Source organism: Mustelus asterias, chromosome 7 (assembly GCF_964213995.1).
Source record: "Mustelus asterias chromosome 7, sMusAst1.hap1.1, whole genome shotgun sequence".
In the NCBI taxonomy this organism is placed as follows: Eukaryota; Metazoa; Chordata; class Chondrichthyes; order Carcharhiniformes; family Triakidae; genus Mustelus; species Mustelus asterias.
The window spans coordinates 49,378,476-50,531,908 of NC_135807.1; the positions used below are offsets into that span (position 1 = coordinate 49,378,476).

General features: G+C 43.6%; 5 protein-coding genes and 1 pseudogene across 8 annotated transcripts; 1 reads left to right on the plus strand and 5 right to left on the minus strand.

Moving 5' to 3' along the window:
- Window positions 1-93,556: 93,556 nt before the first annotated feature.
- Window positions 93,557-111,711, minus strand: LOC144495704 (carbonic anhydrase 13-like). The gene is made up of 7 exons (XM_078216045.1): window positions 111,491-111,711; window positions 110,681-110,884; window positions 106,028-106,146; window positions 103,248-103,343; window positions 99,416-99,478; window positions 97,712-97,867; window positions 93,557-94,182 (listed from the first exon to the last, which is right to left on the minus strand). The coding sequence occupies exons 1-7, from the start codon at window positions 111,525-111,527 to the stop codon at window positions 94,075-94,077; spliced, it is 783 nt and encodes a 260-aa protein (XP_078072171.1). The 5' UTR covers window positions 111,528-111,711; the 3' UTR covers window positions 93,557-94,074.
- Window positions 111,712-142,334: 30,623 nt separating this feature from the next.
- On the plus strand, window positions 142,335-169,006 carry rbis (ribosomal biogenesis factor). 3 transcript variants are annotated; one of them, XM_078216047.1, is made up of 4 exons: window positions 142,335-144,788; window positions 161,484-161,613; window positions 167,485-167,601; window positions 168,543-169,006. In XM_078216047.1, the coding sequence occupies exons 2-4, from the start codon at window positions 161,500-161,502 to the stop codon at window positions 168,612-168,614; spliced, it is 303 nt and encodes a 100-aa protein (XP_078072173.1). In that variant the 5' UTR covers window positions 142,335-144,788; window positions 161,484-161,499; the 3' UTR covers window positions 168,615-169,006. The 3 variants fall into 3 exon arrangements, with proteins under 3 accessions (XP_078072173.1, XP_078072172.1, XP_078072174.1); XM_078216046.1 differs by lacking the exon at window positions 142,335-144,788 and adding an exon at window positions 154,506-154,627; XM_078216048.1 differs by lacking the exon at window positions 142,335-144,788 and adding an exon at window positions 161,188-161,357.
- LOC144495700 (dynamin-like GTPase OPA1, mitochondrial pseudogene) lies at window positions 158,216-159,857 on the minus strand (annotated as a pseudogene).
- Window positions 169,007-183,420: 14,414 nt separating the features above from the next.
- Window positions 183,421-214,042, minus strand: LOC144495701 (transcription factor E2F5-like). The gene is made up of 9 exons (XM_078216034.1): window positions 213,404-214,042; window positions 203,439-203,548; window positions 201,051-201,212; window positions 198,507-198,550; window positions 197,102-197,166; window positions 191,703-191,967; window positions 191,110-191,319; window positions 187,086-187,130; window positions 183,421-184,650 (listed from the first exon to the last, which is right to left on the minus strand). Exons 1-9 carry the CDS (start codon window positions 213,677-213,679, stop codon window positions 184,505-184,507), a joined length of 1,323 nt encoding a protein of 440 aa, XP_078072160.1. The 5' UTR covers window positions 213,680-214,042; the 3' UTR covers window positions 183,421-184,504.
- Window positions 214,043-236,143: 22,101 nt separating this feature from the next.
- Window positions 236,144-396,968, minus strand: lrrcc1 (leucine rich repeat and coiled-coil centrosomal protein 1). Its single transcript, XM_078217047.1, has 20 exons — window positions 396,938-396,968; window positions 390,191-390,289; window positions 376,581-376,786; window positions 375,762-375,827; window positions 353,906-354,073; window positions 350,887-351,056; window positions 347,402-347,620; window positions 338,517-338,683; window positions 320,836-321,037; window positions 319,651-319,799; window positions 294,875-295,079; window positions 291,534-291,673; window positions 276,335-276,536; window positions 273,846-274,031; window positions 265,294-265,468; window positions 259,546-259,709; window positions 255,023-255,231; window positions 246,251-246,388; window positions 244,074-244,209; window positions 236,144-237,467 (listed from the first exon to the last, which is right to left on the minus strand). Exons 2-20 carry the CDS (start codon window positions 390,247-390,249, stop codon window positions 237,345-237,347), a joined length of 3,084 nt encoding a protein of 1,027 aa, XP_078073173.1. The 5' UTR covers window positions 390,250-390,289; window positions 396,938-396,968; the 3' UTR covers window positions 236,144-237,344.
- A 44,415-nt stretch (window positions 396,969-441,383) lies between these two features.
- LOC144495703 (RNA-binding Raly-like protein) lies at window positions 441,384-922,545 on the minus strand. 2 transcript variants are annotated; one of them, XM_078216042.1, is made up of 10 exons: window positions 922,290-922,545; window positions 684,952-685,027; window positions 674,744-674,765; window positions 620,617-620,624; window positions 602,763-602,813; window positions 567,429-567,592; window positions 550,913-551,026; window positions 539,376-539,554; window positions 534,273-534,328; window positions 441,384-443,056 (listed from the first exon to the last, which is right to left on the minus strand). In XM_078216042.1, exons 1-9 carry the CDS (start codon window positions 922,543-922,545, stop codon window positions 534,290-534,292), a joined length of 909 nt encoding a protein of 302 aa, XP_078072168.1. In that variant the 3' UTR covers window positions 441,384-443,056; window positions 534,273-534,289. The 2 variants fall into 2 exon arrangements, with proteins under 2 accessions (XP_078072168.1, XP_078072169.1); XM_078216043.1 differs by lacking the exons at window positions 620,617-620,624; window positions 674,744-674,765; window positions 922,290-922,545 and adding an exon at window positions 749,466-749,942.
- Window positions 922,546-1,153,433: the final 230,888 nt, after the last annotated feature.

Consider the following 1,153,433-nt stretch of genomic DNA (forward strand, 5'->3'; position numbering starts at 1 on the left):
GCCCAAGGCTGATTGGTCTTTTGTGAAAATGTCGATCCAGATCTAGATCTCAGAATGATTTAAGTTTAACAAATCCATTAACATTGGGAGATAGGGCGAATTGGCATATTTTAGAATATTGTGTTTTTTAAAATTTAGAATGTTGTTGTTTTAGAACGTTGTGAATTGTCTGAGCCGCTATGTGCAATTTGCCACAGCTGTCTAAATATGAGCAGAATTTTCAGAGCAGGTTGTTGGATGTGGTTTGACCTGAAACCTTCTTAGTGAGAGAGAAGTTCTATTTTTCTTAAAGGATTTCTGAGGAAAAAATATTCTGAAAAAGATTTATTTTTACAGCAGATCAACAAGCTGGGCAAAGCCTCAAGGAGGAGTTATGCCATTTTAATAGCACCAAGTAAATACAGCACAATAGAAGTATGCATTCTACTGAATGCCCCCTTCACTTGTTCAAGTTTACTTTATCACTGATGCTCATATTATTACATGGAATTACATAGAATAGCTCATTCACTGAGCCACTAGTTATAGAGAGGACATTACTGACTTTTGAATCATGTATCTAAATTTTTTTGCAAATTACAAAGCAAAATTGGTTAGCTTCATATAGCTGCTCAGAAGACTAAAGGAAATTTGATATGTCAGCTACGACTCTCACCAACTTTTACAGATGCATCATAGAAAGCATTCTTCCTGGTTGTATCACAGCTTGGTATGGCCCCTGCTCTACCCAAGACCGCAAACTACAAAAGATTGTGAATGTAGCCCAATCCATCACGCAAACCAGCCTCCCATCCATTGACTCTGTCTACACTTCCCGCTGCCTCGGCAAAGCAGCCAGCATAATTAAGAGCCCCCACGCAACCCAGACATTCTCTCTTCCACCTTCTTCCGTCGGGAAGAAGATATAAAAGTCAGAGGTCACGTACCAACTGACTTAAGAACAGCTTCTTCCCTGCTGCCATCAGACTTTTGAATGGACCTACCTTGCATTAAGTTGATCTTTCTCTACAACCTAGCTATGACTGTAACATTACATTATGCACTCCCTCATTTCCTTCTCTATGAACAGTGTGCCCTGTCTGTATAGCGTGCAAGAAACAATACTTTTCACTGTATGCTAATACATGTGACAATAATAAATCAAATCCAACAAAGTTAATTTCAATGCAGCCTATAAATCTAATAAGAACTTCAATTCTATTTCTTGCTACCATTCAACTGGTTGCTTAGATACACCAGTGTGTTTACATTCTCAAAAGATAATATTTCTTGCTTCTTATTTGCAACTGATCCAAAAATGAGAGAAGTTGTTCACATAGTACCATTATCGCTGGCTTACTAAGTATTTATAGCCAGCTCTTCCAAGATTTCCCAGACAAAAAAAACCATTACGACCACCATCCAAAGGATAATCCTCCAAGCTGATAACTGATTCTACTTTATAATCACCCACAATTGTGTTGATTGGCATTGCTCCTTCATATTTGTCCTTTGAATCAGGTGACATTAAAACATGGTTTTTTTGGGGTTTCAGCTTCTGTGGTTAGGCTTCTTTTCTTGTGACACTTCTGTTGATGCTAACCTGCGCAGTCCTTAGATTTTGAATTGCAGAGTCTTATACCTTGGATGGCAGCATTGTTGCCATCTTTAACCATATAAGATTGGTGCTTTCTTTGCATTTAGTTCAGCCTGCAATGAAAGATTGCTTAAGCTAAATAATTTGCTGGGACAGTGCATTTGAGACAGCCATAATGTAGTATAAATGCCACAGTGCTGATAAAATTATGGAATAGGTATAATATATTGTTGCTCCAAACTGCATGGTCACATACCTTCAGGGTTCTAGTAGGGCTTCCAACTTTTGAAGTTTGTCGTGCTCAGGTAACATGGGCACTGCTGAACAACTAAATGGCAGTAATGGAGTGCTGTTGAACCATCTCCAATGCAAAGTCCCATCCAGTAAGCAATACATGGCATGTGTTAAAATGGCGCAAGATTGACTGCTGCTGTCATATTGCATGCATGGTCAATACAAATATTGTTCTTTTGGCTTATGCATCCCATTCAATGAACACTTTGAATCATAGAATCATACAGTGCAGAAATGGCCCTTCAGCCCATCGAGTTCACACCAACACATTAGAAACACCTGAACTCCCATCTAATCCTATCTGCCAGCACTTGGCCCATAGCTCTGAATGTTATGATGTACCAAATGCTCATCCAGATAATTTTTAAAGGATGTGAGGCAACCCACCTCCACCATCCTCCCAGGCAGCACATTCCAGATGTCACCGCCCTCTGGATTGTTGTCCAAACCTGTGTGTTTTAACCTCTGTGGTGAATAAGACACAGTCAACTTTAAATACTTAAACACAATTTCCTTTATTCTGTGACTACTTAACAGCAAATACTTGCAATGCATAAACCAAATACTCACTTATCTGTTACGTTACTTAACTTATGATTGATTTCCACTTGCAATTAAAGCCTGGCTAGGATTTTGTTGTCACATGGAATCAGTTCTTTGTTCTCTTCACCTTCCAGATGTTATCTCTCCTTGTGAGCTTGGTTTCCAGGTTCTTCACACTGCCTTACTGAACAAGCTCTTCGCTTTGGGAGAGGAGTACGGCAGGGCTGCCCCTTGTCCGGCCAACTTTATTAAGACCATAAGACATAGGAGCGGAAGTAAGGCCATTCGGCCCATCGAGTCCACTCCACCATTCAATCATGGTTGATTTCAACTCCATTTACCCGCTCTCTCCCCATAGCCCTTAATTCCTCGAGAAATCAAGAATTTATCAATTTCTGTCTTGAAGACGCTCAACGTCTCGGCCTCCACAGCCCTCTGTGGCAATGAATTCCACAGACCCACCACTCTCTGGCTGAAGAAATTTCTCCTCATCTCTGTTCTAAAGTGACTCCCTTTTATTCTAAGGCTGTGCCCCCGCGTCCTAGTCTCCCCTGTTAATGGAAACAACTTCCCTACGTCCATCCTATCTAAGCCGTTCATTATCTTGTAAGTTTCTATCAGATCTCCCCTCAACCTCCTAAACTCCAATGAATATAATCCCACGATCCTCAGACGTTCATCGTATGTCAGGCCTACCATTCCTGGGATCATCCGTGTGAATCTCCGCTGGACCCGCTCCAGTGCCAGTATGTCCTTCCTGAGGTGTGGGGCCCAAAATTGCTCACAGTACTCCAAATGGGGCCTAACCAGTGCTTTATAAAGCCTCAGAAGTACATCCCTGCTTTTGTATTCCAAGCCTCTTGAGATAAATGACAACATTACATTTGCTTTCCTAATTACGGACTCAACCTGCAAGTTTACCTTTAGAGAATCCTGGACTAGGACTCCCAAGTCCCTTTGCACTTTAGCATTATGAATTTTGTCACCGTTTAGAAAATAGTCCATGCCTCTATTCTTTTTTCCAAAGTGTACGACCTCGCACTTGCCCACGTTGAATTTCATCAGCCACTTCTTGGACCACTCTCCTAAACTGTCTAAATCTTTCTGCAGCCTCCCCACCTCCTCAATACTACCTGCCCCTCCACCTATCTTTGTATCATCGGCAAACTTGGCCAGAATGCTCCCAGTCCCGTCATCTAGATCGTTAATATATAAAGAGAACAGCTGTGGCCCCAACACTGAACCCTGCGGGACACCACTTGTCACCGGTTGCCATTCTGAGAAAGAACCTTTTATCCCAACTCTCTGCCTTCTGTCTGACAGCCAATCGTCAATCCATGTTAGTACCTTGCCTCGAATACCATGGGCCCTTATTTTACTCAGCAGTCTCCCGTGAGGCACCTTGTCAAAGGCCTTTTGGAAGTCAAGATAGATAACATCCATTGGCTCTCCTTGGTCTAACCTATTTGTTATCTCTTCAAAGAACTCTAACAGGTTTGTCAGGCACGACCTCCCCTTACTAAATCCATGCTGACTTGTCTTAATCCGACCCTGCACTTCCAAGAATTTAGAAATCTCATCCTTAACGATGGATTCTAGAATTTTGCCAACAACTGAGGTTAGGCTAATTGGCCTATAATTTTCCATCTTTTTTCTTGTTCCCTTCTTGAACAGTGGGGTTACAACAGCGATTTTCCAATCCTCTGGGACTTTCCCTGACTCCAGTGACTTTTGAAAGATCATAACTAACGCCTCCACTATTTCTTCAGCTATCTCCTTTAGAACTCTAGGATGTAGCCCATCTGGGCCCGGAGATTTATCAATTTTCAGACCTTTTAGTTTCTCTAGCACTTTCTCCTTTGTGATGGCAACCATATTCAATTCTATATGCGTGGAGCCATTTCTGCGCCTCTTGCGGAGGAGGTTGTCGGGTTTGACTCTGCGCGGCCCGGACGTAGGGGTGGTTCTGTCTGCTTACGCCGACGACGTGCTCCTTGTATTCACGGACCCGGCTGACCTGCGGAGGATGTGAGAATGCCAGGCGGTGTACTCCGCCGCGTCCTCCGCCAGGATCAACTGGGCCAAGTGCTCCGGACTCCTGGTCGGTCCGTGGGAGACGGACCCCCTCCCGGAGGAGCTCAGGCCTTTCACCTGGAGCAGGACCAACCTCCTCTACCTGGGGGTCCATCTCTGCCCAGCCGAGGAATCCTGGCCGGCGAACTGGCGGGAGTTGGAGGCCAAAGTCTCCGCCCGCCTGGGTCGCTGGACAGGACTGCTCCGAGTGCTGTCCTACAGGGTGCGAGTTCTCGTCATAAAACCAGCTGGTCGCCTCCATGCTGTGGTACCGGCTGGTCACTTTGACCCCTCCCCCTGGCTTTGTCACCGATATGCAGAAAGCCCTTGTGCGGTTTTTCTGGGACAACCGACTGCACTGGGTCGCTGCCGAGGTTCTGCATCTCCCAATTGAGGAGGGCGGACAAGGTCTGGTGTGCCTCCGCACGCAGGTAGCGACCTTCCGCCTCCAGACCCTGCAGCGATACCTTTACGTCGAGCCTCCTCCACGATGGCGTGCGATGGCGACGTATTTTTTCCGCCACTTGCACGGCCTCAATTACGACATGCAGCTCCTGCACATCAACCTGGGGCGTATTCCCACCTCCCTGCGGGAGTTGCCCGTCTTTTACCAGGACCTCCTCATGGTCTGGAACACGGTCGCCTCGTGACGCAGCTCTCCCCCGTCAGGAGTAGCGGCTCTCGTGCGAGAGCCGCTGCTCAGGAATCCGCACCACCAGCCTTACGACTTCAGGTGGCTGGCGGAGAGGAGGGCCGTGGACGCCAGGGTGACCAGGATCGGGGACGTGCTGGATGGCGGAGGAGCGGACTGGATGAGCCCCCACGTGCTGGCTGAGCGCGCGGGGGTGGCCGTCTGGCGCGCGGCCAAAGCCATCCGAGACCTTAGGACGGTCGTGCTCGGCCCCGAGTGCGCACGCGGTCTGGAGGCGGCGCAGGCGTGCGGTGGGATCCCACCCGAGCGTTCCCCTGCTTGGACGGAATTCCACATTGGCCCGAAGCCTAGACCTCCCCCCCCGGGTCAGGTGCCCCACTGCGTGTGCCGCCTCGCGGAAATGTCCTCCGTGCCCTTTTCCACCGCGCGGAGGCGTTTCCTGTACGGGCTGCTGCTGCACACCTTTACTACCGCGTCCTCGCCTGTCGCCCGGATACACCTTGGCGGGCCTTGTTGCCGCCGGGCGGCGGAGGTCCCCAGAGGAGGTCCCTCTACGGAGGGATCTCCCCCAATTATCTCGGGGACCTGGGGTGGAGGGTGCTGCACGCAGCAGTGCCGTGCAACCGTAGGTTTTTCCAGTACACGGGCTCCCGAGACTGCCCTTTCTGTGGCCTCGTGGAGTCCGTGGACCATGTCTACGTTCTGTGTTTTAGGCTGCACACCCTTTTTGGTTTCCTCAAACACCTCTTATTGATGTTTTGTTTGCACTTCAGTCCCACGCTCCTGATCTACGGGCACCTGGTGCGGAGAGGGGCGGGTCGGGATGCCGACCTCCTCGTGAACCTGCTCCTGGGCCTGGCGAGATGCGCCATCAATAGGTCCAGGCAGCGGGCGATCGACGGGGCCGTCCATCCCGATTGTCTGCCCCTCTACCGCGGCTACATTCGCGGCCAGGTGTCTCTGGAGAGGGAGCATGCGGTGTCCACGGGCGCGGTTGACGCCTTCCGCGACCGCTGGGCGCCGCAGGGGCTGGGGTGTATTATCGACCCCGATAATCACCTTTTGGTTTGACGTTTTAAGTTTCCTTTCGACTTTGTTTTTGGTTCGGGCTGTTCCCCCCTTCCTTTTGGGGAGCTGCCCCTTTTACTTTGTCCCTAAGTTAATTTGAGTTCGTTTACTTGATTGGTATCGAAAGAAATACTGAACAAGCTCTTTGTGTTAGCAGAGTTAAAACCCCTAAAGTTCCTTGGTAACCAGCCAATGAATTGATCAGAACCCCAATTGCATCATTCAATTAGGCCAATCAAATCCAGCCAGAATAGTATCATCAGTTACTTCAGACCCCATTTTTCTAGGCCTCCTAAGTGCATATTGTTTACATTCCAATGGCCAGCTAAGGAACACTGGCTCCCAAAAGGCTGTTCAGAACTCATTCCTGCCAAGGACAGGCTGTTGAATCTGACACCTTCTGTCCTTTGACAAATTCCAGGCCACTGGTCACAAGGAAATCCCGGCATAGTGAAAAAAAACAACTTTAACCAAAAAATCAGGTTGCTTGATTGAAGAACTTTCAGCATATTAAAAGTTAAAATTCCATTCAGCCAAAGGGTAAAAGATTTTTTCCTCACACCCTCCCTAAACTTCCTGCCTCTACCTTGAACCTATGTCCCCTCGTGACTGACCCTTCAACTAAGGGGAATAGTTGCTCCTTTTCCACTCTGTTCATGCCTCTCATAATCATGTACACCTTGATCAGGTCGCCCCTCAGTCCTCTCTGCTCCAACAAAAACAGCCCAAGCCTATCCAACCTCTCTTCATAACTTGTTCCATCCCAGGCAGCATCCTGGTGAATCTCCTCTGCACCCCCTCCAGCCCAATCACATCCTTCCGATAATGTGGTGACCAGAACTGCACACAGTGCTCTGTGGCCTCACCAAAGTTCTATGCAACTCCAACGTGACTTCCCTGTTTTTGTAATCTAAGCTTTCTTGTTACTGGAACACACTGGAGTGGCCAAGCAGGGTAGATCAGTCTGCGCTGTTTCGAAGATATCTTCAGTAATCACCAGGCAAACGAAACATCTTCTGTGTTCTTCTGTTGCATTAGCTTAGCCATGGGGAATGAACTAGGGAATGTATGTCCCCCAAGTTTGTACTGAGTTGAAAAAGGTGCAATGCATTGATATGATCTTTCTGTTTGCAAAAGACAGGGCCCTTTGTGTGAATATATGTCATTTCTAGCACATTCCCTGGTTCATTCCCCATTACAATGTCTTGACCAATCATAATCGACTTGCGTGGTTTGAATTTAAATGAATGCTTGACAGTTAACTGTTCCCTGGCACATTCTCCATGGCAACATCTCTACCAATCAGAGTACAATTGCCAACGAATTAGCACCCTCCTCTCATGCAGTATGAATTATTGTACCCTTAGATATTTGGCATTCTTGTGAATCTGTCCTGATTGGTGTAAGACAAAAAGTTATAGCAGCATGTTTCTTTTTTCAGCAATAATCGCATAAGATGGCTTCCTGCCCCACCCAATCAAACCTTGTTTCTTTCTGTCTAACCATTCTACGTAGATTGACTCCTGCCTAACCACCCACAGAATCCATAGTATCCCTACAGTGCAGAAAGAGGCCATTCGGCCCATCGAGTCTGAACTAACTCTCCAAAATTTCATAGGGGATTTTCACAGTAACTTCATTGTAGTGTTAATGTAAGCCTATTTGTGACACTAATAAATAAACTTTAACATTACCCAGCGCACCCCCCCCCCCCCCCCCCCCCCATGCATTTACCATGGCTAATCCACCTAATTTACACATCTTTGAACTCTAAGGGGCAATTTTAGCATAGCCAATCCACCTAACCTGCACATTTTTGGACTTGACCCAGCACCAAGTCAGAAGTGCTCACCCTTGCTGATGGCCTCCTTTATTTGTTTTCTTTTGATCTGTTCCTACCCTCCTTTCATGTGTAGGCTCAATGGCTGGGAAACAGTAGCAGCAAGAACATCAGAAGGCATCAGAAGATTCGGGCAAACAGTTGAAAAATGATAGGCAGGGAAAGACTAGCTGTTCAAGACCTGCCACATTCATGATGGCTGCAGTATCGTGACAAACCCTTCCTAACTACTCACCTCACCCCTACAATCCTGCAGCCCCCACACACCCTCCTGAGAGAGATAAAGAAAATAAAATGAAACCTAGAGCCCAAAAGGGGGGGAAAACATCTGCAACATTCTACTCTGCACACTCAGCCTCCTGTACCAACCAATGAAAGTGAATGGAGGTGACCCCAGTGACCACATTTATATTAACTGTTAAGTCATTTTTGTTTTTATAAGATGCAATCTCTGCTCCGACCAAGACCTGGTGCCCCTTTTGAGCATCTATGGAAAGTCAATGCATGCCGATGAAGGCAACAAGATGTGCTCCTATTTTCTATATTTCTAAAAAGGAAAATAAGGACCACTTAATATCTATCTAATGTTGGCCAGGAAACCAGGAGAATTCCCTTGCCCTGCTTCTAATTGTGCCAAGGCATCTTCAGCATCCATGTGGGAGAGCTAAATGTTTCATCCGAAAGATGGCACTTCTGTAGTGCAACACTCCATCATTACTGCACTCAACTATCAGTCCAGATTACAGTGTTCAAGTCTCAGGAATGAGGTTTGATCCACAACCTCATCATGCAAAGTAAGAGTGCTCCCACTGAGTTGACACCTCAGTAATAGTTGCAATCTACATACAAAATGCAGTACACCGTCAAATATGGAAGATAAGCAGAATTTCATTTCAGATCTGCAATTGCCACATTCCCTCCTACATTTGCCCCTCTAACTCTCACTATAGCCACCCTCCTCAGGATTTGCTCATGTACATGGCTGGGAGAGGGTCAGCTAGTTGTTGGGAACTGTCACACATTACAGCTCTTACATGGCTGCTTAGAGCTTTAGGAGCGGCACGGTGGCGCAGTGGTTAACATTGCTGCCTCACAGTTCCAGGGTCCTGGGTTTGATTCTGACCTTGGGTGACTGTCTGTGTGGAGTCTGCACGATCCCCCCGTGTCTGCGTGGGTTTCCTCCGGTTGCTCCAGTTTCCTCCCACAGACCAAAGATGTGCAGGTTAGGTGAATTGACCATGCCAAATGCGTGGGATGACAGGGAGCGGTCGGGGAGGTGGGCATGGTTAAGATGCTCTTTCGAAGAGTCAGTGCAGACTCGATGGGCTGAATGGCCTCCTTCTGCACTGTAGGGATTCTATGGAGCTAACTAGAACTTGAAAAAGAAGCAAAAAAAGACCAAAGTGCTTTTTGTAGCCATGAAAAGCAGTTATATATGTAATAGTTGCTCTCGTGTTCGCAAAGTGAAAGCGTGTAAGGATATGAGAACAGATGGAAGCTGGGGAAGTTACAGGCATGCGCTGGGTGTAGATGTTAAGTTATTCAGTTAGTTTAACATAGTGTAATGGGGATGTCATTGTAAAATGGCAGATCTGTAGAGTTTCCTACCTCCCGCTACAGAAGAGAACTTGTGCTCTCTGACTTCTGGCTGACCTTCTACAAACCATCTTTCTCCTCTGCATTAAAACAGATACTGATTTCAGCTTCGGTGAGCTGCTGATGACCTTTAAATCCTATTTCCTGTCCCCAAACTGGGAGCTGCCAAAGATATCTTTGAAGTGCTGGAGCTCACCCAAAATATTAAAGAGGTTTGACCTTGGAAATTACAGTAGGTTTGGGATGGAAGTATAATACCATATCACACACATATTATTCCGGACCTGAAATAAGACTTTTCCCTTTAAAGTATAGAGCACAAAAAACTAATTGTTGTTAAGTAACCGCAGCTTCAGGTCAGTCGGAGTTTAACTGCTGGTTAGTGTGGGAATTGTGGTTTTGAAAAATACCAATTAGATTCAGGTCCCAAATCAGAAACACCCGAAACTTTGTTCTTTCTTCTGAGAGATTGTTTGTTTCTAGAGCACTGTGTGATCTGGCGTGTGACAAACACAGTTCAAGCCTTCTTTAAATGTTATTAATTTGCGCTCCCAGTGCAGCAGTTATATATGTATATCAGGGAAGTAGACAGGAAGGGACTGTATATCAGGGAAGTAGACAGGGGAAACCGGTGGATCAACAGGATTTCTTATCCATAATGCATGAAAAATCCGGTAGGGTCTGCAGACCACCAGACCCCGATTCCTTCTATGTGTTTCTGCTGGCTGAGGTTCCACACAGGGAAAACAGATGCATAATGTATACCTTTTGCAATTATATATAAACAAATAGTATAGTATCATTCGTTCATTACAGGAAAATTATATGTTCAGAAGTATTTTTATCCATTTGCTTTGAATTCAGCTAAAGTCTTAATTAAACACTACAGACATTGTGGATCAGTGAATTTAGATTTTCACCCTATTATTTGAATGCCAACTTTATTTTTGACTGAATGGGGTCAAAGGTTATGGGGAAAAGGCAGGATTAGGCTATTGAGGTGGATGATCAGCCATGATTGTAATGAATAGCGGAGCGGGCTCGAAGGGCTAAATGGCCTCCTGCTGCTCCTATCTCCTATGTTTCTATGTTTCTATGTTTAACTGCCTGTGTCATATTTTACCTCTTCATGTGGTCCTTTCAGCCATTTTGGCTGTTCTTTCCATCCATGGTCAAACCATACCGGACATCTTCTTGGGGTCTGCCTTCCAGCTACTTCACTTTGCTTCAATTCATATTTATCTGCTTATCCTCTGACTACCTGCTGGAGTATTGACTCTATTTTCTCATTCCTGATTGTTTATTACTACTCACTTTAGTTTTGAAACAAGGGCATGAATTCTCCATTGATATTCATTGATTGTACCACTCCATTATATCAAAGTTTAAAGTTTATTTCTTAGTGTCACAGGTAGACTTACATTAACACTGCAATTAAGTTACTGTGAAAATCCGCTCGTTGCCACACTCTGGTGCCTGTTCGGGTACACTGAGGGAGAATTTAGCATGGCCAATGCACCTAACCAGCACATCTTTGGATTGTGGGAGGAAACCGGAGAACCCGGAGGAAACCCACACAGGCAGGAGGAGAACGTGCAAACTCCGCACGGGCAGTGACACAAGCCGGGAATCGATCCCGGGTTCCTGGCGCTGTGAGGGAGCAGTGCTAACCACTGTGCCAGCCTTATTTGATATGTTTATAGCTATTATATCTTCATTTGAATTTACAGCGTTCTGTGCTTTTTATAATTAATTTAAGCATGACCCTGATTATTCTTCTTCGTTTCTGTCTTAATCTGTTTTATTTAAGTCAACCAAATGACCTTCATTCCTGGCCAAAGTTGGTACAGAGATGTATCAAACATTTGTAGGTATAAATTGAGAGGACAAATTTATCCACTGGAAACTAAATGTATTTTCCTACTGAATGGAACATGTAGAAATTATTAACTGATCGTAAAATGTGTATGGTTGCATTGACATGTGAACTGTTGGGTATAACTTATTTCTCAAGACTCCCATGCAAACTATCAAGCCCAATTAACTGTTGGAAGGAGAAGGCAGAGGGCTTACTGAAGAGAAAGAGGTGAATGGTCTTAACATATGCTAATATGAGCTTCATATGCACTTCCTTACATCTTCTGCTTTAAAACAATGTCTGGGAAGGTCTGGAGATGGGATTCTTGCCTTCCTTATCAGACAGGGAATTGAGACAAGGTAAAACTTGAGACAATGGTCATAAACAACATAACTTTTTGGAATAAACTTTGGTTTATGCTGCATCTGCTGATTTAATAAGAATGGCAGAGTGTGATACTGCTATTGGTCATGGTATTATTCAGATGTCATGTCATGTGTGTTCTACCCAAAGGCAAGTCCTTGGCTCATTGTCTGTTGATGCTTCATTGTGAGCCCTTTTCTTGGCAGTTGTAGTTTTTTGTCATTGCTTTCCAGGACGTGGAGGCAGGTCACCGCTGGGAAAACAAAGGGGATAATGGAAGCTACTCCTAATTCATATCCAGTAAGTGTGTGAATATCAGATAAGGTTGCGAAGCACAACATGGATGAATAACTTGCTGGTGGACAGTGTTTGAACTCATATAAGCAGAGGGAGGCAGTGGCCTAGTGGTATTGTCACTGGACTAGCAATCCAGAGACCCAGGGTAATGCTCTGGGATTCTAATCCCACCATGGCAGATGGTGAAATTTGAATTCAATAAAATCTGGAACTAAAAGTCTAATGATGACTTTGAAACCATTGTCAATTGTCATAAAAACCCAATTAGTTCACGACAGTCCTTTACAGAAGAAAATCTGCCATCCTTACCCAGTCTGGCCTACAAATGACTCCAGATCCACAGCAATGCTCTTAAATGCCCTCAGGATTGGGCAATAAATGCTGGCCCATGCAATGATGCCCACATTCCATGAATGAATTTTAAAAAATCACTCCTTATCTCAGCACCAAAAGGCTATCATTTCTCTGGGACATTACTCCTGTACAAATTAGGAAGAAAGGGATGAAAAGCATATCTGACTTGAGCCCTGTCCCCAAAGTGAATTGACATGTGTTATTGCATTTATAACATTATAAGTGATTTTAGCATTTTGCCAGGAGAAGCAATCAAAGCAGTAGGAAGAGAAAGCTACAATTTGCAGCAGGGAGCCCAAAGGTTGGATCCAGGCCCAAAAAGAACATCACTCTCTTGAAAAGTTTGTACCCACCTCTCTTTTACAACCTGGTTTCCTGATCCCTCGGAAACATACATGACAACTGTTAAATTTAATTCGGGTTCCCAATTGCACTGTGGAACCTATAAAATGTCTTGCCTCTCCCCAGCGGGACACTTCAATACTACAAAACCTGCCACCATGAATGCGGCAGGTTGGCGTTCCACAATTTTAATTTTTAAACCTCCCCCAATTCTCTCCCGCATATCACTGTTGAGGTTAATGTTTCAAACATTCCATCTAACAAATCAAAGTGAGAAATGGTTACTGATTAAGCATTACTGATAAAGCACAGTTTGGCAAACTATGAAGAAAATAACTCTATTTACCTTTAAAGTTTTACTCAACTAGGACTACGTGCTTACAACAGGGAAGGTTTTGTTTGCATCACAACAATATCCTGAGGATTATCGCATCCTGTTGACCCACTTTCAGATTACTTATAAAGCTGATGAGCTTATCAGTAGGTTGAGCCTTGAAGACGATTCATTTTTCTAAGTTGCTTATATAGGTTAGCTTGTCTTCATGGACCGAAAATGAGAACAGTATGTTGAAGGCCAATGTAGAGCTTTCTATAATACAATGTTAGTATGTGCGCAAAAGATGCATGAAATAATTTACACCCTATATTCACAACTTCTGGTATTAATCCCTGGTAACAACTTGCAAGACTAAGTGTGCACCATACCTTGAAGCGTGGTTGCTGAGTCATTTTGCACCTCTCTGGCCCAGTTTCTCAGTGCACCAATACAATATAACACTATCATGGTCCTGAACTCTGGAAATGTTTCCTTAAATCCACTTTACCAAAGCTTTATCAAAACCTACATGCTTGGTTACTCTCTTAAGCATCTTAGTGTCTATTTTACTCATCTAAAGCTCCTGGTAAACCTTCACTGTGTTAAAGGTGCAATGTAAGTACCATCAGTTTTTGTTAGTTTTGCATGGGTTAGAATTATTTTCCACCATTTCCATTATTTCTTTCTCTCCCTTCCTCTCCTGTCTTTTTTGTAGGCAATGATTCCCATACTCATGTGTGAGGCTTGTTACAACCCCCATACAGACCAATAACATTTTTAAAAAGAGATGGATTTCCCAGCGACCAATGGAAAGAGCCAAAGAACAAGATATACCTTTTTAAGACATTTCCGTAACAAACAAATTAAGATCAACATAGATAAAATATTAATTATTTGGCAACTAATACCTCAAACTAAAGAAAAGGTTATTTTGCATTAACTAACTAACACAACCAAGGTATACCTCATCAAACAGTTTCCCTGAGCACCATTCTTCTGATGTGGAGATGCCGGCGTTGGACTGGGGTAAGCACAGTAAGGAGTCTCACAACACCAGGTTAAAGTCCAACCGGTTTATTTGGTAGCAATTTGCTACCAAATAAACCTGTTGGACTTTAACCTGGTGTTGTGAGACTTCTTACTGCACCATTCTTCTGGCAGAGATGAGCATTGCAGGAACAGTCCCACAGGAACTATCAGCTCTCCAGCAGTTGTTCCTTCCTCTCCACCAAACCAATTCAAAACTTCCAGGGCACAAATTTAGCGGCATACCTGCCCGAGGCTCGTAAGGTCGCGCCCGAGGCCAACGGAGAATGCTGTTCTGCGAGCCTCGCCCGCTCTGTTTCGGGCAGGCGTGCCGGTAAAATCAGGGCCTCAGTGTCCTTTGACAATCATTCCACTCAACCCAGGTTTTCAGGAGCAGATTATCAGCAGCAAGACATATTATTGACTCTCCACACCCTAAATCTTCAAGAGTCCTTTCTGTTCTGTTTTATTTCTTCTGAACTTCTGAACAAACTCTTTCAAGCACCCTGCTTTATTGCCAGCGCAAAAATATTCCCTCTGTTTCTCCACAGCTGTAGATTCTTTGATTCCCTGTATCTCAAAACAACAGTTGTCCCTTTTCTGTGAAATACTGTGTAAAGGTATCAAAACTGCCACCCCCATCTCAATGGGGGAAATCTTACCAAACAAATGGCCGCGTGTTGTTTCCGGTGACAAAATCAAGGGGTTTCTCGCCTGAGAGACAGGTTGGTTTTCTCTCCAGATCTTATGACACCCTGCCAAAAATAATCAAGGAGGCGCGTTTCACACCATCATGCAGTAGGGTGGGAGGGTGGCCTCAACACGCCAGCAAAGCCCGACTGTACCAAGATCGGGGCACCATCTTTAAAGGGTGCCACAATCAGAACAGATCTCCCCCAGCCCATCAAGGAGGTTTCAGGGGCTCTCCTCCCCATCCCTAATTGGATTCATCACTTCCCTCCACCTGCTAGCCCCATTCATTGGCCCAGTCCCCCCCTTCCTCACCCCCTTCATCCCCCCCACCCCCCCGATCATTGGCCCCTTCTCCCTGTCCCTCCAACAGTGGAAGCTGGCATCTACCTCCTCAATCCCCAACAACCATCACCGGCATCTCCTGCTCCTTCATCCACTCTCTGCCTCCACCACATATAAATGAATCCCCTCTCCCCCATGAGGCTCCCACTAGGGTTCACCCCTTGTCACAGGTTGGCACTTCCAGGTTGGCATGGGCATGGTACCAACCTGGCAGTGCCAACTTGTGTCAAAGGGCAATGCCGGGGGCATTACCAGCCACTGTCTGACCATGTCCATCTACCCTGGGGAGCAATACTCACTGGTACACCCCTGGGTCGATCCCTGCAACAGGTTCACATCTGGGTAAACCTGTTAGAAACTGCACCGGGGGGTGCGGGGATTGGTGTCAATATACGGGGAAGGAGCGGGGCTCAATATCTGGCAAGGGGGCATGTAAATAATATTGAAATTTATTGAAATTTTTATAAATCATGTTCATACCCATTATGAGCATGAACCTGAAGACTGCGCCAATGAAGGGCGGGAAAGATCCAAGGTCACGATCTCACTGGTGAGATCTGTGACTTCCAGATCTTGAGTCCCCACCGACTGCGAGCATGGGCTCATGATCACCCCCAATGGGCTTCTGTTTGAGTTTCTCTTCCCATAACAATCTGATCTCATGGGCATGTCTCCAAGCTGAGGTATCCATTATGACTTCAGCATCCCCCTTTTCAGAGCATTCTTTCACCTAACCACCTTGTAAAATTCAGTAGTCATGTTCATTAATGTGAGATAGATAATTTGCCTTCGAGGCATCACAGCAAAATCAAGTTACATCTGTATCTAATATCCACATGTGCATACTTCCAGCAGTGGAAGATAATAATTGGAAATAACTGATCTTCCCTCTCCAACATAGAAGTACTGAGGCCAACTGCTGTACCCTGACCACAACTGTTAGCTAAAGTCAATTAAATCAGCACAGGCCAGGAAGCTACCTTGCAAACATCCTCATCTATCACTAATACACCCAAAGACTTGGTGTCAAAACAAGATACCACACTTGTCAGGTATGGATCTAATTATACTCAGCAGCCTTGTAATTATATTCAGGTAGGTGTAAACATCTTGATGCCAGTTGCCAACTTACTTAATAATATTGCATTGATTCATGTCATCAAACCAAATCCAACTTTTAGATGAATCTGGCTGAAGAACAAATGTCACCTGTTGAGGATTGAAATTTCTCATATTTTGCAAAGAATAATTGGCCTATATTCATTTTGAAAAAAAAACATGTTGAATTTCATTTTGTTCCAGTTCTAAATAAAACTTCCCATCTGTCAGACAGGTATTTGAATAGTTCTTTCCACCTTGACTTGCCTGGGGCACACAACTGGGGAGATTGTGGATTTATCCCGGATAATTCTGATCTGAACATGAAACAAGTATGAGCCAAAATGGGCATAGTGTTGTTCCTGTTTAATAGACGTATATACAGATTGGAGATCTAACACCAATTTTAGGCCCTCTTTGCAAAAATGGGCTGCAGTTAACCATAACCTGCATTGTGCATGTTGTATAACCTGTAACTCTGACCTCCAACATTGGGGATCAACTCATCTCTCCAGGACTTGAATGCCTTTGCCGTTTATTGGCAACTACAACTGGACGAGTACTTGGTGCGGTTTGACCAAATCACTGCACAGTTTAATTATTATTGCCTCTGGCATATGTTGTCCTGCTTAAACTATGAGGTTCAATATCGTATTAGTTTTATTGATTGCTATTTTCCATTAGTTATTCATATTCAGTGTCAAGTCTATTATAATGTCTGGGTCTCTTTCAGCTTCATCTTTATCTATTTCAACATCATTCACAAAGTATATATTGTCATTTTTTTCCCCTTCCTGTTCATAATACTTCACACTTGACTACATTAAATTCCATCTTTCACTTTAATGTTTTCACTTATTCTATCTCTCTCAGCTGATATTGGGTCCGTAAGAAGTCGCACAACACCAGGTTAAAGTCCAACAGGTTTATTTGGTATCACGAGCTTTCCTGATGTTCCTTCATCAGATGAGTCAGCTGAGCAGCTCTCCGAAAGCTCGTGACACCAAATAAACAAAGAACAAAGAAAATTACAGCACAGGAGCAGGCCCTTCGGCCCTCTAAGCCTGCACCGACCATGCTGCCCGACTTAACTAAAACCCCCTACGCTTCCAGGGACCATATCCCTCTATTCCTATCTCATTCATGTACTTGTCAAGACCCCCCTTAAAAGTCACTACTGTATCCGCTTCCACTACCCCCGCCCCCCGGCAACAAGTTCCAGGCACCCACCACTCTCTGTGTAAAAAATCTGCCTCGTATATCTCTTTTAAAACTTGCCCCTCGCACCTTAAACCTATGCCCCCTAGTAATTGACTCTTCCACCCTGGGAAAAAGCTTCTGACTATCCACTCTGTCCACGCCTCTCATAATCTTGTAGACTTCTATCAGGTCTCCCCTCAACCTCCGTCGCTCCAGTGAGAACAAGTTTCTCCAACCTCTGGTAGTGGAAAGGTCTTTTTCCGGCTGGAGGCCTGTGACTAGTGGTGTTCCGCAGGACTCTGTATTGGGACCTCTGCTGTTTGTGATTTATATAAACGATCTGGAAGAAGGTGTAACTGGGGTGATCAGTAAGTTTGCAGACGACACAAAATTGGCAGGACTTGCAGATAGTGAGAAGCATTGTCAGAGGCTACAGAAGGATATAGATAGGCTGGAAATTTGGGCAAAGAAATGGCAGATGGAATTCAATCCTGATAAATGCGAAGTGATGCATTTTGGTAGAAATAATGTAGGGAGGAGCTACACGATAAATGGCAGAACCATAAAGGGTGTAGAGACGCAGAGGGACCTGGGTGTGCAAGTCCACAGATCCTTGAAGGTGACGTCACAGGTGGAGAAGGTGGTGAAGAAGGCATCTGGCATGCTTGCCTTTATAGGACGGGGCATAGAGTATAAAAGTTGGGGTCTGATGTTGCAGATGTATAGAACGTTGGTTCGGCCGCATTTGGAATACTGCGTCCAGTTCTGGTCGCCACACTACCAGAAGGACATGGAGGCTTTGGAGAGAGTACAGAGGAGGTTTACCAGGATGTTGCCTGGTATGGAGGGGCTTAGTTATGAGGAGAGATTGGGTAAACTGGGGTTGTTCTCCCTGGAAAGACGGAGGATGAGGGGAGACTTAATAGAGGTGTATAAAATTATGAAAGGCATAGATAGGGTGAACGGTGGGAAGCTTTTCCCCAGGTCGGTGGTGACATTCACGAGGGGTCATTGGTTCAAGGTGAAGCGGGGGGAGGTTTAACACAGATATCAGAAGGACATATTTTACACAGAGGGTGGTGGGGGCCTGGAATGCGCTGCCAGGCAAGGTGGTGGAGGCGGACACACTGGGGACGTTTAAGACTTATCTAGACAGCCATATGAATGGAGTGGGAATGGAGGGACACAAAAGAATGGTCTAGTTTGGACCAGGGAGCGGCGCGGGCTTGGAGGGCCGAAGGGCCTGTTCCTGTGCTGTATTGTTCTTTGTTCTTTGTTCTCTCCTCATAGCTAATGCCCTCCATACCAGCATCCTGGTAAACATCCTGGTAAATCTTTTCTGTAGCCTCTCCAAAGCCTCCACATCCTTCTGGTAGTGTGGCGACCAGAATTGAACACTATATTCCAAGTGCAGCCTAACTAAGTTTCTATAAAGCTGCAACATGACTGGCCAATTTCTAAACTCAATACCCCGGCCGATGAAGGCAAGCACGCCGTATGCCGTCTTGACTACCTTCTCCACCTGCATTGCCACTTTCAGTGACCTGTGGACTTTAACCTGGTGTTGTGAGACTTCGTACCGTGCCCACCCCAGTCCAATGCCGGCATCTCCACATCATCTGACATTGGTTGAATGTGTTGCGCTAGGGAACGCCACTGCTTGAAGTGTTTAAAGATTAAAATGTCAGGCATTGAAATGTTGGTTGATCATAGATTCAAGGATCATAATAGAACTAAGCCATAGAGCTGACTGTACACGTTCTCTCCGGTTTGGTAATCTTGCCAGTCTGTCAGTATTTTGGTCAAGTCATTAGGCATGGGCAATCTATCTTGTCCTTGCCAGCAGTGCCCACACCCTGTGAATGAATAAGAACAGGATATGGCGCTAGACTCATTGATCAACAGTTCCAACGCGCCACAGCGAAAAACCGCACCGACCTCCTCAGAAGACAAACACGGGACACAGTGGACAGAGTACCCTTCGTTGTCCAGTACTTCCCCGGAGCGGAGAAGCTACGGCATCTCCTCCGGAGCCTTCAACATGTCATTGATGAAGACGAACATCTCGCCAAGGCCATCCCCACACCCCCACTTCTTGCCTTCAAACAACCGCACAACCTCAAACAGACCATTGTCCGCAGCAAACTACCCAGCCTTCAGGAGAACAGTGACCTCCAAGACACCACACAACCCTGCCACAGCAACCTCTGCAAGACGTGCCGGATCATCGACACAGATGCCATCATCTCACGTGAGAACACCATCCACCAGGTACACGGTACATACTCTTGCAACTCGGCCAACGTTGTCTACCTGATACGCTGCAAGAAAGGATGTCCCGAGGCATGGTACATTGGGGAAACTATGCAGACGCTGCGACAACGGATGAATGAACACCGCTCGACAATCACCAGGCAAGAGTGTTCTCTTCCTGTTGGGGAGCACTTCAGCGGTCACGGGCATTCGGCCTCTGATATTCGGGTAAGCGTTCTCCAAGGCGGCCTTCGCGACACACGACAGCGCAGAGTCGCTGAGCAGAAACTGATAGCCAAGTTCCGCACACACGAGGACGGCCTCAACCGGGATATTGGGTTCATGTCACACTATTTGTAACTCCCACAGTTGCGTGGACCTGCAGAGTTTCACTGGCTGTCTTGTCTGGAGACAATACACATCTTTTTAGCCTGTCTTGATGCTCTCTCCACTCCCATTGTTTTGTTTCTTAAAGACTTGATTAGTTGTAAGTATTCGCATTCCAACCATTATTCATGTAAATTGAGTCTGTGTCTTTATAAGCTCTGTTTGTGAACAGAATTCCCACTCACCTGAAGAAGGGGCTTAGAGCTTCGAAAGCTTGTGTGGCTTTTGCTACCAAATAAACCTGTTGGACTTTAACCTGGTGTTGTTAAACTTCTTTCAGTGTGAAATGTCAGAATGAAAAATGATAATTGATCTGAAAGCTGACTGAGCTGGAAAATATGAAAGCATAGAAGTGGCTGATTTGAAAAAGCAGAATTCACTTTATTAACAAGGTCAACTCAGAGCGTCGGACCTTAAGGCGTCTGTTCAATCCATCCATAACCAAAGCCTTATTTTGCCGCCAGTTACAGGGATGCTCAGAATGGTTTGGCTAAAACAAATGACTATTCTATATTTATATATATTTATTATATAATATAAAGTAACAAAATGTATTATTAAATAATATAAGTAATATCATATACTCTATAGAGAGTATTTTCATATTTTTGTTTTTCAGGTAATATGAGGTCATGTATTTTAGTTGTTTTCTAAGAAATTATCACAGACATCCAAAACAATTATTTTTGTTTTATTATCTGACATTATTTTCACATATATATCTTAAACTTTCTCTCAAAAATCAAACTGAAAGTGAGGAAGGTGGAATCCTGGAATTGGAGCCTGCCAACCATTACTAAACTAAAGGTCTCCCAAGTCAACCCATCTCAGCAACAATCCAGCACTGAATTCTTCAAGTGAAAATAAATTTGTACAATTCTAATCATACTACAGAATAAACAACTTTTAAAAAGTTCCAATAAGTACTTGGAACCAGATAGCATGATGATTGCTTTATTTTGAGCTCCGTTATCGCTGACTGATTTCTATGTTAACACACCCAGGGTGTCACTGCCAGGATGACAGGAGGCAGTGCCAGGTTGACACTGCCAAGGGGCAGGGCCTGAAGGGGCAGGGCTGAGGGGCTGAGGGTGGGAGGAAGGCCTTTGGTAACCCCATATTGGAGTGCATCCCTTGTGGGTGGGAGATGAGGCCTCTGACTTGGAGGGGTGGGTGGGTGGGTTTTGGGTCACCCTCATGCCTGTGGTAGTGGGGGTTGGTGATCCATAAAATTAGCAGTGGGGGAGGAGGTTACCCCTCTGTGGTGAAGGTTTGGGGGTTCTCCCTTTGTCTGCAGGGATTGCCATGTCCACAGGGGGAGGGGAGAGGTAGGCTGTCAATGAACTCTGAGATCGGGATGCCCTTTAAAAATGGCACCACAATCTCTGTGAAGCTGGGTGCTCAATTGTAAAATAGTGAACATTTTAGCGTATAATTGTGAAGCAAACAAAACTACTATATTTTAACTGAGTTAGATTAATGTATCATACATACATGAAAACCTGATTTGAGATAATACATATCTACATCTGACTGGTTGCTGTAATCATATAGTTGTGTTAAAGGAGGGGAATTTTGTTTTATTCTTTCAAGGAGCGTGGGCGTTGCTGGCTAGGCCAGAACTTGCCCTTCAGAAGGTGATAGAGCTTCTGTACTTTCAACCAAAATTTCCCGGAATTAAACTTAAATCCAATTGGCTCATTTTGTTCATTGTTTTGTTCATTTTTTTGTTCTTTACTTAATTACGCAATTATGTAAAAACTCTTGTGATCTTATTTCATTAAAAAACAGTACACAAATGTAATATGTTGATGCTCATGTTTCATGTGGAATGTGATTTATTATAGTTATGGGAATGCACGTCAGCTTTTTGGTAAAAAAAAGCTATTGAATTGCTTTACTAATTATAGCTGTGAGTCCCAAAATGGAGTTCCTTGAGATACTTTAATTATAATTCTTTGCCATGAAAGGGTGCAAAGAATGACTATCTGCGGGATAATTGTTAACATAGCACTCATATTTGTAACTGTGACTGAATATTATAAAACTTAGTGTGGTTAGGTGTAAAAACAAAGAACAAAAAATAGTACAGCACAGGAATAGGCCCTTCGGCCCTCCAAATCTGTGCTGATCATGTTGCCCTAACTAAACTAAAAAAAGAACCTTCTGCCCTTGCTCGGTGTGTATCCCTATTCATATACCCATCCAGATTCCTCTTAAATGTTGCCAATGTGCCTGCTTCCACCACCACCTCCTCTGGCAGCGCGTTCCAGGCACCCGCCACTCTCTGTGTGAAAAACTTTCCCGGCACATCTCCCTTAAACTTTCCCCCTCTCACCTTGAACCTATGCCTCCTTGTAATTGACTCTTCCACCCTGGGAAAAAGCCTCTGACTATCCACCCTCTCATAATTTTGTAGACCTCTATCAGGTCTCCCCTCAACCTCCGTCTTTCCAGTGAAAACAATCCTAGTTTATTCAACCTCTCCTCAGAGCCAACACCTTCGAGACCAGGCAACATCCTGGTGAACTTTCTTTGCACTCTCTCCAAAGCTTTGATGTCCTTCTGGTAGTGTGGTGACCAGAACTGCACGCAATACTCCAAATGCGGCCTAACCAAAGTTTTATATAGTTGCAACATGATTTCCCAGCTCTTGTACTCAGTGCCCTGGCCAATGAAGGCAAGCATGCCATATGCCTTCTTAATCACCTTGGCCACCTGTGTTGCCGCTTTTAGGGAACTGTGAACCTGCACACCCAGATCCCTCTTGTGTGTTAATGTTCCAAAGGATTCTGCCATTTACACTATAATTCATACCTAAATTTGATCCCCAAAATGCATCGCCTCGCATTTGTCTGGCTTAAATTCAATCAGCTGCTGCTGGTTAGGAGCTGCTCTCAATTATTTGACTTTAGCTTTGTTGCTATCAATAAACACTCAGTCATGACCAACGATTTCCGGCAGAGTCAGGCACCTAGCTTCTGGATAAACTCAAAGGAAAAAGTTCTCTGAAACATCTCTAATCACAGCTATTTATTTAAGATGGTTTCTGTGCCCAAGTCTCCAATCTATCTATATCCTGTTGTATCCTCTGAGAATCCCCGGCACTATCAGCAACTCCAACAATCTTTGTGTCATCCACAAATCTACTAATCAGAATACCCACATTTTCCTCCAGATCATTTATATATATACTACAAACGACAGAGGTCCCAGCACTGATCCCTGCAGAACACCACTAGCTACAGATCTCCATTCTGAAAAATACTCTTCCACTGCTACTCTTTGTCTTCTATAACCAAGCCAGTTCTGTATCCATCTAGCCAGCCCACCCCAAATCCCATGTGATTTTAATTTCTGTACCAGTCTGCCATGTGGGACCTTGTCAAATGTGTTACTAAAGTCTATATAAACTACATCCACAGCCCTTCCCTCATCAATTATCTTTGTCATCTCTTCAAAAAACTTAATCAATTTGGTGAGACATGACCTTCCCCGTACAAAACCTTGCTGCCTTTCACCAACTAGTCCATTTTCTGCCAAATATGCATATATCCTGTCCCTCAGTATCTTCTCCAAATGCTTCCCCACTACTGTTGTCAGGCTCACCAGCCTATAATTTCCTGGATTAGCCCTGCTTCCTTTCTTAAACAAGGGAAAAACATTGGCTATTCTCCTGTCCTCTGGAACCTCCCCTGTGGTCAAAGAGGGTGTGAACATATCTGTTAAGGCCCCAGCTATTACTCCCCTTGCCTCCCGCAGATCCCATCCAGTCCCGTGGACCTGTCTATGTTAATGCAATTTAGGATACTCAACATTTCCTCCTTCAATATGTTGACATTCTCTAGAGTGTTCACACACCTATCCCTGACCTCAACGTCCATCATGTCCTTCTCCTTGGTGAATACCGATACCAAAGTACTCATTAAAGATCTCACCCACTTCCTGTGGCTCCACGCATAACTTCCCTCCATTGTCCTTGAGTGGGCCTACTCTTTCTCTTGCTACCCTCTTGCTCCTAATATATGCATAAAAAGCCTTGGGATTCTCCTTCTCCCTGATTGCTAAATACATTTCATGGCCCCTTCTATACCTCCTAATTCCTGCATTGTTTTGAAATTAACTCACAGCATACCTGAAATATTCACTATAATGAACTTACTACAGGTGTTCTGGGCCAAACCTAAAAAGTTGCACCAGAGGAAACGACGCATGGAAGTGAGTCATCGGAGTTGTTTCAACATTTAACAAATGTAGTCAAAAACTACAAAGTTGCAAAATATTCGACCTGTCTCCTAGGTGCAACAGTCTCCCTCCCACAGTATTGAGACTATTGTTGTTCATCAACTTTATTTGAATTATCACCATTGCTACCTTATATTTTCCTGAGGAAACCAGAACCATTTTCATAACGAAAAGTACTTCTGCAATATGATGGGGCATCCTCCTGATTGCCTGTTTTGTTTACTTTGGGGCCTGCTAATGATTTTACTCTTATTTTGTTGATTTGTAACACTGAGGGATGTTGTCTAGCTGAACTGAGGGAACACAGGCATCAATAGCAGGCATGGTTACGAACAGTGGCAATTCAATGCAGCTAGAAAACAGAGAGTAGAAGGAAATCTTAAACAGTCAAGGATCTATCTGCCACACATGAGGAGTGAAATCCTAAGGAGTCCTTTCCTGGTTCCCTTTTTTAACACATCACTACTAAATGGTATAGGAAGAAAGATTGGATAATGCCCAAAGACAGGATTTGGGATCTGGTTAGATGATTAGCCCACACCTGTTTGTTCCAATGCAGGCAGCACACAAATTCTAGCCTCGAGCTGCTCAAGGACATCCTGCAAAGCCTTCTGCAGTCTTCCCCCATTAAAAATCAGCAGTTTTCCATCAGCCATGCTGGAGTCAATGGGACTCATGGGGAAAACTCTCCAATGGTCGGAAATACACCTGGAAAAAGGAACATGGTTGTGGTTGTTGCAGGTCAACCATCTCAGTTGAGAACATCACTGCAGGAGTTTCTCAGGGTAGTGTCCTAGGCTCAGTCATCTTCAGCTGCTTCATCAATGACATTCCTTCCACCATAAGGTCAGAAGTGGGGATGCTCGCAGATGATTGCTTGATGTTCAGCACCATTCGCAATTCCTCAGATATTAAAGCAGTCTGTGACCATCTGCAGCAATACCTGAACAATATCCAGGCTTGGGCTGACAAGTGGCAAGTAACATTCACACCATACAATTGTCAGGTAATTACCATCTGCAACAAGAGAGGATCTAACCATCACCCCTTTACATTCAATGGCATTACCATTGCTGAAGCCCCCACTATCAACGTCCTGGGCATTATCATTGTCCAAAAGATGAACTGGACTAGGCATATAAATACTCTGGCAACAGAGTAGGTCAAATACCAGAAATCCTGCAAAATCACCTCCTCACCACACCCCCTTCCCCCCTGCCCCCCAAAAAAGCATGTCCACTATCTACAAGGCACCAGTCAGGAGCGTAATGCAATACCCTCCACTTGCCTGGATGAGTGCAGCTCCAACAAAACTCATGAAGCTTGACACCATTAGGACAAAGCAGCCTACCTGATTGCAACCCCTTTCACAAACATGCAATCCCTCCACCATCCATGAACAGTGGCAGCCATGTGAACCATCTACAATATGTACTGCAGGAACGGTAACACAGTGGTTAGCACTGCTGCTTCACAGCTCCAGGGTCCCGGGTTCGATTCCCGGCTCGGGTCACTGTCTGTGTGGAGTTTGCACATTCTCCTCGTGTCTGCGTGGGTTTCCTCCGGGTGCTCCGGTTTCCTCCCACAGTCCAAAGATGTGCGGGTTAGGTTGATTGGCCAGGTTAAAAAATTGCCCCTTAGAGTCCTGGGATGTGTAGGTTAGAGGGATTAGCGGGTAAAATATGTGGGGGTAGGGCCTGGGTGGGATTGTGGTCGGTGCAGACTCGATGGGCCGAATGGCCTCCTTCTGCACTATAGGGTTTCTATGATTCTATGATTCTAATTCTCCAGGGTTCCTTAGACAACACCTTCCAAACCCACGACCACTATATTCTAGAAGGACAAGAGCGGCAGGTATCTGGGAACACCACCACCTGGAGGTCTTTCTCCAAGTCACACATCATCCTGACTTGGAAATATATCACTGTTCCTTCATTGTGGTGGGGGCAAAATACAGTAACTCCCTTCCTAACAGCATTGTTGGTAGAGCTACACCTCAGGGGCTGTAGCAGTTCAAGAGTGTAGCTTACCACTACCTTCTGTAGGGCAACTATGGATGGGCAATAAATGTTGGCCTTACCAGCGATGCCCCCATCACACAAAATGAATAAAAAAGATCCTCCTCGTGCCTCCATGCCAAGCTATGGCACTTCAATGCCCTTTCACTCACTATACACTAGATAGAAGCAGCGAACCCAATAGTAAAAATAAGATGTATAAAAACACTTTTGAAAAAAAAAGTCATTCATTGATTACTTTAATTTTCTTTCAAAAATCTCCTTTTATCATATGCCAGTAGAAGTGTCAGTCATCCAAGCTGTTTAATACAGCAGTAGCAGAAACCATAAGCAATTGAACCTTCTTTATCTTGTGTAAATAAGCATTGTGAAATTGACAGCAGAGATCAGAGACCAGGTCTGACAATTAAGTAATGTTTTCCCTGGGGTCAGGTGATCAGCAGTTTAATGGGCATCTTGACTCTCAGCTAAGCATCGATGCATTCTTGGCATACCTTTAGGTGAGCATAACTTGACATGGGGCGTGAGAGGCTATATGGATTAATTGGGAGGCATAGCTTGGCATGCAGCATATGAGGGCAGCATGGTGGCACAATGGTTAGCACCAGGGACCCATGTTCGATTCCTGCCTTGGGTGACTGTTGTGTAGGGTTTGCACGTTCTTCCCATGTCTGTGTGGGTTTCCTCTGAGTGCTCCGGTATTTTTCCATAGTCCAAAGATGTGCAGGTTAGGTGGATTGGCCATCCTAAATTGCCCCTTGGTGTCCAAAGATGTTCAGGTTATGTTGATGAGCCATGGTAAATGCATGGTGTTATGAGGACAGGCCAAAGAGGAGGATCTGGATGGGATGCTCTTTCAGAGGGTTGGTGTAGATTAGATGGGCTGAATGGCCTCTTTCTGCACTGTAGGAATTCTATGATTCTATGGTTCTATCAGGGGCCATGGGGGATGTGTAGATAGGCATAGTTTGGCATGGGAGCTATGAGGGGCCTTGTGGATATTGTAGAGAGGGCATAGGTTGGCATGGAGAGTATGAGGGCCCATGAGTTTTTCTTTAAGGACATGGAGTGACATGGTTAGGGCATGGGGAGTATGTGTGTGGTGTGGGGGTGTAAGGGGTGAGGGCTGGAGGGCACCGAGCAGATCTTTTTAAACAGTCCTCCTCCACATCTGGCAGCCACGTAGCTGCCTCCAGTCTTTTTCCCAGGTTGGCTTGCCAGGCTGCAGCCCGTATCCACCGCACCACCCACACATCCTGTTCCGGAATGAAAATCTTGTTTTTGTGGGCACTTTCTCCGGCGACGGGCTGGTCAAGTCACAAGTGTACTCAACTTCCGCTACCTCCTTATAGTTGAAAATCCAGCCCATTTGGTCACTTTCCTAGTGTTAGAAATGTTTGGTTTAATTATGAAAACAGCCCTCTGGTCGAAGTAGAGAGGCAAAGAGGTTGAGAGGAGGAATTCCAAAGCTTACTTCTGAGACAGCTGAGGACACAACCCTCAATGGTGTAACAATTAAAATCAGGGAAGCTTCAAGGACCAGCAAACCTGATATACATCCTCCAGTTCCTTCCTGTAGAGTGATATGAACCACAAAAATCTCACAAATCATTCTTTAACTGTTGGAATAATTCATGCAAGTCAACAATGTGTTTCAAACATGGAGAAAACTCTTTAAAAAAAAGAGAATAGGCACAGTGGCACAGTGGTTAGCACTGCTGTCTCACAGCGCCAGGGACCATGTTTGATTCCCAGCTTGGGTCACTGTCTGTGCGGAGTCTGCACATTCTCCCTGTGTCTGCGTGGGTTTCCTTTGGGTGCTCCAGTTCCCTCCCAGAGTCCAAAAAATGTGGTGGTTAGGTTTATTGGCCATGCTTCATTGCAGTGTGATGCGCGATTAAATCACTCGGGAGGCTGGATCGTACCCGGGAAATAAAGGCTTTTATGAGTAACAAGAATGGAGCATACTATATAACAATACAATCCCAGACTAAAGGGTCACCCGGCAGTGCAGTGACCTTTATACTCCTACAGGTAGGCGGAGCCAACCGGAGTGTACCACAGAACAATACCAACAGGTAGAACACCCCAACCCTAACCCCAACAGTGACAACAGTAACATATGTACAAGTACCCATAGTGCTAACCATCTATGGTTCAGTACCCATAGTGGTAACCATCTATGGTTCACCTCATTCACCCCTCCTTTAAAACAAAGGCCAGTGGGGCAAAAAACAGTACGAACTGTCCATATATTCACAAGTTCAGTCGTATCGGAGGGCCGCACTGTCTCTGCGACCTCCTCAACACTGGCGGTAGCGCCGGTTCTGGTGACCGTGATGACCCTCTCTCCAAGGCGGTGTCCAGTGACTCCTCCAGTTCCTCACGGACAAGTGGACCACGAGGTGGCGACAATCTCCTGGACTCGAGCACGCCCCAAGGTGGCGACAATCTCCTGGACTCAGGCAAGCTGTACACGGGAGTAAGAGGATTAAGTGGTGGTCCCGATACTGCCCGTGCCGTGTCAGGAGGGGAGATAAGGGTCAAGGGGTCCCTAATCAGGGGTGCGGGAGCAGCAGGGGTTTCCAAGTGCCCTGCAGGCGCCAGATCCCGAATAGAGACCGTGTCCTCTCGCCCGTCAGGATATGCCACATAGGCATATTGAGGGTTGGCGTGGAGGAGATGGACCTGTTCAACCAAAGGGTCGGACTTGCGGGTCCTAACATGCCGCCGCAGGAGGACCGGTCCTGAGTACATCAACCAAGACAGTAGTGAGGTCCCAGAGAAAGACTTCCTAGGGAAGGTAAACATCCGCTCATGTGGGGTAGCGTTGGTTGCCGTACACAGGAGGGACCGGATTGAATGGAGCGCATCAGAAAGTACCTCTTGCCAACGGGAGACTGGAAGACCCTTAGACCTCAACGCCAGTAAGACAGCCTTCCAGACTGTAGCATTTTCTCTTTCAACCTGCCCGTTACCCCTGGGGTTGTAACTCGTAGTTCTACTTGAGGCAATCCCTTTTGAGAGCAGGTATTGCCTCAAGTCGTCACTCATAAACGACGAGCCCCTATCACTGTGGATATAGCTGGGGTAACCAAACAGGGTGAAAAGATCCCGCAATGCTTTGATAACCGTGGCAGCGGTCATGTCTGAACAGGGAATGGCAAAAGGGAATCGGGAGTACTCGTCAATCACGTTGAGGAAGTACACATTCCAATCTGTCGAAGGAAGGGGGCCCTTGAAATCCACACTCAGTCTTTCAAAAGAGCGAGTGGCCTTAATGAGGTGTGCTCTGTCAGGTCGGTAGAAGTGCGGCTTGCATTCAGCACATACCTGGCAGCATCGGGTTATGGACCTGACATCCTCTACTGAGTAGGGTAGATTCCGGGCCTTTACGAAATGGAAGAGCCGAGTGATCCCCGGATGGCAGAGATCATTGTGGAGGGCCTGTAACCGATCCTCCTGCACACTGGCACATGTTCCACGCGACAGGGCGTCTGAGGGCTCATTGAGCTTCCCCGGACGGTACATGATATCATAGTTGTAGGTGGAGAGTTCGATTCTCCTCCTCAAGATGTTATTGTTGAACATGAACGCTATGGACCGCTGGTCCGTGAGCAGGGTGAATCGTTTTCCAGCCAAGTAATGGCACCAATGCCGGATGGCCTCCACAATGGCCTGAGCCTCTTTTTCCACCGCGGAGTGCCGAATTTCAGGGCCTTGGAGGGTGCGAGAGAAAAAGGCGACGGGCCTGCCCGCCTGGTTGAGTGTGGCGGCCAGGGCGAAATCAGATGCATCACTCTCCACCTGAAAGGGGATGGACTCATCGACAGCGTGCATCGTGGCTTTCGCGATGTCAGCTTTTATCCTTTCAAAGGCTAAGCGAGCCTCTGCTGCCAGGGGAAAAGAGGTAGATTTTATGAGCAGACGGGCTTTGTCCGCATAATTGGGAACCCACTGTGCATAATACGAAAAGAAGCCTAAGCATCTTCTCAGTGCTTTATTGCTAGTGGGTAGGGGAAGTTCAAGGAGGGGATGCATACGGTGTGGATCAGGGCCAAGGACCCCGTTTTCCACCACGTATCCGAGAATTGCTAGGCGGCGCTTGCTAAATACACACTTCTCCCTGTTATAGGTCAGATTAAGGCGAGACACAGTGCGTAAAAACTTTAGGAGATTGGCATCGTGGTCCTGCTGGTCATGGCCGCAGATAGTGACGTTGTCCAGGTACGGGAAGGTAGCCCGTAGCCCGTTTTGGTCCACCATTCGGTCCATTGCACGCTGGAAGACCGAGACCCCATTCGTGACGCCAAAGGGAACCCTTAAGAAATGGTAGAGACGACCATCCGCCTCAAAGGCCATATATTTTTGGTCCTCTGGGCGAATGGGGAGCTGGTGGTAAGCTGACTTCAAGTCGATGGTGGAGAACACCCGGTACTGCGCAATCTGGTTGACCATGTCAGATATGTGCGGGAGAGGATACGCGTCCAGCTGCGTGTATCTATTAATGGTCTGACTATAGTCTATGACCATCCGGGGTTTGTCTCCAGTTTTAACCACCACGACTTGTGTTCTCCATGGGCTAGTGCTAGTTTGAATGATCCCTTCCCTGTGGAGCCGCTGAACCTCAGATCGAATAAAGATCCGATCCTCAGCGCTGTAACGCCTGCTTTTAGTTGCGATGGGCTTGCAGCCTGGCACGAGATTCTCGAATATAGATGGTGGGGTGATTCTGAGTGTCGAGAGACTGCACGTGGAGCGCGCTGGGCAATTTGGAGGCTGCTGTTCTCCCACTGAAAGTGGAGGGAGTGTCCCATCGTACTGCAGGGTCACACTCCTCAGGTGGACCATAAAGTCTAGTCCCAGGAGTATCGGAGCACAAAGGTGCAGTAACACGAGGAGCCTGAAGTTCTCATAAACTGTGCCCCGCACCGTTAGGTTTACCACGCAGCTCCCAAGAACGGTAACAGATCGGGACCTCGACGCCATAGAAATTGTCTGTCTGACAGTCCGTACTCGGAGACCGCACCGTTTCACGGTGTCAGGATGAATGAAACTCTCCGTGCTCCCGCTGTCAAACAGACAATGTATTAGGTGTCCATTTACCTCTATGCCCATCATGGACTTGTCGAGTCTGTGAGGCTTGGCCTGGTCCAGGATGATTGACGCCACCGTTGAGTCTTGAGTGCAACTGCAGGCAGCTGAGATGGTTGATGATGATGACCCCTGCTGGTCGTCTGCAGTCGGTGCCGACCAAAATGGCTGCACCCATGGATCGCACGTGGTCGGTGGCGCTGAAAGTGGCGGCACCCGCAGGTCGCACGTGTCTTGCGTCGTCGTCATCAGGAATGGCGGCGCTCGTGAATCGCACGTGGTGGAAGACCTCGATGAAGCCGGAGACAAGGAGACAGGTTCTGGAGAATCGCACGCCGCACTGCTAAGCTTCGAGGGTGGTTTAGCTCTGCACACTTTGGCATAGTGCCCTTTCTTCCCACACGCGGAGCAAAATACCGTTCTGGCCGGACATCGCTGCCTAGGGTGTTTCGCCAATCCACAGAAATAGCACCGCGGGCCTCCTGGAGCTGCCGCTGTCGTCAGGCCCGAAGTTGAAAGCACGATCGCGCAGTTTCTCGGAGCCGCAGGGTAGAGTTGAGTCGGTGGCTGTACTTGCCACGATGTTCCCACGTGGTCGGTGGGGTAAGTTTCTAGACTTCTGGAGGCCGTTTCCATCATGTCAGCCAATTCCACCGTCTTAGCTAGGTCTAAGTTACCTTGCTCTAGCAGCCGCAGGCGAATATAGGATGAGCCGATTCCCGCCACGAATGGATCTCGGATCAAATCGTTAGTGTACTGGGTCGCCGACACTGGCTTGCAATTGCAGGCTCTGGCGAGCTGCTAAAGTTCGCGCAGGTACTGTCCCGTCGTTTCACCGGGCTGCCGCCGTCGAGTGGCTAGAAGGTGTCGAGCATGGATCTCGTTTGGCGGTTTGTTGTACAGCTTCTTAAGTAGTTCGATGGCCCCTTTGTAGTCTTGGGCATCGCGGATTGATGAGTATACGGTGTCGCTTACCCTTGCGTGGAGGACCCGCAGTCTATCGGCGTTGTTTTGAATGGCTGTTGAGGCATCGATATAGTCTTGAAAACACTTCAACCAATGGTCGAAAGTGTTCGACGCTCCAGCTGCACACGGATCTAAGGTAAGCCGATCGGGTTTTAACATTTGCTCCATGGTTTTTTTTTACCAAAATTGTTACTAATAAAATTGATGCGCGATTAAATCACTCGGGAGGCTGGATCGTACCCGGGAAATAAAGGCTTTTATGAGTAACAAGAATGGAGCATACTATATAACAATACAATCCCAGACTAAAGGGTCACCCGGCAGTGCAGTGACCTTTATACTCCTACAGGTAGGCGGAGCCAACCGGAGTGTACCACAGAACAATACCAACAGGTAGAACACCCCAACCCTAACCCCAACAGTGACAACAGTAGCATATGTACAAGTACCCATAGTGGTAACCATCTATGGTTCAGTACCCATAGTGCTAACCATCTATGGTTCACCACACAGTGTTAATGTAAGCCTACTTATGATACCAATAAATAAACTTTAAACATGGTTCAATATTTTTCATCTGCTCCTGTTGTCCTTCAGTCAGTTTCTTTTTCAGACAAATGTTTTGACTTTCTTCAGTATTTTGAATAGGAAGGGTGTAGTCACAATGTTGCGGTTTACTGCAGGCCTCCCAACAGCCAGCGGAAGATAGAGGAACAGATATGTAGGTAGATTTTGGCAAGGCGTAAAAGTTGTGGTTGTTGTGGTGGGTGATTTTAACTTCCTCTATATTGACTGGGACTCAGTGCTAGGGGCGTGTCTGGGGCAGAATTTGTAAGGAGCACCCAGGAGGGCTTCTTGAAACAGTATATAGGTAGTCCATCTAGGGAAGGGCCATACTGGACCTGGTATTGGGGAATGAGCCCGGCCTGGTGGTCGATGTTTCAGTAGGGGAATAGTCAGTGGCGGATTAACTACCACCTGGACCCCTAGGCTGAGCTTTAGTAAGGCCCCCTGACCTTGCCCCCTGCCCCACCCTTCGTTGAATAGAATAAAGTGGCGTTAAGTGACGTTAGATAACTCCTCTATTTATAGGCATTTGTTATATTAATTCACCCACGGGGTATAGTTATGAAAATTTATTCACCCTTAAAAGGGTTAAACCAATTTTTTTTTGCTCTCGGGTCCCCCTCCCTTCCAGGCCCTTAGGCTTAAGCCTACTCAGCCTAATGGTTAATCCGCCACTGGGAGTAGTTCAGGAACAGTGACTACAATTCAGTAAGCTTTAAGGTACAGGTGGATTTTGGGGTAAAAGCAGGATTAGGCTATTGAATTGGATGATCTGCCATGGTCGTAATGAATGGAGGAGCAGGCTTGAAGGGCCAAAAGGCCTCCTCCTGCTCCTATCTTTTATGTTTCTATAAAGATAAGTGTAGTCCTCAGGTGAAAGTGCTAAATTGGGGGAAGGCTAATTACAACAATATTAGGCAAGAACTGCAGAATATAGATTGGGGACAAATGTTTGAGGGCAAATCAACATCTGGCATGTGCAAGGCTTTCAAGTGTAAGTTGATAGGAATTCAGGACTGGCACATTCCTGTAAGGATAAAGGATAAGTATGGCAAGTTTCGGGAACCTTGATAACGAGAGATATTGTGAGCCTAGTTCAAAAGAAAAAGGAAGCATTTGTCAAAGCTAGGAGGCTGGGAACATATGAAGCAAGTGTGGAATACAAGGAAAGTGGAAAGAAACTTAAGCAAGGAGTAAGGAGGGTAAAAGGGGTCACAAAAAGTCATTGGCCAGCAGGATTAAGGAAAATCCCAAGGCTTTTATACATATATAAAGAGCAAGAGGGTAGCCAGGGAGAGAGTTGGCCCACTCAAGGACAGGGGAGAAAATCCATGCATGGAACCAGAGGAAATAAGTATTAAATGAGTGCTTTGCATCACTATTCACCAAACATAAGGACTTGGTGAATGATAACTCTAGGGAAGGGTCTGCAGATAGTTTGGGTCATGTTGAGATCAAAAAAGAGGAGGTATTGGGGTCTTGAAAATGATTAAGATAGACAAATCCCCAGGGCCTGATGGGATATACCCTAGAATACTGAGAGAGGCAAGGGAGGAAAATGCTGGGGCCTTGAGAGAAATCTTTGTATCCTCACTGGCTACAGGGGAGGTCCCAGAGGACTGGAGAATAGCCAATGTTGTTCCATTGTTTAAGAAGGATAGCAAGGATAATCCAGGTAACTACAGGTCGGTGGACCTTATGTCAGTGGTAGGGAAATTATTGGAGAGGATTCTTCGGGACAGGATTTACTCCCACTTGAAAATAAATGGATGTATTAGGGAGAGGCGAATGGTTTTATGAAGGGGATGTCGTGTCTCACTAACTTGATCGAGTTTTTAGAGGAGTGACGAAGATGATTGATGAGGGTAGGGCAGTGGATGTTGTCTACATGGAATTCAGTAAGGCCTTTGACAAGTTCCCTCATGGCAGACTGGTACAGGAGTGGTGAAGTCGCACAGGATCAGAGGTGAACTGGCAAGATGGATACAGAACTGGCTCGGTCATACAGACAGAGGGTAGCAATGGAAGGGTGCATTTCTGAATGAAGGGTTGTGACTAGTGGCGTTCCTCAGGTATCAGTGCTGGGACCTTTGCTGTTTGTAATATATATAAATGATTTGGAGAAAGACGTAACTGGTTTGATTAGTAAGTTTGCGGACGACACAGAGGTTGGTGGAATTGCGGATAGCGATGAGGACCGTCGGAGGATACAGATCGGATATGGATGAGTTGGAGACTTGGACAGAGAGATGGCAGATGGAGTTTCATCTGGCCAAATGTGAGGTAATGCACTTTTTGCAGAACCCTTAAGGGTATTGATAGGCAGATGGATCTGCGTGTACAGGTACACAGGTCACTGAAAGTGGCAACGCAGGTGGAGAAAGTAGTCAAGAAGGCATATGGCATGCTTGCCTTCATCGGCCGGGACATTGAGTTTAAAAATTGGCAAGTCATGTTGCAGCTTTATAGAACCTTAGTTAGGCCGCACTTGGAATATAGTGTTCAATTCTGATCGCCACACTACCAGAAGGATGTGGAGGCTTTGGAGAGGGTACAGAAAAGATTTACTAGGATGTTGCCTGGTATGGAGGGCATTAGCTATGATCAGAAGTTGGAGAAACTTGGTTTATTCTCACTGAAATGACGGAGGTTGAGGGGCGACCTGATAGAAGTCTAGAAGATTATGAGGGGCATGGATAGAGTGGATAGTCAGAAGCATTTTCCCAGGGTGGAAGAGTCAATTACTAAGGGACATGGGTTTAAGGTGCGAGGGACAAGGTTTAAAGGAGATGTACGAGGCAAGTTTTTTACACAGAGGGTGGTGGGTGCCTGAAAATCGCTGCTGAGGGAGTTGGTGGGAGCAGATATGATAGCGAGTTTTAAGGGGCGCCAGGACAAATACATGAATAGGATGGGAATAGAGGGATATGGTCCCTGGAAGGGTAGAGGTTTTAAGTTAACACGGGCAGCATGGTCGGTTTGATTTTGATATGATTTGATTTGATTTGATTTATTATTGTCACATGCATTAACATAACATAACCAAATGAGATATCTAATGACCAAAATCTTGTCACCCTTTCACCTATAAGTGAAGAAAAAATTCCAATCAGATTTTATTGAGTTTTGCCTCTTCCATTTTTTAGAGTTATAAAATTCCACCATTCACAGTCAAAGAATCACCAGTGAAACCCCTTTCAGTCTGGATTGGAATCCTTAGTTACCTACTTACTTTCCAACAATTTTTCAGGTCTGTCTTCTGAGCACGAGCTTTCGGAGCACTGTCCCTTCATCAGGTGAGTGCTCACCTGATGAAGGAGCAGCGCTCTGAAAGCTCGTGCTATGAAATAAATCTGTTGGAGTTTAATCTGGTGTTGTGAGACTTCTTACGTGGAGAAGCTATGGAGAAAAGGTAAGGATGTAAGGTAAGTGGATGAGAGGCAAGGTGGCAAGGTGGCAGATGGGTGGGTGAGAGGGTAGGGTGACAGGTGAGTGGATGAGGGGGATAGGGTGACATGTGGGTGGGTCAGGTTGTCGGGGAGTCAGAGAGTTGGGTGGCATTCGAGTTGAGGGGGTTGGTTGGGTCGGTCAGGCGTAGTTGAGTGGTTGCGGAGGTAATGTGGGGGAGCGGGGGTAGGCAGGTCAAAGGGCAGTTGGGTCAAGTGGTAATTGAGGGACTGGATGGGCATAGTCGAATTTAGGGTATAATCAAGGATTAGGTGGGAAGCCGGTGTGGGATGCTTAGAGGCTACAGTCAGAGGGTTTGGATGGTGCATGGGAATCCAGTAATCCTACCAACTTTTCCTGGGTAATTATTCTATAAGTGGATTGGAACCATTCAAAGTCTCTGGGCAGAAGTTTCCCATCCTGCCTGCCACAGGAATTGTAGTGGGCAGGGGAAGATCACGCAAAGGTCCAGTGACCTCAGGCAGGAATTTCCAGCCTTGTGGCAAGCGTGTACGGAAAATCCCGCCCTCTGATTCTAACTCAGAGCTGGAGTCTTTTTAGAGGGTTCTGAAATCAGGGGAATTGCCCATCATAAGTCAGATCTTCCCAGGAAATTCCCTCATAGCCAGTACATCAGGACTTCCAAGGGGTCTAGTAGCGCTTATTGGGTGGGTACCTCCAGGGTACAATCATCTGGAGATCGGGCAGTTATTAAATTTAAGTTTCTTAATTTAAGTGGACATTTCCCTACTGTGATAGAAGGAAATTATAAATTCACAAATTAACCTTTCGGCTCTTAATCAGAAACGCAATGTTTTTGCTGCTTCTATTTTCCGTTTAAATAGAGAGACAGACCATACTGATGGCACAGCAAGAGATCCTTAGACATGATGTCAAGAAGTGGGGATAAAACAGATTTTTGAATCCTGCAAATGCTGACGAGAAGACACATGCCCATCAATAGGGATGAAGTAGAAATGGTCGAGAGCTTCAAGTTTTTAGGTGTCCAGATCACCAATAACCTGTCTTGATCCCTCCATGCCGACACTAAAGTTAAGAAAGCCCACCAATGCTTCTACTTTCTCAGAAGACTAAGGATATTTGGCATGTCCACTGTGACTCTCGCCAACTTTTACAGATGCACCACAGAAAGCATTCTTTCTAGTTGTATCACAGCTTGGTATGGCTCCTGCTCTGTCCAAGACTGCAAGAAACTACAAAGGGTCGTGAACGAAGCCCAGCCCATCACTCAAACCAGCCTCCCACCCATTGACTCCATATACACTTCCTGCTGCCTCGGAAAAGGAGCCAGCATAATTAAGGACCCCACGCACCCAGGACATACTCTCTTCCACCTTCCTCCATCAGGAAAAAGATATATAAGTCTGAGGACACGTACCAACCCACTCAAGAACAGCTTCTTCCCTGCTGTCATCAGACTTTTGAATGGACCTACCTCGCATTAAGTTGATCTTTCTCTGCACTCTAGTTATGACTTGTAGCACTACATTCTGCACTCTCTCCTTCTCTTCTCTATGTACGGTATGCTTTGTCTGTATCGCGTGCAAAAAACAATACTTTTATACCAATATATGTGACAATAATAAATCAAATCAAAAATCAAATTACAATGAAACGTTCCAATCTGAAAAAAAACTGCTGAGAAAAGACAAAGGAAAAGCAAACAAAAGCTGCAAATAATTTACTGAATGAGTGAAATGGCTGCAGCAAAGTTTCTAATCCCATTTCCAATAACATTGAAAATTGATATGTGACAGAATTGACATTTTTTTCCACTTACAATGGCAAAAAATTAAATTGCAACAGACTTATTTAACAAGCCTGAACAAATAAGGGTAGCCACACTCTTCATACTGTTTGGGTGGGATTTCTAAAATATATATACCACCCTATATCTAACCAATGAACAACGAAAAAAGATGGCAGAGGTTTTGATAGCCTTGAACAAAGACTTCAAACCGTGAATGAATGCTATGTATGAACAATATGGATGGAATGCTCCCACCTTGCCCGTGGCTGGATTCTCTGGTCCCGCTGCGGTGAACAGAGATTCAGTTGAGCGCCAAATTCTCCATTCTCGCTGGCAGGGAGATAGTATAACATCAGAGAATTCCGGCCTATGTATTCAACAATACAGCTCAAGGTTGGTAACATAAACTGATAAGGAAAGCCTAACCTGAAATTTGAGGTGAAAATCATTTTTTTCTTTAAAAGAGTGCATGCAGAGTAGGTGATTGCTGCATATCAACAAGGAAAGTTTTTAGGGAAATAAAATTGACATGACTTGTCAGTCCAACAACTTGCCCTTTGGATTTGGGATCAGGTTATATATCAGGTTATTTTTGGCAAATGAAAGATCATTCAAAATAAAGAGCGAGCAAACAAAATATGTTTATAACCAAAACGTGGGACAGGAAACAAATTATATTGGGCAGGATTCTCCGGCCATTCGTGCCAGTGGGATTCTCTGGTCCCACTGCAGTGAATGGAGATTTGGCTCAGTGCCAAATTCTCCGTCCGCACTTACAGCAGTGATGGGATGTGAATGGCTGGAGAATTCTGGCCATTGTGTGTATTTTAAAAATTGAGAAAGACATGTAGAAATCATTATGCCAAAGTGTTCATACTTTCTTCAATTTTCTTTTTCTACCACTACGTCTCGGTGCAACCCCAACATCAGTAGCTGAGGTGAAGGCAGTCTACTCAGTGTGATGCCCCATTGCCTTGGATGGTCATAGCAGGTGTCCTATGGAGACAAAGGGTCTTGAGAGAGTCACCTGCATTGGTACAGGGGCATCTCCCTCTGCATCACCTGCTGAAGCAGTGTTGGAGGGAATAAAGAGACGCTGCTAGCCCCGTGGTGGTCCTGAGGTGAACGCCCCTGAGCAGCTGGCATGCACTCCTCCATCTGGGTATGTGCTGGCACCTCTGATTCCCCTGAGGGGAATGGACCCCTGGAGGGAGGTCCAGGTGTCTTACCCCGCTCTCGCCTAGCAACTGCTGCACAGTGACAATGGTTAAAACAATGGAAAGTAGGTCAGAATGCATATGGATGGAATGCTCAACCGGACCCCAATAGTGGTCCTGATCCCAAGGTTGCGCACTTCCTCTGCCACCTCTGTATGGCCACTTTGGTTTGGCAGGAGAACCTCCTTATGCCATCTTTAGGAAAGAGTATGTCTTGCCTTTTCCCACCAGCATATATCCTGCTGTATTGTCGGGCAATACAGCAGGATATAGATAGGCTGGAAAATTGGGCGGAGAGGTGGCAGATGGAGTTTAATCTGGATAAATGCGAAGTGATGCATTTTGGAAGAAATATTGTAGGGAGGAGTTATACAATAAATGGCAGAGTCATCAGGAGTATAGAAACACAGAGGGACCTAGGTGTGCAAGTCCACAAATCCTTGAAGGTGGCAACACAGGTGGAGAAGGTGGTGAAGAAGGCACATGGTATGCTTGCCTTTATAGGATGGGGTATAGAGTATAAAAGCTGGAGTTCTGGTCGCCGCACTACCAGAAGGACGTGGAGGCATTAGAGAGAGTGCAGAGAAGGTTTACCAGGATGTTGCCTGGTATGGAGGGTCTTAGCTATGAGGAGAGATTGGGTAAACTGGGGTTGTTTTCCCTGGAAAGACGGAGAATGAGGGGAGATCTAATAGAGGTGTACAAGATTATGAAGGGGATAGATAGGGTGAACGGTGGGAAGCTTTTTCCCAGATCAGAAGTGACGTTCACGAGGGGTCACGGGCTCAAGGTGAGAGGGGCGAAGTATAACTCAGATATTAGAGGGATGTTTTTTACACAGAGGGTGGTGGGGGCCTGGAATGTGCTGCCAAGTAGGGTGGTGGAGGCAGGCACGCTGACATCGTTTAAGACTTACCTGGATAGTCACATGAGCAGCCTGGGAATGGAGGGATACAAACGATTGGTCTAGTTGGACCAAGGAGCGGCACAGGCTTGGAGGGCCGAAGAGCCTGTTTCCTGTGCTGTACTGTTCTTTGTTCTTTGTTCAGCCCAATGGAGAACATGCAGGGAAGCATTGTTGCATTGTTGGGCTGGTCTACTGTGACAGTCAGATATTATTTTAAATTAGGAGGCTCTTTCCATCCCAGCAATGATGCAGAGCCTTGCTGTTTAATCAGACAGCTCTTTAATAGGCCACACATAGACGTAGCATTAACATCTGATGGTGGCTTTCACCAATGAAAAGCTTTCCCTGCCATGAAATCGCACAGTTTTTCCATTCACATCACTGGCACTTAGGATTTTAATTATAATTGCATGGGAAGGTACTAAAAGAAAGAAGGCGGAAGGGACATACGGTTCTGGCAGAGCCATCAAGAGTATAGAAACACAGAGGGACCTAGGTGTGCAAGTCCACAAATCCTTGAAGGTGGCAGCACAGGTGGAGAAGGTGGTGAAGAAGGCATATGGTATGCTTGCTTTTATAGGACAGGGTATAGAGTATAAAAGCTGGAGTCTGATGTTGCAGCTGTATAGAACGCTGGTTGGGCCACATTTGGAGTACTGCGTCCAGTTCTGGTCGCCGCACTACCAGAAGGACGTGGAGGCTTTAGAGAGAGTGCAGAGAAGGTTTACCAGGATGTTGCCTGGTATGGAGGGTCTTAGCTATGAGGAGAGATTGGGTAAACTGGGGTTGTTCTCCCTGGAAAGACGGAGAATGAGGGGAGATCTTATAGAGGTGTACCAAATTATGAAGGATATAGATAGGGTGAACAGTGGGAAGCTTTTTCCCAGGTCGGAGGTGACGATCATGAGGGGTCACGGGCTCAAGGTGAGAGGGGCGATGTATAACTCAGATATCAGAGGGACATTTTTTGCACAGAGAGTGGTGGGGGCCTGGAATGCGCTGCCAAGTAGGGCGGTGGAGGCAGACACGCTGGCATCGTTTAAGACTTACCTGGATAGTCACATGAGCAGTCTGGGACTGGAGGGATACAAACAAATGGTTTAGCTGGACCAATGAGTGGCACAGGCTTGGAGGGCCGAAGGGCCTGTTTCTTGTGCTGTACTGTTCTTTGTTCTTCGGTCATTAAACCTTACTTTCTAATATACGCAGAACAGCAAATATTGAGTTACGGCCCAAATTAGCATCTAAGACCAACACTGAAGCCAAAATTTCTCATGGGCTGTTCATTGACCGCTCATGCATTTTTGATATCAGTCTGGTGATTCCCAGTTCTATGCGGAAAGCTCAAATAAAATATAGCCGCTGAATGGGATTGAGTTGCATTTTATAATAAGAGGAGCTCACATTAGTGCCCTCGAGCAACATTCATCTTTCAGATGCAATGGAAAATATTTGTTAACTATTAAAATGGTTTTAAATCTGCAAATCAAAAGCAAGATTTGAACATTTATCAGAACATTTATTCCTAGCAAATAGCATTTATCAGTGTTGAAATGTATAAAGTGTTTGTCAAGAAATCTCAGTTTGAATTCCACTCCATTGTATTTATGGTAGGTGGGGTGTCTGGCAACCATTGTGGTATGTGACAATGTTTGAAATGTGATGTATTGATCTTCTACTGCCAGTCCATTGTGCAGTCACTTACATTATGCATTAAATTAGTGTTGCTAATAACTAATTTAAGATTGGAAATGTCAGTTTTCTATACTATTGTTCGAGCCAATAGAAGTGTAATAAAGAACTGTATCCCATACAAAAGATTTCTTATTCTACCAAAAAGCATGTTGAAAACAGTGACTAGTTGAAAAATTAGATCCCCAAATATCTGGGGCTTGGGAAACCAGAAAGCAGGCACATCACTCACTCGGTGGAACTGGACAAGTTTTCAACCCGTGGCCCCTATTTCAGAGAGGCATGTTGATGAGAACCATTTGAGCTCTTGCAGGAATTATACATCTTATACTTTTGAAAGATTTATTGGAATTCTCCTCAGCTGAGAATTGATTCAGGTTCCATTAAGACTCCAGAAAAGGCCCAGAGTGGAAACATAACAAAGCAAATTGATATTTTTATTATGGTGGCATTTTATTCCTTTGATACAGAAGAAACATCGTCAACCTGTTCTGAGCCTCTAACAGAACAGCATGGTGTCACTCCAAGTTCTATCTGCAGTTTGAAGAACCTTTGCTGCTGGCCACCCCAAATGTGCTATCGATCCTGTCCCCTTTGTCTTCCTCCCTGTCCCTTTGTTTACCTCTATGTTTAACTGGATATTCCATTCTATTGTACTTGTACTAATGATGTGGGACCCTTGGATCTTTAAGCCATAGGTTGATGCCTTATGTGGGTGTATACCACTGGCATTCATAATATGCCATGCTGTGTAATTATAGTCCACTTCATGGAAAGAAATGCAATTAAGAAGTAACTATCTCAATGGCAAGTGAAAAAGTCACTGTTAAAATTATGGGAGCCTGTTTGAAAAGTGCCGGCCATGAAATTCTTATGGTTTGCTCTACCAACACAAATGCATTGAAATGAAACCTCTGTCTGCTCCACGTAGAAAACATAGGCAAAACCCCAGGCACGATGTCATCCATATTCCTGGGACAGGTATGCTGACTGAAAGGATACTTCAATATAATACCTAGCTTTATCCATTTGTTGAAAGGTAGTGGCCCACAGCCAATCTGTGAGACATGTCCAGAATTAAGTTAAAATTACCTCCTGACTGTCTGATATCTACACGTGTCCAAACTGACATTAGCAAAAATAGATAGGACTGGATGTAATGGGATGCCCTAGTGCCCGCACCACACTCCAAAGATAAAATCAGGTGGGAGGAGTCTGCTCCCAATCTAAGCTGCTGCCCCACAGCTATTTAACAGCCAGTTTAACATATTGAACCGTATTTATGATAAGAAGTGGAATTTGCTATTACTATTACTCGGCACTTCATTCCCCAGCAATCCTCCGGCATCTTTTGCCCCACAACAACAGGAAGTACTACCTCAGAGAGCTGACAGCCAATCAGAGACCAGCATGGCAACTGGGAGTGGTGGCTGCTGCTGGTACTGTCGCAAGTCCTGCTGGACGTCATATTATGCTGGAGCCGGGACCACAGGCAAACATGACAGGGCCAGACTGGCAGGCATTAGTGAGAGAGTGTGGTGGTTAAGTTGACAACACCAGGTTAAGGTCCAACAGGTTTATTTGGTAGCACGAGCTTTCGGAGTGCTGCTCCTTCATCACCTGATGCTCCAAAAGCTCGTGCTATCAAATAAACCTGTTGGACTTTAACCTGGTGTTGTGAGACTACTTACTGTGCCTACCCCAGTCCAACGCCGGCAACTCCACATCGTGGTTAGGCTGGGGAGGGCCCTCTAATGGGCCGACGGGGCATGTTAAAGAGGGACTCTCCTCTGCTTGCTCCTAACCTTTGCAGAGAAAGCTGCCGGGCTAGGGGCTTGTTGTGGGCCTCAATTGATCCAACAGATGAGCAGGCAGCCTGATGCCATCCCCCACTGATAAAATTTCAACAGCAGTGAACATGGCACTTATTTGATTTTATGTGCAAACCCACATTAGTTACAGATTAATGCAATGATACAGCACAGAAAATAACTATAGCCTATCAAGGCAATGTTAGCTTTTAAGGATTCTAAAATTAGTCCCACCCACTACAGTTACCCCATAGCTCTGCACATTTTCCCCTTCAAGTGTTTATCTATATTTTTTTCTGGTCGGTTTGCCATATGTCTGCCCGGTTCACTGTCTCCTGAAATTTTTTACTTGCCTCCTCACTCTTTATTAAATTTCCAAAATTATAAATATTTGAAATTATGCTCTGTTTACCAATGTCCAGCTGAAGAATACATATGAAAAAGAACAATTGGAGAATACCTAATCACACTTCTCTCCACTCTAAAAAACATTCACTCACCTCTCTGGTTTCTGTCCCTCGGACAATTTCATATCCATGCAGTCACTGCCCTTTCAATCCCCAAAACTGTCATTTCTTGAGATCATTATGATTCACTTTAAATTCTGTCCAGCTTATGGAGAACACTGGAATATTGCTAGCTTTCAGCCTGAGAATGTGATTTTGGGATTTCTGCTCAGACTATCGGCCATTATAGTATGCTACATTAAGAAACAGGACTCTCGGTCCATCATGGCTTTTCCAGTAGAATATATACCCAATTATCTTATGAATGTTGCTATGGAATTTTCTTGATCATGAAACTCACTCTGTTCAAAAATATTTCTCACATTGCCTCTGATTCTTTTGCCAATCACTTCAGATCTGCGTCCTCTGGTTACAATCCTTTCTCCATTAGAAACAGTTTGTCTTTATTTAAGTTTTAAAAAATCATAATTTTGTACATCCCTATCAAATCGCCTCTTAACCTTCTCTGCTCTAAGAAGAAGGCCTGTGGTTGAAACTCCATGGATCTGTCCATTCTCTGTATGTCAGGCAGTCTTGTAAATATCTTCATCACCAACCCACCAGTTACCAATTTAGCCTCTTCGCTATTGTGGTATTTCTGTCAGTACCTGGCTAGGTTGCGGATGGACCACCAGCATGCTTCCTCTCAATGATAGCCACCAGGGTTTAGTATTTGTGTCCATGACTGAAATATTTGTGCATTGTGTGATGGTGCACCCTCAGGAGGATAGGAAATGTCTGATGAAGCATTCTAATAAACATTTACTGTATGTGTGAAGGTCCCTGGAAGACAAAAGAAAGGTTTAAGAATTAGTCATGGCAAAGTTAGGATTTTGGCAATCACCCTATACAGCCTTCTCATGGATCAGTCGTCGCTGAATGTCAGAGAAGTTTGTAATTCTGTCACCAGATTTCTGAAAGTTCCTCATCTCTCCATTTTTGCCTGAGCAGGATACTGAATCATTTATCTCCTTGGCATCCTCCTCTGCATCAATGAGCTGGGCTACTTGTGATGGCCCACCTCCAGCATTCTTCCTCTCCCTTGCATTTTGTACTCTCTTACAATACAAGAGGTTGGCAGGGGAAGTGAAGGTCAGGTTTTCATTCAATGGATGCAGTGCATTCGACGAGGGTGGCAATGAGACAGGATCACTATATTGAATTAGGGTGAGTGTAAGATGGGTAAATCGAGATGTGATGAAGTACATAGAAGGTGAAGGGTGGATGCTATGAAAGTTGAGTGGATGTGAATAGCAATGTGATTGTGTACACTTGGCAAGACAGTGAGGAAGAACAAGGAAGGCCTGAGACCACAGGATGTTCGTAAGTCAGCAAGAGTACGCACTGTTTTTAGGTCAATAAATCACTTGCTGCTCCCCCTCAGCAATCTCCAATCACACCTTCCTCATAAGCGTTGCGAGTTCATTTCTCCCTTTGCTGGTGAAAATACGCCCCTGTTGCTCCTGACTGCGTGAAGTTAATGAGATGCTGTCAATGGTAGAATGGATTGTTATACTTCCCACTGATTTTTTATTTATCCTCGGCTTATTGCACTTAGATACATTCTAGGGCATTATAAACAAAAAGAACAAAGAACAAAGAACAATACAGCACAGGAACAGGCCCTTCGGCCCTCCACGCCCGTGCCGCTCCCTGGTCCAAACTAGACCATTCTTTTGTATCCCTCCATTCCCACTCCGTTCATATGGCTATCAGGATAAGTCTTAAACGTTCCCAGTGTGTCCGCCTCCACCACCTTGCCTGGCAGCGCATTCCAGGCCCCCACCACCCTCTGTGTAAAATATGTCCTTCTGATATCTGTGTTAAACCTCCCCCCCTTCACCTTGAACCTATGACCCCTCGTGAACGTCACCACCGACCTGGGGAAAAGCTTCCCACCGTTCACCCTATCTATGCCTTTCATAATTTTATACACCTCTATTAAGTCTCCCCTCATCCTCCGTCTTTCCAGGGAGAACAACCCCAGTTTACACAATCTCTCCTCATAACTAAGCCCCTCCATACCAGGCAACATCCTGGTAAACCTCCTCTGTACTCTCTCCAAAGCCTCCACGTCCTTCTGGTAGTGTGGCGACCAGAACTGGACGCAGTATTCCAAATGCGGCCGAACCAACATTCTATACATCTGCAACATCAGACCCCAACTTTTATACTCTATGCCCCGTCCTATAAAGGCAAGCATGCCATATGCCTTCTTCACCACCTTCTCCACCTGTGACGTCACCTTCAAGGATCTGTGGACTTGCACACCCAGGTCCCTCTGCGTATCTACACCCTTTATGGTTCTGCCATTTATCGTATAGCTCCTCCCTACATTATTTCTACCAAAATGCATCACTTCACATTTATCAGGATTGAACTCCATCTGCCATTTCTTTGCCCAAATTGCCAGCCTATCTATATCCTTCTGTAGCCTCTGACAATGCTCCTCACTATCTGCAAGTCCTGCCAATTTTGTGTCATCCGCAAACTTACTGATCACCCCAGTTACACCTTCTTCCAGATCGTTTATATAAATCACAAACAGCAGAGGTCCCAATACAGAGCCCTGCGGAACACCACTAGTCTCAGGCCTCCAGCCAGAAAAAGACCCTTCCACTACCACCCTCTGTCTTCTGTGACCAAGTCAGTTCTCCACCCATCTAGCCACCTCCCCCTTTATCCCATGAGATCCAACCTTTTTCACCAGCCTACCATGAGGGACTTTGTCAAACTCTTTACTAACGTCCATATAGACGACATCCACGGCCCTTCCCTCGTCAACCATTCTAGTCACTTCTTCAAAAAACTCCACCAGGTTAGTGAGGCATGACCTCCCTCTCACAAAACCATGCTGACTATCGTTAATGAGTTTATTCCTTTCTAAATGCGCATACATCCTATCTCTAAGAATCTTCTCCAACAACTTCCCCACCATGGACGTCAAGCTCACCGGCCTATAATTACCCGGGTTATCCTTCCTACCCTTCTTAAATAACGGGACCACATTAGCTATCCTCCAATCCTCTGGGACCTCACCTGTGTCCAGTGACGAGACAAAGATTTGCGTCAGAGGCCCAGCGATTTCATCTCTCGTCTCCCTGAGCAGCCTTGGATAGATTCCATCAGGCCCTGGGGATTTGTCAGTCTTTATATTCTCTAACAAACCTAACACTTCCTCCCTTGTAATGGAGATTTTCTCCAACGGCTCAACACTCCCCTCCGAGACATTCCCAGTCAACACATCCCTCTCCTTTGTGAATACCGACGCAAAGTATTCATTTAGGATCTCCCCTACTTCTTTGGGCTCCAAGCATATACCATCACTTCCACAGAGTATAAAAGTAAAGTAAAAAGTAAAGTTTATTTATTAGTCAAAAGTAAGGCTTACATTAACACTGCAATGAAGTTACTGAGAAATTCTCCAAGTCGCCACAGTCCGGCACCTGTTCAGGTCAATGCACCTAACCAGCACGTCTTTCAGAATGTGGGAGGAAACCAGAGCACCTGGAGGAAACTCACGCAGACACGGGGAGAACGTGCAAACTCCACACAGACAGTGACCCAAGCTGGGAATCGAATCCGGGTCCCTGGTGCCGTGAAGCAGCAGTGCTAACCACTGTGCTACTATGCCGCGCTATGTTTTGCTATTATATCTAACATAATAATTTAATACCTCAAATTTATACACAGGAACAATAAAACATAGAACAGTACAGCACAGAACAGGCCCTTCGGCCCACGATGTTGAGCCGAGCTTTGTCTGAAACCCAGATCAAGTTATTTCCTCCCTATCATCCCGAAGTACTCCATGTGCCTATCCAATAGCTTCTTAAATGTTCCTAAAGTTTCTGACTCCACTATCCCTGCAGGCAGTCCATTCCACACCCCAACCACTCTCTGAGTAAAGAGTAATACTAAATGAAATTGGTGACTTCATCAAATATTTAAATCTGGAGGACTAAAAATATTTTCTTCACTGAATGCAAACATATTACGAGGTTGGATTTTATTTATATCTTTATGACAAATGCATTAAGAAATAATTAATTCAGAACACTTTCAGCAAAACTTACAGCAAATCAATTTTTCATATGTGTAAGGGAGAATCTGAAGATGAATCTCCACCTGAAATTAATTTAACTGACTATTCCTCCTTCATCATATAATGATCAACTTTCTATTCATTCTCTTCCTTGTAACTTATCTGCCAGCTATGCCAGTCATAGCGTCATAGTTTTCCAGCATGGAAACAGGCCCTTCGGCCTAACTCGTCCATCTTGGGCTTTTTTATAAAGCCCTAAGCTAGTCCCAATTGTCCACATTTGGCCCATATCCTTCTATACCCATCTTACCCATGTAACTGTCTAAACGCTTTTTAAAAGATAAAATTGTATCCTACTACTACCTCTGGCAGCTTGTTCCAGCCACTCACCACCCTCTGTGTGAAAAAATTGCCTCTCTGGACCCTTTTGTATCTCCCTCCTCTCACCTTAAACCTATGCCCTCTAGTTTTAGACTCCCCTACCTTTGGGAAAAGATAGTGACTATCTTGCTGATCTATGCCTCTCATTATTTTATAGACCTCTATAAGATCACTCCTCAGCTTTCTACGCTCCAGAGAAAAAAATCCCAGTCTATCCAGCCTCTCCTTATAACTCAAACCATCAAGTCCCAGTAGCATCCTAGTAAATCTTTTCTGGACTCTTTCTAGTTTAATAATATCCTTTCTATAATAGGGTGACCAGAACTTTACACAGTATTCCAAGTGTGGCCTTACCATTGTCTTGTACAACTTCAACAAGATGTCCCAACTCCTGTATTCAATGTTCTGACTGATGAAACCAAGCATGCTGAATGCCTTCTTCACCATTCTGTCCACCTGTGGCTCCACTTTCAAGGAGCTATGAAGCTGTACCCCTAGATCTCTTTGCTCTGTAACTCTCCCCAATGCCTTACTATTAACTGAGGAAGTCCTGCCCTGGTTCAACCTACCAAAATGCACCATCTCGCATTTATCTAAATTAAACTCCATCTGTCATTCGTCAGCTCACTGGCCCAATTGATCAAGATCCCGTTGCAGTCTGAGATAACCTTCTTCACTGTCCACTATGCCACCAATCTTGATGTCATCTGAAAACTTACTAACCATGCCTCCTGTATTCTCATCCAAATCATTAATATAAATGACAAATAACAGTGGACCCAGCACTGATCCCTGAGGCACACTGCTGGTCACAGGCTTCCAGTTTGAAAAACAACCTCTGCAACCACCCTCTGGATTTTGTCATCAAGCCAATTTTGTATCCATTTAGATACCTCACCCTGGATCCCGTGAGATTTAACCTTATGCAACAACCTACAGTCTTGAAGATGTTAATGTCTCTTTACTGAAATTGTCATTCGCGTCAGAGATGTTCCTTGTTAAAATTTTATATTGCCCAAGACTCATTTTCACAGCCTTATATCTTTCTTAACACTTATTATCAACTTCAAGTTTTACACAACAGCTGATAGTTTCAATTTGGTGGAATGATAGCACTTTGACTACTGACTCAGAGGTCATCCTCAGAGAATTGAGCACATAAGCTAGCAACAAAAGAAATTAACTCTGTATTTGTGGGGCCTTGCTGTATGAAAATCAGCTACTGTGTTTGCCTACAAAAGAAAACAGCAACTAAATTGTTGACTATGAAGTGTTTTGGGGATTCTGTGAATGTGAAAGTTGCCAATTAAATGCAAGTATTTCTTCCGTGGATTCTGGCTAAAATTTTCATCATTCTTCTTTGAGGTTGATTCCATGTAATCATTAAGAATAAACTCTGTTGTGTACAATGCTCCTCTAATGATTGGCTTGCCATTTTGTAAAATTTTTTAAAAAGTTTATTTATTAGTCACAAGTAAGGCTTACATTAACACTGCAGTGAAGTTACTGTGGAAATCTCCTAGTCGCCACACTCTGGCGCCTGTTCGGATACACGGATGGAGAATTTAGCATGGCCAATGCACCTAACCAGCATTCTTTCAGACTGTGGCAGGAAACAGGAGCACCTGGCAGTAACCCATGCAGCCACTGAGAGAACGTGCAGACTCCGCACAGACAGTGACCCAAGCCTGGAAATGAACCTGGGTCCCTGGTGCTGTGAGGCAGCAGTGCTAACCACTGTGCATTTGTGTGTATTGTAGCCATTCCCTCCACTTTAATCAAGCAGTTCTGACAAAGGGTCTTCAATCAAAACATTAACCAATATTTTATCTTCTTAGATGTTTAAGGACCATCTTCTTTTTGGGTTATAGACATAGACATAGAACAGTACAGCACAGAACAGGCCCTTCGGCCCACGATGTTGTGCTGAGCTTTATCTGAAACCAAGATCAAGCTATCCCACTCCCTATCATTCTGGTGTGCTCCATGTGCCTATCCAATAACCGCTTAAATGTTCCTAAAGTGTCTGACTCCACTATCACTGCAGGCAGTCCATTCCACACCCCAACCACTCTCTGAGTAAAGAACCTACCTCGGACATCCTTCCTATATCTCCCACCATGAACCCTATAGTTATGCCCCCTTGTAATAGCTCCATCCACCCGAGGAAATAGTCTCTGAACGTTCACTCTAACTATCCCCTTCATCATTTTATAAACCTCTATTAAGTCTCCCCTCAACCTCCTCCATTCCAGAGAGAACAGCCCTAGCTCCCTCAACCTTTCCTCATAAGACCTACCCTCCAAACCAGGCAGCATTCTGGTAAATCTCCTTTGCACTCTTTCCAGCGCTTCCACATCCTCCTTATAGTCAGGTGACCAGAACTGCACACAATATTCCAAATGTGGTCTCACCAAGGTCCTGTACAGTTGCAGCATAACCCCACGGCTCTTAAACTCAAACCCCCGTTAATAAAAGCTAACACACTATAGGCCTTCTTTGAATTGGATGATTTATTCATTCATCTCGAATACTCTGGATGCTTTTGGTCTCCATGTTTAAAAAGGAATATAGATGTGTTCATGCGATTCGGAGGAGGTTCGTGAGATTGATCCCTGGAATGAGCGGGTTGTCTTATGAGGATAGGTTAGAAAGGCAGGCTTGTTTCCACTAGAGGTTAGAAGAATGAAGGGTGACTTGTTTGAAGTATATAAGATCTAGAATGGTATTGACAAGGTAAATATTGAAAGGACGTTTTCTCTTATGGGTGAGTCCAGAACCAGCGGGCACTATTTTAAAATTAGGGGTCACCCTTATAGGATAGCGATTAGGAGATTTTTTTTTCTCTTCGAGGGTTGTGCGACTTTGGAAGTCTCTGCCTTAGAAGGCAGTGGAAACAGCGTCAATGAATATTTTTAAGATGGAGGTAGATAGATTCTTATCTGGCAAGGGAATCAAATGTTATCAGGAGTAGATGAGGAATGGAGAACACATCACAAACATATCAGCCATGATCTTATCGAATGGCGGAGCAGGCTCGAGGGACCAAATGGCCTATTTCTACTCCTATGTTTGTATTAGTAACATAGTCTGAAGCAGGAAGTACTTGTAAAATAACAGGGGTATAAGTATACAATCCTGTACAGTCAGCCAATGAAGTTGTAATATGTAAGTGGCTAAGAAATTAATGAATAATTTCAGGTCACAGCCTCTTAAGCTTCCTAACCAAGCTTCCCTGGAGTTCACTGTGCATGACAAAGTGTCAAGCTGTGTTAGAAAAACTCGAAGTAAAATTAGTATTTGGCAAAGCGCACAAAGCTGCTGCAGCACAAAGTACAAACAGATAAGAATTCTTCACGCAAAAGTTTACACTAGTTAATTGATAACACACATGAAAAAGATAACTCCACACAACAAACAAGCACTAAGAGTGATACAGTACATTTTACATTCAATGGAAATAGTTACAACATCAAATATGCTAAACTGAATTATTAGATATTACAATATTTCTGGATAACCCTGGTTACAATAATTAATAAATGCCAGGTAAATCACATGTCCCTTTCTCTAATTTGTTTAACCCTCAAGTTGTAAGGTGGGACCAGCTGTGGGGTAGCCAGTTCAAGTTTAAATCAGGCTGTAGGAGCATAAATTGAAAGTGCCACAACTTTGATAACAGCCCACGAGATAGCCAAAACAGAAATCGCAAATCCAAGAAAGCCCCCTCGCAAGGGTAGTCCCGTAGTCAATTAAAGTATAACTAGGTCTGTTCTTGCCTTGACAACCAGGAAATTTGGAGACTTTGGTAAATATGGAAAATTTGTTTTATTTTTGCATATGTATCCAGGTTCCAGGTATATTAACAAGACAATCATTAATGTCTGCACCAGTGATTCTTTGGTGGGTGGAGGATGTATTCTTGGATTGGGGATCCTGGAGGTTCCACTCTTTTGCACCAGAGTTTGACAGTTCTGGAACTCTGCACATGCACAGTGGCCCTAATCTGTCAGTCTCCCCGCTGGCCAGCCTGGATCCCCCACAGTGTTGCCCCTCCAGCCCCCCACAACGGCCCGATCACAGCCCCCACAACAATTCCCGGGCCAGCCCCTGACCACCCCACCCCCATCCCAGAGCGCCCCGATGTCCAGCCCAGCCCCCAGCAGTGGTGAACCCCCAACAATGTCCCCCCCCTCCACCACAGCAGATCTCCCTTGCTGACCTCCCCCAGCAGACCAACATCCCCTCCCCCCCTCTCCCCCGGAGGCAGCCCAACCCCCCCCCCCCCCGCAACCTGGCAGAACATCCCCCCGCCCCCCCCCGCAGCCCACCCTGATCAATGGGCTGGCCTCCCTCCAGCCCAGACCAATCCTGATGCAGAATGGCAGCGGGACCCCCCACCAATCGCCCCCTAGTACACAATAGGCCCCGCCCCCTTGGCACTGTCGATGCCCAATGGGCAGTGTCAAGGGCCCTGGGCATGGGCACTTTGCCCCTTGGGCAGTGCCAGGGGGCACAGGCTGGCACTGCCAGTGTGCCCATGCCCATGGGGCACCCCCCACCTCCCGGCGCCCTGGGGGGTCCTGATTGCCCCCCCCTTTCGTTCTGGCGGGGTCTCCCGCTAGTCCCTCGAACATGGGGAGCTACTCTAAACCCCGCCAGAATGAAGTACTACTGGCAAGGTGGGAGATGCTATTGGGACCGGCACAGAACCTGCCGGGCCCAATAATGACATTTAAAAATCATTTAAAATATATTTTAAAAGATTTAAATCACTTACCTCTCTTTCCGCCGGTTTCCCGCGCAGTCCCAACTGTGCCTGTTCCCTGGCTCTGGGAGACGCGCATGCATCAGAAACACATGCGCGAATCCCACGTGCCGTCACACGATTCTCTTGACCAGACCCACCAGAAAATTTGTGGATCGTGATTGGAGAATCACCCCCTATATTCCAAATGCGACCTCACTAAGGTTCTATAAAGCTGCAACATAACGTGCCAATTTTTAAACCCAATACTTTGGACTGTCTTCACACTGGAAGACACAAATAACTTCCCAGAAAGGCTAAAGAACTTAAAGGTCTAATGAGAGGGAGGAATTGGAGGAAATTATTATTACTAAAAAAAATAGTGGTGTAGAAATGAATGGAACTGAAAGCTGATAAACCCCCAGGGCCTGACATTTCTAAATCCCAGGGTATCAAAAAAGGTCACCTAACAAATAGTAGATGCATTGGTTGCCAGCTTCCGAAATCCTGTCGATTCTGAAACAATCCCAGCAGATTGGAGCGTGGCAAATGTAATCCTGCTTTTTGAAAAGGGAGGGATGGAGAAAACTGGGAATTAGAATGATTAGCTTAACATCAGTAACAGAGAAAATTCTCAAGTCTAACATAAAGGATGCAATCACAGGACAATTAGAAAATATCAATGGAATTTAGACAAAGTCAACATAGATTTATGAAAGGAAAATCATGTTTAACCTACTGGAGTTTTTTGAGGATGTATCTCGGAGATTAGATGAGGGTGAACCAGTGAACGTGGTGTATTTGGATTTTCAGAAAGCTTCTGATAAAGTCTCACATAAGAGGTTGGTGTGCAAAAATAAAGCTCATGGGATTGGGGGGTAATATGTTGGCATGGATTGAGAATTAGTTAGCAGACAGGCAACAGAGAGTAGGAATAAATGGGTCTTTTTCAAAGGTGGCAGATGGTGACTGGTGGGGTCCTACAGGGATCAGTGCTTGGGCCTCAACTATTCACAATATATATCAATGATTTGGATGACATTTCCAAGTTTGCTGACAGCACAAAACTTGGTGGGAATGTGAGTGGTGAAGAGGATGTTAAGAGACTACAACACAAGGTGAATTAGAGAAGTTGAGTGAGTGGACAAATGCATGGCTGGTGCTGTACAACGTGGATAAATATGAAGTTATCTACTTTGGGCAAATAAATAGAATGGCAGGGTATTACTTAAATGGTGATACGTTGGAAATGTTGATGTGCAATGGGACCTGGATATCCTTGTATATTATTCACTGAAAGCAAACATGCAGTTACAGCAATCAGTTTAGAGGCAAATAGTATGTTGGCTTTCATTGCAAGAGTACAGGAACAAAGATATCTTACAGCAGCTATACAGGGCCTTGGTGAGACCACACCTAGAAAGAAATCATAGAAACCCTACAGTGCAGAAGGAGGCCATTCGGCCCATCGAGTCTGCACCGACCACAATCCCACCCAGGCCCTACCCCCACATATTTTACCCACTAATCCCTCTAACCTACACATCCCAGGACTCTAAGGGGCAATTTTTTTTTTTTAACCTGGCCAATCAACCTAACCCGCACATCTTTGGACTGTGGGAGGAAACCGGAGCACCCGGAGGAAACCCACGCAGACACAAGGAGAATGTGCAAACTCCACACAGACAGTGACCCGAGCCGGGAATCGAACCCGGGACCCTGGAGCTGTGAAGCAGCAGTGCTAACCACTGTGCTACCGTGCCGCCCTGGAGTATTGTGTGCAGTTTGAATCTCCTTATCTCAGAAAGTATATACTTGCCATAGAAGGAATGCAGCAAATGTTCACCAGATTGATTCCTGGGATGGCAGGATTGTCATATGAGGAGAGATTGGATTGATTGGGCCTGTACTGACTGGAATTTAGAAGAATGAGAGGGGATCTAATTGAAACATATAAAATTCTGACAGGGCTGGACATACTGGATGCAGAGATGTTATTTCCTTTGGCTGGGGGCGGTGTGGTTGCGAACAAGGATTCACAGTCTCAAGATACAGAGCAGGCCATTTAGGACTGAGATGAGGAGAAACCTTTTCACTCAGGGGGTGGTGAACCTATGGAATTCTCTACCATTGAAGGCTGTGGAGGTCAAGTCACTGAGTATATTTAAGAAGAAGATAAACAAATTTCTAGACTCTAAAGATGTCATGGGGTATGGCGTTGAGATAGAGGATCAGTCATGCTATTGAATGGCGGAGCAGACTTGAAGGGTTGAATGGCCTACTCCTGCTCCTATTTTCTCCGTGCCTAAATATATTTAGTTTACTAAGAAACAAAGAAGTGTACACCAATTAAAGTAGTAAATGGTTCATAGTTTTTAAAAAGTTATTTGTAGCGATTTTAAGTCAGGTTACACATTGGTAGAGAATGTATTTAAATGTTTAGTTTTTGCATTGTATGCATTTTCAGCCATTTTAATTAAAGTGGATCAAGCTTTCACTAAAGAAAGAAATGCTGCATTTACATAGTCATTTACAGCCGATGAAGCAGTTTCAGTGTGTACTCTGTTGTAATTTAGGACTATTAATAATAAATTAGTATTTCTTAATGCAAAGAAAAATAAATGGTTACATCCTGTTACACTTCCTGATTGCCCTGGTTAAAGGAAGATTAACCCGACTCATTCAATTTCAAGAGCACTTTGGGTGTAATTTCATGGTTGTGGCCAAAGTGGAAACTCTACCAACTGCTTTGTCAACCTGATGTTGATTTGTTTTTTTTCCTTTTCTCAGCTCCTTGGCTGCTGGAGCTTGCTTGCTTCGTGAGTATTTAATGCTTCCATTTTTACCTGCTACCTCCTACTTCTGCAGCTAGTCACACAATCCCCAAATCTCATAACAGTATTAATTCCTCATATATTGCCTCCAATTGTCTCATTTTATTATCTTTTCAGCCATTTAACTTTATAGTCAATTTTTAAAACTTTCTCATACATTTTTTCTGCTTTTTCTGACCCTCTTCTGTCTTCCTGTTAGTTTTTATGTGCTGTTCATCTACAATTTCCACTTCATATAAAGGATTTATCCATTATCTTCAGCTATGCTGACTAAGTCTTTCCAACATATTTTGTTTTTGTTTCCACAACAGGCCAATTGTCAAGTGGTCGGTAGGAGTAGGCTGCATAGAATTGTAGAATAGAATTCATGAAATCTTGTGGTTGAAGAACAATCAGTACAGAGCCTACTAAAAGGTCAGAAAGGAAAGAAAACTTTAGCTAAGCAGTAGAGTTAAGGCAACATAACAGGGTGGAATATTTAAGATGGTTGGAGGGCAGAAAACAGTTATAAGAGCGGGATGGCACTGAATGAAATGAGAGCCACTAAAAGCAGTACACACCTGTGTTAGATTTAAACTGCGCAGCATCCAAATAGAACAATATGAAAATTGCATGGCACACAAACACAGGATCAAGAAACTTCCGAAAGGCTATATGTGAATTAGAAAGGTTCCCTCATTGAAAGAACAACTCAAAAGGTCACAAGAGTAAATGATTTAGTGTTCAATGTAAGCCCAGACAGATCTACTCTCTGCCTTAAAAAACCAGGAAAACTAATAAGAATATGTGATTAACTATAATATGCATATTAATTTGTGCAGCCAAAGTTATTTGTTATACAACAGAAACAGAAAATGCTGGAAATTCTCAGCAGAACCGACAGCATCTGTAGAGAACATGCTATGCATTATGCATTTGCTACCAAATAAACCTGTTGGACTTTAACCTGGTGTTGTTAAAACTCTTAATGCATTATGTTATGCATTGAATGTAAAGTTTACATTGCACCACACAATAGTAAGATGCAACTGATTCCAATTCATTCAGATGAATTTTCAAGTGGAGCATAGTTTATTTATATGTTAAATTAAAAGATGATGGGACACACAAAGTAAACTTGAAAACTTATGTTCACTGCAAACCTTGGATTTTATACGAAAACTTAAGATTCTAAAGAAATGAACTCAGTCTATTAACAGCTGAAAAACTTTTCCAGTAGTCGGGGTAATTGTAGATTTAAACTATAATCTATGAAGTGTCTTGTGACATGACACAGTTCCTGCATGACAGTATTGTAAATTTTTAAAGACTACGGGCTAAATTTTCTGGCCCTTCCCACCAGCAAGATATTTTGCTCCTACCTAAGAAGACCTTCCCCCCACCCCTCCCAACCCACCCCACGACAGGTTCCCTGGTAGCAGGACAGGCAAGACACACAAAATGGCGTACACATTGATGGGACCAGAAGATCCTTCTGGCAGCTGAAAACACACAGTGGGGGGTTGGGGTGCACGGAAAATCCCACCCTACATTTTAAAACAAAATAAAACTGAAATTGGCTCCTCAGAGCTTCCAGGTGGTCTTGGTGAATTAAGCCATCTTCTCTCTCAAGAGGATAAAGAGAGCAGGTACTTTTTCTGATATTGACTCACTGTTGTTTCAGCCAGGAGATAAACAAAACTCAATCAACACTGTGGTTGTAAAAATGCAAATTTGGCCACCTTACAAAATGACAGGTGGGAGAAGACTTCAAACTGTTAACTAAATTACCACATCCATTATTTGTGACCATGACTTTACATAGATGTGCATAATGAAGTGACCAATTTGGCTTCCTAATAAAGATGTAATAGAAAATTCAAATTGCTTTTTAGAGACATCTTCAGAGTTCTAGACAAAATTTCATTAGAGAGTGAGAGAGAGTCCAACAGGCAAAGCTATTAACCGCTACAGCGAGTTATGTAGCAAAGTGACTACCTACAAAATCTTGAAAGAGAAACTAAACCTTTCTCTATTTCAGCCTGTTCCAACTTCAAGCCTACCTGTGAAAACAACCTCTCGGCTGATCAACTCCAGGAACCATCACAACCATTGAGAAATCTCTGCATTTTCAAGACCTTCACTTCAGCTAAAGTAACAACTTAACTGTGAAACAACAGGCCTGCACTGAATTGAGACTGAGTAAATTTCATTTTAATAATTGCTGTTTTATCTTCAACTGCATCTGGTTTTGTGTGTTTGATAGTGTGGGGTGAGTTGTGTGAATGAAACCATATGTTAACCTCCAGAACAATTAGTGTGTGAGGAAAAAACTAACATACATTTTTAAATTACAAAAACTTGCTGCTGGGTTATTTAAATTGACTCATTGGGCAGGATTTTCCAGCCTCACCTGCCACGGGAATTGGTGGGGGTGGGGGTGGACCAGGCAAAGGTCCGTTGGCTTGACCTTGGGCGGGATTTTCCAGTCTTGGGGCAAGCGCAGCCAGAAAACCCTGCCAAATGTCTCTGAGAGTAAGAAAATACACACATCCATGTATAAAAACATTTGATCACAGGCAATATAAGCTAGCATCTTAAAAATTGTCCGTGGCACATGACATAAAAGAAGTGAAGAGCACCAAGCTATGAAGAACATTAACTAATGCTCTGATTATGGTGAAAAATAACAGCTATCAAATAGACAAAGGGTACGATCTTACCGGCCATTCACACCACGTTCCCGCTGCAGTGAGGTTGGAGAGTTTGGCGCCCAGTCAAATCCTCGTTCACTGTAGTGGGATGGGAAAGACCTGCTGGCGTGAACAGTGGTAACATTCATGCCAAAGGGTTAAAAGTGGGAAAAATAATAAGTAAAGTAAATAAAGTTTATTTATTAGTCACAATTAAGGCTTTCATTAACACTGCAATGAAGTTACTGTGAAATTCCTCTAGTCACCACAGCCCGGTGCCTGTTTGGGTCAATGCACCTAACCAGCACGTTTTTCAGAATGTGGGAGGAAACCAGAACACCCGGCGGAAACCCACGCAGACACAAGGAGAATGTGCAAACTCCACACAGACAGTGACCCAAGCCAGGAATCGAACCCGGGTCCCTGGCACTGTGAAGCAGCAGTGCTTAACCACTGTGCCACCGTGCTGCCCTAATAGCTGGAAATCATGCATAAAAATAGAAAATGTTAGAGATGTTCTGTGACTGTGCCACACAGTGACTGTGCCAGTCCCTTAACCATTGCTATCTACTTTAATTTTCCCTTTTCTTCACTGTTCTCCTACATTCTTCTTTATCAAATACTTTGCAATTCCCTTTCAAATTATATCATAATATTTGCTTCAATTGTCACTTATAGTAAACTATTTTATACTCTGTTAATCTTTTTATGAAATAATGTAATCTAAATCACCCCTTCATTCTTCAGATCTCGAGTACATGCCTTCAATTTGTTCACCAATGGAAACAACTTTTCACTATTTACTCTTTAAACCTTTTTATAATTTAGGGTCTACTTTAATCTTCCCTATTCCAATGAAAAAGGAGCAAATTTTTCTGAGCATTTTTCTTTAATGTAATCTCTGATTCCTGGTTTTATTTTAATGAATCTTCATTCCATGGAATAATATTTCTTATAATGGGTTACAGAAAATACATTCAATGATCCAGCTGTTGCACATCCAATGTCTTATACGAATTCAACCTCACTTTCTGACTACATGGATGTCAGCCTTGTCTCGAAATCAGACAGTTGTGGATTCCTACTCCAGAGGCATCTAAACTGACACTTCAGTGCAGTACTGGAGGAATGTGGTGCACTTGGAGATGGCATTTTTCAAATGAGACGTTAAACTAAGAATGATAATTCTGCCTTCTTAGGTGGATGTAAGGATTCAATGTCATTATTTTGAAGTAAAATAGGAAATTCTCCCCAGTTTCCAAGGGATCATTGCTATTCCCTACATTTTTACAAGCCCCTGCTTTTAGTTTTATACCGTCTACCAGTTCTTTTTTTGACAAATGTTAGCATGCTTTCCTTCATAAGTTGGGATGTATAGAGTAAAATTGGCAAATCATGTTGCAGCTGTACAGAACTTTAGTAAAGCCACATTTGGAATATTGGCACAATTTTGGTTGTTACACGACCAGAAGGATGTGGAGACTTTGGAGAGGGTACAGAAAATGTTTACCAGGATGTTGCCTGTTTTGGAGTGTGGACAGAGAGAGAATGACTACAACAATGATTTCAACAACAATAGTGGCAATATTAGCTTTAAAAAGCAATGGTGACTGAGACTTAAGCGTGCTGGGATTTTTGGTGAAGATGTAATTCAAAACAGTTGCAGGCTGCAGAGTTACTGTGATGATGTGGAGATAACCTGGTGTTGTTAAAACTCTTACTGGAGTTACTGTGAGCCATGACCTGGTCTGGAAGCTGTGGTCTGGGAGCTGTGATCTGAAGCTTCCTGTGTTGACCAAATATAGGGAGTTGTTTAGCTGGAGCTAGACTTTATGGCATTGAGTTTTATGGGTTATGGGTTGAAGCGATGTGAGCTCATGCTATCTGAACTAAGCATTATGGAGTCATTATGGAATTCCAGCTGCTATTCAAGCAATGTGATTGGTTTCTGGTTATACCATTGTAAGTTTTAGGGCAAATCCTCCATGATTAAAAGAACCCAGAGAGAAGGAAAATGGCCGACTGGTTGTCAGGCCACATGAATATGCAAGAGGCTGGGAATAACAAGAAGGTCGAGACAGGGATAATCTAATCAACAGGAAACAAAGGAGAAACCATGACCAGCAGACAAGAAGTAAATAGCCCAGCAGCGAGACAATTAGAACAGAGATCATTCCATCCACAGACAACATCAATGACTCATCTTGCTGATGGGATTCCAATCAGGATGACTCAGAGAACATTTAAAAGACATTACAATGTCAATTAAGGGTGGTCCCGACAGTTCCGGCCTTTTGTCCCAGTCAATCGAAACTATCAATGATCAGAAACTGTTTTTGTGTGAGAGAATCACTGCTTCAGGTTTTAAGAAGGGACAAGCAAGCTTTGGTCTCTCTCTCTTTTCTCTTTGGACTAGCATGGCAGCACTCTTCACTCTCTTCTCCTGTTCCTGCCTCTCGTTTGTCTCCAGCACGCAGCCCGAAGCCCACTGAGCAATTTAAACTAGGATTGTGAGTACCCTCCGGTAATTCACGAAGTTCCCGAGATCATCATAGTGGATGAGGCTTTGGGGAAAGGGGGGGCGTTTTGCATGAACCTTTCATAGTTTAAGACACTGGTAAACTTGTGTAAAATAAGCATTCCGTTGTGCCCGTTTTAGTATTCCTTCCAGAGCTATAGTCTTATAGAGCATAAGGCATTGTGTGTTGTTTTCCTGGTGTTTGGTGATTGACCTTGATGTTTCAACAAATATAAATATCTTTGACTTCCATTGGAGTCCGTTTTGATCTTTTCAATTTCGCACCAACGATCTCTGACCAAGTCACAATATTAAATATCCCTTACCATAATTCCGGAGTCTAGAACTGAGGGTACCCTGGGCGCTTCGAAACTGCCCACTCAGGAAAGGTTGCCAGGTAGTGGATAGGCAACAGTTTCCTTTTCTCTCTCTTGGGAGCGCTACTCTAGTGAAGTAGACGCAAGGTGGCCGTTGTTCCATCGGCGAGAGAGAGAATTACTCGGGCATTGGTGGGGTTTGGGTAACGGAGAACCAAACCTAAAATAAGCCCAGTGGAGTTAAAAAGGGGATCCCGCTACACCATTTTTTTGGTGCCAGAGAACCTTCTGGAAAGTTGAAAAATTTTGTGGATAAAAAAAATGTTCCAGTCCTTCGTCTCTGGCTATATATAACTCTGGAGATCAACCGTCACAAGAAGTGTGCCTTGAAGAACATCAGAGAAGGACCATGGGGGATAGATTCCACAGCAGGAACTGATCTTCATTCTAAACCAGGTAGTATCTATTTTCGGTTAAAGAATTAGAGTTAATCTTCAGTTAAAGAGCTAATGTTCAGTGAAGAGTTAAAGTTAAGAGTTAATGCTCGTTTAGAGTTAGAGTTCGGTAAAAGAGTTTGGTACCTAAAGTGTTAAATAAAGGGCAGGTTGTTAAATGAAAGAGTTGTCTCCTGTCCTTATTTATCACATTAAACTCAAATGCTTGGAAAGGGTTTAAATTAGTAGCAGAATAACAGGAGGGTCTTAGCTATGAGGAGAGATTGGACAAACTTGGTTCATTTTCACATGAACGTTGTAGGTTAAAGGGTGACATGATAGAAGTTTACAAAATTATGAGAGGCATAAATAGAATGGATAGTCAGAATATTTTTCCTAGCATAGAAATGTCAATTACTGGGGGACATACGTTTAAGGTAAAAGGGGGAAAGTTTAAAGGAGATGTGAGAGGTAAGTTTTTTACACAGAAGGTGGTAAGTGCCTGGAATGTGCTGCCAAAGGAGGTGATAGAAGCAGATACAATAGCAATGTTTAAGAGGCATCTTGACAGAAACATGAATAGACAGGGAATAGAGGGATACAGACGCGGTCTTTAGTTTAGAAATGTGTCATGTGTCGGCACAGGCTTGATGGACCAAAGGGCCTGTTCCTATGCTGTACTGTTCTTTGTTCTTCAATTACACAAGTAGAACACTTGCCCTTTAGAGGGATGTACATGTCTTTGATTGTCTTAAATACATCCTTGAACACCATTCACACTAAGAAGTCTCACAACACCAGGTTTATTTGGAATCACGAGCTTTCAGAGCTCAGCTCCTTCATCACCTGATCACCTTAAGCTAGTTCTGAAAGTAGTGAGAATAGAACTGTGTAGTTGCAAAAATAATCCTTATCTGCCTTTTTAATATTCAACATTTGAAGGTCAAATTGTTTTTACAGATGTTATCTGAAGGTAAGTTGAAAAGGTCATTGGGGAAAGAGCTAAATAGTCACTTGTGCAAAAATATTACTAAACTAAAGAGATGGTCCAATTTAGTGCATTTTGGGAAACCACCTGATAATGCATACCAACTGGTCATCTGAAATATTCCATCACTTTGTTCATGGGTAATTAAAGGGTAGATTGTGGAGTGGCGCAATCAAGCAGAAAATACAACACAGGAGCAGGGAATGGAGCAGTTAGATGAAGTGAGAAATGTAACAGGATTTGAGTGGAACTTGGGAAGCCATGGGAAATCTGGGATGTGATTGCTGTTATCTAGCAAGTGGGAATGACAAGGTGTTGGGCCAGGAATGGAGGCTTTTTTCAAGCTAAGGCAAGGAACAGAGGTGTTCTTAGGATTTAGAAGGCAAGAAGATATTCTGCTGAGGATGGGAGTGGTTCTGAAGTTTGAATGTTGGGCATCCTTTCGCAACCTTGGGAAATCAATTAAGGAATTCAGAAAAAAATCATCTATACCTCAAGAGTGATGGAATTGCTACTACAGGGAGTAGTTGAAGTGAATATTATATTATTAAGGGGAAATGGATAAGGATATGAGGGAGAAGGGATTTTTAGTGGGTTTTGCTGATAGACTTATATGAGGAAGTTCCAATTGCATATGCACAATTGCATATGCATTAATTGAGTTAAGTGACTTGTTTCTGTACTGTATGTATGTGGGATCCCTGAGGAAATCTACCTTTTTTTAAAGCAGTGTCCTGAATAAAATATGGGCCTGGACAGTTTTTTTAAAAGTTAAGCTGTTGGATTTCCTTATGAATTGTTTTTCTGATAACTATTTTGCTTACTGCTAGTTCTTAAATTCATATTTACTTCCAGATTGAGTAACTTTCTGAACTGCTTGTAACATGCTCCTCTTTTTACTAACTGTGTGTAGTGTCACAAGAGATCTGGTAGTAATATATTTTAAAACTATACCAGTAAGTGACAATATTATACATCACACAACACTCCTAAAATCTGAGAGCTTTTGAAGTGCAACCTAGAACTAATGAATACATTCCAGTCAACAAAGTGGTGTCATCAACTAGCCATTAAACTCTAAGTGATCTCACGCTGTGTAGCAATTAGGCTTTGTGGTCTTCTAGAGGTAGACCATATTAACCATAGCTTTACCTTGGCAACTGATTAGTCATTTGTGCAATGCATTCTATCAGTATAAAATTTAGAAAAAATGACGTATTCTTTAATGCCTTGGAAGATTCAACAGTATAATGTTGATAATACACATTTATTTAAAATCATTGAGGTATGAATCAGTAATCCAACATTACAAAATACAAGAATTTCAAGCTGTATTTGGGACCTGTTACCTGAACATGAATTGAATCTCACTAACCACAGCCTGGACACCTCCCTGATCAACAATTACAAACTGATTAATCTCATTAACCAATGAGACTTTCTGCCCTTTAAAGGAATACAGGTGCACCTTACCAAACTTTCTACATCACATGGTATAATATACCCTCTAGGTAAATGTGGTCTTTCCTATATACAGTAAGCAACACTACAGAAGATCCACTAGAAATATTTTTTAAATGCCCTACCGTTCACAATTTAATAACTAGGTGCCTCTGAATGGTCACCTGAAATTGGTTGCATTTATGTAGCACTTCCAAAGTAAAGAAATATGCCAATTTACTTCACAAATAGACCTCAGGAAAATGCACAATGAACCAGGAAGAGGCAGAGTAAGAAGGTTTGGTTTGATTTGATTTCATTTATTTTGTCACATGTATTAGTATACAGTGAAAAATATTGTTTCTTGCATGCTATACAGACAAAGCATACCATTCGTAGAGAAGGAAAGGAGTGCAGAATGTAGTGTTACAGTCATAGCTAGGGTTTAGAGAAAGATCAACTTTGTGCGAGGTAAGTCTATTCAAAAGTCTGATGGCAGCAGGGAAACAGCTGTTCTTAGTCGGTTAGTATGTGATCTCAGACTTTTGTATCTTTTTCCCGAAGGAAGAAGGTGGAGGAGAGTATGTCTGGGGTGCATGGAGTCCTTAATTATGCTGGCTGCTTTTCCGAGGCAGCAGAAAGTGTAGAGGTCACTGAAATCTTCAATGAACCAGGAAGAGGCAGAGTAAGAAGGGTCACTGAAATCTTGGTCAATGAGAGGGATCTTGGGAAAATTTCCAAAAGCTGATAGGAAGAAGTGGGGAGGTTCAAGGAGGCAACTCCAAGCCATGCAACAATGTTGATGCAAATGATGGGTTTGCGCATGATAGCTGAGTCAGAGAAGCCGAGTGCTCAGGAAGAGATATAGGGCTGGAGGATCACCAGAGATAGATAGAGTTGGCCACGGTAATGGAGAAAAATACAAAAGGATGACAATTTATAATTAATACTTGGAGAAAGGGAAGATATTGTAGGACTGGAAAGATGGGCAAATGGGAGATGCCGTGAGTTTTGAAAAAATTGACTGAATAAGGGTGAAAGACCAACAATGAGATTTTGTGTTGTGGAAATTATAAAAGCATTTTTTAAGGGTTTCAGTGGTGGTCCATTTTGCAGCAGTCTGGATGAGCCTATAAGATGAGCTATATTGGATATTGGGATTGCACATCTGATTCACAAAAGATTGGATGGAGAGAGCAATGGAAGCGGTGAAGAAGGAACAGTGTTTGTAGTGGGTGCCAAAGACAATGGCTGGAGCTGGAAACTGTGATTCATCCAAGAATGAAAGTGAACAGCCCCCATCCCACCCCATTCCCCCATCCCACCCCATTCCCCACCTAAGAGCATATATCCTGAAGATTAAAATCCGTGTGTTAGGTAATAGGGAAACCGTCTCAGACTATCATCTTTTAGTATGTGGCTCAAGAATCTCCTGTGTGAGACTTAGGGCAGAACACAATGGATGAATGAAATACTTGAGAGGCTTTTCGTCTTAATCTTGTTTTTATTGAATACACGTAATAGAAGTGTTTAAATGAAGGAAGTTTGTTTATAGGTCACCTTGACACCATAGAAACAGCAATAAATTCAGTCTGCAGTAACAAAACAGCCGCAGAATTATGTTGTGTGTTTCCCTGCAGCAATTAATAGCAAATGCACTAGTGGTAATTTACCAAAATTCGCTGGACTCTGGGGTGGTTTCTGTAGATTGGAAAACAGCAAATGTGATGCCACTCTTTAAAAAAGGAGGTAGACAAAAGACGGGTAACTATAGGCCAGTTAGCTTAACTTCTGTAGTAGGGAAAATGCTTGAATCTATCATCAAAGAAGAAATAGAGAGACATCTGGATATAAATTGTCCCATTGGTAAGATGCAGCTTGGGTTCATGAAGGTAAGGTCATGTTTGACTATTTTGGTGGAATTCTTTGAGAACATTACATGTGCAGTGGAAATGGGGAACCTGTGGATGTGGTGTATCTGGATTTCTAGAAGGCATTTGACAAGGTGCCGCACCAAAGACTGCTACATAAGATAAGGTGCATGGTGTTATGGGTAATGTATTAGCATGGATAGAGGATTGGTTAACTAACAGAAAGCAAAGAATGGGGGTAAATGGGTGTTTTTCTGGTTGGCGATCAGTGACTAGTGGTGTGCCTCAGGGATCAGTGTGGGGACCACAATTGTTTATGATTTACATAGATGATTTGGAGTTGGGGACCAAGTGTAGTGTGTCAAAATTCGCAGATGACATTAAGATGAGTGGCAGAGCAAAGTGTGCAGAGGATGCTGAAAGTCTGCAAAGGGATATAGGTAGTCTAAGTGAGTGGGCGAGGGTCTGGCAGATGGGGTAAACTGTTGGTAAACTGTTGGTAAACTGTTGGTAAACTGTTGGTAAACTGTTGGTAAACTGTTGGTAAACTGTTGGTAAATTTTGCTGTTATTCCTACCATTTTGGTAGGAATAACAGCAAAATGAACTATTATTTAAATGGTAAAAAATTGCAGCATGCTGCTGTGTAGAGGGACCTGGGTGTCCTTGTGCAAGAATCTCAAGGAGTTGGTTTGCAGCTGCAGCGGGTAATTAAGAAGGCAAATTAAATTTTGTACTTCGTTGCGAGAGGGATGGAGTTGAAAAACAGCGAGTTTATGTTGCAGCTGTATAAGGTGCTGGTGAGGCCACACCTGGAGTATTGTGTACAGTTTTGGTCTCTTTACTTGAGAAAAAATATACTGGCACTGGAGGGGGTGCAGAGGAGATTCACTAGGTTGATTCCGGAGTTGAGAGAGTTGGCTTATGAGGAGACTGGGGCTATACTCATTGGAATTCAGAAGAATGAAGGGCGATCTTAGAGAAACATATAAGATTATGAAGGGAATAGATAAGATAGAAGCAGGGAAGTTGTTTCCACTGGCAGGTGAAACTAGAACTAGGCGGCATGGCCTCAAAATAAGGGGAAGCAGATTTAGGACTGAGTTGTTGAGGAGGAATTTCTTCACACAAAGGGTTGTGAATCTATGGAATTCCCTGCCCAGTGAAGAGGTTGAGGCTACCTCATTGTATGTTTTTAAGGCAAGGATAGATAAATTTTTGAACAGTAAAGGAATTAAGGGTTATGGTGAGCAGGTGGGTAAGTGGAGCTGAGTCCACAAAAAGATCAACCATGATCTTATTGAATGGGGGAGCAGGCTCGAGGGGCAAGATGGCCTACTCCTGCTCTTAGTTCTTATGTTCTTATTAATTGGAACTGCAAGTTCACTAACTATATTGAATAATATTGAGAGAAGCTCCTTTGTCCTGCACTGCTGATAGAAAGATTGTAAAAAGTTATTGATGTCATATAGCATAATCCTTTGGGAATAAACATCGACAGGACTTGCAATGCAGTCCCACCATATCTCTGACAGGAGTCCAGGGTAGAGAGAGTCAGATCCTGGACTTCCTGTTGGGCCTTGTTAAGGATAGAATCTCCAAACAAGGCCATCATCACAGACATTGGCTGGGTTGGGAGCCCTCAGGCTGGGACTTGCAATGAAATCAACCCAGCACAGCACAGAGAAAGAGCAAGTGTATTGATCTGCCAATTGGCAGAAGAGTGGTCTCACTTGGGGCTTCGGACCTGGACATCACCTGGCTGCGTGAAGATACTTGCATATCCACGTTTTTCTCTGCCTGTTTTAAAATGGGGCAATTACTTCACCATGAAGATGATTCCAAAGGATTAGGCACCTCCTTTCAGGTGACTCAGGACAAGATTACAGATTGTAGAAACCAGGAATTGTAATTGACATCAGGAACAATCAGTACCTGTGACTTAGCCCTGGAGTCCATCAATTAAAATATTGGCTTAGAAACAGAGCAAGTGGGGGTTTTGGAGTCAGATTATCCTTCTAGGATGTTATAGAGACACCGGTTTTGAACAAAGATCCTACCTCTGAGAACACAATGGGCCTGATTTTACCAAACTGGCACAAAATCGTGGTAAAGTTGGACGTCGGGCCTAAAACACGGTCCAGACCCAACCCAAGGCCAATCGCGCCTTTACCAACGGCTGATCCGGGCGCCGATCCGGCGCGTGCCCGAATCGGCCAGTGGGCCGATTTAAATGCATTTAAATCGGCATAATGAAGCGCGCGCCCAACTTTACCATCAATTCTCCCTTTACCAGCGTTCGGCCCAATTTGCGTCCATGCCTTTACCGACCTGATAAATAAAAGTCCAACTTGCACTTTTATTCGGCAGGGAATTGCCGAGGCCCACCCTTCGCGGACACCCCCATCTAACCACCCCGGCAGACCCCCCCGCCTCCTGCCCGGGATCAGACCCCTCTGGGAGGCAGGCACCCCCCCACCCGGGATCGGACCCCTCTGGCTGGCAGAACCCCCCCTCCTGGGATCGGATCCCTCTGGGAGGCAGGCCCTCCCGGCAGAGCACACCCCTAACCTACCTCGATCGTGGTTTCCCTCCGCCATCCTTCCCGCTCACCTTCAGTCCTTCGACAGCCTGCAGCATGTTCCTGGACACTGACTTCGATCCCGGAGGGATCAGCCACAGACACGCAGCGGAACCCCACCGACCAGAGGATGAGACATCACACCCCCTCCCCACAACCCCCCCCCCCCCCCCCCCCCCACCCCGGGGAATGAGACGTCACACCCCCTCTCCTCCTCCCCCCACCCACCCCGGCCCTCAGGGAATGAGACGTCACACCCCCTCTCCTCCCCCACCCCAGGGAATGATAAGTCACCCCCCCCCCCCACCGACCAGAGGATGAACAGCAGAGAGGCTCTCTCTGCTTTTTGTTTTCCGCCCGGGCACGTTCTGTCAGATTCTTCCCATTCGGCGCTCCGACAGATGCAAATGAGCTAGGCCCCGCCCACAAGACCCACACCGAAAAAAGGCATATGGGGGCGCTGGAACGTGGCTGCCGGGCCCGGGTCTGATTTACAGCCGCACCCGGCACTTAGTCCCGATTTGGTAAAATCGGCCCCAATGTGTTGCTCAGATAGAAGTCCAAAGGAGCAAAAGAGGAAATTTGCTTTTAAAAAGAAGCAGCTCAGGAGTAACAATAAATGTTGAGTGTTTAAAAGAATGCTGAGAGCAAAGAATTACTGAAATGGAAATAAACTATTATGAATACTGACATTAGGCAGAGACATTAGGAAAACAAAGTTACACTTTTGGATTGATATCAATTTTGTCCATCTTTTCACAATCTCCTTAAAAAAAAAAAGCTGACAAGTTGAGGGAGAATTATCTTGAGTGAAGCCTTTGATGGGCATGGGGGGTGGGCCTGAAAAGGAGGCCCTCCCTCATCCTCGCCAGTGAGGAGTGGGCAGAGCTACTACTGCCTCTGTTGCATTTACTTCTGTCGTGATTATCCCTTTAAGGGCAACACAGCAGAATAAGGGTCATGTGGCTTGTGTGACCAATCAGGACTCAGATTAGATAATCACACGAGTGCCTTCTTAGGCAGAGACATTTTGGGAGCTGGCTACAGCCATGAGACTGTTGTACCTTTCTTATTAATAAATACCTTTTGTTTTCACAAATGGAGTCTCTAAAAGTGCATCTTTACAACTTCCAGACCCAATCCAATGTTCAATTACTAACCAAAACCTGTCTTAAATGTGACCAAGATAATTGAGGAATTCTTTGACCTGACTACAGAAGTAAATAGGATTAGTCTTTGCGATGAATTGTGCATAGAAAAACCAAGCTTTTAAACTGACCCTGGGGCCTGTGTTTGCACCCTGGAAGTTGTACTGTGATGCGCGACAATAAGCACGTGGAACCAAGGCTTCGGTATTGAAGGCTTTAATAGAGTAACAATGGAACTACTAACACGAATACACCAGTTCAGACTGAAGGGGTCCTGCCGGAGCAGGGGGTCTTATACCTCGCCACCGGAGGCGGGACCCCACTGGAATGTGCCATGATAACTCTTATAACAGGTAAACACCCTAACCCAACAACATTGTACAACCCCCACAGTAACAACACCCTAGCCCAACAGTAACATAGTAACAACCCCCAGTGGTGAACCAACGATGGTTCACCACATTCACCCCTCCTTTAAGAACAAAAGGTGGCGGGGTGCACGAAAAACAGGTCATATAAACAGACAAATCACAGGATTCACAAGTCCAGACGGTCTGGAGGACCGCACCGACGCTGCGATCTCCTCAACACCGGTTGCGAAACCGGAGCAGGTGCTTGTGGTGGCGCTCTTTCCAAAGCAACGTCTGGCTGTCCCCTCAAGGACTCCCGGGCCGGCCGGCCCTGGTGAGGCGATGGTGCAGGGGATCCTGGAACGTTTGGTGGTAGTGGTGGTGGTGATGATGGTGGCGCCGATCTCCGAGTCTCAGGCAAGCTGTACATGGGAGTAAAAGTGTTATGCACTGGTCCCGGTGCTGACCGCGCCACGTCTGGGGAAGCAATGAGGAGTAGTGGATTCGTGACTGGGGGAATAGGAGCGACAGGAGTTGCTACGTCCCCTGCGGGCGCCAGGTCTCTAATGGAGACAGTGTCCTCTCGCCCGTCAGGATATGCCACATAGGCATACTGAGGGTTGGCGTGGAGGAGTTGGACCGGTTCGACCAAGGGGTCGGACTTGCGAGCCCTCACATGTCGCCGCAGAAGGACGGGTCCTGGGTACGTCAACCAGGCTGGCAATGAGGTTCCCGAGGACGACTTCCGAGGGAATGAGAACATCCTCTCGTGGGGAGTAGCATTGGTTGCCGTACACAGGAGGGAGCGGATAGAATGGAGCGCATTTGGAAGGACCTCCTGCCAACGGGAGACTGGAAGGCCCCTGGATTTCAGTGCCAGTAGGACAGCCTTCCAGACTGTAGCATTCTCCCTTTCCACCTGTCCGTTACCCCTAGGGTTGTAGCTCGTGGTTCTACTAGAGGCAATCCCGAATGAGAGCAGGAATTGCCTCAAGTCGTTGCTCATGAACGACGAGCCCCTGTCGCTATGAATGTAGCAGGGGTACCCGAACAGGGTAAAAAGTTCACTGAAAACCTTGATTACGGTGGCAGTCGACGTGTCCGCACAGGGGACAACAAACGGAAACCGGGAATACTCGTCTATTATGTTGAGGAAATAGACATTCCGGTCCGTTGAGGGAAGGGGGCCCTTAAAATCCACACTCAGCCTCTCAAAAGGGCGAGTGGCCTTGACCAATTGTGCCCGGTCTGGTCGATAAAAGTGTGGTTTGCATTCTGCGCAAATCCGACAACTTCTAGTCACTGACCTGACATCCTCCATCGAGTAAGGCAGGTTGCGGACTTTGACGAAGTGGTAGAGTCTGGTGACTCCAGGATGACACAGATCATTGTGGAGAGCCTTCAAGCGGTCCTCCTGCATGATGGCGCATGTTCCACGCGAGAGGGCATCCGAGGGCTCATTGAGCTTCCCTGGACGATACATAATATCGTAATTATAGGTGGAGAGCTCAATTCTCCACCGCAAGGTCTTATCGTTCTTGATCTTGCCCCTCTGCGTGTTACTGAACATAAACGCCACGGATCGTTGATCCGTGATCAGGGTGAACCGCTTCCCTGCCAGGTAATGGCGCCAGTGTCTGACTGCCTCCACAATGGCCTGAGCCTCCTTCTCCACCGCTGAGTGCCGAATTTCTGGGCCTTGAAGGATGCAGGAAAAGAACGCGACGGGCCTGCCTGCCTGGTTTAGTGTGGCGGCTAGGGCGAAATCAGATGCATCACTCTCCACCTGGAAAGGAATGGATTCATCCACCGCGTGCATCGTGGCTTTCGAGATGTCGCTCTTCAAAACCTTGAAGGCCAATTGGGCCTCCGGCGTAAGTGGGAAGGTCGTGGACTTAATGAGCGGACGAGCTTTGTCCGCGTAGTTGGGGACCCACTGTGCATAATACGAAAAGAACCCGAGGCATCTCCTCAGTGCTTTCGTGCTAGCGGGCAAGGGAAGTTCAGTGAGTGGGCGCATACGGTCTGGATCAGGGCCAATGACCCCGTTTTCCACCACGTATCCGAGGATGGCTAACCTACGCGTACGGAATACGCACTTCTCCCTGTTATAGGTCAGATTCAGGCGAGATGCAGTGCGCAGAAAGTGTTGGAGATTCGTGTCGTGGTCCTGCTGGTCATGGCCGCAGATGGTGACGTTATCCAGGTACGGGAAGGTAGCCCGCAACCCGTTCTGGTCCACCATTCGGTCCATAGCACGCTGGAAGACCGAGACCCCATTGGTGACACCAAATGGAACCCTGAGGAATTGGTATAGACGACCATCCGCCTCAAAAGCCGTATATTGTCGGTCCTCTGGGCGGATGGGGAGTTGATGGTAGGCGGACTTAAGGTCTATGGTAGAAAACACTCGGTACTGCGCAATCTGATTGACCATATCAGAAATGCGCGGGAGAGGATACGCATCCAGCTGCGTATAACGATTAATGGTCTGACTATAGTCGATGACCATCCGAGGTTTGTTCCCGCTTTTGACTACCACGACCTGCGCTCTCCACAGACTAGCACTGGCCTGTATGATCCCTTTCTTGCCGGACACTGTTGCCGTGGATGCTTGGCCCCACCACAAAAATAGCATCGCTGGCCACCTGGAGCTGCCGCCGTCGTCGAATCGATCTGGGAGCGCGGGTTAGCGGGGCGAGGAGGGAGCTGAGCTTGCTCCAACCACGTTGACTGCACGTGGTCCTCGGGGTACAGCGCCAAGCTCTTCGACGCCGCCTCCAGCATCACGGCCATCTCCATTGCTTGGGTCAAGTCGAGTTTCCCCTTTTCCAGCAATTTAAGCCTGATGTACGAGGACCCTACCCCTGCTACGAACGCGTCTCGGGCGAGGTCGTACATATACTGTTCGGCTGATACGTCCTTACAATCGCAACCCCTGGCAAGCTGCAGGAGCTCATTGGCATAGTCCTCCATGGTTTCGCCCGACTGCCGACGTCGTGTAGCGAGGAGGTAACGAGCGTGTATCTCGTTGGGTGGCATAGTGTATCTTTTTTTAGGAGCTCGACGGCACCCAGGTAAGTGGGAGCTGCACGAATGGCGAGATAAATCGTGTCGCTTACCCTTGCGTGGAGGACCTGGAGTTTATCACTGTCTGTAGTGATAGCTACCGAGGCTGCCAGGTAGTCCTCAAAGCACTTCCACCAATGGTCGAATGTGTTAGCTGCACCGACCGCACGTGGGTCCAGTGTCAGACGATCCGGTTTTAGAATCTGTTCCATACTCTGTTTTTTTTTTTTCTTCTTGTTGTACAGCTGTGAGTTTTCTGTTACTCTATTAAATTGATGCGCGACAATAAGCACGTGGAACCAAGGCTTCGGTATTGAAGGCTTTAATAGAGTAACAATGGAACTACTAACACGAATACACCAGTTCAGACTGAAGGGGTCCTGCCGGAGCAGGGGGTCTTATACCTCGCCACCGGAGGCAGGACCCCACTGGAATGTGCCATGATAACTCTTATAACAGGTAAACACCCTAACCCAACAACATTGTACAACCCCCACAGTAACAACACCCTAGCCCAACAGTAACATAGTAACAACCCCCAGTGGTGAACCAACGATGGTTCACCACATACTGTTAGCAGGTGGCTTGGTGTTTGATTTTTTTTAGTGCTGGCAGATGGAGAAAAGATTGCCTTTAACCATGGCCTTCCCTTACCCAGGCTGTTGAGAAATGTTGTTGGAATAGTTCCTCAACAGGCTCAATTGCCTGTGGCGTCAGTAACGCTTAAATAGTCAATGTGAAGACAATCATTACAGATCTAAATATCAGTTGTAACAGTTCCCTACACAGTAATTATATCCCACTTATCAAGTTCAACTGGCATTCTGCGACTCGGGAAGAACCACACGTAGACCTGGTTAACTTGTGGAGAATATCTGACTACCAAGAGGTGCTTAGTGCATGCCCTTCACAAGAATCAACTGGGATTATTGCTCTGAACCTTTAGTAGATCAGTGCCAGGTAGCTTACTTACTAGAGGAGTTCTGTACTTGCAATTAGAGCATTGGTGGCGGCATGTTGCTGTTCATTTTGGGAGTCTGAGTTGCTGGGGCAACATACATTTTTACTTGCATGATGTTATCTGGAGCTGTGGATGGTAGCGGCTCCAACTTTCTGACCAAGTTGACCAGGAATTTCTTCTCCTCTTAGCGCTTGCCATGCCATGTATTGAAAGTGTTTGAAGTTGACACTCAACCTGTTTGTTAAAGAAATACCCAAGTATTATACCTGGTATCACTGCAGATGTCAGGCTAGCTAATTAACCAAGCTAGAGTCAACAGTCTCCAATTGGCTTCAATGTTAGGCAAATTTATTCTCAAGTGCTTTATTGCAATTGGTATTACTAGAATAGGACTACTAGTTTTCCTGATCACTGATTGGAACCACAAGATATCAAATGTTTTATTAACTTTGATTTATAATAATTATGAAAAGAGTTACTGACTCATTACTTTCAACTTGGGATGATAAAGATTGTATCCCCCTTGATCTGGGGGAATGGGAGAGAATGCTTATACATTGTTTTGCTACCAGTGTGGTTTGTGCAGTGCCATTGTATTAGTAGGGGCATAGGAATGTAGGACTTTGGAACAGGAGCAGGCCATTCAGCCCTCTGAGCCTGCTCCGCCATTTGATAAAATCATGGCCCAACTGGTTATGGTCTCAACTCCACTTTCCTGTCTGCCCCCCCATAACCCTTGACGGTTTTGTCAACCAAAAATCTATCTAACTCAACCTTGAATAAATTCAATGACCTCTCGGAGTAAGAGAATTCCAAATACCAACAACCCTCTGAGAGAAACCAATTCTCCTCATTTCTATCTTAAAAGGGAAATCTCTTATCCTTAAACCACTTTCCCTAGCTCTACTCTCCCCTACAAGAAGAAGCTTCCTCCAAGTATCCACCCTATTAAATCCCCTCGGGAACTTAATAGGTTTCAATCAGATTACCTCATTCTTCTAAACTCCAATGGGTATTTCTTTTATGCATTTGTGGGACATGGTTGTCACCGGCTAGCTAGCATTTATTGCCCATCCCTAGTTGCCCTTGGAGGGCAGTTGAGAGTCAACCACATTGTTGTGGCTCTGGAGTCATATGTAGGCTAGGCCAGGCAAGGACGGCAGATTTCCTTCCTTGAAGGACATTAGTGAACCAGATGGGTTTTTCCGAAAATCTTCAATGGTTTCATGGTCATCAGTAGATTGTTAATTCTAGATATAGGCTCACCTTATTCAACCATTTTTCCACAGGATAAACCCATCATCCCGGGTATGAATTGAGTAAACCTTCTTTGAGCTGATTCTAATGTAAGTTTATCCTTTTCCAAGTAAGGAGGCCATAACTGTACACAGTACTCCAGATAGCTCACCAAGGCCCTGTTCAGCTGCAGGAAATCTGGTATATAATGGTCCTGACTGGTCAGCTACAACCACAGCCTAAAGCTTACTGACAATAAAAGCCGATAGGTTTATCCAACTGGCACTGAATATGGGTTAATCTGTCTTTTTCTATTTTTAAATCTCTAAACTCTAAGTCCTAAGCCCAAGCTGAGCATCTCTCAGATTAGTTAGCCCAGGTTTCAGCCAATGCATCTGGATTGCGTTTAAGTTTACAATAAAGGCATAGCTGCTAATACAGATGTTTACCTCTGGATCAGAAGCAAATATTACATACAAGGATTTAAAATTAGAATTAAAAATATCAACCACGCTGAAGGTGAGAGTTGACCTAAACAATCAGTATGTAAAGTCTTGCAAAGTAGTATTTTTCATAGGCTCATTATAAAGCAAATATTCTGCTCTGCATATGAAGGTACGTTAGGCTAATATAAACACTGTTGGGAAATAGTTTATTTCTTGAGTGCAGCTATTTTGGAGGCACAGAAATGTTGGTGTAACTGTGAGGCAGATTTGTGCTTCTTCTCATGTGTATGAACTTTAGCTTGAAATCGATTCTATATGAACTTTTTAAACTGTCCAGTGATCTGTATACACACACACAATGCAAAAGGTAGTGCAGTAGCAAAGGGGCCTAAGGGTCCATGTGCACAAAAGGTTGAAGATGACAGGGCAGGATGAGACAGCATCTAATAAGGCACACAGGACCCTAGACTTTATAAATAGCATTACCAAATTGTATAATTGTTGCCAATATTCTATGTAAAAAGGCCTTTTGTCCTCTGTAATCTTATATTTATACTGAATAGATGGAAATATGTAGAAGCTGCAACATGGAAGTAGATCATACAACCCGACCTGTCTGTGTTTCCCCTCCGCGGATAAATACTAACTACATTTACATGCCCGGTTTCCATATCCTTTGCCTTGATGCACCATCCAATCTGATTGTGCATGTTGATTTTTTTTTTCCATTGGTTTCTGAATTCAACCAATCCAAATAAGCATGAAAATATAATATTGATTGCAAGTCCACAATGAAAAATGGGTGCGTCAGAATTATTGTAACTCCATAGTTAATAATTCAATATGGGAATTTAGATGACTGTTACCTTTGTCTTAGAAATGTTTGAATGATAGTTACAGGCAATTTATTTGAAAAAAAATGAATACACAGTTCAAAAGTATGCAAGCTTGTTATGAATTGAATTTAGCAACACATGCCACACCAGGTCAATATAGATTTTCATCCCTTTGAATAGTCTGGAAGCAATTGTAGAAGAGAGAGTTTTCTGTTATATTATGTGTTTCACAGCTATACACTCTAAACTGATCTTAGATACATCTTATCTTCCTCTTGTGGGACTGCAATCAATTACTAAACTATGAAATGAAAATGTTAAAGGGAAGTTAGCCACTGTTGAGATTTGCAAACCTTTTACTCAATGCGCCAGAGATCACAGATGATCGTGCTAACTTTAAAAGGATGTAGGAAAATTACAATTGATTTGCATTGCAATATTGAGTTCATAGTTCAACAATTCTGATGCAACTATTTTTCATTGTAGACTTGCAACCAATACTCATTTTTTCATACTTATTTGGGTGTGTTTAATATAGAAATCACTGAAGATTGCAGCAATGCTACACAATCGATGTTATCTAAATGCAGAGTAACGATGAAAATATTTTGCAATCTTCAGTTTGAAAACAAATTTGAAAGAAGTTTTTGTTAGCAAGCAAGTTATGAGACTGTTGTGTTCATTGTGGCTCACAGAATAAAAAGTATTGGCCAGATGCTGGGTGTCGCCAAAGGAAAGGCGACTTTAGAAAGTACTTTACATCTTGAGCTTGAATTGCCTGCCAGGAAGTTATCACTAGCTGTTAAAAAACCTGCTAAGTACCTTATGCTCACATGTCTCATAGCATGTTGGCACAGCGCCAGGGACCTGGGTTCCATTCCAGCAAGAAGTCTCACAACACCGGGTTAAAGTCCAACAGGTTTATTTGGTAGCAAATACCATAAGCTTTCGGAGCACTGTTCCTTCGTCAGATGGAGTGGAAATGTGCTCTCAAACAGTGCAAACAGACAAAATCAAGTTGCAGAATACTGATTAGAATGCGAATCCTACAGCCAGCCAGGTCTTAAAGGTACAGACAATGTGGGTGGAGGGAACATTAAACACAGGTTAAAGAGATGTGTATTGTCTCCAGACAGACCCCAGGTTACTGTCTGTGTGGAATTTGCACATTCTCCCTGTGTCTGGGTTTCCTCTGGGTGCTCCTGTTTCCTCCCAGGTCCTAAGATGTGTGTGTTAAGTTGATTGGCAATGCTAAATTGACCCTAGTGTCAGAGGGATTAACAGGGTAAATATGTGGGGTTACGGGAATAGGGCCTGGGTGGGATTGTGTTTGGTGCAGACTCGATGGTCTGAATGGCTTCTTCTGCACTGTAGGGATTCTATGTCCGTCCTTGGCCTGGTGCAATTCTCCAGTGAAATCCGGTGCAAGTTGGAGGAGCAGCATCTCATCCTCTGGATGGGCACATTGCAACCCTCAGGACTCAACATTGAACTCATGAACTTTAGATTTTGACCTTTCTCCTCCATCTAGAACTCCCCCTTTCATTTTTAAAATATATTCCATACACTTATTGCCTAAATGTAAAACACCACCCGCCTGCCCCCACACCAGGACACCTGTCTTTTGTTCTTAAAATTGCTACTTTTTGTTGCAGTTTCTACATTTTCCCTCCTTTTAGCTCTGATGGAGAGCCTATGGAATCGAAACGCTAACTCTGTTTCTCTCCTGATAGATGCTGGCAGACCTGCTGAGTTTTTCTCGCGTCCTCTGTTCCTGCTAAGTAACTTGTTGATTAAAATTACAAGTGCTGACTGTTTGGGTCTCTTTAGAGAATAAATAAAGGTTTGTGTACCAGTGCATTGGTCCAAAGACACTTGACAAAACCTTCAAGGCTAATTATTCATCATTTCAAAACTACAGGTTTTGAACTAATAAATAAAAGGAAAATTGTTCATAATTATGGCTACAAAGAATAGGATTGGACTTCTATGAGATGAAGAATTGAATTTTCTGACTACTTATTCAACATCTTTTGGATGATGCAGATGTTTGCATAGTCTTCTGATTCTGCTTTAGTTGTGTCAAAATATCACAGACTAACGGCCGGAATTCCCATCGACAGAGGCGGGACCAGAGAATCCTGCCGCTAGCAAACAACGCGCCACCTCCCGCCAGCGGGAAACACGCAGCTGGGAGGCTGAAGAATCTTGCCCGACATATACGAGAATCGAAAACCCGAGGCCCACATGTGAAGTGGGAAAAGCTCTGAGGAACGTTTTGCCATAGTGAGCTACCTAACATTTTGCTTAGTGCACTGTACCGGTCAAGAACATAAAATGTATAGATTGAGGAAAGAAAAGCTGTGCTGTAGAAAAGACAGTAAGAAGTTTAACAACACCAGGTTAAAGTCCAACAGGTTTATTTGGTAGCAAAAGCCACACAAGCTTTCGGAGCTCCAAGCCCCTTCTTCTCTCCAAGCCCCTTCTTGGAGCTCTGAAAGCTTGTTTTTTCTTACTGTGCTTACCCCAGTCCAACGCCAGCATCTCCACATCGGCGGGGGGGGGGGGGGGGGGGGGGGGGGGGGGGGGGCGGCGGGAGGGGAGAGAGAGAGAGAGAGGGGGGGGGAGGGGGGAGGGGAGAGGGGAGAGAGAGAGAGAGGGGAGGAGATCAAGGTGGATTGGGGCTGGGCCTGGGCCTGGACACATCCAAAGAGGAGGTGTTCGTAGGGCAACGATGCAGTGGTTGTCCACTGGTTTCTGGAGTGAATCACGCTGGTGCTCTCTGCAGTGCACAGGATGTGGGAGATTCACTTTGAAACTCGCAATGAGAAAACCAGCAGGATTTACTCCAGTTTTTGCACAAATTCGACACTTAGAATATTTTTGGGAGAATTGCTCCCGTAGTTTACTTGGAATTGAAAGCAGCAGAGAAAGAACTCCAAGAAACTGATAAAGGAAAGGGAGAATAGAATATGAACATAAACTAGCTCTCCTCTCCTTCTCTGTGAACGGCATGTCTTGTCTGTATAGCATGCAAGAAACAACACTTTTCACTGTATACTAATACATGTGACAATAATAAATCAAATCAAAAAACAAAAATTGGACTGCGCAAGCTTCTATAAGTATGTAAGGAAATGTTTGATCAATGTGTCCATTACAGGCAGAGTCAGGAGAATTTACTATGGAGGAATATAGAAATGGTGGAGAAGCTACATGATCTTTGTGTCTGTCTTCACGGAGGATTGGATGTATGGAACGTCAAATGTGACTATCACATGAGTTCCTGCAGAAATAGGAGCAGGAGTAGGCCATCTAGCCCCTCGAGCCTGCCCCGCCATTCAATAAGATCATGGCTGATCTGAACTGGATCAGTTCCACTTACCCGCCTGATCCCAATAACCCCTAATTCCCTTACCGATCAGGAATCCATCTATCCGTGATTTAAACATATTCAACGAGGTAGCCTCCACCACTTCAGTGGGCAGAGAATTCCAGAGATTCACCACCCTCTGAGAGAAGAAGTTCCTCCTCAACTCTGTCCTAAACTGACCCCCCTTTATTTTGAAGCTGTGCCCTCTAGTTCTAGTTTCCTTTCTAAGTGGAAAGAATCTCTCCATCTCTACCCTATCCAGCCCCTTCATTATCTTATAGGTCTCTATAAGATCCCCCCTCAGCCTTCTAAATTCCAACGAATACAAACCCAATCTGCTCAGTCTCTCCTCATAATCAACACCCCTCATCTCTGGTATCAACCTGGTGAACCTTCTCTGCACTCCCTCCAAGGCCAATATATCCTTCTGCAAATAAGGGGACCAATACTGCACACAGTATTCCAGCTGCGGCCTCACCAATGCCCTGTACAGATGCAGCAAGACATCTCTGCTTTTATATTCTATCCCCCTTGCGATATAGGCCAACGTCCCATTTGCCTTCTTGATCACCTGTTGCACCTGCAGACTGGGTCTTTGCGTCTCATGCACAAGGACCCCCAGGTCCCTTTGCACAGTAGCATGTTGTAATTTTGTTCCATTTAGATAATAATCCAATTTGCTATTATTTCCTCAAGTGAATAACCTCGCATTTGAACAAATGTTTTCAGTCTCCAGGTACCACATTATTTAGGATGATAGATTCCCAATCTTTGACACTGAACTGCAGCTAAGTGCTCTCCAGTAATGCGATAACATTGGGGTGCAGCTGCAGGCCATGAGAGGGTTTGATGGTGAATGGAGACATGGAAGTGAGTGTTTGCGCTTCTTGCCTGTTTCTCTACTGCTCAGTCAGTATCTGACTTACTGGCTGGAATTTTACCACCTCGCCTGCCCAAGTGAGGTCGGAAAATCCCGCCCATTAATGTCTTGCGTCTCAATGGCCAAGTAGGTTGAGATAAGCAGATGGAGCAGCATTTGTCGGGTTTTCAGACTCCAAAACCCAGATGATGTTGTCCAGGAATATCTAAACAGTCAGAGCAGTGAAGTGAGTGTTCAGCCTCTGCTCAGGCTATTGGCATTGCAAAATGTAGGAGTGCTAGAACAAGGAAATTGAATATTGGGAGTCGCAAAAGGATATACACCTGGGTGGCTTAGACATTGTTTTGTTAACATAGAAGATGGGCGCAGGAGGAGGCCATTTGGCCCTTCGAGCCTGCTCCACCATTCCTTTATGATCATGGCTGATCATCCAACTCAATAGCCTAATCCTGCTTCTTTCCCGTACTCTTTGATCCCATTTGCCCCAAGTGTTATATCTAGCTGCCTCTTGAATATATTCAATGTTTTGGCATCAACTACTTCCTGTGATAATGAATTCTACAGGCTCACCATTCTTTGGGTGAAGAAATGTCTCCTCACCTCCGTCCTAAACGGTCTACCCTGAATCCTCAGACTGTGACCCCCCCCACCATCGGGAACATCCTCCCTGCAGTTACCCTGTCTAGACCTGTTCGAATTTTATAAGTCTCTATGAGATCCCCCCTCATTCATCTGAACTCCAGTGAAAACAATCCTAACTGAGTCAATCTCTCCTCATACATCAGTCCCACCATCCTTGGAATCAGCCTGGTAAACTTTTACTGCACTCCCTCGAGAGCAACATCCTTCCTCAGAAAAGGAGACCAAAACTGCACACAATACTCCAGTTGTTGTTACATTTCTGTTCTTTATTTGAAGTGTACAATTATTATTGATTTGCACTGTTTTCCCATCTTGCACAATAATGCTATGGTATTCCTTTTGTTTGCATGTACATTAAGATTGCTGTGTAAAATGGTCATAGTCAAAGCTAAAGCTTTGTTGCCACCTCAGTTAGTGTCTGCTTTCCTTTGGCAGACATGGCATCAGTCATTTACTTTAACCTGCTAATAAAATTTTAAATGTTAAACTAGCAGTGGCTTGGAAGAACGTAGAACGTGGAAGCTTGATGCCATTGCGATCTACCCAGGAACTATCCCATTCCCAAAACTGTTGGCAAGACAGCCTACAGCAAATGACACAGCTCAGTCAATGCTTCTGCTGAGAGCACAGAATATCTCCAACGTGCCCAGATTGCATTCGCAGTGTATAATCTGCATCCTTAAATATTGATGGCAGCACATGTAAAAAATTCTAATTCTTGCCCCTGAAGATTTTGCCGTCCTGTGACTTCATCCTTCCCTTCTAATTCATGTGGGGCAATGGGAACCAAAAGAATGAAAGTCCCTACAGCCTTGTTACCCATAATAGGAATGTGGTAACAAGTTTTTAAAAAAATCTCTGGGAAGTCTTACCCTGCAAAGTAAAGGTTTTGTTTTCCAGAAAGGTGGAAAAAAAACCTGTACAACTGCTAACATGCTGAAACACCAAAGAGCAATAGATCACCATGAGCTCCAAAAGTAGCACCTTTACTAAACTGAGCCTGGTTCGAGAGGCATTGAACTATAGAATTACAGCAGCGGAGGAGGATATTCACCTCAACATTCCAGGTTCTTTGAAGGAGCTATCCAATTCACCCCACTCGTCCACTCTTTCCCCATTACCCTGCAAATATTTCTCCTCCAACTATTTATTAAATTCCCTCCTGAAAGTTATTATTGAATCTGCTTCAACTACCTTTTGAGGCAATGCAACATAGATCATAAAACTCACTGTGTAAAAATAATTTTCCACATGTTGCAGCTGCTTCTTTTGCCAATTATCTTAAATCTGTGTCCTTTGTTTAAGGAACCTTCTGTCATTGGAAAGAGTATCAACCCATCGTGAGTGCCACTATCAAATCTTCTCTGCTCTAAAGAGAACAACCCTGGTTTCTCTGGTCGAGTGCTTATTTTATCTGGCTGAGATATTCACTGGGAGCAGTATTATTTGAAGTCCATGAAGTTAACTAATTCATTCGCTTAAATAAGTTTTCCACTTGGTTAAAGCCGTGATATTTGGAATTGATGTTTTACGAATAGGGCTGAAGCAGCGTGCCTGCCATCAGTGACATTCCGCACGAGTGGCAGAGCTTTGTAAACATGGGTCTGAATGATTGGAGCATGTCATGCACTTGTTGAACTGATGATTCAGCTCATCATTATTTTTGCTCTGCACCTTTCCATGTGTAAAATGGCTGCCCTTTCCTGACACATTTTCAGTCAGGCCATTTTAAAATAGTTCATTCTTTGAGATGTTTCTAATGGGCATGAAAAGGCACGAAATGAATCAAAGGATTTTTACTTCTCTAAGTATCTGCAGAACACTGTTTTCATTTTGAGTTTTTTCAGCACCGAGTGCAGTAAAGGGCCAAAAGGAATTAATTAACGAAGCATTAAAAGCTCATTAGCTTAATATGCTTCACGTATAATTCTATTCCTCAGGAAGTTCCCCTTTGGGTTTTCAAAGTTGTCTGTTTGCATAATTGATTCCCAGTCTGTGCTGAGTTGGTTACCTTACAGATGGAAAGAGCTAAGGTACAGCAATTAGACTCAGCAATGCAGAGCTAGGATGTGCAATTCAATTAATATCTTAGCTGATTGAATTGTGAAGAGTGAGAACAATTTGAGAAAACAAGCCTGTGCTCTCTAATTAAATTTCTGGCTCTATATAGGACTGAAACCATCCTAAGTAAAGTCACGTCATCCTACACATCTTCTACACAGCATTTGACAAGATGCACCACCATGGTACAGTGGTTAGCACTGTTGCGTCACAGCACCAGGGACCTGGGTTCGATTCCCAGCATGGGTCACTGTCTGTGAGGAGTCTGCACGTTCTCCCCATATCTGCGTGGGTTTCCTCCGGGTGCTCCAGTTTCCTCCCACAATCCAAAAGATGTGCTGGTTAGGTCTATTGGCCATGTTAGATTCTCCCTCAGTGTACCCAAACAGGTGCCGGAGTGTGACGACTAGGGGATTTTCACAGTAACTTCATTCCAGTGTTAATATAAGCCTAATTGTGACACTAATAAATAAAATAAGATGCCATCTTCCTCAAGTGTCTCTTTTCTGTACTGCTTTAGAAAAGTCATGTCAAAAGCAATATTTAGGTTGTATGGTTAGATGGGTACTCAAGATTAGTCCATGACAAGGGAATCGCCATTGACCATATGTATGGTAACCATATGGTGGCTACAGAACAGAGGCTGGTTATTCAGTAATGAGTGACTCAAGAATCTTGACTCATAGAATCGCAAAATTGTGACGGCACAGAAGGAGGCCATTGTGTCTGCACCAACTCTCCAAATGGTGCCATTCCCCTGTCTTTTCCCCATACCCCTGCACATTGTTTCTATTCAAATAGTCATCTAAAGTCCTCTTGAATGCTTCAATTGAACCTGCCTCCACCACACTTCTAGGCAGTGCATTCCAGACCTGAACCACTCGTTGTGTGAAAATGTTTTTTCTCACATCACATTTGCTTTTTTTGTAGATCACTGGACTCAGTCTAGAACAAAGCAACCCACCTGATCAACACATCCACATCCTTAAAACTTTACTCCTTCACCAGTGAACCACAAAGGTAGGTACCATCTACAAGATGCACTACAGCAATATTTCAAGGCTTGTTCAATCATACGCCACAAACCTGTGACCTTTGCTACCTGGAAGAATAACCAAAGGAGGCATATTGGGAACACCACTATCCCCAAATTCCCAGGACATTGTGATTGGGAAACATGTTAATGCTCTGTCACTATTGCTGAGTATCAAAACAGCACTGTGAGAGTACCTTCACCACATTGATTGCAGCCATTCAAAACTGAGTGCCCAATGGGTGGGAATACAGGTGTTTTTCTTGCCCTTTATTTTGGGCGAATTGAGTGGGCTGAATCTCTGGGAGGGGGCAGAGGGGGCAGAGACTGAACCACTGCACGTGCATCAATCTGTCGGTGAGGAGATCGGCAGATGCACACTGCCCACCCCCCCACCCCACCCCCACCACCCTGCATTGCCAGACTCCTAATCGCTGGCCTCTCGGTTGCTTCCGTGACCCCTGCCCCCATGTCCAGCCCCAACTGCCCTCTCCCTCCCAATCCCACTGATCCCTAATGCAGAATGTGCACCAGTTTTCCCCCTCACCACCAAATGGCCCCGTCCCCTCTGGCCACACGCCCTTGGCAATGCCAGGATGCCAGACTGGGACTGCCTAAGGGGCACCCTCCTCTGCCCCAACCTCCCAGGCAGGCCTCAGTGGCCTCTGTCCCCAGAAGTAGGGTGATTACGCCTGGTCCCCGTTGCTGGGGACCAACTTTAATCCCCACTGGTGGGAACCTCTCCCAGTGGGGTGGGAGACATTAGCGAGCCCAGGGGATACCATCCCGGGCTCGCTAATGGTATTGAAATGTCGATATCAATATGGAATCAGCCTCACGCTCATTTCCAGCCAGAGGCTGAATACATTTTAGAAAATGGCCTGGGAGAGTTGTGATAAGCTGGATGCCAGTCTCCCAGCGCAGAGGACCAGGAGAATCGCGCTCAAGTTTTTGTGCCATTAGGTTTTGGCAGTTCCATATCCTGTATCAGTTCTGGAAATGGATTTGGTCGATAAATTCCACAGTTTTGATTTTTGTTTTCAAGGGGGGAAAAGCAAAAGACGCAAGGGTTGCTTGATTCCTCTCACCTATTTTAAATTTTCAAATACAAAATTAAGACAATTTATGGTCATGCTAACCTGCCGTGTAAATAGAGAATTAATTCAATCTATTCAACTGATCTGCTGTCCAAAAGTATTAAATAACTAAATAGTTGTCTTGTAACTTTCAACTGATACATTCAATTTTCATGAATTCAAATGCTGGCTGCTTGGTTGATTCAGAACATTCAATTGTAGAAGCATTAAATTAAATAAGAACCTTACTGCACCACATCAATAAATAGTGAAGTTAATTCAAATCACCCAGGTAGCCCGCTGGCTGCAAATTAAATTAATTGTTTCTCCCATTTTGTTTCTTTATTGTTTTGAGAATGTGGGATGATAGTAATATTGTCTGCCCAGCAGAAACCAGATTGGTGAGCAGTTAAAATTGTCCAGGTGACTTAGCCAGACTGGAGCTGACCGTTTCGGACTGGTTTAAACCATTGCAATCAAGTGAGCAGGCAGCAAGGACACTAAACTACCTCTTGTTTATCACCTTCCCTACTGAGATTTTTTGAGAATTATTTTAATTTTAACATCTATTTGAATCCACACCTCATTCCCCAATTATTTTTGTGCTATGTTGTGTTTGGCTCCTGAGCCATACCAGGCAATGTTTAACACAGAGCCTAGCATGTAATATGGAGGGTTAATTGTGTGAGGATATAGTATAACTATTTATCGATGTTAATTTGCTTCTGCCAGTGGTCTATTTTGAAGAGAAGAATGATTGGTGGGATTGAACGTAGCTCAATTTTGCCCAAATATCTACATGCCCCCATTTAAAAGTCTGTCTCATTTTATACGTGCTTGGCTGAGAGACCAGACTAATAAGAGCATTAGCTCAGCAGGGAATCTGATTTGACAAGTGAATTGTTGACTTTGCCTGACTGACATCTTCAAGTAGTTATAAATTGTTCTTTTTGTGATTTCTTTTGTCTGTTTTCAGGAGGAGTGAAATATAACTCTTGGGGCAAAGGGGAATCAAAGGATATGGGGAGAAGGCGGGATCAGGCTATTGAGTTGAATGATCAGCCATGATCATAATGACTGATGGAACAGGCTCGAAGGGCCAAATGGCCTACTCCTGCTCTTATTTTCTATGTTTCAATCATAGCTAATCCTCGATCTCAATGCCATATTCCCACTTTCTCCACATAACCCTTGATGCCATTAAAATCTAAAAAAATCTATCTCTTTCTTGAATACATTCAGTGACTTGGCCTCCACAGCTTTCTATAGTAGAGAATTCCATTGGTTCACCATCATCTGATTGATGAAATATTTCCTCAGTTCAATCCTAAATGGTCTACCCCGTATCTTGGTTCTAGATTCTCCAACCAGGGAATCCCAGCCCTGCATCTGGTATGTCCAGCCCTGTTAGAATTTCATACATTTCAATTAGATCCTCTCTCATCCATCTAAACTCTAGTGAATACAGGCTCATTCGAGCCAATCTCTCCTCATAGGGCAGTTCTGCCATCCTGGTATTAACTTAGAGAACTTCCGCTGCACTCTCTCTATGGCAAGTATATCCTTCCTTAGGTAGGGAGACCAAAACTGCATTCAATACTCCAGCTGTGATCTCTATAACTACAGTACGACATCTCTAGTTCTGATCGCAAATCATCTTACAATGAAGGCCAACATACCATTTGCCATTCTAATTGCTTGCTGCATCTGCCTCTCCACTTTCATTGACAGCTATATAGGGACATCCAGATCCCTTTGTACTTCCACACTTCCCGATTAATCACCATTTAAATAATACTCTTTTTTTCATACCCAAATGTACAACTTCACATTTGGCCATATATTTTCAAAGAGAATTTTGCTTGAACTAATCATGACCAAGGGAAAAAAAATCTTGCATTTATATAGCACTTTTCATGATCTCAAGATATCCCAAAAGACTTTAAAGCCAATGAAATAATTGTGAAGTACGGTCACTGTAGTAATCTGGGGAATGTGGCAGCCAATTTACATACAGCTAGCTCCCACAAACAATAAGGAAATAAAAGACCAGACCATCTATCTTGGGTGTTGATTAAGAATAATTGACAGTCAGGATGTTGGCAGAACTCTTCATCAAATAGCACCACAGGATCTTTACATTCACTTGAAGTCTTGTTTTCTGCCTCATTTGAAAGATATTAGGTAGAATTCTCCCAAAAAATTTCTAAGTGTCATAACAGCGAGACTAAAGGAGTCAGTGCCTGTCTCTCAGACGTGTACCTGAGTGGGGTGGGGGTGGGGGGGGGGGTGGTAAACACACCAGTGAGCCTTTTGGTGCTTGGGTGCATTTTGCAAGGGCGCCCCAATCTCGAAGTGCATTGGGAGACCCACTTCCTCCCTCCTTCTCCTCCCCTCCCCCCACCCTCAATCAGTGGCCTCTTCCCACACCCCATCCCTGACACGGGCTGGCAACATCGGGCTTTCTCGATGGGTCCTGCTGCCCGACCCACAACACCCGCCCGCCCCCCCCCCCTCCTAATTAGGACTGCCTTCAAGATCCACCCCTGCATGACCTACCCATCAGACCTCCCCACCTAGCCCACCCCCACCTCCCCTCACTGGCATTGCTGGGATATCTGGTGGCCACAGGTGGACACCGCCAGTGTGCCATGTCGGTCCTGCCAGATGGACACTGCCCTGACCACCTGGGGGCTTCAAGCCCCGAGCCCCCCCTGCATTACCATCGCGCCAAGTCTCCGCTAATGGAGACCAGTACTGATTCTCATTGTTATTGCACTGCACCCGAAGGCCGGTGAATTCCATGTGGTGGGATTTGAAAGGGCTATGCATATTTAAATCCTACTTTAAATATGCTAATTGGACTCGCGCCCTTTGTGGACTCAATCCAGAGACTCGCAAACTGCTTGGTGCCGGGTGCGACTTGGATTTTTAGGCTTGCACACTATTATCCGGGACCAGTGTGATCTACTAATGGTGCGTCAGGTCAGAGAATCGCCCACAACTTCCTCAGTAATGCAGCAAATTGCCAGCCTCCGATATATGCACAGAGGTAAAGGTTCTATCAGTGTGCCAATGTTAACATGATGAAGCCTAATGCAAAACGTGCATATCAATTAATAAGATTTATAAATGGAATTTCATTTAATCAGGACAAAGTATGACAAATATTTTGCTTAGGTTTGTGCTTTGCCACATTACTACATAATCACCTCAGTTATTTGCAAGAAATGATGGCTTAATGAAGAGGGTCAATGGATGCCTTTCACAGACAAATATAAGTCCCTTACAGTTTTGATTTAGTTTGATTTGATTTATTATTGACACATTTGATTTGATTTATTGTTGTTACCTGTATTAACATACAGTGAAAAGTATTGTTTCTTGCGCACTATACAGACAAAACATACCGTTCATAGAGAAGGAAATGAGAGAGTGCAGAATGTAGTGTTACAGTCACAGCTCGGGTGTAGAGAAAGATCAACTTAATGCAACGTAAGTCCATTCAGAAGTCAGACAGCAGCAGGGAAGAATCTGTTCTTGAGTCGGTTGGTACGTGACCTCAGACTTTTGTATCTTTTTCCCGAAGGAAGAAGGTGGAAGAGAGAATGTCCTGGGTGCGTGGGGTCCTTAATTATGCTGGCTGCTTTGCCGAAGCAGCGGGAAGTGTAGACAGAGTCAATGGATGGGAGGCTGGTTTGCGTAATGGATTGGGCTACATTCACAACCTTTTGTAGTTCCTTGCGGTCTTGGGCAGAGCAGGAGCCATACCAAGCTGTGATACAACCAGAAAGAATGCTTTCTATGGTGCATCTGTAAAAGTTGGTGAGAGTTGTAGCTGAGATGCCAAATTTCCTTAGTCTTCTGAGAAAGTAGAGGCGATGGTGGGCTTTCTTAACTATAGTGTCGGCATGTATTGGTATACAGTGAAAAGTATTGTTTCTTGTGTGCTATACAAAGCATACCATGCATAGAGAAGGAAAGGAGAGAGTGCAGAATGTAGTGTTACAGTCATAGTTAGGGTGTAGAGAAAGATCAACTTAATGCAAGGTAGGTCCATTCAAAAGTCTGATGGCAGCAGGGAAGCAGCTGTTCTTGAGTCGATTGTGTCCTCAGACTTTTGTATCTTTTTCCTGATGGAAGAAGATGGAAGAGATTATGTCCAGGGTGCGTGGAGTCCTTGATTATGTTGGCTGCTTTTCTGAGACAGAGGGGAGTGTAGACAGAGTCAATGGATGGGAGGCTGGTTTACGTGATGGACTGGGCTTCGTTCATGACCCATTGCAGTTTATTGCAGTCTTGGACAGAACAGGAGCCATACAAGCTGTGATACAATGAGAAAGAATGCTTTCTATGGTGCATCTGTAAAAGTTGGTGAGAGTCGTAGTGGGCATGCCAAATTTCCTTAGTCTCCTAAAAACATAAAGGCGTTGGTGGGCTTTCTTAACTATAGCATCTGCATGTAGGAACGAGGACAGATTGTTGGTGATCTGGACACAAAAAGCTTGAAGCTCTTGACCATTTCTACTTTGTCCCCATTGATGTAGACAGGGGCATGTCCTCCATTACTCTTCCTGAAGTCGATGATCATCTCCTTTGTTTTGTTGACATTGAGGGAGGGATTATTGTCGTCACACCAGTTTACCAGATTCTCTATCTCTTCCCTGTACTCCATCTTGTCATTGTTGGTGATCCAACCCACTAAGGTGGTGTCGTCAGCAAACAAAATCAGAAAACTTGAAATGTCAGAAACAAGTGGGGAACAAAAGTGGTTGACCAGTTAAATACATACTTTGGTTCTGTCTTCACAAAGGAAGATACAAATAACATACCAGAAATGTTGGGAACACAAGGTTTAGTGAGCATGAGGAACTGAAGAAAATCAGTATTAGTAGTGCTGTAGAAATGGATGGGATTGAAGGCCAATAAATCCCCAGGACCTGATAATCTACATCCAAAAGCATATAAGGAAGTGGCCCTAGAAATAGTGGATGCATTGGTGGTCATCTTCCAAGGTTTTATAGACTCTGGAACAGTTCCTACAGATTGGATGGAAGCCAATATAACCCCAATATAGAAAGAAAACAGGGAATTATAGAACAGTCACCCTGATATCAGTAATGGGGGAAATGTTCTAGAGTCCATTATCAAAGGTTTTATAGCAGGGCACTTGGTAATCAGTGGTAGAATCGGACAGATACAGCTTGGATTTATGAAAGGGAAATTGTGCTTGACAAATTTACTGGAATTTTTTGAACATGTAACTCGTAGATTTGAGAGGGGAAGCCAGTGAATGTGGTTTAGTTGGACTTTCAGAAGGCTTTTGACAAAGTCCTACATGGGATTGGGGGTTGTGTGTTAAGATGGACAGAAAACAGACAGGATAGGAATAAATAGATCATTTTCCAAATGGCAGGCAGTGACTAGTGGGATACTGCATGGATTGGTGCTAGGGCCCCAGCTATTCACAAAATACAATGATTTAGATGAGGGAACTAAATGTAATTCCTCCAAATTTGCAGATGGCGTAAATTGGGGGTTATGGAGGATGAGCTGTGAGGGGATGTAGAGATCCTTCAATGTGATTTAGACAAGCTGAGCAAATGGCCAAATGCAGCATTATGTGGATGAATGTGAGGTGATCCACTTTGGTAGCAAAAACAGGAGTTTATTTATTAGTCACAAGTACATTAACACTGCAATGAAGTTACTGTGAAAATCCCCTAGTCGCCACACTCCGGCACCTGTTCAGGTAGACTGAGGGAGAATTTAGTATGGCCAATGCATCCAACCAGCACATCTTTGGGACTGTGGGAGGAAACCAGAGCACCCGGAGGAAACCCACACAGACACAGGGAATGTGTGGAGTTTGCACAGTGACCCAAGCTGGGAATTGAACCCAGGTCCCTGGCACTGTGAGGCAGCAGTGCTGTGTGACTTGCTGCCCCATTCTGGGGGGGGGGGGCGGAGCGGTGGTGGGAAAGAAATGTGCAATGAGACCTGAATGTCTTCATACACCAGTTGCTGAAAGTAAGCATGTGGTAAAGGCAGCAAATTATTTTGGCCTTCACAGCAAGAGGATTTGACTGCAGGAGCAAGGATGACTTGCTCCATTTATACAGGGCCTTGGTGAGGCGATACCTGGAATATTGTGCAGTGTTGGTTTTGCTATATAGAGGGTGTGCAGAGAAAATGGATTCCTGGGATGGTGGGACTGATGTATAAGGAGAGATTGAGTTGGTTATGATTATATTTGCTGGAGTTCATAAGTATGTAGGGAGATGGACGAAGAAGCAGAGCAAGAATGCTTCCAATGGTGGGGGTGTCAAAAATCAGGAATCATACTCTTATGGATAAGTAAACCTTTTAGGACTGAGATGAGGAGAAATTACTTTACAGTATAGCCTGTAGAATTCACTACCACAGAAAGCAGTTGACGCCAAAACATTATAGGTTTAAGAATTTAGATGGGAGTGCTTGGGGTAAAGAGGATCAAAGGATATGGAGGGGGTGGCAGGATTAGGCCGAGTTGGATGATCAGACATGACCATGAATGAATGGTGGAGCATGCTTGAAGGGCCAAATGGCCTACTTCTGTTCTTATCCAGTCACCACAAAACAAACAGAAAAATCTAGTGGAATTTATGACTAACTGTAGAGGATGTCATCAGCATCTTGAACCTCTCTAGCAAGTAGACAGGTTTTCTCCATTGGCATTTGAATCTAAAGATCTACTATTCAGCCTGCCCACTGTATAGTAGGAGTGTAGCACATCCTTTTAGCAGAGTTTGATGCAATTCACTGTGCAAGAAAATCATCTTCACTGCAATCACCACTAATCAAAAAGCAGTTAAATCAAAAGATGGTTAGAGACAGTGAAATTAAGTTTTTTTTTAAAAATCACTTCTGCATCTAAGAGTATGAGTGCACAATTTTAAAATCATAGTGGGTGGTGTTTTGAATGAGTTCAAAGTCTTACCTTTTGGTTTAAACATTTTGCAGTGCTTATTTTAGGAATAAAACATTGCCAAAGATTCTCATTGCATTAATGTAGTAAAAAAGGATTGTGTGTCAAGCTTGGTGAACTAAAATTAAATGTATAGAGAAAGTACAAAACTGCTTGGGGTCACAAGCAGAGAGTCAAAAATAGCTCACAGGAAATCTACTCTTGTCTCAGTGTTAAGTTTCAAAGACAGAAACAGTATGGTAAGTCAGCAAAATTTTTATTTACTAAATCTTATGGCTTACAACTCTTATTGCATTGGTTAAAAGACAATTCCATGAATGAGTAAATTGTAGAATTATTGCTCTTTAATACTCAATATAATTTTTTTAACTAGAACTGCTTTACAGTTAACATCACTAAAAAAAACAATTTATTAAACTTGAACAATATAGTCAGTGCTACAGATTAGTCCTTCACTAAATTACAGACTGCCTTCATATATCTTTTATTTTCAACAAGATGAAATGATTGCTTCAGATTTTGTTAAATTGCAAGGCTCATGAGGATCCAGGAACACGATAACAATCCAGTGGTTACTTAAAACCAATCTGGATGCCCCAATTTTTAATAACTTGTGCTTAAAAGGTGTTGTCTGCCTGGTTGTCCACTCCAACTGAGTAGTGGTGGATGAGGGGGTTGGGAGTCAGGGGAAATTTACTGCTACTCAGGCTAGACAGGGACAGTTCAGGAAGGCAAGCTGATGACTGTACGCCAATCCTTACTCGAAATTTTTTCGAATCTCCCTGCATTTCATAGGCTGGGGAGGTCGGTAGTTGTTTTGCATGGGTTCATTTGGTCCGAATTCCAAAGTGCGGAACTTTGCCATCTGGAAAATAAAGCACAATTGTAATAATTGCCACTACTTTTCACTAAATTGATAAAAGCAACAAAACAATTTGATATTGCCCAATGACTTGCAAATTTTGCTGCATGTAATTAAATGCACTGTAGAATAATTTTATGGTACTATCATTTGCAGGTTTTTGCACTGATGTGGGAAAACTCCTTGTGCAAATATTTCACTGATCTTATTTTCTGTGCATGTAGTTAGTGAGTCATTGAATAACCACACCTTTATGAAATTATGCCCTTAGGGTGAAAATATTTCCAAGTCCTTGTGGAATTTTAGGTTCTGCATTTGATCTCAACCTGGACAAAGTTGAGATTCCAGACAAGATCCCATGTGTTTTTTTTCCCCTGTCGCCACTGTTCATTTAATCAGGTTTTTTAATCAGTATCTCACTGAGAGGAAGCCTTGCTATCTTGACAATTGTGGGTGTGCTCTTGTGTATTTCGTTTCACTTCCTCTTTGAAGTCATGAAGCAACTAACTGACTACTCAGTTAATGAATCATGTTAAATCAGAAACTTAAGTAGCAGTATTTTAAAATGGAGTGTGACAATGGTGATACTTACCAAGATTCATGACTTTGTATTTCGTGATTAACACATATTGGGGAGTTATTAAAATATGTATTTACATTATTTCTACATGTGCCATCTCCAATTTAGAAATTTGATTAGGGCAGGCAGCTTAAATAACCAGTGCACATTTACTTATCTATATAAAAAAAAACTTCATTTGGGAACCAAATGACATCTGTGTACCCTGCTCCACCATTTAACCACTCCCCCCTTACCCCCAACTTCACCTGAAGACCATGACTGATCAACTCTCCATGTGCACCGCAACTCCTGAATGTTTACATCTCTATTAATGTCATCCAGCCTAAGCTTACAGCTCTTTCATGTTCAACCCTTGATAACCCAGTTCCCTCTGCCACCTCCACCCAACTCCAAACTCAATGTACCCATGTATAACACTTCAAAACCATTGTTGCTGGGTTTGGTGAAAGGTTTGATAAAGTGGGCATAGATGTCCCATCTTTCAAGTGCCTGATTTCTCCTCCAGGATAGATACCACACCATTCCTTTTATCCCCCAGCACAACTGCCTCATGCTTCTCAATTTGCTACCAGATTTTATTTTGCTTTAACTAAATAAACTGTAGAATAATATTGTTATTGGTTACATTGTCCCTAGTTTATCATTGACATAGGTACTGAAAATATTTATCACTGATATGTCTGAAGATCTGGCAGAGTGTTCCAGCCACTTTGAGCTCTGGCTGAAGATTACTCCCTTCAACCACAAGTCAAGCAAAAAAAGGAAATAGAATACACAGCCAATGGCTGTACAATTTAGCCCAAATTTTATATATATATCTGGAAGAAGGTGTAACTGGGGTGATCAGTAAGTTTGTGGACGACACAAAAATGGCTGGACTTGCAGATAGTGAGGAACATTGTCAGAGGCTACAGACGGATATAGATAGGCTGGAAATTTGGGCAAAGAAATGGCAGATGGAGTTCAATCCAGATAAATGCGAAGTGATGCATTTTGGTAGAACTAACGTAGGGGGGAGCTATACGATAAATTGCAGAACCATAAAGGGTGTAGATACGCAGAGGGACCTGGGTGTGCAAGTCCACAGATCCTTGAAGGTGATGTCACAGGTGGAGAAGGTAGTGAATAAGGCATATGGCATGCTTGCCTTTATAGGACGGGGCATAGAGTATAAACGTTGGGGTCTGATGTTGCAGTTGTATAGAACGTTGGTTCGGCCGCATTTGGAATACTGCGCCCAGTTCTGGTCGCCACACTACCAGAAGGACATGGAGGCTTTAGAGTGCAGAGGAGGTTTACCAGGATGTTGCCTGGTATGGAAGGGCTTAGTCATGAGAGATTGGGTAAACTGGGGTTGTTCTCACTGGAAAGACGGAGGATGAGGGGTGACCTAATAGAGGTGTATAAAAGTATGAAAGGCATAGATAGGGTGAACGGTGGGAAGTTTTTTCCCAGGTCGGTGGTGACGTTCACGAGGGGTCATAAGTTCAAGGGGCGGGGGGGGGGGGGGGAAGAGGAGGAGGTTTAACACGGATATCAGAAGGACGTATTTTACACAGGGTGGTGGGGGCCTGGAATGCACTGCCGGGCAAGGTGGTGGAGGCGGACACACTGGGAATGTTTAAGACTTATCTAGATAGCCATATGAACGGAGTGGGAATGGAGGGATACAAAAGAATGGTCTATTTTGGACCAGGGAGCAGCGTGGGCCGAAGGGCCTGTTCCTGTGCTGTATTGTTCTTTGTTCAAATTCCATTTTAAATCATGTAGAATTTTTATAAAATGATTTATGCCCATTCATATCCAAATTTCAACTGGTGTTCATTGGATGAGGAAATGTATGTTTGGGACTTCTGTAAACAATGGTCTTTGGGAAAGACAATAAATATTTCTGTATACATGGTACAAACCGTTATCCAATCAAACTATCATGGTCAAGGAGCTCCAAGTGCTTTTTGTACTGTTTAAATTGACATTTTTGCTCAGAAGTCTGTTAGACATTATGCTAACTCAGTTCACCAAAATCAATCTTATTTCCAAGCAGAACTGAGCATATTGGCAGATTTTATGTTAACAAGGGGCTGATGGCGTTTTGGGTTCAGATTAGTGTGCCAGTTCAAATATTAATTCTCCTTTACTAGCATAATTTATCTTACAGAATTGAATTGGCAATTTAGCTTGTTGTGGTATAATCAGAGACTACTATAAATAGCATACACAACCTCCAGTGAACGCAACTAAAGCAAAACAATTTTGAGCATTTTAACCAAACTGTATTGCATTTATCAGATTGTGTGAATACAGCTCCCTCCAATGCAATAAAACATCTCTAGACACTTGTTTGCAAGTATTTAAAATTGTTTCAATTATCTACAAAAATTTTAAGTAAATGGAAGCATTCTATTCAGATAATTGCCTGTTTTATGAAGTGGTCATTGACCTGGTCTTTTACTGAATGAATAATTGCTGTTTCAATTATAAATCAGTTTCATGATCACATTTATGACTTCACTGGATAGATGGTCAAGCTGGGAGTGTTCTTTTCTGGGAACAAGAGATTTGAATGAGATATTTAAAATGATGAGGGGGTCTGGGTAGAGTAGACGAGAAGAAACTAGCCCCACTGGTGGAAGCATGAGAACTAGAGGGCACAGATTTAAGAATTAACAGAAACGGCAATGGCCAACTGAGGAAAACCTTTTTTCTTTTCACTCTCCCAAAAACAGTAAGTTATTAGGATCTGGAATGCATTGCCTGAGAGAGTGTTATGTGTTCAATCATGGCATTCAAAAGGGAATTGGATCATTATCCAAAATCATAGAAATATGCAGGGCCACACGAAAAAGATAGAACAGTGACACAAGGCGAATTGCTCTTGCAGAGGCCCAGCTCAGCACGAGAAGCTGAATAGCCTTCTGCACTGTAATCACTCGACTGTTGATTATTTACCTGATCTGGGCCGATGCTGATAGGTTCCTTAAGCACAAGCCAGATTACACACTCACACAGGGGAGGAGTGGTCAGGGATCCTAGGTAGGTCCAATATTGGAGGCAGGAAGGCAACAGCGAGCAAGGGGAAAAGTCTTTAAAGTCACTTTTAGCACCCTATGAATAGAAAGAACTGTGATTAGACCTTCAGGAATGAACAATGTTTTACAATCAGTTGAGATAAATACCAAGCAAAGTCAGGTATTAGGTGACAAAGTTTATAGGCAACAAGCCAACTACATATTTGAAAGTGATGCATGTGCCACATATCTATGGACCACAGCCAGACATTTTGGGAATGAAACTGGTCTTTGAGAGCAACACAATTGGTGAATCAGCAACCATTTCACACCCTACCCAGGCAAGGTGCAAAAGGAACAATTTGCACGTTCTGTGCTAGCATCAAAAAGACCAATTTCAGCTGCCTCGTCTTTGCAAATTAGTTATTCATAATTTCAAATATTATACATCTGCTATACTTCCCATTAAAATGTTTCCATCATAATTGTCAGTGTTTATATCTAGAATGCAAACCACTTGTTTCAGCTCATCACAATGTATTAACATACTCGTCACTGTGCAGGTGCTGCAATGTTACCACTGGCAGGAAGAATACAAAGATACACGTGACAAGTTTGCATAGTTCCCAATATTTGTGGATAAAAGAATTTATAACTGAGAATGCTGGAAAGACTGGGCAGGTCTGGCAGCATTTATGAAGGGGAGTGCAATGAGAGAAGCATTTGGTTGACTGAAGTAGACCGCCTCTTTACACCCCGTTGAGGAAAAGGTGGGGTGTAAAACAGCCTTCCCAGTCTTCATTTCTCATGTACAAGAACAACTGTTATTCAGCTGTATTGACAGACAGATAGCTGCAGTCGCACACAACAAGATTTAGGTTGAACGGTTTTGCAAAATATATAGGAGACCCCCCCCCCCCGACACTGCACATTGCAGGTTGGCAAACAACGGGGATGCACAGTTGGCAGGACAAGATCCCACCAGCATGAATAGCCAAAGAATTCCAGCCATAATATAAAAAATCAGATTACTCCTCTACCATCATGGCACATAACAGTATACACTTAGCAACGTAGCAACTCATCAAGCCTTCTTTGACAGAATCTTCCAAACCCACTTCTACTATCTAGAAGGGCAGCAGATGCATAGGAACATCACCACCTAGACGTTTCCTGCCAAGTCACACACCATCCTAACTTGGAACTTTATCACTGTTGCTGGGTTAAAGTCCTGGAACCCCTTTCCTAATAGCAGTGGGCATACCTATACCAGATGGATGGCAACAGTTCAAGGCAGATCACCAACTTATAGGTCAATTAGAGATAGGCAACAAATGCTAGCCACACAATTGATGCCAATGCCCCAAGAATGAACAAAAAAAAAAGTCTGAATCTTTTAGAAGTAACCATTGATATGCTATTCCATCTGCTGTGTGTTTAGCAGATGTATACACAGCAACCATGTTTAGTTATATTAGGTGTAAATATTTGAGATTTGTTTGTCCACTATTTTAAACAAGTGGTTATGGTATGCAGAATTTCCCAAAATTAACATTTGTTATTATGACAAAAGATGCAATGAAAGTTGCAATTTAAATAAGTATCACTGTTTATACCTATATACAGTGTACAGAATTCATTGTACCTTGGATTTAAGGCATTCCAGGGAACTGATGATCTTCTGCAGAGCTGGATTTGAATCACATACCTGAAAGTCACAAGATACCAATTGACAGTTCACATTATGAATCCTGTGATTATGCAGATTTGCATTTTTGGGCATACAGAGGTTATCCTACTAAAGCAGCAAAAAGCCATGAATGCTAGGTTCAACTTTTGCATTTTACGGTGAATGTGTGCTCCACTTCCTTTTTCATATTAGTTACTCAGTAATCAGAATTCTAGCAACCAAAAACAAATGAATTAAAGCTGGTTATCATTATGGAGTTCAACTAAAGGTTAATCACATGATGATGCACTGAGGAATGCTCACGACTTAATCAGGTTTTCATCAGTTTTAGACAATGAAAGGAACTATTATAGTGCAAACAGCACACTTGAAATTTGCTTGCAAGCAGTGAATTGTGTAATTCTAAACACATTAGAAATCTATATAATCTTGCAGTTGTAGATAATGGTTATCCCTGCAACAAATCAGTACAGATTCTTTAAGAATCACGGAAATCAGACCAACTTTGAAACCTTGCCTTCTTAAATCCATTCATAGGACGTGGGTGTCACTGACAGGGTAGGCAGTTAATGCCCTTTAGAAACTAGCTGCAGTATTTCTGCTGTGATGCATGCAATCAGGAGGAGTACAAGAGCAGGCAAATAGTTGAAATGTCAATCAAGCAGTCTTTGTTCTGGATGGAGTCAATCAAGTTTTTGGAGTGCAATTACCACCGCACATATCCAGACAAATCCCATCATTCTCCTGACTTGCATCTTGTAGGAGTTAGATGACCAGATCCTCACAGATAGCCTCACAGACAGGCTATAGGACACCTGTCCTATAGCCACAGCAGGTGTGGTTGGTTCAGTTCTTTCTAGTTATTGGTGCACGCTTTGGTAGAGAGGCCACAATGTCATGGGGAGGTATTAAGACTATTTTAGGTGGTCACTGCCCAGCACGTGTTACCTGCCACCTAATCAAGTCTGGCTTGAGTATTGTCAAGGTATGGCCACGTTTCATTATCTGAATTATTGCAAATTAGGTGAATAGCCTCACGTCTGATTTCATAATGGAGGAAATGTCAATGAGGCAGCTACTTGTGCAACCTAGGATGTGGTCTTAAGAAATTCCTGCAGTGCTTTGGGGCTGAAATAATGATTGTTAGAGATCAATTGTCTTGCTTTTAGAAACGCCATGATCACCTGTGACAGTGAAAGTGGTTTCTAATGTTACACTGATCTAATTTCGGATGTCCACTTTAATAATACATTGCATCGCATTCTTGGGAATTTAAGTTAGAAGCCTTTGGATAAATACAATGCAAATATAATATAAAATAGTGACAAATATCATCTAATCACTGAGCTGAAGGCATATGTTAAATGCTGGTCATTATGTTGTCTAATACATCAAATATTTAAATATTGTTGTACACTGACTATTGAATTGAATCTAGTGGTTGTTACATTTCATATTCGAAAAGTTGTAAATAGTTTGGTGTGGATTTCATCTGATGAAAACATTCAAACAGGATTTATTGCTGCGTTCTTCTCATTTAGGTGAAATGTTTAAGTTTTTGTCCACAATACAAGGCAAATCTGGTTCGACTGTAAAAGAAAGTTTGGATTATTGTGTTGATTGCAATTGTCAAGAGGGTAAATGAACTAAAAAGATAAGAGTGAATGAAGGCAAGGTCCTGAAATTCACGGTGGATCTGACAAATTCCAAGCAGCAAAATATCAAATTCAAGACCCAATTTGAACCTGTCCAGGTGTCACTCAGTTAGCCTCAACATTGCCATTGGGCAAAATGTAATGGGCTCAGGAATTGGTGTACATAATGCAGACCAACATCAGACTTCAGAAATTCACACACCAAGGCTCTCCTGGTCTAGTCCAATGGTTCATGTTCAAGTTCTCATAGCACACATGACCAGCAGGGCTTTCTCCAGTGGTGGCAGTGGTTAGCATTGCTGCCTCAACACCAGGGACCCGGGTTCGATTCTCAGCTGGGGTCACTGTCTGTGGGGAGTTTGCACGTTCTCCGTGTGTGTGTGTGTGGATTTCCTCCCACAGTCCAAAGATGTGCGGGTTAGATGGATTGGCCATGCTAAATTATCCCTTAGTGTCAGGAGGACTAGCTAGGGTAAATGCATAGGATTATGGGAATAGGGCTTGGGTGGGATTGGGGTCAGTGCAGACTTGATGGGCTGAATGGCTTCCTTCTGCACAATAAGGATTCCATGACATCCTAGCTAAATTCTTTCCATCTATCTATTGCTAAACTTTTAGGTATTAGCAGGAATTACATGTTTAATTCAAGGCCCCACACTTTAGAAAGGATGACAAGGTCTCGGGCAGGGTAAAGAAGCAATTTACTAGAGTGGTATTCAATTATGCAGAGCAACTGGAGAATTTAGGATAGTCTTTCTTAGTTACAGACAGTTATCAAGAGATTCAAAAAGCAGGAAAGGTTTTAAGGAGAAGCCATTTTCAGTGGAAGGGGGATCAGTAAACAGAAGATAGACCAAGTGACTGGCAAGAACAGAGGAAACATTTTGGAAAAAAGAGGAAACTGCACGAAGTCGTAAAAGTAGAGTTAATAGTAAAAGGAGAATTGGATTTAATAAAAAATCTGAAGTGTTACAGGTAAAGACCAGGATAGTGGGACTAATTGGACACCTCTACCAAAGATCTAAGTTTAAGTTTTGTTTATTTATTAGTGTCACAAGTAGGCTTACAGTAACACTGCAATGCAGTTAGTGAAAATCTCCCAGCTGCCACAGACCAGTGCCTGTTCGGGTACACGGAGGGAGAATTTAGCATGGCCAATGCAATGTAACCAGCACGTCGTCTTTCAGATGGTGGGAGGAAATCCACGCAGACATGGGGAGAATGTGCAGACTCTGCACAGACAGTGACCCAAGCCAGGAATCAAACCTGGGTCCCTGGCACTGTGAGACAGCAGTGCTAACCATTGTGCATGATTCTTTCTACAGTTATTTGAACTAACACCACAAATGATTGAATAATCTCATTACTGAAATCTGTGTACGGTTGCTACGTCCAAGGATCAGTAATTGCACAATTCAGCTAAGAGACAAGGTGCAAAATAATTTTTAAGCAATTGTCCAGTTTGTGGTATCTTGGAATGTTCTGTTATAAAGCAACAATATAACTAACATTGTTGAATGTGTGAATACAACGGTGGACATATTACTATAGTGTCTTTGCACCCCCACGAGTGCATTTAAAATAAATGCCCATGCAACTTAAAAAATATCCATGGTGGTTGGAAGGCAATAAGTAAAAAAAAAAAAGTTGAATTTTCCCAGTTATTGCAGTGATGTGTGCTACAGAAGTCTGCCAGTAAATGCTTTTGTGGAAACTAAGTATTTGAGAGCATAACATATTTTGCCCAGTGTCTTTGCAAAATACTGCTTATTCTGTATCCCTAGTTAGTCCGTTTGTATATACTAGCATATGCAAAGATGTTGTGGAGTTCAGGGACTTGGCATTTCTATCATTGAAGAGCTAGGATGAAACTGAAATAATAGGGGTGAATGTGGGCAAGTGCATTTAAACAGAATTGTATTGGCTGATCATTAAAAAGGCACCCTTGATATTCAATTAAGTCTATGCAACTTAATATCAGCAGAGCACATTAGCCAATCAGATACCACTGTTGTGTCACACAAATCTAATTCTACCCTCATGTCGTATACAATAGCATGTGAATGGATTTTTACAGCAAAGAGAGACTGTTATTGTATGTTATAAAAGCCAGATCAAATAAACCTTCATACCTTTAGCATGACGCCAATGACAGCCAAACCATCAGGTGCTTTAACAGCCTCAGCAAAGTCGCTATACTTTTCTGCATTCCAATGCACCAGGTGAAGCTAGAAACAACATCACAGGCTTAGTCAAAACAATTGTTTTAACCTTAGAGCATATCAAAATAATCATCAGAATTCTGGGTCATGTCACAGGTAGGTCTCAATTAGAACACATGCTTGATCGAATCAAAGTCACTAGTTTCTGCCAGAGCACGGCTGTTAGTGGGCAATGACTAAACTAATTTCAGATTTGGCAGACCAATGTTGAAAATAACCACCTTGTTGTACAATAATCATAAAAGGTGCATGCTCCACTGTATTTTGATCTTTATCTAATTTGATAAAGAGACAAATATAGAAACCAAAGATGGGTCCATTGTTGCAGCAAAATGGTTGAATATGAAGGATAATAAAAAGTCTACCAAATTTCTGCCATTATGTCTTGGTCTGCTGATGCCTTCTTTATTATGGTCTGTCATATTTCCAACATCTGCAGTATTCTTGATTTTAGCAAGTTTAAGAAAGACCTTAAATTTGTGCAAATCTTGTCAAAGAGATATGAACCAATCTATTTCTTCAAATTAAGGCTTTGGGAGTTGCGTATTGGATGTGTCCACACTGAAGGTGCATTTACTCAACGACTAATTTGGGAAACTTGAAAAGTGAAATAGCAACAGAGGTTCAGACCTCAATACCAGATCCCTATACACAGACTAGTATCATATTATGATCAACAATTTTAGAACCTCTGGCCCCCAGTTCTATAACCACCAACTCCATCCATTTCACCCCCACCAATGAATTGATATTATTCCACTTCTCCAAGATCCAGAGAGAAGTGTAAACGTTTCAGATCTGTGATCGTTCAGCTCACAAGTCTGAAACATTAACTCTGCCTCACTGTCAAGCAACCATATTTTGCCCATTTTCTCTACCCATCTACACAACTCACCTGTGCCCAGTCCCCAAGTCTGGGTCCCTCACCAGCACAGAGACAGGACATCTCAGCCATCAAGAGATATACCCTGGGGAGGGGGATTTTTCCCAGCCATGCACACTCCTAGACCAGAGGTCAATGGACTGTTGTATGGTCCGTTAATTTTTCTGTCCCGCGCACCAAGATTACAATGGCAGGCAGGATGGGAAAATTCCATCCCTTTGCTACCACTGCCAACATCATAACACAACAGGTGATGCCAAGAATGAAAATAAAGTTTTGTAATCAGCCAACTATACTACAAAATGTTTTATTATGGTTCTGCTTTATTTCTGAGCCAGATATTTCTTTCTACCATTTTCTCAGCAATTTGGCTGCTGACTGGAGAGAGTGTCCTTTTTCACGACATTTATGTAAAGTCATGAATTGACACATAACATGAGGATTGAAAGGGATTGTTCTGGACTGCTTTGTTTGATGAAGTGTGTGGCTTTCACAGGTGATTGTGCGAACTCCACATTCTCCCAGTGCCTGTGTGGGTGTCCTCCAGGTACCCTGGTTTCCTCCCACCCACAGTCTAAAGATGCACTGGTTAGGTGGATTGGCTAAGCTAAATTTCCCCCTAATAGCCAAAGATAGGGGGATTAGTGGGATAAATACATGAGGTTACAGTGAAATTGCCTGAGTAAGATACTCTGATAGTCAGTGCAGACTTGATGGGCCAAATGGCCTCCTTCTGCAATGTAGGGATTCCATAATTCGTCCTCCAATTCAGCTGGAGAGCATGTGTGCTCTTATTCTGACTGGTGTCATTATGGGCAAGGTTAATATAATTGCCTGCCCTGACAAACAGGATATCAAGAGAAAATGTATCCATATTTTAAAATTGCCTGAAGAGTCATTTGAATTCAAAAAGTCAACTCAGTTCCTCTCCGCCAGATCTGATTTTTTCCAGCATTTTGTTTTTATCATAGCGGATTGAAAATGTCTGCCACCATTGGATATAACACCAAGTCTTCTGAGACAGTGTTCCAACATGTCCAGTAATCTTCTCCCAGACCCTGTGCCTCTTCACACAATGCAAGCAGAAGCCGAAGTCAATATGTTGGAGCCGGCTACACAAGCTGCTTGAGCATTCTAACTTTCCCAAACCGATGTGCAGCTACATATTAAAATTCAGCTTGTTAATTCTTTCTCCCTCCACAGATGCTGCCTGTCCAGATTCCAGTATTTTGTTTTATTGTTAAACAACCCAAAAGCTCATTCCCTCAGTTTACTGCTTTAAATCTCAAATGCATTGCAATATTACAAAGATTGAAATGGATGCTAAATCTAGGCTGGATTTAGCATTCCAATGCAATAAAAATGGATATTTCCTAATATAATAGATAATGGTAAAACTCAGCCAATATTGGCTCAGTATTTGCTCCAGCATTTAGGAAAACATTTCCTAATAAGAATATTCCTTGGCTGTGATCAGATATTTATTGGCCTAGGCACCAAAAACAATAGCAAACTCAGTCCTGGCAACCCTGCACCATGAATGTACCTACATTATGTGGACTGAAGTGGTTCAGGAAGGCAGCTTGCCACCACCTTTGAGAGAAATTAGAGATAGGCAATAAATGTGAGCCAGTGATATCCGCATCCCATGATGTGACCTTTTCACTATTGCCTTCTGCTAAAACACATGCACTTGGGATGGGATTCTTAAAACAAAATTTGACTACTGTGAAGCAAAATTTTGATTTTTGAACACTAAAATGTGCCTACCCAGATATATTGTCTTGTCCAAACCTTGTTCGCTTACCTCTGCAGCATAAGTTTTTCCATCAACTATATGTTCACTGCCATGAGTATCACAGCCTCCCCAATGGAAGTGGAACTGACGTAGCCTGTATTTTCCACAAAGGGGGCCACCTGTCAGCACTATCACACAAATGAAGCAGCATCAGTATTAACATTGCAATATAATCTACCTCTAATTTGCTTTAAATTATGGATGAATTTGCTCAGTAACAGTCATATGAAGGTTAATAAGCAATTCATGCTTTGATAAAGTTATACAGCTGATAGTAGATTGTCATATTATCAATCCCTGCAAATATTTTGATTGTGGAAATACTGAACAGCTGTGCCACCTTTTCTTCAACCAATAAAATGATTTCAAAGCCGCTTCTCATTATACTGGGAGCAAAAAAAAAGGCAGGCAGGAAAAGCTGGATGTTGATTGGGAGAGGATGTTCGAGGGTAAGTCCGCATCTGGCATGTGGGAGTCTTTTAAGGAACTATTGATAAGGCTGCAGGATAGGCATGTGCCTGTAAAAAGGAAAGATAGGAAAGGTAGGATTCGAGAGCCGTGGATAACCAGGGAAATTGAGGATCTGATTAAAATGAAAAGGGAGGCGTACGTTAAGTCCAGGCAACTGAAAACAGATGGAGCTCTGGAGGAATACAGAGAGAGTAGGAAAGAACTCAAACAGGGAGTTAGAAGGGCAAAAAGAGGTCACGAGATGTTCTTGGCAGGCAGAATTAAGGAGAATCCTAAGGCATTCTATTCATACGTTAGGAACAAAAGAGTTGTCAGGGAGAAAATCGGACCTCTCAGGGACAAAGGAGGGGAATTATGCTTAGAACCCAAGGGAATAGGGGAGATCCTAAATGAATACTTTGCATCGGTATTCACGAAGGAGAGGGGCGTGTTAACCGGGAGTGTCTCGGAGGGAGGTGTTGACCCGTTAGAGAAAATCTCCATTACGAGAGAGGAAGTGTTAGGTTTTTTAGGGAACATTAAAACTGACAAAGCCCCAGGGCCTGATGGCATCTATCCTAGACTGCTCAGGGAGACGAGAGATGAAATTGCTGGACCTCTGACGGAAATCTTTGTCGCTTCTTTGGACACGGGTGAGGTCCCTGAGGATTGGAGGATAGCGAATGTGGTCCCGTTGTTTAAGAAGGGTAGCAGGGATAACCCAGGAAATTATAGGCCGGTGAGCTTGACGTCCGTGGTAGGGAAGTTGTTGGAGAGGATTCTTAGAGACAGGATGTATGTGCATTTAGAACGGAACAATCTCATTAGTGACAGACAGCATGGTTTTGTAAGACGGAGGTCGTGCCTTACAAATTTGGTGGAGTTTTTTGAGGAAGTGACAAAAACGGTTGATGAAGGAAGGGCCGTGGATGTCGTCTATATGGATTTCAGTAAGGCATTTGACAAAGTCCCACATGGCAGGTTGGTTAAGAAGGTTAAGGCTCATGGGATACAAGGAGAAGTGGCTCGATGGGTGGAGAACTGGCTTGGCCATAGGAGACAGAGGGTAGTGGTCGAAGGGTCTTTTTCCGGCTGGAGGTCTGTGACCAGTGGTGTTCCGCAGGGCTCTGTACTGGGACCTCTGCTATTTGTGATATATATAAATGATTTGGAAGAAGGTGTAACTGGTGTAATCAGCAAGTTTGCGGATGACACGAAGATGGCTGGACTTGCGGATAGCGAAGAGCATTGTCGGGCAATACAGCAAGATATAGATAGGCTGGAAAATTGGGCGGAGAGGTGGCAGATGGAGTTTAATCCGGATAAATGCGAAGTGATGCATTTTGGAAGAAATAATGTAGAGAGGAGTTATACAATAAATGGCAGAGTCATCAGGAGTATAGAAACACAGAGGGACCTAGGTGTGCAAGTCCACAAATCCTTGAAGGTGGCAACACAGGTGGAGAAGGTGGTGAAGAAGGCATATGGTATGCTTGCCTTTATAGGACGGGGTATAGAGTATAAAAGCTGGAGTCTGATGATGCAGCTGTATAGAACGCTGGTTAGGCCACATTTGGAGTACTGCGTCCAGTTCTGGTCGCCGCACTACCAGAAGGACGTGGAGGCGTTAGAGAGAGTGCAGAGAAGGTTTACCAGGATGTTGCCTGGTATGGAGGGTCTTAGCTATGAGGAGAGATTGGGTAGACTGGGGTTGTTCTCCTTGGAAAGACAGAGAATGAGGGGAGATCTAATCAAGGTGTACAAGATTATGAAGGGTATAGATAGGGTGAACAGTGGGAAGCTTTTTCCCAGGTCGGAGGTGACGATCACGAGGGGTCACGGGCTCAAGCTGAGAGGGGTGAAGTATAACTCAGATATCAGAGGGACGTTTTTTACACAGAGGGTGGTGGGGGCCTGGAATGCGCTGCCAAGTAGGGTGGTGGAGGCAGGCACGCTGACATCGTTTAAGACTTACCTGGATAGTCACATGAGCAGCCTGGGAATGGAGGGATACAAACGATTGGCCTAGTTGGACCAAGGAGCGGCACAGGCTTGGAGGGCCGAAGGGCCTGTTTCCTGTGCTGTACTGTTCTTTGTTCTTTGTATCTGTTCCACCAATTGTATAGTAGGTGTGGTAAACCACTTATCTGCTATCTGTTACCTGTATATGAGGCACATCCCTGTCGGGTTCCACCCAAGTCTCCTCCCCCTGGTCCGGGTATAAAGGCGGTGGCTCCTCCCCCCTGGCTCTCAGTTCAGACCAGATCACCGACAGGGATGGCTCCAAGTTCTTGCCAGTAAAAGCCTATTTGTCTTGCTCACTAGTCTCGGCTCGATTGATAGTGCATCAGTAGGAGAAATCAATACTTTGTCATTATCCACCAAGACACCTCAAAGAGCAAAAGGCAAACTGAGGCATGTGAAAACTAACACTGAAAAAGTCCAATAGTAGACAGTAGCTGTAAGTGGAAACCTCCAACTAGAATTAGAGAAATCTAATGGCCTCCTTTATCCAGCTTCCATTCTTCTCACTAGTTCCCACTTTCCTTGCTCCATGTCCTCTACCCCTTCCCCAATGGTGGTAGAACACAGGTGGTTGAGCAGAGACAGAAATCAGGGGACCATTGATTAGTCAGTGCAGCAGGAGAATGGTACTGGAGAGAATCCAATCCAAGGAAATTAGAGGCTTGTCCACAGCAACTTGCAGTGTCCTACATTAGTGGGACATGGGCATCACTGGCTGGCCAGCATTTGTTGTCCATCCCAAGATGCCCTTGAACGGAGTGGCTTGCTAAGCCATTTCATAGGACAGTTGAGGGTCAACCACATTACTGTGGCTCTGGAGTCACATATAGGCCACACCAGGTAAGGACAGCAGATTTCCTTCCCTAAAGGACATTAGTGAACCAGATGAGTTTTCCCCCGACAAATGACAATGGTTTCATGGTCATCAGTAGTTCTTAATTCCAGAATTTAAAAAAAAAAATTCCACCATCTGCCATGGTGGAATTTGAACCCAAGTCTCCCAGAACATTAGCAGTTTCTGGATTATTAGTCTAGTGATAATGCCACTTGGCCATCACCTCCCCTGTTGAGTGCAAAACAATCCAAATCGGCAGAAGGTATATGGTGTGTGTGTGGTGGGGGGGGGGGGGGGGAATCTGTAACGTCACAGATATAAAAGCCATGACATTTAGGATTCAAGGGTAAAAAGCAGAACAGAAGATCAAATTGATCTTGTTCTTACACTGCTACTTTTTGAATGATCCAAAACATGCAATAAAATTTTAGTTTAGAGTCCAAAACTGACCCAAATTTTCTGTTGCGTCATGTATTACTCCAGTTTTCCCCCCAAAACTAGACCATATGAAAGCCCAGAATTGGAAAGAAAAGGTTATTTGTTCCCTACAGCATGTACAATTTTTCCTAAGAAATTTAAGGGGGGGGGTGTAAGAGGAGGTTTTATAACGTTAAGTTGAAAGCACAAAAATTGGGTATAAATTGCCCTCAAATGTATCAGCATTTCTTTCAGAGTACAATGATTGTCACCTTATCCTGCTAAAATGTTACAATTTAGTCAAGCAGCCAAGCTCTGCTCCAATTTTTTAAAAAAGGCTCCTTTCAATTGGTCGCAATTGCATATGTGTCAAATCAGATTACACAACCCTGTCACTCAATCCAGCCCTTAAAACTGATCTGCCCCTTTCACTCCTGCAGCTCCTTTGGCGACCCGAGTGACAGCTTCCCTCACCCATAGCCCAGCACTGGCTGGCTCTTTGCATTTCGACCGGGGGAGGGGGGAACTCTTGTCCAAATCTGGTTTAATAAAACGCAACAGCCACACTGATTAAACTTTACCGCTCCCGCCCAAACCAGCATTTTATCAGGAACAAAATAAGGATAAATGCCCTTATCATTTTAACAAAATAATTAAGGATTGCCCTTTGATCGGAAGGTGGAACGTTTGAGTGGAGTATTTTCACAGTCACTTCATTGCAGTGTTAATGCAAGCCTACTTGTGACACTAATAAATAAAAACTTTAAACATGCACCATTGCAATTCTTGTTGTGAAATAGCAGTGTGTGTGTGCATGTTACTACTGCCCCAACTCGCTTACTGCAAAACCACAGCAGCTCAGAATCTGGTCATTCACTGGGGAGGGGGAGGGGGGGGGGAGAGAGAGAGAATGAACACAACATCACTTTGCTAACCTGATCGGTCCGAGCAATCGTCGAAATCTACCTGCAGGGAGCTGCCGGTGTTGCTGATACATTTGGAGCTGGCTGGGTCATAGCTGAGATTGAGTGGCTTCAGGTTGCTGTCGAACTTGGCTTCCTGGTTCTTGATCTCGATCGGTGACTGGCGGGACCCCTCCTTGGCGAGGGGGAACCCCAATTTGTGCCAGTGGTCTGGACCTGCAGCAGGGAGGGGAGAGAGAGAGAGAGTGAAGAGGGTGGTCACCTAAATCCTCTGCTTAAGGTCACTCACACTCTGACTGCACCTCCTCGGAGAAGCTGGAGCTTGGAGGAGGCGGGCAGAGGGAGGGAGAGTTCACAGCTTTCTGCAGACGGGAAAGCTGATACTCTTGTGCTTGCAAACCCAACGCCAAGGAGCGTAAGAGCAGCAGCAGCAGCCTGCATGCATCTACTGAAGTTTTTAAGAATTGCAGCAGGAGGGAAATGCTGCCTTGTAGAGAGAGAGAATTCATTCATCTGGCAACAATCTGCAGAAATAAATTGCCCCTATTTTTAAAAAATAATAATAAACCCTTTCTCGCTGTACAGTGTGAATTTCTAAAGCTGCTTAAAACAACCTAAGCAAAGAGAGAGAGAGGGGAAAACTTTCAAGAGGAAAAACATCCAGCTCGCAAAGAGATCGCATTTCCACTCAGGCTGCAACGTGAGCCTTTGCTGCTCTGGGCTGGAGAGAGTGTCAGAGCCCCGGGGCAAGGGAGCTGCAAGTCTAGCAATGTCCAGACCTGGGGAGGGGGCTCCTCCAGCCCGGCCCCCCGAAAGCCTCACCGTTTTGGGGTCCGTATCCCCATGAACATCCCGACATCGCTGCAGCTTCCCTAAATCCCCGGCTCAAGCTCTCTCACACACACACAAACCCCTCAGCTGTCCCGCCCCGATGACAGAAGCCGATATCTTGTCGGGAGGATTGGCTCCGGACCAGCTTTTATAGGTTGCTCGGTTCCACATCATTGGATCAGCCGTCTTTGCTGTTCCTCTATGTCACCAATAGTAAAGCCCAAATAAAAATGAGGGTGAGGTGGTACAGGAAGGGCTGGGGGGGGGGGGGAATGATGCTGATTTTTATTTTTATATAATCTTTATTCCCTTGGCTGGCTGGCAGAGGGTTTGTGGCAAAAGCGGTGGGTCCCAGCCTGGGTGTATCTGAGGGGGGGGGGGGGGGGGTCCATGCCTGAGTATATCTGAGGGGGTCCATGTCGGGGTATATCTGAGGGGGGGGTCTATCCCTGGGTATATTTGAAGGGGGGGTCCATGTCTGAGTATATCTGAGGGGATCCATGTCTGGGTATATCTGAGGGGGTCCATGCCTGGGTATATCTGAGGGGGTCCATGCCTGGGTATGTCTGAGGGGGTTTATGCCTGGGTGTATCTGAGGGGGTTTATGCCTGGGTATGTCTGAGGGGGTTTATGCCTGGGTGTATCTGAGGGGGTTTATGCCTGGGTGTATCTGGGGGGGTGGTTTATGCCTGGGTATATCTGAGGGGGTTTGTGCCTGGGTGTATCTTGGGGGGGGGGGGGGTCCATGCCTGGGGGTTGGGTGTTGAAGTGTATTCACATTGAGTTGCCAGCTCCGTGTATCTTCCCATTGCCCAGCAGCAGCACCGCGATGATCTGACTGCAGCAACTTATCTCAGACACGGAGCATGGCAACAGTACATTTTCTTATATTCGTGGGGAATAGACATCTTAACTGTTTACATGTGCAGCCCGAAATGCATTTTCGACTTCACCTTACACTCATTTCAGAAAAGTTTCTTTGGAGGTGTTCTCGCATTCACTGTTTATTGTTAATATTGCAGCACAGAGCTATGGGCGATTTTGTTTATCGTCAGGTAATTTGTGGCTATGAATCCTTAATAGTTGATGATACGATCTTATCCCCAACCACTCACGTTTGATTTCAACTGTGTGTACCCGCAAAATGATGTGAATGGTGTCTCCAGGATCTGTCATTCTATATTGGAGAGTGAGTGCAGCTTCAGATGCACTGGGCATCACAGTGTTCACAAGCAAACCTCAGTCTAGACTAAGCTGCTGAACCAATGGATCCTAAAGAGCATTGCGACCTCATCATTTTCATTTCACTTTATTATGAGTTCAACAATCCACATTCTGCTGGGAAAAATGCGGTTTTTGAGTGTTTGATAAGTGTTACTGGGCGAATTCTGTGATATTGAATAGAGGTGAGTGTAGATTGTCCTTTCGAGATGGGGTTTCCTAAGTTCACCAAATCATTTATTGATCCTCCTTTATTATGTGGAAAAAAAATAATTGAAATACATTGCCGTCCGCTGTTGATATCTCAACCGAATGCCATTACTTTGCTGCCATCTAGGGGGAAGTGTCAAAGCGATGATGAAGATTTGAGGCTCACTCAGTATTAACTGCCTCACAACGCAACAACCTAACACATTGACCATGGGAAGGAATGACCCAACAATTATGACCATTAGTCGAGATTAATTTCCACTGATACAGCGTATCTCATCCCTTTCCCTGCATAACTACATAAATACTGAATGTATCAATGTACTCTCCAAGCACCCTGCAATCAAAACGTACAATCATTTCTATGGACAATAAACAACCCCATATGGCTGTTGTGTACACAATGTTGTGTACCTAAAAACGCATTTGACAAATTTCAATGTGAAAGGCCTCAGTTAAGCTGCAGAGTTTCAGGGTAAATATTGAGAATGGATAAGAAACTGGCAGAAAGGTGGATTATGTCTAGGTCAAGGAAAGCTTTGGGCAGTGTGCCTTCAGGGTCATTGTTGGGATTCCTGTTTCCAATTTATGCAAATGAGTTGGATTTAAAAGCTCATTTCAAATTAATAAAATTAGAAAAATCAGTGAAAATTAAGGAGGAAGCTTGGAAATTACAGAATGGGTGGAGATCAACAAAATGTGTATGCCGTCAGAACCATCACAGACAAAACTTAATATTGCCAAATGTAAAACAGGAAAGAAAACTTGAAGAACAGTCTTGAAATATGTAAGGAAGAAGGCGTGGGAGACCTAGGGACCTTAATAGCTGCAATGTTCAACATTTCCAATTGCAGAGCATTGTGTGTCACTCCAGTTTTACATTGTACAAATACAAGATGAGCAGTGAAATTATGTTTGACATTTGGGTGTGAGATCATTAGGCTAAAGTAGCTTTAGGCAACGACTGTGTATTCCCACAACTGACATTACTGTTATAATATAAAGGAGACAAACTCTGCACTCATGGATTAGCAGAATTATTGAAATAATAATATATTTTTCTATTATTCTCCAAAGAGGATTCAGGACCACCTGTGCCATACTGCAAAATAAAGAGGGAAGACCAACATTTGGAGATTGCAGGTTTCTACCTGAACACCAATCTGTCATAGCAATGTTTTCCAGAAGGTAGCAGGTCAAACGCTAATTACTTTAAAGACCAATAGACTATAAGATGTAAGAGCAGAAGTAGGCCATTTGGCCCATCGCGTCTGTTCCACCATTCATTGAGATCATGACAGATCTGACATGATAATCCTCAACTCCACTTTCCTGCCTTATCCCAGTAACCCTCGATTTCCTTACTGATTAAAAATCTGTCTATCTGAGCCTTGAATATACTTAATGACTCAGTCTCTACAGCCCTCTGTGGTAAAGAATTCCACTGATTCACTACCCTCTGAGAGAAGAAATTCGTCATCTGTGTCTTTAATGGGTGACCCCTCACTCTGAGATTATGCCCTCAGGCCCTAGACTCTCCCACAAGGGGAAACAACCTCTCAGCATCTACCCCGTCAAGCACCCTGAGAACCCCATATGTCTCAATACGGTTGTTGCTCAGTCTTCTAAACTCCAATGAACACAGGCCCAACCTACTTAACCTCTCTTCAGAAAAACAATCACTCCATGCCCGGGATTTATGGTTGAAAAACAAATTATTTGTTCAACCCATTATAAAGTTTGGAAATGTAATGATTATCTAATTGCCAATAAGATTGGAAATCTGATTGCAGTTGAGGACAATTCAGTGAATGCATTTAAGGCACGTGTACAGGGTGCTGCTTGGAGTGAAGAGATGCATTTATGGGAAAGCTAGTCAAGCATCTGGGGAATAAGGAGGTTACGATGGTAGATTTAGATGAAGAAAGACAGTAGTAGCTCAAGTGGAGCACAAACTCTGGAGTGGTTGGTCTGAATGGCCTGTGTCTGTGCTGTATATCTGTTGTAATACTATGTAATAATGATGCTACTCAATTGCACCATTTAAGAAGTTCTACTGGTGTGAAACGGTAGATGTATTAGAACTCAATCACAGAGAGAGAGAGAGCTGCACACTGACTGAGGTAACTTGGTCCAGTACATTATCAAGCAATCAGGACAGACTAGGGTTTGATACCGTGACCCACTGAACCCAGAGAGGAGATTCACTGTGGGCTTTGCTTCATGGGATTGCTGACCCAGGGAAGCACCTGTCGGTTGACAGTTTGTGAATTAGCTTTTGTTACATTTATTGTATCAGTGAGATACCGAGTGTGCTTTCAGTGTAACAAGCTTTTGATCCATTTGATACAAAGCACCTGGCATAAGAGGGGAGGTCTTGAAACCTATTATACACTATAGCATAGCTTCAGGGGAGCAGTGGGGGAGTGAAACTTGCAAAAACATATTAAATAAAAATAATAAATTAAAGTGAGTAAATCGTAATCATTCAATAGACAATCATTTGAAAAAATTTTCTTTTTGGCTGGAATACATTACAAAATCGGAGGCTGTGATGTTTGTGACACGCATGAGGATCTGCCCGGACACGTGCTATCCAGGGTGAATCCACTTGAATGATGTATGCAGAGATTGCAATCCTTGGGCAGAATTTACACAGCTGGGCCTGCTCCGCAACATCTGGTGGGGAGAAGATTTGCTGAAGCATAGGTTGCAGAGGCTGAAACTGGTACTGCAGATTGAGTGACCATCAACAGATAGGGTCGGAAGGTACAGGAATTGAAAGCTGGAGCTGGACTTGTAAATTAATCTGTTTTGATACCCAGGATGTGGACAAAAAAGGGTGACACAGGAAGATAATCATGGGTGATCACAAGGCAATGAGAAGCCAGTGGTTACATATTTGGGAAACCACGTAGTAAGAAAAAGTAATAACTGTAGAATATTCTATAGTAAGAAGTCTCACAACACTGGTGTTGTGAGACTTCTTACTGTGCTTACCCCAGTCCAACGCGGGCATCTCCACATCATGAATAGTCAGGACAGTAGATAGTTATATTTGTAAACATGATCCCCGAGGCCGGATAGTAAATTGCTTCCCAAGTGCTAAGGATCAGGACATGGCAGAGCAAATACAAAGAGTTCTGAAATAGGAAAGCAAGAATCCAAAGGACAAGGTTCATGTAGGAATCGATGACAAAATTGACGTAGGTTCAACAAAGGGATTTCAAAATGAATTCAGTTCTAGATTAAGGAGCAGAATTTCTAGCGTAGTAATTTCTGGATTACTCCCAGTGCAAGATGCTAGATTAGACAGAAATAGGAGCATTAGGATTCATAATATTTTGGTGTAAGGGATGATGCAAGAGGGAGTGGTTTCAGATTCCTGGGGTTTTGAGACCACTCTTTTGGGACAAGGGAGGTCTGTACAGATGCGAAAAGTAGGACGTGGGAAAGATTTAAACTTGTTAGGGTGGGGACAGTTGCCCAGATATGAGGTCTGTATTCAAGTGCATGCAGCCAATAATAGATTTATAAAGTGAGTTGGAAGCACAAATTTAGCTTAAAGGGTACAATACAATAGCCATTACAGAGATCTGGCTACAAGCTGAGCATGACTGGAAGCTAAATATTCCAGGATATACGAGGAGGAAAGGAAGAATGGGCAAGGAACAATCTTAGTGAAATATGCAATTACAACAAGACATAGTGAAAAGGAAAGGTTCCATTCATGGTGACCAGACAGTACACAAAGATTCTGACTGACCTCAGTGTCCACACGCAACTTCTTAAACATTACACCAAATTAGATCCATCTGAATTAAATAATTATGGGTACAGGTAATGGACATTTCAGCTGAGAATGTTGCTGTAGTAGTTGCTTAAATAAAGATATCAGGTAAATATGTCGCAAAAACAATGTAGTTTTAATGGGAGACTTTAATTTTCACACAGACTGGAAGTTGAACAGCTCAAGTAGTAAAGACAATAAATTAAAGAAATACATTGAGGATAATTTTCTGGAACAATGGACAGGATTTTATGGACATTGCCATCAACTATGAAGGCCGGAGAAGGGGCTGGAATCTAAAAAATTCCTTGGGTGGCCTTCCCGCCACCCTCCTACCTGCAGCAACACATGGCTTGTTAACTATTTTAAAGATGGTAAGGCCTAGGGCAGCCTGCCTGCCCTCATCTCAATGAAGGATCTCAAGTGGCCAATTATTAGTCACTAAATGGCCACTTCGTGCCCAGCCTCAGTACTGAGGCTGGCACGAGCAGTTTAGGCATGAGATGGAACTCAGCAGGTCACCTTGCTCAGGTCTTAGGTGGGAAGGGGGGAGGGGGGGGGAAGTTGCACCCCCCCCTCACGTGTCCCCTTTCTACATCAAGAACCCCTCCCCCCATGGCTTTTTCCTCCCCTCCACCTGGCATCTCCGTCAAGATAACCCCCATCCACCTGCTCATCCCACTTGGGCCTCACTGGGGACTATTAGTAATCCCAGTCTTGCCTACTCTGGCCAGCAGCTCTCTGTTGTGGGCCTTCCACCCATGTGAGAGACATTAATTGGCTGCGAGGCTGCTATGATTGGTGTGGGGTGCACTCCCCGCTAACTCTTCAGCTGCCGGGATGGGAAACCTAGCCATCTGAAAATCCTGCCCAATACATTCTACAACCAATGGGATAGTCCAGGCCATACTGGATTTGGTGATAACTAATAATCAGAGTTGGTTCACAATCAGATGTTAAGAGAACATCGTTGAAGTAGGGCCTAGATGACTGAGAGTTCCTAACCATTTTAAGCCAAACATGTCAGGTAGATTATCCACATTGGCCACTTCCGGAGGTCGCTACCATCACAATGCCAGTCTTCAACCAATTCAATTAACTTCACATGAAATCAAGAAATAACTGAGTGCACCGGATACAGCAAAGGCTATCGCCGGTATTCTACTGCCCCGCCCGCCACAGAATCGGAGCGGGCGAGGGGCAGACAATGGAAATGTCCATTGACCTTGGACGGGAATTTCTGGTCTCACTTGAGCGAGGCCGTAAAATCCCATCCAAAGGGTCTGGACAATGTTCCAGCTCTAGCTTTCGTGCTCTATATATAGCTGCACCTCTAGACAAGCTGTTCAAGTATATCTATAACACTGGCATCTATCTGACAAAGTGAAAAATTGCCCAAGTATATCCCGTCCACAAAAAGCAGCACATTTCCAACCCAATCAATTACCACCCCTCAGTTTACACTCAATCATCATAAAAGCGAGGAAGGTGCCATTAGCAGTGCTATGAAGCAGCAATTCCACAGCAATAACCTGCTCACTGATGCTTATTTAGTTTCTGCTAGCTCCAAAAATCGTTATAGCCTCGATACAAACATGGACTAAAAACCTGAATTCCAGAGCTGAGGTGAGAGTGGCTGCCCTTGACATCAAGGCAGCATTTGACTGAGTGTGGTTCAAGGGGCCCCAGCAGAACTGGAGTCAATGGGAATCAGGGCGAATACTCTCCACTGGTTAGAGTTATACCTAGCACATAATTTCAGCCGAAGGATATCGCTGCAGGAGTTCCTCAGGGTAGTTTTATAGACTCAACCATCTTCAGCTGACCTACTCTCCATCACAAGGTCAGAGGTAGGGATGTTCATTGATGATTACGCAATGTTCAGTTCCATGAGCAATTTTGTGCATGTGGCAACATCAGTAAGAGGAAATACCATTCACTACATACACAAGTGCGAGGCAATAGCCATCTCCAACAAAAGAGAATCAATCTATTGACCGCCCCTTGATATTTCCATCGCTGAATCTCCCACCATCAGCACTTGGTGGTCACCATTGGCTAGAAGCTTTACAGGATTAGCTATATAAATACTGTGACGACAAGAGCAGGTCAAAGACTGGGAAGTCTGTGGCAAGTGACTCATCTGCCGCCTCAAAACCATGCCACCCACAAAGCACAAGTCAGCAATGAGAGAATATTCTCCATTTGACTGGACAAGTGCAGCTCCAACAACACACGAGCAGCTTGACACCATCCAGATTAAATTCAACACCCTATACATTTACTCCTTCCATCCCAGGCACAATGTGCTGCACTGTGTACTATCACTACCATCTTCTCAAGAACAAAGAGAGGGGTAATAAATACTGATTTTATCAGTGACACCCACATTCTGTGAATGAATGAATAAATAAAAAGAATGATTGAATTTGACATTAGATGGGAAAGGGCATGTTATAAGCATATGTTTTAAAAATAAGCAGAGCAAACTTCGAAGGCATGAGAAATAAACTGACTGCAGTAAACTAAAGTGTGCTGTTGATGTGTGGATGGGGACGTACAAAGGAAGAAATTGACCCCATGCCAGAAGTATTACATTTATGGCTGCTCTACAGAAATGAAGGCCTAGCATTTGTTTCAGATGATTATTTAATTTCTTAATTTTAGACTAGGTCAAATATTCCTATTAATTTCACACGTGACAAGAAGCAGCATTTGTTTTCGTACAACCCAGAAATGTATTCCCATTATACACCACATTTGGCATCAGTACAATGTGACCTGGCACACTGTATTGAATTACATTGCTCATTTTGCAAAAGTTTAGTTGTTGTTTCATCAGTAGGTTTGTACAACAGCTGCTATACAACTACCTTTAGGAATGCGCAGCTGGCTTTTAAATCTTAAAAGCAAAACTAATCTTAAGGTGCCCACTGTGTACCCATTCTTGATATAGGCCATCATATCACCTCTTTCGATCTTCCAAAGTCTTCTTAGCAAGCAGTCAGAAGAGTATGCGATGCTCCATGAATCCTTGAGGTAAATGCCTTTACGGCACTTCCTGAGGAGCAAATGTGTTTCCTCCGGGCTCAAAAAGGAAACTCAGTAATCACCATTCTAAAGCCTGGGTTTTGTCGACTTGCATCCAAAACAACATCTGAACCTCCCCCACCTGCATCAAATGCCAGACCGCACCCCAAGCACCATTGGAGTCTCCATCTTTGGACCACCTCAACTACAGTCAGACCGCCTCCCGTCTCAGTTGCTGTTGGACTCTCTGCAATTGAGACCCCTGACCACTATGAGGACTCCCTACAATTGGGATTTCCTAACCATCACTGAACCATTCAGTACCATGATCAGTTCAGCACCCTGCCCCTTCCTCCCCACTCTGGTGTTTGGGGCACCTCCTGCAATCCAGATCCAATCCCACATTTGGGATACTAGCCAGCCCCCTGCCATCCAGCCCCCCCCCCCCCCCCCCCACCACCCCCCCACCGTCCACAATCCAGACACCTCCATGATCTCTCTCATTCCCTCAATGCATCTACTTGCCCTCGTATGCTTTGGATTAAAGGCTTTTCAGTCTGTGAATCAGCTGCCTATGGATTAGAATGCTACAGAAAAAAAACTTAAAGGAGCTCTGCATTTAAATTCCTCAGGACGTCTGTGAAACCAGTTCTTCTGGGTTTCCCAATCTCACAACCAGGTCACCTCCCCAGCACAGGGCTCACCTTCAGGCTAAAATCTAAGTAAAGTTTCAGATCGATGAGCTTTCATCAGAACTGGAAAAAGTGAGAGACGTAACAGGTTTTAAGCAATCAGAGGCAGGAGAAGGGGGAGGGGGAAAGTACAAAAGGGAAGGTCTATGATAGGGTGAAAAGCAGGGAAGATTAAATGACAAGAATGATGACGATGCAAGGGATGTAAGGAAACAAGAGATGGGTCTAAAGATGTAAATTGTAATAGCAGAATCATTACAAGAGCCACTGTCCAAAAGAAGGTAGGAGTGGTGGTTATGATCAGAAATTGTTGAATGCACTGTTGGGTTCACAAGGCTTCAGAGTGTCTAATCAAAAGATAAGGGAGGAGGAGTTTTCCCATCCCACCCACCACAGTAATCATAGCGGGCAGGGGGGGGGGGAGACCATGCAAAGGTCCGTTGACTTCGGGCGAGATTTTCCAGTTTTGGGACGAGCATGGCTGGAAAATCCCATCCAAGATGAGATGCTGTCCCTAAACTTGGGTTGAGCTTTGATAGAACAATGTAGGAGGCCAAGGACAGATTGGGAATTAGAGAATTAAAATGACTGGCAACTGGAAGTTCAAGATCATGCTTTTGGACTGAATGGAGGTGTTCTGCATCAAATCTGTATTTGGTTCCCCCCAGTGCAGAGAAGGTCATATTGTGAGTGGCGAATACAAAATTCTTGTCATTTAATCTCCCCTGCTTCACTTGGAGTGTGTGTTTGGGGCCCTGAACAGTGGGAAGATGGGGAGGGCGGGGGGGCGGGGGGGGGGGGGGGGGGGGAGCTAAAAGGACAGTGTTGCCTCTCCTGCACTTGCATAGAAGGTGCTGAGGGAAGGTGATTGAAAATGGATGAGGGTCTGGCTGAGGAAATGGTCCACAGAGAATGGGGAGGAGAGAGGAAAATGTGTTCGCTGGTTGCCTTATGCTGGAGTGGTGAAAATAGCAGAGGATGAGTTTTGAATGTGAAGGCTGCTGGGTGGAAGGTGAAGACAAGCACAACTCTATGGTAATTCTGCGAGATTGGGGAAGGAGGTCGAAGCAAGAGCATGGGAAACGGAATGCACACAGTTAAGAGCCTTGATAACCATGGTGGAGGGGAATCTTCACTTGGGGAAAAATAACTTGACGGCACGTGGCACAGTGGTTAGCACTGCTGCCTCACTGCGCCAGGGACCCAGATTCGACTCCCGGCTTGGGTCACTGTCTGTGTGGACTCTGCACGTTCTCCCTGTGTCTGCGTGGGTTTCCTCGGGGTGCTCCAGTTTCCTCCCACAGTCTGAAAGACGGCGTGGTTAGGTGCATTGACCCGAACAGACACCGTAGTGTGGCGACTAGGGGATTTTCACAGTAACTTCATTGCAGTGTCAATGTAAGCCTTACTTGAGACTAATAGATAAACTTTAAACTTTAAAAACACATCGGAAGAACTGGTATGAATGTGGGCATCATCTGAACTGATGCAATGGAGACAAGAAAACTTGGAGAATGGCAATCCTACCAGGAAGCAGGGTGGTGGGACATGTCAAGGTACTATTGGGATTGTTTCCTTAAATTAGGTATTGATCAACAGTCTGTTCCCAAAAATGGAGATAGAGAAATTGAGGGAGGGAAGGAAAAAGCTAAAGATGGATCATGCATTGGCGAGGGAAGTGTGGAAATGGGAAATAAAATTGATGAAATTTTCCAGTTCAGGATGAGAGTAGGAAATAGCACTCACCGTACCAGAGAGTTTAGAGATGAGATTTGAATGTTTAACGTGTCCCACAGAAAGGAAGTATAGCTAAAACCCTTTTATTTGGAAGAAGTGAAGGAGAAGTTGTTCAATGTGAGAAAAGGTTCAGCAAGGTGGAGGAGGATTGTGGTTGTGGGGTGGTTAAAAATACTGAAATTGACAGCCCTTTGGAAGCTGGCTCTAACCTGTTAACCTCCCCATTTAACCGCAGTGCCACAGGCTGTATACAAGGACTCCTCCTCTGAGGAGACAGGTTGTTAATTTCAAGATGGTAACTGCACATTAGAAGTGATAATAACATGGGTTTGGGGATTTAATTGCAGGTCCACAGGTTTCCTGAGCTTCCTGGAGCTCGGCAGTGATGGCAAGGCAAAAACACAGTAACAATTGTTACCGGGTGGGAGGTAAGAAGTTATAGGCAAAATTTTCCATAAGTACTGAAACCTCACTGCTCCTTTCTTACCTTATTATGTGAAAGCCTTTGCTCACAGTACTTGTTCTGAAAGGCTACTTCCACTGCTTTGGGGATTGTAAATCTGATCTCCATTTTGTAGCTGTGATCTATCAGATTAGCCGCTTACGCTGATTAGCTTGGACCTCAGATGAGGACCGAGATGACCAGCAGTGTCAACAATACCCAGGAAGAGCACCAGCAGGAGTGAGGGCAGTCTTCATAGACCTGCCACTCCGCAGGACGGAGGGGAAGAGCAGTGAGGTACAGCTCACAGGACGCAATACCCTCAAAATAGGGTGTCCAGGCAAAGAATTAGCTTTCTGAACTTGTCAATCACTAGTATCTCATGAGATTAGTATCTCACATTATGGGATTGCAGACACTTGCAGCCTGCTGGAACAAGACCACTTTATTACTGGCTGTCAAATTCACCAACGTGAAGCTGCAGTTAAATCCTAAAACCCGTGTTGATGGCATTTTAAAAAAGCAACTACCGTACTAAAATTAACAACCAATCTCTCCCGAGGGTATTCACTATCGTCCTCAACTTCTTTGCTTCTGGTTTCTTCCAGGGTTCTGCCAGGGACATTTGCAGGATCTTGCAGTCAACAATGCACAAATATGTCGCACAGGGGATTAATGTTTGCCAGGACAGACAATTATGTTCACTTGTCACCAATGATGCCTGTTCAGAATAAGTGGACGCTCAGATTTCCAGTTCTTGATGGTTTCCCACAAGGGGCAGGTCATCATTTACTTGTTTTTTCTATTCTTTCATGGAATGTGGGGAGTTGCTAGCTAGGCCAGCATTTATGGCCCTTCCCTAATTATCATAGAATCCCTACAGTGCAGAAGGAGGAGGCCATTCATCCCATCAAGTCTGCACTGACTCTCTGACAGAGTATCTTACCCATGCCCTCTCCCTGCCCTATCCCCGTAACCCTGCACATTTACCATGGCCAATTCATCTAGCTTACACATCTTTGGACACTAAGGGGCAATTTAGCATGGCAAATCCACCCAAACAGCGCATCTTTGGACTGCGCAGCCAGATAGATGGGTGACCGCTAGCAAGGGCAGGCAGTCAGTGCAGGAATCCCCTGTGCTCGTCCCCCTCTCTAACAAGTATACCGTTTTGGATACTGCTGGGGGAGATGGCCTATCAGGGGATAAATGCAGCAGCAGCCAGAGTAATGGCACCATGGCTGGCTCTATTGTTAAGCAGGGAGGGACAAAGAGCACTAGAGCAATAGTTATAGGGGACTCTATAGTTAGGGGTGCAGATAGGCGCTTCTGGACGTGAAAGAAACTCCAGGATGGAATGTTGCCTCCCTGGTGCCAGGGTCCAGGATGTCTCTGAATGGACAGAAAGCATTCTGAAGGGAGAGGGTGAACAACCAGAGGTCGTGGTACATATTGGTACTAATGACATAGGCAGGAAGAGTGATGAGGTCCTGCAGCAGCAGTTTAGGGAGTTAGGTAGAAAGTTAAAAAGCAGGACCTCTAGGGTTGTAATCTCAGGATTACTCCCTGTGCCACGTGCCAGTGAGACTAGGAATAGGAAGATAGTGCAGCTCAACACGTGGACAAACAGCTGGTGTAGGAGGGAGGGTTTCAGATATCTGGACCATTGGGGTCTCTTCAAGGGCAGGTGGGACCTGTACAAGAAGGACAGGTTGCATCTAAACTGGAAAGGCATAAATATACTGGCCGGGAGGTTTGCTACTGTTGCACTGGAGGATATAAACTAGTTTGGCGGGGGGTGGGAACCAAAGCAAAGCTGAATTAACTGAAGGGGAACCAGAGAGTAGGGCCAGTAAGACTCAGAGAAAGAGCAGGCAGGGTGTAGTTGCTAATCAATTTAAGGAATCTTGAGCAAGATTACAGGGAGAGAAGATAGATTACCTCTGAATGTCTGGGATAAATTGTGTTCTGTTATTGAAACTATAAGAATTGGAACATAAACATCTGCTCTAATGAGAAGCAAATAACAGTCATCTGGATTGACAGATCATTATTATAAACAAATTCCATTAGTTAAGGAGTTATCAAAACAACATGTTAGCCTGGGTCAACATTGGTGACTGTCAGTATTTTAAGTATAAAAGGTAATCATATTAACCAAGTAAATAAGTTTTGTTTCAGGAAATATTATGATATTATGAGAAGTGTCTCTGAACCAGGATTTCAGCTCAGAGCTGGATTCACTGGGGTAGGAATGCATTCGCTTAGTCTAGCCATGCTATGTCAGTTATGTTGATTCCAGGGTGCATGCAAATACTTGCACAGCGTCCTTCAATGGTATCAGTACAGATACAGTTTGTTGCCCACTGCATTGCCTGTCTTTGGGGAATTGATGTATATCTGTGATGCGGTGCTGCATGAACAATTAGATTTAATATTATATACATATGATTATTAAATATCCTTAACATTGTCACTCACATGTATGGTAACCTCCTGCCAAACATCTTGCTAAAGGCACCATGGAACAAGGTAACCATCTGCAGGGAGAAGATGTCTCTCTCTCCTCAGGTAAACTTGCTGGAGTAAACTTCTGACGAAGGAGCAGCACGCTCCGAAAGCTTATGGTATTTGCTACCAAATAAACCTGTTGGACTTTAACCTGGTCTTGTGAGACTTCTTACGGAGTAAACTTTCCACAGCCCTGTCAGGAAAGTGAGGCTCCTGGCCATTCTGTTCAGATGTGTCAGCAAAGCTCCTAAAAACTGTTCTCTTTCTTTTGCAGAAAAAGTTTTAAATCATGCGTTTTCCTATTAAGTGAGTTGCCAATCTCGGAAACAACTTGTAATTGTAACAAACCTGCAATATGGTAATTGAGATGAACCCAGGGAGTTGGTTTGGACAATGGATCTTCCTGCTGAAACTTAAGTCTTCTGTGATATGTGTGTGTAAAATATGACAGATTAAAATTCTTCCTTGAACCGTGACCCAACCGGTACCCACCCACCACTATCCTTGCCCACCTGACTGAACCTGTTCTCATATTGAACAATTTCTCTTCAGACACTCACTTTTTCCCAGTACATTAATGACTGTGTTGGTGATTTTTTTCTGCTCATGCCTCACACCAGAACCTTCATCAATTTGTTTCTAATTTCTACTGTTCCCTCGCTCTCACATAACCTAGTCAACGGTTCTTGAATAACATTTATTAACATCCAATCGGCTGGGAATCTAAGGAATTTTGGACAAGGATAGCCAGTGCATCCATTATTGCCGCAGCTATTACATTTAGAACCCTAGGATAGCAGACATCAGGACCTGAGGTTTTGTTGGATTTTGGTCTCTTATTTTCTCCAGTACCTTTTCTTTGCTGATATTAACTGCCTTAATTTCCTTACTCTTACTGTCACCCTCTATTTCTGGTATGTCACTTGTGTTTTCTACTGACTCAGTGCAGAAGGAGGCCATTTGGTTCATTAAGTCTGCACCGACTCTCCGCAGAGCATCTTACCCAGGCTCACTCCCGGACCCCACCTCCCCCCATCACCGTAACCCCGTATATTTACCATAGCTAACCTACGCATCATTGGACTGCGGGAGGAAACCTGGAGGGAACCCAGCAGACATGGGAAGAACATGCAAACTCCACATAAACAGTCACCCAAGACCGGATCGAACCCAGGTCCCTGCTAACCATTGCATCACCTAATTCCCAATGATCATTTCTCCTGTCTCAGCTTCTGGGACCAACATTTACTTCAGCTATTTTCTTTTTATATGCTTGTAAAAGTTCTTACAATTTGTTTTTATATTCCTGGCTAGTTTACTCTCATATTCTATATTTTTTCCTTTTTATCAACTCTTTGGTGGCCCTTTGCTGGTTTCTAAACACTCCCAATCCTCACTTACCACTATTATTTACAACATTATGAACCTCTTCTTTAATACTATATTTAACCCTCTTCGTAATCTCATCCATGTTTATTGTTTTTCAATTAAATGTATTTTTGTCGAAGATTTTAATTGTTTCCATAAAAGTTTCCCACTGTTTATTTACCAACACAACTTTTAGTCTACTTACGAAATCAACCATAGCCAGCTCTCCCCATTTTCAGACCTTTTGCTATTCCCATACCGATCCTTGTTCCTGATTTTCTGAGCCCAGATCCTTTCTCATTAATGTTTTATGTTATCCTTTATTATCAGGGTTGTCTGCCATGCTTTTCCATTCTGCCTATCTTCTCAAGATGTTATGTACTCTGGAATATTTATTTCCCAACTTTAGTCACTTTGTAATCATGCCTCTGTGAAGGTGATTAGATCTAAATCATTTATCTCTACTTGTGTCACAGGGCATCTGTGTTATTGTTGGTGCTTTGCGTTTTCAGATAAACTTAATTCAATTTATTTTTAACTACAATTCCCCACATGGATCTTATTCTGATGCATTATTACCATTAAAATCTTTTTGAGCTATGCATTCAACTTGTTCACCTTATTACCCCATACCAATTTGGTTGTTGTTTAGATAGTATTCCAGAAATTATTCTCTTGGCTGTTCTGGTTTTTCATTTAGTCCCTAGCTGCTCATACTCTCTCAGCAGAACCTTTCTTAGTCCTACCAATGCTGTTGGTACCCACATGAACCACATGAACCATGACAACAAGATCCTTCCACTGAGGTGGTGGAGGCTACCTCGCTGAATATGTTTAAAGCGCGGATGGATGGATTCCTGAGCGGTAAGGGAATTAAGGGTTATGGGGATCAGGCGGGTAAGTGGCACTGATCCACGTCAGATCAGCCATGATCTTATTGAATGGCGGGGCAGGCTCGAGGGGCTAGATGGCCTACTCCTGCTCCTATTTCTTATGTTCTTATGTTCTTATGTTCCCCTCCTACTCCAAGTTCCTCTCCAGTCCTGAGATGTCCTTAACCCAAGGAATGGACAGGAAACACAGCCTTCAAGACTCACGCTCCCAATGCAAGGACAGTATCTATCCCTCTAACTATATTGTCTCCTACAACAACTACATTCCTTCATGCTCCCCCCAGCTTGAATGGCTCATGGTCAATTTGCTCATCCATCCTCCAGTCCCTGCTCTTACCACACAAGCTGCAAGAACCTTGAACCTGTTGGACAATTGCAAGGGCTGAGGCTCCTCCATTGCTATCTTTGAATCCCCACACCTGCCTCACTTGTAGTCACACCTTCCTGTCCCTGACCATGGACCAAATCAGAAGTAGCTAGCCTAAGGAGTGTGATTGACTCCCGGAACTAAGTGCCTGCGTAACTTTCCGCCCCTCCCTGATGCATTGAGGTGTTCGAAGCTTAGACTACAGCTTATCAACTCTTAGCCAATGTTCCTCGAGCTGCAGACACTTACTGTAGATATGGTTGTCATGGATCATACTGGTGTTCACCAGCTCCCACGTACCACAGCGACATTCAATGCTTATGTCAGAAAATCTGACCAGTATAATAGTCCCAAAGCGAACTGGCTAATGAAGTGAATGGTTTCACACAATACCTTCATAAGCCAGAACACCAGTGATAGCCAAAGCTGTCATTTTGTGATATTTCACGCTGTTATACTTATTGTTATGATGGTAATAGTCAGCTCTGAGAGTGGTGAACCCAATCACATAACATAGGGGGAACTATTAAAAAATAATTTGTGCTGATTAAAAACATTAAAAAGAAAAAATGTTTAATTCCAGGATTCATGAGTTGTTGGAGTCGTGTGTGGTTACGTTGAGAATTGACGGGGTCATTTTTGGGTGGTGAAAGCACTCCTTCTGGGTGAATTTTATAAGAGGCAGCCGATTAGCAGGTCACCTCCTCGATTGCTGTCTTCTCAGGGACGTTGAGTGGATTTTGGAAGCAGGAGCTTTAGACAACAAGTGTGGTCATCAGATTCCACTGTATGACCAGTGGGTGCGCTCCTGAGGCCCAAGCAGCAGGAGCATCAAGGAAGCACTGGAGACGCCATCAGTAGTAGAGAGAGGATGAGACCTTATCAGACCCACACTGATTATAGGCATTCCATAGAGTCACAGAGTGGGATCTTCTGGTCCTTCTCACTGGCAGTATCTTCTGGTCTTGTTGAAGTCCATGCCAGTATCTGTAAAACAATTCTATCAGTTCCATTCTACCACACTCTAACCTCGTAGTCTTGTAAGTTTATTTGCTTTAATTGCCCATCCAATTTCCTTTGAAATCATTCAGTGGCTCTACTTCTGCAACTCTGGTGGGCAGCGAGTTCCAGATCATTTTCACACACTGCTTAAAAACATTGGGGGCAATTCAGCTAGAGCAGTGCAAAGGGTCGGAAGACATCAGCAGAGGCTGTTTAGTTGGCTCCCTGTTGGGCACCACGGCCGCCGTGCGTCTCCGGACAGGATTTCTTAAGTCCGTCAGCTCCACGGCAGAAATCAGCGCGGAGCTGATTTAAATATTTAAAATCGAATTTTAATATCATTACTGGGCCCGGGATTGAAATCTCCGGGCCCGCCAGCGTCCCCTCCCCCCTCCAGGAGTGGTTCACTCCAGCAGGGTTTACAACAGCTCCCCACTAATGGGGAGCTGGCAGCCCGGTCTCGCTGGAGTGAAGGGAGGCCATGGAGGTCCCCCAGGAGATCGGGGGTAAGGGGGAGTATGCTAGACATGAGTATTGATATAACCCCTTGTGTGTGTTGACGGTGACATACTCTCTCAATACGTTGTCCAGCTCTACTTGTTGGTAACCGTGGCTCATGTCCACCTTGGTAAATATTGGACCCCCAGCCAACTTCATGTACAGACTCTCTATTTTGACAAAGAGGTTCCTTATCAGCTTTGCAGCCTGGTTTACTGAAAGCTTGTAATAGGGCACCTACATATACAGATGGTCTTGTCTGGTTTGATTATTGATACAATAGGTGCTGCCCACTCCAAGAATTGCATCAAGTCCAAGTCTTCTAAATTTTCTGGGGGCGGCATGGTAGCACAGTGGTTAGCACTGCTGCTTCACAGCTCCAGGGACCTGGGTTCGATTCCCGGCTTGGGTCACTGTCTGTGTGGAGTTTGCACATTCTCCTCGTGTCAGCGTGGGTTTCCTCCGGGTGCTCCGGTTTCCTCCCACAGTCCAAAGATGTGCGGGTTAAGTTGATTGGCCATGCTAAAATTGCCCCTTAGTGTCCTGAGGTGTGTAGGTTAGAGGGATTAGCGGGTAAATATGTAGGGATATGGGGGTAGGGCCTGGGTGGGATTGTGGTCGGTGCAGACCCGATGGCCCAAATGGCCTCTTTCTGCACTGTAGGGTTTCTGTGATTTCTTTCTTCTGTGAACCATCTCAGGAAATGAGTAGGACACAGGTCTCGCCCTATAAAATCTCGGGTAGCTTCAGGATCAACATGGATCTTCACCTTTAAAACTTTGAACTTCCCCAACTCTTCTTGAAATACTTCCTTTTTATCTTCTGAGGATTTATGCAGGCCCCACTTATTTATTTTTAAAATTTCAAGGCAGTTTTATTTGATCTCCTGGAGCCAGTCATGCCCCATCAAACGTGGTTCATGGCCCGAAACCACAACTAAGGGTAGCTGAGCAGGTTGCTGTCTGTAGCTTACAGGAGTCATGGTCATTCCTACGATTCGAATAACTTCACCAGTGCATGTGACTAGCTTGGCTGCAGTGTGCTTCAACCTCAGGGGTTGAACCGGTATGTTTGTTTTCCAACGACCGTGGCTGAGGACCCCTTGTCCACCTCCATTTTCAGTGAACGGATTCACCAATAACACCAATGTGATTGGGACTACCTTGCTCACCTTTACATCATTCATGGAAAATATGTTTGGTTCACCTTCTAGATGACTATCCATATTATGTACTGGAGCTGGGTCATTTACTCTGCTTGTACTGGACAGGCCCTTGCTTGTTTCTGCACTTGTGTCTTACATGCTCTCTTCTTCTGTTTCTCATAATTGGCACTTACCTTGGGAGTAACTCCTCCTGCATCGCTAGTGCTCTGCAGTACTCCTAGGTTTAAATTACTTCCTATACTTTTGAATTATTTTGGTTTCAACACTTCTTTCTTTACTTAAACCAACACCTGCACTCTTGGCACCACTGCCATTAACATCTTCCCGAAAACCCGGTGGACCTCACTGTTCTGCAAGCTTTGTAGCTCTAGGGAGCCCTTCTCTGTGCTTTCCATTGCTAGAGCCAATTCCAGTGCCTTTTTTAAAGGGTTATTTCTGACTCTGCTAACAACTTCTTCTGTATTGCTGTGTTATTTACACCACTTACGAATCAGTCTTGCAATGTGTTATTGAGGGCTGAACCAAACTCACCATTCTCCGCTATTTGTCATAATCTTGCCACAAAGGCTGCTTTTGTTTCTCCTGTGGCTCTTCCTGTTAAGTTGAATTTGTACATTTGCAAAATTATTGCGGGTTTAGGATGATAATGTCCCCTAACTAGTAGCTCACCACCACCTTCTCAAGGGCAGTTTAATTTCCAAAATTGTAGAGAGCAACAGATCAATAAAGTATTTCTTGGAAAAGTCAAGACAAAATATATTTTGAACACAGTTTGTTCAGTCAAGTTCAGTGAACAAGATTTCCCTTTTTTTACCACCATAAAAACCTCTATAAATGTGCTACAAATAAAGCACATTAAAATACATTACCCCAACTTTTGTGTTATAAAAATAATCAGCTGGCATCAGTAAGCATGATAACAGATAAGATTATCTATCAATCAGCAACTGTGGGAATTTATATTGGCCATTTAAATGCTCTCAAAGTTCCAGAGAGCGCAGAACAAATTATTAATGTTAGATATTTCCAGTCAGAGAAGTTTATCACTAATAATCCATCTGTGGTTTATTAAGTACTGTTTATTAGTATGAAAGATTGTACAGACACTAGAAATTAATGGAAAATAGTGAATAGCTTGAATATTCTTATCATCAATTTTAAAATGAAGCAAGATTTTTATTGCAGAGATACTGCATGTAATTTGGGGATAATTGACTACATGGTTTCAATATTCCTGCAGTCACAAGGTAATCTTGTCCAAGGTAAAGATAAGAAAAGACAGTGATAGAAATCTATAAAGACCTTGAAATATATTGCAGGATACGTGTGTATAAATTCCTTCTGCGGTAGCTGGAGGTTCCTCTCCAGTATTGTGGCGGCAGGGCTATCGCACTAAAATAACAGTGAGGGAATCATCAAACGAGTATGTTAAACATTCATACTTACGAATAGTTCAAGTTAAAAGCCATAATAAAAAATTCAAGTTCAAAATAGTTTGAGAGAGGTTGAGAACTTTTAATTCCATTAAGAGGAAATACTTGTACACCATGGCTAGATCCTGGGTAAGCCATTAAAGAAATACATCCAGTGAACTCATCAGAAATGATTAACTTATTTGAATGAAGCTGTTCTTTAATTCCTTCCTTTTTACTTTGTTACTTCAAATATGTTTGCAAAAGCTAACTAAACCACAGATTATATTGTTCAGCTTAAAGCTCCAGGCCAAATGTATTTAGGATAATTAGGACTGCAGAGAAAGACAGACCAACAGTAAGTGCTGATAGTACAACGCAACACAAATTGAACCAAATCAAACATTTGGTACCTTTCCTGCTTATCTTTTTTTAAGCAGCTTGTAGAGGATGCCAAGTGCTGTCAATATCCTGATAAGCTGCTTGTACATGGGTGAGGCCATGTTCTGACCATCTACACGAAACACAGCCACTTCTGGACACAGCCAAAAATTAAGATATGGCAAAAAACATGCTGGGGGTATCTTGGACCAGCAGGACTCTGAACAAAGAGCTGGCAATCAGTAAGCTCTTTACTTACATATAGTACCTCTCTCACACATAAACATTCCAAGGTGCAGAAGAACAGATGCACAAGCATTGTGGAAATTAAGGTTAGGCGAGCTGATGAAAGTTTGGTCAAAGAGGTGGGTTTTGAGAAGATTTTTTAAACATTAGGTGAGCAAGAGGTAAGCTGAAGGATTTAGAGAAAGAGTTCGAGAGAGTGGAATCGAGATGGCTGAAAAATTTCCCAAAGTTGTAGCAGAGTAATTGGAAGAGGCCAGAGTCAGATGACCAGATAGCATGGGGAGCAACATAAGGCTGGAGAAGATTGCATAGGGTGAGGTCTTGGAGAGATAAACAGAAGAGAATGAGTATTTTAAATTTGATCCACTGGGGACAGGGGGACAGTAGATCAACATGAATCTTCGCCTTTAAATGATGGTCGTAGCAATTGTGGCTTATTGTAGAATAATATGAAGAGGTTTTGCCATTTTGGAATTTTTGCAGGATAGGCTGGGAGATTAGTAAAGAGGGTCAGAGAGACATTGAATTCAGAGGTGACAAAGGCATGGCTAAGCATTCTGCTGGCATTAGGAATGGTATCGGAACAGAGAAGGACAGAGAAGTGCTTGTCTCACTCTAACAGAAAGTCCTCTTGACCTTTGGTTAACTACTTTTGCTGATTCTGAAACATTTCAATTCAGATCTTGGACCTTTCAGTCCTGACTCCTGCCTTGTCAAACAGGACTCAACAGAAGAAAAAACGTGACAAGTACAGGTAAATAGTCATGATGATGGATATTAAATGGAGTTTGAGGCTCAATTCTGGATCAAGCAGAATGCTGAGGTTGTGTGAAACTTAATGTAACCTTTTCCAGGAACCAGGAAGAATGACGAGCCATTGGAAAGTTTGGTGAGTTTTTGATGGAATTTTAAAAAGTGACTTCAGTCATTTCAATGCTCAAATGGACGTAATTAGAATAATCTAAACTTAATGTAGCCTTGGGGTTGAGGGAAGAGGTAGGGATGTTGCTCTTGGATGTTGTGTAGATGAGGCAAAGGAGAGGGACAAAAATAACTGGTGCAGGGGTTGGAGGTGAAACCATTGCTGAAGATGTGCATGCTCCACTTGAGCCGGCTAGTGTGAAACCACTCAAAGGATGCAACAAAGGAGTGGTGGTGAAGGAAGGTAGCAAGATCAGAATGGAAATCTCACCTGATAGAATCATATGGCACAGAAAAGGCCCTTTGGCCCATCAAGTCTGCACCAACAATAACTCCCGAAAATCAAGCCCACTGACATGTTTATCCAGTGTTTCTTGGTCACTCATAATCACAATCAAATTTATTGTATTTCTAATTATCCTCCAATTTATTTGAATATAGTGTAACTTCTTTCACTTTACTTTGCTGATTTTGTGCACTAGTTGGCTAGAGTGTGGTGCAGAATGATGCCAATGGTGAGTCAATATCCACATGATTCGTGGAGACCTGCCTCCTTGCCTTGCCCCAGGCTCGATATGCAATGGAGCCCATTAAGCTGTAAAAGTGCTTGTCTCACTCTCTCTAACAGAAGGTCCTCTTGACCTTTGGTTAACTACTTTTGCTGATTGTGAAACAATTCAATTCAGATCTTGGACCTTTCAGTCCTGACTCCTGCCTTGTCAAACAGGACTCAACAGAAGAAAAAACGTGACAAGTAAAACATAGATTAATTCTTTGAATAATTCATTCCTGATTTAATTTTTAGCTGTTAAGAATTTCAACCATTTTTCTTTTTTGTTCCACCTTCTATTGCATTACTCTGCTGTTAATTGCTTTATTCCCTCTCCACTATCACGCAATGCATAAATACCAATACATTTATTTCCTATTTATTCTGGAACCTGCTTTTTCTCTCTCCATTGAAATCTTAAAACTCAATTAAGCAATATTATCTTCAAATCTATATTGCACTCAATAAAGATTATAACTGACAATGATATATGGCTTGGGAGGAGATGCAGTTCAGGAGACAACCCAATTTGTAAGTTACAGTCGGTGTTGTTTTTTCCTGTGTGAATGTAAGCATTTTAAAATTGAAGTATAGTTCCAAAGATATTTTAAAGTTGGAGTAAAAGCACAAAAACTATAAAATTAGATGCAAAGCATATAGTCAACACAACAAAAATATCTAAAATTCATATTGTAATCAGTCATAGATGTGTCTCCTTGGAGCTCTTTTCCCAAGTTTGGCTAGGACTGCAAGAGGAATGTGAATCAGGAATGGAAGCTATGCTGAATGAATTGACATAATATAAAGACTGCAGCATTGATAGGAAACAACCCTTTCTTGGCATTTTTGAACAATTTGTAAGTTTCTATGCAGTGACAGAGGGCAATCCTTCTAAAGTTATCATCGTTAACAGACATGCGACTAGAATTGCTACAATATAAAGCATTTTTAAAAATGTTTTAAAAATTCATTTATGGGATGTAGGCATCACTGGTTTGACCAGCATTTATTGCCCATCCCTAATTGCCCTTCAGAAGGTAGTGGTGAGCTGCCTTCTTGAACTGCTGCATTCCCTGATGTATAGGTACACCCACAATGCTGTTAGGAAGGGAATTCCAGGATTTTGATTCAGCAACAGTGAAGGAATGGTGGTATATTTATTAGTCAGGATGGTGAGTGATTTGGGGAGGAACCTCCAGGTGGTGGTGTTTCCAGGTATCTGCTGCTCTTGTCCTTCTAGATGGTAACAGCTGTGGTTCTGAAAGGTGTTACTGAAGGAACCTTGGTGAGTTCCAGCAGTGCATCTTGTAAACACAGCTGCCACTGTGCAGCAGTGCTGGAGGGATTGAATGTTTATGGAAGGGGTAACAATTAAGCAGGCTGCTTTGTCCTGGATGGTGTCAAACTTCTTGAGTGTTGTTGGAGCTGCACTGATCCAGGCAAATGGAGAGTATTCCATCGCACTCTTGACTTATGTCTTATAGATGGTGGATAGGCTTTGGAGAGTTAGCAGGTGAGTTACTCACCGCAGGATTCCTGGCCTTTGACCTGGTGGCCACAGTATTTATATGGCTAGTCCAGTTCAGTTTCTGCTCAATCTGGTAACCGCCAGGATGTTGATAGTGCAGTTTTCAGTGATGGTAATGCCATTGAATTTCAAGGGGTGATGGTTAGATCCTCTCTTGTTGGAAATAGTCATTACCTGGCACTTGTGTGGCATGATGGGGAGATGCCGGTGTTGGACTGGGGTAAACAGTAAGAAGTCTAAGAACACCAGGTTAAAGTCCAACAGGTTTATTTGGTAGCAAACGCTTGTGTGGCATGCAGGTTACTTGCCCCATGTCAGCCCAAACCTGGATATTGTCCAGGTCCTGCTGCATTTGGACATGGACTGCTTCAGTATCTGAGGAGTTGCGAATGATACTGAGCATTATACAATCATCTGCAAATGTGACTAGGGCAGTTGATGGAGGAGAACCGGTGGATGCGGTGTTTTTGGATTTCCAAAAGGCGTTTGATAAGGTGCCCCATAAAAGGCTGCTGAAGAAGATTAGGGCACACGGAGTTGGGGGTAGTGTGTTAAAGTGGATTGGGGACTGGCTATCCGACAGGAAGCAAAGAGTCGGAATAAATGGGTGTTTTTCCGGTTGGAGGAAGGTAACTAGTGGCGTGCCGCAGGGATCGGTACTCGGGCCGCAACTATTTACCATTTATATAGATGGTCTGGAGGAGGGGACGGAGTGTAGGGTAACGAAGTTTGCAGACGACACAAAGATAAGTGGAAAAGTGAATCGTGTGGAGGACGGAGAAGATCTGCAGAGAGATTTGGACAGGCTGAGTGAGTGGGCGAGGATATGGCAAATGGAGTATAACGTTGATAAATGCGAGGTTATACACTTTGGAGGAAATAATAACAAATGGGATTACTATCTCAATGGAAACAAATTAAAACATGCTACCGTGCAAAGGGACCTGGGGGTCCTTGTGCATGAGACGCAAAAGCCCAGTCTGCAGGTACAACAGGTGATCAAGAAGGCAAATGGGATGTTGGCCTATATTGCGAGGGGGATAGAATATAAAAGCAGGGATGTCTTGATGCACCTGTACAGGGCATTGGTGAGGCCGCAGCTGGAATACTGTGTGCAGTATTGGTCCCCTTATATGAGGAAGGATATATTGGCATTGGAGGGAGTGCAGAGAAGGTTCACCAGATTGATACCGGAGATGAGGGGTTTGGATTATGAGGAGAGGCTGAGGAGATTGGGTTTGTACTCGTTGGAGTTTAGAAGGATGAGGGGGGATCTTATGGAGACTTATAAGATAATGCGGGGGCTGGATAGGGTGGAGGCGGAGAGATTCTTTCCACTTAGTAAGGAAGTTAAAACTAGAGGACACAGCCTCAAAATAAAGGGGGGTCGGTTTAAGACAGAGTTGAGGAGGAACTTCTTCTCCCAGAGGGTGGTGAATCTCTGGAATTCTCTGCCCACTGAGGTGGTGGAGGCTACCTCGCTGAATATGTTTAAAGCGCGGATGGATGGATTCCTGATCGGTAAGGGAATTAAGGGTTATGGGGATCAGGCGGGTAAGTGGTACTGATCCACGTCAGATCAGCCATGATCTTATTGAATGGCGGGGCAGGCTCGAGGGGCTAGATGGCCTACTCCTGCTCCTATTTCTTATGTTCTTATGTAAAACATCCCTACTTCTGACCTTCAGATAGAAGGAAGGACATTGATGAAGCAGCTGAAGATGGTTGGCCCAGGACACTATCCTTAGGGTATTGATTGTGGATCGCTATTGTTACAATGCAGAGAGTTCCTAAAATCCATTCAGCTATCTAAATCAAGAAGCATCCTACTGACCTTCCAGAAACAAATGATGTGACGGGGGAGTTACTGATCCATGAGTTAGTGCATTTGACAATGTTAATTTCTTAAATGGTCTTCTAGGCAGTGGGCCTCAATTTGTTTTGAAAGTGGTAGTCTTCCTGCGGAATTCTGAACATTCATTAGATACTCTTCCTCAATTGGTATTTCTCTCTGAGATAATACCCAAAAACCGCACTCTAGACTCACTATTACTATAGAGTAGACATATAAATTCCCTAAGCTCAGGTCCCCAGCAGTGTGTTTGTGTGTGTGAGACTGTGTCACTCGGGAACAGCACAGATTTTTTCTACTTTGTTGTCTTTTTAAAACTTCACTAAACTACTAACCCCATGGTAACCCATTTCTTCACTTAAAGAGTTGTAAAAGCTTATTAAAATGCATTTATAACAAACAGGGCCCCAGACTTGCTGTCACCCAACTCACAATGAAAAACTCGAAATGAAATTAGACCCAGGTTTCACCTTTCTTAACACACAAATACAAAATCTACAAAATTTGATAGTTACTAGAGGTTTACAGCATGGAAACAGGCCCTTCCTAGAAACAAGTGTAGGCATCACAATGCCCGATTAACAAGTGAGTCCCAATTGCAGTGCCAGCAGCATGCAGGCATTGTGGCTCAAGCAGGCAGTGGCAGTCATGACTGGAAATGATCCTGACCTGGGAATTATTGAAGAATGGCACAGTATGAGAGGGAATTGGCTCCAAGTTTTCCTGATACTGCATTGGAGGCTTTGTTGGAGCAGTTCCAAACTAGAGAGATTTCTCGCTTCGACAGGGAGTCAAGAGATCCTCCAGATGCATAGTCAGAAGGGAGCAGGAGTTAGGAGTTAATGCTAGGTGTCAAGCCTGAGGACCTGGATGCAGTGCTGCAAAAATGCAATGATTTCACATGAGTGATGTAGGTCAGAAAATACTCACATCTTCAAATGTCATATCCTATCAACTGCACCACTCATCCACCAACAATCAGCACTCATACCTAACAAAGAACAAAGAAAATTACAGCACAGGAACAGGTCCTTCGGCCCTCCAAGCCTGCACAGACCATGCTGCCTGACTGAACTAAAACTCCCTACCCTTCCGGGGACCATATCCCTCTATTCCCATCCTATTCATATATTTGTCCAGACACCCCTTAAAAGTCACAATTGTATCTGCTCCCACTACCTCCCCAGGCACCCACCCCGTCTGTGTAAAAACCTTGCCTCGTACATCTCCTTTAAATCTTGCCCCTCGCACCTTAAACCTATGCCCCTAGTAATTGACTCTTCCACCCTGGGAAAAAGCTTCGGACTATCCACTCTGTCCATGCCCCTCATAATCTTCAAAACTTCTATCAGGTCGCCCCTCAATCTCCGTCGTTCCAGTGAGAACAAACCAAGTTACTCCAAACTCTCCTCATACCTAATGCCCTCCATACCAGGCAACATCCTGGTAAATCTTTTCTGTACCCTCTTCAACGCCTCCACACACTTCTGGTAGTGTGGCGACCAGAATTGAACACTATATTCCAAGTGTAGCCTAACTAAGGTTCTATAAAGCTGCAACATGACTTGTCAATTTTTAAACTCAATGCCCCAGCCGATGAAGGCAAGCATGCCATATGCCTTCTTGACTACCTTCTCCACCTGCAATGCCACTCTCAGTGATCTGTGTACCTGTACACCCAGATCCCTCTGCCTTTCAATACTCTTAAGGATTCTGCCATTTACTGTATATTTCCTATCTTTACTAGACCTTCCAAAATGCATTACCTCACATTCACATGTCACACTCTAAGCACGTCAGGAAGCCTCATATCCACATTTTACAGCTTGCACCATTGCCAGCTTTTCAACCATATCAGCCATCTCACCCAAATAGATTGCACGACACTCACTGAAAATGTCTCTTTCTCTTACAGGACAAGGTGGTGCATAACCAGAGGCAGCAGAAGCTAATTGCCGGCAGGGGGGCACTGTGACCACTGGCAGGGCTGAGACCATGGATGATTACATTCTCCTCATACCTAATTCTCCCGCATCTCCCTCATGTTCATTCCTGTATCTTACCTTTGTGTCTTTCTCCTTTTAGATATCTGAAAGATGCAACCTGGCTGACAATGGAAGAACAGCAATCGGTTTCACACTCGTGGCCATCAGCTCAAATCCTGACACTACATTTACTGTGGAGGATAGAAATGGGATCTGCATGTGATAAGACTCACACATGAACAGCCAGCAGCCATGGCAGGGGACAAAGATAAAGCAGCTCGTCACCAGCTTATTGAAGTCACATATGGAGGGAAAAAAGTGCAGTGTATCCGTGCCTGCAGAAGCGAGGGGTAATTGAGAGGACAATAACAGCTGCAGAATTTGCAGGAGTACACAGAAACTAAGAATGTGACAAGTAGATATCTTATCTAGCAATTCTAGTCAGATTACTTAATCTTTTATGATAATGCTACCAGATCTTGGATGCAATGCTATTGACATTCACCTGCTTGGCCACCTTTGATTACTATTGCTGTGAAGATTAGCAGTGCTGTGCGCAGGAAACAGGACCTCCTCTATAAGGACTTCTCTGATGTGTGCAAAAATTGAGAAGCCCTTACATAACTTATAGTGGACCTTCCCTGTTCCAAGTCTGAACCTTGTTACACAGTCACTATGCACCTCCACTTTATGTGATGCAGGGTACCTTTAAGAGATGCAGGGTTCCTTTAATTTGGATCATTGCTGCCTAAATTCCTATATTCACACCCCCACCTTTCCAAGTGGGCGAGTTGCGTTACAAGTAGCAATGATGGCTGGCCCATCATAAAAATCAGTTAGTATCAACAACATGAGAATAATGGTGGATTTGGATTCCTGGAAATGTACAATAGGTGCTGCTGCTAAAGGAGCTTCTGCAAAGAAATACAAGTTTGACAAGTCAAATTTCAACAAAACAAGCAATCAAAAGAAAGCTCAGTACAGATTGAAAATATCAGGCTTGAGTTTCGGAATGTTCTACAGGAGTTAAGTAACATCAGCGAGCTTAATGAACACTTCAGCAAATTTAGAACAATCATGAGTCTCCAGATTGCTTCCCAAGGTGATCTAGGGGTGATTTATTCAGTTTGAATAGAAACAACAAATATATCCAAAATTGTTTGGTGCTTCTCCAAAACTGTGTTAGGGAACTGGAGCTGGAGTTGGATGAACTTAGGATCATTAGGGACGCAGAGGTGGCCATAGACAGAAGCTTTAGGGATACAGTTACTCCGAGGAATGAAAACAGATGGGTGACGGTGAGAGGGGCTGGGAGGAAGCAGTCCGTGCAGGGATCCCCTGTGGTCGATCCCCTTAGCAACAAGTATTCCGCTTTGGATACGGTTGAGGGGGACGACATACCAGTGGTGAGCTGCAGTGAGAGGATCTCCAGCACTGTGTCCGTCTCTGTGGCTCGGGAGGGTAAGGGGTAGAGCGGGAGGGCAATAGTTATTGGGGACTCGTTAGTTAGAGGGATAGATAGGAGGTTCTGTGGCAGCAAAAGAGACTCACGGATGGTATGTTGCCTACCGGTTGCCAAGGTCCGTGACGTCTCAGACCATGTTTTCCGGATTCTTAAGGGGGAGGGGGAACAGTCACAAGTCATGGTACACATTGGTACCAACGACATAGGTAAGAGAAGGGACGGGGATTTAAAACAAGAATTTCGGGAGCTGGGCTGGAAGCTGAGAGCCAAGACGAAACATGTGGTGATCTCTGGTACGTTGCCGGTGCCACATGATAGCGAGTTGAGGAACAGGGAGAGAGTGCAGTTAAACATGTGGTTGCAGGGATGGTGTAGGAGGGAGGGTTTCAGATACGTGGATAATTGGAACACATTCTGGGGAAGGTGGGATCTGTACAAACAGGACGGGGTGCACCTGAACCAGAGGGGCACCAATATCCTGGGAGGGAAATTTGATACGGCTCTTCAGGGGGGTTTAAACTAATTTGTCAGGGGAGTGGGAAAAGGAGTTGTAGTCCAGAAGTCAGTGTTGAGGATGGTGAGGTATTGGGGAAGGTATCGAGGTCAAGGGTGGGTACCGGTAGACAGGAAGGTGGGTTGAAGTGTGTCTACTTCAATGCAAGGAGCATCCGGAACGAGGTAGATGAACTTGGGGCGTGGATTGGTACTTGGGACTACGATGTTGTGGCCATTACGGAGACGTGGGTAGAACAAGGACAGGAATGGTTGTTGGACGTTCCGGGGTATAGATGTTTCAGTAAGTGTAGGGAAGCTGGTAAAAGAGGTGGAGGAGTAGCATTGTTAATCAAGGATAGTTTAACGGCTGCGGAAAGGCACTTCGAGGGGGATCTGCACACTGAGGTAATATGGGCTGAGGTTAGAAATAGGAAAGGAGCGGTCACGTTGTTAGGAGTTTACTATAGGCCCCCAAATAGTAATAGAGATGTGGAGGAAGAAATTGCTAAGCAGATTATGGATATGTGTGGGGGTCACAGGGTAGTTGTCATGGGGGACTTTAACTTTCCAAATATTGATTGGAACCTTTGTAGGTCAAATAGTTCGGATGGGGCAGTTTTTGTGCAGTGTGTGCAGGAGGGGTTCCTGACACAATATGTGGATAGGCCGACAAGAGGTGAGGCCACATTGGATTTGGTACTGGGAAATGAACCGGGCCAAGTGTTAGATTTGGTTGTGGGAGAGCACTTTGGAGATAGTGACCACAATTCGGTGTCTTTTGTTATTGCAATGGAGAGGGATAGGGCCGTACGGCAGGGCAAGGTTTACAATTGGGGGAGAGGTAATTATGATGCGATTAGGCAAGAATTAGGGGGCATAAGGTGGGAACAGAAACTGTCAGGGAAAGGCACTAATGAAAAGTGGAACTTTTTCAAGGAACAAATACTGGGTGTCCTTGATAGGTATGTCCCTGTCAGGCAAGGAGGAAATGGCTGAGTGAGGGAACCATGGTTCACGAAAGAGGTGGAATGTCTTGTGAAAAGGAAGAGGGAAGCTTATGTAGGGATGAGGAAACAAGGTTCAGATGACTCGATTGAGGGTTACAAATTAGCAAGGAATGAGCTGAAAAAGGGGCTTAGGAGAGCTAGGAGGGGACATGAAAAGTCCTTGGCGGGTCGGATCAAGGAAAACCCCAAGGCTTTTTACTCTTATGTGAGGAATAAAAGAATGACCAGGGTGAGGTTAGGGCCGGTCAAGGACAGTAGTGGGAACTTGTGTATGGAGTCAGTAGAGATAGGCGAGGTGATGAATGAATACTTTTCTTCAGTGTTCACCAAGGAGAGGGGCCATGTTTTTGAGGAAGAGAAGGTGTTATAGGCTAATAGGCTGGAGGAAATAGATATTCGGAGGGAGGATGTCCTGGCAGTTTTGAATAAACTGAAGGTCGATAAGTCCCCTGGGCCTGATGAAATATATCCTAGGATTCTTTGGGAGGCAAGGGATGGGATTACAGAGCCTTTGGCTTTGATCTTTGGGTCCTTGCTGTCCACGGGGATGGTGCCAGAGGACTGGAGAATGGCGAATGTTGTTCCTCTGTTTAAGAAAGGAATAGAAATGACCCTGGTAATTATAGACCGGTTAGTCTTACTTCGGTGGTTGGTAAATTGATGGAAAAGGTCCTTAGGGATGGGATTTACGACCATTTAGCAAGATGCGGATTAATCCAGGATCGTCAGCACGGATTCATGAAGGGCAAGTCGTGCCTCACAAATTTGATTGAATTTTTTGAGGAGGTAACTAAGTGTGTTGATGAAGGTAGGGCAGTTAATGTCATATACATGGATTTTAGTAAGGCGTTTGATAAGGTCCCCCATGGTCGGCTTATGATGAAAGTGAGGAGGTGTGGGATAGAGGGAAAGTTGGCCGATTGGATAGGTAACTGGCTATCTGATCGAAGACAGAGGGTGGTGGTGGATGGAAAATTTTCGGATTGGAGGCAGGTTGCTAGCGGAGTGCCACAGGGATCAGTGCTTGGTCCTCTGCTCTTTGTGATTTTTATTACTGACTTAGAGGAGGGGGCTGAAGGGTGGATCAGTAAATTTGCTGATGACACCAAGATTGGTGGAGTAGTGGATGAGGTGGAGGGCTGTTGTAGGCTGCAAAGAGACATAGATAGGATGCAAAGCTGGGCTGAAAAATGGCAAATGGAGTTTAACCCTGATAAATGTGAGGTGATTCATTTTGGTAGGACAAATTTAAATGTGGATTACAGGGTCAAAGGTAGGGTTCTGAAGACTGTGGAGGAACAGAGAGATCTTGGGGTCTATATCCACAGATCTCTAAAGGTTGCCACTCAAGTGGATAGAGCTGTGAAGAAGGCCTATAGTGTGTTAGCTTTTATTAACAGGGGGTTGGGGTTTAAGAGCCGTGGGGTTATGCTGCAACTGTACAGGACCTTGGTGAGACCACATTTGGAATATTGTGTGCAGTTCTGGTCACCTCACTATAAGAAGGATGTGGAAGCGCTGGAAAGAGTGCAGAGGAGATTTACCAGGATGCTGCCTGGTTTGGAGGATAGGTCTTATGAGGAAAGGTTGAGGGAGCTAGGGCTGTTCTCTCTGGAGCGGAGGAGGCTGAGGGGAGACTTAATAGAGGTTTATAAAATGATGAAGGGGATAGATAGAGTGAACGTTCAAAGATCATTTCCTCGGGTGGATGGAGCTATTACAAGGGGGCATAACTATAGAGTTCATGGTGGGAGATATAGGAAGGATATCAGAGGTAGGTTCTTCACGCAGAGAGTGGTTGGGGTGTGGAATGGACTGCCTGCAGTGATAGTGGAGTCAAACACTTTAGGAACATTTAAGCGGTTATTGGATAGGCACATGGAGCACACCAGGATGAGAGGGAGTGGGATAGCTTGATCTTGGTTTCAGATAAAGCTCGGCACAACATCGTGGGCCAAAGGGCCTGTTCTGTGCTGTACTGTTCTATGTTCTATGTTCTTGACATGTCATCAGATTCTGCAGCAGTTATTCTGTCCTCTTCATACCCATTTAGGCCAGAGGTTAGGGTTCTTGTCCAGATAGTTTTAAATACAAGATGGTAGCAGTTGATAAAATGACAGTTGTAAAGTTTGGTTTATTGAAGGAAGTCAAGTGAAATTGAAAATGAAGATCTTTAACTTTAGTTACATTCATGTCAATACTAGCTGATTTTTATGATGGGCCAGCCATCATTGCTACTTGTAATGCAACTCACCCACTTGGAAAGGTTGGGGTGTGAATATAGAAATTTAGGCAGCAATGATCCAAGTTAAAGTAACCCTGCATCTCATTAAGGGGAGGTGCATTGTGACTGTGTAACAAGGTTCAGGCTTGGAACAAGAACATACATTCAATGCTTGGAAGAGCTGAGGAGTGAGATGCCTTGGATTGGGGTGGACACAGTCAAAAGTCTCACAACACCAAGTTAAAGTCCAACAGGTTTTTGGAATCACTAGCTTTTGGAGTGCTGCTCCTTCATCAGGTGAGTGGAAGAGCTGAGACTTTGCATCCTTACTGCTGTTACTCCTTCCCTACCCACAACCCTTCCCTCTTTTACAGGGACAGACAATTGTTTGTGCTCCAACCTGTGAAGTTTGAGTAAGCTATCAATCTATCTGGGACAAAGGTACCAATGTTATGATGCAGATGCTGTCTCAATATATTTCTTTATTGTCCAACACAAAATCCATTTTCACAAGTTCATTTTCAATTAATCAAAACATGGCTTCATGTGTAAACATGTGGTCATGTGGGCGGCATGGTGGCACAGTGGTTAGCACTGCTGCCTCACAGCATCAGAGACCCGGGTTCGATTCCAACCTTGGGTGACTGTCTGTGTGGAGTTTGCACATTGTCCCTGTGTATTTTCTCTGGGTGCTCTGGTTTTCTTCCACTGTCCTAAGATGTGTAGGTTAAGTGGATTGGCATTGCTAATTAGTGTCTCAAGAGGTGTTTCTTAGTGGGGTAAATATATGGGGTTATGGGGATGGGGGTGGGGGGGGGGGGGTGGGAGATAGGACCTGGTTAAGATGCTCTGTTGGTGTCAGTGCAAACCTGATGGGCTGAATGGCCTCCTTTTGCGCTGTAGGGATTCTATGATACATATGTATACATATACATATACTGTGAAGCACTGCTGTGCTGCTTCACAGCTCCAGGGTCCCGGGTTCGATTCCCGGCTCGGGTCACTGTCTGTGTGGAGTTTGCACATTCTCCTCGTGTCTGCGTGGGTTTCCTCCGGGTGCTCCGGTTTCCTCCCACAGTCCAAAAATGTGCGGGTTAGGTTGATTGGCCAGGTTAAAAATTGTCCCTTAGAGTCCTGGGATGCGTAGGTTAGAGGGATTGGCGGGTAAAATATGTGGGGGGAGGGCCTGGGTGGGATTGTGGTCGGTGCAGACTCGATGGGCCGAATGGCCTCCTTCTGCACTGTAGGGTTTCTATGTTTCTATATTTCTATGTTATAAGGGTATCTGGATGAAGAATTAACCCTTTTTATTGTTAATATCTGCATTGGAAATTCTGTAGAATCTCACTATACACTCCTGATCTATCTGACTGATAGTCAAATAAACTCTGACAAACCATATAATTCAAACCAAAACTTTGGATTAAGTTTAAGAAATGCAATGAAGAGTAACAATAATACACCATTGTAAAATCAAAATGTTCATACAAGTGCATCTTCAGATTGCTTGTTCTGTGTGTTTGGAAATAATACACTTACAGTACCACAACAGAATTAAGCTTTAAATCTGAGACTCATTGTTGCAGTTAAATCCCTTATGGGTAAACCCTGCATTTAGACTATATCTATCTCTCAAGCCTAGTGACACATCCATGTCAAATCAAATACGGGAAAGATTTAACTTATTATACTGTCAAATAAACCCAACTCAGCAAGGTAGCTTTCGTCAAGAGTAAAGCTGCAGAATGTCACATTGTAAATAATATCTTGGGCTAAAGCTAGTATTTATCCTGTCAAATTCATGGCACCAAGCTGACATTAACTGTGACTGATTCAACTCTGCTGACATCTTTGATTTGATTTTGATTTGATTTATTATTGTCACATATATTGGGATACAGTGAAAAGTATTGCCTTTGCGCATTATACAGACAAAGCATACAGGACATAGAGAAGGAAAGAAGAGGGTGCAGAATGTAGTATTACAGTCATAGCTAGGGTGTAGAGAAAGATCAACTTCTGTCCCCAATTGCTGCATTTTCATACACATTAGAAGACGTTTAATGAGAAACAGCAATTGGAAATGGAAGTGAAGTACAGGAAGCAACTGGTAATGTTCTAGACATCCCTCAACTGCATCAACCAGATATGGTCCTGCCTTCAGAAGAAAACTAATAAATGTCTTTTAGACAGCATGAAAACTGCGGATTGTTCAATGTGCAACTCTGAGATCTCCATGGTTATGCTTGACAGATTTAGAGTTGCAGTGAACCTTGGAGCACATGGTGACTCTGCAATCATTTGCATGGGAGCATTGAAGAACATAAGGCCAAGCCCAAACACTCGTGACAATTTTATTTGCTTCTCCTAATGCAACAGTGATAGCCCTAAAATCAGAGTGCTTCTCTCATCACTTCATTCTCATTCTGATCTGACCCCCGCAGCTATAAGTTTATTTATTAGTGTCACAATTAGGCTTACATCAATGAAGTTACTGTGAAAATCCCCTAGTCACCACACTCTGGCACCTGTTTGGGTACACAGAGGGAGTGGCCAGTGCACCCAACTAGCACGTCTTTCAGACCATGGGTGGAAACCGGAGCACCGGAAGGAAACCCACGGAGACACGGGAGAATGTGCAGACTCCACACAGACAGTGACCCAAGCCAGGAATCAAATCCGGTCCCTGTACTGTGAGGCAGCAGTGCTAACCACTGTGCCACCCATACTGAGTAGTGCTTTCAGAAGCAGGACCCCTGAAACAGGCAGAAGTCACAATATAATTTGTACATTAGAGTTCTATGGTATCAATTCAGACCTGACCATATATTTATGTGTGAAAGTGGAAGTAGTGTGCAATGTTGGACTCACAACAATTGGAACCAGTATTTAAAGGGGCACACACAACACAGCTATGTGATCCCACAACCAATGGAAAAGGCCAAAAACTTTGGTGTCCTGTCACATCCAGTCGTTAATGCTGGTGGATAACTAAGCTAGTAATGGCTGGAGAAGGTGTCAGATTCCTATTAGTAATGAGGGCATATGAGTGCAAACGACAGTGCTGAAGCAAATGCAACCACCTTCAGCCGTGTTTCAAATAAGTCTTTTGGTCTTCTCGCAAGGTTCCCCACCAACACAGATCCATCTTCAGTCAATTTGTTTCACTTCATGTGATATCAATAAATGGTTGAGCACACAAGATACAGCAAAGGCTAAGTGTCCTGACAATGTCCAATTTGTGGTGCTGAAGACCAATACTCCAGAATTAAGTGTGTCCCGAGCCAAGCTAATCCAGTGCAGGTAACATTGGCATCCACCAGACAATTTGAAAATTTCCCAGGTAGGTTTTGCCTACAGCGAGCAAGACCAATACATCCTGGCCTATAACCACCCCAAGAGTCTACTCTCCATCATCAGAAAAGCAATAGAAAGTGTTGGTAAAAATCCTATTGCTTCAGACTTCATTACAGCCTCAATCCAAATATGGACAAGAAGGGCTGAATTTCAAAGGTGAGTTGAGAGTGACTGGATATCAAGACAACTTTCAAACCGATTGCATCACCAGTCATTGTTAATCTAAAGTCAATGGAACACTCTTCACTGGCTGGAGTCATACTTACCACAAAGGGTTGTGGTTGTTGGTGGTCAATCATCTCAGCCCCAGGGTGTTCCTCAAGGTAGTGTTCTTTTGTTGAATCAGCTTCAGCTGCTTCTTCAATGAACTTCCTTCCATCACTAGATCATAAGTGGGGATGTTCACTACTGATTGTGCAGTAACAATTGCAATTCCTCAGATACTGGGACAGTCTATGTCCGTATCCAACAAGACCTGGATAGCATTGAGGTTTGGGCTGATAAGTTGCAAGGAGTAAGTGGCAGACAATAACCATCTCCAACAAGAGAGACAATTTAACCACCTCCCCATGATATTCAATGCTATTGTCACAACTGAATCCCCCACCATCAACAAACTGGGAGGTCATTATTGACCAGAAACTGATTGGACAAATCACTTAAATACTGTGGATACAAGGGCAGGACAGAGGCTGGGAATTCTGTGACAAGTAACTCACCTCCTGACTCCCCAAAGTCTGTCCACCATCAACAAAACACAATTCAGGAGTATGATGGAATATTCTTCATTTTCCTGGATAAGTGCAGCTCCAACAACAGTCAAGAATCTCAATGCCACCCTCGTCAAAGTAGCCCACTTGATTGGCACCCCCCTCCAACACTTTAAACATTTATGTATTCCATTACCAGTGCACTGTAGCAGCTGTCTGTACTTTGAATCTGGGGGAGAAAGAGTTTGATGGTTGCACCTTGGGGTTGGAAATTGGGCCGGTTGGGGGATAGGCTTGGGCCTGCAGAGTGGAAGGTCTGGTTTGGGGTGTGGGAGTTGGGACGGACCTCAGATGTGTGGGGACCCTGGGTTTGGGAAATTGGGATTGTGACTTCTGGGTAGGGGGTTGGGGGTGAGAGTTGGGCCCTGGGGGTGTGGGGAACTAGTCAGGGGGTGAGGGTGTCCCCTGGGGGATGTGGAGTGTGGGAGGAATCCCAAGGTGGGGGAAGGGGTCTAGGTCTTTCAATAGTTACCCAGAAGATAAAAGAGGTTTTCATTCTTCTGACATTTTCTGAGTAACTATTGATGTAACCCTGGTAGAAGCATCTGAATTTTGTGATTTCAATCACATTTCTGGATTATTCACAGTGCAGGGCAATTGCCCAGAAGAAGTCTGTGTTTCATAGAATCATAGAAACCCTACAGTGCAGAAAGAGGCCATTTGGCCCATCGGGTCTGCACCGACCACAGCATTTCTGGGCAATTGCTGTGCAAATGCTTACCTGTGAAGTTCTGAAAGGGATTCCTGGCAGAACTCTGGGGTACCCCCCAAATCCAAAACTGAGGAGCTTGGAAGTTAAGGTTCTTATCTCTTTTTGTGTCATATTTTGTTCTATAATGCTCCTGTAATGCATCTCTGAACATTTACTTACATTAAAGTCGCGATATGAATACTAATTTTTTTTGTTGGTCAATGTAACAATATAAGTAGAGAAGATGTATGCTGTGGAGGGATTGTCTACAGAGTCTCTGCGGGTGGAAGTTCGGAGTGGGAAGGGGTCGATCACTTTGCTGGGAGTTTTCTATAGGCCGCTCAATAGTAACGGGGAGGTGGAGGAGCAGATAGGGAAACAGACCCTGGGGAATTGCAGTAATAGCAGAGTTGTTGTGATGGGAGACTTTAATTTCCCAAACATAGATTGGAATATCCCTAGGGTAAGGGGATTGGATGGGGAGGAGTTCGTTAGGTTTGTTCAGGAGGGTTTCCTGACACAGCATGTGGACAAGCCTACAAGAGGAGAGGCTGTACTTAGTCTGATACTGACCAATGAACCTGGACAGGTGTCAGATCTCTCAGTGGGAAAGCACCTTGGGGATAGCGATCATAATTCTATCTCCTTTATGCTTGCATTGGAAAAAGAGAGGATCAGGCAAGCTAGGAAAGCGCTTATATGGAGTAAGGGGAAATATGAAGACATAAGGCAGCAAATTAGAGGAGTAAATTGGAAGGAGGTATTCTCGGGGAAATGTACTGAAGAGAGGTGGCAGTTTTTCAAGGAATGTCTGTCTAGAGTTCTACAGGACAACGTTCCGAGCAGACAGGGAGGAGTTGGTAGGTTAAAGGAACCGTGGTGCACGAAAGCTGTGCGGGACCTAGTCGAGAAGAAAAGGAAAGTGTACAAAAGGTTCAGAGAGCTTGGCGAAGATAGGGATCTAGATGAGTATACGGCTTGTAGGAAGGGACTAAAGAAGGAAATTAGGAGAGCCAGAAGGGGTCACGAGAAGGCCTAGGCAAGTAGGATTAAGGAGACCCCTAAGGCACTATAAATATGTGAAGAGTAAAAGGATGAGACGTGAAGGAATAGGGCCTATAAAAGGTGAAGGAGGGAAAGTCTGTACGGAACCAGTAGAAATGGCAGAGGTGCTTAATGAGTATTTTGCCTCGGTTTTCACAGAGGAGAAGGACCTGGGTGGATGTACTGCGGGCTTGCGGTGGACTGAAAAGATTGAGTGTGTGGACTTTAACAAAGAGGTTGTGCTGGAATCTTTGAATGGCATCAAGATAGATAAGTCGCCGGGTCCGGATGGGATGTACCCCAGGTTACTGTGGGAGGCGAGGGAAGAGATTGCAGAGCCTCTGGCGATGATCTTTGCATCGTCGATGGAGACAGGAGAGGTGCCGGAGGATTGGAGGATTGCGGATGTGGTTCCTATTTTCAAGAAGGGGAATAGGGATAGCCCAGGAAATTATCGACCGGTGAGTCTAACCTCAGTGGTTGGTAAGCTGATGGAGAAGATCCTGAAGGACAAGATTTATGAGCATTTAGAGAGGTTTAGTATGCTCAAGAATACTCAGCATGGCTTTGTCAAAGGCAGATTGTGCCTTATGAGCCTGGTGGAGTTCTTCGAAAATGTGACTAACTACATTGACGAAGGGAAAGCGGTAGATTTGGTTTATATGGATTTTAGCAAGGCATTCGATAAGGTCCCTCATGCAAGGCTTCTCGAAAAAGTGAGAGGGCATGGGATCCAAGGGGCTGCTGCCCTGTGGATCCAGAACTGGCTTGCCCAAAGGAGGCAGAGAGTGGGTATAGATGGGTCTTTTTCTAAATGGAGGTCGGTCACCAGTGGTGTGCCCCAGGGATCTGTTCTGGGACCCTTGCTGTTTGTCATTTTCATAAATGACCTGGATGAGGAAGTGGAGGGATGGGTTGGTAAGTTTGCCGATGACACGAAGGTTGGTGGGGTTGTGGATAGTCTGGAGGGATGTCAGAAGTTACAGAGGGACATAGATAGGATGCAAGACTGGGCGGAGAAGTGGCAGATGGACTTCAACCCAGATAAATGCGTAGTGGTCCATTTTGGCAGGTCAAATGGGATGAAGGAGTACAACATAAAGGGAAAGACTCTTAGTACTGTAGAGGATCAGAAGGACCTTGGGGTCCGGGTCCATAGGACTCTAAAATCGGCCCCGCAGGTGGAGGAGGTGGGTTAAGAAGACGTATGGTGTGCTGGCCTTTATCAATTGAGGGGTTGAGTTTAGGAGTCCGGTGATAATGATGCAGCTATATAAGACCCTCGTCAGACCCCACTTGGAGTACTGTGCTCAGTTCTGGTCGCCTCATTACAGGAAGGATGTGGAAAAGATTGAAAGGGTGCAGAGGAGATTTACAAGGATGTTGCCTGGATTAAGTGGCATGCCTTATAAGGATAGGCTGAGGGAGCTCAGTCTTTTCTCCTTGGAGAGACGTAGGATGAGAGAAGACCTAATAGAGGTATACAAGATGTTGAGAGGCATAGATCAGGTGGACTCTCAGAGGCTTTTTCCCAGGGTGGAAATGGCTGCTACGAGAGGACACAGGTTTAAGGTGCTGGGGGGTAGGTACAGGGGAAATGTTAGGGGGAAGTTTTTCACACAGAGGGTGGTGGTCGAGTGGAATCGGCTGCCGTCAGTGGTGTTGGAGGCAAACTCAATAGGGTCTTTTAAGAGACTCCTGGATGAGCACATGGGACTTAATAGGATGGAGGGTTATAGATAGGCCTAAAAGGTAGGGATATGTTCGGCACAACTTGTGGGGCTGAAGGGCCTGTTTTGTGCTGTAGTTTTTCTATGTTTCTATAACATTGCTGTTGGTGGGAGTTTGCTCTGTGGAAATTGACTGTTTCCTACATTACAGCACTTCAAAAATGCCTCATTGGTTGTAAGGTGCTTTGCGATATCTGGTGGTAGTGCAAGGATAGAAATTGGATTGAAATGTTCAAAATGATAAGGAGAATTGACAAACTAGATGTGAAGAGGATGTTTCCTCTTGAAGGGCAATCTAGAACAAGAGGTCATAGTTTTTTGGATAAGGGGTGAGACCACATTTGGAATATTGTGTGCAGTTCTGGTCACCTCACTATAAGAAAGATGTGGAAGCACTGGAAAGAGTGCAGAGGAGATTTACCAGGATGCTGCCTGGTTTGGAGGGTAGGTCTTATGAGGAAAGGTTGAGGGAGCTAGGGCTGTTCTCTCTGGAGCGGAGGAGGCTGAGGGGAGACTTAATAGAGGTTTATAAAATGATGAAGGGGATAGATAGAGTGAACGTTCAAAGACTATTTCCTCGGGTGGATGGAGCTATTACAAGGGGGCATAACTATAGGGTTCGTGGTGGGAGATACAGGACGGATATCAAAGGTAGGTTCTTTACGCAGAGAGTGGTTGGGGTGTGGAATGGACTGCCTGCAGTGATAGTGGAGTCAGACACTTTAGGAACATTTAAGTGGTTATTGGATAGGCACATGGAGCACACCAGGATGGTAGGGAGTGGGATAGCTTGATCTTGGTTTCAGATAAAGCTCGGCACAACATCGTGGGCCGAAGGGCCTGTTCTGTGCTGTACTGTTCTATGTTCTATGTAGATTTCAAACAGAGATGAAGAGAAATTGCTTCTATCAAAGGGGCGTGAGTTTGTGGAATTTACTACCCCAGAACGTGATGGATGCTGGGACATTGATTAAATTTAAGGAAGAGGTGGGCAGATTTTTAATTAGTAAGGGGTTGAAGAGCTATGGGCAGGAAAGTGGAGTTGAGGCTGAGATGAGATGGGCCATGATTGTATTAAATGAGGAGCAGACTCGAGGGGCTAATTTGCCTCCTCTTGCACTTAGTTCTTATGGTTCTATATAATGGAAGATTTTCATTTTCCTTTTGATGATGACAAGAAGCATCTCTGCAGGAATTTGTCAGAGACAAAGATTAGACATAAAAAGGCTAAGGTTTCTGATAAGACTGTGGTGGAGGCAGGTTCAATTGAAGCAGTCAAAAGGCAATTAGACTGTTACCTAAAAAGGAAGAATGTGCAGGTTTAGGGGGTAATGGGATGAAAAGAATTGCTTATTCAGGGAGCCAGTGGACACACGGGTCCAACGGTCTTCTTCTACTGTAATGATTCAGTACAGCATCTGTGGAGAGAGTAGAGCCAATATTTTGAGTCTGGATGACCCTTAGCCAGAGCTAAAGACAAAATAGGACAAGATTTATACTGTAACGGGGGGGGGGGGGGGGGGGTGGTAATTGACTACTGACAAAGTGAATGTAGATTGTGATTATAAAGTCTGTCAGTAGTGTTAATAGCGTCTATTAAGAGATCAGAATGTGCAAATGGCAGAACAAAGGTGCAGAGTGTCAAAGCATAAACCGAGGAACGTGGCAGATGGAACAAGATGGAAAACGTGACTTAGAATTGAATAGATGGAATGATGGAAATTAAAATATATACTAGAATATAAAATAAGGATTAAAATAAGAAGTGAAGCAAATGGAAATGAGGTGCAAGTGGAGGAGAGAGTTCATGCTCTTAAGTTGTTGAACTCAATTTTCAGTTCAGAAGGCTGTAAAGTGCCCAATTGGAAGATTAGGTACGAGTTCCAGTTTATGTTGGGCTTCATTGGAACACTACAAACAGGCATGGACATATGGACAAAAGAGCAAGATGGTGTGGTGAAATGGCAAGAGACATGAAGGTCTAGGTCCTGACATCTTGGTCAATTACATAAACCCCTACCCCTCTTCTTTCACCCCTACAGTGTAAATCTCGTCTTATTCCCTTATCTTCAGCTCTGAGGAAGAGTAGAAACGTTGGCGCTATTCTCTCTCAGTAAGAAGTCTCAGAACACCAGGTTAAAGTCCAACAGGTTTAGTTGATGGTCTATTCTCTCTCCACAGATGCTGTCAGACCCGCTGAGATTTTCCAGCATTTTCTGTTTCAGATTCCAGCATCTGCAGTATTTTGCTTTAATCAATAAATATATATTTTGATTTAAATAATAAAAAAATATCTTCCACTTCACTTTAATTGTGGCGAACCCATCATTCACCAACGTCACGCATTATCAGACCAGTCCCGCCTCCTCTCCAATCCCACTTTGGCGAACGTCCCGGTGTCTGAAAGCCGGCAGCAACACAGGCAGCCCCACTTTGGGGGCTTTTTGAAGCGAGCGTCGCGCTGTGCGTGACGTCGCAGGCTGGAATGTTGTGCAGGCGCCGGGGGTGAGCCTGGAGCGCGTGGCGGTGGGACAGCAGCTCCAGGTAGGCCAGTGCTGGGGCTCTCTCTGGGAGAGCTCAGCATTAATCCAGACTCAGATTAAACCCGACACTTCACAATAGAACATCCTGAGAAGGGAGGCTAACATTTGCCAGGTCCATTACACTGACCAAGAGGCTGCCTTACTGAAAGAGTTTGTGTCACATACTGTTTAATGTCAGTTCTCGGATATGAGGGAAATTTTCTCCTTTTGTGTTTTGCTGTGTTAATGCTAAAAGTTCAAAGAATTATTGACACTACTTTGGCTGCCAGGGCTCTGTTCAGTTTTCCCATACTTGCCTATGAGTCAGACGGTTGTAGGTTCAAGTCCAACTCTAGTACTTCACGCAAATCAAGGCAGATACTGCAGAAGTCTGTTATTTATCAATTATAGTAAGAAGTCTCACAACACCAGGTTAAAAGACCAACAGGTTTATTTGGTAGCATCAGCTTTCAGAGCGCCGCTCCTTCAAGTGAGTGCAGGATTTGTTTCACAAACAGGGCATATATAGACACAAACTCAATTACAAGATAATGGTTGGAACGTGAGTCTTAACAGGTAACCAAGTCTTTACAGGTGCAGACAACGTGAGTGGAGAGAGGGTTAAGCACAGGTTAAAGAGGTATGTCTTGTCTCCAGCCAGGACAGTTTGTGAGATTTTGCAAGCCCAGGCACGTCATGGGGGTTACAGATAGTGTGACATGAACCCAAGATCCCGGTTGAGGCCGTCCTCGTGTGTGGAATTTGGCTATCAGTTTCTGCTCAGCGATTCTGCGTTGTGTGTCTTGAAGGCTGCCTTAGAGAATGTTTACCCGAAGATCGGAGACTGAATGCCCTTGACTGTTAAAGTGTTCCCCGTTAGGAAGAGAACACTCCTACCTGGTGATTGTTGAGCAGTGTCCATTCATCTGTTGTCGTAGCATCTGCATGATGTCGCCAATGTACCATGCCTCGGGACATCCCTTCCTGCAGCGTATCAGGTAGACGATGTCGACTGAGCCACAAGAGTATGTACTGCTTACCTGGTGGATGGTGTGCTCACGTGAGATGATGGCATCCGTGTTGATGATCTGTCATGTCTTGCAGAGGTTGCTGTGGCAGGGTTGTGTGGTGTTGTGGTCACTGTTCTCCTGAAGGTTAGTTTGCTGCATACAATGGTCTATTTGAGGTTGTGCGGTTGTTTGAAGGCAAGTAGTGGGGGTGTGGGGATGGCCTTGGCGAGATGTTCGTCTTTATGATGACATGGAGAAGATGTCGTAGCTTTTCCACTCTGGGGAAGTACTGGATGACGAAGGGTACTCTGTCCATTATCAGTTATGTTAACCCAAGGCAGCCTCTGCACCCCGTTCAGCTGGACATAAATGATCAAGTTCCCTGGCCAATATTTATTATTTGGCCATTATCACTTTGCTGTTTGAGGGAACTTGCAGAGCCAAATTTGGCTGCTGTGTTTTCAACTTTACAACAATGACTGCACTTCAAATGTATATGATTGCCTGTAAAGTGTTGAGAGGGCTCCATATATACAAGCCCTTCTTTGAGCCAGGTGGTCTTTATCGTCCGAACATTGCATTCCCTTGCGTTGATGTGCACCTTTACTTCCCCAACCTTATTTACCCCACTCTGTGCATTCACATACATGCTCAGTAAACCAAATTTAGAGCTTATTACATTTCCTCTTTCTTACTCTGAATACACTTAATGCCTTACTATTTATTTTAGTTATGATTCTTCTGTCCTTTGCGCACCTTGTTTTTCCTTTCTAATGATCCTTTCTCATTCCTAACTCCTTGTCTAGATAGTTTAAACCTTCTCCAATAGCACTGGAGAAACCACCGCCTCCCCTGAACCAGTCTCAAAAATCTAAAGCTTTCCCTCCTGCACTAGCTCTCTAGCCACACATTCTGCTCTCTTATTCCTGTACTCACTAGCACGTGGCATTGAGAGTAATGAGAGAAATTACTATGCTTGCTTGTCTCAATTCCCTAAAATCTACCTGCAGAAGCTTATCCCTCTTTCTGTGTGGAGGGTGGTGAATCCATGGAATTCTCTACCCCAGAGGCTGTGGAGGCTCTGTCAGTCAGTATGTTCAAAGCAGAGGTTAATAGACTTCTAGATACCAGTGATATCAAGGGATGTGGGGATAGTGTGGGAGGTGGGCCAGCTATGATCTAGTTGAATGGCAGAACAGATTCAAGGGGCTGACTGGCCCACTCCTGCTGCTGTGTTACTATGTTGATATTGTTATAGACCATGACCTCTGGCTGTTCACTCTGAGTGCACTGCAGCCGCTCAGTGACATCCTTGACCTGGCGCAGAAATGCAACTTACCATCCTGGATTAATGTCTGTGGCCGTAGAAATACTTGTCTGTTTCCTTAACTTTGGAATTCCCACATCACTGTTGCTTTCCCATTTTCACTCACGTTTTTCTCAACTTTTTTTTAATCAGTCCGTCTCAGATTTTAGACTGATGTTGCTATGCCTCATTGTTTAAACATTATTTCCCATCAACTGATTAATTGAGGACTGATTGCATTAAAATACAATTACTGATGTGCTGAGTTATGAAATTGGGATTGTGTTATACTAATTGATCTACTCTTACTTTTAATGTTGATTAATTAAAATGAAATGAAAAGTTTTCCTGTGTACTCTTACACCTGACTCCTCATGTTGATACAGCACTCAATGATTTATCCTCACAGCAATGTTGGACCTTGTGTTGCATTCATTGTCTTTATAGCTGAGGAAATGCAAGTTAAACATTCTAAAATTGTTAAAAGCAAATTACCGCAGGTGCTGAAATCCAAAACAAAACGGAAAATGCTGGAAAACCTCAGCAGGTCTGGCAGCATCTGTGAGAGAAGACAGAGCCAATGTTTTGAGTCTGGATGATCCTTGGTCAAAGTTGCTAATATTCTGTATTGAGTTTCTGGTACTCATTACTATTAATAAACCGGGTTTATAATTTATAGCTTAAATTACCTGGTTCTAATGTAATAGTCTATTGCTCTACTACTCAAAAGACAAGGGGACACAAGGCTCTTCTCAGTTCTTAGCTAAGTGCATCAACAGGTTTTGATTTGACCAGGGGCAACTCTAATTCACCAGACATTGGGCCTGATTTTACCATTTCGAGTCTAAGTGCTGAATCTGGGCGTCAAATAGATCCGAGCATGGAATCCTCTTTCCAGCGCGGCCATACGCGTTTTGCCGGCTCCAGTCCGAACCGTGCAGTGGGCGGGGCTTAGCGCTGCCGGACCGACCGGAGCCCTGAACTGCGTATGCGCAGTTCGAAAAAAAATCCGAAGCAGCGCGCCCGGGCGGGCAGAAAAAAGCAGAGAGAGCGGCTCTCTGACCCAGATCATCTGGGGGGGGTGGGGGGCAGGGGGAGAGAAGGGAAGAGGGGGCGTGACGGATCATCCTCTGGGGGGGGGGGGGGGGGAGAAGGGGTGTGACGGATCATCCTCTGGGGGGGGAGAAGGGGTGTGACGGATTATCCTCTTTGAGGGGGGGTGAGAAGGGGTGTGATGGATCATCCTCTTGGGCGGGGGGGGATAGGATGTGGGGCAGTGTGTGACGACAGACTGTTATTTTTCTTGATGAAGAGCTTCAATGAATACTTCTAACTTCTCTTGAATCTCTCGAACCCTTTTGAGGTCCTCTGCTAGTTGAACTCGCCTTCCTGTCAACAGTTCAATTTTTTTTAGCATTGTCATCAGCAAAACCCTCCAACACTTCTTTCACATTCTTTTCGAGGCGTCTCACTTCAGTATTTGTTAGCTGTTGTCGGAGTGTGTTTGCTGTAGTAGCTAGCATTCGCTGAATGCGTCAGAACAGGATAACGTTATTGCATTCAAGCTCAGAATCTACAAAATGCCTTTGGTAATAGTGGAAACCTCTTCTGCAAAGACTACAATCGTTCAGCAATTCCATTAGGAAGTGTTTTCGGTAAATTTGGTGCCAAGTATCTTTAATCAGACTGGTGTCCACATCTACATTTTTGGCCTCCAGGTTTTTACGAACTGTTGTAACTTCATCGTTAGCAAGATTAGCTGTATGTTCCTCAGTGATTTTTAGCAGCCGTTCCAGTTTGGTTTTGGTTTCATTTCGAACATGCTGTTCTGGAGACCGTGATTTCCAGTAGAACCACCTTTCTTGCCAATCTGGCCCCACCATATCACGAATTACAGATTCAGTATCTCGGGTTCGTAAGGTTTCTTCCAGGAAATGGATAGCTGCATCCCACTGCTGTTTGTCAGATATGGAACGATCTTCTAAAGTATTGTGCTGGATGACTCGCAGACTGTCTTCAGCCTGCTCATCCCATCTGTGACGTTTTATACTTTTATCTTTAACGGCATGTATACGTTTGTCAAAGATATCATCATGGTCCTTCCCTTTGTGCTCTGACATAAACCGAGCAAATTCATCCTCTAAGGTTCCCCAAGCAACCGCTACTGCTTTGTGAGGCAACTGTTCATCAGTCCACTGCTTGAGCTTGATGTCCACTGTGGTATTGAATGTGCCTGAATTCACAGACTGGGCAGGTAAATATTCTCTATCACATGCGTAGAGACTCTTTCCCACAGTTTCCTTTGTAGAATCTCTTCCCAGTGTTTTGGAGTAACCTGACCTAAGCTGATCATTTCATCCAGAATTTCATTCTTCGCCTTCTCGTATAGTTCATTCCTGTCGAGTTCCCTCAGCCGAGGATAGTTGTTCTTCCATTCAGTTTCAAGGTTGAAGCGAGTAGCTTTAAATGCATCAGCCTGTTGTTCCACAGATTCGCACACCATCTTCCAGAAACAGTCTGAAACTGCTAGGCTCAAGTTCTTAGTTGTTACTTGATGTGCTTTCAGCATCCCTGTCTTCAACAATTTTGAATTCTGAAAGAACTCTCCTGCATAATCTTTTATGGGATCAATACCTTCATTGGTGTTGCCTCTACCGGTAACAACTGCAAAGTAACCCAAAGCCTTCATTGGAAACAACTTGCTTTCCACAATCTGTTGAATCCGACTCGGACTGACTAGGTTTTTCTCAGCTAGATCCACTTTGGTCAACACAAAGATGGCCCTTCTGCCTTGTGGGTCCATCTGGCTCACCAAGTCAGTTACAATACTGCGTTCAGCATCTACTGAACCATCTTGGATACAAAGGATAATGAATGGTACTGGTCGATCTTCCTGGTGTTATCAGAACTGTAACACCAGGAATGGCTGCCGACACCAAGGATATAATTTCTAGCATAAGCAAGGCTTACATGCAGAACCCTAATGCCATTATCCTTTGTATCCAAGGTGGTTCAGTAGATGTTGAACGCAGTATTGTAACTGACTGGGTGAGCCAGATGGACCCACAAGGCAGAAGGACCATCTTTGTGTTGACCAAAGTGGATCTAGCTAAGAAAAACCTAGCCAGTCCAAGTCGGATTCAACAGATTGTAGAAGGCAAGTTGTTTCCAATGAAGGCTTTGGGTTACTTTGCAGTCTGCGAAGGATGGTCGAGGAGGATGGGCTTCGGAGGTTCCCCTGCAGAATAGAAATCCGCTTCAGACTTTTATTCTGCAGGTCGCTAAAAGCGCGGATCCGGAACGGGCCAGAAGACGGTAAAGTGGGATTTGGCGGTAGGGTTGGGCGCACGGTTCATTAAGTCGATTTAAATGCATGCAAATGCTTTTAAATCGTCAGGCTGCCCAATTCTGGCGCGGGCCGGACCCGTGCCTGAATCGGGTGTCGGTAAAGCTGCGATCTGCTCGGAATTGGGTGCAGATCGCGGTATAGGCCCGATGCCCAACTTTACCGCGATTTTGCGCCCGTTAATCGGGCCCATTGTGTGTATTATGGCAATCACCTGTAAGGGAGTAGTTTTTTGTTGTTGGCCACTGGGAAAACTGCAACACACTTCGAAACCATAGACCAGTTGCTAGAAGCATTATCTGGAAGCCAGCTATAAAGCATATAATTATATATCAATGAATTAGTCCTTATCGTGATTCAGTTCCAAAGTGGTGAGCTGGTTTGCCGAAAACACTGCATTTCCAATTGGTTGAGTCCATCTACGATACTGGCAAGATAGTTGGTCTCGGTAATCGGAGACCTGAACCAGGCAGGGATGCCCATTCTAGGGTGGATCTAATTCATTGTGGGTAGCTGCTGAAGTGGACCTGTCGTTAGCAGCTGAGATTCTTCCCATTTGGCTTTGGCTCATTCTGCAAGAAAATCCCACAACGGGGAGGTTGCTTTCCACTGCTCCTGCAACCAGAACCAATCAGTTGGTGAAGTAACAGTTCCCCATGGATTTCAGAGCTTGTATGGCTTTTTTATAACCATTTTGTGCTCTAATTGGTGAGAATGGATACATAAGTATTGGAGAAAGAGATAAAAGCAAAATGCTGCAGAGGCTGGAAACCTGAAATAAAAACAGTAAGTGCTGTAAAAACTCTGCCAGCATCTGTGGCGAGAGGAACACATTTCGAGTCCAATATAACTCTTCTTTGGAAGCAGAAGAGTCATATTGGACTCGAAATGTTAATATTATTTTTCTCTCCACAGATGCTTCCAGACCTGCTGAGTTTGTCCAGTGTTTGCTGTTCTTATTGGGGAAAGAGACGTTCTGCCTGTATGAATTTCTCAGTCGGCTAGTTTTGGACATTTAACTGCAGGAGTAAATTACTTCTTGTATCATCTGATCAGAACAAAGAGATGTAACTGTGCCCGTCTTTACTGAGTGAGTGTGGAGGAGGATTCTCCTAGATTTCCAAAGTCAAGTTTGGAAAACCTTCAGTGAGTCATAGTCTAATAGTAAATATAAAGAATAATGGATTGATTCTGTGAATGCTTGTTTATTTTCTAGCAAGCTATTGGAAAGAATGGCAAAGAACAAATCAAAGGCACAGAAACACAAAGATGTCTTTAAAGTTGCCAACAGCAAAAGCCTCAAGGTGAAAAACAAACCCAAACCTGTAACTACAAGTCTCAAGAAGGTTAGTAAGTACTTCATCATATGGTGAAAACAATGACTTCCAACCTATACGTTTCTAAATTTCTATCACTTGGAGTGGTTGAAGTTATGTGATTTATGTCCTTATGTCATTGGCTTTCTTTATTTGATTTGCCAGCTTATTTTTGTTGCTGTATGTGTATTTATTTATTTGGGTATCTGATGCTATCTTTCAGAGATTAGAATGGGGGTGTGGAATATGTTAATATCTCAGTAAGGTTCTGGACACGTGCTAATGTGTGTGTGGGTCCTTGAGATCACTGTTGATATGTGGTCGGTGCAGACTCGATGGGCCGAATGGCCTCCTTCTGCACTGTAGGGTTTCTATGATTTCTATGATGTGTGTTGAGGATTCCTGAAATTAAACAGGTTTTCTAGTGCTGGCTACTTGCTGAAGCATTTTTTTGTCTGAATGTCCCTTTGGGCAATTTTCATGGCATTTCTGCTGAAGTGATTTTGCTTGGTTAGAATTTATTAACCCTGGTCTGTGTGTTTACCCTGGGTTTGAAATTATAATGTCTTGTCTATTAGACTCTTCTCAGAAGTAAATATGGATACTATCAAATTATCCACTGTATCAGTGGCGATAAGAGGAGACCTTGGAGCACATTAGAGAGGCAGCGATTAACTCTGTATAAAGAAGATAACTGATATTCCCTTCAATGAAGCCGCACAATTATTTCCTTCTCAAAAGAATCAGACACAGAACGATTTAGACTGTCGGATTCCCACATATACAAGGAACAGTTGGTATGGAAAACCACTCGGTTCATGAAGACAATTATTTAATTGATTCAATGAATGTGCAACTAATACATATATAGAACATAGAACAGTGCAGCACAGAACAGGCCCTTCGGCCCACGATGTTGTGCCGAGCTTTATCTGAAACCAAGATCAAGCTATCCCACTCCCCATCATCCTGGTGTGCTCCATGTGCCTATCCAATAACCGCTTAAATGTTCCTAAAGTGTCTGACTCCACTATCGCTGCAGGCAGTCCATTCCACACCCCAACCACTCTCTGCGTAAAGAACCTACCTCTGATATCCTTCCTGTATCTCCCACCACGAACCCTATAGTTATGCCCCCTTGTAATAGCTCCATCCACCCGAGGAAATAGCCTTTGAACGTTTACTCTATCTATCCCCTTCATCATTTTATAAACCTCTATTAAGTCTCCCCTCAGCCTCCTCCGCTCCAGAGAGAACAGCCCTAGCTCCCTCAACCTTTCCTCATAAGACCTACCCTCCAAACCAGGCAGCATCCTGGTAAATCTCCTCTGCACTCTTTCCAGCGCTTCCACATCCTTCTTATAGTGAGGTGACCAGAACTGCACACAATATTCCAAATGTGGTCTCACCAAGGTCCTGTACAGTTGCAGCATAACCCCACGGCTCTTAAACTCCAACCCCCTGTTAATAAAAGCTAACACACTATAGGCCTTCTTCACAGCTCTATCCACTTGAGTGACAACGTTTAGAGATCTGTGGATATGAACCCCAAGATCTCTCTGTTCCTCCACAGTCTTCAGAACCCTACCTTTGACCCTGTAATCCACATTTAAATTAGTCCGACCAAAATGAATCACCTCACATTTATCAGGGTTAAACTCCATTTGCCATTTTTCAGCCCAGCTTTGCATCCTATCTATGTCTCTTTGCAGCCTACAACAGCCCTCCACCTCATCCACTACTCCACCAATCTTGGTGTCATCAGCAAATTTACTGATCCACCCTTCAGCCCCCTCCTCTAAGTCATTAATAAAAATCACAAAGAGCAGAGGACCAAGCACTGATCCCTGCGGCACTCCGCTAGCAACCTGCCTCCAATCCGAAAATTTTCCATCGACCACTACCCTCTGTCTTCGATCAGACAGCCAGTTACCTATCCAATCGGCCAACTTTCCCTCTATCCCACACCTCCTCACTTTCATCATAAGCCGACCATGGGGGACCTTATCAAACGCCTTACTAAAATTCATGTATATGACATCAACTGCCCTACCTTCATCAACACACTTAGTTACCTCCTCAAAAAATTCTATCAAATTTGTGAGGCACGACTTGCCCTTCACGAATCCGTGCTGACTATCCCGGATTAATCCGCATCTTTCTAAATGGTCGTAAATCCCATCTCTAAGGACCTTTTCCATCAATTTACCAACCACCGAAGTAAGACTAACCGGTCTATAATTACCAGGGTCATTTCTATTCCTTTTCTTAAACAGAGGAACAACATTCGCCATTCTCCAGTCCTCTGGCACCATCCCCATGGACAGCGAGGACCCATATAATGCTAACAATTAGCCATCCCCCCCACCCCCGAAAGCTATGAGTGACACCTCCATCAGACACTATTCCGTGGTACCAGCTCCTAATAACTCAGCGTTTTGGAGTCAGAATGGTGATTGGTGACCAGGGCTATCCCTTGTAGTTATGGTTTGTGCCTCCAATATGGCTTCTATAAACAGAGGGAAACAATAGATATGATGAAGCTCATGTGTCTACAAGAAGGCAAAGTATGTATTCAGAATCTTATTTTAGGCACCGTTATAATTCTAGTGAAACACTGCAATACAGTTCAGCAAGTTTCCAGAACCACTGTAGTTAGGAAAGTTCTTTGAAGTCTTAAGCAACCCGAGGGGTCTCTGGTCCTGGTGAAGCTGCTGACCCAGAGGGACCAACTTTCCTCCATCATAACTAAAGGTGCTTGGTTCACGTCTGGAACTCCCTCATTTCTGGCTTTGGAGGGAAACCGTCCAGAAAGCCGGTTAACTGTCACTCTCTGAAGGCACAGTGACATTCGCAACCACACCTTATGCTCCATGTTACTGAGCACAGACTTGAATGGGGCTGTAAGTTGATCTCATCACAGTGAGGTCTTGAAAGCCCTGTGAAAGTCTCCTGTCGAAAGCACTGCTTGCTTCCATTCATCAGATACTTTTCTCGACCCCTTGGTGTCACAGAAATCTGCCAGGCTGTCACATTCTCCAAGTTGTTCTGTAACTTTGGGGGGGTGGGAAATGTCCTGCAGTGTGTTGTAGATTTGGAGATAAACGTGAGAAAGAAGTAGAAGGTTATGTTGACCAGGTTAGATAAAGAGGGATGGGAGGAGTTTGGTGTGGTGGGGAAATACTTCTGTTCAATGAATTCTAGCATTTATAATGAAAAACATACTCAAAAGAAATTGTCAATGCCCGTTTGGTTCAGAATCACTGAAGGGAAGTGGCTACATGAAGTCTGCAACTGATGCAGTTAGTTCAGTAATTCAACATCAGTGCAAATCTGTTAGAGAATGATTTAAAATGGTAGAGTAGCCATTAGTCAGATATTTAAAAATAAAATTAAAGCAAAAAGAAGAACCTTGAAGTTGCAGAGCCTCCATAACGGGAGACCAACCAGGACAAATTGTGTTTTAATTTTAATTGCATTGATTCAATTGTAAATATGTTCCCTTTTCACAACTGCTTTATCTACTCCTTATGGCTGATCCTTGTTCTTACCTTGTATTTATCAAAGTTTTAAAAAAAAATCTGCTTTCACCATTTCCAAATAGGTAATCGGAAACATTTTAAAAATTCTTGCTCCATTTAAAAATTCTATTTCCATGGTACTCTTTTTTTCCTTGTGCCTTTTTGTCTTGGCTGGTTTGGTCACAGAACTAGCCTGTTGTTTTGGCACTGTTGGCTTGTGGTTTCATTTTATATGAGATTAAAACTTTCGATTCCAATGTCACATTTTTGGAAGATCCTCGAAGCATTGGAACCAATACATCTGAAAAGCTGCAAATGAGAGATTTAACCATCTAACTAGGAAGTGCTCGATATTTCGCAAACACAGAGCAGATCATTAACTGTTGCAGCCATTATATGGTAACTTGACAGGGTAGCTTTCACAATAGCGCAAACTTGGTCTGTATTGTGCTGAAATTTTGATGGCTATTCATTCCTCCTTTCTTTTTTGGCCCTAAGTGAACTAGAGCACTGACCTCATGACACGTTATACTAATGTTTTCATTGTCCTTTCTTACATGCGTCCCCACAGTGCATGTTAATGCTGCATTTCATATTGCTGCTTTTTAATAATGTCACTCAGGCGTTTGATAACCAATAGAGTGTTTGTACGTGCATTGTGAAGACGTGGGAACCACGCTAATGGTATACTTAATGGATTTTATGCTTTCTAAGCAATGTTAATACAGTATTGTCCCAACTTGTGTTCAGTTCACAAATGGTTTTACTGAGTGAATGAGAACAATTTGGCACATTGAATGATTTTATCTAGTGCTTGCATTCAGTTGTTTTAATACAGCATCTGTGAATTGATGTGCTTGATTTTCAATGCCTGCTATTTTTACACTTGAAATTATTATATCACAACATACATTTCAAGCAATTTAAAACTGATAAATTAAGAAAAATACATCTTTCTATTCCAAGCGTTCAAACTGGTCTAGTTTTTTTTATCAGCTGTGCAAAAATCACAGCCTGATCTGTAACCTTGGATTTACCAGAATATGGGTGATTGGAGTAGAGTAGCCAACTTTGGTTTTAATCGTTCTACTGCTGGTGGCCTTCAGCTACTGAGGCCCTACACTCTTGAATTTCCTCCCTAAACCTTTCTACCTGGCCACCTCTCTTCTCTCCTTTTAAGGCATTCTGACTGAGCTGTTGTCCATTTGCCCCAGTATCTCCTTACGTGGCTGTCTCATATTTTGCTTAATAACCCCCTGTGCATTGCACTGGATATTTTAAGTTATGGATACTATGTAAATGCAAGTTGTTGTTGTTTGGCTTGACGTATTCCTGGAGGCTTGGTCACACCACATTCGTTGCAGTCTGTAAATGTTAAATGCCTTTGCATAATAGCTTCACAACTTATCTCAAATTTACACTTTAAATCACAGGTAGGAAATTGTGTACCAAGGGGTACGTACACACAACCAGGTGTTGACACGATATCAGTCCATTATGTTGTGACATCAGCATTAGACAGGCAGGCATGCACTCATGTATTTAAAATGCATCTGTGGGAGATGGAGGGCTGGATATGCTTCAAATCTCTGAGTTACTGCCGCTTATAGTGCCAGTCACTGATATAACTCGCTCTAAGGTCAGGGGGGAGAAAATGGGTCTTTCTACTAATCAGTTAGTTTTATAGTCCATCAGATCACTGTTTACAGCAGATCAGGACTGCATACGACAGTGGTCAGTATAAAAGAAGCTACAGGTTTCCTCCACGTGTTAGACTCACTAGATTTTAAAATAGGTGAAAATTTCAGGAAGAAAAGTAAACGCAACAAGCGTAAGAAATATGTATAAAATGTATTGCTAAATTTAGGACTTGCTACACAATGAAAACATAGTCACGTGAATATTTTACACATGGCTCACGTCCAGGTCATTAAAGGTATGCAGGCGTGAACTGGAACACAAGTACTTTTCTCCTGGGTCACCCACCAGCAAATGCCCAGGATCATCGGTTTCTCAACCCTGGATATTCTTGGACAATCCAGGCACGTTTCACAACCCTAGACAGATATTAGCGTCCTGGTTTTTATTTGTTATTATATAAATTGCCTCTACCAATCAAAAGAGTTATGGGGCTGGTTGTCTTATCGTCTTGGTTCATGTTTGAAAGTTTGCATTTTCTGAATCTCGTGTGTGCACTGACCATAAATTACTGAAATAAAAACAAATTGCTGGGGAAACTCCAGCATTTTCTGTTTTGTTTTTTTTCAGATATCCAGCATCCACAGTATTTTGTTTTTATTATTAAATTACTAGTCAGGAAGTGCATGTGCACAGCTCTCTGCAAACAACAATTTTAAAATTTATATTTTGTTCTGAACAGCTTAACATTGTGAACAAGGAAAAGGTCTGTAAAGTCAATAAAGCATTTGCAGAAGTGCAAAAAGAGATCCGTAATTTACCCAAAGACACAGCAACATCTTCAAAGAAACCAGTGCAGGTAATTGTTTCTATTATCATAAATACTTCTTCAGTGTGTTGGAGATTAAGGATACCCGTGCACACTAGTTTACACTCTAGTTGAGTTAATGGATTAGTTTATTTGTAAGCTGTTTTCTTCCATGTGCTGAAGTAATTTGACAAAACTTCCGCGGTGTGTTGACCTTTTTTAAGATCTGTACAGCGAGTTAAACCCGTACCTGTAAAGTTACCAGATCTGGGAAATTTTCATTTGTGTGCTTGGCAACTTGTGTAGTATAAGCGCATATATACTGATTACTTACTTTCTCCAACTTATCTTCTTGCTGGATACAGTTCTGGGGATACCGGCTACTTGCTGTTACCTTAACACAAATGACTATTTATCATGCATAGGCCCATAAAGTGAGCATTGCAGCAGAGGGGAACATCACACTAAATCTAAACCCAACCGTGTCTTTGTTTGGGGTCTTCACACTTCTGACTGTCAGCAGGGGTAATTGATGAGTGCAATGTCTCCTTGACTCAGGGCCGTACCTTTACTGTTGACTCTGTTGAGATTGGCTAACTTAGGACAGATGAGAATCCGTCACAGGGCCCTGCTGTTTTATATAGTTCAGCTACTTGGTGCACTGGCCAAGCAGTGGAACTGAGGGCCACATTATTTTTTACCTGCTACCTCCAGGGCCAGTAATTTTAGGAGCAAGCAGCTACAAAAACATGGGCTTCATCTTTCAAGAGTTCCAAAAATAACATGGCGCACAAATACAGAAAATGCAAACTTTCAAACATGAACCAAGACGATAAGACAACCAGCCCCATAACTCTTTTGATTGGTAGAGGCAATTTATATAATAACAAATAAAAACCAGGACGCTAATATCAATCTACATATGGAATTAAATATGTTGCAGCAGTTGAAGCCCCTATTAATTTAAGATCATATTTTACTTTATGTTGCAGGTTCCTAGACCGCCGCCGCCTGCTGAACTGCTGAATGTGGAGGCTACTGCTCAATTATTTTCTCAATTATAAAATTCAAAAGATTGCTTTCAGTGGACTTGTGCACAGAAACATATAGTGGATAATGCAGTTTGGAGTAGGCTAGAGACTTTTAGTGGTTTAATCTCGCTCACTTTACCGCCCCACTCCAAACATTTGGTCACTTTTCTTTGGTATAAACTTAAAATGGAATGAAGAATCTTATCATCCAGTTAGAGGCATTCATTGAAAGGCATTTACCCAAAAAAACAGTTTGGACCTATTTCACGACCTATTTCACGGTCATGTCTGATCTGAGGAGATATTTACAAAATTAAACTTAGAAACTACAAATGAACGTTATTGTACATTGCACATTTGTTCGAATAGAGTTGGAGACAATGGAAAAATTTAATATTTTTATCAATAAATTATGAAAAACTGAACGATTCATTTTACTTTGTTAGTTCTGCTGTGGTGAGCCACTTTGAAAATACAATGACCCAATTGATTTTGGCATGTTTTATATTCATAAGGCGTTGGGTTGGATGTGGTTAACTAGGTCTTGGGTGGCACGGTGGCACAGTGGTTAGCACTGCTGCCTCACAGCGCCAGGGACCTGGGTTCAATTCCTGGCTTGGTTCACTGTCTGTGTGGAGTCTGCACATTCTCCCCGTGTCTGAGTGGGTTTCCTTCGGGTGCTTCGGTTTCCTCCCAAAGATGTGTGGGTTAGGTGAATTGGCCATGCTAAATTCTTCCTCTGTGTACCCAAACAGTCGGAGTGTGGCGACTAGGGGATTTTCACAGTAACTTGATTGCGGTGTTAATGTAAGCCTACTTGTCACACTAGTAAATAAGCTTTAAAAAACGTTGGTCTCTTCCCGTGAAAGTGCTCAAATAGTGCGTATTACTGGAATTTCCTCCAAGCAGCCCGCCCTCCACTACTGCAGTGTCGCTGGAACACTAAATCCCATTTGTGAGGTGGAAGCAGCTCCAAGAAATTTACCATCCTATAAACACCGATCAGGAAGTTTTATAAAAAGAGACGTGGCTCTTTGTCACTTTGTTTACTGGCACACCCAAGAATAAACACCATTAAGAAACAAATGTTATTTTGCAACATACAGCATGTGTACAACAACTGAAATATAACTGAACTTTCGACTCTACCTGTCTTCATATACAATTTGTACAGGCTCATATATCCTCACCAAGTCCTCTAAGGAACAGGGAGCTTTTCATGACCATGATTATCTCCCCTCGGATGAGATCCTTCCTGATGACTTATCTGTGGTTTCCTTTTGCAACTTTCTTTTGGTCCTTATTCTTCCCCCTCCTCCGTCATCACTGGTTTCCATTTGTCTTGTGTTCCTGTTTGATTGGCCGGTTGGTTTGGGTTTAGTTCTGAACTATGTCATTATATGAAAATAAACTAGACCAGTGGGTTGGCCTTTCTTCAGTGTCTACTCAATAATAGATGCAGTGGTTGAAGTTACTGCTTAGCTTTGAGCTGACTAATTTCTATTAGCTAACCTGAAAGTGGGAGAAAATAAGCTATTTTATCTCAATCACAACACCAAATGTGTCTACAATTTGCTAGAAGCAATTCTGTCCTCCATTTCTTGATGTATTCCTCAGGAATTATTTAAGAGAAAGCTCTGCTTACTGATGTGGAATTTTGCTCAGTCTTATGGGTACAGAGGAGAATGTTTGACTTCCCAAAGCACTACAACCAAATTGTTTGTCTCCTTGACTCCCTTAGGAAAATTCTCTGAAATTCCCAGATTTTGGCACATCTGGAGTGGTGGAATTGTAGAGCTGTCATCCTGCAGGTCTTTAAAATGAGAACGGGAAATGTTTTCACTTTCATCAAGGAATTTATAGCTGAAACAGTGGGTGTAATTTAGTGGCGGGTCTTGTCTGCCAATGAGAGACTCCTCATTGCCTACTTTCATGAAGGTCTGCTGCATTAAGTGATGAGGGGAAGGGCTGATCTAATAGTATTATCGCTGGTCTACTAATACAGAAACTCAGCTAATGTCGGAAAAACCCATCTGGTTCACTAATGTCCTTTAGGGAAGGAAATCTGCCGTTCTTGCCCGGTCTGGCCTACGTGTGAATCCAGAGACACAGCAATGTGGTTGACTCTCAACTGCCCTCGGGCAAATAGGGATGGACAAGAAATGCTGGCCAGCCAGAAATGCCCATGTCCCACGAATGAATAAAAAAAATCAAGCAAACTGGGCAGTAGCGTTAGTTCGTTGGCTTGGATCAAGGAACCTTGGCCATGGAACTCTTGCCTCCTCCCCCACCCCCCATGTTGCTAGCCAGTCAGAGGTTCACAGCGCCCTCTGTCCCACCACCCCGATGCCGGGTTCCTTGATCAGGCACTGAACAACAGCAGGATGAGGCCCTTAAATCAACAGTAATAAAGTTCTCCGTTGGCAGGGTAGGAATGCTGTCCCTGAACCTTTCCAACCTAGACCTAATCAGAGTAGAGGTGAGTGGGTGATGGGGTCCCCAGCTGGCCCTTCCTGGCCAATCAAATGTTCCCCCACCACCAAACATGCCTAGGGGAATTATTAAAACTACTCCCTTTGGCTTTGGGACAGGTTATCACTCCAAGCTGACCACTCAGTTGGGAATGTCTGTCCTCTGCCTATTATGAAGAACTGAAGACGAACATTGATTTGATCAGCCAGTTGCTGGGGAGCATCATCTGTGTACCTGAAACCTCAACGGCACTGAAATTCATATACAACCTTGTTCGACTGTGGTAGCCAGAACCATCTTTTTGGACTGACAGCATCAACTCGTTAGTGGAAAATACCACATGTTACTCCATTGCAGCAGTAGAATGAAATAGTTTATTTAACCTGTTGTTCAAATTTTTGAGATACTTTGCCTTACCTGGATAATGTGAGGTAAACCGGGCACTTTTCAGGTCTAAAAGTGGCGGTCCTAGGCTCATTTGTGAGTTTACACGATACATAGCGAACAGTAATCAGATCAGGATAGCCATTGTCTCACGGGATAGCTTAATTTACACTTCCTTCTCAGTCTTCCCACGGTTAATTTTGCAATCCTCAATTTGATTGGTTAAGGAGATACATAGTTGTTTGCCCTGTTAATAATCCAGGTTCCAGATGATTGGTTTCTCTTAATGTAACATTATCAGCTCTAACACTCAGCAACTTTTAATGAAAAATCAATATTAATTGGCAAGGACAAGTTTAACACCAGATGCTGTCGGAAATTATGGGTCACTTGTGTCTAACTTTGTGTTCAACCACTCTATTGATAGTAAGCCTGTATGTCTGTTGTTTAATTTTGCACTAAGGACTTGCAACACATATTTTGACAAAGGAAAGAATGAAATCGTTGAAAAATTAATTAAAGATTTGATTTATTATTGTCACATGTATTATCATACAGTGATCAGTATTGTTTCTTGCACGCTATACAGACAAAGCATAGAGTTCGTAGAGAAGGAAAGGAGAGAGTGCAGAATGTAGTGTTACAGTCATAGCTAGGGTGTAGAGAAAGAGCAATTTAATGCAAGGTAAGTCCATTCAAAAGTCTGATGGCAGCAGGGAAGAAGCTGTTCTTGAGTCGGTTGGTATGTGACCTCAGACTTTTGTATCTTTTTTTTCCCCGACGGAAGAAGGTGGAAGAGAGAATGTTCGGGGTGCGTGGGGTCCTTAATTATGCTGGCTGCTTTGCCGAGACAGTGGGAAGTGTAGACAGTGTCAATGGATGGGAGGCTGGTATGCGTGATGGATTGGGCTCCATTGACAACTTTTTGTAGTTTCTTGCAGTCTTGGGCAGAGCAGGAGTCATACCAAGCTGTGATACAACCAGAAAGAATGCTTTCTGTCGTGCATCTGAGTGTCGTAGCTGACATACCAAATTTCCTTAGTCTTCTGAGAAAGTAGAGGTGTTGGTGGGTTTTTGTAACTATATTGTCGGCATGGAGGGGGACCAGGACAGGTTGTTGATGATCTGGACACCTAAAACTTGAAGCTTTCGTTCGCCCCCATTGATGTAGACGGGCATGTTCTCCCTTACGCTTCCTGAACTCGATGACAATCTCCTTCATTTTGTTGACATTGAGGGAGAGATTATTGTTGCCGTACCAGTTCACCAGATTCTCGATCTCATTGCTGTACTCTGTCTCATCATTGTTTGAGACCTGACCCACTACGGTGGTGTCGTCAGCAAACTTGAAAATCGATTTGGAGGGGAATTGGTGTAACGAGATGGAGGCAATTGTATCCCAAAGGAAACTGGCTTTTTGACTGGGGCACAATAATAGAGTATAGAAGTAAAAGATACTTGAGTTAAAGTAGATACAGTGGAGCCCCGTTGTGACGCGCCCCGATTTAGCGCGAAATCTGATATAACACGATGAATCATTGGACCCTTTTTTTTTTACTATTTCCGGTTTAGTGATTTAGTGCGACCCCGATAACATTCGCAATAACAATTTATGGACCCCAACCATCGCATTACAACCGGGCTCCACTGTATTAAGAAATCAAGTTAAATGGTTTAACTCCTATGCTCTGAAATTCCCTTCCTATATCTCTGCAGTTTTGTATCTCCAGATCTTAAAAAGCTTCATTCAAAATTGAATCCTTGGGCAATTCCTTTGGTGATTGTGCTGCTTAGGTACGTTGGCCATGCTAAATTCTCCCTCAATGTATCCGAACAGGTGCCCGAGTGTGGCGACGAGGGGATTTTCTCAGTAACTTCATTGCAGTGTTAATGTCAGCCTTCTTGTGACACTAATGAATAAACTTTAACTTTAAACGTTCCTGTTTTCCTGACACTAAAACATTTTACAAAGTGGAAGGTGACACTTGAACGTAAATTGTTGTGTTGAAAAATCACGAATTAACGTGCAGGTTAGGTGAATTGGCCATGTTAAATTGCCCCTTAGTGTCAGGGGGATTAGCAAGGTAAATACATGGGGTTAAAGGGATAGTGCCTGGGTAGGATTGTTGTCGATGCAGACTCGATGGATCGAATGGCCTCTGCACTGTAGGGATTCTATAAGACTGTCTAATTTCATCCTGAGAATGTTGTCATATGATTGATCATATAATGGGTGTCCCGGTGGTTAGCACTGCAGCCTCACAGTGCCAGGAACCCAGATTCGATTCCGGCCTCAGGTTGCTGCATGTTCTCCCCGTGTCTGTGTGGATTTCCCCCGGGTGCTCCGGTTTTCTCCCACAATCCAAAGATGTGCGGGTTAGGTTGATTGGCCGTGATAAATTGCCCCTTCGTGTCAGGGGGACTAAGAGGATAAATATATGGGGTTACGGGGATAGGATCTGGGTGGGATTGTTATCTGTGCAGGCTCGATGGGCCAAATGGCCTCCTCCTGCACTGTAGAGTCTATGACCTAGTCGCTTCAGTGACAGATCAATACAACATTTAATATCCTGAGTCTTGATTTGCTAGGGAGAAAGCCTTTGTAGCCACCTTCAGGCAATCAGAGTATACCCTGCAGCGATGGGAAGACAGATTACGTAAAAATATAGAGAATTTAGAAATTTAAAAAAAGGTAAAAATTATCGAAGAATAAATGGAAGATTGAGAGCAGTAGAAAAGGGTTTATTTTGTCATGGTGTGAACTGAAAATCTCAATCAACTGGCTGACACAGGCTAGCCTGCAGGCTGAAGATTAAGCTGCATCATTTTCTGTTCCGGGGGGTATTGTAAACTTGACATATTTAGCTTTTAAACTTAAACCTCATCAAAAATGATTCTGTTGAACTTTCACAATGTTGTGACTGTATGCTTTATGAACATGAGTTGGTTAAGATTTTGGACATGCTCCAAGAATGACCTGTCGCAGGAAGGGAGACAGATGACTTCATCAGCAGTCATGCTAGTTCTGTAAGGACAACGGTGGAGCAAGTGCTTTTGGCAGCATCGTTGTTGCTGAGCTGATGGAGTGGAATGTAGTTGTAGTAAGTATGTTAACAGCTTGAAAAGGAGGAAAAAAAACTTTCATGAAAGGGAGTATTTACATCTGTTCAGAACATGTATCGCTACCAATGCTCTTAAAAGTTCAACTGAGATAATGCTATCACGACACAATTTGGTATGTATAACATTTAAAACCACACCCTTGAAATGCAAAGCCAACTATTTTACTCGTGTCATGTTTGCATTTGTGTTTACAACAATTTAAAGAAATTAAGACTTGTGAGCCATTAGATTTTAGGGTTGCATAAATACGTGTCACAACTGAACCAAGTTTTTTTTTACATGAAAACGTAATTTTTTACATTGATAACTTGATTAGTTTCTAACTATTTAAAACAAATTTGCCCCAAAATGTTCACAATCTTTTTTTCATTTGCAAAGGAATAACCACAGCCTGGTACAGTGGTCTCAGGAAAGCAGATTCTTTAAGGGTATAGAGATTATTGAACCAGGCAGGAAGGGGTATTTGCTGAGCAGATCGTTCTTGGCAAGCTCTTGCTCTCAAGGAATTTTGACAAAAGCAAAGTGTGTCACGAACCGTGAGAATCACCCCTTGTCTCGATCAGCATTACAGTTAGCTGCCTTCACAGAAAAGGCTACAATCCCTCAGACACAGGACAAATGGGTTCCTGAACTCATTTGTGCTCTTTTCTATATTAATTTTTATAGAAGTTTGAGGATCTGCAGCCAGGCTGGGTCTCACTGATTATTTTAAAGTACTGGAATAGTTTTAATACATCTTGTAATTAAAGTTTGGTCTCTGATGTGGTAATTTTCTTTCATTTATTGCTATCCTTTTGTATATTTTTAAAAAGACAAACGGGCAATGTACCCAGAATTAATTTCTGTACAGACAAGTGAAATTGAATTGGACCTTCCCTATTCAGGTTAGATTTCTAAACTTACTAAATTCTAACAGAGCGCCAGGTACAAGTTTCCTTTGGATGGCAGCAACCATCCAATTATTTTAAATAATTAGATGTACCTACATTTTTTAAAAGGCCATTTCCAAATAGTTCACTTTTTAAAGGAATGGACTACAAGTTAATTTACGAAATTGACTTAAGACCTTCATAGACCAGTTTTAACTTATATTAAGTTATTTAGTGCCACCTGGTGGTTAAATTATGGATTACCAATTTGGTTCTTCACAATGAACATTAAGAAGTCTCACAACACCAGGTTAAAGTCCAACAGGTTTGTTCGGTATCACGAGTTTTCGGAGCGCTGCTCCTTCATCAGGTCAGTGTTGAACACACTGAGTCTCATTGCTCCAGCTGTCCGCTGTGTTGTCACTGCTGTGAGTAAGCGAACAAATTCAGGTCCTCTACATCACTGACAACATTTAAATCCCCGTTTAAAAATGCCTACTAATCGGCTCAATTAGTATCTTCATTGCCCCAAAAGAGAAAATGCTGGAAAATCTCAGCAGGCCTGGCAGCATCTGTAAGGAGAGAAAAGAGCTGACATTTCAAGTCCAGATGACCCTTTTGTCAAAGCCCTTCAAGGTATCTTCAATGACTTCATGCTGCTGTAGGTATCATCCCCCTGAAGCCACCTCATGGAAAAATAGTAAGGAAGTTGGAACCAATCGGGGAGCTGGCCCAATGTATTTTTCTCCAAATTTCTTGGCTGTTCTGCCTCCAAAGCTGCCTCTACAGGATTGGAAAAAATCTCCCCAAAGTCTTTATCCAAGAGTTAGCCATTTAACTCATGGAATCCATTCTTTCCAATGAGCTGCATATAAATGCTATATGTAGTTTGCTACGTACATGTTCTGTAGTTAATGCCACTTCATCGCAAATAACCTCCTTTGTGATTTGATTTGATTTATTGTCATACAAAGAACAGTACAGCACAGGAAACTGGCCCTTCGGCCCTCCAAGCCTGTGCCGCTCCTTGGTCCAACGAGACCAATCGTTTGTATCCCTCATGTGACTATCCAGGTAAGTCTTAAACGATGTCAGCGTGCCTGCCTCCACCACCCTACTTGGCAGCGCATTCCAGGCCCACACCACCATCTGTGTAAAAAAACATCCATCTAATATCTGAGTTATACTTCGCCCCTCTCACCTTGAGCCCGTGACCCCTCGTGAACGTCACTTCTGATCTGGGAAAAAGCTTCCCACCGTTCACCCTATCTATCCCCTTCATAATCTTGTACACCTCTATTAGATCTCCCCTCATTCTCCGTCTTTCCAGGGAGAACAAGCCCAGTTTACCCAATCTCTCCTCATACCTAAGACCCTCCATACCAGGCAACATCCTGGTAAACCTTCTCTGCACTCTCTCTAACGCCTCCACGTCCTTCTGGTAGTGCGGCGACCAGAACTGGACGCAGTACTCCAAATGTGGCCTAACCAGCGTTCTATACAGCTGCATCATCAGACTCCAGCTTTTATACTCTATACCCCGTCCTATAAAGGCAAGCATACCATATGCCTTCTTCACCACCTTCTCCACCTGTGTTGCCACCTTCAAGGATTTGTGGACTTGCACACCTAGGTTCCTCTGTGTTTCTATACTCCTGATGACTCTGCCATTTATTGTATAACTCCTCCCTACATTATTTCTTCCAAAATGCATCACTTCGCATTTATCCGGATTAAACTCCATCTGCCACCTCTCCGCCCAATTTTCCAGCCTATCTATATCCTGCTGTATTGCCCGACAATGCTCTTCGCTATCCGCAAGTCCAGCCATCTTCGTGTCATCCGCAAACTTGCTGATTACATCAGTTACACCTTCTTCCAAATCATTTATATATATCACAAATAGTAGAGGTCCCAGTACAGAGCCCTGCGGAACACCACTGGTCACAGACCTCCAGCCGGAAAAAGACCCTTCGACCACTACCCTCTGTCTCCTATGGCCAAGCCAGTTCTCCACCCATCTAGCCACTTCTCCTTGTATCCCATGAGCCTTCACCTTCTTAACCAACCTGCCATGTGGGACTTTGTCAAATGCCTTACTGAAATCCATATAGATGACATCCACAGCCCTTCCTTCATCAACCGTTTTTGTCATTTCCTCAAAAAACTCCACCAAATTTGTAAGGCACGACCTCCCTCTTACAAAACCATGCTGTCTGTCACTAATGAGATTGTTCCTTTCTAAATGCACATACATCCTGTCTCTAAGAATCCTCTCCAACAACTTCCCTACCACGGACGTCAAGCTCACCGGCCTATAATTTCCTGGGTTATCCCTGCTACCCTTCTTAAACAACGGGACCACATTCGCTATCCTCCAATCCTCAGGGACCTCACCCGTGTCCAAAGATGTATTAGTATACAGTGAAAAGTATTGTTTCTTGTGCACTATACAAAGCATACCGTACATAGGGAAGGAAAAGAGTGCGAAATGCAGTGTTACAGTCATAGCTGGAGTGTAGTGAAAGATCAACTTGTGGTACCTTGCTATTTAGTCAAGCATGCCTAACATCACTAGAACTTGGTACATTCCTGGTCTTGTAATCGTCCAACTCAACTTTAAAGGAGATGACTGACTTAACATAACATTGACGGAAATCTATTTCATGCATCATTCTATAAGAAATAAAAGAGCTAAAACATGATATTCTGCACCCGTGTTAACAATGATGGGTAAGTTTTTAATGTTTCATCATGGTTGTAAATCCATAACATTCGGGTTTTAAGAATGTAGATGACAAAGTGGATCCAGTGAAGGGTCTGCGCAGGACAGGATTTCTCACCTACCACAACAGTTTGAGACAAGGCAATTCTTTAAATCTCTGGGGGAGAAAATTAAATAATATACCGAGGTGGCTTTATTTTAGTGGCAGCAATGCGCAACCTCTGAATCACAAGAATCTGGGCTCACGTCCCACCCCAGGATTTGAGCACAAACATCAAGGCTGATGCTTCATAAGATCATAAGACATCGGGGCAGAATTAGGCCACTCAGCCCATCGAGTCTGCTCCGCCATTCAGTCATGGCTGATATTTTCTCATCCCCATTTTCCTGCCTTTTCCCCATAACCCCTGATCCCCTTATTAATCAAGAACCTATCTCTCTCTGTCTTAAAGACATTCAATGACCTGGCCTCCACAGCCTTCTGCAGCAAAGGGTTCCATAGATTCACCACTTTCTGGCTGAAGAAATTCCTCCTCATCTGTTTTAAAGGATCGTCCCTTTAGCCTGAGGTTGTACCCTCTGGTTCTAGTTTTTCCTACTAGTGGAAACATCCTCTCCACGTCCACTCTAGCCAGGCCTTGCAGTATTCTGTAAGTTTCAATAAGATCCCCCCTCATCCTTCTAAACTCTGAGTACAGACCCAGAGTCCTCAACCGTTCCTCATATGACAAGCTCTTCATTCCAGGGATCATTCTTGTGTACCTCCTCTGGACCTTTTCCAAGGCCAGTACGTCCTTGGATACGGGGCCCAAAACTGCTCACAATGCTCCAAATGGGGTGTGACCAGAGCCTTATACAGCCTCAGAAGTACATCCCTGCTTTCTAGCCCTCTCAACATGAATGCTAACATTGCATTTGCCTTCCTAACTGCCGACTGAATCTGCACCTTAACCTTAAGAGAATCTTGAACAACGACTCCCAAGTCTCTTTGTGCTTCTGATTTCCTAAGCATTTCCCCATTTAGAAAATAATCTAATGTCCCCTTGACGAAATCATGCTGACTCAGTCCTATTTTATCATGCACTTCCAAGTACTCTGTGATCTCATCTTTAATAATGGACTCTAAAATCTTGCCAATAACTGAAGTCAGGCTAACTTGCCTATAATTTCCTGTCTGCTGCCTCTTTCCCTTCTAAAACAGTTGTTTTACATTAGCTATTTTCCAGTCCTCTAGGACCTCCCTGCCTCCAGTGATTGCTGAAAGATCACCATCAATGCCTCCACAATTTCCTCAGCTATCTCTTTTAGAACCCTGGGGTGTAGTCCATCTGGTCCAGGTGATTTATCCACCTTCAAACCTTTCAGTTTCCCCAGAACCCTTTCCTTAGTGATGGCCACTACACTCACCTGTGCCCCCTGACTCTCCTGGAGCTCTGGCATCCCACTGTCTTCCAGCGTGAAGACTGATGCAAAGTAACTATTCAGTTCCTCTGCCATTTCTTTGTTTCCTATTATTATTTCTCCAGTCTCATTTTCCAGTGGTCCAACGTCTAATTTTGCCTCTCTCTTACCTTTTATATATTGAAAAAAACTCTTCCTATCTTCTTTTATATTACTAGCTAGCTTACACTCATATTTCATCTTCTTCCCCCCTTATTGCTTTTTTAGTTGTCCTCTGCTCGCTTTTAAAGGCTTCCCACGAATCCTCACCACCTTGGATGCTTTTTCCTTTTGCTTTTAGGTTGTCCTTGACTTCTCTTGTCAGCCATAAATGCCTTGTCCTCCCCTTAGCATGTTTCCTCCTCATAGAAATCATAGAAACCCTACAGTACAAAGAGGTCATTCGGCCCATTGAGTCTGCACTGACCACAATCCCACCCAGGCCCTACCCCCATATCCCTACATATTTTACCCACTAATCCCCGCATCCCAGGACTCTAAGGGGCAATTTTAGCATAGCCAATCAACCTAACCCACACATCTTTGGACTGTGGGAGGAAACCGGAGGACCTGGAGGAAACCCATGCAGACATGAGGAGAATGTGTAAACTCCACACAGACAGTGACCCAAGCCGGGAAACAAACCCAGGTCCCTGGAGCTGTGAAGCAGCAGTGCTAACCACTGTGCTACCGTGCCGCCTTTTTGGAATGAATTTCTGTTGTGCCTCCCAATTAACCCCCCAAAACTCCTGCCATTGCTGTTGCACAGTCTTCCCTGCTAGGTTTCCTTTCCAATCAACTCTGGCCAGCTCCTCCCTCATGTCTTTGTAGTTACCTTTATTTAATTGTAATACCATTATATCTGATTCCAGCTTCTCCCCCTCAAACTGCAGGGAGGAGTTCTATCATATTGTGGTCACTTCTCCCTGAGGTTTCCTTAATCTTAAGTTCCCTAATCAAGTCTGCCCCATTACAAACCACCAAATGCAGAATTGCCTGTTCCCTAGTAGGCTTTGTCACAAGCTGCTCCAAAAAACCATCTCTTAGATATTCCACAAATTTTTTCAGTGCAGATTAATATTTGTATGGCTTTTTTTAGATCAATTATCTCCCCTCTATTTATCTCCCAAAGGCTTCAATTGGTATTCCATGGGTACTGTCTGCTCCTTGCAGCACAGTCGAGGCTATTTATGTGAAGCTGGACAATGAGAGCTGGTGGTATATTAAATCGTTAGAGCATCATGGACTTTTTCAACATGGTAAGAGTTTTAACAACACCAGGTTAAAGTTTTTCTCAAGTTTCCTGTTCTTGGTGTGCATGTAGGTGGTGCCTAAAATTCTTACCGTGTTTACCCCAGTCCAACACCAGCATCTCCACATCTTTTTCAACATGCACAGGGATTCTATTTCATTCCTGCAATACTTGATAAAATATTAATTTGATCTATACGTTGGTGCTGGTAGTTGTTGGTGATTTGAATAACAATGGTATGTGATTTGGAAGCATGGTCAGTTGCTTGGCTGTGGGTTGACTAGTAGCTTGGTAGATTTCCTACAGTTTCCACTTCCTGAGCAGCCAGGACCTGAGCACCCCTTCCTGCATAAATAAGACTTGAAAGATGTCAAAGAGCAAGTTGAACGGCCAAGTCACAGCATCACATCCTGTCAGGTGGATTATCTTGCATTCTACCATTTGGCCTTTTTCTAAAAACCAAGTGTCCAAGGCACCCTCTCATGGGCAATTACAGATGGGCAATGAATAAATTTTTAAAAAAAGGTTCTGAAAGTCTTCGTGAATTCGAAATTCTGGGTTGGCTTCAATGCAGGCAAACTCTATCGCCTTCCGGTGCATTTCTGGAGGTGGAATATTGGGAAGGACTGGGAGCTATTGAACATGTTGATTTCAGTGTATCATTATCTACATTGACAGTGTCCAAGCAGTTTGTGTGCATACTCTCTGCTCACATAGAGCACACACGAGCAGTGCAAGCAGTAAAAAGGGTGGCCAAAACTTTCCGCTCTCATTCACGGCTGGAATTTTCCAGTTTCGTTATCTTGCCTGCCATAGACAAGAATCCCACCCAATAGTGCACTGGATCATCAGCTGGGTGTCCACATAATCCTTACTCCACTCTTGGTCAATTCTGTGACCCTTTTCAATATTCACAGTACGTGAGGCTACAATCTAGTGTGATTTTAAAATACCTTGAATGTGCGCTGGCTCGGTCAGCATTTTTGCTCAACTCTAATTGTCCTTGGGAAGGTGATGAACTTCTGCAGTCCATGTATTGTAGGTACACCGTGCTCTATGAGAGGGAGTTCCAGGATTTTGACTCAGCAACAGTGAAAGAACAGTAATGTATTTGCAAGTCAGGATGGTGAGTAGTGTTGGTGGGGGGGGGGGGGGAGAGAACTTTTAGGTTGTGATTTTCCCAGATATCTGCTGCCCTTGTCCTTCCAGATGGTAGGGGTTGCAGGTTTGGAAGGTGCTGTACAAGGAGTTTTGGTGAGTTACTGCAGTGCATCTTGTAGATGGTACACACTGCTGCCATTGTGCGTTGGTAGTGGAGGGACTGAATGTTTGTGGATGAGGTGCCAATCAAGCAGAATGTCGTGTCCTGGATGGCTTCTTGCTTGAGTGTTGTCAGAGCTGCACTCATCCAGGCAAATAGAGAGTATTCCATGACACTTCTGATTTGTACCTCTGACCTGCTCTGAAAGCCACAGTATTTATATGGATAGTCCAGTTCAGTTTTTGGTCAATGGTAACACCTAGAGTATTGATGTAGGATATTTGTTGGGGCGGGGGGATGGATTTCATGATGGTGATGCTACTGAATTCCCATGTGGCACAAATGTCACTTGGAGTACAGCTCATTCTTGTCTGGGTTGCTGCAAAAGGAAACCTGGAGTTGGAAAGCAGTGACTGTGGGTTTTAGTTGGGTTTGGGCAGGGGCCCCTTTAGTTCAAATATTGCCCAAGGTTTCAGGCCTGAGTAACAAGGGGTAAGAGATGAATTACAGGCTTCATGTAGTTCAGACTAATCTTTACTAATGTCATTGTGTCAACATATCCAGCTCAACTATTACTTCTCAAAATATTAGAGCCAGGACACCAGCAAGATACTGGCAAATTGAAAAGTTCAAGCAGGGAGTAGTGATATCTAGGCATAGCTATTTGGCTATTTAAAGCTGGCAAGGAGCAGAAGAAAATATTTTCCTGTAGAGGCAAGGAACATTTTAGGAGAGGTAGTTACTGTGGACTACACTTGCAGTTTCTTTAGGTTAGAATAGATTAAAATTAAAGTTTATTTATTAGTGTCACAAGTTGGCTTATATTAACACCGCAACAAAGTTGTGAAAATACCCTAGTCGCCACAGTCCAGCGCCTGTTCAGGTACCTGGAGGGAAAATTTAGCATAGCCAGCACATCTTTTGGATTGTGGGAGAAAATCGGAGCACCCAGAGGAAACCCGTACAGACTCCACACAGGCAGTGACCCAAGTTGTGAATCGATCCTGGGTCCCTGCCGCTGTGAGACAGCGGTGTTAACCACTGTGCCACCATGCAGGTTTGGCAGAGAATGAGGACAGGTAATCTACCCCTTGTTTTATAAACTGTCAAGACACTAAAAGCAAAATTACAGATGGGAGGAGAAATTATTTTGAACTGTGATAAATGGTCTTGATTTTAACTAGTAAAATACTGCTACAACTAAAATGCTGAAATTCCATAATCCAGGTCCATTGCTGTAAGCACAGCACAACAAAATAAAATAGATGAATTGGTCATCTCTATTTTACTATATAGAAAAGAATGCAACAACAGAGAGATGACACTTTAATTTTTGTGCCCTTTTTTAGAAAAACAGCTTTGGTCAATATAAAAACTGAATAGTACAAAGAACTTTCTTGTAATTCTACACTAGAGGCACTCCAAGGGACAATTTTATCCTCTTAAACAAAATACACACTGTAAACATTTCATGAGATGTACAAGGTAGTCTGGTCCAAGCAAAACATTTGGACCAACTGAATTTTATCCAAGTTATATCATAAATCCATTTGAACACTGAACAGTTGTAGGAGGCAAGGGAATATTGGAATTATATTTTCATTATAACCAATAAGCTACCAAAAATTAAACATCCATTTATTGTACATTTGTTGTAACTTGCACTGTGATTATTCACATTTGTGTGTATCCTACTCACCAGTAGCTTTTAGTATAATACTAGATTAGGGTCGAGCACTTGCCAGTGCTGTCCATATCCCGTTGAAGAATTTATAAAAAATTTTACAGCTGGATGTAAGTTAGGTCTTTTGGACACATTCTGCTATTAGATACCCTTCCTCCACACACACACACCACTTTCCCTTCAATCTAGAAGTGTCCAGGAGTAGTACAATTACAGCAAAATTGGCCTAAAAATACTCATCTTGTGGTCAACTAATAGCACAGTAGGAGACTACTTAAGATTCAATTCTAAAACAGACAGGTTTTCCTGTACATTACAAGATAAAAATCTCTCCTAAAGTGCGAGAACCAAAAAGGCACTTAAAAAAAGTGTGCAGTATATAAAAATAATCAAATTTCTCTGCCACCCTATTAAAAAAGGCAGTAGAAAAGCCATTAGTGAAGTAAATATTTTTGTTGCAACATTAATGAGATTATTCCATGGCAGTATCACATTCAATTATAAGAATAAATGATTCTATTGTGTGCTACATGGCAGTGCTACGAAACAAATTGAACCATTCAGTAAAAAAAAAGTCCATTTAGGACTTAAACACATAAAGGACACAAGTTCAGAAACCTTAAACTTTTGTCTTGACCATAATGCTGTAGTGAACTTCACAAATAGAAACAAAAGTAGTTTATGAAGGCTGAATTGGTGATCCAGAGGTAGATTCAGTATCTTGGAATGGTGGTCACGCTAGTTAAAACCGGCAATTCAAAAATCTGTACATCAAAAAGATCACAGACACCTTCATTTTCATCCAGATTGAAACTGTATTCATCAACTGGCGGAGGAGAAAGTCGAAGGAGGGGAAAGACTGTGGGATAAACAGAGCATGTTACAGGGGAAACCACCGGCTAAAGTTAAAACCAAACTTCAGTCACCTGTCATATGCACCTTTTGTCACTGACTTACTCCCTTCTTTTGAAGGCAACTGATTGTTCCTCACTGGGATATACTCTGTTGCAGACTGCATACGATAGTTTGCACAAATGGTTATTATACATGTGTGTGAGCCTTAGTGAGTATCAGCAGGTTGCACAATTGTAGGGCTGTCATAGCTGAATCTGTGACCATAACATGATAGGAAGTAGTCCAATTTGCAACTAGGGTTCAAAAGCTAAACAAAGGAAACTGCAAAGGTTTGAGATAGGAGTTGGCCAAGCTAGATTGGGGAACTTCAATAAAAGGCGTGACTTTGGGTTAGGCAATGGTTAATATTTAAGGAATGAATACACGCATTGCAACAGTTACAAATTCCTTTCTGGCGCAAAAATCACAACAGGAAAAAGTGGTACAACCACGACTGACAAAAAAATAAAGGATAGTATTAGATCCAAAGAGAAGTCATATAAAGTTGCTAGAAAAGGTAGCAAGCCCGAGCATTTGGAGCAGTTTAGAATTCAGTAAAGGAGAGCAAAGATATTGATCAAGAGGGGAAACATAGTATGACATTAAACTTGCAAGCAACAAAAGTGGACTGTAAAAGCTTCTATAAGTATATGAAAAGCAAAAGATTAGTGAAGGCAAATGTAGGTCTCTTACTGTCTGAAACGGGATGATTTATAATGGAGAACAAGGAAATGTTAGAGGGTGACAAATGTAAGCCCGCTGTTTAAAAAAAGAGGGAAGGAGAAAACAGGGAATGACAAACCAGTTAGCCTAACATCAGTAGCAGGGAAAAATGCTAGAATCTATTATGAAGGATGTGATACAGGACACTTAGAAAACATCAATGGGATTAGACAACGTCAACGTGGATTTATGAAAAGGAAATCATGGTTGACAAACCGAGTTTTTAGAATAGATAAGGGAGAACCAATGGATGTGGTGTATTTGGATTTTCAGAAAGCATTTGGTAAAGTCCCACATAAAAAGTTAGTATGCAAATGGGATTAGGGGTAATATATTGGCATGGATTGAGACAGGCACAGTGGTTAGCACTGTTGATTCAGAGCGCCAGGGACCTGGGCTCGATTCCCAGTTTGGGTCACTGTTTGTGCAGAGTCTGCAAGTTCCCTCCATGTCTGTGTGGGTTTCCTCCCACAGTCCGAGGAAATGTGCTGGTTAGGCACATTGGTCATGCTAAATTCTCCCTCAGTGTACCTGAACAAGTGCCGGAGTGTGGCAACTAGGGGATTTTCACAGCAACTTCATTGCAGTGTTAATGTAAGCCTACTTGTGACACTAATGAATAAACTTAAACTAGAATTGGTTATCAGACAGGAAACAGAGTGTAGGAATAAATTAGTCTTTGGAGTGACAGGCAGTGACGAGTGGGGAACTGTAGGGATCAGTGCTTGGGCCCCTGCTATTCACAATGATTTGAATGGGAGAACCTATATTTCCTATAAGACCATAAGATATAGGAGCCCATCTAGTCTGCTCCATCATTCAATCATGCCTGATATGTCTTCCACCTTTCCCCCCCCCCCACCCCAACTTTGATCCCCTTAACAATCAAGACTTATCCATCTCTGTCTTAAATACACTCAATGACTTGACCTCCATTGCCTTCTGTGGCAATGAATTCCACAAATTCACCACCCTCTGACTGAAGAAATTCCTTCTCATCTTGGTTCTAAATCAGAGGCTATGCCCTCAGATCCTAATGTCTCCCACTAATGTAAACATCTTCTCCACATCCACTCTATCCAGGTCTTTCAATATTCTGTAAATTTCAATGAGATTCCCCCCTCATCCTTCTAAACTCCACCGGGTACAGACCCAGAGTCTTCAAACGCTCTTCATACATCAAGCCTTTCATTCCTGGGATCATTCTCACAAACTTCCCCTGGACCTTCTCCAAGGCCAGCACATCTTTCCTTAGATATGGGGTCCAAAATTGCTCACAATATTCTAAATTTGGTCTGACCATGTATTTCAGCCATCACATACAAAGTTCCGGATCTGCACACACCTCATCTTTTCCATTAACCTGGCATAGATTGTAGCTGCTTTAAAATATAGTGCTTGAATATTTTTGTTCATTGGGTTTTAATGTTGCTTTCTCTGGTCAAGGTCACTGTCCAAAATGATACCTTACACACGGGAGATTAATTTAACTCCATTTAATGTATTGAAAAGTTACACATTTTGTTGTGTTCAAATGTTTTACTCTGTTGGTCAACAGAAAAATTCCCATAAACAAAACATCCTTCAGAGAATGAGCAAGGTTACAATTGTAGGAGATACAATGGTCTTTAAAAAAAATGCAAATTTTACAGCAGAGATTGATGAGCCATAACTTACCATCTGATGACATAAATTCATCCATAATGTCTCCATCAATAGTTCCTGAAATGAAAGAAAAGTGCACACGTTTAGTCAGAAAGAAAAAATGTTCAGATGCCATACAGCCAGAGATCTGGGTCCCAACCTCCCACGCCCTGATCGAAACATGCACGCCCCAGTTTTCCATCGAAAGGCTGATTATTAGGCCAGAAGGCACAAACACCATCCATTTAAGGATGGACAACTGGTATCCAGAAACTGGAGGACCAATGTGGGTAAAATAAATAGAGAGAGACTCTTAAAATGGGGGTGCCTTCTCAGCACTCAAACTTATGCAACTTAAAAATCATCATAGCAGCCAGATTGTCCTCGTGGAGGGTAGATCCCCTCCAAAGGGTGACCTGTGGCCATTTGTAAGTCAGCAGTAGGATTCGAGTACAATGCAACAGTTGTGTTCATTTTTTTAATGATTAAAAACTTGTGCAATCCACTGCCTGTAAAGTGAATAATTAATCCTCCGTTGAACTGTTTTTGTAGTTAAATTATATTTTCTGCTGCTTTGAGTTTCAACTTTACCAAGTGCCAGCCCACTTTCACAGGTTTGGGTAAAATAGTGAAACTGAGCATTAGTCACCTGGAGGCCACAACCTTTCCCAGACCATGTCAATCAGCCCTTTCATTAGCTCAAATGGTTAACCACTGCTTGCAGACAGGGAGGTGTTCTGTCCCCGACTCGACCGCTTGGAAAATGGGGGAGGTAGGACTGTGCCAACAAAATGGCAGGTTGGCCAGTGCCAGGAAATTCCAGATCCACCCATCTCCTGCGCTTTATTTATAAAGGGTTTTTTCACCTCAAAAATATACTTTATTCATAAAATTTACAATCAGTTCAAATTTGACATTACCTAAAGTCAAATACAGTACGAGTTGTCTCACTACTTTTCAAAAATAAAAGCAGGAGTAGGCATTTCAGCCCTTCGAGCCTGCTTCTTGCCACTATAGGTTAATATTTATAAAAGGTTTCACTCTCAAAAGTTGGCAGAGGAAATTCCACAAGGGCAGGAACAATAATATCAGCTAGTTCTTGTTAAGTTAATGTATAACAGGTACACTCCCATGACAATAACTTGTCAAGATTTAGTCTGCAGGGAATTGTGCACTTCTGTCCAGGCAATAGTTGACGAAGGCACACTCAGTTTTTTGAATTGATGTGTTGATATATCAGGCTGTCACTACTGTACTTGCATCCAAATGCATTCAACTGATTTGCATCTTTCTAAAAGGTATCATTTAATAGGAGAATAATTTGATTTGGTCAGATAGCACAAATAATTGGGATGCAATTTAGTATTAAACATTTGTAATGTAATTTGGATCCAATACCCAAAACCATTAGATATTATTTTTATTCTTTCATGGGATGTGGGCGTTGATGGCTGGGCTGGCGTTCATTGCCCATCTCCAATTGTTCTTGAGGGGGCATTTAAGAGTCAACCACACAAATGCAACACAGGCCGAATAGGCAAGGAGCACTTCTCAGTGCTCAGTTAACCAAGTTTAGAAGGATTTCAGATGTGGATTGAACTCCAGGAGCCAGCTAGACATATCAAAAGTAGCTTTCTACATTCCTTTGCAATTGATTGCAGATTTTACCCAAACCTGTGAAAGTGGGCTGACACTTGGTAAAGTTGAAACTCAAAGCAGCAGAAAATATAATTTAACTACAAAAACAGTTCAACGGAGAATTAATTATTCACTTTACAGGCAGTGGATTGCACAAGTTTTTAATCATTAAAAAAATGAACACAACTGTTGCATTGTACTCAAATCCTACAGTCTGCCACGTGCCTGTAAATTGTACACATTAACTATTTCTTTAGCGACTGTTTACACATAGGCAAAAAATTGTTAATCCCAAAATTATGAGGCAAAGAACACAAAGAAAAGACACTGTGCTAACACAAAACAAAGACACTGTGCTAGCTTAACGCCATCTCTAAAGACAACATGCAATGCAGATGAGAAATGGCCTTGATTCCTTTTTAGTGGCAGAACATTGATGTGCTATCTCCAACCTGTAATGGCAAAAGTTGTAAGACAACTCGTACTTGCGCAGGTCGTGATGGAATGGAAAATAAATATACATATCTCCGTAGCCAGACTAATATACAAAATTATTTTTGTCTGTTTTTCAAAATGGGACTATTGCTGGACTGATAAAATAGAGTCAGAGGTTTACAGCATGGAAATAGGCCCTTTGGACCAACTTGTCCATGCCGCCCTTTTGTTTTTTAAAACCCCCAAGCTAGTCACAATTGCCCGCATTTGGCCCATATCCCTCTATATCCATCTTACCCATGTAACTGTCTAAACGCTTTTTAAAAGACAAAATTGCACCCGCCTCTACTACTACTCTGGCAGCTTATTCCAGACACTCACTACCCTCTGTGTGAAAAAATTGTCCCTCTGGACACTTTTGTATCTCTCCCCTCTCACCTTAAACCTATGCCCTCTAGTTTTAGACTCTCCTACCTTTGGGAAAAGATATTGACTATCTAGCTGATCTGTGCCCCTCATTATTTTATAGACCTCTATAAGATCATCCCTCAGCCTCCTACACTCCAGAGGAAAAAAATCCCAGTCTATCAAGCCTCTCCTTATAACTCAAACCATCAAGTCCCGGTAGCATCCTAGTAAATCTCTTTTGCACTCTTTCTAGTTTAATAATATCCTTTCTATAATGGCTCAAGTTGATTACATGTTAGCTTCTGGATGTTTCTGAGCAGTCCGAAAGTGAACAAAGCCCTGACACCTCATCTCCTGGAATATAACATGCCTTATATCACAAACATTCCAGCCAAGCCAAAACAATGGTTTCACAAGCAAGATGTCTGCCCCAGCCAGCTATGAGTAAAGGCAACTGTTTGCAACTCCTCGTCTCCAGTCTGGTACTAGTGACCTAAGCATGACCTTTCCCAACACAAAATGGCTTTCATCTAGGGGCCTCATTCAATAACCTGAAACCACTGTCACATGATCAAGACTTGAGCTGCCTGAACTTCTTTGATCAACCAACTGTTAGAAGTTATAGGTAGTTAGTATTTGACCTTGGAAGAGAACAGGACTTCAGGCCAACGTGCTCTACCATCAAGAGGTTGGAAGCAAAAAGGACTCTGGCTCTCATGAAAACTGTGAAACTCCTGGAACATTGAGACTTGTGCCATCAAGACTATGTCAACTCTACGTGCCTTCTCCCCTGGTGGAAGTCTTATTTCTGGGAATATGGATCACCCTGCAACAGTCACCGTCCCCTCTGAAGAAATATCCCATTTGATTTTTGATTCTGGACTCTGAATTCACATAAAACCTAATTTGTATTTTATTGTGCTCGGCCCTTGAACCGCCTTCCTTTTCCTTTATCCCTCTTTGTGCTGTACGAGAGCAAAAAGGGGCGGATATTGCGAAACTCTTCGCCTGCTTGTGTGTATGTAAAAATAACCCAACCTCTTATTTCATCTTACCTCAAGTTTGCTGTGCAAGTTATTCTTGGACTGGAATACTCTGAATTTAGGAAAATTATGACCCTATTTCTTTTTACAGATGGATATTGAAAGGAAAAATCAGGGTTGTTTAAATTAACCACCCTCCTGTTTGCAACATATAACAGTGAAAGAATTCCACTTTATGTATAGATTATTGTGAAGCTGTGTTAATTTTTGCAGCCAAAAATGAGTCAGGTACAATTTAAAATGATATATCAGTTTAGCTTTGACAAAGGGTTGTCTGGACTCAAAATGTCAGCTCTTTTCTCTCCTTACAGATGCTGCCAGAAGTGCTGAGATTTTCCAGCATTTTCCCTTTTGGTTTCAGATTCCAGAATCTACAGTAATTTGCTTTTATCAGTTTAGCCTGATACTTTGAAACAAAAAAAAAAGCTCAAGCCGAGACAAATGAGAATCAAAATGGGGACAGAAAAAGAACAATTTTAACCACTGCTTGTGATACGCAAACTCCGTAATCTTTGCCCTAGATTTTTCCTTACCATTTGAATCTTCTGTCTTTGTTTGCTCATATGACGTTGGAGGATGTTTGAGAATGCTCCCAACATCTAGGGGAAGCAGTGACTGTAATCCGTTCTGTTCTCGATTGTTCTGTAGTGATTCAGTTGTCACCCCTTTGTAACTTTCTGGTGTGTCTGCCATGTCTGAGTAAGGGACACCTGATGCAATACCAGGCAGCTGCAGGCCACAGTCTGATTTTTAAAAATAGTCAGAACATTTAAATCAGCACATGGAAACAGACATTATCGTATCTTCCTTACAAGGACAAATGATAAAAACAGTGGTAAACCATGATCTAAGATGACTGATGTTGTAAATGTTCAGTACAAAGATCTTCTTGAAGTAAAAAAAGTTTGAATTATTGTTGCTCCATTGGTGTGTTTATATATTATAAATTTATGATCTAAAAATAAAGTGAGGATCCATTTTCTATGTGTTATGTGGTAGCTTAAATTTCAACTTGACTTCACTCCCTCCTAATTACATATACCCATAGAAAAACTGGACCCAAGACTAAGCATCTTTTGTACATAAACTTATGTAAATTTAAGTCACTAATTTTCCCACAACTCACCAGGAGACTGCCTGGGTAAGGGCACCTGAACAAGGTATGGTTCCTTCGAGGAGACAACTCGGTCTGACGGAAGTGGAGTTGAAGTGAATTTTTCTGGGAATGATGGTATTGCAATATTTTGTTGTGGTTGTAGGAGGTCATCTGGTGGAGGAACGGGAAACACAACAGGCTTCGAGCAGTTGGATTCCTTATTAATAAGTAGAACGTGAATAGGTCCCGATTGACTTTTCAAATTAATCTGGTATTTTTTTTGTCCATTTGGTCCCTTTTATTGGAAAAATAATTTATTAAAAAATTCCGATGGTTAATACAAATATTTCAAATTTTAATTCCATTTTATACATTAAACATTAAAAAAAACAAGATTCCAGTCAGTCTCATGTATTTGCTCACCGACCACACTCACTACATTGCTTATCTAAACTTGGAGTCAGGAGTGCTCCTCTTAACCCCATGTTAAATGAATGACAATTGTACTGGCCTGTTCTTGCACTACTCAATATCAGCTGGCTGTTGGATATCTTTAACTCCATTGTAATGCAGGAGCATCTTCAGGTTTCATCATTTGTGTGCAGGTGTGAACCTCTATGGACTCCCTTGGCAACTGTCTCGTCCACACTCATTCCTCTTTCCCTCATCTTCACTCACTCATTTATGGTACAAGCAGCCTTGTTTATTTTTGTTCATTACTGAAGAATATAGACCCAAAGGGCGGCACAGTGGTTAGCACTGCTGCCTCACAGCGCTAGGGACCTGGGTTCAATTCCTGACTTGGGTCACTGTCTGTGTGGAGTTTGCACATTTTCCCCGTGTCTGCGTGGGTTTCCTCCGGGTGCTCCAGTTTCCTCCCATGATCCAAAGATGCGCGGATTAGGTTGATTGGCCATGCTAAATTGTCCCTTAGTGTCCTAGGGTGTGCAGGTTAGAGGGATTAGCGAGGTAAATATGTGGGATCGTGGGATAGGACCTGGGTGGGATTGTTGTTGGTAGACTTGATGGACCGAATGGCCTCCTTCTGCACTGTAGGATTCTATGATTCAAACATTAACCTATTTTGTTTCTCTTTACAGTAGCTGTTGGAATTGCTGCATATTTCAAGTAATGTATTTTTATTCCTGACATGTCTGTTTAAAAAATGCATGTGCATTTTTATTTCACATTTCAGAAATGCTTCAACTTACTTAATCCTTAAGTATATTAGAGCTGTTGTACCATAAACAGACTGCTCATTTAAGTATTCAAAAGACAAGCTACAGGCTTATCTCTAGCCTTTCATATAGCTATTTATAAGATCTAAACGACATTAATCCTGACATCTAATCACTTGGAGGTGACTTATTTAAATGAATACACCAGCCATTTTGCAATAGAAATGGCCCCCATGCAGTAATATGATGACTGGCTAGTTCCCCATTAAACCGCGTAGTGCTGACCAAAATAAATTTATTCTTCAAGTAGTCTCAAGGAATATTAACTTACACCTTAGCTGGTGCACAACACTCAGCTTGATGTTTCATTCAATGGTTTGGCACCTCGAGCAGTCCCTTAATAAAAGGAGTGTTAGTCTGTTAAATTTATGGTGCAAGGCTTGAACTCATCATCTTACGACCCAGAACTGAGTGACACCAACTGAAACAAGGACTGTAATTTCCAAAAATGCACTTATAATTTAAAAGTTATGCAAATTAAAGGCATTTAGTCTTATTGTATGGATCTGCATTATTTCAAAATGAAGAACTGCTAAGTATGAACTCGAGAAATTATAGCATCATAGAATGGTTACAACACAGGATGCCCTTCGGCTTGTCGTATCTGTGCCAGCTCTTGACAAGAGCAATTCACTTCAGGCCACTTCCCTGCCTTTTCCCCATAGCTTTGAATTTTTTTCTCCTTCAGGTAATGATCCAAGTCTCTTGAAAGCCACAAATGAATTTGTCTCCACCAGTCTCCAACTGGGGTTGAACCAGTGTGTTATAGAGATTTATCATAATTTTCTTTTGTACTCTATGTCCTTATTTATTCATTAACTGTGCTCTCAACCTCCAAAACATTCTGCACATAAACCCACCCCAGCCCCCTCTGTTGCTACACCCCCTTTAGAATTGTACCCTTTGTTTTATATAATGGGGTTTGAACGTGATACAATACATATTTGCAACTTGAAGGCTGAATTGCAGAGTGATGTACGTCTAAAAATTGATATGTGGACTAAGTAATCAGGTTAAACACATGCAAGCAAGTAGCAATCATATAGGAACAAAAACAGACAACTTCTGCAGAGAAGTAGTGGACAGGATATTAAAAGAGTTAAGTTGATTAGAGTCACAGAGTCGTGGTCATAGAGTTTTACAGCACAGGAAGAGGCCCTCTGGCCCATCAAGCACCTATCTATTCCAATCCCATTTTCCAGCAAGGTCCGTAGCCTTGTATGCTATGTTTCAAATGCTCATCTAAATGCTTCTTAAATGTTATGAGCGTTCCCAAATTAAAATTTAAAAGGCATAAGGGATCTGAGAATGAACATCTGCTTATGTTTTTAAAATCATGTTGTCCACTTGGCCATACCACTTCAAGTCAGCATACAAAAGATTTTCAAGGCTTTTAGCTCTACCAGGGCATAATTGCCTAACCTTATGTCTAGGGGCATGTGCTTATGTCTATTCGAGTGACATTACATTTCGTGGCATTTATCTGTATCCTGTTTTCCCCACTCCACTCATTGAGAGTGTTAAGAGTCTCCTAAACCTCACTGACTGCACCCGGAGTCCTTGACTCTGCGGTTGCTGTTTTGTCCATGTTTTTCCAGTATTTGAGGCCAGAAAGAGAGGGCATCATTAATAAGGATTAGGAAAACAATTGGCCTTAGTGAGTGCCAAGGCACACCTACTGTTAATTTCATATTGGCAGCCAGTTTTGGGCCGTCAGTGAGGAAGTCAGCAACCCATTGGACACAAATCTCATGTACACTTAACTTTATCAATTTCTTGACCATAACTATATGATCAATCTTGTCAGATGCCTTGAAAAATCTATTGTAATTATGGTTCAAGTTATCCCAGTTTATAGTTTCTTCTATTCTTCCTATCAAAATTAATCACTCTGCATTTTTATGCATTAAAGTTTGCCACTTGTCCACCCATTTCACCAAACTGTCTATCTCCTTCTAAAGTAAATTTAGCACTAACTTCCTCACAGTGCACAAATTTTGAAATTGTGCCCTGTACACCAAAGTCTAGGTCATTAATATAAATCCTAACACCAACCTCAGGGGAACTTCACTATATACTTTCCTCATGACCAGAAAAAAAACAACCGTTCACACTACTGTTTCCTGTCACTCAGCCAATTTTGTACAACAAAGAACAATACAGCACAGGAACAGGCCCTTCGGCCCTCCAAGCCCGCGCCGCTCCCCGGTCCAGGATTGAATCCTGAATCCAGGATCCCCGCCCAATTTTCCAGCCTATCTACATCCTAATATCCTATCCACCGAGCTGTCCCTCACAGCTACAATGCTTTGTTCATCACAACCTATTAACTCACCCCCACCCCCCCATTCCAGACCATGTGATCTCCAGGGAGAGGCGAAAACCCAGAGTGAAAACCCCAGGGCCAATATGGGGAAAAATAAATCTGGGAAATTCCTCTCCGACCCCCTGAGGCGATCGAAACGAGTCCAGGAGATCACACTGGCCCTGATCAGAAAATGCTTCCCAACCCTATACATTTCCACTTCTGCTTTACGAACACCATCTGAATTCCCTGCCCCCGAGACAGGTTCCCAACTATCCGCAGTCTCGCTCTGTACTGGCACCAGCAAGATGATCATAGAATGAAGCCTGCTACGCTCCTTGCATTGAAGTATAAGCACTCCAGACCTCCAGGCCCAGTGAGGTCGTCCTCCCCCAGAGTGCTCTTCTTCTTTGCCAGCCTTGTCCCAGCCCCAAGCTCGTCCCCAGCCTCCACACTTGTAGACCTAATATTTTGATCCCCACCCCCCTGCCATACTAGTTTAAACCCCCCCGAACTGCACTAGCAAAGCTCCCAGCCAGGATATTTGTGCCCTTCCAACTTAGTTGTGACCCCTCCCTCTTGTACAGGTGCCATCCACTCCTGAAAACTTCCCATTGATCTATGAAAATGAAGCCCTCCCTCCTGGACCAGTCCTTTAGCCAGGCATTCATTTGTACCAACTCCCTATTCTTAGCCTCACTGGCACGAGGCATTGGGAGCAGCCCAGAGATGGCCACCCTAGTGACCCTACTTTTTAACCTATTTCCCAACTCCCTGAATTGCTCTCTTAGGATCCCCCTAACTCTTCCTATCTACGTCATTTCCACCAATGTGTATAATGACATCCGTTTCTTTATCTTCCCCTTTTAATATGCCTCCTATCCGCTCGGAGACATCCGTGACCCCAGCACCAGGTAGGCAGACTACCATCCTGGAGTCCCGTTCGCACCCACAGAATCGCCTGTCTGTGCCTCTAACTGATGCATCCCCCACCACTATTGCTCTCCTAACCCCTCTCTTCCCTTTCCGGGCCACAGAGCCTGACTGTGTGCCAGTGACCTGGTCACTGTGTCTTACCACTGGAGAGGCACACTCCTCCACACTATCCAAAACAATATACCTGTTTTGGAGTGGGACAACCACAGGTGACCACTCTTCTAACTGTCCACTCCCCTCCCCTCACACCTGTCACCAAGCCCTTCCTATTTTGAGAGACCGCCACTGGAGTACTCCCTGGTACTTTACCCTTCTGCCCTTTACTCCTCCTAACTGTGACCCACGTGTCTTCCTCCCGATGCCCCGGTGTAACTAGTTGCCTATAACTCCTGTCAATTTTTCTCCCATTTTCCCTGACTAGACTAAGGTCAGCGATCTGCAGCTCCAGTTCCATGACACGGTCCTATGGTCACTTTTATTCCAGGCACTCAAACTTTGCTCACAAATCTGTTGTGCAGCACTGTATCAAATGCCTTTTGGAAGTCTGTAAACACCACAACAACAACGTTACCCGATTAAATCCTGTTACCTCAACAAAAAACACAAGCTAATTAGTGAAATATAATTTGCCCGTAACAAGTCAGTGCTGACTTCCCATAATTAACCCTCATGGGCCCAAGTAACTTAATTTTGTCCCAAATTGTCACTTATGAAAGCTTCCCCACCACTGAGGTTAAATTGACTGGCCTCTGCTGCAAGGATAAACCCAGCAGCTAAAGTTAATTTTACTATTCACTCATTACAATGCGTGCTACTAAGTATGACTAACAATGCAAAAAAAACTGTTAAAACCTGGAGCTTCACTCCACATCAAAATGTTAATACAGGAATGCAGGAATAACCAGTCTAACAGTAAAACAGAAATGAGTATTTGGCAACAATAAACATACCAGTTCAGGAATTGGAACTTCCAGTTGTGTACCAGAAGGGGCCTGGATGGCAAGAAGTGTATCACCTGTTATGGAACCACTAATGAGTTAGAATTCATAAGAAACAAGATTCTAAGTTTCAATCAAACTTAATCAATTTATAGAACTAGGATATAAGAATATGTACATTTTAAAAACAGTTACTTCAAAATATTAATTCTCAAAAGGATTGGGAGATGCTTTTATCAGGTAATTGTTGGGTTCCTCCAACATGGAATAGAAATCCAATCCTGTCGGTATTTAAAATCTTTATCATTATTACTAGTTCTTATTTTTAAAACTGGACCTTTCTGCTGAACACAGACAATTAAGACGGATGATCCTGTTTGGAAATGATCTCCAACAGTGTCCAAAACAAAATAATTCTCTTCTCGGTTTTGGGAATGTCACACCTGGTTATGCCGATCTGACAGACCAATTTCAAAAAGAGCTACAGGAATGCCATTTGCGATTGATAAGCCAATCTTGCTTGCTTGCAGAGTCTGTGGGTCAGTTGAGACAATGGCTTCCCAAACACCAGGCCCTCAACATGATGGCACCCCTTTCAATTCATAATGGCCGAGTCACCATCAGTCAGGAAAACAAAGCCAAATTCCAGATACTGGATAAAAATCTTTTGTTGAAGTCATTGTGGATAAGGAAGGTCACATGACCCAGGTCTCCGGCCTTTTGAGCAGATGGTGTGGAGATGTCGGCATTGGACTGGGGTGGGCACAGTCAAGTTGACTCACCTGATTAAGGAGCAGCACTCCAAAAGCTTGTGATACCAAATAAACCTGTTGGACTTTAACCTGGTGTTGAGAGACTTCTTACTTTTGAGCAGAAGCAGGAAGAGAAGCCATTTTGGGTCAATCATTGGTTCTATTCTTATCTATCCACTTGTAGCCAGTGAGTGCGGTACCATGCAACTTAACAATGGAGGTGAATACTGGAGGAGAATGGTGTAGTCAACTATATCAAAGACTACAGACAGCTCAAGGAGGACAAGGAGGAATAGTTTGCCTTTGTCACATTCACGTAGGATGTCATTTGTGATTTTGATAAGAGATTAAAGAGAACAGTTACTGAAATAATCAGCAAAGCATGCTGGTGACTCAATTCATTCACCATTGTGCTAGTTCAATTCTGATCAAATGCCATTGAGCTGCTCATCACAAAGATGCTTAGTGGAGGTGCATGTGTCTCTTCACTAGGAATGTAGAAGTAGAGCTTTCCTCAGACTAACATCACTATCTCATAATAGCTGGCTTAGGGTGGCACTGGTCTGAGAGCAGGTTAGACTGATGCAGATGCACACAGTTTTCAGTGAAAATAGAAATCTTTAGAATAAGCAATCAGAGAGTGGTAAAGGTGGATATTAACAAACCTTGAAAACACTTGCAGACATCTTCGTGAGTTGTATATGCCAATGTAAAAAGTTAAGGAAATTGAAATAGAACTTTAAACAAATTTAAATAGCACTTTTGTACTGAGCTAATATATCTTCCTCACCACTTCCAGCAGTCCAATGGTGTATTTTTCTTCACACTACTGTAATCTACTCAAGAACATCTCCAACACCAGCACATTTTTGTGCCTGCACATGAGATGCAATACCTTTTCCCTTCTTCTTCCAGGCCCATAAACATTCCTTTCAGATGAAACATTTCTTTTGATTTCGTATTCTATAATTGCTGCTCAGGATGTGGTCTCTTCTAACCTGGGGAGACCAAATGCAGATCATTTCTTTTCAGTCCATATGCGTGACCCTGAACTTCCAGTTGTCTTTTGCTTAAATTCTCCATCCATTCCCAGTTTGTCCTCAGCCTCTTCCAATGAAGTTCAACCCAAGCTTGAAGAACAGCACCTCATCTTTTGGTAGGCATTTTAGGGATTTCCAATCTCAACAATGAGTTCAATAATTTCAGACCCCCATCATTTCTGCTAATCCCATTAAGTCCTCCTCTAGATCCATCTTTTGTTACTTAGTCCATCACTACCTGCTTTTGCCCTGTACCATCAGCCATTTTATCATTTAATCACTTCTGTCTTCCACCTTATAACAGATTTTGCCTTTTTTCTTAGGCAGCTTTTGCTGCCAACACTGTGGATCCATTGTTGTACTGTTTTACTCCGTAATGTCAGGCAGTGGTCAGGAGGGAGATGCTTATTAAACAGTTATGAAAGACAGTGATTAAAAATGTCTCTCCTTCCTCACGTTGGAGGAGTGGAGAAGAGGAATGAAGCCAGGGATCAGGATGGGGAGGTTTTTGACTCATCCAGTGACACATGGTATTCTCTGAACGTCTTCCGGTTGGATCCTTTTTGGATCTTGAAGCCACACAGTTTCTGAGCCCCACATCAGGCACAAGTCGGAGGCACGGCCTCCCTGCAGTTCCCAAATATCCTGCTCTGGATCCTCTTCCCCTTAACCAGGCCTGTCACTGGGAAGAAGCCCCTGAGCTCAAACGCAGGATATGGAGGTTGTAGTCCGTAATTGTGGCTATCACCAAGTGAATCAGAAACCTCCTCTCCTTCCAGATCCTGATCCCAGAAACTTTGGGGAGGCTACACACCAAATCCATGCATGCAAACCACCCCCGCCCCCCAGCCAAGGCAGAAACTGGGTGAATGGTTTCAGGATCCAAATAAGATCAAACCAGCGTTGCGTCTCCCGCAAATGACATCATTGGTTTTCAGTGCATGCACAGACAGATATCGGTGGTCATCTTGCTTTGGCAGGAGACAGTGTTTCTCTTAACCCCTTTTCCCTGTCCCAGTGCTTGCCTAAAACCTGTTACAACACTAATCTTCTCATGAAAGATCATTCACCTGAAACATTAAGGGCAGAATTTTACACTCCGCCAAGGCAGGTTTTGAGGCCAGAGCATGGTGGCAGAGCATAAAATTGAATGGTCGGAGATTCCCTTCGGAATCCACCTGCCCAGACCCAGAGGCAATTTCACATTGGGAGGGCAGGGTCTCAGGAGGAAAACCCGCCCATTCACCTATTAAGTTTTTTACGTTTAAGTTTATTTAAAAGTGTCACAAGTAGGCTTACATTAACACTGCAGACACAGGGAGAATGTGCAGACTCTGCACAGACAGTGACTCAAGCTGGGAATCGAACCCAGGTCCATGGCGCTGTGAGGCAGCATTGCTGACCACTGTGCTGCCCACAGGCACTTAAGTGGCCACTTAATGTTAGAACTCTGGGCCTCGCCTCCCCTCCCTCGCCTATGCTTGCCCCACCCCCCACCCCCAGGGAGTCCTCTACTCTCCGCCCCCAGGACTTACTGTTTCACCAGTCCCAGGACTTAACTCCAGGCAGAGCGTTGCAGTACCACCTCTGGCCACTGCAGCCTAATCAGGTTGGACAGCTGTCGGTCAATCCGATTGTCCAACATGTCTCATGGGTGGGAAGTCCCACCCATTGCCAATCAACACTCAAGTTAGCGTTAAATTGCAGTGGGAGTTAGAGAGTCATATGTTGCGCATTAGGTGCCAACTCTCAGGATCACTCGCCATCCTTAAAATCCTGCTCTTTTTTTTTCTTGCTACATATATGCCTGAGCTGCTGAGTATGTCAAGAATGTTTTTCAGATTCCAAGCAGTTGCAGTATTTTACTTTCGTATTAGTTTTTCCAATTTGTTTCAGATCTGTTTAGTTTCGACAACTTACATTTAATAACATAATTACAGGTATTAATTGGTCTCGGATCTAAACTGCATTGCTTATGTAAATCATATGCTCCACATAACATGCCTCAGCTCAATGTCCCTGGGATAATATTGAGGAATGTTTAAAGGTCTTGGAGTATCCCGTATTTAAAGTTACATCATTCCATGGAAAAACACTGGACTGTTGAGTTTACACAGAATGTTGAGTATACGCAAGAGGTACAGAGTGTTGCTCAACTACAAAGGATATCTATTATTGTGCGTGTTGTCAGTTATGTTTTCAATACTCTGCTGTAGCCACAGCTTCTGCTGATCAAGTTCTTTCTCCTTTGTTTCCAGTTCTTCAATCTCTGCCTTCAGGTATCTCAATCGATCTATTATTTCCTTCGTGTTGCATCCTGGACCAACACCTCTATTAAAGAAAAATATAAAAGTTAGTGTGTCCAATAAAGTGGGAAAGTAATCTTACCACTTGCAAGAAATAATTGTGCCTATATCCAACATATGAATCAATCGTTGAATAACAAAAAAAGCTACAAATTATTTTTTTTTCTGACAGGCAGAATTCAGCCTGTAAGCTATCTTACACCCATGCCAATGTACATCCACAATGTGGAGATGTTGGACTGGGGTAAACACAGTAAGAGTTCACACCATTGTACATACATATTTTCTCAACCAATATAAAAATTTCACAATGTGCGCTATTATAGATATGTTGCTTAACAAATCAAGTTAAAAACACATTAAATACAATCTCCCATTAGTCAGTAGAAAAAATGAATATAATGTTTGAGATACAAATTACCACTTACCTATAGATAAAGATGTCGACACACACTCCAATTTATATTTAAAAAACTGCCTTGATATTGACAAGCCGGAAGATTTGCTATTATACATACTTAATTGTTATTTTAGGAGTTCAGATTTTGTTGGCACAACAGGATTTTGATATAATAGTTATTTAGGTTGCTATTACTGAGCTAAACCCGGTTGACAAGAAATTAAAAGGTCTCAGACAGTGGGGTTGACGTTATGGATAATTTCAGAAGGGGTGCCTGAATCATCATCTCTGAAACAAAGATTATAGATTCTAACAGATTTTCATATTCTTGCTGCTGCGAGAATTCTATTCATCAAGTCTAAGCAGGAGTCAGTGCCAAGTTAGGCAGATGGGTTTTGCTCTGGGGGTGGTCAAGCTTTGTCTAAAAGTTGACACGAGAGTGAGGCTTTTAAAAAGGCAATGATGTAGGGGAGGCAGTCAGGCAGCAAAATGCACGAAAAGGTTTTATGAGGATGGTCTGTCCTGTATTGTCAAAAGGAGCAAACAGTTCTTTTAAGTTAAGATAACTCACTGAAGTGAAGTATAGTGTGTTCATTTTTATATTAGCTACACAGAAGTTTTATTTAATTAAGAGCATTTGATAATACTGCTGTTCTGCACATTCAATTTGTGAAATAAAGCAACTTAATGAATTGAATCAGGCCTTGCTTCATCTGGTGTTAACTCAGCACACCTTCTGAAGAAATATACATGCAAAAGACTAACGGCCTGTTCAGTTACATCACTGGGTACCACAACTACACTGGCAGATGTCAGGGAATGGAACACAACTCCCATAAAAATAAAACTGTTTGCTGACTGCAAACAGATGTTATACTCCAGTGAACCTGCAAAGGTATCTATGGCTGAATTTATAGAAATAAAATAACAATATATCATCAAGACCACTGATTTCTATGATTAAACAAGTATAATTGAATTTGTATTTCAATGTTTAAGAGGAGCAAGTGATGCACTCACAAGCATTTAATATTATATACCGACATATAAGTATAACCATACAGCACAGCGATGATCATTGGGCCCATTGTGTCTGTGCCAGCAACTTTAAAGAGTGATCCAACCCGGGTCACTGTCCTGTTGTTTCCTCACTGCTCAGCAGTTTCTTTTTTTGAATACATACCTAGTTTTAAAGTTTACTATTGAATCTGTTTCTGTCATCTTTCGTAGGCAGTGTTTTCCAGAAAATAACACCTCAGCGACTTTTTCTATCAAAACCCTTCACAACTTTGAACGTTTGTCCTGTTAACCTTTTCTGAGTGAAGAAAATTCCAGCATCCCTAGTCTCTTAATAACCAAAGGCTCTCATCTCCGGTATCACCCTAGTAAACCTTTTCCGCACCCTCAGCAAGGTCTTGACATCCTTCCTAAAATGTAGTGTCCAGAATTAGCCATAATACTCCAGCTGATTAGTATAATTATCTAGCTTTTGTAAACTATGCTTCTACCTCCATCGCCTACAATCTCATAAGATGCCTTATTAACTTAACAAGCTACCATCTGCATACGAACCTCCAGCTCTCTCTGTTCATACAATCCCTTTAAAATTGTACCATTTCGGTTATATTGTCTCTCCTCATTTTTTCTTTTAAAAAAGTATCACTACTTTTCAGTATTAATTTAATCTGCCTTACGTCTGTGCATTTCACTAGTCTAGGTTTCCTGAAATCTGGCCCTTTGTTCTTCAGTTTTCTGCCATCTGCAAACTTCAAAATTAAGCCCTCTCTAAAAGTTCAGGAGATCAATAAATAAAATCATAAGCATCTAAAAAAAAAAGTTACTTTAACCTACTTCCATTGGATGCTGTTTTTTGATTTCTTCTCGATTAAGCCAATTCCTTCTAATACATTGGTGATATCATATATTCTTCTTTTCTGCCTCACTGCAAGTATATCAGCAGCCTATAAAGGGCGAGAACACATACGGTCAACAAAAAAGTACTCAAACGAGAAGTTCACTTATTACTGAAGTAATTTTAACTGAAAAACACTGGTACATCAAACATTTCATTTTTACTGAAATCTTAGAAATGTTAACACAAATAAAAAGTAGAAAATAAGCACATGAAAGATAAACATCCGACCCACACAAAGCATCTTTTGGCAAGATGCACACATTAGCATTAACTGTATCGTGATCAGGTATTAAATTGGTACTCAAAGTTCAAACTTTGGTCTTAAAGGAATTGTACAATGTCAAACTGCGATGCGGAGTTGCCAGCATTGGATTGGGATCGGCACAGTAAGTAGTCTCACAACACCAGGTTAAATTCCAACAGGTTTATTTGGTAGCACGAGCTTTTGGAGTGCTGCTCCTTCATCAGGTGAGTGCATCTCACTTGAAGGAGCGTCGCTCCGAAAGCTCGTGCTGCTAAATAAACCTGTTGGACTTTAACCTGGTGTTGTGAGACTACTTACAATGCCAAACTAGGCACAGGAGTGAAGGCAACACAAACTGTAGAGGAGATTGCACTGTAGGCAACAAATTCAGTTTGCTAAATGGAAAAGAGCACAAGTAAATTGCTGTTGCTCCTGGGAGGAATGTTGTGTTGCATAGGAAGGTGCCAGGAAAGAGGAACAGGTGTTGGAGTCGATTGAAGAGTCAACCAGGATGCCATGAAGGGAAGGGTCCCTTTGGATGCTGAAAGGGGAGCAGAGAATGCATGTGATGTTGGCATCAAGTTGGACATAGTGGTGGTAGGCATGGCAGAGGATGATCTGTTGAAAGTGGAAGCTGGTGGGATGAGAGACAAGGACAAAATGACATCGATCATGGTTCTGGGAGGAAGAAGGGCGAAGAGCAGGTGTGCAGGAAATGGAACGGGCATATTCAAGACCCAAGGAAACAGAAACAATCCTTACAGGAAGCTTGGTAGGAGGATGGGGGAGCCAGTAGATATCGGTTGACAACATAACTCCAGAATTGCAGATAGGGAAATTGACGAAGGGAAGGAAAGAGTTGGAGATGGACCTCATGAAGGCAAGCTAGGGTTGGAAACTGAAAGCAAAATCGCTAAGTTTTTCCAGTTAGATGAGATTAGGAAACAGCCCCAATACAGTCATCAATATACTGGCAAAGGAGATGAGGGAGGGGGACTGTATAGGACTTTAACAAAGAATGTTCCACATATTCCATGAAAAAACAGGCATAGTTTGGATCCAAACAGTTCCATAGAAGTGGCATAGCTTGGCATGGGGGGAGGGGCCACGGAGGTTGGGTAGAGGGGCACAGTGTGTTGAGAGTGAAGGGGGTATGGGGGGGGGGGGGGGGGAGAGAAATAGGAGGAATGGAGGTCCTTTGTATTTTTATTTTAGCTGGGACAAAGTCCCAAGGCAATGAGGCGTCCTTTTAAACAGCCCACCTGCACACCCAGTGGCTGCATCCACACTTCTTTCCGGGTTAGCTGGCTCAATTCCAGCCACACCCGGTCCCCCAGCAGGCACTTTCACCCAAGGCAGACAGGCTGAGCTGGAAATTTTCCCTTCTCCCCCTACTCTCCGAGGATGAAAATTCAACCAAATGATCAAAATAATATCCTGTAAAACAATAAACCTTTAGATCTGGAGTGTTTTTGCTTTGACAGCTGGATTGCTGAAGAGTTACTGTTGGCAACGGATTATGCAAATCTATTCCACCTTCATGAAAAGAGCCTGCTGAATAAACATTCAACTCTTTCTAAAGGAATATTACTAAAGTCCTTGACATTTTGGGGGAAGATGGCAAGATAAAGCCAACAGGATACTCTATTCATGTCTGTTACAGAAAAGTTCTTCCAATCATGATTTCTAGAAGAAAAACGGCATGGCAATCTAAAAAAAAATCAACAAAGGACTGACCTGTGGCCAAGAAAGACAATAAGGGATTGGGAAGCAAGATCATTTCAGAAACTATAAAAAATTGATAAGAACAGGAATTTCTTTGTAGTGTTAGCCATGGTCTCGTTGCTAGCACTCTGCATCCGAGTCGGATGAGGTTTCAAGTTCCACTCCAGTGACTTGGGCACAAAAACCCAGGCCAACACTCCATTGCAGTACTGAGGGAGTGCTGCACTATCAGAGTTGCCTCCTTCGAATGAGATGTTAAATCGAGGCCCCATCTGCCCTCTCACATGGCTGCAAATTTTGAAGAAGAGCAGGAGAGTTCTCCCTAGTGTCCTAGCCAATATTTATCACTCAGTCAACATCAATAAAAAGCAGATAATCTAAGTTAGTATGACACTGCTGTTGGTGGAACTCTGCTTAGTTTCCTACCATCATGGCTTCCACCCTCAGAGACCTGTGGCAGAGTCAGTCATGCTATCCTCCTTCAATGCCTTTCTAATATCCCTATATAAAGAACGATATTGCAAAAGTACTTGGTTGTAAAGTATTTGGGACATCCTGGAGTCAAGAACATAGAAACATAGAAGATAGGAGCAAGAGGAGGCCATTTGACCCTTTGAGCCTGCTCCACCATTCATTACAATCATGGCCAACTCAATAGCCTAATCTTGCTTTCTCCCCATAACCTTTGATCCCATTCTCCCCAAGTGCTATATCCAGCCGCCTCTTGAATACATTCAATGTTTTGGCATCAACTACTTCCTGTGGTAATGAATTCCACAGGCTTACCATTCTTTGGGTGAAGAAATGTCTCCTCATCTCCATCCTAAATGGTCTACCCCGAATCCTCAGACTGTGACCCCTGGTTCTGGACTCCCCCACCACTGGAAATATCCTTCCTCAACTACCTTGTCTAGTCCTGTTAGAATTTTATAAGTCTCTATGAGATCCCCCCTCATTCGTCTGAACTCCAGCGAAAACAATCCTAACCTAGTCAATCTCTCCTCATACATCTGTCCCGAAATCCCTGGAATCAGCCTAGTAAACCTTTGCTGTCCTCTCTCGAGAGCAAGAACATCCTTCTCAGAAAAGGAGACAAAAACTGCACACAATATTCTAGGTGTGGCCTCACCAAGGCCCTGTATAATTGCAACAACACATCCTTGTTCCTGTACTCGAAACCTCGCAATGAAGGTCAACATGCCATTTGCCACCGCCTGCTGCACTTTCAGTGATTGGTGCACAAGGACACCCAGGGGACACACTCCCCTCTCCCAATTTACAGCCATTCAGGTAGTAATCTGCCTTCTTGTTTTTGCTTCCAAAGTGAATAATCTCACATTTATCCAAATTATACTGCATCTTCCATCGATTTGCCCACTCACCCAGCCTGACCAGATCACGCTCAAGGATCTTTGCATCTGCATCACAATTCACCCACCCATCCAACTTGGTATCATCTGCAAACTTAGATATCACATTTTGTTCCCTCATCCAAATCACTAATATATACTGTGAATAGCTGGGGTCCCAGCACCGATCCCTGTGGCACCCCACTAGTTACTGCCTGCCAATTTGAAAAGGACCCATTAATTCCTACTCTTTTTTTCCTCTCTGCCAACCAGTTTTCTATCCTTCACAACACACTTCCCCCAATCCCATGTGCTTTAATTTTTCACGATAACCTCTTATGCGGGACTTTGTCAAATGCTTTCTGAAAGTCCAAATATACAACATCGACTGGCTCCCCCTTGTCAACTTCACTAGTTACATATTCAAAGAATTCCAACAGATTTGTCAAGCACGATTTCCCCTTCACAAATCCATGCTGACTGTCTGATCCTGCCACTGCTTTCTAAATACTCCATTATAAAGTCCTTGATAATAAGGTTGCTATACAAGGGAAAGTCTTTTTCCTTGGTTGGATAAGGCCATTCTTAAGAATTATGTTACTCAACACATGACAATGTTTTTTCCCCCCCACATTCATTCAGCGAGTTAAAATTACAACCAGTTAAATCTGCTATCTACTTTTCATCTGTCTTGCTCATACAGACAAGAGGTAATTAAAATCTGTGGTTCAATTATCATTGGGCCTATCATTGACAAGAGCCATAAACAAAAGTCAACGTTGAGTAAATCAAACACAGCAACTCTTTATTAAAAAGTCTGAAGCACTGTTTTAATCAGATAACCTCGTTATCTAATTTCCAGAAAATACAAGTCAAGTTTACCCAACTTTCCAAGGTAAATCATCAGTAGAGATTTTGGGATAACCCTCATGAGAAGCTACAAAATATTTGTTTAATATCATGCCCAGTAAAACGCATGTCATAGTCATAGCTTTAAATATGGACTGTACCCATATGAAAGCTTTAGGATTTGCCTTTATTTAAAGATTGACACGGATGAACTGTTAAGATGTGTGCCAAAGGGGTCAGGTGACCTTTGCAAATTCAACACAGACTATCAAGCTTGAGGAAAGTTCTGAATTGAAACATAATTGTGGAGGGGAGGGGGTCTTCCCTTGAATGGGCTTGCTCCTAAGAGGTTGGTTTAATAAAAGATCTCAAGGTTAAGGATCCTCAAGGAAATAGTGAACACAGTACGATAGAATTTAGCATTCAGCTTGAATGTAAGAAAATTGGGACTGAAATATCAGTGTTAAACTTAAAGGGGAATTAAGAAGGTGTGAGGATGGAATTGGGAAAAGTGGATTGGTCATATAGATTAGTAGATGAAACAATAGAGGAGCAGTGGCAAACATTAAGAGAGATCATTCATAACTCCCAGCAAAACTATATGGCGGAGGAGTTAAACAGATATTTTGCATCAGTCTTTACAGTACAGGATATTTTATTTATTTGTCACAGGTAGGCTTACATTAATACTGCAATGAAATCACTGTGAAAATCCCCTAGTCGCCACACTCTGGCGCCTGTGCGCGTGTACTGAGGGAGAATTTATAAGCTATAAGCATCCCAGAAATAGTAAAAACAAGGGGAAAGGAATTAAATACAGTCACCATCACCAGAGTTTGGAAAATTTGGCATTCAGCCAAAACTCCATTCACTGCAACAAGACAGGAGAATCCCAGCAGTGGGCGAGGTTGGAGAATTCCAGTCTTAGTTTTAGGCAAACTAGTGCCAAGGATTGGAAAATTGCCAATGTGGTACCCTTGTTCGAAAAGGGAAGGAGGCAAAATGCAGGAAACTATAGGCCAGTTGGTCTAACTTCAGTTATTAGAAAAATATTAGAATTGATTACAAAAGGAGAGAATAACAGTGCATTTGGAAAGTCATAATCTGACCAGAGTCAGCATGGTTTCATGAAGGGAAAATCATATCTGACAAGTTCTTTGAGGAGGTTATCAACCAGAGTAGATAGAGGAGAACCAGTCAATTTTGTATATTTGGATTTTCAAAAGGCATTTGATAAGGTGCCACTCATGGGAGTATGTAGGACCAGAGGGCATAGTCACAGAAAAGGAGTTGCTCATTTAAGATGGATTTGAGGAAGAATGTCTTCTCTCAAAGAGTGGTGAATCTTTGGATTTCTTTGCCCCAGGAAGCTATGGAGGACGAGTTCTTGAACATTTTCAAGGCTGAGATCGATAGGTTTTTAATCAATAGGGGAACTCAGGGTTACAGAGATAAAGTGGATTTAGTGGGTGTCATTTCAGCCATGATCTTATTAAGTGGCAGAACAGGCTCGAAGGGCTGAATGACCTACTCTTGTTCCTATATCTTACGGGCTTATGTTGCATTCACACCTGCATTTGGTCGAAGTTTACTTCAAAACACAGAATCAATGAATGCCTGGACTCCATGTCTTCAGGTTTGCAATGTAACAAAGGAAAACTGCCAAGATCAACCTTCCGTAAGCTAAACGTGAAAGATCACCATCTACTCTATTTTGTATATCAATGGCCATTGCCTATGTCACTGACACTGATTCTCCATTACTGAAATCCTTTTCGCCAAAACTCAAAAAAGAACTGGGCAGTCTGTATAATAACAGTGACAAGACAACAGCGACACGGAAAGGCTGTGTTACTTTGCCTTACAGGAATCAAGAGACTTAAAAGTGTTTTTAAAAAAGCCTACCAGCCCAGTTACAAAGCTCTGAGTTCACCGTTAAAGAAACTGGACCTCCTAATATAAGTCACGAGTGCCAGACTTCATGACTTCCTGAACATCTTCCTCTTCGAAGGAATCCTGCAAAAACGTGGGTCTGTTTCCACCTGAATTCATTTGAACTACAATTCAAGAATGGGAAAAAGCTACCTGCTTTACTCGACTCAGGCACATGAACTGCTAACTATTCTTTTGGTTTATATTTGTTGAAGTGAACCATCTTCTTGCATCTTTCTTGAGTATGTGGTGTTTATCTATTAGAATCACAAGTAGGCTTACATTAACACTGCAATGAAGTTACTGTGAAAATCCCCCAGTCGTCACATTCTGGCGCCTGTTCAGGTACACTGGGGAAGAATTTAACATGGTTAATGCGCCTAACCAGCATGTCTTTCAGACTGTGGGAGGAAACCGGAGTACCCAGAAGAAACCCACGCAGACACGGGGATAACAGATTTTGCACAGACAGTGACCCAAGCCAGGAATCGAACCGGGTCCCTGGCACTGTGAGGAAGCAGTGCTAGCCACTGTGCCACCATATCGTGACTGATGTGACATTTAGATCTTTTGAATTCATGTGTGAATAAATAATCCTCCATATTTACATCCCCAGTCTGCTGCCTTTAAAATTGACTACACACTATTGGGAGGTTTCAAAACACCACACATCTACCTTTTCAAAAACAAAACCACACTGATAATGGACAGAAGGAAAGTGAAAGTCCAAAGGTTAGGTGGATTGGCTATGCTAAATTGACCTGACTGTCCAAAGATGTATAGATGAATTAGACATGGAAAATGGACAGGGTTATAGGGATAGGATAGAGGGGCGTGCCCAAGTGGGAAGCTCTTTTGGAGGGTTGGTGCAGATGCAATGGGCTGAATGACCTATTTCTGCAATGTAACAATTCTATGGAATTTAGGCTCTCAGTTCACCTTTCCTTCCTCTATCCAAAACATTAAAGAGGGTGTCCTTTAAACCAGCGTGCATTTAACTTAACAATGTAACACAAGGTTAATAGCAAAAGAATCAGTTAAAAATATTTCAATATGAACAAAGCATGTACTTAACCAATAAGCCCTCACGACAGAAGTTGCATTCATATAGTATCTCATCACATTTCAGGATGTCCCAAACGACTTCAGAGCTTTCAGGCAATTGTGCCACTTGCATGCAACAGCTCCCACAAACAAGTGAGAAGAATGACTAGGTCATGTGGTTTTAGTGGTATTGGTTGGAATACAAATGTTGACCAGAACTCAGACATTCTGTTCCTGCAGCCACAGTGCATTGCCCCTCCCAACCTCTGCGTGATCGCTACAGATTTTGACACAGGAGGTCGCCTTCTGCAGGACTGGAAGTTCCCGCCACCAGGATGGGCCAGAAAATCCTACCAATAACCTTGATCCCACTACAAATTCCCTACTCTTGTTTTCCTTCCCTGACCTCCAAGGTTTGACAGGAGAACTTCAACATTTCATTCGACTTCAAGCTGAGCAACCATATCCTGCAAGTAAAAAAAGCTATGTCTATCACTACTGCATTGCTCATCTGGTCTCCCCTCAGCCTTTCTCCCACTAAAAATTTAATCTATACCTTTGTCACCTCCATATTTCAATATTCCAATGTTTTTCCTAGCCAATCTTCCATTCTCCACCCTCCAGAAACTGCAGCTCATTCACACCTTCCACATTCCAGCCCACAATGCACAATATTTATCACCAGAGATTCATACTGGGTAAACAGAGGCCAAAGCTTAGGATTGAAAATTAATACCTCAAATTCAATTCCTTCATGATTTCACATCTCCCTAAATGCAACTTACTTTTGAGCCCTACAAACAACGACTACTAACCCACACACAAAAACTCTCTAATATTGGATTTCCTCCTCCTTTCATCCCATATCAGCGACTATACTTAAAAGACGTTCTTTCGATTAACTTTTGGTCACCTCCTTATATCTTTGACTTGCCATCCAGTTTTAACATAATGCCATTATTGTTAAGCACCTTGGGATGCCGACGACATTATAACCATTATACAAAATAAACTTATATTTTGAAATCATAACACAAGGGTTTTTCATTAATGATTCAGTTGAGTGTACCATTCTAGCGATAGCACTCTACATATTCCTTATAAGTTTGAACGCAATTGTTTACCTATGGTCCACCAGCTTTTTCCTTCTTGGGATACAGGCATCACTGGCAAAGACCAGCATTTCTTATCCATCCATAATTGCCCTTGAACTGAGTGGCTTGTTGGGTGATTTCAAAGAACAATACAGCACAGGAACAGGCCCTTTGGCCCTCCAGGCCTGCGCCACTCATGTGCCCAACTAGACCATTCGTTTGTATCCCTCTATTCCCAGTCTGTTCATGTGGCTATCTAGATAAGTCTTAAATGATCCCAGCGTGTCCTCCTCAATCACCTTGCTTGGCAGTGCATTCCAGGCCTCACCACCCTCTGTATAAAATACGTCCCCCTGACATCTGCGTTGAACCTTGCCCCCCCCTCACCTTGAACCCGTGACCCCTTGTGTTCGTCACCTCCGACCTGGGAAAAAGCTTCCCACTGTTCACCCTTTGTGTCGTCCGCAAACTTACTGATCACACCAGCTACATCTTCCTCCAAATCATTTATATATATCACAAACAGCAGAGGTCCCAGTACAGAGCCCTGCAGAACTCCACTAGTCACAGGCCTCCAACCGGAAAAAGACCCCCCCACTGTTACCCTTTGTCTTCTATGGCTAAGCCAGTTCTCCACCCATCTAGCTAGCTCACCTTTTATCCCGTGAGATTTAACCTTTTGCACCAGCCTGCCATGAGGGACCTTGTCAAACACTTTACTAAAATCCATATCGACGACATCCACAGCCCTTCCCTCATCAATCATTTTTGTCACCTCGTCAAAAAACTCAACCAAATTCGTGAGGCATGACCTCCCTCGTACAAAACCATGCTGTCTATTGCTAATGAGATTATTCAGTTCTAAATGCGCATATATCCTATCTCTAAGAATCTTCTCCAACAATTTCCCTACCACGGACGTCAAGCTCACCGGCCTATAATTGCCCGGGTTATCCTTGCTACCCTTCTTAAATAACGGGACCACATTTGCTATCCTCCAATCCTCTGGGACCTCACCTGCGTCCAGCAAAGTGACAAAGTTAAGCACAGAGCACAGTTAAGAGCCAACCACTTTGTTGGAGACACATATAGAGCAAGTGAGGATGGCAGATTGGCTATTTATTAGCAGAACATTAAAGGACATAACATGGATCTTTTTACAGCAATCAATGATAGCTTAAATTTTAGATTTATTAATCAGCTGCCATGGTTGGATTTGAACCAAGAGCAATTAGCCTGGATCAGAGACTACTAAGCAATGACATTACCACTATGTCACCATCTCCACCACTTAGTTTGTGGAAGAATAGAGTTTATGAAAGAACAGACCTGTCATTTTTTTAAAATCCCTGGTATTTCCCACAACAGGGTCCAGCTGCTGGGAATCCACAGATGGGTTGGCTGTGCCACAACAAATGATTTGCCTTTTGAGGAGCCTATAATGTAATATTCCCCCCAAATACACTTGGCTGCGGCTGGTATCAAGTAAAGATAATGGTGCCTGAACTAATGAAGGAGCCGAGCTGGTGGATCTGGATGTTATTCACCTCCACCCCACCCCCAGGAGCTGCCGGTTGTTTTTAAACACATGTGGTTCCCTGCCCTGCAGCAGGTGTGGTAGCGGGAGAGGGGGTGGTGTGAGAGAGGGAGAGGTTGGCCCTGACCTGCTTAAGGTCCAGCACTCCGTCCTTGGCCTCCTGCAGCAGCGACACGAATCTGGTGGTGAGGAGCCCGAGACTCTTCTCGTGGCGGCCGGGCCCCGGTCCGGAGCTCAAGCCCCGCGCTCCGTGACCCGCGCCGTCCCAGGCGCTCGCGTCACCGCCGGACTCGGCCATCGCCACGGCCGATTGTGACGTCGCGGCGGCCCCGAGCAGCCAATCGGGCGCCGGGGAAGGCAGTTTAAAATCCAGGAAGTGACGTCTGAGGCCAGGCAGCACCATAGCAACCGAGCAGCAGCGCGCGCTGTCCTGGGCGACCGTTGGTCGATGCGTCCGGAGAAGCGCTCAGTCCCCGGGCCGGAGGAAAAGAGCGGAGTACAAACATGTCTGCTTAAACTAAGAAGCTTGACCATCCAGGACAAAGCAGCCCACTTGATTGGCACCACTTCAACAAACATCCACCCACTCCATCATCAGCAGCAGTGTGTGCTATTGACAAGATGCACTGCAGAAATTCAGCAAAGATCCTTTTTTTTTGTTTTTATACTTTTCCAATTCAATCAAATCAAGTCCAATTCAGAGTCTCAACAAGTTGAGACATTTCTGATCCAGGCTGACAAGACAGGGCATGCAATCCTCTACCCTGTCTTGGGCCTGATCTGCATGAGCCAAGCTGATTGGAGTAGGCGGAGAATTCCTTCTCCAAGGCTTGATCTCATTTGCATCTTAGCCAAAAGGCCGAGATACCACTTTTAAAAATTACTTCATATGAAACATATGAAGCTTAAATGCAACCCAATGACCTCAACCAAGTGCAGCATCCGCATAACTACACTTGATCTTAGCCAAAAGGACGAGAAGCGATCCTTAGACAGCACCTTCCACTCCCACCACCACTTCCATCTAGAAAGCCAAGAGCAGCAGATACATGGGAACACCACCACCTGCTAGTTCCCCTCCAAGCCACTCACCATCCTGACTTGGAAATGTATTCAGTAAGAGTTTTAACAACACCAGGTTAAAGTCCAACAGGTTTATTTGGTAGCAAATACCAAATAAACCTGTTGGACTTTAACCTGGTGTTGTTAAAACTCTTACTGTGTTTACCCCAGTCCAACGCCGGCATCTCCACATCTTGGAAATATATCACCATTCCTTTGCAGTCACTGGGTCAAAATCCTGAAATTCCCTCCCTAATGGCACTGATCCACCCACAGCACGTGGACCACAGCGTTTCACGAAGGCAGCTCACCACCACCTTGATAAGGGCAACTCGGGATAAACAAAGAACAGTACAGCACAGGAAAAGGCTCTTTGGCTCACCAAGTCTGCGCCGATCACTTCCTATCTAGCCTATATCCCTCTATTCCCCCCGCCTGTTCATGTGCCTATCGTGTCCACCTGAACCACCTCACTTGGCTACATTCCAGACCCCCACCATCATCTGTGTAAAATATTTCTCCTGCACATCTCTACTGAACCTTTCCCCCCTTATCTTCAACTTGTGCCCCCTTGTAATTGTCATTTCTGCCCTGGGAAAAAGCTTTCAACTGTTCACCTTATCTATGCCCCTCATAATTTTGAAAACTTATATTGGATCGCCCCTCAGCCACTGCCTTTCCAGGGAGATCAATCCCAGTTTATTCAATCTCTACTCATAACTAATACCCTCTATACCAGGCAATATCTTAGTCAACCTTTTCTGTACTCCCTGCAAAGCCTTTACGTCCTTCTGATAGTGTGGCAACCAGAATTGGACACAGTATTCCAAACGGATGGGCAATAAATGTTGGCCAACCAGTGATGCCCACAACCCACAAATGAATTTTAAAAACCCTTTCATGGTTTTAGGTGTCCAACAACCTGTCCTGGTCCCCCAATGCCGACACTATAGTTAAGAAAGCTCGCCAACGCCTCTACTTTCTCAGACGGCTAAGGAAATTTGGCATGTCAGCTATGAGTCTCACCAACATTTACAAATGCATCATAGAAAGCATTCTTTCTGGTTGTATCACAGCTTGGTACAGCTCCTGCTCTGCCCAAGACCGCAAGGAACTACAAAAGGTCATGAATGTAGCCCAATCCATCACACAAACCAGCCTCCTATCCATTGACTCTGTTTACACTTCCTGCTGCCTCGGCAAAGCAGCCAGCATAATTAAGCACCTTGGACATTCTCTCTTCCACCTTCTTCCTTCGGGAAAAAGATACAAAAGTCTGAGGTCATGTACCAACTGACTCAAGAACAGCTTCTTCCCTGCTGCTGTCAGACTTTTGAATGGACTTACCTTGCATTAAGTTGATCCTTCTCTACACCCTAGCTATGACTGTAACACTACATTCTGCACTCTCTTGTTTCCTTCTCTATGAACTGTATGTTTTGTGTGCATAGCGTGCAAGAAACAATACTTTTCACTGTATGTTAATACATGTGACAATAATAAATCAAATCAAATCATGTTTGACCTTGAGAAGAGGGTGGTGAGTTAAAATGGGGTCACATTGGAAAATAGTTTGCAAAGCACTGCCATTGTACTTTGCCTTCGTATTTCATGTACATAATCCAGCAAGGTCATGTTCTGTTGTTAGTATGGACTTCATCCTGTATTACATGCACTAACTCCATTGAATGCTGAAACACTGAGGTCACTCTGGTGATTTTGTACGGATGCATTGGTCATAGCCTTGACAGTAATAGAAGGTAAACAAAGGGAAAACTAATGGTTCTACCCACTTGAAGTATAATAATTTCACCTATTGTGTTTGGAATAGCCAAGAAACATTTGCATTCACTACATTATATGCACATTTGGAGGATCATGGACTAGTTAGTGATAGGCAGCATGGTTTTGTACAGGGAAGGTCATGTCTCACCAACATGATCGGGTTTTTTGAAGAGGTTAATGGAGTTTAACCTCCAATGTGAGGAATGCATTTTGGAAGGTCTAATAAAGATAGGAAATATACAGTAAATGACAGAACCCTTAAGAGTATTGATAGGCAGAGGGATCTGGGTGTACAGATCACTGAAAGTGGCAACGCAGGTGGAGAAGGCAGTCAAAAAGGCATACGGCATGCTTGCCTTCATCGGCCGGGGCATTGAGTTTAAAAATTGGCAAGTCATGTTGCAGCTTTATAGAACCTTAGTTAGGCCGCACTTGGAATATAGTGTTCAATTCTGGTCGCCACATTGTCAGAAGGATGTGGAGGCTTTGGAGAGGGTACAGAAAAGATTTACCAGGCTGTTGCCTGGTATGCAGGGTATTAGCTATGAGGAGATGTTGGAGAAACTTGGTTTGTTCTCGCTGGAATGACGGAGGTTGAGGGGAGACCTGATAGAAGTCTACAAGATTATGAGAGGCATGGACAGAGTGGATAGTCAGAAGCTTTATCCCAGGGTGGAAGAGTCAAGTACTAGGGGGCATAGGTTTAAGGTGCGAGGGGCAAGGTTTAAAGGAGATGTACGAGGCAGGTTTTTTATACAGAGGGTGGTGGGTGCCTGGAACTTGCTGCCGGGGGAGGTAGTGGAAGCAGATACGATAGCGACTTTTAAGGGGCATGTTGACAAATACATGAATAGGATGGGAATGGAGGGATACGGTCCCCGGAAGGGTCGAGGGTTTTAGTTAAGTCAGGCAGCATGGTCGTTGCAGGCTTGGAGGGCCGAAGGGCCTGTTCCTGTGCTGTAAATTTCTTTGTTCTTAGGTGACAAAGAAAATTGATGAGGGAATGGCTGTGGATGTAGTTCAGTCAGGCATCTGACAAGGTCCCACATGTTAGAGTGATACAAAAGCTAAAATCACATTGGATTCGGGGTGGGCTGACTAGATGGATACAGAATTGGCTTGGTTATAGAAGACCGAGAGTAGCAGTGGAACGGTGTTTTTCAGAATGGAGATCTGTAGCGAGTGGTGTTCTGCAGCGATCAGTGCTGGGACCTCTGTTGTTTGTAGTATATATAAATGATCTGGAGAAAAATGTGGGTGGTTTGATTAGTGAGTTTGTGGATGACACAAAGATTGGCAGAGTTGCTGATAGTGCCAAGGATTGTCAGAGGATACAACAGGATATAGATAGATTGGAGACTTGGGCACAGAATTGGCAGATGGAGTTTAATCTGGACAAATGCAAGGTGATGCATTTTGGAGGATCAAACATAGGTATGAATTATACTGTAAATGGCAGAACCCTTAGAAGCATTAACATACAGAGGGATCTGGGCGTTCAGGTCCACAGTTCCCTAAAAGTGGCAACACAGGTGGCCAAGGTTATTAAGAAGGCATATGGCATGCTTGCCTTTATCAACTGGGACATTGAGTACAGGAGTTGGGAAATCATGTTGCATGATTTAGCATGGCCAATCCACCTAACCTGCACATCTTTGGATGTGGGAGGAAACCGGAGCACCCGGAGGAAACCCACGCAGACACGGGGAGAATGTGTAAACTCCACACAGACAGTGATCCAAGCCGCAAATCGAACCCGGGTCCCTGACGCTGTGAGGCAGCAGCGCTAACCACTCTGCCACCATGCCACTTCAGGCTCTGAGGGTCCTGTACTGTACTTTTCTTTGTTCTTTGTACAGGTCATAAAAAGTGCGATAATTACATGATTCCACGTCACAAAAGATTTAAAGATTTTCAGGGTTTTTGGCTTAAGCTTTCCTAATGATTGAGAGTCTCTCTGCTCTTGTAAAATGGCCAAAATTGGACGTTCCACTCCCGAACAGGACATTACCTTGTTGTCGAGGTGTGTCACGGTTCACACATACGCAATTCACAAAGACAGCTGTCCACTTAAATAAGCAGCTTCCTCCACTCATGTCTAATTTTGGTGACCCAGGTGTGTGCAACATGGCATGCTAAGGTTAGATCTCTTAGGAGCAGGTCTTAATTTTGTAGATTTATTTGGATAACCAAAGTACTCTTTTGGAGATGTGCCAGAATCCCTTTGGAATTTGATTAAAAGTTGTATTAACTGCCGCAGAAGTATCAAAAACTCAATGCCAACTGTCTGGCTTTAACCCAAGGGACTGGGAGGGTGGGACTACTGGATTTGGTAGGACATTATTTTTTGCTTCTATTAACTCATGCACCCAGGTATCGGGAAGAACATTGTTTGAAAAGGGTGTATGGAGCTTCATGCCAAGGAAAATTAAAGATGGGTATGGCACCCATGTGTATAGGCACAGTAGAAGCAGGTCAACATGAACTGTTGGAGGCCAGAGGGAGGGCACCAGGTCAGAAGATACAACTAGTGCCACGCCCAGGAGGAGGAGAGGGAAGACAACCAAGTATTACCTTGGGGGAAGGGTGAACCACTATTGGACATCACATCTCAATATGACAGAGAACCAGTGCCAAAAACACCTGAGCTTAAGCAGTGAAGTGTTATGAACGTATGTTGAATGGTTCAGCAAACCCCATGTCTTGAGTGGTTGTAAAGATAACCATGACACTCAATTGTTATGCCTCAGACTCTTTCCCAGGTTTAATAAGAGACTTATCTGCAGCACACAACTGCATAAAGGCAGTAATAGATGCCCTGTTTGCTTGTGCGGGGGAAGCACATTCATTTCCCTATTGATTTGGTGTCTCAGATACAGAGAGCCATGTTATCAGGCTTCCCTCAGGTGCAGGGTGTTATTGATTGCATCCATGTTGCTATAAAGGCTCCTTAACATGATTAAGACACCTTCATCAATCGAAAGTCCGACCATTCCATCAATGCCCAGTTCATTTGTGACCACAGCAAAGTATTCCTTCATGCCTGTGCAAGGTTCACGGGTAGCTACCCTGACTCAATTGTACGGAGGAGCTTCCAACATCCTCAGATATTTCATCCACCCTTGCAGATCTGTGGCTGGCTTTGAGGAGACAAGGGCTATCCCTTAAGACCTAAGCTACTGATCCCCTTCCAGCGCACTCAAACGGAGGCAGAGCGCAACTACACTAATAGCCATGGAGTGCAATGCGATTCAGATCTCCAATTGCTCAGGTGGAGCTGTGCAGTGTGCCTCAGCAGGGATATTCAGAATAGTTGTGATGTGTTGCATGCTGCACAATATGCACAATGGAGGGACCTGCAACTCGAAGATGACACTGTCATGGCCAGAGTTCCAACCTCTGAGAGGAGGGTAATAAGAAAGATAAGGAGAAGGAGGAAGTCCTTGTGCATTCTGACAATTTCGAAATAGAGGATGATGAGGAGGCTGCCAATGGCAGCACCAGGGCTGACTCTGCACTGGAGGGAATCATCACCAGATGCATCCTTGTGCAAGTCAAAGCACACAGGGTCCTCCAACCTCACACTTGCATTAGCCAGTCCTGGTGAGCAACTTCCTTTCACAAGGAACCCATAATTAAATGAATGCCCATCCCCAACAAGAGTGGGAAACAACCTCAGTGAATTTCTCAGTCACATCAAAATGGCTACAATCCTCACCATCATAACCATTAGTCTTCACATGTTGCAAAGACACAATATGAGAAGTCCTTCACCACCTAATTTCCTCACTTAAACGCCAGTGCCACCACCCTGTGCATACTCAAACCATGCCCACACTGCTGAGAGCAACATTATTACTTCACACTTCACACCCAATACATGCTGATATGATTATATATGCCAACATCATGTTGCTCAGGATGAGCACATGACTCTGTAATAACAGCTCTCTGAATGAAAATGCGCAGCATCCATTCCGGTCAATGGTTCAGTTTCTGGAGTGGACGCCATATACAACATGCATAGTTTCCATAAACCTCAGCCACCCTCAAAGCACATTCTCTACCACCTGGAATGCAGATGCATCCAAAGTTGTTGAGACAGCAGATGCAGAATATTCCAAGAAGAATACATGGGGCATCTCAATCTGCCTTGCTTACACCTAAGACGATGCATAACACCTGTTAAATTATGCGGTTTGTCACGTGTTCTATGGAAGTCAGCACTCATACTGTGAGCAGACTGATCCCGGCTATTGTGGGAGACTTGCATCCTATCCTGGCTGAGAGACTGCTCTTGCATCCGCTCTGAGTGTTGTTCCATGTATCTCTCTGTGAGAGTGGCCAATCTCTCCTGGTCAGAGCTCATGCAGCTGAGCCCCTGGGCCAATGTGGACAGTGACGGGCTCTATTCACAGTCCTGGAGCACCCACTGCATCAGGGAACTGTGCCAGATGTCCACACATCTGCTCCCGATTATCTAAAGGTCTGAAAGGTGACTTCTAAGGCTTCAAGTTCCTACCCATTGGAGCATCACTGTGTCTTTCCTCCCTCCTCCAAGGGAGACTGTACACAGAGGGTCTCTGGCAAGAGGGCAAATGGATAGGCTGGTGGGTGTCTGAAGACCGAAGGTGGGAAAAAGAGAAAGTTCTCATCCTCGATCTCGGGTGGGAAGGTGTGGGGTTCAGGAGGAATGGCTGGGGGTGGGAGGTGTCAGGGCCATTCTGACTGGGGGTGCCCTCTCCTCATGGACTGGAGATTTCCAGACCTTCCTCCCCGCTACCCCCCTCATCTCTGATACTGGGGATTTCTCCCCTTGCAACGTGCCTTAAGCTCTCCTCAATCACCTCGCACTCACATTGATACTGGCTCCCTGCACTTAGTATCAGGCATAGCACTGCAGTACCTCTTCAGTAAGAAGTTTAACAACACCAGGTTAAAGTCCAACAGGTTTATTTGGTAGCAAAAGCCACACAAGCTTTCGAGGCTCTGAGCCCCTTCTTCAGGTGAGTGGGAATTCTGTTCACAAACAGAACTTATAAGACACAGACTCAATTTACATGAATAATGGTTGGAATGCGAATACTTACAACTAATCCAGTCTTTAAGAAACAAAACAATGGGAGTGGAGAGAGCATCAAGACAGGCTAAAAAGATGTGTATTGTCTCCAGACAAGACAGCCAGTGAAACTCTGCAGGTCCACGCAACTGTGGGAGTTACAAATAGTGTGACATAAATTCTGATTCTAGGATCGCATGATAAAGACTCAGGAGGAAAAAAGCAGAAATATTTATGTGAAATAGTGTGACATAAACCCAATATCCCGGTTGAGGCCGTCCTTGTGTGTGCGGAACCTGGCTATCAGTTTCTGCTCCGCGACTCTGCGCTGTCGTGTGTCGCGAAGGCCGCCTTGGAGAACGCTTACCCGAATATCAGAGGCCGAATGCCCGTGACCGCTGAAGTGCTCCCCAACAGGAAGAGAACAGTCTTGCCTGGTGATTGTCGAGCGGTGTTCATTCATCCGTTGTCGCAGCGTCTGCATAGTTTCCTCAATGTACCATGCCTCGGGACATCCTTTCTTGCAGCGTATCAGGTAGACAACGTTGGCCGAGTTGCAAGAGTATGTACCGTGTACCTGGTGGATGGTGTTCTCACGTGAGATGATGGCATCTGTGTCGATGATCCGGCACGTCTTGCAGAGGTTGCTGTGGCAGGGTTGTGTGGTGTCTTGGTCACTGTTCTCCTGAAGGCTGGGTAGTTTGCTGCGGACAATGGTCTGTTTGAGGTTGTGCGGTTGTTTGAAGGCAAGAAGTGGGGGTGTGGGGATGGCCTTGGCGAGATGTTCGTCTTCATCAATGACATGTTGAAGGCTCCGGAGGAGATGCCGTAGCTTCTCCGCTCCGGGGAAGTACTGGACAACGAAGGGTACTCTGTCCACTGTGTCCCGTGTTTGTCTTCTGAGGAGGTCGGTGCGGTTTTTCGCTGTGGCGCGTTGGAACTGTTGATCAATGAGTCTAGCGCCATATCCTGTTCTTATGAGGGCATCTTTCAGCGTCTGGAGGTGTCTGTTGCGATCCTCCTCATCCGAGCAGATCCTGTGTATACGGAGGGCTTGTCCGTAGGGGATGGCTTCTTTAACGTGTTTAGGGTGGAAGCTGGAGAAGTGGAGCATCGTGAGGTTATCCGTGGGCTTGCGGTACCTCTTCAGGCCACTGCAGGGCCATGCCTGGAAGGTCAGATTGGTTGTCAGCTGTCTAAAGTACGCCTTCCTTCCAAGTGAGCACAGAAGTCCTGCCTGTTGCCAATCAATGCTAATTAGAACATGAAATGGCAATGGGCCCTTTGGGGTTGACAGGGTTGTGCTCCCGGCTGACTCTCACTTAACGTCCACCATCCTGAAAATTCAGGCCTTAGTTACAGGAGCTTTCTTGTTTATTCCTTCACGGGATGTGGGTGTCGCTGGCTAGGTCAGCATTTATTACCGATCCCCAACTGCCCTCCATTTCAGAGGGTATTTTTAAGAGTCAACCACATTGCTGTGGGTCTGGAGTCACATGTACGGCAGACCAGGTAAGGACGGCAGAATTCCTTCCCTAAAGGATATTAGTGAACCAGATGGGTTTTTACGACAATCGACAATGGTTTGTTACATGGTCATCATTGGACTTCTAATTCCAGATATTGAGTGAATTAAAATCTCACCATCTGCCCATAGTTGGATTTGAACCCAGATCCCCAAAGCATTAAGCTGGGTCACTGGATGCCTTGATTACTGGTCTGACTACAAATTCAGATCAGTGTTTGTTATATGGAAACCAGATGAGTGTGATACTTGCTAATTACATCAATAGTTGTTAATTGCAGTGATACTGTTGAACTTAATAGAATAATTTGAATTGAATAGGATGTTAATCACCGCAAACTGGTTGAAATCAGTGGAGACTGATTGAAATCAGATAGGTAATGACAGCGGGACAGGAAGAAATCCTTATATGGCTAAGTCAATGGACGACAACTTGGGAATATGCTAACCAACCAACAGCCAAACATACACCCAACTAATCAATCCACGTTCAGAAGAGGATTGTGCATGAGCTCTTTCAAGAACTTTACTCAATTCCTTGAAATGTCCCAGACAGGAACACTCAAGGGAGATGACAGAAGATAAGTATTGATGTGCAAGAGTCCTGGGTGAACCCAGCGGGAAGATCTTGGTCAATGATCACTCCAAAGTGACTTCCTGAGGAGTAACTATACAATTTAATTGAAACTGTTTTATTTAAAATTCTCAGATTTATTGTGAGATTGTTTCAGTCATAATTTTTGGTCTCTGAACTTAAGAAAAAAGATAATGTCACCTCTAGAGCACTAAAACATGGACATTATGAAGAACCATTATAAAATAAAAGCAAAATACTGTGGATGCTGTAAATCTGAAATAAAGACAGAAAATGCTGGATAAATTCAGCAGGTCTGGCAGCATCTGTGGAGAGAGAAACAGAGCTAACGTTTTGAGTCCATGTGACTCTTCAGGGTTGTTCTGTTTTTATTTCTGTCTTAATATTTATAAGACGTCGATTCAGCCTCAGCTAGATTATATCCAATTCTGGGCACTGCACTTTAGGAAGAATCTGAACGCTTTAAAGAAGGTGCAGAGAAGATTTATGAGAACGATTTCAAGGATAAGGGACTTCAGTTACCTCGATAGATTGGAGAAGCTGGGATTGTTCTCCTTTAGAGAGGACAAGTCGAGAGATTTGATGGAGGTGTTATAAATCATTGGGGGGGGGGGGGTCTAAAGGGAGTTGATAGAAACTGTTCTCTTTGGAGGAAGAGCCGTGGGCTGGTGGACTTGACTTAACGTGATTTGCAAAAAAACTCAAAGATGACATGAAGAAAAACCTTTTTATCCAGAGATTTAGTTATGACCTGGAATTCACTGCCTGAACGGATGGTGAAGGCAGATTGAATTTTGGATTCAAAAAGGAATTGGATAACCACCAAAAGGGGAAAATAAACAACTACAGGGTTACAGGGAAAGAGCAATGAAATGGGACAAGCTAAATTGCTCTTGTAGAATGTCAGCGTATGTTTGACAGGTCAGAAAATCTCCTTCTGTGATCATTCTATGATTCCAGTAATAAGTGGGGAACAATGGTAAGAGGCCGGGAAAATAGAAATAATTAGTCCTGCACCACCACCCAGTGGCCAGAGCTGGTAATTGTTGAAGCTTGGGAGCAGAGTGTACCAGATGGCTACCATATCAGACAGACCCTGTTTAGTATCACAGCCAAAGGTTTTACCAAGGAATTTTCAACAGAAGAAACCAGGATATGTTGAATTCAATGTTATAGCTGACGATCTCCCCTAGACCGATTCATGGGAAATTGGAAGATATGTCTTTATCCAAGTATAGGAGGATTATATGCTACAATGTGAACTCTTAACTTTGGATTGAAATACACATTGAGCACAGATTCTGTGCATACATTATATACAATCAAATATGTCAATTTATTTTTTCAATTGAAATACAAATCTGAAATTGAAGGGGATAGTTTGGAGATTAATACATGCGGTAGGGTGATATCAAACATTAGTGAAAGAGAGCTTGGTGTTGCAGGCTGTTGAACACAGAAAAGCTCTTCAGATGAGGCAGGGTGCAAAAGAGAGAGAGTGTATGGATAGTTACTGAAGAAAATGGTGGGGGAAAATATTAGAGAAGGAAAGTTAGAAGGGGAAGAAAGTTAACCGAGTTTTGTAAGGAAAGGGTTAAACCAGATTGTCCTGAAGTCTATTAATTATCGTACCACTGTCAAATTTGCAGTTTAACAATGATGGCGGGATGGGGGTTGGGGCGTGGTCCCCCATTTCAGTCGGAGATTGGGGTGCCCTGCACAATGGCGCCCAAGCGCTCTAAAGACAGCTTCACTGGCGTACTTAGTCTCCAACCCCACCGCCAGCACAAAGCTCCCAGCTGTCAGAAAGACTGAGTGCCGGAGGATTGCAGCACTGAGCTCATAGAATCCCTACAGTACAGAAAGAAGCCATATAGTCCATCAAGTCTGCACCGATAACAATCCCACCCTATCCCCGTAACCCCACATATTTACCCTGCTAATCCCCCCCGAAACTAGGGTCAATTTAGCATGGTTAATCAACCTAACCTGCACATCCTTGGACTGTGGGAGGAAACCGGAGCACCCGGAGGAAACCCACACAGACACGAGGAGAACGTCCAAACTCCACACAGACAGTGATCCAAGCCGGGAATCGAACCCGAGTCCCTGGCGCTGTGAGGCAGCAGTGCTAACCAGCGTGCCACCATGTCACTCACCCAAAAGACCGGTGTGGAACACTCTCATTTTCAGACTTTTAATACATTTATTTTTGGGAAGATTTTGCCTCCTTTAGTTTTCAGAATCTGAGCTAATTTTGTACCCAGCTTGCTGCATTCTCATAGGCATTTTTAACCATCTGCCTTTCTAAACACCACATACACAACATCAACTACACTACCCTCATCAATCCTTCCTGTTACTTCCTCAAACAATTAAATTAAATTATTCAGACATGATCTTCCCTTAACAAATCCATGCTGGCTGCCCTTGATTAATCCATGTCTTTCTCTGAGATAGTTTATCCTATCCCTGAGAATTGATGTCAATAATTTGGCTACACCGAGTTCAGACTGACTGGTTTGTAAAATTATTTGATCTACCCCTCACTCCCTTTTTAAACAAAGGTGCAAAATTCGCAGACCTCTAATCCTCCAGCACCAAACCTGAATAATGTACATTCATTTATGATATTCTGTCAAGAAAAATATGGCAAGTCTGATGTCTAGGATAAAAGTGCCTTTACTCCTCATCACCCCCAGAAAAGACTGTCCAAAGGGGATTAGATACATGAAGGGTTAAAGTGTTTGCTTGAACACAATACAAATTGCACAATGCTTTTTCAGGGACAATTTAGTTCGATACGCCAATATATCGTACTACACTGTCTGCCCAGTTTAGTGGACACCTTTGCCATTTAAAGCTCAAGGTATCTTGCTTCACTGTCATTCTTAATGAAGAACTGATCAAGTGGAGAACATTTTTTTTTGGCCCTTCCAACATCTACAGCTCATTTGAAACAGATTTATGGAAGTCATCTTCCCCATAAACACTTTGTTGTGTTTATTTATAAAGAGCTTTCCAAATCAATTTCCTGGTCATCAGAATAATTATGTGCTCTCCTCCTTCAACGTAGAAATAATATCCATTGCTCGAGCAGTGGACGTTTTTATCTTTAAAAATAATTTAGGAAAGCAATGCAATAACATTGAGTCCCAAATACAAGTAGAGAAAAGGTTAACAATCATGGTAAAGTGGATTCACAATCACTGCATTAAAAACATTATGTGGAGATGCCGGCATTAGCCAGAGGTTTTCAGACAAACTCCATCCTTGCCCAACTAACCAATAAAAAAAATGAATCAAAATGTAAGTTCTTATCTAGGATTCAATATCTTGCCTAAATTACTATTTTTAAATTATGCAACATTATCAATTTAATATTGATTCAGCTACAATCTTGTCAGCATTAAATTACAGCGTACCTCTTAGCTGACTAAAGGTATCTGGGTCAAATAGGATGTGGACTACAAGTATTTTATTTAACTACACCACAGTTATTTTAATAGCAATCATAACTATACAAAATTCAGTATATTGGGCATATGTTTAATTGAGAATTCAATTGGAAGTATCTGGTCCTCCAAGTGATGCAGTGATAGATATTTTTAAAGTTAAGTGTCATATTTCCCTGTCTCAGCCAGTTTCACTGATTTTTTAAAAATTAGTGCCAGTGTATCACAGTGACCTTGTGATTACACAAACTGGCCACTTGGTTCTCACTAACCTTTGAAAATTTTTGCGATGGCATTTTTTTACCTTCAACTGAAATATAGAAAATTAGTTCAGTAAAATTTTTATTCACGTTTAGTAAATCCTGTAATTTGTTTGTCGGCGCCAGGTAAAATTAAGAAAATTGCTGGATGGTTATCTAAGTCCAACCGCTGGCCTTGGCGGAGAGATATCTGCCACCTCCAATCCAGTCTATACATGACTCTGTTCGCATATTACATGATTACCTCTTAATAGTTTAGAATAACTAAGGATACGCAATGATGTGGTCTTGCTGGTGCCACCCACTTCTCCATGCAGCCAAACTGAAACCGCAGCAACACATCTCCCATCTGTAATTCTTTGCTCCCAGTGTAATACTGTTACACGGGCATTCGGCCTCTGATATTCGGGTAAGCGTTCTCCAAGGCGGCCTTCACGACACACGACGGCGCAGGGTCGCTGAGCAGAAACTGATAGCCAAGTTCCGCACACATGAGGACAGCCTCAACCGGGATATTGGGTTCATGTCACACTATCTGTAACAGCTTGCCTGGACCTGCAGAGTCTCACTGGCTGTCCTGTCTGGAGACAATACACATCTCTTTAGCCTGTCTTGATGCTCTCTCCACTCACATTGTTTGTATCTTAAAGACTTGATTAGCTGTAAGTATTCGCATTCCAACCATTATTCATGTAAATTGAGTCTCTGTCTTTATATGCCCTGTTTGTGAACAGAATTCCCACTCACCTGAAGAAGGGGCTTAAGGCTCCGAAAGCTTGTGTGGCTTTTGCTACCAAATAAACCTGTTGGACTTTAACCTGGTGTTGTTAAACTTCTTACTGTGTTTACTCCCATTATGGGCAGAGTTTTCTGTGCAACTCCCGTCAGTCTGGTTGTCCAGTTTCACCAAAGTCACCAGACATTCGATGGCTTGCTGCATCCACTGCAGGGGAACCCGTCACGGTGGGTGGGAAAATCCCGACCTACGTGGGGGGGTTTTTGTTTGGTCACTCTTCTGTTTCCTTTTAGCTCCTTTTTAATTTTAAAAAGAGTATCTGCTGTTTGTTGTGGGAATTATTTTTTTGTACCTTTTGGTACTTTATTCCTAATCAATTTATTCCAATTAAGTCCAATCATGGTCCCCACAGGGAGTGACAAATCAAATCTCCAAGCTGACAAGACAAGGATATACATCCCCTTCCCGGGCTTGATCTCACGTTTCATCTTAGCCAAAAAGCCGAGATGGCTTTAAAGATTGCATCAGGTGAAGCCTCAGTTTAACCTCATTGGCTACCCTGATTGCTTACACTTGATCTTAGCCAAAAGGCCGAGAAGCGATAATGCCACTTTAATTTAAAAAAGCACATTTTAGCAAATTCCAGTTCCAGCATTTGTATCTTTGACCACAGCTCCTCTCGTCTTTTGAGTGCAACTATAAATATTTCTCTATTTTTAAGGTTCATCATTTTGTTGTTTATTTTATTTTAACTTCTCTCCCAGTGTTTCTATTTTTCAGTTCCACAATTTCTAATATAGTTTTGCCCTTTGTTTCGTTCGATTTTGCTTGATCATAAGTTTTGATAATAAACGTGAATGTTCGGGAGTCCCAGATCACCCAAACCAGACGTGTGAGAACTCATAGATGATTTAAAGGTAGATTATTAAGTTTATTAAGAAGCAACAGTTTAAATGTGATGAATAAGCTAAATAGGAGAAGCAGACAACTTGTGACAGGTGGGAATGGTTTACTGATCCCAGAGGAACAACAGACAGATGGCACAGAATGTGTTGATCTCTGTAGTTTGTGGCTCAGCCTTCTGCTCAGAAGCTGAAGTGTTACGAAGCTCTCTCCCAGCCCAGTCTCCCTCCATCCTCCCTGATCTTCCTCCCTCTGAAGCAGGCAGCTGCTTGACAAGGGTTATCTATCCCCAGCCTCCAAGCAATACATTTTATCTCTCGGGGCTGGCTGTTTACCCTCTGTCAATCACTTATTTCAATAGATCTGGACCACAGGACAGGCATCCAAATTGGTAGGGATTGGGTAGGGGGGAGGGTGCCCTCTCCTTTGTCTATCACTTAAGCACAAGGTCATCTTTTTGTTTACCCCATGCTTGGAGCCATTTGTTAACCTTTACTAGACACTTGTGTAGATGAGAGGATACAAGACACTATCCTATTGATTTAGGAATTTCAAAATGGAAGCCGAAGCCAAGAGACCCCGACATTTCTGTGGACTGTTTATGTGTTAGCTATAACTTGCTGGAATGTTCTGCCAAACTGCAGCTGATCTGTCCCATTGAGGAAAACTCCATTAAAAATTCAAGTATGGATAGGCAGGCAGTACAGGACAATGTGCGCACGACCAGCCCCCTGTTTTTCTGATAGCGATCTGGGCAGGCTGCTGGATGCAGCAGAGGTGAGGCGGGACACCCTCTTCCCCCCAGAAGGACGCAGACCCAGGGGTTCTGATGGAAATGCGGCCTGGGAGGCAGTCATCGCCTCGGTCAGTGACAGAGCACTGGCCCCTCGAACCGGGAAGTGCTGGCGCTCTCAAGAGAAGGGGAGATGCGGGCTGTTAGCGACAGCATGGTCGGGCTGCCATCAAGACGTGAGCACCTGTCATTCCTCCACTCACTTTGAGGCAACTTCTCGGGGGCATGAGTTTCGGGTTCAAGGGGCAAGGTTTAAAGGAGATATACGAGGCATGTTTATTTGCACAGAGCGGGCAGTGTGTCCCTGGAACTCACTGCCGGGGGAGGTCGTGGATGCAGATACAGCTATGTGAATGGGATGGGAATAGAAGCATATGGTGCCCGGAAGGGTGGGGGTAACAAACCAGATGGACAGCCTGGTCACTACAGGCTTGGAGGGCTGAAGGGCCTGTTCCTGCGATGTAATATTCTTTGTGCTTTGTTCAATGGAGAAATGTGAATCACGTGATTGGCATCACGGATTCCTCTCCCTCCCTTGCACTTAACCTTGTGTCCTGTGTTGCAGGGACAGATCTGGATGCTCCGGAGCCTTCTGGACTTGAGGCCCGTACTGCAATCCTAGTCCAGACCGCTTGGACGAGTCCTCAGAGGATATGGGTGAAGGGACCTCCGAGAGTGGCACTGTTTTGGCATCAGCTTCCACCTCACAACTCACCATCCCAGATACTGACACACCGGTGGGTGCAGTTAGTAGGGAAGCTTCTGGATCACTCACTGATGAGCACGACACACCTGATAATACAAATCAGGTCGAGGAGGGAACGTTAGAGGTCTCTGGCATGCGGGGGCCTGTGGAGGCAAGGACACAGCTGGTCCCAGGCTACATGCTGGGCCTCTGAGATCACCTCTCCCTCAGCTGCTGGAGATGCAGCAACAGAGCCAGGGAATGCAGGAGGGGCTGATGGCCACATTGGACCAACTGTGAGGCTGTTAGGAGGAGTCCCAAATCTTTCAAGCGGACCAGCTATTGCCTGTCTTGCGTGCTTCCCAGGATAACATTGCAAGGGTGGCGTCTGCAGTGGAAAGCCTGGGGCGGGGGGTGCTCACTGCAGAAGCACCGCCATCCCATGGAGTGATCCAGGAGCCCACAGGAGCTCCAAGGGAGGAGGAAGAGCTCGAGCCTATGCTGGGGCCTTCCAGCCAGGAGACTGTGGCTACGCCTTCTGACTCCCCTTTCCTGACACCGGGGCATCGCAGGGGCAGCGGGATGGAGGGTGTCATGGAAACATCCCAGACACCTGAAAGCAGGCCAGAGCCCTCAAAGTCCAGGGCCTCCAGAGGACACCCGCCACACACATTACAAGCCACAGGGCATGGTAGGCAGCTGGGCCCCTCCACCTCCGATGTACATTCTGGGGAGTCACTGAGGCGTAGTTTGAAGCAGCGTAAGATTAGGAAGTTGAGGTTGCACTGAGATGGCATGAGTGAAGGGCTGCACTAGTTCGAAAGATAATTAAGCACCTTAACGTTTTCTGTTCACAAGTTATGTTAGAATGTCTTATTTAAACACCTTTATTGCAATTAAATGTTTTTTCATCACTCACCTGTGACTAATTTGTCTCAGATTTGTCTCGAGTACGAATCCTCTTCTATTGATGATCACCGGAGGAACGCTTCATGTTGATGTTAGTTGGGAAGGCCCCTCAATGCTGTGTCACTCAGAAAAGGAAGCCATTGGTTTCCCAGACCTCATGAGCGATTCCCTCCCGTCCCCCACCCCACCTGCCCTGGCCCTGTATGGGGGTTTCAGATCCCTTACCCACTGCACAGACGTGGGCCCAGGTGCCAACGTGCATGTGGAGCTCAGGTAGCAGTCAGGCCAATTTGCACGAGGGCATCATCATAATGGTGCTTAGCAAGTTGTCATCACCCTCCTGCCTGCCAAAAAACTCGCTAACCCAGAATACCCAGGTCCCCCACTCTGGTGTGACAATGTTGCAGGAGATAAGGAATTTTGGCGGGGGGGGGGGGGGGGGGGGGGGTGGATGGAACCCACAGACACAAGCCCTTAGCAACTGAACCGAATGGTGACCAGGGCCTCCCTTGCCGCCCTCGCATGCCTCATTTGAACTGCCAGCCCTCCAGCACCTGGATGGTGTTCCTCAGCAGGCTCTTCCTTCTCCTCCTCCTGCTGGTCATCCTCCCCAGTGACACCCGGCTGGTCAGCCTCCACATCCTCCTCCAATGTTACCTCTCTGCAGAGCCAGATTGTGCAAGGCACAGCACACGATCACTATGCAGGAAGAGATCATAGGGCTGTATTGGAGGGCCCCGCCAGACTGATCCAGGCACCAGAAACGCATTTTAAGGAGCCCAATGCACCTCTCCACTATCGTGCGGGTGGCTACATGGGCCTCATTATAGCAGGTCTCCGCCTCAGTCACAGGCGCCATCAGCCATTTCCAAAGCAGGTAACCCATATCACCCTTGATCCACCCTGGCTGCCTGGGCTTCTCCTCAAATGCCTCCGGGATGTCCAAGCTCTTGACAATGAAGCTGTTGTGCACACTCCCTGGGTGTCTTGCGCAGACATGCGTAATTTTCATATTCTGGTCACACACTAATTGAACATTCAGAGAGTGGAACCCCTTCTGTTGATGAATCTCCGCGGATTCTGTAGGGGGGCCTTCAGGGCGATGTGGGTGCCGTAGTGGGTCAGATCTCAAACAATGACAGGACAGTGTACAGGAAAGAGATTATTGTTGTCGCACCAGTTCACCAGATTCTCTATCTCTTTCCTGGACTCCGTCTTGTCATGTAACCTTCAAAGCACTTCATAATGATGGATGTCAGAGCCACTGGATAGTCAGACTGAGGTACCATATCAGGAAGGGACCCAACTACACTTCTTGGGTGAGGTCAAGAATCCCGATAGCTCTTTTGGAAATGTGGACATCTCAGTAAACGTCACCTCACAAACTTCAAATTGGACAAGAGAGCCAATGTAACGGTCTTCTTAGATGAGGAAAGATAGATGAAACACCTCTGGCTACGAATGTCAGACTCATCACTCTATAGGACTGAAGGAATCCGAATTCTGGTCATAGGCATGATCCTAGAACTCTAAGGTATGGCGACAAGCAGATATTCAAAGTCATGTATGTCACCCCAAACCAATATTTTTCTCTCTTGAACAGAGATTCTTGTGTTTTCCTTAACCTTTTTAAAATGGCATAAGATGTCAAGGCGTCCTCTGTTGTCAACTACACAGAGGTTCGAGAGGTCCACCGATAAAGAGAATCTTGACTGGGAATTCAGCTCAGAATTGTCTCCACTCTTTGCTAAGGCAGTTTGTCCAATTTCTTTGCAGGCAGCAGAAGCTCCTCTTTGGTCAGACTAGCCAAACCTTCAGATAATCACCACTGTACCTCAAATGCAAGGCACACAGGGAAATGACGAGCAACAGTCAAATGAGTCATTTATATTAATGATTTGGATGAGAATACAGGGGGCATGATTAGTAGGTTTGCAGATGACACCAAGATTGGTGGCATAGTGGACAGTGAAGAAAGTTATCTCCAGTTGCAACGGGATCTTGATCAATTGGGCCAGTGGGCTGACGAATGGCAGATGGAGTTTAATTTAGACAAATGCGAGGTGATGCATTTTGGTAGATTGAACCAGGGCAGGACTTACTCAGTTAATGGTAGGGTGTTGGGGAGAGTTATAGAACAAAGAAATCTAGGGGTACATGTTCATAGCTCCTTGAAAGTGGAGTCACAGGTGGACAGAGTGGTGAAGAATGCATTCGGCATGCTTGGTTTCATCGGTCAGAACATTGAATGCAGGAGTTGGAATGTCTTGTTGAAGTTGTACAAGACATTGGTAAGGCCACACTTGGAATACTGTGTGCAATTCTGGTCACCCTATTATAGACAGGATATTATTAAACTAGAACGAGTGCAAAAAAGATTTACTAGGATGCTACCAGGACTTGATGGATTGAGCTATAAGGAGAGGCTGAATAGACTGGGATTTTTTTCTCTGGAGCGTAGGAGGCTGAAGGGGTGACCTTATAGTGGTCTATAAAATAATGAGGGGCATAGACAAGGTAGATAGTCAATATCTTTTCCCAAAGGTAGGGGAGTCTAAAACTAGAGGACATAGGTTTAAGATGAGAGGGGAGAGATACAAAAGTGTCCAGAGGGGCAATTTCTTCCACACAGAGGGTGGTGAGTGTCAGGAACAAGCTGCCAGAGGTAGTAGTAGAGGCGGGTACAATTTTATCTTTTAAAAAGCATTTAGATAGTTACATGGGTACGATGGGTATAGAGGGATATGGGCCAAATGCGGGCAATTGGGATTAGCTTAGGGGTTTTACAAAAAAAAGGGTGGCATGGACAAGTTGGGCCGAAGGGCCTATTTCCATGCTGTAAACCTCTATGAGTCCCAACCCCAAGCTCCAGCGATTGCTATCACACCACCTGCATAGTTACCTGTTATTAATGTTCAATCATACAAGACTCGAAATCTCTGAGAGACCTACTGAACATGCAACATACAAAACCTGCTGGCCTTATGCTATGTCTAACTCCATAAGAATTCTATATTTAAAGAATATCATTCCCTCCAAAAAGTTAAATGCAACTCCATATAAAGAGAATTGAATTGACTTTGACCTTTAAGATCTTTATTTAATAAATGAAAGTATTTAATATAGGTCTTGGGGCTGAATAATACATGGTGAAAATGTCCAGTTGGTCTCTGACCACAATCAAAGGTTTATGCAGGAATGCGCAAGGCAGCAGCCATGACTCCTACATTCGCTGGAACTCCCAGGTGTCAGACATATTCAATGGACCTGATGCCCCGGATGGTTGGCTCATGGGTGACAAGGATGATACTTTGAAGAGGTGGTTCATGATGCCAGTGAGGGTCCCTAGAACAGACACAGAGAGGAGTGAGAACAACAACCGCGGAACCACCAGCGCCATCGTTGAGCAGACAGTTGGGCTTCTAAAGGTGAGGTGTTGCTTGGATAGGTCAGGAGGAGCATTGCAGTATACACCCTCTGGAGATTCACTGATGGCTGTAGTGTGCTGTGCTCTGTATAACCCCGCCATTCAGATAGGGGATGTCCTGGATGGATACGATAGTGATTATTCCTTTGATGACGAGAGTGAAGAGAAGGTGAGTGACAGAGGGGAGCAAAGCCTGTATGTGAACATATGGATGGCCATGACACAAGGAAGGCTTTGACAAGACAGAAGATCCAATAGGTCAGGAATTCAGATGGTGCACTACCCGTGTCTCAACGTTATTCCATGTAGAATGTGAGTTCACTGAGGAAGTGCTATCAGCACACTCACCGTTTTGATTCCATTGGCACTGTTGCATCTTGACCAACATTCCATTGCTGACAATTCAGGAATCTTATCCCAATAAAATTCCTGGAATGCTTACAGATAAAATGAATCTCTGCATGAGGGATAATAAATTGAAGGTTTATTCACATTTACCTAAAGCATAACTGATGATAACATCGACAAACTGCACCCAAGTGACCTGCTTTTTGACTCATGTGGAGTTTTCTTAATTCTTTTCCATGTTCTCTGGTGCAATGTTCACTTCTTACTTGCTGGAGAGAATTATTAACAGTTCACATGTTCTGAAGAGTCCAGCGAGAGGGACTTTTTCACTCAGACGCTGAAGTTCAGACAAGTCCAGATAGCTGAAGGTAGAACTTTCAGGAGTTTCTTTGGAATAAGGCACAGCAAGTAGTGTAAACAGCCTTGATAACACTTGTAGCCAGAGGATAATTTTCCTGTTTCCAGGCAAACTTGAGATCTTTTGGAAACAGACTTTCGAAGAGGCTTCAAAACTTTAAGCTTTGTGGCTGGGCCAAGACTAGATGTTAGAGCCTATATTCAGCAGTGATGTTCCTGCTAATGTTACTCCTACAATCTATAGTCTGCTGTCTAAAAGCAAGCAGGGCTTATATTAAAAGGCTTTTAAAAGTCAAACAGTTCCAGTCATGACACACAATAGAAAGCAATTGATCGTCTAGTCGTGCTAACAAAGGAATTTTCACTTCCCGTGGTCAATAACTGTCGACATACAATAGATGTGGAGATGCCGGCGTTGGACTGGGGTAAACATAGTAAGGAGTCTAACAACACCAGGTTAAAGTCCAACAGGTGAGTGATCTTCCACTCACCTAACAAAGGAGCAGCGCTCCGAAAGCTAGTGGCGTTTGCTACCAAATAAACCTGTTGGACTTTAACCTGACATACAATAGAGGCAGAGATGTGTCTTTAGCATTGCCCGTGTGCCTTTAGCATTGCCCGTGTGCATAATCAGTTTTGTTAATTCTCCTTTGTTACTGGTAGCCTTGGAGGTTTGAGGCCTTATTGTCCTTGCTGTTTTGGGGTTAGCCCTGAGGACGTGGTTGAGGCAGATTCAGTGTCATCCACTGTTGGAAGTTTCTAGAAGCTTGGCCAACTTGCAGTTCTAAAGGAGGTGACCTGTGGTAGCCATCTTAAAGGTTATTCGTGTTCTATGTTTTAGAACAGGCATAAAAGGTTTTATAAAAATTGTAATATCCCCATGTTAGCTTGGCATGACACAATCACTTGCTTCAACTAGATGACAGAATGTTCATTTTACATGGAATGAAATTAAAAACTACAATTGTAAAGCTTGTATGTCTAGAATGTTTATCGTTTCAAAATTATGTTATGCACGTACAGATGAAGGAACACATAGATAATACATAAAAGTAATGGAAAAACACACTTTATTGAGATAAATACAAATTATTATTTTATACCTTTTAAATAAATAGAGATTAACACATTCATCAATGTATTTACAAATGCATTTATCAATGTTCAATTAACAGGCAGGGGGAAAAACAGATTTATACGTTGATGTTCCCCAAACTGTTTATGTAATATAGCAACACTGTAGCAAGGCACACATATTTTATATGTTGTTTATTCTCCTCCCCTCCCTCTCTTAAACCTTCTCTCATGTAGGTGAAAACTCAAATCAATTTTACCCCGGGATAGAATCAGAAATCTTTCAGCTCCATATAATTCAGTACCATATTGTCTGACACAGCTGCCCACTGAAGGCAGCACAGAGTGAATGGTTTAATTTTTTTTACACCAAAATTAAACAAAAATCTAATTGTGTGAATAGAAAAGTTTGAATTTGGATGGAAAGTTATTTGTTGCCAAATGAAGCTGTTACAAGGTTAACAAAGCTCTAACCAGCACAAGGACCACACAGTAAAATTAAAAATATATGCATCTTTACACGAAGAAACTATGATCATGGTAATATTAAAACAAAACAATTAAACTATCCCATCGATTTGTCAATTTTACTCTTTTCTTACCCGAAGGCATCATTCATGATGCCATATAATTCTACATAGATAAGTCTTCCAGTACTTCAGCAATGTGGCTGTTATAATGCTTGCATACTATTCAGTTGTTGTTCGACACCCGAACCAAGTCCAGTGAGATCCAGACATGAGCACCTTCCAAACAAGAGTCACCGTGTACAAAGACCACAAATGGGAAGGCTTCCTCTCTGGGGACTCTTGTCCAAGAGGTTTACCCTCTTAGCTGGAGACAATGAAGTTACAGTGATGTCTTCATTTGACTGACAATAACCAGCACAAATCAAAGATTGGGTTTAGGATTCTATCAGCCTGTACTCCTCATCACATCACACTGGGTAAAAAGCTAGGAGGAGATCCACTATCCAGGCATTTAAATGCTAGTCATTTTCCTATCAGCAGGAGTTTGTTCACCCAACTTAAATTCAAGTAAACTAATTTAATTTTGAATCTCTCAATAAGTACTGGATGTGTGTCTGCTGTATTCTCACAAATCTTGTTTGATGTCATTGAGAGCACTGGTCAGCTTTCGTATTTTATCCTCCATGGTTTTTTTACCGTTTGCCGTCTCTTGGAGAAGCTGACGCATTTCTTCTTCCACTTCATAGACCTAAAGGATTTAATGTATGATTACATTTTATCTTGAAAGTGGTTGGTATGCAAGTTTACATGAAAGATGTACAGTATCAAGTCACATACTGAAAACAGTGTACCCAAAATCTGTGGTGGGTAAGTTGTTGGAAGGTATTTTGAGAGACAGGATCTACAGGCATTTAGAGATGCAAGGACTGATTAGGGACAGTCAGCATGGCTTTGTGAGTGGAAAATCATGTCTCACAAATTTGATTGAATTTTTTGAAGGGGTAACCAAGAAGGTAGAGGAGGGCAGTGCAGTTGAAGTTGTCTACATGGACTTTAGCAAGGCCTTTGACAAGGTACCGCATGGTAGGTTGTTGCATATGGTTAAATCTCACGGGATCCAGGGTGAGGTAGCTAAATGGATACAAAATTGGCTTGATGACCAAAGCCAGAGGGTGGTTATAGAGGGTTGTTTTTCAAACTGGAGACCCAAGACCAGTGGTGTGCCTCAGGGATTGGTGCTGGGTCCACTGCTATTTGTCATTTATATTAATGATTTGGATGAGAATATAGGAGGCATGGTTAGTAAGTTTGCAGATGACATCAGGATTGGTGGCAGAGTGGACAGTGAAGAAGATTATCTCGGATTGCAACAGGATCTTAATCAATTGGGCCAGTGGGCTGACAAATGGCAGATGGAGTTTAATTTAGATAAATGCAAGGTGATGCATTTTGGCAGATTGAACCAGGGCAGGACTTACTCAGTTAATGGTAGGGCATTGGGGAGAGTTACAGAACAAAGAGATTTAGGGGTACAGGTTCATAGCTCCTTGGAAGTGGAGTCACAGGTGGACAGAGTGGTGAAAAAGGCATTCAGCATGCTTGGTTTCATTGGTCAGAACATTGAATACAGGAGTTGGGACGTCTTTTTGAAGTTATACAAGACATTGGTAAGGACACACTTGGAATACTTTATACAGTTCTGGTCACCCTATTATAGAAAGGATACTGGAGAGACTTTAAACTAGAAAGGTTGGGGGGAGGGAATCGAAATGAGGGGACTGAGAGCGAGGAGGTTAGCTCGCAAATAGATAAGGAATGTAAACAGGGTAAGAGGGAGGTTAGACGAGTGATGGAGAAGGGAAGTGCTCAGGCTGAAGGTCTGAGATGTGTCTATTTTAATGCCAGGAGTGTAGTGAATAAAGTGGATGAGCTTAGAGCGTGGATTGCTGCTTCGAATTGTGATGTGGTGGCCATTACGGAGACTTGGATGTCTCAGGGACAGGACTGGGTGCTTCAGGTGCCGGGTTTTAGATGTTTCAGGAAGGACAGGGAGGGAGGCAAGAGAGGGGGGGGAGTGGCACTGTTGATCAGGGATAGTGTCACGGCTGTAGAGAAGGTGGACGCCGTGGAGGGATTGACTACGGAGTCTCTGTGGGTGGAGGTTAGGAACAGGAAGGGGTCGGTAACGTTGCTGGGTGTTTTCTATAGGCCGCCCAATAGTAACAGAGATGTTGAGGAGCAGATGGGGAAACAGATCCTGGAGAGATGTAGGAATAACAGAGTTGTCGTGATGGGAGATTTTAATTTCCCAAACATAGATTGGAATATCCCTAGGGCTAGGGGTTTGGATGGAGAGGAGTTTGTTAGGTGTGTCCAGGAGAGTTTCCTGACACAGTATGTGGATAAGCCTACTAGAGGAGAGGCTGTACTTGATCTGGTGCTGGCTAATGAACCTGGACAGGTGGAGGATCTCTCGGTGGGTGAGCATCTTGGGGATAGCGATCATAATTCTATCTCCTTCACGATAGCATTGGAAAGAGATAGGATCAGGCAGGCTAGGAAAGTGTTTCTCTGGAGTAAAGGGAAATACAGTGTCATCAGGGAGGAAATTAGACGGGTAAATTGGAAGGAGGCATTCTTGGGGAAAAGTACCGAAGGAAAGTGGAGGATTTTCAAGGAATGTTTGTCTGGAGCTCTGCATGACAACGTTCCGATGAGACAGGGGGGTGTTGGTAGGGTACGGGAACCGTGGTGCACGAAGGTTGTGATGAACCTGGTGAATAAGAAAAGAGAGGCGTACAGAAGGTTCAGAGAGCTAGGAGGTGTTAAGGATTTAGAGGAGTATACGGGATGTAGGAAGGAGCTTAAGAAGGAAATTAGGAGAGCGAGAAGGGGTCATGAGAAGGCCTTGGCGGGTAAGATTAAGGAGAATCCCAAGGCTTTCTACAAATATGTCAAGAGTAAAAGGATGAGATGTGAAGGCATAGGACCCTTAAAAGGTGAAGGGGGAAAAGTTTGTGCGGAACCGTTAGAAATGGCGGAGCTGCTTAATGAATACTTTACCTCGGTATTCACGGTGGAAAGGGATCTGGGTGGTTGTACTGCTGGTTTGCGGTGGACAGAAAGGATCGAGCATGTGGACATAAAGAAAGAGGATGTGTTGGAACTATTGAATGGCATCAAGGTTGGTAAGTCGCCGGGACCGGATGGGATGTACCCCAGGTTACTGTGGGAGGCGAGGGAGGAGATTGCGGAGCCTTTGGCGATGATCTTTGCATCGTCGATGGAGACGGGAGAGGTTCCGGAGGATTGGAGGATTGCAGATGTGGTCCCTATATTCAAGAAAGGGAACAGGGACAGCCCGGGAAATTACCGACCGGTGAGTCTAACCTCAGTGGTTGGTAAGTTGATGGAGAGGATCCTGAGAGACAGGATTTATGATCATTTAGAGAAGTTTAGTATGATCAAAAGTAGTCAGCACGGCTTTGTCAAGGGCAGGTCGTGCCTTACGAGCCTGGTTGAGTTCTTTGAAAATGTGACCAAACACATTGACGAAGGAAGAGCGGTGGATGTGGTCTATATGGACTTCAGCAAGGCGTTCGATAAGGTCCCCTATGCAAGACTTCTTGAGAAAGTGAGAGGGCATGGGATCCAAGGGGCTGTTGCCTTGTGGATCCAGAACTGGCTTGCCTGCAGAAGGCAGAGAGTGGCTGTGGAGGGGTCTTTCTCTGCATGGAGGTCAGTGACCAGTGGAGTGCCCCAGGGATCTGTTCTGGGACCCTTGCTGTTTGTCATTTTCATAAATGACCTGGATGAGGAAGTGGAGGGATGGGTTGGTAAGTTTGCTGACGACACCAAGGTAGGTGGTGTTGTGGATAGTTTGGAGGGATGTCAGAAGTTGCAGCGAGACATAGATAGAATGCAAGACTGGGCGGAGAAGTGGCAGATGGACTTCAACCCGGATAAGTGTGTGGTGATCCATTTTGGCAGATCCAATGGGATGAAGCAGCAGTATAATATGAAGGGTACCATTCTTAGCAGTGTAGAGGATCAGAAGGACCTTGGGGTCCGGGTCCATAGGACTCTTAAATCGGCCTCGCAGGTGGAGGATGCGGTCAAGAAGGCGTACGGCGTACTGGCCTTCATTAATCGAGGGATTGAGTTTAGGAGTCGGGAGATAATGCTGCAGCTTTATAGGACCCTGGTTAGACCCCACTTGGAGTACTGCGCGCAGTTCTGGTCACCTCATTACAGGAAAGATGTTGAAGCCATTGAAAGGGTGCAGAGGAGATTTACAAGGATATTGCCTGGATTGGGGGGCATGCCTTATGAGGATAGGTTGAGGGAGCTTGGTCTCTTCTCCCTGGAGAGACGAAGGATGAGAGGTGACCTGATAGAGGTTTATAAGATGTTGAGAGGTCTGGATAGGGTAGACTCTCAGAGGCTATTTCCAAGGGCTGAAATGGTTGCTACGAGAGGACACAGGTTTAAGGTGCTGGGGGGTAGGTACAGAGGAGATGTCAGGGGTAAGTTTTTCACTCAGAGGGTGGTGGGTGAGTGGAATCGGCTGACGTCGGTGGTGGTGGAGGCAAACTCGTTGGGGTCTTTTAAGAGACTTCTGGATGAGTACATGGGATTTAATGGGATTGAGGGCTATAGATAGGCCTAGAGGTGGGGATGTGATCGGCGCAACTTGTGGGCCGAAGGGCCTGTTTGTGCTGTGGCTTTCTATGTTCTATGTTCTATGATATTATTAAACTAGAAAGAGTGCAGAAAAGATTTACTAGGATGCTACCGAGACTTGATGGTTTGAGTTATAAGGAGAGGCTGGATAGACTGGGACTTTTTTCTCTGGAGCTGAGGGGTGATCTTATAGAGGTCTATAAAATAATGAGGGGCACAGATCAGCCAGATAGTCAATATGTTTTCCCAAAGATGGGGGAGTCTAAAACTAGAGGGCATAGGTTTAAAGGTGAGAGGGGAGAGATACAAAAGGTTCCATAGGGGCAATTTTTTCATACAGAGGGTGGTGAGTGTCTGGAACAAGCTGCCAGAGGTAGTAGTAGAGGCGGGTACAATTTTGTCTTTTAAAAAGCATTTAGACAGTTGCATGGGTAAGATGGGTATAGAGGGATATGGACCAATGCAGGCAATTGGGACTAGCTTAGGGGTTTTAAATAAAAAGGCCGGCATTGACAAGTTGGGCCGAAGGGCCTGTTTCCATGCTGTAAACCTGTATGACTCTAAAATGATACTACAGCAAAGAACTGAAGTGTATAAATTATTGGGTTTAAACATTTACCATGTTATTTGTTACTGCTTACATAACAGATTTACAGCCTTACTATAAATGAACAGGGAGTTCAAAAAAGATTTGCTTGTTCACAAAATGTACAAATTACTTTAAATGATACTATAATAAAAATGGAAAATGCTGGTAATATTCAGCAAGTCAAGCAGCATCTATGGAGACAGAAACTATGTTCACAGTTCAGGATTGTGAACTTCCAGCAGAACTGGGAGAAATTAGAAATGTTATAGGTTTTGAACAAGTGACGGGGTGGCGGTGACATTGGGCGAAGAAGAGCAAAAACAAAGGTCAGTGATAACATGAAGGGCAGGAAAGATTAAATGACAAATATTTTCATTTTGCAAGGCCAAAGGAAGTGGTAATGGGACAAGTGAAGAAACAAAAGATGTGTCTGGAGAAGGTGTGAATGACAGGATAGCTTGTCGTCCGAACACAAAGTGAAGGCAACAAGAGAGAAAAGAAAACAAACCAGCAAAGAAACATGGGACAAACTGGGGACAGAGGTTATGACACTGCATGGTTTGAACTGAAAAACATAAAGGGGGCAATCACAATACTAGGAGTGTACTATCGATCCTGGGGCGGCACGGTAGCACAGTGGTTAGCACTGCTGCTTCACAGCTCCAGGGTCCCGGGTTCGATTCCCGGCTCGGGTCACTGTCTGTGTGGAGTTTGCACATTCTCTTCGTGTCTGCGTGGGTTTCCTCCGGGTGCTCCGGTTTCCTCCCACAGTCCAAAGATGTGCGGGTTAGGTTGATTGACCAGGTTAAAAAAATTGCCCCTTAGAGTCCTGGGATGCGTAGGTTAGAGGGATTAATGGGTAAAATATGTGGGGGTAGGGCCTGGGTGGGATTGTGGTCGGTGCAGACTCGATGGGCCGAATGGCCTCCTTCTGCACTGTAGGGTTTCTATGATTCTATGATTATCTATGATCCTCAAGCAATCAGAGGGTGATAGAAGAGAAAATGTGTGCGCAAATTTACGTGAAGTGCAAAAACAATAGGGCAGAAATAGCGGGGGTGGGGGTTCAACTACCCTAATATTAAGTGAGATAGAATTAGTGTGAAAGACAAAGAGGGAGCAAAATTGTTAAAATGCATTCAGGAGAACTTTAAGCCAGTACTTAGCAGCCAAGCAAGGTGGATGAAGGGGAGGTTGCGGTGCAGGATGTAGTTCTGGACTTACTTTCAGGGAATGAAGCTGTGTAGGTGCAATTGGGAGTACTTTGGTGAAAGTATTCATAATTTACGATAACCAGGTCAGGGGCTAAGAACCCTCCAGTGAGTAACTTACTGTCTGACTCTCCGAAGCTTGTCCACCATCTACAAGGCATAAGTCAGGAATGTAATAGAATATTCTCCACTTTCCAGGATGAGTGTAGCTCCAACAACACTCAACAAGCTCGACACCATCCAGGACAAAGCAGCCCACTTTAATGGCGCCCCATCCACAAATATTCATCCCCTCCACCACTGACACACAGCGGCAGCAATGTGCACCATCTACAAGATGCTCGCAGAAATTCACCAAGGCTCCTGAGACGGCACCTTCCAAACCCACAACCCTCGCCATCCAGGCGGACAAGGGCAACAGACACATGGCAACACCACCACCTGGAAGCTCCCCTCCAAGGCACTCACCATCCTTACTTGGAAATATATAACGCCCTTCATTCACTGTCGCTGGGTAAAAATCGTGGCACTCCCTCCCTAACAGCACTAATCTTGTCCTATTTTCCTTGTCTTCAGCTCTGACGAAGAGTCATCCTGACTCAAAATGCTGGCTCTGAACTCTCTGCAGAGATGCTGTCAGACTTGCTGACATGTTCCAACATTTTCTGTTTTTGTTTCAGATTCGAGCATCTACAGTATTTTGCCTTTATCCTAGCTAATGACCTTGTTGTGCATATGCTGGCTGATGTACTTATTTAGATTAAAACTGTTATTAATCCTTTGACTGCAAAACACTTTGGAATATTCCAGGGACGTGATTAAGTGCTAAATAAAATCATTCCTTCAGCGTACAATGAAGAGGAAGTGTTACCTTTTCTTTTGCTGTCTCAATTTCCTTTTGCTTTTCATTGGCCAATTGCAGAAGTTGAGCCTGTTGAGATACCTGCATTGTCTCAAGCTGGTGCCTGAATGCGTTGTCCATGGAATGAAGTTTTTCTGCTGCAGCCCTAAGTGATTTTAAACAGACACCAACACGTTCTGTGCACAATGTGAAACAAAAATGCTTGTCTACCAATATTAAAACTCGAATAAAATGAAAAATCTTTTTGCTGTTTTACACAGTCTACAGAAATTTGATAAGAACAAGTTATGCTAACAGAGAAAACTGGACCTCAAACATTCACAGAGCCTTTGAAACTGTAAGGAAACAGATGTTACCTTGAGAATTCAACTTATGAAGATATACAAAAAGAACACAATACTGTAACAATGAATTGAATTGTGAAACAAAATGCTCACAACTGTTCTTTTAGTGAAAAAGGAAGCAAGATATTGTTCTTTAAATAGATTTTAATTAATCTGTAAATTAAAATTAGAGATGAGAGTCATAGAGGTTTACAGCATGGAAACAGGCCCTTCGGCCCAACTAATAGATAAGGATAAGACTACATAAGGAATTCTAATTGGCTACAAAATAGATTTTATATTTTGGTTAAATTTTTGAGGGCTTTCCCAATTTGTCAAGAAATATGCAGTCGGTTAAGAAAACTGTTAACATTTTAGTTTTGATATTTTACAGCATAGTTTGGATAGGAAAAGTGGATGCTCCTCTTCAAGCTTTCTAAAATACTGATCACTATCCATGTCTTCCAAAAAATCTTGTCTCTGTGCGACCTCCTGTCTATAAAACTTACTTCCTGCTGTCTATCTGTTTGGCATAAATTTCGGTCAAAGTTTTCTATTATAAATTCCTTCATCCAAATTTAAAATGAAAGTTGTTGAACTTGTCACTTTGTAATTGCACAACCTGGCCAGCTAGTGGCACTGTTTTACATTTTCCCCACATCACTGCCAATGCTTGCTGAAAACTTTTCATCTAAATTATTTTGATTTTTTTTCTTTGCAATTACTGGCTTCCTGAATGTTGAGAACCTTCTTGCTTGCTGAACTTCTGCTTGCTGCTGTTACCTACCCCTCCCACCTCACCCACCTCACCGCCCACCACACCACACCCCTTCCATCTCTGACCGTCATGATCACTGACCCTCCTGCTTGCTATTTCCCTCCCCAACCCTCCCGCATGCCGAACTTTTGGCTTGCCACCTTATCTTTCCCGTTGACTGATCCTCCCGCTCACTGCATCTTGTTTACAGCTAGGGTTCAGGAAAAGAAAGCCATGGAGCAGCAGAGAGAAGTGGCAAGTGGGAGGCAAGTAGCAAGCTGGAGAGTCGGCAAGCTGGAGGTAAGTTGAAAGAGTTAGCTCTAAGTTGTTAAGAGTCTGGAAGAGGATTTTTGAGCCAGATGTTCAAGGCACCCATTAGGATTTTAATATAAACGTTACAGGTCAGGAACATACCCACTCTTATTACATGTTTTCCTTTAGGAAAGCGATTTTTGTTTGGCACACCTTTTTTTTAGGAATACTTAGGAGTGCTAAATGAGGAATAGCTGTACTAATATTATTTTAGTTTCCATCAGTTTAGTTGAAGAAACTCTGCAGAACTAATGGCTCATATTTAAAACAAAAATATTGTGAGAGCGCGCAAAAGGAAAAAAATCTGATTACACAATTGTTATAATTCTGGGTTTGTGCTCTTTCAATCAAGATCATGAAGAAATGTTAGGAACAGATATCAGAGCTGATGCATGAGGTTCCCTGTTGAGTTAAAACGTGGGGGCAAAGGAATAAAAAGATTCAGAAACTCAACAGTTGAGCAGAAGAATCAGTTATTGAATAGAAATATCTGTTACAAACAGCAAAAGATTACAAAACAAACTAAATTGCTTATTTAAGTGAGTTAAGGAAAATGACCTATGAGTAATTGTAGAGCAAGCTTTGCTGCCAAGTCATAAATAGCGTAGCAGGTGCAATGGAAAAGTAAGTTTTGGGTCATATAAGCAGGGCTACAGAGTACAAGTTCAAGAAAATGCTGGTTAAAAGACTGGTGATCAACTATTTACAGCTTCTTCTGTACGATACATAACATCACTGGAATAGCAAGTACAATAACTAGACTTATTAAATGTTTAATAGTTGCCGAAACTTACGTCTGAGCTTGCAAAGCCTTGTCTCTTTCCGCAACAAGTTTTTTTTCCTTGGCATCAAAGGTTTCTTTCATCTGTTTAACCTGTGTTTCCAGCATCGTCAGTATTTCTGCTTTATCCTGCCACTTCTTATTGACAGTACTGCAAGAAAAAAAACAATTTTAAGGACATAAAAAGAGCTCTGATAGGCAGGTAATTAATAACATGTAGTTAATTAATAACAGATTTTTTCAGAGTTGGCTGTTCTTCAAGTTGATAAGTCACTAGGACTGGATGGGATGCAGCTGAGGATCCTAAAGGAAGTAAGGGTGGAAATTGCAGGTACTGGTCATAATATTTCACTCCTAATATACAGATGTGGTGCCAGAGGATTGCAGAATTGCAAATATTACATGTAAGAATTTAAGAAACAGGAGAAGGAAACCATTTGGTCCTCAAACCTGCTCTGCCATTCAAGACGATCATGGTTGATCTTAAGATGTCCATAAAAGAGCGTAAGAATAAACCCAGCAACTACAGGCCAGTCAGTCAATTTGGTTGTGGGAAATATTTTAGAAGTGATAATCTGAAAAAAAATTCAAGGTACTTAAGTGGGGATTATGTATGGAAAGCCAGCAAGGATTTGTTTAAGGCAAATAGGGTTGAATTAACCTGATTCGAGTTTTCACGATGAGGAAACAGAGATGACTGATTGGGGTATTGTAGTTGATGTGGTACATATGGAGTTCCAAAAGGCATTTGATAAAATGTTGCACAAAGTTGAAACCCAAGTTGAAACAAAAGGGAAAGGGCAGCATAAATATGAAGTTGGCCGAGTGAACAGGAAAAAGATTGGTGAGCAGTTGTTTTTTGTGATTGGAGAACGGTTGGAAGGGATTGGTAGGAGGGCCACAGCTTTTCTTAATAAATCTTAATTTATATTTCATGGGATGTGGGCTTCGCTGGCAAGGCCAGTATTTGTTGCCCATCCCTGATTGTTCTTAAACTGGGTAGCTTGCCAGGCCATTTCAGAGGGTGGTTAAGAGTGAACCACATTACTGTGGTCCTGGAGTCACATGTTGGCCAGACTAGGTAGGCAGATTTCCTTCCCTCAAGGATATTACTGAAGCAGATGTTTTTTATACACATTATTAACAATTTCATGGTCACGATTACTGAGACTGGCTTTTAAATTCCAGATTTTAAAAAATTAATTGAATTTAAACTCCACCAGCTGCCATGGGGACATCTGAACTCATGTTCCCAAAGGATTAGTCTGGGCATCTGGATTACTAGTCCAGTGACATTACCATTGTGCCACTGTCTCCCTATGAATGACCTAGATTTGTGTGATGAGTTAATAAGTCATATGGAATCCTGGGCTTTATAAATAGAAGCATCATCTACAAAAGCAAGAAAGTTATGATGAACCTTTATAAAACACTGATTCAGCCTCAACTGGAGTATTATTTCCAATCCTGGGCATTGGATATTAGGGAGGGTATGAAGGTTTTAGCTCAGGTGCAGAAAAGATTTATGAGGATGATTCCAGGGATGACTAATTTCAGTTACATGGATGGATAGGAGTTTTGAAGTTATTCTCCTCAGGGAAAGAATGGTTAAGAATCATAGAAACCCTACAGTGCAGAAGGAGGCCATTCGGCCCATCGAGTCTGCACCGACCACAATCCCACCCAGGCCCTACCCCCACATATTTTACCCACTAATCCCTCTAACCTACGCATCCCAGGACTCTAAGGGGCAATTTTTAACCTGGCCAATCAACCTAACCCGCACATCTTTTGGACTGTGGGAGGAAACCGGAGCACCCGGAGGAAACCCACACAGACACGAGGAGAATGTGCAGACTCCACATAGACAGTGACCCGAGCCGGGAATCGAACCCGGGACCCTGGAGCTGTGAAGCAGCAGTGCTAACCACTGTGCTACCGTGCCGCCCTAAGAGGAGATTTGATAAGAGCGTCAAAGTCTGGAGGGATTTAGAGAGAGTAGATAGGCAGCAACTGTTCACACTCGCAGATGTAAAGAGTCAAAAGACGCTGATTTAAGGTGGTTGGCAAAAGAACCACAGCGATATGAGGAGAATCTTTTTTATTCGGAGATCGGTTAAGATCCAGAATGCACTACCTAAGAGTGTGGTAAAGGCAGATAATATTAAGGCTTTCAAAAGGGAATTGGATGATTGAAAGGAAAAAAGTTGCAGGGAAAGGGTGGGGGTGGAGGTGGGGTGGGGTGGGATGAGCTGAGTTGCTCTTGCTGAGAGCCAACATGGACATAATTGGTTGCTTGGCTTCCTTCGGAGGTATAATCATTCTGTGATTCTAGATCTAAAATAACTGCAGGATTTTTAATCAGACCATTTCTATTTATGGTTTCATAGCAATTCTGATAAACAAACCATGTCACCTCTGATCCAGAGACTGTGTCTTTCAATAAGCTGCCTTCAGCAGAAGTATGCACGTCAATAATTAACAATTATCCTACTTGCGGCAATGTGCTTACTGAATTAAATGCTGACTCCCACTGCACTATCTCAGTCACTTGGGACTTACTGTCATTAAATACAGACCAGGATTTACCGACTAAGGCAGCTAATATTTATTTTCCATAAAACGAGATATGAAGCAGAAATGAAACTAGCAATTTTATAGGATATAAACTGAAATGTAATGAAATAACCTACACAATGGTTCAATCGTCCTTTTTAAGGATATCTTCAGATGAATAAAATTTTATACGAATGGACACTGTTTTCATTATTTTGCATCACATTCAATAACGTATGGTTCTGCCATAGTGTAATACAGTGCAACTCAATCCACAAAGAATGAAACTGAGTATTTTGTCTGATCACATATTCAGGAAAACAGCTGAATTCAAGCAAATTTCCTCTTAACTTTTGGTTGAGATTTTCATCATATTCAACAATTGGCATCAATGATACATTTATGAAATGCATTTTACAAACAAACAGCTTAACAAATTCAATCCAGACACTGTGCAGGCGAGTCAGCATACATAGATACCAGGCCCAAGCCTGGATAAATGGGGAGGATTAGATAGGCAGAAACGATATCTGGCTGCAAAGGTGCCTGCCTAATCCTATAGATGGTTAACATGAATGGAAATGGCACCCATCTTGGGGCTTATCCTGCAAACAACGCACACAGTCTGCTCAAACCCAGTGAAAAATGGGCAAGGGTCACCAGTAAAATGGCTAAAGGAGGAAGCCAGATGGGGAAGTGAAAAGATGACCAAACTCAAAATAGCAAGTCTGCATATTGGTAGCCTCAGTAAGAAGTCTCACAACACCAGGTTAAAGTCCAACAGGTTTATTTGGTAGCAAATACCATAAGCTTTCGGAGCGCTGCCCCTTCGTCAGATGGAGTGGTTATCTGTTCTCAAACAGTGCAAACAGACACAGAAATCAAATTACAGAATACTGATTAGAATGCAAATCTCTATCTCCACATCATCTCCACATTATTGGTAGCCTGACAGGAAGAGGCAGTGAAATAACTGACCTGTTGTGATAGAATGTGAAAGTACAGTAAAAGAAATTAAGCAACATATTTATTCTGATTGGAATAATTGGAAGAAGGGCAATGGAATGTTATGTAATATTATGAGGTGTGGATGCTGTGGTGGATATGTGGAGTGATGAGAAAGGACAAAATCAGGAAGCAGTACATCAGGGATCAGTGAAGATTTTCAGAGTAAAGATAGTAGCTGAAAAGAAATTGAAACGTTATGGTCATCTTCACTGAGAGGGAGAGGAAATGTGGTAAAGTGAGTTCTGGAGATGGGACTGTCAAAGAAGGAGATGGGGATGATCGAAGAATCAATGGCAACTTGCAATGTCGAGAGAATTATACACAGCAGGATTGGAAGAGGAAAGAGTGACAAACAGGAGATGGTGAAGAGTGATCAACCAGGATTGTGGCAATCTCAAGTAAAATAAGAGAAACCAAAAGAAGGAGGAGGAGGAGGAAAATGACTTGGCAAATTCAACCCAAATGGTGTTCAACTTGGAAAATGTTATTGCAAACCCAAACTGGTCAGACCTCAACTTTAGTTGTTTTCCTTCTAGATGTAGATTTCCTAGATGTCTAGATTTCCTTCTGATATTCAAACTTTGATGATGAGGCACAGTACAGCTCCTAGTCTTGGAACACTGAGTGATGGGAAAACTCTACATCAACTTTTCTTCCTTAGAAAAGGAGTAACTAGAAGGATTCTCCCTGAGGTACATCAAGTAGTAATGCTGCATAAAGAGACATATTGTCAAAGCTTTTCGTCTTGCCCTCATCAAGTCAAAACTGCAAGAATATCAAATCTCAAAGAAAACAACAATTAATGCTGCATGAGAGGGAGTGCTAATTCGTTGGCAAGTTGGCTCTGAATGGTAGAGGAGTTGCAATGGAGAATGTACCAGGGAGCAGTTAACTGCCAAACCTGTATTTAAATTCAAACCAGGCAAGTCAACTTTGATTGGTCAAGGAATTGCAATGAGGAATGAACCAGGGAATGGCTGTTTCCCAATCTTTTGTTTAGTTGAAAAAGGTAGGTTCTTTCTGTTTCTAGCATGTATAAGTGAGCCATACTGCAAGCCCAACTGATAATCTTAAATTGGTTAATATAATTCTTAGCACAATCAGGATTGTTTTGTAAGTGCTGTCAAATTGCAGAATCACATCTAATGTTGTACACTATGTTTTGAGTTTTGCAAGCACAGACCGGTTGAGTACCAGCAATACTGTGCCTACTGTGAACAAACAAAGGAATCTGCTGTTTGATATGATCCACCAGTTTTGGGACATAAGGGTTATATATTTGGCATCACAATGGTATGAAATTCATATATTGTATTACTTATTGTGTGGTAGGCTAAACATCATCCTGTTAGTTCAGAACACCACTTGTGTTGCTACTGCACAGTAGCGGTGTGAAACGACTACCTTCACCTGTTGCTCAAATTTTTGGGATAACTTACCTTTCCAGGGCAAGCTGAGGTAGATTGGGTGCTTTTCAGGACCAAACGTAGTGGCCTTAGGTCCATTCATGAGTTTGTGCATTATACAGTGAGCATTGATCTGATTGGGGTAGTCATTATCCTGCAGGATAGCTTTGATGCGCCCTATTTCAGCATCAAGCTCACACAGTGTGCCCATAGCTTGGGTTCTACTTACGGGGTTGCTGATAAGGCCAGTGTGGAACCGTAGAAATCGGTGTAAGTTGGCCTTGTGGTATAATAGAGAACCCACTGGAAGATGTCTCAACAAGCTCACTGAGAAAAGTAAGCTCATTTGACTGCGCCATTCCAAAGGTGAATTTGAGCGCAGGATAGAGCCCATTAAGGTGTGTAAGAACATTTGTACATATAGCTACAGATTCAAATATAGCAAATGTATTATCTACATCTCAGAAATATGCAATGGGTAGGAGATTTGGGTTATTTTATTGAAAACATGTTTCTCTTGGAAGCTGTTATTGGGAGCTGGCCTAGAGGGCAAAACTATCTCTTTGGGCATACAAATTTGATAAGACTGAACTCAACTGCGTGAGTTGCTGAGTTCATAATTTTGATGAATACACATTCAGACAATGGCGGCGCATCTGGATCTTCATGATACAGTAACAAGGTGTCTTGTTTATTCTCAGCCGGGAAACATCCTTCCAGCATCTTTACTGTCAAACCCCTTAAGAATTTTATATGTTTTACAGAAGATTGTTTCTCATTCTTCTAAATTTTAGCTAACATGGGCCTAGGCCTCTCAATCTCCCTCAAAAGAAAATCCCCTCATTCGAGGAATCAGTTTGGTGAATTTTTGTTGCACTTTGGAGACCGACTAAAACCGTACACAGTATTGCAAGTACGGGTCTCACCACAACCTTAAAAGTTCAGTAAGAATTCCTTACTCTTTGACTCCAATCTTTTTATAACATATGAAGACCGAAATGGAATAATGTAGCTTTGGTACAAGCAGGAAACTGATTAGCAGGGAAGGGAAAAATTGCCAGATGGAACCAATGGAAAAAGAAGGGAATGATTAGAAACAGAGGAACTTAGGAAAGGTAAAGTCACCATAGTCCCAGGTGACCATAGGCTGCTCTGGTTGGTGACTGGTGGCAATGTAACCTGAGGATCACGACACCTCAGGTGAGGCTGAAAAGGCCATGAATAACCTCAGCCAGTGAGTGCTGCCTGACTGAGAGGAGTGCTTTTGGAGTTGGATGAACACAGGGAGTTAGGTGAAACAGGCAGCAGAGGCTACAAGTGAGAGTGTTGATTGGTAAGTGTTATTTTTTTCTTTTTGCTCTTGGCATTGTAGTTGTTGTACACTATTATAGTGTTTCTATGTAATTTCTGTGGTTTATAGTTTGAAAAGGTTATACTCGGTAGTAACAAGGAGCAGGCAAGAAGAATTGTATACATCTGAAACAAAACATCTTTCAAAAGTTTAATTTAAAGGGGTAAGACATGACAGGAGAGCTCCAAGCTGTGGTTTGCTCCTCTTGCTCCATGTGGTAGGCTGTGGACAGTTCCAGTCCCCTGGGTCAGCATATGTGCAGCAAGTGTCTCCAGCTACAGCTCCTGGAAGCTCGAGTTTCAGAGCTGGAGCGGCGGCTGGAGACACTATGGAGCATCTGCGAGTCAGAGTGTATCGTGGATAGCACGTATAAAGAGTTGGTCACACCGCAGGCTCAGACTCCGAAGGCAGGAAGGGAATGGGTGATCACCAGACAGAGCAAGAGAGATAGGCAGGTAGTGCAAGAATCTCCTGTGACCATTCCTCTAAAAACAGATATACCGCTTTGGATACTGTTGAGGGGAATGACCTCTCTGGGGAAAGCAGCAGCAGCCAAATTCGTTGCACCACGGTTGTTTCTGCTGCAGAGGGGAGGGGTAAAAAGTGTGCCAGTGCAATAGTTATAGGGGATTCAACTGTAAGGGGAATAGACAGGCTTTTTTGTGGCCGCAAACGAGACTCCAGGATGGTATGTTGCCTCCCTGGTGCTAGGGTCAAGGATATCTTGGAGCGGCTGCAGGACATTCTGAAGGGGGAGGGCGAGCAGCCAGTGGTCGTAGTACACATTGGTACAAGTGACACAGGTAAAAAAAGAGATGAGGTCCTAAAAGCAGAATACAGGGAGCGAGGAAGAAAGTTAAGAAATCGGACCTCAAAGGTAGTGATCTCAGAATTACTACTGGTGCCACGTGCTAATCAGAGTAGAAATGAGAGAATATATCGGATAAATACGTGGCTGAAGAGATGGTGTCAGGGGGAGGGTTTCAGATTCCTGGGGCATTGGGACCGGTACAAATTGGACAGGCTACACCTGGGCAGGACTGTCTCAGGGGGAGTGTTTGCTAGGGCGATTGGGGAAGGTTTAAACTAATATGCCAGGGGGATGGGAACCTATATAAGGAGTCCGAGAAGGAGGGAAGCAAGGACAAAATGTGGGGAGAAGGTTCCAACTACATCAAAAATCAGGAAAAAAGTTAAAAGGAAGGAGAACTCAGGAGATGTTATTAATGGAAGTGTTAGAATTCAAAAAGAAGGTACAAAAACTAGCTTAAGGGCACTTTATCTGAATGCTCGTAGCATTCGAAACAAGGTAAATGAGTTGACAGCACAAATCATTGCGAACGAGTATGATTTGGTGGCCATTACAGAGACATGGTTGCAGGATGGTCACAACTGGGAGTTGAATATCCAGGGGTATCAAACTGTTCGGAGGGACCGACAGGAAGGTAAGGGATGGAGTTTAAAAACAGCGAGGTTATGTTGCAGCTGTATAAGGTGCTGGTGAGGCCACACCTGGAGAACTGTAGACAGTTTTGGTCTCCTTACTTGAGAAAGGATATACTGGCACTGGAAGGGGTGCAGAGGAGATTCACTAGGTTGATTCCGGAGTTGAGAGGGTTGGCCTATGAGGAGAGACTGAGAAGACTGGGGCTATACTCATTGGAATTCAGAAGAATGAGGGGAGATCTTATAGAAACATATAAGATTATGAAGGGAATAGATAAGATAGAAGCAGGGAAGTTGTTTCCACTGGCGGGTGAAACTAGAACTAGGGGACATAGCCTCAAAATAAGGGGAAGCAGATTTAGTACTGAGTTGAGGAGGGACTTCTTCACACAAAGGGTTGTGAATCTGTGGAATTCCCTGCCCAGTGAAACAGTTGAGGCTATCTCATTGTATGTTTTTAAGGCAAGGATAGATACATTTTTGAACAGAAAAGGAATTAAGGGTTATGGTGAGCAGGCGGATAAGTGGAGCTGAGTCCACGATAAGATCAGCTATGATCTTATTGATTGGCGGAGCAGGCTTGAGGGGCCAGATGGCCTACTCCTGCTCCTAGTTCTTATGTTCTTATGGTACAGGAATTGAACCTGCACTGTTGCCATTACTCTGCACCACTAACCAGCTGTCCAGCCAACTGAGCTAAACCAACTTGGGAAAGACCAATTAGTGAATGGAATTTTAGCCATCTTCAATTCTTCTGCAGATAATGTACATGTCCATCAACAAAGCGTATTGCTGTGAATTAAAGAAGGCAAGTATGGGAGGTGTCTGGAAGGGCGGTATTAGAAACAAAATTTTATGTTAAAAAATCCTTCCTTTGAGAAGATTTGAAATCTACTGTAATTGATCCAATATCATTGACAGTGAGACTAATTAACGTTGGAAACTGAAATAGAGTATTGCAATATTATTCAACTGGGAATTTGGTCTTGTGGGAACTGTACTAATATTTAGCATTTACCTAAAGGCTGTTTTTGTTTCCTCCAGTTCAACTTCTTTTTCTTCAAGTTGCTGCTTTAATTCTTTTTTGCGCTCTGAAAGTCTCTCAACTTTTTCTCTGAGATCTTGTGATACAGCAGCTTCATCATCTAGTTGCTCATGGAAGCTTCTTTTATCTTGTAGGTTTTCCTCCCGGACTTTTCGAATCTGTTCATCCCTCTCTTGCAAACCCTGCAGGGGCAAATAGTATATTTTTCTTGTGTTTCGTGTCTATTCTGGAGATAGGCAAACCACAATTATATCTGTGTTAATAGGCTAAAAACAAATTACTGCGGATGCTGGAATCAGAAATAAGAACAGAAAGTGCTGGAATTTTTCTGCATTTTCTGTTCTTGTGTCTGTTATTAGGCTCGATTACCCTGAGAGATTCTACGCAATAAATGATTAAACTCAAAACAATGATTCATTAGAACTTCCCCAAATATGTAACGTAATTTATGGACATCATTTATATTATTTATCATCATTGAATGGAAAGGTTATAGTGTCTGTAATTTAAAGTTGCTATTTTGATCAAAAACATAGGCGTTTATCATTGCCTTGCCGCAAGACAAACTAATTATTTGATGCCTTGATGTGAAATATTAGAAAAGGAAAAAAAAAAGAATGCAGTATTGTTGAGGCTGAGTTTCTGCACTGGTTTTTCTCGGGTAGTTGGCTCAAAATCGACCAAATCAGCACAAAAGATTTGAGGCATTTCAAACACAAATTATGTCCAGTGCAGCTCAAGTTGCAACAAGCTGAAAGCATGCACCACCTGCAAAATTAGCTGTGTCCCAGATGGAATTAATCACCATGAAAGTTTCTGCTCATTGTACTCGTTTGCAGGCCTTCAATGAGACCCAATTGTGCAAGTGGGTTGAGTGGAAACTTGAACGATAACTTCACTTTGAAAAACTAGTGCAATTTGTACCCAATTGCCAAATACACCCAAAGTATGGCTTAGTTCAATGGGGTACAGAAATGATGTGGAGATGCCGGCGTTGGACTGGGGTAAACACAGTAAGAAGTTTAACAACACCAGGTTAAAGTCCAACAGGTTTATTTGGTAGCAAAAGCCACACAAGCTTTCGGAGCTGCAAGCCCCTTCTTCAGGTGAGTAGGAATTCTGTTCACAGAGCATATAAAGACACAAACTCAATTTACATGAATAATGGTTGGAATGCGAATACTTACAACTAATCAAGTCTTTAAGAAACAAAACAGCATGAGTGGAGAGAGCATCAAGACAGGCTAAAAAGATGTGTATTGTCTCCAGACAAGACAGCCAGTGAAACTCTGTGGGGGTTACAAATAGTGGGACATGAACCCAATATCCCGGTTGAGGCCGTCCTCGTGTGTGCGGAACTTGGCTATCAGTTTCTGCTCAGCGACTCTGTGCCGTCGTGTGTCGCGAAGGCCGCCTTGGAGAACGCTTACCCGAATATCAGAGGCCGAATGCCCGTGACCGCTGAAGTGCTCCCCAACAGGAAGAGAACAGTCTTGCCTGGTGATTGTCGAGCGGTGTTCATTCATCCGTTGTCACAGCGTCTGCATAGTTTCCCCAATGTACCATGCCTCGGGACATCCTTTCTTGCAGCGTATCAGGTAGACAACGTTGGCCGAGTTGCAAGAGTATGTACCGTGTACCTGGTGGATGGTGTTCTCACGTGAGATGATGGCACCTGTGTCGATGATCCGGCACGTCTTGCAGAGGTTGCTGTGGCAGGGTTGTGTGGTGTCATGGTCACTGTTCTCCTGAACCATGACACCACACAACCCTGCCACAGAAACTGATAGCCAAGTTCCGCACACACGAGGACGGCCTCAACCGGGATATTGGGTTCATGTCCCACTATTTGTAACCCCCACAGAGTTTCACTGGCTGTCTTGTCTGGAGACAATACACATCTTTTTAGCCTGTCTTGATGCTCTCTCCACTCATGCTGTTTTGTTTCTTAAAGACTTGATTAGTTGTAAGTATTCGCATTCCAACCATTATTCATGTAAATTGAGTCTGTGTCTTTATAAGCTCTGTTTGTGAACAGAATTCCCACTCACCTGAAGAAGGGGCTTGCAGCTCCGAAAGCTTGTGTGGCTTTTGCTACCAAATAAACCTGTTGGACTTTAACCTGGTGTTGTTAAACTTCTTACTGTACAGAAATGAGGCAGCGATATCCAATCTATTATGTTCTCTCCTCCACCCAGATCCTTATCTGGTCAGAGTGAATCCCCTTACAGCCAGCCTTAGGGCCAGATTTTTGCTACTGAGGTGGGTAGCTCCAGTAGGGGAACATTCCCTTGGTTTAAAGAGTCTCCTCACACCCAATATTTGCTCTGGGGAGGTGGGGGCAGGATGGAGTTAGGTCTGTTGACCTCAAAAGCAGATCTTAGGAGGCCATGGAGGTGGGTGGGTACAAATGTGAGCTGATTAGAAAGTCTGCCTCAGTTCTTTAGGATATTGCCCCAGTTGTTTTAGAAGCTGTTAAGCCTTCCAGCCTTCACACCCCAACACCCTTGTGTGTGATTCCACAACAACATTGAGTTGAAGGAGTTGAATGTCTTTCAGATGTGGCACATTTTAGAATTGATTTGCGCACCTGCAAAGCAACATGTGTGCAGTCAATGGCACCATGCAAAAACCTGAAATTTGTATGAAGCCACATTCTTGTTATGTCCACTTCTCTCTCACAACAGAGAATAAAATGTATGAAGTATACAGAATCTCGGTGACCTCCCTTCTGAAACAGTGGGTGGCAAATTGGGAGATATTACAAATATATTGCACGCTCCAGCCTGGAGGGAATCTGGTACCAAAACGGACGGCACTCCTGCTGACTCCATCTGAGGGAATTAAGCCTCTATTTGGCAGCGGGAATCCTGAACTCCCGGCTCTACGGAGGATATCTAATTTCTGCACTTTTGCCAGGGGGTGGAAACACAGCCTCTGAAAGTTTCTAGACAATTAGAGACCAGCAGCACCACCAGCACCAATGGCTGATGCCAGTCATCTACTTGGACCATCACCAGGGTTTATCTGGATCCAGAAAAAAAGACAAGTAAAGGGAGGAGGGGTGTCGCAGGGAAGGAGTCACTGGAGAGGAAGAGGATGGTGAGAAGGAGGAAGGTGGGGGTGGAGGAAAGAACAGGGGCGTGGTTCTCGGCTGGTTTTCCCTTCCTAATGCCGGGTCTCTTGATCAGACGTAACGGATGGGATTTTCTGGCCTCGCTCGCCCCAAAATCGGAAAATCCCACCTGAGGTCAACGGCAGCTTTGTCCTGGATGGGTGTCGAGCTTCTTGAGTGTTGTTGGAACTTTATACATGCAGGCAAATAGCGTGTATTCTATCACACTCCTGACTTGTACCTTGTAGAAGGTGGACAAGCTTTGTGGCATCAGGAGGTGAGTTACTCCCTGCAGGATTCCTGGCCTTTGACCTGGTCTGGTGGCCACAGTATTTATATGGCTCGTTCAGTTCTGCTTCTGGTCAATGGTAATCCCCAGGATGTTGGTAGTGGGGGATTCAGTGGTGGTAATGCCATTGAATGTCAAGAGCGATGGTTAGATCCTCTCTTGTTGGAGATGGTCATTGCTTGGAACTTGTGGCACAAATGTTATTTGCCACTTGTCAGCCCAAACCTAGATATTGTCCAGGTCTTGCTGCATTTGGACACGAACTGCTTTGGAAATTGTGTAGTCATCTGCAAGCATCCCTACTTCTGACCTTATGATGCAAGCGAGGTCATTAGTGAAGCAGCTAAAGATGATTAGACCTAGGACACTACCCCAAGGAACTCCTGCAGTGATGTCCTGGAGCTGAAATGATTGACCACCAACCACCGACTATCAGAGTCGCTGAGCAGAAACTGATAGCCAAGTTCCGCACACACGAGGACGGCCTCAACCGGGATATTGGGTTCATGTCACACTATCTGTAACCCCCACAGTTGCCTGGACCTGCCGAGTTTCACTGGCTGTCTTGTCTGGAGACAATACACATCTTTTTAGCCTGTCTTGATGCTCTCTTCACTCACATTGTTTTGTTTCTTAAAGACTTGATTAGCTGTAAGTATTCGCATTCCAACCATTATTCATGTAAATTGAGTTTGTGTCTTTATATGTCCTGTTTGTGAACAGAATTCCCACTCACCTGAGGAAGGGGCTTGGAGCTCCGAAAGCTTGTGTGGCTTTTGCTACCAAATAAACTTGTTGGACTTTAACCTGGTGTTGTTAAACTTGTTACTGTGTTTATCCCAGTCCAACGCCGGCATCTCCACATCATGAATTGTTTACATACATGGGCTCTTTAATTTTTTTTGCATGAGCTTTTGGGTAGCTGCACAGGTGTGCAACCATGTAATTCCCTACATGTTAACACCCTTCTGCATGGCTTGAAGCAGAAGTGTGTATGCACACTTCAGGCAAAATGGCAACCATGGAACCAAAAACTCTGGAATTGAATTTTGTGCTGACTGCTTTACAAGGATTTCAGAATGAGAAACTTACTTCCTTAAGTTTTCTAATAGTTTCTGTTTGATCATCCACTATCTTTGTTTTTATCTTCAAAGTATTCATGTCTTGTTCATTTTGTTTTTTTAGAGATTCAACCTCAGAAGTTAACATTTCAATCCTGGCCTGCAGCCTTCCCCTGTCTTGTGCCAAAGAACTGCCTGTAAAATAAAAGGAGTACATTGACAGATACTGATCAAAAATACATTTACTAGCACTTTTTATATATTTAATTTGCATTTACAGAGTGAAGCCTATTTAATGAGTAAGATGTGCACCATCTCTACAATAAATATGAATATAACATACAACCACAGTTAGTGTGGACATCTATTGCATTATTTATTAGCAGGTAAACAAGTCAGACTATTTCCTGAACCCTTTAATACTCTCACCAGTTTTCATTATTTATATAAACTAGGCTCTCAGTTCTCATTGACACTTTTCTATCTCTTCTCATTTTTAATTCTGTTTTCGCCTCGAATTTAAATAGCTTCACGTCATCATTTGATTGAAAAACTGGGTCTGCCACACTGGATATAATTTTTAAAAAGCTTCAGATATATCAATTATATATTAATTTGTGAAGTAAAGTAGAAGGGCTGAATTTTCGCTCCCGAGTCGGGTGTGCAGAGTTGAAAAAATTCCTGACTCCTCAAACCTGTCTCAGGTGAGGCTTTTCCGAATGTTCAGATTGGCACAGGCTAACAGAAGTCGAACCTGCCGCCCCTGAAAATATTAAGTTCCTCATGCCGTCACCCTCACACCAACTCACCCCCACACATTCCCCATGCCCCATTCATGCTGCCCACCTACTGGTCCCTCATACCCTTCATGCTAACCAATGTCCCTCTAACCCTCGACCTAACCCCCACTGTGGCCCTTCCTCGCATCCATGCCAACCTATGTCCTTCTGCCCTCCCCAGGTCTTTCATTGTCTACATGCTAGTTAGTGCCAATTCATGATTCCCAATCATCCCCAGAGCTCTTTGTATCCACTGTGCCAACAGAGTGCCAACTCACACCAACCATCACTTTTTATCCTTACAACCTCCAGGTCAACTCACCCAGTATCCACCATGGGCAGACCTCAGGGGCCATGTTCAGATGAAATAAAGTTCTAAGTGCCCTGTATCTATTACAGACTTCACTATGATGGTGGAAACTGGAAGTCGTCAAGCAGTACTAATCCTATAATGATAACACTCAGGCTTATGTCAACAAACATCTATTGAAATTGGAAGTACCAATTTTACAACCGAGTTACAGCAGGCTGATTTCTTCCCCTAACATTTAAAGATTCAAGTAACTTTATGCACATTCGTGTCTACTGTTAACAATCCCTGAACCTCTCTAAAGAATTTGGTAGTTTTAAACCCTTTTCTCTTATGTCTAAAGCCCATGAGTAGTGTTTCAGAAATTTGGCTTCTGTTTGATGGCAGCTGACTTCTAAATGTGCTGCTGTCACCATGAACCATGGATGTGTGAAATGTGTTCTGCCCCCCTTGTCCGTGATATCCCATCCAGAAGCGGATCCCATCATATGGCTTCTCTGCAATATGTCCCCCCCACACTGAATACTCATATCTTACAAACGTGGCGTGACTTCTGTGAGGTTTACAACAGCTTCTGCAAAACTCAAAGCTTTCGACGGGAACTACTGAGGGGCACAAAGATCTGTATGCACCACCCCCGCCCCCCCCCCCCCCCCACCACACTCTCCCCTGGCCCCGGGAGGGTGGGGGAGGGACATGCCTGGCAGTGACAATGTGCATATGGCATCTACCAAAAGATGCATTTCTCCTTCCATCCTAAGCCGACTCCCCACTCTCGCCCACCTGTCCACACCAACCACATTATGGCATGGGCAGTGTAATATTTGGAACAATTGGCTCGTCAACTGATCAGTGAATAATTTTTTTCAAAATGGCAGATGGACTACTGATTTCAGGCCCTGTCCACCTTGCTGTATTACGTGGACTGAGTTTGGGGTGGTTAAAGGACAAATTGATGCACTCAATTGTAGAACGAGGGCAGAATTCTCCTGTATGAGGACTAAAGCCCCGTGGTGGTGGTGGTGGGAATGTAGAATGTTTCCCGCTGCAGAGGGTGGTTTGGACTGTGGGAGGAAACCAGAGCACCCAGAGGAAACCCATGCAGACACGGGGAGAGCGTGCAAATCCTGCACAGACTGTGACCCAAGCCGGGAGTTGAACCCGGGTCCCTGGTGCTATGAGGCAGCAGTGCGAACCACTGTGCTGCCCCACTGCAATGATTGAGGAAAATATAGTTTAGTTAAGCTGATCCTGATGGGATACAAACTGGGATCCTGAGGCAGGAAATCGCTGATACCATTTCAGGGCTTTATTCAGCGCAGACATGTGCAAGAAGGCTGGAGAGTGGTTAACGTAACACCCATTTTCAAAAAGGCACAGCTAATCTGGATAATTAAAAGCCAGTGCTTAATTAAGGACAGAATTACCATGTAGTTAGATGAAGAGAAAATTGTTACAAGTGATCAAAACGGATTTCAAAAATGACGATCATGCTTGACAATCTCAGAATTCTTTGAGGAGCTGACAAACATGATAGATGGGGTAAATTCAGAACATGGAATTTAGGAAAGCCTTCAATGACAAACCACATAAGGAACTGTAGAAATTATTAAGGGATGAATAATTAGGTGGGATGGATAGCAAAATGGTTGGGAATTTGGCACAGGGGTTAAATGCAGATGTACAGTATGGTTGGAAGTACATACTGGTATCTCTCAGGGTTAATTTCTGGAGTACAGAATAGCTTAGTGATAATAATTTCAGTCTGTTTATCGTATACATCAATAGAGGAAGTAAAATCAAAATCATCAGTGATACCAAATATGAGTTTAAATTAAACATTAAGAAAAAGGAAGTTGTAAGGAATATCAATAAGGTGGGGAAATAGACTAAAAACAAGCAGATGGGATTCAATGTTATCAAGTGAAAGGTGGAACAAAATGGCAGTGGTATTTATGCTCTGAATGGAAGTAGGTTTGGTCTGTGAAAGAGCACCGACATTAAGAATACAGGTTCACAAACCAGGAAGGTGCAAAAAAAAACTCACAAAGAAAGAAGGGGATATAAAGAGGAAATATTTTACGTTGAAAGCATTTCCCTTTCCCTAAAGCTGTCATTGAAAGAACCAATATTGTTTACAGAACCACAAGGTGGCATTAATGTTTTATATATAATCTTATTAACTTTGGGATAATCTAAAGCTTCCTATAAATGCAGTGAATTCCGTTGAAAGATCAGGGTTTACAAGTGAGGGGATGGACCGTAAAATTCCACTGGCGGCCTGCTGCCAACCTCCTGCCCGCCCCCAACCTGTCTGCAATTTTACAAAGCCGGGTGAAGAGTAGGGCAGGCCGTCCATCCTTGCCATAATTGAGGCCAATTATTGGTGAGGGGTCCCTTCCCCCTAGTCTCTCCATCAAAACCCTCAATCCCCTTAGGCTTAGCCTCACCTCACCAACCCGCTGTGAGACCACCTGCATTTTACCGGTTCTGGACTTTGGTGAGTGCAAGTAGTCCCAGTCCTGGTCATTACTGCCACTGGTGTGGCTGGGACTACAGAGCTACCAGCTAAGCAGATTGTCCAGCAGCTGTCTGAGGCAAAACCTTTACCCGAGAGAGGTAGAAGTCCTGTCTCCAACCATTTAACATTCCCCAGAGTGTTAGGTGAACATGGGGCAGTCATGATTGGTGGTGACGTGTTCCCCAGTGACTTCTTGGATGATGGAGCAGCAAAACCCACCATCTGAAAAATCCTGTTCAGACATTTTAAATAATCAGGCTCAGTGAAATAACATAGATCTTATTTACATGCTGAGAGGTAGTTCTGGCTCTGCATTGATAAAAATATAAATAATCTTATGGTCATTATTTAGGTACAGTCATATTTGCTCTCTTTTTGCTTTCATATTCATTGATAGTTCCTGTCCTTTCAAGAATTATAGGTTAAAAATCACAATGCTTATTAAATTCCTTCCTGCCACTTTAATTAGAATGCAATCAAATTTAAAACAAATATGTTAATGATGCCATTCAATCAGCAAAATTGATACAAATACATTAAGATGCCAACAGCAATTTCTACTTATACCACGTGGTAAAATTCAATAGATGAGAATTTAAGATAAACAACATAGTAGGCATTGGTGATTTTCCAGCTCCACAATGGCATTTCAAACATTGTTAAATAGATTATTGAACTTGGATTACTGCAGAATATATCTTAGATGGTTTGAAGTAAGTTCAAAGAAACCTGGGCAGGCTAAATCAGTCGGCAGAGATGGCAGATGCAGCTTAACACTGATGACTTTTACGTTCACAAGAGTAGATGACAATAGTTGAAAGAAATATGAATTCAGAGCAGATATTAAATGGTAACATACTCCAAGAAAAAGAACAGCAAGAGGGATTGAGAGGTAAAAGAACTTTAGAATTCTGACCAACTTGACCTGTGCAAAAAGAAACATTGAAACTCAATGAGCTGGAGTTTACGGCCTCAATCGTCCTGAAATTGTGAAAACCCGTTCCGATTCCCGTAGCGGGCGGGATGGTAAAATTCCAGCTAATGTGTGTTCGATGGGTGTGCATGGATCCTATCAACCTGCCACTCTATTATTATGCTGGTTTCCTGCAACCAAACAAAAGCTGGGAGAATCTCCAGGGGTCAAATGAGAACACAGGAAGATTGAAATCAATATACACGCTACCCTTTGTTTGAAAAAAGATTTTGAACTTGTTGAAATCACATGATGGGGGAGCCATTTTGCTGTCTGTTTTTAAAAACCGGCAAGAAACTGCTTGCAGAACAAGAGTTCCACTGAAAACCATCAAAGTATCACCCAATCACTCAAGCAGCAAGGTAATAAACACTAAGACCTTGAAAGTGGAAGATCCTAAAACGGAGAGGAGGACTCTCCAATCTGCTCAAATTAAAATTCATCCAGGAACCAACTTGTAGTTCTCTTTTACTGGTTGTTGCGGGGGCTGGATAGAGGGCCAGCGATAGCTGGAGGCGAGGGAGAGATTGACAAAGATGTCATGGACAAAAAAAAACCGAAGCGTGGTGATCATGGTTAAGAAGGGTGTTGATGGTGGCAGATTAAAAGATCAGGATATGTTGATGGCAGAATAAATTTAAGCAGTGTGTCAAAGGGCAACTTGAAACAGGTAACAGATGGCCCAGGTGGGGTGTGGGGAGGTGAGGCAGTGGTAAGGGAAAAACGATGGAAAGTGGGATTTGAAATATATCACATATATGCCCTTATCAATCTTCTCTGTTATCTCCTTAAGGAACCGCAGCAAGATCATTAAGCATGATTTTCCTTGAATGAATCCATGTCGGCTTTCCTTATCTATCCTGCACTTGTTTCAATGATCATTGATTTTGCCCCAAACTTGTTTCCTGAGGTTTCTCTCAAACCAGACTTAACCTAATATTGTTAATTTCTGATCATTTAAAAATTCAATTGTCACAACATTTGTGTTACTTTACAGCTATTAAAATAATTCTCAGTTGTTTTTAACCTATTTTGTTCCATTTTACATGACCTCATGGATTATTTAAATTATTGGAAAAGCATTTGATGCTATGACTTTCATCACTGCTCACTTGGCTGAATTTGAAATTAAGGATGTGAAAGTAGGCATTTAAATGTTTTTTTTTCAGCAATGCAGTTAAATAAGACAGTCTTACCTTGTTGGGCTAACTCCTGTCCCCATATCCTCTTTTCAGCTCGAATGCCATCAATCACAGACTCCTGTGCAGTTAGCTGTGAAATCAGTCTCGATTTCTCCTGCTTAAGTAGTTCAATCTGAACAGTTTTTTTCTTATCTTCTTCAGCGATGTGTTCCAGTGCCCGTAACCGGCTCTATATTAAAATTGAGGTGAATTTCAAACATCAAAATGCTTAGAATAATCTTTAGCGGCATAATTTCTTCAGGGATTCATGGCATTTTTTCTGCAGCTCCTTTATTAAAATTACGAGTTCGATAATGTCAATGGAAATTCAGTCCTTATGTTGCTAATCAACTGTTATATGAACTGGCATTGAAGTCCTATAATGCTGATCAGAGAACCAAATTTATTTTCCCAAATAATCATTAAGATGATCATTTGCAATTATATATTGTTAATCTGCAATATCAATATACAAATTAAGATTAAGAAAGTATGCTGGAATTCAAATACTGAATCAAACCTCAGCACTTGCAAGAAGTGAGCAGAGGAAATCTATCTTTTTTCATTCCTTCATGGGCTGTGGGTGTCACTAGCCCTTATTGTCATCCCTAATTACCCTTGAAGTGTTGGTGAGCTGCCTTCTTGAACTGCCACAGTCCATGTGATGTTGGAACACCCACAGTGCTGTTAGAAAGGGAGTTCCAGGATTCGCAGTAACAGTGAAGGATTTGGATCACATTAGGACACTGTTCCTGACAAAGTCCTCATATGTACAAGTTGTTACCAATTTGCTGCTCACCCTGAGCATTTTTGTCTTTCCTTAATGATTGAATATGGGAGTATTCCATTTTAACTTCAACAGAATATGATGAATGGTGTGTCAAATTTATAATTGACTTAATGTTGGATTCATTATCAAATGCACTTGTTCTACAACTATGAATTAGAATTATATATTGCACAGTGTAATGAAAACTAATTACTCTAATCAGAATTAACGCTCACGAAGAGTGGGGGCTGAACAGTTATTATATATCATGACATGAACCACAGAAAATTGATGAAATTCCTTCATTGATTTAAAGGTTTGCATTCTTGATTTCCCTTCTTGGACCCAAGAGAGCCTCATTTGCTTACAAAACAAATGACAAAAAGGGAATAATTTTTAGTGCCAGCTGATCCAAGGCAATAAAAGTAAGTTCTGTGGATTGAATTTCATAAAGGCGGCAGAGGTGCTGCCAAGTGGGGTTGGCGGCAGTGGAACCTGGGGAGCATTTTGCCAGCAGTAGCAATTAAGTGGCTGCTGCCACAGATAATGTCCCTATAAGAGTCAATAGAAGAACTGCAGCTCAGCACCTGGAGAATGAGGGCACATCGACAGCCAGGCACCTTCAAAGTCAGTGAGAGTTGGAGGGCATCAGGACCAGTCAGGCAAGCCCCAGTGATCGGGGAAGCAGCTGAGGGCTGGCAGTGCTGTTGCAGCAAGGCAGCCATTGCCATCGGAGGGCCCCTGGTTGTCCAAAAAGGAGACCCCCAATTCTCCCCCACAACAACCCCCCTCAAGAGAGTCTCCAAGGAGGCAACCAGGGTTTATCTGACAATCTCCCCATACAGTAAAGGGTCTTTCTCTCCCAAGCTGTTGGTAAAATGCCAGCAGAGAAGGGAAGAGGCTTTTCACAGGTTACTTGTGGCTCAATTGGGCTCTGGTCAAGCAGGGCATCTGGCACCTTTCCATCCACTGGCAAAATGGCACGCTGATGGGAAGATCACAAGCACGTCACCCACCTCCTTCATGCGCCATTTTGGCAATCTTCCCACCTCCCAGCCGAAGGAGCTGGTAAAATTCAGCCCTGTGTTTGTTTTTTGTTTTCTCACTTCAACTGAGAAATGACTTTATCATGAAAATTTTCAAGTGGTGTCCTTAAAACATTAAAGTTTTAAAAGTTTATTTATTAGTGTCACAACTAGACTTACGTTAACACTGTAATGAAGTTACTGTGAAAATCCCCTCTTCACTACACTCTGGCACCTGTTTGGGTACATCGAGGGAGAATTTAGCATGGTCAATGCACCAGCACGTCTTTTGGACTGTGGGGAGAAACCAGAGCACCCGGAGGAAACCCACAGAGACATGGGGAGAACATGCAAACTCTACATAGACAGTGATCCAAGCCGGGAATTGAACCTGAGACCCTGGCGCTGTGAGGCAGCAGTGCTAACCACTGTGCCACCCCTGACACTACAATATAATTATTATTCTGTCAATACAATATAATTAACTTGGGTCTTGATCTTTACAGTGAGTTGCAGCTTCTTTCTTTGGTATCGCTACTGTACATGTTGTGCAAGTCATATACTGCAACGATGTAATTACTCGCACCATGAAATGTGATAATCAGACTTTGTGGATGCAAATTAAAGATGTAGGCTGAAATCTTCCCACCTCGTTCATGGCTGAGATTTTTTGGTGCCATTGAATGTTAATGGAGTTTTGGCTGGAACGCCAAATTTCCTGTTCTCACTCGCAATGGGTCCCTCCATGGATGAGATTAGAGAATTCCACCCCTAGTTTCTTTTTGATGATTCTGCGTCATATAGAAGTCTATGAACAGGTGTTCAGTGTACACAGGAGTTGCAAGATCAATTACGAATTATGGCAGTAATGTGACCTTGTGTGTGTTTGTCATGCGTTGCAAGGCTGTCTGGATGAATTGCTTTACTGCTCATCAATTGACTAATAATTATGCACAAAGACAAACCTTAACCCATGATTCTTCATTAGCCATCTCAAGAGAGCAGTTTAGTTCTGATCCTGTACTAATGGCAGATGCAATTTTATATACTAAAACTACACTCTTTTCATCCTGTTTACAAATATGCAAAATATTATAGCATTACAGATTGCATTAGAGATTGTCATATTTTGCAACCTGTCATACTTCAGACAAGGACAACCATTCTGTCTTTCAGAAGAGAAGTTGCCTGAACCGTATATTTATAATTATTAAATGTTTTGCTAAATTTAGTGGTGACTTGACGGTTAAGATATTGTAAAGAGAGGAGTCCGAAATAAGAGAGAGAGACAACAAATCAGTAATTTGGAGAATAGGCAAAATAGTTAAAAATAGGAAGGCAAAGAGGAACAATGGCATTAAATTACCAAGGAATAAAAAAATAGTACATTATTTTACAGGCACATCAATAAATAAAGAAGGCAGTGATGGGAGTAGAACCATTATGGGGTAAATAGGATAATATCTCAGGTAATTCTAACTATAGAACAGGAGAGATGACATTAAATGTTGAGATGAATAATGAGGTAAGTGCATTTAAAATAAAATAGGTGAATTGAATAAACGAATCTAACTTAAGAGGGTAAAAGGGGAATAGTCAATTCTAAGGAAATGGCAAGAAATTACAGGGGGACATTAATATCCTTGGAGAATGGGCAAATAATTGATCTTGCAGTCAAGGATCCCCTTGGAAGAAGCGATCACGGTATGGTTGAATTTAAAATACAGATGGAGCGTGAGAAAGTAAAATCCAATACCAGTGTCTTGTGCTTAAACAAAGGAGACGATAAAGGGATGAGGGAGGAGTTGGCTAAGGTAGACTGGGAGCAAAACCTTTATGGTGGGACAATTGAGGAACAGTGGAGGACTTTCAAGTGATCTTTCACAGTGCTCAGCAAAAATAAATACCAGTGATAAGGAAGGACTGTAGAAAAAGAGATAATCAGCCATGGATATCTGAGGAAATAAAGGAGGGTATCAAATTGAAAGAAAATGCATACAAAGTGGCAAAGATTAGTGGGAACCAAGAGGATTGGGAAATCTTTAAAGGTCAGCAGAAAGCCACGAAAAAGCTATAAAGAAAGATAAGATGGATTATGAGAGTAAACTAGCTCAGACTATAAAAATAGATAGCAAAAGTTTCTACAAATGTCTAAAATGAAAAAGAGTGGTGAAAGTAAACATTGGTTCTTTAGAGGACGAAAAGGGGGATGTAATAACTGGAAATGAGAAAATGGCTGAGGCATTGAACAGGTATTTTGTGTCGGTCTTCACAGTGGAAGACACAAATAACATACCAAAAATTGATGACAGGAAGGCTATGGCAGGTGAGAACCTAGAAACTATCATTATCACGAAAGAGGTAGTGTTGGGCAAGTTAATGGGGCTAAAGGTAGACAAGTCTCCTGGTCCTGATGGAATGCATCCCAGGGTACTAAAAGAGATGGTGGGGGAAATAGCAAATGTACTAGTGGTAATTTACCAAAATTCCTTGGACTCTGGGGTGGTTCCCGCAGATTGGAAAACAGCAAATGTGACGCCGCTGTTTAAAAAAGGAGGTAGACAAAAAGCAGGTAACTATAGGCCGGTAGGCTTAACTTCTGTAGAAGGGAAAATGCTTGAATCTATCATCAAGGAAGAAATAGCGAGACATCTGGATATAAATTGCCCCATTGGTAAGACGCAGCATGGGTTCATAAAGGGAAGGTCATGTTTGACTAATTTGGTGGAATTCTTTGAGAACACTACATGTGCAGTGGACAATGGGGAACCTGTGGATGTGGTGTATCTGGATTTCCAGAAGGCATTTGATGAGGTGCCGCACTAAAGACTGCTACATAAGATAAAGGTGCACAGTGTTACGGGTAATGTATTAGCATGGATAGAGGATTGGTTAACTAACAGAAAGCAAAGAGTAGGGATAAATGGGTGTTTTTCTGGTTGGCGATCAGTGACTAGTGGTGTGCCTCAGGGATCAGTGTTGGGACTGCAATTGTTTACGATTTACATAGATGATTTGAAGTTGGGGACCAAGTGTAGTGTGTCAAAATTCGCAGATGACACTAAGATGGGTGGAAGAGTAAAGTGTGCAGAGGACGCTGAAAGTCTGCAAAGGGATATAGATAATCTAAGTGAGTGGGCGAGGGTCTGGCAGATGGAGTACAATGTTGGTAAATGTGAGGTCATCCATTTTGGTAGTAACAACAGCAAAGTGGACTATTATTTAAATGGTAAAAAATTGCAACATGCTGCTGTGCAGAGGGACGTGGGTGGCCTTGTGCAGGAATCTCAAGGAGTTGGTTTGCAGGTGCAGCAGGTAATTAAGAAGGCAAATGGAATTTTGTCCTTCATTGCTAGAGGGATGGAGTTAAAAAACAGCGAGATTATGTTGCAGCTGTATAAGGTGCTGGTGAGGCCACACCTGAAGAACTGTGTACAGTTTTGGTCTCCTTACTTGAGAAAGGACATACTGGCACTGGAGGGGGTGCAGAGGAGATTCACTAGGTTGATTCCGGAGTTGAGAGGATTGGCTTATGAGGAGAGACTGAGTAGACTGGGGCTATACTCATTGATAAGATAGAAGCAGGGAAGTTGTTTCCACTGGCGGGTGAAACTAGAACTAGGGGGCATAGCCTCAAAATAAGGGGAAGCAGATTTAGGACTGAGTTGAGTTCACACAAAGGATTGTGAATCTGTGGAATTCCCTGCCCAGTGAAGCAGTTGAGGCTATCTCATTGAATGTTTTTAAGGCAAGGATAGATACATGTTTGAACAGTAAAGGAATTAAGGGTTATGGTGAGCGGGCGGGTGAGTGGAGCTGAGTCCACAAAACGATCAGCCATGATCTTATTGAATGGCGGAGCAGGCTTGAGGGGCCAGATGGCCTACTCCTGCTCCTAGTTCTTATGTTCTAAATGAGGGACTACATTTTTATAGGAAGACTAAGGAGGTCTCTTATTACTTGACAGATGCAAATCAAGGCTGAGTGAAAGAAGAAAGGAATCTCAGAGTGCAAATATACCAAACACTAAATGTTGCACCATGGGTTAACAAGGCTATTAAAAAGGAAACCAAGACACTGGTGTTAATTTCCTGCTCTTCATCTAAATGATATCCTGGGATGTTGTATGCCTATCGAAAAGAGCAGATGGTGCCTTGGTTTAACACTTGCCTGAAAAATGACAGCTACGACAGTGCAGCACCTCCCCAGTACTGTACTGGAGTGTCAACCAAGATTTTTATGCTCAGGAGTGGAAATTGAATCCACAATCTTTTCACTCAGAAGTGAGAATGCTCCCAACTGAACCATTGCTGACAGACCAGAGGAAAAATCACTTTTAATCAAGAAAGAGCTCCTGTAGGCAACTTGTTCTTTATAACTCTGTCCTTATTCAATTATAATAGTAGGAACAAGCAGAATTTTTTGATTCTTCAGATTTGGGCAATTACCTGCCCCTAGTATCCCCGAGGCCATTAAAAGTCAACCATATAGCGTGGGATTGAAATTACATGCATGCCAGGTTGCAGATGGATTGCAGGTCTGCTTCCCCTCAGGACATTAGAGAATAAGTTGGGTTTTTAACTGTAAAACAGTAGTTTTCATGGGCATTTTTGTACTACCATAAATTATCAGACTTTTTGCTTTCCATTTCACAATCTGCCATGGCAGGCTTTGAACTCGTAGTTGCTATTCCAGTATCATAATTAGTAGGCAGTTTCATAATTACTGCCCCTCTGACAGGAATAAACGAAAATGCTGAGTATCGTTACTTTGTTGACAAAATGGGTGGCAGGGTAGCACAATGGTTAGTACGGCTGTCTCACAGCACCAAGGACCTGGATTCAATTCCAGCCTTGGATGACTGTGTGTGTGGAGTTTGCACATTCTCCCCGTGTCTGTGTCAGTTTCCTCCAGGTGCTCCAGTTTCCTCCCACAGTCCAAAAAGTGTACATTAAGTGGATTGGCCTTGCTAAATTGCCCCTTAGTGTCCAAAGATGTGTCAGTTAAGTGGATTAGCCATGGTAAATGTGTGGGGATAAGGGGGGTGGATCTGGGTAAGATGCCCTTCCGGAGAGTTGGTGCAGACTCGATGGCCTCCTTCTGCACTAAGGATTTTTTGGATAATCTGACCTACAATGAAAAGCATTACTTGAATCTTAATGCTGATTTATGCAGCAGTTGCTGAGCTAATGCCATATCTACTTGCAAGTCATCATGTTTCAATGTACATTAGGTACATTTGGTGGAGTGGTCAAAGGCTGAGAGGCTATTGGGAAGGGCAGTTTCAGAGAAGCATTGATGGACATCAGTTACAATATAACACCAAAGTAGGCAAGGTTTAGAAGCAAAACAAAAATCTCACTTGCCTTTTTGCTACTAAGTGTGAATAATCAAAAAAGCTGTCTACCCTATCAAACTTCGACAATCATTAAAATCTTACCAGCAGTTACAAGTCAGGGGGTAGAGCTGGAGTGCATATTTGTGCATGGGATAATGCTTTGGTTATAACCAAAGTGTAAACATGACTCTGCACTCACAACACTCCTAACAATGAAGAACTTAAGCCATTTTAAATAGGACAGGCACCCCTTGTGATTTTCCTGGCCAAAGTAATCAATGGAATGTAATTAACACTGAAGACTACTTTTTTTGTAAATTGAAAATAAATGTTAGCATTGCATTATGTCCCAGGCTACAGTGTCTGAAGAATGGGACTATAATAGCTTTACATCCTCCAGAAATAGACCATTAGTGTGATGGAAACTTAAGTTCTTGTTTGATGGAAGGAATGTTTGTATTTGCAACATTCACACATGAATAAATCAGCACCAAATTGAAATATATATAGATGCTAATAGTCATAAAAGTGCAATTCAAAAGCAATTGTAAAACCCATTATTTAAATTAAGCATCAATAGACAAAGCTTTCTTCCCCCACTGCCAGTACTCAGCCCTTTCATTAGCAAGATCTCAACTGTGCCTTCTTGTGGTGACACACGGACACTGGGCTCCTTGCATCCCCAGGCTAAAGCTTGAGGGGAATGTGGAGGAGGTTTGGCCCCCAGACATTGTGTGCAGGCATGCCCACATGTGGACACACCCTGATTTGCATGAACCAAACTCGTTGCAATGGGTGAATGCCTCACTGCCTTGCGGATACCTTGAGAGAGTTGAAGGCTTAAGGAAATAAAAAATCTGAGGAGAAACCAAAAAGTGAACTGATGTCTAAAAACGTCTACTTTCTGGTAACTCCTGCAACCAAGTCGGTGTCAAACGTAGTGCTTTCATTCTTGGTGTTTCCTACTGCCTCACCAGGTTGCCAATCTTCAAGGATAAAGGCAAAAGGACAACCCGTGATAAGGGGAAGGGGCAAGGTAAGAGGTACAATTTTTATACTTTTTGTAACTTGTAACTAGAAGTGATCGTGGAGATGAGGGAAAAGTGGGATGTTAGAAGGAGGATTATGTACGAAGATACGGTCACTTTCAATGATTTCAGCCCCACCACCAGCCAACAATGACCATCGCAGTAATAGCCAGCACCACCTCCTCCATGGAGACTAGAATATGCAAGTGTAGAACCGGTATACTGGTTGGCAGGGCCTTAAAACACTCCCTATAATTCTGTTTGCTTTATCCAAAGATAAATACCATGATCATCAGTTAAACAATAGTGGAGGATACATGATATACTATAAGAATGATAACTGCTAAACATCAATATATTAATTTCCTATCGACCTCCTATGGGACCTATTATGTAGTCCGGTTTACCTTAAGATCCGACACTGTTTCCTGCTTGGATTTTGCCAATTCTGCTATCTTAGCTTTCTGCTCTTTCACCATGGTGGTCAGCTCCTGAACCAAAGTTCCTGATTGTTTCTCTTTCTGCTGTGACTGAACAAGGGCCTGTTTGTAGTTTGCTAGTTCTGCCGTCACATGATCAAAGCCATTCTTTACCTGTGTTTTTTTTTTGAAAGAAATATATCATTACAGATTACATATTAAACAAAGGTACTTGATTCAATCTCTAAAAATAAGAAAGATTTGCTTTTTATATGGTGCTTTTCACGATCACAGATTCTCCAAAGCACTCCACAGGCAATGAAGTCCTTTTGAGGTGTAGTCACTGTAGTGATGCAGGAAAAACAGCAATTGGTTTGCAAACAGCACACTCCCACAAACAACCATGTGATATTGACCAGATAAACTGTTTTTTTGTGAAATTGACTGAGAAACAAATGTTGGCCAGGACTGCGAAGCTAACTCTCCTGTTTCTCTTGAAAATAGTGCCATGGGATTGTTTGTGTTCATCTGAAGAGGTTTGGTTTAACATCTCATCCAAAAGACAGCAACTTTAATGGTGCAGCACTCCATTAGTACTTCACTATAGCCTTTAGAAATGAACCTACAATTTTCTGACTCAGCAGCAGGAGTGCTACCAACTGAGCCATAAACTACAACAAATCCAAACTTCACAGCAGCAGAGGGAATTAGGCATCTTATTTCGGAATATTTGGTCCTAATTCAAAAACAAAGTATTCCATTTTCCAGACCTTAATCCTGATGCACAAAGAAAGATGACAAATGTTGTAGAAATGATGCATCTCAAAAAAATTTTCAAACCAAATTGAAAGAATACCTCAGTAGGACATGGGGTTCAAACTAGTAAAGGAAAAATTCTGATTAATATCGGGTAGCTATCATATATGATATGGATTTTCAGTAGAAGTGTTGAGGGAAAACTTTAGAATAAGTTAAGAAGCAAATAGCTGCTCCAATGGAGGGAGGCTGTGGGTACTTACTGGATGCGTTAACTGAAATAGTCATAGGGTCTTCCTTGTCCATATTAATCCTGTAATATTAATAATAAACACCTCAAAGTCAGGACAGAAGGCCTGTTTATGCACCTTGGCCACAGGCTCGGAGGTTATTTTGTTTAAATCCCAAAAGGAGCTGTTTTTCTTATTTGATTGTATTGATGACAACATTGTTATTACTGTGATTTTGTCACAAAACATTTGCTGTCATAGCTACTATAACTCTTTGCTCATCAAGGTTACAGTTTTCAGTTTGTTTTTAACTCTTCTTGCTTGCAATGTCAGACTCAATAACTCAGTTGCAAGCATGGGTGTGGAAACATTTTCAATTCATGAAGCAGTTTCTTTCTCAGCCCAAACTTTAATTAGTCCTGGAGTTGCCTTAGTTCCACATCCCTTCCCTTATCCACTTCCTTTTTGAGTTATGAGATTTGATTCTATCTCTTATTTCTGATATCTGCATTTCCTTACTTTTCCCTTGGCTCTTATAGCACTGATCTTAAATTTGTGCTCCCTAGTTGGCAACACCACAGCCAGCAGAAACAGTTTTTCTTAATTTCTTTTATCGGAGGAACCTCAAATTGAAATACTTAACAGTTCTCCCTTGAGCCTTCTACAGAAAAATGCCTTCGTTTCTCTTAGTCTCACCTCATAATTAAAGTGATTTATTCCTGATATCATCTCGGGAAGTTTCTTCTATTTCTTTTCCCTGGCTTTGATCTTGTTACTGCAGTACGGTATCCAAAACTGGGAGCTATTTTCTAACTGCAGCTTAACTAATGATTTAAAATGGTTTAAACATGATTCTTTTCTTTATCGCTATATTTCTATGTTAGTAAAATTTAGCATTCTTGTATGTATTTCATTGATCAACTTATCCTCAGGCTTTTAAAGATTTATCTATTTGAACCCCTAAGTCTGCCTGCACTTCCAGTTGCTTTGAAGAATATTAAAACAATGCCTGGGTGTTGCTGCTTGGTCTGTTACCAATTCTTTATTCATTCTAAATTATCACTGAAGTATTGTACATTACATTGTATATATACACTATATACATATAATATTTAATCAAACCTTTACAATTTACTTGACTTTAATTGGCTGAAGTGGACTTAAAACAACTTAACAGAAGCAAATTACTGCGGATGCTGGAATCTGAAACAAAAAGAGAAAATGCTGGAAAAACTCAGCAGGGTTGACAGCATCTGTGGAGAGAGAACAAAGCTAACGTTTCGAATCAGGAGGGTCATCCAGACTCAAAACATTAGCTATTCTTTCTCCACAGATGCTGACAGACCCGCATTTTCTGTTTTTGTTAAAACAATTTAATATGTATTGATCACCTTTAAGTGTTTCAATGGTTGACGTCAACATAAACGAATCTTAATTTAACTGATTCTTTTAGGCTGTGGATGGCTTTTCTTGAAAATAATATTTAATTACCTCTTTAAATCGATTTGCTTCAATGGTAAGTGCCATGCGAAATTCATCCTCTAAAGTAACGTACTGCTGATTTAATAGGTCAATTTTTTCTTGATGTCCTTTCAATTGTTGAGCATGTCTCTCTCCTTCTTTTGCCACTTCTCTGGACAAAGCAGCATGAAATTCTGGCCCACTCAAAGAAACTCTGGATTCTATTTCTTTCCTATGGAAGAGATTTATTTTTCTTTAGTCATTTCACATTACTAATAATGACGTATTTCAAATCTACTGTAACCCAAAAAAACCTCCATATATTCAGTAATTCCCAAGCAAAACAACAATGGAGGCAATTCTGCAGCCCCGTTATGCCCGGCGCAAATCCCGCTATGTTGGGAAAATTCAACGAAAGCCCCAAAACGGGATTCGTGCCAGGCACAAAGCAGTTTGCGATCTTCCCAGGCTCTCCCAGCAGACTTAATCTTGTTCACACCTAGCAAGGGCATGAACCTGATTACCATGAATTTAAACATACAAAATTGGCTTCAAACTGAATCGTTCAGGAAATACATATGTTTCCATCCGCTGGTGTGACGTAAAGTCAGCAGGAATCACTACTGGTCTCCACAAACGGAGACCAGACGTAATGACCATGCAAGGGGGTTCGGAGGCCATTGCGGCTCCCCCGGGTAGTTGGGGACATTGGCAAGACTGTGCCTGGCAGTGCAAAGCTGGCAATGCCAACCTGTTTGGCACTGCCAAGGGACGCACCTTTGACGACCCCATAGCGGAGCCTTGATCGCATGAGAGGGTGAGGAACTGATGTAGGACATTGAAGGGGTGGGGAGGGGCACAATTGCCAAGGATTAAGGGAGGTGGGTATTTAATCTCATTTTGAGATCAGGACATCCTTTAGAAATGGCATACCAGTCTGCTGGTGTCTTTTAGCCCCACCATCTTCATTCATGGCACAAATCATTCCTCTAATCTAAAGAAATTACTTAGTGGGGGAGGATTGCGATTGGGATCGCACCGGCTGACCCGGCAGGAATTGCACCATGTTTCTTGTCGGCGATGACATTCAAGTCATTTGTTTGGAGAATTGCGCCCATTATTTAGAATTCTTAGCTTTTCATTCACATTATTCCTTGCTTTCTACTTGTCTACATAGTAATACCCACAAATGAAAAATCAAACTTTAAAAAATAAACAGTGTGCAGACAATAAATTAATCCAATTAAACAGAACTTTAATAATTTAAATATTTTTTAAAACTCCATTCTTAAAGTTACAAAGCCAATGCTCAGAATGGACCGGACAAACCCAAATCCATTCCTTGCTTGCTCCAAAAACCAAATGCAAGATCAAATTGAATCCAATTCAAGATCCGCAGAAGGGAGACAAACAAAATCCAAGCTGACAAAATGAGGAATTGCACCCCATCTTGGGCTTGATCAGATGCTTGATCTTAGCCTTACTGAGGTCAGTGTGGTTTTAAAATGATGTTTTGAATATATGGTACTCACCATATGTTTGGAAAAGCTACAGAAGGATGTTACAATTGAGGTTTATAATTTTTTAATGGTTAGAATTGTACGTGGTTTTGTATTATAAGATTATTATACTATGGGATTGTAGCTTCAATTGTAGGATATATAAAAGGGGCCATGTGACCTGTGCTGATTTAACTGTTAGAGATTTGAGATAGACTCAAGATTATTTTATGGAGGTAGGTGTAAGATATTTACGCTTGGAGACAATGCCAGCAGGTACTGAGTATATCATGAATAGGCCATATGTTTCCAAACACCCAAGTTCCAGGAAGGTGTTATAGCTATGACGTTGTAAACTGTTGTCCGGTAACCTTTCTGAAGATGACCACTGTAACTCTCGTCACTGACAGGAAGTGCAGCAGGAACAGTTGTGCAGCTGGGATTTTGCTTTGTCTGAATTATTAAATGAAATCCAGTTTTGTAAAGCTGTCTACTTACATCACCACTGAATGAGCGTTGTTAGTGCTGTGATTGGTACTGGGTGTCTTATTAAAGCCCGGCAATGCTATCAAGGTAGAGAAATGGTTGCATCTTCGGAGGGGTCAAACCCACAGTACAGAACACTAATTAACTTACCAAAATTCATAATATATAAAACCATGAAAATAAATTTGATGAGTTTATTGAAATATTATTTTCCCTCGGCATGTTAAGGCTTTGCGCAGGGAGCCCCTAATAGTCCAGGTTAGCTCAGTTGGATGTTAATTGGACTCTTAATCCAAAAGGCATCATTTCAAATCCTATCTGAGACAATAAATTTATTAATTATAACATTGAAATTACTCTTTTTATTGATTTTTAACAAAGAACATTACAATCAATTCTCCGCAGTCTCTGAGCTCATTGGAAGTTGGAAATCTCATTTGCTGAGATTTCCTGATTATATATCTTCATCATTCATTGAATCATGAGAAGCATGTTTTACAGAGGGGAAAATTGATAATTAATAGGTAAAGTGGAGACAGGAAATTGGTTTAGGACTGCACAGTCCTAAAAATGGCTAATTTGAACATTATTGTTCATCTGTCTCAAGCCAACTTGTTTGCTTTAATGCAGCAGCTGACACTCTGGGTGGGATTTTGCGGCCTTTCCTGCTAGCAGAATCTTCTGGTCCCGCCAACAGGTTCCTCAGCAGCGTGGCGAGCGAGCCATACAAACATCAGTAGACTTTGGTGGGACTGGAGATCCCGCCTGAGGCCAATGGCTCGCCACGTCCTCCACGGGGAAGGAGTGTTTCAGGGGGGCTGAAAAATCCCAGCCTCGCACACAGATACAGTATGTACAGGAAATACTCCTCCTGGTGCTGCAACACAAATAAACACAGGCAAAGATGAAAGATGTTGTGCTCAAAGATAACTAATTAGCTTGCTAATGTGTTTCCTGTTGCCATGCGGAAGAGTGTGGAGGAAGCCATTTTGAGATCTGGTGGCAGGCTTCCCTTTAAACCCAGGCATATCATAGACAGCAATGGTAGTTTTGTCTGTTATGGTCTGTAACCAAATGGAAAGAAGGCAGCAAGAGATCGAACCAACCAGGTCTGTACTGAGAAAATGCTGACCCTTATTATTTACCATGCAGAATGAAGGTGGGAGGGAATTTGAGCTCAGGTGGATGATTGGGATAGTGAGGGGTACGTTATTGCTCTACGGAGATTGTAACAAGAAAAAAGGAAACAGATCACAAGTGACCTTTGATGACAGATACAAGGGCTGATGAAGCAGCGGAGACGGCATCCAATGGCAGCTGAAGCCCACTCCCACCTCATGGCCACTCTTGCAGCAACGGCATCATCTGCCCTCAGTGGCCTGATCATGATGCACAGCTACCTGCGTGCCTGGTTCCACTTACCTTTCTTTGAGTGCACTGGCCATCGATGCGCTTTCATCCTCCAGTCGTAAGTCCCATCTATGGCCAGAATGAGTGATTATGCTGCTGAGCTTCCACCCTCTGATATTTCATATGACAGCGGCCCAGGCGGCAGCCAACTATTTGGCAGCTGTTGGCAAAATGCTGCCCTGGGTCCTGCTGCCTGTTGAAGCAGAATGGACCCCCGAATCCACACTTCTGTCTTTAGTGGCAGGGCAAAATTCCAACCCTTGTGTCACAGCAACCCCATCCCCCCTCCTCCAAATATTGGGCTTTGATTCTTGTGCAAGCACTGTCCCAAAAATCTGCTGCGAGCACTTCCTTCTTTAACAAAGGCAGCATGTTCAGTGATCCATACTTTCCTTTTACAGGCAAGGACATATTCCCTCTGATTTATTCACTATTCACAGCTGTTTCAGTCATTGCAGCTGCATTTGTTACAATTAGGGCTGTAAAGGAATTTAATAGCTACCAAACAGCCCCCATGTTGACTGTGTTTTTCACTGCTGCTAATGAGTTCTCACATCACCTAGTGAATGGCAGGCACCTTATTAGGTGACTGCTAATTATTCATCGATTAGCCAGAAAGGATAACAACACACAGCAAGTTTTAAAACATCCTTGCTAGTTTCGGGAATAGTTTTGTATTCACAGTTGGCTGGACAAACAGCTTCATAACATAAATCAGAATAATGTGGACAATTAGAAAGTGTTTAACTCCTTTAGGAATTGATTGATAAAAATGAATAACGGCAAATAAGGAGAATGCAAATGTGGGGCGGAGGTAATACGAATCAAAAACTGAAATAGCTAGAAATACACAACCGCTCAATTAGCATCTGTAAGAAAGATAGGTTAACATTTTAAGTATTTTAGGTATTAAATCAGAACTGAAAACTCAAAAGGGCAGAATTTTCCCATCCTGCTCACAGCGGCTTTCGCGGTGGACGGTAGTGGAGAATATAATGAGAGCCAAAAAAATCAGAAACCCACTGGCTTAATACTAGCTTGCGATTCTCCTAACAGGGGGCCGGGTATCCTGCTGACTACTGGCGTGAATGCCATGAATGCTCACTAAATTAGCTTCTTGCCAGAATCATGCCTTCCAATCTTGCGTCACACCAATGGGAAGTCATGTTGGTCTGAATCTGAAACTTTTACCGATGCGCCAGAGAAAGCATTCTTTCAGGTTGTATCACAGCTCAGTATGGCTCCTGCTCTGCCCAAGACCGCAAGAAACTACAAAAGGTCATGAATGTAGCCCAATCCATCACGCAAACCAGCCTCCCATCCACTGACTCTGTCTACACTTCCCGCTGCCTCGGCAAAGCAGCCAGCATAATTAAGGACCCCAAGCAACCCAGACATTCTCTCTTCCATCTTCTTCCATCGGGACAAAGATACAAAAGTCTGATGTCATGTATCAACCAACTCAAGAACAGCTTTTTCCCTTCCAATAAATCAAATCAAATCAGATCATTTGAAAAGAGTGGCATACATACTTTGGACCTCACTTCACTCACGAGGGGAGTGCAACATATTTAGCCTACCTGCCATTGTGTCCGCCAGTCTCACTGCGATGCCAGTGGAGTGCCGCACTACTGGGGTGTAGGGTTGGTCTGCTCCCGGTGGCTGCCTCTGTAGTCACAAGGACACCACTGTGCAGCGGTATTAAGGCAAGGCTCAACAGTCAGACGAAGACCAGCATTGTGACCAGGGTGGGATGTAGTAGGGTTGGTCTGCTCCAGGTGGGTGTCACACCTTTCCAGAAGGTCACAATCGTGCAGTGGACCTCAGACAGGCTGAACATTTTGAGACCAGTGGTTCGACCAAGGGGAGAGGGAGGATAACAAGTACACGGAGGACAAAGGGGTAACAAGGCTTTGCAAGAGGTAGGAGAAGGCAACACGGGGGGGGAGGGGGGGTCAAAGGGATAGTAAGGCTTTGCAAAGGCTTTGGAGAAAGAGGAGGGGGAATCGATGGCAGGCAGAGAGGATATCGTGCGGTGGGAAGCTGAAACCCAACAGGGGAAACTGAAACTCTTACAAACAAGGGGATGAATGGGATATTACATGTATGAATGGGAGGGAATGCACACAGACTCTGGAATGGGAAAGGAAGGGGTGTGTTAGTGTGGCACAAAAGGAAACTTATAAGTGCGAGTGGATGAGAAGGGAGACGGTGTAGTCTTCAGTAAAGAGGACAATGGGGGAACTTGTCTGACTCAGTTCCACTTCAGTTTTAAGCAGAGATGTGTTAAATCTCCATAATCTAGATTGTAAATATATCCCCTTGAGTTAAAAAGTCCAGGAAGACAGGACCATGATCAGACATCATAATACTACCTATAGAGCAGGAATTCACTGAATGTAATATTGTTTTTGTCATGTAAAAATATCACTTTTAGTATTACATTGGAGGGGAGCAGGGAACAAGGTGAACTCTTTGTCCTTAGGGTGTAATGTTCTCCAAATGTCCAAGTATGCCAATTCCTCACATACAGATACTAATGCCTTCGCCTGTTGAGTGGATGGATTCCAAATTATGAGAATCTTGTCCATCAAAGGGTTTAGGTGACAGTTAATGTCCTTCATATGGATTAATTTATTGATGCTGATTTAGCAAAATCCATCAAGACTTTAGTAACAAAATCAGGAGAATAATTTGGAGGGTCATATATATTCATTATCAAAATAGTTTCCCCATGCAGCATTCCTTTAACGATCGCATACATTACCTCTATCTTTCACACATTTCAGGTCTAAATGGTATGTTTTTATTAATCAAAATCACAACTCTTCATCTACTTGTCAAAAATGAGGCAGAAATCACTTGTCTGACCCAATCTCACTTCAGTTTCAAATGTTCCTTGTCATCTAGATGAGTTTCCTGCAACAAAGCTACGTCAAATTTCTCCTTTTTAAGAAAAGATGGAATATTTTCTTTTGATATGAAGGTGTACCCCCCACACATTCCACAAACAGAGTTTCAGTGTAGCTATTGCCATTATTTATTCAGTAAAAGAGAATGTGGAATATCGACACAAAGAAGTTGACCTTTTACCTGACAATGATTTTCCGGTTGTGTTCGAGCATGTACCAAAACACTTCTCCCACATCCCCAGCGACACATAAAGTACCAGTGACATATAGTTTTTTCTAGGAAATTAGACTTGTTTGATTTGATTTATTATTGTCACATGTATTAGTATACAGTGAAAAGTATTGTTTCTATACAGGCAAAGCATAAAATTCATAGAGAAGGAAACAAGAATGCAGAATGTAGTATTACAGTCATAGCTAGGGTGTAGAGAAAGATCAACTTAATGCAGGGTAGGTCCATTCAAAAGTCTGATGACAGCAGGGAAGAAGCTGTTCTTGTGTCGGTTGGTGCGTGACCTCAGACTTTTTATCTTTTTCCCGACGGAAGAAGATGGAAGAGAGAATGTCCGGGATGCTTACAGAAACACCAGTTATCAACTAACAAGTCTTTAAACCAAAATCAAAAAGAGCACACAAGAACTATTCCAAACCGTAAAGCAGACAATCCTAAACCATTAACTCTCAGGGAGTTTTTCCTCACTGAATGTAAGGCCTTGTTGGACGATGCCAACGTATCTTCCATTCTTATACCAAGGAGTCTTTCTCTTCAAAAAAAAAGCAAAATTAATGTAAAGAGTAAGAGAATGAGGTGTGCTCTCTGTAATCTCACCTCACCCATTGAGACTGTGATCACATGCCTAACTCCCAACAGTAGCGCCACTCATATTGATCATGATAAGAATGAAGGAGGCCATAAGATGTACACAGCTATTCTAAGTATATATATCAAAAAGGAAGAAGGATATTTCTCAAACAAGCCTAGTACCATACAACTTGCAAAGTGTATTCCTTAACTAGAAAGAATACGCTGAAGAATATTATTCATTAAAGACATGTACAAGTCCCTGACATTCTTAAGTACAATACTCACTGTAGTGCTCACTTACTAGACCATCTCTCAGAATGATAAGTACCTGCCCAGAAAAAAGGCATTAATAATGAAAAGGAACAAAGTCCATCCTTTACAGTCAACTGCAATCTGTCACTCATGACATTCAACTGAGGGATCTGAATTGTTGCCTTCCATGGAGTTCACGAAAGCCATGCCTTTAGCCGGGATATCAAAAGTCTTCGTAGAGTTGTTGAATGCCACCCTCAATAAGGCATATTGTGCTCCAAAGGCCTTCAGTCATCTTCTAACTTCATCGAAACTGTCACACCTTTGTTGTACTGTTGCTAAAAAATCTTGAAAGAAAGAGACCTTTGCTCCATGATAAAGCAAGGTCCCGGTATGTCTAGCTGCTGCTAGGCATACCGGGAGATCTTTGGAGATCTTTGAAGTTATGAAAACACATAGTTAAGGGCAGGGATCATTGGTTGTCTCTAGGTCTCAAAGCAAGTAAACTTTCTAATTTAATGTGCCCGGCTTTCGTTTCTATGTTGAGAAAGTGTGTTAGCCAGCTCTCCAAAGAATTGACTGGGAGCTGAACCTCAGCTCCTTCTGGCAAACTGAAAACTGAACATTTTTCTCCTGGCTTTGGTTTTCCAGATCGTCTAGATGGTCTGACACATTGAGCAGTTGTTTTTCCATGGATTGTAAGCGGGCCTCTACTGAGGAAGTTGCATTTTCCATAGTACAAAAATTCTCTCCCGAGCTTCATCAAGCCTTTTATCAGTATTCTGCAGTTCTGTAGCACGAGTATTGATATTTTGCACTAAAAGACCGAGTTTCTCATCAATGACCTTGATAATATTAGCAGTCATCAATTGAAAGTGCCGGGCCAACAGCTGGTTCAATCGCCAAGTCGCCATGTTGAAGGGTCGATTCCACCCCATTTGCCCCCGACTGCTCTCTCTTGTTGTTAGTTTTCTTAATGTTTCTCAGCATTTTGTCAGCAAAGTTTGACCAAAAATCTTCCAGGTACATAATATGGAGTTTTCAGTCCTGAGTTAGCTGAGTACGAGCTGTATGAGCACAATAAATGAAAGGATTTCGAGCTAAGTAGTGCCAGAGCTCACAGGAAACAGTTCTTTCCGCGCTTGCATCACATTCCCCCCCCCTCCCGCCCCCCGCATCATATTCCTTTTTGTTTTGCACCATCATTCTTTTTTGCCATTTAATCTCTCCTCCTTTCCACCCAATTGCAAATCTTCCCCTTTGTCCTCTGCCCCCTCTCCCTTTCCTTGCCTCATCTGTTAACTGTTTTTTTTCAGTTCTGGTGAAAGGTCATCATAACATCACTTCTCCGACCCGGATGCTACCTGACCTGCTGTGTTGTTTCAGATTTCCAGTTTCTGCAGCATTTTACTTTTGCGTTGGTTTAAAGAGTGAAGGGGTTTGAAAGAAAGCTTATAAAGAGAAAAGGGCAAGAAAATGTGGGGGAAAGGAAAAGTCAAAACAAAACTCTAGACATAGGAGTTCTGAAACAGAAAGGAGAACACGTGTTGGTTGCCAGTTTGGAAAGAACATGCCAATACCTTGGCTGCAGATGGCCTCTGCTCTTGACAGAAATGCATCCTGATAAAAGGTATAAAATGCTCAAAATGTCAACCTGTCTTCTCTCACCACAGACCCATCCCACCAATAACTTTGCTGTAAAGAAAACAAGGATATAGAGTGAGGGAGTTATTATGGCACAGGAGGAGGCCATTTGGTCCATCAAGATATGCTAGCTCTCTGTAGACATGATGTGCAGATGCCGGCGTTGGACTGGGGTAAACACAGTAAGAAATTTAACAACACCAGGTTAAAGTCCAACAGGTTTATTTGGTAGCAAAAGCCACAAGCTTTCGGAGCCTTAAGCTCCTTCTTCAGGTGAGTGGGAATCCTGTTCACAAACAGGGCATATAAACACACAAACTCAATTTACAGAATAATGGTTGGAATGCGAATACTTACAGCTAATCAAGTCTTAAAGGTACAAACAATGCGAGTGAAGAGAGCATCAAGACAGGTTAAAGAGATGTGTATTGTCTCCAGACAGGACAGCCAGTGAAATTCTGCAAGTCCAGGCAAACTGTGGGGATTACAGATAGTGTGACATGAACCCAATATCCCGGTTGAGGCCGTCCTCTTGTGTGCGGAACTTGGCTATCAGTTTCTGCTCAGCGACTCTGCACCATCGTGTGTCGTGAAGGTCGCCTTGGAGAACGCTTACCCTATTATCGACATCCTTTCCTGCAGCGTAGGATGTCCCGAGGCATGGTACATCGGGGAAACCATGCAGACGCTGCGACAACGGATGAATGAACACTGCTTGACAATCATCAGGCAAGACTGTTCTCTTCCTGTTGGGGAGCACTTCAGCGGTCACGGGTATTCGGCCTCTGATATTCGGGTAAGCGTTCTCCAAGGCGGCCTTCACGACACATGACGGCGCAGAGTCGCTGAGCAGAAACTGATAGCCAAGTTCCGCACACATGAGGATGACCTCAACCGGGATATTGGGTTCATGTCACACTATCTGTAATCCCCACAGCTTGCCTGGACTTGCAGAATCTCACTGGCTGTCCTGTCTGGAGACAATACACATCTCTTTAACCTGTCTTAATGCTCTCTCCACTCACATTGTTTGTACCTTTAAGACTTGATTAGCTGTAAGTATTCGCATTCCAACCATTATTCTGTAAATTGAGTTTGTGTCTTTATATGCCCTGTTTGTGAACAGAATTCCCACTCACCTGAAGAAGGAGCTTAAGGCTTCAAAATCTTGTGGCTTTTGCAACCAAATAAACCTGTTGGACTTTAACGTGGTGTTGTTAAACTTCTTACTGACTCTGTAGAGCCAAGGCCTAAAGTTACTGCAATAATAATGATTCAGACTGAATGGACAAATTCAAAGTGCAAGTTTTGTTTTGACTGAAATAGTCTCCCTAAACCTGCCTTCTAATGGTTTTGATTGTTCAGTTTTTGGCCTATTGAGGCACTCTGGGGAAAGTGGACTGTCCAGAGCTCCTGCTGTTCCGAATAATGGAGGCAAGTTTCCCTTTAGGTGCTCCCAGGGAATTGAATTGTTTGGATCACCTGTCACTCAGAGTTACCAGATTCTTACAAGAAAGGTCAGTGTTTAATTAGAGATCTCAGGAAACAAGAGGGGAAGATTCTGAAAACATTGTAGCAAAGTATTTGAGAATTTCTTGAGAATTCAAATTTTAGGGAGGAGAAAATTTCAAAATTGCGCTAACAGATGGAGGACAAAGATAAGATGACATTTCTGAAGGTGAGGGATTATATTGCAGGTCAATTCACTGAAACTTAACAGTCACAAAATAATTGATGATATCTGCTGACTTAAATCGATCAGCTTGTTTATTTTTGGCGCTAGCCTTCAAACTAGCCTTCTCACACATTTTCTGCAGAATTCAGGAAATGCCCGAAGCATCAACGACAATTTTCATTTATGCAGTTTCCTTAACATAGGAAAGCATCGAAAGGGGTTTTGCATGAACATGGTCAAACAAATTTGAGAGTGAGAGCTGGATTTTCATGGAGCTGGGGAGACTCTGTGGGGCATGTAAATGGTGACTGGGATCAGATGCCAGGGTCCCTGACCCCATTCCCAGGGTTTCCGATTTTCTGGAATGCCTTTTAAGGGTGCAGGATGGTTTATGTTGCACGTGCACTCCAATGTGGGGAATCGCACTTCCCAGTCCTTCAGAATTTTCATGAGTCAGGCCAACTTTACAGAGCCGTGGTTCATGGCACCTTAGATGATATGAAGCATAGGCTCCCCGAGGAAACATTTTGAAAAGCATGGTACTCATGCTCCTGATGCAAGGTATGCCACTCTACCACTAACCCCTTTGGCCCTTCAAGCCCACCCCACTATGGCCCCTTCATGTCCCCCATACCAGGGTGTGCTCCCTACTCTCATGGCTTTTCATGACCCCCATGCTTAGGTACACCCCCCCCCCCCCCACTATCCCCTCTGGCCCTCATTCCATGCCCATTTTGCAACCAAATAAACCTGTTGGACTTTAACGTGGTGTTGTTAAACTTCTTACTGACTCTGTAGAGCCAAGGCCTAAAGTTACTGCAATAATAATGATTCAGACTGAATGGACAAATTCAAAGTGCAAGTTTTGTTTTAACTGAAATAGTCTCCCTAAACCTGCCTTCTAATGGTTTTGATTGTTCAGTTTTTGGCCTATTGAGACACTCTGGGGAAAGTGGACTGTCCAGAGCTCCTGCTGTTCCACATTGTATAAAACCAATGAATCCTATGGTGACAATAGAACATGTAAAAATATTTAGTAAGCTATCACTGATAAATCTGCACTTTCTTACTATAGCCAATAAAAGTGTCAATTAGGCAGATCCTGTAAAGTATCAATTGCTAAAATTGCAAGCACTTGAAATCTCTTCATCTTGTGAAAATAAACTTGTGCAATTGACAGAAAGGGTCAGAGAGTAGATTTCTCAATCAAGCAATGTTTTATCTGGAGCTTAGTAGTTTCATCACTCAAATGGATTTCTGGGGTCTGAGCCAAGCCTCTTTGTGCATTCTTGGCTGAGAACCCAATCTGCCTCCAAACTCTTTTCTGTGTCGGCTGGCAGCCCATACCCATGCGCCCACAATGAAAACCCTGTCTTTTCTGGCATTTTCTCCCCATTTTCGAGGAAGAGGTCAGAAGTAACTGCAAAGTCAATCTACCATAGTATCCCTGAAGCTGACATAGTGGAAGGTTATAAAATGTTTTTTTTCCTTTGTGGATTAACTGGAAACATTGACAAATGTGAATCAAAATGCAAATGCGAAATTATCGAGTGTACAAAAATATTCCTTTTTGTTTTGATACACTCTTAAAAAATAAAAATATTTCAATGACTATTCCTTAAATAATTTCCATTTTAATGTAAAAGTCATAAATCATTTTCATTTTAATGTAAAAGTCATAAATAATAGCAACTTTTTATTAAGAGTACAGAGTGATAAATGATGACTAAAAGTAATTAAATTAGTTAAAAAGCAACTGTTACTTACCTCATTCTCATGCAGTAACTAAAGCAAACAACTAAATCTAATCAACCGTTTGTCCATAAATATTCAGTGTCCCATTTAAGTCATGCCTTCCCAAATGGGAAACTGCAGCAATTGATTAGAGAAGCTGTATGAAATTCCCAAATATCATTCGTGATGCAACATAAAACTGCACCAATATTATTCTGTTAGAAGCAAGCTGAATTTAAAAAAACAGAACATAATAAAGTCTGGTCAACTAGATGACAGATTAAGTAATTCTCTCAGCAAAGTCATTGACAGTATTGTAATGAAACTCTGCTGGAAAGGCTGAACAGACACATTTACTATTGCTTAGCCACTTGGTTGTACGTTGCAGTTTTTAATTGCCAAGAGGCCAACTAAATAAGTTACAACTCTTAATATTAAAAAGTCACATTGATAATCCTATATTTCTTTTCAAAGTTAGCATAAATACACTTGGAGACTACAAAATTAAAACATCAGGTGCTACGATTGATTAAAGTCAAACTGTTGTTACATTTTGTGATTTGTTCAGAAACTAAACACAATTGCTAGGATTTAGGTAATCTGGAGTTTAAAGATACTTATATCAAATGGACAGATCATTCTTAAGGGAAACATATAGTAAATTCCCTACAACCGCCACCATCGTTCCCTTTGGCAGCAAATCAAAAAGAAATAAAGGATGGGATTTTCTATTCCGGACCCAAGTCCCCTGGTGAGGGTGGGACCGGGAGAGTATCCTGCTGCATATCCTGGTGGGAACGTGTGCCAAATTGTGTAGTGCTGGCCTCATTATGCAGTGGGGCATTTCCCAATGTATTGTACAGTGGGGCAAGCTGGATGTCCTGCACCCTGCCATCATAGCGGGCGTCATATTTAAAAGGTGACCAGACATCAACTTCTTTGTCATGAGCCCACCGTGGAAGGAGAAGATAGGTTGGTGATCTCAAGGAGCTCCGACCCACAGATTCAGCAATGGTTCCCTTGAAGACTGCTCAATCCAGTCGAGGCCAGGAGGGATGTCCTGTAACCCAAGGATGGAAGGGGGGAGGCTGAGCCATGTGATCAACGCTGCATTGGAGGAAGTTGTCCAGGGCCTCCACTGAAGGACTGACCTACAGTGCAGGAAATGGATGAAGGACCTCATATATGCCATCGGGGCAAGTGAACCCTCAACTACTCACATTCACCTCACTGGGAATATGGACCTCAGTGGTAAGAGCACCATTTGTGCGGCCCATGCATAAAAGAGCTACACAATGTAATAAGGCGATGCCTCCTAGCCCCACTGCACATCATCTAGTCTGCTGGTGGAGAGGCTACTGTGCATCCCTAACTCTTCCAGAGAACTCAAGATGCTGTCTGTGGAGGGGTGAGAGTAGGGGATCGGGCATTGAGGACACCAGCAAGCACCTCTAATTATATGCTTCTGTGATCCTTTTCCTTCTATCTGTGTGGGTTCAGCACTCTGAAGGGTGCTGCTCCAGAACCCTTGTGGACAACCTGCAGTACATCAATCACATTGCACACAATCTAGTGAACTATTTAAAAAAGTGAAAGTATGAGGAAGGTACATGAAACCCAATTGATCTCAATCCCACCTTTTCCCTTTGTATAGGGAAAGCTTACGGCACAATAGGAAAGAGAGAAGACGGGAGGGGTCCTACCCAAACTGAGGAACCTTACAGAGTTCAAGGAGTGGGCAGTTCCAGCGGAGGAACCAGACCAAGCTTGTGCGGATGGAGAGGTCAGCTGGCAGTCTCCATCTGGTAAGGATCCATGCTTAATGTAGTCACACAGAAGCCAATGGTGCAGTGGTCACTCCTACCAATGTTGTCATAGACAGATGCATCTGCGACAAGCAGGTTGATGAGGATGAGGTCAAGTAAGTGTTTCCCTTTTGTTGGTTCCCTGAAGTCTCCCATTCAGAGTACATTCTGTGCCCTTGCCACCCTCAGTGCTTCCTCAGTGTTCAATATGGAGCAGTACTGATTCATTAGCTGACAGTCCTTGGTAATCAGCTGGAGGTTTCCTTGCCAATGTTTGGCAGAGAGACGAGACATCATGGGATCCAGAGTCGATGTTGAGGACTCCCAGGGCAACTCCCTCCTGACTATACCACTGTGTTGCCACCTCTGCTGAGTATGTCCTACCATTAGAACAGGACATACCCAGGGATGGTGGTGTCTGGGATATTATCTGCAATGTATGATTCTGTGAGTATGACTATGTCAGGCTGTTGGGAGACAGCTCTCCCAATTTTGGCATAAGCGTCCAGATATTAGTAAACAGGGCTTTGCAGGGTCGACAAGGCTGAGTTTGCAGTTGTTGTTTCTGGTGCCTAGGTTGATGCCTTTTAGACATTTTAGCAGTTTGATGCAACTGAGTAGCTTGCTAGGCCATTTCAGAGGCATTTAAGAGTCAACCACAATGATGTATCTGGAGTCACATGGTTTGACAGGGTTAACGTTAATCTTATATCAGAACTATTTTCATCGACCTGAACATCAACTCTGTCTCTCTCCTCAGATAGTGCCTGACCTGCTGAGTATTTCCAGCTTTTTGTATTCTTACAACATAAGCCAATGAATTAAATATAAGATTTAAAAAAAATATTTATTAATGTGCAAGTTTTTAAACTTGGGTTTAAACTTTGGTGGCGCTCCACAAAATCACTAATCTTTGCATATTAGAATAAACAATTACCAAAAGAAGAACAGAAGGTCTATTCAATTATGCAAATTAATACCAACTCGGCACTCATTACTCCCCATACCTGTGTGCTTGCTCTCGAGAAGCGAGGAGCTCCTGAAGCTGCTGAACCTTTTCTTTCTGCCGATGGAGGGAAATCTGCAATAACTCTCCTTCTCTTTGGGCTGATGAAACTTTTAGCTCTGCTTCTTGAATCCGTTTCATCTGTGCACAGAAATCACTAAATTCATTAAAGTGTCGCAATAAATCAAAGTCATAATTAGTAGAATATCCCCATAGGTTTGCTAGTATTTTCATTACCTCTTCCATACTGGTATAAAACAGAAACTTAACAAAACATCGTGAACCTTTTGAGAAAAAAAGGGGCCTCGTATGTCGTATGGTGAGACTTCCAGAATTCCAGGACAGTATCAGATAAAGATCAAGGATCCATCAAGGGCAGGTTCGCAGTGTTCATTCATTGATACAGCAAAATCCGTACCATGCTTTAAAGTCCTTCAAACCGAGTGTCCTCTTTTACAGGACTATAAACAATGGATTTTTAGCGCTGTTAATTCTTTAAACATAGAAATTGTTTACATTTTTAAAATGCTAATTATATTTCTTTAACTGCATATCAGCAGTATGATGTACTGTAAATTTATGAAAGTGATCGTCATGTGGAATTAGGTATTTTTGAAATCAAGAATAATTTCTTAATCCATAGCATTAGTGGAATAAAAGAAATGTTATTAAACATTGCACTCTTTTTAATTTAAGAATAAACATGCCTTTTACCAAAGGCTGTGAAAGATTCATAATTATACTCCATGCATATATTATACTGAAAAATAAGAAAGCATCAAAATAATCAGCATTCCCGAAATCACAATGCAAATTGAGTTAGTTCTGGATAAATTAAGCTTTGATGTCACATGCTTCAAAGGGTCATAATTTCCTCCGATATTGATCAAAACTTCAATTAGCAATCCAGAGTATACAGCTAGAAAAAGCTTCACTCAAAAGTTACAAAACATATACAGACATGTTGAAGTTTTGGTCTTGCATGTATCAGGACATTTCATAAGAATACCAATATAAAAGTGAAAAATAATAATTTATACTGATCAGAGAGTGCTAACTGGACTCTAATTGATAGACGCAATGCCACAGAGGATGCTCTAGTTGATTGTGACTGACAGTTAACTTGGCAACATTATTAAAGATTTAAACCAGAAAGCTTGACATTGATTGGTCAAGGCATTGTCCTGAGGAATGCGTTTGTGAATGGTTATCACTTATTTTGTTAGCTGAAACAGATGAAATGTGTGTACATGTTCTTTCTATTTGCAAAGGACAGGGCCCCGTATATTAATATATGCAGCTTCCAATACATGCAAATGTGTCACAGAGTGCAACTGACAATCTTAAATTGGTTGCTAGCGTAATGTAAATTGCTGATTTCCCCTTATATTAGTATTCTTGAGAACTGTCCTGGCAAGTGCAAGATGAAAAGCTTCGACATGTTTGTTTTTCAGCAATACAGAAGTTCTGTACTACCAAACAATTACTCTTTTTTAAACTACCTGCCAGAGTATCATATTACAAGTTTGGTCTACAGGAGAAAACTTTATATTTTTTAAAGAAAATTTTGTTTATTGACAACAGGGGTTGCAATTGGGGCTGCAAATTGTTGCCTGTTCAGTTTTTAAGATAGAGGTGGTTAAGATCTAAAATGTATGTACCCACCTCACCTGAATGGTTGTGGCACTAGCTGTTCCACCTCATGTTTTTTTCTGCTCCTGAACACTGCCAGCAAGAGTTCCCAGCAGTGTTGTTTGCCATATGGAACATTCAGCCTGCCCTCTTTTAAAGGCAGACTGTCTTTTAAAGGGAAGCCAGACAAAAGATTTGCGAAATGAAAATGGTTGCAAACTGTATACCAGAGAGATCCAAAGTGATGAATGTGGATTTGGAAACATTAACGGTGTAGGTGAGCATGACAGGGGACACCATGGTGCAAGAGGAGGCCAGGGAACCATCGAGGACTCCCCTCAAAAGGGAGTTTGTTTTTTAAATTATTCTTTCCTGGGATATGGGTGACATTGGAAAGGCCAGCATTTGTTTGTTTCCCTAACTGCCCTTAAATTGAGTGACTTGCTCAGTCATTTCAGAGGGCACTTCAGAGTCAACCACATTGCTTTGAGTTTGGAGTCATATGCAAGCCAAACCAGATAATGATGTAAAATCTCTTTCTCTGAAGAACATTGGTGAACCAGATGGGTTTTTACAACAATCAATGATGAATTCAAGGGCACCCTTTCTGGGTCTATCTTTCAATTCCATATTTGACTCATTGAATTTAAATTCCACCAGCTGTCATGGTGGGATTGAACCTGTGACACAGAGGGGCAGCCAGGGTCTCTGGATTACTAGTCCAGTGACTTTACCACTCTGCCAATGTCTCCGCCTAGTGGGAGCAGACGGCCAGCAAGGGCAACTTCGGAAGCCTGGACCTGAGGACGTGGCAGCTCTGCTTTCAGAAACCTAAGAATGATTGCCTGCAGGAGAAACAAAGCGAACAACAACATGGGATTAATGTCAAGGCCCTGTCACTAGATCTGACACTCGTAACCACTAGCTCAGACACAGGCACTGAACCTACCTTGAAGACTGGCATAGAATACCAGCACATGTTGAGTTGATGGGCACGAGTAGACTGCAACCAAGCCAGACTGAAAGGATGGTTCCATTATCAACTTACTGAAGAGAGAATTGGCAGTAAAGTACTGCTGAACAGGACTCAAATGAGGACCTTAATGGTATCGCATTCAGGAGAATGCTGAATTGGCATGGCACACTGAGATGCTGGGTACATTCACTGCCTTTCACTGTCAAGGGGCATGGAGGACTCTGGCTCCAACTTGGGAGGGCATCTCACCGAGTTTGCCCTCTTCACTGCTTCAGCTCCATCTCCCTGTCATGCTGCAGATTCAACAGTACTGGCCTGCGGCCACCATACCTGTTGCAGTCTTCATGTGCACAAATCATCTACTCTTCTGCCATCCTGTGAGGACTTTGGCAAAATCCAGGAACACGACAAACACCTCCAAAATGAATCTTTCAGACATTGCTATAGAAAAGGTTCCAAAAACTGAACTTATCAGCAATCTGGGTGGCTGGTCCTTTCGATAACTCAACTGCAGGGCCGAACTTGTTGACTCTCTTTTTTGTCAAGAGTGCTCAAAAAGAAAGCAGCATATCTTAGAACTCATCATTACTAATCACATAGAAGATCCATCAAATTTCAAAATGAAGGGTAGTTTTTTGAAGGATTAGCCATTTAGGCATCAGATGACTAATATGGGCACTCTAGTGCAACATTAATAAACTGCATTTACAAATCAGAGCTATTTATTCAATTACCTCCACAGCTTGGTGCTGCAGTCTTTGCGACTCTGTTTTCAACATTGTTCCTTCAAGAGATTGCATCATCTTGCGTTGGTCTTCCTCAGTAGTCTTTAACTTTCTTAACTCCTCTGTAAGGATCCCTATTTTCTTTTTTAACTCTACAACATAAGCTTGTAATTGGCTTCGAGCTTCTTTCTCTTTCATAAGTAGCTCTTTTAACCTGAAAGTTATAAAGAACAGAAATCTGAATTGAAAGCACATTCCAACAGACTCAAGAACAGCTTCTTCCCTGCTGTCATCCACTTTTGAATGGTCCTATCATATATTAAGCTGATCTTTCTCTGCACCTTATCTGTAACTGCAACACTATATTCTGCACCCTAATCCTTTCCTTCTCCCCTGTGTACTCTATGAATGGTACGTTTTGACTGTATAGCGCAAGAAACAATACTTTTCACTGTATCCCAATACACGTGACAATAAAAAAAACAAATCAAATCTTTGGGGGAAACCCATGCAAATACAGAGAGAACGTGCAAACTCCACACAGTCACCCAAGGCCGGAATCAAACCCAGATCCCCTGGCGCTGTGAGGCAGCAGTGCTAACCGCTGTGCCACCATGCCACATGGTTCATGGCTTCTATGGCTTTGGTGACAAAACACTGGAATCAATTCTTAAGTATTAAATGAAAATATTTTGAAAGCCGTCCAAACTCAGTCGAAGTGAAAGCATGTTACCAAAAATTCACAAATTTTGATAAGTTCTTGTTAAACCAAATCGTACTGGATTTTCAATGATTGAAGAACGCAAGAATTATAAATTCCTCTTCCTTCAAAAAGCTGATATCGCCTTCAAACAGCATTTGCTTTGGCACCAAATATGACACTGCTTGTATCAATGAAGTAAACAAGAAAGCCAGATATGCTCATTATTAATGCTTGGAATTAGAACTAAAAAAACGGGAAAAAGAATGTCTGATGAACTGTCAGGGTCCCTCTGATCCAAACCCAAGTGGATTAGAAGAAAAATCACTAAACCACAGGAGCAGCAGCTAACGAGAACACTTGAGAATTACTGTTTGTTCATGCCAGCTCTTGGAGATACTGCAAATGAATTAACTTCAGCTGTTTTATTTCTGCTATTTTTTTGTTAACCACATACACCTTTGTCTCAACAGGAAAGCATACCACACAGCTGATGAGTAACAGAATTATGTTTTGTATGAGATGTTGTCCTGTCATTCTTTTGCAGATTATCCTGCAATGTGTTTTGTGTGCTGCGCGATATAATGCAAATCCTTGAATAGAACAAATGCCTTGTCCCTAAAAACATATTGTGTGCGTGTGGGGATAGGTGATGCTGTATTATGTGTGAATGTTAAAATATATCTAGTTTGGGGAACAACGTATGACAATAAACTTGGAAGATATTTTGAAGGCCATTTGCCACAACATTTATAATTTTAATACATATTTTTTCCTGTTCTCAGTGAAAATAATGACAGACTTGATACTTCACTTGAAATAAAAAATCTATGCGTATGCAAACTGTTTCATATTTTAGACATTCTGATTTACAGCAATTAAAAATGCAAAGCCAAATCATCTGGTGAAAGAAGATTGCTCTACTTGGACTACCAAAGGACCAGGTCATTGTTTAGGTAGCTAATATAAATGGGATTGCCCCTTTTTCACACTCCTTTGATATTACCCTTACATTATACATTGAAGACTTGTTGTAAAGTGAGATATGTTAATTTTTGTTTGCTCACATATATTATGAGCAAGCTACAAAGAATGAGTTAATTAGGAATGAGAATACCTGACAAAATCATTTTCACTGATATTCAGTAAATCCCTGACTCACCTTCAGCAGCACAGGAATCATTTTTAACAGGGATTGTGTTGCAAGCACTTCTTTCTATATATCCACTTCCTCATATGTGTCCTGCTTACTTCTTGAATATTTCCTGTTACAGCTTGACTCGTATTGTTATAAAGCAACATACACTTTTCTTACAAGCAATGAGACTGGACAGCCCTTCATATAATTAGAAAATCTACATTGTATCCAACTTGCATCACACAAAATAAAGCATAAAAGCCAAATTATGGCTTTTTTGTAAACTGACAGCTTTTTAAATGCATGTTAATCACTATTTTTTTGCTTTAACATTTATTTGCAAGATATAAAATTCGGTGCTTTGTGGAAAAAGATAATCTAGAATTAATTTTAAAAGCAGTCCTTCTCTACAACCTCAAATAACCACAATAGGGTAAGAATTATTTTTAGTTGGTGAAAAATTGAACTGATTTGCATGGTCAGAAATGACAGTACTTTTCGTTATAGATTTCAAAGCTCAGTGCCTCAAAGACAGTACAAAAAAATGTCTGAAGGGTGTTGCTGTTAGTGAAAGCTGCTGTCAAACCTCACTATTCATCTTCCATGATTCCACAATCCCTGTTACAATATTTCTAGTACTTCTGCATACTCCCAACCCAAATTTTTGCACAATGGCACTAATAACCCAGTGCTTTTACACCTCAAGATCATTATCCTAACACCATCACGACCCAGCTTCCAAGCCCACCTATTCTCCACTTCCAACGTATCACTCAATGGCCCTACTCCCTGACGAAATGACTCATTCCACCACACTTCCAGATCACATCATCCCTCCACTCTGCCACACCTATTTTTATTGTTTTCAGATCTTTGGAACATCCTCCACACACTAACTCCTCTCCCTCAGAGCTGCTCATATGCCTCCTACTGACCTTTAACTTATCATCCTGTGAACCTTTAACAAAGAAAGCCATGTCATGGGAAGGAGAACAGAGAAAGAGGGAAAAAGTGGAAACGGACCGGTTGTTTTTTCGTTTGTAATTTTAAAATTTGAAAAAATCAATTGCTGAAATATTTAATTTCATCCCCAAAACACCCACTAAAATAATCAAGGGAGCCGATGCATGTGCATGGCCACATTGACTGTATAAGGGAGACTTTAACTCCCCCGGGGTGGTAGCAGATTTAAAGTGGAGGCGGTCAACTATATTTCTAAGAGACTTCCACTTGCGGCTGAGGTGTCCACCTGAAACAGTCAAGAACCTTATTAATCTATGCAAAAATGGGGCCCAATGACGCACAAAGAACCCTGATGCTACTTTACACAGCAGGACTACTCCATGAGCCTCTATGAGAATCATGTGGCTGTCTACCACCTCAACCTGCCATCTCTCTGCAATTTCACAAAGCAACAGCTAGGAACTGACTGCCTAAAGAATGATGTGGAGATGCCGGCGTTGGACTGGGGTAAGCACAGAAAGAAGTCTCACAACACCAGGTTGAAGTCCAACAGGTTTATTTGGTAGCACAAGCCACTAGCCCCTTCATCAGGTGAGTGGGAGTTCTGTTCACAAACAGGGCATATAAAGACACAAACTCAATTTACAAAATAATGGTTGGAATGTAAGTCTTTACAGGTAATCAAGTCTTAAAGGTACAATGTGAGTGGAGAGAGGGTTAAGCACAGGTTAAAGAGATGTGTATTGTCTCCAGCCAGGATAGTTAGTGAAATTTTGCAAGCCCAGGCAAGGTCGTGGGGGTTACAGATAGTGTGACATGAACCCAAGATCCCGGTTGAGGCCATCCTCATGTGTGCGGAACTTGGCTATCAGTCTCTGCTCAGTGACTCTGCGCTGTCGTGTGCCGCGAAGACTGCCTTGGAGAATGCTTACTCGAAGATCAGAGGCCGAATGCCCGTTCCCCAACAGGAAGAGAACACTCTTGCCTGGTGATTGCCGAGCAGTGTTCATTCATCCATTGTCGTAGCATCTGCATGGTCTCCCCAATGTATCATGCCTCGGGACATCCTTTCCTGCAGCGTATCAGGTAGACAACGTTGGCCAAGTTGCAAGTGTATGTACCGTGTACTTGGTGGATGGTGTTCTCACGTGAGATGATGGCATCCGTGTCGATGATCCAGTATGTTGCTGTGGCAGGGTTGTAAGGTGTCGTGGTCACTGTTCTCCTGAAGGCAGGGTAGTTTGCTGCGGAGAATGGTCTGTTTGAGGTTGTGCGGTTGTTTGAAGGCAAGTAGTGGGGGTGAGGGGATGGCCTTGGCGAAATGTTCGTCTTCATCAATGACATGTTGAAGGCTCCGGAGAAGATGTTATAGCTTCTCCGCTGTGGGAAAGTACTGGACAACGAAGGGTACTCTGTCCGCCGTGTCCCGTGTTTGTCTTCTGAGGAGTCAGTGCGGTTTTTCGCTGTGGTGCGTCGGAACTGTTGATTGATGAGTCGAGCGCCATATCCTGTTCTTATGGGGGCAGCTTTCAGTATCTGGAGGTGTCTGTTGCGATCCTCCTCATCTGAGCAGATCCTGTGTATACGGAGGGCTTGTCCGTAGGAGATGGCTTCTCCAACGTGATTAGGGTGGAAGCTGGAGAAGTGGAGCATCGTGAGGTTATCCGTGGGCTTGCAGTACAGTGAAGTGTTGAGGTGACCGCCCTTGATGGAGATGCGTGTGTCCAAGAATGCAACCGATTCCACAGAGTAGTCCATGGTGAGTCTGATGGTGGGATGGAACCTGTTGATGTCATCATATAGTTGTGTCAGTGATTGTTCACCATGAGTCCAAAGGAAGAAAATGTCATCGATGTATCGAGTGTATAGCATCGGTTGAAGGTCCTGTGCGGTGAAGAGGTCTTGTTCAAACCTGTGCATGAAGATGTTGGCATATTGAGGTGCAAATTTGGTCCCCATGGCTGTTCCGTGTGTCTGGATGAAGAACTCGTTGTTGGAGGTGAGGACATTGTGGTCCAGGATGAAGCGGATGAATTGAAAAATTGCATCTGGAGATTGGCAGTTGTCGGCGTTGAGTACTGAGACAGTTGCAGTTGAAACCCATTGTACAAAGAACCCCCAGCTTTTGTCGCGACACTACGGACTTTCTACAGAAACTCAGCACACATGGAGCAGTTGAACCAGGAGCACTCCTCGTCACAATGGATGTCTCGGCACTCTACACCAGCATCCCCCACGACGATGGCATTGCTGCAACTGTCTTAGTGAGGAGGATCGCAACAGACACCTCCAGGCACTGAAAGCTGCCCTCATAAGAACAGGATATGGCGCTTGACTCATCGATCGACAGTTCCAACGTGCCTCAGCAAAAAACCGCACTGACCTCCTCAGAAGACAAACACGGGACACGGCGGACAGAGTACCCTTCGTCATCCAGTACTTCCCCGGAGCGGAGAAGCTACGACATCTCCTCCGGAGCCTTCAACATTTCATCGATGAAGACGAACATCTCGCCAAGGCCATCCCCACACCCCCACTTCTTGCCTTCAAACAACCGCACAACCTCAAACAGACCGTTCCCCGCAGCAAACTACCCAGCCTTCAGGAGAACAGTGACCATGACTCCACACAACCCTGCCACAGCAACCGCTGCAAGACGTGCCGGATCATCGATACAGATGCCATCATCTGACATGAGAACACCATCCACCATGTACACGGTACATATACTTGCAACTCGGCCAATGTTGTCTACCTGATACGCTGCAGGAAAGGATGTCCCGAAGCATGGTACATTGGGGAGACCATGCAGACGCTACGACAACGGATGAATGAACACCGCTTGACAATCACCAGGCAAGAGTGTTCTCTTCCTGTTGGGGAACACTTCAGCGGTCACGGGCATTTGCCTCTGATCTTTGGGTAAGCGTTCTCCAAGTCGGCCTTCACGGCACACGACAGCGCAGAGTTGCTGAGCAGAGACTGATAGCCAAGTTCCGCATACTCGAGGACGGCCTCAACCGGGATCTTGGGTTCATGTCACACTATCTGTAACCCCCATTACTTGCCTGGGCTTGCAAAATCTCACTAACTGTCCTGGCTGGAGACAATACACATCTCTTTAACCTGTGCTTAACCCTCTCTCCACTCACATTGTCTGTACCTTTAAGACTTGATTACCTGTAAAGACTTACATTCCAACCATTATTTTGTAAATTGAGTTTGTGTCTTTATATGCCCTGTTTGTGAGCAGAACTCCCACTCACCTGATGAAGGGGCAGCGCTCCGAAAGCTAGTGGCTGGTGCTACCAAATAAACCTGTTGAACTTTAACCTGGTATTGTGAGACTTCTTTCTGTGCCTGACGAATGACAGACCTAAATCTGTCCAACACATTTTATCGCTAAAAACATTTGTTCTTCATTTCACAAAGCAATATAATGCACCAAATCATTCTAGCAGGCCGCATTTATAATGCAAAATACATTCAAGTCTGTTCAGCCATTCAATTTGACCATAATTAATTAACCTTCATTTACCCTCCTTGGTTTCATTCCCTTACTTGAACCAAAATGTGTGGGGGTCTGGATTTTCATTCCTGAGGTGGATAGGCACCCACCAGCCTTTGCCCTTGCACTCTCTAACAAGTCACTCAGTATCGACCACGGGCAGAACTCAGGAGCCATTCGGAGATGAAATATAGTCCTAAATATCTATTGCAGGATTCACTACCTAAAAAAAAATCGAATTCATAAAAGCCTATTGAATAGGGGCGATTCTCCCATCCCGCTGCGCTGATTTTTTAGCACAGCGGGCTGAGAAATTTAAGCAGCATTGGATTAGCGTGATATGCACTGGGCGTCTGGCCCCAAGCGCGTCTCGGCGCCGACAGCTTTGCGCCAGAAATCGGCATGCAGCTGCATTACATATGCCCTTCATTTAAATATGATTTAAATGACATTAGCGGGCCGGGACTGAAGTCTAGTTAGTTCCCCCCCACAGTGCCAAGGGGGCGGAACCTGATGGAGGGGCATAGCCTGATGGGGATGGTGTCTCTGGGAGGGCGATTGGTGGGGGTGGGTATCCCGCTGCCACTCTGCAGTTGGGATCTGTGAGGAAGGGAGGAAGGCCAACGATCGGGGCATGCCATCGGGGTGGGTGTGGGGGGGGGCGGGGTCAGGACTGCCGGTGGTGGGAGGTGGGTTGTGCAAATTGAGGTGAGCTGGGAGGGGGTTGAATCCAGATCCGGGCACTGTTCTGGTGCGAGCGATTGCGCAGGCCAGCGACAGGGAAGCCGGCAGTGCGGGCCACTGCCCATACGCCGGCCTCGGCGCTGACAGATTGGCGCATGCGCAGTGGCCCGCTCAGCGCTATGCTGCTGGCCTTTCTAGCGGGAATAGGCCCTGCCCACTGATATTTAGCGTGATTTACACTGTTGCACTGTGCAGTAAGAAGTTTAACAACACCAGGTTAAAGTCCAACAGGTTTATTTGGTAGCAAAAGCCACACAAGCTTTCGGAGCTGCAAGCCCCTTCTTCAGGTGAGTGGGAATTCTGTTAACAAACAGAGCATATAAAGACACAAACTCAATTTACATGAATAATGGTTGGAATGCGAATACTTACAACTAATCAAGTCTTTAAGAAACAAAACAGCATGAGTGGAGAGAGCATCAAGACAGGCTAAAAAGATGTGTATTGTCTCCAGACAAGACAGCCAGTGAAACTCTGTGGGGGTTACAAATAGTGTGCCATGAACCCAATATCCCGGTTGAGGCCGTCCTCGTGTGTGCGGAACTTGGCTATCAGTTTCTGCTCAGCGACTCTGCGCCGTCGTGTGTCGCGAAGGCTGCCTTGGAGAACGCTTACCCGAATATCAGAGGCCGAATGCCCGTGACCACTGAAGTGCTCCCCAACAGGAAGAGAACAGTCTTGCCTGGTGATTGTCGAACGGTGTTCATTCATCCGTTGTCGCAGCGTCTGCATAGTTTCCCCAATGTACCATGCCTCGGGACATCCTTTCTTGCAGCGTATCAGGTAGACAACGTTGGCCGAGTTGCAAGAGTATGTACCGTGTACCTGGTGGATGGTGTTCTCACCGCACAACCTCAAACAGACCATTGTCCGCAGCAAACTACCCAGCCTTCAGGAGAACAGTGAGCATGACACCACACAACCCTGCCACAGCAATCTCTGCAAGACGTGCCGGATCATCGACACAGATGCCATCATCTCACGTGAGAACACCATCCACCAGGTACACGGTACATACTCTTGCAACTCGGCCAACGTTGTCTACCTGATACGCTGCAAGAAAGGATCATAGAAGAAATCATAGAAACCCTACAGTACAGAAAGAGGCCATTCGGCCCATCGGGTCTGCACCGACCACAATCCCACCCAGGCCCTACCCCTATATCCCTACATATTTTACCCGCTAATCCCTCTAATCTACGCATCCCAGCACACTAAGGGGCAATTTTAGCATGGCCAATCAACCTAACCCGCACATCTTTGGACTGTGGGAGGAAACCGGAGCACCCGGAGGAAACCCACGCAGACACGAGGAGAATGTGCAAACTCCACACAGACAGTGACCCAAGCCGGGAATCGAACCCAGGACCCTGGAGCTGTGAAGCAGCAGTGCTAACCACTGTGCTACCGTGTCGCCCAATGTCCCGAGGCATGGTACATTGGGGAAACTATGCAGACGCTGCGACAACGGATGAATGAACACCGCTCGACAATCACCAGGCAAGACTGTTCTCTTCCTGTTGGGGAGCACTTCAGCGGTCGCGGGCATTCGGCCTCTGATATTCGGGTAAGCGTTCTCCAAGGCGGCCTTCGCGACACACGACGGCGCAGAGTCGCTGAGCAGAAACTGATAGCCAAGTTCCGCACACATGAGGACGGCCTCAACCGGGATATTGGGTTCATGGCACACTATTTGTAACCCCCACAGAGTTTCACTGGCTGTCTTGTCTGGAGACAATACACATCTTTTTAGCCTGTCTTGATGCTCTCTCCACTCATGCTGTTTTGTTTCTTAAAGACTTGATTAGCTGTAAGTATTCGCATTCCAACCATTATTCATGTAAACTGAGTTTGTGTCTTTATATGCTCTGTTTGTGAACAGAATTCCCACTCACCTGAAGAAGGGGCTTAGAGCTCCGAAAGCTTGTGTGGCTTTTGCTACCAAATAAACCTGTTGGACTTTAACCTGGTGTTGTTAAACTTCTTACTGTGTTTACCCCAGTCCAACGCCGGCATCTCCACATCAGCACTGTGCAGTGCACAGAGTGTGGAAAATTCATTTCTAAACTCCCACTGAAAAAAACTGTGATTTACTCTAGTTTTCACACAAATTCGACACTTAGAATGTTTTTGGAGAATCACCCCCAATATATTTGCAACTCCTCAGAAATACAAAATTCTCTTATATAAACGAACATTCATACCAATAGATCAAAGACAGCTAATCCTTTAATAATCTCAGAGCTGTGAATCAAACTTTAAACATACAGCCCCCCACAGTGATAGTGATAGGTTGTGGAAAGCAGTCAAGAATGAATAATGATAGCACTAAGGGTTATATCAACAAACAGGTATTGAAACTGCTGAACATATATTTTTCAATTCACAGACATCGGCAAGCAGTTTTTCATTTTTAAAGGGCTGGCCTTTTAAATGACTTGACAGCTGAGCGTCCCATTCCCTTTATCTACCCTTCATGAGCATTCATGATTTCCCTAATAATGTTTCACTCCCGCACTGTGGTGTAGGATGCTTGCTTCAGCAAAAATGAGGTCTGAACTCAGCAATAAGTTCAAATGGCAAAATGGTACTGTTGTGTTGGGATTTCCCACAAGTGGGTATCCCGTTTCCCCAACCCCTGGCGAAAATGGCTTCTGCTAATATGGGAGTGGGATTTCCAAATCTTGAGTCCATCCGCCTTCGTGAATATGTCTTGGGCTCTTCAAAATTCTGCAAAAATCCATGCCTCAATCTCAGTCTTGAAAATTTCAATTGGCCCAACATGCGGAGTTTTTATTTGCGGCTAGGTTCCCAATTTCACCAACTCTCTGTGCCTTCTGATTCCTGAATGGCACAGCTCTCATTTTAAGATTGACCCCTCTTGGTTTTGGATTTCTGCCACCAGAGGAACTTGGTTCTCTGCAGATGCCTTTTTAACAGTATGATTAAAATACCCCTCAACCATCCAAGCTCAAAGGAATACAAGCTGTTTATGCAACCTGTCCCCAGAATTTAATCTCTTAAACCCTTCTAAGGGGGCTCATCCCTTAGCAGTTTCTCTTGGGTAATTAGGGATAGGCAACAAATGCAGGGATGCTCACATCCTGTGAATGAATAAAAGATAACTGAAAGCTGTACTCCAAATGGGGTCTGACCAAGGCTCAATACAAATGTAGCATTGCTTCCTCACTTTTGAATTCTAAAAAGTAAAGTAAAGTTCATTTATTAGTCACAAGTAGGCTTTCATCCATACTGCAATGAAGTTACTGTGAAAATCCCTAGTCGCCACACTCCGGCGCCTGTTTGGGTACACCGAGGGAGAATTTAGCATGGCCAATGCACCTAATCTGCACACCTTTGGACTGTGGGAGGAAACCGGAGCACCCAGAGGAAACCCACGCAGACACAGGAAGAACGTGCAAACTCCACACAGACAGTGATCCAAGCCAGTAATTGAACGTGGGTCCCTGGCACTGTGAAGCAGCAGTGCAAACCACTGTGCCATCATGTCATTCCTTGAGATAGAGGTAAACATTCCATCAGCCTTTCTGATTACTTTTTGCTCATGCAAACTATTCTTTAGTGATTTGTGTACATAGACATGGACTTTCCCCCTTCACTGCTCCTGGTCTCTTAATGCTGAAAAAAAAATTCCGATTTGTCTTTCTCAGATACAAAGTGAATGGCCTCACACTTCTTCACAGCCATAGTTCTGCCCACTCACTTAATCTATGTCTCTTTGTAGCTTCTTGCTCCTTTGTACAACATTTTGTATTTCTCAAGTTACCTGTCATTTGCAAACATGAATAAGTAACTCTTTAATCCTTCAACCAAATCATCAAAATATATTGTGAAAACTGAGGCCTAAGCACAAATCCAATGCTACTTATTACATTCCACCAACGGGAGAATGACACTTTCTCCTTGCTCTGTCTCCTACCTCCCAACCAATTAGCAACCCATGCCACAAGCTTACCACCAATTTCATGCAGTTCAACTTTTACTAATAATCTCTTGTGCAGAATCTCAGCAAATATGGAAGTCCATCTCGGCAACATTCGTAGATAGTCCCCTACAAACTATGCCAGTAACTGGTTACCTCCACAGTGATTCAACCGTCAGTTAGACATTACCTGGTCATTACAAAGCCACAATGACCATCTTTGTTCAACTGACAATTGTATGTGATCAGTCACTCTGGGTAAAGTTTTAAGGGGTAAGGGAATGGGGACAGTGTGCAGGGGAAGGGATGGGATCCTGGGTTCTGGTACGGAACGATGGGATAAATATCAGAAAACCACTGGTGTTTTGGAAGCCCAACATGATCTTGCTTACTTCCAACGTTTACTAGGGTTGTTAAGAGATACATGGAAACCCCTGTGGAATTGGAATGTGCTAAGGGCAAATCAATTCAGACTTTAACTTAGTATCCTTAGCTTTAACAAGCCACCACATGGATTTTCTGGCCTGTGTGAAACTCATCAAGTTTAACATGGAGAGAGCACAGCATGGATTCATCGGCCCTCTGAAACTGGTAGACTAAAAACGCTCGTCATGAACAACACCCATGTTACCTGGAATAGTGTCCCAATTTGAACTATTGGCTCTTGGTGTAGTTTTTTGGGGACACATCAAACCCCTGTGAGGAACTAGTCCAGTCATCGAACAACAATTATTAAAGAATGCATTTTGACTTTAAATTGGCGAGGTGGTGGCGGAGTGGTATTGTCACTGGACTAGTAATCCAGAGACACAGGCAAATGTAATGTTGTCATTTATCTCAAGAGGCTTGGAATACAAAAGCAGGGATGTACTTCTGAGGCTTTATAAAGCACTGGTTAGGCCCCATTTGGAGTACTGTGAGCAATTTTGGGCCCCACACCTCAGGAAGGACATACTGGCACTGGAGCGGGTCCAGCGGAGATTCACACGGATGATCCCAGGAATGGTAGGCCTGACATACGATGAACGTCTGAGGATCGTGGGATTATATTCATTGGAGTTTAGGAGGTTGAGGGGAGATCTGATAGAAACTTACAAGATAATGAACGGCTTAGATAGGATGGACGTAGGGAAGTTGTTTCCATTAACAGGGGAGACTAGGACGCGGGGGCACAGCCTTAGAATAAAAGGGAGTCACTTTAGAACAGAGATGAGGAGAAATTTCTTCAGCCAGAGAGTGGTGGGTCTGTGGAATTCATTGCCACAGAGGGCTGTGGAGGCCGAGACGTTGAGCGTCTTCAAGACAGAAATTGATAAATTCTTGATTTCTCGAGGAATTAAGGGCTATGGGGAGAGAGCGGGTAAATGGAGTTGAAATCAACCATGATTGAATGGTGGAGTGGACTCGATGGGCCGAATGGCCTTACTTCCGCTCCTATGTCTTATGGTCTTATGGTCTTATGGTAATGCTCTGTGGACCCGGGTTCGAATGGTACATAGTGAAATTTGAATTCAATAAAAATCTGAAATAAAAAAGTCTAATGACGAAATAGAAAGGGTCGACAGCTTCAAGCTTTTAGGTGTCCACATCACCAACAACCTGTCCAGGTCCCCCCATGCCGACGCTATAGTTAAGAAAGCCCACCAACGTCTCTATTTTCTCAGAAGACGAAGGAAATTTGGCATGTCAGCTACGACTCTCACTTACTTTTACAGATGCACCATAGAAAGCATTCTTTCTGGTTGAATCACAGCTTGGTATGGCTCCTGCTCTTTCCAAGACTGCAAGGAACTACAAAAGGTCATGAATGTAGCCCAATCCATCACGCAAACCAGCCTCCCATCCATTGACTCTGTCTACATTTCCCGCTGCCTCGGCAAAGCAACTAGCATAATTAAGGACCCAACGCACCCTGGACATTCGCTCTTCCACCTTTTTCCGTCGGGAAAAGAGACAAAAGTCTGAGGTCACATACCAAGATACAAAAGTCTGAGGTCAAGGTACTCAAGAACAGCTTCTTCCCTGCTGCTATCAGACTTTTGAATGAACGTACCTTACATTAAGTTCTGCAACACCAAGACTGTAACACTACATTCTGCACTCTCTCATTTCCTTCTCTATGAATGGTATGCTTTGTCTGTATGCAGCGCAAGAAACAATACTTTTCACTGTATGTTAATACATGTGACAATAATAAATTAAATCAAATCAAACCATTGTCGATTGTCGTAAAAACCCATCTGGTTCACTAATATCCTTTAGGGAAGGAAATCTGCCGTCCTCACCTGGTCTGGCCAACATGTGACTCCAGAACCACAGCAATGTGGTTGACTCTTAAATGCCCTGAGGGATGAGCAGTAAATGCTGGCCCTGCCAGCCAAGCCACATCCCATGAACGAATAAAAAAAAGGAATAAAAATACACAATTAAAAGGACTACAATACTCTAAGACACTTACATACATGAACAACTACACACACAGTTTATGTTGTTCCAAAATATACATACGATCCCTGAACTCATTAAGACTTCCCTTCCCGAAACAACATCCAAACTAAATAACTCTAAAGTCAAGTCCAGATGATCGTTATCACAGGGCTGATGATCAGGTCTGAAAAATGTCTTTTCCTGGTCCAGCAAAGATATTTAAATTGCCTTTATGAAGATTTCCTGCAATGTCTTGGCTTTAAGACTTAGATACAACACTAGAGCATCTCTGAGAGGTGAAAGAAGTCACAGGATCCCTTGGCTGTGAAATGGGTCCTAACCTCCTGATTGAGAGTTGTGGACTCATTTCTGGCTGTGAGGTGTGGAATGGCCTTGCCTGCTTCTGAGGGGGGGAGAAGGGGGTAACAGTTATACTGCTGCCTCTTTTGTTATTTCAAACTCGAGAGACGGCTATCCACATATTTCAAATTCTTTCCTTTTGTGGAGCTTAGTTAGCATTTCTATAGCCCTGAACCACCAAATCATGTCGGTGAACTGCTTCTACTTGGGGAACTTAACATTTATATAGCAGTCATCTAAGTACTCTACTCCTAGAGTAATTCACATCCGATCATCTTTAAATGCTCTCATGCTTTTGAAATGCCCTGACCACTTTTAGATGCTTGCCTGCCCCTGGAAATGCTGTTGTTACCTTTGCTAGGCAGATTTCTTTCTCACCGGCCTTTTTAAATTCTTGTTGCTGTAGCGACTAGGCAAATCCTTGACAGTCTTTAAAGAATGAATCTGCACAGCTTTGCCCTGTCTATGTGAGAGGCCGTGCTCATTGGACTTCATAGAAATCATAGAAACCCTACAGTGCAGAAGGAGGCCATTCGGCCCATCGAGTCTGCACCGATCACAATCCCACCCAGGCCCTACCCCCACATATTTACCCTCTAATCCCACTAACCTACGCATCTCAGGACACTAAGGGGCAATTTTTAACCTGGCCAATCAACCTAACCCGCACATCTTTGGACTGTGGGAGGAAACCGGAGCACCCGGAGGAAACCCACGCAGACACGAGGAGAATGTGCAAACTCCACACAGACAGTGACTTCTTCTGAGAGTACGCCTTCAATGCTTTACACTTGATTATTAACATTTGGGAAGTCATATCTGTTATCTTGGACTTTACTGACTGCAATCTGATCTTCTGTGCTGTCAGCTTTCAACGCAGCATTGGAGAATTTTTGTAGTACTATTGTGAAACTCTAATGAAATACAGAGGGAGCTGCAACACCATCAGGACCAGCTACCTTCCCCTTAGCCACATGTTGCTTTATAGGTGAGAGGGGATGGACACAGAGCCCCAGTTTGAAGGTGATGTTATTCCTAGCACAGGGCATATAGGTAGAAAATCAGGCTCAGGCTGAAAATCAGGAGGCTCAGGCTTCCATGGACTCCTCCCCAATGGGACAAGTGGGCATGCATTATCAGTGGCCACTAATGATAATAATGGCATTTTATCCAAGAAACACATTTGCAGTCCAAAGGCAGAATTGCAGTAAGGCTTAGAACAAAAAATTCATAGATGGACTCCATAATCAGGTTAAAAACATACCAACTTATCCTATTACTGCCATTTGGTGCTACCCCTGTGGCTTCAGCTCAGTTAGAGGCAGGTTGCTCATTTCCCTGGGGCCCATCGCAGGGCCTAAACACTCTTTTCAGGTGAAGCAACGCTGTCTGTTGCATTCAATGCTCCCAATGCAGTCTACTCTACACCGGAAAGACCAAACGCAGACTGGGTGACTGCTTTGCAGAACATCTTCGGTCGGTCCACAAGCAGAACCCAGACTTTCCTGTTGCTTGCCATTTCAGCACACTGCCCTCCTTTCCACATGTCTGTCCTTAGCCTTTTGCATTTTTCCAGTGAAGCCCAACGTAAACTGAAAGAACAGCATCGCATCTTCAATTTAGACACTTTACAGCCTTCAGGGCTGAACACTGAGTTCAACATCTTCAGAACATAAAGTCTCTTATCCACCTGCACTCCATCTCCATTCATTGTATTTCATTTCTTCTTTTCCTCTTATTCTTTTATTTTTATTACATAATATTCTCGCTTTCCATCCTAGTTCACACCCCTACCCCCTCTCCTCACCCCACTAGGGCCATCTGCCACATTCCTACATTCTACATCTTTGTTCTGCCATTTACACATCATGAATGGTATCAACACCATTCCTAGCCGTTATTGCCATTTACATTCCCTTTGTCTTTTTGTCGATACCATCCCTATCGATAACGCCCTCACCCTCGCAGTATAAATCTTGTCCTATTTTCCTTGCCTTCAGCTCTGCTGAAGGGTCATCATGAGTCGAAACGTTGGCTCTATTCTCTATCTACAGAAGCTGTCCAACCTGCTGAGAGTTTCAGCATTTTCTGTTTCTGTTTGCTCATTTCCCAAATCTGGTAGCTGAGATCTGTGAGTGCCCTGTCAAAGGCTGTCCAACTCGGTCTGCACAAAGGCAAGGGGAGAGGAGGCAGCAGATGGGACTCTGGCTGAGGCAGGAAGGGTGATTGGGGGTGGTGTTGCATTCCAATCATTATTCTGTAAATTGAGTTTGTGTCTCTGTATGCCCTGTTTGTGAGCACATCTCCCACTCCACCTGCCGAAGGAGCAGCACGCTCCGAAAGCTAGTGGCGTTTGCTACCAAATACACCTGTTGGACTTTAACCTGGTGTTGTTAGACCTCTTACAAGGCAATTAAAATCAGAGATGCTCAAGTAGCCTGAAGCAGTTCAACTATCTCAGAGCGTCATGGGGCTTGAAGAGATTAGAGATAAGGAGGAGCAAAGCCATGGAGAGGTTTGAAAACAAGGGTAAGAATTTTCAAATCAAGGCACTGTTTAAACGGGAAGTGTAGAAGGGGGGTACAGAAACCCCAAGGATTTTGATGACTATTAAAACAAAGTAGACAAGTTTAGAAGAGGGATCACAGCGTGCGTCATATATACAATGAGTAATCACAAGTGCCTCACATATATATAATGCGAAAGTATTGTCTGCAGAGACACATATAATTTGGTAGAGAATTTTGAATAACTATTGTAGATTTAAATGTAATTTCAAATGTCTTGTAAGCTTTGGCCAAGATGCAACCTGTGCCAAAGCATAATAAGAAACGAGCAGAACTAGACAGGCCACATTCCTTGGAAACAATAAGGTATTGAATGTCTTCACTTTTATCAGCCGAAGTCTTTGCAGCTGCAAGCTATCAGGGTTTTAATATGAACAGAGGCATTTAGCTTGTGGCTGCAGTGAATAGACATATTCAGCTTTTGCTGATAAGGGGTAACTAGCAGGCATAGTAAAATGACTCCCTGTCCATTCCCATGGAGGCGAGGGCGACACTTGATATTAATGTAATTGGAACATCCAGCTTGGATGACAGGTTTGGCGGGAGAAACGAAACTTCGAAAAGGTATGCATATCTGTTTTACACATGTAATGTAACGTCAGAGAGAACAAAGAACAAAGAACAATACAGCACAGGAACAGGCCCTTCGGCCCTCCAAGCCCGCGCCGCTCCCCGGTCCAGGATTGAATCCTGAATCCAGGATCCCCGCCCAATTTTCCAGCCTATCTACATACCAATATCCTATTGTTGGAAGTTGGAATCTTCCGGCTGCCTCTCTCCCAATGCGTATTGGTCAAATAAAGAATGTCTTTAACTGCATACTGTCTTTCGCAAGTCTTTTATTAGCTGGGTTCAGCTCAGTACATAGAACCAGAGGGAAGCCCCCTGGAAAACCACCCAACGGGAACAGATCTAGGTCAGTGATGTGTTTGTGACACTTGAGGTGGGATTTTCTGGCCGTGCTCGCCCCGAGACCGGAACATCCCACCGAGGTCAATGCATCTTTGCATGGTCTTGACCTACCCGCTACGATTCTCATGGTGGGTGGGAGGGGAAAATTCCACCCTTGGTGTGAGTCAAACCATGGACAGCAAGCAGAGTTTTCGGCATGTTTAAGTTAATGGAGGGTGGGAATTACTCCATATACACCCAAATTATATTTGGTAATTGACACAATTAATGATCTTATGTTTTTAAAGAATATTTTAGAATTGAACTGAAGAATCTCATCCATTCTTTCCCTATTTCATCACTTCATTTACAGTGTTCCTCTGAAAGATTACGTAGAGTGGATTTATGTGAACACATAAAAACTTCGTGACCTTAGCAGATTTTATAGAACAAATCATCTTCCATAGTCTGTTTGGTATGTTAATGAAGTTTGCATACTAAACACAAAACTTGATGAATTAAAATGTTTTGCCTATAAACTACGTGCATCATTGATCAGAAAAATCTTCAAAAGCAGAAAGCTGCATAAACATATTATTTTGGCATTATAAAGTGAATAGTAAATATTCGGTAAGTTACTCCATTAAATGCTCATAAATGCTCATATAATAACAGTCCATCAGATTCATTTTTGCTTTTTTTTAAATTACGCACAATTGATCACCATAGTGAAATGCAGTGAATTGCATAGTGAAACTCAGCTTTTTAATTCCTGCAAATACGAAACAATTTCAGCAAGATCAAATTTGCAATTTAGCAAACAGTCCTTGCATTGTAATATTCCTTATTTCATGATCAATAGTCTCTAAATATACTGAATTCAAATACAGCCTGTTTCTTATCAATGTATTTTAATCAGCAAACATTTTATTTCTAATTAGCCATAAAAATGAACTCGCTGCATTTTCAAATGTTTCCTCAGAAAGTTGTGACATGAGAGACTTGCGCAAATTAATAATACTGCTTCAATTACATCACAAATTATTCAGCTTTTGTGAACACTGACATTGACGCACCATTTTGAACTGCTTTCAGCAGAAATAACGTGGAGATGCCGGCGTTGGACTGGGGTAAACACAGTAAGAAGTCTAACAACACCAGGTTAAAGTCCAACAGGTTTATTTGGTAGCAAACGCCACTAGCTTTCGGAGCGCTGCTCCTTCGTCAGGTGAGTGTGAGATCTGCTCACAAACAGCAAACAGGGCATATAAAGACACAAACTCAATTTACAGAATAATGAATAATTTTGGAATGAGAGTCTTTACAGCTAATCAAGTCTTAAAGGTACAGACAATGTGAGTGGAGAGAGCATTAAGCACAAGTTAAAGAGATGTGCATTGTCTCCAGACAGGAGAGCCAGTGAGATTTTGCAAGTCCAGGCAAGTTGTGGGGGTTACAGATAGTCTGATATGAACTCAAGATCCCGGTTGAGGCCGTCCTCATGTGTGCGGAACTTGGCTATCAGTCTCTGCTCAGCGACTCTGCACTATCGTGTGTCGTGAAGGCCGCCTTGGAGAACGCTTACCCGAATATCAGAGGCCGAATGCCCGTGACTGCTGAAGTGCTCCCCAACAGGAAGAGAACAGTCTTGCCTGGTGATTGTCGAGCGGTGTTCATTTATCCGTTGTCATAGCGTCTGCATGGTTTCCCCAATGTACCATGCCTCGGGACATCCTTTCCTGCAGCGTATCAGGTAGACAATGTTGGCCGAGTTGCAAGAGTATGGTGGATGGTGGATGGTGTTCTCACGTGAGATGATGGCATCCGTGTCGATGATCCGGCACGTCTTGAGAAACTTGAGAAACTCGGCATCTCCATCGCAGCAACCAAGCCTCCCTCGGTACCACAGTAGAAAACAGTACCACAACAGGGAAGTCCATTGTCAACTTCTCGGACTACACACATCAACCAGATGAAATCGAAGTTCTCAGCCGGGGGCTCAATTTTTGCCCCACCACCAAAATAGACCCCATCAGTCTCGCAGCAGACACAAAGGAATTCATCAGGCAAATGAGGCTGCGGGAGTTCTTCCACAAAGACCAAGAGGCCAACAGTGAACACAATGAAACAGCCAATGAACTGGAACAGCCGACAGAGAGATCTGCAGTGAATCCGAAGAGGAAAGAGTCGAATTGGACCTCTCCGGAAGGCCGCTGCCCTCGACTTGACATGTATGCCCAAGCCGTCAGGAGGTGCGTCAACACCAAATTCATCAGCCGCACTCTCAAGACAGCCCCGAACATCACCCAAGCACAGCGCAATGCCATCCGCGCTCTCAAGACCAACCGCAACATTGTCATCAAACCAGCAGACAAAGGAGGGGCCATCGTCATACTGAACAGAACGGTTTACTGCAAAGAAGTGTACCGACAACTTAACAACGAGGAACACTACAGACAGTTACCCACAGATCCGACCAAAGAACACACCCGTCAACTCAACATTCTGATCAAGACCTTTGATCCGGACCTTCAGAACACCCTCCGTGCTCTCATCCCACGTACTCTCCGCGTTGGAGATCTCTACTGCCTCCCAAAGATACACAAGGCAAACACACCCGGCCGTCCCATCATATCAGGCAATGGGACCATGTGCAAGAACGTCTCCGGCTATGTCGAGGGCATCCTGAAACCCATTGTACAAAGAACCCCCAGCTTTTGTCGCGACACTACGGACTTCCTACAGAAACTCAGCACACATGGAGCAGTTGAACCAGGAGCACTCCTCGTCACAATGGATGTCTCGGCACTCTACACCAGCATCCCCCACGATGATGGCATTGCTGCAACTGCCTCAGTTCTCAACACCGACAACTGCCAGTTTCCAGATGCAATTTTACAACTCATCCGCTTCATCCTGGACCACAATGTCTTCACCTTCAACAACCAATTCTTCATCCAGACACACGGAATAGCCATGGGGACCAAATTCGCACCTCAATATGCCAACATCTTCATGCACAGATTCGAACAAGACTTCATCACCACACAGGACCTTCAAGCGATGCTATACACTAGATACATCGATGACATTTTCTTCCTTTGGACTCATGGTGAGCAATCACTGAAACAACTATATGATGACATCAACAAGTTCCATCCCACCATCAGACTCACCATGGACTACCCTCCGGAATCAGTTGCATTCTTGGACACACGCATCTCCATTAAGGACGGTCACCTCAGCACCTCACTGTACTGCAAGCCCACGGATAACCTCACGATGCTCCACTTCTCCAGCTTCCACCCTAAACACGTTAAAGAAGCCATCCCCTACGGACAAGCCCTCTGTATACACAGGATCTGCTCGGATGAGGAGGATCGCAACAGACACCTCCAGACGCTGAAAGGTGCCCTCATAAGAATAGGATATGGCGCTCGACTCATCGATCGACAGTTCCAACGCGCTACAGCGAAAAACCGCACCAACCTCCTCAGAAGACAAACACGGGACACGGCGGACAGAGTACCCTTCGTCGTCCAGTACTTCCCCAGAGCGGAGAAGCTACGACATCTCCTCCGGAGCCTTCAACATGTTATTGATGAAGGCGAACATCTCGCCAAGGCCATCCCCACACCCCCACTTCTTGCCTTCAAACAACCGCACAACCTCAAACAAACAATTGTCCGCAGCAAACTACCCAGCCTTCAGGAGAACAGTGACCACAACACCACACAACCCTGCCACAGCAACCGCTGCAAGACGTGCCGGATCATCGACACGGATGCCATCATCTCACGTGAGAACACCATCCACCAGGTACACAGTACATACTCTTGCAACTCGGCCAACGTTATCTACCTGATACGTTGCAGGAAAGGATGTCCCGAGGCATGGTACATTGGGGAAACCATGCAGATGCTACGATTTCGGATGAATGAACACCGCTTGACAATCACCAGGCAAGACTGTTCTCTTCCTGTTGGGGAGCACTTTAGCAGTCACGTGCATTCGGCCTTTGATATTCGGGTAAGCGTTCTCCAAGGCGGCCTACACGACAGCGCAGAGTCGCTGAGCACAGACTGATAGCCAGGTTCCGCACACATGAGGACGGCCTCAACCGGGATCTTGGGTTCATGTCACACTGTCTGTAACCCACACAACTTGCCTGGACTTGCAAAATCTCACTGGCTGTCCTGTCTGGAGACAATACACATCTCTTTAACCTGTGCTTCATGCTCTCTCCACTCACATTGTCTGTACCTTTAAGACTTGATTAGCTGTAAAGACTCGCATTCCAACCATTATTCATTATTCTGTAAATTGAGTTTGTGTCTTTATATGCCCTGTTTGCTGTTTGTGAGCAGATCTCCCATTCACCTGACGAAGGAGCAGTGCTCCGAAAGCTAGTGGCTGGTGCTACCAAATAAACCTGTTGGACTTTAACCTGGTGTTGTTAGACTCCTTATTGTGTTCAGCAGAAATAGTCAGGCAGCTCATTGCTGTCAACTGTCACAAGTCTTAAATCGTGCGACAGTCAAGTCTAATACAAGTGTTTGCATCCCCAAATAAACAGAGGAGGTGGCTCATTGGAGGCAAGGGCCAGCTTTGGAGGATCTGGCTGATGACATCTGTCAGAAACCTGCCAATGATGCCAAGGGGAGATACAATAGGATTCAGATCACTACAAAGGAGATCATTGAGAAAATAATTGGCTTGTTAAAAATGAGATTCAGATGCCTCGACAGATCTGGGGGCACCCAGCACTATACACCAGCAAGGATTTCCAGATTGGTGGTCTGCTGTGTCTTGCACAGCATGGTGCTGGAGACTTGAATGGAGATACAGGACGAGGAAGCTGCAGACCATCTGTCATCTTCTGGGGAAGTGGAGGAAGTGGACAATAAAAGGGGGCTTGAAACTTTTAACATGTTCAGAGAATTTTGGATGCATTTGTGCCAAGAACACAGAAAGTTAGCATCCAGATACAGCAAGCAATTTGGAAGGTAAATGGCATTTTGGCCTTTCTGGCAAGGTGAATAGAGTATGAGAACAAGGAATCTTGTTAAAATTGTGTCGGGCTTTGGTGAGATCAAATCTTGTTGTTCTAAGGAATATACTTGCCTTGAAGGCAATGCAAAGAAGGTTCACTAGATAGACTCCTGGGATGAAAGACTGAGTAAATTGGACTTTAGAAGAATAAAAAGTGATCTCTTTGAAGCATACAAGGTCCTGAAGGGGCTTGTTCAAGGTAGACAATGAGAGGTTGTTTCCCCTGGCTGGGGAATCCAGGGCATGGAACCACAACGTCAGGATAAGCGGTGGATCATTTAGGCCTGAGATGAGGGGAAATTTCTTCACTCAGAGGGGTGTCAGTCTTTGGAATTCTCTACCCAAGAGTGTTTTGGATGTTCCGTTGCTGAATATATTCAAGGCTAGGACAGAGATTTCTTTGATTTCTAAGGAAATCAAGAGATATGGGGAGTAGGCAGAAACGTGGAGTTGAGGCAAAAGATCAACCACGCTTGTATTGAACGAAGGAGCAGGGTTGAGGGGGTGTACTCCAACTTCTATATCATATGTTCAAATTTGGCTAAGGCGGCTGCAGCTGCACATTTGGATGTCAAGAATCCTGAACTAGCCTCAGGGGCACGGTACAGAGAAGGAACAAACCTAATATCATATCGAACAGGAACCCGAAACACTCTGGGGTCTGAACCAACTCTCTTCCCTTCCCCCCAACTCCCCAAGCAGAAAGCATCCCCACAGTCACAAACCACCAAAAAATATGGATCCTTACAACCATAAAATCCCTACAGTGCAGAAGGAGGTCACTCAGCCCTTTGAGTTTGCACTGACTCTTTGAAAGAGCAACCCATTCAGGCCCTCTCCTTCACCCTATCCCTGTAACCCTGGGCATTTACCATGGCCAATCCACCTAACCTGCACATCTTTGGACTGTGGGAGGGAACAGACCGGAGTACCTGGGGAAGTCTATCTGTACACGGGGAGAACTTGAAAACTCCACACAGTCACCCAAGGCTGTAATCAAACCCTGATCCCTGGCTGACAATATCACACCCTCGGCAAATTACTGACATTCAAAGGGTATAGCGCATGCCTTACCATTTAGCATGTGTTGTGGAAAATTATAAATACACGCTCAGACACAATGCATTAGCAGGGAAGAAAACAAGAATGAAGGGAGGGAGGACTTAAGGTTGTAACATACTCATAAGAATGAAGTTAACATTTGGCACAAAAATTTACTTAGTTTCACATTTTCCACGTAACCGACCCAGCGCTACAAACCTCTGAAATATCAGCATTCCAATTCTGATTTCTTGCACATGATTTTCTTCACTCCATCACTGACGGCCACGCCTTTAGTTGCTTCGGCCCTAAGCTCTGTAATTCCTTCCCTTCCATTTCTCTACCTTTTTAAGATGCTGCTTTAAACTCAACTTTTTGACTAACTTTTTGCTCACCTGTACTAACATCTACTTATGTCGCTGGGTATGAACATTTATTTGCTGACGTCCGGTGAAGTGCCTTGGGGCATTTTAGCACATAAAAGGCATGATATAAATGCAAGTTGGTGTTGCAGATTATGCTTAGCATTTACGTTTGAAGTGCTGGGGGTTACCTATGTTGCAGCCTCGAGGTCACAACAGAGCCTCATTTATTAAAATAAACTGCTGGTTTTATTTCGCAGTAACTGTTTATTATCTTAACATTTGTGTCAAGATACATTTTTTTCAAATTTAAAACACAAATGCAATACCTGGAATTTATAAATAAAACTAAGCCTTAGTATTCCATAAATAAAGCATAATATTGTCTTTATTATCTTGAGTAATTTTTAAAAACTATTGTATAACTATTGTAGGAATAAAAACAATATTTTTTCCCCATAAAGTCCAAGAGACATTCTGAGAACTTTTTAAACATGGCTAGAGCTTTACACTTTGTGTAGAACCCAAGTGGTATGTATGAGATACTATGTCTTGAAGGTGATCTCATCACTTTAGGCTTTAGTTTATTCTACAGTTGGATACGACTGTAGAATAGAATTTATATGGGCTGTAGAATTTATATGGGTGGCACAGTGGTTAGCACTGCTGCCTCACAGCTCCAGGGACCTGGGTTCGATTCTCGGCTTGGGTCACTGTCTGTGTGGTGTTTGCATGTTCTCCCTGTGTCTGCGTGGGTTTCCTCCGGGTACTCTGGTTTCCTCCAACAGTCCAAAGACGTGCTGGTTAGGTGCAAAGGCCATGCTAAATTGCCCCTTAGTGTCCTGGGATGCATAGGTTAGAGGGATTAGTGGGATAAATATGTGGGATTACGGGGATAGGGCCTGGGTGGGATTATTGTTGGTGCAGACCCGATGGGCCAAATGGCCTCCTTGTGCACTATAGGGTTTCTATGTCTCTTAAGTCACATTGCCACTTTTCAGTGTTTACAAGGTGCTTTTGGATGCATTTAACTCATAAACTGTATTATACTAGCACTGTAAATTTCTGAAAACAAGAGTTGTCACGTACCTGTCTGTGGTATGTACAGCCATGTCATGAAAATTCCTTTTCTCGTCAGCCTGATTTTGTAATTCTTTCATATGATCCATCAACTCTTTCACAGTTTGCTCTGCCTTCCACCTCATCTCTCGTTCTTGGTCCAAATCTTGAATAAGTACCTAGAAAAAAGGAATCACGGCTGCTAGATTTGTACAGAAAATGATAATTGGAAGTCTGTCTGTCAGCTGAAGAAAGAATAAATTTGAACGTTCATTGCACATTATATTACCTGAGGATTTCCGAAAGCACCTCAGTCAATGAACACCATTTGGGCAAACAGAAGAGGCTTTGATATAATACACCACCCTAAGAACACTAATATTAACAATGTAGTAATAATACAATGCAACTTCGATTGCGTGTTCCGCGAGTGTGGCTTGAATCTGCAACTTTCCGAGTTAGAGATGAAAGTCTTATTAAGGAATCAAACCAAGTTACATGATGTTAAAATTACAGGAATGTAATTAGATTACATACATTTGTTCCACAGGATATAGCATGAGCAAGAAATATTACATTCTCCAGTTTTACCTGAATAGTTTCAATCCTTCTAAAAGCACTTTTTGTGTATTTTATAAAGCAGCATACAATATAACTATTATTTTGAACCACTTTTGAAAATGACCCATCAAATTACAGAGAAGTAGATATGCAAAGCGAGTGCCGTTGTGCACATCTACAATTGACAGTCAACAATCTGCACATTCATACCTATATAGACTGGAGCTTATGGTTGTAAGTAACAAGGTACTTCCATATCTAGATAATTTGGGAGAAAAAAAACTAACTGTTATTTTGCATCTAATTAGATATACTTTTGTTTCAATGGCATCTTTTTATGCCCTTCAGTCTCATTATTTGAGACCTCTATTTGGAATCTTGAGATACTCCTGTGGCATATTAAAGAAATTATTTGAACACATAAGATCTCCTCCGCCAGCCATTTCAATACAAAGCAACAGAATTAAATTGGTGCTTCATCCTAACCTGCAGGCCAATAAGAGCTTAAGCCTGGGGATTTTAGTAGTACTCAGCGCTGCTGTGTAATCAACAAAAACCTTTTTCCGTGACAGCTTGCCCAAAATCAAGTCCTCTTGAACAATGTACATTGCTAGTTATTCATGAATCAATTAAAAAAAAGAACATTGTTATTACCCGGTATGTAGACTCCTCAGTCACACTTGTTTTTTGGCTGTCTTGTGATTTGTGTTGAGCTTTTTGTATTATTGACATATTCCTGGGGGTACGTCCCACCACTTGAAGCTCAGCAGGTTCTACAGGTGAACTGCTAGAGAATTCTTCACCTCTGGGTTGGTTGTTTGAGGATTTTAGTTTTCGCATGCAAGGCTGTTTGTCCCTGAGACAAAATCAATCATTTGTGTTACAATTTCATAACATTTTGCAATAAAGGTAGACATTCAGCACGTCATACCTGCAATGGTTCGCTAAAAGAACTGTGCATTTAGTCCTATTCACTTGCTTTTCCCCAATACTCTTTTAAATTTTTCTTTTTACAATCTCTGAACATTTATCCTATTCCCTCTAGTCAAGTTCATTCTGGTGATTTTATATTTATGCCGCTTGGTTTATCAGTTTCTCCTTATTACTAATCTAACACTTTCATTCGAAATAAATTGAAGATACAGAATACAACTTAATATGTATGAAAATGAACACCCAACAATTCATTCTAATTTTTAAAAAACTCATCAATGTTTAAAGAGTGTGGTCTATTCATTAGCTGTAAGATTGAGTATGTGTTATCAGCAACTCACTCCTAATAGGTAGAAGGTATAATCTAAGTTATCTGAGCTACTCCAAACAGAAAAGAAGCATGTTAAATATCCAAAATGGAAGTCAATGCTGCAAAATTAAATTGCTCTGTTTATTAGTAGTGGGATCCCCATTGAGAGATCCATCAAATGTTTTTCATTAAGGGCTACGAGGAAAAGAAACCTAAATTTGTAGTTAAACATACAACAGCATTTCAGGGATTGGAAAATTTCATTCTCTGGTGGTGAAAGAAGCCCTCAATAAAAACTGCAACTGGAAAAAGAATAATAAGCTTTAAATGCAAGATATAGCTTAATTATTTAAACAACAGCAACAACAATTTGCATTCATATAATGGTATTGGACACAGATGGTGGTTTGGTGATAATGCCACTGGACTAGTAATCCAGAGACCCAGGCTAAATTTCTGGGGACATGGGTTCAAATCCCACGATAGCAACTGGTGGAACTTGAATTCAGTTCATACATCTGGAATATAAAGCTAGTCTCAGGAATGATAACCATGATAGTTTATATATATTACAAACAAAATCGTCCAGGGCATTGAGTTTAAAAATTGGCAAGTCATGTTGCAGCTTTATAGAACCTTAGTTAGACCTCACTTGGAATATAGTGTTCAATTCTGGTCGCCACACTACCAGAAAGATGTGGAGGCTTTGGAGAGGGTACAGAAAAGATTTACCAGGATGATGCCTGGTATGGAGGGAATTAGCTATGAGGAGAGGTTGGAGAAACTTGGTTTGTTCTCACCGGAACGACGGAGGTTGAGGGGCGACCTGATAGAAGTCTACAAGATTATGAGGGGCATGGACAGAGTAGATAGTCAGAAGCTTTTTCCCATAGTGGAAGAGTCAATTACTAGGGGGCATAGGTTTAAGGTGTGAGGGGAAAGGTTTAAAGGAGATGTACGAGGGTGGTGGGTGCCTGGAACTCACTGCCGGGGGAGATAGTGGAAGCAGATATGATAGTGAGATTTAAGGGGCATCTGGACAAATACATGAATAGGATGGGGATAGAGGGATATGGTCTCTGGAAGGGTAGGGGGTTTTTGTTCAGTCGGGCAGCATGGTTGGTGCAGGTTTGGAGGGCCAGAGGGCCTGTTCCTGTGCTGTAATTTTCTTTGTTCTCTTTGTTGTTCTTTGTAGTTATCACCATTTGTTGTAAAAGCCATCTGGTTTACTAATGCCCATTGGGGAAGACTGCCATCTTTACCTGCTCTGGTCTACATGCGACTCCGGACCAAAGTAAACTGTGGTTGCCTATTAACTGCCCTCTGAAATGGCGTAGTATGCTACTCAGTTCAGGGGCCATTAGGAATCAGCAACAAATGTTCACTTGACAGTGACCTGCACTCCCTATGAATGAATAAAAAAAACAGAAGAACTGTTGGCAAGGATAAGAGAAGCATTAGGAAAGATGCATGGTCAAGAGGTTATGTTTTTAAGGAAGCTTTAGAAAGCAGGAAGAGCAAGTTTAAGGCAAGAGTGATGAAGTTCCAAAGGGAAGGCTGAGACATGTGACGGCAGAACAGGATGTTCAAGGAAGATAACAATGCATAGGAGACCAATGGAGAAAGGTTAATATAATTGAGCAAATAGCTAGAGGAGGCTGCTGAGGTAGTGTTAAGCAAGGCTATGGTGTGATATGTAAATAAGGATGCAAGTTTTGAATATGGCATTGCAGGACAGGAAACCTACATGAAATCTATTTCAAACACAGTAGTGAATGAAGTACGTCTGCTATTGTCAAACATACTCCCAACTTAAAAACCACCACATCCAATAGTCCAATTCTAAACTTCTTGCCCATCATACACCAGCACACAAGACATGTCGGGGCTATGGTGATCTACCAACACCACACCGCCCCCAAGATAAGAGCTTTCTCATCAGTGGCTGCCCTTACTCAAGAAACACATAACCATCTATTCTACACAGTAAACCAGTCAGAGCAAAAATGTTAGCATGTACTGACCTATTGCAAACACAACAGCCTGACTAATCAGCAGGAAGATCTCATCCACATTCCCATTCTCCACTACACAGGACTACCTCTCACTGTTCCAATCATTCCTCCAGATGGTCGGTAGGTATGCTGCCTGAAATGTCAAGCCCATCAGTTCTTCCAAGGGATTCTTTTAAAGTAACAACTGCTCTTCCCGGAGCAAACTTTACATGGTGTAACCATAAATTTGTCTTCCTTAATGTTACAGCTCTCACCATAAAAACCTTCAAACCACTTTCATATGAATTTCATGACTGAATTGCATACAAAGTGTTCAGACAGAAATGTGATTTACTTCCATTTGCTCTGTTGAGCTTCAAACTAGAGTATACATATATCTAAATTATGAATTTTAACTTCAAGTTTTGATAATTACTCAACTGCAAAATAATCATTTGGCTAAAAGCAGGACATCCAAGACATACAAATGGTTTTCCAAGCTACTGGATAATTTTTGGAATTATCAATGACATAAGTGTGCACTGCAGAGGAAAAAAGCCAACCTGCATTGTGAATTGTGAAGGATTCTGTTTGACAAATGCATTGAACAACTGGAGTGAGTGGAAAGACTTACTATTTATACATGAAACCCATTATTATAACAGGTGATTGATCCATTATGAACTGCTCCACAGACCTTTCATATTTGCCTTTCAGTGTCTTCCAGACTGGTTTGCTTTTGAAGCGAGTTTGATGTTGTGGAAAACACCCTGTTTATTCCAAAATGAAGATTACTGAAAATAGTGTAATTTAAAATTCTAGATCATGCAACTCTCCACAAATTAGTCTTCAAAAAGAACAGCTTTTTGATTGTAGGAAACAAGATTGCCAAATGAAAATTCCCACAAAATCGAAGTCTGATGAGATGCTGGGTTTTTTTTCAGCTCAAAGCTCCTGAAGGGAGGTTAATACTAAATTCTCCCTCAGTGTACCCAAATAGGTGCTGGAGACTGGAGGGTTTTCACAGAAATCTCATTGCAGTGTTAATGTAAGCTTACTTCTGGCACTAATAAATAAACTTTATACTTCAGAGGAGCCTCAACAGTTATGGGAGCAACAGTGCAATCAAATCTTGGAGAAGTTTGGTCTTTATGCTGTTGTGGAGAAAATAAATAGTTGGCACAATGATTACGAAGGAACAAATTTGGAAGATTCACTTAACAATCCATAGACACATAAGTCAAGTTAACAGATAAAAAACAAAGGATAAAGTAAACAGGAGTTGCTTATACAGCATCTTTAAGGAATCAAAACAAGAAAGGTTTTCTATGTTCTATGAAAGGATAGTTCATCCAATGTACTGCGAGAAAAACGTAGAGTGATTAGCTATTAATAGGTTTGGGTGACAAGTGGAGGTAGTCACTGAAACAAAGCAACAGAATCCTTGGTAACACCAGAGGTAATGGGGGAAGAAATGACCTATTAAATATAACACAACAATGTGGGAGGAAACTAGATAACTAGTAACATAGTTTGGAAGATTCTCGCCTGAGTTTCTGCTACCGTTCTCTTAGTTTTGTGCTGTGAACCAAGCAACTGGTAGCAGAAAACAAGGAGTTTTGTCTGCTGGATCTCAGCCCATTTTGCATTGTAATTGCATTTTCAGGGAGTGGGACCAATTCTCTTTCCACACAGACAGGCAGTTTATTACATATAGAAACATAGAAATTAGGAGGAGGAGGAGGCATTCAGCATTTCGAGCCTGCTCCGCCATTCATTTTGATCATGGCTGATCATCGAATTCAATATCCTGAATCCCCTTCCATCCCATTTCCCTTGATCCCTTTAGCCCCAAGAGCTATATCTAATTTCTTCTTGAAATTACACAATGTTTTGACCTCAACTACATTCTGTGGTAGTGAATTCCACACATTCACCATCCTCTGGGTGAAGAAATTTCTCCTCACCTCAGTTCAAAAAGGTTTATTCCTTATCCTCAAACTATGACCCCTAGTTAGAAACATAGAAAAACTACAGCACAAAACAGGCCCTTCGGCCCCACAAGTTGTGCCGAACACATCCCTACCTTCTAGGCCTACCTATAACCCTCCATCCTATTAAGTCCCATGTACTCATCCAGGAGTCTCTTAAAAGACCCCACTGAGTTTGCCTCCACCACCACTGACGGCAGCCAATTCCACTCGCCCACCACCCTCTGTGTGAAAAACTTCCCCCTAACATTTCCCCTGTACCTACCCCCCAGCACCTTAAACCTGTGTCCTCTCGTAGCAGCCATTTCCACCCTGGGAAAAAGCCTCTGAGAGTCCAACCGATCTATGCCTCTCAACATCTTATATACCTCTATTAGGTCTCCTCTCATCCTACGTCTCTCCAAGGAGAAAAGACCGAGCACCCTCAGCCTATCCTCATAAGGCATGCCACTCAATCCAGGCAACATCCTTGTAAATCTCCTCTGCACCCTTTCAATCTTTTCCACATCCTTCCTGTAATGAGGCGACCAGTTCTGGACTCCCTCACCATTGGGAACATTCTTTCTGAATCTACCCTGTCTAACCCTGTTGGAATTTTATAAGTTTCTATGAGATCCCCTCTCACTCTTCTAAACTCCAGTGAATATAATCCTAACCGATTTAGGCTCTCCTCATATGACAGGCCTGCCATCCCAGGAATCAGCCTGGTAAACCTTCACTGTACTCCCTGTAGAGCAAGAACATCCTTCCTCAGATAAAGACACCAAAACTGCACATAATGCTCCAGATGTGACCTCATCAATGCTCTATACAACTCAGAAAAACATCCCTATCCTTATACTCAAATCCTCTCGTTATGAAGGCCAACGTATCAGTTGCCTTCTTTACTGCCTGCTGTACCTGTGCACTTACTTTCAGCGACTGATGCATGAGGACTCCAAGGTCTCGTTGAGTGTCCACCTCTCTCAATTTACACCCATTTAAGTAATAATCTGTTATCCTATTATTGCTACCAAAGTGGATAACCTCACACTTATCCATATTATACTGCAACTGCCACGCAGATGCCCACACACACAGCCTGTCCCAATCACACAAACATCTTTGCATCCTCCTCACAGCTCACCCTTCCATCTAACTTTGTATCACCTGCAAATTTGGAGATAATAAATTCAGTTTCCTCTTCCAAATCATTAATATATAATGTAAACAGTTGGGGTCCTAGCACAGATCCCTGCGGAACCCCACTAGTCACTGACTGCCAATCAGAAAAAGACCCATTTATGCCAACTCTTTGCTTCCTATCTGCTAACCAGCTTTCTATCCATCTCAAGACATTACCTGCAATCCCATGTGCTTTAACTTTACATAGTAGTCTGTTATGTGAGATCTTGTCGGAAGCCTTCTGAAAGTCTAAATAAACCACATCCACTGGTTCTCCTCGGTCAACTCTACCAGTTACATCCTCAAAAATTCCAATAGATTCGTCAATCATTATTTCCCTTTTGTAAATCCATGCTGATTTTGTCTGATTATACCACTGCCTTCCAAATGCCGAGTTATGAAATCCTTGGTAATAGACTCTAGCAACTTCCCCAGTACCGAAGTTAGGCTCACTGGCCTATATTCCCTGTTTTCTCTCTACCTCCCTTTTTGAATAGCGGGTTTACATTAGCTGCCCTCAAATCTGTAGGAACTATTCCAGCGTCCAAAGAATTTTGGAAAATAACCTTCAATGGATCTACTGTTTCCAGGGCCACTTCTTTAAGTACTTTGGATGAAGATTATCAGGACCTGGAGATTTATCCACCTTCAATCTCATCAATTTCCCCAAAACCACTTCTCTACTAATGCTGATTTCCTTCAGCTTCTCACTAAAACATTTTTCTCTCAGCACTACTGGTACATTGCTTGCGTGTTCGCAAAGGAAGACATGAATAAAATACAAATTTAATTCCTCAGCCATTTCTTTATTCCTCATTATGAATTCTCCTGTCTCTGACTGTAAGGGGCCTACATTTATTTTTCTCAATCTTTTTCTCTTTACATATCTATAAAAACTTTTACAATCAGTTTTTATGTTCCCCGCTAGCTTACTTTCACACTCGATTTTTCCCTTCTTAATCAATCCCTCAGTCCTCCTTTGTTGAATTTTAAACTGCTCCCAATCTTTAGGCCTATTGCTTTTTCTTGCCAATTTGTATGCTTCTTCCTTGAATCTGATACTCTCTCTAATTTCCCTTGTAAGCCATGGTTTTGTCACAATTCCCTTACCACTCTTACGCCAAACGGGGAATAAACAACTTCTGGAGTTCATCTATACACTCTTTAAATGCCTGCCATTGCCTGTCCACTGTCTTTCCTTTCAGTTTCCCAGTCCATCATGGCCAATTCATGCCTCATACCATCATAGTTACCTTTACTGAGATTCAGGACCCTGGTCTCAGAATCAACTACATCATTATCGACCTTGACAAAGAATTTTACCATATTATGGTCACATATGTATCAAAGGGCATGTTTGTCCTGCAAACCATTTCTTAGCCTTCGAACATTCAGGTCATCAAGTTTAAAGCACATCCATTTCAAAAACAGGCATCCAATGTTATTGAGAACAGGGTGCAGTGATAGATGATTTAAAAGACCAAGGGATATTGCTTCAATTCTTAATTTTTCTACTGATTCTTTGCTTGCTACTTTGTTTTTCTGAAACCTAGGTTTTCATGAGTCTTTGTGTCAGCTGTGTAAAATATAAAATTCCCCCAGCATTATTAGTATACCAATGAGTATCTCAATTAACTCTCCTTCCACACCCATCCATAACAGGAGAAATATGAAGCAAATAAAATTTGCACAGAAAATACTCTTTGCCTAACGCAGCTGCAGGCAGAGCTGTGTATACATCACCTTAGCATACAACTGGTGCATCAATGTCTACTCTTACAAAAGGAAGGTAGAAAACATGCCGGATATCTCAACTACGAGATGTGTTGTCTGGATGAGTACAACTACAAGAACACACAAGAAGCTCGACACCATCTACAACAAAGCAGCAGTTTATTACCACCCCATCCACAAATATGCACTCCCTTCACCACTGACGCACAGTAGCAGCAGTGTGCACCATCTAAATGGTGCACTGCAGCAACTCACCAAGGCTCCTTCAACAGCACCATCCAAAACCCGCAACCTCTACCATCTAGGAGGACAAGGCAGCAAACACATGGAAACAGCACCACCTGGATGTTCTCCTCCAAGCCACACACCATCACGACTTGGAAGTATATCGATGTCCCTTCACTTGTCACTGGGTCAAAATCCTGGAATTCTCACCCTAATACTATTGTGGGTGTATCTACACAACGTGGACTACAAAGATAGCCAAAGATAGCTCACCACCACCTTCTCAAGGGCAATTAGAAATGGGCAATAAACAGTGGCCTAGCGAGTGATGCCCACATCCCATGCATGAATTTTTTAAAAATTAAAAGCTTAATTTGGCATAGTTCAATAGTGATTACTTTGTTTAGATGTATGAATTTTTAATCCTTGGGATGCATCTATCAAATGTTTGCTTTAATTCAGAAAAAGTGCTTCTGACTTGTATAAAATAGAACCATTATCAGCTTCAAAATGAAAATGAATCAAAATATAATAAATCCACATCAGAAGAAAATTATTTTCTGCCTAGTTCATATCTAGTCAAGATAAGTATTTTAATAAGTTCAACACTTTGCATTTTAATAACATATAATTAGCATTCAGCACACAAGGTAATGAACAGATCTTAACTGCAAAGACTAAAGATGAAAGAGTTTGTTCAGCAGTTCAGATTTAGCCTCGAAGTATTTCTGATGGGTTTCATACAAAATAGAGTGAATAGATTTGCTGAAACGTCAGAAATCTGGAAATGGAAATAAATATCATCTGATACAAACTTTCTTCAAAAACAGCACTGGGTTGCATTAGCCAATCTACTGACTGCAATCTTAATGAGTCGACTTCTGATTAATAAATAGGATTTACAGTCTCAGCAAAGCATAAATCAATATGTAATTCCATTTTTTAAAAAGCATTGTTGCAGTTTAATTTACAACACAAAACATCTTCAGCTTTTACCTGCAACAATACAAAGATAACTCGAGCTCAGTTTTAATCCACCGCTAGAATTTCAGCAACCGTATTAATAAAAACCAAATACAGTACTCAGATCTCTTGATCAAGTACTATTCTACCAGTGAGCATCAATTCTGTTCAGTGCCATTGGTTTCATTGTGACATTTACATTCTGCCTTCCTTTTCCAGGTCTTCACCACTCATTAAATAACATTGAATTTCATAGAACAGATAGCACAGAAACAATACATTTCATGCCAGTGTTTATACTCCACATTGGCTTCTTTCCATTCAAATTAACTTTACCTCTCCCTCGCCCACATCCCTCTATTCCATTCTCTCTGATGTATGCATTTTATCTCCCTTTAAATAAGTCAAAGCTACCTGTTTCAATCAGTCGGCATGCCAACAAATTCTACATTCTCTCTACTCACTATATATAAAATAACATATCTAAATTCTTTATTCCATATGCTATCTTATATTTAGTTGCTCTTATTTTATTGTTACAAGTGGGAAGTTTTCTCATATCCACTCTATTGGTATTCATAATTTATTTATAATTTTGAATAACTGTTGGGTTCTCTTGTTCTCAGAGAAGCCCAGCCTGCTCAATCTTCTTTGGTAGTTACATTTTGACTCGTCATACAGTTGCTTCAAACCCTTTATTCCTGAATTTTTGGGCAGTGGGATCGGTGCTGTGCATTATCCAAAATAGCATTGGAGCCCTGAATATGGATGTTCCGCCTTTGAGCCGGAGACATGCCATTTTCGTGGGGAAGAAAATGGGGTCAGATAGAGACAACACATGTATGTTTCGCAGTCAGCAGCATATTTAAAACTCAATACTGGCTGGACTCATGCCACACAAAGGAAGGTGGTTGTGCTTTTTGAAGGTTAATTATCTCAGTCCCAGAACACAAACTGCAGGAGTTCCTCATGGTAGTTCCTAGACCCAACCACTTCAGCTGCCTCCTCAATGATCTTCCCTCCATCATAAGGTCAGAAGTGGGGATGTTTGCTGATAATTGCATAACGTTCAGCACCATTTATGACTCCGCTGGTATTGAAGCAATCCACGTCCACACACACCAAGACCTGGACAATATTCAGACTGAGCCTGACAAGCGACAGGTAACATTTGCGCCAGAAGTGCCAGGCAATAACCATTTCCACAAGAGTGAATTTAACCATCTTCCCTTGACATTCAATGGCATTACTATCACTGAATCCCCAACTATCAACATCCTAGGGGGCACGGGGTCTACGACTGATCAGAAACTGAACTGGACTAGCCACATAAATGTTGTGGCTACAAAAGCAGGTCAAAGGTTAAGAATTTTGCACAGAGTAACTCACTTCCTGACTCCTCAAACCCTGTCCATCATCTACAAGGCTCAAGTCAGAAGTGTGATGGAATACTTACCACTTGCCTGGATGAGTGGAGGTCCAACAACATTTAAGAAGCTCAACAGCATCCAGGATAAAGCAGCCTGCTTAACTGGCACCCCATCCACCACTTTAAAATCCACTTCCTCCACCACCAATGCAGTGGTAGCAGTTTGTACGATCTACAACATGCAATGTGGTAACTCACCAAGACTTCTTTGACAGCATCTTCCAAACCTGTGACCTCCACCACTTACAAGGACAAGAGCAGAAGATGCATAGGAACATCACCACCTGCAAGTTCCCCTTCAAGCCACACACCACACTGACTTGGAACCATGTTGCTGTTCCTTCGCTGTCACTAAGTCAAATTCCTGGAACTCTTTTCCTAATAGCACTTCCTACAACACATGTACTGCAGTGGTTCAAGAAGGCACCTCACCACCACTTTCTCAAGGATAATACATGCTGGCTTAGCCAGTTGTGTCCACATCCCATGAATGATTTTTTAAAAACTACAGCAAAAGTTATTTTAGAAAACTGTTTTAAAATATTGTCATTCAAAAGTAAATTCCAAACAAAGCAAATTGAATTTTTAACATTCGATTACAAAATCGATTAAAGCCACTGTAAGATAGCTTATGATTATAGTTGTAAGACAGAGTATTATTGGATACTGTCTATCTTTAATCTCTGAATCATCTATGAAACATTGGCAATAGACGACCCAATGATTATCTGCCTACAGCGCTATCTGCTTCATCATATGCTGTTGGGAATCGATGAAGACAGCTGAAAAAGAGAGAAAGAGGAAACAAAAAAATCAAATGTTTTTTCATGAAGATGGATTATCTTTAGAACTTTATGAAAATGCAAAAAGACACAACATGCCAAGGCAGTGTGGCACATCAAAACTGTGTGAACAGATCATGTTGTTTCTTTTTTTTTGGCTCAGAGCAAATAACTTAAATTTATATAGTATCCTTAATATAGTAAGACATCTAAAGGTGTTGAACAGTGATGTAATCAAAGAAAAAAATTGATATTGAGCTAAAGGAGGAGATATTAGGACAGGTGAATAAAAGCTTGGTCAAATAGGTTTAAAGTAAATCCTAAATGAAGAGACAAGTAGAGAGATTAAAGGAAAGGATTTGTCGACCTTAGGGCCTAAATGACTGAAGGTACAGCCACCAACATTGGGGTGAAAGGTGTGGGGGATGACCAAGAGTCCAGAGTTGCAGGATTTGTGGGGTCCCGAAGGTCTAAAGTCACAGAAATAGATAGGAATAGCAGGGTCATTGTGGTTGACTCTTAACTGCCCTGTGAATTGGCCTAGTATGCCACTTAGTTCAAGGGCAATTAAGGATGTGCAATAAATGCTGGTCTTTCCAGTGATGCTCACATTCCATGAACGAATAAAGGAAACAAGATGGAGGGGTTTGAACAAACAAATAAGAATTTTAAAACTGAGATGTTGGTAGAGTTTGGGAGAGATAGGTGCATAGTAGTAATGTCAATGGACCAGTAATCCAAAGGCCCAGGCGAATGCTTTGGGCACATGGGTTCAAATCCCACAATGGCAGCTGGTGGAATTTAAATTCAATCAATAAATCTAGGGTCCAAAACGGCCAGTCTCAGTAACGGTGGCCATGAATTTATCATCGATTGACACAAAAATCCATCTGGTTCACTAATGCCTTTAGAAATCTGTCATCTTTACCCAGTCTGGCCTACATGTGACTCCAGACCCAGAGTAATGTGGTTGACTCTTAACTGCCCTCTAAATGGCTGAACAAGCCATTCACTGCAAGGGCAATGTTGGCCTTAAAAATGACATCCACATCCCATGAAGCAATAAAAAAGGAACAAATGTAGGTTAAACAGCACAATGGTGATGAGTGAATGAGATTTGGTGCAGATTAAGTAACCAGCAGCAGCGCTTTGGACAAGTTCAACTTTATAAAGTTTGGAAGATTTGAGGCTTGCCAGAAGAGCAATGCAATAATCAAATATGGAGGGAAACTCATGGATATATTTTTAGCAGCAGATAATGTTAAATTTGTCTGTTGGCCATTATTGAGGACTGTCCTTGTCCAAGTGAAGGAGCAGTAATTTTCAAAACTGATTACCAGATAATTTGTCCAAATTTTCACATATATCTGCATCTTTAAACTTTAAGAATAACAATGGGCCAAATCTTATTTAAAAAATAACATGTTAATGATACATACAGCTATTCATTGGTCAAATTAGCCAGCAAATTCAGGGGATTTGGGTGGCAAGGTGGCACAGTGGTTAGCACTACTGCCTCACAGTGCCAGAGACCCGGGTTCAATTCCCGACTTGGGTCACTGTCCGTATGGAGTTTGCACGTTCTCCTCGTGACTGCGTGGGCTTCTTCTGGGTGCTCCAGTTTCCTCCCACAATCCAAAGATGTGGTTGGTTGATTGTCCATGCTAAATTAATCCTAGTGTCAGGGTGATTAGCGGGTAAAAATGAGGGGTTACGGAAATAGGACCTGGGTGGGATTGTGATCAGTGCAGACTCGATGGGCCGAATGGCCTCCTTCTGCACTGTAGGGATTCTATGATTAAGAGATACATAATGAATTGTGTTATAATCCAGGTCAGAAACTCCAAGATATTTTATGAAGGCAGCCTAGACCATAAGTTTTGCACTTTGAATTTGGCGCGGATAAGTATAAGATGTTTCACTCCAGATATGATTCAAATGACCCACTAGGGAGTTTTTATCAAAGAAAGTTTAATTAAGAATACAGTTAACATGTAGAAAGAAAATTAGCAATAACTATTACCAATTACAAACAAGAAAAAGAAACGGTGATATTGTATGAACCCTAGCAACTAAACGCATTGTTCCAACCTAACTAGCCTCCTTATAAACATGCACCTGTCCAAGGTTTAGCACAGAAAAAAGAATGCTCACATGATGCTGGATTTTCTCGCATTGCAACACCTGCTGCGAATTAGTCCGCTGGTTCGACAATGAAACTCTGACTTTTCCGTTCTGGGAATTCCCAGCACCTCTCAAGGATAGAGCCACTGATGGCTACTAACTTTTAGCCAGCAATCCACTGACAGCAAAATCTTCACTCCAGAGAGGCAAGAAAGCCAGGGAGATAGACACAAACACTTGTCAGCCTGGATTCCACACAGCTCCTAACTAACCAGCAGCCAAACTGAAAGATAACAATCAAATGGCTCTACTTTCTCAGGAGGCTAAGGAAATTTGGCATGTCAGCTACGACTCTCACCAACCTTTACAGATGCACCATAGAAAGCATCCTTTCTGGTTGTTTCACAGCTTGGTATGGCTCCTGCTCTATCCAAGACCGCAAGAAACTACACAGGGTCGTGAACGAAGCCCAGTCCATCACTCAAACCAGCCTCCCATCCATTGACTCTGTCTACAATTCCCACTATCTTGGAAAAGCAGCCAGCATAATCAAGGACCCCAAGCACCTTGGACAAACTCTCTTCTATTTTCTTCCATTGGGAAAAAGATACAAAAGTCTGAGGTCACGTACCAACCGACTCAAGAACAGCTTCTTCCCTGCTGCCATCAGTCTTTTGAATGGGCCTATCCCGTATTAAGTTAATCTGTCTCTACACCCTAGCTATGACTGGAGCACTACATTCTGCATTTTCTCCTTTTCATCTCTATGAACGGTATGCTTTGTCTGTATAGCGCGCAAGAAACAATACTTTTCACTGTATACCAATACATGTGACAATAATAAATCAAATCAAAATCTGTCCCACATGACCTGTCAATCAATCTTCCCACAACAATTCAAAAAGGGTCGTAAACTCCCAGAGAGTGCATTAGGTCCAGATTAAAATAAACAAAAACTCATTTAAACAGCAATAAAGAGACATTTAATCAGACAGGTTGGCAACAATAAAAAAAGAGCTGCTTATAACTCCAGAGAACATGCTTAAAAGACCTTTCTTAAAGGCACAGTAGCATCACAATTATGAATTCACAGAACTTGATCAATTTTCATTGCTCCACTATTTACTTAATTCCTTTGCACTTTTTGCTCTCAGCCTCCCTGTTATTTTTAGGAACATGGTGGATTTTCACTTTTATTGTCCATTTAACTCATTACAGAAAGTTAGGGCTGGAAAGATATTTCAAAATTCTCTGGATGAAGGACTTCAATATCCATCATCAAGACTGACTCAGAAGCACCACTGCTGACCAAGTTGCATGAATCCTGAAGCTCTCAGCTGCCAGACTAGGTCTGCAGCATGTAATGAGAGAACCAACATAAAGGAAAAATCTATTTGACCTGAATTTGCCAATCCACCTATCACGATGCAGCTATCCATGGTAGTGGTGGTAGGAATGACCACCACACAATCCTTGTGGAAACAAAGTTATGTCTTCATACTTTCAAATCACTTATTCCTTTTGAAGAAACCACAGCCATCAACCCTGGTTTCTATGGCTATGACTCATCTTTCATTCCCTCCCCCTCACAGTGTCATAGAGGTTTACAGCATGGAAACAGGCCCTTCGGCCCAACTTGTCCATGCCGCCCTTTTTTTTAAAAAAACAATTAAGTTAGTCCCAATTGCCCACGTTTGGCCCATATCCTTCTATACCCATCATACCCATGTAACTGTCTAAATGCTTTTTAAAGGACAAAATTGTACCCGACTCTACTACTACCTCTGGCAGCTTGTTCCAGACACTCACCACCTTGTGTGTGAAAAAATTGCCCCTCTGGACACTTTTGTATCTCTCCCCTCTCACCTTAAACCTATGCCCTCTAGTTTTAGACTCCCCTACCTTTGGGAAAAGATAGTGACTATCGCGCTGATCTATGCCCCTCAGTTTTTTATAGACCTCTATAAGATCAACCCTCAGCCTTCTACGCTCCAGAGAAAAAAGTCCCAGTCTACCCAGCCTCTCCTTATAACTCAATCCATCAAGTCCCGGTAGCATCCTAGTAAATCTTTTCTGCACTCTTTCTAGTTTAATAATATCCTTTCTATAATAGGGTGACCAGAACTGTACACAGTACTCCACGTGTGGCCTTACCAATGTCTTGTACAACTTCAACAAGACGTCCCAACTCCTGCATTCAATGTTCTAACCAATGAAACTAAGCATGCTGAATGCCTTCTTCACCACTCTGTCCACCTGTGACTCCACTTTCAAGGAGCTACGGACATGTACCCCTAGATCTCTTTGTTCTGTAACTCTCTCCAATGTCCTACCATTAACTGAGTAAGTCCTGCCTGATTCAATCTACCAAAATGCATCACCTTGCATTTATCTAAATTAAACTCCATCCGTCATTCGTCAGCCCACTGGCCCAATTGATCAAGATCCCGTTGCAATCGGAGATAACTTTCTTCACTATCCACTACGCCACCAATCTTGGTGTCATCTGCAAACTTACTAACCATGCCTCCTATATTCTCATCCCTTGCAGTATAAATATCTCCCATTTTCTATGCCTTTTAGCTTTGATAAAGGGTCTTCTGGACTTGAAACGTCAGCTCTTTTCTCTCTTTACAGATGCTGCTAGACCTGCTGAGATTTTCCAGCATTTTCTCTTTTGGTTTCAGACAGCCATCAATCAGTTTAGAGTTGATGCAAATGTTGCAGTTAGAAACAATGGAGGTACTTGAGATGCATTCAAGCATAAAGGGAAATGTTAATAAACACAGCTGACTGGAGGCCAAGCAGAAATCCATTAAGTTGTCAATGGAGGGCTTTTTCAAAGCACTACACTTCGAAATTGACAGAAATCAAAAGTTTTCAATGCAACAGAGAGGGTTCCAAAGGTTTAAGCTTGCTAGGAAGGCTCAGAGGCCTCAAATAAAAGCTGTGTGCATGCAATGGGGGCTGAGTGAACAGCTGTGGAGAAGGGAATCCTCCCACAGTGAAATTGACATCTCCTCTCTGTCAGAAGACATCAAGGGGGTCTGTTCACACCTGCAGCTTCTGACACAGAGAAAGGGAACTCCCTGCTGCAGAATGGAATGCTGCAGTGATTGAAAAGCCTGCCAGTTGACCGGGGGAATGGAGATTAAACTCACAATGCCACTTCAACATTTTCACAGCCGACAGGCAGGATGAATATGTTGATCACAGAGCTGCCTGAAATCTCCATGCCAGGGTGATCTTCAAGTCTGCCAGGATTTGAAGGGGCAGTCTGGCCACGAGACTCCCATCTCAGGGGAGAGTGGCGAGATCAACCCCTTGCCCAAGCCCACCCAACTCCCAGGATCCTTGAAGGACCCTTCCTCTGCAGCCTGGCAGCGGCAGAAAGGCAAACAGCAACTGGACTTACCTCTTTGAATCCCCTTCGGTCCCAAGGCACCAAGCCAGGAGCAAAAGCACCATTGGCATAGCCAAAGCACATGGTCTAAATGGAGTCTGGGGGAGCGGGGGAGGGTCTGAATGAGGGGTTGGGTCACCCTCATGCCCGCATGATGCGTATGGAGTGGGAGGAAATAACTTGTTATTTCAGTAGTGGGGGTAGGGGAGGTCACCATTCATTTGTTGTGGGGAGGGGAGCCTGTCTCCAACTGCGGAGGTCAGAGCGCCCTTTAAAAATGACGATCCAATCTCTGAACAGCAGGGCTGGTGGTCGTATTTCGCTAGATGTGCTCATTTGCATCTTTCAGGTGGGTGACTTCCTAGGCAATGTCTGAGGCCCAAACGTCTTTAGCTGCTTCATCATTGTGTCCCCCTCACTCCTCCCCCGACCCATCATAAGGAGATAAATCAGGGTGTTTCCTTAACAGTCTTCAAGTCCATAACTTTGAGGATAATGATGCAGTCCATATCCACATGCAATAAGACCTGAAGAACATCCCAGATTGGGCTGATAAATCGCACATTTGTGTCTGGCAATGATCATCTTCATGAAGGGTGTCTAAACACTTTCCCTTGACATTGCATAATCAATGTTAATGAGGAGATATGGAGGCGGGGATGTCACCATTGACCAGAAACTTAACCGGACCAACTATATAAACATTGTAGCTCGAAGAGCAAGTCAGAGGTTAGGTATTCTGTGGTGAGCCACTCACCTCCTGACTCCCAAAAGCCTTTCCACCACCCACACGACACAAGTCAGTGTGTGATGAAAGACTCTCCACTTGCCCGGCGAAGTGCAGTTCCAACAACAATGCCACTCAATTGACTGGCATCTCATAAATCACAATTAAACATCCACTCCCTCCATCATTGCCACAGCATGGCAAGAAACACTGAGGCAAAGTTTCAAGGTTTCTTCAATCGGACTTCCCAAATCCACAACCTCTATCAACTAGAAAGTCAAGGGCAGCGGGTACATGGAAAACCGAGATTTCCAAGTTCCCCTCCAAGTCACATATTAATTTGACTTGGAAATATACTGCCATTTCTTCATTGTCACCGGGTGAAAATCCTGGAACTCCCTAAGTAACAGCACTTTTTGAGTATCAACAACACAGAACTGTTAAGATTCAAGGCGGCAGCTCACAACTCTCAAGGAGAATTAAGGGAGGGGCAATAAATGTGGTTTTGCCAACGATGCCCACACCCTGGGAGTGAATCAATAATAAAAAAAAATACCTCTCAGATTTTTTGTTTTTCAGCTGTCTGTTTTTCAGTTGTTTGGAGGTTTCAGCCTTTGATCGCCTAGTTTCTTTTTTGCGATTCTCTTTACAGCTCTCACTTTCACTCTCAGAGGTATGATCAATATCTCGCTTTGCTTTTACTGCAATTGAAGGAGCTGGAACCTTAAAAATTAAGAAATCCAACATGAAGCACATTTCCCCTGTTAAGTCAAGCTCCACAAAATATCGATTCCTGAAAGCCAATTTAAGTGGAATTAGTCTTAATAGCCATGCAACCCTTTATTGTAAAATATATTTCAGGTCACAGTGAAATCAATAGAGCACAATGATTTATCATCAGTGATATAAAGCCAATGGTATACTTACCTAGAATGTTAATTTTGGAATGATACTTTCCCCTACAAGATTATGTTTTAACTTGTGCAACGAAATGCCTATGTTTTAATACTGTTTGAAAACTGTAGTTAAGGGCTTACACAATTTAAAAATGTAAATAATGTTTCTGACTTGAACGCTAAATGGAACACAGGATCTCATGGTAACAATGAATGACACAGACCACAATACATGACTTTTTCGTACTTCATTACTATGTTTAACCTTAGGCTACAATCTCCGTAAAAAGAAATGATTACTCGTACTTCAGCATTATGTTCAAACTTATGTTACAATCTGTGCAAGGATTGATAACATCCAAAGAGAAATTTGAGCCTCCAGTTAACAGCTGAAAGGATAGCACATCACGGCGATTCTCCCAAAAAAATCCAAGTGCCAAATTTGCTGGAATAAATCCCAGTTTTATTTCAGTGGGATTTTCAAAATGAATCTCCTACTTTGTGCACTGCAGATCGCACTAGCGTGAACCTCGTGAAAATTCAGGGGGCGGGGCCTATTCCCACTTGAGACGCCGGCAACATTGCGCTGAGCGGGCCACTGTGCATGCGCCGATCTGTCAGTGCTGAGATTGGCGGATGTGCAGTAGCCCCGCACTGCCTGCCCCCTGATTGCTGGCCAGCCCCACGACTCCTCATTGTTGGCCCTTCAGCGCATGTGCAGTAGCCCCGATTGCCGGCCCCCTGAACATGTCCGGCCAACTTCAACCCTCCCATCCCTCCATCCCCCTTCAATCCTCCCCCCATCCCACCGCCCCACCACAGTCCCTCCCTCCCACCCTGATGCCCAGTCCCAATCACTGGCCTCCCTCCCACTGTCACTCAGCCCGAGTGCAGAGTGGCAGCGGGACCCCCCCCACATCCCCATCGATGTCCCCTCAGAGGCCCCAAGCCCACTAGAACCCACCCTGCATTTGGCCCCGCCCCTTGGCACTACCCAATGCCCAGTGGGCAGTGCCAAGATGCCCCGACCATTGACACTTTGCCCCTTGGGCAGTACCACGGACCAGGTTGGCACTGCCAAGCTGGTAATGCCCAGGGGGACACTCCTCCTTACCCCCGACCCTCTGGGAGGCCTCGATGGCCCCGCTTCACTCCAGCAGGGTTGGCCCGCTAGCTCCCCACAAGTGGGAAACTATTCTAAACCCCGCTGGACTGAAACACTCCTGGTGAGGGGCAGGGGGGATTCCAGCAGGCCTGAAGACTTCAGTCCCGGGCCTAATGATATTTAAAATACATTACAAAGAACAAAGAACAATACAGCACAAGACAAGCCCTTTGGCCCTCCAAGCCTGTGCCGCTCCCTGATCCAAACTAGACCATTCTTTTGTATCCCTCCATTCCCACTCCGTCCATGTGGCTATCTAGATAAGTCTTAAATGTTCCCAGTGTGCCCGCCTCCACCACCTTGCCTGGCAGCGCATTCCAGGCCCCCACCACCCTCTGTGTAAAATATGTCCTTCTGATATCCGTGTTAAACGCCCCCCCCCCTCACCTTGAACCTATGACCCCTCGTGAACGTCACCACCGACCTGGGAAAAAGCTTCCCACCGTTCACCCTATCTATGCCTTTCATAATTTTATACACCTCTATTAGGTCTCCCCTCATCCTCCGCTTTTCCAGTGAGAACAACCAGAGTTTACCCAATCTCTCCTCATAACTAAGCCCCTCCATACCAGGCAACATCCTGGTAAACCTCCTCTGCACTCTCTCTAAAGCCTCCACGTCCTTCTGGTAGTGTGGCGACCAGAACTGGACGCAGTATTCCAAATGCGGCCGAACCAACGTTCTATACATGTGCAACATCAGACCCCAACTTTTATACTCTATGCCCCGTCCTATAAAGGCAAGCATGCCATATGCCTTCTTCACCACCTTCTCCACCTGTGATGTCACCTTCAAGGATCTGTGAACTTGCACACCCAGGTCCCTCTGCGTATCTACACCCTTTATGGTTCTGCCATTTATCGTATAGCTCCCCCCTACATTAGCTCTACCAAAATGCATCACTTCGCATTGATCTGGATTGAACTCCATCTGCCATTTCTTTGCCCAAATTTCCAGCCTATCTATATCCTTCTGTAGCCTCTGACAATGTTCCTCACTATCTGCAAGTCCAGCCAATTTCGTGTTGTCTGCAAATTTACTGATCACCCCAGTTACACCTTCTGCCAAATCACAAACAGCAGAGGTCCCAATACAGAGCCCTGCGGAACACCACTAGTCACAGGCCTCCAGCCGGAAAAAGACGCTTCCACTACCACCCTCTGTCTTCTGTGACCAAGCCAGTTCTCCACCCATCTAGCCACCTCCCCCTTTATCCCATGAAATCCAACCTTTTGCACCAACCTACCATGAGGGACTTTGTCAAACGCTTTACTAAAGTCCATATAGACGACATCCACGGCCCATTCTAGTCACTTCTTCAAAAAAACTCCACCAGGTTAGTGAGGCATGACCTCCCTCTCACAAAACCATGCTGACTATCGTTAATAAGTTTATTCCTTTCTAAATGCGCATACACCTATCTCTAAGCATCCTCTCCAACAACTTCCCGACCACGGGCGTCAAGCTCACCGGCCTATAATTACCCGGGTTATCCTTCCTACCCTTCTTAAATAACGGGACCACATTAGCTATCCTCCAATCCTCTGGGACCTCACCTGTGTCCAGTGACGAGACAAAGATTTGTGTCAGTGGCCCAGCGATTTCATCTCTCGTCTCCCTGAGCAGCCTTGGATAGATTCCATCAGGCCCTGGGGATTTGTCAGTCTTTATATTCTCTAAAAAACCTAACACTTCCTCCCTTGTAATGGAGATTTTCTCTAACGGGTCAACACTCCCCTCCGAGACACTCCCAGTCAACACATACCTCTCCTTTGTGAATACCGATGCAAAATATTCATTTAGGATCTCCCCTACTTCTTTGGGCTCAAAGCATAATTCCCCACTTTTGTCCCCGAGAGGTCTGATTTTTTCCCTGACAACCCTTTTGTTCCTAACGTATAAATAAAATGCCTTGGGATTCTCCTTAATCCTGTCTGCCAAGGACATTTCGTGACCCCTTTTTGCCCTTCTAATTCCTCGTTTGAGTTCTTTCCTACTTTCTTTGTATTCCTCCAGAGCTCCCTCCGTTTTTAGCTGCCTGGACCTAACGTACGCCTCTCTTTTCTTTTTGACCAGTCCCTCAATTTCCCTGGTTATCCACGGTTCTCAAATCCTACCCTTCCTATCCTTCTTTTTTACAGGCTCATGCCTGTTCTGCAGCCCTGTTTTCAAGAGAGGATGCTGCCTGGGATTTCAAAATGCTGCCTGGGATTAAGTTATGTAGAGAAATTGGATAGCTTGGGTTGTTTTCATTGGAACAAGAGAAGTCCTGCATTAAGAGGAAGATTTACATAAATTATGCAGCTCCCCGCCGATTTCTGCTGCAGAGCTGACGGCATTAGAAATCTGGCTGCTGGAGACTCACAGAGGTTGTGGCGCCCAACAGGAAGCCCCCAAAATGGCCTCCGCTTGAATCTCCTGGCCGCTGCGCTACAAAATCAGCACAGTGGGCTGGGAGAATCACCCGCTTCATGTTTTAAAACTTTTACTGTATCAAGTGATTAAAACAGTAACGACTAACACACTCTTTCCTTTCGTTTGCAGCTTATGCTTTAAAGTTTGAACTATAAAAATTCACAGTTCCTTATTATTTATCACACACTTCATAAAATTGAAGTTCTTATTACAAATAATTCACACGTTCTCCCCAGCTTCTAATGGGTTGTTTCATTTTTACTGCCTCCACCATGTAACCTCTAATCCCCAAACTCTCTCTCATCATGAGGGCTAAACTGTAGATTTGTTCCTCTGGCCCCAAGCTAGGCAAATGTTCCCGTCTCCTTTAACTTCCCACAGACTCAGTCTTCATTCTGAGCATGAGCTCCCACCTGCATTCTGCATGGTGATCAAAGAGTCTGCATTTTCTCTGCTTAAGGTGCAGGCCTGGCTGTTTTTCTCTCTGTTGCTCACTGCCTCTCAATGGGCTGAAGACCGTACAAGATGTTACTGCAACCCCTGTCTTTCTGTGATATTCCTGGGTTTATCAGAAAGGCTGATAATCGCAAAATGGTTTCTTCCACCCTCTTCCTCATGGCAGTACATCATTTTTCTATCCAGGTAGAAGTGTTAATAGTTATCTTTGATCTCAACTCCCTTTGATCTTAGAGGTAAATGCTTAGTTTATGCACAACAGTTTATATCTTGATACCTACAACATCCTTCTGGGACTTTAGGAGATCATTGTCTCCAAAACCTTGCACTTTCCTCTTTAATAAAACAATCAGGGCCCCTTAACTCTCACAATTAAAACCATCCAGGCTTCCTGTCAGGCAGAGTCCAGCAAAGCTCACATGACTCCCTTCATTTAAGGCTACAGTTCCAAACTGTAATAATCTTATAAACCAAAAGATACAGCACTAAAACGCAATAATCTTATGAACCTATTAATTGTAACACATAATAAGTGACAGCATGATTGAACCCTGACATTGCATGTTTTCTTATTAATGGTTGCCTGAAGTGTCATTATGTATCGGGGCTCACAGAACTGTATGCATCATCATATTGACATGGACAGAAACTAAGGCCACACTCAAGTGCATGGAACTTCAGAAATACCCCTTTCCTTTTTTGGTGGCATTCACATATTTTTTCCAATAAATATTGCATCTTCAAGGAAAGAAGCTATTCTGTTAGCACCTGGTTTTTGCCTTCTTTAATGCTTTTGCATTCATTCTTGGCATGTGAGCATCATTGGCAAAGTCAGCATTTAATGCCCTTCAATAAATGCCCTTGAAACTAAGTGGCTTACGAGGTCATTTCATAAGCCAGTTAAGCATCAACCGCATTGTTGTAGGTCTGGAGTCATGTGTAAGGACAGCAGATTTCCTCCCCTGAAGGAGATTTGTGAACCAGTTGTAATTTTACAACAAGTGGGTATTTTCACGCTCATGAATAATGAAATGGACAATTTATTCCAGATTTAATTAATTAATTCAACGTAAATTTCCCAGCTTCTGTTGTGGGATTTGAACTCATTTTTCTAGAGTATTATCCAGGCCTCTGGATTACTGCTTCAAAACAGGAAGACTTGCATTTATATAGCACTCTTCCCAACTACTGGATCTATCAAAGCATTTTACAACTAATAAGCACACAACAAACTTGCATGGTGGCACAGTGGTTAGCACTGCTGCCTCATAGCGCCAGGGACCCGGGTTCGATTCCCAGCTTGGATGGCTGTCTGTGCGGAGTCTGCATGGTCTCCCCATGTCTTCATGGGTTTCCTCCTACAGTCTGAAAGACGTGTTGGTTAGGTGCGTTGGCCATGCTAAATTCTCCCTCAGCGTATCCGAACAGGTGCCAGAGTGTAGCGACTGGGGAATTTTCACAGTAACTTCATTGCAGTGTTAATGTAAGCCTGCTTGTGACACTAATAAATAAACTTAAAAGAACTCCTACAAACAGCAATGTGATAATGAGCAGATAACGAAGAAGGCATTCAGCATGCTCGGTTTCATCGGTCAGAACATTGAATAGTGGAGTTGGAATGTCTTGTTGAAGTTGTACAAGACATTGGTAAGGCCACACTTGGAATACTGTGTGCAATGCTGGTCACCCTATTATGGAAAGGATATTATTAAACTAGAAAGAGTACAGAAAAGATTTACTAGGATGCTACCAAGACTTGATGGTTTGAGTTATAAGGAGAGGCTGGATAGACTGGGACTTTTTTCTCTGGAGCATAGGAGGCTGAGGGGTGATCTTATAACGGTCTATAAAATAATGAGGGGCACAGATCAGCTAGATAGTCAATATTTTTTCCCAAAGGTAGGGGAGTCTAAAACTAGAGGGCATAGGCTTAAGGTGAGAGGGGAGAGATACAAAACTGTCCAGAGGGGCAAGTTTTTCACACAGAGGGCAGTGAGTGTCTGGAACAAGCTGCCAGAGGTAGTAGTAGAGGCAGGTACAATTTTGTCTTTTAAAAAGCATTTAGATAGTTACATGGGTACGATGGGTATAGAGGGATATAGGCCAAATGCAGGCAATTGGGATTAGCTTAGGGGTTTTTAAAAAAGGCGGCATGGACAAGTTGGGCCGAAGGGCCTGTTTCCATGCTGTAAACCTCTATGACTTTATGACTCTAATCTGTTTTTTGCATTGTTGATCAACGGATAAATATTAGCCAATTCCCCTGCACTTCTTTGCAATAGAAATCATAGGAGGCCATTCGGCCCATCGAGTCTGCACCGACCACAATCCCATCCAGGCCCTACCCGCACATATTTACCCACTAATCCCGCTAACCTACGCATCTCAGGACTCTAAGGGGCAATTTTTTTTAACCTGGCCAATCAACCTAACCCGCACATCTTTGGACTGTGGGAGGAAACCGGAGCACCCGGAGGAAACCCACGCAGACATGAGGAGAATGTGCAAACTCCACACAGACAGTGACCCGAGCCGGGAATCGAACCCGGGACCCTGGAGCTGTGAAGCAGCAGTGCTAACCACTGTGCTACCGTGTGTCCAGGAAGCTTTTACATCCACTCGCGCAGGCAGATGGGTCCCCAGTTTAATGTTCCATCCGAAAGACAGTACCTTTTGAACAGTGCAATGTTCCCCCAAAATGACACTGGCGTGTCAGCTTTGATTTCTGTGCTCAGTCCCTGAAGTGGAACCTGAACACAGAACCTCATGACTCAGATTACTACCAATAAAGCAATGGCTGATACTAGTTCAGTGACTTCACCATTATGCTGCTGCCCCTTGGACTACTCTTCACATTAGATTGACAGAGCACAACCACATCTATCAAGCTGCATAGATGAACATCATAGAATCATAAAATCCCTGCAGTGCAGAAGGAGGCCATTCGGCCCATCGAGTCTGCACCGACCACAATCCCACCCAGGCCCTATCCCCGCTTAGTTACTCTGCTAATCCCTCTAACCTATCACATCCCAGGACACTAAGGGTTAATTTAACATGTCCAATAAACCTAACCCACACATCTTTGGACTGTGGGAGGAAACCGGAGCACCCGGAGGAAACCCACGCAAACACGGGGAGAACGTGCAAACTCCACACAGACAGTGACCCAAGCCGGGAATCGAACCCAGGTCCCTGGAGCTGTGAGGCAGCAATGCTAACCACTGTGCCACCGTGCCGCCCCATGTTAAAAATGCCATTCCAGCAAAGCACCATCTTTGATATCGCATTTTGGAAAAAAGCAGAAAGAACGCACTTCACATTTTAACTGCAAGGAAAATTCTGTCTTTATTTTGTGCAGCTATTTGTCTCAATCAATAGGGCACAGTTATATGACAGATATCAAATTGAGACGTAATGGCACTCTGGGTGTTTCTACACTAATGGACTGCAGTGGTTCAAGAAAGCAGCTCACCATCACCTTCTCAAGGGCAACTAGGAATGAGCAATAAATGCTGATCTTGCCAGTAACACCCACATCACATGAATAAATATAAAAAGGTCTAGTCATGCAAAGCAGACTAGTGTGCAGACATATTTACATGTATGCACAGTATTCAGCTCACCACCAGCCAAACACCGATAACAGTTTTTTATGCTTGTCAAGTCAATAATAAATTCACCAACAGTATTAAAAAATGATAATGAATTTTAAAGCTTTCCAATAATCTGTTTGACTGCCGCAGAGCTTTGGAAAGTTTATATTAATTACAGCTAAGTGCAAAGCTGGAGTATTCCATGTCTGCTTCATATGGATGATGACATTATTAATGTATATGTCTGCAACGTCAATATTCTTGAAATCTCGATGCATAATAGTCTTTATTCTCTGCTACTATAATGAAATTCCCTTACTATTGCATTTAAACAAAAATTCCTTCCGTTTTAAAGCATATCTCCAATTTCAGAAAATATAGAAGTTACACACATACCAACATTTTTTAGTTTTGATTTTACAGTACTTTTGTTGAGAGATTTTTATTTTGTTTCTCCAATCTTCGATTAATTAATGCACCCTTTGAAAGCACAACTCTACGAAGTGCTCATAGTGCAAACTGGACCAGATGGTGGAAAGATGGAGGATGGAAAGATAGGTCATAGAATTTGGTCCAAGAGGGATGCAATAAATGATGTGTGCTATGAACCTAAATAGCAGTTATTGTTTTAAATTTTACATTTCTCCAGTACACGAACGATGTCTCTAAGATCAAGATTTGTTGAATAAATTTATTGTGAATCATGTTAAGACACCACCTTCCATGATACCCAGGAAACTTGATGTGCAACAAAATTTAAAGCATCTGTAGAAATATTTACAAATGATTGTACAAAATTTAAATAATGTGAGTGAATATTTTTTAAAAGAACACCACCCGATAAGACCACATTATTCAGCAAACATGCTACAAAGCCAAGCCAAACACATTTCCTTTAGAGGTAAACAATCACCTGCTGCAATAGCTGAGAAATCTGTCTTTCCAGCTTCTTTATTCGGATTTCATTAAAAACACCAACAGTGTTGTAATTCTTGGATGGCTCCACTTCAGGTGAAGAACTGGATTCAGCAGCAGACATTGGCATTGCAGGATTAGCTACTGTAGCACGATGGCGATAATAAGCAAGTACTTGATCGATCCGAGGGGTGATCACAGGTAGCCCCACTGAAGCCTGTTTTTATTATAGAAAAGGGAAGTATGTAAACATATAACAAAGCTTTAAAAAATTCTATCAGCTAATACAGCGATACTTGAATGTAAAATATTAGTTTTTGCATTAAACTTAAGAAAAAAATCTGTATGTTGTTATGTTATTGCACCATCTACAGTATCACTATATGTTTGACTTGTTTTATATTTCTGGAAGATTCGTGCAAGACCTTCTGTGAGTGAAAATTCTGGATGAATACGAATATTCCACAAAGGCGCCACTGTGGCTAGCACTGCTGCCCTCACACTGCCAGGGACCCAGGTTCGATTCTGGCCTTGGATGATTGCAAGTGTGGAGTTTCCAAATTCTCCCTATGTCTGTGTGGGTTTCCTCCGGTTTCCTCCCACAATCCAAAGATGTGCAGATTAATTGGATTGGCCATGCTAAATTGCACCTTACTGCCCAAAAATATGTAGGTTAGGGGCATTAGCGGGATAAATATGTGGAGTTACAGGGATAGAGCGGGGGATGACACCCTCATTTCTGACCTTATGATGGAAGGAAGGTCATTGATGAAGCAACTGAAGACGGTTGGGCCTAGGATACTACCCTGAGAAACTCCTGCAGTGATGTCCTGGAGCTGAGATGATGGACCTCCAACCATCACAACCACCTTCCTTTGTGCCAGGTATGACTCCATCCAGCAGATTGTTTCCCCCAGACTCCAGTTTTGCTAGGGGTCCTTGATACCATATTTGGTCAAATGATGCGTTGATGTCAAGGGCTGTCACTCACACCTCATCTTTGAAATCAGCTCTTTTGTCCATGTTTGAACCAAGGCCAAGTGACACTGGCAGAACTCAAATTGAGCATCTGTGGGTAGGTTACTCCTGAGCAACTGCTGTTTGGTAGTGCTGTTGATGACCCCTGCCATTACTTTACTGATGATTAAGAGCAAACTGATGGCGTGGGTGATTGGTTGGGTTGGATCTGATCTGATCTGTTTTTTGTGTACAGGGCATTCCTGGGCAATTCTCCACATTGCCAGGTAGATGCCAGTGTTATAGCTGTACTAGAATAGCTTGGCTAGAAGTGTGGTAAGATCAGGAGCATAAGTCATCAGTATTATTGCCAGACTATTGTCAGGGCTTCATAGCCTTTGCAATAGCCAATGCCTTCAGCTGTTTCTTTGGGTAGTACTGGGATGCCAGATTAACCAAGCTAGATCAGGCCTGGAGTGAGGGTGAGTGAATGAGGCCCTAAACAATTCTCTTACTGATTCCACCAGCAGATCATAAAATAAACCTGAGTGACAACTCTCCAAGGATTGATCCTGCCTCGTTACTGCCAAAGACTCCCTTTTCTTTTATTTTCCACTTCTTTTCCTTGGCCTGCCACTGGATGTCAAAAAGTGACAATAAGAGTGCAGCTGAAAGTCTCCTCAACGGTGATAGCACCAATAACTGTTCCAGCTCCTTCGTTCACAGCTTCCCTACATCCCACTCTTGTTGTTCCTCCATTCATAGATTCTGTTATTGGAGGAGCTGCAAGATTGGGGGAGAGAGAACCTGCGATGAGAGGAACAGCTCTGGTCTTTCCTTCACTTGCTGCTGTTCCAATCGCACCTCTGCAGTCAGTTCCTTCTCTCAGCAACTGTTTTGTTGAGTGTGGAAACTGCTGCTTTCCTTCTGGCAGCTCACTGGTCAGCCAACTTTTGAAAAAGAAAATCCAGCTGTCAGTTTCACTGATGATCGGTCTAAGTGTTAACTGCTGTTTCCGACCTTTGGGCAATCTAGTGGGTTTCCAGCCAGCTGTTTAACAAACATTGGAACTGTCAGACACAAATCCACAAAGCTGTTGGAAGCAGCAGTTACCACTTGGAGCAACTGTCAGTGAAACTGACAACTTGATTTTTTTTTAAAAAGCTGGTCTGAAGGTCAGAAACAAAAGTATCAAGTGGCAGAATTCTGAAATCCCCATATCGGAAACCTGCCATTTGACAGAAATTTCTTACCCCTGATACGTTCCCAGCAGCACTGTGGGTGTGAGTTCCAAGATTTTGATCCAGCACAGTGAAGGAACTTAGAATTTATAGTTCTAAGTCAGGGCAGTGTGTGGCTTGAAGGGAAATCTCCAGGTGGTGGTGTTCTCATGTGTGTGTTGCCATTGTCCTTCCAGCTGGAGGAAGTGGCGGGTTTGGAAGGTACTTTCAAAGGAGACTTGGTGAGTTAGTGTGTGTTGGTGGTGGAGAAAGTGTCTGTTTAAGTTGGTGGATGGGGTGGCGATCAAGCAGGCTGCTTCGTCCTGGATAGTGTCAAGCTTCTTGAATATTGAAACCACACTCATCTAAGCAAGTGGAGAGTATTCCATCACACTCTTGAACTGTGCCTTGTAGATGGTGGACAAGCTTTGGGGAGTCAGATGCTGGGTATCAGTTCCCTTTATTCCCAGTTGTACTTCATTGTTTAAAAATGCATAATTTCTATTAATTGGGGATGTCTTGAACTGCAATGACCAAGCAGAATGCAACTGCAAAAAATAACATTTGAAGAGACAATTCATATAATCTTCTCGGCTTCTCAGATACAAGCCGCCTATTGCTGGCTGTTCACCCTCAAAGGAAAAGACCACAAGGGAGTATTATTAAAACTTTGTCTTCACAGGACATTTAGGTCCATAGCATGGAGCTTTTCTTATGAAGTTTAAAACTTTTTGTTAAAGTGTGTTTACCTCAAGCTGTGGATAAACACATATAGGTGTTCTGATTTAGGATTATTTCACCAACGAGGCAACAATACTGAGGGCAGTTTCTTCCCAAACTTCAAATTAAACAAGCAAACCAGTGGGTGGCATAGTGGCACACTGGTTAGCACTGCTGCCTCACAGTGCCAGGATCCTGTGATCAATTCCTGGTTTGGGTCACTGTCTGTGCAGAGTCTACACATTCTCCCTGTGTCTGCGTGGGTTTCCTCCGGTGCTCCGGTTTCCTCCCACAGTCCGAAAGACGTGCTGGTTAGGTGCATTGGCCATGTTAAATTCTCCCTCAGTGTAACCGAACAGGCGCCGAGTGTGACAATTAGGGGATTTTTCACAGTAACTTTAATGCGGTGTTAATGTAAGCCTACTTGTGACACGAATAAATAAACTTTGAACTTTAAGAAGTGGAAGCACAAATAAAACTGGACTGCTAAAACGTCAAGAACCAGACTGCCAGGATCCGAAAGCCAGAAACAGCTGACAGTCAGTATGGACATTCCTGATTGTGAGGGAAAAAAATAACAAAATACCTTTTCCACATTTAAGCTGGAATCTGATGATACCAAATACTCCAAGTAGTCTTCTAAACCAGGCAGATCCAAGGGGCATCCTTCACTTGAATGGATAGATTCACCAGACCGCTTTAGCTCATCTAGTGCAGTCAGATGAATTAGAGATTGAAGCAGTATTTCTCTGTAACCTGAAAAAGTTGACAGCTTTCAATTGTAATAGCGTACTGCAAAATGCTTCATGTAAAAAATAAGAAAAACAGCCTAAACATAATGGGTGCTAAACAAATACTCCCCATGCTTTTTTCCAGTTTCAATCTTATGTTCTTTTCTATACGTCAAAATGTGAATTTTGGATGATAGAAGGCCAGTTGGTGTATTTTTTTTTTGCGTAAACTGTCCTAAACTGATTTATGCAGTCGTGTGTTCATAAAGAGGAATTGCTGGCATTGTTATAACGTCACCAGATTAGTAATCCATGGGCCCAGGCTAATCTTCTGTGGATAGATTCAAATCCCACCATGGCAGCAAGTGGAATTTAAATTCAGTAAATAAATCTGGAATTAAAAAAGTAGACTCGCTAATAGTGACCATGAAACCATTGCCGATTGATGTAAAAACCCACCTGACCTTTAGGGAAGAAAATCTGCTGTGTTTACCCAGCCTGGCCTAGTCTCCATGTGACTCCAGACCCACAGGAATGTGGCTGACTCTTAAATGTCCTATGAAATTGGGTTGCAAGCCACAAACTGTTGAACCAAACCATTACAAAGCCATCAAAAAGGAATGAAACTAGATAGACCTACAAGCATCAATCTAGGCCCCAGAAATGACAAGGGCAAACCCAGCCTTGTTGACTCTGCAATGTCCTTCTTAATAACAACTGGGGGCTTGTGCCAAAATTAGGAGAGCTATCTCACAGGCTAGTCTAGCAACAGTCTGACATAGTCATATACTGGAATCATGTCTTACATACAATGTCCTAGACACCACCATCACCATCCCTAGATATGTACTGTTCGACTGACATAGGTGGTGGCACGGTGGTATAATGTCAGAAGTTGAGTTTTCAACATCAGTGCTGGACCCCATGAAGTCTCATGGTATCAGGTCAAAAATGGGCAGGTAAACCTCCTCCTGATTACCACCTACCATCCTCCCTCAGCTGGTGAATCAGTACTCCTCCATCTTGAACACCACCTAGAAGAAGTATTGAGGCTTACTAGGATAAAGAATGTACTCTGGTTGCTACTCTGTCTTGGTAACATCACTGTTGACAGAGTTGGCTGAGTCCTAAAGGACACAGCTGCTAGACTGGATCTGCGGCAGGTGCTGAGGGAACCACAAGAAGGAGAAGCATACTCGACCTTATCCTCACCAATCTACCTGTCACAGATGCATCTGTCCATGACAATATTGGTAGAAGTGACCACCACACAGTCCTCATGGAGGAAAAGTTCATCTTTCACATTGAGGATACCTGGCATCTTGTTTTGTGGCATTACCATTGTCCTAAATGGGATAGATTTCGAACAGATCTAACAGCTCAAAACTGGGCATCCGTGAGGTGCTGTGGGCCATCAGCAGCAGAAGAATTGTATACAATCATAATCTGTAACCTCATGGCCCTGCATATTCCCCATGCTACCATTATCATTGAAGTGGGGGATCAACTCTGGTTCAATAAAGAATGCAAGAGGACATGCCAGGTGCAGCACCAGGCATATCGAAAACTGAGATGTCAACCTGATGAGGATACAACACAGAACTACGTGCATGCAAATAGCATAAGCAGTTGTTAATAGCAATAAAAATGCTGGCTTAGCCAGCAATATAGATTGTCCATGTATTTATTTTTGTGTTTTATGTTTGCGGTAAAAGACATTACAAAATCTAATCGACACCAAAACAAACCCATAAAACTTATAGCAATAACATATTTATGTGCTGTAGTCATTTAGCAATTTTTGCTCTCTCCCTTTAATCCAAAAGCCAAATATTTACTAATTCCATGTTTGTGTGTGTATATATTCGTATGGATTTTAAATGCATCGGCAAAGTTTGGAAGCATTCTTACTAATTTAACTAATATGGCTGAATTTAATAAGAGACTTTTTGATTTCCACCCTTCATACATAAAACTGGTTGAAATTATAATCTGTATACAATATATATAAATCATATATGACATATATAAAATTATAAGTCATATTCTGAAAGATGGTATAATGCAAACTCCCAGAAACAATCAGTATAGATGGATTTTAAATTTCCATCTCAAATCCCAGGAACATTATTAAAATTTCAACTGCATGTTACAAAATGAGTTAAGTATCTGAACTGAATATTGAATTAGCATTATCCAAGTCTAGCTGCAGGCATGCAGTTCTAATATCTGACAAAGAGACTGAGAAATAGTTAAGAAAGAATCAGGCATTGTGATCATTTTATTGGTTCTATTCTTAAAATCTTACTATTAAAATACATGCAAATATAGCTGACAGGCAGTAGCTGTGGAATATTAACAAATCTGTAAAGCATTAACTATTGTCACATAAAATAGCCTTTAACCCACCTGACCTTTAGGGAAGAAAATCTTCCCTAAAGGTCAGGTTCTGATCACGTCTACGTGTTTATTTTGTTTTCTGTACAATTGACTGTGTAAATCAGATTATTTTATTGTCCTGTAATTGTCCTGTTGAGTCTTTTAAGCGTTGGTATGTTGAGTTAATATTGGCCCATGGAAACCATGAATGAAGGTCATGGAGAAGGTGTAGTAATGGCCTTTTAGCTAAACCTAAAGGCAGACAATTGTAATGGGATGTTGGGAGGTTAAGAAGGGGATTTGTGGAAAGTTGAACACACCTGACTGCAATATGTGTGTTCCTTCTCTGTCAAAGCAGCCTTTGCAATCTTGGTGATAGTTGTGATTATGTGGCATCTTACCTTTAATGAGTGGCAAGTGTTTGCCTCAAAATCCAAGAATTCATCTTGGTACGTAGGTAATAGCATTACACAAGTTATATTGCTAACGTCATACCTGGTGTTTGACATACTGGGTTGTCTCTTCCATCTTTCATCAGAATAAGATCGGTTAAGCAGTTCAGGCCCAGCAGGCACTGCAGCAGATGACTGAAGTTACTAATGCAATTACTATGAAGATCGACAAGACTTAACTTGTGACCAATACCATGTAGATGTAAAAAGCCTGCAATGCAATAGGTACAAAACAATTAGCATATTGAATCATAAAAGGTTACCACATCCTCTAAACAGACTATCTGGTCCATCACGTGTGCACATGCATTTTTTTCCCCCATAATCCACTTAGTTTAATCCCAACCTATTACTCACTTCTAATAACTTTTTAATGTCCCTCTTGTTCAAGTGACTATCCAATTTCCTTTTCAAAGCATTAATGAACACTGATTCTCTAATAACCTGTAGTAGCACTATTCCAGAAGTATTCCTTTCAAAGTTTACATTTGTTTTGCAACGATTAATTACATACTTGAATAGATTCCACTCCTGGTAAGATATCAACTAAAATATTGTGACAACCATAATTCATCACAAACTGTCATCGAAATGGGAACCACATACAAAGGTTGTGAAGAAAACTGAAATTGCTATCTTATTATAGTGGGAGCCAAGTGCTGCTGGAGTTGTGGCCTGAGGCTCTTTGATAGAGTAGAATTAAGCTGCTTCTTAGTCTGCATTATCTTGTTATACATGATCGAGGACAACAATACTAACAGTGAACAAAATTGTACGATATTCTACTGCCAAATAGTTTAAAATCATACATATAAAGCCCTCCATAGCCATTAATATTGGAAATAAGTCAAAGCAAATGATATATTGCAGTTGTTCTGAAACTGCAATGAACAAGTTTTCAAAATATGCACACCAGAATATACAGCTGGGAGGAGCAGAAGTATATCCTGTGACTCCACAATCAAAGAACATAGAGCCCAGGTGATTGTTACACTATGCCTGCCCCACATCCAAAACTACCTTCTGACCTCTTGTCCCAACCCCTCTCCAACTCACTTGCTAACCCCTTCCTGACTGAAACCCGCACTTCCTCACTTTTTCTACCTACACATGAGAACTCTAGACTTGACAATTCTAATGCTGTCCTGGCCATCCTCCCAACTTTGCATTCGACATACACCAGAGGTCATGCAAAGGACTATTACCCATATCCTAACTCGCACCAAATTCACGTATCCATCACTGCTGCGTTCGCTGGCCTACAATGTAATCCTATCTGGCAATGCCTCAATTTAAAATTTTCACCTTATTTTCAAATCCCTCCTTGACCTAAATGCTCCCTTTCTCTGTACCTCCTCAGCCTTACAACCCTCAGATATCTCTGCATTCCTCTTCAGATCCTTGATTTTCATCGTTCCATCATTGCCAATTGTGCCTTTGACTGCCTGGGCCCTAACCACTGAACTTCCCTCCCTAAACGACTTAGCTGTTCTATTCCTCTTTTTCTTTAAGATGATTCTTAATACCTACCTCTATGACTAAGTTTTTGGTCACCTGTCCTAATATCTCCTCATATTGAATTTTAGTTGATATAACAATTATATTTCAGAAAACTATTAGTGAAGAGCAGTACTGGAGTTAATCTTTTTTCAGTGTTACATTTACAGAGCGAAACATTGCAAGCATGTGCTTCCTAACTCAAATTAATGTTCCTCAAAAGTACTCAATTAATGTCCTCCACCTGCATGTAATGAAATGATATACACTTAACAACACTCCTGTGAAATGCCTTGGGATGTTTTGCTACATGAAAGATGCCGTAAACAAGTCCATTTCAGATGGGATGTTGTTACTGTAAATGGAAACTGTAATAAATGCATGTTGTTACTGCATATGGAAATTGTATTCGAACCTATGCATGGTTTATTAGGTAATTTATGTTTATAGAAATCTTGTTTATTGAAAACTGCATATCTCAGCAAATTCTTTCATTTTGCACTTTTGCATTTGTGGATGTCATGAAATTGTGTCACCTACTAATTTTCCAACCATTAATTTTAAGAAACAGAAATTTTACATTTGAATATTTTAAGGTAACAGCATAGGCCAGTACGAGTTAATGTAGGAAGAGTGGAAGAGGCACACCCATGATCACAAAAGAAAAATAACCTGAACATATAGGAAATTATCAGCAAATTTAATCTTTCTCTCCATGTGTCATCCTTATTGTCTGATGGTTGTTAGATGAGCAAGGTGAAGAGGCAGGGCCTGGCGAACTACCTCAGCCAGTGTGGGGATTGAACCCATGCTGTTACCATTATTCTATATAACATTCTAGCTGACTGACATTCTCCAGGAAGGATAATACGAAAGGTATATACTATAATATGATGGAGATAGTGTGACAGAAAAGTATTAAAAGAAAATAAGTATCACACGTATGGGAGATTCAATCTACATTCATGGTTTTATTAGTAATCTCCCATGATACTGCTCACAAAAAGCCAGAGGCCAAAATGGTTAATACTATGCAATGTACAGTATTTTATCAAGATCAATATCTATACTTGTTCTCCCTGACTATAACTGTTATGGAAACCATTCTTTCCCCTGATGCAGAACCTGATACACGGACAGAGTAAGTAGCTACCATTTTTGGCCGACTCACGAAATGAGCACAGAATAACATCAAGCTGATCCTTGGGTTCAAGCTCATGGTTTAGAAGGCCTGTGTTCTCAGTACCATGCTATATGGCTATGAAACATCACAACTTACAGCTTTCAGGAAACAATTTCCATCTTCGCTGTCGTGGCATTTTATGGGTATAATCTGGCTGACAAAAATCACTAATGCAGTAATCCTCTCAAAAGCAAAGCTCCTGTTAGCACTCATCAAACAGAAGGGGTTTTGGTGGATGGAGCACACCAGCAGGGTGGAAGATGGTCGCATACCCAAGGACCTAATGGTGATGTAGCCAGAGCCAGCCAACCAGTGGAACGCTCAAAGTTCCACTTCAGGGACACATGCAAGAGTGACATGAAGGCCCTAGACATCAATTATTGCAGCTGAGAGTCACTAGCTGACGACAGAGAAAAATGACAATACCTCCTGTGTTCCTGGAAGAAGGAACAGAATGTAAAGTCGCCAAATTTGCCAATGATACGAAGATAGGTGGAAGGGTATGTTGTGATGAGGATATTGTGATTCTGCATTGGGATATAGATAGATTGCACCAACTCTGTAACAGAGAATCTTACCCAGGCCCACCCCCCCCACCCCATTCTCGCAACCCCACGCATTTGCCCCGGTAATCTTCCTAATCTACACATTTTGGGACACTTAGAGGCAATTTAGCATGGCCAATACATCTAACCTGCACATCTTTGGACTGTAGGAGGAAACCGGAGCACCCGGAGGAAACCCACACAGACATGCGGAGAATATGCAAACTCCATGCAGACAGACATCCAAAGTTGGAATCGAACTCGGGTCCCTGCAATACGAATCGCTGTGCCACCATGCCACAAAGGTAGGCCATAATGAAGAAACGCCAGCTGAAATGGGTATACTTGCTGCGTATCCATCATCTTTTGTAGATGGAAGGATGCTGGCCATCTTCCCATTTCTGAGTACTGCAGTAATTAACATATGTGCATATTTGTGTGGACATTGTAAATTAGAACATAGAACATTACAGCGCAGTACAGGCCCTTCGGCTCTCGATGTTGCGCCGACCAGTGGTACCAATCTAAAGCCCCTCTAATCTACACTATTCCAATATCATCCATATGTTTATCCAATAACCACTTGAACGCTCTCAACGTTGACGAGTCCACCACTGCTGCAATTAGAGAGGTTGAACAGTTTCGGCCTATACTCGCTGGAATTTAGAAGAATAAGGGGAGATCAAATTGAGGTATTCAAGATGATAAAAGATATGGATAAAGTAGACGTGGAGTGGATGCTTCCTCTTGTGGGGCATTCTAGGATGAGATGTCATAGTCTTACGATAAGGGGTAGCAAATTTAAAACAGAATTGAGGAGAAACTACTTCTCCCAAAGGGTTGTGAATCTGTGGAATTCGCTACCCCAAAGTGCGGTGGATGCTGGGACAGTGAGTAAATTTAAGGAAGAATTGGACAGATTTTTAATTGGTACTGGGTTGAAAGGTTATGGGGAGAAGGCAGGAAAATGAGGATGAGGAACATAGCAGCCATGATCGAATGGCGGAGCGGACTCGATGGGCCGAATGGCATGATTCTGATCCTGAGCATAGAGAGCAGATCTCTGGGGGTGAGCCGAGTGAGAAAGCTCAGGTGGTTAGGGGCTGTAAAAGACTGGGCCTTGTGATTGGGGACTCCACAATTAAGGGGACAGATAGGAGGGTCGGAACTAAAGGTAGGGACTCAGGGTTGGTGTGTTGCCTACCAGGGGCTGGGGTCCGGGATGTGTCTGACAGGGTATTCAGGACTCTTAGGGGGGAGGGAGATAAACCACAAGTTATTGTACATGTGGGGACACACGACATAGGGAGGATAGGGGAAGGGGATATTAGGCAGGGATTTATGGAGTTGGGGTGGAAACTAAAGGCCAAGACTGACAGAGTGGTTATCTCTGGACTCTTGCCTGTACCACGGGATAGTTTAGAGAGGAATAGGGAGAGGGAAGGTTTGAATTCATGGCTGAGGGGATGGTGCAGGAGGGAGGGGTTCAGGTACTTAAGCAATTGGGGCTCGTACTGGGGAAGGTGTGACCTCTATGAGAAGGATGGTCTACACCTTAATCAGAAGGGGACCAATATCCTGGGGGGTAAATTTGCTAAGGCCATGCAGGGAGGTTTAAACTGATTCGGGGGGGGGGAGGGATCCTGAGTAGTGGGGCTGAAAGTGAGGGATGCATGGATGGGGACTGCAATGCACGGCATTGCAGAGGTGGGGTGGAGCAGGGTTTGAAATGTGTATACTTCAATGCCAGGAGTATTCGCAATAAAGTGGGTGAACTTGCAGCGTGGATCAGTACCTGGGACTTCGATGTTGTGGCTATTTCAGAGACATGGATAGAGCAGGGGCAGGAATGGATGCTGCAGGTCCCGGGGTTCAAATGTTTTAGTCGAAGTAGGGAAGGAGGTAGAAGAGGGGGAGGGGTAGCATTATTGGTCAGAGATTGTATCACAGTGTCAGAGAGGAGGTTTGATGAGGACTTATCTGTTGAGGTAGTATGGGCGGAGATTAGAAATAGGAGAGGAGAGGTCACCCTGTTGGGAGTCTTTTATAGACCTCCTAAAAGTTCTAGAGAGGTTGAGGAAAGGATTGCGGAGTCAATCCTGCTTAGGAGTGAAAGTAATAGGGCAATTGTTATGGGGGATTTTAACTTGACTAATATTGACTGGAATTGTTATAGCTCTAGCTCGTTAGAGGGGTCAGTTTTTGTTCAAAGCGTGCAGGAAGGTTTTTTGACTCAGTATGTAGACAGGCCAACTAGAGGTGAGGCTATATTGGATCTGGTGCTGGGAAATGAGCCAGACCAGGTGCTAGACTTGGAAGTTGGTGTGCATTTTGGTGATAGTGACCACAATTCGGTTACGTTCACCTTAGTGATGGAAAGGGATAGGCATGAACCTCGGGCCAGTGGTTTTAGCTGGGGGAAGGGTAATTATGAGGCTACTAGGAGAGAATTAGGAAACATAGGTTGGACTAGGAGATTACAGGGACTGGGAACGTCCGACATGTGGAGTTTTTTCAAGGAGCAGCTACTGCGAGTCTGTGATAGGTATGTCCCTGTCAGGCAAGGAGGAATTGGTAGGGCTAGGGAACCGTGGTGCACCAAAAAAGTTTCTTTGTTGGTTAAAAAGAAAAAGGAGGCTTATGTTCGGATGAGACGTGAGCACTCGGGTAGTGCACTAGAAAGCTTTAGATTGGCTAAGAGGGAGTTGAAGAGCGAGCTTAGAAGGGCTAAAAGGGGACATGAGAAGACTTTGGCGGATAGGGTTAAAGAGAATCCTAAGGCGTTCTATAGGTATGTCAAGAACAGAAGGTTGGTTAGGGCAAGTTTAGGGCCAGTTATAGATGGCAGAGGGAAGTTATGTGTGGAACCGGAGGAGATTGGTGAAGCATTGAACCAATATTTCTCTTCGGTGTTCACGCAAGGGGACATGAATATAGCTGAGGAGGACACTGGGTTGCAAGGGAGTAGAATAGACAGTATTACAGTTGATAAGGAGGATGTGCAGGATATTCTGGAGGGTCTGAAAATAGATAAATCCCCTGGTCCGGATGGGATTTATCCAAGGATTCTCTGGGAGGCAAGAGAAGTGATTGCAGAGCCTCTGGCTCTGATCTTCAGGTCGTCGTTGGCCTCTGGTATAGTACCAGAAGATTGGAGGTTAGCGAATGTTGTCCCATTGTTTAAGAAGGGGAACAGAGACTTCCCCGGGAATTATAGACCGGTGAGTCTCACTTCTGTTGTCGGCAAGATGTTGGAAAAAATTATAAGGGATAGGATTTATAGTTATTTGGAGAGTAATGAATTGATAGGTGATAGTCAGCATGGTTTTGTGGCAGGTAGGTCGTGCCTTACTAACCTTATTGAGTTTTTTGAGAAAGTGACCAAGGAGGTGGATGGGGGCAAGGCAGTGGACGTGGTATATATGGATTTTAGTAAGGCGTTTGATAAGGTTCACCATGGTAGGCTTCTGCAGAAAATGCAGATGTATGGGATTGGGGGTGATCTAGGAAATTGGATCAGGAATTGGCTAGCGGATAGGAAACAGAGGGTGGTGGTTGATAGTAAATATTCATCATGGAGTGCGGTTACAAGTGGTGTACCTCAGGGATCTGTTTTGGGGCCACTGCTGTTTGTAATATTTATTAATGATCTGGATGAGGGTATAGTTGGGTGGATTAGCAAATTTGCTGATGACACCAAAGTCGGTGGTGTGGTAGACAGTGAGGAAGGGTGTCGTAGTTTGCAGGAAGACTTAGACAGGTTGCAAAGTTGGGCCGAGAGGTGGCGGATGGAGTTTAATGCGGAGAAGTGTGAGGTAATTCACTTTGGTAGGAATAACAGATGTGTTGAGTATAGGGCTAACGGGAGGACTTTGAATAGTGTGGAGGAGCAGAGGGATCTAGGTGTATGTGTGCATAGATCCCTGAAAGTTGGGAATCAAGTAGATAAGGTTGTTAAGAAGGCATATGGTGTCTTGGCGTTTATTGGTAGGGGGATTGAATTTAGGAGTCGTAGCGTTATGTTGCAACTGTACACAACTCTGGTGCGGCCGCACTTGGAGTACTGTGTGCAGTTCTGGTCCCCACATTACAGGAAGGATGTGGAGGCTTTGGAGAGGGTGCAGAGGAGGTTTACCAGGATGTTGCCTGGTATGGAGGGGAGATCCTATGAGGAGAGGCTGAGGGATTTGGGATTGTTTTCGCTGGAAAGGCGGCGGCTAAGAGGGGATCTTATTGAAACATATAAGATGATTAGAGGTTTAGATAGGGTGGATAGTGATAGCCTTTTTCCTCTGATGGAGAAATCCAGCACGAGGGGGCATGGCTTTAAATTGAGGGGGGGTAGTTATAGAACCGATGTCAGGGGTAGGTTCTTTACCCAGAGGGTGGTGAGGGATTGGAATGCCCTGCCAGCATCAGTAGTAAATGCGCCTAGTTTGGGGGCGTTTAAGAGATCCGTAGATAGGTTCATGGACGAAAAGAAATTGGTTTAGGTTGGAGGGTCACAGTTTTTTTTTTAACTGGTCGGTGCAACATCGTGGGCCGAAGGGCCTGTTCTGCGCTGTAATGTTCTATGTTCTATATCTTATGAACTTACGAACTTAGTGGATTCGATTATCATTGAACATTTGAATTAATCCACTTTTGACTGAATTCCAGGAGGTCGCAAGAAATAGTAGGAAAGATATTCCAAGTTAGTAAGACATGGGTTGCAAGACCATATATAGCAGTAGTAGGAAAAGAGGTGGGTCAGGGAGGGAAACGATAGGAGAATGTCTTGTGGGTCATTAGTGTTGGAGGAGTGGATTGAGAATGATAGTTACATGGGTTAGGTAAACAAAATGAAGATAAAGTTTCTCGGAGAACTGGGAGAGAGAGGTTTAGGGTGTGGTTGACAAAGTGGGCAAATAGGTGTTTTCATAATCATAAATGGCAAAACGCAAGCGTAAAATGTTCTTAAATGCCTTCAGTAACTTTTAATCAATTTGCTTCACTTAAAGAAACTTTAAGTAAAAAGACAGAGCAACATGATTTCAGAGCTAAGTATGCAACATCATCAACTACCTTGAAAAGCTGAATTAATGGCCCAGAACTTCCAAGGAGTAGCAATCATCGTTTTATCCTTTTTAGTTGGGAGCTGCACATTTCTTTCCTGATCTTCCGACCTGAGCCTGGTGAGAAACGTTTTAGCCCAGCAGCTCCAAACTCCTCCCAGTGTAGCAATGTTGGGGAACGTGAAGCCTCACTCCCTTTTTATGGAACGAGCTGCCATCAATCAGTGAGTTTAAAGGTCCCAACCAATTTGACAGGAGAGAAGTGTGCGCGGTAGTGGGTGAGGAGCTAGAACGTTCAGCAAAGGTGGTTTCGGAGTCAGTGGATGGGGGAATTCCATTTTCACAGTTACTCACGAGTTAGAAGTGATTTTAATCCTTCTAATTTTTCCTCGGTAACTATTCTGCTAAGAGAATGGAAACCATCCAAAGTCTATGATTTAAATTGGAGTATTGAGTGGTTCTAGGTACAGGTAATTGCCCATCAGAAGAGTAAACTTCCTAGGTATTTCCAGTGCAGACAAAGGGAATTTCAGGGAACTCCTCCAGTGCATCTTCTAGGGTCCCTCCAGGATGTGACCTCCCAGAGAACGGAAGATCTGTGCCGATGGCATGTAAAGTGAAATGGTTGCATTCAATAGTGACAGATTCAACAGTGATAGTAACAAAAAATATTCATAGACGGTGGTGAAGGAAATAGAATAGCAAAAGCTTGATAAGTGTTACCCTTACATGCGTAGACCAGCTGAGACCGTAATGTTAGAGGTATACAACACAAGATGGTTACCAACCAGGAAAGCCATTGCTATCTTAATTTACCTATTGGAAAGATCCTAAAGTCTGACCCACCCTCTGCAACCCTCCCACCATTCCTCTCTATTTGAGCATTCAATTACTTCTTAAGTTTTCAGAGTTTCTCTTCCATTCGTTTTTACAGATGTCTATTCCATATGCTGATCATTCTTTTGGGACCTCACCTTTAGGGATTGTGTAAAATGGACAAAATTGGATCAGACACCTCTCTTAATTTTCTAATTCACTATCTGCAAATACTACTTCATTGGTCACATTGCTGATTTTCTTTTAAAACTGCGTTTGTCAAACTAAAATAATGAGTTTTTAGCTCAATTAAGTACTTTTGCCTGGCTTCTGGATTACTTGTGCAGTAACATGGGGCAGAATTTTACCTGTCCCCGGGGCGGGGGGGGGGGGGGGGGGGGAGGAATGAAAGTACATGTGGGAGGGGTGGTAAAATCACAGAGAACCACAGCAGTCTGGTCACCCCACCACGTCGCATTGTCAAATAATTTAATCAATGGTGGGACAAGACTTGAGCAGACTGTCCACCACAATTTAAATATGTAAAGGCGCTATTACACATTTCCATCTGGCATCCAGCCATCTACCCAACCGGTAAAATTCAGTCCATAACCACTATGCTATTGGATGTACCTCTCTCACTATATGAAATAGCATGATAAATTAGGTCAGTTCAATCTTACATTATCATCTGCAAGTTGGGCCAAGCAGTAGCAACAAATATATTCAGCGATCTTACTCGGCAAGCCTAAGGAGAGTTTTATTTAATTCATTTATTGCATGAAATTTGAATTAATTGGAAATATGCTAATTTATGCAAATAAAAGATCCCAATGAACAGCCAGTTTATAACATTCATATTCATTAAATGCACAAAGCACTGAGTGCCTATATTATCACCAAGCTACTCAAAAAGAGTTCCATGTCCCATCCCAAAGTTTGCTCATCTCAGTCAAGGTGCCGGTAGGATCACTACACTTGGTCTAAATTCCTGAGTTATAGAGTCACAGAGCCCGATTTTAACATTTTCAATCTAAGTGCTGAATCTGGGCGTAATGCAGATCCGACTTGGAAATCTGCTCTCAGGCGCCCCGATACGCACTCAGCCTGAAAAAAACATCGCGGGTCCCATTCACGGTGTGGGTGGGGCTTAGCGCGCCCGAAACGATCGGAGCTCTGAACCGCGCACGCGGTGGTAAAGGGGGAAATGCTGATTAAGCTGGGCGGGCAGTTCATTAATTCAATTTTAATGCATGCAAATACATTTAAATCGCCGTTGCGCCTGGGTTTCGGTAAAGTGGCAATCTGCGCGGACGTGGGCCACATTAATGGCCTCACACCCGACTTTACCACGTTTTTGCACCCGAAAACGGGCGCGACGCAATGGTAAAATCGGGCCCACAGAGAGCATGGAAACAGGCCCTTCGGCCCAACCAGTCCATGCCGACCATGGTGCCCTTCCAGCGAGTCCCAATTGTCCATGTTTGGCCCATATCCCTCTAATCCTTTCCTATCCATGTACTTATCCAAATGATTTTTAACTGTCACTATTGTACTTGTCTCAACTACTTTCTCTGGCAGCTCATTCCATATACGCAACACCCTCTGTGTGAAAAGGTTGCTCCTCAGGTCCCTTTAAAGCTGTCCCCTCTCACATTAAATCTTCACTCTCTAGTTTTTAATTCCCCTTCCCTGGGAAAAAGACAATATGCTTTCATCCTATCTATGCCCTTCATTATTTTATACACCTCATTCTCCTACGTTCTAAGGAATAGGTCCTAGCCTGGCCAACCTCTCCCTATAATTCAAGCCCATTAAATTTTTTTGCACTCCTTCCAGTTTATCACTATCTTTCCTATAATAGGGTGACCAAAACTGTTCACAAAACTCCAAGTGCAGCCTCACCAACAAATTATACAACTGTAAGATAATGCCCCAACTCCTATACTCAATATCCTGACTGATGAAGGCCAGTATGCTAAATGCCTTCTTCACCACCCTGTCCACCTGTGATGCTGCTTTCAATGAACTATGTACTCCTAGGTCCCTCTGTTCCTCAACACTTCCCCCGGGTCCTACCAATAACCGTATAATTTCTACCCTGGTTCTCTCTACACCTCCATCCCACACCAAGACGGCCTGAGAACTCTTCGCTTCTTTCTTGAAAAGGGGCCTGAACAATTCCCACCCACCACCACTCTCCTCTGCCTGGCTGAACTCGTTCTATCTCTCAACAACTTCTCCTTTAACTCATCCCACTTTCTCCAAGGCAAAGGAGTAGCAATGGGTATCCGCATAGGTCCTAGCTACGCTTGTCTTTTTATGGGGTGTCTGGAACATTCCTTGTTCCAGGCCTACCCAGGTCCCCTCCCACAACTCCTTAACCGGTACATCGATGACTATTTTGGTGCCGCTTCATGCTCTCGTCCAGACCTCAAAAAATTCATCAACTTTACTTCCAGTGTCCACCCCTCCATCGCCTTCAATTGGTCCATCTCAGTCACTTCCCTTCCCTTCCTTGACCTTTCTGTCTCCATTTCCGGCAATAGACTATCTAACAATATCCATTACAAGCCCACTGACTCCCACAGCTATCTGGACTATAGCTCTTCACACCTCACATCCCGTAAGGACTCCATCCCTTTCTCTCAGCTCCTTCGCCTCTGTTGCATTTGTTCCGATGATGCCACTTTCCAAAGTGGTGCTTCTAATATGTGCTCCTTTTTCCTCAACTGTGGATTCCCATCTACAGTTTTTGACAGGGCCCTCAACAGCATGCACTCCATCTCCTACGCCACGACCCTCACCCTCTCCCCTCCCTCCCAGACCAAGGATAGAGTCCCCCTTGTTCTCACATTTCACCCCACCAGCCTCTGCATGCAAAGCATAATCCTTCGCCATTTTTGCCATCTCCAGCGTGATGCCACCACCAAACACACCTTCCCTTCACTCACTCTGTCAGCATTCCGCAAAGACCATTCCCTCCAGGATAACCCAGTCCACTCCTCCACTATACCCAACACCTCTCCTGTCACTCATGGCACCTTCCCATGCAATCGCAGAAGGTGTAACACCTGTCCTTTTACCTCTTCTATGTTTACCATTCAAGATCCAAAACATTCATTCCAGGTTAAGCAGCGTTTCACTTGCACCTCTTTCAATTTGATGTATTGCATTCGCTGCTCCCAATGTGGTCTCCTCTATATTGGAGAGACCGAGTGTAGACTGGGTGATCGCTTTGCTGACCATCTTCAGTCTGTGCGCAATCAGGACCCTGACCTTCCGGTTGCTTGCCATTTTAACACACGATCCTGCTCCCACACCCACATGTCTGTCCTTAGCCTGCTGCAAAGTTCCAGTGAAGCTCAATGCAAACTGGAAGAACAGCATCTCATCTTCCGGCGAGGCACTTTACAGCCTTCCGGTCTCAATATTGAATTCAACACTTCAGATGATTTGCTCTACCCCACCTTGACCCCTAATTTTTTACTGTTCTCTATCTTTTATTTCTTTATTGTTTTTCTTCATTTTTCATTCCCCCCCGCTCTTGCCCCCTTCCCGTACCTTTTCTCCCCCCAACTTCCCCTTTTCTACATTCTACCTGTCTCCACCGCCCCCCCCCCCCCCCCCCCCACCCCCCATCCTCATCTGCCTCATCTGTCACAGCTTCTCTGCCGTTTGGCCATTCACACCCTTTTTCTCTCTGTGGACAGCAATTAGAAGTCTTTTCCCCTGGTTTCTATGGCTGTGATTCATCTTTCATTCCCTCCCCCTGCGGTATAAATATCTCCCACTTTCTATGCCTTTTAGCTTTGACAAAGAGTCATCTGGACTCGAAACATCAGCTCTTTTCTCTCCTTACAGATGCTGCCAAACCTGCTGAGATTTTCCAGTGTTTTCTCTTTTGGCTTCTCCTCTGGTTTAACTTTCCAAAATGCAACACCTCACACTTATCTGTATCGAAAACCATTTGCCAATCCTCGACCCAGTAAGGGAAGTGTTAGCCATGATTCCTATATCTGATCATCTTATTATCCAGCTGCTCAAGTTGAAAATACAAGGAAGAACTTTGACAATTGCAATGTCAGCAGGCTGCTGTCACCTAAAAGCTTGCTGACAGACACTATCAAAGCACACAGATCTATGGAGAATGGCTGGAGGCTGTGAAACAGTACACCAGCAAGGATTCAATCCCTTCAGGAGATGAAAGGAAAACTGAATTCAACAACAACAAATATTAAATCCAGTTGGTAGCTAATGAAAGTTTTTTAAAAATTTGACATAAATATGCATCTTAAGAGTGATGATTCATTGAACCGATTTGTTCCTCCACACACCCACAGCAAAAAGACAACACAAATCTAAGAGTAAAAACAGAAAATACAGGAAATGTTCAGTATCTCTGGCAGCATCTGCCTGGATGAGTACAGCTTCAACAACACTCAAGAAGCTCAACACCATCAAGGACAAAGTAGCCTGCTTGATCAGCATCCCATTCACATTCATTCCCCCCACCACTGATGAACAGTAGCAGCAGTGTGTATCATCTACAAATGCACTGCCAGAACTCACCAAGGCTCCTTGCAGCACCTTCCAAACCCATGACCATAACTAGCTAGGAGGGCAAGGGCGGCAGACGCATGGGAACACCATCACCTGGAAGTTCCACTCCAAGCCATACTCCATCCGGACTTGAAATTACATCATTGTGCCTTCAAAATCGTGAAACACCCTCTCTAATAGCACCATGAATATACCGATAATGCATGAACTGCAGTGGTTCAATAAAGCTCATCACCAACTTCTCAAAGGCAATTAGGGATGGGCAATAAATGCTAGCCTACCCTTCTCATTCTTTTTTCCAATGAACAATCTCACATTTTCCAACATTGAATTCCATTTGCAAACTTTTTGCCCATTCACTTCACATGTCAATATATCTCTGTAAACAATTTATAACCTCATTACAACCCGTCTTCCATCCCACCTCTGTATCATCCACAAATTTGGCCACAGTGCACTCTGTTCCTTTCTCCAAATCATTAATATATGTTGTAAAGAGCTGCGGTCCCAACACTGATCCCTGTGGCATACTGGTTACTGCCCTCCAACCTGAGCAAAACCCCCTTATCGCCACTCACTGTGTCCTGTTAGTCAGCCAATCTTCTATCCATGCCAGAATATTACCTCCAACACCATGAGCATCTTGCATAGTAGCCTTTTGTGTGGCACCTTATCGAATGCCTTTTGAAAATCCAAATCTACAACATCGACTGGTTCTCCTCTATCTACTCTGGTTGATACCTCCTCAAAGAACTCTGGGAAATTTGTCAGACATGATCTCCCTGTCATAAACCATGCTGACTCCGATTGGTCAGATCATGACTTTCCAAATGCACTGCTATTCTCTCCTTACTAATCGATTCTAATATTTTTCCAATAACTGAGGTTAGACTAACTGGCCTGTAGTTTCCTGCATTTTGCCTCCTTTTCTTTTTGAACAAAGATACCACATTGACAGTTTCCCAGTCTTTGGTACAGTTTCAGAATCCAAGGATTTTTGGTAAATGACTACCAAATGCATCCACAATCTGTGTCATTATTCCTCCCGATATACCCAAGGTTCTCTTGATCAGCCCAAACTGGCTTTTCCTCCTTGCCTGCAGTTTAATTTATCCTCCTGCTCTTTGTTTACCATTTCTTCACATTTCAGTCAGGTCCAATTGTGCAGGTATGATCAAACTCAGTCAGCTAACATTAGTTTATATGAAAAAATATTTTTAAAAAAACATTTTATTCCTTTGTTCCCTTAATCTGCTGTGCTGCGGTCCTTCTGATCTTAGAATTTATTTAACCTGCCATTCAACTGCATGCATAATTAGATCCTAGTATTCAGCACTGCTTGCCTACTCCCATGTATTTTTCAATGTCAACATATACAGAGAGACTAACATTATAAAAACTTAAATTGTTGCAATCTTTATGCCAACACTTTTGCATCTTGGTAACATTATTCAAAAACACAATGTCATGTTTTACATGCAAGCTGATGGCACCCAGCTCTACCACACCATTATCTCTCTCAACTTCTCCACTGTGCTGTCAGACTGCTTGTTGAACACTAAGTCCTGGATGAGCCAATGTTCTCCAATTTAACAGTGAGAGACGGATTAACTATGTAAAGTTCAAGAGACAGAATATACAAGGCGGCCCACTTTTAGGACATAAATTATAAACCACAGCTCACTATGTTTCCTCTACCTACAATCCCGTAAAATGGATAATGATGTCTATTTCTCTTCTTGTAAATTAAATGAGGCAGTCAGTTCTATTAGCCTGCACAATGAAAATGGTTGCATTGTGAGTTTGCCCTTGCTGTTTTAATATACTTAAAACTGCTTTCCAATTAATCAGATCTGCAATCTTTGTTTCTTTCTACATATCTGCACAGGCAATCCTTTATGCTTCTTCAACCACTATCTGTTCTTAGTTTCATAAATCATTCCATGTGCCTAACTTATGCAGGAGTCTTCAGGGAGCAAACTTTCTAGGCTGAAAAGTATTACCGGCGTTTTTGCCTCCTGATTGCAGAGGTTAGAGCATCGAAGTGTGGGCCAGGGTAAAAGCACACAATCAAATCTCTACAGAGGCTTTAACAAAGAACAAAACAGCACAGGAACAGGCCCTTCGGCCCTCCAAGCCCGTGCCGCTCCCTGGTCCAAACTAGACCATTCTTTTGTATCCCTCCATTCCCCCTCCGTTCATATGGCTATCTAGATAAGTCTTAAACGTTCCCAGTGTGTCCGCCTCCACCACCTTGCCTGGCAGCGCATTCCAGGCCCCCACCACCCTCTGTGTAAAATATGTCCTTCTCATATCTGTGTTAAACCTCCCCGCCTTCACCTTGAACCTATGACCCCCTCGTGAACGTCACCACCGACCTGGGGAAAAGCTTCCCATCGTTCACCCTATCTATGCCTTTCATAATTTTTATACACCTCTATTAAGTCTCCCCTCATCCTCCAGCTTTCCAGGGAGAACAACCCCAGTTTACCCAATCTCTCCTCATAACTAAGCCCCTCCATACCAGGTAACATCCTGGTAAACCTACTCTGTACTTTCTCCAAAGCCTCCATGTCCTTCTGGTAGTGTGGTGACCAGAACTGGACGCAGTATTCCAAATGCGGCCGAACCAACTTTTTTACATCTGCAACATCAGACCCCAACTTTTATACTCTATGCCCCGTCCTATAAAGGCAAGCATGCCATATGCCTTCTTCACCACCTTCTCCACCTGTGACGTCACCTTCAAGGATCTGTGGACTTGCACACCCAGGTCCCTCTGCGTATCTACACCCTTTATGGTTCTGCCATTTATCGTATAGCTCCTCCCTACATTATTTCTACCAAAATGCATCACTTCGCATTTATCAGGATTGAATTCCATCTGCCATTTCTTTGCCCAAATTTCCAGCCTATCTATATCCTTCTGTAGCTTCTGACAATGCTCCTCACTATCTGCAAGTCCTGCCAATTTTGTGTCGTCCGCAAACTTACTGATCACCCCAGTTACAACTTCTTCCAGATCGTTTATATAAATCACAAACAGCAGAGGTCCCAATACAGAGCCCTGCGGAACACCACTAGTCACAGGCCTCCAGCCGGAAAAAGACCCTTCCACTACCACCCTCTGTCTTCTGTGACCAAGCCAGTTCTCCACCCATCTAGCCACCTCCCCCTTTATCCCATGAGATCCAACCTTTTTCACCAGCCTACCATGAGGGACTTTGTCAAACGCTTTACTAAAGTCCATATAGACGACATCCACGGCCCTTCCCTCGTCAACCATTCTGGTCACTTCTTCAAAAACCTCCACCAGGTTAGTGAGGCATGACCTCCCTCTCACAAAACCATGCTGACTATCGTTAATGTGTTTATTCCTTTCTAAATGCGCATACATCCTATCTCTAAGAATCTTCTCCAACAACTTCCCCACCACGGACGTCAAGCTCACCGGCCTATAATTACCCGGGTTATCCTTCCTACCCTTCTTAAATAACGGGACCACATTAGCTATCCTCCAATCCTCTGGGACCTCACCTGTGTCCAGTGACGAGACAAAGATTTGCGTCAGAGGCCCAGCGATTTCATCTCTCGTCTCCCTGAGCAGCCTTGGACAGATTCCATCAGGCCCTGGGGATTTGTCAGTCTTTATATTCTCTAACAAACCTAACACTTCCTCCCTTGCAATGGAGATTTTCTCCAACTGTTCAACACTCCCCTCCGAGACAGTCCCAGTCAACACATCCCTCTCCTTTGTGAATACCGACGCAAAGTATTCATTTAGGATCTCCCCTACTTCTTTGGGCTCTAAGCATAATTCCCCACTTTTGTCCCGGAGGGGTCCGATTTTTTCCCTGACAACCCTTTTGTTCCTAACGTATGAATAAAATGCCTTGGGATTCTCCTTAATCCTGTCTGCCAAGGACATTTCGTGACCCCTTTTTGCCCTTCTAATTCCCCGTTTGAGTTCCTTCCTACTTTCTTTGTACTCCTCCAGAGCTCCCTCCATTTTTAGCTGCCTGGACCTAACATACGCCTCTCTTTTCTTTTTGACCAGTCCCTCAATTTCCCTGGTTATCCACGGTTCTCGAATCCTACCCTTCCTATCCTTTTTTACAGGCACATGCCTGTCCTGTAGCCCTAACAACTGTTCCTTAAAAGACTCCCACATGCCAGATGTGGATTTACCCTCAAACAACCTCTCCCAATCAAGAGCTGCCAATTTCTGCCTAATCCCACTAAAGTTAGCCTTCCCCCAATCCAACACCTTACCCTTGGGACACCACTCATCCTTTTCCATCACTATCCTAAAGTTGCACTGGAGGACAAAGTAGAAAGCAGAATACTAGCAGTAGTGCATAGTAACCTTTTACATACATCAAGACACTGACAGTTTCCATGAGTTCCAGAAGATCCTAGACTAATAAGTATCACATGCAAGGGAATAACAATGAGGCAGAATTTAAAATTAGGATGCGCAGGGAAAATGTTTTGAAGAGTCACACTGAATTCATTCAGAGAAAGATGGGAAACATAGTTTGCTGCACAATCATAAATACTGACTTATAATAAAAGCAGGTTTCAAAAGAAGACAAACAGAAGAGAAATCCAAAATGAGGCTTAAAATCCATTAAAGGTAACCAGTTTCATAATATTGGGAGTGACAGGAAAGGAAACTTAATAGGTCATGGAGATAAAATTATGGGAATGAGCCAAAAAGAATGTTGCATACCAGAGCCAGAAAGCAACAAGATTTCAGATTTATGAGCGAAATAAATGGGTGATGCACCAAAGATTCTGGCAAAAGTTCAAAATTAATATTTCATTCATTTCAAAAGCCAGATAACAAAGCTATAAGTTCCATATGCAATTCTCCAACTATATGTGCCGGATGGTTGAAAGGGATAGCACTATTACTATTGAATAAAACTGCAGCAAATCACTACTGAATAATTTTAACAAGATTGTCGGCAATGTAGCGAGCTGAGAGAATGCTTCCTCATGAGCATTCAGTCTCCATTTTTGCCACAATTTTGTCAGCATTTGTCTCACCACCATTAAGTACAGAAGGCAATTGGAATTAACAAGCTGCTACTTGCTTGAACATATTTATTACACCATATTGGTATTTTTGGATATTCTGTGACTATGAGAAAAGTACATTGCTAGAAAAACTAGCCTGTCAAGGTGCATTCCAATTCAGTGGATTTTCCTTTGGCCGGGAACTGTGTGAAGCAGGTGAAAATCACTGTGATGAGGCTGGGAAGAGTGAAAGCACTTAGGTAGGAGGGAAAATAAAATCGTGACATCACTGCAAAGCCCCGAGTTGATTGATTGGTGAATATTGTTACTGCTTTTTCATTCGGTAAAGTTAGGCTTGATGAGTGTTAGATGGAGCAGGGTTTAAAACAGTGTGGAGAGCATAAGGCTTCATCTGGTGATTGGTGAGAAACACAGAGCAGAACGAGGTCTAAAAGAGTGTAGAGCTTGGTGAATGGCAGGAAATAGTGAGAGTAGAGCGAACGGAATGGAGAGTGAGGGACTTTTCATGATGAGTGGTGGATATGGCGGGAGCAGAGCAGGACAATCCACCGCTACCGGGAGCCAGTCTGTGGGTTCAGAACATGTGGCCAGAAAGAAAAATTGAGGTGGGCTATGACAGGGAAGCAGGTAGGTGATTGGCTGCTGCTTATTTCCTATTTATCTTACCTAAATGATGCACTAAATTGGTGAACCTGATCTTTCTTTTTTAATAAAGTTGACTACTACTAATAAGGTGCATTTAGTATTAGAGTTTTTCAGTATTGGTAAGGTTTATTAATAGTACAATAAGAAGTCTCACAACACCAGGTTAAAGTCCAACAGGTTTATTTGGTAGCACGAGCTTTCCGAGCGCTGCCCCTTCATCAGGTGAGTGGAGGATTGGGTTCACAAACAGAGCGAATATAGACACAGACTCAATTCACAAGATAATGGTTGCAAACAATTGTTCTACAAACAAACTACCCAGCCTTCAGGAGAAGTGACGACGACACCACACAACCCTGCCACAGCAACCTCTGCAAGACGTGCTGGATCGACATGGATGCCATCATCTCATGTGAGAACACCATCCACGGTACATACTCTTGCGACTCAGCCAATGTTGTCTACATGATACGCTGCAGGAAAGGATGTCCCGAGGCATGGTACATTGACAAGACTATGCAGATGCTACGACAACTGATGAATGGACACCGCTCGACAATCACCAGGCAGGAGTGTTCCCTTCCTGTCGGGGAATACTTCAGCAGTCAAGGGCATTCAGCCTCTGATCTTCGGGTAAGCATTCTCCAAGGCGGCCTTCAAGACACACAACGTAGAATCGCTGAGCAGAAACTGACAGCCAAGTTCCGCACACATGAGGACAGCCTCAACTGGGACCTTGGGTTCGTGTCACACTATTGGAACCCCCACGACTTGTCTGGGCTTGCAAAATCTCACTAACTGTCCTGGCTTGATACAATTTACACCTTTTTAACCTGTGCTTAACCCCCTCTCCACTCACATTGTCTGCACCTGTAAAGACTTGATTATTTGTTAAGATTCGCATTCCAAACATTATCTTGTAAACTGAGTGTGTGTCTATATACGCCCTGTTTGTGAACCCAATCCTCGACTCACCTGATGAAGGGGCAGCACTACGAAAGCTCGAGTTACCAAATAAACCTGTTGGACTTTAACCTAGTGTTGTGAGACTTCTTACTGTGCCTATCCCAGTCCAACGCCAGCATCTCCACATCATTATTAATAGTAGTGATGACAAAAAGTTTATTTGCAGACTCTGCAGGGAGAGAAAGAATGCATGTCCACCAGGCAGCCAGAAAGGAACAGACAGGCAACACAGGAGTTCCTTGAGTGTATCTCACTCTCCAAACAGTTCTGAATACTGAGAGAGTGATGGTTCCTCTGGGAAGCGCAGCCAGAGGCAAGTCCATGGCATCGTGGGTGGCTCAGCTGTACAGGGGGTTACAAGGAAGACTGGAAGAGCAAAAGCACACTTGGAAGCAGTGTGAACTGTGAGGAGGATAGTGTAGAACATAGTGCAGGACACAGTCAAGTTAGGGGAATGGGCAAACAAATGGCAGATGAAGTTCAATGTGGAGAAATGTGAAGTATTAACTTCAGCAAGAAAAATATGGGAAGACAATACATAATAAAGGATAAAACTCTGAAGGAGGTGCAGAAGCAGAGGGACCTCGGTGTATAGGTGCATAAGTCAGTGACAGTAAAGTTAAAGTTAATTAGTCACAAGTAAGGCTTACATTAATACTGCAATGAAGTTGCTGTGAAATTCCTCTCATCGCCACACTTCGGTGCCTGTTCGGGTCAATGCACCTAACCAAGGTTAGCAGGATTTTTCTTTTTATTAATTCATGGGATGTGGATGCAGCTGGCTGGGCCAGCATTTATTGCTCTTCCTTAATTGCCTTTGAGTAGGTGTTTGTGAACTGCCACCTTGAATCAACTTACAGTAACAGACATCAACTAATTTGTGACAGGTTTTTTTTAAACAATTCAATAAGTCTGTGGTTACTTGAAGAAGTTGTTAGTAGATCTCACTCAGTCACAGTTTTCTGTTGTTGTGACACTGCGATCAGATTGATAAGAATGGAAGTGCAGTTCCATCCAGCTAGACAAGCATTCGAGGTAGATGGTGTGGTTTGCTGTGTCCAAGTCTGCAGACAGGACACAGAGGACAAGGAGGGATAGTTTCCCTTTGTCACAGTCACAAAGGATGTTCCAATAGTGGCACAGTGGCACAGCTGCTTCACAGCGCCAGGGACCCAGGTTTGATTCCCAGCTTGGGTCACTGTGTGGAGTTTGCACGTTCTCCCCATGTCTGTGTGGGTTTCCTCCGGGTGCTCCGGTTTCCTCCCACAGTCCGAAAGACGTGCTGGTTAGGTGCATTGACCCGAACAAGCACCGGAATGTGGCGACTAGGGATTTTCACAGTAACTTCACTGCAGTGTTAATGTAAGCCTTACTTGTGAGTAATAAATAAACTTTACTTTAGAGCATCTTCCAGGATAAGCAGAGCAATGTGCAGGATAGCAAGATTACTGACTTCAAAATTGATTGGCGAAATAGGTAGGCAAATGTAAATAGATATAATTCACATAAACTTAAACATCCTGGCACAGTAGCAATATATTTGTCTAGTAAAGTCATATCAGAAATTGCAAGAGAACTTCTACTTACCACTTAAGTCAGTAATACGATTGTACGATAAATTCAATCTCGTTAAATTGATGAGTCCATTAAGTCCTAAAAAACAATAATAGTTTTTAAATGTTATTGTCAATAGGTTTATGTACTGTATGAACAAAGACCATTTTGATAAAATAAATTAAAGTCTGTGTTTTAATACCCTTCTATAATGGCAATTTTTAAACTGGAAATCCCAGTTACAAAACTGCTACTTGGAAATCAGGTAACCAAGTACCATGGGGGCAACAGATTTCATATATGGATATAGTAAGTACTGTATATACTTTTTAATAAATCTTTATATGAAGATTCAATATCTACACAATAGATGGCACCCATAACAGATGCATTATAGAACATATTAGAATGAAGGGAGATTATAGATGAATTTTCTGATCGAATCATTGAGCTTTACAGTACAAGAGGCCATTTAGCACATCCTGCCTGCACTGGCTCTGAGAAAGCTATCCATTGGTAATAACCTATATCTATTTAACACATCATAAGTCTTTCTAAATTGGAGGCCTTTTGTAAGGCAAACTCTCTACTTTCTCAGTTCCAGCAAGAAAAGCTCCAGTTTCGCAAGTATTTATTCTGAACTGTAACCCCTCATTTCTTGCAATATCTTAACTAATCCCTGTTACACTTTTCCCATTTTCTAAAAATGTTCACTCTACAATGGGGTGCCCAAAACTGTATTCAACACTTAGGTTAACACTTGAGTAAGTAAAGCAGTGCAGAATCAGCACATCCCAACAGTATAATATCAAGAGTATTGCATATGATTTCAGTGCAATGTCACCTACAAACCTTCTACTTTGGTTATTAAGTTGCAGGACAGATTTAGTGTACGCAAGGCCACCAAAGTCTCCAATCCTTCAATATGAGTAATCTGATTGGAGGAGAGATCAAGATGCCGCAACTGCCATACTTGGCTAAGGCCTTCAATTCTGCTGATTTGATTACAGTGGAGATTGAGTGCTCGAATCTTTGGGCTTAAAGGTACTGTCAACAAACTAGTAAAAAGAAAGAGAAAATTAATTTGCATATATTCTGGACTTTGTTTTACACCAAATACTGGAAATACACAGCAGGTCATTAACATATGGACATAGAGAAAATAACTTAACATCTTGGGTGCAGACCAGTCATCAGAGTTTATTTCATTAAATTATCTTATTAAATTATTGGTGCATATATATACATAAGGCAGATCGCAATGAATCAGTGTTTTAGGTGTCCTGATTTTGTGAAATGAAGATATTAGTCTTGAATTAGACATAAAACTAAATTAATTGAGAAAACAATCTTTCTGTATTGGAACGGTCTTCAAAATGGATTACATGAAGGAAAAGAAAAATTAAATTATGGAAATTATAAAGAAATATACTTTTGAAAGAATTATTTCCCAATTTAAATTTCCTTCTCCATACTGCATACAAGAGTTTTGTCAAAAGGTGAAAGTACCAAAAGGCCAAGTGTCTCCATGTGTATTTGAACGTACTGTATCACTTTTTTTTGAGCTTCGAAAAAATCCCGAACTAATGCTTACACGGAATTTGGATGTGGTTGCGGTGACGGAGACATGATTAAAAGAAGGACAGGACTGACAGCTGAATATTCCGGGGTATAAGTGTTTTAGGCGAGACAGAGGAGGGGCTAAAAAAGGTGGGGAGTAGCGGTATTAGTTAGGGAGCATATTATAGTGGTGCAGAGGGTGGACAATTTAGAGGGGTCATGTAATGAGTTGCTGTGGGTGGAGCTCAGAAACAGGAAAGGTGCAATCACTGTGCTGGGGGTATACTACAGGCCACCCAACAGCCCACGGGAAGTGGAGGAACGGATATGTCAGGAGATTCTGGAGATGTGCAGAAAAAATAGGGTTGTTGTAGTGGGAGACTTCAATTTCCCTGGTATAGACTGGAAAGTGCTCAGGGCTGGGGGTCTGGACGGGGAGGAATTTGTAAAATGTGTACTGGAAGGTTCTTTGGAACAGTATGCAGATAGCCCAACTAGAGAGGGGGCTATATTGGATCTGGTTCTGGGAAATGAGCCCGGTCAGGTCGTCAAAGTTTCGGTAGGGGAACATGTGGCAAATAGTGACCACAACTCTGTTAACTTTAGGATAGTAATGGACAAGGACGAGTGTTGTCCTAAGGGTAGGGTGCTAAATTGGGGGAAGGCTAACTATAGCCGGATTAGGCAGGAATTGGTGGCCGTTGATTGGGAGAGGCTGTTCGGGGGTAAGTCCACGTCTGGCATGTGGGAGTCTTTTAAGGAACAGTTGATAAGGCTGCAGGACAGGCATGTGCCTGTAAAAAGGAAGGATAGGAAAGGTAGGATTCGAGAGCCGTGGACAACCAGGGAAATTGAGGATCTGATCAAAAAGAAAAGAGAGGCGTACGTTAGATCCAGGCAACTGAAAACAGATGAAGCTCTGGAAGAATACAGAGAGAGTAGAAAAGAACTCAAAGGGGTAACTAGAAGGGTAAAAAGAGGTCACAAAATGTTCTTGGCAAACAGGATTAAGGAGAATCCTAAGGCATTTTATTCATATGTTAGGAACAAAAGAGCTGTCAGGGAAAAAGTCGGACCTCTCAGGGACAAAGGAGGGGAATTATGCTTAGAACCCAAGGGAATAGGGGAGATCCTAAATGAATACTTTGCATCGGTATTCACAAAGGAGAGGGACTTGTTGACTGGGAGTGTCTCAGAGGGAGGTGTTGACCCGTTAGAGAGAATCTCCATTACAAGGGAGGAAGTGTTAGGTTTTTTAGGCAACATTAAAACTGACAAATCCCCAGGGCCTGATGGCACCTATCCTGGACTGCACAGGGAGACAAGAGATGTAATTGCTGGGCCTCTGACGGAAATCTTTGTCTCTTCATTGGACACAGGTGAGGTCCCTGAGGATTGGAGGATAGGGAATGTGGTACCGTTATTTAAGAAGGGTAGCAGGGATAACCCGGGTAATTATAGGCCGGTGACCTTGACGTCTGTGGTAGGGAAGTTGTTGGAGAGGATTCTTAGAGACAGGATGTATGCGCATTTAGAACGGAACAATCTCATTAGTGACAGACAGCATGGTTTTGTAAGAGGGAGGTCGTGCCTTACAAATTTGGTGGAGTTTTTTGAGGAAGTGACAAAAACGGTTGATGAAGGAAGGGCCGTGGATGTCGTCTATATGGATTTCAGTAAGGCATTTGACAAAGTCCCTCAGGGCAGGTTGGTTAAGAAGGTTAAGGCTCATGGGATACAAGGAGAGGTGGCTAGATGGGTAGAAAACTGGCTTGGCCACAGGAGACAGAGGGTAACGGTCGAAGGGTCTTTTTCCGGCTGGAGGTCTGTGACCAGTGTGTTCCGCAGGGCTCTGAACTGGGACCTCTGCTGTTTGTGATATATATAAATGATTTGGAAGAAGGTGTAACTGGTGTTATCAGCAAGTTTGCGGATAACACGAAGATGGCTGGACTTGCGAATAGTGATGAACATTGTCGGACAATACAGCAGGATATAGATAGGCTGGAAAATTGGGCGGAGAAGTGGCAGATGGAATTTAATCCAGATAAATGCGAAGTGATGCATTTTGGAAGAACTAATGTAGGAGGGAGTTACACAATAAATGGCAGAGCCATCAAGAGTATAGAAACACAGAGGGACCTAGGTGTGCAAGTCCACAAATCCTTGAAGGTGGCAGCACAGGTGGAGAAGGTGGTGAAGAAGGCATATGGTATGCTTGCCTTTATAGGATGGGGTATAGAGTATAAAAGCTGGAGTCTGATGTTGCAGCTGTATGGAACGCTGGTTAGGCCACATTTGGAGTACTGCGTCCAGTTCTGGTCACCGCACTACCAGAAGGACGTGGAGGCTTTAGAGAGAGAGCAGAGAAGGTTTACCAGGATGTTGCCTGGTATGGAGGGTCTTAGCTATGAGGAGAGATTGGGTAAACTGGGCTTGTTCTCCCTGGAAAGACGGAGAATGAGGGGAGACCTAATAGAGGTGTACAAAATTATGAAGGGTATAGATAGGGTGAACAGTGGGAAGCTTTTTCCCAGGTCAGAGGTGACGATCATGAGGGGTCACAGGCTCAAGGTGAGAGGGGTAAGGTATAACTCAGATATCAGAGGGACGTTTTTTACACAGAGAGTGGTGGGGGCCTGGAATGTGCTGCCAAGTAGGGTGGTGGAGGCAGACACGCTGGCATCGTTTAAGACTTACCTGGATAGTCACATGAGCAGCCTGGGAATGGAGGGATACAAACGAATGGTCTAGTTGGACCAAGGAGCGGCACAGGCTTGGAGGGCCGAAGGGCCTGTTTCCTGTGCTGTACTGTTCTTTGTTCTTTGTAAGAACTGGAAAAGTTTCCTGTGCACTCTATGAAACCACATGCTATTGCATCCTTAAGCATCTGTCCACTGTATTTCTATATAAAGTTTTCTGAGGCAATTAAAGGAGAATCATGGAATTGCAAAGTTATCTTGGGGGGTAAAAAGAAAATTGAACCAATTTTGAAAACAAATTTTGAGGTGATTCTTTGTTGAAATTTTTAATATTTATCAGAAAGTGATCTTTAGCCTCTTGCCCAATTGTTACTTTAAATCTAAAAGCAATATATTTACACAGCAGATCTCATTTAAGAGAAAGTAGGTGACAAAGATGGTGAAGAGGAAAAAAAGGTGGGCATTGAGCAAGATATAATGGAATTGGTGGGAGTTGTGGGAGAGGGCGGACAGCGAGCTGGAGAAAGAGGCAACTGAAGGCACAGTCTAAGGAAAAAAAAATTTTTTTTAAATCAAGCTTTTGGGGCTAATTAGATAACAAGGAAAATGGCCTAAGATTGCACGTCTAAAATAGATCTGCATTAGTTAAGGGGCTGGCGATCGTGGTAACATAAAGATCTTTCTGAAGAGGAGTTATATTGAACTTGAAGCGTTAACCTGTTTCTCGCTCCACAGAAGCTAACAGACTTGCTGATGTTTTCCAGCACTTTTTAATTTTATTTTAAAATTTCCAGCATCCACCATGTTTTGTTTTTACATAACGATAGAGTTAGTAGAAACAGTGCTCATGTAGAAGAAATGTAATACCTATAAATGATGTTGCCAAAGGGGAAATAAATAGTGATGTCTTGAGGAGTGTGCATATTACAGAGGAGAAGGTGCTGGACGTCTTAAGGCGCATCAAGATAGACAAATCCCCGGGACCTGATGAAGTGTATCCCAGGACACTGTGGGAGGCTGTGAGAGGAAATAGCAGGTCCCCTAGCAGAGATATTTGAATCATCGATAGTCACAGTTGAGGTGCCTGAAGATTGGAGGGTGGCAAATATTGTGCCTTTGTTTAAGAAGGGCTGCAGGGAAATGCTTGAGATACAGGCCAGTGAGCCTCACATCTGTAGTGGGTAAGTTGTTAGAAAGTATTTTGAGAGATAGGATCTACAGGCATTTAGAGATGCAAGGACTGATTCGGGACAGTCAGCATGGCTTTGAGTGGAAAATCATGTCTCACAAATTTGATTGAGTTTTTTGAAGGGGTAACCAAGAAGGTAGATGAGGGCAGTGCAGTTGATGTTGTCTGCAAGGCTTTTGACAAGGTACCACATGGTAGGCTGTTGCATGAGATTAATTTTCATGGGATCCAGGGTGAGGTAGTCAAATGGATACAAAATTGGCTTGATGACAGAAGACAGAGGGTGGTTGTAGAGGGTAGTTTTTCAAACTGGAGACCTGTGACCAGCGGTGTGCCTCAGGGATCAGTGCTGGGTCCACTGTTATTTGTCATTTATATTAATGCTTTGGATGAGAATATAGGAGGCATGGTTAGTAAGTTTGCAGATGACATGAAGATTGGTGGCATAGTGGACAGTGAAGAAGGTTACCTAGGAATGCAACAGGATCTTGATCAATTGGGCCAGTGGGCTAGCGAATGGCAGATGGAGTTTAACTTAGATAAATGCGAGGTGATGCATTTTGGTCGATCGAACCAGGGCGGCACTTGCTCAGTTAATGATAGGACGTTGGGGAGAGTTATAGAACAAAGAGATCTAGGGGTACAGGTTCATAGCTCCTTAAACGTGGAGTCACAGGTGGACAGAGTGGTGAAGAAGGCATTCAGCATGCTTGGTTTCATTGGTCAGAACATTGAATACAGGAATTGGGACGTCTTGTTGAAGTTGTACAAGACATTGGTAAGGCTACACTTGGAATACTGTGTACAGTTCTGGTCATCCTATTATAGAAAGGATATTATTGAACTAGAACGAGTGCCGAAAATATTTACTAGGATGCTACCGGGACTTGATGGTTTAAGTTATAAGGAGAGGCTAGATAGATTGGGACTTCTTTCTCTGGAGCGTAGGAGGCTTAGGGGTGACCTTATAGAGGTCTATAAAATAATGAGGGGCATTGATCAGATAATCAATATCTTTTCCCAAAGATAGAGAAGTCTAAAACTAGAGGGTATAGGTTTAAGGTGAGAGGGGAGAGATACAAAAGGGTCCAGAGGGGCAATTTTTTCACACAGAGGGTAATGAGTGTCTGGAACAAGCTGCCAGAGGTAAAAAAATAATCATAGAAACCCTACAGTGCAGAAGGAGGCCATTCGGCCCATCGAGTCTGCACCGACCACAATCCCACCCAGGCCCTACCCCCACATATTTACCCGCTAATCCCTCTAACCTACGCATCTCAGGGGCAATTTTAACCTGGCCAATCAACCTAACCCGCACATCTTTGGACTGTGGGAGGAAACCGGAGCACCCGGAGGAAACCCACGCAAACACGAGGAGAATGTGCAAACTCCACACAGACAGTGACCCGAGCTGGGAATCGAACCCGGGACCATGGAGCTGTGAAGCAGCAGTGCTAACCACTGTGCTACCGTGCCGACCTGATGAGATTTTCCAGCATTTTCTGTTTTTGTTATAGCAGATGCCAAGTCTGTCCACTGAAGTGACTGGCAACACTAAATCCCAAGAAATCTAGTACAATGACCCAAACATGGGGCAAGTCAACCTTCAGATGAGTCAGTGTGGGTGATTTGATCAACTAAGGTAGTAGTAGAGGCAGGTACAATTTTGTTTTTTAAAAAGCGTTTAACAGTTACATGGATAAGATGGGTATAGGGGGATATGGGCCAAATGCGGGCAATTGGGACTAGCTTAGGGGTTAAAAAAAGGGGCGGCATGGACAAGTTGGGCCGAAGGGCCTGTTTCCATGCTGTAAACCTCTATGACTCTAAAGGATAATAACATAGCTGCTGAATATGAAGGAAGCAAGAAATAAATCTCTTTGCGGGAATGGCAGTAGAAATCATTTGAGGACAATTGGTGACAGGTAGGAATAAAACCACAAGAGAATAATGTCTTTAAGGATATCAGTGGTGCCACATAGAATACAACGAATGACTTTACCCAGCAGGGTTTGAACTGGCTATAAATCCAATTAGAGAGAGTGCATCTTGAAGTAGTATGAGAGAGGGAGAGACATGTCTTCTGATAGCCCCAAACAGCAGCCTCCAGGGACAGAGAGAGACAGAAAGACATCTCTTGCTCTTTCAGAACCCAGCAGTAACTGACTTTTTTTTAAAAACCTGTCTCTCCTGCAAGCTTAGCTCTACCCATTCTCTGTTTCCACATCAATCAACCTAATCAAAACCCTATTCTGAAACCTCAAGTAAACACAAATGCATTAACTCAGATTAAACAAACACCCTATTAGCTAAAATAAATTATCTTGGATTTACAGCACAGAGTTGCATGTTTTCTCAGTCAAATTGGCACCTTTAGACATACCCCTTAGAAGTTTCCTGAAAAACATATTTCTTAAAGGTACAGTACCATCACAATTGTGAATGTAAAATGTCAGTTTGGAGTCAGGATTTTAATTTGAAGGATAGTGTGGTGGGGGGGGGGGGGGGGGGGAATCACTTGTTTAATGTCAGTTTTAGAAGATGTGGAAATAATATAAGAAAAGAAGGATGACAATGCTAGTGAAGTTGAGATATGAAGCTGAATAGTCAAGAGTTGTGTTAAGGAGAGGTTCAAATAAACAGGTAATGAGCTTCATGAAAGAAATGAGTTTCATAAGGTCTGAGAAAAGAGATACTGCAATGTCGAGATCCTGGGTTCAGAAACAATTTAGGAGTTTGGGGAAATGGAGAGCAGCAGGGGAAGGAAGACAAAAGCAGATGAGATACAGAAGGCGGTCTTAATTTTAGAAACAAATGTATAAAGCTCCTTAGGACAAGAGGAAGAGGCAGTTTATGCTGAAAAGAAAGATTTGGGGCTGCCAAACCCTCCTAGGGAATTGAGTGTCAGTGGATCACGATTGATGAACAGAAGGAAACTTAAAAGTGTTCCATGTATTCTTGTCTTTAGTCTATGGATAAAACCACAAAGACAGTTGTTGTAGTGGGAGCACAATAGGGGAGAAAAGTGATTTGGGACAGAAAACACTCATGTTGAATTTAAGATAACCATAGTACAGGCTAAAAAGATCAAGTTAAGAAAAGGGCAAATTAGGAGTTGGTGGATATAAGTGAGAATGGAAATGTTAGAAGTGGACAATAAGACCATAAAACATAGGAGCAGAAGTAGGTAATCTGGCCCATCAAGTCTGTCTCATCATTCAATTAGATCATGGTGGATCTGATGTGATACCTCAACTCTATTTTCCTGCCTTATCCCCATAATCCTTGAATCCCTTACTGATTAGAAATATGTCTTTCTCAGTCTTGGACATACTTAACGAACCAGCCTCTGTGGTAAAGAATTCCACAGATTCACTCCCCTCAGAGAAGAAATTCTTCCTTATCTCTGTCTTAAATGGGTGATCCCTTAATCTGAGATTATGCCCTCTGGTCTTAGACTTTCCTACAAGGAGAAACAACTTCTTAGCATCTACCCTGTCAAGTCCCCTGAGAATCCTATATGTTACACTAACTACAATGAGTATAACCTACTGAATCTCTCCTCATAAGAAAATCCCCCCATACCTGAGATCAACCTAATGAACCTTCTCTGGACTGCATCCAATATCAGTAAATTTTTCTTTAGATAAGGGGACCAAAACTATTCAGTAATCCCAGTGTCGTGTAACAAGTGCCTTGTGTAGGTTTCGCAAGACTTCCCTATTTATATATTCCATTCCCTTTGAAACAAAGGCCAATATTCCATTTGCCTCCCCTACTACCTGCTGAACTTGCATGCAAGCTTTTAAATGATTTATACACGAGGAACCCCAAATCCCTCTATTCCGCAGCTTTCTGTAGTATTTCTCCATTTAAATAATATTCAGCTCCTTTATCTTCCTACCAAAGTGCATTACCTTCCATTTCCTACATTATATTCCATCTGCCAAGTTTTTGCCCACTCACTTAAACTGTCTATATCCATCTGTAGACTTGTTGGATGGGATTTTACGGCTTTGCTCATCCTAAAACTGTAAAGTTCCACCCAAGGTCAACATAACTTCCCATTGTCCGCCCTCTCGCTTGCTTCGATTCCCATGGCAAGCAGGGCGGTAAAATTCCAGCCTTTGTGTCACCCTCACAACTCATCATCCGCAAACTTGGCAATAGTACCTTCACTTCCCTTGTACAAGTCATTAACATATATTGTAAATAATTGTGGCTTCAGCACTGATCCCTCTGGCATTCCACTAGTTACAGTTGCCATCCTGAAAATCCACTCTTATCGCAACTCTCTGTCTTCTTTTAGTTAGTCAATCCTATACCCATGCTCATATATTACACCCAACACCATGAGTTCTTATTGGTATTTTTACAGTAAATTTCAAGGCAGCGATTGGAAACAGTCCAGTCAGTAACTATGACCTTGAAATGTAATTTTCTGTGATAGAAAGTTCAATGGGATGTGTGTAATGTAGATACAATTGTATGAAGGATGAGGCTGTGAAGCAAATGGAGGACAGACAAGCCAAGTGAGTAGGATACAAGTATTTATGGCTCAGGCTAATGTTGCCAAGGATAAGTGCCTTCTCAGGGCAAAGGTTCACCGAGGACAAAACAGATATTTTTGCAAGGAAGGCATTGGGGCACTTGGAAATCTGGTTGGTGAAAAAAGGAAAATTTTGAAGGTTAGGCAAGATTTGTGTTAGGTATTCAAAAGTGATAAAAGTGCCATAGGTATAAAGGTTGTGGTTATGATGAATTGTGGAAATGGTGTTCACATACAACAAGGCCAAGATGTTTAACATAATTAACTAGAAGTGTTAATGTGGGCTTAGATGGAGAACGTGTTAGAACCTGTAGCCAGATACGGCAACCTTAATGAAGGGTGCAAGAGTGACAATTGATTAAGTAAATTTTGATTCGTTGAAACAAGCCACTGCATCATCTTAGATGAGGTTGCAGAAGGAGAAAGCCTTATGAATAGAGAGAATTGGTATCCCAAGACTGGATTCAGAAATCAGAGGGAGATTTAATTAAATTTACATTCCCTCCAGACCACACACCAGTTCATCTTGGAAACATGCTGCTGTTCCTTCACTACCTCTGGGTCAAAATCCTGGAACTCACTTCCCAACAGCACCATGGGTGTACCTACATCACATGGATTGCAGCGGTTCAAGGCAGCGGTTCACCACCATCTTCTCAAGGGCAATTAGAGATGGACAATAAAATCCTGCATCACCAACATCCCATGAATGAATAAAAAAGTGGTATGTTTCTACATGTATACAAGCAATTTAATCAATTCTTTGTTTCTGGGCTTAGCCCCATTCTTTAAAGTACACATCCAAATAAATCATTTCTATTTGCCTACTGAATCTCATGTGCAGCAGCAAGGAATGCAAAAGTACCATTCGATCCAAAAAGACAAACATAAACAATTCCAGTAATTATTTGCTCATTGAGCAAATAATTTAACAGCTGGTGCTCTTCATTCAGCAACATTCACAGAAAACATTATTGCGTTTTTAAATTATTTGCTCGGTAACTGACCAATGTATAGCATTGTTTGAGGAATACATCTTGAACAAAGCTAGCTTTCACTGTTAATACATCGAGTTAATTAGGTGTTCAACATCCTGGAAAGCAATTAATTGACATCACTGTGAATGAGCACCAGCTTAAAATACTTAATTAAGGTAAACGATTTCAATAAATGGTAGAATATTTTAAAAGCAATAGTGTCAGCTGCAATGATTAATTGTAGAAATAAAGCAATTCTACAAATAATTGCCTAATTGTCATCAATTTATTATTCATTTTAAGATTGGCATGATAAATAATGCATTAGAGACAAAATGAATTGATCTATTGTTTGCCAAACTTGAAATCGCCACAAAGAGCGGAGAAAACGAACAAACCTGATGCTAAATCCTGCTCACTGCAACTCAATTAAGTTCATGAACACGGAGTTTTAGGGTCCATCATTTTAGATGGACCTTGCCTACAGCTAAATTTAACATCCTGTGTTTCTTAAAGTGAACTTAGAAATGAAAAAGGCATCAGCTAGAGTGAGGCCATGTTACTCAAAAATTTAAAATAAAAATCCTCTTCCAAGTAGGTGTGATCAAATAACAATTGGGAAAGCTTTATATACCCAACATTTTCAAGAAATCTCTCAAACTTGAAGCAAAAATATTTTATTTGTTATAATAACTGGATTTGATGCAGGGTGGATAACAGTCACAAAAATCATTTCAAAAGAAACTTTTATTGGAAATGGGAGAAGATTTTTTTGTTGTGTGCAAAACTACAAAAGAATATTTGTTCAATGTCAGCTTGAGTCAGTATGCTGTGCTGTTTCCAAGTCAGGGGTTCTCCACTGGCTTGAACACAAGAACCTAGGCTGACACTTAAACACAGTATTTTATCAAACATGCTACCTTATGAATGCAATGTTAAACCAAGTCATTTGCTTAGACAATGATCTCAAAGATCTCATGGCATCACGCAGAGTGGACCAGGGAAGTTCTCTTCAAATTCTGACCAACGGCTATGCCTCAAGTGAAATACCTCAAACAGATTATCAAGTTATTTATCTCGTGAGAGCAGACTGGCAGCCTCACTCGCCTACAAAGCAACAGTTCAGAAAGCAATTTTTGACTGTGAAGTGTGTTGGATGATCTGAAAATGCGAGAAGCTCTGTGAAAATGCAAGCTTAGTTAGATTTTGACTGTTCAACTGATTAAAAATTAAAGCTCAACCATGGAGTTAAGGTTTAAAAGTCTTCACACTTGATGACTAGTTCAAAGCAACAGAATCATAGAATCCCAGTGCAGGAAGAGGCCATTCAGCCCATCAAGTCTGCACCGACTCTCCGACAGAGCATTTTTCCCAGGCCCAACCCCTCCGACCTATCTCTGTAACCCCATGCATTTACCCCACTAATCCACCAAACCTACACCGATTGGAACACTAAGGAGCAATTTAGCATGGTCAATTCACCTAACCTGCACATCATTGAACAGTGGGAGGAAACCAGAGTATCCAGAGAAAACCCACGCAGATACAGGGAGAACGTGCAAACTCCACACAGACAGTCACCCAAGGCTGGAATCGATCCCTGACGTTGTGAGGCCACCAGTGTGCCCCAGGATGCACAGGCTGATTAACAGTCTTGACAGCTTGTTTTGTGGACACTCCTATTAATTAGCCCTACTTGGCAGGAAGGGTTTTCCCACAACCCATAAATCAATGAGGAGAAGGGAAGCACCCACTCTCAATGTTTGCAAGCAGTTTGCTGGATAACTCCATTCATTGCACTGTCAAGAATTGATTTCTAACAGTGCAGTTTCAGACTCAGAGGCTAGATTGGTACCATTTAACAAATGGTTCGTTACCTTAACCATCAAATAGAATCTAACAAATTGACGAGAATAAGTTTTACTTATCCCTTTCCTTTCAGATACCATTTACAAGAAGTTAAACAGACAATGTATTTCTCTTTCTGTCACTTATGCGCTCATCGCCAGATCTCAGAGTAAATTGGTCAAATCTTCCTTGCCCACAAAAAAATAGTAATTCATCTCCAGTCATAACCTTCAGTATTTGGAATGGCTAAGATTAGAAACTCACCAAGAGCAGACACCAAAAAGTAACATTGTGTGATAAAGAATATTTGTGTATCAATATTTCAGTCTCAGATGAAGCAATTCAGTAAATAGAGTAAACAAATGGACAAATCCAATTATAAACCCTCAAGCAAATAGCTTAAGGATAGGCTTTGAAAGAAGCCTGAAAAAATACCTGTTCGCTGGCTGTTAACTATCTCAGGATGCCAAGGTGAAGTTACAAAACAATCTACGACAATAAACTTGGTTCCACAATTCATAAAAACAAAACTGCAATCAGAGTATTTAACAAAGGTACATATGAACGAACGGGAGATGTGACAGAGATTTTACAATCATTTGCTTTATTTGAGATTCTTGGGCAATTGCAATGGTTTCGTTGCTAAACTAGATACAGGTTTTATTCCAGTGAAAGCTTATTGTTTATGCTCTTGACTTTAGCTGATTCAAGTCTGAAGTAACATTCATGCCATGCAATGACCATCGCCAATAAGAGTGAATCTAACTACCTTCTCTTGACATTCAGTAGCATTACCATCGCTGAATCCCCCACCATTAACATCCTGGAGGTTACTATTGACCAGAAACTGAACTGGACCTGCCACATAAATACTATGGCTCCAAGAGCATATCAAAGGCTGGGAATTCTTCAGTGAGTAACTCACTTCCTAGCTCCATTTACAGGGCACAAGTCACAAGTGTGATGGAATACTCTCTATTTGTCTGGATGAGTGCAACTCTAACAACACTCTAGAAGCTCTACACCATCCAGGACAAAGCAGCCTACTTGATTGGCACCCCATCTAACACGCTCAACATTCACTCCCTCCACCACTGATGCACAATGGCAGCAGTGTATACCATCTACACGATGCACTGCAGTAACTCACCGAGGCTCTTTTGACCACAGCTTCCAATCCTGCGACCTCACCCATATGGATGGGGCAGTGAATGCATGGCAACACCACCATCTGCAAGTTCCCCTCTAAGCCACACACCTTCCTGATTTGGAACTATATTGTGTCATTCCTTCACTGTTGCCGAGTCAAAATTCTAGAATTTCCTCCCTAACTGCACTACAGGTGTACCTAAACTACACGGGACTGCAACGATTCAAGAAGGTGGCTCATCACCACCTTCTCAAGAGCAAGTAGCGATGGACAACAAATGCTGGCCTAGCCAGTGATGCCCACATCCTATGAAATAATTTTTAAAATCTTTTTTTGGCAGCAAAGCATCAATTAAGATTATACATGACTTAAGAATATTTGTCTCCTGCTGGATAGTCACAAAGTTAGCATAAAATATAAACTATTCTAATAAATTTATTCTTTGAACATTCAAATAATTAGCATAGTAAAAAGAATAACCATATACCTGGTGATAGTTTTATCTATCAGACACAGCTCCTGGGATGATTGATTATCATGTGCCATTCCACTTCATTATATAGTGCAACTGTCAGTTATTTGAACGCTAATCAGAAAAAGAAAAAAAACTTCAATTTACTCAAACATTTGATTGCATTACTCACTGTACAATTCTTCAATTGCACCAGACAGAAGACACTGCCTTTGAACGATAAGCATATACTCAAACTTACATTTCCATTTTTTGAATTACTGTTCTAGGATGTAATTATTTCTGTAATTTTAGCAGAATAAAAGTTACAGTTGCATTTAGTTTACTCATAAACATGCATTTATTTAGCATCTTACAATACAATAAAACATCCCAATGTATTAATAAGAGCAATCAGACCCTGTGCGAGTGTCAACAGGTTATGAAATGTGACCAAAAATATGGTCAAAAAGACAGGTTCTCAGGAGCCTTTTGAAGTACAGAAGCAAGGCACAGAAGGATCTGCAAGTTCAGTTGAGTGCTTTGGGGAATCAGGAAGTTTTTGGTAGTCTGCAGGACAACTGTGATAAACTAGCAGAGCTTAATAAAGGGCATGGCATGCCAGATTTAGATAGAATTTAAGACATCAGAATTAAGGTGGTTTAGAAGAAATGAAGCCTGGAGATAATGAAAGCATAGATGAGACTCATGTCAGCATTAATTGCTGTAAACTAAGGAAACTATTTCAATTCCAGTTACCTGACTATTTGTTATGTCCCTTAATACCTTTACATCACAAGTCAGTATCTCCATTCTAACTAGCTCAAGCAACAAAAAACTGATTTCTTTCCCCTTGAATTTGTTTTTAAGTAAATACCTTTGTCCTACAATAAAACTGCTTGGTTCAATTACAACAAATGGCTGTACTCCCAAGGGGTCAATGTGATTATTTTTAATTCCAAACACTGGAGTACAAAAATGTAAGCCAATATTGTAATGCAGTACTGAGTGAGTGCAGCATTGCCAGAGGTGACATCTTTTGAACAACATATTGAACTGTGCTCTCAGGCGGACGTAAAAGATCCTATGATACTATTCAAAGACGACCAGAGGAATTAGCCTGGTATCCAGGCCAATGTCCTCAATCAACATCACAAAAACAGATTGTCTGGTCATTATCATATTGTTGTTTATGGGAGTTAGTTGTGCATATAAGAATTAACATGCTTTCCATTTTTGTGCGCTAGTTTGCTCTTCATTTTCAACCTACATTAGCAGAAATAAAGAGCCAAATGCATAATTCACTCTGTCAGCGCACAGGCAATCCATTGGCAGGTCCTCAGCTGTCAATCATCTCAGGAGTCCTAAGCCTAACCATCTTCAGCTGCTTCATCAATAACCTTCCATCTATCATGAGGTCAGAAGTAAGGATGTCCGTTGTTGACTGCACAATGTTCAGCACCATTCACGACTGCTCAGATGCTGAAGCTGTCCATATGCAACAGCAGCAAGACCTGGACAATACCCAGCCTTGGACTGACAAGTAGCAACTAACATTCATGCAACACAAGTGCCAGGCAATAACCATTTCCAAGAGAGGATGTAACCCATTGCCCCTTGACACTCAATGGCATTACCATCACTGAATTCCCCACCATCAACTTCCTGGGGGTTACCATTGACCAGAAACTGAACTGGGCTCGCCATATAAATACTGTGGCTACTGGAGCAAGTCAAAGGCTAAGAATCCTGTGGTGAGTAACTGACCTCCTGGCACCTCGAAGCTTGTCCACTATCTACAAGGCATGAATCAGGAGTGTGATGGAATACTCTCCACTTGTCTGGATGAGTGCAACAACACTCAGGAAGTTCAACAAATTCCAGGACAAAGCAGCCTGCTTGATTGGCACCCTTTCCACAAACATTCACTCCCCCCACAACTGACGCACAGTGAGATGAATGCAGTTTTTTAAAGTTTTAAAGTTTATTTATTATTGTCACAAGTAGGCTTACAGTAACACTGCAATGAAGTTACTGTGAAAATTCCCTAGTCGCCATACTCTGACACCTGTTTGGGTACACTGAGGGGGGATTTAGCATGGCACCTAACCAGCACATCTTTTAGACTGCCTGGACTTATTTTAGCACTTAAAATCTCACAGCTCCTCTGGCTGGGATTTTATCTCATTATAAAAGGAACCCAATTTGAACCCAATCAAAGTATCAGCAATGCCCAGGTGCTGAGAGCAGGTTGTGCCTCCTTCAACAGCTCATGTCAAGCCAGTGTGTGGCTCAAGGCCATGGAAGACTGTCATTGTTGGGGTTCTTTGTGAATTCAGCAGTTTTGTGTTCAGTCGGCTGAAACGCTTCATTCAAATCCACTCATTTGTGTTCAGGATGGGGTAAAAAGAGTGAGAGTGGGTCTTGCACAATTAGGGTTGATCAACTGACTTCAACAATTAATGAAAACAGTGTTGCATGATCTGGTAATTGTAACCAGCACCTTGTTCCAACCTTAAACAGCAGCATATCAAACAGGTAACTGTGCAAACTACTATCTGCCAACAGCTCCTAAAGCCTCCGAACAGAATCAACAACAAGGAAGGTTTTGTGCTCATATACCTGACAGGAGGGTGAAGGGCAACAATTTGACAATCAGGGATCGTAACACATCACAACTCATCCTCCTCAGATAGTTCAGCTGGTGAAGAAATGTCAGAGGTAATAGTGGATGCGTTAGTGATTATTTATCAAAACTCGTTGCATTCTGGGGTAGTGCCGGTTGATTGGAAAACGGCTAATGTTACGCCGCTGTTTAAAAAAGGAAGGAGACAAAAGGCGGGTAACTATAGGCCGGTCAGCTTAACGTCTGTAGTAGGGAAAATGCTGGAATCCATTATTAAGGAGGAGATAGCAGGGCATCTGGATAGAAATGGTTCGATCAATCAGACGCAGCATGGATTCATGAGGGGAAAGTCGTGCTTGACGAACATGTTGGATTTTTATGAAGATGTGACTAGGGCGGTTGATGGAGGAGAACCGGTGGATGCGGTGTTTTTGGATTTCCAAAAGGCGTTTGATAAGGTGCCCCATAAAAGGCTGCTGAAGAAGATTAGGGCACACGGAGTTGGGGGTAGTGTGTTAAAGTGGATTGGGGACTGGCTATCCGACAGGAAGCTAAGAGTCGGAATAAATGGGTGTTTTTCCGGTTGGAGGAAGGTAACTAGTGGCGTGCCGCAGGGATCGGTACTCGGGCCGCAACTGTTTACCATTTATATAGATGATCTGGAGGAGGGGACGGAGTGTAGGGTAACGAAGTTTGCAGACGACACAAAGATAAGTGGAAAAGTGAATCGTGTGGAGGACGGAGAAGATCTGCAGAGAGATTTGGACAGGCTGAGTGAGTGGGCGAGGATATGGCAAATGGAGTATAACGTTGATAAATGCGAGGTTATACACTTTGGAGGAAATAATAACAAATGGGATTACTATCTCAATGGAAACAAATTAAAACATGCTACCGTGCAAAGGGACCTGGGGGTCCTTGTGCATGAGACGCAAAAGCCCAGTCTGCAGGTACAACAGGTGATCAAGAAGGCAAATGGGATGTTGGCCTATATTGCGAGGGGGATAGAATATAAAAGCAGGGATGTCTTGATGCACCTGTACAGGGCATTGGTGAGGCCGCAGCTGGAATACTGTGTGCAGTATTGGTCCCCTTATATGAGGAAGGATATATTGGCATTGGAGGGAGTGCAGAGAAGGTTCACCAGGTTGATACCGGAGATGAGGGGTTTGGATTATGAGGAGAGGCTGAGGAGATTGGGTTTGTACTCGTTGGAGTTTAGAAGGATGAGGGGGGATCTTATGGAGACTTATAAGATAATGCGGGGGCTGGATAGGGTGGAGGCGGAGAGATTCTTTCCACTTAGTAAGGAAGTTAAAACTAGAGGACACAGCCTCAAAATAAAGGGGGGTCGGTTTAAGACAGAGTTGAGGAGGAACTTCTTCTCCCAGAGGGTGGTGAATCTCTGGAATTCTCTGCCCACTGAGGTGGTGGAGGCTACCTCGCTGAATATGTTTAAAGCGCGGATGGATGGATTCCTGAGCGGTAAGGGAATTAAGGGTTATGGGGATCAGGCGGGTAAGTGGTACTGATCCACGTCAGATCAGCCATGATCTTATTGAATGGCGGGGCAGGCTCGAGGGGCTAGATGGCCTACTCCTGCTCCTATTTCTTATGTTCTTATGTTCTTATAACTGAGCCTCCCTGGTCCAATAGAACCCTAATTTTTAACTGCCCGCTTGTACAGAGGCTGATCCCAGAATTTGACATGTTACGGTTGATATGTTAGTGCTTTGTTCTCAGAATCAGCCAATCACGATCGCCTGATCTGTTTACCCACTGCTGAAAAGTAGACAACATCTTTGTGGATTGTGAGTCCCTAGCCTAATTCAACCGGTCATCTTCATGCTGTGGACCTCAGCACAACCCAAGTTTTTTTTATCCCCGCAATCTTTTAAAAGTCATGGTCATGATTTTCTGTACTAGATGCGAATTAAAGCAGTCAATTTGTCCAGCCAACAACCTAACGCAGAGGCAGGTATTTGCACTCCAGTTCTGAAGAAAGTGCCTGCCACATCCTCTGCCTCTACAACAACAAAACCTGCACCTAACGCCTAACAAACATCTATACTCACACAGGGCAAGTAACAAAGGAGGGTCTAGGGAGTCTGGCAAACCTTGTCAGCCAATGATTGTTATTCTGACAATGTTACAGCCGCCAATCAGTGGAGGCAATGGGCAGAACAAAATATGTACATCATCAACAAAATATGTACATCATCATATGGGCGGCACGGTAGCACAGTGGTTAGCACTGCTTCACAGGTCCAGGGACCTGGGTTCGATTCCCGGCTTGGGTCACTGTCTGTGTGGAGTTTGCACATTCTCCTCGTGTCTGCGTGGGTTTCCTCCGGGTGCTCCGGTTTCCTCCCACAGTCCAAAGATGTGCGGGTTAGGTTGATTGGCCATGCTAAAATTGCCCTTAGTGTCCTGAAATGTGTAGGTTAGAGGGATTAATGGGTAATATGTAGGGATATGGCAGTAGGGCCTGGGTGGGATTGTTGGCGGTGCAGACTCGATGGGCCGAATGGCCTCTTTCTGTGCTGTAGGGTTTCTATGATTCTATGATCAAGCACAGATTAAGTGAAGCATCAGATAATGGAAAAGAGGTGGTGGGGGTCAGAAAAACATTTTGATGGGCAGAATTCCATAATTGAAAAGCAAAAACTTTTTATCCCTGGAATATGGTGATCGAGGAAGCTCTCCAGACCATAAAAAGGCTTGCCTATCAGGAAGAGTTGGACATTGAACACAGCGGAGGAGTTTAAGTTTATTTATTAGTGTTACAAGTAGGCTTAGATTAACACTGCAATGAAGTTGTGAAAATCCCCTATTCGTCACAATCGGGTGCCTGTTCGGGCACACTGGGGGAGAATTTAACATGGCCAATGCACCTAACCAGCATGTCTTTCGGACTGTGGGAGGAAACTGGGGCACCTGGAGGAAAGCCACACAGACAGAGAGAGAACATACAGACTCCACACAGACAGTGACCCAAGCCAGGAATCAAACCCAGGTCCCTGGTGCTGAGGGAGCAGTGCAAACCACTGTGCCACCCATATAGCTTAGCAAAGCTATTTCCTTCATTTACTGACAAATCTTCAGATGATAATGATATGTCAAGTACGGGAAACTAGCATTCCTGCAGCATCTGCATGAATTTCTCCATCTCTGCTGGAGGAAAGGGGGAAATGCCCCAAGATATGCGTAATGGAAAGATAGTGACCCCATACAAGAAATGCTACGAACAAAGGAGACCACTATATATTGCCTTCATAGAATTCCCCAAGGCATTCAACACGTGAGCAGAGGCAGACTGTTTAAGCTGCTGGAGAAAACTGTCTGCCTGCCAAAGCTGTTCAGTCTGATCTCCTCTTTCGATGACAACATGATGGGCAAGGTCAGCAATGATGAAGCAACATCAACATCATGGGAGTGTACCAGTTTCATCCACACACTTCCATTAATCAGCCAATGACTTGTGCACTGGCTTGGCCAGATGGACGATGATCATATACCGATTATGGTTAACTAGTCACTGGATCGCGATGTGCTAAGCATTCATACCTCCACTGCATGAGCACCTGAAAGCGAGATATGAAGATGGCGGACAGTGACAGCTGGAAGGCAGTTGCTGGTGGCTGAGAGCTCTGGAGGCTAGCTGTTTGCAAGGGCTTTGGAAGAGGCAAACAGAAACAAGAAGCCCAGAAGGAAGAGAGGCCAGTGAGTCCTGCACCTTATCAGCCCAAAGTCTCCCTCTGCGTTAGAGACTGCCATGATGTGGAGATGCCGGCGTTGGACTGGCTTTTGAGTGGCTTTTGCTACCAAATAAACCTGTTGGACTTTAACCTGGTGTTGTTAGACTTCTTACAGTATTAGAGACTGCCATGCCAGAGTGGGGCTCCTGAGCGCAGCAGGGGATGCTTAACACAGAGTTGATTACCACAGCTCGAATCACCACCCGAGGTGGAAATCTGCAAGTTACATTTCTCCAATTTTTAATTAGCAGTCCCCCTTTATTTAAATATTGTGTAACTCATAAACAAAACTGTTTATGAAAGCGAAATAAACTTGCAGCGTTAAAGGCCATGATTTTGTGTTGTCTCCCGGGGGTGAGTGGTTAATTGCTGGACAGTGCAGTATAACTGCGCTCTTACCCCTCACTGCGACCTCACCTCGAGCTCCGGGGACTGCGGTCCGGTGCACACTAACATCTCCGCTTCCTTCCGGCCCCGTCTCCATGGCAACAGCCGCAAGCTAATCCTCGGCCAATACCGCTCGCAGGGGACCATTCGAATGTTCCCGCTCAAGCCCGGCGCCTCGACCCACTTCCGGTCCTACCGCTCCTGGCTCCGGGCGCTCCCCGTTCCCCCCACCCGAGTTCCTGCTCCTCTCCCCTTGGGTTGAACGCAGGACACTTCACATCAGACAGTCCTGTCAGGACTGGCGGCTCACATTTCCCTTATTCTAAAGTATAGAAACTTGCCTGGGGGGGGGATGTTCTGGTCATAGGACACACTGATTTGATTTATTATTGTCACATGTATTAACATACAGTGAAAAGTATTGTTTCTTGCTCACTATACAGACAGAGCATACCATTCAGTTCATAGAGAAGGAAAGAGAGAGTGCAGAATGTAGTGTTACATTCATAGAAAGTGTTATACCCATAGAAAGCGTCGAAAGCTTCAAGTTTTTATGTGTCCAGGCCACCAACAACCAATCCTGGTCCCCCCCATGCCGCCACTATAGTTAAGAAAGCCCACCAACGCCTCTACTTTCTCAGAAGACTGAGGAATTTTGGCATGTCAGCTACGACTCTCACCAACTTTTACAGTTGCATCATAGAAAGCATTCTTTCTGGTTGTATCACAGCTTGGTATGGCTCCTGCTCCGCAAGGAACAACAAAAGGCCATGAATGTAGCCCAATCCATTACTCCTTCCAAAGTGCATAATCTCACACTTTTCCACATTGTATTCCGTCTGCCACTTCTTTGCCCACTTTCCTAACCTGCCCAAGTCCTTATGCAGCCCCCTGCTTCCTTTATACTACCTGTCCTTCAACATATCTTTGTATCATCTGCAATCTTAGCAACAGTGCCTTCAGTTCCTTCTTCCAAATCATTAATGTATATTGTGAAAAGTTGTGGTCTCAGCACCGACCCCTGAGGCACACCACTAGTCATCGGCTGTCATCCTGAAAAAGACCTCTTTATCCCCACTCTCTGCCTTCTGCCAGTCAGCCGATCCTCTATCCATGCCAGGATCTTTCTCTTAAAACCATGGGCTCTTAACTTATTTAACAGTCTCCTATGCGGCAACTTATCAAAGGCCCTCTGGAAATCTCAATAAATCACATCCACTGGTTCTCCTTTATCTAACTCCCTTGTTACCTCCTCAAAGAATTCTAACAGATTTGTCAGACATGACCTCCTCTTGACAAAGCCATGCTGACTCAGTCCTATTTTATCATGCACTTCGAAGTACTCCGCAATCTCATCTTTAATAATGGACTCTAAAATCTTACCAATGACCGAAGTCAGGCTAACCGGCCTATAATTTCCTGTCTGCTGCCTCCCTCCCTCCCTTCTTAAACAGCAGCATTACATTAGCTACTTTCCAGTCCTCTGGTACCCTCCCTGCCTCCAGTGATTCCTGAAATGTTACCACCAATGCCTCCACAATTTCCTCAGCTATCTCTTTTAGAACCCTGGGGTGTGGTCCATCCAGTGTAGGTGATTTATCCATCTTTAGACAAAGAACAACAAAGAACAAAGAACAATACAGCACAGGAACAGGCCCTCCAAGCCCGTGCTGCTCCCTGGTCCAAACTAGACCATTCTTTTGTATCCCTCCATTCCCACTCCGTTCATGTGGCCATCTAGATAAGTCTTAAACGTTTCCAGTGTGAATGCCTCCACCACCTTGCCCGGCAGCGCATTCCAGGCCCCCACCACCCTCTGTGTAAAATACGTCCTTCTGATATCCGTGTTAAACCTCCCCCCCCCCCCCTCACCTTGAACCTATGACCCCTCGTGAACGTCACCACCAACCTGGGAAAAAGCTTCCCACCAATCACCCTATCTTTGCCTTTCATAATTTTATACACCTCTATTAGGTCACCCCTCATCCTCCGTCTTTCCAGCAAGAACAACCCCAGTTTACCCAATCTCTCCTCATAACTAAGCCCTTCCATACCAGGCAACATTCTGGTAAACCTCCTCTGCACTCTCTCTAAAGCCTCCACGTCCTTCCGGTAGTGTGGTGACCAGAACTGGGCGCAGTATTCCAAATGCAGTTTCCCCAGAACCTTCTCCTTAGTGATGGCTACTACACTCACCTGTGCCCCCTGATTCTCCTGGAGCTCTGGCATCCCACTGGTGTCTTTCACCGTGAAAACTGATGCAAAGTAACTATTCAGTTCCTCTGCCATTGCTTTGTCACTTCTCCAGCTTCATTTTCCAGTGGTCCAACGTCTAATTTTGCCTCTCTCTTTCCCTTCATATATTGAAAAAAACTCTTCCTATCTTCTTTTATATTACTAGCTAGCTTACACTCATATTTCATCATCTCCCCCCTTATTGCTTTTTTAGTTGTCCTCTGCTCACTTTTAAAGGCTTCCCAATCCTCTGGCTTCCCACTAATCCTCACCACTTTGGATGCTTTTTCTTTTGCTTTTATGTTGTCCTTGACTTCCCTTGTCAGTCATGGATGCCTCGTCCTCCCCTTAGCATGTTTCCTCCTCCTTGGGATGAATTTCTGTTGTGCCTCCCGAATTACCCCCAAAAACGCCTGCTACTGTTGTTCCACAGTCTTCCCTGCTAGGCTCCCTTTCCAATCAACTCTGGCCAGCTCCTCCTTCATGTATTTGTAGTTACCTTTGTTTAATTATAAGTTGTTACGGTATTACATGCTGACTACTACTAGGGGGTCTGTACATAACTCTCATCAGGGTCTTTTTATCTTTGCGATTCCTCAACTCTATCCACAGAGATTTTATGCCTTCTGATCCTATATCGCTTCTTGCTATCGATCCAATTCATCACTCAAATTAACCTCCCATCCATTGACACTGTCTACACTTCCCACTGCCTTGGAAAAGCAGCCAGCATAATCAAGGACCCCATGCACCCCGGACATACTTTCTTCCAGCTTCTTCCAATGGGAAAAAGGATACAAAAGTCTTAAGGACATGTACCAACTGATTCAAAAACAGCTTCTTCCCTGCTGCCATCAGACTTTTGAAAGTCTTAAAGTTTATTAATTAGTGTTCTCCCTGTGTCTGCATGAGTTTCCTCCGGGTGCTCCAGTTTCCTCTCACAGTCCAAAAGACATGCTGGTTAGGTGCATTGGTCATGCTAAATTCTCCCTCAGTGTACCCGAACAGGGGCTGGAGTGTGGCGACTAGGGGATTTTCACAGTAACTTCAATGGAATGTTAATGTAAACCTACTTGTGACACTAATAAATAAACTTTAAAAATCTATGCATTGGAAGCTACAAGGGCCACCTGCTCCAATTATTACTTCATAGCAACTACACTTCCTAGTGGATAATCTAAGTGGCCTGGACATTGGATATGGTCCTTAAGAGCCTCACTGAGGGGGGGCAGTTCATTACTTGATGACAACAAAATCCTAATGTGCTGTTTGTTTATCTCTGGCTCGGGTATACAAATAGTAACTTGGACTAAAATCCTGATGCTTATAACATATAAAACATGAGTACAAACAGTTCTTCATTCCTCAGAAGTCCTGGACATGGTTTATCCATAAGATCCATTTTACCAGGGAGGGAGTATGACAGCCTACTTAAAAATTGTAGCAAGATATCATTTGAGTATTAATGTATGTACTCTGACTGCTACTTGCTTTATGTCCTTTTCAAACTCCATGAAGTGCATGGCCTTTAGGTAACAATCTTTTAAAAAACTTTGAAATAGTTATATGGTTTGTAAAAGTTTAATAAAATTGCTAGCAATATTTTTGAGCACTTAACTTAATTAGTCTCAATATCAAAGTTCTATTACAACTTAATTATTCCTAAACTGGGAATGCTGAAGGCAGTGCCAGAGCAAATGCTGCTAGTCTCTAAGTGTACAATAACGGCTTGATAAGATTTCTCCTGTCACTTGTCTGAAGTTTCTTAGTCAATTCCAAGCTGCTATTTTCAGCATAACCTTTGATATTCCTGAATCTGTACCAACTAGGGTGACAGAAGGTTCTGTGCATTGGTAATGCTTGTGACACTATGCTGATGCCTGGAAATTAAGATTTACCACAAGTTTTAGCACAATGACACTTGTATTTAAAAATCAGCACTGAAGGTGAAGTCAGCAGCGATTATGAAAGAAGTTTGAAAGCTATCAATTGATGAGATTAGATTTGAAGGTAGACTTGAGTTGAAATGTTAATGACAATAACGTTATCATTTTGGCTTCAGAATGAAAGTCTTACACAATAGGGCAAATATAACAAGCTGGAGTATTTTTACCTCCGAGATACTAAAAGCCAAAAGAGAAGAATTACATTTTGATATCCATTACAAATTTGGAATGATACAAAACATGCATATTTGAATATCACATATTGAAAAAAAAGTCATTGAAGGTCCCTGTATTGCTACCTGATAAAGAGAGTTTCCACAAACTTGCTCTACTCTTACATCCAAATATAAATTACAACTGCAACCTTGAAACGTGAGTCACAGAGGATTCCATGTTTATAACAAGCAATTTTCGATCTTTTTATGCCCTCCAGTATTCTGCAACATTCCCCAGCTGTGAGGACACTCTTGGCAGCCTTGCTAAACATGATTAATATACTTTTAGAATGTATTTTTATTTTTAGAGAAATCCTTTGTGGCGATGTTTATTGTGTTGCGAAGTTGGTGTTTGTAAAATTATTTTTAAAATTGTAAAATCCTCAGAGTTGTAAAATTGCAAGTTCTGTTTAAAAGGTAGTTTATTTTAAAAGAAAAGAGAGGCAGGTGCAAATGCAAGTACACAGAGAACATAGAGTGAAACATTGTATTGAGAGGCTAGGCAGTAGTGTTGCCAAGACAACAGGCTGTTTTTGAATTTTAACCAATCAATTTAAAATAGGCATTTGAATAACACAAGCCTATCAGATTTGAATTTGATGTTTTGGTAACCTGAGAATGTTGCATCTCATGTGGGGATTTTGGTATGTCATCAGGGGTATAAGAGCCATCTCCCAGCTCCAGAGAACCAGCCAGCAACTGCCTCTGCCACAGCTTTAGAAAAAGAGACCGACAGACAGACAGACAGACAGCCAGCCAGCAACTTTCTCTGCCACAGCTAATAGCTTTTAGCTCAAAGCCTCATCTGAATTGAAAAGGTACCAAAAAGAAGCCAGAAGTTCCAGAGAGAAGAAATCAGCAAGAAGACAGACAGAAGATTCCGGAAGATAAAACATGGTTGTATTTTGAGAGTGACTAAAAATTCTATTTTTTTGTAATAAGTGGGAATTGTATTTATCTAAACAGCATTCCATTAGAATAGTGTTTTATTCGGTTTTTTAATAGTTTAGTTACCTGTTCGCTGTTAGTTAGATAAATAAAGTGTTACTTGTTTTTACAGAGTCCCAGGAAGTTATTTTGATTTAATCACTAAAAGTTGCTGAAGAGCAGATTGTACTATTTTTCACACACTTTAACAGATTATGAGGCGAGGTACTACTCTTTGAGTGATTAAGTGTTAGTTCTCAGAGAGGGGATCAACCTCTCCCTTCATAACAATTGTCTCAAACCCTACACACGGACTATCACCCTAAATATTTAGGTTAATCTCCTTCAGGTCACCTGCATCCGCCCCATCACACTTCCGGGTGACTGAACCTCTTGCAGACACCTCAATTTTCTCCATGCTCAGTTCCATCAACCTCCTCTTCCCTACATCCTGATTTCCACCATGCAAAAAAAATTCTACTCTAAAGCTCCACTACTCATCACACACTCGCACAAAATTCCACTCATCAGCTCCAACTTCTCCAACCTTCATTGACTCCCTGTCTCCCAAAACATCAAATCTTAAATTCTCAATACTTATAAATCCTTCTGTTTCCTTTCTCCACCTTAACTCCAAGACCTTGCCAGCCAATGTTCTTTGGTCATCCAGTTTTGGCTTCCCCTGAATCCCGCAACCACTTTGCCCCACCATTCAAACAAGAGCCACCTTGACCTTATTCTTTGGAGTTCAAAGTGCTCTCATCATCCTTTCAGGCAGTGAATTTCAGATCATCAGAAAACTATTTTGTAATAGTGCTGCTCTAGGTTACATATCAATTTCCACCATATCACAAAATGGAACCCTCAGTGCAAGATGGAATCTCAACACAATCTCACACAGCGTAACCTATACATCTACATTTGTGTACCTTTTGATTGTCAATCCTGTAACCTCTTCATCTCCTGCTGCAGTTTATTGCAATCATTGCCACAGTTTGATAACTTTGTGAATTTCAATATTGTTCCCTGAATACAGAAATATTTTGAATGTCGGCAAAGAGCATATAAGTAGTCCGAAAGCAGACCTCTGTGGAACACAATTCCCCACATCCATCCAGTTTGAGAAACTTCCATTATCTTTAGCTTTTGGTTTCTGCCCTCCAACCTTTTGAAAATCTATATAAACCACTTCAATGATGCAAAACTCTGCCAATAGTCGACAGGGGCTTAATGGCTCTGAATCATGGAAAATGACTGGGAAAATTATTTGCAGAATTTGTATTCCCATTTTCATCTCCTCCCCTTCTAACTTTGATTCATGTGTGAGTTACCATTGTTACCCTTAGCCCTTCACCTGAGTTACTCAATAAAATGAAGAAGTTTTAACATTTTGATGACTATTGAGGTTGTTTTTCAGTGATCTCCTGGGTTATCTCTTTAGTATTTAGAATTTCATTTTTTGTTGCCAGTTAACTCCTTTCTTCTCACAGTATATTTTGTCTGTCTCGCTCGCAAGAAACAATACTTTTCAGTGTATCCCAATACATGTGACAATAATATATCAATACAATTCAATTCAATTCATATGCTCTCATATGTTCCCATTTAAGGTGTCTGGAATCCTTCTTAAACCATGAATAAAGTTGAATGCTTAACAGTATGAAGAGAATGATGCCACCATATGAGCGTAGAGTTTGCTAATTTGGCCTCCTAGTGTTGAGTTTTGTACTTCGAGCAGGAATTCAGTTGAATTTGCTAATAGGCTCAACAAGGTTTTAAGCCCATTACAATTTTATTTTAAAAAAAACTTAATTTAAAGAAAGTGACAAACAAGTGGCAAAAGGTTTGAACACAAAAAAGGACATTGTGATACTGTGTAGCAAGACTGGGGTGAATGTATAAGTTAATAAATCTCTCTGTTTTGATTAATAATGTTTATACTGCTATTGGGTTTTGAAATCCTCAAAGGGTTTAGTGGGGAGAAACTTCCCAAAACAGCTGGAAACAGGCGGTGATGCTGTCAAAGTATTTGAAATGTAATTTGAAATTGGCCTGTAGATGTACCTCAATGAATGGTGTGTTTTGCCTGTAACAGCTCACAAGAAACAATACTTTTCACTGTATCCCAATACATGTGACAATAAATAAATTCTATTCAACTAAGGAGTCTGTACTATTAGTGCCAATACAAACAAGTGTCATTACAGGAAGGATATGGAAATGATTGAAAAGGTGCAGAGGAGATTTACAAGGATGTTGCCTGGATTGAGTGGCATGCCTTATGAGGATAGGCTGAGGGAGCTCGGTCTTTTCTCCTTGGAGAGATGTAGGATGAGAGGAGACCTAATAGAGGTATATAAGATGTTGAGAGGCATAGATCGGGTGGACTCTCAAGGCTTTTTCCCAGGGTGGAAATGGCTGCTACGAGAGGACACAGGTTTAAGGTGCTGGGGGGTAGGTACAGGGGAAATGTTAGGGGGAAGTTTTTCACACAGAGGGTGGTGGGCGAGTGGAATCGGCTGCCGTCAGTGGTGGTGGAGGCAAACTCAATAGGGACTTTTAAGAGACTCCTGGATGAGTACATGGGACTTAATAGGATGGAGGGTTATAGGTAGGCCTAGAAGGTAGGGATGTGTTCAGCACAACTTGTAGGGCCGAAGGGCCTGTTTGTGCTGTAGTTTTTCTATGTTTCTATGTTTCTAAGAAGATGACTGTCAAAATACCCAGAAGGAAAAGCAGTTCACACCAATATTCTTATTTCCAAATTTTTACAGGTGTTGCATTTTAAGGCATACGAGACCAATTTGACCAACATTCTTATTTCCCAGTTTTTACTGTTTTTTTCCTTCTGGATTAGAATTGGAACTAGTAAGAATTAAGTAAAACAAAGGGCTGTCAATAAAGTATTGATGTGGAGATGCCGGCGTTGGACTGGGGTAAACACAGTAAGAAGTCTCACAACACCAGGTTAAAGTCTAACAGGTTTATTTGGTAGCAAAATCCACTAGCTTTCGGAGCGCTGCTCCTTCGTCAGGTGAGTGGGAGTTCTATTCACAAACAGGGCATATAAAGACACAAACTCAATTTACAAAATAATGATTGGAATGCGAGTCTTTACAGCTAATCAAGTTTTAAAGGTACAAACAATGTGAGTGGAGAGAGCGTTAAGCACAGGTTAAAGAGATGTGTATTGTCTCCAGACAGGACAGTTAGTGAGATTTTGCAAGCCTAGGCAAGTCGTTATGGGGGTTACAGATAGTGTGACATGAACCCAAGATCCCGGTTTAGGCCATCCTCATGTGTGCGGAACTTGGCTATCAGTCTCTGCTCAGTGACTCTGCGCTGTCGTGTGTCGTGAAGGCCACCTTGGAGAACGCTTACCTGAAGATCAGAGGTTGAATGCCTGTGACCGCTGAAGTGTTCCCCAACAGGAAGAGAACACTCTTGCCTCCCGAAGATACACAAGGCAAACACACCCGGCCGTCCCATCGTATCGGGCAATGGGACCCTGTGCGAGAACCTCTCCGGCTATGTCGAGGGCATCCTGAAACCCATTGTACGAAGAACTCCCAGCTTTTGTCGCGACACTACCGACTTCCTACAGAAACTCAGCACACATGGAGCAGTTGAACCAGGAGCACTCCTCGTCACAATGGATGTCTCGGCACTCTACACCAGCATCCCCCATGACGATGGCATTGCTGCAACTGCCTCAGTACTCAACGCTGACAACTGCCAGTTTCCAGATGCAATTTTCCAACTCATCCGCTTCATCCTGGCCCACAATGTCTTCACCTTCAACAACCAGTTCTTCATCCAGACACACGGAACAGCCATGGGAACCAAATTTGCACCTCAATATGCCAACATCTTCATGCACAGATTCAAACAAGACCTCTCCACCGCACAGGACCTTCAACCGATGCTATACACTTTATACATGTGATCTCCTGGACTCGTTTCGATCGCCACAGGGGGTCAGAGAGGAAATTCCCAGATTTTCTTTCCCCCATATTGGCCCTGGGGTTTTCACTCTGGGTTTTCGCCTCTCCCTGGAGATCACATGGTCTGGAATGGGGGGGTGGGGGTGAGTTAATAGGTTGTGATGAACAAAGCATCGTAGCTGTGAGGGACAGCTCGGTGGATAGGATATTAGGATGTGGATAGGATGGAAAATTGGGCAGGGATCCTGGATTCAGGATTCAATCCTGGACCGGGGAGCGGCGCGGGCTTGGAGGGCCGAAGGGCCTGTTCCTGTGCTGTACTGTTCTTTGTTCTTTGTTCTTGTTCTTGACATTTTCTTCCTTTGGACTCATGGTGGACAATCACTGAAACACTATATGATGACATCAACAAGTTCCATCCTACCATCAGACTCACCATGGACTACTCTCCGGAATCGGTTGCATTCTTGGACACACGCATCTCCATTAAGGACGGTCACCTCAGCACTTCACTGTTCCGCAAGCCCACGGATAACCTCACGATGCTCCACTTTTCCAGCTTCCACCCTAAACACATTAAAGAAGCCATCCCCTATGGACAAGCCCTCCGCATACACAGGATGTGCTCAGATGAGGAGGATCGCAACAGACACCTCCAGACACTGAAAGACGCCCTCATAAGAACAAGATATGGCGTTCGACTCATCGATCGACAGTTCTGACGTGCCACAGCGAAAAACCGCACCAACCTCCTCAGAAGACAAACACGGGACACGGTGGACAGAGTACCCTTCGTCGTCCAGTACTTCCCCGGAGCGGAGAAGCTACGACATCTTCTCCGGAGCCTTCAACATGTCACTGATGAAGACGAACATCTCGCCAAGGCCATCCCCATACCCCCACTTCTTGCCTTCAAACAACCGCACAACCTCAAACAGACCATTCTCCGCAGCAAACTACCCAGCCTTCAAGAGAACAGTGACCATGACACCACACAACCCTGCCACAGCAACCTCTGCAAGACATGCCAGATCATCGACACGGATGCCATCATCTCACGTGAGAACACCATCCACTAGGTACACGGTACATACTCTTGCACCTCGGCCAACATTGTCTACCTGATACGCTGCAGGAAAGAATGTCCCGAGGCATGATACATTGGGGAGATGATGCAGACGCTACGACAACGGATGAATGAACACCGCTCGACAATCACCAGGCAAGAGTGTTCTCTTCCTGTTGGGGAACACTTCAGCAGTCACGGGCATTCGGCCTCTGGTCTTCGGGTAAGTATTCTCCAAGGCGGCCTTCACGACACACGACAGCGCAGAGTCGCTGAGCAGAGACTGATAGCCAAGTTCCGCACACATGAGGACGGCCTCAACCGGGATCTTGGGTTCATGTCACACTATCTGTAACCCCCATAACGACTTGCCTGGGCTTGCAAAATCTCACTGGCTGTCCTGTCTGGAGACAATACACATCTCTTTAACCTGTGCTTAATGCTCTCTCCACTCACATTGTCTGTACCTTTAAGACTTGATTAGCTGTAAAGACTTGCATTCCAATCATTATTTTGTAAATTGAGTTTGTGTCTTTATATGCCCTATTTGTGAATAGAACTCCCACTCACCTGACGAAGGGGCAGCGCTCCGAAAGCTAGTGGATTTTGCTACCAAATAAACTTGGACTTTAACCTGGTGTTGTGAGACTTCTAACAATAAAGTATTGACCAGTGAAACAAAAAAACACAAATTCATTCGATAGGAATATTGATTGGATCTGATACCAATTTGGCTATAATAATGCATTTTATTTGTGACTTCATTGTGGCATTGACTTTTAAAATCTAATCGTTTCTATCTATATGCGCATGAACTCCTATCTCATGTGTCGCAGATGCCATATATTTCTAGTTGTATGTTTTCAGAGAACTTGTTCCCATACTGAAAATTTCATAACATCCAATACCCATTGAGTGGCTCCAAGGACAATTTAGGGCCATGAAGAAGTGAATAAAATGATGGGTGGCAGGGTGGTATAGTGGTTAGCACTGCTACCTCACAGCGCCAAGGACCCCGGTTCAATTCCGGCCTTGGGTGACTGTCTGTGTGGAGTTTGCATGTTCTCCCCATGTCTGTGTGGGTTTCCTTCAGGAATTCCAGTTTCTTCCTACAGTCCAAAGATGTGTAGCTTAGGGGGATTTGCAGGGTAAATCCATGGTGCTATGGGGATAGGGCCTGGGTGGGATGCTCTGTTGGAAATTCGGTGCAGATTTGATGGATTGAGTGGCATTGCAGGAATTCTATGAAACATGAAATCAAAACATCCAACTAACCTGTCTGCGCCAGATTCGATTATCTCAATGAGGAACTGGACGCTAGTGAATTGCTGAAATAACAGCTTATAATTTTCTTAAGTTAATAAGTTAGTCTCTCAAGGACTATCTTGTAGACTTGCCCTTGACAACTGAGGAACTCTGCAGTGCAACAGACAACATGAAAACAGTGAAGACCAGTATAAGACCAACACTGCCTGGGACTTCCAACACAGTAGAATTGCAGCAAGACCTCTGCTTTCTTTTGAATAATTACAAATCCCTTCTGTATATTCAGTCCTAAATTTAGAATAGAATTTTCACACAGCATGTTACAAGGGTTACTTTGAAATATATTTGAGATTACCTTGTGAAGCTAAAGATCTTTTGTAAGTGATATGTTCTTCACAATAACCAAACTAACATTTGTGAAGAATCAAACAAGAATTAAAACAATTTTGACTGAACAACATAATGCAGATTATTATTTGTGCATAAAGAACTGAATAATTGTTTAACTTTCACTGATAACTAATCCAGGATATTCTAATGTCTCATGCGAGTCAGTCTAAAATATTCAGATAAGAAATTTTGCAGCAATACTTGTTCTCAGAAGCCATTTTATTCTGCTGATAATAACCTTATGCTTTCAAAATCAGATTTTAAAATCATTTTCTGCTGCTCATCTTGCCTTCCCTTTACTTCCATTCTGTTAGTTTCTCTTTCCTCCAACTACCCCACATCTCCTATTCATCCCTTACCAAACTTTCCCTTGCAGCCATTCTTTCTTCCTCATTCTGTCTCTCATTTGCTTCATTAATTTTATTTATTAACTTTACTTCTACTTAACTTACAACATTGTAATCTTTCTGTTACTGTTTCTTCTAGGTTTAAAGCAGTCGCTTATTATAGGATATCTGGTAATCTTGGCCACATTTGTTATTTTTTAAAGATTTTTTTAGTCCGGACATTTGATTCTCAGAGGTCACTGGTAATTTGCTTGGTAAACCTAAAATGTGATGTTCTTGTTCTAATATTTGTTTGGACGAGCAACCTATATATGACATTATCAATAACATTCAATTATGGGGTTGCGTTTCTAATTGAAAACTATAGCTGTCGTCCCTTATATCTTTAGATTGCGCTATAAGATTGTGTCTGTGTTAAAATTGTCACATTTTGTGGCACACAATATCTGTTACTTCAGAGTCAATTACCCTGTGATAACTTAACATACAAGTAAATTATTAGAAGCTGGCCTCACAAAGTTCTGCACGGTTAACTGGGGTGCTAAAATATGTATGCTGCGCAAACATTTAACTTGTTTAATCTCAGAAAGAAGGTAAATAAATACATACAAATTTCAACATAAGGATTATATTTTCTATAGCAATGTGACTGAGTGATGGTGAAAATTATACCAATGTAATGATGGTGCTAAATTAGAATACAATATTTTAAAATAAAAGCTCATAAAAGGCATTTAGGGAGAGCGGTGTCTTAGTGGTGTTGTCACTGGACTAGAAATCCAGAGACACAGAGGGCCTGATTTTACCAACAATTTGCGCCCATTTTCGGGTGCGGAATCGTGGTAAAATCGGGTGTGAGCCCTCTATTGCAATCTGCACCCGCGTCCGAGCAAATCGCGACTTTACCGACATCCGTTCCGCGCCCGAATCGGGCGGCCCAATGAGTTAAATGCATTAGCATGCGCTTTTAGCGACCTGCAAAATAAAAATCCCGAAGCCGATTTTTATTTTGCAGGGGAACCTCCGAAGCGGGTTCAGAGCCTGCAACGGCTCTCTGACCCAGATCATCCTCTTGGCAGGGGGGGGGGGGGAGGGAGGCAGGTCAGAGCATCCTCTGGGAGGGGGGGGGAGGAGGGAGGCGGGTCAGAGCATCCTCTGGGAGGGGGAGGAGGAGGAGGAGGCAGGTCAAATGTATCTCTGAGGGGGGCGAGAGGGCTGATCATTGTCTGGTGGTGGGGGGGCCCTGTCGCTCACTGGTGGGGGGGGGGGCGGATGGATCTCTGGTGGGGGGCGGGGGGTCCGCTGCCACTCTGCGGGTGATCGGTGGGGAGTGATGGGGGCAGGGGTGTCCGCTGCCACTCTGCGAGCGATCCCTCCTCCCCACCGGAGGAACGAATCCCTCCTCCCGGAGTGGACGTGCGGCCATGCTGGGAGAAGGCATTCGTTCCTCCGGTGGGGAGGAGTCGCCCACTGAGTGGCAGCGGACACAACTGTCCCCCTCCCTCCCCACCAATTGCCCACAGAGTAGTAGCAGGCCCCCTGCCCCCCCACCAGAGATCCATCCGCCCCCCCCACCAGTGAGCAATTGGGCCTCCCCCCCACCACCAGACAATGATCAGCCCTCTCGCCCACCCCCCCAGAGATACATCTGACCCGCCTCCTCCTCCTCCCCCCCCCCGAGATACATCTGACCTGCCTCCCGCACCCCCCCCCCCCCCCCCCGCCCACAGAGGATGATCTGTGTCAGAGAGCCGCTCTCTCCGCTTTCTGCTTTTTTTTTCTTTCCCGACCCGGGCGCACTTTTTCAAATTTATTTCGAACTGCGCATGCGCAGTTCAGAGCTCCGATCGTTCCAGCAGCGCTAAGCCCCGCCCACAGCACGGATCGGTCTGGAGCCGGCTGAAAGTGTATGAGGGCGTCTGAACGCGGATTTCTAGGTCAGATCTGTACTACGCCCAGATTCGGCACTGAGAATCAAAATGGTAAAATCGGGCCCAGGGTGTTGCTCTGGAGACCTGGGTTCGAATTCCACCACAACAGATGGTGAAATTTGAATTGGATAAGAATCTGGAATTCGAAGTCTAATGAAAAGACTGTTGTAAAAACCCATCTGGTTCATTAATGTCCTTTAGGGAAGGAAATCTGTCATCTTTATCTGGTCTGGCCTACAAGTGACTCCAGGTTGTGGTTGACTTTTAAATGCCCTCTGAAATTGCCTAGCTCTCAAATCAAGGACAATTAGGGATGAGCAGTAAACGTCGGCCCAGCCAACGATGTCCACATCCCCTAAAACAAATAAAAAATTATTAGTATTATGCAGTACATGTTGTTATGTGGAAGATGTTGCAATTATTACTTGCAACCTTGGTTCACTGGTAGATTTTGTAACAATGCTCCCAGCTCCTGTATTCTTCAAATAATGGTTTGGTTCAAGCTTTTCAACAAAGTCAATTTTCATTTATAGAGTTATTTTAATGTAGTCAGGCAGGAACGTTATGGAACAAAATTCGGCACTGAGCATAAAAAGGAGATATTTGGACAGGTGATGGAATTTTTGGTCAAGGACATGTTTTCAGGATAATTTCAAAGGAGGAAATAGAGGTAGAGAGGTTTAGCGAGGGAATTCCAGAGCTTGAGACCGAAGTGACGTAAGACGTGGCTACCAATATTGAAGCGATTGAAATCAAAGAGACCAGCAGTAGACGAGAGCAGAGTAATTCATAGGTGCTAGGACTGGAGATGGTTGCAGAGATAGGGAGGAACATATTTCAGAAAGGTCTCTCTTCATTATGTTCTGTTCAAGTTTGAAGGTCCAAGTTTTACTAACCTTTCCCCATAGCTCAGTTTTCTGATAATAGAGGGGATATTTAACTCTCCATCTGTTCCTTGCCTCCCGCATCACCCACCAAGAACATGATGTACATGCAGTTAAAATAGTCTGAGAACATTCACTGCTCCATTACTGTTCGATTTCCACCTACGACCACACTAACTGCAGAGGTCTCCTGCCACAGTCAATCTACAACCCAATGAATATCTCCAAATTGAGATCCTATAACGTATATAAGGCTTGTTGTCACATTAACACTGAAGTATAGATGTCCCCCCAGTGCTGAACCTGCATGAATATATTTTTAAGGATTGCTTTTAGACTATTAAATTACATGATTAGCTGGAGCCAAGTACAAACAATCTCAGCCCTTGGTGACAGCAAGATACCTCCAGGTTCCATTAATAAGCCAGCCTGGCTAGTTAAATATCAAGATTGCTGCCCTTCAAATGTTGACTTGGTTCATATTTTCATTGTCAGCCAAGCTGTCTTGAAACCAATTTAATCCCAACAAAGCCTTATTTACCTCATTGCTAAAGAGGATAGTGATTATTTATAGGAATTTACATTGCAAAGATCTCACTTTCTGGCAGGGAACCAGGACCAGGAATTCACACAGCCCTGAGCAGGTGGAAAGCATGCAAGCTGTGAAACTTGTGATTTTCAGCTTCCTGCACAATTACTGCTTGCACAACCACTTATGCCAACTGGAATTTGAGTTTTAGGATACAGTACAAGCACAGGGGCAAAAACATAAGTGGAAAATTTCTTGAAACTGCTTTCGCTCTGCTAGCACTCCTGCATAGGAAGTGGGATGCAATCCCCATTTACACAATTAAACATGGTGTGGAATTCTCCCAACCACTGATGGACTCTGCACTCTGATCGGTAGAACTGTTACCAATGCAAAACACCGGGATCTGCCGAGCTTTTATTCACATTCAAACCAAGCAGGTTAACTCTGCTTGCTCAAAGTATTACATGGGTAATGGATCAGGGAATGGCTGACCCCTAAGCTTTTGTTTAGTGGAAAAAGGCATAATGTGTGGACAGGACTTTGTGTATGAATATATGTAGCTTCTAGCACACATAAGTGAATCACACTGAGAGCCCGACTGATAATCTTAAATTGGTTGTCTTAGCACAATAAAGACTGTTTAGCAAGTTCTGTCCAATTGCGGAATAACATCTAATGTTGTGGACACCATGTTTTGAGTTTTGCAAGCACGAGCTGGTTAAGTCCAATCAGTAGTCTGCTTGTTGTAGACAGCTGAAGGGACGTGTTATTTGATATGATCCGCTAGCACGCTTCTCATGCAATATTAATTGTTATTCCCTTTACAATATTTTGCAAATTTGTCCTGATGATTGCAAAATGAAAAGTTTTGACAGCATGTCTCTTTTTCAGCAATACAAAGTATTATGTGTTATGTATTATGTGTTTCTGTACAGGTGGAGGGGGTCATATGAGTCCTGAGAAGGTGCTGCCTCAAAGTGCTGCACTCTGTTCTGAGGACTCCTCAGCCTCCTCCTGATCTAACCCCCTTTTCACCTTCAAAGTACCTGTGGCAGGTGAAAGACATGAATTAGAACTGATCTTGGGAAAGCATTCAACATTTAAACTGTGCAGATCTTGACATTTCAGTAAGTAGTGGCAGTAATTCAATGTGAGTGAGCTTTATGTCCCAAGCGACAGTGTGATACCTAATGCTGTCACTCGGTATTTGCAGAACCCAACTCTTCACTGTTGATGTCCAATGACTCAACATTGTGCTGGTCTCAGTGGCTGCTTCCTCTGCAGCGGTTAGGGTGGCTATCACCGGAGGATCTCTTCACATTTCTCTGCCCCTCCTTTGAGTTGTGCACCCTGCTCCTGCAAGGAGAGAATGCAAGAGAGTTATGAGTGTGAGAAATGGATTGTGTGGAGAGGGTGTATTGATGATATCTGTGCACAGTGACTGTGAGTGTGAGATGGCACTAAAATGAAGTTAAGTGTGAGTGTAAGCTGTTGATTTGAGGAGGTGCCTCGAGAGAGAATGAATGAATGCAGGGTGTGTTGTTTTGAAGAGAGTTGCTCAGGAGAATGTTGGGGAAATTAGAATATGGGGAATACCACTCATTTTCTACCCTTAGGAGGCTATTGAATCTACTGTGCCCCTGTGTCCATATCCTAGGGACATGCCGCTGACTGTTTCTGTGACTTCCAGCCATGCATTTTTAAAAATTAATTTTATTCCGTTCTCAGAGTTACAAAACCAATGCTCAAAGTGGACTGGCAAGCCCTTAAGCCGTTTCTTTGCTGGCTCCAAAATCCAAATTCAAATTGAATCCAATTCATGGTCCCTACAAAAGAGACATATTAGATCCAAACTGACAAGAACAAGCATTGCACCTGATCTTGGGTTTGATTCTACGCTTGATCTTAGCCAAAAGGCTGAGAAGCGTATATTTGATTTGCGAGTTGGTCTCTTCCTCCCAGTCACAGGAAATGATCCTATTTTTGCGGACCTTCACTGCTTCCAGCATCACCTCCAAGTAAGAGTAGGAGAATTGGAATGTGTGCAGACGGTGGAGGAGTAGGGCGGGTGGGGGTATGGTGGGTGAATGTGGCAACCTTTCCACATCTTGCTTCCATTCTTATCCAAAGATGTGCAGATTAGGTGGTTGGGCTATGGTAAATGCACAGGGTTATAGGGCAAAGGTGAGGGCCTGAGTGGGATGCTCTTTTTGAGAGTCAGTGTAGACTCGCTGGACCAAATGGCCTCTTCTTGCACTGTAGGGATTCCATGGTTAGCCTTGCAGATCTGTTCAGATCCAGTGCAGGATGCAGCCATTCTGACCACACTAGCTAAACTGCTGCTTCCCCCGCTGTCAGCAGATCAGTCCCATTAAAATTCCACCCTTTGTATACGGCTTCCATTTCCATGTACTTCCTGTAACCAAGGGCACTGTATTCCCTCTCTGGTTTCCTTCTCATTGTGTAAACCAAACACAAATCAAGTGATTGATTTACTGAACACTTCTGATCAGAAGCTGTCACTGGCCATGTCAATTCTGTGTTCTGCTCTCACTCACTGTCTTTGGCCTTCTACCCGAGTCCAGCAAAACAAAACAGAAACTTGGGAAGCAGCACCTCATCTTTTTGCTGGGTACTTTGCCCTAATTTTGTTTTTTAATAATGTCTGACTTCAGCTAAAACTCCCAAAATCTCTGGTAGTTGGTGTTGGCATCATGGGATGTGTGCGCTAGCGTTTCCAGGGGTACGAGAGAAATCCAGTTAGTCATGGGGATGACAATTGCAGTTGGAACACGACTATTCAGGTGGCCTGTAGCCTGAGTGTCGACCTGCCAACCTTTTTCCTTTCTCAATCAGATTCCCAAACCACTGGATCCTGCTCGTTCTGATCAGTTTTTCATGTTTCTCTTTCTAATTGTCCCCTTTAGATATTCTCTGATAATATGGGTGGGATTTTCCATCCGCACTCACCCCAAAACTGGAAAATCCCACCCGCGGTCAACAGACCTCTGCATGGTCCGGCCCCCCGCCCGCTACGATTCCCGTGGCAGACGGGACGGGAAAATTCCTGTATATATGTCTTTTATTTCTTTGATTCATCTTATTATGTCTCCTTTTGTCTTTTGTTTATCTTTTTATCATTTCCTGTCCTCTACTCAAGCTCTCAGCAACTTTATCACCCTTTCCAAAAATGTATGTTACACTGGCCACTCTCCTGTCCTCAGGAACACATCCAAACACAATAGAAACATGAAATACAATTTGTATGATCTCTATTACTTCTTCCTGTCTATCCCTCAGAATCCTTCAGTTTTGGCACTTTGCCCTCCTTTAGCATAAACTATTTATCTTTTATTTTTTCTATCTATAATCTCACCTTTAACAAGATCAAGAATGCTCTCCTCCCCAACGTCCTTCTCCTTTGAACACACTGATATGAAATAACTGATTCAATAAGACCGTAAATTGCCATTTATCCTTCACTAACTCACCAATCTCTCAGTGGTTGACAACTGATCATTCTCTTTCCGATTACATATTTTTGAATACTTTACTGTTCTTTTTAAGAGACATTTAACACTCTCTTTACACCCCCATTTACTCCTTATTCCTCTCTAAATGTTATTCTTTAGTTTTGTTTCATTTTTCTTTGGTGATCATACCAACATGAAGATGTGGGTAGAGCTATGCTGCAATGTTCCAGTGAAGCTCAACGCAAACTGGAGGAACAGCATCTCAACTTCCAGTTAGGCACTTTACAACCTTCTGGTCTCAACATTGAATGCAACAACTTCAGATAATTAGCTCTACCCCACCTCGACCCCTTTGTTTTCATTTTATTTTAAAAAATTTTACTGTTCTCTACCTTTTATTTATTGTCTGTCTTCATTTTTCTTCTCCCCCACTCTTTCCCCCTACTTTATCCCCCTTTCTTTCCCCTTTTTCTCCCCCTTTCACCCTTTTTATAAATTTTATCTCTCTCCTACCCATTAGCAGTCTTTTCCCCTGGTTTCTATGGCTGTGACTCATCTTTCATTCCCTCCCTCTGCAGTATAAATATCTCCCACTTTCTATGCCTTTTAACTTTGACAAAGGGTCATCTGGACTCGAAACATCAGCACTTTCCTCTCCTTACAGATGCTGCCAGACCTGCTGAGATTTTCCAGCATTTTCCCTTTTGGTTCCAGATTCCAGCATCCACAGTTATTTGCTTTTATTTTTTTCTAAAATTAGTCCTATTCCAAAGTGGTGCCCTTGGTTGGGATTTGCCAATCATGCCCACCCCAAGACCAGAAATTCTCCTTGAAGTCAACGGATCTTTAAATGGTCCATCAAATTCCCGGTGCGGGCGGCACTGGCAAATTTAACCCTTGTCTTGTCTTTAAGTTATTCTTTTTCTAAATAGATCTAAAATCTTCCCAAATTACAGTCATTACTCCCAAGCTGCTCACTCACATTTAACTCAACCACCTAACCCATTTCACAAATTACACCTCTCCTCCTGTGTTGCTTGAGGAAGAATCTGCACAAACCTTGGAACAAAATAAATCATAGAGATACGATAAATTAATTTTAAAAAGCTGAAAATCAGATTAGGCTAAATGAAATGATTCAATCAAAGGACTAAAATGATGTACCCACGTAATAATGTGTAATCTGCCTAATGAAATGTGTGTGTTATGAAACAGTAAAGATGTTGTATGGATTGGTCCAAATCATGCAGAGGTGTGATTCGCACTGCTGGTGATCAGAAAATGCTACATTCTCAGTTGGACAAAACTATACTACAATAATTGTTCAAAAATCCACCATGAATGTATTAATCCTTTCAAATTCTGTGATGATAAGATGATTATGCCTTGACCTAGTATGGTAATAAGCGCGTTTCACTGTACCATGTTTAAATATTTAATGCAGTAATGATTTTATTTTCTCTCATGTTAAGAAAGTCATGTAAAATAAATTCCATTAGCCACATGGTAATGAGAAAACTACTAAGTGATTATTTGGAAATAATTGACTTTCAAGAAGTGTTAAAATTGATTTATAAATTATCTTCCAGTATAAAGTCATAATAAAAATATTAATGTTTTGCTTAAGGCTTTTCTTTCATTACTATTTTGGGAAGGTTATTTTGCATAATATACACTGGCGTACCAAGAAAATGTTTGCCAGATGTAAGCAGGAGCTATTGTCGCCTGTCCGTTTGAATTTGTCACTGCTCTGTTTGGACAACTCGGTCATAACTTTCAGAATATGGAATCTTATCTGATGAAGAATGATAGCAGCATTAGAAAGCAAGTTATTATCAAGTTAAATACTTTGGGGGGTATATTAGGTAACACCCAAAAAATGAACACAGGGATTGTGAGCCATGCCCATTGACCATGTTGCCGATGGAATGCCAATTTGGTATGATGCTTGAATGGAGATGTTGTTGGAGGAGGTGGTTCAGAGGAGAGATGTGTTGTATTCCCAAGTGGACAGGAACCTCTCCAGACATCTGGAGGGTAGGTCTTATGAGGAAAGGTTGAGGGAGCTAGGGCTGTTCTCTCTGGAGCAGAGGAGGCTGAGGGGAGACTTAATAGAGGTTTATAAAATGGTGAAGGGGATAGATAGAGTGAACGTTCAAAGACTATTTCCTCGGGAGGATGGAGCTATTACAAGGGGGCATAACTATAGGGTTCATGGTGGGAGATATAGGAAGGATATCAGAGGTAGGTTCTTTACGCAGAGAGTGGTTGGGGTGTGGAATGGAGTGCCTGCAGTGATAGTGGAGTCAGACACTTTAGGAACATTTAAGCGGTTATTGGATAGGCACATGGAGCACACCAGGATGATAGGGAGTGGGATAGCTTGATCTTGGTTTCAGATAAAGCTCGGCACAAGGGCCGAAGGGCCTGTTCTGTGCTGTACTGTTCTATGTTCTATGTTCTATCTATGGCTACATGCGCCTGCTACATTCTGAGCACGTGTCTGGAGGAGCCCTAGGGTGGCATGATGGCACAGTGGTTAGCACTGCTGCCTCACAGCACCAGGGACCTGGGTTTGATTCCCGGCTTGGGTCACTGTCTGTGCAGAGTCTGCATGTCCTTCCTGTGTCTGCATGGGTTTCCTCCGGGTGCTCCGATTTCCTCCCACAGTCCGAAAGATGTGCTGGTTAGGTGCATTGGCCATGCTAAATTCTCCCTCAGTGTACTTGAACAAGTGCCAGAGTGTGGCAACTAGGGGATTTTCACAGTAACTTCATTGCAATGTTAATGTAAGCCTACTTGTGACACTAAGGGCCCAATTTTACCATTTTCATTCTAAGTGCCGAATCTGGACATAGTACTTAGAAATCTGATTTCAGGCGCCCCCATACGCTCTCAGCCATCTCCAGTCTGATTTGCGCTGTGGGCGGGGCTTAGCGCTGCCGGAACGATCGGAGCTCTGAACCGCGCATGCGCAGTTGGAAAAAACATCGAAAAAGCGCGTCCGTCACATCAGTGCCGGGCCGGATAATCCCGCACAAGGCCCCATCCCACTTACACTCCAATGGCTGTGTGACACCCCCCTCTCTCTCTCCTGTCGCTAATCATTGAGGCACTCATCCACCACCACCGCCACCGGCCCCCCCTCCCCCCCATCCCCAGCAGCACACCTGCAAGTGCTCACTTGCCTTCCCCTCAATGCTAACAAGCAAACTGCATGGAACTTGCTGGAATGCTCTGTCAAACTGCCTGCAGCTGATCTGCCCTAACGAAGGGCAGCTCCATAAGAAACTCCAGAATGGACAGGCAGGCAGTACAGGACAATGTGCGCACAACCAGCCCCCCGATTTTCTGAGGACGACTTGGGGAGGCTGCTGGATGCAGCTGAGGTGAGGCGGGCCGCCCTCTTCCTCCCAGGAGGACGCAGACCCAGGGGGGCTGATGGCCATGCGGCCTGGGAGGCAGTCGCCGCCTTGGTCAGTGCCAGGGCACTGGCCCCCCCAAACCGCGAGGCAGTGCCGGAAAAAAATCAGTGACCTCATCCGTGCAGCAAGGGTGAGTGCTGAACCCCATTCAGCATGCTCCCCCATATCTCCCCCAGATCCTCCTATTCCCAGCACCCTGCAGGCTTCCAGCTCCTGACCCCCAAGCACCTCTGTCCTTTCCCCCCAATGAGCCTCACTGTGTTTGCCCTCTAAGGGTCACCACCTGATTCTCTGCATGAGTCACGCCACCATTTATTTCATGGTTCCTTCTGTCTCCACAGAGGAAGACCGAGCACAACACTCGTGAGAGGGTGAAGACAGGGGGTGGTGAGCCAGACCTCCAGGTCCTCACCCCATCCGAGGAGCAGGCACTGGAGCTCACCAGAGAAGGGGAGACACGGGCTGTCAGCGACAGCATGGTCGGTCTGCCATCCAGACATGAGCACCTGTCATTCCTACACTCACTTTGAGGCAACTTCTTGGGGGCACGGGTTTCGGGGGTAAGGGGCAAGGTGTAAAGGAGGTGTATGAGGCATTTTATTTGCATTGAGGGGATAGTGGGTGCCTGGAACTCACTGCCCGGGGAAGTCGTGGAAGCAGAAACTATAGGGACATTTAAGGGGCATGTCTACAGGTATCTGAATGGGATGGGAACAGAGGCATATGGGGGCAAACAAATCAGATGGGCAGCCTGGTCGCTACAGGGTTGGATGTCCGAAGGGCCTGTCCCTGTGATGTAATTGTCTGGGTTCAGTGTTCTATGTTCAAGGGAGCCATGTGATTCATGTGTTTGGCATCCTGGATTCCTCTCCCTCCCGTGCACCTAACCTTGTGTCCTGTGTTTCAGGGACAGATCCTGATGCCCCAGGGCCTTCTGGACTGCAAGTCCCGGTTACAGCTCCGATCCATCCTGGGAATGAGAGCTCGGATGAGTCCTCGGAGGATATGGGTGAAGGGACCTCCGAGGGTGGCACTGTTTATCCGTCAGCTTCTACCTCACAAATCACCATCGCAGAAACAGACACATCAGTGGGTCCAGTTAGTGTTGAGGCTTCTGGGTCACTCTCTGGTGAGCACGACACAGCTGCCGATGTACATCGGGTGGAGGAGGAAACGTCTGAGGCCTCTGGCATGCAGGGGCTTGCTGGAGGCGAGGACACAGCTGGCCCCAGGCTACATGCTGGGCCTCTGAGATCACTTCTCTCTCAGCTGCTGGAGATGCAGCAACAGAGCCAGGGAATGCAGGAGGGGCTGACGGCCACACTGGACCAATTGCGAGGCTGCTCGGAGGAGTCCCAAGGCTTTCAGGTGGACCAGCTATTGCCTGTCATGTGTGCTTCCAATGGCAACACTGCAAGAGTGGCGTCTGCAGTGGAAAGCCTGGGGCAGGGGATCCTCACCATGGGTGGCAGGCTCCAAGCAATGGCCAAGTCACAGCAGGCCACAGCGGAGGGACTGAGCAGGCTTCTTGAGATTCTGCGGCCCATGGCTGAGAGGTTCGAGAGCTTGCAGGAGACCCAGAGGGACAGCACTGAGACACAGCGGGTAATGGCAGCAACCCTTGAGAAGGTGGCCTAGTCTCAGAGGGCCATGGCTGAGGGCTTGCAGAGCATGGCCCAGTCTCAGAGGGCACTTGCTGCGGCCATTGAGAGATGACCCACGACTCAAGTGGCCATCGCGGAGGGGTCGACCACCATAGGTAGGACGCAGGTGGTCCTCCAGGACTGGCAGTGCCAGGTGATGCCAGAGCTTCTGGAGCTCACTGCAGAAGCACCAGTGCCCCCCCTATCCCCCATACACACTCGCAAAGCCGCCACCGACCCGAGACAGCGAAATGGCCGCAACAACAGGACACCCGTGAGTAGCGGAGAGCTTTCGGACGCCATGCACCTACCTCCTCGCCAACCCTCACTGAGGAAGCGCCTGATTCAGACTTTTATTCAGCAGGTCCCTAAAAGCGCGGTTCCGGATTGGTAAACACGGTGGTAAAGGGGGAAATGCTGATAGAGTTGGGCGGGCAGTTCATTAATTCAATTTAAATGCATGCAAATGCATTTGAATCGTCGTTGCGCCCGATTTGGTCGTGGAACGGATCCCCGCCATTCGCAGGTCTCGGTAAAGTGGCAATTTGCGCGGACGCAGGTGCAGATCGCGATAAAGGCCTCATACCCGACTTTACCACGATTTCGCGCCCGAAAACGGGCGCAAATTGTTGGTAAAATCGGGCCCTACTCTTTTTAACCACCATTTTATGATTTATATGCCTTTATATGCCTTTGACAAGGTCCCTCATGGCAGACTGGTGCAGAAGGTGAAGTCGCATGGGATCAGAGGTGAGCTGGCAAGGTGGATACAAAACTGGCTCGGTCAAAGAAGACAGAGGGTAGCAGTTGAAGGGTGCGTTTCTGAATGGAGACTGTGACAAGTGGCGTTCCTCAGGGATCAGTGCTGGGACCTTTGCTGTTTGTAATATATATAAATGATTTGGAGGAAAATGTAACTGGTTTGATTAGCAAGTTTGCGGACGACACAAAGGTTGGTGGATTTGCAGATAGCAATGTGGACCATCAGAGGATACAGCAGGATATAGATCAGTTGGAGACTTGGGCGGAGAGATGGCAGATGGAGTTTAATCTGGACAAATGTGAGGTAATGCATTTTGGAAGGTCTAATACAAATAGGAAATATACAGTAAATGGCATCACCCCTAAGAGTATTGATAGGCAAAGGGATCTGGGTGTACAGGTACACAGTTCACTGAAAGTGGCAATGCAGGTGGAGATGGTAGTCAAGAAGGCATACAGCATGCTCGCCTTCATCAGCCGGGGCATTGAGTTTAAAAATTGGCAAGTCATGTTGCAGCTCGAGAGAACATGAATTAGGCCGCACTTGGAATATAGTGTTCAATTCTGATCGCCACACTACCAGAAGAATGTGGAGGCTTTGGAGAGGGTACAGAAAAGATTTACCAGGATGTTGCCTGGTATGGAGGGCATTAGCTATGAGGAGAGGTTGGAGAAACTTGGTTTGTTCTCACTGGAACAACGGAGGTTGAGGGGCGACCTGATAGAAGTCTACAAGATTATGAGAGGCATGGACAGAGTGGATAGTCAGAAGCTTTTTCCCAGGGTGGAAGAGTCAATTACTAGGGGGCACAGGTTTAAGGTGCAAGGGGCAAGGTTTAAAGGAGATGTACGAGGCAGGTTTTTTACACAGAGGGTGGTGGGTGCCTGGAACTCGTTGCCGGGAGAGGTAGTGGAAGCGGATACGGTAGTGATTTTTAAGGGGCGTCTTGACAAACACATGAATAGGATGGGAATAGGAGGATATGGTCCCTGGAAGGGTAGGGGGTTTTAGTTAAGTCGGGCAGATGGTCGGTGCAGGCTTGGAAGGCTGAAGGGCCTGTTCCTGTGCTGTAATTTTCTTTCTTTGTTCTTTAGAAGACTTTGGGATTCTTGTTTATGTTTGCTGTCAGCCTTTTCTCATAATCCCTTTTCACTTCTCTAATGTACTTTGTCATCTCCCCTATGAACCTTCTGTATTCCTCTTGGTTCTGAACTGTATTTTCTACCTGACACTCATCTTGTGGTTGACTTCACACTCAGGTAGTTCAAGATACTCAGGACTAGCAGACATTGCTGCATTGTTCTTGATTTATTTTCAGGTAGTGCACAATTGGAATAACATATTCTGCATAGTTGGACAACATATTCAGCATAAAGTCAGTGTAGACATGGCAGGCCAACTGACTTCCTTTCTGTGTTTTCTTTGATCTGTTGGATGAATGGGTTTTGAGTGAGTTGGAATTGCAACTTTGAAATGCTTCTCATCAGTATGGCTGGTGACAAAACCGTGAAAAGGAATTGGAAAGTTATAAAATATTCCTCAGACTTCCTTTTATCTAAATCTTAACTGATATGATTTTCCATTCTGATTATGCCTCCAGCTAAAAAGGCACTTGTCACTGAAGGCCTTGTTAACTACCAACTCTTGAAACATGCCATTTCTATATTTTCTTGCAGAACTTTATTATATGTTTCTACATCATTATAAAATTTGTGACTATGGGAAGTCACTGACTGTTGTCTAAGAGCTTAGCTGAAACTTTTCAAAATGAGTTATCTGAGAACGTTGCTGTAAACATGCATTAGAAAATTGTGAACACAATGCCTTTTCCTTCCCTCATACGTAGCATCCTCAGGGTGGGAATATTTGCCCATTCCCCCCCCCCCCCCCCCCCCCCCCCACTCCCCAACCCCCCACGAGGTGTTTTCTAGCAGCAAAGATGGCTCACCATTGGCCCGCGGCAGGATCTTCCGGTCCCGCCAATGTCAAAGGTGTTTTGCAATGCTCGCGGGTCACACTGCCTGGGAAACTGCCGTGGGGTTTCACCATCGGCAGGACTGGAAGATCCCACTGATGGGGAAGGATTGGTAAATTCAACCTTCAGTGTTTGTGGAATGCTAATCAAGGCTGAATGAAAGCATGATATCACAATGGGGCAAGAAGAAGAGGCAATTCCAAAGAATCACCTCAGCCGGGACATGACCTGAACATAGGTTGTTAGCGCCATTAAGCACCAAACTAATAACTGCCTGAGTGCACTGGCCCTCAAAGTCTTTTATATTTCACAATAGATTTTTAATATAAAAGTAGGAAAAATATAAGTCACGTCTATCTGGGTTGTTAACCAGATTTTACTTGTCAAATGCTTGTACAATAGGCTTCCCTTCCTGCTCCTCTCACAAACTCCTGCTCCTCTCTCAGTGTACAGGGACACTCAGTCACATCAATATCCACTTCATGTTGGCATTCTTCTTCATCCCTCTAGCTTAACTTGGAGTTCTTCTTCCAGATTTCTGACTCCACATTCGTTCACTCTTGTTCTCCAAAAGACCACCATCCAGCCCCCTCCCAACCAGTAAATGCTGGCATTCTGCTTCTGTTCCTCAGTCCATGCTGACATCCCCTTCGCCATCTCTCAGCCGCCCATACCCCCACACACACCCTCCCCCCCACCATCCCCCAATATTAGCACAACTTCTATTTTCTTCTTGGGGCCTGCAAAGTTAGAGGAGGTAGGGTTAGAGGATGGAGGAATACTCAGAGCAGTGAAAAATGCAAACAATCCTTCAGTGCTTTCCATAGAATCCATGAATCCCTACAGTGCAGAAGGAGACCATTTGGCCCATCGAGTCTGCACTGACCCTATGAAAAAGCAGTTGACCTAGGTCCATTCCCCCACCTTATCCCCGTAACCCCACATATTGATCAAGGCCAATCCACCTAACCTGCACATCTTTGGAGTGTGGGAGGAAACTAGTGCACCCAGAGGAAACCCACACAAACATGGGGAGAATGTGCAAACTCCACACAGTCACCGAAGGCTGGGATGAAACCCGGGTCCCTGGCGCTGTAAAGCAGCAGTGTTTAAGTTTAAGTTTTAGTAATTTATTTATTAGTGTCACAAGTAGGCTTACATTAACACTGCAATGAAGTTACTGTGACAATCCAGTGTGCTAACCATTGTGCCACCACGCTGCCTGACCTGCCGCTTTTACTCCCTTCCCACTACTTTCTACCCACATCTAATTTTGTTGCCTGAAAGTAGCAGGAGTTTTTCTTTCTTGTTTGTAAACCATTTGAAAATGCACCAAGCAAGATTCAAATATATTTTTCTGCCAACATTTCTGACAATTTTGAACTCCCGACATTAAATTTATTTCCATCTTCAGATTCAAACCTCTCTTTCAAAATATAGTTATTAAAATGCCTGATTTTATACATAGGCTGGAGAGCAATCTTCTAGTTTGCAAACATAGATTAAAAAAATGGATAGATTTCATTTAGAATGAAATATGAAATATATCATTGTGTGAAAGGTCAGAGTTCCAAATCTTGCCTGGAAATTGCAAGAATTACCTCTTATATTCAGCACCCTTGCACTCCTGCTTTAAGTATTATGATAATCCCTCAGTTCAATTCTCATAACATATTTTTGCTTTTTATAATAGTCAGGTTATATTATTAATGTCACCTGGCAGCGTTTCAGCACATTAAGCATATATTCTAGCCTGGGGATCTTTTTATATATCTATCATACCTTTTGTCAGTAAGAATTTTTAAAGTTGTTATTCTACCTGCAATATAATTGAATGCATTTTAGCCTCCATATATCTGTCTTTTATAAGAAGCTTTTGCCATGTGAGATATACTGTGGATCTCTCCCCAGAAAGCATTTGCCAATTTCTCTGATTTCCCATTGCTACTGGAACCACTCCCGTAAGGTCCTTGCTACGCTTTATAACACGACAACTATATTCTGTACTCTTTTGGTTCACTTCACACTCAGGAAGTTCAAGATACACAGTGCCAGCAGCAATTGCTGCACTCTCCTTGATATTTTTTAATATTTATTCACACTTGTGTGCAAATTTGCATTTGCTTTTCCCCTCCTTCTCATAGAATCCATCGAATCATAGAATCCCTACAATGCAGAAGGAGCCATTCAGCCCATCGATTCTGCACCGACCACAACCCCAACCAGATTCCTCGAACCCTACATATTTACCTTGCTAATCCCCCTGACATTAGGGTCAATTTAACATGGCCAATCAACCTATCCCACACATCTTTGGACTGTGGGAGGAAACCAGAGCACCTGGAGGAAACCCATGCAGACACGGGGAGAACTCCACACAGAAGGGCAGGTCCTTGATTCATTATCGGCTGCTGCTGCTTTCCTCCTGTGTTGTTTTCTTGGCTGTTTGTTTCAGTGCTGGTTTGTCATTGCTTATTTAATCTCAGAAGCAGGGTGAGGAGGCAGCTCCAAGTCTGCCTCAGGCAGGATGAGATTGAACCCACTATTGGCATTATTCTGAGCCACATGTTAGCCACTTAGTTAACTGAACTAACATGCTCCCTCTTTTAAATGATACTCACCTGTAATAACTTCAAGTTCTGACAAAAGTTCCAAAACTGAAACTTTAACTCACTGTTGGGATTTTTCCAACATTCACGGGTTTACGACCTGAAATGTAATTGAAACATATTTCGAAATTTCTTGTAATTACATCGTCATTGAAGGATTACAGCAGAATTTTCAAATTGCTGAGATTTTTCCTATAACAACATTAAAATAGCTCTTTGGAATATTGCCTTCTCATTGTTGTGAAGTGGTTCAGGTGCACATTTACCTGAAAGCAGTCGCGTGACTTGGGATTTAGTCCAATGATCTTATTCTCAAAACCCCGAAAGACAAGAGATGTGAGAGCGAAGTTGACCTGCACTGTATTGCACTGACTTTTCACCATCGTAGAAACCGGTAACTTTTTTAAAAAGAAAGGAATCCCCATGATGCCAATGGAGAGAAAAGCAGTGGGTAAGATTTCAATTTTGAAAACATTTACTGTAACAGCCTAACATAAATCAACATAATTCAAACATTAATTAAGTTGAAAGTTGAAATAAATAAGTTGAAAGACATTTAAAAAATAAGGTAAATTTCACTTTAAATATTCGATTCACCTCACATAGATACTGGCATTACTTCCCAGATAAAGTGGGACCAAATGCAATTCAACAATCTTTCCAACTCAGTTTTCATTTTGTTAGGATTTTTCATTTTCCATATGATCATTTTGGCTCTTAAGCCAAATTTACCAGCAGCCGTTTTGCGTCCAAAGTCTGGGACATCATTACAACCAACAAGGTGCATGTGTACAAACCCCTACTCACTTGGGTCAGGGCAGCCCTGATAGAATGGAAGCTCCAGAGAGTCTCTTCTTTGGCCCCTTCAAATGGTTTGATGGAGCAATTCAACAGAAACAATGGGTATTGTCTGATCCACAATCTTCACTTCTCCTGTTCTATCCTTACCAACTGTATAACAGGCACAGTAATACAGGCCTAAATCATCCGGTCCTGCCTACCGCGGGAATCGCCACGGGTGGGACCAAGAATCTGAAGGACAAGCAAAGGTCCATTGACCTCAGGCAGGAATTTCCAGTCCTTGAATGGGTGGGACCGGAAAATCTTGCCCACAGTATCTTCTCAGAGACCTGCTTCAACACCAAGATCTTTGAAGATTACCAAATAGAAAGCTGTTCCATTCGGAGGGAGCCTAGCTTGTTTTCTCTTTGCACCAATTCCCAGTGTTCTGAACTGAAAAGCTGACCTCACTTCAATACGCTTTGCTTTTTAACTGTTTATCTCAATGACAACCCAAGATCAAATGAGATTTCCTTGGAGCCTTATCTTCTCATAATCAGAAAACCAATGAATCCTCTTTCAAAATACTCCTCAGCACACATTGTTGTTAAAGGAATATCACACAAATGAAAATACAGGCTTTTCTCAGCGTATGGGTTATTACAATAGTACAATTCTCTGAGCCATACAACTGTCTTTAAATAAAATTAAGTAGGGGATTTAATGGGCGACTGATCTGCTAGTGCCAATTTTGGGTTCTTGTCAATTTATGCCCAATGTTATAAATTTTAGAAAAAAGCCTATAATGCTGCTCACATCATGCAACTGAAATGTAATCAGTTGGACAGGTCACCTTTATTGCTGAGAAACATATAGGGCCCGATTTTACCGCAATTTCGTGCCCGAAAACGGGCGCATAATTGCGGTAAAGTCGGGCATTGGGCCTTTAACGCGATCTGCACCCGAATCTGACCAGATCGCGGCTTTACCGACACCCGATTCGGGCACGGGTCTGGTCCGCGTCCGAATCAGGCGGCCCGACGATTTAAATGCATTAGCATGCATTTAAATCGACTTAATGAACCGCGCGCCCAACTCTACCGCCAAATCCCACTTTACCGTCTTCTGGTCCATTCCGGATCTGCGCTGTAAGCGACCTGCCGAATAAAAATCCAAAGCGGATTTCTATTCTGCAGGAGAACCTCCAAAGCCCTCTCTGCCTTTGTGAAGTCACCATCCTCCTCGACCAACCTTCGCAGACCCCCCTTGCTAACCACCCCGGCAGACTCCCACCCCACCCCGGATCAGACCCCCCTGGAAGGAAGGCCCCCCCAGCAGACCCCCCCCCCCAGATCAGACCCCCCTGGGAGGCAGGCTCTCCTGGCAGACCCTCCACTCCAGATCAGACCTCCATGGGAGGCAGGCCCCCCCTCGGCAGACCCCCCCCCCACCCCGGTTTCAGACCCCCCTAGGAGGCAAGCCCCCCTCAGCAGACCGCCCCCCCGCCCCCCAGGATCAGACACCCCTAGGAGGCAGGCCCCCCTCGGCAGAGCACACCTCCAACCTACCTCGATCGCTGGTCTCCCTCCACCATCCTTCCAACCCGCAGTCCTTCAAGAGCCTGCAGCACCTTCCTGGTCTTCCGCTGGCGTCCGCCGGAGGAGGGAGGCGGGCTCAGATGGATCTCTGGTTGTGCGGGGGGGGAGGATGGGGGGGAAGCTGGGTTTGGGCGAATCTTGCAAACTGAAAATAATGTAGCATCTTCTTTGTGCTGCCTAATTATCTATGGGAAAGGTAATTAAACTACAGTGTCCTAGTGAGCAATTAGTGACCTGTATAATACATTTGTGATCTGTAACTGGATTGTTGATGTCCCTGTAGCCATGAGCCAGGTGCTCAAATGTTCAGAGTCATGTGGTGAACTTGGAAGAATTGTCCCCGTGGTGGAACTTGGTTAGAAATAAGATTCAAGGAGATTACTAAATCTGGGAAATCAACCATAGTGAAAAGAAGTTTGTATTGGCAACTCTTCTCTCACATTCCATGGCAGATGTGGCCCTACTTATGAATGTGATTTGCATGGGCAAGGTTGGGTGCAGCTAATCTGCCTCTGGAGCAGCCTTGGATCCTTTCTTTCATCTTGTTTTCATCTGAACATTGCACAGAATTAGAGGAATTCCCTTTGGAAGATAATGTCAAAATTATAATCGCAGGAACTAAAAACCTGACAGTCAAAAATTTGGGAAAATATTTCAAAATATGGATGGGGGGATATACATTTTGAAATATTTTCCCAAATTTTTGCTACATTATTTTCAGTTTGCAAGATTCTCCCAAGTCCATCCTCCCCCCCTCTCTGCTGTTTTTTTCTTTTGCGCCCGGGCGCACTGCTTCGGATTTTTTTTCGAACTGCGCTTGCGCAGTTCAGAGCTCCGAGCATTCCGGCAGTGCTAAGCCCCATCCACTGCGCGGATTGGACCGGAGCCGGCAAAAAGCGTATGGGCGCGCTGCAAAGAGGATTCCGGGCTCGGATCTGCATTACGCCCCGGATCCGGCCCTTACACTCCAAATGGTAAAATAGGGCCCATAGAATGCGATCTTACTGCCCGTTCATGCCACGCTCCCGCTGCAGGGAAGTTGGAGAATTTGGCACCAAACCAAATCTCCGTTTACTGCAGCCGGATGGGAAAATTCTGCCGGCATGAACGGCTGGAAAATTCCAGCCATAATATGAAGTCAACTCTTTAACTTTGGAATTCATGTTAGTTGTATTTGTACTTTGCGTATTCGATGGTGTGAGTCCACTCTTAGTGCCACAAATGAATGTAGATTTCAGACTAACATTGTGTGATGGGCTCAACTTTTTGCATTGGTTAAACACTTAACATTATTTCCTTTTCAGTTTTTTTCTGACACCGCAAGCCATACATTTCCTGCTCTTTCTAAGAACTGCCGCAGTTCTTCAAAACTTTGTATGTCTCTCCATCCCTCTCTTTGGTACAAGTTGGAAGAATACCATCCTATTACAGTCCAAATTCACTCTACAAAAACCACTGTCACTTTCCTGCTGAAATAATATCTTCACTTTGAGTGAATATGAATGACATATGTTATGATACTTGTGTTATTCTGATTTGCAAGACCAATGTCATTCTTGAAGGTGCTTGACTGAAACAGATATGCTGCGATGCATTAGGTTCTAGGCTATGCTAACTTATATGTCAAGAAAGGTCAATATATGTCAATAAAAGATTCTATTCATCTTCTTTTATTTAATACTCTGTCCTTATCAATACAAAAGTTCAGATGTTTTAAAAACTGTGGGAACATATTGAAGAGCCAATGAATTGAAGAATATCTTGAAGGGTTCCTCAATCATTAACCATAAGCCATGGTTGTTTTTGAATCACCAAAGAGCAAGTTAGCACTAGTTTACAGTAATCATAAAATTATTTCAATTTTTTTTAATACAACAAATATTTCCGCTAAACAATCATATAATTTATCCACAAACATAATGAAATTTAAATCACAGGGAATAAGAATTTGTACACTTTGTATACAGTGATTATTAAACAGTACAGGAATTTTTTTAAAGAAATGTTTGCTGATTTATTGGTAAGCTAGTGGAAACATTTGCCTTCAGACAGAACGTACAAAGGAGCAACCCCCACAGGTTAAAGCATTTCCATGCATGCAAACACAGGCAGAATAAATTAAAACATTTGCAACATCTTTTAAAATTATTTTTGTGAGCTCCATTTCTGAGGTAGATCTGGAGAACTTTGCAGAAAGACAATGCCCATCTTAGATGTTCTTGCCTCAACAAACCATATCAAATTGTTTGCTAATTATTGAACAGAGACACATACAGAATTAATTGGTGTTAAGTTGCACCAGTGCTGGCTGCCAGTGAGGCATTTTCTCTTGTCTTTCTCTATGGGGTGGAAATTACTCTCTCTGCATGAACACTTAAAGCAATTTTGCCAAATTCCAATCTGTGTTGTTCAGATGGAGACATTAACCTTTTTGTTTTAAGTTGGCTGATGTCTTCATTATAATAGTGGGCAGAGAATCGAGTCTGAGTACATTAAGCATTTATACAACAGCATTGTCCACGGGAATCTTTAACCTTAACAAATACATTTTAACAGCCTGCGCTGCTTCAATCATGTTTTTGATTTCCACGTTTTTTTGTGATGTACTTTTAAACTTATTTTATTATTTGATGTATCCGTCTCTTCCTCGGATTTTCTCAAACAGAATTTCATGAATAATTAAATTACGAATGAACAAGGATGGTACTAAACAACAAGGGTCTAGCAGAAGGAATTGCAATAGAATGAAGTACTGAATGAAGTACACATGCTGTTCTGACTGGAGGCTGATCAGTCTTGCATACCATAGGAATCCAAATGTAGTGTTCGCTTAACTCTCAGCTTTTCTATGGGGAGAGACCGAAATGGCTGCCATCTCTTATTGACAAAGCTTCCCAAACCGCAGTAAGGTAAACAATGGGTGAATATAGGGGCTACTTTTATCATTTCATCCTTATCTTGCACTGTTACTCTGTCACAATTTTTCTGCCGTTTCCTAGCTCTATCTCCATTATCAAGAGCCTGGACCTTATCTGCAAAACATTATGAGCTAAAATAATAAGTAAAAGTGATATAAAAGAATCGATATTACGTCCTGCTCGTGTCAGAGACTGAAGTGCCATAATAGTTTTACTTAATATTGTTGTGAGTTCCTTACGCCTCACCTGACATTAATATGCAATTCTTTTGTTTTTAATTTTTAAAGTTTTATAAGTTCAAGTTTCCAAGTTAATGTACAAAAATAAGAGCCGTCATCACATTATGTTTGGGTCAAAAACATAAAACACCATGTCGATGATGATCAGAATGGTAATCTATTTCTTTCCCTCAGGTGCTGGTCAACCAACTGCACTTTGCCAGCAGTTTTATTCATATTTTAGGACTTCCAGCTTTCATTTTCTTTTCTTTTCAAGGATAAGATAAAGTGCAGTTTAATGGGAAACAAAACAGTGTTCTTTCAAATTCATTTTACACTATGGTGGATGGTTTCATCACCAACTAAAAAGAACATTGGCTCCATATGAAGGTTTGTTAATTATTGGCTAGCAGCGAGGCTACTGCCATAAAATTTATATCGTGATCTATATTTTATCTTCATCGAGTAACAAAAAATGCATTAAATTCGAAAAGAATAACATCCAGGATACCATTGTCTATCATCATAAATAATGCTAAAACTATTGCACATCAGAAAATCTGGGGCCATATTCATAGAACATAGAACATAGAACATTACAGCGCAGAACAGGCCCTTCGGCCCACGATGTTGCACCGACCAGTTAAAAAAAAAAAAAAACTGTGACCCTCCAACCTAAACCAATTTCTTTTCGTCCATGAACCTATCTACGGATCTCTTAAACGCCCCCAAACTAGGCGCATTTACTACTGATGCTGGCAGGGCATTCCAATCCCTCACCACCCTCTGGGTAAAGAACCTACCCCTGACATCGGTTCTATAACTACCCCCCCTCAATTTAAAGCCATGCCCCCTCGTGCTGGATTTCTCCATCAGAGGAAAAAGGCTATCACTATCCACCCTATCTAAACCTCTAGTCATCTTATATGTTTCAATAAGATCCCCTCTTAGCCGCCGCCTTTCCAGCGAAAACAATCCCAAATCCCTCAGCCTCTCCTCATAGGATCTCCCCTCCATACCAGGCAACATCCTGGTAAACCTCCTCTGCACCCTCTCCAAAGCCTCCACATCCTTCCTGTAATGTGGGGACCAGAACTGCACACAGTACTCCAAGTGCGGCCGCACCAGAGTTGTGTACAGTTGCAACATAACGCTACGACTCCTAAATTCAATCCCCCTACCAATAAACGCCAAGACACCATATGCCTTCTTAACAACCTTATCTACTTGATTCCCAACTTTCAGGGATCTATGCACACATACACCTAGATCCCTCTGCTCCTCCACACTATTCAAAGTCCTCCCGTTAGCCCTATACTCAACACATCTGTTATTCCTACCAAAGTGAATTACCTCACACTTCTCCGCATTAAACTCCATCCGCCACCTCTCGGCCCAACTTTGCAACCTGTCTAAGTCTTCCTGCAAACTACGACACCCTTCCTCACTGTCTACCACACCACCGACTTTGGTGTCATCAGCAAATTTGCTAATCCACCCAACTATACCCTCATCCAGATCATTAATAAATATTACAAACAGCAGTGGCCCCAAAACAGATCCCTGAGGTACACCACTTGTAACCGCACTCCATGATGAATATTTACTATCAACCACCACCCTCTGTTTCCTATCCGCTAGCCAATTCCTGATCCAATTTCCTAGATCACCCCCAATCCCATACATCTGCATTTTCTGCAGAAGCCTACCATGGTGAACCTTATCAAACGCCTTACTAAAATCCATATATACCACGTCCACTGCCTTGCCCCCATCCACCTCCTTGGTCACTTTCTCAAAAAACTCAATAAGGTTAGTAAGGCACGACCTACCTGCCACAAAACCATGCTGACTATCACCTATCAATTCATTACTCTCCAAATAACTATAAATCCTATCCCTTATAATTTTTTCCAACATCTTGCCGACAACAGAAGTGAGACTCACCGGTCTATAATTCCCGGGGAAGTCTCTGTTCCCCTTCTTAAACAATGGGACAACATTCGCTAACCTCCAATCTTCTGGTACTATACCAGAGGCCAACGACGACCTGAAGATCAGAGCCAGAGGCTCTGCAATCACTTCTCTTGCCTCCCAGAGAATCCTTGGATAAATCCCATCCGGACCAGGGGATTTATCTATTTTCAGACCCTCCAGAATATCCTGCACATCCTCCTTATCAACTGTAATACTGTCTATTCTACTCCCTTGCAACCCAGTGTCCTCCTCAGCTATATTCATGTCCCCTTGCGTGAACACCGAAGAGAAATATTGGTTCAATGCTTCACCAATCTCCTCCGGTTCCACACATAACTTCCCTCTGCCATCTATAACTGGCCCTAAACTTGCCCTAACCAACCTTCTGTTCTTGACATATTCTAAGCAAGCTTTGATGAGTAAAAGCAAATGGAGTTGTATGATCTTGTCATTTTATATGGTCTTATTAAAACGCATATTGCGATAATATGGAACATTTGAAAGCACCTTGCTATGATTTGTTTGATGTCTCAAAGCCTATTTCTAAAATTAAGTAATTTAGGAGCGACACGGTGGCACAGTGGTTAGCAATGCTGCCTCAAAGCACCAGGGACCTGGGTTTGATTCCTGGCTTGGGTGACTGTGGGTGTTTGCACGTTCTCCCCGTGTCTGCATGGGTTTCCTCTTGGTGCTCCGGTTTCCTTCCACAGTCCAAAGATGTGCGGGTTAGGTTGATTGGCCATGCTAAATTGTCCCTTAGCGTCAGGGGGATTAGCAGGGTAAATGTGTGGGATTACGGGGATACGGCCTGGGTGGGATTGTTGTCAGTGCAGACTCGAAGGGCTGAATGGCCTCCTTCTGTTCTGTAGGAATTTTATAATGTTATATTGTATTTACTTTGCTATTTTTTGATACACAGACAGGCTTGTCCAATATGCGGCTGGCGAAGCCCTTCTATGGGGCCCCCAGAGCCAGTATTCAAAATGCTTGTCAAACAGGTACGTTTGGATGGAAGTTTCGACATGGAGCTCCTCCTCCAAACGCAGGCCGATTTTCTTCTTCTGACTCGTGAGCCAACCAGCAGCAAATCTGGGAGAGAAACAATGTGTGATTGGAGGAGCAGCGAAAACCAGTGTTGTTGAGTTCAGAGTGTGTCGATGCCGAGGGACAGGAGGGTGAGGGCCGGGCAACTGAGGGACAGGAAGGTGAGGGCCGGGTAGTCGAGGGACAGGAAGGTGAGGGCCGGGTAGTCGAGGGACAGGAAGGTGAGGGCCGGGCAACTGAGGGACAGGAAGGTGAGGGCCGAGTTGCCGAGGGACAGGATAGTGAGGACCGAGTTGCCGAGGGACAGGATGGTGAGGACCGAGTTGCCGAGGGACAGGATGGTGAGGACCGAGTTGCCGAGGGACAGGATGGTGAGGACCGAGTTGCCGAGGGACAGGATGGTGAGGACCGAGTTGCTGAGGGACAGGATGGTGAGGACCGAGTTGCCGAGGGACAGGATGGTGAGGACCGGGCAGCCGAGGGACAGGGAGGAACAGATGGGAAAGGGGAAGGGAGTGAACAGTCAGTGGAGGGATCCCCTGTGGTTGCCCTCCAAAATAGGTATATTGTTTTGGATTCTGTGGAGGGGGATGACCCTCCAGGGGTAAGCCACAAAGACCAGATCGCCTGCACAGAGACAGGCTCAGAGGCCCAGAAGGGAAAGAAGGGGATTAGGAGAGAAATAACGGTGGGAGATGCGATGGTTAGAGGCACGGACAGGTGGTTCTGCGGGCGCGAACAAGACTCCAGGATAGTAGTCTGCCTCCCTGGTGCCGGGGTACTGGATGTCTCCGAGAGAGTAGGAAGCATATTAAAAAGGGAAGGTAATCAAACAGATGTAATTGTACACATTGGTGAAAATGACGTAGGTAGAAAGAGCAGGGGGGTCATGCGAGAGCAATTCAGGGAGATGGGTGCTAGGCTAAAAAATAAGGTCTCTAGGGGAGCAATCTCTGGACTGCTCCCAGTGCCTAATGCTAGTGAGGCCAGGAACAGGGAGATTCTACAATTGAACACGTGGCTAAAGGACTGGTGCAAGAGGGAGGGTTTCAAATTCATAGATCATTGGGAAGTCTTCATGAGAGGATGGCACCTCTACGGAAAGGATGGGTTACACCTTAACTGGAAGGGCACAAATATACTGGCTGGGAGTTTTGCTGGAGTGTTTCGGCAGGGTTTAAACTAGTGTGGCAGGGGAGTGGGGATCAAAACAGTAGGTCAGTAAGTACTGAGGCTGGGGTTGAGCTGGGGGCCAGGGCAAGGCTAGCTAAGAAGAGGAGCACTCTGGAGCAGGATGACCTGAGTGGGCCTGGAGGTCTGAAGTGCATCTGCTTCAATGCGAGGAGCGTAATGGGTAAGAGAGACAAACTTGGGGCCTTAATGCTTACCCGGAATTTGGATATGGTTGCGGTGACGGAGACATGGTTAAAAGGACAGGACTGGCAGCTGAATATTCCGGGGTATAAGTGTTTTAGGCGAGACAGAGGAGGGGCTAAAAAAGGTGGGGGAGTAGCGGTATTCGTTAGGGAGCATATTACAGCGGTGCAGAGGGTAGACAATTTAGAGGGGTCATGTACTGAGTCGCTGTAGGTGGAGCTCAGAAACAGGAAAGGTGCAATCACTATGCTGGGGGTATACTACAGGCCACCCAACAGCCCACGGGAAGTGGAGGAACGGATATGTCAGGAGATTCTGGATATGTGCAGAAAAAATAGGGTTGTTGTAGTGGGAGACTTCAATTTCCCTGGTATAGACTGGAAAGTGCTTAGGGCTGGGGGTCTGGACGGGGAGGAATTTGTAAAATGCGTACTGAAAGGTTCTTTGGAACAGTATGTAGATAGCCCAACTAGAGAGGGGGCTATACTGGATCTAGTTCTGGGAAATGAGCCCGCTCAGGTCGTCAAAGTTTCGGTAGGGGAACATGTGGCAAATAGTGACCACAACTCTGTTAACTTTAGGATAGTAATGGACAAGGACGAGTGTTGTCCTAAGGGTAGGGTGCTAAATTGGGGGAAGGCTAACTATAGCCGGATTAGGCAGGAATTGGTGGCCGTTGATTGGGAGAGGCTGTTCGGGGGCAAGACCACGTCTGGCATGTGGGAGTCTTTTAAGGAACAGTTGATAAGGCTGCAGGACAGGTATGTGCCTGTAAAAAGGAAGGATAGGAAAGGTAGGATTCGAGAGCCGTGGATAACCAGGGAAATTGAGGATCTGATCAAAAAGAAAAGAGAGGCGTACGTTAGGTCCAGGCAACTGAAAACAGATGCAGCTCTGGAGGAATACAGAGAGAGTAGGAAAGAACTCAAACGGGGAGTTAGAAGGGCAAAAAGAGGTCACGAAATGTTCTTGGCAGACAGGATTAAGGAGAATCCTAAGGCATTTTATTCACATGTTAGGAACAAAAGAGTTGTCAGGGAAAAAGTCGGACCTCTCAGGGACAAAGGAGCGGAATTATGCTTAGAACCCAAGGGAATAGGGGAGATCCTAAATGAATACTTTGCATCAGTATTCACAAAGGAGAGGGACTTGTTGACTGGGAGTGTCTCAGAGGGAGGTGTTGACCCGTTAGAGAGAATCTCCATTACAAGGGAGGAAGTGTTAGGTTTTTTAGGTAACATTAAAACTGACAAATCCCCAGGGACTAATGGCATCTATCCTAGACTGCTCAGGGAGACAAGAGATGTAATTGCTGGGCCTCTGACGGAAATCTTTGTCTCTTCAATGGACACAGGTGAGGTCCCTGAGGATTGGAGGATAGCGAATGTGGTACCGTTATTTAAGAAGGGTAGCAGGGATAACTCGGGTAATTATAGGCCAGTGAGCTTGACATCTGTGGTAGGGAAGTTGTTGGAGAGGATTCTTAGAGACAGAATGTATGCGCATTTAGAATGGAACAATCTCATTAGTGACAAACAGCATGGTTTTGTAAGAGGGAGGTCGTGCCTTACAAATTTGGTGGAGTTTTTTGAGGAAGTGACAAAAACGGTTGACGAAGGAACGGCCGTGGATGTCGTCTATATGGATTTCAGTAAGGCATTTGACAAAGTCCCTCATGGCAGGTTGGTTAAGAAGGTTAAGGCTCATGGGATTCAAGGAGAGGTGGCTAGATGGGTAGAAAACTGGCTTGGCCACAGGAGACAGAGGGTAGCAGTTGAAGGGTCTTTTTCCGGCTGGAGGTCTGTGACCAGTGGTGTTCCGCAGGGCTCTGTACTGGGACCGCTGCTATTTGTGATATATATAAATGATTTGGAAGAAGGTGTAACTGGTGTTATCAGCAAGTTTGCGGATGACACGAAGATAGCTGGACTTGCGGATAGCGATGAACATTGTCGGACAATACAGCAGGATATAGATAGGCTGGAAAATTGGGCGGAGAAATGGCAGATGGAATTTAATCCAGATAAATGTGAAGTGATGCATTTTGGAAGAACTAATGTAGGGGGGAGTTATACAATAAATGGCAGAGCCATCAAGAGTATAGAAACACAGAGGGACCTAGGTGTGCAAGTCCACAAATCCTTGAAAGTGGCAGCTCAGGTGGAGAAGGTGGTGAAGAAGGCATATGGTATGCTTGCCTTTATAGGACGGGGTATAGAGTATAAAAGCTGGAGTCTGATGTTGCAGCTGTATGGAACGCTGGTTAGGCCACATTTGGAGTACTGCGTCCAGTTCTGGTCGCCGCACTACCAGAAGGACGTGGAGGCTATTGAGAGAGAGCAGAGAAGGTTTACCAGGATGTTGCCTGGTATGGAGGGTCTTAGCTATGAGGAGAGATTGGGTAAACTGGGCTTGTTCTCCCTGGAAAGACGGAGAATGAGGGGAGACCTAATAGAGGTGTACAAAATTATGAAGGATATAGATAGGGTGAACAGTGGGAAGCTTTTTCCCAGGTCGGAGGTGACGATCACGAGGGGTCACGGGCTCAAGGTATAACTCAGATATCAGAGGGATGTTTTTTACACAGAGAGTGGTGGGGCCTGGAATGCGCTGCCATGTAGGGTGGTGGAGGCAGACACGCTGGCATCGTTTAGGACTTACCTGGATAGTCACATGAACAGTCTGGGAATGGAGGGATACAAACGAATGGTCTAGTTGGACCAAGGAGCGGCGCAGGCTTGGAGGGCCGAAGGGCCTGTTTCCTGTGCTGTACTATTCTTTGTTCTAGGTGAGGGCCGGGCAACTGAAGAGTGGGGAGCCGAGGAGTGAGGAGCCGAGGAGTGAGGAGTGGGGAGCCGAGGAGTACCAGGAGGGCCGAGGAATGAGAAAATGAGGAGGAGGGGGCCATGGAATCAGGGAACAGGTTGCTGAGGGACAGTTGCGCTGGAGCAGGGGTACGGCACCCAGAATGGGGCCCATTGGCATCAAAGTAAGTGAAACTGTGTGCGAGAGGGAGAGTGAGTGTGAGAGGGGGAGCAAGAGAGTGGGAGGAGAGAGAGCAAGAGAGAGTGAAGGTGAAAGAGTGGGATGGGGAGAGAGGATGGGGGGGCTAAGCAAGTGTAAGATGGGAGAGAAACTCTGAGGGAGAGCCTCAGGGGGGAGACAGCCTTTGTGGAGAGGGTGAAAGAGTATGAGGGAGAGGGTAAGAGAGTGTGAGGGAGGGTGAGAGAGCGTGAGGGGGAGGGTGAGGGGGGTGTGAGAGGGAGGGTGAGGGAATTAGTGAGGGTGAGGATGAGAGAGTGCGAGGGGGAGGGGGAGCGGAGTGAGAGAGGGAGGGTGAGAGATTGCGAGGGGGAGGGTGAGGGAGTGGGAGTGGGATGGGGAGAGGGAGAGAGTGTGAGGGGGAGCGTGAGAGAGTGTGAGGGGGAGCGTGAGAGAGGGGGAGGGTGAGAGAGTGTGAGAGGGAGGGTGAGAGAGTGTGAGGGTGAGCGTGGGGGGGAGAGGGAGAGTGTGAGGGGGAGGGTGAGGGAGTGTGAGAGGGAGCGTGAGAGAGTGTGAGGGGGAGGGGGAGAGAGTGGGAGGGGGAGGGTGAGAGAGTGTGAGGGGGAGGGTGAGAGAGGGTGAGAGGGAGGGTGAGAGAGTGTGAGGGGGAGGGTGAGAGAGTGTGAGGGGAGGGAGCATGAGAGAGTGTGAGGGGGAGGGTGAGGGTGTGTGAGAGGGAGGGTGAGAGAATGTGAGAGGGAGGGTGAGAGAGTGTGAGGGGGAGCGTGAGAGAGTGTGAGGGGGAGGGTGAGAGAGTGGGAGGGGGAGGGGGAGTGTTAGGGGGAGCATGAGAGAATGTGAGGGGGAGGGAGGGTGAGAGAGTGTGAGGGGAGCGTGAGAGAGTGTGAGGGGGAGGGTGAGAGAGTGTGAGAGGGAGGCTGAGAGAGTGTGAGGGGGGGGTGAGAGAGTGTGAGGGGGAGCGTGAGAGTGTGTGAGAGGGAGCGTGAGAGAGTGTGAGGGGGAGAGGGAGAGAGTGTGAGGGGGAGGGGGAGAGAGTGTGAGGGGGAGGGGGAGAGAGTGTGAGGGGGAGGGTGAGGGAGTGTGAGGGGAGGGTGAGAGAATATGAGGGGGAGGGGGAGAGAGTGTGAGAGGGAGGGTGAGAGTGTGTGAGAGGGAGCGTGAGAGAGTGTGAGGGGGAGGGGGAGAGAGTGAGAAGGGGAGGGGGAGAGAGTGTGATTGGGAGGGGGAGAGAATGCGAGAGGGAGGGTGAGAGAATGTGAGAGGGAGCGTGAGAGTGTGTGAAGGGGAGGGGGAGAGAGTGTGAGGGGGAGGGGGAGAGAGTGTGAAGGGGAGGGTGAGGGAGTGTGATGGGGAGGGTGAGAGAGTGTGAGGGGGAGAGAGTGTGAGGGGGAGGGTGAGAGAGTGTGAGGGGGAGGGTGAGAGAGTGTGAGGGGAAGGGTGAGGGAGTGGGAGGGGGAGGGTGAGAGTGTGTGAGGGGGAGGTGGGAAGTATGTAATGGGGAGAGTGTGAGGAGGTGAGTGTGAGGGTGAGTGAGAGAGAGAGAGAGTTTGAGAGGGGTGAGCGAGGATGGGAGGCAAAGAGAATGTAAAGTGGAAGAGAGAGTTAAAGGATGGGAGAGAGTGGATGAAGAGTGAGGGAGTGTGAGGGGGAGGGAGGTGCGAGAGGGAGGGTGAGGGAGTGATAGGGGGAGAGGGACTGTGGGGAGTAAGAGAGTGAGTGGTGAGAGAGAGAGTATGTGGGGGAGGGGGGGTGGGGGAGAGAGTCTGAGGGGGAGGAGAGTTTGTGGGGGCAGTTTGAGAAAGTGTGAGTGGGAGATTGAGAAAAATGTTGAAATGTGCCCCCCATGTGAAAAGATTGGACAAGAAGAATGAAAGGAATTTTCCCGACTCTGTTAAAAGATTCAGTTTTCTTTCTGCTTATTAATCATCAAATTAAGACACTAAAAAATTCACTGAAAATTGTAACAATTTTACAATTGAAACATTTTATTTCTTTCACATTATTGAGGGCTAATTTTCAAAAGGTTTTAGCTGGTTAAGGTAAAATGAAATGAAGCAGAAATGAATGTTAGCAAAAATCACTTTAACTCTTTTCTGTATTATATTCCTTCCTCAGTCCTCAACCCCTGGGAACAAGTGCTTATTGGATGTACTTAATAGATGTGTAAACTTTTAGGAGATGACTTCAGAGGTAGGGAAGGAAAAAGATGTGACGGCCATCACAGCACAGTGTTGGTCAAAGAATGAAAAAAAAAGCCTCCTGCAATCACTCACTATGATAAATAACATTGGGTAAATCAGTTTTTTATTTTTTAACACTTCTGTTTTGCTCAATGCCGTGGGATTGAGTGGGATCCAATGGGATTCAAAATTGTTCAGGAATTAATGACAGGAAACATGTTGGATGATGTTTTCCTTTTATTATCCTGTAATTCTCATGCATGTTTACCATCCTTCATCATCTCTGAGGACAATTGTAAAAATGGTGGGAAGGATCGAGGAGCTAGTGAAATAGTTCCCTGCCACAATTCCTATGCTCCCCCCTTCCCAAATCTGCCCCAAAACAGGTGTAAGTACAAAAGGAAATCTGGGTTAATATCTCGTGAGGTCATGGGGGAAATTTTGATTTGATTTGATTTATTATTGTCACATGTATGAAAAGTATTGTTTCTTGCACGCTATACAGACAAAGCATACTGTACATAGACAAGGAGCGGAGAGGGTGCAGAACGTAGTGTTACAATCATAGCTAGGGTGTAATAGAATTTTAGAAGCATAGAACGAGAGTAAAAGATAGAATTAGAGGGTATGCTAGACACAGTTCGCAAGAAGTTGCCTTGCTCTGGTGCCATTTTGGAACATCATCTTTCATTAAACTGATGGAACTGGGTGCAACTTTTGTTTTACACCTGACCCAATTTTACTTACGTGGGATTCTTGTTGGGCAGCTTAGGTTAAAACGAATGCAACAGTTAAATCCAACAATTATATCATTTTCAGAATATGGCCCCTGGATTTACCTGCTATTCCTTGTTAATGCAAACACATACTTTTTAATTCACTAGCTCATTTAACTCACATTTCCCATACGACAAACAAAAATGATAATTAGGTGTAGTTTGTACATGATCAGTCAGATCATGCAATTATTGTAACACACTTAAAGCCAAGACCACATTACAACTTCAAACGTCACTCAAACCTGAAAACAAGGTTTGACAATTAATACATGCTGATATCAAAATAACTTTATCCCAATACTATACGAGTATAATTTTTGTTAAGATTCCTTTACAGAGCCACGTTAATTTATCATGGGCTATATGTAAAAGAGATACATGTGTTTTTTTCGTCACATTTAAAATACTGAGAATATATGTTTTTAAAAAATTCCTCCACAGTTATGGCTATGGAAATCCAACAAGCATACAAACTGGACAGAATTTAAACCTGATGAAAGTTTCTTCCTTGCAGGTCACAAATGTAATCTCCAACAAAGATGAAGTAACTCCCACGCAAGATTGACTATCAGTCTTAATATATGTTACATCTTTTCTTCTGTTGTTTTTGTTCAAGGTGATACCTTATTCCAGATGTCAACCGGTCCATTGTCATCAACTACCGTGTCTCCTTCAGTTTGTTTTAACTGCAAAGTAACAATGGGACAAATGAGGGCTTCATTCTGATTGACCAGAAGCACAAACGTACAAGAAAGCACTGATTTCAATGAAAACCTTTATACACTCTGACAACATTCTTCTCAAGAACAGATACTTGGTCCAAATGGAAAAGTGCAATCAAACACTTTAAACTAATCAATGAAAGCCACAATCATTCGTTATAAATATCTAGCTTGGAATGTTTGTTTCCGCATCTGTCAAAATTGCTACAGTTGATTGCAGTTAGATTTCCTTCCACTGAAGGAGGAAAGCTGTTCTTGGAGCATTTTCCCTTCTGTTTAATTATACTTCAATCTTTCAAACTGACAGCTATCCATTTCCAATACTTGGAAGTTTAGCAAATGATAAAATACAAGCTTAAAAACTCTTCTTGCAGTTTTCAACTTACACTTCTTCATTTGAAATGGAGTAATATTTTAATATTCATAGTTGGACATTTGTGGGCTGAAATTGCACAGCACCTACCTAAACTGGTGGGAGTAAGAATTTGGAGTAGGATTTGTGTACACTGTGGCCGGAATTTTACCGGCACAACTGCCCGAGGCTCGGAAGATCACACCCAAGGCCAACGGAGAATGCCGTTCTGCGAGCCTCGCCTGCCCCGATTTTGGGGTGGACATGCCAGTAAAATCAGGGCTTGTATCTACCTCCCTTTTTGTTCATTCAAAAATATTGTTGGTTTTAGGAGTAGGGGCATCATCCACCAGCTCACAAACAGGCAGCTGTGTTCTGATGCACATTTCTATCATTTGGACCCTAATACACACTCGATGCAAGAGATACCTGTACATCCCTGATGTCCAGTGGTACTTCGGGATTGGGGGAATTCAAAGTTTAAAGTAAACGTTCTGCATTATAATCGATTGCAAGTGAAATCCCTCCCATACCTTAGGCTGACACTCCAGTTATACTAAGAAAATTACATTGAGGGTGGCACAGTGGTTAGCACTGCTGCCTCACAGCGCCAGGGACCCGGGTTCAATTCTGGCCTCAGGTGACTGTGTGGAGTTTGCACGTTCTCCCCATTTCTGCGTGGGTTTCCCCCGGGTGCTCTGGTTTCCTCCCACACTCCAAGGATGTGTGGATTAGGTTGATTGACCATGCTGAATTGCCCCTTATGGAGATTAGCCGGATAAATACGTGGGGTTACGGGTATAGGGTTTGGGTGGAATTGTTGTCGGTGCAGGCTCAATGGACCGAATGGCCTCTTTCTGCACTGTAGGGATTCTATGATAAGAAAGGTGTAGGCAGCCTTCAGCTTAATGCAAATATATATAGCTCTGGCATTACCAAATTGGAGTGATGATTAGTGCTCCCACAGCCCCAATTATCTATACAATCTTCCATTCCGGTCTTCCCATATACAGCATTAATTTTCAGTTCACTGAATTGCAGAATGGAAATATGAGAGAGTTGGTCATATGAAGTTGTCCAACAGGAAATGGACTGCTCCAGGATCAGACTAATCTCGATATTCATCGGTACATTCCCTGCATTAGGGACCGGGTTATTCTGATGTGGGTGAAATCTGGCTACTTCAGAAATAAAGTACTAATTGAAAACCTTTGGGCTGAATTTTCCAGCCCTTCCCACCGGCAGGATCTTCAGGTCCCTTAAAGCCATTAATCAATAAAAGAAATCTATCAATCTCATATTTAAATTCTAGCACCAATTACAATATGGGGAAGAGAATTCCAGACATCTACCAACCTTAATGCGTGGAAGTGTTTTCTAATTTCACTTTTGTTAAAAATCCAGTCTAAAATTGCCGCCAAATTAGCCAGTGAAGGTTTATACAAATTCCAATCGGGAATAACAGCAGTGGCAGGAATCATAATGATGCTACATCAATACCATGTTTACATCAGACCAGAGGATATAGTAGAAGCAACATCATGGTTGATTTTCCGAGTACTAATTGCAGATTAGCATTGCCTACTCCACTGTATTCTAGTTCCAATTGCTTTGATTAACTAACTCTGTGTACTTTTCATGAGGTTCTCTGAAGTTCAAATAATTAGGAAAATGATCTTGTCCGTAGTAACACCACTCGCAAGGTGATTTAGAAAAGCTATAAACGCAGTCAGATGTAAAATAACAGCAGTAATGTGTATTCATAGCTACAAAGATTGTTATGAATGCATCACTCAGCCAATTTATACATTTTAATGGGCCAAAAATTGCTGGAGTGGCACATTTTGTATCAAGTGCTGTGATTTGGAATTTTTCCTTCATCCTTCAGGTCATATTATTTTTGCTTGGTAAATTGCCAGAATTGGTAATAGGATGGTGAGCTGAAGGGGCATCAGGGATTGTTTAAATTTCATTGGACCCAACATCCAAAGATAGAGAAAGAACAGGGCAAACAATGCAGAATAGGGTGACTTAGAGGCAAATTATAAACAGAAAGAGAAACAAAGAGCGAATCAAAGGTTGGACTAAGACTCAGAGAGAAAAGAGAAGGGCAAACATTTAAATTTGTTTTTAAAATTTAATTTTTGGAAATACTTAACTGGCCACAGTTCCTATGTTCCATTTCTCGACTGCCAAGGTTAAGTTTCAAGTCAGAGCCACAAATCATGTCATTAATATGGTTCTTTTGTCAAGAAATTGCAGCTTTAAATATCAGCGATATTTAAGGCACAAATCTAACATTTTGTTGAAATCCATGGGGAATTTGGCAAAGAGCTCCTATTGTTGTAATGCTAACAGCAGAGCGGGGCCAACTGGCCAGCCATTTGTGGTGACATAGAACTCATGGGTAATCTCTTCCCACCACAAATTGCTATTTTAAAAACCATTAATAATGGCAGACGCCATGAACATACCATTATTTTGCCAACATGTGTCAACAGCAGCATTGTCATGGGGAGAGAGAGAGCAGCTGGGATAAAAGATATTGTGACAGAGCAGGTCCCAACCAGGAAAGGTGGGAGCTGGCTAAGAGTTGGGTGACAACAGCAGGATAAAATGTCTGGTGACAGAATCCATTTAGGGACCAATTATATTTTGTTTAAAGTAGATTAAGCTTGCGAGCCTATATGCTCACTAAGTGAATTGAGTCACAAAGTTTGGAAGAAACAAAAGTAAGTTTTACTATACAAGTTCAGAAAGATGAAACAATTTACAATATCTGTCTTATACTCTAGCATTCAGGGTAACTATGAGGAACATGTGAATTAGCAGGTAAACTGTAGTTGGATATACCGCACTACACAATAGATGACAAGTGCGACAAAAACAGTTTCCCTGGATTTCTCAACAACACCCCCCAAGACATTTGTCACATTGTGGGCCAACCAGTCTCACTGTCTCTCTCACAAGGTTATCCAAATTCCACATTTGAGCATCTCACCTTGAAATTCTCTCCAAAGGCTAGCTCCCACTTGGACAGCGTTAACGATGACCTACCTTGCAGGGTTTCAATCTTGCCTTCATTGGTTTTTCTCCCCTGGATTTCTGAGTGCACTCAAGCTTCACCTTCCATGCACAATTTCAGATCTTTGGCTGTGCCAAGCAGAATATCACTGTTTCAAAGAGGTGCCTTTTCCCCAACTGCCCAGGTTACTTAGGGTCTGCTCCCTGCAGCGCTTTCTTGAATCTGGAGCAAATGAACTAGATTCTTTGGCCTCCCAGCAATGTGTTTCCCAGCAATGGAAGGCAGCGTGCTGCTCACTGGTGGCAGGATTTTCTGGTCCCACTGCTGTCAATGGGATTTCCCATTGAAGGCACGCCACGCTGCCGGGAAACTTGCAGGTGGGGGTGTGCTGCCAGCCGGACCAGAGAAGCCCGCTGGCGTGAACGGTCAGAGAATTCTGGCCTACTATTCTGCTCCTTTCTTTTAATTTTACTTAAGGGACCTAGTTCTGTCCTCAAGCTTTGATCCTGCACCTGGGATTACCTTTTGGGACCTCTCCCTGTTCCCCTCTCTGGTTTGGGGCATTCTCTCTGTCCATCTTCTGTGCCTTACTCCCTGGGACATGGCCAATATCATGGTGCTCCCTCTTAGATTATCTGACCTGCCTCTTTGCACTGTTTCCCTTTTCCCATCTCTGCAGCCACGTGGGGCTGGTCCTCAGGCTCCTGAACACTAAACAACTGAACTGCACATGTGGAGCCACTTCCTGGCTGGTGCATGCATGGGAGGCCAAAGGTTCAGCAGGAACCAGGGTTCCTGACCTATGAACTAAAGAAGGTAAGTATTTGAGTTTCATCACACCTTTTCCCTTGGAAGAAAGAAAGCTTCACTTCTGTGAAGGTTTCTTTACAACGGCTTTGCACTCTCTTGGCAAGAAGTTAATATCACAAACTTTTAACAAATAGCTTGTCACATTGTAGACAGATAGTGTTATTGTCACTGGACTGGTAATCCAGAGACCCAGGATAATACTCTGGAGACCAGGGTTCGAATCCCACCATGGCAGATGGTAAAATTTGAATTAAAAGAAAATCTGGAATTACAAGTCTAATGATGACCATGAAACCATTGTCGATTGTCGTAAAAATCCATCTGGTTTACTAATGTCCTTCAGGGAAGGAAATCTGCCGTCCTTATCTGGTCTGGCCTACATATGACTCCAGACTGAAAGCAATGTGGTTGACTCGTAAATGCCCTCAGGGATGAGTAATATAAGCTGCTCCAGCCAGCGATGCCCACATCCCATGAACTAATAAAAAAAAATGTTGATCCACTATTACACATGTTGTCTAATAAAGTTACAATGGTTTAATGAAAATGAAAGCCAATAAGTGGAACATGTAGGATTAGCAGAATTTAAACATCATAGAATTATGGTAACTCAATGCTTGTGTTTCTTTTTCCTCTTTGTTCTACTCATTGACTCTACAAAGACTGTTTTGCTGATGTCCACATCCTAATTGTCATTGTCTTCATTAGCTGCTGGTGTAATTCTATCTTCAAGCTCCTTTCCCGAGCTCAAATGTGGTCAATTCTCATTTTGACACAATTAGGTCAAAATGATTTCTTTGTGCATTAACAACTAATTTCCTTCTGGTCAAAAGCTTTTAGCTGTTTGATATCGAGATGCTTTTTATGTTCACACAAAAGGATTTCATATTTCTGTTTGGTTTGATCCTTGAACATGTTAACTTCTTATAGTTTTTCCTGATCCCATGCGAAAGGATCTTTTAAAAAAAAGTTTCTTCGAGCAACATCAACGACTTCCTTTGTTCATTCCAATATTTCACTCAATTAAGGAACCATACCATTCCATTCCTCTGCAGGTTTAAAATGCTTGTTTGCAAACTGTTCACTTGCCTGTTGTACCCTGTGTGTCAACACTGGCAAGCACTTGTAATTCAGTGTCCCTGATTCTTGAACCTGCCAGACCATTTTGTGGTTTCAGTCCTGTTAGCTGACATTCATAAATTAAATCATAATCGTAAAATCCCTATAGTGCAGAAAGAGGCCATTCAGCCCATCGAGCCTGCACCATTAACAATCCCACCCAGGTCCTATTCTTGCAACCCCACGTATTTACTCTGTTAATTCCCCTGACACTAAGTGGCAATTCAGCATGGCCAGTCAACCTAACCCACATATTTCTGAAGTGTAGGAGGAAACTGGAGCACCCAGAGGAAGCCCACGCAAACATGGGGAGAACGTGCAAACTCCACACAGACAGTTACCTGAGGCCAGTATTGAACCTGGGTCTCTGGTGCTGTGAGGCAGCAGTGCTAACCACTGTGCCACCGTGCTGGCCATTCTTAGTTTTCAGTTCTGCAGGCATTTCTGCTGTTTCTGCATTGTCCATTACTGAGGTTGACATATCAGTTTCGTTACTTGGATTATTTTGCTGCTCAACTGGGTCACAACTGGACAAGTAGTTTTCATTTATGGAACAACTTTGCAATTATGACACTCCATCCCAGTTTGTGAAAAAACTATACTACCCACTATATCATTGCCCAATAGAACGTCTACATTTGCAATTGGTAAGTGTGGAACAATTCCAACTATACGAGACCTCTTCACCACGACACAACTTAAATTGACACGATGCAATGGGTAAGACATACAGTTCCCCTCAATACCTTGTATTAATACATTTTGATTCAGTGAACTTTCTGAAGAAATATCAAATCCTTTGTTAACAGTAAAGTTAAACTGAATCTCTCAGATAACAATATTTCTGTGCTATTGCTTGGACAAAAATGGAGTATTTTCCTCTTCAAATATAAAGCCCGAACTAACTACAACTATTGTAAAAATTTCGAAGCATTGGGTTTCTCACAAGTTTCACTTCCTGGTGCACCATTTTCTGTGGAAGTCTCTATCACTTGCACCAGTGCCACTGTTTTAACATCCATTTCCTTTTCTGGTACAGCCTATTTGAAAGACTCCTTAAGTGTTCTTATTACTGCCATCAGTTTACCAATCAGTTTGCAACAATGGGCTTTGACATAACCGGTCTTAAGGCAATAAAATTTACTGGTTTCTTTACATCATTTTTATCTTCTATACTATCATTTTCCCTGACTGGAACATCTTCTGCCTCCTCCATAAAGTTAGATTCTTTTCTATTCCTCCAGCTTCCATGTGAGTTTACAGATAGAGATCTACTGCACCCTAGCTGCCTATGTGATATATCATACCATCTGCCAGAACTGCTGCTTTATATACCCTAGAAACCTCATGGTCTTCCAGATATGACCTAAATATTTATTGGGATGCTATTTCAAAATGTTTCCATTATCATTACCTCACTCATATTTTCAAACTTCATTCTAACTTCAGTGATTGAAACTTCTGTTCCCACCACATTTCTTTTTCCCTCGCAAAGTTTACAAATGTTTCATTCGATTTTTTCTTTGAATTCTGAAATTGCAACTGATAAGCTTCAGGGGCCAAGCTCATAAGCATCAAGCACCACAGCCTTAACTAGAGGGAGTACAAGATGCATCCATAGCATCCTGACCAAAACACTTTGCAAAATGAGAGTCCATGTGTCCTTAGGCCACTTTAGGTTTGTAGTCACCTCTTCAAACAGGATAAAATATCTCTCAACTCCATTTTCAGTGAAATTAGGCGAGAGACAAAGGGATGAATTTTCCTGTTCCATCCGCCACAGGAGCTGTAGCAGGCAAGGGGCAGACCATGGAAAGGTCCATTGACCTGGCAAGATTTTCTGGTTTTGGGGTGAGCCCAGCCAGAAAATCCTGCCCAAAGAGTCTCTATTATATCAAAGCTCCAAATGGGATTTGATTCATCATCTGAACTACTAAACTGTTTTGATCTGTTTCTTAAGCTTTTATCGAGCCAGTTCATGCTGTCTCATTTCTTTCTCTCTTTGAAATTCAAGCTTTTGAATTTCCATTTTTTTTGTTCACTTCTCTCTTTCCAATTTGAGCTTTTTCATTTCTTTTTTTTTTCTTTCAATTCAAGTTGATCATTTCTCTTTACATCTCAAGCTGCTTCATTTGCAACTGAATTCTGGCTAACTCAACAGAATTGCTGTCTGGATTAGATTTTCCTTCTTCCCTTCCCAGAGGCTGTGCTATTACCTCAATTATTTCTGCTTTCTTAGCCCCCGCTTTTAACTCTAACTTTAACTTTAGCATTAGCGGAGCTTTGGTTAATTGTTGCAAATCATTTAGGAATAAGTCTTCACTTTCCAGAGAAGTCTTAGCAATTGACAAATCTATTCTGCTTTTCAATCAATATAATAAAATTCATCATGGAAATCTTATTAACTTTAACCCTCAGCACTCATATTTATCTGCAGATTGCTAGGGTACCAGATCAGAATCCCCAAGGCATATTATGAAGCCAGGCTAGACTGCTTTGGCATAAGATGTTTCACTCCAGGCGCGATTCTATTGACAAACAAGGGAGCTTTTATCAAAACAAACTTCATTTAACAACACTGTTTAATTATAACAAATGAATTAGCTTAACCTTTAACAATTGAACAATACTTAAACATGACAAGATGCAAGTCTGAACTGCTAAGCTATCACTATGAGACCCAATCAAGCAATAATTCTCTTATAGACATAAAGCCCACTTTAAAATTAGTCAGCAAAACACATAGATATTTGCTTATACTTAGGCTACCCGACTTGAAACTTTCAGAAAGTCTTTGCAGAGAGACAGAGAGACACTGCTTTCGTCTGGCAGCCCAGGCAGCAACTGTGGTACTTTAAAATGAAAATGAAACTGGCAATCTTAGCTCCTCCCATTAATCAGATGACTCTGCCCCAGTCAATCTACCTAATAAAAAACTCACATGATTCTGCATACCTAGTCTAAAATCCCAGGAGAACGTAAACAAACAAAAGGTCCATTAACTCTACAAAGTAACACATTCATAGCTAAAATCAGTTATTAGCCTACATTCTTAGTATCTGCTGCATGTTTACCAGATAAATCGACTCCTGTAACAAAACACTTCCTCTTAAAGTAACCCCACCTTAAATACAAAATATAGCAAAATAGTACAGTGTCATCACAGGATTCAAGATCCTGGGAGAGTGCCCAATTTATGTTACGATCCAGCTGGGGACCAATATCCTTTGTTTAAAATAGATTAAGTTTGAGAGCCAAGATGCTTACCAAATGAATAAAGACAAAAAATTCCATGGATTTGCAACAAAAAAACCCCACCATACAAGTTCATAAAGTTAAAACAGTTTAAAAGCTATCTTATACTATAACAGTCAGGGTAATTATAAGGTATATATGAATTAATAGACGAACTGTGGTCAGTCACCACACTACACAATAGATGACAGGTGTGACCAAACAAATTCCCTGGATTTCTCAACAACCCACCCAGATGTTTGTCACATTGTGAGCCAAACAACTTCACTTAAACTTCTTTCTCATAAGGGTTTCCAATCTCCACATTTGAAGATCTTGCCTTTGGATTCTTTCCAAAATTTGCTCTCAATCAACAGTTTTAATGACAACCTACCTCAGGGTTTTCAATCGCGTCTTCTGAGATTCCTTTTCCCTGGACCTCTGCACATGTCAAGCTTCACCTTGCATGCACAATTTCAAATTTCAGCTGTGCCAAGCAGAACATCACTGCTCCAAAGAGAAATGTTTACCCTAATGGCCCATTTTGCTTAATGACTGCAGCTCTTTCTTGAATTCAGAGCCTATTACTCTGCTCTATTCTTTTCACTTAACTGTCCTATTTCTGTTCCCTGGTTTTGATTCCTTACATGCAACTACTTTTTAGCACCTCTCCATGTCCCCCTCCTGGTTTGGGAAATTCTCCCCGTGCCCCTCCTATGTCCTGCTCCTTGGGATACACTCACTAAGATGGTTCTCCTTCTCAGCACATCTGACCTGCCTCCTTGCTTCTGTGCAGGGCAGTCCTCATCCTAAAGGCTGCAAAACAAATGAACTGCTCCTGTGTGGCCATTTCCCAGCCAACACATTCATGTGAGACCCAAGATTCATCAGGAACCAGTGTTCCTGATCTATTAAATAAAGAAGGTAAGTATTTAACTCTCATCACAAGCCCAATAAATAAATGAATGGCAGAGCACCTCTCTCCCATTTGATGTGACTCTTACTCTATGTGGAAATCCATGACATTCCATACATTCTGGTTAACCAAAAAGTGCAAAAAATGTCAAAAGCTGGAAGAGATCAAGCTCTGGGTTTTGAAACTTGAGAGGCAGCTGGAGTCACTGCCTCCATTAGTCTGATAGTTTTATTAATAGTTCATTTCTAGTCGTCATCACCATACAGCTTCAGGTTGTGCAGGCAGAAAAGAATTGATCACTATCAAACATAAAGCAGGACCAGGTACGTAGTTCATGAATCCCAAGAGCATAATTCCCTCTCCAACCAGCATGACACGATGAATACTGTTCCTCCATGGAATGCTACCAGAGCCAAGTCCATGGCACCACCAGTGGCTCAACTGTACAGGTGGGGAAGGCTTGGAACATAATATTGTTAGGGGGTTCTATAGTTTGTGGAACAGACAGGCTTTATTGCCTGCTGCATACATGATTCCAGGATGGTATGTACCCTTTTACTAAGGTAGTAAAAAGAGCAGCTGTAGAGAACTCTGACGGGGGAGGGTGAATGACCAGAGGCTGTGGTCCACATCAGTACCAGCATCATAGTTGGAGAGAGAGAGGAGGTTTTGTGGGTAGATTTTAGAGAGCTTGGGAGGAGGCCGAGAAGAAGGATTTCAGAAGTAAAAATCTACAGATTTGTGGAGGTGAGAATGACTATCCTTGACATCAAGGAGCCCTAGCAAAATTGAAATCAATGGAAATCAGTGGAAGCTCTCCACTAGTTGGAATCTTGCCGAGTACAATAGAGGATAGTTGTGATTGTTGGAGCCCAATCATCTCAGTCCCGGAACATTATTACAGGAGTTCCTCAGGGTAGTGTCCTAGGTCCAACCAACTTCAACTGCTTCATCAATGACCTTCCCTCCATCATAAGGTCAGAGATAGGATGTTTACTGATTGCACAGTGTTCAGCAACATTCACAATTCCTCAGATACTGAAGCAGTCCATGCCCAGATGCAGAAAGACCTGGATAACATTCAGACTTGGGCTAATAAGTAATATTTGTGCCACACAAGTGCCAGGCAATGCCCATATCCAACAATAGATAATCTAACCATTGCCCCGTATCATTCAATGGCATTGCCATTGCTGAATTTCTCACTATCAACATCTTGGGGGTTACCATTGAGTGGAAACTCAACTGGACTAGCCATATAATAGAGGTTACAAACACAGGGCAGAACCTGGAATTCTGTGGGGAGTAACTTGCCTCCTGGTTCCCCAAAGCCTGTCCACCATCTACATGGCAAAAGTCAGGTGTGTGATGGAATACCTCCTTTCAGCTGAATGACTGCAGCTCCAATAACATTCGAGAAGCTTGACACCATCCAGGCAAAGCAGCTCACTTCGTTGGCATCTTAAACATTTACTCCCACCATCACTGGCACGTTGTGACAGCATTATGCACCATTGCGACAATTCGCTAAGGCTCCTTCAACAGAACTTTTCAAACTCATAACCTCTACCACCTAAGAAGGACAAGGGCAGCAATCGCATGGGAACACCAGGACTTGCAAGCTCCTCCCTCAAATCAAGCACCATCCTGATCTGGAACTATATCGTTGTTCCTTCACTGTTGTTGGGTCAAAATCCTGGAACTACTTTTCTAACAGCATCTTGGATGTGTCAACACTAGGTGGACTGCAGCGTTTCAAGAAGATGACTGATCTGACCAAGGACTGCGCAAACTTGCTATCTCTGACAAGGACGTGACTCTAGTGCAGATTCTGGCTCAAGGCATTCCTAAGCCTGATCAGGTGGGAACTCATGAGCCACAATCTAAATCAACTGTCTCTCAGTAAAAGTTAACAGAATGTACGTAACAAAATAAAGGCTTTGGACAGGAATAGGAGGGATCAACCTTGGGTATTTGTCCCTTGCTAAATGAACAATTGAATAAGTGACTGGCATGAGAAAGCAGCTCGTTAAAAATAAGTTGTATAAACAGAGAGTTGGGAAGGAAGCAAAGACTTTGAATGGAAAATAATTTTTTGGGGTAGATCCATGCTGACTCCAGTCTAACACCCTGATTAGCTGAAGTAGATAGAGAGAAAAAAGACTGCCATCACCAGCTGTGGAGATCAGCATCAGTCTATTTAATCTGTCTGAGCCAGGACTAGTAAACCATTCTCCTCTGTTACGGGCTGTCTGCCCTTTCTGTATATTTAACCGGTGTATCATATCCAAACTATTCCTTAATAAACTGCTTTAAAATAGCTCATGACTCTTGGACCAAATCTCACAGCAGTGTGATAATTATGTGAATCAGTTTGCAACACTGATATAATGCCAATGGCACCATTTATGAATGCCAAGCTCCAGCCAACATCTTAACTCAATCTCGCACAGCTAAACATGATGTTAAACAGAATAAATAACCGCCTACCAATTCTATTTGAAGGGATTATGTGACAGCACAGCAATAAAAGCCACCAGAAAATTCACATATCCAGAGGGCCTGGCTTCAGACTGCAGCATCTTGGTTGAAGCAATGTCAATCTGGGCTGGCTGGGTGACAGGCAACAGGAAGGATTTTCTGGTAGAGAATCAGAGATAGAAGCAGGAATGCTATCATCCTAAGAGAGAAAATTGGGATTGTGCTGCGTCAGCTATTGCCACCCTCCCAGGATGGCCCATCAGCAATCGTTGTCATCTGTTAGTGGGCAGATCATTGTGCTGCCTTGGGAACTGCACCTCCTTGAACCATCCTGAACAAGTACAGCGTCAATCTGCGTTTGACTGTGACACTGTAAGGGAAGCTGCTTGTGCTGCAATAGAAGCTATGGTATTGGCAATTGGACACAAGTGAAGGTGACCACCTATTTCATATTGATAAGGATGGACTCCAAACTCTGCAGAAAGCCTTGTGCCAAGTGGGCATGAGGCTTGCAAAAGTGGCAAGTGATTGAGGGTGAGGTATATAAATGGATTATACTGATTTATAGAGGTGGTGGTAGTGGGTGATGAGACTAGTGGTGCCATTGATAGGAAAGGCCACTTGAAGATCAATTCCCTCATCTTGACAACCCGTGTCCCTGCCAGATTGTAAAACTTCTTCTTGCACTGCATCCATATTCTTGGAGCTGCACTCCTGACACTGAAATGCACTGCTACTTCCTCCCACTGCCTCCTGAGCATATGACTGGAGGGCCTCTCATACCTCGCCACCACACCCTCTCCCCAGCCCATGGATTCAGGATGTCTCTCCTTTTCTCCATGTCTTGCACCAAGGCCTGTCGTGCATTATTAGAAAACCCAGGTGCACTTGCTCGCACATTCAGACATTGCACAAAGTATCACAACGCAGAATCACATTGGTTCCCACCACTTCTTGCAGCTGCAATGTTCCTCTGCTTTAAGAGGCGAAGGTTGCCTTTAATGTGCCAGCCTCTCATCATATTGTTGAGTGCAGCCAATGAGCAGCACTCAATATTGTGCATGCAGCAGTCATTTAAAATTCAGAACTCAACGTGTTGAATGCACCCCAATTAACAGGCACAGATTAATTGCGTACATCACGCTTATTATCCAAGGTTTTCCAATTTAATCCCCAGTCTGTGTGGGAGAAATAGCAGAATTCTTATTTTTTGATAACATCTTATGAAGCTATTTGCAGTCAAAAAACCACAAGTACAGTAACATTAAATATAAATGGCAATGATGGAACTGTGCCCAGGGATATCAATTCAATGGAGTGAAATTGATGAATTGTGTCAATGAATGGCAGATGAATTTAGTGACTAATGGTGCACAGAAATGCATAGCATATGTGTCGTTCAGAGTAGGATTACTTAAGTCACAAGTCAGGTATCTAAACCCAGTGTGCAATCTTTACCTGTATTGGAAATCTTTAAGCCCATTATTGCTGTTATTGTGATCCTCATAAAGCATGTAATAGCAGTTAATTGCACTTTCGATCATAACTTGCACAGACAAATTTCATATAATAATGTTTCTGAGAATTAATCATGGCATATCGTTTAATATTATAGCTTGACAAAGCTAAAACACAGGGCTAATTTGTGCCTTTGTCTCCAAAATGGAATAGTCAAACAAGGGAAGTCAAAGCATCGGACTTTCTGCCTATCCCATTCCAGCTGATGTCCGGATCTCTGGCACTTTAAGTCAATAGAAATAGGAGTCACGCGTTTTCAATACAACAGCCTGCTACTTACATAATGGAAGCAATCACATGAAAATGCACTCACTTTTGTTTTGTGAAAACACATGGCGGGGAATTGGGTTCAATTGGAAAGGCCAGGAATGTCAAGAGCACTGGGCAGGAGATGGGAAGACCTAGTGAGGGGCCCTAATAAGGAAAGGGGACCCATTTTGGAGGTGCACCACCTTTCCCACCTGAAGTACAAGCCTCCTTGATCCCTCACCTCTTCCTGCCTGACTCAAAATTGCATGGGTGGCATGGGTCCTGCAACTGGGTCCATAAGCCCAGTTGGGGTGTGGGGTAGGGGGTGAGAGATATGGTTAAGTACATAGGTGGGTGAAGGGCTTATGAAGAAAGATCGAACAGGTTGGGCCTATGCCCATTGGAGTTTAGAAGAATGAGGGGTAATCCTATTGAAATATACAAGATCTGAGGGTATTTGATAGGGTGGATTCCAGACGCATGTCTGCCCTTGTGAGAGAGACTAGAACGAGGGAGACACAGTTTAAAAGTAAGAATCTTGCTTTTAAGGTGGAGATGAGGAGATATGTTTTTATCTCAGAGGGTCATTAATTTGTGGAATTCTGTAGAAAGCAGTGGAAGCTGGGTCATTGAAGGCTCAGTTTGATAAGATAAATTCTTGATTGACAAGGGAGTCAAGGGTTATGGGGGGGCGGGGGGGGGGGGGGGAGGGGGGTGTGGTGGGATTGACTGAAAGTGAAGTTGAGGCCAAATTTAGGTCAGCCATTATCTTACTGAATGGTGGAGTAGGCTTGAGGGCTGAATGACCTACCTTGATCCTAAATCCTGTGTACCACCTTTCAGTGGTCAGCTGGACTTGGAACCAGATTTTGTTGGTTGCTGCTGCCAGGGCTGCTATCCCCTATGAGGGTTGGTCTTCTGCCACTAAGAACTGCTGCTCAATCAGAGGGCCGGCAGCTCAGCAGCCTCATTGGGAACAGTGACCTCGGCAGGGGTTACATCTGGAGCAAGAGGACCCATTGTAACCACACGCCCTTACATCCAAACAAGTAGGGTCTGGGTCCTCTATGGCCAGTCAGGCAGGCCATGGTGCGAGGGGACAGGGGTTTGCTGAGGGCAGGTTATACCGTTGCCACAGGGCTGGTAATTGCAGCCAGGTGTGTGTGTGTGTGGGGAAGGGGGGGGGGGGGGGGGGGGGGGGAGGGGCACATGGGGGGCTAAAGTGTGCCCTAAAAGGAGAGCCCCCAGGAGATAACCAATGGTTTCCCATAGGTAGAGCATTTCAAACAACGCCCCCCCCCCCGCCCACCTCCCCCTGGCCACTGGCTAAAAATGGCATTAGTTGGCATCTTGAGTGTCTCAATGTGCTCCAGGTGTGGTGTCTGCGACACTTCCAGCTATTGGCAAGGTGGTGAAAGGTGACAGGCATGTCACCCATTGCTGAAGAAGCCATTTTAGCAGCCTTCTCACCTCCCAGCCAGTCTGTAATGGGCTGATAAAACCCAGCTCTCATGGCAGCAGTGAATATAGGATTCTATTTGTCATATTTGAAGTGAGATTCTGTGCAAAGGATGTACTGAAGACAATAATCCCATGGAATGGTTTTGTAGATAATCATTCATTGTGGGATAATATACACTCTCTGAAAAGTGTGAGGGGGAAAAGGATTGACCTTGCTATCTTGAAGTAAATTCTGAAGAGAAAGGAAATCTCTAAAATTAAATGGATAGATGAGAATCATCAGTTGTCAGATTGCATAACAAAAATAAATGCATGCACCGAGAAATTGTTAGAAGTATGAGAGAAAAGACATCTTACAATGTAATACACTATACGGAATATGGATTTATGGAGTAAAAGCAAAATACTGTGGATGCTGGAAATCTGAAATGAAAACAGAACACTGGATAAACTCAGCAGGGCTGACAGCATCTGAGGAGAGAGAAACAGAGTTAATAAAGAACAAAGAACAAAAACAATACAGCACAGGAACAGGCCCTTCGGCCCTCCAAGCCTGCGCCGCTCATGTGTCCAACTAGACCATTCGTTTGTATCCCTCTATTCCCAGTCTGTTCATGTGGCTATCTAGATAAGTCTTAAACGATCCCAGCGTGTCTGCCTCAATCACCTTGCTTGGCAGTGCATTCCAGGCCCCCACCACGCTCTGTGTAAAATACGTCCCCCTGACATCTGCGTTGAACCTTGCCCCCCTCACCTTGAACCCGTGACCCCTTGTGTTCGTCACCTCCGACCTGGGAAAAAGCTTCCCACTGTTCACCCTATCTATGCCCTTCATAATTTTATACACCTCTATTAGGTCGCCCCCCATCCTCCGTCTTTCCAGGGAGAACAACCCCAGTTTACCCAATCTCTCCTCATAGCTAAGACCCTCCATACCAGACAACATCCTGGTAAACCTTTTCTGCACTCTCTCCAAAGCCTCCACATCCTTCTGGTAGTGTGGCGACCAGAACTGGACGCAGTATTCCAAATGTGGCCTAACCAACGTTCTATACAGCTGCAACATCATATGCCAACTTTTATATTCTATGCCCCGTCCAATAAAGGCAAGCATGCCATATGCCTTCTTCACCACCCTCTCCACCTGCGCTGCCACCTTTAAGGATCTGTGGACTTGTACACCCAGGTTCCTCTGTGTGTCTATACTCCTGATGGTTCTGCCATTTATTGTATAGCTCCCCCTTACATTAGATCTACCGAAATGCATCACTTCGCATTTATCTGGATTAAATTCCATCTGCCATTTCTCCGCCCAATGTTCCAGCCTATCTATATCCTGCTGTATTCTCTGACAATGTTCATCACTATCCGCAACCCCAGCAATCTTTGTGTCGTCCGCAAACTTACTGATCACACCAGCTACATCTTCCTCCAAATCATTTATATACATCACAAACAGCAGAGGTCCCAGTACAGAGCCCTGTACAAACCAAATTTGTGAGGCATGACCTCCCTCGTACAAAGCTATGCTGTCTATCACTAATGAGATTATTCAGTTCTAAATGCGCATATATCCTATCTCTAAGAATCTTCTCCAACAATTTCCCTACCGTGGACATCAAGCTCACTGGCCTATAATTACCCGGGTTATCCTCGCTACCCTTCTTAAATAACGGGACCACATTTGCTATCCTCCAATCCTCTGGGACCTCACCTGTGTCCAGTGAAGAGACAAAGATTTCTGTTAGAGGCCCAGCAATTTCATCTCTTGCCTCTCTAAGGAGTCTAGGATAGATGCCATCTGGCCCTGGGGATTTGTCTGTCTTGATTTTTCCTGAAAAACCTAACACTTCCTCCCTTGTAATTGAGATTTTTTCTAACGGGTCAACATATCTCTCTGAGACACTACCAGTCAACATGTCCCTCTCCTTTGTGAATACTGATGCAAAGTATTCATTTAGGATCTCTCCTATTTCCTTTGGTTCTAAGCATAATTCCCCTCCTTTGTCCCTGAGAGATCCGATTCTTTCCCGAACAACCCTCTTGTTCCTAACGTATGTATAAAATGCCTTAGGACTCTCCTTAATCCTGTCTGCCAAGGACATTTCGTGACCCCTTTTTGCCCTTCTAAATCTCTGTTTGAGTTCTTTTCTACTTCCTCTGTATTCCTCCAGTGCTCCATCTGTTTTTAGCTGCCTGGACCTCATGTGTGCCTCTTTTTTCTTTTTGATTAGACCCACAATTTCACTGGTTATCCACGGCTCCCGAATCCTACCTTTCCTATTCTTCCTCTTTACAGGCACATGCCTGTCCTGCAGTCCTATCAACTGCTCCTTAAAAGACTCCCACATGCCAGATGTGGATTTACCCTCGAACAGCCTCTCCCAATCAATAGCCACCAAATCCTGCCTAATCCGGCTGTAGTTAGCCTTCCCCCAATTCAGCACCTTACCCATAGGACTACACTCATCTTTTTCCATTACTATCCTAAAGTTTACAGAATTGTGGTCACTATTTGCCACATGTTCCCCTACTGAAACCTGGATGACCTGTCCGGGCTCATTCCCCAGTACTAGGTCCAGTATAGCCCCCTCTCTAGTTGGACTGTCAACATATTGTTCCAAAGAACCTTCCTGTATGCATTTTATAAATTCTTCCCCGTCCAGGCCCCCAGTCCTAAGCGATTTCCAGTCTATGTGAGGGAAATTAAAGTCTCCCACTACAACAACTCTATTTTTTCTGCACCTGTCCAGAATCTCCTTACATATCCATTCCTCAACTTCCCGTGGGCTGTTGGGAGGCCTGTAGTATACCCCCAGCATAGTGACTGCGCCCTTCCTGTTTCTGAGCTCCACCCACAATGACTCGTTACCTGACCCTTCCATATTGTCCACCCTCTGTACCGCTGTAATATGCTCCCTAACCAGCATTGCTACTCCCCCACCTCTCCTCGCCCCTTCTCTGTCTCACCTAAAACACTTATACCCTGGAATATTCAGCTGCCAGTCCTGTCCTTCTTTTAACCAAGTCTCCGTCACTGCAACCACATCCAAGTTCCGCGCAAGAATTAAGGCTCTAAGCTTGTCTGTCTTGCCCGTGACGCTCCTTGCATTGAAGCAGATGCACTCCAGACCTCCAGGCCCACTGAGGTCATCCTCCCCCAGAATGCTCTTCTTCTTAGATAGCCTTGTTTTGGCCCCAACCTCGTCCCCAGCCTCTATGCTTATTGACCTATTGTTCTGATCCCCACCCCCCCGCCACATTAGTTTAAACCCACCCGAACCACACCAGCAAAACTCCTAGCTAGGATATTCGTGCCCCTCCAGTTTAGGTGTAACCCGTCCTTCTTGTACAGGTGCCATCCTCTCTTGAAGACTTCCCAGTGATCCACGAATTTGAAACCCTCCCTCCTGCACCAGTTCTTTAGCCACGCGTTCAGCTGTACAATCTCCCTGTTCCTAGCCTCACTAGCACATGGCACTGGGAGTAGTCCAGAGATCGCTACGCTAGAGGCCCTGCTTTTTAGCCTACTACCCAACTCCCTGAATTGCTCTCGCAGGACCTCCCTACTCTTTCTGCCTACGTCATTTGCACCAATGGGGACAATGACGTCTGTCTGGTTACTCTCCCCTTTTAGATGCTTCCTACCTGCTCAGAGACATCCAGGACCCCGGCACCAGGGAGGCAGACTACCATCCTGGAGTCTCGTTCGCGCCCACAGAACCGCTGTCTGTGCCTCTAACTATTGCATCCCCCACTACTATTGCTCTCCTAGTCCCCCTCTTTCCCTTCTGAGCCACAGAGCCCGATTCCGTGCCAGTGACCTGGTCACCGTGGCTTACCCCTGGAGGGTCATCCCCCCCCCACAGTATCCAAAATGGTATACTTATTTTGGAGGGGGACAACCACAGGGGATCCCATCACTGACTGCTCTCTCCCCTCCTCTCTCCTGTCTGTCACCCATCCCTTTCTGTTTCAAGTCCTTATGACTCTTCGACAGAACTGAATATTGATAGAAATGTGATGAATTATATACTTGGAGAGGGGGGTGGGGTATAATGGAAAGTCTGTGATAGGTTGGAGTTGAGGAGATATTGACAAAGATCATACAATCATAGAATGATAGGATCCTTACAGTTCAGGAGGAGGCCATTCAGCCCAACAAGCCTGCACCGACCAACAATCCCACCCAGGCCCTATCCCCGTATTTACCCTGATGGTCCCCCTGACTCTCAGGAGCAATTTAGCATGGCCAATCAACATGAGACAAAGCGGCTGTTAATGGTGCCATTAAGTACTGTAGAGTGTTAATGATGGCAAAGGTCGGACAGCAAAATGTTTTAATGGGAGAACAGAGGTAATTGCTCTGTGGGAGCAAAGCTGAACAACAAGAGACAGTGGCCATATGAGGGAGGGGTGGAGTTGTGTTGGGACAAACCAGTGGAACCAAATAACAGAAAACAAAAAAGGGGAGCGGAGGCTGTCAGGATGGAGGAGAAACTTCACAGTCTAAAGTTGTTGAACCCAGTGTTAAGCCCAGTTCTTCCAGTTTGCACTGGGCTTCACTGGAGCATTGCAGCAGGCCAAAGGCAGACATGTCAGTAAGACAGCAAGGTGCTGGGTTACAACCAGAAGATTGGGGTAATGGTCACAGATGGAGCAAAGGATTTATGGATATGGATTTTGACATACTTTGTTTTGAAATTTTGGGTGGACTTTTATTTAAAGAGTGAGGAAGGACTATTTTAATTATATATTAACTGTGTTTTATTATAAGAAAGTGTTGGATATTAACTGGAAATTCACTTAAGCCACCTATAAATAGACACAGACTAAAACTGATTCTTGGGTTGGGAGGTGTATACTTGTAATGTGCAACTCTGTAAATAAATATTTGTGTGTAAAATTTTGACTCCAGTTCTACCCTCAAACTCACCCATTTTCTGGGGGGGGTTAGAAGCCCCCAGAAGATTATTTGTCCCAGCAGATTGTTAAGCTGTTGAATTATGATAATGTACAAAAATAAAAACATATTACTGAATTTATACATCTTTTGTTAAAAATATGATTTGCTAAAAAAATATTAGTTCCTGGGGTATAAGCATCACCAACAAGGCAGTAATTATTGGTCAAGCTTTGTTGTCCCAAGTAAGAGTGAACCATATGGTTCAACACGATGGGGCGGCACAGTGGCTGGAACTGCTGCCTCACAGCATCAGGGACCTGGGTTCAATTCTGGCTTCGGGTCACTATCTGTGTGGAGGTTGCACATTCTCCCTGTGTCTGTGTGGGTTTCCTCCTTCAGTCCAAAGATGTGAGGGTTAGGTTGATTGGCCATGCTAAATTGACCCTCGTGTCAGGGGGACTAGCAGGTTAAGTATGTGGGGTTACGGCGATAGGTGGGTTTGTGGTTGGTGCAGACTCCATGTGCCGAATGGCCTCCTTCTGCACTGTAGGGATTCTATGATTCTATGACTTGAAATCACATGTCGTGGGTAAGGATGGCAGGTCTATTCCTCTGAAGGACACCAGTAAACCAGTTACGTTTTTACCACAACTCGGCAGGTTCTGTCGTGACTTTTTTGGTGCCAGCCCACAAATAAATCTGGTTGTTTATAAATCAAACTTGTTTGCTTGTTGGAAGGTCTCAGTTGTAAATTTGGCTTTTCTTCCTGCCTATGTGGTTTGTTTATCGTCTGATTTAAAACAAAACTTATATACTTAAAAAAACAAATCCATGACTTCCGTTGCCTGTTGCTGCAATGTTACTAACTTAAATAAAGTTGAGAGCAGTTTGGAAATTTTCGAAAGTGATACAATGCTGACTGTTCAGACAAAAGAATTCTAAGACAGAAACATTGGGCGAGGTATTGCACCTATTGACAGACAATTGTGCTTTCAATTTTTACGTTGGTGTATTTAAGAAGAAGTTAGACACTTTGGACTCAAAATGAAAATGGTTTCTCTCTTCACAGATGCTGCCAGACCTGCTGAGTTTCTCCAGCATTTTCTGTTTTTATCTTAGATTTCTAGCATCAGCAGTATTTTGCTTTTATTTTAATGTTTCTTGGAAGCTGTTTGGTATATGCAGCAACCTCAAAGTCTCCATGCAAACCACGTAGAAATTGGCTCCTTTAAGTCCACAAAGGATTTAAAGGAGCTTCGCACTTAAATAAAATCACCTATCACTCCAAAAATGAGAGGCTGTGCACATGGTTGTCTAACTATAATCCTCTTTTACAAAAAGATAGAGTTACATTTTAAATTGTTAATGACATGTTTACAGGACCTCCCCCAATGTTTCGGTCTTAAATTTCTTTTGTCCAAAAAGTCAGCATCGTAATTGAACCTTGCAGCATTGGGTCAATAGTTAATTTAAAACATTGGGCAGCCTCTTTGAGAGTGAATACATTTGTTTCGTCAGAGAGTGATGAGATTGTGGAAATAACTACTGCGTGGGAGTGGCTGAGGTGAATAAAATGGATGCACATGAGGGGAAACTAAATAAGCATGAGGAAGAAAGGAATAAATGGATTTGCTTATTGTGCAAAACATAAAAATCAGCTTTTTCCAATTGGGCCAAATGGCCTTTTTCCATGGTGCAATTTCTATGCTATCACAGTGTAAGAACAAACTCTCTCGAATTTCCTTTCTTGGAAGTGTTTTGAATTAATGTAAATAAGAGCAGAGAGCCTGTTAAGCCCTTTTTCCAATTTCGCAATAGCTGATGGATACTAGTGATACAAGTGGAGAGAGAGACATGCTGCAGGAATTACAGAGGACACATTCATCTCAGAGATGAGACTGACACTCTGCTTTCAAGGAATTAGATTTAATAAGTGAATCCTTTGTGACCTATCCGAGAAAAGATTTAGTATTTGAAGCTCATGTAATTTAAATTCTCCGCTGAAAGCTTTTCTATAATAGCAATGTCTCTAAGAATTTGTCTGGTGCAACCCTACCCGGAATCCAGCCCCTCATTTGTTGTCTGCTTCAGATCTTTCTATATTATGCAAATCATTTTCTGCTTTTATTTTCAACTTTGGAGGTAATTGGGACTTAGCTTTGGCAGATGGAAAATTCCAGAAATCACACTTGACTTTGAACTTGTGTTGGCCGCGCCAATAAGTCCTGCTATAAAAGACTTGAATTACAAATGACTCAAATTAATCATGCTTTTTCTTCTTGAAGAACTGCTGTTACTGCTGTCAGGTATTTCAGAACTGAATTACATTCTGAGGGCCCCCAAAGCGGATTCATTTTTTAAAATCATACAACTAAGGAAAAAATAACAGCTCTTTTCCACTCTGTTTGCTTGCCACAGACAATCAATGAAGGAAAACAATCACTGCACCAGCAAATTGTATACTGCAAATGATTTGAAAAGTAAATTCATGTTTAAGTCTTCCAGGGCCCCGCATGTTTCCCAGTGTACATCAAAGAAAAATAGCATTAAAGAATTTATTCAATTATTTATAAACACGCATGTGGTGTAACATACAGAAAGTGGCCTTGAGTTGCTGCAGAATTACAAGACCTTTCTTATGATCATCTATATTTAGTAGGAAACCTTCGCAATGTGTTGAGGGTCGCTTCAATTGTTCAGAACAGAACAATTAGTTATATATTTAAATTAACTGAGGTTTTGTTGTTTCACCTTGTGATTTGACAGCGTGGTACTTCAGCTATTTACTGTACACTCTCAGGGCCTCATAAAGAGCACAAAATCAGTTAAAAAACTTTGAAGTCTTTTCATAAAGTAAAGCCTTCACTTTATTGGTGCAGAGCCCCTCTATGGATTCAGCCAATGATGGCCCTGGGCTTTCTCTCTTGTGCGTGCTCTCCTGCCTGTGCGTGCTGACTGCATTGTGCAGCTGCTGGAGGTGTCAGTAAAAATGGCGTAATTAAGCACACCAGCCACTTTGAGGGTGCACTCCCCAAAAGACACTCAATAAAACAGCCTCTCTGAAAAGAAGATAATTGTGGAGGTTGGCGATCAATCATCTCAGATCCAGGACATCACTGCAAGAATTCCTCAGGGTAGTGTCCTAGGCTCAACCATCTTCAACTGCTTCATCAATGACATTCCTTCCAATATAAGGTCAGAAGTGGGGATGTTTGCTGATGACTGCACAATGTTCAGCACCATTCACAACTCCTCAGATACTGAAGTAGTCCATGTCAAATGCAGGAGGAACTAGACAATATTCAGGCTTGGGCTGACAAGTAACATCCATGTCCAAATGCAGCAAGACCAGGACAAGTGGCAAATAAAATTTGTGTGATGCATGTGCAGGGAATGATGATCTCCAACAAGAGAGAATCGAACGTCGCCCCTTTACATTCAATGGCATTATCATCACTGAATCTCCCACTATCAACATCTTGGTGCTTACCATTGGCCATGTAAATGTTGTGGCTACAAGTGCCGATCAGAGACTAGGAATCCTGCAGCAAGTAACTCACCTCCTGACTCCCCAAAACTATCCACAAAGCTATCCACAATCTACAAAGCACAAGTCAGGTGCGTACTGGAATACTCTCCACTTGCCTGAACAAGTGCAGTTCCAACAACACTCAAGAAGCTCAACACTATCCTGGACAAAGCTGCCCGCTTAATTGCTACCCCTTCCACAAACATTCACTCCCTCCACCACCACCGCCAGTGCAGCAGTGTGTACCATCTACAAGATACACTGCAGAAACTCATCAAGGCTTTTTCTACAGTACCTTCCAAACCCAGGACTACCACCATCTAGGCGGACAATGGAAGACACATGGGAACACCACCATTTGCAAGTTCCCCTTCAAGTCACTCACCATCTGGAATTGGAAATATATTGCTGTTTCTTTACTGTCACTGGTCAAAATCCTGGAACTCCATCTCTAACAGCACTGTGGGTGCACCACTGCAGCGGTTCATGTAGGCAGCTCATCACCAGCTTCTCAAGGGCAATAAATGCTGGCCTAGCCAGCAATACTCACATTCCATGAATGAATAGATATAAAATTCCCTGTCATCATCCTAAAGATATGAGGCTGCAAAATGAACAATGCTTTGGGTAGTGCTGATGTCACAACATCCCATTGGAGTGAGGAATGAATTAGGTCTACCACTTTGACACACTGTAGGGAACCATTTGGTGATGGGTTACACACAATAACAATAGTACTCAGCTTGGCAGTGACAAGGCTTCTCAAGAGTCATACATTGGGGATCAATAGTTAGAGAATCTGGAGCAGCTGTTTTTCCTGAGGCTGGACTGCTAATGGAGAAGTCCAGGCAGCAGATGAGCTTGGCCATGTCTCAGAGCTTGGAATGCATTAGGTCTTCCCATGAGAGGCTGGCAAACCTCATGAAGAGTCCAAAGCGGCAGCACCTGGAGTGCATTCAGGAGTAGCGCAATGTCCTGCACAGAATTAATGTAGTCTAGACCAATGAGTTTAGCACCTGAATGCAGATATTCATGCAATACATGAAGCGCTTTGCAAACTGGACAGGTCAATTGTGTAAGGTAGTCAGAGATGACTGGGAAGGATGGCAGCTGTGCCCAAGTGGCAGTATCCCTCAAGGCAGCAGGAGTGCCAACCCAGAGGTTGCGATGTGCCTGAAAAGGATGAGGGTGCTCTGCCACTCCTCTCTCAGCATGCATAACGTCCTCGGTATCTCTGACAGAGGAAATATCCGTGGAGGAGGGCCTGGTGATCAAGGGTAGAGATGCAGCCAGAACAGTCCCAAAGAGAAGCCAAAGAGTTCCTCCAGCTGAACTTTTGATCAGATAATGGCTTTGTGGAAAGACCCTGTTGTGACATCCTGGGCTTAGCCATCTCCACAGTCAGCCAATCACCACACACAACAAAAAGCTCCATGCCCATCCTCACTCATGTCCTGCTCCACCTCCCCCTATAAAAATTATACCTTATTCTTTCCCACCTCTTCAAGGATAACTCCCTTTTGCTGAAACAATTTATAATCAAAACATTAGATTACAAGCATGTGAGTAATACTAGCAGGTATGTAATGCAGGATGCTACCCGAGAAGTCCATACAGCGAAAGCATATTTTTACAGGCCGATTGAGCTCAGTGAGGGTTCGAGTGTGCAGATGGCTGTCATTATCATGAGTTTGTGACTCTATTCATGGTGCTTGCAGAGCAGTGAGGAGCCATCTCCTCAAAGGATAATTACTGCACCTAGAAGCCACCCACCAGCCTGGAGGGAGGGATGGAAGAGCTGTGGATGAGCTGACTGGTGGAAAATGAAAGCATCATGGTAGCTTCCTGGTAAGCCTGCACACACATGTCTTCCTTTGGCTGTCGGCCAGCGGCATATTCAGGGAGTGGCGGATCTTTCTGTTTATGAAAAGCCCTGGTCTGTCGGTAGGTGCCCTGTTGGCAACGTGAGTGCAGCTGACAATTCCCTGGACTTGGGGGAATTTGGTAAGTGTAGTGGGTGCCTGCTGGAGGCCCCATTGATGAGAAATTTGATGTAGTCTTCAGCCTTGGTTAAAAGGGCATATCTGACAATCACAATGAGGTGTGTGCCACTGACTGCAAGATACTGCAGAGGTCTGCAGCTGAGCCATGAAATGATCCAACCATGAAGAAATACAAGGCCACAGTGACCCTGACTGTTATAGGCATGATGTGGAGATGCCGGCGTTGGACTGGGGTAAATACAGTAAGAAGTTTGACAACACCAGGTTAAAGTCCAACAGGTTTATTTGGTAGCAAAAGCCACACGAGCTTTCGGAGCTCCAAGCCCCTTCTCACCTGAAGAAGGGGCTTGGAGCTCCGAAAGCTTGTGTGGCTTTTGCTACCAAATAAACCTGTTGGGCTTTAACCTGGTGTTGTCAAACCTCTTACTGTTATAGGCATGACCAGTGAGGTGTGAGCTCCTCACTGATGAAGACACAGATGTTTGTGACCATCTGCCTCAAGAATCACACCCTCCTTCTGCACTAGATTTCCATCATCTCTAGGTAACTTTGCATGGTAAAGGTCTGGGTAGTATCTCGTTCTCCTGCATGGCCCTCATCCCTCTGCTGTGACCTTTTCATGCCCAGGCTCGCTTCTTCATGGGGCATGCTGTCACAGTGCTGCCTCTATTTGAAATAGTTGTGGACCCAGGTGCACCTATTCAAGAAGCCTGGTACAATGACCCAGTGAATGGCAGGAGGTAGAAAGCGCCTCTCTCCCTCCCCTTTGATGAGTTCCTGTCACTTCTAAGTCTATGCAGTGACCCTTTTCATACAGGTGAAAGCTTTCCCTCACATTCGGCAAAGTTTCCCTGCCTTCTGAGTCACCTGAATTTCCATTCATGCCACCACTCAATGGACATTATCACTGAGATCTCCAAATCCTCGCCGTATCCTTCAAAGTTCCATTGAGTCTGAAGTTCAGGCATTTTATTAAGGTCTTAATGCGATTGATTATCCTTATAATAGGTGTGAGTCTGTTCTGAGACCCATACCCTTTCCCTGAGTTGAAAATGATGGAGGGCAGAAGTAAAAGCTGCTCGGTGGCTGTTTTCTTCTCTGTTCTGCCAATATTCAATCCCAAAATGGGATAGGTAAATCCGGCCTCTGGTGTCTCGTGGTTTATCCCAGCCGTAACACGGACTAAGTTTTCCCTAGCTTTTCCGTATTTTCTGCTTTGGCTTTGCAGGTTTCATTAATTTTTCCTCTGCTGAGATAGCTATTCTGCAATATTTCTGTCCTATGTGACAAAGTATTAAATAAACATAAGGGTATTCCAAATGAGGAGAAGTGCTCGCAGACAATGTGAGCTGTCAAATGGCAAGCCAGCAGCCATTTGAACACCCATCAATTATGGGTTGCCCGTCTGTAATGTAGTGACTTGCATTCTGTATAGTGGACCCACTTTCTTGCAAGGATCTGATTGTGGGATCAATAACACCCATGATACCACAAACCACAATTTTCAGAGGGGTATGGACTAAGGGCAGGCAGAAGGGATTAGTTTAATTTGGCGTCATGTTCGGCACAACATCGTGGGCCGAGGGGCCTTCCTGTGCTATGTTCATTCCGGTTTGAAATGGGACGTGGACATTTTTTTTTCCACATGATTAAAGTACAACTTCTATACGGACGAAAAGATTTTTATAAATGTCAATAGGTATATTTTTCTCATTACTGCTTATTGCTGAATGCAAACGGGCAGCGAAAAAATCTCCCATAAATATCCGTGACATCTCATTTGCACAGCCATTTGTCTTTGCTGCATTGAACACTGTCGGTTAATGATTTAGCCACTGAAATATGTGCTCTTCCCGCATGCAGACAAGTGACTATAGAATAGAACCAAATCCCACTAAAGGACCTGACTGATTGAATTGATATTATTTTTCCTTGAGGGGAAGGGAGTGAGAGATCAGCAAAATGGCATTTAGCAGGAATTGGCTTCATGCTCCATGGCATCCAATAAATTAAACTGTCAGCACTACAAAAAGCTCCTTTACACCAGATCTACAGTTTGCCGGTAACCAGCTGGCTAAAGAATCTAGAAATAATGGCCCTGATACTTACTCAGGACTGGGAAGAGAGCTGGGGGGAAGGGAGGAAAGATTTCTGGATGGGAAACCAAGAAGTATAGGTTGCCCAAATGTCTGGAGAAGGGGACCTTTTAAATGTTCCCAAAACGGTTCTTGACTGATCTGGGTGGGATCGCAGTCAGAGAGCAGTTGTCAGGCAAGCAGGCGATCACAGTGGGACAGAGGGATCGTGAAAGGTAGTGGGAATCGATTGTGGGGTGAACAGTGAGTAATTAGCGATAGCGGCGTGGGGGAGTTGGAGATTTCAGGGAAAAGGAAATCAGCCATCATATGAAGGTATGAGGGGGAGCCAGACATCTCATGAGGGTGGGGAGTTGGTCACTGCAGAGGCATGAATGGGAGGCGAACATTACGCAAGGTGGGAGGAATTGGACATTGCGCGAGGGTTGGGGGCACTGACATCACGTGAGGGGGGCGGGGGGGGGGGGGGAGTTGGACATTGCATTAGGGTGGCAGCTGTGGAGTCAGATATTGCGTGAAGGTGGTGGGGATTCGTACATTGTGTGGGCCCTGGGGTCAAACAATACAGAAGGCTTGGGGTCAGGCATTGCTAAGTAAGGGACCTCAAATATTGCCTGGGTAGGTGTTGTCAGACAACGCCTGAGTTGTCGTCCATCTTGAGGAATGTTCAGTTAGACATTTTGGGGTTAAGGGATTTGGAGATTGCAAAGGAGGCAGCGAATTGGAGTTCAAGGGGAGGATTGTGAATCAGACATTGCAAAGACGTTGGGAACAGGCAACATCGGTCACCGGGGCTGTAAAGAGATTAGTTTGGTTGGGGGGGTGGTCAGGAAAAATGGCATTTATAAACTGATGCTGTGCATGCACTTACCCCAGGGATTCAGCCCTTTTTGCCTCCTTTTACCTGGGTTAAAAATAAAAATCCTGTAAAATAGAGACACGCAGCATCCTTAAAGGATTTCACTGACCTCCTTATCACCTCAGACTGGATTGGTTGCTTGCCTGTCCCTGACTTGCCTCTGTTAAAACTGGAAGTGGATGGGTTGGAGGTGGGTTAGGGTGAGGCCTGAGATATTTTTTACCTCCCAACTGACCCCACTGCACCTATTCTTGGGGTTCACCTTTCCTCAATGTCTCTGTGCCATTCAGAAAGATACTATTATCCTTATGCTGCCACTGAATTAAAGCAGAATGCTCTGTTCAATATGAAAATGCAGATTTACAATGAAAGGCTAAATCATGACATTTTGCCCTTGATCATTTTCATAGAGAACAAAAATCCCCTCAAGATAGGATTAATTTAAAAAGAAAGCCTCCCTATCATTAACTTATTTAAAGATCAAGCAATTACAAAGAATTGGGATGAGTTTTCATGTCCATTTGTTATACATATTTTCACTTCAACACTTAACATGAAGTGGACTCAGAGGACAAGGTGGTTGAAGCACTTTCAGTAAAAGATAATGGGCTTAAATTGGCTAACCTTCTAAAAAGGGTGTGGAAATTGTTTAATAGGTGGATATCCATTTACCGAATCAGGCAGAAGAAGACATTATATGATCGACAACTGTTTTATTGTGATACTATGGGCGGGATTTTACGGCCTCACTCGTCCCGAAACCGTGAAATCCCGCCTGAGGTCAATGGACCTTTCCATTGTCCGCCCCTCGCCCGCTCCGATTCCCGTGGTGGGCAGGACGGTAAAATTCCGGCCTCTAGTTCAGTAACAATACCAGTTTCCACTCTTCCCTGTCCAGACGCCATACCTCACTGGGGAAAGACCCAGCTCTTCAGGACAAGTGTGAATGAGCATCATGATGCTGCTCTCAATTCACTTTGAAGTTTGTCCTGGTTTACTGTTAAAGGGACCTGCATTTCTAACAGTAATAAACTGTGCCCCTTCATTGCAACATAGGATACATTTTAAATTTATAGGGTTGCTCCTTTAATTGATTGCTACTTACAACTTGTGTCATCCAAGCTGTCTATTGGTAACAGACATTGGTGGGATGGGCAGGAAGGAGGGGAGTGGGGGGAATGATATAATATTGTGACTGGCTAGCACCGCTGAAAAGGGTGATGCATTGTCGCTGCAAGAAGCGGTGAGAGTTTTGCTAGGCTGTGATATTTGCAGCAAATACTCAACGCGAGACAGAGAATGCAGCAAGGTTTTCTGACAAAATGTTGGACGTCTTGGTGCAAGTTTTAGAGTAGAGGCCTGGGCTGGGATTATCCAACCCTTCCTGTGGCGGGTGCGACGAGCCAGACAAAAGTCCATTTGCTTCGGCGGCACTGGTAAATTCCGTCGGCTGTTGGAACCAGAAGATGTGACCAATCATGTATTTGAAGTTTCTGTTGGCTCAGGTTCTGTTGGAACAGCTTCTACCAAAGGCCTGAGTGCTGCAGTGGAAACTGGCATTCAAAGGGACTTCTTTAGCTTAATAGCTATCCATCAATCTGTTCTCCAATAGGTGCACAGGATTGCTGAGGCTTCAGCCAGTGCAGTGATAGTGGCTGCAGGGAACTCAAACCTGCTGTCCTCTTGTAGGGTGAAGCATTGCTACTCCTAACCCTGCAACTCCAGCAGTATTCTTGCTGTTGCTTGTCAGCCAGCTGATACCGAAATGACAAAGTCCGAAGCTGGGCCTTCTAATCTCAAAAGGTTTGCTCTGTCAGGTCATCTTTGGTCTTCTTCACTGAAAATGAGTAACCCCCACCACTCATGCTGCAGCCACTGAAGAAGCACCTTGTAGGAATAGTCGTTGGGGATCACAGTGTGCAGCTAGAGGAGGAGGAGACTTGAGTGTCAAGCAGTGACCATTTCCAGTAAGAGAGAATCTAACCATCTCCCCTTAATATGTAATGGAATTACCATTGCTGAAGTCAGGAATGTGATGCAGTTTCAACACCACTCAAGAGGTTTCACACCATCCATCATTAAGCAGCCCACTTGATCGCACAGCATCAACTACTTAAAAATTAATTCCCTTCACTACTGATGCACAGTGGCAACAGTGTGTAACATATACAAGATGTTCACCAAACCTCCTTTAATAACACCTTTCAAATCCATGATCTCTGTCATCTGGAAGGACAAGGGCAGCAGACTCATGGGAACACCACCATCTGCAAGTTCTCCTCTAGGTCACACATCATCCTGACTTGGAACTATATCACTGTTCTTTCACTGTTGCTGGAACAAAATCCTGGAACTCCCTTCCTAATGACACTGTGGGTGTACCTACATGATTGTTACTTGCCACTTATTAGCCCAAGCCTGAGTGTCATCCAAGTCTTGCTGTATATGGACACAGACTGCTTCAGTGTCTGAGAAGCCGGAAATTGTATCGAACACTGGGTAGTCATGAGCAAACATCACTACGTCTGATCTTATGATGGAAGGAAGGTCATTGATGACTGCAGTGATTCAAAAAGGCAGTTCACCACTACCTTCTCAAGGCAATTAAAGATGGTCAAGAAATGATGACTTTGCCTGTGACACTTCTCATGCCTCCCTGCACCCATCCTGAAAGATTAAAAATGCTGTCTATATCTCCAGCAAATGTCTTGAAATAGTTAGACCCACAATTGTTAAATATCATGATAACCTTTATAGCCACGGACAATGCTGTCCTTGCCCTTCTTTGAGGTTATAGTTGTGGCTGTAACAATCAAAATATTTTGGTCATGAACTCTTTAATGAAGTAAAGATGCTCAAGCATTGGTTGTCACAGAAGGCGTTGCAACAGAATGACTCCCCGATGACCTCTTGGGCAACTACTTCCTTCTTCCCTTCTCCATCTCACTCTTCCATCATCTTGTTCTGCATTAGGTGGTCACTCTTAATTCTCCCAGTCATGCTCAATTCCACAAGGAAGGCTGACCAAGTTCCCATGCATCGCAGCAGTTTGGTTCAGCATAAATTTGTAAATCTCCAAATAAGTAATTCACCACGACCAGGTCACTCTCTGTAGGCGAGTGAAACACTTTAGTGCAGGAAAATTCCAAAAGATGTATGGAATTGGATCAGCAGCAAAAATAAATCATTCAGCGACTAATTTGTAAGTTGCTCATGATACCCGGTTGGTGGGGAGATCGGGGGTGGGAGGGGCGGGGGGAACGAAGGGCTCCTTCAAAACACTAAATGTGTGAAATGAAGGAGATATTCATCGACTTTAGGAAGCATAGTGGAGGGCATGCCCCTGTCTACATCAATGGGGACGAAGTAGAAATGATCGAGAGCTTCAGGTTTCTACGTGTAGGGATCACCAACAACCTGTCCTGGTCCCTCCATTCTGACGCTATAGTTAAGAAAGCCTACCAGCGCCTCTACTTTCTCAGAAAACTAAGGAAAGTTTGCATGTCCATTCTGACTCTCACCAACTTTTAAAATGCACCATAGAAAGTATTCTTTCTGGTTGTATCACAGATTGGTATGGCTCTTGCTCTATCCAAGACTGCAAGAAACTGCAAAGGGTCGGGAACGAAGCCCAGTCCATCACTCAGACCAGCCTCCCATCCATTGACTCCATTTATACTTTCCATTGCTTTGGAAAAGCAGCCAGCATAATCAAGGACCCCAAGTACCCCAGACGTACTCTCTTCCACCTTCTTCTATCAGAAAAAAGATGCAAAAGTCTGAACACACGTACAAACCGCCTCAAGAACAGCTTTTTCCCTGTTGCCATCTTTTGAATGGACCTACCTCACATTAAGTTGATCTTTCTCTACACCCTAGCTATGACTGTAACACTACATTCTGCACTCTCTCCTTTCCTTCTCTACGCTCTGTCTGTATAGTGCGCAGGAAACAATACTTTTCACTGTATACTAATACACGTGTCAATAATAAATCAATCAATTTGCTGTGTGAGGGTGTTGATTGGAGTGTGCGGTTCGGGAATGGCAATGGTGGCATCAAATCAACACTGTACCCTGTTTGATTACTGCCTAAAGCACTGAATTCAGACTTCAATCTTTGCTGATATTAGTTCAGCTCTGTCACAGCGTTTGGCTCACAGATGCCTTCGAGCCAACAGCGACAAAGGAATCAGCTTTCCTTGCTTTTAATCAGTAGATATAGCAAAACCAAAAGCAACATCAAAGTCATTCAGAATTCTTTTCAACTGATTTCAAAGAGGGATAATGACAATGTGCAATTGTGGAAGGCAACACAGTTTTGCATGGTTCTTTCATCTACTGCTACCCAGACTGTTCCGGTTGGAATCGCTACCTTGTGGTCAGGAAGAAGAAATCTTGTTGCTCTTTCCCTTCCTGACCAGGGGACTATTAAGGTCAATTATAGTGACCTTATTGTCAATGTGGCTCAGACCTGCTGACTCAGCACAGAGTAAACCTGTTCTACATGGTGCACTGTCACACCTCATGGATCATTTATACACAGCGTCATTGGACAAACCTTTTATTATTGTCACTACACTTAACATTTGTTACCTTTATTCATACAGTGAAAAATTATCATGCACACTTATGTAAACTAATGTTAGGGCAGCATGGTGGCACAGTGCTTAGCACTGCTATCTCACAGTGCCAGGGACCTGGGTACAATTGCCAGCTTGGGTCACTGTCTGTACGGAGTTTCCTCCAGGTGCTCCACCAGGATCTGAGTGCTCGTCTGGGTACCTCATCTGGCCAGTCACTTGTTGTGGGTTGACTTTTGAGAAGGCTGATCTGACGTCTGCGTTGGTGACCTTGGATACGGGTTCAGCTGAGGCATTCGGGATGGAAGGCGTGCTCTTGCTGACTTTTTGCTCAAAACGGGCACAGAATGTGTTGAGCTCATCGGAGAGGGGTGCATTGGTGCTGGTGATTCTACATGCCTTCATCTTGTAACCTGTTATGTCTTGCAGATCTTGCCATAGTTGGTGGGAGTCCTTGTGGCTAGCCTGGAATTTTAGCTTGTCCCGGTACAGTCTTTTGGCAATTTTGATGGATTTTTGTAGATCATATCTGAATTTCTTGTATACGTCAGGATTGCCTGACTTGAGCGCCTCAGACCTGGACTTCAGCAAGCAGTGGATATCCCTATTCATCCATGGTTTCTGGATGGGAAACACAAGGATTTGCTTCTTTGGCACACAGTATTCTACACGCTTACTGATCAGTTTCTGTCGTGGCACACTTGTTCAGGTTGGTTGCTGAGTTTTTAAATACTGACCAGTCTACTGACTCTAAGTAGTCCCATTGGAGATTATCCGATTCCTCAGACCAACATTGCACGACTTTCTTTAATGAATTCTCCCTTTTCAGTTTTTGCTTGTAAGCTGGGAGCAGGAGCACAGTCTTGTGGTCTGATTTACCAAAGTGTGGGCGGGCAATAGACTGGTAGGCATGTTTGATATTTGTGTAGCAGTGGTCTAGAATGTTTGGACCTTTGATGGAGCAGGAGATGTGTTGGTGGTAACTTGGTAATACGCTCTTGAGCTTGGCCTGATTGAAGTCCCCGGCCACGATGAACAAGAACTCGGGATGTTTCGTCTTAAGGCTATTTATGGTGGTGTACATTTCGTCCAGTGCGGGTTATGAGGGGTGAGGCTCAAAGGGCCTGAAATGTATCCCAAACAATTGTAATGAAGTCCCAGTGAACCATGGTGGCACTTTTACCAGCCCAACTTAGTTCTCGGTCGCCCCTGTGGCAGCCCTCAATTTGCATCCAGGGACAGTGGGCCCAATTCCATCTTCACCTGGCTCCTCAAACAGTGGGTAAAGGGGCATTTTATATCAAGGCATGTCTCCTGATACCCACATTTGTAGTGAAAATCCACTCCCTCCTCTTTGTTCTTGTCAAGGCTTTGACATTCTTCCAATAGCGTGGTTTCCAGAATTCTGTATAGTACCTTAGCTGAGACCTAACCAATAATTTGTAACAGTTTAATGATTTCCATATGTTGTGATTAATGGCCCTATTTACAAAGCCAAATCATAGAAATCATAGAAACCCTACAGTGCAGAAGGAGGCCATTCGGCCCATCGAGTCTGCACCGACCACAATCCCACCCAGGCCCTACCCCCACATATTTACCCGCTAATCCCTCTAACCTACACATCCCAGGACTCTAAGGGGCAATTTTTAACCTGGCCAATCAACCTAACCCGCACATCTTTGGACTGTGAAATATTCCATATGCTTTCTTAACTGCCTATCAACTTACCCATCCACCTTCAAAAATTTTAAAACGAAACTCCGGATCACTCTGTTCATACAATCCCTGAAAACAGTACTGTTTAGATTGTACTGTGTCTCCACGTTGTTCCTTCCAAAATCACTTCACATTTATTGGTGTTAAATTATATCTAACAAGCATCCATTACAAAAGCCTGCTCATGTCCTATTAAAGTCTATAACTATTGCCCTCACTGTTTACTACGTTTCCAAACTTTGTGTCATCTCTAAGCTTTGAAATTGTGCCATGTACACCCAAAGCCAGTAACTAATATATATCAAAAGTAGCAATGTTCCCAATGTTGAATTCCTGGTTCAGTTGATTCAATACAGTTCAACATTAAACCCTGGGGGGGTATCACTGCACTCTGATCTGAAAAACTACCATTCATCACCACTCTCTGCTTACTGTCTCGTAACCAATTTCATAACCATGCAGCCACTGCAGGAAGAATAACAAAGAAGGATATTATCTACATGCTGAGAGATTGCAGAACTCTGAGATGCAGAGGGATCGGGGTGTCCTCGCGCATGAATCATCAAAGGTTGGTATGCAGGTACAGCAAGTAATTAGGAAAGCTAATAGAATGTTTTTGTTTATTGTGAGGGGAATTGAATGCAAAAGTAGAGAGGTTATGCTCCAGTTATACAGGGCATTGGTGAGACAAGGCAGCACAGTGGCACAGTGGTTAGCACTGCTGCTTCACAGTGCCAGGGTCTCGGGTTCCTTCCCTGTCTGTGCGGAGTCTACACATTCTGCCCTAGTCTGTGTGGGTTTCCTCTGGGTGCTCCGGTTTCCTCCCACAATCCAAAAGACGTACTGGTCAGGTGCATTGACCATGTTAAATTCTCCCTCAGTGTACCCGAACAGGAGCTGGAATGTGGTGACTAGGGGATTTTCACAGTAACTTCATTGCAGTGTTAATGCAAGCCTACTGACACTAATAAATAAACTTTAAAAAATAAACTTCAATGTATTGAAATTAAGCCAAACAGAAACACACAACTAGAATCGGCACAATATAATTGGGAAGAATTCAGAGCAATAATCAGAAAAGCAAGGATGAATCAAAAGATTTTTCTATTTGAAATGTTGCCATTTTGTTTTCTATAGCCTTCTCATTGTAAAATGTGAAAATTGGGATAACATGATTTGATTCACTCCATTTTTGGATGTTATTAGTGTAAGCTTATGCACAGCGGAGTAACAATCTCTGAGGATTTGGATTGTTCTCTCAACTTTCTATTACACAACTAGATGCCTATGAGGTTTATTTTTCTTCAGAAGGAGGGCTGGTACTGAACTGAACTAGCTGTTTGACCCATGTCAAAGGGAACGGACTTCAATGCAGCAAATTCAAAAGCACTCGACAAAAATGAAGTTTGGACATAATTCCTCTGGTCACTATGGGTCATGACTTTGTAAAAAAACAATCACACAGTTATAAAACCCTTTATGGTTTAAGTTATATCAAACAGAAATGATATTCACAAACAGGTTTATTATATATGTTTACATATGCATGTAATGACTGCAAGAAATCATTTTTTATGGTGCTTAATCCACTTACATAATGAGATAAACCTTATAACGAACTCCCTGTAATGAGCAATTGTAGGTCTGATTGTATTTTGTTCATTTTGTACCTTTAGATGAAACCTACTTCTTGCTAACAGTATAAATGGTTAGTAAGAACATGCCAGATTATGCTCAGAAGTAGGCAATGGCACCCAGATGGCGTGCCTTTCGTGAACTGATAGATTATAGTTTTCAAGATAAACACATTTTTTTTACTTTCCATGCTCTTATCTCAAAAAATGCACGATTTGACTTTAAGGTACTCTCCAATTAAATGATATAGTCAGACTGGCCAAGTTTGCAGAGATATTGGGCAGGATTCTCCCATCGGGGACTAAGTCTTGTGGCGGAGTGAGGACGAGGGAGAGTTTGCCGCTGCGGAGGCTGATGGAAAACCATGCTATATCCTCTGTCCCCGGCAGAATTAATTATCCGGGGGTGGGGGGGCGGTTTGCATCATCTTTCATGGTGGGACAGGCTAGATGGCATGTGCCCTGCCAGATTTAAAAAGCATCCAACATCACTGACTAACCATTGAAGAAAGAAGATGGATCTCCTGAACAAAGAAGATGGATCTCCAGGAACACTCTGAGGCTGAAAGATGGACCGCCTCAAAAACACAGAATCAGGAAGATTCACCTGATTAATGCTTTCCCCACCCAATACTGTGGTGTTCCAGGATCCAAGATCGCTGGCGGCCTCCATCCCATACTCCAGGGGCAGCCCCAGGTCTTCTTCAGTATGTCCTCACTTTTAACACCACGTTGGTCGAGATGTATTCTAGACTGGTGTGTTTCTCCACTGGCACCACAGAGAATAGGGCACAGAGGGAAAATTCCACTCAGGCCTTCATCTGCAACCCATTAGTGGAATGCAGATCAGTTTCATGCCAACCTCTAGGTGGATTCCCAATCTGACATGGCAGGGAACACCAGCATGGAACTGTCTATTGGGGCTTCTACCAATTTCTCCCCTCCTGCCCATCACTGATCCGCTGGCTGGGGCAGGGGAGAATTCCACCTATTGAGAACAGAAAAGATCTAGTGGGGTAAGTATTTACTGAAAGAAATTAGACTTATGGCAGCACATCATTAAGGGCCCAAATAGACTGCAAGAATTGCACACGTGCAGCTCACGACCGAGAACTAAGTTGGGCTGGTAAAAGCGCCACCATGGTTCACTGGGACTTCATTACAATTGTTTGGGATACATTTCAGGCCCTTTGAACCTCATCCCTCATAACCCGTACTGGACAAAATGTACACCACCACAAATAGCCTTAAGACAAAACATCCCGAGTTCTTGTTCATCGTGGCTGGGGACTTCAATCAGGCCAAGCTCAAGAGCGTATTACCAAGTTACCACCAACACATCTCCTGCTCCATCAAAGGTCCAAACATTCTAGACCACTGCCTCACAAATATCAAACATGCCTACCAGTCTATTGCCCGCCCACACTTTGGTAAATCAGACCACAATGCTCCTGCTCCCAGCTTACAAGCAAAAACTGAAAAGGGAGAATTCATTAAAGAAAGTCATGCAATGTTGGTCTGAGGAATCGGATAATCTCCTACGGGACTGCTTAGAGTCTGTAGACTGGTCAGTATTTAAAAATTCAGCAACCAACCTTTTATTAACAGAGTAATTTTTGTTTCTAAGAAAACATTTCCTTACGTGAAAGAGCTTAGCTATACACTCTGCCATTTGGGAAATGTTAACAGCGGTTTCAGAAAATCTGTTTATCTATTTTCCTATCTGGACATCATCTTGAGAAAAATTAAGTAACAAATCCTTTATTTGTTGCTGATCACAAATAATGATGGAGATTTAATCAGGTGCATTATATTACATTTGCAGTTTAGAAAGACAAAAAGGGTACTTCTGGCTACTATAGCTTTGCAAAGATCAGAAAGTTTCAAATAATTTCCCTTGAGGACCGCTGTTCCTGGGTAATTCAGAACGTAGTAAAAAAATACATGTTATTTTATTTTAAGATAGTGCAGCATGAATTGACATATACATTCCCATATTCTATAGGAACTCTGATCCAAAATATATCAAATATATAGTAAGAATTTCACACCATCAGTCATTTCTATGGGCTTTCCACAGCTCAAGCCAACTGTGGAAATGTCTGTTAAAAATTGGGGCCAATTCCATATACAGTGCATTGTAAGTGCTGATGCCAGTTGGATAGAGTCATAGAGGTTTAGAGGTTTACAGCATGGAAACAGGCCCTTCAGCCCAACTTGTCCATGCCACCCTTTTTTTTTAAAAACCCCCTAAGCTAATCCCAATTGCCCGCATTTGGCCCATATCCCTCGATACCCATCGTACCCATGTAACTATCTAAATGCTTTTTAAAAGATAAAATTGTACCCCCTCTACTACTACCTCTGGCAGCTTGTTCCAGACACTCACCACCTTCTGTGTGAAAAAATTGCCCCTCTGGACACTTTTGTATCTCTACCCTCTCACCTTAAACCTATGCCCTCCAGTTTTAGACTCCCCTATCTTTGGGAAAAGATATTGACTATCTACCTTGTCTATGCCCCTCATTATTTTATAGACCTCTATAAGGTCACCCCTCAGCCTCCTACGCTCCAGAGAAAAAGGTCCCAGTCTATTCAGCCTCTCTTTATAACTCAATCCATCAAGTCCCAATAGCATCCTAGTAAATCTTTTCTGCACTCTTTCTAGTTTAATAATATCCTTTCTATAATAGGGTGACCAGAATTGCACACAGTATTCCAAGTGTGGCCTTACCAATGTCTTGATCAACTTCACCAAGACGTCCCAACTCCTGTATTCAATGTTCTGACCAATGAATCCAAGCATGCCGAATGCCGCCTTCACCACGCTGTCCACCTGTGACTCCACTTTCAAGGAGCTATGAACATGTACCCCTCGATCTCTTTGTTCTGTAACTCTCCCCAAAGCCCTACCATTAACTGAGTAAGTCCTGCCCTGGTTCAATCTACCAAAGTGCATCACCTCGCATTTGTCTAAATTAAACTCCATCTGTCATTCGTCTGCCCACTGGCCCAATTGATCAAGATCCCGTTGCAATTGGAGATAACTTTCTTCACTGTCCACTATGCCACCAATCTTGGTGTCATCTGCAAACTTACTAACCATGCCTCCTATATTCTCATCCAAATCATTAATATAAATGACAAATAACAGTGGGCCCAGCACTGATCCCTGAGGCACACCGCTGGTCACAGGCCTCCAGTTTAAAAAACAACTCTCTACAACCACCCTCTGGCTTCTGCCAAGAAGCCAATTTGTTTGAGGTCTGGACATAACCATATATAATTCAGAGCATTTTGCCTAAGAATTTCAGAATATCTCAGTAGCCATATTGTATAAGTGCATCCCTTGCAACAAATTGTTCACTGGTGATTTCAGTGAGGAAAATAAGTTGCAGGAGAAGCAGGAAGGAGAAACAAAAACTGCAAAAATATAAAGAAACAGAAAATGCAAATAGTAAAAGTTTAGGAGAGCAAGTGAATTCCAACAAATAGAGATGTATAAAACAGTGTGTTTATAATTTTTCTTAATATTTTTGGAGATGTATTTGCAATGAAAATACAGGGAAATATATACAAAATCCAGAAAAACGTATGTGAAACTTCTGATTTTTTTTCTAAGTGTTGTCTCCGATGAGAAGAGTGGAAGGCAGCCTGCCAGCTACTGTGTTGTGATTTCCCGCCATATTTTTAAACTCTGGGGAAAATAATCCTGGAGCCGGGTCCCACGACATCATGCTGGCAGGGTGGGTTCTGAATGATTTTGTCCTCCTGCAAACTCAACTCCTGACAGATTGGAATGCTGTTTTTGAAGAGTGCCCCGATCTGATCTGATAAAAATAAAAAACAGAAACCCCACGGACACAGAAACCACATCCCCAACCCCTGGAACTCGTCCCCCCCCCTCGTCCCCCCCCCCAGCAGAGACAAAGGAACCCCCCCCCCTCACCTCCCCCCCCCCTTCACGGAACTCTCCAACACCCCCCGCCACCCCCCCCCCCCCCCCCCCCCCCCCCGCCCACCACAACGGACATGGAACACCCCGCCAAGGTAACCCCTCATTCCAGATCTGAATGAAATCGGGAATGAGGGGTTCCAGATTCCCTTCCCCGACCTTCCCATGAGACCCTCGAAAAACCTCCAACTCTGCAGCACACTGCCATGACCACCCACTAGAACCTCCATGATCTCTTGGCCCTCCATAGGATCCCCCGCATCCTCTTCCCTGCTCCTTCCATGGGTCCCCACATCCCCCTAAACCCCCATGGGAATACTCCCGGATAATACCCAAGCCTTCACTAGCCCCCCACAACCCCAACTACCTCAAAAACCCTCCACCAGAGAGCCCTGCATGTCCAACCTGCACAGAACGACTATATCTGCCACCTACACCCCCACCCTAACTGCACCCCACTGAACGCAACACCTTGACTACATCCCCCCCAAGTACAAACCCTTGGATACTGGCATTCCCCCTCCCCACAACCACCTAACCTCCTCTCCTGACTGACCCCCGCCCCACTGACTGACCTCACTGAACTGACTACTCAAATCCTGACTACCCAATCCCCCCACTAACCAATCCCCCTCATTGACCACTTCACCCCAACACCCCCTAATCAAGTGTGGTCCACCTCTGCACTTGCACCTGACTCCCCCGCGACCTACCTGCCGCCCTCCCCCCCCCACCCACCCCCCGACCACTCGACCTATTCCAAGACTACCACTGCCCTTCCAGTGCCCTCTAACCACCTGACCCGCATACCCCCAACTTCCAGCTGCTTCTTGGGCTCCCTGACCTGAAAACGGTTGGACCTTTAAAATTGCCTGCTTTCTGGCAGCTCGCACTGTAAAAAAGAGGCGTGGTCATAAGGAGACCATGTGTGCAGCCCTCAACTAAAGGTTTGAGGAACTCTTTGCCCTGCAGAGATCTCCTCCAACTTGTCTTGGAAGATCAGGTTTGTCTAGATTTCAAGATAGGAAACTGGCAGCAGAGCGGAGCAGCAATCCGACTCTGACAGCTACTCCATGAAAGGTCTTGAGTTCAGGTCATTGAAATAAATTATAAATAACCGTGGTCCTAGCATCAGTGGCAAGCGCACTTGACTTAGTATTTGCTCCCACCTACTGCATTGTTTAAATGGCTTCAACTTGTGATGTTGTTTCAACAACTCTCGCATATTCTACTTATATTTTATATTTCCAAAATTAGCAGCTTTCATTTCACCAATAAACAGCTGTACATTTCAGAGATTATAATCAGCGTGTCAACTAGAAAATCCAATAATAAAGTTATTCTGTCATTTAGATCCTTACTAGAGAAAAAAAGCATCTCTTGATCTGAGAATTCATGATTCAATTCTGCAATATTACAGCACTTTATTGTTTCCAATTATGTATATGGGAATATCAAGACTGAATACCTAATTTCCCTGTCATTTCCCTGACATAAATCACTTTGCATATTAGTGCACACCAGCACTGATGAATCATCCTATTAAGGCTACAAAAGATAAATTGTGTACGTTTGAATGGTTCAGTGACTATAATGGCTAAGAGAGTAAAGACAAAATAATATTCCTTCCGTTTATACATATGATATACAATAAAACAGAAGTGTTTCTATTGTTAATTCTAAGAATTACACTTGCATCTCCACTAAATTATTTATGGGATTCTTAATGGCTGTGCTACCTAGAAGAATCTTGTCTTTTTCTGAGCCTTTAACTCTTTATATGCTACCTTGCTATTTTTTGAGCATGGTTTTTTGGGGGGTTTTGAGTGGGGTATTTAAGTACTTTATTTACTTATGTATTTATAGAGTCGGACTTCTGACTCACTGTGCGGGATTTTGCGCACAACACGTTTTTCATGGCGGTGGAGACAGCCCGCCATTGTCTGATGGTGGAATCTACTAGTCCCACTCTTGTTAATGGAGTTTTCTGTTGAATGTACCTCTCACTGCCCGGAGACCCGCAGTGGGGGTGCGCCATCAATGGTACCAGAAGATTCCGCTGGCGTGAACAGCCAGAAAATTTCAGCCCCTGTTTCAAAACGAAACTATTATATATTCGTACTATGTGGACATCCAGTGGGATATTCATAGACAGAAGTGTAGGGATTGGAGTATTTTCTCAGGCACCCTCTTTTCACCAAGGAAGCTGTCACTGAGAAATGTTACCAGCTGTCGCCATAGCTCAAACCTCAGGCCAGAGCATGGACAGAACTGCCTATGGCAGTCAACGTCAGTGTACAAAACCTTTATGCTGCAGAATTCTTTCAGGCCCTAACAGGTGACATCAGAGGGAGGTGACAGTCTGAAATGTGCTGTGGTGGAGGCAGGATGCCTCACATCCTTTAAAAAGTACCTGGATGAGTACTTGGCACGCCATAACATTCAAGGCTATGGGCCAAATGCTGGCAAGTGGGATTAGGTGGGCAGGTCATGCGCGGTGCAGACTCGATGGGCCGAAGGGCCTCTTCTGCACTGTAGGATTCTGTGATTCTGATCTGCAACATTTCACAGCTTGCAGCACACCAATGTATCTGGGAGGACATCGAGGCTCTCTTAGCCAGAATGAACACTTACAATTATTGCCATGATGCTATTCCCGAAAGGACAATCGACAATCAAACTCTCGACAAACACACAAATGGACAAAATCAACAAACCCAGCTCTCCACTCACCTGATGAAGGAGCAGCACTCTGAAAGCTCGTGCTACCAATCAGAGCGATCCGCAGTGCAGCAACCAAAGGGGAAAGAGTCGAATTGGACTCCTCCGGAAGGCCGCTGCCCTCGACTCGACATGTATGCCCAAGCCGTCAGGAGATGCTCAATGCCAGGTTCATCAGCCGCACTCATAAGACAGCATCGAACATCACCCAAGCACAATGCAACGCCATCCACGCTCTCAAGACCAACCGCAACATTGTCATCAAACCAGCAGACAAAGAAGAGGCCACCGTTATACTGAACAGAACAAATTACTGCAAAGAAGTGTACCGACAACTGAACAACCAGGAACACTACAGACAGTTACCCACAGATCCAACCAAAGAACACACCCGCCAACTCAACAGACTGATCAAGACCTTTGATCCGAACCTTCAGAGCACCCCCCGTGCTCTCATCCGACGTACTCCCCATGTTGGAGATCTCTACTGCCTTCTGAAGATACACAAGGCCAACACACCCAGCCATCCCATTGTATCAGACAATGGGACCCTGTATGAGAACCTCTCCGGCTACGTCGAGAGCATCCTGAAACCCATTGTACAAAGAACATCCAGCTTCTGTTACGACACTATGGACTTCTTACAGAAACTCAGCATCCATGGAGCAGTTGAACCAGGAGCACTCTTCCTCACAATGGACATCTCGGCACACTACACCAGCATCCCCCACGACGATGGCATTGCTGCAATTGCCTCAGTACTCAATATCGACAAATGGCAATCTCCACATGCAATTCTACAACTCATCCGCTACTTCCTGGATCACAATGCCTTCACCTTCAACAACCAGTTCTTCATCCAGACACACGGAACAGCCATGGGGACCAAATTCGCACCTCAATATGCCAACATTTTCATGCACAGGTTCGAACAAGACCTCTTCATCGCACAGGACCTTCAACCGCGCTATACACTCGATACATCGATGACATTTTCTTCCCTTGGACTCATGGTGAAGAATCATAGAAACAACTATATGATGACATCAACAAGTTCCATGCCACCATCAGACTCACCATGGACTACTCTCCAGAACTGGTTGCATTCTTGGACCCACGCATTTCCATCAAGGACGGTCACCTCAGCACTTCACTGTACCGCAAGCCCACGGATAACCTCACAATGCTCCACTTCTCCAACTTCCACCCCTAAGCACATCAAAGAAGCCATCCTCTACGGACAAGCTCTCTGTATACACAGGATCTGCTCAGATGAGGAGGAATGCAACAAACACCTACACATACTGAAAGGTGCCCTCATAAGAACAGGATATGGCGCTTGACTCATCAATCGACAATTCCGACGTGCCACAGCGAAAAACCGCACCGACTTCCTCAGAAGACAAACACGGCCAACAGAGTACGCTTCGTCATCCAGTGCTTCCCCGGAATGGAGAAGCTACGACATCTTCTTTGGAGCCTTCAACATGTCATCGATGAAGACGAACATCTCGCCAAGGCATTCCCCATGCCCCCATTACTTGCCTTCAAACAACCGTGCAACTTCAAACAGACCATTGTTCACAGCAAACTATCCAGCCTTCAGGAGAACAGCGACCATGACACCACACAACCCTGCCACAGCAACCTCTCCAAGACGTGCCGGATCATCGACACGGATGCCATCAGCACCTGTGAGAACACCATCCACCAGGGACACAGTACATACTCATGCGACTCGGCCAACATTGTCTACCTGATACGCTACAGGGAAAGATGTCCCGAGGCATGGTACACCGGCAAGACCATGCAGACGCTACGACAATGGATGAACAGACACCGCTCGACAATCACCAGGCAGGAGTGTTCCCTTCCTGTCGGGGAACACTTCAGCAGTCAAGGGCATTCAGCCTCCGATCTTCAGGTAAGCATTCTCCAAGGCGGCCATCAGGACACACGACAACGCAGAATCGCCGAGCAGAAACTGATAACCAAGTTCCGCAGACATGAGGACGGCCTCAACCGAGATCTTGCGTTAATTTTTTAAAAATACTTTTCCAATTCAATCAAATCAAATCCAATTCAGAGTCTCAACAAGTTGAGACATTTCAGATCCAGGCTGACAAGACAGGGCGAGCGACCAAACCACCCTGTCCTGGGCCTGATCTACATGAGCCAAGCTAATTGGAGAAGGGGGAGGTTCCTCCTCCAAGACTTGAGCTCATTTGCATCTTAGCCAAAAGGCCGAGATGCCCGAGATCTTGCGTTAATGTCACACTACGTGTAACCCCCACAATTTGGCCTGGCTTGCAAAATCTCATTAACTGTCCTGGCTTGAGACAATTCACACCTCTTTAACCTGTGCTTAACCCTCTCTCCACTCGCTTTGGCTGAACCTTTAAAGATTTGATTACCTGTAAAGACTCGCATTCCAATCATTATCTTGTAATTGAGTCTGTGTCTATATATATGCCCTGTTTGTGAACCCAATTCTCCACTCACCTGATGAAGGAGCAGCGCTTCGAAAGCTCGTGATTCCAAATAAACCTGTTGGACTTTAACCTGGTGTTGTGAGACTTCTTACTGTGCCCACCCCAGTCCAACGCCGGCATCTCCACATCATGACAATCAAAAAAAAGTATGGGCAATTTTGTTTCGATTAATTTACTGTCAGTAGGAATTCTTATTGCTATTTGTTTTTTTTGATTAATTTGTGGGACATGGGTGTCACTGGCTGGCCAGCATTTAGTGGCCATCACTAGTTGCCCTTGAACTGAGTGGCTTGCTAGGCCATTTCAGAAGGCAGCTGCAAGTCAACTGCATTGTTGTGGCTCTGGAGTTACATGTAGGTCAGACCAGGTAAGAATGGCAGATTTCCTTCCATGAAGGACATTCATGAACCAGATAGGTAATGTGACAATCGACAATGGTTTCATGGTTATTGTTAGACTTTTAAAGGCTGCCCCAATGCACACCAAAAACACTTTGCAGGTAACCAGCAAGTGGTGGCAACCAAGACATTCACCCCCAACTTCACAGAGTCATGACATTGAAGAAGCATCAATGCACTCACCCACATCTTCCACCCACACAGAGACACACACCTCACTGGGACCTAGTTTTAGAACAGCCTCGGGGTCACATTCCCACAGCCAAGGCAAGATGAGGCAGGGATATCCCTGGGTGTTGGCATTTGGAGGACTGCTGGAGGCCAGGAATCTACTTAGTCCCAAACTGATGAAGTGCTTCTGGACTCGGTCATGCCTCAGTTGCTGGAGCTCCAAAGGTAAATTCGGGACCATCAGGAAGGGATGTCTCGCACACTCGTCAGATTGAAAGCCTGCATGGATTAGTCTGTCCACCTTATGTCTCAGGTGATTGTGCCAATGTCTACAAGGTCAACACAGCTAGTGTGGTGGCCGACGTGGAGACCTTGGTGCAAGACTGTTGACCTGCTGCAGGACATGCACACACTTCCTGAGATCCATGGGTGCCAACACCAGAGGATTACGAGGCTTCTTAAACTCACTCCAGCTGCCCCTCTATCCCAAGGAGGAAGACAGGGGCCCTCAGGCACCCACAGTGAAGAGGGTCAGCTGGTGCACACCCCAGGGCCATCCACTCAGGTGACTCTGGGAGTGTGAAACAAAAACAGAAAATGCTGGAAAATCTCAACAGGTCTGCCAACGTCTATGGAGAGAGAATACAGCCAATGTGATCCTTCATCAGAGCAGACTCTGGCAGTGTTCCATCCATTCAAATCCCTTCTTCTTGTGACTGCTCCAGTTCCATTCCAAAGGTCAGGAAGGGTGGCACTGCCACACAGCAAGACCCCGAAAGCAAACTGGGCTCTCCAGGTCTCTGCCCTCCATAGGACGCTCACAAGGACATCACAGACACCAGGGCATGGCAAACAGTAGGCTGCCTCCACTCCCACAGTGGATGCTGGGGATGCATCAAGACATAGCAGCAGGGTTAGAAAGGTTAGAACATAGAACATAGAACATAGAACATTACAGCGCAGAACAGGCCCTTCGGCCCACGATGTTGCACCGACCAGTTAAAAAAAAAAACTGTGACCCTCCAACCTAAACCAATTTCTTTTCGTCCATGAACCTATCTACGGATCTCTTAAACGCCCCCAAACTAGGCGCATTTACTACTGATGCTGGCAGGGCATTCCAATCCCTCACCACCCTCTGGGTAAAGAACCTACCCCTGACATCGGTTCTATAACTACCCCCCCTCAATTTAAAGCCATGCCCCCTCGTGCTGGATTTCTCCATCAGAGGAAAAAGGCTATCACTATCCACCCTATCTAAACCTCTAATCATCTTATATGTTTCAATAAGATCCCCTCTTAGCCGCCGCCTTTCCAGCGAAAACAATCCCAAATCCCTCAGCCTCTCCTCATAGGATCTCCCCTCCATACCAGGCAACATCCTGGTAAACCTCCTCTGCACCCTCTCCAAAGCCTCCACATCCTTCCTGTAATGTGGGGACCAGAACTGCACACAGTACTCCAAGTGCGGCCGCACCAGAGTTGTGTACAGTTGCAACATAACGCTACGACTCCTAAATTCAATCCCCCTACCAATAAACGCCAAGACACCATATGCCTTCTTAACAACCTTATCTACTTGATTCCCAACTTTCAGGGATCTATGCACACATACACCTAGATCCCTCTGCTCCTCCACACTATTCATAGTCCTCCCGTTAGCCCTATACTCAACACATCTGTTATTCCTACCAAAGTGAATTACCTCACACTTCTCCGCATTAAACTCCATCCGCCACCTCTCGGCCCAACTTTGCAACCTGTCTAAGTCTTCCTGCAAACTACGACACCCTTCCTCACTGTCTACCACACCACCGACTTTGGTGTCATCAGCAAATTTGCTAATCCACCCAACTATACCCTCATCCAGATCATTAATAAATATTACAAACAGCAGTGGCCCCAAAACAGATCCCTGAGGTACACCACTTGTAACCGCACTCCATGATGAATATTTACTATCAAGTTAAGAAGCTCTAGTTGTACAGCATAGGCATGGGTGTTAGCATTTGCACATAATATTCACCTCTGCAAATGCATTCTCACTAATTGCTCTTTTTCTATGACACCTTGTTCTGGTGAGCTGTGTTCCTCTAGACCTGACCTAAAAACCTGATTCCTGCACAAGATAAAGGCAGGATGTTTAGTCCAGCGCTTCCTCCATGTGCTTTGTGTCAGATTCCCAGCATGTTGCTGTTGTCCCTTCACAGTGACTGAACACATCAGTCAGAGCTGTATCTCATAGGAAATGAGGATGTCTCCCATAATGTACAGGGCTGGAGTCACTCATTCTCGTCATTAGGAACGGTTGAGGAGTATGAGGAATGGTTGGGGACTCTGGGTCCGTACTCATTGGAGTTTAGAAGGATGAGGGGGGATCTTATTGAAACTTACAAGATACTGCGAGGCCTGGATAGAGTGGACATGGAGAGGGTGTTTCCACTGGTGGGAAAAGCTAGAACCAGAGAGCACAACCTCAGCCTAAAGGGACGATCCTTTAAAACAGAAATGAGGAGGAATTTCTTCAGCCAGAGAGTGGTGAATCTGTGGATCTCTTTGCCGCAGAAGGCTGTGGTGGTCAGGTCATTGAGTGTCTTTAAGACAGAGATAGATAGGTTCTTGATTGATAAGGGGATCGGGGGTTATGGGGAAAAGGTAGGAGAATGGGCATGAGAAAAATATCAGCCATGATTGAATGGTGGAGCAGACTTAATGGGCCGAGTAGCCTAATTCTGCTCCTATGCCTTATGATCTTATTATCAATGTGTGGTCTCTGCACCTTTGAGGTGCGGCAGGTCCCCCATCTTCCCGGAATGCAGGGATTATGGGCAGCTGCTGCATCCCCATGACAGGAAGCTTGTCACAGAGACTGTGCACTTCCACCAGTCAAACAGGAGATGAATGCTCATAGAATGCTCATAGATATCCTCATCACCCTCCATTAACCCAATGGCAATGAGCACATAGTGAGCTCGGCTGACTGATCTGGACATTGCCATTGCCTCAGGGCTGACATCCACTCCCGCGACCATCTTCTCAGCCTCGTTCCTTTCAATGTCTTCCTCATTGCTCATTGGTGGAAACATGCCACTCCTCCATCTCCTCCTCAGGCAGTTCCTCCCCCCATGGCAGCGCTCGGTTGTGCAGGAATGCATCAAGTGACCACGATCCGTGACACCCTCTGCGAATTGTATTGCAGGGCTCTGCCAGACCGGTCCAGGCACTGGAACCTCATCTTCAGCATCCCTATTATCTGCTCCAAAGTGCGAGTTGCAGCTGAGCCTCATTGTATTTTATCTCAGCTGCACTCTGGCCTCCGCAAAGTTTAATCAGTCACCTTGATTTGATTTGATCGAGTATTGTCACATATATTGGTATACAGTTAAAAGTATTGTTTCTTGCGCGCTATACAGACAAAGCATACCGTACATAGAGAAGGAAAGGAGAGAGTGCAGAATGTAGTGTTGCAGTCATAGCTAGGGTGTAGAGAAAGATCAACTTAATGCGAGGTAGGTCCATTCAAAAGTCTGATGGCAGCAGGGAATAAGCTGTTCTTGAGTTGGTTGGTACGTGTCCTCAGACTTTTGTATCTTTTTCCTGATGGAAGAAGGTGGAAGAGGGTATGTCCGGGGTGCGTGGGGTCCTTGATTGTGCTGGCTGCTTTTCTGAGGCAGTGGGAAGTGTAGACAGAGTCAATGGATGGGAGGCTGGTTTGCGTGATGGACTGCGCTTCCTTCATGGCCCTTTGTGATTTTTTGCGGTCTTGGACAGAGCAGGAGCCATACCAAGATATGATACAACCAGAAAGAATGCTTTCTATGGTGCATCTGTAAACGTTGGTGAGTGTCATGTTGCCAAATTTCCTTAGTCTTCTGAGAAGGTAGAGGCATTGGTGGGATTTCTTAACTATAGTGTCAGCATGGAGGGACCAGGACAGGTAGTTGGTGATCTAGACACCTAAAAACTTGGAAGCTGTCAATCATTTCTACTTCGTCCCCATTGATGTAGACAGTGGCATGTCCTCCACTACGCTTCCTGAAGTCGATGATTATCTCCTTCGTTTTGTAGACATTCAGGGAGAGATTATTGTTGCCGCACCAGTTCACCAGATTCTCTACCTCATTCCTGTACTCTGTCTCATCATTGTATGAGATCCGACCCACTACGGTGGTCTCATCGGCAAACTTGAAAATCGAGTTGGAGGGGAATTTGGCCACATAGTCATAGATGTAAAAGGAGTATAGTAAGAGGCTGAGGATACAGCTTTCTGTTGAGGATGATCGTGGAGGAGGTGTTGTTGCCTATCCTTACTGACTGTGGTCTGTGGGTTTGGAACTTCAGGATCCAGTTGCAAATGGAGGAGCCAAGCCCCAGGCCAGAGATGGGGATGAGTTTAAGGAATAATGGTGTTGAAGGCTGAGCTGTAGTCAATAAATAGGAGTCTACATGGGTGTCTTTGTTATCTAGGTGTTCCAGGGTTGAGTGCAGGGCCAGGGAGATGGCGTCTGCTGTTACAAAGATAGGCAAACTGTAATGGATCCAGGCAATCTGGGAGGCTGGAATTGATTTGTGCCTTTCAAAGTATTTTGTAATGATGGATGTCAGAGCCACTGGACGATCGTCATTAAGACACGCTACCTGGCTTTTCTTTGGTACTGAGATAACGGTCGTCTTCTTGAAGCAGATAGGGACTTCAGATTGGTACAAGAGAGGTTGAAGATGTCTGCAAATACCCCCGCCAGCTGGTCCATGCAGGATTTGAGTGCTCATCCGGATAACCCCATCCGGGCCAGACGCTTTCCATGGTTTGACCTTCAAGAAGGCTGCTCTGACGTCGGCAATGGTGTTCTCGGATACAGGCTTGTCCAAGGCTTCTGGGGTGGAGGGCATGCTCTCACCGACCTCTTGCTCAAAATGGGCATAGAATGCATTGAGCTCATCAGGGAGGTGTGCATTGCTGCCGGTGATTTTACATACCTCCATCTTGTAGCCTTTAATGTCTTGCAGACCTTGCCATAGTTGGGGGGAGTCCGTGTTGCTAGCCTGGGACTCTAGCTTGGTTCAGTACTGTCTTTTAGCATCTTTGATGGATCTCCGTAGATCATATCTAGCTTCCTTGTATAGGTCAGGGTCATTGGACCTGAACGTCTCAGACCTGGACTTCAGCAAGCAGTAGCTCAGGGGAGGCAATGGCATGGTGGTATTATCTCTAGACTATTAATCCAGAAACTCAGCGAATGTTCTGGGGACCCGTGTTCGAAACCCGCCACAGCAGATGGTGGAATTTGAATTCAATAAAAGAAAATCTGGAATTACGAATCTACTGATGACCATGAAACCATTGTCAATTGTCGAAAAAACCCATCTGGTTCACAAATGTCCTTTAGGGAAGTATATCTGCCATCCTTAATTGGTCTGGACTACATGTGACTCCAGAACCACAGCAATGTAGTTGACTCTGCCCTCTGAACAAGGGCAACTCGGAATGGGCAACAAATGCTGGCCAGCTAGCAATGCCTATCTCTCACGAAAGAATAACAAAGATATCTCTGTTCGTCCATGGTTTCCCGTTGGGAAACAGGCGGGTTTGCTTCTTTGGCACACCATCTTCTGCACACTCACTGATGAAGTTAGTTACTGTAGTGGCATACTCGTTCAGGCTGGTTGCAGAGTTTTTAAATACTGACCTGTCTGCTGACTCGAAGCAGTCCCATAGGAGATCATCTGATTCCTCAGACCAACATTGCATGGCTTTCCTCCTTAGTAGGTAGCCCTTATGCCCAAATAGGTGACCCTGCAGACTGTATGGACTCTGAAACTTGTTAGGGATCTGAGAATAGCTCAAAATATAGGAGTCATGTACACTGCCTCACAATTGAGCATACACTTGGAGGTTGCATTTGGGGTGGTTTTGAGGTGATTTTGAGCTTGATTCAAAGGTGATTTTGGGGTTGACTCAGGGGGAGATTTTAGAGTTGACTCAGGGCTGAAATCAGCAGCAAAATCTCCACCGAGTCAACCCCAAAATCTCCCCCGAGTCAACCCCAAAATCTCCCCTGAGTCAACCCCAAAATCTCCCTCGAGTCAACCCCAAAATCTCCCAAGTCAACCCCAAAATCCTCCCCGAGTCAACCCCAAAATCTTCCCCGAGTCAACCTCAAAATCTCTCCTGAGTCAACCCCAAAATCTCCCGAGTCAACCCCAAAATCTCCCTCGAGTCAACCCCAAAATCTCCTGTGTCAACCCCAAAATCTTCTCTGAGTCAACCTCAAAATCTCCCCCATGTCAACCCCAAAATCTTTGAGTCAACTCCAAAATCACCTCCAAATCAACCCCTAAAGCAAACTCAAAATCTCCCCCAAATGAACCTCAAAATCTCCCGAGTCATCCCCAAAATCTCTCCTGAGTCAACCCCAAAATCTCTCTCTCGAGTCAACCCCAAAATCTCCCCAAGTCAACCCCAAAATCTCCCCAAGTCAACCCCAAAATCTCCCCAAGTCAACCCCAAAACCTCCCCAGGTCAACCCCAAAATCTTCCTCGAGTCAACCGCAAAATCTTCGAGCCAGCTCCAAAATCATTCCCAAATCAACCCCTAAATCAACCCCAAAATCTCCCCCCATTCAACCCCAAAATCTCCCGAGTCAACCCCAAAATCTCTTCCGAGTCAACCCCAAAATCTCCCGCGTCAACCCCAAAATCTCCCCCAAGTCAACCCCAAAATCTCCCCCAAGTCAACCCTAAAATCTCCCTCGAGTCAACCCCAAAATCTCCCCTGGGTCAACCCCCAGTTAGCCCTGAGTTAAACCTACTGGTCTCCCTCGATTAGGCCTCCAATGGCTTGGATCTTCCCCCCCGTGATCTGAAATTTTTCCCCTGGTATCCTCCGACTAGGCCCCCAGTATCCTTCTGTTACCCTGGTCTCCCTCCAGTGTTACCCCGGTCTCTCTCCAGTGTTACTCTGGTAGCCTCCCCAAGCCTACCCTGTCTCCCCCAGTCACTGTCTGTACCCTTGAGTCAAAGGCTGGTCATCCGCTGTCCAAGTTGGTATCCCTCAGTTAGCCCCGTTAATAGGCGTAGCGACTCCACAAGCGCGGCCCTCACCTCCTAAGTCCCCTCGGAGGGGTGCTCGACAGTTGTGATTCATGCCACTTTGACATCAAACCGCTGAGGATGGATATTTTAAACGGGGAGGGACGTATGATTCTGGCAGTGGGCCCAATAATGAGATGCAAATGTATTATAATGATGTTCCCAACATTGAACTGCAGGAAATGTGGCCTGCCACTGATGGGATAGGATAATCACGGCAATTTCTTATGCCAATGTGGAACATGACTTTCTCGCAATATTTTCCACTCCTGTTGCCAAATCCGCCTGATGCTAGCTGGAGTGGAAAATCCTGGCCAGAGTGTCTACCTATTGTAAATTCAGGAATAGCTGTCATTGTCCCCAAGTATAAATCTCTTGCACCAGCCTCTCAATAAACAATCTGAGCCTTCTTCTGATCTTTAACAATCCACCATACTTACTGTCAGGCAGACTCCAGCACAGGTCACAAGACAACTTCCATTTACCCTAAATTTAAAGGTATGGTCCCAACTATAACATTCTTAGACACAAAAAAGATAGCGTTCTAAAACATAATCTTAGAAACCTTACAATTGCAACATCTGGTTCCAAGACATCTGAGTCCGCTGCAGCAGAACTGGCGTGCAACCTCATTCTCCAGTGAGCTTCCTAACCCCCTGTCCTTGCTCCTGTGCACCTGTGAGTAATGAGTAACCATGTGCAGATAGTTTGTCTAATCTAGCCTTCACCTTCTGTGTTATTCCAGTATCTGAACTGATGCCTGCAGAAGACAGATTGAATGATGTTGTGTGATTGGGATTGTACACAAAGTGTCGAGGGCTTGCAGTTGAGGGATGTCTCCCATATTACAGCAAACAGCAGATATTCCATGCAATTTCAGCCCATAATAGGTTTGCTGATATCAGGCTGTTAAAGTGAACAAAGAAATTCTCAAGTTTTCAACTGAAATAATTGCTGTTATTGAGATGGTGACACATATTGTAAAATATTCATTGAGTGAATCCTTTCGACTGCAGTGCAGTGTGAGGAGGCTACTTGTGCACTATTCCTTTGAGGGTCCATTGGTTCCTTGCTGCTTTTGAAAGAAAGGAGTGGTCAGTGTGTTTCCTTGTACTCAGTGGCACTGCCACCCTCCTCTACCTGGCCAGCTAGCCATTTCTCTGCAGTTTTATCATATGCTCATCTCACAGCCACTCTCCTTCACTGCCTCTCATGCTGAAGTATCTAATGGTGAGTTAAAGGACGTGCATGAGCCTCCTTTTCAGCTAACAGATAGTCAGCACTCCCCTAATTGTCTGCAGGTCTCTGAACCTACACAATGCACTGCGGTAAACGGCAGTGGGAATCTGGCAACCTGAAAGTGCTGAATGGGATTTTTATTATAAACCCGATTGAGGAAGTAAGTAATTGTGCGATAGAATTTGATTTGACTCACTTTTGTTTCAAATTGAGCACAAATCTCTAGCAGCTAACCCGAGTGATCTGTGGAAGCCTGATAAGTCAATACTGCAGTCTTTTCTCAACTGCTGCAAGCTTAAAAAAAAACCGCAAGGTATTTGCTCATTGTTTGGACAACAACATGGAAAAGACAATTTCCTTTCACAGGGAAATGATATTCTGTAAACCATAGATTCATAACAAAGGATTCTGAAATCTAACCTGACGTTCAACAAAATGAACAGACACCCTGATTAACCCTGATGTGATTAACACGATCAGCGTCTCAACATTTTTAACCCTGGAAGATTCTGAGGTACAAAGGATAATCCTTTAAAACTCTAGGCAGCACTGTGAGTTATCTCTGGGGATTTGGGTAAGAGGGGATTATAAATATTTCATACTCCAGGTTTTCATTTTACCATCATACTAATGAATCTCATTCCCCAATCACCGACGTCTCTTTGGTTAGTATAACAAGATTTCCTTCTTAACATATTTTTTCATGTTACTAAATTGTAAGTGAAAAGGCCTTTCTCAAAAGTATTGAGAGTCTGCTGGACATGAATCATACTGATTGGAAATGCATAGTGTGAACTAGATCCAGGCCATAAGGCTGTGAAATAAAAAAAATTTTGCAGCAAAGTAGAAAGATTTTTCTCACATAACACAGTCCAACATTTTAATTGTGTAGCGTATTCTAGTAGTCCCATTGGGACTCCACTGACAAAGAGCAAGTCAAAAACCTTTTACAAAATCACTGAGATCTATTAAATTTCACAAATAATATTTCTTAATATTTTGGATAAAGATTTGAAAATAAAGGTACAATTTGTGATAGCATTGGAAAACATTATCACGTCTTAGTGGTTTTGTGGAATGGATTTTAGTTTCATTTCATAAAATATCAGATAATATAAAAAAAAGGCAATGGCCCTCAATACTAATTTAATTGATGCTTGCAATAGAGTTCCACCACGAATTTCATGCTTGGATTTTTTTGACTGCACGTAAAGTTCCTCCAGAAAGATGTTAGTGACAGAGGAATTCACAATATCACACACACCCTTCTATCACCTCCCCTTTCCAAGCACATACGCAAAAATCAGGGAGAGCTGCATGGAGGCCAACTCGATGGGTTGCTGTCAAGCTCTGGCCTTGGGAAATTTGGAGAGTGGGGGAATTCCAGGGGCAGGATTTTTCAGATGGTGGGGTTGGCCACACCACCACTCAAAGAGTCAGCAGGGATTATAAACCCACCAAACATGGGAATCCTGCACCCATTTAATACTCCATGGAACTCGGATTGGCTGGAGGTGGGACTTGCACTCCTCACTCAGGAGAATGCCTTGCCTCAAAGAGCTGCAGGCAATCTGAAGATGCAGCCTCAAATGGTGGGATAGAAGGGAAAGGGCATGAGAAGGAGACCAGAGTGGAGGAACGCAGAGTCATTGGAGGATTGTAGGGCTAGTGGAAGTTATAAAGAAAGAGTGGGGTGAGACTGTGTAAGCATTTAAACATGAGCATCAGAAATTTAAAATGTATTTGTTGGTAAGTCGGTGATGACAGAGTTGATGGATGAATGGAGCTTGATGCTGGCTCTGAGCAGCATCATTATGGATAAGCACAAATTTACAATGGGTGGAAAACATTTGGCTTCCCAGATGAACATTGGTATACCTGAGTCTGGAAGTAACAATAGTGCAGTGACACGCTTGGGTTCAATTCCAGCCTTGCGTCACTCTGCGTGGAGTTTGCACGTTCGCCTTGTGACTGCATGGGTTTTCTCTGGATGCTCCGGTTTCTTCCCACACTCCAAAGATGTGTGGGTTAGGTTGATTGGCCATGCTAAATTGCCCCTTAGTGTCAGGGGTCTTGCAGGGTAAATACATAGGGTTACGGGATAGGGCCTGGGTGGGATTGCGGTTGGTGCAGACTTAATGGACCAAATGGCATCCTTCTGCACCTGGGGCTTCTATGATTCTATACGGATGAGGGTTTTCAGTTGCAGATTAGTGGAAGCAGGGGTGGGTGGTCTTATGGAGATGAAATTAGGATGGATGAGTAAATTTGCGGATGACACTAAAGTCGGTGGAGTTGTAGACAGTGCGGAGGGAAGTGGCAGGTTACAGAGGGACATAGATAAGCTGCAGAGCTGGGCTGAGAGGTGGCAAACGGAGTTTAATGCGGAAAAGTGTGAGGTGATTCACTTTGGAAGGAGTAACAGGAATACAGAGTACTGGACTAATGGTAAGATACTTGGTAGTGTGGATGAACAGAGGGATCTGGGTGTCCATGTGCATAGATCCCTGAAAGTTGGCACCCAGGTTGATAGGGTTGTTAAGAAGGCGTACGGTGTGTTAGCTTTTATTGGTAGAGGGATTGAGTTTCGGAGCCAGGAGGTCATGCTGCAACTCTACAAAACTCTGGTGCGGCCGCATTTGGAGTATTGCGTACAGTTCTGGTCGCCGTATTATAGGAAAGATGTGGAAGTGTTGGAAAGGGTGCAGAGGAGATTTACCAGGATGTTGCCTGGTATGGTGGGAAGGTCTTATGAGGAAAGGCTGAGGGGCTTGAGGTTGTTTTCGTTAGAGAGAAGAAGGTTAAGAGGTGACTTAATAGAGGCATACAAGATGATCAGAGGATTAGATAGGGTGGATAGTGAGAGCCTATTTCCTCGGATGGTGATGGCTAGCACGAGGGGACATAGCTTTAAATTGAGGGGTGAGAGATATAGGACAGATGTTAGAGGTAGGTTCTTTACTCAGAGAGTAGTAAGGGCCTGGAATGCCCTGCCTGCAGCAGTAGTGGACTCGTCAACATTAAGAGCATTCAAATGGTGATTGGATAAACATAAGGATGATATTGGAATAGTGTAGATGAGAGGGGCTTTCGATTGGTTCCACTGGTCGGCGCAATATCGAGGGCCGAAGGTCCTGTACTGCGCTGTAATGTTCTATGTTCTATGAAAGTGGCAGACTTTGTGGTGGATAGGATATGGGGTCAGAAATTCGGACAAGGTTAAGTAAGATGCTGAGGTCTGGTTCGATGTGAGACAATAACCAGAAAGAGGAGTGGAATTGGTAGAGAGGGAACTAAAGAGGTAATGTTGGATGTAGTCAACATACATGTGGAACCTGGTGTCATTTCTTCTGATGATGTCACCAAGGGTGGGGCATGCAGGTTAAAAATACAATGGGGGGGTGGGGTAGATCCTTGGGTGGTTGACTCCAGATGTAACATTGTAAAGCAAAAAGAGAAGTCATGGCTGGGGAGACTCTGGCTACAACTGGATAGGCAAAAGTGAAACTAAGTAAGGATAATTGGATGGTCAACTTTAAGAAAGACATATGAAAACAGAATGCACAATCAACTCACAACTGTCCCTGATCTGCATCAAACTGCCATTTAAACAACGTGCTTTGGAATTCTCTACTATAGAGGGCTGTGGCAGCTCAATCATTGAGTTTGTTCAATTCAGAAATCGATACGTTTCTGGATGACAATGACGGTAAGGGATATGGGGTTAGCGTGGACAAGTGGTGTTGAGGTAGGTGATCAGCCAAGATATATGAAGGGCCTACTCCTGCTCCTGTGTTCCTATGTGCTGATTTGCAGCACCTGATACCACAACCATATCACTCCACAATCAGAATGGGAAATTAGTTTCAAAATGAATTCCATATGTCATGTTAATTATATGAAATCTTTCCATGCAGAAGGCTTAATTTCACATTTTAATTTAAAAGCTGTGGTAAAGTTAAGGGCATCAAAATATTAAATAATTTAGACAGATAAAGTATAGCGAAATTATTCATTCAAAGTACACTAGGCAGGCAGGGCCAGAGGGCATAAATGGAAAGTATCAAAAATTAAGTAGAGAAAAACAAAAGAATCCTTATTCATATTCTTAATGCTTGAATGATGTGCCACATGAGATAATACAGGCTAAAACTATGGGGTTGTTCCAAATATAATGAAATACCATGGTTGTTGGACGTTCCGGGGTATAGATGTTTCAGTAAGTGTAGGGAAGCTGGTAAAAGAGGTGGAGGAGTAGCATTGTTAATCAAGGATAGTTTAACGGCTGCGGAAAGGCACTTCGAGGGGGATCTGCACACTGAGGTAATATGGGCTGAGGTTAGAAATAGGAAAGGAGCGGTCACGGTGTTAGGAGTTTACTACAGGCCCCCAAATAGTAAGAGAGATGTGGAGGAAGAAATTGCTAAGAAGATTATGGATATGTGTGGGGTCACAGGGTAGTTGTCATGGGGGACTTTAACTTTCCAAATATTGATTGGAACCTTTGCAGGTCGAATAGTTCGGATGGGGCAGTTTTTGTGCAGTGTGTGCAGGAGGGTTTCCTGACACAATATGTGGCTAGGCCGACAAGAGGTGAGGCCACATTGGATTTGGTACTGGGAAATGAACCGGGCCAAGTGTTAGATTTGGTTGTGGGAGAGCACTTTGGAGATAGTGACCACAATTCGGTGTCTTTTGTTATTGCAATGGAGAGGGATAGGGCCGTACGGCAGGGCAAGGTTTAAAATTGGGGGAGACGTAATTATGATGCGATTAGGCAAGAATTAGGGGGCATAAGTTGGGAACAGAAACTGTCAGGGAAAGGCACTAATGAAAAGTGGAACTTTTTCAAGGAACAAATACTGGGTGTCTTTGATAGGTATGTCCCTGTCAGGCAGGGAGGAAATGGCCGAGTGAGGGAACCATGGTTCACGAAAGAGGTGGAATGTCTTGTGAAAAGGAAGAGGGAAGCTTATGTAGGGATGAGGAAACAAGGTTCAGATGGCTCGATTGAGGTTTACAAGTTAGCAAGGAATGAGCTGAAAAAGGGGCTGAGGAGAGCTAGGAGGGGACATGAAAAGTCCTTGGCGGGTCGGATCAAGGAAAACCCCAAGGCTTTTTACTCTTATGTGAGGAATAAAAGAATGACCAGGGTGAGGTTAGGCCGGTCAAGGACAGTAGTCGGAACTTGTGTATGGAGTCAGTAGAGATAGGCGAGGTGATGAATGAATACTTTTCTTCAGTGTTCACCAAGGAGAGGGGCTATGTTTTTGAGGAAGAGAAGGTGTTACAGGCTAATAGGCTGGAGGAAATAGATGTTCGGAGGGAGGATGTCCTGGCAGTTTTGAATAAACTGAAGGTCGATAAGTCCCCTGGGCCTGATGAAATATATCCTAGGATTCTTTGGGAGGCAAGGGATGAGATTGCAGAGCCTTTGGCTTTGATCTTTGGGTCCTCACTGTCCATGGGGATGGTGCCAGAGGACTGGAGAGTGGCGAATGTGGTTCCTCTGTTTAAGAAAGGGAATAGAAATGACCCTGGTAATTATAGACCGGTTAGTCTTACTTCAGTGGTTGGTAAATTGATGGAAAAGGTCCTTAGGAATGGGATTTACGACCATTTAGAATGATGCGGATTAATCCGGGGAAGTCAGCACGGATTCGTGAAGGGCAAGTCGTGCCTCACAAATTTGACAGAATGTTTTGAGGAGGTAACTAAGTGTCTTGATGAAGGTTGATGTCATATACATGGATTTTAGTAAGGCGTTTGATAAGGTCCCCCATGGTCGGCTTATGATGAAAGTAAGGAGCTGTGGGATAGAGGGAAAGTTGGCAGATTGGATAGGTAACTGGCTATCTGATCGAAGACAGAGGGTGGTGGTGGATGGAAAATGTTCGGACTGGAGGCAGGTTGCTAGCGGAGTGCCACAGGGATCAGTGCTTGGTCCTCTGCTCTTTGTGATTTTTATTAATGACTTAGAGGAGGGGGCTGAAGGGTGGATCAGTAAATTTGCTGATGACACCAAGATTGGTGGAGTAGTGGATGAGGTGGTGGGCTGTTGTAGGCTGCAAAGAGACATAGATAGGATGCAAAGCTGGGCTGAAAAATGGCAAATGGAGTTTAACCCTGATAAATGTGAGGTGATTCATTTTGATAGGACTAATTTAAATGTGGATTACAGGGTCAAAGGTAGGGTTCTGAAGACTGTGGAGGAACAGAAAGATCTTGGGGTCCATATCCACAGATCTCTAAAGGTTGCCACTCAAGTGGATAGAGCTGTGAAGAAGGCCGATAGTGTGTTAGCTTTTATTAACAGGGGGTTGGAGTTTAAGAGCCGTGGGGTTATGCTGCAACTGTACAGGACCTTGGTGAGGCCACATTTGGAATATTGTGTGCAGTTCTGGTCACCTCACTATAAGAAGGATGTGGAAGCGCTGGAAAGAGTGCAGAGGAGATTTACCAGGATGCTGCCTGGTTTGGAGGGTAGGTCTTATGAGGAAAGGTTGAGGGAGCTAGGGCTGTTCTCTCTGGAGCGGAGGAGGCTGAGGGGAGACTTAATAGAGGTTTATAAAATGATGAAGGGGATAGATAGAGTGAACGTTCAAAGACTATTTCCTCGGGTGGATGGAGCTATTACAAGGGGGCATAACTATAGGGTTCATGGTGGGAGATATAGGAAGGATATCAGAGGTAGGTTCTTTGCGCAGAGAGTGGTTGGGGTGTGGAATGGACTGCCTGCAGTTATAGTGGAGTCAGACACTTTAGGAACATTTAAGCGGTTATTGGATAGGCACATGGAGCACACCAGGATGATAGGGAGTGGGATAGCTTGATCTTGGTTTCAGATAAAGCTCGGCACAACATCGTGGGCTGAAGGGCCTGTTCTGTGCTGTACTGTTCTATGTTCTATGTACTGTTATGGGAGATTTAGGCCAAGATTTTCGCTCCGAGGTTGGGTGCACAGAGACAGGACAATTCCCAGCTCTGCAAACACAACCTTTAAAATCAGTAACCTACATACTGGTTTTGGTCTGGGGATAGAGGTAGGTGGCTGGTGTGTGTGTGTGTGTGTGTGTGTGTGGGGGGGGGGGGTGGGGGGGGCGGGGGGGAGGTGGTGGGGGTGCAGGCCCACCTTGAGACTCCTGCATTGTGCCCAAGGTTTAAAAATAAAGACATCAGTCCAGCCCACACGCGGCCCATCCTTGCCAATCCAGGCCACCTCATGCCCCCTGTCCACACACTCACATCCACCTTGGCAGCCTATGTACCTCCTCCCTCTCAACCCTGTCACCCTTTATAGTCCCTATGCCAACCTATCCTCCTCCACCCATCCATGACCCTTGATAGCCCCAATACAAACTTATGCCCCCATACCCTTTTATAGTACATATGCCAACTTAGTGCCAACTCATGCCAACCCTTTGCCCTAACATCTACAACGGCAACTCACCTAGTATCCACCATAGGCAGAACTCAGGACTCATGCATGTATTAAATAAATAAGGTACTAGAAAATAAAGTTCTAAGTGTCTATTGCAAACTTGACTATATTGAAAAAGCACTCTCATTCAAAAAAAACCCATTTACTACAGTTACATTCCTTCAACTACATAAAGAACAAAGAACAGTACAGCACAGGAACAGGTCCTTTGGCCCGCCAAGCCTGCACCAATCACATTGTCCTGGCTAGATCAACCGCCTGTATCCCTCTGTACCCTGCCTGTTCATGTGTCTATCCAGATAAGTCTCAAATGTTGCTAATGTGTCTGCCTCAACCACCTCACTTGGCAGTGCATTCTAGGCCCCCACACCCCCCTTTTATAAAAAACTTTCCCCGCGCATCTCTATTGAACCTTTTCCTCCTTACCTTGAACTTGTGTCCCCTTGCAATTGTCATTTCTGCCCTGGGAAAAAGCTTCCAACTGTTCACCCTATCTATATCTCTCATCATTTTATAAACTTCTATCAGGTTACCCCTCAGCCTCTGTCTTTCCAGGGAGAACAATCACAGTTTATTCAATATCTCTTCATAGCTAATACCCTCCATACCAGGCAACATCCATGTAAACCCTTTTCTGTACTCCCTCCAAAGCCTCCGCATTCTTCTGGTAGTGTGGTGACCAGAATCGGAAACAGTATTCCAAATGTGGCCTAATCAACATTTTATATAACTGTAACATAATTTGCCAACTTTTATACTCGATGCCCTGTCCGATGAAGGCAAGCATGCCATATGCTTTCTTCACCACCTTTTCCACCTGTGCTGCCACTTTTATGCATCTGTGGACCTGTACTCCCAGATCTCTCTGTGTGTCCATGCTCCTGATAGTCCTGACATTTATTTTATTGCTCCCACCTGAATTGGATCTACCAAAATGCATCACCTCGCATTTGTCCGGATTAAATTCCATCTGCCATTTCTCCGCCCAATTTTCCAGCCTCTCTATATCCTGCTGTATTCTCTGACAATCTTCATCACTATCCACAACTCCAGCAATCTTAGTATCATCTGCAAACTTGCTAATCAGACCAGCTATGATTTCTTCCAAGTCATTTATAAATATTACAAACAACAGAGGTCCCAGCACTGATCCTTGTGGAACACCACTGCAAGGCTAAGGGGTGAATGGGACCAGCTGAGTTGTTCCAGCAAAGAGCAGGCATGGATATGATGGTCTCCTTCTGTGCTGTAATCATTCCATAATTCTCTGCAGTACTTTCCCTAACTCTGATTCTTAAGTAATTACATAATTAATAGGGTGTAAAAATTATTAGGTAGCAGATGATACTCCCAAAATCGTTCTTCAACTTCAAAGGCTTAAGAAGCACACAATACCTGAACTCAATTAGTGGGGAAACTCAGGTGAAGTGGGATCTGGGCTCCACCAAAACTGCAGATTCCCGGCAAAAATTCAGCTGAAGTCAAACACTTTAGTCCAATATGTTCTATTTTTAAAAGAAACAACTTAAAGTATGCAAGTCTGAATAACTTATAGTGTATAATTTGTTTGTTGCAGTTAAATATACTGTGGCATGGATGGTTTATAAAAAAGTTAACCATCTCCATCACTTGCCTTTTAATTCCACAGAGCCTGTTTCTGTTAATTATTTAACATAGATCTTTTATGGATTACATCTCATTACAGATAACAAGGACACCTATGTCAGACTCCTATTTATTGACTACAGCTCAGCCTTCAACACCATTATTCCCACGAAACTCATCTCCAAACTCCGTGGCCTGGGCCTCAGCTCCTCCCTCTGTGACTGGATCCTGAACTTCCTAACTCACAGACCACAATCAGTAAGGATAGGCAACAACACCTCCTCCATGATCATTCTCAACACTGGTGCCCCACAAGGCTGTGTTCTCAGCCCCCTACTATACTCCTTATACACCTATGACTGTGTGGCCAAATTCCCTTCCAATTCGATTTTCAAGTTTGCTGATGACACCACCGTAGAAATCATAGAAACCCTACAGTACAGAAAGAGGCCATTCGGCGCATCGAGTCTGCACCGACCACAATCCCACCCAGACGCTACTCCCATATTCCTACATATTTTACCCACTAATTCCTCTAACCTACGCATCTCAGGACACTAAGGGGCAATTTAACATGGCCAATCAACCTAACCCGCACATCTTTGGACTGTGGGAGGAAACCGGAGCACCCGGAGGAAACCCACGCAGACACGAGGAGAATGTGCAAACTCCACACAGACAGTGGCCCGAGCCGGGAATTGAACCCAGGACCCTGGAGCTGTGAAGCAGCAGTGCTAACCACTGTGCTACCGTGCCGCCCGTAGTGGGCCGGATCTCAAGCAATGATGAGACAGAGTGCAGGAATATGATAGAGAATCTGGTGAACTTGTGCGGCAACAATAATCTCTCCCTCAATGTCAACAAATCAATGGAGATTGTCATCAACTTCAGGAAGCGTAAAGGAGAACATGCCCCTGTCTACATCAACGGGGGTGGAGTAGAAAGAGTTGAGAGCTTCAAGCTTTTAGGTGACCAGATCACCAACAACCTGTCCTGGTCCCCCCATGTCAACACTATAGTTAAGAAAGCCACCAACGCCTCTACTTTCTCAGAAGACGAAGGAAATTTGGTATGTCAGCTATGACTCTTAACAACTTTTACAGATGCACCATAGAAAGCATTCTTTTTGGCTGTATCACAGCTTGGTATGGCTCCTGCTCTGTCCAAGACCGCAAGGAACTACAAAAGGTCGTGAATGTAGCCCAATCCATCACGCAAACCAGCCTCCCATCCATTGACTCTGTCTACACTTCCCACTGCCTCAGCAAAACAACCAGCATAATAAAGTCCCCATGCACACTGGACATTCTCTCTTCCACCTTCTTCCGTCGGGAAAAAGATACAAAAGTCTGAGGTCACGTACGAATCGACTCAAGAACAGCTTCTTCCCTGCTGCTGTTAGACATTTGAATGACCTTGGATTAAGTAGATCTTTTTCTACACCCTAGCTATGACTGTAACACTACATTCTGCACTCTCTCATTTCTTTCTCTATGAACGATATGCTTTGTCTGTATAGCGCGCAAGAAACAATACTTTTCACTGTATGTTAATACATGTGACAATAATAAATCAAATCAAATCAAGATTATCCACGCTCTGTGTAAAAGACCTTGCTAAAAACTAGATGTAATTTTCACTGCTAATATTCTAACAAGACAACTAGGTGTACATATTGATGGTGGGGAAAATGATAGTTTATGATAAGTCATATACATATTGAACAATATGTAAGAATACAGGCATAATAATATTCAGATAATAGCTTGAAAAGCAATCTCAACATGATTGATGGATTAACAGTTTTGATTAATAATAGAATGAAGCTCTGAGGAATGCCATCAGAGAGAAGAGTTTTCTCTCCCCCAGCTTAGATAAATGATAGAACTGTGCTAAACTGGAAGTCTGTTTGCTCCCGTTTTCCCCATTCTGTTAACTGCTGCCCTGAACATGCATTAGTCTGTGACCCGTAAGTAGGCTGCATTTGTAAATGTCAAATCTCTTGCTGTTAATGACTGTTTCAACTTCCAGATGTTTCCAGTAGGTTACGCTGATATTAATCATGTGAACATTACCTTTTGCCTTTTCATTCATCTTGAAGCTGTGTGAGATTCTTGGATATTCACTTCACACATTGCAGTATGCCAACCAACCAGTCAAACATCACCTGGTCACTTGTCAAATACTGATCCAGATGTTCCTTTTGTCATTGTGTTCAAAGTAGAGTGCAAAGCAGTTTAAATACAACCCCAGATAACTGCAGAAAATAAAATACTGGAGCTGTCTATAGAACAACATTTATATGGTTCTTAATTACCTTATTAAAAGTGACACTTTATGAAGTAAATAGGTAAAGCAGCAAGTAAATATCTTCTTTATGTTCTTTTGAATTTCCAAGTTTGAAAGATTTATCATTCAGGTCAATGAACTCAAATTTACCATCAGTTAAGGCCCACTCTTGCTGTAATGCCTGCAACCTAAAATGAGACCTTATTATTCAGAGACAATGAATAGTAGCTCCACTTGTTCATTAGTTGCTGCACCAAGTGATCCTGCTGATTCAATTTTACCTCATTATTTCATTAAGAATATTCACCACCACTAAATCCACCGCCCATCCCCAATCTCTTCCTGAGCATTTAACAACCAGGAAACCAGCAAAACGCATTGACACCATTTTTTTCTCTTTTATTGAAACTCAATTGGAATTTATTTTTCTTGAAGTATGAAAGATGTCTCAATAATGCCATTACTCAGGTTATTTTCTTGTTGCCATGTCTGCAGCACTGTCAAAATTTCAATAGATTTTTGTTTCTCCCAATCATACAACATCATTAGACCAATATTCTGGGTGGCATGGACAAGTTGGGCCAAAGGGCCTGTTTCCATGCTGTAAACCTCTATGACTCAATATTTTTTTTTCATTCTTTCATCACTAGTGAGGCCAACATTTATTGCCTATCCCAATTTCCCTTGAGCAGGTGGTGGCAAGTTCCTTCATGAATTGCCGCAGTGCCTGTGGTGTAAGTACACCCACAGTGTTGTTAGGCAGGGAGTTCCAGGATTTTGACCCAGTGGCTGTGAAGGAACGGTGATATAGCTGCAAGTCAGGATGGTAAGTGGCTTGCAGCGGAGCTTGCAGGTGGTGGTGTTGTGTGCATCTGCTGCCCTTATCCTTCCAGGCGGTAGACACCACAGGTTTGGAAGGTGCTATTGAAGGAGCCTTGGGGGAGTTGCTACAGCACATCTTGTTGCTGGTACACAATGTTGTCACTGTGCTTTGGTGGTGGAATGAATGGATGTTGGAGGTGCAAATCAAGTGGGCTGCTTTTGGACGGTGTCGAACTTCCAGAGTGTTGTTGGTGCTGCACTCATCCAGGCAAATGGAAAATATTCCGCCACACACTCCTGACTTTTGTCTTGTAGATGGTGGATAGGCTTTGGGTGCCAAGAGATACATTACTCTCCGCAGAATTCCCTGACCTCTGATCTGCTCTTGTAGCCACAGTATTTATATGGTACTCCAATTCACCTTCTGGTTTATGGTAACCACCAGGACATTTTTAGTGGAGTTTTCCAATGTTGATAATGCCATTGAATGTCAAGGGAAGATGGCTTGAATGTCTCTTGTTGAAGATGGTCATTGCCTGGTACTTGTGAGGCGTGAATATTACTTGCCTCTTAATAGCCCAAGCTTGAATCTTATCCAGGTCATGCTGCAAAAGGGCATGGACTGCCTCAGTATTCAGTGACTCCAGTTTTGCTTGGGCTCCTTGATGCCATACTCAGTCAGATAAGGCCTTGATGTCAAGAGCAGTTATTTTCACCTCACCTCGAGTTCAGCTCTTTTGTCTAGCTTTGGACTAAGACTGTATTGAGGTCAGAAGCTGAGTGACCCTGGCGGAACCCAAACTGAGCATCTGTGTGCATGTATTGCTTAGTAAGTGCCGCTTGATAGCGTTGTTGTCTACACTTTCCATCACTTTGCTGATGATTGATTGCAGACTGATAGATCTGTAATCGGTGGATTGGATTTGTCCCACCTTTTGTGGACAGGACATACCAAGGCAATTTTCCACATTTCTGGATAGATGCCAGTGTTGTAAGTCTACTGAAGCAGCTTGGCTAAAAGCACAGTAAGTTCTGGAGCAAAAGACCTCAGTACTATTGTCGGAATATTGTCTGGACCCATAACCTTTGCAGTATTCAATGCCTTCAACAGTTTTTTGGTGTCACATGGAATGAATCAAATTGGCTGAAGACTTGACGTCTGTGAAGCTGTGGACCTCAGGAGGAGGCCGAGATGGATAATCCAAATGACACTTCTGGCTGAAGATTATTGCAAATGCTTCATCGGTTGGTTGTGGGATGGCTTCGCTTTGTTCATTGCATTCTGTTTTCGCTGTTTGGCATGCAAGTAGTCCTGTTTTGTAGCTTCACCAGGCTGACACTTTGGGGCGAATTCATTGTCCCACCTGCCATGGGAATTGGAGTGGATGAGGGGCAGACCATGGAAAGGTCCGTTGACCTCAGGTGGGATTTTCCGGTTTTGGGGCATGTGAGACTGGAAAATCCCATCTCATTTTTAGGTTTTGCCTGCAGCTGCTCCTAGCATGCCCCCCTGCACTCTACATTGTTCCCTTGGCTTGGTGGTAATTGCAGAGTCGGGAATATGCCAGGCGAGGTTGTTTCTGACTGACTTCAGCAATATCTCAACAACAATTCATAACCACAGAAAACAATAACATATTCTCGGCTAATTTAGGACTGATAAAACCCATTTACCTAGAGAGAGGACAGAAAATAAATAACACAGTGGCACAATGGTTAGCACTGGTGTCTCACAGCGCCAGGGACCCGGGTTCAATTCCTGGCTCGGGTCACTGCCTATAAGACCATAAGACCATAAGACATAGGAGCGGAAGTAAGGCCATTCGGCCCATCGAGTCCACTCCACCATTCAATCATGGTTGATTTCAACTCCATTTACCCGCTCTCTCCCCATAGCCCTTAATTCCTCGAGAAATCAAGAATTTATCAATTTCTGTCTTGAAGACGCTCAACGTCTCGGCCTCCACAGCCCTCTGTGGCAATGAATTCCACAGACCCACCACTCTCTGGCTGAAGAAATTTCTCCTCATCTCTGTTCTAAAGTGACTCCCTTTTATTCTAAGGCTGTGCCCCCGCGTCCTAGTCTCCCCTGTTAATGGAAACAACTTCCCTACGTCCATCCTATCTAAGCCGTTCATTATCTTGTAAGTTTCTATCAGATCTCCCCTCAACCTCCTAAACTCCAATGAATATAATCCCACGATCCTCAGACGTTCATCGTATGTCAGGCCTACCATTCCTGGGATCATCCGTGTGAATCTCCGCTGGACCCGCTCCAGTGCCAGTATGTCCTTCCTGAGGTGTGGGGCCCAAAATTGCTCACAGTACTCCAAATGGGGCCTAACCAGTGCTTTATAAAGCCTCAGAAGTACATCCCTGCTTTTGTATTCCAAGCCTCTTGAGATAAATGACAACATTACATTTGCTTTCTTAATTACGGACTCAACCTGCAAGTTTACCTTTAGAGAATCCTGGACTAGGACTCCCAAGTCCCTTTGCACTTTAGCATTATGAATTTTGTCACCGTTTAGAAAATAGTCCATGCCTCTATTCTTTTTTCCAAAGTGTACGACCTCGCACTTGCCCACGTTGAATTTCATCAGCCACTTCTTGGACCACTCTCCTAAACTGTCTAAATCTTTCTGCAGCCTCCCCACCTCCTCAATACTACCTGCCCCTCCACCTATCTTTGTATCATCGGCAAACTTGGCCAGAATGCTCCCAGTCCCGTCATCTAGATCGTTAATATATAAAGAGAACAGCTGTGGCCCCAACACTGAACCCTGCGGGACACCACTTGTCACCGGTTGCCATTCTGAGAAAGAACCTTTTATCCCAACTCTCTGCCTTCTGTCTGACAGCCAATCGTCAATCCATGTTAGTACCTTGCCTCGAATACCATGGGCCCTTATTTTACTCAGCAGTCTCCCGTGAGGCACCTTGTCAAAGGCCTTTTGGAAGTCAAGATAGATAACATCCATTGGCTCTCCTTGGTCTAACCTATTTGTTATCTCTTCAAAGAACTCTAACAGGTTTGTCAGGCACGACCTCCCCTTACTAAATCCATGCTGACTTGTCTTAATCCGACCCTGCACTTCCAAGAATTTAGAAATCTCATCCTTAACGATGGATTCTAGAATTTTGCCAACAACTGAGGTTAGGCTAATTGGCCTATAATTTTCCATCTTTTTTCTTGTTCCCTTCTTGAACAGTGGGGTTACAACAGCGATTTTCCAATCCTCTGGGACTTTCCCTGACTCCAGTGACTTTTGAAAGATCATAACTAACTCCTGTGTGGAGTTTGCATGTTGTCTGCATGGGTTTCCTCCCACAGTCTGAAAGACGTGCTGGTTAGGTGCATTGGCCATGTTAAATTCCCCCTCAGTGTACCCGAACAGGCGCCGGAGTGTGGCAACTTTCACAGTAACTTCACTGCAGTGTTTATGTAAGCCTACTTGTGACACGAATAAACAAACTTAAAAAAAAATGTAAATGAAAAGGATTCAATGATTAAAAATAAATGGGAAAAGCATGATGGTATCGCAGGAGCAAAGCCGCAAATATTCTAATGCAGCACGTTTTGTTGTGACTGCTTGAGTTTTGTGAGGATTAACTGCAAAAAATAATTTCATAATAATTACTAGGAAGCAATAAAACTGATACCGTATATTCCATAGATAACAATTATTGTGAGATTACAATGTTAGTTCATGTGACATCATTTATTACAATTATGAGCCAAAAACGGGTATTAGGGAATTTTGTATATTAGCAACGACGGTAGCACTTTCTTGGCCTAACCTCTCCCTCATTACTGCGGGGAGTGACATTTTGGACTGAGCAGTTTTACATTCATGAGAATAATTGGCCCAAATCTTCTGGCCTCCAGATCATCCAGACTGGATGTAGGACACAGGATGCCCTTTGTGACCCTGTGGAAGTCTTTGATGTGGGAGATTTAACTTCAAACCTTCCCTGCTCTCCGGGATACTCAGCGAATGTCAGAGTTAGAGTTGGTGATATTGGATAGTTCTGATGGACTTACCTGGATAGTTACCCAGGAAATGTTTGACAGATTAAAACCTAATCTAACTTCTGGATAACTACAGAATTTGACCTTCCCCAATCACACAAACTGACCCCCCTGATTGCCACCGACCCCTCCCTGACTCCATCATTAACCCCTCTGTTCCCCTGATCACTACTCCCAACCCCCCACCCCTTGATCACACCCAATGAAACCCGACTACCCTCTTGACCACCTGACTAACCCCCGACCCCTAATTGACCCTGACCACCCTCTGACCTGACCTGATTAACACAGATGTGGAGATGCCGACATTGGACTGGGGTAAACACAGTAAGAAGTCTCACAACACCAGGTTGAAGTCCAACAGGTTTATTTGGTAGCACAAGCCACTAGCTTTCGGAGCGCTGCCCCTTCGTCAGGCAAGTGGGAGTTCTGTTCACAAACAGGGCAGATAAAGACACAAACTCAATTTACAAAATAATGGTTGGAATGCGAGTCTTTACAGGTAATCAGGTCTTAAAGGTACAGACAATATGAGTGGAGAGAGGGTTAAGCACAGGTTAAAAAGATGTGTCTTGTCTCCAGCCAGGACAGTTAGTGAGATTTTACAAGTCGTGGGGGTTACAGATAGTGTGACATGAACCCAAGATCCCGGTTGAGGCCGTCCTCATGTGTGCGGAACTTGGCTATCAGTCTCTGCTCAGCGACTCTGCGTTGTCGTGTGTCGTGAAGGTTGCCTTGGAGAACACTTACCCGAAGATCAGAGGCCGAATGCCCGTGACCGCTGAAGTGTTCCCCAACAGGAAGAGAACATTCTTGCCTGGTGATTGCCGAGCAGTGTTCATTCATCTGTTGTCGTAGCGTCTGCATGGTCTCTCCAATGTACCATGCCTCGGGACATCCTTTCCTGCAGCGTATCAGGTAGACAATGTTGGCCGAGTTGCAACAGTATGTACCGTGTACCTGGTGGATGGTGTTCTCACGTGAGATGATGGCATCCATGCCGATGATCCGGAATGTCTTGCAGAGGTTGCTGTGGCAGGGTTGTGCGGTGTCGTGGTTACTGTTCTCCTGAAGCTGGGTAGTTTGCTGAGGACAATGATCTGATTGAGGTTGTGTGGTTGTTTGAAGGCAAGAAGTAGGGGTGTGGGGATGGCCTTGGCGAGATGTTCGTCTTCATCGATGACATGTTGAAGGCTTCGGAGAAGATGTCGTAGCTTCTCCGCTCCGGGGAAGTACTGGTCGACGAAGGGTACTCTGTTCGCCGTGTCCTGTGTTTGTCTTCTGAGGAGGTCGGTGCGATTTTTCGCTGTGGCGCGTCGGATCTGTCGATCGATGAGTCGAGCGCCACATCCTGTTCTTTTGAGGGTATCTTTCAGCGTCTGGGGGTGTCTGTTGCGATCCTCCTCATCTGAGCAGATCCTGTGTGTACGGTCATCAAGGACGTTCACCTCAGCACTTCACTGTGCCGCAAGCCCACGGATAACCTCACGATGCTCCTCTTCTCCACATCCACCCCAAACACATTAAAGAAGCCATCCCCTACGGACAAGCTCTCCGTATACACAGGGTCTGCTCAGATGAGGAGGATTGCAACACACATCTCCAGACGCTGAAAGATGCCCGCATAAGAACAGGATATGGTGCTCGACTCATCGATCGACAGTTCCGACGCGCCACAGCGAAAAACCGCACCGACCTCCTCAGAAGACAAACACAGGACACGGCGGACAGAGTACCCTTCGTCGTCCAGTACTTCCCTGGAGTGGAGAAGCTACGACATCTTCTCCGGAGCCTTCAACATGTCATCGATGAAGACAAACATCTTGCCAAAGCCATCCCCACACCCCCACTTCTTGCCTTCAAACAACCGCATAACTTCAAACAGACCATTGTCCGCAGCAAACTATCCAGCCTTCAGGAGAACAGTGACCACGACACCACACAACCCTGCCACAGCAACCTCTGCAAGACATGTCAGATCATCGACACGGATGCCATCATCTCACGTGAGAACACCATCCACCAGGTACATGGTACATACACTTGCAACTCGGCCAACGTTGTCTACCTGATACGCTGCAGGAAAGGATGTCCCGAGGCATGGTACATTGGGGAGACCATGCAGATGCTACGACAATGGATGAATGAACACCGCTCGACAATCACCTGTTGGGGAACACTTCAGTGGTCACGGGCATTCAGCCTCTGATCTTCAGGTAAGCATTCTCTTACCTTATTCCCTTATTTTGTAAATTGAGTTTGTGTCTTTATATGCCCTATTTGTGAACTGAAATCCCACTCACCTGATGAAGGAGCAGCGCTCTGAAAGCTAGTGACTTGTGCTACCAAATAAACCTGTTGGACTTTAACCTGGTGTTGTGAGACGTCTTACTGATTAACACTGACTATGCTGTTCCTCACAAACATCCGACTACACCCCCCCCGTCCCCAACGAGAACTGACTACTTGACCACTCTCTGACCTGACCTGCCGAGCCCCCAACTTAACTACTCCCTACACAACCAGAATATCTGCTGACCTACTCACCTACCTTACTCACCTTAACCACTTACCTGCAACTACCTATCCTCCTTGCCACCCTACCCATTCAGTCATTCACCCACTAACAGTCACACTTTAAACTTAACATAGAGAAGTTAGTGCTGTAGAAAGATATTGTCTTCCCCCTAACCCTACAGCACTGTGACAGAGTTCTTGGGGGGCTACTCTGCTCCATGTTTCTGGGAAAGGTAGGCTCGGAAGACCCAGCAAGAAGTGCAGAGCAGCAGCGAGTTGAGGAATTTATGGGCGGCACGGTGGCACAGTGGTTAGCCTCACATTGACCCAGGTTCAATTCTGGCCTCAGGTCACTGTCTGTGTGAAGTTTGCACATTCTTCCTGTGTCTGCATGGGTGTCCTCCGGGTGCTCCGGTTTCCTCCCACAGTCCAAAGATGTGTGGGTTAGGTTGATTGGTCTTGCTAAATTGACCCTAGTGTCAGGGGATTAGCAGGGTAAATATGTGAGGTTACGGGGATAGGACCTGAGTGGGATTTTGGTCGGTGCAGACTCGATGGGCTGAATGGCCTCCTTTTGCATTGTAGGGATTCTATGATTCTGTGAGGGAAAGCATGAGCGGAGCAGCAATCCAATGATGATTGATGGAACTCCAAGAATTCCATGTTCTGCCCCAAATTCCTCCTAGCCTCTCCTGATTACAGCAGCTTGATGCCACCAGGATGGAGGAATTTCAGAGTGAAGGTCTTATGTTTGTTGGAGTAAAGGATAAAAAGGAGAGTGGCTCAGTTGCTAATTGCTCTGCCCAATATGAAACTTAGCCACATGAACCAGAGGTATCGCATTTTGGTGGCTGAACTATGGTGAGTTAGCTGATCTCACTTTTAAAATTTCTGGCCTTAATTGCTATCCAGTGACAAATATTTGGTTAGACCTATTTAGTAAGCACAGGATTGACTTCAGCTAATCTACTGCTCATGGATCGCCTGCAGAAACAATGGCCTAGAAATCATTAGCGTCACACATATTGTCAGATGGTAAATGGATCTGGATATTCAAAATAGTAGGTGGCCTGAAATAAATAAAACAAAGAATAAATTATTTAAGTAACAGTCTTACATTTGTTTTAAGATCTTTTATGACATGGCCTAGCTCTGAAATTCATAGTGCTAACAAGTTGGAAAATTCCTTCAGCAGTGTGTTTAAAGGGTTCAATCACTAACTATATCGATGTTAATCGCCAGTTTGTCTGTTTCTTCAGATTCACTTTCTTCATCTTATAATTGGCGATGTGCCCTCAGGCATCTTGGTCCAAAGTTCTGAACTTCTCTTTTTAAATCTCAATGCTTCTCTTGCCTTCTAGAGCCTACCTATTTGACTGCATTTTTGGTCATTTGTCTTAAAGTCTTCCTTGTAAATTTTTGTCCTGAGAAGCACCTTGGAACATTGTACTACGTTAAATGTGCAATTTGGAAGAAAATAGAAAACAAATGTATGATAATAAATAGTTATCATGAATTTCAAAATGGAAAGTCTTGCCTGGTCAAGCTCACTGAACTCTTTGAAAAGGTACCAGCGAGAGTAAATCAGGATACTGTCGTGGATGTAATGTATCTGGCTTTCTAAAATGCCTTCAATAAGGTAGCCCAGAAAAGATTATTGAATAAAATTAGAGCATACAGAGTTAGGGAGATGTAGCAGAATTAAAAGCCAGCTGCCTGCAAGACAGAAAACAGAGAGTTTGGCTAAAGGGCAGCTATACAGAGGGTAGGAAGTGGGATCCTACAAGAAGAAATACGGGGACCACTATTGTTCACAATTAATATTAATGATGTTGACTTTGGAATCAAAATCACAATTTCTTGATTTGCTGATGACGCCGTGTAGGGAAGAATAGTCAAAACTGAGGAGGAATGCGACAATTGACTAGAAAGTATTTCTAAGTTCGCCATATGGGCATATAATTGACAAATGAATTTCAACATAGAAGCTTTACACTTTGCTAAGGAACAAAGGAGATCACATATTAATTAGGAATTAAAAATCTAAATGTGGCGCAGAAGCAAAGGGATCTGGGTGTACAGATATACAAATCTCTCGAAGAGACAACATAGGTCCATAAGGACATAACTATAACAAATTAAGAATTACAGTTTATTTCTAGCGGGATAGAGTTGAAAAGTGGAGAAGTCATGCTAAGTTTGCATTGAACCTAGGTTGGACCACACTTTAAACACCATGTATGGTTTTGGTGTCCGCATTATAGAAATAATATAAAGACACTGGAGAAACTACCAAAGTGATTTACAAGGAAAATACTAAGCTGCAACATCACACCTACCAGGAAAGGATGAATAGGATGGATCTCTCTTCCCTTGAAACAAGAAAACTGAGGGCTAATCTAATTGAAGTCTATGAAATTCTGAAAGGTTTTGACAGAGTTGATAAAATGTGAATGGTTCCATTGGCGGGGAAGAGCAAAAACTAGAGCTAATGAATATAAAATAGTTACCAATAAATCAAAGAGGGAATTTAGAAGAAACCCCTTTACCCATTGAATGGTGAGGGTGTGAAACTCTTTCCCACAGCAAATAGTTGAGGTGAATAATATAGATACATTTAAAAGCAAGTTGGATAAGCATATGAGGGTTATGATGATTGAAGGGCTTAATAATCACACAAGTTTAAAAATCACATAAGCTGCTTTGAGAAAAACCACAGGCCTTTATTAAAGCAGACCTAGATAAGTGCCAAGCCCTTCTTACAATGAAGGCAACCACAGAATATAGGTTTATTTATCTAACAAAGACCCTTATTCTGAGATCATAGAAATCATAGAAATCATAGAAATAATTCATTAATAAAGAGATCTGGGCATGGAAGTGATAACTGATACCTACAAACCTAGACACAAGCTAGGATGTTAAGGATAACCTGTGACAATAATAAATTAGGTCAATTAGCATAGTCAAACTTTCTACACTGATTGGAATTATTATTAAGAACCACATATATGTATTGTGATTGGTCTTTAACAGTTGTATCTTATGCATGATGTAACCCTAACCAATTGTTGCGAGTGGATAGAGATAACTCCTATACAAATGCAACCCTTTGATTGGTATATATTAATAACTTGTAATCAAATGTGGAAATATATTTATTTGTGTAAACCTGTATTCAGGACTCATGCTTGCCACCAACTAGCATGCTAGGGTCCTGGCTATAGCTTGCATAATAAACAGCTGATTTAAAACTCTGAAAATTGGTCTGGCTACTTGAAGGGAACAATGAACAAGATAAATGGTTGAATGCCAATAGCCCTGCAACAATGATACTGCGAGATGAGGAAGGGTAGCTGGAGGCTTGAAAGGAGCATAAATTCCAGGGTGGGCTGCTTGAGCCAAATCACCCGTTTTCTGTTATATATTCCATACAATTATGTTAATGAAAGTTGTTGTTTGACAACATTTCTTGCTCTGTAGCCAGAATCGACCTCTTCTTCAAGAGGCAGTTTTTTTTTGTTCATGGGACAAGAGCGTAGCTGGCAAGGCCACCAGTGGCTGCCTATTCCGAAATGCCCTTGAAGAGGTGCTGGTAAACTGCCTTCTTGAACTGCTGCTGAACTCTGGAATCAGGTGCAATCGAATTTCAAGGCCACAAAGTTCAAGTTCACACTTGAGGAAGAATCATTTGGGTTAAACTTTGGGGGCTATCCATGTGACTCTACTCCAGCCGGCTAGCACTTTCAGGAAAGGATGCGAGAAATTTGAAAGCCAGACAATATAAGGTGGTTACTGTGAATGTACAAAATTGAGTCCGTGGAGCTTATCTTATCTTTAAAGTTCAAAGATTTGCCAATCCCTTTGACTTTAATAACAAACCTGTACTCCTTACTTGATAGAGGCAAAATACTGAGGATGCTGGAATCTGAAACTGAAACAGAAAATGCTGGAGAAACTCAGCAGGTCTGACAGCATCTGTGGAGAGAGAATAGAGCCCATGTTTCCAGTCTGAATGACCCTTCATCAGAGTTGAAAGTATTCACACATTCCGATCACTTAATCGACTCTTTTAGCGCCTTTCTCAGCCTTTCTCATCACCATTTACATTTGCTTTGTCCAATTACAGCACTTTCCATCCGCCACCCTCATAGTAAAAATGGTCGTTGTACATATTGGTACCAACAACATAGGTAGGAAAAGGGATGAGGTCCTGAAGTGTGAATATAGAGAGTTAGGCAGAAAGTGCAGGACCTCGAAGGTAGTAATTTCTGGACTACTACCGGTTCCACATACTAGTGAGAGTAGGAATAGGAAGATTAGGCAGATTAATGCATGGCTTGAGAGCTGGTGCAGGGGGCAGGGATTTAGATTTTTGGATCATTGGGATCTTTTCTGGGGAAGGGGTGACCTGTTCAAAGGGACAGATTACACTTGAACTGGAGGGGGACTAACATCCTGGTGGGGAGATTTGCTAGAGCCACTCGGGAGGGTTTAAACTAGTTTGGCAGGGGGGTGGGACCCAAAGCAGTAGGGAAACAGAAGAGAAGTTTGAGGAGAGCACAGAAGTTAAAGAGAGCACATTAAGTAGTAAAGACATTGTCAGTAAGCCTAGTACCAGACAGATCAGGCAAAAGCAAGATAGAGAGCAAAGGAAGTCCAGATTAACTGCATTTATTTCAATGCAAGAGGCTTGACGGGCAAGGCAGATGAACTCAGGGCATGGATGGGTATGTGGGACTGAAACATGGCTAAGGGAGGGACAGGACTGGCAGCTCAATGTTCCAAGGTACAGATGCTATAGGAAAGATAGAACAGGAGGTAAGAGAGGAGGGGGAGTTGCACTTTTGATTAGGGAAAACATCACGGCCATACTGAGAGAGGATATATCCGAGGGTTCAGCCACTGAGTCTATATGGGTAGAACTGAGAAATAAGGGGGAAATCACTTTGATAGGGTTGTAGGCCTCCAAATAGTCGGCGGGAAATTGAGGAGCAAATATGTAAGGAGATTACAGATAGCTCCAAGAAAAATAGGGTGGTAATAGTCGGAGATTTTAACTTTCCCAACATTGACTGGGACAGCCATAGTAGTAGAGGGTTGGATGGAGGGAAATTTGTTGAGTGTATTCAGGAGGAATTTCTCATTCAGTATGTGGATGGTCCGACTAGAGAGGGAGCAAAACTTGACCTCCTCTTGGGAAATATGGAAGGGCAAGTGACAGAAGTGTTAGTGAGGGATCACTTTGGGACCAGTGACCATAATTCCTTTAGTTTTAAGATAGCTATGGCCCAAAAGTTAAAATTCTAAATTGGGGCAAGGCCAATTTTGATGGTATCAGGCAGGAACTTTCAAAAGTTAATTGGGGGAATCTGTGGGAAGGCAAAGGGACGTCTGGTAAGTGGTAGGCTTTCAAAAGTGTGTTAACCAGGGTTCAGGGTAACCACATTCCTCTTAGAGTGAAGGGCAAGATTGGCAGAAGTAGGGAACCCTGGATGACTCGGGATATTGAAGCCCTGGTCAAGAAGAAGAGGCACATGACATGCATAGGCAGCTGGGATCAAGTGAATCCCTTGAAGAGTATAGCGGGTGTAGGAGTAGAGTTAAGAGAGAAGTCAGGAGGGCAAAAAGGGGAGACGAGATTGTTTTGGCAGATAAGGCAAAGGAGAATCCAAAGAGCTTCTCCAAATACATAAAGGACAAAAGAGTAACAAGGGAGAGAGTCAGGCCTCTTAAGGATTAACAAGGTCATCTATGTGCGGATCCACAGGGGACGGATGAGATCCTAAATGAATATTTCTCATCCGTATTTACTGTTGAGAAAAGCATGGATGTTAGGGAACTTGGGGAAATAAATAGTGATGTCTTGAGGAGTGTACATATTACAGAGAAGGAGGTGCTGGAAGTCTTAAAGTGCATCAAGGGAGATAAATCCCCGGGACCTGATGACGTGTATCCCAGGACACTGTGGGAGGAAATTGCAGGTCCCCTAGCCGAGATATTTGAATCATCGATAGTCACAGGTGAGGTGCCTGAAGATTGGAGAGTGGCAAATGTTGTGCCTTTGTTTAAAAAGGGCTGCAGGGAAAAGCGTGGGAACTACAGGTCGGTGAGCCTCACATCTGTGGTGGTAAGTTGTTGGAAGGTATTTTGAGAGCTAGGATCTACAGGCATTTAGAGATGCAAGGACTGATTAGGGACAGTCAGCATGGCTTTGAGTGGAAAATCATGTCTCACAAATTTGATTGAGTTTTTTGAAGGGGTAACCAAGGAGGTAGATGAGGGCAGTGCAGTTGATGTTGTCTATATGGACTTTAACTCGGCCTTTGACAAGGTACCACATGGTAGGTTGTTGCATAAGGTTAAATCTCACGGGTTCCAGGGTGAGGTATCTAAATGGATACAAAATTGGCTTCGTGACAGAAGCTAGAGGGTGGTTGTCGAGGGTTGTGTGCCTCAGGGATCAGTGCTGGATCTACTGTTATTTGTCATTTATATTAATGATTTGGATGAGAATATAGGAGGCATGGTTAATAAGTTTGCAGATGACACCAAGGTTGGTGGCATAGTGGACAGTGAAGAAAGTTATCTCGGATTGCAACAGGATCTTGATCAATTGGGCCAGTGGGCTGACGAATGGCAGATGGAGTTTAATTTAGATAAATGCGAGATGATGCATTTTGGTAGATTGAACCAGGGCAGGACTTACTCAGTTAATGGTAGGGCGTTGGGGAGAGTTGCAGAACAAAGAGATCTAGGGGTACATGTTCATAGCTCCTTGAAAGTGGAGTCACAGGTGGACAGAGTGGTGAAGAAGGCATTCAGCATGCTTGGTTTCATCAGTCAGAACATTGAATACAGAAGTTGGGACGTCTTGTTGAAGTTGTACAAGACACTGGTAAGGCCACACTTGGAATACTGTGTAAAGTTCTGGTCACCCTATTATAGAAAGGAAATTACTAAATTATAAAGAGTGCAGAAAAGATTTACTAGGATGCTACCCGGACCTGATGGTTTGAGTTATAAGGAGAGGCTGGATAGACTGGGACTTTTTTCTCTGGAGGGTAGAAGGCTGAGGGGTGATCTTATAGAGGTCTATAAAATAATGAGGGGCACAGATCAGCTTGATAGTCAATATCTTTTCCAAAAGTAGGGGAGTCTAAAACTAGAGGGCATAGGCTTAAGGTGAGAGGGGAGAGAAACAAAGGTGTCCAGAGGGGCAATTTTTCACACAGAGGGTGGTGAGTGTCTGGAACAAGCTGCCAGAGGTAGTAGTAGAGGCGGGTACAATTTCGTCTTTTAAAAAGCATTTAGACAGTTACATGGGTATGATGGGTATAGAGGGATATGGGCCAAATGCAGGCAATTGGGATTAGCTTAGGGGTTTAAACAAAAAAGGGCGGCATGGACAAGTTGGGCCGAAGGGCCTGTTTCGATGCTGTAAACCTCTATGACTCTATACACCTTGTCTGATTTTCTTTGCTTTCAGGTCTGATGAAGGATTTTTGAGACTCGAAACGTTGGCTCTATTCTCTCTCCACAGTTGCTGTCAGACCTGCTGAGCTTCTCCAGCATTTTCTGTTTTTGCTCCTTTACTTGATGTTGCATTGTAGTTCTGCTATCCAGTCTGCTGAACACAAACTGTATTAAAATATTCAAAAAAATAAATAGATTGTATTTGATAATAATAGTTAAGGTAATATAATTACCAGATAACTTGCAGATTTAGTAGCTTACATCCATGTTCCTTAGTTATCTCTTTCTGGTTCCCACTAACAACTTATCCGTATTCATACCTTTCATATCTTTCATGATTTAAAAATAAATGTCAGGATTCTGTTTGTCTTTTGCTTACTGAGGTGAGTTATCTCAAGTAACCATTCTTTCTGCCTCACTGATATAAAAACTTATTTATTTCAACCCTTTTTCAGCTTATATGTCTTCTGTCAGTACAGTGATCAAAACTGAATTAGATGCTACAGGAGGTAGAAATTAATCTACATTCTATTGGACCAGACAGGGTAGATGCAAGAAGGATGTTTCCAGTGGTGGGGGTGTCCAGAACCAGGGGTCACAATCTGAAAATACAGGATAGACCATTTAGGATTGAGATGAGAAGAAATTGTTTCACCCAGAGAGTGATCAGCTCGTGGAATTCGCTACCACAAAAAGCAGTTGAGGGCAAAACAGAGCATATTTTCAAGAAGCAGTTAGATGTAGCACTTGGGGTAAAGGGGATCATAAGATATCAGGGAAGGTGGGATCAGGCTATTAAACTGGATGATCAACCATGATCATAATGGATGGCGGAGGTGACTCGAAGGGCTGAATGCCTCCTCCTGTTTCTATTTTCTATGTTTTCATAACTTTTAATTTTTAATCGCTTAATACATGTGGATTATATTGTTTTATTAAATCACTGTTAAATTATATTGTTTTATTTATCACTGTTTTATTAAAATATATGAACATCAATCGACAGAGAACATAGAATGCAAAAAGTGATAGAGCATAGATCAGAGGAAGGCATGCTTAAACCATATAGTCCCCTAACCAAACAGCATTGAGCCCAGATTTGGTCACAGATACACAGCCTTGAAGGGGATGCAAAATGGAGCTATAAACATTAAATATGTCAAACCAATACAGAACAGCAATCAGCAAAGCGAATAGGATGTTGAACAATCAGAACTGTAGAATATATGGAGAAGGAGAAAAAAAGAGATGGTATCATTAAAAGTGGCATGAGTTTCTGGGCAGTCATAAGAACAACCTTGATGTTCACAATGAACTTTGGGGAAGAAAAGTTGCTGCCTGGCCAGGAGTCCATGTGACTCCATTCCAATATCAGTATGACTGACTCTTAATTGCCCTTTGAAGTGCCCATTAAACTGCTCAGTTGTAAAAACCACTACATAGAACAGGAATAAAATCTAATTAGGATAGGGCAAGGCACATTCATCTCAGTCAACCCTGAAAAGTTGTCCTCATTAACATCTAGGACTGCTGCCAAAGTTTGGAGAGCTGTCCTATGGACTAATCTAGCAATAGTTTAGTATAAATATACCAATGTCACAGACTCTTTTATTATAATCCATATGGCGGCACAGTGGCATATAATTGGGAGGCAGTGGCATGTCAGTCCTGAAGTTTGACTCTGGACTCTATGGTGTCATGACTTCAGGTTATACATGGCTATTTATTACCAACTGCCCATCCTCAGCTAACAAATCAGTACTCCTCCATTTTGAACATCACTTGCAGGGAGCACTGAGGGTGGCAAGAGCACAGAATATACCCTGGGTGGGGGATTCAATGTCTATTGCCAAGAATAGCTTGGTAGTACCACCAATCATACAGCCAGCTGAGTTCTGAAGGACATAGCTGCTTGAGGTAATTTGTGAGAGTCAGTATTAATAAGAAATCTTCTTTTATTACACCAATCTACCTTGAATCTGTTCATGATGGTTTTAGTAGGAGTGGTCACTAAACACTCCATGTGGAGATCAAGGATGCAATTTTTGCCAGAGAGGTCAGAAACAGCTGGATTGTTTTTGTGTCTGGAACCTGCCTCCTTAACTGATTAAAGTCCCAATTTTCACAGGGGCGGTGGGGGGGGGGGGGGGGGGGGGGAGACTTAAATTAATATGCCTATTTGCAATTCAGTGGGGGGAAGTTATGGAAACAGATCAGATGAACTGATTTAGACATCATTGAGACTGCTGGTAGTCCTAAGGGACAAATCTGTTGACTGTGCTGAAGCCTTCCACATCACCAGAGGGAAATGAGATACAGCAGGAAAACCAAAGGCCTCGCATTCTGGACAGGGCAGCCCATTGCTTCATCGATGCCCACCTGGACATAATGTTGAAGGTCATGAGGGGGGAGGAGGTACCCTTAACAAATGGTGACAGGAATCATTCACTACATAATGTGGAGCACTGAGTGGATTACTTCAATATGTTCTTCCTGCTTCTGTCTACTGATTTCCTCTATTTGCACTGTATAAATGATGATGCCTTAAACCAGATGTCTAGAACTCCTTTTATTGCTGCCATGACAGAAAAGTGATATGAGATGCTGAAAAATATGAAGGGGTTCTCCAGGGTGAAGGGGACAGATGTGCTTTCTCATTGGCACTAAATAATTCAAAATTTCAGGCTATATCTTGCAGGTATTTCAGATTCCTATAAGCCTGGGTGAGAAAGCCATGATGTGGAGTTGCTAGCGTTGGGCTGGGATGGGCACAGTAAGTAGTCTCACAACACCAGGTTAAAGTCCAACAGGTTTATTTGGTAGCACGAGCTTTCGGAGTGCTGCGCCTTCATCAGCGGAGAAAGGTTCAGCTGAAACATTCAGGGATCAGGAGATCCCTGATATTCATGGCATCTCCATGAACCCTTCATGACATGAAGCATGCCTGCCTAACGCATTGTGCAGCTGAGGCACCTCTTTCTTCTCTCCACCTCCATTTCCTCCTTTCTGATCTCACACCTCCAGCTCTTGCTCCTCTCCTGATCAGCTGTCTCCTTAAGGCAGGCCATGTAATAGTGCAACGGGCCACCACAATGACCGAGAATTTTCCAGGATGGTATTGGAGGGCAGCACCCGACTGGTCCAGACGCCAGAATTATATCTTCAGAACCCCAATGTTGTGTTCAATGGTTGTCCTAGTGAGGAGGTGGTAGTGGTCACCTTGCCTCTGTGTGGGGCTCCCACAGAGGGGTGAGTAACCATGAACAAGATGTTCCGGCCCTGCCAGTGGCAGGCATCATCGTGGATGGGAAGGGAAAATTTAGAGAGCAGCCATTTTGGTCACATTCCAAATTTCCCATGCCATCCACAGTGACGTCCGCCACTGGCAAGGCCGGAACCGACAAACTTGTCGTCAAAGAATACCCCTTGTTGTGGTCAAAGAGCAGTTGAACTTTGAGGGAGTGGAAACCCTTCCTGTTGATGAATCTGACTGACTGGTGATTTGGTGCCTTGATGCCCTGTACTAGGGGAAATCCAGCAATGGCAGAGAAATCCAATGCCCTCTGTGTCTGTGAGACTGTATTGTTGTGAAATGAATGTACTGTCTAGCCAGTACTGTCTGGCAAAGAAAGCATCAAAAAATATGAGATGGGGTGCTCTGCTGCCATTTGCAACATGTCACTAAGGTCCACCGTTGATCCTTGGAAGGAGCCGGAAGTGAATATGTACAACATCACAGTGACTTTGATGTATGGTAGGGATTAGGAACCATCGCTGTGACCTGCGAGATCTTCAATGGCAGATCCTACATTTAAGGTTTGGCAGATAAGGCAAAGGAGAATCCAAACAGCTTCTACAAATACATAAGGGGCAAAAGAGTAACTAGGGAGAGGGTAGGGCCTCTTAAGGATCAACAAGGTCATCTATGTGTGGATCCACAAGAGATGGGCGAGATCCTAAATGAATATTGCTCATCAGTATTTACTGTTGGGAAAGGCATGGATGTTAGGGAACTTGGGGAAATAAATAGTGATGTCTTGAGGAGTGTACATGTAACAGAGAAGGGAGTGCTGGGAGTCTTAAAGCACATCAAGGTAGATAAATCCCTGGAACCTGATGAATTGTATCTCAGGACAGTGTGGGAGGCTAGGGATAAAACTGTGGGTCCCCTAGCAAAAATATTTAAAACATCGCCTGCCACGGTTGACGTGCCTGAAGATTGGAGGGTGGCAAATGTTATGCCTTTGTTTAAGAAGGGCTGCAGGGAAAAACCTGGAAACTACAGGCCGGTGAGTTTCACATCAGTAGTGGGTGAGTTGTTTGAAGGTATTCTGAGAGACAGGATCTACAGGCATTTAGAGATGCAAGGACTGGTTAGGAACCATCAGCATGGCTTTGTGAATGGAAAATCATGTCTCACAAATTTGATTGAGCTTTTTGAAAGGGTAACCAAGAAGGTAGATGAGGGCAGTGTAGTTGATGTTGTCTACATGGATTTTAGCAAGGCCTTCGACAAGGTACCGCATGGTAGCTTGTTGCATAAGGTTAAATCTCACGAGATCCAGGGTGAAGTATCTAAATGAATACAAAATTGGCTTCTTGACAGAAGCTAGAGGGTGGTTGCAGAGGGTTGTTTTTCAAACTGGAGGCCTGTGACCAGCGGTGTGCCTCAGGGATCAGTGCTGGGTCCACTGTTATTTGTCATTTATATTAATGATTTGGGTGAGAATTTAGGAGGCATGGTTAGTAAGTTTGCAGATGACACCAAGATTGGTGGCATAGTGGACAGTGAAGAAGGTTATCCCGGATTGCAACAGGATCTTGATCAATTGGGCCAGTGGGCTGGTGAATGGCAGATGGAGTTTAATTTAGATAAATGCGAGGTGATGCATTTTGGTCGATCGAACCAGGGCAGGACTTACTCAGTTAATGGTAGGGCGTTGGGGGGAGTTATAGAACAAAGAGATCTAGGGGTACAGGTTCATAGCTCCTTGAAAATGGAGTCATAGGTGGACAGAATGATGAAGAAGGCATTCGGCATGCTTGGTTTCATTGGTTAGAACATTGAATACAGGAGGTGGGATGTCTTGTTGAAGTTGCACAAGACATTGGTAAGGCCACACCTGTGATACTGTGTACAGTTCTGGTCACCCTATTATAGAAAGGATATTATTAAACTAGAAAGAGTGCAGAAAAGATTTACTAGGATACTACCAGGACTTGATGGTTTGAATTATAAGGAGAGGCTGGATAGACTGACACTTTTTTCCCTGGAGCGTAGGAGGCTTAGGGGTGATCTTATAGGCATCTATAAAATAATGAGGGCATAGATCAGCGAGATAGTCAATATCTTTTCCCAAAGGTAGGGGAGTCTAAAACTAGAGGGCATAGGTTTAAGGTAAGAGGGGAGAGATACAAAAGTGTCCAGAGGGGCAATTGTTTCACACAAAGAGTGGTGAGTGTCTGGAACAAGCTGCCAGAGGTAGTAGTAGAGGCGGGTACAATTTTGTCTTTTAAAAAGCGTTTCGATAGTTACATGGGTAAGATAAGTATAGAGGGATATGGGCCAAACGCGGGCAATTGGGACTAGCTTGGTAGTTAAAAAAAGGGGCGGCATGGACAAGTTGGGTCGGAGGGCCTGTTTCCATGCTGCAAACCTCTATGACTGAATGGCCTTCTCACTGCTCTTTCCTCTCCCAAACCCTCTGTTACTCGGGGTTTAAACATTCCTGCAAAGGGTGTTGTTTTTCCATGGTGCTATCTCCAAAATCTGACAGTCATGGTCAGAAAGCTTCAGCTTTCCTTTTGAAATGGATTGAATTGATTTATTACTGTGACAGGTTTGGGATACAGTGAAAAGTATTGTTTCTAACGAGCTAAATGGTCAAAACATACCAGATTGCTGCCTATTCATTGGCAGTCTTGCCCCCTGCTCTTCTGCCCTCACAATGATGGAGGGCAATGGTGCTGTTCAATACCCATGTGCTGAGTGCCCACTCTCCCTGCCACCTGTGCAGCACCAAGAGCACCTCCTTTCCAAATGTCGAGTTCCACTTTACCCTTGTGGCAAGGTATGAGAGAGTACAGGCATCAATAAGAAATCTGCTTGATTTCACCACTCTTATGGGGCCAGGGGAATTCCCCAGGTGAGTCATAACTAGCTGACCATTTTATACCCTTCAGCTGTCAGCAACGGATAATGCAAGAAAGTCATGCTGCCCCTTCAAAATTCAAACCTCTTCCTCGAATAAGCTCTTAATGAGTTGTTGGAAGTGCTTTATTTGGTCCCAAGCAGAAGACGGGTGGGATCCGACAAATTCCTGCAACTCACCATCCAACTGCATTGTGGCTGTATATATGGCCACTGGACTGCAGCGATTTCAGAAGGCCCATCTGTAAGAGTAACGGGGACCAGACCATAAATGCTGGCCTTGTTAAAACAAATATGTTTTAAAGCAGAGATGCACACAACTGACATTTGTTTCTGTTGTGAATTTATTGTATGATCTGGCACACAAATTTTATATTTCAATCTTCAGCATTTCTGCCAGAAAGCTTTGCATGGCAGGAGTATAGGTTGTGTTTGAGGTCACCTACCCTTGTGACTTTCTGTCCCTTACAATTAGTGGAACAAACCAAAGGAGGCAAGTGCCAGAATTCCCCAATGCTCTTCTGCATTCCTTAGGGAGTGCTGAAAACATTACCCCACTCATTACACATTGTTTCAAGCCACATGCATTGAGGATCCACATAGTTCTACAGACAGTAGTATTACTGATAGAGCTTTGTTCATCCCTTGCTGTGCAGCATTAGTCAACAAATGGCATTGAGGCAGAGAAGGCTTGTATGGTAGATTTATTAACTATAATTAATGAAGTAACCAGACAATCCCACTTGTTAAACATCAAGTTCAGCATTGATCAAAACCTGTAAATTCTGTACAACCCACCAAGTGGTCCCATACTGATAGAAATACCCCGGAGCTGTTTATGCTTTTATATCTGTACAGATATTTCTAACCAGCTTTAGGAAGTGCAGCATATCTATTACATTTGAAGAGGTACACTAATCCATTTCTGTTCATTCACGTCAGTACACTTAAGGAGCTCTTCTAATGTTCAAAGGATGATTTGAGAAAGGGAAGCTCTTGCAATGAACTTGATAACATAAAAATCACTTTTGTTAAGTTAATGCAGCAACTTTGGTTGAATGCTTTATGGGAAAGCGAACTGAAACGAGATTATGGGATGCTTTTGGTTAAATGACACACTTTTATGCAGACACCGTAGAACAACAGGCCAGAAGGCAATTGATGGGCCTGCTTGGGCGGCACGGTAGCACAGTGGTTAGCACTGCTGCTTCACAGCTCCAGGGTCCTGGGTTCGATTCCCGGCTCGGGTCACTGTCTGTGTGGAGTTTGCACATTCTCCTCGTGTCTGCGTGGGTTTCCTCCGGGTGCTCCGGTTTCCTCCCACAGTCCAAAGATGTGTGGGTTAGGTTGATTGGCCAGGTTAAAAATTGTCCCTTAGAGTCCTGGGAGGCGTAGGTTAGAGGGATTAGCGGGTAAAATATGTGGGGGTAGGGCCTGGGTGGGATTGTGGCCGGTGCAGACTCGATGGGCCGAATGGCCTCCTTCTGCACTGTAGGGTTTCTATGTTTCTAACCTTCCTAGGAATGGCAATCAGCATTGGATTACCACTCTGTGCCCAATTCCTTACACAAATCCTTTTCTCAGCCTGTCTCACCTGACCTACCGACTCAGGCTGGGTGAGATCCCAGCAGTGCAGCATGTACTTGCGGCCCAGTATCGAAGCACAGGAGAGTTCAAGTGAAGAGACCATGCCCTCTTTTTTAAGGCACCAGCTGTCATAAACCAGGTAAATTTAAAGATCCATTGAAATTAATAGGCCAGGGAGAAGGTAGGCATTGAAGGTCAGAAGATAGGGTTGTTGGAAGAATGGGAGGTTGAGCAGGGGAAGGAGAGATTGGAGGTTTGGGGATAGATTGGAGGTTGGGGTTGAGATCAGAGGTTGGGGGTTCAGTTTGGAGATTGGCGGGTGAAATTGGAGATGGGGGGTTGGAGATTGGAGGTTGGGTCAGAGGTTGTTGGGATCAGGGTAGAGGTCGGGGGAGAAATCAGAGGTCAGTTGTCCAGAAGTGCAAACTTCCCCTTGGCAATTGCTCTTTGCAAATCTCACCTGTGAGCTTCTGAGAGGGGTTCCCCATGACATCTTTGGGGTCCCCCTTAATCCGACACTGCGGAGCTTGGAAACTCCGGCCTGATGTCTTCAATGAAAATCTACCATCCACGAACCGCCAAGGTTCTGCCAGTTTGATTTTTGATGGGCCCACAAAAGGGCCACAACTTTATTAAAACATACCAATGAGGCACTAATACTGGACAGAGAGATGCCAAGGCAGGTCTTCTTAAGAGAGGTGATGGCCATTTTGGAAAAATTGCACTAATTTTCAAAATTTTTGAGGTTAGGAGGAGCATTCACACTCCATCAGGCCTGTTGCCAATTTTTCTGTGTCCCCCACAATGTCCCATCCAGGATTACCCACTCCTTTAGAAAAATACATCTGGTTTGGTTCCAGGGAGACCTGCCCGCAACCCATAACCACCACCCCCCAAAATTATGAACCATCTGTCAGTGTTCAGAGAACATTGCCAGCTTTCTAATCACATTCAAATAAGGTCTTACCATGAAAATGATCAGACTGTTTGCTAGAGCCATCAAATGAGCAGTCCAAGCGCATCATGCACCATGCTATCGGTGAGAATCTGATCCTCTGGAAACTATATAACTAGATATGCTAAACCATTCTATAATACATCTTTTGCAAAGTGACTGCTCAAAAATATTCATGCACCCAATGTTAAAATAGAAGATTTATTTCCGAGCTGCCCTGCTGTGCAGAACAATATAATCACAGCTGCTTCCAGTTAATGTGACTGAGAACTGGGCTGACTCGCCAAAGCTCTCAGCGTGAAATACGATCGGTACAAAATATTGGATTAGACAAAATTTACAACTATTAAAAAACAGACCTATTTAACATACTTAAGTCAGTGTCTTTTTTTTTGAAGAAAGTTAATATATAGCAGCAGGGCCATAAACTGATAGAATATTCAGCACAGTTCATCATGTCTGCAGCACAGATCCAAAACACTCCACAGACTGATTTAGTAGTAGAACAGTATAAAAATGACATTACAAAATATCTGAAAAGTTGAAGGTGTAATATTACAAAAATGTACTAGTCACCTTGAGCTAATCTGCTTTGAAGTCTGAGGTAGCCAGAGAATTGCCTGCAAGGGCTTATCTTCCTGTTCCTGCAATGGTACCTCTGGTGTCCCTCAGTGATGCATCCTTGGCTTCCTCCTATTCTCATCTGAGCTTCAGAAAACACAATGTAATTTCTAATATATATATTGACGATGCCCACCTCGACCTGACCTCCACCTTTCTCAGCCCCTCCACTATCTATAAACAGCCAGACTGCTTGTCCAACAACCAGTGCTGGAGGAGCAGAAATTTCCTCCGACTCAATATTGGTCTTTAGTTCCCATCATAATTCTGTTCCCTTGCCACCAATTGCTGTCACGCTCTCTAGCAACTGCCTGAATTTGAACCAGACTGTTTGCAACCTTGAATGTTATATCAGAACTCAAGATGAGCTTCCTACCACACATCTGCACCATCACTAAGAGTGCCTATTTCAAGCTCCATAACATCACCCAACTCTATTCCTTCCACAGTAAGACCTGCTACTGCTGAAACCCTCATCCACATCTTTGTGACCTCTATATTTGCCTATTTTTATCTGTCCTCCTAGAATCTATCCTCCTCTAACTTGAGGTAATTTGAGGTAAACTCTGCTACCCATGTCCTAACCCACACCAAGTCCTGTCCCAACTAGGCTGGTCTACAGTGGCTCCCTAGTTAAACCATACCTCAATATTAATATTCTTCTCCTTGTTTATAATCTCTTCATGGCTTCACCCCTCCCTATCTCTGTGATCTCCTTCAGTCCTACAACCGAACCCCCACCCCATGTTGAGATATTCTGCACTCTGTCAATTCAGGATTCTTCAACATTCCCAATTTTCATCACTCTGCCATTGGTGGCTGTGCCTCCAGCTGCCAAGACACTAAACTCTGGAATTCTCTCCTAAATCTTTGCGTTTCTCTTAACTTTCTTTCCTCCTTTAAGACAGTCCTTAAACCTCCATCATTGACCAAGCGTCTGATCATTTGGCTGAATATTTCTTGTGTGGTTCAGTGTCAAATTTTGTATGATAACGCTCCTGTAAAGCACCTTATTCCATTTCCTTAAGTTAAAGATGCCATATAAATGCAATTTGTTGCTGTCTTTCAGTGCCGTTTATACAATTATTGGCAATTAACAGCAATCAGGTAAAAAAAAAACCAACCTTATTATTCGTATCAGTTACTGTGTATCCTCCATATCTGATACATGATTTTCATTCTGAAAGTAACGGAATAAACAGAATTCATTAGACAAAAAGAAGAAAAATAATCAGAGAAGGCAATAGGGAAAGCCAAATTATTTAAAGAGTGTTCCATCGCATCTCTTTTGTGATCAGTTAAAACAAATACCACAGTTATGCTGATTTTCTCACTGTTATTTAAACATTTTGTAGCTATAACCAGAGAAGTGACTGGGAGGAAAAGCGAAAGCTGACAGTGAGAGCTGAACTAACACTGACATGTGAAATGACAACATTTGGAAGTATTCTGATAAATAGTTGTTTCTATTGCTCTGAGGATCAGATTTCAATTGCTTGTGGTGCATTTTTCTATCTGGCATTTTTCTGTCTTTGTGTCAGGCACAAGTGATACAATGACATTTTGAAAATGCCAAGTGCATTACCAACGTTATCACAGCAGGTGTTTATAAACAGAGGAAAACATTTTCCTAACAATTCTGCTGTATAATGACTGCATCTCTGCAAATGTTCATTCATCTCTCGTTCTTCACTATATTAACAATTGCTATCTGCTGGAATTCTACAGCATAAATCTGTTTTAACTGTGGGACTTGCAGCAAGACTTAGTTCAGCTGAAGTTCCATTCCCAAGTGCTATAATGTCATTAAATTAATCCCTTATCTACAACTATTCTTTATAAATATATTGTCCATCCTTTAATACATACAGTTTCCAAAATTGTGAATGATGCAAAATATTAACTTCCAAAAATGGTAGTTTCAGAGTACATTTAAAATTCTACACATGTATGCAGAGCTCAGAACGATAGTGCACCAGGTTAGTTGGTTTAATATGTTCTGCACTAATACTGCATCTATTGATTTCATACCAGTGCTGTGTGCAGTGTAGTGTTCAGTCATTATAACTCTCTGCTGCCTGTTTACATCAATTTCTTACTGGAGAAAGGGGACCTCTCTGCCTGTAAACTTAAAAACATTCACTGAGCTCCTCTCCCTGTGGTAGAACATCTAATGCCAAAAGTGTAAAAGCAATCCAGCAGATCAGTATTTTAAAGATTGATTCTTAAGTTTAAAAGTTTGGCTTCATTTTGCCTCAATTCTACTTTTATAGGTGGTTTCCAGATGTAATAAAACATATTTATTTTTTTCTTTTTATTTAAGGCTGGGTGAAGAGGCTGTGCCAGAAACCTGCTGCTGTGGCTCCCTTACTTATTATTTTGTAGAAGAGACAATCTGGGAAATTACAGGCCTGTGAGCCTGACATCAGTGGTGGGGAAATTATTGGAGAAGATTCTTAGGGACAGGATGTACTCACATCTGGAAGAGGACAGGCTTATTTGCGATAGGCAACATGGTTTTGTGAAGGGGAGATCGTGTCTCACAAACTTGATTGAGTTCTTTGAGGAAGTGACAAAACAAAATGACCAGGGCAGGGCAGTGGATGCTGTATACATGGACTTTAGTAAAGCCTTCGATAAGGTTCCTCATGGCAGGCTGATACAGAAGGTGAAGCCATATGGGATCTGAGGTGAGCTGGAAAGATAGATACAAAACTGACTTGGGCATAGATAGCAGAGAGTAGCAGTGGAAGGGTACTTTTCTAACTGGAGGTTTGTGACAAGTGGTGTCCACAAGGATCAGTGTTGTTGTTTGTAATATATATAAATGATTTGGAGGAAAATGTAGGTGATCTGATTAGCAAATTTGCAGATGATACAAAAATTGGGGGAGTAGTAGGTATTGAAGAGGATTGTCAGAGGATACAGCAGGATATAAATTGGCTGGAGACTTGGGCTCAAAGATGGCAGATGGAATTTAACCCGGACAAATGTGAGGTGATGTGATTTGGAAGGTCTACTGCAGAAGGAAAGTTTACAGTAAGTGGTAGAGCCTTTAGAAATATTAGCATGCAGAGGGATCTCGGTGTGCAGATCCACTGTTTACTGAAGGTAGCAACTCAGGTGGGCAAGGTGGTCAAGAAGGCGTATGGCATGCTGGCCTTCATCGGTCGGTGCATTGAGTATAGGAATTGGAAAATCATGTTGCAGCTGTATAAGACTTTGGTTAGGCTGCATTTGGAGTATTGTGTCCAATTCTGGTCGGAAGGATGTTGATGCATTGAAAAGGGTGCAGAAGAGATTTACCAGGCTGCTGCCTGGTTTGGAGGATATGGACTATGAAGAAAGCTTGAACAAACTTGGATTGTTTTCAATGGAACATCAGAGGATAAGGGGGACCTGATAGAGATTTATAAGATTATGACAGGCTTGGATAGAGTGGATAGTCAGAGTCTTTTTCCCAGGGTTGATGGGTCAATTATTCGGGGGCAGAAGTTGAAAGTGAGAGGGGGAAAATTTAGAAGAGATGTAAGGGGGAAGTTTTTCAGACAGAGGGTGGTGAATGCCTGGGACTGCCAAAGGAGGTGGTGGAAGCAACGTTCAAGAGGCATCTGGATAGATATATGAATAGGCAGGGAATAGAGGGATATGGACCATGTGGAGGCAAGAAAATATTCGATTAGAGAGGCATTTAAGTTGGCACTGACTTGGTGGGCCGAAGGGCCTGTTCCTGCCCTGTACTGTTCTTTGTTCCTCTTCATTCCCTCTATCTACCCCTCCTTGAGCAGCTAGATTGAATCTAGGGGGAGTGCAACTTGCCATTCCTCATCAGTGCCCAAAGAAACAGTCCTCTGTCTATTTTATATTTTTCGACCTTTCCGTACCACGGAAATACAGTTTCAATTTTATTATAGCGCCATAGAGTCATAGAGGTTTACAGCATGAAAACAGGCCCTTCAGCCCAACTTTTCATGCCACCCTTTTTTTTTTAAAAACCCCAAAGCTAATCCCAATTGCCCGCATTTGGCCCATATCCCTCTATACCCATCGTACCCATGTAACTAAGTAAATGCTTTTTAAAAGACAAAATTGTACCCACTTTTACTATTACCTCTGGCAGCTTGTTCCAGACACTCACCACACTCTGTGTGAAAAAACTGCCCCTCTGGACACTTTTGTATCTCTCCCCTCTCACCTTAAACCTAAGCCCTCTAGTTTTAGACTCCCCTACCTTTGGGAAAAGATATTGACTATCTAGCTGATCTGTGTCCCTCATTATTTTTTAGACCTCTATAAGGTCACCCCTCAGACTTCTACGCTCCAGAGAAAAAAGTCCCAGTCTATCCAGCCTCTCCTCATAACTCAATCCATCAAGTTCCGGTAGCATCCTCGTAAATCTTTTTTGCACTCTTTCTAGTTTAATAATATCCTTTCTATAATAGGGTGACCAGAATTGCACACAGTATTCCAAGTGTGGCCTTACCAGTGTCTTGTACAACTTCAACAAGACGTTCCAACTCCAGTATTCAATGTTCTGACCGATGAAACCAAGCATGCCGAATGCCGCCTTCACCACTCTGTCCACCTGTGATTCCACTTTCAAGGAGCTATGAACATGTACCCCTAGATCTCTTTGTTCTGCAACTCTCCCCAGCACCCTACCATTAACTGAGTAAGTCCTGCCCCCTGGTTCAATCTACCAAAATGCATCACCTCGCATTTGTCTAAATTAAACTCCATCTGTCATTCGTCAGCTCAGTGGCCCAATTGATCAATATCCCGTTGCAATTGGAGATAACTTTCTTCTCTGTCCACTATGCCACCAATCTTGGTGTCATCTGCAAACTTACTAACCATGCCTTCTAAATTCTCATCCAAATCATTAATATAAATGACAAATAACAGTGGACCCAGCACTGATCCCTGAGGCACACAGCTGGTCACAGGCCTCCAGTTTGAAAAACAACCCTCTACAACCACCTTCTGCCTTCTGTCAAGAAGCCAATTTTGTATCCATTTAGATACCTCACCCTGGATCCCATGAGATTTAACCTTATGTAACAACCTACCATATAGTTTTAAAGGGGTAGTTTCCTCATTACTCCAGCAACTTAGTGTGCATCCAAACTCCCCAAAGTAATGGCAATACCTCTTAAAACAATTCTAAGATTTGACCACTTAAAACTTAAATTTGTTCAACATATAAAACATAATGCAAATGCAACAGCCACATCCTGATAATTACTCCTGCCTTCCGCTTCAAAATATTTTCACATAACTCTTTGGAGAGTTGACACTGGCATTCTGAACTGAATGAGTGTACCTTTAAGAATTTTTAAAAAAATCATGTTCTCTGCAGTTGTAAGCAGACCTTTTCAGTTTTTTTCTTATTGTTGCAGGGCCATCTGCTAGAAGTCCTTTTATTGCTACTTCAACGGCTTAAATGGGGTTTTGTTTATTTATACTATGGGCCTCAGGTACTTTCTGGGAGTTGTTTTATGACCCTGCAATGTTAGGTGGGAGTTTGGCGGCAGGTCATGTGTTTTGGACAGTTTTTTTTCTTCATAGTGAATTCAAGGTTTCACTTTTCATTTGGCTGGCAGCAGTTTTAATTTAGAAGGGGGTGGACGTCAAGCTGAAAAGAAGTATTTCTCTCCATGGTTTTGGAAAGTCTGCTGTTAGCTGGAAGCAAGGATCCTGGCCTTCCTGGAGTAGAAAATATGCTGTTGGTGGTTGGCTTGACTCGAGTCTCCCTGGTGCTTTGGGAAGCTGTTCTGACTCCAGGCTTGTCTCTGCGTGCCTCAAGAGAACTGCAGCATTCAACCAAAGGACTAAATTCCAGTATCACGTGAGCAGTAGTCTTTGCTGTGTTAAATCTGTGGCAAAGGTTTGTTTATGAGATTTATTTCATTGGAATGGTGTTTAGCTGTTAAGGTTTATATAATATCATGATTGTCTTTTTTCTTGTTTGTAACTGGTAGAAGTTATTGCTAATTTTCATTCTATACATGTTAACCACATACTTAAATAAACCTTGTTTAATAAAAGCTCTCTAGTTGGTCATTTGTATCATATCTGAAGTGAAATATCTCATGCTCACCCTAGCCAAATTCAAAGTGCAAAACTTATGATTCAGGTGGACTTCATAAAACACCTTGGAGTTTCTGACCTGAATTACAACGCAGAAGGGTTGTATCATATTGCTTGTGAATGCATGTAGATCATACCATCTCATTGCTGCCATCCTCGTCATAATCTTCTTCTACCCCATCAGTCATCTCTTCCCCATCTCCATCAACATCAGGGCCTCCTTCCACTTGTTCCTCTGTGGAGGTTTCTGCATTCTCTGATATGGATTCCTCGTGTGCAGACTCTGAATTCTCTTCAAGCTGCTTCTTCTGTGACTCTATAGAAAAGGCACAGAAACATCACATCCGCTATCTCTGATATTCTCGGAGGATTTTCAATGGAATGGATAATGGAGTAAAAGCACATGTTGCTGAAGTTTATCTGGATTCTAGATTGATTGAATCAAAGGTCTACAACAAACAATCAAGATTACATAATAATGTAATGTAGTATTGTGGTGCAGTGGGTATTGTTCCTGCCTCTGAGCCAGGAGCTCCGGGTTTGAGTCCTACCCCAGGACTTGATGGCTAAGGACAGTTTGTTCATAATGTGGCCAACCTGCAAAATCCTGCCAACATTCCGATGGTTGGCAGTAAGAATGGGAGAGACTCCTGATCGGCCATGCTTGATGTGGAGTGGCACCCCTCAAACGATAAGTCTCTGGTGACAGGTTAGCGACTTCATCCAGGAAAAACCTCACTATTAAGACAGATGAAAGTCTGCCTTGTGCACCATTCATTGTGGGAAGAGAAACAACAACAAACAGTAGCTCAGAAACATGCCATTCAATCCAAATAGTCTATGCCTGTATTTATGATCCACATGAGCCTCCTCCACCTTACTTCATCCAACCCTATCAGCATATCTTTCTTTTTCTTTCTCCCTCTTACACATATCTGGCTTCACCCTAAATGCATCCAATCTATTTACCTTAACTGCTTTACCTGAGAGAAAATCCTAAGATGGAGTTTATTACAGAAATGAAGGGAAAAAAACTCCACAACTTATATATTATTCTAAGTCATGAGAACAAATATGGAAATAAATTTAACAGAAAGAATAGAAGTAACAGAATATTCAAGATTATTATCGGAGATAGGAGGTCTTGTGGCACAGTGGGTAGCATCCCTGCCTCTGAGTCAGAAGTTCAGTGGATCGAGTCCCACTCTAGGTCCGATGGCCAAGGAAGGTGCATTCACAACACAGCCAAACTGATAGAGGAGCAACATGTAAATCCATCCAACATGCACCAATGGCAGGCCAGGATACATACAACATGCATCTGAGAATATATGTTGCTGCAGCAGTTCAGATTCTTGGGGCGGCATGGTGGCACAGTGGTTAGCACTGCTGTCTCACAGCACCAGGGACCCGGGTTCAATTCCGGCCTTGAGTGACTGTCCGTGTGGAGTTTGCACATTCTCCCCATGTCTGCATGAGTTTCCTCTGAGTGCTCCGGTTTCCTCCCACAGTTAATAGGTTAGGTGGATTGGCCATGTTGTATTTTTGTTTAGTGTCCCAAGATGCGTAGGTTAGGGGAATTAGCTGGGGAAATATGTGGGGTTACAGGGATAGGGCCTGGTTAAGATGCTCTTTCATAGAGTTGGTGCAGACTTGATGGGCCGAATGGTCTCCTTCCGCACTGTAGGGATTCTATGATTCACTGGGCGGCTGGTTGGCTCAGTTGGTTGGATGGCCGGTGTGGATCACATTAGTGCCAACAGCATAGGGTTGAATCCCTATTCCAGCTGGCATGGATTTGGGACCTGCCTCTACCCGAGGTGGAGCTGTGACACTGTGGGTTGGACATGTCTTTTGGCTGAGAACTGAAGAAGAATATAGTAGAGGTAATATACTTGAATTTTTAAAATGTGTTGAAGCATTCAAAATGTTCCAGATTCTGAATTATCTGCTGTATGCAACCTGATAAGTAATAATAATCATTAATAATGAGTGGGGTGTCTCAAGTACACCCACTTACTATCCAGTAGACTCGAAGCATTGATTTGAGGTTCTGTTAGGAACCATCGGAAATTGCACCATTGGAGTTGTTTCTAACTTCCTCATTGTTCGACTGGATTTAATGAAGCTGACAGGAGTCAGAATTGACTGACATCAAAATGATTTTACAAAATCCCTCAAGTAGCTGAATTCAACGAATTGAAAGTGGGGGTTCTAAGCCTGAACAAAACTTTAAAGATATTCAGCTGTGCTGTTTAGCCTTGTCAAAGCATTTTAATCCGTGCAGAGATGGTTAGAATGCCTTGAAGGCCGGTGGGGTAAGCTTCTATTTTGCAACCGGCCAAATTTCACACTATAGTCAAGTGTTCAGAAGATTTTCTGGAGGCTTTTTTTACTGGTAAGATAGGCTCCAGGGATTGTGGTACTTGGAGGTTGATATATGCTTGGCAGATGCAATGGGAGCAGTTTAGGCATAGGTAACTTGACAGATGGTACAACACTTAAGCTCTTTCTCTGTCTTCATCTTGCTTCTGAGTTTAAAGACTGAATAGGGATTACAGAAATGTGATCTGTCTTTGGTGATAGGAAGACATAAGCTGATGTGTTATGGCTAAACAAGGAATTTAAAAGGATGATCTGCTGAGTCATCATCCAGCTTATTTGTTATTCATGAATGTGCCTCCTTCCTTACTATTGGCACTCGGATTAACAATTAAAAATATACAGATACACAATCACTGAGCCTTAAAGTAAATGACAATTGACGATTTGGAAAGAGAAATTTCATCATAAAACAAAAATTTGGACAACGCTTTGAAAAACAATGCAGAAGAGTTTGACAGGAGGGGCAGGAGGAAACAAGTTTCCTTGCTGATCTAATGTGGTCTATCACTACTTACAACATCATCCCAATTACTTGTGGTAGTACACCTTACGCTGTCAGGCCAAGTTAAAAAGAATTCAAAATGGATGTTCTGGAAGAAATGTGCTGATGTAATATATTTTGTGATGATCCAAGTCTTTTAAGTCGGCAGCATGCGTATCCGACATTCTCATGTAAGTGCCGTCATAATAATGGGAATTCAATTTAAGGAGTACTAGATGGGGCGGCACAGTGGTACAGTGGCTAGCACTGCTGCCTCACAGTGCTCAAGGACCCAGGTTCAATTCCGGCCTCGGTCACTGTCTGTGTGGAGTTTGCATATTCTCCCTGTGTCTGTGTGGGTTTCCTCCAGGTGCTCCGGTCTCCTCCCACAATCCAAAGATGTGAAGGTTAGGGTGATTAGCAAGGTAAATACTTGGGGTTATGGGGAACAGGTTTGGGTGGGATTGCCCCCTACGGTCAGGGGGATTACGTGAGGTTACAAAGATAGGGCCTGCTTGGGTGGGATTGTTGTCGGTGCAGACTCGATGGCTGAATGGCCTCCTTCTGCACTGTAGGGATTCTGTGGATACATTTAACTTCAGCTACTTCTTGTTATTAGCTTGAAACATTTAATTCTGAAGTGAAGATTTCTCAGAGAAGACTTTTTATTTTGTGAAGCTGATTTATTCTAGATTATTAAGGTGTGTTGTTAAATTGAAGCTTTTTTTTAACCATCTCAGATGGGTGTAAAAAACATCCCACAAGGCTCTTCAAAGACGACCAAGAAAGCCCTCTCTGATCTTCTGCTCTCTATTTATCCCTCAACCAACAACACTGAAAAAAAAATTATCTAGTTATTTCCCCACTGCTGTTTGATGGATCTTGCTGTGTACAAATTGGCTGCTGCATTTTCTCAGTTACAACAATGACCATACTTTAAAGAGTATTTCATTGACTGTCAAGTGCTTTGGTATTATCCTGGCATTGAGCAAGGTACTATATAAATGCATGCCTTTCTTCCTTTTCTTTCTGTGTTGTGTGCTTTGAAGTTGGGACTCAAATGACCATGACAGACATCCGACAGAGGGCAAGGGTAATACCATATAATCCCTGGAATCACTACACTGCACTAACCCATTTGATCCATCAAGTCTGCACCAACTCACCGAAAGAACATCTCACCCAGGCCCTCTCCCCGTAACCCTGCACATTTTGCTAATTTGGCTAATCCACTAACCTACAGACCTTGGGACACTAAGGATCAATTTTAGCATGACCAATCCACCTAACCTGCACATCTTTGGACTGTGGGAAGAAATTAGAGCACCCGGAGGAAACCCGGGGAGTTTCCTCCGGGACACGGGGAGAACATGCAAACTCCACACAGAAAGCCACCCAAGGCTGGAATCAAACCTGGGTCCCTGGCACTGCAAGGCAGCAGTGCTAACTACTCTGCCACCGTGTCATCCTTCGAAACCAAGATATTTAGTTCCATTCAGCAGTTTTCTTGTTGCAAAAGCTGGACCCAAATAATCAAGCTCAGATTGGCTATACTGTCTCGTTACCAGTTTGCCAGCAGAATAAATAGTTTTTCCTTGTTTACCTGAGCAAAGCACTCATATTTTCAATATCTTTACTAAATCTTCCCTTGACCTTAGCAGTTCTTGTGAAAAAACTCCCAGTTTCGCCAGTCTCCTTTCATTGCTAATGCTTAGCATTACTTCGGTAAACACTCTACACAATCCTGAAATCCTTCCTAAAGTAGGATTTCAAAAAATGGACACAATTTTCTAAGTTAAAAAAGTTATATAAAAAGCCATCCTCACAAATTAGTGTTGTTACCCCTCTAGCATTGGCCTAGAGCCTTCAGAAATGAAAGAGTAATCTCCACAATACTTCTGCAAACAATCCTGAAAAAAGATCACCCGCCATTAAAAAAAAATCACTTTCTTTGAATACTTCTGTGTGTTGGTTAGAAAAATATTAGAGATGAGAAAAATAATTGCTTGACTAAGAGTCATGCATCAACCAACTGGGTAACATTTCATTGAGCATGGGGTGCCAGTGCGCCATGGAGGTGGATGTGTCAGGTGACAAAAAGCAGGAGTGCGGGGTGGGACCGTTGGAGACAGAAATTTCCCTTTAAGGGACTGCCACTTTTACTTTGTCCCTCAGTTCATTTGATTTGGTTTAATTGGTTTTATACACAAGTGTTGGAGGCAGGAATTCATGTGATGAAACCTCGAGAAATAAATCCAACCAGAGTTGGCAACCCAATTACAGATAGATATCCAATTTCGTCAACTGGTGAACTACATTGTGTAGGGTGCTCCATTTATTCCCCAGTGTGCTCTCTGTCATTGCAGTCAGCTTTAAGCCTTCTTCAACTACATGTTTTCACTTGCCAATTTATACACAATGTAAATTGTTTCTCCAAAAATAAAACAGGCTGTGTAATTTCAGATATTTTGAATTAAGTCAGGCAGTAATGCACTTGAATAATTGATAACTATCAGCTTTACAAAGGTTGTTGCTAAAACTAAATAACTTCATGGAAGAGTGTAGCAGTATACTGGAATAAGAGTTTTCCCAAAGTACATTATTGTTATATTTGCTTAATGCTAATATGCTTCCAGTCAAAGACTGATTCTCAAAGCAGCATACATCAGCAATGGACAGTGACAGACAGATTGACTAAACATGTAAACTGGGAAAAAAACATATAACTAAAGGATCAAAGAAAAGATAAGAGAAACAAAGGTCTCCCAGGACCAAGTAATACAAATCCTATGAGGACCCTCCAGTCTATACAGAAAGGTGGCTTAATAATAATGTCTTGCAAATGTGTTGACCTAGTTTTGCTAGGCAGAAGTGTCCTGGAGATTGCTCTATAATTCCTGGAAACTCTCGGCCAATTGTCTATTTCCAAAAAGGTAACCTTAAATACAAGCAGCCAATGAATTTCTACACACATTACCAGAGCTGAATTAGCCTGATTTCTTCTGGCTGTCATTCATCACAACTGGAATGGACCAGGCTACTTTCAACAATGATAGTGCCCATTCTGTTGAATGACCTTGAAAGTGAGAATGGACAGGCAGGAAAATAACAATCAGAAATTAATACGCACATCATAAGTATCAGCATAGGGCGGCACAGTGGTGAGCGCTGCTGCCTCACAGCTTCAGGGACCAAGGTTTGATTCCAGCCTCGGGTATCTGTCTGTGTGAAGTTTGCATTTTCTCCCTGTGTATGTGTGGGTTTTTGCCGGGTGCTCCAGTTTCCTCTCACAGTCCAAGGACGTGAAGGTTAGAGGGATTGGCCACAGCAAATTGTGTGTGTGCATGTGCCCTGCGATGATGGACTGGTGTCCTATCCCGGGTGTATCCTGCCGAACGTCCAGTGCCTGCTGGGATAGGCTCCAACTCCCCACAACTCTGCATTGGAGTAAGTGGTTAAGTGCAGGTGAATATAGACCCTGACCCTAGTTGTAACCATTTGTTAAATTAATTTTGACGCTGAAGGGATCCCAACAGGCTTTTCAAAGCTTTATGCTGAGATATTTGTAAGAAGCATAATAACAGCTTGTATTTATATAATGCCATTAACGTAATGAAATAGTCCCAAATGTTTCACAGGAGAATCCAAAAACAAAGTGTGACACCCAGTCATGTAAGGAAATATTAGGTTAGATTACCAACATTTTGGTCAAAGAGGTAGGTTTCAAGTGTGTTAAAGGAGGAAAGTAAGGTTAGAGAGGTGTAGAGAAGGTATTCTGGAACTTGAAGCCGAAGCAACTGAAGACACGGCCATAATGGAGCAATTATATTGGCACTGCACAAGAGGCCAGAATCAGAGAAGCCCAGATATCTCAGATTATTGTGGAGTTGCAGAAAATGATTGAGATAGGGAAGAGCGAGGCCGGGGGAGGTGGTGGGGGAGGGGGGGGGGGGGGGGGGGTGCGGGGCTGGGGGGGGGGGGGATTTGAAAACAAGGATGGGAATTTTAAAATCAAGACATTGCTTCAGCAGGAGACAATGTAGGCTAATGAGCACAGGGATGATTTGGGTACGGGACTTGTTGCGAGTTAAGACGTGGGCAGGAGAGTTTAGGATAATCTCACTTTATGGAGGGCAGAATGTGGGAGACCAGCCAGGAGTGCACTGGCATAATCAAGTCATGAGGTAATGAAGGTAAGAATGAGGTTTTCAGCAGCAGCTGAACTGAGATAGGGGTGAAGTTGGATAATATTACAGAAGTTGAAATAGGTGGTCTTACTGATGGCATGAATACGAGATCAGAAGCTCACCTTGGGATCAGATGTAACATCAAGGTTGTGAACAGACTGACCTAATTGCAAACTGTTGCCAGGGAGAGGGAGAGAATCAATAAATAGGGAACAGAATTTGGAGCGGGGCCAAACACCACGGCAGATGGTGAAACTTGAATTCAATAAAAATCTGAAATTAGCAAGCTGCAACAAGTATCCATCTGCACTTTGATAAAAGCAAATTACTATGGATGCTGGAATCTGAAACAAAAGCAGAAAATGCTGGAAAATCTCAGCAGGTCTGACAGCATCTATGGGGAAGTCAGTTCCTCGATTCAACCACCCTCCCCCTGAGCCCATGACCTGCAAGGCACCCATGCTCAACTTGGACTTGTACCCACCACTCTGGAGCCTTCGTGCACCCCATCCGTAAACTATGTGGTATCCATTGATCCTCTTGTTTGTGAGTTTTTCATGTAGCTTGTCAGAGACCAGCTTCCACCCCCTTAGTCTTCCCTCGGTCTTCTATTGTTCATATTCTTAATCCACCTCCTTGCCTCTGTGCCTCCCGTCATGAGCCCTCACTCTTCCCTCCATCCTTCCCCCTTACTAATGACCATTAAACTATTGTCGATTGTCGTAAAAACACTTTGGTTCACTAATGTCCTTTACCTGTACTGGTCTACATGTGACTCCAGATCCACAGAACTGTGGTTGACTCTCAACTGCCCTCAGGGATGTTGGCCCAGCCAGTGATGCCCACACCCCATGAATGAATAAAAAAAAACAATGGGTGGAATTCACCCTGTGGTGGGTTTGGGGGCAGACGGGAGCCAAGAACCCAGCGGCAGCCGAGAAGTCAGAAACTTGCAAGCACAAAATCATGTTGCAATTCTCCAAATGGCGGGTTGATCTTCTTTCCATTGGCTGGTGGTGTGAACACCATTTGCACCTTATGAAAGCTCATTAAAACAGCTGCCCGCCAGCATCCTATCAGGCCTTCCAACCTTGCTTCAAACCAACATGAATTTATGCTGGTCTAAATGGTTGATGAAGAATGGCATGCACAAGGCAATCCTCAGTTTGCAAGACACTTGAGGTGAGTGTAACAAAGCCTTTGTGCCATTGTGCAGTGCTGTTCTGAACGTGCTGTACAACACTCTACTGGGGCAGAGCAGTTCCTGCTCTTCATCACTATGTTGAGCTGGTCTTCATGGATAGCATCGGGCTGCTGGACCCATGGACACTCCTGTGTCATCGAGTCAGATCGGTAATGCGCCTGGGGTTGGGGAGTAAAGGAATCTTTTTGCTCCTGGAGTCAAACACCACTGTCTATCTGGACAACATTGTGCTGTGGGACACAAGCAGCCACCACAACAAAGGTCCTAAGTTTGATCGGTGGTTGGGTGCGAGGTGAGGCAGGTGGTGGGTGGGTCAGGGGCATGAAGAAGTCAAGGGGGAGCAATGTGGAAGGAATCCTGTGCAAGGGGGAAGGATGGAGGGAAGGATGAGGGCTCACGATGGGAGGCAGAGAGGCAAGGAGGTGAATTAAGAATATGAACAATAGAAGACCGAGGGAAGACTGAGGGGGTGGAAGCTGATCTCTGACAAGCTACATGAAAAGCTCACAAATAAGAAGATCAACGGATACCACATAGTTTACGGAGTGGGTACAGGTCCAAGTGGAGCATGAGTGCCTTGCAGGTCATGGGTTCAGGGGGAGGGTGGTTGAATTGAGGAACTGACTTCTCCACAGATGCTGTCTGAGATTTTCCAGCATTTTGTTTTTGTTTCAGATTCCAGCATCCACAGTAATTTGTTTTTATCAAAGTGCAGATGGGTACTTGTTGCAGCTTGCTGACAGCAGGTTAAAGTGACTGGTCCTCCAAATTGACAGGGTGTTGAGTGGTCCTCCACCGCCTGTACATTTCATGCCTGGAATTATATCTACCCCATTCACTTTGGATTGGATAGTAGCAATTACTTATTAGCTAACAAAGTAATTAACCACAGAATTGCTGTCAAAATTATTTACAGACTGAAAATTGACTAAAATCCCACAATGTGGATATGATGTATTTGAACCATCTCAAGGTACCAGATGCGACTCAAATAAAAATGCTACAATTTGAGATATTAAACAACACTGACTTATTATGTCTTGCATTTATATTCACTGCAAAACATTCAAATTAATTTGTCTGAATCGTGCTGTTCTTCAATCAAAAATGAAGATTGGTTTATGGAACAACATCTTTACTACATGTAACCTTTGTTCCAAAAACAACAGGATTAAGATAGCTGGGACCAAAAGCCACTGGTTACTCTATAATGTGAATGTGTATAAAATTGAAGTGATGAAAACCAATTGTAAACAATTTTACTTCTGCAAAACAATATGCTTTTAGACACATTAAAAACCCATGCTTAGATTTTACTCTATGGTTTATTGGCTAAGTAGCATGACTCCTGGGACACTAAATAGTACCTATTACTCAAAGGTGACTCTGAGGCTACATTGTAATGCAAAACAAATCAGTATCATGACACTGGGATCAGAATCTCCATCCATTTGTGAAACAACTTGGAACATTAAAGCAATTAAACCTAATTTGAAGTATCAATCTCACTCTTCCAAATGCAAAATTTTATCCAAGTGAATCTTCCCATCATAGTCCCTTCACCCTGGTGTCACCCACAACCTCAACACCCCCATTACCACACCAACTTGCCTTATCAATCAGATTCACACCAATAAAGAAGCAACAGACAAACTGTTAAGGTAAGACCTCATTGTTGTGGCTCCAGCCTTGTCGCCTGCCATAACTAAGGGAATTAGTATCATCACACACCCAGTCATGGTATTTTTCCCTATGCCCATGATCTTATCAATTTCTAAAATCAGAAACTAACCACTAATATCCAAGTTATTGGTGAAAAGAGAGACATGTTGCCGAAGCTTTTCGCCTTTCACTCATTAGGACAAATACAAGAATGCCAAATTTTGAACAATCACAATTTATATGCAGGAGAAAAGAGTAATTGGATAGCAAGTTGATTTTGAATGGCTGATGCACTTCCATGGTGAAAGTAATGGGAGCTTTAGACTCCCTGAGAACTCAGATAATTCAAAAAAGTGCAAGGCTTGAACATGTTCCTTCTGTTTGCAAAGAACAGGCCTCTGTGTATGAATGTACATCACTTTCACCAAGTGTAAATGAGCCACATTATGAACTTGGCTGATCTTCCAAAATTGGGTGTTAGTGTAACTAGTAGCACACTCAAGATTGTTCAGTGAGTGCAGCTCAATCACTGAATCACATCTATATAGTTGATGTTTTATTTTGGGTTTTGTCAAAGTAGGTTGATTGAGTCTAGTCTATAATCTGCTTATTATGAACAACTGAAGGAACGTGCAGTTTGATTTGACCAGCCAATCATTGGGATATAAAGCCTATATACTGGCATCACACCAGCACTGAAATTCATTCACAACTTTGATCAATTGTGTTGGAGGCAGAATGTCTTTTTGGACTGTCAGTATCATTCCGCTAGTAGAAAATACCACTCCTGTAGCCACTGCATTGTAGCAGCATGAAATGCCTTGCTTAACCTGTTGTTCAGATTTTTTCCAGCGTAATTCAAGGTAAATTGGGCACTTTTCTTGTCCAAAAGTGGCGGCTTTTGGCCCATTTCCGAGTTCACATAATATAATGAACAGTGAGCTGCTGAGGATAATTATTGTCTAGCAGGCTAGCTTTCATGTGTTCCATTTCTCTGTCAAGTTTTCAAGGTAAGCAAATGCCTAGTGCCATATTTACAAGATTGTTGATAGGTCCAATATTATGGAGTGAGGAGCTACAAGAATTCAATTGTGTACATCGACCAGTGAAGATAGGCTTGCAGTAGGCAGTTGTGGAGAGCACACTGGTGGAACACTGTACTCAACCAGCCTATGCTTGTAAAACCCCTATAGTTCTTTGTTGCTTTCTCCATGGCAATGCCTCAGCCAATCAGAATTGACCTGCCAACCAATCAGCACCCCTTTGTCCAATCGTATAAATTGTTGTGATGATTTAAAATTTGGTATTCTTACATTTGTCCTGATCAGTGCAAGGAAAAAAAGCTTTGGTTATATGACTCTTTTCAGCAATATTTAGGTTCTGTGCTATCAAACGGCTGTAAAGAAAAATGTGATACACACAAGTTTACCCAGAATCGTCCAATTCCAATCACTTGGGATTCAGAATATAATTGTTCTTGGAATATATTCCAAGTGTTCTTCTCATCCATATCATAACATTCCAAATTATCCTTAGAATAAAACTGACAACCTTCCCTGCTTCAAGCTTCAGTTGTTGGCATCGTTTGATTTAAAGTAGCCATTACGTTACGATAAAATTTTAAGAGCTTGTTATGTAATGAAAGTCACTTTGAGCCATGTATCCTTCCTGACCTGTCAGTGTGACTGATAGCACTACGCTGGCTTAATTTATCCCAAGATGACTTGTCTGTTACTGGTGCTTATTGCTACCCACCGGCGTCTGCCTTTTGTTGTTTCTCAATCTTCTCCAGTCTTCCAAGTAAGAAGTCAATTTTGTTTTTGATTTGGGTCAGTTCCTTCTTGATTGTCTGCAGCTCATCTGATTTCACTGGGGACAGAGAAGCGTACATTCCAAATGCATACAATTTCATCTTTGGTTAGAATAAAACAACAGTTCCGACAGTTTGTTGCTTCAATTTGAAAGAACAGTTCAGGAAATCTGATCACTGCTGGATTCTTATGAGATTTTCATTTCCTACCTATCGTGTGTCATACATATCTACATACCCACTATCATATTGCTCCTTAAGTTATTTTATCGTAATGCAAAACAGATTTTGGAATGACAAACACTTGATTAAAATTTATCAGATGCAAAAATATCAGCGTCCTGCACCTTACCATAAAAGAGGCTCCCAGAAAGGCCGAATTAACTCTTTACTGATACAAATCTACAACTGATTCAAAATAGACATGCAAATAGATTAATTTGAAAACGTGAGCAATAATGTCAATAAGTAATGATTTGTTCACCACTTCAGATCTAAAATCCTTACAATTCTCGGAGTTGGATGGAGAAAGATTCTCACATGTTGTATTAGCTGGTAACACATTTACAACTCTCTTCATTTTTGAAGGCTGTAATTCCCAGAATATGTTCAATCTAAATTCAATATTTTGATGCTGTTTCTTCCATGCAATTGCTCATTAATACAAGGAGAAATCAATTTCACCTATGGAGAGATATTCTGCCCAGGGCATCCTATCCATTTATTGCACAAAACACAGTAGTACATCACCTTAAAAACTATACATTAGGCTTGACATCTGAAAAGACTGAAACTTGCTGAAACATATTTACTCTGACCGATCTGACATCTTTCCTTAGGTCCAAATCATTTTCATGACTAATTGGGATACAGCTGGATGGATGAATCTTGATACCTCATAATCTTTTTATGCCACTATTTTAACGTGAAGGACTTGATTATGGCCTTACAACTATTGCCTGACCAAATATCCCTACCAAACTAAACGAAGTGAAATCTTAAATATAAATATAAAAGTTAAATCAGGAATGATGCTTTGTATTTCACAAGCAGAATGGTGTCTTTTATTTTGCTGCAGTTCATAGAAATATTTATAAGCATTGCCAATAAAGAAACTTAATGCAGGAAACGTTAAACGTGCTTTGGGTGGGATTCACCGGCTGGGTTCGCCTCAGAACCGGAGAATCCCGCCCGAGGTCAATGGATCTTTGCATGGTCTGCCCCCTGCCCGCTGCAATTCCCGTAGCGGGCGGGACAGGAGAATATCAGCCAAAGTCTATCTCAGCAATTCTAATTGTCAGATATCAAGTGCATTTATTAAGGACCAATATGACATTGATAGTATTTAAATTACAAAATTCAAATGACATCTTTAAGTCAAACCTTGGAACAATTTGATTGAAATGTTTCTTTGATACATTCAGGTAGATACAGGACGTGTTTAATGTTTATAATGTGTAATTATATTTGTGTTAGAATATGACCTTAGTGCTGAAGGACAATAACATGCTTAATGTGCTTGCATGCCTGTGTGCTGTGCTGAATACAAAGATGACTTTAGCATTTAATTAACTGAGGGAAATGGGACATTGAGGTATGTTTTCCCCTTTTCATTCTAGGTTCATTAACATACCTATTTTTTGAGATATATTGCTGCTAATAATCTTCTGTGTGAAACTTGCCGAGTTTTCTGATGGAAGCAATATTTTACCACTTTGGCATCAATGTGAACATCAAAAACTTATAGCCAATCGTGCCATACCTCTGTTAATGTTGGCTTCACATTTATCAACCAATTTAACTGCTGTTCAAATGGTGTTTGTGACACTCGCTAATGCCAACCTATTCAAATGGATCACAGTTCTTGGGGCTAGCATGTTTCATTTAAGCACTTAGAATCATTGAGTGGTTACGGTGCAGAAGGAAGCCATTCACTCATTGTGATTCTCTGTAAAAGCTACTTAGTAGGTTTCAATTTCTGGTCTTTTCCGCAGAACCCTGTAATTTCTTTCTCTTCAGTAGTTTATCCAATTCCCTTTCAAAAGCGATTACTGGACCTGCCTCCACCACCACACTCTCAGAAAGTATCTCCCACATCTTGACCACTTGCTACACATTTGTGTTTTTCCTCACATCACCTCTGGTTCTCTTGTCAATCACTTTATGTTAGTGTCCTTTGGTTCTCATCCCATTTGCCAATGGGAACAGATCCTGCCTATCTTCTCTACATAGAAACCTCATAATTTGAACACCTCTATCAAATCTTAGTTTATTTTATTAATGTCACAAGTAGGCTTACATTATGGTATGCCCAAGACCACAAGGGACTACAAAAGGTCGTGAATGTAGCCCAATCCATCACGCAAACCAGCCTCCCATCCATTGATTCTGTCTACACTTCCCGCTGCCTCAGCAAAGCAGCCAGCATAATTAAGGACCCCACGCACCCCGGACATTCTCTCTTCCACCTTCTTCTGCCAGGAAATAAATACAAAAACCTGAGATCACGTACCAACCGACCCAAGAACAGCTTCTTCCCTGCTGCTGCTCAGACTTTTGAATGGATTTACCTTGCATTAAGTTGATCTTTCCTTACACCCTAGCTACGACTGTAACATTATATTCTAAACTCTCATTTCCTTCTCTATGAACGGTATGCTTTGTCTATATAGTGCGCAAGAAACAATACTTTTCACTGTGTGTTAATACATGTGACAATAATAAATCAAATCAAATCAAAACAGTAACACTGCACTGAAGTTACTGTGAAAATCCCCTAGTCGCCACACTCCGGCGCCTGTTCGACTACACTGAGGGGCAATTTAGCATGGCCAATTCACCTAACCAGCACTTCTTTCGGACTACGGGAGGAAACCGGAGCACCCAGAGGAAACCCACGCAGGCACAGGGAGAATGTGAAGACTCCGGACAGGCAGTGACCCAAGCCAGGAATTGAACCCGAGTCCCGGGCGCTGTGAGGTAGCAGTGCTAACCACTGTGCCACCGTCTGCTCTCAATCTTATCTTTGGACCTGCCCTTTTAGAATTGTATCCTTTATTTCATATTACCTTTCCTTGTCCCACCTACCAAAATGTACCATTTTACAGTTTTTGCATTAAAACTCATCTGCTATTTATCTGCCCACTCCACCAGCTTGTCTGTGCTCACTTGAAGTCGATCACCTCCTCACAGTTCATAATTCTTAGAAGTTTTTGTGACATCTCTAAATTTTGAAATTGTGCCTCCACACCAAAGACTAGATGAGGAATAGAGACAAAGAAAAGCAGTAATCCAAGTTCTGAACCCTGGGGAACCCCACTATAAACCTTCCTCCTGTCCGAGAAACAACTGTTCACTACGGACTCGGTTTTCCTATAACTCAGTCAATGTTGCATCCATGCAGCCAATGTCCCTTTAGTTCCACGGGCTTCAACATTGCTGGCAAGCCTGTTATGTGGCACTTTATCAAACACCTTTTGCAAGTCCATGTTCAGCATGCTTTATCTTCATCAGTCCTCTCTGTTACTTCATCTAAAATCTCAATCAGGTTCGTGAAATGCAATTTACACTTAACAAATCCATTTTGATTTTCCTTAGTTATTTGCAAATTTGGTAAAGTGACTGCTAATTCTGACCCAGATTATCAATTCTAAAAGCTTTCCCACTGATGAGGTCAAACTGGGAAAGCTTGTTTCATGGTTCGGGCTTGTTAATAGAGGTAAATGTATTGATACAACCCATGACAAGAAAACAATGCAAAAATTACTTTTGCAAATATTGAAACACAGATGTTGCAGTTCAAACTGCAAAAGTTAATTTTTCAGAATTATGAAATTCAGACAATGGCGCATCTTGGATGTTGGTCTTAACTTTCATCGTGCTGTGAATGTAACATCAAGAAATGCACATTTCATGGACTTTCAAATGAAACTTGGGGGAGGAGGAGTTGTTGGTGTATCGGGGGTGGAGGGATCATTCAAGTGCTCGATGATTCACAGGTCAGACAACTTGTCGCTCTTTCCCTTGGTTAGCATCTGATCTTCCTGCTGATTTTTCTGTTCCTGCACTTCTCCCTCCCCAGGTGTCTGTGTGGGTTGGTCCCTTGCAGGTCAGTGTTATGGAGGATACAGCAAACAATGGTTAATTTGAAGACTCTGGTCAGTATTGTAGAATTTCTCTGGAGCTGTTTGCTACAGACGGCTGATTCTGTGCTCTGAGAGCTTCCATTAGAGGCATATAGCCCTGACTGGAACACTTCTCAGTGTCTGTGCTCAGGTTCATAACAAGTTGAGCTAGGTCTCGGGAATACCCGCGTCCAACAGCAGCGAACCTCTGATCTGATCTTGGTGTAATAGGAGAGGTATTGCGATTTTTACACAAGATACAAGTATCATGATTACTGCCAGGAATCAGGCAATAACCTGCATAGCTTGCTGCCTGTTATTGCACATGAGTAGGACTTCCAATGAGTGGAATTCCTTGCTGCTGATATAGATCTAGGGTCTTCCTGGGAGTATACACAGCATTGTGCTTGCAATCTATAATGCCTTGCACCCTTGGGTGCGCATTAGTGAGTAAAAAGAGAATTTCTCTTGCAGTAAAACACTTCTACATTGCTCCTTGTCTGGCAGCAAACTATGAACCGGTTAATGTTGCTTACTCCAACAATGGAATCTGGCAAAGAAATGGAGGGGCATTGTCACATTATAGACATACTGTAGTATGTCTAGACATGCCATAGTTTAAGGCTCCGACTGGTATGCAACGTGTAATGCAGCTCAATGAGAGTAAAACATATGAGTGGGCGATGCTGAACATACTGCTCCTCAATCAAGCTGTGATAGGAAATGTGGTCGCTAAACATGTGCATGGGGCCTCCTTTGCTTTCTCTCGCACCCGGTCCTAGGCAGAATTTTCAAGTCCTATCAAGGTCAAGAACGGAAGCAGATGAAACCTGAAAATAGTGGTGCTGGCTAGTGCGCTGATTTCCAAATCCTGTTCCTGGCGTAAGCCAACTTGACTGAGGCAGGTTCAGGAGGCTGCCACCAACAGTCACCAATGTGGCTTAGTGTCCAATGTTGATTTACTTTGCTCTGATGTACAGTGGGACATTTTACAATGCTCGACGTATCATTTTTATATGACTTGTTGTTGGGATGCAGGAGAGCTTCTATATTTGCTTTCAGCACTGTTGTTCTTGTCATGTTCTGCTGGATCCACCATTGGATAAGTGCACAGACCAGGGGTTGAACTTACAATTCTGGGCAGGACACAGCAATCCTGTGGGAAGGAGGCGGGGAGCCAATCTGACTCTTCCAGAACCTTCATAAGGGCACTGAAAGTAGGTCAGCTGGGATTTTCCAGTGTATCTCCAGTTCCCTGACACAACAGTGACAGTTCAATTGTCTGGAGGTGAGCACTCAACAACCTACACTCTGCTTGTCTAAATGCCATGCCTCATGGTCTGCACCCACTCTTACAATGAAAGCCCAGTGGGTAAAGTAGTTCTGACTGAGGGATTCTGCTGATATCAGTTTCAAACTTTTCATGAACTGGCCCTTCGCCTCTATAGCTTTGGAACATAGATAGTCATGATGTGAACAGGCCCTGTATGAGTTAAGACATGGATGGAAAGAGCATCTTCTGAACCATTTGTGGGTTTGTATCATCAAGAGTATTGAGTTCCAAATAGAGAAGCCTACATCCTTCTCACACATTGCCTCTGAATTGTTCAACTGCCAGAAGAACGTGCAATATTTTTCTTTCAGTGATCTGTTCTTGGCAAGCCTGGTCTCTTGTAGGGAAGCTATGTCGATATTCAGCTTATCAAGTTTCGTAGCAATTACAGCTGTCTTGTGTGTATTATTATCCAACTGCAAGTTGTCTACTGGTCCTGTGTACATGGTCCTGATGTTCCAGTTTGTCAATTGAAGAGTTGGCATCCACTTTCTTTTCATTTGTTTTGTTTGCTTGCCTGATGTGATTGATTCCATCAGCTCGTTGTGAAGAGACTCTAAGCTCCAAGAACCCGTTGGAACAAATGGGCCATGGCAGGTCAGCATCCTAATAGTCAGAAGCTGCCCGACATGAGAACACAGCCCATAGCACCCGTCCGCTACACCAATCAAGTTGGGCTTATTACTTATAACTCTTGTCTCCTGTGCAACATTAATGTTCTGCAGCGAAACTGGAGTGTCCTCTCCAGGGTGCAAGCCTGGGCATAATTTATGGAGATCCTGGGCTGCTAACTGTCAGAATCCTCCTCTCAACCCCCTGGCTAAGCCTAAATGAATGCAAACAACAATATTTGGTATCGGTTTGGTTGCAGGAGTTGCTGGAAAGATGCCATATTTAGACATCAGTCTGCCTTTTGACTCCACTCCAGATTATTTTGTCAGGGTTTACTCCCTTAGCCTTCAACTCTCCCCAGGTATCCACAGGACAGTTGAGCCATTTGCCCAGAGCTGGGAGTTTGTTTCATGAGTGCTAGGACACGTCCACATGCCAGTGAGCCTCAACACTGCTTGTTGGGGGAAATACTATCTCTGAGTTCCTACAAAGCTTTAGTCTGAGGCCATGAGGGACCCTGTTTTCATGTGTTGCCATGAAAACACACAGCATGGCTACTTAGACAGCACCTTCCAAACCCATGACTGCTACCCTCTAGAAGGGCAAGAGACAGAGAATGAGAGAGAGAGAGAGAGAGATAAGGAGACACAGAGAGAGAGACAGAGAGAGAGAGAGAGAAAGAAATTCTGAGATAGAGAGAGACAGTAATAGAGAGAGACAGAGAATGAGAGAGGGAGAGAAAAGAGATGGATAGAGAGTTAGAGAGGGACAGAGACAGAGAGAGGCAAAGAGTGCCAGGGAGAGACAGAGAAAGGCAGAGAGAGGCACAGAAAGGCAGAGAGAGTCAGGGAGAGGCAGGGAGAGGCAGGGAGAGGCAGAGAGAGGCAGGGAGAGGCAGAGAGTGGCAGAGAGTGGCAGAGAGTGGCAGACAGCGGCAGAGAGAGGCAGAGAGAGTCCAAGACATGGGAACACAACTCCCTGGCAGTTTCCCTCCAAGTCGTACACCATCCTGGCTTGGAAATATCTCACCATCCCTACACTGTCACTGGGTTGAAATCCTGGAACTCTCTCCCTAACAGCATGGTGGCTGTAAAAACACGACATGGTCTATGGAAAAAAACAATAAAATGGGGAAATAAGAATACATCTGAACTGATCCTGTATACTTTAAAATGGAACACCAATAAAATGGGAAAATAAGAACACTGGCCCAAACTTTCATTCTGGGAGGCAACCACCATCAAAGGCAATTTGGGATGGGCAATTAATGCTGGTATGGCCAGCGATGTCCACATTCTACAAATGAATAAAAGAAATGTTGGTGACATGCCAAAGAGAGGCTGTGAACTGACAGGGACTTGCACATTTGGCTCTATGTATTGCTGCTAGCCAGCGATGTCGGCTGCAAATAAAGAGCAAATTAGCACACAAAAGCAGAAAGCATGCTAACTCTCTTCATCCACACATCAGCTGCATCACATTGACCTGTTAGGCATGGCCAATGGCCAAAAGATTGAATTTAAGCAGGTTTTAAGCAGTGTCTCAAAAGAGCAGAGAAAGGTTGTCAGCGTGGTTTAGGCAGGAAATTCCAGAGTTTAGGGCCTGAAGACAGAGACACCAATAAAGAAGCAATTAAAATATGGATGCAAGAGCCAGAAACAGCGCAGCACAGAGATCTCGGAGGATTGTAGAGCCAGTGGGGGATATAAAGGTAGGGACGCCAGCGGGCTGATTTAGAAACAAGGATAAGAATTTTAAAATTGTGAGATTGCCAGACTGGAGACAAACCTGGTCGATTAGCACAGGGTGAGTGAAAGGGATTTAGAACCATAGAATCTCAATAGTGCAGAAGGAGGCCATTCAGCCCATTGAGTCTGCACTGACTCAGCATCTTACCCAGCCCTCAGCCATCCCCCACCCACCGCACTTTGCGGTGAATGAACCCTGCAGATTCATCCCACTAATCCACCTAACCTACACACCTTGGGATACTGAGGGACAATTTACTGTGGCCTAACCTGCACGTCCTTGGATTGTGGGAGGAAACCAGAGCACCTGGAGGAAACCCGTCTTGCGGTCAAATACGATGCCAAGGTTATGAACATTCTGGTTCAGCCTAGACAACTATTTGCGAGACAGATGGAGAACGTGGCTAAGGAAGTCTTTGTGGTGGGGATGGAAGACAATGGCTTCAGACTTCTAAACATTTAGTTGGAAGAAATTGCTGCTCATTCACTCATTAATTTGTGAAAGAGGTGCTGGCACAGAACAATTTTATAAAAGGGTCTTAAAACAGGATAAAAACTGAGATTAAAGTTTTGAATTGATTGAATGTTTATTTCAAGAAGGAACCAGGTTGGCGAAGGATCACTGAATCCAAAATGGCAGGCAATGCATTTTCTGTGTGTATCAATTTATCACGGTCAACAACCAAAATTGATAAGTTTGGTACCCACAATGCACCTAAACCTTTTGGTTAGTTTTCTGACAATGGTCGTAGAATAATTGCAGTTAATTCAACTGTCTGTAACCTGCATAAGATACCATTAATTTCCTACTCCCCTTCAAGATCAGGAGAACTTCAGCTGATGGTTTTTTAAAAAAGTACTTTTCAATCATTTGTTTCTGTAATGGTTTCAATTTCTATCTCAGTAACTCAGTGATGCTTGGATATAAATGTAGTTTTAGATCAGCAATTTAAATTGGTGAAAGGGAAATTTAGCTAATGTCAGAAAACTGTTCTTCAATCAAAGCCTGACAGACCTTTGGGATGTATTTTCAGAAGGCAGAAATCTTATAGACAGTTGAATACCATGGGATATTCTATCTACGTGAATAAGTTAGTGATTTGACCCTGACAGTGCTGTGCCCCTGTTGCCTTGCCCAAGCTTGCATAGCTGCTGCAGCACCTATCCTATTTTGACACATGACTGGATCCAAGATATATCTGTAGCAAGCTTTAAAGTTCTGGCATCTGATTAGGGAATAAAATAACTCATGGAATTGATTTTCAGAATATCTGGAGCTTTGAATGTTTAAAAAAAGGCCAAAGGTAAATTGCCATAATATGTTTATGCAAAACTTGGGAAAAGGATAGAGAAGGCAAACAGAAAAAGATATATTGATCATTATTTTATAATATTAATATTCCTATCAGAAAATTTATCCTGACATTTTGATAATTTTACTCTTCCACATTTGTATTAGTTAGCATTACAATTTGCAACGATTTAAAATGGCCAAAAGTAGCTGAAATTCCATTTTATGCTGAAGTCACAGCCTCAGGTTTAAAGCATCTCCTTTCTCATTCCACTAACTCCAATTGAAATATTATTGATATAATAATGGCCTCAAACTATATTTTCTTGGATTATCAGATTTCGTACCGCTCAGAGTTAAAATGAGATAAGCCGACAGTGACCAATGAATAGAGAATGGACTAGTGTTAACCAGGGGGCTTTGACCATTTAAATCACAATTCTTAACAGCTTGTAGGGAGGTCACTCCCTATGCCAGCTCTCTGAAAGAAGTATGTACTTGGTCCCACATTGTTGCCAGTAGAATACGTACTGCAACAGCTCTGACTGCTAGGCAATGACTGTTATAATCTGTCTCCCTGAATCACAGTGATCTAAGTGCCACATGTAGTAAGCTGACCCACAGCCTTTTAGTTTTTCATTTCCACTATTCCTAACCTCAGTTAGTCTGCCAGATATCTCCCTGACTCCTTTGGATTGAATCCAACACCTTGCTCACAAGTCTCCTTTATATTATTAAAAACATTAAATAGTTTAGATTCTGCTTCATTTCACCTTTTTCCATTATTAAATTGTATCTTTTAACACAATTTAACAACAGTTAAATAACCAATTTTGTTTTCAATCACTACTGCCTCTATTCATAAACATCAGCTCCTCTAAGGTTGAGCTTGCATCAATGTAACGGTCAGCTTGCTATTTGTGATATTGAGATGCTTGTGATTCAGAGGGCTCAGTCCACAATATTCATTGCACTGAGATTTATTTTTTATTCATCCATGGGATGTGAGTGGTTCTGGCAAGCCCATCAGATATTGCTCATTAATAATTCCCCTTGAGAAGGTGGTGTTGATCTGCCTTCTTGATCCACTGATTTTCACACTAACTTCATTGCATTGTTAATGTAAGCCTACTTGTGACATTAATAAATAAACTTTAAACTCTGCAGTGCTGCTTGAGAAGGAGCTCCAGACTTCTGACCCAGTGGCAGTGAAGGAATGGCGATATATTTCCAAGTCAGGGTGGTGTGTGGCTTGGAGGGGAACTGGTGGTGTTCCCATATGTCTGCTGGTAGAGTGGGTTTGGAAGGTGCAGCTGAAGGAGCCTTGGTGAGTTGCTGCAGTGCATCTAGTAATGGCTGACACTAGTGCCACTGTGTGCTGGTAGTGGAGAAAGTGCATGAGGTGCCGATCAATCAGGCTGTGTTGCCTTGAATGGTGTTTAGCTTCTTGAATGCCGTTGGAGCTGCACTCATCAAGGGAAGTGGAGAGTCCTACATCATTCTCCTGGCTTGTGCTTTGTAAATGGTGGAGAGGCCTCAGTGAATCATAAGGTGAGTTAAGTACCTCAAAATTCCCAGCCTCTGACCTGCTCATGTAACCATAGTAATTTCTATGGCTGGCTCAAATTACTTTCTGGAATGGTAACCTCTTGGATATTAATGGTAGGAGATTCACTCATGGTCACATTCTGGGCCCTATTTTACCATTTTGATTCGAAGTGCTGGGCGAACTTGAATCTGGGAATGTTTCAGATCCGACTTTTAGACCCGTTCTCAGACGCCCCCATACGCACTCTGCCTGAAAAAATATCAGCGATTCCAAATCGTGCTGCACAAGCCTGTGGGCGGGACTTAACGTGCCCGAAATCCTGCAGCTCTGATTGGCGTCTCCAACAGCGCATGCGCAGAAAAAATGAATGGAAATGCATTTAAATGGTTCCGATCATGGTCATTTTCGGGCCTTGGTAAAGGGGGAACCAGCGCGGAGGGGGGTGCGGACCATGCTACTCGCCTCGCGCCGGACTTTATCAAGTTTTCACGCCCGAAAACGGGTGCAACTTGATGGTGGATTCAGGCCCGTCTTGTAGGAGATGGTCTTTGCCTGGCACTTGTGTGGCATGATTGTTACTCGTCATCTGCCAGCTCAAGCCTGAATGTTATCCAGGCCTTTCTGCAACTGCTGCAAAAAATACTGAACAATGTGCAATCGTCAGCAATTATCCCCACTTCAGGTCTGATGTAGTGAAGATCATTGATGAAGCAGCTAAAAATGATTGGAGCTCCAGCAGCAATGTCTTGGGGTTGAGACCATTGAAATCCAACAACCATCTTCCTTTGTGTCAGGCATGACTCCAACTAGTAGCGAGCTTACTTCCTAATTTCCATTGACTTCAATTTTACCAGGCCTCCTTGATGCCACAGTCGGCCAAATGTTGTCTTGATGTCAAGGGCAATTCATCTCACCTAACTCACCTCTGGAATTCAGCTCTTCTGTCCAACTTGAGCCAATGCTGCAATGGGGCCTGGTGCCAAATGGCCCTGCCAGAACCCAAACTGAGGATTAGTGAGCAGGTTATTGCAAGCAAGTGGCACTTGATAGCACTGTTGATGACATGGTCCACCGCTTTTCTGATGATTGAGAAGAGACGGTAATTGGCAGGCTGAATTTGTCCTTCTTTGTGTGGACAGGGCATAACTGGAAAATTTTCAACATTGTAGGGTAGGTGCCAGTGTTGTATCTGTACTGGAGAGCTTGGCAAAGGGAAATTGTTAGTTCTAAATCACAAGTCCATAAATCAGGCTCCAGCTGCTACAGTACCTCCTGTGCTGCTGTTGGAAGCCAGATTACTAACATAATGAATACTTGCAGGCAATGAAAAACATTCCACCAATTCAGTATGTACAGAAGATCCTTTCACAATGTTATGTTAATAGTTTGAATTATAAGAGACTGATACACTGGTGTCTACCTTAATGCTACTCAATCCCTTATCCTGACACATGAACTTACCAAGATCAGAGTCTAAATCCTGCCACCCAGACAGGAGAGCTGTTTTTATCAGTGTAAATGCTGGAAGCAACTGCATGGACACCACTCATTTTGAATTAAGCAGGCACCTTTAACCACAGAGATTTAAACAATTTTGGTTAATGAATTAAGTTAAAATATACAAAGGTAGGGAAAAACTAGATACTTCCAACAGGTCTTCACATATATCCTTGCATAGTTTCCATAATGTTTTAAATCATGCCCTTGTAGAAAAATTGGGAAAATGTGAATGAATACATAAACTAATGCCAGTGTTAACGAAACAGTGGTTGCCAATCCCTATGGAATCTGACCCAGCAGTCCCAGCACAATGAACCTGAATCACTGCCCACACACAATAGCCCCAGACTCCAGGCCAAATCTGAGAGAAAGGCACGTCAGAATGCCTACCCAGAACTGCCAGCTGGAATAAGAGACTGGCACTGGAGTGGGTGCATGGTTGAGAGCCCAGAAAATGTCCTTTGCTCTACATCTTCTGCTGTAAATGGAGCAAGGATGCCTCTTCAGTTAGGTAATTAATCCTGAGTAAAGGGTTTGGGCCTCAATGTCCTAGTGAGCACGAGTCCCGTGGAGCGCAGTTAACCCAGGAATTTACTCAGCATGGAGAAGCCCTAGGCAGGATCTTTGAGCAAGGCCTCCTTTCGGGTGAGTAGAAATCAAGATTTCCATTTTTCTGAGGCACTGAAGGACCAACAGACAGAATGGTCATTACCTTTCAGCATCACCGCGTGAAAGTGGATGCAGCACAATAACACAGAAATAAATTGATTGTGGTAAGTATGCTGACTTCACTGCATTACACTTCAATTGAAGAAATCGCTGTTTGATTTCTGACTGTTCTATTTTTAGAGAACCACCCTTATTAAAATTCTTTCAAATCGTTCTTGGGGAGATTCATGAATTTCAATTAAGTTTTATATTTAAGATTCTCTGTGTACTGATTGTACACTTGAGGCAAAGGATGACACCAATTTTGTAAATTAAAGCTATTATGAAGACTTTTGCTCACCAATAACAGTAATTGATGCATCTCATTACTGTATGTTATAGAGGAAGTGTATGTAACTAGCAATTTCCATTTACCATAGACCAAGCATCCTCTGCCTGCTTGATTGCTTATAATGAAACACTAATGGAGATGCCTGATAAGATCTCCTTCCCACCTCGCTCCCTTTTTGCACCTGTGCAATGAAGCAGAAGGGGACAATGTTGGAAAGGAGAAACATAAATTTGCTTTAATACTGGAATTTGGGTAGAAAACAAAATTTGCATATCCTGCTACCATTTAAAAAAATAAGTAGCAGGAACAGATTCCAAATTCCTATAAATGTTGGTGGGGAGGTCAGAGGGAGAATGAGGAGGTCAGGGGGAGAGATGGGGAGGTCAGGGGGAGAGACGGGGAGGTCAGGGGGAGCGACGGGGAGGTTGGGGGGAGCGACGGGGAGGTCGGGGGGAGCGACGGCGAGGTCGGGGGGAGCGACGGCGAGGGCGGAGGGAGCGACGGCGAGGTCAGGGGGAGCGACGGTGAGGTCGGGGGGAGCAATGGTGAGGTCAGGGGGAGCGACGGCGAGGTCGGAGGGAGCGACGGTGAGGTCGGGGGGGAGCGACGGCGAGGTCGGAGGGAGCGACGGCGAGGTCGGAGGGAGTGACGGCGAGGTCGGAGGGAGCGACGGCGAGGTCGGAGGGAGAGCTGGGGGGGTCAGAGGTAGAGCTGGGGGGTCAGAGGTAGAGCTGGGGGGGTCAGAGGTAGAGCTGGGGGAGTCAGAGGTAGAGCTGGGGGGTCAGAGGTAGAGCTGGGGGGTCAGAGGTAGAGCTGGGGGGGTCAGAGGTAGAGCTGGGGGAGTCAGAGGTAGAGCTGGGGGGTCAGAGGTAGAGCTGGGGGGGTCAGAGGTAGAGCTGGGGGGGTCAGAGGTAGAGCTGGGGGGTCAGAGGTAGAGCTGGGGGGGTCAGAGGTAGAGCTGGGGGAGTCAGAGGTAGAGCTGGGGGGTCAGAGGTAGAGCTGGGGGGTCAGAGGTAGAGCTGGGGGGGTCAGAGGTAGAGCTGGGGGGGTCAGAGGTAGAGCTGGGGGGAGGTGAGAGGTAGAGCTGGGGGGTCAGAGGTAGTGCTGGGGGGGTTCAGAGGTAGAGCTGGGGGGGGTCAGAGGTAGAGCTGGGGGGGGTCAGAGGTAGAGCTGGGGGGGTCAGAGGTAGAGCTGGGGGGGGTCAGAGGTAGAGGTGGGGAGGGGCCAGAGGTAGAGTTGGCGGGGTTTGGGTGAAAATAAAGGAAAAGATGTGACGGCCAGAGTAAAATTGTAGGGAATGATGAAGCTTGAGGGTGAGTCAGTGATCACAGAGTGGGTTGGCGTGAGATCACAGAGATGAGCAGGTGTTTACAGTTTAAGTTGTTCAGTTTGCAGGATGATCCCCTATTTCCCTTGACTCGCAATCAGTGTTGTAAAAGTACTTTCACAATTAAAGCAGCCATTCTGATCTCCTTTTACCTGTCAGGTTACCTAAGGCCGAAACAAATGTGGTTAATGGCACGGTGGCACAGTGGTTAGCACTGCTGCCTCACAGCGCCAGGGACCCAGGTTCAATTCCAGCCTCAGGTTACTGTCTGTGCGGAGTCTACACATTCTCCCTGGGTCTGCGTGGGTTTCCTCTGACTGATCCGGTTTTCTCCCACAGTCCAAAGATATACAGGTTAGGGGATTAGCTATGCTAAATTGCCCCCTTAGTGTCAGAGGGATTAGCAGGGTAAATGTGTGGGGTTACGGGAATAGGGCCTGGGTGGGATTGTGGTCGGTACCGACTCGATGGGCCGAATAGCCTGCTTCTGTACTGTGGGGATTCTATGATTCTATGCTTCTAAAAATAGAAACACTGGATAGGATTTATGATCAATCTGCCGCGTGTTTCGCAGCAGTGGGAAGCGCCCTGCCATTGGCCAGCGACGGGATCTTCTGGTCCCGCTGTTGTCAGCAGAGTTTCTAGTTAAATGCACCGCTCGCTGCTGTGAAACCCACGGTGGGGGTGCACTGTCGGTGGGACTGTAAGATCCCACCGGCATGAACGGCCAGATTGTTTCAGCCTCTGTTAAGTTGGAGTCCCGCAGCTTCCTTCAAAGGTTCTAACAGCGTGTTGGGAGAGGACGTAAATGTTCATAAATGCTCATTCCTCGCTTAGACCCCGTTAAAATTTTAAGTGGAATGGTTTGAGGTTAGTGCATTGCTGTTTCAGATCTTTAACATTTTAATTTCCTATCTAACTCAAACTTGCCCATTTTGAGCATTAAAATTACCCTCTTATCAAGCCAGCCCTTTGAGTGTTTTGAGAGGAGGCATTCAGTCATTTTTGAGATCTTATGTTTTGCAGGGTGTTTTTAGGGAGGCCTCTGATGAATGAAAAATTTTGACTCATGCCACCAAACCAATGATGGGACAGGTGTCAACAGAGTTCAAGACACCATAAAGATCCTCTTCAGGTACAAACGACATGCCAGATAGTTCCTGGAATCAAGGTTCTCCGACTGAGAGACTTTCCCAGGTAAAGTGCGAGTATTTCACAAACATGTTGAAGACTCATTATTATGCTCCACAAAATCCGTGTCCCCAACGGCCAATAAGCCAGCTGCTCCCATATCCATGGAGACACCGTCATGACTAGCCATTATCAACCAAAATGTTACCTGGCTATATGCATGAAGAATACCTCAGCCTCTTTGCGATCCCTTGCCTTCCACCCCTGCCCCTTGCACGTAATTGTGGACCTCAGTGTCAGCTAAAATTGGTCAGGGCCACACTGGCACCCCATATCAGGGAACTTAGCAGGCACCTAAATGCTGATTATAAGGTCCAAGGACAAATTTACTTTACTCTGTTGGGTCTCTTTGTTACACCACTGGGATTGTGCTTGGTTTGGTGTGCCATGGATTTAGACCCTAGTCTAACAGACACAGATCATTCTGAAACAGCAGCCATTTCATAACATTGAATTGTCATCCTCGCCCTAGACAATGCTCTTCCACAGATGTGACGAATGTGCTGATTATTATACAATGACATTCCCCTTTTGCCGATTAAAAACCTGGACAAATGCCAGTTTAACACGCGTTCCAAATTACCTCACGTCCAAAAATTGCAATGCGAACCATAATGAATATTTTTAGCATTTTTCCATTATCTTAAAATTTTCAATAAAACAATTTTACAATCATAAAGAGGCAGAGGTGACATCTATTGCTGAGATAGCATTTATGCTGATGTATAGCTGAGGACTCTCCAAAGCCTGTGATTAGCTGAGCATGTTCAATTAGCAGAAGCTTACATTTTGGTCCCGCAGAAGCTGTGCCTGTGATGGTAGACCGGGGGCCTCCTTTCATTGGAAAACCACCCTTTCCTCTACGTGTGACAGGTATTGTGACACGCGGGCGCTTTATTGGTATAACAGCACGGGGTGGTGGTGGAACACGGCCGTGGTAATCAAACATCCTGAAAACAAAACAGAAACATTTAGGGTCAGAATACATGATGCAAAGGTGGCTTTACTTCCATGTTTAAATGACAAAGTTAGTATCCCTACACTGGTTTATGCGATACTAAAATAACTCAAATAAATGACATCAGCCACACCCAGCCACTTAACGAATGGGCACGCTTCAGAGGCGTCGTAGCTTCTCAGTTTTACACTCCGGGATTTGAGATTGTCACCCTAACATGGGTGACAAAAACATATGGTGAGCTTTCAGTTCCCTTTTGGCTGCAGCCTTACTTTGATTGTGGTGCAGTTGGGAGTTTGTCATACGCGCGATGCCATTTGTTGTTTTGTCGTCTGGCTGAATTTGACAAAAGGGAAAAATAAATGAAACTCAGCCACAGTTTACTGATTTTCTGTACATTGCTGGTGTGTCTCCTGTGGCCTTGAATGGAGGGAGTGAAGGTGAGGGGCAGAATTCTGCTGGGGCAGGGTTAGTTGGCAGGGGATATTTGGACTTGGGCAATCAGATGTCATTTACTTTCCACTTTAAACTCACAGGTTTAAAGTGGGAAGTCAATGACATCTGACTGCCAAAATTGCATAATGGAACCGGAACTCGTCCCTCACGTACCTGCCGCCATTTTAACAGCTGGGTTTGCGTCTGTGTGTCCCACCTCATTACAATGTTTCTATCACACTCACAAAGATAGGAACCAGTGGTTTAAATGTCATTCTCCTGGGTCTTGGAAAGCCTAGCAGTGAAATGGAGAGCCAGCGATAGTCCTCCAATGGCTTCCAACTGCTGCCTTCTGCTTTCCAATCGGCAGCTGGCCAGTCTGTTAATTTTGCCAATTGCTGGATGGGAAAAAGATCCAAAAAAAATGATATTGAGGTTCTGACTGTATTTTTTGACTTTAGCAATCTTGGCAAGGGGAATTTGGACAGATTTTGGGGCTTGGCTTTGAAAAGGGTCGAAATGCGTGCTTTTAGGTGTGGTTAATGGATCCCTCTTGTTTGTCCTAACCCAATGTGGTGGAGAATTCTCTTCTAGCTGGAAATGCGTACATGCTCCTTCCCCCTCATATTGGGGTGGTACAGTACCCGAATCTTTTGTGGACCAACATCTGGACCATGAGAGTTTAGTGGAAAGTGATATTTTTTGATCAGGGTGACAGCACTGGTCTTTTCCTGTGCTTTACATTTCTTTGTTCTTATGTACCATTGCCAGACAAAACATTTAAAATCTGTTTAGGCTCAATTGCTTCATGCTTTTATACTTTTCACATTTGAACTGAACTTAATACGATAATTACACACACACATCATTTCACCTCACTAAAATCTTAGTGACAACATGGTACAGTTTCCCAAATATTGTTAAATTGGTGTTAAGAATATTGAACAATTTGCATAATTGATGCATTGCAAAAGAAATGACTGCAATTTATAAAATCTCCAGGTAATCAGGAGCAAATGGCAACAAAGAATAAGAACCAACCTCAACGTGTGTTTTGCTGCATTGATTATTTTACTGGCATGGAGTACTGAAGACAGATTAATTATAGACAGATTCATTATACACTGAACAAATGTCAAGATCACTGAGCCATCCTAGGTCAGCGACTGAAGGCCGGATTCTCCGACCTCACCTGGGATTTTCCGGTCCCAATTCCAAGCGACTCTGCTGGAAGCAGTTTCAATACAGCAGCAGCTACCTGACCAGCAGCTCATCGCCACATAAGCATGGTAATAGGCCAATTTTGGAAAGGGAGGTGGCGGGAGTGGAATTTCCCGACAACAGACAGACCACACGCTGAGTCTAGAGCCCGGAACTGACCTGGAGACAGCCTCCCGGCAAGAGGCTTGGGGGCATTGGATTCGGATCGATGCCTCCTATCCATCACCCCAGCACATGGACTATTGGGTTGCAATGGGTCACCCAATGGAGAGATTTCCCCTCCTCAATGATTTTCCTACAGCACGTGTTTTAATATTTTAATGCTGCAGGAAGCACCTTTATTCTGAAGTGCCCTGGACATGTAGGCCAGACCTGGTAAGGACGGCAGATTTCCTTCCCTAAAGGACATTAGTGAACCAGATGGGTTTTTCTGACAATTGACAATGGTGTTATGGTTATCATTAGACTTTTAATTCCAGATTTTTATTGAATTGAAATTCCACCATCTGCCATGGCGGGATTCGAACCTGGGTTCCCAGAGCATTATCCTGCATCTCTATATTACTAGTCCAGTGATAATTCCATTGTGCCATTGTGCCGCATTCATTCAACATAATGTACAGTAAATCATCCGCAGTGTGTGCACTTCGTATGATTGTTGATGGTGGGTAAGGCTTCCTGACAGCAGCAGAATGTCAAATTATGATCCTATGGTGCTGTGCCTTCAGAAATGGGTGGAAAAATAACAACTCTGTGACCCAGGTCACATATTCTAATATTACTCAAAACAGCATCTGATCAAGCTATGGAAATATTATGCTTCCACATTTTCATAGCTGTCACCTTCATTAAAGCTTGATCTTCTAGTTAAAAATGCACTCCTATTTTGACAACTATCCGGATGACCTTTGAAGAAAATCATCTTGAAACAAATACCAAGGTGCTGGTTTGAAAAGCTCCATTTGATCAAATTCCAGATGAGATTTATACTGGTGAGAAGAAGTCTGGAGGAGGCACTGATAAGACTACATTATTCATGATAACCCTGAATGAATAAACTTGTTTTGTGCCTTTTTTTCCCCTCAGAAGATTTATAACAACAGTTATATATTCTGCCAGAGCTTTGGCTTGACTTTTCAGATCGCAACTATCAGCCTTATAATCAGGGAGAGGAGGGACATCAGTTATCGAACTGTGCTGGTGATTTATCGAAGTTGGCCACACTTTTAGCAAAGGCTGGGACAAAAACATAATTTCTTGTCAGGCAGGTTTTCTATTTGAGATTTGGAGAAGAATGGGACCACTATAAAGTTCAACATCTCGTCATTTGATTAAGCCCTCCACTGACACAAGAAGGAATTTGCATTTCTACATAAAGAACTTATTTTTCTGTAGGGAAAGAGGGGATTTATCCAGGACCCTAATCAGAATTGAATGCATTCGTGGCAGAGTCAGCAGGCAATGATGGTGAGGAATCACAGGACATAGAGGCATTGTGGTTATTATTTGACTAGTCATCCAGAGGCCTGCCTGGACATAAATTTAAATCCCGACATGATGTCGAGAAAGTTTAAATTTCATTAATTAAATAAAAATTAAAAAAATTAGGGCGGCCAGGTGGCTAGCACTGCTGCCTCACAGCTCCGGGTTTGATTCCCACCTTAGGTCACTGTGTGGAGTCTGCAGGTTTGAATCATAAAATCCCTAGTGCAGAATGAGGCCACCCAGCCTTTTGGGCCTGCACCAACAACAATCATGCCCAGGCCCTATCCCAGTAACCCCATATATAAGAACATAAGAACATCAGAACTAGGAGCAGGAGTAGGCCATCTGGCCCCTCAAGCCTGTTCCGCCATTCAGTAAGACCATGGCTGATCTTTTCGTGGACTCAGCTCAACTTACTCGCCTGCTCACCATAACCCTTAATTCCATTACTGCTCGAAAATGTATCTATCCTTGCCTTAAAAACATTCAATGAGGTAGCCTCAACTGCTTCACTGGGCAGGGAATTCCACAGATTCACAACCCTTTGTGTGAAGAAGTTCCTCCTCAACTCAGTCCTAAATCTGCTTCCCCTTATTTTGAGGCTATGCCCCCTAGTTCCACTTTCACCCGCCAATGGAATCAACTTCCCTGCTTCTATCTTATCTATCCCCTTCATAATCTTATATGTTTCTATAAGATCTCCCCTCATTCTTCTGAATTCCAATGAGTATAGCCCCAGTCTACGCAGTCTCTCCTCATAAGCCGGAATCAACCTAGTGGGTCTCCTCTGCACCCCCTCCAGTGCCAGTATATCTTTTCTCAAGTAAGGAGACCAAAACTGTACACAGTACTCCAGGTGTGGCCTCACCAGCACCTTATACAGATGCAACATGACCTCGCTGTTTTTAAGCTCCATCCCTCCAGCAATGAAGGACAAAATTCCATTTGCCTTCTTAATTACCTGCTGCACCTGCAAACCAACTCCTTGAGATTCCTGCACAAGGACACCCACGTCCCTCTGCACAGCAGCAAGTTGCAATTTTTTACCATTTAAATAATAGTCCATCTTGCTGTCATTCCTACCAAAATGGATGACCTCACATTTACCAACATTGTACTCCATCTGCCAGACACTCGCCCACTCACTTAGACTATCTATATCCCTTTGCAGACTTTCAGCATCCTCTGCACACTTTGCTCTGCCACCCATCTTAGTGTCATCTGTGAATTTTGACACACTATACTTGGTCCCCAGCTCTAAATCATCTATGTAAATCATAAACAATTGCGGTCCCAACACTGATCCCTGAGGCACACCACTAGTCACTGATCGCCAAGCAGAAAAACACTCATTTACCCCCACTCTTTGCTTTCTGTTAGTTAACCAATCCTCTATCCATGCTAATACATTACCCATAACATCGTGCACCTTTATCTTATGTAGCAGTCTTTGATGCAGCACCTTGTCAAATGCCTTCTGGAAATCCAGATACACCACATCCACAGGTTCCCCATTGTCCACTGCACATGTAATGTTCTCAAAGAATTCCACCAAATTAGTCAAACATGACCTTCCCTTCATGAACCCATGCTGCGTCTTACCAATGGGACAATTTATATCCAGATGTCTCGCTATTTCTTCCTTGATGATAGATTCAAGCATTTTCCCTATTACAGAAGTAATATTTACCTCACTAATCTCCTTGACACTAGGGACAATTTACCATGGCCAATCCACCTAGCCTGCACATCTTTGGACTGTGGGAGGAAACTGGAGCACCCGGAGGAAACCCATGCAGACACGGGGAGAATGTCGAGTACAGGGTGAGTGGGTGGAGGGTGATTTATGGGAGTCAGGCCCTCTGCCCTTGGAAAGAGTTCAGAGGCAGCCACAAGGGCTGCCAGATGCAGAGGCAGGTTGGATGACAGGCCTGCCCTGGTGCTCCAACACTTCATCACGCCTGTGAAAATAATGTAACAAATAAAAACAGCCCTCCAGTCCTCACTCCTCACACCTGCTCTCCCCACACCCTCCCCATGGTTCATCCCTGCCAGCGCAGGCCATACCATTCCCCACCCACCCCACCCTCATTGTCTTTCATACCCTCCATACTGACCTAAGCTCATCCATTCACCGCCATGGCACTTCATAACCACTATTCCAATTTGATGCCTATTCATGCCAATTCAGACCCCCACCCATCTCCCTTATACCCTTATACCCTCCATGTCCACTCACCTATTATGCACCATGGGCAGATCTCAGGGCCCATGCTGAGACTAAATAAAATATTTAGGTGTCTGTTAATGAATTCATTGTTTATAAAAACTGATTTTAAAAAATCACAACATTCAACCTTTAATCCACTATAATCCAACAAGCATTTGTATTCACAGCCCCACTTCAAAGGCTTTATAAGGTCTTGGAACTGTCAAACTGTGAACTGACAAGCACTCAACATAGTAATGATAGGTTGTGAAATCAATCGTGCAGCACTAATCCGGTCATGGTATCCTTCAGACTTATGTCAATAGGCGGAGTGAAATAGTAAGCACTTTTTTTTCAACAGTGCAGAGATTGTTTTTCTAATATTTAAATATCTTACCAGTTTCCTTTGACAGCTCTCTTGGCAGTTTCACTGAACTCGACAGTTCCAATGAGCTTGTCCACTTTTTGCAATTCATAGAATCTATAGAATCCTTACAATGCAGAAGGCCATTCAGCCCATAATGCTGCACTGACTCTCCAGAGACCACTGGATCTTAAGCAGGGGATGCCTGACTTCAGATAAGGGGCTTCTGATGGATACTGTTCCCTCGGCCTTCCCCCCTGCCCTTCCTGCCGAGATGTAACTCTTGATTTTCGGCTTTTACCCCACCCAAGTTCAACCCTCCCAGCGGCCTAAAAATTGAGGCTGGGCAGGAGATCATTAAGTTCTTGCCCGCCCCAGTGTAAAATTGCTGGGTGGTCAGGACGGGTGGGGACATAAGGGGTTCAATTTCAAGCTCCCCCCACATCCCCCCTCCTCCCATTCCCTGTTAAAAATAAGGGGATTGTAAAATTCTGATCTATGATTCATCATCTATTTGAACCCCAGAATTTCCTTGCAACAAATTCAGATAAATGATTAGTCTCAACTTATGGTGGCTAAATATTCTTTCTGAAAAGTTATATTCTATCCTCAATGATGGATTGCTATTCAAGTTCAGAAGCTAATTAAACAACACCTATCCACTACTGATATTGGTGTTGATTGTATCCATACAAAAAAGTTTGGTTTTATCATTAAAAACCTGGTTCGTGAATGAACAGAGTCCACGACAGTGAAAATATTTTTTGCTCTGTAATCTCAGTGGCTCCCACCTAGTTGACACTGAACACTTAATGATTTGCTGCATTATCTGTATTCTTTCCTTGTCACACAACATCAATTAGTTACATTCAGTGCAACAAACTAAACACAATCTCCATTATGCTATGCTAATCTCTCATCCAGTTTGTGAAAATATTTTTGTAGGGAGGATAATTAGGCAAGTATGAAAACTACCAGGCTGATTTGTAATCACAGAACTTGTCAAAATATATACCCCGTGCTTGGCTTTCAATCCAAGATTCATTTAACATCATATATGTTTTTAATGATTGATTCATTAGACATTCTTGGAACTAAAAACCTAGTCAGAGTGTTCATTTCAAGACTGTGTGCATTAATGAAGAGGTCTGTCAGCATGTACTAATAACGTGTAGCCAAAGACAATCTGACAATACCAATATCTCTACTCTACCACTTCCATTTTTATTTTGGTTTCTATGTTATTATTTATGAGTATCTATCATAAATTTAGAACAAATGGTTCTCAGATTGTTTTATCAGCCTGAAACACAGATGGTGGTATAATAATAATGACACAAGTTTAAAAATCACATAAGCTGCAAGTTGTGTCTTAGTCACACGGGGAAAGCTATGTGAAAACCATAGGTCTTGATTAAGAGGCAAGGACCATTTATAGAACATAGAACATTACAGCGCAGAACAGGCCCTTCGGCCCACGATGTTGCACCGACCAGTTAAAAAAAAAAACTGTGACCCTCCAACCTAAACCAATTTAATTGAATAATGTGTAGCTGCAGCTTAAGTTTGCCCATTAGAACAAGGAACAATAGAAAGGGAGGTTGATATGCCATTGGTGAGAGATGTAACTATCATTGCTTGATGGTATATCACGCACAAGTTATAATTGGACACTATACCCTTATGTATGCATGATGTAATCTGAATCAATTACTGTGAGTGGATAGAGATGACTCCTATACTTTAATTACTTGTAATCAAATCTGAAACTATAATTGCTTGTGTATTTTTGAATTCGGCACTCTGACTGGTTTTACAGATTAGATCGGGGTCCTGTAGCGCTACAGCTGTCAACAAATAATCTTGAACCACTCCATGACTTTGTCTGGCTACTTGAGGGGAACGATAGTTTTAACTACAACAAGAAAACATTGTACTAGCCCCGAAACATAGCATGATAAACTGGGGGAATGAAACTTGATTGTCTTACAAGGTCATCTGATATCTGGGAATGTGCAAGGGCCATCAGCAATACGACACTTTGATTCTATTCTGTACAATTACCTACAACATTTCAGATAAACATGTTCCATTTTCTAGTGAGATGACAATTATATATATATATCATACAAATATAAACAACCTCTAACACCTTGCACCTGCATGATGCTTTTCACATTACCAAATGGCTCATGGGTCTTGCATGGAGAATAGTAGACAATAGACATAAATCAGGCCGACAACTGAAGACATAGTGTAAGATGTAGCAAATCCATCATTTGGATGAACTCCATAGGATATACGGACATTATATTAAACCTGATACAACATGGCCAATTTCAAGTGGAACAACGGACATTTTAAAGACAGTATTATTTTAAAAGGTTACATTCAAGCAAAATGGCTGCAAACCAGACATTGGAAAATACAACACCACCAGACCATCCAAGGAGTGAACAAAGGGGGCCATGAGTCATGGCAAAGCTATCTGACTAGATTATGCAGAGGGATGTCGATAACCCTGACCAATTACAGGAGCGACAATAGAAATGGTAATACGTTTTACCCCAGCTATATAGAATAATGCCTCCACTAATAGGAAAACATTTAGCAGTTCCAGGAAACCACCTTGGGACACTTAGCACCCCATCAGATACCTCCTAAGACAGTTTGGGCTCTTTGTCATTGAAACTGATCAATTCTGTTTCATCCTGTAAGCACTTTGCACCCCATTGTTTTGAAACTGACCGATGGGAGGAATCAGCCAATTTGATTAAGGGAACTGCCTTTTAAAAAATTTAGAACTCTGGCCAAGAGGACACAAGGGGAGAGGTGGTTGACCTTTCAGCAGTTAACTCGGCAAGGAGTTCTGTGAAGAATAGTGCAGTGATGTCGGAAAGGAGTGAATTCGGGTGTCCAAGCAGCCAACTATTTCATGGCAGAGAAAAGAACAAGGAAAATCCAGCAGCAAGGCAAGACATCAACTATTTTCTCAGCAGCAGCAAGGACTTTTGTTTTTAAAACAATCCGAGGAGTGGTGAGTATATTCTCTCAGCCTTCAGAAATCCCCCAATTAGGTAAAGGTTGAGGAGGGGTCTAGGATTCTTCTTGTTTTTGTTTAAATCGTGTAATGCTAAGAATTTACATTGTGCATTTAGAGTTTTCTTTCCATAGCATAGTATTGTAGTGTCTGTGTTTTATTGACTTGAGTTTGGTTGGAGTTATTCTTGAATAAATTATTTTTAAATTAACTTTGACTAGTCTCTCTCTCTCTCTCATTGTCCGTCTTGGTGAGTCACTAAAAAGGCAGAACATAATTCTGGGGTACAGAACCGTAAAGGGACCGGGCACTTCGAAACTGCTCACTCAAGGGGGTCTACTGGTCAGGAATAAACAGTGGTCCCTCTCTCTCTTGTGAAGCTGTCCCAGTATGGCACTTCTGGGTTGTATTTTACTACCTCCAAGAAAGAGAGACACATGGTCGTAGGTGGCAGCCAGGGTAACTCGTGTGGCATAAGGGTGAGCTCACTGTCAGGAATAAACAGTGAGTCTTTCTCCCTCTCTCTTGCGAAGCTGTCCCAGCGTGACACTTCCAGGTTATGGGTTGAACACCTGCAGGAGAGAGACACCCACAGTTATCAGCGGCATCCAAGACCCATCTGTGTGGAGTAAAATGACCTTTACAATAGCCAAGAAGCTAAGTTATGAGGAGGTTTCTGAAGCAGGAGAGCAAACTAAAATACAGTTAGGCAGAAAGAAAACACTAGGTATGGTGGCGGGCATGAAAATGTATGTTTTTGTGCTGTATTGTCCGCTTTCCGCCTCATTAATTATGCAGTCAAAGAAAACACACCGTATCGCTGGTGGAAAGCCTCTGAGTCACCCTGCATGCCGTTACCTCACTGTCTTCTCACTTCAGATACCATATGTAAACTGCAGCCGCACACACACACACAGTTCACAATGCTTGCATCCCAGGACTACTCCAGTGAAGACATGGCCCCAAAAGCCAAGAAAGGTTCAGTGACCCATCACTGGAATGCCTTTTGGAGCCTGCTGTCCCCTACTCCCCTCTCTGGCTACAGGAAATCCAGGAATCTCACCACTCCAGTTTGGGTGGCAGTGGATTAAGTACCAACGCTACACAGAAGATGTTAGCCATCCAGCGCAGAAAGAGGGTGAATGATCTTATGTGTGCTGCCAGGGAAGGTTAACCATCTCATCACTCTGAACTCACACACTCTCAAGTCCATCACACATTCACTGGCATCTCACAAACTGACAGTTCAAGGGACATTACTTCTCACTCTCTCATACACACTCTCACATCCCCATCTGGCTTCATTTCCTCTGCAGACGAGTGGACTACCTCCTCAGCACTCACCATCTTGATACCACTTGCCCAGGTCAACATGAACTCCCACACATATCCTGTACAGCCCTTGCCCTGTAGCCTCTTCTCTTGGCTGAGGTCACTTCTCCCCATTTCCCAAGTAAGCCCATGCCCCGCAGCCGTTGAAAAGCCATCCCCACCTTCCTGCTACTCTGCTAGGCAGAGGCTTGCCCATGAGCCTCTCACCAAGCAATGTGGTGCTGTGTGTGAAGCCTGCTGCTGATGCCTGTGAGTGTTTTTTTTTATACTTTTCCAATTCAATCAAATCAAATCCAATTCAGAGTCTCAACAAGTTGAGACATTTCAGATCCAGGCTGACAAGACAGGACGGGAGACCAAAACCACCCTGTCCTGGGCCTGATCTACATGAGTCAAGCTGATTGGAGAAGGGGGAGGATCCTCCTCCAAGACTTGAGCTCATTTGCATCTTAGCCAAAAGGCCGAGATGCCACTTTTAAAAATTGCTTCATATGAAACATATGAAGCCTCAGCGTAACCTAATGACCTCAACCAAGTGCAGGCGATCCATACTACACTTGATCTTAGCCAAAAGGCCGAGAAGCTGATGCCTGTGAGTGTTGCCCAGAGCAAGGTATGCAAACTAACCTCAAGTCCCAAGGGGAGTGCAGGTCGCCGGGTATTTATGTACTGTTGTGAAACACATCAATGTGCAATCACTCTGATGTGAGTTTATGATGGAGCATGGCGGGGGGTGGGGGGGTGGGGTGCGTGGAATTGCTGTGAGCAGGGCTTATAATGGGATGCCAAAAATTGAAATTAGCTTCCCAAAAATCAGTCAACTTCTAACCCCATTTTAATCCATCTCTTTAACTTCAGGGCTTGTAAAGCCCCATTAAAGATGTAAATCTACGTAAACAAACCCATATGTAAAACAGAGCTTTTAACCATACGTTTACCCAGACCTTTGTGTACCAAGGCTCATACCAAACCTGTATGAAACTGAAATCCTTTCTACCTTATTTAACACACAAATTAAGGATTGTAGATTCTTAACACCATTGGATAAAATGGAATGTGTGCCACAGAAATCACCAGACCTCAGTGAGCAGCTTTCTTCGAGGACAGCAGGAATTGTTTTCTCGCTGGTGATCAGAAAATCTAGCAAAGTGCCAATAACTTGGAAATTGACACATTGGGGAACAAGGGTTTTGGCTGAAATATCAAACATTAGCAGTAGAGAAGGGAAAACAAGTCAGACATGTTTGGATCAAGTTAACCACTGAACTCTATACAAAAGTCCAAATATATAATGGTACCATTCGCTGGAATAGTTTTACATAAGAATAAGTAGTACAAGAGCTTTAATGTTACCCTGGCACAAGTGATACAAGTATGATATGTGCAGGTGGTGACATTTTATGTATATATGATGTCAAGCCTGGTGTGCCAGGGCGCTACGGTGGCAGAGTGGTTAGCACTGCTGCCTCACGGTGCCAGGGACCCGGGTTCGATTCTCGGCTTGGGTCACTGTCTGTGTGGAGTTTGCACGTTCTCCCCGTGTCTGCGTGGGTTTCCTCCGGGTGCTCCGGTTTTCTCCCACAGTCCAAAGATGTGCGAGTTAGGTGGATTGGCCATGCTAAATTGCCCCTTAGTGTCAGGGGGACTAGCCAGGGTAAATGCATAGGGTTATGGGGATAGGGCCTGGGTGGGATTGTGTTCAGTGCAGACCTCATGGGCTGAGTGGCCTCCTTCTACACTGTAGGATTCTATGATTTATGCATATATGACGTTAAGTCTGGTTATAAGCAATAGGCTTCTGAAAAAGGTTTTTTCAACAGTCATATTGTCTACTTGGATTTTTATCAACTTATCTGCTTCAACTGAATATTCATTCTGGTCTTGTTCTGATTACTTGGTCTGGTTGAGCCAATTGCTTCAACTTGGGTGAAAGTCAAAGTCTCAGGGTCAGCAAAATGTCGTATCTTTTTATCCATTTAAATTTTGACTCTATAGTGGTATATTTTTAAATAGAAATAAATAAATTGTGTAAAATGCTTGGGGACAAATGCGTGAGGCTCCTGCACTGCATTCTTGCAGCTAACTCTGACAGGAATGTGATGGAAGAGCCACAAGTTTAATAACAGCTCTGATGTACCAGGTATACTAGATACCGAGTATATATTTGAATTTTCAAAAGGTAGAATATTCCTCACTAAGATCAGAATGTATAGAGTCAGGGGACAGGTAGCAGAATGGGCATCAAGATGGCTATTTAACCTGTGTTGAATGCTCCCTCCACCCACATTGTATGTACATTTAAGACCTGGCTGGCTGTAGAGATTTGCATTCTAATCAGTATTCTGTAATTTGATTTCTGTGTCTGTTTGCACTGTTTGAGAACAGATATCCACTCCATCTGACGAAGGAGCTGTGCTCCGAAAGCTTATGGTATTTGCTACCAAATAAACCTGTTGGACTTTAACCTGGTGTTGTGAGACTTCTTACTATATAATAGGAAGCAGAGATTAAGGATTAAAGGAAGTCAGCATGGCAATCAGTGGGAAATGTTACTGGGACCATTGTTGTTCATCATTTACAGAAATGATCTGGACTTGGGAATCAAAAGTACTATTTCTAAATTAGCAGACAACACCAAATTGGGCAGACAATTAAAAGTGAGGGGGACTGTGACAAAATGCAGAGAGGTATTAAAACTCTTGCAAAATGGGAGTGCAACTGACAAATGGACTTTGCATTCTGGAAGCAGGAAAAGGGGCTTTTGACAGATGTCAGCTTGATAATGAAAGGGAGAATCAGAAGACAATATAGAATTATTAATTGAGTACTTTGCATTGGTTTTAAAGTTTATAAAGTTTAAAGTTTATTTCTTAGTATCACAAGTAGGCTTACGTTAATACTGCAATAAAGTTATTGTTAAAATCCCCTAGTCGCCACACTCAGGCGCCTGTTAGGGTACACTGAGGGAGAATTTAGCATGGCCCAATGCACTTAACCAGCATGTCTTTCGGACTGTGGGAGGAAACTGGAGCACCCGGAAGAAACCCACGCAGACACGGGGAGAGTGTGTGGAGTTCGCGCAGGCAGTGACTCAAGCCGCGAAGGAACCCAGGTCCCTGGTGCTGTGGCCTGCAGTGCTAACCACCGTGCCACCATGCCACCCAAAGTATTTATTAAGGAAGAGGAGCTATGATAAAGGAGCAGGCTGTCTTGATTTTGGACAAGGAAAGATAAAAGGGAGATATAAGGAAGGCTGACTGTAGTTTGTGGTTAAGTTACCCAGTCTAGATGAGATGCATCCTCGGTTGCTGAGGTAAGTAACAGTAGAAATTGCTGAGCTGGCTACAATCTTCCAATCCTCCTTGGATGCCAGGATTGCGTCGGAGGACTGGAGGATTACAAATGAGCATTACAAATATTACACCCTGTTAAAAAAAATGTGGAAGGATAAACCTGTCAATTATTGGCTAGTCAGTTTAATGTTGGTGGTGGAGAAGCTTTTAGAAACAATCACACGGGAGACCTGGGTTCGATTCCTGGCTTGGCTCACTATCTGTGTGGAGTTTGCATGTTCTCCCTATGCCTGCGTGGGTTTCCTGAGTGCTCCGGTTTCATCCCACAGTCCAAAGATGTGCGGGTTAGGTGCATTTGCTATGCTCAATTGCCACTTAGTGTCCCGGGATGCCTAGATTAGAGGGATTAGCAGGGTAAATGTGTGGGGTTATGGGGATAGGGCCTGAATGGGATTGTTGTTGGTGCAGACTCGAATGGCCTCCTTCTGCACTATGATTCCATGATTCTATGAAAATGAACAGCCACTTGGATGAACATGGAGTAATAAAAAGATCCAGCATGGACTGGTTAAGGGTAAATTGTGTTTAACTAACGTGTTTGAGAGTCAGAGAAGGGTGGATGAGGGCAGTGCAGTAGTTGCTGTATAATTGGTCTGTGGTGATAATGTGCACTTCTTGGCTTCTGAGCAAAACTGAAGCATATTGAATATAAGAAGCAGTAGAAGCATGGATACCAAACAGGCTAATTGAAATACATTAATGACTTGGACCTGGGGGTATGTGGCACATTTTGAAACATGAAGATTATGCAAAATTTGGAAGCAAAGTAAACAGTGAAAAGATAGTAACAGACTTCACAAGGACAAAAGCTGTTGGAATGGGTGGACACAGAATGAAAATTCAACACAGAAAAATGTGAAGTGATAACATTTTTCAGGAAGAGTGTTATGTCTTATGCCCCAGAGATATATAGAGATGATGCACCTTCAAAATGAGCAGGAAGAGTTTTGTTCAATGCTTTAAATATGTCTGAACATAACATGCTTCCAGCATCTTGCTTCAGTTGAGTTTCTTTTTTGCAGTTGCCACACCCAGGCTAACTAATCACAGAGAACCAGTCATGCATAATCAAACACTGAACAATTGAACACTACAACGAGGAGAGGTGATGCAGGAACAATGAGACTAGCAGGAGTGGTTGGGCTCAAATCTTTGTCGGTAGCTGGACGTGTTAGCAAAGCAGTTAATAAAGTATATAAGACCTTGGACTTAACAGAGGTTATAAAATGCTATTCTGACCCAAGCTGGAAATTTGGGTACAGCACTTTAGGAAGAACATGAAGACTTTGGAGAGGTTACAGAAGAAATTTACTTTTTGGTTCCAGCATGTGAATCGGCTGGATCAGCTGGAGACTGTTCTTCTTAGGGCAGGGAGTAAGGCAAAGAGGAAATTTGGTTGGGGCTTTAAAGTCATGAAGGCCTTCGATAGGGTTAATAAAGGTTTCCAATAGCTGCAGAGGCCATTTCAAAAGGGACAGACTTGAGGTGATTTCCAAAACAATCAGAGACAACATAAGGAAAAATTGTTTTACGCAGTGAGTGGTTAGAATTTGGAACACACTGCCTGATAAATGGTGATGGAAGCAGATTAATACTACGATATGCAGCTGAATTAATACAACAGTAGAGAAATGTACATTAGGAAGCATCTTCTAAAGCCAAAACTAAGGAAGGTGAACTATTTGGATCCTTTTTGGCCCTATAAATTTCTTTCATAATCAAACAGTGATGAACTCTCATCTTGTGCTTCAGGATACAGAGCAGTCAGTTCAATCGGTTTAGTTAACTAGCTGATGAATGATAAAACATTTTTCACTCAGTAGTCTGACTAGAGTAGCTGGAGAATGTTGACCAGAGTGTCAACACATTGGTTTTCTATTCACAACAGCACAAAGGCATCTTACATTCTTGTGACCTGAAGTTAAGCTTGAAGAACTATTTATTCATAATGAGAGTAAATGTTTTTGTTCCTCCAATGTTAAATAATGAAAGGCAGCTGTCGGCAGAGCGTTGAGGTACTTGGGATATAGGTCGCCTCCCTGAAAGATGAGAGCGCAGGTTTAATCCTTCAATCCACTTGCTCTTTTTTAGTTCCTCATTACACTGTAGACAGACCATTATTACTGTTCGATCGTTTCTTCAGCTGGGTAAGAAGTAATTTATCTGCTTCCTTACATTCGTTGCAAACTTGTTTGATACCTCACTGAACAAGCTCTGGCAGCAGAACAGTCACAATTATCACCTCCACAAATTGGTTGGTTGAATTAACAAAGGCCTCACCTCGGAAGGTGCAGTTGAATGGATTCTCATTAAGTGCACAACAGCTTTCTGGCTGAACCAAAGCTATAAATAGGCTGGGGTTGAATATTTATAAGATATCAATCTTTGGCAGGTTCTCATATCAGGATATGAAACATATAGCGTAACAATTTCTGGCAAGAGACCTTATTTACAATAGTCCCTTGAATTCCATTTGTTGATAAGAACTAGTTTGACTTTCTTCTGTAAACCCATATGCTTTATCGTCTTACCACTGTATCTCTGTTTAAAGCACATTCTCATAGTCCAATTTCATGTTAACACAGTTGGTAAATTAGGAACATTCCTCAATTGTGCCATCACCTCTTTCTCAACCTCCAAATCACTACTTCCTCTCCGAGCCTCTCGCTCACCACCCTTCCTGCTCTCCATTTCTTTCTGACCCTTCTGCTTGCCACCTCCTCCCTGGTCCTGCCATTCCCTCCCATTCACAGCTTTTCTCAGTCCCTTGCTTGCTGGAGAGTCCGGACAAGTGGCAAACTGGCAAGTCCATCGCCAAGGCCATCCCCACACCCCCTTCAAACAACCACGCAACCTCAAACAGACCATTGTCCGCAGCAAACTACCCAGCCTTCAGGAGAACAGTGACCACGACACCACACAACCCTGCCACAGCAATCTCTGCAAGACGTGCCGGATCATCGACACGGATGCCATCATCTCACGTGAGAACACCATCTACCAGGTACACGGTACCTACTCTTGCAACTCGGCCAACGTTGTCTACCTGATACGCTTCAGGAAAGGATGTCCCGAGGCATGGTACATTGGGGAAACCATGCAGACGCTACGACAACGGATGAATGAACACCGCTCGACAATCACCAGGCAAGACTGTTCTCTTCCTGTGGGGGAGCACTTCAGCAGTCACGGGCATTCAGCCTTGGATCTTCAGGTAAGCGTTCTCCAAGGCGGCCTTCACGACACACGACAGCGCAGAGTCGCTGAGCAGAAACTGATAGCCAAGTTCCGCACACATGAGGACGGCCTAAACCGAGATGTTGGATTTATGTCACATTATCAGTAACCCCCACAGCTTGCCTCCTGGACTTGCAGAATCTCACTAGCTGTTCGGTCTGGAGACAATACACATCTCTTTAACCTGTGTTTAATGCTCCCTCCACCCACATTGTCTGTACCTTTAAGACCTTGTTGGCTGTAGGGATTCGCATTCTAATCAGTATTCTGTAACTTGATTTTGTGTCTGTGCCTTTTTCAGAGCACATTTCCACTCCATCTGACGAAGGAGCAGCGCTCCGAAAGCTTATGGTATTTTGCTACCAAATAAACCTGTTGGACTTTAACCTGGTGTTGTGAGACTTCTTACTGTGTTCACCCCAGTCCAACGCCGGCATCTCCACATCAAACTGGCAAGTAGCAGGATGTTGAATGAGTTGGTATCTGAAGTTATTAAAACCATAAGATGTAGGAGCAGAAGTAGGCTATTCGGCCCATCGAACCTGACTGGAGTTAAGTGTCACAGATAGGCTTACATTAACACTGTAATGACGTTACTGTGAAAATCCCCTTGATGCTACACTCCGGCACCTGTTCAGGTACACTGAGGAAGAATTTGGCATGGCCAATGCACCTAACCAGTACATCTTTAGCCTGTGGGAGGAAACCGGAGCACCCGGAGGAAACCCACACAGACATGGGGAGAACGTGCAGACTCCGCACAAACAGTGACCCAAGCTGGGAATTGAACCCAGGTCCCTGGTGTTGTGAGGCAGCAGTGCTAAGCACTGTGCCACTGTGCTGCCCTCTGCCATTCATTGAGATCATGACTGATCTGATATGATAATCCTCAACTCTATTTACCTGCCTTATCCCCATAATCCTTGATTTGGGCAGCCTCTACAGCCCCTGCGGCAAATAATTATGTAGTTTCACTGCTCTCTGAGAGAAGAAATTCCTTCTCATCTGTATTCAAAATGGGCAACCCCTTACTCTATGATTATGCCTTCTGGCCCTAGAGTCTGGGTCATCCAGACTCAAAACATTAGTTCTATTCTCTCTCCCCAGATGCTGTCAGACCTACTGAGATTTTCCAGCATTTTTTGCTTTCGTTGCCCTTCCTGAGGTTGTAAAAAGCAGAACATAAAGGAACAATTGGTAAAGTATTCGCTGGTGTAGCATCATAAAGTCAAAACTGGATGGTAATTTATAAACGTTGTTAGTGCTGTTCATTGTAACTTAAATGTCATAAGGCCAAGGACTGCCTATACTAGACTCACTGCATTCAATTGCATTTGCCATTTGTCTGTCCATTGATGGAGGTTGTCAAGGTGCTTTTGAATTTATTTTCATCATTCACCACAGTTCTCTGTTTGGTATAATCTGCAAATTTGGAAAGAATTGTTTCTTCTAAACCAATTATAAAAATTCTAAATAACAGGAGTCTCGATGCTGATCCTTGGAACTTCTGGCCTTCCAGTAGTAATTACCTGCCCACCAGATATCTAACAATTCATTCACTAACTCCTAACCAATCATTTCTCAATCTAGTTTAAGAAATTCCCATTCATCTCATGGGATAGGATATTAGATGGTGGCCTATTATTTGGGACAAAGTCAAGTTTCTTCTTAAAATCAGGTAGACAACATTCACTGTCTCTCCTCAAGCTGTTCGGTCTATTATCTCTTAAAAAAAAATCCAATAAATTAGCAAATCCAATTCCTAAAAGGCATGCTTACTGCTTATGATTAGCTTTTGGTGCTCAAGATGCTCCCTTAAATCATCATTCATAATACTTTCAAACATGTCCCCGCCAGTTAGAGCGAGGCTTACCTGGTCTATAATTTGGTGGTTCATCCCTTGCCTCATTTTAAGATAGACGACAAATTTGTTGCATTCCAATATTCCGGTTGGGGCATCTTCAATTAATCTTCAGCGAATAAAATGTAGCTAAAGCAATTAATTTACAATCTAAGGTTTCTTCGTGCAGCGGTTACTGATTTTAAAACACTTTAATTCATCCTGTTGTATTTTTAAGGTTCCGTACCAGGAGACCTGCGGAGAAGCCTGCCCCTTTCTATTCCTCAGAATCCCTCGACATATTACAATCCCTGGCTCTGAATTTGTATAGGGGTCACGTTGCCAGTGCAGCCGCTGTATTTGTACAGCACATTTCATGCCTCTGGTTTTAAAATGATGTTAGCAAATGGGTGATGCACTGCTAACATATATTGCTCAGTTTATTTAAAAGACAGAGGTTCAGGGAACAGTGCGATTTCTGAAGCAGAACTTTAAGAGTTCAGGATAATTACCAGGTTAAAAATTTCATCCTTCCACGATGAAAGACAGAAACGTAAGACATGATCGAATCTACTTTTTAATAATAATCACATTCAGAAAACCAGGTCTTAGTCAGTGATGCAGATACCGGCACAATGTCGAATACCTGTTCCCTGGATGTAAATATCAATTGTGAACAGATGGACCAGTGTCTCAAAATTTTGACTTTCATTTGAATGCTGATTTATCAGCTTAAGTTGTCAAATGTTCATCAGTGTGTTTGTATGTGTGCAATGTCTATCAGCTCTCAAATGCATCGTTCTTAGTTTACTGTCATTTTGTTGCCTGAATTGAGTGTTGTATTTTAATTTACTGACAACTCCTGTAAATGGAACACCATCAACAGGCGTGCAGTTCAATCCAAATGTTTGTTGCTACATTGTAAGGAGATTCTTATCCACAAGTTACAGCACGTAGCTATGAAGAGTGGTGAGGCAAGCGGGAAAAACAAGGGTACAGGGGTGGGTACTGGCCCCAACGATGGCTTCCTCTGCCATATTTTTAGCCACTTAGTCAAAAGAAATTTAAGGGGCGGGTCACAGGATATCACGTTAGTGGGTTGGCCTTTTCTCAAAAATCAAGCACCCCGGTTAAAAAGAAAATGACCCCCCCACCCCCAACCCCTCACCCCCACCACAGAACTCCAGTCCCTACCCCACAGAACACTACCCATGTAACATCCCCCCACCTCCAGCACTGAGCCAGAGGACAGTACCCCCTCTCCCCTCCAGGGGGGCTGTACTTACCAATGCACCTCCAGTGGGTTCTGCTCGCCAGGTGCACGTCATGAGTGATGCACCTCAATGAGCACCCGGAAACAAGGCTTTAGAACTGAAGGCTTTAATACATTAACAATGAAACTACTAACACAAATTCACCCGTTCAGACTGAAGGGGTCCTGCCGGAGCAGGGGGTCTTATACCCTGCCACCGGAGGCGGGACCCCACTGGAGTGTGCCATGATAACACCCAGGACAGGTAAACACCCTATCCCAACAACATAGTACAACCCCCATAACAACAACACCCTAGCCCAACAGTAATACAATAACAACCCCAGTGGTGAACCAACGATGGTTCACCACATTCACCCCTCCTTTCGGAACCAAAGGTGGCGGGGTGGATGAAAACAGACAATGACAAAAAAAATAACAGGATTCACAAGTCCAGACGGTCTGGAGGACCACACCGACGCTGCGATCTTCTCAACACCGGTTGCGAAACCGGAGCAGGTGCTTGCGGTGGCTCTCTCAAAACAACATCTGGCTGTCCCCTCAAAGACTCCCGGGCCGGCCGGCCCTGATGAGGCGATGGTGTAGGGGATCCTGGAACGTTTGGTGGTGGTGGTGGTGGTGATGATGGTGGCGCCGATCTCCGAGTCTCAGGCAAGCTGTACATGGGAGTAAAAGTGTTATGCACTGGTCCCGGTGCTGACCGCGCCACGTCTGGGGAAGTAATGAGGAGTAGTGGATCTGTGACTGGGGGAATAGGAGCGACAGGAGTTGCTACGTCCCCTGCGGGCGCCAGGTCTCTAATGGAGACAGTGTCCTCTCGCCCGTCAGGATATGCCACATAGGCATACTGAGGGTTGGCGTGGAGGAGTTGGACCGGTTCGACCAAGGGGTCGGACTTGCGAGCCCTCACATGGCGCCGCAGAAGGACGGGTCCTGGGTACGTCAACCAGGCTGGCAATGAGGTCCCCGAGGACGACTTCCGAGGGAATGAGAACATCCTCTCGTGGGGAGTAGCATTGGTTGCCGTACACAGGAGGGAGCGGATAGAATGGAGCGCAGTTGGAAGGACCTCCTGCCACCGGGAGACTGGAAGGCCCTTGGATTTCAGTGCCAGTAGGACAGCCTTCCAGACTGTAGCATTCTCCCTTTCCACCTGTCCGTTACCCCTAGGGTTGTAGCTCGTGGTTCTACTAGAGGCAATCCCGAATGAGAGCAGGAATTGCCTCAAGTCGTTGCTCATGAACGACGAGCCCCTGTCGCTATGAATATAGCAGGGGTACCCGAACAGGGTAAAAAGCTCACTGAATGCCTTGATGACGGTGGCAGTCGACGTGTCCGCACAGGGGAAAACAAACGGAAACCGGGAAAATTCGTCTATTATGTTAAGAAAATAGACATTCCGATCCGTTGAGGGAAGGGGGCCCTTAAAATCTACACTCAGCCTCTCAAAAGGGCGAGTGGCCTTGACCAAATGTGCCCGGTCTGGTCGATAAAAGTGTGGTTTGCATTCTGCGCAAATCCGACAACTTCTAGTAACTGACCTGACCTCCTCCACCGAGTAGGGTAGGTTGCGGGCTTTTATGAAGTGGTAGAGTCTGGTGACTCCAGGATGACACAGATCATTGTGGAGAGCCTTCAAGCGGTCCTCCTGCATGATGGCGCATGTTCCGCGCGAGAGGGCATCCGAGGGCTCATTGAGCTTCCCTGGACGATACATAATATCGTAATTATAGGTGGAGAGCTCAATTCTCCACCGCAAGATCTTATCGTTCTTGATCTTGCCCCTCTGCGTGTTACTGAACATAAACGCCACGGATCGTTGATCCGTGATCAGGGTGAACCGCTTACCTGCCAGGTAATGGCGCCAGTGTCTGACTGCCTCCACAATGGCCTGAGCCTCCTTTTCCACCGCTGAGTGCCGAATCTCTGGGCCTTGAAGGGTGCGGGAAAAAAACGCGACGGGCCTGCCTGCCTGGTTTAGTGTGGCGGCTAGGGCGAAGTCCGATGCATCACTCTCCACCTGGAAAGGGATGGATTCATCCACCGCGTGCATCGTGGCTTTCGAGATGTCGCTTTTCAAAACCTTGAAGGCCAATTGGGCCTCCGGCGTAAGTGGGAAGGTCGTGGACTTAATGAGCGGACGAGCTTTGTCCGCGTAGTTGGGGACCCACTGTGCATAATACGAAAAGAACCCGAGGCATCTCCTCAGTGCTTTCATGCTAGCGGGCAAGGGAAGTTCAGTGAGTGGGCGCATACGGTCTGGATCAGGGCCAATGACCCCGTTTTCCACCACGTATCCGAGGATGGCTAACCTATGCGTACGGAATACGCACTTCTCCCTGTTATAGGTCAGATTCAGGCGAGATGCAGTGCGTAGAAAGTGTTGGAGATTCGTGTCGTGGTCCTGCTGGTCATGGCCGCAGATGGTGACGTTATCCAGGTACGGGAAGGTAGCCCGCAACCCGTTCTGGTCCACCATTCGGTCCATAGCACGCTGGAAGACCGAGACCCCATTGGTGACACCAAATGGAACCCTGAGGAATTGGTATAGACGACCATCCGCCTCAAAAGCCGTATATTGTCGGTCCTCTGGGCGGATGGGGAGTTGATGGTAGGCGGACTTAAGGTCTATGGTAGAAAACACTCGGTACTGCGCAATCTGATTGACCATATCAGAAATGCGCGGGAGAGGATACGCATCCAGCTGCGTGTATCTATTAATGGTCTGACTATAGTCGATGACCATCCGAGGTTTGTTCCCGCTTTTGACTACCACGACCTGCGCTCTCCACGGACTAGCACTGGCCTGTATGATCCCTTCCTTGAGGAGCCGCTGAACCTCAGATCTAATAAAGATCCGGTCCTCAGCGCTGTAACGCCTACTTTTAGTAGCGATGGGCTTGCAGCCAGGTACCAGATTTTTAAAAAGGGATGGTGTCGTGATCTTCAGGGTGGATAGATTGCACGCGGGGCGCTTTGGGCAATTTGGAGGCTGCGGCTGGTTCCCTACTGCCAGTGAAGGGAGTGGCCCACCGTACTGTAGGATCACACTCCTCATGTGGGCCATAAAGTTTAGTCCGAGGAGAATTGGCGCGCAAAGGTGAGGTAGCACAAGGAGCCTGTATTGCTCGTAAACTGTGCCCTGTACCTCAAGAGTTACCATACATTGTCCTTGGATCGGTACAGACCGGGACTGTGATGCCATGGAAATTGTCTGTTTGGCAGGGAGAACCCGGAGTCCACACCTTTTAGCAGTTTCAGGGTGTATGAAACTTTCGGTGCTCCCACTGTCAAACAGACAATTTACAGTTCTGCCACTAACCTTTACCTCCATCATGGAATGTTCCAGTCTGTAATGCCTGGTCTGATCCAGAGAGATCGACGCCACCGTTGGCCCCTGGGTGTCACTGCATGCTGCCGATGTGGATGCTGAGGACCCCTGCTGGTCGCTGCTGCATGCTGCCGATGTGGATGCTGAGGACCCCTGCTGGTCGCTCCTAGTCGTCGTGGACCATGATGGCCGCCCCCATGAATCGCATGTGGCCGAGGGCTCCAAGCGCAGCGACTCCTGGTGGTCTTCCTCCTCCTCTGTCTGCCACGATGGCGCCGTCCTGAGATCGCACGTGGTCGGACCTCGTGGGTACTGCAGCGCCGAAAGAGATGGTCTCCGTTCTGGAGGGTTACAAGCTGCACTGCCGTTTTTAGGTTTGGACCTGCAGACTTTGCCGTAGTGGCCTTTTTTACCGCACTGGCTGCAGATTGCCGTTCTTGCCGGACACTGTTGCCGTGGATGCTTGGCCCCACCGCAAAAATAGCATCGCTGGCCACCTGGAGCTGCCGCCGTCGTCGAATCGATCTGGGAGCGCGGGTTCGCGGGGCGAGGAGGGAGCAGAGCTTGCTCCAACCACGTTGACTGCACGTGGTCCTCGGGGTACAGCGCCAAGCTCTTCGACGCCGCCTCCAACCTCACGGCCATCCCCATTGCCTGGGTCAAGTTGAGTTTCCCCTTTTCTAATAATTTAAGTCTGATGTACGAGGACCCTACCCCTGCTACGAACGCGTCTCGGGCGAGGTCTTGCATGTACTGCTCGGCGGAGACATCCTTACAGTCACAACCCCTGGCAAGCTGCAGGAGTTCATTGGCGTAGTCTTCTATGGTCTCGCCCGACTGCCGACGTCGTGTAGCGAGGAGATAACGAGCGTGAATCTCGTTGGGTGGCGTAATGTACCTATTCTTTAGGAGCTCGACGGCACCCTGGTAAGTGGAAGCTGCACGAATGGCTAGGTAAATCGTGTCGCTTACCCTTGCGTGGAGGACCTGGAGTCTATCACTGTCTGTAGTGATAGCTACCGAGGCTGCCAGGTAGTCCTCGAAGCACTTCCACCAATGTTCGAACGTGTTAGCTGCACCGACCGCACGTGGGTCCAGTGTCAGACGATCCGGTTTTAGGATCTGTTCCATATTCTCAGTTAATGTATTAAATTGATGCACCTCAATGAGCACCCGGAAACAAGGCTTTAGAACTGAAGGCTTTAATACATTAACAATGAAACTACTAACACAAATTCACCCGTTCAGACTGAAGGGGTCCTGCCGGAGCAGGGGGTCTTATACCCTGCCACCGGAGGCGGGACCCCACTGGAGTGTGCCATGATAACACCCAGGACAGGTAAACACCCTATCCCAACAACATAGTACAACCCCCATAACAACAACACCCTAGCCCAACAGTAATACAATAACAACCCCAGTGGTGAACCAACGATGGTTCACCACAATGAGGGACCTATTGTGATTGCCCATGTGAATGGACAAGCTACTGGCGGGGCGGGGGGGGGGGGGGGGGGGGGGGCGGTAGGCGGGGTTGCAGGCAGAATCACAACAGCAAATCTAACCAGCGTTCAACTTGCGGGATTCATTGCCCGCACAGCTGAATCTGCTCCATGAAAACTGTTGTGTAAAATACTCCCAGCAAGACTGTACAGAAATTGGGCAGACCCACCGGTGCCAGAAAATTAAAATTGGATCCCAAACCTTTTAATGACAAAGTCAGAATTCTGCATTCCTCTGTGATTAATAAACCAGCAACAAAAGCATGAGAACATATAGTTTTAAAGTAAGCGATTTGTGATTTCAAGACATAGTCATGAATTACGGCAAAGCTGAATTTTACCCCTTTTATGAAAATAAAACAGAACAAGATAGGCATATGCAAGTTTGGAAACAGAATAATTTACATTTTCTTCATATCTTATATTAATAATGAGCTTTCTGGTATCAATTGATATATGCTTCATATGTGTGCTCTTGCATATTTTATGTTTGATAGCAGATTGAGGGCGTATTATAACTTAAGGTGCAACTGAGCACTTTAATGAGTTCTCATATTTCACCTTGAAACACATTGGAATATTCATTAAGACTATTAACAGATAAAATTAAATTGTGTCACAATTATTCAGATGGCACCATCATTTGCATTTTCATGGAATCAATTTCCCTTTCAAAGGTTCCTACAACCAAACTTCAACCTCTATGATTCGGCATTTAGTTTGATTTGATTTGATTTATTATTGTCACATGTATTAACATACAGTGAAAAGTATTGTTTCTTGCGCACTATACAGACAAAGCATACCGTTCATAGAGAAAGAAACGAGAGAGTGCAGAATGTAGTGTTACAGTCATAGCTGGGGGAAAGAGAAAGATCAACTTAATGCAAGGTAAGTCCATTCAGAAGTCTGACAGCAGCAGGGAAGAAGCTGTTCTCGAGTCGGTTGGGACGTGACCTCAGACTTTTATATCTTTTTCCTGACGGAAGAAGGTGGAAGAGAGAGTGTCCGGGGTGCGTGAGGTCCTTAATTCCTTAATTATGCTGGCTGCTTTGCCAAGGCAGCGGGAAGTGCAGACAGAGTCAGTGGATGGGAGGCTAGTTGTCAAAGGAGTGTATTCCTGAGGAACTAACAGTCATCCTGCATCAAACTAAATATGTGACCTGCTCACCTGATTTCAGGCATCCTTGTGTCATATGCATTAGTAATTTACATTCTTCAGAGTATCTAATATCTTATAAGTGAATTATGATATAAAACAAAGTTAAAGATGCAGTACACAAAAAAAACACATGCTGTGAAAAGGAGGATTTGGTTGGAACCATGGGCAACAACATGAATGACCGGATGCAGGGAAAAGTCACGAGCAGGAAAAATGAATTGTGTTAGGATGGGTAGGAACACATCTGGGAGAGAGGTGGTGAAGGACGATGAAATAGCCACCGATTATTGCAGGCTGCAGAAGGTTAAGCACATATGAATAGGGATCAACGCTTCAGTCCTTTGAGCCTGTTTCAACATTTCATTATATCATGGCTGATCTATATCATAGCTCCATTAACCCACCTTGGTTTTATATCCCTTAATACCCTTTCCGAACAAAACAAAATCTGTCAACCTCAGTTTTGAAGTTTTCAGTTGAACCTCACCTGCTTTTTGGAGCAGAGTTCCAGATTTCCATTGCGCTTGGTGTAAAGAAGATCTGGTGGCTTAACTCCAGCTTTAAACTTATCACAGAAATCATTGGATGGGATAAAGCAAAAAGAGCAGGTCATCCAGCCTGTCCTGCCTGGATTGGCACTCTGCCCGAACACCTCAGCTGATCCCACTTCCCACAAAGTCTCACAAAGATTTTGTCTGCAGGTGTTTACCAAATTCCCTTTTGAAATTTACAACTGAATTTGCATTCACCACATTCTCAAGCTGTGCATTCCAGATCCTGCTGTAAAAGAAGTTTATCTTTATTTCGTTATTTCGTTTTTTGCAATTCACCTCAAATCTGCGCGCTCCAGTTCTCAAACCTTCTGCCGATTTCTCTCTATCTACTCTTTCTCCTTCATAATTTTGAATACGCCTAGAAAATTACCTCTTAACCTTCACTGTTCATGGAGAGCAGCCCAAACTTCTTCAATCTAACCACATAACTGAAGTTCCTCGTACCTGGAACTATTCTTCTGAATCTTTTCTGCACCCTCTCTAAAGTCTTCACATTCATCCGAAGGTGTGCTGCCCAGATCTGGACACAAGATTCCAGTTGAGGCTGACCAGTGTTTTATAAAGTTCCTTTGCTTGCTTCACGGACTCTATGCTTGCTTCCTTTTGGACTCTATGCCTCTATTTTGAAAGTCCAGGACCTCTTCTGTATTTTTAGCCAATTTCTGAACTTGCTTTCCAGCTCCAACAACATATGCACATACTATCCCAGGGTCCTCTGTTCCTGCAACTCCTTTAGAATTGTTCCGGTTTTTATACTTATTCTTCCTAACAAAATGTATTATTTCACATTTTTCACCGATTCCACCAGTTCACAATTTTTGTGCATCTGCTGAAACTGTGCCCTGTACACCCATTTCTGGGTCATTTATATCAATGTATAAATGATTATGATTATTTATTCATTCTTGTAATGCAAGTGTCACTGGCAAGGCCAGCAATTATAGTCCATTCTTAATTGCCCTTGAGATGGTGCTGGTGAGCCATCTTCTTGAAGCACTGCAATTCATGTCATGCAGGAACATCTACATTGCTTTTAGGGCGGGAGTTACAGGATTTTGACCCAGCTAGGGTGTAGGAGTGGTAGTATAATTCCACTTGACAACAGTGAGGGGCAACAGTGGGGAACTTTCATTGGTGGTGTTTCCATGCATTGGTGGTGTTCTCATGCATCTGCCGCCCCTTGTCCTTCTAGATGGTGAAGATCATGGGTTTGGAAGGCGCTGTTGAAGGAGCCTTGGTGAGTTGCTGCAGTGCATCTTGTAGATGATATACTGCTACCACTGTGTACTGGCAATAGAGTGAATGTTGAAGGTGCTGCATAGGCTGCTGATCAAGTGGGTTGTTTTGTTTTGGATGGTGTCAGACTTCTTGAGTGTTGTTGGAGCTGCAGCAAGGTGTGAGTTAGTTGCCTCAGAATGCCCAGCTCTGACCTATTGGAGCCACAGTATTTATATAGCTGGTCAATGGTAATGCTAAAGATGTTTTTCGTGATGTATCCAGTGATGATAAAGCTGTTGAATGTCAAGGGGAGATGATTAGATTCTCTCTCGTTGGAGATGATCACTGTGGCATGGTAGCACAGTGGTTAGCACTGCTGCTTCACAGCGCCAGGAACCCTGGGTTCGATTCCTGGCTTGGGTCACTGTATGTGTGGAGTTTGCACATTCTCCCCGTGTCTGTGTGGGTTTCCTCCCACATTCTGAAAGACTTGCTGGTTAGGTGCATTGACCCGAACAGGCGCCTGACTGTGGCGACTAGGGGAATTTCGCAGTAACTTCATTGCAGTGTTAATGTAAGCCTTACTTGTGACTAATAAATAAATAAACTTTAAACACTGTCTGGTACTTGCATAGCTTGAATATTATTGCTGGAATTCTACTGCCTCGCCTGCCACAGATTCGGAGCGGATGAGGGATGGACAACGGAAATGTCCATTGACCTCAGGCAGGAATTTCTGGTCTTGCTCGAGTGAGGCCGTAAAATTCCACCCTGCTTGTCACATATAAACCCAAGCTTGAAGGTTATCCAAGTCTTGATTCTTGTGAGCACGGATTGCTTCAGTGTCTGAGGAGTTGCAATTGGTACTTAATGTTGTATAACCATCAGCAAACATCCCCAATTCTGACCTATTTTGGAAGGAAGATAATTTATGAAGCAGCTAAAGATGGTTGAACTTAGGATGACACTATCCCAAGGCACTCCTGCAGCAGTGTTCTGGGACTGAGATTACTGGCCTCCATCTACTGCAAGCATCTTGCTTTGTGTTAGGAATGGCCCCAACCAGTGGGGAGTTTTCCCCAGTTCCCATCGATTTCAATTTTACTTGGGTTCCTTGATGCCACACATGGTCAAATGCCGCCTTGATGACAAGGACAATCATTCTCACCTCAGCAATTCAACACTTTTGCCATGTTTTGGCACAGAACTCAAACTCATCATTGGTGATCAGGTTATTGCTGAATAAGTTCTGCTTGATAGCACTATCAACAACATCTTCCATCACTTAACTGATGAAAGAGTTGACTTATGCAATGCTAATTGGATGGATTAGATTTATCTGGCACTTTGTGAGCAGGTCAAACTTTGGCAATTTCCTACTTTGTCGGGTAGATGCCTGTGTTGAAGTTGTACTGGAACAGTTTGACTAATGCTGTAGTTAGTTCTGTTAAGGAACATGTATTCAGTAGTACAGCTACCTATATAAACCATGTCCTCTGCTATTCCGGTTTCCTGCACCAGAGGATATAGCTTATCTCTACTCACCCTATCAAATGTTTTAATATCAGAAATACTTCAATTTGATCATCATTCAATTTTCCACCTTTGAGAAAATATGCAACCTGTCCTTGTAAATTAATCTTTTAGCCACAGTATCATTCAGCTAAAACTGTGCTGCATCCCCTTAAAGATCAATATTTTGTTCCTGGGCTGCAGTGGCCAGAAAGGAATGCAATATTCTGAATGGGATCTAACTGAAGCTTCATGTAAAACATAGCATAACTTTAACTTTTCAAAGGGGGCTGAAATACCAGTGAGTGAAAGTTTAAAGTTTATTTATTAATGCCACAAGTAGGCTTACATTAACACTGCAATGAAGTTACTGTGAAAATCTCCTAGTCCCCACACTCTGGTACCTGTTCGGGTACACTGAGGGAGAATTTAGCATGGCCAATGCATCTAACCAGCACGTCTTTCGGACTGTGGGAGAAAACTGGAACACCTGGAGGAATCCCACGGCGACACAGGAAGAATGTGCAAACTCCGCACAGACAGTGACCCAAGCCGGGATTTGAACCCGAGTCCCTGACGCTGTGAGGCAGCAGTGCTAACCACTGTGCCATTGAGCCACCCCAAACAAAGGCTAATGTTCCATTGGCCCTTTTAATTATTATTTGTATCTGTTCACTTGTTTTAGTTATTTCTGCAAGTGGATCCCTAAAAGTCTCTGCTCCTCCATAGTTCTTAGATTCTCACCATTTAGAAAATCTTATCTACCTTTCTTTGATCCAAAGTGAGTGGCATCTTACTTCCCCGAATTAAATGTTACCTGCTACAGTTTTTCCCACATAATTGATCTATCACTGTCCATTAGCAACTTGCATTTACAGCTCACTACTCCTTCAAGCTATTATCCATTTTTGGATTTCTGCTCCTAACCAATTCCCTACCATAGAACTGATGGGCTGAATGACCACCTTCTGTTTTCCATGAATCGATGCTAGACGGTTACCTGCAATTCCATACAGTTTCAGTTTCTGGTAAGCAAATGCTAGTGGATTTCTGGAGGGCTGAGAAAATATTTATTGCTCATTCCTATTTTGCCTGTGAGCATTAAGAGGCAACCAGTGGGATTGGAGTCATACGTAGGCCAAACATTGAAGCAGTAGCATTAGTAAACTAGTTGGAATTTAAGGATAATCTGGCAGCTTTCATTAGGTACTGCTCACGAATGTATTCAATTCAATTTCTGAATTTGCCACAATAGAATCTCTGAGCTGCTAGCCTAGTAACATAACCAGTAGGCGACCATACCAAAGGTTGAGGAAGATGAGGAGAGAACAATGGAATGTGTTGCTGGTGATTTTGACCAGTGTGGTCTCGGTGTTGTGGACAGAACAGCAACCAAACTGGAGGCATTCAAACACAAACTGTCTGATTTTTTTTTACATTCAATAGTGGGCAAAGCTATTCAAATCCAGGATGTTGCAGCAACCTTACAGATATTTAGAGTTGTAACCATTGAGTCTAGCTAGTTTAGATTAGCACAGCGCCTGCCAGAGCTCATGAGCTCATGATTGAAAGAAGGAAACATGGCAGGAGAGGCGGTGGGGTGAAATCTAGTTTTAGCACGGCTGTAAAACGGGCAGTGGCAGAAGCTCAGGAAAGTATAGCTACTGGCTTTATTCACACGGGAATGATGATTTCAGGGGTCTGAGCATGAAGAGAATAATGTTAGAGGAACATTATACACATGAATGCTGTTCCACACAATGGGCTGGATTTAATGCTTCCCTTACAGTGTGTTTAAAGGTGTGTGGAGGGGTGAGGGAAGGGTGCATGAAAGCTAGCGGCAGCCTGCTGTCTGCATATCTGCCCTCCACCGTTATGACATCAGATAGCCGGCCTGCCAATAGGCAAATTGAGACACTTAATTGGGCAAACAGGCAAGGAATGCCCACATAGGGACCTCATCTTGTTGCTGTCAGGATTAAACCTGTGGTGGGGAAGCCTATAATGCATGGGCTGGCTGTGGCAGGAGGGGGGAGATTCCTCTTTAACTGGCCTCCTGGACCCATTGGAGGACCCTCTCCCCCCCTCAATTGTCCCCACTCAAATCCCAGTCCCTACCCCCTCAGCGACCTCCCTCTCAAATCCCTAAACATTTAAATTTCTGATCTGTCATTCAATGCCTCCTCAATGACTGACTGGCAGTGCCAATGGTGGGGCTGCTGGTACTCGAGAGCAGCTGGCCTCTGATTGACTGGCAGCTCCCTAATGTGGGTCCTCCTATTCCTGAGGGTCCCACATCCAGAATGGTTTTGAGGAAGCCGTTCCTTCCCAGACAGGTTTCCCCTGACTTTTTAACTGGATGCGGACCATGGTGCCTTGTATAATTCAGCCCAATGCATGGCAGATAACTGTAACTACAAATGAGGTAGTGTTCACCATCATCAGTGACCTGACCCCGATGGGATACAGCTTTCCAAGGAGCCTATTCTCCATTGTGATAGCAGAATAGGAAGACTCTCCCCTCAGAACTAGTTTATAAACCCGGACTGGAGGAATATACCTTGTGAGGGTCACTGCTATCCCAACAGTTTTTCCAAAGATCAACTTCCTTCCACACCAAGACCATAAGCTCTCAGTGGCACCATTAAGATGTGTAAGAAAGAAAGACTTGGCATTTATATAGTACCATTCATGACCATTGAACATCTCAAAAGTGCTTTAAAGCCAATTATGTATTTTTGAGACATTTATCACTATTACAATGTAGAAAATACAGCAACTAATTTGTGCAACCCCCCACAACAGCAAGATAATGATGACTTGATGATCAGTGTGTGGATGTTGATTACGGGATGAATATTGGTCAGGATACTAGGGATAATTCACCGGTTCTTCTGCACAGCGATATCTGCTTGACAGGGTTAGCTGGGTCTCAGTTTCACATCTCAACTGAAAGACGACACCTCCGACAGTGCAGTACTCCCTCAGTTCTGCACCAGACTGTCAGGTTAGGCTGTTGTGCTTAAAGTCCTGGAGCATGACCAGAACCACAACCTTCTAAGACTGAGGTAAGAGTACTACCAAGTGAGTCATGGCTGACATACAAGAGTCGGCCAAGAGAGAGATTGTAAAGCCACAAAGAGTCAACATGTTAGTGATTCTTCGCTCTTCTCAACATTTTGTTCAGTTTGAATAACTTTAATTCAAACATAACTTTAATTCAAACGCAACTGCAGATTTTATTGATTTAAAGAATTGCACATGTCAATATAAGTGAAGGGAAAATGGATAATGGCCAAATTTGATGCATGCGGAGGCACAGTGCTAAGAGATGGATCCGCATCATTGAAGGTTCCTCAAATAAGTTGGCCGTTGCAGCAATGTTGTTGCTGCATCTCCTTCATTTCATGCTTGTGGAGGCTGCCAGTATCTGGATTACTAGTTTTTGACTGAGGAAGCTGATCTTCAATTGTACTTGAGTTAAGTCAGTAAGCTAGTTTTTTTCGTTTCATACTTCTGACCACCACTCATAAAATATTTAAAGCAATGTGATTAAAGTTTCTTTGTTGAAAATGTTTTACATTCACTTCCAAAAAAGCTTTCATACCTCTTGCCTCATGCAGTTTTAAAGGGCAATCTCATGCCAATTCACCAACCAAAACACATAAATGCGATAACTGCCAGTTCTATACTGCAATTTATAGGAGGCATTACGGATTTTAAAAAGTCTATCGCCAAATTCTTAGCAAATACTATTTTCTTTTTTTTTATTATTCACTCATGGGACATGGGCGTCGCTGGCTGGCCGGCATTTATTGCTCACTCCTAGTTGCCCAAGGACAATGGAGAGTCAACCACATTGCTGTGGCTCTGGAGTCACATGTAGGCCAGACCAGGTAAGGACGGCAGATATTCTTCTCTAAAGGCCATTAGTGAACCAGATGGGTTTTTCCGACAATCGACAATGGTTTCATGGTCAGCAGTAGATTCTTAATTCCAGATTTTTTTAAAAATTCAAATTCCGCCATCTGCCGTGGCGGGATTCGAACCTAGGTCCCCAGAACATTAGCTGTGTTTCTGGATTAATAATCTAGCGATAATACCACACAGTGTGGCATTTGTCAAGTAGATAACATGGGAAGCTTGATTCCATGAAGGAATGTATCAGCATTAAAGGACAAATTTGGGAAAATTTGATGGAGCTTCTTTTTTTTTGGAATTATTTGGAATGTTCTCTCAAAGTTGTTTTTGAACAACTGTCATTTTGCTGAAAAATTAGGCTTTTTTGGGTCAAAACTTTTCGTCTTACACTCATTAGGACATTTCGCAAGAATACCAAATGTAAAAAGAAAAACAACAATTTATACTGTATGAGAAGAGAGTGCTGCTTGGTTGGCAAGTGGACTCTGATTAGTAGAGGTGTTGTCATAGAAAATGCATGCTGACTAACAAGTTAACTGCCAAGCATTGATTGAAATTGAAACCAAGCAGCTTAATTCTGATTGGTCAAGGCAATGCCCTGAGAAATGAACAAGAGAATGGTTGTCACTTATTTTGTTTAGTTAAAACATGCGCAATATGTCTGCCAAAAACAGAGCCCTCTGCATTAACATATGTAACTTTCAGTACATGCTAAATGCCTTGACCAATTAGAGAGCAGCACAATGGCACAGTGGTTAGCACTATTGTCTCACAGAACCAGGGACCCGGTTCAATTCTGGCCTTGGGTGGCCCTTTGTATGGAATTTGCACGTTCTCTACATGTTTGTGTGGATTTCCTCCAGGTGCTCTGGTTTCCTCCCACAGTCCAAAGATGTTCAGGTAAGGTGGATTGGCCATGCTAAATTATCACTTAGCGTCCTAACGTTAGGAGGATTAGTGGGGTAAATAAGTGGAGTTGCGGGATAAGCCTGGGTGTGGGTCGGTGCAGACTTGATGGACTGAATGGCCTCCTTCTGCACTGTAGGGATTCTATGATTCTATGAATCAGGATAAGCAAGTATTCTCAAGCAAGCAAGCAAGCATCAGAGTTGTTGTTCCCTTTACATTTGGTATTCTTTTAAATTATCCTGATGAGGGCAAAATGAAAAGATTTGACAAAAACTGTCTCTTTTTTCAGCAATACCCAGGTTCTGTACTACCAAATGACCTACTGATGTTTTCTTTACAGCACTGTAAAAGAATTGACAAGATATATATTTACATCTTATCTATTCAACTGCTATAAACTAACCAATTAAATTGTTCAATGATATAATACTTTCCTCCAAGTCCCGCTCCTCTTGCACTAAAGACTTATTTAGTTTCATTTATAATTTTAATAATGCTGTGTATGATTAGATTGTCCATCTTTAAACAGATGTATTTTTAATGAACTGCAAGATTCAGTCTCTTCTCTAAATGAGGTTAGGGCTTTTAAAACTTTCAGGTTAGTACTTTTTTTTATTCGTCATGGGCTAGGGGCTTCACTGGCTGGGCCAGCATTTATTGCCCACCCTTAATTGCCCTTGCGAAGACATTGGTGAGTTGCCTTAATGAACCACTGCTGTTATGTGTTGTGGGTAGACCCACAGTGCTATTAGAGGGGAAGTTCCAGGATTTTGACCCAGTGATAGCGAAGGAACGATGATATATTTCCAAGGCTTATTACTTAGAGAGCACCTTGCAGGTGGTGGTGTTCCCATACATCTGCTGTTCTTGTTCTAGATGGTAGAGGTTGTGGGTTTGGAAGATGTTGTTGAAAGAGCCTTGGTGAGTTCCTGCAGTGCATCTTGTAGATGGTACGCACTGCTGCCACAGTTCGTCAGTGGTGGAGGCTGTGAATGTTGAAGGTGATGGATTGAGCGCCAATCAAGTGGGTGCTTTATTCTTGATGGTGTCGAGCTTCTTTTGTGTTGTGATGAAAGTATTCCATCACACTCCTGACTTGTGTCTTGTCAATCAGTTTTAGTGGGGATTGCTGATCCTTATTTTGCTACAGCAACAGCAAGATGCATGCAATGATCATTGCTGATCAACTTAGAAAAAGATGTCATACCAACCACTTAAAGCTAAAACATTGTGCATCTTGCAAAAGAAGTACAGATATACTTACCGACTGTAGAAATCATCTCTGTAATAATCGTAGTCAAAGTCATAACCAGTGCTGAAAAACAAAGAATAAACTTTAATGAAAAGTTGCAGAGCAAAATCTTTCACTTTTCCAAGTTTCAAGAAATTGATTACCTTTGGATTGGTTCAAAATACATTTAATGCAAAGAAAATTGTTAACAGCATATAACGATGTGAAGTCTAATGGAGACTTAGGTATACTGAAAACAGGAAAGACTGGAAATATTTAGGAGACTCATGTCTGAATTCTCACAGAGTCCCACCCCAAATGCAGCACCCACTATTTTCACCAAGTGGCGGGAGTGGGGGGGGAGTGGCCTGCTAAGTTTTTCACAGACGCTCAGTTCCCAAAGGCAGCTGTACATTTAGAAAGTGCCTTCAAACAGAAGCAATTTTGGTCACCCTGGTTTTTGAAAATGACTCATGGGTTTTAGACTTTTGAAGAGAAGATCTAGCCTTTGACGGTATTCTTTGGAGAGGTCAGGTACTGTATTGGAGAGGTAAGGTACCCCTTTGGAATTGTTAAGAGTAGACATGAATGTGCGTAAAAAATGCATATGGTCATTTAAATCCTTTGCCTGTTAAATTTTGAAAATTCAGCCAGACTGCACTTGAAAAAAATTGGCACTTCCTATTTTAATAGATGTTGTCAACGTAAACTTGAATGTTATCACGATGATAATTTCTGCTTGACTGTTTCCACAACCTATCATTCTCATGGTGGGAGACCTACAGATATGGTCTCTGTGGCTGGCTTTACACTAATTGTGGGGGCAGCAGGCCTGATTCAAGTTAGCACCTGCCATTCCCCCACTCCCCACAAATGGGCCACTTTCTCCTGAGTTGGGCTTGCAGCGTTGGGAAATTGGCCGACCCTGCAGACAGTAAGTCCTCATTTAACACCATCTCACTTAAGGTTGTTTTGTTTTAAAGTCCTCAATAAAATATCCATTTAACATTACCAGTTTCACTTTAATGTCATTTGCCATAGACTTCCTCTTCTGTGGCCTTCCTGCTCATAAAATCTTTACCGAAGTATTTCTGCCCACCTGCATAATGCCTCCCTTCTCACCCCCTGGCACTCTTGCTTCCGGGCCTTGCCTCCCATGCTCTGTTCCTGCCTTAGGAGCTAGGGTCTGCTGCTCTTCTCATGGTTACTCACTCTGCTGCTGCAGCCCCTCCTGGCTTTGTTGGTGCTGAACCCCCACTGAGGTCCTAGGCTCTATCTAGTGGCTAATCAGAAGCTAATCAGTGCAGGTTGTCCTGGGACTTCAGCTCATAACTGCACCAACCAACTTTTGCCACTGGATGGGGATTCAGGACCGGCACATTCCTGTAAGGATGAAGGATAAGTATGGCAAGTTTTGGGAACGTTGGATAACGAGAGATATTGTGAGCCTAGTCAAAGATAAAAAGGAAGCATTTGTCAAAGCTAGGAGGCTGGGAACACACGAAGCAAGTGTGGAATACAAGGAAAGTAGAAAGAAATTTAAGCAAGGAGTAAGAAGAGCTAGAAGGGGTCATGAAAAAGCATTGGCCAGCAGGATTAAGGAAAATCCCAAGGCTTTTTATACATATATAAAGAGCAAGAAGGTAGCCAGGGAGAGGGTTGGCCCACTCAAGGACAAGGGAGGGAATCTATGCATGGAGCCAGAGGAAATGGGTGAGGTATTAAATGAGTACTTTGCGTCAGTATTCACCAAAGAGAAGGACTTGGTGGATGATGAGTCTGGGAAAGGATGTGTAGATGGTTTGAGGCATGTTGAGATCAAAAAGGAGGAGGTATTGGGGTTCTTGAGAAACATTAAGGTAGACAAGTCCCCAGGGCCTGATGGGATATACCCCAGAATACTGAGAGAGGCAAGGGAGGAAATTGCTGGGGCCTTGAGAGAAATCTTTGTATCCTCACTGGCTACAGGGGAGGTCCCAGAGGATTGGAGAATAGCCAATGTTGTTCCTTTGTTTAAGAAGGGTAGCAAGAATAATCCAGGTAATTACAGGCCGGTGAGCCTTATATCAGTGATAGGGAAATTATTGGAGAGGATTCTTTGAGACAGAATTTATTCCCACTTGGAAATAAGTGGACGTATTAGTGAGAGGCAACATGGTTTTGTGAAGGGGAGGTTGTGTCTCACGAACTTGATCGAGTTTTTCGAGGAAGTGACGAAGATGATTGATGAGGGTAGGGCAGTGGATGTTGCCTACATGGACTTCAGTAAGGCCTTTGACAAGGTCCCTCATGGCAGACTGGTGCAGAAGGTGAAATCGCATGGGATCAGAGGTGAGCAGGCAAGGTGGATACAAAACTGGCTCGGTCAAAGAAGACAGGGTAGCTGTGGAAGGGTGCGTTTCTGAATGGAGGGCTGTGACAAGTGGCATTCCTCAGGGATCAGTGCTGGGACCTTTGCTATTTGTAATATATATAAATGATTTGGAGGAAAATCATTGATAGAACTAGCCGGTCGAACCAGAGGCCATTGAGGCCCCCCCTCCGGGAGGCCATGGCAAGGGGAGGGGGGGTGCCCCTTGGGCAGTGCCAGCCTATCATTGGAGGGACAGGGCCTATGGGGGATGGGGCCTGGGGGGACGGGGCCTAGAGGGCGCAGGGCCAGGCAGGGGCAGCCCAATCGGCGAAGGAGTGCGGGGCCGCTGCACACTCTGCCTGTGATCAGTGGGGGAGGGAGGGGCAGACCGCTGCCGCTCTGCATCAGATTGGTCTGGGGAGGGAGGCAGGGCCTGCTGCCATTCTGCAGACTATCAGTCGGGGGGCACAATCGGTCTGGGTGGCGGGGGAGGGGTAGGGCAGCGTGGGCGATACTTCCAGGTGGTATGGAGCTTGCGATCGGCTGTGGGCCCCCGCAATTGCTGTGTGGAGGGGTTGCTTTGAGGCTGGCTGCAGCAGTAGAGGTCTGACAGCTCTCTCTCTCTCTCTGTCAGGCCACTGCTATTGGAATTGCGCATGTGCAGACACAGAAGTCTGCATATGCACAATAGCTCCCTCTGCTGCCAACAGGCTGCCTGGTGATTTAAGCCTCGCCCACTGCCTCTAGTAGCTAGAAACTGTCCAGCTCATTTTTCCATGCATTATGTGCACAAGATTGGGAATAAAAACTCGCCCACCAAACGGATCTGCAACTTTCCCATTTACATGCTAGCTGGACACTTAGAATTTTTCTCGCAAAATTCCATCCACTGTCTCTACTAATGGTAATGTCACCAATAAATGGCAGCTCACTAACTTCAAATATACATTTGCGTTTATTAGGTTTCAGGTTAGCTATTTCAATAACTTCACTGCTTTCTGAAGACTATTGTCATCCACCCCTTTTGACAAACCCTGCGCTACAGCTATGTGTCAATGCATTTACTCACACAAATGAGAAAAGTCCTGTTTCACAGGCAAACTTGCTCCTCATGATCCAAAATGGATTATTGTATGATTTTATGTGCAAGAGTAACTGGGATATCAGGATGTAAAGTCAATAATATTCTTTTTTGCTATTGTGATTTCCTGGAAATATATGGAATTTATACTTCCGACCTCTAAGAGGTCAGACTTCTGATCTTTAAGGGCAAATATCACATTGACAGAGCAGGTGCATCAGAGGGAGGCTTATGAACTTTACGAGGTATCAAATGTAGGCAAGAGTAGGAACAGCAGATGTGGCCGGACTACAATATTTCAATACGTGTTGTGTGACAACACTGTGCCTTTAAGAAATGTATTTGTGTCATGTTTCTTGTGAGGGGACTGTTATACTTCAGCTTTGAGTACGATGTCGATTTGTCTACAACTACAGCCACATGCTGAGCATGCAGGAGAATAATTGCTCCTAATTATTGAGGTGTTTGTTTTAATCTGAGAGAATGCAGTTTTGTTATATATAGGGTTGTCTTCTGGGGTTTCAGAGTAGGGTTTAATTAGGTTGATTGACAAGAAGAGTCATATGAGTGGATGGAGATAGGCTTACAGAGAGACAAACAGTCGGTTGCTGTTTGAATTTGAATTTCTCTCTCTCTCTGAAGTCTGGGACATACTACAAAGAGGTATCGCTTTCCAGAGGTCTGCAAAAGGCAGGAGGTGCTTTCACCCTCTCTTTCTCAAGTTCTTCTGTGTGAGGCAGGTCATTCTCTGGAGGCTGCTGTCTGGAAGTCAGAAGATAGATGTCTCTCTGTCTCTCTATATCTCTGTCCAGAGATGTTAAAAGGCTGGAGGATGAGCAACTCACATAAGCCTGTGTGTTTTGCTAACTGATTCTGAAGAGGAGTTTACGTCTGAGGGATATTGCTTAGATTGGAACTAATAAAGATAGCTAGCAGTTAAGAATTGTATCTTGTCATGTTTAAGTATTTCAATTGGCAAAAGATATGCTAATTCCTTTTGGTTATAGTTAGACTATAGTGTTAGATAACATTTATTTTAGTAAGCGCTTCCTAGTGAGTCAATAGAATTACACCCGGAGCAAAACACCTTATGTTCACACTAATGCCAAAATCAAAAATAGTTGGGGTCATAATGTACCTTGGAGTTTCTAACCCGGTCCCTAACAGTACAAGTTCTGAAATCCTAGCCCTTCGCTGTAATTGGGGCCATGCCTCTGTGATGATATTGGAACAGCTTGCTACAAAACATCTTACAAGCGCGAAGCACATACAGAGGAGCAGCACAACAGGAGCTGGCAGAGAGCCTAGACTTTGAGTCTGATTATAGCCTTCTCTTCCCTTTGAGGTCAACTAGTACAGAGAGAAAATAAGAGTACCTTCACAATTAAACAAAACTGCCAATCAGATTAGATGTCACAGCCTCAATGCCGTGGGCGGTAGGAATCGGGTGCTGACACAGCAACATAGGAACAAGAGTAGAAGCATTCCATTTCTTGACGCCGCTCTGCCATTTAAGGAGTTCATAGTTCATCAGAATTCTAATTCCAGCCACCCACATTGGCTCCATTAACCTTAAGATTTCTGATTAGCAAAAATCTACCAAACCTAGATTTAAAATGATTAAATGAACTAGCATCTTTTAGTGGAAAAGAGTTTTGTGCTTCTGCCACTCTTTGAGTGAAGGAATGTTTCCGAACCTCATGGTCTGCCTCTGATTTAATGTTCCCTTCTCCTAAATTCTCCCCACCAACTAAACTATCAGATAAAGCTCGGCACAACATCGTGGGCCGAAGGGCCTGTTCTGTGCTGTACTGTTCTATGTTCTATGTTCTAATTCTTTTCAAAAGCCTAAAAATCTCTATTAACCCCACCCCGAATCCTTCTATGTTCCAGGGAATACAATGGCATGTTTACGTAATCTCTCCTCCTGATCTAACAGTTGCAGCCCTGGAAACATTCTGATTATCTGTACCACACTCCTTCCAAATCCAATACATCTCTTTTAACATTCACAGTTACATAGTGGGCCGTACCTTTTGAGTTTTCCAGGGTTGGATTAGGAGAGAGGGGGGTACCCCAATGATACACCGGGGAATCCTTCGTGAAATTTTACAGGTAAGGATTTGCATGGCAACTGACCAGAAGTGTAAACTTCCTCTGGGTAATTGTCATGTGCTGGCACCCATCTGAAAATGTGATTCAAATCACAAATTTCCCATGGTTCAAGAGCAGGCAAGTGTGCATTAAATTTTTCTAATTCCTGTGGGCCAAGTCTTTCTGATGCTGGTCAGACATTATGGCCCCGTATTTGAAATATAATCGAACCAGACATTACATAATTGTAGTAAAACCTTCTTCTCTTTTACATTCTATCCCCTGAATTGTGAAGGTTAACATTAATTTAGACTTTGATTTTTTTAATACCCGACCACGAGATTTTAGTGATCTATGTCAACCCCAAAATCCCATTGAACCTTTACTTTTTCTAACATTTAACATACGAATAATATTCACCTATACTTATATAAATAAAAGCAAAATGCCGCGGATGCTGGAAATCTGAACAAAAACAGAAAATATTGGAAAAACTCAGCAGGTCTGGCAGCATCTCCGGACAGAATCACAGTAGGGTGAATCTCCCATCCCGACCCGCCCGTTTTTGGTGCGTTGGGATGGGAGAATTGCGTGTCGGCCATTTTGCGGGATTCGTGCATGTGTTCCTGATGCATGCACGTCTCCCACAGCCAGAGAACAGGCGCAGTCGGGACCATGCTGGAATCCAGCGGGAAGAGAGGTAAGTGATTTAAATCTTTCTAAAATGTATTTTAAATGTAATTTAAATGTCATTATTGGGCCTGGCACAGAATCTGCCGGGCCCGTTGGCATCTCCCACCCCCGCCAGGAATATTTCACTCCGACAGGGTTTAGAGTAGCTCCTCATGTTTGGGGAACTAGCGGGAGACCCCGCCAGAGTGAAGGGGGGGGGGCGCAATCAGGGCCCCACCAGGCATCGGGCAGTGCCAAGGGGGTGGGGCCAATTGTGGGTGCAGCCTAGGGAGTGATGGTGGTCGGGGCTGGCCCGGGAATGCTTGCGGGGGCCATGATCAGGCTGTGCTGTGGTGGTTGGAGGGGCAGCAGTGCGAGGGTCCTGGGCTGGCCAGCGATTGAGCTGTCCAGCAAACGGGGAGACCGACAGATCGGGGCCACTGCGCATGCGCGGAGTTCCAGAGCTGTCGGCCTCTGGTGCGAATAAGTCCCGCCCCACCTAGCTATCAATGATATACACATAAGAACATAAGAACTAGGAGCAGGAGTAGGCCATCTGGCCCCTTGAACCTGCTCCACCATTCAATAAGATCATGGCTGATCTTTTTGTGGACTCAGCTCCACTTACCCGCCCGCTCACCATAACCCTTAATTCCTTTACTGTTCAAAAATTTATCTATCCTTACCTTAAAAACATTCAACGAGGTGGGGGCGGCACGGTAGCACAGTGGTTAGCACTGCTGCTTCACAGCTCCAGCGACCTGGGTTCGATTCCCGGCTTGGGTCACTGTCTGTGTGGAGTTTGCACATTCTCCTCATGTCTGAGTGGGTTTCCTCCGGGTGCTCCGGTTTCCTCCCACAGTCCAAAGATGTGCGGGTTAGGTTGATTGGCCATGCTAAAATTGCCCCTTAGTGTCCTGAGATGCGGAGGTTAGAGGGATTAGTGGATAAAATATGTAGGGATATGGGGGTAGGGCCTGGGTGGGATTGTGGTCAGTGCAGACTCGATGGGCCGAATGGCCTCTTTCTGTACTGTAGGGTTTCTATGATTTCTATGATTTCTATGAGGTAGCCTCAACTGCTTCACTGGGCAGGGAATTCCACAGATTCACAACCCTTTGTGTGAAGAAGTTCCTCCTCAACTCAGTCCTAAATCTGCTTCCCCTTATTTTGAGACCATGCCCCATAGTTCTGATTTCACCTGCCAGTGGAAACAACTTCCCTGCTTCTATCTTATCTATTCCCTTCATAATCTTACATGTTTCTATAAGATCTCCCCTCATTCTTCTGAATTCCAATGACTTTGGCCCCAGTCTACTCAATCTCTCCTCATAAGCCAACCCTCTCAACTCCAGAATTGTGACCTCTGCATTGCGCAGAGTGGGGAGATTCAGGTCTGAAGTTGCACTGAAAAAACAGTCGGGATTTCGACCAGTTTTCTCACTAATTCAGCATTTTTGGGAGAATCACCCCCAAGGTTCTTCAAAGTTAAATTGGACTTGAAACATTAACTGTTTCTCTCTCCATAGATGCTGCCAGACCTGCTGAGTTTTTCCAGAATTTTCTGTTTTTATTTCATCTATCCTTTTTTGGTCCAAAATGGAAGACCACACACTTTCCTGTATTGATATCCATCTGTCACAATGTTGCCCACTCACACAATCCATCAGTGCCTCTTTGTAATTTTATACTCCTGGCATACCATTTACTGTCACCAATCCTGGTGCAATTGATAAACTTTGGTTTCTGCCTCTTTCATCTTTAATAGCGAAGATAACACGAAGTAGAGTTGAGACCCCATGAAGCACAGCACTGGTCCTTGCAGATCACCACTAGTCAGTTGCTTCCACTTCAAGTTCATGCCCCTTCTCCTTACTTTAATGTCTTTAATTCCATAATCATTTGAGCTGTCATTTTACTTCCATTATTTTGAGAAATATCAGGGAGAGAAATTAAGAATTTATAGAATGCTAATCTAACAGCTGCTGTGAGGAAGGCTTTTTTTTCATTCATTCATGGGACATGGACGTTGCTGGCTGGCCAGCATTTATTGCCGATCCCTAGTTATCCAGGGCAGTTGAGAGTCAACCACATTGCTGTGGCTCCGGAGTCACATGTAAAGTTTATTTATTTATTAGTCACAAGTAGGCTTACATTGACACTGCAATGAAGTTACTGTGAAAATCCCCTAGTCGCCAGACTCCAGCACCTGTTCAGGTACATTGAGGGAGAATTTAGCATGGCCAATCCGCCTACGTGCACATCTTTGGAGTGTGGGAGGAAACCGGAGCATCCGGAGGAAACCCACGCAGACACGGGGAGAATGGGCAGAGTCCACACAGACAGTGACCCAAGCCGGGAATCAAACCCGGGTCCCTGGCGCTGCGAGGCAGCAGTGCTAACCACTGTGCCACCGTGCCGCCCTGGGGCTGACCAGGTAAGATCGGCAGATTTCCTTCCCTAAAAGACACTAGTAAATTAGTGACGGTATTAGAATTCATAGTTAGGAGAAAGTGTCTGAGCATCTTGAGGAGTTTGAACTGATTATAAAGATAGATTTGTAACAGGTAAGTCATGTTTAATGAGCCTAATTGAAATTTGCTTTTGTTTTTTGGAAGTTGTTTATTTGAAATCTTATTAAATGTCTCCTGGAATCTATATAAGCTTTATCCATAGACATTTTCTTGTCAATGACTTGATTTGCTTACTCAAAAATTTCCATTAGGCTCATTAAACATGACTTACCTGTTACAAATCTTTCTTTATAATCAGTTCAAACTCCTCAAGATGCTCAGACACTTTCTCCTGACTATGGATTCTAATACAGCAGATGTTAGATTAACAGTTTATAAATCCTTAATTTGTCCCTCTGATATTTCTTAAATAATGGAGTAAAATTACAACCCAAATGATCATGGATTTAAATAAGATGATGATTCTGGTGAGAATGTGCACACATAGCATGTCGCATATCCGCTATGCCTGGTCTATTGGACAATCTTACAGAAAATAAGGTGATAAAACTTGTATTTCACCTAACCGGTTCACATTCACACACATCTCTTTTAACTATAACAAGGGACAGCAGATAAGGAAAGGAACACAAAGGTACACTATTTGAATAGGAATGAGTCAAGGATGCTAGACAACTGATTGTGTGTTTCATTCCTTCACAAAAGAAACACAGATCAGTAAAGGACAATATTAAAATTATTGGAATGCTGGAAAGCTCTAAATGCCTAATGAAACATACAAAATTGGAATTCCTATGATCTGAAACAGGGTAGATGGACCCATCATCTTAATATGTTCGTATTCCAGTGAATTATGTGATGATATACTTTTAGAGCAGATGCAATGCTAGTAGGATCAATAAGAATCGGCATGTCCCATAAGCAGTATTGATTGTGCATAGTCTAGAACTTGCTTCATTTAGTTCCAACTCCCAGAAATCTAAAGATGCACCGAAGTTGCTAATATGTTAGCCAGAAGAAAAAATTTGTTGCAAGTATTTAATCATTTGGAAGACTGGCATGCTTCTGTTTAAGAGTTCTGTTTTAATCACTGGGGTTCATTCAGATTTGTAATTTATTTCTCTTTCTCTCCGCATTTACTAATCATTGGCGCAAATTTTCCCGTTCTGCCTGCCATGGGAATCGGAGTAGGCGAGGGGCAGACCAAGGAAAGGTCTGTTGACCTCGGGTGGGATTTTCCATGGTCGGAAAATCCTGCCCATGTTGCGTATTTCTTTGGGTCTTCCAGGACCTCAGGTGAATTTAACTGTGGGGCTTTGGGACCCCGATGTCAAGACCAAATAGGGGTCCCAAACCCACACTTTCCTATAGTGAGACGGGATCCGCAATTTTACCAGAGGTGACCTCCAAACTGGCTGCCTCCAGGCCTGCTGTCCTCATGGGCCCTTAATGTTGCCAAATCAATCGAAGAGGACTGGCAACTCTGAAGCCATGGCTGCCCCAAAGGGCGAGGTGGACGGGTGCCACTGAGGCAGCTACGAGACGTTGGAGAGATAAATATGATTTAAAATGTTTGAATGGTAAGGGTTGAAGGTCCTGCTGATCAGCGGGTGCAAACCAAGATATTATTTACCCTTTCATGTAGAATCACATTTTAACCTGGCAACTATTTCCTTATTTCTTTTACATTGATGTATGTAGGCTGGTTGTGGCATGGCCCTGTGTACAGAGCTTGTCAGGTAGTGGAAGATGGAACATTGAGAGGAAAGAAGAACCCGAGACTGAAGGTATCAAAGAACTGTATAGAATGGGCATAGAAAGGGCCATGATGGTTAATTTAGTCAAGTTGAAGCCTTGTTACAATTAACAAGTTCTGCAAAATGAATTAAACTGCAGAGGTGCCAGCAGCAAGGAAAAGATACAGACTTCCCCTCATTAAGGCTAATGCTACTTTCTTTCAGCTTTGGAGATTGAAAACAGTGTTAGAGGTAGCAAAGTGGAGTCAAGCAGGCTGTGGTGCTCCAAACATGGCCTTGGGATTCCTGCAGAGGCCCCAACCAGGACTTGTCTGAAGAAGGAACTGTGAACCCAATGAAGTGCATTGGGAAGGACAGTGAGGTAATTACAGAGCAATTGAATGGGTTAAAAACAGAACTTACCTGAAATGGCACAAGTCCAGATCTAAAAACAGTATAAACAGCAAAGACACTGGGTGGAATTTTACTGGTTCATCCTGCCCGTCGATGGGCGGAGCACAATGGTAAAATGTACGAGAGCTGAGAAATCAGGATCATGCCTGATTTCTTGGCTTTCGCGAATTTACAGGAGCTGGATTTCCGGCACGGTCAACCTCTCGCCGGAAATGGGCGAGAGGCTGAATAATTTATTCAAATTTATTAAAATCTTAATTTACATGTGTTTAGTGAGCCCGGCGCTCAATCGTCTGGGCTCGCTTGCCTTTATGGCCTCGCAGGGAGAGATGCGGGACTTGCGATTGGCCGCGGGTCCCTGCAATTATGGTGGGGTAGCTGTGTTGAACCTGCCTGCAGCAGCAGGGGCCTGACAACTCGCTGACTGTCAGACCCCTGCTGTTGGATTTGCACATGTGCAGCATCAGAGATCTGCACATGAGCAATAGCTCCCTCTACAGTTGCTATTGTGCATGTGCAGACACAGAGGTCTGTACAAACACAACTGCTCCCTCCACAGGTTGGTGAATTAAGCCCAGCCCACTGCCTGCAACAGCGAGAAACAGTCTAGCCCAAATTTTCAATGACTAAGTGCATAAGGTTGGGTGTAAAAACTCACCCAAAAAAAAGATCAGTAACTCTCCCATTTTCACGCTAGCTGAACACTTAGAATCAATCTCATAAAATTCTGCCCATTGTTGCTGCAGTGATATAGTCAGGCGTCACACACGGAGGGCTCGTCAGCAGACTGACCACCAAGGTGGACTCCAGCTCTCAAGGAATAAAAGTATCCTGTTTTATCGTACGTAAACGTACAATTGCTTCATGGTTTAATAAAGATGTATCCCATTTAGTGGAACAATATCCAAGTTGTTGTGTGCCACTGATACTGATCAATGCCATCAAATGCCAGTGATCAGCCATGATCATAATGAATGACGGAGCAGGTTCAAGGGGCTGAGTGGCCTATTCCTGCTTCTATTTTCTATGTATGTTTCTATGAATAACACATAGGGTAAAGGCTAGAACCTTTAGAACAGGTAGTGAATCTTACAAGGGGGAAATCTCCCTCGGTGTTGTCTGAGGGTGGGGGGGGGGGGGGGAGGGGATGCGTGGCAGCTACGGAAGCTTCCTTCCTATTTGTGGCTCCCTCTGTTGGTCATGGAGCTTGTGACTCCAATGGAACCCCTCCCCCACAATGCAGCCTCAGCAAGGCTGCTTCCATGAAGATGGTAAGAAGTCTCACAACACCAGGTTAAAGTCCAACAGGTTTATTTGGTAGCAAATACCATAAGCTTTCGGAGCGCTATGGCCATCTCTCCATGCGGCTGGGGGGTGGGTGGAGGTCGTGGGGTTGGGCCTTCAAAAAAATCACCCTTAATAGAACCTTTAATTATATAAATTGGCTGCCTGCTCCCTTGAGGCGAGTAACGGATCTGCAGCCTGTCCACTGGGAAACCTCCCTGGAGGTGACACTGCAGCACTCCTTAATATATCCCTGAACACGCCCCACAAGCAATTAGTTTTTAAATTGATCGGACGGCTTTTGAGATCACTACAAATGACATGTGATGTCTTTATATGTGATCCTGGCAAGTATTATACGTGCTTCTGGATATGCTATGACCTTTACCCAGCTACGAAAATTTCATATCGTTCCTTGGAATCTCAGTCAAACGAAGCCCGGTATTTTCTAAGACGTTCTGACACCGGGACCACAAGCAGGTCCCGAGCCTGCTTGGGAGGGTAGCAGAGCCGCAGCAGCAATCTTCCAGGATGCAAGCTCATAGGCTGAGGTTGGGCCCACCAATTAATTAAGGAAGATGGGCTGGGTCTCCATGCTGCCCACCCAGAGGGCTGGCGTCTCTGCAGCCTTGGTAGAGCCAAGAGAGAGAGGTGGCCACTGCTGAGGCTGCAAGAAAATGCCAGGCAGGCATGCCTGGTAATCAAGGCATAACTCCAGCATTTGGGGGCTGTCACGGAGGTTTTTTCTGCTGAAGGTTCCCTCCTTGTGCTTTTGATGCTGTCTCCTGGGTAGCTGCAGGAAATGTCTGGTGACTTTCCTGTGTGGTGGGGGCTACGCCACCGCTGGCTAAATGGCAGCAGTCCCTCAAAATGGCCCCTATGGGGCCCTTAGTCATTTAAATGAATGATTTAATTAATGAATTTACTTAATCCCACTCTGTGTGCAGCCACCATGCTTTGGGCCTGCCATTGGTAAAATGACCTGGTGGTGGGACTGTGTCTTGACGTTGTTCTTGAGAATTTTATCAGCACCCTCCAACCCCCACCCACAGGGGCCAGCTAAACTCTGCACAGTGTCCACTTGTACTCAGAACTACTTTATTTAATAGCGGTGCTTGCACTCAACTTCCGGTGACTTACCATTATAGCATGCAAATAAAATGGGTTTTCTTCCACACAGCTTTCATTTGATATTGATTTGCTCTGTTATTTTGCACTGTGCTTTTGTTTATGACCAAGCTTGCCACATTTTCTGCATGTTTTCCTGGCCTTGGCAACACTTGGACCCATCCTGTGTTCCACAGCATATATCCAACAACTTTGATTCAAAATAAGGTAATGTAGATTCCACCAATTTCACCAAACGCTGTCTAGCTAACTGACTTGGCGAGTGGGATTCTCAGCATTGCTACCTGTGCTAAGTATAAGACTGATACTCATAAAATATGTTCAAATAATTAGCTTACCAATTTAAAGGCAGAACTTGGGGCTGGTGGACCTAACGATCAGGGGCTTGTTACAGTAGTTGAATGGAGCTTTTTTTTGACTTTGTTGAGCATAGCAAGAGGCCACACCATTGAGTAAAATCTGGAAAGGTGGAAAATCCAGAGGCCACTGCCAAACATGTCTCTCAAAGCTCCATCCAGCTTCACCTGACTGCTGTTGCAAATCCCGTTCAGTAAAGCCGGAGGTGGTCACCTCTTGACCTGTACACTCCGTGGTTGGTAAATAGAAGCAGGGTCTTGCTGTTGTCAGGAAGGTTGAGATAAAAATGGCATTGGGATCCAAAATGAAATAGTTGCATCTCCCTTTCCACAGGCGGGGGCTCCACCCATGAGAATTCAGGTTCACCCACAATTCAGAACTTGACGTCTTAGAAGCAGTAAATTGGCGCAACTCGTAGTTGCTTAATTTGACTTCCATTACCATCTTCCTGTTGAGCGCTAAGGCAGGAGTGATCAAGTTCAGGCAGTTCACACCAGAACACAAGCTCCAAGATTAATATTGTAATTACTTAATGAAAATGCAAACAATCTTAATAGCATCTACCAGAGAAGTCTCAATGCTATATGTGGCATATCTAGGAAAGTCATTTTAATGACAAAATACGGAGGTCAACTCATACTTTTTTAGATGTCTGAATATCACTTTAATGTAGAATTTAATTAAATTTGAAATGACAGCATGAAAATGAGTACAGGAAGTATTTGGTATAATTAAAATCCCATCCTCCCCCTTTCCCCTTGTGCCCAGCACACAGTTATTCCATGTATGCTTTGACAATCTGCAGTACAGATTAAACATTCATACTTTCCTATCCCTTGGCAGAATTTCAGGGTCATAGCTGTTGGAAGAATACCCTCAAAGTCAAAACTTTTTTGTACAATATTTTCAGATTGGCTCTCAAACGTCAAGCAAGTAAGGTTCTCATTATTTTAATAACCTTAATCTAAACAAAATGTGCTTTTGGTACTAAACAAGCTTTCTGTTTCAATTTGCACAGTTTCACCTTTGCACGTCAGCTTGCATGTCTGCACTACACAAGTAGCAAGTCCTCGGATTTTCATTTGTACAGTTGTGCAGAAATCAATTTCCAAAGCTGAGTCAATACCAAGCAAATCATGGCTGAATAAAGCTCAGTGACTTCAGGGATTTCATTGGAATAAAACTTCAACAACAAATAATTCACCATAAATCAAGAACGGGCAGCTCCTGTCCAGGATACATACACCAAGGTTAACACTGTAATTACTTAATGAAAATGCAAATATTCTGCCAATATTTTGGAATTCCAATTCCGATTCCAATATTCAAATATTTTCCAAAGATCATAATCTTCTTTGTTCCATGATTAAGTTCTCAACAATATGCAAAACAAATAGTATTCTGAAAGCTGTGCTTTCATAATACTTACATTAATATTTGATTTGATTTATTATTGTCACATGTATGAGTATACAGTGAAAACTATTGTTTCTTGTGCACTATACAGACAAAGCATACCGTTCATAGAGAAGGAAAGGAAAGGTTGCAGAATGTAGTGTTACAGTCATAGCTAGAGAAAAGTCAACTTAATATAAGGTAGGTCCATTCAAAAGTCTGATGGCAGCAGGGAAGAAGCTGTTCTTGAGTCGGTTGGTAAGTGTTCTCAGACTTTTGTATATTTTTCCCGACGGAAGAAGGTGGAAGAGAGAATGTGCATGCCCAATATTTGCACAGGGGAACAATCTACCCAATGCGTAGGAAGAGAAGCAGATAGAAAAAGAAAGCAAAGTATGACTGTTTCCAGATCAGTTTCATGCTTGTTTTAATTGTAAAAAAAAAATTGCTTGGCAGACATTGTGCCATACGGCAAGAGGGATCCAGTGTTTCCATCTGTTACACTAATTGCCAAATACATGGCTCCGGATCTTCTGTAAAGTGACAATCATTGTTGGATTGCCACTCTGCTTGAACCTTTCAACACCCAAACGGTTTTCCAGATTTCTGGCCAGGCCTCTTGTACCCAGCTATTCCAGAAATACATGGTGTATAGTCCCAAGAAGATTTCCATCACAGTACTGAAGCGTTAGGGAGAAGACAAGCCATGCCACCTTTTTTACAGCACTAGATGCTGTGAGGTAAGTTTAAATGTGAGTGTGTTTTAGGGAGTGGATGAATATAAGTCAATAGGGAGGTAGGGTGGAAGAGGTGAGTGGGTAGGGTGGCTGGTGGTAGAGAAGGCAGGTGGGTAGGGTAGCAGCTAGGTAGGTGTGTTGGGTCAGGAAATGTGGTCAGGTTGGGGATTAGAACATAGAACATAGAACATTACAGCGCAGTACAGGCCCTTCGGCCCTCGATGTTGCGCCGACCAGTGGAACCAATCTAAAGCCCCTCTAATCTACACTATTCCAATGTCATCCATATGTTTATCCAATAACCATTTGAATGCTCTTAATGTTGACGAGTCCACTACTGCTGCTGGCAGGACATTCCACGCCCTTACTACTCTCTGAGTAAAGAACCTACCTCGAGCATCTGTCCTATATCTCTCACCCCTCAATTTAAAGCTATGTCCCCTCATGCTAGCCATCACCATCCGAGGAAAAAGGCTCTCACTATCCACCCTATCTAATCCTCTGATCATCTTGTATGCCTCTATTAAGTCACCTCTTAACCTTCTTCTCTCTAACGAAAACAACCTCAAGCCCCTCAGCCTTTCCTCATACGATTTTCCCACCATACCAGGCAACATCCTGGTAAATCTCCTCTGCACCCTTTCCAACACTTCCACATGTTTCCTATAATACGGCGACCAGAACTGTACGCAATACTCCAAATGCGGCCGCACCAGAGTTTTGTACAGTTGCAGCATGACCTCCTGGCTCCGAAACTCAATCCCTCTACCAATAAAAGCTAACACACCGTACGCCTTCTTAACAACCCTATCAACCTGGGTGCCAACTTTCAGGGATCTATGCACATGGACACCCAGATCCCTCAGTTCATCCACACTACCAAGTATCTTACCATTAGCCCAGTACTCTGTATTCCTGTTACTCCTTCCAAAGTGAATCACCTCACACTTTTCTGCATTAAACTCCATTTGCCACCTCTCAGCCCAGCTCTGCAGCTTATCTATGTCCCTCTGTAACCTGCCACTTCCCTCCGCATTAGTCTGATTAGTCAGGTTATGTCGTTGGGAGTAGTTGTTGGATGAGGGGGCTGGTTCGATCTGGTCAAGGCAGATAGCCGGGTGGCTGGGGGTAATCAAGTCTGGTTAGAGTTATAGTTGGATTGTGGTTTGTCGTCAGGGTTGGTTGGGGGGTGGTCAGGACAGGTAGTCGTGTGGTCGAAGGTTAGAATTGTGAGGAGCAGTAGTTGCCCTGGCTGCTTGTTCAGGGGGGTCGGGGGAATAGTAAGGTGGTAGGGGGTTGGAGGAATAATTAGGGGGGCAGTCGGGGTGTCAGTGGGAAGAGTCGGAGGAGGTTGGTGGTCATTGCGAGTGATTGGTGGGGGAGGGGGGGGTCAGTTCTGTTGTTATCTAGGAGTTAGGCAAGTTTTTTTGTCTAACATTTCCTGGCTAACTATCCAGGTAAGCACCACAGAACTGTCTGAAGTCTCCGACACTAACTCAGAGTAGGAGATTTTTGACCCGGGGAGCAGGGAAGTTGCCTGTTAAAATTAAAACTTTCTGGGCAACTCCCACAGAAATCAGTGCATTGAGATTTCTGTTGAGTTTGGCAGCTTCATATTGTGACCTTTCTCCTCCGTCTCAAACCCCTTTTTGTTAAATATCCCATACATGTATTGTCTCGATGAAAGTCTCGGCCCTCCACCCCTCTGATGACCCTCCCACATCAGGTCATCTATCTTTTGTTCTTAAAGTCGCTACATTTTGTTGCAATCTCTCACAGCTACCATAACACATTCTCCCTCTCTTTAGTTCTGATGAAGAGCCAGAAGGACTCGAAACGTTAATTCTGTTTCTCTCCTGACTGATGTTGCCAGACCTGCTGAGTTTTTCCAGCATCCTCTGTTCCAATGTCAATGGACAGTTGTTCTTGAGGGATGCTGTGTGAGTTATTTCCCATTTCCTCTCTTTTTGCTTGCAGTCGCTGTGAAGAGGCACAATAATAATTCCCAGACTGAACCAAACTTCAAAGGATTGGAATTTTCTCAATCCCACTTATACTGAAATTCACGTTGATGTCCCAGCCGACCATGTTGATGACAATTTATCCTGAGCTCATTAGCACATGCTGGAACTTAGAAACTAGCTTCAGTTGGAAACCAGCACACAGACAGCTAAAACCTGAGGGATACACAGAACATACGCCATTTTTCTCAAGACTAAAATTCACCTTACAGATGTTATGAAAACTAAATTTTAAAACCATCGAAACATCACCAATGCGCATTAAGAACAGCACGTTTAAGAAAATGAAATTGTAGAAACTTCTTGCTTTTTAATGGAACAGATTCTGATGTCATAAAACATTGAAACATATAGAAAATACAATAGGGAAATAAAACACAAATATCACCGCCAAATACAGTGATCTGCCATGCCAAAAATTTTGGGAATAAATTTATGCCCGTTCAGAATATAAAATGTGTATTTCCTGTCCGGCTGTAATAGAGGCATCAGTAGGGCTGTCCATTAATAGCCAAACTAAGGTCCTTAAGTGGGTAGTTAAGGGCCTCATTCCGCTACCACTTAACTTACTGAGAAACGTACAGCCTGGGAGGTTTGATCCACTGGGCTGTTGGACTGTGAAAGGGAAGAGTGCCTCCTTTGTCGACCCTCAGTGCCAATTGGAGGATCTCAACCGATTTCCCTCCCCACATCCTCTCCCCAGTACAACGTGCCCTCTAACCATCTAGCCGGGACCTGCCAACCTGGACCCAGGGAGATACCAGACTTACCTTGAAGTCCGGGTTTCCATCGCTGAACGCCTCCTCGATATCCTCAGTGCAGTACCAGCAGTGGCCACTGCTCTTAGTCGTGCTGCCTGCACTGATGAGCTGCTGATCTCTAAATGGCCAGCAGGTCTATTTGATGGAAGTTCCTCCAGAATTCTTGCCTCACATCAATTGGAGGCAGCCAACCATAAGGTTCATGGGGAGGAACCAACCAAGTGGAGGTGGCTCGTCCCCAACATTTAGGTACACTAGAGCAGGAGTAGGCCATTTGGCCCATCAAGCCTACACCACCGTTCAAAAAGATCATGGCTGATCTGGTTGTGGTTTCACTCCACTTTCCTGCCCACCCCATCACCTGCCACTCCCTAAACCTTGACCCCCCTCCTTGCCTAACAAAAATCTATCTAACTCTGTCTTGAATAAATTCAAAGATTAATCCTCCACTGCTTTCTGGGGGAGAGATTTTCACACACCAAAATCCTCTTGGGAGAAAATGTTTCTCTTCATCTTTGTCTTAAAAGGAAAGCCTCTTATATTTACATTGAGCTGCACCCTCGGCATGTACTCCAGCCCTGCAAGTCATGTGACAGTTTTTATACCTGCTCCATGGAGTTGTGGGAGTATTTCGAGCATGTCTGTTTGTCAAGGGCTTCACGATTGTCAAAAATCTTGAATCCTCAAATTATCATACATGGGAATTTTTTTTTACATTTTTATATTTATTCTATTTTTTTATTTCCATGAGACATGAGAAATGTATTTTCAAATTTATAAGAAAAATTAGTACTTCTTGCAAGTAGCTATTAAAACTTGTTTAACAGTGGGGCGGCATGGTAGCACAGTGGTTAGCACTGCTGCTTCACAGCTCCAGGGTCCTGGGTTCGATTCCCGGCTCGGGTCACTGTCTGTGTGGAGTTTGCACATTCTCCTCGTATCTGCGTGGGTTTCCTCCGGGTGCTCTGGTTTCCTCCCACAGTCCAAAGATGTGCGGGTTAGGTTGATTGGCCAGGTTAAAAAAATTGCCCCTTAGAGTCCTGGGATGCGTAGGTTAGAGGGATTAGCGGGTAAAATATGTGGGGGTAGGGCCTTGGTGGGATTGTGGTCGGTGCAGACTCGATGGGCCGAATAGCCTCCTTCTGCACTGTAGGGTTTCTATGATTCTTTCTAGTGGGTGACACGGTAGCAAAGTGGTTAGCACTGCTGCCTCACAGCTCCAAGGACCCGGGTTCGATTCCTGGCTTGGGTCACTGTCTGTGTGGAGTTTACACATTCTCCCCGTGTCTGCGGGGGTTTCCTCTGGGTGCTCCTGTTTCCTGCTACAGTCCAAAGATGTGCGGGTAGGTGGAATGGCCATGCTAAATTGCCCCTTAGTGTCAGGGGAACTAGCTAGGGTAAATGCATGGGATTATGGAGATAGGGACTGGGTGGGATTGTGGTCGGTGCCGACTCGATGGGCTGAATGGTCTCCTTCTGCACTGTGGGATTCAATGATTCCATGAGAAGTTTTAGCATAACCATCAACATTTATAAATAGGTTTTGCACTTTATAATCAAACTAATCATTAACTTGATCATTTATTTCATACTTAACTCACTCTGTAATACAAACCACTACTTCTGGTGATATTCCCAAATTAAATCATTGGGGTTGAAATTAGCCTTCAGCAGCAACACAGTGTCGACTATAACAAACTGACACGCCATTTTACAACCAGCCCAATTTTAGTTTCTATTAAAGTCAATGGAAGAGAAAATCTGACTGGGTGTAAAACAGGCTGCCAATTCATGATTACCCCTTTCACGCTTTTGCTGTAGTCCAATTTCACTGCCATTTAGGTCATTATATCGTAAACCTAATTGTTTTTATAATCACTCAAGTGTCTTATTATAAAAATATAGCTTGCTTCAATGTTAAGTGCGTGGCTGAAATGTCACAAGAATGTCGATGCACTTCAATGTAATTTGTTCCTTAAGAGGTATCTTTTTCTATGTGTGGTTTGCTTGTTGTCTCACTCGTTCTTTCTCAATCTAGTGTTGTGATAAAAGTAGCAAACCAAATGACATGGGACTCTCAAAGCATTAACACCTACTCAAAGCAATCAAAGCACTGCCTGATCTTTTTACTATTTACAAAGATTGTGCTCGACATTCAGGGTGGCAACCATTTTGTTGTTAAGCAGGATATTTCAGCCTAGCTGTAATAGCACTCGTGCAAATGATTGTAGACAGGGGGCTGAATTTTATGGGGGGGGGCTGGGGGGGGGGGTGGTGAATTGTTCACAAAAGTCCTAAAATGGAGGCCCCGCAGCCACAGTGATAAATATGCTGCGGGGAGGGGGGCAGCCTTAATGAGAATTGCAGGGCCTACGCCTCCTCAAGGAAAGGAAGTTCTGGCCTTGAGAGCAGTATGAGCAGCTGAGGAACTCAGGAGTGGCTGCTGCTAGGACAACAAGCAATCCCAAGGAGAAGATGGCATGGTGACCGGACTTAGGGGTAAGTTGGGGCTCTTGGTCAGGAAGGGATTGGGCCCCCAGAGAGGTAGAGGATGGATTCATCTGAGATTCATCTGAGATTCATTCAGCCTTTCCCAACTGCACGTATTATTGCACTTGGGACGGAAACAGGGCTTTAAATTGGCCAGTTAAGCACCTCAATAGGCCTAAGGGCAGACAGGCTGGCTGATGACATATCCGTCTACTGTATTATAGGGTACAGCTCGGGGGTGCGGGGGGGGGGGGGGGGGGGAGATGGTGTGCTTGACAACTGTCACATTTTACATGCCCTCCCACCTGCAAATACACCAGTTGGGCTCTGTAAATTCAACCAGTCCTATTTACTACAATGCTATTTTGAATACAAGTATAAAATTAACAAGGCAGTGATCAAAGAATGTGACAATCGGAAATATTAATGTGAGCTTTGGGAAACTCTTCAATTAAAAGGATGATGAGGAGCCACAGAAGAGCTGAATCTTAGCCCCATCATTTTCACACATAACTTCAGGGTCTGATGAAAAGTCATCCTGACTCAAAATGTTGGCTCTATTCTCTTTCCACAGATGTTGTCAGACAAAGAAAAAAGATACAGCACAAGAACAGGCCCTTTGGCCCTCCAAGCCTGTGCCGATCATGATGCCCTAACTAAACTAAAAAATACCTTCTGCCCTTACTCGATCCGTGTCCCTCCATTCCCTCCCTATTCATGTACACATCCAGATACCTCTTAAATGTTGCTAATGCGGCTGCTTCCACCACCTCCCCTGGCAGCGCGTTCCAGGCACCCACCATTCTCTGTGTGAAAAACTTCCCCTGCACATCTCCCTTAAACTTTCCCCCCCCCCCCCTCACCCTGCACCTGTAATTGACACTTCCACCCTGTCTATGCCTCTCATAATTTTGTAGACCTCTGTCAGGTCTCCCCTCAGCCTCCATCTTTCCAGGAAAAACAATGTCTTTCCAGTGAAAACAAAGACCTGCTGAGATTTTCCAGTATTTTCTGTTTTTGTTTCAGATTCCTGCATCCACAGTAATTTGCTTCTATCTTCAGGGTATTAAGCGTGGAACAGGAGGAATTCACTTGCTGGTTCTCCTTAGTAGGGTGGTCATATCAATCTCTTCTACCAAATTTTGATTTTTTGTTGTTACATGTATTAGGATACAGTGAAAAGTATTGTTCCTTGTGCGCTATACAAAGCATATCATTCATATAGAAGGAAACAAGAGAGTGCAGAATGTAGTGTTACAGTCATAGCTAGGGTGTAGAGAAAAATCAACTTAATGTAAGGTAAGTCCATTCAAAAGTCTGACAACAGCAGGGACGAAGCTGTTCATTGAGTTGGTTGATATGTGACCTCAGACTTTTGTATCTTTTTCCCGAAGGAAGAAGGTGGAAGAGAGAATGTCCGGGGTGCGTGGGGTCCTTAATTATATTGGCTGCTTTGCCGAGCCAGCGGGAAGTGTAGACAGAGTCAATGGATGAGAGGCTGGTTTGCGTGACGGATTAGGCTACATTCACGACCTTTTGTAGTTCCTTGCGGTCTTGGGCAGAGCAGGAGCCATACCAAGCTGTGATACAACCAGAAAGATTGCTTTCTATGGTGCATCTGTAAAAGTTGGTGAGAATCGTAGTTGACATGCCAGATTTCCTTAGTCTTCTGAGAAAGTAGAGGTGTTGGTGGGCTTTCTTAAGTATAGTGTCGGCATGGGGGGACCAGGGCAGGTTTTGGTGATCTGGACACCTAAAAACTTGAAGCTCTCGACCCTTTCTACTTTTTCCCCGTTGATGTAGACAGGGGCATGTTCTCCTTTACGCTTCCTGAAGTGGATGACAATCTCTTTCATTTTGTTGACATTGAGAGAGAGATTATTGTTGATGCACCAGTTCACCAGGCTCTCTATCTCATTCCTGTACTCTGTCTCGTCATTGTTTGAAATCCGACCCACTACGGTGGTGTCATCAGCAAACTTGAAAATCGAATTGGAGGGGAATTTTTCCACACAGTCATAGGTGTATAAGGAGCATAGCAGGGGGCTCAGAACACAGCCTTGTGGGGCACTGGTGTTGAGGATGACCATGGAAGAGGTGTTGTTGCCTATCCTTACTGATCGTGGTCTGTGAGTTAGGAAATTCAGGATCCAGTCACAGAGGGAGATGCCAAGGCCCAGGCCATGGAGTTTGGAGATGAGCTTCATAGGAATAATGGTGTTGAAGGCTGAGCTGTGGTCAATAAATAGGAGTCTGACATAGGTGTCTTTGTTATCTATGTGTTCCAGGGTTGAGTGCAGGGGCAGGGAGATGGCATCTGCTGTGGACCTGTTGCGGCAGTAGGCAAACTGTAGTGCTTTCAGGTAGCCCAGGAGGCTGGAATTGATTCGTGCCATGACTAGCCTTTCGAAGCACTTCGTAATGATGGATGTCAGAGCCAACGGCCGATAGTCATTAAGGCACGCTGCTTGGTTTTTCTCAGGTATAGGGATGATGGATGCATTCATCTGAGCTCCATAACATTGAGACATATCATTGCACTGGGCATCTGGAGGTTACAGGAATGCGTATTCTTATGGACATTTTAATGGGCTGAGGCACGTGAGGGCTCTTACCCAGTATACATGTTGAAAGGCTCTCACCTGAAATCTCCTCTAATCTTCTATGACAGACACTCAGGCTTCAATGGTGCCATACAGTCAGCTATGCAACCCTATTGTTGATAAAAATCATCCTGCAAAGTCTGAATGCTGCCTCTCAAATGCCGGACACAATGAACGGGATTTTCCGGCCGCACTCACTCCAATACCAGGAAATCTTGCCCATGGTCAAAAGACCTTTCCATGTCCGTGTCCTGCCCGCCATGGGAATTGTAGCGGGCAGGACGGGGAAATTCCGCCCAACGTTTCTGTCTTGTCCAATCAATCCTAAGCTTATTGCAGGGCTGTAAATCTGAGAGATGTATTTGAAAATATATTTGATTTGGTTTCTGCTGTACTTGAATTAGATAAGCAGTTTTATATAATTCTTATACTGTGCAGAAAACTAATTAAATGTATTTATTTTGAATCCAGCAAACACATAGATAGTGGGTAATATATGCTTCTGATCGCATCCTCTTATCTCTCTTTCCTCCTCTCACGTTCACGTCATTCTCTGTCTGACCCCAGGCATAACGTTCCTTCAAGTCACTTATTTTTTCATGCTGAAGCTCCCAACTATCGAGCCTTTGGCCTATAATCCATCATGACTCCTCTGCTGATTCTCCAAAATCACACCCTTTCCACCAGCTTTGATGCCCTTGACCCCACTAAAGCTATAACTCTTTCCCACCGTCATTTGTGGAGAGAGGGGAGGGAGAGGGAGGTGATGGTGGGACGGGACTGCTGTAGACAGGAAATCAACAGCAATGGCTTCTCTTCACATTCTTGCATTGTTACTCCTGATCTAACCTTGCTGTCCATTTTTCCTCATCGGGGTGCTGCCCCTCTTAGACATGAACCAAAAGCACAACATGCAGTTTCCATACACAGTACCCAGCTCAATCTCTCCCCCACCTGTCTTGATCTTCTCCTTCTTCTCTAAATTATTTGACTGTTTGTCCCCACATCCACTACCGGATTCATAGAAATTTCCTCCAAACAAATATTGGGAAGACTGAAGCCATTGTTTTTGATTCCCACTACAAACACTCTCGCCACAAACACCATCCCTCTCCCTGGCAAGTGTGTAAGGCTGAACCAGACTGTAACCAGGGTGTCATGTTTGACCCTGAGATGAGCTCCAAGTCACACACCATCCTGATTTGGAACTATACCACTGTTGCTTCACGGTCACTGGGTCAAAATCATTGGGTGATCTTTTGGAGGTCTGTAAAATAATGAGGGGCATAGATCAGCTAGATAATCAATATCTTTTCTCAAAGGTAGGGGAGTCTAAAACTAGAGGGCATAGGTTTAAAAGGGGATAGATACTAAAGGGTCCAGAAGAGCAATTTTTTCACACAAAAGGTGGTGAGTGTCTGGAACAAACTGCCAGAGGTAGTAGTAGAGGCAGGTACAATTTTGCCTTTTAAAAAGTGTTTAGACAGATACATGGGTAAGATGGCTATAGAGGGATATGGGCCAAACGTGGGCAATTGGGACGAGCTTAGGGGTTAAAAAAAGGGCAGCATGGTCAAGGTGGGCCGAAGGGCCTGTTTCCATGCTGTAAACCTCTATGACTCTATAACATGTTATTATTTAAGTAAGATTTAGCCCATTGTTAATCCTTTCTATCAGCATTGTGGGAATGTACCTACATCACAAACGGTTAAAGAAGGCAGCTGCCCATCACCTTTTGGTGATCATTAGGAATGGCTTAGCCACTGACACCCATGGCCCATGAACAAATAAATTGTATAAGAAAAACCAAGCCTGCATGGTTTTAAAGCTGCTGATGGGTCAGAAGAAAGGTGGTGTTCTGTCTCAGGGTGCAACCCCACCACCCGTGAAGGGAAGCCGCTGAAGATCTAACCCACACTTTCCTTCCCATCCTTTGCAGAACTGAAACAAAAAATCGGGCTCCATGCTCCCGCCCCACTGCCCATGCCGAACATTTTGTGGCATGGATAGGGTATTATTTAGCCAATGAATGACATTTGATTACTTGTTTAATTATGGTGGATGGGCTGCTGATTTTGGCACTCACCTACTCCTGGTATCATGGGGGTGAGCTCAGTGGTGGGTGTGAAGGTGATGGATTTTACATGCCCTCCTGCCCAATACACACCTGGTGAAGACACATAAAATACAGTTCCAAATCTGTGGTATCTCTCGATTGGTGAAAGCTGCACTGTAAAGAGGTAGTTGGGGAGGTGGGGGGGGGGGGGGGGGGGAGATTAAGGTAGATCCTTGCAATGATCTATGATCTTCTTTATGTGACACTTGTATGGTGTGAATAATGTTCAGGTCTTGCTGCATACACTCCTTCTGTATCTGAGGGGTTATAAATGGTACTGGACACTGAGCAAATCATTAGCGAACTTGCTCCCTTAAGCACTAATCCCTGGAATCTTCTCTCTATATCTTTGTGCCTCTCCTCTTCTCTATCCTCCTTTAGGTCACTCCTAAAAGTTACCTCTTTGGTCAAACTGTCTATGGGCTGTGTCTAATTTTGTTTCATAATGTACCTGTGAAGTACCTTGGGAGTTGCATGTTAAAAGTGCTAGATAAATGTAAGTTGTTCTTGCAATATTTGCATCTTACAATCTTTATACTGAGTATTGACTTTTGTATAAAACACTGTTTGAACTTCATAGTATTATTTAGGAATGTATATAAATATTGATTTGTATCTGAATGTGACATCTCCAAACATGTCATCACGTTGCCCAGTCTACTGAAGGTTCAGCTGAGGACATTGCAGCTGCTTTGTCCTCTGTGATATTATTGACTGCAATGTTAACTTTGGATTCATAACATGCGGTATTCTTCAATTAAAAATAATGACTTGAAACAAACTGATCCCAAACATCATACTGGCTTTCTTCAGCAGAGATATTCAAGTATCAAAGAATACTCACTGTAAATTGGATGAGCTATTTCAAGCAATTCTGCTCAACTCAGATATAGTCCAGCGTGTTTGAACATTATCAATAATCACTGTCTTCCCTAAAAATAATGCACCAAACTCCTTTAGCTGTCTCTCTCTCTGAATTCTCAGATGTAGCTCATCTATCCTTGAGATTTACTGATTTGAAGTCCCTTAAGACTGTTTAGATTCTCCGCTTCACTAACTTTGTCATCAGGGTCTTTTCCCAAAGCCCCAGCATTCACACTCTAATCAAATCACTCTTCTTTAGAGGCTGCAGGCGCAGAAAGGTGAAGGCTGCTCATGATCTATACTCGGCACAAGAAGATTTACCACTAGCTTGGAGCAGGATAAAATCTCAACCATTCAGCAAAGCTCCATCCATCATGTCCCTCTGTTTGCAGCATACCGAAGAGGAGAGAGATGTGGTTAGAGCTCTGGGAAAAGGATGATCACATGAGATGGAATACAGTCAATCTGTATAGCAACCTTGGAAAAATTCATACATGCATGTGGAAAAATTACATGAACAGTTGCAGTGCCAATGAAAGTGCACAAAATACCTCCTGTTGTGCCTATGAATAAATAAGAAATTGAGTTCAATTTAGCAGCATGATACAAGGCAGTTTTAGAAAAAGAAAAAAACAATTTTCCGTGCATTCTCTATGTAATGCAATGGTACAATACAAAACTGCACAAATTACATCCTCTGAAACTAGGAGAAGATGATCTCCTTTAGACTTGAGATTTCAATTTCAGGAATGTTGAGACTTCTGATTAAACTGGCATTTTGGTTTTTATAATGGAACCATTATTTGAGAGCACTGTCTACTCCACAACTGGATCACACAACTTTTCATCAGTTAACCGTGTTAGAAGGCAGAATTGTGAAATAAGCATTATTACAGGTGCATCATTATTCTTTTAACAGATTGAGATTGCATTTGCCTGGTACCTTGACTTAGTAATGTTATTATTTCAGTATGATGAATCAAACAGCATGAATGGTAATACTTCCGTAATACTAACTAGAGGACATACATTTTTGGCCATTGTCAAAGCACCAGAGGTGACTTGAAGAATGTAAATTTTATGCAGCAAGTTATGATAACTGCCTGAAAGGGTGGTGGAAGCAGAATCAATAAAGGGAATTGGATAAATACTGAAGTGAAAGTGTTTGCAGAGCTATCGAGAAAAGATAGGGGAATAGGACTGACTGGATGGCTCTTTCAAAGCAGTGCCACATTCTGTCCCTTAACCAATGTCATGTCCATGTAGCCATTGTCCCTTCAATTCCATTGTCTTTAATTTTGCAAACAAGTCTATTTTGAAGGACTTTATCAATTGCCTTTTGAAAGTCCATACACAAATAACACCAACCCATATCTCAGCTCTCCATTATTTCATCACAAAGAATTTAATCATTTCAATCGAATATAATTTGTCATTAACAAATCCATGCTGACTTTCATTTATTAGCCACTCTCTTCTAAGTGCTAATCCATTTTGTCCTGAATTGATTGACAGAATTTCAAAACTCAGTCTCTGGCAAAACAGCAGAATTATTGGTGGATTGGGAATGTGCTGACATCTCCATAGGGCTTCAACCGAGCCACTGTATTAGCATTCCACTTCCGGGTTCCCTGACTAATCAGAGATGGCGGGAGAGATCATGTCAATTGAGGGATTTTTAATAAAAGGACACCTTGGAAAAGAGTTAGAATGGCTCAAATGCAAAAGGACATCTGAGGCAGCTGCAATGGAGAAGAGACTTGGAAAGGATATTTTGCACTTACCTAGAGAATGCTGTGGAATGTGAGGGATTGAACTGAGGTAATCTTACCAAGAGAATAGACTCTCAAACCAAACAAGTATGGATGAAAGTAGCTGAGGAAGTCTGCAGCAGAAATCGGTTCCTTCAACCTGGGGCACAGTACACCAAGAGGATCCAGGACGATGGAAAAGGTGGGTGGCATAACACTTTCAGGTGCCAAGTCCCACACTCTGGCTTTCCCAGCATCCTCCTGCTCAGCACTCCTCAGACCAACACAATTTGTAGTTCCAGTCATTCCTCTCTCTCCGGGCACCTCATATCCCCATCTGAGCAACTAACACTCACACTGACTCTCAGCATTTACTCACTCACACATATGCCTCACGGCCACCTTCCACAATTGCTCTCCTTCTCTGCTGTCCACACAAGTCATTAAAAACACTCACACCTCTTTGCTTTCTCTGCTTGCAGGAGAAGAGAGTGCACGAGCTGCTGAGAGGCAAGGGTCAAGGGGAAGGAAAGATGGTGACCTTACTGTAACAGATAGCTTGATAGCCACTGGCAACACGTGGCCACCTGGTCTACTGCTAAGGGGGGTCTTCTTCCAGGATGTCATAGATGTTAGCAGTGATCCTGTGAGAGCTGATTCTGTTCCGTTAGACCATGTGCTGATGGTTTTGCCTTCTTGGAGTTGGATCACCGTGTCCATTCCAGCATGTGGCTGATGAAAAGGCAGCTGTTAGTGCTGCTCCTGATGCTGTTGCTTCCTCATCTCATCTGTAAGACAGAGCTCCATAAACTGCGTACTGGTCTCAGTGAAGCTGTCAGCAGCGGAAATGCAGCTGAAGGTGAGGGAAGTGCAGGACAGGTGAAGGGACTTCCAATACCTGGTAATCACCTGTAAAGCAGTCAAAATACTCTCTGAGAAGTTCTGTGAAAAACAGCCTTTCATCGCAAGGCTGCAGCGTTTCAGTTTCACTGAACACCTTCCCAGCTTGTTAATTTCACTGAAGAAGCACTCCATGTCATGCACTCACCAAGTTGACCCTGGCTAGATTCCGACAACTCAGGAAACAGATGCACTGGCTGTTAAAGCCAGAATGCTTCATTAAAACAGAACTTAACGATATATTTAAATGTTCAAGTGTTGCCTTTCTAAAAAAAAAATCAATTTTTTCCAGAAGTCGATGATTTTTGCACCTGATAAACCTTTGGTTTGGAAATTCTCTATCTCTATGATGGATTTTAAGCTGCATCTGAGATTGCATCTTAAAATTGTGAGAGAGAAAAAGGAGCGAGAGAAGTGGTTACTGCTCCACTGGCAGTTTTCTTCCAGGCTCTCGCTTAGTAGCTTGCATGTTGTAACGAAAGACATTGAGAAATGGTCCTTTTAGTGACATGATTTTGCTCTCTTCATAATGATTTCAGAAGCCAATTGGTTAGCTCATGTCTGGACAGATTGTGGCTATTGTTTTATGAGCTAGGTGATTAGATTCTGTAATGTCTCAGCCATTAAATCTTGGATGATCCATCTTCAATCTTGATGACACCTCCCATATAACTGCATAACTGTAGACTTTCCATCTCAGCTTGAAAGCTAGTGTTCTAGAAATATACATGGCGAGGTCCAGCACAGTTTCAGTAAATCTTTTGAAGTAGTTTTTGAAATCTGCAAGTGTGAAATTTCATAGGCAGTTGTCCTAATGTGCCTTAATTTTAATTTGCATTACAACCTTCCAGAAATTGATCAACTTGTAATACCAGACAACAGGTGACTTGGGGCAGCCATCACAGGTCAGTGTCTTTGCTTGCTTTTAAAAAATCATTTTTGAGCAGTTCAATTTATGTTTGATCAGCTGATAAAATCAAAGATTAATATTACACATGGAAAAATCGCATCATTGTGACAAGAGGAAGGTGAGAAGAGGTAAACTCTAAAGGGGGAGCAGGAACTGAGAGACCACAGATCATTTAACATGGCAGGGCAGGTTGAGAAAGCAGTTAAAAAGGCAATTGAGATCCTCAGTCTTATAAGTCAAGGCATAGAATGGGAAATCAAGAAAGTTCTAATGAATCATTATTAACACTCGACTGGCCTCAATTAGAGTATTACGCCTGAATTTCATACTCCCTCGCCAGCGGGTTTTCAGACGGGAGGGGGTGAAATTGAAGGAACGGGATTCCCCCAAGGTTCCCGTCCGCACGAACTCCACACTGATTTTATGCTGGGGTGGGCAAGGCTTCAGAACAAAGAACAAAGAACAATACAGCACAGGAACAGGCCCTTTGGCCCTCCAAGCCCGTGCCGCTCCCTGGTCCAAACTAGACCATTCTTTTGTATCCCTCGATTCCCACTCCGTTGGGATACTCCGTTGAGCCCTTGTCTCAACTGAGGCCACTTAAGGGTGTTACTTTGGGCTGGTGGGAGGGTTTATCCGGCATGGGGGAAACACAAATAAGATTGGGCTTAGATTTTGGGTGGGAAAGGTGGGAGTGTTGGGGCCCCCATCAGAAGCCCCCTTCTGACTGGGGGAACCCCCATTTAAGATCCAGTGGCTGCTTAAACACCCTTCACCCCTGGCCTTTCTCCCAACACCCCAAACTTCCCTTTTGCACCCTCCCTGACCTACCCACCCTGTCCTGGGACCCCTTAAACTTGCCTTGTCCTCCAGCCCTGAGACTTAGGCTCAGGCATGTTGCTGTATTTCCTCATAAGTCCACTGCAGATCTTGCTGTTCAATTTGGGAAGGGAAACCTCACCGTTTGAAAAATTCAGCCCCATGTTTAATTGTCGGCAATGCACTTTAGGAAAGATGTGAAAACATTAGCAAGGATGGAGAAAAAGATTTATAATAATGGTGCCAGGGACGAGGGACGTCAGTTATGTGGATAACTTGGAGAATCTGTTTGATAGAGGTGTTTAAAAATCATGAGGAGACAGAGCACGAAGAGTCACATTTTTCCCATGTCAAGAGCCAGAGAACAAAGCATTTAAGTAATTGGTAAAAGAACCAAAGGTGACATGAGGAAAAACATGCTTACACAGCAAACAGTTAGGATCTGAAATGCACTGCCTGAGAGTCTGGTGGAGGCAGATTCAATCCTGACTTTCCAAAGACAATTGGATAAGTTTCTGCAAGGGAAATGTTTGGGCTTCGGTGAAAGTGGAATAGCTCAATTGCTGTTGAATGGCCTCCTCCTGTGCTGTGACCATTTTATAAATGCCATTACTAACCAGATAGCAATCCAATTTTTTTAGTATAAAAGTGTTGATCAACAGGGCGGCACAGTGGCACAGTGGTTATCCCTGTTGCCTCACAGCACCAGAGACCCGGGTTCAATTCCGGTCTTGGGTGACTGTGTGGAGTTTGCACATTCACGCCATGTCTGCCTGGGTTTCCTGCAGGTGCTCCGATTTCCCACATTCCAATGATGTGTGCGTTAGGTTGATTGGCCTAGGTCAAATCGCTCCTTAGTGTCAGGGAGTTTAGCAGGGTAAATATGTGACGTTACGGGGATAGGACCTGGGTGGGATAGTTGTTAGTGCAGGCTCAATGAGCCGAATAGCTTCCTTCTGCATTGTAGGGATTCTATGATTCTATAAAAATGCTTTGCTTTACAGCAGGAAACTAATTCAAATGTGGTGAGAAAATAACAGTCCAATCTCAAAAGTTATTTGAGCTTGTGAATCATACAACTGCCAGCCTCAGTTAATGGCAGAAACAGGCAGGCTGGAGATGGGTTTAGGCTGATTTTTGAGTCTTTTATCCCACCACTCATCCTCAACCCACCCATCTTACTTGAGATAAAATCAGCCCAATGTAATTTTGATAAGGTGCTTCAACTCCATTTGCTGTCTCATCAATGACTTAAACAAACTTAGAATAACTTAATCTTGGATATACTGAAATACCCTTGAGATCCATCCTAATACATCGTTAGGCTTGTTGAAACATATATCTTTGTGTGTCTGTCACCTCTTTCTAAGGGACTGTCTGTAAAAGAGACAGTGGGCTGCTGTTCCTTTGAGTTCAGCTGTTACTCAAATGGAAAATGGCAGTCTGGCTGGAGCCAAAACATCATATTTAATTATTGCATTTATAATTCTTTGTCAATGACACTAAATTATAGCAGATAGCATTATTTATATCCAAATACAGTGAAAATTCTTAAGAAGGGGAAGAAAATATTAAAGTCAAAGTGCAGAAATAAGGAACGTCTTCAGCTAAAATTGCTGAATAAATTATTGGACCTCTCCCTCTCCTAAGGTCCCCATCATCAAAGATACCCGTATTGAGCCAACTCACATTACTCCACATAAAATACGGAAGCACATAAGTGCACGGGACACAGGAAAACCTTGTAGGCCCTGAAAACAACCCAACTCTAATGCTGATGATACATGTATCACAATTACCTGCCCCAAGCCAAGTTGTTCTGAATTGTGATACCCATGGTACTATGATACTGTGGAACATTACCTCAGGTACATCCTGTCCACTAAAATCATGAACAACTTAACCCGGGCAATTACTACTTCAGTTCTCCAGAGAGAACTGACTGGTGGTGATTTAACCTGAGGATCACCACACCTCAGGTGAGGGGCAAGATTGAGAAGGCGAGGCCTTCATGAATAACCTCGGCTAGCACAAGAATTGAACCTGCACTGTTGGCGTCTGTACTGCAGCAACAAGATTATTTAAACAATGTTTCCCAGTTCCACTAGCTCTACCATCCAGCACTAAGAATTAGCAGGAACATGGAAATACAGTCACCTCCAATAAAGTAAAATCAGGCTGTCTATAAAAGGGGCGATCGATTCCATCGGGTCAGGATTCCATTGGAAGGGCGAGTTAAATTGCCCCCTTTAGAATGCTAGAATTTAGAATCTTAGGAATTAAACATTGAGTTCTACAACATTTTCAAGGTGGGTCTTTGCTGTTGGACCAACTGTAATGATAATTGAGATGTTTGTGTCATGTTAGATAACCAAAGAAAAGGTTCCAGGGTTAATTGCAAGTACTCTGTTGCATTATTCAAACGTTATCTGTGTATTTATACTGACACATCATTTAAAATCCAGCATGCAAAGCATATTGGATCTAATATTTTTAATTCTATATTTCTGGAATAAAGATGAAGCAGTGGCAAACTGATTAAGCTGGATTCTTGCTACTTTATCAGAAATACATTTGCAGCACAGGGAGGGTAGAGACAGGGAATTATTGTGGATTGGTTCACTTCCTGTTCAGAAGCAGATTACGCTGCAATGTTTATGGAACCAGAGGGACTATGAGTGCAATTTAACTATGTACACATCATACCAATGGCGATACATGCTCAATATTCCATTTTGAGCTGCTTTTTTTTTGCTCCTTAGAACCACGAAATGGAAAGAGTTTATTCCAGAACCAAATAGAAAATGTTCCATTTCCATCAATGTGAAATTGGCATGAATAACCTGATAACTTGACATTTAATTTGCTAGACCAATGGGACTTTAAGTATCACATTCGCCCTACTAGTTTTGCTGGACTGAATGTTTCTTCCATTTTAATTGCCTTTGTGAACAGAATGATGATCAAAGAAGCATTTTGCTTTTTTGTAAACGTGATTAGGTATCTTTGCTGATGTTACGCTGCTGAAATGAACTTTCCTTCATTTATTTTTGTTCACAGAATGGACGGCCGTCAGCTAAATCTGCAATATCATGCTATCTCTCACCAAATGCAAATTTAACTAATTTTGCCAATTACTTTGCAGCGATTGTATTATTTCTGAAGTCTGTTGGCAATATGTTCTGAAGGTTTGCCATTACATTTGGTTTACGGATTAAAATTAGTCACAAATCTGAAGGGAAAGGAGTTATACATATAAAATTCCTCTTCGAACAACTGGAATGTTATCAGGGGAAATAACTGACCGAGCTCCAGGCAAGGTCTCTAAACAATCAAATGTAGATAACTGGCATCATTTGTTGAGTTTAGCCAAATAATAAGATATTTTTCTTTTGACATTAATAGCGAATAACGAATGAGATGGCCTTTAGATTCTGAGACTTTTGCTATAATTGGAACTGTTTCGTCACGAAGTAATAGTGAGAGCTAAAACATAAACTGATGTGCTATTAAATAAGTTTGATATACAAATTCAAATTCATTTTTGCCACTAGATTAAGGAACTTCAAAATTACAATAAGGTACATAATACACACATGTGATATAATAGTGCTCCCAGTGAATTATCTCATTGGATTGCGATTATGCTTCCTGGGCTGCCAATAGGACAATTTATTGTATTAATATAGAGAAATATATCAAAGGTTGACTTTATTGAGTTCATTACTTATCCACATTTCAGTTTAAAAAGTCTTGTTCTATCAATGGCTGGACAACATGTGCATAGCCCTTCAGAATGGAAAAGCATTTCCAGAACTGATCAGGTAAATAAAATACAGAGAAGCACGATTAACAAATTATAAATTATGTAATTAGAAATTGGAAATGAAAAAGAAGTAAATTAAAGTCTGGTAAAATTTGATCAGAGTGAATGGGGAAGAGGTAAGAACAAAGGGTGGAATCGTCCCAAAATTTGTCAGAATGTCAGTTTCAGTCTGAAAACTGATGTGCAGCTCTCCAGCTGAGTTTTCTCTCCAGATTCTCTAGCAGTCAGCAAGGCCGGCTCTATCAGGCATGCTTTGCGCCATCATTCCTAAGGTGCAGGGCCTAGAGATGCTGGTCAGCCCGGCTCCACAGAGAACGGGGCGTCCTTCAAAAGGGCACCATGATCTCACATTAAAGTTAAAGACCCCCATCATCGCCTGCATCGTGGTATCAGAGCCCAACCCCCATATCCCTCCCCCTGCTCCTCCCCCACCACACACACACACACACACGTGCACACACGCGCACACATGCGCACACACACACACGCGCACACACACACAATGTGAAGGCCCAATGAGGTTTCCTAGAAGCCCTGCCCCGGTAATGCCAGGGGCAGTTCCAGGGCACTGGCCAACCATATCCCTCACCACCCAGGGACTATACTGATGTTGCGGTGGTCTTCCTCCAACTAACCACAGGAGACCCGGGGACAGGTTACAATTGTTTATTTATGATCCAAGCAAGGAGAGAACTACCCGAGAGAAACCTCTGGAGGAGCACCCTCTTGTCGTACAGCTCTAACAGAGCTCTAACACAGCAATCATATGGACAGCATTCTAATACAGCTCTCAGTTCTAAACACAGATACAGACTGCTTGCACAGTCATTCAATATACAGAACATTGTTTTAAAATTCTGATCTTGCCGACGGAGGTTTATAATTAAGCCTTCACACAAAAGTTTGTTTGTAATCTAGCCAGAAAATGGTATTATCTTCAAACAAGTAAACAACCTTGCTGCCAAGTTCTGCTGATGTCAGGACCTTGAGGTATAAGCATTTGACTAGAATATAATTTTACTCTAAAGCAGGGGTGCTAAATCTATCCTGCCTTTTACAAAATCCATTAATTTACTCTTACACTCACCTCTGAGCAAGCCCCCGGTTTTTGGAAACCAGCAGTGATTCTCGCCGGTGTGACGGGAGGTGGGGACATATGGAGAATCCAGAAGGTAAGGCGTTATGCCATTTATGCATATTTAAATCTATTTAAATTCATGGTAATCAGGTTCACACTCTCGCTGGGCACAAACCTGATTATGTTGCCGGTGGAGGATGGGGAAGATCTCTTTCTGAAATCTTCTTGGCGCAAATCCTGTTCTGGCCCTCTTTCGGGAGTTAATGGCCTCATGGGATTTGCATCCACGGCGAACGGGGCCGGAAAATCACCCCCAACATTTCAAAACTAAAGTGACTGTAACATTCAACAGCAGCATGATGGGTCCTTAGCAGTAGGACACCATAGCCAATTAAACCCGTTGCTCTTCTGTTTGGTTTTAGTTAATAATAACAGCACTGATGATTGAATGACTTTGATTACTATAAAATACAATTCTCTTTGCCACTATATGTGGAAATTTCATCACAGAAGTCAAGAGTAATGAAAATGACAATGTCAGCATGACATGGACCTGCTTCATATGGTTTATAAGAATTAATAAATACAAAAACAGACCACAATTTCAAATGAAAGCATATTTCATGGTTTAATAATCAGATGTTAAAAGTCAAGGATTGTGCAAATTACCAGCCACAGAATAAGATGAACCTATACACATATTAGTTATAGCTGTAACATTGGTGTGAAAGATAACTTCATAAAACCGATTTAAAAATAACCCAAATGCAGAAGCAACCATTAAAAGAAAGTGCTCTTGTATGCATGCAGAAGCACACTTGATATTCAGACTGCAGAATTTCTGAAAGTATCTGCTAAAAATTTACCATCTCTACTTCAGTGAGTGTTACATTTTCTAACACAATGCTTCAGCCTGCAGGACTGTATGGAATGATGCAGGAATAATTGTATTTCACATGAGCGGCCAAATCTTTGCCTAGAATACTTCTGCGGAACAGGACTTGATCACAAAGCATGATTGAAGCACGAGGCATGAATAAAGAATCTGGAACCGAGGGTCCTGAATAGCATACAGCCAGAAATCTGCCCCATATAAAATACACATCTGTTCCCAATGGAAATTCCGACTTGACCCCTAGTTATGAATGTGAGATGTGCTTCTGCTCACAGGGAAACGTGCAAGCAGGTAGAATCTCTAAGCACTGTTAGGAACATGGAAAAATACTGAAGTATGGAAGATATTTTCCTTTGCCACACTGCAGAGTGAGATAATACTATAGAATCTGTAGTAAAAATGAAATGACAACTAGGCGACCATATGGTTAGGAAATAAAAGTAGATTGCACAGCCTTGCCTACCTGAATGACAAAGCACAGGGTTCTAAAAAGTGTACTGAGGCATCTTATGATGTAATTTTATGCTCAGGTTGACTATTCACTATTCAATTATTTGAGGTAACCTGTTTGCAATTTGCACTAAAGTGCAGAATCCCTTTAGAACTGAAATTTTGAAAGAGATTGAAAAATTCTTGAAACAAGCAAGAAGTAAATGACAGCAATGGTTTTATGCAAGGTTTTCCCTCTTTGCCGACTAACACAATGGGCAGGATTTTCCGGCCGCGCTCGCCCCAAAATCCCACCCGAGGTCAACGGATCTTTTCATGGTCTGTTACGATTCCCGTGGCGAGCAGGATGGGAAAATTCCACCCAATATATAGATCGGAGAAAGGAACAAAATGTTTTGAAATTCAAGTCAAATAAATGTCCCTCTCTGATGTTCTTCCTCGCTGGAGGTCTCATAACAGGGCTGAATTAAGCACGACACGGTGGACAGTGGTTAGCACTGCTGCCCCACAGTGCCAGGGATCTGGGTTAAATTCCAGCCTTGCGTCACTGTCTGCGCGGAGTCTGCATGTTCTCCCGTGTCTGTGTGGGTTTCCTCCCACAGTCCAAAGATGTGCGGGCTAGGTGGATTGGCCATGCTAAATTGCCCCTTGTTGACAGGGGGACTAGCAGGGTAAATATGTGGGGTTACGGGGATAGGGTCTGGGTGGGATTTTGTTGGTGCAGGCTTGATGGGCCGAATGGCCTCCTTCTTTACTGTAGGGATTCTATGACATGTAGAAAATTGCTGCACTCAGTTCTCAGGACCTCCGACCCCTGTACATACAAGTGCCGAGTCAGACAAGACACCGGGGTGCATGTCCACAGATTCCTGAAGGCAGCTGGATGGGTAGATAAGGTGATTAAGAAGGCATATGCGATACTTGTCTTTATTAGCCAAGGCGTAGAATATAACAGCAGCAAGGTTATGATGGAGCCGTATAAAATGCTCATTAGGCCACAGCTAGAGTATCATGTGTAGTTCTGGTTACCAATAGGAAGAATGTGATTGAACTGGAGAGGGTGCAGCGGAGATGCACCTGGATGTTGCCTGGGCTGGAGCGTCTCAGCTATGAAGATAGGCTGGCTAAGCTGGGGTTGCTTTCCTTAGAGCAGAGAAGGTGGGATTACCACCCCATTGGCTTACCCCTGGTCATCAGCAAAGTTCCTCAGAGTAATGTCCTAGGCCCAAATCAACGCCCCTTGACATTCAATGGCACTACCATTGCTGAATCCTCCACTATTGATGTCCTGAGGGTTACAATTGACCAGAAACTGAACTGGACTAGCCCTAAAAATACTGTGGCTACCAGAGCAGGTCAAACACTAGGAATCCTGTGGCAAATAACTCACCTCCTGACTCCCCAAAGCCTGTCCACCATCTACAAGGCACAAGACAGGGTAATGAGTGCAGTTCCAACAACACTCAAGTGGCTTGACACCATTCAGGAAAATGCAGCCCACTTGATTGCTATCTCTTCCACAAAACTTCAATCCCTCCACCACCGATGGACAGTAGCAGCTGTGTGTACCATCTACAAGATGCACTGCAGGAACTCAAACTTTCTTCAGGCAGCATCTTGCAAACCCACGACCATTACCATCTAGAAGTAGATAGCTGGGAACACCACCACCAAGTCACTCTTCAACCTGACTTGGAAATACATTGCCTTTCCTTCACTGTCACTGAGTTACAATCCTGGAATTCTCTCTCTAACAGCACTGTGGGTGAAGCTCCACCTTAGGGACTACAGCAGTTCAAGAAGACAGCTCACCACCACCTTCTGAAGGACACAAGGGATGAGCAATAAATGTTGGCCTTACCAGTGATGCCCACATCCCATAAATGAATTTTAAAAAAACTTCCTGACTCTCCTGCTTCCTAGCCTGACAAAATCCTGACCTGCACCTACGCTGCCAACACCTAGCTCTATCTAACCAGTAACTCTCTCAACCCTCCACTGGCCTTTTGCACATCCCAATTTTAATCACCTCACCACTGGTGGCCATCCTCTCAGTTACCTTGGCCTAAAGAACTTTTATTCATTCACTGGCCCGAATCTTTTGAAGAGGTGGGGTGGGGGAAGTCTGAGGAAGATAAGGAGGCAATGTGGAAGGTTGGCTTTGCACAGATGTGGGGGGGGGGGGGTGAGGGCTCACAATAGGACGCAGAGGGACAAGGAGGTGGAAGAAGAAGATGAACAATGGAAGGCAGAAGGAAGACCAGGAAGAGGGAACCTGGACCCCGAGAAGGCTGCATGAAAAAGGGGGTCAAAGGGATATCACATTGTTCACTAGAAGGGGATAACAAAGACTCCACATGTTGAGGGTACAGGTCCAACTGGGACATGGCCACTTCGCAGGTGATGGGTTCGGGGGGAGAGTAGTAAAATCGAGGATCAGATTTCTTCTTGAGGCTGCTAGCCTTTTTCCTCTGGGTTGCTGACATCCTCCAGGGTCTGGTGAAGACAGGTGGGCTGGAGAGAGTGATATGGGTGTGCTGGACTGGTGTTTACATATGACACCAAGACCTTTGAACCCATCAGCTGACAGTGGATGGACAAATGAGCTGACAGCCGCCAGGAGCTTGGGAGGGGAACTCGCCTGTGTGTAATGAATGCATTTCCAAGCGCAGAATTTGGTGTGGGATCCCACCTTTCTGGGCAGCAGGAAAGATGCCAGCCGCCAACACACTTAGGGCCTTATTTTACCTTTATGTCGCGCCAAATGTGATAAAGTCGGGTGTGAAGCCATTAACGTGATCCGCGCTCGCGTCCGCACAGATGACCACTTTACTGAGACCCGGGAATGGCTGCGATCCGATTCGTGCCCGAAACGGACGCAACGGCGATTTAAATGCATTTGCATGCAATTAAATTGAATTAATGAACTGCCTGCCCAACTTTATCAGCATTTCCCCCATTACCACTGTGTTCACCGATCCGGAATCGCGCTGAAATGGACCTGCTGAATAAAAGTCTGAATCGGGCGCTCCAGCTGCTGAAGAGGCGAGTTCAGCGCATCCAACGGCTCTCTGACTCAGATCAGTGGTGGGGGTGGGGGGAGGAGGGAGGCGGGTCAGATCATTCTCTGGGGTGGGGGGGGGGGGGCGGGGGTGGGGGAGAGTGAGGCCAGATCATTCTCTGGTTTGCGGGGGGGGGGGGGAAGTGAGGCCAGATCATTCTCGGGTGGGTGGGAGTGAGGCCAGATCATTCTCTGGGGTGGGGGGAAGTGAGGCCAGATCATTGTCTGGTTGTGGGGGGAGGGCCGATCGTTGTCTGGTGGTGGGGGGGGGGAGGGCCGATCATTGTCTGGTTGTGGGAGGGGGGGGCGATCATTGTCTGGTGGGGGAGGGAGGTGGGCCAGATCATTCTCTGGTGAGGGGGTGGGGAGGGAGGAGGAGGCGGGTCAGATGTTCCTCTGGGGGGGGGGGGGGGCAGGGGGGAGTGAGGTCAGATCGTTCTGGGGGTGGGGGGTAGGAGGGAGGTGGGTAAGATGTATCTCGGGGGGCAGGGAGGCCTGATCGCTCACTGGTGGGGGGGGGAGGGGGGGGGGCAGATGGATCTCTGTTGGGAGGGAGAGTCTGCTGCCACTCTGCGGGCGATCGGTGGGGAGAAGGGGGTCATGATCGGTCTGAGTAGCGGGGGGGGGGGTGCCTGGATAAGGGGGACAGTGATGTCTGTGGGGACCATCGCTCCCGCTTTTCGCTCCCGGGCTGCTTTCTCCACTTTCTGTGGCATGGGAACGATCTGACACGGGCGCGGTTTTTCAAATTTGTTTCTAACTGCGCATGCGCAGTTCAGAGCTCCGATTGTTTCGGGCATGCTCAGCCCTGCTCACAGCGCGATTCGGATCCGCGATTTTTTTTCAAGCTAAGTGCTAATGGGGGCACCTGAAAGCAGATTTCCAAGTCGGATCTGAATTGTGCCCAGATTCAGCACTTAGAATGTAAATGGTAAAATCAGGCCCTTAGTCTCAAAAACACAATTCAGCCCACTGCTGCCACTGTGAGTGGGTGCTGGAGGAAGTGAATGTTTATGGCGGTGATGGGGTGCCAATCAGGTGGGCTGCTTTGTCTTGAATGGTGTCAAGCTTCTTAAATGTTGCTGCACTCATCCAGACAAGTGGAGAGTACTCTGTTGCACTCCTAACTTGTGCTTTAAGTGAAAAAAAAATGGGAGTCAGGAGTCTGACCCACTTTTGTCACCACCATATTTATAAGGTTGGTCCACTTCAATTTCTGATCAATAGTAACCCCCAGGATTTTGATATGATTCACTCCCTGAGCTATTAGTCATCCACCTTCATGTTCCATGCAGCTTGATATCAAATTCTGTTTGATAATACTCCGGTGAAGCACGTTGGGATGTTTTATTACATTACAGCACTATGTAAAAACCAGTGTTTATGTTTCACCAGTCAACATATACATTACACAAAAGTTGCAGTTCACATAAGCACAAAGTAGTCACAAGAATCGTATGGTCTACTCCTGCTCCTATTTCTTATTGAACTTGGCCAGTTAATAGTAATTATAGATATATCAGCAAGTGTCAGCGTTTTCAATAGATCTTTCTGATGCATCTTGCTCTGACAGAAATACTTTATTGTTAGTTATTTTTTCTTTTCTGTTTTTATATGTTCGCTTCTCTGGAGGAAATGCTGCTGCACTGATTCAAATTTTTATTTCTGCCATGTATTTTGTAAAGCACTTAAATTATTTTCAACAGGAATTAGTCATTGCTTTGAAAAGATGAATATAACAGGGGATGGGAAGCAAGCTGGTGAGTGTGATTAGGTTCAGTGACACATATGTAGACTGCATAAGTTAAATGGTCTGTTAAAATGCCTGCAAGTCAAACCAGCTGGCTGCCTGATAATCTCAACAGGAAGGTTGTCCATTTTGAGGGCTGGGCTCCACTGCTGTAAACCTAATGGGCTACAAATGAAAAAGAAGCACGCTATGGAAGCCTGCTCTCCATCTCTGAGTCAACACAATATGGATTCCATGTAGGTGATAGGACCATTTTGAATGGGCCCACTGACTTACTTAAGATCCAACTGCTGAGTGTAAATGGGAATGACTATACTCGCAGCGGGAACAGTATACTAGCATTCCCTTTCTACCAAACAGGAGGCCTCAAAATTGTCCCCCATTAAATATTGGTGTTTTTTGTGGTTGATTCAGAATTAAGCTAACAACTGACTTGGTCTAGCTGGAGATTAACTATGTTTTTCCTTTCTTAATTTTGCTCTTCTACTGGCAAAGATATTGAATAACAATGAAATCCTGTATGGAAATTGTTCATTTTTTTGAATGAATTCATACTTAAATTTTTTTTTATTCATTCGTGGGACATGGGCATCGCTGGCTGGCTTATTTGTTTTTTTACTTTAGGTTGTACCCAATCAGATGAATGAGAGTGAAAACAGATGACCCACTCTAGCCAGTTAATATAGCTCTCGAACCACAGCCGCTTGGAGTTGTAGAGGCAGCAACTTGGGAGATGGAGGGAAGTACCCATGAACTGCATAAGATTACCACAGGACAGCACAGTTACGAATAGCAACAGATCACGTGGGGAATCACTGGCAGCAATCCTCATCCCATTATTATCACAAGCAAAAGTGAAAAATGGCACATGAAAAGATGCTTTTTAAAACAACAACTCTCACTGGAGTAGCATCTTTAACAAAATGAACAATTTCACACCCTTCATAGTATCATTATCAATGAAAATTTGACACAGAGACACATATGGAGATATTAAAACAGATGATCAAATTTGAATGAATTAGTCACATAATAAGAGTACCCCTTGTGAAAAAACGTAACTTTTCGTGGCTCTTGGTGTTAATTAATCAAATGTGGATGCTGCCCTGAGCTACCCTGAAACAAATCAATGTTGATACTTGAAAAATAATGATCGTTTTTAAACCAAGTATTCAATAAAACCAATGGGACCTGACAGGCTGTCCCAAGCCTGCGCTTGCTGGAAATGAGACCAGCAATACACTATTCCCTCTCCGTAATTAAATGTCGGACAGGCTCTCCATGCTGCTGGCCCAGTCAGAAGCCCCTAAAGGCATAAAATGAAGCTAATAATGGAGAGCATTATTAATTTGGGGAAGGTGTAAGTCTCATGGAACGGAAGGGAAATCCCCTTGGGGATTGTTGGGGTCTATGGGCTACCTTTCCTTCTTGTGGCCCCATCAGTTGGGCAGGGTTTTCAGCTCTGGGGGCTTTCCTGCCTGCTGCAGGAAGTGGGGAGGACAGGGTGCTTCTTCTGAGCTGGTGGCCTCTCCAAATGGCAGCTGCTTCGCCACGGAGCACAAACATTCATCCCTAATCGAGGTCTTAAGTATTCAAATTTACTGCCTGCTTCGGTGAAGCTGATCTGCAATCCATCTTCCCCTGGAGAGCTGTCCCAGTGACGGGAATGTGTTGGAATGCTGTCCTGAGGTCGTTGAACCAATCCGCACTAACATCCCCCCACCTCCTCCATCTTCTCCACTTGCCCCTGTCTCCAACATTGTCTCCATGGGGCCAGGAAAATGTTGCTTTCCAGCTGAAAAGTTTACAGATATCACAGCCACTCAGGACAAACATTATAAACATCTTTCAATGACAGGATGGTGTGGCCTGTGCTCTAACGGCACCTCAGGCCTCACACGACATTTTACAGGAATTGCCATGAATTGGCATCTCACCATTTTGGAGCTGGCAAACGGAGTTAGGAAAAAATTGGCAATATTAACTCCTCTCTAGATTTTGACAGAGAAAGGTTTAAATCAATTGTATCCTCATGAGGGTTTCTGATCCTCAATCACCATAAGTGGATTTCTCCCTCATTGACGATTAAAGTATCAATCAATGTCATATTCCAACAGGTTTACATTTGCTATTTTAAGAAAATATGCAAATCCCACAAACAGCTGCCTATAAAATTGTTGAATATATTAGAAACATTTGAAACAAATTACACATTGAACCCTGAAAAACTCCATTAAAGATGATGAGAGAGACAGATTTAGGATGAGCATTTTTTTTAGGCAAGAAGGGATTGTCAGATGAATACAAAATTTATAGCCAAATGTTATTTCTCTTTTGCATCATTGAAAATAATTGTATCATACGATCATAAGAAGTTGAAGCAGGAGTAGGCAATTCAGCCCCCTCGAGCCTGTTCCACCATTCAATAAGATCATGGCTTTAACCCGACTTTCCTGCCAGCCCTCCATAATCCTTGACTCCCTTTAAAATCAAAAATCTGTCTAACTCAGCCCTAAATGTATTCAATAATCCAGCATCTGGTGCTCCTGGGGAAGAGAATTCAAAGACTAATGACTCACTGAGAAAATAAATTTCTCTACATCTCAGACTTAACTGAGAGACACCTTGGCTGGAATTCTCCGGCCATTCATGCCTTGCCACCGCTGCCTGGGAGAATGGTGAATTTGGTGCTCAGCCAAATCTCGGTTCACTGTAGCGGGATCGGAGGATCCCAGCTACGGGCGAGGTCGGAGAATCCGGCCCCTTATTTTTCAACTGTGTCCCCTTATTCTAGAGTTCCATGAGGGGAAACATTCTCCAACCTCTACCCTATTAAATCTATTCAGCATCTTAAGTTTCAATAAGATCACCTTTCATTCTTCTAAACTCCAATGAGTACAGGCTCAGTGTACTCAACATTCCACGACAACATCATCATCAAATTCTCCACAATCAACAACCTGGGTGTCACGGTTGACCAAAACTCTAACTGGACCAGTCATATAGGTACTGTGGCTACAATCACAATTTGTTATTCTGTGGCGAGTGTCTCACCTCATGACTTCCGAAAGTCTTCCGATAGATTACAAACCACAAATTAGGAATGGGATGCAATATTTTTCTGGAAGTGTGCTGCTAGAAAAAGCTTGATGCATTCAGGACAATATGGTCCACTTGATTGGCACACTAACCATCGACTTAAACTTTCACTCTTTTCACCACAATGCTTCGTAGCTGCACTGTGTATCATCTACAAGTTTCCTGTGCAATTTACCAAGTCTACTTAAATAACACAACCCAAACCCAAAGTCCTGACTGCCTAGAAAGCCAAGGGGAGCAGGTGCATGGGCACACCAGCATCTCCAAGTTCCCCTCCAAGTCACACACTATCATGACTTGGAAAAATAGTCACATCTTCATTGTCACTGGGTCAAAATCCTGGAACACCCTGCGTTCCAGCACTGGAGGAGTCCCTACACTGCATGGGCTGCAGCAGTTTAAGAATGCTCACACCACTTTTTCAAGGAAGACGCGGGATGAACAATGAATGATGGTCTTGCCAATGATGCCAGTATTCCATAAACAGTTCTGATAAAAAGACCATGGGGCTGGACTATCTGGTCATTTATCCCATTGCTGTTTGTAGGATTTTGAGGTGCTGCATTTCTCTATGTTACACCAGTGACTACCCAGTGAGGATGAAGCACTTTGAGATGGCTTGAAGTCATGCTGCATGGATACAGTTTCTTTCAATGTTCTGACATAAGATCACCGATCTGAATTGTTAATCATTTCTCTCCTCACAGATACGGCCAGATCTGTTGAGTATTTTCTGTTTTAATTTCAGCTATCCGACATCTGCAGTCATTTGTTTTTGTAATTTGATTGTCATAAAATCATAGAATACTGTGGCACACAAGGAGGCCATTCAACCCAGGTGTTCTGCACTTGTGATTTTCTCCACATTGGACACCCGGTCTAAAGCCACTCTCCTACTTGTTTTCATTATCATTAACATTCTTCTTTTTAAAGCACCTGTTCAAATTTCCCGTTTGAAAATATGATAGATGTTGGGGCAAGTTTTCCGATTCTGCACACCGCCAGAATCATCACGGACGGGACAGACAACTTAACAGATCATTAAAATGTTCTTTGGACTTTGGGTGGTAATTTCTGGTCACTGAGTGGGTAGGACTGGAAAATCTCAGAGAATTTTGCATTCCATCCTTCAATGCACAAAGAATATTTTTCTAAATTCACCCCTCCACCCCATAAATTCTTTTAATCATAAACCTGTGCACTTTTGCCACCATTTTACCTTCCAGTGAAAGAGACACTAAATTTATTGTCAACCCTTATAATCCTGAAATCCTTTATGCAGTAAACACTTAACCTCCTTAGCTCTGATGAAGAAAGCACTACCTTCAGAAGTTTCTTTTCATAACTTTATCTGCTCACCTCTGACCTGAAGGGAGAAGGAGTGAAGTTGTTGGAACAGGAACTAGTGAATTAAAACAAAATAATAAAATGTGATTTGCTTGAACAGGCAAGCCTTGCATATTTAGGTTAGTCAACCCTTCAGGATTTTGCTGGAATCTGCAAGAGCTGAAGGTTAATCTCCAGAACACTTCTGCAAGCAAACAGGAACATTTAAATTAGCTTTCAAGAATATTGGACTCGAAATTCGGTTAAAAAGCAACACTTCAAGGTAGTGCTACACAGACGATGTCAATTCTTTGGGGCAGGCAGCATCTTGGGCTGCTACCTGTGAGGATTCCTTTATTGGTATCAATCAGCAAACCCACGCGATTCCTGTAGGTAGCAAGCTGCAACACTGTCTTTCCCTAAGGAATTCATGTAATCTACACAGCACCACTTTGAAACATTGCTTCACGGCCCGATTTTGAGCCTGCTGTGTTTTTTTCTTCAATTTTCTTTGACCATTCATTTACTGGTTGTGATGCATATTGGAAATGAGATGGCTGTTTGGCTGAGCAATGCCAGGGTTCAAACGACAAAACCTCCAGGAATAGTTCTAGAGCTGGCAACCTTAATCACAGGATGAACCTTTAACTTTCAATGGAAGTTTAACAAAGCAAAATTTTGTGTAATGAAGCATCTTCTGTGGATAGTCTCTTCATGAACACAATGCATGTAAAGTGTTTGTATGAAGGAGTGCTCTTATCCTTTCCATTAAAATAATTACCTAGCCATCGAGAGAATGATATTGTGATATACTGAATACTGACTGTTGTCAAAGACTTGTGTGTTGGGGGAAGGGGGAGGCTTGTGTCATTTCTCTCAGCTTCTGCAGCACTATGCCTCTCCACCTTTTTTTTTCAAATTGCTTACTGTCAGTGCAACTGAGCAAAGCCATTACACTCCCCCATTTGGCCAAATTGCTTTCCATCAGTGTCATTCAGTTCTGTCATTATTCTCATTGCTGCCTCCAGAAATAGTTTAATATAACAGACCCCTTTATAATGCAGTTCTTGGTCTATGCACACAAAGTGCGGAGGAGGGGATTTCTGCGGGCTCTCGATTAGGCAGAGAGCTGTGAACAATGCATGTTTTCCCAAAGATCGTGACATTAGAGAGCATCACAAGTGGCTACTTTCTCTCTGTTGATAATTTACAAATGTTCTGTCACAAACTGAAAAAATACAAATTTAACTCTTAACACCTCTCCTTGAATATACTTGTTTCAAGCACTGAAGGATTGCAGGGACTCTGGTGATTAATTAAGAAGACCCCTTTACAATCTGACCATGTACATCTTTAACATTAAGATGCTTGAAGGAACTTCTTAGGCTATAGGATTTACATCTGATTTTCTCATCAGCAGTAAGCATAAACAGCCTGAAACAAAAACAGAAAATGCTATACATAATTAGCAGGTCAGGCAGGGTCTGTAGGGAGAGAACCAGAGTTAATGGGATGGATTTTACATGCTCTCGAGGAATGAGCTGGAAGGCAAGAGAATATAAAATAGTGAAGGAAGGGGGCATGGAGTACTTATCCCCCTCCTAATGTCGTGATATCTTACCAATGGTGGACAAGATGGTGGATGGTCCTTCAACCTAAATGTCAATTGTGCCATCTAATCAGGGACCTCTTCCCATCACAACTGCTATCTTACCAGTGGTGGACGTGCCTATTACCTTGTGGGATAGCTAGCAGTTGAACACCGGAAACCTCAGGAAAAACAGATGTCTGGCCATGAGTACTACCTGCTTCTGTGGATGCAACTAAGTGACCTGATTATGAATACTTGGCTGAGCTCCAAGAATGCATTGATCTCAGCAGGCAATGTTGACACAGCTGTAGAAAGTGCAAGCTTTGTTTGATCAACATCTTTATTCCTTTTTGATAAGTTATTCTTTCTTTGTAAATAAACATGCCTGAGGATTTACACGAGATTTAGGTTGGACTTTCCGAATCCTGCCGGCAGTGGAACCGGAATTCCTGCTTAAAGTCAACAGAATTTTTGTTGCTCTCCAAATTTTCTGGGCACGACCGTGCCAATTCCCACAACTGGCAGCATCAGAAAACCATGGTGTAAGAAGTGTGAGGTGGATAGGGAGGTTGACAAAAGGCAGGTAACTACAGGCCGGTTAGCTTAACATCCGTAGTTGGGAAAATGCTGGAATCTATCATTAAGGAAGAAATAGCAGGACACCTGGAAAAGAATGGTTCAATCAAGCAGACGCAGCATGGATTCATGAAGGGAAAGTCATGTTTGACTAACTTACTGGAATTTTTTGAGGATATAACGAGTGCGGTTGACAGAGGGGAACCGGTGGATGTGGTGTATTTAGATTTCCAGAAGGCATTCGATAAGGTGCCTCACAAAAGGTTGCTGCATAAGATAAAGGTACACGGAGTTGGGGGTAAAGTGTTAGTGTGGATTGAGGATTGGCTATCTAACAGGAAGCAGAGAGTTGGAATAAATGGGTGCTTTTCCAGTTGGCAATCAGTGACTAGTGGCGTGCCCCAGGGATCGGTGCTGGGGCCTCAACTATTTACCACATACATAGACGATCTGGAGGAGGGGACCGAGTGTAGGGTAACAAAGTTTGCGGATGACACAAAGATGAGTGGGAAAGCAAATTGCGTGGAGGACACAGAGAGTCTGCAGAGAGATTTGGATAGGCTAAGTGAGTGGGCAAGGATCTGGCAGATGGAGTATAACGTTGGTAAGTGTGAGGTTATCCACTTTGGAAGGAATAATAGTAAAATGGGCTATTATTTAAACGGTGAAAAATTACAACATGCTACTGTGCAGAGGGACCTGGGGGTCCTTGTGCATGAATCACAAAAACTCAGTTTGCAGGTGCAGCAGGTAATCAAGAAGGCAAATGGAATGTTGGCCTTTATCACGAGAGGGATGGACTATAAAAGCAGGGAGGTCATGCTGCAACTGTACAGGGTACTGGTGAGGCTGCACCTAGAGTACTGTGTACAATTCTGGTCCCCTTATTTAAGAAAGGATATATTAGCTTTAGAGGGGGTACAGAAAAGGTTCACCAGGTTGATTCCGGAGGTGAGGGGGTTAGCTTATGAGGAGAGATTGAGTAGACTGGGCCTGTACTCATTGGAGTTTAGAAGGTTGAGGGGAGATCTTATAGAGACATATAAGATAATGAAGGGGCTAGACGGGGTTGAAGCAGCAAGGTTATTTCCACTTACAATGGAAACAAGAACTAGGGGGCTTAGCCTCAAAATACGGGGAAGTCAATTTAGAACAGAGTTGAGGAGGAACTTCTTCTCCCAGAGGGTAGTGAATCTTTGGAATTCTCTGCCCAATGAAGTAGTAGAGGCTACCTCGTTAAATGTGTTTAAGTCACAGATAGATAGATTTTTAACCATTAAGGGAATTAAGGGTTATGGGGAGCGGGCGGGTAAGTGGAACTAAACCCACTATCAGATCAGCCATGATCTTATCGAATGGCGGAGCAGGCTTGAGGGGCTAGATGGCCTACTCCTGCTCCTATTTCTTATGTTCTTATGGATGAAAGTTTCCGACATTGACATTATGAATGGCTGTGACAGATCGACACTTTTAAGAGGTAGCAGGCTGAAAAGTCTTTTTCAAAGTGCATTTTCAGAATCTCTGCTTATGTTGTCAGTGTCAAGGTAATTAAGACTGGCCAATATCTCACTGGTTCTGTACATAATGGATATTGGCAAAATGACTACGTAGGATGTATAAGGGGGTATGCAAAAGACATGGAGTAATGGAAGACACATGGGGGTGTGGAGGAGTTTTGGGATATGAGGGACAAGGGGATATGAAGGAGCACAGAAGCAGAATTGGGGATATGAGGGGGCATAGGGATATATGATTGTGTGAAGGGGATGATGGGCTTAACAGTCAGAAACAGAACTGGGCCAATGTTCCAGAGAGCTGCTGTGGGCCTTCTAATCAACCTGCATTGCTACTCATCAGCCTCTGTCCCAGAACTGTCCAGGGAGGTGACACCTTGCCCATCCACATCCCATAACAGATTCTGTGGAGTGGGAGGAGGTTAGGATCCTGGATCAATAAGTCAGGAAATGGTCTGACCTGCATTTCCTAAAGTAGCAGGGAAGATCCCGCCATGTGAGTTTAGGGAAGAGCAAGACTGGAGTTGGGAGGGAGGGGGAGAGGGAGAGAGAGATAGGATTTTTTATTGTGATGTCAAGCATGTTTATTTACAATGAAAGAATCAGTTATTAAAAGGAAATAAAAATGTCACTCAAACATTTCTTTCCACAGTTGTGTGAACATTGCCTGCCGAGATCAGTGCATTCTTGGAGCTCAGCCAAGTATTCAATCTAGTAGATTGAAAACCCAAGGAGGCAGGCAGGAAAATGGAGTTAAGGTCACAATCCAATCAGCTATGATCTAACTAGAATGGTGGAGTAGACTCGAGGGGATAAATCCTCTCCTCCTGCTCCTATTTCTTATGTTATGATGCTCTATGAAGTATAGGGTAGAGATTATAATATGTCTGCTAGGTCGTTTGAACACTGGGGTGAATCTACTGTTCATTTCTTCTGAACTTCTGTCCAAGCCTAGCAGGAATGGAATCACGCAGCAAAATGAAAGAAGACATTAAATCTGTGCCACTTTGTCTCATCTCATTAAACTTTGTAATGTCTTACAGTACAGGGTTTCAAATTTAGCTTTCCAAAAAAACAGAGTTGTCCAAAAGCTGGACATCTTTAGAATGTGTCAATTTTAATTCAGTAAAATAAAAAAACTCACCTGAACAATTCGGTTAGGTGCTGCATTGGCACAGTGTGGTGCTACCCCTTTCGCTACTTCTGCACTGGCCCATTCCTATGCTCCAAGCCACTGCTGACCTTACCCAACCCAGGTTGACCTGAACCACCCATGGCCCAAACACCTGACCCGAAACCCAGCAAGATTGGAAATCTGGCATGGGCTTAGTCCCAAGGACTGCTGGTTCTGACACACGGTGCCTGTATTTGTGTCAATTTACAAGACACTCTTTCCCATTTTTTCAATATGTTGTCAGGCTTTAACTAAATGGTGACATTATCATTTTCAGTGTTAATTTTACAAACCACTACTGTTTACCTCTTAGTCCTAATAAATGTGCAGATTTAACCATTACATTAAAATCAATGTAAAATAGCATGAATCGAAACTGTAAAGAAGAATATGAGGAGTGCTCAGAAACATGCACACAATGCATCAAATATTGATGAAGCCATTTCTGGAACTCAGAGTACTCATTATAGTTTTAAACTCTTAATTGACTAATAAGTTGAAATCTTTGCTGAACTCTTGACTTTTCTAATTAAGGTACTAATGCCTGCAGTGTAATTGCGAGTAAGGTCAAAGTCAGATGTCCTGAACACCTCCAGAGTGACAAAACATAATCAAGACTGCTGAAATTCCTGAAAGTAAGATAAATAGACAATTGGAAATTATAAAACTTTCTCCAATACAAGACAGCGAATAAACTGTCTAAGCATCATCCTACATTTTGACTTTAAACCATGCGTGACACAAAGCTTGCATTTAAGTCAGGCTCCCTGTGTAGGAGGTTTACTAATAAGATTGCCGGGCATGAAGCTGCAGGTGTGGGCAGCTCAAATTTTTATTTATTTCCATAAGTACTATTTGCTTTTTTTTTGGGAAAATGTACCCCACCATTACACCAATTCAAAATAAATTATCAGAATTTATGCTAATATCTGAATTCTCCACATTCCTACCTCTGGTAATTGTTGGTGTGGAGCAGTACAGGAAGGAAAAATTGTAATTTCTTTCAAATATTTGTGGAATCTTTGATTTTAAGAATGTGTGAAAAAGATTATAATTTTCTTGGATAAGAAAAGTAGTGGTCATGAGACCTGGTGACCTTTTACCTGGAAGAAATGTCAACAGGAAGTTAAAACAGAAACCGTATGACTTGCAGACACAAAGGAGAGCTGCAGACAAAAAGGACAGCTCCAAGCAAAGGAGCTGGAGGGTGAAGGTAATCAGCATAAAATGTAGACACAAAAAGAATGCAGCTAGATTCAGAAAGTGGAACACAGATAATTCCAGTGAGGATAAGAAGCAAATTTCTTAGGAAAATGTCAAGAGTTTTGGTTTGTCAGGAAACAAGGCAGGGGTGGCAATTCTCCCAGCGCACTGCGATGCTCGAGCAGCACAGTGGGCTGGGAGACATCAGCAGAGGCTGTTTAGCAGGCTCCCCACTGGGCACCACAGCCTCCATGCATCTCCAGGCCCTGGATTTCCAGCGTCGTCAGCTCTGTGCCGGAGATCGGCGCGAAGCTGATTTGAATATTAAAATCTTCACTTAAATCTTATTAGCGGGCCCGGAGACTTCAGTCCCGGGCCCACTAGCCTCTCCCCTCCCCAGGAGTGGTTCATTCCAGCGGGGTTTACAACAACCCCTCACTAACAGGGAGCTGGCGGCCCAACCCTGCTGGAGTGAAGGGAGGCCATGGAGGCCTCCCCAGGAGGTCGGGGGTAAGGGGCGGATGCCCCCTGGGCTTTCCCAGCCTGGATTCTGAAAACATTAAAGCAATAATACTTAAGACTTTCTCCAGAACTAATAGCACCCTTAGCCAAGCTGTTCCAGTACAGTTACAATACTGGCACCTACCCGACAATGCGGAAAACTGCCCAACTGTCCAGCTATGTCTTGTCCACAAATGCAGGATAAATCCAACCCGGTGAATTAACGCCCGATCAGTCTTCGCTAAATCATCAGCAATGTGATGGAAAGTGTAGTCTCACAATGCTATCTTGTGGCATTTACTCTGCTCTTACCTGCTCACAGATATTCAGTTTGGGTTCCATCAGGGTCATTCAGCTCCTGACCTCATTACAGCCTTAGTCCAAACGTGGACAAAGGAGCTGAAGACCAGAGGAGAGATGAGAGAAACTCAAGGTTGCATTTGATTGAGTGTGATGGCAAGGAGCTCCAGCAAAACTGGAGTCAATGGAAATTGGGGGAAAACTCCACTGGTTGAAGTCATACCTGAAACAAAGGAAAATGGTTGTGGTTGTGAGTGATCAATCATCTCAGCCCCTGAAGTTCCTCAGGGTTGTGTCCTAGAGCCAACCATCGTCCTTTATCTTCCCTTCATTATAAGATCAAAAGTAGGGATGTTCAGTGATTATTGCACCATGTTTAGCACCATTCATGACTCCTTAAGATACTGATGCAGTCCATGCCCCTACGCAGCAAGATCTGGCTAACATTCAAGTTTGGGCTGATAAATGGCAAGTACAGCATACGCCACACAAGTGCCAGGCAATGATCATCTCCAACAAGAGAGAATCCCACCATGTCCCCTTGACATTCAGTGGTATTACCATTGCTGAAGCCCCCACAATCAACATCCTGGGGGTTACTATTGACCTGAAACTGAACTGGACTAGCCATATATATACTATGGCTATAACAGCAGGTCAGAGGCTGGGAATACTGCAGCGAGTAACTAACGTCCTGACTCCCCGAAGCCTGTCCACCATTTAGAAGACACAGGTCAGGAGTGTGATGGAACTATCTCCACTTACCTGGGTGAGTGCAGATCCAGCAGCACTCAAGGTGCTTAACTCCATCCAGGACAAAGCAGCCCTCTTGATTGGCACCTCATCCACCACCTTCAACATCCGCTCCCTTTACCACTGATGCACAGTGTCAACAGTATGCAAGATGCACTGCAACAACACACCAAGGATAATTTGACAGCACCATCCAAATACGCAACCTTTATCACCTAGAAAGACACCACCACCTGCAAGTTCCCCTCCAAGCCACGCACCATCCTGACTTGGAACTATGTCGCCATTCCTTTACTGTTGCTGGCTCAAAATCCAAGAACTTCTTTCCTAACAGTACTGTGGGTATCTACACCGCAGGAATGGCAAAGGTTTAAGCAGCTCAACCCCAACTTCTCAAGGGCAATGAGAAATAGGGCATAAAAATGCTGTCCTAGCCAGTGACACCCATATCCCATGAAAGAATTTTTAAAAAGAAAAATGTCATTTTATTTTTTTATTTGGAGATCATTTAGTCATTTTGGTTTATGGTTTCCCCACGGAGAACATAACACTACTTCACTTATCATGACAATTCACTTTCCATTATGATCTTATTTATTTCCCAACACCCGACCTACAAATATGTCCCCTCATTTACCAGCCATACACTGTGCATCTCCTTAAACTTACCTTGCAGATTTTAGGTTTGCATCTTCCTTTGCGATCCTGTCAGGAAACAGTAAAATGGAGAGGCCAGGGCTCCTCCTGGCTCCCCATCTTGAACTCCATTTCTCTCTCCTCACCCCTATCAGGGCTGTCACTAGCCAGTGATGGGTGGAATTGGCTTCTCAGAAATTTTGCAGCCAGGTCTCTCACTGCTGTTCACCATGTCTGCCTCGTGAATGGTCTGTTATGGACTCGGTTGGGACCAGTAACTTGTTTTTAAATAGAAATAAATCTGAGATCCCAATTTACCGAAAGAATGAAGCTACAAAATTCCAGTTCAAAACAAAATCATTTTTACTATACACGTTGTGGTGAACCACTGTTACTACATGTATGTGCCTGGACACACCCATGCTGCACCTGGCCCGAGACTCCTCCCTTTCCACCTGAGACCCCTCCCTTTCCACCCAGAGTGGGGTATAAAGGTGATGGTCCCTCCTCCTTGCCCCAGTCTAGACCAGGTCAGCTACAAGGGTGTGCTCCTGTTCTCTGTGAATAAAAGCCTATTAGTTTCCCTCACTCTCAGAAGTCTTCGCATCGTAATTGATAGTGCATCACACGTCAAACAAAGCAAACACAAAATGATATCTCAGATAACCCCCCTATACTTCAAAGCCCAGAGTCAGTGCAAGTTAAACATGAAATAACAGGCAAATTATGGTTGATTATAAACTATAAGTGACACATTAAATGGCAGATACAGCTAAATCTCATAAATTGGCTCAGCAGTTCACTCATCATAAAGGTCAATCTCAGTCATAAAGTCCTTCAAAACCTCTTCACAAAGGATGCCAGTTCCTCCTCAAGGATTTAGCCTCTTTCCCAGCCGACAGCAGTGTACAACCTCCCAGAATTCCATGGGGATAACCTTTACCAAAATAGGCACACATCTGCAGAGCCACCCCAACTCCTACGCTGGTCTGTATGGTGTTACGCCCCCAGTGTTGTCTTCAATAACAGCTGCAGCAAATATATATTTGCCGGATCTCAGCTTCGAGATCTAACCTCCGTCTTCTTCAGCTTGCCTATACGGCACCACCGGGATCATTATCTGAGTTCTGTCAGCTCTGTGTCCTTCATATATAGTTTCATTCTCCCAGGTCATCCTTGGTTTCCATTCTGTGCTTCAGTCTTAGTTTTCTTTGTAATTAGAAGGATCCGTTTCTCATTTCAATTCGGGTCTGTCTCAAAAAAACATGAGCTTTGAATTTACGGATTCCATTACCAGTGGCATTAGGTCTTGTTACATTAAGCAGCAGTTAAGCTCTGCATTTTGTAAATGGAGGAGGCTTGCCCCCATACTGGCACGGTGGCACAGTGGGGTATCACAGTGGCACAGCGGGTTAGCACTGCTGCCTCACAGCACCAGGGACCCTGGTTCAATTCCAGCCTTGGGTCACTGTGTGGAGTTTGCACATTCTTCCCGTATCTGCATGGGTTTCCTCCAGGTGCTCCAGTTTCCTCCCACACTCCAAAGATGTGTGGGTTAGGTTGATTGGCCATGGTAAATTGACCCTAGTGTCAGGGAATTAGCAGGTTAAATGTGTGGGGTTACGGGAACAGGGCTTGGGTGGGATTGTGGTCATTGCAGACTCGATGGGCCGAATGGCCTCCTTCTTTAGGTTTAGGTTTCTGTGCCCGTGTATATTTCTTCGCTGCCTCTCCTGAGATGTCATTTCGTTCTTTGGCACTGGTAGGCTATGTATTGGTAGCAGAAATCCCACCAGAGACCTAATCTGTAGGCCAAATAACTCGTTCATCCAGGAAATTAGTAGAGGTCAGAATGGAGGAGAGCAAAGAGGTTACCTGCAGACATTAATTTTTGCAATTTTATATTTTTCCCTTTTCTGTTTGCTCTTGATTTTAAGAGAACCAGGATTAGGCCTGTATTGAATTTCTGAAAGTTACGTCTTAGACTTTGATTTAACACTCAGTGTGATTATGCTTTGATTAACTCAAATAATGAATCAATTATGTAATCAATAGCAATCAGTAACGATATTATTAATGGTAGACTTGATTCTCCTTTGGCTTTATTTTCCTATTGGTCAGTTCAGTCATATCCACAGCTGTTATTTAGTCTAAATTACTGTTTTTTCCCCTCTGGCTACATTTGATAAAATAAAAGTTGTTATCGTAACAGAATCAATTCCTTACTGCAGTTGATGAGCTTTGAACTACAAGCCAAGACAATGGATAATCCTGCACTGGGGGTAGTGACTGATGAGACAATTCATCCCCATGCGAGGTGATTTGGAGACTCTAATTTACACTCATCCTGGAAGGGCGGGGAGACATTAGCAGGTCCGGAGACTACTGTCCCGGGCTTGTTTATCATATAGAAATAGCGATTTCCATATGGTAATCAGCCCCACGCCAATTTCCGGCTCGAAGCTGATTACATGAAAAAAAGGGCCTGGGAGACTTGTGATCGACCAGACTCCAGTCACAAGTCCTGCTACAGGCCTCCCGCTGATGGTTCCTGGCCCGCCGCGTGAGTCGAGCAATGCAGCAGGCTGGGGGAATCCCGGCCCATATGTGTCAAGAAAGCGTGTGTTGACTGTCCAATGTGGTTGGGAATCCGACTGATCATTCCTCCTACTCCGTGTGGAAGATTTTTTGAACAACTACATGAATGTCATCTGGGTATAATCTAGATGAAGCATGCAGTTATTTTTGGTGGCCTGGTCTGGATGCTCAGATTGAAGTAAAAGTGGAACAGTGTCAATCCTGTGCACAAATAAGAAATACAGCACTGTTGTCTCCTTTATACACTTGGGAGTGGGGGTCTAAAATGCTATGGCAATGATCGCATGTAGTGTTTGCTGGTGGATTCACAGCAGTGGGAGGTCATTGGCTGTCTTGTCTCAAATGTGATTTCTCTAATTCACCATCAATGCTACACGAAGTGCGTTGTTCCATTGCTTGAGATGAATCTCCTTGAAGAGTCTTGTCAGATTGAAAGCATTCATCCACTGGCTCTTGTAGGATGCCATTGTGATCGAGATACTGGAGAGACGCTTGAAGAGGGAGCATTTCTGACATCTGATGTCGAGGTTCCCTCCTCCATTAGTTCTTTATCTTAATAAGGGCACACGCTGCCAAGGATTCATTATCCTTCAAAGGTTCAGGACAATGTGAGCCCAATGTATTTTTTTATTCATTCATTCATGGGATGTGGGCATCACTGGCTAGACCAGCATTTATTGCCCATCCCTAGTTGGCCTTCAGAAGGTGCTAGTGAGCTGCTCTCTTGAACTGTTGCAGTCCATGAGCTGCAGGTATACCCGCAGTGCTGTTAGAGAGGGAGTTCCATGATTTTGACCCAGCGACAGTGAAGGAATGGCGATATATTTCCAAGTCAGAATGATGAGTGATTTGGAGGAGAACCTCCGGGCGGTGGCGTTCCTTGTATCTGCTGCTCTTGTCCTTCTAGATGGTAGTCGTCACAGATTTGGAAGGTGCTGCCTACGGAAACTTGGTGGGTTCCTGCAGTGCACCTTGTAGATGGTACACACTGCTGCTACTGTTTGTCAGTGATAGAGGAATTAAATGTTCGTGGAAGGGGTAGCAATTCAGTCTCATATTGAAGTGCATGGGTGAAATGGGAGTAATGGCAATGCTAGTGTCATGCTGGCCCATGTCCAAGAGGGAACTGGCTACACCTTGTCACCCTCCTGGTGGAATCTGGTGGCTATGAGGACCTCTCGTGCAGGTCTGTCTCATCGGGCCTATGCTATGGCCTCTTCCCCTGCAGCCACAATTTTCTCAAGCTCACCACCCTCATACCCTTTGAAGTTCTCCTCACCAGAGGTGTACCTCCTCCATCTCATCTTTTGGCAAGTCCTCCCTCCCTTTGGAGTGTCAGGTTTGGAGCACAGGAAGCCACGATGATCCATGAGACCCTCGCATGACTTTACCGGAGTGTTCCACGAGATCTGTCCAAGCATTGGAATCGTATCTTTAGGATTCTGGCAGTGTGCTCCATCAATGCTCAGCTAGTGCCATGAGCTTCATTGTACTTTCTCTCTGCAGGTGCCTCAGGTCACCACAGGGGTCATCAGTCATGTTCTTTGGGGTATGTTAGTCACCAAGGAGCCAGCCCTGTATCCTGTGTGGTCACTCAAAGCTGTCCATGATTAGCGACCTACTGAAGGCGTATGAGTCATGGATGCATTCTGCGTATCTGTGCAAACCTAAATGATAAATTTCTTGTGGCGACAGACCAGCTTCACATTGAGTGAGTGGTAGCCTTTTGTTTATGCATTGCAGTGTCTGTTACCAGGGTGCTTTTATAGCCACATGAGTGCAGTCGATGGCACTCTGCACCGGTGCGAATGCAGAATTCTCAGCAAAGCCCAGTGTTCTGGTGTCCTAGCTTCCTTGATCTCTGTCGATTTTGATGTAATTGTGGTCCTAGCTTCTATATTAATTTGTTTGTTGATGTTTCGGAGAACCCACAGAGGTCCCCATGGAGCCCTGCAAGGAGCCACAGGTGTAGAAGTTCATTGCGGCGTTACTTTCACAGCCACTGGCAATGGATGCTCTCCCAGTCCCCTTGCCGACAACTCCTGGAGAATGTGGCAAATGTAAATGATCAGATCCTCTGAACATGAGGTGTTGAGAACAATGGTTCCCACCTATCTGCAAATAACACATGTGAGCTCTGTGTCTTGTTTCTGTGAGCCTGACCCTCTTAGTCATGTTCCCAACCTCGCCACAGGACTTAGACCCAGATAGGAGAATTCCACCTGACATTCCTGCCACGCAGTGGTGGGAAACACTGCCTACCATTGATGGTGGAGCGCCCTATTGTGATCTGGTTTTACGACAGCATAAAACTGATTTTTGGCCTTCACGCTATAGATTCTGCTCCCAGCTGCCATGACGCCTACCATGAACGGGAGACGAAACTCCTGGCCATAGTTTCAGCTTAACAAGTTAGCTGATCAGTACATTTTAGTAAATAGCAGCAATTGTCTGATGTTAACAATTTGCACATTTGGGCTCATACTGCGCACTACTTTCCAACAATTAATTTTAACCGGGAATGAGCGGTTAGAGTTTTGAAGAGACAGCTGTGATTTTTTTTACCGGAACTAAGAAGGTTATGGAGGTGTCCTGATAAAGGTCATTACGCTTCTATGGATTTCTGGCAAAGTTGATAATTGCTTTCGCTGGCTGGCCAGAACAGAGATTTCAGATAATTACAAATCTAATTCAAGCAGCAATGAATTTAGGAAAAACATGTGTTTGCACAGAATCACGAGATTATGAAATGCTGATTGTTTAAAGATGCTCCAACTAAAACCCTTAATTCCTCTCCTGATTCTTTACTAGACTGGTCCCATTTATTTATTATTCTGTGTTTGTTTTCCTTATCCAATGATGAGTTATTTCAATTTTCGATGGTGTATGAGGGTTTTCCTTATGGGCTGAGCCACTAGGCTAGATTGAAACTGACAAGGTCCATTTGGTCATCTTTCAAAGTTTGCTGAGGTTGATTTCAACCCTCCCTACATGGAGGAAAATGGACAGTGGACTGTCAATAGTGAATAGGTTACCTTGATGCTGACATTTCTAATGTTAACCTGTGAGGTTCTGCAGGAGAATGAGATGCCCACCTAAAGCAGCGAGGAGTGTCATTAATTAATGCAAATTAAGGTCCTGTCAAATCACTGGAACCCTATTATAACCAGAGGCCTGAATTGGAAAGCAATTGCAGTCTTCTCGCTGGACAGGAACAGATCTTCAATTGGTCCAAAAACAGAAGAGACCTTTCTGATTAACTCTTTTGTCTCTTCCATTGAACGTGGCCATCGCTAGCAAGGCCACCATTTGTTGCCCAACTCTATTTTCCCAAGAAAAGTGGTGGTGAGTCAGTTCCTTGAACCACTTCAGTCTGTCTGATGCAGGTACACCAAGGGTGCTATTAAGAAGTGACCTTTGGGTCTTACAAGTAATGTTGCAGGCCTCCTTGCCCACACTGCCTCCCCTCTCACTCATGAGACCCTCACGACAGCCCTCTTCACCATGTACCTGGAATCCAACAGGCTACCTGATTTTCACCTGCTGACAACCACTCCCTACCCCTGCCCTGGCCATTCCTTCATTTTCCCGCTGATCAGTGAACTGGCAGCAATTAAATGAGACCCTGCAGTTAAATTTGCTGTGATCTTCTGCTGTCTTCGCCAGGGCAGAAATCAACTCAAACTACCAAATATTGAAGAACTTACTGTCTGAACCATGCAAGTGCTTCACCCAGCTAGCAGGAGTGTGGAAGCCTTTGGACACTGACCTAAATAGAGCAGTAACCATTTTTAATACTGTGGCATTGAGGAGCCCAAGTAAAATTCTGACATTTATCCTCAATTGTCATTTGTGGTGAAGCATTCCATGTTTAACCTTCTGTGTGAAAAGGTTTTTTCCTAACTTTCCAGGGATAAACTTCTCGTGATAATTGAATGTTTTTTGCCTTGACTGTTCTGTTTTGAAACCTTTCAGAAATTTCAAACTCTATTGCATTTTGTCTTCACTTACTCTGCTGTTCCAATTTTGAGTCTTTCTTTGTCAGTATTATTCTTGTGAATCTTAGAACCATGGAATCTCTACAGTGCAGAAAGAAGCCATCCAGCCCAACAAGTTTGCACCGACTGACCGAAAGAGCTTCCCACCCAAGCCCTCTCCTCCAATCCTGCACATTTACCATGGCTAATCTATCTAACCTACACATCTTTGAACACTAAGGGGCAATTTAGCATGGATAATCTACCTAACCTACACATCTTTGGACTGTGGGAGGAAACCCATGCAGACACGGGGAGAACATGCGAACTCCACACGGACAATCACCCAAGACTGGAATTGAACCTGCTTCTCTAGCTCTGTGAGGCAGCAGAGCTAACAACTGTGCCACTGTGGCATCATTGCCACTCTTCAGTGTACCCTTTCCATGATTGCAATGTGCATTGTCAAAAACTGCAGACAGTGAGGTGCATATTTTATTCTGCTGTTGTTTAGTTCACAAACAGATTTCCTAATATTGAATGTTCACACATTCAGACAGGCTGTCAAGAGGAGGTGACAACCTGAGACACAGTATTTTCTCGAAGGGGAAGGTATGTCAGAGCAGCAGGATTAAAACACTTGTGAGGTTATTACCTGCCTCTTTGTCTCCTTTCTGTTACCTCATTCCCACAATATTCTCATGCCCAGGAAAATTTATTACTGCAATATAATCTTCTGAACATATTTACTGCTTCTATTGCAGTGTTACAGTTTAGAAGGATGCGTGAGTTGCCCATGGTAACCAAATAATACATAAAAATATATTCTGTACAGTTGATTGGTTGCTATTTTTTTTCCACTTTTAATCTGGAGGATATTTTATTTTACAGGCAGAATTGATACAAAAATGAAAAGAAATAAAATAAATTACAAAGTACAAAGCTGTCTTACAGGGTATGATTATCTACATCCAATTCACATTTTATAATCTTTGGTAATCTATAATGAATCACAATACATTGTATTATTAACAGACAAGCCAAGCCAGTATAAGGTGGCTGGGTCAATCTGTTAATGAATCTCTAGAGTGAATCTCTCAGAAAATCTATCTAGTAGTGAGTGCAATCGAGAGGACAATGGCACCATTGTTGTAACATGATCAGATAATTAATGCATATTCTTTATTATTCAGTGGATGTTCCCTTCAAAATACTTACTGCATCATTTTTCTATCCTGTTATCTTCATGTCAGAACTGATTTGACAAGTTTAGCAATCTGTGGGGCATCCATGCTAGTGTTGGTAAGTTCAAATAGATTTAATTACAAAAGAAAAACACGAAAGAGAAGCGGAGCTGAATACTCCTCTGTCTTGTGAAACAGCAAGATAGAAATATAGAAACTAGAAGCAGGAGTAGATCATTTGGCCCTTCGATCCTGCTCCGCCATTCATTTTGATCATGGTTGATCATTAAATTCAATATCCTGATTCCCCCCATATTCCTTGATCTCTTTAGCCCCTAGAGCTATATCTAATTTCTTCTTGAAATCAGACAACGTTTTGGCCTCAACTACATACTGTGATAGTGAATTCCACACAATCACCACCCTCTAGGTGAAGAAATTTCTCCTCACCTCAGTTCCAAAAGGTTTACCCCTTTTCCTCAAACTATGACCCCTAGTTCTGGTCTCCTCCACCATTGGGAACATTCTTTCTGAATCTATCCTGTCATGTCTTCACAGAGGAAGACATGAATAACATACTAGAAGTTCTGAGTGAAACAAGTTTTAGTGAGGAACTTAACGAAATCAGCATTAGTAGAGAAATGGTTTTGGGGAAATTGGTGGGATTGAAGGTGGATGAATCTCCAGGTTCTGATAATCTTCATCCCAGAGTACTTAAGGAAGTGGCCCTGGAAATTGTAGATCCATTGGTGGTTATTTTCCAAAATTCTTGGGATTCTGGACTGTTCCTATAGATTGGAAGGTAGCAAATGTAAATCTGCTATTCAGAAAAGGAGGTAGAGAGAAAACAGGGAACCGTGGATCAGTGAGCCTACCGTCAGTACTAAGGAAGTTGCTATTATCAAGGATTTTATAACTCAGCATTTGGAAGGCAGTGGTATAATCAGACAAAGTCAACATGGATTTACAAAAGGGAAATCATGCTTGACGAATCTATTGGAATTCTTTGAGGATGTAACTAGTAGAGTTGACCGAGGAGAATCAGTGGATGTGGTTTCTTTAGACTTTCAGAAGGCCTTTGACAAAGTCTCACGTAACAGACTACGATGTAAAATTAAAATCTGCACCTTGTTAGGGGCGGCAGGGAGCAGGGTGGGGGTGGTTGAGAGTCCCTTGTGGAGTCTCACTTACTTTTGGAACCACACTCTTGACGTAACAGGAATGAGTGAGTCAATACCAAACAATGTGTGAAAACAACTATCTTCATAAAAGAACTATTAAAAACAATTATTAATGGTTAAAAGAAAGGGAAAGAAAGATAACTTTATTAAAAAGGAAGAAGAAAAACACTTTGTGTATGCATTATATATAAAAAATGAAGATAGGTAACTTTATTATAGAACATCCTATATTACAAATGATAACCTCAAATTGGTCTGGTTGCAACAGCTCCCCAAACTGGTGAAAATCGCTAAGGCTGGGGTTTTAAGGATTGTGAGCGGTTTATACTTGTCATCCTGAGAGTCAGTGCATAACATGCAAACACCAACTCTCAAACTCCCTGATGCGCGACAATCAAGCACGAGGTACAAGGCTTCAGCTATTGAAGGCTTTTATTAGCAAACAATGGAACTAACTAACACGAGTACACCAATTCAGACTGGAGGGGTCCCGCCTGAGCAGAGGGTCTTATACCTCTCCCCAGGAGGCGGGGCCCGACCGGGATGTGCCATAACAACATCTACCACAGGTAAACACCCTAACCCAACAACATTATACAACCCCCACAGTGGCAACACCCTAACCCAACAGTAACATAGGAATAACCCCACAGTGGTAACCAACGATGGTTCACCACACTCCCATTGCCATTTAACGATCACTTGAGCGCCTTTGGAAGGGAGTCCTGCACTTCCAACAGGGGACACTGGCACTTCCCACTGGGCACCAGGCAGTGCCAACTGGGCACTGGGCAGTGACAAGTGGGTGGGACCAGAGGGGGGCAGGGCCAACTGGGGGCCGATACCAGCTGTGCACTCTGCAATGGGATCGGTGGGGAAGGGAGGGAAGGGAGATTGTGATTGGCCATGGGGCTGGCCCGGGAAGAGGGGCGGGGGGCGGGGGGGGGGGCAGCGTCAGGTAGGCGGGCGATCGGGAGGAGGGAGGTCAGGGGGGTTGGGAAACAATTGGGAGGCCGGTGAGCTAGTGCATATGTTCCGATCTCCTTACTGACAGATCGGCACATGTGCAGTGGCCTGCTCAGCACCATGCTGCCGGCCTCTCCAGTGGGATGAGGTTCCTTTTCTCCAACTTTCTGGCCTGAATATCTCTGAGGCATTCTGTGGAGCACAGAGTGCCGGAGATTCGTTAAACTAAGTACACCCAAAAAACGGGTGGGAAATTCTACCTTTTCCCCACCCATTGGGCACTTAGCTTTTTTGGGAGAATTCCAGCCATGGTTTCAAATCAGGGTGTGGATGATGCATTCCAACTATCTTTCCTTTCAATACCATATCACAAGATCATTTCTGATACATCTCTAAACTTGAGAAGCTGTCACAAACAAATGATCTACTAGTGAAAAATAAAGAATACTAGCAAAACCAGCCGGTGGCATCTGCTCTGTAGGTAAATGTAAGCGTGATAATGCATCGGCATTAGCATGACACTCTGATGGATGATTTATATTGTAGGAATGTGCAGATAAGATCTGTGACCATCCTTGCAATCAGCGAGCAGCTAATGAAAGTCCGCCTTTATACGGCTCAAATATAGTAGTTAAGGGTTGATGATCAGTCAATAATATGAAATGATGACCATATAAATGAGGATGAAACTTTCGAATGCCAAAAATGATATTCAATGCTTCTTTTTCTCGTTGAGCATAGTTAGATTCAGCAATAGACAGAGTAGGTGAAGCAAAAGCTTTTGGTCATTCATTTCCCAAAGGCATTAATGTGAAATGACTGTCTCTACCCCATAAGGTGAAGCCTCACAAGCAAGCAGTAATGGTAGCTTCAGATTAAAATGAAACAATACTTAAAGAACAATACTTCAGCAAAGCTTCTGTGACATCCTTGTATGTTTTTTTACGTTCTGTTGTCCAATTCTATGACTGTTTTGCACATAATAAATGATGCAATCTCTTCAATAATGTAGCTAAATTAGGAGCAAATTTGCCATAATAATTTACTAATCCTCGAAAGGACCACAATTGCATCACATTTGTCGTACTTGGTGCCTCTAAAATAGCGTCCATCTATATAGATGCTTTATATAAGCCTTTACTATCAATAACATGACCCAAATACTGGACTGAGGTCTGGAAAAAGTTATACTTTTCTTTCTTGATACACACCATGTGCTTGGAAGACTTTCCAACAAATGCTTCTAAATTATTCAAGTGCTATTGTTCAAGTGCTATTGCAGGTTTGGAGGGCCGAAGGGCCTGTTCCTGTGCTGTAATTTTCTTTGTTCTTTGGACACCATAATTAGAATATCATCCAGGTAACACTTTTTAGTTTTACAGAAACATTGGATGTAACATTGATAAACTTGATCTTTAGCATTGTTACCCTACTTATGTAACTCCTCTTACTGAGACTCATTAATATCATAGGTTGAAACTCCTCTGCGTTTTTCCTGTCAAATCTCTATTATGCTTTTTAAAGTTTATTTATTAGTGTCGCAAGTAGGCTTACATTAACACTGCAATGAAGTTACAGTGAAAATCCCCTAGTCATCCCCACTCCGGCGCCTGTTCAGGTACACTGAGGGAGAATTTAGCATGGCCAATGCACCTAACCAGCACGTCTTTCGGACTGTGGGAGGAAACCGGATCACCTGGAGGAAACCCATGCAGACACGGGGAGAATGTGCAGACTCTGCACAGACAGTGACCCAAGCCGAGGAATCGAACCTGGGTCTCTGCCGCTGTGAGGCAGCAGTGCTAACCACTGTGCCGCAGTTCTTGCTTTTCACATTCACATTAAAAGCACAGAAATAGAAAATATCATTTGGTTCATCAAACTATTCCTCCACAGAGCATGATCAATTTGCCTGACTCAGGACTCTGCGCAGCCCACACAAACTCCTTCAATTGGCAAACAACCACAGGTGATTCTCACAGGAGATAAAGCTCGATGAAATTTCTCTGACTCCCAGAAGATAATTGAGTGAATCTACAGAGATTTTTATTCAATCTTATAACCCACACTACTCAATTCTGACCGACTGCCTTCCACAGAGTTACTGCCTTCCACAGAGATGAATCATCCTTCAGTTACATTTATGCAATGTGTTAGTGGCATAGTTAATACAAACAGAGTAGTTATATGATTTTGCTCATGCAGCTTAAGAATTGCCCACTGCAGGCTCAGAATTCAGGACCTTTGTATACTGGATTCTGACGAGGGATCCATTGCTCTCAGAATTTGAAGGTTCCTGTTGGTTGGGAGATTAACTGTAGCAATCACTGGTTTCAAGATCGTGCAGTGACTCAATTTTCCAGGACTGTAAATCCTCAAGCTAAACTGCATTATAGACATTTAGCATGGGTAAAAGTGAGAGTACAAGAGAAACAGCCAGGTCTGAAAGGAGCCTCAATTTAAAAAAAATACAAGCACCGATTTGCAAAGAAATGCCTGTAACATTAATTTGTAGTTTTGGTCAAGCAAGCACAATTATGTTTAAAGTGACAATTATAGGTTTTTCATTACTCAATCTATCAAAACCTTCACTATTATATAAGAATTATGTCAAGCAAATAAAACACCACAATATTAGGATCTCAATCACAAAAGTCTTGAGCTGATTTTCTTGGATAAATTAGGATTTTCTCTATTTTCATGGAGTCATATCAGACAGAGAGAACACACTCCACAGCCAGATTCACAAAGGTTGTCACATTTAATTGCCTTATTAGCTGTTTAAGCAATGCATCATGATTTTCTTACTTTGTTCCTCCTCAAGACGTGCATAAAGTGATCGTTGGTGGGTCAAAATAACAAAGAGAGATGGATTATTCCTTTCTTTGTCACACGGAGAAAAACATAGACCTTTGTCTTTCATTTGAATAAGTATGAAAAGAAGCAAATATCAGCTGTATTTCAATCTGCCGTGTGTAGATTGCGTGGAATCCCATGATAATATTGACTTCAAATCTTAGAATTCAATTGTAGTGACGGATATGCAGCAAGTAACACCTGGGGCCTTACAGAACAGAAAGGGGCGAAATTGGAATTCAGTAATCGAGCAAGATGGGCAACAGCAAATCAGCAACCCGTTTTATACCTTACCCGACTCTCTTTTCTGCTCTATGCCATGGCTGGTATTCAATTTCACCTCCAAAGAAAATTATGCAGAGAGGCTGTTTTGACAATCACACACATTGATATTTTTGGTAAGAGGCACAAATATACCAGTGGGAGTGTGCAAAAGGGGCTTCATAAGAGAAATCGAGATGGCGCAGTGATCTTTCTGATACGAAGATGAACAAAGGTTATCAGGGGTTGATGGGAATGTGGAATTAGAAACACAAACAGATCAACCGTAATCTTAATGAATGGCGAAGCAGGCTCGAGGGGCTGAATGGCCGACTTCTGTTCTGAGTCTGTACGTTCATATATTTCAACATTCAGTCATATGGAACTAGGATCCTTGAAGTATTATTATTCAACTTACATTAAGCTTGTTTGGTAAGGTCTTCATGACTAATTCCTGTTGGCACTTTTATTTTCTTGGGAACTATTTTTCCTTTCTTCAAACAGCTTGTAATGTTTGTGTCGAACATACAACAGCTGCATTCACAGCTAATTTATCACAAAATGGAATTAATTGACACATTTATAAGATTTCAACTGGAGGAAGAAAGAGACAAGGAATTTCATGAGCGCTCAGTAAGCAATAAGGGTCCCATGGTGGTTGGCAAATCATGTTAAAATTAATTATGGAGGTAAGCTTTGAAGACTGAGGAGTAGAAAATGAAAAAAAAAAGGCACAACAGAGAGATCAGCAAGCCCAGCCTATCTTAACCTGCCATTGTGCTCGCAGCCATATCTGCAGTCTCTAGTACAGTGGTGGGTAACCTGTGGACTCTGGGTTCAGAGTGTGGGCCACGTGACATTTTGTTGACCATTGGCCGTGCGCAGAGTTGCCACATGCCACTGATTTCCGTCTGTGTAGTTTTTTTCCTACTGGTATGACTGAAGTGATACATGCGTAAAACAAGGGCAAGCGAAGTGAGGTGCATGCTGATTGCATACAACACTGACTGTCAGAGCTCGCCCTGTGTCCAAAGTGTAAATATTCCTTTTATTCTTACCATCTGAAGCCGATTAAACATTTTCTATAACTCATTATGAAAAATTTGGTGCATATTAAATATATTTAATCATATTCATGGGGTTATGGTTAGTGAACAAGCCCAATTTCAATCTTGCGCCCCACTGAAATAAAGGAGGGTTACTTATGCGGCCCACTCACTAGCCTAGGTTGTCCATCATTGCTCCAGTAAATCTACTTCGCAAATGAGGAATCATCCTCATGAGATTTGCTTCAGCATGGAGATCGTTTCAGATCTGTGTCATCTGCTGCAAGGATACGTGCAGCAAAACTGACCAATAAGGTTGTCAAGTTCTGCTCTGCTTTTAATCTTTTTGCTTCTGTTTCGTTCCAAGGGTTATCTATATTGTTAATTGATGTGTTGCCTGCAGAGGTACCAAAAATGTGGCTAAGTGAACAGAATAGCAGTATGGCATGGCTAACAAATGTCACCACATTATTGCATTTCAGCCCCACTGGCATCAGTTGCAGTTATGTTTTGAAGGAAAATGCTTTTGGCAAACTGATTCCTTCTAGTCACTTTGGCGTGCACAACTTTTTCATCTCCTAATTGTCTTACCCAGTCCATTTTTTCTGGTCAAACTGTGGCTCTCTGTGTTAGAATGTAACCAATGATAACATTGGATCTGTTGTAGTGTGACCAATAGTAACATGCTATAAGGGTCAGCTGACCCAGTAAACTATGATAGCAATGACAAAATGATGTGGTGGTCAGCTGACCAGCTGACTCAATATAAATGAGAAGCTGCTAGGGTTTGTGGGAGCTTGGCATGGCCCAGGATGAGGCCTCAAGTGTTGGAGTAATGAAGTTTCTTTATTAAACCTTTTTTCTTTGATTTATAAGTTGGAGTAAGTCTTGTTTTATTTTATTGCGTACAACTGTTGAGTTCCTTCTGATGGATCAACACTCTGTTTTGTGCCATTTTGTGCCAGCTGGCTTCAGCTCAGAGTTTACATTCCATCAGCAGTATCAGTCTGTGCCTCAGCTATCAATTTCCTCCCCCACCCCACCCTCCCCGGCGCGTATAAATTGTATAACCATTTTCTTTTCTATCCCTCCCCAACCCCTTCTTGTCCTGCTGCAGCTCTCATTAGGACTCAGAATGCCTCACGATGGCTCCAATTCCTTCAGGTTGCATCTCCACAAGGCCATCTTGCATTACACAAGACTGGGAGTCTGCTGGAACAGCAGTGAATTCTCAGTGTTCACCATATATTAAACGATCAGTCAGTAGCAAAAAAACTGATTGAAAAACATGTGCATGTTTCAAACCATTCCAATCAGAAAACAGGAATCAAATCCATTGTGCACCGCTCCTTGAATTACAGTATCCTATCCCCAGGAAATGTCAGTGCAGTACTTGGTACGATAAATGGGGGAGACAGAATAATGATGATATCGCTGGAGTAATAATTGAGAGGCCCGTGCTGGTGCTCTGGTGGCACTGGTCCGAATCCCACCATGGCAGCTGGTGGAATTTAAATTCAATTAATAAAATCTGGAATTGAAAGCTCGTCTCAATGATGGTCACTGTGAAAATGATCATTGATTGTCGTAAAAGCCCATCTGGTTCATCAATCTCCTTTCGAAGGAAATCTGTTGTCCTTATCAGGTCTGGCCTACATGTGACTCCAGACCCACTGACTAAGGTACTGGCTGATACTGTCATTGCAACATAAATTCTGAGCAATGTGGTTGACTCTGAAACAGCCTAGCAAGGCACTCAGTTCAAGGGCAATTAAGTTGCGCAACAAATGCTGGGTCAGTGATGCTCACATCCCATGAAAGAATAAAGAAAATAAAACAAATTTTGAAAGATCGCGTTCCACTGCCGGGGCACTGTGTCACCATGACAAACCGAATCCAAAAAAACCTTTATAGTTGTGTCCAACATTTAAGAACAGTGGGGTCATATTTACAAATTAGGAACAACAAAATAAATTAGAAAGTACAGGAGCAACATCTGTGCCCAAAGGTGCTATATATGTAGAACAGACTGATGGACGATGGAACCAAAAAATCTTAATGGGTTTCCAAAAAGATTTAGACAGGTTCTGGTCAACAAATGAGATTCAGGGGTATGAGAATTGCATCAAGGGGGTTATGGTGGATAGATGGAATAGATGGAGACATTTTTTCCTGTCTAGAACTATTACTACATTACTGTGTAACCTAAAGGTATGCAGCACTAACATCCAAAGTGGAAGGAAGCCAGCTATATTCTTGGATTGGCTTTGCTTCCATCAGTTGGCCCGTGTGATTGATGCTCCCACAGAACATTTCAGGTTCTCATTTCAGAAGTTCATCCACTCTATCAGTAAACACTTGAGATTTCGCAAAAAGATGTTTCGATGAATTGTGCGTGCAGCAGGTAAAACGTGAAAGCAAGAAAGGTGTACTTGAAAATCATAGTGGGAAGTGAAAACTCAAGGAGCAAAGTAACAGTCAAGTAGTTACTTCAAAAATGGTGGGGGCGATTTTCCGAAAAAAAAATCAAAGTGCTCGTTGGCCTGGAAAATGGGAGATTTTCCCATCTGCTTTTTTGGGCGCACTTAGTGGGATGGATTTCCAGCACTGTGCTCCACAGAGTGCCGGTGGGGATTCACGCTGGTAAGGGGGAGGGTTGGACCTCATCCTCCTTAAGAGGCCGGTATCAGCGTGCTGAGCGGGTCACTGCACATGCGCCAATCTGTCAGCGAGGAGATTGGCGTATGCCCAAGGGGCAACCACCCCCATCGCCCCCCAACCTCCTGGGGAAGCCTCAATGGCCTCTGGCCCCACCAGCAGGGTGATCAGCCCTATTGATGGAGACCAGCTTTAATCCCCAGTGGTGGGAACCTCTCCCTGCAGGATCGGTGGGGGGAGGTGGGGGGAACATTACTGAGCCCAGACGCTACCATCCCAGGCTCTCGAATGATCTGGAAATGACGATTTCCATACTGTAATCAGCCTTGCACTGATTTCCGGTGTGACGCTGATTAAGTTGAAGAAAAGGACATGGGAAAATCGTGACTGACTGGACGCAGGTCACGTCTCTCCTTACAGCCTCCCTGCTAACATTTTCTGGCCCACTGCACTACTCAAGCAGTGAGCGGGCTGGGAAAATTGCGCCTGTTGAGTACAATTCAAACTTACAACAATTTCTGGACAAAATTCAAATTGTGACGGATATTATGGCCAGGATTTTCACTAAGCCAGGTTGACCTGGGAGTCCTTTACGAATGGCGGATATGTCTCAATTCTGGGATTCCTGACCCCATTCCTAGGCAGCCTAATTTTTGGGAGTATCTTTAAAGGGTGCGCGTTGGTTCCTGTAAAGACTGCATCTGGCACTCCAAACCTGGCCGGCTCCATTTTGGAGGTTGCCATGTCCTCATTTTTCCCTATTTATCTGGAATCAGGACCCAGGTTTCTAAAGACCTATTGGTCATAGCTCCTTTGAGGAGTTGTGAACCCAAGTGTGCATGAGGAGACCTTTTAAAAGACAAGTTCAAAATATCTCCCTCAGTTCCTTATGCTATGTTACACCTCCCCTAAATCCCATTCTGCAATTTATGCCAGCTCTGTCCTTCTGCCAACCCCCTCAGTCCCCTCATGCACCCAATGCCAATCTCTGCCCTTCCACCCCATTCCCTATGGTTCCTCGTGTCCTTTATGCCAGGTTATGGCATTTCCATGGCCATTGACCCATTTTTACTTCCTAGAGCCAATGAACATCATAGTGAATAGTGGAATGTTTAAAAATAATAGCCTTGAAAAAAGTAATCTATTGATAGCCTTCTCCTTTGCTTGAAAATGTCTGGATTGCAAGTTAGTAAATGTGTCAATCTTTTGAAATTTCAAAAACTACAAACCTTTGAAACTACTTAACTTGTGTAAAGAAACATTGTGAAATTGAAAGAAGAGGTCAGAGAACTTGAGCTGTCAATCAAACAAGGTTTCCTCTGAGAAACAGCTGTTGCAGTATTCTAATAGCTGTCTGGGCTCTCAGCCAAACATACATAATGAAACTTGGCTGAGCACCCAGACAGCTAATACAATACAAAAAATACCTGCATCTCTGAGGAGACATTGCTTGATTGGCAGCTCAGGCCCTGAGGTCAATTTCACAATGATCCCTGAGGTCAATTTCACAATGATTGTTAACACTAGTTAAGTGGTTTCATGGTTGTGGTTTTTGAAACTACAAAGACCCTGGGTAAATTACACTTTCATCAACTAGCACTCCAGGTTTTTTTTTTAACATTGGGGAAAGTTATCAATGGATTACTTTTATTCAAAAGCTTTTGTTTTGATATATCACCATGGGGCTCATTGGTTCTAGAACATATATAGTGGGGTAATGGGCATTGAAGTGCCAAAGCATGGCAGAAGGCATCTGAGGGACCATGGTGGGTAGGCAGAGGCACATAAGGGGAATGAACAGATTGAAGGTGTGGGTGGAAGGGCAGTGTTTGGTATAGGGAGCACGTGAGGACATGGAGGGTGGGTGTGAGGCATGAAGTGGCATGGATGGGGTACGAGAAGTGTTTTGGGAGGTCAAGGGGATGTGAATGGTGAGGGCTGAAGGGCCTCTTTTTTTCCACTGGGACAAAGTCCCACGGCAGTGAGGTGGGTCTTTTAAACAACCCGCCTCGGCATTGGCAGCTCCTGTGACTGCCTCCGCATTTCTTCCCAGCTCATCTGGCCTGACACCGGCCTGCATCCCAAGCAACCAAGATCCTGCCTCTGTGGATACTTTCCCCCCCACCACCCACCCACCCTCCGAAGTGGATGGGCCAAGCTGGAAATTTTTCCGACTAGCCCTCCTCTCCACTGGATGAAAATCCAGACCATCATGACTGTAAAACATTAGATACTTAAGATATGCATAGTATCTGCTCCAGAAAACAATTACTCAACAAAGAACTGCAGACGTGTCTCTGCGAGTGCCTCTATAAACATTTAGCCATTCACAACTATACCAGCCATTTTCAATGATAATCCAAAACTAACCCAACTGCGCTGCACCTCCTCATGAGCCTTGTCTCTTCCTCTTATTGAAACGTTGATCTACATTTTTCTTAAAAGGAGTAAAAGCCTCTGCCTCAACTACTCCCTGAGGCGTATTATTCCATTCTCGAACATCTCTGTACATCAGGACACTTCTCACTGACTAATGAGAGGGGAATTGAAATTGTGAAAATCTTTATAAGTTGAGTAAATTCAGAAGATTAGTAAGTCACTGCTTGCATTTTATATAATGGGGTCAAGAAAAATGTGCACGCTGTGGATTTAAACATTCAACATCTGTTATGGAACAGTTTTAAGGGTGAGGAGTACAAAGTTTTTTTATTATTAATTCATGGGATGTGAGCATTTATTATCTATTCCGAATAGCCCTCGATAAGGTGGTGGTGAGCTGCCTTTTCCTACTGCTACAGTCCATGTCCCACAGAGTTAGCATAACAAAATCGATCAGGAAATAAGGATGAAAGGGAGGACCATATCTCAGAAACCACTGATTCAGTGCAGTGTTTGAAATTTAAAAGCAGAGAGATGACCCCAGCTAACTTGTTTTTTTATTCATTCGTGAGACATGGAGGTTGTTGGCTGGCCAGCATTTATTGCCCATCCCTAGTTGGCCTTGGAGTCAACCACATTGGTGTGGCTCTGGGTTCGCATGTAGGCCAGACCAGGTAAGGACAGCAGATTTCCTTCCCTAAAGGACATTAGTGAAACAGATGGGTTTTTCTGACAATCGACGATGGTTTCACAGTCATCAGTCGATTTTTAAATACAGATTTTAAAAAATTAAATTCAAATTCCACTATCTACCGTGGAGGGATTCGAACCTGGGTTCCCAGAACTTTAGCTGAGGTTCTGGATTAATAATATTACTCGACCATACCATAACCGGTGTGGAATGAGAGAAAAACACATGTGAAAATTGCCAGACCAAAGAAGGCAAATGCCATTTCTGAAGAAAGAAGGATTACTTCCAAGTCATGTGCTGCAGCAAGAAACCCGTAGAGAATAAGCAAAAAGAAAAGTCTTTGTAAAGTAGCGAGGCCCATGAAATAGAAGATAATATTGATATGCCTTTCCCCAGGGAGATCCAGGGACCAAGTGGAAGCTATTCTTAGAATCTTAGAATCCCTACAGCACAGAAAGAGGCCATTTGGCCCATCGAGTCTGCACCAACCACAATCCCCACCCAGGCCCTACCCCCATATCCCTACATATTTACCCACTAATCCCTCTAACCTACGCATCCCAGGACTCTAAGGACAATTTTTAGCTTGGCCAATCAACCTAACCCACACATCTTTGGACAGTGGGAGGAAACCGGAGCACCCGGAGGAAACCCATGCAGACACGAGGAGAATGTGCAAACTCCACACAGACAGTGACCCAAGCCGGGAATCGAACCCAGGTCCCTGGAGCTGTGAAGCAGCAATGCTAACCACTGTGCTACCGTGCCGCCTATTGGATTGCTGATGTCTTAATAGAGAGGAATGTGCAATAGAACCAACAAGATGGTACTTGGGAATGGTCTCAGAGCCAAAACCCAACAGAACTATCAGAATTTATGCAGCCGAACAAAATAGTTGAATGCGATGGTTATCCTACATCAGCTGTCGACGAGAGCTAAGCAAAATTGGGAAAGAGTTAATTCTTCATCAAGCTAGATGCAAATAGTGGCATTTAGCAACTTCCCTTCGATGATCTTGTGATGAAGAATCTAACTTTTTTGCAACATTCATTACACTGTTTGGGAGGTTTTGTTTACCCATCAGCATGATATCAGCGCTAGAAATCTTCTAGACAGTGTCAGGCATCTAAAGGGACTGGAGTTGTATGTCACAGATGTCCTGATCTATGGATCCACTCAGACGGAGCATGACATTAGAATGTGAGCTGTGTTTCAATGCCTACAGAAAGCAGGTCTTACATTTAACAAAAAATCTGAGCTCTTGCAGACGAACACCAGGTTCCTTGGGTATATTGTGGATGAGGCTGGTGTCAGAATTGACCATAGAAGGCAAGAGCAATCATGGAATTTCCAGCACTTCAGAATGTCTGTCTGTGTGGAGGTTGCACGTTCTCCCCACGTCTGCGAGGATTTCCTCCGGGTGTTCCGGTTTCTTCCCACACTCTAAAGATGTGCGGGTTTTGTTGATTGGCCATGCTCAATTGCCTTTTAGTGTCAGGGGGATTAGCAGCATAAATACATGGGTTTATGGGGATATGGTCTGGGTGGGATTGTTGTCGGTGTAGGCTTGATGGGCTGAATGGCCTCTTTCTGCACTGTAAGGATTCTGTAATTGTGATGGAGTTTCAGAGACTCATGGGTATAGTTAACCATGTTGCAAAGTTCTTGTTTAACTTGTCATAAATGAGCCACTATGTCAAGTGTTATGACTGGACATGGTGCCGGGAGGAAGTACAATAGAGGTCTTTTGAGAAAATCAAAGATTTTCATACATTACCTTTTTTAGCTCACTGTGACCAAGGACTACTGTTATTGCTGCAGATGCATCTTCTACGGATTGGGAGCTGCACTCTTGCAGACACAGATGGATGAAAAGCTTAGACTGGCTTACTATGCATCCTGTTCACTGACAGAAACTGAACAGTGTAGCATTAGCTGCTACATGGGCTGATGAAGTTAGCAAATTATGTTCTTAGTCATTGCTTCAAAACAGAGACAAATCACAAATTCTTAGTGATGCTCTTAAATTCTAAAGAGTTAGGAAAAATGCCTCTACAGGTACAATGATTCAACCTCAGCATGATGAGATTTAATGCAAGAACAGAGTATGTTCCAAGAAAACAGCAAAATGCAGCAAAGGTTGTCCTGTTTTCCAGTAGCAAGGCCTGAACAAGGTTTATAAGTGGATTTATTAGTGCCACAAGTAGGCTTACATTAACACTGCAATGAAGTTACTGTGAAAATCTCCCAGTTGCCACACTCCAGTGCAAGTTTGGGTACACTGAGGAAGACTTTAGCATGACTAATGCACCTAACCAGCAAATCTTTTGGACTGTGGGAGGAAACTGGAGTACCTGGAAGAAATCCAGGTAGACATGGGGAGAGTGTGCAGACTCCGCACTGATAGCGACCCAAGCCGGGAATTGAACCCAGGTCCCTGGAGCTGTGAGGTAGCAATGCTAACCAATGTGACACCATGCTGCTGATATAGTTGATATATTTAATATAGGTGATATAGTTCTTGCTGAAGAAGTTGAAATCTTTGCATCAACAACAATCACAACTCTATCAGCAACAACTCAGTGACTAAATGAAATTGGTTGAAGGATGTACTCAGGTGAGAGAGCAATACATCAAAGGATGGTCACATGCCGCACAATCTCATTCTCAGATAGTACAATGAACAGAAAGGACACCTCAGTGTAGTTGATGATTTACTTGTTTATAATGAGAGATTGGTAATTCTGAGAGTTCTGAGATTTGATATACTACAATGCTTGCACCAAGGACATTTGGCCATCACAAAATGTTGAACCAGACCAAGATATTCTGCATAGTGGCCAGGTCTCTTAAAATCATTAGAGATGAGGCACGATGGCACAGTGGTTAGCACTGCTGCCTCACAGTGCCAGGGACCCTGGTTAGATTCCCAGCTTGGGTCACTGACTGTGCGGAATCTGCACATTCTCCCCGTGTCTGCGTGGGTTTCCTCTGGCTGCTCGGGTTTCCTCCGGGTGCTCCGGTTTCCTCCCACAGTCCGAAAGACGTGCTACTTAGGTGCATTGGCCATGCTAGGGGATTTTCACAGTAACTTCATTGAAGTGTTAATGTAAGCCTACTTGTGACACTAATAAATAAACTTCAAAAACTTTAAAACTTTAAATCAAACTGCGTTACTTGTACTACTCACCATCATGAGACAAGAAAACCGTTGACATCATCTTCCTTTCCATCAAGACCATGGGAAAGTCATGAGATGAACACAGACTAAAATGTTCTTGATCACTATAAATTACTGCTCAAGAGGGATACAAGTCAAGCAACTGCAGGGTGACACTTCTGAACCAATTATTACATTGTTGAAATAAATATTTGCAACACATGGAAGTCCAGACCTTGTAATGTCAGACAATGGACCACAGTTTCCTAATAAATACTTTGAAGAGTTCACAACATTGATGCGCGATATAACTCACGAGGCTAGAGATGCTCAAGGAAATAAAGGCTTTTATTTACTATTACAATAAAGCTACCATGTATAGTACACGATTCCAGACTGAGGGGTCCCAGTCAGAGCAGTGACCTTTATACCTCTCCCAGGAGGTGGAGCCCGACTGGGATGTACCATAATAACTATAATACAGGTAGAACAGCCCAACCCTAACCCCAACAGTAACAAGTAGAACAACCCAACCCTAACCCCAACAGCAACATATATGCAGACTCATAGTACTGGCCAGACCCTGGCTCAGTACTACCTGGTGGGAACCAACGATGGTTCACCACAAACATCATATAGATTTGTCTATACTAACCATTCATCAAGATACTCTCAAGCTAGTGCTGTAGCTGAAAGAGTATGTACAGTGAAAGCATTGCTAAAGAGGAATAAAGACATCGAACTTGCACTTCTGAGATATAGTTCAACTCCCCTCCAAAATGCTTAGCATTCTGTGAACTCCTCATGGGAAGAAGATTGAGAACTCAACTCCCTACTCTCCCACGCACTCTCATGCCATGTGTACGAGCTGATGACTTGGACGAAGTGAGGGAGAGAGAGGATGAGAAACATTCCAGTCAGATGTGGAACTATGAAAACATTACAAAGCAAGTAACCTGCCAGACCTCTAACTAGGAGAGCCAGTTTGGATCTGAGACCATACTCGCTGTGGACAAGTGGTTGAATAGACAACATAGATCTATATTCCTACCTCATCTGAACAAATAATGGTACAGCGAGAGCACACATGCACTAGTTGCCACACAGAAGCAACCTCCTACACAGTCACAACTGTCATCTGCACAACCAAATGGACCAGAGATGTGAGCTGGGATTCTCCCAAAAAAATTCTAAGTCCAAATTTGCGTTAAAACTGGAGCAACTCCCACTGTTTTTTTCAAGCAGGATTTTCAAAATGAATCCCCCACGCTCTGAACACTCCAGAGTGCCTGAGCGAGCTTGGTGCTGAAAATCAGGGGATGGGGCCTATTCCCGCTGGAGAGACTGGCAGCATAGTGCTGAGTGGGCCACTGCGCATGCGCCGATCTGTCAGAGCAGAGCCCCGGCAGGCCGACCCCACCCCCCCACCACCCCACCCACACAGCCAGCCGCGATCGCTGTCCACCCTCCCTCTGTCACTGATCATAAGTGTTGAGTGGCAGCGGGACCTCTTACCACCACCTCCCGCCGTAGGCCCTGCCCCAATTGGCCCTGCCCCATGGCACTGCCTGATGCCTGGTGGACTGTGTCAACGGGGCAGGGCCAGAGGAGGGCTGTTGTAAACACCGCTGGAGTGAATGAATCCTGGTGAGGCGAGAGACTAGCGGGCCCGGAGACTTCAGTATAATAGGGGAGTCAGAGCCTTGGGGGGGGAAAATGTATTATTATAATGGGTTATTTCTAACTGTGTGAGATCCAAGTGATGCAATGTCTCATGATCTTGCTCTCTCTTGTAGACCTCATGGCAAGCAGCCTGCAGTAAGAGATGTTCCAAGAATGTTAATATTTTCCTTACTTGAGCAGACTGCAAATATTCTGTGTTTGCAAAATGAGACCAAGAATATTATACAAGTCATCTATTGCTAAATTGGTCCGTTTGGTGCCTGTTTTATGTCTGAGATGGGCGAAATTCAAACCAATTCCTACCCCCATGAAAGAGACTAAGAGAAAAATGAGTCTGTTAATGGGAACTAAATAGTATTGATCCTTGCTTAACTTTTATTGCCGGGGAAGCAATGGCCTAGTGGTATTATCGGCAGATTATTAATCCAGAAATTCAGCTAATGTTCTTGAGAACTGAGTTCAAATCCCATCATGGCAGATTGTAGAATTTGAAAAAAAAATCTGGAATTAAGAATCTCCTCATGAAACCATTGTCAAAAACCCATCTGGTTCACTAATGTCCTTTAGGGAAGGAAATCTGCTGTCCTTACCTGGTCTGGATACATGTGACTCCCGAGCCACAGCAATGTGGTTGACTCTCAACTGCCCTCTGAAATGGTCTAGCAAGCCACTCAGTGCAAGGGCGACTAGGGATGGGCAATAAATGCTGGCCAGCCAGCGATGTGCATGTCCCACGAATGAATAAAAAAATGAGACAACAGAAGACGTTTCTTCAAATTTGAGGTGCAAAGAATTCCATGTTTGCATTCACCACATTGTGTAGATTAGACACAAAGATCTACTTGAAAATTAAATTATGCAGACACATAGAGGTGCAAATATATGAGAGAGATGTTTTGTGTTATATTACATAGTAAAATCAAATGAACAAGGCAGGGAACTAATGACTCATTCAGGAGAAAAACATTATACAGTCATCCAAGCACATATTTCCTTGAGTTTATTGTATGTTATGTGTTATGATCTGATTTTGTATTAGATGTAATCCAGAAAAGTATCTTTATTATAATAAGAGTAACTACCATCATTTTTTCTTCCCATTTCCAGAGGCATTTTAATTGGCTGGCATTAATAATTCAGTTGTTTATGAAGACATTGGAATTATATCAATAACTTAATTGACGTGGCTAACATAATTCCTGTCCTCTGTACATAAATATTCAAATATAGCCTTTCCCCCAGGATTTTGAACTCAGCATCATGAAAACACAATGTAAGAGCCAAAACTAGGGCAACGCCAGGCTTCTACATGATTTTCCAAAGGCTGCCAATGTTAATGCTATGAAAAGAAATCAGAGATTTTGTGCCATAAATATTTAGTACAATCCATCAATATATTACTCTGACTGTGCTGCTTGAGCCACACTATATTAAAAATGTTCTTTCTATCCATGAAGTAAGTTGAAGAATTATAGGTCACTGGAGGTTATTAAATAACTGGCCCTCGGCACATCAGTTAAAAGCATGTTTGGACAACTGAAATAAATCATGCCTGCACTCCTAGCAAAGGGTTCAAACACTAATAGAAATGTTGGAACCCAGGCATGCAAAGCTATGAAGTGGAAAGACTTGAGTTATGCTTACGATTTCTCAAATACTTCATTTTCAATAATAATGTAGACTCGGCCAAGCCAGGTGCCTTGTGTATGAATGATGGTCAGTTTAATAGATGTTCTTCATTGGAGGATAGATGGACTGGATCAAATAATGTTCTGGGCAGGAATTGGGCACGGGGTTACGGGTGTCGGGTGGTGAGGGCGAGGCAGTGATTGGAGAAATTAATGGTTTAGGAGAGGCAATGTTAGTAAGCTGCTGGCATACAGCTCGGCCTGTAGGCAGATGTTGGAAAAATGTTTTTGGTTCATTTGCTTCATTCATGTGTTTGACAAACTGCTTTAATGTTCAGCAATGGTAAGTTGGCCTACTGAATGCAGTTATATAGGAAGCAACCCAGCACCTCCACTCTGTCTCACACTCTCTCAAAGCTATACTGTAGGAAACATGCAAGCCTCAAACTGATCAGGGCATCAAAATACCTGTCTAAAGACACCTGCTCAATGACTGTTCTGGTTGAGGTGTCGCTGGTGTGGTATCACAACTCACGATATGAGGTGGGCCATTTAGGACTAAGATGAGGAGAAATTTCTTCACTCGGGATGGTGAACCAGTAGAATTCTCTACCACAGAAGGCTCTGGAGGCCAAGTCACTGAATATTGAAGGAGGAAATAGATAGATTTCTAGTTTTTAAAGATGTCAAGGGGTGTGGGGAGAGTGTGGGAGTATGGTTTTGATAGAGGATCAGCCATGAGCATATTAAATAGTGGAGTAGGGTCGAATGACCTAAGCTGCTCCTATTTTTCTATGTTTCTATGTATCTGAACTCACCGTATTTGCTAATGACTTAGATGATGGGATAAAAAGCTACATATATGTATTTTGCTGATGACACAAAGATAGCTGGCATTCTTAGCAGTGCAGAAAGGAGTATAAAATTACAAAGAAACATTATAAGGTAAACCGAATAGGGAAAACTGTGGCATATGGATTTCAATGTCAACAAATGTAGGGTCATTCATCTTGGACCTAGAAAGTAAAGAACTGAGTTCTGTCTGAATTAGAAAATGATAAAAGCAGGTTCTGTAGTTTAATGTACAAGTTGCTGACAAAAATATTGTTTAGTCAATAGTGCTTTTTGTCTGTTTGTTACACTAAAAGTCTTCAACACGAAATCATGTTGTGCCATCCTTTTAGCGATCAACTGAAAGTTCAAATTTCTTTTTTAAAGTTAACAGTTTCTATAGGGGTAATAAAAGTACTGATGCACTTACCCATACAGGGCACACAGAGGCCTTTTGGTACCAGATTTGGGCCTGTAAGGCTTGGGTTCACCAGCCATATTGATATCTGAAAGAAATGATACTAATCAATTTTATGCCCATATGATATACTTAATACATGTGTTACAGCTCTTGAATATGCTATGTGAAGTATACAATATATCAGAGTACACTCAAAGTATTTTTAAATGTTGTGTGCCTGCATATGACAGCTGATCTGCTCCGGATCAACAATACCTAAAATTGCCACCATCTGGTATTTTGGCTGATTCACATTCACTAAGAAGTTCCCTAGGTAGATTTCTTCCTCGTCACCTTCAACAAAATAAATTGAATCTTAGAATGCTTACAGTGCAGAAAAGGCCATTCGACCCATCGAGTCTGCACCAACTCTCTGATGGAATATCTTAACCAGGTCCTCTTCCCCGCCCTATCCCTGTATCCCCACGCATTTACCATGGCTAATCCATCTAAGCTATACATCTCTGGACACTCGGGGCAATTTAGCGTGGCCAATCAACCGAACCTGCACATCTTTGGACTTTGTGAGGAAACCGGAGCATCCGGGAGAAACCCACGCAGACACAGAGAGAATGTGCAAACTCCACACACATAGACAGTCACCCAAGGCTGGAATTGAACCCAGGTCTCTGGAGCTGTGAGGCAGCAGTGCTAACCACTGTGCCGCCCAAATTCATTTAATATATTTAGTCAATGTGACTAATGTCCATCTTCTTATATTATTACCATTTGCTTGGCAACTTTTATGTCATGACTGAATGATTTTGCCCCTGCGTGGTGTTGGTGATGCACATTCTACCAGTGACATTGTAATATAATTAAATATTTTTTAATGGTTCATACTTTGTAGTTGGTTACATCTTTTATGGTCCTGTCAGTCGAATATAGCTCCAGATTCCCTATGAGCGCACCAGCAATTATTTTAGGTAGTTCATCTGAAGTGCTTCATCAGCCCACGAGCACATATAATCCATGAGCTACAAACTAAATTATCATGGCAAAACAGGCAGGAGTTTATGGTCTCGCTCGTCCCAAAACCATAAAATCCCATGCAAGATCATCGGACCTTTCCATGCTCCGTCCCTTGCCCGCTCTGATTCCCATGGCGAGCAGACTGGTAAAATTCCAGGCTACATAATTAAATATCTGAGAGATTATTATCCCCATTCCTACCACCACCATAAATTAGCAGTAGGGGCTCGATTTTCCCTACTGAGGTTGGTCGCCCAAGTTGGGAAAACTCCTGAGTCACCGAATTACTCCAAATCATTCAATGTTTTGCTTCTGGGAATGGGGGGGGGGGGGGGGGGGGGAGCTGGGGGGGGGGGGGGGAGCTGGAGGGAGGGGGGGAGGAGGGGGGAAGGATTTTGGTGGTGGATGCCTCAGGTATGGAGTCATGGTCACTGACCCCAGTAGCAGAACCTCAGTGGCCATGGGTGAGAGCCGAGGGGTGCTGGTTAGAAGGCCTTTCTTGGTTCTCTGGGATTTTATTTCAGAAACTGCCAGGCCCTTTAGCCCTCACCCCTCGCACTCAGAGCCCGGGTGAGGGGATGCAGATGCTGCCAAACACTGGGGCCCAGAGCACCCTGGGCTTGTGGCTCTAAGCGGAGTTTCTTGTTGTTTCCCAGCCTGCGCTGCCAGAGGCAGAGCTGCTGACCTGAAAGACAGACTTTAAAAACAATCAAAACTGTCATTCGGAGAGTTTTGATTTTTTTTCAAAGCTGTTGTCGGTGCAGAACCGATGGGCTGAATGGCCTTCTGTAGGGTTTCTATGTTTTATGTTTCTATGTTTCTAATATGGTAAATTTTACTGAGTTGCTGCACTGCTGCTTCTGAGCTTCTGGCAGCTTCATGATTCCAATTTTTTCTTGAAAGACTCGCCTTAAAACCACTAAGCTGCTAAAAAGCCCAGTAACTGAGAGTGTTCTTGGAAAACACAAAGTAAAAGTTCTATTTAATAGCCATTTGGATGCTGTTGGGCCGAGCTTGGGGGGCGGGGGAGCGGGCTGGTGGGGGAGGAAGTTTGGGGGTGTTGAAGGGTCAGCGGGAGGATGGAGGGCTGTTCTAGGGATGGAGGGGTAGATTCGGGTGTTGGAGAGCTGAGGGGAAGGTTGAGGAGTTTGAGATTAAGGGGAGATTGAAGGGTAGGGTGGGCGTAGGTGTGACATTTTTGCTGTTGGACTCAATTTATCAATGACACTTTTCAATTTTTTGGCTATAAATTCACAGTGTACAACATAAATCAAATGGTTGCTTTTGGAGAAAGACGAAGCAATCCAATTCTTGAGTTAGGCGGCACTGAATTTATATAACATGCATCGCTTTTTGAAAAATTCAGATCAACAATTTAATTTCTATTTTCCCAAGCTGCTGACAAATCTAGGAATTGTGTAATTAACATAAAAGGGGCAGATGCCATATATGGTAAATTGTGAGTTGGCACCAGAGAAGTCAGAATGATAAGGCTGTATTGTCTAGAGTTGTATTGTTTTGTAAATGTAGCAATTTCTTTGCAGCCACTTTGCAGTAACATCAGTTGTTTTCTCTGTGATTAATTATTCTTAGGAAATCTGCATCTATTTTCACCATTGTTAGTCACTCTTCCTATTGCACGCAACTGTAATGAACAAAAGACAAAAGCTACATTTATACAGCACCTTTCACACTGTCATAAATTGCTTTACAGCCAATTAACTGCTTTTGAGTTGTAGTCACTGTTAAAATGCAGGCATTGTTATCAAATAGTGGAGGGGCCAAATTGTTTACTCCTGCTCCTAATATGTATGTTTGTACATCATTCTGGATGGATGAGATTAGAAGATTAGCTGGGCTAGATTCCCTGTGTCATTCATAATTATCTTGCAAACAGAGGATGGGATCATAGCTGTAGCTCTGTTTATTTTATTGCTGATGGAAGTTTACAGTAAGCAGGTTTGTGGAGTGAAATTGCCTGTATTTAATGGTCCAGAGTTTAACCTGGTTTATCCTTCAAATGATTCTCAAGAGTCTTTTCCATTGACTTCAATCTTATCCTTTTTCCACTTACCTATTTTCCCCCTCTATCTTGGTGCTTTTATTAGTTTTCTGAGAAATGAAAAATTGTTGTACAGTTGTGTAATATAGCAGATATTGAAAAAATATAGGAAGAAGCAGCAACTAGCAGAATCTTCAGACTTGCTGATCAAGAAAATACAGATACAATTATGAACCATTCAGTTTTTGTCCTCTGGCTTCTTAAATGTTGTAGCGCACAGAGACACGAGAGGACACCAATGCTTCCCATTGACAGTGAAGCCTAATGTTGTTCAATCATTCCACATTATTGCTCAGGAATCATTGGATCTTTTTCCTGTGTGAGATTACTGATACACAGAATCTAATTACACCTTTTCCATGAAATAATTACGTTGAATATCGTGTTCCTAGGCAAAAGTAGGCCCTCTAATTCTTCTACAAAATGGAAAAGATCCTGTGCAGTTTATGTGGATTGCAAACATTGAACCTATCCTCCAAACATGCATTTACTAAACCGAGTTGATATGGTGCAAAGTGCAGAACACATTAATGAATGCTTAGCCAACCAGTGAAATCAATGTTATCATCTGCATGCAGTGTTGTAAATAGCTAACAGCATATTGTCCTGTCAAATTAATGATATTGCACTGATTAATGAAATTTGTACTCACTGGTTTGTTTAACAGTCATGGTGGGGTCACCTATTGGAATCACACAAACTAACACTGCATTATGTCATTGCTGCTCTTAGTATTAATGACTCATGCTACATACATATTGGATTATATTTATAACCAGATGCCAACAATGGGTACCTTTGTGATTGTCAGATTGATTGATGAGGAAGAAAATATCGTGCATGATTGAGGGTAAGTGTTAAGTGGGATGGGGGGGGGGGGGGGGGGGGGGAGGGTGGGTATCAATAAGGGACCTGCAAAGAGGAGAAAACTAGAGCCTGTGATTTATTTCCCTGGCCCTGCTCACACCTCCTCACTCTCCATCCATCCTCCATGCCAAATACACAGCCACTTATTCATTATCAACAGATTTTAAGAGCCATGTGAAGGTGAAAAAAAAATCTAACAATCTAATACAGGTCTTACTCCTATACACTTGATAGTAAAAAAACTTCCATTCATAAACCCATTTTTGGCTCCTAAATCTTCTTAAATTATTAATTTGTTCTAAAAACAACTTTCTCTTCAGACTCCACAGCAAATACAGCTGATCCTTTAAGATTCTCTTTAAATTATTGATCAGAACCTGCTGTTAACGTAATTGTAGCTTTTGAAATTCTGCCAAGCATTTGGATGCCACAATAATAGCCGTTTGTGAAATGCTGAATAACTCAATTACAACTGTATGATCAGATCCTACTCATTTTTTCTAACCTACAGCTGAAGGGATTTTTAAAAAAACTCTCAGTGACACCTGCAGCCTGTTCTAATTTTTAAGTTTAAAAAGCACAGGATTTAAAATTTTCAGATCATGACAGTTATACAGAAATTATCTGCCCTTCAAGGGTATTTATGTCCACTCCATTGCTTTACATTGCCACACTATAGGTTAAAGCCCTTGCAACAGACAAAATGTTGTATGTTTGAATTCAGCACAAAGTTCAAATGACTCCACTGAGTTTGAGATTTCCCTCTCTTGTCATTTACAGATTTACTTTTACAGATGCACCATAGAAAGCATTCTTTCTGGTTGTTTCACAGCTTGGTATGGTTCCTGCTCTGCCCAAGACCGCAAGAAACTGCAAGAGGTCGTGAATGTAGCCCAATCCATCACACAAACCAGCCTCTCATCCACTGACTCTGTCTACACTTGCCGCTGCCTCGGCAAAGCAGCCAACATAATTAAGGACCCCACGCACCTCGGACATTCTCTCTTCCACCTTCTTCCATCGGGAAAAAGATACAAAAGTCTGCGGTCACATACCAACCGACTCAAGAACAACTTTTTCCCTGCTGCCATCAGACTTTTGAATTGACCTACCTTGCATTAAGTTGATCTTTCTCTACACCCTAGCTATGACTGTAACACTACATTCTGCACTCTCTCGTTTCCTTCTCTGTGAACGGTATGCTTTGTCTGTATAGTGCAAGAAACAATACTTTTCACCGTATGTTAATACATGTGACAATAATAAATCAAATTAAATCAAATTTATGCCCAACCCTTTCATTTATGGGCAAAAACTGGATCTGTTGGAAGTGGAAATGTGGGGGGCGATTCTCCCAAAAGTGCTGAATTGGTATCAATAGTAGAATACTTTGAATAGAAATACCTGAGCTAACAATTGGATGCGGGCAATGTTTTGATAGCTGCTGTAACAATGGAGATTTAGTGTTGTAAATGCTTTATTATGTGAACTTCTGCCCCTTAGATTATCTGACCATCCATTATCATCTTTTTAAGCACATGCTCGCTGACCTGATCAATAGGGTATTGTCCCCACTCCTTCCAAGGCTGCAGTTATTAACTCTCCTTCTTCAGACACTCATCCTTAACTCCTCTAATTAATACCCTATCTTCACAATCTTTCCTCACAAAACACTGCACTGGTCGGGGAGGTAGACAATTCTACCTCCCCAACCACTCCTTCTCATTTCCATTCATAACACTAAGACCACAAGAATTATAACTGCAAAAGCCATTCTCTGATATTGTGACAACTCTATTCTCACCCCAACATCCCCTGCACTGTCCATCTGTGATACTTATAACTTTGCTTATGCCTGTTATAAGCATGTAATAAGTTGATTTCCAATGACATCCTCACTCTGCCCACAATGCCACCATCCAACACACTGCTGGTTCCTGATGTTTCTTGTGCTCTGGTCCACCAAGCAAATGAGTAGAGGAGAGCTGCTGCTCACTCTATCCCCAAGATGGGTACATCAATGGTTCCGCCCACATTTCCACTCCATCTGACAAAGGAGCAGCGCTCCGAAAGCGAATGGTATTTGCTACCAAATAAACCTGTTGGACTTTAACCTGGTGTTGTTAAAACTCTTACTGTGTTCACCCCAGTCCAACGCCGGCATCTCCACATCATGCCTGCCTGAACTGGCAGGAACAATGTTGGAGTGGTGTTGTGCCAGTCTGACAGAGGAATAGGAGTCCAACAAAGCTCAGAAAAAAATTCTCCTCGAGAGACCCCTTGCAAAAAAAATCCCCCATACAACTTATTAATACCCTGTTTCGTGTTTTATCACATCCTCTTTTCAATTTCACATATCACCCTAATTTCCTGTAATTTTTAATTTAAAATGCAATATTTAACGTGGCCTATTGCGAGAAGCTGTCTGAAAGTGAACATAAGCTGATATGCATTATTCTTAAATAATTTGAGGAGGCTTGTCATGTAAAATTTTCTCTTCTATATCAAAACTGGCTGTTTCTTCAATCATTGCTACAGAGATAATCCCCCAGCCTATACTTCAGAATAGATTCAAGTCTTTCTCTTGTTGATGTTCAGCTGAAGGGCCTCAACTGACTGGGTCAAGTTTTTGATCTTTTAAAAATAAGTAATGCATTTGCTTGTTTCCTGTTCTATGGAATTTAAACTTCAGAATTATTTCTTCAGGGTGTCAAAGCAGGTTCTGAAAAAAAATTGAATGATCTTTATAACTGCATGAATATTCCAGCCAGCCTATGGAGATCAGTTAATCTTAAATCCTTCTAATTTATCATGTCCTTTTGACACAATGATTTCAGAATCCTCTAGAAGACTGGGTCTACTGTAAAAATTGTTATCTTTGAGCAAATACTTTTGGGGGAAAAAGTAATTGAATATTTAATTTAATTTATTTTCCACTTCCGATTTTTGTAGTATAATATTCTCGACAATGTGCAATAATCTGCATGATAACATCTGAGTTAAATGTAAAGGGCAATGCATAGGCAAAAAACAATTCCAAGATGAAAAACGTACTCCAGTGAAGCTAAATTGTTCTGAACAAAGGTTCTATGAAGTATTCCTTGTCTCAGAGATGTGTTGCACATATACCCAAATACCAATCTGTTGAGCTCTGCAGCAGTACTTTAGAATAAATCTGCTCCTCAAAAAGGTAGGAATGCTTTTGAAAGAATGCTAACAGGCAAATAACGGCAAATTTAAGACATTCCCCTCAATTAACTCTCCTTGGAGGCAGAGCATGTACAGAGAGGTTTATTGATTTAGAATGTCAGGTGACTTAATAAATGCTTAGAAATTGTTTTGATATGTAAATATAGGGTGGGATTTTACAGCCTTGCTCGGGCAAGACTGAAATTTCCCACCTGAGATCAATGGAGATTTCCGTTGTTGGACCCTCGCCTGCTCCAATTCCATGGCGGGCGAGGTGGTAGAGTTCTGGCCATAATGTTTAATCGTGACTTTACAGGCAACATTTTGAGTTTGTGGACAGAATTCCTCACCATTTTTAGACTTTACTGAGAAAACAGTCACAGATGTTTTTGGCCAGTACAAATGGGAACATCCATCATGCGCACACGCATGTACACGCACGCACACTCTCACCCCGCCAGCCCTGGTACATCTGTCTCTTGTTCTTAATTTTGCTACATCTTTGTGGCAATCTCTCCTAGCTCCCACAAATCACTGTTCGAGCTGTTGCGCCACTCGTAAACAGTACATAATCCAACACATTTTCTCTCTCTTTTAGTTCTGACAAAGAATCAAGTGGGCTCGAGACGTTAACTCTGTTTTCCCTCCCTACAGATGCTGCCACACCTGCTGAGTATTTCCAGCATTCTCTATTCTTTGTCACAAATCGAAAACTGATTGATTTCATCCCTTGATTAGAGATTGCACAGTTTAATGTGCTTATTGCTCGAGCAGTACCATTGCTTCTGAATGTGTCAAATCATTTTGGTGGCTATTAGTAACTAATGTGTTAATGGATTTGTAGGAAATTTCTCAATCCACAATTTTAAAAAGCGTAAATCTGTGCAACAGGGAAAGGAATTTTGCATTAATGAATTATTTATCACTGTTGCACAGCAGATGTTCCTGTGCCTGGGGCTATTGGATCACCTGGATGCAGTAAATCCAGAAGGATTCAGTTCAGAGGAGCACATGCCTGAAGGCAACCCACTCAGTACTCTGTAATTTAAATTGTTGGACTGTAAATCAGGCTGGCCCCATTAGGACACGTGGTTCACGCTGCCTGATTTTTCCTGTACTCAATGTGCCCAAGTGATCCAATAGGTCCAGGTGCAGGAACTGCAACATCTGTCCCATTGTCAACAACAAAAGTATTACAGCCAAGGTGGGGATTATACTAAAGCATCTGATTCAGTTACAAACAATCATTATGGACTCATCTGGCTTCCTGACAGCTGTGAAACATCACCACACAAAAACAAATACTTCACCGTGCCCGGTAATATAAATGCAAAAATGTAGACTGATTTGAGTTATTTTCCTTTCTTTCAGTTTATGTTTAATCCCGCTGAACTTTTCCTTTTAATTAAAATGGTATCTGTCAGGTCCTCAGCACTGTGACAAATATTTTAAGATGGGGGAAGGTTTCCTCTGATCACTGTGTGTTAGCAACACTATAAAAAGAGCACGAAATTTTAATTTGTTCTGCTTCCAGCAATATTGTAAAACTACTTGATATTATTACTGCACAGCTTTAGAGATTTACAAATTATGCCATAAAATGGCACAAATAAAAAGTTCTATCATCCCATATAAAATAATGGCAATGATCAGGCACAAAGTTCAAGACTATCAGTACAATTAACAGCAATCACCATGGTGTTAAAAAAGCAGATACATCCTGACGAATTTCTTTGGCATTTTTGAAGAACTGACATGGCAAGTAGGCTATGATGAGCAATTTGATCTCTTGTATGAGGCTTCTAGAATACCTAAGAAAGTTCCATATAAAAGGCTATTAGTTAAGCTCAAGTATCGTAGGGAGTCGGGGAAACATTAGAAATGGAAAATTAGTTGACTGAAGAACAGTAAACAATGGACGGAATTTTCCGGCCATTTACGCCGGTGGGGTCTTCCAGACCTGCCAACGGTGCAGCCGAGCTGTGGGTTTCCTGATGGCGAGGGATGCATTCAACATGAAACCCCATTGACAATGGCAAGACCAGAAGATCCTGCCACTAGTCAATTGTGGGCCACCTCCGCCGCCGCGTGTTTCACGGTGGCTTGTGAACAACAAAGAACAATACAGCACAGGAACAGGCCCTCTGGCCCTCCAAGCCCGTGCCGCTCCCTGGTCCAAACTAGACCATCCTTTTGTATCCCTCCATTCCCACTCCGTTCATATGGCTATCAAGATAAGTCTTAAACGTTCCCAGTGTGTCCGCTTCCACCACCTTGCCTGGCAGCGCATTCCAGGCCCCCACCACCCTCTGTGTAAAATATGTCCTTCTGATATCTGTGTTAAACCTCCCCCCCTTCACCTTGAACCTATGACCCCTCGTGAACGTCACCACCAACCTGGGGAAAAGCTTCCCACCGTTCACCCTATCTATGCCTTTCATAATTTTATACACCTCTATTAAGTCTCCCCTCATCCTCCGTCTTTCCAGGGAGAACAACCCCAGTTTACCAAATCTCTCCTCATAACTAAGCCCCTCCATACCAGGCAACATCCTGGTGAACTTCCTCTGTACTCTCTCCAAAGCCTCCACGTCCTTCTGGTAGTGTGGTGACCAGAACTGGACACAGTATTCCAAATGCGGCCGAACCAACGTTCTACACATCTGCAACATCAGACCCCAACTTTTATACTCTATGCCCCATCCTATAAAGGCAAGCATGCCTTCTTCACCACCTTCTCCACTTGTGACGTCACCTTCAAGGATCTGTGGACTTGCACACCCAGGTCCCTCTGCGTATCTACACCCTTTATGGTTCTTCCATTTATCGTATAGCTCCTCCCTACATTATTTTTACCAAAATGCATCAGTTCGCATCACTTGCGTGGGAAATCTCGCCCAATGGGTAGGTAATTTAGTCATATTGGAGGAGCTAAATGGTGCCGGCGGCAAATGGAGGGAGTAGAGAGCAGGAGATCTCAGTTAGTGCGTTTTTCACTCCAACAGTTTCTAATTCTCTTTAACTACTTGGATGCAAATTCCAAAAATAATTTAGTCAAATTTGCAAACTAAGAGATACATTGCAACCGGAGAAGGAAGATCACAAATTACAGCACGAGCTGGGCAAACAGGTAAGAAGACAGTTCACTAGCAAGTGAAACTTAATGCAGAACAGAATATAGTTATAACATGTACACACACTCAATGGCCGGAACATTACAGCCATTCATACCGGCGGGATTTTCCCATCCTGTTGCAGTGAATGGGGATTTGGCTGGGTGCCAGATTCTCCAACTTCACTGCAGTGGGAGCATGGCGTGAACAGCCAGTAAGATTGCGCCCAATGAATGATGCTGAGATGGTTTGAAAGAATTCTAGGATTCTTAATTGATATGTTGCTCAAAAAGTTCATTCAATGCAAAGGAGCAATTAACAAAGCCAACAGAATTGTCAATTCCATAGTCATACCATTGGAAGTCATATTCAGACTATATATTGCTCTGGTCACATCACATCTGAGTACCATGTCTAGTTTTGTACACTAAGACACAAGGGAGAGATTCAAAACCCCAGAAAATGTGTAAAAGCCTTGATTCCCAGTCCAGTAATGGGGAAACCTATAAAAACCTGAGCTCTTTATCCCTAAAAGATCTAAGAAGCAATCTTACAGGAGGCACAATATAAATACAAAATTGCAAGTGGTACAGAAATGGCAAATTTCAAATATTAATTTAAATCAAAATGCTATGTTTAGAACAGTAAAAGGTAAAATTAGTACTAATATCCAGAAATCATTCCTCACACAAAGTATGATCAAAATATCAAGTGCATTTGGGTGCTGACATGCTGTGAGACAAATTCTAGAATCACCTGAGAAATAATTACATACTGCAAGGAAAGTCTGGACACTTTGGCTAAGGTGGGCCATCATTTTATTGCGATTTCCGATAAGGCAATATCATGAGCTCAAACCCGGGCTGTTGCAATTATGAGGTTTAGAAGATTGTTATGTTTTGGGACTGTGTCTTTAAATTAAAAATAAAATAAAATGAAGGCAGACAAGTGACCTGTTCAAAGATCTGCCTGGGTGGTTGGATTGTTAGAGACTGCACATTAAATGGCAGATGTAGGTAAGCTAGGTCCCACAGACTTCACTGCAACCTACCCAGACGACAGTGATCACCAAATTCCTTCAACACTAGGGCCGTATTTCTCCCTGCTGTCACTGCAAGCAAGGATGGAGAATTTTGCGCTCAGCTAAATCTCCGTTCACTGCAGAGGGAGCAGAGAATCTCGCTGACGTGGACGGCTGGAGAATTCCGGCCTCTGTCTTTCTTACGAGGTATTTCAACTCCTGTCTTTCAAGGATCTAGACTCTGGTTTCCTTCAACAGCAGCTCCATTTCAATCTGCCCCAATGACCGCTCGTCTGCCAGTCACTCAATCTCTTCTCCTGAGGCTGCATCCCACTGGACTCACAAGGTTGCATCCCAGCATCTAAACACTCAACTCTCTAGCTGCACTGAGTAGAGCACGACTGCTCCAGGGCTTCCTGAGCCCCTACTCCCAGCTGCACCGAGCTATCAATGACACCCAGGGTCTCTCAGAGCCCCAGCCCCCTCAGCAGGTCAGCAGAATGGCAGCTCATCAGGGTGCATGGAGGCAGCCCTCTGCTGACCTTCTGCCACTTCTCCAGCTCCAACTACAAACGGTTTACATGGGTTCATATTTTCATGCTGAACCAGGTCCCGTGGTCTTTGTTTTGAGCCACACAACCAAGCAGGGCACTGCCTGATCCGTGCAACTGTCAAAAGAATGTCAAAAACCAACCATGCATGGCCTGTCTTCCTGCCATATTTTGCACTCGTATCAATGTTGGCCCTCACCTCCATGGCGTAGTGTCACAGATGCACTGACAACAAGAAATCGGTCGCTGTCAGCCCCCACTCTGCTCTCTGCACTTGCTCTAGAGCCGGCGAAACATAGATTTCCTTACACATTACTACTGATATCCAGCATATTATGCCTCATTCCTTAATGAGCATTGTTAAATCTGCTGCAATACCAATCAGTATTCAGTTGCAATCTTGGAAGAATCTTCTCTGCGCTGGAAGAATTTACACCTCATTTTTCTCAATAATGAAGCAATTTACACTTGAAATTTTAAGAGCCCTCAAGCTGTCAAAACAAAGCAAACACAAGGAAGGCTAATATCCTCTGCATTCTCCCTTTGCCTGTTCATCCAGTGGTCAGAAGTACATTGTACAACAGCCTGCCTATCTGCTGATATTTTCCTGAAGAATATCATTACAGTTAACTCTTCACATTCTATTGTTCACTTCTGGCACCTTTGATGACCCAAGAAAACCACTGTCACAAAGGGAAATGGAAAAAAAAATGAAATCGCAAGCTTCTCCAGTCAGGTGTTTCGGCATGAAAAAATAAGTTGCATTTAGTGTCACCTCATGGAGCACCGAGATAGCAATCAAAGTCTGAATCGTTTCACAACACAGAGACATCAGTCATACCAGCAATAGGCTGAGATGAGTGCAGCTATAATGGAACCCCAAAACAAAAGCAAAATACTGCCGGTGCTGGAAATCTGAAACGAAAACAGAAAATGCTGGAAAAACTCAGTCGGCCTGACAGCATCTTGGGAGGGAGGAACAGGGTTAACGTTTCAAAGCTGTGAAGAAGAGTCATATGCACTACAAGCCCAACTCTGTTTCTTTCTCCACAGATGCTGCCAGACTTGCTGTGTTCCTCCAGCATTTTCCGTTTTTATTTATAATGATGTGGAGATGCCAGTGTTGGACTGGGGTGGGCACAGTAAGAACTCTCACAACACCAGGTTAAAGTCCAACAGGTTGATGTGGAATCACGAGCTTTTGGAGCGCTGCTCCTTCATCATTCAGCTGATGAAGGAACAGCACTCCGAAAGCCCTTTATTTATAATAGAACACAGCTTGCTGCAGCGAGGCATCTTGCTGCATGCCCAGTTACATTTACACTCGCAAGTGGAAATTTAATGTTTTACCCACAAGGTTGTTGGAAGGGCAAGGTGTCAATGAAGCAGCAAGTGCCCATTTTTAAGAGTTTTCTTCGTCTCGAGGTTCTGCTCAAGCTTATTTGCATATCACCAAGTATAAAATTTGCCACAAACCTGCACAATAGGATAGCATTTTAAAGCACTTTTTAGAAAAGAAAATCGCTTCTTGATTTATTGAAGCATGGCTACTGGGTGTCGTTTGACTAATACTGCTTAAATGGGTTCATCACTCAAATAATAAACAGTTTTACTCAGGGTCTATTCACGCTGCCATCTGTGAGTCACCCCATTTTAAATGACTTAAAAGAAATATACACAGAATCATTGCCCAGTTATGCTGAAGGACTGCAAACAGCCACAATTCGCAGGAATTCTAAATGGTGATTAACTCATCTTAGAGTCCTGGCCAGTGTTGTGACAGGTCCAACTTCTAGCCAATGTTTTGTTTTTAATTAGCGCAAAAGATAGTGGAAAGTTGAGTTGCACTGAAAATAATTTGCGCTTAAAATTCCACGATCTCAAGTGTTGGTTTTGTTGCCTGCATTGAAAAAAAAAGCAGCACAATTGAATATTGATGCACCATCAATCGAGCAAAGACTAGTTTGTTTGCAAGAACAAATAGGCTTTTATTAGCAAAAGACTTGGAGCACATCCATGCCGATGAACTGGTCCAGACTGAGGCAGGGGGGTGGGGAGCAGTCACCTTTATACCTGGACCGGGGGGGGGGTGTGGGGAGGAGTCTCGGGTAGGGTCGCCAGGGATGTGTCCAAGCATGTCACATATACAGGTAATAAGCTAACAGTGGTTTACCACATTCACCCCTTGTTTAAAAAAAGAGTCCGGCGGGGGTGAGGTGGGTGGAACGATGTTTACAGAATTACAAATTTAGTCTCTCTGGGGGCTTGATCTGCCGCTGCGACTGCCGTAGTGCCAGTTGTGGTGTCGGTACAGGTAGCCGCGGTGTTGTTTCAGGCGCCAGGTCATAGTCGCTCGAGTCGTTTGTAGTCCCTTCAGATTGTCGCGTGCGTGGGGCGGCTCCTGGGGCTCAGGCGTGCTATATATGGGGGCTAGGCGAGTGTGCTGTGGCCCTGGTGCTGTATGGACAACGTTGGGGGTTGGGGGTGTGGGGTTGTGGGTCATAGTGGTCCCTGGGGCACCTGCGGGTGCCAGGTCTCGAATAGAGACCGTGTCCTCCCGCCCGTCGGGGTACGCCACCTAGGCGTATTGGGGGTTGGCGTGGAGTTGGATCCTTTCGACCAGGGGGTCTGACTTATGGGTCCTCACGTGCTTCCGGAGCAAGACAGGGCCTGGGGACATCAGCCACGATGGTAGTGAGGTCCCTGAGGAGGACTTTCTGGGGAAAACAAACATTCTTTCATGAGGGGTAGCATTGGTAGCTGTGCAAAGGAGTAATCTAATCGAGTGTAGTGCATTCGGGAGGACCTCTTGCCAGCGGGTGACTGGAAGACCTTTAGATCTCAGAGCTAGTAAAATGGCCTTCCAGACTGTCGCGTTCTCCCTCTCTACCTGTCAGTTCCCCCTGGGGTTGTAGCTGGTGGTCCTACTCGAGGCTATGCCTTTGGAGAGCAGGTACTGTCGCAGCTCATCACTCATAAAGGAGGATCCCCGGTCGCTATGGATATAGCTAGGGAAACCGAACAGGGTGAAGAGGCTGTGCAGGGCCCTGACGACCGTGGCCGAGGTCATATCCGGGCAGGGAATAGCGAAGAGGAAATGTGAATATTTGTCAATGATGTTGAGGAAGTATATGTTGCGGTCAGAAGAGGGGAGGGCGGCCTTTGAAGTCGACGCTTAGGCGTTCGAAAGGACGGGTGGCTTTTATGAGGTGTGCTCTGTCTGGCCGATAGAAGTGCGGCTTGCACTCTGCGCAGACCTGGCAGTGTCTGGTTATAGACCTGACTTCCTCAATGGAGTAGGCTTTAATGAAGTGAAAAAACCTGGTGACCTCCGGGTGGCAGAGGTCGTTGTGGAGAGTCTGCCATTGGTCTATTTGTGTGCTGGCACATATTCCCCGGGACAGACCGTCTGGGGGCTCATTGAGCTTCCTGGGCCGGTATAAGATGTCGTAACTGTAGGTGGAGAGCTCGATTCTCCACCTCAATATTTTATCATTTTTGATCTTGCCCCGCTACATGTTATTAAACATGAATGCAACTGACCGTTGGTCCGTGAGTAGGGTGAATCGTTTACCAGCTAAGTAGTGGCGCCAGTGCCGTACAGCTTCCACTATGGCTTGGGCCTCCTTTTCGACAGAGGAGTGTCGAATTTCAGGGCCTTTTAAAAGTTTGATTGCATCCTTGTAAGTTTCAGCGTCTCTAATCATCGAGAATACTTGATCGCTTACCCGGGCGTGGAACCCGTGTAGCTTGTTGGTTTCGGTCCGGACGACGAAGGAGGAGGTGAGGAAAGTTTTGAAACAGCGCAGCCAGTGATCGAAGCTGTTAGAGGCTCCTACAGCTTGAGGGTCCAGTTCGAGTTTGTCGGGTTTTAGTATCTGCTCCATCCCAAAACGTTTGCTAATAAAACTGATGCACCATCAATCAAGCAAAGACTAGTTTGTATGCAAGAACAAATAGGTTTTTATTAGCAAAAGACTTGGAGCACACCCATGCTGATGAACTGGTCCAGACTGAGGCAGGGGGGTGGGGAGCAGTCGCCTTTATACCTGGACCGGGGGTGGAGGAGTCTCGGGTAGGGCCGGCAGGGATGTGTCCAGGCATGTCACATATACAGGTAATAAGCTAACAGTGGTTTACCACAAATATAAAGTCCAAACCAGTGATTGTTGTTTGCTAACAACATAGTCTGAACGAGGTTCTACGTGATGAAAAACTGGCAGGTTCAATCTCATTTTACATCAGCAAATCAAGTTGCTCCATAACATTGGAGCAGTGGTTAGCATAACATCGGGGACCCGGGTTCGATTCCTATAAAACCATAAGACATAGGAGCAGAATTAGACCACTCGGCCCATCGAGTCTGCTCCGCCATTCAATCATGGCTGATATTTTTCTCATCCCCATTCTCCTGCCTTTTCCCCATAACCTCTGACCCCTTTATTAATCAAGAACCTATCTATCTCTGTCTTAAAGACACTCAATGGCCTGGCCTCCACAGCCTTCTGCGGCAAAGAGTTCCACAGTTTCACCACTCTCTGGCTGAAGAAATTCCTCCTCATCTCTGTTTTAAAGGATCGTCCCTCTAGCCTGTGCCCACTGGTTCTAGTTTTTCCTACTAGTGGAAACATCTCTCAATATTCACTCTATCCAGGCCTCACAGTATCCTGTAAGTTTCAATAAGATCCCCCCTCATCCTTCTAAACTCCAACGAGTACAGACCCAGAGTCCTCAACCGTTCCTCATACGACAAGCTCTTCATTCCAGGGATCATTCTTTTGAACCTCCTCTGGACTCTTTCCTGGTTTGGGTCATTGTCTGTGCGGAGTCTGCACATTCTCCCCGTGTCTGCGTGGGTTTCCTCTGGGTGCTCCGGTGTCCTCCTACAGTCCGAAAGCTGGTTAGATACACTGGCCATGCTAAATTCTCCCTCAGTGTACCCGAACAGGCGCTGGAGTGTGGTGACGAGGGGATTTTCATTGCAGTGTTAATATAAGCCTACTTGTAGCACTAATAAATAAACATTAAACTTTAAACATTGCTTACAGATTTTCATTGTTTCTCTTTTCTACCAGATGTACATATTGTTGTCATAATTTAATGTTTTGTGTGTGCCTGTTTCACTGCAGCATACATCATTTATTGCAATTTATACTAGTGAAAAGGCTGAGCATTGCTTGTGGCGGAGGGTAATTTGCAGCATAAAAAATCCAAGGCGAGGTAGAGAAGTAACACTGCACACAATTTAATGATCACATCTGTGCTCTAAATCAAGCTAAATGTGTGTAATTAGTAGCACCTGCTTTTAGGTGATCGGAATGATGAGCAAACAACATAAATCACTGCTCTGCTGCAATACGCCATCTTGATGGAGAAAATGGTTGAAAGACTAGTCGGCAGGAAGCGAAAAAGAGGTAAAGCCCATGAAGCCAGCCGATTTTGAACACGCATTCCTGTTTTTGATCTCTCAGATACTCAAAATCATCCGATGGCATAATTTGAACAAGTGAATTATATTTTGTTTCTGTGTGAATCTGGATTGCCAGGTCCCGAGAAAACAAGTCATGTCAATGTCATCTAAATTAACAACAGCGCTCTCTTTCATTGCCACTGGTGCTTTTGAGACCCTGACAAGCGAAAACAGCAGAAAACATTCAGCATTTAATGTCCACAAGTATTATGCGGGTAAGCTGCTTTAAGCCTAACAGGTAAGTAAATATACCTGCTCCTCATGGAATATTTAGCAGTATTAGCTTAATTCTACAGTGTTTTGATCTTCTTAAAGCATTGAATTTGTTAACCAGGAAAAGATGGAAGGATTAAAACCAATTCTAATTTCTGGGTAACTATACTACTGACCCACTGACTACCCCACTGGAACTCTTCACGCTCCCTCCCCAACCCCCCTTCAACCGCCGACGACCTGCCCATCACCTGAGCTACCAACAACTCCATGACTGTATCCATGACACCCCACCCCTCTGACCGCAACCCAAATCAACTATCCCCAACCATCCAACTAACCTCCTAGCCCTCAGATTACCCCTTTGAGCCTCCCAATTAATACCCCAACCCCTGACTACCTCTCAACCACCTGACTAAACCCCTTACCCACCCGACCACTTCCCCCAACCCCTGACCACCCGACTCAAGAACAGTTTCTTCCCTGCTGCCATCAGTCTTCTGAATGGACCTACTATATATTAAACTGATCCTTCTCTACACTCTAGTTTTGACTGGGATACTATAACCTGCACCCTCTCCTTTCCTTCTTCCCTATGTACTCTACGAATGGTATGCTTTGTCTGTATAGCATGCAAGAAACAATATTTTTGACTGTATCCAATACATGTAACAATAATAAATCAAATCATAGAAACATAGAAGCTAGAAGCAGGAGTAGGCCATTCGGCCCTTCAAGCCTGCTCTGCCATTCATTTTGATCACGGCTGATCATTAAATTCAATATCCTAATCTCGCCTTTCCCCCATATCCCTTGATCCCATTAGCACCAAGAGCTATATCTAATTTCTTCTTGAAAACACACAATGTTTTTGCCTCAACTACTTTCTGTGATAGTGAATTCCACACATTCACCACCTTCTGGGTGAAGAAACTTCTTCTCATCTCAGTCCTAAAAGATTTACCCCTTATCTTCAAACTATGATCCCTAGTTCTAGACCCCCCCACTATCAGAAACATTCTTCCTGAATCTACTCTGTCCAACCCCTGTTAGAATTTTATAAGTTTCTATGAGATCCCCTCTCACCCTTCTAAACTCCAATGAATATCCAAAACAAATCAAATCAAAAAAATCCCCAACCTTCCCCACCCCCAACTAACCTAACAACACCCCCAACAAACCCCTCCAAACCCCAATTACCCTCCCAACCTCAGGACAACTGTCCTCACCCCCAAGCCCCGTGACTACTCACTCACCCACCCATCCCACTCCCTTACCCACTAACCTTGCACACTTACCTTCTCTCCATCATTTGTTAAAGTTGCATTTAAACAAAGGGACGTTTAAAGTTATTGGAATACGGCAGCTAATGCCAGAAAAAGGGGACGTGGCTTGGCTTCCCGCAAGACTCTTACACTATGAGGGACAGATTCCAGATAGACTATGACTTTCCCAACAGGCCCAGTTCAGAAATCCTGCCGAGAAATGTGGAGCAAACCAGCCTCCCATCCATTGACTCTGTCTACACTTCCCGCTGCCTCAGCAAAGAAGCCAGCATAATTAAGGATCCCACGCACCCTGGACATTCTCTCTTCCACCTTCTTCCGTCGGGAAAAACATACAAAAGTCTGAGGTCACGTATCAACCGACTCAAGAACAACTTCTTCCCTGCTGCTGTCAGACTTTTGAATGGACTGACCGTAAGACCATAAGACATAGGAGCGGAAGTAAGGCCATTCGGCCCATCGAGTCCACTCCACCATTCAATCATGGTTGATTTCAACTCCATTTACCCGCTCTCTCCCCATAGCCCTTAATTCCTCGAGAAATCAAGAATTTATCAATTTCTGTCTTGAAGACGCTCAACGTCTCGGCCTCCACAGCCCTCTGTGGCAATGAATTCCACAGACCTACCACTCTCTGGCTGAAGAAATTTCTCCTCATCTCTGTTCTAAAGTGACTCCCTTTTATTCTAAGGCTGTGCCCCCGCGTCCTAGTCTCCCCTGCTAATGGAAACAACTTCCCTACGTCCATCCTATCTAAGCCGTTCATTATCTTGTAAGTTTCTATTAGATCTCCCCTCAACCTCCTAAACTCCAATGAATATAATCCCACGATCCTCAGACGTTCATCGTATGTCAGGCCTACCATTCCTGGGATCATCCGTGTGAATCTCCGCTGGACCCGCTCCAGTGCCAGTATGTCCTTCCTGAGGTGTGGGGCCCAAAATTGCTCACAGTACTCCAAATGGGGCCTAACCAGTGCTTTATAAAGCCTCAGAAGTACATCCCTGCTTTTGTATTCCAAGCCTCTTGAGATAAATGACCTTGCAAGTTGATCTTTCTCTACACCCTAGCTATGACTGTAACACTACATTCTGCACTCTCTCATTACCTTCTCTATGAACGGTATGTTTTGTCTGTATAGCGCGCAAGAAACAATACTTTTCACTGTATGTTAATACATGTGACAATAATAAATCAATCAAAAGATAAGAAAATAGGAAGGGAATGGCAATCCTCGGAAGACGTGTCCTTACATTTCAGGTTCCCCAAGCTTCATCTCATGCCATTCGGCTTGGCTTAGGGGAAAGAATATTTCTGCTGCTGATGTGCAGGCTGCGTGAAATGAGGTCCTTGTGGTTTGACAAGATTTGCAATGGTATACCAGATGAGGTCTTTATGGAGCAGCTGTTCATATAACTTCAATTACTTTTATTCCACCAAAACACTGGTGTAAAATAATTCCAGTTCCATTTGTGTAAACAAAATAAACCAGACTGTTACTTTTATTACATTCAGAGCTCAGGAGTATAAGAAAGCCATGGGCCAATATGCACAATCTGCTTGTTTCAACATTGCTGCTTTAATTACAATATAATCTCAAGGCAAAAGCTCAAAAGTGGCTACATTTAAAGGTCAACTATTCTGATGCTTTTGCTTTTTTGTCCTTAAGGTTTTGTGTGCTTTGCCAAATGGCTTCAATCTGTATTGTGTGAGTCCAGATTCGATTTACTGCTACAGCTTCATCAACTTTTATGAGGCTTCAACTGGGTCACCAGAGGGCATCCACTGCAATGATGAACTAGCCCAGAGCTATGGTCATTGGTAACTGAGCTGTATATTTAGCCACACGACTAGCCAAATTTAGCTTGACAAACTTCTGTTTAACTTTAGTTCTTAGCTATTAAAGCAAAAGGTTGACATGAAACAAAAGTCATTCCCGGTTTAATCTGTCTTTCCCATCGCTTCCCTGAGTGACTTGACAGTTGTTGGCAAAATTCTAGAATCCATCGTTAAGGATGAGATTTCTAAATTCTTGGAAGTGCAGGGTCGGATTAAGACAAGTCAGCATGGATTTAGTAAGGGGAGGTCGTGCCTGACAAACCTGTTAGAGTTCTTTGAAGAGATAACAAATAGGTTAGACCAAGGAGAGCCAATGGATGTTATCTATCTTGACTTCCAAAAGGCCTTTGACAAGGTGCCTCACGGGAGACTGCTGAGTAAAATAAGGGCCCATGGTATTCGAGGCAAGGTACTAACATGGATTGACGATTGGCTGTCAGACAGAAGGCAGAGAGTTGGGATAAAAGGTTCTTTCTCAGAATGGCAACCGGTGACAAGTGGTGTCCCGCAGGGTTCAGTGTTGGGGCCACAGCTGTTCTCTTTATATATTAACGATCTAGATGACGGGACTGGGAGCATTCTGGCCAAGTTTGCCGATGATACAAAGATAGGTGGAGGGGCAGGTAGTATTGAGGAGGTGGGGAGGCTGCAGAAAGATTTAGACAGTTTAGGAGAGTGGTCCAAGAAGTGGCTGATGAAATTCAACGTGGGCAAGTGCGAGGTCGTACACTTTGGAAAAAAGAATAGAGGCATGGACTATTTTCTAAACGGTGACAAAATTCATAATGCTAAAGTGCAAAGGGACTTGGGAGTCCTAGTCCAGGATTCTCTAAAGGTAAACTTGCAGGTTGAGTCCGTAATTAAGAAAGCAAATGTAATGTTGTCATTTATCTCAAGAGGCTTGGAATACAAAAGCAGGGATGTACTTCTGAGGCTTTATAAAGCACTGGTTAGGCCCCATTTGGAGTACTGTGAGCAATTTTGGGCCCCACACCTCAGGAAGGACATACTGGCACTGGAGCGGGTCCAGCGGAGATTCACACGGATGATCCCAGGAATGGTAGGCCTGACATACGATGAACGTCTGAGGATCGTGGGATTATATTCATTGGAGTTTAGGAGGTTGAGGGGAGATCTGATAGAAACTTACAAGATAATGAACGGCTTAGATAGGATGGACGTAGGGAAGTTGTTTCCATTAACAGGGGAGACTAGGACGCGGGGGCACAGCCTTAGAATAAAAGGGAGTCACTTTAGAACAGAGATGAGGAGAAATTTCTTCAGCCAGAGAGTGGTGGGTCTGTGGAATTCATTGCCACAGAGGGCTGTGGAGGCCGAGACGTTGAGCGTCTTCAAGACAGAAATTGATAAATTCTTGATTTCTCGAGGAATTAAGGGCTATGGGGAGAGAGCGGGTAAATGGAGTTGAAATCAACCATGATTGAATGGTGGAGTGGACTCGATGGGCCGAATGGCCTTACTTCCGCTCCTATGTCTTATGGTCTTATGGTCTTATGGTCTTACAGTCTCCTCCTTGACTTCATTGCACTCCACCTATCTTCAGCTAAGTTATTTAAAAGTAGATAGCAACAGTGATGACCTTTGGCCTAATTTAAATCACCTGTTCTCAGCAGAATAACGTTTTGATCAAAGATTGAAATCCCAGGTATGAAACTGAATGAAATAAATGGGTTTTTTTGAGATTGTCACCAGAAAATTAATCATCAAAGCTGCGGGTTTGTCATTAAAAGAATTTACTGGTTCACTAAAGGTTTCTAAGGAATGGGGCTTAACACATCTTTATGGTGCAGAACATAAGTTCAACACTATTTTCTCCAAAGTGGCCTTGAACATCAGCTAGAGCAAATGAATGGCACAGCAGACCTGGAGATACATTCTGCTGAGAGACAGTGCAAGCCGAAATAGCAGAGCAATCACAGGCATAGGGCAGAATGCAAATAATGCAGTGGACAGCATGCACGGAGAAAAAAATTCAGCATGGGGAAAGCAGTGTTTTAATTGCAAAATGCAAAATCATTTCACACACATGTACTTGGCCAGAAAAAAGCGAAACAAGCTGATATAGATGGCTACTGGAGTGATTTCAGCAGACGAATCTGATGAAGAACTATATACAATGCAGCAGGTTGGTTCAGCCATGTCTATAGAAGACAAATGTGACTGTTGCAATGATGATCGCAACAGGGAATGTCAGATAGACACTGGTGCATCATGCAACATAATGACCTTCAGAGATCTGTGTGAAGTAGCTCAACATGGTGCTCTAAAATGAAGCCCACAAATGGGCAGTACAGTGACACAGTGGTTAGCACTGCTGCCTCACAGCGCCAGGGACCCGGGTTCGATTCCCAGCTTGCATCACTGTCTGTGTGGAGTCTGCACATTCTCCCCGTGTCTACGTGGGTTTTCTCCGGGTGCTCCCGTTTCCTCCCACACTCCAAAGATGTGTGGGTTCAGTGGTTTGGCCATGCTAAATTGCCCCTTAGTGTCAGGGAGACCAGCTAGGGTAAATGCATGGGAGTATAGGGATAGAGCCTGGGTGGGATTGTGGTTGGTGCAGACTCGATGGGCCGAATGGTCTCCTTCTGCACTGTAGGGATTCTATGATTCTTCTATGATTCAATGAAATGTATGATTGAGGCTGTATAATAGCACAAGACTCATACCGAGAGGACGTATTAGTCTGACAGCCCAATACAATGGCAGTAAGACCTCAAGTTCCAGATCATAAATGGGACCCAATGGCCACTCATCCCAAGTACTGGAGCAAGTATGAAGCTTGAGCTGGTAACCCTCAATGTACCAAACAGATAAAGGGCAGGAAAATTGAGAGGGGGAAGCAAAAGACCCCAGAGGGAGTGGAACAGATGGCCCCAGAGAGAAGGAAAGACCCTAGTGAGCGAATGACAATATTCAAGTAAACCACATGATGGTCGCCAACCATGTCAGTGGAATGAAATGCCTGAGCCGAAGGTATATGTTCTACAGGAAAATGTTCACATCAGAGCTGAACTGGAAGAGTTGAAAGGTGAGATTCAAGCTGAGTCTATACCTTTTGAAACTGAAGTCTTCAATGAACTAAGCCGTACAGGATCTGACCAAACAAGGTACCAGGAGGAAAGAATGGCCCATAGTTGCACAGTTGGCAACTCAAAGTGGGAGTTGAAATAAACTCAACCTGATATACAAGCACAACAGCAGGCATATGTGCTGAACTAGCAAAACTGCTCATTCACAGCAATCGGGTGGTCAGGGAGAAGAGATGTCATCAGCAGTACTGAGTACAAAACTACCATCGATCCCAGAGATCCACAAGTTCCCAATAAAGGCAATGGAACAATATCACCAAGGCAACAATGGCCAACGGAGCAAAACACTCCAGACAAGGAACATCATCCAGATATTACCAAGATGATAGCCACTGTCAACGTGCACATGGACCATTGAGAGACTGACTAGTAGGCCAAACAATTGTTAACGCACGAGAACAGTAGGTATATAGTGGGTAGCCTGGGCAATTTAATCACACAGGATCGTGCATGCAAGGATGCCTCTATCTTTCTTGAGATATGAAAAAAGGGATGTTTGGGTTTTGGAATTGCAATCCTGTAGCGTTTGACTAATTGGTTTGCCATAGTCATGTGACTATGCCATGAAACTGCCTCTGGAGGCAGACCCCAGAGGGATCAGTTCAATAAAACCTCTCACAGAAACAGACACTGAAGAAGACTTCTGTCCTTGTACATGAAACACTGCCATTCAATAAGATTATGGCTGATATAATTATAGTCTTAATTCCACTTTCCTGCCTCCTCTCATAACCCTCAACTCCCCTGTAGATCCAAATCTGTCTGACTCAGCCTTCAATGATGATTTTATCCAAACTTTTATCAATGCAAGACTTTATAAGACAATTGCATTTTAGGTTGTCTCTTTTGATTCAGCATGAAACAATGTTCTGACTGGGGGATGGTGATATCATACCAACTCTGCCTAAAGACAGGTCCATGTGACCTCTCACCAAAGCCTACAGAAAATCTGGTGTCCATTTTTATCGCTTGAATCAAGAGGTGTAGATGGCTTTCTGATTGCAGAGACACCCAAACCCAGAGAGGGACACAGAAACTACTGTTGCTCTGAAAATCAGAGGAAAAGGCGGTCTTGTTTTAGAAACGAAATAGAATGCTGATGAGAAATGGTTGTCTCTTCAAAAAGACAAACCTCGTGGAAATTTAAACACCATAGAGTCACCAGAGGGTGCCTTGCTGCTGGAAGCCTGCAGATCAGAGATACTCAGAAAACTGAATGGAGTGACTTTCAAAGTAAGACTTGCCCTGTTGTGACTGGGAGAAGGGAGTCTACTGAAAAATTCAGGAGGGGTTGGGACTTGAATCTACAAGATTACATATCTACTGAGAAAGAGGTTGTAAAGTATTTTTGGTTTTGTTAGTCGGTTACTGGGGAAGTACTTATTCTGTAGTTTGGTCTTTTATTAGTTGCTTATTAGGTAATTTTTAGTCCATGCTAATTTTAGGTTGTTTCTTACAGTAAAATTCTGAAAACATGGAACATTGCTGTGTGATTCTTTCTGTTGGTTGCTGATAAATGCATATTTCTTTTAATAATCTATTGATGTCAATAGATTATTAAAAGAAATAACATATCCAACACCAGTAGCAAAACAAGCACAAGACTTCATAACAACACCCACTGTCCAAACACTGCATCTGCTCAACTACGTCATTGTTTGATCAGGGACTGCAGAGATGTTCACATTACCTGTGCCATGAAGGGTACCAATGACTGCTGGACTGATCACTGTCTTATCCAATTTACCATCTCCACTCGCCTGCTCCCAAACAATGGAGATAATTTTCTTGTAGCATTGCTCCTATTGACATCAAGGACCTCAAAGATTCCACCAAGGTGGCTCTTCTCAGTCAGCGTCACACTGCCACCCTCTCAACCCCCAGCTACCAGGAGCTACAGTATGCCCATAGTGCCTGGTGAACCCTAAAGTAAAGCATAACAAAATAGTCATTGACCTCTCTACTTAGAAACATTGTGACTAGTTTGACAAAAATGACCAAGAGATACAGGATCGAATCCAGCATAAGCCCCAAGCTTATTGCATACAGGAAAATTCACCACACCTTAAGATAAAAGCAGCAAACTCACACGTAACTGAAGGCAAAAATACAGCATGAGACCTTTAACATAAGGAACAAATGGAGGGTAGAAAGTGCTTGTAAGATCCACCATCTTGTGGACATCAATGGCATGTGTGGTTTCTTTATCGCTGTCAAGATGATCTCTGCTGAGAACCAAGTCTGGAGACGAGTTGATCAAGGGCAGGGAGGCAGTCAGTGCTGGCTGCAGAGAACACTGATGAACCTCTCAACGGAGACTCTGTCATTTACTTGAATGCCCTCAACTCCATTCCTCAATACCCCATCTGGTTCAACCTCATGACCAGAGCAGAGTGGAAAAGCTGTCTGACAGCTGAAAAACAATAAAGCCTCTGGAGTCAATGGAATCCTGCCAAAATTCTGAAACTACTGAAAATTACTGATACAGTTGCACAACCTCATATCCCTCATTTGGGAAGAGGAGCGCATGCCGGTGATTGTGACTATATTGAAAAAAAGGAAACATGTCTGATTACGGCAATTAGAGAGGAGTCGTCTTGCTACCTGCCAAAGGGAAGCTCATTGCTAGGATCCTCCTCAATTGTCTCCTCCCAGTGGTGGAAGAGCTCCATCCAGAGTTGCAGTGCCGTGTTTGCCCATTAGGAGCCGCCACCGACATGATCCTCATTGCACAGCAAATCCAGGAAAAATGTAAGGAACAGCACCAACTGCTCTACATCGCTGCTTTCAAACTCACTTTGACTTTGTCAATCATAAATGCTTACGGAATATCCACCTCCAATTTGGCTTCCCTTGGAAATTTGCTGCCATCCTACACCTTCTCCAAGATGACATGGAAGCCACGATCCTTGCCAACATAACCACCACAGACCCTATCTCAGTGAAGACTGGGGTCAAACAAGGCTGTCATTGTACCAATCCTCGTTGTCACCTTCCTCATTGCACCTCAGCTCCAGCAACTCCCCATAGGTATGGAGATAACCCACACTGCCTTCAATCCCAAAACAAAAGTATTCCAACATCTATCATTGAGCTCCAGTATGCAGATGACTCTTGTGTGTGCATGCTCAGTCAGAAAGTGAGCTCCAGGCCACTGAGGGCTCCTCTCTGAAGCATATGCGAAAATCGGCCTTTCAATAAACATCCAGAAAAAAGCACAACACCTCCCCACATTAATAAAGATCAACTGTGAGATCCTGGAAAATGCGGACTATTTCCCATATCTTGTCGGCCTCCTCTGCACAATGGCAGACATAAATAACAAAAGTTATTATCACCTCCAATGTGCCAGCTCAGCTGTTGGTTAACTGAGGTCAGGGGTATTTAAGGAACAGATCACAAATCTGAGACTAGGTTCGAGGTTTACTGGGCAATAGTAATCCTGGCACTCCTATATGCTTCAGAGACATGGATAACTTTACAGTAAAACCCTGCAGAATTACCACCAGTGATGCCTTTGCAAAATCTGGTGGCAAGAAAGGTAACCGAACAGCAGCATTATCTCCCAAGCCAGGCACTGAGGTGCTAATCACTCCAAATCAGCTCCACTGGAGGAGACATGTTATTGCTATGCCTGGCACCAGAGTCCTGAAATAACTGCTCCACTCAGAACTTGGTAGCAGCAGGAGACTCCCAGGAGGACAGCGGAAACGCCTTAGGGATAGCCTCAAAGCATCCCTGAAGAGGTCAAACGCCCCCTGTGACTAATGGGAGTCCTTGGCTTGTAACTGATCAAAATGAAGTTTCATTTGGGTAGGCGCCAAATATCTCAAGACACTTTGTCAGGAACATGCATAAGTAAAGTCTAAGTGTTAGGGCGAGTGCACAGACCTGAAAACAACTCATCTACCTGACCCCTTCAAACATGCCCAGCATACGGCAGAGTCTGCAGATTGTGCACTGGACTTATCAGTCATCCCAGAACCCAAATGAACTAAAGTGGAAGCAAGACATCTTTGACCCTAAGAGACTGCCTAAGAAAGAGGAATTAAGGATAGGCAATTAACGAGGCCCTTCTTGGGCAGCTCATATCCAGAAAAGATATATATATTTTTTAAATGGTAATGTGGCCAAACAGCCTTTGGTGGAAAAATAACACTTGTATTGTGTTGAATGCAATTGTCAGTATTTTAGATGTATTAACTTACATGGGATATGTTGTGTGAGTTTTATTAGTTTGTAAGAAAGTACAAGGGACTGGTAGATTTATTATAGATGTAAGATTAACATCAAAATAATGGTATAACTGTGCCTTCTGAGTTAATTGATCCTATTGCAAGATGATGGACGCAACTTCTCTGTTGCAAAATGTCTCTTTCAGCTTGGATTAGCATTACATTCTGCAGTATTTACTATTGTATTTAGACACAAATTAAACCATGCAATGAAGAGGGCATTCAGTAGAGCGTATACCTCTGCCATGCCGTGTTAACTCAACATTATTACAATTATCCAGCTCTTCCTTGAGGCTTTTCCCTCCCTGGTTGACGCTCTATTATTTCAAAGCTGTGAAAACAAATCTTTTCATTAAGCGTGTCTGTAAATCGAGGGCGAGGTTTGGTGCTTTCACCTCACCATCAGAGAGAGCAGAGAGGAACCAGGACCTGTGTGGGGACAGCTAAAGTCAGGAACCTTCAGTAACTGTCTGCGTTTGAAAAGAAATCAAACAGTGACATTACAGGAAAACCATCAGTTAATTGCTTGGTGAATAACTATTGGGGTGTGTATGTAAATAGCTGAAAATGAGAAAACCACAAAAAAATTAAATAACCTTTTGGTAGCTACCTTAATTAATTAAGAGACATAAGCAGAGGGAGGAAGCTGGTGACTGCTATTTTATTTTTAAGTGGTAATGTTTATTGTATTACTAAGATTTAACGTTGTCCGTTAAGTGGTGGTGAGGAGAGGCATCAATTGAAAACAATCATTAAGAAAATAAGTAATTAGCTAATTGAAGAGCAGTGGGATGGAGTGAAAACTGAGCAGCCACTGGGAGCAGAGCAGAGGCAGAGGTCAAAATGTGATGTTAGGAATAAAAAATAACATCTACACCAGGAAAGGAGCTGTTTGGTCAGTAGCTGGTAATTCTACTTTTACTTTCCAGTCTCCAGTTTATAATAAATCACCTGTAAAGTAAAATTAAGGCACATGGGGGCAGCTCAGCCATGGAATGCGTGTCCTGTGACATGTGGGAAGTTGTGGATGCTGACCATGGCCTAGACCACCACACATACAAGAAGTGTCACCAGCTGCAGAAACCTGAGCCCCGAGTTTTGGAACATGAGTGATGACGAGAATCACTGTGGTACACCTGGTACACTGTGGGGTGGCATGGTGGCACAGTGGTTAGCACTTCTGCCTCACAGCGCCAGAGACCCGGGTTCAATTCTGGCCTTGGGTCACTGTCTGTGTGGAGTTTGCACATTCTACCCATGTCTGCGTGGGTTTCCTCCAGGTGCTCCGGTTTCCTCCTACAGTCCAAAGATGTGCGGGTTAGGTTGATTGGACAGGCTAAATTGACCCTAGTGTCAGGGGGACTAGCAGGGTAAATATGTAGGGTTACGGGAATAGGGCTTGGGTGGGATTGTGGTCGTGCAGACTCGATGGGCCGAATGGCCTCCTTCTGCATTGTAGTGATTCTATGATTTATGACCCGCATACCCAAATGGATAGCATGTTTCGGGAGGTGGTCACACTGCAGATTAAGAGGGTGCAGGCAGAGAGGGAATGGTGACCACCAGACCATGTAGGAGAACAAGACAGGTAGTGTAGGAGTTCCACAAGCCCATATCAATCACTAACTGGTTTGCCATTTTGGATACCGGTGAGGGTGCGAGCAGTGGCTCCTCAGAGGTATGCAACCAATGCCGAAACCGTGGCACCATGGGTGGTTCAGTAGAGAAAGAAAAGTGAAAGAGCAATAGTAGTAGGAGATTCAATAGTTAGAGACACATACAGGTGTTTCTGCATCCGTGGATGTGACTACAGGATGGTATGTTTTCTCCAGTGCCAAGGTCACATAAATCACTGAGTGGCTATAGGAAATTCTAATATTGGGGGTGGGAGGCGAACAGCCAGATGTTTTAAGAAAAATTTGGACGGGTTCATGGATGAGAGGGGTGTGGAGGGATATGGTCCAAGTGCAGGTCAGTGGGACTAGGCATAAAATGGTTCGGCACAGACAAGAAGGGCCAAAAGGCCTGTTTCTGAGCTGTAATTTTCTATGGTTCTATGTTGCACCCCATCGGTAGCAATGACTGAAATTGGAAAATTCTCTTTTGCATCAGGAATTGAAGATGGCCATATACACCCAAGCATTGCCAAAGTTACATTTCATTCTGTCTCTCCAACCTAAAGTTTACACTTTACAAAGGTAACTTCTGACGTAAGTTTACTGACCTGAAATGCTAAATGATGCTGCCTTTTTAAAAATTCATTTTTTTTACGGGATGTGGGTGTTGCTGGCTGGACAAGCATTTATTTCCCTTCCTTAACTGCCCTCCATTTCAGAGGGCATTTGAGAATCAACCACATTGCTGTGGCTCGAATCACATGTAGGCCAGACCAGGTAAGAACGGCAGATTTCCTTCCCGAAAGGGCATTTCCAGCATTTTTTGTTTTATTTCAGATTTCCAGCACTTGCAGTATTTTGTTTTCATCTTCACTTCAAATTGTTCCTACTGTGGTGCATATTAATGTACAGCCTATGTCTGTAGCTTGAGGGGGTTGTTGAACAATTTTGTAGAGGTTTATTAAAGTTAATCATATGGAACTAGCCCATGTGAGCAAAGGAGCAGTGCATTTCAACTAGTAAAAAGCAAACTAAACAATCAACACGAGATGCTGCTTCACAGAAAGATTAAGCACCCCTTTCTTTCTTTAAGACTCTCGTTAAAACCTAGTGAGTTGGTTTTAAAGTGCTTTGAATGCAGTATTTTAGTCTAATTGGTACAAGATGAAAGAAGAATGCCAGGGATGAGCAGCCTGCAGACCTTATGTTCAAATTGGCACATTTAATTGTTGCTGACCGGGGATAGCTGCTTCAACCTTCTGTGGGTCAGCAAGATGCTCGGAGCAGAGCTTTGCCACCTGCAGCAGGCACACCTGTGGGTTAATTTCGACAAAGAGTTGGCAATGCTTTAATCTACTATTCTTGAGACCTGTGACATGGCGCTATCGGTTTTTTTGCTGCTCACAGGCCAAGCAGATGTCTGAGGCATTGATCAGCGCAGCACATTAATCTCCATCCCACTAAATAGGCAGATACAGCTGCACAATGTCACCACACTGTTGCACGGTATGCCAAATGCCCAATCCATCCTGGGCATCAACAAGTGATCATATTTGTGTTACAGCAGTATGATGTATCACACCTTTAGATAATGTAGCTTAGCAAGTGGAAATATTGCATTTTGCCAGTGCGTTTCCTGTTGAACAATAGGTATGGATCTTCTGCTCTGTTACATTACTCTGGTCATTTCAACACTGCTCTTCTCTTGTGTGGTGCCTTGACTCCATATATCATTAGGTCACTGTTGCAATCTTAAACTGCCTCTGGGGTTGGGGGGGGGGCATGTGATGTGAGCGCAGGAACGGTTGTGTTTGGTGAGCTCTGGTGCTACTCATCATTTAATCCTTTCATTTATCCTGATGCACAGTCCATAAGTAGCTAATCTTGAAGTGAAAACACTGTACTATGTCCCTGGAAGATTTTTGGTCAGGTTTTGGAATAAAATGCAGAATAAAGTCATGGAAATCCTCGATTGAAAGAAACAGTCGGAAGTAGCCGGGGTGGAGCCGAGCCCTCAATATAGCGATTTGGTCAGTGAGCGCGCTCATGACCTGGCAACGCTGAAAGCATCGTCGATGATGACTGCCAATATGATTAACGTTATGGACAACAAACTCGGCTTTTTGACACTGAAGTTCAGTGCGCATTTGCTGAACTGCAGAGAACTGATTGAGGGCGGCACAGAAGCACAGTTGTTAGCACTGCTGCTTCACAGCTCCAGGGACCTGGGTTTGATTCCCGGCTTGGGTCACTGTCTGTGTGGAGTTTGCACATTCTCCTCGTGTCTGCGTGGGTTTCCTCCGGGTGCTCCGGTTTCCTCCCACAGTCCAAAGATGTGCAGGTTAGGTTGATTGGCCATGCTAAAATTGCCCCTTAGTGTTCTTAGATGCGTAGGTTAGAGGGATTCGCAGGTAAATATGTAGGGATAAGGGGGTAGGGCCTGGGTGGGATTGTGTTCGGTGCAGACTTGATGAGCCAAATGGCCTCTTTCTGCACTGTAGGGTTTCTATGGTTTTTAAGATCGATGAAGCGGAGGAAAGAATCCTTATTGTCCAGATGCAGCTTCCTCAGTTTCAATCCTTGGAAAATCAGCTGAATGGGATGTCAGGTATCCTGATCAATCTGGAGAGCCAGGGCCGGGAAAGGAGTGTCCGTGTGATCGGCTTTCCAGAAGAAGCTGAGGGCGAGCTCCCAGCTACATTTTTTGAGAACTGGCTACCGTGTTACGTAAGTTATGTGGCTCTGCATCTGGTATTCTGTAGGTGAAGGCGTGCACCGTTATGCCATGTACTTGGAGTAATTCAGCCAAATGCCAGTTTCCCGTCACCAACACCCTTTACTGTGCACCAAAAAAAAAGGGCCATGCTTGCGGCTTACAGTCATGTAGTCTTCACCTTGGAACCTACACCAACTGTCTGGGTGGAGTAACAGGTTTAAAAACCCCCGCTGACCATTTCCCATTGGGTGAACCTTCGCGCGCTCAATAAGGCAGCTCTTACTTCACAAAGCCCAAGGGGAGATCTATAGGTGATACCCCATGGCCTTCGTGGGCCAAAAAACCCTGACAGACACCCATGGAGGCCCTGTTGGGCAACTTCAGTGGGGAGGCAGTGGCATAGTATTATCACTGAAAACCCAGGATGATGGAGACCTGGGTTCCAAGCCCATCATTGCAGATAGTGAAATTTGAATTCAATAAAAACCTGGGATTAAAAGTAAATGATGACCACAAAATCATTGTCAATTGTTGCAAAAACCAATCCAGTTCACAAATGTCCTTTAGGGAGGAACATCTAATATCTGTACCTGGTGAGGCCTGCATGTGACTCCAGTGCCACAGCAATGTGCTCACTGAGACGCACACACACACACACACACCTCAATGGAGCACCCTGCCAGGCTGACACTGGCAGTTTGGTATTGCCAGGATCCAGGGGGCAGTGCTAGGGCTCTGCCTAGGCACATTCCTCTCACACTGTTGGCTATACTTACCTTCGCACCCCCGCAGGTTCCCCTCTACTGCTTCACATTTTAAAATACCTGTTGTAAATCTCGCCATGACGATGGAGTTCTTTATGTGGGGGGAAATTATGGCAGGGTAGCCCTTTAAGTGTATTTAAATTTATTAAAATGGGTTTCAATAAAGGGCGAGAACCTTGTCACGTCACCGGCGAGGGGCAGGGAAAATCAGAGAATGAAATCTTGCTGCTGATATTCTCATTCCCGCGGTCTTGCAAGATTTTCAGTGGGTGTTGCCATGAACACTGGCAGGAAATCCCCCCTATGTATAACAGAGGTTCGAGTAGGTAGGTCTCTTCTGAGTACAGAATATTCTATTCTCTCTATCTCAGAGAGTCTAGCACATGACTGCTGATGTTACTGATATATATTACTGATGACCTGTCCTAGCCCCCCCTTGCCGACACTAGAAAGCCCACCAATGCCTCTATTTTCTCAGAAGACTAAGGAAATTTGGCATGTCAGCTGCGACTCACCAACTTTTACAGATGCACCGTAGAAAGCATTCTTTCTGGTTGTATCACAGCTTAGTATGGTTCTTGCTCTGCCCAAGACCGCAAGGAACTACAAAAGGTCGTGAATATAGCCCAATCCATCACGCAAACCAGCCTCCCATCCATTGACTCTGTCTACACTTCCCACTGCCTCGGCAAAGCAGCCAGCATTATTAAAGACCCCACTCACCCCAGACATTCGCTCTTCCACTTTCTTCTGTCGGGGAAAAAACACAAAAGTCTGAAGTCACATATCAACCGACTCAAGAACAGCTTCTTCCCTGCTGCCATCAGCAGGGAAGACCTACCTTGCATTAAGTTGATCTTTTTCTACACCCTAGCTATGACTGTAACACTACATTCTGCACTCATTTGTTTCCTTCTCTATGAATGGTATGCTTTGTCTGTATAAGCACAAGAAACAATATTTTTCACTGTACACTAATAAATGTGACAATAATAAATCAAATCAAATATCATGGTCTATGTCACTCATTGGAACATCTATTCTAGTAACTCACTGAACTACAAATTCCACATAATCACCATCACTGGTATGCCTCTGACCAGAATCCCAAAGTAACTGCCCAATTGCCCTATTCAGATTCCAACATCCGCAGTAATTTGCTTTTGCCCTACTTGGAACTTGGTTACAGCAGGAAGACATAGGAAATTCTTTTGAGATGTCCTCAAAGTATCTCTGAAGAGGTCAAACAGCCTTACTGGTTCACAGGAGTCCCTCGCTTATGATTGACCAAAGTGAAAAAGTTTCAATCGGGAAGGCACCGAACGCTCAGAGGCGAAGTCGAGCTGTCAGACCTGGTGGTGATAATTCTGCTTCTGTAATGGGGGTCAGTGGGAGATTTTGGGGTTGCAAGAAATGAAAGGGCTGCAAAATATTGTGTGAAAATTGAAGGCGAACTTGGCAGGGAAATTCTGTTGCTGCTCGGGCTCTACTTGGGAGAAGATGTGTGGTGTTGTTGAAGTAAGCTTGATGAGTTGTTGCAATGCGGCCGGCAGATACTTACAACCACAATGTTTAGCTAATGATTGCTGATTCTGGGAATAACAATCTGCTCGGAAAAAACAGCACCTGCATTGAGTTTGATTTTTTAAAATACAAATTTGCAGTGCTTGAACAACAACTCATCGAAATGTGATAATGTGGAAAATTGCTGCAATTGTTACTGGGTGTTGTATTACATTGAAGTGATGGAGTTAGAGTAGGCGACACAATTATCTGTCTCTGTGGTTTAATTTTTTATTTTTACTTGAGTTAGGTTTCATGACGGTGAGGCTTCCTTTTTGGCTTTCCCCATTATTCAACTCCCAGTGGAAACTGGCCTACATGCCTTAGGAAACTGCTGGTCAAGGTAGCAAATTAACATAACGTGATCTAATTCATCATTGCAAGAGCTTACACAATGCCCATGATTAATGAACTGGCAAGGAAACATATAAAATCATGGCCAGGATCTTCCATGATGCAGCATGGATTTCCACTCCGCTCGCATTTTTCCACACCTTGACTCTGCTCCATATTTATTGCTGGGTCTTCGGAGCCCAGTTTTTCCAGAAATGTGGAGTGCAGCATCCTACAGAGAACTCCATCGCTGATAGGGGGTGTTGGGGGCAGGGGGTGTGGGGGGTGGGGGGGTGCGGTGGCATGGGGGAAATAGAACACATCCTTTCTACGGCACTAGCTGTCGTATAGCAAGTTTTAAGTATCCAGTATAAATGTTAGTGCATGGGTAGTCTATGGGCCATCAGATAATGACATCACGGTGGGGCGAGAAATAAACAAAGAAATAACTGATGCATGTAAAACTGGTACAGCAATTATCATGGGGGATTTTAATCTACATATCAATTGGTCAAACTAGGTTGGTCAAGGCAGCCTTGAGATCATAGAATGTATCCACAATAGGCTTCCTTGAATAGTTTGTAAAGGAACCTACGAGGGAGCAAGCTATCCTAGATCTGGTCCTGTGTAATGAGACAAGAATAATTAATGATCTTACAGTTAGGAATCCTCTCGGAAGAAGCGATCACAGTATTGTTGAATTTAAAATAAAGATGGAGCGTGAGAATGTAAAATCCAATACAGTGTCTTGCGCTTAAACTAAGGAGACTACAATGGGATGAGGGACGAGTTGGCGAAGGTAGACTGGGAGCAAAAAGTTTATGGTGGAACAATTGAGGAACAGTGGAGGACTTTCAAAATGATTTTTCACAGTGTCAGCAAAAATATATATCAGTGAAAAGGAAGGACTGTAGAAAAAGAGATAATCAACCATGGATATCTGAGGAAATAAAGGAGGGTATCAAATTGAAAGAAAATGCATTCAAAGTGGCAAAGATTAGTGGGAAACGAGAGGATTGGGAAATCTTTAAAGATCAACAGAAAGCCACAAAATAAGCTATAAAGAAAAATAAGATGGATTATGAGAGTAAACTAGCTCAGAATATAAAAACAGATAGTAAAAGTTTCTACAAATATATAAAACGAAAAAGAGTGGCTAAAGTAAACATTGGTCCTTTAGAGGATCAGAAGGGGGATGTAATAACTGGAAATGAGGAAATGGCTGAGACATTGAACAGGGTATTTTGTGTCAGGCTTCACAGTGGAAGACACAAATAACATGCCAAAAATTGATGACAAGGCGGCTATGGCAGGTGAGGACCGAGAAACTATCATTATCACTAAAGAGGTACTGTTGGGCAAGCTAATGGGGCTGATGGAATACATCCCAGGGTATTAAAAGAGATGGTGGGAGAAATAGCAAATGCACTAGTGGTAATTTACCAAAATTCGCTGGACTCTGGGATGGTTCCTCCAGATTGGAAAACAGCAAATGTGACACCACTGTTTCAAAAAGGAGGTAGATAAAAGGCAGGTAACTATAGGCCGGTTAGCTTAACTTCTGTAGAAGGGAAAATGCTTGAATCTATCATCAAGGAAGAAATAGCGAGACATCTGGACATAAATTGTCCCACTGGGGAAGATGCAGGATGGGTTCATGAAGGGCAGGTCATGTTTGACTAATTTGGTGGAATTCTTTGAGAACATTACTTGCACAGTGGACAATGGGGAACTTGGGGATGTGGTGTATCTGGATTTCCAGAAGGCATTTGACAAGGTGCTGTACCAAAGGCATAAGATAAAGGTGCATGGTGTTACGGGTAATGTATTAGCATGGATAGAGGATTGGTTAACTAACAGAAAGCAAAGAGTGGGGTAAATGGGTGTTTTTCTGGTTGGCGATCAGTGACTAGTGGTGTGCCTCAGGGATCAGTGTCGGGACCTCAATTGTTTATGATTTACAAAGATGATTTGGAGTTGGGGACCAAGTGTAGTGTGTCAAAATTCGCAGATGACACTAAGATGAGTGGCAGCGCAAAGTGTGCAGAGCATGCTGAAAGTCTGCAAAGGGATATAGATAGTCTAAGTGAATGGACAAGGATCTGGCAGATGGAGTACAATGTTGGTAAATGTGAGGTCATCCATTTTAGGAGGAATAACAGCAAAATATACTATTATTTAAATGGTAAAAAATTTGCAGCGTGCTGCTGTGCAGAGGGACTTGGGTGTCTTGTGCATGAATCACAAAGAGTTGGTTTGCAGGTGCAGCAGGTAATTAAGAAGGCAAATGGAATTTTGTCCTTCATTGCTAGAGGGATGGAATTTAAAAACAGCGAGGTTATGTTGCAGCTGTATAAGGTGCTGATGAGGCCACACCTGGAGTGTTTTGGTCTCCTTACTTGAGAAAGGATATACTGGCACTGGAGGGGGTACAGAGGAGATTCACTAGGTTGATTCCAGAGTTGAGAGGGTTGGATTATGAGGAGAGACAGAGTAGACTGGGGCTATACTCATTGGAATTCAGAAGAATGAGGGGAGATCTTATAGAAACATATAAGATTATGAAGGGAATAGATAAGATAGAAGCAGGGAAGTTGTTTCCACTGGCAGGTGAAACTAGAACTAGGGGGCATGGCCTCAAAATAAGGGGAAGCAGATTTAGGACTAAGTTGAGGAGAAACTTCTTCACACAAAGGGTGCCCAGTGAAGCAGTTGAAGCTACCTCATTGAATGTTTTTAAGGCAAAGGTAATTTTTTGAACAATAAAGGAATTAAGGGTTATGGTGAGCAGCTGGGTAAGTGGAACTGAGTTCACAAAAAGATCAGCCATGATCTTATTGAATGGCGGAACAGCCTCAAGGGGCCAGATGGCCTAGTTCTTGTGTATGGTGATAGGGTGCAAGTGTGTGTGAGGCAAGAGGGTAAGTGGATAGAGTGGCAGTTGGATGCTGTGGTAGGTGTGTAGGGCAGAAGTGGGTGAGGTGGTCGGAAGGTGGGGTGTTAGGTGGGTGGGGTGGGCAAGGGGTGAGGTGGGTAAATGGCTGGTGAGGGATCGGCAGCGCTGGCTTGGTGGTGGTGGTAGTCTTCTCTGGTTGGAAGATAGCCAGGTGGTCAGAGGATAGCATCATTAATGTAGTTACATAAAAGTTCACAGAAACCCTACAGTGCAGAAGGAGGCCATTCGGCCCATCGAGTCTGCACCGACCACAATCCCACCCAGGCCCTACCCCCACATAGTTACCCACTAATCCCTCTAATCTATCCATCTCAGGACTCTAAGGGGCAATTTTATTTTTAACCTGGCCAATCAACCTAACCCGCACATCTTTGTCCTTCATTGCTAGAGGGATGGAATTTAAAAACAGCGAGGTTATGTTGCAGCTGTATAAGGTGCGAATAAGTTGAACAAGGTTTTAATCTAACATTTTCTGGGCAACTATTCAGCCTATTACCATGGAACTGTATAATGCATTGTTGGAGATATTTGCAGAGGGTCCCAATGAGTAGGGGAATTGCCCATCAGAAGTTCAACTTTTCCGGCAATTCCCATAGAGGTCAGGGTCCTGACACATACCGTGGGTTGAGTGCTCAGTGTCTGACAATCCAGAGACTGGGAGATCTGGACTCATGTTTACAGATCAGCAGCAATGGTGATGAAAACAGGGTTTAGAGGAGGAAAGTTTATGTTGCTTTTTTTCCAAGCTAGATTAAGTAGACCGGATGAAAGTCACAATAAAATTGGCTTTAAAAACCTCTATCTTAATGATGCACTATCAATCAAGCAAAGACTAGTTTGTATGCAAGAACAAATAGGCTTTTATTAGCAAAAGACTTGGAGCACACCCAGGCCGATGAACTGGTCCAGAGACTGAGGCAGGGGGTGGGGAGCAGTCACCTTTATACCTGGACCAGGGGGGGAGGAGTCCCAGGCAGGGCCGGCAGGGGCATGTCCAGGCATGTCACACACACACAGGCAATAAGCTAACAGTGGTTTACCACATTTAACAAATCCATTTGTCTCTGTGCCAGAGGAGTGACTGGTACATGAAGCTAAACCAATGCATCCATGTTTTCAGGAAGACTTGGCTGGCCGTAGTTGGTACTACAACTAATTGGGTCAAGGTTGCTTGACAGGATTGTCTATGAATGCAAGCTCAGATAAATTTTGGTTGTCTGTTGTTCATCATCCATCTCCTATAACAAGGACACATGGTTGAGAGTTCCCTGGATTTCCCTGGTAAATTCAATCTTCACAGTTTCTGCTGGTCTCTGCAAGGTGAGTATATTGAGGCCTGTAAAAGGCACTTACCCAAGTGGAGCAAGACCGTTCGAATTTCTGTGCCATTATCTCTAATGACTAATCTATCAAGGGGTATACCCAAGAGGAAGGCAATTAATGTTTCAACATCAACACTCATGGCATAAAGGTTTATTTTGACAAGGATACTGTTCCAGCTGTTTATTCTCATGAAGCTGCGTGGGAATTTGATATTGCCCACAAACGAGCATTGCTACAAGCAGTTTACGAAAGGTATTTCAGCCTAAAATCTTGCAGACCATCAAACAGCATTAGAAGCCTGTTCAATGCAGGATTATTTAAGCCCTTGTCAGCTGACTTATCATCTTTCACAAAGTATTTGGACTGTCATCAAAATTGCCTGCTTGTTTATTACTGCTTGCAAATAAATCTATTGTTTGCAGCCGGAATGTTAATAAGCTGACAGTGTAACTTAATGCCTTTTGGAGCAAACTGAGAAACGTGGCAGACCGCCTGACCTTTGCAATCTGCAATGTGCCTTAGTTAAAATGGTAAAAGTTAATCCAATGACATACTATCCGACTTCACTACTTGCCGAAAAGGTACAGATTTCTGTTTGCAGGAGATATAGCCTTTTTTATGTGAACACAAGTTATGAGAAATGCTGAACTGTAACAATAAATATCTGCCACCTGTCAACAATCAAACAGTGCATCACTGTCTCTGCATTTTCTTGCAGAGCTCTTCAATCTCTCTTTGATTCCCAGTCTCTATCCTGTCTTCCTTTTCACCATGTTCTGTCAGCTCTGCAGTGTACCTGGCACCCACGTTCACTTTGTACTCTCATCAATCCTTTCTTTCCCCAGTCACGAGTTACCCTAAAGCCCCTAAAATTTACTGCACAGCACATACCTTGTCATTGCCACTACAATCAATTCTCTAAAGTATTTTCAACTTGCTATGACTGTTTTTGTCCCTCCCCCAAGGTTCTCAACAACCTGCTTTTTTCACTGATGGGAGGGACAGAGCAGACAGGTCTCTGGACTTTACTGTTTTAGCAGACCGCAGCTTAAACATGTTGAGGGCAGAAAATTGGCTCCTGTGTGCCAAGCCAGCTAAATCTAGCTATGTATGTTTTTACATCAAGAATGTTAATGCAAAGGGCTGGTTCCTTTGGAACTGTAGTCTGGCATCAGTCACTGTGTTTGGGAATTGAAGGGAAAACGGGAGGAGTTGGAAAAACAAAAGATATTAAACTGAAAAAAATCACTGATACGTATCAACAAATTTGATATGTGCAAATCGTAGGAAGAAGGGCCAATGGGAGGCACAACTATTTCAGAGACCAACAAAGAAACAGTTGTTCTTGAAGAATGCATACTTTAGGAAAATGCTAGAGAATTGCACATTCCTCTAGCATGGTCTGGAATGGGGGGGTGGGGGTAAGTTAATAGGTTGTAATGAACAAAGCATCGTAGCTGTGAGGGACAGCTCGGTGGATAGGATATTGGTATGTAGATAGGCTGGAAAATTGGGGGGGGGATCCTGGATTCAGGATTCAATCCTGGACCGGGGAGCGGCGCGGGCTTGGAGGGCCGAAGGGCCTGTTCCTGTGCTGTATTGTTCTTTGTTCTTTGTTCCATTACTATATCACTTTCTTCAGGAAATAAAGAGAGAAAAAAATAATCTAATTAAAGTTAAAGTTTATTCATTAATCACAAGTCGGCTTACATTCACAATGCAATGAAGTTGCTATGAAATTCCCCAGTTGCCACACTCCGACACCTGTTCGGGTACACTGAGGGAGAATTTAACATGGCCAATTCACCTAACCCGCACATCTTTGGACTGCGGAAGGAAACCGGAGCACCCGGAGGAAAGCCACGCAGGCACGGGGAGAATGTGCAAACTCCACACAGACAGTGACCCAAGCTGGGAATCGAACCCAGGTCCCTAACGTTGTGAGTAGCAGTGCTAACCGCCCCGGTGGTTAGCACTGCTGCCTCAATCTAATGTTGTCTGTGTACAAACCAGAACTCTTATTTTAATCTTTGCTTTCATAACATTTCCCTCCTGCTCCTCACTAAAAGATACAGGCTACTTCTGTAGGTCATTCTTCAACTCAACCTCGGGAGTAAGTACCCACAAACTATTTGACTACATGGAGCATCATGGTTCATTCCAGTGCTGGCCTCACCTGCCATCCTACATGTGAAAATTTCAACAGAAGTTACGAGATAGCAATGAAGAATGGAAACTCTAGCTGGTTTCCCCTCACCCAGAGGTACTGAAACAATAGGGTGGCACGGTGGCACAGTGGTTAGCACTGCTGCCACACTGGGCCAGGGACCCAGGTTTGATTCTGGCTTTGGGTGACTGTGTGGAGTTTGCACATTCTCCCGGTGTATGCATGGGTTTCCTCCCACCCGCCAAAGATGTGTAGGTTAGGTGGATTGGCCATGCAAAATTGCCTCTTAGTGTCAGGGGGATTAGCAGAGTAAATATGTGAGATTACGGGGATAGGGCCTGGGTGGGATTATTGTTGGTGCAGTCTCGATGGGCCGAATGGCTGCCTTCTGCACTGTAGGGATTCTATGAAATTATAGCTATTGCTATGCCATCCTGCCAAGATCACCTAACACAATACGGGCAAGGAATCAAACCCGGGTTCTTGCTGTTCTACATGGGAGAGTTATTAACCAATCCATCAACAACACTGTCAGAAATTTATTTAACCATGGAAATTCCTTGCTCTTTCTAGCTGAATGCATGAAATAAAGTAAACAAATGATGCAATCTACGAAATTAGATATCGGTTTCAGATATGTGTACAGAATTTCACTACCATTGAAGCTAATTAGCACCTTGAAAAACTGAATCACTGAATAAGAGTGGCTATTATAAAAATCAGTGATGAAGCAGCTGTGGCATGTCGAGCTGGAGTGCTCAGCCTAAACAGTGCATAGTGATTGAAATGCCAGAGATTTCTCATTGCAATAGGCACAATTCTGCAGTTAAAATTCTGGTCCACACCCTGCTACTACATAAATACATGTCACTGCACCTCAGTCTGCATATCCAGGTTCAAGAATTTCTGTCTTGTTTGAGTTTTCTGGGTTACTAATTGTCCTTACCAATCACTTACTAACTAACCAGTTACTAACCAAATATTACCACTGATTAGATATGTAAGTAGTAAGACAGCAGCTACAGGTACAGTCTGTATCATACCTAGAAATTTTGAAATATCAAAATTTTATTAGCTGATAAAGCAGCGCCGCAGCTTCTGGAAGAAATATTCAAAGTGTAAGAACATCAAACACACAGAAGCAGGAGGCAGTGCGTCAAGTCTGCTCCACATTCAATAAGATGTTGGCTATCTTCTATCTCCAAGTCACTTTTCTGTCCTATCATCATATCCCTTGGGTGTGATTTTACAGCATTTCCTGCCAATGGATTTTCCAGTTCTGTCGAAGGTGACGCCCCCCCCCTCCCGGCCCCCCCCCCCCCCCCACTCCCCGCTTCCCCCGGCAAGTTACCTGGCAGCAAGGTCAGAGAGCAAAGCAAATTGCTGCTATGGTCCTGCCAGCGACCAATGGTGAGCTGTGTCTGCCACACACTGGGGCGTTGGGGGATTTAGAGATGGAAAGTGCCAGCCAATGATACACATTGTATCAAAAAAAAATCTATTGATATCTGTCTCTAATATATTTAATGACTGAGCATCCATCACCCTCTGGGGTAGAGAATTCCAAACAATTACAACCATGTGAGCGAAGAAATTTCTCTTCATCTCAGTTCAAAATGGTCAACCCCTTACTTTGGGACTACGACTCCCTAGTTCTGCATGCTTCAACTAGCATCCTGGCATCAAGCCTGACAGTCACCTCAAAAACTGATATATTCCAATGGGATTATCTCTCAGTCTTCATAGGAAAATCCTCTCAACACAGGAATGCAGTCTCATGAATAATATATGTATATATCTATATATATATATCTTATTATGGGTGGCATGGTGGCACAGTGGTTCGCACCGCTGCCTCACAGCTCCAGGGACCTAAGTTTGATTCCCGGCTTGGGTCACTGTTTGTGTGGAGTTTGCATGTTCTCCCCGTGTCTGCGTGGGTTTCCTCCGGGTGCTCCGGTTTCCTCCCACAGTCCAAAGATGTGCGAGTTAGGTTGATTGGCCATGCTAAAGTGCCCCTTAGTGTCCTGGGATGCATAGGTTAGAGGGATTAGTGGGGTAAATATGTGGGGTTACGGAGATCGGGCCTGGGTAGGATTCATGTTGATGCAGACTCAATGGGCCGAATGGCCTCCTTCTGCACTGTAGGGATTCTATGATTTTATTCTATGATATATTTGTCTAAAAAATAACTTTAAATGTTGAGGACTATCCATGATGCTTCAGGCATCACAAATACAAATTTCTGTTGCTCATTTAAAAACAAAACCTGTAAAGTTAGTCATTTCTGCTTTCTCACCTTGTACTTGAACCAGGGATTCTATAAGCACTACAAATTTATAAAAGTACTTTGGCCTGAATTTTTGTAAAGATGGAGAGACCCCCCCGCAACATCACGAAAATTGCTGCACAGACTCAGATCCAGCTGTCTCACCCCCGAATATGGTGCCTACCCATTGTTGCAGATGGGGGAATGGGAGCGGATTGTAAGTTGCACACGTGTAGCTCACGGAGGCAGTTACCCAATAAAATAGTAGTTTCCTCCAGTCATGTCGGATTTTCATTCGCAAGAAGTGGAAAACACGACATGTACAGATTAGACCTTGGAGCAACATATCTAAATTTTGTAGAGTTGCTTGGATCGGTAGGGTCCAATTTTGGAGAGGCAAGGTCCCTTTTGGATAGGATGCCGGGTTACCCTTGGGAGAGATCAGTTGCCCTTTAGGAGAAGATGTCCTTTGGAAGATTTAAGGAGCTTTTTGGAATTTAAAAAGTAGACATGAATGTGCATAAAAGGTGTATAAAGTCACGAGAGCTGTCAAATTCTTTGGAATTGTCAAGCTCAAATGATCTGTCAAAGGGATCTGTTAAACTGCCAAGGCATTTAAAATTTCTGCCCTTTAAACATTTGAAAAAAGAAACTCTGCAGTGTTTAACAAAATACATGCTACTTCTCTCTGTCTGTTCAGAAAAACCTGAATGTTATTATTACTGGATTGGTGCTGCATGATTGGTTTCAAAACCTGTCCATTATCACAGCCTCTGTTTGAGTAACAGCTCCAAGTGGTTATAGACTCTCTGAAGGGGGTTTACGAGTTTGTTTTTCTAAGTGATTAAAGGAAATTAAATGTAGCGAATTTGTTTTTATCAGAGTCTTTTTTGTAATAGTGAATTCTTCAATTGATACTTAATCATTTTATTTTATCTCATCTCAGCATGGATTGAGATCTGCTCATAGTGCATACTGGGTGAGGTAGCATGACAGGTATAAGTGGAAAGGGTGGTGGTTTGGGGAGCATTAATTGGCATAGAGCCAAACAAGGCCTTGGGGGATTGGTGGGGGCATGAGTTAGCATGGGTGGGATATAGGTAGAACGTGGGTGATAAGAGGTACACCGAAGCAGGCCTAATGTGCCTCCATGCTGGACCAGCTTCTGCACTCATTCCTGGGTCACTTGCCATAACTCCCATTCACACCCACCTCCGTGGACTGAAAATCTGACATTCCAGGGCATTTTCTCTTAGGTTGGATTTGCAGAGCTAGTAATCGTTCTAAGTCCAAGGCAGGAATGAAATTTCAGGCTTGTACTCCAATTTACCGAGGATATGTTCAGCTGGAATTGTGCTTTAATTGATTCAGGTTGTACCACAGTCAGACCTTGTGCCCTGACAGGGATAAAGCCTTTAGTGGCAAAAAAATACATTCATTACAAAGTGCATTGCTTCTCTCCTTACAGAATTGACACAACAAAAAAAAAATTCCATGAGTGATGGGGAGATCTGCTTTAAAATCTACACATTTCTTGCTGCTTCTATTGTCCTGGATATCGTAATCCAATCGGTGGAGCCCCTGTGGCATTGTCTTGGGAGAAATGTTTTATAATAATGGTGTCATAAAGAAAGGGTAATGGACACTGTTGCAGAAAGTAAAGGTGACACTTGCGGGAAGTGTTTCTATATGCAAAACACTCATATATTATGAAGAACATGTCCCTGTCTACATCAATGGGGACGAAGTAGAAAGGGTCGAGAGCTTCACGTTTTTAGGTGTCGAGATCACCAACAATTGTCCTGGTCCCCCCATGCCAACATTATAGTTAAGAAAGCTCACCAACGCCTCTACATTTTCAGAAGACTAAGGAAATTTGGCATGTCAGCTACGACTCTCACCAGCTTTTACAGATGCACCATAGAAAGCATTCATTCTGGTTGTATCACAGCTTGGTATGGCTCCTGCTCTGCCCAAGACCACAAGGATCAACAAAAGGTCGTGAATGTAGCCCAATCCATCACACAAACCAGTCTCTCATCCATTGACTCTGTCTTCACTTCCTACTGCCTCGGAAAAGCAACCAGCATAATTAAGGACCCCACGCCCCCCCAGACATTCTCTCTTCCACCGTCTTCCTTCGGGAAAAAGATACAAAAGTCTGAGGTCACGTACCAACCGACTCAAGAACAGCTTCTTCCCTGCTGCTGTCAGACTTTTGAATGGACTTACCTTGCATTAAGTTGATCTTTCTCTACACCCTAGCTATGACTGTAACACTACATTCTGCATTCTCTCGTTTCCTTCTCTATGAACGGTATGTTTTGTCTGTATAGCGTGCAAGAAACAATACTTTTCACTGTATGATAACACATGTGACAATAATAAATCAAATCAAAATATTACAGATGAGAATCAGTATTAAATTCTTCCCCTTCAAGGTTACACTCAGTTTATGCGAGTGACCCTTTGAAACATGGTGTACACTTACCCAGACTAAATAATAGATACCAAGTACAAGACTTTTAAGCATATATCCTCATTATGAACTTGAAAATACATTAGTGAAGGAAATTTACTTCATAGTCTGAAGAGTATCAGTTGAAATTGCTCCCTGACAGAATGCTATTTTTATACTATCATTCCTCACAACCAGTGAACAACGGCAGATGATATTTTTCAGTCACATTTTTCACATATTCAACAACATTAAGAAATTGTTGCAATGGAAATATAGTTATCACATTCTAACGAACAGACAAATCAATACTTTAACATGTACATGCATATAAGAGACCTTAAGTTAGCCCATCACAAATCTAAAACATTTATTGTGCAGGTAAAGAAGTAATTTAAACTAACTGAGGAAGCCTTGACAGAACAGCTGGTCTTTTCTGGACCATCAGCTTTGTGTTTTACTTTGTTCGTAATAAAAAACAATGGGGCGAATTTTACCATCCCGCCTGCCACAGGAATCAGAGCAGGTGAGGGGCAGACCATGGAAAGGTCCATTGACCTTGGGCGGGATTTCCTGGTTTCGGGGCGAGTGAGACCGGAAAATCCTGCCTCTCGAATCTACTTTGTTAGCTTAACATCGGCTGATTATTATTCTTTGAAGGAAGTTAATGGGTTACCTAATGCTCAGTTAGCATTGGCACAGCATATGTGCTCCTGACCATAGCAGAGAAAAAATACGACCTAAATAACTGGAAATATTTAAGTTAAAAATTAAGCAGTGGAGAAATCAAGAAAGTTTGGCTTAATAATCAAGATTTTTATCATAGGAATTTTAGATCTTGGAATCCCAATCCTACCTCTCCAAATGATCTTTGAACACAAAGGACTAGATTGTCATGTCGGAGGCAGGAATCAGGGATGGAACTAATCCTGCATTCCATTCCCATCTCTGTTCCAAGACTGTATGGTTTGCAACCTTAAATGGCATGGAGATGGGTTTGCTGTGCATTATCCAGTTTAAGAACAGAACTTCCAAGTCTTATTATAACAGTTGGAAGTCGTTGACTAACCCATAACTCTCTCAAGTAAAAAAAAACTGACTCGTCAAGCCTGCTATGTAAACAGAGTCAAGCATTTGTAAAATGATAGGTAGTCGGATTGCAAAAACAAGAACACATAACCCTTCACAAGTAAACAAACTGACTTCAGAACTACAAAAGTAAAATTTATTTACTAGTCACAACTAGGCTTACATTGACATTGCAATGAAGTTACCATGAAAATCCCCTAGTTGCCACACTCCGGAGCCTGCTCGGGGACACTTAAGGAGAATTCAGCATGGCCAATGCACCTAACCAGCACTTTGGACTGTGGGAGGAAACCGGAGCACCCGGAGGAAACGCACACAGCCACAGGGAGAACGTGCAGACTCTGCACAGACAGTGACCCAAGTCGGGAATCACACGCAGATACCTGGCGCTGAGAGGCAGCAGTGTTAACCATTGTGCCACGGTGCTACTAGCCCAACAGTCTGGGCTTAATGTTTAAAAACAATGGGAAGAACTTAAATAATGTTATCATATTAGTCTACACTTTCAATACTATAAAATATACTACACCATTTCATGAACTTTTAAAGAAATTCCTCTGAAGACATTTTTGCATTTACAATGTTGATCTTTTACTTGACAGCTTACTTGTTGGCAGAAATAGCGATCTGGCAAATACATAGTTTAATGGGTGGCACATCCTCCAAGCACTGTCATGACTCACCTCACTGAACACAGATACAACTCGTGCTACAGTATTTAATGATGAACTGTAAAGGAGACAAAACCATTTTACTTACCTTTTGAACTTCCGAGCTCTAACCCATGATTCACATCTTCATGCAGAGATGTAAAACCTGACAGCTGCTAAAGTCTGGCTGCTTTTATGAAAATTAAAAGACCATGAGGCATGGGATCTCAATGAGCCCACAATACTGTTAATCGCCTTCTTAAGAGGAGCTGAAAATAGGTGAGGTTACAACAGATGCAGCATTAAGCATTTGATAGGGTTTCCCCTGGTAAGCTATTGCAGAAGATATGGAGGCATGGGATTGAGGGTGATTTAGTGGTTTGGATCAGGAATTGGCTAGCTGTAAGACACAGAGGGTGGTGGTTGATGGGAAACGTTCATCCTGGAGTTCAGTTACTAGTGGTGTACCGCAAGGATCTGTTTTGGGGCCACTGCTGTTTGTCATTTTTATAAATGACCTGGATGAGGGCGTAGAAGGATGGGTTAGTCGGTGGAGTTGTGGACAGTGCGGAAGGTTGTTGCAGGTTACAGAGGGACATAGATAAGCTGCAGTGCTGGGCTGAGAGGTGGCAAATGGAGTTCAATGCGGAAAAGTGTGAGGTGATTCACTTTGGGAGGAGTAACAGGAATACAGAGTACTGGGCTAATGGTAAGATACTTGGGAGTGTGGATGAACAGAGAGAACTCGGTGTCCATGTGCATAGATCCCTGAAAGTTGGCACCCAGGTTGATAGGTTGTTAAGAAGGCGTATGGAGTGTTAGCTTTTATTGGTAGAGGGATTGAGTTTCGGAGCCAGGAGGTCATGTTGCAGCTGGACAAAACTCTGGTGCGGCCGCACTTGGAGTATTGTGTACAGTTCTGGTCACTGCATTATAGGAAGGATGTGGATGCATTGGAAAGGGTGCAGAGGAGATTTACTAGGATGTTGCCTAGTATGGTGGGAAGGTCTTATGAGGAAAGGCTGAGGGACTTGAGGTTGCTTTCGTTAGAGAGAAGGATCAGAGGATTAGATAGGGTGGATAGTGAGAGCCTTTTTCCTAGGATGGTGGTAGCTAGCACGAGGGGACATAGCTTTAAATTGAGGGGTGAGAGATATAGGACAGATGTCAGAGGTAGGTTCTTCACTCAGAGAGTGGTAAGGGCATGGAATGTCCTGCCTGCAGCAGTAGTGGACTCGCTAACATTAAGGGCATTTAAATGGTCATTGGATAAACATATGGATGATATTGGAATAGTGAGCTTAGATGGCTTTAGATTGGTTTCACTGGTCGGCGCAACATCAAGGGCCAAAGGGCCTATACTGCGCTGTAATGTTCTATGACTTCTAAGCACAGTTGTCCGTGGCCATTATTTCTGGTCCCACCTCCACATGGTCCTGATGAGAAACATGAAAATCCGGGCCATCTTGTTTCAATGGGGGTAAGGACTTCATTCAGTATGGAAAACTGATGGATTTGCTGACAAGCATTTGATTAATTTACTTGTTATACATGCTCTTAACAAGGCTCTGCACCAATTCTGATAGAGACAGGGCAGGGATGGGCAGTAATTCAGTGATTGTATAGTAAACGTTTATAGGTCCTTGGTAATTATTTACTGCTACTCTGCACTGGTCCACTGGAGTGTTAGTTTGATTCAATTAGTAGCACTATTGTCTCTAAGTCATAAAGTTGTGGATTGAAATCTCTCTGCAGTTAATTGAGCATTTAATGTAAGATCGCAGCACTGAAGGAATGCTGCATCAAATGAGCTAGGTAAAAGCCCAAACGACCATAGGCTGCTCTCCCCTTTGAGGCAAGGGGCAAGGTTGAAAAGGCAGGCCCTGATGAATAATCTTAGCCGGTATGGGAATTGAACCTGCACTGTTGGTATCACTCTGAATCTTAAACCAGCTGTCCAACCAACTAAGTAACCACCAATATGAACTACTCACTGTTTGGCTACTTGGCCGGCACAGTGGTACAGTGGTTAACACTGCTGCCTTACAGCGCCAGGGGTGCGAGTTCGATTCCCACTGTCTGTGTGAAGTCTACACGTTCTCTCTGTGTTTGCGTGGGTTTCCTTCGGGTGCTGCGGTTTCCTCCCACAGTCCGAAAGACGTGCTGATTAGGTGCATTGGCCATGCTAAATTCTCCCTTAGTGTACGCGAACAGGCGCTGCAGTGTGGCGACACGGGCATTTTCACAGTAACTTCACTGCAGTGTTAATGTAAGCCTTCTTGCGACACTAATAAATAAATTTAAACTTCAAGTCAAACAAAATGGCTGTCAGACTTGTTTATATAACAAGTTACATCACTTCAAAGTCTTTGGTTGTGTGTGAAATTTTTGTGTGAAATTGTGTCAAACATTTGAGAGGCTTCTTAAATACATTTAAATTTAAAATTCACTTTCACAAATAACCCAGACATAAAAAATAAGGCCAAGCTTAGTAGCTAGAGAGAAAAGGTCAAGGGAAAATTTAGTAAATCCACTAATAGACCCACTCATTTTTAAATTTTCCTTCACCATTAACTAATTACAACCCATGGTGAAAGCGGAGTGAAAAACATTCGCTGGTGAAAAAAAATCAAAATGCCAAAAGAACAGTTATGGGAATCTCTAGGCTGACTTGGTTAAAGCTGGCATATGATTTCTTTAGAAATGTCTTCAAAATGCTTTCTCTTGATCCAGACATTAAATATTTTCCAGACCACTATGTTGATGTACCATGCTGCTGTTGTACATTTACTACAAGAAACGCTAAAATCGATGACCATCAATTCCCAGATCCCATTACATCCATTAAGGGGGAGGTGATGGCCTAATGGTATTATCGCTAAACTATTAATCCAGAAACTCAGCTAATGTTGCGGGGACTTGGGTTTGAATCGCGCCACGGCAGATGGCGGAATTTGAATTCCATAAACAATGGCATTAAGAATCTACTGATGACCATGAAACCATTGTCAATGTCGGAAAAGAACATCTGGTTCACTAATGTCCTTTACCTGGTCTGGCCTACATGTGATTCCAGAGTCACAGCAATGTGGTTGACTTTCAACTCCCAGCTGAACAAGGGCAACTAGGAATGAGCAATAAATGCTGGCCAGCCAGCGACACACAACTCCCACAAATGACTAAAAAAAAGTATTTGCCCTATCATTCTTTTCAACAAAACACTATTGGATTTTCAAAATGGAACTTTCAAACATTCAGAATACACCTTGCTGGACTCCAGCACTCCTTTATTTTATCTTCTCTTGAAAACACTAGTGGATGACTTTCATCTGCATTCTGCTCCCTTCACTGGAAAACTGGCTGGTAGACAGTTTAACACAAGAACCTACTCTTAACTGCCAAGCGCTCCAGTCAGGAGCTTTATTACAGAGGATATGTGGCACAGAAACAGGCCGTATGGTGGGCACAACCAGTCCAGGCCGATGATTATGCTCCACTGGAGTCTCCTCCCATCTTTTCTCATCTATGTCTATCATTATAAAATATTTAAATCAGCTGTATGTGGGATGTTGTTGCAATCTTATAGAGACTGTCCTACAAGCCACTCTAGAAAACCCCACTTAAACTTGTGACCCTGATTCATCTTGCTGAAGTCATAAAAATCCAACCCTTACCCCACCCCTAAGAACAACACCTGGTTCAGTTCTGCAGAACAGCTGCCAAATTTTCTCTGCCCTTTCCCAGTGGCGTGCCTGTCAGCACTTAGAAATCATAGAAACCCTACAGTGCAGAAGGAGGCCATTCGGCCCATCGAGTCTGCACCGACCACAATCCCACCCAGGCCCTACCCCCATATCCCTACGTATTTACCCACTAATCCCTCTAACCTACGCATTTCAGGACTCTCAGGGGCAATTTTTAGCATAGCCAATCAACCTAACCCGCACATCTTTGGACTGTGGGAGGAAACCGGAGCACCCGGAGGAAACCCACGCAGACACGAGGAGAATGTGCAAACTCCACACAGACAGTGACCCAAGCCAGGAATCGAACCCAGGTCCCTGGAGCTGTGAAGCAGCAGTGCTAACCACTGTGCTACTGTGCCGCCACTTGTTCAGCACTGGTGGCTCGCCAGTTTTATTCTAATAAAATGTCACCATGGAAATGGTTAGGCTTCTGCCCGATGCATTACCAACCCAAAAATCACATCCCAGTGTTCTTCAATCAGGTAAATATTTCCATTCCTCTCAGGTACATACCTGGTCTGATTGGATAACTTTTCTCCTCATATTGGGATTTATTTCCTACTATAACTAATCAATTTCTGTTAAAGCATATATTTCTTTTTCAAAAAAACATCTTTATTGCAGCACCAAGGGACTGCTTGATAGAGTTTAAGTAGAAAGTTCTACATTTTCCAGATCCCAGCATTTAACCTGGCAACTAATCTTCATGTCTGAATATGATATAAGGAGCATTAGAGTACTTTACAAGAAATGCATGCTCCACTTCTCCACTTTAACATGCTTTTAGATTAAACACTGAATATATTTTGCTCCTTTTTTGCAAGAAATGACAATTATTGGCTCCATTACAAAGTTCCAACCCACGGATTCTATTCTTTATGACTGATTTACACTTGGCTGTCCTAGAATTTCATTTAAATGCATAAAATGCAAATTTGCTACTATTTTGGTTGCAAACGACACAAAAATATCTTGTAGTGGTGAGAACATTCACAAACATTGCTAATTTTATCCATTCTGGTAGCAATTATAGGAAGACAGATTATTACTTGAATGGGTGTAAATTGAGAGAGGTGGATACTCCACAAGACCTTGGAGTCCTTGTGCATCAGTCGCTGAAAGTGAGCGCACAGGTATAGTAGGCAGTAAAGAAGGCAAAAGGTGTGTTGGCCTTCATAGCGAGAAGGTTTGAGTATAGGGATGTTTTGCTGCAATTGTATAGGGTGTTGGTGAGGCCACACATGGAGTATTGTGTGCAGTTTTGGTGTCCTTATCTGAGGGAGGATGTCCTTGCTATAGAGGGAGTACAGCGAAGGTTCACCAGGCTGATTCCTGGGATGGCAGGTCTGTCATATGAGCAGAGACTAAGTCGGTTAGGATTATATTCACTGGGGTTAAGAAGAGTGAGAGGGAATCGCATAGAAACTTATAAAATTCACCCATGATCAAGGTGAATGGCGGAGCAGGCTTGAAGGGCCGAATGGCCTACTCCTGCTTCTCATTTCTATGTTTCTATGTAGTTTTTCTATTGCGACGGTCATTCAAATTTTAGTGAAAAAAATAATTCTAGCTCCCAACGTGAGGCTGTTGTCATTTATGCCATATTGATTTCACAGTGAAATTTGATTAAAAACGCCTAAAAATAAAAAGTGTGTTCAAAAGTTGCAGGATATACAATGTAGCGATAACTGACCCCATTTTACATGCACACTTTGGATTTGGCATTAAAAAAGCTAAATATAGTATCCTGGGCAAAATGCTTCTTTTTTAACTCTGATGGAGCTACATGGCAAAACAAAACAAAGCAGTGGTTGACCTGCTCAATTTCTCTTCCATTCTCGAGTAACAAATATGAAGTTTGCTATGCAACATTTCCAAATGTTTGACCTATATCAACATACAATAGCTGGTGGGATCATGTATATATGTAAGGGAGACATGGTGGCACAGTGGTTAGCACTGCTGCCTCATAGCACCAGAGACCTGGGTTCAAATACATCCTTGGGTGACTGTGTGAAGTTTCCATCTGCTCCCTGTGTCTGCGTGGGTTTCCTCCGGGTGCTCTGGTTTCCTCCCACATGCCAAAGATGTACAGGTTAGATGCATTGCCCTTTAGTGTCCCAAGATGGGAGGGGGATTAGTGGGATAAATGTGTGGAATTACGGGTATTGGAGGGTCATTGTATATCCTGCAGATTTTGAACATGCTTTTTATTTTTAGGGGTTTTTAATCAAATTTCGCTGTGAAATCAACATGGCATAAATGACAACAGCCTCACGTTGGGAGCTAGAATTATAAGATGCTCTGTCGGAGAGTCGTTGTAAATTCGATGGACTAAAAGGCTTCCTTCTGCACTGAAGGGATTCTATGATGATATCTACGTGCTGGTGCACCAAGTCTCACTCAGCCTTACATTTCTTATTCAAGTTGTTGGCCACTTACAATTTTAACCCAAGATAATGTTATTGAATTGAAAATAAATGTATTTATTGACAATCCAGAGGGACAGAAATACTGGGAGGCATCTTCTACTCTTGCTGGTGGTAATCTTGTGGGTGGGCATGACATTTACTTAGTCAGTGTAGTGGTGTACCTGACCCCTGCTGCCTTTCCACCTCCACCTAAATCAAGTTCTGGGCAGGAAGGCCCACGCTTGACCATCCCACCTGTGACTAATTGAGGACCTTCAGTGGCCAATAGTTGACCACTTAAAGGCCCCATCCCACCACTGCTGGGATTAACCTTGCTTCAAGTGGGCCTGTAGCCAAGCAGTGTGCACAACAGGTGAGCCTGCGTGGGCTGCCTGTCTTCTCGGGGCAGGGGGTGGATCGCAGAGTGCCTTGATTGATTGTAGGCAGTTATCCAGGCACTGGACTTTGGGAAGGGAGGCAGCATTGAGAGGCACCCTTCTTCCCTTGCATCCAAACTTGCTCTGCACCCCACTCCCCACAAACCCCTGAACAGCTGCCCCACATTACCTACCTATAGAGTCTGGGTCCTCCGCCATCCTGGGACACGAGGAGTTGTTCTTCCGGCAACAACCAGGGCATCCTCAGTGGCTACTGCTAAGTACAAGATCTGCCAGACTCTGACTGGCTGGCTGATCCCGTGGTGCAGGACTTCTGCCTTTGTGGTCTTGATTCCCGGGCAGGCCTTGCCACTGCCTGATTGGCACGTGGGTAGGGAGATCTTCCTGAACAGAGGCATTCTGGGCCAGGCAAGACCCAGACTCCGCAACAAAATTTGACCAACTGAGTGGGAATTGCACTATTTACATTTGTTTGGAGGCCAGAGTAGAAAGGGGGGCGGGGGGGGGGAGGAGGGGTGGATAAGTAATTTTTACTCCCACTATTGAGCAGAACTTGAAGGCAGCTGGGGAGCGACAGTTATTATTTTAAATTGAAGATGTCACCCAAATGTTGGTGAAATTCGCATCTAAAATTTCAGATTGACAGTATAATCAGAGTCCCAATGCAAATATTGATGTGACAAATTGGGGAAGTGGATCCGGGGCTGAAAGAAGTGCAGCAAACTGGGTTATTGTAATTTTGAAAGACAATGTGAGTATGTGAAGCAGAAATGCTTTCTCTGGGAATCACAAGGAAACCTTGCGTCCACACTGCCAAACCGAATGATGGAACAGGTTCAAGGGTCCAAATGGCCTACTCCTACTCCTTATGTTCCAGTGCCATCAATCAGCATTTACACAGCAATAACTTGATCACTGATGCCCAGTTTGGGTTCCGATGGGGCCCTGACCTTATTACAGCCTTGGTCCAGACATGGACAAAAGAGTTGAATTCAAGAGGCGGGGTGAGAGTGATAGTCTTAAATATCAAGGCATCTAAATCAGAAGGAGCCCTAGCAAAAATGAAGTCAGTGGGATTAAGGGCGGGGGGGGGGGGGGGGGGGACACTTCACTAGCTCTAGTCATACATAGCATGATGGAAGATGATTTTGGTTGTTGGAGTCCAATCATCTCAGTGCAAGGTTATTATAGCAGGAATTCCTCCGGGTAGTGCCCCAGGCCCAGTCATTTTCAGCTTCTTCATCAATGACCTTCCATCATAAGGTCAGAAATGGGAATGCTCACAGATGATTGCACAATATTCTGTACCATGTGCAACTCCTCAGATACTGAAATAGTCTGTACCAGTATGCAGCATGCTTGGAGAATATTCGAGTTTGAGCTGATAAGTAGCAAGTAATATTCCCGCCACACAAATGCCAAGCAATGACCATCTCCAATAAGACAGAATCTAAACATCTTCCCTTGACACTTAATGGCATTAGCCTCACTGAAGCCTCCACCATCAACATCCCTAAAGGTTACCATTGAACAGAAACTGAACCTGCCATACTAATACTGTGGCTACAAGAGCAGGTCAGAGGCTGGGAATTCTGCAGAAATCATCTCACTCTCCAAAGCCTGTCCACCATCTCGTGGAAAATGCTCAAGTGGAAAAGACTACACTTCAAAATTCTGAGAGATAAAGAACCATAGAATCCTTACAGTGCAGAAAGAGGCCATCCAGCCCATCGAGTCTGCACCGGCTCTCCGAAAGAGCATCCCATCCAGGCCCCCCCCCCCTTCTGTCCTATCCCCATAACCCCGTGTATTTATCATGGCTAATCCACCTAACCTGCAGATCTTTGGATTGTGGGAGGAAACTGGAGCTCTTAGAGGAACTGATCCTGAAAAGTTGAGCATCTGTCCTCTCCAACCTACTGTGCTTTCAAATGTTCTTGTTTGTATATCAAATTCCCCGCACTGGCAGTATTTTGCTTTCTACTTCCAGTTATTCCAGTTTTATGTTAAAGAGAGTCAAGATAAGATGTAGGAAATAGAACTGCTACAAACCAATTCCCATTGCTTACAAAGCTGGAGACAACATTTTATTTCTAAAATGTAAAGAATTTACTTGAACATTAAAAGGAGCTTGGATGGGCAAATGACCCTGACAATCCGACTGGTTTTCAATTCTGTTCTCAGTGCCAGCAGGAATAATTCATTGAGATGAACTTCCATCGGCGGTGCTTATATATTCACTCTGATGTGGAGATGCCGGCGTTAGACTGGGGTCAAGACTCACCTGGTGAAGGAGCGGTGCTCTGAAAGCTCATACCACCAAATAAACTTGCTGGACGTTAACCTGGTGTTGTGAGACTTCTTACTGTATATTCACTGCAGAGATAATGGGACTAATTTGAACCTTGTGGCTATCAGAAATCTGATGGGATCAGATACAGCACTGATTTTGCAACTGGTAGGCACCATCCTGTCCTGGAAACACATCAGCATTCCGTCATCATCTTCGAGTCCAACGCTGACTGCACTGTGGGCATACCTTAACCATGCAGACCGCAGTAGTTCAAAAAGACAGCTCACCAAACCATCTCAATTAAAGTCAGTTAGGATTAGACAATAAATACTGGCCTTTGTCAATGACTCCACGGAAGGCAGAGGAGGCTGGGTCATTTAATTTATTCAAGGTTCGGTTAGATAGATTTTTGATCGACAAGGGAGTAAAGGGTTATGTTTGGACCAGACTGGAATGTGGGATTGAGACCACAATCAAATCAGCTATTATCTTATTGGAAAGTGGAGCAGGCTGGATGGACTGAATGGCTTAAGATCTGGCAAATGGAGTATAATATGAGCAAATATTAAATTATCCATTTTGTCAGGAAGCAAAAAAGTGAAACATATTATCTAAATGGTAAGAAATTGGACAGCTCTGAGATTCTAAGGGATCTGGGTGTCCCAGTGCAAAAGGTTAGTATGCAGGTACAGCAAGTAATTAGGAAAGCTAATAGAATATGATTATTTATTGCGAGGGGAATTGAATACAAAAGTAGGGAGGTACACTTCAGTTGTACATGACACTGAGGCCACATCTAGAATACTACATACAGTAATAGTCTCCTTATTTAAGGGAGGATATAAGTGCATTAGAAGCAGTTCAAAGTGGGTTTACTGAACTAATACCTGGAATGGGCAGGTTATCTTATGGGCAAAGATTTGACAAGCTAGGCTTGTATCCACTGGAGTTTTAAAGGTCTTGATAGGATTGATGTGAAAAGAATGTTATCTCTTGTGGGAGAATCTAGAAATAGTGGTTACTATTTAAAGATAAAGGATTGTCCATTTGAGACTGCGATGAGAAGAATTATTTTCTGAGGGTACTGAATCTTTGGAACTCACTTCTTCAAAAGGAAGTGGAAGCAGACTCCTTGAATGTTTTCAGTGCAGAGGTAGATAGATTCTTGGTAAACAAGTGGGTGAAGGGTTATCAGGAATAGGACGGAGGTTACAGTCCAATCAGCCATGATTTTATTGAATGGCAGAGCAGGCTCAAAGGGCTGAATAGCCTACTCCTGCTCCTATTTCCTATGTTACGGATCCAGCTCCTAAGTCCTTTGTTTCTGACGTTTCTAAGGCAGGAATGTGATGGAACACTCCAAACACCTGGGTGACAGCAGGTCCAACAACCCTTAAAAAACTTCACTCCATCCAGAACAAAGCAGCTCACTTGATTGATACCCATCCACAACTTAAGCAGTCCTCCACCAACAAACATTGGCAGCAGTTTGTATTATATACAAGATGCACTGAACCAAGGCTTCTTCGACACAACATTCAGAACCTGTGACCTCTCCCACCTAGAAGAAAAAGGACAGTAGACACATGGAACAAAACAAACTGACTTGGAACTCTATCACGTTTCCTCACTATCACGGGATCAAAATCATGGAATGCCTTCCCTCACAGTACTGTGGGTGTAACTGCTGTTGTTCAAGAAGGCACCACCGCCACTTCTCAAGGACAATTTTGGATGGCCAACAAATAGTGACCTTGCCAGTGATGGCCACATCCCATAAGAGAACATTAAACAAAAATTTCATCCAAGTCCAGAATCTGATCACAGTAACAGGATCACTGATTTCGTATCTCATTAGTCCAAACAGAATTGCCAAATTTCTTTTCCAGCAACTGAAGACTTTTAACATGATAACAATTATGCCAAGTATCCCCCCCTCCCCACCCCCCCTCCCCCCCCCCCCCCCTCACACACACATCCCAAAAAAATGTGCGCCGAGTCAATACTCTCTTAATTATCTTTGGCAGTATTGTAATTTTCTTTTGTTAAAATAATCCTTGTGACATAGTGTCACATTTTTGGCCTCATTTTTGAGTAATAGTATGCTGACTTTGATTATTAACTCAGTGGATGCCAGAAATTGAATCAAAGACCGTAATTTTCATACAAGCTGTTTAAGGTCATGTGATAATAGTCGTTGCTCTAGATATGTATATATATTTTATGTTTAAGGGGAATGTTTTAAAATACTTTTTTTTCTACAGGCAGTCAGTATGTCTGGGGAATGCAGCTCCAGATGCTGTGAGAGCAGGATAATTATTGCAGCCATGTAGTGATTTCTTAGGAGAGAGCGAATGGATTTTTGATAATCGTTGAAGATTTCTCCTGGGTTTTTTGATTAGGTTGATTGATGGGGTCATGTGATAATTTTAAGTCTTTAAAAGAATGTTGCTTATTTGGAACTGAAACAGTGATGAGTTAGAAATTAAAGTTGTTTCCTTTCATTTTTTAACTTTTGTTCAACTGTTAAGAGTTAAGTTTTTCATTTTGTTAAGGGTTACACTTAAACAGTGTTAATAAAGTTTGTTTTTTTACTATAAAAGATCCCTAATTTGTCAGCAGAATTAATCCCAGAATGAGGCAACCTAGCTTCACGTTTATGGCAAATTAGAAAAATTGTTCGATCTAGTTGGGCTTCCTAATAAAATTTGGAATTCTAGTCCAGGGCTCTAAGATTGAGAAAGCATTTAATAAGGAAAGTAGCATCCTGCGTTTATAGACAGGGGCAAAAAGTACAAAGGCAAGGAAGCTATGGCAAACATTTAAAAAACACTGCTTCAGGTTCAACTGGAATGCTGTATTCAATTCTGAGCACCATACTTTAGGATGGATGTCCAGAAGTTAGAAAAGGTGCAGAAATGATTTATAAGAACAGTCTTGGGGTGAGAGGCTTTAGTAATGTGGTCCGATGTTATATGCAAAATCATGAGATGTCTGGATCATGTGGGCAGGAAGTAGATAGAATTAAAAACTGAAAATGCTGAAAAATCTCAGCAGGTCAGGCAGCATCTGGGAAGAGTGAAACAGAGGGTGGAATTATTTGACCCCGCCCACCACAGGACTGGAAATTCCCATCAGAATTCATTAGACCATTCGCTGGTTCATCAGATTTTCCGGTCCCGCCCGCAATGTTTGCCTTGGTGAGCGGGACAAGAAAATCCCACCCAGAGTTAATGTTTCAAGTCAAATATGAATCTTCTTCAATTCTGTTGAAGGTACAATTTCAGTTAAGGTACAAATCAGCCATGATTTAATAGAACTCTATATCTAGAGATCCTTAAAATATTCATTAAAAATGCCATACCAAAATCAAAATTAAGTATACTGTGATGAAATAGTTGCTTGGTGCATTCAAATAAGCTAAACTAATGCTGGGATACGTCAATCAGAGACAAAAGTGGTCATTCTCATAGAATCATAGAAGGAGGCCATTCGGCCCATCAAGTCTGTACCAACAACAATCCCACCCAAGCCCTATCCGTGCTTAATTACTCTGCAAATCTCTCAAACCTACCACATCCCAGGACTCTAAGGGTTCATTTAGCATGTCCAATCAACCTAACCCGTTGTTTAAGAAGGGTAGCAGGGATAACCCAGGAAATTATAGGCCGGTGAGCTTGACGTCCGTGGTAGGGAAGTTGTTGGAGAGGATTCTTAGAGACAGGATGTATGTGCATTTAGAACGGAACAATCTCATTAGTGACAGACAGCATGGTTTTGTAAGAGGGAGGTCGTGCCTTACAAATTTGGTGGAGTTTTTTGAGGAAGTGACAAAAACGGTTGATGAAGGAAGGGCCGTGGATGTCGTCTATATGGATTTCAGTAAGGCATTTGACAAAGTCCCACATGGCAGGTTGGTTAAGAAGGTTAAGGCTCATGGGATACAAGGAGAAGTGGCTCGATGGGTGGAGAACTGGCTTGGCCATAGGAGACAGAGGGTAGTGGTCGAAGGGTCTTTTTCCGGCTGGAGGTCTGTGACCAGTGGTGTTCCGCAGGGCTCTGAACTGGGACCTCTGCTATTTGTGATATATATAAATGATTTGGAAGAAGGTGTAACTGGTGTAATCAGCAAGTTTGCGGATGACACAAAGATGGCTGGAATTGCGGATAGCGAAGAGCATTGTCGGGCAATACAGCAGGATATAGATAGGCTGGAAAATTGGGCGGAGAGGTGGCAGATGGAATTTAATCCGGATAAATGCGAAGTGATGCATTTTGGAAGAAATAATGTAGGGAGGAGTTATGCAATAAATGGCAGAGTCATCAGGAGTATAGAAACACAGAGGGACCTAGGTGTGCAAGTCCACAAATCCTTGAAGGTGGCAACACAGGTGGAGAAGGTGGTGAAGAAGGCATATGGTATGCTTGCCTTTATAGGACGGGGTATAGAGTATAAAAGCTGGAGTCTGATGATGCAGCTGTATAGAACGCTGGTTAGGCCGCATTTGGAGTACTGCGTCCAGTTCTGGTCGCCGCACTACCAGAAGGACGTGGAGGCATTGGAGAGAGTGCAGAGAAGGTTTACCAGGATGTTGCCTGGTATGGAGGGTCTTAGCTATGAGGAGAGATTGGGTAGACTGGGGTTGTTCTCCTTGGAAAGACGGAGAATGAGGGGAGATCTAATAGAGGTATACAAGATTATGAAGGGTATATTTAGGGTGAACAGTGGGAAGCTTTTTCCCAGGTCGGAGGTGACGATCACGAGGGTCACGGGCTCAAGCTGAGAGGGGCGAAGTATAACTCAGACATCAGAGGGACGTTTTTTACACAGAGGGTGGTGGGGGCCTGGAATGCGCTGCCAAGTAGGGTGGTGGAGGCAGGCACGCTGACATCGTTTAAGACTTACCTGGATAGTCACATGAGCAGCCTGGGAATGGAGGGATACAAACGATTGGTCTAGTTGGACCAAGGAGCGGCACAGGCTTGGAGGGCCGAAGGGCCTGTTTCCTGTGCTGTACTGTTCTTTGTTCTTTGTTCTTTATCTTTGGACTGTGGGAGGAAACCGGAGCACCCGGAAGAAACCCATGCAAACACAGGGAGAACGTGAAAACTCCACATAGACAAGTTGGGAATCAAACCCAGGTCCCTGGAGCTGTGAGGCAGCAGTGCTAACCACTGTGCCACCCTTCTCAAAAGATTAATAATAAATTGCATACACTAAACCAATCGAAAAAGTATTCCATTTGCTTTGTTGTTGCCGTTGTAGAGGTCAAACATTCTATTCCATTTTCTACTAATTCTACTAATGGACTATGCGATTGGAACCCTGCCACAAAAAGTTTAAAATCAGTCCCAGTTATGAACATTATGTTATCCCTGATTTACCGTGGGCACGACTCATTTTTAAAATATTGCATAATGGCAGTCCTAAATCTTAATTTGGAAGGTATATACTTATATGACAAAAGAAATTAATGCACTCTCAAAAAACATGATTATGTTCAAAATCCCAGTGTGCAATGCACTGGTTCATATATTTGCTTGAGATTTCTCCATTTTATGTTTCAACCGAATTGTTAACCCTATATAATAACTAGATCGTGCTCCACTAATCATGACCAAATATAATTTTGGACTCATCCCTCTGCCAGACATGCCAAAGCACGTTCCAAGATGATTTGCTTCAATTCTAAAACATTTTCTTTCCCTTCCCTCCAATTTTCCCCATTCTCTTGCGGAAATACTGACTGCTGTTAGGGTATGGTTCCACAGACACAACAAACCTGTAATGGAAACCCTGCCTCACATTTTGCTTCCTAATCACTGTTCCTGTGGCTGATTGAAGTGCAATATTATCAGTGAGCTGGCTGAGATTAGTTAACTCAGCAGAGACCTCAGCTTAAATCTTAGACCTTCACCATTCGCATGTTTCATGTGTACACAAAACAAAGCAACCAACAACCAAGTCAACTGGAGAGTGTTTCTTCTTTTTATACCCATTGCATATTGACCTGCTCCCAGTTACTTGTCAATAAAGCTCTTGAGCCAAGCATTAAGAATTGACTTGGCCTTTTCAATGACTTGCTGCCATTACCTGATCGGGAATCAGAGATAAATGCCCATCTCTTCCATGACACAAAGATTTGAAGCAACTCAGTATATTGACGTTTGTCCTACATGGCTCAGGTATGTTATTTGTAAATGGAAAAAGAGTCAACGTGCAAAAAAAAAGACAATGCAATTAATTAACTACTCAATCCGCACTCTGATAAGATATCTTCGGGACATGACATTCTACCATACTAGAACATGGTTAGATTCTGAAACTTGTCTAATTCCTGCACGACAGTTATCACTCTTTGTTGTAAGGTAAAATTTGGAGGTGATTATTAAATCCCACTTTAAAACTCGAAAATCATGCAGGCATAAAAATAGAGTTGGATACCACCTTCGTGAGCTCTTGATCTCAGTGTATAATCTCACAGAAATTAAATACAATGTATTAATCCCTATTCAACGGGAACAAACGCCAATGGTGAATAAGAACCAATTATCTTTGAAAGAGCGACTGTTATCAAAAAGTGTTATGTCAGAATGGGATATTTCTGCTTGTACAAAACCAAAAAATAGTGTGTGTTGTAACATGAAGCAAAGACATATATAATCTACGTTTACGATACACACAGATACACACAAGAAATAGAGAGAACATGTTCACATGCTGCATAAACTCAAGTATGCTGGACTACAATTTAAAAATGGTTCTTCATCTGCATTTAAAACCGATTATATATTTGATGCCTGTTTATAATCAATCACACAACAAGCTCCTGGTGGCTTCTTTCCCACTGCCCAAAGATTAGGGTCTCATCCAAAGTTACCATAATGTTTTCTCTCTCTCCACAGTAATGTATGAATTATGTTGTGAATGCTGTCACCCTGCTGTCTCATTCAATAGACTGATGGCACAGTTGCTGTTTTCTTCCAAGGGCAATTTGTAACATGGTGTGAAACTGCCTGATTTGCCCCAGAGACGATGGATCAACTTCTTTATTTATCTCAACGCGGGTGGGGGCAGAGAAGAAAATCTCCTCTGGGTGAATTTCATTTCAATCTCATTTTAAACCGATTGAACTTCATGGCTTATTGTTTCGTGGCCCTTAAGTAAATGAAGTTTGCGAGGTTGCAGTCGTATTGCTTTGCAACAGAAGCCTTGCATGAAAAACTGCCTCTCGATTCGTCATAAATCAGTATTTGATGTCGAACAGTCTTCGCATTTCCTCTTCTTTTTTTCCCTTGGACTCTCTTGTCCATACAGGCATACGTTGATTTTCTATAACAGCGCCGATGGTCCAATGTCATATTCCATTCATTTTACATTACCTCTCTGTTGTAATATTTAGATTTTAAAAAATAAACTTTCATCTCTATTTCATAATGATTTGTCAGAATACACGAAGCCCAGACTGCAATTTACAATGTCAGTTACACTCTAATGAACCCAATGTTTTAATTACTAAATGTGTGAAGGAAGCAAGTGTCCATTCGGCAAGTAATTTAAAGTTCTGACTACCACTGTGTAGTTAGGTCCGGTTAAAAAAAAAGGAACAAGACTAAATGGTCACTTCTACTTAATAAACTGACCTTTACAGCACTAAATTGTAACCCCTTGCAGATTACTTTATTTACCTGCTTGGTGGCCTTAACCCTTGACTTGTCCGAATTTCATTTAAAGGAACGTTAGTTAACAAGACTATCCAATTCACTAGATGTGACAATTTCCTGAATGAGTAACCATACTTACATCTCTGGTTGCGGCGTTTGCCTTTAACCATGCTCATTCTAAACGGGTCCAGGGTTCTTCTATAGTAATCCTATGCCCGGACAGTTAATGCAAACGCTTCTCCGTCTTCTCAGGGAGGCAGTTGCTCTACTCACCGACCAGTGATCTAACACCGGTAGGCTGGATGCTACCAATTCACATGAAATAACAGGGGAGGGAGAGCCTCCATTCTGCAGTCTTTCTCACTGCGAATCTTAAAGATAAATCTTTCATCCAATTCTGTTTCGCGCAAAACAAAATGCTCTCAACGGACCAGATGAAACGAAGATAGAATGTGTACCAAACCAATTATGTTTCTGCTCAATCTTAAACCAGAATTTTCCATTGTTCCCCTGTTAAATATTGTTTTTTTTATCTGCATTTCGCACATTCTAAGTGATTTTCAGAAGAGTTCATCACTTCATACACAGTTTGCTGGTATGTGCAACATTAGTGAGCACACGGCTGACACTGCATTCAGAATTTTACATGCAAGTTAAGTCTGTTGCTGGACCTGAAATGATGCATTTCAGTTTCATTTCCAAATACCTGACCACACCTGACCCAGAGATGCAGATACACCTGTTGTATTTTTAAATAAGAGGTGCAGATGAACAGATATTTTCACCCCACCCGCAAACAATGGTAAAAGCTGGCATTAACTGGATGGCACATTGCCAACTGTGGTTGAGTATATCTGGAGGATTCATCACCTCACCCATCTCCGAGCTTGATTACCCATCCTCATGACACACCACCTCCCCACACCCATTAGAAAGTGAGAGGGCTCCTGAAAACCTAACTGATCGATGCTTTACCGTCAGTCAGCAAGTTTTTGTTCAATCTCCAAAATTACTAATAAACAGACAGTCAAAAAAAATTAAAAAGACACTTTATTCAATGTCACTCTGATTTTTCTCCAGGGTTGCTCACAGCAGAGTCTTAGAGATTAATTTCTGATCCCAGGAAACTCCAGACTAATCCTGGAGTACTGGCAACTCTAAATGGATGATTGCTGTTCCAGAAAAGTCTGGGCAAGGCATCACCATGTTCCCTATTCGGCCACTCAGCTACTTAAAGCCAGTATTGCATTTGAATAAATGTACCTCCACACATCTTAGCATTCTTTTTATTTGTTTGTGTGGATTATAGAGTTATAGAAATCCTACAGTGCAGAAGGAGGCCATTCGGCCCATTGAGCCAGAACCAACAACAATCCCACTCAGGCCCTATCTCGTAATCCCATGTATTTATCTGACGCTAAGGGCTAATTTAGCATGGCCAATCAACCTAACCCACATATCTTTGAACTGTGTGGGGAAACTGGAGAACCCAGAGGAAACACACGCAGACATAGGGAGAACATGCAAACTCCACACAGTCACTTGAGGCCGGAATTGAATCCTGGTCCCCGGCACTGTGAGGCAGCATACTAACCAGTGTTAGCACTGCTGCCTCACCATGCTGTATGAAGGAGAGATTGAAATATGTTTATCTTTCCTACTCATGGTGGGAATGTGACTACCGGGCTGTAGCTCAAATCTGTGGCTTTACAAACTTGTGAATTGTACAAACTGAGGCCAAAACTCGAACAATACTTCCAATAGATTTCTGCATGCACCAATGTTTAACCATCATAACAACATTTTATACCATGCCAGATGTAACTGATGTATCTGGATATAAACTGTCCCATTGGGAAGACGCAGAATGGGTTCATGAAGGGCAGGTCATGTTTTGGCTAATTTGGTGGAATTCTTTGAAAACATTATGTACGCAGTGGACAATGGGGAACCTGTGGATGTGGTGTATCTGGATTTCCAGAAGGCATTTGACAAGATGCCGCACCAAAGGCTGCTGCATAAGATAAAGGTGCATGGTGTTATGGGTAATGTATTAGCATGGATAGTGGATTGGTTAACTAACAGAAAGCAAAGAGTGGGGGTAATTGGGTGTTTTTCTGGTTGGCGATCAGTGACTAGTGGTGTGCCTCAGGGATCAGTGTTGGGCCCGCAATTGTTTACGATTTACATAGATGATTTGGAGTTGGGGACCAGGTGTAGTGTGTCAAAATTCACAGATGACACTAAGATGGGTGGAAGAGCAAAGTGTGCAGAGGATGCTGAAAGTCTGCAAAGGGATATAGATAGTCTAAGTGAGTGGGCGAGGGTCTGGCAGATGGAGTACAATGTTGGTAAATGTGAGGTCATCCATTTTGGTAGGAATAACAGCAAAATGGACTATTATGTAAATAGTAAAAAATTGCAGCACGCTGGAGTGTCCTTGTGCATGAATCACAAAAAGTTAGTTTGCAGGTGCAGCAGGTAATTAAGAAGGCAAATGGAATTTTGTCCTTCATTGCGAGAGGGATGGAATTTAAAAACAGTAAGGTTATGTTGCAGCTGTATAAGGTGCTGGTGAGGCCACACCTGGAGTAATGTGTACAATTTTGGTCTCCTTACTTGAGAAAGGATACACTGGCACTGGAGGGGGTACAGAGGAGATTCATTAGGTTGATTCTGAAGTGAGAGGGTTGGCTTATGAGGGAGACTGAGTAGACTGGGGCTAAACTCATTGGAATTCAGAAGAATGAGGGGAGATCTTATAGAAACATATAAGATTATGAAGGGAATAGATAAGATAGAAGCAGGGAAGTTGTTTCCACTGGCAGGCGAAACTAAAACTAGGGGGCATGGACTCAAAATAAGGGGGAGCAGATTTAGGACTGAGTTGAGAAGGAACTTCTTCACACAAAGGGTTATGAATCTGTGGAATTCCCTGCCTAGTGAAGCAGTTGATGGTACCCCACTGAATGTTTTTAAGGGAAGGATAGATAAATTTTTGAACAGTAAAGGAATTAAGGGTTATGGTGAGCGGGCGGGTACATGGTGCTGAATCCACAAAAAGATCAGCCATGATCTTATTGAATGGCGGCGCAGGCTCGAGGGGCCAGATGGCCTACTCCTGCTCCTAGTTCTTATGTTCTTATGTCATGTACTTGCGAATAAACAGAAAGTTCAAAGGACACTGGATACATGTGCAAATGTCACATATAGGGAGATGGTTTTCAGAACAATACAAGAAAATTGGTTTTGTCATAGCATGGGTGGCCTAACAGTATGGTTGCAGGAATATTATGGAAGACTCTTGTCTCAACTAAACCAGTGAAAATAAGGAACTGACTGAAGGTGAACCAGATGCCCCATAGGGTTTTTCTTTTATTCATTCGTGGGACATGGGTGTCGCTGGCCCGCCAGCATTTATTGCCCATCCCTAGTTGCCCTACAGAAGGTGGTGGTGAGCTGCCTTCTTGAATTGCTGCAGTCCATGTGCTGTGGGTTGACCCACAATGCCATTCGGGAGGGAATTTCAGGATTTCGACCCAGCGACTGCGAAGGAACAGCGATATATTTCCAAGTCAGGATGGTGAGTGACTTGGAGGGGAACTTGCAGGTGGTAGTGTTCCCATTTATCTGCTGCTCTTGTCCTTCTAGATGGAAGTGGTTGTGGGTTTGGAAGGTGCTGTCTAAGGATCTTTGGTGAATTGCTGCAATGCATCTTGTAGATAGTACACACTGCTGCTACTGAGCGTCGGTGGTGGAGAGATTGAATATTTGTAGAGTGGTGCCAATCAAGCAGGCTGCTTTGTCCTGGATGGTGTCAAGCCTCTTGAGTGTTGTTGGAGCTGCACCCATCCAGACAAGTGGGGAGTATTCCATCACACTCCTGACTTGTGCCTTGTGGATGGTGGATAAGCTTTGGGGAGTCAGGAGGTGAGTTACTCGCTGCAGTATTCCGAGCCTCTGACCTGCTCTTGTAGCCACTGTGTTTATGTGGCGAGTCCAGTTGAGTTTTTGCTCAATGGTAACCCCAAGAATGTTGACAGTGGGGGATTCAGTGATGGTTACACCATTAAATGTTAAGGGCGATGATTAGAGTGTCTCTTATTGGTGATGGTCAGTGCTTGGCATTTGTGTGGTGCGAATGTTACCTGCTGTTTGTCAACCCAAGCCTGGATATTGTCCAGATCTTGTTGCATTTGAACATGAACTGTTTCAGTGTCTGAGGAGTCGCGAATTGTGCGAACATTGTGCAATCATCAGCGAACATCCCCACTTCTGACCTTATGATGGGTCATTGATGAAGCAGCTGAAGATTGTTGGGCCTAGGACACTACCCTGAGGGACTCCTACAGAGATGGCCTGGAGCTGAGATGACTCCACAACCACAACTATCATCCTCTGTGCCAGGTATGACTCCAACCAGCGGAGAGTTTGTCCCCTGATATCCATTGATTCCAGTATCCCTAGGTTTCCTTGATGCCACTCTTGGTCGAATGCGGCCTTGATGTCAAGGGCTGTCACTCTCACCTCACCTCTGGAATTCAGCTCTTTTGTCCATGTTTGAACCAAGGCTGTAATGAGGTCAGGAGCTGAGTGACCCTGGCAAAACCCAAACTGGGCATCACTCAGCAGGTTATTGATGAGCAGGTGCTGCATGATAGCACTGTTGATGAATCCTTCCATCACTTTGCTGATGATCAAGAGTAGACCGATTGGGCGATAATTGGCTGGGTTGGATTTGTCCTGCTTTTTGTGTACAGGACATACCTGGGCAATTTACCACATTGTTGGGTCAATGCCAGTGTTGTAACTGTACTGGAAGAACTTGGCTAGGTGAGTGACAAGTTCTGGAATACAAGTCTTCAATACTATTGCTGGAATGTTATCAGGACCCATTGCCTTTGCAGTATCCAGTGCCTCCAACCGTTTCTTGATATCACGTGGAGTGAATCGAATTGGCTGGAGGAGGCCGAGATGGATCATCCACTCGGCACTTCTAGCTGAAGATTGTTGCAAATACTTCAAACTTATCTTTGGCACTGACGTGCTGGGCTCCTCCATCAATGAGGATGGGGATATTTGTGGAGCCTCCTCCTCCAGGGAGTTGTTTAATTGTCCACCACCATTCACAACTGGATGTGGAACGACTTCAGAGCTTAGATCTGATCTGTTGGTTGTGGGATCGCTTAGCTCTGTCTATCACTTGCTGTTTGGCATACAAGTAGTCCTGTTTTGTAGCTTCACCAGGTTGACACTTCATTTTAAGGAATGCCTGGAGCTGCTCCTGGCATGCCCTCCTGCACTCTCCATTGAACCAGCGTTGATCCCCTGGCTTGATGGTAATGGTTGAGTGGGGGATATGCCAGGCCATGAGGTTGCAGATTGTGCTGGAGTACAGTTCTGCTGCAGTTGATGGTCCACAGGGCCTCATGGATGCCCAGTCTTGAGTTGCTAGATCGGTTCGAAGTCTGTCCCATTTAGTACGGTGATGGTGCCACACAACACGATGGAGATTATTGTCAAAGTGAAGGCGGGACTTCGTCTCCACAAGGATTGTGCAGTGGTCCCCACAGGGTAAGTGAACAAAAATTGAAGAAGTTGATCTGTGGCACTCTTGCCTACTTCTGAGTGACTGGTTGCAAATCAGCCTTGTGAAGGGATGGAGAATAATTCGGCAACACTCTGTCTCAAATTAGGGATAGTGAATGGAGCAAAGAAAGACATTAAGGCAGGGAAAGTAATACTGCACAATGTGGCAGCAAAATTTCATGTCATGATTTGACAGTGAGCATAATGTCGTCAGAAAGATTAGTATAATCTAATTAGAACCATGGAATGATACAACACAGAAGGCCATTCAACCATCATGCTTATGCCAGCTCTTCTGTTTTCCATATTACTATACTTCAAAAAGCTTATGATTCCAAATAAATCTGTTAGACTTTAACCTGGTGTTTATGAGACTTCTTACTATACTTCAGAAATACTTCATTGGCTGCAAAGTGCTTTGACATGTCTTGTGGTCATGAAAAGTGCTCTGTAAATGCAAGCCTTTCTCTTTGTTTTTGAAAGATTAAGAAAATTGGTCCCACTCACCTGCTCTTCCTCCTGCAAATATTTTCACCATTTATAATGTGTTTATTTCTTACGATTAAATAGATACATTAAATTAGAAGAATCACAGAAAGTTTGAACACAGAGAAAACCATTTGGTCCATTGTGCTCGCTCTTTGAAAGGGCAGTCATGCTTATTCCCACATCCCAACTTTTTATCTATAACTCGTTATGCACCCTCAAGTACCTTCCAAACACATTTTAAATTGTTTTATTTTAATTATAAATTCCTTGTATATCTAAGTGGACATTTGATCTTGAGTTTGAACCTAGTGCAGTTTGCTGTAACTTGTGGTTAAATAGCTGGACGTTTCTGCAGCACTGACCATTCACCAAATTGCAAAAATTGCACTTGAGTAATTCAGGCTAAAAGCTTTGAATCTCCAGCAAGTACAAACGTTGTTACGACTTCCACCTACAGGAACATAACTTTGCCTGTCCGAGTGACTGGACATTATAGGCAGGATTTGAATTCAAAATATACTGATGTAATGAAATAGACAAAAATAAGCATGAATCAACAAAGATACGTTGAGCACCTGAAACTCTGCAAATAAATTCAAATGGGCTCTTAAGGGAGCCTGCTAGATGAAGCAGAGATGCACAACACTAATTAGCAATTTTATAGTTTATTAGGTAATTTCACTGTTTATTGCCCTATAGTACATAAACAGAACTTAGGAGGAGGAAGGCATTCTTCAAATGCCCAATTGTAATGACTCTTTCAAATGCTCCGTGTGACATTAGGTTGATTGAATAAAAAGAGTTAAGATTATAGACCATAATAGTAATGGCACTTTCTTCTGGAAGCAGCTTTACCATTAGCCAACCACAGCAACTAAAAAAAAATCAATTCTCTACCAACAGAAAACTATCTATATTACTACAGAGTAAATGTTTTCTTACAGTTTTATAACCAATATTAGTATTTCTGCAGTGGAAGTAGCACACCATTAGATGCACTTGTGGCAATTTTACCAGGTGCCCAAGCTATCAGGAAATTGCACCAGCACATTTTCCTTGATTAATTGCTTTGCAAAGTAATTATCACTTGAATGAGCTGATACGACATGCTGCCACAAACTGCAAAAAAAAAATCAAAGATTATGGTCGAGATTTTAGGAAGAATCATACTGAAAACTGTGAAATCTTTAATGGACCGTCTATATGTTGGATGTTCTACTGACTATATGCATCCCTTCATCAAAAATACATTTTCAACTAAATTGCCAAACATTCCATTATTTAGTTACACATCTGATATGTTAATGAGAATGGGAGTATTCAAATCTTCATTAAACAACAAAGGCTTCAGAAGAATGGAGTTTTGATATTATGCAAATAGTGACATGGGCAGAAAAACAGAAAATCATTCATGTTTTATGATTTTGCTCAAAGTAACCTTTGCAACCCATCACAATGATAATTAGACTTACAGTCAACTGTAATTGTTGCTTTTTCAACCTGAACTAAAAAATGTACCATAGCAAGTTAAAACAAAGTTGCATAATAAGAATAACATGTCATCCTAATTAAAGCTCTTAAAGAAAATTAAAAACAAAACTGAATTAAGCAAATGCAGCTGAAATACTCAAACTTGTAGAAAATGGAAGATCTGGCATCATTCTAAATGTCTTCCTCTGGCTAGGAGATTGAGTATCTTTAGTCAAAGAATTATGGTCCTTTGCTTTTGTTAAAATAAAACATTGCCGACTATCTGTGAATACCAAGCACGTAAATGAGTTCTGAAGCACATGTTTTGTTTTGTTCAAGGCTGAAAACATTGCTGCTACAATGTTTTAGTAGTTCTTGACAAATATTTATGATTATGGGAATTTTTGCATTATATGTTGCACCTCATTTGTTTCTATTTCCTGACCAAAAAATATCTAGTGCTTAACATTACAGCAACGTGTGCATAATTATAAATCTGAGGCTACAGGGTGCTCAAACAAAATATTTATCCCACACCTTTTCATTAGTAATGAATAAAACATTCATTAACTATCAAACTCGTTCGTTACTCATAAAATGATCATTGAAAACTAGTTTCACAACTGATGGTATCCACCACACGAAATGATGCATCAAACCAATTCTACTACTGATGGTAACTTCCTGTAGCACATGATTGAAGTCATATATAACAAGGTGTTAATTTGCTGCTTACTTCGCACTCATTTCCAACAATAACTATCTGTTCATGCTTTGTATGTGAATACATATATATTAATCCCAGGGAAGCCAAATTTCAGGAGAAGTGGTTGAAAGATTTCAGATTAAGTGTAGAGCATAAATACATAATACCAATTAAAGTTTTTAAAATTTTATTTATTAGTGTCACAAGTAGGCTTACATTAACACTGCAATGAAGTTACTGTGAAAATCCCCTAGTTGCCATACTCCGGCACCTGTTCGGTTACACTGAGGGAGAATTTAGCATGGCCAATGCACCTAACCAGCACGTCTTTCGGACTGTGGGAGGAAACCGGAGCACCGAGAGGAAACCCACACAGACACGGGGGAGAACCCGGGGGACCCAACCCGGGTCCCTGGCGCCATGAGGCAGCACTGCTGTTTTGCTTTGCAACTCCTCGAACTCTGCAACCCCATTCTATATAAATGCTATTTTCAGGGCAAAGGGAAATAGTCTTGTACAGAGAGATCTGTTTTATACAAATACACTAAGCCAAACAAATATAAATGTTAACATGGTTCCCAAGCTTATTGCCGTTCATTAATAACTACCTTTGCACAGACACTTACTATCCCATTCAACATCATTCTCATCAACCACTCTTGACTAGAATAAATTGTGCCTTGATTAGAAGTATCCTCTCTGATTTTCATCCCATTGCTAACCACCTTCTTTTCTGCTCTCTAATGTCCATGGACATGTCAATGGCTCCAAGATGTATGCCTTCCTTTTCCAATGTACCTAATAACAGATACAAAAGGTTTATATCAATAACAACTTTGCATTTGAATAATTACTTCTGCCTCCGCGTCAGAAGTTTGGTCATTCAATGTCAATTCCATAGGGTTGTGCATATAATATAAAATGGCATTTCAATACCAGCTATTGGGAGGCTACTGCACTATCTGATGGTTAAGGCCTGAATCACCACTCTGGTGAATATAAAGGATCCCATGGTGCTGTCCTTGTGCAAGAATCTCAAGGAGTTGGTTTGCAGGTGCAGCAGGTAATTAAGAAGGCAAATGGAATTTTGTCCTTCATTGCTAGAGGGATGGAGTTTAAAAACAGTGAGGTTATGTTACAGCTGTATAAGGTGTTGGTGAGGCCACACCTGGAATAGTGTGTACAGTTTTGGTCTCCTTATTTGAGAAAGGATATACTGGCACTGGAGAGGGTGTAGCGGAGATTCACTAGGTTGATTCCGGAGTTGAGAGGGTTGGCTTATGAGGAGAGACTGAGTAGACTGGGGCTATACTCATTGGAATTCAGAAGAATGAGGGGAGATCTTATAGAAACATATAAGATTATGAAGGGAATAGATAAGATAGAAAGCAGGGAAGTTGTTTCCACTGGCAGGTGAAATTAGAACTAGGGGGCATAGCCTCAAAATAAGGGGAAGCAGATTTAGGACTGAGTTGAGGAGGAACTTCTTCACACAAAGGGTTCTGAATCTGTGGAATTCCCTGCCCAGTGAAGCAGTTGAGGCTACCTCATTGAATGTTTTTAAGGCAAGGATATTTTTGAACAGTAAAGGAATTAAGGGTTATGGTGAGCGGGCAGGTAAGTGGAGCTGAGTCCACGAAAGATCAGCCATGATCTTATTGAATGGCAGAGCAGGCTCGAGGGACCAGATGGCCTACTCCAGCTCCTAGTTCTTATGTTCTTATTTCCGAAAAAGAAGAAGAAATGTTCCTTCTACCTTGGCCAATATTTATCCCTCAATGAACACATTAACAAATAACAGTCATTTATTTTATTGCTTTTTGTGTAATCTTGCTGTGCCTAAATTGACTACCCTGTTGCAACACAAGAGCGACTGCACTTGAATGGCATTTCATTGTATTTAAGTGTTTTGGGACATTCTGAGATGTGAAAGGGTTCATATGGATGCAAATTATTTTATATATACAACACATCCAGAAATGATGCATTGGAAACCTCACTGGTGAGAGCTAAATCCATTGATCTAAAGTTTGTGTAAACCTTGATAAATGGGAGGTTCTTTTAGAAGCAGTCCTTCTCTTGTTTCTTAGGTTGATCTTAGTTCTTGATTTTCATTCTTTGGAGTTGAACTGTTCCTTCTCAATTCCCCATCTGGTGTTATCGATGGTCATTGGTTTATCCCATTCCTTCTGGAGAGAACCTTATGGCCTCTGGCAATGCATGCCCCACCAGTTTAAAGGGAGAAGTTCTTTCCATTGTGCATTCACCTTGATGATCCTAGTGCGTTGCTGACATGTTGGGAAATAGGTTCCACAGATGGGAAATCCAGAATTTAGGGCTAAAGCCCATCATAATGGTCTACTTAACCATCTCAACCAGCTTTTAATTACTCTCCCACACTGGTTCCATCCTGGTGAATAACTAAAGCAGGTGGGATCATGTAGGATTCTGAGCCAACCTCATTTTCTGGGACTTTCCCCCTCTGCTCGCCAACAAACCTGCCTGACTAGTCTGGGAAAATTCTGCCCTTTTTTCTCCATTGGAACACAGACTGTCTCTTCTGGTTCTACTGTTTGGACAAGGGGAAATAATTTGTCATAGTCTAGTCCAGCGCAACGGTAGAGTAAATTAAAACAATTTTTTTCTGACACTATGGGTTGGATTTTCGCAGAGTAGTGGAGACTTTAGGGACCATTAAAAATGGCAAACCAGACCTGGATCTGAATATTCTGCCCCAGTTTCCAGAACGCACCATTTTTATAGGTAGGGAGAAAGGCAACAGGGCAGGAAGTACACAAGAATGAAACCCGAACTCAGTTGGGCCATTTATACTCAGAGCACATGACAAGCAGACCTGATTTTTAATCGAGCAATGACCTCAACCTGTAGTTCCACGACTTCATGCTGGAGACATGAATACTTATAAAAAAGCATACAAGGAATGTGGAATAACATGCTGTCAAGTTATTTAAATCCCTTGCCCTTTAAATTTTGAAAAGAAAACTGCCTTCAGTGAGTAACCATGAATGGAAATGCATTTCATAGATAGTGAAGTCGTGGTTCTTTGAGGTTTGTCCTTGTTATTTTGTTCAATATTAAGTCCTAACCCACACCCCTCACAATAGAGGTTTCAAGGGGTCATGGGAATGAGTGGGGGGAAGGGTCATGAGTTGGCATGAATAAGAAACAAGGTGGCATAGGGGTTGTAAGGTTACATGGGGCAGTTGGTGGGACATGGGTTGGCATGGAGAGTATGAGGACCATTGGCAAAAGGTGAGGGGCATGGATTGTCATGGATGAAGCATGAGGAGTGAGTAGGATTGTGACAGGTGGGGGTTAGAGGGCTTAATATTGAACAAACAACAGGGACAAAGTCCCAAAGAATCAAGACGAGTTTTTAATGAGTCCGCCTTGGACTCAGCAGCCCCTGTGACCGCCTCCGAATTGTTCACAGAGTCAACAGGCCTGACACTTTCAAGATGCTTTTCCCTGAGGCGGGCTCACCACACTGGGAAAGGTCCCGACTCCCACTACCCACCTTTAATTTTCAAATCCAGCCCTATACATTTTGTTAGCTGTATGTAAAAGAATACTTGATGCAACTCCCATATTGTGAATGCTATATTGATGTATGAATGAAACTCATGTTCTGCATGTGTTCATAAAGGAACAATGACTTTTTAACAGCATAAAATATCTAGCCATAAGGGGAAAATGTAAGTGTCCCATCAGTATGCAGCCATGCAAAATTACACTTTTGCCTTAATCCACCCTCAGAAAAATATCAACAGTAAATGACAAAACAACAAAATGACCATGAGGCATATCTGACCAGGAGTAAGTCCAGCCAACTGCTTTATATTAAGCCCTTGTGCCTGACCTGAAACATTTAATTTCCTACGGGTTGAATTTTGCTTGGGGAATGATGGGTAGGGTTACCAATCAATTTTGAACATTTGACCACCCTTTGGTTGGAAAAAATGTTTAGGCCTCAAGAGAGACCACGTTTGTTGGCTCAAAATACCCACACATATTACAGTAAATAGCATGCTTTGGATACTATTTACTGTAATGTATGTGGGCATTTTGTTGTTTAAAGTCTTTAGACTAAAGCAATTCTAATTGTTGAAAATCGGCCAGCTTTCAGAACTCAATTAAATTCTTTCATTTCCATTCCACTCATTTATGATGGATGAATACATTTGTATTATAATTGATTGACCATGGTGTTTAATTGCAGGCACTCCAGGCAGGTCAAGGTGCTAATTTTTTAAATCTGCTATTTTACATAGACTGCTGACATGATTGTAACTCCTTGGGCACAGTTGCAGAAATCTTCCCAATGAGACATGGTTGGTCAGCATGGGAGAAACATTGGCCCATGGAGAATAATCTACTCAGGCAATGAGAAGATGCTGAGGCTGATGCTCTATTCTTTTCTAACTAAATTCAACTTTTTTTTTCGATTTCAGTTTCATGCCAATCTGGGCTGGTAATTTCAGTGGAAGATTGCCAAAAAACCCCCGAAGAAACAAGTCGGAGCAGAATAATGGAAGAATCCCTGCAGAAATTTGTCTTTAATACCTTTGGGACAAACTCTGATATTGTCCCTACATTTAGGTGCAGATGCAGAACTAGATATATAATCAGTGTAAATGCAAAGCCGAATGCTACAAAGCAGAGTGAAAATAAAACATATGGGAAGGTGACTTATTATTTAAATGGGGAGAGACTTTGGGGTGCTCCAGTGCAGAGGGATCTGGGTGTCCTTGTTCGTGAGTCACAGAAAACTAGCATGCAGGTACAGCAGATAATAAAGAAAGTGAATGGAATGTTGGCATTTATGACTAATGGAATAGAGTATAAAGATAAGCGAGTGTTGTTGCAACTGTACAAGGCATTGGTGAGACCATACCTGGAGTATTGTGCATATTTTTGGTCCCCTTATTTGAGGAAAGGTGTAGTGACATTGGAGTCAGTTCAGAGGAGGTTCACTAGATTGATTCCAGAGATAAGGGGCTTGTCGTATGAAGAGAGATTGAACTCTCTGGAATTTAGAAGAATTTAGAAGAATGAGGGGAGATCAAATTGAGGTATACAAGATGATAAAAGGTATGGATAAAGTGGACGTGGAGCGGACGCTTCCACTTGTGGGGCATTCTAGGATGAGAGGTCATAGTCTTAGGATAAGGGGTAGCAAATTTAAAACAGAGTTGAGGAGAAACTACTTCTCCCAAAGGGTTGTGAATCTGTGGAATTGACTACCCCAAAGTGCGGTGGATGCTGGGACAGTGAGTAAATTTAAGGAGGAGTTAGACAGATTTTTAATTGGTAATGAGTTGAAGAGTTATGGGGAGAAGGCAGGAAAGTGGGGAGAAGGAGCATATCAGCCATGATCGAATGGCGGAGCAGACTTGATGGGCCGAATGGTCTACTTCTCCTCCGATATCTTACGAACTTGCACTGACTTTATGGAAAATGTTGATGCGAATGTACCTTTACTCACAGTGTTAAAATACAACTGAATGCCTTAAAGAAATGGCAAATATTTTCATGAAATGAAATATACTTGCCAAATTGTTTTACCTGTTGGTTTATTAACATGTTTCCAATTTAACATGTGTGCATTATGGTTCTCTTTCACCCTCTGCTTTCATTATTTGAAGATGGTATGTACTACGACTAGCATAAATTAAATTGGACCAAGGAATTATACTGATGATGACTTCCCAAAGGTTCAGATGAACACAGCAAACAATGCTAAACCCACTCTTACCCAATGATTTGGCAATAGTGCTTGCCTGGTTCCAATCGTAAAACCGTAGGCGGCACGGTAGCAGTGGGCGGCACGGTAGTACAGTGGTCAGCACTGCTGCTTCACAGCTCCAGGGACCTGGGTTCGATTCCCGGCTTGGGTCACTGTCTGTGTGGAGTTTGCACATCCTCCTCGTGTCTGCGTGGGTTTCCTCCGGGTGCTCCGGTTTCCTCCCACAGTCCAAAGATGTGTGGGTTAGGTTGATTGGCCATGCTAAAATTGCCCCTTCGTGCCCTGGGATGCGTAGATTAGAGGGATTAGCGGGTAAAATATGTAGGGATATGGGGGTAGGGCCTGGATGGGATTGTGGTCGGTGCAGACCCGATGGGCCGAATGGCCTCTTTCTGTACTGTAGGGTTTCTATGATTTCTAAGACAAATAATCACTGAAGTTGCCATTTTCATTAGTCCAACATGGCCCAATAGCCAAGTAAGTCTCTGCATATTCTGCAGAACCTCCTTTGGCCAAAATACTGTTCATCTTCCTCATACTTCTTGACCTCAAGCACTTCTTACATATTTCTCACGGTATGAACAGCAGTTAAAAGTCTTTTTGTGGTAGAGCCAACTGAGGTTTCCGAATTTATCCAACCATGATACGTGGAAAAACAACCTAGACTTTTCCTTCATTACAATGGCAACTACACTTCAAAAATATCTCATGGGCTATAAAGCAATTAGGGACATCCTTAAGTTAAGAAATACGTTATATAAATGCATGTCTTATATCTTCCTTAATGTTGAAAGTGATATTTCTACTAATTTTCCTTTACTGTGCATAGCCGATTTGTTGCACGGTGCCGGAATTTTCTGGCTGTTCGCATCAGCGGGATCTTCTCCTGCCGACTGGGTGGGGTGGGGCTCTCCTGATGGTTTGGGGTGCAGTGAAAGGGAAATCCCATTGAGAGCAGCAAGATCAGAAGATCCCGAAGGTGGCAAACGGCGCACTGTCTCCCGCCATAAGAAACATGCCATGGGTAGGCCAGAGAATACACCCCCTCACCCCCGGGCTGTTTGTTTCATGTCCAGTACATCTGTGATAGCTGCCTGGCCATGCAGTCACACAGCTTTGATGTTGATTGCAGGCTGTCATGTGGAGTGTTTATTTGTCTGACAGATTACTGGTCTTCCTCAAGCTCTGACGCACATAATTTGAACACCAATAATCAATCCACAGCATCCCCTGTGCTGCTCAACTGGAATTACTGCAGGTCCCCTGAACAAAACATATCCATACACTATAGAGGGTGTGAGGTCGGGCGGGGTGGAGCAGAGTTCAATTTCATTCGATTAACAACTCTCTCATATTGAGAAACAAAGTCAGCGCATTATATTTGCTGCACATCTTGCCACAGTAGTGAAAGCCAAATGAAATTATGCTCCAAAATGTGGGTAATTTTACCAATTTGTTCCCTGCGCCAATGCTTTGTCCACTGTGAATGCAGATTAAGAATTCTGGCATGTATCTTCTATGACTTAATTACTGATAAGGCACAGGGATGTGTATTTGTGGAAATTTCCCTGTGTGTGTCATGACATAGTACATTGATCTGAAGACTCTCCCGCAATCTATTTCGATTAGAATCATAAACAATCTAACTCCAATTTCACTACACAAAGTAACCAGAGGAATTCTCGCTGCAATGATCTTCTATATGCATCTAAAAGGAAAGGAAAACTAATATTTCTTTCAGTCAGCACAAAGTAATTTCACTTACATTATAAATGAATGTCAGAAATTGAATAAGTGACAGGCAATTTCAAAACTATATATTTTAGCAGTTAGGCGACCTGATATTTAAAGTTTATAAACTACCTCGTAACTTGACAGCCTCCTCTCACCATTCTTAATTTTACCAAAATGTTTTAAAGCTTTTATTTTTCTTCGCTCCTGCCTGCCTTACCCTCCAATTTCCATATTTCACTCTCACACATGGAGGGGGTGATCGTACCGGCTCATTGCGTCGGACAATCGGTGAGGTGAGCCAGAAAGATTGGGTAAGAGGCGAAAAATTGGGTTCGCCCCCAATTTCTCGCCTCTCGCAATGTTATTTTTGATTTGATTTGATTTATTATTGTCACATGTATTAACATACAGTCAAAAGTATTGTTTCTTGCGCACTATACAGACAAAGCATACCGTGCATAGAGAAGGAAATGAGAGAGTGCAGAATGTAGTGTTACAGTCATAGCTAGGGTGGAGAGAAAGATCAACTTAATGCGAGGTAGGTCCATTCAAAAGTCTGATGGCAGCAGGGAAGAAGCTGTTCTTGAGTCGGATGGTGCATAACCTCAGACTTCTGTATCTTTTTCCCGATGGAAGAAGGTGGAAGAAAGTAGGTCTGGGGTGCATGGGGTCCTTAATTACGCTGGCTGCTTTGCCGAGGCAGCGAGAAGTGTAGACAGAGTCAATGGATGGGAGGCTGGTTTGCGTGATGGATTGGGTTACGTTCACAATCTTTTGCACTGGCCCCGTTCTGTCGGCGAAATCAGCCCTGTGCCCCTCTTGGGCATGAGGCTGATTTTAATATCCATTTCATAATTTAAATATAATGAATGAGTCAAGGACGTAATCTTGTCCTTAACTGCTCACAAGTTGAGGTCCTCACTGGCGAGGATCACATATGGTCCCCCTCAAAGGGGAAATGGAGTTTACCTTTACCTAATGTTATTTACCCTGGAAATAAAAAAGTTGGCATGTCTAATTTATAAAGAAATGAGCAAATCATCAGAGGAGACTGATGTCCAATTTTACTAAATTTCAATTTAACATAACAGGTTCTGAAGTTCTCTGTGTCTACTTCCAATACAGGAAGCATTGCCCAACTCCGCTACTGCCTCACCTTGTTTTACAGCAGAAACCTTTATCCAAACCTTGGTTAACTCTGGAATATTCTAACGCAGTCTTGGCCAGCTTGTACCCTCATAAAGTGAGGTCTTCCAAACCTCTACTGCTTGTGTCCTAATTCAAAAAGTCACTTTCACCTATCCCCTCTAAGCTCACTGACCTCCTGACTCAGCAATGCCTCCATTTTAAAATTCTCATCCTTCAAATCCCTTCACGGCCTGGCTCCTCCATATCTCTGTAATCTCCTCCAGTTCCACAACCTGGATAAAGGGGGAGGTGGCTAGATGGGTGGAGAACTGGCTTGGTCACAGAAGACAGAGGGTGGTAGTGGAAGGGTCTTTTTCCGGCTGGATGCCTGTGACTAGTGGTGTTCCGCAGGGCTCTGTATTGGGACCTCTGCTGTTTGTGATTTATATAAACGATCTGGAAGAAGGTGTAACTGGGGTGATCAGTAAGTTTGCGGACGACACGAAATTGGCTCGACTTGCAGATCGTGAAGAACATTGTAAGAGGCTACAGACGGATATAGATAGGCTGGAAATTTGGGCAAAGAAATGGCAGATGGAGTTCAATCCAGATAAATGCGAAGTGATGCATTTTGGTAGAACTAACGTAGGGGGGGAGCTATACAATAAATGGCAGAACCATAAAGGGTGTAGATACGCAGAGGGACCTGGGTGTGCAAGTCCACAGATCCTTGAAGGTGACGTCACAGGTGGAGAAGGTAGTGAATAAAGCATATGGCATGCTTGCCTTTATAGGACAAGGCATAGAGTATAAAAGTTGGGGTCTGATGTTGCAGTTGTATAGAACGTTGGTTCGGCCGTATTTGGAATACTGCGCCCAGTTCTGGTCGCCACACTACCAGAAGGACGTGGAGGCTTTAGAGAGAGTGCAGAGGAGGTTTACCAGGATGTTGCCTGGTATGGAAGGGCTTAGTTATGAGGAGAGATTGGGTAAACTGGGGTTGTTCTCACTGGAAAGACGGAGGATGAGGGGTGACCTAATAGAGGTGTATAAAATTATGAAAGGCATAGATAGGGTGAACGGTGGGAAGCTTTTTCCCAGGTCAGTGGTGACGTTCACGAGGGGTCATAGATTCAAGGTGAGGGGGGTGAGGTTTAACATGGATATCAGAAGGACGTATTTTACACAGAGGGTGGTGGGGGCCTGGAATGCGCTGCAGGGCAAGGTGGTGGAGGCGGACACACTGGGAATGTTTAAGACTTATCTAGATAGCCACATGAACAGAGTGGGAATGGAGGGATACAAAAGAATGGTCTAGTTTTGGACCAGGGAGCGGCACGGGCTTGGAGGGCCGAAGGGCCTGTTCCTGTGCTGTATTGTTCTTTGCTCTTTGAGATATCTGCGCTCTGCTAATTCTGGCCTCTTATACACCCCAATTTTACTGGTTCCAGCACTGATGACTATGCTTTACACATAGCTGTGTAAACTCAGGAATTAATTATCTTCTAAATCTCTTTGCCTCTTTATCTCACTTCCATTCAATTATCAGGCGGCACAGTGGCACCGTGGTTAGTAGTACTGCCTCATAGCGCCAGGGATCTGGGTTTAATTCCAGCCTTGGGTCACTGTCTTTGTGGAGTTTGCACGTTCTCCCTGTGTCTGCATGGGTTTCCTCCGAGTGCTCTGATTTCCTCCCACAGTCCAAAAATGTGCAGGTTAGGTGGATTGGCCATGCTAAATTGCACCTTAGTGTCACAAGATGTGTAGGTTAGGGGGATTAATGGGAAAATGTGTGGGGTTATGGAGTTAGGGTGGAGTGTGTTCTTGGGTAAGATGCTCTGTCAGAGATTTGGTGCAGACCTTATGGGCTGAGTGGCCTGCTTCTGCACTGGGGATTCTATGATTCTATGAACACACTACTTAAAACATATCTGTTTCACAAAGTTTTTGATGCATTGCAGTCATCTTCCAATATACTATAAACTCTGGAACATTTCCTACGGACTGGAGGGAAGCTAATGTGACCCCACTTATTAAAAAAGAAGGTAGAGAGAAAACAGAAAATTATATCCCGGTCAGCCTGACATCGGTAGTGGGCAAAATGCTAGAGTCTATTATAAAAGATTTTTGGCAGAATACTTGGAAAACAGTGGCAGGATCTGAAATAGTCAGATTGGATTTACCAAAGGGAAATTATGTTTGATAAATATATTAGATTCTTTGAGGATGTAACTAGACGACTTGAAGAGGGGGAGCCAGTGGATGTGGCCTAGTTGGAATTTCAGAAGGCTTTGACAAAGTCCCACATAAAAGATTGACGTGTAAAATTAAAATGAATGGGATTGAGGGTAGTGTATTGAGATGGATAGAAGAATGGTTGTCAGATAGCATACAAAGAGCAGGAAAAATGGTAGGAAGTGACTAGTGGGGTATTGCAGGGATCAGTGCTGGGACCCTATATTCACAATATATATTAATGATTTAGATGAGGGAACTAAATGTAATAACTCCAAATTTGCAGATGACATAAAGTTGGGTGGGAAGATGAACCATGAGGAGAATGCAGAGATGCTTCAATATGATTTTGATAAGTTGAGTGAGTGGGCAAATGAATGGCAGATGCAGTATTGTGTGAATAAATATGGGCCTGGCTAAGATGCTCTTTCGGAGAGTCGGTGCAGACTCAATGGGCCAAATGGCCTCCTTCTGAACTGTAGGGATTCTATGGACCCAACCTCTACAGCCCTCTGTGGTAATCTCCCACCTCAGTGAACAACACTGACCTATTCCAGATCTATGGATATTTCAATTGTCTCCATAGCTCTGAGTACGCCTTCATGTTGAGATGTTTGTATGGTCTCCAACTTGCCTCAGGCTCTGTGGGGTGCCACCCGTTTTTTTGGGCTTACAGCTTCAACACCTGTCCACCTGGACGATTGTGCCTCCTGTCCTGCTGCTGACACGTATGTGCTCAGGACCCCCACTTAGTCCTGACACTGGGGTTCTGAAATCTGGAGGAAAACCCAGCTCTTGAAAGTTGGAATATTGCACATCATTCAAGATGAGAAATAGTGATCACAGAAATTCCTCAATGATTGATCTTTCAATTGCCAGATTTCAAAAAGTAAATACAATGTATTACAGAAATGTCAACCCAACTGAGCATGTATAGCATTCATAGTTGTTGTCGACTACATAATGTTTGCTGTGCATTGAATGAATAACCACAGAGCTCTATGATTGTGGGAGTTAAGGGGGCAGAAAGCTATGAGAAATACAATAGAAGCATTTATTACTTAGAAAGAATTTTAATAGGTTTTAGCAGTATTACATTCAGAATTGGCCAATGCCTTTATGTGGAGTAATTGGTGTATATCGTTTAAGTATGAAAATATTAACTATGATTACACAACTGGTGGTCATTTTTTTTCATGGGTAAAAAGCATGTGGGCTAGTTTTTGAAAGTACCTTCAGTAGTGCAAGATGACATATTGTACAGCAAGAAGTAAACATCTAAAGATTTGGTTAAATAAAAGGTTGAATAAAAGTTTGAAGTAAATAAGAACATGCATATGTAGGAAGTCAGTGAGCATTTATAGAGAGGGAATAAACAAGGTATTAAAGCATCATATATGTAGTACTGTCACACTCAAAAACATTAATAATAAGTCTTCTTTTTCCTTCATAAATGTTGCCCAACCTGCTCTGCATTTCTCGTACATTCTGTTTTCTAAAATTATGTTCTGATCCTATAATACATTAGCAAAATTATGTTTAGAATATTCTGTTCAATTTTGTTCACCACACAACATCAAGAAAAACTGTAGAGACAAATGTTTCTTCCCTTATTGTGCCATGAATAGAGACGAAGCGAGCACAGATTCTCCTCACAAAATACATTTATCTGAAAACTCAACCCTGACTAGTCTAATCTACTGGAATGCAACTTATTACTGGAGGTAAATTAAGTCATCTAATAAAATATTTGCTGAAATTACTCAAATTTACTGCCCTAACAAGTTGCAATCAGTCACTTGATCTGTGCAAATGCATGTGTTCTCTTACACTGATGGCCGTAAAAGGCAGAAATGATGGCTCTGAAGACATTGTAATGATGCTCAATTGTCTGTTTTAGTAAACCTGTACTTCAGTGGCCTCTTTTGGCACCAAAGCAGCTATGGTCACTTTTGGGTCTGTCAACATGTCTGAGACAGCATTGCAATAAAATATTTCAAAAGTGCTGACAGAGCAGCCACTTGTAGGATGTTTAAAAGCTGTCTAGGCAAAAGATACCAGATTATTCAGAAAATGTTGAGTGGAAATACAGGCCCATGGCTCCAATAAAATATTTGGTTAATATAGTGTAAGTGATAACCAGACATCGTAGAATTCTAAATAAGGCAGCTGGCATGTTTGGAATCTTTTAATTCACAGAGGTGTCATATTTGAAAGTATTGAATAATTAATAATACCACTGCAATTTCCACAACAGCAGTAATATCTAGTTAAACCACAAATAAATCAAGTGAAGTTGCACATTGAGTAAATAAATAAGGTGTGGAGATAATCATTATGAGAAAGAACATTGGTCTTGCATAGAGAAGAGGTAATTTGATGAATGTGTTCCTTTGGTGGCATAAATGGACGTTCTATATCTAATTGCATTGGATCACACAGGAATTATGATCATCTTGTAAGAGGCCTGAATGTACCCGAGGCTGGTCAAATGGTTGGCAAGATTAAATGACACCTTAGTCCCGATTTTGCATATCCCTGCTTCACTGGCAACAGATATCAGGAAAATCAGATGTCCTATTTCAGAGGACAAATTTTCACAATGCACTATTTTCCTGAAGGGGGTTTGGTGGCAAAAATGGAAAGTGTTCAACCTGCAGACAACATCCCAATCTAGGTAGCTCCGGTTGTAAAATTTAAGATTAGCACAGCTTTAAGAATATAAAAATATAAGAGGAGCAGGAGTAGACCACAGAGCTCATTGAGTTCCATCTGCTATCCAGCCTGATCATGGCTGATAGAACATAGAATATAGAACAGTACAGCACAGAACAGGCCCTTCGGCCCACGATGTTGTGCCGACCTTCATCTGAAACCAAGATCAAGCTATCCCACTCCCTATCATCCTGGTGTGCTTCATGTGCCTATCCAATAACTGCTTAAATGTTCCTAAAGTGTCTGACTCCACTACCACTGCAGGCAGTCCATTCCACACACCAACCACTCTCTGAGTAAAGAACCCACCTCGGACATCCTTCCTATATCTCCCACCATGAACCCTATAGTTATGCCCCCTTGTAATAGCTCCATCCACCCGAGGAAATAGTCTTTGAACGTTCACTCTATCTATCCCTTTCATCATTTTATAAACCTATATTAAGTCTCCCCTCAACCTCCTCCGCTCCAGAGAGAACAGCCCTAGCTCCCTCAACCTTACCTCATAAGACCTACCCTCCAAACCAGGCAGCATCCTGGTAAATCTCCTTTGCATTCTTTCCACATCCTTCTTATAGTGAGGTGACCAGAACTGCACACAATATTCCAAATGTGGTCTCACCAAGGTCCTGTACAGTTGCAGCATAACCCCACGGCTCTTAAACTCCAACCCCCTGTTAATAAAAGCTAACACACTATAGGCCTTCTTCACAGCTCTATCTACTTGAGTGGCAACCTTCAGAGATTTGTGGATATGGACCCCAAGATCTCTCTGTTCCTCCACAGTCTTCAGAACCCTACCTTTGACCCTGTAATCCACATTTAAATTTGTCCTACCAAAATGAATCACCTCACATTTGTCAGGGTTAAACTCCATTTGCCATTTTTCAGCCCAGCTTTGCATCTTAACTATGTCTCTTTGCAGTCTACAACAGCCCTCCACCTCGTCCACTATTCCACCAATCTTGGTGTCATCAGCAAATTTACTGATCCACCCTTCAGCCCCCTCCTCCAAGTCTCTTGGGCTTTTCAAGTTTTTAGGTGTCCTGATCACCAACAACCTGTCCTGGTCTACCCCCATGCCCACACTATAGTTAAGAAAGCCCACCAAAGCCTCTACTTTCTCAGAAGACTAAGGAAATTTGGCATCTCACCAACTTTTACAGATGCACCATAGAAAGCATTCTTTCTGGTTGTATCACAGCTTGGTATGGCACCTGCTCTGCCCAAGACTGCAAGGAATTACAAAAGGTCATGAATGTAGCCCAATCCATCACGCAAACCAGCCTCCCATTCATTGACTCTGTCTAGACTTCCCGCTGCCTCGACAAAGCAGCCAACATAATTAAGGACCACACGCACCCCAGACATTCTCTCTTCCACCTTCTTCCGTCAGGAAAAAGATACAAAAGTCTGAGGTCACTCAAGAACAGCTTCTTCCCTGCTGCTGTCAGACTTTTGAATGGACTTACCTTGCATTAAGTTGATCTTTCTCTACACCCTAGCTATGACTGTAACACTACATTCTGCACTCTCTCATTTCCTTCTCTATGAACGGTATGCTTTGTCTGAATGACGCACAAGAAACAATACTTTTCACTGTATGTTAATACATGTGACAATAATAAATCAAATCAAATTTTTGTGTCCACTCCCCATATACCTCAACACCCTGAAAGACCAAAACTCTATCAATCTCAGCCTTAAATGTGTTCAATGATGGAGTGTCCACAACGCCCTTGGATTCAGAATTCCAAAGATTTACAACCCTTTGAATGAAGTAATTTCTCCGCATCTCTGTCCTAAATGATGGCCCTTTATCCCAAGATTGTGTCCAGGTGTTTTAGATTCCCTGACCAATGGAAATCTCTCCACATCCATCCTATCAAATCCCTTCCGAATTTTGCAGGTTTCAATGAGATCACCTCTCATTCTTCTAAACTCCAGAGAATATAAACTCAATCCACTTAACCCTTATCCCAGGGGCTAGTACCTTTTCTGTGTTGCTTCAAATGCAAGTATATTGTTTTTTAATGCCAAAACTGCACACAGTACTCAAGATGTGGTCTTACCAAAACCCATAGCTAGAGTTCTTTATTCTTGTACTCCAAACCCCTTACAAAAAAGGCCAACATGTCATTTGCTTTCCCAATTGCTTGCTGCTCCTGCATGCTAACTTTCTGCATTTCTTGTGCAGTAGTAGGCTCTGGCACATACAGGGTTAATGCAGGACTGAGTGTGGTACCACCTACACAGTGATGTAAGAACGACAGAATTCCTACAGTGCAGGAGGAGGTCTATCAGTCCATTGAGTCTGCACCGACTCACCGAAAGAGCATCTTACCCAGGCACACCCTCCCGTCTCCGTAACCCCGTGCATTTATCATGGCCAATCCACCTAAGCTGCGCACCTTTACTGTGGGAGGAAACCGGAGGAAACCCAGACAGACATGGGGAGAATGTGCAAACTCCACACAGACAGTAACTTAAAAGCAGAAATTCACTCAGAAAATGTTTGCATCAAAGATGAATTGGATGAACTCAACCACAAACATAGTGAGGCACAACAGCAAACACTCAAAGTACTCCCATTGCCTTGAAAGTCTCTTTAATGAACTAATATGTGCCCCTGGAAAAACATGAGGGGCCCTACTTTACCATTTTGATTCTAAGCGCTGGGCGGACTTGAAACTGAGAGTGTTTCACATCCGACTTTTAGACCCGTTCTCAGGCTACTGAAAAAATATCCATGATTCCAAATCGTGCTGCAGAAGCCTGTGGACGGGGCTTAACGTGCCCGAAATTCTGCAGCTCCAATCGGCGCCTCCAACTGTGCATGAGCAGAAAAATAAAGATAGAATGCTGCCACATCCATCCTGGGCCGGATAATGCCTCCCCCTGGCCCCCACAGACATTGCCCCACCCCCACAACATTACTGAGCCCCTTCCCCCCACCCCTCCACCACCTGGACTGATTGCGGCCCCCTCCCCGTTCCCCCCACCGATCTCAGGCAGAGTGGCAGCAAGCCCTTGTTCCCCCCCAACTGATCTCAGGCTGAGTGGCAGCGGTCCCCCCCTTCTCCCCCAACACCGATCTCAAGCAGAGAACCATCGGATGCTCGGCACTTACCTCCTCACTGACTGGATTCTGGATGGACAAATGCAATGGCAAGGGGGGAAGTGCCAGTAAGGTTGGGTGTGCAGCCCATTAAGTCAATTTAAATGCAATTTAAATTTAAGTCCCAATCACGGCCATTTTTGGGTCTTGGTAAAGGGGGAACCGGTGCGGATCGCGCTACTCGCCTCATGCCCGACTTTACCAAGTTTTCGTGTCCAAAAATGGGCGCAACATGATGGTAAATCGGGCCCGAGGAGTTGGAAAAGACAATGAATGCTACTTCAGAAAATGTTAGGAGCTATCAGCAAAGCTATACAATAGCAGAGTGAGAAGACTAGAGCTGAATAAGAAAATAAGTGCAGCTAACTGCCTTTCAGGATCAGATCCAAAAATAGTCCATTACACATCAAAGAACAAAGATCAAGGACACAAAGATCATTACACAACAAAGATCATTACACAACAAAGATCATTACACAACCAAGAACAAAGCACAGGAATAGGCTCTTCGGCCCTCCAAGCCTGCGCCGATCATGATGCCTGCCTAAAGTAAAACCGTATACACTTACGGAGTCCGTATCCTTCCATTCCCATCCTATTCATGTATTCGTCGAGATGCTACTTAAATGCCGCTTTTGTACCTTTTCCCACCACCTCCCTGGGCAGCGCGTTCCAGACATTCACCACCCTCTGTGTAAAAAAACCTGCCTCGCACATCTCCTCTAAACTTTTCCCCATGCACCTTAAACCTCAGCAATATGACAGAATAAAGAATACTTTGAGCAGCAGAATGGCAAAACAGCAGAATAAACTCAATGAGACTCAGTTAAATTACAAGAAAACTCAAAATGAAATACTTGAGCTTCATAACAAAAAAGGAAAACCTATTGAAGGACCTTCACATGCTGCAAGCATCCTCCAGGTCTGAGTTTCTCTCTTGAGAACATTTCAAAGCAAGACAAAATTAATTTAATGCAGCTCCGAAAGAACTGACAATACAGTTTTCCGAGAAGACTCAGGAATGCTCACTCTTCTGTGAGGAAGCTAAGAAGTGCATGAATGAGACTGTAGCACTGAAGGAACTGTTGCACATTTGGAAGAAACCTTAGAGAAACATTACATTTGCAAAGTGGTAGACAAAGGGATGAAAATACAGTAAATGGAACAGTAAGCAAAGGTAAAGGTTTGCATTAAAGAGTGTGATGTTTTTCAAAACCATTTGGCAGCAGTGCAATTACCGAGCGTGAGCTTGAAAGGTAACTTGGAGGAATTATACACTGCAGAGGAAAAACTGATCAGTGGAGAGAATACAATGTAGAGCAGCAAACAGATCTTTGAGATGATGCAAGTAAGCATTTTTTCTTTCTTCTGAGCAGGGATGCCTGCGGAGCCCTAGGTCTCTTCTAGGCAACAGAAGATGTCAAGACTACCACAGTCCTTAGCCAGCTAAAAGGATACAGTCAAGTACTCAAACACTAAAGAGTATTCAGACTCTGCTTTCACCTGTGATCTCTTTTCTTCTTCTGCAGAGCAGGATGGCCATTCTCATTCTGGGTCCTGGAAGATGCCCAATGGTCAGTCCAACCTATCCCACATGAAATTACCAAAGCTTCTCCAGTGGAAGCAGTGGAGAAAAGGATCAACGGTCTGAGGACTATCTACCTCCAACTATGATAACAGTACATTTGGTAGACACAGTAACCACTGTACACACATGGCAACTTCCAGCCACCGTGCCAACTCCACAAGGGATGCTGGAACCTCGTGGCAGATTCGCACTATCAACAATAAAAAAACAGAGGTGAGCATGCTGCACGACCTTCTTCTTGCCACAGGAACACCCTTGCTCAACCTCAGAGAGTCTCCTGATGGCCAAGTGGAAAAAGAAGAAAAGGCACCAGCCAGCAGATGAATACCATTTTCATCCACCACAAGAAATGGTGAAGAGTAACAATCACCATTCACCACCAAACTAGCCAGACCAACCAGGCGTGGTTTAACATGAAACAATGGGAGAAAGGGATGAAACCATACCCAAACACCAGTCCAAACTCCAAGCCAATAACAAGAACCAGAACCAACAGAGCCTGCCACTCTCCCAACAGAAAAATGAACTAGATGTGAAAGGGTTATAAAGTCTCCAGACTGCCTGAAACTCTAACTTCAAGGACTTGAAGGGGAGAGAAGATGTGGTAGTGAGAATGCTGTAATAGCAAGAATGCTGGAATATCATTAAGGGTGTAACAGTAAGGTTAATGCACACGACTTATAACAACGTAAGGCTTGAAGTAAACTAAAGTAACTCTATATCCATGGGATAAAGACTCCGCAGAAGGTGTAGTAATAATGTCTGGTACATACAGGGTTAATGTGGGACTGACTACAGTACTGTCCCACTGTTGTAAGAAGGCCCATGACCCAGAGCCAGGTTCAGTCTAGAGATGAACAGAGATGTATAAAGATGAGTCAGCTCCATTCATGTACCCGCTACTGTACACATGAGTATAGTTATGGGTTGATAATAAAGACTGGCTCTTAATATACTCAAGACTAAAAAGCCCACATCATGGTGCCTGGAGCAGAATCCTTCACCTTGTACAAGCACAAGTACAAAATGAGAGAAAATGTGAAGTTGTTCGTTTTGGAAGGGAGAACAAAAGAACGGTATTATTTAAATGGAGAAAAACTGCAGAAAGCTGCAACACAAAGGGACTTGGAGTTACTTGTGTACAAAACACAGAAAGCTAGCACATAGGTGCAGCAGGTAATCAGGAAGGCTAATGGAATGTTGGTCCATATTTCAAGGGAGTTGGAGTATAAGAGTAGGGAAGTCTTGCTGCAACTGTACAAGGTACTGGTGAGACCACATCTGCTGTACTGTGAGCAGTTTTGGTCCCCTTATTTAAGGAAAGATATTTCATTGGAGGCAGTTCAGAGGAGGTTCACTGGGATGAACCCTAGTGTGGAGGGATTGTCTTGTGAGGAAAGGTTAAACAGGTTGGGACTCTACTCATTGGAATTTAGAAGAATGAGAGGTGATTTCATTGAAGCATATAGGATTCTTAAGGGGCTTGACAGGGTAAATGCTGAGAGGATGTTTCCCCTTATTAGAGAGTTTGGGACCAGAGGCATAGTCTCAGAATAAAGGGGAACCAATTTAAGACTGAGATGAGGAGGAATGTTTTCTCTCAGGGTTGAGAGCCTTTGGAACTCCTTGCCACAGAGAGCTGTGGGGAAAAGTCCATGTGTATATTTAAGATCAGTAAGGGAATCAAGGGTAATGAGGAAAGGGCAGGAAAGTGGACTTGAGGATGTCAGATCAGCAATGATTCGATTGAATGATTGGGCAAGCTCAAGAGGCCTATCGGCCTACTCCTGTTCTTATTTCTTATGGTCTTATGGTCAGCCAAATCTCTTAGAACATCAACACTTACACGTTTCTCCTCTTTTAAAAAGTATTTGGACATAGGCTATTAGCAGAGTAGGGACACAGCATAATACAGTAAAGAAATTAAGTCAGAGGAAATACAGCTGTAAGAAATTTCAAGGGAGTAAGGCACGGCGGGATGGCCTGTACATTAATGCCAGGAATATCGCAGGTAAAATGGATGAGTTAAGGGATTGACATGTGGAATTGTGATATAGTAACCATCACAGAGATGTGGTTGAGGGAGAGACAGGATTGGCAGCTCAATATTACGAGATATAGAATCTTCAGGTGAGACAGGGGAGGAAGCAAAATAGGAGGAGGCATTGCATTATTAGCTAAGGAGTCAGTTACAGTAGCAAGGAGAGATGATATCCTGATTGGGGCATTGAATAAAGCTTTCTGGGTAGAGGTTAGGAATAAAAAAGGGGCAGCCACATTGCTAGGTGTTTATTAGAGACCCCCAAATAGTTGGCGGGAAATTGCGGAGCAAATATGTACACAATTTGTGGAGGTTTGTAAAAACAATGGGGGCGATTCTCCCAAGAAAATTCTAAGTGTCAAATTTGTGTGAAAACTGGAGTAAATTCCGCTGTTTTTTTCAGTGGGAGTTCAGAGAAAAATCTCCCCCATTCTGTGCACTGCGCGAATAATCAATGGGCAGCGCCTATTCCCGCTGGAGGGACCGGCAACATAGCGCTGAGTAGGCCACTGCGCATGTGCCGATCTGACAGTGCCCCTCTTTGCCGGCCTCCTGATTGCTGGTCCGCTTGATCGCTGGCTAACTCCACGCCCCTGCAACGTTGACCCTCTCACTCCCCCACGGCTTGATCACTGGTCTCCCGGACATGTCCGGGCCAGCCTCGAATCCCCCACTCCCCACAACCCTGATCTTCAGCACTGCCCCCCCCACCACCCCTCCGTAGTGCTGACCTCCACCCTTGCAGTCCCGGCTAACCCCAGCAGGCTGACCCCTCCCCACATCTCCCCATTCTGATGGCCAGGCCCCATCGCTGGCCTTCCTCCCTTCCCCACGGATCTTGACTGCAGAGTGGCAACGGGATCTCTTACCCCCACCAATCTTCCATCTGGCCCTGCCCCTATCAGGCCCTGCCCCTGCCTGATGGGCAGTGCCAAGGTTCCCCCGGGCATTAGCACTTTGCTTCTTAGGCAGTGCCAGGTGGCCCAGGCAGGCACTGCCATTGTGCCAATGCCCAGGGAGACACCCCCCAGTTCCCGACTCTCTGGGGACCTCAACTGCCTCTGCCCTTCACTCCAACGGGGTCGGGCCTCCAGGTCCCCGTAAGTGGGGAGCTACTGTAAACCCCGTTGGAGTGAAATACTCCTAGCGGGGGCGGGGGCGGGAGGAGAGGCTAGCAGGCCTGAAGATTTCAGTCCGGGGCCCACTAATACAATTTAAATAATATTAAGATTAGCGTCTGCATAATTTATGCAGCTCCGTGCCGATTTCTAACCAACCTAGCTAGTTGGTTAGCATCAGTAAAATACAAACCCCGGTCGGAGAAAAGTCCTCAAATATATCAGTGGCTGTTAATCAGGAAGCAGATGCGAGTTGTTTGTTGTGCACCAGTCCATAGTGTCTGCATTTGTTGAAGCAGAAGGAACACTGCTGAAAAATAAATAATCCTTGGCCTTACAGATCTAGCATTCATCCGCTCAAACTCCACCCCTCCTCCCCCCCCCCGCCTTCCTCAAAGGTAGTCTGCAGTTTTTTTCCACAATTGATATGCCATCAGCTCGATGTTGTGACCCATGCTCAGCAGTCAGGTCCCTGCTGAGTCTGCAAACTAAAACAGAAGGTTTTGAGGAAGTAACAATCATCCAGAATCACCTGAGGTAGGTTGAGAGAATCCTAATTTCCACAGTCAGAGACAGGTGGAACCCTGGGGGAAAGCAGCATAAGTGACCTTTTTCAACCATTAACTCACTTTAGCAGGAGTTCTGCAAGTTCCTCATTGGATTTATGACACAGATCAATAGAAATTTCAGACCCATTCTTTGGCTATCAATTCCATTCCCCTGTGACCCCACACTCCCTCCAATGAGAATGAGTCCTCAATGAAATAAACCCATCATAGTCCCAATTCTCCATCTGTGATCCTTTTGAGGGTGGCTCCTCACTTGAAGCATCGGACTGCGGAATTATAAATCTTAAACACATTTGTCCATTAGTTTTAACAATGTGATTTTAAAATATACACATTGAACTACAAGAATATTAATATTTACCCTCACAATTTTTTATTGTTATCTCAATGGTTTATTTTTGTTGGACGTTGTCCAAGTGCTTCCTGATATCAACTTGATTCCCATTTCACATGTAAACTGGAAATCTGCCATACACTGTTATTTCACCCCCCTACTTGCCATTTCTGGAATGTTCTGTCAGAGTAGGTGTTCTTTTGTCATATATTTTGCTCGTGGCTTGGCTCATGTTAAAAGTGGGTATCCCCTTTCTGTTATTCAGTGTCCAGAATTTCTTTTTTCTTATTATTGAGCTTTGAGATGCACAGGAGTGTTACATAAATTCCAGATGTTTTCCTATTTGTAAATGCTTCCTTCACATTTGGTCACAAAATTGACAGATATATAATATTATTGAGTGGATTGCGTTTATTGGAATGTGCAAAAAGTCATTAACATGGGTTCATGATGCATAATAGCACTCATAGCACTTGTTTATATTGAAAATTCTGTCACTTTTAAGATGAATTATATTTAAATGTAGTGACTTCAGTCTGTGGTTGTTGGTAATATACCGTCCAAGTGTGTCTTACAGCACTATTGTAACGGGCATTTTGGAAGAGCAGAATATGCCTTGTGCTAGTTGGAGCTATTCTCTTATAATTGGAAAAATAAGTGTTTTCACTTCAAATTGCAAATAATATCTTATTATGTTAAATCTATATCAAAATCTGCAGCAGCAAGGTTTCTGTAGTAGCATTTAAAATACTCATCATTAAAACTGTTTTTTTCTACTGAACACAATGTGAGCAGCAAAATTATCGACAGCAAAACATTCTGCCTTCTCATTTGTAATCCTGCCTGTTAATGGTTCCAGAAGATGTTAACACAAATGTCTTTGACTTCAGATCAACACAGTAAGGAACAACACATATCTTTTGTGAGGTGGAGGCAAATTTAGTAAAAGTTCATCTCTTCAAGTTTCAGCTTATTTATTAGTGTCACAAGTAGGCTTACATTAACACTGCAATGAAGTTACTGTGAAAATCCCCTCGTCGCCACACTCCGGCACCTGTTCGGGTACACGGAGGGAGAATTCAGCATGGCCAATGCACCTAACCAGTACGTCTTTCGGACTGTGGGAGGAAACCAGAGCACTCAGAGGAAACCCATGCAGAGAACATGCAGACTCCGCACAGACAGTGACCCAAGCCGGGAATCGAATCCGGGTCCCTGGTGCTGTGAGGCAGCAGTGCTAACCACTGTGCCACGGTGCCGCCCTTCAAGGTCAAAGTACCATTCTCTTTGAAAAGAGACACTCTTTGTCAACATACATTTTGACCTGACAGACAACTGATGGTTATGCTTCTTCTTCAGCCAATGGTCAGCTTGTTGCTCTCTATCAGCTCCATGCAGCACTGCATTTAAACAAAATGCTGAGAAATACACAATACATTGACACATCTGCAAACATCTCAAGGGAATATTTGTTTGTAAATGAATACAAATGAGCTAGGCAACTCAAGTATAGTCTTCAACATTCTGAAAGCTATCTTCATCACTGCCAGTGAACATTTCTGTGCAGTTACAGAAAATGCTGGAAAATCTCTGCAAGTCTGACAGCAAGTGTGAAGAGAGAGTAGAGCCAACGTTTCGGGTCTGGATGACCCAGCTCTGACAAAGGGTCATTCTGACTTGAAATATTGGCTCTATTCTCCCTCCACAGATGCTGTCAGACCTGCTGAAATTTTCCAGCATTTTCTGTTTTTGTTTCAGATTCCAGCTTCCGCAGTGTTTTGCCTTTATATTTATGTGCAGTTATAATTTTATTCGTAGAATCATAGAATCATACAGCACAGAACAGGTCCTTTGGTCCATCGAGTCTGCACCAACACGTGTGAAATACCTGACCTCCCACCTAATTCCATCTACCAGCACTTGGCCCATTGCCCTGCATGTTATGACGTGCCAAGTGCTCATCCAGGTACTTTTTAAAGGACGTGAGGCAATTTGCTTCTACCACCCTCCCAGGCAGCACATTCCAGACCATCATCACCCTCTGGGTAAAACAGTATTTCCTACATCCCGCCTAAACCTCTTGCCCCTCACCTTGAACCTATGTCCCTTTGTGACTGACCCTTCAACTAAGGGGAACAGCTGCTCCTTATCCATTCTCTCCATGTCCCTCATAATCTTGTACACCTCAATCAGGTCACCCATCTGTCTTCTCTGCTCCAATGAAAACAACCCAAATCTACACAACCGCTCTTCATAACTTAAACATTCCATCCCAGACAGCAGCCTAGTCAATCTCCTCTGCAACCCCTCCAGTGCAATCACATCCTTCCTAAAATGTGGCGACCAGAACTGCACACAGTACTCAAGCTGTGGCCTCACCAATATTCACATTAAGGAGAAGGGTTAATTAAGGGAACTCAACAGCATTCACTCCAGCGGCAATATGCGATCCTTTATTGAAAAGCTAAGATATAGAAGATGAAACTGTCAATTCAAAGCAGATTGGCTAAACTTAGTTCTTGATGTCTAACATTATTACAATCTATTCCACTAAGTGTTGCTCAGATATTCCAATATGAATACACAACCATTTAGGCTGGAATCATTTCCAAGAATGTAAAGGGATGCAATTTACAATGTGAAGGCAGTCACTGAACTTTTCAAATATTCCTGCTTTCCTCAAAATCCTTTGCTCTCCTCTCTCATCCAACAGACACCGTTGAGACGTGTCAGTATACCTGCTCCAAACAAAACAACCCTTCAACAGACTTCAAGGAAGTACAAAGGGATTTTGAGGTTTGCTGAAATGTATGAACTGTAGTTCAAAAATAAATAAGTAACCAGATGAATATAAAATATAGAAAATGTGCATAAATTGAAAACCGTAGGGTTAATTAGAAAGCTCAATTTTGTAAAAGTGCTTTGTAAGTTTCTTTCAGCTGTTATTACTGACCCCAGGCACTGAGATTAATTTAGCAAATGTAGGCACCTGTGCCACATATTGAATTTATGCCCCCATTTACTTATGAGTTTTGGATTGCACTTCATTCCAGTGGCTCAGTTCCAAACCGCAAGGGATAAACTCTATTACATTTACCTCATGGCAAAAATATGTTTGCCATGGATTTTAGTACAAGTCAGATCATTTTCAATTTGGTTTCTTCATGCCTTGTTGCATCTTTGTAGTGTCCCATGAAGGAGATGGAGCAAAGACAAAGTTAATACCATGCTCAGACACTGACAAATTAATTTAATTTATTTTAAGCGTGGGATATCGCTTTAACACATCACTGCTCTGTGTTATTTTCTGCAAGCACAGAAAGATGAACATGCTGTACATGTTCTCCCAGGGGTTGCCCACCCTGCTCCTACCTCAGCCATTCCAACAAAGTAAGATCACCAGATTTCTCTTGGATAGCTGAAATGGCTCCAAATACTAGCCCCCATCCCCCTGCAACTCCCCCCCCTCCCCGCCCCCCCACATGCCCTCAACTGCCCCATCCATTCCTAGGAGCAAGGCATCGGCATGGAGATAAATGTCATTGTGCCAGCACTGCTACTCACTCTGCCCTTCACAAGCCCCAGTCTGCAAACAGAAGCACCTAATCAAAATCCCATATCTGGCAATCTGGAGGGAAGCTTGTAACCCACTCCAGTTGCTGAGCCTGTCAGATCTTTTCCAACTGTGGTGCAATGGTGAGTCTGCCAGAAGATCTTCATGCCAGCAGCTTCAAGGGATAACATATGAGGAGCATTACTGGGTTTGGTGCACTGTTCCATCAACACCAGCTGACCAATAAATTCCACATTACACAACATGACTATATTTGCTACGACCAGGCCCACCATTTCAATTAAGACTCCAGCATGCTCCGTAAAACTCAATTCAAAATTAGCCCGTTTGCACGGGGCTATACAACAGCCATGCCTCAGGCCTCTGTACAACACTGTTTACTTCTGCTCCAGATGGCACAGAAAGTCTACGTGGCACTTTGAACTTGTGTTAGGATGCACAGTGTCAGCAGAAGACTGTAAGGGGGTGCTGAGCTTGGCCTTCATGATTTCCATCTGCTCCGTTCCACACATGCCAGTCTCTGCATATCGAACATGTGTCACCCAATGCAGATAGTGTCCTGTCATCTCTTCCAATCCTTGTTGAAGAGACACGCTTGTCATCACTTAAGTTCTAATGAATTTTATGCTGCCCATGTGTACTTGTGGTTGTAAAATGTTGCAGCACCTCATTCCCAAATGTCCCCAGGGCTCCATAAGACCATAAGACATAGGAGCAGAATTAGGCCACTCAGCTCATCGAGTCTGCTCTGCCATTCAATCACGGCTGATATTTTTCTCCATAACCCTTGATCCCCTTATCAATCAAGAACCTATCTATCTCTGTCTTAAAGACACTCAATGACCTGGCCTCCACATCCTTCTGCAGCAAAGAGTTCCACCGGTTCACCACTCTCTGGCTGAAGAAATTCCTCTTCATCTCTGTTTTAAAAGATCGTCCCTTTAGCCTGAGGTTGTGCCCTCTGGTTCTAGTTTTTCCTACTAGTGGAAACATCCTCTCCACCTCCACTCTATCCAGGCCTCACAGTATTCTGTAAGTTTCAATAAGATCCCCCCTCATCCTGAGAATGTGTATAAAATAGATTGAGAAGAGGAAAGGGTTAAAATTGGGATGCGTAACTCGAAATCAGTTGAGGGATAAACTGGTTTTGGAGAGGGCCTGAGGTGAGGGCGACAAGCGAAACTAATGATCACGTTAAAGAAACTGCTAATAGGTAATTGTGGTTCTGGCTTCGGAGGGCAGGGCCTTATCAATTGGCCTTTTGTCCTTGAAAGTAATCTAATCAGAAACTTTAATAGTCATGTCCTTACGTGGCTATTGTCTTTTGTCCTTGAAATTAATCTAATCAGAAACTTTAAGAGCCATGTCTTTACATGGCTATCGCCTTTTGTTCTTGAAAGTAATCTAATCAAAATGTAACAATACAGCTATGCCCTTATTGGCTAACAGAAGTATGTGGATGTATCTCCGTCGGGTATAACTGAAAACTGTTTTGTAAGTCAGACAGAGACTCACGAACCCATGCTGGATGTGCATGGTCTTGCGATCTCTCCTCCGATGCAATAAAGAAGGCTTTTGGAGAAACTTGTGTCTCCTCAGTTTTTGATCCGACTTCCGAAAAACAAATTCTATAATCCTTCTAAACTCCAATGAGTACAGACCTAGAGTCATCAACCGTTCTTCATAAGACAAGCTCTTCATTTCAGGGATCATTCTTGTAAACCTCCTCTGGACCCTTTCCAAGGCCAGTACATCCTTCCTTAGATACAGGGCCCAAAACTGCTCACAATACTCTAAATGGGGTCTGACCAGAGCCTTATACAGCCTCAGAAGTGCATCCCCGCTCTTCTATTCTAGCCCTCTCGACATGAATGCTAACATTACATTTGCCTTCCTAACTGCCGACTGAACCTGCACGTTAACCTTAAGAGAATCTTGAACAATGACTCCCAAGTCTCTTTGTGCTTCTGATTTCCTAAGCATTTTCCCATTTAGAAAGTAGTCTATGCCTCCATTCCTCCTTTCAAAGTGCATAACCTCACACTTTTCCACATTGTATTCCATCTGCCACTTCTTTGCCCACTCTCCTAATCTGTCCAAGTCCTTCTGCAGACCCCCCCTGCTTTCTCAATAGTACCTGTCCTCTACATATCTTTGTATCATCTGCAAACGTAGTAACAGTGCCTTCAGTTCCTTCCTCCAAATCATTAATGCATATTGTGAAAAGTTGTGGTCCCAGCACTGACCCCTGAGGCACACCACTAGTCACCGGCTGCCATCCTGAAAAAGACCCCTTTATCCCCACTCTCTGCCTTCTGCCAGTCAGCCAATCCTCTATCCATGTCAGGATCTCACCCTTAACACCATGGGCTCTTAACTTATTTAACAATCTCCTCTGCGGCACCTTGTCAAAGGCCTTCTGGAAATCTAAATAAACCACGTCCACTGGTTCTCCTTTATCTATGTTCCTTGTTATATCCTCAAAGAATAATGGTTCTCTGGCCATTGATGACCCCAGCCCTATCATAGAGTACCTCTCATTCTAATGTACGGAACTGCATACCTGTGTCCGCATTTACCTGCAGCAATTGCAAAATTTGTACTGTAGCCTGTGCTTTGCATTAAGCTATATACTGAAAATGTGCAAATGTTTGTATTAAAAATGAAATGATTAAGAATAATTTAAAATTTGAAATAAATTATTAGTTGCAGTGTCTTGCTTTCTTGGAAACACGTTTGAAAATATCCTTGTGGCCCAAGTCTTCTGATCAGTGTTAGAACCACTGCATTCAATGCTGATCAGTCAGAAAACTGCACATTCACCAGGCCATGTTCAAAAGGATCTGACTTGCGTTGCAGCATCCTGAAGAATTCCCTCAACACAGTAATCCATGCAGAGACTTGCAAAGAGATCAGTGCAGAACAAATGTCCCTTTTTATAGCACTAGATTGGTAAGTGGGTGAGGTAGCTGAGGTAGGTAAGTGGATAGGGGCCTAGCGAATAGGAGTTAGTTGGGTAGTGGAATCGGATGTTATTTGGGTCAAGTCAGGGTGTAGTTGGGTGGTTGGAGGTAGTTGGGTCAGGATTTTGGGTAGTGGGATGGTCAGGAGGGGTAGTCAGGCTGATCAGGCAGAGGGTGGAGGTTGATAATTGAAGTGTTCGGGTGTGTGGTTGAGATAGAGGGTGGTTGGGGCAGGTGAGAGGGACGTTATAGTGAGGTGATTAGAACGAACAGGGCTGGATCTGGGAGAAAGAGGAGCAGGAGTAGACCATTCAGCCCCTTGAGCCTGTTCCACCATTTAATAAGATCATGGCTGATCTGATAGTAACCTCAAATCTGCTTCCCACCTACCCCCAATAACCTATGTACCAAGGATCTATCCACCTCTGTCTTAAATATATTCAAAGACTCTGCTTCCACTGCCTTTTCAGTAAGAGAGTTCCAAAGAATCACTACCCTTGGAGTGAAAAAAATTCAAATAATCTCCATTTTAAATGGGCGACCCCTTATTTTTAAAAAATGACCCCTAGTTTTGGATTCTCCAGAGGAAACATCCTCTCTACATCCACCCTGTCAAGACCCTCAGGATCTTGCACGTTTCAATCAAGTCGCGTTTTACTCTTAAACTCCAGCTGATATAACCCTATCCTGTGAAACCTTTCCTCATAAGACAATCCACCCATTCTGTGTATTAATCTGGCAAACTTTCTCTACCAAAGTGGACAATTTCACATTTTCCCACATTATGCCCCCATTGCCAGATCCTTGCCCACTCATGTAACCTATCTTTATATTTTTGTAGCCTCCTTTTGTCCTTTCCTACCTATCTTTGTGTCATCAACAAATTTGGCAAATGCCCCTTCAGTCCGCTCACCCAAGTCAATTATATAAATTGTACAAGTTGAGGCCCTAGCATTGATCCCCATGGCACACCACACATTACATCTTGCCAACCTGAGACCCATTTATGCCTCCTCTCAGCCTCCCATTGGAAGTTTAAACTTCCCGGGCAATTCCCACATCGATCTGCATGTCAGGATAGCCACAGGGTACCAACTCGCATTTTCAATCAAATGTCCGGTCTCCAGGGAGATGGAGACTGGAAGGTTCATCCCTATGTTTCTTTAATAGCTTCTCACACAGTGATTTAAATCATATTTAAATCCATGAGAAACTCCTCTACTCTTTGGTATAAATATTGCGGCAAGTAACTTGGCAGCAAAATAGTGGGGAGGCAGAGTTGACACTGAGTGCAAATCGAATGCTATGGATACCGAGCAGTCTATGTTTTCTGATGTCAGTTTTCTTCAGCATGATTTGTAGGTCTGTGAAATTGTGACATCTTCAATGCCTGTCTGCCATGTCCCGCTATCCTTTAGCTTGGCCGCTTGTTCCTACAGCAGATGTGATTGAACAGTGGTGGATAGAGATTTATAAGACATGGAACTATGACCCTGTGCTGCTTGTGAATGACAATGAACCTTCGTTCATGTTCCATCCTGATTCCAATCATGAGGACCGACAAACAAACTGACATACATTGCATCCATGACAGCTGCTGGCTGAGGGCAGCTCTACACAAAGTTGTTCGTAGTTCTTCCCCTTAACAGTCCGTCTTTCTGCCCCTGCAGCTATGGCAGAAAAAGCTGAAGCAGGACCTTCCTATGAACAGCCACCCAGCACCTCCTGACACCATGTCATGACATCTCAATCTGACAAGTATCAGCACAGAACCATCCACCCCGGGGGTAATTTGATGGTCAGATGGTGGGTAGCACAGTGGGTAATGCAAATGGAAGAAGTAGATGGAAGTGGTGAAAGGTGAACATGAAGAAGTTCACTGGAGAAGAGGGAGTGGGCTTACCACCTTCCCCAGATGGCGAGCTCGAGCTTTTAAAAGAAGAGGTTTTCTGAACACGGTGAATTGCCAACGTAAAGCTGACTGATTGATATTGCAGACATTATCAGTGGCTCCCCATGATGATCCCAAGATGAAAAAAACAGTTTAAAGTTTATTTATTAGTGTCACAAGTAGGCTTACATAAACACTGCAATGGAATTACTGTGAAAATCCCCTTCGTCGCCACACTCTGGGTACACTGAGGGAGAATTTAGCATGGCCAATGCATTTAACCAGCAAGTCTTTCGGACTTGTGACAGGAAACCGGAGCAACCGGAGGAAACCCATGCAGACATGGGGAGAACGTGCAGACTCCGCACAGGCAGTGACCCAGATGGGGAATCGAACCTGGGTCCCTGGTGATGTGAGGCAGCTGTGCTAACCACTGTGCCACCATGCCACCCAAGTGATGGTGGAAGTAAGTGGAGCCATGAGGAATTCCATTGTGACTGTTTGCCACTAATATGCCATCTTTGGTCATACCTTAATCAGCATGTTATATTGAATGAATGCAGTGATTGACAAACACATACTGCAACGGCATTAAAAGGCTAAAATCAAGAGACAAGTACATCTGATCTTCAGCTTTTCATAGGAAACAATGGCACTCTTCCATCTTACAGACTCACGCATTAGCGTACTTCAAACTGGAAATATATAGCGGATTTTAGACAATTAATTATATTTAAAGCCAGTCAGACATTTATTACAAACGTTCAGCTCAACATTGATGATATATAACACAGTGAGTGGCACTACAAACTGCAGAATGTGACCTTCCATAGTTCTGTATGTACTAAAGGATGACAGAGAGAATTTTATTAAAATGTTGGGCAATTTAACATTGTTGATGAAACTATTCACTTTTTTGATTAATGACACAATTAAAACCAAAGATTGGGGGACGATTATCTGCTGCCTACCACCTCACACAGAAAACCGACATGTAAATTTAAACATTCTCTCCCACCCACTGGCTGCTCAACTTGATTTTCAATAAGGCCTCGAAATAGGTGACTAATGCTCCGGACCACAAATAGGCAGAGGAAACTCAGCCCATCTGTCACTCACTTACTATGTTGTGCTTTTGAGGTTGATGGGCAGAATTTTACGCTCGCCCCAAGTCAGAAATTCACGTCCAAGGTCAATGGACCTTTGCATGGTCCGCCCCCGCCCGCTCCAATTCCCGTGGTGGGTGGGACGGGAAAATTCCACCTGATGTGTCTCCTTGATACTGATGCATTCAAAGTGCCTTTCTTTTTAAACATCCATCATTCGTTATGAGACCACAGCTGGCAACTGCCCAACAGTGAAAATTTAATTTTGCAGCAGATAAAATAAATTAAAAACTTGGCAAAGCCTTGGGACGAAGTGAGATTATCAGTGAAAACGGAATCTTATTAATCCTATAAAACTGGGTCTGCAGGATGCAGATTATATATTAACAAGCTTTTAAAACCAACCATTTATCGAATATTGTCAATAAACTATGGTCAGGATTTTCCGCTCCTGTTCTCGTTGGCCGGGTTCAGTGACGGGAGTGGAAAATATCGCCAGAAAGCCAAAGTCGTGTTTCGCAATGACAGAAAAGCAGGAAGCAATTGTTCCCTCCCCCCCTTCAGGGAGGGGTAGAGTTTTCCAACGTTGAACAATGACACAAGGCGGTGTGGGAGGGTGACCTGCGGGGAGGATGCAAAAATGCTTTGGTGTGATTTGGACAAGTTGGGTGAATGAGCAATAACATGCTCATATGGATAAATGAGAGATTATCCACTCTGGTAGTAAAAACAAAAAGGCAGATTATTATCTGAATGATTATAGAGTGAGAGGGTGGAATGTGCAATGAGACCTGGATGTCCTCATGCACCAGTCACTGAAAGTAAACACGCTGGTGCAGCAGGCGGTGAAGAGGGCAAATGGTATGTTGGTCTTCATAGCGAACGGATTTGGAACAGGAACAGGTATGCCTTGCTGCAATTATACAGGGCCTTGGTGAAACCACACCTGGAATATTGTGTGCCGTTTTGGTCTCCTTATCTGAGGAAGGATATACAGAGGGAGTACTGCAAAGGTTGACCAGACTGATTATTGGGATGGCGGGACTGACATATGAGGAGAGATAGGGCGGAATCTTTCCCTCTCCCCCACCACGGGAATCATAGCGAGCGGGACACAGACCCCGCAAAGGTCCGTTGACCTCAGGTAGGATTTTCTGACTTTGGGGCGAGCGCAGAAAATCCTGCCCATTGAGTCGGTTAGGATTATATTTGCTGGAATATCTCATGGAAATGGAGTGAAAAGTCCTCTTTCAGGTCCACAAGGTAGGCAGGGATGATTCCTGTGATGTTGGGACTGACATACGAGGAATGGTTGGATCAGTTAGGATTATGTTCGCTGGAGTTTAGAAGAATTCGGAGGGATTTCATAGAAACCTATAAAATTCTAACAGGACTAGACAGGGTAGATGCAGGAAGGATGTTCCTGATGGCAGGGGAGTCCAGAACCAGGGGAGACAGTATGAGAATACTCGGTAAACCATTTATATATTTATAATTATTGGTGTCACAAGTAGTCTTACATTAACACTGCAATGAAGTTATTTTTTAAATCCTCTAGTCCCCACACTCCGGCGTCTGTTCAGGTTCACTGAGGGAGAATTTACCATGGCCAATACACCTAACCAGCACATCTTTCAGACTGGAAGGAAACTGGAGCACCCGGAGGAAACCCACGCAGACACAGGGAGAAGGTGCAGATTCTGCACAGACAATAACCCAAGCCGGGAATCGAACATAGGTCCTTGGTGCTGTGAGGCAGCAATATTAATGAGAAAAGCAATAACAAATAAAATGTGTTTTATTCAATATTAAGTCTTTCCCCTTTATATCCGCTCATTCTCCCACCCACTCCCCAAGTCCATCCTGCCAACTCATGTGGCGAATTCCCCACCCAAATCCCATTGGCCCCTCATAATCTCTGTTCTATCTCAAAGCACTTCCATGCCCATTCAGCTAACATGCACTCTGTACAGAGCCAACAGACCCTACAGGGAATTCTTGGTAGAGAGCCCAGACTTCCATTAATTTGTTGAAACTTGTGCACATGGTATAACATTGCTTTATCAAAAGCTTTTTCCCTGTATCTTTTTTGTCAATGGCCCAATGTTTATTTACACAAGTTAAAGAGGTTTCAAGTGCTTGCAGTTTTTGTTACTGATACTTTATAGGATTGTAATAACAGCTGTTTTTAAAACAAGTGGCTGTTGTTAAGCTTTGCTGCACATAGCGTTGTTACAATTGGTTTCATTGTTTCTGTACAGAACGTATACTGAGTTAATAGGCATGAAAGTGGAAAGAGTTGGTTGGAGGGTCTGAGGAGCATGGGCTGGCATGGAAGCTATAAGTGGCTATTGCGAGTGGGTGGCAAGTGGGACTATGATTCATGATGTGTCTGGTGGTAAAGGGTGGTGCGGTTATGAATCACAGGTTCTTGAGAAGCTGGCTCAACTGGTTAGGAGATGCCTACCCTTACAACGGAACTGGCCAGGTTGGGAGTACAGGCAGCAGGCCCCACGCTAGCAAAAATTGGTGTTGCCAAGAATAGGGATGGGAATCCAAGAATCAGGTCTCCAACTCCATGAAAGTCTAGCCTTAAATAGCTCAAAAGCTTTTTGACGACCGGAACTTGGTACAATATTAAAGGCATGGCCTGGCCAGGGCATTTTACAGTTTGATCAATCTCTCCTCTGATTTATATTCTTCTGGTTTGGGTACTTCTATCGGATATGTTCAAAATTGAACTTACCAAGGCTCCTCTATCTCTTTCAGCTTCATCAATCATGTTGCAACACTGTTCTAGGGATAATGTGATGCGGAGATGCCGGCGTTGGACTGGGGTGGGCACAGCAAGAAGTCTCACAACACCAGGTTAAAGTCCAACAGGTTTATTTGGTAGCATGAGCTTTCGGAGTGCTGCCCCTTCATCAGGTGTGTTCTATGGATAGATAGGCCATCAATTTCTCTTACGTGTTGCACTTTACACTTCATGCACTAAACGTCAACTGCCCTTGTTCTGCTCACCTACATATTTTCTCCAAATCATTTTGTAATTTCTGAGCTTTCTCTCCTGATTGCACTGTTCCCTCCTCATTTGGGCATCTCCTGCAAATCTGATCATTCTGCATTGAGTTTGTAAAACCATGTCATTGATATAAATTAGAATGATCAGAGGTCCAGGACTGTTCCCTGAGACACCTCACTCAGTACTCCATGCAAATTCCCCCCACCCTACCAACTAATCTGAAATGATTCCTCTCTCATTGTTAAATATATTTTGTTAACCATTCTCATGATTTACCTTAAATTCCCACAAATATATTTAATAGTTTTTCACATACAACTTTTGCCAATGTATGGAAATCAATGTACACTCGATCGGGCTTCTCTTAGTCCACTACAATCATCATAGAATCCCGACAGTGTAGAAGGAGGCCATTTGGCTCATCAAACCTGCACCAATCAGAATCTCACCCAGGCCCTATCCCCATAACCACACATATTTACCCTGTTAGTCCCCCTGACACTAAGGGGGCATGGCAATCGACCTAACCCGCACATCTTTTGGGCTGTGGGAAGAAACCGGAGCACCCAGAGGAAACCCATGCAGACACGGGGAGAATGTGCAAACTCCACACAGGCAGTGACCCGAGGCTGGAATTGAACCTGGGTCCCTGGTGCTGTGAAGCAGCAGTGCTAACCATTGTGTGAATGGCAGGCTAATGAAAAGCTGCCATCCAAGAGCAAAAATGAGAAAAACAAGATTAAGACCAACAAAAGCAAAGAAAAGCAGACAAAATGGTGGTTGTACGAGGCTGTGGAGAGGAGGCGTACAGAGATTATCGTCTGAAGTTATTGAGATCACCTCTGATCCAGAAAGCGTCTAACTGAAAGGTGAAATGTTGTTCCTCAGGCTTACGTTGAAATTCACTGGAACACTGCAGTGGGCCAAGGACGCAGATGTCAGTGGGAAGAAGGTGTTAGAATAAAAGGGGCAGTAGCAATGTGGATACAGTATTAGCTGAGTAATAGGAAAAAGACAGTAATGGTCAATCGATATTTTTTGGGTTGGAGTGGAGAGGAGTCATTATTGGGACCCCTGTTTTTCCTGATATATATTAATGGTCTAGATCTTGGTGTGCAGGGACAGTTTCCAAGTTGGTGGATAGCATGAAACCTGGGAATATTGTAAACTGCAAGGAGTAGAGTGTCAAATTTCAAATGGACATAGACAAGTTAGTGGAGTGGGCAGATAGGTGGCAGATGAAATTGTGGAGAAGTGGGAGGTGATGCATTTTGATATGAAGAACATGGAGAGGCAACATAAAACAAGGGGAGCAATTCCCTAGGGGGAGCAGGAGCTGTGGAACCTGGGTGTATATGTGCATAGATCATTGAAGGTGGCAGGACAGGGGCAAAGAGTAGTTAATAAAGCATATAGTATTCTGGCTTTATTAATAGGGTAAGAAGTCTCACAACACCAGGTTAAAGTCCAACAGGTTTATTTGGTAGCAAATACCATAAGCTTTCGGAGCACAGCTCCTTTGTCAGATGGAGTGGATATCTGTTCTCAAACAGTGCAAACAGACACAGAAATCAAATTACAGAATACTGATTAGAATGCAAATCTCTACAGCCAGCCAGGTCTTAAATGTACAGACAATGTGGGTGGAGGGAGCATTCAACACAGGTTAAAGAGATGTGTATTGTCTCCAGACAGAACAGCTAGTGAAATTCTGCAAGTCCAGGAGGCAAGCTGTGGGAGTTACTGATAATGTGACATAAATCCAACATCCCGGTTTAGGCCGTCCTCATGTGTGCGGAACTTGGCTATCAGTTTCTGCTCAGCGACTCTGCGCTGTCGTGTGTCGTGAAGGCCGCCTTGGAGAACGCTTACCTGAAGATCCAAGGCTGAATGCCCGTGACTGCATTCAGTGAATGCCCGTCACGGGCATTCAGCCTTGGATCTTCAGGTAAGCGTTCTCCAAGGCGGCCTTCATGACACACGACAGCGCAGAGTCGCTGAGCAGAAACTGATAGCCAAGTTCCGCACACATGAGGACGGCCTAAACCGGGATGTTGGATTTATGTCACATTATCAGTAACCCCCACAGCTTGCCTCCTGGACTTGCAGAATTTCACTAGAGAATCTGTTCTCACTCATAAAAGGATCAAGAACGAAGGGCAGAGATTTAAAATTATTTCAAAAGAAGCAAACATGATGTGAGAAAGAACTTTTACACAAAGCGAGTGATTTGGGTTTGGAATCCACTGCCTGGGATTGTGGTGGAGGCAGGTTCAATCGAGGCATTCAAGGGGGGCAGTAGATGACTATTTGAATAGAAACAATTTGCAGGGATACGGGGAAAAAGCAGGAGAATGGCACTAAGTTATAATGCTCATTTGGAGAGCTAGTACAGACACCTTGGGCTGAATGACTTATTTTTGTTCTGCAACACTTCTGAATTAAGATGGCAAGCTATCAGAAGCTTGGGGTCATGCTTGCAGATTGAACGAAGGTGCTTCTGCGAAGCTGTCACCCAATCTGCGATCATCCTTCCCATTGTAGGAGAGACCACATTGTGGTCAGCAAATGCAGTGTACTAAATTGAAAGAAATGCATCAAAGTCACTGCTTCACTTGGTAGGGGTATTTGGGGCCTTGAACAGCAAGGAGAGAAGAGGTGAGAGGACAAGTGTTAGATATCCCGTGTTCACATGGAAAGGTAGTGTGGGAAGGATACAAGGTGCTGGAGTTGTAGAGGACGAGACCAAGGTGTCAAGGAAGACGGTCCCTTCAGAATTCTGAAAGGCGAGGAGATGGAAAGATTTTCCTGATGGTAGCATCATGCTGGAGATGGTGTAAATGAGAGGATGATCTGCTAAATACAAAAGCTGGTGGGGTGGAAGGTGGTACTGGTATGGAAGCTTGCATCAGCATCAATGGATGTGATGAAAACAGAAACTGGAGAATGGAATGGAATACTTACAGGGTTCAGAGTGTGTCGCCAATGTAGCCATGGGCATCGGTGGGGTTATGGTGACTATAATGTACACACTATCCACAGAATAGGAGATACGATGAAGTTGAAGAAGGAAAGAGAGGAGGTGGAGCTGGATCATGTGAGGGTGAGAGAAGGATGGAAATTGGAAGCAAAGTTAACTAGCTTTTTTTCCAACTCTGGGCAAAAGCAAGAAACGGCATTGATTCACTCATCAATGTACCGGATTTTGATTTTTTTTTTAAATTCCAGATTTCCAGCATCTGCAGTATTTTTCTCTTGTAGTCAATGGTAACCAGGCTGTAGTTGAGAATTCTGGTTAATTCTAAATACCCAACATGAGGATAATTAGCAGCTAATGTTTTAATATGTGGTCTGAGAATAATACAAAATATTTATGTAGCATCTTAATAATGTCTCTGAGAAATGAATTTGTAACATGCCAGTAAAATGAAAGATATCAGCACAAGTCAGGCACAAATTATGCAACAAAGTAAATTACCCAGGCCGGGTGATAATACCAAAAGATAAAGGTGTCTTTTGGTATTGGACCCGGTTTAAACTGGTTAGAGAAATGCTGAATCATAAGAAACCATTTTTGGGAGAGAACTTCCATAAAACAGACAGATGAATGAGGGATCAATATTTGAAGGTGTAAAAATATGACTGATTGAAGGACATGCCATTGTTAGATTGACAGAATAGTGAATGAATGAAATTGCTTTTAATTAAGTGCTGGGCTAATTAACCTGATAACGAAAACTATAACCAATTCTGCTCTTTGGTATGAAATCGGAGATCTTTTGTGAAAGCCTGCTCGCTCATTAGCTGTGTAGGTGGAACCATTGATCTCCCATTTTGGCCAAAATGAGATTTGTCTTGTCCTAATTGTATGTTTGTCTGAATATTGTTAATTTGTAATGCTTTTGATTCTAACATTTCAACGTTTTAATAAAAACTAGTTTAACTGAAGAATTTCATTGAACTGAATAAACTTTCTTTTTGCCTTTGTGAAATGAAATGTTCAATGAAAAGATTCAGTCTTTAAATTAATCAGGCCACCTTAAAGAATTTCCCACAACACAGGGGAAAGTTCTCCATGAGCTGGAGTCATACCTAGTACAAAGGAAGATGCTCGTGTGTATTGGAGGCCAATCATTTCAGACAAGGACATTACTGCAGGAGTTCCTCAGGGTATGTCCTGAGCTCAACAATCTTCAGCTGCTTCAACAATGATCTTCCCTCCATCATAAGGTCAGAGTTGGGATGCTCACTGATGATTGCACAGTGTGCAACACTATCCTCGGATGTTGAAGCAGCCTGCATCCATATATAGAAAGAACTGGACAACATTCAGGCTTGGGCTGATAAGTGGAAAATAACATTGGGCCACAGAAGTGCCAGACCGTGGCCATCTCCAACAAGACAGAATCCAATTATATACCCTTCACATTTAATGGTTTTACCAACACTGAATCTCCCACTATCAATGTTCTGGGGGTTACCATTGACCAGAAACTGAAGTAGACAAGCCATATAGATCAGAGACTGGTAATTCCGCAGCGAATAACTTATCTCCTGACTCCCCAAAGCCTGTCCACCATCTACAAAGCAGCACCCCACCTCATCCCCATAATCCTTGAATATATTCAATAACCCAGCCCCCACTGCTCACCGGGGAAGAGGATTTCACAGACAAATGACCATCAGAGAAAAATGTTTCTCGTTATCTCAGTCTGAACTGGGAGATCCCTCATTTTTAAACTGTGTCACCTAGTGCTAGTCTCCCCCACAAGGACAAACATTCACTCAGTATCCACCCTACCAAGTCCATTCAGGATCTTATATGATTCAATAAGGACACCTCTCATTCTTCTAAACTCCAGTGATAGACACAACCTGCTCAAGCTTTTCTCACAAGTTGACCCCTTCATTCCAGGAATCATAGAACATAGAACATTACAGTGCAGTACAGGCCCTTCGGCCCTCGATGTTGCGCTGACCAGTGGAACCAATCTAAAGCCCCTCTAATCTACACTATTCCAATATCATCCACATGTTTATCCAATAACCATTTGAATGCTCTTAATGTTGACGAGTCCACTACTGCTGCAGGCAGGGCATTCCATGCTCTTACTACTCTCTGAGTAAAGAACCTACCTCTAACATCTGTCCTATATCTCTCACCCCTCAATTTAAAGCTATGTCCCCTCGTGCTAGCCAACACCATCCGAGGAAAAAGGCTCTCACTATCCACCCTATCTAATCCTCTGATCATCTTGTATGCCTCTATTAAGTCACCTCTTAACCTTCTTCTCTCTAACGAAAACAACCTCAAGCCCCTCAGCCTTTCCTCATACGATTTTCCCACCATACCAGGCAACATCCTGGTAAATCTCCTCTGCACCCTTTCCAACACTTCCACATCTTTCCTATAATACAGTGACCAGAACTGTACGCAATACTCCAAATGCGGCCGCACCAGAGTTTTGTACAGTTGTAGCATGACCTCCTGGCTCCGAAACTCAATCCCTCTACCAATAAAAGCTAACACACCGTACGCCTTCTTAACAACCCTATCAACCTGGGTGCTAACTTTCAGGGATCTATTCACATGGACACCCAGATCCCTCTGTTCATCCACACTACCAAGTATCTTACCATTAGCCCAGTACTCTGTATTCCTGTTACTCCTTCCAAAGTGAATCACCTCACACTTTTCCACATTAAACTCCATTTGCCACCTCTCAACCCAGCTCTGCCGCTTATCTATGTCCCTCTGTAACCTGCCACTTCCCTCCGCACTGTCTACAACTCCACCGACTTTAGTGTCATCCGCAAATTTACTAATCCATCCTTCCACGCCCTCATCCAGGTCATTAATAAAAATGACAAACAGCAGTGGCCCCAAAACAGATCCCTGCGGCACACCACTAGTAACTGAACTCCAGGATGAATATTTCCCATCAACCACCACCCTTTGTTTTCCTACAGCTAGCCAATTCTTGATCCAAACCACTAAATCACCCTCAATCCCATGTGTCCATATTTTCTGCAAAAGCTTATCATGGGGAACCTTATCAAACGCTTTGCTGAAATCCATATACACCACATCAACCGCTTTACCCTCATCCACCTCTTTGGTCACCTTCTCAAAGAACTCAATAAGGTTTGTGAGGCACGACCTACCCTTCACAAAACCGTGCTGACTATCCCTAATCAAATTATTCCTTTCTAGGTGATTATAAATCCTATCTCTTATAATCCTTTCCAATACTTTGCCCACAACAGAAGTAAGGCTCACCGGTCTATAATTACCAGGGTTGTCCCTACTCCCCTTCTTGAACAAGGGGACAACATTTGCGATCCTCCAGTCTTCTGGCACTGTTCCTGTAGACAATGACGACACAAAGATCAAAGCCAAAGGCTCTGCAATCTCCTCCCTAGCCTCCCAGAGAATCCTAGGATAAATCCCATCCAGCCCAGGGGACTTATCTATTTTTACCCTTTCCAGAATTGCTAACACCTCCTCCTTATGAACATCAATACCATCCAGTCCAACAGCCTGCATCTCAGTACTCCCCTCGACAACACTGTCTCTCTCCAGTGTGAATACCAATGAAAAATATTCATTTAGTGCCTCTCCTATCTCTTCAGACTCCACGCACAACTTCCCACTACTGTCCTTGACTGGCCCTAATCTTACCCTAGTCACTCTTTCACTCCTGACATACCTATAGAAAGCTTTAGGGTTTTCCTTGATCCTACCTGCCAAAGACTTCTCATGTCCCCTCCTGGCTCTTCTTAACTCTTTCTTTAGGTCCTTCCTGGCTAACTTGTAACTCTCAAGCGCCCTAACTGAGCCTTCACGTCTCATCTTAACATAAGTCTCCTTCTTCCTCTTCACAAGAGATTCAACCTCCTTAGTAAACCACGGTTCCCTCACACGTCTGCTTCCTCCCTGCCTGACAGGTACATATTTATCAAGGACGCGTAGTAGCTGTTCCTTGAACAAGTTCCACATTACAATTGTGCTCATCCCCTGCAGTTTCCTTCCCCAACCTATGCCAGCTAAATCTCACCTAATCGCATCATAATTTCCTTTCCCCCAGCTATCAATCAGGTGAACCTTTTCTGAACTGCTCCTAATCATAGAAATCTAGAATGGATATAGTACATGATGCACTATCAATCAAACAAAGACTAGTTTGTATGCAAGAACAAATAGGTTTTTATTCGCAAAAGACTTGGAGCACACCCATGCTGATGAACTGGTCCGGCGACTGAGGCAGGGGGGTTGGGAGCAGTCACCTTTATACCTGGACTGGGGGGGGAGGAGTCTCAGGCAGGGCCAGCAGGGGCATGCCCAGGCATGTCACACACACACGCACACACAGGCAATAAGCTAACAGTGGTTTACCACAGTACAGAAGGAGGCCATTCAGCCTGCTGGCTCTCTAAAGGAGCTATTCACTTATTGAATTGAGCCTTCTCCCTGTAGCCCTGCACTTTCTTCCTTTTCATGAAATTATATCCTTTCTTAATTAAGGAGGCCAAAACTGCACACCGTACACCAGATGTGGTCGAACGAAAGCCCTATACAGCTGTACTTCCCTATTTTTGTCCACAATTCCCTTTGCAATAAACACCAACATTCCATTTCTCTTCCTCATGGAGGATTGGTAACTCAGGAGAGAGCTTTTCATAATGTGCTAACGTAAGGAATTGCTTATTTTAGCTCTAAAACATCACGAGAGTTGCTGCCAATGCAATACAACATGTGCAAAGAATATAAATTTAAATCCATTTACTCCTGGCCGTGAAGTTCAGAATATGTTTGCTTTCTTTATTTTTAGAGACAAAAGACACAGTCACCAGGTGCAGAACAAATGCATTTTCTCTGGGTCTATCCTACAATATAACCAACAGAATAATACAAATGATTTGTCTCAGTAAGACCATTAAATTAGTATTTATAAATGAGCGGATACGACTAGATAGGGAAAAACATTTTTTTTTAAATTGCAAAGATAATAGACTATAATTTGATGTCAAAATTATGCTGAGGCTAATAGTACTGGCCATTATTTATACGCAAATACTGCAGCAATTTCAAGCTTGGTCAGATGTGTTATTAAGCTTGGAAGTGTAAATATTGCTGTCCAAGATGTGCCACTCTGCTGTTAGCTTCATGAAAACAGCATCTCACTGTCTGCCTCACCATTGAAATGCATTGATCTGTGAAACGTTGCTGGATCTGTGCAGTTAGATACAAACTGAATTTGTCACAGGAATTTTCTCCATTTTAGTCCCTTTTAATGACATGAGAAGATTAACTATTACCAGTTAATTTCTCTAGGCACTAAAAATTAACCGTTACAAATCTCAATCCTTCGGGTGACCCTTAGAGGCTTGCCACTTCTATCTGTTCCTTTTCTCTCTCTCTCGGATCCTGGCATACCTCTGTGCTTGTGCACTTCAGGAATATTTTGTAATCTAATCTTCCAATGGCTTTCTAATGGACCCTTCCCTCTCAAAGCCTACCTCTATAGCAATGTGAATCATGTGGGCCTTGTATGCAGGTAGACATGCAGATTAGCTATTAGAAACACTGAAACTAGAAGCAGGAGGAGTAGGCCATTCGGCCCTTTGAGTGCGTTCCGCCATTCATTATGATCATGGCTGATCATCAAATTCAATATCCTGACCCCCCCCCCCCCCCCCCCATATCCCTTGATCCCTTTAACCCCAAGAGCTACATCTAATTTCTTCCTGAAATCAGACAACGTTTTGGCCTCAACTACATCCTGTGGGAGTGAATTCCACACATTCACCACTCTCTGGGTGAAGAAATTTCTTCTCACCTCAGTTCTATAAGGTTTACCCCTTATCCTCAAACTATGACCCCTAGTTCTGGACTCCCCCACTCAACATAATTCAATCTTGAAATTAAATGGAGTATTAAAAAAGTATAAACATTTACCAAAACCTGACATTTTTAACACTTTCCTGGGACTTTGGAGTCCAACACTTGCAGCACAGAAGCTTCCACCAATGTCTCTACATGTGAACACTTTGTCTCTTCTTCCCTGTGAAACAATGTGGACCCCCTTTAATCTTTAACCATCAAGTTGCCCTGGTTTCTTGTCAGCAGAACTCAGAACAGATATTCACATGACCTCCTTCAGTTCTCTGTTTTACTCTAAATTAAAGTATAGTTCCAAAACATAACAATCTTAAAACAACTCACATTACTATCAATTTGCAAAAATATAACGTGTTGGAGGATTTAAACATCATCTCACAAAGTTTTCAGCTTCAGAACATGCAGCAAACTTATCAGGAACTCTCAAAAGTTGGTGCGACATTTTACAACATTGTGATATTAAAAGTGGAATAATATTGCCCTCTCCTGGTCAGGTTGGATATTACTACATGTCCTGAGATTCTGCAGTGGCCCTTATCTAAACTGAAAATCCACAGTACAATGTGGATAAAGAGTATTAAATAATGATGAATGCTGATGGCAAAGAACTGACAAAGGTAACTGAAGTTAAACAGATTCACTGTGGCCAGTTTAAACCTTAAGGACTGACTGGTGCGTGAGAGTAAAATTGTGAAAAATGGGAAAACGATTTTAACTTGTTGTAAAAGTGCTTACTGGAGCAGAACTGTGGGAAATGAATTTCCGGCAAATGGGAAGTCAACCACTTCAGGATAATTTCTAAATGGTGAAAAGTTAGGAAACGTGGAGGCTTAAAGACACTTAGTGCATCACGAGCAAGTACAGAAAATAATCAAAAATGGAATTCAGGTCTGAGAACTGGAAAACAAAGAGATAGAAGTCATGCATCAGCTGTACAAAGTTTTAAAGTTCATTTTATTAGTGTCACAAGTAGGCTTACATTAACACTTTGCTGTGAAAATCCCCTAGTCGCCAGACTCTGGTGCCCATTCAGGTAAACTGAGGGAGAAATTAGCATGGCCAGTGCACCTAACCAGCCCATCCTTTGGACAAAACTAAAGCACCCAGAGGAAACCCATGCAAATACTGGGGGAATGTTCAGACTCCGCACAGCCAGTGACCCAAGGCCGGAATTGAACCTGGGTCCCTGGCCCTGAGAAGCAGCAGTGCCAACCATTGTGCCACCGTGCTGCCCGGAAGTCTTGGTCACATCCGGAGTACTGCATATGGAATTTTCACAGTAACTTCATTGCAGTGTTAATGCAAGCCTACTCATGACAGGAATAAATTATCTTCTGGGTACCTCACCCCCAGGCCTTCTAAGAAGAGCAGCATAGATTTAGCAGAATGACACCGGGACTACACGGGTTAAATTATACGTAAATTACACAAACAAGGGTTCTAATTTAAAAGGTTAAAGGGCTGATTTGGTCAGAATTTTATAAAAATATTATGGGAAACTGGATCGGGCAGATTGAAACTATTTCCACTGGTTGGGGTGCCCAAGACTGAGGGACATAATCTGAAAATTAGAGGCAAACCTTTCAGGAATGAAATTTGGAAACATTTCCATGTACATGGTAGAAGTTCGAAAGTCTCTTCCTAGAAAATTTCTAAATCAATGGTAAATTTTAAATCTGAGACTGCTCTTTAATGCCCAAAGGTATTAAAGAATATGTGGGGCAAAAGGTGCAGACAGAGTTAAGGTGTAGATCAACCATGACCTCAGTGAATGATGGAAAAGGATCAAGAACTAAAAGATCTACCCCCGTTCCAGTTTAACCAGAATGGGTGGGAGGTTAAGCGAGTAACCAGCCTTCGATAACTGGTTCAGGGATTATAGTATTAAAGTGATGCTGTAGACCTTATATTTTAGCAGCCATGTGTATATTCAGTGGTTGTAGGCTGGATTTTCCAGGGCTCAGAAAACCAAGCAGCTGAAGAGGGGGGAGGGAATAGGGGTGAGAACCATGGAATCCAGCAGGTAAATGCTTTTGCAGCACTGCTCGTGGGCTTGAAGGAAAAGGAGAGTTCCACGTGGCTCCCTCAGGCCTACAAGCTACAATGTCTCAAACAGTCAAAGGCCCATGTGATCCAACCTGCAGTACCCCTCAATCCCAACAGCCACCCCCCCACTCTGTTCTTCAGCAGCCCCCTCCCTCACTGCAATCGGAGTTTGGCCCACAATCTCTCCATTCTCTCCACCTTTCGTTGCCTGGTGATGGACTCCTGCCCAGCCTGTAAAATTCAGGGCCGCTGCGCTATTCCACAATGTGACACAGTCATCCAACTGTGAAACAAATGGCAAAGTAGAGCCTTTATAACAGTAACTATTTCCCACTGCCAGCTCTGGCAGTTTATTCACAGATAATTCAGGATAGATACGTGATGCTTTTATAAATGTGGCTTCAAAGCTTAATGCACATTATCATAATTGCATAATTTTTCATTTAAAAACTACTTTAAGTGAAAAGTTCAATCAAGCAGAGATATACCTATTTCCCATATTACTACCTTGTCAAATATTGACTGAGAATTTCCTGGAAATTTGGGCCTCTATGGCACTGGATTCCTTTTACATCATAGACGTCCTAGGAAATTATGGTGGAAGTGATTTACACCACTATTCATGCTTGATTATAATTTCCCAAGAACTTGCACTGTTCTGCTTAGGCCCTGAGTGAAACAGCACAGAATTGATGATCACTCTTCACATCCAGGGCAATCACACATTTGCTGGCTTTATATCAGTTTGCTCCCCGCAGTCACTTAAACTGATAAGTAACAGTGCAGGTGAAGGTGTTTATCTGTTCAAAATAATTGATCAAAGTAAAATAACAGCTCTGTTTTTTTGGGGGGTATTTTAAATTCCGAGTTAAAACCTATTAAAACATTTCTTAGTCATCATGTGTTAGGTTTAGGTTAGGTTATGTCCACGAAAAGCTATGCCAAGTATTTGAACATGACACTGCTGAAAGTGAGCGTGACAAGGAACCTGTTCAGGCTGATTTTCCAGTCTGAAACAGAGATGGTCTCTGTTACGATCCCCACAGTGACTAATAACTTTTAAAAGATAGGGATCCTCTTGGGAAATAAGGAAGGGCAGATGACAGAAGTGTTAGTGAGGGGTCACTTTGGGACCAGTGACCATAATTCCATTAGCTTTAAGATAGCTATGGAGAACGATAGGTCTGGCCTAAAAGCCTAAAATTCTAAAATTGGCAAGGCCAATTTTGATGGTATCAGACAGGAACTTTCAAAAGTTAATTGGGGGAGTCTGTTGGCAGGAAAAAGGATGTCTGGTAAGTAGGAGGCTTTCAAAAATGTATTAACCAGGGTTCAGAGTAATCACATTCCTCTTAGAGTGAAGAGCAAGGCTGGAAGAAGGCTGGGATGATACGGTAGCACAGTGGTTAGCGCTGCTGCTTCACAGCGCCAGAGACTTGGGTTCGATTCCCAGCTTGGGTCATTGTCTGTGTGGAGTTTGCACATTCTCCCCGTGTCAGCGTGGGTTTCCTCTGGGTGCTCCGGTTTCCTCCCATGTTCTGAAAGACATGCCGCTTAGGTTCATTGACCCGAACAAGCGCTGGACTGTGGCGAATAGGGGAACTTCACAGTAACTTCATTGCAGTGTTAATGTAAGCCTCACTTGTGACTAATAAATAAACTTTAAAGTAGGGAACCCTGGATGACTTGGGATATTGAGGCCCTGGTCAAGAAGAAGAAGGAGGCACATGACATGCATAGGCAGCTGGGATCAAGTGAATCCCTTGAAGAGTACAGTGGGTATAAGAGTAGAGTTAAGAGAGAAATCAGGACGGCAAATAGGTGACATGAGATTGTTTTGGCAGATAAGACAAAGGAGAATCCAAAGAGATTCTACAAATGCATAAAGGGAAAAAGAGTAACTAGGGAGAGAGTAAGGCCTCTTAAGGATCAACAAGGTTATCTATGTGCTGATCCACAAGAGATGGGTGAGATCCTAAATGAATATTTCTCATCAGTATTTACTGTTGAGAAAAGCATGGATGTTAGGGAACTTGGGGAAATAAACAGTGATGTCTTGAGGAGTGGACATATAACAGAGCAAGAGGTGCTGGAAGTCTTAAAGCGCATCAAGGCAGATAAATCCCCGGGACCTGATGAAGTGTATCCCAGGACGTTGTGGGAGACTAGTGAGGAAATTACGGGTCCCCTAGCAGAGATATTTGAATGATTAACAGCCACAGATGAGATGCCTGAAGATTGGAGGGTGGCAAATGTTGTGCCTTTGTTTAAAAAGGGCTGCAGGGAAAAGCCTGGGAACTACAGGCCAGTGAGCCTTACATTGTTAGAAGGTATTCTGAGAGACAGGATTTACAGTCATTTAGGGAGGCAAGGGCTGATTAGGGACAGTCAGCATAGCTTTGTGAGTGGAAAATCATGTCTCACAAATTTGATAGAGTTTTTTGAAGGGGTAACCAAGAAGATCGATGAGGACAGTGCAGTTGATGTTGTTTGCATGGACTTTAGCAAGGCCTTTGACAAGGTACCGCATGGTAGATTGTTGCAAAAAGTTAAATCTCACGGGATCCAGGGTGAGGTAGCCAAATGGATACAAAACTGGCTTCGTGACAGAAGACAGAGGGAGGTTGTAGAGGGTTGTTTTTCAAACTGGAGGCCTGTGACCAGCGGTGTGCCTCAGGGATCGGTGCTAGGTCCACTGTTATTTGTCACTTATATTAATGATTTGGATGAGAATTTAGGAGGCATGGTTAGTAAGTTTGCAGATGACACCAAGATTGGTGGCATAGTGGACAGTGAAGAAGGTTATTGAGGATTGCAATGGGATCTTGATCAATTGGACTAGTGGGCTGACGAATGGCAGATGGAGTTTAATTTAGATAAATGCGAGGTAATGCATTTTGGTAGATCGAACCAGGGCAGGACTTACTTAGTTAATGGTAGGGCATTGGGGAGAGTTATAGAACAAAGAGATCTAGGGGTACAGGTTCATAGCTTCTTGAAAGTGGAGTCATAGGTTGGCAGAGTGGTGAAGAAGGCATTCGGCATGCTTGGTTTCATTGGTCAGAACATTGAATACAGGAGTTGGGACGTCTTGTTGAAGTTGTACAAGACATTGGTAAGGCCACACTTGGAATATTGTGTACAGTTCTGGTCACCCTATTATAGAAAGGATATTATTAAACTAGAAAGAATGCAGAAGAGATTTACTAGGATGCTACTGGGACTTGATGGTTTGAGTTATAAGGAGAGGCTGGATAGACTGGGACTTTTTTCTCTGGAGTGTAGGAGGCTGAGGGGTGATCTTAAAGAGGTCTATAAAATAATGAGGGGCACAGATCAGCTAGATAGTCAATATCTTTCCCCAAAGGTAGGGGAGTCTAAAACTAGAGGGCATAGGTTTAAGATGAGAGGGGAGAGACACAAAAGGAACAATTTTTTCACTCAGAGGATGGTAGTGTCTGGAACAAGATGTCAGAGGTAGTAGTAGAAGTGGGTACAATTGTGCCTTTTAAAAAGCATTTGGTCATTTACATGGGTAAGATGGCTTTAGAGGGATATGGGCCAAATGTGGGCAATTGGGACTAGCTTACTGGTTAAAAAAAGGGCGGCATGGACAAGTTGGGCAAAAGGGCCTGTTTCCATGCTGTAAACCTCTAGGACTCTATGATTCTATGAATCCCAATGATGCCGACAGAAAGGAGACCAATAGACAAGATTACACTTTTTTAAACTTCTACTGTAAAAACAAACAACTAAAATTAACATAATTCAAATGTTAATTAACAAGCAAAGGATATTTCAAATAAAAAGGTAAGGTTTGCTTTAAATGGTCGATGCAACAGGTATGACTCAAGTATTTACAAGCACTCGCATTATTTCCCGCACAAATGTGACACCAGGTGCAAACTCCCAGGGTGGAAACTTACCATTGTTCACACTGGTGGGATTTTCCCGTCCCACCGCAATGAATGGAGATTTGGCTGGCCACCAAATTCTCTGACCTCACTGCAGCGGGAGCGTAGCATGAACAGACGTTAAGATCACGCCCACAGTCTTTCCCATTCAGCCTCTGCTATTCAGGGCATCTCACTTCATTTTCCACCCAAAGCAGCCATTTTCCATCCATAGTTCCCAGACATCTTTAAACCGACAAGGCGCATGTCTATATCGTCTCTCACTTGGATCACGACAGTCCTATTAGCACCGAATCCCCAATCCCTTCAAACACTCTGATGGGCTGTGGCAAGATTGAAGCAGCAGCAATGGGTCTTGTCCAATCTGCTCTTCCTGATTTCAGTTCTCCTTCCTTTCCAAATGTACAACACACAGTAACATCGTCTCTGCCATATTCTCAGAGCTTCCACACAGGATCTGTTCTGAACGATCAAACTGAAAACTGGCCCATTCAGCGAGACCCTTGTTGGTTTCCATTTACATCAGTTCTGTGTATTCTGAAAGACTGCCCCCATGCAGGCCGGAATGCCCCACTGCTGCAATTGCTTTCCATTTACCATCTTCCTTCTTAGATTTTCATCCCCTCTGCAACCCCAGGACACATTTCTTCGAAGCTAATTATGTCATAATCAGTAAACCAATGAACCCTCTTTCAGAATTATCTCCCGTTCAATTTGGTCTTAAAGGGAACATTGTTTTTTTACTTCAAAAATATATTTTATTCATACTCTGAAATGAACCATTACTGAAACAACATTTCCAATCATTACAAACAGTGCAAAAACAGTCATATTTACAATTTCCTTAACTTCAGTATTTTACAGTGCTCAGTTCCAAGACATTACATACATTGCAGTTCAGTTTTTCAACAAACTCTACACATTCGTCACGTTTCACTGTGTGCTGTTTTTACAGAGTTGCACACAGTCACGCAGTTTCTGGCCCCTCGGTCTGCCTTGGTTGAAAGGCTTTAAACAGTGGCCTTTCCCCACTGTGCCTATGTGGCAGCTGCCCCAAGCTTGACAGCGTCCCTCAGCACGTAGTCCTGGACCTTGGAATGTGCCAGTCTGCAACACTCGGTCGAGGACAAATATTTGCACTGGAAGATCAGCAAGTTTTGGGCGGACCAAAGAGCGTCCTTCACCGAGTTGATGACCCGCCAACAACAGTTGATATTTGTCTCGGTGTGCGTCCCTGGAAACAGCCCGTAGAGCACAGAGTCCTGCGTCACTGAGCTGCTCAGGACGAACCTCGACAAATACCACTGCATCTCACTCCAGACCTTCTTTGCAAAGGCACATTCCACAAGGAGGTGTGCGACCATCTCATCAGCCCCGCAGCCGCTTCGAGGGCAGCGTGCGGTGGTGTTGAGACCTCGAGCGTGCATGAAGGATCTGACGGGGAGTGCCCTTCTCACCACCAGCCAAGCCAGGTCTCGGTGCTTGTTTGAAAGTTCTGGTGATGAAGCATTCTGCCAGATGCCAATGTCCCCTTAAAGGGGGCATTGTACCAAAGTAAAATACAGACTTTCCCCAAAGAGATGCAGGAGACTCTGAAGCCTCCTGAGCCACCCTCAGTTGTTTCCTGAATCACTTTAGGCTACAACTGTGTTGCAAACAGTGGCTCTCAAAAAATGCTGGAAGGAATGAGGGGGCAGTAAACTGGAAGTGGGGCAATTATGAGCGCCACAGAGTCACTTAACTTAAAAGAAAATAAACTTACTTATATATTGTCCACCTCCAGCAGTCCCTTTAAAGAACAATTTCAGACCAAGAATAGGCATTCGGACCATCATTAGCATATCAACAATTAGCATCATGCATTTTAGTGCATTTGTCAGGGTCTCCTGAATACTGCCTGAGCTATTATGTCTAGGTATGTATTTGTATGTATTTCAGGCCTTGGTGAGGAATGGGATATAGTTGTAAAATTGGACCTTTTACCACCTGAGCAACAGTTAAAGTTTCAAGTTTATTTATTAGTTTCACAGGTAGGCTGACATTAACACTGCAATGAAGTTACTGTGAAAATCCCCTAGTCGCCACACTCCAGTACCTGTTCGGGTACACTGAGGGAGAATTTAGCATGGTCAATGCACCCTAACCAGTACGTCTTTTGGACTGTGGGAGGAAACTGGAGCACCTGGAGGAAACCCACGCAGACACTGGGAGAATGTGCAGACTCCACACAGACAGTGACCCAAGCTGGGAATCGAACCTGGGTCCCTGGATGAAATAAGGTCAAATTTTCCTTTCATTTATTTACTCTCAGAATTTCGTAGGTAGTTTAACTAAATAATGACATCTTGGAAATAAATTTGTGGTGGCATGGTGGCATAATGGTTAGCACTGCTGCCTCACAGCGCCAGGGACCCGCGTTTGGTTCCGACCTCAGGTCACTGTCTGTGTGGAGTTTGCACGTTCTCCCTGTGTCTGCATGGGTTTCCTCCGGGTGCTCCGGTTTCCTGCCACAGTCCGAAGATGTGCTGATTGGGTTAATTGGCCACGCTAAATTCTCCCTTAGTGTCAAGGGGGTTAGCAGGTTAAATACTTGGGGTTACAGGAATAGGACTTGGGCGGGATTGTTGTTGGTACAGGCTCGATGGGCCAAATGGCCTTCTTCTGCAATGTAGGGATTCTACGATCCTATTATTTCGAACGTCCTGAAAACTGAATACAGCAGCTGAGTCTGTCCAACTCAAAAGCATATTCTACGGTGAAAGAAATTGCAATTCAGGATTCTATGACTCAGGCTACATTGATTTACATATTGAGTGCAATGCTGCAGATGAGGTAAACCATTTGCTTTTGTTGGATCTTTTTACTACCATTAATGAAGCAAGGAAAATTCTACAGGCTTGACTTAATCCCATTAGAAATGATCAGGCACCCGGTTTTAGTGCCGCAAGTAACAGCAAGAATACAGTCAACATCTCCACCTGGTGGCCAGTCTGTCACACTGCTGATGGTACAGCTCTACCGTAAACTCACTTTACAAGTGTGAAACGGATGCAACGAGGGCCGATTTTAGGCACCAACATCCTGTGCCCAAGGCTCCCTGAAAGTTATCCAACTAGATATATAGTAAGATAAAAGCTAAATACTGCGGATGCTGGAATCTGAAACAAAAACAGAAAATGCTGGAAAATTTCAGCAGGTCTGACAGCATCTGTGGGAAGAGATTAGAGCCAATGTTTCAAATCTGGATGACCTTTCATCAGAGCTGAGCGCAAAGAGAATCTGCAGAGATTTATACTATGAGGGTGGGGTGAGGGGGGGTGGAATGGGACAAAGGGAACGTAAATGAGGATACAGAAGGCTGAGGAAGTGCTAAAATTGCCTATTCAGTGATCAGAATGCATGAATGGCAGAACAGAGATACAGGTTGTTAAAGGATTGCCTGAGGAATGGAGCAGTTGCCCTGAAGGAGGGGGTGGGGATTGGCGGCGGGGGGGGGGGGGGGGGGAGCAAGAAGGAGAGCTGGAATGGAGAAGTGGAAAAATGGAAGTGAGAGAGAAAGATGATAAAATGGGTGAATGAGCCGAAATGAAATGAAATAAAATAAATGGAAATGGGGTGAAGGTGGAGGAGAGAGTTAGTGCTCTGAAGAGCAATGCTTCAAATGCTCTGTAGATATATAGTTGAGTTGTTTTTTTTAAGCATCTACAACCTTCATCTAAAACAAATGTTAATGAGGGGTCTACCAGCCTCCAGAACATTCCTGGGGACCGCTGCCTGTCTCTCCCCATTCTCCTTTCCCCCCTCCTCTGGCCTCCTCTGAGGACTGCCACCAACAAGACACACTGCCCAAAACTGATTCACGCATCTCCACACACAGCTTGTCCTACAGTAAAGTTTTTATTATCCTGCGGGAAAAACACAGGTGAACCAAAAATGTTGGTTACCTAAGAATTTTATGCTTTCAACCAAACAAAAAGTTCCTGGGTCACCTTGTAGTGATGCGGATGTTGTGGCTTCATGAGACGTGTGGAAGTGCGCTCAGTTAGTGAGTGACACCAAGGGAACATGGTGCTGCAGAATAGTAGGAGGTTGAGGCTGGAGTGAGAGCAGGCCACAGATAACAGCTGCCCGTGAGTTTGATCATTTTTAGATGTTGTTGGAGAGTTGTACTGACAAGTTTGCACCAGCTTCTGCTGGATCAGACACATTTCCAGTCCAAAAACAGACCTGACAGAAATTCCGAGAATGCAAGTTGGGAGAGCGCTGGAGAATACAAAGGTTTACTGTGACACTAATGAAGCCTGAGGTACAAATTTTGCCTGAGCCCCTTGTCCCACCTTCTGTGCACAATATGTATTACAGGCCCACAAAACAGGCCGAAGGGAATTTCTACCTCTCCTCAAATTTCTACCTCTCCTCAAAATAATACAACGTGCATCCAAGTTGAATGTCTTTAATCTGAGTCCATATAAAGAATTCTGGATGCTGCAACACGTGTCATTCAGTCATTTTTAAGACGAAAGATGTGTGGTAAATTTGGGTGGTGGGTGCCTGGAACTCGCTGTCGGGGGAGGTGGTGGAAGCAGATATGATAGTGACTTTTAAGGGGCGTCTGGACAAATACATGAATAGGATGGGAATGGAGGGATATGGTGTCCGGAAGGGTAGGGGGTTTTAGTTAAGTTGGGAAGCATGGTCGGTGCAGGCTTGGAGGGCCGAAGAGCCTGTTCCTGTGCTGTAATTTTCTTTGTTCTTTGTTCAGTATTTGTTATTGGCAGCTCAGTTTGTGTCAAATGGTATACAGTTTAGACCAATTGTGTAACAGTAATCTGGGGCTCACCTTGCTATCAGACTGTATCCAGATTCTTTTGATTAATTACTCAGGTTAGTCAACATAACATGGTGACAAAAAACATGTTATTAAAATAAAGCAACAGGCAGCAAAACACAACACAGTCAGGGTAATTTTACAAATCTCTGCTCCTGTGTAGAGCTGGATCACCTATTGTGAGTTTGGTATGATTATCCACCCATTTAATAGGTATAATTCCTAAACGTACCTCTAATAACTCTTTACTCCGACTAATGCAACAGAGCAAAGCTCATCAGTGCATTATCTAAGATCTTAGTTACATTAGCTGAACTCTTGTTGCCATTTACACTGGTGGGATCTTGCAGTCCCACTGCTGGCACAGCTCCCCACTGCGGGTTTCCAAGTGGCAAGGGATGCGTTCAATAGGAAACCCCATTGGCAACAGCGGGACCATAAGACCCCGCTGCGAGTGAGCGGCACGCTGCCTCTCGCCGCTGTCAAACAAGCTGCAGAGGAGGAGGAAAGTCCCATCCACTATTTCTAAAAGTACATCCTTAATGTGTAGAATAAGCCCATTTACAATGGAGGTTGCCTAGTTGTACTACCTATGAAGTTAGAAGGGTAGGGGAAAAAAGGGATCGAAGGAATAAGTGTCCCAGAGACAGAAGCGTGAAAGAGGCACAGTTAAGATTGGAAAAAAAAGAGGGCATAACTAAAGCATTTCCATGGATATAAGGAGTCCCTTCACTGAGAACCAAAGGTGACGTCCAGCCAGAATCTTGAGCTCCTTCCAATTCTGTTTGAGTAATAGAGTCATAGAATCATACGGTAAAGAGGCCCTTCAGTCCATCGAGTCTGCACTGACAAAACTACACTAAACCTTCACTAATCCCACTTCCCAGTATGTGGTCCATAGCCTTGAATGTTACGACATTTCAAGTGCTCATCCACGTACTTTTTAAAGGCTGAGGTTTCCCTCCACTAGTACTCTCCCAGGCAGCGCATTGCAGACTCCCACTTCTGGGTGAAAAATCCTTCCCTCAGATCCCCTCTAAATCTCCTGCCTCTTACCATAAAATAATCCACCCCGTCCATACTCCTCACCTTATACACCTCAATCATGGCTCCCCTCAGTTTTCTCTAATGAAAACAATCCAAGCCTATCCAGCCTTTCTTTAGAGCTCAAATGCTTTATGCCAGGCAACATCTCAGTGAATCTCTTCTGCACCCTCTCCAGTGCAATCACATCCTTCCTATAGTGAGGTGACCAGACTGCACACAATACTCCAGCTGTGGCCTAACCAAGGTTTTGTGCAGCTCCAGCATAACCTCTTTGCTCTTATACTCAATGCCATAACTGATAAAGGCAAGTATCCCATATGCCTTCTTAACTATCCTATTAATCTGTCCTGCCACCTTCAAAGATCTGTAGACAAGTATCCCAAGATCCCTCTGAGCTTTCTAGTCTCATGCCATTCATTGAGTATTCCCTTGTCTTGTGAATCATCACCTCACTCTTTTCAGGGTTAAATTCCATTTGCCACTGATCTGCCCATCTGACCAACCTATCTTTATCTTCAGGCAACCTAAGACCTTCTTCTTCACTATTAAATCACTCTGCAAAACTTTGTGTAATCCACTTTTTTCATCCCCTCACATTCTTATCTATATCATTGATTGTTTATATAGATCATGAACAATAAGGGACCTAGCACTGATTCCTATGGTAAGTCATTAGACATCGTCCTCCATTCAGACAAACAGCTTTCTATCACCACCCTCTCTCTCCTACCACAAAGCCAGTTTTGGATCCAACTTGCCAAGTTACTCTGAATCCCATACACTTTTACCATCTTTATTAGTCACTCATGTGGGATCTTGTCAAAGGTTTTGCTGAAATCCATATAAATTACATCAAATGCACTCCCCTCATCTACACACCCTATCACCTCCTTGAAAAATTCAATCAAATTTGTTAGACATGACCTCCCTCTGGCAAAGCCACGCTGACTATCCCTGATCAAACCTTGCCTCTCCAAATGGAGACCTGGCAAGAGGTTAGGTGTGGCCCCTATCAACTGATGGCTTCTATCTGTTTTCCAGGATAATGGTTATAGCATCCAAGCTTATCTATTACTACTTCTCATGTACAACAGAATCAATTTTACAGTCTGGTACTTGCAGTGTACTTGCTCAGATTATATTTAATAACTGAAACATAAAAACTCACATGTAAACAGTAATAATTATATTTTGCACTTGGATATGTAATGTGAATTATTTCAAGTATAGCGTGGCCTCTGCTCGGAGGCAGTGATAATGTGCAGAAAGCACTGGGCAGTAGGACTGGTTGGTCTCTATGGGCCCCTCAGTGCATGGAGCAATGTCCTTGCCTTTAGTTCCCTCGCCCCACTTGCCCCTGGCTGCCAAAAACTAGAAAGTGAGAGCAGCAACAAGGGGCAGTGACAGAAGTCCAGGATTGGTGAGTCTGTTAAGACCCAGGCCAGAAATTCCAAGGTGTTTTGCGAAGTTAGCTTGGACCCTAAGTTTTACTTTTGATTTTGGCATTGGCGGGCATAACGTGTTTCACTCCAGGTATGATTCAAGTGACTCACTAGGAAGCTTTTATGAAACAAAGTTTACTTAAGAACACAGTTAAAATATAACAAAAAGAATTAGCATAACTTTTACCAATTACAAGTCATAAACATGACACAGTATAGCTCCAGACAGCTAGCTATCTTTGTTGTTCCAAGTTAAACACCATCCCACAAACATACACCCTTCTTCAGACTTAGCACAAACAAGTATGGTCACGTGGTAAGCATCAATTTTGTCCTCATCAATTTTCAGGCTGCCAAGGTGTGGGAAGTGCTCAAAATATTCCACAGTCTCTCCTTCAACATATATGGAAGGTGGGATATTTGACTGAATGGGTCTAGGTTGATATGAGTTTTATTTTGGCAACATTCAAGGACAGTGAAACTTGGGAGAAGCATAAATAATGCAATGGCGGAATCAAGTATGCAAGTGATTAAGACATGGATATGCACGGAAATAGACACAGAAAATGTTAGCTTGTTTGATTTGATTTGATTTGATTTGACTTATTATTGTCACACGTATTAACCTACAGAGAAAAACTATTGTTTCTTGCACGCTATACAGACAAAACATACCGTTCATAGAGAAAGAAACAAGAGAGTGCAGAATATAGTGTTACAGTCATAGTTAGGGTGTAGAGAAAGATCAACTTAATGCAAGGTAAGTCCATTCAAAAGTCTGACAGCAGCAGGAAAGAAGCTGTTCTTGAGTTGGTTGATACGTGACCTCAGACTTTTGTATCTTTTTCCCGATGAAAGAAGGTGGAAGAGAGAATGTTTGGGGAGTGTGGGGTCCTTAATTATGCTGGCTGCTTTGCCGAAGCAGCGAGAAGTGTAGACAGAGTTGATGGATGGGAAGCTGGTTTGCCTGATAGATTGGGCTACATTCACGACCTTTTGTAGTTCTTTGCAGTCTTGGGCAGAGCAGGAGCCATACCAAGCTGTGATACAACCAGAAAGAATGCTTTCTATGGTGCATCTGTAAAAGTTGGTGAGAGTCGTAGCTGACATGCCAAATTTCCTTAGTCTTCATAGAAAGAAACCCTACAGTACAGAAAGAGGCCATTCGGCCCATCGAGTCTGCACTGACCACAATCCCACCCAGGCCCTACCCCCAGATCCCTACATATTTACCCACTAATCCCTCTAACCTACGCATCTCAGGACACTAAGGGGCAATTTTAGCATAGCCAATCAACCTAACCCGCACATCTTTGGGCTGTGGGAGGAAACCGGAGCACCCGGAGGAAACCCACGCAGACACGAAGAGAAAGTGCAAACTCCACACAGATAGTGACCCAAGCTGGGAATTGAACCCAGGTCCCTGGAGCTGTGAAGCAGCAGTGCTAACCACTGTTCTACCGTGCCGCCCCGTCTTCTGAGAAACTGAAGCTGAAGGCAGCTTCAACTCTCATTTAAGCAAAATGATGCTCAATCATTATACTGATGAGCAAATGTGTCAGAGGGAAGTGAGTCTGGTTTGGTGGTTGTCAGCTGGATTTATTCGTACCATTGTGGCACACATCGGCAGGCCCACAAGTCATCGAGGATCTGGCGTGGGTCTGCGGCAGTCGGTTGAACCTGACTTGTGTGCCTACATGCCGATGAATGTACCATCCTCTCGAGGGCAACTAGGGGTGGGCAATAAATGCTGGCCAGCCAGTGACGCCCATGTCCCACGAATAAAAAACAAAATTCCTGCCTGAGGTTCCGCCCCTCAGAGTGTCAGCTCGGCAAGTTTTTACACAGTGAAAACATCTCCAAGATCAGTGCAGTGAGGCACACGGGTTTCACTAAATGTAGGAGGCAGGATCAAATCATGTCAAATTCCATTAAAATTGCAATCAAGCGGGCATTTGAGCATATCAACAAGACTTCTGTCAATAATTATTGAGACTTTGTTACCTTCTCATCACTGAATACGTACAGTATTCCTGCCACGGAAATCTGTCGCACGGCCTCCCATGCAATGCTGCTTGCCAACCTGCCGTCTTGCCTCCTCCAGCAGACTCTACAAAATCAGCTCTGACGAAGGGTCATCCTGACTCGAAACGGTGGCTCTACTGTCTCTGCACAGATGCTGTCAGACCCGCTGAGATTTTCCAGCATTTTCTCTTTTTGTTTCAGGTTCCAGCATCCGCAGTATTTTGCCTTTATCTACAAAATCTCTCCTTGTACCCCTGCCACTGCTTCAGAGTGTGTCGGGTCCAAAACTTGAAGCAGATAGTCCTGGGGAATTCCGAGTGCTGACTCTGAATCCTGGGCTGATATCCAGTGAGGTATTAAGCACTGAAGCTTGTGTGGGTGCCCACCCACTCACTGTATGGAGTCCATTAAATCCTTTAATTTACCATCGAGGTCATGCTTCCATTCACTGGGTTTTTCTCAAAACTGTGCTATGATAGGGATGAGATTTTTTCTCCTTACAAATGTAGCGTACTAACAATATTAGAACATAGAACATAGAAAAAATACAGCACAAACAGGCCCTTCGGCCCACAAGTTGCGCCGGTCATGTCCCTACCTATATATAGGCTTACCTATAACCCTCAATCCTATTAAGTCCCATGAACTCATCCAGAAGTCTCTTAAAAGACCCTATCGAGTTTGCCTCCACCACCACTGACGGCAGCCGATTCCACTCACCCACCACCCTCTGAGTGAAAAACTTACCCCTGACATCTCCCCTGTACCTACCCCCCAGCACCTTAAACCTGTGTCCTCTTGTAGCAGCCATTTCAGCCCTGGGAAAAAGCCTCCGAGAATCCACCCGATCTATACCTCTCAACATCTTGTACACCTCTATCAGGTTACCTCTCATTCTTCGTCTCTCCAAGGAGAAAAGACCGAGCTCCCTCAGCCTATCCTCATAAGGCATGCCAACCAATCCAGGCAACATCCTTGTAAATCTTCTCTGCACCCTTTCAATCATTTCCACACCCCTCCTGTAATGAGGCGACCAGAACTGAGCACAGTACTCCAAGTGGGGTCTGACGAGGGTCTTATAAAGTTGCATCATTATCTCCCGACTCCTAAACTCAATCCCTTGATTGATGAAGGCCAGCACACCATACGCCTTCTTAACCACCTCCTCTACCTGCGAGGCCGATTTAAGAGTCCTATGGACCCGGACCCCAAGGTCCTTCTGATCCTCTACACTGCGAAGAGTCTTACCCTTGATATTATACTCCTTCATCCCATTTGACCTGCCAAAATGGACCACTACACATTTATCCGGGTTGAAGTCCATCTGCCACTTCTCCACCCAGTCTTGCATCCTATCTATGTCACACTGCAGCTTCTGACATCCATCCAACCTATCCACAACACCACCAACCTTCATGTCATCGGCAAACTTACCAACCCATCCCTCCACTTCCTCATCCAGGTCATTTATGAAAACGACAAACAGCAAGGGCCCCAGAACAGATCCCTGGGGCACTCCACTGGTGACCAACCTCCATTCAGAAAAAGACCCGTCTACAACCACTCTCTGCCTTCTGCAGGCAAGCCAGTTCTGAATCCACAAGGCAACAGCCCCTTGGATGCCATGCCCTCTCACTTTCTCGAGAAGTCTTGCATCGGGGACCTTATCGAACACCTTGCTGAAGTCCATGTAAACCACATCTACCGCTTTTCCTTCGTCAATGTGTTTAGTCACATTTTCAAAGAACTTCACCAGGCTCGTAAGGCACAATTTGCCTTTGACAAAGCCGTGCTGACTACTTTTGAGCATACTAAACTTCTCTAAATGTTCATAAATCCTGTCCCTCAGGATCTTCTCCATCAACTTACCAACCACTGAGGTTAGACTCACTGATCGGTAATTTCCTGGGCTATCCCTATTCCCTTTCTTGGATATAGGAACGACATCCGCAATCCTCCAATCCTCTGGAACCTCTCCCGTCTCCATCGACGACGCAAAGATCATCGCCAGAGGCTCTGCAATCTCTTCCCTCGCCTCCCACAGTAACCTGAGGTACATCCCATCCGGTCCCGGCGACTTATCTATCTTGATGCTATTCAAAATTTCCAACACATCCTCTCTCTTAATGTCCACATACTCAATCTTTTCAGTCTGCCTCAATCCTGTAGTTCAACCACCCAGGTCTTTTTCCACCGTGAATACCGAGGTAAAATATTCATTAAGCACCTCTGCTATTTCTTCCGGTTCTGTACAGACTTTCTCACCTTCACCTTTTATAGGTCCTATTCCTTCACATTTCATCCTTTTACTCTTCACATATTTATAGAACGCCTTAGGGTTCTCCTTAATCTTACCTGCCAAGGCCTTCTCGTGACCCCTTCTGGCTCTCCTAATTTCTTTCTTAAGTCCCTTCCTGCAAGCCGTATACTCATTTAGATCCCTATCATCGCCTAGCTCTCTGAACCTTTTGTACGCTTTCCTTTTCTTTATCACTAGGTTCAGCGCAGCTTTCGTGCACCACGGTTCCCGTAACCTACCAACGCCTCCCTGTCTCATCGGAACGTTGTCATGCAGAACTCCAGACAAACATTCCTTGAAAATCTGCCACCTTACTTCAGTACTTTTCCTCGAGAATGCCTCCTTCCAATTTACGCCTCTAATCTCCTGCCTGATGGCTTCATATTTCCCCTTACTCCAGATAAACACTTTCCTAGCTTGCCTGATCCTATCTCTTTCCAATGCTAGCGTAAAGGAGATAGAGTTATGATCACTATCCCTAAGATGCTCCCCCACTGAGAGATCCGACACCTGTCCAGGCTCATTAGCCAGTACCAGATCGAGTACAGTCTCTCCTCTTGTAGGCTTATCCACATGCTGTGTCAGGAAACCCTCCTGAACACACCTAACAAACTCCTCCCCATCCAAACCCCTTACCCTGGGGATATTCCAATCGATGTTTGGGAAATTAACGTCTCCCATCACGACAACCCTGTTATTCCTACATCTCTCCAGGATCTGTTTCCCTATCTGCTCCTCAACATCCCTGTTACTATTGGGCGGCCTGTAGAAAACACCCAGCAAAGTTATCGATCCCTTCCCGCTCCGAACCTCCACCCACAGAGACTCCGTAGACAATCCCTCCACGGCTCCCACCTTCTCTACAGTTGTGACACTATCCCTGATCAGCAGTGCCACTCCTCCCCCTCTTTTGCCTCCCTCTCTGTCCTTCCTGAAACATCTGAAACCCGGCACCTGAAGTATCCAGTCCTGTCCCTGTCCCCAAGTCTCTGTAATGGCCACCACATCACACTTCCAAGCATCGATCCACACTCTAAGCTCATCCACTTTATTCACTACACTCCTGGTTTTAAAATAGACACATCTCAAACCTTTGGTCTGAGCTCTCCCCTTCTCCATCACCCGTCTATTCTCCCTCTCACACTGTCTACAATCCTTCTTTATTTGTGGGCTAACCTCCTCACTCTCAGTCACCTCATCACAATTCCCTCCCACCAACCTTTCCAGTTTAAAGTCTCCCCAGTAGCCTTAGCCAACCTTCCTGCCAGGATATTGGTCCCCCTGGGATTCAAGTGCCACCCGTCTTTTTTGTACAGGTCACACCTTCCCCTAAAGAGGTCCCAATGATCCAGGAACCTGAATCCCTGCCCCCTGCTCCAGTCCCTCAGCCACGCATTCATCCTCCACCTCACTCCATTCCTACTCTCACTTTCCCGTGGCACAGGCAGCATTCCTGAGATTACTACCTTTGCGTTCCTTCTTCCCAACTGTCTACCTAACTCCCTATATTCTCTTTTCATGACCCCTTCCGTCTTCCTACCTATGTCAGCGGTACCAATATGTACCACGACCTCTGGCTCCTCTCCCTCCCACCTCAGGATATCTGGGACGCGATCAGAGACATCCCGGATCCCGGCACCAGGGAGGCAGACCACCATCCGAGACTCCCGTCTGCCTCCGCAAAAACGCCTGTCCGACCCCCTTACTGTTGAGTCCCCGATTAATACTGCCTTCCTCCTCCTTTCCTTAGCCCTCGGAGTTACAGGGCCGGACTCTGCTCCAGAGACACGGCCACTGCTGCTTCCCCCAGGTGGGCTCTCCCCCCCAGCAGTACTCAGACAGGAGTACTTATTGTGAAGGGGCACATCCACCGGGGTGCTCTCTATCACCCGAGCTTTCCCCTTCCTGGACGTTACCCACTTGTCTGCCTCCCGTGGTCCTAGTGTGACCACCTGCTGATAGCTCCTGTCTATCACCTCCTCATTTTCCCTAACCAGACGAGCTGCAGTTCCAGTTCTCTAACATGGTCCCTTAGGAACCGCAGCTCGACACACCCATCACAGGTATGGACGTCCAGGAGGCCAGGAGCCTCCAGGACCTCCCACATCCTACATTGGGAACAACAGACTGGCCTCACACTCATAATTTCCCTTATTATTTCAATGAACACAGAGAAACGTATTTAAGAATTAAACGTACCCCGCCTCGCCCTTTCCGCCTATTCCCTTCGAGCCAAAGCCCTTCAGCTCTCACTCTGTGCCCTTCTCACTCCACTGCCCGCTAACGATGCTGCCCGCTGAATAGTGCGGCCTGCTTTTAAACCTCCCGCGCGCTGAAGAAAAATTTGACCCTTCCCAGAACACCCAGCGGCCTACTTCCGGGTTAGAGTTCCAAGTTTAAAAAAAAACACTCGCGAAAAAGTAATTTAATCTAAATTAAAAGTATTATTTTTAAGTTAAAAGTATTTTAAAAGTAGATGTCTTACCCCAGCCCTCCTGCAATAAATCTCTCCTCTCTGTCTCACTCTGGCTGAACAATATTCTCTGATACTATTTCAGATTTCTAGCATTTGAATTTATTCATACTTCTTTTGTTCCTGCAGACAATTGGTGGTCCTTGTGATCGTGATGGATAGCGGAGCAGGCTCGAAGGGCCGAATGGCCTCCTCCTGCTCCTATCTTCTTTGTTTCTATGTTAAAGAAGGCTTGGAAGATGCTTTAAATCAGAACAGTTAAACCTGGCAATGTAATAATTATTTCATTAATATTTTTTGATAATGCTTAAGTAAAGTTTCGAAATAGCAAGATTTTCCAGTGTGAAAAAGGTGCTGAAATCTGGAAGAGAAATTGAATCACAAAGAAAGAATAACAACAGGGAAATGGAAAAATTCAGCAAAAAAAAACCCCCACAACTGAGCTACAAAGCTCCTGGGCCAGATTTTGCAGTAAAAATAATGGTGAAGTTAACAGTGCTCACTATTATTCAAGTGTAAATTGGGCAGTAACCTTGGGTAAATGCACGACCCAATTAAATGTAGAAATTAGTAAGTTGCTGAGCGCGTTGTCCTGCCCTTCTGTTGCATTACAACAGTATCATAGCCAAGAGTCTTGACAAATACATGAAATGGCATAACATCGCTGTCTTTACATGATCTATTCCCATTGAACTCACTGGAAAAAGTTACTCTTTGTCCGTTTTGGTGTAAGCGGGGTTCAAATCTTGAACTTGGTACTCCTGAGAGCTCCAGCGAGGGGATTTTCACAGTAATTTCATTGCAGTGCTAATGTAAGCCTACTTGTGACACTAATAAATAAACTTTAAGTTCTGAATTCTGGTTGATTTTAAATATGATATTTGTGTCTAGTAAATGTATTGCTGACCATCATTGTATGGAATCAATAAAATCATCCTTTATTTTACCATTTTGGTCATGTTTCTTCTATTCATTGTGCTTTGACCAGAATCATAACAAGACCAACCTATGGTTTATAGTAGTTCAGAATGAAAGCTCACCATCTCCTTCTTAAAGGAACTAGGATTGGCCTAGTTGGCAATATCCAAAATCCAAGATAATATAAGTGAAAAAAAAAGAAATTTCTCCTAACCTCTCTCCTCACTTTTTTTGTAAAAAGATGTGTAAATTTAAAATTAATTATTTTTGTCATTAATTCCCCGAAGTAAAATCTTCTTTTCTTACTTCCCACCATCAAAACCCCTCATAAGTTAAGAAATGTCTATTAAATACCCTCCAGCCTTCTGTGCAAGAGTGGAGATAATCCTAGAATCGTATATCTGCCACAATAACCCTGGTTTATTGTATTAGATACTCTACTGGTGAATCTATGTTGTATAATCTCCGGGGGTTTTGAGTCCTTTCTATAATTGAATATTCAAAACAGTACATAGCAACAGTGGCCTAGAACAGTAACTCTGGTTTAACAATAACCTAATACAAATGGATTGTAATATACATACCTAATAATAAAACCTAAAATCCTTCTCCCTTTTTTCTTTTGATGTTATTAGCTTGCACTTTCGAATAATTATACATTTGCATCCTTAAATCTCTCTGCTTCTTCACACCCTTCAGCTTCTTTCCGTTCAATTTATATTCATATTCTTTGTCTTTTCTTCCAAAATTCATATCACACTTTTCGATAGTAAATTACAACTGCCAGCAGTCTACACTTCCACTAGTCTTTTACATTGCTTCTCAATCAGGACTAGTCTCTAAATAACACCATTTCCAATCTCCACAACCTTCATTAATCCTAATCCTTTGTTTCTCATCTGTCATCTCACTTGCTGTCCACGCTGCTACGTTTCCATTATGTGTCTCAATTTTTATAACATGCTCATTTGAGGCACCTTAAATTGCCTTCTGAAAGTCTGTATGCACCATATCCACTTCATTCTCTTTATTTATACAACCAAATACTTCTTCTTTTTCAAAAAACTGTACTAAATGTGTCAAATATATCTTGCCATAATGGTTGCCTTTGATTATGCAATTGTAACTGCTCAATAATATGAATGATGTAAAACAGAACCATAACAAAAGGAAAGAATCCAGCTTTGATTCAAATATGTCCTGTTGAACTGATCTCAGTGGTACAAGTGTTTTAACTGACCTGCTTGGAAAAATTTAGCTATGCTTCCTTCTACATAAAAAGTAGAAGAAGGAGTAGGCCATTCGGCCCTTCAAGCCTGCTCCACCATTCATTATGATCATGGCTGATCATCGAGTTCAATATCCTGATTCCCACCTTCCCCCCATATCCCTTGATCCCTTTCGCGCCAAGAGCTGAAACTAATTTCTTCTTGAAATCACACAACATTTTGGCCTCAACTACATTCGGTGGTAGTGAATTTCACACATTTACCACCCTCTGGGTGAAGAAATTTCTCCTCACCTCGGTTCTAAAAGGTTTACCCCTCAAACTATGACCCTAGTTCTGTACCCCCCACCATTAGGAACATTCTTTCTGAATCTACCTGTCTAACCCTGTTAGAATTTTATAAGTTTCTATGAGATCCCCTCTCACTCTTTTAAACTCCAATGGATACAATCATAGCTGACTTAGTCTCGCCTCATATGACAGGCCTGCCATCCCAGGAATCAGATTGGTAAACCTTTGCGTTACTCCCTCTATAGCAAGGACATTGTTCCTCAGATAAGGACACCAAAACTGCACTCAATACTCCAGGTGTGCCCTCACCAGCGCCCTATACAATTGCAGCAAAACATTTCTATTCCTATGCTCAGATCCTCTCACTATGAAGGCCAATATTCAATTTGCCTTCTTTACTGCCTGCTGCACCTGCGTGCTTACTTTCAGCGACTGATGGACGAGGATACCAAGGTCTCACTGAGTATCCACCTCTGTCAATTTATATCCTGATTATTAACCCGAGACTCCAGTTGGAAAGTGTGTGTTATATAGCAGAGGTTGATGGCATCAAAGGAACATAAGAGTCTTGCACTTATATAACACTTGTCACGACAATCAGACACTTTACAGCCAATGTGTAGTCACTGTCGTAACGCAGGAAACATGGAAGGTTCGGAAGGATCTAATTTGCACAGAACAAACTCCCATAAAGAGCATGTGATAATGACCATGCTGAAATATCTTGCCAATTCTCAGAGATCAAGTTTCCACTTGGCGAGGTATCAGAGGCCAGGTAGTCACTGTGCAATCACAACCTTGCATGAAGTAATGCCTGCGAGTGAAGAAAAGCAAAAATTGAGGAGAATGAAAATAATACTTTCAAAGGGGAAAAAAATAATTGCTGTAGATGCATTCAACCACAAGGTGGCAATAGAAATATTCAGCACCAATACCGAACCAGAAAAGAATTTTGCTCAGTATTTTTCACTGAATCAGTTCTTAAAACTTTTTGCCAAGGTTAATCTATCTTAGGAAATAACCTGATGATGATAAACTAAGTTTTGATCAACTGATTAAGGACGTTTTTGGCCATTACGGAACTTAAGAGGTACAAATGAATTAAAATAACTGTTGAGAAAATAAAAAGACACTTTTTCACGACTGAAATGATAGGCATTATTTACATTTGTCCAATTGTATTTCTGATGGTTTTCTATAAGAACAGATGAAACAGGAGGAGGTCAAACGGTCCCTCGAGCCTGTTTCACCATTCAATTAAGATCAGGACTGATCCTTTATCTCAACTCCACTTTCCTGCCCCATTCATTCATTCCCTTACTGTCCAAAAGTATAGCAGAGCAGTCTTGAATATACTCAATAATCAAGCATTCAGGGCACTCTGGAGTAGAGAACTGTTGAGGTGAAGAAGCCAGGCAGGCAGTTATCTCCTCCAATTGGACACCCCCACTGGGACAATTACCTCCCCTTGATCTTTTCATTGGGAACTGTCAACGGGACATTGGCTGTCTTAATTTTTCTGCCCCCCTCACCCATTCCAACCTCTCTCCTTCCGAACTTTCCGCTCTTCGCTCCCTCAGGTCTAACCCCGACTTTTTCATCAAACCTGCCGACAAAGTGGGTGTTGTTGTCGTCTGGCGTACTGACCTCTACCTCGCAGAGGCTGAGCGCCAACTCTCAGATACTTCCTCCTACCTCCCCCTGAATCATGACCACAACACTGAACATCAAGCCATTATCTTCAACACCATTACCAACCTCATTTCCTCCGGATGCCTTCCCCCCCATAGCTTCCAACCTTATAATCTCCCAATCCCGGGCAGCCCGCTTCTACCTACTTCCCAAAATCCACAAAAAGGACTGTCCTAGTAGGCCCATTGTGTCAGCCTGCTCCTGCTCCACCGAACCTATTTCCTCTTATCTTGACTCCATCCTCACTCCTCTGGTCGAGCTTTGACAAAGGGTCATCTGGACTCAAAACATCAGCTCTTTTCTTTCCTTACAGATGCTGCCAGACCTGCTGAGACTTTCCAGCATTTTCTCTTTTGGGTATCAGGCAGTTAGTTGTTGTGATGTGCAGACCACGCAATACTGTTTATAATAAATTATGTACTGGGCATCACGTAGTAGTTTCAACCTGCCTTTATATATAGTCCCTTTAATGCAGTAAACATCCCAAAATGCTTAGAGGAGAAACAAATACCAATCCAATTGCAGGTTTGAGGGAAGAAAAATGACAAAGTGACATGGTTTGGGGAAAACATTACAAAGAGGTTTACAAGCATGGTTCCAGGGATGAGAAACTTCAGTTATGAAGATGGGTTGGAGAGGTTGGGACTGTTATCCTTGAAGAGAAGAAGGTTAAGAGGAAAATTTATAGAGATGTTCAAAATCATGAGAGAGCTGGACAGAGTAGATAGGGAGAAACTGTAAAAAGAATCAAGAACAAGAGGGACAGATTTCAAATGATATGCAAAAGAAGCAAAAGAAATACCGCTTGGCAGTGTGGTGGAGGCACATTCAATCGAGGCATTCAAGAAATAATTGGTTGATAGAAAAATGTGCAGGGGTGTCAGGAAAAGGCAGGGGAAAGGCACTAAGTCATGATGTTCATTTGTTGAGTTGGTGCGGACACAATGGGCCAGATGGTCTCCTTTTGCACCGTAACAATTCTGTGATTCTGAGTAGGGCTGCTATAATGAAGGCTCTGCTACTGGTGGTAGAGAAAGGAAGGAACTAAAGGGCATAGGTTGAGGGATAAGGCTAGAGGGGTTTAAAAGTAGGTTGTAGATGAAAGTTGAATCCAGTGTGCTGGGGGAACAGTGAATCAACAGAGCAAGGACGAGGATGATGGTGAATGAGACAAGGATGCAGATGATAGAGATTTGAATTTCTGTCATGAGAAACTCCGGAGGCGATCGCAGAGGGAGAATGTGAGCCTAAAGGTAATGTTGGTATGGGTATATACATCAACAAGAATACAGAGAGAAACAATGGGGGGCGATTCTCCCAAAAGTGCTGAATTGGTGGGAAAACTGTTCGAGATCACGACTGTTTTCTCAGTTCAACTTCACACTCGAATCTTCCCACTCTGTGCATTACAGAGGGCCCAGTTGTGAATATCATTAAAAACCCAGGGGGGCGGGGACTATTTGCGCCGGACTCTGACAGTTTTGGAAATCTGTGTATGTGCAGTGGCCCCGATCTGTCAGACTCCCCGTTTGCTGGCCAGCCCGATTGCTGGCCAGCCCGGGACCCCCACAGTGCTGCCCCTCCAGCACCCCATGGCCCCCACAACAATTCCCGAGCCAGCCCTGACACCAACCCCCCTGCCCCGGAGCGCCCCAATCTCCAGCCCATCCGCCCCCCCCCACAGCAGTGGCAATTCCTCTCACCCTGGCAGACTCCCCCCCCACCGCCGATGACCCCCCCGGGGTTAAATCCCCCTCAGGAAGCAGCCCCCCTCCCCTCTCCCTGGCCCACCCCAATCGCTGCCCTCTCTCCATCCTAGATCGATTGCTATGCACAATGGCAGCTGGACTCCCCACCCCCTGGATCAATCCTAGTCTCCGCCCACAGTAGGTCCCACCCCCTTGGCACTGCCCAATGCCCGATGGGCAGTGCCAAGGTGCCCCCTGGACATGGGCACTTTGCTCCTTGGTCAGTGCTAGGGGGCAAGGCTGGCACTGCCAGGGTGCCCATGTCCAGGGGACACCACCCCTCCGCCACCCGATCCCCTGGGGGGGCCCCGATTTCCCCCCCCCTTAATTCCAGCGGGGTCTCCCACTAGTTCCCCGAATGTGGGGAGCTACTCTATACCCCGCCGGGATTATGTACTCCTGGCGGGGTGGGAGATTCAATCGGGATCAGCAAGTTCCCGATAATAAAATGCGAAACATACTTAAACTACATTAAAAAAAGATTCAAATCACTTGTCTTCCCGCCGGTTTCCAGCATGGCCTGGACTCCGACTGTTCTCCGGCTCTGGGAGATGCACATGTGTTCCTGGCGCAGGCGCAAATCCCAGAAAAAGGCCGACGACGCGCATCTCCCAGCCCGACCCGCCAGAAAGGTTGCAGGTCGCGATGGGAGAATCGCCCCCAATATTACAGAGGTAATAGAATGTGGATTGAAATCCAGTTCAAGGTCTAATGTCCTGTCCAGAATACTAACTGCTATTGTCTGAGAGACCAGCCAGAAAGCAGGATGAAGATAGGGGACTTGGTTGTTGGGGATGGGGGTAGTATGATTGGGAGGTAAAGTGCCCTTCTCCTTGCATTGCTAATTGTTTCAATCATCAGTCATAACTGCAGGAAGAGCAAGTCTTTATAACTTTGTCTAAGTTCCAATGAGAAACAGATGGCTTTCAATGAAGGACATGGTCTAGCAGATATTATTAGACAGAGAGCAGCTGTTACCCAATGTTTAGTTCTTGAAAGTACATTCTGCTCCCCCATCAAAAACTTCACATTTTAAATAATTCTCTCCCCTCAGGTATCATTCTCCCTTAATAAAATTGGCATCATCATTTGCACCTCAAACAAATCTTCTAATTGACCTCTTTGTCCTTGAAAACAACCACTCCATTTTAACTTGGTTTTCTTCTTCAAAGTCCTTGAAATGTTGTGACACTGCAAATCTGAGGCCATCTTACACCCAACTCCACACATTAATCTCCCCAAATTAGGGTTCATTCCAGCTATTGAAATGGTTCTCATGACATTCTCTGTGACTATGGTGGAATATCTCTTTTTATTTCCTCAACTAACTGCAGTTCCTGACATGATTAGTGGCACCACCCACTTCCAACAATTCTCTTTCAACTGTTGCCTAGGGCCAATCAACACTGGATGCTCGTTTAATGATGGTGAAAGGAGGAAATGATACAAATGAAGTGGAAATAATGATTTAAGTGGGCATATCATTGACTATCTGATTTGGATGGAACTGCCCAAAAATGGGTAGCCTGGTGTTAGAAAGGTGGCAGCAAATGGAGTGGGTGGAGATCTGGTGTCATGGAACTCAGCCTTACCTATACGCATGAATCAACTGTGATGAGAAAATTAACGCTGGGAAGTCCACCATTCCTTTTGATGTTGACGAAGCTCTGTTCCAGTCAGGTAAGAAAAGTTTGTTTTCCCTGTGGCACACAATAACGCATTTCCACAAGAACAAGAGAAAGTTACTGAGACTGGTCTGAATTATAACAGCTACTCAATCTGAAGAGGGAATAGATTGCTGGTCTCAGGGTCAGGTCATTTAAATTGCCAACTTAAATTGAGGTCATGTCTTTGGGAAAGGTGACTGGAATGGAATGACTGAAAAAGCATGCCGTTCCACAAATTTGAGTGGCAGGCAAGAGATTGGACAGAATAGAAAGAACAGCAAAGAATGACTAAAAGGTTAATAATAAGGGAAAAATTAGAGTATAAGGGAAAGCTAGCCAGAAATATAAAAGAGGATGGTGAGGGTTTCTCATGGTATTTTAAAAGCAGAGTAAATAAAATGAGTGGTGGTCCTCCAGAGAGTGAGAATGGGGAACTAATAATGGAAAATATGGAAATGGCAGAAAAATTGAAGAGAGATGTTGCATCTGTCTTCATTGTAGAGGAAACAAATCATATCTGAGAAATCGTTGTGAATCAGGAAGTGAAAGGGAGGGAGGAATGTAAAACAATTGCAATTCGCAGGGAAAGAAAACTATTAGAACTTAAAGCTGACAATTCCCCTGCTCCTGATGGATTTTTACTAGAGTCTTAAAATAAATGGCTGTTGCGATAACAGATACATTGGTTTTAATTGTCCCAAATTCTCTAGACTCTGGGAAGGTCCCATGCCATTGGAAAATCCAGGCAAGGAGGGAGACAGAAAGCAGGAAACTACAGGCCAGATAGCTTAATATCTGTCACAGGTTAATTGCTGGAATCTATCGAGGAGTTTATCGTGAGAGACTTGGAAAATCTCAATGCAATCAGGCAAAGTCAACATTGTTATGTGAGATAGAAATCATGTTTGACTAACTTATCATGGATGAAGGGAAACCTGTGGATGTGGTGTACTTAAATTTCCAGAAGGTATTTGACAAGTTTGCAACATCAATGGTTACGACACAAAAAAAGAGCTCATATGCAACATCGACAGCGGATTGGTTGGCTAACAGGAAACGGACAGTGGACATAAATGAACCAATTTCAGTATCTCACTTCTTTGGTCTATCTACATCCTTTTTGTAATATGGAGACCAGAACAGTGCAAAATACATCGTGTGGTCTAACCAAGGTGTCAATGAGAAAGCTGGTGAACTTGGGGCAGGCCTGGAAGGAGGGAACAAGTATGTTTGGACCTAGTAGGTTCAGGAAAGGCCACAATGTGTGGTGATGTTGGTGCTGGTGGGGAAGAGACAAGAGCTGAGCTTAAAATGGGGAGACAGCAAACAGCAGAGTTAGAGCACTTAGGAATCTCATCAAGTAACCAGGAACTAGTGAGAGCAAGTAAATATTTGATACGTCAATAGTGAAACTTAGCCAAAATCAGTGGCCCAGAGTTTCCTTACCCAGGGGAGTCATAGCCCAGAGGTACCTCAGACAATGCACTGCGGAGATCTCATGAAGTTCCCATGCAAGGACTGCACAGTAATTTCTCGGGAAGTTTAAACATCTAATGGGCAACTACATTCACCGGGACCATGCGATATTCTGAATTGAATTGGATGGTTCTGACTCCATTAGTAGAATAAGTATGCAGGAAATGTCACAAGGATTAAGTCACTTCTAACTCCTGGGTAACTATGACACTCACCCCAAACCCCCTTGACCAGCCTATCCCGACAGAGTCCTCCAATCTCTGACCACCCGGTTAATCCCCAACCTCACTGACTATCACCTCCACCCCAACTATCCCCTTCCCCCCTGAATACCACTCCACTAGGGTCACTCAACTCATTACAGGCTTGACTGAGTGTGGCATCAAGGAACTTTAGCAAAACCGCAATCAATGGGAATCAGGTGGGAAAACTCTCTACTGGTTGGAGTCATACATGGCACAAAGGAAGATGGTTGTGGTGCTTGGAGGTCAATCATCTCAGCTTCAGGCCACCACAGCAGAAATTCCTCAAGTTAGTGTCCTAGGCTCAACCAGCTTCAGCTGCTCCATCAATGACCTTCCTTCCATCATAAGGTCAGAATTGGGCATGTTTGCTGATGACTGCATTACGTTCAGCACCATTTTTGACTCCTCAGATACTGAAATAGTTCATGCCCAAATGCAGCAAGACCTGGACAATATCCAAACTTGGGCTGACAAGTGGCAAGTAACATTCATGCCACACAAGTGCCAGGCAATGACATCTCCAGCAAGAGAAAATTTTGTTAGAATTTAACCAATGATAACATTGGATCTGTTGTAGTGACCAATGGTAACATGCTGTAAGGGTCAGCAGACCCAGTAACCAATGACAAAATGATGTGGTCAGCTGACCAGTTGCTGGGGTTTGTGGGAGCTTGGAATAGCCCAGGTGAGGCCTCAAGTGTTGGAGTAATGATGTTTCCTTCTTAAACCTTTTTCTTTGATTTACAAGTTGGAGTAAATTTTGTTTCATTTTATTGTCAATAAGAGTCCCTTCTGCTGGATGAACAAATCTAACCATCGTCCTCGACACTCAGTAGCATTATTATCACTGAATCCCCCACGATCAACATCCAGGGTGTTAACATTGACCAAAACTGAACTACACTAGCCATATAAATACTGTGGCTACTAGAGCAGGTCAGAGGCTAGGAATACTGTGCCAAGAACCTCATCTCATGACTCCCCAAAAACCTGTTCACCATCTACAAGGCACACATCAGGAGTGTAATGGCATACACTCCACTTTCCTGGATGAGTGTAGCTCCAACAATACTCAAGAAACTTTACACCTTCAAGGACAAAGCAGTTCATTAGGTTGGTATCTTTTCCACAAACACCTACTCCCTCCACCACCAAAGAACAGTGACAACAGGGTATACCATCTACAAGATGCACTGCAGCAACTCAGCAAGGTTCCTTGAGCAGCGGCTTCCAAAGCCACGACTGCTAGCCCCATCTAGATGGATAAGGGGAGCAGATACCTGGAACAACCATCACTTTGAGGATCCCCTCCAAGTCACTCACCATCCTGATTTGGAAATATCTCACTGATCCTTCACTGTCGCTGGGCCAAAATACTGGAACCCCTTCCCAACAGCACCTGTGAATGTACTATCAGCACATGGACTGCAAGAAGGCAGCTCAGGACCACCTTCCCAAGGGCAACTAGGGATGAGCAGTAAATGTTGGCCTAGCCAGGGATGCCCATATCTTGTTAATGTATAAAAAGAAATACCACTACCCTCCTGTTTCACTGACCACCTCCCTAACCCCGACCCGGGACTGCAACTTCATCCCCTGACCACCCAGCTCCTGACCACCTTAACCTTTCACCCATTTATCTTACACAAATATCTTCTCCCTGGATTCTCAAAGTGGCTGGGACCTTTAAATTTAGTTTAAAGTATATTTATTAGTGTCACAAGTAGGCTTACACTAACACTGCAATGACGTTACTGTGAAAAGCCCCCAGTCCCCACACTCTGGCGCCTGTTTGGATACATTGAGAGATAATTTAGCATAGCCAATGCACCTAACCAGCACATCTTTCAGATTGTGGGAAGAAACCGGAGCACCCGGAAGAAAACCACACAGACACGGGAAGAATGTACACTCCACACAGGCAGAGATCTAAGCCGGGAATTGGGTCCCCTGGTGCTGTGAGGCAGCAGTGTTAACGACTGTGCCACCATGCTGCCCCTCCCAGTTTACATCAGCTAGTACCCCAATGCTGCTGCCCTGCTCTGAAAGGACTCCAGAGCTCCCAACCTGAAGCAGAGTGGCAATCCGACAGTGATTGTCGCTCCAAGAAAGTGCTGGGTCATCGATTTTTAAAAATTTATTCTTGGGATGTGGACATTCGTTGCCCATCCCTAATTGCTCTTGAGAAGGTGGCAGTAAACAACCTTCCCTGAAGGACTAAAGATTGTGGCATAATCACTTCAGGTTTACTGACTGACTATCTATATACTTCATTACCAGAAAACAGCAGAATCATTAATGAGATATGTGCCTCCAGCATTGAAATATTTAAAATAACCTGATTTCCAGTGATATTATTTCCACTCACTAAAATCTTATAAAATGTAGCGAAATAAAAAGGTATGAATGAGAGTCGGGCCTCATTATGCAATGGATTACAGGAAGGTTCCTCCACATGTACTGAAGACCATACAAGATGGGCCAAAGGGCCTCTTTCTGTGTTCTAAAACTCTATGATTCTATCATAGGTTAATTGTGCTTGTAGAATGCAAATGTCAAGAGCCCTTGGGACTCGGAAGAGAATCTCTGCCACCTCAATTCCCAACGGGATATCCAATGTATTCTTTAAAAAACGTTATTTATCATCTAGTTGGGATAATGTAATTTTGTCTGTGAATTATATTGATGGAGTAAATGACAGAACCGCTCACTCCAGGAAATATGCATAAAGAGGATATATTCTTAGCTTTTTTTCTGCAAATAATTTGCTTGATAAATTTGTTGCCATTTACATAGTGAAAAGAGATGAATGACTTGGCCTTTCCTACTGAGTGTATTTGAAATAAGGTTCGCATGGAACTTCAAAGAATTATAGTCTCTTCAGTAAAGTAAGATTATAGAACAAGTTGCCAACATAAGGATTTTCAGGTCCAAGTGAGTGGCACTCCTGAATCATTGCTCAAAGGAAGGCACCACTTGATGTTGGCCTGGTGGCAGGTGTTATAAAAGCAGAGCCAGAACCACATATGCGTTAAGTTACAGTGAGAGACTCTGACAGCCCAGCAACGTGCCAAGACTAGGCACTGAGGACTATTGTGCTCACACATGAACAGAGAGCGGGAAAGTGACAGAGGCTGTTGGAGACTATTATTTTCAGCAACAATACATAAAGCAAACCCCAGAAAATATGGCAAATGTGCACATTGGAATGATGCTGCAGGGTGTTTTAACCCGCAGGGAAAGGTTTAGTGATGTTAAATAAAATGATTATGTAGGGCGGCACAGTGGTTAGCACTGCTGCCTCACAGCACCAGGGACTCGGATTCGATTCCAGCCTTGGGTGGCTGTGTGGAGTTTGCATGTTCCCCCAATGTCTACTTGGGTATCCTGCAGGTACTCCAGTTATGCTCAATAGGCGTGCCTGACCTCTGGATCAGTAAATAGTGTGTGGATGGGATTTGACTGATTCATTTTAGAATCACAGAGAGAGAGAATCATAGAGTTCCTACAGTGCAGAAGGAGGCCATTCAGCCCATTGAGTCTGCACAGACAACAATTCCACCCAGGCCCTATAGGCGTAAACCCACAAATACACCTTGCTAGTCCCCCTGGCACTAAGGGGAATTTTAGCATGGCCAATCAACCTAACCTGCACATCTTTGGAGTTATTTATTTATTTTACTCTTATTTTTTCATTGGGAAGGTGTCACCGGTGTCATAATTTGTTGCCCAGCCCTAAACGTCCTCAAGAAGGTGGTGGTGAGCCATCTTCTTGAACCACTGCAGTCCATCTGGCACGGGTACTCCCACAGTACTGAAGGGAGTTCCAGGATTTCGATCCAGTGACGGCGAAGGAACCGTGATATAGTTCCAAGTCACCATTTCGACATGGGAAGCCGCAGTCTGAACTGACAGGCAATAGCATGAGCAGTGGCACAGTGGCAGCTGGGAGGACAGGTACTATCTTTCTGAGAGAGGATTCAGGTTCAGGTTCCATTGAGCGACTGTCATTTCCCTGAGGCCACACTTCAGTAATCCTTGTAATGATAAAAGGTTATTGATCTGAAGTATTAACTGTATCTCTCTCTCACTCCGCAGATGCTGACAGAGCTGCTAAGTATTTACAGCATTTTCTGTTTTTGTTTCATGTTCCCAGCATTGGTTTTTGTCTTGCATAACATAAATGGTGTTCATTTGGTGCCTTGTCATGTCAAAACGCTTCCTACAACAGATGACTTTTTCAGTGGAGTGCTTGTTGTAAATTATCATATGCTGTTCATTCTAATTTGTTACATACAGGTTTCAAAACTATGGGCGAGGTTCTCTGGCCTCTCAGCCACGTGTTTCCTGCCAGCGGGAGGTGGAGCGTTGTTTGCTAGCAGCGGGATATTCTAGACCCATCACTGATATCACCCCACTCTGGCGGGAAACCCGCGGGAAGGGGTGCGCTGCTGGTGGGGCTGGAGAATCCTGCCGACGTGAACGGCTGGAGAATTCCGGCCGATACCTTTACAAATTACAATTGGGAGAACGTTCATCAAGAGCGAAAATTGTGGAAAACAAAATTGCCCTTCATAAACAGCACAAAACTAGTTAGGCACACTCTTACGGAGATAGACTTTTTTTTTCTCTATTCCCTTATCTCCCTATAAATAAAAATTGCTTTCTACCTATTACCAGCTTGATAAACATCATTTTTTTCATTTATCTGTATTTTATTGTAATCTTAAAAAACACCATTGTGAGGAAAGGACTTAAACTTGACATGCAGCATTTTTCTATGATAATAAATCAGCCACATTTGCTTTCACAGAGATGCAATCAGAATCAAATCAGATGTCATAATAAGCTGGAAAGTAGAACTAGATTTTGAAATTTATTCATTCAATGTTTTGTATGTTTTCAAGCGTCAATAAAACACAGCGCACTTCCTAATGTCTCATAACTAAATGAACTGCTGAAGCTATGTGGGCTTTCAGGAAAATTAAAGCTTCCAGCAGATACATCCTCATTTTTCTCAATTGCGTGCTCTGAGAATGAATTTACTCTGAGGGTTGGATTATACTATTTCAACATTGCTGCCAAAGCTGATTCCACTTGATAATGACAGACTCAAGTTGCAGCATAACTAAAGAATCAGGTCATGACTTGATTCTGAGGCGGGGGACGGGGGGGACGGGGACGGGGGACGGGGGGGGACGGGGACGGGGGACGGGGGGGACGGGGACGGGGATGGGGGGGGGGACGGGGGGGGGGGGGGGGGATGGGGGGTGGCGGGGGTTGGAGTGGTGTACGGTCCCCCACTGGAGGAAGCAGTTTCCTGCTATTTGAGCTGGGTGGTATAGCTGAGTTTGGTAGCTGTTCACTTTGCATGCCGAGATGCATCTGCTGTGAACATCCGCTGCTGCCTCCAGTAAACTTTCCAGGGTGAGTGGGTAGTTCCATAATGACTGATGCTGATGGCACTCACGGTGCAACCTGTTCGTTGGCATGGATCCTACTTGCACTGTTGATCATCTTGGTACTAGCCATATAACCACCAAACCTGTGCTGGCTTCCAGTGGTCCTGAAAAGGTTGTAAGTTCCTATGTGCCAGCTATGTGGCAGTGGTGGCTATGTCTGAGGCCCTTCCCAGCCAAGCCATCATGGAATTTTTTTATTCACTGGTGAGACATGGGCATTGCTGGGTGGCCAGCATTTATTGCCCATCCGTATTCGCCCTTGAACTGAGTGGCTTGCTAGGCCATTTCAGAGAGCCGTTGAGAGTCAACCACATTGCTATGGCTCTGGAGTCACATGACTGGGGAAAGACAGCAGATTTCCTTCCCTAAAGGACATCAGTGAACCAGGGTTTTTTTTCTGACAATTGACAATGGTTTCATGGTCATCAGTAGATTCTTAATTCCAGATTTTTTTAACTGAATTTAAATTCCATCTGCCATGGCGAGATTCGAACCCGGATCCCCAGAACATAAGCTGAGTTTCTGAATTAAAACCGCTAGGCCATTGCCTCCCCTTAAATCTGCTAAGGCCAAAGCCCAGCAAATTCATATTCTGCCATAATTTCTCGCCCTTTTAGCAGATTTGTGCTGAACTTACAGCAGGTGTACACCAGAAGGATAGATTTACAGTCTAAACTTAAAGGCAAAACTATAATATTTTTGATATCACAGTGTGTGCGCAGTGATCAGCTAATTACATGATAACCAATTATCTTTGAATTCATGTGACAAACAAATTAATAGAAAAGAGTTTGAACTGATTAGAATCTTCACAGGACAAGTTAAGGTACACTTGCTAGCTTCCACAGTCAGAAAGATGACAAGAAAGAAACATTATGTAGATGTATATTTTATCTATAAAAAAAGCTTACAACAAATGGTTTCATTTAAACAGCATCTCTTAACTTAGTAAAAATGACTCATGGTGCACCACAGGAGCATTATCGAACAATATTTAATGACAGACTTCATAAGAAGATGGGCGGCATGGTGGCACAGTGGTTAGCACTGCTGCCTCACAGCGCCAAGAAAATGGGTTCAATTCAAGCCTCGGGTCACTGTCTGTGTGGAGTTTGCATATTCTCCCCATGTCTGCGTGGGTTTCCTCCGGGTGCTCCGGTTTCCTCCCACAGTCCAAAGGTGTGCGGATTAGGTTAATTGGTCATGCTAAATTGCCCCTAGTGTCAGGGGGATTAGTAAGGTAAGTATGTGGGGTTAGGACCTGGGTGGGATCATGGTCGGTGCAGACTCAATGGGCCGAATGACCTCCTTCTGCACTGTAAGGATTCTACGATTCTATATTAAAACAGATGAATTTGTGCATTACAACTGGTGGACAATTAAACAACTAACAAGAGGAGGAGGCTCCACAAATATTCCCATCCTGAAAGACAGTGAAACCTGAGGAGGAGTGGTATTTTTGCTCGACTATTAATCCAGAAACGCAGCTAATGTTCCGGGTTCGAATCCTGCCAAGGCAGGTGGTGGAATTTGAATTCAATAAAAAATTTCTGGAATTAAGAATCTACTGATGACCACGAAACCATTGTCGATAGTCGGAAAAACGCATCTGGTTCACTAGGGAAGAAAATCCATCGTTCTTACCTGGTTTGGCCTACATGTGACTCCAAAGCCACAGAAATGTGGTTGACTCTCAAATGCCGTTTGAACAAGGGCAACTAGGGATGGGCAATAAATGCTGGCCAACCAGCGATGCCCAAGTCCCATGAATGAATAAAAAAAACCCAGCACATCAGTACAAGAGGCAAGGCTGAACAAGGCTGCAACAATACTCCATCTGAAGTGTCCCATGAATGATCCATTCCAGCCTTCTCCTGAAGTCCCCAGCATCATTGCCCTGACATGGGATTGAGGGTGATTTAGTGGTTTGGATCAGGAATTGGCTAGCTGTAAGAAAACAGAGGGTGGTGGTTGATGGGAAATATTCATCCTGGAGTTCAGTTACTAGTGGTGTACCGCAAGGATCTGTTTTGGGGCCACTACTGTTTGTCATTTTTATTAATGACCTGGATGAGGGCGTGGAAGGATGGATTAGTAAATTTGCGGATGACACTAAAGTCGGTGGAGTTGTAGACAGTGCGGAGGGAAGTGGCAGGTTACAGAGGGACATAGATAAGCTGCAGAGCTGGGCTGAGAAGTGGCAAATGGAGTTTAATGCGGAAAAGTGTGAGGTGATTCACTTTGGAAGGAGTAACAGGAATACAGAGTACTGGGCTAATGGTAAGATACTTGGTAGTGCGGATGAACAGGTGGATCTGGGTGTCCATGTGCATAGATCCCTGAAAGTTGGCACCCAGGTTGATAGGGTTGTTAAGAAGGTGTATGGTGTGTTAGCTTTTATTGGTAGAGGGATTGAGTTTCGGAGCCAGGAGGTCATGCTGCAACTGTACAAAACTCTGGTGCGACCGCATTTGGAGTATTGCGTACAGTTCTGGTCGCTGTATTACAGGAAAGATGTGGAAGTGTTGGAAAGGGTGCAGAGGAGATTTACCAGGATGTTGCCTGGTATGGTGGGAAAATCGTACGAGGGGACGTAGCTTTAAATTGAGGGGTGAGAGATATAGGACAGATGTTAGAGGTAGGTTCTTTACTCAGAGAGTAGTAAGGGCGTGGAATGCCCTGCCTGCAGCAGTAGTGGACTCGTCAACATTAAGAGCATTCAAATGGTTATTGGATAAACATATGGATGATATTGGAATAGTGTAGATTCGAGGGGCTTTAGATTGGTTCCACTGGTCGGCGCAACATCGAGGGCCGAAGGGCCTGTACTGCGCTGTAATGTTCTATGTTCTATGTTTTAACAGTTCAGGGGCACTGGCAGGACAATGTCCAGGCATGTCCCTCAATCCCTAGGAGCTACGGGAACATCTTTTCCCCCGGCATGGTCATCATGACAGGATTTCAATTTGAAAACCAGTAGTGAAACGCTTGGCATGGCATCACGCTGTAGAGGGGAAGAAACATTGTGAGTGGACATTACGGGGTCAAGACCAGTAATCACATGATCATTTATTAGATATGCTTGTTTGTTAGATATTTATTTAAATATATGGAAAAAAATAGATGGAAATATAGTAAAATCTATGGAATGCCCAGAAAGGGCATGAGCCTGACTACATCACTGGTGGGGGGCGGGGAATATCTCAAACTGAGATCTCATCGCAGCAAATTCTGCTCGTGAGATTTAGCAGCCATTACGGGATTTGCACCCACGGCTAATGGGGCCGCTAGATCATGCCCTATAGGTCCTGACAATATTCTGGCAATAGCACTGAAAGCTTGTCTTCCAGATCTAGCTGTGGCCTTAGCCAAGCTGCATCAGAACAGCTGCGAGACTGGTACTTACCCAGCAATATAAAGATCTGCCTAAATATGTCCTATACACAAAAAGCAGGACAAATCCAATCTGACCAATTATCACTCCATCAGTTTATTCTTGATCAACAACAAGGCAATACAAGGGATTGTCGACAGTCTTATTAAATGGTACTTAGTCAGAATAATATGTTCACTGGTGCTCAGTTTGGGTTTCACCAGGGCCACTCAGCTCCTGACATCATTACAGCCTTGGTCCAAACATAGGTAAAAGAACTGAACTCAGCTGAGGTGAGAGTGACTGCCCTTAACGTCAAGACAGTATTTGGCCAAATATGGCATCAAGGAGCCCTAGCAGAACTGGAATCAATGGGAATCAGAGGGGAAAACTCTCCACTGGTTGGAACCATACCTCGCATAAAGGAAGATGGTGGTTGGAGGTCAATCATTTCAGTCCCCACTCATCACTGCAGGAGTTAATAAGGGTAGGGTTCTCGACCTAATCATCTTCAACTGCTTTATTAATGACCATTCTTCCATCGTAAGGTCAGAAGTGGAAATGTTCACTGATGACTGCACAATGTTCAGCATCATTTGCAATTCCTCAGATACTGAATCTGTCCATGTCCAAATGCAGCAAGACCTGAATAATATCCAGGCTTGGGCTGACAACTGGCAAGTAACATTCACACTGCACAAGTGCCAGGCAATGACCATCTCCAACAAGAAAGAATTCAACCATCTCCTTTTGACACTCAATGGCATTACTGTTGCTGAATTCCCCCCTAACAATGTCCTGGGGTTACCATTGACCAGAAACAGAAGTGGACCAGCCGTATAAATACTGTGGCTAAAAGAGCAGGTCAGAGGCTGTGAATTCTGCAGGTGGTAACTTGCTTCCTAACTCTCCAAAGCCTGTCCACCATCTATAAGGCACAAGTCAGTGTGATGGAATATTCTCCACTTGCCTGGATGAGTGTAGCTTCAACTGCACTCAAGAAGCTCAACAACATCTTGGACAAAGCAGCCCACTTGATTGGCACCTCATCTTCAAACATTCACTCCCTCCACCACCGACAAACAGTGGCAGAGTGTGTACCATCAACTAGATGCATTGCAGCAGCTTACCAAGGCTCCTTTGACAGCATCTTCCAAACCCACAACCTCTACCACTTAGAAGGATAAGAGCAGCAGATACCAGGGAAGACCACCACCTGGAAGTCTCCCTCCAAGCCACGCACCATTCCGACTTGCAAATATATCACCGTTCCTTCACTGTCGCTGGATCAAAATCCAGAAAATCCTTCCCTAACGGCACTGTGGGTGTACCTACACCACACAAACTGCAGTGGTTCAAGAAAGCGGTTCACTGCTACATTCTCAAGGGCAATAAATGCTGGTCTAGCCAGTGACGCCCACATCCTTTCAAATAATTTTTTAAAACACTCAATTTCATTCCCTTTTCCCCACAACTTTATTGATCTTTCTTTTGCAACATATGAGTGTTAAATTATTTATTTGCTGATTTCTTGTTCAATAAATTTGCTCAATATTTTGAACTTTAAATGAGATCTAATATGATTCCTACTGCTTAAAAATACGTGCCAGACATTTGTGGTTTATTATACTTTTGATGTTGCAAACATCTTACTGTGATCGAATCCCTACATTCCATAGATATACTGCTAATGTCTCTACAAACATCACATTCATGAATAAATATCATGAATAAAAAATTAAACACCATGCATTTTGGCTGAGCAGCAGGAATTTCTGAGAGTAATTCAGCATTTTCTCCACTTTTTATTCAGCCTTATGCACAAGTATCTGAAAGTCTGAGAGAATTTGCCATGATTTCTATGGTGTGAATGGGAATTCAGCTTCTCGGGAAGTCTGAAAGAAACATTGGCTGGATCCTCCGGTCTCATGGACCCTGCCAACGCTGCTTGAGAGAATGGGGAATTTGGCGCTCGGCCAAGTCTCCATTCACTGCAGCAGGACAGGAGGGAGAATCCCAGACGTGGATGAGGTTAGAGAATTTGGGCCATTATTGGCATAGAGTGATGACTGGCCAGTTCCCCGAATTAATTCATATTTCACAAAATACATCACATTATATCATGATCAACCACCCATAAAACTGAATAAAAAAAGAGCTGCCGCTTCTTTGATCTTTTTCTACTCATCCTTATTTTCTTAAAGATTTGGGTAGTTACAAGTTCATTCTGGAAAAGACAATCAAGAGTTACTCTTGATAGGAAACCAAATCTGCAGCAGTAGAGAAGCAGTCATTGCCCTAGGAGGCTTCTTCAGCAAATTTAGGCCAGGAAAATCCTCAGAGCTGTTGCCATAACAGAATCGAAAGTGTGACAGAAACCATGTTAACCATGTGATAAGTATTTCCGTTGAGGTTATTGTGGTTACGGCAGCAGACCGTGATCAGTTTTGAGGAAATTCCAGGTCTATTTCTTTAATGGCTTACTAAAATGTACCCTCCGCACTGCTGGCATTGTTAAGTAACATCCATCCTTGCCCATTCATCCAATTATGCCAGTGACATTTATAACAATGGTTTATGAATAATATATCGCCTGGAATTTCCAGCCGTTCATGCCCCGCCGTCACCACAAGCGAGGACAGAGAATTTGGCGCTCAGCCAAATCTCCATTCACAGCAGCGGGACCAGAGAATCCCGCTGGCATGAATGGCTGGAAAATTCCGGCCATGGGCCAGATTTTCAAATGCTGGTGGGATTAGGGCTTGGTGCTGGTGCAGTCCCAGAGGCCATTGCTAGATCCTGATGCCTCCAGAAAAATGAAGGACTGGCCCCGAGGGTAGGGGTAACCCACACAGCTCCAATTAAAGGCCAAATAAGCTTCTTTAGGAGCTCATTAACTGGTTGGGGAGGGTGAGGATGGGAGCTTCGAGGGGCAGATTGGCAACCCGATCAATGTGATGCATATTAGTTCTCAGTTGGGAAGTTAATGCAAGGACCCAATTGGGAAAAATTGTTGTTCCATAGACCATCATCACTACTCCAATTACATTAGCACTACACCACCAATTTTGGTTCAATACAAAAATCATCAGAAGAAGACAACTAGTTAAGTTATTAAATCAAGACTAAGGCCTCGGTTTTGTGCTCAGCAATTGTATTGGTTGGGCACGAGATCTGATCTGAGAGGAGTTCAACCCCTGATCCTGGCTAACTTTCTGGGGGTCAGGTTCACAGAGTTGCAGAGGTTATTGTGACAAGACTTGAAGTGGGCAGAATGCACAAAAGAAGCCTCCCATCCATTGACTCTGTCTACACTTCCTGCTGCCTCGGCAAAGCAGCCAGCATAATTAAGGACCCCACGCACCTCAGATGTTCTCTCTTCCACCTTCTTCCTTCGGGAAAAAGATACAAAAGTCTGAGTTCACGTACCAACCGACTCAAGAACAGCTTCTTCCCTGTTGCTGTTTGACTTTTGAATGGACTTACCTTGCATTAAGTTGATCTTTCTCTACACCCTAGCTATGACTGTAACACTACATTCTGCACTCTCTCGTTTCCTTCTCTATGAACGGTATGTTTTGTCTGTATAGCGCGCAAGAAACAATACTTTTTCTCTGTAATTGGTATTCTTCTGTAACTTAATGGCATTTGAATACAATTAATGTATTCTCTACTCCTATCAGCTCAGGTAGGAAGTCCCCAAAGTGTTGGGAGCAACTGAAGAGCTGGTCCCTGCAGAATTGTTCTGGCATTCCATTGGGTTTAAGCTGACCCCTCAGCGCAATGGCTGCATTAAATCTTGGGTTATGATCTTGACATTGCTTTTTATTCAGTAAGAAATTCAATTCGTATGCATGCTGCATGCATTCTGGGTGAGTTAATTAAGGCACAAGGAATGCAAAAGTCAAAAATCCACAGCTAACCATTCAATTTTCAATGGGGAACTTTGAACCCATATTTATTGCAGTCAGAAATTCCAGCCTTGCTGCTGCGGCATTCTAAAAAGTTGTTAAACTCTTAACAAAATGCAGTCAATGCATCTCTTGAAATACCTTGATTATATTCCATTGCAAAGTCTTCTGCATAAAGTAGCAACAAAACTGCAGACAGGTGTCTCATTTAATCTTCATTTTGCATTGTCAGTGACATAACAGAATCGCATTTAATCCCCTTAGACATATCATCATTCCATAAATATTCTATTCACATCAGAAAGTGCTGCTGTCCTATTTAATCAGCCCACCTTCATTCCCAGCCAGTATCAGAATTTTGTCCCAGAGGTTTAATTGATTTGTGTGTTTGTTCGTGCTTAACAAAAATCTCATTTGTAAACAAGTACTTGCAAATGTACTTTAACAAAAGTAATAACATGTTTAACAGCAATGCAAAAATAATTGCAAATGTGGAAAATTTATTTAGAATAAACTGAACTGTGTTTTTGTCTTTCTCCAAGATTATATCCTGCAGAAAAGATATTTATTTGTTCAGAGAATTGGCAAGACCAGCTTTTATTGTCCATTCCTAATTGCTCTTGAGAAGGGTTTGCCATCTTGAAGTAGGAGTGAATGTGCTGTAGATATACCCACAATGCTGTTAGGGAAGGGGTTTCTGGATTTTGATCAGGGATGAAAGAATTACCAAGTCAGAAGGCTGTGTGACTTAGAAGTGATGCAGTTCTAATATATTTGCTCCCATTGTTCTTCTAGGAGATCACCAGTTTGGATCCAAGGACTCTTGACATTTCTTATTCCTAATTAACTCCTGCCGAACACTGGCACGCACACCAACTGAATTTCTTGCTGAATAAAAAACAACATCAGGATCACAGTGATGCGCGATTAAATCACTCGGGAGGCTGGGTCGTACCTGGGAAATAAAGGCTTTTATTAGTGTGGTGAACCATAGTTGGTTACCACTATGAGTGTTGAGCCATGGATGGTCAGCACTATGGGTGTTTGTAGATATGTTACTGTAGTTACTGTTGGTGTTAGGGTTGGGCTGTTCTACCTGTTGATATTGTTCTGTGGTACACTCCAGTTGACTCCGCCTACCAGGGGAAGTATAAAGGTCACTGCACTGCCTGGTGACCCTTTATTCTGGGATTGTATTGTATATAGTGTGCTCCATTCTTGTCAGTAATAAAAGCCTTTATTTCCCGGGTACAATCTAGCCTCCCGAGTGATTGAATCGCGCATCAATTTTATTACTGACAAAATTTTGAAAACCATGGAGCAAATGTTGAAACCCGATCGGCTTACTTTAGATCCACGTGCGGCAGGAGCGTCGAACACTTTCGACCATTGGTTAAAGTGTTTTCAAGACTACATCGATGCCTCAACAGCCATTCAAAACGACGCCGATAGACTGCGGGTCCTCCACGCGAGGGTAAGCGACACCGTATACTTAGCAATCCGCGATGCCCAAGACTACAAAGGGGCCATCGAACTACTTAAGAAACGGTACAACAAACCGCCAAACGAGATCCATGCTCGACACCTTCTAGCCACTCGACGGCGGCAGCCCGGCGAAACGACAGAACAGTACCTGTGTGAACTTCAGCAGCTAGCCAGAGCCTGCAACTGCAAGCCAGTGTCGGCGGCCCAGTATACGAACGACTTGATCCGCGATGCGTTCGTGGCGGGAATCGGCTCGTTGTACATTCGCCTTCGGCTGCTAGAGCAAGGTAATCTAGACCTCGCTAAGACAGTAGAATTGGCCGACGCTATGGAGACGGCCTCCAGAAGTCTAGAAACGTACCCCACCGACCACGTGGGAACATCGTGGCAAGTACAGCCATCGACTCTACTTTATTCAGCGGCTCCGAAAAACTGGGCCATTGTGTTTCCAACCTCGGACCTGACGATGGCGGCAGCTCCAGGAGGCCCGCGGTGTTACTTCTGTGGATTGGCGAAACACCCTCGGCAGCAATGTCCAGCTAGAACGGTATTGTGCTCCGCGTGTGGAAAGAAAGGGCATTATGCCAAAGTCTGCAGGACCAAACCACCCTCCAAACATAGCAGTGCGGTGTGTGATTCTCCTGAGCCTGTCTCCTTGTCTCCAGCGTCTTCGAGGTCTTCCACCACGTGCGATTCCAGAGCGCCGCCATTCCTGACGACGGAGACGCAAGACATGTGCGACCTGCAGGGGCCGCCACTTTTAGCGCCCCTGACCACGTGCGATCCATGGGCGCAGCCATTTTGGTCGGCACCGACCGCGGACGACCAGCAGAGGTCATCATCATCAACCATCTCAGCTGCCTGCAGTGGCACCCAAGACCCAACGGTGGCGTCAATCATCCTGGACCAGGCCAAGCCTCACAGTCTCGAGAAGTCCATGATGGACATAGAGGTAAATGGACGCCAAATTCATTGTTTGTTTGACAGCGGGAGCACGGAGAGCTTCATTCACCCTGACACCGTGAAACGGTGCGGTCTCCGAGTACAGACTGTCAGACAGACAATTTTGATGGCGTCGAGGTCCCGATCTGTTACCGTGCTTGGGAGCTGCCTGGTCAACCTGACGGTGCGGGGCACAGTTTACGAGAACTTCAGGCTCCTTGTGTTACCGCACCTTTGCGCTCCGATACTCCTGGGACTAGACTTTATGGTCCACCTGAGGAGTGTAACCCTGCAGTACGATGGGCCACTCCCTCCACTTTCAGTGGGAGCACAGCAACCTCCAAATTGCCCAGCGCGCTCCACTTGTAGCCTCTCGACACTCAGAATCACCCCACCATCCTTATTCGAGAATCTCGTGCCAGGCTACAAGCCCATCGCAACAAAGAGCAGGCGTTACAGCGCTGAGGATCGGATCTTTATTCGATCTGAAGTTCAGCGGCTCCTCAGGGAAGGGATCATCCAACCTAGCTCTAGTCCATGGAGAGCGCAAGGAGTGGTGGTTAAAACTGGAAATAAACCCTGGATGGTCATAGACTATAGTCAGACCATTAATAGATATACGCAGCTGGATGCGTATCCTCTCCCGCGCATATCTGACATGGTCAACCAGATCGCGCAGTACCGGGTGTTCTCCACCATTGACTTGAAGTCAGCTTACCACCAGCTCCCCATTCGCCCAGAGGACCGAAAATACACGGCCTTTGAGGCGGATGGTCGTCTTTATCACTTTTTAAGGGTTCCCTTTGGCGTCACGAATGGGATCTTGGTCTTCCAGCGTGCAATGGACCGAATGGTGGACCAGAACGGGCTGCGGGCTACCTTCCCGTACCTGGACAACGTCACTATCTGCGGCCATGACCAGCAGGACCACGATGCCAACCTCCTAAAGTTTTTACGCACTGCGTCTCGCCTGAATCTGACCTACAACAGGGAGAAGTGCGTATTTCGCAAGCGCCGCTTAGCAATTCTCAGATACGTGGTCGAAAACGGGGTCCTTGGCCCTGATCCAGACTGTATGCGTCCCCTCCTGGAACTTCCCTGCCCACTAGCATCAAAGCACTGAGAAGATGCTTAGGCTTCTTCTCATACTATGCACAGTGGGTTCCCAATTATGCGGACAAAGCCCGTCCGCTCATCAAGTCTACCTCCTTTCCCCTAGCAACAGAGGCTCGCTTAGCCTTTGAAAGGATAAAAGCCGACATCGCGAAAGCCACAATGCACGCTGTTGATGAGTCCATCCCCTTTCAGGTGGAGAGTGATGCATCTGATTTCGCCCTGGCCCCCACACTTAACCAGGCGGGCAGGCCCGTCGCCTTTTTCTCTCGCACCCTCCAAGGCCCCGAAATTTGGCACTCTGCGGTGGAAAAGGAGGCCCAGGCCATTGTGGAGGCCGTTCGGTATTGGCGCCATTACTTGGCGGGAAAACGATTCACCCTGCTCACGGACCAGCGGTCCGTGACGTTCATGTTCAACAACACGTTACGGGGTAAGATCAAAAATGATAAAATCTTGAGGTGGAGAATCGAACTCTCCACCTACAATTATGATATCATGTACCGTCCAAGGAAGCTCAATGAGCCCTCAGACGCCCTGTCGCGTGGAACATGTGCAAGTGTGCAGGAGAATCGATTACAGGCCCTCCACAATGATCTCTGCCATCCGGGGGTCACTCGGCTCTTCCATTTCGTAAAGGCCCGGAATCTACCCTACTCAGTGGAGGATGTCAGGTCCATAACCCGAAGCTGCCAGGTATGTGCTGAATGCAAACCGCACTTCTACCGACTTGACATGGCACACCTCATTAAAGCCACTCGCCCTTTTGAAAGACTGAGTGTGGACTTCAAGGGCCCCCTTCCTTCGACAGATCGGAACGTGTACTTCCTCAATGTGATTGACGAGTACTCACGATTCCCTTTTGTCATTCCCTGTTCTGATACGACCACTGCCACGGTCATCAAAGCATTACGGGATCTTTTCACCCTGTTTGGTTACCCCATCTATATCCACAGTGATAGGGGCTTGTTATTCATGAGTGACGACTTGAGGCAACACCTGCTCTCAAAAGGGATTGCCTCAAGTGGAACTACGAGTTACAACCCTCGGGGTAACGGACAGGTTGAACGAGAAAATGCTACAGTCTGGAAGGCTGTCTTACTGGCGTTGAGGTCTAAAGGTCTTCCAGTCTTCCGTTGGCAAGAGGTACTCTCTGATGCGCTCCATTCTATCCGCTCACTCCTGTGTACGGCAACCAACGCTACTCCACATGAGAGGATGTTTTCCTTCCCTAGGAAGTCTTCCTCTGGGACCTCATTACTGTCTTGGTTGACGCACTCAGGACCTGTCCTCCTGTGGCGGCATGTTAGGACCCGCAAGTCCGACCCTTTGGTTGAACAGGTCCATCTCCTCCACGCCAACCCTCAATATGCCTATGTGGCATATCCTGACGGGCGTGAGGACACGGTCTCTATTAGAGATCTGGTGCCAGCAGGGGACTTGGAAACCCCAGTCGCTTCCACACCCCTAGTTAGGGACCCCCCGACCCTTATCTCCCCTCCTGACACGGCGCGGGCAGTATCGGGACCACCACTTAATCCTCTTACTTCCGTGTACAGCTTGCCTGAGTCCAGGAGATTGTCACCACCTCGAGGCGTGCTCGAGTCCAGGAGATTGTCGCCACCTCGTGGTCCACCTGTCCTTGAGGAACTGGAGGAGTCACTGGACACCGCGTTGGAGAGAAGGTCACCACGGTTTCCAGAACCGGCGTTACCGCCAGTGTTGAGGAGGTCGCAGAGACGGTGCGGTCCTCCAATACGACTGAACTTGTGAATATATGAACAGTTGTTCTGTTTTTTTTTGCCCCACCGGCCTTTGTTTTAAAGGAGGGGTGAATGTGGTGAACCATAGTTGGTTACCACTATGAGTGCTGAGCCATGGATGGTCAGCACTATGGGTGTTTGTAGATATGTTACTGTAGTTACTGTTGGTGTTAGGGTTGGGCTGTTCTACCTGTTGATATTGTTCTGTGGTACACTCCAGTTGGCTCCGCCTACCAGGGGAAGTATAAAGGTCACTGCACTGCCTGGTGACCCTTTAGTCTGGGATTGTATTGTATATAGTGTGCTCCATTCTTGTCAGTAATAAAAGCCTTTATTTCCCGGGTACAATCTAGCCTCCCGAGTGATTTAATCGCGCATCAATTAGTAACAAGAATGGAGCATACTGCATAACAATACAATCCCAGACTAAAGGGTCACCAGGCAGTGCAGTGACCTTTATACTCCTACAGGTAGGCGGAGCCAACTGGAGTGTACCACAGAACAATACCAACAGGTAGAACACCCCAACCCTAACCCCAACAGTGACAACAGTAACATATGTACAAGTACCCATAGTGCTAACCATCTATGGTTCAGTACCCCTAGTGGTAACCATCTATGGTTCACCACACACAGTCCAAGATTCAATGCACAAGTTACACTGCACAATATACATTAATGATTTGGAGGAAGGAACTGAAGGCACTGTTGCTAAGTTTGTAGATGATACAAAGATATGTAGAGGGACAAGTGGTATTGAGGAAGCAGTGGGGCTGCAGAAGGACTTGGACAAGTTAGGAGTGTGGGCAAAGAAGTGGCAGATGGAATACAGTGTGGAAAAGTGTGAGGTTTTGCACTTTGGAAGGAGGAATGGAGGCATAGACTACTTTTTAAATGGGAAAATGCTGAGGGAATCAGAAACACAAAGGGACTTGAGAGTCATTGTTCAAAATTCTCTGAGGTTTAACGTGCAGGTTCAGTCGGCAGTTAGGAAGGCAAATGCAATGTTAGCATTCATGTCGAGAGGGCTAGAATACAAGAGCAGGGATGTACTTCTGAAGTTGTATAAGGCTCTGGTCAGACCCCATTTGGAGTATTGTGAGCAGTTTTGGACCCCATATCTAAGGAAGGATGTGCTGGCCTTGGAAAGGGTCCAGAGGAGGTTCACAAGAATGATCCTGGAATGAAGAGCTTGTCGTATGAGGAACAGTTGAGGGCTCTGGGTCTGTACTCGTTGGAGTTTAGAAGGATGAGGGGGGATCTTATTGAAACTTACAGGATACTGCGAGGCCTGGATAGAGTGGACATGGAGAGGATGTTTGCACGAGTAGGAAAAACTAGGACCAGAGGGCACAACCTCAGGCTAAAAGGACGATCCTTTAAAACAGAGATGAGGAGGAATTTCTTCAACCAGAGAGTGGTGAATCTGTGGAACAATTTGCCGCAGAAGGCTGTGGAGGCCAGGTCATTGAGTGTCGTTAAGACAGAGATAGCTAAGTTCTTGATTAATAAAGGGATCAGGGATTATGGGGAAAAGGCAAGAGAATGGGGATGAGAAATAAATCAGCCATGATTGAATGGCAGAGCGGACACGATGGGTCGAATGGCCTAATTTTGCTCCTATGTCTTATGCATAGATGGTTTCAATCCAATGGAATGCATTAGAATCATAAACTCCCTACAGTGCTGAAGAAGGCCATTCGGCCCAGTGAACCGATAGCAATCCCACCTAGGCCCTATCCCCATAACCCCACGTATTTACCCTGCTAATCCCCATGGCACTAAGGGGCAATTTTTAGCACGGCCAATCAACCTGACCTGCACATCTTTGGAGTTGAAGCAGTGCATTTTGTAGATGGTACAAATTGCAGCCACGGTGCATTACCGGTGGAGGAAATGAATGTTTAGGATGGTAGATGGAGTGCTAATCAAGCAGATTGTTTATTTTGCATGGTGTTGAGCTTCCTGAGTGTTATTGGAGCTGTTCTTATCTAGACAAGTGGGGAGTATTCCAGCACACTCCTGACGTGTGCCCTGCATGTGATGGAAAGACACTGCAAAGTCAGAAGATGAACAATCACTTGTCACGGAATTTGGAACCTTTAGCTGTTCTTGTAGCCACAGTATTTACATGGTTGGTCCAGTTCAGTTTCTGGTCAATAGTTGCACCCAAGATGTTGATAGTCGGGGATTCAACAATGTAATGCCATTGAATGTCAAGGAGAGATAGTTAGATTCTCTCTTGTTGGAAATGGTCATTGTCTGGCACTCATGTTACATGAATATTAATTTGCCACTTATCTGTCCAACTCTTGCTGCAGGTAGATACAAGTTTCTTCGTTATATGAGGAGTTGCAAATGAAACTGAATATGGTTCAATCATCAGTGAAAATCTCCACTTCTGACCTTATGATGGAGGAAGAGTTATTTAGCAAGGATGCATTTGGAATGCAATGATTGGATCATTTACACATGAACTCACCATCCAGTGGATGAACCAGATTGATAACCCACCATTTACTAAACCAAACAGACCTTTAGTAAAATGGATAGAGCAATTGGCTGGCCCTAGAATTTCAAATTACAATAATCCGCCCAGGGAGATACGGTGGCATTGTGATAATGTCATTGGACAAGTAATCCAGAAGCCTAGGCTAATGGTCTGGGGGCATGGGTTCAGATTCTAACATGGCAGCTGATGGAATTTAAATTCAGTTAATGAAGTTGGAATTTAACAAAGAGCCAAGTGACGGTGGCCAGGAAATGATCATCAATTGTCTTAAAAACCCATCGGGTTTATTAATGTCCTTTCAGGAACAAAATCGGCATCCTTTACCTGGTGTAGCCTTCATATTACTCCCGTATCACAGCAATGTGGCTGACTCTTAAATACATAGTGGCACAATAGTTAGCACTGCTGCCTCACAGCGCCAGGGACCTGGGTTCGATTCTCAGCTTGGGTCACTGTCTGTGTGGAGTTTGCACGTTCTCCCCGTGTCTGCGAGGGTTTTCCCCGGGTGCTCTGGTTTCCTCCCACAGTTCAAAGATGTGTGGGTTAGGTTGATTGGCCATGCTAAATTGGCCCTAGTTTCGGGAGGATTAGCAGGGTAAATATGTGGGGTTATGGGGATAGGGTGGGATTGTTGTCGATGCAGACTTGATGGGCTGAATGGCCTCCTTCTGTACTGTAGGGATTCCAATCTATGATAAACCCTCTTAAATCATAGAATCCCTACAGTGCAGAAGGAGGCCATTCGTCCCATCGAGTCTGCATTGACCACAATCCCACTCAGGCCCTATTCCCATAACCCCACATATTTACCCTGGCAAATGGCATAGCAATCTCTCAGTTGAAAGGTAATTAGGGATGGAAATAAATGCTGGTATGGCCAGCGATGCCCAGATCCCATGGAAGAATTTTTAAAAAAACACAAAGCAGAGGAGGGCAATGGCCAGAAAGGTGGCTTCAGATTGCAAATATATTTCCTGAGCATTAGAAGTTTGAAGAATGCATTGTAGAGCTCCAGAAGCTTGGTTCAATTGGCAGCCCTTTATTTCTCTTCTCAGTTCAAGCGTTTATTCAATGGTGGCATCTTACGGTCCTGCTGAAGTCAACGGAAATTTCAATAGCTCGCCAAACCTGCCACAGTGGGACCAGAAAATCCCGGCCTATGATTTGAACAAATTATCATGGGTACAATTGCGCGTGGTCCATTTTGGTAGGTCAAATGGGATGAAGGAGTACAATATAAAGGGAAAGACTCTCAGTACTGTAGAGGATCAGAAGGACCTTGGGGTCCGGGTCTATAGGACTCTGAAATTGGCCCCGCAGGTGGAGGAGGTGGTTAAGAAGGCATATGGTGTGCTAGCCTTTATCAATCGAGGGATTGAGTTTAGGAGTCCGGGGATAATGATGCAGCTATGTAAGACCCTCGTCAGACCCCACTTGGAGTACTGTGCTCAGTTCTGGTCGCCTCATTACAGGAAGGATGTGGAAAAGATTGAAAGGGTGCAGAGGAGATTTACAAGGATGTTGCCTGGATTGAGTGGCATGCCTTATGAGGGTAGGCTGAGGGAGCTCGGTCTTTTCTCCTTGGAGAGACGAAGGATGAGATGAGACCTAATAGAGGTGTAAAAGATGTTGAGAGGCATAGATCGGGTGGACTCTCAGAGGCTTTTTCCCAAGGTGGAAATGTCTGCTACGAGAGGACACAGGTTTAAGGTGCTGGGGGGTAGGTACAGGGGAGATGTTAGGGGTAAGTTTTTCACACAGAGGGTGGTGGGCGAGTGGAATCGGCTGCCGTCAGTGGTGGTGGAGGTGAACTCAATAGGGTCTTTTAAGAGACTCCTGGATGAGTACATGGAGCTTAATAGGATGGAGGGTTATAGGTACGTCTAGAAGGTAGGGATGTGTTCGGCACAACTTGTGGGCTGAAGGGCCTGTTTGTGCTGTAGTTTTTCTATGTTCTATGTTCTAATTGAATGCAGATCTAAATGTGGGAGAGCTGCATTGTTCAATGTTTCATCTTCCATTGCAGATTTTAAACTGATGCCCCTGCCTGTCTGTTCAGGTAAATGTCACTGAGTCCATGGCATTAAGTAAGAAGATTTTTGCTGACATTGTGGTAACTATTATTCTCTCAACCCACAACCAAAAAAGTACAATTGGTCAGTTGTCTAATTTTTCATTTATGGGATATTTCTGTGTGCAACTTGGCTGCTTCATTTGTCTTAATAACAGCAGTAATCTTGAAGTTTAAGCTTAAGTTTATTTGTGTCACAAGTAGGCTTACATTAACACTGGCAATGGCTAATTATATGCTCCTCAGGGACCACAGTCTGGGTGCATAGCCAATGATTCTTTTCATCCATTGATTCAGAGGCTGAGCACCTGCAAATTCCCACCCAGCTCTACCTGTGACTTATTCAACAGCAAAACAATTGAGAAATTGTTGCAAAAGGTTCCTCATTCTCATTCATGCTCACGAATTCCTCAAGTCATAACCTGCAGAGCATAACAAAACTTACAGAATTGATTAATGCAGACAGCACTGTCTACACAACATGGTGTGGAGTTACTGGCGTTGGACTGGAGTAGGCACAGTGAGTAGTCTCACCCCACCAGGTTAAAGTCCAACAGGTGTATTTGGTAGCACGAGCTTTCGGAGCGTTGCCCCTTCATCAGGTGAGTGAAGAGTTCAGTTCACAAACAGGGTATATTATAGATACAAACTCAATTACAAGATAATGGTTGGAATGCGAGTGTTAACAGGTAATCAAGTTTTTACAGATGCAGACAATGTGAGTGGAGAGAGGGTTAAGCACAGGCTAAAGAGGTGTGGATTGTCTCCAGCCAGGACAGCCAGTGAGATTTTGCAAACCCAGGCAAGTCGTGGGGGTTACAGATAGTGTGACATGAACCCAATATCCCGGTTGAGGCCGTCCTCATGTGTGCGGAACTTGGCTATCAGTTTCTGCTCAGCGATTCTGCGTTGTCGTGAAAGCTTCCTTGGAGAACGCTTTACCGAAGATCAGAGGCTGAATGCCCTTGACTGCTGAAGTGTTCCCCGACAGGAAGGGAACACTACTGCCTGGTGATTGTTGAGTGGTGTCCATTCATCCGTTGTCATAGCGTCTGCATGGTCTAGCCAATGTACCATGCCTCGAAACATCCTTTCCTGCAGCATATCAAGTAAACAATGTTGGCTGAGTCGCAAGAGTATGTAATATGTACCTGGTGGATAGTGTTTTCACGTGAGATGATGGCATCCGTGTTGATGATCTGGCACGTCTTGCAGAGGTTGCTGTGGCAGGGTTGTGTGGTGTCATGGTCACTGTTCTCCTGAAGGCTGGGTAGTTTGCTGCAGACAATGGTCTGTTTGAGGCTGTGCGGTTGTTTGAAGGCAAGAAGTGGAGGTGTGGGGATGGCCTTGGCGAGATGTTCATCTTCATTGATGACATGTTGAAGGCTCCGGAGAAGATGCCGTAGCTCCTCCGCTCAGGGGAAGTACTGGGCGTACTGGACACACTCTCTGTAACCCCCACAACTTGCCTGGGTTTGCAAAATCTCACTAACTGTCCTGGCTGGAGATAATTCACACCTCTTTAACCTGTGCTTAACCCTCTCTCCACTCACATTGTCTACATCTGTTAAGACTTGATTACCTGTTAAGACTTGCATTCCAACCATTATTTGTAATTGAGTTTGTGACTATATATGCCCTGTTTATGAACTGAACTCTTCATTCACCTGATGAAGGAGCAATGCTCCGAAAGCTCGTTCTACCAAATAAACCTGTTGGACTTTAACCTGGTGTTGTGAGACTACTTACTATACAACAGGCTCTAATGCAAGAAGAAATTCAAAGACCTCACAAAGAGAAGAAAGGTAAGTCTCGCACATCTTATTTACATGACAATCTGGCAATAACATATCTGCTTCTTCTCAAACCTTAATTTCCTTCTCCAACACCTTTAGTTTTGTTCTCACCAAACTCAGGAGCACTCTCCACCAGGTTTCTTCTTAAGTTCATCCTCTTCTGAAGAGAGGGGGCCTTCAGCCATGGGCACAGTACACACATTGAAGCAGCATGTAAGGGTTGAGTAGGGTATTTTTACTCGGCTCAGGGTAGGCATTGTTCTACACTTTATTTCCCTGTTAGTCACATTAATGGCCCCTAAGCACAATCTGCAATATAACATAAAACAACAGCCTAAAGCAAGTCGCCTGCATAATAGGGCTGGGTACCAGAAGTAACAACAGTATTTGCCGCTAATGGACTTTGGAGAGTAGTGCACACTATAGTGCGTTCATTTGAAAGTTGCAGTGAGCTAACCAATGCCACTTCTGAGAGTTCTCTAATTCTAAAGCTAACTAAGAAACAAGCACAAATTTGTACTAATTTCTGACTAATTCTGAATTCATTACATTTTTAAATCTCACACCTGGATGTTCAGCCACAATGGGCATCTTCTCCATTCATGATTAAGGAGACACTCGCATTCCAACCATTATCTTGTAATTGAGTTTGTATCTATAATATGCCCTGTTTGTGAACTGAACTCTTCACTCACCAAATGAAGGGGCAACGCTCCAAAAGCTTGTGCTACCAAATAAACCTGTTGGACTTTAACCTGGTGTTGTGAGACTACTCACTGTGCCTACTCCAGTCCAACGCCGGTAACTCCACACCATGTTGTGTAGACATTTGAAAAGTGAAGATGATTAATTTTAAAAAATATTTCTTGACATGAAAACTTCTAAAATTCTGACACATCTTGTTTAAAAAGTAAAACCTATGAGCAGAATAACAGGGAGGGGGATGCGGCTGGCACGCCATCCTGGAAACAAAGCCAATCCGCTCCACAACCGTAAAGCACTGCAAGGTGGATTCATGAGGGCCAAGTGGGATTTTTGCCCCTCACTGGCTGAGTTTAAGGGATGGATCGGGCAGGAAGGAAGGGAGAGTTTGACTTACAGTGGAAACCCCACGATCGTCCAAGAGCAACCCCCAAAAGAGTGACCCACCTTCCTTCCCACCCTTTAAACAGGTAAGTGAAAAAAATCTTCAGAACAGTCATACAGACTTGAAACACTAACTCTGTTCCTCTCTCCACAGATGCTGCCAGACCTGCTGTGATTATCCAGCATTTTCTGTTTTTACACCATGACTCTGCTCGCTGTCACTCAGGCAATCTTGTGCCCATATTGCTACTGTCCCTTTTATTCCATGAGCTATAACTTTTCTCACAAGTCTGTTGTGCGGCACTTCATCAAATGCCAATTGGAAATCCATATACGCCACATCATTAGCATTACCCTCTCTGTTCTTTCTGCAACATGGGTGTCGCTGGCTAGCCAGCATTTATTGCCCATCTCTGGTTGCCCTTAGGAAGCAGTTTGAGAGTCAACCACATTTCTGTGGTTCTGGAGTCACATGTACGCCAGACCAGGTAATAATGGCAGATTTGCTTCCCTAAAGGAAGTGTGTTATCTCATCAAAAAAACTCAAAGCAAGTTTGTTAAACATGATTTGCCCTTAACAATTCCGTGCTGGCTTTTCTTAATTAACACTAATTTACCCAAGTGACTATCAATTTTGTCCCAAATTATCACTTGTTAAAAAACAACACTCTGTGCCTGCACAGGCTCCCAGATTCTCATAAGGTCATTCTAGTTCTGCAGCAGCAACTGAGCCGCTGCTTGAAGCTTGCCCATCTGGAGATGCAGATCATGAAACTAAATCTGAAAATCCTCCAAAGGGGCTTCACTGAGATTAATTATACGAGCAAAGCACACTCCACTGGCTGGACGCGAATGGTGCCAAGTGTTATTTTCAGACACAAGTATGGTTTTCGCAGAACAAAATGTTGCAACATCAGCAAATGCTGTTTGAATGGTGAATCTAATTTCAGATATTACATTTGTGTTGGGAACATGGTGACGCAGTGGAATGGACAGGCGCTGCTTGGAGCTGTTGTACAATTGACCTTTTTTGTCAGCCTTAGGATAGATGGCGGAATGCAAGCCGATTGCAAGAATAATTCCTAAATGAAGGAATAGATACCCATTGCAGATGGTTTCTGAGCTGTTGGGGATTATTCAAGGCCTCAGGCTTCTCTTCTTCCTCAGGACAACATCAGAAGTATCGCAAAAGAGACCACCACCCTGAATGCCTGTGAAGTAGCTTGCCATAGTAGCTGCGCAGAATAGACTTCTTCCCTGCTGTCATCAGACTTTTGAATGGACCTATCTCGCATTAAGATGATCTTTCTCTACACCCTAGCTATGACTGTAACACTACATTCTGCACTCCTCGTTTCCTTCTCTATGTACGGTATGCTTTGTCCGTATAGCGTGCAAGAAACAATACTTTACACTGTATATCAATATGTGTGACAATAATTAATCAAATCAAATCAAATGCATGGCAGGGGGCTGGTGAATGGGCCGTCAAACCTGCTAATTGTTTACATTTTAATTAGGTTGCCGCCCACGCTAGGCCTTATCGGGGTTGGCGGGATGGGTGAATTCCAATAGCCCTCATGCCCAGAGGGAATTAAGATTTTAACACTGACGCCTGATTCAACAGGCAATGGGGATTCCCACCATCGGCGAAGGGGGCGGTGATTCAAACCAATGTTTCAAGTCAATATGACCCTCCTACATAACTGTAGAAGAGTCATATGGACTCAAAACATTAACTCTGCTTCTCTCTCCATGGATGTTGCCAGACCTGCTGAGCTTATCCAGTATTTTCTGTTTTTATTGCAGATTTCCAGCATCCACAGTATTTTGCTTTAATTCCCACTTTTGGAATTTGAACATGGAAAATTGACCCCAAAATGAGAAAAACACACCTTGCTTTGTAACGTCTTCCTGCTTGTTTATAGTGCTATGGTTCAACCCATTGACCTTCCTACTAAAAGGCACCAACAATTCTTATTTTCTCGCATGATGGAATATTTAGCTGAATATGATAAATGGATATTAGCTGGCGAATGACATTTGCTCTTCACTGAAAGGCAATCAACTTCACTGTTTATTTCACACCCTATCAATCATAAACAAAGTCGGATGTGTTGGTATGGAATGCAAGGTCTATTTTTCAACAACCTCCATATCGTATTATGATTGGTAGCACAAGCGTGGAACAGGCATATTTTAAGTGAATAGCAGCAAATCTGTGCTCAGTTGTAAAAGGTTGATCAAGTGCAGCAATTATTTTTTGTCTAAAATCAATGATGTTTGATACAGCAAAGGTTCTTACTGCTATGTCTCTTTTGCTTGAATATTCCCAGTAATGAGGATGTAGGGCTATTCTTCACAGCTACTGGAAGGATACTGCCCAGGATTAATGGGGGTGAAATTGGACAATACTGACCTACCGATGCTAACCACTATATACAGTCATGAGAAAGTTGAATTTTTGAGATCAATATTTAAGGCCAAATGCCATGTAGTTGAATTTTACACAGGTAACATTTTTGAGGAATTACCATGGGTTGATTTTGGCCCACAGAAAATTGTAATGGAACAACATATAAAACAACACTAAAAGATTCATATCAATTCTCTAATAGTTTTACTTTTTTTTGTGTTGTAACATTACAACCTATATATGTTTCATCCTACACAATGACCCAAATCTTCCCTATCGACAGAAACAGGACACGTGATTAAAGATACCCTGCGGAAGTCCTGATTTGTGGACAGGGAATTACCTGTGAAGTTTAAACTTCTGATGGCAATGTCGCGCAAATCCCTTCCCAACAATCGGCCATTCAGTGAAAGGCAATACAATACCATTAAATCCTCAAAATAAACAGTGAGCATATATGCACCTGAACCCACAATTAACACCTGAAATAGCATTGGGCTAGCTGTTTTAAGGATACCCAAGTGTGTCCAGCAACCTAAGGGCCCTTAAAAATAAAAACTTATTGCCACTAGTAAAGTAAGTTCTTTTGAAATAAGTATTTTCAAAAGAACTTACTTTACTTGTGGCAATAAGTTGGCGGGACTACAATTGCCCTTCCTAGTTCTATTGCATCCCCAAAGACTGTTACGAGCCCAGCCTCTCTTCTCTGACATTTGCCTCTCTCTCTTTCTTTCCCCACAACTGCCAGAATGCATGTTTGACTAACAAATTGCCTTGGGATGTGTTGCAGGTATGTACAGCTGAAACCTTTCACCACAGCCTTTCACAACCACTGGACATTCCAAAGCACTTCACCACCAATGTCTTGTCGCTAATTTACACTCAGCAAATTCCTACAAACATTAATCTGATAATGATTGGATCAAGAGAAAGCTCTCCCCAGAGAGAATTTCAGAAAGGCATTGAACTCCCATGTTCAGGAAAGGCCGGGTGGATGAAAGTGGTTGCAAAGAATGGATCAAAGAACTGTCGAATTCAAGACCAGCAGGAAAATAAAGAATAAAGTTTGCTCCTCTGATATATTTTCAATTCCCATCTTGTCAATTATGTAGTCTGTGATGTGATATCAGCCAATAGTTGCATGCCAGTTATTCCTAGCGGTGTAACAAGCATTGTTCAGCACTTCAAAAATGCATAACTAATGAAAGATGTGGAATAATTGGATGTTGGAAGGTGATACAGTAAAACATTCACTAAAGGTATAAATATGTAAGCCTCTCACTAGCAACATGATGTTAATATGTCATACACCCACGGAATTATCCCAATATTTTCAAAATGGGAGGCGATGTCCTAGTGGTATTGTCACTGGACTATCAACCCAGAAACTCAGCTAATGTTCTGGGGACCCAGGTTTGAACCCTGCCACGGTGGAATTTGAATTCAATAAAAAATATCTGGAATTAAAAATCTACTGATGACCATGAAACCATTGTTGATTGTTGGAAAAACCCATCTGGTTCACAAATGTCCTTTAGGAAAGGAAATCTACTGTCCTTACCTGCTCTGGCCTACATAGGATCCAGAGCCACAGCAATGTGGTTGACTCTCAACTGCCCTCCAAGGACAACTAGGGATGGGCAATAAATGCTGGCCAGCCAGCGATGCCCATGTCCCGTGAATGAATAAAAAATTTTTTAAAACATGGAGTATCGAATGCACTCAATGGTACTGAGGACGATTACTTGTGGAATGATGATGCTAAAGTTACCAGTACTACCAATGATGATGATGCCGAATTCAAGGAAGATCCATATGATAATGTTATATGAGTAAGCCAATGGAACAAATTGTTCAGTGATTCAGAATGAAAGAAACACCTTTGCAATGTGCACTCAATTCTAAGATATTAGATTTGTTGGAAATTACCTATTTCAAAGGATTTTTTTGGAAAGTGTTGTGGTTAGTTTCTTACAGTATGCATTTATCTTGGCCTGAACTTTCTGAACATTGGCAATGCTGCATTGCTTTACCATTGTTTGCAAGTGTCTCTGAAACCAACTTTGCTGCACGTTTCCTTTGGGCATCTTCTCTCCCTGGCTGTCTCAGAAATGCACAGTGCAACATTCCCTGGGGGATCTCTGTCAGAGCAGAGTAGGGTCAGTAGGGAGACAGGACATGCCCAACTTTTATGGCTGCCATATCCTCCAGTCTTTGAGTGAGTGAGTTAATGGGTGACTGAGTTGTGAGGTGGGTAGGTAGATGAGTGGATAGTTAGGTGGTTGCGGATAGTTGAGTTAGGTCAGCGGGGGTAGTCGGGTCAGGTTGGGGGTGGTAATCTTGTCGGGTCAGTAGAGCTGTTGGGGAAATAGTTGGGGGCGGATCAGGGGGCAGTCCGGTTTGGTTGGGTGGGGGGCAGGGTGGGGGTGGTTGGTTCAGGGGTTTGTCAGACTAAAAGCAACATAAAAGGAGATCTCTCCCCCAAAATATTTAGCAACCACAGTTATCCCAGGTTAACACACAAGAATCAAGTACCAGGATGCAGTGACCAGGCAACATTGCAAATAAATCATTCAAGCCTTGTTGACATAAGCAACTAATATGAGATCCATTCATTGTTGCTGGGTCGAAATCCTGGAACCACCTCCCTAGCAGCAGCGTTGAAGTGGTTTGACCACATGCACTACAGCGATTCAACAATGTGGCCCATCACCATCTCCGGGACAATTAGGGATGGGTCATCAATGCTGGTCTTGTCAGCGACACCTGCATCTCATGAATTAAAAGTTCCAGTTAATTAATAGGAAGTCAGTTGATGTGATCATGACAATGCAAGCTGCAATTCTATGAATGCACAAGCCAAGAAGCAAGGCTCAATTTATCGATTTACACAGATACTGGTGTACTGTTACAATTGTGGCAACACCTGCAAAGGCACAAGATCAACCCAACAATCGAGCGAGTGAGCAGGAATCAATGAGGAACAATAAATGATCAGGATCAGTCATGGAGATAACGCGCCTCTCTGAAACAAAATAATATGTCATACATACATCGGATAATGCTTAGGAATGCCTCAATTGCTGCGGAAGAGAAAACAACAGCTGTGTGTTCAGAGTTATCACTGCACTTAATTAACAAGTAGACATCTGTTTTGCTTGTCCCTTGTTGTTTCCTTGCTCTCATTCTGTAGATTGTAATAGCAGGGTGTTAATTTGTCCCACATCCAGTCTTGCAGAGTTTTTTTTAAACATTCCACTGATGAAATAGTGAACATTCTAGCAAAGCTTCAGACAGATAGGACTTTGATCTGTATCTGAATAACTTGGCAGCCCACATCATGTACTAATGCACTGCAAAAACTAATCAGACAGCCCTCAACTCAAGACCTACTTAACACTCGACTGGAACATGACCAATTGGATGATAAGCAAGTATTAGTAGAAGCAAAGTGTAAGGCTGAAAGCCAATTTCCCAACTTCTAAATTTGGCACTGTTGCGGCTGTTTCTCAGCACTGAGTGCTCTTTCCCCTCTGGAATGGCATCTGCGGCACATGTGATCACTTCTGGTGCAGCGGTGCTGGACACTTCTTTGGTGAGGGCGACAGCGTGTGGCAGGGAGTGTCTGCTGGAAGTATGCAGAATAGGCACAAGTAACACCAATTCAATGCAAGCACTGACATTTTGCAGATCCAGTTAATGTAATCTTTTAAACATACAGCTGAACATGTGTTTAGCAGCAGGGAGGAACCCTCACCAGTGCTATTTAAAGGGATCATTAACCACTTGCAGGTTAGTTGCTGATTGATTTCTAATGGCTTTTGCTGCAATCGTAGAGCAATTGGTTGTTCACAAAGCTGAGTAAAGCGACTGAATTCTACAGAGAGCGGTGTGGCATATGCTGAAGGACTTTGTCCTGACTTCAAAGATTCTGCATAAGCCTGACATAGGTGTGGTAATCTGCATTCCCTTTGGCAAATTACAAGAGAGAATGAAACGTAATTTAACAAGATGGGGAGAATGAGCAGAGGCGACACAGAGCAGGACAAGCTACTCAAAGTGGAAGCAGGAGAGAAGGGTTCTCAGCAGGAAACCACATCTGCTCAGCTTGTTTAAGGAGCAATTCTCCTATCTCAACCTCAGTGAGCTAATGTGTGACATTTCTTTACTTCACTAAGGAGGTCCTCATTGAACCTGCTACAGGCACAGCCGCAAATTCAGTGCAGGGCGAGGACAGTATTGCTCCTGGCTGTGAAGGTGACCACAGCCATGAGCTTTCATGTCTCGATTGTCGACTGCTGTATGAGGGAGATCACTGGCACTCTGTAGTCATTGAGAGCTAACTACATTCCATTCTCTCTTGCCAGTAGGCAGCGGGTGGAGAAAGCACACAGCTTCATTGAGATGGGCATACCATACTGCAAGATGATCATGACTGCATGTGTGTCACGTTTGGAAGCTGCATGTCAAATTGAGATGTAATTTATGTGATACTGTCATACTGATAAGTTCGTTAGGGGACTTCTAAACTATTCCCACCAGTAACTTTTTTTTTCCCCTTGCCCTTTATATCACCACCCAACCTGATTCTAATTTTGATCTTCTGAGCCAAGATCATTTCTCATTACTGCATTGATCTCAACCTTTCTTGACATATCCAAGCTCATTTTCCTTTCTTTCTATTGTTCTGAACTGTCAAATGCCCTTGCATATTTAGTTGTCAGCCTCGGTTACTTTGCCACCATCTCTCTGTGGTGGTCATCCTATTGTACCTATTTGTTTTTATTTGTGTTATCAATTCATTCATCTTATTATGAATATTGTGTGTATTCAGATACAGTGCATTTAATTCTGTCTTTTTACCATTTTTCCCTACTCTGACCCTATTTCTGCTGCACTCTTATGTAAGTATATTCTGTGCCTTCCTGTCACACTCATTACCTGTATCATTACCCTGTAATATTGCCTTGACATTTCACATTAACTTTCTAAATCTCCCCACATATAAAGCTTCCACCCTGCCTCTGTTTAGGTTAAAGCCCTCTTTAAAACCATAGTTATATGATTCACCAGGACACTGGTCCCTGTGCCATTCGAGTGAAGGCTATCCCAGTTCCCAGTAGTGGTGCCTGTGTCCATTAATCAAAACCTATTTCTCCCACACCATCTTTAAGACACACATTTAACTTTCTAATCTCATTTATCCTGCATCAATTTGATGTGATTCAGATAGTAAACTAGAGATTCATAACTTTAGTTTGACTTTTTTAAATTTAGCCCCTAGCTGTTCACACTCCCTTAGCAGAACCTCATTCCTAGTTCTACCTATGCTTTGGTACAGACATGAATCAAAACAACTTGATCCTTCCCACGCCAGTCTGCGGAAATGTCTTTAACCCTGGCACTGGGCAGGTAACACAGCTTCAGGACTCACACTTCTCAGCTTTAGAGAACAGTATCGATTCCCCAAACTATACTGTCCTCTACTAAACTGCTACTACATGCATTTTTATTTCATGTACTTGTTTGCCCCCCTATACCAAGGTGCTGCATTCAGCTTGCTCATCCTTCTTGCAGTTACTTGTTCTCATTCACACAGGCTACAAGAATCTCAAACCAGTTGGACAAGTGCAAGGGCTAGGCAAAACCAGTGTTACCTTCCTGATCTCTACTTGTAGACACAACCTTCTGTACCTGACCACAGACTAAATCTGATGTACCTAACCGGCTCCCACGTGTTCAGGTTACTTTTCCCCTCCCTGCTGTGCTTGAAGCTCAGACTCCAGCTCATCAGCTCTGAGCCAAAGTTCCTTCAGCTGCAGACACTTGCAGTAGATGTGGTTGCAGATGTGGATCACACTGGCGTCCACCAGCTTCCACATGCTACAACTGCAATGTATCACCTGCCCTACTATCACTATTGTATTTTGTTATCTGTCTCTAATGCTCACACTGCTCCCTTACCTCCAGGCTCATAGATTCAATTTAGCTTAGTGTTAGCTCATAACCTAACTTCTTGATCTAAATTAAATGGGAAGTAGGTCAACTTAAGTGCTTACCCACCTATGAACATACAGTCGCCCTCTGTCCTTGTGATGTGACATCAGTTTGTGATTATTTTTTCTGGCTGTGCCTCTCTCACTCTTGTCTCCCTTAATTAGTCAAAATTATTGTTCGATCGATTATTTATATCTATAGATTAATTTAATTAGCAATAGTGAGTTACAGATTGTCAGCTCCACAAAGACAGAAGGCTGTCTTACATTAACAGAACGTATGTTTTTCAGACTGTAAGCACTTAAGTTGATCTATTATAATTTAATTTAGATCAAGACATTAGTTTATGAACTAAAGCTCTATGCTTGGCACACCTCCATAGCTTAAAGAGTAAACATAAAACTGCAATATGAACCAATCATTCACCTGCCTGCTGTCCTGTCACGGGGACTTCTTGATTTTGTTGAATTTGAAATTTTGTCTCCTGCAGTTCCACTCACAGTTAATTTTATGTTTTTCTTTGGTCGTGTTGGTTGAAAGAGTAAGTCTAGTCAGAACACCAACTCCATGTTCATCTTCAAGTAGAACCATGCATGGTATTTCATTGATAAAGAAAATTAACATGATCAGGTAAAACGCTACCTGAGGAACTCGTGCTGATGATTGGGCTCCAATCACTGGAGGCACGGTGGCACAGTGGTTAGCACTGTTGCCTCACAGCGCCAGGGACCCAGGTTCGATTCCCAGCTTGGGTCACTGTCTGTGCAGAGTCTGCACGTTGTCCCTGTGTCTGCGTAGGTTTCCTCTGGGTGCTCCGGTTTCCTCCCACAGTCTAAAAGATGTGCTGGTTGGGTGCACTGGCCATACTAAATTCTCCCTCAGTGTACCCAAACAGGCACCGAAGTGTGGCGACGAAGGGATTTTCACAGTAACTTCATTGCAGTGTTAATGGAAGCCTTCTTATGACACTAATAAATAAATAAAAATTATGTCCATCTACTTTTCAGACAAGGTATGATTCCAACCATTCCTGCTGACTTCTACTGACTTCAGCTTTATTAGAGTTCCTTAATTACTCATTTGGTCAAATGTTGTGTTGTCATCTAACATCAGAGAAAATGACCGTGAAAGGTGCCAGATTATCCTAAAACACAACTGAATGTTTCTCAGAGGAACGGAATGCCACTTCGACTAGTTATGTTTCACATGTGACTCCAGCCCCAACTACATGCTTCAAGCCCTCCAAAATGGCCTGGCAAACACTCAGTTACAACGCCTCACTATTTTCAGGACAACAAGGGAACAGCTAAATAAATGTGGCTCTCCCAGATCCTGTTATTTTTAAAAAATGCTCCTATCCTGATAGAAAAGAGAAGCAGAGATAATTTATTTTCGTGACAGATGACCAGGATCACAGCTATTATGTTAACAAGACAAAACCTGTTTTGGTGGAATCATCTAAGAAACAGCTCGAGGCTCTGATAAAGAAAACACTGCAAGTTCTTTCTGGATAGATTAGCATTGCATCTCATGGGCTCTGCTTTTCTGAATGCATTTGTAAGTCTGTATTTTGGGCAGTCAAGTAATGCATTTTTGGCAAAGCAATTGATTTGTCACTCAGATCTGCATGGAAACTATTATCTTCACTGCTTCTAGGACTTTTCAAATCGAAAAGCAGAGTACCTGGGTATAAAACTGCATTGCAATGTAGTACTGAGATTTAGAAGATTTATTGTGCACTATAATGGGCCAGATCTTGCAGTGGTGTGTCATCTAATGGTGTCTGCCATTAGTTTGAGTTGCTTCTGCACCCTTCAGGTCAATACGTTTTAGTCCACTAAGTTACTGAAAATCTGAGTTGACAATGGTGTAGCAAGAGAAACAGCATATCTGGAACCTCAGTGAACAGGGAAACTGAGAGTGTATCTCTTGAAACAATCAGATTGAAGGATTAAGAATTAAACATTGGAAGGACAAGGGTGGAACTATAAATTAAAGTAGGTTTCTTCAACACCAAAGCAACTACAGAAAGAGAAGAGGGAAATAAATATTGAATTAAGGGAGTGAAAAGGTTAGTGTCTCTAACAGCAATTAACATCTGAAGACTTCACACTGTAGTATATAGTTTTCAATGCCAGAAAGGTTGATTGGTAACAATTAACAATAATCACATCATTAATTATCATGTACTATACCCAAGATATGCTTCAGCAACTTGTCAAGCCTTCTTCCAAACCTGTGATGTTTTTCACCAAGAAGGACAAGGAGAGCAGATGCAAGGGAACACCACCACCTGCCAGTTTCCTTCCAAGCTACACAGTACCTTGACTTGGGACTATATTGTCATTATTCTATGTCGCTGGCTCATAATCCTGGAACTTCCTCTCTAACAGCACCATGGGCATAGCTGCACAACATGGACTGCAACGGTTCAAGAATGTGGCGACCACCACCTTCTCAAGGGCAATTAGGAATGGGTAACAAATACTGGCCTAGCCAGCGATGCCCACATCCTGTGAAAAAATACATTTAAGAAAATTAAAAGGATACTTACACTGCAAAGACGAGATTTAAATTTCTGTGGTTAGTTTAGTTCCTACCTACTGTGTTAATACAACAACTTTGCAACAGCTGCGACATGCCATTTTATGAGGCTAATAGCAGAGAGACACAACTCAGGCAGCATCTTTTGGACATTGGCATTAAACTGTGCATTTACTCTTTACTTGAAATTGCTGCCCTACTTATGAATAAATCATAGCGAGTGTCATTAACCTCACTGTTATTGCGACAGCAAGCTCTGGTCCAATGCCATGTAAACTCATCTGTTTTTTTTTATTTCACTGTGCAACTTAAGTTACTGTAACTACTTAGCCCAAGGATATAGTGCGGTGGTTTTTATTTTTGGTTACTTATTTTAGTTCCTTATTTTGGTTATTTGAGTTCGGTGCACTGGCCATGCTAAATTCTCCTTCAATGTACCCGAACAGGCGCCTGAGTGTGGCGACTAGGGGATTTTTCACAGTAACTTCATTGCAGTGTTAATGTAAGCCTATTTGCGACTAATAAATAAACTACTTTTTTTTCCTACTCACACTTCATTCCTTGAAAGATAACATGGATAGATATTTCTACATTATGTTTTTTCACGAAATCAGAAAGGGAGAGCATCATAAAAAAGAATGTCATGCTATTTTATCATCATCTATGAATACTAAAAGATAGATCATCTTTTGTTATCAAAAATCTCACAACATTATACATAGATTGCATTATTATCTGCTAAGTCTTCTCCACATATGACTGTAGAACTGAATAAATTACATCAGAAAAATTGGATATTGTTCTATTACCTCTTGACACACATTCAGGACTGTTGTTTTCTCACATCAAATACTGCCTAACCTGAACAAAAATCACAAACCAATTACTAGGAAGGATAGACCTTCATCTCACCAGGAATTTCCAAAATGCCTTGATAAGAAATTTTTCCAGGGCTAATATTTATAACTTTATTGAGAAATAATGGCAGTGAAAAGAAAGTGGAAGCTTAATTTGCCCCTACAGCTCCAATTGGGAAATCCAATTTAAGATCGCAACCAGTGTATCTGGATTCCAGCTTATTTCCTGACCATTTTGCTGGAATCCCAATAAATTACAATTAAAATGGATGCGTACATTTGACCTCAACTATTCTGATACCAATCAGGAAAGTGTATTAAAAATTCTACAACAAATATACAGTCACGACAGTTCTAGGAATTATTGCTACTCCCCTAGTTGGAACTGCACTGGAACCACTGTGACCAGCCTGGATCCACTACATTTTGCCTACCGCCGCAACAGGTCCACAGCAGATACCATCTCCCTGGCCCTGCACTCAATCCTGGAACACCTAGAATACAAGGACACCTATGTCAGACTCCTATTTATTGACTATAGCTCAGCCTTCAACACCATTATTCCCACGAAACTCATCTCCAAACTCTGTGGCTGGGCCTCGGCTCCTCCCTCTGCGACTGGATCCTGACCTTCCTAACACACAGACTATAATCAGTAAGGATAGGCAACAACACCTCCTCCTTGATCATCCTCAACACCGGTGCCCCATAAAGCTGTGTTCTCAGCCCCTTACTATACTGCTTATTCACCTATGACTGTGTGGCCAAATTCCCCTTAAACTCGATTTTCATGTTTGCTGACGACACCACAGTAGTGGGTTGGATCTCAAAGTGATGAGACAGAGTACAGGAATGAGATCGAGAATCTGGTGAACTGGTGCAGCAACAATAATCTCTCCCTGAATGTCAACAAAATGAAGGAGATTGTCATCGACTTCAGGAAGCGTAGAGAACATGCCCCTGTCTATATCAACGGGGACGAAGTAGAAAGGGTCGAGAGTAACAACCAACAACCTGTCCTGATCCCCGCATGCCAACACTATAGTTAAGAAAGCCCACCAACGCCTCTATTTTCTCAGAAGACTAAGGAAATTTGGCATGTCAGCTACGACTCTCACCAACTTTTACAGATGCACCATAGAAAGCATTCTTTCTGGTTGTATCACAGTTTGGTATGGCTTCTGCTCTGTCCAAGACCGCAAGAAACTACAAAACGTCATGAATGTAGCCCAATCCATCACGCAAACCAGCCTCCCATTCATTGACTATGTCTACGCTTCCCACTGCCTTGGCAAAGCAGCCAGCATAATTAAGGACCCCATGCACCCCGGACATTCTCTCCTCCACCTTCTTCCGTCGGGAAAAATATACAAAAGTCTGAAGTCACGTACCAACCGACTCAAGAGCAGCTTCTTCCCTGCTGCCGTCAGACTTTTGAATGGACCTACCTTGCATTAAGTTGATCTTTCTCTCCACCTTAGCTATGACTGTAACACTACATTCTGCACGCTCTCATTTCCTTCTTTATGAACGGTATGCTCTGTCTGTATAGCACGCACGAAACAATACATTTCACTGTATGTTAATACATGTGACAATAATAAATCAAATCAAATTGTGATCCATGGTGTATTTATGATTTGTCTATACTTATTCTTCTAACATTTAATTTAGTGCAGTTCTTACCTTTCAGCAATCTGTAACATTAACTCTTGTCTCTCCCCAGCTTTTAAACTGACCACCCGAATTCTCTTTGAACTTTTTATCTGTACCAATGCAGAGTACTGAGTTCTAAGCATCGTCTGCATTTATAACTTACTGACCTCTACCTGTTATTCCATTTCAGTAATGAGCTAATTTATTAACTGAGTCATTGCTTTCAGTTTCTCAAGGATTCAGACTGAAAACAAAAATGATGCCGAACATATAAATTTTGGCTCATAACTGATGAATGTCGGAATTAATCTAGGCAGTTGCAGGCGCATTATGTCCAGACTAATTATTGAGAGTGTTAGTCATTGCTTACTTGCTTACACAGATGATCACTCTTAACTTTGTCCTGCGCACTCTACAGCTTAGTCACCAACAATTAAACGGCAGAGATTCAAATCTGAGTAACAGTGTCATCGGACCTGATCTGCATATTTAAAATAAGTCCCTGTCAGTTTCAGGGGAGGATCCTGGGTGTCTACTCATAAAACTGGGTTAAAATGGAAATGTGAACAGAGTGACACAGGAGTTTCCCGGCTAATTCAACTGCTTGTCCACCCAGTTTCCTGTGACCAGGAAGGCCATGACTATTGTTAAGTGGGAAACGTGCTACTGATGCAAACTTTCTTCTCTGTTCGCTTTGGCAGACCGGTGATTATGGCGCTTGAATTCATGCCACTTGCTGTTTGCAGTGAAGCCGCTCCAAATCATGGGGGGAGTGGATGTACCTGATTAGTGATGTCACAAGAGGAGCCTATTAAAGAGGGGCATTGTTTGAGTATCTCCACGCAAGTAAACAAAATAGTATTTTAAAAAATGTACCAAATAAAAACAAGTACAACTGTTATTTTAACGTATAAGATGCAAAGTTATCTGAACACGTGCTCATCCATCTGTGCATTGATAATAATCCAGGATTGCCACTGTGACAAAATGATATGGCCATGCCAGCACAACTGAGTATATGGTGATCAGAGCAATGACATGTGTATGCCTGAATTGTAACAAGAGCATGAAAGTGTCAGTGGGCTAAAATACCTCATGTTAAGGGCTAAAACTGAAGGATGCTTTTAATCTGACCCATGTTCAAATAAAACGGCAGCAGCCTCCTCCATTCACCCTGCCCAAATTAGTGGGGTTCAAGAACAAAGAACAAAGAACAATACAGCACAGGAACAGGCCCTTCGGCCCTCCAAGCCCGCGCCGCTCCCTGGTCCAAACTAGACCATTCTTTTGTATCCCTCCATTCCCACTCCGTTCATATGGCTGTCTAGATAAGTCTTAAACGTTCCCAGTGTGTCCGCCTCCACCACCTTGCCTGGCAGCGCATTCCAGGCCCCCACCACCCTCTGTGTAAAATACATCCTTCTGATATCTGTGTTAAACCTCCCCCCCTTCACCTTGAACCTATGACCCCTCGTGAACGTCACAACCGACCTGGGGAAAAGCTTCCAACCGTTCACCCTATCTATGCCTTTCATAATTTTATACACCTCTATTAAGTCCCCCCTCATCCTCCGTCTTTCCAGGGAGAACAACCCCAATTTACCCAATCTCTCCTCATAACTAAGCCCCTCCATACCAGGCAACATCCTGGTAAACCTCCTCTGTACTCTCTCCAAAGCCTCCACGTCCTTCTGGTAGTGTGGCGACCAGAACTGGACGCAGTATTCCAAATGCGGCCGAACCAACGTTCTATACATCTGCAACATCAGACCCCATCTTTTATGCTCTATGCCCCGTCCTATAAAGGCAAGCATGCCATATGCCTTCTTCACCACCTTCTCCACCTGTGACGTCACTTTCAAGGATCTGTGGACTTGCACACCCAGGTCCCTCTGCGTATCTACACCCTTTATGGTTCTGCCATTTATTGTATAGCTCCTCCCTACATTATTTCTACCAAAATGCATCACTTCGCATTTATCAGGATTGAACTCCATCTGCCATTTTTTTGCCCAAATTTCCAGCCTATCTATATCCTTCTGTAGCCTCTGACAATGCTCCTCACTATCTGCAAGTCCTGCCAATTTTGTGTCGTCCGCAAACTTACTGATCACCCCAGTTACACCTTCTTCCAGATCATTTATATAAATCACAAACAGCAGAGGTCCCAATACAGAGCCCTGCGGAACACCACTAGTCACAGGCCTCCAGCCGGAAAAAGACCCTTCCACTACCATACTCTGTCTTCTGTGACCAAGCCAGTTCTCCACCCATCTAGCCACCTGTTCACTTTCATAGAATCCCGACAGTACAGAAGGAGGCCATTCAGCCCATTGAGTCTGTACCGACCACAATCCCAACCAACTTTATTTGAATTGTACTGGTAGCCATTGAACCCACTGGGTGGGAGGGGTGTGGGGAGGTAATTTTGGGGGCCACTGAAGGACGGGGGGTGGGGGGGGGGGGACACAAAACCTATCTGGAACAGTTTTCAGATCTCCTCTCAAGGCAGATTGCCCTTCATCAGTGCCCTTTGTAAAAAGTTTTCATTTAGAATAAAAACGTACCTTTTCTCCATGCTCCAGAAACTCCCAACATTGGGCATTGCCAGCTTCTGTTCCAGACCTTCTCCTTTCACTTGTCTTGCAAGGAGTAAGCTCTGCTCTTTCCAAGGCCTATGATCCCCCGGCAAGAGTTTGAGACCCAGCATACCCAAGTGCTAACCTAATTTTCAAACATCATGGGACATCTCTGATAAAACTGAGGAAGAACTGCACCAGAAAGGTTTTAGATCCACAGCTGTGATGAACAAGTTACCTCCTTCAATATGTAAAACTCCATGGTGCTCTTGGTTTCTTCTGTATTGAGTCATGGCTATAGGGACAAGGTGAAAACTAAACTATATAATATTGAGTCATAGAAATCATAGAATCATAGAAACCCTACAGTGCAGAAGGAGGCCATTCGGCCCAATCGAGTCTGCACCGACCACAATCCCACCCAGGCTCTACCCCCACATATTTACCCACTAATCCCTCTAACCTACGCATCCCAGGACTCTAAGGGGCAATTTTTAACCTGGTCAATCAACCTAACCCGCACATCTTTGGACTGTGGGAGGAAACCGGAGCACCCGGAGGAAACCCACGCAGACACGAGGAGAATGTGCAAACTCCACACAGACAGTGACCCGAGCCAGGAATCGAACCCGGGACCCTGGAGCTGTGAAGCAGCAGTGCTAACCACTGTGCTACCGTGCCGCCCCATCTTCAAAAATACCTGATGAACTTATGTGATTACAAACTAAAAAGGTTGGTCAGCCAAAGAAAAAGAATGAACAAGAGTTCTAGGAACAGTACACATGGAGGTGATTTAATGCTGTCTGATACTTAGGGGGTGAGCTTCCATTGAAGTCCTCCAATCATCTACTGTAACTTTAGCAGGACAGCAGGAACCCCAGCAAACAACATCAATTGCGTTGTTTTCTAAAAGTTGTTTCATCAAAGCTATGGCTCAAGGCTGTTTCATCAAAGTTATGGTGGACAATGGGGAGAATCCTACCAAATTTTACCCTCATAAGGGCAAGGGCAGCAGATACCTGGGAACACCACTACCTGGAGTTCCCCTCCAAGCCACTCACCATGGAAATATATTGCCGTTCCTTCATGGTTCCTGGGACAAAATCCTGGAACTCCCTCCCTAATTGCACTGTGGGTGCACCTGCACCTTAGAAACTGCAGTGATTCAAGAAGGCACCTTCTCAAGGGCAATTGGGGATAGGTATTGAATGCTGGGCTAGCCAGTGAAAGCCCACATCCATTGGACAAGTAAAAACATATTCGCTTGTTCTGACAACTTATATGGTGAAGTGCAAGATAAGCTTCTGATCTAAGATGTATTTGGTATGATGTAAGATTAGGCTTGAATGTTTTTTTTTGTTGAGATTTGATAGCGATTCAGGAGTTTGTTTGACAACACTTGTCAGACCTTTACTCAGGCAGAGCATAAAGCCAGCTTTATCTCAAAAATGATTTTATTTATTTATTGGGCTGAAACCACTGTTGAGTTTTAAAAAGACTGAACAACAACATTTTAAAAAATTGACTTAAGCAACAGAGGTTCAAATGTTTGAATAACTGTACCCTACAAATTCCAAAGCCATTAAGACAGAGGCAGGCTGTCTAGAAGAAACTGACAGAGACAATCACCTTAGAGGAATGTGAATGGCCCGTCTCCTGACCTATTCTCAAAACATCCAGACAACTCCTGGGTATGGAAGAAGCCATTAGACACAATCATTTTGGACAATGGACCCTGGCTGAGAAAGAAAGCCATTCAGCCACAAACTAATCATGCCTAAACCATGACAATTGGTTATGACCATTTTTGGGTAACTGGTCAGTTGAGAGGTGATCATGTGATGAGCCAACTAATCCTCTGTTGTGTTTGAAAGAACTTTCTTTTCCTAGCTCAGTTAGAACAGAAGAAGAGGAGATGCAGAAACAGAGGTTGCACGTTTGCACGTTCTCCTCGTGTCTGCGTGGGTTTCCTCCGGGTGCTCCGATTTCCTCCCACAGTCCAAAGATGTGCGGGTTAGGTTGATTGGCCATGCTAAAATTGCCCCTTACTGTCCTGAGATGCGTAGGTTAGAGGGATTAGTGGGTAAAATATGTAGGGATATGGGGGTAGGGCCTGGGCGGGATTGTGGTCGGTGCAGGCTCGATGGGCCGAATGGCCTCTTTCTGTACTGGAGGGTTTCTATGATCTTTCTATGATCTTAAAAAGATCAGGTTTGTGAGCAGGTACTCTCTTTCTATCCATCCTGCACATTTGAGCCCTGCCAGTTGTTTGACCAGCTGAACACAGCAGGCAGTTTCTAAATACAAACCCTGCAGCTGCTGACTCCATGAATACATATAGAAATCATCCACCAACATCTTTAAATCATCCTGTCAAAGAATTTTGAGACCATTAAGTCCAGTCAGAAATCATACCAGGCATCACTCGAAGGGATCTGTATACAACAGAGTTTTCCATTGAGCTGTTATACTACTTAACTTATCCTCCCACTCTGTAACTTATGTTATGTGTGTGTGCGACTAACAGCGATTGGTACTTTATCTCTTCAATCAAAATGGAGAGTGACAGCCATCAACACTTGGGAATGCTATTTACATCTTAAGTAACTTTCCAGAGATATGCCCAGGAATTCTGACCCTGTGTCTGTACAGAAACCACAGAAGAAATCACCTGACTCCCTGGACTCCATTTTGTCAAGGTAAATTGTCCATGTTCTGTGTTCCTTTAATAAGTAAAAATATCCAATGCCTTCATACATTCATGGGCAAGTTAAATTTTATTTTCCAACAACAGGTTATACTGTACTTGTTGCTAAACAACTTCAGCACAACTGGCCGAAGCAGTTATCAACTGTTGTGTGGATTATACTATCAAATAATAACCATTCTAATGTTACAAACCTTATGTTGCTTAATTTAGTAGATTAATTTAGTGTTTAATTTAGTAGATAACAGTTGCCCAGGTCTGTGACTTTAAACTGCACAAACTGATCAGAAAACAAAAAGGTTTAAGGAAACATTTATTGGAGTCACTCATCTGATTATTTTATGAAATGACAAGGCAGTTAATCACCAGAAATATTTTTTCAATGTCTGACACAAAAAGAGAGAATATTTTCAACTTAACAGTGCCATGTGGGAGAATCAGCCGGTGGAAGCTCATGTCAGAAGCTTGAACACATGCTGCCAAAATATTCCAACCATTCATTTAAATCTGAGAGAGTTGGCACCCTTTGCAAAGCACTTGCCTCAAATCCTTATGTGCTAATAGCAGGAGACAGATAATTACTCTAAAACATAAAAACCGACGTTAATATTTGCATTTCATAACTGTGAACAAAATGGTGCTGTGCAATTGGGTACTGTCTGTGGTGAACCATAGATGGTTACCACTATGGGTACTGAACCAGAGATGGTTAGCACTATGGGTACTTGTACATATGTTGCTGTTGTCACTGTTGGGGTTAGGGTTCGGGTGTTCTACCTGTTGGTATTGTTCTGTGGTACACTCCGGTTGGCTCCGCCTACCTGTAGGAGTATAAAGGTCACTGCACTGCCTGGTGACCCTTTAGTCTGGGATTGTATTGTTATGCAGTATGCTCCATTCTTGTTCCTAATAAAAGCCTTTATTTCCCGGGTACGATCCAGTCTCCCGAGTGATTTAATCGCGCATCAATTTTATTAGTAACAATTTTTGGTTGAAAAAAAAACCATGGAGCAAATGTTAAAACCCGATCGGTTTACCTTAGATCCGCGTGCAGCTGGAGCGTCGAACACTTTCGACCATTGGTTGAAGTGTTTCCAAGATTATATCGACGCCTCAACAGCCATTCAAAACGACGCCGATAGATTGCGGGTCCTCCACGCAAGGGTAAGCGACACTGTGTATTCAACAATTCGCGATGCCCAAGACTACAAAGGGGCCATCGAACTACTTAAGAAACTGTACAACAAACCGCCAAACGAGATTCATGCTCGACACCTACTAGCCACTCGACGGCGGCAGCCCGGTGAAACGACGGGACAGTACCTGCACGAACTTCAGCAGCTAGCCAGAGCCTGCAATTGCAAGCCAGTGTCGGCGACCCAGTATACGAACGATTTGATCCGAGATGCGTTCGTGGCGGGAATCGGCTCATCCTATATTCGCCTGCGGCTGCTAGAGCAAGGTAACTTAGACCTAGCTAAGACGGTGGAATTGGCTGATGCGATGGAAACGGCCTCCAGAAGTCTTGAAACTTACACCACCGACCACGTGGGAACATCGTGGCAAGTACAGTCACCGACTCAACTCTACCCAGCGGCTCCGAGGAACTGCGCGATCGTGCTTTCAACCTCGGACCTGACGGCAGCGGCGGCTCCGGGTGGCCCGCGGTGCTATTTCTGTGGATTGGCAAAGCACCCTCGTCAAGGGCCCCCTTCCTTCGGCAGATCGGAATGTGTACTTCCTCAACGTGATTGACGAGTACTCCCGATTCCCTTTTGCCATTCCCTGTTCAGACATGACCGCTGCCACAGTTATCAAAGCATTGCGGGATCTTTTCACCCTGTTTGGTTACCCCAGTTATATCCACAGTGACAGGGGTTCGTCGTTTATGAGTGACGACTTGAGGCAATACCTGCTCTCAAAAGGGATTGCCTCAAGTAGAACTACGAGTTACAACCCCAGGGGTAACGGGCAGGTCGAAAGAGAAAATGCTACAGTCTGGAAGGCTGTCTTACTGGCGTTGAGGTCTAAGGGTCTTCCAGTCTCCCGTTGGCAAGAGGTACTTTCTGATGCGCTCCATTCAATCCGGTCCCTCCTGTGTACGGCAACCAACGCTACCCCACATGAGCGGATGTTTACCTTCCCTAGGAAGTCTTCCTCTGGGACCTCACTGCCGTCTTGGTTGACGTACTCAGGACCTGTCCTCCTGCGGCAGCATGTTAGGACCCGCAAGTCCGACCCTTTGGTTGAACAGGTCCATCTCCTCCACGCCAACCCTCAATATGCCTATGCAGCATATCCTGACGGGCGAGAGGACACGGTCTCTATTCGAGATCTGGCACCTGCTGGGGACCTGGAAACCCCCGTCGCTCCCGCACCCCTGGTTAGGGACCCCTTGCCCTTTATCTCCCCTCCTGACACGGCGCGGGCAGTATCGGGACCACCACTTAATCCTCTTACCTCCGTGTACAGCTTGCCTGAGTCCAGGAGATTGTCGCCACCTCGGGGCGTTTCTGAGTCCAGGAGATTGTCGTCACCTCGTGATCCACCCATCCGTGAGGAACTGGAGGAGTCACTGGACACCGCCTTGGAGAGAGGGTCACCACGGTCACCAGAACCGGCGCTACCGCCAGTGTTGAGGAGGTCGCAGAGACGGTGCGGCCCTCCGATACGACTGAACTTGTGAATATATGGACAGTTCGTACTGTTTTTTTTGCCCCACCGGCCTTTGTTTTTAAAGGAGGGGTGAATGTGGTGAACCATAGATGGTTACCACTATGGGTACTGAACCATAGATGGTTAGCACTATGGGTACTTGTACATATGTTGCTGTTGTCACTGTTGGGGTTGGGGTTGGGGTGTTCTACCTGTTGGTATTGTTCTGTGGTACACTCCGGTTGGCTCTGCCTACCTGTAGGAGTATAAAGGTCACTGCACTGCCTGGTGACCCTTTAGTCTGGGATTGTATTGTTATGCAGTATGCTCCATTCTTGTTCCTAATAAAAGCCTTTATTTCCCGGGTACGATCCAGCCTCCCGAGTGATCTAATTGCGCATCACTGTCCTTATTTTGGGAAGAGGGAATTGTTCTGCTTTCACTGTCAGCTAGGTCCTATCAGCTGATTCGTTCATGTTTTAAACCCTCGGATAGGTTTGAAGTCATTTACCTGATGGTTTACATACTCAAATGCATTTCTTATATGTACAGCTCTATCTTGGTGTCCTTGTAGCATCCTGAGATTGAAGCGACAATCTCCTTGTTGCTGTCAAAAATGAAATGGTGGGTTGGGGGTTGGGTGGGTGTTGTTAAAGCAATATAAAGATCTGTCTGATATACCATCAGCAGAGTTATAATGCTTTTGTAGTGTTTCACACTTACTTCATTCATAAAAAATAATCTGTCCATTACACACAATCAGGGGAAACATGATGATGTATTTCACTTGGTACTGAATTAACAGGAGCAACAATCCCCTCTTGATCATTTAGTTGCTAAGTATAGGCCGCACAAAGTAGGATCTATAATTTATGCATTGTTTGTTGATCTCAGATGAAGCTGGTAGTGGTGGTTGTAAAGTCAGACAGCAGGCCTGAGTGGTATAATCAGAAATCTCTGCGGGATTTCAGCCCAGTGTATGTCAATGTGAAAATGACCATATTTCTCTGCCAAAGACAGATGAATACTTCTACAACATCATTGTAAAGTGTAAATACAGCTCCATTCATGGACTATCAGGGGATCAGAGATGAATCCCACACATAATTGAGATATAAACTAGATCACCATTTATCAGAGAAAAAAATTTGATCCATAACTTCCGAGCTCTGGGGCAGTGTATCTGGGTGGTACCCCAAAGAAGTGCTGGGGAATTAACTCCCCACCACTCTGATATTTGAGGTAAGGACTGCACGGCAATTGCCTGGGAAGTTCAAACTTCTGATGGGCAATTCCTCTGCACTGGGAACCATCCTACAATGCAATTTAATTCGCAAACTATGGATGGTTCCAACAGTGTTACATTAATTGTTACCCAGCAAATGTTAGAAGACCACTTGGAGCCTCTGGGCAACTGACACCCTCCAACTTCCACCACAGGGCACATGTCTCTCTGCACACACCCCTCCTTCAGCTAACCTTTATGACCTGTCCACTGAGTACCTCCCCGACACACTCGCTGGCCCCAAAGGGAGATCCATCCCCAGTCTGAGTACATCATGCCCCCCCCTCCTCCCCTCCATCGCATGAGCCACAGGAAACTGATATCCCCCAGAGCAACCCTCAAATACACTCCCAAATGGCCTCTCTACCCCTTGACTCCACCCCCAGCTCCCCAGACTGCCCTCCCTTCCTCTGCGACCACACCCAACACTTTATGCTCTCCCATCTACACCCGCATCCCCGGCCTACTTTCCCCACCCAACTATATCCCCCACTGCCCGACTGCCTTCTGTACACCCCAACCACATCCACAAATCCCCCAAAGGCCTCCCCATGAGCCCAACCACATCTCCAATCCCCATTACTACTTCCCCATACCTTGAATGCCCCCTTCCTATTAAAAAAACCCCCACTGATCAAGTGAACTGCCCCCCCACTGAACACTCCCCCATTGTTCACCCCTCTGCTCACTGACCACCCAATCCCACCCCACTGGCCATCCAACATGCCCCCAACCCATCCTACACTCTCCTGCCCAAATCCTGCTCAAAGTGACTGGACCTTTAAACTTACCTGCTGGTAAAAAAGAGATGTATCCTCCTTATCTCTAAAATTCTAGCAGGGTCAGAAAGGGTAGATTCAGAAAGAATGTTCCCAATGGTGGGGGAGTTCAGAACTAGGGGTCAGAGTTTGAGGATAAGGAGTAAACGGTAGCACAGTGGTTAGCACTGCTGCTTCACAGCTCCAGGGACCTGAATTCGATTCCCGGCTTGGGTCACTGTCTGTGTGGAGTTTGCACATTCTCCTCGTGTCTGCGTGGGTTTCCTCCGGGTGCTCCGGTTTCCTCCCACAGTCCAAAGATATGCAGGTTAGGTTGATTGACCATGCTAAAATTGTCCCTTAGTGTCCTGAGATGTGTAGGTTAGAGGGATTAGCGGGTAAATGTATAGGGATATGGGGGTAGGGCCTGGGTGGGATTGTGGTCAGTGCAGACTCGATGGGCCAAATGGCCTCTTTCTGCACTGTAGGGTTTCTATGATTCTATTTTAGAACTGAGGTGAGGAGAAATTCTTCACCCCAAGAGTGGTGAAAGTGTGGAATTCACTACCACAGAATGTAGTTGAGGCCAAAACGTTATCTGATTTCAAGAAGAAATTAGATATAGCTATTGGGGCTAAAGGGATCAAGGGATATAGGAGGAAGGGGGATCAGGATATTGAATTCGATGATAAGCCATGATCAAAATCAATGGCGGAGCAGGCTCAAAGGGCTGAATGGCCACTTTCTGCTTCTCGTTTCGATGTTTCTATGACAATTAGGCCCTGGGCAGAAGTGGAGTGGAAGGCCATGGGAACCTGATGTGCTATACAGATCTCACTCGACTTGAATCGAGAGGTTGGGTGAGATAGGAGTGGCTGAATTTCCAGGGTAGGAACTATGAGAGGAGTGGCAATCCATCTCAATTGCCAGTTACAGGCCTAGATCTGAAACATTAGTTTCTGGCTTCAGCTTTGTCACAGATGTTATGTCACCTTTAGTGGTTTCAGTTTATCCTGTTTTTGTTATTACTAACAATTTGCTCAGGAAATGGAACCCGGAACTCAGCATATAAATGGGATATGCATCAGATCTGCATAGAGTCATAGAGGTTTACAGCATGGAAACAGGCCCTTCGGCCCAACTTGTCCATGCCGCCCTTATTTTTTTAAAAAAACCCCTAAGCTAATCCGAATTGCCCGCATTTGGTCCATATCCCTCTATACCCATTGTACCCATGTAACCATCTAAATGCTTTTTAAAAGATAAAATTGTACCCGCCTCTACTACTACCTCTGGCAGCTTGTTCCAGACACACTACCCTCCGTGTGAAAAAATTGCCCCTCTGGACACTTTTGTATCTCTCCCCTCTCACCTTAAACCTATGCCCTCTAGTTTTAGACTCCCCTACCTTTAGGAAAAGATATTGACAATCTAACTGATCTCTGCCCCTCATTATTTTATAGACCTCTATAAGGTCACCCCTCAGCCTCCTACGCTCCAGAGAAAAAAGTCCCAGTCTATTCAGCCTCTCCTTATAACTCAATCCATCAAGTCCCGGTAGCATCCCAGTAAATCTTTTCTGCACTCTTTCTAATTTAATATTATCCTTTCTATAATAGGGTGACCAGAATTGCACACAGTATTCCAAGTGTGGCCTTACCAATGTCTTGTACAACTTCAACAAGACATCCCAACTCCTGTATTCAATGTTCTGACCGATGAAACCAAGCATGCCGAATGCCTTCTTCACCACTTTGTCCACCTGAGACTCCACTTTCAAGGAGCTATGAACATGTACCCCTAGATCTCTTTGTTCTGTAACTCTCCCCAACGCCCTACCATTAACTGAGTAAGTTCAATCTACCAAAATGCATTACCTCGCATTTGTCTAAATTAAACTCCATCTGCCATTCGTCAGCCCACTGGCCCAATTGATCAAGATCCCGCTGCAATTGGAGATAACCTTCTTCACTGTCCACCATGCCACCAATCTTGGTGTCATCTGCAAACTTACTAACCATGCCCTCTATATTCTCATCCAAATCATTCATATAAATGACGAATAACAGTGGGCCCAGCACTGATCCCCGAGGCACACCGCTGGTCACAGGCCTCCAGTTTGAAAAACAACTCTCTACAACCACCCTCTGGCTTCTGTCAAGAAGCCAATTTTGTATCCATTTAGATACTTCACCCTGGATCCCGTGAGATTTAACTTCATGCAACAACCTACCATGCGGTACCTTGTCAAAGGCCTTGCTAAAGTGCATAAATCAGGTACAGTTTGTTTGGGAATTAGACAAGGACCCCCAAAACAAATAAGATAGGCACTCGATCTGATAGACTACCTGGGTAAAAATAGAACACGTTCAGAAATCTCAGTAGGGTTTGTTGGGCAGGATTTTATGTTTTGGGTCAGGACCCCAACTTTGGGGTCAAATGGGATTCTGACCCACATTATCTCAGAACTGTCATCCGACAATGATTTTGCCTTGATTGTCCAATTAGTGGCCAGAGGCCATTCTCACCATCCAATACAGAATAGCAGAAATACTCCCAGATGAATAGGAGGCCCTTCCAGTAAGGAAGGAGCTGTAGCTAGAAAATGCTGTTAAGGAAGAAATAGATGCAGTCTCAGCAACTTTAAAACATTTGAAATAAAAAATGGCTGCAGCTTCCAGGCCACCATAGTTTAGTTTAAAGTTTATTTATTAGTGTCACAACTGGCTTATATTAATACTGCAATGAAGTTACTGTGAAAACCCCCTAGTCGCCACACTCCAGTGTCTGTTCAGGTACACTGAGGGAGAATTTAGCATGGCCAATGCACTTAACCAGCACGTCTTTCGGACTGTGGGAGGAAACCCACGCAGACACAGGGAGAACGTGCAGACTCCGCACAGACAGTGATCCAAGCTGGGAATCAAACCCGGGTTCCTGGCACTGTGAGGCAGCAGTGCTAACCACTGTGCCACCGTGCTGCCCGTAGTAGGGCTCCACTGCCCTAGGATCATGAATGTTCATGTGCCAGGTAAGTCTGCACCTCAGTGAGCTGTCCTTATCCCCTGTGAGAAATAAGATGCCCTGAGTATTTCAGTAATGCTCCTGTACCATTGTGCAAGATCATAGGTACTCCAGTAAGTTCGGTGGTAAGAATCTTGGGCACCAGTAGGCAATGAAAGGCTGCAGACTGCTTCCAACAGCACCACTACTTTCTTTGCCTTGGTCCCCTGTTAGAATCTTAAACTGAAGGGCAGGAGCAACAATGGTGGCAAAAAAAAGAATGGGGGAAGAGAGCAAGCCAACAGCAATATTTCTCCTTTCACCTTCAAGTACCCATTCTCAAATAACAACATCAAATGATGAAAGTAGCCAGGAGGTCTGATAAAAATTTATAGTAAGAAACAGAGTTAATGTTTCAGGTCTAAAAGCAAATTACTGCGGATGCTGGAATCTGAAACCAAAAGAGAAAACGCTGGAAAATCTCAGCTTTGACAAAGGGTCATCTGGACTCGAAACGTCAGCTCTTTTCTCTCCTTACAGATGCTGCCAGACCTGCTGTGATTTTCCAACGTTTTCTCTTGTGGTTAATGTTTCTGGTCAATGGCCTTACATCAAAACTCATCATGGGATGTCCCTAAATTAAATACTGTGCGGATCTTTAATGAGCATGCTGTGTATATTCTGTGCAAATTGTGCGTGTCACACACAGATTGGCCAAATTGGGGTGCCCTGAACACATTGCTCACATAGGAGGCCCCAAATATTGACACCAGATAATAAGGGGCACCAATCATCTCAATGTGGTTCAAAAGAGTCATAGTTTGATATTTAGGAAAGGAAGCAAACATACAAAATTAAGTTTCATTCCTACCTGGCTAGAGTTTCAAAGAGAGCGAGAAAATAAGAATTTAAATATAGGACATAAAAAGAAATGGAAGCAATGGAATGAGATTATGAAGAAAGAAATAAGTTTTAACACATTAGTTTTACCACATACAAAATGACCTGAACCTCTGTGACCATGATGGGCAGGAGCGGGTCAGGAGAAGGGTTAGAAATTTGCAAACGAGGGCACACCCCCACCACTGTGTATCGGCACGTGGCATTATTTCCGTGGTGGTAGGTTTTGTGGCATAGGAATGCTCTGCATGGAGACAGGTCATCTGAGGATCTCACTGAGGCTCCCATACTACAGCTGGGGCGGCCTCACTTAAACGTAATGAGTTACTGTGCAGAATCCCAGGACTAGTGAAACTGAGCAGTCAAAGCAAGAAAGGAAATGCAGCTCAAGAAGGCTTTTCTAGCATCCTTTGTGGGCCATGATGAACAGCAGAGCCCAGTGCTATGCTCGCAGACATACACCCACGCACCGACTGTGCCATGAATGCAGCCAACTTCCTCCTGCTTAAAGCATCAATTTCCAGACTCTCCTCCTCCCATGCTTCCCTGTCTCTTCTCCCTCGTTCCCTCAAGCATCCATCTCCAGTCTTTCCCCCTTCTGATTATTGACACCATCCCCATGGATCCTTGGCAGTGGCCTCTTCCTACTGATTTTCCTTCAAGTCTATCAATTTGGTCCTCTTCTTGGTAAGAAATGCCAGAAAAAATTTAATACGATTGTGCCGTTAAATTTATAAGGACCTCTGCATTCCTGGCATTGACACATACAGCTGATTTGCCCATCTCCAAGCCTCTGCATATGTACTGGGGTCAATGGTTCAATACAATATTACACCAGATAGTGTGGGTTTGAGCCATAGAGAGAAAAGGAGGATCTTAGGTTTTATTATTGGGTTATCCAGAGTAATCTGATCTTGATGGAGAAGCAGTAAGGGCAGTTATATTGGCCTCTACATCCTTTGGTTAGTGAATGGGGCCAAAATAAATCATCCACTAACTAGAAAGGTTGGGGGGAGGGAATCGAAATGAGGGGACTGAGAGCGAGGAGGTTAGCTCGCAAATAGATAAGGAATGTAGACAGGGTAAGAGGGAGGTTAGACGAGTGATGGAGAAGGGAAGTGCTCAGGCTGAAGGTCTGAGATGTGTCTATTTTAATGCCAGGAGTGTAGTGAATAAAGTGGATGAGCTTAGAGCGTGGATTGCTGCTTCGAATTGTGATGTGGTGGCCATTACGGAGACTTGGATGTCTCAGGGACAGGACTGGGTGCTTCAGGTGCCGGGTTTTAGATGTTTCAGGAAGGACAGGGAGGGAGGCAAGAGAGGGGGGGGAGTGGCACTGTTGATCAGGGATAGTGTCACGGCTGTAGAGAAGGTGGACGCCGTGGAGGGATTGACTACGGAGTCTCTGTGGGTGGAGGTTAGGAACAGGAAGGGGTCGGTAACTTTGCTGGGTGTTTTCTATAGGCCGCCCAATAGTAACAGAGATGTTGAGGAGCAGATGGGGAAACAGATCCTGGAGAGATGTAGGAATAACAGAGTTGTCGTGATGGGAGATTTTAATTTCCCAAACATAGATTGGAATATCCCTAGGGCTAGGGGTTTGGATGGAGAGGAGTTTGTTAGGTGTGTCCAGGAGAGTTTCCTGACACAGTATGTGGATAAGCCTACTAGAGGAGAGGCTGTACTTGATCTGGTGCTGGCTAATGAACCTGGACAGGTGGAGGATCTCTCGGTGGGTGAGCATCTTGGGGATAGCGATCATAATTCTATCTCCTTCACGATAGCATTGGAAAGAGATAGGATCAGGCAGGCTAGGAAAGTGTTTCTCTGGAGTAAAGGGAAATACAGTGTCATCAGGGAGGAAATTAGACGGGTAAATTGGAAGGAGGCATTCTTGGGGAAAAGTACCGAAGGAAAGTGGAGGATTTTCAAGGAATGTTTGTCTGGAGCTCTGCATGACAACGTTCCGATGAGACAGGGGGGTGTTGGTAGGGTACGGGAACCGTGGTGCACGAAGGTTGTGATGAACCTGGTGAATAAGAAAAGAGAGGCGTACAGAAGGTTCAGAGAGCTAGGAGGTGTTAAGGATTTAGAGGAGTATACGGGATGTAGGAAGGAGCTTAAGAAGGAAATTAGGAGAGCGAGAAGGGGTCATGAGAAGACCTTGGCGGGTAAGATTAAGGAGAATCCCAAGGCTTTCTACAAATATGTCAAGAGTAAAAGGATGAGATGTGAAGGCATAGGACCCTTAAAAGGTGAAGGGGGAAAAGTTTGTGCGGAACCGTTAGAAATGGCGGAGGTGCTTAATGAATACTTTACCTCGGTATTCACGGTGGAAAGGGATCTGGGTGGTTGTACTGCTGGTTTGCGGTGGACAGAAAGGATCGAGCATGTGGACATAAAGAAAGAGGATGTGTTGGAACTATTGAATGGCATCAAGGTTGGTAAGTCGCCGGGACCGGATGGGATGTACCCCAGGTTACTGTGGGAGGCGAGGGAGGAGATTGCGGAGCCTTTGGCGATGATCTTTGCATCGTCGATGGAGACGGGAGAGGTTCCGGAGGATTGGAGGATTGCAGATGTGGTCCCTATATTCAAGAAAGGGAACAGGGACAGCCCGGGAAATTACCGACCGGTGAGTCTAACCTCAGTGGTTGGTAAGTTGATGGAGAGGATCCTGAGAGACAGGAGTTATGATCATCTAGAGAAGTTTAGTATGATCAAAAGTAGTCAGCACGGCTTTGTCAAGGGCAGGTCGTGCCTTACGAGCCTGGTTGAGTTCTTTGAAAATGTGACCAAACACATTGACGAAGGAAGAGCGGTGGATGTGGTCTATATGGACTTCAGCAAGGCGTTCGATAAGGTCCCCCATGCAAGACTTCTTGAGAAAGTGAGAGGGCATGGGATCCAAGGGGCTGTTGCCTTGTGGATCCAGAACTGGCTTGCCTGCAGAAGGCAGAGAGTGGCTGTGGAGGGGTCTTTCTCTGCATGGAGGTCAGTGACCAGTGGAGTGCCCCAGGGATCTGTTCTGGGACCCTTGCTGTTTGTCATTTTCATAAATGACCTGGATGAGGAAGTGGAGGGATGGGTTGGTAAGTTTGCTGACGACACCAAGGTAGGTGGTGTTGTGGATAATTTGGAGGGATGTCAGAAGTTGCAGCGAGACATAGATAGAATGCAAGACTGGGCGGAGAAGTGGCAGATGGACTTCAACCCGGATAAGTGTGTAGTGATCCATTTTGGCAGATCCAATGGGATGAAGCAGCAGTATAATATGAAGGGTACCATTCTTAGCAGTGTAGAGGATCAGAAGGACCTTGGGGTCCGGGTCCATAGGACTCTTAAATCGGCCTCGCAGGTGGAGGATGCGGTCAAGAAGGCGTACGGCGTACTAGCCTTCATTAATCGAGGGATTGAGTTTAGGAGTCGGGAGATAATGCTGCAGCTTTATAGGACCCTGGTTAGACCCCACTTGGAGTACTGCGCGCAGTTCTGGTCACCTCATTACAGGAAAGATGTTGAAGCCATTGAAAGGGTGCAGAGGAGATTTACAAGGATGTTGCCTGGATTGGGGGGCATGCCTTATGAGGATAGGTTGAGGGAGCTTGGTCTCTTCTCCCTGGAGAGACGAAGGATGAGAGGTGACCTGATAGAGGTTTACAAGATGTTGAGAGGTCTGGATAGGGTAGACTCTCAGAGGCTATTTCCAAGGGCTGAAATGGTTGCTACGAGAGGACACAGGTTTAAGGTGCTGGGGGGTAGGTACAGAGGAGATGTCAGGGGTAAGTTTTTCACTCAGAGGGTGGTGGGTGAGTGGAATCGGCTGACGTCGGTGGTGGTGGAGGCAAACTCGTTGGGGTCTTTTAAGAGACTTCTGGATGAGTACATGGGATTTAATGGGATTGAGGGCTATAGATAGGCCTAGAGGTAGGGATATGATCAGCGCAACTTGTGGGCCGAAGGGCCTGTTTGTGCTGTGGCTTTCTATGTTCTATGTTCTATGTTCTGTCCAAGTTATTGTCCTGTTTGCAACCCCCACCCTCTGCCAGAGCACATGTATTCTCGAATGTCAGGATCAGACTATGTTGCAGTGCTTGCATGGTGAATAGTTTTGTTAACACTCACAACTACAGCTCACTTGCACAGAATGGCCTCTTGGGCTTGCTATTGGATGGCTGCTACTTCTCATGAGCCATAAACCAGTAACCCAACCCCTTCAAGACAGGAAGAAAGAAAATCAGGAATTGTTTCCAAGGGGAAAAATTGACCATGAATTGAGAAACAAAATTGAGGGCAAAATAGAAGCAGAAAATGAAAAGAAATACTGGAAATTATGTTGTGCAATATTATTGTAAAAATGCATAGTATATCGCTATCAATATCCTCCAAATGCTACTTTAACAGAGGTTGCAATTCATCTGTTTTAAAGCAAAGGCTAAAGGAATGGACAGAACAATTAGATAGGAATGTGTGAAGTATTTACACAATGTCAGGGAAGAGTTATTTCCAGGCTAAAGTTCCTGAAATTCAATCACAGAAGCATCTCATCCCTAATTTACCAATGTGACAAAATGGCCAAAATTCTCCCATCTTTCCCGCTGCAGGAATCGTAGCGGGCGAGACAGAGAATTTGGCTGACCAACTCAAGCTCCTTTGAGCTCTGGCAGGGATTTCCGGCCCTGGGATGCGCACTGCCGGAAAATCCTGCCCTATCATTTCACATTTTGAGTGAGACTGTGATTTATTCAAAATTGGAAGCAGCTGACTAACTGGCTGAGACTACTACAAATAATTGTACTTAAGCCATCAATATGGGGCTGATCCAAAACTAGAGGTGGAGAGGCAGTGAGCTAAACCACTGTGGCACCTCATTTCCCAGTACAATAATTTCCATTTCTGATTGAAGTGTTTCGGCATGGCTGCAGGTTTCTGAACCAGACTCTCGTAGTTTTATTGGGTCTCATTTTCACACTAACATCAGATTTCTGAGTAAATCACTAGAGAGCATTATTCATTTCAGCCAATATTTGACAAGTTATTATTTGTCATTATAAATCTGTGTGCTGCTTTACATCTACATCATACGATCCTGTATGTCAAGGATAATCTATTAGGCAAGAAAATTATTCGAAGAAGAAAAGAATCTTAAATCAGATGACAACGTGTGCAGAAAATTAACTGTGACCTTGTCATTTGTGCTTCTGTGAAGAATGTGGCAATCTGCCAAGACACCAGATCTTGGCTGAATGTAACATTTAGCATCTCAGAGTGTTACTGGGGACAGCCTGTTAAGACTTTGGAATGATCATGGATCAGTTTATGCTTGTGATTCAGAAAGGAGGGATGATAGTGAGAACTAAATTTTAAATTAAAGTAAAACTATAAACTGCCTTCAGGGTCGATATGTTTGATTTTCATTGTTGGTTGCACTTGTTTAGATGCAATGTAGGAATTTTCCTTCCCAATAGCTGCTTATGATAAAAGATAAAACAGAAAATAAATCATACAACAGGCATTTGTGGAGCTGCCATGTTTGTCACCATGCCAGGGAGGAAAATGCCGGAACACAAGTGTCCAAATTCTTCAATCTTCAAGTTCTGAAGGATAGAAAAGGCTGGCAAAATACTTGCAAGATTATTGCTCAAAAGACAGATTTTTTTCAAAGCTTTTTGTCTTGCACTCGTCAGGACAAATGCAACTGTACAAATGTCAGGGAAAACAGCAACTTTATAGTACATTGAAGACGATGCTGATTGGTGGACAAATAAACTCTGATTGGTGGAGATTTTGTCATTGAGAATCCACCAATTGACGATGATTGACAATCAACTGCCAAGTATTGTTTTGAAATTTAAAAGCAGGCATCTTGGCCCTGATTGATCACAATTCCTTTACCAGAGGTCAAGCTGCCTATTTTCAAATACGTGCCAAGGGCAATGCTGGGAGGAGGGCGGGGGGAAGGGTGGTGATTTGTCCAGATTTTTTATATATCAAGGCGTCCTTTTTTTAAAAGCCGATGCAGGGCTCTGAATGAGCCAGTGTGAAGTTGTGGGACATGCAATTTAGATTTTGTTTTGACAAAATGTCAAAAAATACGTTGGGAAAAGCCAGCAGCACAACTGGTGGGCTACCCTCCACTTTTCCCACTCAAGATGATACTTTTCCAAAAAATGGCTCCAAAAAAAAACCTTTGCCCGTTGTTTCCCCTAACATTGGAATTATTGTGTTTGTCCTCATGGGTGCAAGGACAAAAAGCTTTGACAAAATGTCTTTGTGTAGCAATACTCAAGTTCTGTACCATCAAATGGCTATGTGCAAGATTCTGAATTGTTTCATGAGGCGTAATTTTCACAAGGAAAAGTGATTGCCAATTTTTTTTCTTGTTGGAGGGTACAAGAGCCAGGAAAGCAACATGGCCTTTTTGTCACAATGATTAACTTTGTAGGTAACATGATAGTGGGTTGCTTTTACTCTGAGGAGTAACAGCCATTTATTACAATTGAACTTGCTATGCATTTTACACTGGAAATGCCTGTCAGAAAACCCTCCAAATAGCACAAGGCCCTCTGGGACCTGTGAGTAGGACATCTGGGACCTGTGAACAGGGCAAGCAACCATATCTATCCTTAACTAATCAGTCTAATAAATCAAGAATGATCCTTTCAGAGCCTGAACTAGGAAGTGCGAGTTAAAATATTTAATTCAGTCTTAAATAAGGCCAGAAAGCGAAGTTTAGAGGGGTAAAAGAATCCAACCACCTCTGCTTGACATTCAGTGGCATTACCTTCACTGAAGCCACAAGTATCAATATCCTTTTGATTTAATTTGATTTATTGTCATATGTATTGGTATATAGTGAAAAGTATTGTTCCTTCTGCGCTAGACAGATAAAGCATACCATTCATAGTGTACATGGGGGAAGGAAAGGAGAGGGTGCAGAATGTAGTGTTATAGTCATAGCTAGGGTGTAGAGAAAGATCAACTTAATATAAGGTAGGTCCATTCAAAAGTCTGATGGCAGCAGGGAAGGAGCTGTTCTTGAGTTGGCTGGTACATGATCTCAGACTTTTGTATCTGTTTCCCAATGGAAGAAGGTGGAAGAAAGTATGTCCAGGGTGTGTAGGATCTTTGATTATGCTGAGGGTTACCATTGACCAGAAATGGCAAAAAAAAAATCACTTTGCCTATGTTATGACTTGTGATTCCCAGAACTTTGAAGTGATCACACTACTTTGCGCAGATGTGGGAGATGCTATCGAATGTATTTCATGCGGTTCACCATGCACTGCAGAATGGTGCACTGTCATTGATGCACTGACTGTAGTGGAGTAGTGAGTGATGTAACATTCTGGATATTTATGGATGCGTGCCCATCATTATTTTCAAATGGTACAACAATGTAACATTTCTTTTGCTTTAAAAAACATAATCCCTCTATATATTAATTTACTGTTCCAATCATTAACTTTTTAATATTATGTCTAAACTAAAGATGACAATCAACTTTCATAATCAAACTAAGCACCTTAAGAGCCTTTTATTGCTTGTTTTATTCTCTCATAAATATCAGGCCAAATCTTCCCTTACACAATGCTGGAGCTCTGCATTTCTCACTCAGATTTCTGAGCTGGTCCTCTTCTGAGATATGGAGCATACCTAGTTCCTGGAGTCCTTCTTTGTAGAGCAGGATTGGTGGAGAAAGCCAAGGCCATGCTTCCTTTCTATTGTACTACCTGCCAGGCTTCATTCACTAACACAGTACAAAGCTTTAGTGCTTTTAAAAGCTTTTCAGTGTGTTAGTGACTGGTTGTGGGTGAGGTAAGTGGGTAGGGAGGCAGGCTAGTGGGTAGCAGAGTGGTAGGTGGCAGGCTAGTAGAATGAGTGACAAAGACAGAAAATGGAAAATCTCAACAGGTCCGACAGTATATTTGGAGAGAGAACAGAGCCAAGATTTTGAGTCAGGATGACTTTTCATCAGAAACCTTGGGGGCAATTCTCCCAAAAGTGCTGAATTGGCGAGAAAACTGGTCTAAATCAGGACTGTTTTTTCAGTGCAGCTTCAGACCCGAATCTCCCCACTCTGTGCAATGCAGAGGTCACAATTGTGGATATCATTAAAAACCCGGGGGGCGGGACCTACTTGCACCAGAGCCTGACAGCTCCGGAACTCTGCGCATGCGCAGTGGCCCCGATCTGTCAGTCTCCCTGTTTGCTGGCCAGCTCCATTGTGGCCCCCACGACAATTCCCAGGCTAGCCCCGACATCCCCCCCCCCCATCCTGGTGCACCCTGATGTCCAGCCCACGTCCCCCCAGCAGTGGTGATCCACCCAGTCCCCCCACCACAGCTGATCCCCCCCTCCCCCGATTACCGCCCTCCCCTGCAGACCAACCCCCCCCGATGGGAGGCAGACACGCCCCCAGCAGACCAACCCCCCAGTCTGCCCCAATCGCTGGCCTCCCTCCAGCCCAGACCACTCCCCATGCAAAGTGGCAGTGGGACACCCCCACCCCCACCAATTGCCCCTTGGCCCTGCCCACAATAGGCCCCACCCCCTTGGCATTGACCCATGCCCGGTGGGCAGTGCTAAGGTGCCCCTTGACATGGGCATTTTGCTCCTTGGGTAGTGCCGGTGGCATGGGCTGGCACTGCCAGGGTGCCCATGCCCAGGGGGCACCACCCCCCGCCCTCCGCCCAATCCAGTGGGGGCCCCCGATCGTCCCACCTTCATTCCGGCAGGGTCTCCCGCTAGTTCCCCGAATGTGGAGACTACTCTAAACCCACTGGAATGAAGTACTCCTGGCGGGGTGGGAGCTGCTTTTGGGCCCGCCAAGTTCCGTGCTGGGCCCAATAATGACATTTAAACTACATTTAAAATATATCACTTACCTCTCTTCCCACCGATTTCCAGCATGGCCCCGACTGCGCCTGTTCCCTGGCTCTGGGAGACATGCATGGGTCGGGAATGCATGCGCGAATCCCGCAAAATGGCTGACACTTGATTCTCCCGACCCAACCTGCCAGAAAATTTGCAAGTCGCGATGGGGGAATCACCCCCATTAGTTCTGTTCTTGCTCCACAGATGCTGTCAGACCATAGAACCATAGAAACCCTACAGTGCAGAAGGAGGCCATTCGGCCCATCGAGTCTGCACCGACCACAATCCCACCCAGGCCCTACCCCCATATATTTACCCGCTAATCCCTCTAACCTACGCAACTTAAGATTCTAAGGGGCAATTTTTAACCTGGCCAATCAACCTAACCCGCACATCTTTGGACTGTGGGAGGAAACCGGAGCACCCGGAGGAAACCCACGCAGACACGAGGAGAATGTGCAAACTCCACACAGACAGTGACCCGAGCCGGGAATCGAACCCGGGACCCTGGAGCTGTGAAGCAGCAGTGCTAACCACTGCGCTACCGTGCCGCCCCTGCGCTACCGTGCCGCCCCTGCTGAGGTTTTCCACCATTTTCTGTTTTTGTTTCAGATTCCAGCATCTGCAGTGATGTGCTTTTATTACAGTAGAATAAGTATGCTGCCAGCTTGGTGGGGGCCTATTGTGATTGGGTGGGTAAAGTGTCAGTTGGATAGGGTGGTTGGGTGGGTAATGTGCCAAATGAGGAGGGCGCAATCAGGGTAGAGTGGAGGAGTGTTAAGGTAGGTAGTGTGCCAGCTGTGTAAGGTGCTGGCTGGGTAGAGTGGTGAGATCGGATCAGGTCAGGTTGCGGGAGGGATAGGAAGATCAGCAGAGTCAGATGGTTGGGAGAGTGGGATGGTCAGGGAAGTGGAAGGGTCGGGGAGTCAGTGAGTCGGGGGAGTGGTTGGGGTAAAGCTAATTGGGGGGTTGGTGGGTCAGTGGGGAATCAATGGGGAGTTGTGGGGAAGTGGGCTCAATTGGATAGTTACTCAGGAGTTAGATACGTATTTTTCCAGTCTGCCATTTCCTGGGTAACCATTCGAGTAAGTGAGTTGGTAAACTCCAGAATTTCCAAGCCTTAAATCAAGAATTTAAGACATTTTTAGAGGGTTCCAAGCGCAGGGGAATTTCCCATCAGAAGGTGAAACTTCCCAGTCAATTCTCACGGAGTCCTTGCATTGGGATTCCCAAGAGCTCCCACTGCCCATCTTCCAGGTTATGACCATCTAGAGACTGGAAAATCTGGGTCATCATTTGTTTTATGACTTAGGATGTTATGCATCCATCTCATGGATTTAGTATTCATTGCTGTCAGTGGTGAGTTGGCACGCTGTATGGGTGACATTGTGGGTGTTGCCCCTGGTTTTGTAGCAGTTATGCTTTTTGTTGCTGATGTTGTGCTGTTTGCTGTTGCTGTGCCACATATTGGTGTTGCTGTTGATGTTGTCTCATTGGTTAGTGAAGTTGCTGGCGTTGCTGATGACTTTTTCCAGCTCAGAATATGGTCGAATATGGACTCCTTTCATTTTCATTTGCCGACTGGTTTCAGTCTCAATAATGTATAACCTCAGAGACTTGGCTTCAGCAATATCTTTTTCTGGGCTCCAGGGTTTCATAATTGGATCCTGTATATGTATAGCTTTGTCCTTTCAATAGCTCAGGCAATAACTTGGTATGCTTGCTGGAGCGCTGACCTCCTTCTACCTGTGCATCAGTGAGTTATTGAATGACTTCCTCCTGGTCATTTGGGAAGTGTACCTTGCTTGGCACATTTCTCTTGTATTTCTGCCACTGATTAGCACTGCAAGCAAGTTCATATCAGCCTTGAAAGGTATAGCTCGGAGTGACACTAAGATTTGGCTCTTCCTTTGTCTCTCAGCATCTCTTCTCAGTTCTCATGACCATTTCTATAAAACTGTGTTCCCTTGGGTAATGTGGTGAGGATGTTTAACTGGTACTGTTCAACAAATTCCCTAAATTATCTGGAGGTGAGTTGGCATCCATTGTCACATGTTATTCTTTCAGGAATCCTTTGCTCAGCAAACAGAACTTGTACGACTGAGATGATTGTTGTTGCTCTCAAATCGTTTACCTTTCTGCTAAAAGGAACCCAGAGCAATGTTACTGTGAGATGCCATTTTTCATTGAGTACGAATAAATTGGATCGCAGATTATGCCATTAACTGGATGGTACTTCAGTAGCTATCACCTTTTCCGACTGTGTAATTCTATGCTGCATGTAGGCACTATTCTTTCAATGTCTTTGTTGATGCCAATCTGGTACATAGCTGATTGGCTCTGAGCTTTCACTTACCCATTTCCACGTGGACTTCATGTATCCTCTGGAGAAGTTCACTCTGCATTGTTTTGGATATGATTATGGATCCCACGAGCAGATAGCATACTCTATCAGGTACCATCTCTGATAGACTAATATCTGCCATATTACTGGCTGCACCTACAGTATCTCAACAGGCTATTTCTGGATCACTCACTGAGAGACCACTGATAACAATTCATCGTTGCTGGTCTCCGCTCTAATTTGAGTCAGTTTTGATGGTGTTACATTCATGAGCTAATGGATCTTTACACCAAGATTTCTTATCTTGTGTTTTGCATACGGCAACAAAGATGATGGGACTTGCTAGTCCACTTTCTCTTCCTGCCTTTTATTTCAGAGTGAAATTGTGGGCCTAATTCTGCCAAAAAATTTCTAAGTGCTGAATTGGCAGGAAAACAGGTGTGATTCACAATTATTTCTTCAATGGGAGCTCAGACTCGAATCTCCCACACTCTGTGCAATGCAGAGGTCACAATCATGAATATCATTAAAAGCTCAGGGGGGAGAGGGGGACCAATTCACGCTGGAGGCTGACAGTTCCAGGCCTCTGCGCATGCACAATGGCCCCGAACTGTCAGACTCCCCTTTGCTGGCCAGCTCGATTGCTGGCCAGCTTGGGACCCTTGCAGTGCTGCCCCTACACTTCCCCCCACGGCCCGATCGTGGCCCCAATGACCATTCCCGGGCCAGCCCCAACCACCGCCCCCCCCCCCCCCCCCCCCCCAAAGCAGTGATGACCCCTTCCCCCCCCAATCCGGGCAGGCAGACCCCCCCAGTCCGCCCCGATTGCTGGCCTTCCTCCAGCCCCAACCGATCCCCATGAAGAGTAGCAGCGGGACCCCCCCACTCCAACCGATTGCCCCTAAGCCCCACCCCCTTGGCACTGCCCAATGCCCAGTGGGCAGTGCCAAGATTCCCCCCAGGCATGGGCACTTTACTTCTTGGGCAATGCTGGGGGAAAAGGCTGGCACTGCCAGGGTGCCTATGCCCAGGGAGCACCACTCCCTGCCGCCTGACCCCTGGGGGGCCTTGATTGCCCCCCTTCACTCCAGTGGGGTCTCCCACTAGTTCCCCAAAAGTGGGGAGCTACTCTAAACCCCGCCAGAGTGAAATACTCCTGGCGGGGTGGGAGATGCTGTCAGACCCAGCGAATTCAGCCCCGGGCCGATAATGGCATTTAAATTACATTACAATAGATTAAAATCACTTACTAGTCATCCCGCCGGTTTCCAGCGTGGTCTTGACATGCGCATCTCCCAACCCGACGTGCCAAAGAACGTGCGCGTTAGGTTGGGAGAATCGGGCCCTGTAAGTCTGAAGCTTCAAGAGTAACTTCTGCAGTTTTGTTGGAGCTCTACACAGATTTTCTCGTAGATCTGCTCGAATGAACAATTATCACTCTCCATCCTGAACTCCCTCCCATAGAGATATGTTTGGAATTTCTCACATCCACATTCAGCTGCCGATGTGTTGGTATAAGTTGGTATGTCTAGGTGTCAGCTGATGTTAGAGCTTCGAATGGGAATGCTTTTGGCTTCCCCTCTTGTACCAGGGCTGCTCACAGTCCTTTTGTAGAAGCACCTACTTGTAGAGTGACTGGTTTCTTTCTGTTGTAGGTGCCAGACTTTGCCCTCTTGTCAAAAGAAAGGCAGCAGGGCTGATAAAATAATGCCAGTCAGACAGAGAGAAAGACGAGCAAGAGCTGTAGACGGGCAGATGAATTTGCTGAAGTAAATGTCCCGCAGACGGATCATATTGCAGAGTTTATGGAAAGCCCACTCACTGGGAAAAGATGTGCAGAACAAAGAAAGAAGCTGGGAAGGAGTTACTGGAAGCAGGGCAGGAAGAGAAAACAAAACATCATTCCATTGGAGGATGACGAAGAGCTCGAGTACACACAGTAGGCATAGGAACCATACAATTGCATAAAATGTCTGGGGGTGACAGAGAAAAGAAATTCATAGAACCTTTCAGATAAGGAAGAAGGTGGGCAGCAAATCCACAACCATAAATCTGAAGCTTGGTACCAGAGCACAGAGTAAAATTATCCTTTTTTTTAATTCATTCGTGGGACATGGACATCGCTTGCTGGCCAACATTTATTGCCCATCCCTAGTTGCCCTTGAACTGAGTGGCTTGCTCAGCCATTTCAGAGGGCAGTTGAGAGTCAACCACACTGCTGTGGCTCTGGAGTCACATGTAGGCCAGACCAGGTAAGGATGGCAGATTTCCTTCCCTGAGGGACATTAGTGAACCAGATGGTTTTTCTGACAGTCAACAATGGTTTCATGGTCATCAGTAGATTCTTAATTCCAGATTTTTTTTATATTGAATTCAAATTCCACCATTTGCTGTGGCGGGATTCGAATCCGGGTCCCTAGAACATTAGTTGAGTTTCTGGATTAATAGCTTAGCAATAATACCACTAGGCCATCACCTCCCCCAGTACCCTACTCACTGTACTAGATCTTTCCTGAAAATTTGAAGGAAAATGGTTACCCAAAAGAGATTCTCAGACAGGGAGGTGGAGTCACCATGGGACCTAGCAGAGCCAAGACTGAGATCACAAAAACACCCACTGGGCCTGCACAATTCAGTTCACTGATCAGCTTGTGAAACTTGTCAAATTATGTACGTGCTGGAATAATATGTTTAATTATTAATGATGATCACAAAACATGGTAGTGAACCCAGGAAGTTGGAGACTATAAGTATATGCTGCAAACTCTATCACTGAGAAATTACCTGGGTGACCAGGGTCTCCTCTCTGCTTATGCTCAGATAAACTTTGTTTTTCAATACTTCTCTGCCTCAGGAGTGGTGCTTGAAATCTCCACTAAAACAATATAACAACCCATATTAAAATTGCAGGGCAAGTTGAAACCTCCCATTTCAAAATATATTGAAAACCATTTTCCAGTAGAAAATTGCATTTTAGAAAGATCTGAGTGTGCCAGTTGTACCTGTAAGTAGTGTCAATATCAATGGTACATTTCAATGCTAAAAGCCACCTAACGTTAAAGCACTCGATGCTGCTTTAATACCTCTGTTCCAAATCTGTATGCATTTGCAGGCTCTCACCACTCAGTGTCACTATCAAACAGCTACATCTCTAAGCTTTCTGTGGTGTCAATTATATTAGCAAAGGCAAAAATAGGTTGCAATGGAAGCAAAGATGACATTTTCTCATGGAGGCCTCCTTTTCAATTATCTAATTTCCCGGATGGTGATCCATTCTTTAATTATTTCAATAACACATCTTCCATGGAGAAGGACAATAATGTCATACCAATAATGCCATTAGCAACAGGTAATGCAGAGGTTGTTGCAAAAGAAGAACTTAAAACAATCGCCATCACTAAGGAAAAAGTACTGAACAACCTATTGGGATTAAAGGCAGATGGCCTCCATATTAGGGCCTTAAAGGAAGTGCAGCAGAGATAGTGGAGGTGTTCGTTATAATAGTCCAAAATTCTGTAGATTCTGAAAAGGTTCCACTGGATTGGAAAAATGGCTAATGCAACACCCCTGTTCAAAAAGGGAGAAAGGCAGAAAGTAAGAAACTATATACCAATTAGCTTAATGTCTGTTGTTGGGAAACTGTTGGAATCCATTATTAAGGAAGTAGTAAAGGGACACTTGGAAAATCAAAACGTAATCCATCAGAGTCAGCATGGTTTTATGAAGGGTAAATCATGTTTGACTAATTTGTTAGAGTTCTTTGAAGATGTAAAAGTGAATAAGGGGGGTCTTGTGGATGTAGTGTCTCTAACTTCCAGAAGGCATTTGGTAAGGTGCCGCACAAAAGTTAATACACAAGGTAAGATCCCACGGTAATATATTAGCGTGGATAGAGGATTCGCTAACCAACACAGAGCGGAAAGTTGGGATAAATGGGTCTTTTTCTGGTTGTCATGCTGTAACCTGTGGTGTGCCACAGAGTTTAGTCCTCAGGCCTCAATTATTCATAATCTACATTAATGACTTGGATGCAGGGATAGAATGTACTAAACCTAAATTTGCAGATGACACTAAAATAGGTGGGAAAGCAAGCTGCAATGAAGAAATTTACAAATGGATGTGGATAGGTTAGATGAGTGAGCCAAAATTTGGCAGATGGAATTTAATGTGGATAAGTGTGAGGTTATGCATTTTGGTTAGAGGAATAAAAAAGCAACTGATTATCTGAATGGAGAGAAACTTCAGAATGCTTTGGTGCAGAGGGATTTGGGTGTCCTCATGCACAAATCCAGAAAGTTAGTATGCAGGTAATAAGGAAGGCAAATGGACAGAAAATAGCCTATGGATAAACGGATCATTTATGGTTGTCAGGCTGTGACTGGTTGACGCACCACAAGGTTCAGTGTTAGAGCCTCAGCTATTTACAAGCTATTGAGTGTAATGTCTCTAAAATTTGTTGACAATGCAAAGTTAAATGGCAAAATAAGCAGTGTGGAGGACACAAAGAGCCTTGAAGATTTAAGCATTCTAAGAGATTAAGCAAGAATGTAGCAGATGGAATATCATTTGGAGAAATGTGAAGTCATCAATTTTGGTAGGAAAAATAGAAAAACTAACATTTTTAACAGTGAGAGACTGAGAAAGGTTGATACTCAGAAGGATCTGTATCCTTGTACACAAATCTACAGAACATTAACATGTAGGTACAGTAACCAATTGATATTAACTTTCATTACAAGGGGTTTGGAGTATAAGAGGAAAGCCATCTTACCACAATTGATATTTGCCCCATCTTAGTTCCTTCACCTACAGAAGGATACACTCATCTATGAGGGAGTTTATTAGACTGAACCGTGGGATTCTTCTAAAAAGGAAATTGAGCAGATTAGGTATATATTCCCTGGAGCTCTGAAGCATGAGAGACGATCTGATTGCAACATATAAAATTCTTAAAGGATGTTATATGTTTAAAAGAGTTGCAGGTTGCTTTAAGAGCTGAACACATGATTTGATGGTGATGTCATTAGGGTCTTGCCACAGGCTGCTGTTTTACTTTCGTTTGGACTCTATGCAGTACAGAGAAGATCTCTTTCAATAAACTTTATTGTTGTTCTTTGAATCTAAGTGTACAAACCAGGTTCTTTTTCTTTCTGTTAAAACCCACAACCTCTAACATAGTGAGAGCATTACAAAGGGTAGATGCCAGGAGGATATTTCCTCTGGCTGGGAAGCTAGAGTTAGGGATCACAGCCTCAGAATAAAGGGTTGACTATTTTGGACTAAGATGAGAAACTGCTTCTTCCCTCAAAGGGTCATGAAACGTTGGAATTGTCTGCCCCATCCTTCAGCATATTCAAGGCAGATTTCACCGGATTTTTTTTTAGATATTAAGGGCATCGAGGCATATTTGGAAAATATGGGACAACTAATGTGGCAGTGGGGTGGGAATCAGGACAATAGGTCAGCAAGTGTAGAGACTGGGGATGAGCATGAAATCAAGGCCAGACTAGCTAAGAGGAAGAGCAGACTGGGGGAGGTCGAACTCAGTGGGCCTGGAGGTCTGGAGTACACCTGCTTCAATGAAAGGAGTATAACAGGTAAGACAGATGAACTCAGAGCCTTGATTCTTGCGGGGAACTTGGATGTGGTTGTGATAATGGAGACTTGGTTAAAGGAGGGACAGGACTGGCAGCTAAATATTCCGGGATATAAATGTTTTAGGTGAGACAGAGGGGAAGGTAAAAGGGGTGGGGGAGTTCCAATACTGGTTAGGGAACATATTACAGCTGTACAGAGGGAGGACATCTTGGAAGAATCATGTAATGAGACTCTGTGGGTAGAACTCAGAAACAGGAAGGGGTAGTTACTATGATGGGGGAGTACTACAGGCCTCCCAACAGCCCATGGGAAGTTGATGGATATGTAAATAGATTCTGGACAAATGGAGAAATAATAAGGTTGTTGTAGTGGGGGACTTTAATTTTCCTCATATTGACTGGAAACCCCTGAGGACTAAGTGTCTGTTGTATGAGGAATTTGTTAAGTGTGTCCAGGAAGGCTTTTTGGAACAATATGTGAATAGTTTGACTAGAGAGGGGGCTATACTGCACCTAATACTAGGGAATGAGCCCGGCCAGGTCATCAAAGTTGCAGTGGGGGAAGATGTGGCGAACAGTGACCACAATTCCGTAAGCTTTCAGATACTGATAGAAAAGGACGAGTGTTGTCCTGGGGTTAAGGTGCTAAATTGAGGGAAGGCTAACTACAACCGGATTAGGCAGGATTTGGAGGCTGTTGTTTGGGACAGGCTGTTTGAGGGTAAATCCACATTTGGCATGTGGGAGTCTTTAAAGGAGCAGTTGATCGGAGTGCAGGACAGGCATGTGCCTATGAAAAGGAAGGACAGGAAAGGCGGGATTCAGGAACCGTGGATGACCAGGGAAATTGTGAGTCTTGTCAAAAAGAAAAAGGATGCGTACACGAGGTCTAGGCAATTAAAAACAAGCAAAGCATTTGAAGAATACAAGGAAAGTAGAAAAGAGCTCAAACAGGGAGTTAGGAGGGCAAAAAGGGTCACAAAATGTCCTTGGCAGACAGGATTAAGGAGAAACCCAAGGCATTTTATACATATATTAGGAACAAGAGGGTAGCTAAAGAAAGAGTTGGTCCACTTAAGGACAAAGGAGGGAAATTATATGTAGAACCAAAGGAAGTGGGTGAGATCCTTAATGAGTACTTTGCATCGGTATTCACAAAGGAGAGAGACTCGTCGATTGATGGTGTCGTGGAGGGGGGTGTAAACCCTTCAGAACAAGTCATCATTTTGAGGAAGTGTGAGGTGAATTAAAAAGCATTAAGGTCGGCAAATTCCCAGGGCCAGGTGGCATCTATCCCAGATTACTGAGGGAGACAAGAGATGAAATTGCTGGGCCTCTAACAGAAATCTTTGTTTTTTCGTTGGCCACTGGTGAGATACCAGATGATTGGAGGATAGCCAATGTTGTCCCGTTATTTAAGAAGGGTAGCAAGGATAACCCGGGTAATTATAGGCCAGTGAGCTTGACGTCAGTGATAGTGAAACTGTTAGGGAAGATTCTTAGGAATAGGATCTATACACATTTGGAACTGAATGGTCTTGTTAGCGACAGACAGCTTGGTTTTGTATGTGGGAGGTCATGTCTCACTAAGTTGACTGAGTTTTTTAGAATCATCATAGAAACCCTACAGTGCAGAAGGAGGCCATTCGGCCCATCGAGTCTGCACCAACCACAATCCCACCCAGGCCCTACCCCCATATCCCTACACATTTACCCACTAATCCCTCTAACCTACGCATCTCAGGACACTAAGGGGCAATTTTAGCATGGCCAATCAACCTAACCCGCACATCTTTGGACATTTTGAGGAGGTGATAAAAATGATTGACAAGGGAAGGGCTGTGGATGTTGTCTGCCTGTACTTTAGTAAAGCATTTGACAAGGTCCCTCATGGTAGGCTGGTGCAAAAGATTAAATCTCACAGGATCAGGGGTGAACTAGCTGGATGGATTTAGAACTGGCTTGGCCATAGAAGAGATGGTAGCGGTGGAAGGGTGTTTTTCTGAATGGAGGTCTGTAACTAGTGGTGTTCCACAGGGATCAATGCTGGGACCTCTGTTGTTTGTAATATATATAAATAATTTGGAAGAAAATATAGCTGGTCTGATTAGCAAGTTTGCAGATGATACTAAGATTGGCGGAGTTGCGGATAGTGATGAAGATTGTCAGAGAATGCAGCAGGACATAGATAGACTGGAAAATTGGGTGGAGAAATGGCAGATGGAATTTAATCCGGACAAATGTGAGGTGATGCATTTTGGTAGATCCAATTCAGGTGGGAGCTATAAAATAAATGGCAGAACCATCAGGAGCATAGACACAGAGAGAGATCTGGGAATACAGATCTACAGATCCTTAAAAGTGGCAGCATAGGTGGAAAAGGTGGTGAAGAAAGCATATGGCATGCTTGCCTTCACCGGACAGGGCATCGAGTATAAAAATTGGCAAATTATGTTACAGTTGTATAATACGTTGGTTAGACCCCATTTGGAATAGTTGGAATGATTGGTCTCGTTGGACCAAGGAGCGGCACAGGCTTGGAGGGCCGAAGGGCCTGTTTCCTGTGCTGTACTGTTCTTTGTTCTTTGAATACTGTATCCAATTCTGGTCACCACACTACCAGAAGGACGTGGAGGCTTTGGAGAAAGTACAGAAAAGGTTTACCAGGATGTTGCCTGGTATGGAGGTATTAGCTATGAAGAGAGATTGAATAAACTGCGATTGTTCTCCCCGGAAAGATGGAGGCTGAGGGGCGACCAGATAGAAGTTTATAAAATTATGAGGGGTATAATAGGGTGAACAGTTGGAAACTTTTTCCCAGGGCAGAAATGACAATCACAAGGGGGCACAAGTTCAAGATAAGGGGGGAAAGGCTCAATGGAGATGTGCGGGGGAGTTTTTCTTTTACACAGAGGGAGGTGGTTGAGGCAGTTACATTAGCCACATTCAAGACTTATCTTGATAGGCATATGAACAAATGGGGAACAGAGGGATATAAGCAGTTGGTTTAGATAGGTAAATGTGATCAGCACAGGCTTGGAGGGCCGAAGGGTCTGTTCCTGTGCTGAAATATACTTTGTTCTTTGTCCTATAATAATAAGGAGACGATCAGCCATGATCTTATTGAGTGGTGGGGTAGGCTCGAGGGGCCAAATGACCTACGCATTATATCCTTAAATGTACAGTGAGCCAAGATTGCTGAAGCTCCAAATGCTCTAGGTGGTTGAACTGACAGTAATTATTCCAGAGACATAAGACAGAGAAATTACAAGGTACGGCTGGAATATCTGGTGATGGAAATATTGAGAACATCCTGTCGAGATTCTTGTGTCCATATTGGATAGAAATGCAATTTGACAGGATATCTTAAAGCAATAAAAATAGTTTTTTGTCAGCAAAGTAACATACAGCTAACTTGCAGTCAGAACATGGATCAAAGAGCAAATGCTTTATTTTTTACACCTACAAATTCCATGACTTCTAGTCTCCTCTGTTAGACAGCAGCACTATCAAATTTGAGCTAATGCAAATGACAAATGGCACATAATTCTCTGTTCACTCACATAAATGACTTTAAAAAGGAGGAATAGACAGAGCTGAATGAACTGAACTCTGTGCATCCATTAAATTTTAAGTATGAAACCAGTTCTGAGATCTATGTAGTTCCTGACGAAAATTCACATTTAATGCATTGCTTCAATTTTGTTGTCAACTTGAGACTTTCCTGCCTTCAGGCAGTTTTATTTTCCCTGCCTCTGGTAATAACTGTCCTGAATATAAAATTGAAAGTAAGACAGAAAGTTAGCAAAAAGAAGTGTATCATTCACTATAAAACATGCACAGATAGGTTGCTTAAGGATATCCGTCCACCTACAAAGCTTTGCAAGCACACAGATCAATTGGACCTGACATCAAAGAGATGCACCATTGGAAATCTTCTGACATTTAGACTTTAGTATAAATACGACACAAAAGGTTCTATTCATGGTGCTGAGAGATTACTATGCATGATCTTTCAGCAACTGTTCAGCAAATTGTTTGCAGTTTCTGGAACCTTTGGGTTTATGTTATTTTCAAGTGTATTGCATTATTCAAGATGATGTGATTCAAGATGAAGCCGAGATGGTCAGCTTCCTCGCGAGTTCCTTACTGAGAACCGTGTACCTCTATCCATAGCTGTCTACTGTGATCCTTTGCTTTCTCCCCCCCAATCTCGTTCCTTTCACTTTTATGTTCTCTTAAATCTAATAGTGCGTGCATTTTAGTGCAAACTACAAATCAACTGTGAGTTAAAAACATTACTGCCTATTCCCGAGCCATGTCTATTTTTTTATTTTCCTGTGTGAGTACTGTTTTTGCTTCTCAAATACATCTTCCAAATTCCTGGACTTCTCTGGACACAAAGACTCCGCTTCTATACTGGACTTTTAAAAATTCATTTACGGAATGTGGGTGTCACTGGCTGGGCCAGCATTTATTCCCCGTCCTAACTGCCCTCCATTTCAGAGGGCAATTGAGAGTCAACCACATTGCTGTGAATCTGGAGTCACATGTAGGTTAGGCCAGGTAAAGACGGCAAATTTCCTTCCCTGAAGGACATTAGTGAACCAAATGGGTTTTTATGACATTTGACAATGGTTTCATGGTCATCATTAGACTATTGATTCCAGATTTTAATTGAATTCAAATTTCACCATCTGCCGCAATGAGATTTATCCAACCCAACCTCTCACTCAGGCCACATTCCCCCTCAGAATCTCCCCCCCACTGAGTCCCCCTTCAGACCACACACCTTTTGCAAAACACTTCAAAGTGAAAATTAAACCACAAACTATCAATCAGACTTGGAATTTATCAACATTATGGTCAGTATCAATGGGGTACTTGAAGTGCATTGAACCATGAAGGGAAATAAAAAGAAACACAGGTGACAGGAGGATGATAGAAATCCATTGAGCTGGCAGTTGAATCTTTTACATGGCACTGCACATTGAATTTGTTCCAGATTGAGGCTTCAAGTGCAATAGTGACAGTTTCGACAAATTCAGTTGCTGGGAAGCCACAGCAACTTCATGTCAAAGCTGTGTGCATACATTAGGGCTGTGTACACAGCTGGGCAAACTGAAACCATTCACACCCTACCCCAAGCCGGGGTGAAATCGATATCTCTTTTTTGTCAGAGGACTTCAAAGGGGTCTGATCACACCTGCAGCTTCTGAAATGAAAATCTGTGCTGCAGGATGGAGTGGTGCAATGATTTAAAATCCCATCAGGAGTCATGGAGATTAAAGTTTCCTGGCCACTTCAGAATTTTCACAGCTGGTAGGCAGGAATGCAGAAATTGATCACAGTGTCTGCCTGAAATCGAAATGCCAGGGGTGATCTTCAGGTCTGCCAGAGCTAGAATGGGCAGTCCAGCATGACACCTCCATCCCGGGTTGACCCATTATTTGTGGGTTTGGGCGAGGTCAACTCCTTGAACCCTGCCTGAGCCCACCCAACCCCCAGGACCCTCGAGGGACACGTTCGCTGCAGCCTGTCAGCACGGAATGGCAAATGACCAATGGATCTAGCTCCTCATGCCTCCTCGGGCACAAGGTGCCAGACCAGGGGGTCAGTGCCAAGGTGCCAGGGGGCGGTGCACCGTTGGAACTGCCAACGTGATTGGCCTGTAGGGAGGTTGAGTGGGGGATTTGAGGGGGAAGGGGGCTGAGTGGAGGGGTTGAGGGGGAAGGGGGCTGAGTGGGGGGGGGTCTGAGGGTGAAGGAGGTTCGATTGGGTGTCTGGGGGGGAAGGGAGCTGAGTGGAGGGTTTGGGGGCTGAATGAGAGTTCTGGGGAGGAAAGGGGTTAGTGGGGGATCTCAGGTGAAGGGGGCTGAGTGGGGGTCTGAGGGGGAAGGGGGCTGAGTGGGGGGCTGAGGGGAAGGAGGGCTGAATAGGGGGTCTGAGGGGAAGGGGGCTGAGTGGGGGTCTGAGGGGGAAGGAGGGCTGAATAGGGGGTCTGGGGGAAGGGGGCTGAGTGGGGGGCGGTTATAGATGAGGTTGGGTTGGGTCATCCTCATGCCTACATGGTATGAGGAATTGGGGTTGACCCATTATTTGTGGGTTTGGGGGAGGATGCCCCTCTCTGGTGAGAGGTTGGTGGTGTTCATCTGATCTCTGGCAAGGGGAGGAGGGGGACACCATTCCATTTTTGTGGGGAGGAGGCCTGTCTCTGAGCATGGAGTCATGATGTGGAGATGCCGGCGTTGGACTGGGGTAAGCACAGTAAGAAGTCTCACAACACCAGGTTAAAGTCCAACAGGTTTATTTGGTAGCAAATACCATAAGCTTTCGGAGCAATGCTCCTTCGTCAAGGACGAAGGAGCATTGCTCCGAAAGCTTATGGTATTTGCTACCAAATAAACCTGTTGGACTTTAACCTGGTGTTGTGAGACTTCTTCTGAGCATGGAGATCAGGGCTCCCTCTAAAAGCAACGGACCCGGTCGCTGAACAGCAGATTTTGCAGGCGGGTTGCTCGAAATGAACTCCACCTGAACCCCACCTGAAAGCCATTTTCCAACTGGCATGGGCACTTAGTCCCAATTCAGGAGAATCACCGCCCTTGTCTTTGATTCCTGCCACAACTCAATTCCTAACCACTCACTCTATCCACCTTCCTACTCATTGTCAAGGCTGAACCAGACTGTTTGAAACCATGGTTTCCTGCTTAACACTGAGATGATCTCCCAGCCTTATACTTACGCCATCACTAATACCACCAAATTGTACCTTTGTGACGTCTACTGACTCCTCAGCTCATCTACTTCTGAAACCCTCACTAGGGCCTTTGTTAACTCTAGATTTGACTATTCCACTTCATTCTGTGCCAGCCCTCTACATTCTACCCTCCATAAACGTGAGGTCATCATAAACTCTTGTCTAAACTCACATCGAATCCAGCACCCATGCTTGACGTTGGTACCTGAAAAAAGTCTTAATTCATCATTCTTGTTTTCAAATCCCTCCATGGCCTGGTCCTTCCCTACCTTTGTAACCTCCTCCAGCTTCACAGCCTTCCAAAATATCTGCACTCACATTTTGGGTTTCTTGAACACCCTGGAGCAAAACCACTGGCAGCTGTCAGTCCAGAGGCGAAGGGCCGACGCTACAGAATTTCCTCTTCCTTTTTCCTTCTTTTTCTCTCCTTTTAGACACATCATAAAAAGCCAAGTTTTTGATCACCTGATCTAATATCTTCTTATGTGGCGTGAGTTAAATTTTGTTTGATAATGCTCCTGTGAAGCACCTTGGCACTATTTGTTATATTCAAGGTGCTATATAAATGCAAGTTGTTGTTGTACAGAGACTGCAACTGAGATTTTGATTAATATTTATCTCCTGGATTCAAAATGAAGATCCAGGATGCAAACTAAAGTGAGCTGCAGCAATATGTATGCAGATCAAATGTGTGAATAATATTCAATATATTTCAATTATGTATAGAGATGCAGTGTGTGTGAATATTAACTATTCACACAATTGTGCGGAGATGCTCATGTGAATAACAACCATCCAAATGAAGGTGTAGCAATGCAAAGTTTGTGAATGTACCTGAACAGAATGTAGATAGAGAGCAAGAGAATATCAACCAATATACATCTTCACACACAAGGACGCGTTCTGTTCATGAATCTGAAATTTTCAAAATGCTCTCTCCAAATATGTCAAATTAACAAAGCACCACCGGTAGTGACCTGCAAGTCTGATATTTCAAGGATTAGTTGCAAAACTGAAGTCAATGGGAATCAGGGAGAAAGTTCTTCACTAGTTGGGGTAATATCTAGCACAAAGGAAAATGGTTGTGGTTGTTGCGGGCCTGTTATGAACCTTGGCCAGACACTCATGTTATTGGTAGGATCCAGTTGGGGACCAGTAGCATTTTATTTAAAGTAGATGAAGGTTGAGACACTTGTTCAGTGAATGAAGCCCCAAGATTCCACGGGTCTTGAACAAACAAAAGTAAACTTTGCTACACAGGTCAGAAAGGGAAGCAGCCAGCATAATTAAGGACCCCACGCACCCCGGACATTCTCTCTTCCACCTTCTTCCTTTGGGAAAAAGATACAAAAATCTGAAGTCACGAACCAACCGACTCAACAGCAGCTTCTTCCCTGCTGCCATCAGACTTTTTAATGGACTTACCTTGCATTAAGTTGATCTTTCTCTACATGCTAGCTATGACTGTAACACTACATTCTGCACTCTCTCGTTTCCTTCTCTATGAACGGTATGTTTTGTCTGTATAGTGAGCAAGAAACAATACTTTTCACTGTATGTTAATACATGTGACAATAATAAATCAAATCAAATCAAACATTAACATTCTGGATAAGTAAGAGATATAAATGAATAATCAAGCCAGCTGTGGTCAGCACGCCACACTGCACGATATGTGCAGATGCAACCAAAATATTCTATGTTTCTCCATGCGCTAAAGTTTTCCCAGAATAAATTGCTGAACTAACAAAACGTGGGCAAGATTCTCTGGCTTCCCAGCCGCGTGTTTCCTGCCAGCGGGTTGTTTGCTAGCGGTGGGATTCTCTAATCCTGCCACTGTCAATGGGAATTCCCAGTGATGTCACCCAACACTGGTGGGAAACCCATGGGCGAAGGTGCACTGCCAGCAGAACCGGAGAATCCCACTGGCACGAATGGCCAGAGAATTCCGGTCCTTGCCTTTTTATACTACCAGTGTTGCTGTAAAACCCTTCACTTTTTAAAAAGCTATACTTTACTATAAAGGTACACAAAGTTCATAGTTACTGCTGAACAGCCTCACAGGCCCGGACAAACGATGTTAATATGTGGAAAGTCAAGTTTCTCCATCATATTTAAAAAAAACACTTATTTTAAACAAACTATTTTCAAAATATGTTTATGGTATTTCAGTTTCTACCTCAATCTCATCTGCATGTGCTGATCATTTATTTCACTTTCTGTAAAATTTTAATCAGAAGTGAAAATTCAGTGTATTTTACTTCATGTTCTGCTGTCTGATTTGTTTGATTGCTTCCTCTGCTTGATGGCATCATTGTTGGGGGGGCCCCTGGAGATCTCCCTGTCTTGGCACCAGATTCAAACTAATGTCGGGAAAGGAGACACTCAGGTCAAAGAGATCACTTGATCCTTGTGGACCGCTTTCTTTGTGGTCAGTTGCTGGCAAAATCAGGTCCATAGTGTATGAGAAGAGCCATCAACACCTCCTGTCTACTTCCAACATGCATCCACAGCAATGTACTCATAAAAGGAGCAAAATAGCAGATTCCAAATCCTTTAAAAATTCTGTCCATCGTCTTACTTTGTTATTCCTAAGATTTTGACAGTTGATAACATACTGAAATAATCATTTGAACCATTTTTGTAATCAAAGCATAATTTTTGCGGTCCTTGAAATAGAAAATATCTACAGTGGGACAAGGCTGCTGCAGGAAAGTTGCCGACCTTATGTTTAGTATTAAATTTGCAATAATCTGACATTCAATAGCTTCCTTGCACTCCTACTGAAAATAAATTACTAAAGGAAAAATTATTTTAGCCCACTAATTATATTCTCAAAACTCATAATATTTTGTTTACATTGAATAATTTATTCTTAATCCACTACAAACATAAATTAAATTGATATTTGATAAGGTTTGGGTACATACACACATGCTATGAATGGAAGCAAACATATTTTTAATTGTAGTGATCAAAGTTGATCAAAACAGGGTTGGCATCACAATCAAATTATCCACTGCCTGAGGTTATGAACTTGTTAAGCAGTTGCTATTGATTTCATTGGAAAAATGGCAGATCTGTATTCAAACTGTCCCTAAAAGGCAAAAATCTTTAAAATTGTTTATGAAGCTCTGCTCTACAGAAAACCTCGCTCGGCAACATAATGATATTCATGCACAGCAGGACCAAATGTATCATATGTTTCAACCGCATGTGTAGATAATGTTATTTTTTTAAAAAGGGGAAAATTAGCATGCTAATTTTGTTTAATCTGGCAGCACCAATTGAAGAACGTACAAGTGTATGCAGCTTTACACAGGGACCTGTCATTTCAAATTTCTGGATCAGCAACACAGTAGATTTCAGTTTCGAGCTGTCACAGCAGCTTTCAATTCACTGAGGTTCTTAAGCAAGCACGACTTTGAATATTTTTCTCTTTTATCTGACACGCTTCCTCTTCAGAGTCAGCAACAATAGCAAAATGATTAATGTTACATCTGTGTTACAAAGTAAGTCTCAAACAAGATTTGGACGAATCCAAGTTGCTCCCATTTAAGAATCTTTATAACGCTTTATCTAATCCAGACCATTTAAGTGTAATTCTCCCTTTAAAATGAATCAGTCCCCATCTGAATCCAGGTGCAGATGTGGATGCATGTCATTACATTGGGCAACTGGATGCCCAAATAAATTTTCTTGCTGTAGTTGATAGGCAGCGAGTTAATTAATTTATCGCTGTATGATCTATTCCATCAGTTTTCTGTGTGATCTCGTAGCTATATTAGAAACATATTTCATAATATCAAAGAAAAGATCTTTTAGTGGACAAGTCATTAGGGATATCAAAATCAGCATGACAATTTTGTACAACTTTATGAGGTAAAAGTGGGTGGTCAGGAGCAATGTGCCCCCCCCCCCCCCCCCTGAAAACTGAGAATGCAGATAATGTCAATTAAAATAAGGAAATGATTAACATGCATCAGTATTTAACAGTACAGGAAGAGGCCTTCCTTATTCAGGGTAAGAGAGAGAAACCAAGGAATTATAGATCAGTTTGCCTAATTTTTGTTGTGAAATTACCGGAGTTTATGATAAAGGATGGAGTGACTGAACAAGTTGAAAAAATTCATCTGACTTAAGAAAGCCAGCATGATTCCGTCATGGGAATCTTCAAAGGAGAAGGCAGGAAAATTGAAAGAAAAAGCTGTTTTCTTTCATTGAAAATGAAGAACAGACCGAATAACACCAAGAAGAAATAGTTGCTAATGTTACTTTCACACAGCGGAATCCAGAGTCAATTAATGATGGGCGGAATGTGTATTGGTACGTGACCCTTGGATTTCAGGTGACTTCAAGTAATTTTCTAATATCTAGCAGGGTGGTGGAAGAGTTCCACCCCTCTCCAGGAAAGGTAGTGGGATTGGATCTAATATTGAAAAAAAGATTTAACTTCCTAGGAAACACAGGTTCAAATACCACCATGCCAGCTGATGGAATTTAAATGTAATTGAAAGTTAGTCTCCATTATGATGACAATGAAATTATCTTCAATTGTCATTAAAAAAAACCCCATCTGATTCTCTAAAGTCCTTTAGGGAAGAAAATCTGCAATCTTTGCCTGGTTTAGTCTGTGGCTGACTCGTAACTATTCACTGAAATGGCTTAGTGAGCCATTCAGTTTAAAGGTAATTAAGGATGGGCAACAAATGTTGGCCTTGCCAGCAACGCCCACATCCCACGAAAGAACAAAAAGAAAACAAAATCCATTGATAGCGAATTCACAATCCCAGGTCAGTGAACCCAAACTTTAAAAATGGTTGCCTGGATATTGGGGCGGCATGGTGGCACAGTGGTTAGCACTGCTGCCTCACAATGCTAGGGACTCCGATTCAATTCCGGCCTTGGGTGACTGTCTGTGTGGAGTTTGCACATTCTCGCTGTGTTTGTGTGGGTTTCCTCCGGGTGCTCTGGAGATGTGTCCAAAGATGTACAGGTTAGGTGGATTGGCCATGGTAAATTGCCTGTTAATGTCCAAAGATGTGCAGGTTAGGTGGATATGCGGTGTTACGGGGATAGGATGGGCGGGTGGGTGGACCTGGATGGGATGCTCTTTCAGAGAATCAGTGCAAGCTCAATGGGCCGACTGGCCTCCTTCTGCACTGTAGGGGTTCTATGGATAACAACCACTATGTTGAAACAACCACTATTCCAAGTCCAGTTTCTGTCTCTCTTGTACACTGAGTTGCTTTCATTTCTTTTCCTCTCTTGTACCACAGTCATTTAGTACCACAGTCATGCTTTCTACCTTTCCATCTTACAACAAGGCTGGGGGGCTTTTTCTTAAAGTTCCTCCTGTTCTCTGGTTTATTTCTACAGCACCATGGGATGTTCTGTAATTATGAAATGTAAGTTGTTTCTTTCCTTGGGACTGTATAATCCAATAGTACAAAAGGAGGCCATTTAGCCCACCGTGCTATAGTGCCAGCTTTTTAAATGAGCTATCCAATTAGCTCTACTCTTCCAATTCATTTCCATAGCCCTCAACAGTTTTGCCCAGATTTTCACTCCCAGGTCAGGTGCACAGGGATAAGAGAATTCCCCAGTCTGTGAACCCAACATTTAGAAATGGTTACCTGGATATTGGATTATTGATTTGAGCTGGGGGAGGGGGGCGGGGGGGAGACAGCGGAGGAGGGCTTTAGGGCATGTGGTGGTGGTGATGGAATTTAAATGTAATTGAAAGTTAGTCTCCCCCCCCACCCCCCACCCATCCACAACTACCATGCTCATGCACCTAATATCCACCATGGGGAAACCCAAGGACCCATGCAGAAATTTGATAAAATAACGTTCTAGAAAATAAAGTTCCAAGTGTCTATTCAGACTTTGGTACACTGAAAAAAAATTGGAAAAAAGCTAACTACGTTTACATTCCATCAGCTAAATAAAGCCTTTCATTCAACAACAACTTTTAATTCAAGCGTATAATACTTTAAAACAACAAACATTTGAATTCTTAGTCCCACATCAAAGGGTCTATAAGCACTTGTAGCTGTCAATCAAAATGAAAAATAGCAGGCATGGTGCTGTGATAATGAATGGTTGTGAAATCAATCATAGAACATAGAACATAGAAAGCCACAGCACAAACAGGCCCTTCGGCCCACAAGTTGCGCTGATCATATCCCTACCTCTAGGCCTATCTATAGCCCTCAATCCCATTAAATCCCATGTACTCATCCAGAAGTCTCTTAAAAGACCCCAACGAGTTTGCCTCCACCACCACCGACGTCAGCCGATTCCACTCACCCACCACCCTCTGAGTGAAAAACTTACCCCTGACATCTCCTCTGTACCTACCCCCCAGCACCTTAAACCTGTGTCCTCTCGTAGCAACCATTTCAGCCCTTGGAAATAGCCTCTGAGAGTCTACCCTATCCAGACCTCTCAACATCTTGTAAACCTCTATCAGGTCACCTCTCATCCTTCGTCTCTCCAGGGAGAAGAGACCAAGCTCCCTCAACCTATCCTCATAAGGCATGCCCCCCAATCCAGGCAACATCCTTGTAAATCTCCTCTGCACCCTTTCAATGGCTTCAACATCTTTCCTGTAATGAGGTGACCAGAACTGCGCGCAGTACTCCAAGTGGGGTCTAACCAGGGTCCTATAAAGCTGCAGCATTATCTCCCGACTCCTAAACTCAATCCCTCGATTAATGAAGGCTAGTACGCCGTACGCCTTCTTGACCGCATCCTCCACCTGCGAGGCCTATTTAAGAGTCCTATGGACCCGGACCCCAAGGTCCTTCTGATCCTCTACACTGCTAAGAATGGTACCCTTCATATTATACTGCTGCTTCATCCCATTGGATCTGCCAAAATGGATCACTACACACTTATCCGGGTTGAAGTCCATCTGCCACTTCTCCGCCCAGTCTTGCATTCTATCTATGTCTCGCTGCAACTTCTGACATCCCTCCAAACTATCCACAACACCACCTACCTTGGTGTCGTCAGCAAACTTACCAACCCATCCCTCCACTTCCTCATCCAGGTCATTTATGAAAATGACAAACAGCAAGGGTCCCAGAACAGATCCCTGGGGCACTCCACTGGTCAGTGAACTGATCATGCAGCACTAAACCAGTAATGGAAGCTCTCAGGCTTATGTCAACAACGAGTGAAATGCCAAGCAATCATTTTATTCACACAATTCATTTCAAAGATTTTAAGGGCAAAGTTATTAATATATTTCAAGAAAAGCAGGAGTCCCAAACTCTAATCCCTGCAATATAAAACTTCCTTCAACCTGAAAATCTTCCTTTAACTACGACTCTCAGTTTCCAGTCACACAGTCAAGGACATATCCATGTTGTTACTGTCCATTTTATTCCCTGAGGTATAATTTTTCTCAAGTCTGTTGTGTGGCACCATAACAAATGCCTTTTGGAAGTCCATGTACACAACATCTACAGTATTGTCCTCATCAATCCTCTCTGGTACCTCATCAAAGACTCCAGAAAGTTAATGACACAATTATATAATTTTCCCTTAAGGAATCCATGCTGCTTTCATTAATTAACCCATGTGACTGTTAATTTTGTCCCAGATTATTGTTCATATAAATTTCCCCCATACTTGACTGGCATGTAATTGTTTGGCTTAACTTTGTTGAACAAGGGTGTGTGTAACATTTGCAACTCTACGGTCCTCTGGCCCAACCGCAATTGAATGGAAGCAACTGATGACTTAAATAGCCAATTGCCTCCATATACAATGCATGTGCAAAATGTGCCTTGGCTTTGAACCCACCCCTGTGAAAATGGGAAGTGCCTTGTTTCAGGGTGGGCTTCGGGTTTTCAAGCATTTCTGCTATTTTCACGAGGGAGATGAAAGTCAGAGCCCTTGTCTTTTGGATGAGGAGTTAAAGTGAGGCCAAATCTGCTCTCCCAGGTGGTGGAGTTCTGGTAAATATTTATCTCATAAGCAACATCATTAAAACAGGTTTTCTGATCATTATCACACTGATGTTCAGGGAGCTTGCTTGGTATAAGATGGCTGCTGGGGTCCATAGGAAAATCAGATATAGCAGCATTAGGTCATTCGGTTCCTCCAGCCTGCTCCGCCATTCAACAAGATCATGGCGAATCCTCTCCCTCAAACAGCATTTTCCCAAACCATCTCCATATTCCCTGAAATCTTTGATGTCCCTCATTAGCTGTAAAGTGATTTGGGCCAACCTGAGGTCACAGTTCGCATATAAGTGTAAGATTTAAAAAGAAACCCAAACAATTCCTTTTGAAAGAATGCTTGGGAGGAAAGGGTGATCCAAAACTCTCCAACTGTGGGATTTTCTGAGAGTCATTTCTGGGTCTATTGTAGAGTGATGATTGAGATTGATTGCTATAATTAGGTAACAACTCCATTATCACTGCATCATGTGACTACTAGGATTTTTCACTATTGCCACTACGTATTACTTTATGCGATGACTCAACAACAATCAGAGGCTTAGGCCTCCTTTAACATATCTCGTTATCAGCCTATCACATAACCTCGTGCACATATAAAATTGCGTTCTTGTAAGTGAGGGTTGTTGGACATTTGTAATTGATGAAGTCATCAGTGATGGACGGTGGCAAATGGTTGAAAGCTGTATTTCTTTTGCAATATATAATTCTTGAATTAATAACATACCAGAAATTTCCAAAGTAGTAGTTAAAAACTTAAAAATACTTAAACATTATCAGTCTTACATAGTATACCTTGGGTTAGACACAAAACTTACATGTGAGTATATCAATTTTGACAAACATGTTTTTTGGTAGACTATTATTCCTCATAATGAAAGAAATGGCAAAACAATTTCTTTGTATACAAGTCTAAAAATCTAGAGGTCGGAAAAACATTAATAAACCTTCTACTAAGCTGTACTTTAGTTCCTGAGGTTCATTAATCAGACTGAAGGAGCAGAATCTTTGGAGCTCATGCAGTTTGCCTCAGGTGAATGTCAATCTGTTTCTGCTAACATGACTAAATAGTAGTCTGGTGCAATACTGCATGGAGAAATGATTTTCATTTAGTTTGTTCCAGCATCTTGAATCCAAGCCTACAACAGCTTAATGCCCAGCCTGTGCTGCAGAGTGAATACTATAATAACATAACTTTTAGTTTCTTCAAGGTATGCATTTCATGGAAGTGATGTATGTTTCATCATATGAAATATTTGAAATTTTAGCTGATGATCCATTGTAACATAATGTGAAATATAGTAGACTTTTATAAGTAACTTAGTGGCTGTATTTAAGACCATAAGACATAGGAGCAGAATTAGGCCACTCAGCCCATCGAGTCTGCTCTGCCATTCAATCATGGCTGATATTTTTCTCATCCCCATTCTCCTGCCTTTTCCCATAACCCCTAATTAATCAAGAACCTATCTATCTCTGTCCTAAAGACACTCAATGACCTGGCCTTCACAACCTTCTGCGGGAAAGAGTTCCACAGATTCACCACACTCTGGCTGAAGAAATTCCTCCTCATCTCTGTTTTAAAGGATCGTCTCTTTAGCCTGAGGTTGTGCCCTCTGGTTCTCGTTTTTCCTACCAGTGGAAACATCCTCTCCACGTTCACTCTATCCAGGCCTCGCAGTATCCTGTAAGTTTCAAGAAGATCTCCCCCATCAACATTCTAAACTCCAACAAGTACAGACCCAGAGTCCTCAACCGTTCCTCATAAAACAAGCCCTTCATTCCAGGGATCATTCTTGTGAACTTCCTCTGGACCCTTTCCAAGGCCAGAACATCCCTCCTTCCCAAAACTGCTCACAATACTCCAATGGGGTCTGACCAGAGCCTTATACAGCCTCAGAAGTGCACTGCTGCTCTTGTATTCTAGCCCTCTCAACATGAATGCTAACATTACATTTGCCTTCCTATCTGCCGACTGAACCTGCACGTTAACCTTAAGAAAATCTTGAACAATGACTCCCAAATCCCTTTGTGTTTCTGATTTCCTAAGCATTTTCCCATTTAGAAAATAGTCTATGCCACCATTCCTCCTTCCAAAGTGCATAATCTCACACTTTTCCACATTGTATTCCATCTGCCACTTTTTGCCCACTCTCCTAACCTGTCCAAGTCCTTCTGCAGCCCCTCTGCTTCCTCAATACTACCTGTCCCTCTACATATCTTTGTATCATCTGCAAACTTAGTAACAGTGCCTTCAGTTCCTTCCTCCAAATCGTTAATGTGTATTGTGAAAAGTTGTGGTCCCAGCACTGACCCCTGAGGCACACCACTAGTCACCGGCTGCCATCCTGAAAAAGAACCCTTTATCCCCACTCTCTGCCTTCTGCCAGTCAGCCAATCCTCTATCCATGCCAGGATCTTACCCTTAACACCATGGGCTCTTAACTTATTTAATAGTCTCCTATGCGGCACCTTGTCAAATGCCTTCTGGAAATTTAAATAAATCACGTCCACTGGTTCTTCTTTATCTAACTTCCTTGTTACCTCCTCAAAGAACTCTAACAGATTTGTCAGACATGACCTCCCCTTGACCTCCCCTTGACAAAGTCATGCTGACTCAGTCCTCCTTCATCATGCACTTCCAAGTACTCTGCGATCTCATCTTTCATAATGGACTCTAAAATCTTGCCAATGACCGAAGTCAGGCTAATCGGCCTATAATTTCCTGTCTGCTGCCTCCCTCCCTTCTTAAACAGCGGTGTTACATTCGCTATTTTCCAGTCGTCTGGTACCCTCCCTGTCTCCAGTGATTCCTGAAAGATCATCACCAATGCCTCCACAATTTCCTCAGCTATCTCTTTAAGAACCCTGGGGTGTAGTCCATCCGGTCCAGGGAATTATCCACCTTCAGAACTTTCAGTTTCCCCAGAACCTTCTCCTTAGTGATGGCCACGACATTCACCTGTGCCCCCTGACTCTCCTGGAGCTCTGGCATCCCACTGGTGTCTTCCACCGTGAAGACTGATGCAAAGTAACTATTCAGTTCCTCTGCCATTGCTTAGTTTCCTATTATTACTTCTCCAGCCTAATTTTCCAGTGGTCCAATGGCTATTTTTGCCTCTCTCTTACCTCTTATATATTGAAAAAAACTCTTCCTATCTTCTTTTATATTACGAGCTAGCTTACACTCTCATTTCATCTTCTTTCCCCTTATTGCTTTTTTAGTAGTCCTCTGCTTGCTTTTAAGGCTTCCCAATCCTCTGGCTTCCCACTAATCCCATTTCCTCCTTCTTGGGATGAATTTCTGTTATGCCTCCCGAATAACTCTCAAAAACTCCTGCCATTGCTGTTCCACTGTCTTCCCTGCTTGGCTCCCTTTCCAATCAACTCTGGCCAGCTCGTCTCTCCTGTCTTTGTAGTTACCTTTATTTAATTGAAATACCATTACATCTGATTCCAGCTTCCCCCTCTCAAACTGCAGGGTAAATTCCATCATATTGTGGTCACTGCTCCCTAAGGGTTCCTTCACCTTAAGTTCCCTAATCAAGTCTGCCTCATTACACATCACCAAATCCAGAATTGCCTGTTCCCTAGTAGGCTCTGTCACAAGCTGCTTAAAAAAAAACATTTCTTAGACATTCCACAACTTCCTTTTCTTGGGATCCACTACTTCCCTGATTTTCCCAGTCCACCTACATGTTGAAGTCCCCCATGATTATTGTAATATTGCCTTTTTTATCTGCTTTTTCTATCTCCTGATTTATTTTCTGCCCCACATTCTGACTACTGCTAGGGGGCCTCCCAGCAGGGTCTTTTTACCTTTGCAATTCCTCAACTCTATCCACAGAGATTCTGTGCTTCTGATCCTATATCACTTCTTGCCATTGATTTAACTTCATTCCTTACTAACAATGCAACACTTTGTTGCCTCTCAAGATAAAGCATTGCTTTGTGATTCTTAAAACTCGATTAATTCCATAAAAAATGTTTAAGTGTCATATTCACTTTGGTATTTTTATGTATGATAGCCTTGTTACAGAGAATCCTCTGACATGATTATGAAAGTTCGATATGTTTGGTATGGTTGCTCAGTACAACTTTACCAATTAACATTAAAAATGACTTGCCTCACACCACATTCTGTAGGTCATTATTCAACTTATTTAAGGATTTTATGCTAATTTGATGAGTAATCAATGGCCCATATTGGATCTACAAATTAAGTTGCCAGAGTGGAATTACTTTATCTTGGTTTAGGATGTCCAGATGCCTAGATATTAACAATCTTGCCTTTATCAGCATTATGCACTCTGCATACAGATTAAAGAATCATGGTAAGCATACAAACTCCTGAGCTCCGAGAGATGACTCTCCCCTAGACTACAGCTATTGATGTAGCATTTCAGAAAATATGAGCTGACGGATAGACGGATAGTGCTCTAAAACAACATTCATGCTTAACCTTAAACAATATACTGAATACATTTTTTATAGAAATGCTGGTACAATATATTAATATTTGCTCCTGAGCGCAAGAGACAAAAGGTGGATGCTGCCCACTTTAATTCCTCTTCCTCCCTCAGACCCCACACTCTAAAATGGTGTTGGCGACCATGGACTTCCGTTGGATTGGTCCATGATCATGCATGGCAAAGTAATGCGGTGGTTTGCCATTGCCTTCTGCTGTGCGGTTAACCAGGATACTCTCCGACTCTTATCACTTGCCGTCAAGCATATTAGAAGGATTTGTAGGTTGACAATCAACTCGTTTGGCCATATTATGAATGCATCTTGTGTGGCCTTCAAGTCATGAATTGGGACTTGAACCAAGAGGTTCAGGCCCAGACGTAAGGTGCTCCAACTCCGTTATGAGATTTCCCTCACACTTTAATTACAAATAGTAAGTTTCAAAAAATTTACTCAGAAGCAAAAACTTATTTTGATATTCTGAACTGACTATTATGAGCTTCAGCAGAAGTCCAATTTCTAAGTGCATCTTTAACCACAACCATTGCCACTTGTTTATGCTCTGTAATATGAATAGAATAACAAAACTGTGCCAAGTTTATGAACTATAGGTATGCTTTAAAATATTCCAGGGATTTGCGAAACAATAATAAGTTTCACTCAAAATTCTGTAAAATGCTACATAGCATAACTCTGGAGAACAAATTAGTACAATAATGTTGTCGAAGTAGGAATTTGCTCCATGAAAGTGAAACACTGAAGTCCTTTGATAATGTGTTGAAGTAATACTGCAAGATAGAACACTCAGCCAAGTACTGAGTTTGTAAGTCAACAACTGAAACCGAACATTTTTAAATAATGTATGGAGCTTCCTTTAATCGAGTTTATGAACAGCAATTATGTCTCAGGCAATATTGACTCCCACCATCATGTACACCAGAGTTACAGTACAAATGTTAATGAAAAATTTAAAAAGCTGAAAAATATTCTGGCAAATGGACTCACAAAAATAATTCACTACAGATTTGAAATATAATTCAATGGTGTTGGTTGGATGCAGCACAGTCTACATGATCCATGATATATCCATTTTGCAACTGCATAATTTCTTAGCAACAAAATTATTGTAAAGTTAAATTGGAGTGTAGCTCAGGAATAACCCATCAATTTTCCTGCATAATGCGTCAGTGCTCCAGGCTTCACCTGGGTACTACGGGTGGAATTTTCCCATCTCAGACTCAATCCTGTGACGGGGGCAGGGATGGGCAGTGTTTCCCATTGCAGAGGCCATTGGGAAATCATGCTATATCCTCCTGCCCCGACATCATTAATTAGGCATACAGGGATTTTGCACCCTCTTCAATGACGGGGTGGACTTGATGGCGCACATCCCACTGTCATACCCGGGAGCATATTGAAAAATGTTTGATCAGCAAGGGAATCAAGGGTTACCAGCGTCAAGGGCTGAGGAGGTGGTGGGCAGACACTGAAGTGGAGTTGAAGCCACAGTCAGATCAGGCGTGACCTAATTGAATGGTGGAGCAGGCTCAAGGTGCCAACTGGCCTACTCCTGTACTCTTGTGCATTGATACTTCAACTAAAAACTTAAAGAATGTAAGAAACCAATTCACTCTTTGGATTCTCTCCATGTATCAAAGTCATGAGTAGAAATTACTATGATCCTATTTACTTTCCCCAGATGCCGTTCAGAGGTTCCTCAGTTCTATTAACCTATATCTCAGAAGCACTTAGCTGGGTTGAGCCCTTTTTTAACTCAGAATATTTGGCAAGCATCTCCAATGATTTGAAGTGTGTCCACTATTGAGGAACAAGCTTCTCATCTCAATAGGGTTTATCATAAAACACAAAGTGCTTCTGTTACTCGCAGTACCGCTGTGATTGGACTTGTGTTTCATTGCAATACAGAAATACAATGGTGCTGATTTTTAATTTGCTGGCTGGGTGTAAAACTGGTGTTGTAGATTGGCTTCCCCTTAGAAGAAATGGCATGATTTTCATTGAAATGGAAAGAAAAAATAGGTGATTTCTTTAATAGGCAGTGAATCCACAATGTCAGTTTTATGTCCAGGCGGCAAGTTGTTTAAATAGAGTTGATTGATTTGTGATTGTGACCAAATACCATTGAAGAGATTCTGAAACACTCTGCATCCATTGAGCCTGATGCTACATTATGATTAGGTCCCCCCCCCCCCGTCGATGTGCCCTTTATTTTTTAATTAAAAGATTAATCTGGTCGAGGATTAGCCGTTTTCAAAACCACATTGGTGTTTATTAAAGGTGTTAATTAAACCTGTTAATCCTTCTTGTTAATGTGTTAATAGAAGCGGCTCAGTTCTGGCAATCTATAGTGATTGCTTTTGTTGCTGTTGTTCCACTCAAACAGAGATTTAAAGGTCTGGCTTATTTCCATCCTTCCTTATGTGTTTTCTCAAAGCCTACATAGCACTGACTTTGAAACAAGATGTGCAAAGAGAGTACATGCACCTCCCAAAATGTCTGTAACATTTCTTGATATAAGCTCTGACCAACACGAATTGTTTGTGGCTTATTCCTGAACAAAGAAATATCAACCGAGCCACTCTATAACATGCTCTTTGAAATCAACAGACCTTTACGTGGAGACATATTTGTTAAGAAGAATAGAGGGCATCTTACCAAGAGGTTGTCCTGCAACTATTCTGGAATTCTCCCCCGCCACTGCTGCACGTGCATTCCTTTCACTCATGTATTGTACAAATGCATATCCTTTGTGCACAGAGCAGCCAACTATCTTTCCATATTTGGCAAAAATAGCTTCTATATCAGCCTTTTTCACAATGGCTGTGTTGAGGTTGCCAATGAAGACTCTGGAGTTGATGGATCTGGGATCATTCTTATTGGTAACATTGCTGGTCTGTGTTTTGCCAGTCATTGTAGATTATCTTCGCCTAAGAGAGAAGAAAAATAATTCAACATCTCAGAATTATTACAGCTGCTCAGCCAGGATAATGAACTTTAAATCCAAGTCACAAAGACCAAATACCTTTCCTCCTCTTGAGATCTGTAGGGCTCTTTAAACTCGCTGCTTAAGATTCATCTGTGAACATCCATTATTGTCTATATCATCTCCAACCTACTCATTTAGTTAGCAAATTAGTGCCATTCAAATTACACACAGTTGGGACTCAGCGTAATTTTAAATAATGGATTGATATTTTGACATTTTCTTAGTAAACACCAGGCATGTATTCTCTGAATTGAAGAAAAGTGTGTTTAGAATTCACCTAATATTTCACCTACTGTACTAAGTTCTTCATTCATATTTTATGATTCTGTTTCCTACAAAAACATGCTACAAATAAGAACCATTGGGAATTACTGACTATTATTTTGGAAACATTCTGAGGCTGGAAGTTGGACTATAAGGTTGTATCCTTGGTCCAAGATGAAGCCTGTTTCAAGATAGCAGTGGTGAGTTTGATGATCCTTGCTGTAGCAGGAGATTGGTCGCATCCAAATTCAGCTCAAGGTCACGATGCAGAGGTGTTATGAATAGCATACAAGGCAGCACTTATCTACTTGGAGCACTAAAATCAGAGGACATGCCCTACACTTGAATGGTGATGAATTGAAATTGGATTTCCAGAAACAAGAGCCATGGAAAGAGGCAGTGGGAAGTGTAGGATGGGGTGCTGCTTATAGGGGGTCAGATTTCTCTTGGGGAACTCAGTAAGGATTAACTACAAGGTGCCTACTAAATTTTCTGCAGGTATCCCACACAACAGCATTCTATTGAGTGCCAAAGACCATAGTCAGGAAGGGAGATCACATGGTGGATTAGCCATGGTAAATGCACAGGTTTACGGGGGGGGGAGGGGAGGGGTAGTAGGCATGGGTAAAATGCTTTTTCAGAGAGTTGTGCAGACTCATTGGGCCCCCCTCTCACTGTAGGGATTCTATGGCTCAATGGAGGAATTGTGGAAGTGGTGTGGGGAGCGAAGGTGTGGGAGGGTTGGGGGATGGTGAGGGGCTGGGGGAGGGAAATCACAGTGTGCAATGTGATGATATTAGTGTAACTGATATGGATATATTATATATATATATATCGTTTTATTGTGTTTGAGGGGAATGTTTAAAAATTCAGCTTTATGTTTCAGGCAGTCGGTATGTTTGGAGGGTATGCAGCTCACATGCTGGGGGAACAGAATAATCACTCATTTTAGCCTTGCAAGTGGTTATGTTAAGTTGTTAATGGTCTTTTGTTTACTTAAGTTCCCCTGGGATTTCCGATTAGAGAGACTGACAGGGTCACGGAATGATATAGTTATGTGCAGTCCTGGGTCTGCAGCAGAGAAATAAGCCTTTTCTAGAAAACAGTTTGAGTTTTACAGCTGAAGCCTAGTTGAAGTTAAAAGGATTTTGCAGGTTTCTGGAACTCTATCTCTCTCTCTGACCTGAATGATTGCTGTGAGATACAGGGGTATATCACAGTGATCACTGTGAAACATCCTATCTTCTCATTAATGCCAAAATAACAAATAATCTAACTTCATAATATATGACGCACCCTAACAATGGACTTTGGCCTTTTCTTGTCTAACAATTTCTATATTCTTATGTTCTTTCATTCCACTTCAGTAAGGACCATATAGATGGTTGTGTTCAAAAGAAAGCATTGTGAAAACCCATGGACAGCCAGGTACTGAACCATATCACTTTGTGCTGCTATCTACATTTCATGTCCACATTTAATAAAATAAAATCTCTTTCAGGACATTTAGGGCACAACAAAAAAGTAGGAGCCTGAAGAGAAACATGGATCCGCAATCAATGACCCTCTGAGAAAGCCAGTAGTTCTGTAGAATTTTGTTGCCCACTCATAATTGACCTCCTTACTAATCTGCAAGAATCATAATGAATGTAATGGCCTGGAAGAAGCCTGACTTTGACAGCCAATGGTAGTGCCATACAGATGTTCTAAAGAGTGTGGAGGTCTTCTTGAAGAAGGCCATTTCAGTGCTGATGTGATTTATGTATGTAGGCTGTATGTCCCAACGACTGGTAGCTTGTATTAAACAGCACATACCTTTGATTGTTTGCAACTGGTAAAGAACTGACCGTACCCCACCAACCTGTACTTTCAAAACTCAAAACAACACGGGGGCAAAATCCCATGAGAGCGAGATAATGAGAAGCCCATCAGTAACCCCCCCCCCCCCCCAAGGCTCCTGCTATTGACTAACACGCAGGAAGGTCAGGAAGCTCATTTCCATATATTTAAATATAATGAGCAGGCTTTCTCACTGTATTGTCCCCCTCCCCTCCACCAATGTAACACGTGAGGTGGGGGGCGTGTGGTTTGCCTGTCTGCATGTGAGGGGCTCTTACTGTGGGTGAGGAAGGGGGGGGGGGGTGGTTCCTGTTTTTTTAAAAATTGGAGTATACTGCACCCTTTAAAAGCAACGCTTCAATATCGGGATTCCATGCACTGCTACCTTTTCCCAGCCCCATCTTATCAGCCCTACAGCAGGGGCCACACCTCCATTTTGTTTTGGCACAGAGTGCTGCACAATGTGGAAAGAAAAGCCGGCCATTCGGTTTGTGAGCTGCTTGCCGGCTTTCTCATCTCAACCAGTACTCTGTGCAGAAAATGGGAAATTCTGCCCATAGTGGGTGTGATTCTGAGATTGGACAATACTTGCTAAACATGCTGACCGTGCTAAGAATTACAGTGTAAACCAATTTAAGATTTTCCATCGGGTTCTCAGTGTGCCTAGAAGCCACATATATTCACACACAGGGCCCAGTCCTTTGCCGACAGAAGGATCATATCCAGACATTGTGCTTTTTCAACTAAACAAAAGCTTGGGAGACAGCCATGCCTTTGTTTTTTTTCCCCACGGCAATGCTTTGATCAATCAAAATCGATCTACCTACTTTGAATTTGAACAAAAGCTTGGCAGTTAACTGTTTCCTGTTGCATTTGCCATGGCAACAGCTCTACCACTCAGAGTTCACTTGCCAACCAATCAGCACTCTCTTCTCACGAATTGTTCTTTTACTGTTGGTATCCTTGCGATTTGATCTGATGAATGCAAAGCTGCAGAGACAACAGGCAAGATTTTTCGGCCACGCCCGCCCCAAAACTGGAAAATCCCACCTGAGGTCAACAGACATTTGCATGGTATGCCCCCTACCTGCTACAATTCCTGTGGTGGGCGAAAAGGGAAAATTCCCCCAAACATGACTCCTTTTTTTCAGCAATACTCAAGATAATACAAGTCATTCATGGTCTCCTAAGAACCTTCACTACTGACATTAACCGTGTTGTTACAGTAGACTGTTGTTGAGCAGCAGAATGCAACAGTACATGGTGTGAGGTATTTGCTATTACAAGCAGATCTTCCTGCTCTCTGTCCTCTGCCAAATTCAGTTCCAGTGGAGCACTGAATATAGCTCCCATACTGGCCAAAAGTCTAGAATATGAAATCGACTTCAAAGACAAACTCAATTTTTCTTCTTGATGCAAACTTCAGCTCTCTGCTCCATCTCTGCGCGATGATCACATCACACCAGTGCTGTATTCCTGTGTGTGACAAGAAGTGTCTGATCTGCCACACAAAATGCTATAACCACATGGATATTGCACATGGACACACACTAATCTTCTTACAGCAATGTTGTTGCAAAATGAGCAGCAAGCAAGTGCTGACATTGCTGGCCAGTGTTGTTCAATTACCATCAACATAAAAGTGTTATGCTAACGTTACAAAACACAAAAAAAAGAGAACATGAAAACTATAAAAGCGATAGTTAAAATAAGAAGACTTGGACAAGAAACTAAAAGAGAAAGGAACAAGGTGCACGCGCAATAAACTTAGCACACGGACAGAGGTTTATTTTTTTCAGCTCTCTGGCTATTTTACAAAGGACAAAAAGATTATTATGACCATATTTCTCTTCTGCCAAACCAGAAGATGAACAGAGTTTAGAGAAGTCGCTATAGCCATAAAACTCTCAACACGATCAGCAGTAAAATTTGCCGTTTTCAATTTGACAAAAGTCATAGATAACGTGTGCGTGTAATATATATATATATATTTATATTTAGAGGGAGAGAAAGAAACAACCCAGTTCCCAACATTGACAACTCTCACAATGTCATAGTGATTTCATGTATTCATAACAGGCAGAGTATTTTTTTGCCATCTGAGTTTGCATGATTATTAAAGTACTGAATCTAGTTGTGACTTTCCCTGGAATTCATTTTAATGAAAATATTCATTCGCAGCTCCATTTCTAGCTGCCTCGTCCCCAAATGATTCCCAGAAGCTTTAAGATGAACTCATTGATCAATCTGCACTTTAATAACTTTGCTACGAACCTTAAAATTTCATGACACGCTTCTTTCATCCATCCTTCCTAAACCATTTCAGCTCAGATATTTATATACACACACACACACACACACACACACACACACACACACACACACACATATATAATATATATATAATATACATACGGCATACAAGAAGTTTTTCCCTTTTGGTATCAGTTGCATTTATTAAGGTGTTTTTCATCAGCTGATTATCCAACACAAAAAGAAAAAACATTGCCGTGTTTACAAATTCTCAAAACAGGATTTAAAGAAATCCAGAGATGTACAATGGGACAATGACCATCCCACCCCGACCTCCAAACTATCGCCACACACATCATGAATAGGACATCCAAATGGTTAAAGCTTCTAGTGTGCCTGGGTAAGATGTTCTTTCTGAAGGCTGATGCAGACTTGATGGACCGAATGGTACTATTTAGGGATTCTATGATTCTAAGATACTTTGTGGATAATTAGACGATATTTAAATAACTGATATAAATAAATACCAAATGTAATTACATTAACTAAACAAAAGAATCAAATTGAATTGAGTACACATGTAGCTGCAATGTAATTTTAGCACATGCTTAACTCCTGCAGAGTGATAGTACAGACATGTCACTTTACTCCGTACTTGATAAATACCGTAGTAAAAAGCTTTGATATACAATATTTCTTATTAAATTTGGGTAAATGAGGCAAATATTTGTCTATTAAATAGAAAAGACCTGCAAGGAAAGCACAAATATATTTGAGCAGTTAGCAACTCGATGATCCAACGCAATATAGCAGCATTTGGCCAAGTGTGGCGCCAAGCAGCCTCAGTAAAATTAAAGTTAATGGGAATCAGAGGGAAAATACTCCACTAGTTAGAGTCACACCATGAACAAAGTAAGATGGTCATGGTTGTTGGAACCAGTTATCCCAATCCTAGGCCATCATTGCAGGAGTTCTTCATGGTGGTGTCCTAGGCCCAACGATCTTCAGCAACTTCACTAATGACCTTCCCTCCAACATAAGGAAAGTTGGGTGGTGTAGCAGCATTGTCAAAGAACCAGGTATCCAGGATAATTTTCTGGAGACCAGGGTTCGAATCCCACCATGGTAGATGACGGAATTTGAATTCTATCTGGAATTTAAAAAACCATTGTCGAGTGTAAAAACCCAACTGGTTCATAATACCTCTTTAGAGAAGGAAATCCACCATCCTCACCTGGCTGGGCTTAGATGTGACTCCAGACCCAATGTGCTGAACTCTTAAATGGCCTTTGAAATGGCTAAGCACTCAGTTCTATCAGACTGACACAAAGTCAAAGTCTTCCATCCCAGGGAGATGTGGTTTCCCTCTGCAATACAATTGCCTTGAGAGACCAGTAGTCTGTATTTTTGATAATGGAAGCTGTCAACCATTGATGTTAGTCAACTCCTGTTCATCTATCACCATCACCCATGAACCTCACCTGGACCCCACAAAGGGTATGTTGCAAAATCTAATAATTCAGCTTAGACAACGATACAGAGGGACCTTCTCATAGAGTTAAGCAAAGATGGATTTGAGTCACAGTCTTATCCCCTGTTTATGTTGGGGTAGCGGTGTGTTCAAGAGTTAAAGCGCAGTTATTGATTCTGTCAATAGCTGTACGCGTTGGAATCTTAAGAATGGACTCTTATCTCAATGTCCAATGCACACTTGGTATTCACGGTTAAGAAGAAGAGGAGTACAAATCAGCCACTTTTAATAACCCTGGGCTACAGGCGATTTTGGAGTCAGTCCCAGGCATGTTAGTGACCAACAAGCATGATTGTGGAAGGATGACCAGACTGAAAGAGACTAACACAATGATACATACTCCCGTGAAACAGTAATCTTATCCAGGAGAAGACAAAGAGTTTCCTGATATCTTGGCAGACTCAAGGAAGCAAAGAGCACGGAGAGGAGAAGACTGTTGTTAGAAAACGGACAAGGCACTATGGTCTCTTACTGTAGAGATAGCTACATTCATCTGTTCACTCTCTGGGATTGGTAAACCACTCTCATTTGTCATAGGTCGTATGCTTTCCCTGCCTGTTTAATTAATGGATCATATCTAAACTGTTTGTTCTTAATAAAGTACCTTAAGATCATTGAGCTCTTGACCCACCTCTTTGGTTAGTTTGTGACTTCCCGACCTTAAATCTTACAGACTGCAGCAACTTAAGAGGCCCGCTCACCATTATCGCCTCAAGGGCAATTAGGGATTGACAATAAATGCTGGCCTTGTCACTGACTCTCACATCCCGTGAAGGAATAAACAACTATGGTTGTGTTTGGAATATACCTACAAATTGATGTTGTTGTGATTTGCTGAGAGTAAGAAAGGTTTATTCACAATTGTGTTTTTTTGGTCTATTCGCAAAAATCACATGCACACTGGCTCAGTCAATGAAAAGAAAGAAGTACTAATTGTTTTAATTAGATGTGACCCGCATTTAGGAAATATGAGCACTTGCAATAATGTAGAGATGCAAAACCAGATGTTTATTCACCAGAATTTCTGTAGAATTAAACATTTTAATGATTAAAATGTAAGATCCACTTCAGAGATTGATGGTGAAAGGGCACACAAGTTATGTGAAAGGCTTAGCGCATGGCACATAGGGGAACATAGTTAAATACAGGATTAAGTAAGCCACTGTGGGCTCAGACATGCCAGAGTTGCATGTAGCACCCTCAACAATACATCGCTTAAAGAGCCAAAGGGCCCCATGATCTCAATGGTATGTCAATTTTGCAGCTGTCAAAACAATCAATCCTTCTGCAAGAACATTACTTGGTAGGACTGGAAATTTAGGTACCACACATTTGAAACAAAGCAAAGCAGTAGTCAACGCATGGCAAGTCAAGTTATCAATATTCACACACTGCATTTCAGAGAAAAAAGACTTCTTGTGTTTGATTTGAATATTGTTCATTACAATATAGAAACTCAATGCAAAATGGTCAAGTTGCAAATGATACCAAACTACACTGGACAAATGAATCAGAGGAAACTACTCAGAAATTAAAAAAGACTATTTAGTCCAATTCTTTCTGTAATTCTATATATGCACACATAGAATAACAACCTGTATTAAATTGGACCTTCTTAGTACACAGGAGGCAAGAATTTAATGAGCATAGGTATCTTGGAGAGTTGTGGGGTTGGAAGAGATTACAGAGAAAGGAAAGGGCAAGTCCTTGGAAGGATTTGAAAACAAGGTTGAGAATTTTAAAATCAAGGCATTTCTTAACCAGAAGCCAATAAAGGTCAGCGAGCAGAGGGTTAATAGGGGCATGGAATAAATTGCGAATGAAGACACGGGCAGCAAAATTTTGGACGACCTCAAGTTTACAGAAGGTAGAATGGAAGAACAGCCAGAATCACATTGGAATAGACAAGTCTAAACAAAGCAGAGACATGGATGAAGGTTTCAGCAGCAAATCAGCTGAGACAGGAAAGAAATTGAGCGATGTTATGGAGGTACTCAAAGGGGGACTTAGAGATGGCATGAATGGGAGTTTGGAAGCGCATCTCACAACTAAATGGGACACCAAAGTTGGAAACAGATTGGTTTAATTCTAGACTGTTTCCAGGGAGATGGGTTGAGTTGCTGGTTAAGGAACTGAGTTTGCAGTAGGGACCAAAAACAATGGCTTCAGTCTACTGCACACAGGAAGCAATGGACAGCACACAAATGTACTTAAGGATCTAAGAATAAAGCTGAAGGAGACCTAAGAATCTTGGTAGAATATGCCTCAAAATCCAATGGCAATACACCCAACCCAAACTTTAGGTGCTTAACATGGACTTTTAGTTCCAATATGCTGGACAGGGAGGGCAAGATCATTTCAATCCAAGTTCTCCATTTTATTGGTACAGGCAGAATCATAGGTGAAGAGGTTGTATGCGCAACCCCCCCACTGAAATATTGGGTTGTCCTGAGGTACCCGAAATAACCATATTGAGGCAAACCAGGATTACCTACAGTTTAAGAGGCAGTCCTTAAGGAGACACTGCGGGTTGAAAACAATAAAGTAAGATTTTAAAAAATATACTTAATTTAAAGTAATCTAAAGTTGACAGCGATGAAGGAGGTTGGGAGAAATGTCATTGTCCAGAGGATAGTTAGAATGCTTTACCACAGGAAATTATTAAGGCAGAGGCTATTGGATCTTTTAAGGAATATTTGAACATGTGGTTGAAGATCAAGATATAAGACTTAGGCAGAGGATCTGAAAATTGAAGAAGGTTTGGATTACTCCAGCAAGGAGTTACGATGGGAATGATGGTCCAAATAGTGTTGTATCATCATGTAATGATGATGGCTTCTGTTGGGTATAAATGATGTGGAAATGCCAGCATTGGACTGGAGTGGGCACAGTAAGAGGTCTCACAGCACCAGGTTAAAGTCCAACAGGTTTATTTGGAATCACGAGCTTTCGGAGCGCTGCTCCTTCATCAGGTGAGTGGGGAGGTAGGTTTCACAAACACAGCATATACGGACAAAGACAAAATTGCAAGATTGTGTCCAAGAGTCCAACCATTATCTTGCAAGTGTGTCTTTTTCTATATATGCCGTGTTTGTGAAACCTACCTCTCCACTCATCTGATGAAGGAGCAGCGCTCCGAAAGCTCGTGATTTCAAATTAACCTATTGGACTTTAACCTGGTGTTGTGAGACTTGTTGGGTAAAAAGAGAGTGCAGTGGCTGGAAATTCCAGAGTAGCTTGTGAATGTCCCTAACAAACATCTGTGAAGGTAGAATACATTAAGATACAAATAGCATTGTCCCCCATCTAAAATTGGGCTCTTGTTTACACACAGCAGAATATTATCATGCTCCAAATTCATGGCAACCTGTTGGCAATCCACTCAACATTCTCCCTCTCATTTGCCCCAGGAGTTAGATGTGGTTCTGGAAAATTAATATTGAAACTGTCCCAGGCCATTTAGTCCCTTAGGCCTATCCCCCATTCAATGAAATCATGGTTTATCCACGATTTAACACCATGCGCTGGATTTTATGTTGAGGGGGGGGGGTCATGTAAAATACGAACGATGGCAAGCACATTGCCTTCCCACCCCTGAAGTGTCCCCCCTTAACCCAGTAGGTGGGCAGGCACCAAAATCAGCAAATGGGTCACCATATTTAAATACATAATTAAGAGTCAATTCCTTTAAAGTAATGGGGCGGCACAGTGGCACTGCTGCCTCACAGCTCCAGGTACCTGGGTTCGATTCTCGGCTTGGGTCACTGTCTGAGTGGAATTTGCACATTCTCCCCATGTCAGTGTGGGTTTCTTCCAGGTGCTCCGATTTCCTCCCACAATCCAAACATGAGCAGGTTAGGTTGATTGGCCACGTTAAATTGCCCCTTAGTATCCCGGGATACATAGGTTAGAGGGATTAGCAGGGCAAATATGTGGGATTACGGGGATAGCGTCTGGGTAGGATTGTTGCTGATGCAGACTCGATGGGCTGAATGGCCTCTTTTTGCACTGTAGGGCTTCTATGATTCTTTGATCCTGTTAACAAGCCAATTGACTTGTAAATTATGCTGTCCACGCCATGATATATTTGGTGTGGACAGGCAGTTGGGAGAAGGGCAGGCCATTAAAAAAAAATTGTAAAGGTGGAAAAGAATGGGGGGCACATTATTTGGGGAGGGGCATGCCTTTTGTGCAATACCCCCAAATATGTTACCCACCCCTCCCCACCACCACCACTCTGTTCCTCCCAAAGTTTTGTGCATATGAAACCAAAACCCAGCTTGGATCTTGGGTGATGTAATCTCATTACTGACTCACATTCCGTCACTGACGTGTTAGTCTTGACTTTTGTGCTCAAGTCCCAGAGTGAGACTTGAACTCACAATCCAGAAGGAAAAAAACCGTTTGGAACAGTATTCTTATTTTCCTGTTTTACTGTTTTTTTTCCTTCAGGGAACCATCTGGCTCAAAGGCAAGTGTGCTACTTACTGGGCCATATCTGAACATTAGAGGATAGTGAGGGAAGAAATGAGAGCCATAAAGAATGCAAACAAGTTGAAAACACGGAGTAGACACAAGATGGTAAGCATTCTGAATGATTACTTTCTCTGAGCATTTTCAAGGAACTATATGACCAAATGTTCTCCCCCAAAACAGACAACTTAATCCAAATTAGTGACTTTGATATACATATTTGAGTTGTAAATCCTAACAAGGTTAATAAAACACCAGATAAATCTTCAGTGATAGACAGAATTTTCTCCAGAATGTGAAGTGAAACTACAAGGTTCCTGATAATCTGGAAAGAGGCTAATGCAGTGCCCATATTTTAAAATGGATGACAAAACAGACATCTGTGACCACAGATCCACTAATCTTACTTTAATCCCATGCAAAATATCCGAGGGGGGTTTCAGTACAATAATAGCGAAGAAAACACTGTAGTTTCAGATGAGGTTTGCAGGAAGGTAAAAAAGTTTTACTTTAAAATCTCAATCAGTGTGATTCAATTCCTCTCCCACCCAATGTGGGTCTGAGTAATTAGAAAGTGTGGGAAGGCTCACAAAGGCAAAGTAATTAACAATTTTGTTATATACTTTCACTAAGTTGTCACTCAGTGCGCTTTGCAACCACGCTGGATAAGGATGTCAAGTAGCATCTTTCTGAGGGACCAGAAATTGCTGTGAGAATGAGTCCAATTGCTGTTTTTCGTTGCGATTGATTCAATTCTGTCTGACTGAAAAGGTGACCATTGGGACCATATACTACTTGTAATTTAATTTCTTTCAAGTTTGACAAGCATACTGTACATCCCTACTCCAAAGCCAAAACAACGTAAAAATTCTTGGCCCGTCGAAAATCAATAATAAATTTGTTATTTGCACAGCAGCACCATTTCCTCTATGTGCATCGGAAAAAGCAACTTTCCACCCTTTTCAGCTGCTTGGAAATCAGAAATTCAATTGGAATTGCTAACTTTCCCAGAAAACACTATTATTTCTGCTGCAGAAAGGCAGTGTTTGTTCGACATGCTGTCAATTGTGACAGATTGGTTTCCCACAGCTATATTTGAATGATGCAAAACAGATTTGCAGGGTTAAAAAAAAATTATTTGGAAACACTGCATGCAAATCTGATAAGATGCAACTCTGATTCGCTCTCCCCGTCACTGGAGGCCTGCTTTAACCCAGTAAAGCACCAAGTGAATGCCTTCAATTCAGACAACAGGCTTATGAGCTGACAAGCTCATGCAGGTATCACTACATGCTGGCCGTTAAGTATCCAGAATGTCAATGAAACTGAATTTGAGCTCCACCACTGACAGGTACCAATAGAACTCCTAGCTGTAGAGGAATTAGACTCTACTTGGGCGTTTGATTCATTTAGTGCAAGGCTTTTTGCAGCTTTACAATTGATTTACCAATTCATGCAGTGCAAAATAAAATTTCTAAAAATGGCTAATCACTGTAGAATTACATTTAGAATGCACTGCCTAAATATTTAAAGTTGTGTCTGTGAATATTATATCTTATAAATGCTAATGCAATTTAAACACTTGGCTTAAATTGGAGGTCCTGCTATCAGCGTGGGCCCTTGTTCAGAGAAGGAAGATGAAATAATTAAATAAAGGTCCAGTCAATGCCAGCGTTCTTGTGATTGAGACTAAAATCCAATGGAAAAGAATGGTAAAGCTAAAAATATATTACAAGACCCAGACATTTACATTTAAATGTACGCAACACAGCATAAATTAAATCAAAAATGTATAAGCTCCAACTCCCGCTTCACCAGGACACTCAGATTTTCCAATAATAATGATTCCACTGTTCAATAATAAAATAATATCCAGTTACCAGCAATAAGTAGTAATCTTGTGCTGCAAAGTACTTATGTAAAAGAATATGTCATTACAATAGAGATTACATTCATTACAGAAATAGAGGCGATTTTGTGAAGCATGTGTACAGAAAGGATTTGTTCCAAAGCTCCCCAAAATCCTTAGATGTTACATCATGTTATAACCATTATATTATCCATCAGCTTATCCCCTTCCACTAAAGCAAGAAAAACACTTGCCAGCAGCTCACATTCTGATTCTAGCCAAAGCATAGCTGCTGAATGACTGCTCATTAATGATCCCACTTCATGTCACAAAAGGCTTTTCACATTTTTCTTTTTACACACTTCAACATGGATAAATATTTCTGCTATCTAAATGAATATTCTAATGTATACAAAGAGGTTTCTCATAATTCTTCCAGTGTCTGGAAGAATTATGAGAAAACTCTTTGTTTGCTGGTCTGATTAGTAAGTTCGCAGACAACACAAAAATTGGTGGAGTTGCAGATAGTAAAGAGGCTTGGCAGAGGATACAGTAAAATATAGACCGGTTGGAGACTTGGGCGGAGAAATGGCAGATGGAGGTTAATCCGGACAAGTGCAACATATTGCATTTTGGAAGGTCCAATGTATGTAGGAATTAAATAGTAAATGGAAAACCGTTAGGAGTACTGACAGGCAGAGAGATCTGGGCGTACATGTCCACTAATCACTGAAAGTGGCAACGCAGGTAGATAAGGTAGTCAAGAAGGCATACGGCATTCTTGCCTTCAGTCGGGGCATTGAATATAAAAATTGGCAATTGATGTTGCAGATGTACAGAACCTTAGTTAGACCTCATTTAGAATATTGTGCACAATTTTGGTCGCCACACTACCAGAAGGATGTGGATGCTTTGGAGAGGGTACAGAAGAGATTTACCAGGATGTTGCCTGGTTTGTAAGGTATTAACTATGAGGAGAGGTTGGATAGACTCGGTTTGTTCTCACTGGAATGACAGAGGTTGAGGGGTGACCTGATAGAGGTTTGCAAGATTATGAATGGCATGGACAGAGTGGATAGTCAGATGCTCTTTCCTAGGGTAGAAAAGTCAAGTACCATGGGACATAGGTTTAAGGTGCATGGGGAAAAGTTTAGAGGAGAAGTTTTTTGCACAGAGGGTGATGAATGTCTGGAATGCACTGCCCGGGGAGATGGTGGGAGCAGGTACGAAAGCGGCATTTAAGGGGCAACTTGATGAATACATGAATAGGATGGTAATGGAAGGATACGGATTCCGTAAGTGCATACAATTTTAGTTTAGGCAGGCATCATGATTGGCGCAGGCTTGGAGGGCCGAAGGGCTGTATTTTTCTTTGATGTTTGTCAGAAATAGCAACTTGTTCATTCATCTTATTACATCAGCTGTAGAAGGTCAGGAGGCCAATTTAAACTAGTTGTAAACACTGTTTACGTGGCACTAATGGTTTCAAAATGGGAGTGGGTAATCTTGTCACCCTGTAAACACTGGTGCGCTGGCTGTTCCAGTTTGAAAGTGGTTTTCCCACGAGCAGCCAGAGTGGGAAGACTCGACTGTGCAAATTGGAGTACAAAAACATAATTATGTCCCTGATTGTAATTGAAGTAAACACACAGGATGCATCTACTCTCTCTCCCCCCTATCCCACCCACTCTCCCGCATATGTACCAGATTAAGCCGCCTCACCAACAGGCCCTAAAGAGCCCCAAAACCTTTTTCTTTCCAAATAGGAATGCTCCTACTGGTTCTACAAAAGTACTGTGGGCCAACCCAAGCTCGTCCTCTCTGTTTTGCATCGCTAGCTCTCCCTAGCGCTCCCAGGACCTATCTGTTGGCCAGTTCAGTTTTCGTGTTTCATGAAAGTACAGTGGCTTAAAGCCAGCAAGCTGCAGCTGGAGACCCGCTAGAAGCATGTCACTCACCTTTAGCATGCAAATGGAGCCCAGCACCCAAAATAACTTTTGCCATCTGGCTGGTAGGAACGGATCACTGGTCCACTGGTCATTTATTTTCCAACTCTATTTGTCACAAAAAGACTGGCAGCAGGCCTTCTTTTTAAACCACTGCAAGCCTTGTGGTGAAGGCAGTCTCATGGCTGCTGTGAGATAAGGATGTCCAGGATCTTGGCCCATCACAAAGAAGAAATACCAATATCTGTCTAAATCATGATGGTTTGTGACTTGGAGGGGAACTTGGAGTTTATGATGTTCCCATCCACCTATTGGCCTTCTCGCGAGTATAGGTTAATGGTTAGCAGCCTTGGTTAAGGGTTTGGAGGTATGGTCAAGTTGCTGTAAATAAGTCACACTGCAGCATGGTAAGCTGATGGTAGGATCAGAGAATGTTCAAGATCAAGTGAACTTCTTTGTCCTGGGTATTGTTGAGCTCCTTGAGTGTTGGTATAACTTTACCCATCCAGATAATAGGAAAGTTTATTCCATTACACTCTTGACCTGTGTCATGTGGGGTGTGGAGAGGTTTTGTAGAGTCAGGAGGTAAGTTCCTTGCTGCAGACTTCCCAGCTTCACTGAGTCACACAGTACATATATCAGTGAAAAAAATGGAAAGAAGTTACTAAGAGTTTTCCCCAGTTGTTTTTGTAATTGGAAAATAAAGAAACGGGGAGTAATTCTGGTACTTCCTGCACAACAGGGAATCCTGCAGTTCTGCTTTGTAAAATCTTACGCTCAAGTTTTCTGATATTTGTTGTTAATCTCTGCCTGGCTGTGCTTTACAAGGACCAGGGGACACAGGTTTAAAGTTTTGAGCAAGAAGTAAAGGGGAGGGATGTGAGGAACTATTTTCCGTAGCATGTTGTACTGGCCTGGAACTCTCTGCCCGTGAGCTTGGAAGTAGTGGCGATCAAGGGTTTTAAGAAGAATCCAAATAGACACTTAATGGGAAAAATAAACTTCCAGGGCTATGGGGATAGAACCTGGGAATGGGCCTGTTTAGATTGCTCTAGAGAGCACTGGAATCGGCCTGCTAGGCTGAATGGCCTCCTTCTGTGGCGTAATGACTGTATGTTACACATCACGTTACAGAAAAAATACCATCTGGTGCTTTTTTGAAATCTAAGTCCTGTTAATTCACAACAATATGATTGAATACTGAATAATTGACAGCTGGGACTGTGCTGGATGATAACTGGATGATAACCATGTGATAAGGCAATTGAGCATTTCTGAGATAACATCAAAAACACAAAAGTGAAGTTAAGCCGATATCAGCATCACTTCCATCCAAGGATGAATTTTATTTTTGAAATACATGCTAGCCTCTATTAAACCATATCATGGTACTGTTGCTCAAGGTCAGTTTTACTCTCTTTCGTGCACATTATTTGTTGACTGAAAGCAGATGTCATGATAGACAGTGACTGATGGCAGGCTCTATCCACTGAATCATATGATTTGAACTGAAGCGTTATTGTGATTTGAAGTAATGTAGTGCCATGTTTTATTTCAGCACGGTTACAGAGGAAGAATGTAACTTGGATGTACTGTATTATAAAGCAACAACCATTCATTTGACTCTAAACCATGAGAATGTAGCTTAAGTGGTCTATCAGCAATATCTGACACCAATGTGAGTTGCTGCCGAAATATATCTCTTGTGTATTCTAAATCGTGTATTCGATCTTTCTTAATAATACATACAATTATAAACAGAATATTAAAAATTAATGGAAGGAATGTGGATGCAACAGAACAGGCAGAGGCAGCACTTTCAATTTTGTTACCAATTTAGTAATTTTGCATTATTTTAATGTGTGTGATTTACAGGGACAGGGGCAATTTCGCTCTGTCTCTATCCCTTTCATCAATGTGAATTGCACAGAACAAAGCATCAGTTTAAATCAATTGTTAACAACATTCTGAGGGTCAGCAATGCTGCGAAATTGACAAGGCTAAAAAAGCACATGAATAGTAATCACTAATATAAAGAAAATACCAAGGTGTAGCAAATGTCACATGGAGAGCAATTACACCTCTGCCAGTACCAGCTTTTCAATTAGAACTATCTACTACCAGACCCTGATATCATCCAACCTAAAATGCTGAGGGTGGCTGAGTGCTTCTCACCATAATCTTCCTTTACTCAACTTGGTTGTATAGAACTCGCATCTTGCTGAAATAAAGAGACATCGGCCGTTATCCAGTGGCCATGCTAGCTGTGGGCGCAAATTCTGTAATGGCCCAAAATGGGATTAGTGTTAGCAAGATTTTAGTTTGTAATCTTCACCACTCCACCCCCCACCCCCCCCCCCCCCCCTACCCTCTCCCCACCCCCGATGACATGATCAGGTTCATGCCCAGAAATAAAAAATCTGGATGTCATTATAAGGCTTGACGCCACCACCTCTGGAATCACCAGTGGTTTTCAAAAGCGAAAACCAGTCGCCTTTTGGCAGCTAACTTTTAATATAAACAAGTGCAACATCTTGGAACAATCCTGAGCATAGCATCACACAATCATAGAATTAACATGGCATTGAAGGAGGCCATTTGGCCCATCATGTCAGCTCTGTGAGCAGGGATCGGTACCGGGGCCTCAACTATTTACCATTTATATAGACGATCTGGAGGAGGGGACTGAGTGTAGGGTAACAAAGTTTGCAGACGACACAAAGATAAGTGGAAAAGTGAATCGTGTGGACAGAGTTGAGGAGGAACTTCTTCTCTCAGAGGGTGGTGAATCTCTGGAATTCTCTGCCCACTGAAGTGGTGGAGGCTACCTCGTTGAATATGTTTAAATCACGGATAGATGGATTCCTGATTGGTAAGGGAATTAGGGGTTATAGGGATCAGGCGGGTAAGTGGAACTGATCCACTTCAGATCAGCCATGATCTTAGTGAATGGCGGGGCAGGCTCGAGGGGCCAGATGGCCTACTCCTGCTCCTATTTCTTACGTTCCTATGTTCACCTAGTTCCATTCCCCTGTAACCCTGCACATTCTGCCTTTTCAGATAATAGTCAAATTCCATTTTGAATGCATTGATTGAATTTGATCCACCATACTCTTAGGCAGCGATTTCCTGATCTTAACCACTATGTGTAAAAAAGCTTCTCCTTGTATTTCCTTTGTTCCTTTTGCCAATTACCTTAAGTTTGTGCCCTCTTGTTCTTGATCCTTCAAAATTGGGAACAATTTTTCTATCTACTCTGTCCAGATCTTGGGGCGGCACGGTAGCACAGTGGTTAGCACTGCTGCTTCACAGCTCCAGGGTCCCGGGTTCGATTCCCGGCTCGGGTCACTGTCTGTGTGGAGTTTGCACATTCTCCTCGTGTCTACGTGGGTTTCCTCCGGGTGCTCCGGTTTCCTCCCACAGTCCAAAGATGTGCGGGTTAGGTTGATTGGCCAGGTTAAAAATTGCCCCTTAGAGTCCTGGGATGCGTAGGTTAGAGGGATTAGCGGGTAAAAAAAAAGGGATTAGCGGGTAGGGCCTGGGTGGGATTGTGTTCGGTGCAGACTCGATGGGCCGAATGGCCTCCTTCTGCACTGTAGGGTTTCTATGATCCCTCATGATTTTGCATACCTCGAGCAAAGCTCCTAACAGTTCCAACTTCTCCAATCTAGTTACATAACGGAGGTTCCTGGAACCATTCTTATGAATCTTTCCTCTCTCTCTGATACTTTTATATCTTTGTTAAAGTGTGGTGTCCAGAACTGCATGCAGTTCTCCAGTTGAGACCAAACCAGCATTTGATACAAGTTTGACATAGCCTCTTTATTCTTGAACTCTATGCTCCTATTAATAAAGCCTAGAATACTGTATGCTTTATTAACCACACTCTTAACCTATCCTGCCAGCTTCATTGATTTATATACATGTACACCCAGGTTCCTCTGCCTCCACATCCCCATTAGAATTGGACCCTTCATTTTATATTTTCTCCGTGTGCTTCCCACCAAAATGAATCATTTCACACTTCTCTTTTTCATCTAACACTTTTCCACCCATTCCACCAACTTGTTAACATAGAAACATAAAAAATGGTTGCAGGAGTAGGCCATTCGGCCCTTCAAGCCTGCACCATCATTCAATATGATCATGGCTGATCATGCACTTTCAATGTCACACTCCCACTTTCTCCCCAGACCCCTTGATCCCTTTAGCCACAAGGGCCACGTCCAGCTCCCTCTTGAATATATCTAACGAACCGGCCCCAACAGCTTTCCATGGTAGAGAATTCCAGAGGTTCACAACTGTCTGAGTGAAGAAGTTCTTCCTCATCTCAGTCTTAAATGACTTACCCCTTATTCTTAGACTGCGACCCCTAGTTCTGCACTTCCCCAACATCAGGAACATTCTTCTCGCATCTAGCCTGCCCAGTCCCATCAGGATTTTATATGTTTCTATGAGATCCCCTCTCATTCTTCTAAGTTCCAGTCAGTACAAGCCCAGTCAATCCAGTCTCTCTTCATATATCAGTTCTGCCATTTCAGAAATCAGTCTGATGAAACTTCGCTGGAGTCCCTCAATGTCCTTCCTCAGCTTAGGAGACCAAAACTGCACACAATACTCAAGGTGTGGCCTCACCAAGGCCCTGTATAACTCCAGCAAGACATCCTTACTCCTATACTCAAATCCTCTTGCTATGAAGGCCAGCATGCCATTAGCTTTCCTCACTGCCTGCTGTACCTGCATGCCAACCTTCAGTGACTTTTCCACCATGACACCTAGGTCATGTTGCACTTCCCTTTTTCCTAAACTGCCACCATTCAGATAATGATCTTCCTTCCTGTTTTTGCCACCAGAGTGGATAACCTCACATTTATCCTCATTGCATTGCATTTGCAAAGTATTTGCCCACTCAGCCAGCCTGCTCAAGTCACCCTGCAGCCTCTTAGCATCCTCCTCAAAGCACACACTGCCACACAGCTTAGTGTCATCTGCAAATTTGGAGATATTGCATTCAATCCCTTCATCCAAATCATTAATGTATATTGTGAATAGCTGGGGTCCCAGCACTGAACTCTGTGGTACCCCATTAGTCACTGCCTGCCACTCTGAAAAGGACTCGCTTATTCCCACTCTTTGCTTCCTGTCTGCCAACCAGTTCTCTATCCATGTCAATACATTACCCCCAATACCATGAGCTTTAATTTTGTTCACTGATCTCTTGTGTGGGACCATGTCAAAAGCCTTTAGGAAGTCCAGATACACAACATCCACTGGTTCACCCTTGTCCACTCTTCTGATCACATCCTCAAAAAATTCCAGAAGATTTGTCAAGCACGATTTCCCTTTCGTGAATCCATGTTGACTTGGACCAATCCTGTCCCTGTTTTCCAAATGCTCAGTTATTACATCCTTAATAATTCACTCCAGCATTTTCCCAACCACCGATGTCAAACTAACGGGTCTATAATTCCCTGTTTTCTTTCTCCCTCCTTTTTAAAAAAGTGGGGTTACATTATTTTCCAATTCATTGAAACTCTTCCATAGTCTATTGGATGCTGAAAAATGATCACCAATGTGTCCACTATTTCTAGGGCCACTTCCTTGAGTACTCTTAGATGAAGAGCATCAGGCCCGGGAGTTTTAATCCCAGCAATTTCCCCAATACAATTTCCTGACTATTAGGGATTTCCTTCAGTTCCTCCTTCATGCTAGACCGTTTGTCCCCTATTATTTCTGGAAGGTTATTTGTGTCCTCCTTAGTGAAGACAGATTCAAAGTATTTGTTCAGCTGGTCAGCAATCTCTTTGTTGCCCATTATGAATTCACCTGATTCTAACTGTAAGATGCCTACATTTGTCTTCACCAGTCTTTTTTTCTTCACATATCTATGGAAGCTTTTGCAGTCAGTTTTTATGTTTTCTGTAAGCCTACTCTTGTATTCTATTTTCTCATTCCGAATTAAACCCTTTGTCCTCCTCTGCTGGATTTTAAATTTCTCCCAGTCCTCAGGTTGCTGCTTTTTCTGGCCAATTTATAAGCCTCCTCTTTGGCTTTAACACTATCCCTGATTTCCCTTGTTAGCCATGGATGAGCCACCTTCCCCTTTTACTCTTATGCCAGACAGGGATGTACAGTTGTTGAAGTTAATCCATGTGTTCTTTCAATGTCTGCTATTGCCTATCTGCTATCAACCCCTTAAGTATCCTTTGCCAGCCAATGAACATCTCATAGCATCAAAGTTAGCTTTCCTCAAGTTCAGGACCCTAGTCTGTTTAACTGTGTCACTCTCCATCTTAATGAAGAATTTTACCATATTATGGTCACTCTACCCCAAAGGATCTTGCACCACAAGGTTGCTAATTAATCCTCTTTCATTTCACAATACCCAGTCTAGGATGGTCTGCTCGCTCGACTCATTTATATGCCTCCTCTTTGGCTTTAACACTATCGAGAAAACCATCCCTTATACAGTCCAAGAAATCCTCCTCCATCGCATTGCTACCAGTTTGGTGAGCCCAATCAATATGCAGATTGAAGTCACCCATAATAACTGCTGTACCCTTACTGCACGCATCTATAATTTCCTGCTTGATGCCATCCCCAACCTCACTACTACTGTTTGGTGGTCTGTACAAAACTTCCACTCGTGTTTTTTGCCCTTTGGTATTTCGCAGCTTCACCCATACAGATTCCACATCGTCCAGGCTAATGTTCTCCCTTACTATTGCATTAATCTCCTCTTTAACTAGCAACGCTACCCCACCCCTCTTTCCTTTATGTCATTTTAAAGTTATGTTCTCATCACAGTTTACAATGCTTTGAAGTTTTGTATCAATGCAAATTTTAAAATTGTGCCCTGTGCACCAAAAAAAAAAATTGATAAGAACAAGGATCCCAACACTGACCCCTGGGGGAGCTCCATTACAAACCATTCTCCAGTCTGTAAAACATCTGTGAACCATTAATAAACGCGACACAGGGTTGAGTTGAAGAAGGACCTTCATGTTATAGAGCACATGTCCACTACCAGTGCCACAAGGCTATAATGAAAATAAATAGGTGTTGGGAAGTATTGTCAGGACAATTGAATAGAAAATAAGAAACACTTTTCTTTCTATTTTTCCTTAATTGAATAAAGCCTTGTTCAGGTTCCATCTGGAGCTCTGGGCCTACTTCTGATTGTTTCACATGATGGTTATTATCAATGCCCTGGAAAAGGTTCAAAGGATAGCCATGAGATTGATATATATTAAGGGCCCTTAGATAACACAATAGAATTAGAGAGGGTGCAACTTTGAAAAATTGTGGACTTCAAGGTGATATGATTGAGGTCTTCAAAATAAAGATGATGATAGTTTGGTTATACGTGGATAGGTATTTGACCTAGATAGGTTAGGGAGGGCCAGCTGACAAAAACAAAAACATTGGATCATGATAGGAGCCACAAGGACTTCACTTTGTAGAGAGTGATTAGCCATTGGAATAGTGTAATGAGTGCAATTTACACTCAAAAGGAAATTGGACAATTCTCTTACATATTTACATATAGATACAAACAAGTCACTGAACTTTCGAGAATGAGTTTTATTAACCTTGGAGATCACAGGGAATTTTTGGTATGTTCACATTAGGAATTTCAAAAGATGGCAGATTAGATACCACATATAGAGGATTGTTGATAAAATAGTAAAGAGAGAACAGCATGGGTGGGAAATTGGTTAAAGGACTGTATACATGTTGGGGGAGAAATTGGACCTTTTTGGACACAGTATGGGTACAATTAAGAACACTGAGAAATGTCATGTGCCAGATCAGCACCAGTACAAGTGTCATTGGCATAAACAGCTACCCAGGTACTTCTACCTGAACTGCAGCATTTCTGCTCCTGATTCAATAGTCAAGGAGGAAAGATATTTATCTTCTTTATTGCTGACAATTCCCAGACTTGGTTTTCCTGATTGCAGTCTGCATTCGCATATGCTGCCTCAGGCAAAACCCAACCTTGGAGAGAGGACCTAAAAACAGGAATTAGGCCTTTTACTTACATGCACCTTTTGCTTAATGCTTGTTCCAGCCACAGTGAAAGTATGCCTCCTATTCATCCTTAACTCATTATGGGGAATGGTTGACTTCCGACTAGAAACATCCACATGCTTCTTGCCCTCCATATTGGGGCTTTGGGAATTTGATAACATCCCAGTATGAAGGAAATGTCAAACTCGCACTTGGCCTCTTTCGTCTTTGAGTCTTAAAATTGAAGTTTCAACTCATTTTTCAAGCAGAACATTGTTTCGGTGAAGCTTTTCAATTTTTTATGGGACTTACTACATAAAACTACATTAAAATAAACAGCAAGTCCAGAACAGATTGCAGTGAAGACAAATAAAAAAGATACCCAGAAAGAATAACTTTATGTGCTGCTGAAAGATACTCGGAATAAGTGGAGTGGGAGCGTGGTCACATCTGAGAATCGGGACAGAGTGTTTGACAAACATCAACTGTTGAGGTGGTTACACACATACTCATGCCCATCCAACATTTAGAAACCTGTTAAACCATGCCAATTATATGCACCCACAAACTTCACCTTGGTAATTTTAAGTTATTTAGTTTTGATACCTTTCCCTGAGACATCTCATACAATCCATTTCAATTTTGCAGCACTGTGTATCTTAATATATTGGATAATATTAAATACCAACATGGAGCACTCAAAAAGTTTAAGTTTAAAGTTTATTTATTAGTGTCACAAGTAGCTTACATTAAAACTGCAATGAAGTTACCGTGAAAATCCCCTAGTTGCCATGCTCCGGCACCTGTTCGAGTACACTGAGAGAGAATTTAGCATGGCCAATGCACCTAAACAGCACGTCTTGTGGATTGCGGAGGAAACCAGAGAATCCACAAGAAACCCATGCAGACATGAGGAGAACGTGCAGACTCCGCATAAACAGTGACCTAAGCCAGGAATCGAACCCAGGTCCCTGGTGCTGTGAGGCAGCAGTGCTAACCACTGTGCCACCATGCCGCCCTAAATGTTCGAAACAATACAAGTTCCACAAAATACTTTACATTGTCTTTTTCTGGAACACATTCAAGTAAATAATCCCTACTTCAGCTGTATTTTATTACATGGGCACTTTCTTTTAGCAGTGCCAACAGATAAGAAAAGAATAGCCTGTCATCCAGTTTTAATCCAAAGAGACAGTGCAGTCCTCCATTCTGCCACAAACTGCTGACTACCATTAACCAGACCAATATTTTGGCAGCAATGCTTATAGCTCCAGTGTTATTTCCCCAAGCATTGTGTGTCATGAATTTTCAATTTTGGCAATCTTAGACCTGATTGTCCTATTCAAGGACAATTATTTCCACATGATGAATAAGGTTCAAGTTACCACAAGTTGTTTAGTTCTGTAGAAGGGTCATTTGGAAACGTTAACTCTGTTTCTCTCCACAGATGTTGCCAGACCTGCTGAGTTTATTCCAGCATTTTTTGTGCCCATTACAAGCTGTGTTTTTTGTGTTCATTTTCTATTGGCCACAAAGGTATTTGGAATTACTAAAACTCATATCTTTTGGCTAAGATCAAGCATCGGACCTAGCCCAACATGAGGTGCAGTGCCTTATCTTGTCAGCTTGGATCTTGTTTGTCTCCCTTGTGAGGACCTTGAAATGGATTCAATTAGATTTTGAATTTGATTTTTGGAGTAAGCAAGGAATGGATTTGGGTTTGCCCGGTCCAAAAAAAAAATTTTTTTCTTAAATACATGGGAATTGCTGTGTTCACAGTTGATCCTGCATCAGCCAACTTAATAGCGTAGAAAAGAGAATGCTGTCTGCATAAAGGTGATGAGACAAATGTGGACATGATTGCCGTCATCTCAGGTATTCATAAAGAGAATCACTACTGTGGAAAGCAGACACTGAAAGACAAAATATTTAGAAAGATAAAAATGATCATCAACATCGGGTACAGTCCAATGAAGTTTCTGTCAAAAAGAAAGCCGAATTAGGTGTGATAATTATTATTCTTCAAATGGAAATCACACTCCACATACCAGAAGGCAAGATTCACAAGCCTGGAGAATACAGAATGATGGATCCTTCAAATTTTCAGGTTCAATGTCACCTTCATCTATCAGATCCTCCCATCTCCAATGACTAATATTTGGTGCTTTTGATCCCAGAATCTCTTTAACTAAGGATGTGTGAAAAAGCTTGCATATCCAATTTCCTTGGCGCATTACCTTGCAATCGGATTATAATTACAGTTTAATTGACAGCAAGCTCATACTTTTCTTTTAGAAGCTTCGACATTTACATCAGCTGAACTGATCTGGTTTTTTTTGGAGAAATAAATCTGGACAATCGTAAGATTTGGAAATTTTGGTTGGAAGGACCACTTTTTTTCCTCTCACCCCATAATTTACAGCGAGTTATTTTCACCCCGAAATTGATACCCCACCACCCACAGCCCCGGCCGAATTCCCATTGTGCTTTTAGGCCCTTCTCATGTTCAACTGGCTGAGTCCTGAATTCATTTATTACAATCTATGTAATTGAGAGCCAGTGGTCCTGCTGCACTGGGTTTCCTGTTTTCTGCTTGCAACAGACTAGGGGCAACTTAAAATGAGAGATACAAGGTGCAGCTGATACCAGGTTCAGTTGAGAAAGGTGAATGCGAGCAGATTTTGGCCCCAGTAACAACTCAGGGACACATTGAAAGAGGAGGTGACCACTGATATAGAGTAGAAAATCCAGAAGAACTTCCAACATGTCATTCTGCAGCATTTTAATGCTGCCACCTAACTATAAATGTACTTCTGGGCTTGGCATTGCATGCATGGCAGCAGGCATGATGAACAGGTATTAGGCAATATCAGCTGGAGTATTTAAAGGGGCAATCTAACAACGAAATTTAGAGCAGAGAGAAGTTTTGAGACAGCAATTGCAGAAGATGGAACTCAGGATGTTCGACCGTTCCGTCTCATTTTAACTATGCCTTGCTTGCTGTACTGCTAGGGGTGGTAAGAAATCAGAGAGACAGCCGAGCAACGAGAGAAAGAAACCTGCTGCTACTAAAACGTGTGGCTGTATGTGGCTGAGGAGGTTAGCAGCAGCAGATATTGGACATGCCCTTGACTTCAGTGTACAAAATGCTTCCTTGACCCAACCGAGTCAGGAAAGAGGAGCACGGTTGTACGTTTATCCATATCATTTTGTGTGCATTGTCCATCACACTCCATCCCCACTCTTTTCTCAAGCCTACTCCAGTAATCGCTCCTCAAATCCACCACCTTACACATGACTCTATTGTTCTCTTCCTATGAACTTCTCCACATCTCCATCCACCCATCCAACACTGCCGCACACTAATCCTAATGCAGTTTGATGCTTCTCCAGCCACACATGGCTCTCTTCCTTCCTCTGTTGCAGGAGAGTGCGCAATTCACCAGGGCAAGGCTTCCCAAACTGTGGGTTGTCACCTCACTGTGGCGTCACAAGCTTTGAGGCAGCAATGCGTGCCATGAAGCACAGGTTCATTTCTGACAGCTATGAAGGCTTGTTAAATCCCTGCACTCTATTTGTAGGTGGGCATGATCCAATGGACCGCTCACTGACAGAAGGTTGCTGTTGCAAAGAAGAGCCTTTTAACAAGATAGGTGAATTTTTTTTGCAGAAAGATTCTTTCTTCAATAGAACAAAGAATAAAGAACAGTACAGCACAGGAACAGGCCCTTTGGCCTACCAAGTCTGTGCCGACACAGATGCCTCTAATATTTTCTTGCCTCTATGTGGTCCATATCCCTCTATTCCCTGCCTATTCATGTATTTATCCAGATGCCTCTTGAACGTTGTTATAAGATCTGCTTCCACCACCTCCTCTGGCAGAGCGTTCCAGGCATTCACCACCCTCTGTGTGAAAAATCCGCCCCTTACATCTCTTTAAAATTTTCCCCCTCTCACTTTCAACCTATGCCCCTGAGTAACTGACCTTTCGACCATGGCAAAAAGACTCTGAATATCCAAGTCATGATCTTATAAACCTCTATCAGTCCCCCCTCATCCTCCGATCCTCCAATGAAAATAATCCAAGTTTGTTCAACCTTTCTTCATAGTCCATATCCTCCAAACCAGGCAACATCCTGGTAAATCTCTTCTGCACCCTTTCCAATGCATCAACATCCTTCTGGTAGTGTGGCAACCAGAATTGTACTTAATACTCCAAATGCAGCCTAACCAAAGTCTTATACAGCTGCAACATGATTTTCCAATTCCTATACTCAACACCCTGACTGATGAAGGCCAGCATGCCGTACGCCTTCTTGACCACCTTGTTCACCTGAGTTGCCACCTTCAGGAAACTGTGGATTTGCACACCTAGATCCCTCTGTATGCTAATATTTCTAAGGGCTCTACAATTTACTGTATACTTTCCTTCTGCAGTAGACCTTCCAAATCGCATCACCTCACATTGTCCGGGTTAAATTCCATTAGCCATCTTTCGGCCCAGGTCTCCAGCTGATTTATATCCTGCTGTATCTTCTGACAACCCTCTTCACTATCTGCTACTCCCCCAGTTTTTGTATCATCTGCAAATAATCAGGATATCTTGCATAATTAATCACAATGCATTACTAATCATGATCCTATTATATTAACAATGGTAATCCTATTGTGCCAATAATAAGGATCCTATTTCAATGCTCATAGTCCTATTACATTTGTAATCAGTCCCTATTACTTTAAGATTCAGAACATTACTATATTAATAACCGGAACATAATTACATTAATATTGCATCTGAGGCATTAAAAAGGGGTCTCACCAGTAGGTTTGGGAGCCATTGTACTAGAGAGAGAGAGAGAGAACTGAAGGTGGCTCTCCACAGATTTCACAGTTAACAATGGCAGAGGAGAAGGCACAGGGTATCAGTGATAATACAGCACTCCTGACCATTGAAGATGGGAGATTGGGATCTCTCAGCTACTTGGAGACAGAATGAATTATCAACAACCCAGAATGCATGCTAACCATGCACCAACATTGATATTCACACAATGGTGGGTCCATTTTGACAGATAGTTAGATCTTCACCGGTTGACTCGGGGGTTCCCAAGTGAATAAGAGCAGACAGTGCTGGCAAAGACAGTTCTATAGGGTCTCCATCAGAGGATGCTGTCCTGTTCAAGTCCCGCTCAGCTGTATACAGTTGTGGTGCCCTGGGGCAGCAAAAAAAATCAACAACCTCCTGCCAGGACCTTTCATACACACTATCAATACAACAGAGAGAATGTCACAGAACATAAACAATGAAAAATGAATAACGATTCTGTGGAACATCAATTACAGCAATCAAATGAGCCCATGCAAGCCCTAACAATGACCTCGAGATGCCAAGTTGTCCCGAAGGATGATAGATGCATTAAGCCTAACCTTACAATGTGTCTGTGATCTATACCAAGCTGCTCCCTGCAGAGCAGACAGACTGAAGTGTAGCTGGACCATGAGTTGCCTGATGATAAAATGGGAAATGGCTAAGATCAAGTGTAGTTGTGCGGGTTCTGCACTTGGTTGAGGTCATTGGGTTGCATTTGAGCTTCATGTGTTTCATATGAAGCAATTTTTAAAAGCGGTATCTCGGCCTTTTGGCTAAGATGCAAATGAGATCAAGCCTTGGAGGAGGAATTCTCCGCCTACTCCAATCAGCTTGGCTCATGCAGATCAGGCCCAAGACAGGGTAGAGGATTGCATGCCCTGTCTTGTCAGCCTGGATCAGAAATGTCTCAACTTGTTGAGACTCTGAATTGGACTTGATTTGATTGAATTGGAAAAGTATAAAAACAAAATGGGAAATGGCTAAGATCAAGTGTAGTATCGACATGCTATGCTTGGTTGAAGTCATTAGTTTACATTTTAGCTTCATTTGAAGCAATTTTTAAAAGCGGCTTCTCGGCTTTTTGGCTAAGATGCAAATGAGATCAAGCCTTGGAGGAGGAGCTATGCCTACTCCAATCAGCTTGGATCATGTAGATCATGTAGAAAAGACAGGAGGTGAGAGCCCTGTCTTGTCAGCTTGGATCGGGAATGTCTCAACTTGTTGAGACCCTGAATTAGACTTGATTTGATTGAAATGGAATAAAAACAAAAAAAAAATGGGAAGTGGAACTAGGGATGTCACTCAAAGCACTTGCCTTGTTGAAACCACCCCATCCCTCAGTGCTTGGTCTGCTATACAAGTCTTCCCCTGTACAGATGCAGGTAGAACAGTCTTTGGTAGGTTTCAACACAACGAGGCGGCTGAGATATGTCATCTCAATAGTCAAAGATGGCAGCCGGGTCCTGTCTATGTTCAGGCAACAGGTCTTACACCACTTTGGAGTGGTAGGAAAAGGAAGAGCAGCACTTTATAGCTCACCAAGCGTTTGCACGTATGAGAAAATTATATGTTGTCGATTTTTCATTGTTTATGTAAAATCACATAAAACGTATTAATTTGCAACTGTTTTCCATGTTTCCCATTTTTAGTTGCTACTTGTCTTTTTGGTTACTTGTTGATGAATGGGAATGTACAGATTGCTGGTTTTAATGGGAGAGTGTGCAATGGCTAGTTGGTTCCTTATAGGATTTTGTTATGTCAATGCAATTGGAAGTGGGGCTTCAGTATCTATTGGATGGAATCGCTACATCAGTCGAGTAGCGGTAATGAACTGTACTCTATAATTATAAAGGAATCCCGTGCAGCACTGGAGTCATCATCTTTCTCTTCATCCTCTTCCTTGGATTCATCTGCAAACAATGTGTGCTCAGTGCTTCTTTTGTATTCATGTATGGGATGTGGATGTAGCTGTTGAGGCTAGCATTATTATTGCCATTCATAATTGCCCTTGAGAAGATGTGATCAGTTATCCCTTGAACCATTGCTGCCTTGTGTGGTGTAGGTACACCCATAGTGCTTTTAGTTAGAGAGTTTCCAGGATCTTGATGCAGTGATAATGAAGGGACAGTTATATATTTCCAAGTCAGGAGAGAGTTTGACTTGGAGGGGAACTTGCAGATAGTTCCCATACACTTTCAGCCCTTGTTCCTCACGGTGGTAGAGATCATGGGTTTGGAATATGCTGCAAACAACTGTGCATCTTGTATATTGTACATTTTGCTGCCACTGTGCATCTGTGGCAAAGGGAGCGAATGTCCAGGGCAATGCCATGAAGCAGACTGTTTTGTCCTGGATGGTTTTGGGATCATTTATTATTGATGGAGTTGCACTCATCCAGACAGGTGGAGAACATTCCATTTCTGACTTGTGACTTGTAAATGGTGGACAGACTTTGGGAAATCAGGAGATGAGTCACTCGCCACAGAATGTCCAGCCTCTTGACCTGCTCCTGTAGCCACAGTATTTGTGTGGCTGACTCAGAAGTGTCTGGTCAATGGTGATCCCCAGAATGTTGATGGTAGGGAATTCAGCCATTGCAATGCCATTTGAATGTTATGAAAAGGTGATTAGACTCTCCCTTGTTGCTTGGTTCTTGTGAGGAGTAAAACTTACTTACAACAGCCCATGGCTGAATAGTGTTCTACATGGAAGAGCACTGATCCACCAGCTCAGGGAAGGTGCAAAAAGGAAATCAACACAAGGTTTCCTTCTGTATTTTTAACCTTCTTTCTGTATTTTTTAGCCATGGGGTGCAGAGTCAACATTGAGGCCTCCCAGGGCCTTTCCCTCCCACTTGTATACCATAATGCCACTAGCTCTGGTAGGTCAATCCAGCTATCCAGTGATCATGATGAAGAACTCTAGGACATTGGCTCAGAGTATGACTATGTCAGGCTGGCATTTGGCCAATCTTTGGGCACCTTTGGTACATGTTTCCAGATGTTAGCGAGGAACACTTTGCAGGCTCAACGGGGTATCCAACGCTGAGGTTGATGCTGGATGGCGCATCCAGTTTTATCCTTCTTAGACCCTTTCATAGAGCTTTGGTACAATGGAATGCTTTTCTAGACTATTTCAGAAAGAATTTAAGAGTCAACCACATTACTGTGAGTCTACAATCACGTACAAGTCAAATTGGGCAAGGAGGGTGGATTGCCTTCCCTGAAGGAATAGTGAAGCAGATGTGTTTCAAGTGGTTGAGGAAGCTGAGTATCTGTCTGTACATTCTGTCAATTGTGTCATGACACCTGTGGGTATGACCCTCTGCTACACTCCTCCCTGCTGACCAGCTGCAAGTCTCCAAAATAGGCTAATGCTGCAGCTAAGGGCCAGCTTACTGCTTGCCCAAGGTCCAGTCTAAGGCTCCCTTGGTACCAACCCATCTGATCTTCAGTCTCAATACATCCAAAATGTAGAGATTGCCGTCTCATAAAAGCAATTTTTAACGTGGCCTTGCCCAGTTGTAGGCTGGAAAGCAGTTGTGAGAATTGAGTTTTTATTGGTGTTGTTACCTGACCTATTCATAGAAACCCTACAGTACAGAAAGAGGCCCTTCGGCCCATCGAGTCTGCACCGACCACAATCCCACCCAGACCCTACTCCCATATCCCTACATATTTACCCACTAATCCCTCTAACCTACGCATCTCAGGACACTAAGCAATTTTAGCATGGCCAATCAACCTAACCTGCACATCTTTGGACTGTGGGAGGAAACCGGAGCACCCGGAGGAAACCCACGCAGACACGAGGAGAATGTGGAAACTCCACACAGACAGTGACCCAAGCCGGGAATCGAACCCAGGTCCCTGGAGCTGTGAAGCAGCAGTGCTAACCACTGTGCTACCGTGCCGCCCTATTAACGAGCTCATGAATTTCTGTTCTTTCCTCGTGGTGGTTTCAATAGCGAGTTTAAATGCTGGTTAAAATATCACTGCAATTCTGTGATTTTAAAAATTTAAATGGCTAACCTGCCTGTCAAGGGGACACACAGCAAACTCAGCACATTCTGCTCGAGTTCAACACAGAAATGTCTGTGCATTGTGGGTTCTCGGCACAGTCCCATTTTAGTCAAATTGATCTCATCCTAACACATATCTAAACCCATGAACTCCACCATGTTAAAATTCTCTTTGAGTCTGCAGCTGGGAACAGCATTTTGGAGTTATTTTTAGTATTCAGTTGCAGCTATATAAGAACCTGGTCAGACCACACTTGGAGTACTGTGCTCAGTTCTGGTCGCGTCATTACAGGAAGGATGTGGAAGCCATAGAAAGGGTGTAGAGGAGATTTACAAGGATGTTGCCTGGGCTGGGGAGCATGCCTTATGAGGATAGGTTGAGTGAGCTCGGCCTTTTCTCCTTGGAGAGACGAAGGATGAGGGGGTGACCTGATAGAGGTGTATAAGATGTTGAGAGGTATTGATCGAGTGGATAGTCAGAGGCTTTTTCCCAGGGCTGAAATGGTTGCCACAAGAGGACACAGGTTTAAGGTGCTGGGGAGTAGGTACGGAGGAGATGTCAGGGGTAGGTTTTTTACTCAGAGGGTGGTGGGTGCGTGATGCGCGATTGATTCACACGGGAGGCTAGGACGTACCCGGGAATAAAGGCTTTTATTCACGACAAAATAGGAGCACACTACTTAACAATATTATCCCAGACTAAAGGCTACTAGGAAGTAGAAGTGACCTTTATACTCCTGTAAGAAGGCGGAGCCGGACGGAGTGTACCACATAAACAATAATGACAGGTGGAACACCCAAACCCTAACCCCGACAGTAACAAGAGTAACATATGTACAAGTACCCATAGTGGTAACCATCTATGGTTCACCACATTCACCCCTCCTTTAAAAACAAAGGCCGGTGGGGTAAGGAAACAAATAGGAACTGTCCACATGTTCACAAGTTCAGCCGTATTGGGGGTCAGCACCGTCTTTGCGACCTCCGCAGCACTGGCTCCAGTGCCGGTTCTGGTGACCGTGGTGACGACCCTCTCTCCGGGGTGGTGTCCAGTGACTCCTCCAGTTCCTCACACGCCTGTGGACCTCGAGATGGCGACAATCCCCTGGACTCAGGCAAGCTGCACACGGGAGTAAGAGGATTAAGTTGAGGTCCCGATGCTGCCCGCGCCGTGTCAGGAGGGGAGAGAATGGGCAAAGGAATCCTAACCAGGGGTGCGGGAGTGACGGGGGTTTCCAGGTCCCCTGCAGGCGCCAGATCTCTGATAGAGACCGTGTCCTCTCGCCCGTCAAGATATGCCACATAGGCATATTGAGGGTTGGCGTGGAGGAGATGGACTGTTCAACCAAAGAGTCGGACTTGTGGGCCCTAACATGCCGCCGCAGGAGGACAGTTCCTGAGTACGTCAACCAAGACGGCAGTGAGGTCCCAGAGGAAGACCTCCTAGGGAAGACAAACATCCGCTCATGTGGGGTAGCGTTGGTTGCTGTACACAGGAGGGACCGGATCGAATGGAGCGCATCAGGAAGTACCTCTTGCCAACGGGTGACTGGAAGACTCTTAGACCGTAGCGCCAGTAAAACAGCCTTCCAGACTGTAGCGTTTTCTCTCTCGACCTGTCCGTTACCCCTGGGGTTGTAACTTGTAGTCCTACTTGAGGCAATTCCCTTAGAGAGCAGGTATTGTCTCAAGTCGTCGCTCATAAACGACGAACCCCTATCACTGTGGATATAACCGGGATAGCCGAACAGGGTAAAAAGACTCCGCAGGGCTTTGATGACCGTGGCAGAGGACATGTCAGAACAGGGGATGGCAAAGGAGAATCGGGAGTATTCGTCAACAACGTTGAGGAAATACACGTTCCGATCCGTTGAAGGGAGGGGCCCCTTGAAGTCGACACTCAGTCGTTCAAAAGGGCGAGTGGCCTTAATGAGGTGTGCCCTGTCAGGCCGGTAGAAGTGCGGCTTGCACTCTACACAAACCTGGCAGCATCGAGTTATCGACCTGACATCCTCTATGGAATAGGGCAGATTCTGAGCCTTTACAAAATGGAAGAGCCGAGTGATCCCCGGATGGCAGAGATCATTGTGGAGGGCCTGTAACCGGTCCTCCTGCACACTGGCACATGTTCCACGCGACAGGGCATCTGAGGGCTCATTGAGCTTCCCCAGACGGTACATGATATCATAGTTGTAGGTGGAGAGTTCGATTCTCCACCTCAAGATTTTATCATTCTTAATTTTTCCCTTTAACGTGTTGTTGAACATAAAGGCCACGGACCTTTGGTCCGTGAGCAGGGTAAACCGTTTGCCAGCCAAATAATGGCGCTAATGCCGTACGGCCTCCACAATGGCCTGAGCCTCTTTCTCCACAGAGGAGTGCCGAATTTCAGGGCCTTGGAGGGTGCGAGAGAAAAAGGCGACGGGCCTGCCCGCCTGGTTAAGTGTGGCGGCCAGGGCGAAATCAGATGCATCACTCTCCATCTGAAAGGGGATGGACTCATCGACAGCGTGCATCATGGCTTTTGCGATGTCAGCTTTTATCCCTGCAAAGGCTAGGCGAGCCTCTGCTGTCAGGGGAAAAGAGGTAGATTTTATGAGCGGACGGGCTTTGTCCGCGTAATTGGGGACCCACTGTGCATAGTACGAGAAGAAGCCTAAGCATCTTCTCAGTGCTTTGATGCTAGTGGGTAGGGGAAGTTCAAGGAGGGGACGCATACGGTCTGGATCGGGGCCGATGACCCCGTTTTCCACCACGTATCCGAGGATTGCTAGGCGGTGCTTGCTGAATACGCACTTCTCCTTGTTATAGGTCAGGTTCAGGAGAGTCGCAATGCGTAAAAACTTTTGGAGGTTGGCATCGTGGTCCTGCTGGTCATGGCCGCAGATAGTGACGTTGTTGAGGTACGGGAAGGTAGCCCGTAGTCCGTTTTGGTCCACCATTCGGTCCATCTCACGCTGGAAGACCAAGACCCCATTAGTGACGCCGAAAGGGACTCTTAAAAAGTGGTAGAAAAGGCTATCCGCCTCAAAGGCTGTGTATTTGCGGTCTTCTGGGCGAATGGGGAGCTGGTGGTAGGCTGACTTCAAGTCGATGGTGGAGAACACCCGGTACTGCGCAATCTGGTTGACCATGTCAGATATGCGCGGGAGAGGATACGTGTCCAGCTGCGTGTACCTATTCATGGTCTGACTATAGTCTATGACCATCCGGGGCTTGTCTCCAGTCTTGACCACCACGACTTGTGCTCTCCATGGGCTAGTGCTAGGTTGAATGACCCCTTCCCTGAGGAGCCGCTGAACCTCAGATCTAATAAAGATCCGATCCTCAGCGCTGTAATGCCTGCTTTTAGTCACGATGGGCTTGCAGTCTGGCACGAGCTTTTCGAATAGGGAAGGCGGGGTAATTTTGAGTGTTGAGAGGCAGCACGTGGAGCGCGCTGGACAATTTGGAGGCTGCTGTTCTCCCACTGAAAGTGGAGGGAGTGGCCCATCGTACTGCAGGGTCACACTCCTCAGGTGGACCATAAAGTCTAGCCCCAGTAGTACCGGAGCGCAAAGGTGCGGTAGCACGAGGAGCCTGAAGTTCTCGTAGACTGTGCCTCGCACCGTTAGGGTTACCACGCAGCTCCCAAGAACGAGGACAGATCGGGACCTCGACGCCATGGAAATTGTCTGCCTGACAGTTTGCACACGGAGAGCGCACCGTTTTACTGTATCCAGATGGATGAAGCTCTCTGTGCTCCCGCTATCAAACAGGCAACGCGCCAGGCGCCCGTTTACCTCTATGTCCATCATGGACTAGTCGAGTCTGTGAGGCTTGGCCTGGTCCAGGATGATTGACGCCACTGTTGGATCCCAAGCGTAACTGCAGGCAGTTGAGATAGCCGACGACGAGGACCCCTGCTGGTCCCCTGCGGCCGGTGTCGACCAAAGTGGCTGCGCCCATGAATCGCACACGGTCGAGGATGTTGAAAACGGCGGCACCCGCAGGTCGCACGTGGCTAGCGTCGTCATCATAGGAAATGGCGGCGCCCGTGGATCGCACGTGGCTGAAGACATCGACGAGGCCGGAGACGAGGAGATAGATCCTGGGGAGTCGCACGCAGCACTGCTAGGCTTGGAAGGGGTCTTCGCTCGGCACACTTTTGCATAGTGCCCTTTCTTTCCACAGGCGGAGCAAAACACCGTCCTGGCCTGACATCTTTGGCAAGGATGCTTCGCCAAACCGCAGAAATAGCACCGTGGGCCTCCAGGAGCTGCCGCAGCCATCAGGTCTGAAGTTGGGAGCATCATCGCGCAGTTCCGAGGAGCCGCCGAGTACAGCTGAGGCGGCGGCTGTGCTTGCCACGCTGTTCCCACGTGGTCGGTGGGGTAGGCTTCGAGACTTCTGGAGGCCGTTTCCATTGCGTTGGCCAATTCTACCGTCTTAGCCAGGTCCAGGTTACCCTGCTCTAGCAGCCGCAGGCGGATATAGGATGAGCCGATTCCCGCCACGAACGCGTCCCGAATTAGGTCGCTGGTGTATTGAGTAGCCAACACCTCCTTGCAGTTGCAGGCTCTGGCTAGCTGTTGAAGTTCGCGCAAGTACTGTCCCGTAGTTTCGCCGGGCTGCCGCCGTCGAGTGGCTAATAGGTGACGAGCATGAATTTCGTTCGGCTGTTTGTTACACAGCCTCTTGAGCAAGTCGATAGCATCTTTATAATTTTGGCAATCGCGAATTGTTGCATACACAGTGTTGCTCACCCTGGCGTGGAGGACCCGCAATCTGTCGGCGTCAGACTGGACTGCTGCCGAGGCCTCAACGTAATCCTCGAAGCACTTCAACCAATGGTCGAAAGTGTTTGACGCCCCAGCGACACGCGGATCCAAGGCTAGCCGATCGGGCTTTAGCATCTGCTCCATTTTGTTCGAACAAAATTTTCAGTATTTGTCGTGAATAAAAAATGCGCGATTGATTCACACGGGAGGCTAAGACATACCCGGGAATAAAGGCTTTTATTCACGACAAATAGGAGCACACTACTTAACAATATTAACCCAGACTACAGACTACTAGGAAGTAGCAGTGACCTTTATACTCCTGTAAGAAGGCAGAGCCAAACAGAGTGTACCACATAAACAATAATAACAGGTGGAACACCCAAACCCTAACCCCAACAGTAACAAGAGTAACATATGTACAAGTACCCATAGTGGTAACCATCTATGGTTCACCACAGTGCGTGGAATGGGCTGTCAGCAACGGTGGTGGAGGTGGATTCGATAGGGTCTTTTAAGAGACTTTTAGATAAGTACATGGAACTTGGTAAGATAGAGGGTTATAGATAAGCCTAGTAATCGCTAAGGTAGAGACATGTTCGGCACAACTTTGTGGGCTGAAGAGCCTGTATTGTGCTGTAGTTTTTCTCTGTTTCTATGTATTCTGCTCACACAACTTTGAACTTGCTTCTGATTGCCTCTGGGAGTCTGTGGCCACTGGGAAGATTCCATCCCCACCACCTTTGTGCCTACTATGCAGGCATTGCTGGAGCAGGTATGGTAATCCTTACAAGCGTGCCATTTCTGCCAGGTTCATGGAGGAGGAAAAGAACAGGATGAAGAAAAGAGATCAGAGCAGCAATGAAGGATGATGCAACCCACAAGGTGATGCAGTGGCTGGCTATGGCCTGCCCAGTCCTCCTCAGCTCCAGCCTGGGGTCGTCATCCCACTGCTCCCTTCAACAACTGGCACCTTGCACCAAGCCCCGCTTGATGACCTCACCTCACTGCTGGTTGCCTGGCAATAGCATTGAATGCCCAGCTCTCCTTGGCCGTGGCCTGGGGGTCGAGTCATCCCTGCTCTCTCGACAACCTCTCCTCGCTGCTGGCTATCTGGCTATGGCCTACCCAGTTCTGGGTCACGATTGAGAAACCTGGTGCTTTTTTCGCAAAAACACAGGAGGAGATCTTTGCCTTGACTGCTGCCTGTCTACCTCCTAGTCACCGCAACAACTACGGATCAGTGTTTTCCCGCTCTAAGAGGACTCGACCAGAGACTAATGTCACTCTGCATTGCCTGCTGAGCCTATCAGCAAATGCAGAGCTGTTAAGTTCTGACTGATCCACAAGAACTGTGCACAGACACCAGCCAGTATGGGCATCCCATTAGTCGGGGCCCTGTGCCTTGGCACCATGTGTTTCATTGTAAGTCTGCCTCTGGGTCAGCTATGCTACTGCAGAAGGCGAACTGCAACCCACTGCAGTACTTCACCAAGCATAATTATGGACCAATACATTGGGATTACATGGTCGTCAATGTCCCAAATGTATTGGGACCTCTGCTTTTTGTGATTTATATAAATGATCTGGAAGAAGGAGTAACTGGGGTGATCAGTAAGTTTGCGGACGACACAAAACTGGCAGGCCTTGCAGATAGTGAGGAACATTGTCAGAGGCTACAGAAGGATATAGATAGGCTGGAAATTTGGGCAAAGAAATGGCAGATGGAGTTCAATCCTGATAAATGCGAAGTGATGTATTTTGGTGGGAATAATGTAGGGAGGAGCTACACGATAAATGGAAGAACCATAAAGGGTGTAGAGACGCAGAGGGACCTGGGTGTGCAAGTCCACAGATCTTTGAAGGTGACGTCACAGGTGGAGAAGGTGGTGAAGAAGGCATATGGCATGCTTGCCTTTATAGGACGGGGCATAGAGTATAAAAGTTGGGGTCTGATGTTGCAGATGTATAGAACGTTGGTTCGGCCGCATTTGGAATACTGCGTCCAGTTCTGGTCGCCACACTACCAGAAGGACGTGGAGGCTTTGGAGAGAGTACAGAGGAGGTTTACCAGGATGTTGCATGGTATGGAGGGGCTTAGTTATGAGGAGAGATTGGGGAAACTGGGGTTGTTCTCCTTGGAAAGACGGAGGATGAGGGGAGACTTAATAGAGGTGTATAAAATTATGAAAGGCATAGATAGGGTGAACGGTGGGAAGCTTTTCCCCGGGTCGGTGGTGACGTTCACGAGGGGTCATAGGTTCAAGGTGAAGGGGGGGAGGTTTAACACAGATATCAGAAGGACATATTTTACACAGAGGGTCGTGGGGGCCTGGAATGGGTTGCCGGGCAAGGTGGTGGAGGCGGACACACTGGGAACGTTTAAGACTTATCTAGACAGCTATATGAACGGAGTGGGAATGGAGGGATACAAAAGAGTGGTCTAGTTTGGACCAGGGAGCGGCGCGGGCTAATTGTTCTTTGTTTCTCGTTTCAAGGCTTCATTCTATGATCATCTTGCTGGTGCCAGTACAGAGCGAGACTGCGGATAGTTGGGAACCTGTCTCGGGGGCAGGGAATTCATATGGTGTTCGTGGAGTGGAAATGAATAGGGTTGGGAAGCATTTTCCGATCAGGGCCAGTGTGATCTCCTGGACTCGTTTCGATCGCCTCAGGGGGTCGGAGAGGAATTTCCCAGATTTTTTTTTCCCCATATTGGCCCTGGGGTTTTCACTCTGGGTTTTCGCCTCTCCCTGGAGATCACATGGTCTGGAATGGGGGGGTAGGGGTGAGTTAATAGGTTGTGATGAACAAAGCATCATAGCTGTGAGGGACAGCTCGGGGATAGGATATTAGTATGTAGATAGGCTGGAAAATTGGGCGGGGATCCTGGATTCAGGATTCAATCCTGGACCGGGGAGCGGCGCGGGCTTGGAGGGCCGAAGGGCCTGTTCCTGTGCTGCATTGTTCTTTGTTCTTTGTTCTTTGTTTGTCCTTTAGGAAACAGTACCTGAAGGAGGAGGAGGTCACCTACTGCGTGTGGGATCTGTAACTAAGGTTCTCGCTGCCTATGCTGCTCCGTCTAGATGAGGAGGGTGACAAGAGTGTTCAATCTTTAAGCTGGAAGCTCATTTGATGAAGCAGAGGGAATCTCAGTAATATCAGCCAGGCCATAATGCAGGCAGAGATTTGTCAAGTAGCTGAAATACTTTTCAGGGTAGCTGGGGAAATTCATCCAGCTTGCTACAGTAGAATCTGCAGCTTTACTGAGTCGCTGGTCTTTCCAAGGTCAAAGATGCAATAGATGGCAACCAGATTGATCTCCAAACCCCTTCAGACAATCCCTGCAGTTTCCTTTACAGAAAGAGCTTCCACTCTCTGAATGTACAGATTGGAGATCATTTTAACCTTTGGTGATAGTGTAAAGCAAGCAATATCGGATTGGCTTCCTATTATTCACCTCTCCCAACTTTCCTTTCTAAAGCCAAAGGATGGAAATGCTTATTTTGTGCTCACAACCCACAATTTTCTACCTGTGTACTTTATTTGAGGAAAACGTCACCAGACTGGCTAGATCTGAAGAAGTTTTCCATGCATGGAAAGGTCAAATGATAAAAACAAACTGATGTTGGACAACAAGCTCCTGATAACAAAGAACAGAATTCATCGCTGCTGAGTTGCCTATGAAGATGCAGCAGGTCAATGAAAGTGGTATAATTTAAATGAGATTTGAGGTTCAATATGGAACAAGCCTAGGGCCTACCCATTCTGGCAAAGGGATCATTCCCTACACTCAATGCATACTACACAATTTCATTCCCTCTTTCTCACTCATATTGAGACAACAAAAGTTGGCAACAGTGGATCACACAATTCAGAAAAGATACAGCTACTATTAAGACATTTCATAAATCTCAAATTATAATGGACTGAGATCCGCTTCACGAACATGAAATCTTCATCTGTCGTACCTACTCTTTTATTGTTTCAGAGCACAATGTGTTACAGGTCTGCACTATTCGGAGGGAAGGTGGTTAGTCAGAGTAGCTTATTTCCTCAGAGAAATCAATTTGCCTATTATGCTTTGACCTCACAGCAGTGCTTCTTCCTTCACCTTCACCAGCTTATTAAAGTTCAGTTACTGTCTGAAAAGCTCAATACATGACTTATTCTCTTTTTAAAATCAACTTTAACAGGTACTCTAGGGAGGGGCTAAACTCGAAAGTTGCCAAATTCCAAAAAAACACATAAATTTCAATAATAGCTCCAGTCTGCAAGACCCGCAGCTGCAAAGAATATGTTTTCACAGAAATAATTTATTTTGTCTTGTATATACACACACCTCTCTTTCGGATAGCTTGCTGAGGCAGGTACACGAACACGCCATCTTCTCAGAGTGAAATAATTGCCTTCGTGTGGCATCACTAATTAAATTTCTGCAAGTGTTTCGAACTTAGTGCTTGAATAGCCTGAAGATTTGTTTCAATTGCAGAAGCAATAATGGAGATGGCCTAGAGATGTTGGATTTACATTTGCACGATGAAATGTCAGATTGGGGAGGAGGGGAGTGTGTGTGTGTGTGTGTGTGCGTGTGCGTGCATGCGAGGAGTCGGGTGGGGGAGCATTGGCTGAATTTCTTCACCCGACATTTACAAATTCTTTTCCTCGCATGAACGGGTAAACTTCATTTGTACCATTTCTCCACACTTTCATGGATTTTCTGTCAAAGCTATTTTGATCAGAAGTCCTCTTGAAATCTAATTCCAAAATCTTAGCATTACCTATTAAGAAATCATATTTTGAGAAGTTGCAAGTTGTCGAATCAGAACATTATAGCACATTTAATCCATCAGATCTGTATCAGTAATTGAATTCCATTCTGCTGTTTGTTTCTCTCTCAAATTAATATTGCTGTTTCTGAAATAACTATTTAATTGCCTATTAATGGACTCCAGCAACAGTTTATGGCATTGAATTCCACACTCTAATCACCCTCTCTGTTTGTCTAACATTCCCTTACATTTTTGTGGTTATCTTGAATTGTGCCCTCATATTACTGTCTCACTAACCAGTGGAAACAGCCTATCGCCATCTTTCTGTCACGAGCCTTTATCATCTTGAATACCTATTCCCTCAGTGATCTTCTCAGCTCCAATGAAAGAAAACGTTAACCTTAAATCTCTTCATATACCTGGTAACAGCCCGATGAATCCATGTTGTATCTTTTAAATGATATTATATTCTTTCAATTATGGGGTGCCCAGGAATATTCACATTACACTAACTAAAGCTTAGCTAAAGTCCTGTAAAACTTCAGCATTAATCCCTTGATTATTTACTTGATTTCTACACCTGTTGATACAAAATCATTTTTCAGTACTTCCTCCATTCTCGTGTTTCATTAAAAATCTTGTTTTCCTTATTCTTTCTTCCAAAATGTGTTACTTTATATTTTCATAGAATGGAACAATATTAGAGTCCCGGCAGTGCAGAAGGAGGCCATTTGGCACATCAGGTTTGCACTGACAACAATCCCAACCTATCCCTGTAACCCCACATATTTATCCTGCCAAGCCCCCCGAAACTAGGGTCAATTTAGCATGATTAATTAACCTAACCTGCACATCTTTGGGAGGAAACCAGAGCACCCGGAAGAAACCCACACAGATACGAGGAGAATGTGCAAACTCCACACAGACAGTGACCCAAGCCGGGAATTGAACCCGGGTCCCTGGCGCTGTGAGGCAGCAGTGCTAACCACAGTGCCAACGTGCCGCCTCAAATTTTGGATTGCACTTGTAACCTATCCCTCAATCCTGAAATTTTACGATAGTGAGTGCATTGCAAAAAGTATTCATTGGAAATATAATATTGTGGGAAGCTCTGAGTCTGTGAAAAGCACTTTATAATTGCAAGCTTTTATTTCTTGATGTGTTTAAGTTCTCTTGTAATTTTATGGAATACTCAGCACAATTTTCTATACTGCCATTTCTTAATTTGATCTCTCGATTCATCCCCAGCTTTAATACACTCCCTTTTTGTTCTTCATTTATTCTATCTTGTGATTAATTTTATCGCATTGCTGTAGTTCTATTTATCACCTTTTCTTTACATGAATTTGGGAAGGTTCAGATAGTTGGTGGGTTCAAATTAGGTGAATTCTGAGTGCCCTGAAAAGCCAATTTTCTTTTCCCCAAGGCAAGTGAGGGCTGAAAACCACAGACTGTTTAGATGTATCTATAAATAATATGGCTGCAGAAATGGAGGAATTTAACGATTCCAGGGTAGATCATGAGAATACATCTGGGAAAGGTTTAAATTGATTTGCATGGGATTCACTGACTGCATTTTCTGAGAATATAACAAGCCCTTTCAAGGAAAGATGAAATATGGAACTTGATGCTGAGAAACAAACTGGGGTAGGTTAGCAACATGAATATGGGAAACGTTAGGGATGAGCAACCCATCGTATGAGTAACTTTTATGTTACAGTATTAAAAAGGCAAAAAAATTACAAAAAAAGTTCATTATTTGGAGGAAAGGCTGAAAATCCCTCTGAGAAAAAACTGCACAAGTGTTGCTCAATCTGGACAGTGAGCAAGAAAAATGGGGTGGGACCAGACATCTTGGCCCTATTACAGTACATGTGAAGTTCTGACAGTCATTAGATACCCCATTTAATGCAAATTATCTCCTGCTGGAACTGGCTTCAACTTAATTTCAAGTAGGTACAAAGCTCATCAAAGTGATTCAAGTAATCATAACCCCTTAATATTTCTGCGGTCAGGTGCTTTTATCAGTCGCTGAAGAATTGAATTCATAACTTTTCATCTTGTGTTCTTGGCTGAGAACCCAGATATCCATTAGACTTTTCAAACAGTATGTGTCCCAGGGAAAACGTTGCTTGATTGATAGCTCTTTCTCTCTGATCTATTCTGTCAATTGCACAATGTTTATTGTCACAAGATGAAGAGGTTTCATGTGCTTGCAGTTTCAGCTATTGACACTTTAAAGTGTCTGGATAATTATGGGGCTGAAGTGAAGGAATTTTTTTAAGTAAGTAGAAAGTTATGAATTTTATATGAAACCCTTTTGTTAATATAGGCTTCATTGGTTCTGTACAGGTTATATAATGGGTGATAAAAGCAAATTACTGCAAATGCCGGAATCTGAAACAGAAACAGAAAATGGTGGAAAATCTCAGCAGGTCTGTGTTTATGACATCTTTGTCAATCCCACGTCCCCTTTCACCCTGACAAGACAAATATCATCCTATAGTCTATTGTCTTCAGCTCTGACGAAAGGTCATCCAGGCTCAAAATGTTAGCTTTACTCTCTCTCCACAGATGCTGTCAGATCTACCGAGATTTTCCAGCATTTTCTACTTTTGTTGTATATATTGGGTGAACAGGTACAGGTACAGGTTACATATTGGTTGACCAATCATGATTGTATTGAATGTGGAATAGGCTCGAGGACCCGAATTGCCTACTCCTGCTTTCAGTTCTTATGTTCTAATGAATGGGCATGGAAGTGCCATAGCCCAGCATGAAGGGCAATGGGGAGTGGGTATAAGAGCATAACTTGGCATGTAGGATATGAGGGGCCATGGGAATGTGTAGAGGGATGTTGCAATGGCATGAAGTGTATGAGGGCTCATTGGGGGTTGGTGGGGTGTAAAAGCTTGACATGGAGATATGAGGGGCCATGGGGGTGGGTAGAGGGGCATTTCATGGGTAGGATCTTTTGAATTTAACTTTGAAAAGGTTCCCACAGCTCTGAGGTGGAGTTGGACCAACTCCACAAACATTATGGAGAGCTAGGATATGCGTATCCTGCAGGGGAGCCGATCAGCTCAGGAGTGCACAGTGCAGGCTGGTAACCTGCACAAGCCCACACTGGTGAAATTTGAGGGTACTGGGAATAGGGTCAGGAATCCCAGAATTGAGTCCCAGCCACAGTTTTTACACCTCCATCAAATCTCCCATGTAAGGGCGGCATGGTGGCACAGTGGTTAGCACTGCTGCCTCACAGTGCCAGGGACCCAGATTCAATTCCTGGCTTGGGTGACTGTCTGTGTGGAGTTAGCACTTTCTCCCCATGTCTGCGTGGGTTTTCCTCTGGGTGCTCCGGTTTCCTCCCACATTCCAAAGACGTGCAGGTTAGGGTGATTGGCCATGCTAAATTGCCCCTCGTATCAGGGGGATTAGCAGGGTAAATACGTGGGGTTATGGGGATAGAGCCTGGGTGAGATTGTTGTCAGTGCAGGCTCGATGGGCCAAATGGCATTCTGCACTGTAGGGATTCTATGATTCTAACTGTACATGACTCCATGTAAATCCTGTCCAATGTCACTACCAGTAATCCAGGGGCCCAGGCTTTGGGACATAGGTATAAATCCCACCATGTTGGATTTAAGCTCAATTAATAAATCTGGAATTGAAAGCTAGTATCAATAATGGTGATCAAACAACTATCAGAGGTTGTTATAAAAAAAGGATTACTAATGTCCTTTACAGAAGGAAATCTCCCATCATGATCTGGTCTGGCCTCCATGTGACTCCAGACCTATAGCAGGGTAGTTGACTCTTCACTGTCCTCTGAAATTGCCAAGCAAGCCACTCAGTTTAATTAGGGATGCACAACAAATGTTCACCTTGCCAGCGATGCCCAAACCCCATGAAAAAAATAAGAAAAAACCCTCATCTTAAAGCTTTTTTAAAAATTCATTGGTGGGACATGTGTGTCACTGGCTGGCTAGCATTTATTGCCCATCCCTAGTCGCCCTTGGAGGATAGTTGAGAGTCAACCACATTGCCGTGGCTCTAGAGTCACAAGTAGGCCAGACCAGGTAAGGACGGCAGATTTCCTTCCCTAAAGAACATTAGTGAACCAGGTGGGTTTTTCCGACAATGGTTTCATGGTCATCAGTAGATTTTTAATTCTAGATATTTTTTACTGAATCAAAATTCCACCATCTGCCATCATGGGATTCAAATCAGAACATTAGCTGAGTTTTGGGATTAACAGTTGAGCGATAATACCATTAGGCCATTGCGTCCCCTGACACTGAAGCCCAGCATTTCACTATTTAACTAAACGGTTGGTCCCGTATCTTTTACCAATCACTTTATATGTAATTTTCTCTCAGCTCTGACTTTGCCCATGACAATCAATTACAGAATATCCATGTAAACCAATGGTCATTGCTTCGCCATGGCTCCCAAAAGCAAAAGGCTCTGCCATGATTAGCCGTGGCTTGATAGCCGATACAAATCTGGCATAGGTCTTCCCACTGCTAAAATTTTCACTGTTCCATCCAAGCCTTTTACACCTACCTATTGAACAGAGGCCATAGTGTTTCTCAAATAATAGAAATTGAATACCACATTTTCCACGAGCAAGGTCGCAAACAATTCAACGTATCTTGATAAAGTTACTTCAAATGACGGTAGAGTTGGATTTTGTTAATAGGATTAAATGTTGACATTTTAAACTCAAGTCTGATTAGCCAATTCTTTTTAAACTTTATAATGGTAGCATCACTTTGTGATTCTGTACACTTTTTCATTTCCTTGACTTTGTGATAAGTGCTCGCTTCACAGCAACTTTGATAACTTCATGAAACAATTAATTTTCAATACTGAATAGATTGAAATGCTATTCAGGTTATTGCTTCATTTTACCTCACATTCAGCCTCCCTTTTTTCTCTACACTGGCTTTTGTAATCGGTTCAGATTTTACTCGTCGAACCTAGATGCAAATAAAGCCACCGTTCACTGTTCCAGTCATTCACAATACACATTTTTGGTAAGAGAACCACCAACTGTCTGGAAAAAAATTGCTCGACTGTAAAGACAAGAATGAGATTCCTGATGACAAGATCCAATTTTCTTTCATTGTGCCTGCCATCAGTGTTTTGGATTAATCTCGCTGTTTAAATTAGTCTCCAGCTTCCTTTGTTGCTCTGCATATTATACAGCCTTTTACAGTCCCTGGATCCGAGCAAATGCAGCTGGACATAAAACATGCATTACTTGTTAACTTCTGTACTGCCAGAGCTCTGTTTACTTGCGTAAAAAATGTTCAATGCCAGTCAATCAATTGAATTTTGATTCAGACACGTCCCTTCCCACCTGGGTAACAGATACTGAGAAGAATGTTCAGTTCGTCTTGCGGATCTCGTTAAAACATGATGGAATAACATTTGTGCTGTTGTGCAACTGTACCACAATCGTTTTTTTTGAGTTTGTTTGAACATCAGCTGTCTGAGGCCTTACAAAATTGAAGAAAACTTACCTCAGCTTTTCATAAATGGAGTTGTTCTGCCAATGCTTTCACCCCAAATTATGCCTTGCTCCATTGAATCAATATATGCTTTTTGTGTTTCGATGAATAGCAATAAGGCCACTGCTTTAGTTTAGTTGTTACCTGTTTTCTCACTATCGCAAAGCATTTGTTGTATTTAAAGCTAAATGCTTTTAATTTTATTTTGTCTTAATCTTTATTGCATATTGTAAGCTGAGTCCTCCATTAGATACAGAAAAAGAGAGCACAAATTACTGTTCATGGTCTTTGAGTGAATGCTTACAATGTTGATATGGCATTCAGCTTCCACCGCTTTGTACTGTGGAACAGTCCATGGTCAGACACAGCAATGGAGGAGTTTGGAACATTGGCTGATAGAAACACTCGCATTTATATAGCACCTTCCATGGCCTTAGGATGCCCCAAAACACCAGGTAGTCAATGAAGTACTTATGGAGTGTAGTCACTACTAGTAATGCAAAAATGCAGAAATCAATTCCTGAACAACAAGCTCCCACTGATAGCAATGTGCAGATCATCTGTTTTAGTGGTGCTGGTTGAGGGATAAATATTGGCCATATCGCTTTGAAAATCCAGCCCATGTTGCTACCACTGAACCAAGGCATACTTGATAGATATGATCCTGTAACTATGCCCATTGCTTGTCCATGGGACAGCTCTCCCAGACTTGGCACCCGTCAGCAGATTTTTAAAAAAATTTGTGGGATATGGCATTGCCGACTGGCCAGCATTTATTGCCCATCCCTAGTTGCCCTTGATAAGATGTTGGTGAGCTTCCTTTTGGAATCACTGCAGTCTAAATGCTATGTGTTGACCTACTATTAGGGAGGGAATTCCAGGATTTTGACCCAATGACTGCGAAGAATGGCGATATGTTTCCAAGTTAGGATGGAGAGTGTGTGACATTAGTCTCCCTTTAAGAAATGTTTTTTTAAATCATGTTCTCTGCAGTTGTAAGCAGACCTTTTCAGTTTTATTTTCTCATTGTTGCTGGGCCGTCTACTAGAAATCCTTTTATTGCTACTTCAATGGCTTAAATGGGGTTTTGTTTATTTTTATAATGGGCCTCAGGTACTTTCTGGGAGTTGTTTTATGACCCTGCATTGTTAGGAGGAAAACTGGTGGCAGATCATGTGTTTTGGACAATTTATTTTTCATAGTAAATTCAAAGTTTCACTTTTAATTTGGCTGGCAGCAGTTTTAGTTTAGAAGAGACTTCAAGTTGAAAAAAAGTGTTTCCCTCTCACCCTGGATTTGAAAATTCTGCTGTTAGCTCAAAGCAAGGTTCCTGGCCTTCCTGGAGTGGAAAATCCGCTGTTGGTGGTTGGCTTGACTAGAGTCCCTGGTGTTTTGGGAAGCTGTCCTGACTCCATGTATGCCTCAAGAGAACTGCAGCATTCAACCAAAGGACTACATTCCAGTAGCACATGAGCTTTAGTCTTTGCTGTGTTAAACCTGTGGTAAAGGCTTTTGTTTATGGGATTTCTTTCGTTGGAACGGTGTTTAGCTGTTAAGTTTATACAATATCATGATTTATTTTTTCTTGTTTGCAATTGGTAAAAGTTCTTGCTCATTTTCTTTCTACACATGTTAATTATATACTTAAATAAACTTTATTTGATAAAAGCTCCTTAGTGGGTCATTTGAATCATACCTGAATTGAGATATCTCATGCTCACCCTAGCCAAATTCAGATTGCATAACTTATGATCCAGGCAGACTTCATAGAACACTTTGGAGTTTCTGATCTGAATTATAGCAAGTGGCTTGGAGGGGATCTTGCAGATGTTGATGAGGAGGACATTTCAGGGTTGACCGGGCCTTCATTTTTTGCCGATTTAATGCCTCAGTTGCAGCTGAGTAAATCTTCAAGTTTTAAATGTTGCATCCTTCTTCCTTCCAGCTCAATACAACTGAAAAGCTGAGGTAAGTTTTCTTCAATTTTGTAAGGCCTCAGACAGCTGATGTTCAAACAAACTCAAAAAAAACGATTGTGGTACAGTTGCACAGGCCACTGAGGGAAGATATAAGCCAATCACATAGTGATTAGAGCCATATTTCACACCAGACCAGGTAACAATGGCACTTTCTTATCCTTCGTGAACCAATTTGTTTTAAAGGCAACCCCACTGCTTCATGGTTACTTTTACTGATACCAGCTTTAGAATTCCAGGCTCTTCTTAAACATGATTCAAATTCACGAACTGCCGTGGGGGATATGAACTCTTGTTGCCTGGATTATTAGCACTAACCCCTGGTTTAATCGTCCAGTAAATAATCGCAACACTACCATATCCATCAATGAATTAAGAGTCTTCTAAGAATTCAAGTACAGGAAAGCAATTGGTTTTTTTAATTGCTTATGCTCTTAAAAAGTGATTTTTCTTGTCAATGCCCCATAAAGAGCCACAGTCACTGAATCCTATATTAATCTTTAACTTCACTTTTCAAAAGAATGAAACAGGCCAAAATGTAGAAGTTTGAAATGAGAGGTGCAGAATCTCTATTCCTCCTCCCCCGCACCCCCCCCCCCCCTCCCCCCCACCACCTCGCCTCCTGCAACCCCCACTTTTCCTGTGGCAGAGAAGGCTCGCCATTTCTGTCCAATGGAATCTTCCAGTTGCATGGTTCGTCCATCCGCTGCTGGGGCACCATAGAGGGGGGTCGGCTTTGGCAGGGCTGGAAGATCCCGCTGGCAGGGAGGGCTAGAAAATCCCGTCCGATGCCAATAGACCTTTTCATGGTCCACCCTTCGCCTGCTCCGATTCCCATGGTGAGCGGGATGTTAAATTTCACCCTCTGTGTCAGCTGCTTGGTTCCTTATCCTTAGTGGATAAGTTTCTGACTTACACAAATGTATCTGCACACATATGCAAACAATATGCTCAGTTTGGGTCCTGCCAGGGTCACTCAGCTCCTGACCTTATTGCAGCCTTGGTCAAACATGCACAAAAGAGCTGAATGCCAGAGGTGAGATGAGAGTGGCTGCCCTTTACATCAAGGCATCAAAGAACAAAACTGGAGTCAATAGGATTCAGAGGAAAATCTCTCCATTAGTTGAAGTCATACCTAACACACAGGAAGATGGTTGTGGTTGTTGGAGGTCAATCATCTCAGTTCCAGGACATAATCGTTTGAATTCCTCAGGGTAGTGTCCTAGGCCCAACCATCTTCAGCTGCTTCATCAATGACTTTCCTTCTACCATTAGGTCTGAAGTGGAGATTTTCACTGATGATTGCACAATTTTCAGCACCTTTCGCGACGCCCCTTAGATACTGAAGCCGGCCATGTCCCAATGCAGCAAGACCTGAACAATGTCCAGGTTTCAGTATTTTTTGCAACAAATGCAGCAAGACCTGGGCAACATTCAGGCTTGTGCTGGTAGATGACATGTAACGTTCACACCACACAAGTAGCAGGCAATGACCATCTCCAACAAGACAGAATCTAACCATCGCCCCTTGACATTCTATGGCATCAACATCACTAAATTCCCAACTATCAACATCCTGGGGGCTGTCATTGACCAGAAACAGAACTCAGCTATATAAATACTGTGACTACGGTAAGTAAGGGGCAAGGAATCTTGCGGCAAGTAACTCATCTCTTGACTCCCCAAAGCCTGTCCACCATCTACAATGCACAGTCAGGAGTGTGCAGGAACTCACCAGGGCTCCTTAGATAGCACTTTCGAAACCCACAACCGCCACCATCTAGAAGGACAAGTGCAGCTGACACATGGGAACACCATCACCTGAAAGTTCCCCTCCAAGTCACTCACCATCCTGACTTGGAAAAATATCGCTATTCCTTCACTGTCACTGGGTCAAAATCCTGGAATTCCCTCCCTAACAGCACTGTGGGTGTACCTACACCTCCAGGACCATGACGGTTCAAGAAGGCAGCTCACCACCACTTTTCAAAGAAAACCAGAGATAGGTAATAAATGCTCGCCTAGTCAGCGAGGCCTGCATCCCGTAAATGAATTTAAAAAACAATCCACCCCGACAAGTTATAAAAGATGTGCATTTATATAGCAACTTTCATTAACTCAGGGCATCCACAGCACTTTGCAGCCAATGAAATTCTTTGAAATTTAGTCACTGTTGTACTGCTGGAAACACATCAACCAAATTATAAGCACCCACAAACTGTGATGCACAAATGATGATCTGTTTTCTTTTGAGATGTTGACTGGGGGAATCAATATTTACTGGCAGAGCAAGGATAATGTTCTTGCTCTTCTTTGAAATTGTGCCATGGAGTCTTTCACACCCACAGGAGGGGACAGACCAAGCCCCGGGTTTAACGCCTCACCCGAAAAGATGGTACTCCAATGGTACTAAACTCCCTCAAGTACAACACTGATATGAGACTTGAAGCCATAGCCTTGTAATTCAGAGCTCAGACTACTATCAACTGAGCCATGCACTGACATAATTGCTATTCAACAATTTCATAACATCCCTAATTCCTTCACAATTGCATGACAGTTCGAAGAGCAAAGCACTACTGTGCAGCAAAAATTAAACAATTTTCCTGAACCTACTTTAACTCACACTGTTTTGCCATTGACATCTATTTCCCAGTGCAGATAAACAATGAGGTTTTCTAAATAATTTAGCAATGAAACCTTCTAATTGGCCGCCTCCACCTTCGCTGTCCTTAGCTCTTGATGCAGGTCAGGGACCACAAAGGCACTTCACCATTCAACTGCCCTCTGAGGTTTGCATGAAGTTCAAAAATGGTGAGGCCCCTTGAAGTCGAGGGGATACCCTTCCTAAGCCATCAAGTACAGACCTTCCTAGCCGAAACCCCATCTAATGGTCCCTGGACTGCCACAAAGAGCTATTAAAGCTGCTGGCCTCTGTATGCATTGCGGGGCTGGTTAACAAGTGACAGAATACCTCTGTGGCTGCAAAATCATCCCCGCACTGGGGTCCTTAATCACAGTAAGGAGTCTTACAACACCAGGTGATCTCCCACTCACCTGACGAAGGAGCAGCGCTCCGAAAGCTAGTGGCGTTTGCTACCAAATGAACCTGTTGGACTTTAACCTGGTGTTGTTAGACTCCTTACTGTGTTTACCCCAGTCCAACGCCGGCATCTCCACATGCTTAATCACCACAGTTGACTGCCTGCCTCCATGGTGCAGCAGCTAAACTGGTTCACTGCCTATCCCTGGGAATTTCTCCACTGACATTGGAGAACCATCCCAGTGGTTGCCTCAACTCGTCTCAACCCCATTCCATCCCCACCGTCTCCCCCAAAAATCTAATCCTATGATTCTGTTGTCCTTTGAATTCAGTATATCACATAGAGAGCAGGCACTAATTATTCATTGAATAGCCATGAGTTGCCTAGATTCTATTTTTCAAAATGTGTTCAAATAATGTTTCAGATTTGCAGACAAAAATGGCTTGATTAAAATTGACAACACGTAACAAGAGTTCAGCTGAATGCAGAGATCACTTACTTAACATAGAACATCCAAAGCATAATGAAACCAAGTAATTACATCTAATTTTGGATGGTTTGTTCAATGCAAAGTTAAACTGCAACGAAAATGCCCCTCTTATAAATAGGATCTTCATGCATTTTCTACCGGATGTCAATATGCAGACTGTTAGAGGTGTGTTGCTCGGCAGTTGTTAAATATGTTGCCAGTGGAGAATTGTGTTAAAAGGAGTGTTCCCTCTGTTCTAAGATATATGTATCACCATGATATGAAAAAAAATCTGTTCATTGCTGCCTACCTGAAGAAAATCATTGCAGTCTCCAATGAAGGGAAAGTAAAGGCAATAGGAAACTTCTGGTTACATGCTGAGCTGGAGTTGCTACAATAACAGAATGGGTAGATTTGGAAATAGCACAGTGAGGAGAAGATTCCTTTGAGTCTCACAGAATGGGGCTGGTGGCCCTTATAGTTGTTCAACAGTGTGGAGGTGGTGGCAGCAAAGAGTGAGCCAAAAGTATAAACTACCTAGAGACTCAGCACTCACTGAACAAACTACGCCCTGGGAATGGAAGTATTTCAAAATAATCAGCTGGAAAGGTGTGAAGAAGGTGGACCATCTGGTGCACAAAGACCTCCAGAGATGTGTAGCTGTCCACAGTGGAGTACCAGTGGGACAGCAACTTACTTGTGAATCCCACTTTCTTTTCCCCGCCGTGTCCTTCCAGTCAGCTGCAGGGGACGCAGCTGCTTTGCCGCTCAGGAGACCACCAAGGACAAAACTTAAGTCCTATATTCCCCATGTGCTCAACTATATAAATTTCAGTTACGGTAGTAGCAATGGAACATGCAGTTTTCCCATGTTCACTTCCTGTGGTGAACCATCGTTGGTTCCCACTGGATAGTACTGAGCCAGGGTCTGGCCAGTACTACAAGGATGTACATATGTTACTGTTGGGTTGTGCTACTTGTTGCTGTTGGGGTTAGGGTGGGGTTGTTACACCTCTGTACTGTAGTGTTGTGGTACATCCCAGTCGGGCTCCGCCTCCTGGGAGAGGTATAAAGGTCCCTGCTCTGGCTGGGACCCCTCAGTCTGGGATCGTGTATATAATTATTGGCTGCTTCATTACAGTAAATAAAAGCCTTTATTTCCCGAGCATCTAGCCTCGTGTTTGATAACGCGCATCAATTTTATTTACTGTTGTTAAACTCTCGTCGGAGAAAAAAAAAAGAGTATGGAGCAGATCCTGAAGCCGGAACGCCTTACACTAGATCCACGTGCGGTGGGCGCTTCTAACACCTTAACCACTGGCTGAAGTGCTTTGAACACTACCTGGCAGCCTCCGTAGCGGTCACCACAGATGATGACAGACTCCGGGTCCTCCATGCGAGGATAAGCGACACTGTCTACCTCGCGATCCGTGCGGCCACCGATTACACAAAGGCCCTCGAGCTTCTGAAGAAGCGTTATATCCAAAGATGTGCGGGTTAGGTTGATTGGCCAGGTTAAAAATTGCCCCTTAGAGTCCTGAGGTGCGTAGGTTAGAGGGATTAGCGGGTAAAATATGTGGGGGTAGGGCCTGGGTGGGATTGTGGTCGGTGCAGACTCGATGGGCCGAATGGCCTCCTTCTGTACTGTAGGGTTTCTATGATCTATGATATCAAACCGCCCAATGAAATACACGCTCGTTACCTCTTAGCCACTCGACGACGGCAGTCTGGCGAAACGATGGAGGAATATGCGAACAAGCTCCTACAGCTAGCCAGGGGCTGTAACTGCAAAGCTGTGTCGGCTGAGCAGAGCATGAACGACCTCGCCCGAAATGCGTTTGTGACGGGAGTCGGATCGTCGTACATTCGACTTAAACTATTGGAGAAAGGTAACCTTGACCTTATCCAGGCAATCGAGCTAGCGGAGATGCTGGAGACGGCCTCCAAAAGCTTAGTATTGTATCCGGAAGACCACGTGGAGACAACGTGGCAGGAGCAGTCGCCTATCCCTCCTCGTCCCTCGGGTTCGAAATGCTGCGTAATGGCGTGCTCACACTCGGGTCAGACGACGGCAGCAGCTCCAGGCGGCCCGCGGTGTTACTTCTGTGGGGGAGCGAAGCATACTCGGCAACAGTGTCCCGCTAAGGCTGTGTTGTGCTCCGCCTGCGGTAAGAAAGGGCACTATTCGAAAGTGTGCCGATCTAAATCTAGGAACGGCAGTGCGGCCTGCGATTCTTCAGAGCTCGGCTCTTCGTCGTCGAAATCATCGAGGGGTTCGTCCACGTGCGAGGCCAGGACGACGCCATTACGGTCGACGGAGTCGGAGGTGTGTGACCACCAGGGGTCGCTGAGTTTGGCGCCATCACCCACGTGCGACCTATGGGAGCGGCCATGTTGGTCGGCACCGACCGCAAATGACCAGCAGGGGTCCTCCTCGTCGATTTCAGCTGCCTGCAGTGGCGCTCATGAACCAACGGTGGCGTCGATCATCCTGGACCAGGCCAAGCCTCATAGACTTGACAAATCTATGATGAACATCCAGGTAAATGACCACGTGATTTATTGTCTGTTTGACAGCGGGAGCACTGAGAGCTTTATCCACCCAGACACTGTGAAGCGGTGTGGACTCCGGATTCAACCTGCCAAACAGACAATCTCTATGGCATCGAGGTCCCGGTCTGTCACTGTGCTAGGGAGTTGCGTGGTAACTTTGACGGTGCAAGGCACAGTTTACGAGCGTTTCAAGCTCCTAGTGTTGCCGTACCTTTGCGCGCCAATACTTCTCGGACTAAACTTCATGGTCCACTTGAGGAGTGTAACCCTACAGTACGGTGGGCCACTCCCTTCACTGGCAGTGGAAGAACAGCAGCAGCCTCCAAATTGCCCAACCTGTAGCCTGTAGCCTCTCGACGCTGAAGATCACCACTCCCTCCCTGTTCCAGAATCTTGTGCCAGGCTGCAAGCCCATCGCGACTAAAAGTAGGCATTACAGCGCTGAGGATCAGATCTTCATTAGATCTGAGGTTCTGCGGCTCCTCAAAGAAAGGATCATACAACCCAGCGCTAGTCCGTGGAGGGCGCAGGTCGTGGGGGTCAAGAGCAGGAACAAACCCCGGATGGTCATTGACTATAGTCAGACCATTAATCGATACACGCAGCTGGATGCGTATCCTCTCCCGCGCATATCTGATATGGTCAATCAGATTGCGCAGTACCGGGTGTTCTCCACCATAGACCTCAAGTCTGCCTACCACCAACTCCCCATTCACCCAGAGGACCGACAATACACGACTTTTGAGGCGGATGGTCGCTTGTATCACTTTCTCAGGGTTCCCTTTGGTGTCACCAATGGGGTCTCGGTCTTCCAGCGTGCTATGGACCGAATGGTGGACCAGAACGGGCTGCGGGCTACCTTCCCGTACCTGGATAATGTCACCATCTGCGGCCATGACCAGCAGGACCACGACACGAATCTCCTGAATTTCCTACGCACTGCATCTCGCCTGAACTTGACCTACAACAGGGAGAAGTGTGTGTTTCGTACGCGCCGTTTAGCCATCCTAGGATACGTGGTGGAAAACGGGGTCATTAGCCCTGATCCAGACCGTATGCGCCCCCTTTCTGAACTTCCCTTGCCTGCTAGTGCAAAAGCACTGAGAAGATGCTTAGGCTTCTTCTCTTATTATGCGCAGTGGGTTCCCAATTACGTGGACAAAGCCCGTCCGCTCATTAAGTCCACGACTTTTCCCCTAACGCCAGAGGCCCGATTGGCCTTCGATAAATTAAAAGCCGAGATTGCGAAAGCTACGATGCACGCTGTTGACGAGTCCATCCCCTTTCAGGTGGAGAGCGATGCATCTGATTTTGCCCTGGCCGCCACACTTAACCAGGTGGGCAGGCCCGTCGCATTTTTTTCCCGCACCCTCCAAGGCCCCGAAATCCGGCATTCAGCGGTGGAAAAGGAGGCCTCGGCCATTGTGGAAGCCGTCAGGCACTGGCGCCATTACTTGGCGGGAAAACGGTTCACCCTGATCACGAACCAGCGGTCCGTGGCGTTCATGTTTAATAACACGCAGAGGGGCAAGATCAAAAATGACAAGATCTTGCGGTGGAGAATTGAACTCTCCACCTATAACTACGACATCATGTACCGTCCAGGGAAACTCAATGAGCCCTCGGATGCCCTCTCGCGTGGAACATGCGCCAGTATACAGGAGGACCGTTTGCAGGCTCTCCATAATGACCTATGCCATCCTGGGGTTACTCGGCTCTACCACTTTATAAAAGCCCGCAATCTGCCCTACTCGGTGGAGGACGTCAGGTCCGTAACAAGAAGCTGTCGGGTTTGCGCGGAATGCAAACCGTACTTTTACCGACCTGACCGGGCACATTTAGTCAAGGCCACTCGTCCCTTCAAGAGACTGAGTATCGATTTTAAGGGCCCCCTTCCCTCAACAGATCGGAATGTGTACTTCCTCAATATCATTGACGAGTACTCTAGGTTCCCTTTTGTTGTTCCCTGCTCTGATACATCCGCTGCCACGGTTATCAAGGCATTCCGTGATCTCTTTACCCTGTTCGGGTACCCCGGCTACATTCACAGCGACAGGGGCTCGTCGTTCATGAGCGATGACTTGAGGCAATTCCTGCTCTCATACGGGATTGCCTCTAGTAGGACCACGAGCTACAATCCTAGGGGTAACGGACAGGTGGAACGTGAGAATGCTACAATCTGGAAGGCTGTCTTACTGGCGTTGAAGTCAAAAAGTCTTCCAGTCTCCCGTTGGCAAGAGGTGCTCCCTTTTGCGCTCCATTCTATTCGCTCCCTCCTGTGTACGGCAACCAATGCTACTCCCCATGAGAGGATGTTTTCATTCCCTCGGAAGTCTTCCTTGGGGACCTCATTACCGTCTTGGTTGACGTACTCAGGACCCGTCCTCCTGCGGCGACATGTAAGGGCCCGCAAGTCCGACCCATTGGTTGAACAGGTCCATCTCCTCCATGCCAACCCTCAGTATGCCTATGTGGCATACCCTGACGGGCGAGAGGACACGGTCTCGATCCGAGACCTGGCGCCAGCAGGGGACGTAGCAACCCCTGTCGCTCCCATACCCCCTGTTACAAACCCCTTAACTCTTGTTTCTCCCCCGGACACGGCGCGGGCAGCATCGGGACCATTGCTTAACCCTTTTACTCCCGTGTACAGCTTGCCTGAGTCCAGAGGATGGTCGCCACTGCAGGGCGTGTCAGGACCCCATGGACTACCGTCACTTCAGGGTCAACCGGCCTGTGAGTCCGTGGAAGAACAGCTGGACGCCGCCTTGGGGAGAACGCCACCGCAAGTGCCTACTCCGGTGTCACCGCCGGTATTGAGGAGGTCACAACGACGGTGCGGTCCCCCTGACCGTCTGAACTTATAGACTGATGACACTTTATTCTGGTTTTTTTGTACCCCGCCGGCCTTTGTTCTCAAAGGAGGGGTGAATGTGGTGAACCATCATTGGTTCCCACTGGATAGTACTGAGCCAGGGTCTGGCCAGTACTACAAGGATGTACATATGTTACTGTTGGGTTGTGCTACTTGTTGCTGTTGGGGTTAGGGTGGGGTTGTTACACCTTTGTACTGTAGTGTTGTGGTACATCCCAGTCGGGCTCCGCCTCCTGGGAGAGGTATAAAGGTCCCTGCTCTGGCTGGGACCCCTCAGTCTGGGATCGTGTATATAATTATTGGCTGCTTCATTACAGTAAATAAAAGCCTTTATTTCCCGAGCATCTAGCCTCGTGTTTGATAACGCGCATCACTTCCCCAGGGCACTGAGTATTATTTGTGTAATGACCAAAACTCTAATTTCTTCCATCCATTACAAAATCAAATTTATTTCAATGGATCATGCATTGCAAATTTGTTCCTGAGATGTAATTGGCACTTCTCTGCACAGTGTGCAACTGGTTTAATGATCTCACTGTTATTTATACTAAATAGAAAGCAGACACACAAACAGAAAGAATGGACAGGAAGAGGCAAGTTGGTCCTTTTTGAGTTTGTCCCTGGCAGGTGTGTTTGCATTGAGGCAATCATTGCCCCCAAAACTCTCCATCAACAAGAGGCTATGGAATCATCTTGAGAGAAGCAAAAACACTGGGTTAAATCAAGGGGAAATGAAAGCTGGGAAACGCATCTCTGACCCTCAAGAACAAATGAAAATGAGTTGCAGAGTTGATGTCCTGGGGACAGGAGACATGACACTGGCAAAGAGCTCTTGAATCAGTTTCTTTGAGAGTTCTGGGAACTTGGGGCACTGACAATTGATGCCATTCCTGCTTTTTATCTTCTTCATGCTGTTCATCCTCCTCCCTTCTCTACTTCCTGCTGTCCAGATGGTGACAACAGTCAGTCCCTCTGAACAGCAAAGTTACTCAGCGCACACACACACACAACACACAAATTTGGAAACACAGTCGGGCATGAACTGCAAAGCTTCCTCCAGTGGAAGTACTGCTTGAGCAACCAATCATTTTGCTCACTTATGTTTCAGGTTGTGGTATAGTGTTTATGCCTGATGTTTTTGCCTGGTTTGCTGACAGGAATAATATAGTCAGGTTTGGTGGGGCTTTATTCATCACCCAGAGGCCAGTCTCTGACCTGACGGTCTGGTTGGAATAATGGCAACACAGATGACTGGTGCAGAATGTATGTGAAAAGCTTATAACCTGGCACAATCCTGTGGTTCAGAAACAACTGCACCCTGGGAGTGGTATCTGTTTCTATTTAAAAAGATGCCAGGCCAGTGATGGGGACGTGCAAGGCAATGTGGATGCAGCAGATGGATCTTGAGGAAGACTGCAAAGTGGGCAAAGCCAATTCTCTTGTCCCAGTTTGCTCTGTCCACAGGGAATGTGACATAAATGCTTTTCCTGGTGTCCCTCTGAGAAACAGTGATGCACAGCTAACCATGAATGTCACTCATGTGCCAAGGTGCAGCCTGAAGGAAATGCACATTGACCAATGGTTAATAAGAAGTATTCTCTGAAGGCATGCTGTTAGCGTGATGGCCTCCACAGTGTCCTCCCCCTCTATTGTTGCAACTTCCCCCCATCTTCTTTCTTGCTTTCCCTTCTCCTCCAGCTCTAAAGGTGAAACTACAAACCACCCAGGACTGGATTAAACTTATTCCAAAACAAATAAAAGCACTCGAGTACTCGCACAAGATTATAATTAAAACTCAGAATTCACTTTTGGAGTGCAGAAAATAACCAAAAAAGAAACAAAATAAATTAGCAGCCTAAGAGGAGAAGACATGACTGAATTTATATAGAGCCGATGTGTCCTTTAAATATGGCACTCCCATGGGTTTCCTGTTAACCGTTAAATCCATGAATTGCTAGCAAGTTTATTAAGTGGCGTGCCAAGTGCTGAGGCAAATAGGGTGGGATAAGGTGCATATGTTACCCACCGTTTTAGACCTATAGGCACAGATTCTTTCATGAAATGGGTATAGCACAATCTAATCACAATGCCGCAATGCACGGGGGTGGTTGAGGAGTGATGAGGGAGATGGTAGATAAAGTGTTGTAGGGCCTACTCTGGCTCTCTCCAAGTTTTGAAGTGACTTAACAGGTACTTGTTAGTAAATACCCATATTCCTTGAATCTCTGACAATACCACAGGTTATCCATTAGCAATATATTTTTGATATGAGGTTAGGCATTTATGGCATTTCACATCTGGAGATAGCTTTAATCTCTCTGGGTCTCTTATCTTTCACTCCCTGATGCAGCTTAGATTTTTACATTTTCAGATATTTTTGTTGCAAAATATATGGTGCAATCTAGCAGCTTGTTCTCTGCAGGCGCATATCCCACAATGGCCGCTAAATCTCACAAGTGGCGAAAAACAGGATTTGCGCTGGGTGATCGCTGTTTGAAATTTTCCTTGCCTTCCGCCAGTGACGTGATCAGGTTCACATCCTGTGAGGGCGTAAACCCCACCTCCATGAATGAAAGCTTTATGCCGTAGTGTCTACCCATAATGTATACTCCTCCCTCTTCCCTCATACCACCAGCAGCATGATGTCACAACGGCACAAATCACTACTGGCCTTCAAAAGTGAAAAGGGAGTCCTCCTTGTCCATGGAGGGTGGGGGAACTATATTTTAAATGCAGACTGGGGAGGTCTGTAAAGATGGCACCCTAATCAGGCCCCGCCCGACCAGAATGACAGTGTAAATCACGCCCCTAGATTTTCTGTGTAATAAATTCCAGAAAATCTGGCCTGAAAACTTGCCTGTGCTTCTGGAGAGAGACACGTCAGACACTGACAAATCTTGGAAAAATTCCGCCCATAACTTCTGTTATTTCTCTCAACCAATCACAAGCCAATAATGTTGATGCTCTCCAGATGAAGAGAGTGGAGTTTGTTCCAGAGGGTCATTTTGAGTACAGGATGTTCTTAAGCCTTTTTCCCATGTAATTGTTTTACTGGCAACTGTTGAAGGTCTGAGCATGTGTAGGTTTTGGAGGGCTTTTCAGTCTGCAAGAAAGTGTTCTGCAAGCAAATCTGTTTTACTAGTGCTCCTGTTTTCAGTTATTATTGTTCTGCTGAGTACTGTTGTTAAACTTTGTTATTTATTTATATCAAACAGATCATTCTTTAAACAACACATTCAACTAGCTTATTTGTGGTCTCAAGTAACGACATCCTTTTGGTGATGAGGAGAAAAAGGCAAGAAAATAAAACATAGTTTTTCGATGTTCAGCTTGGCAACACAAGATTGCATAAAGTGAGTAGCTAATTTTCATCATGGGTTTATTTGAGGGAATTTCAAGTTAGCAGCACCATGTTCAGGGAAGTTAGAGAGTTTGATGAGAGAAGCGAGGACTGGGAAGAATGTGTGGAGAGGTTGCAGCATTTATTTTTAACAAATGGAATAGGAGACAAGGAAAAGCAACACTCGATTCTCCTGAGTGTGTGTATGGGGCGAAGTTGACGAGGATCTGGCTATGCCATGGAAGTCATGATGTGGAGATGCCGGCGTTGGACTGGCGTAAACACAGTAAGAAGTTTAACAACACCAGGTTAAAGTCCAACAGGTTTATTTGGTAGCAAAAGCCACACAAGCTTTCGGAGCTCCAAGCCCCTTCTTCAGGTGAGTGGGAATTCTGTTCACAAACAGAGCATATAAAGACACAAACTCAATTTACATGAATAATGGTTGGAATGCGAATACTTACAACTAATCAAGTCTTTAAGAAACAAAACAACGTGAGTGGAGAGAGCATCAAGACAGGCTAAAAAGATGTGTATTGTCTCCAGACAAGACAGCCAGTGAAACTCTGTGGGGGTTACAAATAGTGTGACATGAACCCAATATCCCGGTTGAGGCCGTCCTCATGTGTGCAGAACTTGGCTATCAGTTTCTGCTCAGCGACTCTGCGCCGTTGTGTGTCGCGAAGGCCGCCTTGGAGAACGCTTACCCGAATATCAGAGGCCGAATGCCCGTGACCGCTGAAGTGCTCCCCAACAGGAAGAGAACAGTCTTGCCTGGTGATTGTCGAGCGGTGTTCATTCATCCGTTGTCGCAGCGTCTGCAAAGTTTCCCCAATGTACCATGCCTCGGGACATCCTTTCTTACAGCGTATCAGGTAGACAACGTTGGCCGAGTTGCAAGAGTATGTACCGTGTACCTGGTGGATGGTGTTCTCACGTGAGATGATGGCATCTGTGTCAATGATCCGACAGGTCTTGCAGAGGTTGCTGTGGCAGGGTTTATCTCTGTGTATCTCAGAGTTTATCTCTACGGTTCATCCGGAGCGGAGAAGCTACGGCATCTCCTCCGGAGCCTTCAACATGTCATTGATGAAGACGAACATCTCGCCAAGGCCATCCCCACACCCCCACTTCTTGCCTTCAAACAACCGCACAACCTCAAACAGACCATTGTCCGCAGCAAACTACCCAGCCTTCAGGAGAACAGTGACCATGACACCACACAACCCTGCCACAGCAACCTCTGCAAGATGTGCCGGATCGTTGACACAGATGCCATCATCTCACGTGAGAACACCATCCACCAGGTACAAGGTACATACTCTTGCAACTCGGCCAACGTTGTCTACCTGATACGCTGCAAGAAAGGATGTCCCGAGGCATGATACATTGGGGAAACTATGCAGACGCTGCGACAACGGATGAATGAACACCGCTCGACAATCACCAGGCAAGACTGTTTTCTTCCTGTTGGGGAGCACTTCAGCGGTCACGGGCATTCGGCCTCTGATATTCGGGTAAGCGTTCTCCAAGGCGGCCTTCGCGACACACGACGGCGCAGAGTCGCTGAGCAGAAACTGATAGCCAAGTTCCGCACACACGAGGATGGCCTCAACCGGGATATTGGGTTCATGTCACACTATTTGTAACCCCCACAGAGTTTCACTGGCTGTCTTGTCTGGAGACAATACACATCTTTTTAGCCTGTCTTGATGCTCTCTCCACTCACGTTGTTTTGTTTCTTAAAGACTTGATTAGTTGTAAGTATTCGCATTCCAACCATTATTCATGTAAATTGAGTTTGTGTCTTTATATGCTCTGTTTGTGAACAGAATTCCCACTCACCTGAAGAAGGGGCTTGGAGCTCCGAAAGCTTGTGTGGCTTTTGCTACCAAATAAACCTGTTGGACTTTAACCTGGTGTTGTTAAACTTCTTACTATGCCATGGAAACCAGTGGAGATATTATTTGCAGATTTAGTTGCTCTGGTCCAGAATCACATTTTATTCTGATCTCAAGTTATCATGGAGTTAAAATCCCAGATTTTGCATAAATAAGATTAGAATTTGTTCCAAGATGTATGATAAATGTACAGTTTCACCTTAGCATCAGTTATGATATCCTATTGGGCAGCAATGGATTAAGTTCTAAAGAGTGCAATAAATTGACCAGGCTCCATTCATTCTCAGCTGGACACAGTATTTTGTGTGTCCTTGAGAGTTGAAATGAGTAAACCACTGCATTCCTAATGAGGACAATGGGATCTTCATCCAACTTCAAATGCAATATGGGGCTAATGGCCACTGTAATCAGATTCTGAGCTCACTGTATAAGGTTAGACTGCAATGCTTCTTCCACCAGTCTGTTTTAATGCAGTACTTTATCCTTGAATCTTGAATGCGCAGCATGCTTGCTGAAGTGTGGAAAGCATTTCTGTGCTATGAGCCTTTACTTATGAACAAGTAGGATTATTCTAGTATGGTTTTCAGGATGAACCTTAATGTTAATTCCAAGTGTCGCCGAGCCAATTCTAAGCATATTCATCTGGCACTCCAGATTACTGTTTTTAGATAGCAGTCACTCAATCCTGACTTTTACTCTGCCTTCACATCAATGACAAAGGAAGATTTTATGTGGAACTTTATCGAGTTACAGGTTTTATGCTGCAGTTGCTGCAAAATTATGAAGGATTGTGATAGAATAAGTAAGAAAGGGCAGGAGAGTTGGAAACTCAAGGACACAGATTTAATGTTTAATCATTAAATGGTTTCAAGAATGAGATAGATATATTTTTGATAAAAAAAGGTTAAGGAGATATTGAGAACAGGTAGGGAGGTGGATTTGAGACCAGGGAGAGATCAGCCATGATCCGATTGAATGGCAGAGCAGGCTCGAAGGGCTGAATTGCCTACTTCTGCTCCTAATTGCTATGTTGCTAATGTAATTGGCAAAATAATCAAAGGGAAGATGGGGAGATTTTTTTCTTTTACACAACAAGTTATGATAATCTGGAATACACTATCTAAAAGGGTGGGACAAACCGAATCATATGAACTTTCAAAAGGGAATTGGATATATACCTGAATGAGAAAAATTACTCAGCTTTGGGGAAAGAGCAGGGAGTGAGGCTAACTAAATAGCTCTTTCAAAAAGCTGCTACAAGCACGAAAGGACAAATGCCCTCCTTCTGCGCTGCATCATTTTACAATCTGTCATCATGACAGTCACTCTAAATACAGATCAAATCAAGATTATTAAAATGTGTTTTTTTAATCTGAATGACATCGCAGAATGAACACAAAGATAATTTATTGGCAGGAGAGGCTCACAGGTGGTGGACAAGAAGGGGCAGGACTGGTACTGCATGGCAACCAGCCAACCCTGAAGCAACTGAACCCAGATTTTAATATCAGATGCAGAAAAATACCACATCCAAGGCTGTATACATTGTTAGCTTGCTGGAACACATCACTTACTGTTTTGTGTGTTTTTTTTGTTCATTTGCAGCTTTGTTTTTCAGTAAGTAACTCCCTTTTTTATGTAGGATCATTGGTGTCAACCAGCTGACTTATTTGGATGTAGATGGATATATACAGCACACATCTATGGAGCTGTTAATGATTAAAATGCTTTAAAGACATTCCATAAAGCCCATGAGGAATTATAGTAATCAAGATAAAGAGTTGGCTTTACTTGATCATATGTTTTGCATATAGTAAGCATTCTTTCTTTCCACACTATGTCGCACCAGAAAATTACTTAAACTCTGGTGGGTTAGATTAATTTCACAGTAGAGAAACTCCATAACAAATGTGATGAAAATCATATTGAAGAAATACAAATGTTAAAAAAATTGGTAATTCCTAGAAGACAAGGCATGTCATTAAATGTATTAGAGTCATTTAAATCATCTGCTCCTCCATTTAGTTCCTTCGAAGTGGTGACAGTACTTAGCAGCTTGCTGACATAGTGAGGAACACTATGTTCTTCATGCTTAGACACTGACATCTAATTAGTCTCCACACTCTTAAATTAAATAATGTTTGTGTTTAGCTCCTTCTAACTCATCAGGTTGAATTTTGCAATCAAAATAATGGTGAGGATAATAGCAAGCATCGTTACTAACGTGTAAGTCAGACAGCAATTTCCAGTGGCTGCACATGTGTAGCAAAATGTATAATTCAGAAAGTGTCTGTCTGAGATGGCATGGTCCTCCAAAGGCTGCACGATAAAGCTAGTGCATCGAGACATCCGCCATTCAAACACATGGAAGGCGGTGAAACTGCTGTAGTTACCTGATATATTACCATTAAACTCACCAGGAAAGGTTGGTTTTGTCCATTCCAGTAAAGTACCCTTTCTAACTACTGCCAAACAACCTCTGGGGATTAATTTTCACAGATTTATAGGGTGGGATTTTCCGCCAACACTCGCCCCAAGACCGGTCAACGGACCTTCCATGCTCCGCCCCTTGCCCGCTCTGATTCCTGTGGCGAGCGGGCCGGTAAAATTCTGGCCATAGTCTCAGTACTTCAGATTTTAAGTATTGTTGGAGATTTAAACAAATATAAATATGTAAGTGCATTTTTATTTTTTCTTCATATTTCTTTTACATCTTTTTGAACTGTAATCTTTTTTCCCCCTCTATTTCTGTACCTGATTTGATAGTGAATTAATATTCTGACACTTCCTGATTTAGATTCTGCACTGCTCATTAATGATTCTTCAATCTGATTGACTAAGAAAACTTGCAGTTGCTTTCTCTATTCGCACAGATCTCGCTTGTAGAGGGGGCTATGCTTTATTGACAGTTTTTATTGACTGGAACTTGCAGCACAAAAGGTCCTAAAATATGTATGAGTATGTGTACTGAATGGCTGGTGCTTTCGCTCACCACTGCGAACAAAATCTGGCCTAACAGGCGGTATCTTTAGGTAAGAGTATAAGGTTAAATTATGCACATTGTTGATTCTGTACAACACAGTGGAAGGCACTATTTTCATTCTCTTCACGTCAGAACTGAAAGTGGGTGCTGGAATTTTAGCCCCTGATGGGAACAAGAATGGAGGCAGCCTAGGGATTACCATTGACCAGATATGGGCTAGCCAAATAAATACTGTGGCTACCAGAGCAGGTCAAAGGATAGGAATTCTGCAGTGTGTAATTCAACTCCTGACTCCCCAAAGCCAGTTAATCATCAACGAGGCACAAGTCAGGAGTGTAATGGAATACTCTACACTTGTTTGGATGAGTGCAACTCCAACAACACTCAAGAAGCTAAACACTATCCAGGACAAAGAAGCTCACTTGATTGCTACATCCTCCACAAATATTCAATCCCTCCACCACAGACGAACAGTGGCAGCAATATGTACCATCTATAAGATGCACTGCAGGAACTAACTAAGGCTCCTTAGGCAGCACTTTCCAAACCCTCGACGACTACCGTCTGGAAGGACAAGAGCAGCAGATATTTGGGAACACCATCACATGGAGTTTCCACTCCAAATCATTCACTATCCTCACTTGGAAACATATCGCTATTCCTTCACTGTTGTTGGATCAAAAACCTGGAACTCGCTTCCTAACAGCACTAAGTACACATCAGGGTCTGCAGCGGTTCAAGAATGCAGCTCACCACCACCTTCTCACGGGCAACTATGATGGGCAATAAATGTTGGCCTAACCAATGATGCCTACATCTCGCAAAAAAATCTGGATGTGGAAATTTGTGAATGCTGGTTTGACAGCACTATCCTGGGCAATTTTTGGGAAGGCCAATGGTGGATGGCGGGGTAGATTATTGAGAGTTGTTCAAGGCCACTTATGGCCTATTGTTGGTGATCGACTGGAATTTTCCATTCAGCCTACTAGCCCACCGAGCACAGTCATTTCGGTGGAGCAGAGTGCACACTTCGCATAATCCTTCTTTGCGATTGACTAAATTGAATGGAATGGCAGGAACTTCACCAGCATGCCCGCCCTGATTCCGGGAGTGGGCAAGGCTCGGAGGACGGCATTTTCCGTAGACCTCGGGCGGGATTGTAAGAACCTCGGGTGGACGTGCTGGTAAAACTCCGCCCAGTGAGTCAGGACTAATTGTGCAAGAAAGCCATGAACTCAATGAGCCAATTTGCATTTCTTGTTCCGAGCTTCCTTTGCTTCCTTTGTCAAAGCAATAAATTAACCACAAGGCCTCAAAAGACCTCTTACTTTGGACCGTACTGCATTTTTCTGCTTGATTCTAAATATTAACCACAAAATCCATGGGGACCGAGGAAAAGCTGATAATCTCAGTTATTTCTACAGATTCATATTAAAGCCTGCAAAATGAATTGATCAAACCCTGAATCCGAACACTACAGATCTGATCAGTAAACCCATTCTTTCTCAAAGAATTGCTTTATCTGTTCATCGATTTGTCGTCAACCCTATATTTGGCCTTTAAGATGAGTGGTGAGAGCATGTTTTTATTCATTTGGCTTCACAGCATTGCAAATTTCTAGCTTAGACAGTGAAAATGGCAGCAGCCAAAGTCACAAACTGTCCTGAGCAATCAGCCCACTTCACCATAATGTCTATACCATTTCAATGTTACCTTCCCTGGATTGCTGAGCTGATATATTTGCAGCTCACTTCAGACAGAACAATCTACACGACTACGAGGTGGAAAATACTTTATTCTCTCCCTGTTTTAGAATTAAACCCAGAACAATTGGTAATGAGAGTGTGGCAGAAAATATTAATAACAGGAGTAAAAATTGGTTTCTCATTATCAACGGTCATCAAGACTACCTTGAAGTAACAATTTGGTCTCAAATTCTTTACATGATCAAAAAAAAAATGTTGAAATCAGAATAGAAGAGAATTTTCTTTGCACAGGAATAATGATATTCATAACATTTGATAGGAACATATAAAGAGTCAGGGCCCACAAGGGAGCATTTCACTCCATCTTGCTGGCCTTCGAATTCAGAAGCAGAATTGAAATTCTTCCCCAAGTTAGCATCTGAAATATTTCTGATCTGAAGTACAATTTTTGAAAAGTTATAAATAATTTGTCTATACAACATTACACATATACTTCTGCCTATGTACAAAGAAAGAAAATGAAAAACTTGCACTTATATAGTACCATCCATGACCTCAGGGCATCTAAAAGTGCTTTAAAGCCAAGGAAGTTCTTTATTTGATGTGTAGCTCATCACTGTTGTCATGTAAGATACAAGGCAGCCACTGTATATACATAGCTGGGCCCAAAAAACAGCAATCTGATAATCAATAGATAATCTTGTTTTTAGGTGTTGATTGAAGTATAAGTACCATCTTGGACACTCCATTCTTAATAATTTCAGATCCACAGCTGATCTTTCTGGAAAATGGGATAGAATTTGCCTCAGTGCGGAGATGTTAAACCAAAACCCATCAGCTCTAGATGAATGTGAAAGACTCCATGACACTATTCTGAAGAAGAGTTATCTCAGTGTTCTGGGTCAATATTTATCACTCAGTCATCACAAAACATTACGCTGCTGTTTGAGCCACTTGCTATGCATAAAATTGCTGTCATGTTCTCCATATTACAACAGCAACTCCTCTTTACTCATCAGTTATTTGGTTTGGTTGAAATAATTGCTTGTTTCTAGTGGTTGTACAGACAGCAGTTTATAGACATCTGCCTAAAAGAACAATAGTGCAGATGCTCATTAAGGCAGGAACCTATCTCCCATTTTTATCAAAGATGGGCTAAAAATGGACTTAGACCTATTTTTGGATGCAAGGATTGTGATGCTCAAAGACCCTGTGCCTGGTTCAGTTGAGGCGGGCAGCACACTAACTTTGTGCTAACACAGCCCCACTTGAAATGCTTTGTTGACTGGCTGCATGATCAGCAGAGGGCCCATGAGCATAGGTGAATAGCATGCATTACAGCAAGGCTGCACTTCTGAAAGACAAGATACACTCAGGGTACAGCAATTGCTGGAACAGGTAAAACAAATCTTTGATGTAAGGTAGGAGACTGCAAATTGAAAATGTGGCGAGAGGGCTGCCAGGCTCTCATATCTGGCTTTTAGGGACTGAAACAAAAAGGGGAAAAGAGGTGATGTTTCTACCTGGGGTTGGGAAATCCTCAAGGCATAATCTCCAAAAGGGAATGGGAGCAGGCACCACAGCACTTGATTCCTGCAGTGTCAAATCTGATATTCCCTGCATGATTTTTCCTTGTAAGAAATCTCACACCAGGTTAAAGTCCAACAGATTTATTTGGTAGCAAAAGCCACTAGCAAGTGGCTCCAAGTGGAGAGGATCTCCAAGAAGATCGCGCATATCGACAGTTTGTGGCTTTTGCTACCAAATAAACCTGTTGGACTTTAACCTGGTGTTGTGAGAATTCTTATTGTGCTTACCCCAGTCCAACGCCGGCAGCTCCACATCATGATTTTTCCTTGCCTTAGTTACTAGCCCTAAGATAACAGTCATACACATATATGATTGGAGAGGGCCCAAAGAGGAAGAATATTAATTGATTTAGGTAATAAAGAAAAAGAAACAGAAGATTCACCTTTCTGCAGCATTATTTCTGTGTACTTCGCTTTAACACAATCCTTTCTCACTCAGTTAGTTAATCATTAAAGTGGTGGTACATTGTGATCATAGAACCACAGAAAAGTCACAGAACAGAAGGAGGCCATTCAGCCCATCTTGTCCATGCCAGCCCGAGGACACCCAGGTGCCCTTTCTAATTCCACCTTCCTGCACTTGGCCCATAGTCCTGTAGCTTACAGCACTTAAGGTGCAGGTCCAAGTACTTTTTAAAAGAATTTAGGGTCTCTGCCTCCACCACAAACTCAGGCAGCCTTTGCCTAAAAGAATTCTTTCTCATGTCCTCTCAACACCTTCTGCCACTTAACTTGAATCTATGTCCCCTAGTTCTAGAATTCTCTGCCAAGGGAAAACATTTATCCTATCCACGCTATCTCTTCCCTTCATAATTTTGTACAGCTCGATCAAGTCACCTGTCGACCTTCTTTATTTCAAGGAAAATAACCCCAACCAATCCAATCTCACTTCATAACTACACTTTTCTAGCTCTGGCATCAAAACTTAGATATTATCTCATTATCAAAGGAAGTATGCTTTAACCATATTGGTCATGTCGATTGTGGTAGATTTAATTATTGGTCTTCCTTATTACTATCTCTCTGAAGATAAAATTTAAGCTGGGAAAATCTGTGAATCATTGGGTGGAATTTTCTACTCTCATTAGTGGTGAGCTTGGAGGCAGGAAGGGCTTGTAATTAGATGAGATGGTGGCGTCCCGGAATCTCTCTGCCTTCTGTCCCCACTCAGATTCAGTTCTAGATGGGAAAGCCGATAGGTGTTTTGCATGAGAGCTGCGGTCTCATAAATCCCTGGGACCTGATGGAGTCTATCCCAGGACATTGTGGGAGGTTAGGGAGGAAATTGCGGGTCCCCTAGCAGAGATATTTGAATCATCGATAGTCACAGGTGAGATGACTGAAGATTGGAGGGTGGCAAATGTTGTGCCTTTGTTTAAAAAGGGCTGCAGGGAAAAGCCTGGGAACGACAGGCCGGTGAGCCTTACATCTGTAGTGGGCAAGTTGTTGGAAGGTATTTTGAGAGACAGGATCTACAGGCATTTAGAGACACAAGGACTGATTAGGGACAGTCAGCATGGCTTTGTGAGTGGAAAATCATGTCTCACAAATTTGATTGAGTTGTTTGAAGGGATAACCAAGAAGGTAAGTGAGACACTGCAGTTGATGTTGCCCACATGGACTTCAGCAAGGCCTTTGACAAGGTACCTTGGTAGGTTGTTGCATAAGGTTAAATCTCACAGGATCCAGGGTGAGGTAGCTAAATGGATACAAAATTGGCTTGATGACAGAAGACAGAGGGTGGTTGTAGAAGGTTGCTTTTCCAACTGGAGACCTGTGACCAGCGGTGTGCCTCAGGGATCGGTGCTGGGTCCACCGTTATTTGTCATTTATTAATGATTTGAATGAGAATATAGGAGGCATGGTTAGTAAGTTTGCGGATGACACCAAGATTAGTGGCATAGTGGACAGTGAAGAAAGTTATCTTGGATTGCAATGGGATCTTGATCAATTGGGCCAGTGGGCTGACGAATGGCAGATGGAGTTTAATTTAGATAAATGCGAGGTGATGCATTTAGGTAAATTGAGCCAGGGCAGGACTTACTCAGTTAATGGTAGGGCGTTGGGGAAAGTTACAGAACAAAGAGATCTTGGGGTACATGTTCATCGCTCCTTGAAAGTAGAGTCACAGGTGGACAGAGTGGTGAAGAAGGCATTCAGCATGCTTGGTTTCATTGGTCAGAACATTGAATACAGGAGATGGGGCATCTTGTTGAAGTTGTACAAGACATTAGTAAGGCCACATTTGGAATACAGTGTACAGTTCTGGTCACCCTATTATATAAAGGATATTATTAAACTAGAAAGAGTGCAGAAGAGTTTTACTAGCATTTTATCGGGACTTGATGGTTTGAGTTATAAGGAGAGGCTTGATAGACTGGGCCTTTTTCTTCTGGAGCGTAGGAGGTTGAGGGGTGATCTTATAGAGATCTACAAAATAATGAGGGCATAGATCAGCTAGATAGTCAATATCTTTTCCCAAAGGTAGGGGAGTCTAAAACTAGACGGCATAGCTTAAAGTGAGAGGGGAGAGATACAAAAGGATCCAGAGGGGCAATTATTTCACACAGAGGGTGGTGAGTGTCTGGAACAAGCTGCCAGAGGTGGTAGTAGAGGCAGGTACAATTTTGTCTGTTAAAAAGCGTTTAGACAGTTACATGGATAAGATGGGTATAGAGGGACATGGGCCAAATGCGGGCAATTGGGACGAGCTTAGGGGTTTAAAAAAACAAGGATAGCATGGACAAGTTGGGTGAAAGTGCCTGTTTCCATGCTGTAAACCTCTATGACTCTATGACTCTGATTGACTGCCAGCATTCAGTAGGCAAGACTTGCAACCCAGGTATCTTGATTCCAGGGAGAGGCCTTGCCACTGCCTGATTGGCCTGTGGTTCAGCAGGCCTTCTGATAAAGAGGCTGAGGGTCTCTTGCCAGCTCTCTAGCTGGCAAGTAAGACCCCTGACACCTCAACAAGATTCTACCCAGAGGCTGCGCGTGAGTCAGATAAATCCAGTAGGATTTGGGCCACAGGATTTCCACCCAATTGAGAAATTCAAATAAATATGGGTGCTTGCTATTGGAATTTCAGGATGTTGCCAGTGACAATGATACAATGATATATATTTAAGTGTCCTCGGTAATCTCTAACTCCTCGTGGCATTGTCCATTCAAATATGTGGTGAGAATGTCCACCATAAATTCTTTTTTGCTGACCATAATCTATTCATTTAACTGCTTGGGACTATTGATTTTTTTTTTGCACGGTCATGCACACGCACTAACTTAAAAGAACTCCTTGTGTCAGCTTGTGGGGGAACATTGGGGTTTCTGCAGATCCGTGCACTTCGAGGGAATTTAGTCTTGAGTGTTCAATTGCATTACTGATCTGAGCTTTATAGACAGTGGAGAGCTTTAAAGAATCAAGAAGTGAGCTACTTGTCACAGAGTACACATCCCCAGCTATGATCGTGCAGCCATGGAGTTGCTATAGCTAGTACTGTTAGATTTCTGGCCTACGGTAGCCTTTGACTAAAAATCCAATGGTGGCATCACAGGAAGGCTGCGAGTTGATGGGCCAGTGAGTACTGCTGCCATGTTTCCCTTTCTTCAAAGTTAGAAAGTTAGAAGCAGTTGGGAAATTAAATTTGAAGATTTGAAGGATCAAGTAAAGCATTACATTTTTGTATATGTAAGTGACTTGAATAAAAGAGATGTGATTAACCAGTGAGGCTCTTTTTTTGAAGCAATAAGGTTTATTAGCAGTAGCAAGGTTTATTATTTAACAGATTGAAGAATGGCGGTTTACCTCTGAACTCTTGAATGCACGTCTTGTGCTGTGTGGGAACTCCAGGACGCTTCCCGTGTCCTGGTTAACCAAATGTGCAGGATTTGTCGCCAGTTACAACAACCCAGGTTCCAGAGCCAGAGCAGAAGCTATTGACACTGTGGTGCATCCGTGTGGTTGATTGCTTTGTGAATAGCAGATTTATAGATATAGTCACCCAGAAGCTTAGGAGAATGCAGAGAGAGAGGGAATGAGTGACCACCAGGCAGTCAAGAAGAAACAGGCAGGTAGTGCGGCTGTTCCCTAAATGCATCTCACTCTCCAATGTGTGTATTCAGCTCTGATTGCTGATGGAAGTGATGGCTCAGCTGGGATGTGCAGCTACAGCCAAATCCATGGTGTCACAATGAGCTCATTTGAGTAGGGAGGCATGATGAGCAATAGTGATAGGAGCATCAATAGGGAAACAAACATTTCTGCGTTCGCAGACGTAAGTTCAGCATCCTGGCGCCAGGGTAAAGGATGCCAGTAAATATCTATAGAGCAGCCTGAGGAGGCAGGGTGACTAGCCAGCAGTCATGGTCAGTACCAATGACATAGTTGGCAGAGGGATGTGGTCCTGCAGTCAGAATTTAGTGACGTAGCTAGGAAATTAGCAAACCGGAGCTCAGAAGCAATCATCTCTGGATTACTCCCAGTACCACGTGTAATTGAGGATAGAAATAGAAACATGAAACAGACAAATGCACGGCAGTAATGATGATGCAGAAGGGAGGACTTTAGATTTCTGGGACATTTGGACCAGCTCGGGGGATATGGGAATTGTAAAGGCTGGACAAGTTGTCATTGAATCATAGTATCCCTACAGTGCAAAAGGAGGCCATTCGGCCCATTGATCTTGCACCGACAACAATCCCACCCAGGCCCTAACTACATATTTAGCCTGCTCATCCCTCTGACACCACCGGACAATTTAGCATGGTCAGTCCACCTAACCTGCACATCTTTGGACGGTGGGAGGAAACCGGAAGGAAACCCACGCAAACATGGGGAGAACGTGCAAACTCCTCAGTCCCGCAACAAAGTGAGGGCGGAGTTCCATGCGGAGTGATTTGCTAGTGCTCTTGGGAAAGGTTTAAACTAAATTGGCAGGGGTTTGGGAATTAGGTGGTAATACTAGAGTGGAAAATCAAGATGCATAATGTACTGGGAAAGAAAGATAACACTGGAATAGGAAACAGTAAACTTTTAGGTAGATTGAGAAAGGATTAGTTGGCAACCAGGTTGTGAGAGAACCTTTGGGGATGAATGACCATAAATGATAGAATTCTTTATCAATCTGGATAGTGAGGTAATTGATTCTAAGACCAGGGTCCTGAATCTCCATAAAGATAACTATGATGGTATGAGGCATTAGTTGGCTATGACAGACTGAGAAACATTATTGAAAGGAAGGGCAATGGCAGGCATTCAAGGAACAAATAGATGAACTCCAAAGTTATTTATTCCATTTTGGCGCAAGAGTGGAAAGAGAACTGTGGCCAAACCATGGCTTGCAAGGGAAATTAGAGATAGTATTAGATTCAAAGGAAACGCACACAACTTGGCAAGAAAAAACAATAGACCTGAGGATTGGGAGCAGTTTAAAATTTAGCAATGGCAGACCAAGGGATTGATTAAGAAGAGGAAAATAGAGGGTGAAGGTAAGCTAGCGGGAAACATAAAAACTGACTGTAAAAGTTTCTCCAGATATGTAAAGAGAAAAAGACTGACAAAAATGGATATAGGCTCCTTACAGTAAGAAATGGGGCAATTCATAACAGAGAAGAATCAAATAGCTGAGGAACTAAATTCATACTTTCTTTCTGTCTTCACAAAGGAAGACATGAATAATGTATCTGAAGTTCTGAGAAACACAAGTTTTAGGTAGGAGCTGAAAGAATTCAGTATTAGTAGAGAAATGGTTTTGGGGAAGTTAATGGGATTGAAGGAGGATAACTCTCCAGGGCCTGATAATCCTCATTCAAGAGTACTTAAAGAAATGGTCCTCGAATAGTAGATCCATTGGTGGTCATTTGCCAAATTCCTTTGGACTCTGGAATGGTTCCTACAGATTGGAGGGTAGCTAATGTAAGCTCGCTATTCCAAAAGGGAGGTAGAGAGAAAATAGAGAACTATAGATCAGTGAGTCCAATATCGGTACTGGGGAAATTGCCAGAGCCCAATATCAAGGATTTCATAGCACAGCTTTGGAAAACAGTGGTATTATCAGACAAAGTCAGAATGGATTTATGAAAGTGAAATCACGCCTGACAAGGTTACATTTTTGAGGATGTAATTAATAGAGTTGACCAGGGAGAACCAGTGCATGTGGTTTATTTAGACTTTCAGAAGGCTTTCAACAAGGTCTCACATAGCAGATTACTATGTAAAGTTAAAGCGCATGGGATTGCAGATAGTGTCTTGAGATGGATAGAAAGCTGGTTAGTACATGGAAAGCAAAGAGTTGGAATAAATGGGTCTTTTTCCGATTGGCAGGCAGTGACTAGTGGGGTGCCGCATGGATCTGTGCTAGGACCCCAAATGTTCACATTATATATTAATGATTTGGGCGAGGGAACTAAATGCATTATCTCCAAATTTGCAGATAATACAAAGTTGGATGGGAAGGTGAGCTGTGAGGAGGTTGCAGAGATGCTACAGCGTGATTTGGACAGGCTGAGTGAGTGGAAATATGTGTGGCAGATGCAGTATAATGTTAATAAATGTGAGGTTATCCATTTCTGTAGCAAAAATAGGAAAGTAAATAATTATCTGAAAGGGTGTAAATTGAGAGAGGTGGATACTCAACGAGACCTTGGTGCCCTCGTGCATCAGTCGCTGAACGTAAGCGCATAGGAAAAACAGGCAATAAAGAAGGCAAATGATATGTTAGCTTTCATAGCGAGAAGCTTTGAGCATAGGAATAGAGAGATGTTTTATTGCAATTGTACAGGGAGTTGGTGAGGCCACAACTGGAGCATTGCCTGCAGTTTTGGTGTCCTTACCTGAAGAAGGATGTCCTTGCTATAGAGGGAATAGAGTGAAGGTTTACCAAGCTGATTCTTGGTATGGCAGCATAGTCACAGGAGGAGAGACTAAGTCAGTTAGGATTATATTCATTGGGGTTTAGAAGAATGAGAGGGGATCGCATTGAAACTTATAAAATTCTAACAGGATTAGACAGGGTAGATTCAGAAAGAATGTTCCCGATGGTAGGGAGACCAGAAATAGGGGTCATAGCTTGAGGATAAGGGGCAAACTGAACTGAGGAGAAATTTCTTCACCCAGAGAGGTGTATCTATGGAATTCACTACTGCAGAAAATAGTTCTCATAGAATCTCATAGAATCCCTACAGTGCAGAAGGGGTGGCACGGTAGCACAGTGGTTAGCACTGCTGCTTCACAGCTCCAGGGACCTGGGTTCGATTCCCGGCTTGGGTCACTGTCTGTGTGGAGTTTGCACATTCTTCCTGTGTCTGCTTGGGTTTCCTCCGGGTGCTCCGGTTTCCTCCCACAGTCCAAAGATGTGCGGGTTAGGTTAATTGGCCATGCTAAATTGCCCCTTAGTGTCCTGGGATGTGTAGGTTAGAGGGATTAGCGGGTAAAATATGTGGGGATATGGGGATAGGGCCTGGGTGGGATTGTGATCGGTGCAGACTCGGTGGGCCGAATGGCCTCTTTCTGCACTGTAGGGTTTCTATGAAGCCATTCGGCCCATCAAGTCTGCACCAACCACAATCCGACCCAGGCCCTATTCACATAACTCCACATACTTACCCTGCAAATCCCACTGACACTAGGGTCAATTTAGCATGGCCAATCAACCTAACCCACACATCTTTGGACTGTGGGAGGAAGTACCAGAGTACCCGGACGAAACCCACGCAGACTCAGGGAGAATATGCAAACTCCCACACAGACAGAGACCCGAGGCCGGAATCGAACCCGGGTCCCTGGCGCTGTGAGGCAGCAGTGCTAACCACTGTGCCACCGTGCCGCCAGAACATTGAGGCATTGAGGCCAGAACATTGTGTGATTTTAAGAAGGAATGAGATATAGCTCTTGAGCTAATTGAATCAAGGCAGGCAGGGGAAAGGCAGGATCAGGATATTGAATTTGATGATCAGCCATGATCACAATGAATGGCGAAGAAGGCTCGAAGGGCCAAATGGCCTACTCCTACTTCTATTTTCTATATATGTTTCTTTGTATGTTCAGAGTAAGGAGGAAAGTAATAAAATCTAAATTAGGGATACTGTGCATGTGTGTGAATGCACAGTGTGGTAAGTAAGATTGATGAGTTACAGGCACAGATAGCACAGTGGAAAGATAATGCTGTGGCTATAGCGGAGAGCTGTCTCAAAGAAGAGCAGGACTGGGTACTAAATATTCCTGGATACAAAGTGTTCAGGAAAGGTGGGAAAGAAAGGAAAGGGTTGATGGTATTGATCCAGGAAAACATTGCAGTGGTGGAGAGATAGGATGTTTCAGAGCAGTCAAGGATCAAAACCATTTGGCCAGAATTAAGGAACAAAAAAAGGTGCAATTACATTGTTTAGTGTAATCAATAGGCCACCAACTAGTGGAAAAGATGTGGAGGAAATAATATGCAAGGGTCTTACTTAAAGCTATTCAAATATACACTAGAATGTTAGTAGTTTAAAGGACAGAGGGGGACAAGCGTTCCGAGAATGTGTAGAGTGGAATTTTCCACAGCTTCCAGACAATGGAGGCAGTGCTATAGAACATAGAACAGTACAGCACAGAACAGGCCCTTCGGCCCATGATGTTGTGCCGAGCTTTATCTGAAACCAAGATCACGCTATCCCACTCCCTACCATCCTGGTGTGCTCCATGTGCCTATCCAATAACCGCTTAAATGTTCCTAAAGTGTCTGACTCCACTATCACTGCAGGCAGTCCATTCCACACCCCAACCACTCTCTGCGTAAAGAACCTACCTCTGATATCCTTCCTATATCTCCCACCACGAACCCTATAGTTATGCCCCCTTGTAATAGCTCCATCCACCCGAGGAAATAGTCTTTGAACGTTCACTCTATCTATCCCCTTCATCATTTTATAAACCTCTATTAAGTCTCCCCTCAGCCTCCTCCGCTCCAGAGAGAACAGCCCTAGCTCCCTCAACCTTTCCTCATAAGACCTACCCTCCAAATCAGGCAGCATCCTGGTAAATCTCCTCTGCACTCTTTCCAGCGCTTCCACATCCTTCTTATAGTGAGGTGACCAGAACTGCACACAATATTCCAAATGTGGTCTCACCAAGGTCCTGTACAGTTGCAGCATAACCCCACGGCTCTTAAACTCCAACCCCCTGTTAATAAAAGCTAACACACTATAGGCCTTCTTCACAGCTCTATCCACTTGAGTGGCAACCTTTAGAGATCTGTGGATATGGACCCCAAGATCTCTCTGTTCCTCCACAGTCTTCAGAACCCTACCTTTGACCCTGTAATCCACATTTAAATTAGTCCTCCCAAAATGAATCACCTCACATTTATCAGGGTTAAACTCCATTTGCCATTTTTCAGCCCAGCTTTGCATCCTATCTATGTCTCTTTGCAGCCTACAACAGCCCTCCACCTCATCCACTACTCCACCAATCTTGGTGTCATCAGCAAATTTACTGATCCACCCTTCAGCCCCCTCCTCTAAGTCATTAATAAAAATCACAAAGAGCAGAGGACCAAGCACTGATCCCTGTGGCACTCCGCTAGCAACCTGCCTCCAATCCGAAAATTTTCCACCCACCACCACCCTCTGTCTTCGATCAGACAGCCAGTTACCTATCCAATCGGCCAACTTTCCCTCTATCCCACACCTCCTCACTTTCATCATAAGCCGACCATGGGGGACCTTATCAAACTGCTACACCTGGTTCTTGGGAATGAGGTGGCTCAAGTTGATCATGTGTCAGTAAAGGAACATTTCGGGGACAGTGATCATTGTATATAAGGTTTAGCTTGGGAATAGAAGAGGGACAAGGAACAATCCAAACTAAGAATAATAAACTGGGAAAGTCATCTTCAAAAGTGTAAGGATGGATCTGGTCCAGACAAATTGGAATCAAAAATTGGCAGGCAAAACTCTAACTGAATGAGCTGAGTTTAAAGAAAAGATAGTCCGGGCATAGTCAAAGTCTATTTCCATGAAGGGGAATGGCAGGGCAAACGAATCCAGAGCTCCCTGGATGACAAAAGAGATGAGAGATTAAAATAAGGAAGAAAAAGTGTGGTCAGGACAGATGTCAGGGAGATAATACAACCGAGAACCAAGCTGAATATAGAACATTCAGAAGGGAATTGAAATACCAAATAAGAGAAGCAAAGAGTGAATATAAAAAGAGACTGTCAGCTAACATAAAAGGAAATCCACAAATCTTTTATATGCATATAATAATAAAAGGATCATAAAAGGAAAAGTGCATCTGATTACAGTCACAAAAGGGATTTATGCATGGAGGCAGGGGACATGGCTGAAGTATCAAATGAATACTTTGCATCCTTACCAAGAAAGAAGACACATCACACGTCAGGGCACAAGAAGAGGGAGTTCGGACTAAAATTTAAAATTTTAAAATAGTTTATAATTGATAAGTAGGAAGTAGTCAATGGGTTGTCTGTACTTAAAAGTTAAAGAGGCGCGGGGAGTGGACAACATGTATCCATGGATATTGAAGGAAGTGAATATAAATTATGGAAGCATTGGGCCATAATTTCCCAATCTTCCTTAGACTCAGGAATGGCACTAGAGGACTGAAGCATAGCAAATGTTACATCCTTGTTCAAGTAAAGGTGCAAAGATAAGCTCAACAACTACAGGCCAGTAAGTTTAACCTCAGTGGTGGGGAAGCTTTTATAAATGATTTGGGACAAAATTAAGAGTCACTTGGGCAAATGAGGTTACTTATGGAAAGCCAGCATGGCTTTGTTGAGGGCAAATCATGTTTAACTAACTTGCTTGAGCTTTTTGATGAGGATAATGCTGCTGATATGGTGTATATGGACGTAAAAAGGTATTTGATAAAGTGCCACACAATTCCTTGAGAAAAGTTGGAGCTCATAGAATAAAGGGGACAATAGCAACATGGATACAAATTTGGGTGAGTGACTGAAAACAGAGCAGTGGCAAATGGATGATTTTCAGACTAGAGAAAGGGTTAGAGTGGAGTTTCCCAGGGATGGGTGTCCTGCACTACCAGATCTACATTAATGACCTAGACCTAGGTGTGAGGGGTATGGCAGGTTGATGAAATGAGCATAGAAGTGACAGATAAAATTTAATGCAGAGAAGAATAATCCGATTCATTATGGCAGAAAGGAGGCAGAGAGACAATATAAAGGAAAGCAAGCTTTATCAGGAGTGCAGGAGCAAAGGGACCTGGTGTGTATATGCACATGTCCTCCAGGATTAATTAGCTCCTGAGCTCATTACAACTCTTGTTCAAACATAGACAAAAGAGTTGAATGGCAAAGGTGAGGTGAGAGTGACTGCCCTTAACATCAAGGTAACATTTGACTGTGTACGGCATCAAGGAGCCCTGGCAAAACAGGAGTCAATGAGAATCAGGGGGAAAATTTTCCACTGGTTGGAATCATACATAGCACAAAGGAAGATGATTTTGGTTGTTGGAGCTCAGTCATCTAGGTTTCACTACATGACTGCAGAAGTTTCTCAGTATAATGTCCTGGTCAAACCAACTTCAGCTGCTTCATCAACAACCTTTCTTCAGAAGTGGGGATGTCCATGGATGATTATACAATGTTCAGCACTATTTGCGACTCCTCAGATACTGAAGCAGTTCATGTCCAAATGCAGCAAGATCTGAACAGTATCCAGGCTTGGGCTGACAAGTGGCAAGTAGCATTCACTCCACACAAGTGCCAGGCAATGACCATCTTCAACAAGAGAGAATATAACTATCATCTCTTGACATTCAATAGCATTACCACCACTGAATGTCCCACTATCAAAATCTTGGAGGTTACCATTGACCAGAAACTGAACTGGACCTGCCATAAAAACACTGTGGCTACAGGAGCAGGTCAGAGGCTAGGAATCCTGCAGCGAGCAACTCATTTCTTGACTTGCCAAAACTTGTCCAGCATTTACAAGGTACAAGTCAGGAGTGTGATAAAATACTCTCCACTTGCCTGGATGGGTGCAGTTCCAACAACACTCAAGAAACTCAACACCATCCAGGACAAAAGCAGCCCACTTGATTGGCACCCCATCCACAAATATTCACTCCCTCCACTACCAACACACAATGGCAGCAGTGTGAACTATCTACAAAAGGCACTGCAGGAACTCACCAAGGCTCCTTCGGCAGCAAATCCCAAACCCATGACCATTACCACCTAGAAGCACAAGGGCAGCAGATACATGGGAGCACCACCACCTGCTAGTTCCCTCCAAGTCAGTCACCATTCTGACTTAGAAATATATCGCCATTCCTGTCACTGGGTCGAGATCCTGGATCTCCCTCCCTAACGGCACAGTGAGTGTATCTGCAGCACATGGACTGCAGTGGTTCAAGAAGGTAGCTCACCACCATTTTCTCAAGCGCAATTGAGGATGGGCAAGAAATGCTGGCCTAACCAGTGGCACACACATCCATGAATGATTTTTAAAAATAAAAATGGATGCTTCAATCTCTGGCAAACAACTATTTTGCAGTGAATTGCTTTTTTCCCCCCTATTTGTTCTCACAATATGGACAGAGCTGGAAAAGCTTTCTCGCTTATTCCCAGTTCATTCTGAGTTCTCCTCCTGTAATGATCAATTTTACAAATGTGCAGCACTTTAGAAGATACTAAGAGTCAATCATACAATATGGGAATAGAGTCAGATGTAAAAAAAAACAGGTAAAGACTACAAGTTCTCCTTCCTGAAAGACAGTGAATGACTAAGGTTTTTATAGCAACCGAGCAGCTTTTACATTTTTTTTCTGATTTTACTCCCTTAAATACCAGGAACGTGATCATACCGGCTCATCCTGCCAGTTGATCGGTGAGGTGAGCCGGTAAGATAGGACGAGAGGCGAAAAATCAGGATTGTGCCCGGTTTTTCGCCTTGCCTGATCTTACCGGCATTGAGTTGCTGGTGGAATCGGCTTTGTTGCCCTTTCTCGTTACTGAGTCATGGGCACTATCATCCAGGTTCACTTCTACTTACACCTTCACTGGTCGAGGTTCCTCACCAATGAGAATGACTTATGGTCCCCACCAGGTGGTCAGACGTAGGGCCAGGTAGTGCCTATGGGGCAGTGACAGCCTGGCACCCTGGCATGCCTGCTTGGCACGCTGGCAATGCCCACCTGGCACTCAAAGGGGCAGGACTTGAGGGGGTAGAGCCTGAGGGGGGGGGGTAGGACCTGAGAGGTGATGCTTGAGAAGAGGCAGAGCCATGATGGGGAGACAGGGATGGAGCTCCGCAGGGGTGGAAGGAGGAACTCACTCTCTGGGGAGGGAGGTGGGGGAGGTGTTGATTGGTGGGGGTGGCAACTGTGGGAGGGGGGGGGGAGCGGTGCGGTGGAAGGAACTCTGCAGTGGCGGTGATTGGGTGGGTGGGGGGAACTCTGCAGGGGCGGCGATCACTGGAACTCTGCATGGACAGTAATCGGCAGGGGGTGGGGTGAGGGGAGGGGGAGAGGTGATGTCCAGAGGTGGTGGTGGGGGGCAGGCCGGCCCAGGGAGCAATCGGCGCCTGCGCCATGGCGACCTGAGAGCTCAGCAGCCGGCTTCACCAGCAAGCTGAAGCTCCATGCCCACTCCTTGCTGGCGAGAATCCATCCTGGCACTTTTTAAAAAAACTATGTGCCTTACGATTGCAACTGGGAGCTCACCCAAAAAAATCGGCATGATTCTCTCCTGTTTTCGCACTCATTCTACACTTACAATTTTTTTCATAAAGTTCTGCCCCAGATTTACTGTATTTAATATCACAGTTTGCTATGGGGAAGCTAACCTCATAAGCGGAGTTGTTTCTGGATATTGTTGAAGCACTGTGAAAACAGCCAACATTCAGAAATTCCTACCCTCCAGTCAGTGGTCAACACTGACTATCATAAATCAGCTGTGATTATGGTTTGACAGCTACATATGGTCCCAACAGAATTGAGATTGATCAACAGAATCACATCCTCAAAACTGTTTTTAAGTTTTAACATTTTGGACTCTGTTTATGTTCTGTCAGTTGTATCTTGCAAATACTTTCCTGTGTAAAAGCCTCATCCCCTCACCTTTAGTTGAATGATGTGGAGATGCCGGCGTTGGACTGGGGTAAACACAGTAAGAAGTTTAACAACACCAGGTTAAAGTCCAACAGGTTTATTTGGTAGCAAAAGCCACACAAGCTTTCGAGGCTCTGAGCCCCTTCTTCAGGTGAGCTGAAGAAGGGGCTCAGAGCCTCGAAAGCTTGTGTGGCTTTTGCTACCAAATAAACCTGTTGGACTTTAACCTGTTGTTGTTAAACTTCTTACTTTAGTTGAATACCAGAGGTCATTTCTCTCCTGCGCCTTCAAATTTGTCAACAGATAGAATTCCAGTAACTCAACTTTCAATATTCAAGTGATTAAACTGTGTAGACATGAAATGAATTTTCAAAGTCAGTTCACGCAATCCTGCCCTCCAGCTGTGAGTCATCGTATAAATGTGACTGATTTAAAGGGTTAATAAAAATGCTGAAGGGAACTGAATATTTTAAAATCACAGATATCAAGAACCTTTGCAATTGAAACACTGCTCTGAACTGTAACCATAAATTTTTAAACTAATTATCCAACAGCAGACACAGCTGAATCATTCAAAGGGGTAATTAGCAATCAGGGATAATGAATAGTGCAACCATTCATTGTCATACAGTATTTAGCTTGGAGCAGCTTAAGGGAACCGAATCATCTCCTATTCCTTTCCCCAGGCGTTGTTGGTACATTGAGCGCATCAGTCCGTTTTATTACTCCCCACTGTTTAATCCATCTACGGGTTACCACATGCTTTTGATTCTGACTGTCAAGCTCACCCAGAGCATTCACTGCCCATTTTCTATCAATTTATGCCGTTTGTCATTAAATTAATCCTGAATAATATTTGGTTACTGATGGAAATGATCAGAGTTCCGTGTTCATTCTTGGATCATGCCAAGTGTTCTGAATTAATTTTTGTTTCTGGAAATTTCTCCTGAAGCACAAGGGGATTATAGGGAGGTACTCGGGATGTTTTTGAGAACGCGAGTGAGAATCCGGGCAGTGTTAGCATCTGTGACAGTGCCGGCTTACAACTTACATTTCTAATGAACAGCCCATCACGAGAGTGCACAAGGATAATCAGGATAACAGTGGTTCATTGATTTTGTATGTTCATTTAATCCAATCCTCTTTGCTTTGATAAAAAAAATTATGATCCTCTTATGATTCCTTCGTCTAGATTGATTATAAGAGCCATTATACTCATGGATTTATAAATAAAATATAAAATTCTTATATACCCAAAGTAAACACGCGATCGAAGAGAAAGAACTAGCATTCACATAGCACCATAATCACATCATCGTTTTACAATTTTTAAAATGATCATTATTGTTACATCAGCAAATATTGGTGATTAATTTGCACATAACATTGATCTACAAACTGCAATTGAGATGACTGACCAATTTAACTATTATTAGTGATCATAGAATCATAGAATCGCTACAATGCAGAAGGAGGCCATTCAGCCCATCGAGTTTGCACCGACCACAATCCCACCCAGGCCCTATCCCCGCAACCCCACATATTTACCCTGCTAATCCCCCTGACACTAGGGTCAATAAAACATAGTCAATCAACCCTAACCCACACATCTTTGGACTGTGGGAGGAAACTGAAGCATCCGGAGGAAACCCATGCAGACACAGGGAGAATGTGCAAACTCTACACAGACAGTGACCCAAGGCCGGAATTGAACCCGGATCCCCGGTGCTGTGAGGCACCAGTGCTAACCACTGTGCCTCCCATGTGATGTTGGATGAGGTAGGAATGTTAGCCAGGACACGGGGAGAACTGGCTGAAGAGGCTTGAAGAATTCTTGGGAATATTGACTCCATCGGAACAAGTAGGTGCTGTCCTCAATTTAACATTTCATCTAAATGTGGGCAACATCAACAGTATAATGCTCCCTCATACCGCAGTGAATATCAACCTCCGTGATGGACTGAGGCAGGAACCCATGAATCTCTGAGGGGAGTGTGCTAGCAACTGAGTCAAGCTAACATTTCTCAGCACTAACCCCTCAGTTGGCTGAGTTCTGTTGAATAATGCCACCTAAAATAGCAACAAAACATTGCTTTTTCACAGACGTTTTTTATGTCACATTACCAACATTTGCACTATTTATTTTTGTTTCTCCATTCGCGAAATTGTGCTTCATAGTAGCTTGTGCTGCTGATAAGCAGCCGCACCGGATAGCCATGTACATCAGGAAATTGTGCACATACTGTCCATACTTTTCCATTCATTAATGGACATGAAATCAATGGTAGAATGCTCATTATATTCTGCAATGCAACTTGACAAATTGTGATTCTGATTTATTGTGACAATTTGCCCTTTGAGGTCTGAGTAAAGAGTCCAGTGACAAATAAGTTCCCCCCCAAAAGTCTAGCAGCAAGTAAGTTCCCTTGCAAGCCACACACCATCTTGACTTGAAACTATATCACCATTCATATATCACCATTCTATATCACCGGGGAGGCATGATCGCACAGTGGTTAGTACTGCTGCTTCACAGCTCCAGGGACCTGGGTTCGATTCCCGGCTCGGTTCACTGTCTGTGAGGAGTTTGCACATTCTCCTCGTGTCTGTGTGGGTTTTCTCCGGGTGCTCCGGTTTCCTCCCACAGTCCAAAGATGTGCGAGTTAGGCCATGCTAAAATTGCCCCTTAGTGTCCTGAGATGCGTAGGTTAGAGGGATTAGTGGGTAAATATGTAGGGATATGGGGGTAGGGCCTGGGTGGGATTGTGGTCGGTGCAGACTTGATGGGCCAGATGGCCTCTTTCTGCACTGTAGGGTTTCTATGATTCCTTCCGAGATCAAAATCCTGGAACTTCCTCTCTAACACCATTGTGGGTGCACCTACATCACAAGGACTGCAGCGGTTCAACAAGTTGGCTTACTATCGTCTTCTCAAGGACAATTGGAGATGGGTAACAGATGATATCTTTGCCAGAAATTCTCACATTTCAGGAATGAATGGAAAAATAGCATTGATTTTCTTAAAAATCTTCTGAACTTCAGATTGTCCCAGGATGCCTGCCAGGATTCTGCGGAAGTCCCAATGTGCTGGCCTCCATGGGAATTGACTGGGAAGTTTCACTGTCCGATGGGCAGTTCCCCTGCTCGCATGGATTCTCTGCAAATGTCACCGACCTTTATGTAGAGTTAGGAATGTCAGACAGCTCTGATGTACTTACCTAGATAGTTACCCAGGAAATGGTAGCAGAAAAAATAACTTAGTCTAATTCCCTAGGTAACTACAGAACTGACACCTCAATTGCTCACAATGAACCCCAACTACCCCCTTTCTCCCAGACTCCCTCCTTGACTCCCCAACTACACCCCTGAGCTCTGACTATCTGCTGATTGCCTGAAGTGGGATGATTGAAATGATTTTATTATAATTGATTTCAAAACATGCAGTAATAGCTTTAGAATAGACATATGTAGTTATGAGAGCTCTTTTTAAGCATGATGGGATACTTGACTAAAATGACTATGGGGATGTTGGCTTAGTAGTTAGCAATTACTGTCTTAACAATCTGTATAAACATTGTTATACAGAAGAAGGAGATAAGCGGGAACTGAAGGTTATGCTCAAGGCTGAGGGGTGAGATAATGGGAACATCTGCTGATAGAATAGCACAGTTAGCTAAGAAATTAATGAGAAGCATGATAATGAAATGTAGGAGGAACTATAAATATGAGCTACAAACCCTGTGTCACTGACAGATGCCCCTTGATAGGTTGAGATATGCTTGAAATAAAGACTGGAATTTTACCGCCACACCCGGCACAGGAATTGGAGCAGGCAAGGGGTGGACAATGGGAAAGTCCATTGACCTCAGGTGGGATTTTATGGTTTCAGGATGAGCAAGGCAGTAAGATCCCACCCAAAGTCTTTACTTACTTGAAAGCGCACAAATTCAGAATGGTTGTTTTTAACCACAATACTCTCGACCATCCTTCTTGATACTCCAATTACCCCTTGACCAACTAACAAAACTCCTTGGCCCTCCAACTACCCCCAATCTGACTGCCGTCCATCCCCTCGACTACCCACTGACCTGACCCAGTTATCCATCCCGACCACGCTACCCCCGCCACCCCCCCTCAACCAGGCCTGACTACCAGTCCCACCACCTGACTAACCCCCCCAACCCGGTCACTGCTCAACCTGACTACCCCTCCTGACCTAACTCACCCACCATGTCTATCCAACTGCCAACTCACCCACTTGCCACTCTACAACCTCACCTACCTGCTGCCTCCCCCAACTATTAACTTCCCTACCTACCGGCTCACCCCATCTGCCAATTCACTCACCTGTCATTCTCCCACATCAACCCTCCATTAACCTACTCACTTACCTTACCCACCTATCCACCCTACCCATTAAGACATCTCACAATACCAGGTTAAAGTCCAAATAGGTTTATTTGGAATCACAAGCTTTTGGAGCGCTGCTCCATCATCAGGTAAGTGGAGAGGTAGGTTTCACAAACACGGCATGTATGCACTCACCTGTTGGACTTTAACCTGGTGTTGTGAGACTTCTTACTGTGCCCACCCCAGTCCAACGCTGGCATCACCACATCATGGCACCCTACCCATGCACTCATTCATCCATTCACTAACATTCACACTGGACAGTTAAACTTACCATATGGCGGTTAGTGGCGCCTGGGAGGGGGGTTGTGGCCTTACCCCAGAACTACAGTGTTCCAACTGAGCTTTCGGAATGACACTGCACTCCACATTTCTGGTAAAGCTGCGATCAGAAGACCCAGCATGAAATGCAGAACAGCATCAAAAGAGGGAAAGTTCGAATGGAGCAGGAATCCAATAATGATTGCCTCCAGGGAAGATCTGAGCCATGATTTAAAATGTCATAAAGCAGCAGGAGTGATCAATTTACATTGATCTTTCTTTCTTCACAGTTTTTCCCTTTCTGAACTACACTTCTAGCCTCTGGTGCCTAAGCCAAGTGACCACTCTTCAAATGTAAGCCTATGATAAGACATCTTCTTTGACCAATATGTCCTGTGGCTTTGCAAACAGCAATTCAGATGTCTTGAAAAGCTCTGCAAAGTTTGTACACTTACCATTGATTCCCTGTCACCATCTTCGGCCAATGTTACACACAGAAGTTTGCAACTTTAGCCTCCTATTTGACCACGAGCTGAGCTTCCAATGACATATAGAATCATAGAATCCTACCATGCAGAAGGAGGCCATTCGGCCTATCGAGGCAACACCAACCACAATCTCACCCAGGTCCTATCCCCTTAACCCCACGCATTTATTCTAGCTAATCCCCTTGACACCAAGGGGGCAATTTAGAATGGCCAATCCACCTAACCCGCACATCTTTGGACTGTGGGAGGAAACTGGAGCACCCAGAGGAAACCCACGCAGACACGGGGAGAATGTACAAACTCCACACAGACAGTCACCCGAGCCTGGAATCGAACCCGGATCCCTGTCGCTGTGAGGCAGCAGTGCTAACCACTGTGCCACCGTGCCACCCTTTAATCACAATTGCTGTTTACTTTCTTCACCGCGACCATGGTTACCTAATATTGTGGTGCTCATCCATGCCTCCATGAACTTCAGCTCCTCCAAAACTCTGCCGTTAGCAACTTGCACCAAGTCACATTCACCCATCACCTTGTTTTGGTTCCTGGTTCCCCAAATCTAGGTATCATTTGAAGGATAATGTAACACGTCCTCAGAGGCAGACGTCCTTACATCAAAATCCCTTTATTTACTAGTCTGACAACAGCATACAGAGTGCTTTCCGTTAGCCGTCTACACTAGGAGTCCCAGAGGAATCGGCACTTCTGGTTAAATACAAAGCAAGAGATTCCTTGATTGGCCCATCAATTTGGCCCTTAATCAGGGAGTTCATATTCTAACAGGCCAACCTCAATTGCCTGATTAAAGTCGGTACAGATAAACACTGGCCAAGACTTCAGTCTGAACTGCCCTGCTCTTCTTTGAACGGTGCCTTAGGATCTTTTAAAACCATGAGAGAGGCAACATCTTATTTTAAACATCTCATCCTACAGATGGCACCTCCAATGGTACTTCACCAGAGTGGCAGCCTCGATTTTGCACTCAAGTCCCTGGAGTGGGTCTTGAAGCTACAGCCTTATGGGCTGAATCTTACTGTGGGCTTCAGGACTTTCATGATGAGACCACGTGGGGGTCCCAAGCCCACACTTTCTGACAGTGGGACCGGCTCAGTGATTTTACCGGTGGCAGCCTCCTAACTTGCTGCCTCTGAGCCAGCCGTTCAATTAAAGATGCTGCCTGCCCAATCAACATCCACAGCCCCAGTGAGACGGGTGGACACTGGTGAGGCAGTTTGGAGATCGATTAGAGGCCTTAATTATGAAAATCGCCTCGTTGCTTCTGTGGAGCGGACAGCCAATCCGCAACTTGGTCCATCTCATACCACAGTCAGGAAACTTCACCAGTGGTGGAAATGCATCAAGCAGTTTCACTTCTATTTTACGGGTCCTCACGCTTCATTTCCAACAACTTGGGAGTCAGTAAAATTCAGGCCTCTGACTCAGTGAGAATGCTATCATTGAGCTATGGTTGACATCGTATCATCCGAAGTAAGATTACTGTAAAGAGTATTGTACGCGTTGTTTACTGTTTTCCTTGTTCTGTCAGTTATGGGGAGGTGATGGCCTAGTGGTATTGTTGCTAGACTATTAATCCAGAAACTTAGCTAATGTTCTGGGGATCCAGGTTTGCATCCCGCCATGGCAGTTGGTGGGATTTGAATTAAATAAAAAATATCTGGAATTAAGAATCTACTGATGACCATGAAACCATTGTGGACTGTCAGAAAAACCCATCTGGTTCACTAATGTCCTTTAGGGAAGGAAATCTGCCGTCCTTACCTGGCCTGGCCTACATGTGATTCCAGATCCACAACAATGTGGCTGACTCTCAACTGCCCTTGGGAAACTAGGGATGAACAATAAATGCTGGCCATCCAGCGACGCACATGTCCCACGAATGAATTTAAAAAAAACTTGAAGATATGCAAATTGTACAGCAGTGTTAAGGTACATATAGTAAACTCAATGCACTGTCCATTATAAACATTATTGACCAAGTAATTCAGTCAATAAATAGAAAATTTCAAACTCTACAAAAGTAATGATATTTCACATATATAGCAACTCTCATCCTATCATGTCTGAACATCCACAGAGTAGAATTTCTGGGTAGTTTTAGACATGTCACTAAATGGCAACTACTAAAACCCCTAAAAGCCATTTTGATCGTTTCCAATAAATTTGGAGTTCAGTCCTACAAACAGGATTTCCAGACTACATTAGGAAAAGGCCCAGTGTATCATTGCAATCAATAAAATAAGAGATACAGACAGTGAATGCATGAAAGTTTAGGAAGCAAGAAATTAGCGCAAATGTCTCTCATTGGTATTAAACCTATTTTCTCATAAAGTAAATAGCAACGGTTAATTGGTCTCTGTTTAAATTTGAAGATTCTGTAATGGATTTTTTCATTTTCAGGCAGCAGAGTCATTAAATATAACAGACATGACATTTATAAATATGCTCTACTTAGGGTAAGGGGTCAAAGTAAAAAGAATGCCTACAGCTACAATAGGTGTGGGGAATTCGGACAATATAAATAAAACGGTGTAAACAACATTTGCATTTATGTTAGAGACAATACATACAGTGCTAACAGCAAGTGACCTTTACAGATGTGTACAGGTCAGTTATTTTGTACAGTCATTCATTTATTATGTACAGTTAATGCGCAGCTTGATAAAATATTCTGGATATCACAGAGAAAACATTACCAACAACGTTGGGACAAGAAATGTGGAATCAAATTTCAGTGTCACACATTGTGAATATTGATTTGTGTAAAATAATAGAAGATGAGACACACACCTAAATTCCCAATATGCAAAGTGCATGAAGTTTCTCCTCACTTCCTCCTCTTCTGAAGTCTCTGGAATAATTTTTTTTTGTCCGCCTTTCCATTCAAACTAGGCTAGGACCATCTGGTGAGAGATAGTGGTAGTAGCTCTAATGTTCACAAATGGAGGGAGACGGGCGGGTCAAGGCTTCTTCTGTCATCACTTTTACACCCTCGAAGCATTTCTCTCCTCTTTGGGCCTCTTAAATCTGTTAGATTCCTAGTTAGCTCTTGTAGTGTTGCACAAAGATTTTGTTCCCTAGCAGTAGAAGGTTCCTTCTTCGTGACGGGGGATACTACCAAAATGGTCATTAACCCTGACTTAGGAAAGTTAGTTGAAGTTGTTGCAGGTTTGAAAGCCCAACTCAACAACAGGAAAGTCATACACCCACTCGCATGTTGAATATGGTTCTGTAGGCACCAGTTACTTTTTAATACCATGTCCTGTGAATACTTCGCACAAATGGCTTTTATATACGGCTAAATAGTGAGGTGTAACAGGTTTTCATCTAATGGGCATTAATTTCAAGCCTGGTCCTATCATCATCTGTTTAGTTACACTTTCCAGTAGGAAGCACTGGATTCTGATCACAAGTAGAAGCCCTGTCTGATTATCTCCTCCCAAGTGGCACTGAGAATGGTACCAGCCAAAGATCAGGAACTGAATCAAAGGTCTTCTGCCTGGGAGGATCAAGCAATTAGTTTCACCAAAAGATTCACCAGAAGAGCTGTACATTCCTATTTGATCAAGGTTTTACATGAGAAACACTCAACAGTTGCTATGTTCTCCCATAAAAACCCGCCAAGTTATTTCACTCAGCCTTAAAAATACAAAATGTTATGTCTATTTTTATACTGTACAATAATGCAAGAAGCACAGAAGTAATTTAATTTTAAAAACTCAAATGTCAAGGGAAGGATTCATATAAATTTATATTCTATGAATTAGTGATCAGAGAACCATGTTGTCACTGATCCTACAACCTAGGCTTTAGCTTTAACTTCAAGCCAGGTATTGATAGGTCGGTTTTGATGTCAATTCAAAACTCACCTACTCCAGTCAAAATATACCTAGGTTACTTTAATTACAGAGATTCATTCTAAGATGAACAACAGGTTCCCACTCCATTTACTGACCAGCCAGTGCACAATTTCCAGTGGGTCAGCTAGAAGCCTTTTTAAAGCACAAATGAACATCCTGAAGTGGGGTTGCATTCGCTTCTGCAAGATTTCGATGTTGGCAGTAGGAAAGTGAGTCAGCATAACCTGCAGGCATGGCCTTCTTTGGAGGTCACCTTCTCCCTGGCTTATTTTGCTGTGTCTCCCTCTTAAGGTTCTCCTTGCTTTCATCCAATTCTTTCGAATCTAGTTATGCAAGAACTTGTTGCTGTTTCTACATGGTTTCCAATCCTCTTGCACTGTCAGATTATAGTTTGCTGAAATCTGCAATATAATATGATCTGTTTGAGTTGGAGCCCCCAGAACAATTAAGGCACTTGAAGCTTTGCTTTAAAATGCACATGGTAAGCTTCACGATGTCCCTGGTGGCCCCAAGACTTTTGATGCATCATTGTTGATTTGGCAAAGCGGCATCATTGATCAGATATGAAGGAGATCTTCCATGCCCCATAACAGCCATCTGTTGACATCTGGATGGATCGTGAAATGAGGTGATGGATGAGGGTCCCATAATGAAGAAATTGTAGCAGCTGTCAGCATAACTGGCACAGACTTGCATTCTCCTTTGGCAGTGATCATACATCAGCCCAACACTGATGGAATGGGAGCCCTTCTCAGTCATATAAGTGTACTGAAAGTTACGAGTGTCCCGCGTGCAAGAGGAGCAGGCCACTGCTGCAGATGATGTTGACATCCACGTTAGGATTTACTCTGACAAGGATGCTGCAGTGTTCACTATCTATAAGATACATTACAGCAACTTGCCAAGGCTTCATGTACCACCTAGAAGAACAAGGGCAGCAAACACATGGCAATAAACACATTCCCCTCCAAGACCCACACCCTCCCAGTGTGGAAAGATATCATTGTTCCTGCATCAGTTCTAGGAAACCTGGAATTCTCTATCTAGTAGCACTTTTGGTGTACCTATGGCATACAGACTACAGTAATTCAAGAAGGAAACTAACCACCACCTTCTCAAGGGCAATTAAGCGTGGGTAATAAATGCTGGTCTTGCCAGCAATGCTCACGTCATATGAAAGAATGAAAAAAGGAGTGAACTGATGCTTTGTTAGATAGAGCGAAACATTGCAAATTCAGAATGTACTATGTACCCTTAATGCAGTCCGGACAGAGGCTTTGGCAAAACAAATCAAAGGTATTTTGCCTTTGAGCAACACTAGCAAAGCATGGCATTTGGTGCAACATGCAACAAGTCCTGCTGAAACAGGCTGTATTGATCAGTAACAGTTGACTGGTGAGATAGAGATTCTTCTTGGACTGCTCTTCCAAAATAACTCTCAGCCTACGGACTCATGAGCTGGGAAAGGCGGTCTACTAATAACTCCTCCCCCTCACACTAGTATAAGGATATCTGACATAGCAAGGGCTAATTTGAGATTGGTAAACAGTACTGCCCACAATATTGTGTAAAGAGACGCGTGGCCTGAGACTAGAGATAGTTGTGAACTAGACAGAGACAGACCTGTGTGGAAACAAGCATGGAGTTAGCTTATGGTTTAGGCTACACTCTGTACATTTGTAGTGTGCATTATCAATAAACACTTATTGTTCAACCATACAAAACTCAGAACTTCTTCATGAGACCTCTTGAACAGGCAACATACACAACACTTCTCGGTCTCATGTTTTATCTTCTATCAAGTCCAGCTGCTGATTGCACTGATTGCTGTTCCTCTTACTCCAACTGTTTATTCATGAAAAGAAGTGAAGCAAATCCAATGCCAGTGATAAGCAGTGATGCAAAATAAATCATAAACAAGCAAACTGGAAATTCAGAATTGTTCTGCAGAACTGCTTCATTCAATGGCATATAGATCCTAATGATCAAACCAACTTCTAATTATGTTAGTTGGTGAAGCTAATGCCACCAAGTTTTACTCAGGTGGTTTGTCACTGCCAGGGTTTCTCACCCGCCCCAAGTTAAAATTTGATTTGGGGTTGACATCATGGCATCAAGCCCAATTTGAAAATAATCTCCGCGACACCTGCCACTTTCCTGCAGGTGCACTTGTGACTTCAGACAGCTGCAAGTAAAAATGGCAGTTAGCCAGTTTTCTGTGGGAGTATAGTGATAAATTGAATTTCCTTATTTTAAGCTGCTCATCCACTCCATTCCTATGCACATTGGGTTAATACTGGAGTCCGAGCGTCTTGCACAGTGTTCATGCAAAACTACTACTTCAAGTATCTTGACATTATATGTAAGTAACTGGAATAAAGAAAAAAATACAGATGTTAGTGGGGCATCTTTTTTATTCCACTCTTTACTGCACTCATAACAATCCACTTTTCTATGAGTGATGAAGTCATGCTCATTCAAGTGACAAACATGAGATTCTACTGTCAGTAACTTTTCTCTTGCACACACTAGGATCATCAATCAGTACATCCCAAATTCTCTGGAGTTTCAAAACAAATTGGTTAACGAGAATGTAGGTAGAGATGTGAAAGAATGTGAATTGTAATACCTTTGGCTACTCGGCATAGACTCATTTACACTCTAATAGCTGTCTACTTCAGGATAACAAATAGCAGTGATCCAAGAAATTCAGCAGGCCTCGAGCAATGACAGCTTGTATCCTTCATCAAAAACTTACATGCAAGTCAATGTTTTATCTTTTTCCCTTTAGAAAGATCTATTCAGTTTAACAGTTCTCGCTGCATCTAATTTTTGGTACAAAAGCTGCAGAATCAACCTGTTCGCCCCAAGCCTGCGCCCATGTTGAATAATTCAACATTTTACCAGATGCCGTAGAATATGGCCAGCAATAAGTAATCGCACATCACAGAGAACTAGGAGGCCAAGATGGACTGGTTGTAGAGATTTTTCACTTACCCAGAGATTGTTTCTAAAGTTCTCTTCAGTCCTGATCCATAGATCTTCACCATGAGGTTAGTCAGGCACCTACAAGATACAGGAGGCTGTGATATCACAAAGAATAAAGATCGTAATATATAAAAGCAGCCATTCCTCATCTTCCTAAATGGAGGAAAGATTGGGATCACATTTGAAAATTCCCACTTGAATTTATTGAGGAAAGATGAAATCCAGTTGCAGATAATCTGGCAAAGTTGGACAGATTCTAAACATGGGACAAAATATATAATTAAATTGAACATTCCGAGTCAGGTCTGTGCATCAGCAGGAAGTAATAACCCAAAAGTGCAGGTCAGAATTATATAGATTAGCCTGAGAGAAAGATGAAAGCCAGTGAACTAGAAACAGAGGATGAGATAAAATAACTAAGCTGCTGCTGTACAACTATAGTGCTCATTCCCTCCTGACACACTCATGCATTATCCAAGACATAGAAATAACAGATTTCCGGGGAAAGAAATGGCAAACCAGCAGAGAGGAAAGAAGAGTGGAATGCTCATTTTATTTTTTTCATTTTAAATGAAAACTCCCTTTTTTAATTCTCTTCGAAGTATCGTTTTTTTAGCCACAGGAGACAGAGACCAGTGCTCCAATGGAACTGAAGGTTCTTAAAAAACCTGAACTGAAGGTGCTTAAAAAAAAACAACTGCATCAACTATAAGTGATGCTTCCAGCTAATCTCAGCCTCAGCAGAAGGCAAGTGTAATTTTTAATTCTTTAGAAAGATGCAGACAGGAAACCTTACTGGCACACAACAGATAGTTTTCAACGATTGCCAATGGAAAATACAGTGCCCCCAGCAATCCTCATTCCAGTCAAGCATATGATGTCCATTTTTATCAGACCCAAGTCTGTGTCCCCTGTAAGGGTTTAAACTGAATTTTAGAGCTTAAACTTTTGAAATATGGGCGGCATGGTGGCATTATGTTTGGCATTGCTGCCTCACAGCAAGAAGTTTAACAACACCAGGTTAAAGTCCAACAGGTTTATTTGGTAGCAAAAGCCACACAAGCTTTCGAAGCTCTAAGCCCCTTCTTCAGGTGAGTGGGAATTCTGTTCACAAACAGAGTTTATAAAGACACAAACTCAATTTACATGAATAATGGTTGGAATGCGAATACTTACAACTAATCAAGTCTTTAAGAAACAAAACAATGGGAGTGGAGAGAGCATCAAGACAGGCTAAAAAGATGTGTATTGAGTCCAGACAAGACAGCCAGTGAAACTCTGCAGGTCCACGCAACTGTGGGCGTTACAAATAGTGTGACATGAACCCAATATCCCGGTTGAGGCCGTCCGCGTGTGTGCGGAACTTGGCTATCAGTTTCTGCTCAGCGACTCTGCGCTGTCGTGTGTCGTGAAGGCCGCCTTGGAGAACGCTTACCCGAATATCAGAGGCCGAATGCCCGTGACCGCTGAAGTGCTCCCCAACAGGAAGAGAACAGTCTTGCCTGGTGATTGTCGAGCGGTGTTCATTCATCCGTTGTCGCAGCGTCTGCATAGTTTCCCCAATGTACCATGCCTCGGGACATCCTTTCTTGCAGCGTATCAGGTAGACAACGTTGGCCGAGTTGCAAGAGTATGTACCGTGTACCTGGTGGATGGTGTTCTCACATGAGATGATGGCATCTGTGTCGATGATCCGGCACGTCTTGCAGAGGTTGCTGTGGCAGGGTTGTGTGGTGTCTTGGTCACTGTTTTCCTGAAGGCTGGGTAGTTTGCTGCGGACAATGGTCTGTTTGAGGTTGTGCGGTTGTTTGAAGGCAAGAAGTGGGGGTGTGGGGATGGCCTTGGCGAGATGTTCGTCTTCATCAATGACATGTTGAAGGCTCCGGAGGAGATGCCGTAGCTTCTCCGCTCCGGGGAAGTACTGGACAACGAAGGGTACTCTGTCCACTGTGTCCCGTGTTTGTCTTCTGAGGAGGTCGGTGCGGTTTTTCGCTGTGGCGCGTTGGAACTGTTGATCAATGAGTCTAGCGCCATATCCTGTTCTTATGAGGGCACCTTTCAGCGTCTGGAGGTGTCTGTTGCGATCCTCCTCATCCGAGCAGATCCTGTGTATACGGAGGGCTTGTCCGTAGGGGATGGCTTCTTTAACGTGTTTAGGGTGGAAGCTGGAGAAGTGGAGCATCGTGAGGTTATCCGTGGGCTTGCGGTACAGTGAGGTGCTGAGGTGACCGTCCTTAATGGAGATGCGCGTGTCCAAGAATGCAACCGATTCCGGAGAGTAGTCTATGGTGAGCCTGATGGTGGGATGGAACTTGTTGATGTCATCACAGCGGCAGGGACCTGGGTTCAATTCCCGGCTTGGATCACTGTCTGTGCAGACCAGCATGTTCTTCCCGTATCTGCCTGCTTTCCTCTCGGTGCTCCGGTTTACTCCCACAGCCTGAAAGACGTGCCGGTTAGGTGCATTGGCTAAGCTAAATTCTCCCTCAGTGTAACCGAACAGGAGCTGGAGTGTGGCGACTAGGGGATTTTCACAGTCACTTCATTGCAGTGTTAATGTAAACTTACTTGAGACACTAATAAATAAAATTAAAAACAAATAAAATTAGGATGCATCACAAGCTCATTGATATTCATTGGGAGGGTTACTTTGGATAAAAACTTCAATATGGGTCCCAGAGGTGAAAATAACCATGCAAATTAAAATTACAGTTTTAAAAAAACAATCACCACATACAGTAAATTCATTCTCATAGCCTTTAAATCCATAATACATCTAGCTAATGTCACAGACACAGGCTATATATATATATATATAGAACCTTTCAGGATTAGGTGGGATAGAATTCAACAGTTCAAAAGAACTTTCCAGAAGGGCTCAACGCAAATAGAGTGTAAGTTTCCTTAATGTTTTTATTAAAGTTATCTCTGGTATGTGTGAAAAATAAGGATACAGTAATGACTCCCAATAGCATGGTTATATATTTCTTTTGGACTGGTGTAATAAATGATGGTGATGCCTGATTCTTGCAGATTCGTTGCTGAAGGCAAGAAAATGTCAGAAGTTGAGAATCTTACCTGATGAGAATTGCAATGCTGTTTGCACTTTTTATCAATAGTTTGAATAAAACTTGAATGGCTGCCTATTAAGTAAAGGGACTTTATCACATAATCTCACCCTAGCCTGCCCTTCCCCTTCATTAGCCTGGTAAATTAGCTGTAATTAGTACAAGGATTGAAAAGAAATGGCACTATATGAACATACAAATTAGGAGCCACTTGGCCCCCCATGCCTGTTCTGCCACTCACTAAAATCATGGCTGATCTGATTGCAACTTCAACTCCACACTCCCACCAACCCCGATAACCTTCTACCCCCTTGCTTATCAAGAATCTATCTAGCTCTGCCGTAAAATTATTCAAAGACTCTCTTCCTCAAAAGGTGGTGGAAGCAGAGTTCCAAAGACTCACTATTATGGGTAGATTGAGAATAAACAGAAGCACAAAGTTAACTGATCAGCTTTCGCAGTTCAGTAATTTGGTCATATCTAGGGTGAGAGTATAATAAAGTCCCTTTACTTAATAGGCAGCCATTCTAATATCCTGCCCAATATTATTAACAGACATATCAGGCAAAATGGAAAATGCTTTGGACATTTGTTTCAGCTGAACATCAAGTAAAATCTCCATGGGGCTGCACGGTGGCACGATGGTTAGCACTGCTGCCTCACAGGGCCAGGACCCGGGTTCAATTCTAGCCTCGGGTGACTGTCTGCATGGAGTTTGCACATTCTCCCCGTGTCTGCATTGGTTTCCTCCGGGTGTTCCGGTTTCCTCCCACAGTCCAAAAAACATGCGGGTTAGGCTGATTGGCCATGATATATTGCCCTTTAGTGTCAGGGGGATTAGGACTGTAAATATGTGGGGTTATGGGGAAGGGACCTGGGTGGGGTTGTTGTCGGTGCATGCTCGATGGGTCAAATGGCCTCCTTCTACACTGTACATTCTATGATACCATGTGACCCAAAGAACAACTCATGGGTCAAGATCTAACTCTGTAAATGGTTATAGTGAAGTTTTTACTTTACTTTCCTGAGAAAAGCATAATATATTTCATTACAAAGTACTCCCCTTATCCAGGGCAAAATTCCCTTGTGGTGAAAGGAGTTTTTCACTCCCACAACAGACAAGTGGAAGCTTGCAAGGTTTGCTGAAAAGTTTGAGCATTGAGGAAAAAGCCTTTCCTACAAATCAGAGTTATTTCTTCAGCTGTCACTTAGCCATCCTGCCCATTGGTGGCTGACATTAGCCAATCATTTTGGGCAAGTTAGGCATCCTCCTTGCATGACCAAACATCAGGAACCGATCCACTGAAGCCAGGTCCCTGACAAGATTTGAATAATAATGGACCCAATAGCAAAACACATCAAACTTCACATGCCACAGGCTGTTCTAAAACTGCGTTTCTGTTCAGATTGATAATGGCCTAAATTTTGTATGATGATAGAAGCTATAATTGCTCATGGGTCTAATATAGAAAGCATCTGAAAGAAAATGTTTAACAACCTCTGAAAAGGGTGCTTTAATTGCTGGACTCTCGGATGATCAGGTTGCTACAGGGCCATTTGGCATGTTTTTTTTCTAATTACAAGAAAACAGAGCACAAACCTATCTCAGTACAAAAGACAGACAATGAAGCTGTAACCCTTCACCAAATCCATGAGCACTCAGGGAGAGATTACAAAGATACACAAGCAAAAAAATAAATTATGCTTTGGCCTTCTGTGAAGTTTTAGAGAAAGGCTATTGAATTTTAGAATAAATTGACTTTTAAATCCTGATGAAATGAGGAAAAACCTTGCAACAATGTTTTGTCTCCTTGTTTGAGTGCTGGCAACAGATCTGGGTAAATCTCATCAAGTCGTAAGGGTACATGGATCTAAATGAATAGTCAGAGAACTTGTAATCCAGTGTCAGAAATACACTCGATTTCATTATAATGAGAATAGCATTCTCCCAAGATTTGGAAAGGTATTTATTAGCTCCATCTTACAAATAACAAGAATGTTTCCCTTCTACAAGGGAAATCTGATTACGAGATGTCCAATTATTTATGTAGTCTTTTGGCGGAAGATTGGGTGGCAATATATAATGAAATAGAGGTCATGGAAAAAGGACATCTCCACTTCGTTGACAATAAAGAATCTCTTATGAATAACAGCTTTGTGAAACATGCAGCCATACCCATCTTTGAGGTAATCGCAAACTTAAGAAGAGGAATTTTATGGTCCCACAGGTATTTCTGGAGGTGGCCAAGGCGTACCCCCAAAGAGTCCCTCATCCAATGGAGGGCAGATAAAACGTCAGATACTTGCCAGTCCTTAGGCCTACTGAAGCTCTTAACTGGCCAGTTGGAGGCCTCATTCCACCTCCACCGCAATAACACATGTGGCTGAAAAACGAAGGTCAGCCCTCGAGTTTTGCGACTCGAGTTAAAAGGTTGGAACCTGATGGAACGCTGATGGAACAGTGTAGAAGGTACCACATTTGGGGGTCCTCAGCGTCCATCAGGGGCACCTATCCATTAAGACCATGCTTCTTCCTGCATTGACCCCCACCACCCTCCCACATTCACCTTGTTCAGGATGTCCCCAGGGCATTGTCACTTCAGGGCAGCCTTTATAAAGTTCATAAGCTGCCGACCAACTTTTGTATCAGGGTTGGAGGTGGGAAATGGTGAGGAATATGACCCCGTGTAAAATTCATCATAACCTACGTAATGCGAGTCCATAACAGCACACTGTACTTTAACAATGACTCAATAATATGTTATCTAAATTCATTACTGCTTCCATAGTCCTATTTATCCAATAATTAATCTCCTTTTTTAAGGCATTACTTACCTGTTACTAGTACTTTCAGGGAATTATGGATTTGAAATCTAGGATAATTAATCCACATCTTTCAGTGTCCTATTAGACGGTATACTATTGTTTATCTTTCCTATTGAAGTGTAGTGCTGTTTGCTGGATCCTTTACTTCAGTGTCATTAACAAAACAACAGGATTATTCTCTGAATGCTCAAGTCTATGTCATCTAAATATAGCAAAACCAGAAGTCAGCACCAGTTTCTGGAATACAGCATTGCTGACATATTTCCAGTAATGCTTATTAACCCTAATCCTTAGCTTCCTGTCCACCAGCCAACTTTCTATCCCTTTTATGACGTTTCCTTTCATACCACTGGTATGTTGAATTTGTTGTCCATTGACTTCACACCTTACTGAGCCTGAAATGTTGTAAAAAGTGCTGACAAAGTAAGGCACACTGGAACTTCCATTCATCCAAACGGAAGGTACAGACTGCTCCCCAAGCCAACCCCTCAAAAATAAAACAGAATAAAGGAATATGATCATTTGCACCACAATCTTGGACAACTGTGCTTTATCCATTTTGCTGGAAGTAAAATGGTGCTGTTCTAAGAGCAAAAGTGAGGCCTCACTCAGAAAAACACTGGAAAAATCTGCTACAAATTTTCTTCTGCTCCTAAGGGAGCTAGAAAGACTTTTTTTTTCAAGATATTAATCTCTTCTGGGTCCATTGCTGCCCTGCCAAAGGCAGGAGTCTTGGTAAGGCCCAAATGTAACTCATGCCAGCTAACCAAGCAGCATGAGAATTCATCCAGAAATAATGGGGAAGGGGTGGCACAAGATTTTCTGCAACTCAAGCAACTCGTCTACCTGATTTTCATCATAGACCTGGAATTTTAGGCAAGCTTCAAACAAAGTGTGAAGGGCAGGGAACTCTTAGCTCTATAAGCCCTTCTGCATTACTGGTGCATATACATTAATAATCCAAATCTCCAACAGGAATATTCTAAAGAAACATGACTGAACTATCTCACCCTTACAATAAGTCAGCACTTATTAGCCTCCTCTTAACACTTGGTTAGCTTGTCTTTTATTAATTAAGATCACATTCACTGTTCTTGCTGTTCCTAATCAGAAGTAATTAAGGACATGTTTTCCTTAATCATGAAAAATACTTAAACCATGTACCCCCCTCACCTTTCCTAATAGTCTTGGGATAAATAAAGTCTGTTCAAACCATGACAGCATGCATCCCGGTCAATGTTTCTCAGATTCTTTTTTTTACTCAGGAATAGTGTGGATGGAACATGCACATTTTGGGCCTTCAGTGTCAAAATCAAACAGTCCTCGGTAATTATAGAGCCAAACTCTCCTGACAACAGAAAATTGCTCAGCCGCACTGAGATGATATTTAGGACAGTTTTGTGCTGCAGGTGCTGATCTGCTGGAAAATATATTGAAAATACTTCGCAACCAGCTGGCAAAGGGAACTTTAATCCCAGTAGTTTGCGTTAGGTTTGAAGGCAGATCCTACAGGTAATGTATAACCTGCAGCACCACCTCCTCATTTACTATTTACTACACTTAGGTTCCAATGTAATTGTGGTAAACCACTGTTATCTGTGGTGGTTAACCACTGTTAGTATTTATTATTACCTGTATGTGTGGCACATCCCTGTCGGTTCCGCCCAAGACTCCTCCCCCTGGTTCGGGTATAAAGGCGGTGGCTCCTCTCCCTAGCCTTCAGTACAGACCAGATCATCGACAGGGATGGCTCCAAGTTCTTGCTAATAAAAGCCTATTTGTCTTGCTCACAACTAGTCTTGACTCGATTGATAGTGCATCAGTAATACAGCAAGATAAAATAAACACTGTTGGATACACATTTAAAATATCTGATGATGTTATACTTCATTTTAACTGCATTATTTATCATTTCTTTGTGCTGTGGTTCTGTTTCAAGGAATCTTCCATTATAAATTCCTATTCTGGGACTCCCTTCAAGGTATTAGTTTTTCTCTTTGTGTGTTTATAGCTTTTTAGACCAGTGTACATTACCTTACATTTATCAACACTGAATGCTATTGGACATTTATTGAGTCGTGGAATAATTTTCTTCAGATTCCGTTGAATAGGATCTACTTTCATTACAGATAATTTTATATCATTTCAGCAGTGACACTGATTTATAATCCCTTCAAGGTCTCTGATGACAATTATGCATTACTAACCAGTAAGGATTGTGGAATGATATTCATTACACAATGCTATAATCATTACGTTTCATTTTGTTATGCAGCCAAATTCAGGACATTGTTATTTTGTGCTTATACAGGTCATATTTCTCAGCCCTGCTTGTGTACTCCCACCTTAAATCAAGCGGGAGCATGGCACAAGCATCAGAAAATGACCAGCACCCAGTACAGCTGACTCTTTCCCTAGTGCACTCCAAAAATGGCCTCCAGAGCTCAAAGAATTGTGACTAGAAATGGGAGAAAACAGCTCTTCGGCCAGGAATTCCTGCACTGCCAGCCCGGCATAAAAATCTGGTGTTCTGGATAAAAGTAGGACTGCCAGTACTTGGAAGTGAAACCTAGGTGGAGGTCGAAGCCTGAATTGTGGCTTGAATTGAAAAATGCCTTCAGAAATGAGCACCTGATTTGGGGCCAAAGGCCAGACATAAACCATCTTTCTAAAGTAGTATTGGTTCCTAACCCTGCCATATTTTGCATTCTCTCCCTTTGCAGGGTATCTGAGATGCCCACCCAGTGACGTAGGGACACATCAGGTTTACAAGGTGGCCTCCCCTACCCTGCAAGACTTTGGCTGGAGACATTTATCCATGGGTGCACAGTTGACAGACTTTCAGAGTCATATTTTATAAGGAGACAGATATTGCTCTCCATTTAAGTTCAAGAAATCCAATAAATTTGTGATACATGATCTCACTTTCCTAAATCATTATCATTCAACCTGAATATTTTATCAAGAACAGTGCTAAAATATTTGATGCCCTCTTTCGGAGATTTTTGCTTACTATCAGTAAGAAGGCATACTTCGTTTCACAATCTAGAGAATGCCTTGTTGTTAAACTGATAAATTGCACTTTACCTTGCTTGCCATAGTCCTCTGCCACACTAACATCAGCCTAGCAATGAATAATCCAGGGATTTGCATGATTACTAGAATGTAGGTGAATGTAGAGTACTCCAAGATCTGTCTTCAAAAATTGAACTGCTGTTCTAAGGGCATGAAACAAACCATACTACTCACCAGACATATTTTCGAAATGAATTGTTCCATCGTTTCTTGTTAAAAATAAATCACTAAGGCTGCGCATACTAATATTGTATATTTCTAATTTGACCATTGTTCTTCTCCAAAAGATACTCCAATTATAAAATTCTCAGTATTCGAGATTAACGAAAATACATTCACCAGCCTGTTGCCAATCATATTCAAACTGATATTTAGATTGCAAAACAGCAAAGGGCAAAAATGGGGACTGTGATAGGCAATCAACCAAAAGCAACATCCCTGACTGATCTACATTTCGATAAAAGAGAAAGACTAGGCAGGGTTTACATGCTGTTGGAGTTTTGCAGGATTAATTGCTGCTTTGTTTAAATACATCCCCGAGCCCCAATTTTCAACCGAGTGTAATTTTGAATGCTACACCTGGAACAATTAAAGCTTTATGTCTGCAGCATGTGCAGACCATAAGGGAAATAGTATCTTGCAGCAAAATGTCACCTAAAAATAAAAGGAAAGCTGGGGAAAAAAATGTAATTGTTGAGGCAATGCTCAATAGTCAGCATGGTTGAATATTTCTCCATATAACCTGCTGTTTTTTAGCAGAGGCTGTTTATGCAAGATTAGAAATTGTAAGTATTTTAGGTCAAAAGCAGGCAGCAAATGGATATTTTGCAAACAACACAGTACGTAGAATGAAGAAGAGTTAAGGTTGTTTTGTTTACACTGCAAGATGAAGATGACAATTCATCATCTGGGGTGGTTGGTAAGGTTCCGGTGGGTATATAAGTGGCTGCTAAGTCCGAACTGTATCTGGAAGGTTCTGCTGCAAAGTCAAGAGAATAGCACAGATGATTGAGTTTTGTACAAGTTGCTGGCTCAGGATTTCCTCTCTTTCAATTTTCTCTCCATATGAGCTTGCTTTGGAAGGAGGTCGTGCTCTTTTTATTCAGTTGCACCAGGTGCAGCGATTCTGGGTGAGTTTCTTCTCAGACTCAAAGTCAATATCTAAACTCCTAAGTGAATCCTTCAAGGTGTCCTTAGAGTGCTTCCTCTGACCACCAGGAGAGTGCATCCCAGGCTCATGCCCTCAATAGAAGATGAGCTTTGGTAAACGAGTGTCAGGAATTCTGGCTACATGACTAGTCTGGCCCAGTTGTGACTGAGTCAGTATAGTGTGGCTGCTTGGCATGCCAGTTGAGGTATGCACTGGTATCTTGTCCATGTGATTTTCAGAAGCTCTGTTGGTAGCTCAAGTGAAAGTGGTTGAGTTTCTTGGCACGACACTGACAAATAGTCCAAGTCATCTCCAAAACTCATCTCCAAACTCCGTGGCCTGGGCCTCGGCTCCTCCATCTGCGACTGGATCCTAAATTTCTTAACCCACAGATCACAATCAGTAAGGATAGGCAACAACACCTCCTCCACGATCATCCTCGACACCAGTGCCCCACAAGGCTGTGTTCTCAGCCCCCTAATATACTCTTTATACACCTATGACTGTGTGGCCAAATTCCCCTCCAACTTGATTTTCAAGTTTGCTGACAACACCACCGTAGTAGGTCGGATCTCAAACAATGACGAGACAGAGTACAGGAATGAGATAGAGAATCTGGTGAACTGGTGTGGCGGCAATAATCTCTCCCTCAATGTCAACAAAATGAAGGAGATTGTCATCGACTTCAGAAAGCGTAGAAGAGAACATGCCTCTGTCTACATCAACAGGGACGAAGTAGAAGGGGTCGAGGGCTTCAAGTTTTTAGGTGCCCAGATCACCTACAATCTGTCCTGGTCCCCCCCATGCCAACACTATAGTTAAGAAAGCCCACCAACACCCCTACTTTCTCAGAAGACTAAGGAAATTTGGCATGTCAGCTACGACTCTCACCAACTTTTACAGATGCACCATAGAAAGCATTCTTTCGGGTTGTATCACAGCTTGGTATGGCTCCTGCTCTACCCAAGACCGCAAGAAACTACAAAACATCGTGAATGTAGCAATCCATCACGCAAACCAGCCTCCCATCCATTGACTCTGTCTACACTTCCTGCTGCCTCGGCAAAGCAGCCAGCATAATTAAGGACCCCACACATTCTCTTTTCCACCTTCTTCCGTGGGAAAAAGACACAAAAGTCTGAGGTCATGTACCAACCGACTCAAGAACAGCTTCTTCCCTGCTGCCATCAGACTTTTGAATGGACCTACCTTGCATTAAGTTGATCTTTCTCTATTCCCTAGCTGTGACTGTAACAATACATTCTGCACTCTCTCATTTCCTTCTCTATGAATGGTATGCTTTGTCTGTATAGCGCGCAAGAAACAATACTTTTCACTGTATGCTAATACATGTGACAATAATAAATCAAATCAAATCAATGTCTTGCATGCATTAAGCAGAATGAGCAGGACTTGTAAGGTAAATAAAATGAGGATTGCATGAGAGCATACGATTAAGGGAGCATCACTTGGCATACCTAAAAATGAAGTGTCAACTCGGTGAAACTACAATGTAGAAATATATGCATGTGAAACTGCGGAAGCAGCATGCAATAGATCAACAATGCAAAGTGATCTCGCAACCAACAAATCAGATCAAGCTCTACAGTCCTGCCACATCAAGTCATGAATGGTGGCTGATAAACGATTAGGGGGAGGAGGACGCTACACAAACATTAGAGATGGAAGTCCCCATCAGTGCCAAAATATGGCTGAAGCAATTGCAACCTTTTTCAGTCAGAAACACCAAATGGATGATCCTTCTCTGAAGAAATTACTGCTGGCATCGCACTTACTAAAGACTGCAGAGTCTGACATTATCCCCATTGTGGCGCTGAAGATTTGTGCTCCAGAACTAGTTACTCTCTGAGCGAAGTTTTTCCAGTACAGCTACAACACAGGCATCTTCCCGGTAATGTGGAAAATGTATGTCTTATGCACAAAAAACACAATAAATCAATCCAACCATTTACCCTGCACCATCAGTCTACTCTCAATTGATAACCAAGTGGTGAAAAGTGTTATCAAAACTGCTATAAAGTGGCACTCATTCAGCAATAACCTGCTCACACACTATGTGTGGTTTCTTCAGGTACTCTCATCTCCAGACCTCATTAAAACCTTAGTCCAAACATTGACAAAAGAGCTGAATTTCAGAGGTGAGGTAACAGTGACTGCCTTTGATATCAACAAGGAGATCCAATAAAACTGAGATTGATGGTTGTTAGAGGGAGATCTCCACTGGTTGGAGTCATTTTCTTTTTATTTGTGGGCACAGCTGGGTGGCCAGCATTTATTGTCCATCCCTAGTTTTTTTTTCGTTCATTCGTGGGACATGGGCATCACTGGCTGGCCAGCATTTATTGCCTATCCCTAGTTGTCCTTGGAGGGTAGTTGAGAGTCAACCAAATTGCTGTGGCTCTGGAATCTCATGTAGGCCAGACTACGTAAGGACAGCAGATTTCCTTCCCTAAAGTTCATTAGTGAAACAGATGGGTTTTTCCTGACAATCGACAATGGTTTCATGGTCATGAGTAGATTCTTAATCCCAGATATCTTTTATTGACTTTTTTATTTAGTCTAGCAATAATACCACTAGGCCATCGCTTCCCCCTGCATAGCACAAAGGTTGAAGTTCTTAGGGACCAAGCACTCCAGGATTTTGCTGGTTCCTCAGGGTGGTGTCAGGCCCAACCATCTTCAATACTTCATCAGTGACCTTCCCTCCATCATAAGAACAGAAGTCAGGTTGTCTGATAACAGTACGATTTGTACCTCCTCAGATACTCAGATACTACGTGTTTGTATCCAACAAGACCTGGACACCATTTAGTCTTGGATTGATAGTGGCAATTAAAAGTCACACCACACAGTAGCAATGACCATCTCCAACAAGAGAGAATGTGACCGTTTCCCCTTGATGCTCAACACCATCACTGAATAATTCACCAGCAAGTTATGGTGAGTTATTCAGTGATAGTGCTGAACATCACTGGGGATTACCATTGACCAGACATCTTCGTTTACCAGCCACATAAAATTGGCGACTTTTTAAAAATTAATTTACGGGGTGTGGTTGTTGCTGGCCAGGCCAGCATTTATTGCCCATCCCTAGTTACCCTTCAGAACATGGTGATGAGCTGTCTTCTTGAACCACTGCAGTCCATATGGTGCATGTACAGCACAGTGCTGTTAGGAAAGGAATTCCAGGATTTTGACTCAGCGACAGTGAAGGAACAGTGATAAATTTCCAAGTCAGGATGGTGAGAGACTTGGAGGGCAATCTCCAGGCGGTGGTGTTCCAAGTATCTGCTCTTCTTGTCTTTCTAGATGGTACTGGTCATGGGTTTGGAAGGGGCTGTTTGAGGAACCTTGGTGAGTTCCTGCAATGCATCTTGTAGATGGTACACATGGCTGCCACTGTCCATTCGTGGTGGAGGGATTGAATGTTTGTGGAAGGGGTAGCAGTCAAGCGGGCTGCTTTGTTATGGCTGATGTCAAGCTTCTTGAATCTTGTTGGAGCTGTACTTACCCAGGAAAGTGGAGAGTATTCAATTGCACTCCTGACTTGTGCCATGTAGATAGTGGACAGGCTTTGGGGAGTCAGGAGGTGAGTTATTCGCCTCAGGATTCTTTGCCTTCGATCTGCTCTGGAAGCCACAATATTTATATTGCTAATTTAGTTTCTGGTCAATGGCAACTCCTAGCACGTTGATAGTGGGAAATTCAGCGATGGTAACACCATTGAATGTCAAGGGGCAGTGAGTATATCCTCACTGAGAGGTTGGGAATTATGGAGGGAGCAACACACCTCCTTACCATCCACCACCTTTAAGACACAATTCAGGAGTGTAAGGGAATATGTTTCAATTGTTTTGATGTGTGCAGCTCTTAAGAAGTTATGTAGTGCCAGGACAAAGCAGCCCACTTAAACAGCCATCTGCCACCTTGAACATTCACTCCCTCCATCACCACTTGAATTAGTGTGTACCATGTACAAGATACGCTGCAGCAATTTGCCAAGCCTCCTATGATATGACTTTCCAAACTCATGACCGTTACCACCTACAAGGACAAAGGCAGCTGACACGTGTGTGTGCGACACATGTCACACACATCCTGATCTAGAACTGTATCACCATTCCTTCAGTGTTGCTGGGTCAAAAGTGTAGCACCATGGGTGCATAAGCCATATGTCGTGCAGCAGTTCCTCTGCCCCCCCCCACCTCACAACCCCACCAAACTCAGGAGAAAGTCACACCTTAGAGAACTGCTAGACAATCTGATTGGCTGACTGCTCACTGGTTCCTGCAGCATCATGGAATTCCTCTTCATATCCTGGTGGATACCATTGACCAGAAACTGAACTGGACCTGCCATGGAAATGAGTACTTTGCGTCGATATTCACAAAGGAGGGGGACACGTTAATTGATGGTGTCTCAGAAGAGTATGTAAGCCTTCTCGATCAAGTCATCATTATGAGGGAGGTAGGGTTAGGTGTATTAAAAAGTATTAAGGTAGACAAATACCCTAGGGTCAGATGGCATCTATCCCAGATTACTGAGGGAGACAAGAGAAGAAATTGCTGGGCCTCTAACAGAAATCTTTATTTCCTCATTGGCCACAGGTGAGGTCCTGGAGGATTGGAAGAAAGCCAATGTTGTCCCATTATTTAAGAAGGTAGAAAGGATAACCCGGGTAATTATAGGCCAGAGAGCCCGACGTCAGTGACAGTGAAATTGTTGGAGAAGATTCTTAGGGATAGAATCTATACGCATTTGGAATTGAATGGTCTTATTAGCAATGGACAGCATGATTTTGTACCACTAATTTGATTGAGTTTTTTGAGGCGGTGACAAAAATGATTGACGAGGGAAGGTTCATAGATGTTCTCTACATGATCTTTAGTAAAGCAGGGGAATTTCACAGTAACTTCATTGCAGTATTAACGTAAGCCTTACTTGTGACTAATTAATAAACTTTACTTTACTTTACATTTGACAAGATCCCTCATGGCAGGCTGGTGTAAAATGTTAAATCACATGGGATCAAGGATGAACTCGGTAGATGGATTCAGAAGTCCACAGATCCTTAAAGGTGGCAGCACAGGTGGAAAAGGTGGTGAAGAAGGCATATGGCATGCTTGCCTTTGGACGGGGCATAGAGTATAAAAATTGGCATATGATGTTGCAGTTGTATAGAACGTTGGTTAGGCCACATTTGGAATACTGCATCCAGTTCTGGTCACCACACTACCCGAAGGACATGTTGGCTTTGGAGAGAGTGCAGAAAAGGTTTACCAGGATGTTGCCTGGTATGGAGGGTATTAGCTATGAGGAGAGGTTGAATAAACTGGGATTGTTCTCCCTGGAAAGACAAAGGCTGAGGGGCAACCTGATAGAAGTTTATAAAATTATGAGGGGCATAGATAAGGTGAACAATTGGAAGCTTTCTCACAGGGCAGAAATGACAATTACAAGGGGGCACAAGTTCAAGGTATGGGGGGAAGGTTGAGTAGAGATGTGCGGGGGAAGATTTTTTACACATAGGGTGATAGGGGCCTGGAATGCACTGCCAAGTGGGGTGCTTGAGGCAGACACTTTAGCAACATTTAAGACTTATCTGGATAGACATATGAACAGGCGGGGTATAATGGGATACAGGCGGTTGGTCTAGATAGGACAGCGTGATCGGCGCAGGCTTGGTGGGCTGAAGGGCCTGATCCTGTGCTGTACTGTTCTTTGTTAAATAAGAACAGGTAGAGGCTAGGAATACTGTGGTGAGTAAACCATCTCCTGACTCCACAAAGCCTGTCCATCATTTACAAGGCAAAATCAGGAGTATGATAGAATACTCTTCACGTGCCTGGATGAGTGCATCTCCAACAACACTCAAGAAGCTCAACACCATCCTTGACAAAGCAGTCCCTTGCACAATCACTCCATCCATTCATGAACAGTGACGGCCGTGTGTACCATCTACAAAATGCACAGAAGGAACTCACCAAATCTCCTTTGGCAGCAAATTCCAAACTCACAATTGCTACCATCTGGAAAGACAAGGGCAGCAGACACATGGGAATACTCCCTGGAGGTTCCCCTCCCAATCTCACACCATCCTGACTTGGAAATTGATTGCCGTTCCTTCACTGTCACTTGGTAAAACTCCTGCCTGGGCAGGCGTGGTAGGGGAGGCCTGGGGGAGCATGGAAGGGATGACCAGGGGTGGGGGTAAGTTCCTGAGGACATTGGACCTTAAAGGGACGGGGGGTGCCCAACTTCAGAAGGGGCCCTTCCCACCCATGATCTAAGTCTAATGATTTTCGGGTTTCTCTCATGCAAGGTCCTCCCTCCCACCAGCCAAAACACTGAGGCTAAGTGGGCAAAGACTCTTAAATGACCATTAATTAGCCGCTTAATGGCGTCAATTGGGGCAAACGTGAGCTTCCCATCTGACGTCTTGCCCTCCCCAGCGTAAAATTGCTGTGTGGTTGGGATGGGTGGGAAACCAGAGGGAATTCTTTCCCATTCAAATTCACGCTTTCCTCTCACAAGCCTAAAAGCTTGTTGGTGAAGAAGCATGAAATTCTGGCCTTGTTGTTGCCCACGGTGTTCACATCTCTTGAATGATTAAAGACTATTGCCAGAGTATTGATAATTTATAAATTATGTTAGCAGTTGGGAGCATTCCTGCCTCTGAGTCAGAAGGGTGTGAGCTCAAGACCCAAACAGATGAGCATAAGATCTAGGATGACATTTCAGCCAAGGATGGAGGAAACATCAAATGTGCCATCTTTCAGATGAGAATTTAAACTGAGGTCCTGTGTATTTTCTCAGATGGTCATAAAAGATCCCATGGCATTAATTACAAGAACAGGGAAATGTTCTCTTGTTTACTGGTCGATATTTATCTCTCAAACAACATTATTAAAAAACAAATTATGGCCGAAATTCTCCCCAAAAAAATTCTAAGGGCCCTATTTTACCATTTTGATTCTAAGTGCTGGGTGGACTTGAAACTGGGAGTGTTTCAGATCCGACTTTTAGACCCATTCTTAGGTATCCCCATACGCACTCTGCCTGAAAAAATAGCAGCAATTCCAAATCGTGCTGCACACGCTTGTGGGCGGGGCTTAACACGCCCAAAACACTACAGCTCCGATCAGCGCCTCCAACTGCGCATGCGCAGAACAAAAATGATAGAATGCTGCTCCTCTGACACATCCCTCCCGCACCGGATAGTGTCTCCCCCTGGCCCCCACAGACATTGCCCCACCCCACAACATTACCGACCCCCTTATCCCCCCAGCCTCCGCCACCCAGACCATTCGTGGTCCCTTTCCGTCCACCAATCCCAGGCAGAGTGGCAGCGAATCCCCCCTCCCCCTCCCCACTGATCTCAGGCAGAGTGGCAGCGAATCCCCCCTTCCTCCCCACTGATCTCAGGCAGAGCGGCAGCAAATCCCCCCTCACTGATATCAGGCAAAGTGGCAGCAGACCCCCCCTTCCCCTCACTGATCTCAGGCAGAGTGGCAGCGGTCCCCTTCCCCCTCATTGATCTCAGGCAGAGTGGCAGCAGACCCCCCCCCTTCCCCTCCATTGATCTCAGGCAGAGTGGCAGCGGACCCCTCTTCCCCCTCACCGATCTCTGGCACAGCGGCAGCGGACCCACCCTGCTGATTTCCGGCACGGATCAGATGCCACCGGTAATCCAGCGCTGGGAGACGCTATCGCGGCGGGAACGTATGCGCGAACCCCGCGAATCGACCGACGTGAGAATGTCCAGCCCACTGGGCCAAAAAAAATTAATGCTGCGGGATGGGAGAATCACAGCCTGTTTGCTGTCACATTGTCGTTTGTGGGACATTACATTAGAACAGTGACTACACTTCAAAAGACTTCACTTTAAAAATAACTCAATAAAAATTTTAACAAGCGTAAGTAACAAAAAAATGGCCATTCCTGAAGTATTATGAGAAAGATCAGTATTTATATTGAAACATAGCAACTTAATGTAAAAGTAATAGTTCCCTCATTCTGTTATGTGCCAAAATGAAGCACGAGGACCAACAACAGTAATTCAAACTGTCACTGTTTTAATAAGTCTTCAGCAGACCATTTAAAACCAATTTGTGAAGAAATATCTCAAGATCAGATATGAGCAAGTATGAATCTGGGCAAATTAATTAATACATACTGTCTGTAATTAATTGCTACATGTTGCATGAACTGACAAGCTATGATAACCCAGTTTTCTATATAAAATAATCTATTTATCCGTAATGTCCCATTTTTCTTCTTGTTTTAGCTGCCTCTGTGCAATCCCACTTTTTGAGATACCCAAGTGATGTTCTTTCACAACAAAATTAATCTAGCAAACATACAGAACACAATTTACCATTCAAAAGGTCACCCATAAACATTTATAATGTAGAAATAAATACATACAAATTAATAAGTCACTAAAATCTAAGTTGTGTGGATAGAAAGTCTTGCAGGCTTCTAACTGTTCACTCCTTTAAAAGAAATCCTGGATTAGCATCTGTATGGTCATACAGAGACACGGTAAGAAGTCTCACAACACCAGGTTAAAGTCCAACAGGTTTATTTGGTAGCAAATACCATAAGCTTTTGGAGCACTGCTCCTTCTTCAGATGGAGTGGAAATGTGCTCTCAAACAGTGCAAACAGACAAAATCACGTTGCAGAATACTGATTAGAATTCGAATCCTACAACCAGCCAGGTCTTAAAGGTACAGACAATGTGGGTGGAGGGAACATTAAACACAGGTTAAAGAAATGTGTATTTTCTCCAGACAGAGATACGCAAGTACTTCACAAGGTATGTACTATATTGTTCCTGTAACATGTGGCACAGCAGACTCGTCTGGAGGGCAACAGGGCAAAGTTGATCAGTGGAGTTCTTTTTTAGAGATGTGAGCACAGATGAACGTGATTTGGGCTGACAGTGGTGGATAGTAAATTGGTAACCCATTTTAAATAACAGCAACAGAAAATGCTGGAAAAACTCAGCAGGTCAGGCAGCGTCTGTAGAGGGAGAAACAGAGTTAATGTTTCGGGTCCATACGACTCTTCTTCAGGTTTCCCGCATCCGCAGCATTTTGCTTTTATAACCCATTTTACATCTCTGCTGATTGTCATTCCCATTGGAAAATTGAATCTAAAGCATTAGCTGTCACCTTGGAGTCAATTCTGAGCTCCCCTCATCAATAAGAATGGCCCAAGGGAGGGATTAAGGTGGAGTGAAGTCCACGTACAAACTGTTCTCGCCCAGCAATATCTTATCTTTGAATTTGTCTGAGGTTCAAGCAACAGGCGAGTAAGGGACTAATTTAAATTTAAAAGCTGTCAGTGGTACTGCTCTGCAATTTGTATGAAGACTCCAGGAGGCCCCCCTTTGTCAAACCTGCCAGAGACTGAGCTAAGTAAGATATTTTATTCTTCGGGAAGATGTCCTCAAGCCTCTCTTGCTTCAGCCGTCCCTCTTCTTTTGCCGGTATTTGTTCGGGAAGTTGAAACTGCTCCGCAGCACTTATTTTAGGCTGAGGCCCATTCCCAAAGATTCCCTGTTCCTGGCTCTTACTTTGATTCCTGCTCCTATCTGCTCATTTTAACATCATTCCTGCTGCATCGTGCTGCACTTTCTTTCTAACGAAAGGGCCGTGTTTGATTTATTTGAAATCAGACTGTTCTCTACTCAATGGCTTTCACCACTCACCTCAGTACTCACACACAACATAGCTGACCCACATAAAAATTGGAGTGTGTGTGTTCATTTTTGTTGGCTGCACATCAAAAGGTTCAGAATGAAGAATTTATATGGCAGACTTTCTTTGATGGTGATAAATGACAACTATAATGGCATTCTCTCTGGTCCGGAAATTTTCTATTGGCTGTAGAGGGAGGTCTTGATGCCAGGAAATAAACCTCCTTCAGTCACTTCCCTTCGGTTAACCTCACTGTTTACAGAGCTGTTCTGCACAATGGCGATCAGCCCTTCAATGCCTCAGATTAACCATCTCTACAAAAATACAGGAATCAAAAAGAGATTGATGGTTAGAATTATTGAATAACACCATTATCATTCTCTCCTGCAAGTACCACAAGGCAAAATAGATGGACCTTGATCCTTTTGGTTTACTGTTTCCATTATTTCTGTGTATCCGGAGTTAAAGATTTTAATAATTTGCTAATAATAGCAAACAAAGGAAACAAATAGCCTGACAGCACCTTGAACAGGACACAGGATTATTGAGTACAAATTGTTACAGGCCAAAGTGAGGTTGGGCATAGTTTTAAATTGATCTCTAAACATTAACATAAAGAACTGAACAGGTTCAGGTCTTGCAACATGTGGTTAAGGGCTGCTTCAGTATCTGAGCAGTCGCTGATGCTACTGCACACCGTGTGATCATGATTGAACATCCCCACTTCTGACCTTACAATGGCAGGAAGGTTGATCAAGCTGAAGATGGCTGGGTCTAGGACACTGACCTGAACAATCCATGGAGTGATGTCCTGAACTACTGAATTGTGTTCAATGAAGGTATATCCACGTTGTTTCCATTATTTTACCAGTTATTTAAAATCTGTGACCTGTAGTTACAGCTTTCGAGTACAGGAGCAGGGATGTGCTGTTGCCATTATACAGGGCCTTGGTGAGGCCAGACCTAGAGTATTGTGTGCAGTTTTGGTCTCCTTTTCTGAGGAAGGATGCTCTTGCTCTTGAGGGAGTGCAGCGAAGGTTTACCAGGCTGATTCCGGGGATGGCGGGGCTGATGTATGAGGAGAGATAGACTAGGTTAGGATTGTTTTCACTGGAGTTCAGATGAATGAGGGGGATCTCATAGAGACTTATAAAATTCCAACAAGGCTAGACAGGGTAGATGCAGGAGTATGTTACCGATGGTGGGGGAGTCCAGAACCAGGGGTCACAGTCTGAGGATTCAGGGCAGACCATTTAGGACAGAGGTGAGGAGACATTTCTTCACCCAAAGAGTGGTGAGCCTGTGGAATTCATTAGTTGATGCCAAAACATTGAATGTATTCAAGAGGTGGCTGGATATAGCACCTGGGGCGAATGGGATCAAAGGTTATGGGGAGAAAGCAGGTTTAGGCTACTGAGTTAGACGATCAGCCATGGTCGTAATGAATGGCAGAGCAAGCTCGAAGGGCCAAATGGCCTCTTCCTGCTCCTATCTTCTATGTTTCTCCACTTGCCCTATCGAATACCTCATAATTTTGAATACCCCAGAACACTCCAAATATCCCAGATGCTCCAAAGGAAAAAGAACCCAGCTTCTCGACCCTCTTCACATATCTGAAAATGTGTTCCCTGTTTAAAATAGATTACATATTAAGTTTCGCAGAGAATATTTATGAAATTGGCATATCACGTGGTTATCCAATTCTATGAAAGTAAAAAGGCAGCTTGTAATTGTTGATGACTATAATTACAATGCTGATGATGGAAATAATCAAAAAATAAATAAATGTAAAAAAAGGTTTACTGACAAGATTGGACAAGAGGAGTGAATTGTAACATGTATTCTCTTGTAATCCAAAATGTGAATTAAAAAGAACCCACGCTGTGTAGCTACACAAAACTCTTCGCTTGAGAAATTCTCCACAGTGCAAAATTAGCCAGATACTCACAGTTTATGTTAATTCGGATCATTATGAGGATGCACTAAACTTAATCCTCCAAAATTCAAATTTAAAATTTATGCAAATTTAATTTGTCTTTCAATCAATGGCGTGTAAAATAATCAGTTAGTTATAAAAGTGGAAGTGCTGATTAGAATATTAAACCCTGGAAATGTTTTTTAAGAGTTTGTTCATTTTGTTGCTGAATCAGCGAATTTGTCGGGACAGCATAGATGTGTAGCAATTAGGCTAAACACAAAGTATCACGAAACTAGACTCAATTGCAAGGTTAATTACTGAACTCTTTTTTTCTTAGTAGCCAAACACACATAAGCAAGGAGGGTCAAATGTTTCGCAAGAATCTTAATTTGCTCTGTTGACCGACTGGGGTTTCTTGAAACTGAACGGCTGCGATTTTCCCATCACGCTGCGCTAATGTTTTAGCGCAGTAGGCTGGGAGATTCTTATGTTGGCCGATTCACGGGGTTCACGCGAGCATTCCTGCCCCGATAGCATCTCCCACTGCTGGATTTCCAGTAGCGTTAGCAGGAGGCGCCAAGGCCATTTAAATGGTTGTTTAAATATAATTTAAATTTCATTAGCGGGCCTGGGACTGAAGTCTGCGGGCCTGCTAGCATCTACCCCCCCACCACCAACCCACCAACCCCCTGCCCCCGCCCCCCCACGCCCTCCGCCTGGCAGAGTGGTTCACTCCAGCAGGGATTACAGTAGCTTCCCATTAATGGGGAACTAGAGGCCTGATCCCACTGGAGCGAAGGGAGGTCATCAGGGCCCACCAGGGGGTTGGGGGGTGGGGGGGAGGTTGCCCCCCGGGGCCCTGGTACTGACTAGGGGGCAAAGTGCCAATGCTCAGGAGGCACATTGGCACTGCTCACCGGGCAGTGTCAAGGGGCGGGGCCTGATGGGGCTGGGTCTGGTGGGCCAATCGGTGGGGGTGGGGTTTTTCGCTGCCACTCTGCAGACAGGATTGGTGGGGGAAGGAGGGAGGCCAGTGATCGGGGTGGCCTTGTTGGGGGGGGGGTCAGCTTGCTGGTGTGGTCGGGACAGCGGGTGGGGGGAAATTGAGAGTCAGGTGATGGAACTTGGGGCGGGATGGGATGGGGGTTTCGGGGCTGGCCCAGGAATGGTCAGGGGGCCAGCGATTGGGCCGTGCGGGGAGGGAGGAGGGCCAGCCATGTGGGAGTCACGGGGTGAGATACAAAAGGGTCCAGAGGGGCAATTTATTCACGCAGAGGGTGGTGAGTGTCTGGAACAATCTGCCAGAGATAGTAGTAGAGGTGGATACAATTTTGTCTTTTAAAAAGCGTTCAGACAGTTACATGAGTAAGATGACTATTGAGGGATATGGGCCAAGCGCCGGCAATTCGGACTAACCTAGTTGTTAAAAAAAGGGCAGCATGGACAAGTTGGGCCGAAGGGCCTCTTTCTATGCTGTAAACCTCTATGACTCTATGGCTGGCCAGCGATCGAGAGGCCAGCAGACAGGGGCCACTGCGCATGCGCTGATCTTGGCGCTGACCGATCCGCGCATGCGCAGTGGCCCACTCAGCGCTATGCTGCCAGCTTCTCCAGCGGGAATAGGCCCCACCACAGATTTATAATGATATACACGCTGGTGACCTCTGCAGTGCACAGAGGGTGGCACAGTGGTTAGCACTGCTGCCTCACAGCGCCAGGGACCCGGGTTCGATTCCCGGCTTGGATCACTGTCTGTGCGGAGTTTGCACATTCTTCCCATGTCTGCGTAGGTTTCCTCTGGGTGCTCTGGTTTCCTCCCACAGTCCGAAAGACGTGCTGGTTAGGTGCATTGGCTATGCTAAATTCTCCCTCAGTGTACCCGAACAGGCCGTAGTGTGGCGACTAGGGGATTTTCACAGTAACTTCATTGCAGTGTTAATGTAAACCTACTTGTAACAATAATAAATAAAATTTAAACTATAAAAAAGAGTGTGGAAGATTCTTCTCTGAACTCCCACTGAAAAAAACCAGCGTGGAATATTCCAGTTTTCACACGAATTTGACATGCTGGAAGAATTCCGGCCCACATGTTTGTTGGCCTTGTATTCTCTGTAGTATGAGGGTGTTCGGCATGGCAAGGGTTAATATGGGACTGAGGAAATAGTACCGCCTACAGTATGATGTAGAGAATTACATGATGATAGAATGAGGACAGTCGTTCCAAACAGAAGCCAGCATAAGGACAGCATCCAGTAAGAGCTGTAGTATAATTAATTATGTGTTACCAATAAACACTTAAGATGGAATCTTCCCATCCCACCCATGGCAGGTTTCATGGCAGATGGGAGCAGAGAATCCAACAACCGGCAAAAAGTCAGAAATCTGCCGGTGTAAAAACAGTTGGTAATTCTTCCGATGGCGGGTTAATGGCGGGTCAGTTATCCCGTCGACTAGCGGTGTGAATTACATTTGCATTCAGTAGCATCCCATGAATGCTCACTAAAACAGCTGCCTGCCCAGAATCTCGTCATGCCTTCCAATCTTGTGTCTCGCCAGTGGGAAATTACATCAGCCTCAAACCCGTTTGAAAATGAGTGGCATGCACACACATGCCGGAGTTCGCTCATGACTTTGAGTTGACATACATAACCTACCTGCCATAAAGCAGTGCCAGATGAACCGCACAATGCTGGTGATGTAGGGTTTGTCTCCTCCCATTCTTTGTCTATGTTGTCTACAAGGACACCACTGTGCTGCGATACTCATGTTCAGTCACTGACAAGCACTGCGGCTGGGATTGGGTGTGCTCCCACTGGTTCATATCTTTGTCCACAAGGACATCATTGTGCTGCGGCATGCAGACAGCACTCCACTTCCGCAAACAAGTATTTCAACCATGGCGTGGGTGTGAGGGGAGGGTAGGGATGACAAACATGGTGGGGTTTGGGGGACAATGGGGAAGGAAAGCTGTGCAAGGACTGTGAAGGAGGACATGGAAGGCAGTGGGGCAAGAAGGTGGAGGAGGATGAGGAACAATGGAAGGCAGAGGGTAGACCAAGGAGTGGAAAGCTGGAGCCCAACAAGGGTACACAAAACACTGACAAGGGGGGTCAAAGTGATACCACATTTTTGACTGAAAGGGGATGCATGAAGATTCTAGGATAGAAGGGATGTGGTTGTTAATGTAACACATGAGGGATGGGGATGTTGTTTGCCTCAACTATTCCTTGCAGTAATGCATCTCACGTTTTTCTGCATTCTGATTGTTTTTGATTTTTTTTCTATACATCTTCATATGAATATACAAATTTATGCAAAACATCTTGTGTTAGAAAAGTAAAAATGTTTTTTTAAGTCAGAACTTGCATTTCTGAAGTGTATTGGAAACATGGGAGGCGGAGGGGCAGAATTTAAACTTGTTCCATCCAGTTTCATCCAGATGTGTCAGTGGTTAAAACGGATCAGGTGAAATATGAGTTATCATGCTACTTGATTACGATTTGAAAAGGCTTCCAAGCTTATGAGGGAAATGCTTACATCAGACCAAAGCCCCAGACAGGTACTTGCACCAAGAACTACTATGTCAAAGGTGACCCACTGCTATTTTAACCTAGAAGTCAGGAAGGTGTCCATAAGGGTAGATCCACACCGGCCTGAAGATTGAACATGTCTTTCCAGGTAAGCTGAATATTTTCACTTATGAGGCCGCGAGGAGTACGAATGTTCCTCTGCTCCCCATACGGGAACCACTGACTGTTTGAGAATAACCTGTGTTCGCAATCATCAACTCAGTTGTGGGAAGTCAGCTACTGGCATGTTGTTAATAAGTCCTGCTGTTAAAATTTGCTGCACCTCCTGCTGTTGCTCCCAGTCAAGCCATTCGCTCACTCGGTCACCTTCCTGGCCAGAATATTAAGTTGATTTCGGCTGCCTCCCCTGCCCGCATGGTATTCCTGCATGAAATTAGCTGCACTAATTTGGTAAATGTCAATCAAGTAAGGGACAGTTTTAGTCACTGACACAAAGAGACCTAAATTGGTTAGCCTCTGATAATCGGCAAGGGGATCGCAATGTACAATTAACTCCTGATTGTAAAATAGAAAGCACAACATTATGCTGCCTGCTCCTCTCAGTAATTTCAGTGTTCAGCCAATGCTAACTGCACTGTTTATTGGCTCCATGCATCAGTAAGGAACCGATATATTGAGTGGCTAGCACCACTTCACTGCACTGCTTAACGCTTGACTGCATCTCTGAAAAGGTCCAGGCAGCAGCAGCGTTTGTATGAGCAGTTCAATGGTCTGCTTTATCCCATTTCAAGTATATATGTATGCTCCCTGTGCGAGTGCATCAGCCATTTTGGCATCGGATATTTCTTGTTGCCCCAGTAGCCACCCTTTGGCTCATTGTGGTGGTTCGGCCATGATGTGGAGATGCCGGCATTGGACTGGGGTAAACACAGTAAGAGGTTTAACAACACCAGGTTAAAGTCCAACATGTTTATTTGGTAGCAAAATCCGCAAGCTTCGGCCTCTGATATTCGGGTAAGCGTTCTCCAAGGCGGCCTTCACGACACATGACGGCGCAGAGTCGCTGAGCAGAAACTGATAGCCAAGTTCCGCACACATGAGGACGGCCTCAACCGGGATATTGGGTTCAGGTCACACTATCTGTAACCCCCACAGCTTGCCTGGACTTGCAGAATTTCACTGGCTGTCCTGTCTGGAGACAATACACATCTCTTTAACCTGTCTCAATGCTCTCTCCACTCACATTGTTTGTACCTTTAAGACTTGATTAGTTGTAAGTATTCGCATTCCAACCATTATTCTGTAAATTGAGTTTGTGTCTTTATATGCCCTGTTTGTGAACAGAATTCCCACTCACCTGAAGAAGGAGCTTAAGGCTCCGAAAGCTTGTGTGGCTTTTGCTACCAAATAAACCTGTTGGACTTTAACCTGGTGTTGTTAAACTTCTTACTGTGGTTCGGATAGCCATGGAATGAAGGTATCATTACTGCTATGACATGCATCATTCTCTTCCTATGATCATACATCAGTGAAAGGTTGGCGGAGTGGAATCCTTTTTGCTTTGCTACAGGGCAGAGTTGATGTGTTGTACGACAAAGTGCAGGGAGCTCAATGACACCTTCCACCACCGAAAAATCTGCAATCCTAGCTAAACCTGTTTCTCTCTGGCAAGAGAGAATATTATTTAGTCTGCTCTCATTGTGTGGAAAGCATCAATAGCCTTTCTTACGCAACCCTGAAAGCCAAGTTGCATAAAGGTTTATTGTCATTCACCTCCACAGCCAACAGCAATGTGATCTGTGCTTTGCTCTGAGGTAGCAGTTGTGCCACAACAAGTGACAGATTTCAGTGAGGAAGTCTTTACTGAAGCTCAGGCATCACATACACTGTTCATTGCTGAGGTAGGAGGATTGCTCCCATTACACCCTGGCGGACATGGTCTCCTGCTGAGAACCCATATTCCCATCCACCTTCTCTTGAACTGGAAAAATAGGTTAAAAGGTAGGACAGTGAAAAAAAATGGCCCAAGTCCTAGATGACTATAGGCTGCTCTCCCATTTGAGGGAGGAGAGCTGACTGGTGGTGATTTAATCTGAGAGTCATCATACCTCAGTCGAGGGGAAGGTTGAGAAGGCAGGGCCTTCATGAATAACTTCAGCCCAGTATCCTGTTCACATTGCTCCACAGCGCTAACCAGCCAACTGAGTTAAACCGACCAGGACAGTAATGAAGCAGTGGCAGATGTTTAAGTAGATATTTCATAACTCTCACCAAAGATATATTTCAGCATCCTGTCCTGCTCTACGTGACCACTTCTCAGTTCCCAAGTTATGCTGTATTCCAAGAGGAATACTGATTAGCTCACCTAGATTTGTGAGCACAGAAGCTCTGAAGTCAACGAAATACCCATCAGCAGCTGTCACTGTCTGTAGAATTTTGCAACTTTCAACAACTAAATAAATCATTAAACACTTGTAGAATCAAAACAAGAACCAGAAGAAATCAACTGGCAACTAACCTGCAAGAAGTTGAAGATCATTTCGGCACGGTAGCACAGTGGTTAGCACTGCTGCTTCACAGCTCCAGGGTCCCGGGTTCGATTCCCGGCTCGGGTCACTGTCTGTGTGGAGTTTGCACATTCTCCTCGTGTCTGCGTGGGTTTCCTCCGGGTGCTCCGGTTTCCTCCCACAGTCCAAAGATGTGCGGGTTAGGTTGATTGGCCAGGTTAAAAAAAAATTGCCCCTTAGAGTCCTGAGATGCATAGGTCAGAGGGATTAGCGGGTAAAATATGTGGGGGTAGGGCCTGGGTGGGATTGTGGTCGGTGCAGACTCGATGGGCCGAATGGCCTCCTTCTGCACTGTAGGGTTTCTATGATCATTTAAATAGTGTTGGTGAGGGTGTCCTTCCTGCTGCTGAACAGTTGCTCAGCTGTGCAATGTTACCAGAGAGGGTTGGCTGGAGAACTGACCTCAACTCAGTATTGCACACTGATTAACGCCATGATCGGTTGGATCTGCATGTTTCTGACAGATTTCACTGTGTGCAAGTTAACACCCCACTAATATGATGTTTTGTGTAATTCACCACACAAGTATGAATGGCTGCCAGGAATGCCATTTTGGAACAGCAGTCGTGGAACCCACAAAACGGATCCTAATTTTTCAATAAGGTGCTTTACAAATGTCTTTTCACATTTATTTGAGAAAGTAGACTTTCATAAATTATAACAAGCCAAAGGTTATTCAAGTTTTGCTCAAAATCACAAGACAACTTAACTGGGAGTGGGCCAGTCAGCCCTTTTGGGCTGTTCTGCCATTCAATAAGATCAAGAGTGATCTGGTTATGACCTCAACTCTATTTTCCTGTCCACCCCCATAACCTTTGACTCCTTTGTCGATCAAAAATATCTATCTACGCTCTGCCATTCAATAAGATCATGGCTGGTCTGGTTGTGACCACAAGTCTACTTTCCTGTTCACCTCCATAACTTTTGACTCCCTTGTTGATCAAAAAGATCTATCCAATTCAACCTTGAATAAATTCAATGACGCAGTCTCCCAGAATTCCACAGACTAACAATGTCTAACAAAAAAAAATTAATCTCCTTCTTAAATTAGAAAGCCCTAATTTTTAAACCATGTCCCCTTTTTCTATATTCCCTCATAAGGGCAAACATCCCCTTCATATCCACCATGTCAAGTCCCCTCAGGATCCGATGCTTTTCAATAAGATCAGCTCTCATTCTTCTAAACTCCAATGGGTACAGGCCCAACCTGTTCAACTTTTCCTCATTAGATAACCGCTTCACCTCAGTAATGCAAACCTGCCCTGAACTGCTTCTAATGCAGTGATATCCCTTCTTAAGTCAGGAGACCAAAGCTGTACAGAGCACTCCAGATATGGGGTGCGATCTTGCCGACTATTCACGCCACACTCTGGCTGCAGCAAAGTCGGAGAATTTGGCGTCCAGCTAAATCTCCATTCACTGCAGCGGGTTGGGAAACGTCTTCCACTGCTTCATTACTGTCCTATCTTTTAACTAATTTTTCCAGTTCACTTTAGCCACTCTATCTTCTTATCCATGTACTGGCCTTCATTTAAGTTAAAGACACTATTGATAGACACCCTACCTCCTCTTTCCAGCTTCCTGTCCTTCCAAAATATAAAATCCCCTTGAACCTTTAGGTCCCAACCTCAGGCTAAAGGGATGATCCTTTAAAACAGAGATCAGGAGGAATTTCTTCAGCCAGAGAGTGGTGAATCTGTACAACTCTTTGCCGCTGAAGGCTGTGGAGGCCAGGTCATTGAGTGTCTTTAAGACAGAGATAGATAGGTTCTTGATTAATAAGTGGATCAGGGGTTATGGGGAAAAGGCAGGGGAATGGGGATGAGAAAAATATCAGCCACGATTGAATGGAGGAGTGGACCCGATGGGCAGAGTGGCCTAATTCTGCTCTCATATCTTATGGTCTTATGGTCCCAGCCTTGGTCACCTTGTAACCATGTTTCTGAAATGGCTATCAGGTCATACATATTTATCTCTATTCATGCTAAAAATTCATCCACTTTGTGATGAATATTGCACATATTTAATTCTGTCTTTTTATTATTCTTGCAAACTCTGTTGGTGCATTTTTCAGTTAGTACATTCTGTCCCTTCCTGTCACACTCTGGTTATCTTTACCCATATCGATACCCTGCTACTTGGTAATCTTAATCTTAAATGCCTCATTTTGATCTCAGTGGTTTATTTGTACCTGGTATTGTTGATGCCTATTTGAATTTCTGATGCTTCAAAGCTTCTAGATTCTTCTCTGCCTCCCCAGATTTCTGTCAATGTTCTCCTTTGGTGCAGACAATGCAGATGTATCCAATTAAAGAACTCAAGTGTCAGCACAAAGCAAAACTAAACTTGCTAAATTCTATTTTTGCAATACATATTTAGAGATGGGATCCGTGGAAAGGCTTCTGAAAATAATTAGTCTTGTACTTCTAAATAAATAAATGAAAGCTGGGTTGTATGCACTCCTTTAATGAGAAAATCTCCACAAAGGAAGGATTCATGCCAATTATGTTGTAGTTTGCTTGCAAAACATTATACCTTGCATTGATGTTAGCCATGCATTAGATCAAGTTTAAAAGAATCCAATCTAAACAGGGGTGAAACTAATAAAGGAAAGTGCACAGCTCAGTTGAATGTGCTCTCCTTCACTACATGCGCCCCATTGTTAACACTAACAGTTGTTCATGCAATACTCCAGGTAGCTACTAATCATTATTCAATATCTATCCTCTGTCAAGCATTTTAAAGAAAGTGAAAAATATATCTATTGTATAAGGAACATTTGAAACTATCATTGAATGTGCAATACAAGATGATTTTGGCTTTGTTGAGGCTTATTAATTTGAAATAAAAAATCAAATTAGGGGACTAATTTGTTTTTTTCTCCAAACTTCTCTGATTCCAAATACACTGATGCATGATGGTTCTTTATACTGACACTAGCAGAGCTCATGTATCTTTGTCAAGTGGCCTTTTTTCATGTTTAAGCCTCAATAATGATTGCCAACTGACTGCTTAACCATGAGTGGCTTGGCTGATACTATATGTAAACAATATTAACAAATATACATTTTCCAGCAGTGATTAGAATCAGAACCATTGGCTGATTTTACCTCTCTGGTCCAGGGCTGAGGAGGCAAATTATTGTTGTCCTGCCACTGCCCTCACTTTGCAGACGAAGGAAATAATTGAGAAGTTTCCAGGTTTGTGTAGCTCAATACCATAAGTAAATACATTAGTGCACATTTACTCGTAATTGCTTCTATCCTTGTGTAATTCTTAATCTGTGGTTAATTTAGTTTGTGTTTTAGTTTGCTTCAGAAAAGCATGCAACATTTTTAACCCCCTCCTAATAGATGTGGTGGACCATTTAAATTGCCGTTTATTTCAGTGGGTCCCGCAATATGGAAGGGCCGTAAACTCCTGACTCAAGTACATTCTTGTCTTCTGGATGTTACATATTGTATGGTGACATTTCATTGTAACTGTGCATTTTGGTAGAAATAAGTTCAACTATTTTATTTTATTTCTAAGCAATCCCTCTGAAGGCTGTTTAACTTCCACCCATTTTTCAGCTGCTACATGAAGATTGAAGAAAGGCCATATTTTCTCCAGCAAAGGAATCTTCTACAGAAGAACAAATATTGAATCAGTTTGTTTCCAAGGTGAGAAAGGAATGAATGTTTCAACAACATGATGCAGAGCATAGATGATTATCACTGACATTTCAATGGAAATATTCTGCACTCTCTCCTTTCCTTCTCCCTTAAGTACTTTGTGAACAATATGTTCATATTGTTCTTCCACCTTCTTCCGTCGGGAAAAAGATACAGAAGTCTGAGGTCACGTACCAACCGACTCAAGAACAGCTTCTTCCCTGCTGCCATCAGACTTTTGAATGGACGTACCTTGCATTAAGTTGATCTTTCTCTACGCCCTAGCTATGACTGTAACACTACATTCGGCACTTTCTCATTTCCTTCTCTATGAACGGTGTGCTTTGTCTGTATAGCACACAAGAAACAATACTTTTTTCTGTGTACTAATACATGTGACAATAATAAATCAAATGTTCTATCTGTATAATGCACAAGGAACAATACTTTTCACTATATCCCAATACAAGTGACAATAATAAAATCAAACTAAAATTAAATAGAGCCCATGCCTGTTTTGAGGTGAGTTAAGGTGATGAGACACAGAAATGTGATGCAAACCCTCCTTACGTTACTGTCGTTGTGTGAATCTTACATCAATGTCTAACAGAGGAATTTAAAATCAAATCTCACAAAATGAACCCCTTACATTTTGGAGTACTTTCTCTTCAACAGGAAGATCGTCATCAAACAGAATTAATTTAAAACGGTCTATTCAAAACAAAAATATGGTGTTGAACATGTCAATTGTGCGTTAACATAGTTTTTGTATTTATCTCTGATTGAAAAGCAGTTTTCCCTTTCAACAGTTACATAGCAGTTGGCATGGTCAAACTTTGATCCTCTTTGAATTTTTTAACCATTTTTCCACACAGAAGATTTGGAAAAATAATTATTTTTAGTGTTTTCCCCTCGAGTGTTTAGTGACGAGAGGCAACCAGACAAACAATAGTTACAATGGCAATTTGCATTTATGCGCTGTCTACGATGCAGAAAAATGTTCAAGGCACTATATGACATCAAACCACATGAAAAACTGGTGCTGGTGATCAAAATCTTATATAAAGAGGTAGGTTTTATAGGAGTGCCTTAAAGTCAGAGAGAAAGAGATAGAAATATAGAAAGAGTTAAGAAAGGAATCTCAGAGTATTAAAAATCAGATTTCCATAATAAAGCACAAATTAGTGTATAATCTAAAGATTTTAAATGTAATTACAATTTCAGATATTTCCAGCCAAAATGTATGAACACCTTAAAACAGAGTCAAGTTTGAAAAGTCTGTTTTAGATGTACTGATAAATTCTAAAATTTCCTGGTGTATAGAAGTTTGAAATGTAATCGATTGCTAGGATATCTGTAATTCAAAGATCATGTAACCACCCTAGTCACAGAAAATAGCAGGAAGGAAAATCAGTTTCCTGTATGTCTATTGATGCTTATTTGACTGATGGCAGGCCTGAAAATTGCAGTGCGATAGATAGACAGATGAATTTGATAGTCTGCTACTTTTATCACATAGCAAACTTGGTCAGCAGGATTCGAACTGAGTCTGAGAGGAAATTTTAATGACAAGGTGGTTAAGGAACAGAATTTTGTCATCAGTGAGTAAGTCCAGACATCAGGATGTGAGGAGGTTGGCGAGGCCACACACACACACACACAGATGGTGGAAAATGAAATGAATTTTACTGGAGCTGTCCAATCAATGGCCAGTCGGCATGGCAGCTGACCAGTAGCAGGGAATGTGCATTGAGGAAGCCCTGGCATGAGAACAGGTGTGATGGTTGAAGAGGAGGCAGCACAAGCAAGGGAGACTAAAAGGTAGGCCAGGAAAAGATGACGCCATCTCAATGGCAGCTGCTAGAGAACATGTGACCCATTGTAATTTACAGCTCTCACCTCTTAGGCCTCTCTCTCTGATTCCAAAATGGCGACGTCTTGCAAGCTGTGCCCAGCATTCCCTCTAATTCTATCTTTTATTCTTGTTCTACACTTTTCAAACTCTACTCAAACTCTTTTAAACTCTGCAACAATGCTTTAATCCAATCTCTTACAGATTCGGGATCTTTCTCTACACCCTCGCTATAACTGTAATACTATATTCTGCACCCTCTCCTTTACTTCTCTATGAACGCTATGCTTTGTATAGCGTGCACGAAATAATACTTTTCGCTGTATACTAATACATGTGACAATAATAAATCAAATTAAGTCAAATCACTCTCCTTACTTGGCATATATAAGATGCACTTTAAGGAAACCTGTTAATCTTTATGTCTCTGCTGTGTTCACCAAGTTTGCTCAGCCATGCATTTCCATACTTTGTTTTTTTCTCAGTGTTACAGATTCAAGGTTTTATAAAATTGCTATGTTTTGGAACTCTCTTTAATTAGGGTAAATGAGATGGAAGATTTGACTTAACGAAGGGATCTCAAGGGTAACCTTCATCACAAAAGTCAGTACCGGAATTAGAAGTTATCCTGCTAGAAAACTAAGAGAAAGGAAGCAAGTCCCTGAGAGTGACGCATCACTTTGAACTGGTTCTGGGAGAATAGTGTGTCAGGAATCGAGTAAAAGATAACCACAGTGAGGGATTTCTGGTCACATTAAAGCATTGTCAAGAGTTACATTTTCTGTAGTTTGGAATACACGTTACCTGCTGGATTAGTGTTTAGTTAATATTGCTTTTAGTTTACATGTCACAATAAAGTCAGAAACTTGAAATCTTGTAGGGTGATCTTGTCAGCCATTCACTGGAAGTTTGGAATTCTTTTTTAATAAATATTGGTCTCTATGGGATTTGTAACATCACCTTTCCTATACTGCAATGCTGCTGATTGCAATGGTTGTCAATTGCAGCCTTCACTGACCTGCTGTCCCCTTATTTCTGATGAGGCTCTGAAGCTCCATTCTTCGCATTTACTCCTAGAAAGATCTAAAACCTCCAGAAAACACCCATTCATTGGCTCCTTAACTCTACTGTCTGCCCACCACCCATAAGCTTGGTTTCCACCCAGCAACCCAACAACCTCTGGGAAGCTCCAACCGCAGCGGAACACATTGGGCATAGTCCTGACATGTTCTCTTCCCTTGCCTCCCAGTCCATGGTTCTGGAAGCAAGAAAGTTCTGCTCATGGGTTCAGAGGAACAGACAAGAAGGTGGAGTTGAGGCTGAAATCAGATCACTCAGGATTTTACTGAGACCAAATGGCCCACTTCTCCTCCAATACTTGAGTTCCTGCTGTTCTCACCAACTCCATCAAGCTACAGTTGGACAACCTGTCTTGCAAAATCGAGCTCCTGTGAGCAGCAAGTGTTTTGATCAAACTGTAATATAAGAAAGGCGTTACAGTCAGGTGAGAAGTGGGAGAATGGCTCCTCTCTCTCTTTCCACCTCTGAGTTGACTGCTACAGGTTTAAAAAAATACTTGCCAATTTAGTGTTTAACAGTTTAAAGTGTTGCGACTGAAAACAACACAGATCATCTTGTAAGTTTCAGAAGAAAAGATAATTTAGTATACTCAACATCCTATAATTAAAAATAGTGAAAATGTTACACACACACACCCAACACATACACAAATACCACACACTCAGGCGCGCGTGCGTGCATGCACACACACACACACACACACACACACACACACACAAGGTTAAATTGCTTAAGAATCCAAAAGAAAGTCAACTGTATGTGGATCTTGTAAACTGATGGTTTGGACAGTCTCAGACTGGCTTGATGGTATTCTGCATTGAGGTCATTTAAAGATGTTGTCAGACAATTTCTGTCTTTTTTTCCGGAGTTATCAGCTGCTGGGTTGATATTTCAGACACTGCCAGTGGCCTGCGGCTGGTCAAAAAACAGGAGTAGCACAAGCTTGCAGGATAGTTAGACAGAGACAGAGAAGAAGGAATGGCAACTAAGGGTCTTTCTGGGCTCACGCTGGCCTGAAAAGAAGCAGTTTCTTAAAACACCAAGAGGGTTAGTTTACTCATCATATGATCTTATCTCACAAACTGGCCAATTATCCAAACATAGTCATATCAAACTGATTGCAAATTGGCTGTTTAAAAATGTGTTAGTGACACAACACCTGGAATATTGTGGGCAGTTTTGGTGTTCTTATCTGAGGATGTATTTGCTACAGAAGGAGTGCAGCAAAGGCTTAACAGGCTGATTCCTGAGATGGCGGAACTGTCAGATGAGGAGAGACTAAATCGGTTAGGATTATGTTCATTGGAGTTTAGAAGAGTGAGAAGGGATCTCATGAAAAGTTATAAAATTCTAACAGGATTAGACAGGGTAGATTTAGAAAGAATTTTCCAATGGTGGCGGGGGGGGGGGGGGGGGGGGGGCGGGGGGGAGCCCAGTACTAGGGGTTGTAGTTCGAGGATAAGGGATAAAACTTTTAGGACTGAGATGAGGAGAAATTTCTTCACCCGGAGAGTGGTGAATTCATGGAATTCACTACCACAGAAAGTAGTTGAGGCCAAAATGTTGTGTGATTTCAAGAAGAAATTAGACGTAGTGTTCGGAGCTAAAGAGATCAAGGGTTATGGGGGAAAGGCAGGATCAAGGCATTGAATTTGACAATCAGCCATGATCATAATGAATGGTGGAGCAGGCTCGAAGGGGCAAATGGCCTACTCCTGTTTCTACTTTCTATGTATGCTTCTATTAGATTATTAGTGGACCCAGGCTGCGTTTCATAGCCTGGGTCCACTGTCCAAAGTGATCGAGTTGATTGGCTTGATCCATGCCCAGCTAAATACATAAATTATGTCTGGAAGTTTTGTAAATGGTTAAGGAGATAAGCCATTCACACTTGTCCAAGTTAATTGCCGCTGGTGGGCTACGTCTAGACAACTCAGTGCCTTACTTGGCTTTGTAATTCATAGGGTACAGCTATGTGACCATTCTTAGGAGCTGTTGTTCAAATCATTTTAAAATGTTGTTGTTCAGTTTTTTAAAACTTATCTGGTGGTTTCAGCCCACTCAATCAATAAAGTCATTTTTTGTAGCCAGGATTTTTAGGGTGGTGGGGTTTTCCTTCCCACCATCTGAAGAGTCAAAGATGAACGCATCCCCATCAATAGTGGTCACCTTGCAACAAGCATGAATTGAATGAAGATGAGACTTCCACCCCGCACTCTGGAGGCAATCCCACCTTAAGAGTATTGCCAGCAAATCTGTGTAGCTCTTTAATCCCAGCAGTGTCCACATTCTAAGATCTTAATCTTCATAACAATGAAGCACAAAATGTGCAGATTAGACTTGTTTGGAGCAGGTCCAAACTTTGGAGATAGGGTATCCCTTTGAATATGAGGCAAGCTGCCTTTTGGGATTTTTAAAAGAGGACATGAATGTGCATATGCACTAATTTGAACTGTCAAGAGAGCAAATGTCAAAAGCAGCTGTCAAATGGTCAAGGCATTTAAAACCCCTGGCCTTGAATCTTCAAAACACACTGTGTGGAGTGTCACAAAAGAAAGTCACTGCTATTGCACTCTGTGTTGACATCAGCTTGAGGGCGATCATTACTGGATGCATAACTGATTTCACAACATTCCATTATCGCAGTGGTGCCTTCAAGTAAACAGTTTGACTGATAGCTCCAAGTGGTTATAGACTCTTTGAAGCGGGACTATGAATTCCAATACTTGTCTTTATAAAGGATAAAGCCATAACTAATTTTTGTTTTTATAAGTGATTATGTCATTGAAGAAATGTAAATATGATGGTGGAATTTTATGTGAGTGCTTTAATAAAATAAAGTCTGCAATAGACACTTAGGACTTCACTTTCTTTAATCTCAGCATGGCTCCTGAAGTCTGAAATGGTGGATACTGAGTGAGGTGGTATATTAGATGTAACGGCAAAGGTTAGTGGGTGAGTTGGCACTAAGTTGGCATATGAGCAATAAAGAGACATGGAGGGAGTAGAGGGACACAGGTTATCATGGAAGATATGGGGGTGGGTAGAGGGGCACAGGTTGGCAAGGAGGCTGTGAGGGGCCATGTGGGCGGAGTAGAAAACATGAGGTGGCATGGGCTGGTAAGAACAGGGCATGAGATGTGTGTGGGAGAGGGTGAGCAATGTGAGGACTGTGGGCTGGAAATTTATTTTTTGTTTAATGCTTTTAGAAAAACTTTTGACAAAGTGCCAGAGCTTCCAACAGCTTCTGTTTTCATTTTAGGGTTGCCCCCCAGACTCGCAGAGGATCCTGCCGTCCTGTGGGAAGGCCCTTTGTGCAATTCTATAAGTTCTACTTGCTTTCGGAGGGGGAGGTTAAATTCTGCTCATGGTTTTATAACAAAGGGGAAAGCTAGTAATAGCTGTTTTCGATCTAAGATTAGATCTAAACTTTTTAATTACTGCAAAGTAAGATAGATAGAGGGTTATACCAGTTTCCTGACATTGTTATGGTACAGAATGTCAGCTCCAAGTAATTATAGAATGTGTTCTTACGTCAGGTTTTGGCTCAGATGTTGTGCTAACTGTAGGTGTCATTTTGGAAACAAATGGTCAATTATGTTTCCAATGTATTAATCAAGGGACCCAGAGGGGAGAGTCTCGAGGTGCCATTGGCAGAGTGAGCTTGTTCCAGGATTCGTAACAGTGGCTGCAATCCCATGCTTACTCATGCAAAACGTTGACACTTTGCTGAGAAAGTACCTGGCAGGCTGAGGCTAAAACCCCCAAAACGTCAGGGACAGTCCAAAGAAGCAGAAAAAGCTGGAGAAAGCTATCAGAGTTCTGCAGGAGTGGAGAAAGCTGAAAAAAGTTCAGGGGTTCTGCATGGAGCAATAGAACTTGTGAGGGTGGAACAAGCTAAGGAGAAGCCAATTAAGTCAAAACAGGCCAGGACTAGGCTCACACTGTTATATATGAGTGAACTGTGGGGTTAAAAGTGGCTGAAACTAGGCCAATGTTAGGATCAATGGCTCAGGTAGAACCCAAGGAAGTTAAAAAGGCCATAAGTAGGCCAGTGGTGTTAAAAGAGGCCAAGGAGGGACTTGTGGAGTTTAAAAAAAGATCAAGGTTGTGACCCAGAAATCAGGCTGAAAGACACCTTCTTTGAAGATTTAAACAGGGTCTGGGGAGGTTTCCAAGCAGACAGATAGACAGTGAGGGCAATGTCCTACTTCGTTGAAGAGCCACTGGAAAGAAGAGAGGAGCTGAACAGCCACATGTTGGCAGTCATGTTCCAGAGGAAATGGGACAGGTTAGTCATTCCCAAGACAAATGAGAAAGAGAAGGGAACCTACTCCAAAATGGACACCCACTTGTGGAGACCACAAGTAGTATATCAGGGAAATCCATATGGTGTTATCCACTGATAAATCAAATAAAGCATCCTCAAGTTTTAAACCCCCACAAATCCAGCAGATGCAAGACCCTCAATGGGTGAGGTACAGAGAGCAGATGCCACTCCAAACACCATACTGAGGCCTTAAAATCAAGTTATAACCCAGTGATTTCACGGATATCAAATTTGTAAAAGTGCCTGGTGCCAATCTATTAAGTTCATTGGTTATAGAGCTGGACAGTGGGGAGTTAAAATTAATCAAATCAGTAAAGTCCTACAGTCAAGAAAATGTTCATGGGAAGAGCAATTCTCCGAAGCCATCTGTGGATGGAGCCTATGGCAGCTACAGAATCTCCCCAAAAATGTAGCTGTTCGTAACAACCTGGGTGCTAACAGCAATGCTAGTGAAAACCAATGCCCTCTAGACAATACATAATCCTAATTTAGTGAAGGTAATTATGCCCAACTCCAAGGGAACAAAGAAAATTCAGAACCCTATCCAAAACTAATAATTTCCAATGAAGATATGGTTTATTTGTAACTACTGTCTAAAAGGCAAATGCAATGTGATAGCATGCTATCCAGAATCTAACACAGTTTAGAACAATAAACTTGAAAGTGTGGAAGGATGTGGAAGTGTTTTTTTTAATATCTTGCATCAAAATGTTTTGACAAGTCACGTTTCATTCCACATGGTGTGGAAGTGCTACAATAGCCAAGGTCTATCCAGACATGGGCTAATCAATTACCTTCTGTGGAATATACAATCTTCAAGGAAATAGGGGTCATGTGATCAAGGCAATCTTTTTGAAATTTATTTTATTTTTTACAAAAAGTTCTGCCTGCTTTGCAGCTGTCTGGAGAAGTAACATGAAGAAAGCAGAAGACAATAGCAGCAGAAGGCTGCTTGCCTTTTTCTTGTTTTCTTTCTCTCCCTCTCAACTAAATTGAACCCGCTCTGTGTTTATCAGACTGTGGGCAGCAGAGAGAGAATTCTAAAGATGACTTCAAATTCCACAACAGCATTTACAGGGGAGAAAAAACAAAAAAAAAACACAGCTTTAAGAACTACACCAAGGAGAAACCATGAATTTTCTCTTTATTTATTGTACTTCTTGAATCTTAATTTGGCCAAAGGTCAACCTCCTTGACATTGTGTCTTCTATTTCTGCATTTGTGTGTGTGTTGTGAAAGTTGAGATGTGTTTATTTTTAACATATTTTAACATCTTTAGTTGGATGGGATTTTTAGTACAATAAAAACAAACCCCCTATTTGTCTACATTGAAGGAAGCTTGTCTGATTGAGCTCTTTGCAATTGGCATGTAAATAGTTAAGCACGTAGACTGAATTTGCACATTCATCCTGCTAAATTAGAAATTACAATCAACCAAGAAGAGCGACAGTCCTTGAACCCTTCCACATCATAAAATTGCAGTAATTTTTAAGCAATTAATAAAAAAGCTAAAACGAAAGTACAAATTACCCCAGGTACTGAAGAACCTTTAAGTTGGCTAAGGTGGGGTTCCTGAAATACAACATGGGTTTCGTGCACATTTAGTACCCAACCTGCCATCATCTCCTCCACCCACTCTTCCTTTAGACCAAGGAGGATCTTGAGAAAAATGTTATCACTAAATATCCCCTTTCTCCTATAAGGTCTTCAACAAGGCACAGTGGCACATCACTCTATCTCTTTAAGTGAAATCCTCAGAGAATTTCCCAGAAAAATATTAATTGAGAGTTGGTGATGCCTTGACAGAGTGTCTCAGAATGTTCCTGATGTGTTTCAAAAGTCTTCTTCAAACATAGTGTAGTCAGTTCATCTCCAGCAGCAAGTGAACAGCAAAAGCTGAGCATGGCTTTAAGTAGCACTCAAAATTCTCAGTGTCAGCTTCTTTATTCCTGTTCAGCTGTCATAAGAGGACATTGCTTGAAGTGCTGTCAAGCAACATGGCATACAGTTTCTTTAATGAGCACTAGGAGATAATTTAATTGTCGTCAAGGCCTTAATGAGTCATGGGCAGCCGTTCCCGGCACACACTTCAACTCACTTACAAAGCTGCTTACAAGAGAGTGCGACAAGTGAGACAAGCGGGTAAAGTGGATGAACTCCTTTCAAACTGCATGTCCAGGACATCTCTCCCCCTCTGGACCTCTCCTACTAATATTTCAGCTCAAGCAACCAAGAACATCCTGAAACATTCCATTGTGTACCACAGCTCGAGTGGAAATAACTCTGTGGAGGCTACACATACTGCTCTAGGAAAATTGCTGCTAGTCAGTGCTCGAGTGCTGACACTGCAGATCTCAGCTTTTGACATATTTAAGTCAGGATAATCAGCAAGTAGACCCAAAATTGCAGATGGAAATCAACTTTTCAAAAATCGTGACTTATTAACACAGGACGCACACTAAATACTCTTTGCTTAAAATAACTTCAAAATGTTTCATACGTACTTGTAACCTTCAGTATAGATTCCTGCAATAGGGTAGTAAACATTAAAATGGCTATTTCTGCATTGATGAAGAATGCTGCAGAAATGAACAATGATTTGATCACATATTTGCTTACAGAAACATAATTGCTTATTCAGAATGTCTTCAGGTAACTACATCTTCAGTGATCTGCAACTCTAGATTTCGTGCTCTAGTTTTCTTTTTCAGCTTACCCCTTTGATCTTGAATGTAGGACAACTGCTCTTAAACCAGAACTTGTATTATTGAAGTGTATTGGAAACATGGGGGAGTTTTGCCTCACTTCATCCAGCTTTTACCAGGCAGGCGGGGGCTGGAGTCAAAATGGTGCAGGTGAAATATAATCTATGCACCCACTTGAAAATGCCTGACTTTCCAAGCGTATGAGACAACAGTCGAGTCAAGCTACAGCTTCACACAACTATACAAATCAGAGTCTAATTGAGTTGAAAGGACTCCGATGCTGTCTTAAACTGGAAGAAAACAGCGGCTGCTCCAGCAGCGATAGCTGGGTCTGAAATAGCTGGGTCTGAAATAGCTGGGTCTGAAGATCAAACAAGCTTTTCCAGATAAGTTTAAAAGTTTTTCCTCATGCGGGGTCAGGAGGAGCGCAAGTCCATCAGAAAAATGCAGTCCTTCCACTTCCATCCGAAACACTAATCCAAGGACATTGTCCCCACATTTTAGCATCTTAGTCAGGAAATTAGCTAATTAAAATGTAACTGAACATTGTGTGGTTCATATTAACGTTACAACAAATCCACTGGGCAGGATTTTCCATTCTCCCCGTGGTGTGTTTCATGGCAGCTATTATAACCTTTGTGCTAAAAATGAAATACCACTAACATCCAATTATACAAAATTCATTAAATATCATAAGAAACTTTATAGATCCTAATCAGTTCCTGTTGAAAGACAAAACCGTTTGATAGAAAAGCTGAGCAACTCTGAAGCCAAAGACATCTTCAAGTTGTTTTTATTTGATCAGTGGATAATGATTTCCTTAGAACGTACTGTCAATAATCATTTCAGAAGGATATCTTGCTGAACTCTTGAAAGATTGGTACTGTTCACAGTTTTAGAAGAGATCGTTGTAGCCTGCTTGATACTACTTTATTTTAGAATTAGGTTTAGAACCACCTCTATTATATTGTTGTTGCTAGATCCATTTTCCCTCCTGAACCCGCACAAAAATCACATCAATTCTATCTTTTGATCACTTGGACGTACATTTACAATTCTAAGTAGGTAAATTTAATACCATAATATAAAATATTAAATTTATGAATAAGTAACTGATCAAACAATTGCTTTAAAATTTAAGAGGAATAATTAGAGTTTATTAATGTACTTTTCTGTTTTTGCACACTCAACAATAATTTGTATTTATATAGCATCTTTTGACACTCTAAAATAACCCAAGTTATTTCATTGAAGTATAATGAAACAAACTTGGTCACTGATCTATACGAGTAGACACTAGAAAAGGTTTTAGTGAGTGTCTTAAAGGAGAAGAGAGCTAGAAAGGCAGAGAGCCTGGAGGGTGATCATTCAGCCGCTTAGGCCTTAGGCAGCCAAAGTCACAGCTGCCAATGGGAGAGTGATCAAAAATCAAAGATACATGTTATTTTCCTTCATATTTTGAAGGTGCTGATTTCTGTTAACAGACAGTTTCACTATTGTTGGATGCCATCTGTTACCTGACTGAGTGGTTATTCTTTATAAATGAACCTCAGCATTGACTATATTTTATTAAATAATATGGGGAGTTGTTTTACAGCTGAAACAAAGTCTATCCTCATTCAACATTCACAATCTGCCTCTTGTGTATAGTTTCCAGGATAACTCATTAATAGTGAATGAGGGCAAGTATCACGGCAGCTTTGGCAGCACTATGGACTCACCACATAAACACAGTAGCAACAAGAGCAGGTCAGAGGCGAGGAATACTGCGGCGAGTAACACACCTCCTGACTCCCCAAAGCCTATCCACCACCTACAAGGCACAAATCAGGAGCGTGGTGGAATACTCCCCACTTGCCTGGATGGGTGGGGCTCCAACAACACTCAAGAAGCTTGACACCATCCAGGACAAAGCAGCCCGCTTGATTGGCACCACATCTACAAATATTCAATCCCTCCATCACCGACGCTCAGTAGCAGCAGCATATACTATCTACAAAATGCACTGCAACAATCCACCAAAGATCCTTAGACAGCACCTTCCAAACCCACGACCACTTCCATCTAGAAGGACAAGGGCAGCAGATACAAATATTCAATCCCTCCACCACCGATGTTCAGTAACAGCAGTGTGTACTATCTACAAGATGCACTGCAGCAATCCACCAAAGATCCTTAGACAGCACCTTCCAAACCCACAACCACTTCCATCTAGAAGGACAAGGGCAGCAGATACATGGGGAACACCACTACCTGCAAGTTCCCCTCCAAGTCACTCACCATCTTGACTTGGAAATATATCGCCCTTCCTTCACAGTTGCTGGGTCAAAATCCTGGAATTCCCTCCCTAACGGCATTGTGGGTCAATCCACAGCATGTGGACTGCAGCAATTCAAGAAGGCAGCTCACCACCACCTTCTCAAGGGCAACTAGGGATGGGCGATCAATGCTGGCCAGCCAGCGACACCCATGTCCCACAAATGAATTAAAAAAGTAAAATGCAGAAAGATGGGGAATGTTAAGCAGGCTGGGGATTGCAAGGGTGCCTTACTTGGAGGCATGGATTCAATTCAATAATTATGAGGGACAAAGCACCAAGACACCTTGGAGCATTTGTTTTGATCTTAGTAGCGACCAGTAACTTTTTATTTAAATAGAAGGAATACAAAACCCGAGTTATTTTCTGAAATAATGAAGCTCCAAGATTCCACAGTGTAAAGCTTTGACTATACAAGAATCAATGAAGCAAACACTAAACACTATATCCCATACTCTAACATCCTAAATCAACATGAATTAAACATGAATTAACAGGCAAATCATGGTTGAATATAAACTGTAAATTGCACATTAAATGGCACATACAACTAAGACAAATCTTAAGAATTGGCTCAGCAGTCACCTCAGATTTTGGCGATCACACGCAATCACAAAGTCCTTCAAACTCTGTCTTCCTCATGAAGAATTTCTGCTCCCATCCGCTTAGGAGGTAGTCTGATCCCCACCTGACAGGAGCACGTGACCAACCTGAAACACACAAGCACAGTCTCCCCCACAAATGGCACACACACATCTGCAGAACCTGGCCAACTCGGTCTCAATGGGGGAGATCTGGCAGTGTTATTTTCAAGTAACAAAAACAGCTGCAGCAACTATGGCTGGAACTTTACATGATTGCTCGGGGGGAGATGTTTAGTGGTGCGGTATGAAAATCTCACAAGAAGACCCAAGGCATATTTCTCGGTGACGGAAATCCAGGATGTGATTGACAGGGGGAGGAGACAAAGATGGGCCACATTTCGTGCCGCCAAACATCGGGAACTTAATATTAATAAACTTGCATCTCATTATTGTGGCCGCACACCGGAATCATCCCCCTACATCAAATTTAAATCCCCCGTCAGCATGATGTCAGAAAGGCATGATTTGCAACAGTTTTCGAAAATCGTGCAGCTGGCATCCTAAACTTCAAGGGGAACTCAGAGGTGAGTACACCCAACTTAACACAGGGCTCATGAGGATTTCAATACAAGGAAGCGGCTCAGTGGATTCAGGGGGATCACATGCAACTCTCCACAGTGGCTTCTCGTAGTGCCGGTGCAATGACAGCAGTGTGAAGAGAAGGGAACCTTGGCAGGGCAGGGCCAAGGGAAAGGGTAGGGTCATGGCAATGCAGACTGAAGGTTGCAGCCAACACGTGTTGGGAAGTAAGAGGTGGATAAAATGTCCAGGCAAATGGATCAGCATGTCAATGACTAGCAGTGTTACGCAACTGAGACCGCTTAGCTTGAGCTCAATTGAAATTCTTGGAGTCAGGCTAGTCAAGCAATTGTGTACATCAAGCAACGTTAATTCCTGAGAGTGGCAATGATTGTTCCTCTACTTTTAACTTCTTGCGTACAGACTTCAAAATCACACGAGTGCTATGGTGCTACAGAACCACTGGGCAACTGGACAAGTTTGAGGATCCCCTTGGAATGGTGCCAATGGAACACTGACCAAGGGCTGCTCTTCTAATCGCTTGAATTATGTTTAAGGAGACATTGAAAAGTTACCCCCAGAGAGAGTGTAAGTGTGTGTGTGAGTGTGTGCATGTGGCCAAATGTCCTCCTTCTGCACGAAAGCGATTCTATGGATTCTATGACTGAAGTTAAGTAGGAGTTTTAACAACACCAGGTTAAAGTCCAACAGGTTTATTTAGTAGCAAACACCATTAGCTTTCGGAGCGCTGCTCCTTCGTCAGATGGAGTGGAAATGTCCATCAAGCATCATCCCCACATCATGAAGTTAAGTACACAGAGACACAAGTATTGTTCAGACGACCTCAACAAAGAGTAACAAAGTGTTTCAAGTTAAAGAGACAATTGCAGTGATTGGAATTGAATTGGGAAAGCAGACATCAGAGGTAAATCAAAAGTTTGATACCAATTTGATAGAGTCTGGGAACAGCTTGTACAGCAGTCGATGCAAAGAAATCCTAAAGGAAGTAGTGTAAAACTTGAATACTAGATGAACTGTTAAAAGAGGAGCAGAAGCTTTGTTTAAAAAAACTCAGACTAGATTTCGGAATGCAAACCCCTAATGGAAAACATTATCGTGAAGGAAGATTTTAAAGTGTTTTTTTGGCAGTGGAGTTCAGAAACTCCCACATGACAATCATCTGGGAACTTTCAGAGGAGAAAGTCACAGATACTAACTTTGGTTTAGAGCAGGGTGTGCTTATTTAACCACAGCCAATCTTACAGGACCCGTAAGATGTACTTATAATCAGTGTTGATCTTAAAATCTGTGTATTTGTTAAGATAAGTGTGTGTGTGTCTGTCGGGGTGGGAGGGGATAAAGGAGTAGTGTATCAGAATCAAATTCTTCCATGTTTAATTTTTTTTCTTGTTAAAACTGAGTAGAGATCCTAATGTTCTTCCAAGTTTTATAAAAAATGTGAAATTTATAGTAGCCAGCGTTCCATTCTGGAATCTTCCCATCCCATTATTGCATTAACTGGGATCATAACACCAGGAGGCCACAGATACTATTTCTGCCAAGGCACACAACTTGGTCAACATTGACAGTGATTAGGCGAGCCAGGAAGCAAACACACCAGGATTTGCAGTGATATCCGGATTCCCACAGGTGTAGAGTGCCATTGACTACACTCACATGGACCTTCAATCTCCCTGGCAACAAGCAATCAAGTATGTGAACTGCGAGGGCTTTCACCCTGTTATTGTTTAGCTGTGACCATAACACATGGATCATGCAGATACATCCTGGAAGTGTCCATGCCTCATACATCGTCAGCAGGTCTCAGAATCCTGACATCTTCCAGGGTCAACATAGGCAGCAGGTTTGGCTCCTCGGGGACAAGAGCTATCCACAAATGACCTGGCTGATGACGCCCGTGTGGCAGCCTCAGATTCTTGCTGAGTAAAAGTATAACAAGGCTCATGATGCAGTCTGGACATTGGTGGAACACACCATTGACATCCTGAAAATGAGGTTCCGGACAGATCTGGTGGAGAACTCCAGTACACACTTCCCTGAGGGGTGTTTGCTGCATGCTGCACAATCTGGTGATGTAAAGTGTGGAAGATCTGGAGAATGAGGAGATGGAGATGTGCCTTCTGATGAGAGGAAATTGAAGAGAATGAGGGTGTTGCAGTCCTGGAAGGCAAGGATATAGGTGTGATGAAGTCTCGCTAAATGAGGCAGATGTGCTCGGGGTGCCCTCATAGCCACAAGGTTCCAGGGGAGTGATGATGGGATGCAGTGAGGACACGCCTGAGATCTTCACATTGTATCTATGAACATCTGGCACCTGTCTGGGTGAGGGCAGTACATAGGCGATCTGTGAAAAGAGTCATTTCATGGAGATGCTGTTGAGATACAGCGGGCACATGGACTTTAACAGCACTTGGTCTTTGGTAGGCTTTATCGCCTGTTCCCTTCAGCACTATACCTTTACCTGTCAGGAATGGTGAAAGAAGGGGGGCAGCTCTGTCTCTAAAGTACTGAGAGCACACAGAGAACATCACAGAACCCTGTGACACTTGGGTATGAGATTCTTGGTGCAAACACAAGCCAGGCCAAGGTGCAGGCATCACTGATGTAGAGAGTGTGTGAGAAGCTGGACAATCACTGTACTCAGAATGTTACACACTGCACAGGGGAGAGGCTCTGAACAGCAACATTTGCCTTCATTTTGTGCACAAAGCAATGTTTCACATCTTACTGACATGAACATCACTGAGTATAACAAGGAGCCATGAACAAGAAGGCAACCTTGGGAGTGTATTTACAACGGTCAACATTATGTTCAAGTGATTAATACTCGTACCCACATTGTGCAACTGTATCTTCTTAACCTTTGTAAACAGTCGCTATGTCTTGGTGCATCCCCAACATCCACAGTGGAGCTTGAGGCAGCCTGTTGTCTGTCATTCCCTTTTGTCTGTGATGACCATGGCGGGCATCCTCTAAAAGGTCCTTCACCGAAGGCCCCTGCAAGAGTCTTGCTCTGTGCCAGTGCCATGCCCCTCAGCCTGTGCATCCGGAGGTACTGGGATCACAGGAAGAGGAGTTTTGGATAAACAGGGCACTCCCCGGATGGATGATACTGTGGTGTACACCTGCTGATCGTCTTCTCTGGCCCCTCCTCCTGATGGCCCCTGTCTGACTCCTTGAGAGGGAGGGGCAGCTGCAGTGAGCTTGAAATGCCCCACACTTGTTTCACGCTGATATTAATGGTGGCAGCACATGCCTCAGTGATGGAGTGCAGCGCCCGCAGCAGTGTAGGACTGATGTCCTGGACCAAGATCTCCACGGTGCTGCCATCCTACCTGTGAATGTGTTTGTGAGTTTAGAGTGATGAGATTATTAACTTACCCTGGTGAAATAGAAGAGATTATTCATCTTCTTTTGGCACTGGGTGGCTGTCCTCTTTTGAAGTGCGTTGGCGCTGGCACCACTGTTACTGCCTCCCATGCTGCATTGGTGACCTTGCTTGGTCTTTGCCCAGAGCAGAGGTACAACACATCACAGTAATCCTCCATTGCATCTAGTAGGTGCTTGATGGAGGCATTTCTAAATGTGGGGCAGCATGTTTCCTACCTTTGGCAGCCAAAGCAGCTTCTTTTCCTGTGGAGAGTGCAAGCTCTGTTCTGGGGTGGCTTTTAAGTATGGCGCCAGGATTACTGAAGCTCAGTCATGGAAAGGCAGGAGAGTCAGAGGACATCCCACCAGCAATCCACCATGAAACTCATGCATATGCATTTTTAAAATTAATATAATGGAAAAGACGGTACTGCAATCGACAGGTCAAACACCATTTTCCCCACTTAAATTTGGACTTTGCAAATTTCTGGGACAATTCCACCCCATATCTTTACCTCTATATCTTTCCACCCTTAATCTCAGCTGTGGGATCCAGTCTTCATCAGCCTTTTCCAGCATACTTATACTGCACTACTGGACTCATCAACTGCTACTATTGAGCTTGGATTGACTGTGTACTTTTATATCATAGAATCCCTGCAGTGCAGGAGGAGTGATAGAAGGGGCTTAAGGCTCCGAAAGCTTATGGCTTTTGCGACCAAATAAACCTGTTGGACTTTAACCTGGTGTTGTTAAACTTCTTACTGTGCAGGAGGAGGCCATTCAGCCAATCAATTCTGCGCCGACTCTTCAACAGAGCATCCCACCCAGGCCCTATCTACGTAACCCCCGCTAATTTACCCTGCTAATCCCTCTCACCTACACTAAGGGAATATTAGGCATGGCCAATCCACCTAACTTGCACATCTTGGACTGTGGGAGAAACCAGAACTCCCGGAGGAAAGTCACATAGACACGGGGAGAATGTGCAGACTCCACACAGGCAGTCACCTGAGGCTGGAATTGAACTCTGATCCCTGGCACTGTGAGGCAGCAGTGCTAACCACTGTGTGTCGCCAGGGTCAGTTTAACTCGGTGTTTTGGTTTCCAAACCCCAGTTTGTTTTTGCTTCTTTAGAAACCGGGAGGGTCGGTTTCCTTTCTTTGTTTACCAGTTCTGTCTCTCTTTCCTGTTCAGTTTCTGTTTCATTTAAGGTCTATAAATTACAAATCAAGTTTAAAGACACAGATTTCCTCACACCTTGTAGGACATTCCGCTCTCTATCCAATGGTGATTCAGACCAAGTGTAATGTCTAAAGTCCCATATTGGTGCTCTCGCTACATCTAGCATTTGTAAGAAGTCTCACAATACCAGGTCAAAGTCCAACGGGTTTATTTGGTATGATGACACTCACCTAATGAAGGAGCTCCGAAAGCTTGTGCTACCAAATAAACCTGTTGGACTTTAACCTGGTGTTGTGAGACTTCTTACTGTGCCTACCCCAGTCCAACGCCGGCATCTCCACATCATAATCTAGCATTGACCAGGGAGCAAAACTACAACGTCCTGGTTTACTCAGCCCGATAGAACAGAGCTATCAGGGAACTTGATTTTGGTCACAGTAGCTGCCTGCGTTCACTGACTAAGTGCTTTACCTTCTCATCCAGCGTTAAAAAACTTCCTAAAACTTTCCAATTCCATATACTATACTGACAGGGTTTGAGTTATCAACATCACTTGTGTAATTACCTGCCAGTTTATCACAATTTTATGTTTTTTTGTACATAGAATTAGCTATGTACTTACAGTGAATCCCCAAAAAAAGAAAATGAGGCTATTCACTGAAGTTCTAAATTTGAAGTTTAATGTGCATATTAATGGCTGTTAATGAGAAAATGTTCCTAATATGTGGAAAATCATCTGGCAGAAAATCTAACTTGTAAATTTCGTCTGAACTTCAGAAAAGAAGAAAATTACCCTTGAACAAAGTCATTTTTTTTTACAATTATTGTGTCATTGTGAATTACTCTGATGATATACAAATTTCAGATGCATCTAAAAAAAGATAAAAATGTATATGCCACAAATAGAAGTAATAACGGTTGTTAAATATTGATTGATTAAATGTGACCTTTCCATTATCTCCATTAGAGCTCTGAAGCTTTGAATAGAAAAATTAAAAATGCCGAGAGAAGCTAGATCTGAAAAGACTTAATGAAATATGGATAAAGATTATTGAAATGATGTTCCCTACAGTTCTTCTCAATTCAGAAGGTACTATCTTATCAGGCTGAAAGCTGGCACGTTTGGAGGTGAGGGGTAGGGAGGGGGGGTGATGGTGCTGTGCTGAGAAAATAGGGAAGAACAGATCTGGATGGCTTCTTGATGCACTCTTGCAACTGAGGAACTTTCCCTGGGATGGGCTGGAATAGGGTTGACATCCTGCATTGCAGAAGCAGGTAGCCAATTACATTGGTTAAAGCTACAAATACAAGTACAAAATACCTCACCGGTATTTTGCTGAGGGCAGAACTGCTCCCTGAAGCATGCAGAGGTTGCTAGCTCAATCAGGCTGGCTTTCTACAACAAATTATTTTACACAGAGGGTGATAAATGTCTGGAACGTGCTGCCCAGGGAGGTGGTGGGAGCAGGTACAATAGCGGCATTTAAGGGGCCAACTAGACAAATACATGAATAGGATGGGAATGGAAGGATATGGATTTTGTAAGTGCATACGGTTTTAGTTTAGGCAGGCATCATGATCGGCGCAGGCTTGGAGGCCTGAAGGGCCTGTTCCTGTGCTGTACTGTTCTTTGTTCTAAGGTGAGAGGAGTTAGAGGCTCCATGCTCTGATGATGGTGTTGTGGGCAGGAAAGGCTGCACCATCACCCAAATGATTTGTCTGGAGAGGTTACCCCTCTGCTCCGAGGTGCCTAGGTGCTTAATCCCTCATAATTATTAAATTGAATCCATGCCTCCATGTTGAGGTATTCTTGCAGTCCCTCACCTGTCTTAACATCACCCACCTCTCCGGGTGGTGATAGGAAGGCCCTGGACCTCTTTGACTGTATCATAATAGGATGGTGAAAACAGAGAGGCCCACGTCCCGGACGATGGTGCAGCCGGTTTGGTTGTCAGCACACCTGGGTTTGGAATTCAGATTTGGCCCCAATTTTGGGGTCCTGAAGCTCACGTGAATTTCCAGCTCTTAGTGTTAGTCCCTCGTGTGCCAATCACTCTTGAATACATTATTCTAATAATACTTGTGAGCCTTGGCTGTGGGAAAGACTAAAGTTTGGGACATCATAATTTCTTTCTCACCTAAAATCCATATACACATTTCCAACAGAAGATCTTTCGATGTAAATGAGGAATGAAAGAACTCTGTAGTCTGCCTATGTTATGGCATGACCTCAGCAAAGTACTGTAAACATTCCCAATTTGCTCCAATTGATGTTAACCCACTCAAGTAAGGTGTAATGTGAGTATGTACTGACTTGCTTCAACTTAAAGAGCTGAGGTTATTTGAATGGAGGTTTATAACAACACTTGCAAAAGGAGGAAAATTGGAAGCACAGGCACAAAAGGTCTGGTTTGAAAAAAATAGGCAAAAAGAGAATGGGGAATTGCACAGCGTGGGTGAGGCCCTGAACATGAGGATGAGAATTTTAAACTTCAAGTGTTGAGCAGCCAGTGTAACTCAGTAAGGACAGGGCAATAGATGAGCTGGACCTGGTGTATGATAGCTCAAGTTTATGGAGTGTGGTAGATGGAAAGTCGCTCAAGAAAACATTGGAACGGTTGTGTCTCAAAGTATCAGAGGCATGAACGAGGGTTTCATCTGTAGATGGGCTGAGATGGCCAGCGGGAGTCAAAATTGAATCGGTGATTGATAATCTTAGCAGACCTGGCATGAAACAAAGGAACCCACAGAGTTCAAACAGAATATGGAGGCACTGCATAGCCTCTCTGAAGATACTTACAGTGAGAATGTGGAACAAAATGGGAGTGTTGGTGTCATTGAACAGAATTTGATTTGATTTGATTTATAACACTACAGTATGCACTCTCTCCTTTCCTTCGCGATGTACGGTATGCTTTGTCTGTATAGCGTGCAAGAAACAATACTTTTCTCTGTATACTAACACATTGGCAATGATAAATCAAATCAAATAAAGAAATTTATGAAACCCAATAACATAGAAATCATAGAAACCCTACAGTACAGAAAGAGGCCATTTGACCCATCGAGTCTGCACCGACCACAATCCCACCCAGGCCCTACCCCCATATCCCTACATATTTTACCCACTAATCCCCCTAATCTACGCATCCCAGGACACTAAGGGGCAATTTTAGCATGGCCAATCAACCTAACCCGCACATCTTTGGACTGTGGGAGGAAACCGGAGCACCCGGAGGAAACCCACGCAGACACGAGGAGAATGTGCAAACTCCACACAGACAGTGACCCAAGCCGGGAATCGAACCCAGGTCCCTGGAGCTGTGAAGCAGCAGTGCTGACCACTGTGCTACCGTGCCGCCCCATAACGTTGAATGAAATCTGAGAAAATGTTACTGCTCTTGTCATTTACTGCAAGGTCACCAATTGTCAAATCTACTCAAATATAGCATCAAAAACCAAGAAAACCTCCAACTTATTTGCACTTGTAGACCATTAAGCATATTGTGGTTTTCATTCTAGTACAAATCTTGGCGTAGTTCATCTTTCCTGCATATTATCGGGACACTATTAGGATTTAATTCATTTTCTTGCTGAATTTCTTAATACTTTTTGGCCAAATATCAGGCTCATTCTTGGAGAAAATTATCACCTTGAAATGCTGAAGGAAAACAGTGGAACTTGCATATTGCATAGTTGGGACAAAGTAGAAATTATATTCCAGGGTTTCCCCATATATTTACATTTTATGCTTGGTGAAGGATGTTGCAGTCTGTAACGTAAGTACTCACTACATTATACAGCAATTTGAGTGTTCATCATACATAACATTGGTAGAATAAACTGTCATGCTATGCACCAACATTTGGGAGGGATTCTCATCATTGTTGGAGTTAAACTATTGTAGTAGCACTGCTGAAGTCATCAGACCATGGTTTTTGGATTAAATTTAGGATCCTGTCTACATGCGGTGAGAACCTTGGGCGACTTCCAAGTCAGGGAACATACTGGCCTGCAGTAAAAAGACTCAGACAAATTTAACCCTTCCCACTCACTATTTCCCACCAGGTGGAGAGAGGATCTTATATCAACTCCACAGAATAAGGCCCCAAAACACTTTTTAAAAAAATGATTATTCCACTTACTTTGTAAACCTGAAGCGGCAGCTGTGGTCATAGAGGCCTTTACTTGAGGGTGTTTTTCAATTATATGTCTTTCTTTTTGTTAGTTAGTTTTTGAGGTCTGTGCCATGCTTTTGAAGTGGTTTGTCAGCTTTTGAATTTTGTAGGATGGTGTATATATTTTTGGGCAGTTTGCATATTCATAAGAATATAAATAAATGGTATGAGTACTGGCATGCAGCCATTCACACTCACAAGCAGTAACATATGCGTCCTCTTTCCTGAACTGCTGATTTTAAAGAATATTTACATTTATAGTGCCAAAGTCACACTGATAGAGATCTAGACAGCACAGCGACAAATTATCACATCTTGCTTTTTGAGCACATTAAGTCAGGTGTTCTGGGAACTGAGTAGAAAATTAGCTGCTTTTCCCAGTGCTGGTGAAATTTTGCAAATGAGATACCAGTCAATATATTTTAAAAACTGGCACATTCTACCCCACCCCATTGACTTGGGATTGTTGGTGCTCATTAAGTAGTCATCATACTTGGTGAACAATGCACACATAAATCACCTGATGTTATGTTCTTAAACAATACGTCCAATAACAGATCCGTCTGAATGCTTAAAACAACCAGTTCATAAAGTTGCTAGAATTCAACAGATTGTTCATTAGAATGTCTGAATTATTAATGTGCCTGAGGAACTGTTCCTTTGAACTCAATGTACTCACAGAAACGGTGTGGTAACCAACATGTACTGTAATATTTCTGATTCCTTTGGAACCACTACTGATGTTGAAGCCAAGGCATTAGCAATTCAAAGTGTTGTCAGGTGTCACTGCTATTTTCAGACATGATGACCTCTTCAGCCCTCCTGCTGGATATTATTTCCAATAAAATCTTTTCCTGACCACATATTTTGAATTCATAATGGAAGCAATGATTACTAAAATAACATGATTTGCTGCTTGGTGTGTAAAACTACCCTCTAATGTGCTACGGTAATGTGAGAGAAAAGGAAGAGAATTAGACAGTGGGGTAAGTTGATCTCTTGTTTCTGCTTGGTGCAAGAAGAGGGATAAAGAGCATTAAATTTTCATGCACCACTGATGTTCATCCAGGCCAATATGTTGTTGATATATAAATGAGAAGGAGCAAGCGATTGAAAGTGAGAGGGGGAATGATTTTTGTGAAGCAGCATTTTGAAGATTATTATGAATTGTGCCAGAGGAGTGTTCTGTTTAATCTAGTTCTCCTGGGCAGGATAATGGAGGTGGATGCTTTCACAGGAAATTTCCTTGGAACTTCTCTCACTTTGCTCTGCCGGTGTAACTTATGCACATTCAGGTTTTCACATGATAATTAGATTTCTGCCAAACGCTCACTGAAGTAACAGTTGCAGACTGGGAGAAAATCCCCTGCATGTGAATCATTCAAGGAACAGCTGCATGGATGGGCCAAGTAGCCTCCCTCATGTGTACCTAGGAACCTGTGTGGGTGGGGTCACATTTTCCGAGCTTGCCTAGGATGGGACAAATGCAGTTCAAAATTTTGCTCCCATGTCAGCTTGTTGCTTTGCAGTCTTGTATATTACAAATATTACATACATTAAACCTATTATTCATATAAGTCTAATTATTCATTAAAAAGGACTGTGGGATGAAAAATAACTCTGCATAAGAACCTGTAGTGTCAGTAAAGTGTCTACATAATTCCAAATCTTCTATTTGGCATGTGTTTGTGGGGATCATGCCTTTTGCAGTGGTCACAGCTGGAAATGTAGTATAAAAGGCATTCCACCTCAAAAAATACATGTTTCTTGGGTAAAATCAAGGTTGGTAATATAACAAATTATTAGTTATTCGAGCCAGTCAAATATTAGGCCCACCATATGTAAATTAATCTGAAATGTACAAGTTAAAAAAAGAGGTACGAGAAAAGAGAAAAGAAAAATAATTTATTATTTAAAACATAGTTTTCAATTCATTTTGAATTAAGTAAATAGTAATCCTCAGTTAATGTTTATTCATGGTTTGATTAAGTCACTGAAGGGAACTGTTCTTTTTTTCAGCAGATGGAGAAGGAAATTGAAACATAAACTTAGGGCAGTCTCACCTGCTCCTGGCTTTGGGATTCATGATGTGGAGATGCCGGCGTTGGACTGGGGTAAACACAGTAAGAAGTTTAACAACACCAGGTCAAAGTCCAACAGGTCCACCTGGCAGCAGTGTGGCTTTTGCTGCCAGGTGGACCTGTTGGACTTTGACCTGGTGTTGTTAAACTTCTTACTTTGGGATTCATAACAATATCTATACCCAGAATCAGAGAGCCGGGGGTTGGGGGTAGGGGGCAGAGTTAATAATTACTTGTTTATGTGCTGGCCATTGAAGACTCAACAATGGGAAAGAAAGCTCCCCTCAGCAGTGCTGCACCAACTAATTGCTTCACAAGAACTCCAAATCCAGCATGGGAAGAATAAACATCCGTCATGATCAACTGAATAAGGGCAGAGAGAAAGTAGAACTTTTTTTTCAGGCAGTGGAAATGAAAAATTAATAAGGTAAGTGCATCTTAAGAAAACACTGGAAATCTGCTGTGGGATAGGGCAAAAATATTTCTTTATGTGCAATCATTTCTAAATGATTTTGACAAGAAGATAAAAGGATTCTGAGGTGCCACACAGTGAGATACTTAAACAAACCAATGCAGCTTTATTTACAAGGTGTTGCCTGATTGAAGTCCAACATGGAAGAGAGATAAAAAAAACCCCAAATGCCTCTGCTGACGTCACAGCACATCTTGTGATTAATCACACACAGAGATGCATTGCTTCACAATACATGGCAGTTTATGTCTGGGAACAAGAGGCTTAGGGCGGCAGGAAAAGTTACTTCTGCAGGTCTAGGAATATAGCTGTCAGCCTCGTATCCTCTAACCATCAGAAAGTGTGTACATATGTTTTGCCATGTGTCTATCATGTAATGCTTTCCTTTGTTGTGCTGGGTGAAGCACATTGCATCAAACCACAATAGGAAATGGGAATTACAGTCCAGATCCCAGACTACCCACAATTGATCCGTACCACAAGAGAGCTGCTATTTGGTTTGCAGAATAGTAGAATATTTGGAAGTGATCTAGTCCTTACATCTGCAAATCATGTGTCTGTTAACAAACACTGTCTGTCCCCACTCACCTGACGAAGGCTCAGCGGTCCGAAAGCTAGTGGCTTTTGCTACCAAATAAGCCTGTTGGACTTTAACCTGGTGTTGTGAGACTTCTTACTCTGTTAACAAAAGCAGTAATTTGAAAAGGATCCCGTGAGATTCTTTACCATTCAGTGCAAAGGTTTCAGTTATCTGCAGCTATTGCCAACGGTGCCATTTAAGTCAAAGCAAAATATCACAGACGCTAGAAATCTGAAATTAAAGCAGTAAATGCTGGAATGATGAAGCCAGTCTGGCAGCATCCGTGGAGGGAGAAACAAAGTTAATGTTTCAGGTCGATGAGTGTTCATCGGAACCGAGGCGCCTGAACTTCTGAGCATTTTCTGCTGTTATTAATGCTAATCAAGCATGAGGTTACAATTCAACAAAAATTTATTAGATGACAGAGAAAAAAAGCAGGCATAGATATGGGAACAAGAAGAAATTTAAGACTTCTAAGGACTCTGGTTCTAAGATGTTAGGAAAATGAACTTGCTCTTGATGGAGAAAAGAAGACTGAGGAAAAGCTTTAATGCAGGTCTACAAAGTACTGACAGAATCAGAAAGGACGGGCTTTTTAATTTGAATACTGAACACAGAACTGAAAAACAGACACAAAGGATTAAGACACCTCAAAGAAACCTTAGCATTAAAGAAGGAAGTTGTTCTTATATCAGGGCCTTTTTGGAGGGTTTAAAAAGGGCTTACCTTGGAGGTTCAGCTTCATTGTTCCCAGGAGCAGGCTGAGGGTAAGAGAGTGGGTTTTCTGACTGTAATTAATTAAATATTTTTTCAGTTAATTTTGGGTTTAAAATCGGAGGTTTTTTTCAAAACCGGAAGTCGGGCCAGGAGAGGCCTGGGGAAGTTTTTGGAGGGTTTAAAAGTGCACCAAAGTATACAGCGGGCAGCATCGTAGCGGGCAGCAGAGTGAGTGGGAAGTTGAGTGAGCTGTCAGGGCTTTGGCTCACAGGGCTTGGACGAGCAGGGGTGAGTTTTTGTTTCCTTACACTCTTATTAACTTTTCACTGTCTTACTTGACATAAAGTGTCCAGTATGAGTGTGAAACCAGTGTGTTGTTCCCAGTGTAGGATGTGGGAGGTCCTGGAGGCATCTGGCCTCCCGGACATCCACATCTGTGAGGGGTGTGTCGAGCTGCGGTTCCTGAGGGACCATGTTAGGGAGCTGGAACTGCAGCTCGAGGATCTTAGGCTGATGAGGGAGAATGAGGAGGTGATAGACAAGAGCTATCATCAGGTGGTCACACCAGGGCCACGGGAGGAGGCCAAGTGGGTGATGGCCAGGAAGGGTAAGGCTAGGGTGGTTGAGAGCACCCCAGTGGATTTGCCCCTGCACAACAAGTACTCCTGCTTGAGTACTGCTGGGGGGGACAGCCCGCCTGGGGGAAGCAGCAGTGGCCGTGTCTCCGCAGTGGAGTCCAGCCCTGTAACTCAGAGGGCTAAGGAAAAGAGGAGGAAGGCGGTATTAATCGGGGACTCGATGGTGAAGGGGACAGACAGGCGTTTCTGCGGAGGTAGGCGGGAGTCTCGCATGGTGGTCTGCCTCCCTGGGGCCGGGATCCAGGATGTCGCTAGTCGCGTCCCGGAAATCCTGAGGTGGGAGGGAGAGGAGCCTGAGGTAGCGGTACATATTGGTGCCGCTGATGTGGGTAGGAAGGGAGAAGGGGTTATGAAAAGGGAGTACAGGGAATTAGGGAGACAGCTGAGAAAGAGGAAAGCAAAGGTAGTAATCTCAGGATTACTGCCTGTGCCACGGGAAGGTGAGGGCAGGAATGGAGTGAGGTGGAGGATGAATGTGTGGCTGAGGGACTGGTGCAGGGGGCAGGGATTCAGGTTCCTGGACCATTGGGACCTCTTTAGGGGCAGGGGTGATCTGTATACAAAAAACGGGTGGAACTTGAATCACACGGGGACCAATATCCTGGCCGGTAGGTTGGCTAAGGCTACTGGGGAGAATTTAAACTAGATAGGTTGGGGGGAGGGGAGCTAGAAGAGTTGACTAGGATCAAGGAACTAATTGATGGGGGGGAAGATGCAGGGGTAAGGGGAATTACAAAATTAATGGTAGAGGAGAGGGTGCAAGTGAATGAAGGCGGTAATTTAGATAAGGGAGTAGAGGGAGAGGGTGTTCGCGACTCATCAAAGCGGGTCCAGATAAAAGCTGGAATAAGGACACTTTGCCTGAATGCACGAAGCATTCGGAACAAGGTAAATGAGTTGATGGTGCAAATCAGCACAAGTGGGTACGATCTAGTGGCCATTACAGAAACGTGGCTGAAAGGTGACCAGGACTGGGAGATGAATATCCAGGGGTATCAGGCGTTTAGGAAGAATAGACAGGAAGGAAAAGGTGGTGGGGTCGCGCTATTAATAAGAGATAATATCAGGGTAGTACTGAGGGATGACATAGGCTCTGAGGAACAAAACGTGGAATCATTATGGGTAGAGATGAGGAATAGTAGAGGGAGAAAGACACTAGTAGGTGTGGTATATAGGCCCCCGAATAATAATGTTGAGGTAGGGAGGGCTATAAACAAGCAGATAAGGGATGCGTGTAAAAACGGAACGGCAATAATCATGGGGGACTTCAACATGCACATTGACTGGCAGACTCAAGTCGGTAAGGGTGGAATGGAGGAAGAGTTCTTAGAATGCTGTCGGGATAGTTTCCTTGAACAGCATGTTACGGAACCGACGAGGGAACGAGCTATTTTGGATCTGGTATTGTGTAACGAGGTAGGTAGAATTAAGGATCTTATTGTGAAGGACCCTCTTGGGTCTAGTGACCACAATATGGTCAAATTTCTGATTCAGATGGAAGAGGAGAAAGTTTGGTCCCAAACCAGTGTCCTCTGTTTGAACAGAGGGAAATATGATAGGATGAGGGATGAATTGGCTAAGGTAGACTGGGAGAGCAGGCTGGCAGGTAGGATAACTGAGGAACAGTGGAGGATTTTTAAGGAGATCCTTTTCAGTTCTCAGCAAAAATATATTCCAGCAAAAAACAAGGATTGTAAGAAAAGGGAGAACCAGCCGTGGATAACGAAGGAAATAAAGGAGAGTATTAAAATAAAAACAGCTGCGTACAGAGTGGCCAAAAATAGTGGAGAAACAAGTGATTGGGAAAAATTTAAGAAACAACAAAGAGAGACTAAGAAAGCGATAAAGAAAGGAAGGATAGACTATGAAGCTAGGCTAGCAATTAATATAAAAAATGATAGTAAAAGTTTTTATAAATATATAAAAAGGAATAGAGTGGCTAGAGTGAATGTTGGACCCTTGGAGGATGAGAGGGGGGAGTTAATAGTGGGAAATGAGGATATGGCTGAGTCTTTAAATAAGTTTTTTGTGTCGGTCTTCACGGTGGAGGACACAAATAGTTTGCCAAATATTAACGATAGAGGGTTGGCAGCAGGAGAAATACTTAATACGATTAATGTTACCAGAGAGGCAGTGCTGGGTAGACTAATGGGACTGAAGGTGGACAAGTCCCCGGGTCCGGATGGAATGCATCCCAGGGTATTGAAAGAAATGTCAGAGGTAATAGTGGATGCGTTAGTGATTATTTATCAAAACTCGTTGCATTCTGGGGTAGTGCCGGTTGATTGGAAAACGGCTAATGTTACGCCGCTGTTTAAAAAAGGAAGGAGACAAAAGGCGGGTAACTATAGGCCGGTCAGCTTAACGTCTGTAGTAGGGAAAATGCTGGAATCCATTATTAAAGAGGAGATAGCAGGGCATCTGGATAGAAATGGTTCGATCAATCAGACGCAGCATGGATTCATGAGGGGAAAGTCGTGCTTGACGAACATGTTGGATTTTTATGAAGATGTGACTAGGGCGGTTGATGGAGGAGAACCGGTGGATGCGGTGTTTTTGGATTTCCAAAAGGCGTTTGATAAGGTGCCCCATAAAAGGCTGCTGAAGAAGATTAGGGCACACGGAGTTGGGGGTAGTGTGTTAAAGTGGATTGGGGACTGGCTATCCGACAGGAAGCAAAGAGTCGGAATAAATGGGTGTTTTTCCGGTTGGAGGAAGGTAACTAGTGGCGTGCCGCAGGGATCGGTACTCGGGCCACAACTGTTTACCATTTATATAGATGATCTGGAGGAAGGGACGGAGTGTAGGGTAACGAAGTTTGCAGACGACACAAAGATAAGTGGAAAAGTGAATTGTGTGGAGGACGGAGAAGATCTGCAGAGAGATTTGGACAGGCTGAGTGAGTGGGCGAGGATATGGCAAATGGAGTATAACGTTGATAAATGCGAGGTTATACACTTTGGAGGAAATAATAACAAATGGGATTACTATCTCAATGGAAACAAATTAAAACATGCTACCGTGCAAAGGGACCTGGGGGTCCTTGTGCATGAGACGCAAAAGCCCAGTCTGCAGGTACAACAGGTGATCAAGAAGGCAAATGGGATGTTGGCCTATATTGCGAGGGGGATAGAATATAAAAGCAGGGATGTCTTGATGCACCTGTACAGGGCATAGGTGAGGCCGCAGCTGGAATACTGTGTGCAGTATTGGTCCCCTTATATGAGGAAGGATATATTGGCATTGGAGGGAGTGCAGAGAAGGTTCACCAGGTTGATACCGGAGATGAGGGGTTTGGATTATGAGGAGAGGCTGAGGAGATTGGGTTTGTACTCGTTGGAGTTTAGAAGGATGAGGGGGGATCTTATGGAGACTTATAAGATAATGCGGGGGCTGGATAGGGTGGAGGCGGAGAGATTCTTTCCACTTAGTAAGGAAGTTAAAACTAGAGGACACAGCCTCAAAATAAAGGGGGGTCGGTTTAAGACAGAGTTGAGGAGGAACTTCTTCTCCCAGAGGGTGGTGAATCTCTGGAATTCTCTGCCCACTGAGGTGGTGGAGGCTACCTCGCTGAATATGTTTAAAGCGCGGATGGATGGATTCCTGATCGGTAAGGGAATTAAGGGTTATGGGGATCAGGCGGGTAAGTGGTACTGATCCACGTCAGATCAGCCATGATCTTATTGAATGGCGGGGCAGGCTCGAGGGACTAGATGGCTTACTCCTGCTCCTATTTCTTATGTTCTTATGTTCTTATATGTTTAGGACATCCCAAAGCATTTCACAACCAATCAATGACTTTTGAAGTGTAGTTAGCAGACATGAAAAGGTCCCACAGCAATGAGATAAGTGACCAATGCCGTTGTTGACTGATGGATAAATATCAAAGGCATGAGAAAAACTCCCTTGCGCTTCTTATGTCTATGTGCAGTTTGCACATTCTCCCCGTTTGTGTGAGTTTCCTCTGGGTGCTCCGGTTTCAGCCCACAATCCAAAGGTGTGCGGGTTAGGTTGATTGGCCACACTAAATTGACCCTAGTGTCAGGGGGATTAGCAGGGTAAATATATGGGGTTACGGGAATAGGGCCTGGGTGGGATTGTGGTCAGTACAGACTCAAAGGGCCGAATGGCCTCCTTCTGTACTGTCAGGATTCTATGGGATTCTATGATTCTTTGACCAGTGTCATGAAACTTTCACTGAGAGGGTAATTAGAGTTTTTGCTCTGATGTCTCATCCAAATGACGGCACCTTCAAGAGTGTAGCAGTCCCTCAATAGCGGACTAACTTGTCAATCTAGATTATGCGTTCAGGTTTCTGGAGTGCAGTACTAGCCCTGAGCTCAGGCTGTCATTAGACATAAAGTGGTAAGTACTGAACAGAACATACATGGAAAGACTTCCAGCAAAATCAGTTAATGTTGCGTCAACTAACACATTTAAAAAGCTAGATGAATATTTTAATAGTTAGGGGACTGAATACTATGAAGACAAGTATAAACAAAAAGAAATCAAATACTCCAAGGAATGCACTGATCTTGTGCATCTGGAAACAAGGAAGTATTGATCAGGAACATTGGTGGGGCATAAAAGAGGTTGGATCAGTTGACATTATACATTTCCTAGATCAGAAGATCAGACGAGATCTACAATAGCAACCATTCTAATTGTGCGCACTAAAGTTCCCAGCTGAAACTGAAAAGTTTACCCAACTGTGTTTGAAATGCAAGCTGGATGGAAACAAATAATTTGTTGAAGTTTCCCTCAGAAAATAGAACAAATAGAATATAGTGCGTGCTGGGTGAACTCTGTGGAGGATAGAGTTAGACGTCCAGAGGCCATAGACAGGCTGGTGGAATGGGCAGATGTGGCAAATAAAATTTAGCATCGAGAAGTGTGAAGTGATATGTTTTAGCAGGAAGGATTTGGAGAAGCAATGCAAAATTAAGGCTACAATTTCAAAGGGTGTGCAGGAACAAAGCGACTGGTGAAACATGCGCACAAACATTGAAGTTGTCAGACAGGTTGAGAAACTGGTTAAAAAGACATATGGAATCCTGGGCTTTATAAATGTGGGCACAGAGTGTAAAAACAATGCAGTTATGATGAATCTTTATAAAACACCAAATTGGCCTCAACTGGAGAAGTGTGTCCAATTCTGGGCACTTTTCTTTATGAAGGGTAGGGGATAAGGGATTTCAGTTACTTTAATAAATTGGAAATTCTGGCATTGTTCTCCTTAGAAAAGGTTAAGAGTAGATTCGATATAGGTGTTCAAAATCATGAGGAGTCTAAACAGAGTAGATAGAGATAGTAACTGTTCCCATATGCAGAACCGTCAAAAACCATATTTAAAATGATTGGCAAAAGAGCTAAAGTTTTTAGGTAAGAGAATTGGGTACGATATAATGGAAAAGAAACTGCAGGGCAATGGGGAGAGGTTGGAGGAGTGTAATAGCTAGATTGCTCTTTCAGAGACCAGCACAAGCTCAGTGAGCCAAATGGCCTTCTCCTAAACTATAACCACACTATGATTCTCAGCTATAGCAGATTGCACAGGTTAGCAGAAAGACTAAGCTGAATGATCCACTCATTGCTTGCTTTTGCATGTTGTCTGCTGAGTGAATTTTCAATTGAACAGAAATCAAAAACAAATAGGTAGTTCTCTCAATGTTAATGAGCTGTTTTTTTTATTTCTTTTGAATTAGCAAATGGTTATTTTCCTTGTTGTGGTTTTCATTTAAAAAAAATTAATTCCTGCTATCTTTAGTTTATATTTCGCTCTCTCTCATTTTACTTTTGTTCCATTAATTGGCTTACTCGGAAATGCAGTGATGCTGAAGGACTGACCGGAAAACTGATTCATCAGTTGCGCTTTGGTAAATGTATCAGTCTGATATTTGAGGCCCTTTATTGATTGCATATAGTTCCATAGAATACCTTCATAAAAATATAACAAAGACAGACAAGAAAAGGCCACTCATCCCATCAAAGTTTAGCATTTTTAAGATGAAAGCAAAACACTGTGGATGCTGGAATCTGAAACAAAATCAGTAAATGCTGGAAAATCTCAGCAGGTCTGACAGCTTCTGTGGAGAGAGAATAGAACTAATGTTTTGAGTCTGGATAATCCTTCTCCAGACTCAAAAGGTTGGCTCGAATCTCTCTCCACAGATGCTGTCAGACCTGCTGAGATTTTCCAGCATTTTCTGTTCTTGTTTTAACATTTTTAATATCTTTAAACATTCATTAACTTATTATCACATGTGCTTTAGGTATTAAAACTATGAGTAGACCTCAAAGTACAATTTTATTGAAGTACTACAAAAAGCTGTTCAAAAATGTCCAATTCCTCACTGGAATTTTTCTCAACTGGAGGAAAGGGGCAGGACTTCCGTACGGAACCTCAACACTATCATGACTGTGGCCTATCTTTCAAGGTCGTGGGATATCACTTTTTATAGTGTGCTCCTATCAAGAGTCCCACCACTCACCACAAACATAAGAAATAGGCACAGGAATAGGTCACATATGAGGCCCGTTGAAGTTGCTCTGCCATTCAATAAGTTCATAGCTGACCTCCTATATGAACTCCACTTTCCTGTTCTATATCCTTGCTGCCCAAAGACCTATTGATCTCAGTTCAGAATGCAGGCAACAACTGAGCATCGACAGCCCTCTGGGGCATAGAATTTCAAAGATTCACAAGCCTTCACAAGAGTGAAGAAACCACTCCTCATTTCAGTCTTAAATGGCTGATCCCTTCTTCTAACAAAAGGAAAATAGCCTCTTAAGCACTTAGCTTGTCAAGCCCTCAAAGAATGCTATACATTTAATTTCAATCACCTCTTATTCTTCTAAACCCCAGAGAATATAGGCCCATTCTACTCAAGCTCTCCTCATACGACTACCCTCTCAACCCAGGGGAGGAAAATAATGTACAGCTACAGCACCTGAAAAGAAGAAAAAAAAAATCCAAGGGGGTGGGGTGGTGGTGGAAGAGCCTTGGATACCATTCTTCTATTCTCTTTTATTAGGTCCCAGAATGTGCAGGGGAAGAGGAAGAACAATGGGTTGAAGTACCATTTAGTCTTCCTAACAAAAGCTTTGCGGGGGGTGGGGGCGTGGTTACAATAAAGGAAGAGCATGCAGCTGTCAATGTCTGGAACTCTGAAAATTATCTGCTGTGACTCATACTTGACTTTGCTGATTTTATTACATCAACCTGACAAATGAGAAAAAAAAACTGGATATGGGTTTGGATTCTACTTCATAGATCAAGTTCCTCAAACGCTCTAATAGAATATATTATATCCAGGCAACATTGAAGCAGTCAAAATGAACCAATTTCACAGATAAGATCTTTTGAGTACTTATGAAATGAATGTTGATGCAATCAAGAAAAAATAATTTAGATATTGTGGCTGAGAAACTTTTGATAAAAGGCAGGCATGGAGGCAGGTAAATGGGTTTTTTCCCAGCCTTGAAATGGCTGTAAAGGCATGGTTAACTTACTACCAAACCTCATCATACTACACAGAATAAAGACAAACTGAAATCCTGGCTCTTCTTGTAACTGTACTGAAACAAAAGGGGAATTAAATTGGATAGCCCTTGAAAAGGGGTGTGTGAATCACAACCTACAATTATTTCATTCCCATTCAATGTAATGTAGGCTACACACCAACTTTATGCTGCCTGCTCATTGCTGCATGCAGCCAGTGTTATTCATACTATTCATTAGCTAGAATCAAGCAGTTCCTGGTATTGTTACTTGCTAGTACTACTTGAAGCTAGTCTGCACTGCTTAAAGCTAGTCTGCAACTCTTATAGTTGCGGAATATCAGCGGGCAAAAAAATAACAAGACTGACCTTGACCCTGAGATAGCATGCAGCAAGGTTTTCTGTCACTACATTATAAGTCTTGCTGGAGGAGGTGGCAAGGAGCAGAGATGACCTGCCTCTGGAATGGGGGCAGGAGGCCCTCTGGAGTCGAGACATATGATAAGACAATAGTGGGACAAGTAGCTGCTGCAGTAAATGACAGCAGGCGTTTAGCCTCAATGACCTGGATGATGTTTAATGACATCAAAGTCAGTAAATGCATCTTCAAATGCCATATCTTACCAACTGCACCACTAGCCTCACCAACTATTCAATTCACGACTTCCTAACCAACAATCAACATCAATAAGGGTTTAAATGTATAATTCAAATGCTTCACCTCACTCTCACACACTGTTGCAAGCCTCACACCCATTTCTCTCAGTTTGCATACACTTCAAGATACTCAACAATGACAGTCTCATCTCCCAAACATATTGCACAACATTCACTGACATAATTTCCTCTCTTTTGCAGGAGAAGATGGTGCACAAATGGAGACGGCAGGGACTAAATGGAGGGAGCCTGGTGCTACTCCAGTGGCTGCAGCATAGCTGATGGAAGGCTGCTAGAAGGATCCACAGCCATGAGCTTCCAGATTTCTGATGGAAGTTATGGATACTGAGGCATTTGCTACCAGATGCTGCATTGTAGTTAGACTGACAATTATGTTGAAGAATTTGACCATCTCTTTCATGTTGGGATGGATGGGCTCTAAGCTCTGAGCAAAGCCCTGTGCCAATTTGGTTTGAAATTCCCCAATTTCAAGGGCGATTAGTTTAAGTTTATATGCACTAAGGCATCATTTATTTTATAGCTTTGGTTTTGAATGTGCATTTTGTGACTTTTATTTTTACATTGGATCATGATAATGATGTAAAGAGAAGGTAAGGCATGTGGGAGATGTTGCTGAATGGGGAATTGGGATTGAAATGACTGGTATCATGCTTGAATTGGTTCTTCGTGTACAGTCCATGCAGAAAGGGCAGTCTAAGTTGCAGCCTCTCTTTCTCTACCACCTTCTCCTCTTCCTCATTTTCTTCTTCCTCTTGCTTTTCAGCTTCTTGCCTGGACAATGATGATAGGTTCCAGAATTATGACAAGCTAGTACAGCAGGCAGCAAAAACACACAGATCTTGAGTCTCCTCCAGAGACAGTGGTATTATTGCTTCAACCTGCCAGTGGTCTGCAGTATCAAATGTCATATTGCAGCACGGCTCTCACATGTATACAACGAACCAAAGTCATCAGCCATTGTCAGTGGAAAGCCTTTGTTACCATGAGGGCGGCACGGTAGCACAGTAGTTAGCACTGCTGCTTCACAGCGCCAGGGACCGGATTCGATTCCCAGCTTGGGTCACTGTCTGTGTGGAGTTTGCACGTTCTCCCCGTGTCTGTGTGGGTTTATTTCCGGTTGCTCCGGTTTCCTCCCACATCTGAAAGACATGTTGATTAGGTGCATTGACCCAAACAGGTGCCAGACTGTGGCAACTAGGGGAATTGCACAGTAACTTCATTGCAGTGTTAATGTAAGCCTTACTTGCGACTAATAAATAAACTTTTATGTGGACACCCAACCATAATGTTTGAAATACAACTGGCACATGAATGAAGGCATCATAACTGTAGCCAGGATACTGGGCTTTAACCTCCATGATTTATACACACTATGATCACACACTACAGATTGGAACTATGGTGAACACATGGCAGCCAATGTTACCCTGCGCCATGGGGAAGCCTGCAATCCTTGTAAGGTCTTGAGCTCACTCTGTATACTTGATGCGCTATCAATAAGGCGAAAGACTACCGATATGCCAATATAAGTGTAGGCTTTTATTCACAACAGAATCAGGAGCAGATCCCAACAATTAACCGACCTGGACTGAACAAGGGGGAGGAGACAGCCACCTTTATACTAGGTGCTGAGGGGAGGAACCAAACTGGAAGGGGATGTGTCCAGGTATGACAAACACACACAACGGTGGTCCATATAGGACAAAGGCACAACTGAGGTCCACCACAATACTTCTTCCAGATGAGGAATAAAATGTACTTAGCTTCATTTAAACGGAAAGTCTGAGTGACCTCCCCTTTTGCAACAATTCACTATAAACTGAGAGATGCCGCTAAAATCTGCAACAGCAGCCTGGAAGAAGGCAGGTGTGTAAACTTCATAATCATGGTCACTTTTGCAGCCAATGGCAGTGCAGTCCATCTCATCAGTATGAGATGACAGATTTCAGTCATGTGCTTTCTAATGAAGTGCAGATATCTGAAATGTTGGTTGCCATTGAGGTTCAGGTTGAAGAATTGCTCTCTGAGCACTCTGGGTGTATATGGCCTCCTGCTGAAAGGCTGTATCCTCCTCAGTCTTCAAGCAGCCTGTTCTGCTCTGAAGGTCTTCAGGTGCACCAGGATCTGGGGGTAACTGATTTGTACAGAAGCTTTGAAGTCAGCAAAAAAGAACTGCAGCACTGACCACAACACTCCCCATAAACATCTAAAACTTGAAACAGCTATAGAAAGCACCAGAAAACATGTAGAAAAAAATAAAACAGCAAATTACATATTAAGTATTTGATGATCCCTTTAAATACCCGTGCTGGGGAGTCCTCCATGCTGCTTAGCACGTGCTCAGCTGTCCAAAATTATGAGGTGGCATTACCAGGAGTGTAGTTTTCCAAAATGCCTGTGCGGATGCCAAATCAGATTTGCATGCTGATTAACATCATGATATACAGGTCGGCATATTTCCAGAGAATATAAACTGTGCACACGCTAAAGCCTTTAAATGCCTTAACCAAAATGAGATCCTGGTATACTTGATGTCAGAAATGTATGCATGTACAGTGAGTGCCATTTGAGAAGCCTAATGGCACTCGGGGCATCCAAAAAAGATGTTTATGAGTCCAATTTTTCCCCCAAGCAGTTTGTGGAGCTGGTCACCAGACATGCCATAACATACCTGTAGTGTTTATCTCTGACCACAGAAACTATAATTGATAGCCTTCATACCAAATAGGTGTATAAGGTAGAAACAGAAGCAGGGAGATATCTGGCTTTACAATTTGCCAGATATCTCCCTGCTTTCACATCTGCTGGGTGGATTAGGACTGAAGCATGTGCAGTTATTTCTAGCATTCAAAGAACGTCAGCACTCTTCGCATAAACATCACCCCTCAGTCACCCGTTTAATTCCAAGCGTGCACCAATTACTCTGTGCAACACAGTTCAGTGACATTTGATTTTCCTAATAAAGCTCGCAAAGTGTCATCAGTACAAAGGTGCTTTTCCAGTAAATGCGCCTTCTTATTCTGATCTTTTGTCTTCTGCTATGTAGACCAAATCTGTGCTGTATTTTATATATGCCAGGGGCATTTAAACAGTGTTGTGCCATGTGTCTTTTGTTCAACCATCAGTCAGTGACTGATCCCTCACGGAGTACTGAAGATTATTCACTTAGGCTATGAAATGATAGTGAGCTCAATGAGCTTTTGCTTATGGCCTATTAACCAGTGCAAAGAAGTGTGGACGTTGGTAGTTTCATTAATGATCTTCAGCAATGCTTGAAGCACTGGGGACTGCATTGCTAAAGCTCAGAGTACATGCATAAATCACTTTGTACAAGACTAAATTACCCTCTATCAAAATTCTGCCAGTCCTTCTTAGAAGCAAACAGTTAAATAAAGTGCTTACTGGTGTCTCTGCTATCAGCAGATAAGCTGGTAGTTTTATTTTTAAAACATCATTCCTACTTTATTACCTAATAGCAGCTGAAAATTAAATACGTGTTTAATTTTAGCTTTGACACAAACAGCTTTGTTGTGAAAGAAAAATGCCAGAACAATTCCTGTTTGCTGTGTTGATTTGTGTTTGCGTTTTTGGAAGGTGAACAGTCCAAAATTTAAAGCTGATGTGATTAAATATATGCAAAGCTGACCAGACAATAAATGAGAGACACAGCAGATTTAGTCTCTTTTTGTTTTGTCTCTAGTTGCCTCCTTCAATGTTCTCTTCTCCTCAACCAAGAAAGCCAACTTTTGTTGGGTTCTGGTGCAGGGTGCAGTACACCATAATCGGTTGGTGAATCCTGAAAAGTGCCTCCAAGACTGACCATGTGTCTGAAGTGTATCCTGATCATGCCAAACAATTGCTCAATTACATTTTTTTTCGATTAATCCATGAGATGTGGGCATTGCTGGCTGTGCCAGCATTTATTGTCCGTCCCCAATTGGCCTTGAATTGAGTGCATGTCAGAAGGCACATTAAGGTCGACCACATTACTGTGGATCTGGAGCCAATGGAGGCCAGGCCAGGTAAGGGTGACCAGGTTTCCTTCCTTAAAGGGTATGAGTGAACCAGATGGGTCTTTACAACAATTGGCAATGTTTTTGTGGTCATCACTAGACTTTTAATTCCACATTTTTAATAACTGACTTCAAACTTCATCATTTGCCATGGTGGGATTCAAGCCCGTGCCCCCAGAGCACTACCCTGGGACTCTGGATTGGTAACTAAGCCATTGCCTTCCCCTTATCCAGTTATTGTATGGTTGTTGTTGTGCTGTCCATGGGCTTTACTGACTAAATTTCTTGGGGGCATCATCAGCCGCCAAGTTTGAAGGGGATTTTTTTTTCACCTTCCAGTCACCTCTTGAATTTGCTTGCAAGTTCAAAGACATAGGGAGTTTGGATTGTCACAGCATGAATACATCTTGACAGCTTCCTGGGAATCATGTGCACACTTCCGTAAGTCTTTTCTTGTGATTGCATGGCAGCTGCATATTGATGGAGTGGATGATCTGCAATTTGCAAATCCTATTGGTTTTGAGGAGGGGTGATTGCCAGGTGTGTGCAGTTGATTACACCCTGAACCTGTGGAAAACCATTCACAGCTACAAACTCAAACACCCATTCATTCCAATTGGTGGACACAAGCCACCAGTGATCAAGCTTATTCTCTTGAGTGCAGCCAACTGGGAGATCTTGGGTATGTCTCTGGCAGAGCCTTGGAAGGATCTGAAGGCAAATTAGTTGAGCATGGTCTTCACTATCACAGCCACTGATCATGCATGATCACCAGGTCCAGCAGAGAGCAAGTCTTCTAGGAAGTTAAAGATAACCAACACCAATTTACACAACAACACTGATCTCCAAAGCATCGCTTTTTAAAGAAGTCTAAGAAGTTGAGGCTCTGCTTGTACACCCTATTCTGAGGGTGTGCTCAGTCCTACGCTCCTCTCTGCAAAGGTCATCTTGCTCCTTGTGCGAGGTCCGATCTAAGGAAGCATTACATTACCCACCTTGATCACATGAATTTAAATATCTTCAAGGTGTAGAAACTAATCTCTCACCACCAGTACTGTGAATAAACCCGTTCCCAGAGGCAGTTAAGAAAGCAGATGTGGGAACTGATTACTGCAATATCTAGCTGGCATTTAATGAGCATGATGAATCACCATTGTGTTCTCTCCTTGTGGCAAATTTCAGGAAACCTATGGATGCATCAATAAATTCGAACATAGGTTGAAATACCGTTACAGTGGGAATCTCCAGTATTTCACTGGTCAAACCAGGGCTTTACCAACAGTGTTAGTTACTTCCCATATCCCCTCCGCTACCCGCTTTCTTCTGATGAATTTATATTTTACTTATTGCTCAATCCCTACAGCATTTTAGTAGTTGGTCTGAGCAGTTACAGCACAGACCTGACACTGTCTTTGAGAAAGACTAATGTTCCTGGCTCAACATCATTCCTCCTGACTGAGAGAAGCTTGTTATGTGTCCAACGCTTTTCTTTGCCAAATATTATTTTTCTTCAGACCACTCTTACAGTGAGGTGCTCATTGCCTAGCAATCAGATTGCTTATCTGTTCAATGGATAACTTGTATCAAAACCAGGGCTTCAGCAAAAAAAACCTTTACAATGTAATTATGCTTCCTGATAAAATCATGCCCTCTCAATTTTCCCTCAAGCATGGTTGGCAATAAACACTGCATTAGACCACGGCCTGGGATTGTGATAACTCATTAAAGAAAATGACCCTAACAGTTGATTGACAGCGAAATCATCTCATCATCTGACTGTATTTGAACTCAGTTGAGAGTGAAAGGCCTCTATGCTAATCAACAGAAGACATCATTTCCATCTTAATTAATTTTATATTTTTCAACATTATGTAGTGTTTGGTTATTCATGTCCCATGGTAGTCAAGGGATCACTTTACACATTGGCTCTCCTCCATGTTATACATGTAAGACTTTACAAGATGGCTGTGTTTTAAACTATCTCTTTTAATTCAAGGTCCTGGAATGAGAAACTAGAAGAGAAAATGCTGGAAAATCTCAGCAGGTCTGGCAGCATCTGTAACGGGAGAAAAGAGCTGACGTTGAGTCCAGATGACCCTTTGTCAAAGCTCTCCTTACAGATGCTGTCAGACCTGCTGAGATTTTCCAAAATATATTCGGGAACTGATGCTAAAATCTGGGCATGGATGACTTGGGTTCTGTTTAGTGGAACAAACGGTGTTGCAGGTTTCTGTTCTTGTCAATGCCACAGCTTCTCAATATCTGTTGAGAATCAAGCGTCGCAGCCTCAGGGTGAGGGGTCGATCTGTTAGAACTGAGATGAGCAGAAATTCCTTCATTCAGAGAGCTATGAAACTTTGGAATTCTCTACTGCAGAGATTTGAGGATGTTCCATCATTGAGTATATTCTAGGCAGAGATCAAAAGGGAATCAAGAGAAATGGAGAAAGGATGGTAGTGGAATTGAGGCAGATCATCAGGTGCCTAAGCGGAGCTTTGACAATGGGTTATCTGGACTCGAGACGCCAGCTCGTTTCTCTCCATACAGATGCTGCCAGATCTGCTGAGATTTTCCAGCATTTTCTCTTTTGGTTTCAGATTCCAGCATCCGCAGTAATTTGCTTTTGTCCTGGAATGGGGGTTGCTGACCATACTAGTTCTCCCCGGAGACAGGCCAATGTGATCTGTAACTAAAACATATTGAAACTCATCTGCCAAGTTTCATAGCTTGACACATAAGAGGGGCAAGCTGTTTTTGTAAAAACACAGAAACATAGAGACACAGAGAGGTTTACTGCTGTGGGGTAAAGCAGCCTTTAACTTGTGCTGTGAAGAGCAGGCAGAATTCCGCTTTAACAGCTAAGCTGAATCCTTGTAAAAGTTGTTTTTTCTGTTCAAAAGGAAGTGAACATGACTGGTGGGATTGAGATTTAAGGAATAAAGAATCATCAAGGTGGGCTTTGCTGTTAGGAAATTGTTCTGGGTTACTCCGTCTGAATAGAACACTTTTGCAAGAACATTGGAAAGTTTGACTTGGCGTGGCAGGGCGAAGTGATCCTGCTGGGAGCGGGTAGTGCCTCAAAACATAACCTGGTATTGCACCATTTGTCAGAAGCAAAGCCTGAAGGAAATCTTATTGTCTGATGTATTTCGATTGAGTTCATTCAAAAGTTGGTGTATTAGTGAGCTTTAAGTAGCATCTGATCGATGTTGATTTTAGATTGTACAGTAAAAAGTGAAATCTTGGTTGCCGGGAAATTAATTTCTTCTGTAAAAGTTTTTGGTGTTTGTGGATCTTAGCACTTTCTAGAGTTTCATCCACTGTGGGTGCACATCTGAAAAATGTCCCCTTATATCTTCTTATTCTCCACATCATTGTCAAAATTATTGATCATAATGGAATTTTTGACTGACCTTTACTGTCAGATATCCTCCCAAGTTTTTTGATTTGATTTGATTTATTATTGTCACTAGTATTAACATACAGTGAAAAGTATTGTTTCCTGCATGCTCTGCAGACAAGGCATACCGTTCATAGAGAAGGAAAAGAGAGAGTGCAGAATGTAGTGTTACAGTCATAGCTAAGGTGTAGAGAAAGATCAACTTAATGCAAGGTAAGTCCATTCAAAAGTCTGACAGCAGCAGGGAAGAAGCTGCTCTTGAGTCGGTTAGTACGTGATCTCAGACTTTGTATCTTCTTCCCGATGGAAGAACGTGGAAGAGAGAATGTCCGGGGTGCGTGGGGTCCTTAATTATGCTGGCTACTTTGCCGAGGCAGCGGGAAGTGTAGACAGAGTCAATGGATGGGAGGCTGGTTTATGTGACGGATTGGGCGACATTCACGACCTTTTGTAGTTCGTTGTGGTCTTGGACAGAGCAGGAGCCATACCAAGCTGCGATACAACCAGAAAGAATGCTTTCTATGGTGCATCTGTAAAAGTTGGTGAGAGTCGCAGCTGACATGCCAAATTTCCTCCGTCTTCTGAGAAAGTAGAGGCGTTGGTGGGCTTTCTTAACTATAGTGTCGGCACTGGGGGACCAGGACAGGTTGTTACACTCACCGCAAGATGTAAGCAGTCACTTTTTGGTGCTTTGTATTTTTAGCCTTTTTTCCCAGTTTCAGTTGTTTCTGGTCCATTTTTAATAATTATGCTGGTCTGTCTACTGATTTTAAATGCAATCAGGCAGTAATTTCTGAATCACTCCCCGGAGAGCTTTCCTGAGCATTCTTTGTTAATTGTGCAAAATTGTTTTGTGTCTATCAAGGTCTATTGACCATTGCACTGCCTTTCTGCTAGTTAATTTTATACCTGGTACGTATCACTCCCTTGCTCAGTATGGTATCCAGCTTGTTTACAAAGAATATTTCTTGACTATTTCCATTCCCTTGACATTCTGTGATGGCATCCACTAATGCACTCTTTTGTCTTAAAAATAAGACCTGCTCATCCGCGAGTTGCATTACTTTTCTATTTGGCTGCAAGTTATTTATGGGAATGATACAGCCCAATCTTCAAAGGCTCACAGAAGACTGTAATGTGTCTGGCGCATTTTACTTTCATTTGATAGGAAATATCTAACATCTGTTTTTGATAGGTTTTAAACTCCCTTTTGTGTGGTATAAGTATTTTTCCCTAGGCTTCTGACTTATCTCTGCACTTACACATTACACTGACATCCCTCATCATCCTTTAGCACATTTCCGTATTCATACAACGTCAACTCTTGTCACTTTCAGCTCATATCTGCAATTATATAGTAAGTTTTCAGCTTTCGATTCTCCATTCTACTTTTGACGAAACTCTATCTTCTTGACTGTCTCTACTTCATTACTTTCATGCATTATTTTTGTCTTGAAGTATTTTATCCACATTTGTATTGTGGTAAGCAAGTTGATGATATTCGCTTCTTAAAGCCAACCAAAAGCTTTTGGAAGCAGGAGCCCTCAATTAGCTGAGAGTGACTGCTGCCTCCACACGATTTCTTTCCCCCTATGTTGCTGGTTCTTACTTAATATGCCGGCTAAATCCAGACACGAAATTATCACACAAAAGGGTCAAACCAAGGCTCGTGAAATAAAGTAAAATGATTCATGTTCACTATTTAGGAGCACTGACACACATCCTAAAGAGATCAAGACAAAAAGCTTTGGCAATGTAACGCTCTTTTCAGCAATAATCATCAAGTATCTCAGCTTTTGATTAGACACTTCATAGACTTCAGGACTTACAACATTGCGTTCAACGATTTCAAATGATTATCTCTTTCCCCGCTTTATTTCCTTTTGCTATGCAAGTTCTGGTTTTACTGCTGTTGTCCTCTTTCAGACCTTAGCTCTTCATCATTCTACCATTCACACTTCCTAAAGACATATCTTGCGTTTCTTTACTTGTCCCATTACCACTCTCCACCGATTCTTTAATCATGCAACCTCTCCTGCCCTCAACCTCCTATTTTGATCTTTTTCCAACCCTCCCCCATTTCACTTGTTTAAGCATTATTATCTTTCTAACTTGTCTCAGTTTTGAGGAAAGGTCAGCGACCTGAAACATTAATTGCTTCTCTCTCCAAAGATGCCGCCTGACTTACTGAGTATTCCCAGCATTTTCTGTTTTTGCAATGGTACTTTCTCTTTCTGGAAGGATTCTCAAGTCAAAGAGAGCAATGAAAGCATTCGTATGGTGATCCTCACGCTCCTCGGCCAAACAGTGGTCGAGATATTCCTGGAAATCGACAGAGGGTGATAGCGGGTGAGAAAAGCGGAATTAAAGCCGCAGATAGCAACAGCAGCTTTCTCTATCGTACGGTGCAGGACTTTGAGAAAAAGAAATCAAGGGGGAGGTCCCATATTGGCAGGCAACCTCTGATTCACCCGCTCCGCAAGCAATTTTGCAACTTGAGGATTGGGGTGCCATTTTTAAAGACCGCCCCAGTGCAAAGGAGTTCACCCTGAAACCCACCTCACAGTCCCACACCCCGAGCAGTGTCAGGCATGACCCTCTCCTCCCTGAGGGATGCAATCACCTGAGATCCCCTGGGAAGTCTGCTCACCAGGTGCATGCCTTGGGAAATCTGTCGGGTTTCCAGCCGTTCTGCCATCACACTGCATGAATGGATTTCCTGATGGGAGCCGGGGTGGGAATGGGGGGGAAATGTTCAGGCGTAGGCACCTGACAATGATATGTTTACTAATGCAAATGATGTTCTGAACATTGAAAGGCAGGAAATGCTCCCCTTTAATGGATGAGGGGGAATCGCATCACGCCTGTACGCTGACGTGAAGTTCGATTTTGCTCTCCCACTCTTTTCCGCTCCTGTCACTGAACCTGCCCAACACGATCGAGAGCAGGAACCCTCGGGCAATGTCTCACTCATTAAATGTATGAGTTAGCATAATATCATGTGATCTATGATCAGATCAATACACTCATCAAGAATGTGTCATAGGCAGCTGCCATACTTCCATCATTCTGTGGGAAACAATCGCATCAATCAATGGACAAATAAGGATGGGTTCTGGGGACAAAGGAGCCCAGGCCAAGTAAGAACAGGAACATGCAAGATGCACAGGACTGGCATGTACTCACAACGATCAAAGTAGAATGCACCGTCAACTACCTGATGCAGAAGTGTTAAAAATTTATTTATTAGTCACAAGTAGGCTTACATTAATACTGTAATGAAGTTACCATAAAAATCCCCCAGATTTATACAATGAGGGTGGGGGGGGGGGTGCAGTAATTAATTGGATTGGCATGGACAAAGGGAATGTAAATGGTGATGATAATGGCTGAGGAAGGTGCTAAGAACATCCATTAAGAGATTGGAATGTGCAAATGGCATAACAAAAGTACAGAGAGTCAAAGGACATCCTGAGGAATATGGCAGTTGGCTCTGCGGGAAAGGGGGTGGTTTGGAAGATAAAATGGAGAGCGAGATTTCAGAAGTGGACAAATAAAAGTAAGAATATAAAGCAATACAAATGGATGAATAAGATGAAAAGATGAAATAAAGTAAATGGAAATGGGGTGAAGGCGGAGAATTCATGCTCTGAACTTGTTGAACTCAATGTTCAGTCTAGAAGGCTGTAAAGTGCCCAGTCGGAAGTTCAAGTTCCAGTTTACTTTGGGGTTCACTAGAACATTGCAACTGGCCAAGGACGGACATGTGGACAAGAGAGTAGGGTGTGTGTTGAAATGGGAAGCGACATGAAGGTCTGGGTCCTGCTTGGAGATGGACCGAAGGTGCTCAGCAAAGCAGTCACCCAGTCTGCATTCGGTCTCTCCGATGTAGAGTAGACTGCATTGGGAGTGGCAAATGTAATAGACTAGATTAAAGGAGGTGCATATGAAGCACTGCTTCACCTGAAACGAGTGTTTGGACCCTGGGATGGTGAGCAGGGAGCAGGTGAAGGGGCAGGTATTGCACCTTCTATGATGGCATGGGAAGGTGCCATTCGTGGTGGGTAAGGTGTTGGGTGTGACGGAGGAGTGGACCAGGGTGTCCCGGAGAGAACGGTCTCTGTGGAATGCTGACAGGGGGAGTGTGGGGAAGATGTGTTGAGTAGTGGCATCATGCTGGAGTTGGTGGAAATGGCAAAGGATGATCCTTTGAATGCGGAGACTAGTGGGGTGAAAAGTGAGGACAAGGTGGACACCATCCTGGTTCTGGGAGGGAGGGGAGGATGTGAGAGCAGTGGCCTGAGAGGTGGGTCGGACACAGTTGAGAACCCTGTCAACCACAGTGGATGCAAACCACGATTTAGGAAGAAGGAAGACATATCAGCAGCGCCATTTTGGAAAGTGACATCATCAGAACAGATGTGGCAGAGGCAAAGAAATTGAGAGAATGGGATGGAGTCCTTACAGGATGTGGGGTGTGAAGAGCTGTAGTCAAGGTAGCTGTGTGAGTTGGTGGGCTTATAATGGATACTTAATGCCGCCCTGAAAAAGTGCAACATCCCCACGACACCTGAGAATCCCTGGTCAAGTGGAGGAACAGCACCCAGAAAGCAGCTGAACACCTCAAGTTTTATCGCTGAGAGCAAGCTGAAGTCAAGCGTTAACAGCGAAAGGAGGGCATGGCAACCCGGGCACCCAACCCACTTGCTCCTCCAACCACCATCTGCCCCACCTGTGACAGAGACTGTAGGTCACCCACTGGACTCCTAAGTCACCGGAGAACTCATTTTTAACGTGGAAGTAAGTCATCCTCGACTAAAAGGAACTGCCTAAGAAGAGAAGATCCTTGGGGGTCCTGGGAAGAAATGATGTATGAGCAGGAAGAGAAAAACTGCAAGTAACATCCTAGATATGATTTGATGGAAAAGAGCAGGACCAAGTGATGACACTGGACTTCTTATTTTCACATGTAAAGGATCTAATTCCTGTTTTAGGTTTGGGGCCCAGGCTCAGTATTATGCAATTTTTAAGCTATGGCTTGCTCTGTTAATAAAAGCTTCATTAACCTTTACAGGATATAGTGCAGGGGAACTGCACGTATTGTACAGCCTCACCATTTTCCCTGAATCACAGTGCATGGGGTCTGCCTTCACTTCTTGAGAGTGTGATGGCTGATGGCTTTCATTGTTTACTGCAAAGAGTGGGTCAGAAGATAGCCCTATAGGCTGCTGATGAAATGAGTGGCAGGGCCGAACTGTGTAAACATTCTGTAGTCAGTTGAGCAAAGAATGTGGGATTAATGGCTGTACTACGAAAAATAAATATTTGTGCTTATATTGTGCCTTTCACAATATTAGCATGTCCCAAGTGTTTTGCAGGCAATTAAGTATGCTTGAAGAGCAGAATTATCCTTCATGCTCCTTTTGCCAATGGCCTTTATCTCAGCCTCTGTCCTTTGCTGGCTGTTTTTGACTGTCTAACTCTGACTCATAAATCCGGTTAATCCGGAAGGCAGCTTGGAGCTATAGCTTTCCATGGTGCTAGTAGAAGCATTGCCGAGAGCAGTAAAGCCTGAGCTTTATCCTTTGCCTAAGAGAGGATCTGTTAATGAGGGTTTGGGGTGACCACACTCTCCATGGTGATCTGTAGCTCAGTCAAGCAGCACTGCACTGATCTGGGTTGTGGATTTATTGATAGGCACACCCAGTGTGGCCAGGTAGAATGACACAGTATTAAATTACTCTAATGTTATACTGGTGGAGTGCAGTAGAAGTGGGCCAGGAGAGTTCTGAAACACTGGCACAGCAGCTGCCAAAGGCCGGTCAGCACTTTGTGTCCCCTGAAACACAACCTGTGACTTCTCCTCCTTGTTCATACCCAATGCTCCACTAGATCCTGCAATTCATAAATTGATCGCACAGAACGTACAATACTGTGTCGGCACTTGACACTGTGGACAGGTGTTGTTGATGCCATAAAATGCTATATGGAGATTAGAAGATGTTTCAATGTCCAGTCGGAGGAATTAGCTCAAAAAAAATTTCTTAACATTTCCAATGATTCAAGAGGTGTATTGCAGATATACATGACAAGAGAATTCAATGCAAGTCATTATGACTGAATGAATAATTAAGTGAAAATGGAGTTAAATGATAAAAGTAAACCTGTGCTCATCATAAACTATTCTACTGTTGCCTTTAAAGTCAAAGCATGTTCAGCAAGCAATCTTCTTTGGACAGACCACAAACTGGACAATTTCGAAGGGTATCATCTAATGACTCACCAAACTCACAATGTTGTGCCAGCCTTTTTAAGGTTGCCACAAATTGAGCAATGCTTTTGCCTTCCACTTGATTCCTTCAGTAGAACCTAAACCACTCCATGATGACCAATGGATTTGGAGAGTAATGTTCTTCGAGGATCTTTGTTAGGTCATCGTAAGTTTTGGTTCCTGGCTTTGCTGGATGAACCAAGTTTCAGATTAAATTTAAGGTTGTGTTTCCCATTGTACTGAGAAAAGCTGGTACGAGCAACTTGTGTGCAATTTTATTCTCCTGTAGAAAGTATTCAAAATGTTCAGCATAGGAGCTCCAAAATTCATTTTCTTCATTGAAGGCCCCAGGGGTCCTAACTGACCCACCATTTCTTTTGCAGGGGCCAGCAACTCAAAACTGCTTAGTATATATATTTTTACTTTCCTTTTTACTCTGGAGACTTAATTATTTTTTTCCAAATGACCCCAGGTCATGCAAAGCATTCCTTCTTTTCAAATATAATAGATACTGCTTAGAATCTCACTCTTATCTGATCGGAAAATCCCCCTCTTTTAAAAACACATAGGGAGCTTTTTTCTTACTTGTCTTCCTGTACTGGTACTTCAATCTTTACTCATGTTGTGGCTTCCCCCCAGCCTTCAAATGTTCTAAGTATGAGGACAATATCTCCTTTCCTCTACTTAGGATCTTTTCTCGATGTTCTTGATGAAACAAAATCCTGACTTTTCGCCAATTTTCTTTCTGTAATGTCTTGACTCCATTAGGGGTCGTGGGTTTTAAACTAAAAGAAGAAAACGTGGGCCGCGATTCTCCCAAAAATGCTGAATTGGCAGGAAAACTGTTCTAGATCCCGAGTGTTTTCTCAGTTCAGCCTCTCACCTGAATCTCCGCACTCTGTGCACTGCAGAGTAACCCAGTCGTGAATCTCATTAAAAACCCAGGGGGCGGGGCCTATTCGCGCTGAAGTCTGACAGTTCTGGAACTCTGCGCATGCGCAGTGGTCCCGATCTGTCAGACTCCCCATTTGCTGGCCAGCTCAATCGCTGGCCAGCCCGGGACCCCCGCAGTGCTGCCACTCCAGCCCGTCCCCCCAACGGCCCGATCGCAACCCCCTCAACAATTCCCGGGTCAGCCCTGACCCCGCCCGTCCCGGAGCGCCCCAATGCACAGCCCACATCCCCCTTCCAGCAGTGGCAAACCCCCCATCCCCCTCACCCCAGCAGACCGCCCCCTCCGCTGACCCTCACCCGAGGTCAGCCCCCTCCAGAGGCAGATGCCCCCCAACAGACCGCCCCCAGCCCACCCCAATCACTGCCCTCCCTCCATCCCAGACCGATTCTGTCTGCAGAGTGGCAGCGGGACCCCCCACCCCCACCGATTGCCCCTAGGCCCTGCCCACAATAGGCCCCACCCTCTTGGCACTGACGGATGCCCGGTGGACAGTGCCAAGGTGTCCACTGGGCATGGGCACTTTGCCCCTTGGGCAGTGCCAGGGGGCACAGGCTGGCACTGCCAGGGTGCCCATGCCCAGGGGCACCACCCCCCCACCACCGACCCCCTGTGGGGCCCTAATTGCACCCCCCTTCATTCCGGCACGGTCTCCTGCTAGTTCCCCGAACGTAGGCAGCTAATGTAAACCCCGCCGGAATGAAGTACTCCTGGCAGGGTGGGAGATTCAATCGGGACCTGAAAGTTCCCAATAATCACATTGAAAACATATTTAAAATACATTTTTATAAGATTCAAATCACTTACCTGCCTACCCGCTGGTTTGTAGCGCGATCTGACCGGCAACTGTTCGCCGGCTCTGGGAGATGCGCATGCATTCCTGGCGCATGCTCAAATCCCGGAACGAGGCTGGCGATGCGCATCTCCCACCGCGACCTGCCAGAAATTTTGCGGGTCGCGATGGGAGAATCGTGGCTGTGGTTTACACATGTAGATTGAAACTAACAACAACAAATTTATTCTAGGATCTCTTGCCTGTATAGTGAGAAAATGAAAGTAAAACAGCAAGACCCTAATGACATCACCATCAAATCATGTGATTAGCTCTTACAGCAATCTGCAACCACTTAAATATATAACATTGTGATGCTGTTCTAAGCTTATAGTTAAAAGCAATATGGTCAAGACAAACACCTTCATTCTCAACCTTGATAAAGTAAATTATTTTTCCCTCACCTGCTCTCACTTTTGATCCACTGGTTGGGGCAGCATTGACACAGTCTGTCACCTTTATCCATCCTATTCTTGCTCTTTTCCTCATTGCTTGGTGGCTCTGTTCCAAATAGGAACATGTATTGCTACAGGAACTCTATTGCTTATTTACTAAATGTAGTTGTTCTATGCCCTGTCATTTTGCGATGGACAAGTGAAATTACTATCTAAGAGGCAACAATAACACCATTTGCAATTTTCATATGCTCTCGATATATCATGTATTGCGAACTGAGTGTCCTGGGGAAAATGCAAGCTAGCTGATCATTCATTATTTGGCAAAGTAAGCCATCTTAGGTGCAGGTGTACAACACACTTGAAAAATGCACATCTCAGTACAATGTGTTGTGCATAAGTAAGATAAATGATAACACAACTGAACTTTGCATAAGCTGTACAATTATTGAATGAATTTGCAACTCTGCCTCTGTTGCCACCTATTGAAACAATCTGCTCTGTTCGTGGTACATTTCACATCTGCAAACACTAAAAGGTAATGTGGCAGAATTAGGGTTTGCGCTCTAGGGAGGCATCAAGATAATAGATTCACTAGGATTCTGCCTGGTATGGGGAAATACAAGCATGAAGGAATAGTTGAAGATATTCCAACTCTTTTATCATTTTTTTCTCAGGATGTGGGTGCTGCTGGTAATGGCAGCATTCAATGTCAATTCCTAGTTGCTCCTTGTGAGGAATGAGCCTTCTTCTCGAACCACTGTAGTCTGTGTGTGCTCCCAGAGCGTGATTAGGTAGGGAGCTCCAGGATTTTGACCCAGAGACAAATGAAGGAATGGCAATACAGTAAAAGCAGTAAAGAACACCACACAATAACCATTAGGCAGAATTGTATGACTCAATCATTGAGAATGCCAGGTAATTCTCTCATCGTTAAGTATTTTAAGCTTAAATCCCAAAGTTAAAGAACAGGGCCAGATTTCTGATTTTCTTTGCTTAACTGTGTAAAACAAGGGTGGGTTTTTAGACAGCGCTTGGATTTCCAAAAAACAGCCATTCCCAAAATTTTGCTATTGATTTCTAATATATTTAAGGTTAGATTCTAATCTACTGCTTATGTAATCCTGTTGGTACGATTTCGGTAACACCGAGTTTCTTAAAATATAACAGTGTCAGCAATGTCAGTCAACACCAAAGTAGCAATGGTGACAGAAGTCCAAAAGTACAGATGTAAAGCAGAATTCATCTTTATCACAGAATCATAGATTGCTCACAAAGAAAGAATCCACTTCAACTCACTGTAAAAGCAATTTAGTTAGTACCACTTCTCCACCTTTTTCCTGTATCCTGTAATTCTTTTCCCCTTTACCCTGTACACCAAATTAAAGTTATTAAAATAAATCAGAACAGCAGTGGTCCTAGTACCGATCCTTGGGGAATCCGACTGTAGACCTTCTTCCAATCTGAAAAGCAACCATTCACCACTACACTCCGTTTCCTGTTAATTGGCCAAAACTGTATTCCATCCTATCACTGTCACTTTTATTCCACTTTGCTGGCAAGTGTTTCACTTCATCACATGCCTTTTGGAAATCCATTTACATCACATCAACCACATGAGCCTCATCAGCCCTCTCTGTTATCTCATCAAGAAACACATGTTAGTTAGGCATGGTTTACTTTTGAGAAATCCATCCTGGCTTTCCTTAATTATTCTACACTTCTTCAAGCGACGGTTTAATTTTGTTCTGGGTTATTGTTTCTAATAGTGTTCCCACCAGTGAGGTGAAACTGACTGGCCTTTAGTTGTTTGATTTACCCTTGCATCCATTTACAAACAAAGGTGTAGTATTTACAATTCGGCAGTCCTCAGGAACTATCCCTGTATCTAACTAGATGCAACATAGAAAATAGGAACAGGAGAGTCGGCCATTTGACCCCTCAAGTCTCCTCCACCATTCAACTAGATCATGGCTCATCTTCTACCTCAATGCTATTTTCCAATACCACCCTCATATCCCTTGATATTCTTAATATTTAGAAATCTATCAATCTCTGTCTTGAACATACTCAATGACTTAATCTCCTCAGCCCTGTGACGTAGAGAATTCTAAGGATTCATCACACTCTGAGGGCCTGATTTTACCATCATGTTCCGCCCATTTTCGGGCGCGAAACTTGGTAAAGTTGGATGTGAGGTGAGTAGTGTGATCCGCGCCGCTTCCGCCACGCTTCTCCCTTTACCAAGGCCTGAAAATGCCTGTGATCTGGACCGCGCTCGAAATGGGTGGGATGGCAATTTAAGTGTATTTGCATGCATTTAAATTGACTTAATGGGCTGCACGCCCAACCTTACCGGCACTTCCCCCTTTACCACCCCACGTTCGCCCATCCAGAATCGGCACGAAACAGACATGGTCCACAAAAGTCCGATTTGGGTGCTCCAGTCAATGAGGAGGTAAGTGCTGAGCATCCGACAGCTCTCTGCTTGAGATTGGTTGAGTGGGGTGGGTGTGGGTCCGACGGCTCTCTGCTTGAGATTGGTGGTGGGGAGGAAGGGGGCAGTCCGCTGCCACTCTGCCTGAAATCAGTAAAGGGGAAGGGGGGTCCGCTGCCACTCTGCCTGAGATCAGTGAGGGGGGAGGTGGGGCGGTCTGCTGCCACTCTGCCTGAGATCAGCGAGGGGAAAGGGGGGTCTGCTGCCACTCTGCCAGTGATTGGTGGGGGAGGAAGGGGGGGGGAAGGGCACGCGATCGGTTTGGGGGCAGAGCGGGTGAGGGAATAAGGGGGTCAGTAATGTTGTGGAGGTGGGGCAATGTCTGTGAGGGCTAGAGGGAGGCATTATCCTGCCCTGGAGCGATGTGGCAGGGGGAGCCGCATTCTATCATTTTTTTTCTGCGCATGCACAGTTGGAGGCGCCAATCGGAGCTGCAGGGTTTTGGGCGCGTTAGGCCCCACCCACCGGCTTCTGCAGTGCGATACAGAATTGCTGATTTTTTTCAGGCAGAGTGCATATGGGGGCACCTGAGAACAGGATCTGAAACACTCCCAATTTCAAGTCTACCCAGCACTTACAATCAAAATGGTAAAATAGGGCCAGAGTGAAGAAATTCCTCCTAGTCTCAGTCCTAAGTGGCCTGCCTCTTATTCTGAGACTCTGCCCCCTGCTTCTATACATCCCAGTCAAGGGAAACATCCTTTATGCAACTACCCTGCCAAGCCATGTAAGAATTTTGTATGCTTCAATGAAATTACCACTCATTCTTCTAAACTCTAGGGAATACAGTCCCAATCTCATCAATCTCTCCTCATAGGGCAATTCACCATCTCAGGGATCAGTCTGATGAATCTTCGTTGCACTCCCTCTAGGCAAGTACATCCTTCCTTAGGTGAGGAGACCAAAACTGTACACAATACTCCAGGTGCACACTCATCAAGGTACTAAACAAGTGCAGCAAGATATTTTTACTCCAGTTCTGAAATCCTCTTGCAATAAAGGCCAACATACCATTTACCTTTCTAATTTGCTTGCTGCATCTGCATCCTAGCTTTCAGTGACTCATGAACAGGCATACCCGAGTCCCTTTGGGCATCTACACCTCCCAACCTCTCACTGTTTAACCAATACTCTGCCTTTCTGTTTTCCCATCATTTTAATTTCACATTTTTCCACATTATATTCCATCTGCCATGTTCTTGCCCACTCACTTAGACTGTCTAAATTTCCTTGAAGTCTCTTTGCATCCTCCTCACAACTCACACTCCCGCCTAGTTTTGCTTCGTCGGCAAACTTGCAAATATTAACTTTGGTCCGACATTGCCTGCCAACCTGAGAATGACCTGTTTATTCCTACTCTCTGGTTTCTGTCCATTGATCAATTCTCTCGAGTAGACAGTGGCATAGCTATATTGTTACTGGACAAGTATTGCAGAGCCGCAGGGTGATGCTCTGGCAACTCAAATTCAAATCCCACCATGGCAGATAGTGAAGTTTAAACTGAATAAAAATCTGGAATTAAAAGTCTAATGATGACCGTGAAACCATTGTTGATTGTCATAAAAATCCATCCAGTTCACTAATATCCTCTCGGGGAGGAAATCAGCGGTCCTTACCCGATCTGGCCTTCATGTGATTCCAGACCCACAGTAATGTGGTTGACTCTTAAATATCCCCTCAAAGGTGTGGGCAATTAATAATGGCCCAGCCAGTGATGCCTACATCCTATGAAAGAATTTTAAAAATCCATGCTGGTATAATACTCCCAATCCCATTTGCTCTAAATTCGCCTATTGGGCGACACAGTGGCGAGCACTGCGGGCTCACAGCGCCACGGACCTGGGTTCAATTCCAGCCTCAGGTCACTGTCTGTGTGGAGTTTGCACATTCTCCCCATGTCTGTGTGGGTTTCTTCCGGGTGCTCCGGTTTCCTCACACAAAGATGCGCGGGTTAGGTTGATTAGCCATGCTAAATTGACCCTAGTGTCGGGGGATTAGCAAGTTAAATGTGTGGGGTTACGGGTATAGGGCCTGGGTGGGATGTGGTCAGTGCAGACTCAATGGGCCGAATGGCCTCCTTCTGCACTGTAGGGATTCTATGATTCTAACCTCTTGTGTGAAACCTTGTTGAAAGCCTTCTGAAAATTCAAATACAACACATCAATCAGTCTGCTCTTGCTAAAATTGCAATTTATGTATCTGAGTTGTGCTCATTTCACTGATCCATAGAGTTTGGTTAAATTGATCAGATTAGTATTACAGTCTGTCAAAGTATATGTACTGATTCTGCAGGCTCACTGCAGTGGTAGCAGCAATGTTGCTTTTCATGCACCACTGAGCTGACCTTCTAAAACTTTATCCGTTACTGATGTTAAATTGAATGGCCTGTAGTTACTAGTGATGTCCTTCCACTGCATTTATCCACCAGCAACAGCCATATGAATTAAAAGGATTCCTGCTCCTGTTTTAAAGAACGAAGCCTTTCATGACCCCTCGGATTCTTTACAGCTGATTAAGTATTTTTGAAGTGTATTCATTGTTGTCTTGTAGACAATTCAGTAGCCAATTTGCGCAAAGCAAGTTCTACAACCAGCCATTAAATAATAACCAGATAAACTGATTGGTTGAAAATTCTACATTGACCATGACTCCAGGACGAACACCTCTGGTTTTCTTCAACACACTGCTATGTTTTTTTATGCACCTGAGGGAGCAGACTCAACCTAAAGATGACGGTCGTAATTCTCTGGTTGTTTATGCCAGCGGGATTCTCTGATCCTGCGAGCAGCCCACCCTGCCACAGGTTTCCTGCAGGTGTCGGGTGACGTCAATGGGAATTCCCATTGACAGCGATGGGACCACTAGCAAACAATGCACCACCTCCCACTGGCAGGAAATACACGGCTGGGAAGCCGGAGAATCTTGCCCCATCCCTCCAACAGTGCAGCATTCCCTCAGTACTGCACTGCAGTGCTAGTCTAGATACTTTATTCATTCCTGACAACGGCAGTATTTATTACCCATTACTTCTAGCCCTCGAGAAGATAATGGTGAGCTGTCTTCTTCAATAGCTGCAATCTGTCTGGATTATATTTGTTCACAGTGGACTTCTTTGATACTAGGATGCGTACTCAACATCAAGCCTCAGGAGCAGGACTTGAAGCAAAAACGTTCCTCTTAGAGGTGACTGTGCTACTCACTGAACCACAGCTGTGACCGACAGCATGCTGCAATCTGTTACATGGCTATAGAATCAGCACTGAAGTAAGTAATACTAATGTCAGATTTTAGAGGAAATACCTAGAACACCATCAACTAACAACATGCTCTTTAAGATATTTGAAGTCTAGATATCACTGATCTTGGCACACAAACTATTAACATTTTCATGCTTTCACTTCATCTTGAGTAAGAGTCATTATTATAGCACACAAGGTGGTCACACAGTTGATCAAGTCAATGCAAGCTCTCTTTAGAGCAATGCAGTCAGTCCATTCCCCTGCTCAATTCCTGCAAGTTAATTTCCTTCAAATGCCCAGTCAATTTCCTTTTGAAATCAACGACCCCTTCCACCTGCATAGGCATTCACTCTATAAAAAGCTTCTCCTTCACACCTCAACCATCTCTTGCCCAAAACCTTTAATCTGTATCTCCCAGTGCTTGCACTATCAACCAATGGGAACAAACTTTACTAATCTATCTTATGTAAACCTGCTACAGTTTTGCACACACTATCAAATCTCCCCTCAATTTCCTCTGCCGCAAGGAGAACAACACTAGCTTCTCCAAATAAACACTGCAGCTAAAGTCCATCATCCTGGAATCATTCTGGTAAATCTCTTCTGCAACCTCTCAAGGACTTCACACCTTTCATAAAGTGCAGTGACTAGAACTTGACACAATATTCTAGTTGTAGCCTAACCAGTGCTTTATAAAGTTTCAATTTAACAACCCTGCTTTACCTCTATTTATGAAACCCAGGATCCCAAGAGCTTTGCGAGCTATTTCCTCAGTATATCCTTGCCACCTTCAAAGATCTATGCACATGAACCTCTCGGTAACTCTGCCCATGTTTTGTCATAATTGCATTAGGCATTGGTGAGATCACAACTAGAACAATGTGTATAGTTTTGGTCTCCTTCTTTAAGAGAGGACGTAATTGCATATAAAGCAATTCAGAGAAGATTCAATTGACTAATTTCCAGGGCAGCATGGTGGCACTGTGGTTAGCACTGCTGCTTCATAGCGCCAGGGTTCCAGGTTCAATTCCAGTCTTGGGTGACTGTCTGTGTGGAGTTTGCACGTTCTCCCCATGTCTGCATAAGTTTCCTCTGGGTGCTCCGGTTTCCTCTCTCAGTCCAAAGATGTGTCGGGTAGATGGATTGGCCATGATAAATGTGTGGGGTGACGTGGATAGGGCGGAGGGGAGGGCCTGGGTGGGATGCTCTTTCAGAGAGTTCGATGGACTGAATGGCCCCTTTCTGCACTGTAGGGATTCTATGGTTCTATGAGGGGATCATCCTATGAGAAAAGTTTGGACCTGTATCCATTGGAATTTAGAAGAAAGAGAGGTGATCTTATTTAGACATATAAGATCCTAAAGAGAATTGACAGGATGGATGCTGAAAGAATGTTTCCTCTTGGGAAAAACTAGAGCTTGGGGACACTCTTCAAAAATACTGGGGTCTCCCATTTAAGACTGAGATGTGAAGAAATGTTTTCATCCAGAGGGTTGTGAGTCAGTAAAATTCTCTTTCCAGAGAACAGTGGAGGCAGGGTCATTGAATGTTTTTAAAGCCAAGTTAGATAGATTTTTGGCTGACAGAGGGGTAGGAAAGAAATTGTCAAGGTCACAATCAGATCGTATTGAATGGCAAAGCAGGCTTAATGGCCTATTCCTTCTCCTAATTTGTATGTACATGTGTATGTTCGTATGCTGCTCTCAAAGGGATGCTGTGCTCCACATTTCTGGAACAGCCAGGTTTGGAGGATCCCAGTCGATATGCCGAGCAGCATTGGATCAGGGAAATTTCTGGACCCTTTGTCAATCCAATGATGATTGATGCTCCTCATGTTATAATTCAGGTCAGAAACTCCAAAGTGTTTTATGTAGCCTGCCTGGATCATAAGTTTTGCAATTTGTTTTTTGGTTAGGGTGAGTATGAGATGTTTCACGTCAGGTATGATTCAATTGATCCACTAGGGAGCTTTTATCAAACAAAGTTTATTTAAGAATGTATATGAATTTAAAATGTATAGAAAGAAAATTAGCGATAACTTCTACCGATTACAAACAAGGAAAGAAATAACATGATATTGTATAAACCTTAACCGCGAAAAACTGTTCCAACCAAACAAAGTCCATAAACAAAACCCTTGCCACAGGTTTAGCACAGAAAATACAAATGGTCACATAATGCTGGAATTTAGTCCTTTGGTTGGATGCTGTAATTCTCTTGATGCACACACAGACAAGCTTGGAGTCAGAGCAGCTTCTCAAAACACCAGGGAGGGAGAGAGAGAGAGAGAGGCTCTAGGCAAGCCAACCACCCACAGCAGATTTTCCATTCCAGTAAGGCATGAAGCCTTGCTTCCAGCTAGCCAGCAGAATTTCTAATACCAGGGAGAGAGAGAGAGAGAGAGAGAAACACTGCTTTTCAGTCTGATGTCCACCCCCTTCTAAACTAAAACTGAAAATTAATCCTTAGATTTTTCTATGATTGACGAGTTAAAGCCACCTGACTTTAACTCGTCAATCAATCTGCCCTCTCACAAGATCATAAAAGATCCCAGAAAGTACCTGAGACCCAGAATAAGAATAAACAAATACCCATTTAAGCCATTGAAGCAGCAATAAAACTGACAGCCTAGCAACATAAAACTCCAAAGCTGTTTAACTGCAGAGAACATGATTTTTTTTTAAATGCTTAAAGGTACACTAACATCATACTTAGAAAGTCCAAGCCAATACTTGGGGGGCCTTTAGCATAGCTTCAGTCACGTGATCATAGGCTTTTTGCTTCACAAGTCTAACCTAGCGGATTCGATCCCTGGCATCTCAAGGACAACTACAATATATCCTCTCAACATTACTGTCAACCCACCTTCGTTTTTCTCTTTTCCTATTTTTCTGTAATCCTTGTATCCCTCATGTGTAATGGTCCAGCCCTCATTATTTTTTAAGCCACTTAAGTCATCATTGTAAGTTTAGTTTAAATCTGTTATTGTGTAAATGGATAAATATCCAGGAAAGGAGAAGAGAATTTAGCTTGCAAAAGTGATTAAAAGTGGGCAGTCGTAAATCGGTCGCCCATTATACACCCTTCCCAATTTTCTTTTCTGATGAGGCCAAAGGAAAGGCAGCAGATTTAGTTGTTCACCACCGAAAGTTAAAATCAATCCCACCGCAAAAATCTCCAGTCTCCATTAATTTAATTAATGCCACTGACCATTAGCTTCGCTAAGAGGAACATGCCTCAGTGGTGAAAACAGTGTGTCTAATGGTAAGAAATTATATTGCAGTAAAGCACAGTGCCTCTGTGCTCCTGCAACAAAATATAAAAATGCTCAAAGGGCAGCAATTCAGTTTAAACAAAATTTTAGATGAAAATATAATTCATTTAAAATTATCATTTGTAACGGGGCCGCGTCAAAATCCTTCTTTATAAACACTTAGTTCTTGCAAATTGTACGGATGCCTCTCTAGAGCTTTAGCATTTTTAATATGTGAATCTGTTAGCTTTCTGCCCATCTGCTGTTGCAGCTGTTTTAATTTTTTGGCATGATACAAATAGTAGGAATAAATTTAACTTGGCTGTGATGGGATTTTATAAATATGTAAAGCAAGAATTTAGTGGAGATAAAAACCTAATTGAAAAATAATCTGCCTGTCTGAGCGCAAAGCTTTAGTATCCCTGAAGGCTCATCTGCACAGGTTCAATTTAAAAAAATGGATCGGGTGTCAGCGTGTGTACAGTACTGTTCTCTCACCTTAGGGACCTCAATTCAAATCCATCCAAAATAAAATTAGATGAAATCTTCTCTTTCTTGATGGCTTTTTAGGGCCTTTAATGGAATCCATTTGAGGTTTAATCCAGCTCTTATTTTGCTAACAGCATCTTCTTTATATTTTGTTACCTTATTTACGATGAAACCCCAGACTCGTAATCCGGATCAGCATTTGAATCTGCGCAGGCAAAATGAATGGAATTGCTTTCCTTGTGCTGTGATCAGTACCAGAAGTGCATTTTCCTTCGAGAATACACACGCACACGTTTTATTTTCTTGACCATAAAATGTTGGGGGGGGGGGGGGTAGGAAAAAAAACGACAAGGCAGTGATGGAAGTTGGAATACACTGGGCAATATATGGAAATTCTTTCATGGGTCTCAATTATTTTATATGTCCATACATCAGAAAGGACAGTGGCATGAGCCCCGTTCATGAGATTGGGTATTCTTTGGACCAACTGCAATGCCAGTATGGAAACACATATTCTGGCCAATTTGCAACACTGAGTAGAGTCTGCAGTTGCCTGATACAAAAATCAATAGGCCACTACCTTGCTACAGAGAGCATACTGGGATAGTATTTAGGAAATTAAGGCTTACATTAAGAACACTTTGATACATGTGGAGATACATTAATGCACATAAACAGAGTTTTCACCCTAATTACAGCAGCAGATTTGGATGAACCTCAAGGAAATTCATCTCCTGGGAACTTCTCTGCAGCATTTAAAAATACAGTTCAGTCTCACTGTTTATTAGCAGCCTGGGAAACAACACGGGTTAGAGAGCAGCAGCTCCCGATTCCTTCACGTCACTCTCTAATAACTTCACTGCATTGAACACTTGATCGTTACCTATGGGCAACAGGGTATGGTACCGTCCAATAAAGAATATCTTTCACTGATTCAAACCTTCAAGCCCACCCCTGGAAGGCATTGAAGGCAGAATAAATGGAGTCCTGAGTGTCACCACATCATCCAGAATTAACACCCATGCTAGTGGGTGGGAAGTGGGACTGGCAGTGATACTTAACTCCCTCAGCCTCAGGATCACAGGAAGTTCAACATTCTTAGCAGGCCAGGGCATATAACACATTGTACAATTTTTATTTTTCTTCTTTGTCTACCCTGGGAACTCAGCATACTTTTCACCCTTTTAAAGTGACACTTGGTGAACCAACCTTGCATTGAATTTCTGGTTAAGGGAAGCTCCAAATTATGTACAATGGCCACCTGGCTCTCCTCAAGTCCCCTTAACAGCTTGTACTCCCACGTCTCTGACTTCAGTTAGAATCTTAGAATGGCTACAGCACAGAGGAAGTCATTTGACCCATTGCACCCATGCCAGATCTCTGCAAGAGCAACTCAGATAGTCCCATTTCCCCCCTTTTTTCCCATCGGCCTGACATTTTTCTTCCTCGACAGGTAATTACCCAATTCTCTTTTGAAGCCTCAATTGAATCTACATGCATCACATGCTCAGGCAGTGTATTCCAAGATTTGACCACTCGTCATATTTTACCCCTATAAGTTTTTCCTTACATTGTCATTGTTTCTTTTTCAAATCACCTTAAGATCTATTTCCTCTGGTTCCCGATCCTGCTGCGAAAAGGAACAGTTTCTTCCTATCAACTCTGTTCAGGCCCCCTCATGATTTTGAACACCTCGATTGAGTTGTCTCTTAAACTGCTCTTCTCCATGTGGAACATGTCCAGTTTCTCAAACCTATCCACGTAAATGAAGTTCTTCAACCTTGGAACCATTCTCATGAATCTTTTCTGCACTCTCTCTAATGCCTTCACATCTTTTCCAAAAGCGCAGTGCCCAAAACGGGACACAATACTCTAGTTGGGGTCCAACCAATGTTTTATATAGGGTCAATCATAACTTGCTTGCTTATGTACTCTATGCCCCAATTTATCAAGCCCAAGATCCTGTATACTTTATTAACCACTCTCTGAAGCTGCCTTGCCACCTTCAATAATTTGTGCACATATATCCCTGGGTCTTACTGTTGCTGTACCCTCTTTAGAACTGTATTTTGTTTTTACATTGCCTGTCCTCATTTATATAAAGTTGTAATGAACTATGAGGATAGCGTTAGACTTCAAGAGGACATAGACAGGCTGGTGGAATGGCAGATGCATAAAACGTAATGCAGAGAAGTGTGAAGTAATGCTTTTTCGCAGGGAGAATAAGGGTGCAATATGAAATAAGGAGTACCATTCTAAAGTGAGTCAGAGACACATTAGGGAATATGTTCACAAGTCATTGAAGGTGGCAGGGCAGGTTGAGAAAGTGATTAAAAAGGCAGATGAGATCCTTGACTTTATAAATAGAGGCACAGAGCACAGGGCAAGAAAGTTCAAGTGAAGCTTACTATAATACTAGTTGTGTCTCAACTAGAGTGTTGTGTCCGTTTCTGGGCACCTCACTGTTGGAAGGATGTGTGGGTTCTAGAGAGGGTGCAGAAAAGGTTTACAAGAATGATTTGAGAGTTGAGGAATTTCAGTTATAGGGATAGATGGAAGAAGCTGGGGTTGCTCTACTTAGAGAAAGAGAGGTTAAGAGAAGTTATAGAGGTTGATAGAGATATTCAAAATCATGAGGAGTCTGGACAGATAGAGAGAAACTGTTCCCATTGAAGGAAGGAGCAAGAACCTGAGCACCCCAATATAAGATGAATGGCAAAAGTGGAAAAGCTTTTTTCACCATAGCAAATGATTAGGATCTGGAATGTTCTGCCCGAGAGTGTGGTGGAGACAGAATTGGGCAAGCACCTGAAGTGGAATTCGCTAAGCTAATCTTGAAGGGAGTCTGCATGGGCACAATAGCCAGTGTTTTACGACCTTACTTGGGCGAGGCTCGTAAAATCCTGCCCAAGGCCAACGGAGAATTGTGTTTGGTGAGTCTCACCCGCCCCGAATGCAGTGCGGATGTGCCAGTAAAATTCCGGCCAATGAGTCAAATTTCCTCTTTCTGTGCTGTAACCATTCCAGGATGCAAACATCAACGGGCTGGAATAAAAAAGGGGCCAGTGTTATGTTAAAGCTGTATAATGTTCTGCTCAGACCACTTTTATAATACTGGGCATGTAGTTCTAGACATTGAACCACAGGAAGGATGTATTAGCAATAAGTATTAAGGGTTGCAGATCAAGCAGGTAGATGGTCTTAAGATACAGTGATCTAATTGGATCATGGAATTGGCTCAATGGGCTGAATATTTTGACATAGTTGCAATATATTCTCGGGGGACTAATTTAAATGCAACTTAAATTTTGACTGTTCCCACAATGTTTCTTTTTGAGTTGCAGCTGTTAATTATTATCTTTTAACATGTTTCAAGCATTTGAAAACAGTGTGCAGAAGAAAAAAAAGAGGATTACTGGAACATGTTCATCATCAGCTCGTAGCAATCTTCAAAGAGAAGAGAATACACAGGGGTAGCTTCTCGATGACAGTTGCACTATTCCACTGAGTGTATTTGGCTAAAAACATCTGATGGTCACAGTTGGCCCTGTAGCTCGAGCAGCACAGCACGGAACTACCTTGACTGACATTCAAACTCACTTGTTCCAATTGTTGAAGTTTTGTGAGCTGTTTTTGTGAGCTGTGCACTAGACTGATAAATGGACCACAGAGAAGTGGCAGATTGTTCCCCTTACAGGGGGAAAAATTGTGAAAAAAATTGGCAGACTCCCTTCAGTGCGGGGAAGCAGTTTTCTTTCTCATTGTTATTTCTTTGCCAGAATACTCATCCATTATTGTTCTATTTTCCCATTGCCCTGAATCAAACAGCAGGTGCCCAGAAAGGTTGCATGGCTAATACCTGGAACCTTGTGCAACGTAAAATCCGGCCTGCTGTAGCATTGCATGATAGTGACAGTGTGTTGTGTAACTGCACTAGAAGTGAGGAAGCAGCACTGATGGATATAGAGCCAAGTTTCTAACTTAGTTGAAGAAGTGATAAATGAACATTAATTGCACTAGCTGCATTAATCATACTGAGAGTGTTCAGAACAAACGTGGTATCCAGTTAAAACTATTCAGTTAATTCAATGAAAACCAAAACATAGGATTAATAATTGGATAGCGCAGTGTCTGTTTATCAAGTGAAATGGACACTGAAGGGTCCAAAATGACATGTGGCCTGTATAAACTGCGTAAAAGATAGAAACGCTCTGTATTCAACCAGGGAACTTGCCCGAAGCAGGTGGCAGGCCCACTGCCTATGCAAATTGGGAACCTTTCTTACTTTGCCACATTAATTTGAAACTGAGCACGCCATCCACAGCCAGTTTCCCAGAGACAAAGCGATCAAACTAGTAGTCCTCACAGGGAAGCGCTGAAGGCTGCCAGCAAAAAGGTAAGTAAATTGTTTATACTTAACAGGTTTTAGCCCCCGGTCCACATTATAATTGCAGGTTACTGCTCGTCTTATTTGCATTTACCTTCCCTCCTCCGCCCTCCCCCCACGCCACCCCCCCCCCCCCCCCCCCCCCCCGTCCTGCCCCAAGGCTAACATGCTTCCTGCTGTCCTTACACCCATTGTGGCCAGATGGGGCAGTGACTGGTCCCCACACTCACTGATGGTTGAAGCCAGTGGAGTAATTTCCCATGGTTCTGCTGCCGGCCTCTTTCAGCACGTGCAGCAAACACAAACCTTGATCAACTCTGAATTTGGGCTTCCACATCCAATTGGACCGCAAATCAAAAATTTCAACTTTAACATTCAAGCTGCAGAAGAAGAAAGAGGAATAACCACCCGACTCAGCAAGTGCATCATTTATGAAATCGCTCCAATGCTTCCACCATTCACTGTATTAAGATGCAATCCAGATATCGGCACTACCTTGACAAAGCATACATTACTGTTGTTTGTGTGCTATATATTCTGGTAAAGTAATTTACTGGAATGTATCATCTCAATCAGATATTTCTTCTGGGTTGCAATAAAGAATCTCTAAATGCTGTATTCAGTATTCTGTCAACTAAAAAACGCAGTTGCTTTGAATGGCTGTACTTAGCATGACAGAGCAATAACAGCTTTCTTACTTGACCTATCTTGTTGTAACCAGAAACTAAAGACATCAAAACCTAATTATCTAATCAATGAGGAGACAGTCAAAAATCAATACGAGCCTGGATGTGTATCAGACAGATTGCCAGCTCATAGGAGTCATCTTTAGGCTACATTTTAGAGTAATTGTTTTGCATGTCTTTGCTACATTTATGCCATTAATTTCCACACAAGCTTGCTTGATCTTCTGCTGGAATTTCAGTGGAATATCCATTGAAATCCTGGGCAAAGCATTTCTTTGGAGTTTCCCTGGATTTTCTGAAGTTTTAAATAGGATAATCCTTGCAGAAGTTCAATCCATTGGATATTTCTCTGAATTATCCCCTCCTCATGTGATCGGTGTAGACTCGATGGGCCGAATGGCCTCCCTCTGCACTGGAGGGATTCTATGTTAAGTGGAGCTTCATCATTCACACGGAAGGTTGATTTTAATGAAGAGAAGGGATAGTACAGGTTGACGGTCACATCCCAGCCAAACTCTTACCAGATTTAAATTGTGTGTCTTATCCTTTAGACATCAGGCCACTGGTTCATCTTAAGGCTCCCGAAAATATAAAACTAGATAGAAATTGGACGTGGGAATATCATGGCTGGATTTCAGAATTTACTTTGTTGACAAATTCTTATTAAGAACTTTAGCCATAATAACTGATATCTTCATCACTGAAATACAGAAGTGAACAAGGAAGGAAAATTCTGTTTTATTTTAAAACACACGCTTTTAGGTGATAATCGTTGTCATTTCTTATTGGTTGAAAATAATCCCACAGGAACAGAAAAGTGCTAATAGTCCAATCTCCTGGATCAGACTATTTGCATTCACAGAACTTGTCACAGATCTGAGCGGGGACATTGAGAATACTCATCTGAAATCTAAAGGGGTGGAAGCAATTCAAAATCAAATGTTACAATGGAGTGATGAAAATCCAAAAGCCTCTAAAAAGGCTTTTGTTCAAAGCAAAGGATTAGCAAGTAAGATACAAAAATGAAAGGAAAGGAAATCCCTTGTGCAGACATGAGTCTGAAGACAAGTAATGATTGGCAATTATTATTATTAATAATAATTGGTTCGGCTGGGCCTGTATTCATTAGAGTTTAGAAGGATGAGAGGAGATCTGATAGAAACGTATACAATTCTAACGGGGCTGGGCAGGCTCGATGCAGGGAGGATGTTTTCCATGGTTGGGGAATCTAGAATCAGAGGACACAGTCTCAGGATATGGAGTAGATCATTTTGGATTGAGATGAGGAAAAATATCTTCACTCAAAGGGTAGTGAACCTGTGGAGTTCTGTGGAGGGCAAGTCACTGGATATACTCAAGAAACATGGCTTTGAGATCGAGGTCAGCCATTATCATATTAAATGACTGGGCAGGCTCGAAAGGCCTACTTCTCCTCCTAGCTTCTATGTTTAATGGTGATAGGCAGCCAAGGCTCATAAGTGGGCCGCATGAGTGGCCCTCCTTCATCTCACTGGGCCACAAGATTGAAATCAGGCTCGTTCACTAATCATCCCCCATGAATAAGATTGAATACATTTAATACATGCTGAATATTTCATAACAAGCTGTAGAAAATGCTTAATCATTCATATATTAATAGAACTATCAACTTCAAATGGTATAAACAAAATAAGTATTTACACTTTGATTGAATGCAGTAGGGGCTCATGGCTCTCCCAGTCAATGTTATGTGCCATCAGCACGTACCTCACTTCACGTGCCCTTTCTTTATGTGTATATCATTTCAGTCATACAGTAGGAAAAAAAAACATGGACGGAAACCAATGTAATCTGGCAACCCTGCGCTTAGGCAACAGTCTACAAAATGTCTTGTGGGCCGCACTCAAAACTCTGATGGGCCTCATTTGGGCTACAGGTTGCCCACCATCAATGGCCCCTAACCCCACCAATTTCATTTCATAGCTGTCATGGATATGATTCATCATGAGGAATTTGGATGTGGTTGCAAGAATGGTGGTTCTCTTTGACAAATGAGTGTTTGCATCATTTTGTTTTGCAGACTGGAGTGTGCAGGTGCCAACAAATGCACTCAAAGGATCTCTTACACATCGGGCCTGATTGGTGATCCTCCTTTTCTTTTTCTACAGATACATGATTACCATTGAGAAATCCACCGATGCCCATATTGGTCCTGAGAGAAATTTAAAAAAAATAATTGACACATAGGCTAAGAACATGCGTGACAGAAGTGAGAGAAAAAAAAACTAACACAGATGTCCAAAACAGTATTCCATGAGAATCTTTTTACTGACACTTTGAACTTCATTTCAAATATTGTTCAATACTCAACAGGGGAGGCGATGGCCTAATGGTATTATCGCTGACTGTTAATCCAGAAACTCAGCCAATGTTCTGAGGACCCGGGTTCGAATCCTGCCATGACAGATGGTGGAATTTGAATTTAATAAAAAATATTAAGAATTTCCTGATGACCATGAAACCATTGTCAATTGACGGAAAAACGCATCTGGTTCGCTAATGCCCTTTAGAGAAAGAAAACTGCCATCCTTACCTGGTCTGGCCAACATGTGACTCCAGAGCCACAGCAATGTGGTTGACTCTCAACTGCCCTCGGGCAACTAGGGATGGGTAATAAATGCTGTAAGAGTTTTAACAACACCAGGTTAAAGTCCAACAGGTTTATTTGGTAGCAAACACCATTAGCTTTCGGAGCGCTGCTCCTTCGTCAGATGGAGTGGAAATGTGTTCTCAAACAGGGCACAGAGACACAAAAATCAAGTTACAGAATACTGATTAGAATGCGAATCCCTACAGCCAGCCAGACCTTAAAGATACAGACAATGTGGGTGGAGGGAGCATTAAGCACAGGTTAAAGAGATGTGTATTGTCTCCAGACAGGACAGCCTTCAAGTCCAGGAGGCAAGCTGTGGGGGTTACTGATAATGTGACATAAATCCAAAATCCCGGTTTAGGCCGTCCTCATGTGTGACGTTAAAGAAGCCATCCCCTACGGACAACCCCTCCGAATACACAGGATCTGCTCGGACGAGGAGGATTGCAACAGACACCTCCAGATGCTGAAAGATGCCCTCATAAGAACAGGATATGGCGCTCGACTCATCGATCAACAGTTCCGACGAGCCACAGCGAAAAACCGCACCGACATCCTCAGAAGACAAACACGGGACAAGGTGGACAGAGTACCCTTCGTCGTCCAGTACTTACCCGGAGCGGAGAAGCTACGGCATCTCCTCCAGAGCCTTCAACATGTCATTGATGAAGACGAACATCTCGCCAAGGCCATCCCCACACCCGAACTTCTTGCCTTCATAACAACCGCGCAACCTCAAACAGACCATTGTCCGCAGCAAACTACCCAGCCTTCAGGAGAACAGTGACCACGACACCGCACAACCCTGCCACAGCAACCTCTGCAAGACGTGCCGGATCATCGACACGGATGCCATCATCTCACGTGAGAACACCATCTACCAGGTACACGGTACCTACTCTTGCAACTCAGCCAACGTTGTCTACCTGATACGCTGCAGGAAAGGATGTCCCGAGACATGGTACATTGGGGAAACCATGCAGACGCTATGACAACGGATGAATGAACACCGCTCGACAATCACCAGGCAAGACTGTTCTCTCCCTGTGGGGGAGCACTTCAGCAGTCACGGGCATTCAGCGTCTGATCTTCAGGTAAGCATTCTCCAAGGCGGCCTTCACGACACACGACAGTGCAGAGTCGCTGAGCAGAAACTGATAGCCAAGTTCCGCACACATGAGGACGGCCTAAACCAGGATGTTGGATTTATGTCACATTATCAGTAACCCCCACAGCTTGCCTCCTGGACTTGCAGGCTGTCCTGTCTGGAGACAATACACATCTCTTTAACCTGTGCTTAATGCTCCCTCAACCCACATTGTCTGTATCTTTAAGATCTGGCTGGTTGTAGGGATTCGCATTCTAATCAGTATTCTGTAACTTGATTTTTGTGTCTCTGTGCCCTGTTTGAGAGCACATTTCCACTCCATCTGACGAAGGAGCAGTGCTCCGAAAGCTAATGGTGTTTGCTACCAAATAAACCTGTTGGACTTTAACCTGGTGTTGTTAAAACTCTTACTGTATTCACCCCAGTCCAACGCCGGCATCTCCACATCATAATAAATGCTGGCCAGCCAGCAATATCCATGTCCCATGAATTAATGAAAAAAAAGCAGGATGCATATTCTTACAAGTGATCATTAAATGTTTCATTTCAAAACATTACGCAGGAAATGTTATTGCATTGTTTCTGCATCCTTTTTTCTTTGCATTCCTACACTCTACCATCTAACTGTCTGAAAAGCTTGAAGAAATGCAAAAGGAGTAGGGAGCCAGCATTTGGTAATAGCTCATGAGCTGGCAGACACGAGCCCGTGACAGCAGGAAAATAGGGGCGTTGTAATCAGTTTGCTTTTGGAAATTTCCAAATGGTTCACTGAAAAATCTATCTGATTCAGGAGCAGATGGGTGACAACACAACATGAGATGAGAGAGATTATTAACTGAATGCGAGTGCCTGCCTTAAAACTACATTTCACACCTGAGAACGTGTACTGATATCAGCTTCAGCAACACGGGGCTTTGACAACAAGGTTTCATTTGGGTTCCAGAAAAACAAGCACTCTTGAATCTCTGCAATCGATAGGACCATTCTTTGATGGAATGTGGTGCAAACCTATGCTGTGGTCAGAAGAGTAATTGCAAAGCATGCACACATTTTACAGACAAAGATTTCCACTGGGTCAGGATGGTGAAAATGAACAATATTGCTTTAAATATCACAGAGACAGTTTAACTGTACAGTTCCCATGTGCAATGGTAGATTTGTAATATGCAAACCAGGGAGCTATAATGTACAAAAAAGCTCAAATGCCATTTTAGACCCAGTGGGGAACCCAGTTTATTCAGTGTAACTGTATTAGGACACCAAAATCAGTATATTTAAATTGCATACACATGGTTAGAAGGAACCCTAGGCTTCCGACTTCGAGAGGTTTTTTCATATTCATTCGGGGAACATTGGCGTCACTGGCTGGCCAGCATTTATTGCCCATCCCTAGTTGCCATTGAGAAGATGGCAGTGAGCTGTCTTCTTGAATTGCTGCAGTCCATGTGCTGTGAGTTGACCCATATTGCCATTAGGGGGGAGTTCCAGGATTTTGACCCAGACACTCCAAAGGAACGGCGATATATTTCCAAGTCAGGATTAGTTGGAGGGGGCCTTGTAGGTGGCGGTGTTCCCATGTATCTACCCTGAGGGACTCCTGCAGAGATGTCCTGAAGCTGAGATGACCGACCCTCCACAACCACAACCATCTTCCGATGTACCAGGTATGACTCCAACCAGCGGAGAGTTTTCCCCCTGATACCCATTAATTCCAATTTGGCTCGGGCTCCTTGATGCCACACTCGGTTGAATGTGGCCTTGATGTCAAGGGCTGTCACTCTCATCTCTCCTCTGGAATTCAGCTCTTTGGTCCATGTTTGAACCAAGGCTGTAATGAGGTCAGGAGCTGAGTGACCCTGGCAAAATCCAAACTGGGCGTCACTGAGCAGGTTATTGTTGAGCAGGTGCTGCTTGATAGCACTGCTGATGACCCCTTCCATCATTTTACTGATGATCGAGAGTAGACTGATTGGGCGGTAATTGGCCAGGTTGGATTTGGCCTGCTTGTTCTGTACCTGGGCAATTTTCCACATTGCTGGGTAGATGCCAGTGTTGTAACTGTACTGGAAGAGCTTGGCTCGGGGAGCAGCAAGTTCTGGAGCACAAGTCTTCAGTGCTATTGCCAGAATGTTATCAGGGCCCATTGCCTTTGCAGTATACAGTGCCTCCAACCGTTTCTTGATATCACGTGGAGTGAATCGAATTGGCTGGAGACTGGCATCTGAGATGCTGGGGACCACTGGAGGAGGACCAGATGGATCGTCCACTCAGCACTTCTGGCTGAAGATTGCTGCGAATACTTCAGCCTTATATTTTGCCCTGATGTGCTGGGCTCTTCTGACATTGAGAATGGGGATATTCTCCTCCTTCAGTGAGTTGTTTATTGTCCACCACCATTCTCGACTGGATGTGACCGAACTGCAGAGCTTAGATCTGATCCGTTGGTTGTGGGATTGCTTAGCTCTCTCTATCACTTGCTGTTTGGCATGCAAGCAGTCCCGTTTGGTAGCTTCACCAGGTTGACACCTCATTTCTAAGTATGCCTGGTGCTGCTCCTGGCATGCCCTCCTACACTGCTACAACCTATCTTCCTGCTGTCAGTTCAGCCCAGAGGATTGCATTAACAGCTTCTTCCCTGCTGCCATCAGACTTTTGAATGGACCTACCTTGCATTAAGTTGATCTTTCTCTAGCTTGACTGTAACACTTCATTCTGCACTCTCTCCTTTCCTTCTCCATGTATGGTATGCTTTGTCTGTATAGTGCGCAAGAAACAATACTTTTCACTGTGTACTAATACATATAACAATAATAAATCAAATCAAATCAGCATTGGAATGAGGATTACAAAGGTTCAGACTGCCACCACCGGATCACCTGACTGGCAGACTCCAGCAATCGCCCATCCAATAGTTAAAATCTATCTTTTAGTGTTAGAATGTAACCGGTGACAACTTTGTATTGGATGTAATGTGAGCAATGGGAACAAGATGTAAACCATGGAACCAATTACAGAGTGATGTAATAATCAGCTGACCAGCTGATTCACTATAAATAAGGAACTATGTAGAATTGTGGGAAGTTTGGAGTGGCCTCGGGTGAGGTCCCAAGTTTGGAATAATGATGTTTCTTTATTAAACCCTTTCTTTGATTTATAAGTTGGAGTAAGTTTTGTTGTATTTTCATTCGCTGCATTTTGAAAAGTTCCTTCTGAAGAAACATTGGCAGCAGAGAAAAACCCATCGTAATTTGGTGTTTGTTTTTGAAGAAATGTTACAACCATGGCAGAAGGTAGAAGTAAACTGGTGGGATTTGATTGCCCCCCAGTCTTTTCAGATGTCGAACCAGATCAGCAATGGAAGGCGGAGGTGGAAATGTGGACCTTTGTCACCACAATATCGGAAAAAAAGCAGGTATGGCATTAGCTTTGTCGCTTCTAATTAGGAGCAAGATAAGAAGCAAAGTAATTTCCGCTGGACAGCAGATGCCCTGAATTAAGAAGAAAGGCTACAGCTCCTGGTACAATACTTAGATAAGTTTTACCAGAAAGATGAGTTCTTGGAGAATTATGAATGATGGGTGATGTTTGACAAGATTAAGAGACAAGTCACCCAGTCCATAGAAGAGTATATCATGGATTTTGATAGGGCCGTAACAGGCTAATGAAATTTAATTTGGAGATTCCAGATGCAGTATTGGCCTTTAAGTTGTTGGACTGTGCATGTCTATCGCATATGGATACTCTTTTAGTAATGATTGGAATACAATTAAGGGGAACAAAGCCCCTCTTTGATCAAATGGCAGCATCATTAAAAAAGTTTTTCGGGAAACAATCAAAGAACAAGAACAAAGAACAGTACAGCACAGGAAACAGGCCCTTCGGCCCTCCAAGCCTGTGCCGCTCCTTGGTCCAACTAGACCAATCGTTTGTATCCCTCCATTCCCAGGCTGCTCATGTGACTATCCAGGTAAGTCTGAAACGATGTCAGCGTGCCTGCCTCCACCACCCTACTTGGCAGCGCATTCCAGGCCCCCACCACCCTCTGTGTAAAAAACGCCCCTCTGATGTCTGAGTTATACTTCGCCCCTCTCCACCACCTTGCCTTCGCCATCCTTCTCCGCCACCTTGTTCAGTGCAGACCGGAATGCCATAGCGCCCCGAACAGAGGAGTCAATGGTGACTGAACCACGTGCCAGACCAAATGGTACACAAAGGCCTTTAAACATTGACAGTTACGTTAATAACAGACCTAGTGTCAAAAACAGTTATAACCGATTTGAAAATGGGGAAAGAAGACGCACTTGGGTTTTTGATAAAAGACGTTTAAGTCGAAGGAATGCTAGAGGGATTGTGAATCGCTGTTTCCAATGCGATTCCCCATACCACTACATTGTAAACTGTCCAAAAAGAAGAAATTGTGTCTTTGAAACCACATGTGGCACGTGGAAACCGACAGTGACGAGGATAAGGACCAGGAAGGCATTGTTTTGGTGGCAGAAAAGTTGAGTCACATAATGAGCGTCTTGATGATAGACTCTTTCAACTGTGCTGTTTTAGATGGTGGATGTACGTCCACTGTCTGTGGCAAAGATTGGCTAGATTGTTATTTAGGGTCTCTTGATCATCAAGACCGAAAGAGAGTAAAAGAAAATGATAGTTCCACCTACTTTAGATTTGGAGATGACAACACTCTAACATTCTCTAAAAGAGTGATACTTCCCTGTAACATTGCAGGAATCAGTTTATTTATAAGTACAGATGTAGTTTTCAATGATATACCTTTGTTGTTTAGCAGGTTTGCGACGATGAAAGCTCAGATGACCATCGATTTGAAACAGGATAAAGCTGTGGTATTTGTGCAAACTGTGGACCTACATTTTACAAGATCTGGCCATTATTGTCTTCCTTTAAGTGAACCAAAATGATCAGACCAAAGGATTCATGTGGCACTAGTGTCGCTAACAACTGCATGTGGACAAAAAGATTATTTTGATACTCCATAAGCAGTTTGCTCATCCAGCACCACAGAGACTGCGAGCACTGCTGCAGTACGCAGGTGTGCTGGACAAAGGATATAATGATCTCATAGAGCAAATATCAGGCCAATGTGAAATTTGCATAAAATATAGAAGGACACACCCCATGTCCGGTCGTGAGTCTACCAATAGCACGAGATTTCAATGATGGAGTGGCGATGGATCTAAAGATATGGGAAAAGGACAAAGGCATCTATCCATTGCACTTTGTGGACATGGCCACCCGGTTTAGCATATCCACAGTGATTTACAGCAAAGATAAAAAGACCATTATAGATAAAATTATGACCCACTGGATTGAAAACAGAATTTAAAGTAGGGAGTCAAGCGGCCGGTACTTTTCGATATCTTGGTCTTGATATCCGACAAAGTACATCTGGTGTAATGATGAGTCAACAGAGATATCTAAACAGTATTGATCTCATTCCCATCACCAGAGAAAGATCAATGAAAAAGAGGAACGGGCCAACAAAAAAGAAACAGAGTTCTTGAGGAGTATGATAGGACAGCTAAATTGGCTATGCACATAGACAAGACCAGATGGGAGCTATAATGTCCTAGAGCTCAGTAATATGTTGAAGCGCGCCACAATCAGAGAGATCTTGCAGGCTAATAAAACATTAAAGTTAAAATTAGAGGAGTGTGTAATTAAATTCCCAGCACTAGGAGAACCGGAAGATATGAAATTGGTTGTGTTTAGTGATGCTTCACATGCCAATCTACCAGATGGACATTCAAATGGTGCTGGGTCCATAATATTCCTGGTGGGTAAGGAAGGAAAATGTTGCCCCTTGGCCTGGGAAGCAAAGATAACAAAAAGGGTAGTCAAAAGCACCTTGGCGGCGGAAACCCCAGCATTAGAGGAGGCATTGGGTATGGTGATATATTTGTCTGACACATTAACAAAATTATTTTTTATGGGCACATCGGGTAAGAAAGTACCAATTGAGTGTTATGTGGACAATGTTCACTCAACAAAAGGTGTGGCAGAAAAAAGATTAAGAATTGATTTGGCCAGCATTAAACACATGCTGGAAAACAAGGAAGTTTCCAAACTTAACTGGGTCGGTGCAAATCTACAGATATCAGAATGTTTTACAAAAAGGGGTGCAGGTACTGGAAGATTATTACGAATACTGGAGGATGGTTGTCTTAAATTATTTTGAAAAAATTTTTTTTAAAAAGGGAATCTGTTAGAATGTAACCAGTGACAATTTTGTATTGGATGTAATGTGACCAATGGGAACAAGATGCAAGGGTCAGCTGACCCAGTAAACCATGGAACCAATTACAGAGTGATGTAATAGTCAGCTGACTAGCTGATTCACTATAAGTATGGAACTATGTAGAATTGTGGGAAGTTTGGAGTGGCCCAGAGCGAGGCCCCAAGTTTGGAATAATGATGTTTCTTTATTAAACCCTTTCTTTGATTTATAAGTTGGAGTAAGTTTTGTTGTATTTTCATTAGCTGCATTTTGAAGAGTTCCTTCTGAAGGAACATTTAGTAGGATGTGCTACCCACCATGTTGCGCACCAGAAGCTATCCACTCACCAAGGGCTGAAAATCATTCCCATCAGTTTTCCAACAACCAACTAGTGACTATTCTCTTTTGGAGAAGGGAGAGAGAAATGACTGCTTGTTGAGGATGAAGTGATTTTCAACAATGAAAATTTGGAACGATGTAATTCCTCCGCAGCAGATTCTGTGCTAATGACTAAATAGTTAGCCTGACATATTAATGGAACCAGGAGGGCTGCATGCCAATAGGAAACTTGATCCTTCCCACCCTGCTCCAAATAACCTTGTAAGCTAAAGCACTAACAGCAGGGTGGTCTTCACTGGACAGGCAGCTCTAAAAAAACTTTAATGTTTTAGTTGCTCAAATTCTAATAGGACTCCTAGACATCCCTAAATCTCTTAACCTGCACCTCGCCTTACTGGACTTGCTTAAGAAGGTTGTGCCATCTCACAGACAGTATGCACTGAACAAACAGAAATCATTTTTTAAATATTAATTCACAGGCTGTAGGTCTTGCTGGCTAGGCCAGCATTTATTGCCCATCCCTAATTGCCCCCGAGAACGTGGTAGTGAGCTGTCTTCATGACCCGCTGTAGCCCACATGATGTAGTTACACCCACAGTGTTGTTAGGGAGGGAGTTCCAGGATTTTAACCCAGTGACAGCAAAGGAACAGCGATATGTTTCCAAGCCAGGATGGTGTGCGACTTGGAGGAAAACTTCCAGGTGGTGGTGTTCCAGATGAATGGTATAGATTATTCAGCAGCTGAATTAGGATACTCTTAAAGATGGTAATTGGATTTCCGCATGCGTCAGATACACAACTAAACCATTCCCCCTCCCCGCCGCCTCGGAAAAAAGCCCAGCAGGGAGCACATTGCAGGCACTCACATCATGAAGTTTAGTCCAATAACTTCAATGGACAGAAAATAAAGGTTGAGAGTCTGTGATTTACTAAAACACACACCCAGCTCTCAGTGAGGAGCATGGAAAGAGCCTTGAGCTTTTATGTCTAGGAACCGTTTAAAACAAACTGTGTGTGAAGATAAAGTTTCAACAGTCATGATTGAATAGGAAGTGTTTTGGTCCCAAGACGCACACAGCATTGCACAATGACTGGGCTCTGAGTCAGTGAAAACCTGTTGTCTGCATAAAAGTGCTGAATCAAAATATGCCATTATCACAAAGGGGGAAAGGTCTGCTCTGGATCAGAGACAACTGCTGGGCATCAGATACAACTTGCTGGGCAGGCACAAATCTTGTTAAATCTAACTGATAAATCGTCGAAAAAAACTTCTGGAAACAAGAATTGTAAATCATGCAGGAAAGGAATGGATGCTCCCCATTGGCCCTTGGACTTGGGTCCTTTGTAGAACATTTCCTTTAGCTACAACTGGTCCATTTGCCTACTCCTAATTGACGAAGCTCTTGACATCTTTAAGTGGGAAGTCTTCTGTGCTGTTTTGCAGAACTGATTGGAGACCCGATAAGAAGGTGGCCTTCAATTGTTCTGTGCCTCGATCAACTGTGTTAATTGTGCATACTCGGTAGATCCTCAAAAGTTCCATTTTGTGTGAATGACATGTAGCTGCATATCAATGTTTCATTTCTATTTTACTGCAACATTTTTCTCCAATATTCCCTGTCGGGACTCCTCTGAAAAAACAGTAAGGTAAAAAAATGGATACAGAGCATGCAAGGTGTTACATACTGTGCCTCACACTTACCTTACCCTTTAGAATAGTCACAGTTGAAGATCAGACAAACTTCAACTGCTCTTTACTGTCAGCATTTTACATTGTGACCTTGCTCAGTTTTATCCTGACTTCTAACTGCTGAAATCCAAGACACCCATAGGGTTCTGTTTCTCAACTTGTTACATGGGAAAGACATTCTCTATACACAGCTATACAAAAAATAACAAGACAAATGTTTTATCCCATTATCAATAAAATCATAAAGTAAAGGAGGCCATTCGATCCATCTTGCCTATGCTGGTTCTCAGAGGTCTGCACATTAGTTCCACGCCCATGCAGTTTCCCCACAGCCTGGCACATTTTTCTTTTTCAAGTATTTACCCAATGCCATTTTTAAAAGTTACTAATGAAAGTGCTTCCGCCACCCTTTCGGGTAATGCATTCCAGGTCACAACAACTTTGCCAAAAACCCTGGCTAATTTTGCCAATCATTTTAAATCTGTGCCCCCTAGTTCTAATCGTGTTGGTGGAAACAGTTTCTCTCTATCTACTCTATCAAAGCCCCACCTTGTCCAGATCAGAGTAGTGATTGATGGTTGTGGTTAAATTAACCAGTGATCTCTGAACACACAGTTGGATTCAGGTTCCTGTTTCCTTGCCCGATGCACAATATAGAAAAGCAGAAGCACAAACGTTGATGGTTTGGACGAGTTTTACCCGAATAAATTCAACCAGGCGTAAAAGACTGGAATGCAGTGTCATCTTTTTGTCAGCTTCCATTAGGGAATGTCCAATAACTGATGTTTCAAAGGATCTGAGAAACATCGCAAAATGTTCTGGCAACTGAAGTACAGTAATGAGTATCAAATTGAGGACTTCTCTGAACCAAATTCACAGTTCATCCCTATAGAAAGGGCAGATGCCAAGAACACAGGGAATATTTGCAAACAGCTATTAAGTATCCAAGAAATATTTCAGTAAAACAAAATCTCAAATGATGGAGCTAGTAAATTTATGTGATGACCTGCATTATAAAGGTATTATGTGCATGTTTACATAATATCAACAAAGTGAATATCAAGGCAAGAATTAAACAGACAGTGGTTGTTGTACATTTATTATTATGTGTGTTGCGTTACTTTCAAATGAAAACTCCTTCAAACAAAGGGCATGAGCGTTAGATTGAGTTGGGAATGCTGTACCTTCACAGAATGCTCATGTTTCAATTCAGATCAGAGAGATGGGCAGAGAGGAACATTCCTTTTCTCAACTTAAGAGATTTTAGTTTGTCTGGTATAAACCCTGATACCAAATCTTAATCAACAGCCATAATCTGGATGATATAAATGCGCTCTCATTTCAGACAAGTCTGATAATGAGTTGACATGGGTAACACACAAAGGTGCATCACGGGTAGCTCATTTAATTCGCAGGTGCTCAACCGGAGGCTCCACTGTCCCAAGGAGGTCTCAAGGGGTCCACCAATGTGTAGGGAAAAGATACTTTGTTACTCCTTGACAAAATATGCCAACATCCATTCTGAATTCACAGTGCGCATGCAATATAATGGTTGTTGGGAAGTGGATGATGATTGGAAGCTGTTAGAAGAAGTGGAATGGTGAAAAAGATGAGCTGTTACAAAGCAAAATGTGTGATGAAAGATGTATCTGGTGACAAACAGCAGGAATGGGAATAGTTCCAGAAGTTCACCTGGAGACAGTTAAAGCATGACATCTTGATAAGCCTCAGTTCCTCTTCTGGGGCTGGTAGGCAGGGGAAGGTGGGGAAGGGGGAGTGCTGATGTGAACAGTCCCTGACTGAAATGAATCCTGAAATGAAACCCCACTTCCACCAACATCATCTCCCCTCACCAGCCCCAAAATATCTGCCACAAGCTCAGCCTTATCCTATCCAGACTCTGAGTACGCTGGGGTAGTTATTTAGTCTTCTATAGATGGTTGTTGCAGGAGATCAGAGCCAAAGAACCCATCATGCAGCACTCCCCTCGAACTGGTTACAGGTTCACAATGACTGATCAAAACATTTCCTTTTGTAGGAAGGTAAAAATTGCTGCAACAGTACAAATACTGGAAAAATAGCAGGTCATCTACAGGAAGAGTAAGTAACATTTCTTAAGAAGGGATTGAGGTGTCTGTTACTTTGATTTACTGAGCTGGGATAACTGAAGCTGTGCTCATTGATGTGGGGTATCTGATATGTTCACCCATTGGGATTGGGACCTCATGTTTTACTCACCATTCAGGAGCACGTTGAGGTAATAATAAAAACAGACTTTCTTGCAGCGTATCAGGTAGACAACGTTGGCCGAGTTGCAAGAGTATGTACCGTGTACCTGGTGGACCGCAAGCCCACGGATAACCTCACGATGCTCCACTTCTCCAGCTTCCACCCTAAACACGTTAAAGAAGCCACCCCCTATGGACAAGCCTCCGTATACACAGGATCTGCTCGGATGAGGAGGATCGCAACAGACACCTCCAGACACTGAAAGATGCCCTCATAAGAACAGGATATGGCGCTCGACTCATTGATCAACAGTTCCGACGCGCCACAGCGAAAAACCGCACCGACCTCCTCAGAGGACAAACACGGGACACAGTGGACAGAGTACCCTTCGTTGTCCAGTACTTCCCCGGAGCGGAGAAGCTACGGCATCTCCTCCGGAGCCTTCAACATGTCATTGATGAAGACGATCATCTCGCCAAGGCCATCCCCACACCCCCACTTCTTGCCTTCAAACAACCGCACAACCTCAAACAGACCATTGTCCGCAGCAAACTGCCCGGCCTTCAGGAGAACGGTGACCATGACACCACACAACCCTGCCACAGCAACCTCTGCAAGACGTGCCGGATCATCGACACAGATGCCATCATCTCACGTGAGAACACCATCCACCAGGTACATGGTACATACTCTTGCAACTCGGCCAACGTTGTCTACCTGATACGCTGCAAGAAAGGATGTCCCGAGGCATGGTACATTGGGGAAACTATGCAGACGCTGCGACAACGGATGAATGAACACCGCTCGACAATCACCAGGCAAGACTGTTCTCTTCCTGTTGGGGAGCACTTCAGCGGTCACGGGCATTCGGCCTCTGATATTCGGGTAAGCGTTCTCCAAGGCGGCCTTCGCGACACACGACGGCGCAGAGTCGCTGAGCAGAAACTGATAGCCAAGTTCCGCACACACGAGGACGGCCTCAACCGGGATATTGGGTTCATGTCACACTATTTGTAACCCCCACAGTTGTGTGGACCTGCAGAGTTTCACTGGCTGTCTTGTCTGGAGACAATACACATCTTTTTAGCCTGTCTTGATGCTCTCTCCACTCATGTTCTTTTGTTTCTTAAAGACTTGATTAGTTGTAAGTATTCGCATTCCAACCATTATTCATGTAAATTGAGTTTGTGTCTTTATATGCTCTGTTTGTGAACAGAATTTCCACTCACCTGAAGAAGGGGCTTGGAGCTCCGAAAGCTTGTGTGGCTTTTACTACCAAATAAACCTGTTGGACTTTAACCTGGTGTTGTTAAACCTCTTACTGTGTTTACCCCAGTCCAACGCCGGCATCTCCACATCGTGAGTCATGGATAATGCATCAAGGAACAGTTACCTGCTAAGACTTTGTTAAAATTCAAACCAGGCAGGTCCATCCTGATTGCTCAAGGTTTTGCCATGTGTAAAGAATCAGGGAATGGCAGTCTCTAAAGCTTTTGTTTAGCTGAAAAAGGTACAATTTCTGGACATGTGCCTTCCATCTGCAAAGGACAGGGTCCTATGAGTGAATATCTGTCGCTTTTAGCATACGTTAAGTGAGTCACACTGTGAACCTGACTGATGATTTTAAATTGGTTGCCAGTGTCATAGCATACTCAATTATTCAGTAAGAGCTGTCTAATTATGGAATCACATTAAATGTGCTAAGAATTATCCACAACCACCCTTTCCACTGTTCTAGTCTCCCCTTCGCCGGGATATGCCAGTCTGGCTGTGTCAAGATCCCAGGATTAAGTGGAGGTTTAGGCTCATTGCTGATGTCCCTGCAATGTCCTTGGTGCAGTACCAGCAGTGACCACTGCTCCTGGTGATGTTTTCAGTACTGCAGAGCAGCCAGCCTCTGACTGGTCAGCCCTGGGGGGAAGAGGGCATGTCTCCTGCCTAGTAACAGTCAACTGGCCATTGAAAGGCTGTGGGACAGCCAGTGTTCTTCTCAGCAGGCTCCCCCCGACATCTTAACCAAGAGGAAGGGGAATTCAGCACCATGTATAATGCAGCCTTAGATTTGGAATCCAATCCAGGGTCCTCTTGACCTGAATGGCACAGGATCAGTTCCTGATGCTGAGCATGTAGGAAAATCCCATCATGGTTTTTTTGTCCAACATGGAGTGGCTTTCGGATTAATTTATTGAATCCACAGTCAGAGGTACTTCTATGCCAAAAGTAAAGGTGGCTAAGATCCTGAGTAGGGACACCAGACCTTGTAGAAACTGATTTAAGAATCAGATCAGCAATATCACAAAATTCCGCAAATTGGTAATTTTGGCTGAAGCAAAGTTGTTAGACATTAGGTAATTTAGGAATTTAAAGACTAAAAGATGATCTGCACTTTAAAAATGTAATGATTTAAAATCACTTTGCTCCTTATTTTTTTTATCTGTTATCGTAGTAATTTTGAAGATTGAAAATGTGTCTTATTCATTTGGCTAATCACATCAAAGATGCAATAAATTGAGAAGCTGAGCACTGAGCTCCTCATAATTGACATTTTCTGGCTGAGGCTATCTAGAATATTTTCATGACTTATGATTGGTTAGTGTTCTAATCCCCATAGAGACAGGAACTTTTAAAAATAAATTTGAACTTCCAGTCAATAGTTGAAAGGATGACACACAAAGATTTCACATTTAAATTTTTTTTGCTGTAACAGAGTAAACACTAATTTAACTCAACTCTATTGTTGAAGACAGTTGGTACTTTAAACATAGTTTTCCCTTTTTTACTTTTAACACAACTGGAAAAACCTAACTCATAGATATACTTTACACTGCCCCTTAAATAGACATTCAATTCTCCCAGAACTAGTCCCAAATGATTCTTAGATCCAAAGGGCGGAATTTTCCCATCCTGCCCACCACAGGAATTGTAGCAGGCAGGACACGGACCATGCAAAGGTCCATTGACCTTGGACGGGAATTTCCGGCCTTGGGGGCGAGCGCAATCAGAAAATCCCACCCAAAGTGTTTACTTCCAATCTTTTCCTTTCCCAACATGGTAAATTTTAACACCAGAACTGTCTTTCACATTGAGGGCCATTAGATTCACAGAATCTATGGGATTCTATGGGAGATTTGCAGCCTCCAGCTGCTCCCTCTTTTCTGGATCCTCACAGACTAACTGACTAAGAGCTTAGAAACCCTTCCTCTCTCAAAGCGCATCTCCATGGCAAACATGAATCACATGGAACTTGTATTCAGATAGTAATGCAGATTAGATATTCTTGAGACCCAAACTCTCTTTTACCCTGGAAGTAAAGGAATAGTTTAAAGCATAACTGTTTAGTACCTGACATCCTCAGCATCTTCCAAAGAGATTGGAAACTAGCAGTCTAACCATTGTAAACACTGATGACGCTGCCATTTATTCTAACTGTGAATCCCTTGTAGCTTCTTCTCAGCAAACCAATATGGGATTTCCTTTCATCTTCAATAGACTTCATCCAGGCCTTTAGTCAGGCAGGTTTCAGAATATCATGACACTATTCATTTTAGCCTAAATTAAAGACACAGAACTGACACATGACAATCTTATAAACCTCACAATTGTAGCTGAATTTTTTTAAAATTCACTTGCGGGACATGAGCGTCGCTGGCTGGCCAGCATTAATTGATCATCCCTAGTTGCCCTTGGAGGGCAGTTGAGAGTCAAACACATTGCTGTGGCTTTGGAGTCACATGTAGGCCAGACCGGGTAAGGAAGGAAGATTTCCTTCCCTAAGGGATATTAGTGAACCAGATAGGTTTTTCCTGACAATCAGTAGATTAATTCCAAATTTTTTTTGTTGAATTCAAATTCCATCATCTGCTGTGGCAGGATTCAAACCCAGGTCCCCAGAACATTCGCTGAGTTTTTGCATTAATAGTCTAGCAATAATACCACTGGGCCATCACCTCCTGGACTACAGAATATTTGATTATTATAGTACTATGCTTAGTGGAGAAAAATATCATCTATGGAAAGCTGTCAAATTCCACAAATGGTTTTTACTGAGATTAGAAAGGCTACTGAAGGAAATATTAGCACTAGAGGTCAGTAGGATCACTGTTGTCAGTTAGTCGCTCGCCAAAGATTATCATGCTGCTTTGCACTAAGGAGGTGGAAGACAAAGAGTTCATTGTCTCCTCAAACAGAAGAAAATTACATACTTAACGAACATGGCTGCACAATTGTTGTAAAATAATACAATTTCTACATACAAAATATTATTGCACAGATCTTCCAGTCTCTGGATTGGACACTGGACACATGACGGAGATACATGTCAGGACCCTGTGGTAGTCCTGACACGTTGATGTAAGAATTGCCTGGCAAGCTTTAACTTCCAATAATCAATTCTCCTGCTGCCCGGGACCCTCTGGAAAAGTCTTCAGTTCTGAGTTAGAGTCAGAGACTTGGGACAGTTCTGATCTACTTACCTGGATAGTTACCCAGGAAATGTTAAAATTTGATCTAACTGCTGGATAACTGGAGGACAGCACCCGATCACTCTCAATGGCACCCTGACTACCCCCAGAGATCTACCACCTCACCCATCTGCTGCCCCAATCACCTGCCACCTCACCCACTTACCCCCATCACCATATAGAATCCCTACAGTGTTGAAGGAGGCCATTCGGCCCATCAAGGCTGCACCGACTCTCTGACATAGCATCTTACCCAGGCCCATCCATTGCCCTATCCCCGTAACCCCACACATTTATCCCATCAATTCCCCTAACCTAGACATCTTGGGACAATAAGGGGTAATTTAGCATGTTCAATACTTCTAACCTGCACATTTTTGGACTGTGGGAGGAAACCAATACACCCGGAGGAAACTCATGCAGACATGGAGAGAATGTGCAAACGCCATGTAGTGGGGAATTTTTTGATGGTGACCTAATTTTTCTTAAAAACTTAAGATTACTTATAAATTCAACTCACAAAGGCAAAGGTCTCTGCTTAAGACGTAACTAAAATTTATTTAAAAACATGAAAAATCATATAACGCAAACAAAACATTAACCTACGGCCATTGGGAAGTCTTTGGATGGTCAAATAGCTTTGGGTCAGTGCTACAAGACCTCTTCAAAGATCTAAGGCACTGAGCCAAAGTTCAATACAATTATACCTTCCGCTATCTTGGATGCACTTTCTAATTAGCTTAGGTTCAATCTCATTTCATTTAAACATGTCTGTTCAAAGCACGATAGATTACCTCAGTCAATTGCGATGCGTTACTTGACATAATGATATTTAATTCATCTGTCCAAAAACCGGATTTCTTTCCTCTGGCAAGACTCATTTCCTTGTTGCCATGTAACTAAGGACGCCTCTATCCTAATACCATTCCCATTGGCATACTGCCAAAACAATCTGATACTGTCCTTTCTGGGTCCAAGAAATGACACCTTCTGTATCTTGGACAATAGACGCCTTATTATTTGGACACTTCATATTTCAATAACTATCCTGGGTTTCAGAACTATTTTGTATATTCTGCTGACTAATGGATTTAGCTATTGAACACTTGAACTTCTACCATCATCTCTACAGCGCTCGAATTTTGACTGAGACAAACAAATATATCAGAAATATACTTGATATGTTGAGATACATTACTTAATATGCAAATATATAGATACTTAGCATTAAAAATCGTATCTCATTTATTTTAATTCTGTTATTGCATCCACATATGAGCAAACTGTTAACATTATCTTGTTAGGTAAAAATCATCTTAACCCTTTCCCTCCAAGCTATTACTACTAAAAACCAAAACTCTGCCTGTGGATCTGCTAGCTAACTCAAAACCCCCTTCAACACTCCACATAGGCAGTCACCCATGGCCAGAGTTGAATTCAGGTCCCTGGCACTGTGAGGCAGCAGTGCAAACCACTGTGTCACTTTGCCACCCTCTCCCACTTACCCAATAACTTCACCCACCGTACCCACTTGGTTATCCACCCTGCCAATCTACTTATCCACTCACCCACTCACCATTCAAACTGAACCTTTAAACTTGCCAGATGGTTCCTTGTGTTGCACCCTTCAAGCGCACCCTGTCGTCACTCCCGACTACCCCAAATTTCTTGGCAGGACACAGCCGGACTCGGAAAGTTCCGGAAGAAATGTGGAACAGCTTTAAGCCAAGGGAATGTTTGAGTGGAGGAGCAACCCGATGGCAACTGTCACTTCTCAGAAGATGCCAGACACTTTAATCAACAGATTTTTTAAACAAATACTAGAACAGCCATTTCTTTGAGAGACCATAAAAGCTGTTCACCAGCGTTCTCAAAATAATAATTAAAACTGTACAGTCCATGGAGGATTCAAGTTTGAGAATTTGAGAGTTAATTTGCAATCACTGCCTGCCAGCCAGCCTGTGCATCAAATCTGGAGCCTAACGGAACAATAAGGGAAATGGTACTGGAATTCCAAATGTCTATAATAAGCCTTCATTTAACATGACATTATTAGCACTTGTGTGTGAAAGGTCGCTCCTGTTAGAACCACAGTGCATGACACATTATTGACAAAATAAATAGTGAAATACAACTCAGGAAACATTGCCACATTGCTGTGGAAGGGAATGCTGTACTGTCTGAGGTGCCACCTGTCTGGTAAACTAAGGCCTGGCTTGTTCTCTCAAATAGACGTAAAGACCCCATTTCAAAGAAGAGCATGGAGGTTCTGCTGGTGCTTTGAACAACATTTATCTCTCTGTCAACAGCAAGGCAACAAGGTAGCCGGTCACGCTTTCATTGCTGTTTGTGGCATCTTGTTGTGCTGTCTCATTTCCCTCCATTATAAAAGAGTGACTATCCATCAAAATTACTTCAATTGGTGTCACATGGCGTTATATAAATGCACATCCTTTTTTTTCCTTTTGGTTAACTATTTGGCAGTCAATGAGCAGAACATGCTGGTCCTGGTCTATCTTGAGGACTGTGCCTGCCTTCCATGAGACAGGTTCACCACTAAAGCTCAATAGCTCCAGGTGACCAAGAAGCCTACCAGGCCAGCAGCAAGGGACATCCTGCTCCCCCTGACCCTGTAGAAATGATTTTAAACTTAGCTTTTTGGTGCCTCTTGTGCTGTATCGTCCTGTGCTCTGGCCATCTGGCTGTCTGCAAAATCGCAAACAGGATCCTAATCCAATCATAAAATCCCAATTTGCATATTTAAAGATATCTTCACAAGCTGATATAGGTAAGCGCCCCTCCTGAGCAGGAGGAGGTCCTTTTTGTGGATGGCGGAAAGCATAGTGCCAGAGCAAATGCTACATAAACGGCAAAAGGGGAAGCCACTTTTGAGCCTCTGCTGACCTGTTTCAACAGGGAGGCTGAAGTGAGAAGATATCCTGCCATATTTTCACAAATTAGTTCAAAAAGAGGATCCAAGCATAATCATTGAAAACAATGGAAAATTGCTTCCAATATATTTGAGTGGGATAGGTGCAAGTTTGGATATTTGTAATTATTGCTATTCCCCACCGGGAACTTAATCTAATTTACTCAAAATCTGAAGGCACACGTCACTCTTTGATCAAACACACATTATTTTATAAATGGACTGATATGAGGCGGGCCAATGGGGGCTGACTATTAATAAATAAAATGTTCACCATTGAGTAATTACAAAGCAGCTGGTTTGGATGACCTGGTGGTACATAGAATATTGATGTGGTACAATCTCATGATCCTCTACACAACCAAGTACCAAACTGATGCGCGTTATCACACACGAGGCTTGATGCTCAGGAAATAAAGGCTTTTATTTGCTGTAACAAGGCAGCTACTAATTATATACACGATCCCAGACTGAGGGGTCCCAGACAGAGCAGAGACCTTTATACCTCTCCCAGGAGGCGGAGCCCGACTGCGATGTACCACAATACTATAATACAAAGGTGTAACAACCCAACCCTAACCCCAACAGCAACAAGTAGAACAACCCATCCCTAACCCCAACAGCAAAATATATACATACTTGTAGTACTGGCCAGACCCTGGCTCAGTACTATCTAGTGGGATCCAACGATGGTTCACCACATTCACCCCTCCTTCGAAGACAAAGGCCGGCGGGGTATAAAAACAGAATAATTTGTCATCAGTCTATAAGTTCAGACGATCAGGGGGACCGCACCGTCGTTGTGACCTCCTCAATACCGGCGATGACACCGGAGTAGGCACTTGCGGTGGCGTTCTCCCCAAGGCGATGTCCAACTGTTCCTCCACAGACTCACGGGCCGGTTGACCCTGAGGTGACGGTAATCCATGGAGTTCCGACACGCCCTGAAGTGGCGAACATCCTCTGGACTCAGGCAAGCTGTACACGGGAGTAAAAGGGTTAAGTAATGGTCCCAATGCTGCCCGCGCCATGTCCGGAGGGGAAACAAGAGTTATGGGGTTTGTAACAGGGGGTATGGGAGCGACAGGGGTTGTTACGTACCCTGCTGGCGCCAAGTCTCAGATCGAGACCGTGTCCTCTCGCCCGTCAGGGTATGCCACATAGGCAAACTGAGGGTTGGCGTGGAGGAGATGGACCTGTTCGACCAACGGGTCGGACTTGCGGGCCCTTACATGTCGCCGCAGGAGGACAGGTCCTGAGTACGTCAACCAAGACGGTAATGAGGTCCCCGAGGAAGACTTCCGAGGGAATGAAAACATCCTCTCATGGGGAGTAGCGTTGGTTGCCGTAAACAGGAGTGAGCGTATGGAATGGAGCGCATCAGGGAGCACCTCTTGCCAACGGGAGACTGGAAGGCTTTTTGACTTCAACGCCAGTAAGACAGCCTACCAGACTGTAGCATTCTCACGTTCCACCTGTCCGTTACCCCTAGGGTTGTAGCTCGTGGTTCTACTAGAGGCAATCCTGTATGAGAGCAGGTATTGCCTCAAGTCATCGCTCATGAACGACGAGCCCCTGTCGCTGTGAATGTAGCTGGGGTACCCGAACAGGGTAAAAAGATCACGGAATGCCTTGATAACCGTGGCAGCGGATGTATCAGAGCAGGGAATAACAAAAGGGAATCTAGAGTACCCGTCAATGATGTTGAGGAAGTACACATTCCGATCTGTTGAGGGAAGGGGGCCCTTAAAATCGACACTCAGTCTCTCGAAGGGACAAGTGGCCTTGACTAATTGTGCCCGGTCAGGTCGGTAAAAGTGCGGTTTGCATTCCGCGCATACCCGACAGCTTCTTGTTATGGACCTGACGTCCTCCACCGAGTAGGGCAGATTGCGGGCTTTTATAAAGTGGTAGAGCCGAGTGACCCCAGGATGGCATAGGTCATTATGGAGAGCCTGCAAACGGTCCTCCTATATACTGGCGCATGTTCCACGCGAGAGGGCATCCGAGGGCTCATTGAGTTTCCCTGGACGATACATGATGTCATAGTTATAGGTGGAGAGTTCAATTCTCCACCGCAAGATCTTGTCGTTCTTGATCTTGCCCCTCAGCGTGTTACTAAACATGAACGCCATGGACCGCTGGTCCGTGATCAGAGTGAACCGTTTTCCCGCCAAGTAATGGTGCCAGTGCCTGACGGCCTCCACAATGGCCTGGGCCTCCTTTTCCACCACTGAATGCCAAATTTCGGGGCCTTGGAGGGCGCGGGAAAAAAATGCGACGGGCCTGCCCGCCTGGTGAAGTGTGGCAGCCAGGGCGAAATCAGATGCATCGCTCTCCACCTGAAAGGGGATGGACTCATCAACAGCGTGCATCATAGCTTTCGCGATGTCGGCTTTTAATTTATCAAAGGCCAATCGGGCCTCTGGTGTTAGGGGAAAAGAAGTGGACTTAATGAGCGGATGGGCTTTGTCCCCATAATTGGGAACCCACTGTGCATAATAAGAGAAGAAGCCTAAGCATCTTCTCAGTGCTTTTGCACTAGTGGGCAGGGGGAGTTCAGAGAGGGGGCGCATACGGTCTGGATCAGGGCCAATGACCCCGTTTTCCACCACGTATCCTAGGATGGCTAAACGGCGCGTACGAAACACACACTTCTCCCTGTTGTAGGTCAGGTTCAGGCGAGATGCAGTGCGTAGGAAATTCGGGAGATTTGTGTCATGGTCCTGCTGGTCATGGCCGCAGATGGTGACGTTATCCAGGTACGGGAAGGTAGCCCGCAGCCCGTTCTGGTCCACCATTCGGTCCATAGCACGCTGGAAGACCGAGACCCCATTGGTGACACCAAAGGGAACCCTGAGAAAGTGATACAAGCGACCATCCGCCTCAAAAGCCGTGTATTGTCGGTCCTCTGGGCGAATGGGGAGTTGGTGGTAGGCAGACTTGAGGACTATGGTGGAGAACACCCGGTACTGCGCAATCTGATTGACCATGTCAGATATGCGCGGGAGGGGATACGCATCCAGCTGCATGTATCTATTAATGGTCTGACTATAGTCAATGACCATCCGGGGTTTGTTCCCACTCTTGACCACCACGACCTGCGCTCTCCACGGACTAGCGCTGGGTTGTATGATCCTTTCCTTGAGGAGCCGCTGAACTTCAGATCGAATGAAGATTCGATCCTCAGCGCTATCACGCCTACTCTTAGTCGCAATGGGCTTGCAGCCTGGCACAAGATTCTGGAACAGGGAGGGAGTGGTGATCTTCAGCGTCGAGGGGCTACAGGCGGGGCGTGTTGGGCAATTTGGAGGCTGCTGTTCTCCCACTGAAAGCGAAGGGAGCGGCCCACCGTACTGTAGGGTTACACTCCTCAAGTGGACCATGAAGTTTAGTCCGAGAAGTATTGGCGCGCAAAGGTGCGGCAACACTAGGAGCATGAAACGCTCGTAAACTGTGCCTTGCACCGTTAAAGGTACCACGCAACTCCCTAGCACGGTGACAGACCGGGACCTTGATGCCATAGAAATTGTCTGTTTGACAGGTTGAATCCGGAGTCCACACCGCTTCACAGCATCTGGGTGGATAAAGCTCTCAGTGCTCCCGCTGTCAAACAGACAATAAATCAAGTGGTCGTTTACCTGAATGTCCATCATAGACTTGTCAAGTCTATGAGGCTTGGCCTGGTCCAGGATGATCGACGCCACCGTTGGTTCATGAGCGCCACTGCAGGCAGCTGAAATTGACGAGGATGACCCCTGCTGGTCGTTCGCGGTCGGTGCCGACCAACATGGCCGCTCCCATAGGTCGCACATGGGTGATGGCACCAAACTCAGCGACCCCTGGTGGTCACACATCTCCGACTCCGTTGACCGTAATGGCGTCGTCCTGGCCTCACACGTGGACGAAACCCTCGACGATTTCGACGACAAAGAACCGGGCTCTGAGGAATCGCAGGCCGCACTGCTGTTCCGAGAGGCAGATTTAGATCGGCACACTTTCGAATAGTGCCCCTTCTTACCGCAGGCGGAGCACAACGCAGCTTTAGCGGGACACCGTTGCCGAGTATGCTTCGCTCCCCCACAGAAGTAACACCGCGGGCCGCCCGGAGCTGCTGCCGTCGTCTGGCCCGAGTGTGAGCACGCCATTACGCAGCATTTCGAACCCGAGGGACGAGGAGGTATTGGCGACTGCTCCTGCCACGTTGTCTCCACGTGGCCTTCAGGATACAATACTAGGCTTTTGGAGGCCGTCTCCAGCATCTCCGCTAGTTCTATTGCCTGGGTAACGTCAAGGTTACCTTTTTCCAGTAGTTTGAGTCGGATGTACGACGATCCGACTCCCGCCACAAACGCATCTCAAGCGAGGTCGTTCATATTCTGCTCTGCCGACACTGCTTTGCAGTTACAGCCCCTGGCTAGCTGTAGGAGCTCGTTCGCGTATTCCTCCATCGTTTCGCCGGACTGCCGTCGTCGTGTGGCTAAGAGGTAACGAGCGTGTATTTCGTTGGGCGGTTTAATATAACGCTTCTTCAGAAGCTCGAGGGCCTTTGTGTAATCGGTGGCCGCACGGATCGCGAGGTAGACGGTGTCGCTTACCCTCGCATGGAGGACCCGGAGTCTGTCATCATCTGTGGTGACCGCTGCGGAGGCTGCCAGGTAGTCCTCAAAACATTTCAACCAGTGGTCGAAGTTGTTAGAGGCGCCCACCGCACATGGATCTAGTGTAAGGCGTTCAGGCTTCAGTATCTGCTCCATACTCTTTTTTTTTCTTCGACGAGAGTTTATTTACAGCAAATAAAATCGATGCGCGTTATCACACACGAGGCTTGATGCTCAGGAAATAAAGGCTTTTATTTGCTGAAACAAGGCAGCTACTAATTATATACAAGATCCCAGACTGAGGGGTCCCAGACAGAGCAGAGACCTTTATACCTCTCCCAGGAGGCGGAGCCCGACTGGGATGTACCACAATACTATAATACAAAGGTGTAACAACCCAACCCTAACCCCAACAGCAACAAGTAGAACAACCCATCCCTAACCCCAACAGCAACATATATACATACTTGTAGTACTGGCCAGACCCTGGCTCAGTACTATCTAGTGGGAACCAACGATGGTTCACCACACAAACTCAGAATCAACATGCATTCATCAGCTGTGGCTCAGTTGGTAGCACTCTCACCTCTGAGTCACAAGGTTATGAGTTCAAGTCCCACTCCAGGGCTTGCACTCAACAATCTACGCTGACATTTTCAGTGTGGTACTGTGGGAGTGCTGTACTGATGGAGGTGCCGTATTTCAGATGAGATGTTAAATCATGTCTGCCTGCTCGCCAGGACATAAAAGATCCCATGGTGCTATTTTGAATAAGAGCAGGAAACTTATCCCCGGCATTCTGGTTGAAATTTTCAATCAACATCACAAAACAAAAGCATTTTATCTCGTCATTTCTACACTGCTGTTTGTGGGAGTTTGCTGTGCCCAAATTAAAATATCATAGAAACCCTACAGTGCAGAAAGAGGCCATTTGGCCCATCGAGTCTGCACGAACCATAATCCCACCCAAGCCCTACTCCCATTTACCCACTAATCCCTCTAACCTATGCATCTCAGGACACTAAGGGGCAATTTTAGCATGGCCAATCAACCTAACCCGCACATCTTTGGGCTGTGGGAGGAAACCAGTGCACCCGGAGGAAACCTACGCAGACACGAGGAGAATGTGCAAACTCCACACAGACAGTGACCCAAGCCGGGAATCGAACCCAGGTCCCTGGAGCTGTGAAGCAGCAGTGCTAACCACTGTGCTACCGTGTCGCCCCAGCTGCTGCATTTCTTGCATTACAACAGTGATTATATTGCATGCTTTCATTTAGCTGGAGATTTGAGTTTTGCCATACAACTTGAATTTTTTTTAAAAAGGAAAATCATGCATAGTTCATTATAGTGGAAACATTGTTAAAACCAGTAATGATTATTTCCTTGTAAATATCAAAAATAAAGTCATTTTGTGCTAAACTTCTTTTCTTTTTACCTCCATTCCATTTTACTCTTCCTTTGTCTAGTTCAGCCAAGTATAACAGTCTGCTTTAACAAAGGCTTTGTCAGCAGGGCTGGAGACGAGTTGGCTCAATGGTTGTTACTGCTGAACAATAATCCATGTGTAACTGTCAACCAATGCGCACATTAATAGTATTAAGCCCCATGGTACAAATGAACTGTTTTTCCTGATCTCTGCTGAGCACCTCATAGAGTCATAGAATCCTACAGTGCAGAAGGAGGTCATTCGGCCCATCGAGTCTGCACCGACCACAATCTCATCCATGCCCTATCCCCACAACCCCATGCATTTACTTTAGCTAGTCTCCCTGACATTAAAGGGCAATTTAGCATGGCCAACCAACCTAACGCGCACATCTTTGGACCATTGGAGGAAACCCATGCAGACATGGGAAGAATATGCAAACTCCACGCAGGCAAGCCGGGAATCGAACTCGGGTCCCTGGCACTGTGAGGCAGCAGTGCTAACCACTGTGCCACCGTGCCGCCGTTGCACCTGGTGGACAAGACTGATTTATTTTTGTTTGCAGAAAATAGTTCTTAAAGCACATCCCTGGCATGGCTCAAATAAATAGGGCTGTTCAGACCGTGGCAAACATGGATTCTGACCCATCTGAAAGCTGGAACCGTTATTTAACTTCACATCCATTGCAAGTCGGTGTTGCGTCATGTTCGAATGAAACCTTTGGGAAAATGCTCTCAATGGGTAAGAAAATGTGCCGAATGCATGCCAGGTTCAATATTGGACCTCGATCTGATAACTGTGAGGACACTACAGTTAGTCTCATTGTCTCTGGACTAAAATGGAGGGATTGGAAAGCCAAATTGTTCTTGGTAAACATTCCAATTTTTCGGGCCAGAAAATGAGCATGAGGAGATCTGATGTTGACAAGATTCTGTTTGGGTGTAATGCTCACGTGACTGAATGTCTTGCTAACATTTTGGATGTAGGTATGGAAAATGTCATGTCATGACTCAAAAGTATTTCCTGACTGAAGGAGAGAAAACCTGCACAAAAATAGCGATGGGAATCGTGGAGGGAAGGAATAGGTGGGGCAGGCGGAAATAAACCTGTTTAAATTAATAATTATGTTTTTGTATATAATCACACTATTGAACATCACAAAAGGAAACAGCATTTATTAAGTCAGCATTCGGCTATGTGACAATTGTAAAGTTTCATCAGTCCCCACATGAAGGTCCGATCAATGAATGAAAGATTGATTTTCCAAATGAATACTCATGGCAAACAAAGTACCTCACCAAATGGAAGGAAATGAAAAACGTACTCAACAACATGGACTATTTTACATTGGAGAAGAATCAACTGTACAGGACCTTAACTGTAGTTTCTTATGTTCATTGCACTGCAGCCTGAATACCATGTGTTATTTACTCATCACTGTCATTTTGTTCAGCTATACAGAACAGGGCCAACTTAAGGCAGGAATATTGTACCCCTGAATGAGACTGAAAAATACAGGCTTTCACAGACATTTGCAGTTTACAAAACTTGCTTATGATGCAAGAAACTTTGGGTGAGATTACTGCACACCACCTGCTTTGTGGTGGCGGCCCACCATAGGTTGGAGATGGGACCTAAAAATTCTGCCTTTGTAACTGGTTTTCCCTTTATTTGCACCCTCCGGGGAACTCACAGTGTGGGGTGGGGTGGGGGGAGGGGGACTGGAAGATCCCACCGACAAGAACGTAATGGAAAATCCCATTCTTTGTTCTTCCTTTCACAAAACTTTATTTCCTTTTTCTTTTACCTTAGATTTTTTTTGTTTTCTCTCCAGATAGCTTTGTAGTATTGGCTGAGGATAAAAATACCTTTCGCGTTGATTATATCCTCTTCAAAACCTTCCTTTTTCTCGTTGTTTCCAAGATTGTAAGTGTGATTTTTCCTCCCACTTACTTCCCAGCAGAACTATCTGGATATAGTGTGAGCTGAGGATGTGTGAACAGTGTAAAACATTACTGGGATGTACAGCACCATAAGAACAACTGCAGTACTTTACTCATTTTAGAAATTGCTTTTGCCTTTTAACACATAACGCAAATTTTCCATGACTATGAACTTGGCTGCTGCCTTTAGTGAAGATAATAACAGATGGCATTTTATAAAAGATTCTTGTGAGATATTTGATTGGTTGCTTTTCTGGTGCTTCCCAGTTGCTGATTAGTATCTGTTTAGTAAATTGAAGTGGTTACTGGTTGATTTCAGTTGCTGCTATTTGGTAATTTAGCATTTTCCTACTTGAAAGTACATCTTATCCAATCAGCATAATTTGAGAAAAGGTGGTTTATGATTGTTCTTTTATATTCGAGCCAACCATGTTTTTTTGACCCTAAGTACAGTTTTGAGGAGACATCTTAAAGAAAGAAAATTTTTGATTTGATATATTTATTGTAAAATTGTACTTTTGAAGCATTATGTCAGGGTGCCACACGACATAATAGACAAAGCATCTATTCATTCACAGGATGTGGGTGTCATTGGTTGGGGCAGTATTCATTGGCATTCTCAAAATGCCCTCAAAGTGGTGGTGAAGCACCTTCTTGAACCCAGCAGTGCAAGCTGTGTAGGTACACCCACAGTGCTGTTAGGGAGATAGTTCCAGGATTTTGATCCAGCGGCAGTGAAGGAATAGTGATATGGTTCCAAGTGAGGCTAGTGAGCGGAGTTCTCCCATTTGGGATGAAGTCCTGTGGTGGGAGCAGTGGTGGGAGTGTTTCTCACTGCAGATGCAGATGAGAAACTATGCCCTCTGTTCTATCCTGACCTCATTAATTATGCAGCTGAGGGTTTCATGCCATATTCCGTGCGGGGGCAGGCCTGATTGTGTGTGATTTGATTTGATTTATTATTATCACATGTATTAGTATTAGGATGACCTCACTGGGCCTGGAGGTCTGGAGTGCTTACACTTCAATGCAAGGAGCATAGCAGGTAAGACAGACGAACTTAGGGCCTTAATGCTCACGAGGAATTTGGATGTGGTTGCGGTGACGGAGACTTGGTTGAAAGAGGGACAGGACTGGCAGCTGAATATTCCGGGGTACAAGTGTTTTAGGCGAGACAGAGGAGGGGCCAAAAGAGGTGGGGGGAGTAGCAGTATTAGTTGGAGAGCATATTACAGCGGTGCAGAGGGAGGACAATTCAGAGGGGTCGTGTAACGAGTCACTCTGGGTACAGCTTAGAAACAGGAAGGGCGCAGTCACTATGTTGGGGGTATACTACAGACCCCCCAACAGCCCAAGGGAAGTGGAAGAACGGATATGTCAGGAGATACTGGATAGGTGCAGGAAAAATAGGGTTGTTGTCGTGGGAGACTTCAATTTCCCTGGTATAGACTGGAAATCGCTGAGAGCTGGGACTCTGAATGGGGAGGAATTTGTAAAATGCGTACAGGAGGGTTCTTTGGAACAATATGTAGATAGCCTGACTAGAGAGGGGGCTATACTGGACCTAGTACTGGGGAATGAGCCCGGTCAGGTCTTCAAAGTTTCGGTAGGGGACCATGTAGCAAATAGTGACCACAATTCTGTTAGCTTTAGGATAGTGATGGAAACGGATGAGTGGTGTTCCAAGGGTAAGGTGTTGGATTGGGGGAAGGCTAACTTTAGTGGGATTAGGCAGAAATTGGCAGCTCTTGATTGGGAGAGGCTGTTTGAGGGTAAATCCACATCTGGCATGTGGGAGTCTTTTAAGGAACAGTTGTTAGGGCTGCAGGTTAGGCATGTGCCTGTAAAAAAGGATAGGAAGGGTAGGATTCGAGAACCAGGGAAATTGAGGGATTGGTCAAAAAGAAAAGAGAGGCGTACGTTAGGTCCAGGCAGCTAAAAACAGAGGGAGCTCTGGAGGAATACAAAGAAAGTAGGAAAGAACTCAAACAAGGGATTAGAAGGGCAAAAAGGGGTCACAAAATGTCCTTGGCAGACAGGATTAAGGAGAATCCCAAGGCATTTTATTCATACGTTAGGAACAAAAGCGTTGTCAGGGAAAAATTCGGACCTCTCGGGGACAAAAGTGGGGAATTATGCTTAGAGCCCAAAGAAGTAGGGGAGATCCTAAATGAATACTTTGCATCGGTATTCACAAAGGAGAGGGATGTGTTGACTGGGAGTGTCTCGGAGGGGAGTGTTGACCCGTTCGCGAAAATCTCCATTACAAGGGAGGAAGTGTTAGGTTTTTTAGGGAATATAAAGACTGACAAATCCCCAGGGCCTGATGGAATCTATCCAAGGCTGCTCAGGGAGACGAGAGATTAAATCGCTGGGCCTCTGACACAAATCTTTGTCTCGTCACTGGACACAGGTGAGGTCCCAGAGGATTGGAGGATAGCTAATGTGGATCCGTTATTTAAGAAGGGTAGGAAGGATAACCCGGGAAGTTATAGGCCGGTGAGCTTGACGTCCGTGGTAGGGAAATTGTTGGAGAGGATTCTTAGAGATAGGATGTATGTGCATTTAGAAAGTAATAAACTCATTAACGATAGTCAGCATGGTTTTGTGAGAGGGAGGTCATGCCTCACGAACCTGGTGGAGTTTTTTGAAGAAGTGACTAGAATGGTTGACGAGGGAAGGGCCGTGGTTGTCGTCTATATGGACTTTAGTAAAGCGTTTGACAAAGTCCCTCATGGTAGGTTGGTGCAAAAGGTTGGATCTCATGGGATAAAGGAGGAGGTGGCTAGATGTGTGGAGAACTGGCTTGGTCACAGAAGACAGAGGGTGGTAGTGGAAGGGTCTTTTTCCGGCTGGATGCCTGTGACTAGTGGTGTTCCGCAGGGCTCTGTATTGGGACCTCTGCTGTTTGTGATTTATATAAACGATCTGGAAGAAGGTGTATCTGGGGTGATCAGTAAGTTTGCGGATGACACGAAAATGGCTGGACTTGCAGATAGTGAGGAACATTGTCAGAGGCTACAGAAGGATATAGATAGGCTGGAAATTTGGGCAAAGAAATGGCAGATGGAGTTCAATCCAGATAAATGCGAAGTGATGCATTTTGGTAGAACTAACGTAGGGGGGAGCTATACGATAAATGGCAGAACCATAAAGGGTGTAGATACGCAGAGGGACCTGGGTGTGCAAGTCCACAGATCCTTGAAGGTGACGTCACAGGTGGAGAAGGTGGTGAAGAAGGCATATGGCATGCTTGCCTTTTTCGGACGGGGCATAGAGTATAAAAGTTGGGGTCTGATGTTGCAGATGTATAGAACGTTGGTTCGGCCGCATTTGAAATACGGCCAGTTCTGGTCGCCACACTACCAGAAGGACGTGGAGGCTTTGGAGAGAGTACAGAGGAGGTTTACCAGGATGTTGCCTGGTATGGAGAGGCTTAGTTATGAGGAGAGATTGGGTAAACTGGGGTTGTTCTCCCTGGAAAGACGGAGGATGAGGAGAGACTTAATAGAGGTGTATAAAATTATGAAAGGCATAGATAGGGTGAACGGTGGGAAGCTTTTCCCCAGGTCGGTGGTGACGTTCACGAGGGGTCATAAGTTCATGGTGAAGCGGGGGAGGTTTAACACAGATATCAGAAGGATGTATTTTACACAGAGGGTGGTGGGGGCCTGGAATGCGCTGCCAGGCAAGGTGGTGGAGGCGGACACACTGGGAACGTTTAAGACTTATCTCGATAGCCATATGAACGGAGTGGGAATGGAGGGATACAAAAGAATGGTCTAGTTTGGACCAGGGAGCGGCACGGGCTTGGAGGGCCGACGGGCCTGTTCCTGTGCTGTATTGTTCTTTGTTCTTTGTTCTAGTATACAGTGAAAAGTATTGTTTCTTGCACGCTATACAGACAAGGCATACCGCTCATAGAGAAGGAAACGAGAGGATGGAGGATGTAGTGTTACAGTCATAGCTAGGGTGTAGAGAAAGATCAACTTAATGTGAGGTAGGTCCATTCAAAAGTCTGATGGCAGCAGGGAAGAAGTGTTCTTGAGTTGGTTGGTATATGATCTCAGATTTTTGTATCTCTTTCCCGATGGAAGAAGGTGGAAGAAAGTAGGTCTGGGGTACATGGGGTCCTTAATTACGCTGGTTGCTTTGCCGAGGCAGCAGGAAGTGAAAACAGAGTCAATGGATGGGAGGCTAGTTTGATGATGGACTGGGCTTCATTCACGACCCTTTGTAGTTTCTTGCATGTCCCACTATCATCTCTGGATCATATTGAAATTGCATCCAACATCACTGACTCATCTTTGAAGGTGGACGTCCTGAGAAAGAAGATGGATCTCCAGGGACATGCTGAGGCTGGAAGATGGACTCATCAATGATACTGAATTAGCACTACAGCACAAGTCTTCAGCACTATTGCTGGAATATTATCAGAGACCATGGCCTTTAGTGTCAAATGTCTTCAGCCATTTCTTGATGTCATATGGAGTGAATTGGATTGGTTGAAGAGCAGCCGTGATAATCAGGACCTCCAGAGGAGGCTGAGATGGATCGTCCACTTGGCACTTCTGGCTGCAGATTGTTGCGAATGCTTCAGCCTTATCTTTTGAATAGATGTGCTGGACTCCTCCATGGTAGAGGATAGGGATATTTGTGGAGCCTCCTCCTCTGGTGAGTTTTTAATAGTCCACCACCATTCAAAGCTGGATATAACAGGACCGGAGATCTTAGATCTGATCCTTTGGTTGTGGGATCACTTAATTCTGTCTATTGCTTGCTGCTTCTATTGATTGGCATGTGAATAATTCTGTGTTTTAGCATCACCAGGTTGACATCTCGTTTTTAGCTATGCCAAGTGTTACTCAAGTATGCTCACTTGCACTCCTTATTGAAGAAGGGATGATCCCCTGGCTTGATGGTAATGCTAAAGTGGAAGAAATGCGGGTCATGAGGTTCCAGATCATAGTTGAATACAATTCTGCTGCTGCTGATGGTCCGCAGCATGGCGTGGATGTCCTATTTTGAGTTGCGAACTGTGTTTGCAATCTATCCATTTACCATGATGGTAGTGCCACACAATATGATAGAGGCTGTCTTCCATCTGAAGGCAGGAATTCACTTCCACAAGGGCAGTGCAGTGATCTGTGATAGATGAATTGATGAGGAAGAAGTCATGTGTGTTTTTCCCTCACCACCTGCCACAGACTCAGTTGAGCAGCTATGTTCTTTAGGTCTCAGCCATCTCAGTGAATACCAACCCGCTCTTGGTGATGGACATTGAAGTCCCCCATCTCGTGTGCATCTAGTGTGCATTCTGTGCCCTAGCCACCCTTAGTGCTTCAACTTGGAGAAATACTGATTCATCAACTGAGGAGGGATGTTAGGTGGCAATCAGTAGGAGATTTCCTCGTCCATGTCTAACCTTATGCCATGAGATTTCATGGGGTCTGGAATCGATGTTGAGGACACTCAGGGGAACACTTTTCTGACTGTATTCCACTGTGCTGCAACATGTAGTGGGTTTTTCTTGCTGATGAGACACAACATACCCAGGAATGGTGATGGTGATATCTGGGTCATTATCCATGAGGTATAATTCTGTGAGTAAGACTACTTCAAGCTTGACTCGTCTATGAGGCAACTCTCTCGATTTTGGCACAAAGTCCCAGATTTTAAGGAGGAGGACTTTGGAGCGTCAATGGGGTTGAGTTTGCATTGTTGTTTCCTGTGCCTAGGTCGAAGCTGGGAGGTTCATCTGGTTTCATTCCTTTTTGTAGGAAGTGTAGGGGTTTGGTTCAACTATGTGGCTTGCTGGCCTATTTCAGAGAGCACATAAGAGTCAACTGCATTGCTGTGGGTCTCACATGTCAGCCAGACCAGGTAAGGATGGCAGATTTCCTTTCCTAGAGGGCATTAGTGAACCAGATGTTCTACTGACAGAAATTTGGCACAGCCAGCTGCTTATCCACCTATCATTTGTATTTGCATCCCTGAAGCCAGCCCACTTGTGGAGCTCAGGGGCACCGATATTTTGCGTGGGCACTGAGAACATTATGAGTTCACACTGCAGTGAGGTTGCAGGGTTTGGAGGCCTAAATAGTCCCTTGGGAACTTAAAGAAGTGAAGCAAAAATTGTATGTTCTGTATTGCACTGGATAGGTATTCAAACTGGATCATTCTGTAATTACATCAAAAACAGACTTTTTATATTTAAAATTTCAAGACCTGTACCACTATTAGTTATCAGAGAAACAGGAAAAACTCCCTCGCTTGGCATTACTCGAAAATAAAATGATCAGAAATATGTCAGATGACATCACTAAAAAATGCTGTTGGCTTTGGATTTATGAAGTGTGCAAAAAGGGACAGGGACCTGGGGTGACCCAAGAAAATTAGACACCGCGTAGCTTTCTTAGATAGATCTGCCCAAGACTGTTCTCAGTGAAATATGCGCTGCAATTTTCACTTGGTTGCATCACTTTTCTCAGCACAGTTCACTCAAATTGGCTAACAAGCACAAAAGGCTTGCAAGCAAATCAAATTTTGTGATCTCTTGCGCTAGATTAAAATATATTGCATGAGACTTCCCCCACCCCCCGCCGATCAGATTAATCAGTTGCATGTTTTCGCTCATCGAGTCAGTCTGCGGGCCCTCGAGGAGGCTTGCAAAATTAAGCCAGCTTTTTTTGGGTGCGAGGGCAGTAATAGACACATTTTAAAAACTTTAGGCTATAATTTATTTTTAATTCACCAAGACACTGTCTGCTGTACAACACTATATCTAGCAAATAGTTCAGTATACTTTTGTAAAGTAACTTTCGGTTATATAAAATATGGTTACATAAGGGCAGCAGTCTAGACATTGATTAAAAGTGTTTATTTCTTGTGATAAACTAATTTTCAGTTGTACTCCAGAAGATGCTTAAATGTGCTGGCTCACAGCCACATGCAAATAGGTTTAAGCAGAAACCAGAGGGGAAAAAAAAACTTCTCAGAATTAGCACATATTTTGACACGATTTTCACCCAGATTACTCAAAATGTAAAATAATATGGAAAATAATTTTACTGAAAGGAGGATTAAAGGAGTGGAACTCTAGCCCATAATTTGCAAAATGTACCTATTTCTTAATCTGTTGAAATTAGGTGGAGTAAAAATGATTGATGTTAAAAAATCCTAATCAAATTAGAATAATTCATGTACAGCCAAGCTCTTGAGTATTCTTGTCCTGAATGTGTACATCAGTGTAAAAAATCAATTATGCGCTTTACAATAGGTTTACAACTGAATAGATTTGATTCTGAAATGTAAGGTGTTGGTCAAGCTCTCCTCCAGCTAATTCCAGCGCAGAATTCCACTTCAATGTTTTACTGAATTAATCCATCTCCAGATGATTAAATCAGATTTTTTTTTAATTTACTAGATCGATTGGAATACATAACACTTGTTAAGTGATTTTAAGGAAGTCACTGGATAGTCACTGAACCGTTACTAATTAGCCTGTGCAATTAATTACATGCAAACGATCTGCTCGTTTCTCTCATTAGGTACAAGCACTTTCTAATTATAAAGGAATTTGAATGTAACAGCCATGTATTAATTCCATGAGACAGCAAATATGTGACAAATCCTTGTTTAACAATATTCTCTAGAAACACTGGTAAATAATTAGGATCAAAATAAAGTCACTGTCCACAGATTCTTTTTAACAATGGCAAGGGATGACTGCTCTCCTAATTCACAGTAATTAAGCTGCAAATCATTACAAATTTACAAACAAAGCCCTCAGAATTACCCTGGGCACTAACAACATTTGAACACTTGATGCGTTTAAAGAAGTGAATTGAGACCTCAAGTAAAATAGTAAACAAAATATGAGATATAAACAGAGAATGCTGGATAAATTCAGCAAGTCTGGCAGCATTTGTGGAGAGGAAGAAAACAGAGTTAACGTTTTGAGCCCGTACGATCGGTTCTGTAGAAAGTTCATATTGACTCGAAACGTTACCTCTGTTTCTCTCATCACAAGATGCTGCCAGACCTGCTGAGTTTATCCAGCATTTGCTGTCTTCATTTCAGATTTCCAGCATCTGCAATATTTTGCTTTTATTGGAACAAAGTATGAACATAGAACCATATAATCCCTACAGGGAAGAAGGAAACCATTCGGCCAATTGAGTCTGCACCCTTCAAAAGAACATCCCACCCAGGCCCTCCCCTCTGCCCTATCCCCATAACCCCGCACATTTACCATGGCTAATCCACTTAACCTGTACATCTTTGGACTGTGGGAGGAAACCGGAGTACCTGGAGGAAACCGACACAGACAGAGGGAGAATGTATAAACCTCACACAGTCACCCAAGGCCGGAATCTAACCTGGGTCCCAGGCGTAGTGAGGCAGCAGTGCCAACCACTGTTAGGAATTTGATCATTTGTTACGACACAATCCAAATTTAAGTGTAAAACAAAAATGGCATTCATAAGGTGCAGGCAATCTTGTATTAAGACTGGAAGGAGACTTCTTAGAGTTATAATGGAGATTTAGGAGCAGGTAAGCACACTGGAACTCCGAGATGAAATGCTAAATTGCAAGTTTGTAGTGCACATGGTGAGATGTCCATCTCAGCAGTGCTCTCCTGAATAGTTGCCAAGCAACATTTCACCATGGTGGCCTTTGTGGACCTTCTGCGCCCAACTGTGCTCAGTCAGAAAAGATGTGTTTACAGGAAGGTTGAGGGGGTGTGGAGGAAACCAAGACTATTATTCATCCAAAAAATAGTACTGTTTACAGTCACTGATGTTACTGAAATTTAGGTGTTGCAAAGCTTTGCTAGAAAAATGCGTCCTGAATTTTTGAAAGGACTAAGACGACTAGCTTTTATACGGTGGCAAAAAGAAGTACATGAGTCTTGTATTGATATGCCATAGAAAAAAAATAATCAAAAGCACTTCACTGTCTGATTAATCCAAAGAGGCATGGAAGGGTCCCAGTAAGCTAGGCCAAAAAGGTGAATTTTATGGAACGTCTTAAAAAAGTAGGTGGTGGAGATGTCAAGAGGTTTAGTGGGGAGAATTCCAGAGTCTGCAGCCAAATGGTCTGCAATCAGAAATTAAGACTATGCAACAGATATAATACGATGAAGGCTAAAGACATTTGGATGTAGCTCCACCATTCCAGCTTGCCAACACTACAAATTTTAATCCTCATTAGCAGCCATTCAAGTGCAGTCCATTGCTCACACACCTCAAGTGCTTTGCAAAAACCATAAGCTACCAGCTAAACCAAACCAAATTCTTCCATTAGTATCTCCTGTGTCACTAGACTCCGCAAGAAAATTTCAAGAGCAATCAGTCTGGGCCAGTCCACCTTTCACTGCATTTCACAGTGCAGTCCTGGAGGCCTGAATGTATTGTCACTGAGAGGCACCCAGAGGGAGCAGGAACGGAGAAGGTAATAAAAGGGTAGTCTGATCAATATGTGGCTTCTGGCAAACAACAAAATGATTGATTCTTCCTTACTCAATTTGGGAAGAATAGTAAATAGCGAGTGATACCTATACTCAGAACTGTGGACTAAAGGGTTAACTCTAATAAGAGCATACTGAACATGTGCAAGAGAAGCTATGTCACTCACTGAGAAAGGACGTCTGAGAGGCATCTCAAAGAATGGCTTTAGCTACAAATTAGTCGCCTTTATAAATGGTTAATGTGCAGAATAAATGTTTTTGAACAAAGACCATTGCCTCTAATGAGATTTGTTCCAAA

Bases quoted from the DNA above. Each gene is read 5' to 3' on its own strand.
- LOC144495704 (XM_078216045.1), bottom strand. From the start codon at position 111,527: ATGTCGGGATGTTCATGGGGATACGGACCCCAAAACG. The intron at 106,147-110,680 runs GTTAGCAAAGTG...TTTGTGTGATAG, and splicing joins CGATTGCTCGGACCGATCAG to TGCTGACAGGTGGCCCCCTT. The intron at 103,344-106,027 runs GTAAGCGAACAA...TGTTGTTTCTAG, and splicing joins GAAAAACTTATGCTGCAGAG to CTTCACCTGGTGCATTGGAA.
- rbis (XM_078216047.1), top strand. From the start codon at position 161,500: ATGGCAAAGAACAAATCAAAGGCACAGAAACACAAAGATGTCTTTAAA. The intron at 161,614-167,484 runs GTTAGTAAGTAC...TGTTCTGAACAG, and splicing joins TAACTACAAGTCTCAAGAAG to CTTAACATTGTGAACAAGGA. The intron at 167,602-168,542 runs GTAATTGTTTCT...TTTATGTTGCAG, and splicing joins CTTCAAAGAAACCAGTGCAG to GTTCCTAGACCGCCGCCGCC.
- LOC144495701 (XM_078216034.1), bottom strand. From the start codon at position 213,679: ATGGTGCTGCCTGGCCTCAGACGTCACTTCCTGGATTTTAAACTGCCT. The intron at 203,549-213,403 runs GTCAGGGCCAAC...CGCCCTTTATAG, and splicing joins GAGTGCTGGACCTTAAGCAG to GCTGCTGATATACTTGCAGT. The intron at 198,551-201,050 runs ATATCCTTTGTA...TTAACTTTTTAC, and splicing joins GACAACACGCACAATAATAG to ATTGGCATATACAACTCACG.
- lrrcc1 (XM_078217047.1), bottom strand. From the start codon at position 390,249: ATGGCACATGATAATCAATCATCCCAGGAGCTGTGTCTGATAGATAAA. The intron at 291,674-294,874 runs GTAATTGAATAA...TTCTGTGCACAG, and splicing joins TGCAGCACCAAGCTGTGGAG to ATGAAACGGATTCAAGAAGC. The intron at 276,537-291,533 runs GTATGGGGAGTA...TCTCTTCCATAG, and splicing joins TCTCGAGAGCAAGCACACAG to GAAAGAAATAGAATCCAGAG.
- LOC144495703 (XM_078216042.1), bottom strand. From the start codon at position 922,545: ATGACTGGCAAAACACAGACCAGCAATGTTACCAATAAGAATGATCCC. The intron at 551,027-567,428 runs GTAAGCTTCTGC...CTCTGTCCCCAG, and splicing joins AGCTTCTGCGGGACCAAAAT to TGAAATCAGATGAGCTGCAG. The intron at 539,555-550,912 runs GTGGGTAGCAAT...CCTTTTCTATAG, and splicing joins ACAACAAAAGGCAGACGCCG to AGTCACAGAAGAAGCAGCTT.